Source organism: Schistocerca piceifrons, chromosome 4 (assembly GCF_021461385.2).
Source record: "Schistocerca piceifrons isolate TAMUIC-IGC-003096 chromosome 4, iqSchPice1.1, whole genome shotgun sequence".
Classification (NCBI taxonomy): domain Eukaryota; kingdom Metazoa; phylum Arthropoda; class Insecta; order Orthoptera; family Acrididae; genus Schistocerca; species Schistocerca piceifrons.
The window spans coordinates 352,951,340-354,104,772 of NC_060141.1; the positions used below are offsets into that span (position 1 = coordinate 352,951,340).

General features: G+C 42.4%; 3 protein-coding genes, 1 non-coding gene and 2 pseudogenes across 7 annotated transcripts in view; 4 read left to right on the top strand and 2 right to left on the bottom strand.

The window, feature by feature from the left end:
• Window positions 1–63,815: 63,815 nt before the first annotated feature.
• LOC124794745 (glycerol-3-phosphate dehydrogenase, mitochondrial) lies at window positions 63,816–249,760 on the bottom strand. 2 transcript variants are annotated; one of them, XM_047258354.1, is made up of 13 exons: window positions 249,741–249,760; window positions 125,422–125,530; window positions 125,163–125,319; window positions 124,854–125,076; window positions 124,530–124,693; window positions 124,107–124,413; window positions 122,517–122,710; window positions 114,539–114,733; window positions 108,460–108,713; window positions 93,552–93,710; window positions 93,279–93,467; window positions 83,186–83,284; window positions 63,816–65,627 (listed from the first exon to the last, which is right to left on the bottom strand). In XM_047258354.1, exons 2-13 carry the CDS (start codon window positions 125,515–125,517, stop codon window positions 65,493–65,495), a joined length of 2,172 nt encoding a protein of 723 aa, XP_047114310.1. In that variant the 5' UTR covers window positions 125,518–125,530; window positions 249,741–249,760; the 3' UTR covers window positions 63,816–65,492. The 2 variants fall into 2 exon arrangements, with proteins under 2 accessions (XP_047114310.1, XP_047114309.1); XM_047258353.1 differs by lacking the exon at window positions 249,741–249,760 and adding an exon at window positions 126,083–126,294.
• LOC124794744 (laminin subunit gamma-1-like) lies at window positions 241,266–578,767 on the top strand. Of its 3 annotated transcripts, none has more exons than XR_007016605.1 (24): window positions 241,266–241,402; window positions 243,834–243,944; window positions 262,669–262,692; window positions 399,996–400,184; window positions 407,692–407,917; window positions 417,020–417,279; window positions 424,215–424,384; window positions 434,423–434,555; window positions 450,532–450,753; window positions 459,224–459,406; window positions 467,956–468,153; window positions 473,838–474,034; window positions 474,532–474,747; window positions 479,574–479,844; window positions 483,980–484,158; window positions 490,931–491,061; window positions 506,706–506,816; window positions 527,441–527,645; window positions 529,193–529,430; window positions 538,192–538,394; window positions 550,523–550,681; window positions 561,986–562,106; window positions 569,311–569,428; window positions 573,447–573,469. XR_007016605.1 is itself a non-coding variant. In XM_047258351.1 (24 exons), the coding sequence occupies exons 2-24, from the start codon at window positions 243,857–243,859 to the stop codon at window positions 577,137–577,139; spliced, it is 3,957 nt and encodes a 1,318-aa protein (XP_047114307.1). In that variant the 5' UTR covers window positions 241,266–241,402; window positions 243,834–243,856; the 3' UTR covers window positions 577,140–578,767. The 3 variants fall into 3 exon arrangements, 2 of the variants coding, with proteins under 2 accessions (XP_047114307.1, XP_047114308.1); XM_047258351.1 differs by lacking the exon at window positions 561,986–562,106 and adding an exon at window positions 577,017–578,767 and having other exon boundaries at window positions 573,447–573,559; XM_047258352.1 differs by lacking the exons at window positions 262,669–262,692; window positions 561,986–562,106 and adding an exon at window positions 577,017–578,767 and having other exon boundaries at window positions 573,447–573,559.
• On the top strand, window positions 251,963–252,080 carry LOC124796531 (annotated as a pseudogene).
• Window positions 471,497–471,570, bottom strand: Trnat-ugu. The gene has a single exon. It is a non-coding gene; the product is annotated as a tRNA-Thr (tRNA).
• A 144,263-nt stretch (window positions 578,768–723,030) lies between the features above and the next one.
• LOC124796347 (laminin subunit gamma-1) overlaps window positions 723,031–1,153,433 on the top strand; it is a 1,176,638-nt gene continuing 746,235 nt past the window's right edge. Inside the window, exons 1-2 of the mRNA XM_047260489.1 lie at window positions 723,031–723,128; window positions 1,092,244–1,092,508. Of these exons, the coding sequence (XP_047116445.1) occupies window positions 1,092,457–1,092,508 (52 nt within the window). The 5' untranslated portion in view covers window positions 723,031–723,128; window positions 1,092,244–1,092,456. The remainder of the gene's footprint in view (window positions 723,129–1,092,243; window positions 1,092,509–1,153,433) is intronic.
• On the top strand, window positions 946,995–947,112 carry LOC124797037 (annotated as a pseudogene).

Sequence of the window (1,153,433 nt, forward strand, 5' to 3'; positions counted from 1 at the left end):
ACTGAAGCGCCAAGGAAACTAACGTCTCGATAATGTCCAATAAGTGTTCAGTGGGATTCATGTCGGGCGATTTTAGTGGCCAAATCATTCGCTCGAACTGTCGAGAATGTTCGTCAAACCAATTTCGAATAATTGTGGCTTGATGACATGGCGCATTGTCGTCTATAAAAATGAAGTGCATGATGGCTGCATATGGTCTCCAAGTAGCCGAACGTAACCATTTTCAGTCAATGATCGGTTCATTTGGACCAGAGCTCTCAGTCCATTCCATGTAAACACAGGCTGCACCATTATGGAGCCACTACCAGCTTGCATAGTTCCTCGTTGACAGCCTTTTACCAACTGAAATTGGAACTCAATTGACCAGGCCACGTTTTCCATTCGTCTAGGTCTTAACCGATATGGTGACGAGCCCAGGCGAGGCGCTGCAGACGATGTCGTGCTCTTAGCAAAGACACTCGCATAAGTCGTCTGCTGCCATAGCCCATTAACGTCAAATTTCGTCGCGCAGTCTTAACGGATACGTTCGTAGTACTCGTACGCCCCACATTGATTTCTGTGGTTAATTCATGCAGCGTTGTTTTTCGTTAGCACCGACAACTCTGCGCAAATGCCGCTGCTCTCGGTCTTTAAGTGAAGGCCGTCGGCCACTGTGTTGCCTGTGGTGAGAGGTAATGGCTGAAATTTGATATACTCGGCCCGCTCTTGACACTATGGACCTCGGAATATTGAATTTTCTAACAATTTCCGAAATGGAATGACCCATCTGCCTAGCTTCAACTACCACTCCGCGTTCAAACTCTGTTAATTCCCGTCGTAGGGTCATAATTACGTTGGAAATCTATTCAGAAATATCGCCTGAGCACAAATAACAACTCTGTCAATGCACTGCCCTTTTATACCTTGAGTTCGCGACACTACCGCCATCTGTTAATGTGTATATCGCTTTCCCATAACTTTTGTCACCTTAGTGTATTCTGCATATTGTCATTCAATAATGTCTTATGGAATAATATTCTGGGGCAACTCATCCTTAAGAAAGTAAGTCTCAAAAACATGCTGTAAGAATATGTTGTGCGCACCTACGATCATCTTGCAGGCATTTGTTTAAGAATTTGGGCATTCTGAGTACTGCATCACAGCATATTTATTACCTCATAAAGTTTGTTGTAGATAATACACTACAGTTCAAAAGGGACAACAATATACATGATTAAAATACTGCAAAGAAAATTACTACATCACATCCGTATATTTAAAAAACAAATAAAAAAACTTCTAAATGTTCAGCATGTAGCCATATTTACTAATTAAGTTACTAAAAAAGTGAATGTAAAATTACTCGTTCCACAACATTACGATTTGTTGTGGAAAATGATCCCTGGCAGATGAAACTAACTTACTAACTAACGTCCTTCTTATCCTAGGCTTGGTGCACTTTAGCCACCACTCTGTTCCTGTGCCATTTTGCAGTTGTTTTTCGCATTACTCCCAAAAGGAGTCGAGCCTCTTTTGGCATCCTTCATCGTTTAAGGGTGCGACATTTAGCTTCCAGAGTCTTTTAGTGCGATAATTTCTTTTAGTTTTTGAAGATTAGTTGTAAAAACGTATGATGCGTGGTCCGAGAAAATAGCGGGCCCATACGTTTGCGTGCAGTACATGATTTTTGTGGTTATGTGATACACATATCCTGCCGAGGCGACTTACCTTATGGATCGCAATGTGAGTAAATCCAGATACTGCTCCGTGTTTTAATTCCCATGCGCGTTATCTGTCAGGTTCATTTCTTTTACTAAGTGCACCTTTTTCTTGAAGTTATCTGGCTTCCCGTCTGGTCTTTGGTGTCCAACAGGAAGTTGAAGTCACTTGCTATTATATTGTTATTGTATATTACTGGTGTGGTTGAAAGAGCGGGACTATTCCTGCATCTACATCTACATCTACATGGATATTCTGCAAATCACATTTAAGTGCCTGGCAGAGGGTTCATCGAATCACCTTGACAATAATTCTCTGTTATTCCACTCTCGCACAGCGCGCGGAAAAAAGAACACCTATATCTTCGGTGCGAGCTCCGATTTCCCTTATTTTATTAGGGTATCAGGTCTTCCTATGTACGTCGGCGTTAACAAGATATTTTCGCATTCGGAGGAGGAAGTTGGTGATTGAAATTTCGCGAGAAGATTCCGCCGCAACGAAAAATGCCTTTGTTTTAATGATGTTCACCCCAAATCCTGTAGCACTTGTAGCATTTCAGTGACACTCTCTCCCCTATTTCGCGATAATACAAAACGTGCCACCTTTCTATGTATTTTCTCGAAGAACACCGTCGATCTTATCTGGTAAGGATCCCACACCGCGCAGCAGTATTCTAAGAGAGGACGGACAAGCGTAGTGTAGGCAGATCTGTTACATTTTCTAAGAGTCCCGCCACAGTCCTTGGTTAGACTTCCCCACAACATTTCCTGAGTGTTCTTTCCAGTTTAAACTGTTCGTAATTGTAATTCCTGGGTATTTAGTTAAATTTACGACCTTTGGATTTGACTGACTTATCGTGTAATCGAAGTTAAACGGTTTCCTTTTCACTCATGAGGATGACCTCACACTTTTCGTTATTCAGGGTCAACTGCCAATTTTATCACGATACAGATACCTTTTCTAAAACGTTTTGCAATTTTTTTTATCTTCTGATGACTTTACTAATCGATAAACGACAGCGTCATCTGGAAACAACCTAACACGGCTGTTCAGATTGTCTCCTAAATCGTTTAGGGTATAGATGAGGAACAGCAAACGGCCTATGACACTACCTTGCAGAACGCCAGAAATCACTTCTGTTTTACTCGATGACTTTTCGTCAGTTACTTCTCTGACAGGAAATCACGAATCTAGTCACATAACTGAGACGACATTCCATAAGCATACAATTTCACTACAAGCCGCTTGTGTGGTACAGTGTCAAAAGCCTTCCAGAAATCTAAAAATACGAAATGAATTTGAAATCCTTTGTCAATAGCATTCAACACATCGTGTGAGTAAAGAGGTAGTTGCATTTCACAAGGACGATCTTTTCTAAATCCGTGTTGACTGCGTCTCAATAGACCGTTTTCTTCGAGGTAATTCACAATGTTCGAACACAATATATGTTCTAGAATCGTGCTGCGTATCGACGTTAATTATATGGGCCTGTAATTCAGTGGATTACTCTACTACCTTTCTTGAATATTGGTATGACCTGTGCAACTTTCCAGTCTTTGGGAACGGATCATTCGTCGAGCGAACAGTTGTATATAATTGTTAAGTGTGGAGTTATTGTATCAGCATACTCTGAAAGGAACCTAACTGGTATAGAGTCTGGACGGGAAGACCTGCATTTGTTAAGTGATTTAAGTTGCTTCACTACTGCGAGGATATCTACTCCTACGTTACTCATGTTGGCAGCTGATCTTGATTCGAATTATGGAATATTTATTTCGTCTTCTTTGGTGAAGGAATTTCGGAAGGCTATGTTTAGTAACTCTTCTGTGGCAGCACTGTCGTCGATAGTATTTGCATTGCTATCGTACAAGGAAGATATTGTGTGTTGCCGCTAGCATACTTCAGATACGACCAGAATCTCTTTGGATTTTCTGCCAGGTTTCGAGACAAAGTTTCGTTGTGAAAACTATTACAAACATCTCGCACTGAAGTCCATGCCAAATTTCGAGCTTCTGCAAAAAATCGCCGATGTTGGAGATTTTGCGTCCGTTTGAATTTGGCAAGTTTTCTTTGTTGTTTCTGCAACAGTGCTCTGACCCGTTTTGTGTATCACGGAGCATCAGCTCCGTTGTTTGTTAATTTATTTGATATAAATCTCTCAATTGCTGCAGATACTATTTCTCTGAATTCAAGCCACATCTGATCCACGCTTACAGTGTTAATGTGGAAGGAGTGGAGAATGTCTCTCAGGAAGGCGTCAAGTGAATTTTTATCTACTTTTTGGATAAGTATATTTTTCGTTTATTTTTGGAGGATTTGGTGGTTACAATTTTCAATCTCGCTACGACAACCCCGTGTTCACTAATTCCAGCATCCATTTTGATGCTCGGTATTAGCTCAGCATTATTTGTTGCTAAGAGGTCAAGAGTTTTTTCACAACTCGCGTGGTCTCATGAACTAACTGCTCGAAATAATTTTCAGAGAACGCGTTTAGCACAATTTCAGATGACGTTTTATGCTACCTCCGGAATTAAACATGTATTTTTGCCAACGTATCGAGGGTAAATTACAATCATCACCAACTATACTTGTATGGTTTGGGAACGTGTTTGAAATCAAACTCAAGTTTTCTTTGGACCTTGCAGCAATTGTATCATCTGAGTTAGGAGGTCGGTAAAGGATCCAATTATTATTTTATTTCCCTTTGTAGAAGTCTCCTCCGCCGTGTCGTTGGCTGTTCCGAGAAGGGCCGTATATAACAATGAATTGTTTGTGGTACATGCAACGCTTGTGCTGCTTGACTGTTTTTCTATTTGGTTGGTAATGATTCCGTATTTGGTGGGACTTGACTGTTCCGTTCTCAGTCCCACTCCCAAGGACTGCTAACGCCATTGAAGCCTGCTATTTTGTCAAGTCTTACGCTGGTGATTTCTTGTAGCATTACGGCAGGAACATCTGATGCATAGAAGAGATCTTTAAGGTTTTCTCGCTATAGAGGACTTTGAATTTGTTAGTGTTCAACGTTGCCATTCTACACTCACGCTCATGAATTAAGGAAAATGCTGATACATGGTGAAACAACGCTCTGGTTGGCGGTTTGCGGGTTTAAATCACTTCAAAGTATGACCATGCCGTGCATTTGACCAGCAGTCCACATACGCAGAGGTGTGTTGGTGCATGTCAGAGTACGGTGCAGCGAGTAAGTGTGCCGACGTTTTCAGACGTGCTAATGGTGACTGTGTTGAAAATGGCTCAAAGAACACATATTGATGACGTTATAAGGGGTAGAATACTAGGGCTACAGGAGGCTGGTCAATCACAGCAGGTCACAGCACGGGCCCTCCGTGTGCCACAGAGTGTGATCTCAAGATTATGGCAACGATTCCAGCATACAGGAAACGTGTCCAGGCGCTACAGTACGGGACGTCCACAGTGTATAGCACCACAAGAAGACCGATATCTCACCATCAGTGCCCGCAGACGGCCACAGAGTACTGCAGGTAGCCTTCCTCGGGAACTTACGCAGCCACTGGAACAGTTGCCTCCAGAAACACAGTCTACAGACGACTGAACAGACAAGGTTTATTCGCCAGGGGACCTGCTAGGTGCATTTCACTGACCTCTGGTCACAGGAGAGCCCATAAATCCTGGTGCCAAGAATACAGTACATGGTCGTTGGAACAGTGGTAATTCGAGCTGTTAGTTCATAAGACCACGCGAAATGTGAAACACTCTTGACCTCTTAGCAGTCCAGGTATAGTCTGAACAGTGATTCTCGCCGGGTTTTCATCTGGCGTGAACCAGGAACCAGATACCAACCTCTTAATGGCGTTCAAAGGGACCTGTATGGAGGTCGTGGTTTGATGGTGTGGGGTGGGATTATGATTGGTGCACGTACACCCCTGCATGTCTTTGACAGAGGAACTGTAACGGGTCAGGTGTATCGGGACGTCATTTTACACCAGTATGTCCGCCTTGTCAGGGGTGCAGTGGGTCGCACCTTCCTCCTGATGGATGATAATGCACAGCCCCACTGAGCTGCCATCGTGGAGGAGTACCTTCAAACAGAAGATATCATGCGAGTGGAGTGGCCTCCCTGTTCTCCAGATCTAAACCCCATCAAACACATCTTGGATGTTCTCAGCAGACGTATCGCTGCACATCTTTAAACCCCTACGACACTTCAGGAGCTCCGGCAGGCAGTGGTGCAAGAAGGGGAGGCTATACGCCAGCAGCTGCTCGACCACCTGATCCAGAGTATGCCAATCCGTTGTGCGGCCTGTGTACGTGTGCATAGTGATCATATCCCATATTGATGTCGGGGTACATGCGCAGGAAACAGTGGCGTTTTGTAGCACATGTGTTTCGGGACGGTTTTCTCAACTTATCACCAATACCGTGGACTTGCAGAGCTGTGTCGCGTGTGTTCCCTATGTGCCTATGCTATTAGCGCCAGTTTTGTGTACTGCCACGTTGTGTGGCCCCATATTCTGCAATTATTCGTAATTTATGAGCATGAGTGTATATGCTTGGACCAGATGCAGTTTACAAATCTTCTGTTGTCTCTGTTGCTTTATTTGGCTTTATTTCTGAAGGTTTAATAATATTCTTCGTCGAAGCAGCCGTTTATTGTGCTCGTTTAGTCTTGCGGTCTGCCTGGTGAGTATTCACTTTTCGCTGTCAGTCTTCTCTAGTGGGCACAGCACTGTCTCCATTGCGGTTTATGACAGTCAGGCGCCTTTTCGTCTGTCCAGTTAATGTGTTTTCGATTTCTCCTATATTTTGGCCGCTGGGTCTTTGCTTAATACAGTACAGTACCTTTATGAACTGAAGTGTACGTTTTAAAATTGATTACACAAAAACAAATTCAAGAGTAAAAATACCGTACACGCTCTGAAATAAATGCTATAATACTTAATTAAGTTATAAGAAATGTGAAGTGATGCTCATGGCACAGAAGGAAATCCGCACTTTTCACGATGGAACTGAGAGGTGCACACGGTACTTAGGCAGACTGGAGTGACTGAGGCAGCTGCAAGTTTGCAATGCACTCACAAAGCTGCGTTTTTGTGAAGGCTGTATAATATGCAGGGCTGGATAGTGGCGATCCAGACAGTAGTCGTCACTTTTATTGCGTAGTCAGTCGGTAAAAATTGAACCCTTAGAGAATCGCTTTGTTTCCCGTATGTCTGTGTCTGTCTGCCCAACGTTTCAAAACCTTTTTTCTCATGAATGGGTACACGTATCAAGCTGAACTTTGTGTCATATGTTAAGGTCCCTTGGCGATATACAAAACTGACGGTTCTAAATCAATGAAATCAAAGGCTACGGTCATTTATATCACTTATTTTTACACTCGCAAACTCATTCATCAAAACCTCATTAGTACTCAAGGTACCCTCCGCCACACACCGTCAGGTGGCTTGCGGAGTATTGATGTAGATGTAGATGTAGAACCTGCAGGATACGTCCCGTTAAACTAGAATCATGAACTTTGCCAGTAAGCAAGGTTTCGCACTACAACCAAAGGAAAAAAATCAAAAAATTGTTAATTTGTTGTTATTCTCACGAAAAAAATTTTTTGGCATTTGTTATCAGACTGTTAACACCCGTTTTTCTGAGGAACGTGTAGATGTATCATATTGAAATTTGTATCACACACGAACGTCCATGGTCCCTTGGCGGTATAAAGAACATTAGCTTCTAAGCCGATGCCGGCCATCCATTTCACATATTCTGACACTCGCAAACTCACTCATCAAAACCTGTAGCATAACTTCTGTTAATCTAGGATCATAAAATCTGCCAAGAAGCAAAGTCTCACTGCACAGGTAAAGAAAAAATCCTGGTAAATATGTTGTTATTGTGGTCTTCAGTCCAGAGACTGATTTGATGCAGCTCTCCAACCTACTCTATCCTGTGCAAGCTTTTCAGCTCACAGTACTTACTGCAACCTACATCTTTCTGAATCTGCTTAGTGTATTAAATATATAACACGAAAAAAATTGTCATTTGTTACCCGACTGTCTCTCTCTGTCCGTCAGACTGTTACGACCCCTTCTTATCAGGAACGGATAGACGTATTAAATTCATATTTGTGCCTGCGTCGATGTAAAAAAGTAAAGCTTCTAAGTCAATGCAGTCAAAAGATACGGTCATTTATGTCACTTATTTTCATACTCGACAACTCATCCGTCAAAACCTATAGGATACGTCCCATTGGTCTAGAACCATGAAATTTGGCAAGAAGCAAGGTTTCACAATTAGATTAGATTAGATTAGTATTTGTTTCATAGATCATGAGTACGACACTTCGTAATGATGTGGAACGTGTCAGATTAATAAAAGGTGTCTACACAAGATATTACATTACACAAAATATTACATGACACTTAATTTTTTGTGGGGGTTGGGGAAATTACCCACTTACTATATCCAAAAATTCATCTAATGAGTAGAAGGAGTTGCCATTAAGAAATTCTTCTAATTTCCTTTTAAAGGCTATGTGGCTACCTGTCAGACTTTTGATGCTATTAGGTAAGTTACCAAAGACTTTTGTGGCAGCATAATTTACCCCCTTCTGAGCCAAAGTTAGATTTAACCTTGAGTAGTGAAGATCATCCTTTCTCCCAGTGTTGTAGCCATGTACACTGCTATTACTTTTGAATTCGTTCGGATTGTTAATAACAAATTTCATAAGTGAATATATATATTGTGAGGCTACAGTGAAGATCTCTAGCTCTTTAAATAAGAGTCTGCAGGATGAGCCCCAGCAGTTATTCTGATAACACGCTTTTGTGCTATGAACACTCTTTTACTGAATGATGAATTACCCCAGAATATGATGCCATACGAGACCAGAGATAGAAAATAGGCGTGGTAAGCTAATTTACTGAGATGTATATCGCCAAAATTTGCAATGACCCTAATAGCATAAATAGCTGAACTCAAACATTTCAGAATATCCTCAGCGTGTTTTTTCCAGTTCAACCCCCCATCAATGCATACACCTAGAAATCTTGAATATTCTACCTTAGCTACCGATTTCTGATCGAAGTCTATATTTATTAATGGTGTCATTCCATTTACTGTGTGGAACTGTATTTACTGTGTTTTGTCAATGTTTAACGAGAGCCCATTTGCAGAGAATCACTTAATGATTTCTGCAAAACATCCTTTACAATTTCACCAGATAATTCTTGTCTGTTGGGTGTGATAGCTATACTTGTATCATCGGCAAAAAGTACCAGCTTTGCATCTTCGTGAATATAGAATGGCAAGTCATTAATGTATATTAAGACAGCAGAGGACCCAAGAACGAACCTTGCGGCACCCCATTCTTGATTGTTCCCCAGTTTGAGAAATCACCAGTTTTTTGCATAGTCAAAGTAAAGAAAAAAATAAAAAAAATTGTTTATTTGTAATTGCACACGAAAATTTTTTCGTCATTTGTTATCCGACTGCGTGTCTTTTCTTCTATTAAGACCCCTTTTTTCGGAAACGGGAGGACGTATCAAGATGAAATTTATGTCGCATGCTAAGGTCTACAGTCCCTTAACGGTGTAAAATCTGCCAGTTTCTAATCACAAAATACAGCCATTTATCTCACATATTTTGATACTCGCAAACTCATTCAACAATACCTGTAATGTACTTCCCAGTTGAAATATAATTATGAAGTTGGCAAGTAAGGGGCGAAAAATCCGAAAATACTTAATTTGTAATTATACAAGAAAAATATTTTTTTATCATTTGCTATCGGACTATCTGTCCGTCCGTTAAGAGCCATTTATCTCAGGAACAGGTAGATGCATCGAGTTGAAATTTATGTCACGAATTAACATCTATGGTCCCTTGACAAGGTAAAAAAATTTAAGCTTCCAAGTCAGTGCAGTCAAAAGATACAACTATTTGTGTCACTTATTTTGATACTCGTGAACTCCCCATCGAAACCTATAAGGTTTGATTTAGAATTATGAAATTTGGCAAGAAGCGAGGTTATTCAATACAAGTAAAGGAAAAAATCCGGAAACTGGTAAATTGTAGTTATCTCACATAAAATATTTTATTTGCCTTTCATAATCTGTCAAAAATCTCAGGAACTATTGTAGGGATTTTGACCTGGTCTTCAGTGACAGGTAGAGCGATTCACCAAAAAGATTGGTGCCTATGATTTACAAATATCTCATGTTAATTGGCTGAGATATGATGAAATGAAGTCCCTTGCTGCTGTAAGAACGATGCCTTTGCCGTCTTGTTGTGATGGGCGTTAAGGCCACTCGACTGCTGCGCTGATAGTATATGCAGACGTCACGTACGGCAAGTAATGTTTCAGAGCAAAGTACTACTGGTAATTGATGCAACATCGCACTTTCATTGTTTGGGATGGGATTCCGATATCCATAGTATATCGACTGAAGCGTTGCACAGAAAAATTCGACATTTGCCGCAGTAACAACAACAGTTCTATGGGTGTATCTTTTTCTTCTCCGGAGCGTTCCGGCAAATCTTACCAGTAATCGCAACAGGGGCAAGAGCATATGAAATCAATGCGTCTGCAATTGTCAGTTAGCACAGAATGTTAATATAGCTCCAGAATTAATAAAATAAATGGAAAATTACAATTGGAATGCGGAAGTACACAGAAAATTTGAACTTGAAATATTCTCGACAGACTTGGAATTTCGATATCGATAACAGCCAAGAATCGACCAGATTCTCGATTCGCGGGATGGATATGCATAATTAAGTTTGTGTGGAACCCTCGGTGCGCGAATCCTACTCGAACTTATCCTGATTTTTTAAAGACCGTCGTAGTCGGGTTTCTTTGAACGCAAATTTACCTGGTAATGATAATAATAAAGAATTAAAAAGTCCGTCCCAACAGGCCTTGGAAGACCCAACGTGTCATCCTCAGCCCACAGGCGTCACTGGATGTGAATATGGAGTGGCATGTGGTCAGCACACCGCTCTCCCGGCCGTATGTTAGTTTATGAGACCGTAGCCGCTACTTCTCAATCAAGTAGCTCCTCAGTTTGCCTCAGAAGGACTGAGTGCACCCCGCTTGCCAACAGCGCTCGTCAGACCGGATTGTCACCCATCCAAGTGCTAGCCCAGCCCAACAGCGCTTAACTTCGGTGATCTGACGGGAACCGTTGTTACCACTGCGGCAAGGCCGCTGGCTAATAATAAGGAATTAGACTAATAAAATTTTTGGAAGCAAGAAACTAAGTAAAAAATAAGCTCTTACCTGCACCAAAGATTGAAATCTTGAAGAGGCAGTTGTCTCTGTGAGAAGGCCATTACCTAGTTTCACAGCAGTTGTGTTTTAGGAAATAATATGTTTACAATATTTTTCAGTACTTTTGCCGGCCGCGGTGGTCTAGCGGTTCTAGGCGCGCAGTCCGGAACCGCGCGACTGCTACGGTCGCAGGTTCGAATCCTGCCTCGGGCATGGATGTTTGTGATGTCCTTAGGTTAGTTAGGTTTAAGTAGTTCTAAGTTCTAGGGGACTGACGACCACAGATGTTAAGTCCCATAGTGCTCAGAGCCATTTGAACCATTTTTTTTTCAGTACTTTTACAAGCCTATTTAAAGAAAATTTTCGTAACCTTATCTTATATTGTTATTTGTTGTATCTTGTGCTTTTCTTTTTGGATGATACTGTGTGTAACAAAAAGATATGACAAAAGTCTCAAGAAATATTCATAATAAGTAGAGGAAGAAAATATGTTATATAGGCAGAAATGCTATATTTCCATGTTAGAGCTCGGTTTTTGCAACTCTTTAACGCATCAATCATCATCTACTTTGAAACCACGCCTCATCTGTGAACAGTACATTTGCATTGAAGTGAGGATTGACATATTGTTGAATGAACCATTTTCAGAAGTGTACCTATGCAGGAAAAAAAAAAAAAATGGCTCTGAGCACTATGGGACTCAACTGCTGAGGTCATTAGTCCCCTAGAACTTAGAACTAGTTAATTCTAACTAACCTAAGGACATCACAAACTTCCATGCCCGAGGCAGGATTCGAACCTGCGACCGTAGCGGTCTTGCGGTATGCAGGAAAACCGGCACACGCTATTCATGGTAAATTCAATAGTTTCTCATGTAGCATTTTCCAGACAGTTATGTGGTCAACAGTACTTGTTGCAGCTAACTATCGTACGCTGCCACCAGGACTGTCGCCAACTGCACGAAGGATCTCCTTCTCTTGCTGTCTTCGTCTTTCTAGGCCTCCCCCAGTCGCGAGTAATAGGCTTAAGCGTCCTGTGCCTCTGGTGACGATCAACTGCCTCACACGTCCTCCTGTAGGGGCGTTGTCTTCCTGGAGATCTCTACCGATTCAATTCAGTTCAATTTATTATCATCCATTTTATCATATACATGATATAGGAATTGTCATATAGAAAGAGAGAGAGAGAGAGAGAGCATGTTTATATTTTTAACAATTAGGGGAAATAACATTTTGTTAGTTACACTTTACATATTTTGTCTTCTTTTTACATGAGGGATGAGAAAAAAAATTAGAAGGTTTATACAATGAAAAATCCATTAAGGGGAATAACATTTTCTTAATTACACTTTAATATTTTTCTACAAAGGTTGAGCACCACGGCCATTATCTATGCCCACTCGGAATGTGACTACAGGTGCCTTGCACTGTACAGGAAACCAAGCCCGTGATGTGCACTATAAATTGTTGATGCTAGTAATGAAGTTAGTCGCATGTCAACACAAGCAATGAAGACAGTCACTTGCCAGCATTACTTTCGTTCAGTTGGAACAACAAATGGTGACGGTGAACCTATAAGAATTACAATTTACAGTATGTTCTAATCAAACGTAGCCAAGGGAGTATTTTGAATATTTCATGTAAGGAAACGTTTCATGTAATGCTGGTGCATTCTGCTTCTGTGTGTTTCCCACGATTAATATGATTACGAACAGAAGTTGAAAATGAACTGTAATGTGCAAATAAAGCGTTTCCAGACTCAAGTCTCAGAAACGTTTTCTGAAAGTTTGGCTATATCTTTGTGTTGCATCCTGTATGCACCAGATACTTGCATTTTTTCACACATATTTTCATCAGTTTGTAGACATGAAGACAATTAAAATACAAAGTAACTTCACGAAAGTGCTGGACAAACGGAGATATAACAATATACACAGTGGTTCAAATAAAAGTGGCCTTGCCGAAAGGATACGATTGGACGCGAATGTATGCCTATAACCAAACCTTGGAGCACATTTACCCAATCTTCATGCCTGACAGAGATGTTAGTAGAGGTCAGTCTGATCGCGGCCTCAGCTGGCCCGACCATCCAGGTTACCTCATCTGTCAGGGTGCGATTACTTTGTGTGGGGAAGCCTCTAGTCTAAGGAGTATCGCAACAACTCTCATAGTCTTCAAGAAATGCAGCAGAACATTTCAGTTGACATTGCAGCAATTCCAGCAGTCGAGCTTTGATCCATCTTCAGCAGCTTGCTGACCAGGGTCCAAAAGTGCCAACAGATGAGTGGTGGTCATTTTCAACATCTACTATAAGACAGGTTAGTACTGTATTTCCTTTCCTCTGCTGTGTTTCTTTCTACCCTGGCACTCTGTTCTCTTGGTCATTTTTATTTGTCCCACCCTGTATTAGAAAGCAACAAGAGCACCCAAGGAGGCCAGTTGAATACTGCGGTCTGGAATCAAGTGCTCCAAGCATGTTGTTTGGATGTCATTGTTGGCAATGCAGTAGGAAGAAGGAAGCAAATGGCAATGCAGTAGGAAGAAGGAAGCAAGGAAGACCGAGTTTAACATCCTGCCGACACCGAGGTCTTTAGAGATGGACTACAAGCTCGAGTTGTGTCAAGGATGGGAAAGGAAATCGGCTGCACCCATTCAAAGGAATCATCCCAGCATTTGCCTGGAGCAATTTAGGGGAATTACAAACGACCTAAATCTGCATTGCTGGATGGGGATTCGAACTGTCGTCCTCCTGAATACGAGTCCACTGTGCTAACCACCTCGCCACAGTGCTCGGTAATGCAGTAGGGAAACAGGGGAGGGGTGCGCCACATTTGCCTGAAGGCACTTCGTCCTGTGTTCTTCAACAGCGATTTGCTTGGCATTTTGTTGCAAATAATAGTAGCTATTTTCGCTGATTGAATGTATTTATAATAAAAATAGCTGACATCAAACTACCAACATCATTATTTAGTTGAGATAAAAACCTGCATTTCCATACAGCCCCTCATCAAAGGAACGGGCTCAAGAATTACATGCAACATCTATGCTAAGAGAACAGCATCGCACGAAGATGCCAGATTCGTGTAACTTTTAGAACTTTGGTCTCCTTATCGTATGGCAAGCTACAACTACTAAATGTAGACAGTAATGTGCTGTCTGTGGAAATGCTGAGAAGGGAGTAGCTCACTGCTTTGTAACTACATGCTCTTAATTAGCAGTACATTTAATCTCCAGTGGAAAATGATGTGCTATTAATTTGCCATAAGAGACAGATGTGGACTTATAAGAACAGCTGAATTAAATGAATAATGTTTTGAAAAGCAGTTAAATGGTGATCATTAACCTAGTAGAACGAGGGTAATGGGGGTGCTGAGACAATAATATAATGAAATGAGACACTATAAGCACATGAGAATTGCCCAGATGAGAACAGCTAACTGGACAGACAAATATCTGACTATGGCTGCAGTGATTTTTTATTTTTGAGTCATCAATCTTTTGGCCAATTTGATGCGAACTGCCATGAATTTCTCTCCTGCATAACCTCTTCATCTCAGAGTAGCACTTGCACCCTGTGCCCCAATTACACTGGTGTCAAAAATTAAAGCAACAAGTGGAAAATTTTCAAGATTGCACTTATTTTACCACAAAACAGTACAAACAGGTAATAGTAAAGTAGAAACAATGTAAAGAATACATAGCATAAACAACTGCAACATGCATAGCAGTAGAAAAAAATTTTCTTCATTTTTCTCAACTTAACGTATTTGTACACACATTCTGCCAACAGGTTAATGTGCTCTGTATGGGGTGTGACTATATATGGCAGCAATATAGGTCTGACAACGATGGAGCATGCTGTGAATGATGTCATTAATCTCATGGTTTGGCAGTAACACCCATTCTTCCAGCAGAGCTGCTTGTCCCTAGTGCATCCCAGACGTGTTCTGTGTGGTTCAAATAGGAAGAGCGTGCAAGCCACCCCATCCATGCAATATCTTCCATTTCCAAGAAAACATCAACCACCTATGATCTATGAGGTCGATCATAATCGTCCGTCTTCCCGCGCCCGGGTTCCCGGGTTCGATTCCCGGCGGGGTCAGGGATTTTCTCTGCCTTGTGATGACTGGGTGTTGTGTGCTGTCCTTAGGTTAGTTAGGTTTAAGCAGTTCAAAGTTCTAGGGGTCTAATGACCATAGATGTTAAGTCCCATAGTGCTCAGAGCCATAATCGTCCGTCAATACGAAGTCTAGGCCCAGAGCACTTAGCAACAACTGCACATAAGGTCCCAAGATCTTGTCATGATATCTGACAGCTGTTAAACCTTGCTGATTCACCTGCACAGTTTCGAGAAGGGGTGTTCAAGTGGTCAACATACTCCCTGCCCACATAATTAGCGATACTCATCAATATTGGTTTCATGCCACAATGACTGGCATCATAAATCATGTTCCATGTTCCCTGCAGATAAGAATCCGTTGAGAATCCTTCTCCAGATGAAACTGGGACTCATCTGTGAAAAGGACATTGGTCCACTGTCCATCTGTCCAGCTGAAGCCTCCATTCTAAACATTTCCTTCTGTGAATACGCATCAGAGGTAGACATACATCAAGTCTCTGACAATGAAGACCACTTTGATGAAGCCTTCTGTACACTGTCTACCATGATACAATGCATCCAGCGAATGCTGTGATGTCAGATGCCAGTAGTCATGCCGTACTAAGGTGGTAACATCTTGCCTTTACAGCCCGTTACTCTCTTTCTGATGTCACATGTGGTCGGCCCTGTCGTGGTCTTTGGGATACAGTTACAGTCTCTGTTCGAACTGTTTTCACACCTGAGAAGCAACAGAATGATTCAACAAAGCCAGCAGGCCACATGAGTTTGTGACTGTCCTGCTTCCATTCTTCCTAGGCCCTCCACTGCAGAGAATCTGGTAGGCATCTTCTCTGTGCCACGCTGCACCATCTGTGACTGTGTACACAGCAATTGTGGATATGGGACTACCCGGCAAGCAGTACCCTGTTTGATAGGTGCCCTGATGTCATCGTTGGTGTAGTTATCCGTTGCCTTGAATGCCATGTTCCATGCGGAACATCACTGTATGGACATCTGTTGACAGTTTGTGTGGTTATATCATGAATGAGACACAGCATGGGGAAATAACAGTTTGTTGCTTTAATTTCAGGCACCAGCGTATTTGTTGGTTGCATTGTCTTTCTTCCCCTAAAGCTTTATCCTTTGCAGTTCCTTGCAGTACCATGTAGATTGCTCCATGACATCTTAACACATGTCTCATTATATTGTTCCTTCTTCTTATCAGTGTTTTACATATGTTCTTTATTTTGCCAAATCTGTGGAGAACCTCTGTACTCCTTTCTTTATGTGACCACCTGATCTTCAACACTCTTCTGTGACACCACATCTCAAACGCTTCCATTCTCTTCTTTTCTGGTTTTCCCACCGTCCATAATTCACTACCATACAACACCGTGTTCCAAATGTACATTTCAAAAACTTCTTCCTCAAACTTAAGGCCAATGTTTGATTTTAGTGGACTTCATTTGGCCAGGAATGCCCTCTTCTACATCTACATGACTACTCTGCAATTCACATTTAAGTGCTTGGCAGAGGGTTCATCGAACCACAATCATACTATCTCTCTACCATTCCACTCCCGAACAGCGCGCGGGAAAAACGAACACCTAAACCTTTCGGTTCGAGCTCTGATTTCTCTCTTTTTATTTTGATGATCATTCCTACCTATGTAGGTTGGGTTCAACAAAATATTTTCGCATTCGGAAGAGAAAGTTGGTGACTGAAATTTCGTAAATAGATCTCGCCGCGACGAAAAACGTCTTTGCTTTAATGACTTCCATCCCAACTCGCGTATCATATCTGCCACAATCTCTCCCCTATTACGTGATAATACAAAACGAGCTGCCCTTTTTTGCACCCTCTCGATGTCCTCCGTCAATCCCACCTGGTATGGATCCCACACCGTGCAGCAATATTCTAACAGAGGACGAACGAGTGTAGTGTAAGCTGTCTCTTTAGTGGACTTGTCGCATCTTCTAAGTGTCCTGCCAATGAAACGCAACCTTTGGCTCGCCTTCCCCACAATATTATCTATGTGGTCTTTCCAACTGAAGTTGTTCGTAATTTTAACACCCAGGTACTTAGTTGAATGACAGCCTTGAGAATTGTACTATTTATCGAGTAATCGAATTCCAACGGATTTCTTTTGGAACTCGTGTGAATCACCTCACACTTTTCGTTATTTAGCGTCAACTGCCACCTGCCACACCATATAGCAATCTTTTCTAAATCGCTTTGCAACTGATACTGGTCTTCGGATGACCTTACTAGACGGTAAAATACAGCATCATCTGCGAACAACCTAAGAGAACTGCTCAGATTGTCACCCAGGTCAAAGATCAGGAACAGCAGAGGTCCCAGGACGCTCCCCTGGGGAACACCTAATATCACTTCAGTTTTACTCGATGATTTGCCGTCTATTACTACGAACTGCGACCTTCCTGACAGGAAATCACGAATCCAGTCGCACAACTGAGACGATACCCCATAGGCCCGCAGCTTGATTAGAAGTCGCTTGTGAGGAACGGTGTCAAAAGCTTTCCGGAAATCCAGAAATACGGAATCAACCTGAGATCCCCTGTCGATAGCGGCCATTACTTCGTGCGAATAAAGAGCTAGCTGCGTTGCACAAGAACGATGTTTTCTGAAACCATGCTGATTACGTATCAATAGATCGTTCCCTTCGAGGTAATTCATAATGTTTGAATACAGTATATGCTCCAAAACCCTACTGCAAACCGACGTCAATGATATAGGTCTGTAGTTCGATGGATTGCTCCTACTACCCTTCTTAAACACTGGTGCGACCTGCGCAATTTTCCAATCTGTAGGTGCAGATCTATCGGTGAGCGAGCGGTTGTATATGATTGCTAAGTAGGGAGCTTTTGTATCAGCGTAATCTGAAAGGAACCTAATCGGTATACAATCTGGACCTGAAGACTTGCCCGTATCAACCCCTAAGGTATCTACTTCTAAGAAACTCATGCTAGTAGCTGTTCGTGTTTCAAATTCTGGAATATTCCATTCGTCTTCCCTGGCGAAGGAATTTCGGAAAACTGCGTTCAATAACTCCGCTTTAGTGGCACAGTCGTCGGTAACAGTACCATCGGCACTGCGCAGCGAAGGTATTGACTGCGTCTTGCCGCTTATGTACTTTACATACGACCAGAATTTCTTCGGATTTTCTACCAAATTTCGAGACAATGTTTCGTTGTGGAACCTATTAAAGGCATCTCGCATTGAAGTCCGTGCCAAATTTCGCGCGTCTGTAAATTTTAGCCAATCTTCGGGATTTCGCGTTATTCTGACCTTCGCATGCTTTTTCCGTTGCCTCTGCAACAGCGTTCGGACCTGTTTTGTGTACCATGGGGGATCAGTTCCATCTCTTACCAATTTATGAGGTATGAATCTCTCAATTGCTGTTGCTACTATATCTTTGAATTTGAGCCACATCTCGTCTACATTTGCATAGTTAGTTCGGAAGGAATGGAGATTGTCTCTTAGGAAGGCTTCTAGTGACACTTTATCCGCTTTTTAAATAAAATTATTTTGCGTTTGTTTCTGGTGGATTTGGAAGAAACGGTATTGAGCCTAGCTACAACGACCTTGTGATCACTAATCCCTGTATCAGTCATGATGCTCTCTATTAGCCCTGGATTGTTTGTGGCTAAGAGGTCAAGTGTGTTTTCGCAACCATTTACAATTCGCGTGGGTTCGTGGACTAACTGCTCGAAATAATTTTCGGAGAAAGCATTTAGGACAATCACGGAAATTGTTTTCTGCCTACCACCGTTTTTGAACAAGTATTTTTGCCAACATATCGAGGGAAGGTTGAAGTCCCCACCAACTATAACCGTATGAGTGGGGTATTTATTTGTTACGAGACTCAAATTTTCTCTGAACTGTTCAACAACTATATCATCGGAGTCTGGGGGTCGGTAGAAGGAGCCAATTATTAACTTACTTCGGCTGTTAAGTATAACCTCCACCCATACCAATTCGCACTGAGTATCTACTTCGACTTCACGACAAGATAAACCACCACTGACAGACACAAACACTCCACCACAATTCTGCTTAATCTATCTTTCCTGAACACCGTCTGAGACTTCGTAAAAATTTCTGCAGAACTTATTTCAGGCTTTAGCCAGCTTTCTGTACCTATAACGATTTCAGCTTCTGTGCTTTCTATTAGCGCTTGTAGCCCAGGGACTTCCCCAGCACAACTACAACAATTTACAACTACAATTCCGACTGTTCCTTGATCCAAGCACGTCCTGTATTTGCCATGCACCCTTCGAGATTGCAGCCCACCCCGTACTTTCCCGAGGCCTTCTAACCTAAAAAACCGCCCAGTCTACGCCACACAGCCTCCACTACCCGTGTAGCCGCCAGCTGAGTGTAGTGAACTCCTGACCTATTCAGCGGAACCCGAAACCCCACCACCCTATGGCGCAAGTCAAGGAATCTGCAGCCAACATGGTCGCAAAACCGACTGAGCCTCCGATTCAGACCCTCCACCCGGCTCTGCACCAAAGGTCTGCAGTCGGTTCTGTGAACGATGCTGCAGATGGTGAGCTCTGCCTTCATCTCGTAAGCAAGACCGGCAGCCTTCACCAAATCAGATAGCCGCTGGAATTTCCTCAGATCTACATGGTACTCCATGGAAAATCACGCCATGGAGTATGACCGCACGAGGATTCTAGTACAGACGTTGAGATACTGGGACAGCGTTGTTAGAGAGGCCATCGAAATTCGCACCAATGACGACCTCATAAACCGTGACTGTGGCTATAATCTTAGCAAGGCTTGGGAACCAGCGATCGGGTTAATCAAGAGTAAATCGAGCAGACGTATAGTTGTGACGACCACGGCTGACAGAGCCATCACACCGACGTCATCTCAGACGCCGTCGCAATCTGTTCCACCGCGCGACCGTGGCGCTGGGCGCGGACGGCGGAGGGAGCGCGACGCGGGCGGAGGGTATTTAAATCGGCCGCCGCCGCGACCGAACCCAGTTCCCTCTGAGCAGCCATAGCGTACGGATCTCCGTGCCGGCACGTTCACAGGAGCTCAGTCCGTCAGTTCACCTGATGATGGCGACATGTTTGATCGCCGAAATATTGTGCCCGTTGGACACTATAGACCGGCAGCATACCCGTGGATATTTTGATTAACTAGGACAATGATCCTGAGTCAGTGGCAAGTCATATCCACACATGCACAACAATCTCACAATGAATAATTTGTGGACTCTTCTTCAGTGGAACATTTTCACTTCTGTTATCTAATACTTTCACCAGTGTAATTTTTCACTGTTAATTACAAATTTGAATGTTTGATTTCTATGATGCTCACTCAGTTTGGTGCCCCAAGTAGCCATTTGTGTGGCTTGTGTCTGAAACCAGACCTGCTTATGAGAAATAAGTGGACTGCAGACAGGGACTGTGGCTAAACTGTCAATGTCATAGTCATATTGCCAAATTGTATGCTAAAATTAAATAGAACAAGACTCTACATTTGAATTGAGTTTTGAAGTTCTTTGGGGCATTGAAACTGCAGGACATGAGCAACAGGGTTCATCTGTACTGGCTGAGTCACCTGAAATTATCATCATGAATGTTCTCCTCAGGAGATGTATGCCACATCCAGCTACTGCAACTACTCACCGACACATCCAAAACCAGGGGGTTGCTGAGCCTCAGGTGTACCACTGGCATCACAACATGGGCTGGCGTACATCAATGTCAATAAACACAATGGCTGGCACACAAACACTGGAATAATTACAAGCTGGCTTTAGGATGGATTTACTGAAACTTGTGACCCCACCATTGCCACCCACTGAGTGCGCATTGCTGTAGGTAGCATAATGGTCGCAGGACTGTTATGCTTGTGCTGATCACATATCTGCCAACATGCAAAGCAAGTAGCCATACCTAGGGACTGCTGGGCAGCAAAGTGACAGTTCCAACTGTAGATCCAGTCCCAGATGATCAAAACAGAACAATTCCTATGAGCAGCAAAGCAATACCCTCGGAAACAACCACTCTTCGACCATTGCCTCGTTGGACTCTGCAATTCAGGGACTGTGTGCAACCCAGTCAGGCTTAGACTCTGAGTGAACATTCAGTAGTTTCAGTCAGTGATTTATGTCATATGAGATGTTGAGCATCAGTATTAAATGAATATTAATTATTCATACTTTGTGATCTAATAGAACAGTGACTTTACCATTTTCTCGACGAAATTACCCAGGAACTATTTACTTTACACATCATTCAAATTTGTGAGGACTTGTGTCCCAAATCAACAGTATCTTTTATTGTATATTTAGTGTTGTAATAAAAGTGTTGATTGTACATTACTCCCTGGGAATCTTAATTAGCATGTGTGGCTCTGCTTTGGTAACAACATTTAATGGTGACAAGGATGTTCAAACTTTAGCATTTGTTTACATTCCCAGTGTAGTTACCTTGTACACAGGGGCATACAGAACTTTAGTGAACTTTAACAGAACAATTTCCATTTGAAATTCTGTTAATTCTATGCTATTTCTTCCATTGTGGCCTTGCCTAGTGGAGGAGAGGTGTCTTTTACTGTTACAAAATATGATACAGACCTAAAAACTGCTTTTGGCGAAGTTGTTATGCAAAAACACAGCACCAGAATTGTCCAGTAGTCTCTCCATGAGTGACACTATCTTCAAGGGGATCTGGCCAACACGACCACTGTTGTCCAGTTTTGACAAGAAACTTGAACCATGGATGCAATACATCACATGATTAGAATAGCATTTATGGATCATGCCATAACAAGGGGCACCCACCAAAAAGCTTTTTTATTAACATAACACTGGAAGATCAAGGACAAGGCGCTCCAATTAAAAAGGGGGCGAAATGGGGATGCAGTATTTCACTCCTACTGTTCAATCTGTACATCAAAGAAGCAAGCAAGGTAGAAAAAGAAAATATCAAGACAGGGATTAAAATTCAGGTCGAAAAGATATCAATGACAAGATTTACTGATTACTTTGCTGTCCTAGGTAAAGTTGAAAAATAATTTAAAAATCTATTAAATGGAATGAACAGTCTATTGAGTACAGAATAGGGATGGAGAGTAAACTGAGAAAAGATGATGTTAATGAGAAGTAACAGAAATGACAATAGCGAGAAATTTAACATCAAAATTGGTGATGACAAAGTTAAGGAATCCTGCTACCTTGGAAGTAAAATAACCTACTACAGATGAAGCAAGGAGGACAAACAAAGCAGTTGAACTGAAGCAAAGAGGTCATCCCTGGTCAAAAGAAGTCTAATGGTAGCAAACATAGGCTTTGATTTGAGGAAGACACTTCTGAGAATGTAAGTTTGGTGCACAGCATTGTACAGTAGTGAATCGTGAGACATTGGAAAACTGGAACAGAAGAGAATCGAAGCATTTGAGATGTGGTGCTACAGAGCAACATTTAAAATTAGATGGATTTGTAAGGTAAGGAATTGAGGAAGTTTTCCTCACAATTGGCGAAGAAGGAAACATATGGTGAACAGTGACAAGGGGAAGAGACACATTGATAGGACATGTGTTAAGACATCAAGGAACTAGAGGGAGTTTTAGGGGGTGAAATCTGTACAGGGAGACAGAGACTGGACTATAACAAATAATTGAGGTTGTAGGGTGCAAGTACTACTCTCAGACTCTGCTTTGAGATGAAAGCATTGGCACAGGAGAGGAATTCAAACAGGCCACATCAAACCAGTCAAAAGATTGATGTCAAAAAAGGTAATAATAATAATAATAATTTGGGGCTGAAAATGTACTCAATGAACTAAAATGCCAGTACATGCAACTGAAAGACAAATTAGCAGACTGTTTTGACTCTCAAATCCCTGTGGCAACAGCACTCCATAATTTTTTTTAGTTGCAGTAAGAAAAATGGCAAAAGCTGTTTTATTCTCTGAAAGTTAGCTGCAACATTTGGAAATTGATAGATTTTTTTTGGGGAGGTGAGACAATGACCCCTATGATCCCCTCAATCTCCCCTCCCAACACTCTGCCCACCTCCTTGGATCTGCACCTGGTACATTACAGACGAAGGGAAGTTAGAAACCACATTAAGTGGAAACTGCAGGAGCCTAATTCATTCAGATAATTGTGCAACCGTAGATCATGTAGCGAAAATAAATGAATACAGAAGGTTCTGTGAAAGTAGAATACCATTATGTAGCCGTGACAGTTTCCTCCTCCTTCATATAAATGTACAATCTCTTAGGTGTAAAATCAATGAATTACAATACTGGCTCGATAAAATCAACTGCAGTGTACTATGCATCAATGAATACTGGATGAAAGACACTGAAATAGACTTATGTGTTCCTCTTGGATATTCGTTAGTTACAAGCGACTGCAGAAAAAGTATTACACATGGTGGGGTCTCAATAAATGTCAAAATTAACCTTGAATCACATTACTCAGTTATAGACCTTAGTAGAATATGCCTTGAAGCTACAATAGAAGTAGCTGGTGTGGTAACGCACGAACAAAAAACTGTAATTGTCTCAATCTATCGAATCCCAGGCTCTGATGAGATAGTATTTATAGAAAAAATTAATACTTTAATATTGCTGTTGTCAAAATATAAACAGCATAGAATTGTAATTGTAGGTGATATTCACATAGATATAAGGGCAAAGAGAAAAAATGTAATTCATATGATTAACACTCTGAAGTCATTAAACTATTACTGTCTCAATGAAAAACCCACTAAACTGAACACATGCCTTGATAACATAATTAGCAATGTACAAAGAGACTCCATACAATGTGATGTAATGGAATTAGGAATATCAGATCACGCAGGGCTATGGCTTCAAATAGAAACATCAGCCTTCAGTTCTACAGAGAGAGAAGTGACATATAGAATTTTAGGTGAATCCAATGTAGACAAAATGATAAACCAGTTAAAAGAAATGGATTGGACTTATGTAGTGGATAACAAGAAAACGATTAATAAATGTTTTTCCATTTTCCTGACAGAGATCAAGCATATAGTAGAAATGACATGCCCCTTGGTAACCAAAAGGTACCAGAGATATATTACTCATAAGCAACAAAATACTAACAAGTGGTACACCCCACAACTTAACAAACTCAGAATACTACTGATGATTATGAAAGAAAAATCTCATAACAGTGATAGGGGCAAGGAAAATTACACTCAAATGAGAAACCTTTACAGATTAGAAATAAAAAATGCTAAGTGCTGTGCAAATGACTAATATATTTTAAATTCTAAAAATAAATGTAAAGCTGCCTGGACTGTCATTAAAAGGGAAATTAATAATACCAATAAAGAAAGGAGTATCCCTATTGACTGCAGTATTCTCAATGAATATTTTGTAAATAGCATCACCACCCCACCCATCAATTCTGCCTCTGATGCAGAAGCATTCATTGCTCACTTATGCAAAACAGACAAGAAGTGAGAAGTTCACTTGGACCCAAATCAGATTAAATGATATTCATAAGTCAATAAATAAATTAAGTAATTCCAAAATAGAAGATCATTACGGACTCAGTAATCTCATCATTAAATGTATACCAAAAGAAATTGAAATGCCACTTCTCTCACTATCAAACAGAGTACTTGATGAAGGAATATTCCCCGACTGTCTTAAGCTCACAGTTACATTGCCTGTGTATAAAAAAGGTGAAAGAAACCTCTCAAATAACTACAGACCCATTTCAATAGTACCAATCATATCCAAGTTAGTAGAAAATTGTGTGCATAAGCAGATATACAGGTATTTTGTAACCAACAAAATTTTAAATGAACAACAGTTTGGCTTCAGGTCACACCTATCAACTGTAAAAGCAGTAGAAGCTTTGGTGAGCAATGTTTATGAAGGGTATAAAAAAGGGTATCAATATCTGGAACACTTATTGACCTAAGTAAAGCATTTGACTTGGTGTCACATGATGTACTCATCAAAAAGTTAAAATACTATGGCATTGAAGATGACACACTCCTTCTATTCAAATCTTGTATTGTATTGTATTGTATTTTTATTGATCCAGGCAATCATAGTATTGTACAGCTGTACATATGATATTGGATAGGTCAAGAGAGCTATTTACAGTAATTTTTACAAATTGATGTTTACATTATTTTGCAGCAAGGAAATTATCTATCTTCAACAAGTTAATACAAATCAAAGAGATGTAAGGTTTTACATACGATATTGGATAGGTCAAGGGAACATATTTGCAGCTAATATTTAATAAATTGATTTTACATTATTTTGCAATGAGGAAGTTAGCTATCTTTAACAGAAAAGTAAATGCAAATGTTGTATGGTAAAATACAAACAGCCAATACAAATGTAATAGTAAAGTAGTCCAGTGTATTTCATAGACATGCACAGTATATAATTTTCAGACCTAATTGAACATTTATCATATTTTTTACATTTTTAACCCCTCTCAAAAAAATGATCAACTGCATAAAAGCAATGGTCCAAGAGATATTTTTTTAACTTATGTGTGAAGGCTCTTGGGTTCTTTGTAGCTTTGATTTCATTGGGTAAATTATTATACATTTTTATTCCAACATTTAAAACACTTTTTTGGTAGCAGGTAGTTCTGGACTGAATCATATGTAGGTCAGATTGCTGCCTTGTTGCATAGTTATGAATATCTCCATTGAATTTTAGTGTGCAATCATTGTTTAACAGGTATGACTTGACAAATGAGACGAGATTATAAATGTAAGCAGAGGGTAGTGTCATAATGCCATTTGTTTTGAAATGTTGTCTGCATGATTCATTATGTCTTAGATTACATATTATGTGTATTGCCATTTTTTGCATTTTGAAAATATATCTACCTCCAGGTGAGTTCCCCCAAAATATGATTCCATACTGTAATGTAGAATGGAAGTAAGCATAATATATATGTATGAGAACAGATTTTGTGACAGATTTTTTGAGTATCCTTAAAATGTAACACGCAGTTGAGAGCTTTTCTGAGATATAATTTGTGTGTGTCTCCCACTTAAGATTTTCTGCAAACCATATGCCAAGAAACTTGACAGAGTCCACACACATAAGCTCTTGGTTATTTAGAATCACATCAGGCATTTCTTGTTTTTGGGATGAGAGTCTGAAGTTGATGTAGGTTGTTTTCTGTATGTTTATAATCAGTTTGTTCTCATTGAACCATTTGTTGAGTGACGACATAAGCGGTTTAATTTTTTGGTTATGGTCCTCTGTATCAGTACCCGTTATTAGAATACTTGTGTCATCGGCAAATAGTGTGGTATGTCCTGTAGCAAGCTTTGTGCTTATATCATCAATGTATAGCAGAAACAGTATGGGGCCCAGGATTGAGCCCTGTGGCACACCATATCTAATAGGCATTGTGTCAGAGGAGTGGACAGTAGATCGATGGGTGGTTGTATTCTTTTTTTTCAAAATTAATTTCAACTTTTTGAAATCTGTTTGACAGGTAAGATTCTAACCATTTCTTTGCAATTCCTCTTATACCTTTATTTGCTAACTTCTTAATCTTATCTAAGCAATAGCTTACAACTTGTATATGCAAATAAGCAGAGGTCAGAAATACTCCCTATAGAAAGAGGAATACCCCAAAGCTCTGTTCTTGGACCTTTTCTGTTCATTGTCTATGTTAATGACTTCTTGAATTACGTACCGTGTAAGAACATACTATATGCTGACGATATGACATTAATAAGTACAGGTGAGAACTTACAGAGTGTACTGTACAAACATAGATAAATGATGCAAATGGCTAATTATTCATGTCCGGCTAACCAGCTGTGCATAAATCAAACAAAAACAGAAGAAATAATATTTAATCTCAAAGTAAAAAAAAATGAAAACAAAACAGTGAAATTACTTGGACTAATCATAGACCAAAAGCTCTCATGGGAAGGACACACCAATTATCTATGTAGTAAACTAGCATGAGTTCTTTTCTTATTGTATAAATTAAGAAACAGTGTGAGCAAGCAATTGAACTCCACTCATACTATGCTTTTTTTCATTCCCAACTGCAATATGGAATATTGCTTTGGGGTAACTCCCCAGGGGCTGAATGTATTTTCAGATGGCAGAAGAAAGCAATCAGGTGCATGGAAGGGTTAGCACCCAGAGAGTCCTGCAGAAATTATTTTAAATGACAGTGCCAAGCATGTACATATATAACTGTTTGATATATGCCAGAGAAAATCTGAAAAAATTGAACATGAGATGTGATGTGTATGCACACAGTACAAGAAACAGTCACCTGCTGGACTTACCTTCCACAAGACTTGCTGTAGTCCATAATAACTTTAAGTACTTAAGCATAAAATTTTTCAATAAGTTGCTCGTACAGTACCACTAAATAAATATAAGAATACATTGCAAACCTGGCTAAAAAACAACAAATTCTATACAACTGAAGAATTCTTAGAAACTAATCATCAAAATATATGTTTTACCTAAGTTATGAAGAAAATGTTTTGATATTATATAAGCTAGTTATTTACTGTGATTCTTTTCTTATGTGTGTATTTAATTACTGTATAAAACATTGTTTTACATAATGCTGAAGAAAAGGTCTTTAGTTCCTTTTCTCCCCTTTCTGTAACTATTTGAATATCGTACTGAAACTAAAACCCTCTGTAAACTTTGACGAAGCCAATTATACGAAAAATACTGAAAGGCTAATAAAAATATTCTATTCTAATGCATTTCCTTTCCTTTCTCCCCCCTCCACCTTCAATTTACATAATTTGAGTTATGTTTGGAATCTCGGGTACCTATATGACTCTCTGCTACCCTCTCAACACATCCATTTCCAGCAAATTCTAATTGCAGAGTCCAGTCCATAGAGACCACACGTCTCCAGTGGATTATAGTACATTGAGAAACATATATCGGATCCACAATGTATCAATATTGGAGTCCCTCAAAGACGTCTATTGGGCATGGTATTGTTTCTGGTATATATAAATGATTTCCCACAACATATCAGCCATGGAGAAAAGATATTGTTTGCTGGTGGCAACCACATTTTAATCACCAGTAACACACCAACGCAAATGCTGGAAAATTCTATTTAAGTGCTGAGGGATGTCTACAAATGGTCACAGGAAACCAAAGTAACTCTCAACATAAAGAAAAAAATACAATATGCTTTAGAATGAATAGGAAACACAATCCCTTAAATTTAAAACTAGATAACATCTCTTCAGACGATGTACCTATATCCACAACATCTTATGCCCTTAAAAATCCTTGCATCCGCATGCTGTGATAAATGTCTGAGAACTGTATACCTTAGTTATGTTTATTCAGTAATCAGTTATGGTATAATCAAAATATCCACGGGTATGCTGCCGGTCTATACTGTCCAACGGGCACAATATTTCGGCGATCATACATGTCGCCATCATCAGGTGAACTGACGGACTGAGCTCCTGTGAACGTGCCGGCACGGAGATACGTACGCTATGGCTGCTCAGAGGGAACTGGGTTCGGTCGCGGCGGCGGGCGATTTAAATACCCTCCGCCCGCGGCGCGCTCCCTCCGACGTCCGCGCCCCGCGCCGCGGTCGCGCGGTGGAACAGATTGCGACGGCGTCTGAGATGACGTCGGTGTGATGGCTCTGTCCGCCATGGTCGTCACAACTATACGTTTGCTCGATTTACTCTTGATTAACCCGATCGCTGGTTCCTAAGCCTTGCTAAGATTATAGCCACAGTCCCGGTTTATGAGGTCGTCATTGGTGCGAATTTCGATGGCCTCTCTAACAACACTGTCCCAGTATCTCGACGTCTGTACCAGAATCCTCGTGCAGTCATACTCCATGGCGTGATTTTCCAACTTGCTCGGATACGTCAGTCGAGTGTGCCTCTGGTGTTCACGGCATCGATCCTCGACGGTAGGCATCGTCTGACCAATATACGACTTGCCACATTGACACGGAATCTGGTACACGCCGGCCTTCCTCAAACCGAGGTCATCTTTGGTGCTCCCCACCATTGCACGAGTTTTATTTGGAGGACAAAGCACAGTTCCGACCCGGTGTTTCTTCAGAATGCGGGCGATTTTCCCCGAGAATGCGCCTGTGTATGGAATAAATGCAGTGCCTACCTCCTCCCTCGTGACTTCATCCATCTCAACAGGTTGTGCTGCAGTGGTTGGGGGAAGAGCACGTTGAATCTGCCACTCTGAGTACCCATTTTTTTCGAAATATGGTTCTCAGATGTTCCAATTCCTGGGGTAGACTCTCTGCGTCAGAGATAGTGCGCGCCCTACGTACTAGAGTTTTAAGTACCCCATTCCTCTGTGAAGGGTGGCGGCAGCTGTCTGCGTGCAAATACAGATCAGTGTGCATAGTCTTCCGATACACCCCATGACCTAGGGTGCCGTCAGCCCTTCTCTTGACCAAGACGTCAAGGAAAGGTAATTTACCCTCCGTTTCAGTCTCCACAGTGAATTTGATGTTGGGGTGTATGGAGTTTAGATGTGTAAAGAAGTCAAGGAGTTTATCCATACCATGTGGCCAGATGACGAAAGTGTCGTCCACGTAACGGAAAAAGCAAGTAGGTTTCCAGACGGATGACGACAGGGCTTCCTCCTCGAAGTTCTCCATGTACAAATTCGCTACCACCAGTGAGAGTGGGCTACCCATGGCGACTCCCTCCGTTTGTTCGTAATATTCTCCATTTTCTCTCGTTTCCTTGTTTACGAGGGTACCCCTTCGAGAGTCACTAGAATTGATTAGTCAGAAGTTTGACGGGAAGACCACTGAACTTTTTAGGCATGTCTTGACTTCCACGTATTTTCTTTTTAATGGAGAATACTACGAACAAACGGAGGGAGTCGCCATGGGTAGCCCACTCTCACCGGTGGTAGCGAATTTGTACATGGAGAACTTCGAGGAGGAAGCCCTGTCGTCATCCGTCTGGAAACCTACTTGCTTTTTCCGTTACGTGGACGACACGTTCGTCATCTGGCCACATGGTATGGATAAACTCCTTGACTTCCTTACACATCTAAACTCCATACACCCCAACATCAAATTCACTATGGAGACTGAAACGGAGGGTAAATTACCTTTCCTTGACGTCTTGGTCAAGAGAAGGGCTGATGGCACCCTAGGTCATGGGGTGTATCGGAAGACTACGCACACTGATCTGTATTTGCATGCAGACAGCTGCCGCCACCCTTCACAGAGGAATGGGGTACTTAAAATTCTAGTACATAGGGCGCGCACTATCTCTGACGCAGAGAGTCTACCCCAGGAATTGGAACCTCTGAGAACTGTATTTCGAAAAAATGGGTACTCAGAGTGGCAGATTCAACGTGCTCTCCGCCCAACCACTGCAGCACAACCTGTTGAGATGGATGAAGTCACGAGGGAGGAGGTCGGCACTGCATTTATTCCATACACAGGCGCACTCTCGGGGAAAATCGCCCGCATTCTGAAGAAACACCGGGTCGGAACTGTGCTTTGTCCTCCAAATAAAACTCTTGCACTGGTGGGGAGCGCCAAAGATAACCTCGGTTTGAGGAAGGCCGGCGTGTAGCAGATTCCGTGTCAATGTGGCAAGTCGTATATTGGTCAGACGATGCGTACCGTCGAGGATCGATGCCGTGAACACCAGAGGCACACTCGACTGATGTATCCGAGCAAGTCGGCGGTCGCTGAACATTGTTTGTCGGAAAATCACGCCATGGAGTATGACCGCACGAGGATTCTGGTACAGACGTCGAGATACTGGGACAGCGTTGTTAGAGAGGCCATCGAAATTCGCACCAATGACGACCTCATAAACCGGGACTGTGGCTATAATCTTAGCAAGGCTTAGGAACCACCGATCGGGTTAATCAAGAGTAAATCGAGCAAACGTATAGTTGTGACGACCATGGCGGACAGAGCCATCACACCGACGTCATCTCAGACGCCGTCGCAATCTGTTCCACCGCGTGACCGCGGCGCGGGGCGCGGACGGCGGAGGGACCGGGCCGCGGGCGGAGGGTATTTAAATCGCCCGCCGCCGCGACCGAACCCAGTTCCATCTGAGCAGCCATAGCGTACGTATCTCCGTGCCGGCACGTTCACAGGAGCTCAGTCCGTCAGTTCACCTGATGATAGCGACATGTATGATCGCCGAAATATTGTGCCCGTTGAACAGTATAGACCGGCAGCATACCCGTGGATATTTTGATTATCAAATACGCCGGGAGAAACTCAAGAATCACAGTTATGGTATAATTTTTTGGGGAAACAGTGCTCAGAATTTACAAACAGTATTTAAAATGCAAATGAGACCAGTAAGAATTATAATGAAAACAGTAAATGGGGCGACTGCAGAGAACTTTTCAAAAAAGAATTTATAGCTGTTCCTTGTGAATTTATAATCCAACTCTTAGTGTATATCAAGAAAAATATAGAAAACTGTAGTAAATATCAGTTTTCATAACTATAGTACAAGAACAAGACACTGTCTTCATCTAGACAGGAAAAATAAACATAAGACTCAAAATAGCTTCCTGTATGAAGGTTAAAACTGTATAAAAAACTGCTGCTGAAAATAAAAGAAACAGGTAACATATACTACTTTAGGTAGAATCTTAAATAGTATTTTTAGGAACACTGTTTTTACACTATAAGTGAATTCCTTAGTAAACATGATTGTAAATGGCTTATGTCTCACAATGTTTAAATACACGTAACTAAAAACCGTATGAATATGTGAATTTGCACAAACTGACAACATCCATACAGTTTAAAATGTCTTTGTATGGCTAAATAAATAAATAGATAAATAAAATCAATGAGAATAGCATACACAGTGCATTGTGGCTGGTGCAATATATTACAGAACAGTAAAGAAATAACTATAACCAAGCATGCCGATCCTTTTTTTAGTTTATGTGTCTGATATGTTACAGGTATTACTAGTTACCTTTAAGAACTGAAGCGACTAACAGTCAAAAGAGATTTTCTTTTATGACAAGACAGAAAATTTGGGAAAATTTACTATTTTTCTGAAATGTTTTTGATGTTAGGGTCACTAAAAAACTGGAAAATTGCGTTAATTTAAGTAGATATATGTTGACTTTTCTGGCTCACTTCCCACAAAATTAGAAAAATTATTATTTTTCAGTTACATTTAACAAAAAGGTCAAAAAATTCACACAATTTTATTAAAAAGTCAGATTATAATAACAAAAAGTTATATTGAGACAAACAAAGAAATATTCGTTTTTTTCATGCATTTTAGCTGTATTTTTCTAACAAGCTCATGTCTTTTTCAAGTATTTTCATTATTTTTTCAAGCACTCTTGCTATTTTTTGAGTGTTTTCGCTATTATTTTCGAACGCCTGTTTCATTTTTACAAATATTTTTACATTTTCAAAAGATTTTAAGGACAAATCATGAAATTTCCAGCAAAAAATGCCCAAACAATATTTGAAGCATAAAATAAAAATGTAAAAGATATAAAATTTGAAGCTAAGAACTCAGTTTCATGGAATGCATTATATTCACCTTGTTTCTTTTCTCCTTTATGATTTAATTTAACATTTCCATTTAAAAAAAATGGAAGATCCTATCCACTTATTAGTTTGAAATATTTATTTGATACAAGCACTCATTATTGAGATTCATTATTGAGTTCCATACAAATTTTTTCTCCATATTTTGGATTTAGGTAATCACATCCAGTTTGTTCTATAAAACATCTCCTGCTAGTTTATTAATTTTCTTAAACAGTTTTACATTGTTTACATTAATGAATTTTTTAAGTATAGACTCCAATTAATAAGCTATAAAAAAGAGGTCAGAAAAGATTGTTTTCATTTTTCTTTTTTATTCAGTTTTTTTCTACTATATTAGAAAAAATAACAACTTTTCTAAGACTTTGAATATGACTAATGTATAGGGAGATTTTAACTTTAACCAAAAGAGAGACAAGTTCATTGTAATATTTGCAAATATTACTTTAAACAATCTTTAATAATAAAAAAAATTGAGAAACATGAATTATTATAATGGTATTGATTACATTAGTGGTACTTATGGAGACAGTTCATTTGAATCTGAATATTTTAGTTATAACAAAAACATAATAGAAAAATACAAAGAAACAGAAAAGTCAAATTCTGTCTTTTTTATGACTACAAAGAAATCAGATTATCGATATAATTTTCCAATAAATAATTTACCAAAAAGATTAAAATCTTATATTTGTGTTTATATGTTATTTTTAAAAGTTTCTCACTAAATAACCATAAGCACTGCACATGCTCCATCACAGAACCACTCATGGCTGTCAGTGTTTGTAGTGTTATAGCATAGCGTGCAGCAGTAATATGGGTTGGGCTTTCATGTTGGCCATTGTTGTTGGGACCTGATCGTACACAACATCTTTCACACATCTGCAGAGAAAAAAGTCCATGGGGTAAGATCCAGTGACTGTGTTGGAACCCTGAATGGGACTGCCCATCCAATCCATAGTTGTGGGCATTGTTGCTTTAGCATCTGTTGTGCCATCATGGCATTTTGCTCCAGGCATCCATCATGTTGATATAACAATATTTGAAACAAATGAAGGGGTTGGTCTTCTATTAATTCAAGTACGGTGCATCTCATGAACCGCTTGTACTGTCACCCATTAAGAGTGCCAGTAATGAAATACCAGCCAATGATGTGGTGTCCTACAATACCACACCATACAATGACACTTCACTGATGTTAATGTTCAACCCACAAAACCAGTGTGGGTTTTCTGGTGACCAGTAGTGCATATTGTGTAAGTTGACGGTCCCATGGTGTGTAAACATGACCTCATCAGTGAAAAGTACCCTATGCATAAAGTCATGTTCTTACCACAGAACCCACTGACAGTATTCCAGGCAGTTGTGAACATTGTTGCAATGAAGGCCTTGATATAGCACCACATGATACGAATGGTATCTATGTCTCTGCAGAATACACATCATGCCTGTTTGACGGTTTCTCATCTGTGTCTCCATTTCACAAATACTTGCATGAGGGATTATTGCAGTAGCCACCAGTACAGCTACCTCTGCTGTTTCATCTGTTATGCCTCTGCTCCAGATCTGCATTTGTGGAGACAGCAGCTCTGTCTTGCAAAGCCTTCTATAACAATATTCATGAAGGTAGGGCGGATCATATGACATCTATTAGAGTACCGCTGGGCATACACCTGTGCCACCCATGTGCCATTTTGGTGACATTCGCCGTACAGTAATATCATGTCAACCTAATGAAAAAAAAAAAAAAATTAAAAATTTTTCTTTCATAATTTGTATCATTTTAAAAATTCTCAGATAATATTCTATGTTGAGCATCATTCGTTAAATCCTTTTTTCTTTACATAACTGTGTACAAAAGTGTATCAGCTGGTATATTATCATTAAAAGTAGCACATAATTTCATTGATGTTTTTTGTATCACCACAATATTTTTTCTACATCTCATTTTTATGACACAGATAAGACAATTTATTATTAAATTATATGGACTTATATCAGTATCTGTTAATAATGTATAACCAGCTTGAAATCATGAAATGAATCATAAGCTTACAAATAATTATCTCTAAATTCCACATTTCTTGTGGAAATAATTTGTTTCTTCCATTTTTCAAATACTATGTACATAAGAAACTTCCTGATAGATTAAAACTATGTGCCGGACCGAGACTTGAACTGCGGATCTTTGCCTTTCGTGGGCAAGTGCTCTAGGAGATAGGAGACGAGGTACTGGTGGAAGTAAAGCTGTGAGGACGGGGCGTGAGTTGTGCTTGGGTAGGTCAGTTGGTAGAGCACTTGCCCGTGAAAGGCAAAGGTCCCGAGTTCGAGTCTCAGTCCGGCACAAAGTTTTAATCTTCCAGGAAGTTTCATATCAGCGCACACTCTGCTGCAGAGTGAAAATCTCATTCTGGATAATGTACATAGTTTAACATGATCATATAATGATAAATGAATCAGCTGATCATTTTTACGATTAGTTTGAAACACAACAAATATAAAATAAGGCATTTCAAATTTCACTGGGTTATAGTAATTTGTGATATCTATCACAAAATTTTTCTTTCTGCTTAATCCTGTTATCTCTGTTGTCTGTAATTCATAAAAAGAAATCAATATATTAGGATTTTTCAAATCAATTTCTCATTGGTCAAGCTCATAATTAGACTCATATTTAACAATTGGTACTTGAATTTCTATATTCTCAACTACAGTTTTACCTTCTTTCAGCAAAGCATCTTTTGTGTTGACTCCAGAATCATTATAATCATACCATATAAAAATAGCACCATTTGAACCTGACTCCAAGTAAAAATTACAATAAGATCTCCTTCCCGCATTACTGCTTTATAATCTTAAAAAAAAAACCTCCAAAAATTGTAGTGGATACAGTACCTCAATTTCCTTAGACTTTATTTTACAGTTATTAAGTATATACCCTTCCATACTTATCTTACCAGCAAGAGTCAAAGTTAAATGTATTGAAGCTGACGAAATAAATGGACATTTGATTCTGGTTAAAGTATTATTTCCTTACTTTGTGGTTACAAAATCAGATAGCTTTGCTATATACACTCCTGGAAATTGAAATAAGAACACCGTGAATTCATTGTCCCAGGAAGGAGAAACTTTATTGACACATTCCTGGGGTCAGATACATCACATGATCACACTGACAGAACCACAGGCACATAGATACAGGCAACAGAGCATGCACAATGTCGGCACTAGTACAGTGTATATCCACCTTTCGCAGCAATGCAGGCTGCTATTCTCCCATGGAGACGATCGTAGAGATGCTGGATGTAGTCCTGTGGAACGGCTTGCCATGCCATTTCCACCTGGCGCCTCAGTTGGACCAGCGTTCGTGCTGGACGTGCAGACCGCGTGAGACGAAGCTTCATCCAGTCCCAAACATGCTCAATGGGGGACAGATCCGGAGATCTTGCTGGCCAGGGTAGTTGACTTATACCTTCTAGAGCACGTTGGGTGGCACGGGATACATGCGGACGTGCATTGTCCTGTTGGAACAGCAAGATCCCTTGCTGGTCTAGGAATGGTAGAACGATGGGTTCGATGACGGTTTGGATGTACCGTGCACTATTCAGTGTCCCCTCGACGATCACCAGTGGTGTACGGCCAGTGTAGGAGATCGCTCCCCACACCATGATGCCGGGTGTTGGCCCTGTGTGCCTCGGTCGTATGCAGTCCTGATTGTGGCGCTCACCTGCACGGCGCCAAACACGCATACGACCATCGTTGGCACCAAGGCAGAAGTGACTCTCATCGCTGAAGACGACATGTCTCCATTCGTCCCTCCATTCACGCCTGTCGCGACACCACTGGAGGCGGGCTGCACGATGTTGGGGCGTGAGCGTAAGACGGCCAAACGGTGTGCGGGACCGTAGCCCAGCTTCATGGAGATGGTTGCGAATGGTCCTCGCCGATACCCCAGGAGCAACAGTGTCCCTAATTTGCTGGGAAGTGGCAGTGCGGTCCCCTACGGCACTGCGTAGGATCCTACGGTCTTGGCCTGCATCCGTGCGTCGCTGCGGTCCGGTCCCAGGTCGACGGGCACGTGCACCTTCCGCCGACCACTGGCGACGACATCGATGTACTGTGGAGACCTCACGCCCCACGTGTTGAGCAATTCGGCGGTACATCCACCCGGCCTCCCGCATGCCCACTATACGCCCTCGCTCAAAGTCCGTCAACTGCACATATGGTTCACGTCCACGCTGTTGCGGCATGCTACCAGTGTTAAAGACTGCGATGGAGCTCCGTATGCCACAGCAAACTGGCTGACACTGACGGCGTCGGTGCACAAATGCTGCACAGCTAGCGCCATTCGACGGCCAACACCGCGGTTCCTGGTGTGTCCGCTGTGCCGTGCGTGTGATCATTGCTTGTACAGCCCTCTCGCAGTGTCCGGAGCAAGTCTGGTGGGTCTGACACACCGGTGTCAATGTGTTCTTTTTTCCATTTCCAGGAGTGTAGTTATCAATTAATTTTATAATACACGTACAGTTGAGCATGATTTGAATGCTGCAGCCATCACCAACATGAATGTTTATGAAGATTATTTAGAGTGTTTTTACTTTTCTCTTTCACGGGAAAAGGATAAAATGGGTAGCTCTCAAACTTGTTTATTTATAAAGATAAAATTTACTAATTTATTTCTAAAGTAACTGTTACAGAAGCACCATTGAAATCAATAAAATTATCATTTTCATCAGTAATATTAATTTATCTCTACATCCCGAATTTTATCATGAACTGGAATAAATAAAGAATAATGTGGTTCATGAATTATAGGTGAACCAAATTTGACATTAGGCTTAAAAGAAGCAATAATATTAGTTTTACAATGAAATTAATCATCATTTTTTACAAACATTCCATCAGCTAAATTATAATTGATTAATTCAACTAGTGTAATTTTGGGAATGCCATTAGCAATATTTTTTTCATTAGCTGCATACATTTGATTATTAAATCCTAACACACTCCTGGTCTCCATATACAACTTAACATTTGTGTCAATAACAATTCTATTTAAACTTTTATCTGATTTATGTATATATTAGTTTTTTTTGTATGAATAAGTTTTTCTAAACTTTTTAAACTGTACTAACCAACAGGGATTTCTATTGTTTCTCCATCACGATATAGTTTATTGTTTTTTGATGTTACATTCTGACTTCAAAATGTTATATAAAAATCAGCTAGTGCAACATTTTTATGACCTTCTCTTACAGATACAGCTTCTCTTTTCTTGAGAACTGATGAATTACCATTTAATAAATTAAGTGACTCACTTATTATTAATAATAAATGAGCCACTTAATAATTATTAATACAGAAAATAATTGTATAATAAAGAAAATAATTATTAATAAAGAAATCAAAGAAGAAGAAAATGAAGATCTCAATGTGTTTGTTTTTACTGACGACATTGCCATTTGGGGAGTGATGGAACTGGAGGTTCAGAGGAGACTAGATTACTGGAACACAAAATTTAAAAACTTCAAGTTAACTGTGACTAGGAACAAGACAGTTGGCAATGAAGATGAACAGGACACCCACACCTTGTCACATCATACTGAAGGGGAAAAAGGTTGAATGTGTGAAAAGCTTCAATTATCAGGGTAGCATCGTATCACGTGATGGAAGTTCGAAACTAAAAGTCTTAAAAAGAATAACAAAAGGATTTAGCTTCTTCCACCAAGTACGAAATCTAATCTGCATCAAGGAAGTCCCTCAAAGAGCCAAACAGACCATGTATAAAACTTATCTCCTGCCAATCATGATTTATCATCTGTACTGGCACTTCAAGAAACACATATCAACGAGAGCTCAACTTAACAAGTTAAAGTGCAAGGATTTACCACAGTTGCCTCCAAAGGCCATGAAAAGCATGTGATTGATACACTTATTAAAAATGAGCTATTGAATAATACTAAAGAGCTTCCCATGCCCACTGGCTTTGCCATAGGGATAAAAGTAAATGACTTAACGATAGTCAACGTGTACAAACCTCCACCCAAAAACTGGGTATTTCCTGTTCTTCCTGATGTAAGCCAGCCAGCAGTTTACATTGGGGATTTCAATTCTCACCATTTCAGATGGGGATACCACTCCTGTGATGACCAAGGTCTCCCGCTAGCAGATTAGGCTATCCATCTCATATATGATGCTAAGGACAAGGATGGAAAATTTCAAGTTTGCCAGAATTACTCCAATTCCGATAAACTATGAATCGTTTACTAAACTGCTGTCGTGAGCAGCCCAAGAAACTATCCCATATGGAGCTAGAAGAGAATACATACCAGGCTTTACCAAACAGCGTGAATCTCTTCTTCAGGGAAACAACAACACTGGAAATCCCCAGACTGCAGACTCACTGACCACACTTCTTGACGAAGTGTGAGTTAATGAGCATTGCGCTCTCATTTAAATATATGGCCAAAATAGTCAGCCTACAGGAATTGTGAAATGAATCCTGTCATCAAGGACTGTGTGCCACAAAGGGCACAGATTCACCATGAGATGGGGAAATTCACAGGCGTCTATTGTCTATTGAATCTTAAGCGCTGTAGTGTGTGAGTGAAACAGACGAGAACCTATGTCGTAGGAAAACCCAGTAGAAGGCTTTTGTAGCTGAGGAGACGTAGCAGTGTTAAGTATGGCAGACCTAAGATTGGCCATAAAGGAAAACATTTATGAAAACTATTAAATCTGTAGTAATTCAGGGAGTCAAGCCACAGTAATTTTCATCTGCCATCCTTCATAAATTTTCATAGTGATCCCAATAAAACTTGAATATTGGTCATATCTATAATAGTTTAGGATTTATTGTTAAAGTGAAATTAACAAGTATTGTAACAAAGACCTGAATGCTAAAATCTGAAACCTTTGGCCAATCTTAATGATTGACATTTCATATAGAAGCATGCCATTAAAATGGCAAATGTTGTTAATATCAACTCTGTAACTTTATTTGTTTAAAAGATATAGTCAATTTAAATAATCAGTATTTTCAGTTAAGCATCAGAACATCATTTCCTCCACACAAAATACATTAAATGATGACAGCATGACTCCTTATGGAATCATTAAGTAACAGAATATTTGTTGTAAAATTTGGTGCATAATAGTTACTTTTGTTCTTTATTTATTTATCAGAAAGCACATTGGTGCAAGGCTACTGGTTGTGGCATTCAAAGTTAAGAAGGAAATATTATTGGTTTTCAAGTTAAAATGTAAAATAATGTAGAATAAGCTATAGCCAATCAGATGAATGGCTTCAGGAAAGGGAACTGCCCTCGTCAGTTGAGTGAGGATATTTAGTGCACAGGAAACACGGCCAGGGAGGGGCAGAGGGAATGCTGGTGGAGACGCAAAAGTGGACGGTTGGTCATTAGGTAGGTAGGAAGGGAATGACTTAGAAAATTTCACGTTGTGTGGTATTGTAGGACTTAGTCTCTGAGCAGTGAGCAGCCTCTCATCTGGTGTGAACTATAACTTTTTGCATAGTTAATGAGGTGGAGTACTGGACTGGTAATTTGTGATGAGATTGCGAATGATTGAAGTGTGTCAAATGGGTGCATGGGTGTAATAGTAATTCTAAATACTACCACTTTCGCTGTTAGTTTGCTTTCTGAATAAACATTATTCTAACCAAATTGCAACTGTGTGGCCTACATCATTTATGGGTCATTAATTTAGTTCCCAATATCATTTTTACTGTTATTATATGTTATGTTAACTTTGTATTTCACAAACTTGTCATCAGCCAGACAATTTAACCAAAGGGTCACAAGTGTCTAATTTAGGGTGTGTAATGTGACACATGTGGTTCAACCCCTAGATGAGTTTGAGCCAAGACATTTCGATGAACAGGAACTGCATGTGAGCCTGAACACCTATGGGGTGTTAGCTCACAGAAGAAAGAAGGAAATGTTGGCATGAGCTAGTTGAGCAGCTTGACTTCACCCATTCAAGCTGTAAAAGTTGGGGCCTTCTCAGAAAATTAGGGGGTGCTGTACATCCTAGCTCCAAACAGAGTGCTATTAACCCTAATAAAATAAGCTCTGTTATACTTGAAAACTCCAAGATCAACATCCCTACACAACAGAAGAAGGACCTTCAAAAACTCATGGCTGAAGCACTGAAGAACTGTGCAGGATTGTCAGACATTGTGAGCACTATCTCTGAAGAAAAGTTGATAACTGCAATAAATGACATCAAATCAAGGAAAGTGGCCACACTTGATGGAATCCTACCAGAGTTTCTAAAGAACCTAGGTCCAAGAGCGTGCACATTGCTCTGCAAATTTTTCTCTGTCATACTTGAGACTGTAAACATCCCAAACAAATGGAAGGAGTCGAAGATAATAGCTATCTTGAAGCCTGGAAAGGATGAGAGAGATCCGAAGAGCTACAGACCTATCTCTCTGCTGTGTGTGATATACAAACTTCTCAAGAAAATTCCCCTAAAGAGAGTGACCCACCTAATAGAAGCAGCAATACCTGTGGAACAAGCTGGTTTCAGGTTGAAGAGGAGCTGCTGCAATCAAGGTTGGTTGGTTGGTTGGTTTGGGGGAAGGCACCAAACAGCAAGGTCATCAGTCCCATCAGATTAGGGAAGGAAGCCATCCATGCCCTTTCAAAGAAACCATCCCAGCATTTGCAAGAAGCGATTTAGGGAAATCATGGAAAACCTAAATCATGATGGCCGATGTGGGATTGAACCGTCGTCCTCCTGAATACGAGTCCAGTGTGCTGACCACTGTACTACCTCGCTTGGTGCTGCAATCAAGCCCTGGCACTAACCACGCATATTGAACATGGTTTTCAGAACAAGAAAAAGACCAGTGTAGAATTTATAGATCTCTCAGCTGCATATGACACAGTATGGCTTAAAGGATTACAGTATAAGCTTGCTACAGTAGTCAAATAAAAAAAGTCATTAAAGCACTTTTATAACAAGCTACCCACAAGGATGTACAGAGTACATCTTCACAGAAAAACAAGCAAAGTCCGAATCCTCGATAATGGACTGCCACAAGGCTCTGTGCTAGCTACTTTACTATTTAATTTGTACATCTCTGATATGCTGGAACTCAAACCATGGAAGTTCGAATATGCCAATGATCTGGCTATTGCTTTGCAAGGCGAGTCATTTGAACAATTGGAATCAGGCCTAAATTCTGATTTGGTGCAGCTTCATAACTGTTACAGGACAAGGCATCTGAACCTTAATGCATCAAGAACAGTAAGTACAGTGATGCACCTGAAAAAAAAAGAAAAAAAAAACAAGTAGACAGGAAGCTGCGCTTGAATACAGCAGGCTAGAATATAAGACATGAAAGAGCACCAAAATACGTGGATGCTAAACTGGACCGCAACCTAACATTCAAAGAACACCTGCAGGATGTCAGACAAAAACTCAAAGGCAGAGTCAATATCATCCAGAAACTTGCAGGCTCTACCTGGGGAAGTAATGCTATGACACTTCGCACTTCCTCCTTGGCTCTTGTCTACAGCATTTCAGAATACTGTGGGCCCATATGGGCTAACAGTTTGCACATCAATTAAGTAGATGTTTGTCTAAATGACATCTTGTGAACAATAACTGGAAGAGTGAGACCTACCCCAACACCACGGCTTTCTGTGCTGGCAAACTCTGAACCTCCCTCACTCCACAGACAAGATGCAATCCAAAGAGAGATGCAAAAAATTGCTGCTGACACCACACTCCCAATACACGCTGATCTGCATGGCCTGAGATGATTAAAGTCAAGAAATCCCTTCTGGAACCATTCCTTGAACAACTGGGACACCATAGTAGACTCGAAACACCTATGACAACAAGCAAATGTTAACAATGGACACCTCATTAAGAACCCGGCTGTTTGTGTTCCTGGCCTCAACATCCTTCGAAGGACCTGGGTGGCACTAAAGAAGATGAGAACTGATGTTGGACGGTGCAACAAACTGATGGCTAAGTAGAGCTCATGGACGAACCTCACTGTGACTGCAGCAAAATACAGATGATGCAGCACATAATCGAGTGTGAAATTCATGGTTCACTAGAGGATTTGCATAGGATCACAGACTGTGCCATTTCTTGGCTTTGTAATTTAAGTGTTTCTGTTAATTGTTAATTTTTTTGACAGATTACAACATGTATGCACTATAGGTTTATATGTACTGTTATATATGTAACTAAATTTATAGTGAATAATGTTTTGTTATATTTGCATGTTAATTAAGTTTCTCATGCTGAATGTGTATAGTACTGTAAGGCATCTGGCATATCGAATGCAAAATAAATAAATACTTTGCGACACAAGATATTTTCGCAACATTGGTTATCCAAATAAATCATAATTACCTTTTTTTTTTTTTTCTTTTTTTTTTTTTTTTTTTTTTTTTTTTTTTTTTTTTTTTTTTTTTTTTTTTTTTTTTTTTAAACGATGATTGGAGGCCACTGGTACCTTACCCCAAATTAATTAGAAAATGTCCCTCAAGGGCCTTCAAAATTTTACTGATAGTGTTTGCGTTCACTCTGTATACATGTATGAAAAGAAAACCAGCTATTTTGGGAAAAAAGGCCATTGACTCTCCTCTTCTACCATGTAGCTGTTTTTCTGTCAGATACTTATGTGAAAGTATGAAAGTAGAAGTTTGACAAGTGCTTCAAGTGTAGTATGAACTCTTTGGTTTCCACAGTGTATCACTGTTCATCCCAAGTAGCTCGTTTTCAATTAGTCTCTTGTACCACTAGCATTCACTCTTGTTCCAGGTGTAAGTGTTTAAAATCTGTAAAATAAATTTCATTCTTATTTATCAGTTCTGGCCACACATTATTTATTGAGGTTAATGTACCCACACATTGGTGAACCTGAGAAGAAAAGTGGTCACTAAAAAGTGAGAAAGTCAGAGTGAACCACTAACGCCTAAAACAAACTCTATTATTCCAGGACAGGCATTCAGACAACACCATGCAATAAAACAGTGCAAACACACTATCTGATCAAAAGTATCCAAACGCCCCTGTGTAATGTAGAACAGGCAAGTAGAGGTCATGAGAGGTGGACTCACCAGTATAAAAGGAGGTGTCGATTATTGTGTTGTCAGTACAGAAGCAGTAACAGCAGACTGAGTAGATCAGGAGAGTTCAGTGAGTTTGAATGTGGACTAGTCATTGCATGTCACCTGAATAAAAACCTGAGTAACACCTGAGTAACTGACTGTGAAATGAAAAAACCCTGGAACAGCTGCAGCTAAACCAAGATCAGGAATGCTTTGTATTTTGATGGTCAGGGACTGTCGAGCGTAGCAAATGGTGGTTGTAGAAAAACTGCATGATGTCAGTGGAAGGAATCACTCATGAGTTCCAAAGTGGTGCCAGGAATCCAGCTAGCACAATGACTGACTGCATGGAATTAAACAGAGTAGGGTACAACAGTCAAGCAGCTCCTTACATGTCACACATTTCTGTAGCCAATGATAAGTGATGCTTGAGGTGGTGTAACATGCCACAAGGTATAGTGTCAACAGTGAAGTGTATAGAAGGTGGTGTTTATTGTGGTTAGGGTGTGACCTCTTATGCCACTTAAGAAAATACTACATGTGGAAGGATATGAACACATTTTACAGCACTGTGTACTGCATACATAAAAGGACAATTTTGGAGGTGCTGATTCTTTGATCAACGTTAATGCACTCTTTCAAAAAAGCAGCATCTGTGGGGCAATGGTTTGTCGGCAATAATATTCCTGAAATGGGACTTACATTGTTAAATTCGGCCATGTGTAAAGTAAAGTTGGCTGCTTACTAAGGGATAGAAGGGCAAGTAGTGTGGCCACTGCAGGGTTACAAGTTGTAGGAGAGGGAGTGTTTTGTTGTTTGTCTTCAAATACTTACAGCTGATGAGCATGTGTAAGTCATACTGAGCAGCTGCTATGGTATAAATTTTGACATGGAAATAACATAGGTTCATGAATGTGCATTACAGAGATAATCATCTTCAAATATGCTACTTATTTGTAGCAAGAAGTATGAAACTGAAGTATGACTGTTGTGATATAGTATAACTAGTGCAAGAGAAATGTCATCAAAACATTTAATAAACATTTATCATTGTGCCTCATGTTAATTCATTTAAACATAAGTACAGTTACAGTCTCTGTAATGTGCTCCCAAACTGGCCACCCGCCAGTACTGTTGACAACTGCTCGATAGCCATTAGTGTTTGCGGATGTGCTGCAATACATCTCCTCAATGCATCTGACAGCACGTGATGGGATTTAAGTTGGGGAATGGGCAAGCCAGTCCATTTGCTGAATATCCTCTCATTCCAAGAGCTCCTTCACCTGTGCTGTTTAGTGCGATCTTGCATTTTCATCCGTAAAAATGAACTCACATTTGAATGGATCCCTGAAAAGATGCATATGGGTAAAGAGTAAAGTATCACAATAACAGTGACCAGTGAGTGTACCGTATTCAAAGATTTGGAAGTCAGTACATCCTTGCCCCCCCCCCCCCCCACTGTAACATCTGGATCACCAAAATTACCATATTCAACCATGTTCCTGTGGATATTATGAATTCCTACCTCTCACAGTATGAATGTACATCTGTACATCAGAGTCACTACAACACACCCCTCAAATTAGTAATTACATGCCATGGTATCTATTTGTATTAAATTGACCATACACACAAGAGTTCTGTTTGAGAAGTGCAGACCTGTCACACCTCACTGAGAGTATCTATAGAGGCCTCCTGCCTAGAATCTTCTACAGATGTCTCTTTGCAGTAGTTGATAGCTCCAGTCACAGCTTTGTCTCATGTCAAGATTTTTGAAGTACTGTTAAGTGAAAACTGTAGGATAGTGAGGAGCTTATCTACTGTTATGAACATCTCAAATATTTTTTTTTGGGATGCCAGTATTAATTACTGTCCGCAAATCCTGCTGAATAACAGTATCAGCACACATGACTTGTATATTACAAAAAATACTGTAGTCTTTTAAGGGAAGTCATTAAAATGCCCAGAAGCATGCATGTCCAGTCAGAAATAAATATTGTAGGTAATAAGATTAAAACTATATGGGACATTGTCAAATGGGAGATAGGGCTGCCAGTAAGTGTGCAAGATTCCATAACAATTAAACTAAATGACAATGTTGTGATTGATAATTCACAAGTTGTAAGTACTTTCAACAATCACTTTCTAGACATAGCAGCAAATATAGGATTAAATGGCTCAGTTGAAGGAGCAAGAGAATATATTAAGTATGTCTTTCCACAAAACTTTATGCAAATAGAAGTAGTACCAAAATCCTTCACTGAAATTAATGCAATTATAAAAACTGTTAAGAACAAAAGTTCATGTGCAGTTGATGGAATTTCAAAAAGAATTCAGAGAAGTTGTTCCAACTTAATAAGTAATTTTCTTAGTGATGTATGCAATGCATCAAGGGCACAAGGAATTTTTCCAGACAGGTTAAAATATGCAGCTGTTAAACCACATCATAAGAAAGGTGACAAGACGGACTTAAAGATTTATCATCGAGTTTCCTTACTGACCTCTTTTACCAAAATATTCTACAAAGTAATGTACACAAGAGCAGGCACACACTTAAGTGGAAACAATTTACTCAGCATATTACAATTTGGATTTGAGAAGGGTAGATCGATTGAGAGCACAATTTCTACATTCACTCATCAAATAGTACAACCCTTAAATAATAATATATTTACCAGTTGGTATTTTTGTGGTCTTTCAAAGGTGTTTGATTGTATAGATCATGTTTCTTTCTTAGAAAAACTCAAGTATTATGTAACTGATAACTGAAGGTTTTATGCACAGCTGGTTCGAACCATACTTAACAAAGAGAACATAAAAGGTTGTGCTGAATAATTCAGGTAATCTCTGAGCAATTCAGGCAATGTCAAAAAGGTAGAAAACTTCAGTGAATGGGGGAAACATATCACAGAGGGAGTCCCACAGGATTCAATTTTGAGTCTGCTCCTAAGCATTATATATGTGTTAATTACCTTCCACTTAACATTCATCAAGCAAAATTGGTAATTTTTTCCAGACTATACTAGTGTAATAATAAATCCCATTAAAGAGAAAGCAGCACAAGAGTTGGTAAATGTTATTTTCCAAAGAATTATTAATTTATTCTTTTCAAATGAACTCTACCTAAATTTTGAATAAACATTGTACATTGTTTTGTACAACAGAGTTGTAGCAACAATAGATGTAGCACATCAGCAGGAGTCAGTAATTACAGTAAAATGCTCCAGATTCTTGGGTATACATAATGATGAAAACTTGAGCTCCTCTCAGAACCATGAACACCTATTTTGCCTATTTCTGCATCATTCCCATTTCCTTTACACCATTCCTGCCACAATGAACCCTTGCTCCAGCTTTCTGCACCAGTTCAGGAAAGTATCCATTTCGCTGGCTAAAACCCAGCCCCATATCCTGTTGCTCAAATGCTGACTAAATCATGGACTCCCCCAAATGACCTAACTATAAAGATTCCTTTCTCTGGATCCCATCCCTCCTTTCACAGTGACCTACACCTTTTCAGATTCTGCCAATCCCTGGCTCTCACAAACACGGTACTGCAAAAACATATCTCCATGGCACAGGCGTCCCATAATCACCTCTGCTTCCACCACAAGATACTACCACTCTGCAATCCCTACTCCATACACCACATCCCTGAAATTGAATCCCTTGCTGTCCAGCACCTGGAGGAGCATTCAGACACCACCTCAACAAGTTATCCAATCTGCTGATGTCCTACTGCCACCCAGGGGCACCATTATCCAAGCCCTATTGTACCCACAGTGTTCCTCCTTGTCCCCCCTCATAGTAGCTAAACCCTGCTTAACTGACCTTTTCAACTTATCATATCTCCCAAAACTCCCTACCAACCCTCCACCAAACCAGAGCCAAAACATCCACACAACATTGCTGTTAACATTTCCACAGAAATCCTCAGCTCCACAGAACTTTCAGTCCTATCCAAAGGCCACACCTTTAGGAACCATGCCTCTTGCAATTCATACCACCATCCAACCATGATCCACCCCTACTCCCACCCAACCACCCACTAGTCACCTTCCAGGAATTCCTTACCTCCAACTTAGTCTCACCATCCTTCCTCATGCCTCTTTCCTCAGAACACCAACCTTTCAGTAGAAGAAAGAACAGCCACACACAACCTCAAAACAAATCCTGACCTAATCATACTACCTGCAAATGAAGGTTCCACCACTGTTGTTATGAATTGCAGTGACTACCTGGCAGAAGGCCTCCAGTGTTGGTGCCACATCCCTATACACCAACATCCCTCATGGCCATGGTCTTACTGCTGTTGAACACTATCTTTCCCAATGTCCTTCCAATGTGTGTGTGTGTGTGTGTGTGTGTGTGTGTGTGTGTGTGTGTGTGCCTTGTCTTCTTTATGGTAAGTAGCACTCTTGTCTTTTCCTACACTGTTGAACTAAAATTAGCACATCACTGAGCTTCTCAAACAACTGAGTCCTGCTTATTTTGCTCTTCATATAAATGCTAATCTTGGAAACAAACATATGAACCTCATGACATATTTTACATATTTCCACTGAATAACATGTTATGGAATAATTTCCTGCGGTAACTCATCACTTAGAAAGCAAGTTTAGCCATCTACATTAAGTGAATAGAACTGATGGCAAGACAGTGTAAGCTCCACACTTGCAAGATAACTTAATATATTTACACTAGCACACAAATTACAAACACAGTGAGTTAGCATGAAAACATATCGAGAATGACAACCAGGACAATAGAACAAAGAAGTACTTGCATAAAGATAAAACACAGCGAAACATATCACTGCTGTCTGTGTTCAGTGATTTGTATCATTTGCTGCTACAGCAGCCCCTCTTTTCGGAGTTCGATGCTCCAAGTACGTCAGGGTACTGGTGGTGAAAAGTTCTTTCGGCCCATGTGATCACTGTAACATGTAAGTGGAGTTTCTGTTGGCAGTAAGGTGTGGTCTATAGCCACCAAAGGTCATGGGTTGTAGTGGCTGCACTCGAAGACCCGTTGTCCTTTGCATCAAGATGAGGGGATTTGAGCCACTCCCTGGAGACTTTTTCACGCTTTCCATTCCAGTTTATCATGAAGTCGTTCACAATCTGTGCAGCACTTGGAATGGACTTGTATACGGTTGGTGGAGGGGAGGACAGACAGTGTCTTCACACAGCCAGATGTGAGTTGATGAAAGCCAGATCTTTATGTATGAAAACTGCTTTATTGCCATGATGTTGCAGAGGATGTATGTTGGTCTGTGACATTCTCTCTTTTAATTTCCTACCAAAATTGGACATGTGTTCCTCAGATGGTAGGATTGTGGGTTTGTTGGTCAGCAGATCATCAGGTAGCTGTACTTGCTTACCAAACACCAACTCAGCTGTTGAACAACCTAGATCTTCACTCACTGCTGATCAAAAACCTAACAACACCAGAGGTAAAGCTTTCATCCACTTAGAGCCATGTGCCTTTAATGCAACCTTCAGAGATCAGTGAAATCTTCCAACTAACCCATCGCTTGCTGGATGGTAACAAGTTGTCTCAATGTGACTGCATCTGCATATCTGTAGCAGCTCTTGAAACAGACAAGCCTCCAAATGTCTTTCGTGGTCAGACGTGATCACTTGTGGTATGCAGTAACAAACAAACCGGCCTGCCAGTAGTGTCTTAGTCATAGTGCCTGTTGAAGTATTGGAAATAGGGAATGCTTCTAGCCAACAGGTAAACCAGTCCACCACTGCCAATATGTAGCTATAAATTTTGGAATGCAGAAGAGGTCCCACCAAATCAATATTTAATAGCATAAAATGGGTTGTAGGTTTAGCAAATGTTGCCATACACAGTTGCACATGTCTGCCAACCTCACTCTTCTGACACTGTAAACAACATTGACCCCAGCAGTGGGAATCATTTTTATGCTGGCTCATGTGACATATTTCACCAGCAGTTTAGTTGAAGCCCTGGCTCCTGGGTGTGCTAAATTATGAAAGGTGCATAAAACTTCTTTCCTGTGTTTTGGTGGATTTAAGGCTGTAATCCACTCTGTGATGTATCACACCATAAGGTTACACTTTAATAAACCATGAGGCAGATTAGCTAACAACGGATCCAACTCAGAGCCTTCCTTTTGATCAACTGCTATTTTCTCTCAGTAGACTACCTTGATGCTGGTGCACCTACATGACAAATAATCAGCCGCAACATTATTCATGCTGCTGATGTGTCTAACATCTGTGGAGAACTGTGCTATGGAGTCTGCTATGCAACTCTAGGTCTGACATTTTTGAAAAGAATGCTGTAAGTGGTGCATGATCTGTATAAATTGAAAAGTGCATGTCTTCCAGTTATTCTTTGAAGAATTTAACCACTGAATGAATGGCTAGTATTGCACTGTCTGAAGTGCTCCATTTGTGCTTCTTTCAAGAGGTGGGAAAAAAATTAAAAGGGTTGCCAATCACCATTGATCATCTGTTGCAATGTTGTGCCAACTGCCTCCTGGCTGGTGTTGACCATGACTACCACTTTGGCATCATGAATGGAACAGTATAATAGCACAGCCTCTTCAATAGCATCCTTAAAGACTTCCAGTAGATTCTTGTTCCACAGTACCTTCTTGTCCCCTGATGTGAACTTTCCCTTCAGAAGTGTAGTCAAAGGAACCTGTTTTGCAGCTGCCTGTGGAAGATGGCATTGACAGAAATTAATTGTTCCCAAGAATCTTCATGATTCCTTGAAAGTCATCGGAACTGGGAAGTCACGGATGAGTTGTACTCTTTCAGGGTTTGGAGATAGACCTTTTGTGGAAATGATTAACCTGAGAAACTGTACACTCTCTTTCCCAAAAATACGCTTGTCTTTGCTGATTACTACTCCAAAATTATTGAGCCTCTTGAAAAGGGTTCATAGGTGCTCCTTGCGTTGTTCCATAGTGTCACTCAGGTAACGAAACAGGAAACCGCCTAAGAATCTGGTAAATAAACCTTTGCCATGATCATGTGGCCTTCTTAAGACCAAAGAGTATAAAGTTGAAATGGAACAAACCAAATGGAGTATTGATAGCAGTCTTCTCCCTGTCACCCTTTGCGACTGAAATTTGAGTGTGCTCCTTGCAGCATTATATAACACTGAAAACTCTCACCCCTTCTATGGTGTTGTAGTCTGCCAGGTGCGGTAACAGATATTTATTTGGACACAGTTTGGTAATTTAAGGACTCTATAATCCCCTCACATATATCAATTTCTGTCCCCCCCCCCCCCCCTTTTTTTTTACTAGGTGACACTCACTGACTATCTGATGGAGATATGATGCCTTCAGCAATCTGTCTGTCTATGTTATCCTTAGCGGCGGTGAACTTTTCTGGCATTAGCCTGTGGTGGAGTGCTGTTACTGGAAGACAGAGTGAACTCTGAATGTAGTGCTGAGTATTGTGTTTAGAAGTTGTTCCTGGTTTTCTGATTTCTGTAATATCCAGAAATTCTTGCAGCATCACTTCACAACTGCTGGAAACTTATGCCAATTGAGCTACTTCTAGGAGTCAGTCAGAAGAGAAGTCTGGAGCCAATCAGAAGAACTGCAAAAAATCAGCTCCCAAAATTGGTTCCATCAAGTTTGCCACGAGGAATGGCCATGTGAATGTGTGTTGCAGCCCAATATCAAGTGTCAAAACTTTTCTTCCCATCATCTCAGTTCTGGAATTATTTGCCACCTTTAGAGTTATTGGAACCTTAGAACCACTGCCTGTAAAACTTCCGTCAGAACCTGTCTACCAAAAATGTTGTTCCACATGTGTTGTCCCTCAAAATAACTGGTTAGACTGCTCCTTGGTTGTAAATGAAGGACCAATCTGTTTTGCCAGTTGCCTCCTATCTGCCAGCTGCAGGTCCTCAAAACTCTAGTTTTCGAATCCCTCCTTGAATGTTATGCACTGTCTGTTGCTTAATGCTCATCGAATGGTGAATCTGCAGAAATCTTCTAGCATGATATACCCAGGTACGTTGCACATTGTCTACATACAGCAGTGATTGGCTCCTGTGACCCTGTATGGCAGACATGGAAAAAAAAGAAGTAGTAGGGCAATGTTTTTTGTCAATGACCACTTAGGCCCTCCTGGGGTCGTTGAACTAGTTTGGGAAATTGCACGGACTGATGCACTGGCATGCATTTCTGCTGAAATGCCGATGGAATCAACACCATGAAGTTAGAACTGATGGTTTTTGTATATCTGTGTTTGCTTTTGCGTCTGGAGTGGCTATATGCTTGCATTTCAGAGCTATCACCATGGCTCATAATTCCCTCACACATCCTGGCAGGTGTTCTATTTTGGTTAGGGGCATGGCTGGACTTATACTTGAGTCGGGGGGCACCTAGCCCATCATTAAGGGTAATGTTCGGTTCAGGGCCTTCATCCATGCCAGTCTGTTTGACAGTGTTACAATCTTTAGGCTCTGAAAATTCAGCTGTCATCTCGACTTTGTCGACCAAGACTGCCAAGGGTAATTCGGTATGTGGTGTTAAGACAGTGCTGATTGTTGGTGGATTCCTAAGCCATAAAAACTGAATGTAAGCCTCAGGCAACAAATTATTGCCAGCTAGTGATTTTAGTTATGCCAACATTTGCTTCCATGACATGTCACCAGTTGACATCTCCTATAACAGTTTACACAATCTGCTCTCTGAAGTTAAAGACTACTTTTTGATTAAATCTGCTTTTAGAATCTCATAACTCTGTGAACTTACCAAGCCGTCTGCTTGTGTAATTTGTACGTCTTCCAAATGTGCCACCCAACAATGAAACCTGTTGAGTAAAGCTAGGATGCCATCTTGCAAAAATATGCTCTCTACTTTCTTGAACCATAGGTGTGGTTGTTTCATCCAGAAGACAGTAAGTTAATATTTCCAAAGTTCCTACCTTGAACTGTAGAGACTGTAGGCTAATTTGAAGAGCTTGCGTCTGCTGTGGTGTCCCATGTAGCTGCACTTCGATGCTGCTGCTGTGGCTATTGTTAATCATGATTCTAGTTCTTTGTCAGGGTCACCACTTTAGCTATCTACCTCAAGTGAATAGAATTAATGACTGGAGAGAATAAGCTCCACACTTGTAAGATAACTGAATATATTTATACTAAAGTGCAAATTATAAGCACGGCAACTTGCCACCAAAACATATCGAGAATGAGCACCAGAACCATAGAACAAAGCAGTACACACATAAAGATAAAACACACTGAAACTTGTCACTGCTGCCAATGTCCACTGATTGATATCACTTGCTGCTACGAAAGTTCTGATTTCACAAAAGCAAGCAGTAAGAATAATATGTGGTATTCACCCATGGACATTATGTAGGTACCTCTTCAAGGAGCTGGATATTTTAACTGTGCCATCACAACACATATTCACTAATGAAATTCACCAAAAATAACCCATCACAATTTGAGATGAACAGTGATATACACACCTACAGCACCACACATAAAGATGAGCTTTATTATCCATTGTTAAAGCTGTCATTGACTCAGGAAGGAATTCAGTATGCAGCAATAAAAATTTTTGATCATTTACCCAATAACATAAAATATCTGACAGGTAGCAAACAAAGTTTTAAATACAATTTAAAATAATTTCTCCTGGACAACTCCTTATAAACTGGTAACAGTAATAACAAAAAAGTGTAGTTGCATGAGTAGGATTAAAAATAATAATGTATTCATTAATGTTAACACTAATCGTGTGTATGTATCTGGTAAACTGGCTCATCCAGCATCTTTTCAACAAAAGAATCATTCAAATATCTATGAAACATGTAACTAACTAATCAACCAACTTCACTCTCATTCATAGTCCACAGCACTTTAACCCAAGAATGCCTGATTATAATTGTCACAATTCTCATGACTGTTTCTCTTTCTTTCTAACAATGTTGATAATGCTTGAGATGTTATGCCACACTTTGTGCAATCTGTGACTGACATGCAACCGTGTGCCTCAGCCAGTCCTACAACACTTCCAGAGTCATGACACTGGTGTTTCTGGCCTCAAAACTATTTGGCCAATCAGGGACCAGGATTTTTCTTATGCCTATATTTGTTTCAATTGCTGCCAGCGAGTATCTAGCCAGCAGAGTTGGATGATGCCATGCCACGTCAGCAACTGTTATATTTGAATCTACATGTCATACCATGTTGGAGCCTCCACATCACCAAAATGCCACGTTATGATTCTGCCCAGACTGAAAGTTGGGAAAAGTATTGTACCATCACTACTCAAACTGAATCTGGTCTCACCCAAGATGAGCAAGCCACCCCATTCCTCGTTAGTGTAATCCCTATGCTCTTGGCACCATCAAAAGAGGTGCTGCTGGTTAGTAGGTATCAGCAGAACACAGTTTACTGGTTGTAGGGCAAAGAGACCACCCCCTGCAGTTACATGCCACTTTGGAGCACGAGACTGAGTGCATTGCGGTTTTGTTAAATGTGACTGCAATTGCAGCTGTTGTTTGAGGTGGGTCCCTTCTTATGTGCTGCACTATGTAGTGATCATCTGCTGTTGTAGATGACCATAACTAACCATCTCCCCTCCTTTGGCCAGCAGTAGCTGCAGTTCAGAAAACTCTCGAGAGTGCACGAGAAACAGTGCTGTGAGCAATACCAAACTCCTCGGCTACTTTCATCACACTTCACCAACCTTCCAGTCTGCCAATAATTCTTCCCAATGTGAAGTCATCCAAATGTTGTCTTCAGGTATGTTGTAATGAAGATCACCACCACACTGCACTTTAATTGGTCACTGATGGACACACACTGTCTTTTCCTGTTCCTTCAACTGCCTTCTGTTACACGACCAACCCCATTTGGCACTATAGTCATTATATGTGATGTCCAGCCCTCTGTGTGTGACTGGGAGACCTCTAACAACATGCTCGTGTATTTTATTACATTTCTACCAAGTAATTAATATGTTAAATTACTTTATCTATCTTGTCCTTCAGTTCTGAAGAGCAGTTTTCTTTCACCCGTAATATTAGTTGACTTTTTGGATTTGGGTGTTAGTTTCTAGATGCATATAATTACAAAATATGGCTGAGAGTCAAAGGCTGCACGAATACTTGATTCAGGCCACTTATTGCCTGTGGGCCACAATTTGATGACCACAGATTTTGATATTTGTCCAGGTAGACTCCTAAGTAATTGCATTGTCTTTCAGCCTTAAAAGTATGACTCATAATACGTCTGATCTTTTCTGTTTTTAGTCTCACTTAAGAGTTGTTAGGATTTGGTCTAATGCAGCACCTCATCCAATTTTGCAGTTTAGTCCAATAACTGGCTGACAGCGTATGCATACCGTTGAGGCCCGATAGCAACACTCGATGGTGTTGATGACACAGTTGTATATCATCACTGTATCTGGTCACAAACTGATCCATCCTAAAGCTACCCTGGTCATTACTGCTGTTCACTGGATTCCTCAGTCACAGTGTGGTACACCAGCACAGTTTCCTTTATGGCAATTGATTCTATGATTCACTGTACCATCTCAGTGCCCACACTAATATGATGGGCAGTGTGGAAGACTATTCATCACAGATTTTAGCTGTCTTCTATCAATTTGTTGGCATACTGATTGACAGAGAAGGCAGCCTGCTGTCTTGTGGTTTAAAGTCTCATGAGGTTCTCCCAGACCTTCCTAGATATTGCAACTGCAATATGGTCCAAGCCGTTCCATGTCAACTTATTTTTTCTCTGCTGCTTTGGGATCCAGTTACCTTTAGTACCCATCAACCAAATTCTCCTATATTTTCAAAGAATGCAAAGTCTTACAGAATATGCTGAGTGTCCGCACTGCCACAAATATAATCATCACTTACCCATCTTTTTATTTTGTACAAATATATAGCACACAGGTCATGATCACTCAGGTAATTCATTAGAGTGCATCTCTCCCACCCCCAAATGGTTAAGGGATCATTTCTTAGTCATTCCCTAATGTTATAGGAAAGTTTGTATGTTCTGCCAGTGTGAGAAGTTTTCTGTTCATTCTGCCACCATTGTCAAATGCAATACCATATTTCTTTTTTCACGTATCCCTCAAATTCAAACATTCTATCTACTTGCATTTGATCATCTTTCTTGAATTAGTATAGGGCTCCTCTTTTCCTGATTTCAAGATCAAAAAGGCACATTCACAGAATGATTTACAACAATCCTAATAGTGTAGCAAACCTATCAGACAGATCAGTACCGATATACAGGTGTTGCAAAATTTTACTGACAAACTTCAAGGGGTTGTAGAGGGTATCATCAGGAACAAATTAAGGACAAGAAACCATATCCAGAAATGTCATCCAATGGCACTACGGAACATCCACATTTTGATGCTGAAGCCTGCCATTAGGTCACCCCTTCGGCAGCAAATGTGACTTTGTTTGATGATGGACCATAGACGGAACATCTCACAGTGTTGTTTGTTGATCAGTGATTGCGACTGATTGCCACGATCACCAATGGAGAAGACAGAGCTAGCTGCTGTGTAGATAAGCCTTGTCTTGGTGAATGTGATGCTCTGTTGCCTCAGCTGATGATGGTTTTAGACAAAGGTTTCGTCTGTAGTTCAGTTTTCACCTGAAACTCTCTAAGGTATCCATTGGTTTTTGGTTTACAGGAGAAAAATTAACTGCAGATAGAAACCCATACCTGAAACCATCATCCAATGAGGCAACAGAGCATTGTATTCATAGGAACATAGCCTATATATACAGCAACTAGCTCCATATTCTCATCTGGCAATCATTGCAATCATCAACAATCACTGAATGCAAAAAACATTATGAGACATTCCACCTACCGTCTGCCAGTGTACAAAGTCACATTTGCTACCGAAGTGGTGGCCTTATGGTATGGGCCAGCACCTGTAACTTGAATGCTCTATAGCATTGTTGGTTAGCAGTTCCAGATTTATTCCTCATGACACCCTCTACCGTACATCGAAGTCTGTTGGCATCATTTTCTAACACCTTTATATGAATGATAGTTTTGCTTGTGTATTGTCCCAATTTAAGAGGAAGTTGATGAAACATTTTCTTGGTGGACATGGGGGATGTTTTACATATCTCATCTGCTTGGGAGTCCCTAGATGACATATAACTTAGCACTGAAAATGCTGAATTCTATTGGTAGGTGAATCCTTAGGATTTTGGAGTTGTCTGTGTAAACTACTGTGTCATTATAGAGGTTGTTTAAGGTATGAAGGAATGTATGCTAGTACATAAATTCTGTCATGCCGGTATTCAACTTGTTGCATGCAAATAATTTGAAATTTATCCTGGATTCCATTATCAGCCAAGATGGCTGGCTACTCCCTTCAACATAGTGGGAGAACCTTGATATGTGTTTACTTGGAGAAGTCATCTTTGTAAATAAGTAAATGTGGATTGTTCATTGTTTTATAGGATTGACACATTATTACTCCTGTTTAATTTTAGAATTTTAACTTCAGGTGAAACAACACGTACTATATCACATGAAAGTTCTTACGTTCAATTGTAAGGTGTATTATAGCATACATCAAAGTGGAATGACAGTAATTACACCATAGTAATTTGCAACAAATGGAAATTTTATTAATAACTATTTAAAAATATATGTTGTGTGTGTCTTTTGTTTGCATTGTTGTAATTCTCTCTTGCAAAAACTGCACATTTTACATATTTGTTTGCTGACTGGAGCAATGAATTTCATATCACACCCAGATTGGAAAAAAGTGCATGACTAAAATAAAAATTCAACTCATGTTCTGTTCCATTTTCAACTAGAATTTAGGAGATTCTGTACTTTACCATTTTGAGAAATAACATACAAGGGTGAGTCAAATGAAAACCTTAAATGTGTAATAACAAATGGTGTGACTTCAGTGGAAGATGCTCCTCGTCCAGGTCAGGCACAACAAGTTGTGACACCACAGAACATTGCACCAGTTGAAGCCATAGTGAAGGAAAACCGCTGAGTGACACTGAATGACATTGCAGCATGTTTACAGATTAGCCATGGGTCAGCACATCTCATTGTGCATGATGTGCTCCAGTTTCACAAAGTGTCTCCAAGATGGGTGCCACCGCAGCTGACGCCTGAAATGAGAGAACGACGTGTTGATGCTTGTGAAGAACTTCTTCGGCACTTTGAATGAGGAGGTGATGGCTTCCTTGCAAGAACCGTTACTGGGGACGAAACCTGGGTTCACTTCCAGCAACTGGAAATGAAGAGAGCGAGCAAGGAATGGCACCATTCCTTATCACCAAAACAAAAGAAGCTTTGAACAGAACCATCAGCAGGGAAGGTTATGCTGACTCTCTTTTGGGACGAAAAGGCATCATTTTGGAGCGTTATATGCCTAGAGGGACCACTGTCACCAGTGCATCATACACAGATCTCCTAAAATATCATGTGCGGCCCCTAATCAAATCGAAGCGATGTGGATTGCTGGCAGCAGGTGTCCTTTTGCAACATGACAATGCAAGGCCCCACACTGCCCGTACAACAGTTGCAACAATCACAGACCTGCATTTTGATTGTCTTCTTCATCCACCATACTCACCAGACCTTGCCCCAAGTGATTTCCATATGTTTGGACCACTCAAAGACGTAATGGGAGGAAGGAAATTTCATTCTGATGAAGAGGTACGCCACGCGGTGCATGAGTGGTGGTGTGGACAACCAACAGAATTTTTTCCTAAAGGAATTTATGCACTTTGTAAGTGCTGGAGGACTTGAATTGAGCGTGGGGGAGATTATGTTGAAAAGTGATACGCTTTGTACCACTTCTGCACAATAAACAATATTTAAAAAAATATTTAAAGTTTTCATTTGACTCACCCTAGAATGATATATCAGATCAATTACTAATGTAATTTTTGTTTTCTTTTACATGTAGTACACAATGATGATGATTTTATCGTACTCAGCACCATTTTTAAGTGTGTGCTTGCTGAATATAAATACACGGAGCTTGTGAACTGAGTAAAGAAATCTTTCCTTACAAAAACAATTATTATGACAGTGCACTGTGATACAGAGGTTTGACTATTACAGATACAAATGAAAGTGCCAAGTAGAGGACACTGAAACATGCAAATAATCCTAAAAAGAAACCAATAGCTTCCGCAGTACTATGTACTATGTGGTGTCACAAGGCTTAGGCCTGTCCCACCCCTCATTAAATTGACCAAGACTTATACGAATAATTGTAAGAACAGTTATTATTATTATGTTCTTTAAGTTTGTTTTTGGGTTTTCAGAAATACTGTGGGAAGAAAGTTTATTTATGTTGCAGATAATGTGGAAGACGTTGCCCAACGATCACCACGAAAGTTCGATGTAGCGGCAAGTGGGCAAGGAATAAAATGAATGCTGCAAACTACCGTGAGCCATGGAAGAGCCTGGGCCGTGAGGGCGTCGAGCTTCCTAGGTTGTTGTTGGACAACGTCAAAGGAAGAGATACTCTGCTTTCTCTTTGTAAACAGATCGATCGAGTCTTGAAAGGTTCATGTAAAACGTATAGGCGGGTAACAGATTAGGTGGGACCCGATGCCTGTAATACTTCCACAGTTATTAAATGGCAAAACCAATAGGACGAGGGATGAAGGTAAAGCACTTGAGAGGTTTAAGAAAAGTAGCCTGGGCTGGGGGAGACTTACTGGATGGGGTGAGAAGGAAAGACTGATTGTTGGGAAATGCACTGAATGATATTTGAAAACCTGTTTTTCAAATCTCCTCTGGTGCAGTCTCCAACAATCAGTCCTTCCTTCTCATCCCACCTGGTAAGTCTCCCCTGATCCAGGTTTCTGGGTGACTTTTATGAACTAGACCCCTTTTCCTATACCTCTAAAGTCCTTTGCCTTCAATCCTCCTGCCAGAAGAAGAAGCCACTGGCTCCAAAAGCTTGCATATGTAAAACCTTTTTTATGTGTGTGTCCTCCTGCCACTGCTTGATGAGTAGATTTTTTATCTATCCAATTACATTATAAATTTTAATGCAGATTCATGTGGCTGGCTGACAAATAATGTAAGAAAAAAAAGAACCATCCAATCAACTGTTAAAATCTCCATAATATCTTAGGGAGAGGTCTTGATACCCTACAAAATTTTAAAATCCATGACATAGTAACTCTTCCAATCACTGCTTAAAATGGAGGTAATGTCTCCAGTCAAACAATTCACTGTCCTCTTATTGTAATATGAACAACTTTTAGTTAAAGAGTGGCATGCTTGTGTAATTACATCACATGCATCACTTTCTGCAGGCCCACCCATGATGTAGGAGGAAGCCATGGGATAAAGAGCAAGGCCCTATATGAAGGCAAGTTAAAATGACTTCATTTTGTCTGAGTGGCCAGATGGAAAGATGCCATGGTCAGGTAGTTGGCCTAACCATCTGAAATTTGTTTTCACTTGATTTCAGCCATTTTCTCCAGCATACCCATTACTGTTCTCCTTAGTAGTGATATAGCTGACCACTGGGGGTCCTTACAAAAGTTACTGAATTCTCATCAAAAGCTTGCTTGGATGCTGCATCAAGAACCTGGTTACAGTGGATTCTGACATGCTCCGGTACCCTGCAGTATGAAACGTCTTCGTCTTGCTTCTGCAGAGAGGACAGAGTATTCACAATAAGTGTTATAGAAGGATCTTTGCTGTATACATTTTCTTGGTGCTCTGCAGAGCACTAAAGAGTTGGACCAGATAAGGAAGTTTTCTGTATGGCCATACACCATCTGCTACGAAGCCATCAGGTTTGCACATAAACTGGTACTGAAGATACTGAATTCTGTTTGTGGGTAAATCTTGAGGATGTTGTCTGAGCAAACACTAGAATGAACAGTCAATTAGGTCTCCTTACTTGGAGTTGTCTGTGTAACCCTTACATCATTACAACACTTGCGTTAAGTACCAAGTAACATAGGCCGATACATAAAATTTGTCGTATTTAACTTGTTATAGACCAGTAATTTAAAACTTATTCCCAGTCCCATCAACAGCCAAGCTTGCTACTTCCTCCAACATTCTTGGAGAACCTTGATATCTTCTGTGCTGTTCCTTAGGAGTTAAGGAGACCACTCGCCAGAAAGCAGAATTGTTCTCTCTCTCTCTCTCTCTCTCTCTCTCTCTCTCTCTCTCTCTCTCTCTCTCTCTCTCGTGTGTGTGTGTGTGTGTGTGTGTGTGTGTGTGTGTGTGTGTGTGTGTGTAAAGTATTTACAGTCTACCAGAACTTTCTTGCAGAATTCTATGTTGTTCACTTCTACAACCTTTTTCACCACTAATTATGTTTGTGAGTTGCGTGCATAGCAGAATTATGCAATACAAAAACTGCAGAAAATGAATTTTTTGTTTTACAAAGCTGTTTTATCCTACTGTAAAGTGACACACACACACACACACACACACACACACACACACACACACACACACATTTTTCAAAACAGACAATATGTGTCAGTTCGCATCAAAAATCGAAGGCAAGTTAGTGGTACCGGAAGTTGAAAGAAGACAATAATACAGAATAAGACAATGAACAAAACAGGTTTTAGCTCAGTGTTTAACATGAAAGAAAAGGCCAAAAGAGGACAGGTTAGATAATGTTGAAATAGCTCCGGCAATGCATTCAGTGTAGGGTGCTTGTATTGAAACGAATATTCATCCAAGAAAAGTAACATGACCTGGAGTCAAGAGGAGGATACACAAAGATGAATACAGCCTAATACAAAAGGTATTAGGTAAAAGAGGTTTAAAATTATGGAACAGAATTATGACCAGTATCTTCAAGTCCCAGGATAAGATGCAAGCACCTACTGCAAGGACAATGGGGAGTGTAGCTATGTCAGCTATTACAGCTTCTAAACGAAATGTAAAAAGGATGAACTTCAGAAAAAAAGTATCATATGGGATGAGAGAATTTTTGGGGCGGTGAACCCTGTCATCAGAATCTTAAAACACAGGATGTGAATACTCATTGGGCAGTATTCAACTTCTAGTCATTTACTTGTATCATAATCACAACAATGTTATTAAGATAATCTGGATATCACATCAGTGCAATAAGTAAACTTTGAAATACAGATCAGGCAGTTCATTATAAATCAATAATAAATTTTGTGTAGCAGAAGTATTTTACTTCTATGCACAATAGGAAGCCTTGTTAGTTTTAATGATTTCCTTAAGAGTGATCTGTAGTGCACATAAATTAAACCTAGAGTTATGTAAACAGGAGGAGGAAGGGGAAGAAAGGAAAGGAATTGGAAGGAACTGATGACATCAGCTGCATCAGAACTTTATGTGGATTCAGGAGCAATGAGTGAAAATGTGTGCTGGACCAGGACTCAAGAGTGTTTGTCGCAGCTCCATGGAATATCTCAGTACACTTCCCATCTGACCCACACTACCACCCAGCACCAACTATCCTCAATCTCTATCCATGTCCTCCACTCTCGTTAATTTTAGATACCTGCATGAGGTCAAATGATACTGTGCATCCGCACTGCACGTTATGGATTCGTTGGCCATTGAGGTGAATCAATTATATGAATGCAAACACTCTCATAAAACTGAAAATGTTGCTAAGCTTTTGGACAATATCCTCCTTCAGAGCTAACTAGTACAGAATATACATAACATTTGGTACCAGCTCTGAAGCAGGACATTGAAAGCTTCGAACATTTTACAGTTTTACTTATGTGCCGCGCAACCACTCAGTGCCTCAGCTACAATCCTTCCATTATTTACATTCAATCCAGAACTTTCAATTACATATTGAAATGTGGTACTAATTCTCATTTGCAGACAGTGGGCTTTTTAGACATCAAATGACAGAAATCTATGAAGAACAATGACTTAGACTCCCAATGAAAGAAAATAACAGAATGTAACATCACAACCAAAACGTAAGGAGAGAAGGACTGAAAACACCAACGCAAATTTTCTCTTTCATGATCCACATACAGGTTTCTCAGCATAAAAACTTTGAAAATAAAACTGTTTATATACAATTTGTAACTTCCTTACCCTGAAGAAGAATTAAGGGGGAATTTTATTTAGTCAAATATGGAGACCAACCCAGACATCACATCACTTGAAAATATTCTAAAGCATTGTTATTTGTTCCCACACTGCTATCACATTGCAGCAAATAAACAATACTATCACTTAACAGAAAACTCATCTGCTACACTTAATTGCAAGCTCACTAATTCACCAGCTTCTCAAATTAAAGATTTTGGGTGCTGGATGATTATGGTTTAACTATCTGTCAATAAGAGGGTCACTGAAGATGGAACAAAAGTTCGAATTGGGAGATTAAAATCAGTTGTGTCCTTTTCAAAAGAATCATTATTGCTTTTTCCTTAAGTGATTTACAGCAACCACAAAAGATCTGAATCTAAATGGCCATATGGAGATTTGAACTTCCAAATGAAAGTTCAAGAGCTGAACCATTCCTCCAACATGATTGCTTTAAGGTTACTTAAACTTTGTGTGGTACGCTCATTTCTTTTTGTCCTGGAAATCAATCTGCAGTGCCTGTGACAAAAAAGAAAATCAATAGAAATTATCTTGTGCTAAGAATGCTAAAATAGTTTAGGTTTAATGTCAACACGAAAATGCTCATACCTTGATCCAGGGATTTCTATCTACTGAAGGAGGTGCATAAGGGATAAGATAGAAGGCCTTATAGTAGACTACACAATAAACCCCGATTTTTATTCATTTTCCATAGTTTCGCTAAATCATTTCTGATGAACTGCAGGACAGGTCATTGAGTGTCTTGGTTGATTCCCTGTTTTTTTTTCTGTGACTAACCCAGCATTCCCTCTCAAATGATCACTAGAGTACATAAGCGTTTATATTTCTTCCCCTTCTTTCTCAGTTTTGTGTGTCCTGTTTGCATTTTGTATACCAGAAATAGTACAACAAATGTAGGATGCCACATTTCTTTAAATAAAAAATAATATTAATAGCATAGGATGGGTATTTATAGAGGAAAGATAATTAATGGGCATATTTACTAGGACATAACTGTTTTAACAAGGTCTCAATTACTACACAGAATATCTCCATCTTCATGTTTATTGACTGATTAATTGCCTATAGTAATCACAACATCAATTTAGTCTCGAACTCATGTTTTCTGTTTTTAGTTTCAGTGAAAATCATATTATAGACGTCTTAAAACCATGCTATAAAGCATATGAAAACTTTTCATATAGACTTAGTTTTTGTACATAACTGATCAGTCAATATTGAATTACAAGATTTATAATACAAGAACATCCATATCACAGAGGCATAGGTTGGGCACATGGATAAATAAATAAATAATTTAAAATAGAGACAGATATTAGGACAAAGACGAAAACAGGAAAGGATAGTACTAGCACTAATGGAATGAGAATTAGGTCATTCAGCAACATTTAAAATCAATAATCTCACAGATCATTTTCTTCAGAAAATGTGAAGCAAGATAACTCTTGTAATAATACTTTCCGTACTTTACACACACACACACACACACACACACACACACACACACACACACACACACACAGGAATACAAAATAAAAACAATCGTCTAACTCTGAGGGTTACATTATGTCACAACAAACATTTCATACTGGGAACAACAAAAAGAGCTTCCTTTTGCAGGATGCCTGATTTTAAAATCATGGTGTAGCAGTTCTCGCATATAAGATGATAATGCACAGAATGTATCAAATGGCAGCTGTTAAATTCAGTATGCAATATGTAAACACAGTATACTATACAAAATATTATTTTTTACATGAAAAAGCTATAAAAAACTCTGTGTTACACAGTTTAGTCTGGCTTATTAGGATTTGCTTTAAGCATCTTATTTAAATAAACAGCATATACTGCCATGAATATAGTACTTGCTAAAATATTTCTTTCAGCACATATTTTCTAATAGCTCTCAAAAAATCAATTGAAAAATATAGAAATTTGTAATTAACTGTAAACAGAGATTATTACATGCCTCTAAGGACAGTACATAATTTACAATATTAAGCTGACAGCAATGGAGATGCTGTTTCAAACACGTACTGCTCTGGTGCTGCAATGTGTAGATGTGTCTATGAAACAGTTATTGTGAATACTTTCACAATAAGCACTAGAGTCTTCCATGTTTTTAGCATGAGAAATGTAGATAAACAAGTTATTTATCTTATAAGAAGTACTCAGTTGTTTTTTAAGTTAATGTCTGTTAACAGGCAAATTTCATACTCAGTAATAGCAAACTTATGATGTATTTATGTCAACTGAAAATGAGAATAGCAAATAAATGCTGCCAAAATAGTTTGATTCTTCACGAAAATCATACATTTAGATGGTGACAAAATATCAGATCCTGCATATGTACAAAAATATAAGTTACAGACACACTTTAGTGTTTGCATTTATATAAATACTTATGATTACGAAACTTGTCTTTTAGCCACAGTAGCTTATTTACATAGTCTCTTCACACAGCATAACTCAATAAACTCTTGAGTATTAACACATTTAAACTCTCAAAATTAAAGAGCTCAAAACCTGAACTTACTTATAAATTTCACCTTAAAAACTGAGTGTTATTTCTTCGTATAGTTTTTTTTAATAAATAAGGTTTCCTCTGTATGATAGGAAGAGGAGAAAAGTGCATTTGTCAGACATTTGTCGCTACTATAAGCAGCGTTAAAGCCATATAAACAATTAGAAAAAATTACACATCATTACAGCCCTCCTCCACTGCGCTCCACTGAAATCTGTTTCTTTAGACGTTCTCGTTCGTGGTGCTCTTCTTCCATTTCTGCCATTCGAGCAAAACGAGAGTATGTTACATGTCCAGACTTGATAGCAGACATCATCTGTAAAGACATCAAATAATGTCATTGCAGATCCAATAATACTAAAACAAAGTATTTTCAGAAACCACAGCAAAAATGACTGACTTCTGTTGACTTAGTCTACAGCAAGCAAATTTCACTTCAGAAGTTTTGGAGAACATCTTTCTCTGTATGTTCACAACATAACATTATGTTTATAAAATTGGGGAAAAAGTGAATGATTATGAAAGAAAATGGAAAGTACATTTTAAAAGAATAAATGAAGACAGATCGTCGAAACAGTTAAGGCTTCATAAGCCCCAAGGAAGAAGAGAATCTGGAAGATGTAGGAAAAGATGTGAACAATTCTGAATTTCAACTCAGAACAGGCAGTCTGCCTAGACCATAAGGTATACAGGCAGTAGACACTGTTACTAGCAGTGTTAGTGGTCTCCATACATAAAAATTTCTTTCTTTCACAGTGTGTGTGTGGGTTGTTTTTTTTTTTTTTTTTTATACAAAGACCCACCTGAGAACTTATGCAGCCATTCTCAATTGTAGCCTAAATAAACACAATCATATAGAGAATGGCAAATATGTGAGAAAATGCCATCTTTGTTCATGATTAGCTCCACAGCATTTTGAATCCCACAAGTGGTGGTGCCAGTCAACAAAATGTTAACGCACTAGCAGGAGAATGCCTTTGATCCTTTTAAGAAATGGTTTGAGGAGATCAAGTAGAGCACACAATTTAAAGCAGTACACTTTGAGAAAACTTGTAATAGAGTTTTTACAAAAGCAGGAATTTGCACACTTCTTCATAACTTTCTGAGACACTCAAGCTTGTTATGCTCACCAGACTATATTTCACAAAAAAAATTATTAACGCATAACCTAACTTTTAGCATACAAGTTCATTTTATAGAGTAAGACTGTGAGCAAAGAAGTTACAATTGCAATCTGGTGTGTATAGAAGTATGGTGTTTCTGTACTTTGTAGATGTAAGTTATAATATCTAAGAGCACTTACTACATTATAACAGCACACAAACTAGAAATGCGTAACTTCCTGGCAGATTAAAACTGTATGTCGGACCAAGACTCGAACTCGGGACCTTTGCCTTTCATGGGCAACTGCTCTACCATCTGAGCTACCCAAACATGAGTCACGACCCGTTCTCACAGCCTCAATGCTGCCAATACCTCATCTCCCACCTTCCAAACTTCATATAAGTTGTTCTATCCTTTCTTCCAGGAGTGATAGTTCTGCAAGGTTTGCAAGTTGTCAGTTAATGAGGTCACAGGATGTTATTTTTGAAGAGAAAATTATGCAAATGGAAAGTCCAGTAGTTCCTGTGGATCTTGAGCTCCATCACTGGAAATCTGAAGATTCATCAGATGAGAAATTAGAACAGAATGAGTTCGATAATTACTATGATTTACAGGATGAAACTGAAGAAAGATTAAAATGATCTGACGATGGAAGAACTGGGCTACAACTGTGTAACCCTTTAATGCTGAAGTGTCCAAAAAGACTTCCAAGACAACATAATGCAGTTAGTGGCCTTTGAGGAACCAGAATCTTATTGTGGGCCATAAATCTGAGTCAATGAGACAAGTGAAAAGCAGTACTCGATCAAGAAATGGTGGCACATCAAGGAAATGGAAGAGGACAATTCCATATAAGTGGATCTATAAACTGAAGACAAATGCTGAATGATAGATTCAAAGCAATATTGGTTGTCAAAGGATTTTCTCAAAAGAAAGGGATTAATTATGAACAAACTTTCAGCATAGTGGAAAAGATGATGTACTCTAACACATTACTCAACATTGCAGCCAAAGAGAAGATGAATGTTGCACAAATAGATGTGACTACTGCCTTTCTTTACGGGGACCTGAAGGAAGTGATATTTACTACACAACCTGAAGGTTATAATGACAGTTCTAGACAAGTATGTCAATTAATGAAAAGCTTACATGGCCTGAAATAGTCACCCCGCTGGTGGAATGAGAGATTCACTAATTTTATGATGGAATTAAGATTCACGAGAAGTGGAGCTAATCCTTGCCTCTTTATGAGACAGAAAGCTTCTTACAAGATTTTCTTCATACTTTATGCTGAGGACAGATTGATTGTGACAAACAATGATAATGAATCTAAAGAATTTATTGAAGATCCTGAAAGAGAATTCAAAATTAAATCAAAGCCAGCATCATATTTCTTACACTTGGAAATTGTTAGAAAAGAAGATGGGTCCATTCAAGTCAGTAAGACTCACTACATCAAGAAAGTTCTAGAGCACTTTGGCATGAGTAAGTGTAGAGTTGTAACAACTCCAATTATCAAGGACAACAGCACGGAAGGGAACACATCAACACTGAATACCTTTGCAGACAAGCAGTTGCGTCCTTGATGTACCTAATGTGTGGGACAAGACCAAACATAGCATATTCTGTTGGAGTAGTATCTAGACGTCTTGAAAATACAACATAACGTGATGTAATGAAGGTAAAAAGAATTTTTTGCTATTTGAAAGGCAAATATGACTATGGACTTATTTACAAAAGTGATGAAGACAAAGGCATTCTTGAATGTTATAGTGATGTCGATCATGGGGGTGATTTAGGGACTGGACGATCTACCTTAGGTGTTCTCTGGCTGTACTTCCATGCACCTGTCAGTTGGATGAGTCAGTGACAAACTTCAGTTGCAATCTCTACTACAGAAGCTGAAGTTGTTGCAGCTAGTGAAGCAGCATGAGAAATGGTCCAGACTCAACTTTGCCGCCTAAAGGATTCAAAACCTTGCCTACGAGTGGACAATGAAGCTGCTGTTTGACTTGCACAGAATCCTGAATTTCACCGACTGACAAAACATATTCATCTCACACACTTTTCTGTTCAAGAATTAGTTCCATTTGGTGAAATTACCATTTCAAGAGTAGATATAGAAAATCACTTTGCAGTTTTATTAACAAAACCGTTATTTGCTGCCCGACTAAGACAGTTGTGCAAAAATATGAGAGTGTGTAAGTTATTAAATAAGGGAGAGCATTTAAGTTTTGTGTCATGAACAGTTTTATTTAATAACTTCACTGACATTTAAATATCTCTATCTTACCACACATGGATTGTTTTGCATTCTTTGCCACAATGGAAACTACCATTGTAAAGCATTATTCTGTAGACTTCTAATAAACCAGAGTGCTTTTTTTTTTTTACCTACAAATGACTTGAGTCATTCTTATAAAACCAAACATGTCTCATCTTGAGGTGGGGGTGAGGGATCAAGTGTCAAGTCCTGGTGCTGCGTGCCCATTCTGCCCACAGGCTGTACCACTCTCAGATGGTGCATTATTGACAAAGATGGATCTGGATGACACTTTTCTTATAGTTAGTTTTGATGTCACAATTCTTTTCGCATGGATGTCACTATAAGTCTCTCTGGTACAGTTTGAGGATAATTTGGGTATGGACACAATCAAACTGTTTTGACATGTGCTTACCACAACTTACTTCCAATGATGTGGGACGCTCTATGAATAAATCAACAGTGTCACCATATAATTGCTTCCAGCTTCATGAACTGCAAACTTGTATATAAAATACTTTCAGGAAACAGATATTGAAACCAGAACTATTTTACAGATATGTGGTAAATATTATTATGGTTGGATGTGGGATAAAGAAAACTACAGGAATTCCTGTAGGTGCAGTATGGAGTGCGTAAGTAGTAGTCCACAAAGACAGGTATGCAGTGGCAGAGCACAGTATCAACAAAGTGCGCAGGCTTGAATTTGAACAGCCAGACGCGATGGGTCATGCCAATAAGTCCTGGGCCTATGACAGACTGGGTAGCCAACATCAGCACTTGACACATGGAGGTCCCCCACCTACCACCACTTGGTATGACATACTTCCAGAGGGGTATAGTTGGACTGCCCAACAATCCAACAACACATGAGGCTATTGTCCAGTAGCTGTAAAAGATCACACACCCCAGGAATCTGACCCTCTGTATGAAGATGATGAGTGGAAAACTCTCAGAAATGTTGCTTCCAGATAACACTGTCACTTGGCTGATAACTGAGAAGATTCCACCAGTAATTATTCTTGTCTTAATTATGAGGTCTCACTAATGTTAATTATTTGGATTTTGTTGTAATAAATATCTTCTAATTTTCACAGTCATTTTATTAATTTTGTTATTCAACTCACTCTACTAGTTTATGTTCACATTCTGTCCATAAACCCAAATTGTCTTACAAGTTACAAAACCTCCAGTCCACTAACCCAAACATAAGACTGCCAATTAGTAGCTTTCTGGGGTTTTGTATTTTTTACAAACTATTGGAAATCTAATTATTAATCATACCCTTTTTGTGGTATTCATGTACACAGCAAGGGAAAGATGACAGTACTTTGCACTGCCCTTACCTCACCAGTCTTATCGTAAACCCATTATTCTCGGACAAAATATATGTTACAGACAATGCAATTATTTTATATTATATCTTAAATATCAGTTGTCTTCAGAAATTCCTTCTATAAGATTAAGTTTCCTAATCCTGTCATTTGCTCTTCAAGCTGACTTGGTGGTGGTCTCAGACACTCCATGAACATATAAATGTCAGCTTATACATTCAAGTCACACAGACATACGAAGCATAGACACACATGCCAAAAAAATAACTTGCCACAAAACCTGAAAAAAATCTGACATACTAGTTAAACAGACAGATTAAGAATGAAAAACATACTACTTGCACTACAAAATAAATATTTAAAAAATGTGGTGCAAAATGCAGGAAGGAAAAGGTGAATCCAATTGTTTCTTTTGCCTTGCTTTACAATTTCTACCTCTTTGATCAAGTAATATTACATGTTCTGGAATCATCTACAAATTTTGCATGCTTGTTTGCCTAACCCTGATTTAACAGTTTTCACTGCACAACAAAACATTTCCAACTGTGATATTATTTCTGTTGGGGTATGTGGCACCTTAGATGAAAAATAAAATGTCGTATTGCCCTTGGAGAGGAGTGCCATCACATACTCTTAACCAGGTTTACAAATTAACAAAATGATGATGATGAAAGGTGCATTAATGAAAATGATTTAAAAACGAGTATCAATAATATTCCTCAGGGAGTCACACCTAGTGATACGTGGCTGGCGACCACGGGGCCCCGAGCTGAGTCCTGGCATTGCTTCCACTTACTTATGCCAGGCTCCTCACTTTTATCTTTCCTATCTGGCCACGCTCGGCCAGCTCTCGTTCTTTTCCGACCCTGACGGTATTAGGTTTCGAGGGCTAGAGGTCTTTCATTTTCCAACCTATACTTCTCATGCAGCATCTGACCCGGAGGGGGCGGCTGCAAAAGGCGTCTGTACCCCATGTTAGGGGCGGCCTCCAGAACTGCGGAAGGCAACGGAATACCACTGCAGATTATCTTCCCTGCATAATGCAGTCTCCATTTTATGCACAAAAAATGGCTTCCTCTCATGTTAAATCAGTGTCCGGAGGTAAAATAGTCCCCCATTCGGATCTCCGGGGGGGGGGGGGGGGGGGGGACAACTTGAAAGGAGGCAAAAAATCAAAACGAGAATTGGTACCTGGAATGTCAGAACTCTGCTACAAGCAGGAAAACTAGAAAACCTTAAAAGAGAGATGGAAAAGAATCATACGGACCTCGTAGGAGTTGCTGAGGTAAGATGGAATGGACATGGAGAGTTGCAGTCAGATGAATATGTATTCTACTACTCAGGAGGAGAAGTAAAAGGAATTAATGGAGTAGGAATGATTATGACAAAGGAATTGGCTAAATGTGTGAAATATGTAGACTATGCAAATGACCGGGTTATTGGTGTAAGGCTGAAAGGAGCACAAAAAGATTTACTGATTGTCCAGGTGTATATGCCAACTTCAGAACATGATGACCAAATTGTAGAGGAAACGTACAATGTAACAGAGAGAATAATGGACGAAAATAAAAAATGCTGCAAAATAGTAATGGGAGACTGGAACGCCATTGTGGGAGAAGGGAAAGAGGGAAACATAGTAGGCAGTCATGGTCTTGGAAAGAGAAATGACGGAGGTGAATGGTTAATTGACTTCTGCAGGGAAAGGCAGCTGATAGCGGCAAACACATGGTTCAAGAACCATAAGAGGCGGCTCTACACTTGGAAATCACCAGGGGTTAAATACAGAAACCAAATCGATTTTATACTGGTAGAAGAAAGATACAGGAATGGAATCAAGAAGGTGCACACATTACCAGGTGCAGATATTAATAGTGACCACAACTTACTTATGGCAGAAATAGAAATGAGAATGAAAATCTGAAAAAGGCGACAATGGTGAAGAAGTGGGATTTAGAGAAGATAAGGTCCAACAAAGAACAAATTACAGAAATGCTGTCTCGGGACTTTCTAAACACATTACGAGACAAAGAAGCACCTGATAATGCCAACGAGTACTGGAATATGCTGAAAGAAGGAATCATTAAAGCAGGACAGCAAAATATAGGATATGTAAAAGGGAAAAGGTAAAAAAAACCATGGGTCACACAAGAAATGATTTCCAAGATGGAGGAGAGAAGAAAATTGAAAAACAAGAACACCGAAGATGCAAGAAAGATATACCGAAGGTTAAATAATGAACTGCGAAGAGAAACAGAGCAGGCTAGGAAAAAATGGCTAAAAGAGGAATGTGATGAAACTGAAGAACTGGACAGGAAGGGAAGATACGACTTACTATACAACAGAGTAAAGACTATGACATGGGAACAAAACAGAGCAGGAAGTGCTACTATGGAAATTTTGAGTAAAGACGAAGAGGTAGTGTACAAAGATCGTGAAGCTGTCCTCCAGAGATGGGAAGAATATATAAAAGAGCTATATGACACAAATAGCAAACCAGAAACTCTGGAACTTGAATTACACAACAGTGTAAGTGATGAAGAGAAAGGACCGACCATCATAATGGAAGAAGTAAAGTCTGCCATTGCTGCAATGAAAAATGGCAAAGCAGTAGGTACAGATACAATACCGGGAGAAATACTAAAATGCTTGAACCACAATGGAATAAGAGAAATATTGAGGTTATGTAATAAAATATATGGCAGTGGTGAATGGCCTGAGGACTTTTTGACAACAGTAATGATTCCATTACCGAAAAAACAAGGAACCAAGAAATGCAGCGAACACAGGACAATCAGCCTCATCTCACATGCAGCCAAAGTGATATTAAGAATAATTAATAAAAGACTTGAAAAAGCAATAGAGGAGAATCTCGGTGAGGAGCAGTTTGGCTTTAGATGGAATACGGGCACCAGAGATGCAATAGGGCTCCTACGAATCTTGGGAGAAAGGTTTATTGAAAAAGGAAGAGACCTATATATGTGCTTCATCAATTTAGAAAAGGCAATTGACAATGTGGTTTGGGACAAGTTGGCGACTATTATGAAGAAAAAGAGAGTGGACTGGAAAACCAGAAGACTTATAAACTCATTATACCTTAATCAAAAAGTTTCAGTTAAAGTGAGAGGAGAAAGTACAAACTGGATCAGACTAGGGAAAGGAGTAAGACAAGGATACTGTTTATCACCTACTCTTTTCAACCTGTACTTGGAAAATATGACTGACCAATGCTCATTAGATGACAAAGGAGTAGAAATTGGAGGAATAAGAGTAGGGTGCTTGAGATTTGCTGATGACATGGTCCTTCTAGCCACAGGGGAAAAAGAATTACAGGATTTGGTGGACACCATTGCAACTAACGGAAAAACATATGGAATGAAAATTAACATAAATAAAACAAAAGTATAGGCAATAGGAGGAAATAAGGAAATAAAAATTGTGCTGAATGGAGAAACACTAGAACAGGTGCAAAATTTTAAGTATCTCGGAAGCAAGATAGACACCGACTGGAAGTGCACCACAGAAATTAAAACAAGGATAGCAATGGCAAAAGAGGTGTTTTATAAGAAAAGGAGAATCTTCTGCAGCGGTCTGGACAGAGAACTCAGAAAGAGACTCATAAAATGTCTTGTATGGAGTGTTCTTCTATATGGCGCTGAAACATGGACTATGAGGAAAAAAGACAGAGAAAGGCTGGAGGCTTTTGAGATCTGGACATGGCGGAAGATGGAAAGAATAAGTTGGATGGACAGAGTAAAAAATGAAGAGGTACTGAGAAGAGTGGGAGAGAAAAGACAGTTACTAGATGTAATAAAGAGAAGAAAAAGAAATTGGATTGGGCATATATTAAGAAAGAATGACGGACTGATAAAAACAGTTTTAGAAGGTTATGTAGAAGGGAAAAGGAAGCAAGGAAGGAAGAGATTCCAGATACTGGATAACATGATGGATGGTACAACATACAGCAGCCTTAAGAAGGAAGCAATGGATCGCAGAAAAGGAGAGGCAAAGGACCTGCCAATATAGCAAATAACTGATGATGATGATCAATAAATAATGTAGTTCACTGATCATATTATTGGCCAATTCTGTATCTGGTGAAGTACCATAAATAACATTTGTTGTGAGTCAAAGAAGTACCAAGAACACCAACACAGCAAAACAACATTAAGAGGGTGGTGCATATGAAAATATATGGGTATTTTATGGAAGAAAATTCAAGTTTCTCATGAAGGCTAGTTTCTTGAGTCAAAGATTTATGGTGATTCTCTTCAGTATGCCTTCTTTAAATAATAGTCACAAGAGTGACATAATCACTATTTCGATGAATTTATTATACGCTGACAGGGAATGACGGGACGTCCGATGCGCTAAACTCTTTCTTGTAAATAGTGCGCAGGTAAGTAAGCTGATTACTCTACTTAAATTTGCTTTCATCACTTATATGTCATATATGATGTTACATTTTCTTCTCCCTAGACTCTTGACATTAAAAAATATTTAATTTCTATTCCCTCATCTGCTCTTCTTCTTTTTTTAGATGTATGTGAAGATGCAACTCTAATATCTTCAAACTGTTAGATCTATTAAAAGGATCATACAACAGCTGTTTGCAGTTTTTTTCAAGAATGCTTTTTGTAGATGTCTAATTCTGATTGTATTCATTGGCCACCTCAGCTACCAATACAACAGACATCAACTGGCAATGAGTCTTATTCTTTTGTGGCAGTGACCTGCAAATTATCAGTAACATTTTTATAGTGTTAGTGTGTGGCACACCTGCTTGTCCCAAGTGTTTTTGATTCTTGTATGCAATGGCAACTTATTCAGTTTCAACAAATTTCCTCCTTGCTCACTGCTGTTGGCCAGGTGCTGTAGCCTCCTTCATCCAGCCACTCACTTTACACACAACGAGAGGAATCCATGAAGTATCGCACACAACTAGAAAAATGCTTCACTGCATAGAATATCTCAGATGAATCACAACATTCTTTCTTCTTTTCATGGGTGTGAGAGCATATTTGCAGACTGTGTTGATCGTTGTTCCCTCAGAGCCTCAAGGCCTACACTATGAGGGCATTGTTAGCAAGCTCAATGATTTCTTCAAAACACAGATTCATGTAGCTGCTACTCATTTCAAATTTTTTTGTATGCATCATCATAATAATTAGTCTTACAAGGGGTGGATTTCTGACGCAAGGGCATGACTAGGAAATGTAAATTTAACTGCTCTTGTGGAGCGTCATTTCAGGATGAAATGCTTTGTGATGACATTATTCAAAACCTTGCTGATAACAGAACATGGACTGAGATGATACAGCATTGCAAGCATGGTCTCAATGAAGTGCTTCAAAAACACTCTTCAGAATAGCTTAATTTTACTGCATTTTCCTAATGAACAGAAAGGAGTCTTGACTCTCAGATCATTGCAACAACACCTATTAAAACTATTATATAAAGGACATTGGGGAATTGTTACAACAAAGCAACTAGTGTGCCAGTATTGTACATGACTCAGGATGGAGAAGCAAATAAAAAATACGATTGCCCACTGCCACACATGCGCGGATAATCAGGCAGCACTGTGCCAAGAATTTTTCCAATTGGCTAGATGTGATGATCCTTTTTTGGAATACAAGATGGCTCATTGTCGTCAATGTATACAGAAAATAATCTTTTGCCATTCTAATGCATTTGACTATTAGTGCTAGCACTATCAAAGGACTCACTTTTGTCTTTTGCTTAGGTTTTGCACAAACAATAGTTTTGGACAATGGTCCATACTCTTCTTCATTCATCAGAGTTTCCACAGTTCTACCAACTGAAAAGAATACAACATAGTTGAATGGCACCATTCTCTCCTCAATCAAACAGTGGAGCCACTGTTTTGTTCGCACTTTCAAGATTTTGATGCCTAAACTTCATGCTTTGCATTTGAGGGACAATGCAATGTTGTTGTCTCTTAGCACCTATCACTATACCTGTTCACAATGCTTTGCCAGCAGAATTCTTACTGGTCAACACCACCAAACATTGCTGCATCTCTTTCACCCTCACCACTCTCTTTCTGATTCTTGTCACTCAGACATCTGGCTGTGCTCATAATTATACCCTCACGTCTCATTACGGCATGGCACCAAAACCAACTGTGTTTCCGTGATTGTAGTGATACTGCCAAAGATTTGCATTTTTTAGACACTCTGCATGCAACCCAGCTTGCTGTGAGCATCCCTTGCCATTGCTTGCCATCTGGATGCATAGGTCTTCCGGCAATTCTGCCATGAAGGTCAACTCCTGTGTGCCTTAGCAGCTGCTGCCGCCACACCTACCACCCACCATTCACTGCAAATGGCTATCATGGTCATCGAGCCTACACCAGTTGTACAGCCATCTGCACGCAGCAGCCCCCGCACTGCACCATCCTGTTCAGTTGGCTGGACATCCTACTTACGGTTTTCCGGGCAGATGTTCCTGATGGTTGGCAAGACAAATGTCGGGACACAGACTGGTTGGTACCATCTGCCACAGCCAATCCCTTTAGCACCACCATGGCACAGACCCTCCTTCATCATCGCCCGCATTTCCACTATACAATGACAGTGCACAATTTTTTTTTGGTGGTGGTGGTGGGAGGGGGGGGGGGGGGCAGAGGGAGAAGGCGGGGTATGCGTTATTGCATTAACTGCACCTGGTGCGCTGCTCACAGCTATGCAAGAGATGACATTTTTAAATCTCCTGCCATGGCCCCCCATTAGGACGAGCTCAATATCTGTCGCTTGCTGACCTCTGAAGGGTGGCCCCACACTACACCCCATCAGAGAACCCAAAGTTGACGTGGCCTCACTGCATGTAACTCTGATTGGACAATGCACCCTTTTAAACAGCTGCAACTCAGAGTTCAGCCTCAGATGCACTGCATGTATAAGCTTATCAATATTAATGTGAAAGACTGTATTGAGGACAATACCTCATAGCACAACACTTCGAAGTATTACTGATACTCAGACTTATGTATGTGCATCAGTATTCAAGACTACTTGGTTCTTCCAACAACATTAATATAACTCAGCACCACAGAAGAACCTACAACATTCAAGGTTATGTATAACTCTTTCTTAAGTGTACATAGTGTAAATATGTTATCTTTTTGTAGATGTCTTACTGTATTTCTTTGTCACCTCAACTACTGAAACAACCATCTTCATCATTGATAACTTTGGCTTTATCAAAATTTCCTGCACCACTCGCGCAGCCCACCCTTTTACATAAAATTTCAACCATACATCAGACTCATCCTATAGTTAATGTTCACTGCATTACGCCTCTCTGCTTTGCAGGAACTGAATAAGTGAAGGCAATCCACATTCCATGGGAGAGTCAGCAGTAATAGCTACATTTACACACTTGCGGTCAAGAAGAAAATTAAGAATTGGTTGCAGGGGAAATAGTAATGGCAGATAGGACTCCTTTCATGCAGTACAATCTCCACTTTCTGTTACATCACCAGTGACATGGAAGTTCTATCTGGAAAAAAAACCCTAATTTATTAAAAGGCTATACTAATCCCACAAATAAATGAGGCCAGACCTGCACTGACACAACACACTTAAATAAATCAGATCTCAGTACAGAAATTTCTATTATATGTTGTAATGAAGATTTATTTCTTTTGCTTCCTCTTATTTTGTTCTACACCTTCAGTTCAGTTCTGTTTGAAATCAAAGTGCTTCCAAAGGAGGAGGACCTTGAAGATATGGCACAGCCAGTGGCAATAACACTTAACAAGTGAAAGTGCTGCTGTCCAGATTACTGGGTAGGAGAACCAGAGTTGATTGCGCATTATACTCAATGGCAACCCATACCAGCATCCCAGGTCGATGACTAAGACTAATGCAATGTGGCAACGTTCATTTTCCTCAGAGCCTCCAAACATGAATATGTCATTTGTGATACTGTACACAACCAGGACTCATGTGGCAAGATGATGCAGAGGTGCTCCTGTGTCCATTGATGTTAGTCACACTACTGCTGACACACCTCTCTCTGCTGCCACGTCAAGAGAAACCGGTCACGTCAAAAGAAACCCTACTGATCTCTATGGTGCTCCACATGTTGTCACACTGTCCATGTGCACACTTCATTTTGTGACAAGGTACATGACATAGCTGTAGAATCGCGATATATTTTGTGACACTGGTGTGCCACAGCTCGTAAGAGCTACTAATAAATAATTCTTTATTACACCCGGATTCAATCTCTAAATCATCAGGTACCTTTAAGTCATTTAAGCTATTTGGAATTGCTTTAAGATAGTTGATAATGATGTGAAGACTGAGACCATTTGTAATAAAGAAGTATTTGTTAGCAGCTGTCGGTGGTTGAACTATGACTTTTCTGAAAGTAGGATCCTGCACGAACAACATATTGGTCGATTCGAGTGCTAGTCAGATGAGGCCATTAGATCCTTCATGCTATTGAGTACAGCCCTCATAAATCTACCAATGCCATATTTGTGTGACAGTCTCCTGCCAGTGATGAATACTGGCACACATTTCTCTTTCCTCCCCTAAACATAACACAATGTTTTTGCAAATGACCAATGTTAAAACGTAATGTAATTGGATAGCAGTTTGCTTGCATAAATAGTTCGCAACATTAAAATGCAATTTTCAAATGAGAAACTCGCTGTGTATCCTTTTTTATATGAAGAATGTATACAGCTGTACTCCTACCTACACTATGCGGATGTATTGAAATGCACTGGCATATCCAAGCATGTAGTACACTTCATGACAGTTTCACTTTTATTGCGTGGTGCCTTCATGATGTTCCACTTTAATGGGCAGCAGTGCAACTAAAAGATTGTTTTCTTTATTTCTCTTTTCATTCAGGTTCTGACATATGCTGCATTTTGCTTGAATTATTTGGGGCATTGCTTACCACCTAACAATGGAAAGTCCAGGTTGGAATAACAGTTATGGAAAGGACAGATTGCTAATCACCATGAAGATGACATATATGTGTGGATGGATATGTGTGTGTGTGCGCGAGTGTATACCCGTCCTTTTTTCCCCCTAGGGTAAGTCTTTCCGCTCCCGGGATTGGAATGACTCCTTACCCTCTCCCTTAAAACCCATTTCCTTTCGTCTTTCCCTCTCCTTCCCTCTTTCCTGATGAGGCAACAGTTTGTTGCGAAAACTTGAATTTTGTGTGTATGTTTGTGTGTCTGTCGACCTGCCAGCACTTTCATTTGGTAAGTCACATCATCTTTGTTTTTTTTATTTATATATATATATATATATATATATATATATATATATAATAGAGGGAAACATTCCACGTGGGAAAAATATATCTAAAAAGAAAGATGATGAAACTTACCAAACAAAAGCGCTGGCAGGTCGATAGACACACTAACAAACACAAACATACACACAAAATTCTAGCTTTCGCAACCAATGGTTGCCTCGTCAGGAAAGAGGGAAGGAGAAGGAAAGACAAAAGGATATGGGTTTTAAGGGAGAGGGTAAGGAGTCATTCCAATCCCGGGAGCGGAAAGACTTACCTTAGGGGGAAAAAAGGACAGGTATACACTCGCACACACACACATATCCATCCACACATACACAGACACCCATATCCTTTTGTCTTTCCTTCTCCTTCCCTCTTTCCTGACGAGGCAACCATTGGTTGCGAAAGCTAGAATTTTGTGGGTATGTTTGTGTTTGTTAGTGTGTCTATCGACCTGCCAGCGCTTTTGTTTGGTAAGTTTCATCATCTTTCTTTTTATATATATATATATATATATATATATATATATATATATACACACACACACACACACACACACACACACACACACACACACACACAGGGTGTTTCAAAAATGACCGGTATATTTGAAACGGCAATAAAAACTAAACGAGCAGCGATAGAAATACACCATTTGTTGCAATATGCTTGGGACAACAGTACATTTTCAGGCGGACAAACTTTCGAAATTACAGTAGTTACAATTTTCAACAACAGATGGCGCTGCAAGTGATGTGAAAGATATAGAAGACAACGCAGTCTGTGGGTGCGCCATTCTGTATGTCGTCTTTCTGCTGTAAGCGTGTGCTGTTCACAACGTGCAAGTGTGCTGTAGACAACATGGTTTATTCCTTAGAACAGAGGATGTTTCTGGTGTTGGAATTCCACCGCCTAGAACACAGTGTTGTTGCAACAAGACGAAGTTTTCAACGGAGGTTTAATGTAACCAAAGGACCGAAAAGCGATACAATAAAGGATCTGTTTGAAACATTTCAACGGACTGGGAATGTGACGGATGAACGTGCTGGAAAGGTAGGGCGACCGCGTACGGCAACCACAGAGGGCAACGCGCAGCTAGTGCAGCAGGTGATCCAACAGCGGCCTCGGGTTTCCGTTCGCCGTGTTGCAGCTGCGGTCCAAATGACGCCAACGTCCACGTATCGTCTCATGCGCCAGAGTTTACACCTCTATCCATACAAAATTCAAACACGGCAACCCCTCAGCGCCGCTACCATTGCTGCACGAGAGACATTCGCTAACGATATAGTGCACAGGATTGATGACGGCGATATGCATGTGGGCAGCATTTGGTTTACTGACGAAGCTTATTTTTACCTGGACGGCTTCATCAATAAACAGAATTGGCGCATATGGGGAACCGAAAAGCCCCATGTTGCAGTCCCATCATCCCTGCATCCTCAAAAAGTACTGGTCTGGGCCGCCATTTCTTCCAAAGGAATCATTGGCCCATTTTTCAGATCCGAAACGATTACTGCATCACTCTATCTGGACATTCTTCGAGAATTTGTGGCGGTACAAACTGCCTTAGACGACACTGCGAACACCTTGTGGTTTATGCAAGATAGTGCCCGGCCACATCGCACGGCCGACGTCTTTAATTTCCTGAATGAATATTTCGATGATCGTGTGATTGCTTTGGGCTATCCGAAACATACAGGAGGCGGTGTGGATTGGCCTCCCTATTCGCCAGACATGAACCCCTGTGACTTCTTTCTGTGGGGACACTTGAAAGACCAGATGTACCGCCAGAATCCAGAAACGATTGAACAGCTGAAGCAGTACATCTCATCTGCATGTGAAGCCATTCCGCCAGACACGTTGTCAAAGGCTTCGGGTAATTTCATTCAGAGACTACGCCATATTATTGCTACGCATGGTGGATATGTGGAAAATATCGTACTATAGAGTTTCCCAGACCGCAGCGCCATCTGTTGTTGAAAATTGTAGCTACTGTAATTTCGAAACTTTGTCTGCCTGAAAATGAAAATGTACTGTTGTCCCAAGCATACTGCAACAAACGGTGTATTTCTATCGCTGGTCGTTTAGTTTTTATTGCCGTTTCAAATATACCGGTCATTTTTGAAACACCCTGTATATATATATATATATATATATATATATATATAATGGAAGGAAACATTCCACGTGGGAAAAATTATATATAAAAACAAAGATGAGGTGACTTACCGAACAAAAGCGCTGGCAGGTCGATAGATACACAAACAAACACAAACATACACACAAAATTCAAGCTTTCGCAACAAATTGTTGCCTCATCAGGAAAGAGGGAAGGAGAGGGGAAGACGAAAGGAAGTGGGTTTTAAGGGAGAGGGTAAGGAGTCATTCCAATCCCGGGAGCGGAAAGACTTACCTTAGGGGGAAAAAAGGACAGGTATACACTAGCACACACGCACATATCCATCCACACATACAGACACAAGCAGACATATTTAAAGACCAAGTCATATTTTACAATTTCTAGGTGTTTTTAAGTAACATGTCTCCATTCATCAATGAAACAGCACATTGCCCCAAGCAATGCGACTGAAACAGTGATTTCTTACGAAAAATGACCTATAAGCACATTTTGTTTCTTTTGTGGATAATAGTTCTCATTGACTATACAACACATATCACTATGAACAAAAGTATTTTATGAGAGGTCTTTCAAAAAATTAGAAATTTGTCTTATTAGCCACTCCTTTCACACAAATTAACTAGTTATTGAGGTACAATGACTGAAGATTTATGTTATCTGTGTTATTAGTAGCAATGTCCACTGTACATAAGCCTGTATTATTAGACCATGTATGTAACTCTATCCTTTCATAAACATGCTTTGTTTTATGTACTTATTTAAGCTACCAGTAGAGGACCAACAACAGCTGTTTAATTTTGCCATGTTAAATTTAGCCTGAGTAGACAAAAATAGGTATATCAGACTAACAACAGTTCTTTTATTATTGCAAAGGTAGTTTCGACCATCTGCTGCACTTTCTTGGTGTTCACCTTGACTGACTTCACATGCTTAAAGTTTCTCCTTCTCTGATGGGAGCTCCAAAACAAAGTGAATCAATGTATAAATAACGACATCTCATTTTATTACACTTTCAAAAAGAAGGCTAAAATTCAAGCTGCCACTTTCAGTGATGTTGAAATGAATGTTAACATGCAATGCCAAGCAATGTTATTTCGTTCTATAATGAAAGTGATGGTAAACTTATGACATATGAAATCTCTATAAGAGAAAGTTGAAGATATTCAGAATGAATATGTCATGAATATTAGTTATTCAAAATGCAGTACTGAAGTCTGTAATTATTTACTGTAATGTTACTGTTGGGTCTTGAAATATGAAATAGGAAGAATTTTTACATACGTTTACATAGGCACAACACCACACAAAAATTAGCAATTTGCTAATGTTAAAAAACATAAGCAATTGTGTGGAACTTACAGTTATGCAAGACAATGTACAGGAATGCATGCAATAAAACAAATACTCCCATATAATGTTGTATCTAATATACAATATTACTTATGTCTGTAAGATACCAATAATATGAATCAGAACTGAAAACTGTAACCAAAGAGAACAAGCAATTAAGAAAATAGAAAGGGAGCTACAGAAAAGAGAAACTCTTTGATGAAGAAGAATGCACTAAACTCCTGTTACAAAGGTGTCAAGCAAAAATTAAGAAAGCACTTCATGATCTACGAAACTGGATATACGATGGTGAATTTGTAGGAGCTGTGTTAATGGATAGAAGACAAAAACTATGACTTTGTTAAAACCATGCACCAATATGTACCAAACCAAATCAAATTTTTCTGATGTGCTACCTGCAAATATTCATCCAACTCTACTTGGCCATTCATATTTGTGTCGATCTCTCTAAGGATTTCGTGAAGCTCTTCACCCGAAACCTCCTCACCAAATTTCTGTAATTAGATAGTTAATTTGTTTCATTACAATGCAATATTTTCATATATTCCACACTACAACAGCTTGTTGCTGCAATCAGTTTCATCTTGACGTCGGCACAGAAATGGCTGCATAAGCTTGGTGGCACCAGCTGATGATAAGCTGTGGAGCAGAATGTATGGCAAAAATTCTATGCTAGAATGTTACCTTAATATAGTCAGCTAATTCTATTCTTCCATGACAATCTGTATCAACTTCAGTTAGTACGTTGTGAATTTCCTCATCAGTCAGGCGAATTTCTAGTTCCTGTTATTTCAAACAAATTAAGCTTTATATTACATGAGGCAAGACAGCATTACAAATATAATCACATTATACATAGTTAACTATAACACATTTTTTGGCAGTATGAAATACGCAAAATAATTCAAACGGGAAAAGAGAAATTCATTGATTGTAAATAAAAACTGCATGATACATTATTTTGAGACTTCTGATTTTGCGCACTTATCTTAGCAAGCTAGAGCATAGATCGCAGAATCTTCCGCTGTAGTATTAAAATATTATCTATAGAAAAAACCCCTGCACAGTTTCTCACCTTTGCCAGAGAAAATTTTGACATCATAAACAAACATTTCTGAATCTCATGTACCACAAGTATGTGCTCCATTAAGAATATTATATTAATTATTATTGTGCACAAATTTGAGAGTACATATATTCTGATTTCACAGGGCACTTCTAGAATAGACCAGCGCGAAAGCTTTCTTACAAGTGCAAAACTAAAAACCCCAAATACTTTCAATTAAAAATAGATTTCACAAATTTATCTACCCATCTAGTAACTAAGAAGCATGAATGTATGTAGCTATGTAAGTGAAACTCTGCATTAATTTAAACCAAATCTGCCATACAAACAGAAAACTTACCAAGTTTCAGCAGTGCGAGGTTTATAATCTCCTAGCTCCAACAGGGAGACATGGGGGAGTAGATGGACACAGAGTGGGAGGGGGAGACGGACAGGGAGAGGGGGAGGGGGGCAGACAGGGGGAGGGGGAGGGGGGCAGACGGGGGGAGGGGGCAGACGGGGGGAGGGGGGCAGACGGGGGGAGGGGGGCAGACGGGGGGAGGGGGGCAGACGGGGGGAGGGGGCAGACGGGGGGAGGGGGCAGACGGGGGGAGGGGGCAGACGGGGGGAGGGGGCAGACGGGGGGAGGGGGCAGACGGGGGGAGGGGGCAGACGGGGGGAGGGGGAGGGGGGCAGACAGGGGGAGGTGGGACAGACAGGGGGAGGGGGAGGGGGGAGACGGACAGGGGGGAGGGGGAGACGACAGGGGGGAGGGGGAGACGACAGGGGGGAGGGGGAGACGACAGGGGGGAGGGGGAGACGACAGGAGAGAGGGGGAGACGGACAGGGGGGAGGGGGAGACGGACAGGGGGAGGGGGAGGGGGAGACGGGGAGGGGGAGACGGACAGGGGGAGGGGGAGGGGGAGACGGACAGGGGGAGGGGGAGGTGGAGACGGACAGGGGGAAGGCTGACGGACAGGGGGAAGGCTGACGGACAGGGGGAAGGCTGACGGACAGGGGGAAGGCTGACGGACAGGGGGAAGGCTGACGGACAGGGGGAAGGCTGACGGACAGGGGGAAGGCTGACGGACAGGGGGAAGGCTGACGGACAGGGGGAAGGCTGACGGACAGGGGGAAGGCTGACGGACAGGGGGAAGGCTGACGGACAGGGGGAAGGCTGACGGACAGGGGGAAGGCTGACGGACAGGGGGAAGGCTGACGGACAGGGGGAAGGCTGACGGACAGGGGGAAGGCTGACGGACAGGGGGAAGGCTGACGGACAGGGGGAAGGCTGACGGACAGGGGGAAGGCTGACGGACAGGGGGAAGGCTGACGGACAGGGGGAAGGCTGACGGACAGGGGGAAGGCTGACGGACAGGGGGAAGGCTGACGGACAGGGGGAAGGCTGACGGACAGGGGGAAGGCTGACGGACAGGGGGAAGGCTGACGGACAGGGGGAAGGCTGACGGACAGGGGGAAGGCTGACGGACAGGGGGAAGGCTGACGGACAGGGGGAAGGCTGACGGACAGGGGGAAGGCTGACGGACAGGGGGAAGGCTGACGGACAGGGGGAAGGCTGACGGACAGGGGGAAGGCTGACGGACAGGGGGAAGGCTGACGGACAGGGGGAAGGCTGACGGACAGGGGGAAGGCTGACGGACAGGGGGAAGGCTGACGGACAGGGGGAAGGCTGACGGACAGGGGGAAGGCTGACGGACAGGGGGAAGGCTGACGGACAGGGGGAAGGCTGACGGACAGGGGGAAGGCTGACGGACAGGGGGAAGGCTGACGGACAGGGGGAAGGCTGACGGACAGGGGGAAGGCTGACGGACAGGGGGAGGGGGAGTTGGAGGGGCAGACGAAGTGGGGGAGGGGGTGATGGGGAGGGGGAGAGGGGGAGGGGAAGAGTGGGAGGGGGGGAGGGGGAGAGTGGGAGGGGGGAGGGGGAGATGGAGATGGAGAGGGAGAGGGGGAGACGCACAGGGAGAGGGAGAGGGGGAGACGCACAGGGAGAGCGGGAGGGGGAGACGCACAGGGAGAGGGGGAGGGGGAGACGGACAGGGAGAGGGGGAGGGGGAGACGCACAGGGAGAGGGGGAGGGGGAGACGCACAGGGAGAGGGGGAGGGGGAGACGGACAGGGAGAGGGGGAGACGGACAGGGAGAGCGGGAGGGGGAGACGGACAGGGAGAGGGGGAGGGGGAGACGGACGAAAGAGGGGGAGGAGGAGACGGACGGAGAGAGGGGGAGGAGGAGACGGACGGAGAGAGGGGGAGGAGGAGACGGACGGAGAGAGGGGGAGGAGGAGACGGACGGAGAGAGGGGGAGGAGGAGACGGACGGAGAGAGGGGGAGGAGGAGACGGACGGAGAGAGGGGGAGGAGGAGACGGACGGAGAGAGGGGGAGGAGGAGACGGACGGAGAGAGGGGGGAGGAGGAGACGGACGGAGAGAGGGGGAGGAGGAGACGGACGGAGAGAGGGGGAGGAGGAGACGGACAGAGAGAGGGGGAGGAGGAGACAGACAGAGAGAGGGGGAGGAGGAGACAGACAGAGAGAGGGGGAGGAGGAGACAGACAGAGAGAGGGGGAGGAGGAGACAGACAGAGAGAGGGGGAGGAGGAGACAGACAGAGAGAGGGGGAGGAGGAGACAGACAGAGAGAGGGGGAGGAGGAGACAGACAGAGAGAGGGGGAGGAGGAGACAGACAGAGAGAGGGGGAGGAGGAGACAGACAGAGAGAGGGGGAGGAGGAGACAGACAGAGAGAGGGGGAGGAGGAGACAGACAGAGAGAGGGGGAGGAGGAGACAGACAGAGAGAGGGGGAGGAGGAGACAGACAGAGAGAGGGGGAGGAGGAGACAGACAGAGAGAGGGGGAGGAGGAGACAGACAGAGAGAGGGGGAGGAGGAGACAGACAGAGAGAGGGGGAGGAGGAGACAGACAGAGAGAGGGGGAGGAGGAGACAGACAGAGAGAGGGGGAGGAGGAGACAGACAAAGACAGGGGCAGGAGGTGATGGGCAAAGAGAGGGGCAGGAGGTGATGGGCAAAGAGAGGGGCAGGAGGTGATGGGCAAAGAGAGGGGCAGGAGGTGATGGGCAAAGAGAGGGGAAGGAGGTGATGGGCAAAGAGAGGGGCAGGAGGTGATGGGCAAAGAGAGGGGCAGGAGGTGATGGGCAAAGAGAGGGGCAGGAGGTGATGGGCAAAGAGAGGGGCAGGAGGTGATGGGCAAAGAGAGGGGCAGGAGGTGATGGGCAAAGAGAGGTGGGAAGAAGATAAGATTAGAGAGGGGTGGTGAAGGAAATGGACAAAGAGAGGGGGAACAGGAGATGAGGACAGAGAGAAAGGGGAAGAGGAGATAGATAGTGGTGGGAGAATGAAGTGGACGTAGAGATGGACGGAGCAAGAGGTGGACAGAGAGAGAGAGAGAGAGAGAGAGAGAGAGAGAGAGAGAGAGAGAGAGAGAGAGAGAGAGAGAGAGAGAGAGAGGGGGGGGGGGGGAGGGAGGGAGGGAGGGAGGGGGGGAGAGGCGGAGAGAGGAGGGCAGAAGGAGGTGTGCAATGTGTGTTGAATGCATACATAGGTAGCCATGGGAAATAGGTTAATACTACAGAATAATGTTACTAATTAAAGATTAAAAATGACAAATCAATCAAAAAATTAAAATGCTTATTCACTTGAAGAGAGATGATATTTTTATAATGTTGAGACACCAGGCATTAAGAGATGGAAGGTATTTAAGACTGATGTATTGAAGAAACAAATGATGCAAAAGAAAAGCAGATGATGGAAAATTAACACCAAGCTGGTGAGCAGGTTATGGCAGAAAGAATAATACCATAGCAACAGGGTGCTGCTGACACCATTAAGAAAGGGGTGAGACCAAATAACGGTGTGGAAAGAGAAAAAGACATCACATATGATGCTTTTAAACAAACAGCATATGGTGGACGAAAAGTGACAGCAGGAAGATCGACTGGCTTGTCCTCTGAGTTTATAAAAATTGTCTTCTTTTTGAGGGTGAACGTAAAATATAATGCGTCGTCGTCGTCGTCCTCCTCCTCCTCCTCCTCCTCCACCACCACTGCCACCACCACCACCACCACCACCACCACCACCACCACCTAATGTCCCTCCCCCTTCCAGTTGTTTATGTTATCTCGGCTGGACCTATTTATATCCACTTCTAGATCTACGAGGGCTATTCAGGAAGCAACACAAATTTTGAAATAAAAATTAATATGGAAAAACCACATTTTATTATATATGTTTTAAAGGTAGACTCTTTAGCTATTTTTCTACATAATCACCCTTCAAATTGAGACAATTATGATACAGTGGTGCAAGTTTTTCACTGCCATCTCTGTAGAAATGTGCTGTCTGTGATTGCGACCACTGGTTTATACCGGCATGCATTTTGGTGCCAGTATCAAAGCGTTGAGTAGCGAGCATTGTCTTCAACTCTGGGAAGAGCTGGTAATCACAAAAGTTCCGAAATCGTGAAACGACATTTTTCACAAATTTTGTCAATGATTTTCATCACCAGTTCATCAATCACAAAGTTGGGCCTACACTGGTACAGACATTTTTAAAAGCAATCCACCGTTGCCTCACTTGGCTTTCACTCATTATTCCTTTTCCACACACATCAGAAAGGACACAATAAATTTCAAATGGTTTTCAGTCTTTGGCCAGCAATAACCTAATCACAGAACGAACCTCACAAATGGCGAGATTTTCTATTGCAGCGCACATTTTGAAATGTCACAGAAACCAAAGTAGCAGAGACACAGGCCACACGCTGCCACCTCTGGGCACCTAATGACAGGGAGAGGTCCCCAGCGATGGGACCAACTTTTTAAAATCAAATATACGGTAATGTAGCAAAGATTGGTTTAAATGCAAGTTTTTACTTCTATTTCTTTGTCACATCATTTTAATCAACATATGATTTTTTCATTTGTTTAATTTTTTCTTTATATCATTATTTTTCCAATTAGAATTTTTGTGAATGAGAATTTAATTATATTTATCTATTATAATATTCAGTAAATGTATGGATTTTGTTGTTTCTGTTATAATATTCAATTATTTGAAAATTCTGATCTAAGAGTTAAAAACAAAAGACGAAATAATCTATTTATATTGCCTGTGGAATTGTTTGGAAAAACGTATGTTTTGTTACCAGATGCACAGTTTTTCTGCATGATAATCATCATACAAACATGTAAAACATAACTTAAATTCCTATTGCACTATGTACAAAATAAGGAAGACGAAGACTGAAATAAAAGAAGGGATTACACAAGTAAAATGAAATCCAAGCAAAAAAATCAGGATGATAAACAAAGGGCATGAAATCGAAATACATAAAATTTGTTAATTAATACCTGAACAAAGATTTTAAGTGGAAAGAGAATGATATGAAGAAAAATGGGATCAAATGAAGTTGATATTAAAATGATATGACAAAGGAATGGAAATAAAAATTACATTTAAAAAATAAAAAATAAGTCTACTGCAACTGATGAGATTTGAACCAATAACCTCCTTCTCGTGAAGCTATTACCCTATCCATCACACCACAGACTACACAATACAGCTTATTCAACACTACTGAAGATGACACAAAATTCTCGGATTTTTTTCATCAATTACTCACAAATGAGGGCCCATCAGGGCGAAAGGCTGCAGGGTGTGATACCTGGGATCTTAACCTACATCATCATATATTTGGTTTCATAAAGCCTATCCCACCACTGGGGATGTCTTCTTGTGAGTGTAGGAAAGTTATGGCACCAAGATGATGAATGTAACCCTGTCCACTTCAGTGACAGACCAAAGCATCTGTTACTTCCTGGATATCCCTCGTATACTATGCAAACCACTGAAATGAATGGCAGAAGGTACTTCCCACTGTGCCATTTACTAGGGCTTCTTCCTGCTTAATTCATGTTTGCAGGGCAGGAAAAATGATTGCTCTAATGCCTGTGTGTGCACACAAAAATCCCTACGAGAGGATACACAGGGAGTTATCTTGGATGTAGAGTCATCGTCAGACATTGAAGTAACTTTGGATATACCTGAGGGCAGTGTGTTGGGACCCTGGCTGCTTGTGTTTATATTAACAATATCGTGAAAAGCAAAGCTGCTACTCACCATATAGAAGAGATACTAAGTCGCAGATAGGCACACCAAAAAGACTGTCCCAAATAAAATTTCGGCCAATGAGGCCTTCGTCGAAAACAGACGAGGCGCGCGCGCATGCGTACGTGAGGCTGGGGCAGGGAGGGGGAGGAATAGCAGGGTAGGGGTGGAGGACAGTGGAGTGCTGGTGGGGAGCGTGAAGGGATGAGGTGGAGAAAGGGTAGGGCAGCTAGGTGCAGTCTGGAAGTAGATGGAGGGCAGGGGACAGGTGTGGTGGTGGTGGGGGGGGGGGGGGGGTGGAGGTGGGGAGCAGTGGAAAAGGATATTGCATCTAAGTCTATTACAGGGGTATGGGCCATGAGGTGAGGGGTTGGGAGCAGGCTCATATCCCTGTAGTAGACCTAGATGCAAGACCTGTCCCATACATAGTCCCACCACCACCTACTCCAATCTGGTCACAAACATCATCTATCCCACCAAAGGCAGCGCTACCTGTGAAACCAGTCATGTGATCTACAAGCTAAGCTGCAACCACTGTGCTGCATTCTATGTGGGAATGACAACCAACAAGCTGTCTGTCCACATGAATGGTCACTGACAAACTGTGGCCAAGAAACAAGTGGTCCACCCTGTTGCTGAGCACACCGCACAACATGACATCCTTCATTTCAATGACTGCTTCACAGCCTGTGCCATATGGATCCTTCCCACCAACACCAGCTTTTATGAATTTCACAGGTGGGAACTCTCCCTGCAATATATCCTACGACCCCGTAACCCTCCTGGCCTCAACCTTAGTTAGTCATTGTCTTCATCCACCCAGCACTACACAGCCCCCTTTCCACCAACGCACCAAATATTTTTACTTCTCTCCCTTTCTGCTGTTCTGCCCCATCCCCCTCCCCTGCCCTCCGTCTCAGTTGGAATTGGCCAACTCATACAAATACCTTAATGTTAATACTTAACAGGGATAAAAAATGGAATGATCAAATAGGCTGTCATTGGTAAAGCAGGTGGTAGACTTTAGCTTACTGTTAGAATACTGGGAAAATGAAATCAGTCTACAAACAAGATTGCTTATAAATCAGTCAGTCATGTGACCCATTCTAGCATATTGCTGAAGTGTGGGAACTATACCAAATACAACTAACAAAGGATACTGAACTGTACAGGAATGGGCAGCAAGAGTGGTCACAGGTTTGTTTGACCCATAGGGGAGTGCACAGAGATGTCGAAGAAACTGAAGTGGTAGACCCTTGAAGATAGATGGAAACTATCCCAAGAAAGCCTACTTATGAAATTTCAAGAACTGGCTCTAGGAATATACTACAACCCCTTATGTAGAGTTCACACGGGGATCACGAGGATGGCATTAAATTAATTATAATAGCATGCATAGAGGCAATTAAACAGCTATTCTTCCCATGCACCATACATGACGAACAGGAAGAAACCCTTATAGCTGATACATTGGGATATACTCTCTTCCATATACTTCACAGTGGTTGGCAGAGTACAGATGTAGATGTACAAAGAAGCCTGTGCCCATTTGTGCCGCCCTTCTCTGTATATGTTCAATATCCCCTTTGTAAGTGTCACACACACTTCAGAAATATTTTAGGATCAGTTACATGAATGCACTCAAGTTACACTAATAAGAAAATCAATTACCACCACGCCTCCCCCCAAAAAACACTAAGATGAAATGAAGATAACATAAACAGTAGACATAGGCATAAGGCAAGGTGTTTCAAATGACAGCAACTGACACCAACGGTTCCTTTGTGCAACTAAAGATGAACAAGTTAGAAGAAATCAGAATGTTCTGGAATTCATTATAAAAGCTGCCCAGGGTCATGACTCAAGTAAGATACATTATAGGGAAATAACAAACTAAATACTAGTAACTAATGAAATCTGAACAGCTGAAAAGACAGAATTGACAAGCTGTGCAGTAGAGAAATCAAAACATGAAGTGCTAGATCACTACGATATGGCACTGGCATGTATTTATGTTTGAAATGCTTCAGTTGAACTTTTAGAATTATACTAAACAATGTGATATGGTGTTATGTACAAAGATACTGTTTGAACAGTTTGGGTGTCAAACAAATTCTATAAAGAGTGACAGAGAGGGGGAGGAGGGTGCTACACTCAATAGTGCATTTTTTTAATATGTCAAAGAAATTACAAGAGATGAATAAACTTGTCTGATGAGAAGATTAAAAACATAAGAGTAATCCTCACCCCGCCCCACCCCTAATCCATCTACAAACACAGAAAGAAGATCAAAATAGGCCAATAAACTAGTGACAAAAATATAATGGCAAAGTTTGTCTAACAGTTAGTGTAAGTTGAAGCTAAATAATTCACCAAAACCAATCTCATATAATCACAAATGGGGCTTTATCTTTCACAAATCACCCATAGAACTGGAGGAGGTGCTGCACTGAGGTGATCCTTACGAAATGAATAATATAAGAAAAATTTCAGGATGTAAAGGCTGATGAAGAGCTAACTAAGTGATGTGGTGCGATGTGGAACGAATAATCTAATTTGAAGCTATGACATCTGAAAATCATTGTTCCAATGGAGCTGGTCAATGTTCTGTAAGACAACACAGTACTGTATGGAAAGAAGTTCAATACGCAATTGCTATTGTGTTAGCTTCATATCAGACAAGTTTATTCATCTCTTGTCATTTCTTTCACATATTAAAAAATGCATTATGGAATGTACAGTTTTTTTAGTGAGTAAGTGAACATTTACTACTGAAACTGAAAACAGGGGTGAAATCATTGTGCCTTGTGGAGTATGTACAAAAGAAGGGGTTAAATGCTTCATGTCATCCCTTATTCAGTTTGATGAATCATAGTTAAAAATCAGGATAAAACGTGATGTACTACCAAACAATGAGACAGATTACCAATAAAAGTTCAAAAATTATATTTTTTAAATAGGTGGGCAAAATAGAGTGTTACTGGGCACAATAGAGAGAGAGACACACATAAGTGGAAATTTATTATAATTTTTCCACCTTGAAGTGAGAAAAGGAAGGAGAATGCTCACAGCAACAGACCTGTGAGAGACTTTTCTATTTAATCAAAAATTTGTACTGGTGTACTGATGGCAGTATGTGTGGTAGTGAAGGTGTACTCCAACATGAATGACGATCTTAACAACAACAACAACAACAACAACAATAAAAGTTTTCCAATTCTGCAAAATATATAAGCAATAAAACTATCACACATCAAATACAGCTTCTTTTCTTTAACGACTTCATAAAAAGTAATTTCTTACCTTCAGTCCTCGTCTGATGTCATTGATCGAGACATATCCCTTACGATCTTTATCAATTATCTGGAATCTCTTTATGTATGTTTGAATTTCTTCTTTACTAAGATTGATAGGTAATTTGTCTCTTGAAGCTCTGTTCACCATCTGGCCCATCTCATTTGCAAGGAATTCTGAGGCAAGTGCTATTTCCTCCTTCAGGAAAAAAAGTGAAAGTGTGAATTTTCTTACATTAAATGCATAAAAAATGGATTATCTCCAAAATTTCCAAAAACTGACCTTTTTCTTTTTTTCATCCCACTTTAATTCTTCTGCCATAATGTCAACAATACCAGGGAGAGCTTCCTGAGCAGCCTGGACATTGAGGAAAGCTAACCGCAGCCGTCTTGCAATCACATCAACAGCACAGCAAGCGTATTCTCTTACTGCATATCGGATCTATGAACATAAAAACAAAACCATAAAAGAATTTCTATCATGCTTCAGGTCTGTGGAATCCGTAAAATCTAGAGTGAAGCATATCAGGTTAGCAGCTATAAGGTTCACCACCCTGTAATGGGTTACTGCTTCCCCCACTCCTGGTAACGCTGTTGTACTTATTTATTTATTATTCGTAATTACAGTCTTTTTATCTGAAAAGCTAAAATAAGCCATACAAATCACATTTTCCAGGACATTAATAAGTTTATATTTTACTATTTATTTCAATAGGCCTAATTTTTTGAAATACTACCAGCTACTTCTACTATTACAAAAATACAATAAAACACAACCAGTTACCCAGCTACTAATACTACCATAAGCACTACAGAATCTGTTCTGTGTTTGTTCATTTATTTTGGTGTATTTAATCTGCAGATGGTTGTTTCCACTACTGGATCCACCCTCACACTACCTTTGATTCCTTGGGCATCAGGCAGCATGTTAGCAGCATTTCCATTATAACAAGCAATTCCACCAATCACTGCTATTATTAAAGTTCACACTTCCATGATAACTTGCACAAATGGAATGTAGATTCTTGAGAGACTATTTCATTCAGTGGTTGCTGACCACAGTTGTCTTCAATCAATCCGCAGAGTATGTTGCCTAGCCAGGATGGTAGCCTGCTGACATATGGTTGAATGCCTCGTGATGTCTTTCTTGGCCTTCCTCAATACTGCAGCGGCAGTATCGTTCAATACATACCAGGTTGACTTGCTCCTTAGGGCTGCTTTGGGGTGTAACATCTTTAACACCTGACAACCACTACCCGCCGCATCTTCGTAGAGCGTGCATCCCATAATGTGTGTTTTGATGTGCTCACTCTGCCGCAGGCACTCTGCCGCAGGTGCAGCTATCTTTCATCTGTCTTTTGATTTTGTATAGATATGTAGCACACAGGCCACGCATGATCAGATAATGTATCAATCCACTTGATGGGTTAAGAAATCTCATTTGTAATCTCTTCCTGATGAAAGAGAAAAATTTGTAGGTTCTCCTGTATGTGCCTAAAGGGTCCCATTAATTTTGCCACAGTTGTAATATGCTATCTTTTATTAACTTTTCTGCACTGCCTTCAGTTCAAATCATCTTTTGGACTTCCATTTCACTGTCTTTGTTTGACCAGTAGAATGCTCCCCTCTTCCTGATTCCCAAGTCCTGAGGGCATATTAGTGCTGTTGTATGAAGGGAGAGTCAGTGTTGAGAGTTTGTTGTAGCATGTCAGATGCAAGCTTGTTAAAAACACAATGGACTATGTTTTGTGTGTGGCCAAAAGATGTGAGACATTACAGACAAATGGGGGAAAATGTGCGCTGGTTTGACAGGTGACACTGTACTGACAAGTCATGGCATTGCTTAGCATAACTTGTGAGGAAGTAGCGACTAAATCTGTCAGCTAACCTATCAGGTGACACTTCAGCTTCTGCAATTGGCAGGAAGAGCATCACAAAGTAATCTGGCAACAGAAGGTCACTTTGAGTGGGTTTGACCCATGCAATTGGCTATTGCTGGGCACTTAAGAGCTGAGGTGCTACTGTGGTGTGGAATCAGAGGTCGCAAAATAATTTCGTGGATACAATATCCAAACTAATAAAGTTGCAAAATAGGCAATGGCACAAAGTGCATGTAAATGCCCACTCAGTGGTGGTTGGGGGGGAGGAGGGGGAGGGGCAGGGGGAGGGAGATGGAGAGGGGAGAGGGGGAGAGGGAGGGAGAGGGAGTGAAGATGTAGGATTTGAAAGTACCTCTTGACAGGAACTTAATATCTTCTAAATGTCTAATGTGATTTGAAAATACCAAGTACCAACAGATAGTGTTTGAACAACATTGTTGAAATATAGTTACAGAATTTATATTAAAGCAGTACATATTGACTTATGACCTGGAATGTTAATTCCAAGAATAAAAAAAACTTATTTTAATGCAAAATAAGCTACAAATCAAAAAACATAGCAGCTCTATGAGACAGTAAACGGCCATATCTATCTACACTCCTGGAAATAGAAAAAAGAACACATTGACACCGGTGTGTCAGACCCACCATACTTGCTCCGGACACTGCGAGTGAGCTGTACAAGCAATGATCACACGCACGGCACAGCGGACACACCAGGAACCGCGGTGTTGGCCGTCGAATGGCGCTAGCTGCGCAGCATTTGTGCACCGCCGCCGTCAGTGTCAGCCAGTTTGCCGTGGCATACGGAGCTCCATCGCAGTCTTTAACACTGGTAGCATGCCGCGACAGCGTGGACGTGAACCGTATGTGCAGTTGACGGACTTTGAGCGAGGGCGTATAGTGGGCATGTGGGAGGCCGGGTGGACGTACCGCCGAATTGCTCAACACGTGGGGCGTGAGGTCTCCACAGTACATCGATGTTGTCGCCAGTGGTCGGCGGAAGGTGCACGTGCCCGTCGACCTGGGACCGGACCGCAGCGACGCACGGATGCACGCCAAGACTGTAGGATCCTACGCAGTGCCGTAGGGGACCGCACCGCCACTTCCCAGCGAATTAGGGACACTGTTGCTCCTGGGGTATCGACGAGGACCATTCGCAACCATCTCCATGAAGCTGGGCTACGGTCCCGCACACCGTTAGGCCGTCTTCCGCTCACGCCCCAACATCGTGCAGCCCGCCTCCAGTGGTGTCGCGACAGGCGTGAATGGAGGGACGAATGGAGACGTGTCGTCTTCAGCGATGAGAGTCGCTTCTGCCTTGGTGCCAATGATGGTCGTATGCGCGTTTGGCGCCGTGCAGGTGAGCGCCACAATCAGGACTGCATACGACCGAGGCACACAGGGCCAACACCCGGCATCATGGTGTGGGGAGCGATCTCCTACACTGGCCGTACACCACTGGTGATCGTCGAGGGGACACTGAATAGTGCACGGTACATCCAAACCGTCATCGAACCCATCGTTCTACCATTCCTAGACCGGCAAAGGAACTTGCTGTTCCAACAGGACAATGCACGTCCGCATGTATCCCGTGCCACCCAACGTGCTCTAGAAGGTGTAAGTCAACTACCCTGGCCAGCAAGATCTCCGGATCTGTCCCCCATTGAGCATGTTTGGGACTGGATGAAGCGTCGTCTCACGCGGTCTGCACGTCCAGCACGAACGCTGGTCCAACTGAGGCGCCAGGTGAAAATGGCATGGCAAGCCGTTCCACAGGACTACATCCAGCATCTCTACGATCGTCTCCATGGGAGAATAGCAGCCTGCATTGCTGCGAAATGTGGATATACACTGTACTAGTGCCGACATTGTGCATGCTCTGTTGCCTGTGTCTATGTGCCTGTGGTTCTGTCAGTGTGATCATGTGATGTATCTGACCCCAGGAATGTGTCAATAAAGTTTCCCCTTCCTGGGACAATGAATTCACGGTGTTCTTATTTCAATTTCCAGGAGTGTATAAGCCTATGTATTTCACTTAGTTTAACAATCAGTAAAGACAAATATGGGTAAATTAACTAACAGATGAAAACTTAAACAACAAGAAAGCCAAGCAAAAACCTAACAGAACAACAGAAAAGCTGGTGAAATTCTAGTCTAGTGTAATACGTGTAGTAAGAATAAGTTATATGTAAATTAGAGATTTTCGCAATGACAGATCCCATCTATTTTGGGATGGTGCCCCATTGTGTAGGGAAGTTCACTTTGAGAGATAACTGGGTATGGGCATATGTGTTGATAAGTGGTGTGTTGGTCACAGCTTAAGTAACAGAAATTGTTTGGGCAACAGTTTCGTGGACTTGTCAAATTTTGTGCAGGACTCCTGCATCTACAAAAGTTTTGAGAGTGAATTTGATAAACTTTAACTCTAAACAAGATTGTGTTTCAACCTGTGAATTTTTTGACAGTTAAAATAAGTAACATCTAAACTAATAAAGTTACAAAATAGTCAACAACACCAAATACCTGAGCTGCTATGTGTTTGGGTTACTGAATGTTTCTACAAAGCTTAGTGAACTTTAACTCTGAATAGTAATGTGATGTGCCAGACTCTGTTCTTTTGTAATCTGAGTAGTGATCATCTGTTGTTTATCTCTCAATATTAAACACAGATTTAATGAACATTTATTACTAAAGGCTTTGTGGAGGCAAGTATGTCACAGATGATTAAATGTGTGTTGCTCATTCAATATATGTAAAATATGTTTCATTTCAAAAATGCATTCCGTAAACTGAAATTATTAAGTATTGTGTGAAAAACTGGTATTTTACAAGTGGAGCGTCATCCAGGTATCTTGTACAGTAACATGTATTGTCAGTGGGCGCTTTTTGTGTGGACTGTTCAATATTAAGTTTTCTGATGTTGGCCAGCCAAAGGTGGTTCACAATGCATTATAAAATAAATGCTAATGTAGAACATCAATATTGTGTACTTCATTGTTTAATATATATCATAACTTAATGGATAACAAAGCTATAGGTGAATTTCTATAACAAGCTGATACTATCTAGTAATAAATAAGTAGATCTCCTGCAATTTCTAAGCGCAGACAAGAGTTTTGATTTGGTGTAGCTTCGAAAAGACCACGGGTAAATTTAATTGATAATATACTCAAGACATTTCTCTTTTGATCTCTCACATCTGAGATAACTCTGATGCACATGTTTTCATGGTATAATAAGATGGGTTGCAGAATCAAAGCTAGTACCTCAGAGTCAATAGACAGCAAATGACAAGACTCTGAAAGCAGTCCAGTCATTGATAATTATGTGAACTAAGCACCACTGACACTGAAGTAATATTATAAAAACTAATCTTCCACATAAACACACATCGGCAGGCAGAATAACAACACTAACTCACACACACAGGTACAGCCCATATTAAAAGCTACTCAAAGACTGATTACTGAAATCCACAATGATTTTGAAAGAAAAGTGATCACCTGTGCAACACTCATAGACTTACACAAAACATTTGATTCAGTATCACATGAGATAATGTTAAAAAATTAGAATATTATGGTATTATATATAAAAACAAAGATGAGGTGACTTACCGAACGAAAGCGCTGGCAGGTTGATAGACACACAAACAAACACAAACATACACACAAAATTCAAGCTTTCGCAACAAACTGTTGCCTCATCAGGAAAGAGGGAAGGAGAGGGAAAGACGAAAGGAAGTGGGTTTTCCTGATGAGGCAACAGTTTGTTGCGAAAGCTTGAATTTTGTGTGTATGTTTGTGTTTGTTTGTGTGTCTATCGACCTGCCAGCACTTTCGTTCGGTAAGTCACCTCATCTTTGTTTTTATATATAATTTTTCCCACGTGGAATGTTCCCCTCTATTATATGAATATTATGGTATTGCAGACAAACCACTTAATTTGATTAAATCATACCTAAATAACAGGCAACAGTTAGGAATTCTACAGGGTCCCGTTCTTGGACCCTTCCGCTTTATTGTCTATGTAAATAGCTTCTCTAACTATATAGCCTGCAAAAATGTCTTATATGCTAATCATATGACCATGATCTCCACAGGTGACAGTATGCAAGAGATGGAAAACAAAAATAATAAACTTTTTGAAATGTGTAGGGTGTGGTGTATTGCTAACCAGTTATGTATAAACAACACAAAACTGAAGGAAATTTATTTTAGTCTGAAGGTATGAAAAGAAGAGAATGACAGTGTCAAACTATTGGGACTAAAAATAGGCAAAGGCTCTCATGGGATGACCATATAAGCCATCTGACAGGCAAACTTGCATGCGTGATACTCCTGTTGTATCAATTAAGATATTCTGTAAGTGAAAGTTTATTGATGCTTTGCTGCTATGCATTCTTGCAGTCACAGGTACAATATTTCTGTTAGGGGGTAATTCAACAGTCACAAGCAATTTGATGTACACAAGGGTCCAAGAGAAACCTTTAAGAAGCACTTCAGCCTATTAAACATAATGACCCTCCCACGTCTCTATATGTATAACTGCTTAACATACGTAAAAGAAAATATACAACAATTTACATTTGCACAGCACTAGAAACAATTGCATGCTTGATATACTGTATTCTAGGCTGTTACTGACACACAACGGTCACAAACACCTAAGTCTAAAGTTATGTAAGAAACTGCCACAATCAGTCAAAACCCTCACCCTCTTTAAATTTAAGGAAGTATTAGACAGGATTTAAAAATAAAGCACACTACTCAATTAAGAATATCTTGCAAGTAATTTGGAAGGAATGTATAAACAATGAAATAATGTAACTATCATTAACTAAGTATGTAAAACTGTATAATTAATTCTTTTATGAAATAAAAACAAAATAGTTTAATTATAATTAACTTAATGTGTAAAACTGCATAATTAATTCTTGAATTAAACTATACCACATAATGATTATTACCGAAATCTTCTGATTAGAAAGAAGTTTATGTATTTATGTGTTTATGTTAATGATGATGTGTGTAAAATGTAAAAATTACTAACTACTAAAAAGATGTATGCACAATGTACAATGTAAATATTAGTTTAGTAACAACTATACTTTTATGAACATGTAAAATGTATTTTGATGAAGCCAATTGCGTGGCAATCATGCTGAACAGCTAATAAATAAATAAAATATCTTTTGTTCACATAAACCAAGCTTACAAATATAACAAAGGTATATTTTTACTCACCACATAGAGGAGGCAGTATTTTTCAATATGTCTGTCAGCCACTCAATGCCTCCTCCTTGTGGTGGGTAGCAACCTAGCCTTTTCATATTATTGTTATTCGTTGTCAAATGTTCCATTGTTTGAAAGATATATTTCTGAATGCTATGGATATTGATAGAGAATTTCAGACAATAGAATATATGTATGGAAGCAAAATTTAGGACTCCAGTTTAAAAACTGGGAAACAAGTCAAATGTTTCCCACATAAAGTTCTAGCAGAATGTGGAAGTGGTTCTTGACACATTTAAGAATGTGCAAGGCAATATAGACCCTACCACTTATCTTTGAAGATAGGCTGAAGAAAAGCAAACCTTTATTTACAGTTACATGTTTTAGATCTATCGGAGGCTTTTGACTATGTTGACTGGAATACACTCTTTGAAATTTTGAAAGTTGTTGTTGTTGTGGTCTTCAGTCCTGAGACTGGTTTGATGCAGCTCTCCATGCTACTCTATCCTGTGCAAGCTTTTTCATCTCCCAGTACCTACTGCAACCTACATCCTTCTGAATCTGCTTAGTGTATTCATCTCTTGGTCTCCCTCTACGATTTTTACCCTCCACACTGCCCTCCAATACTAAATTGGTGATCCCTTGATGCCTCAGAACATGTCCTACCAACCGATCCCTTCTTCCGGTCAAGTTGTGCCACAAACTTCTCTTCTCCCCAATCCTATTCAATACTTCCTCATTAGTTATGTGGTCTACCCATCTAATCTTCAGCATTCTTCTGTAGCACCACATTTCGAAAGCTTCTATTCTCTTCTTGTCCAAACTATTTATCGTCCATGTTTCACTTCCATACATGGCTACACTCCATACGAATACTTTCATACACTCCATACGAATACTTTCAGAAATGACTTCCTGACACTTAAATCTATACTCGATGTTAACAAATTTCTCTTCTTCAGAAACGCTTTCCTTGCCATTGCCAGCCTACATTTTATATCCTCTCTACTTCGACCATCATCAGTTATTTTGCTCCCCAAATAGCAAAACTCCTTTACTACTTTAAGTGCCTCATTTCCTAATCTAATTCCCTCAGCATCACCCGACTTGATTAGACTACATTCCATTATCCTTGTTTTGCTTTTGTTGATGTTCATCTTATATCCTCCTTTCAAGACACTGTCCATTCCATTCAACTGCTCTTCCAAGTCCTTTGCTGTCTCTGACAGAATTACAATGTCATCGGCGAACCTCAAAGTTTTTATTTCTTCTCCATGAATTTTAATACCTACTCCAAATATTTCTTTTGTTTCCTTTACTGCTTACTCAATATACAGATTGAACAACATCGGGGAGAGGCTACAACCCTGTCTTACTCCCTTCCCAACCACTGCTTCCCTTTCATGTCCCTCGACTCTTATAACTGCCATTTGGTTTCTGTACAAATTGTAAATAGCCTTTCGCTCCCTGTATTTTACCCCTGCCACCTTTAGAATTTGAAAGAGAGTATTCCAGTCAACATTGTCAAAAGCTTTCTCTAAGTCTACAAATGCTAGAAACGTAGGTTTGCCTTTCCTTAATCTTTCTTCCAAGATAAGTCGTAAGGTCAGTATTGCCTCACGTGTTACAGTGTTTCTACGGAATCCAAACTGATCTTCCCCGAGGTTGGCTTCTACTAGTTTTTCCATTCGTCTGTAAAGAATTCATGTTAGTATTTTGCAGCTGTGACTTATTAAGCTGATAGTTCGGTAATTTTCACATCTGTCAACACCTGCTTTCTTTAGGATTGGAATTATTATATTCTTCTTGAAGTCTGAGGGTATTTCACCTGTTTCATAAATCTTGCTCACCAGATGGTAGAGTTTTGTCAGGACTGGCTCTCCCACGGCCGTCAGTAGTTCCAATGGAATATTGTCTACTCCGGGGGCCTTGTTTCGACTCAGGTCTTTCAGTGCTCTGTCAAACTCTTCACGCAGTATCATATCTCCCATTTCATCTTCATCTACATCCTCTTCCATTTCCATAATATTGTCCTCAAGTACATCGCCCTTGTATAGACCCTCTATATACTCCTTCCACCTTTCTGCTTTCCCTTCTTTGCTTAGAACTGGGTTTCCATCTGAGCTCTTGATATTCATACAAGTCGTTCTCTTATCTCCAAAGGACTCTTTAATTTTCCTGTAGGCGGTATCTATCTTACCCCTAGTGAGATAGGCCTCTACATCCTTACATTTGTCCTCTAGCCATCCCTGCTTAGCCATTTTGCACTTCCTGTCGATCTCATTTTTGAGACGTTTGTATTCCTTTTTGCCTGTTTCACTTACTGCATTTTTATATTTTCTCCTTTCATCAACTAAATTCAATATTTCTTCTGTTACCCAAGGATTTCTACTAGCCCTAGTCTTTTTACCTACTTGATCCTCTGCTGCCTTCACTACTTCATCCCTCAAAGCTACCCATTCTTCTTCTACTGTATTTATTTCCCCCATTCCTGTCAATTGCTCCCTTATGCTCTCCCTGAATCTCTGTACAACCTCTGGTTCTTTTAGTTTATCCAGGTCCCATCTCCTTAAATTCCCACCTTTTTGCAGTTTCTTCAGTTTTAATCTACAGGCCATAACCAATAGATTGTGGTCAGAGTCCACATCTGCCCCTGGAAATGTCTTACAATTTAAAACCTGGTTCCTAAATCTCTGTCTTACCATTATATAATCTATCTGATACCTTTTAGTATCTCCAGGGTTCTTCCATGTATACAACCTTCTTTCATGATTCTTAAACCAAGTGTTAGTTATGATTATGTTGTGCTCTGTGCAAAATTCGACCAGGCGGCTTCCTCTTTCATTTCTGTCCCCCAATCCATATTCACCTACTACGTTTCCTTCTCTCCCTTTTCCTACAATCGAATTCCAGTCACCCATGACTATTAAATTTTCGTCTCCCTTCACAATCTGAATAATTTCTTTTATTTCATCATACATTTCTTCAATTTCTTCGTCATCTGCAGAGCTAGTTGGCATATAAACTTGTACTACTGTAGTAGGCGTGGGCTTCGTATCTATCTTGGCCACAATAATGCGTTCACTATGCTGTTTGTAGTAGCTTACCCGCATTCCTCTTTTCCTATTCATTATTAAACCTACTCCTGCATTACCCCTATTTGATTTTGTGTTTATAACCCTGTAGTCACCTGACCAGAAGTCTTGTTCCTCCTGCCACCGAACTTCACTAATTCCCACTATATCTAACTTCAACCTATCCATTTCCCTTTTTAAATTTTCTAACCTACCTGCCCGATTAAGGGATCTGACATTCCACGCTCCGATCCGTAGAACGCCAGTTTTCTTTCTCCTGATAACGACATCCTCTTGAGTAGTCCCCGCCCGGAGATCCGAATGGGGGACTATTTTACCTCCGGAATATTTTACCCAAGAGGACGCCATCATCATGTAATCATACAGTAAAGCTGCATGCCCTCGGGAAAAATTACGGCTGTAGTTTCCCCTTGCTTTCAGCCGTTCGCAGTACCAGCACAGCAAGGCCGTTTTGGTTATTGTTACAAGGCCAGATCAGTCAATCATCCAGACTGCTGCCCTTGCAACTACTGAAAAGGCTGCTGCCCCTCTTCAGGAACCACACGTTTGTCTGGCCTCTCAACAGATACCCCTCCGTTGTGGTTGCACCTACGGTACGGCTATCTGTATCGCTGAGGCACGCAAGCCTCCCCACCAACGGCAAGGTCCATGGTTCATGGGGGGATTTTGAAAGTAGCAGCAATAAAATACAGTGAGCAAAACTTTATCTACAACCAGACTGTGATTACAAGGATCAAAGGATGTGAAAGGGAAGCAGTAGTTGAGAAGGGAATGTGACAGGATTATAGCCATCCTGATGTTATTCAATTTGTACATTAATAGTCACTAATGGAAACCAAGGAGAAATTTGGAAAGGTGGAAAGTTTGAGGTTTGCTGGTGACATTGTAATCCCGTCAAAGACTGCAATGATCAGCTGAATGGAACAGCTAGTGCCTTGAAAAGCAGTTAAAAGATGAATCAACAAAAGTAAAACAAAGATAAATTAACGTAACTGAATTAAATTCGGTGCTGCTGAGAGAATTGTATTGGGAAATGAGACACTGAAAGTAGTAGACAAGTCGTGCTGTTTGTGGAGTAAAATAACGTGATGGTTGACCTAGAGAGGATACAAAATGCAGCGGGGCACAGTAAGAAAACTGTTTTCAAAAAAAGATATGTCTTTCAGTAATTTTGTCAATTGCTATGTGGTCTGTTTCATCTGAGCACTCAGCTGCCAGTCTGAGTTCAACACAGCATGTACACATTGATCTGTATTTATTTCTGCTTATGGATGGGTGTCCTGCACAGGGTTCACCTTTCACCCTCTCTTAAAATTTGAAGCTCTTGATAGGCTTTCACTTCCAAACACTTTCTGGAACATGGCCAATGGCTCCATAACCAATTTTCTGAGCTGATGGCGTAGCGCTGTTCGATCATGTGTTGACTGATACACACATGAACACACAAAGTGGGGCTGATGGTAGGGGAAGTAAGTTTCTGAACATAGCTGGCATCATGAGCTTCCATGTGATCTTTGTAGTCATTTCAGTGTGCCGTGTCCGTACGCTTGGTCAAAGCTAAAAAAAAAAACACAACGTTCTGTAGAACAGCGCTACACCATCAAATTCTGTGTGGGGCTGTGAAAAGAAATTGTTTAGGTCAGGAAAACTTGAAAAAAAAAATAAAAATAAGCACTTTTCAAGTTCACAAATCCCAGTATCAGAAGTAATGCTAGGTCCGAAGAGATTCTATGTGGTTTTCGGCAGATAGCTACAGTGATATTTTCATGAAATTTCAATCACCAACCTTCTTCTCTGAATGTGAAAATATTTTATTGTCATTGACCTACATAGGGAGAAATGATCAGCATAATGAAATAAGAGTTATCAGAGCTCATACAGAAAGATTTAAGTGTTCATCTTTCACACATGCTGTTAGAGATTGGATCAGTTGAGATATAGTCTGAAGGTGATATGAAGAATCCTCTGCCATGCACTTAAGTGTCAACTGTACTGTAATCATATAGATGTAGACACAAATTACCTGTAAGATTTCATTTCTTAACTGTAATTAACAGATCTGTAATGTGTATAGGCAACAGTAAAATGTGACAATGTTGCAAGAATTTGGCATCAGAACATATCGATGTTAGTGACACACACGGTCAGTGAAGGAAGTCTAACACGAAATGCCCTTGTGGGACAAGTGGTGTAAATGAAATTGGTTCACAGTTTTCATGCCAATTGGTGACATCTCTGCAATTTCAAGGTTGACTGTAGACCAGAGTGCCTGAGGAACTTCTGTGTGAGATATGAGCAGGATGGATTCTCTATATGAAGCATGACAAAGTGCAGTCAATGGATGCTACCTTAGTTCTTCTCCGGAGATGTAATAAGAAGAACAGATATTCTGGGAAAAACTATGATGAGTCATTATGCAAGCTATTGTTCATGACTGCCATAGTAAAATAACATTTAACACAATTACCGTATTCTCACTTCCCAAACAAATTGTAAACACTGAAATGACCCTTTTTTCACCAACAGGAAATGTGTGTCTTATATGTCCTGTGGCTGATAAGGGATTTGTTACTTGACAATGTTTGTCCTTCAATTAAAATGAGGACAAAAAACCCTCTATCAGAGTTTCAAATGGCAGGTACTGGATTATTCATGTACAGTTCAAACTTAGTGTAAGGGGAATTTCTTCTGTTTTGTGAGATGAAGTGGCAATGAAAGTGTCATTTTAATTTTAAGTATCTCTACGTTGACACTACAACAGCTTCTCATTTAATTGAAATTAATGGTACATTTACTAAAACAAAATGATCTGCTCTTTAGCAGATATGCTCTAACGAAAATTAGTAATGCATTGAAACAGTAATCAGGGGCATGACTGATAACACACCTTTGGGAAACAGGGCTTCTCCAATTGAGTCATCTGAGCGTACTTCATGAACCAACACAAGGATCAACTATTCACTAAGTGTTCTACACTGCTTCAAAACTCCGCAAATGCAACACACTATATTCTGCTCAAGAGTGGATTTTTTTACTTCTAGAATAATTATTCATTTGTGACAAATGTCTGTGACTGGTAAAATTATTTTTAAAATGTTTTACTGTCCGGCACAAGCACATAAAACTATTCTTAAAAGGAGGCAATATCTAATATACAAACCCTGTCAAGAAAAGCCAGTTATCTAGGTTGATATGCAGTTCAAACTCTTAATGTAACCTCAATAATTTAAAGTTTGACTACTGTCTTATACTGCAATGATATTACAGAAAATATCTTGATGTCTTCACGCTGACAATGGCAAAACACAGAGGAATTCTCTTAACTGTTAAATATGTTCCCAATACAAACAAATCAAATAGTATTTTCACTAAACAATGGAAAATACAGGATGGAATAATTACAGTATTATGAAAAGGATAGATTGTTACTCAGCATATAAAGAAAATGCCAAGTTGCAAAAAGGTACAACAAAATGACTGTTAAACAAGTAAGCTTTCGGTCAAAAAAGCCACGCACACACACACACACACAAATGCAGCTCTCGCACTCATGGCAACACAAGCATACACAAGTTGCATTTGCACAAGTGTGAGTGTGTGTTTAGTCTAATTCAAAAGAACGCTGTTTTGGCTGAAAGCTTACTTGTTTAGCAGTCTTTTTCTTGTGCCCTCATCTGTGACTCAGCACTTCCACTACAGGGCTTCCACAGAGGTGTGTGTTTTGTTTTTTTTTTTTTTTTTTCTTCTAGGTGACATCAAACGTTTTGTCCCAAGCGGTATAGACTGGTCTAAAGTTCAGAATCGTAGTTCATCCTCACTGCAAAGTTTAATGTGTGGCACACTGTTTTATTTTTGTTTCTCATAAACGGAACTGTCTGACATATTTCTTTAATCTCCATATTATTCTGTCTCAAAGAGGTATTTATCCTTTTGACAGAGGATGGGAGAGGAGTTCTTTTAAGAAAACAATAGTTTTTTAACAAACAGTCCAATATAATATGTCAGTTTTATGAAATAATTAGTACCATTAGATTCTTTTATGATAAACTGTCACTGGCTGATAAATACCAGGGAAAAAAAACACATATTTTACTTGGTCACTCAGTATGTAAACTACAGTACCCCAAAATGAAGGGAAAGTTCCAGTAAATCTCTGGATTGTGGATTGAGTAATAAATGCAACAATATTTTTATGTTTTATGTTGCACTACAGACTGATAGAAAGATGACAATTTTCACTATTATTACTTCACAATAATGAAAATGACCTAGTAATCTCAAAACTACAACCTGATGGGACAGGTGAACAAGAAGAACTACTGCAGGTTGTGATCCTACTCAAGTAATAAAACCTAGAACACAGTGTTCTAGAAAACAGATCAATGCAAAGCTTGAAGACTTAGTTAGAGAAAATTATAGTAGGATATCGACTTGGCAATGATAATTAGAAAAACACCATTGTAGTAATGAACATTCAAGCTGAATTCAGGTTGGTGATACAACTGACATCAACACTGATCAAGGATACAGTGTTGATTACTGCTGCTAAATATTTAACAATATTGACAAATGTACGCTGCAATTATTTGAGTGAGTAATATGATTGCCTATGACAGTAACTGCTGTTTGAGAGTTTAGTTTCAAATTCATTATTTATCAAGTTGTTTCCTGCTGTTCAGTGATAATGATTCACACTAGTTCATTGGTTTGCTCGCTAACTGGATAAGCTTTTGACACAAATTCCAAGGCCAGGGTTCAACCACTGATTAGCCCAAAGCTTTCTTTTGGAATCAGTTTTCCTCAACTAGAATGTGTCTCTCTGGATCAGAGGGGACTTTAATCTCAAGTGTTTGCATTTTGGTACATTTCAGTGTATTGCCAAGGAATGTGGACAATGAAACAATATTATCTTTAAAAAAGAATAAAACCTAAGAAACTATAACCTATTATGACAAAGCAAACGAATAGTGTCTCGTTACCTCTGCATCAATGTAAGGAAACTCCGGGTGTACCTTCTTCCCAATAATAGGCCACCGTTTCCCTGTGAGGGATGCCAACTTTGCAACTGCGAAGGCTCGGTCACCATAGGAATTAGCAAGATGTTGAGCAACTTCACATTCAAGACCAAAGTCCTGCACAAGTCTAATGTACATGGTAGGCGTCCATCCATGAGCTCCCTCAATGAGCAGTCCATCAGTTTGAGACTTCTCGTGAACTGGCTTCAGATTGCATGCTGTATGAAAGTAAGATTAGACTTGTGTGTCATTAGAGATTATTTTACTGAATTTAAAACTGTAAGGTAAAATTTATATAGAATGCAGAACAGAAACAGTATTCTGTATGACAGCTGACATTACAATGAAACTCTAGGACAAAACAAGATTTTCACATATTCATCAAGAAAGCTAACCACAATGTTACAGCACAAGACTAACAAGCTGATAAGACTAGTTTCAAACTATGTTATGAAACTATAAAATATTTACAGTCCATATTTATTCCAAGAACTTTCATGTAAACTGAAAGTATCATCTCTGAAATAAACTCTTTTACCTGTAACTTTAATACAAGAATGGAATCCACATGGGAAAAATATATCTAAAAATAAAGATGATGTAACTTACCAAAGGAAAGCATTGGTATGTTGATAGAGGCACTAACAAACACAAACACACACACAAAATTCAAGCTTCCGCAACCCACAGTTGCTTCATCAGGAAAGAGGGAAAGACGAAAGGATGTGGGTTTTAAGGGAGAGGGTAAGGAGTCATTCCAATCCCGGGAGCGGAAAGACTTACCTTAGGTGGAAAAAGGGACAGGTATACACTCGCACACACACATATGCATCCGCACATATACAGACAAAACCAGATTGTATAAATTACAATAGCCCAAAATCAAAAATTTTCGACAAGAGGTACCTTTTTGTCTTCTGTTTCTCGGTTATGTTTCTGTTTCCAAATTACTGCTAGTAATGTATAGACAATATAATACCATTTACAATCATTTGACGATGAACTGTCAGTGGCATTCTAGTACATGAATTCTCAATTCATTGGTAGCTTTCCTTGTCAGCCCAAATGTATACAATAAGCACAACATGCACTTAGACTCAAAGGGTATATGAAAAAATATCTTGTATATCAGCCAGCCCCAGACTATTTAAATTTAATTTCCCCCTGATCTGATGAAAAACATTGTTATCGAAAGGGTGGCAGAGGCAGCACCTCTGGTCCATGCACTGGGCAGTCAGTGGCCTAATGGGCCATGTAAACTACGGTTGATCCAAAGCACACATTCCTCCTCTGCCCCCCCCCCCCCCCCCCCCCCCGCACCCCATCAGTTTACCCTCTCACTGTGCTCTTACATTAATTGGAAACCTTGTGATTACAATGAACTCTTTACAGTATTTTCAAACTTACATTCTGGACTCTGCTCTTGTATTAGAACTTATAACTGCACATATTTATTTGTTGTAACTTGAGATTCTCCCGACGCATAAAATATTGGAACAACTAATAGTAATGCAAGCTGGGTGACATCTTTGGCAACTGTCACTATTTCAACAAGTGCACACCCTGTTATCTATAAAGCACAAATGCAAAGAGAAAGTGTTGTGCAAGAAAATTTAAAACCTCAGTATGTGGAGCACATGCAGAAAGGCAACACACTTCGTAAACACTAAAAAACCAAAGATAACCTATGTTAGAAATTATCATCAATAGTGAATATTAATTACCAATGGGTGCCAAAGATACATTAAAGTTGTCCTCTGTTTCATCAGGGAGAGAGCACGTTTCCAAACAGAATTTAAGCAAAAAGCTCCATCACTATTTATAAGGTCATTTCCTACTTTAAACACAACTGCTCCTTAATAGCCCTGTACCAATAGTTGGAAGTGAACACTACAATCTCTGCACTATTATTTTTCACGGGTTGAATGGTGCCAAGGAAATGTTCTGAAATAGCAGATTTACTTGGCTGTTTTACATGTTTGTGACACGTATGTTCAATACACTGGTCCTCCATGGTCCTGATGATTTGACCAATGTATGACATGCCACAACAACAAGGGATACTGTAGATGCATTACACAAACTAAGGTCATCCTTTACAGACCTTAAAAGGGCCCTAACCTTAGATGGTGGTGAAAAACACACTTCATATCATGTTCCTGTATAATAAGCCCAATTCTGTTGGAAATCCTACCTGCATAAGGCAAAAACCTGTAGACTTAGGCACTATCTCGTTATTTTCATCACTTACCTGGTCCACCGTTGGTTTATAGCACAATGCACATCTTATCTGTCTTTCTCTATAACCATTTAGGCAAAAGGTGACTTCATGAGGGACTAAATCAGATGAAAAACTTCAAAATTATGATACAATGTATGCCTATGAACTACAGTATTAAGTGTTCCTTTGTGCTGATCTGGATGGTGACTAACATTAAGCCTGAGGATAAAAATCAAGCATTGAAAGTCCCTTCAGGTTTGCTGCCAGATCCTAAAATCAAGTCTGATTCCGTATTTCGGCGATCCAACTGGTCGCCCTCTTCAAGAGAATGCTGCTTCACCTGGTGAGTCCCACTGAGAACTGACGCCAGGCTGCCAATCGACATCCTATATAGGCCACCATACCACACAGAACACTGGCGGCAATGATAAATCGCACTCAGGGACGATTTTCGAAAACTCGGGCTGGCCGCACCAAAGAACATTCTGTTTTGATGTGGGATAATACAGGATTCCACATCCTGCTAAGAGGAAACCCACTGTCTCTGTTAATTAAATTATCTGTCAACTTAATTTTAATTGCTTCTTTGTAGACACTGTTCCAAAAACCGGAAATGTTGGCAACTATCACAGTTTTGACAAATTTCATACGGTGTCCCTCATTTAAGCAGTGTTCTGCTACTGCTGATTTTTCCAGCAGTTGCAGCCTCGTATGAAGGCCATGTTCCACACACTTTTCAAGAACTGTGCGAGTAAAACGGATGTAAGCCTTCTCACATTGGCATGGAATTTTGTATACACCAGTTTTCCTAAGCCCCAAATCATCTTTCACAGAGCCTATTAGTGCCCTAATCTTAGGAAGTAGACAGAACACACTCTTAATGTTGAAAATTCCTTAAAATTCTTCCTATCTTAAACAATATGCACCCAGCATGATGGATAAAGGCCACCGATCGATGTTCCTCTTCATGCATCTCCAGTGATGTCCAAACTCCACAGCCCGGCGAATCTGCTTTTCAGAGTAACCATTTTCCTTAAAAACAGCCTTCAAAAGTACAAGTTCTTGTGTTAAGCTCTAGGTTGTATGGTCTGCCTAAGTTGTATAAGGAAGGGGTTCCTCTATGCCCTATTGTGTGTAATATGGGAGCACCAACTTAAAATCTGGCTAAGTATTTATCACCTGTTCTCAGTCCATATGTTGGCATATCTCCAATTTGGTGGATTTTATTCGACGATTGAAATCTTTGAGGCTGAGTCCTTCAGATCTATTAGTGAGTTTTGATGTGGTATCTCTGTTTACATGAGTCCCACTGGAAGAGTCCCTTAGTTTGATCAGTGAAAAACTGGATGAAGAATTGGTGAAGCTGACATCCATGTATTTTTTAATTTAATGGCAACATTTTTTAGCAGAATGATGGTGTGGCTATGGGTAGTCCTTTATCACCCACATTCGCCAATTTATTTATGGAGGACTTCGAGGATATGGCACTGAGAACTTTGGCTTTGCAACCAATGTGCTTCTGGAGATATGTGGATGATACCTTTGTCGTCTGGCCACATGGACGTGATGCTTTCAATAGATTTTTGGACCACTTCTGCTGTCTTCATCCCCAATTAAATTTACCATGGAGGTCGAAAGTGATGGGATTGTTACATTTTTAGATGTTAAGGTTTAAAAAAAAAAAAAAAACAGCTGGTACTTTGGGACATAGTGTTCACCAAAAGCCAACGAACATGGTTCGGTGTCTGCATTCTAAGAGTTGTCATCCACCACACCAATGCAGTGGCTTCCTTAGGACTTTTGTACGCAGAGCATATGCCATTTCCGACATGGGCAGCTTAACACAAGAACTTGCGCAGAAGGCTGTTTTTAAGGAAAATGGTTACTCTGAGAAGCAAATTCGTCAGGCTATGGAGTTTGGACCTTCACTGGAGGTGCATGAAGAGGAACATAGATCGGTGGCCTCTATCCCTAATGCTGGGGGCATATCGTTTAAGGTAGGAAAAATTTTAAGGAATTTTAACATTAAAAGTGTGTTCTGTCCACCTCCCGTGATTATGGCACTACTCAGCTCTGTGAATGATGATTTGGGGCTTAGGAAACCTGGTGTATACAAAATTCTATGCCAATGTGGGAAGGCTTACACTGGCCATTCGGTTCGCACTGTTCATGACAGGTGTGCGGAACATTGCCATCATACAAGACTACGACAGCTGGAAAAATTGGCAGTAGCAGAACACTGCTTAAATGAGGGAAACTGTATGAAATTTGACAAAACTATGATAGTTGCCAACACTTCTGGTTTTTGGAACAGTGTCTACAAAGAAGCAATTGAAATTAGGTTGGTGGATAATTTAATTAAGAGAGACAATGGGTTTTTTCTTAGCAGGACGTGGAATCCTGTATTATCCTGCATCAAAAGAGACATTCTTCAGCGCGGCCAGCCCGAGTTTTCAAATATCGTCCCTGAGTGCGATTTATCATCGCGCCAGTGCTCTACTAAGGGTGGCGCCACCTGCCCAGTCTTGGAGGGCAGCAACTGTGATGGGCGGCACATGCGCCGCATACAGTAGGATGGCCTATAGAGGACGTCGATTGGCAGCCTGGTGTCAGTTCACAGCAAGACTCATCAACAGAAGCTGCATTCCCCTGAAGATGGTGACCATTTGGATCACCGAAATATCGAATGGAGTTGATTTTAGGATCCAGCAGCAAACCTGAAGAGACTTTCAAGACTTATTATGCCGGGAAAGCCTACAATGTCACAAAAATCAGCACAGTTGAAAATTATACCCAGCTGGATTTACATAAGTTATTTATACATTTAATAATGACAATATTATAAGAAGGATAGACTGTCACTCATCATATAGTAGTGATGTTGATTCGCAGACAGACTGAACAAAGAGACTGCTAAACAAGGTAAACAAGTAAGCTTTTGGCCAAAAGGCCTTCTGATGTAGATTGAGTGCACACCTGCACTCCTGCCCCCCCCCCCCCCCACCGCCTCCCCCCGTCCACACACATTCGCGTGCTACCTCACACACACACACACACACACACACACACACACACACACACACACACACACACACACACACCCCAATCTCTGGCCGCTGAGGACAGAGCCGATGGCGATGGTCATGCCAATATACACTCCACTCCCGCACGCGCACACACACACACACACACACACACACACATGCACACACACACACATCCATCCGCACATACACAGACACAAGCAGACATTTGTGAAGGCAAAGAGTTTCAATATTATATCTGTCTGTGTGTGTGTGTGTGTGTGTGTGTGTGTGTGTGTGTGTGTGTGTGTGTGTGTGTGTACTCTCACTGGAAAAAGGCCAACAGATCGAAAGCTAGTGTTAACTGCTTTCTATTATGTGTTTCTGTGTGCCACACACCAGTCCTCTACAGGTAAGTTGTTGCCTTTCCCTTATTTTACATAATTTTCCAGCCAGAAATTTCCATTATCTTTATATAACTTCAATTACTTTGATAGGATGGCTAGTCAGTGCCTACTGAACTTCAGAAGGTGAAAATCTTAGTACCGCAAATAAAGAGAAAGCAGAAAACACAATTACTTATACAGTATAACAATATCAAGCAGAGCAGACTTGGTGGGCTACAAGACCACAGGGAGGGATTGACAGGAGGCGGCAGCAGCAGGCAGACAGAGGCAGTGACAGGTGGAAGGAGGCAGATTTGGATGGAAGGGTGAGGAAAAGAAGGAAGATATATTTTAGTAACGTGGTAGTAAAATACAGTAAACATTAACTATTCCCTTTTTCTTCAGCAATGTACCTTTAATAGCTGCATCAATTGTATGTTCAGCCATTGCTCTGTAAGTTGTCCATTTTCCTCCAGCAATTGTCACAAGCTTATTGTCACTGACATGAATTATGTGATTTCTTGCCAATGACTGTGTGTCTTCCTTGTTTGGGTCCGATACCAGTGGCCTTATTCCACTCCAAGCTGATAGAACATCTCCTCTTCTCACTGCAACAAAGAAAGTTATGCAGCCTATGAAATGCATGTTTCACAGCCTGCAGATATGAACTAACTAGGAAAATACATAACTGGTAAATTATAGCAAGAAAAATCTCCAACTGAATTAACAACATCTGAATCAGAATATTACAATAATATTACAAATGGGTGAAAAACAGAGTAAATTTCACTAACACTTCGTAACAGAAAATTAATAAATCATGAGAAAGTATTTCTGGCCAGGACTTATCTACAGGAGGCCAAATGTGTAGTACAAAAAGGCAATACCCTTCCCAGCTTTCAGAACTGATAGTTCCTCCCTTGAGGAGGGGAGAAGGATTGGTTGGAGAAGGTCAAAAGGAAGGCCATTCACTAAGACTTCATGTGAGGGATCCATTCTTCCTTTTAACCTTCCCCAACCTATCCTCCTCTTCTCCCTGAGGAAGAAACTATTAGTTCCAAAAACTGGGAAGTGTGCACCAATTCGTAGTATCATTCCTTTTTGCCTCGTGAAGGTAAGTACTGATCAGCTATTCTGCCTCATATTAAACAATGGAAAATGCAGCATGGAATGTAACAATATTATGAGAAGGGAAGTTGCTACTCACCATATAGCAGAGATGCTGAGTCACAGATAGGCACAACAAAAAGATTTTCACACTTTAAGCTTTTGGCCAATGGCCTTTGTCACCAATACACACACAGACACACATACACGTGCCTCCTCCCCCCCCCCCCCCCCCACACACACACAAATGCAACTCACGCACACGACACACACACGTCGTGTGTGTGAGTTGAGTTTGCCTGAGTGTGTGCGTGCATGTATGTGTGTCTACTGTTGACAAAGGCCATTGGCCAAAAGCTTTAAGTGTCAAAACTTTTTGTTGTGCCTATCTGTGACTCTACATCTCCACTATATGGTGAGTAGAAAACTTCCTTCTCATAATACTGTCCCATAATAGTTAGTTTTTTTGACTGAATTTTCCTTCAGTAGAGTACATTTAGAGTTTTCTGAAATATTTCACACCAGGCCAAATAGTTTATTTTCATCATTAGATTGCTTTATCTACCCATGGTTTCTCAAACTTTATGTAAGAGTTTATACAAACATGCACTTGTGATGATCTTATGTCTCAAATGTCATATTATATACTACTTTTTGGCATTTTAGCTTATTCTTTAGTTTTGCTGGCTAATGCATATTTACAGTCATGCTGCAACAAGCTGGTTAGATATAAAAATGTTATCATGTTCATGATATTTTTTGAATTATCTTTGTTGTGTGTGTTGCATGTGTTGGGCATAATATTTGAATCAGTCCCAGTTTGGTCAGCACCTCCCTTCAAATGCAGGCACATTGAGATGTGTGTGTATCACTGTAAATGGAATGAAATTGCACCCGTTCCATGACAGCATACAGTATAATTAATTGTGCCATGCTGCGGAACACCTGAAGCTACAGTGTGTCGAGGCATATGATACTTCTGTGAATCAAAGTGTAGCTTCAACTGGCTTTGGAGAAACACCAGTTTCAACAACAAACAACAGATTACATAATGCATCTTTGACTATTGTCAATTATATCCTTAACTGCCTCTTAATATTCTACTAGATGAAGACTTATGTTTGGTAAACTGGAGAAAAAGATGTGGAGAGAAATAATGTAGCAGTGTCACTAACACCTTAATGACAGTTACCTACTGTTGTGGATGATGTTACTTATGAAGAGGAAATATTCAGTTACAAAACTCAAGAAGCAATAGGATGCAACACCACTTTTGCAAAAGCAAAATACATTACAAATGATGTGAAAATAATTATATACATTTAATGCAATGTAATGTAAAAGAAAAGAAGATTCCCAATTAAACTACAACCCAAAAGACAGAAAAATAGTCTACCTACTATGAGAGAGAGAATTACACAGATAAACGATAAAAGATTCATCAGAGGTAAAATGACATAAATAAATGTAACTTAACAATGAAGAGATTGGAAAGTTATCTAATAATCCATAAATGGGGACACAACTTTAAACAAAGACAGATTACCCCCAATGCACTTTCTTCGTAGTCAGTTTCCTTCCTTCATTTCTTACTTCTTGACCGGCAGGCTGTACCTTTTAGCTTAAAAAGTTCATATATTTCATATACACTGTTGTTGTTGTGGTCTTCAGTCCTGAGACTGGTTTGATGCAGCTCTCCATGCTACTCTATCCTGTGCAAGCCTCTTCATCTCCCAGAACCTACTGCAGCCTACATCCTTCTGAATCTGCTTAGTGTATTCATCTCTTGGTCTCCCTCTACGATTTTTACCCTCCACGCTGACCTCCAGTACTAAATTGGTGATCCCTTGATGCCTCAGAACATGTCCTACCAACCGATCCCTTCTTCTAGTCAAGTTGTGCCACAAACTCCTCTTCTCCCCAATTTTATACACTATGTGATCAAACGTATCCAGACACCCAAAAAAACACAAGTTTTTCATATTAGATGCATTGTGCTGCCACCTACTGCCAAGTACTCCATATCAGCAACCTCAGTAGTCATTAGACATCGTGAGAGAGCAGAATGGGGCACTCCACGGAACTCACGGACTTCGAACGTGGTCAGGTGATTGGGTGTCACTTGGGTCGTAAGTCTGTAAGCGAGATTTCCACACTCCTAAACATCCCTAGGTCCACTGTTTCCAATGTGGTAGTGAAGTGGAAATGTGAAGGGACGTGTACAGCACAAAAGCACACAGACTGACCACATCTGTGGACTGACAGACCGCTGACAGTTGAAGAAGGTAGTAATGTGTAATAGATAGACATCTATCCAAACCATCACACAGGAATTCCAAACTGCATCAGGATCCACTGCAAGTACTACGACAGTTAGGTGCGAGGTGAGAAAACTCGGATTTCATGGTTGAGCGGCCGCTCATAAGCCACACATCACACCGGTAAGTGGCAAATGACTCCTCGCTTTGTAAGGAGCATAAAAATTGGACGACTGAACAGTGGAAAAACTTTGTTTGGAGTGATGAATTACGGCACACAATGTGGCGATTAGATGGCAGGATGTGAGTATGGAAATTGCTCAGTGAACATCATCTGCCAGTGTGTGTAGAGCCAACAGTAGAATTCGGAGGTGGTGGTGTTATGGTGTGGTCGTGTTTTTCATGGAGGGGCTTGCACCCCTTGTTTTGCATGGCACTATCACAGCATAGGTCTATAATGATGTTTTAAGCACCTTCTTGCTTCCCGCTGTTGAAGAGCAGTCTGGGGATGGAGATTGCATCTTTCAACACAATCGAGCACCTGTTCATAATGTACGACCTGTGGTGGAGTAGTTACATGCCAATAACATCCCTGCAATGGCCTGGTCAGCACAGAGTCCTCACCTGAATCCTATAGAACACCTTAGGGATGTTTTGGAATGCTGACTTCATGCTAGGCCGCACCGACCAGCATCGATACCCCTTCGCAGTGCAGCACACTGTGAAGAATGAGCTGCCATTCCCCAAGAAACCTTCCACCACCTGACTGAATGTATGCCTGCGAGAGCGGAAGCTGCCATCAAGGCTAAGGGTGGGCCAACACCATATCGAACTCCAGTGTTACTGATAGAGGGTGCAATGAACTCTTAAGTCATTTTCAGCCAGGTGTCCTGATACCGTTGATTGCATAGTGTAGTGTGATTCAAAGGTCACATTCCAGAAGACAAACAGGGTGAACCAGAACTGCACTAACAAACTTTCGGAAGTGATAGTATGTATTGAAAAAAAAAAAAAAAGTCTAGTATACATGAGCTATGAGCAGTTGTTTACCATCACTAGTGGGAAACACATCTCATCTACTGAATGAGTGTTCATAGCTTCTGAGATACGTGCTTTAGAGCCCACATTTACTGTACTTTCTTTCTGAGAGATTGGATGAGTTCTGGTTCATCATATTTGTCCTAAGGAACATGACTTTTGAATGACTGTGCTGCATTTTAATTAGCCCAATTCTTATGAAGCTAGATTTCCTTCAATAATTTCATATTTTTTCTTCTACCCTCTCTTATTATTATTGGACTGAAGTGAGCATGTCTCCTGAATGTTGCTGACTGCTGTTGCCTAACAAGTATGACTTATCTCCCGCCCACAATACACGCCAAGGAAAAAAAATCCATGTTTGGGAGTAAAAAGCTCCCTATTCTTCTAGCATAATACAGACAAATAAAATATAAATGAAACTAACTGTACAGCATGTTCAGAATGCAAATTCTAACTGTGCTCTTGAAACGTAATGCACAAAACAAATTGCATTCTGTGCTAAATGACTCAATAAATTAAAATATGCAGGTAACAATGAGAGTGAGTAAATATTAAGTTAAGTAAATTAAACAAAGGGAAATCCAAGATGAAATGTAACAGTATTACAAAAAGGATAGTTGCTACACACCGAGTAGCAGAGATGCTGAGTCACAGAAAGGGACAACAAAAAGACTGTCAGCTGGTTATGGCTCCAACTGCCAGAGACTGAGGTCATGTCTGTCTGAGTTGTGTGTGTGTGTGTGTGTGTGTGTGTGTGTGTGTGTGTTTTGTCAATTTTTGACAAAGCCTTGCTGGTCGAAAGCTAACTTTCTGACAGTTTTTTTGTTGTGCCTTTCTGCGACTCAGCATCTTCGCTGTACAGCGACTAGCAACTATCCTTTTCATAATATTGTAAATATTAAGTCAGAAAGTCAGACTGTTTTGCAGTACAAGAAGACAGTTAGTTTCATTTATATTTTATTTGTCTGTATTATGCTAGAAGAATAGGGAGCTTTTTACTCCCAAACATGGATTTTTTTTCCTTGGCGTGTATTGTGGGCGGGTGTCAAGGGAGGGGAGGGGAGGGGAGGGGGGAGGGAGAGAGAGGGAGAGAGAGAGAGAGAGAGAGAGAGAGAGAGAGAGAGAGAGAGAGACAGCATTAATTTATGTTTTTATGGCTCTAATTATACTTGCAAAGATTAAACAGTAAGGCATCTCACAGTCTGAAATTGCCCTCTAGCAAACCTATTCACTATCATTATCCATCAAACAATATTAGGCCTTATGGAGAAACCTAATAATGAAACACAGAGGGGAAATAATCATATCACACAAATAATTAAACCTGAACAAACAACTAATATAAATAATTTGGAAATTATACTTCTGGCATCAATGTGTACATCAAACAGCAACTGCAAAAATGATGGAAACAGCATTATATGCGAGGGATTTTTGGGCTGTCAGAAAGTTAGCTTTCGACCAGCAAGGCTTTGTCAAAAATTGACAAAACACACACACACACACACACACACACACACACACACACACACACCTCAGACAGACATGACCTCAGTCTCTGGCAGTTGGAGCCATAACCAGCTGACAGTCTTTTTGTTGTCCCTTTCTGTGACTCATCATCTCTGCTACTCGGTGTGTAGCAACTATCCTTTTTATAATACTGTTACATTTCATCTTGGATTTCCCTTTGTTTAATTCTACAGCACCATGCCTAAAATCAGTCGCACCATATGATCACTAAGAAATGAATTTTTAGGTCTACAGGTTTACTGCCTGAACTAGCCCTACATTATAGATTGGAAAGTAAGTTTCCACACACTACTTTTAAAATTGAAGAACTTACATTTTCCTATCTTTCAAATCAAGATACGAATCCTACTTATGACAGGTCATTATGATTACTGTAAACTACATGAAATAATCAGCCCTTGCACCACACAATTGAAGCCTCTTCAAAGAAAACTATCCACTTTCATAGCTAAGCCTGACTACCATGCTGAGGACCTAAGTTTCATTTACAGCACTGCCCAGGATTTTTTCCTGGGTAAGAGGAGCATGGCAATGTCCACAAAAAGACTTGAGGTAACAGCTAAGCACTTGCCCGCGAAAGACAAAGGTCCCGAGTTCGAGTCTCGGTCGGGCACACAGTTTTAATCTGCCAGGAAGTTTCAACAGCTAAAGAGCTATGTGAAGAAGTAGTAGTTACTCTGATTTTGAAAGCTGACCTCAATAGTCAGAAGTGTGGTATTTTGATATCATGCTTCTCCAGTACACTCATTACAGCATGCCTTTCAGAGAGAATGGAGCACAGTGCCCTACAAGAACTATAGTGTTGTAGAATGTAACATATTTTTTTCTTGCAAAGAATGAAGTTGGTCATGAGTTTCTCGATATGTCTGAAAACACAGATAAATAGTTTTGCTCTTATTTCGAAGAAGATCTCTATAATTTACTAATGATGTTTCTTAAATAGTTTAACTTCCATTGTTCAACAAAAATCCCCAACATAAACCATGGTTCTATCCAGCTCTCACACTACAATACGTTTCCAACTGGCCATTTGAACAATGTGTTTACCTGTTACAAATCACCATTGTCATCATCCATACATACACACCACCATCACAATTCCTAAAATAAACAGCATGTTACACAGGTAAGATCTCAACTACTGTTAGAAACTCCTGTAAAGAATACCAGTGTGCCACAAGGAAGTTCTTTTGGAAGCCTACTGAAAATGAAAGCTGCTGAATACAGCACACTTTTCTACAGTACGTTTTCAGATAAGTTTTCCACATGCAAGTGTCTTTCTCACTAAATGCTGTTACAGTTTCTTATGAATAAATCAATATTGTCAAAACCAGAGATGGCAAGTTTGAATTAAGAGATACCTGATAGTACATACCTGCACAGGGCATTCAGACTGTTGTTACCTTTATTTTTTAATTAATTACATTTTGTTCCTTCTGAAAACCCACTTTTTCCCACTGAAGTTTGGTATTTTCAAATTTGTACCTCTACAATTTTGAAGGGGAGTGGACACTTGGATAGTTAAATATATCTACAACTATATTCTGCAAACCACAGTGAGGTGCATGGCAGAGGGTACGTCCCATTATACCAGTTATCAGGGTTTCTTCCCATTTCGTTCACATATCGAGCACAGGTAGAATGATTGGTTGAGTGCTTCTGCCTGAGCAATAATTATTCTAATCATATTCTCACAATCCCTATGTGAGTGGCATGTATGGGATTATAGTATATTCCTAGAGTCACTAGTTAAAGCTGATTCTTGAAACTTTTTTAACAGACTTTCTCGGTATAGTTTATGTCTATCTTCAAGGGTCTTCCAGTTCAGTTCCTTCAGTACCTCTGTGACATTCTTCCATGCATTAAACAAACCTGTGACCATTTGCGTTTCCCTTCTCCGTATACGTTCAATAACCCCTGTTAGTCCTAACTGCTATGGGTCCCACAAACTTGTGCAATATTCTAGAACTGGTTGCATGAGTTATTTGTAAGCAATCTCCTTTGTAGACTGAGTGCACTTCCCCAGTATTCTAGCATGTAGTTAAATACATGTGATTGTATGACATCATAGTCACCATAGTGATTATGTAATGCAAATACCTGCTTCATTGATAGCATCACTGGTCAAAGCTGACTAGGATTGTTTCACATTGTTTACCACTTTCCTTATCTTTACTTACACCATGATTTAAAAGCAATGGCAAGGTATGTTTGAAAGAATCATCCAAAGATGACACTGAAGTATTTTACGAAAACAACAGAAACCTAACTCTAGATGTTCGGAGATGGTTTTGAACACTACAGCTATCAAATAAAAAAGCAGTCTTAACCATTTGTTATAGTGCTCAGTGGATATACAAATCAATTTCATCTTCTTTCAATATTGCATACATATGTTTTGCCATTTTATATCTCAGATTTAAAGTGAGTTGTGAGTACATGTCTATGAGCTTACCTTCCACATCAGGATTAAGGTAATTCTTCACTTCTTCCAATATGAACATGATTTCATCCTCAGTTGGCTTGGGATGTGCTGTGACCTGGCATGGCAGGTCAGTTGTTCCTGCTATTGTATGCTTTTGCCATGGGAGGAAAAAAATGACACGTCCATCAGAAGTATTGGGATCCAAGAGACCCATCTGATCTGGACTGAAATTTAGGAGAACCACACAGAAATGTCTTACACCGCATTCATAAACAATAATAATAACAATAAAAAAAAGATAAATGTAAATGTATAGCAATGCATCACATATAACATTAATAGTTATGGGGGAATTTTTCTTTCCCTTTTAATTTACAGAATGACAAGTCTATTTCCCTTCCCTATGCATCACACAACTATAATTAACCGTAACGTTGTTTTATTGGGACAGAATCATTAATGGCTTGTCCTTCACTGTGATATCCCTACCACATTTCCAGACCTTTATTCTTGCTGCTATTCTGTTTTCTCTAAGGGCATGTCTAGTTGATGATCTTATTAATCTTTTACTGACACAAATTGCTATCAGTTCTGTAGTAGTAGTTTCAGTTAGCAGCTAATAAGTGAAACTTACAAATTTCACAACTCGAAGCAAAAGAGTGGTATTCCACTTATATTTAAGTTGATGAAAGTACTCTATTTTCGAGCAACAAAAACACTACTACATAACTAATTGTATTATGCATAAAGACATTACAAACAAATATCCAAGACTGACGGAGGTGGCACAGTAAGACACTTGACTCATATTTGGAAGTAAAGTAAATCAAAATCCAGATTTAGGTTTTCTGTTCTTCCTCTAAATCACTTGAAACAAATGCTGAAATGGTTCCTATGAGAGGACATGACTTATTTCCATCCATAGCCCAAACTTGTGCTCAAACTCAAATGACATGATGATGAGCTTTGGATGATTGCTATTTTTCCAAGACATTCCTACATTGCATCTATAATAGAGTACAAAACAAACATTGCAACCATGGCCCAGTAAAAAGCTCACATCCCGTTTCAGAACAGATACAATTTGCTGATTTCTGGTTTTCATTTCAGTCATTCTATAACAAGCCTGAGCCACACAGGTTCACATTTACATCTATACTCAACAAACTTCTCAGAAGAAGATGCAAAGGATATTTCCCATTGTATCAGTTATTTGGGCTTCTTCCAGATTCTTTCAAGTATGGTATGCAGGAAGAATGACTGTTTAAAAGCATCTGTGCATGCTGTGCTTAATCCAATCTTGTCCTGACAATCCCTACTGGATTATACTGGGAGGAGGGGGAGTGTTTTTGTATTCATAGATTCATCATTTATGGAATAGCATATCACATGATACATTTATATGCAGTTTTAATAATGTTCTAGTTCTTACAGACTACTGTAAACTATTTTGTACCAAAACAAAGGTGGCAACTAAGAGATCATTTAGTATTGTTGATATGATGTGTGACAATGATTTGTCCACTAAGAAAAAGTCTGAGTGGATAATTTTCGACAGATAAAGAGCCAAAATATTAATTGCATTAGATACACGAGTTCATAAATATTGTACGAACATACCTATAATAACCGGGAAGCACAATGTGAACCCCCGAGCTAGGGCAGCATATTTCTTTTGCCTTAGCATCAGCCATCTTTCGTATATGGTCCGTAAATGGCCCTGTAGCATTAATTATGCATTTTGCTTTCACATCCCATTCTTGACCAGTCAGTTCATCTTTCAAATGAGCCCCACACAGAATTTCTTTCCCATCTTTGTCTTTGTCTTTCAAAAGGCTTGTCACACGAACATGATTTGCCACTGTTGCTCCATGTCTTGTGGCCGTCAGAGCTATTGCCAGATTCATGCGTGCATCATCTTGTTGGCCTGGAAAGTAATTTATGTCCAATTCAAGACAAACTGCAGCAAAATTGTCACTGTCACAAAAACGTTGTACTGATAGCCCATATTTGCATGCCATTTATTAAGTGATTCATCCTTACCATCATAATATACGATAGCTCCACGTAGCTTGTCTCCCTGCAGCATTGGGAACAGCTCAAGTGCATTAGATTTTGACAGATAGTATGAACTCTTAACAGTTTTTGTCCCAGCAACGAAGTCGTACATTTTGATGCCAAACCAATAGTATGGAATTTCCCAATACCTGTCAATTTTAACAAACTTTTAGTTTGTTTGTGAGATACAAAGAGTTATAAACACAGCAACATATTATACATAACTGAAAGATTAAAAAAGCACAAGTTTTTGACTATGCACTGGCAAACATATCTACCATAATGAGAACTAAGTTTTAACTGACTTACGTGTACACTGGTAACATAATTGGTAGTGGTCGAGTTAAATGTGGTGCTGAATGTAACATGTTAGCTCTCTCATGGAGGGCTTCTTTTACCATACGATACTGCTCAATGTCAAAATTCATAATGGCCTTTTGCAGATACCGAACACCGCCATGAATTAGTTTCGTACTGCGGCTACTTGTGCCGCAAGCGAAGTCATCAGCTTCCACCAGTGCTGTCTTCAGACCTTAAACCAGCATTTCCAGGTTCTTACAATTATAGGTCTTTAGCAAAAAATCTAAGTTCACTATCCATCTTCATTAAGAATCTGACCTCTAGTAACAGCATCCAGTGCACAACCCGAGCCGGTAGCACCACCGCCAATTATTAGTACATCAAAATCTTCAGACTGCAATGACTTAATTTGATCTGCTCGTGGTGGCAGGTGTCTTTTTGCTCGCGGTTTGTTTTTCACTTCAGCAGCTTGTACCTGCGCACAAAACAATGAATACAATAGGGCCAGAATTGTGATGTAACGTTCCTAACTCGTAAGATTTAGTTTGCGTAAACATATGTTTATAAAAACACTTACATTCAAATCATTTTCTTTAAGAAAGGTCGTAACAGCGTATGCTCCAGCTCCAAAAGCCAGTCCACTAACTGCCAGTCTTCGAACATGTGAGGCCATAGTGCTTTAAAATCTGCAGAAGAAGCAACACTAAGAAATATTATCAGCGGCATAATAAAAACTGGGTTTTATACTTGTAAACGGAAATTGACATTTATAAGCACTATTCTTGAACAAGTTAAAATTTGTAAGTCAACATAAACGTCATGGAACGCTTAAGCCCACGCCGCTATGCAGTTATTAAATTTCTTTGTCTACTAATGTGAAAATAACAGTGTTTACGGAGAATTTTTAAACCTGGTTGAGACTGATTTGCGTCTATACACTACGTACTTAATACACTATCAGACATCGGCCCATGCGCATTCCAATATGAAAGTACACAGCAACATACTGTGGTAGGCGTTCTTAAAGAATACGTACGCAGTATATGTTACGGCGGGAAAAATGCAGTTTCCGGCATCAATGAAACTATTTACGAAATACTTTCAAGTATTTCCACTTACCATCTTCCGGCTGACAACTGTCACTCTTTAATGTTATAGATTTGCGGGTTACTAAGTTGGTCAATTTATATTCATTTTACTTTATAAACACTCGAAAAAAATGTACTCAAGGCACTCACCTGACAGATCGGAAACGAATTAATAGTAATCGTTACCGATCACGGTACTTCTCCTCTTCCGTACCGTGATCGCGTGCAGCTAAGGACGCCGACTAGTCGGTTTATTTCTGAAGGGATATTCGAGACTCATTTGGCAAACCTCTACGAACGCATCACATTGGATAGAAGGTGTACCCAGGTGGGGGAAACGATGTTTATTTTCGGCATTTCAGCTGACTGTATAGGCCTACGCCAGACTATGACCTTTTCAGCTGCTCTCACTTGCATAGTCCACTTCATGTATAGAATATTGTCTACCAGGATTACACACAACATAGATTGTGTACATGCAGCCGGCAGGTTTTGGAGCAGTTAGGGTGCGTGATACGATATTTTTCCGTATGTGCTTAATGACAAAAGTTACTAAGCGTTTGAACAACATGTATCTGATTCGGTACAATAGTAAATCAAAGGTTATAAAATGGTTGCTTTTTTTTTCCTTGGGAGTCTGGCATCAACGTACGATTAAATGTAACGTGATGCTCCTCACAGCAAGAATGTGCGCCGTTTCCTCTACCTCTACCGATTTTTTTGAATTCCTGTCAATTTGACATGTATCGATTGAATTTTCCTCCCTCTTTTGATATACGATATATCGATCACTCTACCGGTCTCCGGCGTTTTTCGTATATGAACAATCGTCTGCATATGAATCGATTATAATGTATAGCATTAAAAGCTTTATTTGTTAGTGTATATGTTACACACTATCATGGAAGAATAGATTGATTAAAAGCATCAAAAACAAAAGAATGAGTCTATACATGAACTCTATTCGATTTTTATATATATATATATATATATATATATATATATATATATATATATATATATATATATATATATATATATGTGTGTGTGTGTGTGTGTGTGTGTATCACCAAATCCGCGATACATGATGACATTGGACCAACAAATATTTTCTTCATGATTTACGGGATTTTGGTGTAATGTACATCTGACACTGCTGATAATTACATTTTCAAAAGAAACACATATTTTCAGAACAGAAGCTATAGTTAAAAAGAAACAGCAGATGTCTGTCATGTAGCACCGAAGCTGTACACTCATGGAAATGTGTAGACCCACCTGGCTCAACGCAAATTGTCGCTATAGATCTGAAAATATGTTTCTCACACAAAGAACAAAAGTAAACTCTACATGTCATTCAAGCATTACTTAGTAATGAAAACACTTATGTTCAGTTTTACGTTTAGTGAGTAAATAATTTTTCGCTTTCAGATATGTGCAGATATGTGTCCCCGCTTATGGAAGAACATTCAATGGAAAAATATCATAGTCGTTATCGAACATTTGCAATTTGTCTCGAAAAAACTCAAAATTATAAGGTAGATTAGGAAGACAAAAAACTACAAGACACAATAATATAGCAGGAATGAGCGCGGAGAAAACAGCTTTTACTTTCAATGTTGGCAGACAACAACACAGTTTTCCTTCACCAACGTCACCGTCAGAACGTTCCTTCCACGAAACAGTGATGGTGTCGCGAACTTGTGTGATGTCGCCATTTGAAATGCATTGTGGAATGTTTTGACATGACGGCATGTGTCCATTGACCTTAATAGTACATTGGATATGGTATTAGCCAAATTTGAGAGAGAGAGAGAGAGAGAGAGAGAGAGAGAGAGAGAGAGAGAGAGAGAGAGAGAGCACAAACTTCATTTATCAAATTACAAATAATGAACATCTAATGAAATTGGTCCAAATTTCCAGTCATTTAAATTTCGGTTTATTAAAGTTGTGATTAATAACACAAAAATGCTATTACTTTGTACATGAAGAAACGACCTAATATTTATGTAAAGGTTCTTTTATTCTGTGACTGTTTTAAATAACTGGTTAGGCTATTGAATAATGTAACCATTCATCATTTGGATTTGCAGCTCTTTGTGTTTCCCATGTTTGCAGTTAAAATTGTAGGATGTGAGGTCCGCTAGTTATGCAAAACACCGTTTTTTCAAGTATCCAAACATGTTTCAGCACCACTGTGGCATCATATGTGGGTTTCCGTTTTATTTAATCTGTTATGTGAACATTTTTGCTAAATGATTACAAAGTTATATGGATATTTAGTTCAATCATAGTTCGTTTCTTTTTGTTAGAACCTTTGCACTTGGTGTGCATGATTTTACAGGACCACTCGTGTGTTATTTATTAAAGGTAGCTTGTCATCTGAAATCAAACGATGTTGATGAGAAAGTTTGTTGGTAGTTAACCTATCATCTAACGTGAATAAAAATGAATATAGGCGCGAAATACCGCGACAAACTGAATTACATTTATATGATAGGATAACTTACAATGAACTTTCTTATCAACATCGTTTGGTTGCAGATGGCAAGCTACCTGTAATAAATAACACACAAGTGGTCCTGAAAAGTCATGCACACCAAGTGTAAAGGTATTAATAAAAAGAAACGATCTATTGTTTGAACTAAATACCCACATAATTTTGTAATCATTTAGTAAAAATGTTCACATAACAGATTAAATGAAATGGAAACCCACAGATAATGGCACATTGGTGCTGAAACATATTTGTGTACTTGAAGAAACGATGTTTGGCATAAATGGCGGACCTCTCATCCTACAAATGTAACAATTATACGTGAAACACATTTAGAAGATTATGCTATTCTACATAGAGACATGAGGACATACAATATCTTTTAGTGCTGTAACCAAGGACATGTTTTTTTGGTTGTCACAGTTGCCAAACTCTTTTTCAATGAATGCCATTTACAAACATTGTAGACTCATAAATGTAAGGGCTAGATAGGCTCTTATTTTCAATTCAGTGAGGTGTAGTCTAAATGATTCAAGTTTCTTTAAGCTTTAAATACACCTCACAGTTTTTACTACATTCTGAAGACTTTGTTTGTCGGGGCTGCATTACTTCAGAAGATTAGCCCTTACCGAAGTGATGTGTAAAGTATAGATAATATGTTTGAATTACTGTTTACATCTGTGCTCTTTGTCGCACAAAGGTCATAACACATTTTGAAGGATTAATTCCAGTAGTTTTCATACGACAGTCCCCTATTAGGATGCTTCATAACCATGTTCCAAGAAAGTAATAAACAGTAATTGTCTTCAGCAATGTATGTTCAGGAGTCAGTAATACATCATCCTTGTAGATGTTGGGAAGAGCTAAACCTCATGAACATAGTTTATTCTTTACTTTTTATTATCTTATTTTATAGAAACCAGGTAGTAATCAGGGACATTGAAGAGTATGTTGCTGACTCTGCCGACATTTAATTTGGAGCCATAATTTAAACGCTGGTATCACATACACACAAAACATTACGTCAATAAAATCGTTAGCACCATTATTGTGAAGAAGGAACAAATGGAAACCTAAGACAGAGACTTGTGACAAACCATATTTAATCATTGAGTTACTGGATAACTGTGCCTTTCTTCTGGGTTATTTATGTGTGGGATACCTCTGACGTCTTTTTGGGCTTTCAAATGCTTTTAGCAGACCAAACAAAACTTTGACAGCATATCGTTGCCATTCAATGCTTTAAAGGATGCAGAAGAACATCATACATTACCATAGATGTAGATTTGAATAATAATAATCTTTTTGTAATATATTATAATTTTGAAGTACAGTATACAAAAGTATTTCAGCTACTTTTAAGAAACACTGACTCGGGGTACTGGATGATAGTTGACTACGTTAGCAGTGTCTTCTTTGGTGAACTGAGGAGTTAGTTCATTTGTTTGTAAGTTATTGGGAGAGGTATAGTTGAGAAGCATACTCCAACTATGTACAGTAGTGGTTTTATTATATATTCAGAGACTTTTTAAGTATGTAACCTGGAACACTATCTAACCCACAAGCATATCTCTTTTTGAAAGACTTAATTATATTCATCTCTGTCTGTGTAACTTAGTCAAAGAATATAGATTTAAGAGAAGTACTCAAATGTTTTGGGAGGCACACAGGTGTACCTGCATAGTGCTTTTCAATTAACTGAAATGCCATGTTTCTAAAATACTCATTGAACTAATCAGCTACATGAGTTGGGTCTAAGAGTCTCTTATTTTCTATCTGAATAGTAATATGGTTTGATAATGACCTTTCTCTGACTGCTTCTGATTTAATCGCTTCCCATACAGCTTATATTATTTTTGTCCTTAAAATATAACCTTTGTTACATGTTGTAGCTTTCGTTATTTAGTGAACATTTGTTTATATTTTTTACATAGTTTCCAAGTTCTGTTGTAATATTCTTGTGTTTGATAAATGTGTGGTGAAATGTTTGCTTCCTACTAGATGTATTCTATATTTATTTTTTATTGGAAATGCTGTGTCAAAATAATACAGATACATATTGTGGAAGCTGTCAAATATACCAGTTACTCTATTTTTACTGAAACTGTCCTCCTACCTTTCCGCCAATAGCATAAAATTAAATACTATGTTGTTACGATCCCTGTACCGTCTCTGTCCAATAACTTTAGTTATGGTCATCACTTTCTGTAATGTTTAATGCAGTTAACAGAGCTTGGGCTCCATGGTCAATGTAGCCTGTATTTATTACACAGGGTGAGCACAAAGTCTTACCTTGATTATAAAAATTTATAACAGAATAACCGTTTGACATAATAAGTCACATTTGATACCGTTACATAGGTTAGTGTTACTAGTTGTTATGACCAACAGATGGCGCTAGTGCTCCACAACACCGACGCGTTTCCTTAGGTCACGTTAGTTGCTGGTGAATTGGCGTCCAAGCAGGAGAAAGCATAATGTGTGCTTTGGTTTCACGAAACGAAATCTCTCGTCAGTGTTCAGCGTAAATCTCAGGCTTCTTATGGACGCAGCCCTCCCGACGTTAAATCAATAAAGCGATGGTATGCAAAGTTTAACGAAACACGCAGTGTTGAAGACCTTCCTCAAAGTGGCAGGCCTTGTGTCAGTGATGCAACTGTTGATTGTGTTTGGCAGTCTTTTCAAAGAAGTCCATCTAAATCAAGTATCATGTAAACTTCAAATACTGCAGGCAAGTGCGGTGAAGATTCTTCAGGAAAGGCTTAGCTTGCATGATTACAAAGTGCAAATCGTGCAGGCCTTGAACCGAATGATTTGCTGACATGTGCTGAATTTGCAACTGAAATTCTCAACAGGATTGATGGCGCTAACGATTATTTAATCGCATATGCTTTACCGATGAGTCCACCTTTCATGTCAGTGGAATGGTAAATAGGCATAATGTCCGTATATGGGGTTCAGAGTCTCAACATGCTACTGTACAGTTACAGCAAGATAGCGAAAAAGTGAATGTTTGGTGTGGCCTCATGCATAACAAGGTTTTTGGACAGTTTTTCTTTGCGGAAAAATCCATTACTGCTAACATATACTTAGACGTTTTGCAACAGTTAATTGCCCCACAGTTAGAAGAATATCAATCATGGATACTTTTCTGGAAAGATGGAGCACCACCCTCCCACTGGGCTTTGATAGTGCATGATTTCCTGGATGGAACATTTCCAGATTGGTGGATTGGAAGGAATGGTCCAACACCCTGGCCACCCCACTCTTCAGAAATGACATCCCTTGACCTTTTTTTCTGGGCCTGTATCGAGGACAGAGTCTTTGCCACACCAGTTGCTGACGTCGACGAACTGAAGGCTAGGGTACATGCTGCTATGGGTACTGTAACAGAACACATGTTATGAAACACCTGGCGGGAACTGGAATACCGCCTCGAGATTCTCCGAGCTACCAAGGAAGCACACATTGAGGTTTACTAACATAAGTGCTCTTAAAAAAACTAGTGACACTAACCTATGTAATGGCATCAAATGTAAATTATTATGTCAAACAGTTATTGCGTAATAAATTGTTATAATCAGGGCAAGACTTTGTGCTCACCCTGTATTACTATCACTCAAGCTGATAAAAGTTTGGCCAGCTGCAGCTTTTGTTTTCAGCACTAATCCTGATTGGAGAGTTCACTTTTTCTGCAAACCGAAAGCTGGTGATCGTACTTAACAGTTCAGTTGTAGGTTGTCAATCTTTCAAGAAGTCTACATTTATATCTCACCAGGTCATCATTTCCTTTCTATCGCTAAACATAAAATGACAATACTGAGTTCAAATTTCAATAATTCAAACTGTAGTATCTTAGTTTCCAAAATTGAACTACTTAGTGTAATAGTTTCAAAAACCTAGAATATTTATTTGTAGATGACATCACTAAAATATGTTGTTTCTGGTGGTACATTTACTATACAAAATTATCTTAGAGTTACTTGTCTGCTCAAAATCATCATAAGATTTTATTGTATGTGATTTAACATTTTTTAGTCACTTCTCCTGTGTTTGGAACAACAGGTGTACATAAGATTCTTTTGACTAGTTTTTTGTGCTATGAGTTTTTTTCTGTGCCAGTTTAGATAAGACCTATCGTGCTGATATGGGGCTTTATTCTGGGGTATCATAACATAGTAGAACAAACTATCAAATTACAGAAGAGATTTGCAAGAATTGTAAAAGTGGCTGGCCAAAGGGAATCACATAGAAAAAATTCTAAAGAACTTAAAATCTTGACTTTGCTAGCCATTTATATACACAAGTACAAATATTTCCTGAAATTTACATCTACATCCCCTATGTGATCACTTCTGCAACTCACATTTAAGAGTTTGGCAGAGTGTTCATAGTATGTTCAGATTATTTCTTGATTGTTTCACTCTCAAATAGAACATCAGAAAAATGGACTACTAAATCTTTCCATGCGATCTCTGATGTCTTATTTTAATACATTAGTCATTTCTTTGTATGTAACTGGGAGTCAACAAAGTATTTTGGAGTGATCTCTCAGGGTTTCTCAGTGTGATTGAGGAATGGTGTACTGCTGGGTGTTATACCATGTGGTTGCTTCCATTTTAAGTATAATATTTCGATGAGCAACTCAGCTGTCTTCTTCAGACGTCAGAAAAACTGATAAAGGGGGATGGAGGTTCCAATATAAATAACACTTGACGTCTGGAACTGAATTTATTGAAACATCACTATCACATCCACCAGAATTTGAAAACGCTGAGAGAATGTGCAATTCATGAACTATTAGTTTGAACTCTGAGAAACAAAGGAGCATCAAAGGGCATAGTGGGTATAGGGAATCGATCTCAGCTATAAATAACAGACTGAGACCACCAATAGTCCACAGTTAGGCTGGAATCCAGGAAGTGAGTACACATAACAGTAAAACTTGCAACACCTGAAGAAGATGGCCAGGCCCATCACAAAAATATTTAGCACAAAATGGAAACAACAACTAGGCAGAACACCTGAAAGTACACCATTAATATATTTTGGCATTCAGAGAAGGAAGTTTGTGCTCGAAAAATTCGTGAAAGATCTTATTGCAATGAAAAATACATTTGTTTTAATGATTCATGCCCCAACTCACTAATCATATTAATGACACTCTCTCCCCTATTTCGTGGTAACACAAAAAAACGAGCTGGCATTCTTTGAACTTTTTCGATATTCTCCATCCATTCTGTCTGGCAAGGATCCCATGCAGCACATCAATACCCTAGCAGAGAAGGATAATGTAGGCAATCTCTTTAGTAGACCTGTTGGTCCTCCTAAGTGTTCTGCCAACGAAATGTGGTCTTTTATTCGTCTTCCCCACAATATTTTCGATATGATAGTCCCAATTTAAGTTGTTCATAAGTGAAATTACGAGGTATTTATTTGAATCTGCATTCTTTAAGTTTGTATTATTTATCACATAACTGAAATTTAGAATTTTTGTAGTACTCTTGTGGAGGACTTCACACTTTTAATCATTTGGAGAAAATTGACACTTCATAACATGTAAGTATCTGGTCTAAAACATTTTGCAATTTGTTCTGACCTTATCAAGACCTTTCTAGATTGTAAACAAGGCCACCTCCTACATTGTTTACATAGATTGGGAACAGCAGTAGGCCTATAACACTTCTTGGGGAACCCAAGATATCACTTCTGTTTCACTAGATGGCTTCCCATCAATGTGAATTGTGAGCTTTATGACAGGGAATCACAAATCCAGCTGCATAACTGATAGAATACTCCATAAGATGCAATTTCATTATCAAACACTTGGGAAGAGTGGTGCCAAAAGCTTTGTGAAATCTAGAAATACGAATCATCTTCAGAGCTATTGTCAATAAAACTTATTACATCATGTGTATATAGAGCAAGTTGTGTTTCACGAGAACGATATTTTCTCAATATGTGCTGGTTATGTCTCAGCTTATAGTTTTCTTCAATGTATTTTGTAATGCTAGAACACAGCATATGTTCCAAAATCCTAGTACAAATCGATGTTAGTGATATAGGTATATAATTCAGTGGATTCTATTTTCTTTCTTGTGTGTTGCTGAGACCTGTGCAACTTTCCATTATTTGGATATGGATATTTAGCCGAATGAGTGGTTGTATATTACTGCTAAGATGTAGCTATTTCATCAGCATACTCTGAAAGGAACCTGTTGGTATACATTCTGCACCAGAAGAGTTGTCTTTATTAAGTGAGTTAAGGTGTGTCTCTACCCTGATAGTATCAACTTCCAAACTGACCATGTTCACAGCTGCTTTTAATTGTAATTGAGGGATATTTACCACTTCTTCTTTAGTGAAGAAATTTCACTAAAGCATATTTAGTAACTCCATTCCAGTAGTCCTGTTGTCATCAACATTACCATAGTCATAAATGCAGTGAAGATACTGATTATGTCTTGCTGCTGGTGTACTTTACATAAGACTTGAATCTCTTTGGATTTCAGGGCATAGTTTCGTTGTGGAAATTATTAAAATCGTATTGGATTGAAGTCTGTGTTAAGTTTCGAGTATCTAAAAACCATTGCCAATCTAGGAGATTTTGTGTTCCTTCCAAACTGCGGTGCTTGTTTTGTTGCTTCTGCAACCGTACCCTAACTTTTTGTAGCCTAGGGGATTTTTCCCTTTTGGCATAAAACTATTAACTGCCATCAACACTGTTTCTTTGAATGAGAGCCACATTTGCTCGATTCTTACATTGTTAGCATGTAAGTAGTGGAGACAGTCTAATAGGGAGACGTCATGCGAAATTTTTTCTGCTTTTCCAAACATGTTTTGTTTTTGTTTTTGGTGGGTTCAGATGCTACAATATTCAGACTCACTAAAATAACCTTGAGATCAGTAACTTCTTGTTTGTCATGACAAGCACTGTTTGGTAAGGATTGTTGTTCGCCGAGAGGTCTAATGTATTATCACAACCATTTACTCTTCGTTGGGCTTCTTGACTAATTGCTCAAAATAATTTCCAGAGAAAACATTTAGTACAATCTTGAATTATGTTTTATACCTATCACTGTATTTAAAAAGGTATTTTTGCCAAAATATTGAGTGAAGATTGAAGTCACCACCAACTACTTTTGTATTACTTGGGTTCTTATTCAAAATGAGACTCAAATTTTACCTGAACCTTTCAGCAACTATATCGTCTGAGTTGAGGGTTTGTAAAATTAACCATTTATTAATTAATTACAGTTCTCAGGTATAACCTCAATTCATAGTAACAGCAACTATTTGCTGCTATTTCACTTCAAGACTAATTACTTCTAACAGCAACCAGCATGCCACCACCAAATGGATTTAGTCTATCTTTTCTGAATACTGTTATGTCTCTGGTTAAAACTTTGGCTGAAAGTATATCTAGATTTAGGTAGCTTCCAGTACCTACAACGATTTCCGTTTTAGTGCATTCTTTGAGTGCTTGGAACTTGGAATCTTTCCCAACACAGCTACAGGAATATACTACTACAATACAAATTTTTGTTGTGAGGATTGAGCAGTATCAGACAGCAATGTTCATGAGTATGCATCAAGAAGATTTTTTGCAGAGAAATACTTACAACAATCTTATATTAAAAAGTGCTCTACATCAACTTCCATGCAATGCTTTTTTCTTTAAGAAACAAGCAAATTTAACAACTATGAAGGTTGAACCGAGACATATAAAAAGCTGGCATCAACAACTTCTACTGCATTGATGAATGTACAAATATTATTATTAAATTAAATGTAATCCATGTAAACACCTATAGTGATTCCCTAGAGGAACAGCTGGTGATAGTGCAGTGTGAACAGAGACAGTGATTGTATTACCCAGGAAAGAGAACTAGTTACCTAGGTAAGGTAGGGTGGCAGCACCACTATGCATACAACTGAGAAGTAGGGGGGGGGCGGTAGCAATAGTGTACACTGCAATATTCTTACAGGTGGAGCACTGTCACACATTGCATGTCCTTACTAGCCATTGAATGAAGTGTCATTTAGAACAAGAACAGAAACATGGAGTATTAGTTGTATCTCTACTTAACTGCTGACAATGCTTCTCTGGAAGTATCCTCAAAACCACCTTGCTGGTGATGGCACAATTTTTTAGAGTTGTGTCTCTTGATTCATCATTTGCTCTTTCAGTCGTGCAATCATCATACCGGCTCTTTGTTTGAAACTATGCTGACTCACAGAATTATATTTTCAGTTTCCTCATTCATCAAAGTATCTACAATAGTGAGTACATACTTTTTTGGAGTGATTCACAGCCTTCCCTGTCTTCCCTATTGTCACAACAGTAAAAGCTAATGAAACAGTACCAAACATGGACTGACTGTGTGGTCTAATGGTTAACGATTTTGGCTAGTATCACTGAGGCCCCAAGTTTGATTCCCAGTGTTTATTTCAATTTTTCCTTTGGTGGAAAGGTCAAGGAGGAGATCCACTCAGCTTTGGGAGGCCAACTGAAAAGCTACTTGTATTTAAAGGAAGCAAAATTGACTCTCAGGTAGCTGAAGTAGCTTTGCATTGGAAGGCTTACACTACATTAGATGACACAGTACATTTATTTATTAGCAAAAAAATCATCAGGCAGTGTTTGTTTGGGTTGGAGAGTGATATGCCTGACGTATTATAAGTATGGGTATTATTCTTTGCAAGATTCCATAGCAGTTCCATAGGATTTGGGTCTAGACGGTATGGCAGCAGCAAGAAGGGAATCGTTTTCTTGCAAAATTTTGTGAACGGAATAAAGGGGAGAAGCTTAGTGCTCCATAATTAACGCCAAAATTTAAGCTTTTCTTATCAATTGTCCAAGATGGCCGCTGAGTGAGATGACAGATATTTCCTTTGTCTTCTAAAGGAACTTATTTAAGCGGAAATAGTGTTACATTTAAATTTTCTTTGTTTTGTATACTTGCTGTAGTGTCCGTTCATGTCACACAACTGAATATTAGCGTCCCAGCAGACCTTGTTCTTAAAAAACTTATTCTTTAGCTGAAGTACCGATAATCGCGACATAACCCGAAATTTTGCATGGCATAAACACAAAAAATTCTATTAATGTTTTCTTGATAGTGCAAAATTCGCTTAAAAAACAACTACTAGTTTCATCAGTATCTATTGTAGCAATAAAAGTGCAATTAAACGTTTCTAAATCGTATTTAAGTAACACATTTCGTATTCCAGAATGAGATTTTCATTCTGCAGCGGAATGTACGCTGATATGAAACTTTCCTGGCAGATAAAAACTGTGTGCCCGACCGAAACTCGAACTCGGGACCTTTGCCTTTCGCAGGCAAGTGCTTTACCATCTGAGCTACCGAAGCACGACTCAGGCCCGGTACTCACAGCTTTACTTCTGCCAGTATATCGTCTCCTACCTTCCAAACTTTACAGAAGCTCTCCTGCGAACCTTGCAGAACTAGCACTCCTGAAAGAATGGATATTGCGGAGACATGGCGTAGCCACAGCCTGGGGGAAGTTTCCAGAATGAGATTTTCACTCTGCAGCAGAGTGTGCGCGAAAGGCAAAGGTCCCGAGTTCGAGTCTCGGTCGGGCACACAGTTTTAATCTGCCAGGAAGTTTCATATCAGCGCACACTCTGCTGCAGAGTGAAAATCTCATTCTGGAAACATCCCCCAGTCTGTGGCTATGCCATGTCTCCGCTGTATCCTTCCTTTCAGGAGTGCTAGTTCTGCAAGGTTCGCAGGAGAGCTTCTGTAAAGTTTGGAAGGTAGGAGACGAGATACTGGCAGAAGTAAATCTGTGAGTACCGGGCGTGAGTCGTGCTTCGGTAGCTCAGATGGTAGAGCACTTGCCTGCGAAAGGCAAAGGTACCGCGTTCGAGTGTCGGTCGGGCACACAGTTTTAATCTGCCAGGAAAGTTTCACATTTCGTATTGTTTACTAGTTGGATAGGCGCGATCTGTGCCTAAATTTTCCGAGTTATAAACGTTTAAAAGCCTGACCAAACAAGCCTGATAACGTGAATTCTCTAAAAGCAAAATAATTACAAATTCATTCTTCTCTCATTGTATGTGTAAACTATTACAAAAACAACAATCACCTCACATAAGACCTTTGTGTTTTTTTGTTTACACACAGCCAATCTCACGACTTTGAGAAATTTAACACATTGTTTCAACTTAATTATTCTTTCGAAACTGACGATGAGTGAGAAATCTCGCGAGCTGTTATAGGGTAGTGAGTAGAGGGATTTGTTGCCAATCTTGTAGGAAATATTTTCATTAGGGGGGATGCAGTGGGAAGAATGTTGGAGGCTTTCTCCTGGAAGTGCAGAGTATACAGTAGGAACATTTTGATTGGGGAACAGGAAAGGAAAATCTGTGCCCTTGAGGCACTGTTGGAGGAAGCAAGGAAGGAACACATAAGGATCAATGGAGATAGGGGGAAGGAAGACGGTTGGGAACTGGCAGCTGATAGGAGGATAGGAAGAAGGAGAACGCAATCTGACAGTTTTATCATCAACACCAAAAAAGGCATCTACCAGTGACAGAGTTAATGGAGAAGAGCCTCAGGTAGAATGAGGAGCAGGAAATGTGCAGTACACTTGAACTGGGCCAAGAAGCCCAGGAATGTACCAAGTGTAAAGAAGAAGAAACTGCTGCTGCTAATAGTAGCCATGGGCGAGGAGTAGGCCCTAAGTTACAGGAAAGTTTATGGGCAGCATACCAGGCCACCAGTATCTTCATACCAAATGAGAAGTAAGTCATGTGATAGAGGACCTAGAGTCTTTATGTAAGGACTTACAAAAGAGGACCATGTAGTGATAGTGGGTGGAGCGGGAAACTGTTTGGACATGGGGCATGTGACATAGTTGGTGACCTCGACTAGATAGCATCCATGACTCATGGCACCAACGTAAACTTTGATGAGCTGTTCTGTCGTCATGATCGACCACACCTTGATGGAGCTGTAAGGGGAATCAATGTGAGGTTAGGGATGGCTCTGAGGACACCAACTTTGCTCATGTTTCTCTGGTGCCCATCAGGATGTGGTTTCGCTAGGCATGGCCCACACTTAAACATGACTGGGAAGGGAAGATTGGTACAGCTGATTCATGAAAGATAGTGGGTGGATCTCGGGCCACACATGGTCATGGTTGTCACAGTTAGGAAAAGTAGGTCTTTTTTTGGATAAATCCAGACAACAGGTTCTCCTGCCCAAAGAGTATATCCAGCAGTTTAAAAAATACTGAAACAATCACTCACAAGACAGATTTTAACACTTCAAATATCACACATACCTGATGTCACAAAGAAAAACAAACCACTGGAAAGAGTAACATGGGGCATTTCACAGACTCAACAATCCTCCATCAAAACGTGCAATCAATAAAAAATAAAATAATACAGCTATTAGAAGTTGAGATCCAATCTTTGAACTGCACAGTAGTTTGTATTACTGAGCACTGGTGTAGAGACACAGAAATGCAACATGTAGTATTATCATTGTATGAAAGGGCAAACTCTTACTGCGGAACTACTTCAAGGGTTGGAGAATCATGCATTTATATCAGAAAAGGAGCACAGTTCAAATGAAGACATGACCTCAGTATAGTAAGTGAAGACGAACACTTTGAAATATCAGCTATTGAATTTACAGGGCTTGATACCACCAAGATATTAATCATTTTGTGTGTGTATAGATGTCCCAGTGGTAGTGTGGACGCTTTTTTCAAGAAATTAACTGAAGTTCTAGATAAAATCTCAAGTACAAAGGTCAACATAATTCTGTGTGGGGACATTAACATCCACACTAATATCATAAATGAATCCAGCAGCACCTTCATAAACATCCTTCAAAGTTTTGGCATGTACCTATTTGTCAATAGTGCAACAAAGATTACTATAATGACTGCATCAGCAACTGACCATATGGCCACAAATATGGACAGGGAAAAATGAGATGTAGCCATAAAAGATATCAGACCACCAGATCATCTCTGTCAAATAACAACAGTAAAATCAGGCATCGAATCATTCCATTATCTACAAGCCTACAAACGACATCTATCAGAAATCAAAATAAAAGATTTTTCAAAAGAACTAGAAAAACAAAGCTGGGATGAAGTGTATAAGGAAATCAATGTGAATATGAAATTCGCTAAATTCTCCACATTGTTAAAATTGAACTTTGAAAAGTCATTTCCAAAAGTATGCATGCCTGCATCAACATCTCACAAAACAGATGGATAACAGCAGGTATTAAGAAGTCCTCTCAAACACTTAAACACTTCAGTTTCATGAAAAATATTCACAATGATCCAGAATTCTTAAATTTGCATCATTCATACAAAAAGATTTATAGGAAGGTTTCCGTAGTGGCAGAAATAAGGAGTCAGCCATAGTAGAATTCACAAAAGTTGTATTTGATGCTATTGATAAAGATAAGTGTGACACAGGCTTAGTTTTGGATCTTCCTAAGGCGTTTGATAAGTCGATCACAAGATTCTATTAAATAAATTAGAAGCATTAGGAATAAGATGGGTAGCTAATGACTGATTTCGATCATACCTAGCAGATATGGTACGAAGAGTAGAGATAACAGATACTTAGTTGTAAACATTTACTAAAACACTTATCAGAACCAAAAGACATTAATATAGGGGTTCTACAATATACATATTTGGACCAACACTATTCTTGATACACATCAATGACTTTCCCAGTGCCAGCCAGTGTGACTGAGGGGTTCTAGGTGCTTCAGTCTGGAACTGGGCGACCACTACGGTCGCAGGTTCGAATCCTGCCTCGGGCTGGTTGTGTGTAATGCCCTTAGGCTAGTTAGGTTTAAGTAGTTCTAAGTTCTAGGGGACTGATGACCTCAGATGTTAAGTCCCATAGTGCTCAAAGCCATTTTTGAACTTTCCCAGTAGTGTTACTCATGGTGAAAAAACTCTCTTTGATGATGACAGATGATTGGTCAATAAGCAATAAAGTGATATTGAACACATAGAAAACTAATGCCATAAATTTCAGTTTGAAGACGAAAAATGGCAATGTTAAATTGAATGTAGATGACACTTCTATAGACTGGGTAACAAATCCAAAATTTCTAGGAATGAACATTGATTCTCAATTGAAGTGCTGTGAACATTCAAAGGTACTTGCAATCAGAATGTCATCAGCATGTTATGCCCTTAGAATCCTATCATCAGTGTGTAACATGCAGTGTGTTTTAGTTACATATTATTCATATGTACACTCAATTCTTAGCTATGGCATTCTTTTTTGGGAAACAAAAGTACAAAATATGAACGCAATTTTCAAACTCCAGAAAAGAGCCATAAGAATAATAGCCCAAAATACTAGTCAATTCTCAGTGTAAATATCTGTTCAAAGCACTGGGGATTTTAACTGCTCCACGTGAATGCATTTACCAGTCAGCCATACACATAAAAAATAACATTGGTAATTACTGAACAACCAGCTCTGTCCCATGACCATTCAATAAGAGATAGACTCAACTTACATTTACCAAGAAAAAATAAAGATAAAACTCTAAACAGCATTTTCTACCAAGGAATAAAACTGCACAATAAATTACCAAAATAGATTAAAGAAATTGCAGAAATACACTTAGTTAAAAAGGTAGCTAAAAAGTACATGTTATGCAATACATTTAATACATTGAAGGATTATTTTGATAAAACAGAGTAGGGGTTTGATAAGAAAATGCCATACAAATAAATAATAATAATAATGATTATAAAATATCCAACATTCCACATACACCTTTATGTTTTTTCCTTCTTTTTTCCTTTCTAGAAATACTTATCCCCAAACTATGCATAGCACGATACTAACACCTCCTCCTCTTTCTGGGCTCAACATCTCACTCATTATGGATGGATGCTGAAACAGTTTTTCAGGATCGCAAATGGGAACTTGCAGTACATAAAATGGCCCGGAGATCACCAGTGTGTGTGTGTGTGTGTGTGTGTGTGTGTGTGTGTGTGTGTGTGTGTGTGTAGTGTTATGAAACAATGTGTGTATAGTGTGTGCCACCACTGATGGTGAGATATGAGTAAAGAGTGTGACATTACATAATTTAATAAGTTATTTCTAAAAAAAGTATTGTACACCAGGAGTTAATCTAGAAGTCTGAAAATATATGTGTATATGAATTAGCTTATCTTAAATTGGTCTAAACTTGTAAATACTTTGACATATCATATATCCTTGTAAAAAGAGATCTACAGATGAATAAATCTACTACTACTACTACTACTACTACTACTACTACTACTACTATCTCTAGTTTTTTCTGTCGATTTCTACATGACCAGAAAATCCTCTCACCCCAAATTTTTAAAGTCTCGATCTCCTATGCATACACACCCATGTCTTCCAAACTCAGTATCATACAATGACAAAATTTTGTAGGTATGCTCAACAGAAAAAAGACCATTCTAGACAAAACAGCAGTAAATTCGGACCATTTGGCAATAATAGCAGGGAATAACATCACACAGAGGAAGGGAGTCATTGATCCTCGAAATGTGATATATCTGATGCACATTCTGTACCTGCCTACTTCCTATGTGCAAAGATTCCTTACTTGGCTGTCTAGAAGAGATCACTCCAGAACGACTGTTGGCTAGGAGACAGATTATGCACGACTGAACTTACGAAAAGCAGCGACAGCAACTCGGTACTAACATAAATGAGGCATGGAGGCAATAATAGTTTTAAGAATACGTTTTTAAGGGTGCTCTAACTACACTCATACTTGACTGTTAACTGGAAATAACTAACTGTGGAAGTCGTATTATACCTACAAGATTATAGCTAAAATCGCCTATTTTCATCTTTTGCAAACTAAAATTATAGGATGTGCATCTTGGTATGCATATTAATGAAGAAAATTAGCTGACAGGTGTTTATGATCTCGTATGATCACAGAGACCACTTTCTTGCACCAATTTTCTCGTTTGTAATGGTTTGGGGAGCGAATTGACGATACGAAAATGCATTGTTCTTTATTTTTTCAATGAAAGAATTCACTAGAAAGAAAACGATCATCAAATAAGTCAATGAAATAAAGAGGAAAAGGTTCTTGTTCTTGTTCTTGTTCTTCTTCTTGTGGTTCACAATCCTGTGAGGGTCTTCACCTTCTTCACAACTTTCTTATATTATGCTATCTCGTTTACCTTCCTTCTCTGTCCTCTGATTCCTAGGGCTCTGATGGTTTCTTCCATGTCGTCCAGTCATCGTTTACATGGTCTTCCTTTTAATCTTCTTCCCACCAGTTTCCACTGGAAGACCATCTTTGTAGTTCTTGTGTCCTTCATCCTTAGGACATGACCCAGCCAGGCTACTCTTTTACTTTTCATTAGCCTTACAAATACAGCTCCATGTATGAGACAAACCAACCCATAATTGGTCCTTGCTCTCCAGGTACCATCATTATTTCGGATCTCTCCACAAATTTTTCGTAATATTCTTCATTTAAATATTCCGAGTTGTTGTTTATGAGTGCTTCACATCAATATGGAACCACTGGCCTAATCAAAACCTTATATATAGTCATTCTGAGTTCTTGGTTCACCATCCTAGCTGGCAGTAGTCTTTTAAATGTATGACAATACCTACTATCACTTAAAATGGAGATTTTTATTTCAGTAGACATGGGATTTACTTTATTAGAGGTGACGGTTGGTTATTGATAATTAATCCTGAAAGTTCGGCTTTTCTTGTCTCTAGCTACTTTTTTCTGCCCCTTTTTTTACATGATCAGTAACACCCCCCATTCCTCCATTTCATTGAAGAATTGAACTTCTATGCATAAAATGTGATATTTCCTAAACTCCAATCATAACATTTGGAGGCAGAACTAGTAGTACAAAAAATGATGAATTAAAACATTATGTCTGATGGCAAAGTTTTACTGCAGGAACAGCGAAAATGTGGTAAGCGATAAACTTTTTTCCTTTTGTTATTTTGTGGGTGGGGGAGAGATGGCGACAGCAAGAAAAAGTTTCTAAAAGGGTTGAAATTATATGTGAAGTTTGTTGGAAACTACTAAGTGCTCTCATTCTCAAATGCTGGATGAATAAAGTCTGGATAATTTGCACTCGATACAAATATGCAGTTTCTAATTTTAATCCTTGTCTTATTGTGTTAAATCTTTGTGAGTAGATTATGACAGTATTTCACATTTTTAAATTCTGTAAATAATTATGTTACATACTGAGAATAAAGTACTTGTTGCCCCAGGAGCCATTAGATAGGCAACCTGCAACTGGGTTTCTTGCATTTTTCTCCATTTTAGCCACTTAGTAATATAGTTAGACCGAAGTTTTCTTTTTATACTCAGAGGAGAAATAAATATGAAACTAAACTCTCCATTCACAGCAATGAATGTTACCTAGTGCTGTTGTGAAGACAATACTATTTGCACACTGTTACTTTACAACATTTTGTTTATAGTGTAGTGTGTATGAACACATGTTTCATCTAAATATATTAGTGCCTACTTTAATTATGATGCTTCATTTTCTATAAAAAATATAATGTTGGGTGCTCTTTTTGCAAGTACATCCTCCTCTCCACATGATTAGACTTGTCCATTCTGGCACGTTCTGAAATCAAATCTCAAGGAGGCATCAGTTTTTCTCAGAATTTCTTTGCTGGGCTGAAAGGCCTATTCTCTACAATCAAACCTGGAATAGGAATTGTGAGACATCCTGTATATGGTATGCACTAGACTAATAAATATTATTTACTTAGCTAGTCTGTAAATAGTTTGCTAAATGTTTGTATGATGGTGTTAGTATGGTGTTGTATCTGACTAGTATCTGGAGAGTACTATTGATGTATAACTGTATTTTGATATGTTTGATTTATATAGCACATAAAGACCCCATTCCGCCACTAGGAGTGCCAGCATAGTGCACAGTTGACACAGTTGAAGTGGCTACTTTCACTGGTGTGGAGCGTGCTCATTGTGTCTTTTTGTTTCATGAGGTGAAGTCTGAAACAAGAGTTCAACGTAAATTTTGAATTCTTTAATTCCACAGACCGATGAAGGTGACCGAGATGAGATGGTTTATTACCAGCAAAACGGTGTACAATCTCATTTCCTCACAGAAGTTCGAGGATTCCTCGATAATCACTTCCCAGGTAGGTGGATTATCTGTGAAGGGCCAATCGCATGGCCACCTTACTCTCCAGACTTTCTTTCTCTGGGGTTTCGTAAAAAACCGTGTGTATGTTCCTCACCTATCAACTAATTTAGCCGATCTGAAAAATCAGATCTGTGCTGCTGTTCCACAAGTGTGGGAAGAAATTGTTTACCTGTGGGATGTTTGTCATGCCACGAAACATAGTCATATCAAACAAAATGACACTTGATAGTTATACGTGAAACTTGAGGTTGTTTGCCAGAAGGTGACACGTCAATCAATTCTGCAAGTTATCTCAATAAATTTCTATATCATTCCAAAATGTAGAGTCATTTTTGACTCATCCTATATGTAACAAACGACACACACACACACACACACACACACACACACACACATATATATATATATATATATATATATATATATATATATATATATGTGTGTGTGTGTGTGTGTGTGTGGGTGTGTGTGTGTGTGTATAGTGTCTGCAATTAAAGTTCCAGTTTCAAAACGCTGTAGGAAGTGAACCAGTCCTCAGCACGCTGTCAAATTTGAACAGCTTATTTTTGAGACAGGAGGAAACGTCATGGAAGAAAAGAAAAGATAAACAATTGGCTAAAATTTGACCTCTAGATAGCACTATAAGCGCCATAATATACAGCAACAGATGTGTGGCATACAACTTTTGCTCTTTTTGTCTGAGTTGTCCAACATGACCGACTGCATGAATGATCGTGCACTGCTGCTGAAGCCCTTTTACGAGAATGGTGACGCTGCATTAGTAACCCTGCTGAAGTTCCAGACACTCATCAGTATGAAGCAAGGCATTGGTCCTATATATAGCAAGGGTCTGGAGTAAATTATTATAAGATTCGAAAAGATAGGTTCTTTTTGGAGTGCCTCCCAACAGAGGGAGGTGAGCAGCTGATCCAATGTCTGTTGAAGATGTGGCCACAGAACAAACATGCAGCACACTGGGAATTGCCCAAACGTTGGACATGCCTGACAGCATAGTGCACAAATTCTTTCGAACCATCCTGCATTGACATTCATACAAAATCACCCATGTTGCTTTCTGCTGACCTGCCAGGAAGACAAATGTATAATCTTGAATTTCTTACTTACATGGAAATGGACAATGAATGGCCATGGAACGTTCTGTGGGCATGTCAATATGTAGAACTGCAGAATATGGGCAATAGAAAATCCGCATGCACATTAACTATTACCATTTCATTCTGTAAAGGTGACTGTGTTGTGTGGGTTGACACAATCATCTAGTATAGGGCTGTATTTTTTCGAGGAGATAAGTCCTTTGGGTCTTGTTTTGCATATCGCCACTGGTAAAAGCCATGAGATTCTTTTTCACACCAACGTCATTCCAGTCCTTGAACAATGTGGATTTGTGGGTAGGATCATTTTTATCCAAGGTGGCGCTCCCCCACACATTGCGCAACCAGTGAAGCAGCTGCTGCAAAGACATTTCGGAAATGCTAGAATTATCACCTGTCATTTCACTACAGCCTGACTATCCAGATCATCGGTCTTAATCTGTGTGACTTCTGGCTGTAGGATGGTCTGAAAGACATTGTGTTCAGTACTAGAGTTACAAATGTAGCTGAACTGAAGGCACACAGTGTGGAACACATTCTGAACATGATACCCCAAGAGACTTCAATCTGTTGTGGAACATGCTGTTTCTCGATTTCAACTAGTGACAGAAAACGGTGGACAGAATATTGAACATGTCTTACGCCACTCCCATGACAATTATAAACTGACGATATTTTGTTTATATGCCGTTTTTGGCCCTAAGACAATTAAAAACCTATGTCATTTTGCTTGTTATATGCTTTTTGGCATCAGGACATTAAAAATCGATTTCGTTCTTCCGACGTGGGACGACCTTGCCATGGTGGATGGACTTACCTAACAGTGCTACAACTGTTGACTGTCAAACTTGTGCATCCAATCCATGCACATTGAGCAGTACAGACAGCATAATGTGTAACTCAAGCCATAGCTCTCATACTGCGATTCACCTGTCTTTTAGGTTTTTGAAAATTGTTCATTTGCTGTAGTAGCCTCTTTCTCCACACTGGACCAAAACAGCAGACAATGAATCCAACGATTACATATCAATTTTGTCCAAATTAACATGTTTCCTTATTTCAAATATGGACAAAAACTGTTCATACTTGTTTCATCTTTAATATGACTGCTGGCAAGAGTCATAGGATTTCTCAAGTGACTGGAATCTGTACCAGTTGGGTGAATATTTTGTGATACAGAAACAGCAGCATCCAAAATTAAAACATCTACATGCTGAAGTTTTGAAGTGATATCGTTTTGGAGAATACCTTCTGCAACATGAAAGAAAAGCATTATTGTCATTTTCATCACTCATAATTTCATATGTGTTTATTAATGGATAATCTTTAGGATATTTGATATATTTGTACAATTATTAAGTATCCACACTTTAACAAATTTCTCGTTTCTTTTCAATGAATAATTCGGCTTTGCACATATAAAATGAAATTTTGTGTCATACTTCACACATACAATACCACCTTTCAAAGTTTTCATGGATTTTTTAAATGGAAGTCATTATATTTGTTTTCATAAGTCTTAGTATCTAACATGAACTCACTTTTTTCATTACTCTGATTATTTTGCTGCTTGAGTTAATCACTTTTACATTTTCCTCTAAAGGCAAGATGATAGTTTCGATTTTGCAGTGCTCCTTGTTTAGTGTTTTGCATAGACTATATTCATTACACCTTCTTAACACCACAATTTTTATGTTGTATTTACATTTACACATACCAAATGATACACAATTTCAGAGTTTATTCACATCATTCCTCTTAAGCACATATCTTGCAACAATAAAGATCTGATGAAAAATTTTGTAATTTATTATATAGTGCTATTACATTTTGCAATTTTGATTCAATCGATTCGTTTTTTCAGCTAATATTCTTCCAATAAAATTCTCAATACACAGGGTGTCACACTTAACTCTGGCACCTCAAATAACTCTGGAAGAACAATAGATATTCAAAAACGGTTTTCACTAGCATGTACGTACTGCAGGGGCTTAGGAAACCAAATACTATGCGAAATTTTAAAACGCAAACAAATACTATTTTCAACACAAACTTGTGTATTTTTAAATGGACACCTCCTATTATTTCGTATTGAACCAATAGGATGAAAAATCACAAAAAATAATGGCGTTGGTTGCATCGCAATAGGTCAATTACATCCCGAGAAATTGCGAAGCGAAGTTGACGCTTGAAATAAATGAAGTGGACAGCTAGCGCACGTCCTGAGACTCAAGCGTGCACCTCACGCTACTGGTAATAGTGATGTGATTGACGTACTACATCAGTGGTTTGTTAATGTATGGTGTAGTTTTGTATGACAACACATCATTGGCCCATATTTCATTGATGGCACTCCTAAAGTGGGATAGTTTAGCCCCTTCTTGAGGTGTACCTTACTTGAACTGGTCCACCTCTTATAATGTGTCAAACAATGCAGTATCAGAATTTTGTGGTAAGGACTGTGGGACCAAACTGCTGCGGTCATCGGTCCCCAGGCTTACTCACTACTTAATCTAAGTTAAACTAACTTACCCTAAGGACAACACACACACACACACACACACACACACATGCTCGAGGGAGGACTCGAACGTCCGATGGGGGGAGCCGGGGATCAGAATGATGGATGTCTTGTGCATAATGTTTACTGTTGTGAAATGACAGAAGTACAATTAGTGGTAACACACTTGGTTTCACGTTTCTAAGCCTCATACGTTCTGAAATATGTGGCTTGTAAAGGACAGCAACAGCATCACAATTTCTGACGTAATGCATCGCATGTAGTACTGTGGTCAGAGCAGGGGTTGCCTGCACTGGCGACTGTATCCTGCTGTAAACATATCAATATCAGCACGGCACGCTCTACCTTCAGTGTACAAGTGTCTCCTAATCTGATCTGCTGAACTGCTCTCATACTGTAACGTAATTCACATACGTTACCACATTAAAACCTGTTTTCTTGTGGCTTGTTACATTGCTGTCATCCAGTCGATATGCCGGCCTTCAGTAATGAAGAAAAACTAGATATTATTTTAATTTATGGCGAATGTCACAGAAATGGAACCGCAGCTGTGACACTGTATGCTGAACGCTACCCAGATCGGCGGTGTCCGTCAAGTCGAACCATTTTCAACATCTGCAAGACACTCACGGAAACAGGAAGCTGGGCTCCCACAAAACGTCGACGTACGACGCCAGCAACTGGAAATGGAAACGAAATTGCTGTTCTGGCTGCTATAGAGCACAATCCTCAGGTGGGTGAACGAGAAATTGCACGAGGTGTAGGAATAAGCCACATTAGTGTGTGCAGAATCTTGCATCGGTATCGGTTTCATCCGTTCCATATCTCACTGTACCACGAACTGTGCGGGAATCTCGCATTGTATTCTGTTGTTTTGCACTTCATAATTTGCAACGTAATCCAGTATTTCTAAGCAATACGTTGTTTACGGACGAGGCTTCATTTACTAATCATTGTAATGTGAATCTGCGGAACATGGACTACTGGTCCATGCAAAATCCCCACTGAATTCACCAAGTTGCTCATCGACGACAGTGCAGTGTCAATGTTTGGTGCGGTATCATCGCTAACTGTATTGTAGGTCCCTATTTTTACCGTGGAACATTGAATGGACAGCGATGTGCATCATTCCTTCAACACACACTAGCGCTCCTCGTGGAGGATCTAGGATGGGAAACTCATCTACTAATGTGTTTCCAGCATGATGGATGTCCCGCACACAACGCAAAAGTTGCCAGAAATGTTCTAGATGCGACATTTCCAAATAGGTGGATGGGACAGGGAGGTACTGTGCTATGGCCAGCAGTCCCCCGACTTGACGCCATTAGACTTCTTTCTCTTAGGCGCAGTGAGAGATAGACTGTTTCAAGAACCCCCAACGACAGTAGAGGATATGTAACATCGTATTGCTGCGGAGTGTGTGCTAATATCTGTAGAAACTCTACAATCTGTGCAACACTCTCTCGTTACCCCCCTGTAATCGTGTATTGATGCAAACGGAGGGCACTTTGAACATATGTTGACGTGACACAGTTTCATTAGTGAAGATTTGTGTGTATTTTCTATGCTGGACGTAATACACAACAATACAGTTTCTGTGGGCGACAGGGCACTAGTAAATGTGTTTAGCAAAGTGAATTCAAGTGTGTTATCTCTATTGTACCTCTAATTGTCATTTCGCTAGAATAAACACACATTTACAATTTGAAAAACGTAACTTTGCTTTGGACGTGCTACTTGTTTATGTTTGTGGATTGTGCATATCTTCCAATTGTGTGAGTCCCTGACACAGGCAGCGTGAGGTGCACGCTTGAGTCTCAGGACGGGCGCTAGCAGTGCACTTCATTTATTTCGAGCATCAACTTCGCTTCGCAATTTTTCGGGATGTAATTGACGTATTGCGATGCTACCAACCCCATTATTACTGTGATTTTTCATGCTACTGATTGCATACAAAATAATAGGGAATATCCATTTAAAAATGCACACGTTTGTGTTGAAAATAGTATTTGCTTACATTTTAAAATTTCGCATAGTATTTAGTTTCCTAAGCCCCTGCCGTACGTTCCTGCTGGTGAAAACCGTTTTTGAATATCTGTTGTTGTTCCGGAGATATTTGAGGTGGCAGAGTTAAGTGAGACACGCTGTAGACATAATCATAGTGGACACATTTTAAAAAATCGAACTGTTTTCCATTTTTTCTATTGAATTTGTTCCAGGAACTAACGTACTCACAATTTATACTTGCCATCATTTAGCCTGGCGCCGGCCGCGGTGGTCTAGCGGTTCTAGGCGCTCAGTCAGGAACCGCACGACTGCTACGGTCGCAGGTTCAAATACTGCCTTGGGCATGGATGTGTGTGATGTCCTTAGGTTAGTTAGGTTTAAGTAGTTCTAAGTTCTAGGGGACTGATGACCACAGATGTTAAGTCCCATAGTGCTCAGAGCCATTTGAACCATTATGCCTGGCACGTGACTTCAATGAGATTCCTTTTGATACATAATGAGCCAGTGAACATTAAATCTAATTACAGGGAATTCTGAATGGAAAACTCACTTTTTGGCCGATTGTGATCCATATTTTTATTGTGATACGTTAAACCAATGTGACAGACACTGACTCAAAAACACTTTTGTGTGTTACAGGTTGTAGGTCTGTCAGTTATGATCCTGAACATGATTCGTTATTTAACAAGAGTGTTCTCCACAGTTATGGGTTTAAGAATTTCAGAGTTGTCAAAAGCCAATAAATGCCTCAAATGTATTCGATTAGCCATTTATCGGTCTGCTTCCTCATTTAAAGTGACTGAGATGAAAGGAATTGGGTGAAATCAGTTGTTCAAATAAACTGCTTTCGTTAAGTACATGTTTTAACATGATGAAACAGAATGCTAGTGAAGTAGAAACGAAGTTAAGGACTATCTTTACTGTTGACATGAGCTTTGTCAATGACATATTCAGAGCATCTGAAGCTGGCTTATTTTACAACATGAGACCAAATAATACATCGGAATTTTAAGGTTAAAAGTGTTTCAGCGTTCCTAATGCAATTTTAGTGATATCAAAAGTGAGGAAAATGTCACTCAAAAGACAGTTGTCAATTGTTTGAATCACGTAAGTTTCAGAGATCTTCCTTGCCATCCCATCGTGAGGGTTGTAACCTCCCCTCCGAAATTTAAAAGAAAGAAAAGACAATACTTAATAGAAATGAGAGCCAAGTGTAACCTCCCCACCGTAATTTAAAAGAAAGATATGTCAATATTATTTAAGACTGCTAATGGACATTGCGCTAAGCGTAACCTGCCCACAATGAAATGCACTGACAATGGCAACAAAAATGTGAAATTCGCAATCTGACTCAAATATAAATTCCTGATGAAAAATTAAAGTCCATTCAGTGATAAGAAAATTTAATTAAACCGAAATATCGGTCTTTGGCCCTGTGTAAAACAATCAGAATTAAAATCTTACCTCAGAATAAATGGATGTCACATATCTGCTCTTGTTGTTGCGCACCGCTTGGAGGAACTGCATTGCAAATAATAATATTCTCTTTTTTTGTGATTTTAGTGGAATTTTTCTTCAAAAAAAGTGGAATGAAATGGGAAGTGCAACGAAATCTTGAGTTCAATAAAAAAATTAAATTTTTGAGAAAATGCTTTTGAAATAAAAATTATTATTGGGGGACTTGTTGGAGAATAATTACAATAAATAAATTTTTACATTATCTAATGATTATATTAATTAATGGTATACCTTATTCCTCATCTTGACCAGTGTTGCCGACCGCCTACATCACACAACCGCACTGGGCTGCTACTACTGACCGACCGCTCTGCATGACGACTACAGACTCAGTACTGCTCTCAACTAGACAGAGCTACAGACTTGCAACGACTGAACTGACAGACTCGCAACGACAGACTGACAGACTCGCAACGACTACTACTCACAGACTCGCTGAGAACCGCTCGCAACACTCGCGCGGTCAAGCGCATACTCTCTGGTCACAGATGCTACAATGCCTCGTCATCGCTGCTATGTTACATACGTGTTTCATAACCCTCCACTGGGGGGGCAAAAATTTGGCAGCGATGGTGAGTCATTTGGACTTGCCAAGCGCGGCAAAATTTTTCTTTAATTAACAAAATTCTACAACTTACAGAGTATTTAAATGTTGTGCACACGCACTAAGTACAAAATATATCAGACAAAGACAAAATATGAGTACAAAACATAGTAGCAAATCAGAAAAGTATATACAAATTATTTGACAGATAAAGTGCACAGGCACTGAAAAAATTCTTTAGCATATTCAGAACAAATAAACAGACTGGCAAGAATAATTAGATGTAGTACATAAAGTAAATGTTGTGCACACGCACTAAGTACAAAATATATCAGACAAAGACAAAATGTGAGTACAAAACATAGTGGCAAATCAGAAAAGTATATACAAATTATTTGACAGATAACAAAGTGCACAGGCACTGAAAATTCTTTAGCATATTCAGAACAAATGAACAGACTGGTAAGAAAAAATATCATGATGAAAAGTGACATAAGTGTACTCGCATTGGAGTTCAGCGAATCGAAAAATGTATAACCTATGAACATAAATGATGTTACCAAAAAATTTTTTTTTTTATTTTTTTTTGTTAGCAATGCATTGCGTTGGGATCGATAATTAATTGCTGAAACATAACACTATTTGTTTTTGACCTATTGCTGCAAATGAGGATAGGTAACGTCATTCGTCATGAGTCAGCTGTAGCAAGGTTATGTAACAAGGCAGTACATGTGATCACATTTATAAGCGATAGACACAAATGGGTAAAAAATAAAAATGCAAGTACTAGAACAGGTATAATAACTAACAGGTTTAGTAAGTATCATGAAAAGCTTCTCCTGGAAAAAATACAAAAACGGATTATTGACCTGAAAGAAGAAACGCACACTATGCTGAAAAGTAGTGAACTTCGAATTAACAGGTAGTGAAATGTGTATAAAAATGTGTTTCATAGCTGTCCTTTCCAAAACTTTCAGTCATCCTACTATGCAATGTAACACCTGCTGTCAAAGCAAACTGCAACAAATACTTAAATAACTACGTAGCATAAATACATAACTTCAACACTATCCTCATGTGTAAAGAAAAAAACTTCATTATCCATATCATCATAACTTCACCATTATCATCACCTGTAAAGAAAAACTTCATTATTCATAATACCATTTCCTTCATCATTATTCATCAGTATTCACTATCATCTGCAAAAAATCACTTCATTACTCATTACATAATTATTCCTTATCTCTAGCATATTTCATCACTAAAACTAAGATGTGTAGTTCTCTCTGACAGCCTGCATCAATCACCTTGTATTCTGAAAGAAAAAATTAGTTAAGACTGCTATTCTGTGATGCGTATAGTATAGTCTTGTTAATGCTTGTTAATCCTGATCCCTTTACTCTTCCTCATAAAGTTATTGCATCTCCTTTCGTTTATTCCGTAGGTGAAATTCCCATTTATGTTAAATTTATTTCTTAGAATCATCATTCCTTTCTGAAATTGATGAATAAAGATTAATGTCCTGCATTTAAATCATATACCCACTAGATAATGACTGGTTTATGGTAACATAATTAACCCTACAGCATAACATGACAGAAAACGTAATATGTCAAAAACATTGACAGTGTTCAAAAACAAAGATATACACAGAATAATACAATGCAGCAGCAAAAAAAATGTGAAACAGTCACGATGTTGAGATGTCATAAGGCAAAAAAATGTCAAAGTCGACTGGTGTGTGTTATATCTTAACTATTTCATAGTCCATACAAACAAAACTGGAGTACAGTCATATACACAAAAAAATGGAAAATGTGCACTGTCTGATGTGTAACGACAAGAAAAGCGACCTGCTAACCTTACCTTGCCGGGCACTTGCCAAGAAAAAATACGATAATCATCAGTAATTAGTCACGTGAAATAATTGCATTAGTAAATGGCATCATAGTGTGTTGAATCATAAAGTGTCTTCATTCAATAAACGGTTTAATGTTCGAGATATGGTGGTTGCCTTTCGATTTTCTGGTTCTCAAAGTTTCGACGTGTACAACATTGGGGTGAGGGATGCTGCGAATCCGATATGGACCTGCGTATAGAAGTTCAAATTTACTGCACTTACCTTTTAATTTGCTGGATAAATAGTGTGTACGTATCAATATCTTCTGTCCAACGTGAAAGTCGCGGCGTGTACAAACCTGTTTTTGCTGTCTTCTCCGGCGCTCTGCGGCACGTTTAATGTTGTTCAGCGCAATGTCAATTATTTCGTGGTGTCGTAGGCGACGACTTTTGGGTAGTTTTACTAATTCTTTAATTTTGTTCGGTGGTTCAACGTTTTTCAGTATAACAGACGGAGATAGCATAGTGGATTCATTTGGAATGGAATTAATTACATCTTGGAATGAGAGTATGTGTGTATCCCAATCAATATGTCTTTTGTGGCAGTATATTCTACACAGTTTACCAATTTCCTTCATTAATCTTTCACAGGGGTTCGAAGAAGCGTGGTACTTGGATATATAGATCGGAGAAATGTTTCTGGCTCGTAACATGCGTGTCCATACGCTACTACGAAATTGAGATCCATTGTCAGAAATTACTTTCATTACATGCCCTACATGAGATAGAAAATGTTTTACAAATGCATTTGAAACAGTTTTAGCAGTAGCTTTGCGTAACGGAGTGAAAGTAACAAATTTTGAAGTGAGCTCAACAGCGACAAAAATGTAGCAAAAACCTCTGTTAGTTCTGGGAATCGGACCAAAAATATCTACTGCGGCCATGTGTCTTAATTTAACAGGTATAATGGGATATAAAGGAGGAATATGTGAAGTGGTGTCTGATTTAGCTTTCTGGCAAATTTTACAAGACGCTAAAACTCGTCGTATACGTTTCTCCATGTTGGCAAAATAACAGTTCTGTCTCAGTATAAGAAAACATTTTCGTGCTCCGTAATGTGCGTAACTTAAATGAGTGTACCAAATTAATTTGTTAACCAGTTCGTCAGGAATGCATAATAACCAGCTGTTGCTGTCAGGATGAGAGCGGCGAAACAGAATGTCATTGCGCACAGTGTAATGGTTTCTAATCGTAACATTATTCTTATCTTGCCAAAGGTGTTTAATTTCTTTCCACACATTGTCTTTGTTTTGTTCTTGTGCTATGTCCTGTAATGACGATGAAATAAAATTTTCAAATGCAACTTGCTGAATGTACATGACACTGAAATTTGTTTTGCAGAAGTTGGTTGCTACGTCTTGCTGATTGTTGCCGAGAGAACGCGATAGTGCGTCTGCTATAACATTTTGTGTGCCGGGAATGTGAACTATTGTAAAATTAAATTCCTGTAAATACAGTTTCCATCTACTTAATCTATCGTGTGTGAATTTAGCCGAAAGTAAAAATTGTATCGCTCTGTGGTCTGTGTAGACGGTGGTATGTCTGCCATAAAGAAAGTGCCTAAATCTCGTAAAAGCCCATACAACACATAATGTTTCAAGTTCTGTCACAGAATAATTTCGTTCAGCGGGTGACAAAATGCGGCTTGCAAATGCGATGTTTTTAATAACTGTTGAACCATCTTCTTCAATTTCCTGAAAAATGTGTACGCCTAAAGCGGTATTGGAACTGTCGGTGGCAATGGAAAAATTTCTAGTAAGATCTGGGTGCGATAAAAGTGGAGCATTCAACAAAGCATGTTTCAGGTTCATGAATTCAGAATGAGCTTGCTTATCCCAAGACCAAATACTGTTTTTACCTGTTAATTGGCATAGTCTAGGCGTGTCTAAAGCAGAATGGTGAATAAATTTACGAAAAAAGTTAATTAAGCCCAAAAAACTGCGTAATTGCTTTTTTGTTGTAGGAACAGTAATGTCACGTAGAGCTTGAAGTTTTTCCGGATCAGGTGCAATGCCTTCTGCTGAAATTACGTGTCCAAGAAATTTTATAGAAGTTTTGCCAAAATGCGATTTACTGAGGTTAACTGTAAGTCCTTGTGCATGAAAAGTTTGTAACAGTTGTTCAAGAATCAGATTGTGTTCAGACCAGTTAGCTTCTGCGATAAGAATGTCGTCTACATACGTCGTAATTCTGTCCTTAATGCAAACGTGTGTCGGATGGCGTCAAAATTAATAACATTTTCGTGAACAAAATTCTGCGTGTCAAAATTATTGCTTACGTTACTGGAATATGAAACCTGTACTGTATATGGTCAAATTCTATCGTACGTGCTGTTATTTACGGGAGAATATTGTGGCATATCCACTATACGAACTGTTCTGTTATTTCTTACTGACGTGTTACGCTATGGATGACGCCTATTGTCTGTTTCATTCATCATTATTCGTTGTTGCTGATGTTGTTGCTGCTCATAAGACCGACTGTTATTAAATGTACGCTGAAAATTGTGCTCGTTATTTTTACGTCTGTCATGATAGTAATTTCTATACGGCGCTTTGCGATGCGAGTTGAAATACTGTGTTGTCTGTACGTAGTTATTTCTTTGCTGCCATGCGTTACTATTTGTTGGGGCTGGGACTATACGTGCACGCGGCGAAACATTAAAGTTTGGTTGACCTTGTAGATTGCATTGTTGGTTACGTATGCTAAGCGGCTTACATTCATGCTGTTGTGGTGAAAAACATCTATTGTTACCAAAAAAATGCGTTTGCTGTTAATTTTACACATACTGATGATTACGATTTTATCCGTTATTAAAATTACGCTGGTTCTGGAGTGCCTACTGAAAATTGTCACATTTGGTAAAAGATTTGTCGTATCCGGTTTTCATTTCATACGTTTCTTAATTCTACAAAGAGCAATAGTTAAAGAGCAGTTTGGATAGATATATAGGATAGTAGAAGAGAAGGCAGCAGTGCAGAAAACTAAAGATGAAACAGCACTACTACAGCTCGGGGCCCTATGCTCGCTACGGCACATATTCATTAAAGCGTAATGAATCCCCTGAGGTCATTTACGCACTGCAAATAAATTTTAGCTTTTGTGTTACAGGCAATAGCGGTAAAATTTCAAACGCAAATTGTTGTATCCGTGCTAATTCCAATTTCTTCATTACAGGCAATGCTGTTGTAAATACAAAAATAAATTGTCGCCTCTGGTTCAAAGCTAGCTTTTGCATTACAGGTAATAGCGGTGAATGTACAAAGATAAATTGTCGTATACAGTGCAAAGCGTGTGCCTGTACGCTGTCATTATTAAATTCCTTACATTTTCTGGCGGATAAAATTTGCTCGTAATCTACATTCTCGTCATTGAATTTGAAAACACGTTCGGGTTTGTGTGTGAATCTGTTTGTCTGTGTCATTTCGGATTTCAAGTTGCGTAGCTTTTCAGATTTTAATTCGCGTAGTCTCTGTAAATTGTTCACATTATACACGCTGCGTGACTCTGATAAATGCTCGCAACGTGGCGGATTCTGTGACGTATTGGTGACTGAAATAATTGTTAATTCTGTTACTTTAATACTTTCGTCAATCTGGTTATTGTGTCGTTCACTTTTCTCGTCAACTTCCGTATTCGGAGTGTATGAAACTCCCACTGACTCTAAATTAACTTCGTCGCGAATCTGTACTTCGTTTTTAGGACATTCTTCAGTGACTGCATTAATTTCGTGTATATGTGATTCGGTTGTGCCTACACGTGTGCTACTGAATTCTTGTGCAACAGTGCCAACCTTTTCATTACTGTTATTAGCACAAGTCTTAGTATCATCACGTAGTTGTTCCTTACTGTCCTGACATTGCACGGTAACAGCTGTAATCTGCTCACTAACTTGTTTGTTCTGTTCTTTACGGTTGTCTTGTTTTTCGTTCGTCAGTTTGAAACTTTCATTAATTGTTTCGCTAAGTTGTTTGTAATGGTTGTCGACACTTTCATTTAGTTGTTTGAAATAATTATTCATCATTTCATTCCGCTGTTTGTACTGTTCCCTCAGTTGTTTGAGATTTTCACTCTGTTGTTTGATATCTTTACTACTGTTGTCTTGGTTTTCCATTATTTGGTTAATTCGTTGCAGCAATAGTGTCATAATTTGATCCGAACCAAAATTAGCATTTCTATTCTCAGTACTGTTTAATGATGTACCTGCAGTTGTCGCACTTTGTGTGACCATTTGGTCATTTTGCAACTTACAAAAAGGATTATCAGTCCGATGTACACTGTCACCCACTATTTCGGAATTAAATAAATCCGTCCTACTTTGTGTGATCTGTTCATATTCATTAGACAAATTTGTCTGTTCGTTACTTGGGTTTTCCAAATCGGGTGTGTTAAGCTCTGCAGCGCTCATTACAATAGAGCATTCTGCGTCATCAATTGTCGTCAAGTTAACAGACGAGGCAATTGAGTTCGTTTGTTCATCATTAAGGTGAAAGTCATCATTAGTGGTTGGAATGCACTGATTGTTAGTGAACGCAGGATTGTCATCATTACGTTGCGTATCACAATTACTATCGGTCACGTTGTTTAAGTCGGTAATTTCATTCACAATACTTCGCGATACACTATTCACAGTCTTTCGCGGCATTTTTACAATAGTCAAAATTTTTCACAAAACAAATCAACACAGTGCAAAAGCAACACACAAATACAACAAAGCAACAAACTGCCGTTGACCTGTAGAGAGAAAGTCACAATATTATTAACAGCGTTGCGCTAAATCCTAATTATATCTAAGCAAACAAGAGCAGATATCTGACTGTTGTTCAAAAGACTCTCAACGAAATACGATCCTGGACTGGGTGTCGCCAAGTGTAACCTCCCCTCCGAAATTTAAAAGAAAGAAAAGACAATACTTAATAGAAATGAGAGCCAAGTGTAACCTCCCCACCGTAATTTAAAAGAAAGATATGTCAATATTATTTAAGACTGCTAATGGACATTGCGCTAAGCGTAACCTGCCCACAATGAAATGCACTGACAATGGCAACAAAAATGTGAAATTCGCAATCTGACTCAAATATAAATTCCTGATGAAAAATTAAAGTCCATTCAGTGATAAGAAAATTTAATTAAACCGAAATATCGGTCTTTGGCCCTGTGTAAAACAATCAGAATTAAAATCTTACCTCAGAATAAATGGATGTCACATATCTGCTCTTGTTGTTGCGCACCGCTTGGAGGAACTGCATTGCAAATAATAATATTCTCTTTTTTTGTGATTTTAGTGGAATTTTTCTTCAAAAAAAGTGGAATGAAATGGGAAGTGCAACGAAATCTTGAGTTCAATAAAAAAATTAAATTTTTGAGAAAATGCTTTTGAAATAAAAATTATTATTGGGGGACTTGTTGGAGAATAATTACAATAAATAAATTTTTACATTATCTAATGATTATATTAATTAATGGTATACCTTATTCCTCATCTTGACCAGTGTTGCCGACCGCCTACATCACACAACCGCACTGGGCTGCTACTACTGACCGACCGCTCTGCATGACGACTACAGACTCAGTACTGCTCTCAACTAGACAGAGCTACAGACTTGCAACGACTGAACTGACAGACTCGCAACGACAGACTGACAGACTCGCAACGACTACTACTCACAGACTCGCTGAGAACCGCTCGCAACACTCGCGCGGTCAAGCGCATACTCTCTGGTCACAGATGCTACAATGCCTCGCCATCGCTGCTATGTTACATACGTGTTTCAGGGTAACAGAAGAAGATGAGGATGACATTCTTCTGGGGAATGGGATCAACTTGTGAAATGGAAAACTTCACCCAGCTGGACAACAGTCTTACCAGTTTGCCTCAGCAGGTGAAGAAATTGTTGAAATTTCCTGGCAGATTAAAACTGTGAGCCAGACCGAGACTGGAACGCGGGACCTTTGCCTTTCGTGAGCAAGTGGTCTACCATCTGAGCTATCCAAGCATGACTCACACCCCGTCCTCATAGCTTTACTTCCACCAGTACCTCGTCTCCTACTTTCGAAACTTCACAGAAGCTCTCCTGCAAAACTTGCACAACTAGCACTCCTGAAAGAAAGGATATTGCAGAGACATGGCTTTGCCACAACCTGGGGGATGTTTCCAGAATGAGATTTTCACTTTGCAGCGGAATGTGCGCTGATATGAAACTTCCTAGCACATTAAAACTGTGTGCCAGACCGAGACTCAAACTCGGGACCTTTGCCTTTCACGAGCAAGTGCTCTACAATCTGAGCTATCCAAGCATGACTCACGCCCCATCCATTTGATACAAATGTGTTGTCAAATACAAAATGTGCAGGTACATTTAATTGCAAAAAGCAAACAAAGATAAGTGATTACCTTAAGTAGGACAGGATACTCTAGTTAGCATTACTGCATTACTTTTATAGTTAAAGCTACTGATTAAAAAGCCAAACAACATTGTCTTTGCTGTGATTGTATAAAACCGGAAAATTAAATTCCAATGTATGCTATTTTTTTCAAAGTGCAGCAGACAGCAGCACACCTATTGCTGACTGTTATTAGGTACATTTCTAATCATCTCACACAATTCTCTTCATATGATAATATTTTAATTTACTTAGTATATGATGTAATGCCATGTGGCAAATAGGGTTTTCAGTAGTTTATTATGTTTTGTTATTAGGTCAAAGTCTCCAACATTTTAATGTTGTTTGGTGACTTATGAGTTTATTAGGAATAACATTTAAATCTTTCTTCCTTTAATTAAAGGTTGGTACATTGTTTCACTTTACCTATTTCAGTAATTCTACTGTTTTGGCGGTTGCTAACGCAAAAATGTGTTACAATATGAGATATTACATGCACCCTCATTTTCAATTTTGACTAAGCTGAGGTGTAAGCAAATTGCCAACAAATTTAGGTTTTTCTTAAAAATTTAAATTAGACATTACTGTATAGTTTTAGCTTGTCTGTTACTATACATATGTGTTATTTGTGTACATTCTTGATATTAATACAATGGACATTAATCAATCTCATAACTGGAACAAATCAATAAATTTGTTAGCACATATACAAGATGTAATGCAACTGTACTGTGTATGTTGAAATAGAAATCCATACGATGAAACTTCCTGGCAGCGGACAAGTGCTCTACCAACTGAGCTACCCAAGCACAGCTCACGCCCCTTCGTCACAGCTTTACTTCTGCCGGTATCTCGTCTCCTACCTTCCAAACTTTACAGAAGCTCTCCTGCGAACCTAGCAGAACTAGCACTCCTGAAAGAAAGGATATTGCGGAGATATGGCTTAGCCACAGCCTGTGGGAAGTTTCCAGAATGAGATTTTTCACTCTGGAGCGGAGTGTGCGCTGATATGGCTAAGCCATGTCTCCGCAATATCCTTTCTTTCAGGAGTACTAGTTCTGCTATGTTCGCAGGAAAGCTTCTGTAAAGTTTGGAAGGTAGGAGACGAGATACTGGCAGAAGTAAAGCTGTGAGGATGGGGCGTGAGTCGCGCTTGGGTAGCTCAGTTGGTAGAGCACTTGCCCGCGAAAGGCAAAGGTCCTGAGTTCGAGTCTTGGTCTGGCACACAGTTTTAATCTGCCAGGAAGTTTCATATCAATGCACACTCAGCTGCAGAGTGAAAATCTCATTCTGGAAATCCATATGATATTAGAAAATGACGATCCTTTAATTGCAGTATGAAGCAATTTCTTTTTTTGTAATTAGTCATACATACATAGATTCATCAAGAAAAGAAACTTTAAGCATGACAATATGAATTGCATCCCTAGTTTTCATTTTACTTAAACATGACTTACTAAAGTGAACCCTGCAGAACTTGACTTCCTGGCCCACATCATATTTTGCCACTGGTCTGTATTCCAGACTAAAATGCATTAGTTTAGTAGATGTTTCACAACTATACAGTCTACATGCTGCTTAGAAATTGTCTATTAGTAATTATGAACATTGTGTTCATTCAGTTTTTAGGAGCTTTGACAATAGCAGTTCTACCAGGAATACTTACTTGCCTTGTACAGTGATCATCAAAACTAGGTATATAACTAGACGTATAACCTCTAACATGCCTAAAGGATTTGCGAGTATTGTTACATTTCCTAACCAAGTGTGAGCTGTCTATTTACTAATTTTCAAAGTCTGTAAGATTCATCATGGGAGTAGAAACAACAATACTACACATACTGGCGACTCCGAACACTCCCAGAAATATTATAGCACGAGAGGTAATCAAAGGACAACTACAACATATTTCTGAAAACAGTCTTTATAAATGAGGTGTCTCACACCCACTGCACTGTGCCTTCCAGACCAAGAAACGTATCTGAAAATCTGAAAATGAAGACCAAAACTCTTATGGTGTTGCACAGACATTGTTATATTCCTAGAAAAGAAGGTTAAAGTTTAACAAAGTTTGATGTGTTGTCAATATAATGATAATTGGAGACAGAGTACTATGGTAAAGTGTAAAGTTATCACACCTAATCTCTTTAAGAAGTGTTCATCCTTGAAGTGAGAATGTGGATGCACTACATAATAAACGTCTATGCTTGCTCTAAACTTTTCATCAGCTCAAAATTTACTTCGTCTTGGGAATAAATAGAGGGCTCAGATGGTGAAATCTGGTATATACGCAGGACGTTCCTTTACTTTCTTTTTTTTAAGCTAAGACGTCTTCTCACACTCTTGTTGACACTTCCAGTTCATAAGACGTGCGCAGTTTTCGCTGTTTACTGTTTTACACATTGCTAGCTTATAAGATTGGAAGGATGACTCTTGGAGCCCAGGAAACACTATTAAGAACCTTTCTGACATATGACATAAAGTGCAACTTTTTGTTCAAGGCGCCACCAGGTTTTACCTAATTGCTTTGGTTGCTATTTCGTTTCTGGAGTACGTTGGTGGATCTTCATCTTAGTGCAGCAACAAATCGACGCATAAAGTCCGTTTAATTCTTTCTAAAACGCTCCAATCGGTGCTGAAAAATTTGATTTTGTGTTAACTTTTTGCCAGATTTTAGTAAGTGTCACATCCATCTTGGACAACGATATTTCATAGTTAATTATTTGGCAAAAATGTACTGTTCACTTTGTTTCTCAATTGTCTATGGTGGCAGCATGTGACGTCCGCAATAGGGTCAGAAATCTTTCCATTTAATTTCTGGTACTTTTCTTGCATCATTTTTACAACAACTGACTTGGAATTCGTTTAGGGCAATTGCTAATTAAGCGTTATTATCGTTTACAGATTATCATTCAGAGGTCACTTAAAAGTGTAGTTGGATGGATGATTAACAGGACCATACTATTAGGTCATCAACCCTTTTTCCTTGAACAAACAGGTCTATATGACTGTACATCAGAGATAGCCTTCCACGATAAACCCAGGGGAAGAAAACTGTAAGGTTTACAAAAGGTCAGGGAAGATGAGATTAGGAACACAAAGGGGAGAGGGAGACACAGGAAGAAAGGTAGGTAAGTTGCCCGGTCTAGAGAGCATCTGGATGCCCCTGAAAACAGAGTGCAATGACGGGACATAAATCTTCCAGTCCCCACGACTTACCAGATGTAGTCCACTTAGAGATTGCCATGGAAAGACTAGCAACACAGACAGGACAAGAGATACACAGAGAGACAAAAGATGAACAAGTCTAACAGACCATATGCGAGGGGAGAGGAAGAGTAAACGAGTAGGTAGGGTGAGTCTCAGGGTGGGCCACCAAGCCCAGAAAGCCACTGTCCGGTCTGGGCAGAGGACACAGCAGAGTGTTCTGCCAACCTCTCAATGGACCAATAGGGTAAAGCGGCCTGTTCCATGAATAAAACGTAAAACTGAGTCAGCCACTGAGGAATCATTTCCTAACATCAGGGATAGTGAGTCAGGGAGATTAAGAGTCCACTGCAGGGTGGCTAGGTTGGGAGAGTCCAGCAAAATGTGGACCACTGTCAGACAGGAGCCACAATGACAAGAGGGTGGTTCCTTACTACAGAGGAGATGACCATGAGTCAGGCAAACATGGCCGATGCAGAGCTGGCAAAGGACAGTAGGGTCTTTGTGAGAGGTCTGCATGGAGCACCTCCACAGATTTGTAGTCTCCTTTATCACTCTTGGTTTGTTTGGTGTAGTCAGAGTGAGCTATTCCATGTTCCATGTACCTAAAACTTGTTGGCATAATACTGACTGGAGGTCTGTTTCTGGAATCCAGTCTCACGAATTGGTTTACTGGTAGCCAGTTTGGCCAGGCTATCAGCGAGTTCATTCCCCAGGATACCTATGTAGCCCAGGGTCCAGACGAAGGCCACTGCACGTCCACACTGTTCAAGGCCATACAGGGAATCCTAGATAGCAATGACCAGGGGTGGCGAGGGTAACACTGGTCGAGAACTTGCGAATTGCTCAAGGAATTGCTTCAGATGAGAAAGGATCCCACCTGTGCAGGAACGGATATGCTCAAGTGCACGAGAGACGGCTATGAACTCTGCAGTGAAAACACTACAGCCATCTGGCAAGGAGTGCAGTTCAGTAAGTCCCATGTTCCTGATCTGGGCTGCTGTTTCAGAAGATGGATTACCATGTTTGGATAGAGGAGATGGTAGTTCATATGATTAGGGGAGTATAACTGACAAGCTGTTGTTGGTGCCTGATCTACGATGGAGGGACCCCAGCCTCCAAAAGTAAGCTAATCAGCTCTAGAGGATGCTGTCAGTACTGGGACAATAATGATTTCTTGCCATTGCGATGGAAACTCGTCCTCGCTCGAGATATAGTTTAAGATGGTAAGGATATGACACTGACAATCCACTGGTAGGTGCTTGATCAGTTGGTTGTGGATGTGGTCCAGCCTTGGGACTGTATCAGGATAGTGGCCCAGGACACTAATGAGTTCCCACTAACTGAACGGAGAATTTTATGTCTCCACATGGCATGTAGTAAAAGATAAATCGCTCCACCCACTGTTTTAGAGCATGAAAGGCAGGTTGATAATTCTCATAACACTGAGGCTTGAGTGTAGTGCAGAGCAAAATGTTCAGCGATGATGTCCAGGTCAGTGTAGACAGTGCCATTCAAGGTAATACCAGGTACTCTTGCAGGTGTCTGGTATCCCCAAAGACATCTGATCTTAGTCCAAACCTGTGAAGGAGAAGTACACAGTACGATGACTGAAACATACTATTTGCAGCATTCTTGCTTCTCTCTTTTTACTAGGTGGCAGACACTGGCACAGAGCCGCTTAAGGGTAATGAGGTGCTCCATCAACAGATGTCAGTTATGGCATTGGAGGGCCTGCCTGCGATATCTAATGGTCTCTACGATTTTTGATGACCATCAAGGTACTGTCTCTCTTCAGGTCAGGCCTGAGTAACAGGAGAGAGCTAAATCAGCTGCTGAAAGAATGGTTGTGTTTGTATTCTGGACTCCCTCATCAGTATCTCCATGGAGCGGGGAGACAAAGTCGACAGCAGAGGCGAAAGCACGCCAGTCAGCACTGTTGAGATCCCTTCTGGGCAGGCGTCCAGGGGAGTGATGCTGATGGAGGAACAGGAAGATTGGAAAGTAGTTACTACCACACAGGTCTTTGAGGACACTCCAGTGGATGGGTCAGAGAAGACAAGGGCTTCAAATGGAAAGGTCAATGGCCAAGAAAGTTCAGTGCACCACACTGAAGTGTGTGGGGTACCAGCATTCAAGAGAGAAGGTTAAGTGGTGCCAGTAATTATCGAGGTCTTTACTGGGGCAGTGATCATGGTTCCACCTCACAAACATTTATGGGCGCCCAAGATTAGGAAAGATGCGGTAGCTTAAAAATCAATGCAAACAGTACGTTCTAAGACGCTTCAGCATTAGGAAGAAGGTAAACATAGTGGATTGTAATAGCCTGAAATGCCCTTACCCAAACAGCCATAGCCTCAAATGGAGTATTAAGAGACAGAATTTTGCAATACAGGTGCAAACTCCATCTGATGCTGTGTCATAGGTAGCACAATCTTATAATATTCCCAGTATCCACGAAGGGTTGGGGTCTGTGTTGCTGGAAACCAAGTCTCCTGAAGGGCAATGAAGAAGGCAGTGGAAACGATTAAGATATTCATATGTCGTAGCTCAGCCAAGTAGTGGAAAAAACAGATACAGTTCCACTCAAGAATAATGTTGTGCATGTACAGTGAGGCCATAAAGGGGCCAAAGAGGCAGGTTATGCCTTAAGGGTCACCAGGTGCCACAGATTAAGGAGTTATGGCGTCAGTATACATAGGTTCTGGGTCCTATTGTGTGGGTTTGAAGCAGGACCTCAGGGGCGGTCAGAATTTTCACCTCAGGCATAGGAGTGGAAAGGTTGGGATCTGGTGGCGTGGCAGCCACCAGAAATGTCCACCTTCTTGTCTTTCCTTTCCTTAGAAGAGTTCGATGACTGCAAGGGCTTCTCTGAATCAGTTTCAGGTAAAGATGACGGTCGCAAAGCCCTGAGCCCTCGCTCCTTCAGCCACTGGCTGGTGTCCAGACTGTAGACCAGCGGAAACCTTGGAGAAAAGTGTCCCAAAGGACCACTTCCGGACGAGTGAAGCTGAAGGAAGGTAATTTGTCTCCGACTGGGAGGTGGGGACTAATATCCCTTGTGAGTGGGTAGCCATCAGTCCGAAGTAAGTGTGGGAGAAGCAGCAAGAGGGGAGCCCTGAAGTATCAGAGGGGGCACGCAAGGTTGAGCGGCCTTGAGGGCTCACTGTAGGCGGTGTAGCAGGCGGGAATCATCGTTGCCGAAGGGGGAGACGTCGTCGTAGCTGTAGCATATGACACTATTTGAAATGCTGGGTGCAATTGTTTGTACTTCTTCATAGCCTCTTGGTAAGTGAGTTTGTATTCTTGTATCTTCTTCTCTTTCTGGAAAACAGTGCAATCTGGTCAGCAGGGAAAAATGATGCTTTCCACAGTTCACATACGGTGGGAGAGGGGGGGAGGGGCAAAGCAGCATTCACATGTAGCACTTGTCCACAATCTCGATAGCTGTGGCTAGTGTTGCAGTGCAAAACCATTTGCCCAAATTTCACACTCTTGAAGCATCACTTGGGGGTGGGGGGGACATACATTTCCACACTGCATCTGTGTACTATCACTTTGACCTTTTCAGGCAAAGGATAGCCCTCAAACGCAAAGATGAAGGCAACAGTAGTGACCCTATTGTCCTTGGTCCCCTATGTGCGCAACTGACAAAATGTACACTCTGTTGCTCATCATCAGATTGTAAGAGCAGGTCTGTTGGAAAATGGTGACCTGAACGAAATTTCGGCTGTTATGGGGAGTGACAGTCACTGGTATGTCACCCAGATTATAACAAGCGAGCAGTGCCTGTGACTGGGCAGTGGATGCCATTTTCATCAAAACTGACTCACCTTTCATTTTAGAGGTAGCTGTCACTTCCCCAAACTTATCTTCGAAGTTCTCCACAAAGAATAAGGGCTTTGTGGTCTAGAAGGAATCACCATCAGTCCTTGTACAAACGAAGTATTGCTCTGCTTGCTACTTAACCCTACATTCATCCCACAGCATTGCCAGGGAAGGGAACATTTTAGAGTAGTAGGGGGACTGTCCTTTCACAGAGCCTGCTAGAGCAGTATTACCATCAGCAGGAGATAACTTCATCCACTCTATTTATGGCTCATCCACCACAGTGCCATCCACTCCAAATGGGGACTCTCTCCATGGGCGCTACCGAGCCTCAGCAACTGCTACCTGGTCAGTAATCCTTTGCTCAGAGTCCCTATGCCCAAGTCATGATGGGCACATGCTCCTTAGCACAAATGGGGCGATTTCAGATCAGGCAACAACAATGTGATCCCTGCATGGTTAGGGGGCTACCACCATGCAGGCGCTTGACGACCCCCCCCTCCCCCCCCCCCTCCCCACAACGGGACGGTATGGCTACTGTGCTGTGTTTTTAACGTATTAAAGACAAATGTGCACAGATCGAAAGGCACAAAGCTGGATCATTCACCACAATGGGTGACCTTCCCTGTACATCCCGCACCTCTGAAAAATTCTGAAAATTGGTGGCAGGTCAAACCCAACAATGGGGACCGTGCGTTTACTTAATGGAAAGTGGTATAGAACGCGAAGTGCGAACTTAACGCCCAGTCGTAAACAAGTTCCAAGCAGGGTCGGCACCAAGAAAGCCATATGATGGACAGGCAAAGTGGGAAAGGGATAGTGGAAGTATAAACTTGCAGCACAGTGGGGAAGTAATGCTACAAAGGCTGGGGCCCCATAGTAGCCAAGGACATACTCACAAAAGAGTCCTCTGAGAGGGAAATATTGTTCAGTTTTCATCTGGTTCAAAAGTAGATGATAGAGAATAAAGAAGCTATCGTTTTCCTGCAATCTTAGAGACTGTGTAAGCTACTTTGAGAAGTACAGCATAAAGTTACAAGTGCATAGTAAAAAACAATTATAGGAACACTTCAGGAGAGCACTCTAAATTTGTAGTATACATTTTTTGAATGTGATATTAATGTAAACAACCTGCAATTTCATTGAACGATATAATTTAGGAGTATCACATCTTTTTCGTGACTAAGCAGGAAAAGAAACATGATAAAAGTCAACCATGAAAGACGTGAATCTGCAATCATCATATACATAGAACATTAACACATTAGTTAAAAATTTGTAGTTTTTTGTAATCCTTGTCCCAGAATGATTTTTCCTGTTTTATACATCGCCTCAGTGTTTTCAGACCATATACTAGAGATGAAAGTGAGATTGGCAGTGGACGAAATCATTCAATTTCAAAAAATTAATGCATGTCATTTTATCTATTTTTATCTTTGAGACTGGAAAGAAGTGTTATATTTAATGAAGTAATGCAAGTCGTTTAGGACTATGTATTCTCCTTTAGCATATGTGAATGTGTCGTTGCTTGAATGGCAAAATACTGTTTTGATTTTGAGGATTGGTTATGCTTGGTTAACTGCACTGGTTTTGATTGTCATGGTGGATATGATTTCATACACGCTTAATCACTGATAATCCATACTGCGACTTTTTCAATGTTTTCATCTGCAGATACGGTTTTGGAACCCCCTTCATGTAGATCATCTTTGTCAGAAGTTTGCCCACATTAAATGTACTTGTCCATTGATAAATTAGTGAAGACAAAGAATTGAGTTTTTATAAACTTTTATCGACTTTAAATGAATTTTAAATAGTGGTAGACCATCAAAAACAGTTTTATTATAACATGGCACTGCAGTTTATCCACATGAACAAATCACACATAATACGATCTCTTTAAACAAACCTTAGAAACAAAGCCACCCTAAATTTCAAGCTGACTCTTGACTTATATTATTTCCTTTTTATTGTGTCTATGTACCGCATCGGTGCAGGAACAGCATGGTTATTAACAGATTCGGCAAGCTTAATTTAAGGGATGGCTGGATGCCCTTCCTGTCGTCATCCTGTTACCCCCGAGAGCAAATGTTGTGTGTCGTGTTATTCGTGTGAAAGTCATCGAAAGCTTTCTATTGACTTACATTATTGTGCCACATAAAAACAATAAAATTTCATTAGTATATCATTGCCATATCTGGGCCAGACCAAAAATATTTCACCTTCCCTTGTAATTCAATGTGAAAAGGGTGGAAAAAATATTGGCCATAGTCTTGTTGAGAAAAGCTGAATTACGTTCGAAGGAGAACTTGAAGGGTTCACCAGTCCAGATTTTAGCTTTGATCCTCACGACTTCGTGCCCAACTAGCTCGGTCTAAGGTTTTGGGTTACATTGCAGGAAAGTGCACGTAAATTAACACCCAGCTGATTAGTAAAATGGCTACTGAGCTCAAGACAGATCAAAACGCATTGCATTGGTGGCAGGGCAGATTAATCCATACAACATATGTAAAACATCCAGCGTCAGGGCTCTCACAATGTAGGACCGATCACTACTTTTAATGTGTCTGTAATTTTTTATCAATAATTGATGGCTAACGGTCCTGAAGCAAATATTGTAAATATTATAATCGCTAGAGCGAGTCGATACCCTAGTATTTGTCTCTTACCTCCTTCACTGGGAAAGAAAAAACTCTTTTAAATATCTTTTGGCCTGATCAGACGTTTGTTCACTAGATTTCAATACTGTCACAACGTCACTCGAAGCTTCAAAAAGGGATTCTCGAATTCTCTGTCCAGACTCACCATTAGTGTATTATAAAAGCATGAAAAGATAAGTGATCAGTATGAAAAAAACCGTTTTGACCATCATACACAAGGACAAGGAACTTGTTTATTTGGAGATCCCAAAGGGATCAAGGACACAGGTACAATCATGATATGTATACGCTTTCGATGTTCGAAAAACTTTGTGAGAATGTCTCTATATCTAGCTTTGTCAAATGATTGTGGTGTCAATCTCCATTGGAGAAAGAACATAATAATCGAGCTACAGTCACTAGTACATGATATATTCTCTTCACCAAGATTTTCCAATGTACTGAAGCATGTCTGATACCAGTCAGCATATTCAGAGAGTCGCTCACAACAATTTGAAATCCTGCTAAATTTTGTTTTATATTGTGAAGAAATTTCGTTCATTTTATGTGCATTGTGTAAGAAAACGAATGTTTTACTCATTTATTTACAGATTATTATTATTGTAATGATTTTGTATCATAATAATGAGTTATTTTAAGTTAACAAAATACACATATGTGAAATGGTAAACTAAAAAACAAAAACAAAAATTATTGTAAAACTTCAAATAACTATTTCAAACACAAAACAAATATAAGTAAAATAACAACTAGACTAATCATGAAGGTGTAGATATTTTAATTAGATATGTTGACAATAATATGGCAGAACATTTTGTACAGATTATTTTTCAGAAATGGTATTTCATAAAACGACTTTATTTCACATGGATGTATGTAGCTTGAAAGATCCTTTAATTAATACTGTAACAAAGTTTTAATTTTCCAGAATTAATTAATGGTTGTGGGGTATTATGTAAAATTTCAACTTATTACAAAATTCGATTATACAGTTTTCAAGAAGGTTAATTACGTTTCAACTATGTGAAAAACATTTTTCGTATATCATCGTTTCGAAGACACTACTTCCAAACTTAATACGCCAAATTACGTTTTGATTTGTGTTTTGTCTCTTGAAAGTGAAGCTGGAAGAAATCTTCTTCACTAGCGCTACAGCCCTTGGTGAGCCTTGGCTTTTTCAACAATTTTCCTCCACACTTCTCGGTTATTTGCTGCTCTTTTCCTCCCCTGGACTCCCATACTGGTGATATCCATTATTACCTCATCGATCCATCTTCATCTAGGTCTCCCTTTTCTCCTAACTGAATGGATTATACCTTTCATCATTTTCTTTGGAATTCTATCCTCTGCCATTCTGTCCAAGTGTCCTAGCCATCGTATTCGCTGTGATTTCACAAATTTTACTATGTCCCTGCTTTATACTCTTGGAATTCGGCATTGTAGCATATCCTCCAGCCTTCTTCCTCGCTTATTGACCCATAGATTTTGCGTAGTATTTTCCGCTCAATGGTTCTTAGTTCATTTTTATCGTGTTCTGTCAACGTCCATACCTCTGAGCCGTATGTGATAACTGGGTGGACTCGGGAATTATATATTAGCAGTTTAGTTTTTCTTGTAACAAGGCTATTTTTGAAAAGTTGCATATTTGCAAAGTAAGCTCTGTTTCCTGCTTGTATTCTTTCCCTTATAGCCTTTCCAATACTATTATCATTTGTTATTAGGGCTCCCAAGTATTTTAAAGAGGACACTCCACTGAAGCATTTCCCATTGATGTTTAGGTTTGTAGGGGTTCTTCTGGCCTCAGATTGTGACATTACCATATATTTTGTTTTGTTTTCATTTACTATGAGGCCAAAAGGCTTCTGTTTTCATTGCCCGGTATGTTTCTAGGCGTGTATTGGTATTTCTTCCTACTATAGCAATGTCATCAGCGTATGCACAAAGCTGGCTAGTTTTCATAAATATGGTACCTCTTTTGTTGATTTTATTTACCACACTATGCAGGGCTATATTGAATAGGACAGTGGAGAGACTATCCCCTTGCTTCACATCTTTATTACAGTCAAAGCTTTCACTTATTCTCCTAAGAACCTTTACTTTTGCTCTTGTCTCTGTCATTGTCATTCTGATTAGCACATATACCAACTTCTTTCAGTACTCTGTATAGTTCTTACCGATGTATGCTGTCAAAGGCTTGTTTGAAGTAGATGAATAGAAAATGCAGATCTATATCATATTCATAGAACTTTTCCATCATTTGTCTTATCACAAATATTTGATCAGTTGTTCCTCTGTCTGGTCGAAAGCCACACTGATATTCCCCTAGTATGCCTTCTGCACACTTCTGTATCCTTTCGTTTTATATACTTGTGAAGATCTTATAAGATGTACTTAGGAGTGTTATACCTCTATAGTTTTCAAATGCGTGCAATCACTACTCCATTGACTGCAGACTTCCAAGTACCCAGATGGATCCTTTTGTGTGGAAAGCAGGTACTTTTAATAATCATATTATTCCTTGCTGCGAATTGGCATAGTAGGTCTCCGTTCTCGTTGTTTTCTTCATGTAGTGAAGATTTTCCAGAAACTCCATATGGATGTTCATTCCTCCCTACTTTTTACAAAGAAAGAAATACTTGTCGCATCTTTTTGCCCCTTCTACATACCCGCTAAGTTCCGTCAAGATCGTTTATTGATACTTGGGAATGTTCTCTTGTTACTGCCGTCTATACGATCGCGTTTTTATTTTCGTTTCTCCAATTCATATTCAGTCTAACGTATGTTCACAGTACGTCTGTCTCATGTGTTTAAATCCATTTCTGTTAAGTTTTCTTGCCTGCTGTAATATTCAACAGTTTGTTGTCTGTGTCGTCGCCATAATTTTTCACTTAATATCAGTTATCGTGAGACTGGCGGAATGCTTATTGAACATACGGCTTTAAAATCTTAAATGCTAATTTCAGGAATGAATTTGGGGTAATTTGCTTTTACATGTGGGAAGGGGTTAAAGGAGAGCGCTGATACACATGGCATGAAGTACAGAGATGAACGAAAATGGAAATTCCTGGATAGAACAACACGTGAAATAAGGGAAAGCACTCACCTACAGTTGCTGCCCACATTATTAGATGCACCCGATGTTTTGACAGTTCATTTGTTTCTGGGATTTAGTTTTGTAAACGACTACTGTTAAAGAAATATTAATGAATGAAATGAGCTCATTTGTTGTGCTGCATTTCTGTGAGAGCATATTGCTGAACAACTGCTAGTTACAATTTTGAGAACAGCAGGAGCTGATGTGTTTGAAGTGCGAGTGCTTTATTAACATCTAGTATTGTCGATTTTGCCGGCCGATGTGGCCGAGCGGTTAAAGGCGCTACAGTCTGGAACAGCACGACCACTACGGTCGCAGGTTCGAATCCTGCCTTGGGCATGGATGTGTGTGATGTCCTTAGGTTAGTTAGGTTTAAGTAGTTCTAAGTTCTAGGGGACTTATGACCACAGCAGTTGAGTCCCATAGTGCTCAGAGCCATTTTTTTTATTGTCGATTTCCTCGTGTATTTACCATCTGTAACTTCCAATGAAAAGTGCTGATTTTTGGGTGATTTTAGATAGAATGAAATACGAAAATAATTGGCGAAGTAAATGATGTGACACCTCGAAGCACTAACTGGAACCAAGATGTATTCAAATCGGGAGATTTCTCGAAGATTGGGCATATCAGAATCATCCGCAAGACGTGTAAAGAAGAAAACTTATTTTAATGAGGAATTAGTCTCGCAAAGGAAGAAGAGGTGTGGCAAAGACTGATGTTTTGGCCAAGGTCTGCGTGCTCCTTTTGCTTGTGCAAAAAACTAAAATGAAACGAACGCAGTGGCGTTATTGCATCTGAAACAACTGTAAGGCGCCTACTTTTACAAATGAACTTCAAGGTTTGTAGGCCCGCCCGAAAGCGAAAATTAACTGCTGCTCTGATGTCAAAACGTCTTGCATGGGTAAGGGAGCACAAGTATTAATATCTAGACTTCTGGAAATCGGTGACTGTCACTAAATTAGTATTTGGATTCATACAGTAGTGATAAATTTTTGGAGTTCAAGGCCGATACTAAAGTAAGTCTGAATGGCTTTTTCATTTCGTTTCAGGTTTGCTTTAGTGATGAGTTGACATTTGAAATTTTAGTAAATAGATCTCAGTTTGTACGAAGACGCCCCGGTGAAAAGTACTATCCAGCCTGTATTGTGCAGACTGTGAAAAATACCACCGAAGTCGTGATATCGTCTGTCACCAGTGACAAAGGCACTTTAAGTCTGCATTTCGTTGAGGAAACAATACGGCAAGACCAATATAAGGTGGTGTTAAGGAGGAAGCTACTTCCCCAAATACGAGAATGGTGCCCTAAAGGTGAAGCATTTGTGTTTGTGAAGGATGGGGCTCCATGCCACTCACCCATAATCACTTAAAACCCTTTTACAGCTAAGAAAACGCCCCTTTGTTAACCTGGTCAGGAAATTCGACTTACATGAACCCAGCTGAAAGTATTTGGGAACTGGTGAAAAGTGGCAAAGAAAAAAATTACTACAATAATCTGTCTCATTGAAACCATTATTCAAGTCTCTTATCACCCTCAGACGCAGAACACTGGTGGAGCCTGAATTAATAGTATGCCAAGGCGAATTGAAGCATTAGTAGCTGCTAAAGGCGACGTGACAAAGTATTAAGAAGTTATGCCTTGTTCCGCTTATTGAACATTTTTTTAAAAACGACAGCACTATTAAAACTGTGTGTTTGATCAGTTATTAATAATCTGTAATGTTTAAAGAAATTAAATCACTTCATTTATAGTGATCAATCTTTGCATCCTTTTGTACTTCATAAACTCGTATTATGTTAAAAACCTCAGGTGTGTCTAATAATGTTCCAGGGATTGTATAATGGACCGTAGCGTAGAGCTCAGAGACACGAATCGAGGAACAGCGTTCAGACTAGTATTCGAGCTCTTTCTCTTTTTATAGCAAAAGTACCCACATTCACTCACACAACCACACAGAAAGCCGGCCGCGCACTCTCATGGCCATCACGTGTTTTCTCGCATTCTTCCTGTCTGAGTGAAGCTTAACTGAGGCAGAAACGCTTTTCCGGCCTACCGGTATCCATATGTGAAATGGTTCAAATGACTCTGAGCACAATGGAACTTAACACCTGAGGTCATCAGTCCCCTAGAACTGAGAACTACTTAAACCTAACTAACCTAAGGACATCACACACATCCATGCCCGAGGCAGGATTCGAACCTGCGACCTTAGCAGTGACGCGGTTCCGGACTATCCATATGTGTGTATGTGTGTGTGTGTGTGTGTGTGTAATTTACGCGCGCTCAATGGTGGGGTTATCAGCGCCCTGTGTGTGGGTCATCTCCTGTGAACCTGGTGTCGTATCGAAACACCACTCATCATTACGATCTGACAGATCTGACATGTTACTGTATATCCCATTCTTCAGTGGGTAGTTTTTTTATTCGTAAGGGGTAGCCCATGAGTCGATTTTCCTTGCCGTGTGAATGGAGCTGAAAAAAGTCAACTGTCATGGATAATATTAGTGTGTGAACAATGTTCATTTTGTTGGCTATATAATGGCTTTAAATTCAAAGCACATAGCACCTATTAATACTTAAGTTAGTGAAAAAAATTATATTGGATTTTATCAGCACGTATTATGCGGAAGTAAAATGATACGTTTAAAATAATCACAGGTGCATGCTGCTTCACAGCTGTGCCAAAGTTCATCGATCGTAGTGGTTGGCGAGTGGTGCGTGCCAGTCTGTTGGTAATCCATGGCCAGATGTTTCCACAGTGTGAGAGATTAGAAGGTGCTGACCAGCGCAAAAGTCGAATTGCCCTCTATATAGCGGTAAGTCATGACAGCGGGGGCAACGTGTGGTCTTGCGTCATCTTGCTGAAAGATAACGCCGCAGAGGCAAAAGCCACTGGCATTGACATACAGATGTAATGCCGACTGTCTAAATTCCCGGCTACGTGAACCAAAATTAACTGGGCTGTGTACTTAATGGCACCCCATCAATCATGCACACACACACACACACACGAGTCGGTAAAATAAGTACGGTAAATCTGGCGTTCGGCTAAAATCGGTCGATTTAACTGTGGTGACGTACTGGTATGTAGTGTAGCCCACTGTCTTAAGTTAGATTGAAAGCTGATAATTTGGTTGCGAATTCCAAATAAAAGTGGTTGTACTGTACTCATTTTACTTGCTCGCCGCGCGGTATGACCGTGATCCAGATACACAATCTTGTCTGACAGAATGATTAGTACTACTCCTGCGTCCAGTGTCGTCTTGGAGTAGATACGAGGAGGGGGCGGGCAACGAGGACGATGATGGGGTTCCAGACCTCCCCCCCCCCCCCCCCCCCATTGTCTCGAAGGATTTTTTAAAAGTTGGTTTAAAGTCGCTCACGTTAAAATATGGCATTTATCAGTTGTAATATATACAAGATTCGAGATTAAAGTTTGACTGTTGAACACTTACAATGACTGTTTGATAGCAAAGTTTGGTAGCAGCGAGAGGGCACGACGTCTATAAATTATCGATTCTGTGTTGAGCTTGGGTACCTATTTGTTATCGATACTTATCAGTACACTTCGTGTCGACTTCAAATGTTTACTACTGCTGCCAACTCTTGTGACCTAACAACTGTAGCACTACAGTAGTGCGACGAACTCGTGTTGTGTGTCATCGGAAAAATAAATAACTTAACGAATGTATTTGAACATGAGCAACTGTATGATATGCTTTCACACAATTTTGATACTTTCTTTCGTAATTTACATCATAGTTGCTTGGAGTCTGTGCGCATTCATGCATAAAGTTGCAATATTTTGTAGTACACGGACAACATTCCCCCTCTTACGTGTCTCCTCTACATGGCGACAGTGTTCTCCTTTCTGCCTGCTCCACACCTCAAACTCCACTGAAGTCGAAGCTTAACTTAGCGCCAACAACTTATGTAGTCTCTTATCGGTATCTACGAAGCGAAACTATTGCGTCTGAGATGACTAAAATTTTAAATAAAAAAAACTTGGCTTAAACAACATAGTGGCTACCAAAAAGCCTCGAGGCTTTTAATGCTTTAGACTTAAGTGTCTCAATTTCATTCGAAGTGATGTAACAGTGTTATAATTAATACATAAATTGGACCTATTTGCAATGGCATAAAACATGGCGGCTGTGTCCTAGGGTCGCTGATCAATCACTGAGCATGTGTTTGTTTACATGTGGGCTAAACGACCAACAGAGTCTTTGGGAGTTTCAAAATGTTTCATCATACTGATAACAAGAAGGGAGTTACGGTACTTAGCGTGATTTGAGAATCTGTTCTTTCTCCAGTTCACCTGAAGTGATATTTAACGGTGAGATTTTTTTATTTATAGTTTGGAAGAGTAAAGTATTATTAAATGTATTAATTAAGGAGAACTGTCGGATTTTTGCAGAGTTCTTTCACGACCTGCTGAACTGTGAACCACCTGAAGACGAGCTCGAACTGGGGACTGACACAGAAGAGAGAGAGAGAGCCACGCCCTCCAAGAAGGGATGAAGTCGCACATGCCATAAGCGATCTAAAGAATAATAAGGCAATTGGAGAAATGGTATAGCAGCCGAAATGATAAAGTTGGGAGGCAACAAAGCAATAGACAACATGACCAACACAATCCACCAGATCTGTAGAACAAAAAAGCTGCCAATAGGATGGAAGAATGCAATTGTAGTACCAATACATAAGAAGCGGGACAAGAGAGATGCAAACAACTACAAAGGAATATCGCTACTAGAGGTCGGATACAAGGTGCTGTCAAAACCATTGCTCAAGGGGGTAGAAGAACAGGTAGAAAGTACAATTGGCGACTATCAAGCGGGATTCAGGAAGGGAAGAGGTTGTATAGGGCAGATATTTATCCTGAAGCAACTGATAGAACATAGGGCCTTAAAAAACAAAAAGACATTAATAACCTTCGTGGACCTCACAAAGGCATAAGACTCCATCGACAGACAGACTCTTTTTAGGATCCTGAAGAACGGAGGACTTGTTGGAACTACACAAGAACTCAAAAAAGAAATTCTGACGGACACAAAAGCAATGGTGAGATTCAGAGGAGCACTGTCAGAAGAATTTGAGATCAAGACTGGTGTTAAACAGTTGTTCAATATAGCACTGACGAAGTGATCAGGCAGTGGAGAGCAATAAACGAGAAAATGGCAATACCAAAGACCCATGTGGAGGACAAAAAGGACAACAGGGCTCAAGTGGACTGCCTAGCTTTTGCAGACGACATAGCAATAGTAAGTGAGACGGAAGAAGACTCAAAGACACAACTCGCCAACTTAACAACTCGACTGAGGATCGCCCATAACAGGACAAAGACTTTAAATACCACTGCAGACTGGGAAACACCGGAAGGCACTGTGCAAATGGTAGATAAATTTAAATACCTCTCAGAATTTATAACAGGAAGGAACAGGAGCAAGAAGGGAATAATAGAGAGGATAAAGAAGATGAGTTCAGCCTTCTCTATGACGAGAGAGATATACAATAAAAAGAAGGCAAGATTAATCGACAGCTATCCAATACAATGAAGTGATTATTGTAAAATTGCAGTATCGACACATATCTTTCTCACAGTATGATTCCTAACGAAATCAACATTAAGATATAGTTAGTTCTTTTATGACCATCACACGGCAAATCGTCCTAATAGGAGGACTTGGGTCAAGAACATTAAGTTCAGGAGCGGTAAGTCTAATACGCGTATGAAGGCTGAGGTTAGCACGCTAGGCACGAATCTACCAGTTACGAATTTTCTCTAACTGCAAGATAACAAATTCATTTTATTAATAATCGGAAATGTTGCACTGTCATAGCTCATGCTATAAACATTTTTTTCGGCGTTGACGTGAGTAAGCAGATTAATACAAGAAGTTTAGATTCTGCAGTTCTTATTAATTTTCGGTCTTTTTGGAATTTTGATTGGTATTGAGGATTTGGTCTGACGGAAGATCCGATTTGTTTTCTTTAAAGTAAAGCTAGTGGATCAAAGGAAATTGAGTGCGAGCTTTCTTATGATTTAGTGGTTAGTGGTTTGGGTTTACTCGTCAAGGTGATGTCTCGGAATATGTAACTGGTTATTGTACTTGATATAACAATCCCTAGCAAAGAGTATATAAGGAAACTTTGTGATGAAAGACTGCAGAAAACGTTGAATAATGGTAAATGCCGTGATCCTCCCTAGCAGTGATAATAAATTGCCCTTGAAATTTGGGACCATATTAGGAAACTGCATATGTCTGTGCTGTGATTTGGTGATTGATGAAGTGACCGATTTTTACTTTGAGTTCATTAGTGGGATTCCCGATCTATCAACACCTGAAGTGGCTTAGCTTTGTCACCGAATTGTCCTAAGGTTAGTGTAAAGCGAGGGGTGACACATAGGATTTTTGTTTTATTTTTGTTGTACGTTCGATTCCGTTAGAGCGGTCACTACATTTTGTAAAATGTGTAAAATTTATAAAATAAAGTACAAACAAAAAAATAAGATGTTTAGTGCTTCAAATCAGTATTCTTTCATATCTTTTGATGATATATTTGGCGTGCGTTTGCTGTAAAGAGAGATGCTACAGAGAAATTTGTGTGACTTCTTTAATTTCGACTAACTGACTCACATGGAGAAAATCGAATATCTTGAGAAATATCAGAACAAGACTTTTTTACTATAATTAATCCTGAATAAGGAAAGAAACTGAATTTTCTAATTTCTTTCATAATACGTACTTAGCTTTCATAGATATTATTTGTATAAATAAACTGAAGCAGTGAAATATACCATTAACATCGCTGATTAAACAAAAGGCAAAGAGATGATTTTCAGTCGCAAGAGCTGAACATTTCTACGAAGTATTTAAACTACTTAATATTATATTACGAAAAGTAATCAGTTCGCTGAAAGGAGGCATTAGTTTTAATAAGGTATAGAGTTTATAGAAAAGTAATTTTTATTTCTTTATTTATTAACAATAGAGGTTAATAGTCTACGAAGTGGTCATCCAAATTTGACCAGAAAATAGGCTAGTAAGATAAATTTAAGTTTCTACGTGAATTTTGAAGTGAGAAAAACTGTTGTTGGTTTGCACTGATTACTGGTGACTCTTAGTTACTACCATGATTTTATTTGGTATAATCATTAATTGAGTAGACGTCATTTTTGAGAATTTAAAACTATTCGTCTAAAAGGGGAACGTCTAATTCTATATTGACTGTTCCACTCAATATTAATAAGCGTAACGAATTCTGAATGTGCAGTTCTGTTAAAAAGAATAGCCAGAAACAACAAATTAAGACTCCTTAGCTAAATCCAAATCAGAAATTACAAATTGTTCTACTTCGTACTTGAATCTTTGAAGTATATCAGGTGCTCTTGCCCATATTGTTTATTAAAGTACACTATTGGCCATTAAAATTGCTACGCCAAGAAGAAATGCAGATGATAAACGGGTATTGATTGGACAAATATATTGTACTAGAGCTGACATGTGATTACATTTTCATGCGATTTGGGTGCATAGATCCTGAGAAATCAGTACCCAGAACAACCACGTCTGGCCGTAATAACGGCCTTGATACGCCTGGGCATTGAGTCAAACAGAGCTTGGATGGATGCAGCCTCAACAAGATACCACAGTTCATCTAGAGTAGTGACTGGCGTATTGTGACGAGCCATTTGCTCGGCCACCATTGATCAGACGTTTTCAATTGGTGAGAGATCTGGACAATGTGATGGCCAGGGCAGCAGACGAACATTTTCTGTATCCAGAAAGGCCCGCTCAGGACCTTCAACATGCGGTCGTGCATTATCCTGCTGAAATGTAGGATTTCGCAGGGATCGAATGAAGGGTAGGGCCACGGGTCGTAACACATCTGAAATGTAACGTCCACCGTTCAAAGTGCCGTCAATGCGAACAAGACGTGACCGAGACGTGTAACCAATGGCACCCCATACCATCACGCCGGGTGATACGCCAGTATGGCGAAGACGAATACACGCTTCCAATGTGCGTCCACCGCAATGTCGCCAAACACGAATGCGACCATCATGATGCTGTAAACAGAACCTGGATTCACCCGAAAAAGTGACATTTTGCCATTCGTGCACCCAGGTTCGTCGTTGAGTGCACCGTCGCAGGCGCTCCTGTCTGTGGTGCAGCGTCAAGGGCAACCGCAGCCATGGTCTCCGAGCTGATAGTCCATGCTGCTGCAACCGTCGTCGAACTGTTCGTGCAGATGGTTGTTGTCTTGCAAACGTCCCCATCTGTTGACTCAGGGATCGAGACGTGGCTGCACGATCCGTTACAGCCATGCGCATAAGATGCCTGTCATCTCGACTGCTAGTGATACGAGGCCGTTGGGATCCAGCACGGCGTTCCGTATTACCCTCCTGAACCCACAGATTCCATATTCTGCTAACAGTCATTGGATCTCGACCAACGCGAGCAGCAATGTCGCGATACGATAAACCGCAATCGCGAAAGGCTACAATCCGACCTTTATCAAAGTCGGAAACGTGATGGTACGCATTTCTCCTCCTTACACGAGGCATCACAACAACGTTTCACCAGGCAACGCCGGTCAACTACTGTTTGTGTATGAGAATCGGTTGGAAACTTTCCTCATGTCAGCACGTTGTAGGTGTCGCCACCGGTGCCAACGTTGCGTGAATGCTCTGAAAAGCTAATCATTTGCATATCACAGCATCTTCTTCCTGTCGGTTAACTTTCGCGTCTGTAACACGTCATCTTCGTGGTGTAGCAATTTTAATGGCCAGTAGCGTATTTATTTATTTTTTTGTACGCGCTGCGTCTTATTACAGTTGAGTGGAATGTAATTATTGTTCAGTAATATCGTCATTAACAGCAAAGTACGGTACGACATTAAGTCGTATTAAACGAAAGTCGAACTTGGAAATTTCACTCAATAGCAGGGCAGGCAGGGCAGTACAACCCGCGCGACCTTAAACCGGCCTTGATTCGTGGCAAAGACATTTGTTACACAGAATGAAGAAATTTTTGACAAACGAACGCGGAGCATATTTCCACATCCAGGAGAATAGTGCAATAGAACCCAGTCAGGTAAATTTTTGTGTAACTTTTTTTCCCAGTAGATTTCCTGGCAGCCTTTCGACCGGATTTCTCACATCGGTCGTTATCTAAGAGCGAGACTAGAAAGTTGTTGGGTAGCAGAGGCGCTGGCCTGGTAGCTGTGTCGCAATGGCTGTCGCTCTCAGCTTATCTAAGTGCAGCCGGCGGCGCTGCCTAGGCCTAGGCGAGAACAATAGCGCCGGGATGGCCCCGCCTGTTTGCATTTTTGGCGCCGCCGGAGCTCTGCCAACAGGGAAGTTTGCCCACCGACTCACACCACTCTGTAGCTGCACTGTCTTCCTAGTAGCGGCAACTGCAACTCTTTCGCGCAGTTTTCTACCAGTAGACTTTGATGCGTCTTGATCAGAGTAGAAGCATAGAGTGAGTGACAAGGGAAGTATCGTAACACGAACGGGTCAAGACGAATAAAAACGATTTTGAAAATACGGATATGTGTGTATTCCACCAGCAATCAAGGTCATGTACACACTCGGTGTTTCAGAAGGAATGGTCAATATTCAGGGACATAACAGGAACGATCATTTGAGGCAAATAGCGTCATTTGGGCATACGTCCTATTCCGATTGGTTTAGGAGATAGAACACATTTAATGTACTTCTGTTTTCGCGCTAGTGTGGCACACATACGTGTCTTACCCACATAACCTCTTTGATGTCTTTTTTTTTTAGCCTAACCTACCTCGATGCTTTCAGCCTCTTTGAACGATATGTATTTCTGACATTGATCTAGCCATTTGAACGCGCCTTTGGTAATGGCGTGTTGTGACTGAAATAGCGTGAGGAGGAGAGTGTGTCTGAGAGAAGCATCGGTTAACTGTGTTTGTACTCGTGTTGGCTAAAATGCCATACATCTACACTAATGAAGAATATGCAAATATGGTGCGTGTTTACGGCTTCTGCGATGGCGGAGCTCCCGCTGCTGTCGGAGAATACCGTTGCCGCTTTACGACGCGTCGTTCCCTGATCGTAAAGTGTTTATCAGAGTTTTCAACACATTGCGTGAAACAGGTATTCTTCAAAGTTCCCATTTTTCTTCTCAACGTGTAGCTCAACAGGTTGTGCGGGGACATTAACACACTGTTGAAGGAAGGAAGGAAGGAAGATTGGGTTTAACGACCCGTCGACATCGAGATCATTAGAGACGAAGCATAAACTTTTGATTGTGTCAAGGATGGGGAAGGAAATCGGCCGTGTCATTTCAAACGAACCATCCTGGCATTTGCTTGAGCGATTTAGAGAAATCAAGGAAAATTTAAATCTAGATGGCTGGACGCGGATTTGAACCGTCGTCCTCCCAAAGGTGGACACATTGTTAAAATGGTGCAGCTTAAGCCTGATACCAGCACACAGCGACTTTCTGCCCGTATAAGTGCCCCGCGGACACGTTGTGGCGAATATTACTTGTGGAAAACTTGTACCTGTTTCACGTATGATATGTCCACAGTCTTCACATTGGCACAATGCCACACGACTTCAATTTTGTCACTGGTTAAATGACAATCGTTATTTGCTTCCATTAATACATTCACAGATGACACCACATTTACACGGAATGGAATCAACAACACACGTAATAATCAACAATGGTCACAGAAAACTCCACACGCTCCAGTGGATATCACAGTTTCCAAGTCCGTTTTTTGATGAAGTTTTGGAGCAGCATGATCTGTACGACGTTAATAGATCCAGTCATTTTAGATGAGCGAGTGATGGCACAGAATTACATGGATTCTTCGTAAATTTCGTTTGTTGAACACTCTAATGATGTCCCTTGGCCACACGGATTCGAGTGCTTCCAGAGTGAAGGAACCCCTCCGCATTCTACCAGACCTGTGAGGAAACCTCTCAGATGCGCTTAACCTTAATTGCTTGACTGGTCATGGTAGTTCAATTAATTGGCCATCAAATTCGCCAACCCTTACGCCATTAGATTTTTGTTTATGGGGTTGGATGAAGTCTCAGGTGCCGGCCGGAATGGCTGAGAGGTTCTAGGCGCTTCAGTCTGGAACCGCGAGACCGCTACGGTCGCATGTTCGAATCCTGCCAAGGACATGGATGTGTGTGATGTCCTTAGGTTAGTTATGTTTAAGTACCTCTAAGTTCTAGAGGACTGAGGACCTCAGATGTTAAGTCCCATAGTGCTCAGAGCCATTTGATGTTTCAGGTATATAAACGAAAGGTGAATAAACGAGATAAACTGCTTGGTTGCATCATGGGCGCTGCTACCTTAGCAGACGTGCAGAGACACTTACACAAGCAATACATGATCTCCCAGTAGTGCACAGACGCATCGGAGGTGATGGTGAGAATATTTGAACATTTATTGTTAACTGTGCAAGAGTTGTAGCATGAGATTTACCATAAATCTTTGAAGGTGAATGTGTTAAAAATACGTATTTTTCAATTAATACTTTGTAAAACGCTTGTTGTAATGTTTAGTAACTGTTGCAAACGTGTAAACCCGAAAATGTACTGAATAACGCAGAAAATAAATAAGAATGTACATTAAATGTGTTCTATCTCAAGAACCATTCGAAATAGGGCATATGTCATATGATGTCTTTTTCCTTCTAATTATCATTCCTGTCGTGTCCCAGAGTAATGACCATTCCTCCTCAGACAGTATAAAACTCTGCATTTCTGTACAAACAATATTTGTAGTTTAATCTAAAGCCTTAAAGAAGGACGCTTCATTGATGTATCAATACTTCCGGTGCAACAAACAATTATGATCAGTATATTACAAGAGTCATATGTTGTATTGGGTATTATTTGGCAAAAAGTTAAACATTTGCTGATACAGTACACACTACTGGTCATTAAAACAGCAGCAACTGAAAGGAGACAAAGCAACAAAAGCTTACAGATTGTACGTGTACAGTACAGTGGGCAGAAGCTGTGATTAAATTTGTAGGTGATTTGGGGTATATTCGGTGCGAAATTAAGTATCAGTGTTGCATCTCTGGCAGCAACAATGACTCTAAACCTACTTGACGTCGAGTACAAGTAGGTTAGGATGACAGATACGGGTACTTTATTCCATGCTGCTTCAACTCTGTGCCAGGATTCTCGACAACATATGACCAGATGTTTTCTTTCAATAGGTGAGAGTTCTGGGGAGCGTACTGGTCTGGGCAGTGGTCGAACACCTTCTGTATTGAGGTTGGTTGGGACAGCACGTGCAAAGTTCGATATTTCGTTATCTTGTTGAAAGATAACACCTCAGAGACTCGAAGATGGGCCAAAGCCACTGGTCTTAGCATATCAAGCGTTACCCATGTGTCCAAATTGTAGGGTATGTGAAACATAGCTGATCGTACTATGTACCCGATGGCACCCCACACCATGCTGCAAACTGGCAATGTTAGTTCTTCCTGGGTCCTCCGCAAATGGATAATATAAAATAAATAATAAAAATAAAAAACAAGCAAGAAGGGTTTAGTCACAAAGTATATAAAAAAAAGGAAAGCGTCAAAGCGAGCCACTATGGGCTGCTCGTACCTGTACAGCCACAGGTTGCAACGGACTGAGACGCCCGATTTAACAAGTGCGGGCAGGTGAACATGACATTGCATCGAGAGTGCCATCTAGTAGCCGCAGGTACAACTTGGCTGCTTAACATTCAAGTGCAGGCAGACGAAAATTATAATGAATATTGTTCAGTACATAATGTAAAAAGTAATATTTTGTTTAACAGCGACAGTTACTTACACTTTTTATATAAAAATGAATTTTTGTATAAATTTGTAACTATGTTATAGGTCATTTTAATTGTTTTAATTCTGATGAAGGCACTCTTAGAAGTGTTGAAACCTGGTCAATAAGACTAAAAATATTTGTGACCGAGGGCTCATTTGTTTCAATTTTAAGATTGATTCACCCGTAAAAGAGACCGTATGTAGCATACCAGTGCTATCTATTCTTGAGTACTGCTCGAGTGTTAGAGATCGATATCAGATCGGGTTAGTGGCAGACATCGAACCACTTCAGAGGCGGGCTGCTAGATTTGTTAGCGATGGATTCGAAAAACATGTAAGTGTTATGGAGATGCCTCGAAAATTCAAATTGCAATTCGTGGAAGGAAGGAAATTCTTTTCGAGAAACACTATTGAGAAAATTTAGAGAACTGTCATTTGAAACTAACTGCCAAAGGATTCTACTGCGCGTAAAGACCATAAGATAAGAGAGGAGAAATTGGGGCTCATACGGAGGCATGTAGATAGTCGTTTTTCCGTAGCTCTATTTACGAATGGAACAGAAAGGGAAATAATTAGTAGTGTTACAGGGTATACTCCGTCACGAACCGTACGGTGGCTTGCGTGGTATCTATGTAGACATAAATTTTCATGTATCTGAAACACCCCCAGTATACCTAACATGGTCTGCCACCTCGCACTTCGATGTCTCGTAAGGACTGCTATGAACACGACGTTGTACATCACTCAGATACAAGTCAAAACTTAATTCCTTCCATGAGGTATCACGTTTGCTGTCTATCCATGTGCACTGATGTTTTTTTTTTTTTTACCTATTGTAATAGTGCGAATTTGAAGGCAGTAGCGATCAACTACGTTTTCCTTGGAACTCTGCTGCAAATATTCACACCATAAAGTTCCCTCTGAAGTCGGGAGGCCTCAACATAATGCACCATTAATTCTTGCCTCGTAATAAAGGTATTGTTAAGCCCTTATTCAGATACACGAACACACTCAACATGAAGAGTCTCTTGCTTGCTAAACGCGTTGTAAGGCTTTTCCAAGTGTTAGCAGTAGGATCATGCATGTCAGAGTTTCCGAACACCCAGATGAACATTCCTGATTTCTACATATTTTGTTCGTGCGATTACCACCATTTAATGCGCTACATTTTTTTTTATACGTCTACATACAACATGCTTTTTTAATTACTGGGCTACATGTTCCACACACGTTTATGCATTCAAAAATTAAATTTACATACGCGAAATAATTATTAATGCATAATAATATATAGGGTGATTGTAATTAAAGTTAAGCATTCAAAACGCCCTAGAAATAACACCACTGGTCAGAATAACGTCAACTTGCAACGGCATATTATAGGAGAAGGGGGAAAATGTATGGCAGAAGAAGAAAAATCGTGTGAAAATTGATCAACAGATGGCGCTGTATGTGTCAGAATACTCAACATGCGCACGACCCATTGAATTTGATATAAACACGCCTGGTGCACGGCTTTTTCTCCTTTCGCGTCTGCGACGTTCGCCAGGATTGTCTTAATGCAGGATCGCGCTCTGCTTCCAAAGCTGTATTACAAGAATGATTACTGTGCACACTTCGCTGTGCAGAAGTTCCGGACACTGAAGGATTTGAAAAGTGGTGTTGGTTCGATGACTGCTATGGGTCTGGAGAAAATGATTCGCAAATTCGAAAAGACGGGTCTTTTTGGTGTGCAGCCTGGCAGAGGGAGGAAAGGAACTGATTCGACGTCAGCGGAAGCAGTGGACACAGGCAATGCAGGAGGAGACGTGTGATGGTGTGCAAACGTGTAGCGCACGGAGAATTGCCCGAACAGTGGACATACCCGTGAGCACAGTGCCTAAAATCATACGAAACATCCTTCTTTGCTATCTATTTAAAATTACCCATGTGCACGAGTTGCTTCCTGTTGACCTGTCAGCAAGAGAGACCTTTGCTTTAGAACTTCTTGCTCGCATGGAAGTGGACAAAGATTGGCCTTGGAAGATTTTATGGACAGACGAAGCCCACTTCCATCTGACAAGATATGTCAGTACACAGAATTGTCGAATATGGGCAACGGAAAATCCACACGCAAATCAACCAGTACCACTTCATCCTGAAAAGGTCACTGTGTGGTGCGGATTTATGGCATCATTTATCATAGGGCCATATGAAGGGATTATTTCAATAGTGGTACAAGTCCATTACCTCCACTTTTCTGTCTATAATGCTAAATTAATGAGCCAAACAAACAGAAAGAAAAGTTCATCTCTAGCAAGAAGCCATGTGCTTGAATATTTCCAGTACCTCAACTGCAGATTTTTCAGCGCTCCTTTAACTTTAGGACTCTGTATCTCAATATAAACAAAAATGGACTTGTACCACTATTGAAATAAGCCCTTCATATTTTCTCGAAGAGACAGGTGCTTCTGGTCCTTTTACCTGTACCGTCACTGGTAAGCGCTATGAGTGTCTTTTGCTCAACCACGACATTCCAGCTCTGCAACAGCGTGGACGTGTGGATGGGATCATTTTTAAGCAGTATGGCGCACCTCCGCACACTGCAAATCCAGTTAAGCAGCTGCTGAAGCGCCATTTCGGGAATGTTGGAATTATCAGCCACAATTTCCTTAAGGCCTGGCCGTCGCGATCACCTGATATTAATACGTGCTACTTCTGGCTATGGGGCTATATGAAAGATGTGTTCAGGGTTCCGATTGCAAACTTAGCTGCATTGAAGACACGCATTACGCAACACATTCTAAACGTGACCCCGGAAACACTTAGATGAGTTGTGGAACATACTGTTCCTCGATTTCAACGTGTTGCAGAAAACGGTGGACAGCATATTGAACATGTTTTGTGTCAATCACACGAAAATTAATAATCCGATTTGATTTTGGTTGATGCTTTTTATGCGGTTTTTGGTCTCAGGACAATTAAAAACCGATTTTTCCAATGCTATGTGACATGACGTTGCCGTAGTGGATGGGCTTACGTAACTAACAGTGTGACACCTGTACACCCATGCACACTGAGTAGTACAGTTTGTTTGACTTCAAATGTACGCCTTGTTATATGATTCATTTGTCATTTGTAGTCAACCACTATTAAATTATAATGCTTACAGCATCATCTGTTGCTACATTTTGTAACTATTTATTTTTCTTTCCCCCCTTCTCTGATAATATTCCGTTGCAATTTGACGTCATTCTGACCAGTGGTGTTATTTCTACAGCGGTTTGAAAGTTTAATTATAATCACCCTGTATATACATATACAAAATGAAGTCTACAATATACTCATATATTGCTGTCTGATCTTGTAAGTAGGTTCGTATGTTGTAACGGATACTTATATTGTCCGTACTCATGAAGACTGTTAACGGAATCTTCAGCTGATTTAATTTCAAGAAGAATTTTGTTTGTATTGTGTAAGGTGCATCAGATGAAAGCGACACAGATGGAAAAAATAAGTAAACTATTTATTGTTTCAAAAGTGATCCCTATATCTGTTAATACATTTATCCCACGGTGAGGCGAGACAATCATTGCCTTATTGAAAAAATGTATGCGGTTGCCTACGAAACGATGATTGTAACTAGGGGCGGACCTCTTCGTCGGAAGCAAATTGACAACCACAATTTTCGTCTTCAGGACTTCAAAAATATGGAAATCACTTGGATAGATTTCGGTACTGTATGGTAGATGTATGAGGGTTTCCCAGCGAAACTAGACTGCGAACATTTGGCCGGCCGCGGTGGACGAGCGGTTCTAGGCGCTTCAGTCCGGAATCGCGCGACTGCTACGGTCGCAGGTTCGAATCCTGCCTCGGGCATGAATGTGTGTGATGTCTTTAGATTGGTTAGGTTTAAGTAGTTTTAAGTTCTAGGGGACTGATGACCTTCGATGTAAGTCCCATAGTGCGCAGAGCCATTTGAGCGAGCATTTGTTTAACATATAACTCGAAACGCCATGTCTATGTACACTAATAGCTCCTGTATATTTGATGATGACTAAATTCTGGAATGCATCTCATGAGCAATAAAGTCATTCTTTGCCTGATTTTTGGCTTTTACCATGGCAACCCAGTCAGCCTGAGAGGAGAACTACCGATTATTATAATGAAGCCCACCTGCCTCGTGCGCGACTGTCTCACATTTATAATATTGAAATTAAAACATGCTCTAAAATCTTGGAATCCCTGGGAGTGATGTCTTGCCTGTATCAATTGCGATAACAGGCAAAAATGTTCGAGATTCTCGATTCCCGGACTGGATAAACAGTCTGTATACATAATTAAGTTTTTACAGAAGCCTCAGTGTGCGAGTCCTTCCACCTGGCCAGTTTTTTGATCATCCAGACAGCAAGTCAAATGGTGAAAGTACACTACAAACAGTGGCCATCGAATAACTAATCCTTAGCTTTACAGCAATATTTCCCCAAAAAAATCACTAGAAATTAAGGTGTACAGGAAACGTTACCACTCAGTCCTGTAACTAGAAACTAGCTGTTACCCGCGGCTCTGTTCCGTATCAGTAGTTTCGTTATGATGGGCGATGGTGCGTAAGGAAGCTACTGCACGTGCAATAATATCAGCTGCCCTCACGTATCTGCTTATTTGGGAAAGCATAGCTCGTGATTTGTAGGCTGTTTTCCTACTGTCAGGCTGTCCAAACACGCGATTCATCGGTATGTGCAACGGCATTGCCGAGCAGTGCTTAGAGGGGCGTGGGCAGGATCACGCACCTACGCATCGTGCTATTAAAGTAGCTATACATTATACAGTGTCTACATCGCAACAACGCAAAAAACAGTGTGGAAGTATGGATTAAACACACCGAGAGTTGTACAAGCATTGTAATTAATACTTTGAATCATATTCATATAGCATGTAAGCGTTTTCACAGATATGATACAGATCAAAAGTCGAAGAGTAAATAGCTTTTTCCAGGAGCAAGTATTTTTTCCTAATTCGCGAAATATTCTTGAAATAAATAAGTATGTTGTATTACACACTTCCGGAAGTAGTTTATGTTCTCCCTCAGGGATCAAGCTATCTTCATGCCAAATTTCATCGAACGCTGTATAGTGATTAGTCGCAAAAACGTAACAGAGTTAATTTTACATTTATAATATTTGCGTGCATAAAACTTTCAATTATATACCTTTTTCCGTAATCCGATGTTGATGAAACAAAGCCTATACCGTGCCCCAGGATATGCTCAAGTTACCTGTGAAAACCCCTTAAAAAATGGCTCTGAGCACTATGGGACTTAACATCTGTGGTCATCAGTCCCCTACAACTTAGAACTACTTAAACCTAACTAACCTAAGGACATCACACACATCCGTGCCCGAGGCAGGATTCGAACCTGCGACCGTCCTTCAAAGGGATTAATGGTTTCAAACAGAGAAACCAGCAGACACAGCAGTTTTACAGGTTTATCATTAGTATAGATTATGGTAAATTTCTCTTTAAAATGTGGTACCTTAATAATTTTAAAAATAGTTCGTCGCCGCCAAGGCTTACTGCGGACGAGAAACTGCTGATAATATTTTGTCTCATTTAGCCTTTTTCGGGTACAAAATTTCCAGCTGACTACAGGGACACATTGTCGTGTAGAACGATAAGCGTTAATGGCAAGACTTACGAGAGAAAGAGGGCGAGGTGCAGAATAAAAGAGAGCAACCGAATCTGTGCTTGCATCTGTAGTCAGCAGATTAACGCTGCAGAATGTTACGACGATTGTGGCAGAAAAAACACACAATATCGCATGGGCGAAGATCAGAAGGTCGAAGGTCTATAATAAGGGAACTCACCTGCTTTGCAGTGCGCGGCGAGGCTTTCGCATGGCGCTACACCCAACTGTTTCACAGACGGCCGCGAACCAGCGCGTCCTTCGGCGAGACCGGCAGATAGCGTCTTCCGTGGTGACGTCAGTACTCGATCCGTCAGTGATGTAACGAGTGACTGTCTCAGGTGGCCTTGTCGTCATAGAACGAGCCACCAGTTCTAATCGCAACCAGTGACGTAATTTCGAAATGTATTACATCTTATTTTTAAGAAGAGGATTGCGACCATTCAGAACCCGTTGTGTTAGACGTACCCGACAACGTCACACATGGAAGTAAATGTTCTAAGCAGGGGTCTTCATTTTACTTATTAGTATCACCTATTCTGTTTCACAGGTCAAAGGCTTGACTTGACAGCGTTCCGCACTAAAATTTGCAGTGAATTTAGTTTTCTTTCTCGTAATTCATTTTAACTATGATGGCATGGGATTTAAACTGTGAGACAAATTCTTCGCAGGCGCTGTGGCCGTGCGGTTTTAGGCGCTTCAGTCCGGAACCGCGCTGCTGCTACGGTCGCAGGTTCGAATCCTGCCTCCGGCATGGATGTGTGTGATGTCCTTAGGTTAGTTAGGTTTAAGTAGTTCTAAGTCTAGGGGACTGATGACCTCAGATGTTAAGTCCCATAGTGCTCAGAGCCATTTGAACAAATTCTTCTCAGGACCAAGTATCCCGGTTACCACTTGTAATGTTTCAGGGTGATATAAATATGGATGTCGTCTTTAATGTTTTACGTCTTCCAGAGTAGATTAAGGTTTTACCTGTTTTCATCAGCGTAACTTGTCTCTCGGTGTGTCCCAACTTTTTCCTTCCTACCCAGCAGGGAACTGGTATCTCTGCGTCACTGTAATTTGTCTGTGCATTTCTCGTAACTCTCTACTTCTGTTTTCGCACTTCCATCACCTATACTAATCTTACCTTATTATTTCTCGCTCTTTCTTTGAACATTTATCTTCTTGTCCCGCCCTGATACCTTCTGTACTGCTGCCACACGTATCTATTAAATGTCATTATTGACATTCGACAAGAACATAATGAGGAAATTGCTCAACAGTAAGTCAATAAGACTGACATTCCTTAAATAACATATATTCATTCGTATACTAATGTCACTACTTTATAGTAATAACCAGCGGAACGGCAGTGCTTCCCAGTTTCCAAATTCAGGGTGAGAATTATTCAACTATATAAAATAAAATCGTCGTAACTTATGAACGGTTGGCGTTAGGACGTTCAAACTGCGGGGCTGGCCGCGGAGCATTATGGGAGTTAGTATGCGCATGCATGGTTTGGTTTAGCGACGAACGGACTTTCATTTGGATGGGTTCGTCAACAAGCAAAATTGGCGCATTTTGGGGACTGAGAAACCGCATTTCGCTATCGAGAAGTCTCTTCGCCATCAACGGGTCACTGTGGCGTGCAATGTCCAGTCACAGAATAATCGGTGCGATATTCCTTGATGGCACGGTGACTAAAGAATGGTATGTGAAGGCTTTGGAAAGTGATTTCACCCCCATTATCCAAAGTGACCCTAATTTCGACAAGATGTGGTTCATGAAAGATGGAGCTCGACGCCATGAAGCAGGAGAGTGTTTGATGTTCTGAAGGAACGTTTTGGGGACAGTATTCTGGCTCTAGGGTACACAGAGCCTACTGGCATGCGCCTCGATTGACCGTCATAATTTCCGGATCTGAACACATACGACTCCTGTTTGTGGGGCTATATTAAAGACAAGGTGTACAGCAATAACCCCAAGGCCGCACCGGGTAGCCGCGCGGTCTTGGGCGCCTTGTCACGGCCCGTGCGGCTCACCCCATGGGAGGTTCGAGTCCTCCCTCGGGCATGGGTGTGTGTGTTGTCCATAGCGTAAGTTAGTTTAAGTTAGATAAAGTAGTGTGTAGGCTTAGTGCCCCGTGATCTCAGCAGTTTGGTCCCATAAAACCTTACCACAAATTTCCAAATTTCCAAATAACCCCAAAAGCATTCCTGAGCAGAAAACAGCCATTCAGGAGGTCATCGACAGCATCGGTGTTCCGACACTTCAGCGGGTCATGCAGAATTTCTCTATTCGTCTACGCCACATCATCGCCAATGATGGCAGGCATACCGAACGTCACAACCTAAATCCGAATATCTGTAGTGACGTTTACATGTCGAATAAAGTGTGTGCACGCCGTAGTTTGTAACTAGTTTACGTTTTTTTTTCACATAGTTCAATAAGTGTCACCCTGTACGTACAGGAATTGGATATAGGTCCTAATCTCCTCCTCCTTCTTGTCTTTGTCCATCTCCTCCTCCTCCCTATCTCTCTGTCCATCACTCCCTCCTCCCCCCCTCTCTCTCTCCATCTTCTCCTCCCCCCTCTCTGTCAATCTCCACCTTGCCCCCTCTATGTCCAGCTTTTCTCCCCATCTCTCTGTCCGTCACTTCCTCCTCCCTCCACCCTCCTCTCTCTCTCACTCTCCCTCCCTCTCGCTCTCTCTCTCTCTCTCTCTCTCTCTCTCTCTCTCTCTTCTCCTCCCCCCTCTCTGTCCATCTCCCCCTTGCCGCTCTCTATGTCCATCTTTTCTTTTCCCTCTCTCTGACCAAAAGCCTTGCAAACGAAATCTTGTTTGAGACTTAAAGTCGCTTGAAGTGAGTGGGTGAATCTATTGGGAACACAGGTACAGTGTTTGAGAGACACCTCTCCAGTTGCCGTATCTGTGAGGATAGCAGCTTCAACGACAGTATATTCCACAGAATTAATCTGCAAACGGAAAGGATTATTCAGATTACGTTTTAGTATCCTAATCATACACCCATAAACCGTAAACACAGCTTTCCTGTTTTCTATTAAAACCAACTACAAGTAAGAAAACAAAACAACACCTTGTTGTGTACACATTTTGTTTACAATTATATACAGGGTGAACATTAAAAAACTGACAAACTGTAGGGGCTGATTCCTGACTGGAAATGGAGGAAAAAATGTCCTATGAACATGTCTCCCGAAATGCATCATTGCCACGGTTGATGACGCTGACGAATGACAGTTCCTCTGACCACGTGTCGTTTGTTCCTTGTGTGTTGCAGGTAGTGTGATTGGCGCAGCGTACTGTAAGCAGCAGAATGATCCGGTATTTACTGCCGGAACAAGCCGAGATGATGTTTGTGTACGTCCATGAGGATGGAGGCAGTCGAGAGGTAGTACTGCTATACCAGAGCAAGTACCCTCATAGACACCAACCATATCACACAACATTTCATGTTTAAGTAACTTAGATAATTCAACTGATTGGTTGGTTGATTGATTTGGATGGAGGGGACCAAACAGCGAGGTCATCAGTCCCATCGGGTTGGGGAAGGATGGGAAAGGAAGTCTGCAGTGTCCTTTCAAAAGAACCACCCCAGCATTTGCCTGAAGCGATTTAGGGAAATCACTGAAAATCTAAATCAGGATGGCTGGACGTGGGTTTGAGTCGTCGTTCTCCCGAGTGCGAATCTAACCACTGCGCCACCTCGCCCGGTAAACAAGTTTACCGGGCTCGAACCATTGATCCAGCGTTTACCAGTTTCGAGCGCTACTAATTTTTTGTATCATCATCTTCAATTATTTTGATTTTGACGGAAATGTTAGTAGAACATGCACCTCTGTTTAAAAATTTACCTCAGCATGGAATTGAACCATGGCCGCCTACATTGCATGCAAACATTCTACCACAGAACCGGAGGCCCGTCCAAAAACTGTCCTAGCTCTACTTAACTAAGCATGCCCGGTCGAATTTTCATGAGAATTTTTAAGAGTTGCATCGAAGTGCTTTTGAAGATTTTTATTTTAGCTCTGAACTTCACGAACCATAAACACAAAAAAATTACAAAAATTTGATTGCCACATGCTCTCCTTTTTAGACACGCCTGCAAAAATGTGTTTTTGAATATAAGAGACCCATTCACACAAACAGTTCAACATACGTCAATAAAATGTTTATTGTATGTATACTAGGCGTATTTACAGTTGCTGGCTTTATTAAGTTTTGTGCAAATCTATAAGTTTTGATATTATATTGTCAACAAAAAGTACAATGGAAACGAATAGATTGAAAAATAACTAAAATAACAGTTTTATTAATTCAATAATTACAAAAAATGGCTCTGAGCACTATGGGACTTAACATCTCTGGTCATCAGTCCCTAGAACTACTTAAACCTAACTAACCTAAGGACATCACACAACACCCAGTCATCACGAGGCAGAGAAAATCACTGACCCCGCCGGGAATCGAACCCGGGAACCCGGGCGCGGGAAGCGGGAACGCTACCGTACGACCACGAGCTGCGGACTCAATCATTACAGCAAAATTCGAGATAGTATAGGGTGGGGCAAATAAAAGTGGACCAGAGGACAGAGTTCCAGGATACAAAGAAATACAGCACAGGTAAGGAAATACAGTACAAACTTGACTATACCAGACGCTGCAAGTGATCACCATTCGTCTCTTGGCGCTTTGGGCTCTGGCCAGCCAGCTAGCTGCTGAAGACGAATCGAAGCTGGACTGCTGGAATTGCTCATCCGTAATGTTCTGCTGCAGTTCTTGAAGACTATGAGGGCTGTTGAGATACACCTTAGACTTGAGGGCCCCCGACACACAGTAATCGCACACTGACGGATCGGGTGACTTGGGTGGCTAACTAGGACCACGACCATAGTGACCTCTGCTAACAACTCTGTCAGGCGTGAAGACTGTGTAAATGTGCTCCAAGGTTCGGCTGGCTGTATGTTGCTGTAGGCCTTTACCTCCTCCGATAATGCTGTCACAGTGGTCCAATCGTCTGAGCCGGTTTATTTGCCCCGGTTACCTCTTAGTTAATAAGTTTCAAAAGTGTAGTTTTCATAATTTATGAATAAACTATGCTTGAACTTGGTAAGCGGACGTCCACTAATGGTGTGAGCCGAAAATGGGAAGGGAGTGGGCCGGCAAGATCCCAGCGAATCTCATTTAAAGGGATGAGGGGATAATGAAAATCTCACGTCAGTATTTCAGTTCAGAGAATATACATTATTATAATCGATAACATTTTCTGTATAAAATCAGCCCTGAGCATAGACAAGACAAAAGAGCGCGACAGTCTTTTATGGCCTGTCTGAATTGAACTAAATACTTTCCATATGTGCTCGCCGGTAAGAATTCTCTTAGCGATCATGGAAATCGAGAGATTGATAAGTTGCACTATCGTGCGGTTCAAAGGAAGTTACAAACAATGCTGTCTTCCGTCGGCAAATAAAGTAAATGTTCAGCGCCACTTAACGTACGTAATATGTCAATAAAAGATCAGTTTTTTAGGTGTCCATTAAAACGAATAATACTATTTTCGTGGACCATTTTTATCTGTCTATCTCCGTCTGTACTAATGTTACTCAGCTTTGGCATGTTAAAAATAAACTGTTTTTAATCAAGTGTTAAAACACCTTTTAATACAGATTTCAATGAAACGTGTTTTTATGAAGTGTTTTAATCAATGATTAAAACAAAAAATATTTTTACTTATGTTCATAGGGTAAAAATTTGGAAATTTGTGGTAAGGACTATGGGACCAATTGCTGAGGTCGTCGGTCCCTAGGCTTACGCACTTCTTAATCTAACTTAAACTAACTTCTAACTTACGTAAAGGACAACACACACACCCATGCCCGAGGGAGAACTCGAACCACTGACGGAGGGGGGGGGGGGGGGAGGGCAGCAGAGGGGCGTGCACTATTCTCACCAAGGGGGAGGGAGGGAAGGGTCTTAATTTTAAACAATAAACCTAATGTAATTAATGAACGTCCTTAAGATTAATATAGATGAGATGGCTCTACATTCTCTCTTCAGCATTCTAAAGTCGTGCAGCTTCCATATTGTTATCTACTGAACGCAGATCGTGTTTACAAGTGTTTCTGAACGGGCGAGCGAAGCGAAATTTCGCCAAGAGTTCAGCGTTCGTGACGAGCTGGGAAGCTGCCAAACACCACAGCCCGGTTGCCAGCGCCCGTCTTCCTGCGAGCCAAGAGTTTCAGGCTGAATCACGCCACGCGCGCCTGTCAGCGGCAAGAACAAAGGGGCACCGAGGCCGGGCGTGCCGATGGGATTTGCCCGTTCGGTGTCTGGCGGCATTTATAATAGTTGTACAGCACGTGGAAATTTCCTCGCACATAGATTTCCCGTGTTGCACTCAATTTCGTGACGCCAACCGAGGACTACTTATTTATTTACTTATCGTATGGCGACAACAGCAAATATTGAGGAATACTTACAGTTTACAATTATACATTTAAGGATTTGGGCACAAAGCTAATATGTTCAAATTCTGAAAGTTAATAATTGAATAACACTAAGAGGAGGGCATTCAAACTATAAAAATTGGGACTGTTAATTAAAAATATACGTTTAGTCAGAGTTCAACATCTGTTGAACGAAGGCAGTTGATAGAGGGGGCAGCATTAACGAAATCACTAAATGGTCCTGGGTACTTCCTCAGAGGGCACTCCCTGACAGTATGCGAACGGTTTGTTCTTCGGCCCCATAATCACAGGCTGGAATGTCCCAGAGACAGCAGTTGTACATCCGAGCGTTTCACCTGGCGTTACCAGTTCTCATCCTATTAATCGTGTCTACTCACTTGGTAGACTGGATCTTGAACGCCTTGATGTTTTATTGCTGCAGCATTCCGTTTCATGTACCGTTCTTGTTTATTGTCAAACTTCTTGTTGTTTTTTCGAATATGACACAGTGGCGTGCGTGATACCAAGCGGTCTGGAGGACAGTCATTTAACACTGTATGAATTGGAACTTCTTGTGGGTGGTCAGGGTGATGCAGCTTTCTTCATTCTCGATCGGCTGCTTCTCGGGAGTGGTGGAATGTTACGATGGTATGCAGCCAACGGATCGGTGTGGGTTTTAATGTCCCCGTAATAATTCTCATTGATTCATTCAGATGGATGCCTAGTTTCCTTGTACACTACTGGCCATTATAATTGCTACACCACGAAGATGGCGTGCTACAGACGCGAAATTTAACCGACAGGAAGAAGATGCTGTGATATGCAAATGATTAGCTTTTCAGAACATTCACACAAGGTAGGAGCCGGTGACGACACCTACAACATGCTGACATGAGGAAAGTTTCCAACCGATTTCTCATACACAAACAGCAGTTGACCGGCGTTGCCTGGTGAGACGTTGTTGTGATGCCTCGTGTAAGGAGGAGAAATGCGTATCATCACGTTTCCGACTTTGATAAAGGTCGGATTGTAGCCTTTCGCGATTGCTGTTTATCGTATCGCGACATTGCTGCTCGAGTTGGTCGAGATCCAATGACTGTTAGCAGAATATGGAATCGGTGGGTTCAGGAGGGTCATACGGAACGCCGTGCTGGATCCCAACGGCCTCGTATCACTAGCAGTCGAAATGACAGGCATCTTATGCGCATGGCTGTAACGGATCGTGCAGCCACGTCTCGATCCCTGAGTCAACAGATGGGGACGTTTGCAAGACAACAACCATCTGCACGAACAGTTCGACGACGTTTGCAGCAGCATGGACTATCAGCTTGGGGACCATGGCTGCGATTACCCTTGACGCTGCATCACAGACAGGAGCGCCTGCGATGGTGTACTCAATGACGAACCTGGGTGCACGAATGGCAAAACGTCATTTTTTTCGGATGAATCCAGGTTCTGTTTACAGCATCATGGCGGTCGCATCCGTGTTTGGCGACATCGCGACGAACGCACATTGGAAGCGTGTATTCGTCATCGCCATACTGGCGTATCACCCGGCGTGATGGTATGGGATGCCATTGGTTACACGTCTCGGTCACCTCTTGTTCGCATTGACGGCACTTTGAACAGAGGACGTTACATTTCAGATGTGTTCCGACCCATGGATCTACCCTTCATTCGATCCCTGCGAAACCCTACATTTCAGCAGGATAATGCACGACCGCATGTTGCAGGTCCTGTACGGACCTTTCTGGATACAGAAAATGTTCGACTGCTGCCCTAGCGAGCACATTCTCCAGATCTCTTACCAATTGAAAACGTCTGGTCAATGGTGGCCGAGCAATTGACTCGTCACAATACGCCAGTCACTACTCTTGACGAACTGTGGTATCGTGTTGAAGCTGCATGGGCAGCTGTACCTGTACACTCCATCCAAGCTCTGTTTGACTCAGTGCCCAGGCATATCAAGGCCGTTATTACGGCCAGAGGTGGTTGTTCTGGATACTGGTTTCTCAGGATCTATGCATCCAAATTGCGTAAAAATATAACCACATGTCAGTTCTAGTATAGTATATTTGTCAAATGAATACCCGTTTTTCATCTGCCTTTCTTCTTGGTGTAGCAATTTTAATGGCCAGTAGTGTATATTTATTAAATTTCATGCGTGTTTTTTCTGTTTCAGAGGTTTAATCTCTCGTTTCTCTAAATGTAAGCTCATTCAGTCTGTAGCGCAGTAGTAGCTCATTGAACAGCCAGGTACGTAGCTCATTAGCGCATCAGCGTCAATTGGAGATGCATTGGGAGTGCAGCAAGTTGCATATCTATAGTTGTCTGCTTTTATAGTTCACGTCTTCAGTTAGTGTCGCTGGGATGGCTAGGATGTGTGCATAGTGTGTGCGAACGCAGGAGAAGCTGGCCACTGTTCGCGAACAGCTGAATGTGCTTTTGCTTACGGTCAGTCACCTTCGGGTTGCTGCCTCGGCGTGTAAAAAATGTTCAAATGTGTGTGAAATCTTATGGGACTGAACTGCTAAGGTCATCAGTCCCTTACACACTACTTAACCTAAATTATCCTAAGGACAAACACACCCAACCATGCCCGAGGGAGAACTCGAATCTCCGCCGGGACCAGCCGCACAGTCTATGACTGCAGCGCCTGAGACCGCTCGGCTAATCCCGCGTATCCTCGGCGTGTAGCGGCGGCGGAAAATCTGGCGCGTCGCATGGGCACCTCGTAGTGCATCCGACGCGGTGGATCCGCCTTCACAGCAGAGTGAGTGGCGGACTGGTATCGAGTTCGCGTCGCTCGAAGAGGCCTCGTCCATTTACCCTGTGAGTGCACCGGTGGCCGCTCCTTCGGCAGCGTCCGAGCAGGCACACAGGGGTAGGGATTTACTAGTTACTGGGACCGCCAATTATAGACGCATTATGAAGCCGCTTAGGCAGATAACTTTTAGGGCTGGAAAGAAAACCAATGTACTCTCAGTATGTCTGCTGGAGGGCCTCATCCGAGATGTAGAGGCGGCCTTGCCTGTGGCTATCGATCGTGCAGGCTGCGTGTTGTGGCTCACGTCGGTACCAAAGACGCCTGTCGCATGGAGGTGCAACTAGAGCTAACAATTTGCAGCATCGTTCCCAGAGTTGATCGGGGTCCTTTGGTCTGGAGCCGAGTGGAGGGTCTGAACCAAAGGCTTCGTCGCCACTGTGACGGTCTTGGCTGCAAATTTCTAGACGTGCGTTGTCGTGTGGGGATTTGTAGGACTCCCCTTGATAGGTCTGGGGTGCACTACACAAAGGAAGCAACTACTCGGGTATCAGAGTAGTTCGGGAGAGAAGATGAGGGTTTTTAAAGCTAGTCAGTAGTTTGAGGTGATTTGATGAGCAATCGTCAGTCGATATGCAACAAGGAAAATCAAACAGCGTTCAGAAAAAGATACTTCGACTGTCAGAATTTTATCAGTAAACTGTCGTAGTATTCTTAGTAAAGCCCCGAATTTACTGCCCCCTGGACAGTTCTCGCACTGAAATTATGCTTGGGACCGACAGGTGACAAACACAAAGTGGAAAGCTCTGAGATATTTAGCGAGTCGTGGAACGTATATCGGAAAAACAGGTTAGAGACCATAGGAGGGGGCGTGCCCATTGCAGTTAGCAACAGCATTGTCTCTAGTGAGATCTAAGTTGAATGTGACAGTGAAGTCAACTGGTCGCGTATAACAGGTGTAGGTGAAACCAAATTAATTGTTGGGTGTTTTGATCGGCCACCCGATTCTGCTGTGACAGTTCTGGAGTTATTCAAAGAAATTTTACGCTGAATAGCGCGTAAATACCCAGATCATGTAAAACTTGTTGGAGGTGACTTTAACCTGCCGAGTATAGACTGGAATGTCTATGGATTCATTGCGGGAGGGTACAGACAGACAGTCAGGTGAAATACACACATCAAAAAATGTTTTTCATCACCTCGGTTCCGAGAGTTCCGTAACATGTACAGAAAACTGAAATACAGAGCAACATAAACATCATTTCTGCCCTTTTTATTGCTCAAGAAAACCACACTTTGCATGTTGTACCACCATACAGCGAGACCTTCAGAGGTGGTCGTCCAGATTTCTGTACACACCGGCACCTCTAATACCCAGCAGCACGTCCTCTTGCATTGATGCACGCCTGTTTCGTCGTGGCATACTATCCACAAGTTCATCAACGCACTGTTGGTCCAGATTGTCCCACTCCTCTAAGGCGACTCGGCGTAGATCCCTCAGAGTGGTTCGCGGGTCAAGTCGTCCATAAACAGCCCTTTTCAATCTATCTCAGGCATGTTCGATAGGGTTCATGTCTGGAGAACATGCTGGCCATTCTAGTCGAGCGATGTCGTTATTCTGAAGGAAGTCATTCACAAGACGTGCACGAGGGGAGCGCGAATTGTCGTCCATGAAGACGAATGTCTCGCCAATATGCTGCCGATATGGTTGCACTAGCCGGCCGCGGTGGTCTAGCGGTTCTAGGCGCTCAGTCCGGAGCCGCGCGACTGCTACGGTCGCAGGTTCGAATCCTGCCTCGGGCACGGATGTGTGTGATGCCCTTAGGTTAGTTAGGTTTAAGTAGTTCTAAGTTCTAGGGGACTGATGACCATAGATGTTAAGTCCCATAGTGCTCAGAGCCATTTGGTTGCACTATCGGTCGGAGGATGGCATTCACGAATCATACAGCCGTTACTACGCCTTCCATTACCACCAGCAGCGTACGTCGGCCCCACATAAGGCTATCCCAAAACAGTAGGGAACCTCCACCCTGCTGACCTTGCTGCACTCGCTGGACAGTGTGTCTAAGGCTTTCAGCATGACCGGGTTGCCTCCAAACACGTCTCCGACGATTGTCTGGTTGAAGGCATATGCGACACTCATCGGTGAAGAGAACGTGATGCCAATCCTGAGCGGTCCATTCGGCATGTTGTTGGGCCCATCTGTACCGCGCTGAATGGTGTCGTGGTTGCAAAAATGGACCTGGCCTCGGGAGTGAAGTTGAGAATTATGCAGCCTTTTGCGCAGTCGTAACAAGACGTCCTGTGGCTGCACTAAAAGCATTATTCAACATGGTGGTGTTTCTGTCAGGGTTCCTCCGAGCCATAATCCGTAGGTAGCGGTCATCCATTGCAGTAGTAGCCCTTGGGCGGTCTGAGCGAGGCATGTCATTGACAGTTCCTGTGCCTCTGTATCTCCTCCATGTCCGAACAACATCGCTTTGTTTCACTTCGGTACGCCTGGACACTTCCCTTGCTGAGAGCCCTTCCTGGCACAAAGTAACAATGCGGACGCGATCGAACCGCGATATTGACCGTCTAGGCATGGTTGAACTACAGACAGCATGAGCCGTGTACCTCCTTCCTGGTGGAATGACTGGAATTGATCGGCTGTCGGACTCACTCCGTCTTAGGCGCTGCTTATGCATGGTTGTTTACATCTTTGGGCGGGTTTAGTGACATCTCTGAACAGTCAAAGGGACTTTGTCTGTGACCAATATCCACAGTCAACGTTATCTTCAGGAATTCTGGGAAACGGGATGATACAAAACTTTTTTTGATGTGTGTACTTTTGAACACGTTTTCTGAAAATCTTCTTGAGCAGCTAGCTCGGCAGCCCACACGCAATGGAAATATCTTAGAACTTGTAGCTACGAATAGGTCCGACCTTATCGACAATGTCAGTATAGAAACGGGTATTAGCGATCATGGTGTCATCATAGCAACTATGATTACGAAAGTTAATAAATCAGTTAAGAAGGCTAGGAGACTGTTTCTGCCACACAGTGCAGATAAGCAGTTATTAGTATTCATATTTCACTTAGACAGTGAACTGGCATCACTAAGTTCCAGTAAGATGGATGTAGAGGAATTACGGACAATGTTAAAACAGACTATAAATCGTGGCCTGGAGAGTTGTGTGCCTACTATGTGGATAAAGGATGGAAAAGACCAAGCATAGTTTAGCAACGAAATTCTGCTTACGTTGAGGAGGTAGAAGCTGTTGCACCCTTGGTTCAAAAGGGAATGCACAAACGATGACAAGTGAAGGTTAGTAGAGTTCGTGCGTCTGTGAAAAGATCTATGTGTGAAACATACAACGACTATAATCGTCACACCTTAGCAGAAGATCTGGCAGAGAACACGAGAAAATTTTGGTCTCGCATAAAATCGGTAAGCGGGCCTAAGTCTCCATTCAGTCCCTTGTTGAATACTCTGGTGTGGCAGTTAAAGATAGCAAAACGAAAGCCGAAGTTTTAAATTTCACGTTCCAGAAATCGTTCACACAGCAGAATCGTAAAACACATCGTCATTTGACCAACGGACAGACTCCTGTATGGACGACATAGCAATAAGCATATCTGGCGTAGAGAAACAACTCAAAGATTTGAAAGCAAATAAATCTCCTGGTCCGGATGGAATCACAAATTGATTTTACAAAGAGTAGTCTATGGCATTGGCCCCTTACCTAGCTTGTATTTATCGTGAATCGCTCGCCCAGCACAAAATCCCAAGCGACTGAAAAAAGTGCAGGCGACTCCAGTGTGTAAGAAGGGATAAAGAACGAACACGCAAAATTACAGACCAGTATCCTTAACTTCTGCTTGCTGCAGAATCCTTTAACATATTCTCAGTTCGAATATAATAAACTTTCTTGAGACTTGTCTACGAATCAGGATGGTTTTAGGAAGCATCACTCATGAGAAACTCAGCTTGTACTTTTCTCGCCTGATATACTGGCATGAATGACATGAATGGCGACAGGCGGAATCCATATTTCATGATTTCCGGAAAGCCTTTTTCACGGTGCCCTACTGCAGGCTGTTAACGAAAAAGCATATGGAATAAGCACACAGATATGTGAGTGACTCGAAGACTTCTTAAACAATAGAACCCAGTATGTCGTTCTAGACGGCGAGTGTTCATCAGAGACAAGGGTATCAGGAGCGCCCCAGGGAAGTGTGATGGGATCACTGTTGTTCTTTATACACATAAATGATTTCGTGGACAGGATGGGCAGCAATCTGCGATTGTTTACTGGTGGCATGGTGTACGGAAAGGTATCGAAGTTGAGTGACGGTAGGAAGATACAAGACGACTTAGAAAAAATTTCTGGTTGGTGTGATGAATGGCAGCTAGCCCTGAATGTCGAAAAACGTAAGTTAATGCGGATGAGTAGGAAGATGAAACCTGTGATGTTCCGCTACAGTATTATTAGTGTCCTGCTTGACACAGTCAAGTCGTTCAAATATCTAGGCGTACGTTGCAAAGCTACACTCCTGGAAATTGAAATAAGAACACCGTGAATTCATTGTCCCAGGAAGGGGAAACTTTATTGACACATTCCTGGGGTCAGATACATCACATGATCACACTGACAGAACCACAGGCACATAGACACAGGCAACAGAGCATGCACAATGTCGGCACTAGTACAGTGTATATCCACCTTTCGCAGCAATGCAGGCTGCTATTCTCCCATGGAGACGATCGTAGAGATGCTGGATGTAGTCCTGTGGAACGGCTTGCCATGCCATTTCCACCTGGCGCCTCAGTTGGACCAGCGTTCGTGCTGGACGTGCAGACCGCGTGAGACGACGCTTCATCCAGTCCCAAATATGCTCAATGGGGGACAGATCCGGAGATCTTGCTGGCCAGGGTAGTTGACTTACACCTTCTAGAGCACGTTGGGTGGCACGGGATACATGCGGACCTGCATTGTTCTGTTGGAACAGCAAGTTCCCTTGCCGGTCTAGGAATGGTAGAACGATGGGTTCGATGACGGTTTGGATGTATCGTGCACTATTCAGTGTCCCCTCGACGATCACCAGTGGTGTACGGCCAGTGTAGGAGATCGCTCCCCACACCATGATGCCGGGTGTTGGCCCTGTGTGCCTCGGTCATATGCAGTCCTGATTGTGGCGCTCACCTGCACGGCGCCAAACACGCATACGACCATCATTGGCACCAAGGCAGAAGCGACTCTCATCGCTGAAGACGACACGTCTCCATTCGTCCCTCCATTCACGCCTGTCGCGACACCACTGGAGGCGGGCTGCACGATGTTGGGGCGTGAGCAGAAGACGGCCTAACGGTGTGCGGGACCGTAGCCCAGCTTCATGGAGACGGTTGCGAATGGTCCTCGCCGATACCCCAGCAGCAACAGTGTCCCTAATTTGCTGGGAGGTGGCGGTCCGGTCCCCTACGGCACTGCGTAGGATCCTACGGTCTTGGCGTGCATCCGTGCGTCGCTGCGGTCCGGTCCCAGGTCGACGGGCACGTGCACCTTCCGCCGACCACTGGCGACAACATCGATGTACTGTGTAGACCTCACGCCCCACGTGTTGAGCAATTCGGCGGTACGTCCACCCGGCCTCCCGCATGCCCACTATACGCCCTCGCTCAAAGTCCGTCAACTGCACATACGGTTCACGTCCACGCTGTCGCGGCATGCTACCAGTGTTAAAGACTGCGATGGAGCTCCGTATGCCACGGCAAACTGGCTGACACTGACGGCGGCGGTGCACAAATGCTGCGCAGCTAGCGCCATTCGACGGCCAACACCGCGGTTCCTGGTGTGTCCGCTGTGCCGTGCGTGTGATCATTGCTTGTACAGCCCTCTCGCAGTGTCCGGAGCAAGTATGGTGGGTCTGACACACCGGTGTCAATGTGTTCTTTTTTCCATTTCCAGGAGTGTATATGAGGTGGAACGAGCGTATAAGAACTGTGGTAGGGAAGGCGAATGGTCGACTTCGATTTATTGGGAAAATTTTAGGAAAGAGTGGCTCGTTCACCTGTAAAGGAGACCACACATATAGGACGATGGTGCGGCCTATTCTTGACTTCTGCTCGAGTGTTTAGGATCCGTACCAGGTCGGATTGAAGGAAGACATCGAACCAGTTCAGAGGCGGGCTGATAGATTTGTCATCGGTAGGTTCGAACAACACCCAAGTGTTGCGGAGATGCTTCGGGAACTCAAATGGGAATCCTTGGACGGAATGCGACATTCTTTTCGAGAAACACTACTGAGAAAATTTAGAGAACCGGCAATTGAAGCTGACTACCCAACGATTTTACTGCCGCCAACATACATTACGCTAAAGACTACGAAGATAAGATGCGAGAAATTCGGGCTCATACTGAGACGGAAGTATTTTCAGAAGTTAACGCAAGGGATAGAATTAATCACCGCAATCTCATTTTTACGAACACAAAGTAACATTGAAGTTGCTTGGCTGATATATATGGTTTTACTGATTTCACATTGTATATTAAAAACTAACGGAATTTGTTTCTTTCGATAGATTTCATTTATATTTGACTTCTTGGCTAGGAAAAACGAATTTATCGACAAAGTGATTGGGTTTTTACCGATACATGTACGGAACGCTAAAAAGTGACGCTATGCGTAAGCCCTTCTTTAACTTTTGTTGAGATGCACGGGTGTGCAGCTAGTAAGGAATAAATGTGGGGTATATAGTATGTGGTATACAAGAGTTGCTAGGTACTAACGCATTTACACGACATCCAAAAGCATGGAATAATAGTGAACACTTCAATATAAAAGACATAGACACTAAAAATTCATAGATACGCACATGGTAGAAGTCTAAAGAACCTGGACTAGTGAAACTGTAAACAGAATCATAATTAAACGTGACGGTGTCACGGAACCACGTGTACATTAGACAGTGGTATTGGATTTTAAGGTAAATGTTGAGTAAATTAAAGACAGAAGCTAATCTAGATATAAGACTGGACCTTCTGGGGATGGGACGCTCAAAGCACTGCGAGATCCGCGCCGTGGGACGGCGAACGGTAGTACCAGATGGTGCAGCTGCTGTCCAGGAGCGAGAGGGTTAATGTTAGTCTGTAGTGCAACATCAATGGTGGCATTCTATAAATCAAAATCTTTTCTTGAATCTCTAATACATAAATTGAAAATTTTGAGCTCTTCCCCTTCCTAATTAGTTTCCATTTTACAAGTATACTAGCTGCGCCCTGCGGTGTTATCCGCGGTTAAACAGTTATTTGTAAAGGAATGTTAATGCCGAAACTCACTATCCACGCGTATGCATTATCAAAAAAAGTTGCCTCTTGGCGCTACTTAGGCGTGAGTGAGCCACTTGTGGTCCAATAGACCGCACGTCTTCGGAAAAAAAAAATTGATATGATGAGAATAGCAGACAGAATACAATATGTACCGCTCACAACTCACTCAGTCCAGCAAAAATTTTTACGCGATCGAGTAGCGAAATATAAAATGTGCTAAGAAAGGAAGTAAATAATTTCACGACATGCCTATCAAGGACAAGATCATGATTGTCAAGGTGTGTATGGTGAGCCAGAAATCTACTGTAATAGTCTCTAAACAGCGCCCTGTGACTTCGTGTTCTCAGCATTTATGGAGAGATTTTTGGCTCCAGATAAACACGAGCAGCCAATGTCCGTCCGAAAAACATGGTGTGCCCAGATGAATACTTGACACTTTTAACGTTTGTCCTTGACTTTCATTTATAGTGATCGAGAAGGTTGTTTCAAAGGGAACTGTAAGTGTTTAAACTGGAAAGGCAAGTTTGTTGGGATGATGGGAATTCGTGTTATCAACACCGACTCTCTGTCGGCTCCACTGTTGATGATGCTGGCCTGCACGTGTGCCTTCTCAGCTCCGCGATGCGTAACCTGGTGCCACTCCACAGTCATGGTGCATCCTGGTTACGCATCACTATTACAAGCACATCCACCTGTAGATCTAACTTGTGGGATGGCATATCCGACGTCCTAATGGCTTTAGAAGCTGTACAGGGTACGTAGTGGCGGCCTATTTTGTCATCACTGAATCGATTGACGTAGCCGTTCACCTCACAAGGTACTCGGTCATTAATTTTGTTACTGATGTTTCATATGGATACATTCTTCGGGGGGCAGTATCTTTACGCTAAACTTGATGCATTCATTTGATAGTTAATTTTCACAGATGGCTATTTACACAGTTACCCATACCACAAGACCAATAGTCGCGCTGATCATCCCAAGGTAGCAGCGATTTTTTTCCGAATAAAAAGTAGCCTATAGCCTGAATTAAAACGTAGACTGTATCCATCACGAAGTTCGTCCAAGTAGTTCCAGCGGCTGTAGCTTAATGGAGTAACAAACGTACTAACTCGATGAAGAAAGAAAATAAGCAATTTCTTGTTCGGTGCAGCGCAAATTTTATAATACGAGGGTTGAATGAAAAGTAATGCCTCCACCTTCGTTAATTGGGTTTGGATGGGAATATTTTGGTAAATCGAACGCAGAAATAATCCTTAGAATGTGATCTTTATTTTACAAATATTCACTTTTCCACATAATCACCAGCCAATTGGATACATTTCTGCCAACGATGAACAAATTTTCTGAAGCCGTCACGGAAGAAGTCGACACTCTGTTTCCGCAACCACAGTCTCACCGTTCTCTCACTGTCTTCATCACAAGCATAATGATGTCCCATAATTGAATGGAGAAAGGCGTCACTTTCATTCTCGTAACGCGGGAGGAGTTCCTGGTAAATTTCAAGTCTGTGTGCTTTCATTTCAGGAGTCAGCATCCGGGGTACCCATCGTGCTCAGATCTTCCGATAGCCAAGCAAAGCAATAATGCGACCCATACGTTCTTGTGAAATGCCGATTGTGCTTGCAGTTACTCTCTGAGTGATACGACGATCATCCTGAATCAATTTGTCAACATTTTGCTTGTGAAACTCGGTGGTTGTTGTCACAGGACGTACAACTCTTTGTTTGTCACGCAGGTCAGATGTTCCGCCACAGCACCTTTAAATTTACTCGTCCAACGACGCACAGTACTAACATCAACACAATTACCATAAACTGCTTTCGTTCTCTGATGAATCTCCTTTGGGGTGACACCTTCTGCTGCCAATAATTCAATGACTGCAGGTTGCTTAAATGGCATTGACCGACCATCTGTGCAGTGTTCCATACTTGACACTGTAACAACACAAGCGTTCAATGCTAACGCTTCCCGCCAACTGGATATGAAGAGAAGAGGCTACGGAACAAGCCAGTACCTGCCACATACCAATGCTGCCAACTATTGAGAAGTTATGAAGGCGAAGATATTACTTTTCATCAACACTCGTATTTGTGCGTGTAATAACGTTATCTGCCATCACGTGTGTGCCTGTAACAGCGGTTACGCTCGCATCTCATAATTAAATCCATCCTCACTGAAAGCCTCTCTGTTCTATATGCAAAGGCACGAGGTGTCTCTGTCGTACTGCATTTAAATGACACTGTCTCTGTGAGTGTTCAAGCGACTCGCAAGCTGTAAGATACGTCTGAAGCTCAAAGGTTAAAATGCAACGGGCTTGTATGGAAGTATGGATTAAAAGCTTTGACGAATGTATAACCACTGTCCTCATTACGTTGAATCGTATTATGTACAACATATTAAACAATAAAAGCATTTTCACAAATGCGCTGCAATTCAAATGTCAAAGAGTAAATAGTTTTTTCTAAGAGTTGTTCTACATTTCGCGTTATATTCTCCAAATCAATAAATATATTGTGCTACACACTTTTACAAGTTGCGTATGTGTTAGTTCAGGATATAAGCTAATTCCATTCCGAATTTCTTCCAAATCGGTTCAGCCCTTTCAGCGTGAAGGAGTAACAAACATTCTCACACACAATCTTTCGCATTTATAATATACACTGAAGAGCCAATGAAACTGGTACACCTGTACAATATCGTGAAGGGCCCCCGCGACCACGAATAAGTGCCGGAGCACGACGTGGCGTGGACTCCACTGATGTCTGAAGTAGTGCTGGAGGGAACTGACACATGAATCCTGCAGGGCTGCCTATAAATCCGTAAGTGTACGAGGGGGTGGAGATCTCTTCTGAACAGCACGTTGCAAGGCATTCCAGATGTGCTCCATAATGTTCATGTCTGGGGAGTTTGGTGGCCAGCGGAAGTGTTTAAACTCAGACGAGTGTTTCTGGAGCCTCTCTGTAGCAATTCTGGACGTGTGGGGTGTCGCATTGTCCTGCTGGAATTGCCCAAGTGCGTCGGAATGCACAATGGGCACGAATGGATGCAGGTGATCAGACAGGATGCTTACGTACGTGTCACCTGACAGAGTCGTATCAAGACGTATCAGGGGTTCCATATCACTACAGCTGCATACGCCTCGCACCATTACAGAGCATCCACCAGCTTGAACAGTCCCCTACTGATATGCAGGATCCATGGATTCATGATGTTGCCTCCATAGCCGTACATATCCATCCGCTCGATAGAATTTGAAACGAGACTCGTTCGACCAGGCAACACGTCTCCAGTCATCAACAGTCCAATGTCGCTGTTGAGGGGCCCAGGCGAGGCGCGAAGCTCTGTATCGTGCAGCCATCAAGGGTATGCGAGTGGTCTTCAGCTCTAAAAGCCCATATCGATGATGTTTCGTTGAATGGTTCGTACGCTGAAACTTGTTGACGGCCTAGCATTGATATCTGCAGAAATTTGCGGAAGGGTTGCACTTTTGTCACGTTGAACGATTCTCTTCGGTCGTCTTTGGTCCCGTTCTTGCAGGACCTTTTTCCGGTCGCAGCGATGTCGGAGATTTGATTTTTTTACCGAATTTCTGATACAGTACACTCGTGAAAAGGCCGTACGGGAAAATCCCTACTTAATCGCTACCTCGGAGATGCTGTGTTCTATCTCTCGAGCGCCGACTACAACATCACGTTCAAACTCACTTAAATCTTGATAACCTGCCACTGTAGCAGCAGTCTTTTATAGGCGTTGCTGACCGCAGGGCCGTATTCTGCCTATATGCATATCTCTGAATATGAATATGCATGCCTTCGGCGCTTCAGGGTGTATGGAACGACATCAATAAACAAAATAAGCTTCATGTTATGTACGCTGAGACATCTGAAATTTAGTTACACAGATCGTACCGCCCTGAGACTATTGAGCAGCAAGAACAACGTATTTTCAGAAGTGAATACATATTCTAGCTTTCCAGCAGACAAAGTTCTGCTGCGGTATGGTAATAGGCGCATCCATCAGCATGTGAGTGAAACGGTACGGCAACTGGAAACGTCCTTCAGCGTTGAAGTACGCGGGACAGTACGATTGTTGTGGGCGAAACGTCTAAATTGCACACAGATTCACCGTTAAATTCTGACCCAAGGCAATGTCGCGTCCAGCCGCAGTGAGACGGCGGTAACAATTTGACCAAGGCTGCATAGGCGTGAGTGGTGCTGATCGGAAAGTCCAGATCTTGCACCACGAGATTTCCATCTTAATAGGATCGGCAAGCTGAAAGAACATTTGGCGCGTGGGAGGGGGTGGGGGGTCGGTAGAGCACTTTCACACAGAGCAATTATCGAATGGCGCATGGCTCCGTGACCTAGGAGGCGATTTCTATCGTCAGTGAATTGAGCGCTTGGTAGAATATTCCAGCAGTTGTTTGGAGGCACTGTATGTTGATAAATATTGTCATGTATCTGCGTCACTTTGAAGTGCAGTGCAAGATTCGATAAAAGTTACTTGGCCTGCCGTAATAAAGTGTAACTTCCTTTCTGAAGTCCCCCCCTACAATTTAACAATACGAGAAAATGACCTGTCTTAGCCACTAGGTGGTAGGTCAAATGTAAATGGCAGCAGATAAAATATGTAAACAACTGACTTTCCGTATCAGTAGTAATATTATCGATCACACGTAACACAAATTGATGAAAATAACAATACTGACACTATATTTTAGCTTTTAAACAAGAAGAAATTAATATGCTCTTTGTGGGGCATCCACAGCTGCCGCTAAAATTTTTCGTGATGAATAAATCCTCTCCAGTTGTGCTTGAAACTCTTTATTTGTATAAAAAACTGGAATGGATTTATTCACTATGAAAAAAAAAACAACAAGAAATTATTATTACGGATATCTACAGACATACCTACAGATATCCGTATCAGCGTAAGCTTTTATCCGCGGATATTTCTACATCGTCGCAGACCTCTACCTACGACGGCACAACAGAGGAAGATTTAAAGGCAATTTTCTGATATAACAGAAATTTACGGCACCAACTTTTCCGTAATATTTAACTGGTTTTCGGTTAAAAATTATGAGAGTCATGTCTCTCAGATCATTACACTCTACATTGGCGCATTTTATAAGTCAGTCTTTCCAAATTTATCAATAACGTAGTACTAATTTTTCATATTTCTGTGAGTTAATGTTGTGCTAAGAAAACTACTCGTCCTATAGATTTCACTTTACGCGAGTTATCAAAAATTCCACCTGTTTAAGATATTTTCCTAAATATTATTTACATCTGCTATCACGAAATTAATTTGCTTACTGAATGTAAAATTATTTTTGTGCTTCAGAAACATAGTTAGCTTTTAATAAAATACATTCACGTGGTAGAATAAGCTAAATTGTTACTGTCTTATTCAAGTGGCATTTTTAAATATTTCAGAAGTTAAATTTCATAACTATTTAAAACAATCTATGTTACTGATTTTATCCTTACATTTTTGTAAAGACAATATTGTTTAAATTATTCACTACTTGAAAATAGGAAATTAATGCAAATACTGGTCTGAACCATTACCGTTTCTAGAACATCCCAGAAGGCCGAGTTCTAATATGCAGAAACAAAAACCGCAAAAATTCTGTCGTTGGGTTTACAGTAGTTGGCGACTCATTGCCTGGCATCCGGCTTGTGCGCCAAACACGTGTTCTTTGTCTCAATTTATATCTGGCATCATCTGAGTACGAATATTGTCTTTACACGTATGTTCTGTAAAATGGGGTTATCATAAAAAGTAGCATTTTCAAAGAAGCTCTCTTTAGTATAAAAAGAGCGTTTATTGTGGACTTTTTGTGTTCTAACAACAAACAAAATGTGAAATAAATCACCGCACAGTGCCAGTTGCGAAGAAGCTTCTGTACTATGAAAAGTAAAACCCGGAACTTCTATTTCATCCCTAGTTAAAGAACACATCGAGACTCAAATTTTGAAGTACCACTAAGATGACTATAAAATTTTACTCGTAACATTCTTCTATGAGCTTTAGTTAATGTCGATATTTTACAACAATTTTAAGCACGTACTGAAGTGGCAGTGGCTAATGCTAGAAGAGTACGACATTATAAAATGCAAAGTATACGCTGAGATAATAAAAGTAATGGGATAGCGATGTGAATATATATACAGAGTGCGACAGTATCGCGTACACAAGGTATAAAAGAGCAGTGCATTAGCGGAGCTGTCTTTTATAATCATGGGATTCAGGTGAAAAGGTTTCCAACGTGATTATGACCGCATGACTGAAATTAATAGACTTTGAACGCGGAATAGTTGTTGGATCTAGATGCATGGGACATTCCATTTCGGAAATCGTTAGGGAATTCAATATTCCGATATCCACAGTGTCAAGAGTGTGCCGAGAATACAAATCTGAGGCATTACCTGTCACCACGGACAACGCAGTGGCCGACGGGCTTCACTTAACGACCGAGAGCAGCTGCCTTTGCTTTGAGTTGCCAGTGCTAACAGGCAGTACGTGAAATGTCCCAGAAGTCAATGTGGTACGAATGAGGAACGAATCCACTAGGACAGTGCGGCGAAATTTGGTCGACCGACGCGAGTGTCTTTGCTAACAGCACGAAATTGCCTGCAGAACCTCTCCTGGGCTCGTGACTATATCGGTTGGGCCGGCCGCGGTGGCCGAACGGTTCTAGGCGCTTCAGTCAGGAACCGCGCGAATGATACGGTCGCAGGTTCGAATTCTGCCTCGGGGATGGATGTGTGCGATCTCCTTAGGTTAGTTAGGTTTAAGTAGTTCTAAGTTTTAGGGGACTGATAACCTAGATGTTAAGGGGAGTAGGACGTCAAACGGGCCGACCTGGAGCGGAGAAGCACCACAGGACATTTTAATTTCCACTGTCTATACTTTTACAAATAAATTCATAAAAATTTGTCAGCATGACCAGGAAGGATTCAGAATTCACACTCTTAGCAGTGGAACTTCGAAAATAATTACGAAATAATTTTTTTTTACATGTGAAATTTCATCATTTTTTTCTCTTATTAATGGCAGCATTTGTTGCTATAGGAACACTTTTCTTCATAAGTAAGAGAGAGCCTTCGATGAATTTTGCACAGCATACAAACCATACTTAAAGGTGTATGAAACTCTAGAATTTTCCAAATCTATTAAAAACTGTGGGAAAATTGAGGTAAATAACTATAAAATTTGTGTTTTTTCTAATCATGAAGTTTAAAATATAACAGCTCATTCGTTTTTTCATAAATTAAATAAATTCTAGAGTTTCATACACCTGTAAGTGTGGTATGTATGCTGTGCAAAATTCATCGAAGAATCTCTCTAACTTATGAAGAAAAGTGTACCTATAGTAACCAATGCAGCCATTAGTAAGTGAAAAAATGATGAATTTTCACACGCAAAAAAAATTTATTTTGTTATGTTTTCGAACTTCCACTGCAATGAGTGTGAATCCTGAATCCCTCCTGGTGATACTGACAAAGTTTTATGAATTTATTTGTAAAAGTATAGACACTGGATATTAAAGTGTCCTGTGATGCCTTTCCTGCTCCAAGTCGGCCCGTTTGACGTCCTACCCCCCCTTAAGTCCCATAGCACTCAGAGCCATTTGAATTATATCGGTTGAGCCCTGGTTAACTGACTCTCGATTTCAATTGGTAAGAGTTGATGGTAGGGTCAGTGTGGGGCGCAAACCCCACGAAGTCATGGACCAAAGTTGTCAACAAGATACTGTGCAAGCTGGTGGTGGCTCCATAAGGGTGTGGGCCGTGTTTACTTGGAATGGACTGGGTCCTCTGGCCCTACTGAACCAATCATTACCTAAATATGGTCATGTGCGGCTAGCTGGAGAGCATTTGCAGCCATTCATGCTGGACTTCATGTTCCGGAACAATGATGGAATTTTTATGGATGATAATTCACCATGTCACCTGGTCACAGTTGTTAGAGATTGGTTTCTAGAACATTCTGGACAGTTCGAGCGAATGATTTGGCCGCCCATGTCGCCCGACGTGAGCCACATCTAACATTAATGGGTAATAATCAAGAGGTCAGTTACTGCACAAAATCATGCACCGGAAACACATTCACGATTATGGACGGCTATATTTGTAGCATGGCTTAATATTTCTGGAGGGGACTTTCAACGACTTGTTGAGTCCATTCCACGTCGAGCTGCGGCACTACGCCGGGCATATGGAGGTCAGACACGATATGAGGGCCGCGCGGGATTAGCCGAGCGGTCTAGGGCGCTGCAGTCATGGACTGTGCGGCTGGTCCCGGCCGAGGTTCGAGTCCTCCCTCGGGCATGGGTGTGTGTGTTTGTCCTTAGGATAATTTAGGTTAAATAGTGTGTGAGCTTAGGGACTGATGACCTTAGCAGTTAAGTCCCATAAGGTTTCACGCACACACGATATGAGGAGGTATTCCGTGACCTTTGTCATCTCAGTGTATATTACGCACTGTCGAAAGCTACCATCTTCTTCTACGTCTGATACGTCGCCGGCTGGCAACTGTGAACTAGCTGAGGTCTGAGACGGCGGATCTCGACGCTGCGAGAGCGTGCAGACGCTGTGGACAAGAAGCGCTACTCCATGTTGCACTGCGACAGGGAGATAAACATGGCGCGCTGTCAATTAGAGTGCTACCCGCCGGGCAGCGCAGCGCAGGTGGTGCCAGTTTCTTGCGACACGTGCTGGGCAGGCCGCAGCCGCTGCCGGCAGGCGGCGGACGTATTAGTATAGGCGCTCGGTTTTGCCGGCCGGGCGCTGTCCACTGTGGAGTGATGCCTTCGCGGCCGCATGCCTCACTCGACGGCCGGGACGCCCTGCAGACGGGGCTGCCGGCGTACGTACAAGGAAGTGGCTGCGCTTTATAAATAATTCAGGCCGCGCCGGTCGTGGGAAGGTCGGCCTCTGCGTGCAGTTCCCTGCCCTTTCCTGTGCCGCTGCAGCCGCCTTGCGACTGATCGGGCTCCGAGATAAGATCGCGGGTCCAAACCGGAGGGCGGCCACCTGCGGCCCTTGCAGAAACCTAATGACGCGATTAAGCATAAAAGTATTCTCAGAGACTTGACGACAGCGGATAATTCTTCCAGACAAAAATTGCGCGTACAGTCACATTCGAGTGCAATGTTTATTTTGGTACTGTCAAATGGGATACCGCCAGTTCCACTGGGCGCGTTCAAGCGGTGTGGTGTGGCGTGGACTTATCTACTACACTTTTACAAACTTTGGGGACAGGTTCCTTACACCAAAGCAAGAAAAAAAAAGTTCATGTAAACCTATGTCCGAAAATCCCTCATTTTCGATATGTGAATGATGTGGTATCAACGTTCGATACCACACTTGTTAGGCGTTGCAGTTATCGACCGTGGTCCGTATTAGTATCGATGGACCCTCGAGTCGCGACCAGCGCCGCTGGTGCCACTCGTCCACTCTTGCTCGGGACGTCAAGCAGTAAAATAGCATAGCTATCAGTTGATAGGGAGCAACGTCTAACAAGGCGCTTAGTAGCGTGTGTCCTAAGTGAGGCCTCAATAGCTATCTGTTTATAATTATGTGTATGCAGTCAAGAAGAATCCTGTACAGCCAGTTAAGTACAATATACATTTTATTTTTTACCAACGACTTCTAATTATTTTAGTCGTTGCAGATCCAGACCATGCAGCCAGCACCTTACCGACGTTACTGACAAACCTGCTGTGATTTGTATGTTTTTATTTAGCATTGGCCACCAGTCAACATTGGCGACGACTCGTTCGTCGCCATCATAACAAATGACAGCTGACTTTCGAAAGCTTCCCAGAAGCAAGTGAGCAACTTCACTTATCTATGGGCCCATTTGACTCATTGTATCCCAGAAAGCGCTGTGTTGTCAGGCAGCCTTGTTTACATTCGTCATTCCTCTGCCTTCAACGTGCCCATTGTGAACATCTACTGCAGGTGGTAGGTTAACTGAAAGTGCTCCGTTCACTTATGAGAAGACATTTATTTTGTGATCAAGCATACATGATTTTTATGCGTAGCCGCGGGAATGGTAATGGACAAGAGGCTGCACGGGCATATCAGATGACATTACCGGACGGAAGGTAGCACAGTCATCCAACCTTTGGTGTTGTGTATCGTCGTGTTGCCGAGGCAGGATCCTTAGCACCACAGACTATGGTTTAGGGAAGACCATATGTTGCTCGTACGCCTGACAAGGAAGAGCATGTCCTACGGACTATTGAAGAAGAACCAGGTATCAGCACAAGACAAGTGGACGTGGTATGTGGCACATTTCGAAATTCAGCATGGAGGATACTTGACGAGCAACTCTGTATTCGTATCATCTTCAGTGTGGGCACACCCTTACGTCTGCCTATCGCTCACCATGGGATAACTTTCGCCGATAGTTTTTTGCACAAACTGCCAATCAGTTGGTTGTCTCTTCATTTTCTTTTTCGTGAGGCAACCTTTGGAAGAAATGGAATAACAGTTTCCGCGACCGACACATATGGGCCGATAGCAGTCCTCAAGTTACACTACAGTCTAGTCATCAGCTTCAGTTTAAGATTAATGCGCAGGCTGGAATTGCAGTGAGTGTCTGGTAGGGCCATACGTTCTCCCAGCTCGTCATACAGGTGCTGTGTACAGGAACTTTATGCGGAGCACCCTCCAAGTGATACTAGAAGATGTGTCCCTGTAAACAAGAACCAACATGTGGTTTATGCATGATGCAGCTCTAGTTTCTGGTTGTATGTGCCACTAGATGTCTACGCACTGGTCACGCTATTTCCGTAAATTACGATTCAGTCGTTTATGGGTGCGAAGTCAGCTCCTTATAGCATCTTAGCTGTGTTCCATTGTGTTCACATCAGGAGAATTTGGTGGCCAAGACATCATAGTGAGTATACCATCGTGAGTTTCAAGCCACTGAGCGCGTTCCTGCTGGAAGATGCTATCAGCGTCGGGGAAGATATTAAGTATGAGGCGATGCAGGTCTGCAGCAATTTTCACGTAATCCAGAGTTGTTGTCTTGCCTTCGAATACTATCACAGCTGCCATGGAAGCCCAGATGAATGTGTGAATGTTCCTCATAGCATAATACTGCCCCCCATCGACTTAGATCGGTGGCCCGGTGCATGTTTTGAGCAGCCGTTCCCTTGTACGATGGTTTATCCGGACACGACTGTCAACCTGGTGCACCAAGAAATGTAATTCATTCGGCCGGGCGACATATTTCCACTAATAAAAGCCCTGCCTCGATGGTCCCGCACTCACTGCAGTTATAACTGATGTCTTTCGACCAACATCTGAACATGTAGGGGTTATCTGCTAGAGAGCTCAATGTTCAGCAATGTACGGTGTATGATGTGCTGCGAAACACTTGTGCCTGCACCAGCATTGTACTCAGTCGCCAGATGTGCCATATCGCCGCCTATCCTACCTTACAGAGTGAGCAATCCTCAGACCTCGGCACTCTGTGATAAGGCGTGGATGGCCAACGCCTGGTTGCTTACTCGTGGTTTCATCGTTCTTCAACCGTTTTTCGTGGTTTCTCACCACAGAAGCACGCTAACAGCCAGCCAGCTTCGCCATTTCCGAGATGCACGTTCCCAGGCGCCGAGCCACAACAATCTGTTGTCAAAGTCACCTATTTAACTGGATTTCCCGATTTGCGACCCTGGGCCAGAATGATTCGCTATTCATCTGTGTGCCTATTAATATACCTTTCTTACCGTGTTCGGTGCCCAAAACACCACCAGACGTCATTTAATCTCGCGGCGGGTGGGAGGGAGAGGCGGCAGTGGTCAGCTTGTCATCATGATGTTTTGCCTTGTCATTGCGCAATAAAAAGCTGCAGACAGCAGTCGTTTCAAAATAGAGTTTATTGCACACGGAATGGTCCTTAGTAGGCCGTGCCCTTAACGATCTCGAGCAAGAAAAACCTTTGTAAACCGACAACATCAGTTTAAATCAAGTATCATCGGTCGGACGTAAAAACCTCTGCCGCGTTGGCTAAATACGTTTCGGCGAATGACAGACGAGTTACATGAAGCGAAGCAGTTGTTTCTTCTAGCTGCAGAACGTTTCGTATAATTAATCAATAAATTAAATGCAAAAGCTACTGACATTCCCGTTTATACTCGCCAAATAACCACTACAAGAAAACCACGGAATTGCAAATCATTCGGAGGCTGGGCTACAGTGAACAGATCCAAGTAGATGTAAGTCGCAGTACTTGCAAAGAGATAAGAGGCTTGCTTGCACAGTATAGACTAGTTGGGGAGAGCTGCATCTAACCAGTCTTCGGATTGGAGACGAAGACGATGACGACGATGACGACAATGACGACGGCTTCCCAACAATGGTGCTCACCGCGTACTATTCACGAATGGAACAGGAAACGGGGGAAATGATAGTGGAATTGGAAGTTCGCTTGAGCATACGCCGAATGATGGTTTGCGGAGTAATGTAGACGTAGTCCTAGCTTTACACCTTTAAGTCTGAAAGTACAGAGGCCGTAAAGTTGGCGCATCTAAACAGGGCTATAAAAACGCACATATTGCTCTACATAAGATTACAGTCCCAAGAGACTCTGTGTAATCCCCCTCTAAGCTGCGTAAGACGCCTTCGATGTTTCGCAGGCCCTGGGCATTTCTTACAGTGAACCGCTTTACGGTTCCAAAAGCCGTAGTCTTTGGATAGCGTAAAATGGTTAACGACATGTCTGGTGTAAATATATCGAATGCTTGGTGCTCCGGAGCTTTAAGTTATTTATTGATGTAGACTCTCGACTATCAGTTCCATGTTTATAGTATAAAACATTTATGTCAGGCGTGATCAAGAATTATCACTGCCCATGATCTGACAGCAATAATATACACGAGAAGGCATGTACCGTACGATGGGATGGATTTCATTTCCTATCGTATTAACTGACACCATGCCGTTACTACAGAGGTACATAATGTAAGTGAACTTATATTTCTACTATTATATATACTGTTGCCATTTCGTATAAATTGATGTACATGTAGTTGCTTGGTTCTGCGGATCAGATGCCACTGACGATGGGTTATACATCCAAAAACCGTTTAGGCAAATGAAACACAGCTCATGTTGTTTAGAAGATGTCCTTTAATAAATACATGTTTGACGTGCAGAGTGGCTCAATATCCAATCTTAAACGTTTTCGCTTTATATTCTTTATTTGGCGTTTATTCGACAGACGTGACCGATTGTCACCAAACTGGTACGGATTAGAAGATTCGAAAAATTTCGAAAGCAAAAAGCCATTACCCACTTTTATGCACGAAACAAATACAGTAATGTATTACCAGTTCCACCAACACTCCACCCCTGGTAGCCGAGTGGTCAGCGCGACGGAATGACATACCTAACGGCCCGGGTTCGATTCCCGGCTAGGTCGGAGATTTTTCTCCGCTCAGGGACTGGGTGCTGTGTTATCCTTATCATCATCCTTTCATCCCCATGGACACGCAAGTCACCGCAGTGGCGTCAACTCTAAATACTTACACCAGGCGAACGGTCTACCCGACGGGAGGCCCAAGCCACACGGCATTTCCAATTACACCATTAAGTACATCTAATGTGACACACAGGCCGGGATCTGTTGTTCTCATTGACATTATCGTATAGACAATCATAGTCCATTCAGATGTAAGAAAGATGAAGTTTTGTATAAAGACTTCTGGCACATCCGTTTTAAGAACACATCATCTTTGAAGAAATTTGCATTGACAATAGTCTCTGAGGAAAGACTCGTTAAAGAGTTCCAGGAGGTAAAACTGGGTGAGGTGCCCCTACGCCGAAGACTCTGAACTTATATTCAAGAAGAAGGAGGTTCAAATCGTTGTTCCACCAATCTTTTTTTTTTCCTCCGTTCTCCATGTCAAGTCCCCAGTTATTTCTTTCAAACCGGGCCACCGCTGCTGCCTTGTCCTACCCTTGACCAATGTAGTTTCTACCTCGTTACTAGTAACGTTTAAAACTTGCTGGTTAATCGCCACTCTCAATGTTCAATTTTGCTTTCTCTATATTTTCATTACTTTGCGTAGTAGCTATCGCAACAGACGGTCACTATCTTTGGAGTTGTATGTCTGTGAGATTTCGCGGAAACTTGTTCACGTATTCCCGGGAGTGATATTCAAGGAGCGTGTAGCCAGCACTTGGGTATGCTGTAACGTAGCATTCCAAATAAACTTGTTCCTGGTTTTCAGCGGCGTGCGGATGACCGCTTTGTGTTGGAGCCGGCTGTCGCCGGATTGGTGGTGCCTGTTCGAATGTTTCCATTTACTAGGTTTACTCGAGGGCGTTGCTTACCTGCAGAATTATTTCGTTACTCTTTAGTTAGCTGCTTGCATTCAGTGGTTAAATTTTTACTAATTCGCTACTCTTAAGATGGTCTGAATAGCGGGAGTGAACTTGTGCTCCACGTGCTGTTGCAATCCGTTTGCGTCTTTGTGAAGTCAGTGCATACGATTCTACATAAAGAACCCGACTTTCGCCAATTAATCCGGTAAGTTATATAGTTGCACACGCTGTGTCGTGTACGGAGTCTTGTTCACATAATAAGTATTCGTTTGCACTTTATCTAACATGCGTTCTTGTGAGACAAGAAGGCATGTGTTATTCTCTCGAATTGGTTTTATAAGCAAATTATACAAACTATCACTCAATCAATTGTTCTTATATCGATTTTCTGGGTATTTAACTGGCAGTAAACTGATGTCCAGGCCCCATTATCTATTAGTACAATGCAATATACAACATTAGGTTGTACTAATTGATTCATTCTATGATTTTTACGTAATACTTTCACATTCAAGATAGCATCCACTATACTGAATATTATGTATACTGTTATGTGAATGCGATTTTACACTAAAGAAGGTAAGAAGAACTGTTTCAACTTGCAGAGCTGCCGTATTTGCTTCTACAAAAAAGCATACGTTCGATGTTGTCGATTTGACTGTTATACATCCCTATCGCATTGTGACCGACTGTAAGTCGAGACGCTACAACACATTCACTATTGCTGGAATCTTATAAACGATTTTGCATGTTAATTTAAGTTCAATTTCATGTTGCTATGCCCACCAATTTTCCAATGCACCATGTAAGTAAGAGTGTGCTGCTCAAGTAACTTTCATTTTGTGCTGCAGTCAGATTACATTCATTAATTAACTTTTGATGGGTCATAACTTCATCTACGATAGGGCATAGCTTGATCAAAATCAGGTCACTGTAGGATTCACTTATGCTAGATATCCAAACTTTAAACTGAACACAGGTCTTACAACAACAGTGTCAGACAGTAAACTCAAGCCCTACCTCCATTTTTTGCCAGGAGGTAAAGTCACAATTGTTGTTCGATAATATTCCTGCAGGTTTTTTGCAGCCCATATTACTTGAAAGTAACAAACTCCTTTAGGACCTAAATGCAATCTGTGTTGTCGTTCACCTCAGACACACTCTAGGCATGTCACTCCCTAACTCAGAGGTTGGAACCACGTACATCCTGACACGGGTACCGTATGAACTTCCCCTCACCGATTTGATCGATATTGGCAGGATGTCTAGGGTACAACTACGATTTCAAGGTATGTAAGCAGGAAGACGCAACTCTCAATCGTTTTCGAGAAAATTGAGTTTGATAATTTAACGCATATTTATATAGTTTGTATGGTCTTTATAAATCGATTAATCCGCAGCCGAGCGTGTTAAACAGACAGTTTCAGGAGCACTAGACTAGGCTCATAGATACCTGCCTGCACTTCTGTTTTTCGTCTCACGTAATTATTATGGCTCTGCTAACTGTCATTATTGAATAATTCATCTATTATTTTCATAACCTTTATCCTGAAATAAGGAGACAAAAATTTTGTAATGACACTGGAAAAAATGGTTTTACTAGAACAGTCAATCAAGTCATTACAGCCATTTTATTTATGTTATTTTATCTACATGTATGGCTAGTATAGCGTGTAGCCTGTGGAAGACTCTAAGAATCAGTATGGTACCTGACCATACAAAATCGTATAGTATATTGGGATAACTCCTCCCATTCTCAATGGGTATTTTTGGCTCAGAAACGGGCGGTTCGGGTAATAAGTGGTGTAAGGTCGTGAACCCCTTGTCAACCCGCGTTCGTTAGTCAGACATTGGCCTCTCAGTATACATATTCTTTAATGTCGCTTCTTGTTAACTATATCAGCTTATTCCCAAGAATTAGCAGCTTTCACTCAGTTAACACTTGGCAGAGATCCAATCTGCATTTGGATTATACCTCCTTGACTCTGTGCAGAAAGGAGTGCAGTATTCTGCTGCATCCATTTTCAATAAGTCACCACAAGAATCCAAAAATTTTGGCAGGAGTCCACGCGCTTTCAAATCTAAACTGAAGAGTTCCCTCTTGGATCACTCCTTCTACTCAAATTAAGCGAATTACTGTGTTACATTGTTGATTGCGTTTATATAAACTTATAGCTTGTCTTTTTAGGATTGATAACCATTTTATTTTATCTATTGTTACTTTTCCGTTGTAATTTCATGTACTGACACTTTCCATGACCATGGAAATTTGCTCCTCAACGTGGACCTACGGAACAAGGTGTGAAAAGTAAAATAGAAATAATTATTGCAACATACATCACTTATAATGAAGCCGAATCTTTGCATGTGCATGGTTTTTTCAGTGTGTCTATTGCAAAACAAACTTGGGTTACATTCGTAAAGAGGTTCTCGGTTATCACACAATTTCGCGGCGTTGTCATGCATATCTGTTGTTAGAGTTACGAGAGAATAAAATAAAAAAATTAAAAGAGTACCGGAAGCGGCATTCGAGCCACAGACCCACGCTTATGAAACTAAGCGCTTACTAGTCTGGCTGCGGAATCCTTGGTTACTAGCGACCATGCGAAGTGTGTAAGCATGCGTAAAATGCTCGAACTCTACGTTTTCAAAAATTCGGCAGTTGCGTCTTGCTATTTACCTGTATCGAAGCCCTAGTCGTACGTTATGCACCCTGCCAATGTGAATCAAATGAGTGGGGGAAGTTTGTACCGTCTCCTTGCGACAAATGACCGGCAGAGACAGCCACACGGCATCCTCGACCGCCAACCGAAAGCCTCTCCAAGTACACGACTTCCTCGGCCGGAGCAAGCACCGCCGCTATTGAAATGTGGGAGAGACCACTGCAAGCTGTTGTCACCCTCTTGAGTCTCGTGTTACACGCCTGCTTCACTACGGACTTCGATATTTCTGGATATTACAGTGTATCTGCCTGTGAAGCGTTAAGAGCATCAGTGCGTGCAGACCATGTGGTTTCAGAGAGACACTTCAGAACTTTATTTGCACCTAAAAATTCTGTCAAAATCTTCCATAGACTGCTCGAATCCGGAAAAAAACATGAACGATTTTTGTACAAACTGGAAGTATGCTACCGTTTCTGGAACGCATCCAACCGCCTAAACACCTGCTAAATTCAGTGAATGTGCGGCACATGGGTTACAAATGGCAACTCCATATTTTTCTTTTATTCTTGTCTGTCCACAACAAACTATCCAAAAAACTGAAAACAGTATTACTACATTTTGACCCCTACGCTCCGCTATGGCAAAAATCTCTCAACAGGCTTACCGTCTTTTACATACCGAGCGATGAAAGTCAGCTGGTCAAATTGGGATAGATCTGATAAGGAATAAATGCTTATTGAGTAGTATTTGGCTGCTTTTGGTTCGTTGACAATCGTCGTTAACACTTTCTATGTCATTACATTAATAAATTCATTGCAAATATTCGCAGACGAGTTTGATATATTTACTTTGCCACGATAGCAGTAGTTTTGCAAACGATCAACAAGAAAAGGGTCAAAGTTCCTTATTTATTCCAAGCAGGCCAAATAATTCCCATTATTTTGAGACACCAAAATGTTATCTCCACGAAACCCAAGTCCCCTTGAAGCAAAACAATTCACAACTGCAACAATCCTTTTTAGTAATCTTTTCCAATAACTGACCTAAGGTTTAAATCGGAAAAGCAATCCACTATCCACTAGTCCAGCAATTTTGCTGCTTGCGGCATAAATCATCATTCATTCCCTTCCCTGTAAACTGTTCTCATGCTCCCTTAATAAGTTATTTATATGCCTCCACGTTTTGCATTCACTGGAAGAAGTCGAATTATTACCCAGAATATAATTAAATAGACAGAAACAGCAACAATACACGGATTTCTTCGAAGGTGAATATATGAGCCATTTCCTTTCCACACATTCACCATTCGTTAGTTTTCATGTGAAAACACTCCCCGTTTAGTTTATGGTTTTTGTTTTATCGCTTACAGCAGAAAAACGTGTATAAGTCTCGAAGAAGTCACTATTTTATTTTGGAAAAACTCTGACCATATGCGAATCCAAATGTCGCGTATTTCTTCCTTTAAAATTGCGTCACAATTCTTACAAGGGCCGGGCGCTGTGTCTGAGCGGTTCTAGGCACTTCAGTAAGGAACTGCGCTGCTGCTACGGTCGCAGGTTCGAATCCTGCCTCGGGCATGGCTGTGTGTGATGTCCTTAGGTTAGTTAGGTTTTACGTAGTTCTAAGTCTAGGGGACTGATGACCTCAGATGTTAAGTCCCATAGTTCTTAGAGCCATTTGAACCATTTTGAACTTACAAGGATAATGAGATATGTTTTCTAAAACATTGGTTAGTCGAAGTGGACTAAGGGCAATGCACCCCACGCCGCGATTTTTGTCTCCGGTACCATTGCGCCGGCCTCCACTGCGATGTTGCAAACTCTCTGCAATGATGTTGCACCTTTTTCCTTTCTTCAAAAATCAAATGGCTCTGAGCACTATGCGACTTAACTTCTGAGGTCATCAGTCGCCTAGAACTTAGAACTAATTAAACCTAACTAACCTAAGAACATCGCACACATCCATGCCCGGTGCAGGATTCGAACCTGCGACCGTAGCGGTCGCTCGGCTCCAGACTGTAGCGCCTAGAACCGTACGGCCACAACAGCCGACTTTCTTTCTTCGACTCAATTCCTACCGATTCCAATTTGTCGTCGTTAGCTAATACGAATTCAATAAAGGTGCCTATAAGGCAGTTGCTATACGTACTGAAAATTTAGTTTACGATAATGCCACATCATTTTTCTTGAAGTATAAGCATGATTAATATCTGTGACAAGGTCTCTGTATAAAAAGGATGTGCTGTGTTACGAGGGCTATTGGGAAAGAGAGGAACGATCGATCACGAAATGGAAACCACAGTGAAAATAAAAAGTGTTTTATTTACAACAGTTAGCTACTCCTTCCATCTACTTCTCTACATAGTCACCGCTCAGACTGAGACATTTGTCGTAGCGTTGTACCAACTTTCCAATACCCTCGTCTTGGAAAGCAGCCGCCTGTGGTTCAAAATGGTTCAAATGGCTCTGAGCACTATGGGACTTAACTTCTGAGGTCATCAGTCCCCTGGAACTTAGAACTACTTAAACCTAACTAACCTAAGGACATCACACACACATCCATGCCCGAGGCAGGATACGAACCTTCGACTGTAGCGGTCGCGCGGTTCCAGACTGTAGCGCCTAGGACCGCTCGGTTACTCCGGCCGGTAGCCGCCTGTGCTTACTGTCAATTCTCTGCGCTGATATACAGTTTGTTGTCTGTGCCGAAATGTTGTCTTCATAGTCAGCGATTCGCGTGAGCAGACACAATAGTCAGAGGGAGACAAGTCCGGGCAGTATGGCGAGTGACCACACCGCCCATCGAAAACGCTTCAGGAGCGTCCTCATGACTCCTGCACTGTGCGGCGGAGAATTCTCATGAAAAAGGAAATGCATGACAGTCACAATGTGCGGGCTGCATGAAATCAAGCAAAATCTCTCACGGGCACTCCCACTGTGCGGAAGACATTGTTGTTCTAGGCATCCTTACGTGCTCACTGTGCGCTCAGAACTGAAAAGAGCGACGTGACGCAATCGGTGGGCATACTAGAGACACTACCCAACGCATCTGTGCAAAGCTTCATCAGGTTTTCTCTGTGGTTTCCATTTCGCGATCGATCGGACCTTACTTGCCCGAAAAGCCCTAGTGAAAATAAAAATTACGTTACAGGTAGTTTAGCCTGTTAGACATCTGTTGGAATATTATGTTCGCGGTGGAACGCATCATCCCATTTTACATGGATTCCTTTCAAAAGTCCGCCTCCTTAGCTGGGTGGTAACGTGCTCACCTCCCATGCAAGCGGGCCTTTGTTCGATTCCAGGCCGGGTTGGATATTTCCTCCGCTCGGTGACTGGGTGCTGTGTTGCCCTTTCATCATTTCATCCTAATCACCGGCGCGCAAGTCGCCCAATGTGGCGTCGAATGAAATAAGATTTTCATTTGGCGGCCAAACTTCCCCGAATAGGGGCCTCCCAGCCAACGATGCCATACGCTCATTTCATTTTTTCCTTTCGAAAATTTTTTTTCCACTTAACGAGTGATTCGTGTTAACGAGTAATTATTATTATTATTATTATTATTATGTCTGTTCAGCCAGGTGCTACTGTTAAACTTACAGAAAACAAGAGCCTTCTCATAGTACCCAAAAATAATCAAGAGAACTGAGGTCTAATCACCGAAAGTAGATGTAGATGTATTTTTTGATGGGCAAGCTGACTTACTTAAGAAAATACCCCACTTAATTTAAGGGTTACACAAGGGGTAAAATTCTAAAAGCTAGCTATTTCTCCAGTGAGAGACTGATACTTTAAGGGTGATACTTATGGCGGTGCAGAACACGAACAACTCTACTCTGGCTCATGCCTGATTCCTTTGAAATTTGACGCGAACACAATCTCGAACCACAGTAGCAAGAGTACCAATTTCCGTATCCTCGTTATAACTTTCCTTTGCCAGATATGTTTCCGATGCGTTAAAGATCCAGTTGTTCTCAATTTAACATACAAATATGTAAATGAACGACGTGTAGGATGAACACGTTGAGGATATCTTTCAGCGTATCATTCTCCGTAAATGATAAGCACATCTTGTTCTTCGAAGGAATACTTAATTCACATTCTCTTTATTAGACGATACCAGTCTTACCGTTCCTATTCATAACGTATTGCGAAACCGTCGAATGGTGTTTACATGTCAATGGCACGTTAGATGGATACTCCGTGTTCGGCGAATATTTACTATTTGCATGATATACGAGAGAGAATTGTCAGAACATGTGCTTCGATAAGTTCTGATGTGATAAGAGTACCACTCAATCCATGATAAGAAGATTGCAGCACTGCATTGATACCAATGGTCATCACTTGGAACACCTTCTATAAATGGACGTTCATGCCACTATTTTTATCTTCGTTGACCTTCAAAGACCTTACTGTTACACAATATTGGATTCGTATCGATAGCCGCTATCAGAAAGTAAGTACCAAACTATAGCATCCCATTAAAATAAAAAAAAAATGATCTACATATTTCTGACGTGACCCCACCTATCAACAAAAAACCAACGTCATATTATGGCCCTCATTTTCTGTAGTTTAATGCCATGCATTCACTCGCATATGGGCATTATGGCTTCACTACTGTGTTGTAATGCCTATTTTCGCATTTTAGGATAGGCAGTTTTTATTGTAGAGGACTTGAGTGATATCATACCCTCTCCGCATTTTATGCAAACATTCCTTTCTTACAGATTTTTTCAAAGTATTTCCTTAGATTATCTCCTCTACATATTTGAATTTTTTACCCTCTCTATTTGGCCAATAAACACTATGTGATAGAAAGTATGCGGACAACTGGCTGATAATGACTTGCAAGTTCGTTGCACCCTCCATCGGTAATTGTGGAATTCAGTATGGTGTTGGCCCACCCTTAGCCTTGATGACAGCTTCCACTATCGCAGGCATACGTTCAGTCAGGTGCTGGAAGGTTTCTTGGGGAAAGGCAGCCCATTCTTCACGGAGTGCTGCACTGAGGAGAGGTATCGATGTTGGTCGGTGAGGCCTGGCACGAAGTCCGCGTTCCAAAACATCCCAAAGGTGTTCTATAGGATTCAGGTCAGGACTCTGTGCAGACCAGTCCATTACAGGGATGGTATTGTCATGTACCCACTCCACCACAGGCTGTGCATTATGAACAAATTCTCGATCTTTTTGAAAGATGCAGTCGCCCTTCCCGAATTGCTCTTCAACAGTAAGAAGCAAGAAGGTGCTTAGAACAGCAGTGTAGGCCTCTGCTGTGATAGTGCTACGCAAAACGTTAAGGGGTGTAAGACCCCTCCATGAAAAACACGGCCACGCCATAACACCACCGCCTCCGAATTTTACTGTTGGCAATACACATGCTGGCAGACGACGTTCACCGAGCATTCGCCATACCCACACCCTGCCATCGGATCGCCACACTGTGTACCGTGATTCGTCACTCCACACAACGTTTTTCAACTGTCCAATCGTCCAATGTTTAAGCTCCTTACACCAACCGGAGGCGTCGTTTGGCATTTACCGGCGTGATGTGTGGCTTATGAGTAGCCGCTCGACCATGAAATCCAAGTTTTGTCACCTCCCGCCTGCCATAGTACTTGCAGTGGAATCTGATACAGTTTGTAATTCCTGTGTGATGGTCTGGATATATGTCTGCCTATTACACATTACGATACTCTTCAACTGTCGGTGGTCTCTGTCAGTCAACAGACGAGGTCGGCCTGTATGCTTTTGTGCTTTACGTGTCCCTTAACGATTCCACTTTATCATCTCATGGATAACAATGGACCTAGGGATGTTTAGGAGTGTGGAAATCTCGCGTACAGACGTATGACACAAGTGAACCCAATCACCTGATCACGTTCGAAGTCCGTGAGTTTATCGGAGCGCCTCATTCTGCTCTCTCACGATGTCTAATGACTACTGAGGTCGCTGATACGGAGTACTTGGCAGTAGGTGACATCACAATGCACTTACGAGAAAAACGTATGTTTTTCGGGTATCCGGATACTTTTGATCGCGTAGTGTATGTCTTCATGAATTCTGGAGCATCCTTAACCTTTGTTAAAAGTTTTTTTTCTGCAGAAATTCTTGAGCTAGTTTTCTGCTGGCTATTTCTTGCAGGAGATTTATTTGTGTTATAGCAGATGCCACATTTTCGGAAAGTATAGCAAAATCTTCTGCAAATGCAGGACAGTTGATTTTGATCTTTTTGCTTTCTCTTCCTTCCTTTTATTTTTTATTTTTTTATTGAGTGAGGTCGTTTAAATTTTGAAATAAACTTTTTGAAAGCGTGAGAAATGCTTGTGAACTTTGGAATAAGTTTCAATTATTTGTTTTTCAGTTTCAAAAATTCGTTTAAAAAGTAGTTACTCAGGAGATAGGAACAACGTTTCTGTATTTTCGGGGTCCCCTTCAGGATGGGGGCCCTGAGTTTGTGTCCCACGTGCCCCTAGGGAAGTGACGGTATTGCCCATACTACACGAACACGGACCTACAATGCTTTGTCACTTTGTAAAACAGTAGAGACCGCAATCAGTAGGGCATACATTGGCAGACTGCAATGTTGTGGAAGGCGAAAGCGTTTCCGTATCACACCTTTCTCGCTTTTTGTTACATATGGGCTCGTCATCTATTCATCGTCATGGATGTCCTTGTTAATTGTTTACTCAACGAGATAATCATTGGCCATCGCATCACTGAAATTGGATAATGGAAAAATGCAACAATTTTCGGATTAAATCATGTTATTAAATAAATAAATGTCGTATGACTATGGCCTCCCGTCGGGTAGACCGTTCGCCGGGTGCAAGTCTTCCCATTTAACGCGACTTCTGCAACTTGTGCGTCGATGGTGATGAAATGATGATGATTAGGACAACACAAACCCAGTCCCTGAGCGGAGAAAATCTCCGACCCAGCCGGGAAGCGAACCCGGACCATTAGGATTAACATTCTGTCGCGCTGGCCACTCAGCTACCGGGTGAGGACATCATGTTATTTATTATGCCAAACATTTATTCATTGGAAGAACATAAATGCAGGCAGATACCGTTTAATATCCAGAAATATCCAAGTCCATAGTCAAGCAGGCGTGTAAAGCAAGACTCAAGAGGGTGACGATAGCTTTCAGTGGTCTCTTATACATTTCAATAGCGGCGCTGCCTGCTTCGTCCGAGGTGGGCGTGTCCGTGGAGCGTGGAACGACTGTCGGTTGGCTGCCGAGTATGCCGTGTGGCTGTCTCAAATTCGATACATACAAACATTGTCAACAAGCCCAACAGACATAAGCTACATTGTCCAGTCATATTAATGGGACCACCGCTTATATTCGACATCAACGACCAGTAACCACTCAGAGATGGCAGGTGGCACCACTAGCAGTGGAGGGCATATGAAGCGTATTGAGGGGATGCGGCGGACGCGGTGGCCGAGCGGCTCTAGGCGCTTCAGTCCGGAACCACGCGACTGCTACGGTCGCAGGTTCGAATCCTGCCTCGGGCATGGATGTGTGTGATGTCCTTAGGTTAGTTAGGTTTAAGTAGTTCTAGGGGACTGATGACCTCAGGTGCTAAGTCCCATAGTGCTCAGAGCCATTTTTGAGTACTACGACTGTAGGTTGTGGACAGTTGGGAATGTGGGTCTCACAGGAGGCGTGCAATGGATAAGTCCTGCAGTCGCACTATCCTCTGTGCCCTCTGTGACTCAGATGGATAGAGCGTCAGCCATGTAGGCGGGAGATCCCGGGTTCTATTCCCAGTCGGGGCATTTTCAGCTGTCCCCATTGATGTATATCAATAACACCTGTCGGCAGCTAAGGGTTTAGATTTAATTATCATTTCAAACGAGAAAATTTTGGACCGTCTCGATCGAACTGTTCGTGCCATGGATCCTCAAGCGAGAAACCTGTAGTCGAGGCGGCCTAAGAAATTCGTTGACAGCCCGCAGCACTGTTGCCAGCTCTCAGCTCTGAAGGGCTAACGGCTACAGGCGTAAATAACAGCCGTCTACAGTGCTGTGACAATACCGAAGAACTCTCATAGAGACGTTTACAATATCACGTTACAATATTGGTTAAGACAGGCGCGCGAAGCTGCCGCGACCGATCCACTGCAACTGTCAGGAATCAACTCAAGTAACGCCGACTCAGCGTGGATCTACAGTCCTGCAGGTATCTTCCAGAACCTCACTGACCCTTCCTGCACGTATCGCAGTGGTCAGCGCTGCAAAAGGCGGTTATTCAACGCTTTGACAGTTGGTCACATTAATATGACTGGAGAGAGTATGTACTTTCACTATATGTAAAATATGGACACACACAGAGAGGAAAGGAACTGACGGACAGAGTAATGGAGAGAAGGAGATTAGGACGTATATCCGATTGCCATACAGAGTTAGTAATTGCGAATTTTTGTCGGTTTCATTAGTAATAATAATAATAATAGTTAGAGCAAAATTATCTATTGATGTGAAAGTGTATATTAACAATGAAACTGGAAGCGTTTTCAGGTATATGAAGAGAGCGTTTTGTAAGAAACCCATTGTGTCTGGTGCCTTATTACAGGCTAGTAATGTGTCGAAATTTGAGAGGAAGTGCTGATCATCTGTAAAGGAAACTGCGTACAAGACGCTGTGCCACTAATCCTGGTGTACGGTATTGTTCCAGGGACTCGAGTCCTTTGAGCAGGCATGACAACAAAAATTGAAAAGAATCAGAAACATGGGACCTGAACCTTAACAGTTTACCTGGGAACAAAAATACTCGTGGAATTTAAAGGAGAATCCTTGGGGAGACGACACTGCTCTCACTGATACACGTTGGATATATTTGAAGAACCTGTATCTGAGGATGACTGTGTGACTTACGGTGCCATCATCATATATATTTCGTAAGGGTGACGAGAAGGATGGGAGAAATTGGAGCACGTTCGGGGGCACACACCGTCCTTTTCTCACTGTCAGTACGCAAATAGAACAACACATGGAATCGCTAAAATTGGTACGAACTTATTCCGCCATGGACTGTACAGTGGCTTGGTACGAGTATATGTAGATGCTGGTGTTCGAAGAATGGGCTATTATGCACTAAAAACTTATTGACTAAGCTTTGTGCCTTTGCAGTTTGTAACCTTGTAACTGCACATCGACGTAACACTCCTGGAGAGCTGCAGCATGGTGAAAGTCCGTGATATTTTGCCGTGCAATTTTCAGACACTTTGATGGACTTTACTTTGAGCAGATAACAAGCAGCAAGCGTAAAAAATAAATATTTTTTCTGTAATGATGTATTACCTCATGATAGCTTATACATACAGGTTGTTTGTTTTAACTTCCAACAATGAAATATCTCGAAAGATAGGCATCGTATGAAAACATGTTCCGACCACACCCCGAAACTTCCCATGCCCACCCCCACGGTGGGGTAATGGGAACAATTTTTTTTATTTCAGATTCGGATTCTATGCCAAAAAATACCTATGGTTTATCTGAGCAAATTTTTTTCCGTTCGTGGTAGATGGTTCTGTAATAGGCACGAGAGTTGCGACGTTTGGGAGGAAACACATACCGATATCAGTCTAGCTGATGGACAGATTCGAATGGACTCACCGAAATCAACCTTTAAGGGAACAAGAAACAACGGTACTTTAAATGTAGGGTATTTGCCAGACTTTTAAATGTTTGAACGTTAAAGTTTTACTGTACAATAAAATTTACTAAACTGAAAAAATTTAGCTATAATATCAACTCTCTAGAACAGAAAGTAGAATCAAATGAGTAGGCTCTTAATCGTAAAAATCAGAAAAACTTAATTTTGTCGATTACATCATCTTCCACGAATGGAAAAAATCTTCCTGGTAAGTGTTGTATATCTTTTGGCGTAGAATCCGAATTGCAATAAAAATTGGGGACTTACATTTGAAAATAAAAAGTTGACCCCCCCCAAATAGGGATTGGGCGGTAAGGGGATGGCCAGTGTAGCACAGACAAATGTCTCCATTGAAAATTTCAACCTTTAGTCTGTAACTTTTTTGTACGATGCATATGTTTCGAGATATTTAGTTGTTCCAAGTTAAAACAAACACCCCGTGTATAAAATACTCACATTACCGGTTTCGGCAAGCAGCTGCCATCTTCTGAAGTCATACAGCCACTAAAGAGCTACGTACAACGTATATGTAAAATACAGTTAGGCACTACGAACATCACGAAGTCAACAAAAATGTTTCAGTTAATGTACATAATATCGTCACAAGATAAAAAAGACTGTCACGATGTTACGTAAATTCACTGAAATATTTTCACTGACTTCATGATGTTCGAAGTGCCTAATTCTATTTTTTTGTGGTATGTGCGAAGCTCTGTAGTGGGCGTGACGCATCAGAAGACGGCAGCTGCTTGCCGAAAAGAGAATATGATTATTTTATGTACACTTGAGCGACCGTGACGTAATAAATTATAATGCAGACATTTAAAAAGCTCGCTTATTTCGAGTTGGCAATTGTCAATTTTTACAAAAAAAATTTTTTTCTCTTTCCAACATTGGACATGCCCTCTGCAGATATCAGGTGGTGGCAGTAAATGAGTACTGGATCAGGACCGGTACACGGAGTTGCCTTTCACATGTACAGCTACTGAGCTACGCTGGCACGACTCTCAGTTCGCCTCATAGCGTCACCTTTGCGAGTTTTCCTCTCCTACTTACAGCTGTTCCTCTGTAAAATTCTTTCAGCAAAGAATTGCTAGTCCAGAAAGATATGTAGGAGAGCTTCTGCCAAGTTCTGAGACCTATGGGAGAGGTACTCGCGGAAGTGAAGTTGTGAGGGTATGTCCGCATAGCTCAGCCATTAAGAGCATAAGCCTCCACAAAAGGCAAGCGTCTAGGTTGGAATACCACTCTGACACATAGCTGAAATCTGGTAGGACGTTTCAAACATAGCACAACTCACTGCAAAGTGATTCATTCTGGGCACTAATTAATAATAGTTGGTACCGCTCCCCCCGTCCATCCTCTAAAGAATCGAACTCCAATTCATACAATGTCATATCTCGCGATCTATGAGTCGTACAACGATATAATTTTGCAGTTACGTTCAGTGATGTATGTGGATATTGTATACAAAATGTGTTAAGAATAGCGCTGTTACGATGTTCGTAAAGAAGTAATAAATTAATCACCCTGCCTGACGCTGCAGTTTTACTGCATGAACAGCTGAAAAGCGATAAACTTCTTCCCATTCATTATTTTGTTGGGGGGGGGGGGGGGGAGGAGCGGAGGGGGAGTCAACGAGAAAACGTTTCGAAAAGTTTTTATATTGTGTGCAAAGTTTCTTGGAAGTCGCTAAGTGTGGTCATTCTCAAATAGTGTACGAAAATATTCTGGGTAATCTGCACAAATTACGCTGCCACGAGACATATAAACAGTTTCTAAGTTTAATACTTAGCTTTTGTGCTAAAACTTTAACGTAGGATATATTTTAATGAGTAAATTAAGAGAGCATTTTAAATGTTAGATTCTGTCACTAACTGTATGACATATTGAAAATCAAATTCTTGTTGCCTTTGGAAGCCGTTAGGTAGGCAACCTGCAACTGGATTCGTGCAGCGTGAATCGCTTTAGCCATTTAGAAATATACTAGGTTGGTTCTTAGCGTTTTTGTTTTACATGTTGGTATTCCGGTTGCTATGGGTTTATTTATCGATTGACCTTTTTATTGGCACTTCACTGTTTGAATTTATGTATTGTCATTTTCTCATTTACAGACCGTGAATGGAGTTGTGGACGCCAGAAAATGGAGTTCCAATGGGAAAAATTGGAACATTTCCGACACATTCTTCTGTTTGAGGTCACCAGAGAGGTGTCAGCAGCGAAGGCACCCAGAAACATTCGCGCCGTGGCTGGGGATATTGCTATGGGACCGTGCAAGGCGAGAAAATAAAATTTTCTCGTTTCAAGGAGGATCTTTTTGATATTAATGAGTCTCCACGTTCAGGAAGGCCTTCGGGGTTTGATGAAGATCGTTTAAACGCATTAATCCATAATGATCCATGTCATTGTACGCGAGAACTGGCAAATGTGATGGATTGTGATCATTCCACTATGGTGCGACATTTCTATGCAATGGGGAAGTTTAAAAAAACCGGGTGTATGAGTACAGCTTGCTCTAGTCCAAAATCACAAAAATCAATGGTTGTCCATATGTGCATCTCTGCTTGCTGTCATCCATTGGCTCATGAACAACACCGACCATTTGTATCCCGTATCGTTACTGGTGACGGGAAATGGTACCTTCATGCTAACATAAGCAAAAGATAGCGATGGTTACGCCCAAGCAAAGCAGCAACTACCCGTACGAAGACTTGCGCGCATCCACAAAAGATAATGTTTTGCATCTGGTGGAACAGTGGCGACGTGGTGTACTGCAGGTTGCTTCACCGAGGTGTAACCATCACTGCTGACATTTATTGTCAACAACTGAGACGTCTTGCAGGCGCAGTCCAAGAACAACAACCAGGAAGACTGCGTGAAATGATGCTACTCTATGATAACGTCCGCCCTCATTCTGATAGACACAAAAAGCACTATACAGGAGTTGTATTGGGAAATCATTCTGTACCCACTTTATGCAGCTGATCTTGCGCACTCAGATTTTCACCTTTTCCGTTTTCTATCGAACAACCTTCAAGGAATGCCCTTTACGAATGAAAATGTGCTCCGAACGTGGATCGACGAGTTCTTCACCTCAAACCCACGTGATTTCTACAGACACGGAATGGAAAAGTTACGCCAGAATTGGCGGACTGTTGTAAATAATGAAGGAGATTATATGATTGATGACTAAAGTCTCTGTTATGTATACCTGTTGTGTTAATTAAACTTACGGAAAACCTCTACGAACTTATGCACCAACCCAATAGATTAGTGCTGACACAACATGATAACAGAAGACAACTACTCACGAAATTAATTTTACTGGAAAGAGTTGAAAGTGGGAGAGAGGTACTGGCAGAAGTGAATCTCTGAGGATGAACCGCGCGCCGTAACTTCCTAGCTCAAGTTTCAGTACATCTGCATCTACATCTACAAGGATACTCTGCAAATCACGTTTAAGTACCTGGCAGAGGGTTCATCGAACCACCTTCACAATTCTCTATTATTCCAATCTCGTATAGCGCGCGCAAAAAACGAACACCTATAATTTTCCGTACGAGCTCTGATTTCCCTTATTTTGTAGTAGTGATCGTTTCTTCCTATGTAGGTCGCTGTCATCGAAATATTTTCGCATTCCGAGGAGAAAGTTGGTGATTGGAATTTCGTGAGAAGATTCCGTCGCAACGAAAAACGCCTTTCTTTTAGTGACGTCCAGCCCAAATCCTGTATCATTTCTGTGACACTCTCTCCCATATTTCGCGATAATACAAAACGTGCTGCCCTTCTTTGAACTTTTTCGATGTACTCCGTCAGTCCTATACAGTAAGGACCCCACACCGCTCAGCAGTATTCTAAAAGAGGATGAACAAGCGTAGTGTAGGCAGTCTCCTTAGTAGGTCTGTTACATTTTCTAAGTGTCTTGCCAATAAAACGCAGTCTTTGGTTACCCTTCCCCACAACATTTTCTATGTGTTCCTTCCAATTTAAGTTGTTCGTAATTGTAATACCTAGGTATTTAGTTCAATTTACGGATTTTAGATTAGACTGATTAATCGTGTAACTGAAGTTTAACGAGTTCCTTTTAGCACTCACGTGGATGACCTCACACTTTTCGTTATTTAGGATCAACTGCCAATTTTCGCAGCATTCAGATATCTTTTCTATAGTTTTGCAATTTATTTTGATCTTCTGATGACTTTATTAGGCTGAGCGGTTCTAGGCGCTTCAGTCTGGAACCGCACGACCACTACGGTCGCAGTTTCGAATCCCGCCCCGGGCATGGATGTGTGTGATGTCCGTAGGTTAGTTAGGTTTAAGTAGTTCTAAGTTCTAGGGGACTGATGACCTCAGAAGTTAAGTCCCATAGTGCTCGGAGCCATTTGACTTTATTAGTCCACAAAGGACAGCGTCATCTGCAAACAACCTAAGGCGGCTGCTCAGATTGTCTGCCAAATCGTTTATATAGATAATGAACAGCAAAGGGCCTATAACAATACCTTTGGGCCTCGCGGGATTAGCCGAGCGGTCTCAGGCGCTGCAGTCATGGACTGTGCGGCTGGTCCCGGCGGAGGTTCGAGTCCTCCCTCGGGCATGGGTGTGTGTGTTTGTCCTTAGGATAATTTAGGTTAAGTAGTGTGTAAGTTTAGGGACTGATGACCTTCGCAGTTAAGTCCCATAAGATTTCACACACATTTGAACATTTTTTTTAACACTACCTTCGGGACGCCAGAAATCACTTTTGTCTTACTTGATGACTTTCCGTCAATTACTGCGAACTGTGACCTCTCTGACAGGAAATCACAAATCCAGTCACATGACTGAGACGATATTCCATAAGCACGCAATTTCGCTACAAGCCGCTTGTGTGGTACAGTGTCAAAGGAAGAGTATTCCCTGCAACAGATTTGATTGAAAATTCGAGTCTCGCTCTGGCACACTATTTTAATCTGCCAGGACGTTTCAAATCAACTGCTGAGTGAAAAATCCTTCCTAAAAGCAAATGCGTTTGCCAGAAGCGGACTGCTACACAGGTGTGACCCCAACGGGCAATGACACAGAGCAGGGAAGAGAAAAACGTCTCGCATCCTGTTGACAGGACCCGGTGTCGAGATGAGGGAGGACCGGCCCAGTGGACGCCGGTGACTCGACGCGGCAGCCACCGCCGGTGCAAGCAGTGACCGACCAATAGCGGCTTCCGCCGCGGCGTGCTCTGGTAGGCGCGGCTCTCCAGTGCCGACACAGCTGCGCCGGCGACGGGTCCGCTTCGGCTGGAGGCATCGCAGCAAGCCAGCTCACTCGTAAGTTTGCTACGTTGCCCCAAAAGGGATTATCAAGTATGCACCGTAATTTCAATAAAAATCTTCGGAATGTTTGGCGTGCCGTGTTGTCACATGTCCATCGTTTTGGTCACTGTTACAGGTGGTCTTGTTGGCTTGATGAAAGCCGCCTGAAATATTGGCTGAAACGTTGGACTTTTACTGAAACTGCCAACTATCACGGTAGCCGACGAGCACATCTGTCATCGTGTCTTGCATGGTTGTCTACAGACATATTTGCCTATCTACTCTGCAAGCCGCCGTGAAATGCATGGAAAAGATACTTCCCATTGCACCACGTTGCCGTTCCGTTCTCGTATGGTGGGCGGGATGAATAATTGCATTTTGCTTAAATTCTTCTGTGTGTAGTGTGTTCGCCTAATACTATATTCGTTGTCGCTATGGGAACGATACGTATGGAGTTGTAGAATATTCCTAGATTCCTCACTTAAAGCTGACTAAGAAGACTTTCACGGTATAGTTTGTCTCAAAGGTCTATCAGTTCGGGTGCTTTAACAATTCAGTAATACTCTCCCAGGGGTAAAAGAAAAAAAATAAATAAATAAAAACCGATGACCATTCGTGTTGCTCTTCTTTGTATACGTTATTCTTATATGGTATGAGTCGCACACACTTTAAAGTGGGTTGCACGAGTGTTTTGTAGGTATTTCCTTTGTAGACTCTTTGTCACACCGTCGGTTACAGGAAGGTTCCTATCGGTGATATCATATATTTATTTATTGATTTATTTGTTTATTTATTGCTTATTTTGCTGTTTTATATGCAGTTACGGCTGTAATCTATTGATTCAGTGTCCAGTGCCTGTCATGTCTGCACATCAGAACTAATTGTTTGGCATATCCTCTAAGAAAACCGGTGCTTGTCTTCATTTCAACCACGGTTGCGACAAGGATACTTTCTCAAAAAGAAGTAACTAATTAGAAGCTTGTGCGATCCAAGATCGAGCTCGATTCGATTTCCTGGGATGTATAGTGGGCGTAGGAGAATTAAGTGTTATAAGATAAACGCCAGAGGGAATCCTATGAAAGAATTGTCGAGTAACAGGTGATGGGCTGTTCTTTTCAAAGAAACGTTTCACTTATTTTAAGGACACGATAATTCTCTGTATGCCGTTATTGTGTTGATGTTTTTGTAACAAAATTAGATGCAACGCGTTGATAGAATTGATATGAAAACATTATTCCCACGGAGCATTTTCGAATTGAGTAGGAAGGATAATATGCAATATTTCACAAGCTGAGACATAGTCGCGAATTAGAACAGTAGTAGAGGAAGTTTAGAACTTGTTTCATTTATTCTAGTCTATGTCCCCCCCCCCCCCCCAAAAAAAAATGTCCTTAGTCTATCGATTTCGGTCAGTGGTGATCATCTTCAGATCCGCAGAAAAATGGAAACGGAGTGCAAGGAATGGACAGTCTATACCTTGTAACCAATAATTATAACACAATTAAATGCATTACTTTCATATGCACAGAATTATCGGAAAAATACTGCTGTCTGAGCACAAAAAAGGCGAAATCGTTTCTCTTTATAACACTGACAGAAAAGGGGGGAACCAGCTGCCTCAATTAACGTTCCACCTTCCTGTAACTTTAAGCCTGCACGTAATAATTAACCCTAGAATTCTAAAGTGAGGAATATGTTACATTGCTACCAAACCATCTTTAAGCTTACTGTACCACATTTTATGCAGATGAAGTCATAATTTATAGGTTATGCTTTAGCTAATCACAATTATTAATTATCCATTGGTACGGTATGTTACATATCAAATTAAGTATGAAATGTCTTATTTAATACACCTTACTGCAGTCCTAAATTTTACAAGGGTTTAGTAATCTATGTTTAGTAGGATCCAAAGATTCACTCATGCACACTAAACTTACCACAATGAATAATCTATGTTTGTTGCTCACTACTGCGAATTTGCCACATTTCATCGCGAGTAGCCCGACTTTTCGTTAAAAAAGTGCTTTGGTTTGCTTCAAAGATTCACTTCTTCTGTAGTTAATTGCTTCTGCAGTTAATTGCTATTAATTTAATATCTTTGTCTGTTGGAGTTCATTACAATTATTTTAGATTTTTCTGGAGTTATCTGGGATAACCATGATTAAAGCCGAGTCCTGGCCATTCTGATAAGGTGTTTGGAGAGCAGTGAGGAGCTAGGCTGATTCCTCCAAGAAGATCACGGCTAGTTGCTTTACATGCTCTTGCTAGTGTTCCGTTGCCGATACTGGCTTGCTTAAACTCTTTTGCTTTCCCTCCCCCACACAACTTTTCTACTTCGCCCTCCATCATTCTTAAATAAATTTTTGGTTAATTAACGCATTAGAAAAGGCGCAGCAAACTGTTCTTGAGTGCTAGCGAACGTCTTTTGTGTCTTGTGTTGCAGGTGCACCTCACTTACAGTTCGCCATGTGTCTACTGGTGTCAGTCTTGTTGCTGGCAGCATCCGTAGAACCCACCACTTGGGACGGCATCACGCCCTGGTTCTCAGATTCCAGTAAGTGCTACGGCTAGTCTAGCAGATTACTTATATTTCAGCAGAGCTCTGATACAGAGAAAGAAGAGTAGCAAATCTATTATATCATTGTGTGCTACAATCAGGAAGTTGAATGTTTCACTGTAACGGATTTCTGCGAGTATGACTTAACTGAAACTCAAATCATTCAATTCAATATGAGTCATGTAACTTTGACACCCATGTTGTTGTGGTTACCGGTCCGAAGACTGGTTTGATGGAGCTCTCCATGTTACTGTATCCTGTGCTAGCCTCTCCATCCCCGCATTAACTACTGTGACCTACGTCCTTTTCAATCTACTTATTGTATTCATCGCTTTGGTCTCCTTATACAACTTTAACTCCCCACACTTCCCTCCAATACTAAATTGGTGATCCTTTGATGTCTCAGAATGTGTCCTAACGACCGATCCCTTCTTTTGGTCAAGCTGTGCCACAAGTTTCTTGTCTTCCCATTTCTACTCAGTATTTCCTCATTAGTTACATGATCTACTCATCTGATCTTCATCATTCTTTTGTAACACCACATTTCGAAAGCTTCTCTTCTCTATTTGTTCAAACTGTTTTCGCCCGCGTTTCGCTCCCATACATGACTACACTCCGGACAAATACTTTCAGAAAAGACTTTCTAACATCTATTTTCGATGTTAAAAAATTTCTCTTCTGCAGAGATACTTTTCTTGCCGTTGCCAGTCTACACTTTACATCCTCTCTGCTTCGGCCATCATCAGTAATTTTGCTGCCCAAACAGCAAAACTCATCTACTTTTTAAGGTCTCATTTCCTAATCTAAGTCCCTTAGCATCACCTAATTTAATTCGACTGCATTCCATTATCCTTCTTTTGCTTTCGTTGAGGTTCAACTTATACCCACCTTTCAAGACACTGTCCATACCGTTAAACTGCTCTTCCAAGCCCTTTGCTGTCTCTGATAGAATTACAATGCCATCGGCAAACCTCAAAGTTTTTATTTCTTTTCCCTGAACTTTAATTTCTACTCCGAATTTTTCTTTGGTTTCCTTTACTGCTTGTTAAGTATACAGGCCGAATAAAATCGGGGATAGGCTACAACACTGTTTCACTCCCTTCTCAGTCACTGCTCGCTTTCATGCCTCTCGACTCTCGTTACTACCATCTGGTTTCTGTAGATGTTGTAAATAGCCTTTCGCTCTCTCTCCAAGTCCACAAATGCTATAAATGTATGTTTGACTTTCCTTAACCTATGTTCTAAGATAAATCGTAGGGTCAGTATTGCCTCGCATGTTACTACATTTCTCCGGAATCCAAACTGATTTTCCCCGAGGTCGGCTTCTGTCAGTTTTTCCATTCTTCTGTAAAGAATTCTTGTTTATATTTTGCAACCATGACTTATTAAACTGATAGTTCGGTAATTTTCATGCCTGTCAGCGACTGCTTTCTTTGGAATTGGAATTATCACATTGTTCTTGAAGTCTGAGGGTACTTCGCCTGACTCATGCATCTTGCACAGCAGATGGAAGAGTTTTGTCATGGCTGGGTCTCCCATGGCTACCAGTGGTTCTGACGGAATATCGTCTTCTCCCGGGCCTTGTTTCGATTTAAATCTTTCAGAGCTCTGCCAAATTCTTCTCGTATCTCCCATCTCATCTTCATTTGCATTTACTTCCCTTTCTATAACATTGACTTCAATTTCATCTCCCTTTACAGACCCTACATGAACTCCTTCCATCTTTCAGCTTTCCTCTCTCTGCTTAGAGCTGGTTTCCCTTCTGAGCTCTTGATATTCATACTGCTTCTCTTTTCCCCAAAGGCCTTTCTGATTTTCCTCTTGTGAAATACGCTTCTAAAATGGTTCAAATGGCTCTGAGCACTATGGGACTCAACTGCTGAGGTCATTAGTCCCCTAGAACTTAGAACTAGTTAAACCTAACTAACCTAAGGACATCACAAACATCCATGCCCGAGGCAGGATTCGAACCTGCGACCGTAGCGGTCTTGCGGTTCCAGACTGCAGCGCCTTTAACCGCACGGCCACTTCGGCCGGCGAAATACGCTTCTAAGTACTTACATTACATTTGTCCTCTAGCTAGTCTGCTCAGACATTTTGCACTTCCTGTGTTTAAATGTTTGTATTCTCTTCCGCCTGCTTCATTTGCTGCATTTTTATATTTTCTCCTTTCTTCATTTAAATTCAGTATCTCTTGTGTTGTACAAGCATTTCTGCTAGTCCTTGTCTTTTTACTTATTCGATCCTCTGCTGCCTTTACTATTTCATCTTTTAAGGTTTTGTAAACTGATAAACGTTTCCAAAGACTAGCTGTACACTAACGGGCAAGTATTTAACTACATTGTTAATACTCTCATTTTTGTACTGTCCACGATATTTATACAACAACAGGTTTTTAATGGAGTTATGTATTTCTTTTAACTACATTAGACAGCGCCAGAAAAAAGGCGTTCAGGCGTATATTGATAAAGCTTGCAGCGTTCAGGTGTATATTGATAAAGCTTGCAATGAAACTATTAGAAGAAAAGGTGGAAAACATGCTAAATGTAAAGGCCTAGTCCAGTGACACATAGGAGGTTTTTTTTCTTAAAGTGAAATTCATGTCAAATGAAGGAGAAATTACATTGAACCTGCAGCCTCAGCCCACAAATTCTCTACATATCCCGCGGTCCTGCGAATATTTAAAATGTAAATCTTAACATATATTACACCATTATACTCTCCATTCCAAGAGCTACAGAACAAAGTTCAAAAGGTTCATTGTTCTATTTTCAAAACTTACTTCAGTAACTCTTTATATAAGCATGTACCTTATCGTGTACTGCATCCCGTGGAAAAACTTGTTCCAGTGTTTTGATCTGTTAATGAGGTACTAGTGACATCCACGCGAACTACAAATAGATTAGGCCAAATGTAACTACAGGAGCAGTGCTGTGTTCAGAGAGATGGTCGACACAAAAGATACGCTGTTACAGAGATGAGTACTGTTGCCTTGTAAATACTCAGAGTTATGTGATGTTCCTTCGAGCTGTAAGTAACAAACGCCTTAACGAAGGCGCCTTGTGCAGCATCGACAGTATCACAACATACCAGTAACATAAATACTTTAGGCTCGCAATCTCCTCTTACACTCGTTAAGAGTTATTAACTACATGTTAAACAGCTGGTAGCAGAGGACAGCTCTGATACCGCACGGTGTGTTGTTTACTACTTATTCCGCTCTCTGAAGGTCGTAACATGCGGTCAGCAAGAATGAGGAATTACTGGATGACGGTTTCTTCTTATCACTTGACTCACGCAACTGTCGACGATAAATCAATCTAATAACATGTTACTTCACGAATGTTATGTACTCCGTGAGTCACTACTTAGCTATGATGTGTAGTGAAAACGACTAACGACACTGGATTGCTCGATTTCGTATCGATACGAATTATTGTGAAAGATTATTTCCCAGATGTCCACTAAAAAGAAACTCCCTTTTGCTGTTGCGTTGGTATGTGATCAGTTAACTCTCACAATTAACGACAGACAAATTACGTTATTTTGATTGGAAATGCAGATTTTTTCTTCGGGAAGGGGTGGTGGTACAGCTCTGTGCAGCCCTTTTTGTGCTATAGGTAACCTTGATCTAGAATACTAAATGCCATTTTTTCTTATGATATTGTAATTTTGTCATCATTGTTCCCTTCGAATTACAGTGGATTATTTACAGCAAACTTCATGAGGGAATAAATTTAGGCTACTGTGAATCAGTAGTCAGAATGACCAACTCCTTGAGCAGATGTCTAACTATTATCATGAATGAACACACGTTATTCCTACAGCACGTTTCTGAGCGATCAATATTTTCATTCTTAAAGACGAATTACTCCAGAAAATTATTCCATATGGCATTTTTTGAATGAATCAATGAAAATACTCAGAATACGTCATCAGACGATTATTTATTTTTCGAAGAAGAACTGCAGTTGCTACGGGAGGGTCACAGTTCTAATCACTAATTCTGCAGTCTGGCTAACTGGCTCGCAATGGTAAAAGTCAAAGGACAGGCGAAGAATGACTTTATTGTTCATATTATGCGTTTCTGAATTAATCCATCATCAGATATTCAGGAGTGTTTGCTGCGCGTAGATATGGTGCTTCAAGTGGTATGTGAAACAAACAGACGAAAGATAGTCTGCGAATGTTTATATAGTTCGTCCTCTGACAGCCACGATTCGACAGGCGTCACGTGGGGATGGTAGTTGGCCCTCTACAGGAAAAAAGTACCTGGCCATTGGTCCGACCAGCAGTTCGAATCTCGTCATTGAAATCGTCGTTATGCCGATTTTCAAATTCAAATGTTATCCTCAGTTTCTGACTGATTTCCAACCCTGTTTTAGTTTGTGTTGTTGTGTAGGACAGGTCCAGTTTTGTTCAATTGTACTGATCTGGGCTCACGCTACTTTTAGTCGTAACGGTTGCTCTGTACTGCACTTTCGGCAACCGATTAAACGGTGAGATAGACTTCCACACGCGCGAGCTGCTACTCAGTGTAAGATTACGACACAAAAAGTTATATTCTGGTCTTTGAATGACTCATCACTCAGAGACGAAACATCAATGTACTTGTGAGAAGCAAATGACTTTCTTTTGAGATGCAGGGGCCATTTGTTCCATAACTGACGAGTTACTCCTATGACAAATCTGGAGCTTTATTACTTGTGAATTCGAAACCGGATCATTGGTGCACAGATCACGATACCAAACTTACATGGAACTCTCATTGATAGAGTTAGCTTTTCACCGTCTCTAACCGTTTCAGATTGACAGACGCGCAGACTCGACCCCCATGGCTGGGGTTTACCCAGAGGAACGCAGGTGTGTGAATCCCGGTGGTGGAAGAAAATTTCTTGGCTTTGGCGTAGCGGGCAAAAAGGAGAGGTGGTTAACAGCACAGAATGTCACTCAATGCAACAGCGTCTCGACTCCGGCGCTCTGTGCAGTGTGCCGTAGAATCAACTTACACTGGTGTAAGTGGATCTATCGGATGTGGATATGGGCATCTGCAGCCTCTCTGGCGGTGTTCAAATAAAGCTATGCATGACAGTACACACACAATACTGCACTACAAGGTCACTGAATATAATTTCATTATAGACACGTCCCTAACAAGGAGGAAGATAGCACTAACCGGCCTTCGCTTCGACATTTCCGTGACTGCACTACGAGGTTCCACATATAACTACTCGTTCCGACGCTGAGTACATGAGGCATGTAGAGAATTAGAACTGTCTGGAGTAATTTTATACTTTCAAATATTAAAAATCTTTGGAAACATGTGTTGAAACCTTCTCGAAGCCAGCGCTGAATAAAATTGGTAAATACTTTCAAAGCAATATTTGTTTCACTATCACTTTTGCAACAGCATTTTTTGATTATATTACTTTCGTAAATTATTTTCAAACCTGAATTGGCTATGGCTAAATGTAAAGAAAAGAATGTTTATTTCGAATTCGATAGCGATTTTCTCGAACTGTATCAATAGTGAAAAACTGCACGTATTAAAGATACAAGGAACTTACATCCAGATGAACTAAACGAATAGTGACACTAATGAACAGATACGAATTACCATGCTATACCCTACATATAGCGCATATCTGTCACCTTCGTGTTAGGTTCCTTCCAAGTAAAATGCATACAGAACTTAAGTGCGGTGCTATAAAGTAAGCAGCAGCGTGATCTGCAGATCGTGGGCTTCTTAGAATACACAAAAGAAAAATCTGATATAGTAAGCACTGTACTTACCTAATTAGCGAGCACTTTTGGTGACGTCGCAAGCGATACACGTTTCCCACTGTGACGATGTTCACGGCGCTGAGACCACGCGGTGGAGAAGGTTCACCAGCCACTGGAAGAACGAGAGAACTGCGTTAACTGTGGGAGAACTGCGCTTATTGAATGAGTCGCGATATCACAAGAGGGAGGGGGGGGGGGGGGGGCTGAAGGATGCCGACTGATGCAATGTTGCAACCGTCGAGGAAAATGCGGATGGAGATACTGGTGCTATTCGAGAAGCTTTGTCACAAATCTTTCGTAAGCCGTTTTTGGCGAGCGCGTCACAGCGCTTCTTCGCGATAAACAGTTATGTCACTGGGGCGAAGTCACGCCTGCAGCTGAAACGTCATGTATTATCTCCTTGTGGTTACGAGATAAGCTCGGTTCCGCGTCGTCATGGCGCGAACGTTCCCCGTATAACACGACAGTGCATAGGTTTTGCATCCTTCTAATCTACCTTTAGAGCTGAAGGGGGATATGTCTCAGTTAATCTTGACCAACAAACACATTATCCGGCTTTACATCTTTCTCCTTTTCTTCGAATTCGGCCATGTATTCAATTTCGCTGTGGATCGCTATTCTCCGTTCTTTCTCCTCAGTTCTTCCCCATTCCTTTATTTTGCATTTTCTCTATACCTCAATAGAGGTGCTTCTGCGTTTGCATTTCTCCTTTTCTTGAAAGTCATGGAAGATTTTATTTTTTAATTCCATATTTTCTTAATTTTGAACGTCTTAATCTGTTTTATTGTGGCGCAGACGCCTTCGTAATGAGCCGGGCAATTATGGAGTCTGTCTAAATACACTGACAAAAAAAAAAAAAAATCACGACGCTAAGAAGGAGTTGTGGGACATAAATGAAAGTTGGCAGCCGTGTTTCTACATCTGAAAGAATGATATCTATTCCAATTTCGCGATAGTCGCTTAAGAGAGCATCGCAAATCAGGTTTGCTTTAAATACGCGCTGTAACGGTCGTGAGCATTGGTTCCCTTTGAGATTGGACGTGGTGAGTGGATGTCAGTCATGAATGCCTTTAAGGCGACAAATACGCTATTATCAACACCTCACTGAGTTTGAACTAGGTCGTGTAATAGGGCTACGAGAAGGCGGATGTTCCTTCTGTGATATTGCAGTAACACTTGGGACGAATGTAGCCACTGTACATGATTGCTGGCAGTGGTGGTCATGAGAATATACGAGGTCGCAAGAAGACCGGCCTCTGGACAGTCACGTGGCAGTATCGACAGGGTAGACTATCATGTTTGGGGTATGGATCTGGCGCATCGTACTGTAACTCCAGCAGCAATCTGAACAGCGGTTGGCACCACAACGACACAACGAACTGTTGCAGATGGGTTACTTCAAGGACGTTCCGAACCAGGCGCCCTGTAGCTTACATTCCACTGATCCCAAACCATACCCATTTGCGACTTCAATGATGTCAAGCAAGAGGTCATTGGAGAGCAGAGTGGAGGCCTGCTGTGTTTCTATGAAAGCTGCTTCTGTCTACGTGCCAGTGATGGCCATGGGTTGGTTAGAAGGAACGCCAACCTGTCTGTGTGCTAACGCACTGGACCTACACTTGGAGTTAAATTCTGAAGTGCGATTTCATATGACAGGAGGAGCACTCTAGTGATTATCGTACGCAGTCTGACTGTAAAATTACACAATTTGGTGGTTGGACCTGGTAAGCTGCCATTCATGAACAGAATTCCAGGGGGTGTTTATCTAACAGGACAACGCTCGCCTACATACCGCCGTTGTAACCCAACATGCATTACAGTATGTCAACATGTCGAGTTGGCCTGCTCGATCACCAGATCTGTCTCAAATCCAGAACATGCGGGACATCGGACGACAACTCCAGCGTCATCCAAAAACGGCATTAACCGTCCCTGTTTTGACCAACCAAGTGCACCCGGAATGGAACTCCATCCCACAAACTGACATCGGAACCTGTACAACACAATGTATTTACGTTTGAACGCTTGCATTCAACATTACGGCGGCTACACCAGTTATTAATGTACCAGCATTTCACATTTGCAGTCGCTTATCTCGGGCTTACATTAACATTTGACCTTGGAATGTTAATCACTTAAATATGTTACCCTGACAAATCTAATCCCGAAATTTAAGTGCTATACATTAATTATTTTTTGGTGTTGCTATTTTTTCCGTTAGTGTAACAATGGGCAACGGCCTTGCCGCAGTGGATACAACGGTTCCCGTCAGATCACCGAAGTTAAGCGCAGTCGGACGTGGCCGGCACTTGGATGGGTGACCATCCGGGCCGCCATGCACTGTTGCTATTTTTCGGGGTGCACTCAGCCTCGTGATGCCAATTGAGGAGCTACTCGACCGATCAGTAGCGGCTCCAATCAAAGAAAACCATCATAACGACAGGGAGAGCAGGGTGTTGACCACACACCCCTCCTATCTGCATTCCTATTGAGGATGACACGGCGGTCGGATGGTCCCTATGGGCCTTTTGTGGCCTGAAGACGGAGTGCCTTGCCTTTAGTGTAACAGTGCCCGCAAATCTTATAAGCATTTGAAAAGGTTTCAATTTTAACAAGCAGTGAGATCCGGCACACGGTTTGTTAAGATCTCGTCTCTGCTGTCTGCACCGGAAAATACCCGGCAGATGTTTTTTACACTAAATAACAGCACGAACGTGATGCAATGGAAAGTGGCCTCTTCCAAACATAGTGTAGGATTTCGTAGAGTATAGCTGTAGAAGAATGTGGTCCGTAATGATTGTCTATATGAATCAAGATATGACAAGACAATTTTTAGACAAGGTTGGTAAGTGAGCAACTGGCGAAATACTGATCATTAATATAATGACTACTCTTATGCAGGGTGTGGACAAAAAGAGGGAAACACTAATATGGCGTGGGAAAACTGTAGACATTCAAAACAGTTTCCAGACCTCTCGGAATGGATAAATGTACTTAATCTGTGGTTTTCTAGAGAATCTTATACTATTCTTCCTGCAACATAGTGGAAAATTCAGGTAACGATGACGGAGGTGGATAGCGATCACAACCCTTCTCTCCAAAGTAGACCACAAAAGGTCGGAAATATAGAGTTTTGGTGACTGTGGTGGCCGAGGAGACGCGGCATTTCACCCTCGTGATCACAAAACTAGTCCTGGACGATGCGAGAGGTGTCAACAGGTTCCCTGTCGCCCTGGAACACAGCAGCACCACTGGGGAACAAACACTGTACCATGAGATGGACCTGATCAGCCAAAACGGTCACATAATTCTTGGTAGTAACGCGATCTTGCAGAGTACTCATGGGGCCCATGGATTACCACGCTATGATTGCCCAAATCATTACCAAACCACCACCATGTTTTATTCTTGGGACGTAAACTCGGCCATAAGCTCGAAGCATTGTGCAACAGCACTCATCCGATCAAATGACTTTCTTCCATTGCTTCAATAGACCATTTTAATGGCTTTGGCATCACGTTTTCCTGTTGCGGGCAACTGAATCACTAATCTACATCTACGTGATTACTCTGTTATTCACAATAAAGTGCCTGGCAGAGGGTTCAATGAACCACCTTCATGCTGTCTCTCTATCGTTCCACTCTCGAACGGCACGCGGGAAAAATGAGCACTTAAATTTTTCCGTACGAGCCCTGATTTCTCTTATTTTATCGTGATGATCATTTCTCTCTATGTATAGGTGGGTGTCAACAGAATGTTTTCGCAATCGGAGGAGAAAACAGGTGATTGAAATTTCATGAGATCTCGTGGCAGTGATAAACGCCCTTGTTTTAATGACTGCCACTCCAATTCACGTATCATGTCTGTGACACTGTCTCCCCTATTTCGCGATAATACAAAACGAGCTGCCCTTTGTACTTTTTCGATGTCATCCGTCAGTCCCACACTGATGAGTGGTTTTGGAATTCCAGCTCGCCCTGCAGTTTCCAGCTTTCGGAGCTTCTTTCGTATTGTCTTGGTGCTGACAGTGTTCGCGAGTGCGACATTAGGCCCTAGGTTCTGCAGTGGCTTCTGCAGCTTTCGTCCTCTTCAATGAATTCTGCCAGTCAACATACACTTTCGTCCGCGTTGTGATTTAGCAGATGTTTTTCCGCTTGCCCTGTATGTGGCATAAAACTGCGGTGCGGTATTTCTTGAAACGCTCGACACTTTGTCTTCCCCAGTTACTGAAAACACCTTCATACAAGCACCTACAATTTGCCCAGATTCGAATTCATTTAGCTCCGACATAATGCAGTCGCAACTACACAGAACACTAGTCTGATCACGACTGACATTTGCAACGTATTGAGGACTTTGCACAGGTGTCGTTGGAGTCCAAATACAACAGTGCATTCTGCAGACTTGGCCAGCATCTGCATTTCTGTTCTAGTATGCTATTCTCGCTGTGTTTCCATATTTTTATCCAACCCCTGTACGTTCACTTCTAATTGTCATCTGTGTAACAGAGATTATTGATGAATTCTGAACATTTTCTCTTTCCATACGAAAATGAATGTCCAGAGGGCGTTGATGGCTTACTTGCAGCAAGTTTTGCAAGCGAACTCCTGGCATGTTCTACAGAATTCAGGTTACCCTCTCACGCTAGCGACGGGATTCGAGTGATATTCTAACCTGGTATATCTCGTTTAGGGGCACAGAATGAGATTAATTTTTTTTACGTTTGACGAGGAGCGATGTGGTGTCGATAGTAACTGTGGAAATATACACAAAGAGGCATAAAATGCAAAGAGTCTCGTATCGCTTGAAGATATGAGAGTTCGAAAGATAGAAGGAACTTCAGGATTTTACGCCTTGTCGAGGTCGTTAAAGACAGAGTTCTGATTGGGAAGGATAGGGGAGGAAATCAAAAGTGAAAGTACACTACTGGCCATTAAAATTGCTACACCACGAAGGTGACGTGCTACAGACGCGCAAATTAACCGACAGGAAGAAGATGCTGCGATATGCAAATTATTAGCATTTCAGAGCATTCATACAAGGTTGGCGCCTGTGGCGACACTACAACGTGCTGACATGAGAGAAGTTTCCAGCCGATTTCTCATACACAAACAGCAGTTGACCGGCGTTGCCTGGTGAAACGTTGTGTTGCCTCGTGTAAGGAGGAGAAATGCGTACCATCGCGTTTCGGACTTTGATAAAGGTCGGATTGTAGCCTATCGCGATTGCGGTTTATAGTATCGCGACATTGCTGTTCGCGTTGGTCGAGATCCAATGTCTGTTAGCAGATTATGGAATCGATGGATTCAGGAGGGTAATACCGGACGCCGTGCTGGATCCCAACGGCCTCGTATCACTAGCAGTCGAGATGACAGGCATTTTATCTGCACTGCTGTAACGGATCGTACAGCCACGTCTCGATCCCTGAGTCAACAGATGGGGACGTTTGCAAGACAACAACCATCTGCACGAACAGTTCGACGACGTTTGCAGCAGCATTGACTATCAGCTCAGAGAACATGGCTCCGGTTACCCTTGACGGTGCATCACAGAGAGGAGCGCCTGCCGACGAACCTGGGTACACGAATGGCAAAACGTCATTTTTTCGACGAATCCAGGTTCTGTTTACAGCATCATGATGGTTGCATCCGTGTTTGGCGACATCGCGGTGAATGCACATTGGAAGCGTGTATTCGTCATCGCCATACTGGCGTATCACCCGGCGTGATGGTATGGGGTGACATTGGTTACACGTCTCGGTCACCTCTTGTTCGCATTGACGGTACTTTGAACAGTGGGCGTTACATTTCAGATGTGTTACGACCTGTGGCTCTACCCTTCATTGGATCCCTGCGAAACCCTACGTTTCAGCAGGATAATAATGCACGACCGCATGTTGTAGGTCCTGTATGGGCCTTTCTGGATACAGTAAATGTTCGACTGCTGCCCTGGTCAGCACATTCTCCAGATCTCTCACCAATTGAAAACGTCTGGTCAATGGTGGCCGAGCAACTGGCTCGTCACAATACGCCAGTCACTACTCTTGTAGTATCGTGCTGAAGCTGCATGGGTAGCTGTACCTGTACACGCCATCCAAGCTCTGTTTGACTCAATGCCCAGGCGTATCAAGGCCGTTATTACGGCCAGAGGTAGTTGTTCTGGGTACTGATTTCTCAGGATCTATGCACCCAAATTGCGTGAAAATGTAATCACATGTATAATATACAAGATCCTATTGGAAGTGGTTTGACGTTGTCTTCCTCCGACGTGTTATAAATTGTCAAGTGTGTATCTGCGTATTGTGAGTGTTTGTGATGAGTGCTTATACAGTGCAGTGTTGTGTATATTGTTGTGGATGGAGGGAAGGGAGGAGGTGAAACCCGGTGCCGGCGCATAGTCTACTCCTCTCGAAGAGCACAAAGAGGACCGCCGAGCATAACGTCCACGTCCGGCGGAATGATCACCATCAACTGTCACATGACCTCACTTCATGAGACACCTCGAAGAGGTTTAGAGTTTAATCCGAGTCACTGGCGCAAAGGCTGGCGATCAGGAACTATACGCCACCACTGCATCTCTCGTGGCCGGCCAAGTGGTCGCAGCGAAAATTTTCCACGACCAAAATTCGAACCGGCTTACTTCCGAGTCGAGGGCACCGGACAGCGTGTGTTAGCGCCATAGGCTACAGAGGCGCGTGGGAAGAAATCGGTAGTGTTACTTTCAAAGGAACCCTCTCTGGGTCTGCCTCAAAGGTGGAAGGATCTCCTCCATTTAACTTTTCCAATAATGTGGATGTCCATTCTTCCTTAGAGCCTAACAGCTGTTCACTGGATAAATCAATAACCTCGATGTTTCGAGTGCAAGTACGAAGTTATTCCGCGATTCACACTATTACCTGGTGCAACAGCACTCGTTGTCATGGTCAACATGAAATCACGACTCATCAGAGAACAAGGTAGAGCAGTGGTTTTCATCAGATGGATAGCAAAACGCAGGACGATCCAGTAGTTATTGAAGTGGTACAGATCAAATTATTGACAGGTGGGATGCTTTCTTGTCACTTTCTAGGTCTGAATACAGCTGTCATCCCATCTTACAGTTGGTGTATGATCTATGCGCTCGTATTTTGTTGAGTAGGTGCAGTGCGGAACAGTCCTTCCGGAAGCCAAGGAACGCGGCATCTATCGTTCGCCTTTATCTAAAACTTCCTTGGTCTCGTGGACGAACAAAGCTAGCTTTCAGACGATCGTTGTTTCCGAAACCCAGGCTGGTTTCTACACGGGAGATTTTCGATCTCCAGAAATGTCGTAAAATGCGAGACTAAAACATGTTCTAAAATTCTATAACGGACCGATACCAGAGATGTAGGCCTATAGTTTTGCGCCTCTGTTCGACGACTCTTCTTGAAAAAGGGGAATCAGCTGTGCTTCTTTCCAATCATAAGGAAAGCTTTGCTCCTCAATAGGTACCTAAGGTACACTGTTGATGGAAGAGGAAAAACTTGTTTCGCATACTCTGTGTAGAATCTAACTGGTATCTCATCAGATAGCGCGACGTTTCCTCTGTTGAGCTATTTCAGTACGGGATCAAGCACCTTACGAAGAATTATTGGCCGTTAAAGATAACTGTTCACGAGAAACGACCTAGTGGCCGAGTGTTGTCGTACCGTAGGATGAAATCACTACTTAAGGTGTAAGGATGTACCCCAGGCCGCGCGGGATTAGCCGAGCGATCTAAGGCGCTGCAGTCATGGACTGTGCGGCTGGTCCCGGCGGAGGTTTGAGTCTTCCCTCGGGCATGGGTGTGTGTGTTTGTCCTTAGGATAATTTAGGTTAAGTAGTGTGTAAGCTTAGGGACTGATGACCTTAGCAGTTAAGTCCCATAAGATTTCACACACATTTGAACATTTTTTGATGTACCTCAACGTCGTATCCAGAAACTACGAGGTAGCTGTAGGATCTTCGGGCCTTGTGATCTAGAAGTAGATCCTAATCACCGAAAGGTTGCAATATCGATTACTGATTGGTCAACGGAATATTTCAGTCAAGCTTTAACCGAGCTTTTTCCCCTCGATGACGCGAAAGTTCAACAGGAACGACACCTGGTTCGGATTCCCCTATCCCCGATAGGGTTACTGGGGCAAGTCACCAAAATGGCTCCATTTGAAAGATTTCCAGCAGGCCCGTGGGCCACTCTAATTATTATTATTACTAGCCATAGTAACGAGAGTTCATCCAGCAGATCGGAGCTGCGTGCAGCTTGTAAGACTAGGAGCGCAGTTTCATCTCCAATGGTGGAATCACAACCCCTGGCGGGAAGTAACGTCTTGCATGCAACTGCTCCGTCTGTGGCTTTTTCTGTACCATACCTCTACAGTTCGGAGCATCTTGTAAGCCGACTATAGGTCCTGCCAACACCACGTTACACACTTCATCTTTAGATTTCCAGGTTGATTTCGTCATACTTGTAGGCATCGAGACCTGGACATTGTCTTGTTATCCTCTCAGCTGTTAACACTAGCTACAGAGTAGCCCTACTTATTGTTGTCCCTACAGTACTTTGTATCTCAGTGTGAGCAAGCTGACGAATTTCAGGCAGTGCCAACCACAATACTTAAATATAAAGGTTCTTATCGATATGAATCTATCCTGTCATATGTGCTTGACTAAATGTCGATCTAGAAACAGATAAGCACTACACAGACACCATCTCTGCTGAAAACAAACTTCTCACTTATGTCCGATGAAGGATCTCGAACTCCGGCAGCTGTCCAGTTCGATGCACTTCGCTCGGTAACTGGGACACATCCTAGGTAACACTGTTGATCATCATTCTACTGTAAACGCTCTTCCCTATGACGACCAACCGAAAATAATCACGTGTCTGGTCGCCTCGTAGGCTCATCATTTTCACGAATCATTCCGCACACTGAATTCAATGTTATCACTCTTCTGGTAGCTACAGCAAAGGCATACTGTAATTGGGATGTAGTGGAGGCTAAGTCGTATGACCTCTGATTAGTACTCTACCAGGCATGTTCAGAAAATAAGAGTACTGTGACGATAGAGGGCTGTGACTTTTTGTTTTTTGGGGGTTGGCAACACTGAATGGTAGAGAGGGGATCCCCTAACCAGAACGAGCGTGACAGGAACACGGTAAGAGGTAAACCCACGTTGAATTGTCCATCTGCATTACAGATGTTGGTAAGAAATACGGCGAAGTGCGAGCTGCGTGCTGTGATACGCTTCCTACTTGTGGAAGGATTAACACCTACCGTCCTTTTTTTTTTAGCCAATCAATACTGTTTAAGGCGAGGGTGTTCTGAAGAGAATGAGCGTGTTTGGATAGGTAGGGAATTTAGTGGAGGTAGAACAAAAGTTCATGACGAACAGGAATGGAAGATCTTCCATTTTGACTGATGAGTTGGTGCAAAAAATCGAGGAAACTGTTCGCGAAGACCGCCGATTGACAGTGGATGAAATTTCTCCAATGTTTCAACAACTCAGAGAACTCTCTTTTACGAGTCACACACAGAAACGCTGGGCTACCGGAAGCTGCACGCTAGGTGGGTCCCAAAACAGCTGACAGAGTAGCACAAGAAAAATAGTCAGTAGGGCCCGTGAGCCTTGAACGACTTCTATTGTGAGGTGGGGTTTTCCTGAGCTCTATTGTGGCTGGATATGAAACGTGGATGGCTTCAGTGTTTTTGGACCGGAAAGACGTAATTTTGGCCGAGTTTCTGCCTCAGGTGGAGACCATCAATACACAACGATATTGTGAAGCCCTAAAAAAATTGGAAAGGAACGTTAAGAGCAAAACAAGGGGAATGCAGCCGAGAGGAGAGTGCTTGATGCCCGTCCGCACGCAGCCTTTGCCACCAAGAAGCTCTTGGACCCATTTGGTTGGGATGTTTTGAACCATCCTCCGTATTCCTCCGACTTTGTACCTCAAGATAATCTTTTCACCTCCCTGAAGACATATATGAGTGGAATAAATTTTTCAACCGAAGAGCAGATGCAGAAAGAGGTTCTAAAGTGGTGGAAGGAGCTGGTGGGAGAGTTCTTAGAGGTGGGCATAAAGAAGCTTGTGCCACGGCTCACCACATGCATTGAACGGGATGGCGATTACGTTGAAAAATGGTCAACAAGTGTATCAACATACTGTAATTTTTTTAAATACACTTTTTCTAAAAAGAAAAAAAAGAAAAATTTAGAACACCTACTTTCTGAATATTGCTCGTTCACGATTTATGTGCCCGTAGCCTTCCAACGGTCTGTCAGCAAAGTGTGTCCGCTAAATGATGTCTCCACGTCATACGATCAGTCATCGCACACGTAACTGTAAGTTTGATAAGCAAGTCTGATGATGCGTTTTATGGAAGCGTGCACAAACGCTCATCGCTTTTCCACATTCCATGCAGGCTTTGACAAGCACCTGTTCGTAAAAGAAAAAGGAAGATTAGAATTTCACATCCCTCCAACTACGAGGCCATTGGTGTCGGAACAGAAGCTCGGATATGGTAACGGCGAGAGAGAAATTCGGTCGTGCCCTCTGGTGCGATTTAGGGACATAACGGAAAACCTAAAGCTGGATGGCTGGAAGCGTGTTTGATCCATTGTCCGCCCTACGCGAGTCCAGGCTGCTAACCACTGCGGCATCGCGCTTAGTGAATCAGTTCGTCTTTCGAATATGTCGATACCGGGCGAAGATGATATTTTTTTCATTTTGGGCAGTTACTGAAACTGATTAATGAAACCGAAAACGTGATGTCCCGTTAAATTAATCTGAGCTGAAGATATAACATTCACATGATTGGTATAACAATTTCAAGGTAAATAGAGATACCTGTATGAGCCCGCTCTTACTCGCAACATGTTTTATAAAAAAGCAGGGCACACTCGTGAGATAAGGTATAATAACACACGAAAGACTGACGGCAATATTGCGGTTTATCGCATGCTGGAGGTTGCGTGAAGGCTTCAGATATCCATGTATACACTTCTGTAACACACGATTATTGACTTGAAACTTCGTCTCTCTCTGAACCGCTTTAATGAATACTTTCTTTTTCCCCATCTAGTTGATGATGAAAAAATTTATCGTTTTAATCATGGCATGTTTTTCTATTAAAGAGCCAATTACTAAATATTTTCTTATTAAAAATATAACATGTATAATATCCATCTTTGTTTTACCATGACAGACCATCGATTTAACGCCTTTGGAAAAAGATTAACGCTTTCAAATAGTTAAATAGACTTTCCCATAAATTTGAGATTGCTTAGCTTCATGTCGGTCGACATAGTTGCGCTGCGAAGACTGCTTCACAACTGACATTTTGTTTTAGAAGCCTGAACATTGTCGGTACACGCGCTCAACCACATGTATTTTGAAATGTTTAAACAAACTTGTATGAAACAAAATAAATCATGCGTCAGCCAGGTTGAACAGTCCTGATGTTTGCGCAAAATTACGCTACAGACGCACAAGCGTGCTTAAACTAAGTGCCTGGTCTTTGCATGCTTCGTAAACTTTGTTTCGTGTGTGGCCGCCTTTGCTCGCAGCACGGGCCCTGGACTGGATCTCAACGGGTCCTTTGACTTGACTACACCTCGCAGGCATCTTGACAATAATATGTCGAAGAAGGCAGTAAAGGAAGGCGGCACGACATGAAAGAGTATCTTTCATCCGCTTTCCTTTGTTCTGCTGTACAGAAGAAAGATCTATAGGACAATGATTCACAACGTAGGAAACCCGTGTTCCACAAACGAATGCCTGGTGTTACGCTTTCGAACAGACTTGCGTTAAACCTACAAATTGAACTCTTCCTTCCTGCGTTGCCAGACATGTAGTTATCTGCCGCCTACAGATGATACGATTGGACTGCACTGGCGCTTGTTCACACGCGGAGGGTTTTTGAAGCAGTACTGCGGTACAAACATATTCAACTTTCACGGGAATTGCTGTACCTTTTTTAACCGCATTATTATTGTTCTGCAATTTATCTTAGTGTGGTGGACGTGTGTGATCAGGAAAGGAAAAAAGAAATTTAAATGACTGTACCAACGTGGTCTCTCGGTGTCGGTAGCATGTAGATTAAGTTTCATTGCTAACGCACTCGTGACACAATGTGAGGCCCCTTTGATAACCCAGAGAGTAGCGGGAACTGCTTCACACCAGATGTCAGAGGAACGTGACCTTGGCTGGAGCAAGGTCTCCTCGTATCAGAGCTTCCTCGGTCTCGTGGCAGCCACATGGTCTGTGAATAGCGAAAACTTAATACGTACGGGCAGGAGAGTAACCCAGCACAAAATACGGAGAGAAGATCTCTAACAGCTGGCACCGCTGTAGATTGGCGTTTATTTATGAAATTTCATGCGCTACTAATGTTTGCCTCATAACACACACGCACGCACGCACGCACGCACGCACGCACCCACGCATAGCTTCAGTTTGCCAGAGGTCACAAAAAACCTGAGATCATTGTAATCATAATACTACCCTGTCGTCATGACAACACTGGTACCGCTATCTTTTACTGCTCTGTTCTCATCGACTGATAAAAGAATCTAAAATATTTTGTTTCATCTGTTGGGCCCTTTTCTTCACTCGACATTTTAATCTCCTGCGGTTTGCAATGTTCTTCCATTTCTGTGGTGTTGGCTCACCGGTCCTTCCGTGTATCGCAGGGTAAATGTTTTATTTCGACCCACGAAGTCTGCTTTAATTTGAATCCTTGACACGTCCAACGAGGTGGAGATGGTAGGCTGGAACAAGTGCAACATTTTGGCCGTCCTTCTGTAATAGTAAATAAGTTACTTTGTTCTTGTCTCTTGCTCGTATCTTTTCACTATTCAAAAATTTGGATTTTCATGTATTGTGTTAAAATTCTGTATTTTTTCCTTCAACCATGCCAAAATCTCATCTTTTGTTTTAGACGCAGTTGATGCCATATTTAACGGTACGGAATGACACAGGTGGTAGGATTCGAGTAACGAACCATTCTTAAAGTGTATCAGCATTCATTTCTCCAAGGTAAACAACAGCTTTTTTGTTGAAACAACGTCACAACACCCAGTATGAACAATAATAAACCTCCTGCCCTTTTCTGTTCGCACACACATTGTTGCAGGCCGCGTACATGTTTCTACGCGGCGGATCGTGCATGACTGAACAACCTAGTCGCCTAGCACTACGGATATGTTTTAGCATTGCCACAGAAGCGTAAACATTTCATTACATGACTGGTCATGGTAGACACGGAAACAGGCAAGCCAGGCCAAGCGTACTAGCTGTCGCGGATCTGCTCAAACGAGCCTAAGAATTTCCATATAACATATGAGGGTCGTTCAATAAGTAATGCCCCACATTTTTGAGAACATATTTATTGTTAAGAATCAGTATTTGGTGGCAATGTACATCAGCATGTCTTGTCCATGTCCTATTTTTCTACGTAGTCTCCATCACGTTCTACGACCGTACGCCAACGTTTTCGAAAAGCGTGTATTCCCTGCTGGTGAAAGCTCTTGTCCTCTAGGCGTAGCCATGTTTTCACTGCATGAATGACACTCTCGTCATCTTCGAATTGTGTTACTCGCGGAGAATCTTTAAGCGGCCAAATAGATGGAAATCCGAGGGTGCGTGGTTTGGACCGTAGGGTGGATGAGGCAATGATGTCCAACCCAATTTGGCGACGTGTTCCTGGGTTCTCAGACTTGTGTGTGGACGTGCATTATCGTGTTGGAGCAAGATTTCTGCTGGATTCTTGTCCGATCGAAGACGTCGGAAACGGCTCTCGAGTTTATTCAGTCTTCACGTATTCCTCTGAATTGATGACTTAGCTATACTTGTACTCACGTTCATAACAGCTCAGTACACACCAAACAATTGGTTTCCACAACACTACCACAACCCCAAGTATATATTGCTGACATACGAAGTTCACCTTTTAGTATTTTGTTTACTAACAGCCGCTCACATGGTTTCAGATGACATGATGTTCGCTAAGAAAAAACGGCAACAGAAGAAATAGAGTACAGAAAACACGTCGCAAACAGCGCCAATAATTACTTAAAATATGCTTTAACATACAATAAATAAGGTAGTATGAAAATATCCATAGAAAACTATATTTCAAAAGACGAATAGTAACGATGTAATAATGCTTTACTGTGTTTGTATAACCACGCTATTTTCTACATGTTTTAGATTTAAAAACCCCACTGATGATGGTGATATTTGTCGCCGAAACTAGTTTGGGATAATAAAGAAATAAACGAATAACGAGGTGTTTTGCATCAAGGCGGACTCAATTTCTGATATTACTGTTTTCCTATGCAAACACGGACCAAAATGGAAGAGTTCCAAGATAAAATAATTGTTCTGCAGGGTATTTATTTTGGAGGGTATTTATCTCTCTTTCCAGTCAAGTGAAGAAGAATTTACAGTCGATGAATTAATTATCCTCGGCCAAATACAAATCAAAAAGTAACAATCATATACACAGTCCAACGACATTAATGTGACACCCGCCTATGTTCGACGTCAATGTGGAGTAATCACTCACACATGACGGGTGACAGAACTAGCGGGGGAGAGTATACAAAGTATGGCCGGGGGACGCGGAATAGTCCGAAATGTTCACGTGCCGCCGTGGTTAAAGTATACCGTGCATGGAAAAAATGGTGCAGTCCAAAACTGGCGCCGAGGCAACGGAGATACACCGGTCTTAGATTAAACGGTTTAACGTAGGCGTTCTTCGTTGCAACGTAATCTTCTCACGAAATTCCACTGACCAACTTTCTCGTCCGAATGCGAAAATATTTTTTTGACACCGACCTACATAGGGAGGAACGATCACAAAGATAAAATACGGGAAATCAGAGCTTGTACGGAAAATTATAGGTGTTCGTTCTTTCCGCGGCTATACGAGATTGGAATAATAGAGAATTGTGAAGGTGGTTCTATGAATTCTCTGCTAGGAACTTAAATGTGATTTGCAGAGTATCCATGTAGATGTAGATGTATCTTAAAAATACGAATTTATTCGCTCTCAATCAGTATTGTTCAAGTTGAAGTTGGACTCATTTACAATTACTTTCATAGAAAATGTAAAAAGCAATATGCGTATGATGTAAGTACGGTACACGAGCGGGAAGCAAGTTCTCGGTAATACAGTTACAGAAATGGAAAACTGTAATGGTATTACCCTTTTGTCTATTTTGTACAGGGTTTCCCACCCAAAACCGTTACGCCTCACGTACCGGTTAATCGTCTCTAGTCGAATTGCTTGTGAAGTGGCAACACTACGTTTTATCGGAAAGTCTCGAGCGTGACAATATCGGGATTTATAGACACTGTATCCGTGTAGAGGGCACACGAATGTTCTCTGGAAGACTAAGTTGGAATGCAAATCGCTTTCCAAAGTCTGGGCAACTCACAAAAGGGACATATACTGGATAACTACGACTTTTGATTAGAGGATGACGGAGAACTAATGATAAAAAGCAATCACAAGTTGCGAAACAAACTCGCAAATTGTGAACTAGGCAGTGTAAAGACAACGCAAATTCTAAACGCGAAACTTTCTCCAAAACAGTTGATGGAGCGACAAGCTGATGCAGGGCATCGAACAGCGACTCGCTAACGATGAGGGACGAACCGTCGAAATAAGCTCGCCCCAGAATCGACTACCAGCTGCCTACTCTCACACACTTATCAAAATTACCGTAGGAGGAGGGAAATCACAAGGTTTGCAATAGTGACAACTGAAAACCACCCTTTCTCTTCCTGCAAGCAGGGAAGCTTGTAGAATTTTCTTATCCAGCACTTGTTTTCTCTGTCAACAAACTAAAAGTTGGCAGCGTACTGGCCCTCGCCTTATGATTGGCGGAACGATGTCTGAGAGTGTAAACGCAGCTCGCTTCCCATGCTGTGTACATCTACATGGATACTCTGCAAATCACATTTAAGTGCCTGGCAGAGGGTTCATCGAACCACCTTCACAATTCTCTATTATTCCAATCTCGTATCTTCGAGCTCTGATTTCCTTTATTTTATCGTGGTGATCGTTCCTCCCTATGTAGGTCGGTGTCAACAAATTATTTTTGCATTCGGAGGAGAAAGTTGGTGATTGGAATTTCGTGAGAAGATTCCGTCGCAACGAAGAACGCCTTTCTTTTAATGATTTCCAGCCAAAATCCTGTATAATTTCTGTTACACTCTCTCCCATATTTCGCGATAATACAAAATGTGCTGCCCTTCTTTGGACTTTTTCGATGTACTCCGTCAGTCCTATCTGGTAAGGATCCCACACCGCGCAGCAGTATTTTAAAAGAGGACGGACAAGCGTAGTGTAGGCAGTCTCCTTGGTAGGTCTATTACATTTTCTTAGTGTCCTGCCAATAAAACGCAGTCTTTGGTTAGCCTTCCTCATAACATTTTCTGTGTGTTCCTTCCAACTTAAGTTGTTCGTAAATGTAATACCTTGGTATTTGGTTGAATTTACGGCTTTTAGATTAGACTGATTTATCGTGTAACCGAAGTTTAACGGATTCCTTTTAGCACTCATGTGGATTACCTCACACTTTTCGTTATTCAGGGTCAACTGCCACTTTTCGCACCATTCAGGTATTTTTCCTAAATCGCTTTGGAGTTTGTTTTGATCTTCTGATTATTTTATTAGTCGATAAACGAGAGCGTCATCTGCCAACAAACGAAGACGGCTGCTCAGATTGTCTCCCAAATCGTTTATGTAGATAAGGAACAGCAAAGGGCCTATAACACTACCTTGGGGAACGCCAGAAATCACTTCTGTTATACTTGATGACTTTCCGTCAATTACTACGAACTGTGACCTCTCTGACAGGAAATCACAAATCCAGTCAAATAAGTGAGACGTTATTCCATAAGCACGCAATTTCACTACGAGCTGCTTGTGTGGTACAGTGTCAAAAGTCTTCCGGAAATCCAGAAAAACCGGAATAGATCTGAATTCCCCTGTCAATAGCACTCAACATAGCGGTGGATTCCACATTTGGGACAACATGTGGACTTTTGTTGAAGTCTCTCCGGAGATCACGTGGCTCCCACTCCTTTGAAGGGCGCTTTTGAAATACTCTGGCTTAAGAGACACCCAAAGCGGCTTGCTTACACAACCATTGCCCGTGGTAGTTCCTGGTCGTAAACCTGCCAGATCATCTTCCCACCGCCTAACAGTGGCAGGTGGCACATTCCAGCAACGGAGAGAAACACGAACTGCTAGCATTCACAGGCCCTGCTCTTCCATTCAGAAAGTTTAAGAGAATAAAGCATAAAATGATTACATAAATTGTTGCTTAGTGACATGTGACAAACCAGTGTCGTCACAGCCTTTCTTCTACATCATGGAGATGACCTGTGGACACTCGCAGTATTCAAAACTGAGAACCACCTTATTCACAGTGGCTACGCGCATACATTCGTGGTCTGACGAACAATCAAGCATCATATCGCACCTAGACTAGCGCGATCTTACTCCAATAGTAAACGTCAGGGACTGGTAGAAACAGCAACTGAAATGTAGCAAACATATATAGCTTGGTATTGAATCATCAATGAGTGGCCTCAGTAGGATATGACTCCCTTCCTTACCTAAATGAGGACCTTATCTTAGACGCGGTGTTAAACTGTATTAGCGTAATGTCTCTAGAATGTGTCTAGAAAGCTTCGCGGTGTACTTTCCTTATGATACAGGGCGTCCCACATAAAACCAGTACACCTCACTCCCCAGATTCAAGTAACAATTAACTAAGAAAGAATAGACAATAATAGCGTTAAAACATGTAGTTACCTGTTTATAAGATATGCTAGAAGTGTTGGTCACGGGCATCGCTGCCTTCATGTGATGACGTTACCAACACTCCGTAATTCTGCAGGCGTAACGATGTTAGATTGGGTGGTTGGTTGGTTGAGTTGGGGGAGGGGACCAAACAGCGGGGTCATAGGTCGTCCTGCCGAATATGAGTCCACGTCGCTTGTATGTTAATTTCTCTAGTCATGTTCCGTTTAAAATCGTCTACTGTGCGAGGATCGTCACCGTACACTTTGCTTTTTATTGTGTCCCGTAAATGAAAATCATACAACTTTAAGTCCGGTGATTTCGGGACCAGAGGCCTCTACTGACAAGTCTGCCATCGGGAAAGAGGTTGGTGATGGGGGCCATACTTTGGTTGGATGTGTGAGCAGTTGCTCTATCTTGTCGGAAAACTGCATATAACTTCTCTGTATCTGTTAATTGTGCATAGGAAGAGTCAACGATATTTAGGTACTTGACACTGGTTTAATTGAGGTTTAATTGAGAAATATGGGGCCACTCTTGCACATGCCGGACAATGCACACCAAACACCTGTCTTCTCTGAGTAGAGAGGTTCTTCGTGCCGAATATATGAGTTGTCCTGCGACCAGTATCTGCAGTTCTGGAAGCTTGCATAGCCTTACAAATGAAACCAGGTCTCAGCTGACATGAAGAAGAGCTAGGGGTCCAAGTAACGATCAGCAATTGATGTTAATATCCAGTTACAATAACGAACTCTCTCTTCTTGATCGTCAAATTTCAACTCTTAAACCACAATCACAGGGTTGGCTTTTAATTTCATATCTTTTAGCACACCATGACACGATGTACGAGATACATCAAAATGCTGCGTTAACCTCCTTGCGATTTCTGTCTGTGGTTTCAGGGGTCCACACTGTCTGTCGTCTATTCCTCTGCAAATTCTTGACCGATCCCACAGCCCTCCATTTCCTGTACAGATTTTGAATAGTGCTGGTCGTGGGGAGTTTCCTATCATGGTACTTCGCTTGAAAACTTTTTTTACATTCCTCGTTGGAGCCTGTCTTTATGTAACACTCTACAATATCACCCTGTTCTCATACAAACAGCCACATTCTTGTAACAACTTAACGATACGAGCTTCTCACAACTGACGCACGAACACACGACTGCACTCAACTTTCCGATAAACTGTAGTGCTGACACTTCACAAGCAATTCGACTAGAGACGATTAACCGGTACGTGAGACGTACCGGTTTTACATCTACATCTACATTTATACTCCGCAAGCCACCCAACGGTGTGTGGCGTAGGGCACTTTGCGTGCCCCTGTCATTACCTCACTTTCCTGTTCCAGTCGCGTATCGTTCACGGGAAGAACGACTGCCGGAAAGCATCCGTGTGCACTCGAATCTCTCTAATTTTACACTCGTGATCTCCTCTGGAGGTATAAGCAGGGGGAAGCAATATATTCGATACCTCATCCAGAAACGCACCCTCTCGAAACCTGGACAGCAAGCTACACCGCGTTGCAGAGCGCCTCTCTTGCAGAGTCTGCCACTTGAGTTTGCTAAACATCTCCGTAACGCTATCACGCTTACCAAATAACCCTATGACGAAACGCGCCGTTCTCCTTTGGATCTTCTCTATCTGTCAACCCGACCTGGTACGGATCCCACACTGATGAGCAGTACTCAAGTATAGGTCGAACGAGTGTTTTGCAAGCCACCTCCTTTGTTGATGGACTAGATTTTCTAAGGACTCTCCCAGTGAATCTTAACCTGGCACCCGCCTTACCAACAATTAATTTTATATGATCATTCCACTTCAAATCGTTCCAGATATTTTACAGAAGTAACTGCTACCAGTGTTTGTTCCGCTATCATATAATTATACAATAAAGGATCCTTCTTACTATGTATTCGCAATACAATACATTTGTCTATGTTAAGTGTCAATTGCCACTCCCTGCACCAAGTGCCTATCCGCTGCAGATCTTCCTGCATTTCGCTGCAATTTTCTAATGCTGCAACTTCTCTGTATACTACAGCATCATCCGCGAAAAGCCGCATGGAACTTCCGACACTATCTACTAGGTCATTTATATATATTGCGAAAAGCAATGGTCCCATAACACTCCCCTGTGGCATGCCAGAGGTTACTTTAACGTCTGTAGACGTCTCTCCATTGAGAACAACATGCTGTGTTCTGTTTGCTAAAAACTCTTCAATCCATGTGTGGGACACCCTGACAAAAGGATAATACCATTACAGTTTTCCATTTCTGTAACTGTATTACCGAGAACTTGCTTCCCGCTCGTGTACCGCACTTAGAGCCATAAGTAGCTTCTTTTGTCGCAGCGAAACCTCAGGTTGACGTGTGTCAAAGGTGAGTGCCGTTTGACAGGCGGTGACTGACTGGTCCGCCGCGGTCATCGTCCCCAGTAGAAAGCTGAGCCTGCCGGGTCGGCGTGCGAGTGTCCGCGAGACGAGACCGCAGCGGAGAAAAACCCCCCTGCGAACGTCCCCCAGGTGCAGTTAGCGTCGCTGCACTGCCGGCCGCCATTTGTCGGATTGCGATCTCCCGCAATGGGAGCCGATCGCTGCGGCCTCTGCATGCAGCGCGCTGCAAGAACTGCTGGGACAATAGCGGCTCGTTACTGCCTATATGGGGCCGGCGGCGGCCGATGCAGTCGTTGGTCTGTCCGCTGCCATCTCTCACACGTGTTGAATCTCATTCTGGATCAAGATATAGTAGCGGCTGCAGGGGAATGTGACACCGCGAATCTCATCACATCCTTTACAGTTTGCACCCTACTTTTAAACAGCAGACTCTACCACATGTGTAAATGCACGCACTGGTTCGTTTATGGGCTACGCAATGAAAATACGGTCCCTGGAAGACACGCAGTGAGACAGTTGTGACCACACTTAGTTACAGTGATTCACTGGGCGACGAGACACACTTGGACACATGTCATTGCTAGCTTATGAGACACTGAAACGGAAATGAACATCCTACCGACGACAAAGCAGTTGGAGGTGGAGCACGTGATCGGTTTGGAGACGGATGGGGAAGGAAATCGGCCAAGTTATTTTCAAAGGCACCATTCTGCAGTTGCGAAACCACAAAAGAGCAAAATCTGGATGGCCGGACAGGCATTTGAACTGACGTCACATCGAATTCGAGTCCAGTATCATAGCACTGTGACAACTCGCTCTACGAAACTGAAAAAACTGTGACGACTGTGGTACTTCACGTTGTCTTCTCTACAGTCTTCTCTGCCAGTGTGTTCGTAGCTCGTGGTCTCGCGGTCGCGTTCTCGCCTCCCGAGCACAGGGTCCCTGGTTCGATTCCCGGCGGGGTCAGGGATTTTCCCCTGCCACGAGATGTCTGGGTATTTATGTTGTCCTCATCGTTTCATCATCATTCTTGAAAGTGGTAAGACTGGACTGAGCAAAGGTTGGGAATTTGTACGGGCGCTGATAACCGCGCAGTTGGGACCCCCACAAACCAATCATCATCATCTCTGTCAGTGTCTATCTTCGCCCAGGGCTGAGCCTCCTAAATGTGCCTCTACCAGTTAAGACAACGGCTGAAGACTGGTTACGATGTGTATTTATTAATCTAACGCATCATACTGTTTGAGTGGTACTGATACTGAAGCTGAAAGACTGCGATAGTCGTGAGGGTGGTATCGTTTGTTGTCATTTCCTTCTAATTACGAATTAGAAATTTTGTATGTATCGAGTATAGATGAAATATCATTAGAAAATATTGTTGCCTTATGTTATATTAATGGACGACTAACAGTGAGTCTTCAACCTTTTAATGCCCTTAGTAGGGCACTAATGGGTTAAAAACTCACTGGTAACCGTCAATAAAGATCATAATCAGTTATTCAACTGACAGTGATAATTAATGCGAATTTACAGATACCATAGCGTCTTGAGTTTGAGTGCTTGCTCCGGATATCGTTCTACATTTTAACATACATGCCTGTTATGTATGTCGCGTCCTGCGGTCTGTTCTGACGACTGTTATAAGCAAACCTGACCTAGTTTTTAGAGTCCCACGTTATTTTCTATATAATGTCTATTCAGGGGTTCTAAAATAAGTGGCCCACATTGTTAAGGGAAGGCTATTGCTCAAAACTAGAAAAAAATGTCCTACAAAGATATATTTTGTAAAAAATGCTTCTCGAGTCTGCTGCTTATGATACCGCAGTTCAAATTAATGTGACATTTGCAACCAAGTACTTTATGTATCTGATGAAGGTGCATTAGGCATTGAACTCTGTCAGATGTCAATAAAGAAATTTGCTATTTATTGGTTCAAATGTCTCTGAGCACTATGGGACTTAACATCTGAGGTCATCAGTCCCCTAGACTTAGTACTACTTAAACCTAACTAACCTAAGGACATCACACACATCCATGCCCGAGACAGAACCTGCGACAGTAGCAGCAGCGCGGTTCCGGACTGAAGCGCCTAGAACCGCTCGGCCACAACAGCCGGCCGATATTTATTAAAGGATATCTTCTATACACCACGAGCTGCACTAGAAATGTTTATTTACGAAATCCAGTCTTCGGGTTAATAATCACTCAGTGCCATATTATATACTTCTATAGCAATGACATGCTTGTCATCTAATACGACAGGATCTGAAATATGTCCTATAACATAGTACACAGTTGTAATGTGCGTTAATCCTGTCAAATTTTAAGCAGTGACAATATTTGATAATGTTTGACATAAAACAAACAATAACGTACAGGACAAACTGTGTTCTGTGTTGTATGACATATTTCAGATCCTGTAGTATTAACTGGCAAGCATTTCATTGCTATAGAAGTGTATAATATGCCACTGACGATGGGTTATAAACCCGAAAACTGGTTTTCGCAATTAAACATTTCTAGTGTTGCTCACGGTGTACAGAAGATATCTTTTAATAAATGTCTGAAAGCTGCCGAGCACCAAGCGTTCATAATTTTTACTTTGCGATCTAGAGAGAAAATTTTTATATTACTTGTTGTGATAATTATAAATGAAATGCACAATATTATGGATGTTATAGAGTACTAATTTATTAAATAATTTATTAAGTAATTTTGTGATTTTCACTTATAATTATGAAGTTCTTCTGCCAAGTAGCGACAGGTGAATTAATTAACTTGTCGAGATACAGGGCATATTGTCTTAAGATAGCCGCCTGTCTGTTGACACTATAGGAGATGCTCAATGTGGTTACCATTCCTTCTGGCAGTTTACTATCCTTCTCTCTATGAATCCCGCCTCAACAGCTAATAAAATTCACGCTGAGAACTGCGGATCTTCAGCACTCCGTCTTGGAATCCATTACCAGAGCTTCAGTAAGGCATGATTGTTGCCTGAGGCCAACGTGTAGAGTTGTTTACGTAAGCGCGTGGTTTATGTCTCCAGCAGTTCAGATTACCCGCACACTAGCTCGTAACACCGTATAAGGCGTGCAAACTGTACAAAGCCTAGCGAGATTTTATTGCCCTGCCCGCTGTTTGCCATTCAATAGAAAATCCCGCTGAACGCTTTTTGAGATTTAATACGGCGTTGAGTACGTCGTTCGGTGTACGTGACATATGCTTGCTCGTCCATTAAGACCGCTGCCTAAACATTTTCTCCTGTCCAGTGCCCTGTATCCAGCCAAGGCTGGGTCGGGATTGGCATAGCAAATGGGAAGTCAAATGAAAACGAGACACACTATGTAACGAGCAAGTAGGTGTGTGTATAGAAGTGCCCTCTATTTGAGATCAGGAAGGAAAAGCGCGGACGTTCACCGCTGTGCCATTTGTCTGTTTTAGACGTGCTCGACGTGAGGTCACCGAGTCCTGTGTGCGTCCGACTTCATTTGCAAGGCCGGGAAAGAGCAATAGCGAGGTGTAGTGCGGTTTCTGACTGCGGAAGGAGTGTCAGGAAATGGAATTCAGACCCGAATGTCTGTTGTGTATAGTAAGCACAGTATGTCAAGTGCGGCCGTGTTTACGTGTATTCCACGATTTCGAGAAGGTCGGTTGTCATTCAAAGACAGCACTAGGGCAGGGCAGGCCCATAGCGTCATTCCCCGTGTGTCACTGCTTCCGTCAGAAATGACCGACGGCGGAAGACATTCGGCTCACGTTGGGCATCAATCAAGGCGCAGCTCACGCCATCATGAGAGAGCATCTGACGTCCTGGAAAATCTGTACGCAGTGGGTTCCCCCACAGCTTGACGGAGGAGCGGAAGTTTAACAGAACGTCGACATCACTGCAACACCTGGAGCTGTATCACGATGGGGAATATCGTTTTCTGTCCCATATTGTTAGGGGAGATGTAGTATCAGAACCGATAATAGAAGGCCATGAATTCACTCCATAGAAAAAATCCAAAGCCGTGCACGCCAGCTCCGGAAAGTCATCCAGTCTGCAAGGGCCCGCTGCTTATAGACTTTCTGGAACACGGCGCTACAATTAACGCCTAGCGGTACGTGGACGCTTTGCAAAAATTGAAGCGCGCCATGAAGTCCAGACGCCCAGGAATGTTGAAGGACGCCATCATTTTGTTGCAGGATAATGTCCGCGCAAATGTTGCAAGGTTGTTTCGACTATGCTCCATCAATCTCCTCCAAATTCTCAATTTCTACGCGGTCTTCTGTAACCTCTCCTCAGCGGTTCTTTGCGCGATCAACCAGAACTTTATCTGCCATGGACATGCCACCGCCATGAAGTCATTCCTATAGATCTAAGAGAAATATTCATATATACCAGTATGATCCCTCTCAGTAAAAACCCACAAAAAATGAGTGAGTATGGCTATGACATTCACGTGTATGCAGAAACTGTTTTCGTAATGTTACATACTTTCAGTCGCATTGTAACGAAGTGACTTATATTATCTAGCGGCCAATGTTTTCAAGATAATTTGTGAAACAATGTTATATGCAGTGTTCGTTCTTAACTGGAAGAAGCGTTTCACAGCAAATAATTAGTGAAACTGGATGAAACTCTGAACTGAATTCTCGCCAGTCTTTCGTTTACATGTACGGTGGGGAACTATAGAATGCAGGAATTTTACGGCCAGTATTTGCGTTGTTGTTGACATGGTATCTGTAGGCATAAGGCCGTGGTCCAAGGCATAATTCTCTGCCTAGCTTTTCGTCTTCCAATGCTAGAGACGCATTAGAAGCTCTAATGACTCATAAAACTGTTACACACTCAAACTATCTCGGCAGGCGAAACCTTTTATATGTATCCACGCTACGGTCGGTTCGTGACATCATCAGACCGATGCCCAAGAGTGCTGAGTCGTGTCGTCGAATGCTGTGCAGCTTGCAGAGAGGGAAGACTTGGCGCTGTTTGTTTTATTTAGCGCTATGGCCCGCAACTTGTCTAATTTCAGTCCTCCTCCTTTTCTGTTGAAACTTTTTCTGATTTTTGAATTTCTGAGGTTTCTCTATACTCTAAAACCTACGAAACAACAAAACACAAGTGTAGCTGTTCTGTGTGAGGAAGTGTGATTCAACGTACACATCTGGCACGGTTCTTCCTCAATAAGACCAGATATTTTAAACACCATTTATACTGAAGTAATTTTAAAAAAACCAGAAATACTATAATTGCACATAGAAACCAGAAATACAGTCTAATACAAGAACACGAACCAGATGCTTTGTTGACTGAACCTGTGACCAAGAGGCATTATTGTTTAAGACATTGAAATAATAAAAAAAGGAATTTTTTACCTTCATATATATTGACGAAAAGCACACTCTGATCATTACAGCATCCCCAATCCAATAACATCTGGTGTCTAGCCCATCAAAACAATACTACAAGTTCTGAACAAACACTCTCCATGGGAACTTCTCAACAACGACTCACCACTGCTACATGTCAACAAGCACTGCCTACTGCTACTTCTCAATAAGCACTCTCCACTACCACATCTCAACAAACACTGCCTACTGCTACTTCTCAATAAGCACTCTCCACCACCACATCTCAACAAACCCTCTCCACCACGACTACTCGATAAGCACTGCCAGTGGAGGCGGCGGAATAAAACTCTTTGGCGCAATCTCTGGCGCTGCGGCTCAGTGTAGCCACCTTTCACTGTTTCTAGCTCTGGAAGACGAAACGAGAATTATGCCTTGGCGATGCTGATTAAATGTCTAAGGAGACCAGACACCGAAGGTCACAAGTCTTCTCTTCAGCATGCAGGATCAAAATAGTGTACGCATTCTGTCTGTGTATGGAGTAAATTCTGTGTGCAAGTGTTCTAAATGTTTGCGTAGCTTGTATCTGAGGCGGAATGTGGGAACTAGTCCAGTATGTACCTAGTGGGATGTGGGAAACCGCCTAAAAACCACATCCACGCCGGCCAGCACATTAACAAATCGTCGTCACTCTACCGGGCGGATTCGATTAGGGGCCGACGTACCTTCCCATCCCGAAGCGAACGCGTCAATACGCGCGGCTACTCGGGCAGATCATGCCTTGGGCCACGGCCTTATACCTATAAATCAAATATCACCAACAGCTGTAAATATTGTTTCACCAAATTTCGGGTGAACTGCCGAATGTTTGTAACTTCCTGCCACAGTATTTCGGCGCAGTCCTCTGGCCATCTTCTGGTGATACTGGCGAAAACGCACTGAGCTCTTGTATTTAAGGCCCCGCGGCACGTGCGTGGTGGATTCACTTGGCGTTGCGCGTGCAGTACTTCAGCGAGTTCGATTCTGCTGCACCGCGCGCCCTCCGTGGTGAAAACTCGCCACATCGATATCAATTCGATTGTCTTCCCGCGGTTCCATCACAGAACCATGCCGGCTACAGAGGACACGAAGTTTTTCAACGATTGGACTCAACGCCGAATTCAATTGAAAACCGCCGTCTCGATTAATAAGACACTCACTGTTAAAAATGGTTCAAATGGCTCTGAGCACTATGGGAGTTGACTTCTGAGGTCATCAGTCCCCTAGAACTTAGAACTACTTAAACCTAACTAACCTAAGGACATCACACAATCCATGCCCGATGCAGGATTCGAACTTGTGACCGTAGCGGTCGCGCGGTTCCAGACTGAAGCACCTAGAACCGCTCGGCCACTCCGGCCGGCACACTCACTGTCAGACAGTCGTACTTCCACGGATTTATTATCAACAGAACTCCAAAAGTTAGACGTATGGGCCAGAAGACTCTGCGCCGAAATATTGTGGCAGGAAGTTACAAACATCGGGCAGTTCGCCCGAAATTTTGTGGAACAGTATGTACACCGGGGAACTTTTGAATCTCACAGCTGTAAATCCACTGCAGTACTCATTTTATAATTTGTAATGTGGGAAATGTTACTCTGATTTTAACTTGTTTGTATGAGAAGACGTCAGAAGAGTACAGTGAGGTGACAGTCATGGGATAGCGATAAACACATATACAGATTAGATTAGATTCCGTTTTTATTGCATAGACCCAAAAATGAGCTGATTCTCGTGGGTGTGGATGGTGGTAGTATCGCTTACACAAGGCATGAAAGGGCATTCCATTGGCTGAGCTCTCATTTGAGCTCAGGTGATTAATGTGAAAAGGTTGCCGACTTGATTATGGCCGCACGAGAGGCATTAACAGACTGAAGGCGGTAGTTGGAGCTAGACGTGTGGGACATTCTGTTCCGGAATTCGTTAGGGAATTCAATGTGCCGGGAACCACAGTGTAGAGTGTGTGCAGAGAATATCAAATTTCAGGCGTTACCTCTCACCACGGACAACGCAGTAGCCGACGGCCTTCACTTAAGGACCGAGAGTAGCGACCCTTACATGGAATTGACAGTGCTAGCAGACAAGCAACAATGTGTGATATAACCGCAGAAATCAGCGTGGGACGTACGACGAACGTATCCGTTAGAACAGTGCGGTGAAATTTGGCGTTAATAGTCTATGGCAGCAGACGACCGACGCGAGTGCCTTTGCTAACAACTACGCGACATCGCTTGCAGCGCCTCTCTTGGACTCGTGATCATTTCGGTTGGATCCTAGACGATTGGGAAAACGTGGCCTGGTCAGATGAGTCACGATTTCAGGTGATAAGAGCTGACGGTGGTGTTCGAGTGTGGCGCAGACCCCAAGAAGACATACATCCATCTTGTCAACAAGGCACTGTGCAAGCTGGTGATAGCTCCATAATAGTGTGGACTGGGCCTCTGGTCCAAATGAACCGATCCTTGACTGGAAATGGTTATGTTCGGCTACTTGGAGGCCATTTGCAGCCATTCATGAACGGGATGTTCCCAAACATCGGTGGAATTTCTATGGATGACCATGCGCCATCCTGATTTAGGTTTTCCGTGATTTCCCTAAATCGCTCCAGGCAAATGCGGGGATGGTTCCTTCGAAAGGGCACGGCCGACTTCCTTCCCTAATCCGATGAGACCGATGACCTCGCAGTTTGGTCTCATTCCCCAAATAACCTCAATCTCAAGTATGCGTCATATCACAGGGCCACATTTGTTCGCTAAGGATTTGGCGAACATTCTGGACAATACGAATGATTTAGCCATCCCGGTCGCGCGACATGAATCCCATCGAACATTTGTGGGACATAATGTAGAGGTCAGTACGTGCACTAAAACCCGCTCTGCCGACACTACCGCAATTATGATCGGCTATAGAGGCAGCATGGCTCAATTTTTCTGCAGGATACTTGCAGCAACTTGTTGAGTCGATGCCAGGTCGAGCTGCTGCACTACGCCGGGCAATGGGAGGCCCGAAAAGATATTATGTGGTACCCCATGACTTCTGTCACCTCTCTGTAAATCCTAAGACGACAAATGCTTGCTAAACACAGAATCAGCTCTGAAGAAAAGTGCCTCAAAGGCCGTCACTTAAATATTCATACCACTACTTGTTCGCTGTTATCAGAAGCCTGCCGGTCTATAAATATAAAAATTGTTTCATACTTATCAGAGAAACGGGTGCGAATATATCAATACCATTATAATCGATTGGTTGTAGTAAATAAAGTAATAAACGGACATACTTCTGTATTATTTCTTAATTCTAATGTTTTGCTGTTGTCTTAGAGCCCGTTTCCTTAGCAGGGCTAATGGCTCTCCAGTTCGTAATAATCTTCCCTCAGAATGAAGTAAAGGGTTTTACATTCAATGAACGGCTCAAAAACGACTCGCTACGTCGACATTACAGACGTAAATGAAGTTCCAGTCATGTTCAGATTATGGCTGACAGCGTCCAAGAAACAGTTGCCCGCACAGCGCTGCTCACTGTTGAGCTCGTGGAAAATGCGGACACCAGACAGCGGTGTGTCAACATGCTGCACGTCGACATTGCGTAACAACACGGCGCAGTGAAGGAGAATCGCTCCATGCGCTCACGTCAAGTGGGCAAGCTATTTAGCAAACACCTTGGAATTTGACGTTGGCTGTTGCTATTTCCAACCAGTGAGTTGAGTTCCAGCTGGACATTGGAGCTCTTGTGTCATTAGTCAATGGTGGTATTGTCGACTCAGTTGCCTCCGCTTCAAATTACTCAGTGACAGTCATGTCCTGCTATGAAAAGACAATTTTGTAGAGCTCGCTCTTTACCGTTTACTGGTATGTACGCTATCCAGGCCAGCGTCACATGACTTCAGGGACTGGGCACTATTTCACTGTGCCGCAGCATACCGACTCGCCAAGGAAATTCGGGACATGGTGTCCAAGTACGATCCAGTAGGCACGGGGCTGACGACGCAGCCGACCTATATAGAGAGAGACGGACGTTACGATAAGGTGTGGCAAGGTGGTTCTAACGACGTATTGGCGCAGCATTGCGTCAACTATTGTGCACTCCTTCCCAGCAGACAGTCACACAAATAGTTATTTGTACGCACCAGTCGAGCCACTGTGCGCAGGTTCAAGTCGGTAACCATGACAGATGGCATGACTGTACGATGCACACAGTGACTTGCCCACTCTCATGTTTATATCTTACTCTGAGTAATTCGATTTGGGGAAGTGTAGGCGAGTATGGTCATTACAAGGCTAGTATTGAGAAGTCAGAAGATATGAATATTTTCCTCTCTAATTGCATGCGGTGAAAAGTTGCTATTCCTTCACACGCGGACTTCCCACGCAGCGTCTCTCGTCACCCGGGTTGTCCGGTGACAGGCGAGTTCTGCTGAGCTTGAAAGGGTTAAGCCGACAGGTGTGGGGGAGTCGAGTGGATGCTTTCCAGACGCCGACATTGTCATAAGAGCGGGGCCGACACGCCCACAGGGGCCTGAAGGAGTGGCTGGGGTTAGAGATTCCGTTGCTTCGCAGAAGCTTAGTGAAAACACTTTCTGACGGCCTACCAGGGAGGCGTGGGAATGACTTGTGTTCCCAGGCAGTCTTGGCGGGCAAGTTCCCGCGTTTTCTGCAAAATCATAACTGCAATTGGCTTGCCCATGGGATAGCTCCGTTGTTGTTGTGGTCTCCAGTCCTGTGCAAGCTTTTTCATCTCCCAGTACCTACTGCAACCTACATCCTTCTGAATCTGCTTAGTGTATTCATCTCTTGGTCTCCCTCTACGATTTTTACCCTCCACGCTGCCCTCCAATACTAAATTGGTGATCCCTTGATGCCTCAGAACATGTCCTACCAACCGATCCCTTCTTCTGGTCAAGTTGTGCCACAAACTTCTCTTCTCCCCAATCCTATTCAATACTTCCTCATTAGTTATGTGATCTACCCATCTAATCTTCAGCATTCTTCTGTAGCACCACATTTCGAAAGCTTCTATTCTCTTCTTGTCCAAACTATTTATCGTCCATTTTCACTTCCATACATGGCTACACTCCATACAAATACTTTCAGAAATGACTTCCTGACACTTAAATCAATACTGGATGTTAACAAATTTCTATTCTTCAGAAACGCTTTCCTTGCCATTGCCAGCCTACATTTTATATCCTCTCTACTTCGACCATCATCAGTTATTTGGCTCCCCAAATAGCAGAACTCCTTTACTACTTTAAGTGCCTCATTTCCTAATCTAATTCCCTCAGCATCACCCGACTTAATTAGACTACATTCCATTATCCTTGTTTTGCTTTTGTTGATGTTAATCTTATATCCTCCTTTCAAGACACTGTCCATTCCATTCAACTGCTCTTCCAAGTCCTTTGCTGTCTCTGACAGAATTACAATGTCATCGGCGAACCTCAAAGTTTTTATTTCTTCTCCATGAATTTTAATACCTACTCCGAATTTTTCTTTTGTTTCCTTTACTGCTTGCTCAATATACAGATTGAACAACATCGGGGAGAGGCTACAACCCTGTCTTACTCCCTTCCCAACCACTGCTTCCCTTTCATGTCCCTCGACTCTTATAACTGCCATCTGGTTTCTGTACAAATTGTAAATAGCCTTTCGCTCCCTGTATTTTACCCCTGCCACCTTTAGAATTTGAAAGAGAGTATTCCAGTCAACATTGTCAAAAGCTTTCTCTAAGTCTACAAATGCTAGAAACGTAGGTTTGCCTTTCCTTAATCTTTCTTCTAAGATAAGTCGTAAGGTCAGTATTGCCTCACGTGTTCCAGTGTTTCTACGGAATCCAAACTGATCTTCCCCGAGGTTGGCTTCTACTAGTTTTTCCATTCGTCTGTAAAGAATTCGTGTTAGTATTTTGCAGCTGTGACTTATTAAGCTGATAGTTCGGTAATTTTCACATCTGTCAACACCTGCTTTCTTTGGGATTGGAATTATTATATTCTTCTTGAAGTCTGAGGGTATTTAGCCTGTTTCATACATCTTGCTCACCAGATGGTAGAGTTTTGTCAGGACTGGCTCTCCCACGTCCGTCAGTAGTTCCAATGGAATATTGTCTACTCCGGGGGCCTTGTTTCGACTCAGGTCTTTCAGTGCTCTGTCAAACTCTTCACGCAGTATCATATCTCCCATTTCATCTTCATCTACATCCTCTTCCATTTCCATAATATTGTCCTCAAGTACATCGCCCTTGTATAGACCCTCTATATACTCCTTCCACCTTTCTGCTTTCCCTTCTGTGCTTAGAACTGGGTTTCCATCTGAGCTCTTGATATTCATACAAGTCGTTCTCTTTTCTACAAAGGTCTCTTTAATTTTCCTGTAGGCAGTATCTATCTTACCCCTAGTGAGATAAGCCTCTACATCCTTCCATTTGTCCTCTAGCCATCCCTGCTTAGCCATTTTGCACTTCCTGTCGATCTCATTTTTGAGACGTTTATATTCCTTTTTGCCTGTTTCACTTACTGCATTTTTATATTTTCTCCTTTCATCAATTAAATTCAATATTTCATCTGTTACCCAAGGATTTCTACTAGCCCTCGCCTTTTTACCTACTTGACCCTCTGCTGCCTTCACTACTTCATCCCTCAAAGCTACCCATTCTTCTTCTACTGTATTTATTTCCCCCATTCCTGTCAATTGCTCCCTTATGCTCTCCCTGAATCTCTGTACAACCTCTGGTTCTTTTAGTTTATCCAGGTCCCATCTCCTTAAATTCCCACCTTTTTGCAGTTTCTTCAGTTTTAATCTACAGGTCATAACCAATAGATTGTGGTCAGAGTCCACATCTGCCCCTGGAAATGTCTTACAATTTAAAACCTGGTTCCTAAATCTCTGTCTTACCATTATATAATCTATCTGATACCTTTTAGTATCTCCAGGGTTCTTCCATGTATACAACCTTCTTTCATGATTCTTAAACCAAGTGTTAGTTATGATTATGTTGTGCTCTGTGCAAAATTCTACCAGGCGGCTTCCTCTTTCATTTCTGTCCCCCAATCCATATTCACCAACTATGTTTCCTTCTCTCCCTTTTCCTACACTCGAATTCCAGTCACCCATGACTATTAAATTTTCGTCTCCCTTCACAATCTGAATAATTTCTTTTATTTCATCATACATTTCTTCAATTTCTTCGTCATCTGCAGAGCTAGTTGGCATATAAACTTGTACTACTGTAGTAGGTGTGGGCTTCGTATCTATCTTGGCCACAATAATGCGTTCACTATGCTGTTTGTAGTAGCTTACCCGCATTCCTATTTTCCTATTCATTATTAAACCTACTCCTGCATTACCCCTATTTGATTTTGTGTTTATAACCCTGTAGTCACCTGACCAGAAGTCTTGTTCCTCCTGCCACCGAACTTCACTAATTCCCACTATATCTAACTTCAACCTATCCATTTCCCTTTTTAAATTTTCTAATCTACCTGCCCGATTAAGGGATCTGACATTCCACGCTCCGATCCGTAGAACGTCAGTTTTCTTTCTCCTGATAACGACATCCTCTTGAGTAGTCCCCGCCCGGAGATCCGAATGGGGGACTATTTTACCTCCGGAATATTTTACCCAAGAGGACGCCATCATCATGTAATCATACAGTAAAGCTGCATGCCCTCGGGAAAAATTACGGATGTAGTTTCCCCTTGCTTTCAGCCGTTCGCAGTACCAGCACAGCAAGGCCGTTTTGGTTATTGTTACAAGGCCAGATCAGTCAATCATCCAGACTGTTGCCCTTGCAACTACTGAAAAGGCTGCTGCCCCTCTGCCCCTCTTCAGGAACCACACGTTTGTCTGGCCTCTCAACAGATACCTCTCCGTTGTGGTTGCACCTACGGTACGGCTATCTGTATCGCTGAGGCACGCAAGCCTCCCCACCAACGGCAAGGTCCATGGTTCATGGCGGGGGGGGGGGGGGATATAGCTCCGTGACGTAGCAAAATCGGCGCAGAAATTGGTGCCAAGTTCAAATGGTTCAAATGGCTCTGAGCACTACGAGACTTAACATCGATGGTCATCAGTCCCCTAGAACTTAGAACTACTTAAACCTAACTAACCTAAGGACAGCACACAACACCCGACCATCACGAGGCAGAGAAAATCCCTGACCCCGCCGGGAATCGAACCCGGGAACCCGGGCGTGGGAAGCGAGAACGCTGCCGCACGACCACGAGATGCGGGCTTGGCGCCAAGTATCTCCATTGGTGGAATAGTAGTGCTTCGGCAATACAGTGAAATTTTCCACCAGTTTTCGAGTTGCTGATTGGCACGTTTAACCACGGCCACTGTGGTGGGGGCGGTAATGTTCTGTGTTCATCTTGTACGGGTGCTCTTGGTAGAGTGGAGTCTCGCCTTTCGGTCGGAGTAGGTTACAGGACTGAGCTCTCGCTGCTCTGGACAACTTGCCTTCCGTTGGCTGTCTAATATACTTTCATTTAACTGTAACTGTTTGACGAAGTTGCTGAAGTTTCGATTTCAACGTAACTTTCCGAGTACAGTTGGCAATTGAGCGTTCTGCGTACAAGCTACCTATGTTGTCCGTCTTGAGCAGTTTTGGCTAAAGTTAACTGCATCGGAGTTACTGTGTGACTTCGTTTGTTAAAATCAATCACTGTACCGTCAGTGATTGTGTGGCGAGTCTTCTTCGTCTCCCTAAGAGGCGCAATTGTTTTGCTAGGAAGTCTTTAGTCTGGAAAAACCAGACCAGGATAATTTGTTTCGGGCTATACTCGCGACATTATCATCACCACGACGGGACGTCGAAGCAACCAGCCATCACCTCCGGTACGCCAGATCGTGTCCTTGCAGTTAAGAAGACAGCTTGGTAATGTACGTCCGCAGCACCAGCAGATTAGGGAATTTTGCTATATGATAACCAGAGCTCAGCAGAGCGCGCCTGTTCGTCTTTTCTAACGTGGTTCTGTCTTGGGTGTTCAGTGTCTGAGCTGTCACTACTGTAGCAGCAATTAATGTTGGGTTGGCTGGGTGTTTCTCTTAAGAATTGAGTTGCAAGGAATTGTCTCGACATACCACTTGGTCATAAATGTCACAAGCTAGTTTATGGACAACTTCACCTTCACAGCATTTATTTGAGAATACAATTTGACGCATTGTAAATGTTTCATGTGTTTTGTTTATTATTTTGAGTTTAGTCATAATAAATCAAATTGTTATTTTGGACAGAACTTTCATTCTGTAGATCGGTAGAGCAGCCCTTTCATTTCTCATTACGTTAATGAAACTTTATTTTATCAAATTAATTTCTATCAAATTAAATTATTGCAGATGCCTAACTCTTTTCTACTTCACTTGGAGGGTCGATTACAGTCAGTTCGCGTTTCTTCTTAATCCATGTGCAACAGCAAAAGTCGGAGTTGGAAAAAGGGGGCTTAGAGCATCATTTCCATATGAAGATTCTAGAAGAATTTAGTGTTAAATACACTGCTAGCCCCGGCACCTCGCAACCATAACCAGCAGCCACTATGATGCCAGACGTCTCCAGCATCTCTTGATAGCAGTCGTCATCAGCCCACCACTTGTACACTGACCTTCTGAGTTTGAGCACCAAGCCGTCCTGCCTCTACACCACTCAGCACAGTGGGCCACTCAGCACAGTGGGCCACTCTGGTCAGCGCCTGCCACCGCTGTGGGATCCTTGGCTGCAAGCTGTCATCTCAGCATTCTGTGCATTGTCACTGCCAAACCACTACACTACCATTCAGACGCTGCACTGAAGCACAGTGTCACTTCACGTGAACCAGAGAGGGACATCTGATCTCACCCGACATATGAACGCCGGGGTCGACACCAGATTGTAATTGCTGTAGCTTTTTGGAGCAATGAAGGGTATTCATGCACGCCGTCTCTCTTCCTGCAGTCACCTTTTGTTTCTTAATTTAATTTCATCGATTGCAAAACTAGAGTTTTTAATCAGTTTTGAGAATAATTTGTTCGTTAATGCGTCACATCCACACATCGCATTTCTGGTACTTCCAAGAAGATCTCGAAGCAAAAACGTTAGCGAAGCATCGCTGACGCTGTCTGTGGTGCGGTGGGAACGCTCCGGAGATCAGCTTCCGCGCTATTGTTCCGAGAGACGCCGACGGTCAAACGTGTTTTTGCGCCGGCGCGTTCCATTAACGGACGCACCATTTACGGGCGACGGATCAACGTGCCTTCTACGTCCGCCGTCCCCTGTCATCAGATACGCGACTAGGGTGACCCTTCTTCGTGGGAACGGAAACTTACCATGAAGATTCTGTGCTGGGATATCTGATTCTCGCTGTGCGTCTCTTACAAGATGAAGCACAAATACTTCATGTATGATGGGAAGTGTTCCAGTAGAATTGTCGTCGTCATCGTCGTTTTCGTCGTCTCTGCACAGCTACTGCAGCCTACAGCAGTGTTACCCTTTGGTCTAAGATTTCTTGGAATTCTGTCAAGCCCCCTTTATGTAACGAGTAGGCTTGACTACTTCGGTGAACTGACAGGAAACAATGTTATCACAGCGGCAAGGCCAGTCATCACATGAAGTTATTTACAAATTAAGAAAACCTTTAATAGTTATATGTATTGTAGCAGACAGCTCTTGAATTTACTCCCGTCCAGGTAACTTCTCGCGCTCAAGTTATTCTCGGGACCGAGAGCTGGCTGAAACTCGAAGAGTCTACAACTATATCCACGCAATCGAGAACGCCTAGCGGTTGGTCATGCAAATCCCAGTCACATTATCTAACGGGACATAGCCCATATCCTGTGCCTGTACAAGTTTAACTGTAATGAAAACCACGTTTGTCAGTGTGGTAATATGGAAACACCCGACTACCTTATCTTTGACTGTAACATCTACAATGCAATTAGGGAACCAGTAGAGACTAACCAACCACTATACGTGCTTAAAACAAACACCGAGTGGTGGACAATCTTCCTATCATCATTTCCCGCCGTAAAGAAGACAAATTTGCCAGAGTACGGCGATTATACAACTCCCTCCCACGGCCCCCATCCTGCACAGCAGCACCATAGGAGCGTCACATTAATAACGAAGTGATAGCGAGTGCATCTAGTGTTAGCGACAAGTGAGGCAAAATCCGCAGTATCTCATCAGCTCCATGGTTGTGCGGCTTCCAGATCCACCTGTCTGACGATGACGATGACGAGGAGATGCACATCGAAGAGAAGTCCACAACACATGAAGTGTAACAGTCCCGAATTTCCTCCGAGACGAGAAAGAGAGAGCGAGAGAGAGAGAGAGAGAGAGAAAGAAAGAAATAATAATAATAAAATTATAGAAACTAAGAATTTAATACGACGGCAGAGATAGAATGGTAACGTATTCTGATTCGAAATCAGAGAATATTCACATTTGTTTATAAATACGCCAATTTTTGTACTGATACAAAATACGTTCATGGATACAGCACGATCATTCCATAAGGTACGGTAACTACGGTATCTCCCACGATAATGCGACTACATGGAAAATGCACGATGTGCGATGGACTGGTAAGGCAGCATGTATCTGAATGCCAACATAAAATAAGCTTCCAGTACAGGAGGTCACAGCAAAGAGTAAAATGAAACACACACGTTGGGACTCAATGTAAATTTATTGTGCAGGAGTACAGATGGAACAAAAACGAATCAAAATCAACTGCTGTCCTTCAAAATAGCCTACCCTCCCCCCCCCCCCCCCGCCTTCCCCAGTGGATCCAGACAACGTTAGCAAGATTGTGGAAGGCGTTGTATGCCACTGTCGCTGAAATGCCGTGAGGATATCCGTTCTGTTTGCAAAGCGCTTCCCAGGCAATGATTTCTTCCGTTGCGGAATTAGATCGAAGTCGCATGGATTGGAGCCTGATGAGCAGGAGGGGGGGGGGGGAGGGAAGATTCCCACCCCCTCCGTTGTACACAATTCTTGGTGACGTCTGCAGTGTGGGCTGTAGCGTTATCACGGAGAATGACTGCAATATCCAGCAGTGCCGGACTGCCGGACGTTTTCGCCGTGTCCACAGCTGCTCATAGTTCCGCATGACAGTGAGTAGCATTTCTGACAGCAAGAAAGGCAATTTTCACACACTCGCTTTTCAACTCTGTTTAAATCCGTCTTGTAACACGGCCAAGCTCACACTGAATCTTTCAGGCGCCGTTACTGAGCCATCCTCGGATGCGGTCGCAACAACGCGGTCGCAATCTGTCCGTTGATTTCGGTACTACACAAAAAAAAAAAGTTTTGCATAACCTCGGTTCCGAGAGTTTCGGAACCTGTACAGGAAATTGGAATAGATATCAACATAAACATCATTTCCGCCCTTTTTATTGCTCATGAAAACCACACATTGCATGTTGTATCACCATACAGCGAGACCTTCAGAGGTGGTGGACCAGATTACTGTGCACGCCGGTACCTGTAAGACCCAGCAGCACGTCCTCTTGCACTGATGCATGCCTGTATTCGTCGTGGCATACTATCTACAAGTTCATCAAGGCACTGTTGCTCCAGATTGTCCTCAACGGTGATTGGGCGTAGATCCCTCAGAGTGGTTGATGGGTCACTTCGTCCGTAAACAGCCCTTTTCAATCTATCCCAGGCATGTTCAATAGGGTTTATGTCCGGAGAATACGCTGGCCACTCCAGTCGAGCGATGTCCTTATCCTGAAGGAAATCATTCACAAGATGTGCACGATGGGGGAAAGAATTGTCGTCCATGAAGACGAATGGCTCGCCAATATGCTGCCGATATGGTTGCACTATCGGTCGGAGGGTGGCATTCACATATCGTACAGCTGTTACGGCGCCTTCCATGACCACCAGCGGCGTACTTCGGCCCCACATAATGCCACTCCAAAACAGCAGGGAATCTCCACGTTGTTGCACTCTCTGGACAGTGTGTCTAAGGCTTTCAGCTTGACCGGATTCTCTGGTTGAAGGCATATGTGACACTCATCGGTGAAGAGAATGTGATGCCAATCCTGAGCGGTCCATTCGGCATGTTGTTGGGCCCGTCTGTACCGCGCTGCATGGTGCTGTGGTTGCAAAGACAGACCTCGCCATTGGACGTCGGGAGTGAAGTTGTGCATCATGCATCTTATTGCTTACAGTTTGAGTCGTAACACGACGTCCTGTGGCTGCACGAAAAGCGTTATTCAACATGGTGACGTTACTGTCAGGGTTCCTCCGAGCCATAATCCATAGGTAGCGGTCATCCACTGCAGTAGTAGCCCTTGGGCTGCCTGAGCGTGGCATGTCGTCGACAGTTCCTGTCTCTCTGTATCTCCTCCATGTCCGAACAACATCGTTACTCCGAGACGCCTGGACACTTCCCTTGTTGAGAGCCCTTCCTGGCACAAGGGAACAATGTGGACGCTAATGAATCGCGGTATTGACCGTCTAGGCATGGTTGAACTACAGACAACACGAGCCGTGTTCCTTCTTTCTGGTGGAATGACTGGAACTGATCAGCTGTTGGGTCCCCTCCGTCTAATAGGTGCTGCTCATGTATTGTTCTTTACATCTTTGGGCGGGTTCAGTGCCATCTCTGAACAGTCAATGGTACTGTGTCTGTGATAAAATATCCACAGTCAACGGCTCACTTCAGGAGTTCTGGGAACCGAGGTGATGCAAATCTTGTTTTGGTGTATGTATATTCCGTAGGCTTTCGAATGAAATTACTGCGATTACAGTGACGCTACATGTTATCATGGTATACCATACTTACGCGATGACCCTCATATTTCCTTTTGTTTTCTGCTTCTTAACTGTTGCTGACTGATTACTATTATCAGTACTATCATATTTTGTTATGATGTAAATATTATTATTATTATTATTGTTCGTATTTTAGCCTGAAACGTAACTTCGTAATCTGAACATGTAAAAACTTCAAAAAAAATATTAAATCGCGAACTATATAATACTGAGAGTGAGAGAGAGAGAGAGAGAGAGAGAGAGAGTAAGTCTAAGGAAACAATAAATAAATACGAGTACATAAGTCAAGCCTTGGTCTCCCCTTCACAATTTTTACCTACCTTCAAATTCCTCTACTCCCCCCCCCCCCCCCCCCCCCCCCGCCGCCGCCGCACCCTCCCCCAACTCACACATTCTTCCCGTTACTACCATATTATTAACTCCAGTCCTATCAACCGATCCTTTATTTTAGTCAAATTGTACCTAAAATTTCTTTTTCCCTCCAAATTATATTCATTACCTCTTCATTAGCAGTCGAATCTACTCATCTAGTCTTCAGCATTCTCCTGTAGTACTACGTTTCAAAAGCTTCTATCCTCGGTCGTATGTGAACTGTTTACCGCCCACGTTTCACTTCCGTACAAGGCTTCGCTCCAGACAAATACCTTCGGAGTAAAAACTTCCTTACAACTAAATTAATATTTGAAGTCAATATATTTCTCTTCTTCAGAGAAGCTTTTCTCGTTATTGCCAGTACGTTTAATATCCTCTCTGTACATCGGCCATCGTTAGTTATTTTTCTGCCAAAATAATAAAACTCATCCACTGTTTTTGTGTCTCGTTTCCTAATCTCGTTCCCTCGCCTATTTAATTCTCCTACACTGCATTGTCCTTGTTTCACTCTTGTTGATATCCATCTCGTAACCTCTTTTCAATGCAATGTCCATTCACTGCAACATAATTTAGTTATATCAAAGTAAAGTTCACTGTGCTCGGAATTGCACATCATTCTTGGAAAGCACAAACAGAACGGCATTGCTTTTTCTATGTTACCCCGTTCAACATTCTACGCATCCAAGACTCATTCATCTTTTCAGCCGAGTCTTCACTTGTCGAAACAAGGCATTGTTACAACCTGAAGAGAGGACACTAATTTTTTTTAACGTTATCGAAGGTAACTGAAACAAATCAAAAATCTATTCAGAAAAAGTCTCCAAGAATCAGATGTGGGATCTGTTTTGCACGGAAGATCAAGGAATAGCCAGTAATAAGTTTTCAAATACTTTTAATAATTTACTGGTCATTAAGAAATACCTTGATTAGATTTTCTGGTAATGCAATACTGACTTCAATTCAAAAACAGCAAGCTAAGGAACCAAAAATAACTATTTAATATCCTATCGAGATTGAATACGGAAAATCTGAAGCGGGATGGCAAGGTAGGGACTGGAAGCCAGCAGTGTCTTTACCGCCTTGCTCGGTATTATACATAATCAGAATGCGTTTCAGCGCTTATGGTCGTCCGAGCGAGATGGCGCCGTGGTGATCACACTGGACTCTCGTTCGGTAGGACGACGGTTCAAACCCGCGTCCGGCCATCCTGATTTAGTTTTTCCATGATTTCCCTAATTCGCTTCAGGCAAACATCCGGATGGTTTCTTCGAAAGGGCACGGCCGACTTCCTTCCCCATCCTTCCCTAATCTAACGGGACCGATGACCTCGCTGTTTGGTCCCCTCCCCCGAACCACCCAACCTTATGGTCCCATCCTAAAGTTTCCTTTAACATAAATCTTCTGGTTCCTGAGTGAGTCGAGTTCGTGGAATTGTGCACTGTTGCTACGATATGCGAACGCAATGAACTATCGAAATCGTAACTTCAGATTTCAAACTCTGAGATAATGATAACAGTATTTATCGAATATTGCGTTCATTTTCAAAATATCGGCACAGTTTCTCCTATTGATGTAAAGGAAGAAGAAAGGTTAGGGTGTTTACATCCTGTCGACAGCGTAACCATTCGACACGGAGCCCTAGCGCAGTTGGACGAAAATGGGGAACGAAACTGGTCGTGATCTTTTCAAATGAATCATCCTGAAGTTGGTCTGTCATGATTTGGATAAATCACCGATAAATTAAGTCGGGAGGGGGCGAGGGGAAAAGAAAGTGATCTGAAGGCGAACTTCAGACCTGCTCCTCCGAAATGCCACTCCAGTGTTAAGCAGTTCAATGACTGTGCCGCCTCATTAAGTAAATTTGTGAAGGTCCATCCTTCCTCTGGACGCGGGACAGCGTTTGACAATATAAGTAATGGAAATGGAACATCAGAGCCGTATTTTCAGTTTATTATTCAGACGACCAGTTTCAACGCTACATTTGTTTTATCTTCAGGCCCTACTATTAACGAAATAAGTACATCCAGTCAATGGCTCATGTATCAAAGGATCCATACCACTATGGTGACTACACGTTCGGAATATACATTCCTGATGAATAGCGGTCCACGGTACCTAGTTGTGTGGATCCTATGATACATGAGCCAATGACTAGAAGTACTTATTTGGTTAACAGTAGGACCTGAAGATGTCGCCAATGCAGCGTTGGAACTAGTCGTCTGAATAACGAATACTTTGAAAATACGGCTGCGGTGTTCCATTACTGTCGGCCGGTGTGGCCGAGCGGTTCTAGGCGCTTCAGTCTGGATCCGCGCGACCGCTATGGTCGCAGGTTCGAATCCTGCCTCGAGCATGGATGTGTGTGATGTCCTTTGGTCAGTTAGGTTTAAGTAGTTCTAAGTTCTAGGGGACTGATGACCTCAGATGTTAAGTCTTATAGTGCTCAGAGCTATTTGAACCATTTTGTTCCATTAATCACGAAGTAATCTCCGTTACAAATGGGGAGTAGAAGTTAAAAGCCGATGGAACAAACTGGCGGTAACAGTCAGCAAAATCACTTCACTTAATGCAGCAACCAACCATCTCTCTGTATGAGCTCATACCAAATGAGAAGCTGATATATGGCCACAGTACCGGATGCTCGCGTCCATTTTTGAAAACCTTACTGGTTGTACGTGTCTTTTATTTCAGTCAGTCTATGAGGCCTCTTTTCTCTGAGAACTGTAGAAGACGAAGCATGAATGGAAGTTAATTGTAAGGAGTGATTGACGAATGAATGCAGGACAGCTTCTTGTATCACAATTTTGATTAATTGTGTGTATAACAATTCGTATAAATTTATACGCTAATTCTGCAGCAGTTGAAAGCATTAAAATTCGACTAGCCATATCAGTACGCACCGTAGGAACTGGAGGTCAATCTTACAGATTTCTGTACAGTTATAATCTCATTTTCGGTTATTGAAGAGATTAACAAAGATGGCGTACCGTTTATTTCAAAAGCTTCTTTTCCTTGGGCACACCATATCACGCCCAAAAAGACGGTTGCGCAGAGGAAGGTCCTGGAGATTTCCATGAAAATGAAGTGTCATGATGTCCCCTAACAATACTCCATCGTCGCTGACCACTCTGTTTTTGTATCTGCCAACTTTAGAAAGCAGACTCACCACCACCACCCTTGTATAAATACCCAAGGGTGCCATTTCCTGCAATCTGGTAGCCTATTTCCATCGAGATACCGTGGAGAGGAAGACTGCTTACGTCACTCCTCCAGGGCAGATGATAAAAGGACGAATCTGATGGGATATCTCTCGTTTTGTCTCATACAGGTCATTGTAGTCCTGGATCACGTACGTTCTGCGGACGTGATTCATCTCAGCACACTACTGGACACAAGCTCATGCTGTTTCAAAAACGGTATGAGTGTCTAGAAGCGTTCAAAGGTATTAAATCGGAAAGATTTCCTTTTCATCACGTACGTGCTTAACTGGGAGCTGCGGAAGTCCACGCCAGGCCCTACCAACAGAATCTGCATGATGTCGCCGCTCATTAGCCTCCCTTGCCCTCGCAGTTTTGTTTGCAAAATCATTAGACAGCAAAAATTCCCTTAACATTGTGACTAGTCAATGCTTTTTCCGACACGTGTATCAATTGCCCAGGTTACGTACCCATACTAGCAAACTTAGCCACTATTCATTACTGATGTCCACTGTAATACGTAAACTTACAAATATTTTTGTTAGCTTCTAAATAACGTATGTTGAAGAAGTTAAGAGATAGTAACTGGCCTGTTTTCTTCTAACCTTTTGTAAATTAGGCAAGAATAAAACAATTTCATTCAAAGTAACAAACGATGAGGCGTTATTATTTGATTGCGGAGGTGTGGTTTTCCCGCTTTGTCGATTATGTGAACATATATTGAAACTTCCTGGCAGATTAAAACTGTGCGCCGGACAGAGACTCGAACTCGGGACCTATGCCTTTCGCGGGCAAGTGCTCTACCAACTGAGGTACCCAAGCATGACTCACGCCCCGTCCTCACAGCTTTACTTTTGCCAGTACCTCGTCTCCTACCTTGGGTTGCTCAGTTGGTAGAGCACTTGCCCGCGAAAGGCAAAGGTCCCGAGTTCGAGTCTCGGTCCGGCACACAGTTTTAATCTGCCAGGAAGTTTCATGTCAGTGCACACTCGGCTGCAGAGTGAAAATCTCATTCTGAACATATATTGTCGATATTGTTGAAATTAACATATTAGGCGCCAACAGCACGGTTATCCTGCCATTCAGACACGAAGTCAGTGTTTGCCATTGTACCAACTTCCGCATTGACTGAGAGGTTTCGTCTGATAACCCCTTTTCTCCTGGCATTACAGACTCATGGAGGAGTAAGCAAGTTCTGTCCTTTCGAAACGGAGGAACTGACCAAGCAGGAAGTTTAGTCTCTTTTTTGAATCTGTGCATGCATATAAATAAATAAAAATAAAAAAATCACACCACGAAGAAATTATCTGAATGGTACGGAAATCGGTAGACGTGATATAGATGTCCGGACAGACAAATGAGTATAATACGATGATTTATTCAAGACAAAGAGCTTCATAAATTGAGCAAGCCAGTAACACATTGGTCCTCTTCCGGCCCTTATGCAGTTATTCGGCTTGCCATTGACTGATAAAGTTGTTGGATGTCCTCGTGAGGGATACCGTGCCAAATTACGTCCAATTGGTGAGTTAGATCATCAAAATCCCGAAATTGTTAAAGGGCCCTGCCCATAGTACTCCGAACGTTCTCAACTGTGGAGAGATCCGGTGACCTTGATGGCAGCAAACCACTCTATGCTGCTTGTGGTGGAGGAATGTGCAGCAGTCAGTCGGTAGACTGTGGTCCCATGGCCCTAATCGTAATAAGAGGACATGCTGAAAGTAATGCCTCAGAATTGTTAATGAGAAAAATCTTAACGTTTTTAAATAAAACAAACTTTATGAACAACTTAGATCTTTGTTCTTCATGTCTAATTATTCCTCAAAATAGCCATCCTGGCGACGGACACATTTCTCCCAACGAGTACCGTCACTGTAGAATGTTTGCCTTCGTTGACAGAGCAGCGTCACCTCTGCTTCCACCGCTTCATCACTATGAAACTCAAGTCGTGGAAGGTGTACAAGTTTTGGAAACAGATGAAAATCAACTCTTCGAATTTGTGATTTCAGTTTTCTGCGGGTCGCTCAGTGCCTTACAGTCTTTATGGCGGTGCCTTTAGGTGTGAGCGAACTTTCGTGGCGAAATTTCTCCGATGCTCTTTTGTTTCCTTCATCATAGCATGGACAATCCAACATAGCACATCACTGATTCCAATACAGTCATCGCCGTACACAGCTTTCATTCTTCTACGAATTTCAATTGGAGGCATGTTTTCTGCGGTGGAAACTCGGCTGCAGTACGCAGTTCCTCATGCGCTGTCGTAGTTAAGTTACACAGCGCCATATTACACGCTATAATTCGGAGACCTGTAGCTGCGGAGGGTTGCTACTTGTGTTGGCGAAGCGTGAAGGTCGAGCGAATAATATGCATGATATTTAATACCTCAACCTATATTGACAACAGAGTGAAAAATTCCGAGGCAATACTTTCCAGCTGGCCGAGGTGGCCGAGCTGTTCTAGGCGCTACAGTCTGGAACCGCGTGACTGCTAGGGTCGCAGGTTCGAATCCTGCCTCGGGCATGGATGTGTGTGATGTGCATAGGTTAATTAGGTTTAAGTAGTTCTAAGGGACTGATGACCTCAGATGTTAAGTCCCATAGTGCTCAGAGCCATTACTTTCCAGTGCCGCTTCGGATTACAATACCAAAGATGTTACGCAGCTATAGCACGTCATACAAGAATACAGCATGTGATCAGCATGAAACGTCCCCTTAGAAAAATTATGAATGACTGTGCTGGTAAACTTCTGCGTTATTTGATACAAAGACAGCTGAGTAAAACTGAACGTACTCAGAGAGTTTTCTCTTTACTTATTCTGATCATCACTAAACTGACACACAATATTTTTTAGCGCAACGCAGTCTGACTTTCAATAATCCCTACAAAATAATGGCCCTTACTAACAATAACCTATACGTTTCACAAATCACTTACCTCACAAAAATCTTCGTTACTCGAACTACTGCAATACAGCGAGCGCCACTATTGCCAGCTAAATGAAAGGTTCTAACTACTCAAGGCACTAACTACTGATAGGCATAGTTAGCAAATGAAAAATTTTGATAGAGAACAAACAGTGTATTTACCTTAATAATGTTCAAAAGTCATCATATATATCTATTAATTCATGACGTCCATTTTTACAGATTTCCTTTTTCTGGCGGACACACGTCCAGATCATCCGCTTATAGTAACCTCTCAAAACTCTGGCATCTCTCTCTCTCTATCTCTCTCTCTCTCTCTCTCTCTCTCTCTCTCTCTCTCCACATCCACCACTGCTGACGGCTCACCTCCAACCGCACAACTCTACGCGCTGTTCACATCCAACTGCCCAACACTACACTAGCGAATATTCCAACAATGAGTCCAAACAGCCACAGATTGCACCAGCACTGTCAGTGATTTTCATACAGAGCACTACGTGGCATTACCAAAGTAAAAACCTAAACAGCCTACTTACAAGCATAACGAGAATGAAGTTTTTCTTGCCATTTGGCTTCGTGTCCAAATTAAGTAGGGCCATTTTTTCTTTTTGTTATTAGATCTAATGTGTAATATTTGGTTCAATGTTATGTTTCTTTCGAAGTACGAACTCTCTACGAATTAACAACTTGAAAAGAAATTCCTTTTTCCTAGATGCCTTTGTTATTACGAAACTATTCATGGACAATGTATCGAGTACGTATTTCTGGATCACCATGTCTTTTAATCTTCAACACATAAACGATTGGAGTTCTAAATAAAACGCCAAACACAAATATCTGTTGTGCTTGGCGGAAAATCCTCTTTACCCTCCATTTTATGTTGAATGTGACGGAAAGGACCTCTGGCCACACAAATAAAAATGCTGCATGCAAGGTCACAGGGTTATTTGGTAACCGTGATAGCGTTACGGGGATGTTTAGCAAACTCAAGTGGCAGACTCTGCAAGAGAGGCGCTCTGCATCGCGGTGTAGCTTGCTCGCCAGGTTTCGAGAGGGTGCGTTTCTGGATGAGGTATCGAATATATTGCTTCCCCCTACTTATACCTCCCGAGGAGATCACTAATTTAAAATTAGACAGATTCGAGCGCGCACGGAGGCTTTCAGACAGTCGTTCTTTCCGCGAACCATACGCGACTGGAACAGAAAAGGGAGGTAATGACAGGGACACGCAAAGTGCCCTCCGCCACACACCGTTGGGTGGCTTGCGGAGTATAAATGTAGATGTAGATGTGGATGTAATACAACGTATACAACTTACTAACGCCAGCAAAACAATAAAACCAAAGTGATTGTAGTAATATTAGTAATAGCAGTAATAGCTGTAACGTCAACAGTAGAAGATGACGATTTTGGGGAAGCGTGGTCCATCTGTAAAGGAGACCGCATAAAGGACGCTAGTGCGACCTGTTCTTGAGTACTGCTCGAGTGTTTTGCATCCGTACCAGATCGGATTAAAGGAAGACATCGAAGCAGTTCATAGGGAGGCTGCTAGATTTGTTACCGGTAGGTCCGAAAATCACGCAAGTATTACCGAGATGCACCGTGAACACAAACATCAGGGGTGTTGGAGAGAGACTATATACTTAGAATGCAGGAGGATAGAAGAGGAATATTTCCGCAGCTTTGGTCGAGGAACCATGTCGGAATGAGTAATAAACGCCACCACAGAAAATTGTGCAGTAAAACAGTAATGAACGGGAATACGCAAAACATATTAAGGTGTTTATGTCTTTGTTTGAGGTATATTTAGTTCTGTACAATAAACAGAATAACGGCAGTGGGACGTATTCTCATGACTTCTGACAATTGTTTGCGTCTGGGTTATCTTTCTGCTGTTTGATCAAGTTTCACGCACACTATGTCGTTGTGGTTCTCTTCGAAGGCTTTTTGGAATGCTACAGAGAAAGGTGCCGCAATTCGACAGCTATATCCGTTAAAAATGACTTCGGTAGATCAGGAAGTTCACCATATTTTTCGCTATAGCTTATGGAAGATAGTAGTGTCCGTCCCCGGTAGCTGAATGGTCAGCGTGACGGATTGTCAATCCTCTGGGCCCGGGTTCGATTTCCGGCTGGGCCGGGAATTTTCTCCGCCCACGGACTGGGTGTTGTCCTGTCATCATCATCATCATAATCATCATCATCATCATCATCCTCTCATCGACTACAGGTCGCCGAAGTGGCGTCAAATTGGAAGACCGGCACCCGGCGAAAGGTCTGCCAGACGGGGGGAGGCCCTAGTCATACGATTAAATTAAATAAATCGAAGATAGTACCTCAGTATATTTTCTCGTTCCAAATCTGTTTGGTATGATTTTTCTTAGATGCCTTACCCCGTGTAAGGAACAGCGGTGGACCCAAAATAGAAACCTGTAGAGTACACTTCGTGATCTTTCTCCGCTTTCTAGCTTTGGTCAAAGTATTAAGGACTATGTTTTGCGTTTTTTTTTGTGTGTTGCCTAAGAACCAGTTGTTTGTAAAGTCATGACTTCCACAAAAAGTACAAGATTATCAGTCCTTCTTACGTCCTTCGTTACAGTTATTCATCTATCGGAATTCCACATGCAACTCATCGTCCATACGTCGGAGGAAGTCAATAGCGAACTAGACGATTAGGACGCTACCTACCAAACAAGTCGGGTGTGCCCCATCTTCACTATGCACATTAACGAGTACAAATATTTAGTCATAACTACTCACGTGGAGCGATGCCGTGTTACGTTCCAACGGCCCGCGAGCTGGTTCCGCAGCGGGCCCCTGAGATCGCAGCTGGTGGGTGAGTATTTACTGGGAGGCTTGGCGGCCAGGTGTCTGCAGCCGTGCGGGAGACGAGCCGATACGCGTGCGCAGCGTGCTTAATGGCGCTTTAAGCGCCGTCTCCGCGAGAAGTACCCGCCGCGGCGGGGAAGCCTTTGTGCTGCGTGGCGAGATGCCGTTGCTTCGGAGCTGGCCTCACAGCTGCGCCGCTCGACTGCAGCTGCGTTCGTACGTGCTTCAAATGCAGGCATCGTAATTATCTCTAAAAAAACTGAACGTCATGCTCTTTGACTTAATTTGTGCGAATGTAATATAGGACACACTTTTTCTCGACTGAGACTCATTTAATGACTGTTCAGTTTTTTTGTTCTCTTTCAGTAGTTTTAAGAAGGGAACTTTGCGCTGCAGCAGGTTATGTTGCTTTATTTCAGTGATAACGAAATCGACTTGAATGACCTGACATCGTAGGGAGTGTGAAAGCTAAAAGACTCTGGTGGTACGGACATGTAAGGAGGAGAGGGAGGAGAACACGGTAATAAAGGCAGTAGAGAAGCCGGAGGAAGGAGACCACTAGGACGACCGAGAATGAGACGGAAGCATAACACCATTGGAGACGTTCAGATACTGGGTGTGGGAGATGAAGATGCATACAGGAAGGTGCGGAAGGCTGGGCTGAGTGAGCCCAAGGACCGGCTGCGGTTTCTGTGGCCAGTATAAGTAAATATAATTAAGTTAAACGAACTATGAAACTGACCGTAGGAACACACAGTAGGTGTTGCAGCCTCTTAGGCATTGATACGAGCACTGATACGGTTGGGAACGGTAGCTCATTGCTGTTGCATCATCTCAGAAAGCACAGGTTGTTTATAAATTAGTTATACAAAATCAAACGTTAATTGTAGAAAATGGTAAATAACTTGCAGAAATGTTTGACACAGCACTGAATGCAGTATATCCTCAAGTTTTATTTACAGATCTCCATTTGTGGCTACCTTCTGTAGGACGACAAATATCCCATCTGTAATCAGTTTCCTGCCAAAGCCTACGAAGCAAGTCTTAATGTATGGTGGCGACTGCTCGTGTTATCCGTTGTCGCAGCTCGACGAAGTCTCTCGGAAGCGGAGGATTAAATACACTGTCTTTACTGTAACTCCATACGCCAGAATATCGTTCCGCCACGTCTAATTCAGGTCGAGACATTCCTACGGAGATACATATTGGGCGCTAATGACCTCAGTAGTTGAGCGCCCTTAAACCCCACAAAAAAAAGAACTACGGAGATACACAAGTTCACGATGACTATGTGGTGGCGCGCCACCTTGCTGGAGAATAAATTCTTTGCCCAAAGCCTGTTGTATTTAAGGCATTGGATAATATTTGCCTGCCTGAGTGGCCGAGCGGTTCTGGGCGCTTCAGTCTGGAACCACGCGACCACTACGGTCGCAGGTTCGAATCCTGCCTCGAGTATGGATGTGTGTGGTGCCCTTAGGTTAGTTAGGTTTAAGTAGTTCTAAGTTCTAGGGGACTGATGACCTCCGCTGTTAAGTCCAATAGTCCTCAGAGCCATTTAAACCATTTGATAATATTTAAGCGTGTCCAGGTCCGACAGGCCAGTTACAACTGACTCGGCAAGAATGAAGGGATTGTCAATCTTGTTGCAGCTTGCAGCGCAAAAAATATTTGCCTTAGGCGAGTCTCTTACCTGTTCGATATTGTGACGTGGTGTGTTCTGACTCCGTACCTGAACATTATGTTGATTCAGTTTATCGCATACATGGAAGATGGCTTCGTCAATTAACAATTTTTTTTAAGAAAATCGTCTTCAGTCTGCATTTTCCTGAACATTTCTACAGAAAACTCAGCTCGCTTTTCTTTGCCACTTTCTCTTAAAGCTTGCAACAGTTCCAATTTGTAGGGTTTGAAAGGGGGGTGTTTCCGTAGTATCTTCCACACTAGACATATTCAGTTCCAAGGTGGCACGTCTTGTTGGTTCACCTGGACTATGTAAGACTGCAATACTTGTTCAACTGTATTATCAGAGACTGCTAGCCGATCCTGACCCGACATCCTACGTGATAGTTCCAGTGAAACGATTGTACCTATTAAAAACCGTTTTTCTTTGAGTTCGAGATTTATGATATATAGTCCTGAATTGTCTCTGTAGCGGCGTAGTAGTCATGAAACGAAAATCAACACTTCATGAGCTCTGCACCGTTATACGCCTCCATGACGACTGTTGCAATAACTCACGCATACCACCTAGTGGGAACGTTGGAAACAAACAGTGTTACGCGGAAATAAAACTTGAGGATATACCACTTACTGTATCCAGCACTTCTGTGAATTATTTATCCTTTTCATAATTAAAGCTTAGTTTTACGTAACTAATTGATAAACACCCTGTAAACCGGTCTACTATAGATTTAACTGCCCCTCGACATCCTGGATATTGACACTGATTAAGTGCGAGCTGGTCCCGCGTATGTATTGGTTGGTTGGTTGTTTGGGGGAAGAGACCAAACAGCGAGGTCATCGGTCTCATTGGATTAGGGAAGGACGGGGAAGGAAGTCGGCCGTGCCCTTTCAGAGGAACCATCCCGGCATTTGCCTAGAGCGATTCAGGGAAATCACGGAAAACCTAAATCAGGATGGCCGGACGCGGGATTGAACCGTCGTCCTCCCGAATGCGAGTCCAGTGTGCTAGCCACTGCGCCACCTCGCTCGGTCCCACGTATGTATTGTCGCGGACAGATCGAAGCATCTGCTGGCCTAAGGAAAGTTCCGTCTTCATACTGACAGTTCAGAGAGACACGAGCCGTGATGGAATTTTAATCGTCAGCAGCGTATGAAGGCCAAGGTTATTACACCCCGTAGTATCGTATTCTCCTTCATAAAGGTCTATACACTGACTTGTTTATCATCCATTTTTCTCGACAGGAAGTAGGCGTTAGTGGTACTACAGCGTGGGCGGATCGTTAGAGCGGCATCTGAATCCTGTGGCTCCTGCGGGAGTCAAGGCTAGAGGCAGAGCGCCACTAGTTGCGAGTCGAGGCGGGCCTTACGTAGAAAGTAGCGCCCCTCCCCCTCCCCCCGCCCCCATCGGGTCGATCACAGGCCTGGGGCAGTGCAGCCCAGCTGGCGCCGCCGCGAGCTGTGGGCGGTGGGCGTGGCCGCCCCAGCCAGGGTTTCACAAAGCCGCACCGGCAACACACGCTCCGTACGTTGGGTCGCACAACGCAGCCGGGCCCGAAGCTAAGGGATGCGCGGAGGGGGAGTGGTGGCGCAGGGGGGGGTGGGGGGGGGGGGCAAACCTGGTTATCTGTTATCTGCCTCGGGCCGCAATTTTAGGGGGGCGCCAAACTGATATTCTTGAAGAAGGAAAAAAACCTTGTTCCACAAACCGCCTGGCATTCAATCCGCGTTGGTCTACCGATTATTCATGTGATTTCGAAACGCAGCCGGCCGTTGTGACCGAGCGGTTCTAGGCGCTTTAGTCCGGAACCGCGCTGCTGTTACGGCGCAGGTTCGAATCCTGCCTAGGGCATGGATGTGTATGATGTCCTTAGGTTAGTTAGGTTTAAGTAGTTCTAAGTCTAGGGGACTGATGATTTCAGATGCTAAGTGCCATAGCCATTACAGCCATTTTTTTTAACGCATCCCAAGTTTGTTTCTGAACATTTTTGGACACATTCTAAGTTGATTTTACAACGATAATTAGTTGATTTTTGAATGCGTGCATAGCTTGCGTGATATCTCTGCCAGGGGAATTCCCGTCGCATATAGAGAGAAAAAAAAAAAAACTTCCCTGCAGACAAAAGGGGACGGGGCTATGAGAGCTGAGCCGAATAAACCATATAATATTATAGCTCGTGTGTGTAGTGTCTGTTTGTATGTCTGTGAAGGACAATATCAATTTCCAGAGCGGTGTCGACTATTCCCATAGTGTATGTAGAAGCAGCTGCCGATTCCGACGGTCGTCCGTAAAATTTTTCAAATGTAGGAGAAGGAAAACTTCTATAGGATCTTCTCGAACTGGGATACTGCGATTCGCATTTGGTCATTCGATGATTGTTTGTGAGTGAAATGAGTTCGTTTTAGCAGAGAAAACTTTCTCTATACTTTTGACCACGTTTTTGAAGCAGGTTCTACAGCAAACGTCGACCACCAAATGTTCGAAGTCCTATACAAGAATGTCGTACATTACAGTTCATCACAGAATCTTTTGATCAAAAATAAGTACGCGAAATTACCTTTGAAATGCACCAGACTGTCTTATGGTTGTTACTTAATTCCACATTGACGTTAAATAGCGCTTGTGAATCCCAAAAAACACAAATTATACAATATGGGTGCTAACAATGACTCTTTCATTGCACACACTTCGTACACGTCCTCTCGTTATCCTGTCTCGCAACAAAGTCCCATCACATACCTAATTTCTTACATTTCTTCTCTCACTAAGTCAAAGAATAAGTATTTCACTCGCGCAGGTGAAAGGCACTGCCTCGCGATTTATATTACATATGAACCACAAATGAGGGTCAGGTCGTTAAACAGCGAGCGGATAAAGGGAAATTAGGGCTTCATGAACCCCTTCATCCGCTTTCCGCTCAACGACCCCACTCTCATGAGGTGAATGACCATCATGTAGTTGACTCAGTGATCGCTAAACAGAGGGTGGATGAAGGGATATTATGTCTTCAGGAGGTGAATGTCCATCTCGGGTATTCATGTAGTTGACTCAGTGTGCGAATGATCAGCGGTTAGCAGCCGCTAACGCGTAACTGGAGAATAAATACGGGATAACTAAACCGGTGATTCCGGCATGATTAGTGTAGTTAACCAGAGAATAAGCTTTGACGAGAGCGGGTGAAGGGAAATTAGGTCTTCATGAACCCCTTCATCCGCTCTCTGTTCAACGACCCTACTGTCATGAGGTGAATGACCATCATGTAGTTGACTCAGTGATCGCTAAACAGAGAGCGGATGAAGGGATATTATGTCTTCAGGAGGTGAATGTCCATCTCGGGTATTCATGTAGTTGACTCAGTGTGCGAATGATCAGCGGTTAGCAGCCGCTAACGCGTAACTGGAGAATAAATGCGGGATAACTAAACCGGTGATTCCGGCATGATTAGTGTAGTTAACCAGAGAATAAGCTTTGACGAGAGCGGGTGAAGGGAAATTAGGTCTTCATGAACCCCTTCATCCGCTCTCTGTTCAACGACCCTACTGTCATGAGGTGAATGACCATCATGTAGTTGACTCAGTGATCGCTAAACAGAGAGCGGATGAAGGGATATTATGTCTTCAGGAGGTGAATGTCCATCTCGGGTATTCATGTAGTTGACTTAGTGTGCGAATGATCAGCGGTTAGCAGCCGCTAACGCGTAACTGGAGAATAAATGCGGGATAACTAAACGGGTGATTCTGGCATGATTAGTGTAGTTAACTAGAGAATAAGCTTTGACAATGGTAGGAATAGTTAGAGAATTAGACATGACAAGATTGTTTGTTGGAGCGAGGAAGAAGAAGAAAGGGGGACATCACATAAATTACATAGCAGAATATGACTATTACAAATTCATGTAAAAATTTCTACTATTACTTTCTCATGCTTGAGAAATTGGAGCATATGAATGAAATGTGAAACTATTTCGTAACATAAACTTCTTGCTTTAACTAGAGAATAAGCTTTGACAATGGTAGGAATAGTTAGAGAATTAGACATGACAAGATTGTTTGTTGGAGCGAGGAAGAAGAAGAAAGGGGGACATCACATAAATTACATAGCAGAATATGACTATTACAAATTCATGTAAAAATTTCTACTATTACTTTCTCATGCTTGAGAAATTGGAGCATATGAATGAAATGTGAAACTATTTCGTAACATAAAACTTCTTGCTTTAACTAGAGAATAAGCTTTGACAATGGTAGGAATAGTTAGAGAATTAGACATGACAAGATTGTTTGTTGGAGCGAGGAAGAAGAAGAAAGGGGGACATCACATAAATTACATAGCAGACTATGACTATTACAAATTCATGTAAAAATTTCTACTATTACTTTCTCATGCTTGAGAAATTGGAGCATATGAATGAAATGTGAAACTATTTCGTAACATAAAACTTCTTGCTTTAACTAGAGAATAAGCTTTGACAATGGTAGGAATAGTTAGAGAATTAGACATGACAAGATTGTTTGTTGGAGCGAGGAAGAAGAAGAAAGGGGGACATCACATAAATTACATAGCAGAATATGACTATTACAAATTCATGTAAAAATTTCTACTATTACTTTCTCATGCTTGAGAAATTGGAGCATATGAATGAAATGTGAAACTATTTCGTAACATAAACTTCTTGCTTTAACTAGAGAATAAGCTTTGACAATGGTAGGAATAGTTAGAGAATTAGACATGACAAGATTGTTTGTTGGAGCGAGGAAGAAGAAGAAAGGGGGACATCACATAAATTACATAGCAGAATATGACTATTACAAATTCATGTAAAAATTTCTACTATTACTTTCTCATGCTTGAGAAATTGGAGCATATGAATGAAATGTGAAACTATTTCGTAACATAAAACTTCCTGCTTGTAGTAGGCCTAATAGGCATATTATACTGGTATTTCGTGGATTGTATTCTGTCGTGTTATTTATGTAGATGAGGACATAAAGATGACCATTTGAGCAAAAACGGCCTCGCTTATTTGAAGTGTGTTTAAAACTGCTGCTATATTAGAAAGACCACGCCAGTCTCAAGTACTATTCGTATTAACAGTTTTTCAAATGGCTCTGAGCACTATGGGATTTAACTGCTGAGGTCATCAGTCCCCTAGAACTCAGAACTACTTAAACCTAACTAACCTAAGGACATCACACACATCCATGCCCGAGGCAGGATTCGAACCTGCGACCGTAGCAGCAGCGCGGTTCCGGACTGAAGCGCCTAGAACCGCTCGGCCACACCGGCCGGCTAACAGCTTTTTCGGTACTTGTTATGACATTTTTATTTTTCATGTAGCGTTTGACGAACTTCCATGAGGTAAATAGATTATTTCACAGATAGGAAAGCACGTCGTCTAAAGCTGTAACAAGATTAGAGAGAAAATACTACTGGGACCTTAGACTGAAGAATTGTGTAAGATCTTGCTTGTGTCTTGTCTTTAATGGCTTCATGTTCCCTGTTGTTAATTTTATGTCATACTAAGGAGAAAGTTATTAGCTGATAGGCAGTAAAGAGTGCATATTTTCTGACGAGTTCTTATTCCCCTGGTAACAAATAATACCACCCAGCATTAATTGCGAGTTTTTAAGGGGCGAGGGGGATAGGATATCAGACTGGCCGACTGGGAGCAGGACATTTTAATTTCCACTGTCCTGACTGATGGCTTCCATGACAAAATACACACTTTTGAATTCCACAGGGCGAAGTGCAGTGACGTGTGATAGAAGAATGCTGTGTGAAGAGGCGTGGCACCACACTTCGCTACACTTAAGACCAAGTAACATTTTTACATTTCCTCGAACACATATTTTTGAAAAATCGAATTTTTATATTTTTGAGTCCTATCTCAAACGATCGGGGGGGGGAGTCACTATCAAGTTCTTGCCCCGCTTCGGAAATATCGTGGATCCGGGGCTGAACGCAGCTCGACATGTTAGCATGTCGATTAGTTAGGCAACAAGTAGCTGGACGGATGTGTGGAACTAAAACTGTCGGGCGCTAATCAGCTTGGTCATCAGAGCCCTTTCTCAAGATCGTGCTACTTTTGTATGAGTAGTCAGTCCTGTTAAAATGAAAAGCGAAGGCCATAAAACTATAGCTAGTGATAAAAAATTTCACATACACTATCGAAAAAAGTTGAACACCCTCAGTTATTGTGTTTAATGGCATAAGGGTATAATACTTGTATGCACTGGGCTGTTATAAATAAAATGTACCTACTCACAGAGGTCTAATATAGTCTGTAATTATCATATGGCAGAGTAGCTTGGTAGAAATGCTAATGTGTTAATGCACAACTGACTTATGGTGGAAAAAAATTAGTTCCAGTTCTGGCCACCATTTGAAAATCTGGCGCTCTACTGTTCATATGACTGTATGACATCCACACTGTCATCTAACAAGCCATAGCGTGAGTGAACATTATGGCTATCGAGAAGATAGCTGTTATTGAAACTGTTCCATGCAAACAGCAGCAATTACAGCGCTGCAACGAGAGAGTACTGCCGTGTGAAAGGCCAGAGGAGAGGCCCAATCTCATTAAATGTTTTAAAGGAGATGATAATGGAGTTCGAAGACACAGCTGAGTTTGGTGTGGCACCTGGAAGAGGCACGCGTCCTGTCATACTGAAACTTATTGTCGTGGTTGCTGTTGCTGTGGAAAGTGCCGTCTGTGTATTAGCAGTGGATTGATCGCTGTCTGACTCTGGCTCTGTTTTTAGCAACACTGAGATCCCTTCCCTATACATCTGCTCCTTATCTAATGTATGCAGGATGAGTTCAGGGACTGATCCTAGTTAAATAAGCAAAGGAGGTTAGCCGAGCGGTCGAGGCGCTGCAGTCATGGACTGTGCGGCTGGTCCCGGCGGAGGTTCGAGTCCTCCCTCGGGCATGGGTGTGTGTGTGTGTTTGTCCTTAGGATAATTTAGGTTAAGTAGTGTGTAAGCTTAGGGACTGATGACCTTAGCAGTTTAAGTCCCACAAGATTCCACACACATTTGAACAAGCAAAGGGGGATTCAGTTAATAAATGTTTAATCATAAAATAAAAAGGAAAGTGCAAAAACCACAACTTGTAATCCTAACAAACATATAAGTCTTACTATTTACCGTATCCAAGACTGTCACAACACCTAGCTGTCTAAACAAGTCCCCTGTTATGTTCGTTAAGAAGAAAGCTGTTAATCCTGCTGCTAGTTCTAGCCACCACTAAGCTGGCGCAGTCAGCGAAAAACTCAGAGAGACCAACAAGTGGAACTGTAATTATTTAACTTTTCTGTTCCCTATATTAGCTCGATGCGCAAATATCACCCAAGTGATTACCAAATCGTGGATCTTCCGCGTCGCAGAAGACTGACGGCGCCATGGAGATGCAGCGTAGCGTCCAGAATTAAGGCTACACAGTGGACGCGTTATTATGTACGAAGACTTCTATGGTTGAAGATACTCCATTATCGCAATCGTTTACGAGACTCTGCAGTCTACTTGCCTACTCTGGCCACGAGCAGAATTGTGCGTGGTGCGTGAGCGTAAATGAGCACTACTCAATACTAACAGCGCCTCAATGAAGTACCAACATGTTCCTCTCTCTACTTAGAACAAACTGCTCGTTCTTCAAGTAGTGCAATCAGCACTGTATTACGTAAGACTGGATACGCCTCAGAGCAGCCTGGCTCTGTGACTGTCCTGCTCGCCTCCTCTCTCTAGACTGGGCTGCACGCTTGCTACCAAGCTTCCTCCATCACTATAGTGTCCGTTGTCAACAAAACCAATCACGGCCGTCCATTCGAAGCGATTTCCTCCCACCCTTGTAGGATATGAAACCGTTCGCGAGCGTACACAGCGCTTCCAGAACCTCTGAGATATTTTCGAAAGATTCAAGCGAATGCATGCTCAAACCTCCGACCAATGGCATCGTTTCACAGCCTCACTTTGGAGCGAAAGGGCGAATGGCTACACGGTCACCGAACTTAACTGTAACCTCGCCCTGCGCCGTCTTCGCTGGGGCGGTCAGCCTGCGCGGGGACCTCTTTTGCTGCCCAGAGCCCTTAGTTGCTAGGCCAGCGAAACATTTAATTGTCCCAGCGCGTGCAGTTTTATTGTGTTAGGGAGAAGCTAGCCAGTACCAGCCTTTTCCGTTAATAAAGTGACAACTCTTCTAACCATCGATCTCTCTTGAAATAAAGTATCTGTATTAATTAACATAACTGATGACTTTTAATTGATAAGTCTAACACGTAAGGTGACCAAAATACGGGAGCCTCACAACTGTAACTGACCATGCAGTACATGCCCCAGGTAGTAGTAGCGCTCGTGTAGCGTCACGAGAATTATCCATCCCGTGGTCAACATTACAGAAAGTTTTGTGATCTTTATTACACTGGTACCATTACAAGATACAGAGTGCAGTAATTTCAACCTCATAGTCTGCAACAACGTTCTGAATTTGCTCTTCGATTTCTGGCACGGATCGAAGTTGATGGTATGTGGCCACGCAATATTCCTCTGAGTGACGAGGCACAGTTTACATTACAGGATACAGTGAATACAAAGATCTACCGAATTTGAGGTAGTGTTAAACTGCGTGTTGCGCACGAAAATCCATTGCACTTGCCATGTTCGACTGTCTGGTATGAACTCACATGCGTCTCGGTCCTCTTTGAAGAGAATGCATGCAGAGGATTTGTTAGGTGTACCGTGATGTCTGCGCGCTACCGAGACCTCCCTGTACAGCATGTGATTTCTACTTTGGAAGAGCGCAACTGAGTGGATCTACTGTTTTCATGCAAGACGGTTAATAATAAAGTCAACATTATGCCTTTATCACTTATTTGAGCTTTTCTGTCCACGTCCCACTCGTAACCCATTACATATCCAAACATTTCTAAACGTCTTTCTTGTATTCATTGCGCCAGATTTGCACCTGGTGGGCAAAATTGGAACAAAATTTTTTTTCGGCGTAAATCGGTTCCGTATTAGCGGACTAGCATATCTATCAAGTTTTGCTGCCTTAAGATAGATACAGCTTGCACTGAACCTCCGCAGGTTGCTGCACTTTAATTATACACACTGAAAGTTCATAGTGTTAGTGATTCATTTGCACAGTCATCAGCGATCGAAGGAACTGTTGAGGCCACTCTGTGTGCCTTCTTTTCTGACTCTACAGGCAGTAGCTGTGCTGAGCTTAGAGGTGACAGTGTGTGTAACATTCATTCTAGGGTGCAACCATGTTCCACCGCCAAGCACGTACTCTTGTTGAACAGCTTATCATTTGAACAGGATCGCATTATCGGCCTGTGGGAAGCTGGATGGACGTATTGACGGATTGCTGCATATGTTGGGCACAATGTATCACTGGTGTGTCGCTGCTTTCGGCAGTGGTCTGTGGAACTTCCCATACCTGTAGACCAGGATCTGGACGTCACGGTAGTACAGACGCTCGTCAAGATAGACGCATGGTGAGAGCAGTGTTGACTAACCGAACATAATCCAAGGAAGAAATCCGGCATCATGTTGCACCTGCTGTGTCCTTGAGGACGACTGGGAAACGCCTGCTTTCAGTACGACTAAGATCACTTGTGCCTCTGGTCAGGCTACTACTCGCACGACGACACCGCCAAGCATGGCTGCTCTGGTGTCGTTAAACAGTTGACTGGAGAGTGGAATGGCGCACTGCTGTCTTCAGTGATGAGAGCACGTCACGTTTGTATGCGAGTGATGGATATACGAGTGTATGATGTAGGCCTGGAGAGCGCCTATTCCGGAATGCATTCACCCCCAACACGCAAGTCCCAATCCAGTAGCGTGGAGAGGGGGGGGGGGGGGGGGGGCGAGAGGTAGGAGGACATCAGTTACAATGCGCGGTCACACTTGGTGTTTCTGCAGGGTAAAGTAACCAGCGCCTGCTACCTTGCACAGGCTGCTATCCCCAAGATACTGCCATTTCTTCGACAACAAGACGTGCTTTTTCAGCAGGACAATGCACATCCACACACAGCTGTTGCGATACAAGGTGTCGTTCGTGGTGTACAACTGCCTTGGCGAGCAAGATAACCAGACCTCACCAGCTGAACACGTATGGGACAAGATAAAGCGGGAATTTATTCATTCTTCAGGGCCTGCAAGAAGCATTGCCGAATTGTAACAACAGACGCAAGAATCTTGGGACAACTTATTTTTATGATCGTCTGCATGCGAATTCACGCCTGCGTCGCCTTCAGAGGGTACATTGTATTGATACGACTGTTCTGGCACCTTTCATTGTAACACGAGTGTTTCATTTAGTCTATATTTGCTATCTTGACTCGTACAATGATGAATTACCTGTCACTTCAGTTCTCAACAAAAGACATTTTTTGAGGGCTTCGCATTTTTTCCGGTAGTGTACGTTCACGTCGTAGACATACGTTATCAGTATTAATCAAACAGAGCAGATTGTTCGTGGAAATAGTAGGATGAACCAGCCACCCAAAAAACACACATAAATCTTTATCCAGTTCAATGGGCAGGAGACCTGAAGCCACACGAAATGCCAACAGTTTTCTTGTTATTGTATCCTCCTCGCCTAAAATTGAGGGTAAGTCCCTCGGCAGACCAAAGGCTTTCCTCGTATCAGCATATGAAACATACGACTTCAAGAAACGGTGCACTGTGAGTCTGATGGCAAAAGCACTGCATTCCACCGGATCTTCATGGTGCAAGACATAGGCATGCGTCACTGGAAAGTGCAAAGAAAGTAGACTAGGCCGTCGTCGAATAGTTGGTTTGACAGACCTCAGATTGTTATTGGCCGCTGGATTTCCAACTCAGCCATCACTTTCTGTTTTACCCACCACACAATAACCTGTGGAGGGACGTTGCGGGGAACTATGGTATTTTCATGTCAGGCTGCTTTCGCTGCTTCCTCACACCCTCGACACCTAGCCACGATGGGTAGCCGCGCGGTCTCAGTCGCCTTGGCATGGTTTGCGCAGCTCCCTCCTTAGGAGGATCGAGTCCTCCCTCGGGGTGTGTGTGTTGTCCTTAGTGTAAGTTAGATTAAGTAGCGTGTAAGACTGATGACCTCAGCAGTTTGATCCCACAGGAACTTAAGACAAATTTCCAAAATTTTTTTCCTCGATATCTATGTGTTTAGGTACGCAGCAGAAGGCCACCTCTTATGGCCTCATTCATGAGCCTTGTTGCTGCGGCTTTAGTTAACGATCTAAAAGTGGAAGGAAGATAAGGTTTAGCGTGTTCGTAAACAGCTAGGTCATCAGAGACGAAGCAGGGTGAAGAAGGAAACTGGCTGTGTCCTTTAGAAGTGTCTGTCTCGGCAGCTGACTTAAGCTATTTAGGGGAACTAAATGCCGACGGCCTGATGGGGATTTGAATCGCAATCGTCTGAAGACAAGTCCATCGTCTTATTATCCCACTAGATCTGCAGGTGCTATCGGGCTTATCTAGTTTCGTATACACCACCAGATCAAAAATATCAAGATTATATTAGTGAACATTAATATGAGATGTATCCTTCCTTAGTCTTTATGAATGCTTGACCGTTGGGGAATGTCCATGGAAGAATGATAGCCATTCTCACTCAAGAGCTGAAACTAGAAAATGTGACTTTGGACACCCACCTCTCGAGCAGAGTGGACGATCTAACTACACTGAAGAGCCAAAGAAACAAGTGCACCTGCGTTATGTCATGTAGGGACCCCGAGAGCACGCAGAAGTGCCGCAACACGACGTGCCATGGACTCGCCTAATGTCTGATATACTGCTGGAGGGAATTGACATCATGAATCCTGCAGGGCTGTCCACAAATGCGTAAGAGTACGAGGGGTTGTAGATCTCTTCTGATCAGCACGCCGCAAGACATCCCAGATATGCTCAGTGATGTTCATGTCTGGGAGCTTGGAGGCCTGCGGAAGTGTTTAAACTCAGAAGAGTGTTCCTAGAGCCCCTCTGTTGCAATTCTTGACGTGTGGGATGTCGCATTATCCTGCTGGAACTGCCCAAGACCGTCGGAAAGCACAATGGACATGAATGGATGCAGGTGATCAGGCAGGATGCTTATGTACGTGTCACCTGTCAGAGTCGTATCTAGACGTATCAGGTGTTCCACATCACTACAACTGCACACGCCCCACACCATTACAGAGACTCCACTAGCTTGAACAGTCCCCTGCTGACATGTAGTGTTTGTGGATTCATGAGGTTGTCTCCATACCCTTACAGGTCTATCCACTCGATACAATCTAAAACGTGACTCGTGCGACCAGGCAATATGTTTCCAATCATCAAAAGTCCAATGTCGGTGTTGTGGGCCCCAGGCGCGGAGTATAGCTTTGTGTCGTGCAGTCATCAAGGGTACACGAGCGGGCCTTCGGTTTAGAAAGCCCATCTCTATGATGTTTCGTTGAATGGTTCGCACGCTGACACTTTTTGATGGCCCAGCATTGAAATCTGCAGCAATTTGCGGAAGAGTTTCACTTCTGGCACGTTGAACGATTCTCTTCAGTCGTCCCGTTCTTACAGGATCTTTATCCGGCCGCAGCGATATCGGGTATTTGATGTTTTACCAGATTCCTGATATTCACGGTACACTCGTGAAATGGTCGTACGGAAAAATCTCCAGTTCATCGCTACCTCGGATATTACTGTGTCCCATCGTTCGTGCGCCGACTATAACACCGTGTTCAAACTCACTTAAATTTTGATAACCTGCCATTATAGCAGCAGTAACCCATCTAACAACTGCGCCAGACGCTTGTTGTCTTATATAGGCGATGCCGACCGCAGCGCCGTATTCTGCCTGTTTACATATCTCTGTATTTGAGTACGCTTTCCTAGACCAGTTTCTTTGCCGCTTCAGTGTAATTCGAAAGGTGCTCCATTGGGTTCAGGTCGTGACTCTGGGTAGGCCAGTCCATTTCAGAATTGCCATTGTCCACTAACCATTGCCGCACAAATGCTCCTTTATGACAGCGTAGGTTGCCATGCTGATACAAACATTTATCGTCTCCCAATTGCTGCTCTACTGTACACAGTACACAACTATCGCTGTTAAATGTGTTCGTACTCTCTAATATTTAAAGTTTTCTTAAGGGGAGTAATGGGACCAAACGCTAACAATGAAGAACTCCCCTGCACCCTAATGCCACCACTTCCGTATTTCCATGTTGATGCTACACTTGATGGCAGATAACGTTCTCCTGGCATTCATCATAGCCAGACGTTTACATCAGATTTACACAACGTACAGCGTGATTCATCACACCAAATCATTTGTTTCTAGTCACTCACTGTCCAGTGACATCGCTCTTTACACCACCTCAAGCGCCGCTTAGCACTGACTACTATACTGTACAGTTTACCATTGTTCCTCCTTCCGTATAACTCCATACCCACAGTCATTGTGCAAGGTAGATCACTGTTAGCACTTCAGAAATCATGAATGATTCCTTACGGCCGGTCGGAGTCACCGTGCGGTTCTAGGCGCTACAGTCGGGAACCGCGTGACCGCTACGGTCGCAGGTTCGAGTCCTGCCTCGGGCAAGGATGTGTGTGATGTCCTTAGGTTAGTTAGGTTTAAGTAGTTCTAAGTTCTAGGGGACTGATGACCACAGCAGTTAAGTCCCATAGTGCTCAGAGCCATTTGAACCATTTTTTGATTCCTTACGCTTCTGCTGATTTCATGAAACTTTTTACAACCACTCTCCGCAATGCTCGACGAACTCTGTCCGTCAGTAGACGAGGTGTACCTACTCTGAATTTAGCTGTTGTTGTTTTTCCGCGTCTCCGCTTCACAGTCACATCGCCAACAGTCGGCTTTGGCACTTAGAAGAGACCTGCTACTCAGGTGACATCCAATGACTAGTCTGTGTTCGAAGCCACTGAGCTGTCCTGATCGTCCCATTGTGCTGGTAATACTTCTCAACTGACAACATAATACTTGCCTCCTTTTACATTATCAGGTCCAGCTCTCGTTACGTCTATCGTTAAATTCCACGTTACACAGGAGTGTCCGGATAATTTTGATCAGCTAGAGCATGTTTGTGTCCTGGCGAAAACCAGCTCGAATTGAAGGAAGACATCGAAGCAATCCAGGCCAGATTTGTAACCGGTAGGTTCAAACAACACGTAAACGTTACGGAGATGCTTCGGGAACTCAAATGGGAATCGTTAGAGGGAAGGCGACGTTCTTTTCGGGAAACACTATTGAGAAAATTTAGAGACCTTTTAATATTCAATTCTGTTAACACACTGAACGTTCGACGTAAGCGCAAGGGAATTATTTGATCTTGACAGGTTTTGTAATTTGGACCAATACTTTGCTATGACTGTAATATACTTTAACGTTACATACGGCCATCCTGCAGGTGATATTTCTTCAGGGAAGTACTGTAACTACGTTTCTCTGGTAAAGTGCTCTAAATAGATTATGCATCTCCGACACACAAATTGAAAGCGCATGTTATATGAATGCTTGGTGTCTGTTCTTTTGGACATGTCCGAAAGCACAGAAAGCACGCATTCTTATGATTCGCCTCGACAGGCAATGAAGCCACAACCTTCAGTGCAGGTGCACATTTACGTTCGACCTCCAGTGGAAATCTAAAACTAGCGGGCATAGAGCACATGGATGAGGACTGATGATAGGTGGCGTTAGGTGGGAATATAAGTCGGCCGGAGAGCCTCCCGAAATAGTGCGCGCATTTGCGATAAACGCTGTGTCCAGGTGCTCAGTGGTTAACGCAACTTGCTAGTAAGCAGAAGATCCCAGGTTCGAGTCCTGATCCGGTACACATTTTCAATCGTCGCTGCTGATTCCGCACAAAATCCCGATGCAGCTGATATCATTAGTTCCTTCCCTCTCCTTTCCTTTCTCCTCCCGCCCCTCGCCCTTCAATTTTCGTAACAAGGAAGTGTCCGTGATTGTATAAAAGTGATTCTGAAATTGAGAAAAAGTTAAAAGTGAAAACAAAAACATACAAAATGAGAGAAACGTCTGAAAATCTGTCAATGAAGAAGATACACTGAAATATTCGTTATGTTAGACATGAATGCTAGAAAAGTGATCTGCACAATTGTATGCACGCCGTACCCCGCCAACAATTTCAATTAACGCCTATTTCGTTACGTGATGGTCACATCACGTGACACAGTCTGTGCTTCAGTTAATACTAACATGTGTAACAGTTGCACGTGATGACACAATGGACGTGCTTGTCTGCAAACATGCTTGGAAATGCCTTGTAAAGTCACGCTATTTTCGTCGTGTGAAGTTCCAGCCGCTGTTAACCCTGAGACTTACCTTAGCTGGAAAAAGTGAGAACACTACAACTACGAATTCGACTTCTCATTAGTGACAATTTGGTGGATGGGAATAACAGAGAAAATAAAAACACCAGCTACCACCATAGCAAAACTGTTAGCTTACTCCGTGGACGAAAAACGAAAATAGCCTCGGCAGTTTAAAGTGCCGCTAAACAGTTCCAAACGAGCTCAGTAAACGAAGACATTGCTTAACGACTTGAAGGAGAGCGATGGTCTGGTCACGCAAAATCGTGTTAGCTCCAGAGAAGGGGCAGGAGATATTCTGCTCGGTTTCAGGGCCTATAAAAATCAGTGGACACGAATTAATAGATTACAGCGCCGAATGAGGTGTGATTAATATCTAATACCAATACATAGTGTGCCGTTCCCTCACGAGCAGTGCCCAAGCCGTTGAGGCGCAACGCCATGTAACAGTGGAAGACTAGTGTGCTGGAAGCTGCGATCGATGGAACCTGCTAAGCCGCCTTGGCGTATCCCCTTCCAGTGAGGGAGTAGACAGGAAGTGCTCCTAATGCTCCCCCACTCACCTCTCCTCCCTCTCCCTAGTCACTGACCTTTGACACTGTTTCCTCCTCCAGCTAAAGAATTCTGCAGTGTGTAGAGGATCAAGTTTGCATATGGAAAGACAGCTCGCGATTTTGCAAGAAATTTTCTCAGTCTTTTAATCAATAACACTGGAAGAGTAGCACGTGTACTAAATTTTTATCCTTTGACATGTTTCTCGGAACAATGGGATAAACACTTAGTTTTGTGTGGCAAGTTCAGGAATTTCCTGCGTGGGAACAACGATCGTTAGAAATTAAAATTACAGAGTAGCTACAAGTCGCATGTAACTTTTTGACATATTTCATTCAACCAACGCGAGCATCTTCAGAAACAGCGTAGCAGAGGGCGACACGTTACAAATATCGGGCTGTGTGTAGTGCCGCTGTCATATTTTAAGTGTGTACGAATGTATACCGGCGGCGTTACACACAGCCCGATATTTGTAACGTGCCGCCATCTGCAACGCAACATCTAAAGATGCTCGCGTTGGTTGGTGAAAGAGGTCAAAATAAAGAAAAAGTGATATGCGACTTGTGGCTGCTCAGCAATTTTAATCAGTTAGGCCTTCAAATTTACCGGACCATAATAACCTGTTTATAATATCTTTAAAATCTCTTGTAGATTTTGTACCACACAGCCGGGCATATAAGTTAATTTAAGGCACCAGAACATGCAATGGATATGGGTTAACCACAGATACTTGTTGTGAAATCTCAAAAGTACGCTCTAGGACAAGAAGAAAAGAAAAGAAGAGAAAAAAAGGCGCACCATGAAGGGGTTAAGCAAATTGGTCACAGATTGATGTGCATACAGATATCGACGGAATACGTAAAACTGTAAACTTTGACGCTCGAGGGATGAATGAGTGACGCTGCAGCGCAAATTCATGGCGCAGCTGCTAAGGATAGTAAACAGGGGGATGTCGATACCAGGGCATAAAGTCTTTGTGAATTTTGTGTCATTCCGAGCCTCGCAGACGGAGTCATGGACAATATACGCAGATGTGAGCACTTGAAAGAGAGCGTGTAGTTTGGCTCAATGAAGCCGAATGGAGTAATCGGCGAATCGCTCGAAATTTGAGTAGGAGCGATGCCACAATTCATTGATGTTGGCAGCAGTGGGTTAACCATGGCCACACAGCGTCAAGAAAGAAGTTGGCGACCAAGAGAGACGACAGAATGGGAGGCTCGAGCAATTGTCCGACAGGCACTCAGAACCCCAGATTCATCGTTATCATTGTCCGACGTGTAATTGCTCCTTCAATAAACAAAAGGGTCATTTATAGGCGGCTCACAGAAAGGTGGCTGAGCTCACGGCGCCCCCTGCGCCTATTACCATTGAGCCTTGTACACCAACAACCCCGTTTGCAGTGGTATTTGGTCTGGAATCACACTGACTGGAGTAGAAGTGTCTTCAGTGATGAGTCCCGCTTCGAAATGAGCCCTGATGATCAGCGAAGACGTGTCTGGAGACCTCCGACAGCGGAGGTATACCAACCGGAATGTCGCCTGCCATGTGGCCGACAACCTGACAACCCCTTTGGTTGTCAACCGTGGCAATATTACAGCAGAGTAGTACGTCGACTGTATTCTGTGCCGCATTTTGTTGCCCTTCGTGGCTAGCCATCCTGGGTTTACATTTCAGGAAGATAATATTTGCCCGCACATGGCGATGTGCTTGCCAAACTACCTTCTCCTGGAAGGTCACCTGATCTCTCCCCAACTGAGAACGTTTGGAGCATTATGGACACGATCATCCAAAAATCACGGATTTTGGCTATCTAATGCGCCAAAACAGAATAACTGCTTGCTCAAGAGCCAGAGGTGGACAAATGCGTCACCGACTTGCTGCATTTGTGAAGCCCTTTCTCTTGAATAAATAATTCTGTTTTTCTGAAATTGTAATCATTTATTTGTCTGTACATGTACATCACACCGACCGCTTTCGTTGCCACTCAGATAATTCCTTCGTGGTGTGTCTTTTTTTTCTTATAGCGTATTACACCATTTGCCGCTGTTGTTCTTTCAACTGGTAATGCCAGATACCTCGTGGTTCTAAACGTTTCCTGTAACTTTGTTCTTTCAGACAGTGATGTTTCTTTCGTGTGACTAGTCTACATCTACATGATTACTCTTCAATTCACATTTAAGTGCTTGGCAGAGGGTTCATCGAACCACAATCATACTCTCTCTCTACCATTCCACTCCCGAACAGCGCGCGGAAAAAACGAACACCTAAACTTTCTGTACGAGCTCTGATTTCTCTTATTTTATTTTGATGATCATTCCTACCTATGTAGCTTGGGCTCAACAAAATATTTTCGCATTCGGAAGAGAAAGTTGGTGACTGAAATTCCGTAAATAGATCTCGCCGCGACGAAAAACGCCTTTGCTTTAATGACTTCCATCCCAACTCGCGTATCATATCTGCCACACTCTCTCCCCTATTACGTGATAATACAAAACGAGCTGCCCCTTTTTTTTGCACCCTTTCGATGTCCTCCGTCAATCCCACCTGGTAAGAATCCCACACCGCGCAGCAATATTCTAACGGAGGACGAAAGAGTGTAGTGTAACTGTCTCTTTAGTGGACTTGTTGCATCTTCTAAGTGTCCTGCCAATGAAACGCAACCTTTGGCTCGCCTTCCCCGCAATATTATCTATGTGGTCTTTGCAACTGAAGTTGTTCGTAATTTTAACACCCAGGTACTTAGTTGAATTGACAGCCTTGAGAATTGTACTATTTATCGAGTAATCGAATTCCAACGGATTTCTTTTGGAACTCATGTGGATCACCTCACACTTTTCGTTATTTAGCGTCAACTACCACCTGCCACACCATACAGCAGTCTTTTCTAAATCGCTTTGCAACTGATACTGGTCTTCGGATGACCTTACTAGACGGTAAATTACAGCATCACTGCGAACAACCCAAGAGAACTGCTCAGATTGTCACCCAGGTCATTTATATAGATCAGGAACAGTAGAGGTCCCAGGACGCTTCCCTGGGGAACACCTGATATCACTTCAGTTTTACTCGATGATTTGCCGTCTATTACTACGAACTGCGACCTTCCTGACAGGAAATCACGAATCCAGTCGCACAACTGAGACGATACCCCATAGGCCCGCAGCTTGATTAGAAGTCAATGCCAAAAATTGCTAAAATGTTAGTGTAGAACGTTATACGCTTGCCTACAGGAAGCTTATCATCATCTTTCTGACTCTGAGAAAGATCGAATCATTGGGGTGAGGCACATTGGAAAGTCACACCGATAGAGCGCACACAAAGTTGACTGTAGCGCTATGGCTGCAGGAGGAGTGATGGCGACATGGTCACAGAACAACAACGTGACAAGGAGAACAGGCACACGACCTTCCAGAAGGACTGCGCCACGAGAAGATCGTAAGATTGTTCGACTGGCTGTGACGAACAGACAGATGACAACAGCTGAAATCTGGGGAGAGGTTACAGGTGGAGTGTAACAACAATCCCTGGCGAACAGATTACTAGAAACTCAGATGGGGTCTCAGAGTTGCTATACGCTCTTTACCGCTGCCACTATCCATTGAAAACGGACTTACATGGTGTATAGTCAGTCAACTAGGACATAGAGTGGCACTTTAGTGTCCAGAGACAAATCTCGTCCCCGTTTTTAGCTGTAAGGTCGACGCCGACGTGCTCGCACCCAGACCTTTCCAGTTTCTTGAATCATGGTGTGGGGAGCTATTCGATATAACAACATGACTGATATCGTAATCACTGAAGTGAGCGTGAATGGTCGCCAGTATTTGGCAAGACTGGTAAATCCTGTTGTCACACTATTCATGATCGACGTAAAAAGTGGCATATTTCGGCGCGGTAATGCAAGACCCTACACTGCGGTTTACACCATAAACGCCTTGAAGAATGTAGGGATTCTCAACTAGATTGCCAAATCCCCTGATTAGTCAATCATAGAGCATGACGAGAATGCGATAGCAAGACGTATACTTTCATTCTAGTCTCCAGCCAGGAATTTCCATGAACTGACATGTGTTTAGGACATGGCAAGAAGTACCTTAAGGTGACATTCATACAGGTAATCCCAGGAGGAATGGTCAACATTCAGGGATACGACGGAACGATCGTTTGAAGCAAAAAAGAATACTGAACATGGGCTCTAAAAAGCATGCCTTAAGAGCTATGGGCACTTCATCCGAAGAGATTCTGTTCATATGTGAAGTATGTTAACGGCAAGAAACAATCAATGCCTTCTCTGCGCGATAGCAATGGAGACACCATGCCAAAGCGTAGTTACTAAACTTCCGAAATGCCTTCACAAAAGAAGACGAACTAAATATTCTAGAATTCGAATCGAGAACAGCTGCCAACATGAGTAACATAGAAGTAAATATCCTCAGAGTAGTGAAGCAATTTAAATCACTTAATAAAAGCAAGTCTTCTGGTCCAGACTGTATACTAATTAGGTTCCTTTCGGAGTATGCTGATGCATTAGTTCCATACTTAACAATCATATACAACCGTTCGCTCGACGAAAGATCCGTACCGAAAGACTGGAAAGTTGCACAGGTCACACCAATATTCAAGAAAGGTAGTAGGAGTAATCCGCCAAATTACAGGCCCATAATGTTAACGTCGATACGCAGCAGGATTTTAGAACATACATTATGAATTACCTCGAAGAAAACGGTCTATTGACACACAGTCAACATGGGTTTTGGAAACATCGTTCCTGTGAAACACAACTAACTCTTTGTTCACATGAAGTGTGGAGTGCTATTGACAAGGGATTTCAGATCGATTCCGTATTTCTGGTTTTTGACACTGTACCACACAAGCAGCTCGTAGTAAAATTGCGTGCTTATGAAATATCGTCTCTGTTATGTGACTGGATTTGTGATTTCCTGTCAGATAGGTCACAGTTCGGAGGAATTGACGAAAAGTCATCGAGTAAAACAGAAGTGATTTCTGGCGTTCCCTAAAATAGTGTTATAGGCCCTTTGCTGTTCCTTATCTATATAAACGATTTGGGAGACAAACTGAGTAGCCATCATCGGTCTTTTGCAGAAGACGCTGTCGTTTATCAACCAATAAATTCATCAGAAGATCAAAACAAACTGCAAAACGATTTAGAAGAAATATCTGAATGGTACGAAAAGTGGCAGTTGACCCCAATTAACGAAAACTGTGAGGTCATCCACATGAGTGCTAAAAGGAACTCGTTAAACTTCGGTTACACGATAAATCAGTCTAATCTAAAAACCGTAAATTCAACTAAATACCTAGGAACTAGAATTACGAACAACTAAAACTGGTTGGTTGGTTGTTTGGGATAGGAGACCAGACAGCGTAGTCATCGGTCTCATCGGATTAGGGAAGGAAGTCGGCCGTGCCCTTTCAGAGGAACCATCCCGGTATTTGCCTGGAGTGATTTAGGGAAATCACGGAAAACCTAAATCAGGATGGCCGGACCCGGGATTGAACCATCGTCCTCCCGAATGCGAGTCCAGTGTCTAACCACTGCGCCACCTCGCTCGGTAAAACTGGAAGGAACACACAGAAAATGTTGTGAGGAAGGCTAACCAAAGACTGCGTTTTATTGGCAGGACACTTAGAAAATGTAACAGACCCACTAAGGAGACTGCCTACACTAAACTTGTCCGTCCTCTTTTAGAATACTGCTGCGCGGTGTGGGATCCTTACCAGATAGGACTGACGGATTACATCGAAAAAGTTCAAAGAAGGGCAGCACGTTTTGTATTATCGCGAAATATGGGAGACAGTGTCACAGAAATGATACAGGATTTGGGCTGGACATCATTAAAAGAAAGGCGTTTTTCGTTGCGACGGAATCTTCCCACGAAATTCCATTCAACAACTTTCTCCTCCAAATGCGAAAAAATTTTGCTCACACCGACCTACATAGGGAGGAACGATCACCACGATAAAATAAGGGCAATCAGAGCTCGTACGGAAAGATATTGGTGTTCGTTCTTTCCATGCGCTGTACGAGATTGAAATAATATAGAATTGTTGAAGGTGGTTCGATGAACCATCTGCTAAGCACTTAAATGTGATTTGCAGAGTATCGATGTAGATGTAGATGTAGATCTTTGCTACTGTGAAATACCTCTTCTATCGAACAAGTGCTCGTAACTTTTAAGCTATGCCTTGTAGAGCCCTTGTTTACTAGACAATTTTTTTCTTGTTTTGGTCCATACTGCTCATGTCAAAAAGTGGAGAGCACAAGCTTGCCGTAGAAGAGATTTGTTTCGCGATATCGAAGGTGAAGTGCTCCTAGATCTTATTGTTGTTGTGGTCTTCAGTCCTGAGACTAGTTTGATGCAGCTCTCCATGCTACCTTATCCTGTGCAAGATTCTTCATCTCCCAGTACTTACTGCAACCTACATCCTTCTGAATCTCCTTAGTGTATTCCTCTCTTGGTCTCCCTCTACGATTTTTACCCTCCACGCTGCCCTCCAATCCTAAATTTGTGATCCCTTGATGCCTCAGAACACGTCCTACCAACCGGTTCCTTCTTCTCGTCAAGATGTGCCACAAACTCCTCCTCAATTCTATTCAATACCTACTCATTAGTTATGTGATCTACCCATCTAATCTTCAGCATTCTTCTGTAGCACCACATTTTAAAAGCTTCTATTCTCTTCTTGTCCAAACTATTTATCGTCCATGTTTCACTTCCATACATGGCTACACTCCATACAAATACTTTCAGAAATGACTTCCTGACACTTAAATCTATACTTGATGTTAACAAATTTCTCTTCTTCAGAAACGCTTTCCTTGCCATTGCCTGTCTACATTTTATATCTTCTCTACTTCGACCATCGTCTGTTATTTTGCTCCCCAAATAGCAAAACTCCTTTACTACTTTAAGTGTCTCATTTTCTAATCTAATTCCCTCAGAATCACCATACTTAATTCGACTACATTCCATTATCCTCGTTTTGCTTTTGTTGATGTTCATCTTATATCCTCCTTTCAAGACACTGTCCATTCCGTGCAACTGCTCTTCCAAGCCCTTTGCTGTCTCTGACAGAATTACAATGTCATTGGCGAACCTCAAAGTTTTTATTTCTTCTCCGTGGATTTTAATACCTACTCCGAATTTTTCTATTTGTTTCCCTTACTGCTTGCTCAATATACAGATTGAATAACATCGGGGAGGGGCTACAACCCTGCCTCACTCCCTTCCCAACCACTGCTTCCCTTTCATGCCCCTCGACTCTTATAACTGCCATCTGGTTTCTGTAAAAATTGTAAATAGCCTTTCGCTCTCTGTATTTTACCCCTGCCACCTCTAGAATTTGAAAGAGAGTATTCCAGTCAACATTGTCAAAAGCTTTCTCTAAGTCTACAAATGCTAGAAACGTAGGTTTGCCTTTCTTTAATCTATCTTCTAAGATAAGTCGTAAGGTCAGTATTGCCTCGCGTGTTCCCATATTTCCACGGAATCCAAACTGATCTACGCAGAGGTCGGCTTCTACCAGTTTTTCCATTCGTCTGTAAAGAATTCGCGTTAGTATTTTGCAGCTGTGACTTATTAAACTGGTAGTTCGGTAATTTTCACATCTGTCAACACCTACTTTCTAGTTCTTAAGATATACATTTTTGAGGCCATATTTGCTGGACTTTTTTGCTTCGTATGATCATTCCTGTAAGATCCCTCAATATTGATCATCCCTCCTTGCACACTCTATATGTGCCATAGGAAAACTTATGATGATGGTGTTCAGTTCTGAATGGAATTTTAATAATTTATTGTCCATTAAATGACGAACATCTCCATACTTTTGATAAAAACGGGGTTGGGGCTCCATGATGTGCCACTTTCTATCACCGTCCACAAATCTCATACAAACTATTCTTTCTCAGCTAATAACATTGCACATAGTGGGTACCTATTATAACGTTTTGATATTTGTATGTTTGGTGATTAATAAATGTAATAATTCAGTAGTTTTAATTTTTATACTTGAAGGAAATTGTTCTTCCCTTCATCCTCCCATCTCCCCCCTCCCCCGTCTACTCTCCCTTCTCTAAAATTAATATGAGTTTCCCCTAGTTCAGATCCTAGCTACGGTCTTAAAAATTATTCTAATCAATGTACTATCCCTTCCATGTCCGTGATATGAAATTGTAATCAACACTGCTGAATTCTTCATTCTTTTCTGTTCTACTGTTGTACCTCTCTGCTTTTGGCTTCCACAACACTTCGAAACGTTGTCAACAGTCTACCTTGGGTTTACTTTATTTCTGCTAAGGACGTTCGAGATCTTAGCGATATTTGCGGGCGGATGGTCAGTTTTAAAACAGTAGGACGGGAAGGACACTTCCCTTTAATATCGGCGCGAGGTGCTGCTGACTTCACCGAGTTCGCACGCCTCTCGTCAGTTGCGAAGGACGGTGATGGATAGCGGCACGAGAGCTCGGTTCAATAATTGCAGGCTCGCTTCACGTAAGGGGAGATGAGCGCTCGTTCATCATCAGCCTGCCAGCTGGCTCTGCTGTTAATACGTCATTAGCGCCTCGCGCCGCTACCTGCCAGGTGCGAAGGAAGCCTGTCTCCCATTGTTCCATAGCCTCGTCAATGTTCCACTTCGGTACTTTCAAGACACACCTGAATGATGCATAACTAACTTGCTCTGTGCCTCATTTCCCCTGAAGAGAATACTCACGAAGCTATGCACTGAGCATTATATCTTTAATTTTCATGACTTATGAGCAGGCCCGTATTTAGGATATATAGGGTGTTTCCGTAAAAGCATGCAAAAATTTAATCGGACGTAGAGAATGATCGACTAAACAATTTGAGGTAGGGAGCCTGGGGTCGGAGAAGCTAGTTAAGGAGATAATAGGAATAAAATCACATTAATGTGTACTTCTTTATTTACATTAGTTGGTTACAATTAACTGCAAATACCATCACTGACACAATGAACGTACTGTTTGTACTATATTTTACAAAACGTGCTGAAACTGACGGCCATCAGCCTCAATGAAAGAATGACATCGGCGGACAGGATCCCGACGCACACTAGTGACTTTAGCTATTCCCATAGGAAATAATCCAAGAAGATTCAGGTCAGATGACCTCTCAAGCCATGGAATAGGATCTTCCCTTCCAATACAGCGACCAGGAAACACAGCATTGAGATGGTTGTGGACATCCACACTGAAGTGAGGCGGTGCACGTCATTTTGTATCCACATCCTCTCACGAACGGCCAAGGGTGTGTTCTCCAACAATTCAGTAGAACTCTTTGAACGAACCCCAAGTACATGTGGCCATTCAGACAGCCAGGTAGAAGATATCGCCCAGTGAAAGAGTCGTCCTTGTTTCCTTGCAGAAAATAAGGGATGTACATGCGAATGAAGAGCATAGTATGCGTAAACTTGTACGCATGTTAGTTGTACATAAGCTGGAAAACAGTAACGCTAGACAAAGCGATAGACAAGATTACTTTCATATCCCCTTAAGCTGGCTTCTCCTCAGACCGGCCGGGGTGGTCGAGCGGTTCTGGGCGCTACAGTCTGGAACCGCGCGATGGCTACGGTCGCAGGTTTGAATCCTGCCTCGGGCATGGATGTGTGTGATGTCCTTAGGTTAGTTAGGTTTAAGAAGTTCTAAGTTCTAGGCGACTGATGTCCTCACATGTTAAGTCCCATAGTGCTCAGAGCAATTTGAACTATTTTTGAGCCTACCCCAGGTTCCCGACCTCAAATCGTTCAGTGGAGCATACTCTGTGTTCTATTAAATTTTTCCACGCTCTTATGGAGACACCCTGTGTAGACCGCTAGGCTCAACCTGTGCTGCGTACACGACCAGCACTTTTGTGATCACTGACCCGAAAAAATAGCGTTTCAGAACGGTTCTCGAATTCAGCACCTATAATATAGCATTTAAGAGGTATTGGTGAATAGTATAAAATTTTACTATGCAATTGGAAGACCCCACGGAAAAAACGGGGCAAGTGCACTTAATTAGAAAATGAGTTTATGGCAAATTCCGATGGTCAGCTGCCGTTACTACAAAGCAGTTAAAATGACTTTCAAGTAACGTAGCAATGCCCCAAGACACAAAGGGTTTTACTTTTAGTAGTAACGGAAAGAACGTCCTAAGTCGGTTTTCTCGTTGCGGCTGTATAAATGATTGGCTGAATTTCTTACTCTGTGTTGTTTCTTAAAGTTATAGTGTTTAGTTTGAAGTGAGGTAGTAGCGTGGTTCTCCTACGATCTTGAAAATGTGTGGATCATCTGTTAATCAGTCAGCTAAAAAGAGAAAAAAATATGGCAGGATAAATAATGGTTTAAATTGCTCTGAGCACTATGGGACTTAACATCTGAGATCATCAGTCCCTTAGAACTTAGAACTACTTAAACCTAACTAACCTAAGGAGATGACACACATCCATGCCCGAGGCAGGATTCGAACCTGCGACCGTAGCAGTCGCGCGGTTCCGGATTTCGCGCCTAGAGCCGCTCGGCCACCGCGGCCGGCAATAAATAATGTTCGTAGGGATCTTAGAGCAATTTCTCATGAGTCAGGAAGTGATAGCAAATGCTCATTGTTTGCTCGTTTCAAACAAACGAACCGCACGTAAGAGGACAGCTTATCAGTTAGTCAGTTGACTGGAATGACAAATCTTCCTATTTTCCAGCTCAATTTCGGAAATATTAATTGCCCGCAGAAGGCCTAGGCGTGAGGATTCCAGTGCCAGAGATTGATCTTTACAATACCTTGTAAGAAACAAACGAAATGGTACCATGACTCAAATTCCTGTTTATCAAAAGGCCTTCATTACTTTGCATGGAATTATCGTTCTGCTTTTTCATCATTCATCAAATGTCCAAAAGTGATGCAATATTTCACACTTACACTGAAGATTGAGGAAATAAAGGAGCGAATGAAATTATAATTTTTTGCGCTATTATGTGAGTGAAATCTTTGATCCAAAAGTAAGGCTTCTTGTAATAGTCTGTGATTCGTACTCAGGACAGAATAAGAACTATATTGTGTTGATATATCATCAGTATCTCGCCCACACCATTAAGAGATTAGATAGGGTCAAAACAGTATTTCTAATAAGAGGACACTCTAACATGGAATGTGATAAAAACTTTGGTTTCATAAAAAAGAGAGTTACAGCTGAGTAACCAAAATGCTTTCGAAACAGCTAGAGTGAATCTAGGGTCTTACAAAGTCATTCCTGTTCAACAAGAAAGTAAACCGGACTGAACGGCCTTTTTAAAAGCATGTAACAAACCGAAGTGTTTTTTCAACACACGACTGCTTAGAGAAACTCTGGGTTTGAAGGAAGATAAGGTGTTCAGATACGATGGAACCTGAACAGCAGTACGTCTGGACCATTCTGTTGGTCTGCAAGCGGACGTCGAGTCTGCGTATCAATCGCGCGGGCCTGAGGAATTCTTATGGCACCATTGATTATATTATGGTTTTTGTAACATGAAACTTTTTGAAAGATAAATCTCGATTTTTTTGCGAATAACTAATTCTGAGGGTATATTTTCAGAGGTCCTGCAAATATCTTTTGAAAAATATGCGGACTGTCAAGAACTTTAATATTTTTCTGGTCAAGCTGCAAGAAATTTCTATTACGGTCTACCACATAAAGAACCAGAATCCAAGACCAACAAACAGAAACTTCCGATGGTAAAAAACACAAAAAAGTGACGATAGGTTACCAAAAATTGATGGACTTACAATGTTCTTTTTGCGGTAAGATGTATCTCTTTTGCATATATTATCTTTTTTCAACATGTAATTTCAATTTTCATTTTTTTCTAATGTACATCCTCTTCAATCATTAAGTAGGGTATCATAATTATTTTGGCTACACTCGATTAGAGTGTTTTATGCATTTTTTTTGTAATCTTCGTAGTTTACACCTCCTCTCCTGAGAAATGTACAAAATGTGACTTACCCTGCTTATTTTCGAGGGCCCTTCATATATGGTTTAATGAATCAGTGCGTTGAGGTATTCAGCACGATTTACGAATATCTCTATGAACAACCGTATACACTGCATGACAAAATGAAGCACAAATAAGGGGAGGGGGAAACAAAATGAAACTTCACTGGTTGATAGGATATGCGATTACAAAACAGAGTCAAATCTACGAAGAACTTGGCAACATGAGCCCACATATCAGAGAAACGTTACAACCGCTCTGGCCTGGATTCATGCACTGGTTCGGTTGCAAACAGCATCATAAGGCCATTTCACCCTCTCCTGAGCCAAGCTGGCTCACAACTGTTCTCACTGGTCCTTGATATCCTGGATACTGACACTGGGTAGAGCTGACATACGAGCTGGTCCCACAAATGTTTTCCTGGAAACACATCTGGGGATCTTCCTGGCCACGGGAGTACCTCAACATCACGCAGACAGTTCATAGAGATTGTGGGAAAGTTATTGTAGAATGTAAGTACTTTAGGATGAAAGGAAACTATCCACAGAAAAGCAAAAGCGTTGCCTATCGACAACTCAAAGCTTCTTTTCGGTGAGTGGTCGCAGACGATAGAGATACATGCCATATGTGGATGAGCATCGTCCTGTTGAAAAATGGCGCCACGATACCGTCGCACGAGAAGTGAGACATGAGGGCGCAGAATGTCCGTGACGATTCTTTGTGACGTCAGTTCCCTCAGTCACTACCAACTGTGAGCTGAGCTCATGGGACCTCTCCCCAGGCCGCCACCATACTCGCCGAGGATAGTCATCCGCGACAGTGCAGAACTACAATTCGTTGCGAACGCAATACGACGCCATTCATCAGCAGTCCTTGCTCACCGGTCACGTCACCACTCCAAGCGCAGTCGTTTGTTTTGTGATGTTAACGGCAGCCTACACGTGGGACGGTAATCCCCTAGTCAAGCTGCTGCTAGTCTCCGACCAATGGTGCCAGGGTGTCAGAATGTTGCAGGGAGTCCATTACTTGTTGTCAAGTGGCAGGCGCGGATTCGAAGGGGTTAGGATGTACTTGATGCCCAATACGCCGATCCTCCCTTGTGGTGGTCGAACGTGTCGACCGGAACCTTGAGGATGAGTTGCCAGTCCAACATCGGACCACTGTCACATCTGATTGCCTAACAAATGTGGATATTGCACGATTCGACCACCCGGACGTACGCTGACCCATACTGATAATGCTCTCTCACATTGTTCGCGGCATCTCCATGACGTCCACAGTGATCACTCAACATCTGACGCTGTTCACCACCCTTGCACGCCCTCTGGTGACGGTTATAATTGTCTAAAAGAATTGCAACTCTAACTCGTCCATGTGTACGTGTGCGAATTACGTCGCCTTCTGGATGCTTACTTTTATGCCAGGTAGCGACTTTTTAAAGAAAAAGTTGCTTTTGATGTCCTTGCATAAAAGACTATTTCAGAGTTAAAAATAACGTTTTGTAGCGTCAAGGAAACGGGTTCGTTAGCTTAATGCAACATACCAAAAGAAATTTGTCAACCAAGCAGCTTTTATCTGTATTTAATTCAAAATCGAAAAATAATTATTCTTAAACTGAAAGCTTTGAATAATTTTATAGGTTAATTGGTTTGTACCTGCACTTCATACAAATGAAGATACTTATAAAATCTTCGTAACTTACATGCGACTGATTAAAACGTCATCGTCTGGATAAAACAGACTACCTATATCGAGATTTTTCGACCTCTTTCATCGAGTGTGTTACTTTAGTTGGCTTCATTATGTTTCCGATGTGATAATGAAGCGGTGTAAGGAGCGTAAACATTAGACTATTGAACTCTGGAAAAACGTTGTGTGGAGTGACGAATCACGGTACACAATGTGGGGGTCCGATGGCAGGGTGTGGGTGTGGCGAATGCCCGGTGAACGTCATCTGCTAGCATGTGTAGTGCCAACAGCAAAATTCGGAGGCGTTGGTGTTATGGTGAGGTCGTGTTTTTCTTGGAGCGGGCTTGCACTCCCTTGTTGTTTTGCGTGCCACTATCACACAACAGGCCTACAATGATATTTTAAGCACCTTCTTGCTTCCCACTGTTTAAGAGCAATTCGGGGTTGGCGATAGCATATTTCAACACAATCGAGCACCAGTTCATAATGCACGGTCTGTGGCGGAGTGGTTACACGACAATAACATCCTGTAATGGACTGACCTGCGCAGAGTCCTGGCCAGAATCCTATAGAACACCTTTGGGATGTTTTGGAACGCCGACTTTGTGCCAGGCTTCACCGACCGACGCCGATACCTCTCCTCAGTGCAGCACTCCGTGAAGAATGGGCTGTCATTCCCCAAGAAACCCCCCAGCACGTGACTGAACGTATGTCTGCGAGAGTGGAAGCTGTCATCAAGTCTAAGGGTGGACCAACATGATATTGAATTCCATCATTACCGATGGATGGCGCTACGAACTTGTAAGTCATTTTCAGCCAAGTGTTCTGATACTTTTGGTCACATTGTGTATACTCCGCAAGGCATCTTACGGTTTGTGGTGGAAGGTACTGGTGTACCACGGTCAATTCACCCTTTTCCTGTTCCAGTCCCGTATGGTCTGCGGGAAAAACGATAGCTGGTGAGCCTTCGTATTGGTTCGAATATCTCTGATTTTATCTTTGTAGTCTTCTTGCGAGATACACGTAGGAGGAAGCAATATATTGATTGGCTCTTCTAGGAATGTACGCTCTCGAAACTTTAGCAGTAAACCATACTTTGATGCAAAACGCCTTACTTGCAGCGTCTACAATTAGAGTTAGCTGAGCATCCTCGTGACGCTTCCGCCTTACTAAATGAACTTTTAACGAAACGCGCTGCTTTTCTTTGGATCGTCTACGCTTCCTCTATCAATACCATCTGGTACGCATACTAGATTGACGAGTAGTATACAATATTGGTCAAACGAGTGTTTTGTAAGCCACTCCCTTTGTCGATAGACTACATACTGAGTATTCTTCCAATGAATCTGTCCTGCATCCACTTTACACGCCAGTATTGCTATATGGTCGTTCCGCTTCAGATCACTCCAGACGCATACTTCTATATATTTTATGGAAGTAACTACTTCCAGTGATTGTTGTGCAATCGTGTGATCCATACATATTATAAAAATGGATGTATGCATGTGTATATGTATGTTCCACATCTCCTAGTAACCCACTGAACCGATCTCAACCAAACTTGGTACACACATCACTTACGGTGACAACAGTCTCTGTTGGGTAAGTAGCACCTACGTGTCGTAGTTCAGGAGATATCAAATAATAAACAACGAGATCCGTAAAAACTGCCGCATCATGGATGACGTTTAAATTTCTTTCTTCTGTTCTACCAACTCTATTGGCAATAAATTTCGCAGACATTATTCACATATGAAGGACTTATTTCAATAGTGGTAGAAGTCCATTTTTGTTCATATTGAGATACAGAGTCCTAAAGGTAAATGGGCGCTGAAAAATCTGCAGTTGAGATACTAGAATTGTTCAAGCATATGTCTTCTTGCTAGAGATGAACCTTTCTTTCTGTTTGTTTAGCTCATTAATTTCAGAAGCATTACAGACAGAAAAGTGGAGGTAATGGACTTGTGCCACTATTGAAATAAGCCCTTCATATGTCACTTAATATACCTAGATAAATGTATCATTGTACGATACAAGTTCAAGAACAGTGAGCTGAGTAAAAAAATAATGCCGCATCAATCATGAAGTTTTAATACATTTATTCTTTACTACTAAGACACTCTTAGGAAATCCCTTACACCTGGCAGCGCCTTTGACAGCTTGCAACTGCGAAGCGCAAACGGTTGTATGCGAAAACAATAGCCGTCTATAGATCTGTGAAGAGGCATAGCCATAGAGACGTTTACAGAATCGAGTTGTAGATATACGAAGCAGCTGTGCCCAGCGCACAGAAACGATACGTATCTAATAGAAAATCGGAAAAAAGAATATCCAGGGAATGCCACGTTCGTCAGCTAGTCATACAATAAAAGGTCTGTCTTTGTATTCGCAAAACGTTACATTTGTTAGTGTTGAGCGGCAATTGCCACTCCCCGCACAAAGCGCCGATCATCTGCAGGTCTTCCTGTATTTCGCTACAATTTCCCATCTTTGTGACTTCTCTGTTGACAACAACATGGTCTGCGTAAAGCCTCACAGAACTACCGATGTTATCTTCTAGGTCATTTATATACATTATGAAAAGTAATGGTCCTCTAAGGAATGTTTGTCTTTCTGGAACCATCAAACAGCTAAAATTTGACTACTTGCAATCTATCTTTGATTTACAAAAAGAGTCGAGAATTCATACTGTAATAGAGTGTATTACAACTAAAATGTGGTCACAATCAGTCTCTGTAGTCCTAACCTATGGAATGAGAATTATGAAGTACGACACAATTACATTCCATGGGCAAACCTACCGTCAGAACTCCAGACTACTGAAGGCATTTTTCTTATACGCGCAACTGGGTAAAAACCGCCTCCCCGTAACCCGGTAATGGAGAGAAGAATACCTGCGCGAGGGATATGAGCCATGTGATTACGGCGAGCGGCCTTGTTCGGCCCTGCACTAACTGGCGGCTAGTTAACAAGTGCCGTGACGACACGTCCGTCCGTGCAGGCTCGCTCTTGCGTCACGCAACAGTGAACGGAGCTCTGCACAGACAATCGGTCGCCTACAACAACAAGCACGTTGCTACAATTCTTGTAGGGACACAGGATGTGTGCAGCTCAAGATCAGTGAGCAGCTACAGCTCCAAGACACGTACATACAAACGATGCCGTTTCTCGCTAATATTACTGACACTAGCTACTCGGATCCGGATAAGACTTTGATGAATCAGTCCAGAGTAAATTTTTCGGTTTTTTTCATCCTTTCTTATCCATCGATCACTGATCCAGTCTCCACTGTATTCTCTCCGTTGCTGTTTCCTCTTTATTGACTGCAATCAAAGCTTCGGCACCTTCCTTTACGTCATCTGTCCCGTGAGCTGGGCACAGGGTCTTTTAGTTGCACTGTGGGCAATGAAAGTTTGCTTAGTAAGTCGGGCGTCTGGTGTCAGGACTACGTGACCAGACCATTGGAGTCATCTACTCTTTTGTTGTTGTAAAACGTGGGCTTGATTCATGGTCTCATAAATTTTATTATTCTTGCTTGTTCTCCAACTATCTTCCTCTCACACTCGTCCCCAGATTCTTCTCATCGTTTCTCTTTCAAATGTAGAAACTTTAGCACCTCCCTTTTAGGCAGTGTCCAGCCTTGTGAACCACAGAGGGCAATGGAGTGCATAAATGCATTCTACATCTTCATTTTCGCAGAATGTGATATGCCTCCAGATTTGAACGTGTCTCGGAGGGGATGTGGACATCGGGACCAGCAGAAATTTTTTATCCGGGATTCATGAACTGAGTCGTCCCTCAGGAGACGAGGGTATACATTTCTTCACCCAACGCATTCAACTGCCCCGTTATCAAGGACTTGTTGACAATGTGTTACAGTATAGAAAAATCTATAGAAAACAAGAGGTCAGAAAAACCTGATTTCTAAAATCAGCTTTCCGCTGAAAATCTCGTCGCAGAGAGAAGCCATGTTATGTGCGACCTTTGATCGGTCGCCCCAACTGACCATTTTTATTATACATATGCACCCGAAATGTCCGAAACACATTTAGGAAATTACTCTGCGATCTCTTAATTCAGTTTATACCATTTTAAATGCAGCGAAGTTTCAGATTGCATTCAAGATAATATAGTTTTAAAGAATTGCTAGTTCAGTGACACATTGCCCAGTAATCATACTCTTTCGCTTAGGTGAGCGCTATAGTAATTCTTCTTACAATCTTTCATCTAACGTAATCTTCTTTCGAGGCAAAGAAAATTCAGTCGGTGTCGTTCTTTGACAACCGTTTGCGCAGAAATGCTTAAAATGAATTTCGCTTGTTGTTGTACAATAAATATTTTTTATATCTTCACCCAAACATTTTTCAACACTTTAGTAATCTTTTCAATCAGCATATTACGTGTGCGATCCGAGAGCTCAAATCTAAAGAGTAATAAGCAATTACACAACAATTTAAAATTATACATAAGGTGTTATAAAAATGAAGACAACATACTGATAGTGGCACAAAAATATAAAACTAGATTTGCAAAATAAATAGAATACATTTCTATAAAACTTGTTTCCGCGTATTTTTTTCCATAGAATAATTTGAATGAAACAAGGGTCATGACCAACCAAACAATGTAGGTGTGAGTGCAGCTAAAACGAGATTAATTACGTAACGCAAACTAACTTCTTTGATAGGAAATGAACTGTTTCGTTCCGCAGTCACTTCCAATACAAACAGTAAAATAGATATTCAGAAAATGAGAAAAAAAATTCTACCTAGTCAGTCTTTACACTGGCCTACACTAACAAACAAATTTTCGTTTTTATGAAGTGTTTTCTGAAAAATACACTTTATTTTCCAAAACACGTTTCGACTGTGTATCATCGTCTGTGGGTCTCTATTTCTGAAACTACCTTAATTGTGAAAGTGTATTTGTACAGGTCGGCTTGCATTTTTGCCTTTTTATGGCTTTTATGATGATTATGGTGACATAACTTTTCTCTCAGATCTCGTTTTTGTGAATGAAAACAAGAGATACAAGGTGAGAGTGAAGTGTAAAAGATTTGAAAAACAGTTTATATATAATTAGAACAAAAAGAAACACACTAAAGTTGTACAACACGATGTAAAACATGTATCCAAAAGCCACAAAAGGATAAAAACAAGCCGACCAGGAAAAATCCATTTCATAATTGAGCCCATCGAAGATGACACATAGGCATCGAAAAAGATTTGATAAATACAAAAAAATCATTGTTTTTGTGGAAGGCGGAGTTTGAAAAACAAATTTAATTCACAAATACAGAAAAAAATCAAGAGGAGCTTCCAACCCTTAACCTTAATATTTTTTTGGACTGTCGATTTTCTACAGAATATTGTTCAATCGGTTTGGGGAAGTCCGTGTGCCGGAACGGGACTCAAACACAAAGAACAGCTTTCCTAATCCATCTCTGCAAAAGTCAGAAGTGTAGAGACGATCCTGATTCGGTAGATAATTTCAGTTGGTCACTAGGATCTATTTCAGCAACACATCCACAGGCTAATAAATTTTGTTCCTGAGACATTGTCCAGCGGCGCGCCGAGCGAAAATTATCAACTGTGGACCGGACGGATCGCCTTATGCAGAAATAAATCTTCCATGGACAAAAGAGTGTTTTGCAAATGAGTATCTTCGTACAGACCTGCAGGTGGGACACACCGCGCCCCGTAGCTCTACCGCTGACAGAACAGCTGATTCCCGCTGCAAACCCGCCTCGCCTGCGTCGATCATTCGCACTACGCGCTACTTTGCCTGCGAGCCTTACGCCACGGGCGTGACGTCACCGCTTACGTAAGTCAGTAATGTGATCTGGCCCGACGCAACTCGCCAACGCTGACCACCCAACACCTGAGTGCGAGGAATGCTGCTAAAATGCCCTGTTTACACGCCTGATGTAAAACATACTGCTATGGCAGTGGCAGCTGTTCGAATCTTCTGCAACAGGGAAAATCTACTTGTGCGCAACAGACACGGCCGAAAAGTGTATCTTTCTAGACACCTGTAACCTGTAACGTCGAGCTAACACGCGGCATGTAATTTGAACGTGCAAAACCATCCTACTTCAGCTTCCTGTGGTCAATAAGTAAAACTGTATGATATTACAGAATACATATAAGGTTCATAACTTTACACTCGCCTTTGATACTGTCTTGCTCAGGAAAGGGGGGTTATCATGTAATGTCCTGTCGACGCCAGGGTCATTAGAGACGGACTGACAAGGACTGGAATAGGAATCTATCGTGACGTCGTTGAAAGAACGATCCTGGCGGCCTTAGCCTGCCATAGTTTCAGGGAACCGTGAGAATGCTACATCAATTTATTTAGTCGGAGTTTTTAACCCCTCTCCCACAGAATACGAGTCCACTGACTTAGTGCGCCATCTTGTTGGATATAGCTTTATGGAACTTCCCGGCAGATTAAAACTGTGTGTCGGACCGAGACTCGAACTCGGGAACTTTGCCTTCCACAGACAAGTGATCTACCATCTGAGCTATCCAAGCACGACTCAGACCCGTTCTCAGAGCTTTAATTCTGCCAGTACCTAGTCTCCTATCTTCCAAACTTGATAGCAGCTCTCCTGCAGACCTTGCAGAACTAGCACTCCTGGAAGAAGGGATATTCCGGAGACATGACTCAGCCACAGCCTGGGGGATGTTTCCAGAATGAAATTTTCACTCTGCAGCGGAATTAAAGCTGTGAGGAGGGGACCTGAGTCGTGCTTACGTAGCGAAGGTGGTGGAGCACTTGCCCGCGACAGGCAAAGGTCCCGAGTTCGAGTCTCGATCGGGCACACAGTTTTAATCTACCAGGAAGTTTTATATCAGCGCTCACTCCGCTGAAGAGTGAAAATTTCATGTCGGATAGCGTTATGGGTCTGTTAGGTATTATTTACTTGGAAAGTAAATGGATTTCTATCTATTATGTGCGATTCGTCTTTCTAGGCAAACGTCGTGGGAGTTCAGCTTCATTATTTAATAATATACAGGTGGTAGATAAAAATATGGAAACACCAGAAACATAACGAATTGCCGTATTGCGCCTTATACGGCGAAGGAAAACCGTTAGCATTCAGAACAGCTTCTAGTTGTCTCGGAAAGGATAAATATAGGTCTTTTACAGTTTTCAAAAGTATCTTATGCTATTCTTCCTGGAAAACGGGGGCAAGTTCAGGTAACAATGGAGGCGAATAGCGGTCACCCACCTTTATTTTCAAAGTAGACCACAAAGACTGCTAGCTGGTGCCGATGGTGGCCATGAGTGATTCATCCTCGTGCTCACAAAACCAGTCCTGACCCATGCAATCTGTGTGATGGCGGGCCCTGTCGTCTTGGTACACAGCATCTCCATTTGGGAACAAAAGTTATACCATGGGATAGACCTGATCAGCCACAATGTTCACGTAGTCCTTGGCAGTTATGAGACCTTGCATAGTAACCATGGAGCCCATGGAACACGATGATCTTTCTTTCGCTTACGCCATAGTCCCGCAGCGATCGCAGGGTCGGCGTGGTTACAACGGATTTGGCAAGGTTAGTTTCAGGGGTGGCCGGATGCCCTTCCTGCCGCCACCCCATACCCCCCAGGACGGAATGAGTGTACCCCTGCTGTCTGCGTCTAGTGGAATTCATGGAAGAGTGCGAATGTGTTCAGATGTCTGCGAGTCGTGTAACTGAGGCGGAACGTGGGGACCAGCCCGGTATTCACCTAGCGGGATGTGGAAAACCGCCTAAAAACCACATCCAGGCTGGCCGGCACACCGGCCCTCGTTAATCCGCCGGGCGGATTCGATCTGGGGCCGGCGCGCCTACCCGAGTCCAGGAAGCACCGCGTTAGCGCTCTCGGCTACCCTGACGGGTCCATGGAACACGACGATGTGGCTCCAGAAATCATCACCCGTCCCCGCCATGTTCCGCTCTTGTGATGTAAACTCTGCTAGAAGATGGATATAGTTAAAAACAGGACTTCTCCGACAACTGCTCCATAGTCCACGTTTTATGGCTTCAGCACCATGCTTTCCTGTTACAGACATTTGCATCACATTAGTGATTTTGGAATTCCAGCTCGCCCTATAATTCCCAGCTTATGCAGCTGCCTTCCTTTTTTGTGCGACGTGGTTCGCGAATGCGACATTCAGTTCTACTTTCGCAGCTGTCGTCTTCCTATTTTTCGTTACTGTCCTCTTCAGAGATGTCTGCTACGATTACTCACGGTACTGCGTAAAGTCAAGGGCCGGCACGCCAGTCGGGAAAGAGGGAGTAGATAGGGCTGTGAAGTAAACGTCAGCCAATTGCACGCTGACCGACCCCTTTCCAGGACGACAACGCGACAGCAGCGGCCTCTATGCAAAGAGAACATAAGCGCGGCCCAGTTCTACAGAAGCTTCACGACTAGCGACCTGAATAGAAGAGTCAACTGTTATCGCGTCACTTGTATTAGGAATTGAACATACTGAAGAGATTTCTTATTTGCATGTCGCCCTTTGCTTGCGACACTTTTGTGTTATTGTCAAAGTGAAGTATTGTCGTTGTTCATTTCGTAATAAAACTCATTAATACGATTTGTTTGAATGTTGTCTAGCGATCCGAGAAGGCAGGTTTCCTAGACACCCCAGATTCGACGACTAAGCAGGATTTAACAACTCAGCGCATTGTCGTCCGCGCTGTGACTTAACGGATGGTGTTTTCGCACTTTTCCTGAATGCGGTACAAATCTTTGCCATGGTGCCTCTTGAAAAATCAAAACCTTCAGCTATAATGGTGATGGAAACAGAAACCACACGAGCACCAACAATTCAGTCAAGTTCGAAGTAACTCAGCTCCAACATAACGCACAAGAAACTACACAGGACACTGTTATGACCACGAGCAACACTTGCAACGTATTGAGGACACTCCAAGAACGCAATTCATGGTCAACTTGCAGGTTTAGCTATCATCTATACTTATTTTCAAGCATACATTTCTCACGGTGATTCCATACTTTTGTCCAACCCTTGTATGTTTGGAATATTTCACTCAGCCGTCTAGATTTAAGAAGCCCATATGTACATTACGCTGTCGTTTCAGAGCTGCATAACTCCATGTGAAGACGTACATACGACTGTACAAATAAATCGACCGTGGAGTACATTTAGCAACGCAATTAGCGCATGCACAGAAGACCAATTGAGCAAGTCACATTTAGAAGCAGATGATTCAAGGTGACACAGCAATAATGATACTGAAATGACACACTTAACGTTTGTCTAACATGAGCTCCAGAAAACAGAGAATCCTCTGTTAGATAGACATAAGTGTCTCGACATCATTTGTACGTCTGTAGATGGAGCTATGTAACACCGAAATGTATTACAATGTAAATACGAACACCTCAGACGAAGAAAGCTGACTGAATTATTCCCTCATCTAGATTGCCTAAGGACCTCTTAATTCCATATGATACTTTTCATCTACTGCCATCACTGGTTATAGAATACAGAGCTCACTAAAATTTCATGACAGTGAGTACATATCTTGCTGCTGATAAGGCATATTGTTTATAGAATTTTATATTCTATAACTGACGATGGCACTTAAGAAAATACATCGAATTAAAAAAATCTTTCCGCAATATGAACGAAAATTATTTGTTTGGAGTGCAAACACATCGCGAACTTTAGAGTCTGATGTTTTCTGGTAGGTCTAAGTGCACCATTAAATGGACTACACTTGTCAGTACAGTCTAACCGTTTTGGGTCCAAGTGTCTACACTTTAACACCTGAGTTTCTGCCCAGGGAAAATTAACATTAATGGTTTACACTTGCCACATGTACTTGGAGGTACTAACCAACCTAAAAACGTACTACTCCTGATAGCTATAATTATTAGTCTGCAAATGAAGTGAATACTGATGTAATGTTTTCAGTCCACCGTACTCAGTCACCGACAGAAATATCTACACTTATACGCCTTACACTATGTATATGAATGACCTAGTGGATAACTTTAGAAGTTCCATGAGGCTTTTACTCTTTTTGTAGATAATGCTGACGTACAGAGTGAAGTCGCAACGCTAGAAAATTGTAGCGAAATGCAGAAGAACCTGCAGGGGATCGACGCTTCGTGCAGGGATCGGTACCGATTCTCAGGATGAAAACACTACTGGCCATTAAAATTGCTACACCATGAAGAAATGCAAATGATAAACGGGTATTCATTCGACAAATATATTATACTAGAACTGACACGTGATTACATTTTCACGCTATTTGGGTGCATAGATCCTGAGAAATCAGTACCCATAACAACCACCTCTGGCCGTAATAACGGCCTTGATACGCCTGGGCGTTGAGTCAAACAGAGCTTGGGTGGCGTGTACAGGTACAGCTGCCCATGCAACTTCAACTCGATACCACAGTTCATCAAGAGTAGTGACTGGCGTATTGTGACGAGCCAGTTGCTCGGCCACCACTGACCAGACGTTTCCAGTTTGTGAGAGATCTGGAGAATGGGCTAGCCAGGGCAGCAGTCGAACATTTTCTGTATCCAGAAAGTCCCGTACAGGACCTGCAACATGCGGTCGTGCATTATCCTGCTGAAATGTAGGGTGTCGCAGGGATCGAATGAAGGGTAGAGCCACGGGTCGTAACACATCTGAAATGTAACGCCCACTGTTCAAAGTGCCGTCAGTGCGAACAAGATGTCACCAAGACGTGTAACCAATGGCACCCCATACCATCACGCTGGGTGATACGCCAGTATGGCGATGACGATTACACGCTTCCAATGTGCGTTCACCGCGCTGTCGCCAAACACGGATGCGACCATCATGATGCTGTAAACAGAACCCGGATTCATCCGAAAACATGACGTTTTGCCATTCGTGCACCCAGGTTCGTCGTTGAGTACACCATCGCAGGCGCTCCTGTCTGTGATGCAGTGTCAAGGGTAACCGCAGCCATGGTCTCCGAGCTGATAGTCCATGCTGCTGCAAACGTCGTCGAACTATTCGTGCAGATGGTTGTCGTCTTGCAAACGTCCCCATTTGTTGACTCAGGGATCGAGACGTGGCTGCACGATCCGTTACAGCCATGCGGATAAGATGCCTGTCATCTCGACTGCTACGGATACGAGGCCGTTGGGATCCAGCACAGTGTTCCGTATTACCCTCCTGAACCCACATATTCCATATTCTGCTAACAGTCATTGAATCTCTGCCAACGCGAGCAGCAATGTCGCGATGCGATAAACCGCAATCGCGATAGGCTACAATCCGACCTTTATCAAAGTCGGAAACGTGACGGTACTCATTTCTCGAGGCATCACAACAACGTTTCACCAGGCAACGCCGGTCAACTGCTGTTTGTGTATGAGAAATCGGTTGGAAACTTTCCTCATGTCAGCACGATGTAGGTGTCGCCACCGGCGCCGACCTTCTGTAATGCTCTGAAAAGCTAATCATTTGCATAACACAGCATCTTCTTCCTGTCGGTTAAATTTCGCGTCTGTAGCACGTCATCTTCGTGGTGTAGCAATTTTAATCGCCAGTAGTGTAGTTGGGAAAGACTCATTACATGGTTGCCGAACAGCCACCGGAATATTTCACATGATTTAAAAATCTTGGGTATGCATACAGAGAGATTTACTGTAGAACGACCTCATAACACTAATCGTGAGAAAGGCTGATGCCAAAATTAGTTTCATTGAAAGAATCTTCAGGTAGTGTCGTCCACCTACAACTGAGGTAGCTTACAAAACGTCGTTCAACCAGTGCCTGAATATTGCTCGTCGGTATGGATCCATATCGGACAGGATTGATACAGGAAATAGAGAAGATCCCAAGAAGAGCAGCGTGTTTCGTTACAGGTTCATTTACCAGTCGAGAAAGTGTAATGGAGATGCCCATCCAGTGGCAGATGCTACGAGACATTCAGCATTATGGTGTGGTTTGTTGTTAAAATTCCCAGACAGTAGCTGCATAAAAGAGCCAAACAATATATTGCTTTCTCCTTCACATCTCTCACGAAAAAATAATAAAATAAATAGTTCACACAGAGATTTACCTTCAACTGAGGCATTTTCCGGAAGTAAGATCCACAGGTCTGTATGGCGTTTTAAGGGGAATCGTTTAAAATTGGTCACCGGGTTATCTAGAATATTTAACCGAGGTTTTGCTTCATTATCTCAGTGCTAGGGGTCAGGGCAGCATTTTCTTGATGCAGGTGTGTGCAGCACATCTCATTCAGTTTAATGCAGCGACTTCTTATGTGTAAGTCAGCTTACTTGGAGCATGCCAATTAGTGCTGTATTTCCGTTACGAATGAACCTGTTTCACGGGTTTGTAACAGTAAACGGTTGTTGTTGTTGTTGTGGTGGTCTTCAGTCCTGAGACTGGTTTGATACAGCTCTCCGTGCTACTCTATCCTGTACAAGCTTCTTCATCTCCCAGTATTTACTGCAACCTACATCCTTCTGAATCTGCTTAGTGTATTCATCTCTTGGTCTCCCTCTACGATTTTTATCCTCCACGCTGCCCTCCAATGCTAAATTTTTGATCTCTTGATGCCTCAGAACATGTCCTACCAATCGGTCCCTTCTTCTTGTCAAGTTGTGCCACAAACTCCTCTTCTCCCCAATTCTATTCAATACCTCCTCATTAGTTATGTTATCTACCCATCTAATCTTCAGCATTCTTCTGTAGCACCACATTTCGAAAGCTTCTATTGTCTTCTTGTCCAAACTATGTATCGTCCATGTTTCACTTCCACACATGGCTACACTCCATACAAACACTTTCAGAAACGACTTCCTCACACTTAAATCTATACTCAATGTTAACAAATTTCTCTTCTTCAGAAACGCTTTCCTTGCCATTGCCAATCTACATTTTATATCCTCTCTACTTCGACCATCATCAGTTATTTTGCTCCCCAAATAGCAAAACTCCTTTACTACTTTAAGTGTCTAATTCCCTAATCACCCGACTTAATTCGACTACATTCTATTATTCTCGTTTTGCTTTTGTTGATGTTCATCTTATATCTTCCTTTCAAGTCACTGTCCATTCCATTCAACTGCCCTTCCAAGTCCTTTGCTGTCTCTGACAGAATTACAATGTCATCGGCGAACCTTAAAGTTTTTATTTCTTCTCCATGGATTTTAATACCTACTCCGAATTTTTCTTTTCTTTCCTTTATTGCTTGCTCAATATACGGATTGAATAACATCGGGGAGAAGCTACAACCCTGTCTCACTCCCTTCCCAACCGCTGCTTCCTTTCATTCCCCTCGTCTCTTATAACTACCATCTGGTCTCTGTAGAAATTGTAAATAGCCTTTCGCTCCCTGTATTTTACCCCTGCCACCTTTAGAATTTGAAAGAGAGTATTCCAGTCAACATTGTCAAAAGCTTTTTCTAAGTGTACAAATGCTAGAAACGTAGGTTTGCCTTTCCTTAATGTATTTTATAAGATACGTTGTAGGGTCAGTATTGCCTCACCTGTTCCAACATTTCTACGGAATCCAAACTGATCTTCCCCGAAATCGGCTTCTACCAGTTTTTCCATTCGCCTGTAAATAATTCGTGTTAGTATTTTGCAGCTGTGACTTATTAAACTGATAGTTCGGTAATTTTCACATCTGTCAACACCTGCTTTCTTTGGGATTGGAATTATTATATTCTTCTTGAAGTCTGGGGGTATTTCGCCTGTCTCGTACATCTTGCTCACCAGATGGTAGAGTTTTGTCATGACCCAAGGCCCTCAGTAGTTCCAATGGAATGTTGTCTACTCCCGGGGCCTTGTTTCGACTCGGGTCTTTCAGTGCTATGTCGAACTCTTCACGCAGTATCTCCCATTTCATCTTCATCTACATCCTCCTCAATTTCCATATTATTGTTTTCAAGTACATCGCCCTTGTATAGACCCTCTATATACTCCTTCCACCTTTCTGCTATCCCTTCTTTGCTTAGAACTGGGTTACCATCTGAGTTCTTGATATTCATACAAGTGGTTCTCTTCTCTCCAAAGGTCTCTTTAATTTTCCTGTAGGCAGTATCTATCTTACCCCTAGTGAGACAAGCCTCTACATCCTTATATTTGTCCTCTAGCCATCCCTGTTCAGCCATTTTGCACTTTCTGTCGATCTCATTTTTGAGATGTTTGTATTCCTTTTTGCCTGCTTCATTTACTGCGATTTTATATTTTCTTCTTTCATCAATTACATTCAGTATTCCTTCTGTTACCCAAGGATTTCTACTAGCCCTCGTCCTTTTACCTACTTGATACTCTGCTGCCTTCACTACTTCATCCCTCAGAGCTACCCATTCTTCTTCTACTTTATTTCTTTCCCCCATTCCTGTCGTTTGTTCCCTTATGCTCTCCCTGAAATTCTGTACAACCTCTGGTTCAGTCAGTTTATCCAGGTCCCATCTACTTAAGTCCTCGCCTCTTTGCAGTTTCTTCAGTTTTAATCCAGTCTATAACCAATAGATTGTGGTCAGAGTCCACATTTGCCCCTGGAAATGTCTTACAATTTAAAACCTGTTTCCTAAATCTCTGTCTTACCATTATATAATCTGATACCTTCAAGTATCTCCAGGATTCTTCCATGTATTTAACCCTTCTTTTATGATTCTTGAACCGTTAGTTATGATTAAGTTATGCTCTGTGCAAAATTCTACCAGACGGCTTCCTCTTTCATTTCTCATTCGCAATCCATATTCACCCACTATGTTTCATTCTCTCTCTTTTCCTACTCTCCAATTCCAGTCACCCATGACTATTACATTTTCGTCTCCCTCCACTACCTGAATAATTTCTTTTATCTCATCATACATTTCATCAATTTCTTCATCATCTGCAGAGACAGTTGTCATATAAACTTGTACTACTGCAACGGTCCCCCCATGAACCTTGGACCTTGCCGTTGGTAGGGAGGCTTGCGTGCCTCAGCGATACAGATGGCCGTACCGTAGGTGCAACCACAACGGAGGGGTATCTGTTGAGAGGTCAGACAAACATGTGGTTCCTGAAGAGGGGCAGCAGCCTTTTCAGTAGTTGCAGGGGCAACGGTCTGGATGATGGACTGATCTGGCCTTGTACCATTAACCAAATAGGCCTTGCTGTGCTGGTACTGCGAACGGCTGAAAGCAAGAGGAAACTACAGCCGTAATTTTTCCCGAGGAAATGCAGCTTTACTGTATGATTAAATGATGATGGCATCCTCTTGGGTAAAATATTCCGGAGGTAAAATAGTCCCCCATTCGGATCTCCGGGCGGGGACTACTCAAGAGGACGTCGTTATCAGGAGAAAGAAAACTGGCGTTCTACGGATCGGAGCGTGGAATGTCAGATCCCTTAATCGGGCAGGTAGGTTAGAAAATTTAAAAAGGAGTTGGGACCTGGATAAACTGTAAGAACCAGAGGTTGTAGAGAGTTTCAGGGAGAGCATAAGGGAACAATTGACAGGAATGGGGGAAAGAAATACAGTAGAAGAAGAATGGGTGGCTCTGAGGGATGAAGTAGTGAAGGCAGCAGACGATCAAGTAGATAAAAAGACGAGGGCTAATAGAAATCCTTGGGTAACAGAAGAAATATTGAATTTAATTGATGAAAGGAGAAAATATAAAAATGCAGTAAATGAAGCAGGCAAAAAGGAATACAAACGTCTCAAAAATGAGATCGACAGGAAGTGCAAAATGGCTAAGCAGGGATGGCTAGAGGACAAATGTAAGGATGTAGAGGCTTGTCTCACTAGGGGTAAGATAGATACTGCCTACAGGAAAATTAAAGAGACCTTTGGAGAGAAGAGAACCACTTGTATGAATATCAAGAACTCAGATGGAAACCCAGTTCTAAGCAAAGAAGGGAAGGCAGAAAGGTGGAAGGAATATATAGAGGGTTTATACAAGGGCGATGTGCTTGAGGACAATATTATGGAAATGGAAGAGGATGTAGATGATGACGAAATGGGAGATAAGATACTGCGTGAAGAGTTTGACAGAGCACTGAAAGGCCTGAGTCAAAACAAGGCCCCGGGAGTAGACAACATTCCATTAGAACTATTGATGGCCTTGGGAGAGCCAGTCATGACAAATCTCTACCATCTGGTGAGCAAGATGTACGAGACAGGCGAAATACCCTCAGACTTCAAGAAGAATATAATAATTCCAATCCCAAAGAAAGCAGGTGTTGACAGATGTGAAAATTACCGAACTATCAGTTTAATAAGTCACAGCTGCAAAATACTAACACGAATTATTTACAGACGAATGGAAAAACTGGTAGAAGCGAACCTCGGGGAAGATAAGTTTGGATTCCGCAGAAATGTTCAAACACGTGAGGCAATACTAACCTTACGACTTATCTTAGAAGAAAGGTTAAGGAAAGGCAAACCTACGTTTCTAGCATTTGTAGACTTAGAGACAGCTTTTGACAATGTTAACCTGAATACTCTCTTTCAAATTCTGAAGGTGGTAGGGGTAAAATACAGGGAGCGAAAGGCTATTTACAATTTGTACAGAAACCAGATGGCAGTTATAAGAGTCGAGGAACATGAAAGGGAAACAGTGGTTGGGAAGGGAGTGAGACAGGGTCGTAGCCTCTCCCCGATGTTATTCAATCTGTATATTGAGCAAGCAGTAAAGGTAGCAAAAGAAAAATTCGGAGTAGGTATTAAAATTCATGGAGAAGCAGTAAAAACTTTGAGGTTCGCCGATGACATTGTAATTCTGTCAGAGACAGCAAAGGACTTGGAAGAGCAGTTGAACGGAATGGACAGTGTCTTGAAAGGAGGATATAAGATGAACATCAACAAAAGCAAAACGAGGATAATGGAATGTAGTCGAATTAAGTATGGTGATTCTGAGGGAATTAGATTAGGAAATGAGACACTTAAAGTAGTAAAGGAGTTTTGTTATTTGGGGAGCAAAATAACTCACGATAGTCGAAGTAGAGAGGATATAAAATGTAGACTGACAATGAAAGGAAAGCGTTTCTGAAGAAGAGAAATTTGTTAACGTCGAGTATAGACTTAAGTGTCAGGAAGTCGTTTGTGAAAGTACTTGTATGGAGTGTAGCCATGTATGGAAGTGAAACATGGACGATAACAAGTTTGGACAAGAAGAGAATAGAAGCTTTTGAAATGTGGTGCTACAGAAGAATGCTGAAGATTAGATGGGTAGATCACATAACTAATGAGGTGTTGAATAGGAGTGGGGAGAAGAGAAGTTTGTGGCACAACTTGACTGGAAGAAGGGATCGGTTGGTAGGACATGTTTTGAGGCATCAAGGGATCACAAATTTAGCATTGGAGGGCAGCGTGGAGGGTAAAAATCGTAGAGGGAGACCAAGAGATGAATACACTAAGCAGATTCAGAAGGATGTAGGTTGCAGTAGGTACTGGGAGATGAAGGAGCTTGCACAGGATAGAGTAGCATGGAGAGCTGCATCAAACCAGTCTCAGGACTGAAGACCACAACAACAACAACAACTGTAACGGTAGTGACGAGTAGGAAACGACGACAGTTTTATGACGAACTGAATGCGAAGAAAGACGATAGGAAAATAAAACGTTGGTAGTATTAAGAATAATATCACTGTTATGTTTTAAAGTTTTCTGAGGGCTTGCTGATTATAACCTAAACACTTCTTTATGGGAAAAAAGCCAATAAATGTATATCACAAATATTTTTCACATTAAAAATATAGATTAAAATATCTTGTATTATGGTAAAATTTACTTAATAGTAGTACACATCCTATTAAAATATGCTGTATTATTAGAATCATTTCATTTAAATATATTAAAAGTAAGTATTTAAACAGTCAGATCTCAAATAACCATTGTGTCCTATGAGTCTTTCTTCCGGACAATGCCTCAGTCGTTCTTCCCGCGAAATATTCGCGCCTGAACGGTTATGGGAGGAGATGACGGTGCGCATTGCGAACTCCGTTACATATATTGTGGCTTGTGAGTGTAGATGTAGATACTGGATCATCGTGCCGTACTACAGATAAAAATAATTTCATTAGAAACAGTCTGAATCTGAAGGTGAAGAATCATCATAATTCGCACAGTTATGGATCTCTCGACTTCATGGTGAGCTAGTTTCGCACAAATTGCAGAAAATTTTCTTCTTACGCAGGATTCAAAAACAGTTGTTTCATCCTCTAATGCTCTCGATAATTTTTTTGGTTGTTGCGAATTACTGGAGTTGACATTTGTGGAATTTGAAAACTATTTGGACGTGAGTTAACCCATTTGTGAATTGCATCATACAAAGGAAACCGTGCTGTTAACATCGACTGGGATTTCTGTAATCAGCTAACAAGATATTACGAATGATCTGATAAGATTTCTGGAGGGTAGCTCTAGTACGCAAGCGATATAACCACTCAGGTCTTGCAGTTACGCACTACATTGCCCAGTGTCATATGGTGACATCATTCGCGTATGTACACGTGTTCCCAGAGGTTTATCTTCATAATTAATCGTGAATCGTGCCATTAGTCGGATAAAAATGTTCTCACCTATGCTGCTTGATGAAAGTCAAACTTCTGATGTTCAGTTTTGCTTTAAGAGAGCCTTGTTCGCAAATACACACAAGAATCGAATATATATATATATATATATATATATATATATATATATATATATATATATATATATATATACATCATCATTTTAGACTGATTATGCCTTTCAGCGTTCAGTCTGGAGCATAGCCCCCCTTATACAGTTCCTCCATGATCCCCTATTCAGTGCTAACATTGCTGCCTCTTCTGATGTTAAACCTATTACTTCAAAATCATTCTTAACCGAATCCAGGTACCTTCTCCTCGGTCTGCCCCGCCTCCTCCTACCCTCTACTGCTGAATCCATGAGTCTCTTGGGTAACCTTGCTTCTCTCACGCGTGTAACATGACCCCACCATCTAAGCCTGTTCGCCCTGACTGCTACATCTATAGAGTTCATTCCCAGTTTTTCTTTGATTTCCTCATTGTGGACACCCTCCTGCCATTGTTCCCATCTACTAGTACCTGCAATCATCCCAGCTACTTTCATATCCATAACCTCAACCTTGTTGATAAGGTAACCTGAATCCACCCAGCTTTCGCTCCCATACAACAAAGTTGGTCGAAAGATTGAACGGTGCACCGATAACTTAGTCTTGGTACTGACTTCCTTCTTGCAGAAGAGAGTAGATCGTAGCTGAACGCTCACTGCATTAGCTTTGCTACACCTCGCTTCCAGTTCTTTCACTATGTTGCCATCCTGTGAGAATATGCATCCTAAGTACTTGAAACCGTCCACCTGTTCTAACTTTGTTCCTCCTATTTGGCACTCAATCCGTTTATATTTCTTTCCCACTGACATTACTTTCGTTTTGGAGATGCTAATCTTCATACCATAGTCCTTACATTTCTGATCTAGCTCTGAAATATTACTTTGCAAACTTTCAATCGAATATGCCATCACAACTAAGTCATCCGCATATGCAAGACTGCTTATTTTGTGTTCACATATCTTAATCTCACCCAGCCAGTCTATTGTTTTCAACATATGATCCATAAATAATATGAACAACAGTGGAGACAGGTTGCAGCCTTGTCTTACCCCTGAAACTACTCTGAACCATGAACTCAATTTACCGTCAACTCTAACTGCTGCCTGACTATCCATGTAAAGACCTTTAATTGCTTGCAAAAGTTTGCCTCCTATTCCATAATCTTGTAGAACAGACAATAACTTCCTCCTAGGAACCCGGTCATAAGCCTTTTCTAGATCTATAAAGCATAAATACAATTCCCTGTTCCACTCATAACACTTCTCCATTATTTGCCGTAAGCTAAAGATCTGGTCCTGACAACCTCCAAGAGGCCTAAACCCACACTGATTTTCATCCAATTGGTCCTCAACTAATACTCGCACTTTCCTTTCAACAATACCTGCGAAGATTTTACCCACAACGCTGATTAAAGAAATACCTCTGTAGTTGTTACAATCTTTTCTGTTTCCATGTTTAAAGATTGTTGTGATTACTGCTTTTGTCCAGTCTGATGGAACCTGTCCCGACTCCCAGGCCATTTCAATTATCCTGTGTAGCCATTTAAGACCTGACATTCCACTGTACTTGATGAGTTCCGACTTAATTTCATCCACCCCAGCCGCTTTATTGCACTGCAATCTATTGACAATTTTTTCCACTTCCTCAAATGTGATCCTATTTCCATCATCATTCCTATCCCATTCTACCTCGAAATCTGAAACATTACTGATCCCATTTTCACCTACATTGAGCAACTCTTCAAAATATTCCCTCCATCTGCCCAAGGCATCCACAGGATTCACCAGCAGTTTTCCTGACCTGTCCAAAATACTTGTCATTTCCTTCGTACCTCCCTTTCGAAGACTGCTAATTACACTCCAGAATGGTTTTCCAGCAGCTTGACCCATAGTCTCCAACCTGTTTCCAAAGTCATCCCACGATTTCTTCTTCGATGCTGCAATTATCTGTTTGGCTTTGTTTCTTTCTTCAACATATATATATAGGGTGTTACAAAAATGTACGGCCAAACTTTCAGGAAACATTCCTCACACACAAAGAAAGAAAAGATGTTATGTGGACATGTGTCCGGAAACGCTTAATTTCCGTGTTAGAGCTCATTTAAGTTTCGTCAGTATGTACTGTACTTCCTCGATTCACCGCCAGTTGGCAGTACTACCATCAAGCACATCAGTACGTAGCACCAACAGGTTAGTGTTCATCACGAACGTGGTTTTGCAGTCAGTGCAATGTTTACAAATGCAGAGTTGGCAGATGCCCATTTGATGTATGGATTAGCACGGGGCAATAGCCGTGGCGCGGTACGTTTGTATCGAGACAGATTTCCAGAACGAAGGTGTCCCGACAGGAAGACGTTCGAAGCAATTGATCGGCGTCTTAGGGAGCACGGAACATTCCAGCCTATGACTCGCGACTGGGGAAGACCTAGAACGACGAGGACACCTGCAGTGGACGAGGCAATTCTTCGTGCAGTTGACGATAACCCTAATGTCAGCGTCAGAGAAGTTGCTGCTGTACAAGGTAACGTTGACCACGTCACTGTATGGAGAGTACTACGGGAGAACCAGTTGTTTCCGTACCATGTACAGCGTGTGCAGGCACTATCAGCAGCTGATTGGCCTCCACGGGTACACTTCTGCGAATGGTTCATCCAACAATGCGTCAATCCTCATTTCAGTGCAAATGTTCTCTTTATGGATGAGGCTTCATTCCGACGTGATCAAATTGTAAATTTTCATAATCAACATGTGTGGGCTGGCGAGAATCCGCACGCAATTGTGCAATCACGTCATCAACACAGATTTTCTGTGAACGTTTGGGCAGGCATTGTTGGTGACGTCTTGATTGGGCCCCATGTTCTTCCACCTACGCTCAATGGAGCACGTTATCATGATTTCATACGGGATACTCTACCTGTGCTGCTAGATCATGTGCCTTTACACGTACGACACATGTGGTTCATGCACGATGGAGCTCCTGCACATTTCAGTCAAAGTGTTCGTACGCTTCTCAGCAACAGATTCGGTGACCGATGGATTGGTAGAGGCGGACCAATTCCATGGTGTCCACGCTCTCCTGACCTCAACCCTCTAGACTTTCATTTATGGGGGCATTTGAAAGCTCTTGTCTACGCAACCCCGGTACCAAATGTAGAGACTCTTCGTGCTCGTATTGTGGACGGCTGTGATACAATAAGCCATTCTCCAGGGCTGCATCAGCGCATCAGGGATTCCATGCGACGGAGGGTGGATGCATGTATCCTCGCTAACGGAGGACATTTTGAACATTTCCTGTAACAAAGTGTTTGAAGGCACGCTGGTACGTTCTGTTACTGTGTGTTTCCATTCCATGATTAATGTTATTTGAAGAGAAGTAATAAAATGAGCTCTAACGTGGAAAGTAAGCGTTTCCGGACACATGTCCACATAACATATTTTCTTTCTTTGCGTGTGAGGAATATTTCCTGAAAGTCTTGCAGTACCTTTTTGTAACACCCTATATATATATACAAAAAGAACGCGGTGCAGAATTTTAGATGTTCGTCCACTGGAGATTTCGATTTTACTAGTTTTGTTACTTCTGCTTATTTTGCTGACGAATTTTCTCTATGCATTAAACACGCAGCACCGAGAAAAATCAATCTATAACATTTTAAATAGCGTACTAAAGCCATATTTTTGTATTTACTTAGATGTTTATCCAACAAATATGAATGATCTTTCGATCATGGAAATTTAACTTCTTGCAATTTCAGTTCATTTAGTATGTACACATTACACCATTCCATTTGGTCCTAATGTAGCACCAGTTGTTGAATGTTCCAGAAACAGAAAACTAGTCTCTATTTCAAGCGTTTTATTAATAATGACGCATCTCACTCATTTTCAGATTATCTATAACTAGTAATAACAATCTTGTTACATAAGTTTATTCACGAACCAATCTAGCACCGAACATTGGGATTGCTAGGCTAAAGGCGAGACGGAAAGTGATTCACTTGCCTCGAACAGCAAATACCGCATTAGTCATATTTAAAAGCCATTGATATAATGGCGTTACAGCGAAGAACACAGTCGTCAAGTATGGACATAGGAAAGTCTGAAATGGCAAGTGAAACATCTAAGTTCAAATGTGTGTGAATTCCTAAGGGGCCAAACTGCTGAGGTCATCAGTCCCTATACTTACACACTACTTGAACTAACTTATGCTAAGAACAACACACACACCCATGCCCGAGGGAGGACTCGAACGTCTCCAAGTTAAAACCGTTAAATTACAATATTAATAAAAAATCTGCGTTAGCATAGAATAATGATCCAAAATGACACTCACCAAACCATGGAAAGTGCGGTGCGAAGATAGGTTAACGAACACAGCCATGGATCACAGTTGGAAACGTGTACTGATCTAGACAACGTATTTGATGAAGCGAGTGGGACGCGTAGTAGACTGATGTGAGAACGAGAAGTAGTGAAAGCGCCGACTGCTGACGCTGGTAGTAAAATGGGATTGAACTAGAGTAAATGTTGAACGGAACCAATTAAAATGAAGGAATAGAATAAAATAATCTTAAAAATTAAAAGTAGACGAGCTAGTGGAGACTTAAAATATAACTGTTTCAGCAAACTACCAGCTATAAATAAGGACCGAAATGTCAAACGAAATAAATATGGAGACGGAGGTGGGGAGGGTTAATTTTTATCCTTTAGGTCCTACATGTAGGATCTGGAGAGAATCGAGCGTCGGTTCACGTCGACCACTAGCTCTATGACATACAGCGAAAGACGAGTTATTTTTTACACCGTCCTTTTTAGTGAGAAGATGCTCCAGCAACAGCATTTTAACCTCGCGACCTAGATGCACTCGAAAGCAGTACTCCGAGTACCAGGTGTGTTATTTACATTGCTTGCCTTAAAACGTAATAAACTAACTGCTAAATTGGGACTGTAATTGTCGGGTTGGGTGATGTATTTCAAGTTAACTAACTTGCGTTCTAAAGAATTAGGGCGTTAAGGAACATTTAGCGACCGATCAATCATAGATGAGAAAAAATATGTTTTATGCCTAGCGGGATGACAAAACGATCCGCGTATGATGGCGTCGTTGATTGTACGTCTTCGGAAAATGTTGTACACGATGTTCCTCTCTACCAATCAGAGGCTTACATCGAGATGACTAATTGATTAGACACATAACTTCGTGCGTGAAAGTCAATTCGGGACTTAGATTACTAAACTCTTCCGCAAGTGGGCTTACGTTTCCACATAATTAACATAAAAAAGCATGTCTTGCTAAGAGCGGATTGCCTAAAGTATTTATACTCTAGGATGTTAACATAAAGATATCCGCTAAACAACCAGCTAAACAGTTCCCGTTTGCTAACTCATTTTGTTTGCGTATACGGTTGTTAAAAGAAAAGTAGTTATAGAAGTAATAATTCTGACGATTGCTATACACTCATCAGTTTCATCTTGGATCAGTGAACTTCGGCTGTGTTGTCGGCAATGAAGCAATGGTTTTAACAAGAGGTATGTTAATATATAAATTCTTCACATCGAGTGAAGCTAAAGTACAGTATGGTGGGAATGTTTTGCGTTGAAGCCTATCAAAGAGGGCTTTCCCGTTCTGAACCAAGAAACACTCATCATAAACATAGAACTGCCATAAATCTGCATGATAAATTTGACAGTAGGTTCTTCTGAACCGGTAATGCAGGTCAGGAAAATCCGATTTAAGTGTCTTTTTTTGAGAGCTTAGTGATGGAGGTTTGGGTTTTATTGCTTTAAGTCTTTGCTGATTTTCAGGAGTAATAATGTTGCTAAAAGCAATAATACAGATTCACAATTCTGTTTTGAAAAGCTTTCATTGGTTCGCATTCTATGGGTGCTAGATAGGTTCGTGAAATGACTGTTATGTAATTTCAGATAATCTGGAGACACATTAACTGCACGAAATGCATCATAGTTAATAAAACGCTTGTAACAGAGTATGTTTTCTATTTCTGAATTATTTGTTATGAGTACTAAGCAATTTCGCATTTTTTTGCTGTAGAAAACATCAGACTCGATTTGTTTATGTTGTACAATTGCATGATATAGTATACTCTATTTCCTTTCACTTGTATATCTAGGACGATCGAGATTAGAGCAAGCATCCAAAAAAAATCTTGATTTCAGGTTCAATGGTTTCACTATCATCAGATAGTTCCTTTATGAAAGTTAGAGAAGGAGGTAATGTAATGGTGAAGACGAGGAATTTGAAAGTGAGAGGAACGGTGTTCCAATCCTCGTCTGGCTACCTAGATTTATCGGATTTCCGACATAAACGGATCTTTTTTCGCTGTTTCTGCTCCGTGCTTATTATTTATTGGGAAATGACGTCCTGTTGACCACTGTTAGCTGCGTTTTTTAGATGTGGATCCCTACACGCTCGTACTGGTATAGTGACCACAAAAGAGTTCTACTGTCACTGCTCAATGATGTCCGCACGTCTGGGTAATATGGTGCCATCTAGGAAATAGTAGAGAGAAATATTTGGAATGTAGGCTTAAGAATGAAGGGAAAAAGCTGCTGGAAAAATCCATGTGACAGTCCGGACGTGTACTGCTGGTGGAATTTTCTTGCCAGCAGCGCCGTTTTATGCACGTGTGCAAGGGTATGTTAGTAATGGGGAAGCTACCGTCACTTCTGGGCAGTGACGATTTTTCCTAGACCAACAATACCAGTCTCGTTCCAATAATATACCAAAGCCATCATGACAGAGTCAATTCTATTATAAAATCGGCCACTAAATCTAGTTGATGAGTCGGTTTTGTGCGCATTTTACGTGCTATTATCGCGAAATATGGGAGAGTGTGTCACAGAAATGATACAGGATTTGGGCTGGACATCAGTAAAAGAAAGGCGTTTCTCGTTGCGACGGAATCTTCTCACGAAATTCCAATCACCAACTTTCTCCTTGGAATGAGAAAATATTTTGTTGACACCGACCTACATAGGGAGGAACGATCACCACGATAAAACAAGGGAAATCAGAGCTCGTAAGGAAAGATATAGGAGTTCATTCTTTCCGCGCGCTATACGAGGTTGAAATAATAGAGAATTGTGAAGGTGTTTCAATGAACCATCTGCCAGGCACTTAAATGTGATTTGCAGAGTATCCACGTAGATTATCGTGTTTCCTGTTATAGCCAGGTGCTAGGCATAGCGTAGCTTGTAAAGCCAGCCAAATTTGCGATATAAAGGGGTTCGTCGTCATCACGTTGTCGGCGTTATTAGGTTTATACTTGCCCTAGAAGGCTAGATTCCCTACGAGGATGACTTACCCCGTCTAACGTTCCGAGACTGGATTTAAAAAAGAAATAGATAAAAGTTAAGGCGTTGGTTTTAATGTTTCGGGTGTTCCATGAGTACACAGTCTCCCCTCACTTGAGTACAACACACACAACGTTCGTACAGCCACGTGAAGTTGTCAGAAACGTCCTTCTTGGGATGTTGTTAAACTTGCACATCTCACTGGGGCTGGACGTCGGTTATGTCGTCAGAGCGTTGTCTCTTCGTGTGAATTTCCCCACTTTGTCGTTTTGTGGTAGATTCGTATTGATAACACGAAGTCTTATCATTCGTGATGATTTTTTCTAGAATACAATTGTCCGTGTTCTGCATTTCAATCAAATCGTGGTAGGCATCCACCTGTCGTTGTTTTTGCCCTGACGTCGAGCTGTGGGGGACAAACTTTGCACACACATTTCTTTCCTTCAGAACGTCATGGATGATGTCTTAAAGAATTGATTCAGAGATTCTGTCCTTTGCGATTTGTGACAGAACAACGTTGACACACTACGGCCGCACGTCCACTGCTTAACACTGCCTGCTCACAGGTGACTGGTCGAATGCACAGCTGACGTTAACAGTTGATGGTTCAAGCTGCCACTGTAGTTACTGCGCTGACGTCACTTGTACGCCAGGAATAAAATGTCTCGGAACTCTTTGGACGGACAGTGTATGTTCCATCTATTGTGGTGGCAGTTCATCTGAATGAGAATGGAAGGGTTACTTTAGCGCCTCGAGTTATTGCGCAGTCGTGTGACAAGTCTGTTGGATACCTGCACAAGAGGCTCATTGTGCATATCTACGGTGCGTATGTTTCGTGGATCATTACTTACGATTAGTAGTTGCTTGATTTGTATGACTAGCAGAAGGAGCAATGTGCTGGAGCTGTATATCCCCAGATTGCAGTTACGTGTGTCATCAGTGCTATTGTTGAAAGTAGTATTATAGGACCATTTTCACTCCGAGGTCATTACCTGGCAACTTTAATTTTGATGTCACAAGAAACGTGGAAATACAGACAATAACGTATTTCGCTAGACAGTAAACTCATATGTTGCCATATACTACATGATTGACATTGGAACAACGACAGCGTTCATGTCAGTAAAAACTCAATACATCCTTTGGATATCAGACTGCAAAACATGATACCTAGATTACCAAGAAAGCATACTTACCAGCATATGAAACAAACTTCTAAATAATACCAATTAGTTGCAGTACACTATACGCCATTTTTCATAGAAATTTGAAACCATTCGTAGCTTCCCAATTTCAGGCCTAAATGTCAGCCTTTATAGGTAATAAATACATTGTTACAGCAACTTCGGTGCCCAGATATATGTTATTTCTCAATCGATTAATCATTTGCTGAGAATCTTTCGTGACTATTCTCCACTGCTACTTTTTGCGTTCTACATCTGTTTCATTGATTGACTGTTCCATCGGTTCTTGGTAGAACGTTTTACACATTATCAATGAAGCACTGACATCACTGGTGTAATATTCAACAATATTTTTTGCTACACGAACCGGTTTTCGGCTGTTACGCCATTATAATCCCGCTTTTTGGTTTATAATTCTAACATTAACATTTTTCATCTCTGGAAATGGAGACACTCTGTACATGCACTAGTTTTAAATCTTCGATCCAACAAAATCTCTCTGCACCGCATATTTATCTTTGTACCTGATGATGCTGTAACAGTGGAAAACCGGTTCGTGTAACTAATAAATACTGTAGAATATTACACCAGTGTTGTGTGTGTTTGATTCATAATACCCGTTCCACATTCGGAAAAGGACTGTTGATACAAAGTGCAATGAACCTGATCCCTACAGTATCTGTATCTATTCCATTCGGTTATCAGATACTGCACAGATAAAACGAATTTCTTCTTGCGTTCTAACCTTCCTAATATAACAACTTCGATTGTTTGTTCGTTTGAACATAAAGTGTATTATGTTCTCAGACTCTCAAGTAAAAATAAGGTATCAATAATGTTTATAAAAGCCCTTTGCCCGATGTAATAATTATGTCTGTCATACAGAGCACACCGCTGGAATTTGGGCATTATCGTTGTAACAGTGTACCCATCGAATGCAGGGTGGTGCAGTATAATATCAGATGTTGGGCTGTTTCAACATACGGAGTGTAGTATGTTCTTAGACAAGGAAAAGAGAGAATCTGAATGCGATATTGGTAAATCCATTTCACTGACATTATTCTTGACGAGGTAGAATCACCAAGTTTTTACCACATAGTAGTTGCTTACCTGTGGAGTAATGTGGCACGTGCGTTGTTGAAGCACACGTCACTGAAACATGGTCGCATAATTTGGAGGAAAGTGGCTAGCTGTCCAAGAAGAGTTCGAGCTGCCATCGATAAGAACGCTCGCGCGTTCTATTCAACAACATGAACGTACTGTCAGTTACCATAGTTTCCTCTATGCCGCTATTAATATATTTTGGCCCTTATAGTTTGAAAATTAGTGATATCTGATACACCCAGTGGGATTGTTACAGTCTTAGTCTGTTAAATGATGATTTCACAAAACTTTAAAGTTCCGCCATTCTACATTTACAACCATCGAGTGATAATTGCCGCATGAGACTACGATTTTCCTTCGTCTGTAACGAAATACGCCGAGTGCAATGCATTCTCATTAAAACTGTCACCAGCTCTGAATTCTGTCTATAAGAGTGAATAGATTATAATTGTTAAGTTCAAAAAGTTTGAATGGCAGTAATTTTTTAATATGCATGTAGCTGCCCGAGCATTATCTTTGGTCCCGAGACGTCGCAGAGCAGCCAACTGCGCAAAAATGAATACTTTTCTTACTTCACTGGAAAAAATATAAAACCTTCGATTTTTAGTTTAACATTTGTTTTGCACCGGACATCACGGCTTTAATGATGTTGCTTGACATCATTTTTGTTGAAATTTTTGTCACCTTCAAGTAACCAGATGGACTTTAAAATTCCACCGTTGGCAAGAGATATTACTTTTTCTATTTAAAAATCCGTAATACAGTAGAACGGACCACTAGTGTTTTATTCATCCATATTAATGCAATAGTTGCCGTGTTGTTGAGTCAAAAAGAATTTGATAATATCTCACTGATTCTCTAACATTTCCAACTTAAGATTCCTAATAAAACAGAAATCGGAGCTAATCCTCCACTTCTATACAAAAAAAAAGGTTGCCCGGCTACCTGCAATCATTCTCTGTATAACGGCGTGCGCAGATGATCAGACATGACACAGAAAATCAAAATTCGTACCACATTCCACTTAACACATACCTGTATAATAATGGGATATTTAGCCAATCACAGTTTGGATTTTAACACGGCCAATCTACTGAGTTAACTATTCATACATTTTCAAAGCATTTAATAAATTCTTTAAATGATGAAATAATATCAACTGGGAACTTCAGGGACTTATCGAAGGCATTTCTCCTCGTAAATGATTATATTATATTATAGAAAATAAGATTTTACGGAATATGTAGTTCAGCACTTGCCTGGTTTACTTCTTATTTAAGAAACTGAACGTAGAAAGTTACCTTAGAATGTTCGTGTAATACAAAGAGGGAAAGCACATCTTCCATACGAATGATATGCCTTGTTGTTCGACTTAGTAAGCAGGATTAGTCCTCTTTGCAGTTGCTACAAGCAATATTAAGAAGCCGACGAAAGAAGCATCAACAGAGAAAATAGTAAATGATGTTTCGTGAAAGTTACTGACTGGTTTCCAAAAATGGACTCGATTCAAACTTCGAAAACACTCAAGTCATACAGTACTTTTACTGTAAAATATGTCCCATCTCCTATTACATAGTATAGGAACAAAAAATAATAACGTAATAAGTTCAAAGTTGTTAGGCGTGCATGTTGATGAAAAATTAAAACGCAAAAACTGTCTAGTAGACGACCTAAAACGTTTAGATTACGCTACTTTTCACATAGTAATAACTGCCAACTTTCGGGGTATAGAATTTAGTAAGTTACAATATTTTTCATATTTTCAGTTATTCATGTCTTATGGGATATTTTTCTGGAATAACTCCTCACATACGCAAAAAGGCTCCAATGCACAAAAGAAAGTAATTAGAAACATGTGTATGTGTGGAGCTCACACACGCACATATTGCCGGTATCTCTTTAAGCAGTTGCGAATATTAACCACAGCCCGGCAATACATTTGTTCAAGTAACGAATTCGTTATCAACAATCCATGTGAGTTTGAGGATAACAGAAACATACACAACTGCAACACTATAAAGAAATATATGTGCATTAGCCTTTAGTCATTATAACTTTGGCACAGAAAGGAATGAGATTTGCAGCTATAAAACTCTTTCACAACTCAGACATGGAAATAAAATGTGAGATAGCGAAAGTTTTTTCAGATGCAGATTAAAGGTGATTCTCCCTAACAACTGTTTCTATGTCATAGAGGCATTCTTGAATACAAATTGTCACACTGTTGAATAAAGAAATCTTTAAATGAACAGCATGTAGCCAAATAAACGCTCAATGTTTGTTCCGTCGACACTTTCAACTTCATTATGTTTATCGTGATTTTGATGGACGGAACAAGTAACTACCTTTTGTTAAAATGTGGCCTGTGTACAGGGGGTGAACAAAAACATGGAAACGCAGAGAAAAATGTACGCTTCAACATCAATGTGGATACTAGCCAAGCCTGTAGCTTGCGCTGTTTCATTTGACCACCGACGGCATCTATGCAATGTCCTCAATACGTTATTTCAGTCGCGGTTAGAACAGTGTTCTGTGCAGTTGTGAGTGGATTATTTCAGATATGAGTGAATTCGAACGTGGGAAAATTCCTGGTGCTCGTATGGTTGGTTTTTCTGTAAGCAAGGCAGCCGAGTGTTAGGTGTGTCAGGAAGTACCATATCGTAGATTTATACTGGATACAGGAAAACTGGGAAAACATCATCTGCTAGGTCACAACGTGTACGGAAAGATGTGTTCAGTGATTGTGCCTGACCGTCTTTGAAGGGGACTATGAGGAAAAGTATGAGGACGACAGCTGCGGCAGCTACCTCAGAACTGAATGTCGCGCTTGCGAACCCTGTCAAGACCAAAACAACACTACGGGAGCTCCATTAACAGGGGACTGCAGTGCAAGCTGGAATTCGAAAGCCACTCCCTTTAGTGATGCAAATGCCTGTAACAGGAAAACATGGTACTGAAGCCATAAAACCTGGACTAAAGAGCAGTGGAAGAATGTAGTTTGGTAGGACGAGTTTTCTTGCACACTCTTTCCAACTTCTGACCGAGTTTGCGTCCGAAGAGTGAAAAATGGCGGGGTTTCAGTGATGATTTGGGCGCCATATCGTGGCATTCCATTGGTCCCTTGGGTACTCTGCAAGGTCACATTATTGTCAAGGACTATGTGACCATTTTAGCTGATGACCACCCTCCTATGGTGCAATATTTGTTCCCCAATGGTGATGCTACGTTCCAAGACGACAGTTGACTGACTGTTCACAAAACTTGCGTCGTCCAGGACTGGTTCTATAACAACGAGGATGAATTGTCGCATCTTTCCTTATCACCATAGTCACCATAGCTCAGTATTATTGAGCCCTTGTGGTCTACTTTGGAGAGAAGAGTGCGTGATCACTAACCACCTCCATCGTCATTACCTGACCTTGTCACTGTTTTGCAGTCATGGACTGTGCGGCTGGTCCCGGTGGAGGTTCGAGTCCTCCCTCGGGCATGGGTGTGTGTGTTTGTCCTTAGGATACTTTAGATTAAGTAGCGTGTAAGCTTAGGGACTGATGACCTTAGCAGTTAAGTCCCATAAGATTTCACACACACACACACACACACACACACACACACACACACACACACAGTGTTTTGCAGGAATAATCGTATAATATCCCTTGATAACCGCACAGGGCCCGAATTTACGCATTCCAAGACGACTGGAAGCTCTTTTAAATGCGGACGATTTTCCTACACCGGGTGAGGCTGTGAGCTCTTTTTGCTGTTTCCACATTTTCGACCACCTGCTGTATGTCTCTACAGCATAGATAACGTACGATGGTGGGACATTGGCCAGAGGCTCGCCAGAGTGACTTCGTCTCGCCTCATTGGCCGAAAAGAGAATTGACAATCTCAGACACTGTTACTGCCACTAAATAACGAAACTGTAGCTTGTAGGGGAACGGCATATTGTTTCACAGTGTATATCATAACGACGTGTTTATGAGCTAAGTTTATGGTCTTATTTAACTGAACTTTCGCGTGCCTGCGTACCCAGCAGGACACCTAATTCCCCTACCACACATGACAAAAACAAAATGATGCAGCGCAGCCGTCACCATATTCCATTCTATTAGGTTGGTGCGTAAGTTCGTAGAGTTTTCATTTTGCACGTTAGTGTTCTGGTTACTATGGGCTTATTTATCGATTATCAACTTTTATTTGTAGTTTACTGTTGCTATTTGAGTTTACATAACGTCATTTTGAAATTTGGAGATAGTGAGTGTAGCTGTGATGTCAGAATATAGTGTGCCAGTAGAGAAATCGGAACATTTCCGACATATTTTCCTGTTTGAGTTCAATAGATCGGTGGCAGCAGCGGAGGCAGCCAGAAACATTTGCGCCGTGCATGGGAATAATACCGCTGGACAGAGCACGGCAAGAAAATTGTTTTGTCGTTTTAAGAAGGAACATTTTGACATTAGTGACTCTCCACGATCAGGAAGACCTTTCGATTTTGGTGAAGATCGCTTAAACGCATTAATCGATAGTGTACTGTTACGCCCGAGGATCGTATCCCCGGCTGACACTAAAAATTCGTCGAAGTTCTACCTCAGCAGCTCCTGCAAGCCGAACCACCTGTGTCAATGGCCACTAGACTGCCATATGGAGGAAATGCTGAGCGAGTTGCGCCAAAAACTGAAGTTATTGCAGCATCGGGGAACAAACAAGCGCCCAAGCCTGCAAGTGAAGCGTAATGACATCATGGAAGTTGAGAGATACCGTCTTACTAGGGACAAGGAAGACTCTTGTAAAAAGGCCCAGATACAATGGAACACTAAGTATTTAGGTGCCGAACCAGCAGAAAAGAGACTCTGAAGTTGCGAAACTCTGAAGTCACTAAGCTAACAGCGAGGGAAAACCAGGACCCAACAGTCATTGCCATCCCCACCACTGCAGAACGCATGGGAAGCGCCAAACTAAAAGCCACACCTTTTTAAACAAATATCTGATTGCTGACTGTGGATTGGTGACTGCCCAGTGCATAGTCTCAGCCCTAACGTTAGTTGCAGGTGTCTAGTGAGAGGGGAGGCAATGGGGGTCGACCTTCCACATGCCTAGCTGTTTTCGATCATCTCTGTTGCTACCAGGTTCACCGCCAACTTCTGAGGCAATACTGATAGGGTGCGGAGGCCGCCATCACCCTACAGGCTTGCTGGAGGCTTGACTTGCGTGGCCTGGACGCTGTCCATCATCCACTTTCGAGAGAGAGTGCCAATGCTGCTGCTCATCCCATTCCTGAGGCCGAAACCGATGCTGTCGTCTCTTGTCCCCTAAACTGGGCTGAGAGCCTACTCCTGTCAGTCAGTGAGTACTCCAGGTGGACATGAGGGTTATCACCCCTAAGTGCAAATTTTCAACGTCGATGAGAGCACTTTGGAGATCGATATGTAGAGCATGAGGCCGCCGGTGTCCACAGGTCGATAGACGTCTCGTGACGGATCCACCACCACCCAACGCTTTGCTGCCATCCACAAGTGAAGTGCATACCGGCCCTCTTCTGCTGAGAAGGTCATCATCTGCCAGCCAGTCTATGGCATGGCTCTTTGGAAGACAATCGCGTATTGCTGCTTAATAAATGCGTTATTGCCAATGATGTTTTCTTGGCGCTCTCGAGTGTAGTTACGTCCTCATCACCACATGCCACTCGGCTCTCTCCTGATGACTGCAGGAGTCTGGGACCAGACTCCTATAGTACTCGGGAACTGGCAAACGCGATGAACTGTGATCATTCCATCATCATGAGATATTTATATGAACTGAGGAAGGTTCAAAAATCGGTTGTATGGGTACCACATCAAAAATCACAGAAATTAGTGGGTGACCATAGTTGCATCTCTCCTTGCTCGTCATCAACTGGTTCGAGAACAACGCCAACCGTTCCTATCCTGTGTCGTTACTGGTGACGAGAAATGGTGTATTTACGCTAATATGTATGAAAAAAAGTGGTGGTTGAGCCCAAAAAAGGAAGCATCTCCTCATACTAACAACTGTGAGCATCCACAAAAGATAATGTTATGCATCTAATGGAACAGCGCCGGTGTAGTGTATTACGAATTCCTTTCCCAAGATCTAACCATCACATTTATTGTCAACAGCTGAAACATCTTGTAGACGCAATCCAAGGACGACGACTAGGAAGACTGCGTGAAGTGACGATCTGCGCTAGACTGACAAAAAACACTATACAGGAGTTGGGTTGGTAATTCATTGTGCACCCATCCTATTGAGATGATCTTGCGCCCTCAGATTTTCACCTTTTCCTCTCTCTGTCGAACAAGCTTTAAGGAATTTCCTTACTGGATGAAAACGCGCTCCGAACACGGCTCGACGAGTTCTTTGCCCAAAGCCACGTGATTTCTACAGTCACTGAATGGAAAAATTACCTTAGCGTTGGCAGGCTGTTGTAAATAGTGAAGGAGAATATATTATTGATGACTAAAGTCTCTGTTATGTGTATGAGTTGAGTATATTAAACTTACGGATAAACGCTACGAAGTCACGTATCAGACTGATACATAACGTCTGATTTTGCGAACAATCACAACTGAGGATCACATTGATGAGATTGAGCAATCCGCTTCAGTTGTAAATGGCTGAAGCCGATTTCTCAGTCTTATCAATCTCATCTGCTGTATTCTCATTTGGGACCGGGGCGGTTAACATTCCCGTCTAGACATCCAGGTTTGGGTCCCCTGTAGTTTGCGTAAATCGCTAGAAGCAAATGTTGGGACACGGATGGCTTCCATCCCCTATTCGTTCCTGTGCCTCTAATGACTGTCGTCGACTGAACTTTAAACCTTGAAATTTTCCTTCTAGTTTTGAAGTCGGAATACACTTAAAATAACTTGAACGACATCCAGTGAAATGATGCAGTCCAATTACATCTGAAGATCACCCGTGACTCTGCCCCATAAACTGCATTCACAAGGGATGTTAATTTTTCGAGCACGTTTATAGAATACCTCGAAGCAGCCGAGGGAATCCCTTCACTTAGATCCGTCGCGTAAACTATTACATAGTTGTGTCGATCAGCTCAGATTTTATGAAACATTCGGTTGGAACTGCAATTATGGATACGTTTCTTTCTGTACGTCGATACCTCCGACATAGTTCCTAGCCTACTTATCAATTGGAATGAGAGGCGGTGTCGTTCTCTGCTGAGAACAGAACTGTCACCTTCATCAGGTGTCACCATTGTTGAGATTTCAATTTTTTTATTATCAGTTGAGTCAGAACGAGCACTTTTGGTTCATTGGAGGGTGACAGATGCCGGTGACTGCGGGGTCAGAACAAGCTATAATAAAATACACCGTGAGGATGGCATGCAGTGACTCATCAGCCTCAGCACAGAGGATGGATTTGGCACATGGTCTTATTTGAACAGCATGTATGTTTCTCAGTTATTCCGGCTGAGCCATGAATCGGCCAACGTACCCGAATCACATTCACACTAAATATTCATAGGATTTTGACAGAAATGTCTACATGTATGTGATTTCTCTGCTTTTCTCAAAAATGGCTCTGAGCACTATGGGACTCAACTGCTGAGGTCATTAGTCCCCTAGAACTTAGAACTAGTTAAACCTAACTAACCTAAGGACATCACAAACATCCATGCCCGAGGCAGGATTCGAACCTGCGACCGTAGCGATCTTGCGGTTCCAGACTGCAGCGCCTTTAACCGCACGGCCACTTCGGCCGGCCTCTGCTTTTCTCACTCAAATGTTTGGCAGAGGTTCCATACGACCACTTTCAGACTATTTATCGACTATTCCGTTCTCGAAAAGCGCGTGGGAAAAATGAATTCCTAATTTTTTCTGAGGGAGCTTTAATTGCTCTTGTTCCATAGCGATGTTCATTTCGCCCTATATTGGCAGGGGTCAATAAAATATTTTGGTATTCAGAGGAGAAACTTGGTGCTTGAAATTTACTGAAAAGATATCGCCGCAACGAAAAACGCCTTTTGATTTAATGATTGCCACCCCAAATGAGGTGCCCTGATACGGATTCTATACCGAGCAATTCTCAAGATTTGTTGCATCTTTTAAGTGTCCTAACAGTGAAACGCATTTTTTTGTTCTCCTTCTAATTTATATGTTATTATTCCAACTTACGTTCATCATAACTGTAATCCATATCTATTTAGTTGAATCGTGAATCCTTAATTTTGTGTGATTTATAATGTAACTGAAATTTAACGGAATATTTTTAATACTCATCTGGATGTCCTCACAATTTTTATTGCTTCTCGTTAAGTGCCTAATTTGCATCATTGCGGATAACTTGCATTTTGCAATTCGTTTTGATGTTCTGGAAGTGTACCAGAACATTTCAAGACATTTTAAGGCGGTGAGTGTTCTTAACCTACAAGTGAGTAATGATACGTCGCTGCGACAGGGCTTTCTCGACCTTATTGAGAACCTGCATAGTACGTCAATGAATGTCAATGCAGAAGTGTTGAAAAATCAAATTACTTCACGAAAAATCTGATCATGACTGCAAAATTATATAAATTCGAGATTATAAACAGCATTGCCGATAGTTAACTGCCCCTCATTGGCGACAGGAGTGGAAAATGACAGGGATACGCAATTTTACTATCTGTTCACACTATACAGAAAATGATACAGCCTACAGGAATTCCTTGCATAAAAAACTCAACTATTCCATTTGCTATAACGAATACTAAATACTAGTCATCGTTAGAGAGACTTACGAATTATGCTCATTCTTGGAGAATTAGGGCGGCTGGTGCAATTCGATAAAACGATAAGCTTACACATGTAGTGCTGATATTTTAAAATTGATTATCGGAAAGGATACTGGAAACGATAAAGTTTTGAAGAGTAACACTTATCTCATGATAAAAGAGTACTCGTATTATAATTAGAGTTGTGTTTTTATCTTTGTTGATAATTTAGATTCCCTTTGTGCGGCTAATCTTGACTTCCCTCAGCGTTTTTCCGTTATAGTGCAAGTACATGTATGTTTACGAGAAAAATGCATAAAAATCAAATTATAGAAAGCTAGTCTTATCCCTGTGACTTTGCTCCTATACAAGTTCGACTCATACATTGCACACATCGGCTCCTACCCCTCCTCTGTGTCCATCTCTTCCTCTGCCCCATCTCTCCGACAACACCTTCCTCCCCCCTCTCTCTATCCATATCTTCCTCCCCTCTTTATGTCCATCTCCTTCTCCCCATCTGTGATCGTCTCCTCCTCCACCTCTCTCCTCTTCTGCTCACCCATCTCTCTCTCCTTCTCCACTATCTGTTCGCCTCGCTCTCTGCACCTCTTCATCCATCATTTGTCTCTCTCTCTCTCTCACTCTCTCTCTCACTCACTCTATCTCTGCCTCTCCTTATGCCCTCATCTCCACGTCTTCTATTGCCACTCCCTCCGTATCCATCCATATGGGTGACATAGTAATAAGCATCCATGGCGTAGAGAAACAACTGGAAGAGTTTAAACCAAGGAGTTGTCATACCCAGATGGTATCCCAGTTCAGTTTTGCAAAGAGTACTTTACGGCATTCGCCCGTTACTTTGCGTGTATTTATCACTAATCTCTCGGCCATCCCAGAGTCCCAGGCGACTGGAAAAAACGCACGTGACTCGTGTATATAAGAGAGGTAAAACAATGGAACCACAAAATTACGGACCAGTCTCCTTAACATCGGTTTGTTGCAGAATTCTAGAACATATTCTGGATTCGAATATAATAAAGTTCCTAGAAAACGAACAGCTTCTGTCCAGGAATCAGCTCGGTTTCAGAATCAGCACGGTTTTAGAAATCATCGCTCGTGTGGCGCTCTGCTTGCCCTTTTCGCACATGATATACTGCGAACTATGGATGAAGGACAATAGGCAGATTCCATATTTCTGGATTATCGAATAGCATTTGACACGGTAGCGCACTGCAGACTGTTAACGAAGGTACTAGCATACGGAATAGGTTCCCATATATGTGAGTGGCTCCAAGACGTCTTAAGCAGTCTAGCCCACTATGTTATCCTCGATGGTGAGTGCTCATCAGTGACAAAGGTGTCGTCAGGAGTGCCTGGAGAAGTAGGGCAGGACCGCTATATATATGATCTTTATGTGATCTTGCGGTCAGGGTGAACAGCAATCTGCTGTTGTGTGCTGATGATGCTGTGGTGCACAGGAAGGTGTCCAAGATGTGTGACTGTAGGATGGTACAAGACGACTTAAAAGAAATTTCTAGTTAGTGTGACGTACTGGAGCTGGCTCTAAATGCAGAAAAATGTAAGTTAATGCAGACGAGTAGGGAAACAAATCCATAATGTTCAGATAGAACAGCAGTATTGTCCTGCTTGACACAGTCACGTTGTTTAAATGTCTGGGAGTAACACTGCAAAGCGATATAAAATGGAACGAGCATGTAAGGATTGTGGTAGAGGAGGCGATGATCGACTCCGGTTTAGGAAACTGTGGCTCGTCCATAATAGTATATAGAATGGTAGTGTGAGCCATTCTTGAGCACTGCTCGAGTGTTTGGGATTCCCTACCAGGTCGGATAAAAGGAAGACATTGAAGCAGTTTAGAGATGGGCCACTAGATTTGTTATCAGTAGAGAACATTTAGAGCATTATGGCCAACCATCTCAGGATTTTGACGATGTAACGCTCCAATTGGACATAATTTGGCACTATCTCCCTCAGGAGAACATGCGACAGCTCTGTCAGCCAATGCCAATCCTAATAACTGCTCGCATAAGGGCCAGGCACGGACTAACGCGTTATTGACTTGCTCAAGTTGCGAAACTCTTGCTCTTGAATTAATCATGCATTTTTTCTGATATCGCAATCATTTATTCTTCTGTACACGTACAAAATATCTAGCGATTTCCGACCCATTCGGATAATTCCTTCGTAGTGCGTCCTTTTTTCTTTTCCTTTTTTTTCTTAGAGTGCAGTTAATAGCAATGGATCTTCATGTACATATGAAAAAATTAGGCAGCAAGTCTCTCATTCGGAATTTGTATTTGAGTGTTGTTTGTTCCTGGCAAGACCGTACTACGCTTCGTGTTAGAAAAAGAAATGTCTACCAGTACGGTTCAGCATTCTACAGCAGCTGCATTGTGATCTGTGAAAACTACAGTCAGTCGTTCCACCATGTTGCTACTTGCCAATATGTATTCGATGGGTTCAGGATGGCCATGTTGCTACTGGTCAGTATGAATTCGATGTGTTCAGGAAGACCGTACTAAGTACCATTGCAGGAGCTCAGAGGTTTCGTGCGACTAGCGCCCGAGATAAAAGACTTGATGGTGCAGGATTGTACAGCCAAGTCACTTACCTCATGTTAGTAAATGGGCTGTTTTCTAGAAATAGAGTGCGACAATGTCTGGAGCACCACTGACTGCCACCGAGGCAGCCATTATTTCGTCTTCCCTTGGCGTCGCAGCGCAGAGAGACGTGACGACAGTGGTGGTATGCACTTTTCTGAACAGAAGGTAAGTTGAAGATGTAAGACAAGAACTAATAAATGGACAAAACAATCAAATATGAGAAGAAACAGTAGTAACACATGGCAAGAATACATGGAGTTGGAGCAGCTATGACATTCCTGAACCACAAACAAACGTCGAATAAAGAGAAATTTAACATTTGAAGAAAAAATAGTTGGGCCAAGTATTGTGCAGACAGGGGAACCAAAAATTTTGTGGTTATTCTGATAACGACCATGCAACCATAATAGGTTCACATGTAACAGCCGAGACAAATGACAATACTAGAGCACACCGCGTTCTCACGCTAATACAAATTTTTAATTTTTTTGTGGGGGTTGGGGAAATTACCCACTTATTATATCCAAAAATTCATCTAATGAGTAGAAGGAGTTGCCATTAAGAAATTCTTTTAATTTCCTTTTAAATGCTATATGGCTATCTGTCAGACTTTTGACAGAATCACCAATAGTAGAATTTAAAAGTGATACTTGCTCTTAACAATGATGAGCGTGTCATATTATGGGCCATAAGATCGTGCCAAAGTAGCTGGAGTCATTAGGTTCTGATCGTAACTAACAGATAGGGTACAGATATTAGAGATAACACAAACGACAAATAAGGCTAAACTTTTAGTGAAACAATTGTCAGAACCAAAATATTTTAAAATAAAAATAGGAGTTCCGACGTAACGTCTGGCCAGCGAGGGTACAGTGCGGGCAGTTTTTCTGTGGTGATAGATAGTCTTCGCCACCCCTCTATTTTGCAGGAATGACTTTTAGGGCTTCAGCTTGTGCCTTTCCACCGTATCAGCAGGCTGATAAGTATTCTTTTAAAACACTTACTCTCTCTTCAGAAATCAAACTGTGCTATTAGAATGTCGTGATGTCTTCCTCTCGTTGAGGTTATGCTGCTGAGTTTACGATTTTGGCCTCTCGATCGGCGAGGTGAGGCAATATCTCCAGGGCGCATCAAATGCATTTGCATTTGCAGTTGCGATTATAGACAGCCATCAGGTGTATAATAGAATGACAACAATGAAAATAAGCGATAAGCCAGAAATATGAGTTCCATTCTCGGTCCACCACAAATTTTGATTGTCGTCATTCCATTACACAGCTGGTGGTTGTCCATATTCGCAACTGTGAATACAGTTTATGTGTTTCGTAATAAATTTATTCCGGGTTTGATCTGCTCTCTGCATCGTCGGTTTTCTTCCTGTTCCTCGTTTGGATCGCGACACTGGTGTTGGCCTGGATTACCTTGGCTTGGAGCTGGCTGGAGAGGGCTTAAAGGAAAATTTTACATTTTCGCATAATACATTTCTGCTGTGTAACATTAGTATTAGAAATAGTTACGTTCAGGATGTACATCAATGACTTACTCAGTCGTGTTACTCCTGGGGAAACCTTTCCTTCGCTGGTTACAGCAACATTATAGTCACTGAAACACAAAAGTCCTTTTTGCTCAAAATACAAATTGAATGCTGGGAAAAAGTTCACGATTGGACTATTTGGAAATAAGCGATACTGAACATAAAGCAAACGTTTTGCAAGAATTTCGGTTCTTGTAAGGAGTGTTACAGTCTTAAATTAATTGTAGCTGACTCCCCTATAGATAGCGCAACAAACGTATCATCTGTAGAAATGAATATTGATTGTGAGCTGATGTCATGTGAACAGACAGTGATACCAGCAAACAGAATGTCATCGGCATGTTATGCTCTTAGTCCCGTCAACGTGGTGCCAGTGTCTTTTAATTACGTAATTGTTATTACATACACCCAGTTGTTAGGTTCACTATTCTTTCATCGAGAACAAATGCACAAAATGTCAGTATGGTTCTCAAACTATAGAGTATTAGACAACGGACTTAAGAATAATTCAAATGGCTCTGAGCACTATGGGACTTAACATCTGAGGTCATCAGTCCCCTAGAACTTAGAACTATTTAAACCTAACTTAGCCTAAGGACATCACACACATCCATCTCCGAGGCAGGATTCGAACCTGCGACCGTAGCGGTCGCGCGTTTCCAGACTGAAGCGCCTAGAACCGCTCGGCCGCAACGACTGGCGACTTAAGAATAATAACCATAAATAATAACCTAGCAGATTAAATCTGTGTGCCGGACCGACACTCAGACTCGAGACCTTTGCCTTTTGAGGCAAGTTTTCTATGACTGAGCTACCCAAGCACGACTCACGACCCGTCCGCACGGCTTTGTTTCTGGCGGTACGTCATCCCCTACCTCCACACAAGGTATCCTGTGAAACTTGCAACAGTGGCACTCCTGGAAGGAAGGATACAGCGGAGACGGGGCTTAGCCGCAGGCTGAGGGATGTTTAGAGAGTGAAATTTTCACTTCGCTGCAGAGCAAAAATTTCATTCTGAATAATCGAGCCTATTGTAAAGATTTTTTAAAAACTCTGGGGACTTATCTACCCCACGTGAGTAAATTTACCAATCAGTTATGTACAAACAAAAATCTCGAAAATAACTGCAGAAACTCCTCTGTCTATCATCATGGTGCAAAGTACAGACTGAACAAACATTCACCAAGAAAGAATAAATAGAAATTTAAATCCAGTATTTTCTACAAGGAATAAAATTGTACAGTAGATTTTTCGAGGAAGTTAGAGGTTACGGGTAAGAACTAATTAGAAAGACAATTAAAAGTTTATGTTAAGTAATATGATCCACACAGTGAATTACTTAGATAACACAGAGTAGGTGTTTGTCCTCAGTGAACCATGAACCTTACAGAGTAGAGGTGGCTTACGTGCCTCAACGTTGTACACACTTGTACAACAGAAGGGTATTTGTGGAAAGGACAGACAAAACTGTGCTTGCTGAAGAGGGGTAGTAATAGTTGCAGGGACAACGTTATGTGTGACTGACTGATACAGCCTTGTAACGTTATCCAACATCGCCTTTCCATGTTGGTACTGTGAATAGCTGAAAGCAAGGGGGAACTACAGCTGCCATTTTTCCTGTGGGAAGCTCTAGTCTATAGCTTAATGATGATGGCATATTCTTGTGTACTCCATTCGCATCCCCAGGCGGTGACTACTCAGGAGAATGTCGTCAGGAAAACCAATATTGGCGTTCTGCGGATCGCATCTTGGAATGTTAGATCCCTTAATCGGTTGAGTAGATTAGAGAATTTATAAAGAGAAATAGATCGATCGAAGTTGGATATAGTGGGAATTAATGAAGCGCAGTTCCAAGGAGGACAGAACTTCTGGCTGAATGAGTGGAGTTTTATAAATACAAAATCAAATAATGGTAATACAATAGTAAGTCTAATGACGAATAAGAAAATAGGAATACTGGTAACCTGCCATGAACAGCACTGTGAGTGCGCTATTGTAGCCAATACTTTCACGAAAGCAGCACCCACCACTGTAGTAAATGTTTATATAGCGACTAACTCTACAGGTTATGAAGAGATAACAAAATTATTTAGATTATTAAGGGAGTTGAAAATTTAATTACAATCACAGACCTGAATTCGACCAAAGGAAGATGGAGAGAAGGAAATGTAGCAAGAGAATATGGAAAGTCGGGAAGGAATGAAAGAGGCAGCTACCTGTTAGAATTTTGCACAGATAACAATATAATCATTGCTAATACATGGTTTATGGATAACGAAAGAAGTTGGTATAAGTGTAAGTGGTGGAGACACCAAAAGGTTTCAGGCAGATTACACTGCTGATGGTACGATATAAATTAGGAAACCGGATTTTAAACTGCAAACCATTTCCAAGGTAGAGTTTCACTCTGATCATAATTTATTCGCCATTAACTACAGTTTAAAACTGAAGATATTAGGTAAATGTTGGAAGAGGAGATCTCAATAAATTGAAAGAACTAGAGGTTTCTGAGAGGTTCAAAGAGAGCATTAGGCAGCGATTGACTGTAACAGGCGAAAGGACTGAAATAGACAAACTGAAAGCTTTTAAAGATGAAATACAATAGGTAACATAGAACCAAATAGTCAAAAAGGGAAGACACAGTAGAAATCTGAGCGCAAAATGGCTAAGTAGGGGTGACTAGAAGACAAATGGAAGGCTGTAGAAGCATGCATGACGATGGGGAGGGTAGGTGACCTCCATAGGAACATTTAATAGATCTTTGTAGGAAAGAGAAGCAACTATATGAATATCAAGAGCTCAGATGGCAAGTCCGTCCTAAATAAAGAGGGGAACTTAAAAATTGGAAGGATTATATAGAAGGGCTGTTAAAGGGAAGTGAACATAATAATGTTATAAAAAGGGAAGGGGAAACAGATGTAGATGAGAAGGAAGGTATTGTATTGCGTGAAGGATTTTACAGAGCACTGAGAAAACTATGTCGAAATAAAGCCCCTGGAATAGACGACATACTCTCATTATTATTGAGATTCTTTGGAGAGGCAGCCATGAGAAAACGCCTCCACGCGGTCTTCACAACACAAGAGACATGCGAAATAGACTTCAAGAAGAATGTAATTCTCTAGCAACAAATTGCACATTCAAATTATTACGATCCGAAGTCATATTGGGCGTCATTCAAATAAAGAAATATAAATATATTCAATCGCAAAGTGAGAATTCAGCTGTGGTGATAATGTTTTGATTACACTGATTTATACAAGAACACATTGCACTTAAAGTATACCTCCAAAAAAATAATAAAATCCCGAGTGATGGTATGGCGGCATTCAGCCAGTACCTTTCGCTGACATCAATACTCATAATCGTGGAATTTGTTGCATAGGAAACCGCCGGTTTAGACCGTTGCGATAATGTTAGTCCCCCGCGGTGTATCAAATACCATTTTTAACATATATAGGGCAAAATATTACAAAGACTAGTGCGAGGTAAACAATATTTGTCATCATTGCCACATTGTGTGTCTGGCATGTTAACTCGGCCGCCAATGGTTCACGCTCGACTCTTCCAGTTATGCTGCCAGCAACACACCAACGTATGATGTAATACATATCAGCCAGGCGCAACGAGTTGCTGTGAACACAATTTTATGTGACACTGCAAGAGAGAGCGTTCTGAACAAATGAGATAGCACGTAATTTGTGATTAATTTAATGTAAAATTATTTTATGTGTTCTCTTGTAGTTTTAAAAGAATGGACCTATGCCGCTTTCAAAATAAAAGATCAGTACACTAAAATAGTACCTTAAGGCGTTTGAATACGATCGCCGCCCCACGGTGAGAAACATTCCAAGAGTTGCTGCCAGATGGAGGAAAAAATGAATACGCGCACCACCAAACAGCGAGAAACACAATTCTCAGTGCCGACGTGAACGTGTTAATACAAAATAAAAGCACTAGCTGATACGAAGATAGCCGAAATATGCCTGTAGACAAACAAAATCTCCTAATTAACTATGTAATTTTACTTTTTCGCTATGCACATTAAAAATTTACGACCATCGGTCCATACAAACACCTTTTCACGGGTACCATAGCTCGAATAAAATGACGTTGTGAATGATAGACGTTAGTGGCGAGGGATGGTGTTGAAAGCTACCCCCTCTCCTCCACTCACTGCAACCTGCCACGCCTGACAAGGCTCTGAAAGGACCTAAAAAGCAGGCAACACAGCGAGCCTGAGAAAGAGTGGCGGATAGCTGTTGCCTGATCTCTATTGGTCAAATCAGACAAATGCCTTAATCAAAATTATTTTAATCGAAGTATAATATTTCAAATTCTACCAAATGTTAAACATAATGATCGAATTCCCGTTGAGGAAACAATGACATTTCCAGATTTTTGCGAAATTTGCATATTATATCATATTCCTTTGAAAAAATGAGAGATATGCGTTGCCTTTTACATATTTCCATTTTATCATCTGTCTTCACAAATGCAAATAGGGACTTCCGATCATTACGCCGTCATTTTATTACACTCGCCACGCGAACAGGTCTGTGGTACGTGTCGCTCAATGGGAGGATATAAGTCTTTCAATTGGACGCCATCTGTGCGACTGGAGTGTCTCTAATCCATCCCAGTTCTCCAACTGGGAAAGGGGACTTTCAGCTTACCGTCGAAACCGAATCGCGTGTCATTCCTGATGACTCCTCACATCGTTGAGGCTTGAATGCTACATTAGAGGTGGACTGAAAATTTTCATGGTCCGAATGGGTTTCGATCCCGCGACCTGACGTAAGCTCTTTATCAAATGTAGCAAATGAGTTACACAAACCCCATTATCTTTATGAATACAAGGAATGAATCACAAGCAGCCATGTAACAGTCATTCAGGATCCACCGGCAAACATTACTTTTATAATCAGGTACCCCCACTAGACTGCTACGCATTCGATCGACACAGAAAAGTACGTAATGATAACATATAAGTGTACACAGACGTTATGCGTAGTTACGTTTGCTTATGCAGAGAGCTGTCGCCCCTGGTGGTCTAGCAGTAAGTAACCTGCCTGGAAACCAAGAGCTCTCGCAGTCGAATCCCTGTCGGACCTTGGACTCTTTCCGTCTGCCTTTAACTGAGCATTCACCACTCAACATCATGGTTGTTCGCCAGGAATAACACGCGATTCGGATTTCATCTGAAACTGTAGGTCCCCTTTCCCCGTTAGTATAACTGAGCTAGGTTAGGGAACGCAAATCGCCGAAGTCACGCAAATTGAAAGATTTACAACAGGCGGTTCAGCACCCCGAAATTATTATTATGCTGCGAGCTTTATATGTATTTGTTCTTCTTTTCTAGTATGTTGTGGTGGACATTGACTTCATACTTGATAGACATTTTAGATGGTGAAAAATTATCACTGGAAGTCAGTAAATAAAAAAAAATGCGTACATAGGTTTGAATTGTGATGTACGGACTTCTCCGACAACACCGTCGATTTCTAGAGGCGTACAAGCTTACAGAGTGATATAAAATCGTATAAGGTAACTTCCGGTGCAAAACATCTTGTTACACGTATTTGACAACGGACGAGGTGATAAAACATGCAGCTTGTTTCTAAAGTCCGGGAACACTTTAAAAAAATTATTGTAGGCGAATGAGTAGCATTGCAAAGTAACAACACACATAGTTTGAAAGAGTAAACTTGTAAGCTTTTCCTCTCATTGTAAGTGCGACGTGTAGTTCCATGTGTAGTCCCTAGGTGGTATCATAATCAAACTGGCGCTTTTTGGAGCTGAGAAGGCCTTCTGCGTGCTAGAATTTGACAAAACAAGGAGTGCGACTGATATCCAACGAAAATTTAGGGAAAGCAGCGCCTTCCAGAAAGACAGTCTACAGTTTGCATGTTAAGTTCGTTAAGCCTGGGTGTTTGTGTGACAAGAAGAGAACTGGTCGCCAGGTGTGAATGAAAACGACATTCAAAGAGTGATAGAAGCTTTCGCAAGGAGTCCGGCAAAATATCTCTGCAGAGTTTTACGTAAGATGGAAATGTCACTAACGACATGGCGTGTTTTGCGTAAGAAATTGAACATGAAACCATACAGACTACAGTTAGAGCGTAAGTTATATCCTAAAGACAAAGAACAGCGATTTGATTTAGTTAAGATATCTGTATGGTGCGAAAAGTGGCAATTGACCCTGAATAAGGAAAAGTGTGAGGTTATTCACATGAGTACTAAAAGGAATAGCTAAAGTCACACATCTCTGAAGGCTGTTGATTCAACTAAATACTTAAGGATTACAATTACAAATAACCTAAATTGGAACTATCAAATTTAAAATATTTCGGGTAGAGCAAACCAAAGACTGCGATTCATTGGCAGAACACTTACAAGGTGCAAGTCTACTAAAGAGACTGCTTACACCACACTTGTCCGCCCTATTCTGGAGTATGGTAGTGTGGTGTGGGATACGCATCAGGTGGGACTGACGGATGACATTGAAAGAGTACAAAAAGGGCAGCTCGTTTTGTATTATCGCGAAGTAGGGGAGATGGTGTCACAGACATGATACGTGAATTGGAGTGGCAATCATTAAAACAAAGGCCTTTTTCGTTGCGACGGGATCTTCTCATGGAATTTCAATAACCAGTTTTCTAAAAAAAAAAAAAATAAATAAATAAATAAAATAAACCATGGTTCAGATGGCTCTGAGCACTATGGGACTTAACATCTGAGGTCATCAGTCCCCTAGAACTTAGAACTACTTAAAACATAACTATCCTAAGGACATGACACACATACATGACCGAGGCAGGATTCGAACCTGCGACCCTAGCCGTCGCGCAGTTCCAGACTGATAAAGTGCCTAGAACCGCTCGGCCACACCGCCCGGCGCGGTTTTCTCCTCCGATTGCGAAAACATTCTGTTGCCACCCACGTGCATAGGGAAAATGATCATCACGATAAAATAAGAGAAATCAGGGCTCGCACAGGAAAATTTAAGCGCTCGTTTTTCCCGCGTGCCGTTCGAGAGTGGAACGGTAGAGAGACAGTTTGAAGGTGGTTCATTGTGCTTTATTGTGAATAGCAGAGTAATCACGTAGATGTAGATGTAGATCTTTGCATAGCAGATCGAAGATGATGGTTATGTGAATTCGATAATATTTTTGGACGAGGCAACATTTCATACAAATGGGAAAGTAAACAGGCACAATTGTAGGATTTGGGTAACAGAAAACCCGCATAACATTGTTGAACACGAGTGAGATTCTTCGAAGGTCAATGTTTCTTTGTGCCATGTCCCACCAGAAAGTTTGTGGACCTTTCCCTTTCAAGGACAAAGTGTTATTGGAAAGTTCTTCCTTCAGATGCTGCAGAACTGGTTAATGCCATTGTTGCAAACAGAATCAGAGAACTTTATTCTTCCGTTAGATCGTGCACCACCACATTTTCATCGTAATGTTAGGACATATTTTAACCCAGTGTTACTTGGAGTTTCATGGAAGCTAAAAGGGCTACAACTTAAATCAGTGCAGCCGAGTGCGGATTTGATTGATGGTCTTATTCGTAACTTCAGGATACAGTTCAAGGTTGAAAAGCAGTCGCTGGATTGCTCGTGGTGAAGCAGCAGAACAATGTGTACTCAAATAGCCTCCTATATCCCTATATACTTCCCCTTGTGATTTCTTTTTATGAGGTTATTTAAAAGATCTTGTTTATGTCCCTCCTCTTCCAGGTGACGGTGTGGAATTGAAAAGGAGAATTTAACAAGCAACAGCCACAGTCTCAGAAGACTTGTTGGCCCGTGGGTGGCAAGAGTTAGATTATTGCGCCGACATTTGTAGGATCAAACATGTTTCCCACATGGAATGTATGTGAAGTGAATGTTGTTGAGAAAAATTAGAACTTTACGCTTTCAGATTACGTACACACATCAAAAAAAGTTTAGCATCACCTTGGTTCCGAGCGTTCCGGAACCTGTACAGAATATTGGAATAGATATCAACATTAACATCATTTCCGCCTTTTTTATTGCTCATGAAAACCACACATTGCGTGTTGTATCACCATACAGCACAACCTTCAGAGCTGGTGGTCCAGATTGCTGTACACACCGATACCTCTAATACCCACTAGCACTCCTCTTGCATTGATGCTTGCCTTTATTCGTCGTGCCATACTACCCACAAGTTCATCAAGGCACTGTTGGTCCAGATTGTCCCACTCCTCAACGGCGATTCGGAGTAGATCCCTCAGAGTCATTGATGGGTCACGTCGTCCATAAACAGCCCTTTTCAAGATAACTAACAGGCATTTTCGATAGGGTTCATGTCTGGAGAACATGCTGGCCACTCTAGTCGAGCGATATCGTTAGCCTGAAGGAAGTCATTCACAAGATGTGCCCATGAAGACGAATGCCTCGCCAATATGCTGCTGAAATGGTTGCACTATCGGTCGAAGAATGGCATTCATGTATCGTACAGCCGTTACGGCGCCTTCCATGACCACCAGCGGCGTACGTCGGCCCCATATAATGTCACCCCAAAACAGCAGGTAACCTCCACCTTGCTGCACTCGCTGAACAGTGTGTCCAAGGCGTTGCCTCCAAACCCGTCTCCGACGATTGTCTGATTGAACGCATATGCGACACTCATCGGTGAAGAGAACGTGATGCCAATCCTGAGCGGGCCATTCGGGATGTTGCTGGACCCATCTGTACCGCGCTGTATGATGTCGTGTTAGCAAAGATGGACCTCACCATGGACGTTGGCAGTGATATTGGGCATCATGCAGCCTATTACGCTCAGTTTGAGTCGTAACACGACGTCCTGTGGCTGCACGAAAAGCATTATTCAACATGGTGGCGTTGCGGCCAGGGTTCCTCCGAGCCATAATCCGTAAGTAGCGGTCATCCACTGCAGTAGTAGCCCTTGGCCGGCCTGAGGAGGCATGTCATTGACAGTTACTGTCTCTCTGCATCTCTTCCATGTCCGAACAACATCGCATTGGCTCACTCAGAGACGCCCGGACACTTCCCTTGTTGAGAGCCCTTCCTGGCACAAAGTAACCATGTGGACTCGATCGAACCGCGGTACTGACCATCTAGGCATGTACCTCCTTCGTGGTGAAATGAATGGAACTGTTCGGCTGTCGGACCCCTTCCATCTAATAGGCGCTGCTCATGCATGGTTCAATCCCGCGTCCGGCCATCCTGATTTAGGTTTTCCGTGATTTCCCTAAATCACTCCAGGCAAATGCCAGGATGGTTCCTCTGAAAGGGCACGGCCGACTTCCTTCCCCATCCTTCCCTAATCCGATGAGACCGATGACCATGCTGTCTGGTCTCCTTCCCCAACCAACCAGCCAACCAACCAGCTCATGCATGGTTGTTTACATCTCTGGGCGGGTTTAGTGACATCTCTGAATAGTCAAAGGGACTGTGTCTGTGGTACAATATCCACAGTCAACGTCTACCTTAAGGAGTTCTGGGAACCGGGGTGATGCAAAACGTTTTTTGATGTTTGTATATTGTTACTCTGTAATGCTAATCATCCGGCTACAATAAAGTTTTTAGTGTTCCTGGACTTTCGAAACACGCTGTATAACTGAATATAAGCAAACAAGTGCACCCATCTGGTGTGTGTGTGTGTGTGTGTGTGTGTGTGTGTGTGTGTGTGTGTTTAAATTCAGAAGTATTAGTAATAACACTTACAATTATCTGAGTCTATTGCTTTTTCTCATAGCCAAATAGATGTAAAAAAACAGTTTGTGGATTTTGAGAAAATTACTACGGAATTATTTATCATGGTGTCATGGTGTTTTAGCGTGTGACTGCTTTTCGACCCTCAACTGTGTTCTGAAGCTACGACACGTCTAGATGAGCTGTTCTAGTTTGTTTTAGCCCGCTTTAGCTTCCGTAAAACTCCAAGTAGACAATAGACGATGTCGAGCAGCTGCTTCGAAGAGATGTTGTGCAGTTTACAGAACGTGAATCGGCGACAGGGCTGAGAATCATTTACCCAACAGATCTGCCGTGAGAGCCTCAAGAGCTACAATTTGTTGCTTTTCAACCAGAATTACCAACTTAGGCTCGTATATTGCAGAAAAGCACTTTACGCTAGCGGTTGTATGATGTACTCCAACAGCGTAATATAATTAAGCTATGCAGGTGCTTGATGGAAAGGGATAAAAAAAATAATGATGATTAAGTACGAATCTTTCATACATTGATTTGCTGAACAATATTTCTCCTTTGTACGTCAGTGGATAAAGAGGTGTCGAGTATTAAGGCTCTAATTTCGCAGTTTATTCTTGAGTTATGAGCTCATTAACGCCAGTCAGCGTCCGCAGTAAGTTCGCCCCGGAGACACATATTGATTAGCATTGCTCCCTAACGGTTATTCTACGAGCATCCGGCCACAGGATGACGGTTAATCGAAGCCTTTAGCGATCAGATATCACCTCCAATGCTGAAGGGAAGCGTGGTTATTTTCTACACAAGACATTCTACATCTTCTAAAGACTAAACACGAATATTGCTGTTAACTGCGAGATTTTGCTCTTAAGGTTCTACAATACGATTTGTGCTTGCTACGGCGAACGGTTTTGTTGCTCAGTGCACTGAGCAACTCCTCCGCAAGAAGCAATACCGATTCGGCAATTACGGATCTTATAAAACCGGGCTCGCAAATTTAACGAGATTCCAAAGGAAGAAAGGTGAGCGCAAATCGATGCGATATTTCGCCCGAAAAGCATTCGATGCGATTTCACGCTACCAACAAGTATACAACATATGCAGTTAAGAAATATCATGCCCCATATACGCTTTGACTGAAGCCTTCTTGCTGACAGAACTCAGCCTATCATCCTCGTCAATAGCAGTGCAGAACGTACTTTAAGGAAGTGTTATCACACACTGTGTACGGAGCGTATATCTGAATTAATTCACCTCAAATAAGTTTCGACTGATTTGAGATATTAGTGATCTGTTTTTACGTAGATAAACTGTCACCAAGGTAAAGCCGTTTCAATCCGAAGGTTTTTCTCGGCAATGATGCTGTTGTGTTTCAACTTTTGAACTGACTTTCCCATCCTGTGATAGGAGGATTTAGGCTCTAACTTCAACACCAAACCATGTAGCTACTCGGCTTTTTTCACACTAACAAACACTGACAGAGATGAAATAAGTGATGGGTGATAGACGAAAATTCTGACTTACCTCGGCTCGAACGTGAAACCTATGGTTAAGTCGTTCGGCACTTGACAACTGAGTCAAGCTGAATGATCCGCAGAGGACAATAAACTAATGAGCAGTTTGTTTTGGTAGCGATCAGAACGAAAATAACGAATTTGACCTAGTTCATGTCATATTATCATCCACAACTTCTAAGCAAATTCCGTTGAAGAATGACACAAAATTCTCTGCACAGTTGTTCGTTGCGCCTGGCTAATAGCCAACAAATTGTACGTTGTTGTATTGCTGGTAGCAAAAATGGGAGGCAATTAAGGCTGAACGACGTCCTGTTTCATCTCATTTCGCGTTCGCAGGTAATGATGTTTCGGGCGGCACAACTATCGATTGATCAGACTTGTATCTAGTAGTCATAACAGAACTGTTCATGCTTCTCCACCACTAACAATAGCATTCATGGAAAAGTATTAACTTTTGTAACACTATCGTTAAATGCGGAAAATGCCTAACAATTTGTTGCCCTATCTTTATATGCGCGAATGTGAGTGGGTTTCGGTTCAGTGGGAGGAAGACATGAAAGTATAAGCCTTATGAAACAAAAAAAGTAATTTTACTGTGAAATAAAATAAAAATGAATAAAATAAAGGTAGTTTTTATCGAAAGTGCACGTCTTTACACAACAGTGGAATCTACACTCCTGGAAATTGAAATAAGAACACCGTGAATTCATTGTCCCAGGAAGGGAAAACTTTATTGACACATTCCTGGGGTCAGATACATCACATGATCACACTGACAGAACCACAGGCACATAGACACAGGCAACAGAGCATGCACAATGTCGGCACTAGTACAGTGTATATCCACCTTTCGCAGCAATGCAGGCTGCTATTCTCCCATGGAGACGATCGTAGAGATGCTGGATGTAGTCCTGTGGAACGGCTTGCCATGCCATTTCCACCTGGCGCCTCAATTGGACCAGCGTTCGTGCTGGACGTGCAGACCGCGTGAGACGACGCTTCATTCAGTCCCAAACATGCTCAATGGGGGACAGATCCGGAGATCTTGCTGGCCAGGGTAGTTGACTTACACCTTCTAGAGCACGTTGGGTGGCACGGGATACATGCGGACGTGCATTGTCCTGTTGGAACAGCAAGTTCCCTTGCCGGTCTAGGAATGGTAGAACGATGGGTTCGATGACGTTTTGGATGTACCGTGCACTATTCAGTGTCCCCTCGACGATCACCAGTGGTGTACGGCCAGTGTAGGAGATCGCTCCCCACACCATGATGCGGGGTGTTGGCCCTGTGTGCCTCGGTCATATGCAGTCCTGATTGTGGCGCTCACCTGCACGGCGCCAAACACGCATACGACCATCATTGGCACCAAGGCAGAAGCGACTCTCATCGCTGAAGACGACACGTCTCCATTCGTCCCTCCATTCACGCCTGTCGCGACACCACTGGAGGCGGGCTGCACGATGTTGGGGCGTGAGCGGAAGACGGCCTAACGGTGTGCGGGACCGTAGCCCAGCTTCATGGAGACGGTTGCGAATGGTCCTCGCCGATACCCCAGGAGCAACAGTGTCCCTAATTTGCTGGGAAGTGGCGGTGCGGTCCCCTACGGCACTGCGTAGGATCCTACGGTCTTGGCGTGCATCCGTGCGTCGCTGCGGTCCGGTCCCAGGTCGACGGGCACGTGCACCTTCCACCGACCACTGGCGACAACATCGATGTACTGTGGAGACCTCACGCCCCACGTGTTGAGCAATTCGGCGGTACGTCCACCCGGCCTCCCGCATGCCCACTATACGCCCTCGCTCAAAGTCCGTCAACTGCACATACGGTTCACGTCCACGCTGTCGCGGCATGCTACCAGTGTTAAAGACTGCGATGGAGCTCCGTATGCCACGGCAAACTTGCTGACACTGACGGCGGCTGTGCACAAATGCTGCGCAGCTAGCGCCATTCGACGGCCAACACCGCGGTTCCTGGTGTGTCCGCTGTGCCGTGCGTGTGATCATTGCTTGTACAGCCCTCTCGCAGTGTCCGGAGCAAGTATGGTGGGTCAGACACACCGGTGTCAATGTGTTCTTTTTTCCATTTCCAGGAGTGTATATCTGCTGCTGGATAACATAAAATATGGTACCATTTTGCAACAGAGTGTGTTGTAACACGATTAAATCCTTCTTGACAAGCTGTCCACAACGTAGTTCAGGAATTACTGGTCGCGTCTGTTCCACTTTCCGTCCTGAGATATTCCAGTGGGAGAGGACGTTTCATGTGACGGTGAACTGCATGTCCCAGCTTGTCCTACGCAGATAACTCTGGTCATTCCATTCGATTGATGCGCAGCGCGTTGTGCTCGTGCGTTATCTTGTTGGAAGACACCTTATTTTAGATATATGTGACGATGCTGTGCTGATTATATTGATATATGCCATATTGGCCTTATCACTTTAGGACATGGTGTAAAAAAGATCTGAGGATGGTCATTAGGGACTGAAACCGGTCATCGTCTAAAGAATTCATATTGTGATCAAAGACTGGAATAAAAAACATTTGACAGTATTGGATTACTGTTTGTATATGCGACTATGCCGCAGTTGGGAAAGACGAACTCACCGCCAAACTGTTGACTGTAGGACTGGACAATAGGTTGAGGAATCGTGTCTCAATGATGCACAGCCCTCCTATTGCTGTCTGTAACGATTACAGGCGTCCGACATCCTTGATGCCAGCCCAATATGATACTATGTGATTTAAAATATCTGTCTCGTTAATACGTGTGTCCACTCTTGGCCTTCATCACAGCTTGAACTCTGTTGTGGGTACTTTGAATGAGATGCCTGAATGTCTTTGGAGGAATGGCGGCCATTCTTCCTGAAGAGCTGGAACCAGAGATGGTAGTGATGTTGGACATTGGTGTCTGGAGTGAAGTCGAGGTGTTCCATTGGGTTCATGTCGGGATTCTGAATAGGCCAGTCCATTTCAGGAATGTTACACTCCATGAAACGTTGCCCCAGAGATGCTGCTTTGAGTGAGCATTGTCATGCTAAGACAATCAGTCATCGTCTGCCAACTGTTCCTGTTCTGTACGTAGTATACAGGGCTGTAAAATGTGTTCATGTCCTTCCACATTTAGTATTTTCTTAGGCGCAACAAGGGGACGACACCCTAGCCACGAAAGCGACTCCCATAGCGTAACGCCTCCTCCTCCTCCACACTTCGCTGTTGGCACTAAACATGATGACAAGTAACGTTCTCCAAGCATTCGCCAAACCCAAACCCTTCCATCCGATTGCCACCGGGTATAACTTGATTCAACACTCCAAATCACACGTTTCTAGTCATTCACTGACCAGTGGCGTCGCTCTTTGCACCTCCTCAAGCGCCGTTTAGCGGTGACTACAATAATGTGCTGCTTATGAGGAGCTGTTCGGCAGTTGTACAATATTCTTCTTAACTTCCCACGCACAGCCATTGTGCTACCTGAACTGCTTATAGTACACTGGAACTCCACCCACTGATTTTATATGGTTTTTACAGACAGCCTCCGCAATGCTCGATGTTTCCTGTCTGTCAGTAAGTGAGATCTGCCTGGTCCTGGTTTAGCTATTGTTGTTCCTATGCGTTTCGACTTTACATTCACATCACCAACAGCCGGTTTGGGCAACTCTGGAAGGGTTTTAATGATGCTCATGGATTTGTTACTCTCACGACATCCAATGAATAGACCATGTTTGAAGTCTTTGAGCTCTCCTGACCGACCCATTCTGCTTTTACTGCTTCTCTACGGACAACACAACGCTCCGGACTCCTTTTGTAACGGCGGGTCCGCCTCTCGTGACATCTCGTGCTCAATTTCGCCTTACACAGGGGTGTCCTGATGCTGTTGATCAGATAGTGCACATTACTTCATCTTTGAATATTTTAATTTCGCGTTATCTAACAAGGACTATTATATGTAGACAGAAATTTTATATGAAACATTTATTTTGTATGTTACATTACAGCCCCGTTCGTTCACCATTGGGAGTTAATAAGCTTCGAGTAAGGATCAGATCTAATCATTTGAAACTCCCATATGATAATGCTTATAGTAAAACTTTCCACTTTCTTAGCTATTTATTATTCTGATAACAACGATATTTTTCTGTTTGATTCTCTAGAGGTAGTAGAAAAAAAAACCTTGGACATGTCATACTGTACTGTAAACTACTTTATGAATTGACTAAAAAGTTGTGCTTCTTATACCAGAATCTAGCTAGTCCAGACTATGCTCTATTAACATAAATCACTGAATTGTATTCACTACTGAGAAAAGTAAAATAGACGCAACAACTTTGGAAATACCCAGAGCATGCTAAGGAAGGTAAAAACAGCAAAATAATAGGTAAAATGCTAAGAATTATTATTATTATTATTATTATTATTATTATGGATAGGCAGAAAATTTAGATTGCCGTAGCAAGCTCTGAGATTCGTTGAGGTAAATCTGTTCAATATTTAGCAATCCTTCTTACTTCAGCAGGTCAGAGACTTCAATAAACCCGTCATTTACGTGAAGACCTATCAAGAACAGATTGAATCTCTTCCAGGCCTTGTTTCTGTTGTGCCCTGCAAACTTTGGTAACTGGACACAAGTCTTAGTCACAGCAATGGTTAAAAAAAATGGTTCAAATGGCTCTGAGCACTATGGGGCTCAACTGCTGAGGTCATTAGTCCCCTAGAACTTAGAACTAGTTAAACCTAACTAACCTAAGGACATCACAAACATCCATGCCCGAGGCAGGATTCGAACCTGCGACCGTAGCGGTCCTGCGGTACCAGACTGCAGCGCCTTTAACCGCACGGCCACTTCGGCCGGCCACAGCAATGGTCTCCATAACATTGTACTCATAATATTTTACCATTCTATCGTTAGGATTTACTATTTTCCGGCTCTGGCTCTAATTTTCTCGCATTGTTTAGATGCAATTTACGATCCGACCAGACAAAAAAGAAAAACACTTTGTTAGTACCAAAGATCATCGGTAAAGAAAGCAGCGGATTTCCAGGAATGTCGCCACGTATTGTCTTATACGATTGCTAGTAGTGGCAGACTTCCTCATACCAACGTTTAACGACATGTTTCCAAATGAACACTTCAGAGGGAAGAACAGTGGAAGGAAATTCGGAGCAGAATTATACGCAAGTAACCCTTCATCACTTCTGTTCATGAAACGTCCTGATCGCAGTGGCCGAAAAGACCCTATCAGAGGATCTTGAAGGGCTGGGAACACGTTGTCTGATCGAACTAGACAGGTATATGTGTGCAAGTGGTTGACACACGTAGTCGTATAGATTACAGAGATTGGAAAGCCTTCCAGGAAAGCCGGCCGGTGTGGCCGTGCGGTTAAAGGCGCTTCAGTCTGGAACCGCGTGACCGCTACGGTCGCAGGTTCGAATCCTGCCTCGGGCATGGATGTGTGTGATGTCCTTAGGTTAGTTAGGTTTAATTAGTTCTAAGTTCCAGGCGACTGATGACCTCAGAAGTTAAGTCGCATAGCGCTCAGTGCCATTTGAACCAACCTTCCAGGAAGACAGCAGAATGCTTTTGAGCTGGTAGATACTTGTCTTCTCCCAGCCCCCATCCCGTCTCTCTCTCTCTCTCTCTCTCTCTCTCTCTCTCTCTCTCTCTCTCTGTCCCTCTCTCTCTCTCTCTCTCTCTCTCTCTCTCTCTCTCTCTCTCTCTCTCTCTCTCTCTCTCTCTCTCCCTCCAAAAGTATCCGGACACCTGGCTGAAAATGACTTACAAGTTCGTGGTGCCCTCCATCGTTAATGCTGGAATACAATATGGTGTTGTCCCACCCTTAGCCGTTGTAACAGCTTCCACTCTATCAGGCATACGTTCAAGCAGGTGCTGGAAGGTTTCTTGGGGAATGGCAGCCCATTTTTCACGGAGTGCTGCACTGAGGAGAGATATCGATTTCGGTCTGTGAGGCCTGGCACAAAGTCGGCGTTCCAAAACATCCCAAAGGTGTTCTATAGGATTCAGGTCAGGACACTGTACATGCCAGTCCATCACAGGGATGTAACCACTCCGCCACAAGCCCTGCATTATGAACAGGTGCTCGATCGTGTTGAATGATGCAATCGCCATCCCTGAATTGCTCTTCAACAGTGGGAAACAAGAAGGTGCTTAAGAAACATCAATGTAGCCCTGTGCTGTGGTACTGCCACGCCGAGCAACAAGGGATGCAAGCCCCCTCCATGAAGAACACGACCACACCATAACACCACCGCCTCCGAATTTTACTGTTGGCACTACACATGCTGGCAGATGACGTTCACCGGGCATTTGCCACATCCTGCCATCGAATCGCCACATTGTGTACCGTGATTCGTCACTGCACACAACGTTTTTCCGCTGTTCAGTCGGCCAGTGTTTACGCTCCTTACACCAAGTGAAGCGTCGTTTGGCATTCACCAGCGTGATGTGTGGCTCAAGAGCAGCCGCTCGACCACGAAATCCAAACTTTCTCACCTACCGCCTAACTGTCATAGTACTTGCGATGGATCCTGATGCAGTTTGGAATTCCTGTGTGATGGTCTATTACACATTACGACAGTCTTCAACTGTCGGTGGTGTCTGTCAGTCAACAGATGAGGTCGCCATGTACGATTTTGTGCTGTACGTGTCCCTTCACATTTCCACTTCACTATCACTTCGGAAACAGTGGACCTAGGGATATTTAGGTGCGTGAAAATCTCGCGTACAGACGTGACACAACTGACACCCAATCACCTGACCACATTCGAAGTCCTTGAGTTCCGCGGAGCGTCCCATCTTGCTCTCTCATGATGTCTAATGACTACTGAGGTCACTGATATGGAGTACCTGGCAGTAGGTGGCAGCACAGTGCACCTAATATAAAAACATTTGTTTTTGGGGGTGTCCGGATACTTTTGATCACATAATGTATATCTATTCTAGCTGACCCGGCCACGCACTGCTGTGCTCAGAAGTTATAATAGGTTGAATTAATTTTGTACTCATCTTTTTAATACAATCTATTTAAAAATCATTAATAAAGCGGAAAACAGTTTAGCCGATTTTAAAACATAAGGGATTGACAATGAAACGGTAGGAAAAATTTGAAAGTGATTGCTGAAGTATAGGAATGTTGAAATTAACCACAAACCAACATTCAATTTTTAAATTTATATTTTATTCATCTCATATGCAACAATAGTTTGTAATCAGTGACTTGTGTACAAAATAATAACACTTAAAGAAACTGAATTTTATAAATGAGGTAGATAACATTGATTTTTAACTATTATTTCCATTATTCTAAATTATTGCAATTTAAAATTTGCAATTATCTAAGCTCTAATTGGTGCACAATAGCTTTTGGTTAACCTCTCTTTTGTTAACACGAATATATTTGATGGTTTTCGCACACGTGAGCAGGCGAGATACATGGAAAAAAACATGTGTTTTCCAAGTTCAAACCACAAATACACATTGTTTGGCCTTGAGACTTACTGCTGGTCATCGCGAAAGCCAATCGAATCGGAAATTGGAGTCATCTAAATAGTACTGGAGATTCTGACGGAATCGTTGGAAAACGTGGCAACAGGACGATTTCTCCTTAAATCTTTCCCGTCAAAATGGTTGCTTCGAGAACATTTCCGGTGATCCTTTTTATGACCAAACGTGTACCGTTGCATAACCTAAATCACGGAGAAGAATAATCGGTGAACTAATATTCAACCGAAGATTGTGTGGTGGCATTCCTGGTACATCCAGAGATTTTTAAAAATTCAGTTGGAAAATTTATGGTTTCCTTTTCATCAACTATTGTGTCGACTGATGTAAAAGACATCAAATCCCCCCCCAAAAACTATTGTATCTGGAAATTAATTTCGTAAACATCGACATTTCTTGCTGCCAAAATAATACGATTACTGAGCCAATTATGGTCTAAGTAATTATTCAATATAGTCGGGAAGACACTCTCAACTAGTTCACTTTTTATCTCAACAGCAGTTCAGAAATTGTCTGGCCGTCTGATGTATACTGTATTTCGATGCAGTTCAGTTTTACCGTTTCCAATAACCAGCAATTGTTTAGAAAATACTTGTGCCGATGGATCATTTTGCAGTTATACTCGCATGTTCATTGTCAACGGAAGTGTCTCGACACTTCGCCATAAAACGATTGTTTTAAACATGCGTTAACCTCATCGGCAAAAGCTGAGCGAGGAATGACAGGTAATGTCTGTCGGAGTCACCAGACAGTAGGAAGACAGTACCACCGAAAAGTTTATCGTTGCCCTTCAAATCTCGCATAGTTTTATGAAATGCTTCGAGTGAATGTTTATGTGCCAAAGCGCACTCGCCTCAAAGTATAATGAAACTCATTTGCAACACTGCAGCCATTCCGCTCTTTTCTTTTTAATCTTACACATTGCGTTTGGTTTATTATGAATGTCTAATGGTAACTTAAATGCTGAATACATCATCTAACAAACTGACAGCAATGCCTAACGATGCAACAGGTAATGCAGTTTTCTGTTGCGACCGTATCTTCTCAAGGATTAATAACATTAAAATTGTCTTACGGGTTCCGTCTAGTGCGTCTAAGAAAAATAAAAAGAAAAAAAAACACCTTGTTCAGCATCAACGGTCAGCATAATCCGATTATAAATATTTTTTGTTCAGCTGTCAGTAATGGCTCATTATTCGCAATAATGGTAGCTAAGTCAACGTCGTTATACTGTTTCTCTCGTTGCAAATCACTATTAAGTAAGTCGGTGGCCGGGCGATCAGGTAATGACATACCATAATGACTAAGTGGCAAATTTGAAATTAAAATACATAAATCTTCGATCAACGCTAATGCTTCATTATACATTTCTGGTGTGAAATCTAAATTTGGACGTTGGTTTGTTTGCTTAACTCGGTGCAATATGTCTTCAGTCAAATAGTTTTTATACACTCCTGGAAATTGAAATAAGAACACCGTGAATTCATTTTCCCAGGAAGGGAAAACTTTATTGACACATTCCTGGGGTCAGATACATCACATGATCACACTGACAGAACCACAGGCACATAGGCACAGGCAACAGAGCATGCACAATGTCGGCACTAGTACAGTGTATATCCACCTTTCGCAGCAATGCAGGCTGCTATTCTCCCATGGAGACGATCGTAGAGATGCTGGATGTAGTCCTGTGGAACGGCTTGCCATGCCATTTCCACCTGGCGCCTCAGTTGGACCAGCGTTCGTGCTGGACGTGCAGACCGCTTGAGACGACGCTTCATCCAGTCCCAAACATGCTCAATGGGGGACAGATCCGGAGATCTTGCTGGCCAGGGTAGTTGACTTACACCTTCTAGAGCACGTTGGGTGGCACGGGATACATGCGGACGTGCATTGTCCTGTTGGAACAGCAAGTTCCCTTGCCGGTCTAGGAATGGTAGAACGATGGGTTCGATGACGGTTTGGATGTACCGTGCACTATTCAGTGTCCCCTCGACGATCACCAGTGGTGTACGGCCAGTGTAGGAGATCGCTCCCCACACCATGATGCCGGGTGTTGGCCCTGTGTGCCTCGGTCGTATGCAGTCCTGATTGTGGCGCTCACCTGCACGGCGCCAAACACGCATACGACCATCATTGGCACCAAGGCAGAAGCGACTCTCATCGCTGAAGACGACACGTCTCCATTCGTCCCTCCATTCACGCCTGTCGCGACACCACTGGAGGCGGGCTGCACGATGTTGGGGCGTGAGCGGAAGACGGCCTAACGGTGTGCGGGACCGTAGCCCAGCTTCATGGAGACGGTTGCGAATGGTCCTCGCCGATACCCCAGGAGCAACAGTGTCCCTAATTTGCTGGGAAGTGGCGGTGCGGTCCCCTACGGCACTGCGTAGGATCCTACGGTCTTGGCGTGCATCCGTGCGTCGCTGCGGTCCGGTCCCAGGTCGACGGGCACGTGCACCTTCCGCCGACCACTGGCGACAACATCGATGTACTGTGGAGACCTCACCCCCCACGTGTTGAGCAATCCGGCGGTACGTCCACCCGGCCTCCCGCATGCCCACTATACGCCCTCGCTCAAAGTCCGTCAACTGCGCATACGGTTCACGTCCACGCTGTCACGGCATGCTACCAGTGTTAAAGACTGCGCTGGAGCTACGTATGCCACGGCAAACTGGCTGACACTGACGGCGGCTGTGCACAAATGCTGCGCAGCTAGCGCCATTCGACGGCCAACACCGCGGTTCCTGGTGTGTCCGCTGTGCCGTGCGTGTGATCATTGCTTGTACAGCCCTCTCGCAGTGTCCGGAGCAAGTATGGTGGGTCTGACACACCGGTGTCAATGTGTTCTTTTTTCCATTTCCAGGAGTGTATTTTACCCACAAAGTCGATGATTGTCTTGGATAACATGTCGTCAAAATAATTGCAGACAAATGACGAACACTATTAGGCGTGGATGTCATCGCTGCATCAGTAAGTATCAAGTCCCAATGATTGTCTTATTCCAGTAACTGCAACTCGGGACATATATCTTCATATGTATTGAACACTCGACCAATAACTGTGCGCAAAAATTCGAAAGATGTTGGTCCGGGAATATTCACAACAACAAACGCAAAAAAAGCATTCACGTTGTTTTGGATGTACTGTATAAAGTCTTCCCAATGTCTTTGTTTTAAATGTGCTCGGGGTTGATGGATGCGGTTTTCCTTGGTTTACGTGGCTCCCATTTTTTCCCTAATTTATTCCATGTAAAACAGAGTGAAACCTCAGCATATAATAATGTTTCTGCGAATCGGCTGAACACATTAGATTTTTGACACGATGTGAAAAATTAAGTTAGTGTTGTTTTTGGTGGCCCAAGTGCTCTTTGGAGAATATTTTCTTCGGTAAAATATACACGTTGACCATTTTGGACATGTACTGCAAGATGCTGGATAGAAGAGTCTTCCGTGTATGGGAAAACTAAATATACGCCAGATATACCTATCCATCTGGTATCGTGTTATTTCGTCATTTTTGTTTATATTTTGTGCTTCAAATGCGGCCACATCAGTATCTTTATTAACGCATTTGCAAAAGTAATTAAGGGATTTTACGGAACTGCAAATATCGACATTAATATGAGACTTATACGTTTTTTAAAGCTATGGTGAATATGGTACTACTCACTGATTGTCAATTTCAACTTGATTTGTATAATTTGACATTCTCATTGTAAATGTGTGGCCACCATTCTCAGCCTTTCTGCGCCGTTACAATGGATAACCGCCGATATCAGTAGAAGTATCATTTACATATTGTTTGGGAAACGCATCTTACATTTTCAATATTCGATGCATGGCGATGTCATGTTAAAAGCACGGTCAGTTGATTGTGTGACCGGTAACAATATCAAACAATTCTGGGTCAATTAATGGAACCGGAATTTCGGCAGAAATTATTTGGTCAGTTTCTTCTTTATGGATTTCATCTTCAAGCCAGATCAACATGTGAGTATGGGGCAAACCTCGCTTTTGCCACACAATAGAATACAGCCAACAACGTGTTACCGAAAGCCGAATGTTTTACGATTAAATGAATTAAGATTTTAATTTTTGTTTGAACACACGTGCGGTGATATCATGACTTTGCCTGGTAATAACAAAGCTTGTATAAACCATTAATAAAGCGGAAAACAGTTTAGCCGATTTTAAAACATAAGGGATTGGCAATGAAACGGTAGGCAAAATTTGAAAGTGATTGCTAAAGTGTAAACCAACATGAGTAGCACATCGTGGCGTCTACATTGCAATTGGGCTTTGAACTGCGTACCTCCTACGCCAATGAGGAGCCTACATCGACGGTGTTAGGCCTCATGCAGATGAGCCAATACGTGCGTGTCTTTGAATTATTTCAATTGCTCCGTGGACTCGAGCAACGAAGTCCTCCACTAACGTTACAAGTGTGCCATACAATGTACTCCTCACACTGTCAAAAAATGGTTCAAATGGCTCTGAACACTATGGGACTTAACATCTGAGGTCATCAGTCCCCTAGAACTTAGAACTACTTAAACCTAACTAACCTAAGGACATCACACACATCCATGCCCGAGGCAGGATTCGAACCTGCGACCGTAGCAGTCGCGCGGTTCCGGACTGAAGCGTCTAGAACCGCTCGGCCACCGCGGCCGGCTTCACACTGTCCCATAGAAAATGGTCGAGAGGTGTTAGGTCTGGCGACCATGCTGACATTGGGACTGATCCACCCCTACCAATCCATCGACTGGGAAATGCGACCTTGAGGTGACATCAGAGTGTGCTGGAGCTCTGTCGTGCTGCAGCCACATGTCCACCTGAACATTTAGTGGCACCACATCCAATATGACAGGCAAAACATCTCTAACAAATGTGAAGTAGATTGGTCCTGTTAGTCTGTTAGGTACTACATATGGCGCAATGATATGGTCACCAATTATACCGGCTCAGATGTTAATACTGACCCTGTATTGATGATTTTGAATCACCTACACACACAGATTTCGTCCGCCCAAGCATGCATGTTTTGCAGGTTTATACACCATCTTTATTAAATGTTCATTCATCTGTGAATAGTACCAAGCTTGGGAATTGTGTCTGGAATATGCATTATTGTAAATATCACTGTTAAAACTTTACCCCTCCTGCCGGAGGTTCGAGTCCTTCCTCGGTCATGGGTGTTTGTGTTGTTCTTAGCATAAGTTAGTTTAAGTAAATGTAAGTCTAGGGACCGATGACCTAAGCAGTTCGGTCCCTTAGGAATTCACACACATTTGAACATTTTTGAAAACTGTACCTGTCGTGCATAGTACTCCTTCCGCAATGCCTGGGCTTTCTGCAGATGTATGTATATATTAAACCGAGGACCTAGAAACGACGGAGAGGCTTCGTCCCGCCGTACCCTCAGTGGTTCCCAACCCCACAACAGGCCACAGCAGTCCACCCATCCCACTGCCGCCCCTCGCCGAATCCAGGGTTATTCCTGCAGATGGTATGGATGGAACCGATGTTCGAGGACTACACGCAACACAGCACTTTTACCCGCGTGCAGCACCTGTGTTACCTGCTGTGTGCTGGTGGCTGGGTCCTCTTCGAACATAGTCAGCACGTCCTCCTCCACCTGTAGTATTCGAATCGAACGTGGACGACCCGCTTCACGTTTCGGCATCTACCAGAGGACAAACAGTAGACTGTGGATGGTATCCGTAGGTACCAAGGACAAAGTGCTACTATTTTTCTGTACGGTGGGCACACCTCAGGCACAAAATACCTACGTGCAACTTTCCAACTACTTTGAAGTTTTTCTCGATGGACGCGAATGTGGGACGATGTGGGGTACGTCCGTCTGGAAAACTTTACGCATACTGGCTTGCAGCAGCGCTCCCATCGCAATTCACTTTGTCGAATGCAAGCCCCATGTCGGTCATTTCCGCAGCCGTGTACTGGTACATGTCGCACTGCTGTCAACGACGTTATTGCACTGGCAGACCAGACAAGGTCCGTAGTAGGTGAGCACAAGGGCTTTGTGGAGGAAGAGCGCATGCGCAGGAATGTTATTAGGCTCAGGTCGTCTACCAGCAGCGTATAACTGGCTAAAGAGTTGCATATCTTCCGTATTCAGACACCAAAATGAATCGGAACGAACCGTCACAACCGTTCACTGTCAGCTTTCGATGCTCTCCACGCCCAAGCCGTGCATTTCTGGATATAGGTTCCTTCTTGAAAACCGATCAGTTTGCCTTCCCGCACAACATAATAAGGTTTGTCGGTGCTTTTTTGGACAATATATATATTCCTCCGCCACGTTTTTCTGTCTGTGTGTGAAAGCTAATCTCAGGAACTACCGTGGGTATTTTGGTACGGCTTTACTTATAGGTGGACAGTTTCACGAGGTTCTCTGAATTATTACCGCTACACCAGATAAATCACACGGCCATAGATACCAAGTACTACTCGTATGAGGCTCGTGGCTAGCAGTAACATAATAAATGATATATCAAAACACTAGAAACCCGCCTCGACTGCGAAAAAAGCACCTAGTGTTTACCTAGGTTTCGGCGTAGATAACTACACCTTCTTCAGAACAATAAAACCCACAAGTGCCTAAAAAGACCTTTAGGCACTTGTGGGTTTTATTGTTCTGAAGAAGGTGTAGTTATCTACGCCGAAACCTAGGTAAACACTAGGTGCTTTTTTCGTAGTCGAGGCGGGTTTCTAGTTTTTAATATATTAACCAACGACTGCTGACGTGCTGCAGTGTTGAAGGTTCTTAAATAAATGATATGGTACAAATATGACAGACCACAGATGAGAAGAAAAAGTAATAAAGTTAGATCAAGTTTAAACCAAAACTAATGCTTAAGTTAGTAACACTACTAACATAAAAGCACACAGAGGCAGGTTCAGACAGAAGTATGCAAACAAGCAGTAGTGATGCTACATTATGTTGTGTTTCTCATCAAAAAATGTGTAGTGCTGCAAAATAATTTTGGATTGGGCAAAAAAACAACAGCGTCAACGGAGGAATACCTCCTCAATCTGTAAGCAAACGACGTTGCTTGATGTGAGCGAGGCCGGCCGCTGTGGTCGAGCGGTCCTAGGCGCTTCAGTCCGGAACCACGTGGCTGCTACGGTCGCAGGTTTGAGTCCTGCCTCGGGCATGGATGTGTGTGATGTCCTTAGGTTAGTTAGGTTTAAGTAGTTCTAAGTCTAGGAGACTGATGACCTCAATTTTAAGTCGGATAGTGCTTAGAACCATATGAACCATTTTTGATGTGAGAGAAAATCAAACATAAAATATCGCATGTAAAAGTCAATATCTTACGTAACAAACTGTTTTTAGATCTAGAACTAAGACCATCTCCGGTTTCGCACGGGCAGTACTAAATATCAACGGCCGGACCACTTGTCTCATACAGCTAATAAGTTGCACTGCTCTGCAAAACTTAAGGACAAGATAAAGCAACATAACTTATTAACAACTCCGTGGAAATAAATGGAAGTGTGGGAGTTTCTGACCAGAGGCCTCCCAGACGTGCACAGAAAGTGCGCGAGAGGTCTGCGTTAGTATAGCGCCAAATGGGGGCGGTCGCGCAACACGAGGCAGTTGAAGGGTCCGGAAAAGACAGTGTCTCAGTCAGCGAGCAATTACGGTACACTGTGGTGATATTCTTTATTACAACATTGCCCGGACACAATATTTAGACGACTTGACGCGGCGAAGAATCTTCGAAAAACTGGAAAGAGGGCGACATGTGACGACTGTAGCCCAGGAGCTTGGTATTACTCACAGCATTGTTTCACGTTTACGCAGAACAGTCCGCATCACAGAGCGATCTAACATCCCATACATGTTCGGGCCGACATGTGGTTCCCCTTCATCGAAATGTCTTGGCTCAAATTCGTCGCATTATACGCTCTAAATTAGACACTTGTGACCCTTTGATAAAATTGTCTGGCTGATGGCAAGTTTGCGAAATACGAAGTTAATACGACATGTAATAACAGGAATAATAATATCGGGAACTAAATTAACGACCCATAACTGATGTAGGCCACTCAGTTGCGATTTGGTTAGCATAATTTTTATTCAGAAAGTCAACCAAAAGCGAAAGTTATACTTATATAATATATATTTAAGTATATAGTTCTGGCAATACCGGCCATGACCTTCTTCTGTGCGGATGCACTCATATTACCCGAACTCTTGCGGGACTTGGTAAGAATGTCTTCCACGAGTAATGAGTGTGTTGGGCTGGGACACTACGAATGTAATCATAAATAACCGGTCATGAACTGTGCCAATCGAACGGTCGATGTAAGCCTTCCCGTATTGACACGGAATTTTGTATATAATAGTCTTCCTAAGCCCCAAATCACCTTTCACAGAGCCGAGTTGTGCCATAATCGCGGGAGGTGGACGGAACACACTCTTAACGTTAAAACTCCTTAAAATTCTTCCAGTCTTAAACGATATGCCCCCAGCATTAGGAATAAAGGCCACGGATCTATGCTCCTCTTCATGCACCTCCGGTGATGGTTCAAACTCTATAGTCCACGAATTTGTTGCTCGGGGTATCCATTTTCCTTAAAAACAGCCATCAAATGCGCAAGTTCTTGGGCTAAACTCTTCGCGTCGTAAATGGCATATGCTCTGCGTACCAGGGTTCTAAGGACACCAGTGCATTGGTATGGTGGATGATAACCCTTAGTATCCAGGTACCGATCAGTGTGCGTTATTTATGTCTGTTATGCTACTTTCCCAAGTGGTGAAATCTGTACCATTTTTCATTATAAGTATACCACTCAATCTGTGTTATACAGTGTGTTACAAAAAGGTACGGCCAAACTTTCAGGAAACATTCCTCACACACAAATAAAGAAAAGATGTTATGTGGACATGTGTCCGGAAACGATTAATTTCCATGTTGGAGCTCATTTTAGTTTCGTCAGTATGTACTGTACTTCCTCGATTGACCGCCAGTTGACCCAATTGAAAGAAGGTAATGTTGACTTCGGTGCTTGTGTTGACATGTGACTCATTGCTCTACAGTACTAGCATCAAGCACATCAGTACGTAGCATCAACAGGTTAGTGTTCATCACGAACGTGGTTTTGCAGTCAGTGCAATGTTTACAAATGCGGAGTTGGCAGATGCCCATTTGATGTATGGATTAGCAGGGGGCTATAGCCGTGGCGCGGTACGTTTGTATCGAGACAGATTTCCAGAACGAAGGTGTCCCGACAGGAAGACGTTCGAAGCAATTGATCGGCGTCTTAGGGAGCACGGAACATTCCAGCCTATGACTCGCGACTGGGGAAGACCTAGAACGACGAGGACACCTGCAATGGACGAGGCAATTTTTCGTGCAGTTGACGATAACCCTAATGTCAGCATCAGAGAAGTTGCTGCTCTACAAGGTAACGTTGACCACGTCACTGTATGGAGAGAGCTACGGGAGAACCAGTTGTTTCCGCACCATGTACAGCGTGTGCAGGCACTATCAGCAGCTGATTGGCCTCCATGGGTACACTTCTGCGAATGGTTCATCCAACAATGTGTCAATCCTCATTTCAGTGCAAATGTTCTCTTTACGGACGGCGCTTCATTCTAACGTGATCAAATTGTAAATTTTCACAATCAACATGTGTGGGCTGACGAGAATCCGCACGCAATTGCGCAATCACGTCATCAACACAGATTTTCTGTAAACGTTTGGGCAGGCAGGCATTGTTGGTGATGTCTCGATTGGGCCCCATGTTCTTCCACCTACGCTCAACGGAGCACGTTATCATGATTTCATAGGGGATACTCTACCTGTGCTGCTAGAACATGTGCCTTTACAGGTACGACACAACATGTGGTTCATGCACGATGGAGCTCCTGCACATTTCAGTCGAAGTGTTCGTACGCTTCTCAACAACAGATTCGGTGACCGATGGATTGGTAGAGGCGGACCAATTCCATGGCCTCCACGCTCTCCTGACCTCAAGCCTCTTGACTTTCATTTATGGGGGCATTTGAAAGCTCTTGTCTACGCAACCCCGGCACCAAATGTAGAGACTCTTCGTGCTCGTATTGTGGACGGCTGTGATGCAATACGCCATTCTCCAGGGCTGCATCAGCGCGTCAGGGATTCCATGCGACGGAGGGTGGATGCATGTATCCTCGCTAACGGAGGACATTTTGAACATTTCCTGTAACAAAGTGTTTGAAGTCACGCTGGTACGTTCTGTTGCTGTGTGTTTCCATTCCATGATTAATGTGATTTGAAGAGAAGTAATAAAATGAGCTCTAACATGGAAAGTAAGCGTTTCCGGACACATGTTCACATAACATATTTTCTTTCTTTTGTGTGTGAGGAATGTTTCCTGAAAGTTTGGCCGTACCTTTTTGTAACACCCTGTATATGCACTGTGTTTCATTTCGTCTTCTTTGCCGGTGACTATTGCCGTCGAATGAAGTCTCAACTCCTCAGCAATTGTCAAGCAGTGTAATATCTCATTGTAGCAGAGCTGTTAAACTGTACCGCCACTGTGTATGTCCGCAGGCTGCGAGTGCAACGGTTTCTCTCGGCGGTGCTTCTTCGACGCGGCGCTGGAGCGCGCCACGGGCAGGGCGGCGCACTGCCTCGACTGCCAGGGCGACCGCGAGGGTCCCGCCTGCGAGCGCTGCCGGCACGGCTTCTGGGCCCCGGGAGCGCGCGCCGCCTGCAGGCCGTGCCGCTGCCACCCGCTAGGTGAGTCTGTCCGTGCCAGAGGGGACCTCGCACTGCGACCGATCCACAGCGGACGTCAACAGAACAGAACGGAAAGTGACGTCCCAGTGGAATGACGGTGAGTCCACACTAGGCGGAACGTCTGCTCCACGTCGGTTCACTTAGCACGCTGCCGAAAGATGAAAGTACTGTTATGAGATACCATCTGTGATACTTAAAGTGGAAAAATAAATTGAGGTGACAACACCCATCGCATATCTCCCAACATCGTGTCGGACCACCTCCTGCCTGGTTTGGTGCAGCAGCTCGACGTGACATGGACTCAACAAGTCACTGAAAGGCCCCTGTAGAAATATTCAGCCATGCTGCCTCTGTAGTCGTCCAGAATTGCGATAGTGCTGTCGGTGCAGAATTTTGTGCACGAACTGACCTCTCAATTACACTACTGGCCATTAAAATTGCTACACCAAGAAGAAATGTAGATGATAGACGGGTATTCATTGGACAAATATATTATACTAAAACTGACATGTGATTACATTTTCACGCTGTTCGGGTGCATCGATCCTGAGAAATCACTACCCAGAACAACCACTTCTGGCCGTAATAACGGCCTTGGTACGCCTGGGTATTGAGTCAAACAGAGCTTGGATGGCGTGTACAGGTACAGCTGCCCATGCAGCTTCAACACGATACCACAGTTCATCAAGAGTAGTGACTGACGTATTGTGACGAGCCAGTTGCTCGGCCACCATTGATCACGCGTTTTCAATTGGTGAGAGGTCTGGAGAATGTGCTGGCCAGGGCAGCAGTCGATCATTTTCTGTATCCAGAAAGGCCCGTACAGGACCTGCAACATGCGGTCGTGCTTTATCCTGCTGAACTATAGGGTTTCGCAGGGATCGAATGAAGGATAGATCCACGGGTCGTAGCACGTCTGAAATGTAACGTCCACTGTTCAGAGTGCCGTCAATGCGAACAAGAGGTGACCGAGACGTGTAACCAATGGCACCCCGTACCATCACGCCGGGTGATACGCCAGTATGGCGATGACGAATACACGCTTCCAATGTGCGTTCACCGCGATGACGGCAAACACGGATGCAACCATGATGATGCTGTAAACAGAACCTGGATTCATCCGAAAAAATGGCGTTTTGCCATTCGTTCACCCAGGTTCGTCGTTGAGTACACCATCGCAGGCGCTCCTGTCTGTGATGCAGCGTCAGGGGTTACCGCAGCCATGGTCTCCGAGCTGATAGCCCATGCTGCTGCAAACGTCGTTGAACTGTTCGTGCAGATGATTGTTGTCTTGCAAACGTCCACGTCTGTTGACTCAGGGATCGATACATGGCTGCACGATCCGTTACAGCCATACGGGTAAGATGCCTGTCATCTCCACTGCTAGGGATACAAGGCCTTTGGGATCCAGCACGGCGTTCCGTATTACCCTCCTGAACCCACATATTCCATATTCTGCTAACAGTCATTGGATCTCGACCAAAGCGAGCAGCAACGTCGCGATACGATAAACCGGAATCGCGATAGGCAACAGTCTGACCTTTATCAAAGTCGGAAACGTGATGGTACGCATTTCTCCTCCTTACACGAGGCATCATATCAAAGTTTCACCAGGCAACGCCGGTCAACTGCTGTTTGTGTATGAGAAACCGGTTGGAAGCATTCCTCGTGTCAGCACGTTGTAGGTGTCGCCACCGGTGCCAACCTTGCGTGAATGATCTGAAAAGCTAATCATTTGCGTATCACAACATCTTCTTCCTGTCGGTTAAATTTCTTGTCTGTAGCACCTCATCTTCGTGGTGTAGCAATTTTAATGGCTAGTAGTTTATGTACTATAAACGTTCCATGGAATTCATGTCGAGCAATGTGGGTGACCAAAGCATTCGCTCGAATTGTCAAGAACGTTCTTCAAACCAATCGCGAACAATTGTGGCCCAGTGACATGTCGCATTGTCATCCATAAAAATTTCATCGTTATTTGGTTACATGAAGATCATGAATATGTGCAGATGGTCTCCAAGTAGACGAGCATAACCATTTCCAGTCAGTGATCGGTTCAGTTAGACCAGAGGACGCAGTCCATTCCATGTAAACATAGTCGACACCATTATGGAACCACCACGAGTGCCTTGTTGACAATTTGTCCATACCTTCGTGGGGTCTGTGCCACACTCGAACCCTACCATTAGCTCTTACCAACTGAAACCGGGACTCATCTGACCAGGCCACGGTTTTCCAGTCGTATAGGGTCCAACTGATACGGTCACGAGCCCAGTGGAGGTGCTGCAGGTGATATCTTGCTGTTAACAAAGACACTCGCATCGCTCGTCTGCTGTCGTAGCCTATTAACGCCAAATCTCGCCCTCTGTCCTAATGGAAACGTTTGTCGTACGTCCCACGTTGATTTCTATGGTTATTTCACGCAGTGTTGCTTCTCACTTAACACTGATAGTTCTTAGCAAACGCCGCTGCTCTCGGTCATTAAGTGAAGGCTGTCGGCCACTGCATTGCCTTGGTGAGAGGTAACGTCTGAAATTGGGTATTCTCGTGACGCTCTTGACACTGTCGTTCTCTAAATATTAAATTCTATAACCATTTCCAAAATGGAATGTCTCACTTGTCTAGCTCCAACTACCGTTCCGCGATCAACGTCTGTTAATTCCCGTCGTGCGGCCGTGATCACGTCGGACAGCTTTTCACATGAATCTCCTGAGTACAAATGACAGCTCCGTCAGTGCACTGCCGTTTGATACCTTGTGTGCGCGATACTTCGCCATCTTGCATATCGCTATCCCATGACTTTTGTCACCTCAGTGTACACCGCCCAGCGCCCAGAAGGGGAGGCGGAAACGAAATGCCGGGTGTTGTGGCCGAGCGGTTCTAGGCGCATCAGTCCGGAACCGCGCTGCTGCTACGGTCGCAGGTTCGAATCCTGTCTCGGGCATGGATGTGTGTCATGTGCTTAGGTTAGTTAGGTTTAAGTAGTTCTAAGTCTAGGGGACTGATGACCTCTGATGTTAAGTCCCATAGTGCTCAGAGACATTTGAGGAAACGAAATGAAACTTCACGTGTTGAGAACGTATTTGATCTTCTTTTGGCAGTTGCAACATCGAGTCGAATTTACAAAGAATTCTGCAATATTAGGCCATTTATCAGTATGGCGTTGCTCCCCCTCTGACCTGGATGCATGCTCTGATTCAGCTGGAGAGGATGTGACAAAGTCGTTGTATCCTTTCCTACGGCAAGCTGGCCCATAGCTGTCCTTGATATCCTGGATACAGTCAATGGATCGGAGTTGGCATCCGAGCTCATATCACACATGTCCTATTGGGGACAGATCTGGGGATCTTGCTGGCCATGCAAATAGCACAAGAGCACGTGGTCACTTCACAGAGACTCATGTCATGTGTCGTTGAGCATTGTCCTGCTGAAATATGGAACCACATACTGTCATTTGTTCTGTGGTATAGCTTGCAAGATCCCCTCGCTTCTAAACTGATACTGTTATTACTCAGCTTAGGTGCGAGTCCGTAGAGGTTGGTATAGGTGACGTACAGTATAATTGGTCAGCATTTCCACCCGGAATTTGCGAGTGTAAGTCGGACCTTCCTTGATCCGCCTTGGTGGGTCGTGTCGTCGGATTTCCTCCCTACCTGTGCGCGGTGTAGCTTCACTGGTGCATTTGATGTCTCTGTCGGTGGAAGCTAATTATCTGAAATTGCTGTCGATCAACTTTGGGGTATCTATTTACACGAAATTATCATTCAGAATGCCGTAATATCACTTTTGTTCCTATTAGATCAATAATGAAACACTCATGTCACAAACTACTCGTAACCGAGAGCATGGCTACCATCTAACAAGACAGGACGAGCTCTTAACGCCGACTGCCGACTTTGGCGCGCAGTCCGTATCGTTTAGTAGTTTCGTCACAGTTCGTGGATTTTCGATCAAGTTCGTACTTACTAAGATATTCATTTGTTAATGAACGGGTGTGAATTTTAACGAGGCAAAATTATGATAAATAGTTTTAAACATCCAGAGGCTCGTCCTAGTATTCATGTTGTCATAAATAACTTTAATTATTAAATATAAACAAACAAAATCGGTTACTTTGGCGCCAAGATGGCGGTACTTCCCGCCGTGTATATTTCCCAGGCTGACACTTGTTGCTACGGTCCAGCGCCGAGCCCTACCCCACTACGCGCGACATATGGTCGCTTCGTCACCTAGCTAGGTATCACCTAGCTCTGGTGCTTCACGACCAGAGTTAGTCAAGATTTTAGGTTAAATGAGCTTGTATAACAGATCAAATTGTTCACGAGACATGTGATATAACTTAAGAAGCAGTCCTCGCCAAGATCATAGATTAGATCAGATGTCCTTTTCGTTCCAATAGACCCGTAGTGAGGGTGTCCACCAGGACAGTGGTCGTCAAACTGTTTTGCTTAAGAGAGAATACTGACACTGTAGCGTGACACCTCGGGCCGCTTCGCTGAGGAGGACCAGTTTAAAGTGGCCACGCTACTCAAAGAGAAATCCTGTTTTTACCGCACCATGGCTGTTAATAGAAGCTAACCACCACCAGTGTGCGATTTGCAGGGGGGGATTCCCCCCCCCCCCCCACTGGTAAAAGCACAAATCGCACCCTGCTTACCACTAACATATTTTGAATCTGTGTGTTATTAGGTATCACACCAAATATTTTTCAGTGTAAAAGAAACAACATGCGTTTTTATGAAGGCTTACGTATTGACCAGTTTTCCATACCTAAGCGGGTACTGTGACCAATGCCATCGCGACCGCATCCCATGTTTGTTTTTCTGATTTACGGCGCAGTTTCTGCGCATCTTCACGCCCTACTCTCTGAAACAACGCCAAGCATCTGCAGGAGACCATTTCTAATCGGTTTTCTGTATTAAGCCACCTAGAACAGAGGCGGTCTTAAATAACATAACATGATTAATTCAGAGCTGACGCTAACGGATAGAATGGCGGATGATAGCTTTTATCTGTCGTATTATGCGTGGTTTTTGGAAGTAACTTAATCTTACTGGGCGGACGCCTTGGCCACTTTTCCGACGAGTAGTGTCGCCAATTCTCCCTACCGGACGCCATGTCGGCGTTAGTGATCCACAGAAGAAACTATTGAAATGAAATAAATAACAAGGAACTACAATTGCAGGCCGAAAGACGTTGTTTAAACACTGATATTGCAAAAAACTAATTACTCTCCATACAAATGGGGTAACAAGAATAATATAAATGACGTATCGTCTTACATCAGAGTTTTTATTAAAAAATAACTCAGCGAGCTTCCTCTGTGTATCTCACTGACAACAATGGCAATGTATGCACATCAAAACTAGTTTGGCAGCAACACTGTTCAAGGCAAAAAAATGCGTATATTCGCCACTTTTCTCGTCCTGGCCACTTCACCACATCTTCCCCTACTGATCTTACTATTAATTGGTTATCGACGGTAATTGCAATATGAGACACGTTCACAAATGTTTACTAAATGTTTTGAATCCCATTTTCCATGTACCGGAAGTCATTGCATTGTATTACAACAGCCTTAATTTGATTTCATATTACTCTCTACAAACATGTACCAAGTTGTAGATGTCCGTCTCTATAATGCGCATTCACAAATCCACATTGCTTCCGTTTGGCATTTATACCATAGCAGCTGATCGGTGCTAGTTGCGCACGCTGGTGAGTTGTGAGCACAGGACAACACACAATAAAATATCGCACCTCTCACTTGTATTAACGATGCAGAGGCCGTGCTACACACCACTCTGCACGTGACATTAGCAGCAAACTTCACTTAGCGCACTGCTGAATTTACCGACGTCAATTAATATTAAGCAACTCTGAAAATATTATTTTCTGCCTAAGTGTTTTTGTTAGTTATGAAGCAAGAAAAGTGCACTGTTAAGTAGCTCTTAAGGTTTCTTGACGTTTTTGGATTTGCAGTTAACTGCTAGAAGAATATTATTATAAAATATGGCTTAGAAACATGGGCCACAAGAGCAATTGATTTGGGCTGCAAGTGGCTCGAGGGCCGCAGTTTGACGACCACTGCTCCAGCATGTAGAACTTATCAGAAAAACAAGATAACATACTACAAGAAATATTTACAAACACAAACAAATACGCTAATGTACCTTCCACAGATTCTAAATAGAATGGCCCTCATGGACGCTCGTCATAGTAACACCTAAATGTTCAGTACACTAAAGTTCGTTGCAAATTCATCCTAGTCTTCTTGTTTACTATTGATATCATGTCATCAATTTGTTTGCTTTCTCGAAGTCAGTGTAAATGGAAGCAACAGTTGGTCGTCGTGTTCTGTACAGCAGCTGACTCACTCGCAATGAATGCCATTGACTGGATCGCTGGCCCCTGACTGCACTCTGTTTGGCCGCTGCATGTTTGACTGCCCTCTTTTTTAATTGTTGTTCATTCCCAGCCCCTACAGGAAGAACGGGCTGTTCGAGTTATGACCCACTGACGATCAAAGGGACTTTTCAGGCAAATACGAGGTGAGCAAGTAGTGAGGCAGAAGGAACCCCAATGGCGAACATTTGGGATGGGTTTCCAGTTTCGACAGTCACTTTGCAGTCGAGGGAAACCACCCGAAAAACTAGGTCACAATTTAATTATGAGGCGAAACATTTGAGACAAAAAAAAAGTGATGGATAATGTATGATAATTTTTATTTGGTCATATATATACTAAATTAAGTTGATAACTTGGTTGCCGGGCGAGATTATCTGAGTGGTCTAATACACTGCAGTCATGGACTGTGCGGCTGGTCCCAGCGGAGGTTGGAATCCTCCCTCGGGCATGGGTGTGTGTGTCTGTCCTGTGGATAGTTTAGGTTAAACAGTGTGTAAGCTTAGGGACTGATGACCATAGCAGTTAACTCCCATAAGATTTAACACACATTTTTTTTTGATAACTTGGTTGACATGTGAACTGTGGAGCCTGCCCTCTGTTTCAAGTATAGCATGCCAGCGCCAGTAATTTGCAATGAGACATTGTCGCTGGAGCTGGCATTTGTTGTCAATACGAACAATCATCTATTAGCTGTGAGACAGTGCCAGGTAGAAATTTAAAACTAGTACCAAACGTTGAAATGCTTCTGCTGATATTATAAATTCTGTTGCTATGTGAGTTAAATAGTGTTTACAATTGTGGTAATTTGTTTTTATATTATGATGAGGGACCAGTTAATAAATGAATCGTGCTATCCCTTACTATGAAAATATATACATTATCATGAATCATTGTGTAAAGTGTAAAATCATTATTGACAAGCTTTAGTAATACTGTCAGACTGGACTAAGTTTCTGGCTTAGAAATGTGTTGACTGACTGTTGGGTATGGTTAGAGCTCTGAAATCAATAACTGTTTTAAACATAAATTGAACTATTCTAAAGCATTTGGCAAAAAATTAAAATGTCATTGCCCTCAAAATTTTCTTCTTTTTTTTCAGGATCAAAGAGTCAGCAGTGCAATAGTCAGGGACAGTGTATATGCAAGCCTGGAGTAACTGGTAACAAATGTGATAAATGCAGAGACAATTATTATGACCTCTCAAATGAAGGATGCAAGCCATGCATTTGTAATGAAGCTGGGAGTGTTGCTAATAAGTCTACATGTGACCCAGTCACAGGTTTGTGTAACTGCAAGGAAAATGTTGAGGGAGATAAATGCCACAGGTATTATATGCATACTAAAATGTTGATAATAAAAATACACGTAAACTGTAGGCCTTGCAGTTAAATTGCTATACAGATATTTAGACAGCAGGAATTCAGTAAACTGGAAATTGGTTTCTATTGTCATATATTGTAAGAGATCTGTTTTTGCATTAAAATGATTACCAGCTGAAAATATTATGATGAAATAACTTGATATGAAATGCATGCTGTGTGCACATTAATGAAACTATTTTCATGAAGTATCTATTAAAGTTGTTTTACATTCATGTCATACATTGTCATAGAAAGATGAATTAAAAATTTTTGGGTTCTTTTCATACATGCAGCTAATTCTCAATATTTGAAAACAAATCCATCTGTATGCTCTGCTTACTTTTGTTCACTTTGTCTCTTGGCTATAAATAGTATGTTGTTGGAGGGATTTGGTACAATTAAATAGTGATACAATGTTGCTGTGAAGGAAATTTAAACAACACAATGATCATCACAGGAGGGGCAGCAGACCTTTCACAACACCGGTTTTCTGTGTAACAATATTTACCCCATGGAGATGTAACTCAATTACTGTAGCTAAATGAAATCTTGGTCATTTAACTATATGCTGCATCCATAACGGAAACATGGTAGTAGTCAGAACATCAAAAAGTGCTAATAGAACAAAAATTTTGTGAAAACAATATGTAAGAGAAAAAAACTATTCAAAGCTACAGTTTATTTCAGGCTAAAACTACCATGTCTGATAGCTGTATGGTATTGTGTATAAGGATTATAAATACAGGGTGCCACACAAAAAATTGGGCATGAGCCCTAGACAGCTCATTGCTGCCTGCCAACTGTCATGTATTGTTTTGAAGCTGTTGCTTGTCGTAGCTTACTAGTTATTTCTTTATCATCTAATTATTACATGTTTAACTATTTTTTGTTGTATTTGCTCATGGTGGGCAACAGTTTGTATGTAACTGGGAGCAGTCTGTACTCGAGGCTGGTTTTTTCGTGTCCACAGTAATAAACTCATAAATACATAATTTTACAAATGTATACTCATCAATTACAATAATTTTATGATCAGCACTTCACATAGTTAGTGGAAGTACAAAATATTATTCAGTGGGAATTCTTTGACCTTCATGTGTCACTAGTGTTACCACTTTTGTACATAAGTGACTTACAAAAACAATGCATTGAGGATGACAAGGAGCATACAGTTATGCTGTGCCTTGTATTAAATGCAGCTACCAAGTGTGTCACTTTAATAGTTATAAATGTTCAACAGAAGAGATAAACCCAGGTATACACAAATTTCACAAAGGACCTGCCAGTGTTGATCCAAATGGGCAATGTAGTCTCCTGTAGAGGGAGGCATTGGTTAGGCAAGTGAAAAATTGTTGCACTACCTCCTACACTTCTGGAGAGTGCAAGGATGATGACTCAGATATCATAGATAAAGATTGTTTTTGCAGATACTTTAACATGGCAGTTGAAGTCCATACCACTGAGCAAGTAGTGTACTGAGGGACTTGGACGAAAGGGAAAAAAGTTTAGAAGGAGTGCAGAAACAAAAAGAATAAGATCAGTAATATGAAGTGCAGCAAGCTGAGGCATGAGAGAATAGAAGGGACAGAAACCACAGTTTCTCCCCCTCCTTTCATTCACTTGTGGAGTTTTTTTGTGATTATGTGGATGCATCGAAGGAATGGTACTGGAGAAATGATGAGGGAGACGCTTAGACAATATGGAAAGTAGGGAGACACGTATTAATTGGTTGATGAAAACAAATGTGACACTAAATGTAGTATATGACAGAGTACAGGAAGACCATAAACGAAATTAAGGAATTCCGACATCAAATGAACAGAAAAAAATAGGGAATATCTTTCCCTTAGCTCCCAAAGCTCTCCCTTAATTCTGAGGAAACACACTACATTCAGTTATGTACAACAAATAGTCATGCCAACTGTTGTGATAGCAGTGCACAGGAATCAGTAAATTGGACAAAATGTACCAAAGTTTTGGTCATGTATATTTATAAAAACTTGAACTGGAAGAAACATTCTACTGATCTTCTCAAAGAATTAAGTTCAGCTATGTTTACTCTTCATACAATTGCTAGGTTCAGAAACAGGTGAATTAACCTCCCGATATTTTGCATATTTTCATTCAATAATGTCTCATGGAATAATTTTCTAGCGTAACTCAACACTTAGAAAGAAAATGTTGATTGTTCAAAAGCAAGCAGTAAGAATAATACGTGGTATACACCTGCGGTCATCTTGTGGATATGTCTTCAAGGAGTCAGGCATTTTAACTGCAGCATCACAGTACAACAGCCTAGTATCATGTAGGGCCCCCGCAACCACTCAGAAGTGCTGCAGCATGATATGTCATGAACTTGACTAATGTCTGAAGTAGTACTGGAGGGAACTGACACCATGAATCCTGCAGGGCTGTCCATAAATCTGTACGAGTATGAGGGGGTGGAGATTTCTTCTGAACAGCATGTTGCAAGGCATTCCAGATGTGCTCAATAACGTTGATGTCTGGGGTGTCTGGTGGCCAGTGTAAGTGTTTAAATGCAGAAGAGAGTTCCTGGAGCCACCTTGTAGCAATTCTGGATGTGTGGGATGTCACATTGTCCTGCTGGAATTGCCCAAGTCCATCGGTATGCACAATGGACATGAATGGATGCAGGTTATCAGACAGGATGCTTGCATGTGTGTCACCTGTCAGAGTCGTATCTAGACATATCAGGGGTACCAGCTGCACATGCCCCATGCCATTACAGAGTGTCCACCAGCTTTAAGAGTCCCCTGCTGACATGCAGGGTCCATAGATTCATAAGGTTGTCTCCATACCCATACATATACACCCGCTCAATACAATTTGAAATGAGACTCATCTGACCAGGCAACATGTTTCCAGTCATCAACAGCCCAACATCGGTGTTGACAGACCCCGGCAAGACGTAAAGCTTTGTGTTGTGCAGTCATCAAGGGTACACGAGTGGTCCTTCAGCTCTGAAAGCCCATATCATTGATGTTTTGTTGGATAGTTTGCTCACTGACAGTTTTTAATGGACCCTGCATTGAAATCTGCAGCAATTCACAGAAGTGTTGCACTTCTGTCACTCTGAATGATTCTCTTCAGTTGTGGTTGGTTCCATTCTTGCAGAATCTTTTTCCAGCCGCAGCAATGTGGAGATTTGTTGTTTTACTGGGTTCCTGATATTCATGGTACACTCGTGAAATAGTTGTAGGGGAAAATCCCCACTTCATTGCTACCTCAGAGGCGATGTGTCTCACACTTAAGTGCCGACTATAATACAACTTTCAAACTGACTTAAATCTTGATAACCTGCCATTGTAGTAGCAGTAACCATTCTAACAATTGTGCCAGACACTTGTTGGTCTTATATAGGAGTTTCTGATCACAGTGCCATTGTTGTTGTTGTTGTTGTCTTCAGTCCTGAGACTGGTTTGATGCAGCTCTCCATGCTACTCTATCCTGTGCAAGCTTCTTCATCTCCCAGTACTTACTGCAACCTACATCCTTCAGAATCTGCTTAGTGTATTCATCTCTTGGGTTCCCTCTAAGATTTTTACCCTTCACGCTGCCCTACAATGCTAAATTTGGGATCCCTTGATGCATCAGAATATGTCCTACCAACCGATCCCTTCTTCTAGTCAAGTTGTGGCACAAACTTCTCTTCTCCCCAATTCTATTCAATACCTCCTCATTAGTTATGTGATTTACCCATGTAATTTTCAGCATTATTCTGTAGCACCACATTTCGAAAGCTTCTATTCTCTTCTTGTCCAAACTATTTATCGTCCATGTTTAACTTTCATACATGACTACACTCCATACAAATACTTTCAGAAACGACTTCTTGACACTTAAATTTATACTCGATGTTAACAAATTTCTCTTCTTCAGAAACGCTTTCCTTGCCATTGCCAGTCATATCCTCTCAACTTAGACCATCATCAGTTATTTTGCTCCCCAAAGAGCAAAACTCCATTACTACTTTAAGTGTCTCATTTCGTAATCTAATTCCCTCAGCATCACCCGACTTAATTTGACTACATTCCATTATCCTCATTTTGCTTTTGTCGTTGTTCATCTTATATCATCCTTTCAAGACACTGTCCATTCTGTTCAACTGCTCTTCCAAGTCCTTTGCTGTCTCTGACAGAATTACAATGTCATCGGCCGAACCTCAACGTTTTTATTTCTTCTCGATGGACTTTAATACCTACTCCGAATTTTTCTTTTGTTTCCTTTACTGCTTGCTCAATATACAGATGGAATAACATCAGGGACAGGCTACAACCCTGTCTCACTCCCTTCCCAGCCACTGCTTCCCTTTCATGCCCCTCGACTCTTATAACTGCCGTCTGGTTTTTGTACAAATTGTAAATAGCTTTTTGCTCCCTGTATTTTACCCCTGCCACCCTTAGAATTTGAAAGAGAGTATTCCAGTCAACATTGTCAAAAGCTTTCTCATAGTCTACAAATGCCAGAAATGTAGGTTTGCCTTTCCTTAATCTGGCTTCTAAGATATGTCGTATGGTCAGTATTGCCTCACGTGTTCCAACATTTCTGCGGAATCCAAACTGGGCTTCTCCGAGGTTGGCTTCTACCAGTTTTTCCATTCGTCTGTAAAGAATTTGTGTTATTATTTTGCAGCTGTGACTTATTAAACTGATGGTTCGGTAATTTTCACATCTGTCAACACCTGCTTTCTTTGGGATTGGAATTATTATATTCTTCTTGAAGTCAGAGGGTATTTCGCCTGTCTCATACATCTTGCTCACCAGATGGTAGAGTTTTGTCATGACTGGCTCTCCCAAGGCCGTCAGTAGTTCCAATGGGATGTTGTCTACTCCCAGGGCCTTGTTTCGACTCAGGTCTTTCGTTGCTCTGTCAAACTCTTCACGCAGTATCGTATCTCCTATTTAATCTTCATCTACATTCTCTTCCATTTCTATAATATTGTCCTCAAGAACATCGCCCTTGTATAGACCCTCTATATACTCCTTCCACCTTTCTGCTTTCCGTTCTTTGCTTAGAACTGGGTTTCCATCTGAGCTCTTGATATTCATACAAGTGGCTCTCTTTTCTCCAAAGGTCTCTTTAATTTTCCTGTAGGCAGTATCTATCTTACCCCTAGTGAGATAAGCCTCTACATCCTTACATTTGTCCTCTAGCCATCCCTGCTTAGCCATTTTACATTTCCTGTTGATCTCATTTTTGAGATGTTTGTATTCCTTTTTGCCTGCTTCATTTACTGCGTTTTTATACTTTCTCCTTTCATGGATTAAATTCAATATTTCTTCTGTTACCCAAGGATTTCTTCTAGACCTCTTTCTTTTACCCACTTGATCCTTCACTACTTCACTACTTCATCCCTCAGAGCTACCCATTCTTCTTCTATTGTATTTCTTTCCCCCATTCCTGTCAATTGTTCCTTGATGCTCTCCCTGAAACTCTGTACAACCTCTGGTTTAGTAGTTTATCCAGGTCCCATCTCCTTAAATTCCCACCTTTTTGCAGTTTCTTCAGTTTTAATTTACAGTTCATAACCAATAGATTTTGGTCAGAGTCCACATCTGCCCCTGGAAATGTCTTACAATTTAAAACCTGGTTCCTAAATCTCTGTCTTACCATTATATAATCTATCTGATATCTTCTAGTATCTCCAGGATTCTTCCATGTATACAACCTTCTTTTATGATTCTTGAATCTAGTGTTACCTATGATTAAGTTATGCTCTGTGCAAAATTCTACCAGCCGGCTTCCTCTTGCATTTCTCTCCCCCAATCCATATTCACCCACTATGTTTCCTTCTCTCCCTTTTCCTACTCTCGAATTCCAGTCACCCATGACTATTAAATTTTCATCTCCCTTCACTATCTGAATAATTTCTTTTATCTCATCATACATTTCACCAATTTCTTCATCATCTGTAGAGCTAGTTGGCATATAAACTTGTACTACTGTAGTAGGCATGGGCTTCGTGTCTATCTTGGCCGCAACAATGCATTCACTATGCTATTGGTAGTAGCTTACCCGTACGCCTATTTTTTATTCATTATTAAACCTACTCCTGCATTACCCCTATTTGATTTTCTATTTATAACCCTGTATTCACCTGACCAGAAGTCTTGTTCCTCCTGCCACCGAACTTCACTAATTCCCACTATATCTAACTTTAACCTATCCATTTCCCTTTTTAAATTTTCTAACCTACCTGCCCGATTAAGGGATCTGACATTCCACGCTCCGATCCGTAGAACGCCAGTTTCCTTTCTCCTGATAACGACGTCCTCTTGAGTAGTCCCCGCCCAGAGATCCGAATTGGGAACTATTTTACCTCTGGAATATTTTACCCAAGAGGACGCCATCATCATTTAACCATACAATAAAGCTGCATGCCCTCGGGAAAAATTACAGCTGTAGTTTCCCCTTGCTTTCAGCCGTACGCAGTACCAGCACAGAAAGGCCGTTTTGGCTAGTGTTACAAGGCCAGATCAGTCAATCATCCAGACTGTTGCCCCTGCAACTACTGAAAAGGCTGCTGCCCCTCTTCGGGAACCACGTGTTTGTCTGGCCTCTCAACAGATACCGCTCTGTTGTGGTTGCACCTATGGTACTGCCATCTGTATCGCTGAGGTACGCAAGCCTCCCCACCAACGGCAAGGTCCGTGGTTCATGGTGGTAGGGACAGTGCCATATTCTGCCTGTTTACATATCTCTGTATTTGAATATGCATGCCTATACCAGTTTCTTTAGCACTTCAATGTGTTTGCTAATGAAATTTGTCACAAGTAATCCATCACAGTTTGAGAATAATAATGATGTTCACACCTATAACATTAGATGGAAAAGATAGCCTTTATTACCCATCATTAAATGTGGCAGTGACTCAGAAATGAGTTCGATGTGTAGCAAAAAATGTTTTTGATTATTTGCCCAATAACATAAAATGTCTGACAGGCAGCAAAGTAAGTTTTAAATTTAACCAAAAATCATTTCTTCTGGACTACTCTGTTCGATGGATGAATTTCTATTAAAAAACTGTTTTTCTAGTGTGTGTGTGTGTGTGTGTGTGTGTGTGTGTGTGTGTCAGTCAGTGTATATCTCCTTGTAAACTGACTTGTTTCACATCATTTTGAGAAAAGCATTGTTCAAATGATCTATGGAACATGTAACGTACTAACTGAGAGAGAGACTCCAAAGCAATAAGGAAATACTGGTCTGAATAGTTTTATGACTATAAAGATCCTGCAAGAATGGAATCAACGACAAGTATTACACTTTATTTGTATTAATTACACTAAATAATGAAATCACTGGACTCTCACAGTAGCAGTATGCTCAGACACAAAGAACTTAAGACAAAAGTGATAATTTGATGTAATTTTGATATCAAAGGTAAGTCACTGCTTCAATGCTTGCACTCAAACTTGTGTTGACTCCGTATGTATCCAGGTCTCCACAGTCTCACTTTATGGCAGAAGCTGTATAACCATGAAAAAACTTCTGTTTGAACTGAAAAATCCCTTTAGAAATTGATGAATAATTTCACACCACAGTAACTGGATGTTACCTGGATTTCTTGCTCACCTCCCAGCATATTTACTCCTTAATGATTTTTGACGCTGATTATAAAAAACAGTTTCAACTGGACTTTGATATACACATTTGCAATACAAGATACAAAAATAATTTTCATCTAGACTTTTCTTTCTTGCCCAGTTTTCAGAATGATGTTACTTACTCTAGTGGTAATATATTCAATGAATTCCCATCTAACATGAAGCAAGAAGCTGGGAATCCCTACCAAATACAAAACAAAATTAAAAGCATACCTCATTCATAGTTCTTTGAACAAATTATTAGAATATCTAGTCAGGGGCCGAAAGGTTCTGTTAACTACAAGACAAGTAGCAATGTTTGTTATAAAGATGTGCAACAAGTGATAAAGTACCATAAATAGGATTCAGTATTTATAGACGAAAAAAATATTTTCTTTGAGAAAAAGCATTATAATGAAGCAAATGCTAAGCTACTAATAACAAACAACAGTTGTATTCTAAAACTGAGGAGGCAGCAACTTTTTTCAGAGCAGCAGCTTCATTACTAATTTATTCCATTAAATTTAGATGATGTAAGCATGAATACCATTTAACAGTAGAGTGATAGTTTATTGTTAATAATGTATATGGCAGTTTAAGTTTCTGTCATATCTATGTCCTTTGTTGATGTGTGCTTTGATTCTATTTACATCCCTCCTTGATAGGACCTGCAGAACACAATGAATGAATGAATGAATAAGTAGACACAATTTGTTAAAAGTGACAGTGACTAAAGAAGGCTAGCCTAAAATAATTTTTTTCCACTTTTCAATCTGAATACCAACTGAGTTTTTCATTGTTAAACTTTTTATCATCTTTGCCAAACTTGTGCAACCCAACACTTGCCTTCATTCACTTATGTCCATAATGAGTTTTTTACACATATTTTATTGTGAATCTTAACTTTGTAGCATATTTTTTAAGCTTTCTTTTTTTGCCATCAGATTTGTTCTCGTAACTGCAAGGATTTAATATATAAGATGCGTAAGTCATAAAAATTAATCTCATTTCTTTCCTACCTGTTTTTGTGGCATTGACTTTGATACCTAAACAGTTACTACATATACGTCCATGTGTTTTCTGTGTTGTTGCTTTCATGGCAGTCTAAAACTGAAAGAAGGTTGCAGCTTTTACTCAGATACAGCTTCTGAATTATACATTTTTCAAAATTAAAAATTATTGTTTGTGTAATAATGTTTTATTCTTAACTGTTGTGTGTTATTTCTAATCAGTCACCTCTTAATAAATCACAAATACCATAGTTCCTTCCTTGGGTCAGAGCAGTTGGTATCTTTGTACTTTAGTTAACTAATTTAGAAAAGTATGTGTGTCTCTTGTTAAAAGTGAAAAAAAGTTCAGTTCCAGTATGGAAATAGTGTTATGGGAGAATTATCTTAAGATGACAGAATGTTTTGATGCAAGTTGCTATGTTAGCATAAAATATTATTTTTACATTTAACAGGTGTATATATGGATATTTCAATCTTGATGAAAAGAATATATTTGGCTGCACACCTTGTTTTTGTCATGGTCATTCAATGGATTGTGAAAGTGCTCAAGGATATTCAAAATCAGTCATCAAAAGCACTTTTGAATATGATGCAGAAGGCTGGAAAGCAGAGGATCATGATGGGTTTCCTGTAAAGATAAAATATGATGCAGACATCCAGGCTATAGGAATAAATGCTTCACAGGGTGAACCAGTAACATTCATAGCCCCAGGTACAGAAACTTTTTTACTACTGCTGCTGCTGTTGCTGGCTTCACAGTACCTTACTCCCCATCTAGCCAATCTCTCCCTCTTTCAACTATGCACTTATAAGATATGTTACTCCAATATTGGCAGTTTAAATATAAGAATTAAAAACAAAAATGGTGAATGGTCAATTGACATTTATTTACATATTAGATATGTATTTAGCTTTGTAGGTCATCACCATCATTGGGTGACACTGGACGGTTATCATGCAGGAAAACACCAGTAAATGGGAGGAAGGATAATTTTACAAAAATTTTAAACTACATTTGGCTGGAAACAGCAAGTAATTTACAGAGAACATGAACATGCGATATGAAAGTACTAAGAGTTATACAGTATTCGGTGGCAAACTGTAAACTAAGTTTGGCATCAGATTGAATGCATGGAAGTACAGAATAGTACACAGAACTGTACATGAAATTCTTTATAAATATGTAAGCATTTTTAATGAAAATAATCAATTTTTGAAAATATAATGTAATTGCATAAATAAAAAATCTACGCACCAAGTAGCAGCAGGGAAATACACATATGAAGATATTAAAGTTTGCTTGCTTTTGGAGCCTGTGGCTCCTTCTGGCAGAAGGGTTGCAGGGGAAGGAAGATGGGTTAAGGGAAAGGACCAGTGAGATTTAGGAAGAGGGATGGATTTTGTAAAAGTCACCTAGAGCTCTGGGTCAGTAGAGGCTAACTGGACAGGGTGTTAAGGAAAGACAGATTTTTTTCTATTAATACATTCTTCCTTCCTTTTGGAAGGACCTATCTGAGTTCAACTATTTTTGTCCATGACAGTGGATAATCATAACCTTGGTAACCTGTCAAAGGTTACTGTGGTAGCACGGAAGACAGAGAGATAAATCAGAACTCTAGTAGAAATGGAGCACTGAGTTTAAGAATATAAATATGCATGCAGAATTATTCTTGTAAAGAAAAATAAGCAGTTTGAAGAGTTCTCACTACCTGCCAGAGCTTTGTCATCCTCAAATGATTGCTATACATAAAAAACTGTTTACTCGAAAGTGTAATATTTTGTTTATTTTATACTTTGTCATGAGATGAGCAAGTTGAGTCAGATTTTTTTTACTCATGATTGTTATAGAGCAGCCACTTTGTTTAGTAGTGTGAACTAGTATTATCATCACTTTACTACATGTATTACATAGTTTCCAAATTTCTCACTAGCAACTCAAGACAAGTAGACAGATGATCGTGCATACACAACATTGGACATCTAGAAAGATGATCTGAATATTTAGAAGACAGGTATACTATGGTATTACATTCTTTTCTTACTATGCGAGAAGCTATAGATATGTGATCCTTAACACTGTATTCAAAAATTTTTGGTTTATAAGTCTTTGTGTTTGCAACTGAGTTGTCAATTTTCCTTTCACAATAATTTAACAACGTCCCTGTTTGCTCTCAACAGGTATAAAGCACAGATTTCTTTTCTCACTATCTGGTCTCCAAAATGTGAATGGTATATGCTACAAGCCACCTTAGCAATTTTTTCCCAGTGCCTTTGAACAATAATACAGTCAACAGAAATCCACATCCGACAGAAAATTGATGCTAAAATGTAAAGAAGTTACAGAAAAAATGCTATAAGACAGACCTCTTCACTAAAAGGGCTCTTAATAGGTATTTAGCTATAAGCAGAGAGTGAGCACTCAGATGTGATTTAAGTAAACTAGGTGTTGGACTTCTCACTTTGCTGCCCCTGTCGATTAAATTATCAGTCACTCTAATCTTGACTGGGTTATTCATTAAACTGTCCAACAGTCCGCCCCCGGTAGCTGAGTGGTCAGCGTGACAGACTGTCAATCCAAAGGGCCCGGGTTTGATTCCCGGCTGGGTCGGAGATTTTCTCCACTCAGGGACTGGGTGTTGTGTTGTCCTAATCATCATCATTTCATCCCCATCGACGCGCAAGTCGCCGAAGTGGCGTCAAATCGAAAGACTTGCACCAGGCGAACGGTCTACCCAATGGGAGGCCCTCGTCACACGATATTTCATTTCAACTGTCCAACAGATTCATTGTCTGTGCCATAATGTTGGTATTGATACACCAACAGAAACGTGTTGGATTATGTTGATGATACAGTTATAGTATGGCCACGTGGAATGCACTAAAATCATGATTTCCTAGGACATTATTCCATGTTTAAACAGACCGTTGCAGAGAAAGGCTACGAAACATGTGTATGTGTAAACTCACTTTGCATGCTGTGACCCATCACATCCACCACAGAGATGTTCTGATCATGCTGTGACAGAAACAAAACCTTGCTGAACATCTCCAGCAGCTAAGGGATGTTTTGAAAAAGGACAGTTACTTAGAACAACAGCTTAAGCAAACTGACACCATCTCCAGGTGGCACTGATACCAGCGAAGAAGCAGCTGGGATCACAAACAATCCATATGCTGACACTGTTCCATGGAAGATTGGGAAAATGCTTTGAAAATGTTGTTTCAAATGTATATCAGTCCCTCCCATGAAATTGAAAGATATACCGTACTATGTTGCATGAAAGAAAATCTAAGACTCTGAAAACTGGGTGTAAATCATATATAGTACTAATGTGGCATGTCTTATGTCGGACAGACGATAAGAACTATTGAATAAAAATGTATGTAACACAAGCATTACACCAACTCACATAGCCAAGTAAACCAGATATGAAGATAGTCGCACTGTGAAGAAGGCAACAAATTTATGGAACAGTGTAATGAAAGAGGCAATTGAGATTAGAGTGGTGGGTGATTTAACCAGGAATCAGCAGAAACAAAGGTTTTAGGTTAAGTGTGCAATCCAGCACTCAGTTTTGTTTAAATAATGCACAAGAACATCTCAAAGCTCTTTCTTTGCACACAGATAAATCCCCACAAGGAAGTTTTTTAATAAAGGATTTTGTCTTATTGCAGTTCCCTCACTTACACCTTTTCTATGCCCTTGGTGTAATCTTTTTGTTGGATATGAATTTTTGTTGAGTGTTTTATTTTTTAATGGCACAACCAAACAATCATTTTGGTAGTGTGTGGTGCATACATCTACATCTATACTCAGCAAAACACTGTTTGGAGTTCACAGTGAGTAATAAGGTCAGTGCTCAACTCCTTTCAAAGACAACTAGAGACATTTTCAAAACACCACAAAGATAAAATGACTGCTTGGCTATAAAAAACTTGTAAAGCAACTATAGACTTGGTTACATGCAGAAAGTGTATCAAAATCAGTTAATATCTGTGATCCTAGCTATGCCTTGATGCCTCAGGATGTGTTCTGTCAACCTGTCTCTTTTATTCAGTTTGTTTCCTATTGCAATAAGTTCTGAGCTTAAAGACCATAAATTATATAAATGCTTCCACTAGTTGTACAAAATCTCTCTGAACATGTATTTGAAAGCAAGTTGTATGACATGTTGCTTGTCCATAATGTTCTGTGACTTGGGGGGCTACACTTCGTAATGTAGTGGTATAATGCCAATAGCTGATCTACTGTACTTTTGTATATATTAATATCTGTAGGTGTTTTGTGTTGTCTATTGCTGTGATGGTCCAACAACAATATTCAATGAAAATAGCAACTCATCTTAAAAAGCAAAATAAAATATTTACAGATAGGTGGTTTAGTTAAGGTTTTTGCATGCTCTGTGGGTCATATTGTGGTGTCACTGCCAGACACCACACTTGCTAGGTGGTAGCCTTTAAATCGGCCGCGGTCCGTTAGTATACGTCGGACCCGCGTGTCGCCACTATCAGTGATTGCAGACCGAGCGCCGCCACACGGCAGGTCTAGAGAGACGTCCTACCACTCACCCCAGTTGTACAGCCGACTTTGCTAGTGATGGTTCACTGACAAAATACGCTCTCATTTGCCAAGACGATAGTTAGCATAGCCTTCAGCTACGTCATTTGCTACGACCTAGCAAGGCGCCTTTATCAGTTGCTATTGATATTGTAAATAATGTACAGACAAGAGCTACATTCAACATTAATGGATTAAAGTTAATCATTCCACCAGTTACCTCCTTTTTTCTGAAGTCTAAATTCCTTGTCCTGTTCCAGACCTCACACCAGCCTGCATGACCTTAAACGCGTGCCTTTCGGCTTCCTCCATTTATACGGGTTGGCTCTCCTGCCAGCCCACAACACATATTTCCAAACTTGCTATGAAGTGAAATGTGTCAGTAGGTCTACAAATAAGATACATTCTCCCTGTGAAAACATGGCTACATAATGGCCTTTTTTACATAAGTGGACTTTTTGGAAATTAATCTTAATCTACAATAAAATTTGATAAATGTAACTCAGTCACATACTGATAACTATTCAGAAATTCTTGTATGGAGCGAAACTTGTCAAGTAGAAAATATTTCAGTTTATTTCTAAAACTTTCATGATAGATATTTCAGCACCTCTATTTTACAAGGTAGGTGGCCATGGTAGTCTAGTGGGTAGAGCACTAGACTCAACTTTGGAGGTCATGGGTTAACCCAGGAAAGAGACAGTGATCTTTTCCCTTTCCAATCCCTCCAGGATGACCTCAGGTCCACTCAGCCTCTATCAATTGAGTACCACGGATTTTTCCCATGGTCAAAAGATGACCAGGGTAATGGGCCCAGTGAAGAAAGGCTGCGTTCTGCATGGAGTAAGGCCAATAGCCTGCTCTCAATCTTACACCACAGACTTTAGTGTTCTTTTTATCTGCATACTTTGCAATTTTTTAATGCAAGCTTAGAGTTAGTTGTGGAAGGTATTTTTGTCCATAGTGTTATATTTGCTCCTGATTCTCACAACTGAGCATTGTTAGTACACTGGACTCACATTCAGGAGAGTGGCATGGCTTAGAGTTAGTTGTGAATGGTGGAAGGTATTTTTGTCCATAGTGTTATATTTGCTCCTGATTCTCACAACTGAGCATTGTTAGTACACTGGACTCAAATTCAGGAGAGTGGCATGGTAAATCCTTGTTTGGCTATCCTGATTTAGGTTTTCCACGATTTCCCTAAATCACTTTAGAAAAATGTTGGTGTGATACCTTTGAATGGGCATGGCTGATTTCCTTCAAATAATCCAATCTTGTGCTACATGTGTAATGATGTCACTGTTGACGGGACATTAAACCCTAATCTTCCTTTCTTTCTTTGTTGTGATTCTCACAGCTTCATAAGAGAGCATTGTGAGGCTATTGTTAATATGTCATCCTTTCAACCAGTTGCCTGTATGACGTTTGACAGCTGAAATTGGAAATTGTGCTTACAGCAAATTTCTGTGAAATGAGTAATTTGTGTTTGATTAGTGAACTGCCCTGAAAATGATTCCATGTCACATCAATGAGTGGAACTATGCAAAGTAAGCTATTTAGTATAGAATCATGTTGGTGAAAGAACTCAACACAATATTACCTGAGGAGAATATTACTTTCATAATTAATGACTGGACTGTGCTAATGTTGACGTACACTGATTGGAGACTAATCTGAAATTATTTGATTGGATTGATGAAATGCTTGCTGACACAATTCTGTTGCTTGCATTCAAACTGTTCAGTTGCAAGACACTATTCTTCATAAAAGAAAGGTGGAAAAACACTGTTGAACATCTGTAAGGTATGTAGTAGTCTGGAAAATATATAGATGGAAATGTAAGGTTTCCACCGTGAGCACCTGGGGCAAACGTTACCAAATACATACTTCTGTATTTATATGACTGCAGGAAATGTTACTCAAAAATTTCATCCATACATGAGTTTATTTTCATTACTCAAAATGGGTGCAAAAATTGTAGGTCAGCAGATTTTGTCTGCAATTGTACTGCATTTCAGAAATTACAAGATGTTCTGCCTGGATTGTTTTCACATTTCTTTATGTACAATTGCAATTTTTACCGTTTTGAAGTGATAACTTACTTTGAAGTGTGTCAAGCATGTTCATTACTGGGACATGGTCTTCATTTCAACAGTATTTACATGCTTAATGCTGTATGAATAAGAATAATCAAGAGTCCTTTGCACCTATAAAAGAGGACACTGTGTTTTGTATTATAATTCCTACTGAATTGATGTAAGTACTGTACACTTATCACATGTTTCCATTTCTGAAATCAGTAAGATCGATGAAATTATTGGTATTGAAATTCCTCTCGCAACACACAGAAGCTGAAAAACCAAGGAATAATGAATGATTGACAACAACATCTTCAGCACATTGAAAAACAGGCTGAAGGAATTGTTTTAGGAAGTTCCAGAAAAGTATGAAGACCTTAGAGCTGCCTAACATAATCTTTAACACTTTTGAGATGGCTCATGAGTCTCACTCAACCACTGGCATGTTACAGTCATGTAGTATTATTTTACATTATAACAAAAGTTTGAAAAAAGAAGAGGATGAATTATGATAGGAGGAATTTCCTCTTCACATGCAAAATAACAGCTCCACAGAAATTGTAGAGAGATATAACTAATCCTTTAAAGAAACTTAACTGTGGAAACCCATGCTTTAGGATGATGCTGATGATGATAATAATAATAATAATAATAATAATAATAATAATAATAATAATAATAGTAATAGTAATAATAGTAATAATAATAATAATAATAATAATAATGCATGTAATAACCAAAAAGCCTTTGATATTTGTCTGGGCAGGGTATTGCTTGCAACATTCGAAGGTATAATACACAAAGAAAAATTTCTGTATTTAACCTGTCTAGAAGGTAATACATGATTTTTTTATCATATTGCAGAAAGCAGAATATTAAAACTAATGATCTTAAACTTGAAGCACACAAATAACTTTCACCTATATGTTTGTAAGGCATGTAATACATGTTGCTTAGATCATTGTATACATTGAGGTAAAAATTACGATCACTGAAACCAATTTTCTTCAGACAGATTTTTAGGTGACCAGCGAGCAAGCTACAACCAGCTGTTTTCTTTCAAGCTTTGGTTGCTGGAAGATGGCAAAGACATGACATTTGGCGAAATAATTATTGAAGGCGCTGGAAAAATTCTTAAACAGGTTATCTATGGAAACTCAATTCCTACATCAGCAGCACCTGTAAGTCACTAACAACAAAGTTTAACATTTTTGTATATATCTTAGAATATCAGGAAATATGAAAAGATGCAATGATACATATGACATGAGTAATTTTCTTACAAGACCATGACATCTAACATCATTGCTCTTTGCAAACTCTGAAATGCATGACACACACACACACACACACACACACACACACACACACACACACACACACACACACACACACACCTGCCACAAAAATGTAACACTTTATTCAAGTAAAAGTACAATGGTAAAATGTTATATTCTCTTTGAGTGAGATACTAGTAAAAGTGACAGTAAAATCTGCACAGATTAGACCTACTACCTCAGTCCCAGATTATAGTGGAGCAGCACAACAGCGCAGAGTGTAGCTGCATGTCAGGCATCTACCAGAGCACTACTTCACTCTCGGGTACAGTGAGGCAGGGAGTGGTGCGGCAGCCAGCAGGTTCGCTTGGCTGCATGGACAGCAAACACGCAAGCCAGCCAAGCTGCAGTCTTTTTGAAACCATTATAAAGAAACTACTTCGTGAAAAATTTCGATTCTAATGCATCTCAAAGTTTTACTCATCAACTTTATGATGAACTGCTTGTTGTTTTGTTAATGGTCATAGTTATTGTAATATTTTAAAATTAAGTAACCTACTGCAACAATTTCGAAAAGTTCGCATTGAAAAATATTATAATAGATGTTGGGAGACATGGGAAGGAAAGGAAAGATGATAGATTTTATTCTTCTTGTGTATTTTACTCAATGCAAGAAGGGGATATTAATATACCTCAAGACCATCCACTACTAAATACATCAATTGGATTGCCTTTTGCATTCATTGGAGATTAGGCATATCCATTGTTGAGGCATTATTTCAAGTATTAACAGTCAGTGTGTTTTAGATCCATGAAAAGAATATTTCAACAAATGCTTTTCCAGACCATGATGATTAATAGAACGTGCTTTTGGAATAATGAGCACTAGGTGGAGCAAATTTTGGAAGCCAGTAGAAACTTCAGCATAATTTGCTGAAAACATTGTGAAATTTACATGTTCTCCACAATGCTCATTGACCTACAAGGATCCTTGAGTGTTGAGCAGAATACAGTAGACATCAAGCATTCTGTGCAAGGCATTTATCACACAGGATGAAACTCTAATAGATCTTCAATTGAAGCTGTCCAAATGAGATGGTTTTGAAAATAAAACATGATTTTCAGATATTTCTCAGCTATGCTACTTCAACTTTATTACTGCCTCTCATTTTAGGACAGTGAAAGAAATGAGAGATTAATGAAATGCATTCTGTACTTATGGTCTGTAATTCTGCTGCCACATCATCACATAACTTGCCCAAAAAGAATCAGTAGTGATGATAGTTGTCTTGGTGGACTCACAAAGGGTGCCAAGTAAAGACAGGTGCTATCAAAGCTTTTGCTGATATCATTTTCTCAACAGCGCAACAAAAGAAACATGAGCACCTGCAACAGTTCTGACACTGCTACCCACAGCGAAAGCCGAATTCTGCTGGCATTGCCCGACCACTGTCAGAGTTGCTCGAATGCTCTGGTCACTGCTCCCAGAAACAGGCTTGTTTGATTTGCTCAGTGCTACTCTGCTCTGTGCTGCTCCACATGCAGTGCCACTATAATCACTTGCACTGACATGCGCTGGTTTGTTATGTGATCGCTGCCCTACTCGCCGTGCCACACTGCTCCACTCTTGCCACACAGCTCCACTATAACTGCAGCCTAAGGGGGGCACAAAGGCCTCTTGTAATCAAATTCTTTTATTGGTCATAAGAGGACATATTACATCAGCTATTTTGAAACTTTCTGAGATGTCAAACATTATGGGAAGATATGAGAGAGGTACTGGTTGAAGTAAAGCAGTGAGGGCACACTGGGAGCCGTGCCTGGATAGCTGTCAGTAACAAAAAATCACCCATGAAAGGTGAAGTACATGGTAGGAATCTTGATCTATCACACAGTTTTAATATATCAGGATGTTTCAAAACAATGTGCACACTGCTGCAGAGTGAAAGATTATTCAAAATTTAGCTTTGATAGCAACTTAGACTTTCCATGATTTTGAAGGCACTCCTTTTGTAGAGATGAAAATGAGTTTGTACTTATAAAGACACATCTGTATGCCTAAGCATTTGACAACAATATGAAATGGATAGACACATAGATAGATACTCACAACATAGAGGAAGCACTGAGTGGCGGGCAGGCTCATGGAAATAAGATTGCTGGATCTAGCAGTGTTTTTTCAGTAAGCCTGCCTGCCACTCAATGCCTCCTCTATGCAGAGAGTAGCATTCTACTGCTTTTATTCCATCCCAGATTTTCTATTATTTAAGTATTTGACAATTTAGATCAGTGAGCGAACAAATTCAGGAAAGATTTTTCTTCTTAAATGACTTGTGTTTGTGTCTCTTTGTGTTCTTCAAGTATAATGTGTACAGAATTAATTTTTCTGTCCATGCATTTGAAAAGCTAACATAAAGGTATCTTTGATTTTTACCGACTAAAAAATTAGCTCGCTCAACTGTGTTCATTTGAAGACTTCAATAACTAACTCCCTTACCAGGTAGTGAGTTCACTAAGGAGTAGATGTTTAGAGGCAGCATTCAGCACTATTGATTTTGACTATACTATCAGCTTTCATTATGGGAAAAAAATATCCAAGCTATACCCAAAGTCAAGGATGTGTTCCAGGTCTGGCACTTTTCTCATGGAAATTGTTCAAATGGTTCAAATGGCTCTAAGCACTATGAGACTTAACATCTGAGGTCATCAGTCCCCTAAACTTAGAACTATTTAAACTTAACTAACCTAAGGACATCACACACATCCATACCTGAGGCAGGATTTGAACCTGTGACTGTAGCAGCAGCGCGGTTCCAGACTGAAGCGCCTAGAACCTCTCGGCCACAGTGGCCAGCAGAAATTGTTCTATTCTTCACTTAAAGAGCTGTCTATGAAGATGTCATCATTAAATTCAATAAGTAATAAGTATGGATTGCACATACAAATGAAGATATGGAGCAGTAAGGCTTTACCTAGTATGAAAGATGAGTCTCTTTAGATTCTTGTGATTTTTTTCTGTTATTGGTGTCTCAGGTTTCTTATTTGAAACTTCATAATAAATTATACAGGCTGGCCAAAATAAAAGTAACCTGGAAAATGTTCATAAAGTAACACAAAACAAGTTACCCTAGTCAATGAAAACAAAAACTGTTCTTTAGAGAAGATACTTGAAAGGACTACCATTGCTGTTGGAACATCATTCAGCTTTCTTGTCTGGAACTGGTGTGTGCACTCACAGGACATGAGATTTACATAACAAACTCTATAGCAGCAAGAACAACTAAATGGTTCAAAATAAAGTATTGTACTTAGCTTTTGTGGCATTGGTCTCCTCTAAGTTGAAAATGCATTATCTTTTCTTCCAAGGTCCTCTGAAATATCATTTAGATTAAGTTTAATATCCACAGTTGCCTCTAAAATAAAAACACTGGCCATAAAATCTGTTACAGATGTACAGGATAGTGGGAGCAATTTTAAGGAAGGGTATCTGGACCAATAGAATCCTCTGAAACTTTGAAGAGAACCTTGCAGGGTTTTATCGTTGATAAAAGTGTCTAAAACCTGGGGAAACAACTAACTGCTTGAAAAGTTGACCATTACAGACAAAATCCTGAGGATGGCATGGTAATGCAGAAGAGGATCATGTTAGCAGGTCGAAGGTCAGCAAACAGGAGAGAGAAGCAATCACACTTCGCTCCCCAGGTACTTGCATCTGCTGCACCACATGATTCCCTCTCATGCCCTTTTTGGCCAGGGATGAGTGAGGTCCATTCTAAGCATCCCCTGATCAGCAATCATGACTGTGTGAACAGCAACAGGTCAGCTGCATCTTCCAAAGTCATCAATAGGTTGTGAACAGTCTTCACAGCATCTCAACTTGAAGTAAAGGAATGGAAGTCCCCAATAAAATTTTTAAAATGTACTCCCCCCACCCACCTACCCCCTCCAAGCAGGTGGTTCCTATACAATCCTCGATATTCCACTGGAGTCAGTTATTGGCGTTAACAAAAATGATTAGACGTTGAGACTCCCTCGGACAGTCAGTGCAGGAATGGAGCCTTATGAATGAAGGGGTGGGGGGAGGGGGAAGTTGGAAGTTATTATAGTACCATATTCCATTGAATTAGTAGGGTGGATCTACAAGTTTGGTAAAAGTTGTACAGTTTTACAATGTTTATGTTTTTTTTAGTCTTTCTTATCAGTCCAGAAATGTTGATGAGCTCAAAGTGATGGCCTTGCTGTGTCTTGCCTTATGCATACAGTTGAAAGACCTACACAACTGCTAAGAGGGGCAATGTGCAGTAGCAGTGGGCAGTGTGTTGTGTGTGAGGTGGGGGCCAGCAGTGCAAGGTACGCTGTGGTGCTGCAGAGGTTTGTGGTGTGTGATGCATTGATGCCATCCCTTGAAATGTCTCCAGAACTGCAACACTCTATCCAGTGGGTATTAGTGGGATGCCAAGGGGTAGTGTTTAAATATGAAAGGGATTGAGTATAGTAGGGGTTTTTCTCTTTAGATTGCATCACTTCCACAAGTGATGTAACAAAGTTACTAATAAGAGAACATTAAAGTAGTTCTATTTGCTGCCATTGCAAGTCGTGGAGTTACAGCTGAAGTTATGTTTGAAAGCAAGCACTATCCATGAGATACAATGTCACTGATATAAAACATAACAAACCCATTAAGGAAAGTTCACTTCATATGAATAAACTCATAGCTATCTATACCGACGTTGGGTGGGAGGGGCATGCTAAACAATTGTTGTAGGTACCTGGTGGCTGGCTCTCAGATACAACTATTTGACATGTTTTGCAAAGGCTTTTACAATAACCTTTTCATAAATGTTCATATGTGAGACAGAGTGGCTCAATCAATTGTCATGAGTGCATACTTCTAAAGGTAAGTCAGGTAAATACAGTAGAAATAAATTCAAAATCATGTTGAAGAGGTATTCTGTTAGTGCGGACAATTTAAAAAGAGAGAGAGTGATGATGTTACACTGGGATTTGTTAAACAGAAAACCACTACCCATAAAAGTAAAATGTTAATTTTCAGGAACAAATGTATCCCTGTAGCAGAGTAGGGTGACAGTTAAAGACATGGTAAGGACTGCAGCCTCCTATTACTGACGGGGATGAATGTAGATGACTGTAATGCAGTCAAAATTTCAGGAGACAGGAGTTTAGTCAATTCTGCCAATATAATAAGTGTCTCACAATTAGATCTGTCTATTCAGATCATTAAGTCTGAACACAAATAGTTCTTTGTCTTGTGGCAGCACTGCAAATTGGCAAACATTAGGTTGGAATACATTTGTCGTTCGTTACTAACAGTCGGCATCTGGGAGGCTTACAGGTAGGGTTCAGTTTCGAGTATCAGTGATTGGTACATAAAGAAGTAAAATATGAAACGGTAACAACCACATATTTGACTGGGGGTTATGCTAACTGATTTGGCACTAGCCTTAGGGAAAGGCCAGAGAAGAAATTTGACTGTGGAGGGAATGTGCAGGGAACCAACAGGGATTATTTTTGAATAGGGTTAGGAAAGGAGATTTTCTGTCCAAACCATAGCTTCACAGTCAATCTTTGTATTGTGTACTACATGAGATAGCTGACTTGTACCAGAGTGGAAACAGGGCTTCAGGAAATGTGCAAGTTAGAAGGCTGAGACTGGCTAGTTCTTTGTGGGTCAGGTGGGGTTGGGAGCTAGGTGAGGTACCAGAGCTTTCACATAACCAACCAGAAGCAACAATGGAGGCCCTTAATATTTTTCCAAGGACAAGTACACAGATCAGTAGCCAGAAACATAGTTTTAGAAAGTAAGTACATAAACTTTTAATGATGACACAAGTGTGCATAGTGAGACATGCATCAGGATATGCTATATCCATGGAAGCTGCGTGTGGAGGTATGCAAATGTTTAACAGGGCACCAACATTAATGCAATGCTGAAAATGATATAGCTCTAGTCATCACAAAGATTCAATGGACATCTTTTCTACATTTGAAATAGTTGTTCATCCAGGCATCTGGGGTTGTTCATCCAGGCATCTGGGGTTGTTCATAGTTTACCTATGTGGTCACCCCAGGAAAGATGCTCTTGAATGATGGTGAGCAGAAAAACAGTGGAGCTTCACCTCAAGATCAGTGAGGGCTTGTGCCCAATGTTAGCAACATAGTTAATAGTGTTAGCTGCATACCAGATAGCTCACTCGGAAAAAGTTCACCCTCACAACAGAAGGCGTTTGATACAGTTTGCCACAGTCATTTAATGAATAAAGTAAGAGCATATGGACTATCAGACCAATTGTGTGATTGGATTGAAGAGTTCCTAGATAACAGAACGCAGCATGTCATTCTCAATGGAGAAAAGTCTTCCGAAGTGAGAGTGATTTCAGGTGTGCCGCAGGGGAGTGTCATAGGACCGTTGCTATTCACAATATACATAAATGACCTTGTGGATGACATCGGAAGTTCACTGAGGCTTTTTGCAGATGATGCTGTGGTGTATCGAGAGGTTGTAATAATGGAAAATTGTACTGAAATACAGGAGGATCTGTGGCAAATTGACGCATGGTACAGGGAATTGCAATTGAATCTCAATGGAGACAAGTGTAATGTGCTGCGAATACATTTAAAGATAGATCCCTTATCATTTAGCTACAAAATAGCAGGTCAGCAACTGGAAGCAGTTAATTCCATAAATCATCTGGGAGCACGCATTAGGAGTGATTTAAAATGGAATGATCATATAAAGTTGATCGTCGGTAAAGCAGATGCCAGACTGAGATTCATTGGAAGAATCCTAAGGAAATGCAATCCGAAAACAAAGGAAGTAGGTTCCAGTACACTTGTTCGCCCACTGCTTGAATACTGCTCACCGGTGTGGGATCCGTACCAGATAGGGTTGATAGAAGAGATAGAGAAGATCCAACAGAGAGCAGCGTGCTTCATTACAGGATCATTTAGTAATCGCGAAAGCGTTACAGAGATGATAGATAAATTCCAGTGGAAGACTCTGCAGGAGAAACGCTCAGTAGCTTGGTACGGGATTTTGTTAAAGTTTCGAGAACATACCTTCACCGAAGAGTCAAGCAGTATATTGCTCCCTCCTACGTATATCTCGTGAAGAGACCATGAGGATAAAATCAGAGAGATTAGAGCCCACACAGAAGCATACCGACAATCCTTCTTTCCACGAACAATATGAGACTGGAATAGAAGGGAGAACCAATAGAGGTACTCAGGGTACCCCCTGCCACACACCGTCAGGTGGCTTGCGGAGTATGGATGTAGATGTAGATGAACTTGGGAAAGAGAAGCTAGCTGACGCAGTAGAAAAGGAGAAGCAATGCCTCAATGATCTTGGCTTAAAAAAGGTGAAATAGGTAACCTGTACTGCTGGGAGAGTTTAGCTAACTGACTAGCAGCAAAAAAGGACACAAAGAATAGTGTGGATAGCTCAGCATGAGAGTAAGAATTAGACAGGTGAAGACAAAAAAGTAGTATCTGGCCGCAGCTGCCCACTGATAATAATTCATGATGCAGACTGGCAGAGCAGACAACTGTGGTGATGTGTCTTTGGTTGAGGAAGTAACTGGGTCATCCAAAGCATGTCAGAACTAGTCCCTAAATGGCAAGGGTGTGATACAGTCTCTCTAACCACCCATATATTAAAACAGCTATCACCAAAACCTGCCGGACAAGTTTCGCATCTTTTGACTACTGATTTCTCTGATGTATGCTCTTCAGTGGAGTCGCCAAGCTGTGTAACGTAACCCATTATGAATTGTGGGAGAGACTTGCTACATAGTGCTCTTACATGGTGCAGGAACATAGTGTGATGACATGGTAGTGCCTAGTCAGTATCAGTCTGAATGGGTTAGGTGTTAATCCTATTAATTATATGTGATACAAAGTAACTCTGCCAATCCCTCTGGATTATGTAAATAGCCTTTTGATTGTCTGATAGCAAATGGGACTGTATATTGTGTAGGTGGTGGTGTAGTGTGGGATGGCCGGTAGGGTGGTAGCCTTTGACTCGGAAATACTCAGTTAGGACGAAAAAGATAAATGCATAGTTTCTTGAGGCTAATGGTAATCTGTTGGAACTTCTTAATTCACTTAGAACTGGATGTAAAATTGGTTGTTGGTACTCAGCACCTCGTTAATGAATAAAACAGTGTAACGGGAAATGTCTTTCAACTTGGCTGAGGAGAGGCACATACCAACATAATAAAGAAGTTCACTCACATATGGACTGGTTTAAATACTTATGCTGGCTAAGTGTGGTACTAAGTTATGTGAGCCTGCATCAGGAATATGGTGGCACAGCAGCAGGAAATTCCCACTACAGGGAAGTTAAGTGGAGCTGGCATTATCTGGGCATGAAGGCACAGAAATTGCCCGAAGTATGGAGGAGGAAGGGGAAATTAGTGTTTAATATTCCACCAACAATGAGGTCATTAGAGCACAAGCTTTGATTGGGGAAGGACAGCAAAGGAAATCAGCTGTGCCATTTCACAGGAACCATCCTGACATTTACCTTAAACAATTTAGGGAAATCACAGAAAACTAAATCTGGATGGCCAGACAGGGGTTTGAACCTTCATCCTCACAAATGAGAGTCCAGTGTGCTACTCACTGTGCCACCTCACTTGGTCCATAGTAAGGAAACACGTAAAGTCTTCATTAGGGAGGGGGGGGGGGGGGGGGGGGGAGGTGACTACATGGCAGTACATCAAAATCACAAGAAATAGTTATTCAGTTCATACAAAATAATAACATAGCAAATATCACATGTCCTGAAATAATTTAATTGAATAGATAAAAAAATCTACCCACCAAGCAATGACATGAAGACACACATATAAAAAAAAAGGTATTTAAATTTGCAAGCTTTTGGAATCAGTGGCTCCTCCTTCTTGCTGAAGGGTTGAGAGGAAAGGTCGAAGGGTGAAGGAAAAAGACTGGTGAGATTTAGGAAATGGGTACAGTTTGGGAAAGCTGGCAAGAACTGCAGGCCAGGGGAGACTTACCTGATGGGATGAGAATGAGAGACTGATTACCAGATGGAATTTGAAAAGCTGAGAGCTTAAAGGTGGAAGTTGAGGTATTATGCAAGACAGATATTACTGTCAAAACATTGTGCAGGAGTTAACAAGAGTGGAAAACTGAGTGCATTGTATGTGATGGAGGGCAGAGGGGGGGGGGGGGGGGGGGGGGGATTTAGAGGTGTCAGAAAACGAAAGATACAGAAAACTAAATGGGAGTGAAGAAAGGAATAGTTACTATGAAGAAATTCTGAGACCAAAGAAATTACTGTAAATTGAGGCAAGGTGAGGGGCACAAACCAAGGACATGCTGCAATGCCAGTTCCCACTAGCAAAGTTCTGAAGAACTGGTGTCTGGAAGAAGAATCCACATGGTGTGTGTGGTGTCATGCTGTACTGCACACTCTGCAACAGGCTGTCATGTTTTGCCAGCATACATTCTCTGCCTATGCCAATTCATCATAAGGGATAACTTTGTGGTAGTCATGCTGATGTAAAAGGCTGAACAGTGTTTACATAACAGCTGGTATATGACGTGTCATGATGGTTGCCCCTTTGGTATTACTTGTTTACCAGTTATACCTGTTACAGTTGTTACCTTTAAATGTTGTGAATATTTATTTGCTGCCCATCTTTCATTGCACTGAATGTAACAGTTATTCCTATATTATTATTATTATTATCATTATTATTATTGTTATTATTATTAAGAGTAGTTTTACAGTCATGATGATGTAAGAATAACTGTTACATTCAGTGGAATGATAGCTGGATAGGGACTGCATATTTCCAAAGTTATGATAACATTAATTCCTTTGTTATTATTTATTAAATGTTTGTTCTCTTGCAAGTAATAATTAAAGCAATGCACCTACTTCATTATTTTCAGAAGCAGTATCAAACGTTTCGTCTTCATGAACATCGTGTGTATGAATGGCTGCCTCATTTATCCTCTCAAGAATTTATTCACATTTTATCCAATATATCATCTTTCCAGATCAAGGGAACTAGCAGCACTAAAGGTAAAAACATGATGTACATCTTCTTGTCATTATTAATGTAGGCTTCTTCAACAAGTATCACTTTCTGGAATTATAATGTCAATTATCATTCACAGGTTGTCCAGTAACCAAGACTGTATATCTGTAACCTTCTACAGACATACACAGCCTGATAACCCCTTGCTGCTTAGATTGTGCTGTAATGCAACATAAACTAGTGTACCTTCTCTGTAGATGCCCATCCATATGGTAGTGTTTTGCAGATTTTACACAGTTAGAGCGGGTGCGGTCCAACTCCCGTTAGAAAGCAGGTTTCTACTTGGTTTCATATCTGAAGTGTCTTAATTTGTTAAACATCTCAGAACACGATGGTCCGTGTTCTTGTCCCATCCTAGTTCTCTAGGACCTTAGTCTCAGCACTCACTTTCTGCAGCCAATAGCACACAGTTCCAAACCAGCTGATCTTAATCTGTGTTGTTGCAATGAGCTTTGTCTCTACTGGACAACAGTTGATTTCTATTTACATAAATTACATGAAGTTGTCTGTCCACCAATCCCACTGGCTTCCCCCTACCCTTTTCCTAAATATGTACAAGCAGTTTAGTGACCGAATCTGAGTGAACCTGAGGATGGCCATTTGTGTGCAAAATCATGGCTCAAACACAACTACCATGAATAGCAGCACTGAAACTGAGCTTCAGATATGCACAGCTTGGTGAACGTTTTAATAAATTATAAAGATGGGCCTTTATACAATTTTAACAACATGAACTTTTTTATTGAGTGACTGAGCTAAGGTCAAATTAATTACTTCTTGAATACATTACTAAAGTGATGTCAAGGGGGGTACATTTGTATTTTAATATGTTTGTAACGATTAAAGATGTCAGGCCTGGTAATCTAGAGATTAATCATGTGCCAGGAAACTGAAAGGCCATGGGATCAAACCCCAGTTGAACTGCAGGATATTTCAGTCTGATTTTAACATCTCATGATGTGAAGATATGCCAGAAATGACATGAGGTCCAGATTCCATGTTAAACTATAGGTTCCCTTTCCCTAGCAGGATTATTGGAGCAAGTCAGGGACATCCAAGTTGCGAAAACAGCATCCATTTGAAAGGCTTTCATCAAGCCGTTGAACCACACAAGACTATTATTATAGCTCTATAGATGACAAATGAGTCTGAGATGCTGACTGAATATTAAACTTGTGGTAAGGCATCTTCAATGATGGTGGGTGAAGACCAGATCACTCCAGATGGGATCAGTTAATAAGAAAAGGACTGACAGAAAGATCCATGGAGCTCATGAGCTAGAAATGCCATCCAACTCTTTCAATACCTTGAGCAATCTGTTTTTATAATTGTAGTTCAGTATCAGTTGTACGTCTGAACATCTGGTGCTTGTTGACAATTTTCCAGCTGCTCATTGACAACAAAGTGTGTTTATATCCCAAAAAGAAAGTCAAGGTTGTACAATGTGGACCAACAATAATTAGAAGAAATTCATCATGTCCAATGACTCTTACTGCCAATAGCACATTTGATATTAGTGTGTCTTGCACTTTCTTGGTGTCCCATTTGTGTTGCTCTCTAAGGATAACTTATGGCCAAGAATTAAGTGGATCTTGAAGAGAAATAGCTGAATTTTATGGTGCAAATTTTATTCACTAACAAAGAACTTTACATTCCATTATTGGAATGCTCTAATACAACCCAGATCTGACATTTGTTTATGCACAGCCAGCACACAGAATGCCCAATCATAATGAATGTTGCAAATTTTCTCATATTTTTGCACATACTTCTTGTCACACAAGTGAAAATTTGACATTCTGCAGTGTGTTTTTGGAAATATCTGGTTTGATTTGAAGTTTCATTATGTACAACTTACTCTAAGCATTTTGTTTGCATACATTTGGCCGACATTAGTGAACTTGCATTAATACAGGGTTTATCAGATTCTCATCATTTTACATATTCTTGTCATCACTTGACATATTCTTATAGTTGAACAAATATAGCACATCACAGAATACTCACCTATTTTTAACACACTCAGAACTTTTTTTTTAATGTATGGTAGTTAATTCTTTCGATCACAAGTGAAAACTGTGAGAGAAGGCATAAGTGAGTGGTGCGTTTCGTTGTGAGGATTTAGTAAATGGTTTCACTGACATGAATGCAGTGTCAGGGACACTGTAGAACTCACAGAGGACCTCTGTTGGAGCTACAAGATTTGCACGAGAAGCAGTTTGACAGAGAAGCAGAAAAGTAAGATCTATACCTTTAAGAAGAAAGACGCTAGTGAGGAAGAATGCAGGCTGTCAGGTGGCTGGTGGTTGGGAACTAGCAGTTAGTAGCAGTTGGAGGGGAGGACCTCATAGTCTCACAGTTTTATAGGTTCCAGCTACCATATTCCTTGTTGTTGTTGTTGTCGCAGTCTTCAGTCCAGAGACTGGTTTGATGCAGCTCTCCATGCTACTCTATCCTGTGCAAGCTTCTTCATCTCCCAGTACCTACTGCAACCTACATCCTTCTGAATCTGTTTAGTGTATTCATCTCTTGGTCTCCCTGTATGATTTTTACCCTCCATGTTGCCCTCCAATTCTAAATTGGTGATCCCTTGATGCCTCAGAATACGTCCTACCAACCTATCTCTTCTTCTGGCCAAGTTGTTCCACAAATTTCTCTTCTCCCCAATTCTATTCAATACCTCCTCATTAGTTATGTGATCTGCCCATCTAATCTTCAGCATTCTTCTGTAACACCATATTCCTTAAAGGAAGTCATTTTTGTACATATACTGTGCCTTTATTTTGAAATCATCTTATTTCAGTATTTAGTGGTTAGTTAAGTTCCCTACTTGGGCATTATCAAGCTAAATCACCATAAAAATTCTTATGATGCTTACAGAATATTATGATTCACACAGTATTGTGGAGAAAAATCAACACATGGTGGGGTCCCTGATAAGAGTTTTGCGCAATCATAGCAGGAATGAGCACAGCTATCTCAGGTGTGAAGTCTCTGTGTAAAATTAAAAAAGTATAGCCCTTTTTGTTTTGTCACTGTACCAGCATACATACCTTATTAAGAGATGTTAGCACAGCTGTTGAAGTTGAGTTACACATGACATGTAAATATCTTAAAACAAAATAGGATACTTGTCAATGAATGCATGAACAGCCTATACAAGGAAATGGCTTATTGTCCATGAACAGAAATATATGTTCTAATTCTGAACACAATAAAAGACATGGCTGTGATAAACCAACAGCTATTTATTAGGTCATGATGTGACAGCATATACAGTTAGTGATATGTACAAGACCACTGGCTGGAGCTGCTGCACAGCTATATGAAGAGCATTTGCCCACAAGGGGCTGCTGGCTTTCATCTGTAGGTGATTATGGCACCATCCATAGTCAGTGGCCTCTGGTGGAGGCCTGGAGCAGCTCTGTGACACTCTGATGGTTGACACATCTGTAGTACCTGAAACAGACATCCTGGGCATGAACAGTTCCTGGTCCACATGAACCAGCAAGTAGGGGCGGAAGTGCCGCAAGTGTGGACATGTTTGTCTTCCTATCCCTTCCAGAGAGCATGTAGATGACTGCAGCACCCTATAAGTAGGAGTCATGTCAACACTGGACTGGCACTGGATGCTGTGAGCTGGGGATCCACAGGGTCTAGAATTAATGTAGGCAGTGCCGGCAGGTGGGTGATAGGTGCTGGCATCAGTGTAAGTGGCACTGGTGCCAGCGTAGGCAGTGGATGTATCTGTGTAGGAGGCACCTGCGTCAGTGTGGAAGGTGCCTGTGGGTGTGCTGATGAAGCCCTGACTGACCACCCTCTCCGCCCTAGAAGCCCCCTCCCTACAAGAAATGGCACAGCAAGGGCATTGAGAGGTCAAGCCACATAAACCCTTGTGTGGCTGGGCCACCAGTGGAGCAGCCTGAGACCATTTCAGAAGGGGTGGTGTGCACAGGCTGGGTGGCATGCTGCCCACAGCAAATGATGATTGGTGGTGGAAGAGGAATCAGTGTGGCAATCTGCAAGGAGGCATTAGTGCCCTCCTGAGTGCACAGCTGATTGTAGTGGCGTGCCACAAGGTCCTAGTCAGTGTACACAATGAACACATGATGCATTTGCTGGCTGTGGGTGATGCCTGGAATCCACCAAGTGTGTCGTTCAAAACCTTTGGCCCAGACTGGAGTTCCAGGCACAAACCATGATGTTGCTGATGCTGCTGCAGTACACCTGTCTGGCAGCAGGGGATGGAGCAGTGTCTGTGGCTGTCAACTGTGCAAGAGTTTGGCTAGACTTTTGTCTCTGATTTACGTCTTTCTTTAAGAACTGAGAAAGAATGTAAGGGCCTTGCTACCAGAAATTCTGTGACATATTAGGGCATTTGCATTTAGAAAATCTGCACAAGGCATTCTGCTTTTCCATTGGGTTGTGGATGACAGGGAGGCACTGTGATGAGGTGGATACCATTGTGGAGCAAAAATCATTGAAGGATTGAGCCAAAAATTGAGGACCATTGTTCAAAATCACCATACAAGATAGGCCTTTGATGGATAAAATAACTAACAGCGGCTTGACCATCACATCTGCTGTGTAGATGGACAACAATCAGCATAGGGAAAGTTGGAAAAGGCATCAACAACCAATAACCAAAAAATGTCCAGTGAAGTCAGTATGGATTCTTTCCCAAGAAAGAATGGGTGCTGGTCCAATGGTAGAAACAGTGCAGATGCCACCAGTTGATTGGAACACTGATGGAAGATGGCAGCCAGCTGCTCCATTTCACAGACAACTACAGGTCAGAACCCATGCTGACATGCCAAGTTTTTGGTGTGAGAGGCTTCCCAATAATCTTGCTGTAACAGGTTGAGACAACCCTTCACACCGTTTCTAGAATCACAGCATGGGAAGTACTCCTTTTTATTGATGATAGAAAACATAGAAATTCCACAACAGGTCAGATGCCTGGCCTGGAAGATGGTCAGGCTGCCTTTGTCATATCATGCTCACAACTCGTTTAACATTTGGGTCTGCAACTACTATGGGTGCAGTCCTGGAGCTGATAATGGGGAAACCATCAATAGTCTGTCTTACTTCTGTATCAAGTTGAAAACAGAACAGTTCTTCAAGATCAAACAATGGATCAGGGCACATGGGCAGCCAAGGCAATGCATTCACATTTGCATGCTGTGATGTAGGGCAGAAATGTATATCATAATTGCATCTTGACAAAAATAAGGTGCATTGTTGAAGGCAATGAGCAACTTTGTCAGGTAAACCTGCTAAAGGGTAAAACAATAAAACTAAAGGTTTATGATCTGTTGTGTCTAAGTGGAATTTTGTACTCTATAGAAAACATGACATTTTTTTTATGGTATAAACAAGTCAAGGGCTTCTTTTTAAACTTGCAAATAGAGCTGCTGAGCTGTGGTGAGCATTCTCGGTGCAAAAGCAATAGGGTGCTCAGAGCTATTTGCATGGTGGTGCCAGAACTGCCCCCACCCCACGCTGTGATTTGTCTGTGGCCAAGATTAAATGTTTATGAGGGTGGAAGGCTGCAAGGCACTGCACAGAGTGTAAATTGTTTTCAAGCTGCACAAATGCATTCTCACAGGCTGATGACCACTTGAAAGAAATATTTTTATGAAACAACTGGTGGAGAGTGTGAGAAGAGTGGTTGCACGAAAATAAACTTGTGCTATTATGCTACCTGTAATTCCTACATGTTGTACAGATGAGGTAAAGAAACAACAGCAGCAACATGCCATTTCAGGGGTCAAACAGCCTCTTTGCAAAGCTTATGACCAAGATACACAATAGAGGGCTGAACAAATTGTGACTTTATAAGATTACACTTAAAGCCCATGGTTTGAAAAACAGTAAATAGAGAACAAAGGTTACATAAGTGTTGTTCTGTCGTATTGGCTATTACTACAATATCATCAAGATTGTCGATGCAGCAAGGAACCTCCTCTGTGAGTTGCTCCAAAAAGTGTTGGAAAATAGTCAGAGCACTAGCTGCCCCAAACATTAAACACTGATACTGATACAGACCAAAAGGTGTGTTTATGATAAGCTATTGTTTGAATGTGTCATCTAATGGAATCTGCAGGTAGGCCTCAGCTAAGTTAGTTTTGGAAAATAATTGGCCTTGACCAGTTTGCAAGGAATTCACCAGTTCGAGGCAGAGGATATGCGTAAATAAAAGACTGTGCACTGATGGCAACTTTAAATCCTACACAAAGCCAAAGCTGACCTAATGCATTTTGACAATCACTAGTGGCATAACCCACTCACTTGTTGAAATTGGGCAAACAACAATGAGTGATGTTGACCAATCCAATTGAGACATAGTTTGTTCACATAAGGACACAGGTACAAGCCATGCCTGGAAAAAAAATACAGTTAGACCAAAGGTTTAAGCCTGATATGTGATGTGAAGTTGTTCGCAAACCCTAAACCCTCAGAAAACAAATCTGAAAATTCAGAACATGATGCATCTAGGTCTTGATAGAGAGCCTGTCTGTTACAAATGTGCAGTGTCAGTAATGGAAAATTCAGAAGCAATGAAAGCATCTAACCCTTGGCAAGGAGATAGTTAAGAACCAAATATGTGATAGCTGGATTAAAGTTTTGTAAGCTGTGACAGCTGTAAATTAACAAAGAACAGGAATACACTGTTTATTGTAACTTACCAGATGGCATTTGATGGGAGCAAATGCTGGGGAGCCCAACCATATCTACGTTTGAGAGTTCAGGAGGGAAACAGCTGCTCTGGTGTCCACTGGCAGTGATAGCTTTTTGTTCAGCACATACACTTCAATAAAGAGCCTATTCTGACCTGCACACATCGACGAAATAGAATGACTATCCACATACATTTGTTCTGGGGAAGGCTGAACAACAGCCCATGCAATGTGGACTGCATTGTGACACTTGTCACAAGGTAGGCCTGGCGCATACAGCTCTCTCATGTTGCACAAAGCAAGAAGGTCGTGATGGAAGTGCTGCATAGTGTCGTTGTTGTTGCCGTCAGGGTTGTCTGTTGCAATATAGTTTCCTTGTTTGCACACAATCAACTTCCTCTTTGCTCAACAGGCCTGTTGCTATGCACCAATGTAGTTCACTATCAATGATGGCAATCTCCCCCCAGGCTTCAGTTTGCTGGCCTGCAGTGTGGGAGACATCAAAAGACTGACCAGTATTTAAAACTTCATCCAAGGATGGATCCTCACACTGAAAGGCTCTCTGCCATACTTCTTTGTTCAGTTATAGACAGATTATTGCATCTCTAACCACGGAGAAGGCATAGGATTCCTTGGAGGTGTTAGTAATAAAGTGACACTTGTGGCTCAAACCCTGCAGCTCCACCACCCAATCCCTATAAGACTGGTGTGGCTAATGCTGCAGTGACAAAGTTCTGTGCAAGTTACAAGAACATAGTGTGCTTGCAGTGATAAGAAGACAACAAACTATACACTTCCTCAAAAGAGAGGAAGGCCAGTTCCTGTAAAGTGGCAAATCGACACAACTGATACATGCAAGGAGGAATCCATAATAAAAACAGAGCTTTACATGTTTTCTGACTCATCACTATAAACGCAACAAAGTGCTAGCAGAGCTGTTTTTCATAAGCATCCCAATCTTCAGCGGAGTTGGCATACGGCAGAAATGACAGCATATTTACCAGAGCAGGTGGGACTGGAACAATCAATGTAGCCACAGATTTTTCCAAGGCAGCCTTAGTAAGTTGCTGCTCATGGAAAAGTGATTGAAGTACCATCTCCATGGAGAGGTCATATGAAAAATCAGTCACTGAAGTTCTACTCGTCACCAATTGTGTTCTAACTCTGAACACAATAAAGGACACAGATGTGAGAAATTAGCAACTATTTATCAGGCCACAGCATGACAACATAAACATAAGTAGTACAATACAGTTTAGTGACATGTACAACACAGACAGACAGAGACAGTGACTGGCAGTATACCGAGGATTTGCCTACCAGGGGCTGTTAGCTTTTGGCTGCAGGCAATTGAGGCCCCGACCATGGTCAATAGAGTGACCTCTGGTCGGGGCCTGGAGCAGTCGAACAACGCACTGCTCAGATGTGTGACACACACTGCGGTAGTAGTGGCAGAGGTGTAGTAATGTGTGGATTATCACAAGAAGATCATTGCTAATGTAAGGAAGAAGAAAATATTGCTGCTAGGTAGTAGTCATACCAAAGGTGTAGGCCCTCAGTTACAAGAGAATTTTGGATCAGCGTATCAGGATACCAGCTTTTTAAAGGCAAATTCAGGAGTTAATCAGATGGTGGAGGAATTAGGACATTTATGTGAGAGTTAAAGGATGATAAGGAAGTAGTAATGGGTGGAGCAGTGATCAGCTTGGATGGGGACAGTAACAAGGGCAGGGCATTCAATATGAACAAGATAATGTTCTTAACTATCAGCATAACTGTACACATTGTCAAGCTGTTACAGCACCCTAATTGGTCTTGTCTTGGCAGTGCTCTCATGGTAAGTGAATGTGGAACTGGAAATGAGACTGATGACTGCTGATCAAGAGCACATTGCATTGGTGTCCACTGTAACTTTTGGGAGAAATGATTTCACTAGGCATGGTCTGCAGCTCAGGAGATTTGGGATGGTAAGGTTGGAGCTAAGTACTATGAGTATATACACTGATCAGCCAGAATGATATGATCACCTACCTAATAGCTGGTATGTCCACCTCTGGCCTGGATAACAGCGGTAACACATCGTGGCATGGAAGCAATGAGGCCTTGGTAGGTCACTGGAGGGAGTTGGCACCACGTCTGCACACACAAGTCACATTATTTCCTTAAATTCTAGGGAGGGTGTTGATGAGCTCTGATGCCATGTTCAATCGCATCCCAAGTGTGTCTGAATGGGTTCAGATCTGGCGAGTTTGGGAGCCAGCACATCAATTGGAACTTGCCACTGTGTTCCTCAAACCATTCAATCACACTCCAGGGCTTGTGGCATGACACATTATTTTGTTGAAAAATGCCACTGCCATTGGAAAACATGATAGTCATGAAGGGGTGTATGTGGTCTGCACGTACAATACTCCTTGGCCATCATGGTGCCTTGCATGAACTCCACTGGACCCATGGATGCCCATGTGATTGTTCCTCAGAGCATAATGAAGCCACCACCAGCTTTTCTTTCTCTTGCGGTGCAGGTGTCAAGGACTAGTCCCCTGGAAGACAATGGATTTGCATCCTCCCATCAGCATGTGAAGAAGGCATCAGGATTCATCAGACAGTACAATGCTCTGCCACTGTGCCAATGTCCATTGCTGAACGTCATGTGCCCATTTCAGTCATAGATACCGATGTTGTGGTGTTAACATTGGCACATGCATTTCTCGTCGGCTGTGGAGGCTCATTGTTAGGGGTGTTCGGTGCACTGTGCTCTTGGATACACTTGTTGTGTGTTCAGCATTAAAGTCTGATGTTAGTTCCACCACAGTTTGCTGCCTGTCCTGTTTCACCAGTCTGCCCAGCCTATGACATACGACACCTGTTATTAACGGGATGACTGACCAACCCCACAATATCAGGATGTGATTTCACATTGGTTTTGCCATGTGATGAAAACACTCACCACAGCAGTCCTCGAATACTTGAAAAGTCATCAGTTTCCAAAATGCTTGTGCAAAATCTCTTGGACATCACAGTCTGCTTTTGGTCAAACTTGGATAGATTGCACACCTTCCCCATTCTGCACATGGGCAGCATGCTCACTGATACTACATGCACCATGCGCATGTGCGAGTGACTAGCAGTTATTCCTTGTCAGGTGGCAATGCTATGACCTGTAGGGGTTTGTAGGTTAGTGGTGGTCATGTTCTGGCTGATCAGTGTAAAATTGGGATGGTATTGTGCGTGGTCAAATTGCTGTTACCATTGGAAGGAGAACTATAGTGGCAGGCACGAAAATAAGGCTTCAAGGTCATCTCGCCATCTTACAGCATTGCCAGTCTTTTTTCTTTTCTTTTTTTTTCTTATAGCGATAATTTCAGACGTTCATAAAAATTTTAAAAAATATTGGGCAACTCTAGTTTTAGTCTAGATTATGATGGAGAACTTTCCAAAACAAAATTCTCACTAGCTGCTAGGAAAAAATGAAAACTAATGTTACTAGAAATTTTAGAGGAAAATAATTTTTTACTTCAACCTGTGGTAGTAACAGAATCACTAACATAATTGGACTGAAAAAAAAATTATGAACATTCTTAAAGTTTGCAGATGCATATGCTCCATCCTGGAAACATAAAATTATTCTGAGATAAAAAATAAAATATTATAAGAGGTGTTAAACTGTGCCGACTGCATAGCAAAAAATGTAGTCACTGATGAATTTTTGTTCTGTAGGACTGTGAAGAAACTTCTCGTGAGAAAGTTACTAAAAAATTACTTTTGGTAACATTTCAAACATCATTATTGTATCATATCACATACAGAGGCAAATTACTTCTGTGTCGTCATAGGTCATCGCCAAGAGTTTTGTTCAGACAGATTGCTTTGATATGACTGAGAATTTTCCCTACTTCCTGAAAATATTTTACTGGCTACTAATACATATCCTTTGTCATTGCATCCATCACTCAAAACGCCAATATACGCTACGCAAAAGTAATTGTAGTTATTTTGAAGCCAATATTTTCACTAAAGTCGATCAAAATATTAGTTTGAAAGGTTTTGTGAAACCCAAGTTTTATCTAAATTTACTGTAAGCCTTTTATTCTCAGGATGCAATACATGCTTGGTACACAGAAACCTCATTCTTACTACTGCAATGCCCCTGTCTTGTGTTACAAATTTCGTCCATCATAACAGTTCAATTTTATCACAGACATTACCCTGTATTTCTCTAGCCATCAGATATTATCCTCTGTCATACTACAGTAATGCAGTTCTACATTCTACCTTTTTGTAAAAGTCGTCAAATATCATAGATTTCTATGCTCTTCTTGGAGAATCAGAATAGGTGCTGGGACTGTTCTGATGTTACTGCACTGTTTATATATACAATCAGGACTGGAGAACCACAACAATTAGTCACTTTATGAACTGCATTACCCTTACTATGAAACAGCCAGTAAATCCTTCTATGAAAAGAAAGGAGTTAAATTTTGAATGTACAAGTAAACTGAATGCAGTAAGACTATATCCAAATGTAAAGACATTTGATACAGGTTTTTAGGAAAAACTGTTATTAATAATGCAGAATTGACAATCTTATTTTAATTGGCAATTACTGTCGAGTAAACTAAGATAAATTTATCAGATGTCTACTGTAAGGGAAAAATATTCACAGTATGTCCTTTGAAAGTGAAATGAATAGACAAACATTTAAATCAAGTTAGCTTTTTACATTAATGGCACTTACCTAAACTGAAGGATCTTCTGGCTCTGTGTCTTCAGATTCACTGTCGCTAGTTTCAGCCAAGTGTATCATCACAGATTCCACTATGGTCTCTTAAACCCTGGTTCAAGAAATCAGTTTCTTGAAATACTTCTGCAAGTTTTATGCAGCTCTCCCTGTCCTGCTGAGTAACTTTGCCAAGAGCTTCATGTGTTAGCTTCTCGACATCAGCAAGTTTGAAAGTAGTATTTCTTTTTGCTAGATTACTGGAGCAGATGCACAGCAGATGGAATGTACCACACCGGAGGGCACATTCACCGATAACTGAAAACAAAAAGAAATCACACTTTAAAGAGTTAATTTATTCTGAGACCAAAGTTTTTCCACTGTCCACACCCCATACACACACACACACACACACACACACACACACACACACACACACAGAGAGAGAGAGAGAGAGAGAGAGAGAGAGAGAAAGAGAGAGAGAGAGAGAGAGAGAGGGGGGGGGGGGGGGGAAGATCAAAACAAAATTCGTATTGATTACTCTTTTATACTCTTTTTAAGTCATGAACATACTACTCCACTGTATTTTAAAACACCTTACTGTTGGCATATAGTGCAGCCAGAAAAAATGGGATTGGGAATTAATTATCATTGGCACAGCTTTGGGAGCAGGCATGAGAAGGAAGAAATTTGAATGTTTAATGTCCCATTGATGTCATTGTCATTAAAGACAGAGTTGTACCAAAGATTGAAGTGAATATCTGCAGAGGCAGTGTTCAAGTATCATCCCTGCATTCACCTGAAATGACTTATGGAAAAATCAAATCAGCATAATTGAAATTGGGTTGTGAACCTCACTCCTCCTGAGGTCAAGTGTTAACCACTGCACCATGTCACTCAGAAATATGTATGTTTCATTTTCCATATTAATCTAGATGGTACACAACACTGATATTACTAACAATTTATTTCTCAGAGTGCTTTAACTAATTCAAAGTGTTCTCAAAACAGAACCAGTTTTATATGGTGATATTTTGTTTATATTAGAGTACTCTTAGCGGCATTATTAATGGTCTGTTTACTATGTGAAAAAGAAAATGTTTCATCATTACAGTAATGTTGGAGTGTGAGGCATGTTCAGAAAGTAAGTGTACTGTGACCATCACGGGCTGTGGTTTTTTGTTTTATGAGGGTTGGTAACAGTGAATGGTAGATGATAATCCCCTGGCTAGAGTGAGCATCACAGGATCACAGTAGCTTGTAAACTCACATTGTGGCGTCCACTTTCATGAAAAATGTTGTTAAGAAGCCCCACCACGCAAGCCACATGCTGTGACATGCGTCTTACTAATGGAAGGAATAACACCTGTCAAAATCTTTTTGTGAATCAAAATGCTATACAGCAAGGGTTTTATGAATAGAATGAGTGTGTTTAAGTGATGTAGAGAGTTTGGTTGAGACAGAACAAATGCTCATGACGAACAGAGGAGTGGACGATCTCCCATTTTGACTGAGAAGGTGGTACAAAAATTCAAGAAAAGTGTTCATGAATACAGCCAATTGACAGTGGATGATATTTTTATGATTTATCCACAACTCTCTTATACGAGACATTCACAAAAATACTGAGATACCGGAAACTGTGTGCTAGATGGCTCTCTAAACAGCTGACAGAGCAGCACAAAAAGAATCAAGCAAGTAGCACCTGTGAGTTTCTTGAGCAACTTGAATTGGAAGGGGAGGATTTTCTGATCCCTATTGTGACTGGAGATGAAACATGAGTAGTTCATTACACACCTGAGACAAAAAGACACTTGTCACAGTGGCATCACACCAATTCCCCATCTGCCAAAAGATTCAAAACCACAATATCAAGCAAAAACATCATGGACTGAGTGTTTTGGGATCAAATGGCATCAGTTAGGTCAAATTTCTGTCTGAGGGTAGACCATCAATGCACAACAATATTGCAAGACCCTAAAAGAAATCTCAACAAAAGGAGGGGAATGCTGCAGAGAGGAGTGCATGAAAATGCCAGTCCTCACACAGCCTTAGCCACCAAGGTGCTCTTGAACTCATTTGGTCTGGATGTTTAGAACTACCCTCCATATTCCCCTTACTTGGCATCTTCAAATTATTGTCTTTTCGCCACCCTGGAGGCACACATGAGCGGAATTAAATTTTCAATTGACAAACAGTTGTAGAAGGAGGTGCTAAAGTGGGGGAAGGAGTTGGTGGGAGATTTCTTTGAGGAGTGCATAAAGAAGCTTGTGCCACAGCTCACCACATGCATTGAGTGGGATGGTAATTATGTGGAAAAATTGTCATTAAGTGTTATCAACAGTACCCAGTTATTTTTTTTAACCACACTTTTTCTAAAAAAATATAAAAATATGCTTTCTTATCATGACTTGTACATGAGTAAGGGAGACATCTTCAATGGTAGAGGCCTACTTAGGAGAAGTGAAAAAATTATGGTCATTTTGTGAAGATGGAAATAAATCATCTCGCTAATGAGAAATATCCTAGGAATTTCAACAAATGAACATTAACAGTAACAACAGGCACAAACTTACCTTAGGAGAACCAATATTACATATAACATAGCATCTGTAGGATAAAATTGTTCATTATATTGAAAGACAGAACCATTTTCACTCAGGCTGTCCACCCCTTGAGCTGAGTGATCAGTGCATATGATTGCCATGCAGCAGGCCTGGGTACTATTTCCCGGACAGGTTGGAGATTTTCGCCACTCAGGGATTGGGTGTGGTGTTGTCCTCATTATCATTTCATCCTAATCGTCATGCAAGTTGCCCTATGTGGTGTTGAATGAAAAGACTTGCACTCAGTGGCCCAACTTCTCCAGAAGGGTCTCCTGGCCATCAATGCCATATCATTGTTTCATTTCATTTTTTTCACTTAGGCTGTTCAGGTGGAATAAATATTTTATTCCACACTAATGCACTAACAGGTAGTGGATAATGCAGCATTTATTCTAGCTGAACAACCCAAATGGAGGAGTTTCTGTCTTTCATTGGAAATTATAAATGCTGTGTTGCTAGACAAGAAGGAATTAGCCAAGACAACATTACTGAGCAGTAAGAGAGAGTAGCTGTTATGTTAAAGTGAACGAATCCTGAAAATGTAAATGACTTGTTGTTTGTGAGATTAAAAGTATCACCCTTGCACAGAAAAACAATTGAAAAAGTTCAACACAGAGAAGTCGCCAGGTCTGGATGGAATCTCAGTTCTGTTTTACAAAACATAGTCTATATCATTGGCGCCTTACTTAGTTTGCAATTATCATGAATCTCTTGACCATTGCAAAGTGTCAAGAATGTATATAAGAAGGGTAAAAGAATGAACCCACAAAAATTACAGACCAATATCCTTAACATCAGTTTGCTGCAGAATTCTAAAGCATACTTTGAGTTCAAATACAAATACAGTTTGTATAATAAATTACCTAGAGACCAAAAAGCTCATGTCCATGAATCAACATGGCTTTAGAAAGCATTGCTTGTGTCAAACCCAGCTTGTTCTTATCTCACATGAGACTGTGGTCATGTATGTATGTGTTGCATTTGTGTGTGTGTGTGTGTGTGTGTGTGTGTGTGTGTGTGTGTGTGTGTGTGTGTGTGTGTGTGTTTTGTCTATATACATTTCATGTAGGGATCATGAAGATAAGATACAAGAAATTAGGGCTCATACTGTGGAATGTAGATAGTCATTTTTCTCTTGCACTTTTTTTGAGTGGAACAGGAAAGGAAATGACTAGTTATGGTACAGGGTACCCTTTGTAAAGTCCCCTACAGTAGCTTGTGGAGTATGTAGATGTAGACATAGATGTAAATGTAGATCATGACTTATGGAAAATTATTTTGGAAATGGTTACATCTAAAAAATTATAAAAGGAGAAATTACACTGTTTTTATTGTTACATTAAATTTCAATAGGGCTCTAATTATTCTGCGGCTATGTAAAATGACAAATAGACATGTTTGCTCACTCAGACTAATTTGGCATACAACTTAAAATACTGCTGTGTTCTGGGGCTTAAGAACTTTATTGCCAACATGTTCCTCTCCTGGGCTGTCTTCCTTTTGAAGAAGAATCTATCTAATGCCTTATTATAGTGAGACAAATTTGTTTTATGAGCATTGTGTATCTTCATTTTTCCTCCTTTCCCTTAGTCCCAGATCAAGCACTGAAACATAGAAGTATAGTATAGGTCATTATAGTATTTGAAGTACATTTTGAAGTTTTTTTTATTAAAAAATATGTGTAATGACAAATTGAAAATTTGTGCCAGATGAGTTTGTACCCAGATTTTCTGTTTATAACCACCAGTCACTAGCCTGTAACTAGCCTGTAACTTTTTTTTACTAAAATATTTTAATGTACAGAATCTTTATCACAAGTCTCTAAATTTTTGCCTTTTAGGATCAATGTAAGTCAAAGGCCATGGAACTGATTCTGGGGAGACACTCCAGGCCTGTCCTTGATATTTGTGCCTATGATTCCTGAACACTGGTACTGAACATATTTTGTTAACAGGCACAATATTTCTGGACGATGTGGAACTTGGAACAGCTGTTCATGGAATGGGAGACATCACAGCCAAATGGGTAGAAAAGTGTGTATGTCCAAATGCTTACACTGGTCAGTTTTGTGAATCATGTGCCCTTGGCTATTACTGGGAAACACATAATGAGCATCTGACTGAGTGTGTGCCTTGCAGCTGCAATGGACATGCTGAAATGTGTGATGAGAATACTGGTAACTTTGTAATTAAGTTTAATTTTCATCTCAGTCTTAAGAAAAGATATATGGCAGTGTTAATAATGAATTGTAAATTGATACTCAAATAGTATAATTATTATGGAGACCCAAATAATGGCAAAGAATATTTTACTGACTTGTTCACTTGATATGCATACTGAGTTTGATGGCCTGTGGGAGAATATTGAAAACTATGCTTTATCCAAATGTACAGGGAAAAGTGAATTAAATAACAAACAATCACATAATTATGTTAAAAAGGTAAATCATGTATTCCCAGTGTAATGCCTTAACATCAAAACGAAGTTTGTACATTGAAAATTAGTATTTGTGAAGGAAAACAAAATGTTAAAAAGTAGAAAAAAGACCACAAAATAAGAAATTTGTATTTTGGATAATATAGCTGGTAGTGTAATGGGATTTTTCATGGAATTGCATAGATGCAGATGGAACTTCTTTACTACAGTGCTAACAATACCATGTTGGTCCATCCTGGACTTCTCATTTTTACAATGCTAAATAAACTTACTGCCAAAATATCAATTTTTTATCAACAGGCAGTGCTTCAACTGAATCAGTAGTCAGTACAACAGTAGAGCACTATTCACAGCTGTGCGCATTTACACTTTCATGACACAAAAATTGCTCGTCATATAAAGATAGGAATTTTAACAGCCTGTCAGCATTACCTATTTTTTTGCTCCATCCAGCAAATTTCTGTACATAAGGTGGGCCACAACTCTGATAACACTGGAGTGTCACATGTTGACGAAAATGGTAGTTAATATATTGCTTTTCATTATTAACGAATGTATTAGTCTTTCTGTGTGTTTGCCAAAAAGAAATCATGATATGTATGTATGGTATTCTGCCTTACAACAGGTCTTGTCATGGGTTAAGCCTATTCCTTTAGTCTGTCCATAGCCAGTCTTTTCATTTCTTAATATTTGCCTCGTTTGATATTGCACAGCATTTGATATCTTCTTTTTCCTCTTCCCCTTTTTCTCTCCACCATTCCTTCTATTCCTTCCTTCAATAAACAGTCCCTTCTCAAACAATGTCCAATGCAGTTCCGTTTTCTCTTTCTGATGACTTTCAGCATGTTTCTTTGTTCTCCAACCATTCTTAATACTTTTTCATTCCTTACTCGGTCTTACCACTTCACTTTTTTCATTCTTCTCAATATCCACATCTCTAGTGCCTCCAATCTTCTTTCATCTTCCTTCCTCAATGTCCAGTTCTCCGCACCATATGGTGCAATGCTCCAGATGTAGCAATTGGCAAGTCTTTTCCTCAGGTCTTTGTTTAGTGACCCACAAAGTAATTTCTGTTTCATCTTGAATCCTTCTTTTGCCATTGTAATTCTTTTCCTAATTTCTGTTGAACAGTACATATCATCCATTATTACACTTCCCAAGTAATTGAAGTTATTCACTTGCTCTATTTCCTCTCCCCATATTTTCATAGGGCCTTTTTTTCCCTTTCCTCCAATTACCATGCTTTTTGTTTTCTTCTTGTTAATCTTCATTCCATAGTCTTCTAATTTTGTGTTTAGATCATCTAACATTTGTTTCATCTCTCTTGCACTCTCTGCCACCACAACCATGTCACACACCAATCCACTCTCCGACCTGCTATACAAACTCCTCTCCTTCCATCAAAACTTTCACTAATAATTTCCTCCAGATGTATATTGAACAGTGTTGATGATAAACAACAACCTGTCTTACACCTCTTCCCAGTTCAATTTCTTCACTCATCACACCTCCTGTTCTTATTCTTGCTGTCTGGTTCAAATATAAATTTCTAATTAGCTGTCTATCCCTCCAGTCAACTACATGTTTCCTTAAGATTTCCATCAGTTTGTCCCATATGACACAGTCAAAAGCCTTCTCATGATCAATGAACACAACATACACCTTCCTTTTCTTCTCCATGTACCTCCCCCCAATCACTCTCAGTAGCCCAATGGCATCTCTAGTTCCCACTCCTCGCCTGAAACAAAATTTTTCATCTCCTATTAAGCAATTCAGGTTTCCATATAGCCTTCTGTTGAATGTCCTCAGCAAGACTTTGGCTGCATGCAATATCAGGCTCATTGTTCTATGTTCCTCACGCTTTTTGCTGTTCTTTTTCTTTTTTATAGGTATTAAGGTACTTTCTGTACTGGTACTACTTTTCAAATGATTGATTTACAGTTTTAATATTATTGTTGGATCACTTGATACTTTGAAGGCATTTAGGCATCAAGGAAAATGTGTATTTTGCTGTCAATTTTAGAAAATGTATAACATCAATTGTGTATCAGATGTAAGTGAATTAGCAGATGTAATGGTGTGTGTTTTGAACTGCCTAAGGCAAACAGGTGAAGCAGTTCTCACATGGATTTAAAAGTGTTTTCAGATGGCACTTCTAAGTATACTTTCCAAATTAGCTACATGAACTATTTATATTTCTTTCTTCAAAACCTCAACATATAGTTGAATATTGTTAAATAGAACATGCATTATGATTCATTATTAATGCTGGGTTGCTAAACCACAACTGTTGCACAATATAGTTGTCATTTGGAAGAAAGTCTCACAAACTCTAATTAAAGCTGCTTATATTTTTCTTGTCTTCTGCTATAATAGTTGTAGATAAACACTTGCATCATCATCTTTGTTGGACTGATTTTCATATTTATGATTGGAACAATCCTTCACACAGACCTTGTTATAACGTCAAGTTGAACACACATATATTTCAGAACGACTTAACACACATAAGTCACAGAGTAAGTTGACAAGCAAGACATGCGCACACGTTAACATTCGAATGAGCACCGAGTCCCAGTCTAGCAGCCGCTGCTCGGCTGGCCGCTTAGGTGGTGCAGTTGCTGCATGGCTGGCAGACAGCGCCGCACGTAGAGGACGCGCGTAATTGCGTGGCGGCGCTTTGAATGATTGGCGAGTCACAACACTTTTCCCCCCTTTGAAATTGTTGCACTGGTCCTGATGGAGGTGTCCTGGTGATGGCTAACGTCCATAGGCGTTGTTCAACTCGCCGTAAAGTCTCGAGGAGGCGGCATTCCGTATGGACGGAAGTGTCCGCGATGATAACAGGTCGAGATGACAGGAGACGTAAGGGTCGAATCTGCTGGGTCCCCATGCACAAATCTGCCCGTTGTGGCAAGTCCAGTTGATATAACAGGAGACATGGGCGATGTGTCTGGGTCCGTTGGAGGAGGAGGCGAGTAGATTGGCTCTGACAGAGAATGGTCATCCAGTTCCTGATTGGGCATGTCTCCTGGTGGCATCCGTTCTTGTGCTGGCATCGCGATGATGGTGAGAAGGCTGCGTTGTGAGTATTGAGAGATGCCAAGATCCCGAGCATCAGGTAGAGCAGAAGGTGGTGTAGCGGCATTCGGAACAGGCATTGCCGGCACACGAGGCCGAAGCTGGTCCGAATGATGCACTGCAACACCTGTGTCCGTCTGAATTTCATACAGGCGTCGGCCATGGTGTCGGTAAGATGCGGCCCGGGCTCCATTTTGGCCGCCTGCCATATCCCCGTACCCAGACGAGGTCATCGGCAGTGAACCGGCCAAGTGAAGGCACCTGCGGCCATGCGGTGGAAGGCCGCAGAAGATGAAGTAGCGTGCGGGGCTGTCGGCCATGTAAGAGCTCAGCCGGGCTGTGGTCGCCCATGGGGGTGAAACAGTAAGACACCAGGAACTGGAGAAGCGCCTCATCAGCAGCAGAAGAAGTCAGAACTTTCCGCATCTGAGCCTTAAATGTGCGGACCAGTCGTTCAGCCTCGCCGTTTGATTGTGGATGGAACGGCGGGGCCATGACATCCATAACGCAGTGACGAGCACAAAAATCCGCAAATTCGGAAGAGGCAAATTGTGGACCATTAACAGTAACAAGAGTGAAGGGGAGGCCTTCCAAAGAAAAAATGTGTGCGAGAGCACTTGTGGTTGCTGCGGTGGTTAGCAGACGGGCGATCTGGCCAACCCTTCTGAATACAGCATAAAACCTGGGACAGGGTAGGGTCAGAACCCGTAGCAGCTGCCAGCCTGTCCCCAGTGATGGGGAACCCATCCACAACCCGCTGATCGGCAACATCCAGGTGGAAACACAAAAGTTCGTCCCTATTGAATGCCAGATCAGGACCCATGGGAAGGCGAGACAGAGCATCAGCATTTGCATGTTGAGCCGTTGGCCGGAAATGAATCTCATAATTGAAACGAGACAAGTAAAGAGCCCAACGCTGGAGGTGGTGAGCAGCCTTGTCGGGAAGTGACGTTGATGGATGAAACAAGGAAACAAGTGGTTTGTGATCCGTAACAAGATGATATTTTGAGCCATTGAGAAAAACACCAAACTTATGAAGAGCATAAATAATGGCCAAAGCTTCCTTCTCAATTTGAGAGTACTTTTGTTGGGCATCTGTGAGCGTTTTGGAGGCATAAGCAATGGGTTGTTTCGAACCGTCAGAAAAATGGTGCGCAAGGACTGCACCGAGCCCGTATTGAGAGGCATCTGTGGCAAGAACAAGATGTTGGCCAGGTCGATAAGTAGCCAGGCACAGGGCCTGTTTCAGCATAGTCTTCAATTTCTGGGAAGCCACATCGCATGATGCGGACCAGTGAAAAGGCACGTTTTTATGCAACAGGCGATGCAATGGCTGAGCCACCAAAGCTGCAGACGGTAAAAACTTGTGATAGTATGCTATTTTCCCCAAGAAGGCCTGCAGTTCCTTAACAGATGTAGGGCGAGGAAGGGCATCGATCACGGTGACAGTTGCTGAAGCGGACGAATACCATCCCGAGAGAGTTGAAACCCCAAGTACGTGATAGATGCCTGAAAAAATTGTGATTTCTGAAGAGTACACTTGAGACCGGCAGTCTGTAAGATATGAAAAAGTGTGCGGAGATTTTGAAGATGTCCTTCAGTGGTGGAGCCAGTGACAACAATGTCGTCCATGTAATTGATACACCCAGGGACAGTGAGCAATAATTGTTCCAAGAATCGCTGAAAGAGAGCAGGGGTGCTAGCAACCCTGAAAGGCAAGTGTTGGTATTGATAGAGGCCGAAAGGCATGTTAAGGACCAGAAACTGCGGGGAAGCAGCGTCTAGAGGAAGTTGATGATAAGCTTCCGACAGGTCAATTTTAGAAAAATACTGGCCTCCAGCAAGTTTAGTGAACAGTTCTTCAGGTCGGGGCATAGGGTAAGTGTCGATGAGGCATTGAGCATTTACAGTGGCTTTGAAATCACCACAGAGACGAAGATCACCATTTGGCTTAGCAACGACAACGACAGGAGAGGACCATTCACTGGAAGTGACAGGAAGCAAGACCCCTGAAGTAGTGAGATGATCCAGCTCCCGTTTTACCCGATCACGAAGGGCCACAGGAATGGGCCGAGCCCGAGAAAACTTAGGCCAAGCAGTGGGTTTGAGCGTGATATGAGCTTTAAAGTCGTTTGCACGGCCTAACCCAGGAGAAAAAGGGGACGAAAATGTCATCGACAAGGAATCCAATTGAGCATAAGGAATAGCATCAGAGACAATATTGACAGAGTCATCTATGGAGAACCTAAAAACACGAAAGGAATCGAAACCAAAAAGATTCTCTGCATTACTCTGGTCAACCACAAGTATGGGAACAGTGCGAACGACGGATTTGTAAGATACCTCAGCATTAAATTGTCCCAAGAGAGAAATCTTCTGCTTATTGTAGGTCCGTAATTGCCGAGTGACAGGTGACAGGATTGGAGAACCCAATTGAAGATACGTCTGAGAATTAATTATAGTGGCAGCAGAACCAGTATCCATCTGCATGCGAACATTTCGACCAAGGATTTGGACATTGAAGAATAACTTCCCTGAAAGGGAAGAAGTGCAATTGACAGACAACACAGAATCAGAATCAGCGTCATGTTCATGAACATCATGTATGCGGTTGGATTTGCACACGGAAGACCCATGACCTTTCTTTTTGCAATTGTGACACACTGCCCAACATTGGGGATAATCCTCGCGTGAATGTTTCGTAAAACACAGTGGACATGAAGGAAGATGCCGGGGCTTTTGCTGCAGTTTCTTAGCGGGTTGTTTACGGTTAGGCCGAGGCTGTGTGTGGGAGCGCACTGCGGCCATGTCAGCCGGCGGGGACGCGCCGCACACTTCGTCAACAGCACACAGAGGTTGTATTTCCCTGACATCACCCCACGCCTCTATTTGCGCCCCAGCGGTGCGAGAAATTTCAAAAGACTGCGCAATGGAGAGAACTTCATCTAGAGTTGGAGTTGCCAACTGAAGGGCACGTTGCCGAACTTCTTTGTCCGGCGCCGACTGGATAATAGTATCCCATACCATGGAATTGGCATAGGATTCTTTGTGAACGTCAGTAACAAATTGACACTTTCGACTGAGGCCATGAAGTTCAGCAGCCTAAGCGCGACAGGATTGATGCGGCTGTTTTTGACAACGATAAAAGGCAACACGAGAGGCTACCACATGCATTTGCTTTTGAAAATAGACAGACAGAAGAGAGCACATTTCAGCAAAGGACAAAGACACAGGATCCTTCAAAGGAGCCAATTGCAACAACAACCGATACATTTGAGGTGAAATCCAGGAAACAAACAGAGACTTACATGCTTGTTTGTCCATGACATGAAATGCCAAAAAGTGCTGTCAAAGACGTTTTTCATAATCAGACCAGTCTTCTGCCATCTCGTCGTAAGGAGGAAAAGGAGGTATAACCAACGACAAGAAACGCCCCGCATTTGACGCCGCGACGAAATCGCGAATCGCCGCTGTTAGAAGCGTTTGCTGTTCAAGGAGATTTTGCAATAGTTGCTCAACAGTAGCCATGGAAAACTATGGGTCAACGGTGAAAAGGAAAAATCCACTACCTCATCGCCAATTGTTATAATGTCAAGTTGAACACACATATTTCAGAATGACACAACACACATAAGTCACAGAGTAAGTTGACAAGCAAGACATATGCACATGTTAACATTCGAATGAGCACTGAGTCCCACTATAGCGGCCGCTGCTCGGCTGGCCGCTTAGGTGGCATAGTTGCTGCATGGCTGGCAGACAGCGCTGCACGTAGAGGATGCGCGTAATTGCGCGGCGGCGCTTTGAATGATCGGCGAGTCACAACAGACCTTTTCTGTTTATTTTCTACTGAAGTGGTTTCTTCACAATTACAGTTTGAGAATGTATATTGTAATCAATAATTTCTTTTACAAGAACTCACAACATCTGAAAGACAGAACTCGTGTTTACATTTCAACAAGTGAATAATTGAAGCTGCATCTGGTGTGCTTCTCATTTATTTATAGTTTGCTATTCGATGCTAGAATATTCTGAAAAATTAAACTTTTCTAATTACAATACTTTTCAATTAGTACCTCAGTTATGAACAAATTTTATGTTTCTGGATTCTACAATTTTAATATTTCAATACAAACATTATTATTTAAATTAATAACAGGTTTGACATAAAAATTTTTAGATTTCACATGTTTGTTTAAATTATGACCTTCCCACAATTTTCATCTGGTGACATGCTTTCCATAAAACTAATTGCATATTATTGATCATGTATCAGATATCTACACTCTTTAAGTAAAAAATTTAACCTGTCCCAAATAAAATTCTTGAAATTTATGGTTATCTATTTGTTGCTCATTACAAATGTAAGGTACAGTATAAAACAAAAATGCAATATTAAACAAATAGTTTTTTTTTTTCAAGAGTGTATCTCTACTTATCATTCTGTAATGCAAAATGATCAATAGGACAAAAAAACAAATGGAAGGCACTTATCAGTAACAGCCCACAATGAATCCAAATATTACCTTCATATGGTCATTTGTGTAGTGTTATACCCTTACAAAACTGTATCTTCACTGAAGGAACCTTGCCCACCCCCTGATGCATTTCACACTGCAGCTTCTTGCAAGAAATTATTACTTATTCTTATAAAACTCTTTCTTACTTTATCATGTAGCTCTAAATCATGTATGTTTAAAATATATTGTCACTAAATTCAGATATTTTTTGTAGCAGTAAACTGTTTGTCACATTTAGAAACACTTCTATGTTCAAATTGTAGTGTAGTCCCCTTAAGTACAAAGTTGTGATATCTGTCAGCTTCTTTTACTTACTGATGTTCACTTTTACACATCACAGTTTCAGCTGTTCTCAAGTTCTTCTTGGTACCATTTAATTCACTTCTGAAGTACTGAAACTGCAATTTTCCTTTGTATTTATTTTATCCCATTTACCTAACTGTAACAAATTTGCATCTTTTGCAGTTGTTGATGCTAATGAGAAAGCTAGTTTTAAAGTTAAGTTGTTCATATGTGAAAGACAGTAAACTTGCAGTAATAATGCTAATGCTTGAAATGGACAGAATTTTGTTATATTTTATGTACAAACCATCCAATTTTATTTTTCAGGACAATGTAACTGCCAGAACAATACAGCTGGTCATAATTGTGAGTTATGTGCAAAAGGATTTTATGGAAATGCTTTACAAGGGTCAGCATTTGATTGCATGCCATGTCCTTGTCCAAATGGTGGACCCTGTCTTTACAATGGAAGCAATATTGTTTGCCTGGAATGTCCAGTTGGTTATACAGGTACACTTGTGTTAAAGTTTAATACAAGCACTGACACGTCCTCTTTTATTATATATAATTGAGACAAGTTTAACACAGCTAGATAATAACTTTCTCAACACAAGACTGTGTCCCAGCTGGCACAATGTAGGGTACAGTGTGTGTGTGTGTGTGTGGGGGGGGGGGGGGGGGGGAGGGGGGTTCATGTGCATGTGCTTGTGCATGTGTGTATTCCCTAGCTCAACAGAGGATTGATTCCAAAAGCTGGCAAGTTTTCTTTCTCTTTTGTATGAGCTTTTCAATGCCTCAAAACTTGGGCTGTTTGGTGATTGGTCTGCTTTACCCCTAAATTATTTACCATCCAGTTATGTTATTTTAATCTTTTACATGTTTAACAAAAACACAGTTTTACATATTTAATAACAACATAATTTTTAATCAATTTTATTCATTGATCACAATCATTGTGTGTCATCACATTTACAGTTTTTGCTATATTTTGTATAATTACTTAACCATCATTTGTGTAATCAGTTACTCACTGCTTTCTCTAATGACGATGTAGGTGTTGGAATTTGTTCTTCTATTGGTCAGTTTTGTAGTAAGCTCAGCACAGCGTGTTTTAATTTGTTAGGAACATATAACATGAACCACCCACTTCAGTTATGGTTTGTGACTAGCTGAGTACCTGGTGTTGCCAGGGCATGTATTTGTTTCAGTTTCCTATTAGTCCATTTCCTGTCCCCCTTCGCTGTCCATTTCCTCCTCCTCCCATCTCTGTTCACCTATTATTCCTCCTCTCTCAACAGTCTTCTCCTCCACCTTTCTCTGTCCACCTCCTTCTCTCATCTTCAGTCTCCTTCTCTCATCTTCAGTCTCCTTCTGCCCCCTCTGCCTGCCCATCTCTTCCCCTTCCTGTCTCTCCAGCCCCTTCTCTCCTTTCTCTGTCCATCTCCTTCTCTTTCCTTTCTCTGTCCATCTCCACCTTCTCTTCTCTCTGTCCATCTCCTTCTCTTTCCTTTCTCTGTCCATCTCCACCTTCTCTTCTCTCTGTCCATCTCCTCCTTCCCCACAACTGTGTCCATCTCCTCCTTCCCCCTCTCTGTCTCTCCATCTGCTCCCTGTCCATCACATCTAACCTAATAGGAACTTGCTGGTTCTTATCCACACATATTTTTAGTCAAATATCCCCTGTATCTCAAGTGGATTTTGGCTGCCCTTTCATTTTCATGCAGCTCAATCGTTATGATGTTTTATCTCCTGAAGTGTGTGTTTTACAGTGATATAATTTTGCAGGTACATTCAATGGTATGTGCAGATATTGTCTATGAAATGTGTGTGGAGTAGAGTTAGTAGTAAAGAAGTAATAAATTAAATTGCCATGCATGATGTGGCAGTTTCTCATGCATCTTAGCATTTATGATGTTATATCTCCTGAACTGAGTGTCACACAATGACGTAGTTTTGCATTTGTGTTCAGTGTTATACATGAGTACTGTCTGCAAAATGTCATGAATAGAGTTAGTAGTAAAGCAGTAATAAATCAGAATGTCATTCCTGATACAGCAGTTTTACTGCATGAACAGTGAAAATGTAGTAAGGGATAACCTTTTTTCTTTGATCATTTTGTGTAGTATGCCAGTGAGAAAAAGGTTTGTAAAGGTTTGAAATTATATCTAAATTTTGCTGCAAATGACTAAGTGGTCTCATTCTCAAATACTGGATGAATGAAGTCTAGGTTTTTGCACATCATGGACTAAACTTCGTTTCACCCCCATTCCCACCCCATTGACAGGTAGGTGGTTCTTACCCCCATAGTGCTTCTTTCCAGACATTAAATGATCTGTGTGTCAAGTTTCCAAATCGACCCAGAAGCTTAGGAGGAGCTGTGGAACATATATACAAACATTCTTACATTTTTATAATATGTTTGGATTCTTTTATGTGGTCAATGACACCACATTGTTTGTTGTAAATACTTTTATTCAAATGGTTCAAATGGCTCTGAGCACTATGGGACTAAACATCTATGGTCATCAGTCCCATACTTTTATTCTTTATTCTTTAATCACAATCATTGTGTATGATCACAATTACTGTTTCTTGTGCACTATAAGTAATCACATCACAGCTGTTTGTGTAATGAGACACTCACTGTTTTGCCCATTGGTGATACAGCTTTGTGTAACCTCTGACATTTGTTTCTCTTAGTTTGTAAATAATTTTAGTAAGTTTAACACAGCTTGACTTTAATTCTGTTAACAACATATGACGAAAACCACAAGTTTGGTTATTTTAGCTCTTTTACATGTTCAATGACACTGCATCTTTTCTAACCACTTTATTCAATGATCATTCTGTAAGATCACAATTACCATATCTGTTATATTTTATGTAATTACTTTACAACAGTACTATGTAATTAATCATTTGCTGCAATTTTGTGTGAGCACTTTGTAAGGATTTATCTTCTAATAGTTATTATTGCACAATCGATACATCACACTCAAGGAAGGTCAAGCAGTGTGTTTACTTGTTTACATCTCTTGTGGATGGCCCTGCCTGGATAGTGTTGTGTGCACAGTGTGCCATGTACGCTTTCCATGCTGCTACCAGATGGTTGCCAGAATGTTAGGGATCATTGTTTCCAGATTTTATATTTAAGGTTACATACGACAACAAGATTATTTATATGATGATTGGTATATCTCAATGAGGATTTATTATAAAACTATTGACAGTGAGAGTTACTTATTTTATTGATTAAGACACTGTAGCTTTTGCCCTAATGTCTTATTTTGTTTAACTGCAGGCAGCCCAGTGATGTTCTAAGAGTGAAACTCTTTGAAACACAATAAATTGTTTTATTAAACAGCAGTGGTGGTTTTCATTAATCACTGGTGTTAGTGTCAATGAGCTGTGGCGCTGAACATGATGATTATTTGCAGGTGTTTTGCATTCACTATGCTTACCAATTTGTAAACTGAGCAATTTGTATTTAATTAAGCTAACCAAGAACCAGTGAAAACCAAGAAATTCTTTTTAATGAAGAGTTATACCATGTGGTGCTTGGTTCGCACAGGCTCCCAGTTGAATTAGGCCTATGGGAACTTACAGGCTTATAAGCTATGGCAGACTTATATTTATCAAGAGATTTGTACCACAGGTACACAATAAATAATGTTTAAATGATATTATAATTTTAGATAATGGGAATTCTTGGATGGAAAAATACATAAAATCCACACCTACATATGTATATAAACTACATAATCCACCAAACAATGCATTTCCTTCTCTGTTCCACTCGGAAATAGAGCAAGGGAAAAGTGATTGTCTAAAAGCATCCATACAAGCCCTAATTTCTCGCATTGTATCTTTGTGGTCATTATATGAAATGTACGTTGGTGGCAGTAGAACTGTTCTACAGTTGGCCACAAATTCCGATTCTCAAAATTTTTCTTCAAGGGTTCACATTTGAGTTCACAAAGCACCTCCGGAAAAAAATACTTACATGCTGATTGAACCTAATGGTAACAACTCGTAGCACACCTCTGAATTGTGTTGATATGTTCCTTTAATCTGACCTGGAAGGGATCCCAAACATTCTAACTGTACTCAATAATGGGTCGCACTAGCATTGTAAATGCCATCTCCCCTATGGACAAGCTACACATTCCTGAAACTCTTCCAATAAAACAAAGTCTAGGACTTGCTTTCCGTACTACCAACCTGATGTGCTCATTCCATTTCATATCACTTTGCAACATTATGCCTAGATATTTAATCAATGTGATTATGTCAAGCAGCACCCTACTGATGCTGTACTCCAACATTTAAGGATTGTATTTGCTACTCGTCCACATTAACTTACATTTTTCTACATTTAGAGTAAGGTACCATTCATCAACCAACTAGTAATTGTATCAAAGTCATCTTATATACTCATACAGTCAGTCAATGATGACCCATTTATATCTGCATAGTTATGTTTGCGAGTGTGTATACTCTTACTAGAAAAAGAGCAAGAACTTGGAAGCTAATGTTAACAGTTCTGTGTTACATATTTCTGTGCACCACACACCAGTCTGTATTATATTTTTGATTTGACTCACCACCTAAGCCACAATGTAGGTGGGGATAACAATTTGTTTACTGAACCACACTTGAGTAGTGTCTTGCTATCTTGCTGTAATTAGTCTACAGAAGTATGATAACTATATTATTAATGATAAGTTCATGAGATAAAATATTAGTGGCCCAAGATGAATTGTTTCTATCAGTGAATACAGGTCCATCACAACCCGTTCCCAAGTGGTAATTGCAAAGGGAACTGCATAAAACAGACATCTGGAGTCAAAACACTTTGCAAAAGGCCATTGTTTACAGCAGGACTACATGTATTAAATGGGACAAATAACTGGGTGCTAGCTAACAGGAGGCGTGCAATGTAGTGCAACAAGTCATGATATTGTCTCTTTTCAAATTATGCAAGGCGTCAGTTGCATCGACAGTCCAGTGGTGCACTTACAGTGCATGAAGGATACAGTTATTGTATGAAGTGTTTCTATGATGTTTTAAGCAATGTTTTTCTACCATGACTTGGATTCACTCATTCAGGTCACTGTGAACATGAATCAGGATGCTTATTTCAACATTCTTGATGAGAAAGTATTTCCTGTTCTTTTACAGCTTCCAGATGAGTAAGCTATGGACACTCCCATCTTCCAAGATTACAACACGCATGTTCACAGGACTGTACACATCCATTGTTGTTTTGACAAATACCCAAGTACTATATCACACCTGTCCCACCAAATCACCCAGTCTTCATCCCATAGGAAATATCTGGAACAGCAAGTGAAACTCAGCGAACAGTTTTCTTGCAAATTGGTAACTATAGGATAGGAACGCGGGTAAGCTACTACCAAAAGCATAGTAAATGCATTATTATAGCCAATATAGACATGAAGCCCACATCTACCACAGTAGTGCAATTTTATATGCCAACTAGCTCTTCAGATGATGAAGAGATTGAAGAAATGTATGGTGAGATAAAAGAAATTATTGAGATAATGAAGGGAGATGAAAATTTAATAGTCATGGGGCACTGGAATTTGATAGTATGACAGGGAAGAGAAGGAAAAGGTCAGATGGTTCAAATGGCTCTGAGCACTATGGGACTTAACATCTGAGGTGATCAGTCCCCTAGAACTTAGAACTACTTAAACCTAACTAACCTAAGGATATCACACACATCCACGCTCGAGGCAGGATTCGAACCTGTGACCGTAGCGGTCAGGCGGTTTCAGACTGAAGTGCCTAGAGCCGTTTGGCCACACCAACCGGCAAGGAAAAGTTGTAGGTGAATATGAAATGAGGGTAAGGAATGAAAGAGAAAGCCACCTGGTAGAATAACTTAATCATAGCTAACACTTGGTTTAAGAATCATGAAAGAAGGTTACATACGTGGAAGAGGCCTGGAGACACTGGAAGGTTTCAGACAGACCATATAATGGTAAGACAGAGATTTAGGAACCAGGTTTTAAACTGTAAGACATTTCGAGGGCAGAAGTGGGCTCTGACCACAACTGTAGATTAAAACTGAAGAAACTGTGAAAAGGTGGGAATTAAAGGAGAAGGGACCTGGATAAATTGAAAGAACCAGAGGTTGTAGAGAGCTTCAGAGAGAGCATTAGGGAACATTTGACAAATACAGGGGAAAGAAATACAGTACAAGAAGAATGAGTAGCTTTGAGAGATGAAATAGTGAAGGCAGCAGAGGATCAAGTAGGTAAAAAGACGAGGGCTAGTAGAAATCCTTGGGTAATTTAATGAGTTGAATTTAATTGATGAAAGGAGAAAATATAAAAATGCAGTAAATGAAGCAGGCAAAAAGGAATACAAACGTCTCAAAAATGAGATCGACAGGAAGTGCAAAATGGCTAAGCAGGGATGGCTAGAGGACAAATGTAACGATGTAGAGGCTTATCTCACTAGGGGTAAGACAGATACTGTCTACAGGAAAATTAAAGAGACCTTTGGAGAAAATAGAATCACTTGTATGAATATCAAGAGCTCAGATGGAAAACCAGTTCTGAGCAAAGAAGGGAAAGTGGAATGGTGGAAGGAGTATATACAGGGCCTATAAAATGGCAACATACTTGAGGGCAATATTATGGAAATGGAAGAGGATGTAGATGAAGATGAAATGGGAGATATGATACTTCATGAAGAGTTTGACAGAGCACTGAAAGACCTAAGTCACCACCAGGTCCCAGGAATGAACAACATTCCATTAGAACTACTGATAGCCTTGGGAGAGCCAGCCATGACGAAACTCTTCCATCTCATAAGCCTCAGACTTCAAGAAGAATATAATAATTCCAATCCCAAAGAAAGCTGGTGTTGATAGGTGTGAAAATTACCAAACTATGAGTTAAATAAATCACAGCTGTAAAATACTTACACACATTCTTTACAGACGAATGGAAAGACTGGTAGAAGCCAACCTCGAGGTAGATCAGTTCGGATTCCATAGAAATGATGGAACATGCAAGGCAATACTGACCCTACAACTTATCTTAGAAGTTAGATTAAGGAAGGGGAACCTATGTTTCTAGCATTTGTAGACTTAAAGAAAACTTTTGGCAATGTTGACTGGAATACTCTCAAATTCTGAAGGTGGCAGGGGTCAAATACAGGGAGCGAAAGGCTATTTACAATTTATACAGAAACCAGATGGCAGTTGTAAGAGTTGAGGGGCACAAAAGGGAAGGGAGTGAGACAGGGTTGTAGCCTATCCCCAATGTTATTCAATCCATATAATGAGCAAGCAGTAAATGAAATAAAAGGAAAATTCGGAGTAGGAATTAAAATCCATGTAGAAGATACAGAAACTTTGAGGTTTGCTGATGATATTGTAATTCTGTCAGAGACAGCAAAGGACCTGGAAAAGCAGTTGAATGGAATGGACAGTGTCTTGAAAAGAGGATATAAGATTAACATCAACAAAAGCAAAACAAGAACAATGGAATGTAGTCTAATTAAATCAGGTGATGCTGAGAGCATTAGATTATAACCTGAGACATTTAAAGTAGTAGCTGTGTTTTGCTATTTGAGGAGCAAAATAACTGATGATAGTCGAGGTAGAGGGGATACAAAATATTGGCAATGACAAGGAAAGTGTTTCTGAAGAAGAGAAATTTGTTAGCATCAAGTGTAGAGTTAAGTGTCAAGAATCTTTTCTGTAAGTATTTGTATGGAGTATAGCTTTGTATGGAAATGAAACATGGATGATAATAGACAAGAAGAGAATAGAAGCTTTCAAAACTGGTGCTACAGAAGAATGCTGAAGATTGGATGTGGTAGATCACATAACAAATGAGGAGGTAATGAATAGATTTGGGGAGAAGAGGAATTTGTGGCACAACTTGGACTAGAAAGAATCAGTTGGTAGGACATGTTCCGAGGTACCAAGGGATCACCAATTTAGTACTGGAGGGCAGTGTGGAGGGTAAAAATCATAGAGGGAGACCAAAAGATGAATACACTAAGCAGATTCAGAAGAATGTAGGCTGCAGTTAGTACTTGGAGATGAAGCAGCTTGCACAGGATAGAGTTGCATGGAGAGCTGCATCAAACCAGTCTCCGGACTGAAGACCATAACAACAACAACAACAACAACAACAACAGCAACAGAATCTAATTATCAATGAGGGCATCAGCTGCATGTGACATTCCTGAAGGTAGTTTTGGACTACCTTTTTTACTGAATTGAGTTCATTATCAGGGCTAGAGGTGGTGTTACACAGTATTTGCCTGATGTCTCGTAGGACGACTAATTTTTTGTCCTAAGTGCTTCTGCATGTGACATTCCTGAAGGTAGTTGTGGACTACCTTTTTTACTGAATTGAGGTCATTATCAGGGCTAGAGGTGGTGTTACACAGTATTTGCCTGATGTCTCGTAGGACGACTAATTTTTTGTCCTAAGTGCTTCTGCATGTGACATTCCTGAAGGTAGTTGTGGACTACCTTTTTTACTGAATTGAGGTCATTATCAGGGCTAGAGGTGGTGTTACACAGTATTTGCCTGATGTCTCGTAGGGCGACTAATTTTTTGTCCTAAGTGCTTATCCTCATGGCACTATAGCCACATTTAGGTCAGAGTAATCATGTATATTGTCATTAGTTGTGAGTTTTTTGTACAAATTGCAAACAATTTATTTTTATTTAACATTCTAAAGTATATTAGATTGTTAAGTTTGTTCCCTTTTTGAACAACTTCATTGTTCAATCAGTCAATGCTAGACAGGTGTTACAGAATCTTTGATAATTCCAGACAACTGAGAGTATTATTATTGTAATTTTTATTCACGGTGCATTAGACTGTCACCAAATAAAAATGTATACTGCTACATTGCTAATGATATATTAAATTTGAAGTACAATATAAGAAAACACAATTTTCTGTCTGATGCAGTATCACACACAGCAATCCAAGTAGTAGTTTTCACTATTTAATTTGGTAAAAATTTTGTTGATGGAATTTCACTTTTGGTTTTTGCAGGACCTCGCTGTAATATCTGTGAAGATGGGTATTATGGAGATCCTGATGGCATTAATGGACCTGTCATGCCGTGTCAGCCTTGTGAGTGCAATGGTAACATTGATTTCAATGTTACTGGGAACTGTAATGCTACTACTGGAGTATGCCTGAAATGCATTTTCAATACAGAAGGAGAACAGTGTGAAAGATGCTCACAAGGTAAGCAGATAACAAATACAATGTAATGACTAAAATTGGTGATTAATAAACTAAATGATCACCTTCTTTGTCTTTCTGTTTTTCAGTGTTTGATTTACCGTATTTACCCAAATATAAGATGACCCTGAATATAAAAAGACCCCCCTTTCTTACTTAAAAAATGTTCCTCAAGAAAACTTTTTATAACATATTCTGACTAATTAGAATTACAAACTCACACTGACATAAGGCATCTGCTTAAAAAGTAATATTACACCTGTTCTAAACTTAGGCCATTTATCCCTTGCCTACGTTTTGACAATACAAGGAATAATAAAATAGGCAAAAAGAACATTTTTACATTATTTTTTATCTTCACTGCTATTTTCTATTTATTTAGCCTGACATCTGTGGTATCACTATTTCTAATCATTGTCAGCATCCTAACAGGACAGCTATGAAACTTTATATCTTCGTTGTTGCAGATATTTGGCATTTCCAAATATTTTGCGTTTCTGAGGTTGTGATTGGGTGGGACCTGAGAAAACACATACTGGATTTCATTTCTATACTGATGTGAGCATTTTAAATGTCTGTTGGTTCCAAACATATTGCCTGCCCGCCACTCACTCATTGACTTTGTAGAATCAGCAGCTGACACAACCCCTATTGTTCCCGTCATACCACATGGCGAGCATTGACAATATTTCTGCATGAAATACAGATCACTGGCCCCAATCTAGACTTTTAGCATCTTAGGCAGAACTGTATGCTGTGTTGAGTACTTGTCCAACTTTAAAATCAATTCGATTCTGAGTACAAATGGGTTCAGGCAAACTGCATTTTAAACATGACAGATGTTCATAAAAAGCCAAAGTACACAAAATAGATTCCCCATGAGAGGAGGGGGGACAAGGGGGGAGGGGGGGGGGGGGAGAACAAGACGAAATTTGCTGCCCTCTCACCACTCCCCACCCTGCAGTCATTGTAGTTCTTAGCCAAACTGGTGTCACTGTCCCCCACCTGCCCCCTCCAACTCTTCTACAGTGTACTTGAGCTACAGTGAACATAGCTGGCAGTATACTCTAGGATACAAACCATATTTAACAACAGAAACTAATATGTAAATAAAAGATCACAATCACAATTCAGTCCAGTTCTTAAACTTTCACTTGTCCCGCGATCCAGTACCATCTGTTGGTACTATCTCGACAATGGGTCTTTCCACCGTAATTTATTCTTGTGATGCCAACTGCATTCAGTTCAGTGTGATTTATATCGCTTGTTAGACATTTAGTTCCGGATTAATTTTTTTCTCGTTTCCTCTGATTAAAACCTGGTGACATTTCCCCCAGTATTCTAATACGTGAACAGCAACTGAATTTCTCATTTTCAGCTCACTTGGTAAATCATTACAGTTTCTCACAACTAAATAGAATGCTGACTTGGATTCAGAATCAACTGATGTTTTTGAAGGACAAGATTTTCACCTTAAAAGCAGCTTAAATGTATAATATGAATGTGCTACCCAAACATGTATGAGAACTTCTATTGCAGACCTGTTCAAATACAACAAAAGTTTGTAAATTGACAGAATTTAATGCTATTTCCTCCTGTGTTTCACAAAATTGTCCATTTTTAAGCAGAGCATTAGATTGTTGTAGTGGCTAATACATAGTTTCTTGTGCATCCCTTCCACATTGCACTGGCACTAGAAGTCAGATGTTATGTTATTGTTCGAGTTAGGTCAATACTGTAGCGCTTTGGCACATTGGAAAGTCTCGATGCTATTAAAATGAAAGCATTGTTTGCTAAGTCCTACACTCCTGAATTCCTCAAAATTAATTTTTATGAAACCTCAATAGCTAAAGCTTCATTTGTAAATGTAAGACAACCCCTGTATTAATTGATTAAAGTATGTAAAAATGTTGATCTGAACATCAATAGTTTAATCTGTGGATATAAGATGACACCGTATGTTTTGAATGATGAATTTGGGAAAAACTCTTGTCTTATAATTGGCTAAATATGGTATTTTGTTTCCTTTTTTTTAGTGCCATATAATGATGCAGAAAGTATCATCAGCAACATGTATGTTGTTGTGGACTTAGCCCAAAGATTTATGTGATGTATCTCTCCACACTAGTGTGTTTTGTGCAAGCCTCTTCACTTCTGATTAACTTCTGCATCATATTGAACTCGACTACTGGTCTCCTTCTACTGCTTTTAGGTTCCACCCCACACCTCCCTTCATTACCAAATAGGTGATTTCTTCATGCATCAGGATGTGTCCTGTCAACTGATCCCTTCTTTTAGTCAGCTGTTCTACAATTTTTCCCCTTTATTTATTCAGTCAACTAGCTAACAGTTCTTCAGTGTCCTTTGCCTTCTTTAACAGAACTGCAATGTCATTGGCAGAAGTCAGTTTATATTTCTTCTTACTGAACTTTAATTCCATTTCCAAATTCTTCCTTGCTTTCCTTTACTGCTTGCTCAGTGTAAGGATCAAATTACATCAGGGAGAGATTGCCACCCTGTCTCACTTCTTAACTACTGCTTCCCTTTTCTGTCCTTTGACTCTTTATAACTACAGTGTATTTTCTGTACAAGTTGCAGATAACTTTTTGTTCTCTGTATTTTATCCCTGTTATCTTCAGAATTTCAAAGTGTGGTCCAGACAACATTATCAAAAGATTTCACTAAATCTTTCTTTTTCTGAGTAAACAGTCTTATGATTGATTTGCTGTGGCCTGCCACAAATTCCTCTTGAGTGTCAATTTCTTCATCTCAGAGTAGCAAATGGCTCTGAGCACTATGGGACTCAACTGCTGAGGTCATCAGTCCCCTAGAACTTAGAACTAGTTAAACCTAACTAACCTAAGGACATCACAAACATCCATGCCCGAGGCAGGATTCGAACCTGCGACCGTAGCGGTCTTGCGGTTCCAGACTGCAGCGCCTTTAACCGCACGGCCACTTCGGCCGGCTCAGAGTAGCACTTGCACTTTTTGTTGTCAATTAGTGCGACTGCAGGGACTTATCCCTAGCACGCTTCCTGTCAGACACACATTCCCAACTGTCCACAACCTACATTCATGATGTTCCTGAAGGATATTTGCCCATTCACTCATTACTCACTCCATCTAAGGTGACGATTCCCATAAGAATTTGGGCAAAGTGTGCACATTCACACAGAAGGAGGTCAATGGCTGGGTAGCCTTTAACTATATGAAGATAGTAACTGTTCCGAAAGAACAGATATAATGACCATGCAGCTTCTTTAGAAAGAGATGACAATTAATCGAAAATCTTTGCTACCAACAGGTGTTGCTGACATACCTCAATGAGGACAGTTGAAAATGTGTGCCCCGACCGGGACTCGAACCCGGGATCTCCTGCTTACATGGCAGATGCTCTATCCATCTGAGCCACCGAGGTCACAGACGATAGCATGGCTGCAGGGACTTATCCCTAGCATGCTTCCCATGAGGAAATATTTTTGCTTACAATAGGAAACACCAATTGCTTGCATGTTTTTTTAGTTATTTTATCATTTGCACTAGTGTTTCTTGTACCATAGCCACAAAGACAGATTGTCAACTTATGTCATAACTTACTCTTGACATTTCAAAAGTTCTCAGGGAAAAACGTTAAAAGTTGTCTGGAAATCACAGAAATGTCAGAGAATTTCACTTGGGGAAACTCGTGGCAAACCTGAAAAAAAATTCCGTCATTCAGTATGACAAGTTTAGTTTGTTTCCAAGTGTCTTGAAACCCTCTATGAACACTGACGTGTGTAGTACTATAGGTAGCCAAATGTCATGTCACCCTTTTCGCAAACTGCCCTCTGTAGTGCTATAGGTATGCTCTTGCTCCTGCATTAAATTGCGGTATATTGCCAGCAGACTGTCAAATTTTGACAGAGACTGTCCTAAAGGACATATAAGACCAACTGATGCTGCCTAAAAATTATAACAAGAATGGATTGCCATCCATTACATAGAGAAGGCATTGAGTGATAGACAGGAACATTTTGAAAGTCTGCTATAAATTATTATAGACTGACCCATGAACAATGGCAGTTCACAAAGGTTGAGACAATAATGGGGTTAGCATTGTTGCTGGTTCCAAATGACAGTTGGAGTATGCACATATACGTGCGTTGCTCCTGATGAAAGTATGTATCTTGCAAATTATGTCTTGCTTGCTTATGGAGAATTTATTGTCCACCGCCACCATCTCCCATGACAGCTTGCTACAAATGGAATAAAAATTCACTAAATAACTCATTATGATTGAGTAGAATGCTGACAATGCATACAACATTCAGAGGCATGGCACTCATAACACTATTGAATGCTCATTGGCTGTCAGAGAATGCGTAATGTAGGTGTGTAGAATGAGCCTAAACTCAACTGCCATCATTCGTCACTCGAACTATAGCTCTCAGGCTATATTGCTAAGTACTAAGTATTGCTAAGTACTAAGTACTTCATCAGATGTAGACAGAACAAAACAAACACACACACACACACACACACACACACACACACACACACACGGCCACCGTTGTTTTCCGGTGCTAAGGCCCAGCTGCTACTGCGTGTGAGGTGAGCAGTAATTTCTGCTGAGGTGACTTGTGGTGTACACAAGAGGCATAGCGTGGCAAGGCGAAGGGATAGTAAGATAGTGGTTGAGAAAGATGCTAGTGCTGCCTATGGGAGAATGCAGGGATGTGGGGACAGCGTAGTGGCTTGCTATGTGCAGCAAGTGTTCTGGCCCATTATTTCATTCTGGATTTTCCGTTGTGCAATTTCAAAAACTAAAACAGGCATAGAAAGTGAGACCAGAAAAGAATCAGTTGCAATAACATGAATCCAGGAACTTCAGCTGAAATAGTACTTGATACATATAAGCATTCATTCACAAATACTAGCTTCAGGACATGCCTAGTAATTAATTATAACTTACAAGAGAAGAATAAAGGATGATTATAATTAACATGTTATTGACAATCAGCCAGAGGCGGAAAATAATAAATATTTAGCTCCTTTGAGTGTGTGTCGGTTTGTGCTGAACTGACAAACCTAATATAGAAACAGTCTTAACCATAGATGTTGTTCAACATACACAATACTTGAAGGCTGAAGGGAAATGGCTATGGAAGTGAAATCCTGGAACTTGATGCAAAATGTTGCAATAATCAGAATTATATAAATGGGAAGAAATTTGTTTACTTGAGAAAAATATGAAATTATGAGACAGAATTGCTTGTTAGTACTTACAAAATTTGTAGTTGCTGACAGACACATGTAAAAACACAAGTCACTATCCTAGCTTTTGGAACTATTACTTTCTTCCTCAGGAAAATATGAGAGAAGGATAAGTAGGAGAAGGTTTAAAGAAAAGAGCAGGGCCACTAAAACCTAAGGATGAAAGAACCCTCCGGTAGTGTGGATAGATAGGTTTCACAAACTCCTTGCTAAGCAAGTTACATGGTTCAGAATTCTGTTTTGGTAGGAGATTATTTACTTACATTTCTTATGTAAAACATATGTGCCATAATATAATAACCAGTTTATTATGTTATCAAAAGTAATGTACTTTTTTCATTCTTGTTAATGCCCTGTTTTGTTATGCAAAGATTTTGTTAATAGATTATTACTATGTCTTATTTTTGAACTGAAATAATGTATTCTCCACAGGTTTTTATGGTAATGCCATATCTTCCATCAAAGGAAACTGCACACCATGCCACTGTAATAAACTAGGTACTTTACAAAGTCTTACTGATGATACCATATGTGATCACTTAACAGGACAGTGCCCATGTAAACCACATGTTATAGGAAGAGACTGTGATACCTGTGCAGATGGTTATTTTAATATTAACAGTCGTAAGGTATCTAAATTAGTACTTCAATACAATTGCTCAGAAAGCTTAATTTTTCAGATATTTCACATTACGTTACAAATTACATAATTCTCTCATTTCAGTTAACAAATTAATGACAGTACTAAGCTTCTTTGTTGTGGTTTCTACCAGACAGAACAATACACTAAATAACATGTTTTGATTCTGACAATGAATTCCCAAATGATTCATTAATCATGCAACCTATGCTGAATGGACTATCAAAATGTTTGATAGTAACATTTAACAGTAAATGCTTTAGTGCATACATCATACAAAGTACTAGGGAAATTACTGAGATTTTTAATCCGTTGTGTAATTGAATATTGAAGATCAGACTTATATAAGTTAAAAAGCTCACTCAGAAACTGAGATGAGCTACCAATGAATAAGTATGACAGTGTAAAACTCAGTACATTTTTAAAAAAATAACTTGGATTCTATTTCAGTCTATCTCATTAATTATAATTCTTTGAAAATTTCAGGTTTGTGAGGCCTGCAAATGTGATCCCACAGGTTCTGTCAGTCAAATATGTGATAAAGATAGTGGACAATGTACTTGCAGAGAAGGGGTTACAGGTAAACAGTGTGATGCATGTGAAATACACACTTACAAGTTTTCAGAGAATGGATGTAAGAAATGTGAATGTAATCCTCTTGGGTCATCTAGTCCACTGTGTGATAATTTGGGGCAATGCTCAGTGAGTAATTGTAATATCAGACATATTTGCATGTTTATTATAATATTGTTACACCTAGTTACTTCAGTGGGAATGTAAAGTAACCCTCTGTGGGACATTGATAAGATGAACTCATAAAGCACGATGTGATCATTGCTGATATTTTCCAAATGTACATATTATTTACTTGATGAGGACAGTATTTTATACTAGATTAGACTATATATTGTTTGTTTCACAGGCTGATAGTGAGAAGTTCCTTGTGTGAGTGTAGTAATAATGAGCAAGGAAGGAGAAAGGATGGTAGGATTGGTACAACAGTGAAATTTTCATCTGTAGTGGCTTGAAATTCTGTGCTTTGCATTTAAAATAAAATGTGTGATGATTCACTCTTTTTCTATTATTGGTAATACTTTCAGCATTGTTGTTCCTCAACCTGTGACACTCATAATAATAATAATAATAATAATAATAATAATAATAATAATAATAATAATAATAATAATAAAGATTTTAATGTCTTTAGGCCATTACAGCAATTGACAACGTCAAATGAAGTTACAATTTATAATACAGTGTGATAAGGTATTGACTACTGAAATATTTTAGCTTGTATTACAATAAATGTACAGTGGGTCATCTGTTGGATTACTGCATTTTACAGTTGAAGAATTCATTGATATCATAGAACGGGTGGGCAATAAACCATTCATGCAGTCTTTCTTTGAATGTATGTTCAGGAAGATCCTGTATGGCATGTGGCAGCTTATTAAATAGCTTGTGCCCTGTGACTTCGTAGCTATTTATTGATTTTGATAGTCTGTGGTAAGGCGTGTATATGTGTTTGATGCTTCTTGTGTTGTAACAATGTACATTTTCTCTACGTTTCACATCTTGTAGGTTCTTCTTCGTAAAGATTAAGACATTGTATATATAGAGGTTTATTACAGTCATAATTTTTTGTTTAGTAAATAAGGGTTTGCAGTGAGCCTTATGTGAAGAATTTGTAATTATCCTAATGGCTTTCTTCTGCAATAATAGGATGTCATGTATATGACTACAGTTACCCCACAAGATAATGCCATAGGATATTATACTCTGGAAAAATGCAAAATAAGATGATCTGATGTATGTTTCAGGTACACAATTTCTGAGTTGTCTTAATAAATAAATTACTCTAGATAGTTTACTACTAATATAGTTTACATGTTGACCCCAGGATAACTTTTTGTCTAAATAAACTCCCAGGAATTTAACAGAACTAGGGTCATCAGATAGTGGCTTGTCTCTTAGAGTGAAGATTATCTGCTGAGTTTTATTTTCATTTAGCAGGAAACTATTTGTTCTGAACCAATATGCTGCATGAGTGAGTGTATTTTCAGCACAGGTTTTAAGATCATTAAGACTGTTACTGCTATGGAGAAAAGTTGTATCATCTGCATACAATACAGTGGTGGATCTAATAAACGAGGGGAGGTCATTGATCATTATCAGAAACAGGAAGGGCCCCAGTACAGATCCCTGAGGCACACCTACTTTAACATTTTCTATGTTTGACATTTCCTTACCAACACAAACTACCTGTTTACGGTTGTTGAGATAAGCTTTTAATAGTCTGAGGCTGTTTTCTTTGATGCCGTAGAATTCTAGTTTCTCTAGTAGTGGCATGTGCTCAACACAGTCGAAGGCCTTGCTTAGGTCACAGAATGAGACCTGAGCAAAGCCTTTGTTCTCAAAAACTTTGAGGATGTAACTGACTACCGTGTTGATTGCATCAATGGTCGACAGATTCTTCCTAAACCCGTATTGTGTAGCATTAATTATTCCTAGATTCTCAAAGTGAGATGATAATTGTTGGTACATGATGCATTCTATTACCTTGGAGAATATGGATACTATTGAAATAGGCCTGTAGCTAGATGGAGAGTCTTTATCTCCCTTTTTGTATACTGGGACGATCCTAGACAGTTTTAACTCATCAGGAAAATATCCCTCAAGTAAGCACTTGTTTATGCAATGGGTTAAGGGGTAGAGAATGCAGTCACACACTTTTTTTAGCAGGTTGTATGATATGCCATATATATCTAAGCTATCAGATGATTTCAGTTGTTTTATGACCCCTTGTACATATCTAGGCGATACTTCGGAGAAGGTTACCATGCTTGTATTTAGTGACTGTCTACCCCAATTTTGGGAGAGTAACTCTGATGGACTAATGTCCGGTTTGATAATTGCGTCTCCTATTTCTTTCACTGAATTAATAAAAAAATCATTGAGTGTTTGTGGTGGGATATTAATTTTGTCTTTTTTAGTATCTCTGGCAGCACTGTTAATTACATTCCAAGCAGTTTTGCATTTATTGGTGGAATTACGTATGCTGTTGGCATTGTAGGTTTTTTTGGCTTGCAGGATGGCTTTTTTGTATTCATTCCTGCATTCCACATAGGCTGATTTGGCACAGTCAGACTTCATACTATTGTATATGTTGTACAGTAACAAAACTTGTTTCTTTAGATCTGTCAGCTGTTTAGTGTACCATATATTTTGTCTGTTTTGAGATCTGGATTTGTGGCTGCTGTCCATTATTTTGATTTTCTTTATGGGAATACTATGGTTAAATAGGGTCAAGAATGCATTAAAAAATCTATCAAATATTATTTTGGCTGGCAGATCATTACTTGATGTGTAATGTCCATCGACACTACAATGGCCAAACCAGTCTCTGTCAGCAAGGGAATTACGAAATGTGTTAATTTTATCCTCAGTTATGGGTCTGGTAATCACAACTGTTGGGACAGGTCTGTTTGCATTGCTCCTATTGAGGGGAATTTTACTTGCATAATTTAGAGATACGGAGTCATGGTCAGAGAATGGGAACACTACAACTTCGCATGTGTTTTCAGTGGTCTTGAAGTTTACAAAGATGTTATCGAAACATGCTTTGTTTCTTGTGGGCCTGTTATTAACATGATGTAAATTGTATTGTCTTAGCAAGTTTTCCAGATCTGCAACACTACCCTTACATTTAGTAACATCAAAATCAGCATTCAAATCACCTCCTATTGCAATATCATAATGTAGCCATTTAATATTACTTAATTCACTCAATAGCATGTCCATTTTTTCTCTAAGTCTTGCCTCATTCTCTTTCTCATCAATATGTCATTTTCATTCTCTAAAAAAGTCCTTTTCTGGATTAAAAATTGTTATATTTGAAGGGGCTGTTATAAGACACGAAAAAAAGCACATTTTTACAGGTAGACTAACATAATGTAGAGTAGCTGATACATCATGGCTAGTGTGAGCTGTTAACAGCGATACAGTTAAAGTTTACTGTAATGGATTTTTAGCCAACTACAGCTTATCTCTGTGTGCTAAGGAGATCCAACAAAGTAGGCAGGCATTAACTTTTTATATCCTTAAGCTTGAACGCCAATCAACTGAAAAATCTAAGTCAATACAAAGAATAATCATAAAAATCTAAGAGTAAAGCAGATTGTTCGTGCATTCATCACCACAAAATAATGCTGCGCTTCACTGTGCATTCACAGATGTTGTGCTCGTGACTACCACAGATTCCCCGAAGCTCAGCAGTAAAGGTCACCTTATTTGTGTTATGATCTTGGCTTTCATTTTCAGTCAAATCATTGCATGGTAAAGACAAGATCACTGTAATAGTTGCACATAAGACAGAGTAGTTTCTGGTGTTGAGCTACTGCTCAGTACTCTGAAACTTTATAAGATACAGATTCCAATCTTGAAAGCTGCCACATAATTTGGGTGGAAATGAAAAATGAGCAGTGGTAATGGAGTGTTGTTAAAATTTTTGACACAGAAATCACAGTTAAGAGGATAATATTTAAAAAAGACAGATTTTGAGTAAAACTAGTTTACGTGGTATAGTGGTTAAATTGCTAAACTGTTTAGGCTCACAGTTCAAGTAAAAATATGGATTAAAGTTTTATTTTATCCATTTTGATTGGAGAACATCACAGCTGTTTTTGTAAATTGTGCTGTAGGAAATACTACAACCAGCCATCATGATATACTGCAGATCCATGACTCTCATGTGGTCTGGGTCTTACTCCTCGTTGTTTAGTGTCGGTCTCAAAAGAGTATAGTAGGAACAATTGAATTTTTATGTGTTGCTGAAAGATAAAATGGCTAGTAAAATTGTTTATGTCAACAAATGCTTGGGAAATAATTTGTAGAAGTGTGTGAGATAAAAATAAGGGACCCTAAAAATATCTTTAATCCTTACATTGAGTTCAAAGAGCAGAACTCATTGTGACCCTTCATATACCTGTTCCATATTTCAGAGGAGTTTTTGACAATGATGCAGTAACTTTGAAATTTATAACAGTCATTTAATTAAAATTTCTTCTTAGTTGTATGCTCTGTGCCACCATAGTACTGGCACAAAAGCTATCAGCAGCCCACAGTTATGGCTTTGTGTAGAGGGCCTGCTGCCAACATGGTTGCTAGTTACAGTCAAATAAACTGGAGTAGTGCTTGATAAGGGACTAGGTGTGTACACACCACTACTCCAGTTCTAGATACGAAGTAATGTATTGTTGTGGCACTTTGGCAGTTCTGGACAATTCACATCTAACACCAGGAGCTTCTGAATGGAGGAATTTGGTTGCATGGCATGAGATGTCAACTAACAAGTAATTTTAATCAGACATAGAACAGCTGTGGAATTTTACAACCCATCTACAGTAAGAGATTGTTTTGCTTGTAGCACATTTTTGCATAAATAACTGACTTTTTATACTAATTGTTAAATTAAATGCAGTGAGTGGAAAACTTATAATGAAAGTGATCTAGATTACTGTTTTTATTAGTGCCTTGAGGACGTTGAAGGTCTTAAATGTGATCGCTGCAAGGAGAATATGTATGATTTGAAAAATGGCTGCTTGGAGTGCCCCCAGTGTTACAGTCTGGTTGAATCTAATGTGCGTTCCTTACGTCAATCTCTGCAAAATCTCATGGAGAATCTAAATGAATATGAAAAGAATTCACATTCAGATATGAGTGATCAGTTTGAGACACAGCTCTTGGTTACAAATATTTCATTGGACATCTTCCAGAAGTATGCAATGGGAACCCTGAAAGGTATGTCACATTAGTTTATGCTGTATTACCCAGTATGCAATGCTACTTACTTTTCATTTGTTGCTGTTTGTAAGATTGAATACACTGGTACTGTAATAATTTGATCACTATGTTCAATGTAAAATGCTGTAGTTGTGTAGAAACCAAGTTGGTCTTTTTACACAGCTATGGTATGTTACATTGACACTGCCAACAGAAGAACTTAAAAGTTGAAAATATCATCCTTCTCCCTGAGGGAGGAGCACACATGTTTTAACAGTGAGAATAGTAATTTTAATAGTTAACAGCCTCAGTTGCACTGTTTACCAATAATTTTTCCAGTACAGCACTCATGGCTGCCGCATCGTGGTCGCGAAGTGGGGCCGAGGCAGTTCCAGATAAGTTTTATAGCCTGACGATAATTTATGGATTTGTAGTTTTAGCTTGATGATGTCCACTAAGGACAAATGGTAGTTACTGTTATTCTGAAGAGGGTTGGGTTATCCTGACTGAAACCTAGGTAAATTCTAGATAAATGGTGCAACAGAGGCTGTTAATTATTAAAATTAACAGGGCTGCAAAATGTTGAAGATATTTAAGTGAGAAATAGCATTTTTCATTTCTAAGTGTTTCTGTCGGCCATACATGGAATCTCACCTCAGCAGGTACTGGCTAGCCATTTTTTCTCTTAAAATATCCTTGACCCTATGCTCCTTCTGCATCAATCCCCACCCTATGGCTTCTACCCATGTGACCTTCCTCACTTCATGACATGCCCTATGCATCCTCCTACCTCCACCTACACCAGCCTTATAACTGGCAAAACACATACTATTGGAGGGAGAGCCACCTATGAAATGACACGTCACATATCAGCTATTATGTTCAGCCCTTTATGTCGGCATGACTACCATCAGGTTGTCAGTTAGGATCAATGGGCATAGGAAGAGGGTGTATAGCAGCAACAAACAGTATCCTGTTGCAGAGCATGCTCTACAACATGACATTCGTGACCTTGCTGCCTGTTTCACCACACACGCTATCTGGATTTGCACCCAGACATCAGTTTCTGGATTTGCACCCAGACATCAGTTTCTCAGGCATCTATAGGTGGGAACTAGTGCTACAACATATCCTTGGTTCTTGCCACCCACCTAGTCTTAATTTACATTAATTTCTTTCATTCAGGATTTCTTCACAATCACTACTCCTTTCTTCACTCCATTTTAGTTTTCTACGTCTTTCATTTTCTGACATGCCTATTTTTCACAGTCCCCCTCCCACCCATCTCTGTTATTTACAATGCACTTAGCTTTTCATTCTTATTATTTGTACATGATCTTTTAACAGTAATCTCTGTCTTGCATATTACCCTGCCTTCCATCTTTAAGGTCTCAGATTTTCGAATCTCATCCGCTGCAGTCTCCAACAATCAGTTTTTACTTCTCATTCCATCCAGTTAGTCTTCCCTGACCCGGTATTCTGGGTGTCTTTTCTGAACTTTGCCTCTTTTCCTAACCCTCTTCAGTTCCTTTTGCTTCACCACTCTTCCTTCTCCTTCTACACTTCTGCCAGAAGAAGGAGCCACTGGCTCCAAAAGCTTGCATAAGTAAAACCTTTTTATTATATGTGTGGTTTCCTGCTGTTGCTTGATGGGTAGATTTTTTATCTATCCAATTACATTCCTTCTCTTAACAATTTACCAGTTTTCTGAATTCAGTTTTCCTTTTGAGGTCTGTATTTTTTGGCCTCCCCCTCCCTTAAAATCCACAATATCTGAAATTTTGACATTTTAAATTGTAAAATTATTCATATTTATAAAAATAGATAAAAATAAACAGATTCATTTGGCAATTTATCTTCAGGGTTGAATGCCAGAAAATAATACTACTAGCTTTTGGAACATATACACTCCTTCTTCAGAGCAGAAAGAAGGCTTAGTTGGGGAAGTTCAGAGAACTATTTCTAATATCAATACTGGTAATTTTGCATCCTGAAGATGATTGTTAACCAATCATTCTGTCCCTCCACAATTTTAAAAATTGTATCCATTGAATTTGCCAGTTTAAATTAGCTTGTTGGTTCCTAATGCCTTTACTACTAATATCATACAGTGCATGTTGCTACAATTAAGGAGCTCTTTTATACCAAGTTATGTCTAGAGTAGACTAGTTTAATAATCAGTGTGCTGCTGTGTGCTGGAAATTGTAAAAGCTGTTGTTGTTGTTGTTGTGGTCTACAGTCCTGAGACTGGTTTGATGCAGCTCTCCATGCTACTCTATCCTGTGCAAGCTTCTTCATCTCCCAGTACCTACTGCAGCCTACATCCTTCTGAATCTGCTTAGTGTATTCATCTCTTGGTCTCCCTCTACGATTTTTACACTCCATGCTGCCCTCCAGTACTAAATTTGTGATCCCTTGATGCCTCGGAACATGTCCTACCAACCGATCCCTTCTTCTAGTCAAGTTGTGCCACAAACTCCTCTTCTCCCCAATTCTGTTCAATACGTCCTCATTAGTTATGTGATTTACCCATCTAATCTTCACGATTCTTCTGTAGCACCACATTTTGAAAACTTCTATTCTCTTCTTGTCCAAACTATTTATCGTCCATGTTTCACTTCCATACATGACTACACTCCATACAAATACTTTCAGAAACGACTTCCTGACCCTTAAATCAACACTCGATGTTAACAAATTTCTCTTCTTCAGAAACGCTTTCCTTGCCATTGCCAGTCTACATTTTATATGCTCTCTCCTTCGACCATCATCAGTTATTTTGCTCCCCAAATAGGAAAACTCCTTTACTACTTTAAGTGTCTCATTTTCTAATCTAATTCCCTCATTATCTTCGATTTGCTTTTGTTGATGTTCATCTTATACCCTCCTTTCAAGACACTGTCCATTCCGTTCAACTGCTCTTCCAAATCCTTTGCTGTCTCCGACAGGATTACAATGTCATCGGTGAACCTCAAAGCTTTTATTTCTTCTCCATGAATTTTAATACCTACTCTGAATTTTTCTTTTGTTTCCTTTACTGCTTGCTCAATATACAGATTGAATAGCATTGGGGATAGGCTACGACCCTGTCTCACTCCCTTCCCAACCACTGTTTCCCTTTCATGTTCCTCGACTCTTATAACTGCCATCTGGTTTCTGTACAAATTGTAAATAGCCTTTCGCTCCCTGTATTTTACCCCTGCCACCTTCAGAATTTGAAAGAGAGTACTCCAGTCAAAATTGTCAAAAGCTTTCTCTAAGTGCACAAATGCTAGAAACATAGGTTTCCCTTTCCTTAATCTTTCTTCTAAGATGAGTCGTATGGTCAGTATTGCCTCACTTGATCCAACATTTCTACAGAATCAAAACTGATCTTCCCCGAGGTCGGCTTCTACCAGTTTTTCCATTCGTCTGTAAAGAATTTGCATTAGTATTTTGCAGCTGTGACTTATTAAACTGATAGTTCAGTAATTTTCACATCTGTCAACACCTCCTTTCTTTAGGATTGGAATTATTATATTCTTCTTGAAGTCTGAGGGTATTTCGCCTGTCTCATACATCTTGCTCACCAGATGGTAGAGTTTTGTCAGGACGGGCTCTCCCAAGGCTGTCAGTAGTTCTAATGGAATGTTGTCTACTCCCAGAGCCTTGTTTCGACTTAGGTCTTCAAGTGCTCTGTCAAACTCTTCAGGCAGTATCATATCTCCCATTTCATCTTCACCTACCTCCTCTTCCATTTCCATAATATTGTCCTCAAGTACATCGCCCTTGTATAGACCCTCTATATACTCCTTCCACCTTTCTGCTTTCCCTTCTTTGCTTAGAACTGGGTTTCCATCTGAGCTCTTGATTTCATGCAAGTGGTTCTCTTCTGTCCAAAGGTCTCTTTAATTTTCCTGTAGGCAGTGTCTATCTTACCCCCTGTGAGATAAGCCTCTACATCCTTACATTTGTCATTTAGCCATCCCTGCTTAGCCAATTTGCACTTCCTGTCCATCTCATTTTTGAGACGTTTGTATTCCTTTTTGCCTGCTTCACTTACTGCATTTTTGTATTTTCTCCTTTCATCAATTAAATTCAGTATCTCTTCTGTTACCCAAGGATTTCTACTAGCCCTTGTCTTTTTGTAAAAGCTATGCCATGCTTATTTCAGGTGGAGAGGTTGGTCTGAAACAAAAAATAAATGAACTTCAGCAAGACCTTGATGCTACAGACTTTCTGAAATCAGTTACTGAAAGTGGTACAGAAAATATCATCAACACAATACAACAGTGTGTTTCAAACATAACTCATGCAGAAGAAATTATTCAAGCTGTACTGAAAATATTAGAGGTATGTTTTAGTGAGATATTTTTCACCAGTTGATACTCACAATGTTATAAAAGAAAGTAACCATTTTACTGCCCCCCCCCTCCCTCCTCTCCCCCCCCTCGCCCCTCTCCACATGATCTCCCCAAACAATATGTCAACTTTGAACTGCTTCTTTCCAAGGGTTCCTTTATTAATCATATCCAAGATGTCAAGTATGCTCTTATACACCTGCAACCATAAAGCACACCATATTGACAACTGGTCTACAGCTATTTCATTCCAGCAAAGAGACACTTTAAGAGCCACAGTTTCACATAGGAGTTGAGTGTTAATTATGCACAACATTTATGTGTCATCACATTGCCAATTGTTAGTACATTGAATCTTTGGACTCAATGGATAAGCTTACCAACCTGTTTGGAGTCTCATAGGTCTAATAGATCTTCATGATAATTATTAGGTGCTAGAAATACTTGAAAAAAATTCAACACATCTCTGCTTTTTTTGAAATTTCATTCACATCTGTTATCATTAAACACATTCATGATGATCAGCTTGCACATAGTAATTTCAACAGACATCATAGCAGAGGTCAGCAGTTTTCATAGGCTCTAAGTAACCAAGTGAAAATTAACAAGTAGCCATTCACAACCAAACAAGTGATTGAACTAAATACTTTTGAGTGTAATAGTCATTATAATTAAACATTTTAAGATTGCAGAGCTTGAACTGACTGTGTGAATATTCTGATACTAAAGCTCGACTGGTACTGGTGGACATGTAACTTTGCAAATTGAATGATGCATGGCAACACACTGACATGGAAGTTTACATAATGATTGCTAGACACAGACTGACTGTTGCTATGTGTGTGACACCTATTTACAGGCACATGTTGCTCAGATATTATAAAACACTAAAATACATACTTACATACTAATTTATAAAATAAAAGACATTAAAGGTACATAATACATGTACATATTATACAATAAAGTAATTTTATTTAACTATTAGTTCTAGCCTTTGAAACTTAAAAAGTCTTAAAATTGAGAGGTACTATTTTTGAGGTGGAGCTTTGAATATTTTGCAAACTAATGTGTTATTTTTGTAAAAGTATACATCTTTGGAATCAAAAAAATTAATGTTACAAGATCCTAACACTGAAATTTTAAAAGGATTGCATTTTGAGATTCCAACATTCTAGAAATTAACAATTTTGAATTATGATAACTTTTGAAATATTAAATCTTTGGCAAAAATAACAGGTATTTGAAAGAGGAATGAGGGCTCTCAAGTTAGGTATGACACAACAGCTAATTATTAATGGGCTGAATTTTTCAGTGCATATAGTTCTATTTCTATCTGACCTATCTTCCCTCATGCTCATAAACAGTGATTTGGTGTTGAAGAGAGGGCCGGCATTCTCAGTGATACGTTTATTGCACCATACATTCTTCCATTCTGTCTCAGTGGTTGGAGATATCACATCTTCAAGGAATATGTATTGCCAGAACTGCTGGAGGGTGTACCTCTGATTGTTGGACAAAGGATGTACTTCCAGTACATGGGGTGCCAGCACACTTCAGCATTATTGTGAGAAATCATTTGGGGGCTACCTTTGGGAATAAGTGGATTGGCCAGAGTGACCCAGTAGCCTGGCCACCCAGGCTACCTGACCTCATATCTGGATTTCCTTTTCTGGGGGCATATGAAGCAGCTGTTGCATGATACTGCTGTGGAAACAGAAGAAGACTCTTTGCTAGAATTGCCATTGCTGCTGGTACTATTGTGGACATACAAGGAAACTTTGGATGGATATGACAATCGATGCACATTTAAGCAGTTCCTGTGGATGCCACTGCTGTAATTAGGGTGCTAATCTACCCACTGTGTAAGTCATCCCTAACATCAGAAATTGACATTCAGGGACCATACGCACTATAACAAAATTCATCAAACCATGGAAAATCCAGGATGGAATGTAACCATACTATGAAAAGGAAAGTTGCTACTCACCCATATAGTGGAGATGCTGAGTCACACATAGGCACAACAAAAAGACTGTCACAGCTGCAGTTTCAGGCAACTGTAGCCACATTGCGAGCAGCAGCACCAGTGCATGATGGGAGTGGTGACTGGGTGGGGATGAGGAGCAGGCTGGGGTGTGGAAGGGGAGAGATAGTAAGGTGAGTGGTGGACAGTGAAGTGCTGCAGATTAGATGGGGGCATGCAAGAGGTGGGCAGAGGGGGGGGGGGGGGGGGGGAGGTAGCAGAAAAGATAGGGTGTCATGGTGGATTGAGGGCTGTGTGGTGCTGGAATGAGAACATTGAAGGTGCTGGATAAGTGAGGACAATGACTAATGAAGGTTGACGCCAGGAGGATTACGGGAACATAGGATATACTGCAGGGAAAGTTCCCACCTGTGAAATTCAGAAAGTCCGGTGTTTTGGATCCATATGGCATGGACTGTGAAGCAGTCATTGAAATGAAAGATTTCATGTTTGGCAGCGTATTCAACAGCAAGATGGTCCACGTGTTTCTTGGCCACAGTTTGTTGGTGGCCATTCATGTGGCCAGACAGCCTGTTGACTGTCATGCCAACATAGAATGTGGCACAAGGTTGCAGCTTAGCTTGTAGATCACATAATTGGTTTCACATGTAGCCCTGCCTTTGATGGGATAGGTGATGTTTGTGACTGGGCTGGAGGACATGGTGGTGGGAGGATGTCTGGGACAGCTCTTGCATCTACCTCTATTACAGAGGTATGAGCCATGAAGTAAGTGGTTGGGAGCAGGCATTGTGTAGGGATGGACGTGTGTATTGTGTAGGTTTGGTGGATGGCAGAATAACGCTGTGAGAGGGGTGGGAAGGAGGTCAGGACATTTCTCATTTCAGGGCACAATGAGAGGTAGTTGAAACCCTGGCAGAGAATGTAATTCAGTTGCTCCAGTCCTGGGTGGTACTGAGTTACGAGGAGAATGCTCCTTTGTGGCCAGATGGTGGGACATATGGAGGTGTTGGGAGACTGGAGAGATAGTGCATGGGAAATTTGTTTATGTACAAAGTTGGGAGGATAATTACAGGGCGTGAAGGCTTCAGTGAGACCCTCAGTATATTTTGAGAGGGATCGCTCGTCACTGCAGGTGCAATGACCATTGGTGTGATAGGCTGTATGGAAGGGACTTCTTGGTATGGAACAGGTGGCAGCTGTCAAAGTGGAGGTATTGCTGGTGGTTAGTAGGTTTGATATCAATGGATATACTGATGTAGCCATCTTTGAGTTGAAGATCAACATCTAGGAAGGTGACTTGTTGGGTTGAGTAGGACTAGGTGAAGCAAATGGGGGAAAAGTTGTTGAGGTTCTGGAGGAATGTGGACAGGGTTTTCTCACCCTCATTCCAGACCAAAAAGATGTCATCAATGAATCTGAACCAGGTGAGGGGTTTAGGATTCTGGGTATTTAGGAAGGATTCCTCTAGAAAGCCCATGAATAGGTTGGGATAGGATGGTGCCATGCAGGTGCCCATAGCCATTCCCTGGATTTGTTTGTAGGTAATACCTCCAAAGAAGAAGTAATTGTGGGTGAGGATGTAGTTGGTCATAGTGACTAGAAAGGAGGTTATTGGTTTGGAATCCTTCAGGAATTGGGAAAGGTAGTGTTCAATAGTGGTAAGGCCATGGGCATGACGGATGTTTGTTTAAAGGGAGGTGGCATCCATAGTGGTGAGCAGGGCACCATGTGGTAAAGGGACAGGAACTGTGGAGAGCCAGTGGAGGGAATGGTTGGTATCTTTTATATAGGAAGATAGGTTTGGGGTAATAGGTTGAAGGTGTTGGTCTATGAGAGCAAAGATTCTCTCAGTAGGGGCACAGTAACCGGCCACAATGGGGCATCCTGGGTGGTTGGGTTTATGGACTTTCTGAAGCATGTAGAAGGTAGGAGTGTGGGGAGTGGTAGGGGTGAACAGAAACAATTATTATTATATTATGTTACATAACATTATATTGTAATACTATATAATATTATATAATTATTATAATAATCCAGTTGGATCTCCAGTGAGTCCTCAAATCCTTAGGCCTATCCCAGAACCTCTCCTCAGAGCCCATCTCTCTGCTCTCCCCTACCACTCCCCCACTCCTACCTCCTACATTCTTCGTAAAGTCCATAAACCCAACCACTAAAGATGCCCCATAGTGGCCAGTTACTGTGCCCCCACTGATAGAATCTCTGCTCCTGTAGACCGACACCTTCAACCTATTACCATGAAGCTACACTCCTATATAAAAGGCACCAACCATTTGTCCACCAGTTCTCCACAGTTCCTGTCCCTTTACCACATGGTGCCCTGCTCATCACTATTGATGCCACCTTTCTTTACACTAACCTCCCTCATACCCATGGCCTTACTGCTATTGAACACTACCTTTCCCAATGCCCAACGGATTCCAAACCAACAACTTCCTCCCTAAGCGGCATGACGAACTATATCCTCACCCACAATTACTTCTCCTTTCAAGGCATCACCTACAAACAAACCTGGGCTGTGGCCATGGGCACCTGCATGGCACCATCTTATGCCAATCTATTCATGGCCCATCTAGAGGGATCCTTCCGAAACACCAAGAATCCTAAACTCCTCACCTGACTCAGATTCATTGATATCTTCATGATCTGGATCGAGAGTGAGAACACCCTGTCCACATTCCTCGAGAACCTCAACAACTTTTCCCCCATTTGCTTCACCTAGTCCTATTCAACCCAACAAGCCACCTTCTTAGATGTTGATCTCCACCTCAAAGATGGCTACATCAGTACCTCCATCCATATCTAACTTACTAACCAGCAGCAATAACTCCACTTCGACAGATGCCGGGCATTCCATACCAAGAAGACCCTCCCATACAGTCTCGGCATGCATGATCATCACATCTGCATTGATGAATGGTCTTTATCAAAATATACTGAGGGTTTCACTGAAGCCTTCACAGACCGTAATTATCCTCCCAACTTTGCACGTAAACAAATCTCCAGTGCCTTATCTTTCCTGTCTCCCACTTCTTCCCTAAGTCCCACCATTCGGTCAAAGAGGAGCATTCTCCTTGTAACTCAGTATCGCTCAGGACTGAAGCGACTCCACCGGGGTTTTGACTACCTCACATTGTGCCCTGAAATGAGAAATGTCCTGACCACTATCCTTCCCACCCCTCCCACAGTGGTATTCTGCCATCCACTGAACTTACACAATATATTCGTCCATCCCTACACAATGCCTGCTCCCAACCACTTACCTCATGGCTCATACCCCTGTAATAGACGGAGATGCAGGAGCTGTCCCATACATCCTCCCACCACCACAATCTACAGTCCAGTCACAAACATCACCTGTCCCATTAAGGACAGGGCTACCAGTAAATCCAGTCTTGTGATCTACAAGCTAAGCTGCAACCAGTTTGCTGCATTCTGTGTGGGCATGACAACCAACAAGTTGTCTGGCCACATGAATGGCCACCAACAAACTGTGGCCAAGAAACAAGTGGACCACCCCATTGCTGAGCACGCTGGCGAAGATGACATCCTTCATTTCAATGACTGCTTCACAGCCTGCACCATATGTATCCTTCCCACCAACACTAGCTTTTCTGAACTGCACAGCTGGGAACTTTCCTTGCAATATATCCTATGTTTCTGTAATCCTCCTAGCCTCAACCTTCATTACTGATTGTCCTCACTCATCCAGCCCTTTCCCTGTTCACATTCCAGCTCTATGCAGTGCTCATTTCACCATTGCACCCACTCTTTTTACTTCTCTCCTTTTTCGTACCACCGCCACCCCCCACCTCTCGCCTGCCCCTCGTCTAACCTGCAGCACTTCACTGTTCACCATCCCACCCTACTATCCCTCCCCCTCCCCCTCTCCACCCCAGCCTCCTCCTTACCCCACACAGATGTCACTCCCATCATGCACTGCTGCTGCTGCTGCTGCTGCTTGCAATGTGGCTGCAGTTGCGTGAGACTACAGTCGTGTGTGTGTGTGTGTGTGTGTGTGTGTGTGTGTGTGTGTGTGTGTGTGTGTGTGTGTGTGTGTCTGTCTGTCTGTCATCTATTTTTGACAAAGGCTTTCTGGCTGAAAGCTTTATTTGTGACTGTCTTTTTGTTGTGTTTATCTGCAACTTAGCATCTCCACCATATGGTGAGTAGCAACTTTCCTTTTCATAACTAAATATATTTGTTTTGATGTTTTTTTTACCTCCTGTATTAATCTGTATGAATAGTTTTGGAACATCCTTTATATCACTAACTTGTCCCTTATTATCTTTGGTATCTCTCTGTTTCATATTTTGTTTGCCATCTTAAGTTTTAAGGTTTATCATCACTTTCTGAATGTCTCTAGTTTCTTTATTTCCATGAGTCACATTTTACTTTTGCTGAGCATATGAGAACTGTACTTTTGAATTAAACAAATGAGATGTACACTTAAACTCTTTCTCTTAATTTTCCATTGAAAACTATGTATGTAACTACAACTATTATATCTTAAAACTATTGTTTTTCCTGTATTTTACTCTTACTTTTAATATTTCTGTGTGCCAATTTGTGGACAACAGAAATAGTAATTATTCCTAGATTTTACGTAATGTTTATCTGCTTGTGTACTTTCTGAGAGCACAGAGACAACTTGTTCACTCTCAGTTTGTGTTTGATAAGAATCCTTGAATTAAATGATGGATTTCCTGTAAGACATGTCAGCTGGAAGGAATAATGCCCAAATTCTTCCATTTTACAGAACAATACAGATTATCTGGATGTAATTGGATCAATCTCTCTGAATGCAGCTCAGACATTATCAGCTGCTCTGAATCATCAAAATTACCGAATTTTTCATATCGCTAAAGAAGCAAAAGCAATGGTTGCCAGGTAATCCTATTGTAATATTACTGATTGTACTATTTTTAGTATGTGGTCATACCAAACAATCAAAGAGAAAAGGCAGTCACTGCCAGATAACTATTTTTTTAGTTTCACTTAATTGTACAGTTTTTAGTTTGTGTGGACACCAACCATCAGACTAGCAATTCTTCTCGGTTTAGTGTTTTTCATGTGAGTGCTGTATGGTGGAGCAGGATGGCCCTCTGTAAGCTTGTGTTGCATAAAGAGAAGGGAAAATAATAGCATCTGTAGGGGTAGCAATTACTTGTTTGAAGATAAATGGTAAGAAGATGCACATGTTAAGAAGCTGTTGTGATGTACTCTTCTGTGGCAGCAATAATTTATTATACATGTACAGGAACACTGCAACATGAAACAAAAGTTAAGAACTTAATTTTTTCATCATAATCAATGGTTTTTGAAAGCATGCAAGTATGTCATTCATGGTTTAAATAATGAAAAACTGCATCAGTTACACATTTTTCCATCCTTAGCAAAATGTGTTTTAAGAATTTATTCTCAGTTTCATGTACATTTGGTTACGTGTATATTTTTGTGATGTTTACATTTGTGATTTTCTGCCTCTCTTGTGCTGGAGTTGTCTTTTTGAGGTTATAAAGTATTGTGCCTCTTCCACTACACAGAATATGTCTCTCTCTCTCTCTCTCTCTCTCTCTCTCTCTCTCTCTCTCTCTCTCTCTCTCTCTCTCTCTCTCTCTCACACACACACACACACAATCACACACACACACACACACACACACACAATCACACACAATTTAAGAATTCGCTGATTGCACCATAGGTGTTTGGTGATAGTGATAGTGGTGGAAGCTATCACAATAGTTACTTAGCTACACTCAATCAGTATGCCAAACGATATGTGCTGATGCGTAACTGCACTCTATCAATCTCACATGCAGGCATGGTCAACTTACACAGCAGTAAGAACACTCCATTGTGCCAGCTGTGCAGAATCCCTCAATGTAGTGGTGTTATGGTTAGATCACAACATGGCACCGGCTGACTAGCAGAGAATGAGAGTAAACTTGTGGCTGTTCAGGCATAAACTGACTGACTAGCTGGTCTCATGTGATTAGTGGGCCAAAGATGCTTTGGTTTCCTTGCTGCCAGTGCCCTCACCAGACATAGATTTAAAGACACTTATCGATAGTTCCGCATCTTCCATATATATCTGGTGGGGTTACAAGATCTCTTCCATGTGGAATTGGCACATAGGGCTGAAAGTGACCAGGCCAACATAGGGAGGACAGCAAGGTTGCAGTGAGCAGTTGCTAGAGGAAGTATCTGGTCATTTCCAAGGTAATACTCTGGTTCCCACACAATGGTCGCAGAACCAAAGGTAGAGACTCCAAAGGCAGTATGAGAACTTTGTAAGCAGGCTATGTCAATGCTGGTACCAGTAGCCCTGGCAGTTCTTCACAAGGGGAGATGGATTGATGTCTACAAGGGTCCACTGTACTATCTGGGAGGGAAGGACCAGATGTCCATCTGCAGCAAGGCGATGAAAGACCTGATGTTGGGTATGTCACCACTGCAGCAGTCCTCTGGATGGGGAGACATCTGGTTGGAATGCTGCAGCTGAAGCAGTTTACTGTGTCTGCACAGCATCCCTCACATAGTCATTACCAGAACCAGCTGGCATCCTTATTGTATTGCAGTGAACCCCTGGAACCAATCTGGAGTCCGCTCGAAAGTGTGCCCCCACATCAAGGTGCCATTCAAAATGGTGTTGCTTCCTATTTGGCTCGTTCATGTAGTAAGAAGAGAAGATTCAGCAGTTTACAATGATGGCATGGGTGCAGAAAGTTGTTAGCTGATCATCCTGACTTCATGAGGAAAATGAGAAAAGGAGTCTACCACAATAAACCAAACTGCTTCAAGGAAGGAGCCAATGAAATCCACATGCAGCTGAGTGTACTGTTTTGAACATCCTCTTCAAAAGAGGCATGTGTTGTGCCACTCAAAATGGTGAATCAATATTTCATCACCTGTGATAAAGTTTGACAAGAATCAGCAAGCAGTTTGGTAGAGATGTTGCCTCTTTCCTCCTTATGCTTCTCATTTGGGTTTTGAGGAACCCAGTGGGCACAAACCTTTGACTGTGCTAACTTGTGATGATGTTCGGTTCGTGGGGCACTCGACTGCATGGTCATCAGTGCCCGTACAAAGTCCCAGTTTTTGCACAGTCCAATTTTTTTACACAGTCCAATCTAGCCACTGTCACGAATGATGATGATGACAAAATGATGAGCACAACACAAACATCCAGTCCTCAGGGAGAGAAAATCCCCAACCTGGCTGGGAATCGAACCTGGGACCCCGTGATCCAGTGGCAGCAATGCTAGCCACTGAATGACGAACGGCAGACGTACTAACTTGTGAACAAGTGTGTCAGCATTACCAAAAGAGGTGTGAAGTTTAGCACTGAGTTGCTTGATTGTTATTTGTCAATTGTTTCAAATAAGAGTGTCCATGCCTTGCAACATTGCAGACATCACAGTTGTGTGCAGTCAACCTATTTGTAAGAGATCAGATATATTTCTTTCTCCTTGTTCTTTTGATGACCTACACTTTGGCCAGCAATTTACAGTTCTTTTCTCCACTGCTGAGAGCCTGCAGACATTGTTTAAATGCCTGTGAATATTTCTGATGGTCTGGTCTTCTGCTAAAAGAAATTCAATAACTGCTCTTTGCTTGGAATGCACCTCAGTTGCAGATGCTGTTTTGAAAACCAGCTATAGTGCTTCTATCTACCAGGAGCTACTGCAAATATTTAGATGATACAGGAATGTTAAATGATGTCATAAACAATATAACAGTTTTTGAACAAAAATTGGCTGATAAAAAATATATTGTATCATTTATTTAGTGCCCCTAATAATTAACCTTACCTAAAAGCAATTGACTTGGGAGCTGGAGTTTTCTGTAGTGCTATGACATTTTCTTGGACCAAAGGCCTGCTTTACTGAGAATGTTGCTGAGGTACATGACAGAACACTGGAAAAAAGAAACATTTGAAAAAATTATGCATGACACTTGAAAAAATTACGCATGAGGCCTTTGTCTGCAAGTGCCATGAAAACAAGATGCAAATTATGTAAATGTTCTTTGTTAGTATGTCCTGTTGCCGAAATGTCATACATGTAGTTTGCACAGTAGGGGATGCCTGTAATGAACTGTTCCAAAAATCTTTGGAATATGGCTAGTGCACTAGCAATTTTGAATAACAATCTATTATACTAATAGAGGACAGGGGAGGTGTTCAGCACCAAAATTTTCTGGATTTGTTATCTAATGGAGGTTGAGAATAAGCTTCTATGAGATGGTTTTGGAAAAAAAAGGTGATCCCAGACAGTTTAGAAAAGAGCTGATCAAGGGTTGGCAACAGCTAGGAATCTACTTCTGTTTGTGCATTGACTGTAAGCTTAAAATTGCCACACAAGTGAAGGAAGCCACCTGGCTTTCATACTACCATCAAAGAGTAAGTCCATGGGCTAAAAGAGATGAGGAAAAACATTTGTTGTTTTTCCAATCTGCCTGATTTCAGGGTAACTTCATCTCTGAGTGGTTCAAATGGCTCTGAGCACTATGGGACTTAACATCTGAGATCATCAGTCCCCTAGAACTTAGAACTACTTAAACCTAACTAACCTAAAGGACATCACACACATCCATGCCTGAGGCAGGATTCGAATCTGCGACCATAGCAGTCACACAGTTCCAGACTGAAGTGCCTAGAACCGCTCAGCCACACTGGCCGGCATCTCTGAATGCTATCAGAACTTGACAAGCTTAAAAAAAACAGCAGCCCAAAGGTTTTAACACAATGGGGACATGAAAATTCAAAACCTTAACTAAACCTGTATAAAAAAAAGTGCAAATCAGAAGTAGATGCTCTCTATTGCTTCACATTGCACTGAAGCTAGCCACAGGATGCTGAACAGAAAACCCAAATGTGGAGTATGCATGCAGTCCAAAAATGTTTTCTATGAAAGGATCTGCAGTATGCAGCAATCAGGGAAGTTACTGTCCGAGTAATGTGGTTATATCTAACTGACACTGAAATCTCATGGCACCCATAAATCCATAATTTTGGCTGCACATTGTCCAATGGCAGAGCATCAATACTGAAGTATGATGACTGATTTATCATCAACACTGATGCACAAGTATCAGAGAGAAACATCACTGGTACTTCTTGTAATACTGCATGTAAGATTATCTTCCTATGCCCTATTTTACCATTACTGTCTGTAATATTATTAATCTGATTTGGTGTAGGACATTGCATGATACCTGCCACAATTTGAGACACTCCTGCAACTTGCTCTTTATGAAAACATTGGTGACCTTCAGTTTCATAATGAAAACACTGATGACCTGCATACAGTATAAAACAGTTTGGACTGCTAGGAAACAACTGAAACCACCACAATCAGTGACTCGGAACAATGTTGGGCAGCACACAACAGGGCTTGTGAGCTGCCACCGCATAACACTCATTCATCACATTAATATCTGATGGGGAAGTCTGATGCACTGAGTCTTTTCAGTCTGGAGCCATTCAGATTTGAGAATCAGAAGAAAATGTCTGATGTGTAACCTGTGAGATTTCAAAATCACATACAATGCATAACACTTCTGCTGGAGATAGCGTCTGACTCTTGTCATGGGACAAATGGATTACCACATCTGAAATTAAACTTTCAGCATAGAATTGGCCACATGTGCACATAAATCTGAACTTTCTCCTTAAACCTTTAAGATTTGCAATCCACAAAATATTGTTTTCTAAATCAGATTTGCAATTTGCAAAATCTCTAAATAGGCTGCTACTACATCATCTAAGAGAAAAAAAAGTTCCTTATGTTGACTGAGCTATTGCTGCTACAGTTCAAAAAGCTTCACGTCTGTGACAGTTGTGCCTTGATACAAAAGTAACCTTCTCATTATCAATAATGTGACTCACTCTTCTATGGCAACAGTTATTTATGACACATGTATAACTACACTGCAACATGTAACAAAAGCTAATAAATTCACAATGAAATAAATAAACTGTCCTGAGCCACAAAGAAATCTAAGAAATCACACTGTGCATACTGAACACACACTGTTGCAGTATATTAATTTAGGTAAGTAATAGTGATAAGATGGTGGTCGAAACCATTGTAACAAGTAGTTATTTAGCTAGAGTCAGTCAATACCAGTGCATAGGTACTTAGGTCTGACTTCCCTGCAACAGTCTTACATATAGGTATTATCAGCACACAACAGTGAGAACAGTCCACTGCTCTAACCAGCAGAATCTGTAAATATAGCAGTGTTGTAGGCTAGATCAGAGTATGGCAACAACTGACTAGCAAAGAATGCGAATGAACTTGTGAACAGTTGGGCTTAAATTGACTGTCTAGATTATCAAATGTGATTTTTCGGTTGGAGATGTTGTGTTTTCTTTGCTGGCAATGCCTTTGCCGGAGGTAGACACAATGACAGTTGTTGATAGTTCCGGGTCTTTCATCAATACAAGCAGTGGAGTTGTAAGACAAAGAGTATGTGATATTATTATACTTGACTGGTTCTGCAACAAGTTTATGTAGTATGGAAAATAATATGTGAAATGAGTCAAGACATACACTTATAAAAAAGATTGGATGCCAGAGAATAAGTCTGTAGGTTGCATTAGCAACTAACAATCATAAAAATGTGATGATATATTTCAGTTAATAGAAGCTGTGTACATATTCATGTGCATGTCTTGTACAATAATGATTCAAAGGACCATTAGATAGAAGTAGTAAAATCAGCTCAAAAGTTACTGCTCTCATAAAAATGGTTGACTTCTCAGTTATATCAAGTAGCTGTTGTTTATATACTGCCTCTGGATTAATATTTACATTACTTCATAGACTAGAATTAAAAATCCCACCTTGCAAGGAAGGAACAGCTAAGAGAGCAATGTCAATGTGGAAATTATTTTTGTGTCTTGCATTGTGGTTGTGTAAATTGCAATTTAGCTAAAACTGGTGTTTATTATTATCCCTAGTGGCCATGAAAAGATAAATTAAATGCAAATGGAAGTGAATTTAAGAATTCCAAACATATATGAGGTGTAAGGTACTGATGCAGGGAAACAGGAACTGAGCCATCTTGTATCAACCTCACTAGTTTCTACTTTAATCACCAGACCATAAACTATTTAGAAGACAAAAATTAAATCAAAACTTTTTGTTTTACTAGAATTCTTATTGGCTTCTTTTCTGACTTCAATCAATCACATATTACTCCACTCACCAAGCTAGCTTTGACCCCACTAAACATAATCCAAAGAGCTCCAAAAGCACAGTAATCTTACTATCATAATCTTTTAGAGGGTTATCCAAGATGTGTAGTTATCTTTACAAAATGTACACAGTGCTTACTTTTTGTACACATACTTTATTCACTTAGTTGTATTACTCCACATTGGTCATCAAACTGCAGCCTGCAGGCTGCATGCAGCCCAGATCATGTTTTTGTGTGGCCCACGATCCTCCTCAGCTTCACATGGGTAGCATTAGTTGTCTACTTGTCTGGTGTAGCAGTGTTTTGTCTACAGAAACTGTGTAGAATTGTGATTAAAGTCAAGTAAGTAATTAGGCAACTGAAAACCATCCACCACTTTCATTTAACACACCACTTGCTGGTGTTCTGCAGCCGCCAAATGCATGAGCGGCATGCTAGCCAACAATGTGAGCCCCCCATCAAACGCGCCACGTACACATGGCCGCTCATTTGTCGGTGGTGGGCTTGTTCCACAGCCACCTCATAGTTGGCTTGGTCATGTCAGTGTGTCAGTCATGAACTAAGTTTCAGTGCACCTGAGCATTTGTCGTGTATTGAGTGTTTTTGTTCAATATTTGGTGATATAATTATCAGTGTAATAAATAATGTCTGATGTACACTCAAGAACAATGTCTAAGAGGTAAATATGTGAGGAGAAAAGAAGTTTTCAAGAAATATGGGAAGAAGAGTTTTGCTTTATAAGTGGACACAAAGAGGGTGCTGCTACTTGCTTAATATACCAGGATACGATTGTGGGATTGAAGAGATACAATTCTTTTCGCCACTACACAAGTAAGCACAAATCATTTACAGTAGCTTTTCCTTTGCATTGAAATGAAAGAAAGGAAAAAATTGCTCATCTAAAATCTACCATTTGTTGTCAACAAAACGTTATGTTAGCAGCAGTTGGGCAAAGTGAGGCTTACACAAGAGCATCATACGAAGTATGTAATATTCTGGCAAAAAATATGAAAGCTTTGACTGATGCTGAATTAGTGAAGCGATGTATGATGATTGTTTCTGAAACTTTGTTTCAAAATTTCTCCAACAGTCAACAAATGTCAGGTGAAAAAAATAAGCTCACACTTTCAGAATCTACCTGTCAACGTTGTATAGAAGATATTTCAAAATATGTTTGAGCCAGTATTTAATAAAGTCAAACTATGCAACTACTTCAGTCTTGCATGTGATTCCAGTATAGATTTAGCTTCAATGGCTCAGTTTTCATTATTTGCGCATTACTGCACAAATGATGGGGTAATAGAGGAAGATTTTTTAGCAATTATAACCATGAAAGGTCACACAAAGGATGTGATTTTGTCTATGCAATTAAAGAACTTGTTAAAAAATTACTTATCTATGAGCAAATTAATATCAGTATGTACAGATGGTTGTCTGTCAATGATGGGCATCAACAATGGTTTGATAGCACTGATTAAGATGGAATGGAATTTGCCAAATTTACTCTCCATTCACTGCTTACTGCAACAAGAAAGTTCAGCATGTCAAATTTCAAATACCAAAAAATACAAAAAATATATACAATGGTTATAAGTGTTATAAATTTCATTCATGCCTGTGAACTTAATCACCAAAAATTTAAAGAACTTCTGCAGCAATTACAAGCTTGTTACAGTGATGTTCTCCTATATACTGCTGTCAGATGGCTAAGCAAAGGAAAAGAGCTGGTACGGTTTGTCAATTTGAAATCTGAAGTTATTTTATTCTTACAACAAAGTGGCAAAAATTATCCTGAACTTGATGATGATGAACGGTGGATACTTACAGCATTTTGACCACTATTACACAAAAATTGAACACACTTAACTTGGAATTACAAGGATGAAACAAGATAATTGGGCAAATGACTAACAAAATAATTGCATTTGAAGCCAAACTGCAATTATATATTAATGAACTTGAAGTAAAAGATCTGTCTAATTTCCCAACTGTTGCTATGCTCTGATCAGGCTTATCTGTCACTGAAACTATTTACCAAAACATGACAGAATATTTGGAAGCCTGTTTGGAAGAAATCAATAACAGATTTGCAGATGTTAGAAACATTTGAAACTGTTTCATTCTCTTGGCATGTTGGACATGATGATCTCAAATTATTCTGCCAATTTGGATTTCATTAAACTAATTTGCTAACTGAAATAATTGATCTTCAGCATTACACGCAGCTTAAAGCTCTGTTTTTAGAACATCGCGAAACACAACAGTACACTGACTTTTGGAAATGTGTGCTTAACAATTATAAAAATTTATGAGACTGTGCACAGTTCATTTTAACACTATTTCCTTCAACTTACCTTTGTGAGGCTTCATTTTCAAAAATGAAATACCTGAAAAATAAATTGGTTGTCCAGTCATTTAGAAGACGCAATGAGAATTGTATGCAGCCCCAATGACACAGATATAGATGACATAGCCAATAAAGTTCAACATCACAAGTCACATTAATGGAAAATTATATATTTGTATTTACATTTGTTTTGCAATTACGATGAATAAAAAACCAGATTCAATAAGAGACCTGTAGCTGAAAGTACTTTAAAATAAATTTCAGGAACAAGATACACTGTTCCCAGATTTGTTTTTGGTAGTGGCTTAAAATTACTAATGATTCCCTTCCTTCCCTTCACCCTTCATGTGCACCTGCCTAGCTACATGAATATTGTATTATTATGCAAGTCATGTGAATTTTATTTTCACAGAGATAATTAAACTGGAATGAACTAGTCAGATGCAATGTACGCTTTTATCCAGTTTATTGAAATTTGATCAGCAGCATTTTATGCAGTTTTCAAGACTCGTAAACAAGGTGACAGTCATTCTGAGAAAGTCTGTGAATGGCACATGTCATCATTGACTCATGCTACCACAACGATTATTCCAGTCAGTCTCAACACTCGACTCCTCTGAAGACTGACTAAAAATTTAATTGTTGACAACATGACACAACTACTCGTATGTCTCCTACAAATATATCCCTCATAATCTAATAGTTGTCAAACAAAATTTAAAAATCTTTTTCCCTGTATTGCAGAATTTCAGTGTCATAAACATGGCTTATTGTTGTCAGCAGCTGCACAGCAATGTTATTTGGTGAAGGAGTCGCATACATCCAACAGTTGCGAGAGGTTTGTTTCCAAAAGTACTATTTCATTTTAACAGGTGCTAATGTTTACAGTTTCTGAAGAATGATAAGTGATATATATCCAAATCCAGTAAAGAATAAATGATTTGCAGCTGTCGGCTGTACCTGTCTCCTTCATCAAATGAAAAATATAATTACTGGAAGAATTGTAAGTAGGAGCGTGTAAAGTTGTTCTATCACCTTTACAGGTGCCACTTGGTACAGGGGCAGACAGATTTGTAGTTGCGGTGGGAGGGGACATAATAATGGAAATGTTTTCTTGTTTGTTTCTCAGTGCTGACAACGAATGGGTGTGTGCGCCTCATACCAATTATCTGCTATTGTATCAATCTTAAATGAAAGTGCGTTGGATTCATGAATGCACATTATAGAGACAGTCATATGCAGTACATATTTGTTAAAAGACATAGTCATTAGCTCTTAAAAATGTGTGTGTGTGTGTTTTTATCCTCCACTTCTCCTCATAAACCCTCGGATCAATTTAAACCACACTGATACACATATTATTTTTAATCTGTAAAGAAATATTGTGGGGTAAACAAAGGTAACATTTTATTGGGGTGGGGGATGGTAATGTGGAGTGAGAAGGGGGAGGAGGACATGGACACATACAGGGGGAGTGCGAAATGGACAGATAGAGGGGTGAAGAGATGGTGAGTGAGGGGAAAGCTGAGATGGACAACATAGAGTGAGGGAAGGAAGAGACAGAATAACATAAGATTGGAATAAATACATATCTAACCAATGCCAGATACCTCGTCTAGTATGAAATAAAATTAAGGCTGTTGTTGTTTAGTCAAGTGAGTTGAAGAAAAATGACTTTCAAAACAGGTAGAAAATAGTTGTGATCGTGTCTCATGTTACATAATACATTTAAATATGACTCCATTTGCTGTTTTTAACCATCTGTTCACAAAGACAACACAGCAACATTTTGTTGGGCAATTACAGTGTTACAATTTATGGGTCACTGAGGGTGGCAGAAATCTGAAACAGAGAACATTCTGCACATAGTGGTCTGAATGGTATCGACTTTAACAGCAAGTGCTAGAAAGTCAGTGGTAAACCTCTTGCTTCTTTATTATAGCTAGTCTATTGAAGGTTCATAACACACCATTTACATGGTTTGCTAGTTAATAAAAAGACCTGGAAATCTGCGGCCCGACGTGCCACATGATATTGTTAGTTTTGGCCTTTGAGCAAAAAAGTTTGATGACCACTGCTCTATAACATACTGTAATTACATGAGGCAACAACGCACTAAAGTACATGAGAGAAACTATTGGCCAATTCTTCAAGTCAGCATATTAGGAGACACTATTTTTAATCTGAAAAACGTTCTGAAAAGAGCATCCTAATTACATTATTTCTACCAAGCAGTAAATTCACTTGAGAAAACTGTAAAATAACAGAGACAGAATGGCTGGCCACTACTTACTTTCAGGAGGCAAAATTCCAAGTATTGCTTATGAACACATTTAAGAATTGAAAAAACAATATCTATATTTCAGAACTGTTAGTTTCTTTTCTAGAGAGAGAAGAAAGACAGACTGGGAAAGGTTGAAGGTTACTCAGTCCCAAGGGGTCCAGCTGTAGTGAGGATGGGGGAGATAGAATGTTTCTATTTGCAGCACTTACATTATCTATATGGTGACAAAACTGTGTCTTAACTTACAGTTATGTACCAGTTGTAAGCCTGTTGTGTTATCCTCTAGACAGTGTCTGATATGGTTCTTTGAGTCCTTGATTTGGATACTTGTATTAGAAGCAAACATTACTGTTTTGAGAGACTGCAGAAGGTTCAGCAGTGACCCAGAAATGGCTAAGAAACTGAAAGGGAAAATCTTTCACAAATAATGATGAGAGCTACACCTGCAAAAGTTTTCCAAGATTATGTGGATGAGGATGCATTGGAAGACATAGTGCACAGATTGGTTTCTGATGATATAGAGTAAGGAAAGGCCATCAGTACAAAATAAGTATGCAATTATAGAAAAACAGTGGAGGTAAGCACTCTTGTGTTGGCAAAGGAGTAAATGAGTGGAACAATTTTCCAGGGGATATTATCAGTCAGTTCCCAGAAAGCATCACTAAAATTAAACAGTTGTTCCAATAGTGGCAAAACACCAAAGATTCTAAAAATAGGATAATGATAAATTTAATTTTATTTATTGTGTGGTAAATTATTGTCCAGTAATACTAGAGAGATAATGTAAGTATATGAGGTGCTTATGTCATGTTCACTGCATCAGCTTACCTTGTATTTCTTAGCAATCAAATTTATAGTCAAGGCATTCGGTGGTTGAAGGGCACAGAAAAAAGGCAGAATAAGTGAATTTGATTTACTTGGTTCATATCATACATATCCTAATCATTTGATTAGAGTACAGGAGACACATCAAATTATGGTTAATACTTTTTCATTGAAAATGAAGTGAGCGTATGGCATTGTTGGCCGGGAGGTCCCTTTTGGATTCAGCCGGCAAGTGCAAGTCATTTCAGTCAGTGCCACATTGGGCAAATTGCAGCTGTTGATGATGATGAAATGATGAGGGCAACACATTACTCAGTCCACGAGCAGAGAAAATCTCCAACCCGGCCAGGAATTGAACCCGAGCTCAGTGCATGGGAGGCAAGCATGTTACCACCCAGCTAAGCAGGCAGACATTTTCACTGATATAAAGCTATAGTTAATAAGATGGAGTTGTATTTAAACATTAATGCAACATTTTTGTGAAAAGATACCTTTACATGTTCACATACAAGACAGTTTATAAATTAGATCCTGCTAAGCTTCCAGACAATGTCTTTGTTCAGTGACAATATAGAATACACATACACACATAACTAGATTGTCCTGGTTACCTACCTTATACTGACACTCCATTTTAATTTCAGTCCATGTTCTGTATCAGTACTTTTTCATTATTTCTACTTTTGTCAATCTGTTTGTTATCTAGGTGAAAATAAATATTGATTTAAAATAAAAACAACTAATCCTCTGAAATTTCATAACAGAACAACCATCAGTAAAGCAAGTCATGTAGTATCATAACATCCTCTTTTCTCACATATTAATTGTACATTCCCGTGTATAACAATATATGTTAATAAATTTTACTTTCTGTTCATCATCTCAAAGTCAGGAAAGATTTATTATGTAGGAGAATGCTTCCTTGCTGAATTTCATTTAAGAAATGTTATCTACCAAATGGCAGTGGCACCTTAAAACAGTATTTGGACAAAGTACCTACTTAACACTTTCGGACAACAGGAAGTTACTTTTTATAGATTCTGCACAATGTCTCTTTTTTCCAAGATATCACCAGGTATAATAATTGCATGTTTTTGGGAATTGAGCCCCCGAGTCTGTGGTAGGAATGTGGTATGGGGAGACTGACAAGGTGTACTAAAGGCTAATTTTATAAAGCGGTTGCTCTTAAGTTAGCACAGAAAAGAACTTTGACTGCTGAACATAGAAATCTATATTACATTAATGTTAATCACAGACAGTGAACTTAATCTGACTTTTGACTAGTAAAATGTTGTGGAATAAGTTCAGTTAAATAGCATTTATCATTTCAAAACCTAGTGACACTATAAAAGAATGGACTTTGTTTTATGCAATACTAGATGAAGAGAAATATAAACCACAAGGAAGTTATTGTTTGCACTCCAGCACTGCTGAAGTTTGAAAAAAATTTTCTGGGTGTAAGGTTAGGTTAAGGAGATTATTACTAATGTATGTGATGAGTGAAGGTAATAAATGACTGTTAAAAATTCTTGGAGGTAACTTGTAATTACTGTAAAAAAGTTTAAAGGTATTTCATAGACATTTTGCAACAGAGTAAGAAAATGAAATTTTGGTGATTTTGAGTACATGTAGGCCAGTCAGTAATTACACCTTATCAATTAATAGACACCAGTGTGGCATGGTGACTCAATGGTTATGGGCTAGTGTGGACTTTAATCTCTTGTCAGTCCTAGTATTTTTTCTCGCACTTCTTTGTGCTTTTCCAATATTTGTTAATGTGAAAAGTGCCGAGCTCCACCAGGGTTTGGAGTCCATCTGGTTGGGTAAGTCACATCAGTGGCGGGAGAAAGGTAAGGGCATATCACCTCCAGAAAACATCAAGCCTAGTAAAGCACTTTGGTGTTCAACTTTTGAATTTATGAATGCTTTATCTAAGCAGACAATGCAAATGTATATCTCTGCTGCTCTTTGTGCCAATAGTCTCTTTATCACTGAATAACAATTACTTTAAAACCTGTGAACTATTGAAACCTTTTGATACACAGAAAATTGCCTAAATCAATGGCAAAAAATGGATGGGGGAAGGTGGGGTGGTTGTATGGCTATTACAGATTTCTTCTGCATGCAACAAGTTCCACAAAGTTCTTGAGCATTCTTCTGCTTATTTTCTTGGATCCTTACTACCTGAGACTCTTTCAGTAACAAATACGAGGGTAAGTCAATTATTATCTGCAAAGTAGTTAAAAATTTTTATTGTAATCTAATAGGAAACTTACAAGAACATCATTTTTCGACATAGTCTCCTTGAATTTCAATGCACTTGGTCCATCATGGTACAAGCTTCCTGATGCCCTCATAGAAGAAGGTTCTTGGTTGAGCTGTGAACCAGGAATGCACCATTCCTTTCACTGCTTCATCTGAGGCAAATCAATGGCCACTTAATGCCTGTTTGAGTGGACCAAACAAGTGATAGTCAGGAGGGGAAGATCGAGATTATATGGAGGATGATCCAGTACTTCAAATTTGAGTTTCTGGAGCATTTCAGCAGTGTGAGCAGCAGTATGCAGATGGGTATTGTCATGCAACAATACAACACCTTTTGACAGCAATCCTCGATGTTTGCTTCGAATTGCACGCTTTAGCCTGGCAGTAAGGATCTCAGTGTAACAGATACTGTTTATTGTTGTGCCCCTTTCCCCACAATATTACAGTATTGGACCTTGTGTGTCCCAAAAAACTGTAAGCATCAGTTTTCCTGCGGACGGTTGGGTCCTGAACTTTTTCTTGCATGGCGAATTTGGATGTTTCCATTCCATACTCTGCCGTTTACACTCTGGCTTGTTATGATGGATCCATGTTTCATCACCAGTAATGATCCTGTCTAAGAAGTTGTCCCCTTCATTACCATAGTGATCCAAATGTTTTTTGCAGATGTCCAAGTGTGTTTGTTTATGCGACTTCGTGAGTTGTTTTGAGACCCATCTTGCACAAACTTTATGAAACCCAAGTCTGTTGTGGATGATTTCATAGGCAGAACCATGAATAATTTGCAGACAATGTGCCACTTTGTTAATAGTTAATTGTCTGTCCAAGCGAATCAGTTCACATGAACACTCAATGGTTTCTTCATTTGTGGTGGTAAATGGTCATCCGGCTCCTTCATCGGGTGTAACACTTGTGCAACCATTTAGGAATTTTTCAATCCATTTGCAGACACTCCGTTGTGGCAAAACACTGCTCCCATACTGTACTGAAAGTCTTCAATGAATTTCAGCCCCTGATACGCATTCCAACCACAAAAAATGGTTCACTGGATGTTGCTCTACTTTGATGCAAACAGACAGCGGAGCAGCCGTGATTAACAGCATGGCAGCGATAATGAAACTAACCTAGCAGCTTGAAAATTGCAAAGATACAACAACAAATAAACAAAGCATGCATCATCAATGTAAAACAATAGTACTACCAAAATAAACAAAAATATAACTAAATTGCGGATAATAATTGACTTACCCTCGTACTATGTATCTGTGATGTGCATTTAATACCTGTAGTCCAAGTTGCATAATGGTGTAGATGGCCGACATTTATGGTGGTGCTGAGTCTGTTTCTTGTTAATTTTGATCAACACTGAATGTCATTTATTTGATTCAAGTTCAGTGGTATGCAAAGTAGTGAATTTGTGAGCTTGGTTCACTTCATGATCTAAGAGCAAAATTAATCTCCAGTCACAGATGGTAATACAATGCATACCATAGGTGATGATTAGGTAACTTGTAAATACATTGTTGACAGATAACCAGAGATGATTTCATCAAGATCTGTCTATGATTTTTTTATTATTATTATTATTATTTTGTTTTACAGACAGCATGAAGATTTACAGTTCATCATGGACACAGCATCAGCAAGTGTGAAAGTAGCATCTGAAGTTAACAGAATGCCCACTGAAGCTATAAATAACCAGTATGCATTAAGGTACAGTAAACAGTCTAGCTATTTCAACTGTTTTTCACCAAACTACTCTTGACCATTTTTTCAGGCACTGTGTCCAATGTAGTCAGTACAGCACATAAATGCACAACATTCCTTGTTTACATGAACACAAACTACAAAATGATTAGAGGAAGAGCTCTAAAAAGTCCTAGTGCTCATACAACACACTTTTTCAATATTTTCATCTGTGGTTGCAGGTGTGGAGGTAGAATAAGAGGCAGTAAACCTGCGTTTGCATTCATTTGCCCATCTTAACTGTTAAAAATGAAAGAACAGACCTCTTATAACCCTTCATCATCTTTGGAGGAATTCTTGTTGCCAATGTACTACCTGAAACAAATTTATGTTGAAATGGTATTGCATCCGAGTGAAATATATGCAATACAAAACTTAAAGCAATACAAAGAAAATTATTCATGAACCTTGTTAAAATTACTAAGTAATATGTATTAACATGACAAAAACTAATTTCTTCTATTCAGTGGCATGGCAGCCCACAAAAGATTTTGAGAAAGGGGGTAAGATTTTAAAATTGCCAGTTCTGGTATAATTTATTTGGTGAACATGAAAATGTGCCATGCACCAAGAGCTAAATTTGACAAGAAGTACACAGAGCTTATTATCTTTGTACTATGTTGAAACTCAAATGGCAAGCCTGTTTCAATAGTGTGTGCAAAATATAACTTTTTATGTTATTTATATGAATGTGTATGGCACCTTTTTAGTCAACAAACTGAAATCACATCATCATATAATTAAATCCAGGTCATAGTATGAGATATGAAAAACAGGTATTAAATATCCACAAAAAAGTATTCATTTTCCCAAAAGTTTAGTTTCAAACAGAAAATAAAATAATTTAAAAAGATCAAAATGTTTGAGAAAATCATGTTGGATATCAACAAAAATGCCGTATATATAGGGATAAACTTTTAAAAAGGCTTATACAACTTGGATGTCATCCACAACACTTTATTTGGTTATGAATCTTCATATCTTATAACATTAATGGATATGATGTGTCACTTTCCAACTTTATATTTTTTTTAAAGTTGAGTGGTATACTTAAATTGAACAAAATGTGTTCTGAAAGCTGTGTATTTTTGACTGGTTAACTCAAGTGTAGCCCATGGCCAGTCTGTAACTAACTGAATGAGAAAAGTAACCCAAAATAGCCCACTAACTGGCTGGTGGAATCAACTCTTACAAGCAAATGACTGACAGAGGCAGCCCTCATCTCTCCTTTTTCACATTGTTGTGCAGCCATCCCAAATGGACTGAGAATTTGTAGCTCTATAATTGCGGGTGGTGCTACGTTGCACTCCATAGAGCTCAGTAAGTCCCAGTTTATGGAGAGCATGTAATATGAAACATAAAATATTACATTTTTTCTTCACTTTCAATGTAAAAATGGTTGTTTCTTTTCCTGATTGATGCATGTAAGTGGATTATTAACTACAGTTGTACAAGCCAACACAGCTGTGTTCTTCAGAGTGTATTACAATAGCTCTACTAAATAAAAGGGAATGCAGAATTATAAAGTCAACAAAGTTCATCACTGTCTACAGACCAAAGGGAAACTAGTGTTGTGATTCCATTGTGCAGATGCAGAGGGGGGTGTCCTTGATGTAATTAGGGACAGATGATGGACATAGTACTATACTGCCATCCTTATGTTGTGCTGGGAACCCTGGTGTCAGGGTGTTGGATGGGTTCCTTTCAGCAGCTTGAGGAGGGCTGAATGAGGAATATGGAATAAAACATCAATCAATCAATTTTGATATATGTTCTGTAAGTGTGTTGGTTATTTATTGTCTGATTTATTGTTCATATGTTGACATGTTCCTTTTCTGTCCTCAAGAAAATTTATTATCATTTTACACAAATTAGCATTGATATGTGTATGTGTATTAATTTTGCCTACATAATTTGGTAACCCAATAAAAAGAACAGTTTTGCTGTGGACAAGTACTTTCTGTATCCCCCAAAAAGCAATTTTGTCATGGAGGATGCACATGAACTGTTACACACCATCAGTAGCAAGATCCAGTGCCACCTGTAAAGCAATCAACAAATGCAGTGCCGTGAGTAAATCCAACCTTCAACAAAGTGCAGTCATCCAAATTGGGTGCCTCTGCTATGCTGGGTAGTAAAATCAAACCAGACCTAACAATATCATTGTTTCTGGTGCTCTTGATCGCACTGCAACCAGACACACCACTTAAAGACTTCCCATCCTTTGGCTCCTGTAGTTCTGCAGCATCGTTACAATTGTGGGACCTGTCATTTATGCTTGCACAGTTTGAAATATCATTCATGATTCTGTTGAATGTTTTTCAATCAGCAAGTCACTGGAGACCACATGTAGTGTACACTGGCATTCGGCAACATGGACCAGAGAGCAACCACTTCAATTTTGGACAGTATTTTGCACTCACCTCACCATTAAGCCTACCTTGCTCTCAAAACAGCTTTAGTTGCTCTTTGCGCTGAACTACTGGATAAAACGTTTAAACAAGTGCTATATTATGAAAAATGTGGTGACAATAACCCATCAGAGTGTTGGAAACATTTATGTGCTGCCGTTGACACAGGTAGGGTTTTTGAGGATTTGTTATTTCACAGGCTACTGTCTTCACAGGTACAGCTAGCTTTGATAGTACATGAAGGGCAACCTTTATATATGTTACTGCAAACTGCTGATAGGGTGCAGGCAGTGCTAGATTCGTCTACTGTACGACTACAGCATCAATAGCTCCTAATGCTCCAGGCAAATACAACTTACTACTCTTGAGCCCACCCAAAGACCTGATGCCTTTCTGTGCTGCCACCTCCTGATACGGACACTTACTCAGCACAGCTGAAGAACTTCAAAGTCTATGCACTATGGTGGAGATGATGACCAAGCAGTTTCAAGAGTTAAGGCTGTGGACTGCACCTAATAAAATGTTATGTTCATAATGTTCTTCTGTTCTCCAGTCTCAAGATCACAGCCAATTCGAAGCCGACCTCTGCTGATATCATAGCCATTTCTGATCCCAAGCCACAAAGTGCACAAAGCCGTGTGATTACCCAAACAGTAATGGAAATCAGTATTAGGTGTGCCACATGGCCAAACCGTATGTTTTTTTACCAAAGCTTTCGAAATGTGGTGCTACAGAAGAACGCTGAAGATTAGATGGGTAGATCACATAACTAATGAGGAGGTATTGAAGAGAACTGGGGAGAAGAGGAGTTTGTGGCACAACTTGACAAGAAGAAGGGACCGATTGGTAGGACATGTTCTGAGGCATCAAGGGATCACAAATTTAGCATTGGAGGGCAGCGTGGAGGGTAAAAATCGTAGAGGGACACCAAGAGAAGAATACACTAAGCAGATTCAGAAAGATGTAGGTTGCAGTAAGTACTGGGAGATGAAGAAGCCTGTACAGGATAGAGTAGCATGGAGAGCTGCATCAAACCAGTCTCAGGACTGAAGACAACAACAACAACAACAACAACAACAACATCTTACATACGGCACTGCCAGTAGAAGTAGCATTGTCTCACAACTAGTTGAAAATGGGAACACACTGGCCAATATGTCATCTGTGAGAGCAGTATAGCACCTGCTCAGTCATACTATGTCCAGCATACACCACAGCATATTAGCAGTCACATATTTCTGATAAAATTTATGATTTGGCTTTCTTGGTTGACACGAGTTAAGTGGTCAGTACATCCCTGCCTTGTGCACAGCAGATGTAAATATCTGATGAGCCCCTACATTTAATAGCTGTAAACAACTTCATTATCCTCACTCATGGCCACAAAAATCTGATGATCAATATAGGTTTCACTCCCCATTTCAAATGGACCTCTGTGGTTGCCAACATCGCTCACCCTAACTTAGGTGCTGATTTTCTTTCACATAATGCTCTTACTGTGGAATTGATAATCACGTGTCTGATAAATGGGATCAACAGTCAAGAAGTTAGTGGAATTCAGGGTCATTATGCAGTTGGCATGCTGAGAAAGGTCGACAGTATAAGTACACAGTTCTCACAGGACACTGACATTGTGCATGTTGTGGAGCCACAGAGGTCCATGCAGAAGTGTGGAATTAAGTGCAGTGACAAGCACTAAATACATATGACCCCAGGCACACCTGTTTCACATGTCCACAGGATTGCATAAGAGTTCCTTGTAGGGACTACAATAGTCTTTGAGGAAATTTTTCAGTTAGGAGTTGCAAGTCATTCCTGCAGTCCGTGGGTGTCTCCCCTGCACCTTTTTCATAAAAACAGCAGCTTGTGATATCCCTCCAGTGATTACCATAGATTGAATGCTAGAACTGTCTTGAATAGATATCCCATACCTGATATCCAAGAATTCATCTGTATGTTGGCAGGTGCAAATATTTTCACTTTTCTGAGCTACCACAAGCCTTTTTTTCATATTTAGACAATATCGTGGTATTCTTGTCTAAGACTCAGTTACTCAATAGGCATGTTCATGAAGTACAATAGAGACTTTATAGCCATGGAATTGTGTTTAAGAAAGGTAAGTAAGTGCATCACAAACAAAAGTGAAGTAACCTTCCTCAGTCATAGGACCTCAGCTCGTGGTACCCTACCTGTTACTGGGGAAGTCCATTTTATGTGACCTTCCAAGGACAAGGTGTTACCAGTGATTGAGACTTTGCTGGGATGGTGAATTGTTGTCACCATCATCTTCAGGCAACAGCTTCAATTCAAGCACCTGTAACATATGCACTTTTCTGTTATAATGCCGTAGACAAATGAGTACTCAAATGGACTCCAGAAATGGACAAAGCTTTTCATTGTCTACAGGTGAGCATTGCAGAAGCAGTGCTACTTGCCCAACCTGTACTATCTACACTGCTGGGCACTGTTGTAGATAATAGCCAACATGCAATTGATGCCACTCCACACCAAAAAGACAACTTTGTAATTCTTTCAAAAAAAATTAAAAAATTACAAGTCAGGGTAAAGGAATGAAGGAAAAGACTTGCATACTTTCCTTCTCATAGTATTGTTACAATCCACCCTGTATTTTCCATTGTTAAATCAATTTTTTCATGTTTTTGTCAGTAAAAAAGATCCTTGGGCCTGGGCTCATGCATGCCTTCAGTTTCAGAGATGTAAGGTGGGATGACACACTCATGCAGACATTTCCCTGTGTCTCCAGCGAGGTTTGGACACACACACACACACACACACACACACACACACACACACACACACACACACACACACACACACTCTGACCTCATGGGTCCCATAACTCCAGAAGTTTACGAATATGTATTCACAGCAGTTGACAGATTCATGAAATGTGCAGAAGCTATGCCAGTTACCGACAGACATCGCAGAGACAATTGCAAAAATATTTGTTCCAAAGTGGTTAGTGCCACCACACTAAAAGTTATCATCCTGTCAGCAATGGAATGACTGAACGATGGCATAGAATTTTAAAGACCACTCTCATGCATCACCAAGGAGAGGGGATGGAACTGCTTTCTTTGGTCCTTTTAGGGCTACTGGCGGTTTGCAGATCTGACAGTGGTGAACCGTTGACCGAACTGAGGCTCCAGCAGACTACCTCAAATCTGCATCACTGCCAAATCAAGTGGAACTACCATTATTGGTACAGAAAATGTGGAAATGTGTCACAATTATCCGATAGCCACCGTTGATAGAGTGAACACCAGATTTTTGTACATACAGATTGGTGGAATACTTTCATGTCATGCTCTGCACTAATTTAGTTCGAGTCCCTCTTCAGCCCCCATGCACTAGACCTTTCCAGGTGTTGTAATATGAGAACCACACATAACAAGTTTTGAAAATAACAAATGCAGCAAGGTATCAAGCAAGAGAGTGAAACGAGTGGGATCACACCATCACCACCTTTGGACAGCATGTGGGGACCCATGGTCACACATCATGCAGACCTCAATACAGGGTCAACACCCAGCCACTCACCACTGGCCATGCTTTTGACCACTCTTGCAACTGTACTGGTGCCACAGCCATCTATCCACACAAGAGGTGGATAATAAGTTAGGTTTAAATGCCCCTATATCAGGGTGCCCCTCACTTTAGGGAAAAGGGGGCCGGGTTATGTGGGAATAAAAGAGCAATCAATTGACTTGACATATGGTCTATGAATGTATGTAATCATTTTTATACATTGCTTTTCTTTCCAAAGAAAGTCATTATCATTATACATGAAATTATCATTGATATTTGTATGTGGGTATTAATATTGTGTGTGTGTGTGTGTGTGTGTGTGTGTGTGTGTGTGTGTGTGTGTGTGTGTGTGTGTTTGTGTGTGTGTGTTTGTGTTTGTGTGTGTGTGCAGTGCTTGGTTTGTAAAAATGAAGGTTCCAGTACTGTGACCTTCTGGGGGTGTTTTTTCTATTTTTTATTTTATTTATTTATTTATTTTAATTTAGAAATCTTAAAACACGAAATTTAGACATCTTAATACAGTGTTTTAATGTTATTTTTTCATCAGAGGAACCATTACAGCATTCCGTCACAAATCAAGCACTGTATATATGTATGTACATATAAAAACTAGCTGAAACTAGCTGAGAAACCTGGTCCCCTCACTGTCTGCCCATCTCCTTGTCCTCCCTTCTTTGTCCACATTATCACTCTCACTGCGGTAGGAGGCTGGTGGTTCTTACCCTTACAGTATTTCTTTCCTGATTGTAACTAAGATGTATACCAAATTTGATTTCAATCATTCCAAGGCTTTAGGATGAGTCTTTTTACCCATGATTTTGCTCACATATATATATGTCAGATACATTTCACACATTTTACCATATTTCATGCATATTTACACATGTATTTCACCTGTATGTCTAGCAAATTTTGCCCAGCAGTTTCTTTTTCATGCAGCTAAAAGTTTATGCAGTTGTACTTCCTGAACTATATACTGTACAATGATAGAATTTTGCAGGTGCATCCAGTGATATGTGAGCATATCTGCAAAATGTGTTGTGAACACAGTTAGTAATAAAGAAGTAATCAATTAAAATGGCATGCATGATGTGGCAGTTTCTTACACATTTCAGTGTTTGTGACATGTCATCTCCTGAATTAAGTGTTGTATAATGATATATTTTTCTAGGTACATGTGTGACATATGTAGACATGGTCTGCAAAATGTGTCGTGAAAACAATTAGTAGTAAACAAGTAATAAACTAAAACATCATGTTTATAAGGCAGTTTTACTGCATGAAGAGCAAAAATGTTGTGAGTGACAAACTTTTTTCCTTTAATCAAATTGCGGGGACTGTCAGTGACAAAAAGTTTCAAGAAGGTTTGAAATTATATGTAAAGTTTGTTGCAAGTCTCTACGTGCTCTCATTTTCAAATACTGGGTAAGAAGTGTGGGTATCAACACATCATGGGCTACTCTGCTTTTTTGTCTCCTTCCCAACTCTTTGATAGGTGGATGATCCTTACCACCACAGGGATTCTTTCCAGACAGTAAATGAACTGGTATGTGTACCAAGTTTGGTTGAAATCAGTCCATTAGTTTAGGAGGAGATGTGGAACATCCATTTATACATACAGGGTGAGTCATAAATAAGGAACATTATTCTGAGGACTGCATGCTGCAAAGCACAAAAAGTGACAGACCATTGTTAATTTTATTCAACTCAATGTATTGTGTACATGAGACAAAAGAAATGGGTAACCATTTAACAAGAAACTGACAAACCTAATGATCACAACATGTGCACTCAGGTGCATCACATGATACACCATTGAGCTGATTTGTACCTGTAAACATTTGAAAGATATGAGAAAGTATAGAGGAATTGTATCTGGAATTGTGTCAGAACTTATGAACCACACATTGCTGGTGGTGGCAGAGTGTACTATCTCATGTCACAGAATGTTTGTCCTGAAATGAAAAGAGTGGTCATTGGTGGAAGGAAAACTGCAGCATGCATGATGTGTTCACGACAGCACAGTGCTGTTCACTCAAGTTGATACTTGCCATGCTGACTGTAATGAACATGTCACAGTGTTGCTACCATGGCAAGTTTCACAAATGGGGAAAATGCCAACATCCGACTCACCTATGGGTTTGCCACGGGAACAGCTGAAGTATCAAGAAAACTTTATCATGAGAGGTTTCCTAACTGACACCTTCCATTCACAAAAACATTTTACTCTGTGGATAGGTGCTTGAAGGAGTGTGGTGCATGTGAATCACCTACAGGATTTAATGGATGGGGCCAACTGTCAATGTACTGTGTGGATGCTGAACAGTATTTGTTACAGCCTTTTGTGGAGGACTGAAGAATAAACAGAAGATCTCTCACCACTGCACTATGAATGTCACCGTCTACTGTTTTCCTAATACTACACAGAAACCATTACCATCCCTTTCACATGCAGAAGGTACAAGCATTGTGAAGGAGACTAGGTACAAGCATTGTGAGGGAGACCATTAACTGAGGCTGGACTTAAGCATATTCATCTTATAGTGTCATAGCCACAACCAGCATTATTTGCAAACAATGCTGTCCACCAACAAAGCCTATTTCATGAACAAGGGTATAGTGAATTCACACAATTGGCATGAGTGGGCAGAAGAAAACCCCTACAGCACATTGGTACAAGGGCATCAACAATGATTCACTGTCAATATCTCAAGTGCTATTATCTATTGGCATCTCATAGGACCACATGTGATACCACCAAGGTTGACAGGAGAGCACTATCTGTATTTCCTGGATGTTACATCACCGGAATTGTTGGAAGACATTAGTTTGGCCTCTTGTATGAGCCTGTGATACATGTATGATGGAGCTCTTGCTCAGTGCTTACCTCAGCGGTGCAGTGCGATGCTACGTGGACAATTCCTTTCCTTCCCAATGGATTGGTTGTGGAGGCCTTGCTCTATGGCCAACTAGATCGCCAGACCTTAATTCACTGGAGACTTATGAAGAACGAATTGTTGATGTCAAGAACCTTCAGTGCGGAGTACAACATGCCTTTCTGCAGGGAGTCGAACTTTGCCACACACACTGTGTCTGTCATTTCTATGAAACGCCACTGCAGCTTCTGCTCATGTATTTCTATGTTAGTTTAGATTTGTAAAGTTGTATTGAATTTGTATGGATTAACTGGGACATTACTGAGTAATCATATTTTGTATTCAGATTTTTTGTACTTGTTTGTTGAGACTAAATCCAGGACACACAAACCGAATAATAAAACATGTATACATAGTTAGACAATTCCTTCTCACTTTCTGTTCCCTATGCCAACTAGCCACAATACACAATACTGGCTGGCAGAAATGGAACTAGATAGATGTGGGTGCTGACATTGCTCACATTGTCACACAGATCAGTGCTTGACACCTCACGCCTCATCTTATAATCAGTGGTGTCAACTACCTACAACACATGCATGTTGTGCGGTATTGGTGATCTTTCCCATAGGACTATGTTGGTGAACAGGAACTCCAAAAGCCTGATTCACATTTCTCGATCTTATAACATTCAATTGCATTGTCATTTAGTGACATAGGAACATGAGGAAAATGAATTTGTTTGTAGCCCAATGTGTGACACTTTGTATGGAATATTTTTCCTCATTTATTACTCACTCTGTACACACACACACACACACACACACACACACACACACACACACACACACTGACAGAAAAAAATGACAACACCACAAATAGTTAATGTAGAGTAATGATATTTTGGTAATACACTTGTCTGAGTGACATATTTAAGTGATTAACATGGCAAGATCATAGTTTAATGCATTTGTGAGATAATCCATTGCAAATGTGAACTGCTGATACATTAACAACCAGTATAACAACCAGAATGTTGAATGGAAGCATGCAAACATGCGTGCATTATGAATTAAGGTGCTGGATGTCAGTTAGTGGGATGGAGTTCCATGCATTGTTAATGCTGGTTGCGAATGGCATTGGAGTTGTCATCCAATGATGTCCCATATGTGCACACTGGAGACAGATCTGGTGTTTGAGTAGGCCAAGGCAACATTCAACACTTTGTAGAGCATGTTGGATTACAACAGCACTATGCGGACAAGCGTTTTCCTGTTGGAAAACATATCTTGGAATCCTGTTCATGAATGGTAGCATAATGATGTCCCATATCTGCACACTGGAGACAGATCTGGTGTTTGAGTAGGCCAAGGCAACATTCAACACTTTGTAGAGCATGTTGGATTACAACAGCACTATGCGGACAAGTGTTTTCCTGTTGGAAAACATATCTTGGAATCCTGTTCATGAATGGTAGCATAACAGATCAAATCACCAGACTGACATGTGGATTTTCAGTCAGGATGCAGGGAATAACCACGAGAGTGCTCCTGCTGTCATATGAAATCACACCTCAGATGATAACTTCAGATGTAGCAGGTCTAGTGTGTCTAGGCTGCAGACAGGTTAGTTGTAGTGCTTACCAGGCCTCCTCCTAACCAACACATGGCAAAACTGTCATGAAGACACAATCAGCTTTCATCAGAAAAGACAACAGACCTCCAACCTGCTTTCCAGAGTTCTCACTTGACACCTCTGAAGTCACAAATGGTAATAGTTTGTGGTCACTGGAATGCACACTACAGGGCATCTGGCTCAGAGGTGTCCTTGAAGTAACAAATTTCTAACAGTTCATTGTGTTACTGTGGTGCCAACTGCTGCTCGAATTGCTGCTGCAGACACAATAAGATGCACCACAGCCATACGTTGAACACAATGGTGTTCCCTCTTGGTAGTGCCATATGACCATCCAGAGTCTGGTGTTCTTGAGATCATACATTCTCGTGATCACTGCTGCCAACAATCATGTACAGTGGCTACATTCCTACCAGGTCTTCCTTCAATACTGCAGAAAGAACATCCAGCTGGTCATAGCCCTATTCCATGACCTCATTCAAACACAATGAGGTTTTGATAATGGCATCGTTGTCACTTTGAAGACAATCTTGACTGAAATCAGCTCACCATGTCTAACCTTAAAGGTAACTCATGGTCATGAGCATAACAATGTGTATTTGTAGCAAACATGATTTGCATCCTCATGGTGGCACTCCTAGCACTGCTCTTATGTGACTGGCATGAAATCTGAATAGACCTCATCTTTCAGATGTAGAAACACACTTACCAACTTCCATTCATGTCGCACAACTCCTTCTTGATGTTGCAAGTTTTTTGATCAGAGTATGGATGTGTGAGTTTGGGGGGGGGGGGTGTATTTCCTTTAATGTTCAGCAATGCTAACTATGCAATTTCATAGTCACAGACAGTCATTGGTAGAAATTCGTAAGAATTTGGTGATAAAATAAGTGCTACTCTGTGACGAAGATGATGGCACATCAAACCAGCCAAAGAACTTATGATCCAAAATGTTGTTGTTGCAGTGGTCTTCAGTCCTGAGACTGGTTTGATGCAGCTCTCCATGCTACTCTATCCTGTGCAATCTTCATCATCTCCCAGTACCTACTGCAGCCTACATCCTTCTGGACCAAGCGAGGTGGCGCAGTGGTTAGCACACTGGACTCGCATTCGGGAGGTCGATGGTTCAATCCCGTCTCCGGCCATCCTGATTTAGGTTTTCCGTGATTTCCGTAAATCGTTTCAGGCAAATGCCGGGATGGTTCCTTTGAAAGGGCACGGCCAATTTCCTTCCCTAACCCAAGCTTGCGCTCCGTATCTAATGACTTCGTTGTCGACGGGACGTTAAACACTAACCACCACCACCACCATCCTTCTGAATCTACTTAGTGTATTCATCTCTTGGTCTCCCTCTATGATTTTTACCCTCCACACTGCCCTCCAATACTAAATTGGTGATCCCTCGATGTCTCAGAACATGTCCTAGCAACCGATCCCTTCTTCTAGTCAAGTTGTGCCACAAGCTCCTCTTCTCCCCAATTCTATTCAATACCTCCTCATTAGTTATGTGACCTACCCATCTAATCTTCACCATTCTTCTGTAGCACCACATTTCAAAAGCTTCTATTCTCTTCTTGTCTAAACTATTTATCATCCACATTTCACTTCCATACATGGCTACACTCCATACAAATACTTTCAGAAACGACTTCTTGACATTTAAATCTATACTCGATGTTAAAAAATTTCTCCTCCTTCAGAAATGCTTTCCTTGCCATTGCCAGTCTACATTTTATATCCTCTCTAATTCAACCATCATAAGTTATTTTGCTCGCCAAATAGCAAAACTCCTTTACTACTTGAAGTGTCTCATTTCCTAATCTAATTCCCTCAGCATCATCCAACTTAATTTGACTACATTCCATTATCCTTGTTTTGCTTTTGTTGATGTTCATCTTATACCCTCCTTTCAAGACACTGTCCATTCCGTTCAACTGCTCTTGCAAGTCCTTTGCTGTCTCTGACAGAATTACAATGTCATCAGCGAACCTCAAAGTTTTTATTTCTTCCCTATGAATTTTAATACCTACTCCAAACTTTTCTTTTGTTTCCTTTATTGCTTGCTCAATATACAGATTGAATAACATCAGGGATAGGCTAAAACCCTGTCTCACTCCCTTCCCAACCACTGCTTCCCTTTCATGTCCCTCGACTCTTATAACTGCCATCTGCTTTTGTACAAATTGTAAATAGCCTTTCACTCCCTGTATTTTACCCCTGCCACCTTCAGAATTTGAAAGAGAGTATTCCAATCAACATTGTCAAAAGCTTTCTCTAAGTCTACAAATGCTAGAAATTTAGGTTTGCCTTTCCTTAATCTTTCTTCTAATATAAGTCGTAGGGTCAGTATTCCCTCACGTGTTCCAACATTTTTGCGGAATCCAAACTGATCTTCCCCGAGGTCGGCTTCTATCGGTTTTTCCATTCGTCTGTAAAGAATTCGCGTTAGTATTTTGCCGCTGTGACTTATTAAACTGATAGTTCGGTAATTTTCACATCTGTCAGCACCTGCTGTCTTTGGGGTTGGAATTATTATATTCTTATTATGATCCAAAATAAATGAATAAAAAGCCTGTACCATGTCCATCAGGGGTCAAGTATTCCCTGTCCCCCATGTGCTGATGTCTACATTCGGTGGCATCTGTATACTGCTTAGTAATGTTCCTCATTGCCCCAATGTTGTTGCTTCTACTGACCCCAATACCAGCTTACCCCAATACCAGCTTACCCCAATACCAGCTTACCCCAATACCAGCTTACCCCAATACCAGCTTACCCCAATACCAGCTTACCCCAATACCAGCTTACCCCAATACCAGCTTACCCCAATACCAGCTTACCCCAATACCAGCTTACCCCAATACCAGCTTACCCCAATACCAGCTTACCCCAATACCAGCTTACCCCAATACCAGCTTACCCCAATACCAGCTTACCCCAATACCAGCTTACCCCAATACCAGCTTACCCCAATACCAGCTTACCCCAATACCAGCTTACCCCAATACCAGCTTACCCCAATACCAGAGTACCCCAATACCAGAGTACCCCAATACCAGAGTACCCCAATACCAGAGTACCCCAATACCAGAGTACCCCAATACCAGAGTACCCCAATACCAGAGTACCCCAATACCAGAGTACCCCAATACCAGAGTACCCCAATACCAGAGTACCCCAATACCAGAGTACCCCAATACCAGAGTACCCCAATACCAGAGTACCCCAATACCAGAGTACCCCAATACCAGAGTACCCCAATACCAGAGTACCCCAATACCAGAGTACCCCAATACCAGAGTACCCCAATACCAGAGTACCCCAATACCAGAGTACCCCAATACCAGAGTACCCCAATACCAGAGTACCCCAATACCAGAGTACCCCAATACCAGAGTACCCCAATACCAGAGTACCCCAATACCAGAGTACCCCAATACCAGAGTACCCCAATACCAGAGTACCCCAATACCAGAGTACCCCAATACCAGAGTACCCCAATACCAGAGTACCCCAATACCAGAGTACCCCAATACCAGAGTACCCCAATACCAGAGTACCCCAATACCAGAGTACCCCAATACCAGAGTACCCCAATACCAGAGTACCCCAATACCAGAGTACCCCAATACCAGAGTACCCCAATACCAGAGTACCCCAATACCAGAGTACCCCAATACCAGAGTACCCCAATACCAGAGTACCCCAATACCAGAGTACCCCAATGCCAGAGTACCCCAATGCCAGAGTACCCCAATGCCAGAGTACCCCAATGCCAGTTTACCCCAATGCCAGTTTACCCCAATGCCAGTTTACCCCAATGCCAGTTTACCCCAATGCCAGTTTACCCCAATGCCAGTTTACCCCAATGCCAGTTTACCCCAATGCCAGTTTACCCCAATGCCAGTTTACCCCAATGCCAGTTTACCCCAATGCCAGTTTACCCCAATGCCAGTTTACCCCAATGCCAGTTTACCCCAATGCCAGTTTACCCCAATGCCAGTTTACCCCAATGCCAGTTTACCCCAATACCAGTTTACCCAAATACCAGTTTACCCAAATACCAGTTTACCCAAATACCAGTTTACCCCAATACCAGTTTTCCTTGTACCTCAATAAAAATTTAAACAACAAGAAGAGAAAACTAGAAAGTAAAACTGCAAGCAATCAAACAGCTGTACATAAGAGCAGTGTTAGTAGTGCCACCATGAGGACACAAATCATGTTTGCTGGAGTTTTCCATTATCATGCAAATAATCAAATCTAGATGTGGTAGATACATCTTTTGTTACAGGTGTGGTGCTTTAAATTGCTTGTGAATTTCAGTATTGGTGTAGGGTACATTGTGGTGTAGGGTGCATTGAGATAAGAATGAGTAGTGACCCGGAAACTATCAAACATTATAAAAACTACTGTGTTATATTAAGAAAAGTTATTAAAAAATCCAGAAGTATGTGTATCATGTCTGAAATCAGCAACTCTGATAATAAAATTAAAACAATTTGGAATATTATTAAAAGAGATACAGGTCAACCAAGAGCACAGGAAGACAGTATTACCATCAAATTGAATGAAAACTTTACAAATAAAAAGTCAGAAGTTGAAAATATTTTAAACAATCATTTTCTAAATGTTGTGGATATAATAGGATCCAGGTGTTCATTAGAAGATGCTAGGCTGTTAATGGAAGAGGCCATACCTATGCAATTTGATACAATTGAAATCTCACCCACTTCTCCCTCTGAAATTAGGAAAATAATAAACTTGCTTAAAAGCAAAAACTCACATGGAATTGATGGCATTTCCAGCAAAATACTAAAAGCTTGTTCTCAACAGATAAGTAAGATTCTCAGCCACCTGTGTAATAGCTCTCTGGAACAGGGCATTTTCCCTGATAGACTGAAATATGCTATTGTTATACCTTTGCATAAAAAAGGGGGATAGATCTGATGTCAACAATTACCATCCAATCTCCCTTCTAACAGCTTTATCCAAAATTTTTGAGAAAGTAATGTATTCAAGAGTAGCTTCACATATCTGTAAAAATAAAGTACTAACAAAATGTCAGTTTGGTTTCCAGAAAGGTTTTTCAACTGAAAATGCCATATATGCTTTCACCAATCAAATTTTGAATGATCAGAATAACCGAACACCACCCATTGGGATTTTTTGTGATCTCTCAAAGGCTTTTGATTGTGTAAATCATGAAATTCTGATAGACAAGCTCAAGTATTGTGGTATGAGTGGGACAGTGCACAAATGGTAAAATTCGTACCTAACTGGAAGAGTGCAGAAATTGAAATAAGCAGTTCTCATAATATGCAAAGATCAGCACATTCCTCAAACTGGGGAACTATCAAGAATGGGGTTCCACAAGGGTCAGTCTTGGGTCCTTTGTTGTTCTTAATATATATTAATGACTTGCCATTCTGTATTCATGAAGAGGCAAAGTTAGTTCTCTTTGCTGATGATACAAGTATAGTAATCACACCTGACAAACAAGAATTAACTGATGAAATTTTCAGTACTGTCTTTCAGAAAATTACTAAGTGGTTCCTTGTAAATGGACTCTCACTGAATTTTGATAAGACACAGTACATACAGTTCCGTACAGTGAATGGTATGATGCCATTAATAAATATAGACCTTAATCAGAAGCATATAGCTAAGGTAGAATATTCCAAATTTTTAGGTGTGTCCATTGATGAGAGATTAAATTGGAAGAAACACATTGATGATCTGCTGAAACGTTTGAGTTCAGCTACTTATGCAATACGGGTCATTGCAAATTTTGGTGATAAACATCTTAGTAAATTAGCTTACTACGCCTATTTTCACTCATTGCTTTCATATGGCATCATATTTTGGGGTAATTCATCACTGAGGGATAAAGTATTTATTGCACAATAGCATGTAATCAGAATAATAGCTGGAGTCCACCCAAGATCATCCTGCAGACATTTATTTAAGGATCTAGGGATATTCACAGTAGCTTCTCAGTATATATACTCTCTTATGAAATTTGTTATTAACAACCAAACCCAATTCAAAAGTAATAGCAGTGTGCATAACTACAATACTAGGAGAAAGGATGATCTTCACTATTCAAGATTAAATCTAACTTTGGCACAGAAAGGGGTGAATTATACTGGCACTTAAGTCTTTGGTCACTTACCAAATAGTATCAAAAGTCTGACAGATAACCAACAAGTACTTAAGAAGAAATTAAAAGAATTTCTGAATGACAACTCCTTCTACTCCATAGAGGAATTTTTAGATATAAATTAAGAAAAAAAAGAAAAAGAAAAAACAAACAAAAAGTTATAAAAAAATAAAAAAATAGAAAACACAAAAAAATAAAAAAGTTGTTATATTAACTTAACTATGTTGTTAAATTAACTTAATTATGTCATGTATTGGAAAATTTGACTCGTTCCACATCATTACAAAATATCGTATTCATGATCCATGGAACTAGTATTAATCTAATCTAATCTATAGATATTAATTCTACAGGAAGTAATTGATAATTGTGAATTTAATGTTGTATGTCCTTGCACAATGACAAGGGCACAGGAGGTTAACAGCAGTTCCCAGTGACATCTGCAGGAGTTTATTGTACAATAGCTAACAATACACAATTTTTGATATTACTATGCTGAAGTCCTTTTGGATCTAATTTGAACATGTTGTAGGCTGTAGTACAGCACAGCTGGAAACTGGTGGTTCTAGGCAGGGTGTGGCAACTGCCTGGTAATTGACATTGCAGTGAGAGGAATGTGATGACTGCCCAGTGAGACTGGCTGTGTTGGTAGCCCAATGAGCTAGCGGCCGTGTCGGCTGATATTGGCAGGCATCATCAAACTTTGGTAGACAGCGCTTGACCGGTGGGTACCAGCCAGAATACACTAGCCTGATGGACTGGAAGTGGTGTTGTTGCTCTGGGCATAAGGCAGCAGACATGGAGCACTTGATGCTGCAGCAAGTGGTGCATGAGTAGCAACCAGTGAGATCGGCAGCTTCTGAAGCCTGGTGAGCCGGCACTGGTAGAAGCAGACAGCAGCAGGCATTGGCGGCCACTGGCCTGGGATGCGGCAATGCTGACAGGCCAGAAAGGGTATCAAGAGCAGCAGGGAGGCGACACTTGACCAGCAGGGCTGCTTGGAATATGTGTATGTTGACAGAGTGCACAGATGTAGGGCTGGTGAGCCAGCAGTGACATTGGCAGGTGTTGAAGATTGATGGGAGCAACAATTCAACCAGTGGCAGCTTCCAAGGATATGATGATAGGGATGCTGAGGCTCTGACTGATGAGCATAACTGCCCAATGTGTGAGGACTGTCTGCCTGCTGGTGGTCTGGTCATGGCCTATGAGGGAAGACAGATTGATGTCCATCTTATCACATGTCTGTGATTGCAGTACTGTTATGGATGGTACATATGCAGATGTGTCTATCCACATGATTGTGGACAAAGAAAGTAGTTCTGTGATCACAGTGCCTCTGTAAGTGGTGTGCACCCTGTGAAATGAAGAAGATGGAGGGTGCAGATGTGGCTGTGAGTGGAGGGTGCACTAGAAGTGCCAAAGTGCATGAAAGGGAAAGGATGAACCACAAGAGGATTGGCAGCCATTGTGAGCAAAGGCTGACAATGAGTATGGGGCACAGAAGTGCCTAAGAGACACAGAAGGCATGGAAGAGATCCCAAAGGACTAGTTGATATACTGCAACAGCAGAAAATTATTAGGCAGCATTAGCAGCTATGCCAGTGGATGGTGCATGCCCAGATGTGTCTAGACGCATGGTCACAGATGAAGAAAATTATTTGGTGATCACAGTACCACATGAGGACAAGGTTAGACTAACAATCATTTTTCCATTGCTCCACATGTGAATGGAATGAGAAGAAGTCCTAATAATTGTATAATTGGAAATGTCCCCTCATAATACAAATCATAGTGATTTGTATAGTATGCAGGTGGTGCATGCACATTGTAGCAGGAAACTGGTACCTTTGACAGGAAAATTCCTGCATCCCAGCCACTAGACAAGCCACAAGATGTGGAGTCAATGTTGATGGATTGTAGTGGCCTGGCTGGAGCTGGCTACAATATCATGGATAATATAATAAGAATTCAGTAGTAATTGACTGTGTGAGTATGGAGAATGTACTAAAATAATGTGTGCATATTATTAGTGTAGAAAACATGAGGACAAGGTTAGACTAACAATCATTTTTCCATTGCTCCACATGTGAATGGAATGAGAAGAAGCCCTAATAATTGTATAATTGGAAATGTCCCCTCATAATACAAATCATAGTGATTTGTATAGTATGTAGACGTTGATTCCCCTGTATTTTTAAACAGGAAGAATTTATCAGTTATCATATAGATGAGTGCATGCCATTAACATAGCAGGACATTTTATAGTTCCATACAGAAATAAAATGAGAAAAAAGAAGACAAGCAAAACTAACAGTTGGTTTCCTTCTCACTCTGTCCTGCTGTTACCACCTTTATCTTGAGTTTCTTAGCAAGTTCCTGCCTAACCCTGTATTACACTTCTGACAATTAAAACTGCAACATCAGGAAGCAAAGCAAAAATAACATTTTAGTGTATACATATCACAGTAGGAAGAACACTTGGTTAAATATATTTTAGAGTATACAGATGTGCAATTTTGTACACAGAGCTGTCAACTGTAGCTCACAACTGGTCAAATGCAGTTGGATGATAGATATGGATACATCATTCCCTTCTGCTTCAGTTCTATGATACAGTTTAGAAGTTTTAGTGGCTGATGAGTAGTGGTGTGCCAGTCTTTCAGCAACCCATGGTCAGTTGTTTTCAGTGGGTGAGAGATCTGTAAAGCATGCTGGCCATGGTAACAATCAAACACCCTCTGTACCAAGGTAGGTCAGGACAGCATAGGTATTGTGTGGTCTTGGATTATTTTATTGAAAGGTAATGTCCTGGTGACCTCGAAGAGCAAGGATATCCACTGGCCTTATCACATCAGAAATATAGCAGCTGCTTTCCAAATTACCATTTACATAAACCAGAAGTGACTCTGTTGTGTAACGGATGGCATCCCATGCTATCACACAAGTTGCCTGGCCCATACGACAGTGACAGATGCAATCTGGCTTCCTCCTATAGTCCTCCACATGTCATGCCAATGTCATATTTGTTGCATGCCATCTTCATTTTGTAGCAGTTTCAGTAACCAGCAGTATAGTTCTGTTTGTTGGCAACTTTTGTTCATGGATCTTACTCACATGATGAATCATTATTGCTGGTGATGACAAAACGCTAACCGTGCTAGCTACAGAGATCAGAGAGAGCAGACATCATTTAAACTATATGCCAAGACCAATAGGTAGATATAGTTTGTATCAGAATTTCTAATTTCTGTAAATAAATATTTGCTGCAGTGTTTAAGACTGTGTATAATGCTGAGCTAGAAGGACTATTACCAAATAAGGCTTTTGAGCTAGCGAATGTCAAACAAGTACCATATACACTAATATTCCCTATATCTTAGAATTAGTTATATTATGTTAAAAATATGTTAATAATCTTGTATTTTCTGTGAATGAAAGTTTTAAGATTTACAAGGCAGTCTGAGATACAAGAGTAAGTCAATAAGACACTGCTGTTATGGTTGTAATAATGCATACTGAAAATTGCAGAATAGAGTGGTACAGTCACTGCTGAGACTCATCCAAGCCCTCTATTTATTTGCAGCTTCTCTTACCTTTGTTTGGTTTTTGCCTTTTGTCTGGAGATTCTTTCCTGTGTAGACTATTTTATACCTGATAATATCTGCAGCTTCAAATAGGAAACATTAAATACTAATGTAAATCAATGGCAATCATATTTATGGGCCCATGAGGTTAGTTCTGCAATTTTGCTTTCCTGTGATGATGATATATCATATCATGTTCACAATAAAAATCTTTGTGTGTTCACTTTCCAAGCATAGGGGCATTTCACTTAAATCTAGTTTTCATGATGTCATTATTTCCTCCAAATAGTTGTTATGAAGTTACCTTTTTCATATTCACAGATTAATGTTAATTTAAATGAATAAAATTAATTTCATTTTAAATTTGCAGCAATGAGAATGAAAAGCTGAAAGCTGAAACTGAAGTAGCAGTCAGTAAAATGGAATTAACAAAAGCTGTAACAGATGATTCAGTTGATAAAGTAAATGATGCATATAGCACAGCCCTTAATAATCATATTGAGATATCAAGTCTTAATTTTCCAGAAATGGATCTGGTAAAAATACAGTTAGATGCTACAACAACAGTTGCACAGGTAATTAACTTTGCTTCCCATTGTTCTAGTTTTATGTGATTGTAGAAATATAAACATAATAGAGATGAAAAAAATTAGAATAAAATTATATACTCGATACATGCTAAAATTGGAACAATTGATACAGGGCCAAGTAGTAAGGTGAAATTGAGAAGTTGATGAATCTTGAGCTTGCTCATTTGAGACTTATTTAATGGAACTTTAAAGTAATGTAAGAGAGGATAAGTAAAAAAAAAGTGGAAGTGTGAAAGGAAAGAGAAAATGAGAACTCAATATTAAGAGAAACATACAAGGCATACAGGAGCAATAGTGGAATGTAATAGGTAAGGTTCAGATTGTGAATAATAACCTTAAACATTCAGTGATCTACTCAGATAAAATGCAAATCCAATAACCAAAACAAAAGTAATTATTAAGACTGTGTAAAGTGAGGTGAAAAAATTGAAAAAAGAATTTATATATATATATATATATATATATATATATATATATATATATATATATATATATATATATATGGTTATAATAGAGGGAAACATTCCACGTAGGAAAAATATATCTAAAAACAAAGATGATGTGACTTACCAAATGAAAGTGCTGGCAGGTCGACAGACACACAAATGAACACAAACATACACACAAAATTCAAGCTTTCACAACAAACTGTTGCCTCATCAGGAAAGAGGGAAGGAGAGGGAAAGACAAAAGGATATGGGTTTTAAGGGAGAGGGTAAGGAGTCATTCCAATCCCGGGAGCGGAAAGACTTACCTTAGGGGGAAAAAAGGACGGGTATACACTCGCGCACACACACACACACACACACACACACACACACACACACACATATCCATCCACACATATACAGACACAACCTGAACATAAGATAGGAATGTGTTGAGAATGGTCTGGAGGTGACAATTAACAGAAACATAAATTGCACCAGCAGTAAATTTAAAGGAGTTTGAGAACCTGAACAACTGAACAGCCATGCTTCTTCATCTGTCTCTGCTACCCATTTTCTACTTATGCTTTACTACATCAGTAACTTCAGTTCAAAGCAATTTATATGTCTCTTGATTATAACAGAGTCAGAGCAGTGATCCTCCCTTACAGAGCTCATAGCTGTTGAAAAGGAGATCATAGAAGTAGAGGAAAGGTATTGTTACTTTCATGTTCACTAATTTATTTCTGAAAGCATTAAGAATTAAATATTTTTGTGATGATTCCACTGTTACATAATTTCTCATATTCAGAGACTATGATAATATGACAACCTAATTTGTTAATGACTTATCACAGAGGGGAATTAATCGAGACATTCTGTTCATAAATCCAATGTTTGCTGAATTTATCTCATATTCTGTGTTACTCTTAGACCAATATTTTACAGTTTATCTATTGCAGTGTTATACTGATTTTTGCCAAAACTTTTATTAAAGTGTTGTGTTGTACCTAGTTGGCACTGTTAAGGAGGCAGTCTGTAACTGCTATTTGTCAGTAAATTGAAATATTGCATATTATTATAAATAAATTTTCAATTTTATAGGCTTCAGCAGTCATTAGAGTTGCTATGGAAATGTGGGATGAAAACAGAGAATTATATAATAGCACAGCTGAAAATATTTCAAAATCAAATAATTTGCTGAAACTTGTGGCTGGAAAGCAAACATTGGTTAACAGTATATACAAAGAAATACAGGAAATTAATGCCAATGTTGATAGTACTATTGAACTAGCATCTTCAACATACAAAGAAGTTGCTGATGCACACAAAAATATTCAAGGTAAAATAAATTTTGTTAGTCATGAACACCATACTGTACATTCTCATTAAATTTATATACTGGTTTGAAATGGACATCATTTAAGAAGTGCTCTATTTCTTATGTCTGAGCAGCAATAACTCTCAGTTTTATATGTGGATTACACCTGGATACAGCACTGACTGTGTAACACAACAGTAAAATCATAGGACATTTCTGAAATGCAAGGATGATCCTATAATTTGGCATGTTGTTGTTGTTGTGGTCTTCAGTCCTGAGACTGGTTTGATGCAGCTCTCGATGCTACTCTATCCTGTGCAAGCTTCTTCATCTCCCAGTACCTACTGCAACTTACATCCTTCTGAATCTGCTTAGTGTATTCATCTCTTGGTCTCCCTCTACGGTTTTACCCTCCTCGCTGCCCTCCAATGCTAAATTTGTGATCCCTTGATGCCTCAAACCATGCCCTACCAACCGATCCCTTCTTCTAGTCAAGTTGTGCCACAAACTTCTCTTCTCCCCAATCCTATTCAATACCTCCTCATTAGTTATATGATCTACCCACCTTATCTTCAGCATTCTTCTGTAGCACCACATTTCGAAAGCTTCTATTCTCTTCTTGTCCAAACTAGTTATCGTCCATGTTTCACTTCCATACATGGCTACACTCCATACAAATACTTTCAGAAACGACTTCCTGACACTTAAATCTATACTCGATGTTAACAAATTTATCTTCTTCAGGAACGATTTCCTTGCCATTGCCAGTCTACATTTTATATCCTCTCTACTTCGACCATCATCAGTTATTTTACTCCCTAAATAGCAAAACTCCTTTACTACTTGAAGTGTCTCATTTCCTAATCTAATTCCCTCAGCATCACCCGATTTAATTTGACTACATTCCATTATCCTCGTTTTGCTTTTGTTGATATTCATCTTATATCCTCCTTTCAAGACACTGTCCATTCCGTTCAACTGCTCTTCCAAGTCCTTTGCTGTCTCCGACAGAATTACAATGTCAGCGGCAAACCTCAAAGTTTTTACTTCTTCTCCATGAATTTTAATACCTACTCCGAATTTTTCTTTTGTTTCCTTTACTGCTTGCTCAATATACAGATTGAATAACATCGGGGAGAGGCTACAACCCTGTCTCACTCCTTTCCCAACCACTGCTTCCCTTTCATGCCCCTCGACTCTTATAACTGCCATCTGATTTCTGTACAAATTGTAAATAGCCTGTATTTTATACCTGCCACCTTCAGAATTTGAAAGAGAGTATTCCAGTTAACATTGTCAAAAGCTTTCTCTAAGTCTACAAATGCTAGAAACGTAGGTTTGCCTTTTCTAAATCTTTCTTCTAAGATAAGTCGTAAGGTTAGTATTGCCTCACGTGTTCCAACATTTCTATGAAATCCAAACTGATCTTCCCCGAGGTCCGCTTCTTCTTTGGCATAATGTCATCATACTACTTTGTCTGAATAAATGTGGGCAACAACTATGTTCTGTTTTCATGTGATTTCCTCTTCTATATGTACATATCACCTTTACAAGCTGCCTTACAGTATTTGGCAGAGAGAACATCTGATACCTCTCTGTCTTCTCCCTGTTCACTGTTCCAGTCATGAATGGCACATAAGGAAGAATGATTCTTCGTAAACCACAATATCAGCTTTAATTTCTCTGGTTTTCTCATTATGGCCATTTCATGAGACTTTTGTAGGAAAATGTAATGTGTTGGCTGACTATTCTTATGATTTAATTCGAACCTATTTACAAATATGATGAATATTGTCCTAGCTCTTTCAAATAGCTCTGATGTTGTTACAGGTATCAACAGAAGTTAGATCAGATCACCCCCTTGCCATCTTGTTGTCATAGTTATGATATTCTTTTTTGAGGATAATAACTTACAGTTATGTAGAATTTTGTTCACTAATTTGTTACTGAGGGTGAAAGATGGGTTCATCAGTTGATACCAGAAACTGAACAATAATCAAAGCTGTAGGTAGAAAGCAGTGGGCCTGCACCAAAAAGGTGAAATTTATTTCATTTGACAAAACAATTACAGCCAGAGTTTTCTGGGTTGCAAAAAGGATTCTTATTTTTAAATATTTTGAAAAGGCTGAAATCACAGTTCTGCATGAGCCTCCTGGCAAATTAGATAAAAGAAATATACAAGAAGAGGCCTGGACTGCAAAAGAGAATCACCATCCATTAAGACTAATGCACCTGTCCACAAAAGTGCTTTGGCAAAAGGGAATCTGAAGTGCATATTGTTGGCACATGCATTTTGTTCAACAGATTTTGCATCCTCTGTCTTCCGCTTATTTGCACACGTAAAGGGATTTGTGGCTGGATAAAAATCTCAGTCACTTGAAAAGTTTAAGGCTTTCATAGGCAAAACATACTACAGATATTCCTGAATTTCAGTTTATAATATAAATGGACAGTTGAAAAAATCTACTAACCAAACAGTGGTAGGGGAAAACACACACACACACACACACACACACACACACACACACACACACACACACACACACACACACAAAAAAGAGCTTTTGGACCTAGTGGGGAAAGGGGTACAGTTTAGAAAAGTCGCCCAGAACCCCGTGTCAAGGGAGACTTACCATATGGGATGAGGAGAGAAGACTAATTGTTGGGGACTCTTCACCTTTCCATTATACCATTAATCAGTAACACAAAGCAAACCTCATAAATCATCTGAACAGAAGGTGGGAAACAAAAAGACAGGTTGGTTCACAAAATATAAATTTATTAAATAAGATCAGGAGCCAGCAAACTTGTAACAAATACAAACAACATATTAAGCAAATACCATGTGGGACCAGATTTATGGTTCATTATTGGACTGTTATTAATGTCATCTGTAACAAGTATCTTGTTTTGCTTATGTCTTTCAGTGCTCTGTCAAATTGTTCTCATAGTATCATCACACCTCTCAAATTCATTCACTTCCTCTTCCCATTCCATAACATTGTCATAAAGTGCCTTTCCTTTATGTATCATTCCACCTTTCAGCCATCTGTTCTTTGCTTAATACTGGCTGTCTGTCTGAGCTCTTGCTCTTCATACAGCTGCTTCTCTCTTTCCCACAGTTTTGCACTTCTCTAGCCATTCCTGCTTTTCTGCTTTCCACTTTCTGTCAGTATCATTTTTATGCATCTGTAGTCCCTTTTGCCTGGTTCATTTGCAGCATTCACAGTATGAGAGTGTTTTATACATCATGTGGGTAAGCTTGTAATTTCAATGTTTTTCTGTTCATGCCGTCGGTGGGATGATGGTGTGAGTCTAACTAGTTATAGTGAAATATGCAATTATACAGCTGCACATCTTCAATAAATATTTTCAATTTATAAATATATCTGTATAAGAATGTATACTGCCTGATAAAAAAAAGTGAAGCAAGTAGAAGTGAAGGAGGAAATGAAATAAAACTTACAGATTGAGAATTTCACTCTGCAGCGGAGTGTGCTCTGATATGAAACTTCCTGGCAGATTAAAACTGTGTGCCGGACCGAGACTCGAACTCAGGACCTTTGCCTTTCACAGGCAAGTGCTCTACCATCTGAGCTACCCAAGCACGACTCACACCCCATCCTCACAGCTTTACTTCTGCCAGTACCTCGTTTCCTATCTTCCAAACTTTACAGAAGCTCTCCTGCGAACCTTGCAGAAACATCCCCCAGGCTGTGGCTAAGCCATGTCTCCATAATATCCTTTCTTTCAGGAGTGCTAGTTCTGCAAGGTTCACAGGAGAGCTTCTGTAAAGTTTGGAAGGTAGGAAATAAGGTACTGGCAGAAGTAAAGCTGTGAGGACGGGGCGTGGCTAAGCCATGTCTCCGTAATATCCTTTCTTTCACGAGTGCTAGTTCTGCAAGGTTCGCAGGAGAGCTTCTGTAAAGTTTGGAAGGTAGGAGATGAGGTACTGGCAGAAGTAAAGCTGTGAGGATGGGGCGTGAGTAGTGCTTGGGTAGCTCAGATAGTAGAGCACTTGCCCGCGAAAGGCAAAGGTCCCGAGTTCGTGTCTCGGTGCGGCACACAGTTTTAATCTGCCAGGAAGTTTCGAAATAAAACTTCATAAGTTGTGAGGGTAGGTGATGTTGGTTATTACAAAATTGAGTTAAATTTACAAAGAACTTCACAGTATGACCCCACTTTTATTATGATGCTGTACCCCCTCTGGCCTGGATGCATCCACTAATTAAGTTGGGAATGGTGTCAAAAAGCCATTGTGTCTTCTTCTGAGGCTTGCTACTGACAACTATTGTCACTGTTTCGTTATATCATACATACTGGCCTTGGGATGGGTTAACATCTGAGCTGCTCCCTCAAATGTTCTGTTGGGAACAGATCTGGTGATCTTACTGGCCATGGAAGTACTGCAACATCACACAGACAGTTCATAGAGACATGTTCCATTTGTGGTCAAGCATTGCCCTGCTGGTCCACCCCTCGTGGTCTCGCAGTAGCGTTCTCGCTTCCCAAACAGGGGATCCCAGGTTCGATTCCCGGCGGGGTCAGGAATTTTTCCTGCCTCGAGATGACTGGGTGTTATTGTGTCATCTTCATCATTATCATTCATCCCCATTACGGTTGGAGGAAGGCAATGGCAAACCACCTCCACTAGAACCTTGCCTAGTAAGGCGGCGCGGTTCTCCCGTGTCACTCCCCTACGCTCTGTAAAGAAGTATGGGACTCATCATCATCATCATTGCCCTGTTGAGAAATAGCACCATCAAGCTGTCACATGAGAGGTAACACATTTGGGTATAGGTTGACTGTGATGTGCTGTTGTGCAGTCATTGTTTCCACAGTCACTACCAGTCATGACTTGAAGACATACCCAGTGACTCCCCACATCCTGACACTACAGTAATACTCCCTCTCCAAAACATTGGAAGAATGGAATTTCCCTCTGGTCACCATCATACCTGCGAATGATGCTCATTTGGAATAGCGCAAAATCGCAATTCATCATGGAACTCAATTTGACACCAGTCATCAGCAGTCCTTGCATCTTGATCATGGCACCATTCCTAAAACAATTGTTTGTTTTTGGCTTTAACAGCAACCTATGAAGGAGACAGTAATTCACTAGTCCGGCTGCTGTTAGTCTCTGACCAATGGTGGGAGATGATACAGACTGTTGCAGGGATTAAATTACTGGTTGTTGGGTGGCAGGTGCAGTGGTGAAAGAGCTACAATCTGCATGGTGTAAAATACAGCTATTTTCCCTTGTGTTGGTCTGATGAGGTTGACTGGAATCTGCCCTCACATTTACATGCAGCCCGACATCCAAATGCCCCGCAAATATTGATGCTGCATGACATGACCAGACAGCCAAATCAAGACCCACTATGAGCCCCTTCTTAAACTCTGTCTGGTGCTGCTATCCTTCACCGTGGTCACTCAATATTGGACACTGTTCATGCTCTTACATACGCTAGAGGTCTGGTAACAAGGCTAAACATGAACAGCCAGAACGCACTCTGGTGCCTGTTTTACCTGTCATAGAGAATTGCAGCTCTAACAATTTACTTACTTATATCTAAAAACACAGATGATGTGACTTACCGAACGAAAGTGCTGGCAGGTCGATAGACACACAAACAAACACAAACATACACATGAAATTCAAGCTTTCACAACAAACTGTTGTCTCATCAGGAAAGAGGGAAGGAGAGGGAAAGACGAAAGGATGTGGGTTTTAAGGGAGAGGGTAAGGAGTCATTCCAATCCCGGGAGTGGAAAGACTTACCTTAGGGGGAAAAAAGGACAGGTATACACTCACTCACACACACACATATCCATCCGCACATACACAGACACAAGCAAACATTTTACTTTCTTATCATTTTTATGTATGTGTATGTAATTATGAGGGCTATTCAAGAAGTGACCTCCATTTATTATTTAAACAAATGTGAGTGAAGTTACAGAATTTGTTTTACAGTGCTATAAAAGTTCACATTCTAATTTCTTTTTCTACCTAGTTTCCAGGTATATTGAGACATTTGTTGCAGTGTTTGATGAGCTTTGAAATTCCTCAGTTGTAGAAATCTGCCCACCTGCACCCATCTGGTATTAAATTCCTGGCAGCGCAGAACTTTAGTAATCACTTTGTTCAGAAGAGCATAAGTAAATCAACAAAAAGCTCTGAGTTAGTGACTCTGCATTTTTTTCTAACCCTTCTGTCAACCAAATGAATCAAATCTGCATTTATGATACTCTGTTAGCTATTTTTCTCTTTATCATGGACTTCACCATTTTTTAACATACACCACACTCACTCATTACTTAATGATTAATGGAAAATCTCATATAAAGATGTGAAACAAATACTAACAAAGAGATAGAGGGGCTGGACAGTACTTACCTCAGCTCAGTACAGCCGATAGAAAGCCTCCTCCATGCGGCCCATGAAGAGGTTGGCATAGGACGGAGCCATCCTATGCCAACCTCTTCATGGGCCACATGGAGGAGGCTTTCCTGAAGACCCAACAGCTGCTTCCCCTGGCCTAGTACAGGTTTATAGATGACATTTTTGTGGTCTGGACTCATGGTGAAGAAACACTCCTTAATTTCCTCCATAACCTCAACTCCTTTTCGAATCTGAATTTCACCTGGTCCTTCTCCAAAACCCAAGCCACCTTCCTGGATGTTGACCTTCATCTTGTTGAAGCTCACATCCACACCTCTGTCCATATCAAACCCACAAACAAACAAAAGTACCTTCACTTTGATAGCTGCCATCCATTCCACAGCAAACACTCCCTTCCCTACAGCCTAGGTATTTGTGGCAAATGTATCTGCTCCAGTGACGAATCCCTCAACAATTACACTAATAACCTGACCAGTGCTTTCCTCTCCAGCAACTATCCTGCAGACCTTGTCCATAAACAGATCTCCTGAGCAATACATTCCTCCCCGTCCAACAACAATGTTCCTACCCCCAGACCACATAGAAGCATCCCCCTTGTCACCCAATATCATCGTGGCCTCGAATACATCAACAAATTACTCCGCCAGGGATATGACTTTCTCAAGTCAACCCCTGAAATGAGATCATCCCTTGACAAAATTCTCCCCACACCACCCAGAGTTGCCTTTCCTCACCCCCCTAACCTCCCTAACATCCTTGTCAAACCCTACAATATTCCCAGACTACCTTCTCTACCCAGCAGTTCCTACCCCTGTAACCGACCCCGCTGCAAAACCTACCCCATGCATCCCCCCACAACCACCTACTCCAGCTCCCTACTGGTAGAACATACACAATTCAAGGCAGGGCCACATGTGAAACAACACATGTCATTTATCAGCTGACATGCCTGCACTGCACAGCCTTTTACATCGGTATGACAACAACTAAACTGGCTGAGCGCATGAACGGACACAGACAAACTGTCCGCCTAGGAGATGTCCAATACCCAGTAGCAGAGCATGCCCTCCAGCATAATTCTAGGGACCTAGGAACCTGCTACACCGTATGTGCCATTTGGCTTCTCCCACCCAACACCAGTCCCTCGGAACTGCGGAGATGGGAACTTGCACTCCAACACATCCTTTCATCCCACCATCCCCCTGGACTGAACCTACGTTAAACAACCTCCCTCCCATTTACTCTTCAGTCTTATCCTCCTTAGCCATTCACACATCTTTTCATCCTACATAGTTGTGTTTATCTTTATACTATATACCTCTTTACTTATGTATGCATCCTCTTTGGTCTGAAGCTGGCACAGTACTTGCAGTAGAATATCTTTGGCTTCCCTCTGACAACCATGCCTCCATCCTTGCTAACCTCCCTGTTTTCCTTTCCCTGTTGCTTCATAACCTGGGTTGTGAGTAACTGAATCCACTTTCCCTTCTTCCCTTTCTTTCCCCTCTCTCCTCCCTGATGAAGGAACAAAGTTCCGAAAGCTAGGAACGTAAATTTTCTGTTTTGTATTGTGTATCTATCGGCTGTACTGAGCTGAGGTAAGTACTGGCCAGCCCCTCTATCTCTTTGTTAGTATTTGTTTCACTCATTATTTATTCAGGCTACCAGAAATTTAATACCATATGAGTGCAGGTGGCAGAATTCTGTGACCAAAGCTCATCAGATGCTACAACAGTGCCTCAATGTAACTGGAAAAATGCGTAAAAATAAATTTGAGAGTACTTTCACGCTACTTAAAACAAATTCTGTAACATCATGCTCATTTTTTTTAAAAAAACTGAATGGCGACTATGTCTTCTACATGCTTCACTTTTTTTGAAAAGCATTGTATTTTGATACTAAAACATGATATTGAATGCTAATGCAGGAGTCAAAGAATATATGTTCTTTATAAATTTTAACTTTTAATTTTGAAATAAACATTGTATCAGTGGAGTAATGGCCACATACCCAGTGATATAAAGAATTTAACAAATAATAAAATTAACCTCGGACACAAACTGAAATCATATTTTCTTGACTACTTATTTTATACCAAACATGAAATTCTGAATGTCTGTATAAATCACTGTATACAGGAAAGAAGACTGGTCAGTCTGTTGCCATATCTTCTACTTAGAACATGTAACATCATGACTTGTTTTACTTAAATTGAAGGGCACAATTATAATCTATGGAACAGGAAAATAACTAACCAGTAATGAACAAAATAATGAATATATGACTAATGTAAGAAAAACTGTATCTTTATTAGTATGTCCAAAACCTGTTAGAGAGAATGTGATCCTTCTTATTCACTTCTTTGCTTCCTAGTTTTTGACAAGAATGTGCAACATCACAAGAAATTAGCTCATTCTGCAGTACTGAAGATCCCAAAAATAAAGCATACAATCTTAAATTCACAGAAGATGACCACCAACATCAAGAATCATATAGAAGAATCTGAACTGCAGACTAATTATGCTTTAAAAATGGCCCATGATATTCAGCACACACATTCAACAAAAATTTCAGAGGTATGGAAATATAACATTGCAACACTACATTTAGTGTTAAGAACAAGATCTTGTTTCTTAAAGGAAACAACATAAATAAGAAAGAATGGCTGTGATTCATCAGATGGACAAGAAGTTACCAGACTGAATACAAGTTAGAAATAAACATAAATGCTATGTTTAATTTATCAGATTTTTATTGCAGTTATTAGTGGGGGGGGGGGGGGGGGAGGGGGAGGAGGGACAGGGCAATAGGTAACCTCTAACCACATAGGGTTATGCTGCACAGCGAAGAGACACTTAAAAAAAGGAGGGCCTATTGTCGCTAAGCAAATGAACATGTATTCTTCATTGGCATTCTCTCTGACATCTTACCAACAATAACCACTATTTTATAAGTGGCTGTTCTGTGATAATTTGCTCATCTGTAAATCAGTAGCTGTCTCTCATGCATCCATTCGTTTACTTATTATGTTCCTTAAATAGGTATTCATCTGAAGAAGAATGTTTATTGATGCAGAAGTAGTCAAGGTGTACTGACCATTAACAATGACAGCTAATAAGGTAATGAAAAGTAGGGCATGGTGAGGGTGGGGGTATGGATTGAAAACAGTAGTGTGAGGAAGGACAACCAGTTACCATATAAAGAAAGTGCTGAGCAGCATAGAGACCTCATAAAGGAGGAGGTTATAGTCAGCTTTCTGGTCACATAATATATGTGGAGAAAGAGTAAGATAGAGAAACATAAATGCAGAGAATCAGAGAGAAGTTAGGTGTACATACACGAGAAAAATGGATAAGTAACTAAAAACTGAGATAGAGTTCTAACAATCACCACCATGACAGAGAACATAAGGGGCAGGAATTATTGCCATAACTAAAGGCTTTTTGCATTGCTGCTGTACTATACAGTTCAATAACAGTTTCCCTGTAAATAAAAATTTTCTGGCACATGAGAACTTTGTCACATTGTTATGCAAACTGATGTTTTGGCTATTGTTGAAAACTGACAAAATAGTGGTCTATGTAAGAACATGACAACATGGTCACATAACCCAAAGCTTTTTATTGGAGATGACAGTGGCTACAGCAACCTATCCTCACACGGTTTTGTTGACACATTGTAAGCTGCTCCAAGTGGAAGACAAGTTTTGTTGGTGTTCCAATGTTTTTGCTGTCTTGAGGGGGATAGATTGACAATACCACATTCATCTTTTCATTCTTGAATAGAAGATGTCACTAAGTTAACTAACTGCAAAATTCATGCATTTTGTGTGTGTGTGTGTGTGTGTGTGTGTGTGTGTGTGTGTGTGTGTGTGTGATGTATGAGTGGGACCATGAGTGCAGATAACTTCACTTTGAAATTCTAGATTGTAATATTTTTATATATTATTATACATACCAACCACCTGGCACACAATATTAAAAGTAACGTTAGATGCTTTGAGTTCATAAATGCAGAACTGTGCACTATGAAGAAACATAGTATTGCATGATCACAAATCGGTGATTCCCTTTTGTAGTCAGTCAACTCCTACAAATATGAACAGAATGACCATGTAGATACAGTTACAGGTAAAGCAGGTGGTTGATCTTAGTTCGTTCATAGGATACTGGGAAAATGCAGTCTATAAAGGTGATTGCCTCCAAAACATTTGTACATCCCATTCCAGAATATTGCTCAATGTGTTGGCACCCTTATCAAATAGGACTAACAGGGAATATTGAAAGTATATGAAGGTGGACAGCACAAATGGTACAGGTTTGTTGACTTATGAGAGAGCATAATAGGAATGTAACAAAACATGAACTGGCAGACACATGAAGATAGATGTTAACAATCCCACAAGTGGCTACTTACAAAGTTTCAAGAACTGGTATTAAGTGAGGAATCTAGGAATATACGATATCTCCCGACGCATCACTCCCATGGAGGCCATATAAATATCATTAGACTAATTACAATGGACACACTTCTCGTACTCCATATGTACATGGAAAGAAAAGAAATCCTGATAAATGGTACAGTGGGAAATACCCTCTACCATCCACTTCACACTGGAAGTATGGATGTGCCTACTAGAACTCCAGGGCTGAGAACTTTCACTCTGATAATTACCTCACCTTACTTTCCTTCTAGACTTGACCTCTGTTAGCCCATGTTTTTCCTTTTGTGGTGCTTTTTGTAGTGTTGTATTTTTTAAGTTTCTAATTTTATTTGTTTATTTGTTCTATTCTATTGTTTCTGGTGATCCTTCCTTTATACTTGCCTCTCTTCTTCCTAATATCCACATTTATAAGCAGTCAGTGTCACAGTTGAGTGCATGATGTGCAATACGCTTTACATCAGCAAATATGATTGCATCCAGGTTATGGATGCCAGCCATATGTTATACAATATCCCCAAGTTCATACAGGCACAGAGTTTCTCATATGAAAATGCACAAATATACCTTGTATGTCTGGGCAGAGGGGAAAACACAGCCACCAGAGTGCTGCCATGGGCAACCCACTGTTGGTAGCAGAGGATTACTATTAGTTATCACAGATATTAACATCAACAGCATTATGAAAAGGATAGTTGCTACTCACCATACAGCAGAGATGCTGAGTCACAGATAGGCCAACCAGAAAGACTGTCACAAAATTAGCTTTTGGCCAACAAGGCCTTCGCCAGAGATAGAAAACACACACATGCACTCATGCAAATGCATCTCACACATACATTACTGCAGTATCTGGCTACTGAGGCCACACTGAAAGCAGCTGTGCATGATGGGGATGCAACTAGGTGGTAGGGGTGAGGAGGAGACTGGGGCGGGGAGGGGGAAGACTAGCAGAATAGGAGTGGGAGACGATAAAGTGCTGCTTGTGGGAGCATACAGGGATGAGGTTTAGAGAGGCTAGGGCAGCTAGGTGTAGTCAGGAGGTTAGATGGCGGGTGCATGGGGGGGGGGGGGGGGGGGGGGCGGCAGCAGAGGGTACCTCTCCTTTCCTGCTAACGACCCCCCCCCCCTCCTCCCTCTGTCCTCCGTCTAACCTCTCAACTGCACCTAGCTGCCCTACCCTCTCTCCAACTTGTCCCTGTATGCTCACACAAGCAGCACTTTACCATCCCCTACTATCCCTCCCCTTTCCAGTACCCCTACCACCTGGTTGCATTTCCCATCATGCGCAGCTGCTCGCAGTATGGCCTCAGCAGCCAGAGACTGTAGCCATGTGTGTGTGAGTTGCATTTGTGCAAATGCTCATGTGCGTATGTTCTAGTTCTGACAAAGCCCCTGTTGACCGGAATGTAATTTTCTGACAGTCTTTTTGGTGTGCCTATCTGCGATTCGGCATCTCAACTACATCGTGAGTAGCAACTATATTTTTCATAGTATTGTTACATCCCATCTGAGATATTAACAACAATGCACTGATACACAGTACAGAATATTGTCATGTAGAAGAAAGTGTAGTTACATGAATGATGAACACTAACTTCACTTAACGAAGGTTTATTCAGCGTTTGCACATACAACAGTGTGGAGCAAACTGCCTCCACGGAGAACACATACAGTATATATACGGCTACAGAACACTACAGTACAATTATTCTAGACATTTGTGGATACTTGTACTTGAACCGAATACAGAAATTAAAATTGTACAGTCCAGATGAGTTTTGAACTCACGACCCTCCATGCAACAGTTTAGTATCATAAACATTACAACACAGTGCTACTCAGCTTCTTCTGCAACATTGCTCCCTCCTTAAGAGAACAGCATCACAGTGATATGTCTTTCTAGTCCGGAGACAAGTCCTCGGTCCTGCATACTCTGACTCCTGATGATTGATTCTCGCCCTGATGATGATCTTCATATAACTTCTTTTGCCCCTACGCTCTTCATCACCTTTCCGCTTGTTGCCTGTTGCTGGAGCTTCAAATCTACCCTGGGTTGCACGATCCTTATAGGGCTTCATTCAAAGGATATGGACCATATCTCTGATTTTTTGTTGTCTTGTTTGGGGTCGAAATCTTCAACTTCATAAGTAACATCAGACAACTGTCTTACAACCTTATAAGGTCCAAAGTAGCGCCTGAGGAGCTTGTTAGAATGACCAACCTTCAAAACAGGAGTGAAGATCCAGACGAGGTCACGAGACTGGTAGACAACAGGTCAGTGGCTCACGTCATACCTTCGGCGATCATTTTCTTGAGCCTGCAGCGTGTGTAGTCGAGATAACTGCTGAGCTTCCTCAGCTCTGGTTAACACCTGGATGATGTAGTCATCATTCACATCATCAGAATGTGATGGAAACACAGTGACCATCGTCGTAGTCACCTCATGCCCATGCACCAGGAAAAATGGTGTAAATCCTGTGATGTCTTGTTTGGCAGTGTTGTAGACAAATGTCACAAAATGTAGCACCTCATCCCAGTTGCTCTGCTCAACATTGACGAACATTGAAAGCATGTCGGCCAAGGTCTTATTAAGGCATTCAGTAAGCCAGTTAGTTTGTGGATGGTAGGCAGTCATCATGTAATGAGTAATGTTGCACCGATGGTTTATCTCTGTCACAAGGATCGATTGAAAAACTTTCAGCTGATCTGTAATTAACGACCTTGGGGCACCATGTTTTAATACAACGTCTTCCATGATGCATTGGCTATCTCAGATGCTTTGGCTGTTTTCACAGCTTTTGTAATGGCATTGTGTGTCAGATAATCAGTGCAAACAATAATTCATCTATGTCAGAACTCGTTTGAGGTGGTCAATCCAAACACACTGGAAAGGCATTTCGGCTGGTAGAATTGGTATGAGTTGACCAGGTGGTTTCTGAGGAACTGTCTTTCTCCTCTGGTACTCTTGACGTGCAATTTGCACGTGGCCCAGATCTCTTTGTGTAGTTGAGTAGTTTGTCTCAGCTTTTGTAAGTGTCCTAGAAGCATAGGCTATAACTTTCTCTTTTCAATCCGAAATTTACACCAGAACAGCACTGATACCATATCCGCTGGCATCTGTGTGTACTTCTGTAGTTGCTCTCTCATCATATAGACCAAGTACAGGGTCAGTCGTCAGAGCTTTTCGCAGCACATCGAAAGAATCTTGTTGAGCACCACCTCAGATAAATTTAGCATCAGGTTTTAACAACTCTCGTAGTGGCCTGGCTTTGAAACAAAAGTCTTTGATAAAACAACAGTAATAAGAACATAATCCGAGGAAGCTTCTCACATCTCTAATACTTTTAGGAATAGGACAATCTGTTATAGATCTCACCTTTTCTGGGTCTGGCCGCACACCTTCGCTTGACACAAGGTGTCCAAGTATTTTGACTTCTTTTGCTCCAAAGAGACACTTTCTTGGATTAAGTTTCAGTCTGCCTTGTTCGAGACACTTAACAACAGCCCTCAGTCTTTTTATATGTTCATGAAATGTCTCTGAGAACAGTATAATGTCATCAAAATAACAAAGACGCATCATCCACGTCAGGTGTCTTAGAAGATTATCCATCATCTGTTCAAAAGTTGCTGGTGCATTACACAAACCAAACGGCATTACCTTAAACTAATCCAGGCCCTCAGGGGTGATGAATGCAGTTTTCTCGTGATCAGCCTCATCTACTTCGATTTGCCAGTATCGTGAGTACATGTCCATGGTTGAGAAAAACTTAGCCCCCTTCAGACAATCTAGTGTATTTTCAATTCGTGGAAGAGGGTAAACATCATTTTTAGTTATCTTATTAAGCTTCCTGTAATCAACACAAAACCGCCAAGTGCCATCCTTTTTCCTGACCAGAACCACTGGTGATGACCATGGGCTCTGCAAAGACTGAATGATGTCATTCTTCATCATTTTCTCTACCCTGTCGTGAATTATTCAATGTCCCATTGCTGACACACAGTATGTGCTCTGGCTTATTGGTTGATGGTCTCCAGTGCTAATCCGGCACTTCGCCGTCTATTTGTCTAGTTTGCTCTTCATCTACGGATTGAAGCATTCAGAGAACTCTTGAAGAATGGTAAGTAGCTTCTTCTATTGCTCCTTAGTGAGATCTGGTGATAGTCGAGCTAGAAGATCTTGTCTCATAGTGGTAGTGCTAATTTCACCCACAGACTCAGCATGTGGGGTTTCTATGATGCTCAGCTGTTCTTCAGTTAACAGCTCAGTGTTTGATATGCACATGAGCCTTGGAAGGATCTGCAGTTCTCGGCGACAGTTAACTACCCACAATTCACCAAATCTGTTCTTAAATGAGGCGACAGAGGCTAGGATGACCAAGTTATTCTTCAGTGGTATGCTTCTCTTACATTCCACTACAAGATCCATGGGTTGATGCATGGCATGACCTGTGACAGTTACCTTTCTAGTGCTGACTGCAGGAATGATCACTCCATCCAGCACACATAGTCTCCACACACTAGGATGCACATCTTCCTTCCCACAGTATCTCATCATATCTAGCATAATCTTTGAGTAACCACAATCTATAATTACCTGAGAAGCTTTCAAAAAGTCCCATCCAAGAATGACATAATGACTACACTCTTGTAAGATGATGAATTCTAAAGGCTGTGTATGGCCACTTATACACATGAATGGTACATCTTCCTGTAGGTTTTACATATTTTCCATTAGCCACCTTCAGCAGAGATGTTTTGTTGTTGACAAATATGGTTTTCTGCAACTGGTGATGGTATTTCTTAGAAATGACTGAACATGATGCTCCAGAGGCCACAAGAGCTTGGGCTGGTCAGCCATCCATGAGGATATCGATGTAGTTTCCTATCATTTTTGTAGTGATCGATGGTGGAGGATTTTTCTCTTTGATGGCCTCACCTCCAAGGAAGGTCACACAACTGTAGTTTTCCAGGTTGAGGCAATGGAGTCCTTTATCGACGTGTTGGGGAGCATCCTCTCCAGCAGCTAGCTTGTGGCGATGGTGACCTACGTTGTCCTGCACCCACATTTATTTTATTTTTATTTATTTATTTATTATTCCGTGGGACCAAATTAAGGAGAAGTCTCCATGGTCATGGAACAAGTCAATACATGATATTATAATACGATATTAGAAACAGATAAAATGAAATATAAAAAAACATATTCAGGTGACAAGTCGTAAGTTTAAATGAAGAAAATCAACAATGTAACACTGGAATTTGCTTAATTTTTTAGCTCTTCCAGTAGCTCCTCGACAGAATAGAAGGAGTTAGCCATGAGGAAACTCTTCAGTTTAGACTTAAAAGAGTTTGGGCTACTGCTAAGATTTTTGAGTTCTTGTGGCAGCTTATTGAAAATGGATGCAGCAGAATACTGCACTCCTTTCTGCACAAGAGTCAAGGAAGTGAATTCCACATGCAGATTGGATTTCTGCCTAGTATTAACTGAGCAAAAGCTGCTAACTCTTGGGAATAGGCCAATATTGCTAACAACAAACGACATTAAAGAAAATATATACTGTGAGGGCAATGTCAGAATTCCCAGATCTTTGAATAGGGGTCGAGAAGAGGTTCTCAAACTTACACCACATACAGCTCGAACAGCCCGTTTTTGAGCCAAAAATACCCTTTTTGAATCAGAAGAATTACCCCAAAAAATAATACCATACGACATAAGCGTATGAAAATATGTGAAGTAGACTACTTTTTGTGTTGAAGTGTCACTTATTTCAGATACTGTTCTAATGGTAAATAAAGCAGCATTTAGCTTCTGAACAAGATCCTGGACATGGGCTTTCCACAACAGCTTACTATCTATCCGAACGCTTAGGAACTTGAACTGTTCCGTCTCGCTCATAATATGCCTATTCTGTCTGATCAAAATATCGGTTCTTGTTGAATTGTGAATTAGAAACTGTAAAAACTGAGTCTTACTGTGATTTAGCATCAAATTATTTTCCACAAGCCACGAACTTATTTCATGAACTACATTATTTGTTACTGTTTCAATATTACACACAAGATCCTTCACTATCAAGCTGGTGTCATCAGCAAACAGAAATATTTTTGAATCACCTGTAATACTAGAAGGCATATCATTTATATAAATAAGAAACAGCAGTGGCCCCAGCACCGACCCTTGGGGAACACCCCACTTAACAGTGCCTCATTGGGACTGAACATCACTACCACTCTCAATATTGCGGAGAATTACCCTCTGCTTTCTGTTCTTAAAGTAAGAGGCGAACCAATTGTAAGCTACTCCCCTTACTCCATAATGGTCCAACTTCTGCAGTAATATTTTGTGGCCAACCCAGTCAAAAGCCTTTGTTAAATCAAAGAAAACACCTAACGTTGGCAACCTTTTATTTAATCCATCCAAAACCTCACAGAGAAAAGAGAATATGGCATTTTCAGTTGTTAAACCATTTCTAAAACAAAACTGAACATTTGACAGCAAATTATGTGAATTTAAATGCTCCAGTAACCTTGTATATACAACCTTCTCGATAACTTTAGTAAACACTGATGGCATAGAAATAGGTCTAAAATTGTCAATATTATCAATGTCTCCCTTTTTATAAAGTGGCTTCACTACCGAGTACTTTAATCGGTCAGGAAACCGACCACTCCTAAAGGAAAAGTTACAGATATGGTTGAGAACTGGCCTAACATACATAGAACAATACTTCAGTATTCTGCTAGATACCCCGTCATATCCATGAGAGTTCTTGGTCTTTACTGATTTAATTATTAACTCAGTCTCCCTCTTGTCAGTATCATGGAGGAGCATTTCAGGTAACAGTCTCGGAACACTTTTTTCTAAGAGCGCTATATGATTCCCTGTTGGGACTAGGTTTCTATTTAGTTCACGTGCTATATTCACAAAGTGATTATTAAATACTGTACATATATGCGACTTATCAGTAACACGGACATTCCCACTACGCACTGATTCTGTATCCTCGACCTGTCTCTGCAGACCAGCAACTTCCTTTACGACTGACCATATGGTTTTAATTTTATCCTGAGACTCAGCTATTCTATCTGCATACCACATACTTTTTGCCTTCCGAATAACATTTTTAAGCACCTTACAATACTGTTTGTAATGGGCTGCTGCATTTAGATTTTGACTGTTTCTAACGTTTTGATATAATTGCCACTTTGTTCTACAAGATATTCTTATCCCTCTAGTCAGCCACCCAGGCTGCCTGTTTGTGCTAGTACCCTGCTTTAAACGTTCTAATGGAAAGCAACTTTCAAAGAGCATGAGAAAAGTCTTGAGAAAAGCATTATATTTATCATCTACTGTATCAGCACTATAAACATCTTGCCACTCTTGTTCTTTTATAAGGTTTACAAAGGTCTCTACAGCAACTGGATCAGCTTTCCTGAACAGCTGATGACTATATTTAACACGTGTTGCAGCACAAAAATCTTTTAGAGTTAAAATTTGTGCATCATGATCTGAAAGGCCATTCACCTTTTTGCTAACAGAATGCCCTTCTAGTAATGAGGAATGAACAAAAATGTTGTCTATGGTTGTTCTACTGTTCCCTTGCACTCTCGTTGGAAAGAACACGGTTTGCATAAGATTATATGAATTAAAGAGGTCTACCAGCAACCTTTTCCTTCCACAATCACTTGTACAATTAATAATGAAGTCACCACATATAACTAACTTTTTTTATTTCCTATAAAGTGAACCAAGAACCTCCTCTAGCTTTAGCAAAAATGTTGTGAAATCGGAGTCTGGGGATCTATAAATAACAACAGTTAGAAGTTTTGCTCCGTTAAATTTAACCACACCTGCACAACATTCAAACACCTTTTCAGTGCAGTACTTCTTGTTCATCTTCATCGTCCCGGGGCTGGCTTCAGCTAAGATCGGTCTGCTATCTTCTGGCATGGGAATCATCAAATATCCACCGCCTTTCTTGACAATAATGCACCACATGTCCCGGTTGTCCACAGTGGAAACATACTGGTTGGTTATCCTGGGTCCTCCAGACGTCAGTCTTCCTTGGTACCCAAACAGGTTCCTCATGCGACATTGTAGGAATGTAGCTCCACCTGGGTCTTGACTTTTTCACCATTTTAAATGGGAAATGAAGGACGAGAGATTGGGTTCAATGTCTGTTCCACTTCCTCCCTTATGACCTCTTGAAGTGTGTCAGTTTTTTGCTTTCCGTGCAATCCAAGTGCCTTCTGGACTTCCTTTCTCACTATCTGACAAAGAACAGTTGTGAAATCAGTTGCTTCCTCCATCACAGACATCGATACAACATTTGGGAGCTGTTCAAGCTTCTTGCATGTAATTCTTTTTTGATGCATCGTCTCGATATACTGGCACCATGCTGTCGAAACCTCCTTCGGGAGTAGGGCTTGATACATGTCCTCAGCAACACCCTTCATGAGATGTGCAACCTTATCTTCCTCCATCATTCTAGGATCCACTATTTTACTCAGCTCCAAGACGTCTTGAATGTAGGATGCTGTAGTTTCTCCTGGATGCTGTGCCCTGCACTTTAACTTATCTTCAGCCTTGCACTTCTGTCATTGTGTGTCCAGTTCCACCTGGAATACTTCCCATCTTGTGAACTTCTCCCCATTGTTCTCATACCATTGCTTGCCAGTGCCCTCCAAGTAGAAAAATACGTTAGCCAAACACACGGTGTCATACTATTTGTTAAATTTGGCTATATGCGCATATACCTTCAGCCACTTGTTTGGATCTTGGCCATTATCACCAGAGAACCCGGAAGGATGTCTCATATGGTGGCACATAGTTGCTGTCATCATAATGTCCTCTTCTTCTTCTGTCTCCAATAGATTGCGATCTGTTGAGCATGGTTCGAACTCAGGTTTCTCGCCACGTGAATGGCGGCTCTGCCGTGGCCTGATGGGAGCAACTGTGTTGTCGATAATGTATACTATCACAAGTTCCAATACCCAGCGCCTCCACCAGCATAATGTCACATAGAAGAAGGTGTAATTAGATGAATGACGAACACTAACTTCACTTAACGAAGGTTTATTCAGCACCTGCACGTACAAGAGCATGTAGCGAACTGCCTCTGGCCAGAACACATACAGTATATATACGGCTACAGAACATTACAGTACAATGATTCGAGACATTTTTGGATACTTCTAGACTGTACTTGAACTGAATATAGAAATTAAAAATAGTACAGTCTAGATGAGTTTTGAACTCACGACCCTCCATGCAACAGTTTAGTATCATAACCACCACACCACAGTGCTACTCAGCTTCTTCTGTGACAATATCATGCTTGTTAGTAACAGGTGATGAATAGCTATACCATATGTGACCACCTGGCTTTGAAGTGTAGAATTAACTGTCTCACATGTTTATGGCATGGGCATCATCAAATATCCACTGCCTTTCTCGACAATAGCGCACCACATGTCCCAGTTGTCCACAGGGTCACAAGAACATCAACACTGGATCCAGAAAAAATAGAAAAGTTCACCTGGACTGATTTTTCAATACACACATTGGTAAACATTGAGAACTGGATGGGGTGATGTATCCAATTTTCCAGCAGGGCGATGTTTCGGTTGATGACAGAGGTTTACTTGTGTAGGAGCACTGCTGTCAGATGAAATGTCTACTACATTTGTTGTAGTTTTTTTCTGGGAAAAGAACAGAATTGTATTGTCCAATTGGTGCATCTACTTATTCGTCTTCAAAACTCTGCAGGTGAGCTGCACTTTCAGCAAGACTGAGTCAGTCCATTGCTCCTGAATTGTGTTTGCACAGTTCAAGGAACAATCAACAGGTGAGGATGCTTTTATGGTACTCCATGTCACCTCACCTAAATGCTGTGTGTCTTGGACTCAGCTCTGACCAATCTTCATGACCTGTGAGTGGTGACTGAGTGGTCACATATCTCAATGACCCCTTTTGGTGTTTCATATAGTACGCACTATGATTGGCCACCACCATCATCAGGATAAAAGGACTCGCTACACACTTCTTGACTATTGTACCTAATCAGCTACTCCTGAGTGTAACCCTTACCTCTGCATGTGAATGGTGACTTATTTTTATTTTCCATTTTCAACTAATGGAAAGTCTAGGATGGAATAATCTTTTCAATATTAAGTATTTTAATGTTAATATTCATGAGATTATCATTAATTTCTAAATAAAAAAATTTAGACCAGTGTAATTCTGTCTAACATTTTCAGGGAATTGCAAAAATTAATCGAGAGTCGGGTGCTGCCAAAGTGGAAGCAATAAGACTTTTTGATGAAGCTTATGCATTTTCCAGCCGTGTACGAGCAACTAAAGCTGATTTAACTGCTATTGAATATGCTGGAAACTCAAACAGAAATAAGATTGTACAGGTAAATTACAACCATTTTCATATGAAAAAGTGTTAAACATAATTCTTTTAATAAAAGTAGAGAGAAGAATTTAGGAGGGGTGGGATGTGGAAGAAGGAAGAAAGGGGGGGGGGGGGGCAGGCAGTTGTAAATTAAAAATATACTTAGTCATTGTTGGTCATTTGTACATTTATTTGCCTGTGTGTTGTTCTGAATAGCCAGAAATTTTGTAAAAATAACTTCTCGTACATTATTTACTAATTGCTTACATTAGGGATTGAAATGCAGAAAACTGAAGTGGTTGATTGATTTTAACTCTTCAAGAATTGACATTCATTTATACCTTTACAAAAAATTAAAACCAGCAAAGATTTTGCAATCCTGTGTCTATATTATTTTATTATGAAATCTATGCAGCAAGCTGTAATATTTAGTAGTGCACATTGGATTTTCTATAGCTTCTACCAGGATTGGCTAACAACACCGAAAATGTCAATATCTAGATGAAATTAAAAGCTGAAACTTATTTGCCCCTCTAGCTTAATGCAAATCCCTTTTACTATCTGCAAATCTGTTGTATGGTGTGTGATGATGCCAAGATCTGCAGTAATATTAATAAGGAGGAATGTAACAATGCCTGGCAGGTGGTGTGAGATGCTGCAATGTGGCAGTAGGTATAATGCAACAAAATGACAGAAGACTTCATGATTGTAGTATGTTATGCACTATCACTAAACTGTATTATATTTAAGACATACACTTAGCAAGGATCATTGCTGCACTATTGCGGTACATTCTCTATGCACAACCTCTGAAGTATGTATCTATTTTGCTGATACTAAACTGACTCTTAAAAAATAACAATTAAAAATGCAATCAGCACGTTCATTGTCAATGCCACTTCATTTATTTGCACTTGCTAACTTCTTCCATTTGAACACTTTTTCCGTCACAAAAGATTTAGTATTACTTCATTTTTTAATAGTTTTAATATGAAAGGTATTGGGTACCAGAATTTCAATAAATAATAGTTTTACAATTATTCATGTACCTAGCATATTGTGGCAGACAACAGATGATACATGAATATTAACAACAAAGAAATTAGTTTTACTGAAACAGGTATGCACTCAGTAAGCAGGATATCCTTGTTATCTTCAATATGCAGTGCAAATCTGTGAGTGGTATGAGCCAGCACATTCAATCTTAACAACAGTTAGGATTGGTAGCAGTAGTGCACAAAGTAATTATAGTTACATTTGTGAATTTCAGAGAGCAAAAAGAAGGAAATCAACCAACAGACCATCAACCCACAGTAAAAAAAAAAAAAATTATTTACATTTTTCTATTGATATCTTTGTGACTTCATGCCAATTGCAATTTGTTTTCATCTTTCACTATCGATGTACTTCCTCAGATTTCATCTTGTTTCCCCTTATTTCATTCGTTTCTTCAGTTTCATGATTTTTTTTTCACGTATTTGGGTGTTTTTTGTGAAGCTTTTCATGTGCAATTCTACATTGTTTATGTATTTTTTCACATTGTTTCCACCACCATGGATCCTTGCTTCCTCCATCTGCATCAGTAAATGAAAGTTTCCTTATTCATAGCCTGAACCCAGTCCCACATACTGTTCCTACAGTGTTATGCCTCATAGAATCCTCCTAAATGGCCCTACCACCAAATTACCCATCTCCGGCTGCCATCCTTCCTTCCACAATTACCTCCATCAGTTCAGAGTCTGGAAATCCTTAGCCCCACTGAGTGAGGTGGTGGAGTGGTTAGCACATTGGACTTGCACTTAGGAGGACAAGGGTTAAAACCCACATCCAGCCATCCTGGTTTAGGTTTCCCTAGGTCGCTTCAGTCAGATGCCGAACATGGCTCCTTTGAAAGGACTTGGCCAACTTCCTCCCCATCCTTCCCTAATCCAATGGGAATGATGACCTCACTGTTTGGTTCCCTTCTCCAAATGAACAAACCAACCAATCCTTAGCTCTCACCAACATAGTTTTGCAAAACCATACAATCAAGCCCAAACTTCCTTACAATACCTTCCCTCCAGCCATTAAATTTTCCTGCTATGCAATCCCAAATTCCTGGATCCCACGACACACACTGAAATGCTCACCCTCCAGGAAATAGAGCAACATGCACAATGCCCCGCAAAAAACCCTCCACTCTGCTCACTTCCTACTCCCAACTTGGACTACCACTGTCCACCATCTCTGCAACAACCCATACCTCCACCATGTCCCCTCACAGCTGACAAACTCTGTCTCGCAGACCTACTACATTTACCCCATCCTCCAAAACTCCCTCCCACCATGACAGAGAATCCATAACCTAAACAGACCCTCAACAACATCGTGAACCTTTCCTCCAAAAGCCTCAGCCCCACAGAAATATCAGTTCCAAAGGCCTCACCTTCTGCCCCCCTTCCCTTCCCCTCACCCACCCCCACCCCAGATTGAGTCATGCAGGACTTGTTAAAGACCTTCTCTCCTTCTCCCATTCCCTACAGTGGGAACACTTTTTTGCCACCAACCCTACCAATCTGACTCAACCAAAGACCAATGTTGAACCCTGCCTGACTCAGTTCACTCCTCCAGCCAACCATGTTCCACCACCTGTTAACTTTCCATAATTTCTTAACCTCAAACCTTGCCTCACCATCATTCTCCAAATCCCTCAATATCCAAACTAACCTTACATCCACACAAATAACTGCAATTCACCACCTAAAAACTGATCCTGACCTTATAATCCTATCTGCTGACAAAGGTCCATCACAGTTCTCTTGAATACAAGGATTACCTGGCAGAAGGACTCCATCAGCTGTCAGATTCATCCACCTATAAACCCTGCCACATGACTCTGTTCCAGAAATCCAGCAGGATCTCCAGTCTCTCCTAAAATCATTAGGCCCATTCCAGAACTTCTCCTCGGAATCCATCTCTCTTCTCACCCCTACCACTCCCCGCACTCCTACCTTCTACATGCTTCCTAAAGTCCATGAATCCAATAACCTAGAATGCCTCATTGTGGCTGGTCACTGTGCCACCACAGAGAGAATTTCTGCTCTCTTAGACAACAGCTTAAGCCTATTACTGGCAACCTACACTCCTATATACAAAAATACCAACCCATTTCCTCCACCTACTCTCCACAGCTTCTGTTCCTTTACCACACAGGCCCTGCTTGTCAGTATTGATGCCACCTCCCTTTACACTAACATACTTAATGCCCATGAGCTTACTGCTATTGTACACTACCTTTCCCAACACCTGATGGATTCCAAACCAATAACCTCCTTCCTAGTTGTCATGGCCAACTATATCCTCACCCACAATTACTTCTCCTTTGAAGGCATTACCTACAAACAAATCGGAGTATGGCTATGGGCACCCACAGGACACTATCCTGTGCTAACCTATTCATGGGCCACCTAGAGGAAGTCTTCCTGAACTCCCAGAATCCTAAAGACCCACACCAGGTTCAGATTCATTGATGACATCTTTTTGATCTATATCGAGGTTGAGGACACCCTCTCCATATTCCTCTAGAACCTCAACACCTTCTCCCCCATTCACTTCACCTAGTCCTACTCAACCCAACAAGCCACCTTCCTCGATGTTAACATCTACTTCGAAGATGGCTACATCAGTACCTCTGTCCATATAAAACCTACTAACCATCAGCAATACCTCCAGTTTGACATCTGTCACCCATTCCATACCAAGAAGTTCACCAGCTTGGCAACAACCCATACCTCCCCCATGTCCCCTCATAGCTGACAAACCCTGTCTTGCAGACTACTAAATTTACCTCACCCTCCAAAATTCTCTCCCATCATACAGCCTAGCCACCGATGGGCATCGCATCTGCAGTGAGGAGTGTCCCTCTCAAAATACACCGAGGGTCTCGCTGAGGCCTTTACATACCATAATTCCCCCCTCCCCTCTCAACCTTGTACAAAAGCAGATCTCACAAGCCTTATCTTCACTACCACCAACCACCTCTCAAAGTCCTACCATCCAGTCACAGAGGAGCATTTCCCTCATGACTCACTTCCACCCAGGACTGAAGCAACTGAATTATATTCTCTGCTATGGTTTCAACTACCTTTCATCATGCCCTGAAACGAGAAATGTCCTATCCCCTATCCTTCCCACCCATCCCCACAGCCGTTTTCTGTTGTCCACCGAACATACACAATACCCTTGTCCATTGCTATACAAGCCCTGCTCCCAACACCTTGCCTCATGGCTCATATCCCCGTAGTAGACCTAGATGCAAGACCTGTCTTATGCATCCTCCCATCACCACCTACTCCAGTCCGGTCACAAACATCACCTGTCCCATCAAAGGCAGGGCTACCTGTAAAATCAGCTAAGCTGTAACAACTGTGCTGTATTCTACATGGGCATGGCAACCAACAAGCTGTCTGTGTACATGAATAGCTGCTGACAAACTGTGACCAAAAAACAACTGGACCACCCTTCATATGCAGCTTCAACGTCCACAGTAACGTCAGTGCCAACTGTAGTTCAAGATTTAAACGAAAATACAGTTTCAGCAAAAGTTCCAGTATCAATTGGAACATCACTTCCAGTATCAATTGGAACATCACTTACAAAACCAGACTCAGCACCAAAACTGGCAGCATCTCCAACATCCACTGAATCATCAGCTTCAGAAACACCTCCAGCATCCACTGAAACAGCAGCTACAACTACAGATAAAAGAAGTATGGTGGCACGTCCAGGGGTAAGAAATACAAGGAGCAGGAAAAGTGTAATTCTTAAGGATTTTTGGTACCCAGCCTCGGCAAGGAACAGCCGCTAACATTGGGAAACATGAGTACAAACTCCTCTCAATCTAATTTCAATAATTTAAAAATAATGAGCCTTAACATACAATGCATTAAAAATAAAATATTAGAACTTGAGATTGCAGCCAGTGAAGCTAGTATAGATTGTATTTGCATTCAAGAACATTGGTGCATGAGTTATGAACTAGAAAATATTTGCATTTCCCCATACAAATTAGTAAGCCATTTTTGCAGGAAGGAAACAAGACATGGCGGTGTTTGCATTTATGTAAAACCTGGAGTAAAGGTTAAAAATATGACTGTAACTGAATCCTTGAATGAAGAAAAACATTTTGAGGCTGCAGCAATACAGTTGAATATGCAAAAGAGTAAATTAATAATAATGTCAGTGTACAGATCACCATGTGGTGATCCTGAAATTTTTAGAAATAAGTTAGAGGCATTGCTCAAAATATTACATCATAAAAAATCAACAATAATTATAAGTGGAGATTTTAATGTCAACTTATTGACTGAAGGTGCATCCAAAGATCAGTTCCTGAATGTTTTACATAGCTTCAATTTGTATCCACATATAACTAACCCTACAAGAATAACAAACTCTTCAAAAAGTCTCATAGATAATATCTTCACAAATATAGATGCCATAGATATAGATGTAATAAATGTTGACCTAGGAATATCTGATCACAATGCACTTACCCTTAAATTTCCCATAGCCCCTGTGACCAAAAATAGTTCATACCAAATGTACAAAAGAACCCTCTCCACAAATAGTTGCAGTCACTTCATAAATACACTGACTAACCAGTCATGGGCAGAAGTACTGTTACAAACTAGCACAAACACTGCATATAATGTTTTTTCTTCCCTGTTTATGTTGAATTTTGAAATGTGTTTTCCTAAGAAACCTTTCAAAACAAACACATATGGGCATACACATGCTAACTCCTGGATCACAACAGGTATTAGAAATTCCTCCAGGACCATGAAAATGCTTAACTATAGACTGAAAAGTTGGACTGACCCCAAGTTTAAAGAATATGTAACAAATTACAAAAAATATATAGAAAAGTAATTACAAAAGCAAAATTACTACGTAATGATAAATTAATAAGAAAATCAGGCAATAAATCAAAAACTATTTGGGAAATTCTGAAAAGGGAAACAGGTAAGGGCCTCAACGATCAGGAAATAGTACTCAAAAATAGTGAAAATATTGAATTAAAAGATGAAACTCTGGCAAATTACATTAATAATTACTTTTTAAGTGTACCAGTGTCATTAAGTAAAAACTTTACTAAACATGAGAAATTAACAGCCCCAAAAGTAGACAGTAGTATGTTGTTAACTCCCACAAATGATAATGAAATATTAAAGGTGATAAAGAGTCTAAAATCAAAAATGTCTGCAGGTGTGGATGAAGTGCCTGTGTCAATAATAAAAAAAGTTGCCCAACAAATTATAAAGCCCCTGTTACATATTGCCAATTTGTCTTTCAGCGAAGGTGTGTTTCCTGAGAGGTTGAAAATCTCTAAGGTTAGACCTCTGTTTAAAAAAGGAGATCCATATAAGGTAGAAAATTATAGAACAATATCCCTTCTCCAATCATTTTCAAAAATTCTAGAGAAATTAATGAAAACCAGACTCATAAATTACTTAGAGGCTCACAAACTTCTAAACTGCAATCAACATGGCTTTCGCTCAGGCTACAGCACAGAATCAGCTATCCATGCCTATACCAAAGAGATTGTCAGGAGTCTCGACACTAAAAAATGTGTAGTGGGAATTAACTTAGATTTATCTAAAGCTTTTGATACAGTAAATCACAAAATTCTGTTAAACAAGATGGAGGCAATAGGTGTAAGGGGAGTTGTGAAGCAGTGGTTTGAATCTTACCTTCAAGATAGAACTCAGGTGGTAGAAATCATCGCAGAGCATAAAAATCAGAAAATCAAGTGGGTCTCAGATGCAAAGAAATTGGAAATAGGTGTCCCACAGGGCAGTGTTCTCGGTCCCTTATTATTCTTGCTTTATATAAATGACATAAAAAATCCTAATATTTCTACTAAAATAATGTTGTTCGCAGATGACACTAGCATAATTATAAGTGATGATAAAAAATCATTAACCACCACAACTGATATAGTCCTGAAATATATTCAACACTGGTTTAATGCTAATGAGTTAACACTTAATCTAAGTAAAACAAATTATATACAGTATGGCAAAGCAACTCAAGATATGGACCTCCAGTTAAAACTAATGGATAAGAAGATAGAGAGTGTACAATCCACAAAGTTTTTGGGCATGCACATTGATCAAAACTTAAGCTGGAAAGACCATCTCAAGTACTTATCCCACAGGCTCAATTCGGCATGTTTTGCATTGAGGATATTATCTAGAGTATGCAGTACAGACTGTACTAGACTAGTGTATTTTGCTTACTTTCAGTCCATCGTGTCTTATGGCATAGTGTTCTGGGGTAAAACTAAATCAAGCTTAACAGATATCTTCAAATTTCAGAAAAGAGCTGTACGAATCATAACAAATAACTCTCCAATAACTCATTGTAGGCCCCTTTTCAAAGAACTGCAAATACTCACAATACCATCACTGTATATTTTTAAAAGCATTCTGTGTACAAGAACACATATGAAAAATCTACGTACAAATGAGGACTGCCATAATTATAATACTAGAACTCATAAGAATTTGTTTGTAGAAAGGGTAAGGACAACACAAACCCAAAAGCATGTAAGTTATTTTGGAATAAACCTCTACAATGCTCTGCCAGTGTACATGAAGGCAATAATAGATGAAGTAAAATTTAAGACTGAACTTAAAAATTACCTTTTAAGCAAAACTTTCTATGACGTAGATGAGTACTTTGATTCCAGAATGAGATTTTCACTCTGCAGCGGAGTGTGCGCTGATATGAAACTTCCTGGCAGATTAAAACTGTGTGCCCGACCGAGACTCGAACTCGGGACCTTTGCCTTTCGCGGGCAAGTGCTCTACCATCTGAGCTACCGAAGCACGACTCACGCCCGGTACTCACAGCTTTACTTCTGCCAGTACCTCGTCTCCTACCTTCCAAACTTTACAGAAGCTCTCCTGCGAACCTTGCAGAACTAGCACTCCTGAAAGAAAGGATACTGCGGAGACATGGCTTAGCCACAGCCTGGGGGATGTTTCCAGAATGAGATTTTCACTCTGCAGCGGAGTGTGCGCTGATATGAAACTTCCTGGCAGATTAAAACTGTGTGCCCGACCGAGACTCGAACTCGGGACCTTTGCCTTTCGCGGGCAAGTGCTCTACCATCTGAGCTACCGAAGCACGACTCACGCCCGGTACTCACAGCTTTACTTCTGCCAGTACCTCGTCTCCTACCTTCCAAACTTTACAGAAGCTCTCCTGCGAACCTTGCAGAACTAGCACTCCTGAAAGAAAGGATACTGCGGAGACATGGCTTAGCCACAGCCTGGGGGATGTTTCCAGAATGAGATTTTCACTCTGCAGCGGAGTGTGCGCTGATATGAAACTTCCTGGCAGATTAAAACTGTGTGCCCGACCGAGACTCGAACTCGGGACCTTTGCCTTTCGCGGGCAAGTGCTCTACCATCTGAGCTACCGAAGCACGACTCACGCCCGGTACTCACAGCTTTACTTCTGCCAGTACCTCGTCTCCTACCTTCCAAACTTTACAGAAGCTCTCCTGCGAACCTTGCAGAACTAGCACTCCTGAAAGAAAGGATACTGCGGAGACATGGCTTAGCCACAGCCTGGGGGATGTTTCCAGAATGAGATTTTCACTCTGCAGCGGAGTGTGCGCTGATATGAAACTTCCTGGCAGATTAAAACTGTGTGCCCGACCGAGACTCGAACTCGGGACCTTTGCCTTTCGCGGGCAAGTGCTCTACCATCTGAGCTACCGAAGCACGACTCACGCCCGGTACTCACAGCTTGGAAGGTAGGAGACGAGGTACTGGCAGAAGTAAAGCTGTGAGTACCGGGCGTGAGTCGTGCTTCGGTAGCTCAGATGGTAGAGCACTTGCCCGCGAAAGGCAAAGGTCCCGAGTTCGAGTCTCGGTCGGGCACACAGTTTTAATCTGCCAGGAAGTTTCAGTACTTTGATTGTGTGTAAATTTATTGCCAAAAATTTTAATTTGTATGTCTAAACTTGTACTTTTAAAAATGCCTTGAAAGTGATATTCTATTATTATGTCTGTAGTACTTGTACTAGTATGATAACTTTGTTGTGACAATTCCTACATCATGTAAATGATATACAGGAAGATAATAAAATGAAATGAAATGAAATAATGAAATGAGCAAGCCCCCCAACACAATGTTCTCGATTTCAATGGCTGCTTCACAGCCTATGCCATCTGGATCCTTCTAACCAATACCAGCTTTTCTGAATTATGCAGCTGGGAACTTTTCCTGCAGTGTATCCCACATTCCCGTAATCCTTGTGGCCTCAACCTTCAGTAGCCATTGTCCTTATCTATCTAGCCCCTTCCCTGTCCCCGTTCCAGCACTACACAGCCCTCTATTCCACCAACACACCCAGTCTTTTACTTCTCTCGTCGTCTGCTACACCCACCTCTCTCCCCTGCCCTTCATCTAACTACCCGACTGCATCTATCTGCTCTATCTTCTCTCTGCCTTGTCTCTGCATGCTCTCCCTGCAGCACTTTACCATCCTCTACTCTTACCCAACATCCCTCCCCCTCCCCACCCCAGCCTCTTCCTTACCCCTACCCAGTTGCCTCTCCCACCATGTGCTGCTGTTTGTAGTCTTCAGTTGCCAGAGATGGTGGTCATGTGTATGTGAGTTGCATTTGCGTGGATGTGTGTGCACCTGTTGTCTTTTTTTGACAAAGGCCTTGTTGGCCGAAAGCTTATTTTACTTGTACTTATCTGTGACTCAGCATCTCTGCTATATGGTGAGTAGCAACTATCTTCTGATAATACTGTTACATTCCATCCTGGGTTTCCCATTGTATGAAAAAGAAGGAAAAGTCATCGTATTGAAAGTGTGGAGGATGTCTGTTCTTAACTCATATCACTCAGGTCCTTTTTTCTTCTTTGGATAAGTATGTACAATTAATATGCACTTATGAAGCAAGTTGTAATAAATATCACTAATAAAAATAAACTAATCATTAATTAAAATGAAATAGCACCACTAAAATTCCACAATGAAAGAAATAGGGACTAACTGTGTACAAACACACTGTGGAATAACAAAACCACTTGTTCAGTAGATCACACGAACTTTAAAGGAATCTGGCTTTAGGATAATCTTGGATAGGATATGCACATTGAAAATGTCTCAAACTAGTTAAGTGTAACATTTTACCTAAAGAGAGTGTTCGAAAATTGATGTCACAGAAAATACCTAGAACAAATATTTTTCTTTCTTTTCATTCTATATTAAAATATGGTGTTAATTTTAGAGCAAGACAGCATGCAGTAAAGCGTTTTCAGACATGAGAAAGTGAAATCAGTGAACACTATATAAAGTTTTTAAATCATACTGAAGGCATATTTAACTTCCCACTGCTTCTACATCATAGAGAAATTCCTTATGAAGTAATCCATGTAGATATCTATGGACTCTATAAATTTCCTAATTTTTGTTGTAACCTTCAGAATTTTCCAGGTGCCAATTTTGTAATGACAATAAATTTAAGAGAGGCACTAAATAAATTTAATTTTATTGATATAAAAGCTGCTACTCCCTTCTGGAGATTGTGTGCATATAAATAACTTAGAGAAATAATCTAACATTATGTACTGAAATTGCAAAGTGTTGTTTTTATGCAATTGCAAAATACTGTATGTACCCATACTATCATAAAAAAGTGTGTCCCTCTTATCACTTCACAACTGACTTGTTCCATAGCTGATCATACTGTGTACATGAAATGATGAAAGAGGATCAAGAAAATACGAAACAAAGCTGACGGCTGGTGACTTTTCCATTTGAAACATATCCTTCATAATCAAAGATAACATTAATAGCTCAGGTATCCAGAGGGTGTTTAATAACGATGTCAGCTTTGAAATTACACTTAGCATGATATGTAGAAGTAAAAATTCTGTAAAATGATGGAGTAGAATACACATATATAATGATTATGACAATTTCTTGGACTATGTAATACATGTCAGTAGGTGATTATGGGAAACAGGTGGTTCAATTTTGTTTAACCATGTGCTCTCTGTTGGATAGCATGATGTTATTTATATTGAAAACTTTCTCAACTATTTATACTGCAGAATTAATTCTTGCATTCACAGTATGTTTTGCAGGTTTGTAATTACGAACACGAGAAATAGTGATTACAGCTAAGAAGTGGTAAAGAGAAAGAGAGATGAAAGTAAATTGTATGAGCTATCTAACAAGTTACTTTAAACCCCATGTTGTCCATAACAGTCTCCATAAGGCAATCTTGTCACAAATAAAATAATTTTGCAGGAAATACCTGGGGAACCTGTGAGTGATAGAGAATGCAAAGCAATTTTCCAGTTATGAGGTGGATTGAAGGAGAGAACAAGTCAACTGATATGGTTTACAAGCAGTCTAAAGAAGTTTTTAGGTATGTCTTATAAACTGTTAATGCCAAAGTAAATGATTACATAGAGAGAGAGATGAAAACAGTATGTGGGCAGAATGTGAGGTGAGAAACTACCGAAACAAATGGTTAATAAGAATCCTAAAGGACAAAGACACTTAGGTAGACCAAGAAAATAAAGGTAATAAACTTTGTAAGACTGGTACATGCAGATGTTTAATCCCTGTTACATTACGCTATGATATATTATGAATGAAAATAAAAGTCGTGCTTTGCAGATAGGATTAGACTGGTAAGGTTGCAGATGGGTGGATGTGTCTATTCCAAGATTATGACTGCTTATGAACTTAATCATTTTCATTGATTCTGAACTGTTGCAATGAAAAGTGAGGTTTATAAGATCATTGGCCAAGAGTGTCAGTCCTGCTACACTGGACTGGCTGGAAGTACTAGGCTCAGAGAACACCATTGAAAATGGAGAGAAAAGAAGTCAGATTTGTCTTTCGTTGAACATAACTTAAACAAAAATTATGAATAATAATAGATGTAGGCATCCTACACTTAGAGGGAAAAGGTGCAAAGCTCACTCAGTTAAAAATTAAGAAACAGATTTGTGTATCCCCACATTTACCATTGTGTGAGCGCACTCAGATCAATTATTAACCTCCATAAGACAATGTTACAACCTCAACTTAGGCGAAAAACCTTGCTGCCTTAATTCATAAACAGATAATGACACAAATTCCTATTCCTGTGCATGAAGTTCTACTCCAATGTATGTTTATTCATAGTTATTGAATACGCTGTCCTAATGAATTTTGTAAAATACCCATGTAACTGTGTCAAAAAATGTTATCATGCACTGAGAAATCCTTACAATTAAGTAGTGAGAAAAAGCTTGAAATAATATAGTTTAATGTGAGATGCACAGCAGAATTATTCATGTGGTGAGATGTGAAAGTGTTAAAGAAAATGTATCTCACACAATAACTGTAGGAAGGCAAGACAAACAAGGCAACATAAATCTTATTAGGAGCCACACTGAACTGCACTGAAAATTCATCCATCAATATAAGTTTGAGAGAATTTATTATTGCAGGAGCAGTTAATGTTCCTTCAAGGGTTACAAGAGAAGGACAGTAGTACATCAAATGTGATACTGTGAGGAAGATAAGACATAATAAGAAAAAATGAAGTTTAGTAAATGCAAAAGGCATAATCAAAGTACAATGAAATAAGAGAGGTAAGAAAAATGTTGAATGCTAGTGTTCAAATGCCAGGAATTAGTTTACAGAGTAATGGAGCATAGCTAAATATACTGATGAACATAGCTATATATACTGATGAGCAAAGAGTGTGAGATCTTATCTCAGTATATGTAGAATGCAAATTTTACTAAGACATCTCCAGATAAGAGGTCATCTCAGATCAAACAGAGGCAGATTGCTGTATCTAACAATGAAATACAATACCTACAGGTAAGGAGCAAAATGCGTCTCTGCACTATGACTACTTTTTTTTATATATATATAAAGAAAAAAGACAAAGGTCAATGTAATACACTATATGATTGAAATTAGAGCATCATACCTACTTCACAAATCATTTCTGTCATGTATTAATCAATTAATGATGGTTAACAGAATTTGAAAATGTCCCCATATTTCTTGTTACAAACACAAACATTTAAAGACTTTCACCTTCATACAGGTTTACAGCTTCAGATGAAGCCATTGGCTCAAAGTCCACAACAGAATACCTCAGCCCAGCTTCTACATTGTTATTGTTTAGGAAGTTAGATGATTGTATTGGATATCCTAAAATGTCCCTTCATTGTGGTCACAAAAAGAACAAAACGTTCTGCTTGACAACTCCCCCCCCCCCCCCCGCCCCCCTCCTCCCCACTGCATATCAAAGGCACAACTCTGACTCAGGTTGGATTTTGAGAGATGTTTTCTGCTACAAAATGTCCCTTACTGATTCTTGTAATAAAAACTACATGTGTAAAACTATATCATAATACACTGTGGCGATGCACTACTATGTGTTTGTGCTCAACACTCTCCTGCTCTAGCAGACAATCTTGCACTCTAACAGATTATGTGTTGCCCGAAAAACCGCACTGTGAATTGTATGCATCTGAGGACAAGAATTTTCTCTATCATGTGCCACTTAGACACTCTGAATGTGGTTTTTCCATAAGGCATGCTACAGGAAATGTCCCCAACTCTCAGCTCTTCCCAAGTCAATGCGGAGCTGTCCACATGACAAGTGCAGTGATTCATGTTCCTTTGGTGTTAAGTTTATGTTCATGTTATTTCATTATCAGAACTGGATGCCTTGATGCAGTGCTCCCAGATAGGAGCATGACCCTTGAAGACATCAATGATGAGTTGGTTGTGTGTGTCTGTAAAACTAGCAGCACTGCAGGCTCCTGTGATGCCTGTGGAGAACTAGAAGGTGAGATTGGTGCCATACTCCATGGCAACATTATGTAGCACCTGCCTCACAGACATGCGTCCTGCGTGTGTAGTATCCCCATCTCAGAGCTTGTTAAATTATAGGAAGTGCGGCAAGATCCACCTCTTTTTGTGGCTGCTAGAGACTGAAATCCCCAACTGTGTTAGATTAGCTTCGTTTATGGTATCTCAAGTTCGTTTATTTGTATTTTTTATTTGCTTTTGTCACTATGTTAGATTAGCTTCATTTCTGGCACCTCAAGTTGGTTAATTTGTATTTTGCTTTGATCACCATTTTAGATTAGATACACTCAGAGTACCCACAAATTCAGTTTTTTAATTTGCATATTTCCTTGATCACTGTGTTTGATTGGCCCCTTTTTCCTATATGTTAAACACATTAACGATGTTCCTAATGTTGTCTTAAAATACTGCATAAACTGATATGCCTCCTGGTGCAACCCGATCTGACTGCCCATCTCATGAATGCTACTGATTCCAGCCAGTCTGCCCTAGGTTTCATCCTTTGACAGCAACCATCTGCCAGGTTCCTGGCAGTTGCTGGCGTTCTTTTCCATGAAGCTCTCTGGGCCACAGCGGAGCTAGGCAGTGTAATCTTTAAGCTTCTTGTTGTCTATGAAGTGGCCAACTACTTCCACCTCTCGGTGGAAGGACACCCCTTCATGATCTGGACTGACCACCACCCACTTATGACAGGATATTGTCAAAAGGAAGGCACTTAGAATTCTCCTAGGTAAATCTTTCATCAGGAGTAAATAGGTCAGTTCACAACCAACATATGGCACATGGCAGGCGTCGATAATATCGTCACCAACTGCCTCAGCTGCTCCTGTGCTCTCACTGCCACCAAGGCAGCTATACCTGAGCTGCTAAGACTGAGGAGAGACCAAACGCTGGCCTCAACCTCCAACGGCACACAGTTCCTCGTACGAACGCACATGTTAGGTGGCAACTTCTGCATGACTTCCGGCCACACAGCCAACTCCACAGAGCATATCTGCATATCTGCACCTGCAGCCCCCCCTCAGTCCCCAAGACTTCCACAAGGTGGCATTTCAACACCTCCGTGACCTGTCACATCCTGGCACCTGTGCATCTGCGGCCCTCTTGTGGGAGCATTTCATCTGGCCCAACATTCAATGGGACTACAATGATTGGGATCACACCTGCCTCTCATGCTAGCACTTATCCCAGTGGACCATTGTCATTCCCATGTCCGTAACTGACATTGTAGTCCCCCTTACATTGCCAAACAACCACCAGTACATCCTCACCATTATCAAGAGGTACAATCTGTGGCCATAAGCCATGTTACTGCCTGACATCATGGTGGATACAGTGGCAAAAGCTATCGTGGACAATTGGGTCTTGTATTTTGGATACCCCAGACACATGATGATGGACCATGGATGACAATTCACATCTTGCCTGTTTAAACAAAACCTGTTGTATGCTCATCCATTTTATTACTAGTTACCATCCTGTGACTAATGGTGTGGTGGAGAGATTCTGCATGATCCTAAAAGCCATCCTTGCATGCAAACCATAACTTGGTCTGCCACCGTGCCTCTAGTTCTCCTAGCATTGTGGGTGGCCCATAAAACTAACTTGCATGTGTCCACAGTGTAAGTCGTCTACGGGCAGCTGCTCACTGTCCCAGGCAACTTCATCAGGGTGCAGCCCCTGCTGGCCACCACCTGCAACCCAGCCTATGTATAGTAACTACATGACACACATATGCCTGGTGCCCCAACAATGCCTTGGCGAGCACAAATCCTTTGTGCATCAGTACCTCTGCATCTGCATGCATGTCATGCCCTGAATGGACACCAGCCAGTCACTGCTCTGCCAACAGTACTCAGGCCTGCCCCTTGTGCAGGGAGAAGACCTTTTACATACATCTATGTCATGCTGCCACCACAGTATCCATTGACTGATTGAAGAGGGAATACACACTCAACCTCCCAGCCCTTCCGCACCATCTGTCATTGAAATTGAGGTGATGGACTCTGCCACCTTGGTGGGCAATATTTGGGAACTGAGAGTGGAGGCCACCCTGCTATCACACCACACCCAGCAGAGCTGCCCCTGAAACCTGCCACCTCACTCCTGCTGTTGGTCCTGTCCTCTGGTGCCTTGTCTGAGTGAAGAGGCACCAACACCACATCAGGCACCTGTCACCAGCCCCATGATGTCATCACACACCTTCACCACAAAGTGTGACCCAGTCTACTAGCAAAAGGTGGTAGCAGTGGGTGTGTACAGTGTCGGTACAGGACAGCGTGTGTTATGCTACCCGTGCAGGATGCACTGTGCACCTCCTGCAATGTGCGACTTGCCTGAGCACGAGCTGCTTCCCATACACTCCAGCAGGCCCCACCCCCACACTGCAGCATACCCAACTATGCCCCCCTCCCATGTGCATCACTGCCCCCCCATCCCGTTTTACCATGTGGTTGGATGTTACCACCATGCTGAGCTCGGGATGTGATGTCACAGAGGCAGCCATGTATCACGCAGTGCCTCCACCACCGTCAGTGGCACTTACTCCACTGACACCATGCTTCCACAAGTGGCAGTGGGGTAATCGATATTGGGAGTGGTCACTGCATTCTGCAACCTGCTTTCTTCTTCTTGAAGAGAGGGGGTGGGGGGGGGGGGGGCAGGGGCGGGGGGGAGTATTGTGCGGTGATGCACTACTACTTTTTTTGTGCCCACCACCTGTCTGCTTGAGTGATGATCTTGCACTGTAGCAAATGGCTCATCGCTCAGCAAAAAGTTCATCACTAACTGAATGTATCCAAGAACAAGAGTTTTCTCTGCTACACACCTTTTTGCTGCAGCACTTGGAGTTTTTTCCTAAAACATGCTACAGGAAGCCTCCCCAACACCTGGACTTCTCCTGCTGATGCCAAGCTGTGCACACAAGAAAAGCAACAATTTAATGTTCTTTTGGTGTTAAGTTTGTGTTTAAGTTATTTCATTATCAGAACATACTAGATTGTTGCAGAGCACTCAGATAGTTGCATGACCCATGAAGACATAAATGGTGAGTCAGTTTTGTGTGTCTGTAAAATGAACAGTGTTGCAGGCTCCCATGATGCTACGGAAAATTAGAAGGCAAGGTTGATACCATACTTCAGGACAGCATTATTCACCACCTGCCTTGTGATCCCATGCCCTTAGCATAGAGTATAAACTTTATCAGTCAATTAACCCTTGAGTGAGCATGCCTATGTATAATGTGCACCATTTACAGATAACATTGTCTTATACTATTCCATTGTTTTGCAATTGTGGGATTGCTTCAGTTAACAGTGATACATCGTGTTATCATACATCTAAGTGTGCAGCAGTAATACAAAATAAATTGGGAGCTAGTTGACAAAATAAACCAGATTCTCAGCTAGCAGCAGTCCGAAAATGAGGCCGTAATCTACAAGATAATTAGCAATCAAATAAGCAGTTGGTAGTGATCTGATGCAGCTGCACTGTTTAATGCTTTGAGTGCATCATTATTGTGGTTTAATACTTGTGTGGAGCAAAAGTGATATAATGACATTTTATTTTTTACTGTCTAATTAAACAGTGATTTAGCTCATTTAATGTAAGTTTATTTTATCATTTCTGAATTAAACTGAGATTAAACTGTGATTTTCATCATAAATGTTTCCCTGGTAAAAGAAAGACAGCTGTTCTTTACAAGTGTACAAAGTATGCTGTGTGTGCATTTGCATTATGAGAAACAGCGTGCCTGTTTGAGGCTTAAATTGTAGGGAGTGTGGCAAGATCCAACATTTGTTTGTGAACTATACATAAACTAACGCAGCATTATGCATGCAGCTGTTAGAGACTGAAATCCCCAACTATGTTAGACTAGCTTCGACCACCATACCTCAAGTTCTTTTATCTGTATTTTGTATTTGCTTTAGTCAATGTGTTAGTTTAGTTTCACTTATGGTACCTCATCTTTGTTTATTTGTATATTGTATTTTGCTTTGATCACTGTATTAGATTAGCTTCACCCATGGTACCTCAAGTTTGTTTATTTGTATTTTGCTTGGATCACTCTGTTAGGTTAGATGCACTCACGGTACTTCCAAGTTCATTTATTTCTATTTGCATATTTCCTTGGTCACTGTGTTACATCAGCCCCATTTATGATACCTCAAGAACATTAATGATGTTCCTCTTGTTATCTTTAAAGATGTGTAAACTGATTACACTACATACAGTCAGTAGGCATGCCTCGTGTGTATTCATAATGTGTTCATGGGTGGTGGGATTACCGGGCCAACACAACTAAGAGTTTTTGTTCAGAGACATTTTCATGGCAACTTACCTTTGTAAATGTGTTCTGCTATTACTGTGTTCTGCAATTAATTGTGCCTGTTAATGTTCCAATAAAGGAACTGTTTTGTATTTAGACATCTTTTTGTTATGTGTCTCTCATGCTTTACCCATCTGTTTTACCCTCCACACTTAGCAAATCCATAGTATCCACCTGTTTTGTGTTCAGTGAGCAACACAACTACCACAGTTCCTTTTTTCTCCTCTAGTTAATGTTACAAATGACACTCTGCCACCCATTTCACCAATGACCAAAGATTTACCTTTCTAAAGTGAAAATGTTTGTACCCAGCATACCTTAATGCTGTATGCAAATGATTCAGGATAGCATGATAGAACTCAGTACTAAAATGAACGTGATGAAATGTATATTATTCTCAACTTTACGTGTGTTTCAGGTGAAAGGTGACATAGACCAGATGAGATACGATCAGGTGGAAACATTAAAAGTAGCACAGTGGTCTCTGCAACAGATAAGATCTATCACTGAAGAAATGACTAAGTTTTCTGAATTAGGTAATAGTAAACCTCATCCATCTAGATTACCATATCAGTGAATAGAACATTTATATCAGAATTTATCTTACTGGAAGAATTTATCAATGAAACATGAACACTGACGTGTAGGAATAGTTTATGTGAATAGTCAAAAAAAGAGATTATAATGACTGCAGGTGTAAAAGATTATCTTGGCCAAACATATTGTTAGTGTATAGCATTGTTGTATTTCATTGCTATGCTACACATTTCTCATTGTATTTCTGAGATATACTGAAGTTCTAGAGTCCATCCTCAGCACACTAGTGTAACAGGGGACACAAAGTAAGCTAAGTTGCAAAATCCATGCAATCGATATGTTTATTTACATATACTTTATGTATCTAAGCTGACTCCCAGTATTTCCTTTGTTTTCAAGCAAAATGATGTTTCACATAAATATGTTTCAAAAATTTAGGTACAAAAACTTGATGTTGAATTTATACATGTTTTCTGTATTGATTTCATCAAAACTTATGTGGTTATCATGGTATTGTGTAGTACTAAATTGTTAATTGTAAATGTAAGCTGTGCTTATAGGGAATGTTATATTTTGTTGTGGTCTTCAGTCCAGAGACTGGTTTGATGCAGCCCTCCACGCTCCTCTATCTTGTGCAGCTCGATATAACTTGCATCATTTAACTTCCCCCCCTCCCCCCCTTTCTATCTTTCAGCCCAAGGTGTTACAGGAGTTTTATGCCATTATCATTCCAAGCAGAATTTAAACAAAAGTGCCTGTCTCTATAAGGTCACTTCTTCATCTAATCTCTACATCTACATCTACATCTACATCCATACTCCGCAAGCCACCTGATGGTGTGTGGCGGAGGGTACTTTGAGTACCTCTATCAGTTCTCCCTTCTATTCCAGTCTCGTATTGTTCGTGAAAAGAAGGACTGTCGGTATGCCTCTGTGTGGGCTCTAATCTCTCTGATTTTATCCTCATGGTCTCCTCGCGATATATACGTAGGAGGGAGCAATATATTGCTTGACTCCTTGGTGAAGGTATGTTCTCAAAACTTCAACAAAAGCCCATACCGAGCTACTGAGCGTCTCTCCTGCAGAGTCTTCCACTGGAGTTTATCTATCATCTCCGTAACACTTTTGCGATTACTAAATGATCCTGTAATGAAGCGCGCTGCTCTCTGTTGGATCTTCTCTCTCTCTTCTATCAACCCTATCTGGTACAGACCCTGCACTGGTAAGCAATATTCAAGCAGTGGGCAAACAAGTGTGCTGTAACCTATTTCCTTTGTTTTCAGATTGCATTTCCTTAGGATTCTTCCAATGAATCTCAGTCTGGCATCTGCTTTACCGATGATTAATTTTATATGGTAATTCCATTTTAAATCACTCCTAATGCCTACTCCCAGATAACTTATGGAATTAACTGCTTCCAGTTGCTGACCTGCTATATTGTAGCTAAATGATAAAGGATCTTTCTTTCTGTGTATTCGCAGCACATTACACTTGTCTACATTGAGATTCAATTGCCTTTCCCTGCATCATATGTCAATTCGTTGCAGATCCTCCTGCATTTCAGTACAATTTTCCAGTGTTACAGCCTCTCAATATACTACATCATCATCCGCAAAAAGCCTCAGTGAACTTCCAATGTTATCCACAAGGTCATTTATGTATATTGTGAATAGCAACGGTCCTATGACACTCCCCAGTGGCACACCTGAAATCACTCTTACTTTGGAAGACTTCTCTCCATTGAGAATGACATGCTGTGTTCTGTTATCTAGGAACTCTTCAATCCAATCACACAATTGGTCTGATAGCCCATATGCTCTTACTTTGTTCATTAAACGACTGTGGGGAACTGTATCGAATGCCTTGCGGAAGTCAAGAAACATGGCATCTACCTGGGAACCCATGTCTATGGCCCTCTGAGTCTCATGGATGAATAGCGCGAGCTGGGTTTCACACGATCATCTTTTTCAAAACCTATGCTGATTCCTACAGAGTATATTTCTAGTCTCCAGAAAAGTCATTATACTCAAACATAATACATGTTCCAAAATTCTACAACTGATTGACATTAGTGATATAGGTCTAAAGTTCTGCACATCTGTTCAACATCCCTTCTTGAAAACGGGGATGACCTGTGCCCTTTTCCAATCCTTTGGAACGCTACACTACACAACCTACGGTACACCGCTGCAAGAAGGGGGGCAAGTTCCTTCGCATACTCTGTGTAAAATCAAACTGGTATCCCATCAGGTCCAGTGGCCTTTCCTCTCTTGAGCAATTTTAGTTGTTTTTCTAACCCTCTGTCATCTATTTCGATATCTACCATTTTGTCATCTGTGCGACAATCTAGAGAAGGAACTACAGTGCAGTCTTCCTCTGTGAAACAGCTTTGGAAAAAGACATTTAGTATTTCAGCCTTTAGTCTGTCATCCTGCTTTTCAGTACCATTTTGGTCACAGAGTGTCTGGACATTTTGTTTGGATCCACCTACCACTTTGACATAAGACCAAAATTTCTTAGTGTTTTCTGCCAAGTCAGTACATAGAACTTTTCTTTCGAATTCATTGAACACCTCTCGCATAGCCCTCCTCACACTACATTTTGCTTTGCGTAATTTGTGTTTGTCTGCAAGGCTTTGACTATGTTTATATTTGCTGTGAAGTTCCCTTTGCTTATGCAGCAGTTTTCTAACTTGGTTGTTCTATCACGATGGCTCTTTCCATCTCTTACGATCTTGCTTGGCACATACTCATCTAATGCATATTGTACGATGCTTTTGAACTTTGTCCACTGATCCTCAACACTATCTGTACTTGAGACAAAACTTTTGTGTTGAGCTGTCAAGTACTCTGAAATCTACTTTTTGTTAATTTTGCTAAACAGAAAAATCTTCCTACCTGCTTGGATAATAAATTACTCTAACAGCTAGGGAAGTGTTTGCCAGGAATCTTCGTGCTGTTATACTCTTATAAAATGACAGATACCAAGGCAGTGTTCTGCAATAGTAGTTTTTCTGTTGTATGTGTGAGAGACACTTATGCTCTATATGTTGGTGTTCCATGGTGCTGTGGTGCTGACCCCCTGACAACTGTGTGATATGCCGTGACTGCATGGAATATGCTAGACACGGGCCTTACGAAAACCAAGGTTATCCTTTACAGACCCTAAAAGAGACCTAATCTTAGATAGTGATCAAAAAACGCATTTCACACTTTGTTTCTGTGAAATACATTCAGTCCTGTTGGAAATGCTATTAATCTCCCAATGATGAATTATATGTTAGGGTTGTTTAGTGGAGATAATTTAGCCAGTTCAGATGGCATATGGTTGTAGGTATTGTACCTGTGCCCTGCTTGGATACAGAATTCGCACTCTTGTGTAGACTGAATATTGATACAGCCCCTGAATTGGAGATAGTTAAACTATCCAGAAATGCTGATGCTAAGCAGTACTGAAAGGAGTACACCTACCATGTTACATGGATATGTCTGAAGGTATATAGCTGCCTGTAAATACAGTGGCATGAGGCAAAATGACGTTTCATTGTGTCATATGAAGTTGACAGTTATGCATGATATTGACCACTGTATTATTGATCTTGCTGTGTTTTTAATTTGTTTTGGATTACTCTTAAGGAACTGTAGATCTCACTTATCAAAAATATTCATTGATTAGAATTAGCAAACCACATTTTTTTTACTTCTCATGCTTGTGATAGTATTGTGGACTAATTTTCATTTTGTGGAAATGGTAGATCTTCAGCAGAAAATAATATGCAGTCTGTAAATGTGCTCTCTTAAAGCTAGTCCCACAGGACAAGCCCAGATAGATTATAGTAATGTAATATGATCAGACTGCAATACCTGTATTATTTTCATTTTTGCAATTTTTATAACAAATAAATGCTCCAATTGCAGAAATTGGCATGCATCAGCACCAGCTATTTGCTAAATACTGTGAAGTAGCAGCAGTCATGTTTTATCAAGTGGTGTAACATGTCACTGTTGTTTTTCTTCAGATATTTCTACAATAGAAATCCTGGAGAGAAAGTTTGTGATGGCAGAAAATGAATTACTGAACATCAGATTAGACGAGAGGATCAGAGCTCTTAGAGAAGCCAAGCATGAGCAGGTAAACTTTGTTATTCTGTTGAGTTTTATTTCAGATTTGTTTGCTGTAAATACAAAAGTGGAAAATAAAATACAAACATTCTGGAACAATAGTCTTCCATGAATGAAGCTTTGTTCACATGTTACACAGACTGTACAGTATACAAGCTCATACACCTACTAACAAATGATCTTTGACAATAATGTAAATATCTTCTATGACTGCCCATAGCTATTTAGACCTACAATTTTGTGCAGAGACAGTCATGGAGTGTTAAATGTCATCTTCAGAGATAATTTTCACTGCTACTTTTGCTTGCTGTTGTAATTCATTGTGTGAGTACATTTAACTGTCAATTGTACCCATGAAAAGTAGCATTGATAATTACTGTACAGACAACACTGCTCATGACTATGGAACACGATGTAGGCTGAACTTACATTTACCAAGAAAGAATAGACATAAATGTCAAAATAGCATTTTCTACAGAGGGATAGAAGTCTTTAACTGCCAAAGGAGGTTAAAGAAATTGCTAAAACAAATTTATTTAGAAAGTAAAGTAAAGAGTACCTTTTAAGCAATATATTCTATACATTTAAGAATGTCTTAGATAACACATAGTAGGGGTTTGGCAAGAAAAGTAACACAAATGAATAATAATAATAATGACAATAAAACATCTATCATTTCAGGTAACACTTTCACACTATATTTTTCCTTTTGTTTTTCTTTTCTGCAAAAAGTTACTCATAACGTTAAATAATATACATATAATCTAACACCTTATCCTCTTTCTGAACTCAACATCTCAGTTGTTAAAGAGGGATGCTGACTCATTTTTCCAAGCTAGTAAATTGGAAATTCTTGTACACTAAATGGGCATGATGTTAGCTACTAGTGTGTGTAGCATAATGAAACAATGTACACTGAAGTAATTAAAGTCATCAGATAGAGATATGCACAAATACAGGTAGCTATAGTATCACATACGCAAGGTAAGAAAGGGGCATTGCACTCGCAGAGCTGTCATTTGTATTCAGGTGATTCTTGTGAAAAGGTTTGCAAGTGATTATGGCCACATGATGGGAACTAACAGACTTTGAATGCAGATAGTTTGAGATAGACACAGGGGGCTTTCTATTTTGGAAATCATTAGGGAATTCAATATTCCAAGATCCACAGCGTCAGGAGTCCGCTGAGACTATCAGATTTCAGGCATTATCTCTCACCATCAATAACACAGTGGCTGACAGCTTTCACTTATCTATCAAGAGCAGAGGCATTTGCATGGAGTTGTCAGTGCTAACAAAAAAGTAACAGTGCATGAAATAACCATAGAAATCAATGTGGGATATATGATGAAATATACATTATGACAGTATGGCAAAGTTTGTTGTTAATGGGCCATGGCAGCAGACAACCAAAGTGAGTACCTTTGTTAACAGCACATAATCACCTGGAGCACCTCTCTTGCATCTATTCTTACTGGCAAATTGATTAATTACATTGTCAATAGGACAATTAATGTCAGAGTGAGACATTAAGTCAATCCTCCTTCATTGTCGACCTCAGCCATGCCTTTGACAGTGCAACGTTGTAAAACTTCTTTCTACTGTAGCAATAGATGCAGGTAGAAAGCAAATATTTTGTGCAGCATGTGCAAAGTATGATAGTCAGATCTGGGACAAGCACACAATGCTTGTGTAACAGAATCATGATCATTAAGAGCATTAATGTGTGCTACATAGGAAAGTACAACTACTTGTAAACAATGATTATGTAATAATTGTGTGTGTGTGTGTGTGTTGTGTGTGTGTGTGTGTGTGTGTGTGTGTGTGTGTGTGTGTGTCTCTGCTCCTTTCACAATTTTTGACTTTGACTTGCCCTATATTCAATGTACTATTTAAGTATGTAATGAATCAAATGGACCAATGAATGAATGAATGAATGAATGAATGAATGAATGAACTCAATTCATCGAGTCGATTGACGAAAGAAACAGACAAATAGCATGCAGGCTGACTGGCAGGGGCGGTGGTGGTGGCAATGCAGGTGGCCCTGCGAGGGGCCACTGGTACAGAGCAATAAAAGAGATAACTGGCAGCTGGAAGACAGGTTACAAAAACTATAAAGGAAATTCATTGAGCACATTTATGAGCAAGTTGAAATAATCATTAATTAAAAGATTTTTATATTCACAGAAAGATTTCTGAGTTCCATTATTTATTTATTGTACTATTTTTGTGTATTGCTGCATATTAGCAGTGGTAAATATTTATATAATAATATCTAATATGGTACTTGTGGTACATATTTATTATATTTATTACATGATATCATTGTTGTAAGTACAAAAAAATGATAGTGTCCGTAACTAAAGTTATTATGGATTGTTGAGAAAGAAGCCTCTAGCAAAATGTTTGTATGTGTAATAATAATCTGTTTCAGACCATGCTGCATTTCCTAACATGTCATTGAGGTTTTTGATATTGTCATTATATATTATTTTTTCACTACACATCATTTCATGCTACAGGGTGGAGGATTTATATTAGATAGAAATTATAATTTTACTGCATGATTGTTAAAGTTGGCTTAAGGACAGTTCTCTGTCTCACAGTGAAACAATATTGTTTTAAATTTTTCTGAGAACTTTTCAATATTTACCAAATGGGGATATGGAAAGTGCAATAATTAAAAGTGCACTACTGGTAACATCACCTCGCGTTTATATGTTTACTTGTGTTACACTGCATGATAACTACTTGTGTCTATAACTTTGAATCTATGATTAGTTTTCATATACATAATTATTTCTCCTTTCCCTAAATTGCTTCTACAGTAGGAAGTTGCTAATTTGGAACACAATGATAGATATATGCTCCAATTGAGAACTTCTGTTATTTTGATCTCTACTTTACTGCCTGTGTGAGTCAAGATGTTAACTGAAACCTCCTACACCAGTAACCGCAGGAATTTTCTCATGTAAAATTTTTGTAACATCTCCCATCCCCCCCTCCCCCCTATATTCTCTGTCAACATTTTTGTTGGGATGTTCAGTGTACAATGCTTGAATGAGTTACTGATCGAATTCAAAATAATTCAAAGTACATTAAAAATTACTATGGTGCCCAAACAGGTTTCTGCTTCTTTGAGCATCCTTTATGTCCTACCACACTTTGATACTATAGTCTGACACAATGAGTACTGTGTGTGTTTTGTGTTTGGTCATACATAATCATACAGGCTTGACAGTCTTCTTGTGTAAACAGTTTATTTGTTCACTTTGTACTGTTTAATAAAGTTTTTATGCTATTGTTATGTCTAAGCTTTTATTTTGTGGCATGTGATTTAAGTATGGTCTTGCATGAATTGAAAAACAAAACATTCTGAACTGGAAAAAAAGAAACAAAAACATTTTGAGTTTGCACTGCACTTTGAGTTTCATTTGTTCAGTATGAGCAATTATTTTTTCCAGATGCAGTGGATTCATTATTACGAAGATGAAATTATAAAACTCAGGGCTGAAGTAGCACACACAGAACAAGTTGCTAATGCTCTGCCTAAGGCTTGTGGCTCTCGCCTGCAGCTAGAACCATAACAAAAAATACCACAAGAAGGTCTACACAAAAAAAGTAGTGAAATGAGACAGTGGTAACTGAACAGTTCCTCATGAAACCTGGAAGCTAATACAGACACCACATTGATGTTTTCTGGGATAACTAAACTATCTTATTTACGATTAGTGTCAGTAGCATATAATAATATTGTATCAATTGTACCTACTTGTATTTGCAGTTGTGGACAGCCATATTTCTACAGAAACACTGTGAACAACACTAATATGATAGTTGTGAACCAACCATGGTGAGATACGAATGTTTAACAGTTGCTGCAATACTAATCAAAATAGCTCTGAAACTTCAGCTAAGCACTAAATATAGATTTTGTTTCCTACATTGTGTTTAAAATCTATGAAAATATCTGCTTAATATACTTCAAATACCAAAGATATAATAAATATTTGTTTGTTGCTTTTCTAAACAATAAAACAATTAATTTCCCATTTGTATCAGATTAAAATATGAACACTATTGTTATTTAGTTGTGTAGAAATGGTCTAAATATCTTTACATTCCCCAAGAGAGTCAAACTGATACTGAAACAAGTTCTACCTGCAAGTCTGCAATTAAAACATTACTGATAACAATCTTAGTGTTAATATACTGTAATTAATATCATCAGAGAAATTTCATTGTAAGGTTGTTTTGAAATAGAATTTAAAACACCTTGAAGAATTAAGAAATAGACATCGATAGTAATACATTATTTTTATGTTGAATGTAGAGGTGTAAAAGGCAAAGCTTTGAGAGATATGTAATATTGGTTTACCTTGTTGCATGCCATCATTAATAAGCTATAAGCCTACACTGTGAGTATGGTATGCCATTTTGTGTGTGATGTACACAACTCTGCAAGAAAGAAAAGTGCTCAATAAACAATGTACAAGGCATTTCACAATTCCTATTACTGGTTTCTGGTGGCTTTATACGGAACTTAGTAGATAATGGTTTGATAAGCAACACACATCAAGAAATGTACTGTTTGATGTAAAATAAGTTGGAAGATTTGATCAGTTTCAAATTTCCGGCTTCATGGCACATACACAGTAGAGAAAATGGGCATGAGTGCTCTTGGTGACTCTATTGTTTGTTGCACAAGGTGTATCTGCAATGGATGCTTTCATCCACATGTTCCACAAACACTAATGCTTGTCCACAGAGCACCACTGTCAACCTTCTTAGTTGCGAGCATACCAGTTTCTTGCAGCTATTGATGCATTCTGATGAAAAAGGTATGTGATGGACTGAGAGGAACTAGAAAACATTCTCAATATATGTGTTGTGCAGCTCTCCCATTACATACTGTATTGTGAAGTGAGAATTTGATCAATGTGATCTTCAAATTTATTTTATATAAATGATACATTTCTAGGCATGGATTTCTTCTTAAAACATTATCTACTGACTCCCCTCTACGATATTTAGAAATGTGTGATAGCAATTGTGAAATACAATGTACATACAGTTATCATCAGCATTGTAACTATCAATCATAGTACTGGTGGCATTAGTGAATGCTCTGTAAATATGCTCGGGTTCTAGCTTTTGTACTATTCAGTGTGTCATAAAATATTTGACCACCATATTGACTTTATTGTATAAATTTATAATCAATGAAATTTTGGTAAGCATTAAATAACAATAAAAGGGAAAAATATTCCAGGGAAGGTGTCAGTTTCTCATATAAAAAATAGTTAAAATCAAACAGTCAGCAGCTGTGAGTTAAAGATTGTGCTTGTGTCTGTTATTAGTAATATACAGTCAGTAACGCATATGAGTGAGCATTCAAATGTGCAAAGCAGAATTTTTATTCACAGCAGACATTGCCCCCTCCAATTCCCATGACTTTGGTCCAGGTTTGTCTGTGAAGCACACTGCAGATGTTGAATCTCAATACATCTCAAGTTCAGACAGATCCTGTCCAGAATTACTGTGGATGCTGTTTACTTATGTCATGAGAATCATAATTTCCATTTGTTATCTGGAATGAAATTGGCTTCAAGCATTTTGCTTGTTTGTGACAAGTTCCGCAGATCAGATATTGTTTTTTTTATTTATTTAAAAAAGGAAGGACAGCCTTATAATTATCTTTAAGATTTTATAGTACATGTAATCACATTGCTGAGTTTTACTAACAAAATGTGCTACAGTAACATTAAAAAATGGTTTCATAGGTCATGAATACCATTGAGTCCCCCCCCCCCCTCCCACACACACACACATTCAAAAGGGGAGAAAAAACAACAACAACACAGAATTTGGAGCTTTGACATGCAGCAATTTATACCATATGCTTGTTCATTACTATTTCTCAAATTATTAATTCATTTTTATTTTTCCTATAGACAAGCACACAAAAGTATTAAACAGTTTAACATATTTATTTTGTGGATTTTATGTGCAAGTGTCCACTACATATTACCTAACAGATGTTACATTAAAAATTCAGAGTGTCTAATAAATATACAACTGAGCCCACTGACATTAAACGAATGCTAATACTAATGTCTAGGTGAGATTCAAATAATGGAAGGAACAAAAATAACAATTTACCAATAATTGAGTCATTGAGTGGTCAATGAGGACAGACAAGAGTGGCTTACTACATTGTACAGGCACTCCAGCTTGGTTGCATGTGATGTAAAAATGAAGTGGAGTAGAGTATTGGGAGCAAGGGAGAGAACAGAGGAAGAGGGAGACTGAGGAAAGGATGGTGTGCATGTAGAATGAGGGAAGTAGGGGTGAGGGAATATGGGAGGAAGTTGATTTAGGAAAGATAAATCGACTGAAATCCTATGAATATTTTAATATTTTGGTGGAAAAAGCGTCATTGCCAACAGAATTACCATTTTTAGTGATGTGGTTAGATCTGTAATCTGCTGGGAATTGTATTTTTGGAATTAATGTCTGTAAGTGGTGCATACAGTGTTTGCACAAGTAAGTCTAATGCATATGCATTTGGCTGTTTATTACTAATAAGGAAACTCCCCACTGCATCACCCTCAGATTTAGTGGTAAAATGGCCCATTGGATAGCCCATCAAAAACTGAACACTAATGAAGTATGAAAACAAGAACAACGCGTACTGAACTATGAAAAAAGAAGCAAAATAGAACCAGTGAATGGTCCAAGCTCAATGTTGTATCCCTTGCTTCACTAGACCGTTTCTATGCAGCTGGAAAACAGTTTGGGGTGTGCGCAATTGATGGCCTCACTTCTGTTTTAATGAAGAACGTCGAGATTTCTCTAAGACAGTAAATTAAGCAGAACTATTCTCTAGGGCTCAATATAAGACTAAAAACCATCATAAATCATTGCACAAGAATATTCCTTATCCACCTCATAACAAGAACAGCCTGTGTACCCACACCAAAATGTTTGCTTAAGCAGTATATATGGTACTATGTTCACCGTATGATAGCAATGGTAATGTTATCGATGATAGCACGACTACCAAAATAGCTTTCTAGAATTCACTCACCAAAGAGGATGCAGTAAATATTTTATGATTTAAACCAAGAGTAATTTGGCGTTAGATATCCTCAGTGTAGTGAAGATTCAGAAAAAGTCACTAAATAAAAACAAGTCGTCTAGTCCCAGCTGTGTACGAATTAGGCTCCTTTCAGAGTATGCTGATGAAATAGCTCCATTTTTAGCACTCATTTATAAATGATTGTTCAACAGAGGATCCGTACCTAAACACTGGAAAGTAGCACAGGTTGCACTTTTACTCAGGAAAGAAGATAGAAGTAATACGCTGAGTTATAGATCCACATTACTGACACTTATTTACAGTAGGTTTTCGGAACATATGCTGTGTTCAAATATTATGAAATGCCTAAAAGAAAATGATTTAATGACACACAGCCACCACAGATTCAGAAAATACCACTCTTTTGAAACACAACCGGATCTACTCACACAAAGTGATGAGTGCTGTCGATAGAGGATCTCAAGTTGATTCTACATTTATAGATTTCCAGAAGGCTTTTGACAGCATTCCTCACAAGACGCTTCTAATCTAGGGTGGCCAAATGCCCCGGAAAACCGGGATTGTCCCGGTTTTCATCCCTGTGTTCCGATGTCCTGAAAATTTGTTTCGGGACGCTCAAAAGTCCCGGAATTCAGTTTTTAAATACATTTCGTGAAACTTTCTCATATTTTTGGGATTTCGCTATATTAAAGGAAATACAACACAAGAAATTAATATGTTTTAGTTTATTTTTCTAAAACCTCCATTGTCCCATACTAGTAATCACAGTATCAGTATTGATACACTCAGGCAATAACTTACTTTGAGCGGTACTTTGGCCAACAAGTAGTAAGTTGTATTATTGTAACAGAGCTATGAAACCATCCGATTGTCATGCCACTTACTCACACACTCATTGTCAGAACAGTGTAGTAGTTGATGTTTTGTCAGACAAACTGCAATAGTTTTTTTCTCATATTAGTGATATTATTGCTGCAGTACTGTGAAACGCAATGCCAAAACGTGCCTGCAAGTTCAGTGACTGTTATTCCAAGGAATGGAATTTCATTAAGAAAGGTCGTTTTGATTATGAAGCAGAGTGTATGTAACTGTTTTATTAGTATAAGTCATGGTGGACGTTCCGACATAGTTGATCACATCAGGTCAAAGAAACACATTAACAGATACAGTGCACCGAGCTGCAGTAAAACTCTACAAAATTATTTTGTGAAACATGAGTCAAGTGAAGAGAAGAAAGTTCGAGCAGCCGAGCTTACACTAGCCTACCACACGGTAAAACATCACCAAACTTATAGATCTAGTGATTGTACTAATAAGCTTAACAGCATTATGTATGATGATTCTTCCATTGCAAAAAATCAACTACTACACTGTTCTGACAATGAGTGTGTGAGTAAAGTGTCAGCCTTAGTGAAAGGACTTATTGCTCCCCAGAGTGTAAAGGAAAGCCTTGAATACATCAAAAAGTCTTCTTTCTACAGGATATCCACTGATGCCAGCAATCACAAGGCCACTAAAATATTTCCGTTTGTTGTTCAGTTTTTCAATACTAATCAGGGAATTCAGACCAAACTTTTGAAGGTGAGTTCCCTACCTAATGAAATGTCTGACGAAATTTCAAGATTTTGTATGAATACTATAGAAATGTTTGACCTTGAGAAAAATAAATGTGTGGCATTTTGTGGAGACAACACCAACACAAACTTTGGTGGTTTAAAAAGACAAGGCAAATGCAACATATTTACCACATTAAAGGCAACATTGCATGAAAACATTGAAGGCATAGGGTGCCCTGCACATGTTTTACACAATAGCGTGCAGACATCTGCTGACAGTTTAAGCTGTGATGTTGAAACTATCGTCATGAAGGTATACTCACACTTTTACATATATACTGTTAGAACAGAGAGGCTTAAGGAGTTCTGTGATTATGTGGGAACTGAATATACGAATGTAATGTGTCACTCGAGAACTCGCTGGTTATCACTGTTTCCAGCAGTTGAAAGAGTAATCCGCCTATTTGAACCGTCAAAAGATTTTTTTCTAAATGAAGACAAAGCCCCCAAAATAGTGGTTCAGTTTTTCAGTAACCCTTTAAGTGAAGCCTACTTATGGTTCATTCACAGTCAGCCTAGCACTTTGCAGCATGGGATAGAGGAAATTGAGGGAAGCACAAAAAGTGTAATAGAGGTAAATGATGTTTTGAAAAATACTCTGGAAACTGTTACTAAGAGGAGAGAACAGCAGTTCATTTCTTTTAAAGTTAAATCTGTCCTTAAAAGAGCAGAAGTATCAGAAGCAGCGGAAAGGAGTTTTAGAGAAGAGTTTTATGACACTTGTGTAGAATATCTCTGCAAGTGGAGCGCCTCGTATTTACCCTCATCACCGGTGTTTGATTGGATGTTACTGAAGAGAGTGCCAAAATGGGAAAGTGTTGAAGAGACAGTTTCTTATTTGAAGAGTAAAGAGATTGAAATTGATGATTCCATTCTCTTTGATCAGTTCGGCATACTGACAAATTTTGTTGAAGAAAGTCTTCACAAGTGTAATGATGAAGAAAAAAAAACAAACCACCATTGGAATGTCATGAGAAGTGGGTGGGTTTTTTTTAAAAGCTGTGACTGCCTTCATCAGTACTCTGAGTTGGTAATAATTGCAAGATATTTATTTGCAATCCCATGTCATAATGCCAATGTGGAAAGAATATTTTCGTTCATGAATATCCAGTGGACTGATGAAAGAAACAGAATGGAGGTGGACTCTCTTGAAGCAATCCTGCACGTCCTGTACAACTACAAAATGGATTGTGCCGAGTTTTATCACTGTGTCTCAAAGAACAAAGACATGATCAAGAAGGCTGGAGGCAGTGAAAAATACCCTTTTCTCCAAGGACAGTCAATTCCATCTACAAGTGATCAGTAATATTAAAGCTCATGTTACTATTAGTGGATTAAAAGTTGAATGGCTGTAAAATTTTGTAAAATCGTAATACATTTCTTTATTACTGTATACGTTTATTAAATGTCATTAATTATACAGATAATCTAGAGTATATCAATCTTTTGTATCCTCTTATTAGTTATAATAATCGGGTTAACAAAATGTATCAACAAAACATTAATATTTAAAATTAAGAAACCTGGGTACATGTGGAATGAGGTGTCCATTGGCACCCGGGTGAATGTGTCCCGGTTTTCACCGAAAATAATTTGGTCACCCTAATCTAATCAAACTACGAGCCTGTAGGCTATCACAGCTATACTACTGGATTCGTCATTTCCTGTCAGATAGCTCACAGTTCGTAGTAAATGGCGGGAAGTCATCAACATAAACAGAAGTGATATCTGGCGTCCTCCAAAGAAGTGCTGCAGGCCATTCGCTATTCCTAATCTGTATAAGAGTAAATGATTTAGAAGACAACCAGTAAATCCCCACCCGTGGTTCTTTACAAAGTCAAACTCCTTTGGATAAAAAGTCGCATCATCCATTGAAAATATGGAAAACGCGAACCATAGAATGGGTTTTACTGGCAGAACACTTAGAAGATTCAAAATATCGAGGAAGGAGAATGCCTACATTACATCCTCTTCTCTACTACTGCCGTTTGATATCTTCTTTATTACTGCTGTGCGATATGTGACCCTTGTTAGATAAGGTTGACGGCCATCGAAAAAGTTCAAAGAAGGGCAGCTCATTTTGTATTATTTCGAAGTAGCGGGGAGAGTCATGGACGTGAGACACTAGGTATGGTGGCAATCATTAAAATAAAGGCGTTTCTCGTTGCAGTGAGATCTTCCCACGAAATTTCAGTCACCAACTCTCTCCTCGGAATGCGAAAATGTTTTGTTGACTTCCACCTACTTAGAGAGAAATGATCATTATCATAATAAACTAAGGGAAATCGGAACTCCCCCCCCCCCCCCCCCCCTCCGCCGGCCGGAGTGGCCGTGCGGTCCTAGGCGCTACAGTCTGGAACCGAGCGACCGCTACGGTTGCAGGTTCGAATCCTGCCTCGGGCGTGGATGTGTGTGATGTCCTTAGGTTAGTTAGGTTTAATTAGTTCTAAGTTCTAGGCGACTGATGACCTCAGAAGGAAGGATATTGCGGAGACATGGCTTAGCCACAGCCTGAGGGATGTTTCCAGAATGAAATTTTCACTGTGTAGCGGAGTGTGCGCTGATATGAAACTTCCTGGCAGATTAAAACTGAAAGGTCTGCAGGAGGGCTTCTGTGAAGTTTGAAAGGTAGGACTCGAGGTACTGGCGGAATTAAGGCTGTGAGGACGGGTTGTGAGTCGTGCTTGGGTAGCTGAGATGATAGAGCACTTGCCTGCGAAAGGCAAGGGTACCGAGTTAGAGTCTTGGTCGGGCACACAGTTCTAAAGGCGCATGTCCACTAGCAAGTAAATTTCCGCAAGTCGCTTGCAGAAGCTACTTCTGCAAGTTCTTTACATGTGGAAACACCCGTAGCAAATTGACTTCCGCAACTTTCGTCAACTTGGAGAAGTAGCTTCCGCGAGTTAGTGTTTGCGGAAGTGTATACAGTACGAAATGTCAGTCTTGAAATTCGTGTGGACGAGTGAAAATACACAATGGCTTATTCAACGAGTGGAGTGTTTTCCCGTGTTGTGGGACACACAACAAATGGACTCTAAAAGTCGGTTAAAAAAACAAGACGCATTGGAAATTATTGCGTCAGAATTCGACACTTCAGAGCCAGAAATAAGGAAAAAAATCCATAATTTGCGTACGCAGTTTAATCAAGAACTAAATAAATCGAAGAAAAGAAAAAGTGGACAAATTTCAGACGGCTTATGTAAAAGTAAATGGGAATTCTTTGATTCCATGAAGTTTATGTTTCGTTCCTACACACCAAAAGAAACCGAAGATAATACGGTAAGTGAAACAAATTTAATATTCTGCATGTAGTATTTATTACATTACAGATGCATTTATGTTTACATTCTCATCAGAAATCAACTGAAATTTAAAGACGTCTGTATTGCCAGGCTACTTCCCCTTCTGGTGGAACAAAGCAGTTTGTGAATTCATTTCTGACTTCCTTCGCCATCTGTGGCCAATTTTGTATGTTTATTGGTTCCAGCGGTATATTCGTTTCTGTCCATATGTATTTGCGCCATTCTTCTTGCGTCTGTAAATATTGTGAATCAAAAGTGCCAGGTGGGGCATAAACGGATTTCTACTCTCTCCTGCGAGTAAAATGTTGTGGAGAGCACAAATCGCTTTGACAATCTGCCTCGATTTCTCTGGGTTTAGAAGAATTTGCGTCCGTAATACTCGAAAACATTTGTATATAAGCCCAAAAGAGTTTTCTGACACATTTCTTGCTCTAGAAAGCCGATAGTTAAACACACGATTTTGCACTGGTTGGCCTGTGAAATGGTAGGGCTTCATAATATAATTTTTTAGAGCAAATGCATCATCAGCAACAACGACATAAGGTATCTGCACAGTTCTACCAGGTAAATTTCAAGGAACTGGTACTTTCAAAGAATTAGACTCAAGACGTTCTGACAGTGTACAATTATTAAAAACACCATAAGATATTCTACCACTACTGTCCACATTGAAGTATATAACTCTGTAGTCAGGTCCAATAGCACAATACTGTAGTTCCCTTTATAATTAAAGCACACACTGCTATCTTTCTTTGGAGCCTGTATGACTATGTGTTTTCCATCCATAGCACCAATACAGTTTGGAAAATCCCATCTATTCACAAAACCAGTAGCGAATTGTAACCATTCCTCTTCTGTTGAAGGTACCTAAAATTATAGAAAACAAAATTATATCTGAAATGTATCCCTTTGAAGATAAATATTACATTACAATGTTTATTTTAGGGGTCAGAAAACGCTAGGGAAGATAATGTGTGTGAGAGATGCAATCCAGAAAAAAGCACAGGAAAGAAAAATTTTGAAAAGAAAAAAAAATACCGAGGAAAATTCAGACACTATTCTAAACAATGCAATAGAAGCGATGCACATACCTGTTGATGAACATCAGGTGTTTGGAGACTATGTGGCGTCGGAATTAAGGTTATTAACACAAATGTCAAGTCGAAAAATATTAAGGAGGAGGATGAAATTATAACTGATTCTTGGACGACAGGTGAAAGCAGTTTCATCTGCACACCATCAGAAAAAGTAATTATTATTTCTAACACTGCCCAAGTTTATCATCCACAAGGTAACTATTTCGTAAATTTTCTGCTTAAGCGAAATTTTTGTATGAGTTATAAAATATCAAAATACTAACCTTCAGATGTTCTCTTTTCAAACACTCATATAGAGCCACACAGCAGTCCGTAACAACTCGAGAGATTGCGCAAGCGTGTACTCGGAAAAGGTACATCAAAGAGTGAAAAATATCGCCTAAAAATTAAAAATCAGTAGTTCAGTGAAATAAATATAAATGTACGGCTATTGGCAATAAATATTTATTTGACATTTAAGTGTTTTATTCTCTTACCTGCGGCAAAAATCGAAGAGTAATTAAAAGACGATCTCTTGGTAGTACAGCTTGCGGCATATTTGTATCCTGTTTCCGATTATTTGATTCTACAATTGACAAGAGGTGTTCAAAACCTGCAAAAGACATTCTCAGAAAGTTTGTAAACTGAGCAGTCCTCTGATTTCAGTACGTTCAGTAGTGTTTCTTGAAACTTAAGCATGTATCCATTTCTTTACCCAAACACTTCTCTTTTTCTTAACTTTTCGTTTTTCCTCACGCTTTTTCTTTAACAATAACAATACAACAACACTGGCGGCTGCTCTGGTTTGTGCACACGACGTTGTAATCTACAACTTGCCTGTCTCACAACGCGAACTGCAGTGGATACACTTCCGCAAGTACTTGCAGCAAGTTCGTGAAATTAACTTGCCGAAGTAACTTGCAAAAGTCAACTTGCGCAAGTTTTCTTACTAATGTAAACACCTCAGCAGGTACTTGGAGAAATTACTTGCGGAAGTTACTTGCTAGTGGACACGCGCCTTAATGTTTCTCTGACGACAAGGGACAGAGTGGTATTTGGCTGCAAGGCCCACACGCCTCTCAAGTCAGTTAACATGCCCGTTGTGTGTAGTGGATTCTCTTCTCTGGGTAATCAGCTACGTCGATCTCCCAAAAGTTTCTTCTCCGAAGACTATAGTTGGTTAAATGAATTTATTAAACTACTTCTCTATACTTGAAATAATTTGGGTACTCGTAGAATACTTTTCAGTTCCATCACTTTACATTTTCAACTTCTACAAACAACATCTTCTGCAAGCTAACTTAGTCCTTAAACATTAGAGTCATTTACACATATTCAAATATCATTGGTTCGATAAACAAATAATTTATGAACATCATACATGTGTCTTGCTTCGTTCACCAGTAAGACATGAAGTAAGTGAAAAGTCTCTAGTCTCAAGCGAGTCCAGTACGTGAATGTACACAGAAATCTATGTTCAATTGTTCATTAGTCTTTTTACAATCAACACAGACACTAAAGAGCACAGAATACTACATAAACGTTTCTTGTTCTTCTCTACCCGTACATGGAAACTCTGTGGACCGTACAGCGGATACTTGTCTGCCGCCGTTCGGCCGCCCGGATCATCTTTTTCTCGTAACTGTTTTTCGACTAGCACATACAAATAGGCGATGCGCAGTAGGGCGTATTATTCGTTTCTCCCACTCACCTCTAAAATATCGCGTGTCCGAAACGGTGGAAGGCCGAGTGATTCTAGAATTTACTCAGAAATTCTCGGAGCACTACACAGTTTTAATCTACGAGGAAGCTTCATACCAGCGCACACTCCGCGCAGAGTGAAAATTTCATTCTTCAGTCTGAAAGCGGTTCTGTGAGCCCTCTGCTAAGTGCTTAAGTGCGAATCACACAGTCATGTGAAAGTATATATGGAGGGTAGCACTGACCCAACTATAAATTAAAATAAATTCCAGTTCCTCATCCCATCCAAATTTTACGATAGGTTTCCCTTGGATGTAAGTGAGGTGTCAGAATTGGATCTGCTTCCAGTTACTCGCAAACGGGATCTGTCACTGTCTCAATCCCAGCTTGCTGGGATCTGGATGGAAAGATTATAATTTTGGGATAGCTTTCCTCGCTTTCTTGGACAAGGAATTACACCTGTGAAAAAAATGAAAAAAAAAGGGCTGGAGGTATCCAGTTTTTGTGCTGACAGACTTATTAGTGGTGACCACCACATTAATGTGTTTGATGACGACGTGTAATGACAGTGTGAATACTCCTGACAGGGGTAATGGGCTGAGTGGATGATTGTGAAAGTGCTTGTGCGCCGGCCGGAGTGGCCGTGCGGTTCTAGGCGCTGCAGTCTGGAACCGAGCGACCGCTACGGTCGCAGGTTCGAATCCTGCCTCGGGCATGGATGTGTGTGATGTCCTTAGGTTAGTTAGGTTTAATTAGTTCTAAATTCTAGGCGACTGATGACCTCAGAAGTTAAGTCGCATAGTGCTCAGAGCCATTTGAACCAAAGTACTTGTGCTATGTAATATAGTGTTTGTGACGCTATGTATGGTTATAAATTTGAAAGGGAGGGAAAGCATGAAAATCTGTGCTTATTCCTCTCAAATATGATCTAGTGGCCATTAGTACTTACTGATCAGTTCAGTATTGTCATGCCCTCACTCTACGAGACTTTGCAGCTGCGCTTGGAGCTTAACCAAATACAGTCGCTTACGAGCTGAGTATATTTGTGCAAGAAATATCCTTCAACCGTGAGAAATCCGGCTAATTATCCCTGGTCAGGTGACGTATAGTTTAACAATTTCAATCACAGCTGAGAGACTGAATATGGTTGGTTTATTGTTGCAATCTAAAGCCTTAATAATTATGATATAACTGGGGTCGGGATAATCATCTAGTAGTCTCAGATAAAATAATGCTTTACGTTGGTTCCACTTGCTTGATAGATTCGTTGCTTAAATAATGCCACAACTTTGTTCACTGGTGAGAGAAAAATCGAGACGTCCTGTGATGAAAAGTGGCAACGTGTACGGCCTTCATGAACTGTGCCTCAGTGTTAGAGGTCAAGATTAGTAAACTGTATATTTTCGTAGCATGTGCATCCACAGTGTATAGTCATATGCTGCTCAGCCATTACTCGCCAGATGTGCCAAGTCTTGTGATAAACAGCTGAGTTCCTGTTAAGCCTGTACCGTGCCAGTTTTAGCTTTGTATATCCAGACTGCATTTTAATTGCAACGGAATTCTAAAAAGACCTTCCGAAAAAACTCACCAGTGAAGATATTACAACATGTATAGCAAACCATTCAGTCTGATATTTGCTTCAGCAGAAAATACTATTTACGATCCTAAAGTTTACTACAAGTATTGATAACGATTGTTACATATTACTTACAATTTATTCAGTACGTTCAACTTCGAAGGAGAACTGGATCAAGCCAGTCACAAAGGTGCTGCCACTTTTGAAACAGATCCTGAGAGTGCTTTTTGAATATCCTGAACTGTGTTTAATCTTCATCCTTTCGATTTGATTTTCCTCTTGGGACAACAGAAGGAACTCCCATGCAACTGTTTCGCTGAGTACCACTTCTGACGAACAACATTCATCTCAGAGAGCCTCACTCATGGTGAAGTACTCAATTATGCGTGCACCACATCTCAGAATATTTCTCACGCTTGCATAAAATTTCTTAAAATACCGATATCGTATGAATGCTTTATGGAGTATTTGATCTGCTGAGACGGACCTCTTTGACATTTCCGCCAGTACAACCAAAGCAGATAAGCATCGGTGGGTCTGTCGTGCTATTCAGTAGACAACCTTTTTGATTGGAAGGAAAAGGGCTCTTTAATCTTTGAGACTGGTGCTTAGTAGCCAATAATAAAATTTTCGTCGATAGTGACAATTTCTGAAAGTAAGTTTGGACCCTCATGAAGCTGTTTATAGTGCCGTGCTGTCTTCAAGGCGCTGCTACTTCTTTTCATATTCCATGCATTCTAGAATAGCTTGCGGAGCAGCACAACGTTCTGGTCATGGCAAAAGTCTTTGACATGTACTGCACTTGAGTCCCAGGGCATTACAGGGGTTTTCGACGGTTTGTGCAGTACCTAGCACAGTGGTCGTCTTAACTATTTTGCTCAATAGCCAATACTGACGTTGTAGGGAGACACCTAGGGCCGCATAGGTAGAGGAAGGGGAAGAGGGTTAAAGTGGCAACTCAAAGAGAAATTTAGTTTTCACCAAATCACGGTTATTGGTCGCTTACCACTGCCAAATATTTTACAGTGAAAAAGAAAATAACATATATGAACTACATGCATTTTTCTCAAGGCTTATAACGTGATCGGTTTTCCGCATCTAAGCGGGTTCAGTGGCTAGTGCCATCGCAGCAGGAGCCCATGTTTGTTTTTCTGATTTTTGGGCGTATTTTCCGGCCATCTTCACGTCCATGTATCTGAAAGAATACTAAAACGCTGCAGCAGCCCGTTTTTAAGGGGCTTTTGTATTAGGACAAACAGAACAGAGACGGTTTTGAATAATGTAACTTAATTTAAAATTTTCGCAAAGGGATAGCGTGACGAATGCTAGCTTTCTGTAAAGAAAGGATTTGGAAGACAGTTTTGTCAGTTTTTCCATGGGTGTCTTTTGGAAGTAACTAACTCATTGAATAAACACTTTGGCCACTTTTCCCGATTGGACGCCATGTCGGCGTTAGCGATCTACAGAAGATGACATCAAACTGCAAGAAATAACAAGGAACCGCATTTGTAGGCCAAAAGACGTTGTTCAAACATTTATATGGTAAACATTATTACTCTACATACAAATAGGGCAACAAAAATAATATAAATGACTTACCTTACATCAGATGACTCGAAATCAAAAAAAGTTTTTACTAAAAACTAACGAAACAAGCTTCCTCTGTGAGTCTCACTAACAACAATGGCTATGTATATTAGAACTAGTGTAACCACTTCTCGGCAGGCAGCAGCATTGTTCAGGACAAAAACTACGCAGTAGTCACTTTTCCCGTCTTGGCCACTTTACCACACCTTTCCCAATAGGTCTTACTATTTATTGATAATGTACGTAAATTAGTACATTATATTAATTAATAAAAGTAATTGCAATTGAAGACAAGATCACAAATGTTTGGAATGTTACTTTTCCTTTACTCATTGATTTGATTTCATATTACTTGCTACAAAGTATCACATTTGAAGATGTCGTCTCTATAATTCGCATTCACGAATCCGTGTTACTTCCGTTTGAAATTTATGCCATAGCATCTGATCGCCGCGTGTTACGCGTGTCCTCTTGAGTTGTCAGCAGTGGAAGACAAAACAGTAAAATATTCCCCCTCTCATTTCTATTAGCCCCACAGTGGCCGCGACTCTTTGCACTTCGACCCTAAAGTAAGCGACCAAGTTTACTTAGATCACCGCCGAACTCACCAACGTCGATTATTTATTTATTGTTCCGTGGGACCAAATTAAGGAGAAGTCTCCATGGTCATGGAACGAGTCAATACATGAAATTATAACACGATAGTAGAAACAGATGAAATGAAATATAAGAAACATATTCAGGCGACAAGTCGTAAGTTTAAATAAAGAAAATCAACAATGTAACACTGGAATTTGCTTAATTTTTCAGGAGTGAGCCACGAGGAAACTCTTCAGTTTAGACTTATAAGTGTTTGGGCTACTGCTAAGATTTTTGAGTTCTTGTGGTAGCTTATTGAAAATGGATGCAGCAGAATACTGCACAATTTTCTGCACAAGAGTCAAGGAAGTGCATTCCACGTGCAGATTTGATTTCTGCCTAGTATTAATTGAGTGAAAGCTGCTAACTCTTGGGAATAAGCTAATATTGCTAACAACAAACGACATTAAAGAAAATATATACTGTGAGGGCAATGTCAGAATTCCCAGACTACTGAATAGGGGTCGACAAGAGGTTCTCGAACTTACACCACATATAGCTCGAACAGCCTGTGTTTGAGCCAAAAATACCCTTTTTGAATCAGAAGAATTACCCCAAAAAATAATACCATACGACATAAGCGTATGAAAATATGCGAAGTAGACTACTTTTCTTGTTGAACTGTCACTTATTTCAGATACTGTTCTAATGGTAAATAAAGCAGCATTTAGTTTCTGAACAAGATCCTGAACATGGGTTTCTACAACAGCTTACTATCTATCCGAATACCGAGGAACTTGAACTGTTCCGTCTCACTTATAATATCTGATCAAAATATCGGTTCTTGTTGAATTGTGAGTTAGAAACAGTAAAAACTGAGTCTTACTGTGATTTAGCATCAAATTATTTTCCACAAGCCACGAACTTATTTCATGAACTACATTATTTGATACTGTTTCAATATTACACACAAGATTCTTCACTACCAAGCTGGTGTCATCAGCAAACAGACATATTTTTGTATCACCTGTTATACTGGAAGGCATGTCATTTATATAAATAAGAAACAGCAGTGGCCCCAGCACCGACCCTTGGGAAATGCCCCACTTAACAGTACTCCATTGGGACTGAACATCACTACCACTCTCAGTATTGCGGAGAATTACCTTCTGCTTTCTGTTCTTAAAGTAAGAGGCGAACCAATTGTAAGCTACTCCCCTTACTCCATAATGGTCCAACTTCTGCAGTAATATTTTGTGGTCAACACAGTCAAAAGTCTTTGTTAAATCAAAGAAAACACCTATTGGTCGCAACCTTTTATTTAATCCGTCCAAAACCTCACAGAGAAAAGACAATATAGCATTTTCAGTTGTTAAACCATTTCTAAAACCAAACTGTACATTTGACAGCAAATTATGCGAATTTAAATGCTCCAGTAACCTTGTGTATAAAACCTTCTCGATAACTTTAGCAAACATCGATGGCATAGAAATAGGTCTAAAGTTGTCAACATTATCCCCTGTCTCCCTTTTTATAAAGTGGCTTCACTACCGAGTACTTTAATCGGTCAGGAAACCGACCACTCCTAAAGGAAAAGTTACAGATATGGCTAAGTACTGGGCTAACATACATAGAACAATACTTCAGTATTTTGCTAGATACCCCGTCATATCCATGAGATTTCTTGATCTTTAGTGATTTAATTATTAACTCAATCTCCCTCTTGTCAGTATCATGGAGGAGCATTTCAGGTAACAGTTTCGGAACACTTTTTTCTAAGAGCGCTATATGATTCCCTGTTGGGACTAGGTTTCTATTTAGTTCACGTGGTATATTTACAAAGTGATTATTAAATACTGTACATATATGCGACTTATCAGTAACACGGACATTCCCACTACGCACTGATTCTATATCCTCGACCTGTCTCTGCAGACCAGTAACTTCCTTTACGACTGACCATATGGTTTTAATTTTATCCTGGGACTTAGCTATTCTATCTGCATACCACATACTTTTTGCCTTCCTAATAACATTTTTAAGCACCTTACAATACTGTTTGTAATGGGCTGCTGCATTTAGATTTTGACTGTTTCTAAGGTTTTGATATAATTGCCACTTTGTTCTACAAGATATTCTTATCCCTCTAGTCAGCCACCCAGGCTGCCTGTTTGTGCTAGTACCCTGTTTTGAACGTTCTAACGGAAAGCAACTTGCAAAGAGCACGAGAAAAGTCTTGAGGAAAGCATTGTATTTGTCATCTACTGTATCAGCACTATAAACATCTTGCCACTCTTGTTCCTTGATAAGGTTTACAAAGGTCTCTACAGCAACTGTATCAGCTTTAGTAAAAAGTTAATAACTATATTTAACATGTGTTGCAGCACAAAAATCTTTTGGAATTAAAATTTGTGCATCATGATCTGAAAGGCCATTCACCTTTTTGCTAATAGAATGCCCTTCTAGTAATGAGGAATGAACAAAAATGTTGTCTATGGTTGTTCTACTGTTCCCTTGCACTCTCGTTGGAAAGAATACGGTTTGCATAAGATTATATGAATTAAGAAGGTCTACCAGCATCCTTTTCCTTCCACAATCACTTGTACAATTAATATTGAAGTCACCACATATAACTAACTTTTTGTATTTCCTATAAAGTGAATCAAGAACCACCTCTAGCTTTAGCAAAAATGTTGTGAAATCGGAGTCTGGGGACCTATAAATAACAACAGTTAGAAGTTTAGCTCCACTAAATTTAACCACACCTGCACAACATTCAAACACCTTTTCAGTGCAGTACTTTGAAACATCAATTGACTGAAATGGAATGCCGTTTTCCACATACATGGCTACTCCCCCACACTGCAAAGAGCTCCTATAAAAGCTGCCAGCCAACCTGTATCCTAGTAAAGGAAGCCTCTGAAGTATCTCCTTATTTAAGAAGTGTTCAGATATACCAATAATTTCGGAGTCAACCTCTATAAGCAGTGCACTAACTTTATCTCTAATACCTTGTATATTTTGATGAAATATACTAATTCCCTCCTTACTTGGATACCTAAGCTTTGTCAAAAGTGGTTTCTTTGTTAGAGTGACTTCCCTTAAGCAGGAATACCTATCAGCTGACTTTAATCTATAAAAGGTGCAGCTCTAACACCCACTACTACAGGGATTTTTCCATGAGTGATCCCACCACCCCCACCTATGCTGTCACCTATAAGCTTTGCCAACCTCCCCTTCCCATACCTGTTGAGGTGCAGGCCATGTTTAATGAAACGTGTCCTGCTGATAGACTCCACCGACACCACTGAAATGTGACTCATGCCTTCAGTCATCAGCGCACCCCCAAGTCTCACGTTATTACGCCTGACGGCTGTATTAAGATGAGGCCGATCGTGACGCTGAGACAGTTCTATGAAATGCACATTCGTGTTGCCAGTCTGAGTGGCTATCTTTTCTAGGTCACCATCTATGTCATAATCCCCATCCTTATCAATAACTATTACCAGCCCCATCCACAATCACTACCTGATCCTCTTTAGTAAAATCCCTACATAACCCCGCTATGTTAACAGTCACCTGAGCCAATCTTGCATTAGGCTTCACAATGCTGGTGACCTGGTACTCACTCCCCAACACTTCCTGCAACTGCTGGCCTACACCTCTGCTATGAGAACTACCTAACAGCAGAACCTTCTTCTTTCTCTTCGACTTTGCAACTGTCCTAGCCACCGTAACTGCTGAGGTCTGCTGCATACTTCCTACATCTACAGCTACTAGAGATTCCTCTCTACTAGACTCTGACGGTTGGTCTATTGCAAACACCAATAGTAAAACTATCTGAAAATTTCCTTCTCCTAGCAGGTCTCTTGCCAACAGCCAGCTCCCATTCCCCAACCCCCTTCTCCCTCCTCATCCTATCTAGCTCCTCCTGTGCGTTTTTCAACTGCACCTGAAGGGCACAGATCTTACGCTCCTACTCCTCTATCAACTTACTCTTGCTACATAACCTGCAGTTCCAGGAGAGGGTCTCACCAGAATGCTCACTGGCTTCCCCGCTGCATTCCCCCCCGTGAAAATACTTCGAACAAGTCTCACACCGCAATCCACTACTCACGAACCTACGGCAAAGCCCACACTTCTCACTCATGGTAAAATTTTACAGTTATTGAAACAAGCAAACTACTTTATCTAAGTTCCGCTACTAAAATACGAAGATGTTAAAAAACTGACTACAATAATCACAAACTTACTCTACAAGGGAAGTAACTACTATTATTAACAGTATTAATCAACAACAAATGAGAATATAACAAAAGACTAACACAGAAAGAAAATCAAACGTCTAAAGACACAGTAACGAAACTGAAAAAAGATCCCAAAAAGTTCTTCTGAAATTATTTCACCAGAAAACACCAAGAACACCGGTTGAAGACTACTAAAGTACCTAAATAAACCACTATACACAAACAATTAATTAGTACTTAGCTTTCGATGCGTCGCTACAGCTGCAACTGGTCAGCGCGGAAGGTCACAACACAAGAAAGGCAGAGGTGAATGAAGAAACCACTAATAAGTCACTTATATAGTAAATATTATCACAAAAACCGTTAAAACATGTATCTGAAACCTAAAAATATATAAAAACTTAGAGAGCGATCTCACACGCAGTCACGCGCTTATGATTATATTATTACATTAGTGTCACTGTAAGTATTTTTATTTGTTACTGGCGTGAGTAATAAAAATACACTCTTAAAAAGCTCTTAAAGATTGTTGTCTATTTGGCGTCTGCTGCTAGCTGCTAAAAGCATAAAAAAAATACACCTGAGGACCACGGGCCGCACGAACACTTGATTCGGGGCGCAAGCTGACCGCGGGTCGCAGTTTGGATACTCTGCAAATCACATTTAAGTGCCTGGCAGAGGGTTCATCGAACCTCCTTCACAATTCTCTATTATTCCAATCTCGTCTAGCGCGAGGAAAGAACGAACACCTATATCTTTCCGTACGAGCTCCATTTTCCCTTATTTTATCGTGGTGATCGTTTTTCCCTATGTAGGTCGGTGTCAACAAAATATTTTCGCATTCGGAGGAGCAAGTTGGAATTTAGTGAGAATATTCCGACGCAACGAAAACCGCCTTGCTTTTAATAATGTCCAGCCCAAATCCTGTATCATTTCTGTGACACTCTCTCCCATATTTCACGACAATATAAAACGTTCTGCCCGTCTTTGAACGTTTTCGATGCACTCCGTCAGTCCTATCTGGTAAGGATCCCACACAGCGCAGCAGTATTCTAAAAGAGGACGGACAAGACGCTCTCTTCACGCTAGTTCATAGGCGAAGTACTGACGGTAGGCTGTGTTCGCATCGACCCTCTGTCCATAATTATGCTTTATAAATGGAGATTATGTTTTAACTACTTTTGTTTGGCACAATTGTTTTACGAATCACCATTGCATGATGTGATTTTAGTAAGTGACTAAAAGTTTTTGTGCCTGTAATACTCTGGTAATTTTACAGTTACTTAAGATATAGTGTTTTTTCTCTCTCAGCTCCGATGCTAAGTTTTTGCTAATGAAGATGTCCTGTTCAGGTGTATTTTACTTCTGATGAAAGTATATTTACGAGGGTTATTCCAAAAGTAAGGTCCGATTGATTACCAAATTGAAACCACAGTGAACATCAGAAATGTTTTACTTGTAACAATTAGCTACACCTTTCAGCTACTTCTCTACGTAGTCGCCGTTCTGACTTGGACTTTTGTCATAGCGTTGTACCAACTTTTCAATAGCCTCATCATAGAAGGCAGCCGCCAGTGCTTTCCGCCAATTCTCCACGCTGGCGTACACCACGTTGTCTGTGTCAAAATGTTGTCTTCAAAGACAGCGGTTCATGTGACCAGAGATGAAACTCAGGGGGAGACAATTGCGGACTGTATTGTGGGTAATCTAACATTTCCATTTGAAAACGATGCAGGAGCATCTTCATTGCCCCTGCAGAATGCGGCTGAGAATTGTCGTGAAGACGAAACAGCACGACAGTTATGTAATGTTGGCTGCATAGCTTCAGGCGAAATTTCTCACCAGGCCCTCGTACTTGGCGGCAGACACTATTTTCTAGACATCTTTACGCACTCACTGCGAGCTCAGAAATGAGAAGAGCGACGTGATGCTAACTGGGGTTATGCTAGAGACACTACCCAACACATCTGTGCAAAGCTTTATCGGATTTTCATAGTCGTTTCCATTTCGCGACCGATCGGACCTCACTTTTGGAATAACCCTCGTAGATATACCAAAACCGTGGTCAAGAATTTTAATAAATCTTTATCCTGCAACTGTTTTGTCTGTCATCATTTACCGTGAATAACCAGAAAATATTAAAACGACAGAACCCCCCCCCCCCTCCAGAGAAACCAAAAAAGTAACAATCGCACAGTACAGTAACATAAAAAAACGCAACGTAAAACAAGAAAAAAGAGAAATCAATATCTTATAAATGATGACTACTTTCATTAACGAAAGATGCCGAAAACAAATTACGATATGAAAACAAAACTAGCTACATCGAATTTTTAAAATACGCGCGTAGCGAGGAAATCCAGAGAAATCATTTAATAACATCACACATTACGTCATTGGTCAAAGCCGACGGGTGGAATTGGACGGTAGAATTGACCCAATCCGCTAGCTTGACCTTTCAGTGTACCTCCTTTTCCAGACCGCGTTTTTCGTTTGTTACACGGAGTTAGTTTTACGATACCGGTAAACGTTAAGAAACTCACCTAAGGCCAGTACAATCCGTGGAGTGTATAAACGCAGATATTTCGAACATAAGGCGCTGCAAAAGTCACTATAAATCATAGTCGCCCAGAACTGCGGCAACACTGAGTCATTGCCATAGAAACGGAAACAAAATCGTATGACGTGACTGTTAAATGCTCGAAGCAACCGCGCCGAGCTCACTTTAGCTGGCATGGATATTCACTGATCTAACGGACTGTCACAGGTTGGTGCGTCAGATTATAAGTACATAAGGAAGATTTAGACCCTGCCTATACACTATATTTTTTTAGAACGTAGATGAAGGTCACATTAATGTGACTAGACCGTGTATATTTCAATTTTACTGCCATAGATGCGTGGTACAATGTACAAAGTATGTTTGTAGTGGGAGGAAGATGTTGTCCACACATTTGTTTCACAAACTGAAGCCTACCACAATGTGTCATGCATTAACGCTAGTATTTGCAAAAAAAGTAGTTATTGGTAACTTAAGTAATCAACAAAAGAGTGATAAGAGAACGATCTTTTGAAAATAATTATTTTAGTGACCAAAACACAATTGAACTCATTTGTTTTTGCCTTATAGAAAATTTCGTTTTACGCTTCCCTTGAGGGGTAGTTGACCCCCTGGTTGGGAATCACTGATCTATGTGATGCTAAACCCTAATCTTTCTTTCTTCCTCCTTAAGTTCAAATCCTTAATCACTGCGCCCCTCGCTTGGTGGAAACGCAAGTGTTCCAGTTTCAGTAGCACGACCCATACTCTGAGCGGTTCGTTACTTGCTTACTCAGCCACGTAGCTTATGCTATTTAATTTGGTTATAATTCGTCACATTTCGTTGTATCATTAACTTTGATTTCGTGAACTGCTCAGTTGACCAGATCTTGTTGTGCTTTCTCATACACTCTACCACATTTTTGGTACGTTCCCACAGTGTTACTGTTATTTTGTAATTTGAATTGGGCTTTAGAGAGCTTTGTTCTTTCTTAACTTTTATTGCAATTTTTGTTACTCATTGGAGCGAATAAATATCTGTTGATTTTGGACTTGACTTAGATTCCTTTACTTTGTCTTAAATCCTTCCATAGTTAGGTGACGTAATATACACAACAAAAAAAGTTTAGCTTCACCCCGGTTCCCAAAACTCCTGAAGGTAGACGTTGACTGTGGATATTTTATCACAGACACAGTCCCTTTGACTGCTCATAGATGTCACTAAACCCGCCAAAAGATGTAAACAACCATGCATGAGCAGCGCATATTAGACGGAGGGGGTCCGACAGCCGATCACTCCCAGTCATTCCACCAGGAAGAAGGTATACAGCTCTTGTTGTCTGTAGTTCAACCATGCCTAGATGGTCAGTACAGCGGTTTGATCGCGTCCGCACTGTTACTTTGTGCCAGGAAGGGCTCTCAACAAGGGAAGTGTCCAGGCGTCTCGGAGTGAACCAAAGCGACGTTGTTCGGACATGGAGGAGATACAGAGAGACAGGAACTGTCGATGACGTGTCTCGCTCAGGCCGCCCAAGGGCTACTACTGCAGTGGATGACCGCTACCTACGGATTATGGCTCGGAGGAACCCTGACAGCAGCACCACCATGTTGAATAATTCCTTTCGTGCAGCCACGTGTCGTCGTTAGGTTGGGTTGTTTTGAGGGAGGAGACCAGACAGCGAGGTCATCGGTCTCATCGGATTAGGGAAGGGCGGGGATGGAAGTCGGCTGTGCCCTTTCAATGGAACTATCCTGGCATTTGCCTGGAGCGATTTAAGGAAATCACGGAAAACCGAAATAAGGATGGCCGTACGCGGGATCGAACCGTCGTCCTCCCGAACGCGAGTCCAGTGTACTAACCACTCCGCCACCTCGTCGGTCAGGACGTCGTGTTGCAACTCAAACTATGCATAGTAGTCTGCATGATGCGCAACTTCACTCCCGATGTCCAAGGCGAGGTCCATCGTTGCAACCACTACACCATGCAGCGCGCTACAGATGGGCCCAACAACATGCCGAATGGACCGCTCAGGATTGGCACCACGTTCTCTTCACCGATGAGTGTCGCATATGCCTTCAACCAGACAATCGTCGGAGACACGTTTGGAGGCAACCCGGTCAGGGTGAACGCCCTAGACACACTGTACAGCGAGTGTAGCAAGTTGGAGGTTCCCTGCTGTTTTGGGGTGGCATTATGCGGGACCGACGTACGCAGCTAGTGGTTGGCCAAGCATTCGCCTCCATGGATGACAATTTGCGCCTCCATCGTGCACATCTTGTGACTGCTTCCTTCAGGATAACGACATCGCTCGACTAGAGTGGCCAGCATGTTCTCCAGACATGAACCCAATCGAAAATGCCTGGGGTAGATTGAAAAGGGCTGTTTATGGATGACGTGACCCTCCAACCACTCTGAGGTATCTATGCCGAATCGCCGTGGAGGAGTGGTAGAGTGTGGACCAACAGTGTCTGGATGAACTTGTGGATAGTATGCCACGACGAATACAGGCATGCATCAATGCAGTAAGACGTGCTACTGGGTATTAGAGGTACCGATGTGTACAGCAATCTGGACCACCACCTCTGAAGGTCTCGTTGTATTGTAGTACAACAATAGCAATAAAAAAGGTGGAAATGCTGTTTATGTTGATCTCTATTCCAATTTTCTGTACAGGTTCGGCCGGCCGTTGTGGCCGAGCGGTTCTAGGCGCTGTCAGTCCGGAACCGCACCACCACTGCGGTCGCAGGTTCGAATCCTGCTTCGGGCATGGATGTGTGTGATGTCCTTAGGTTAGTTGGGTTTAAGTAGTTCTAAGTTCTAGGGGACTGATGACGTCAGATGTTAAATCCCATAGTGCTCAGAGCCATTTGAACCGTTTTGTACAGGTTCCGGAACTCTCTGAATCGCTGTGATGCAAAACTATTTTTGATATGTGTAATAATAAACATAAAATGGTGAACATCTAAGCTTATTGTTGTCACTGTGATGACGTTATCGTTGTGCACAGACCAAACTCAACGATTTAGTTAGTTAGTTAGTTACGTGTTCCATTGATCAATAGCACGGAAAAACCGTTATGATGTGAAACATGTCAACAATTAGTTATATTAAGAATTCAGAGAAAAGAATCAGCATGAGGAAAGATTTGTTTCATAACGAGCATCGCACTTACGCTCCTCGACTCTGATCCAGAACTTAGATGCAGCGTTCTTAATTTATTATAATTAATGTTCACCGCACACTCCAACAGAAATTACATAAAATTTGTACAGAACTGGATAAACATGGCGTAAAACTATTCATCAGTGTTCACAGAGGCCTATGTCAAAGAACAGATGAATATGAGAACTCGAATTAGCTTCAGCAGGTCACAGTCAATAAAGGACAAAGAGGCAGTAAAACATGATAGCGGAGAATAATATTACTACCAACACTACTACTCGAAACATCTGTCAGTTACGGCAGTTTCACACTCACGTTAACACCACATGGCATATGATACTGTGCAAATCATTAACATGACGTGCCGGCCGGAGTGGCCGAGCGGTTAAAGGCGCTACAGTCTGAAACCGCACGACCGCTACGGTGGCAGGTTCGAATCCTGCCTCGGGCATGGATGTGTGTGATGTCCTTAGGTTAGTTAGGTTTAAGTAGTTCCAAGTTCTAGGGGACTTATGACCACAGCAGTTGAGTCCCATAGTGCCCAGAGCCATTAACATGACGTCTTAACTGTTGTCGTAAAGTACTGGAGAGATGTAAGTCTGTCGAGGTGCTAAGGGTGCAGAAGGCAATGGAAACTACTGCGTTATAGACACGTGATGTATATCCACAGGAGATGTTGCCAGTATGTGGCTTCCCATTCGGATCTCTGGGAAGGGGCTGCCAAGGGGTCAATAGCCATGAGAAAAAGATTGTATAATCTACGAAAGAACCATATTCCACGTGACGGAGCGTAAGATGTCATAAGTCTGAATGTGATAGGAAACTTATAAAATCTGAAGAGGGAAAAACAAAGCCTGTAGGGTTCAATGGTTCAAATGGCTCTGAGCACTATGGGACTTAACATCTGTGGTCATCAGTCCCCTAGAACTTAGAACTACTTAAACCTAACTAACCTAAGGACATTACACACATCCATGCCCGAGGCAGGATTCGAACCTGCGACCGTGGCGGTCACGCGATTCTAGACTGAAGCGCCTAGAACCGCACGGCCACACCGGCCGGCCCAAGCCTGTAGGGGTCAGTGAAGTGAAATGGAAAGACGATAAAAATACCTTGTCATACAAATGAATGGTATCATCAACAGCATCAGAAAATAGTTCAACGAGAATAGGATTCGCTACGAATGGGAAAGAAGGGCAAAAAGTGAGTTACTGTAGACAGTTCACTGACGGATTTATTCACATCAGAATTGCGGCTACCCCCGTCGGAGGTTCGAGTCCTCCCTCGGGTACGGGCGTGTATGTTGTCGTTAGTTTAAGTTAGATTAAGTAGTGTGTAAGCCTAGGGACCGATGACCTTAGCAGTTTGGTCCCATAGAAACTTACCACAAATTTCCAAATTTTTCTCATCAGAATCGAAATCAAACCAATGCCAAAGTTCAGGTATACATATCAGTGGCAGAAACAGAAGATGGCGAGATAAAGAGTGTGATTTGATTGAAAGGATGAATCAATTTTTAAAGCGAGATGAAATTGTAATACCCATGTGGAATTGGAACGTATAGTAGGAGAACGAATACAAGTAGAGTTAGTGGAGAATAAGGACTAGATAATAGGACTGAGAAAAAATTTCAACAAAAGAGGGCTCCGAATTGTAGCGTGTAACGTGGCGCTGTGTAACGTGACTGTGTCGGTGCGAGGGTGACTGAGAAAAGTGAAAGCACGAATTCGAAGAGTTCGTCCACACATAGAGCACCGCCCCCCTTCAGCGTGACATTTCCGGACTATACACGAGTGCTGCGACATCTGCAAAAATCCGACGCCTTGGGTTCTCTATCTTCGATCATCTTCCATAAAGCTCCAACTTGGCCCCATCCGATTTTCACATTTCCAAAACTTAAAAACACTCTCGAGGGCTTCACTTTGATAGTGATGACGTGGTGCAAGCAGAGATGAGCTTGTGACTCCGTCGAGAAAGTAAAACATTCTACAGTGACGATATCAACAAACTGGTCTCTCATAGGAAGAAGTGTGTTTGTCGCTAGGGTCACTATGTTGAGAAATGAGTATGTATACTTGAAGAATAAAGATGTAGAATGTTAGTAAAGTTCGACTTTATAGCATGACGCTGGTGAAAAACAGATCCGGACTTCTTTTATAATTGAAATAAACTGTTGTACTCCATCATAAGTTGCATTAAGAAGTATGTTTTTTTATTTCTTGATGGTGACTAGTTTCTGACACCTAGGTCCATTTCATACCATCCGAACGTAACTACGACAGTATAGGCGAAAGCTTAGGTACAAAAACTGCCCCTGCAGTGATAATCAAAGCGGCACTATGGCCGATTTAACAACAGTAAATAGACCATATAGGACAGACACTGGAAAACACTTAAGATAGGAAACAAAAGATCATGGCAAATATATCTTATGTCTTCTTCCACTGCGAGGGAGGAGAAGCTAGTGAAATGCCTTCTCCTATTTTGTACATTTTTTCTTGTACGACCTTTCTACCTCTTTTGTATAATATTTGCTACAAACTGGCGTTGTTGGCCTGAATTTCGCTTGTTTTTGAAAGCATTCGTTTGCCTCCTCGATTTTTATTCATTTATTTCCCTGTACAACAAACTGCATACATAAATGACTATTTGAAGTGATCTCAGTCGTATTTTTACGTCTAAAGAGAAGTAAATACTGACAAAATACTGTACATTATTGTAATCTCATACAATAAAAGCTTGTCAGGGCTCGTAGTCAATGCACGTAGCACATCCATTATCCAACAACGATCTGAGGGCATTCAAGAGAACGGAACGCCTGGAGCACGAGCCTGACGAACTCCCGGTTATAGATTTATTCAGTAAGATGTACCATTGTACCACACCCATAAGTGTGTCACGTTAAACTTTCGGAATAATAAAGTTTTGGAGTTTCTCCTACAATATCATGACAACACTTTCGAGATTTTACCTTAACAATGAACATGAAAGATGAAACTCGCTGATGTACACATGCCAAAATCGCCATTTTTGCACATTCGTAGTTTTTGCATAAGAAGCAACAGCAATTGAAATATCTTAAGTTGACCCGCAACCTTCTTTAACTGGGACGAAAAGCTCTGGAAGCCGATGAAAAATGATCCCTCCATGTTACTCGCTTCCAATTCGTTATTCTGTGCAATTCAATTTCTGGAAGGAGAAGCAAGGAAAGGATACGAAAATACGTCACACCTGTCGCTGAGAAAACATCCGCCCTCTTCCAGTGACAGCGTCGGCACAAAACGCCCTTTTGTCATTCGAGACACGCTGTACTGTCAGCGTTAAATCTTTCACTAACGAGTCGTGCTGGGAAAACAATAGCGGCGTATTAAGTGGTGCTGTGGATACAATGTATTCCAGATGCGTGTGCTTGATCTATTGCAGCTGATCCGCTGTTTCGAATACCATTACTCGTCTCTTCGCTGTTTTTCGTGTTAGCCTGGGTATTCGTGACCCACATGAACGGCTGTCTTTACCGATAGGCTATCTTAGCTCTACACGGAAAAACAGAACGAATCGATCCTCTGCAGCGCAGAAGGGTGTTTCACTGTAGCTAATCGATGTATTACTTCATTACAAAAGTAAGATAAGGCGACGGTAGCAGACATCAAAAGAATTTTGATTTTCATTGTCTCCTCAGAGCAAAAACTCTCTCGTGCTCAAACATACCGAGTGGTTATAATTAAAGTGCAGCTACTCGCAGAGCTCCTGTGTGGGCTGTAATTATGGTACGGCAGCGAAACTTCGTGGATACTCTAATGTGTTAATGCGGAAAGCGATTTCCGATGGAAAAAATTCCAATTTTGGCTGCCAGATGCAAATCGGGCGCTGTGAATGCAAGAAAGAATATTGGTATGTTTTCAGATGCAATTGATTAGGCACAGGATATGGGCACAAAGGGTTAAACAAGTGAGAAAGGCATAATGTTGATGTTATTGTTAACCGCCGTTTACACTGTTTGTTTGGCATGAGCACTGGACACTTCGACGAGTTGCTGTACAGCGCAAGATTTGCACCTGGTGACCAAAATTGGAACTAATTTTTTCCAGGATAAATTGGTTCTGCATTAACGCGTTTCTACCAAGTTTCAATGACGTACTATAATTACAGCCCACACTTTTATCATTACGTAATCTTATGCATAATGTTTTGAAAGAAAAAAAATAATTTGGCCTCGCAGTTACCAATGACATACCAGAAACGTTAGGCATATTTTTTTATGAATTTTCTGAAGAAAAGAACGGTAATAACGATTTATAATTTTTTACAACACGAAAGTTAAGATTTTTCCGTAATACTTATTCAATAAATTAAAGATTATAATAAAAAGATTTTATTCTTCATTTGTTCGATCATGGCATGCTTGTCAGCAGAGCAGTGTATGCAGTTACTGAAGTGCATTTTCCTGCCACATTGCGTTCATGTTCTGTTCAGCAAACCCCACTGTCAATGGCCTGCACATTAAGCACCAGTCACAGTTTTATTAGGTTGAGGTACAAAATAAGTTCGTTTATTTAACTACTGAAGTAAGATTCTTTTGCTTACGGCTTTTTTCTTCTCTGTTTCCCACATTAATCGGAATTATGCTGCTTGGGAGCGCGTTACACAGGTACTTTTGTCTGTGCCAATGATTTTTCAAATGGCTCTACGCACTATGGGACTTAACATCTGGTCATCAGTCCTCTAGACTTAGAACTACTTAAACCTAACTAACCTAAGGACATCACACACATCCAAGCCCGAGGCAGGATTCGAACCTGCGACCGTAGCAGCAGCGCAGTTCCGGACGGAAGCGCCTAGAACCGCTCGGTCACGGCGGCCGGCAATGAATTTTTCGCTACGTTTTGTATTTACACCACTGCACATTTCCCAGATATTGTTGCGCAGTTTTAAAAATCATGTGGCCGTGTAACCTTTGTTTTGTTGCTGTTTATGATACACTAAATAGCAACATGTACTTTGAAGAACAGTTGCGCTCTTTCGAAGTAGTTCATCAGAGACAAGGGTATCGTCAGGAGCGCCCAAGTGAAGTGTGATAGGAACGCTGTTACGCTCTATATACATAAATGATTTGGTGAACAGGGTGGGCAGCTGATGATGCTGTAGTGTACGGGAAGGTGTCGAAGTTGAGTGACTGTAGGAAAATACAAGACGACTTAGACGAAATTTCTAATTGGTGTGATAAATAGCAGCTAGCTCTAAATGTGGAAAAATGTAAGTCAATACGGATGGGTAGGAAGAACAAACCTCTAATTTTCGGATACGGTATTAGTAGTGTCCTGCTTGACAGAGTCAAGTTGTTGGGAGAATTTTAGGAAAGTGTGGTTCACATTTAAAGGAGACTGCATATAGGACGCGGATGCAACCTATTCTTGAGTACTGCTCGAGTGTTTGGGATCCGTACCAGGTCCGATTGAATGAGAACTTCGAAGAAATCGAAAGGTGGGCTGCTACATTTGCTACCTGTAGGTTCGAACAACAAGTAAATGTTACGAAACCCGCCCAAAGCCGTGCGGGCTCCGAATCGGGAAGGAGCGCCTGGTTCCCGGCACGAATCCGCCTTGCGGACTTGTGTCGAGGTCCAGTGAACCGGCCAGTCTGTGGATGGTTTTTAGGCGGTTTTCCAGCTACCTCGGAAAATGCGGGCTGGTTCCCCTTATTCCGCCTCAGCTACACTATGTCGGCGATTACTGCGCAAGCAAGTTCTCCATTTCTCCATGTACGTGTACACCACCATTACTCTACCACACAAACATAGGGATTATACTCGTCTGGTGTGAGACGGAGGGGGGGGGGGGGGAGGGGGGAGGGTCCACAGGGGGCCGAACCGCACAATATCCCTGAAAGAGTGGTTCGGTGTGGGGTGGCGGAGGGGTAGGGGTAGTGGACTGCGGTAGTCGTCATGGGGTTGTGGACCACTGTGGCTGCGGCGGGGACGCAGCCTCTCCATCGTTTCTAGGTCCCCGCTTAACATACAATACAATACAAATGTTATGGACATACTACGGGAACTCAAATGGGAATCCTTGTAGGGAAGGCGACGTTCTTTTCGAGGAACACTATAGAGAAAATTTAGATAACCGACATTTGAAGCTGATTGACGAACGATTCTACAGCCGCCAACATAAATGGGGTGAACGGACCGAGAAGATAAGCTACGAAAAATGAGGCATATAGGTAGTCGTTTTTCCCTTGCTCTGTTTGCGAGTGCAACAGGAAAGAAAATGAGTAGTAGTTGTACCCTCCGTCACGTACCGTATGGTGGCTTGCGGACCTACAGCTTCATACACTAAACACAGGTACTAAAAATTAAGTGCTCCTAAGAGGTATCATGCCAGTGCCTTATAACACTACCTCTAGCCTTTGTAATGGTCTCAGTTTGGTGGTGAAGAGAGTCCATATGTTTTTTCAGTTGAAGTCACTCACTGATGATCAGGTCCCTTAAAGCTGTCAAACTACATGGATGTTGACTGCTAAGTTCCACCCACTGTTGTAAACAATTCCAGATATTTTCTATGAGACGAAGATCAGGTGATTTTTGGGCCACTCGAGGTGCGATTTGGTGCGAGAACAGGAACATATGCATACAGACCTGTAAACACGGCTGTTTTCACTGTACAGGATGGAATATCCACAACTTACTCATCATGAAGATGTGGAAGTAAGGGCAGTACTTCGACAGTGAGAATGAAATAAGCATCTTGGTTCATCTTCATAGTAGCCTGAAAGAGTGCACCGAAATCATGTTAAGCAGAAACACCCCAAAACGTTGCAGGAACATCTTCAGCCTGAAGCAGAGCTCACCATCTGCAGCATCGTCGACAGGACTGACTGCGAACCTTTGGTACAGAGCCGAGTGGGGGGTCTGAATCAGAGGCTGAGACGGTTCTGCGACCGTGTGGGCTGCAGATTCCTCGACTTGCGCCATAGGGTGGTGGGGTTTCGGGTTCCGCTGGATAGGTCAGGAGTCCACTACACGCAGCAGGCTGCTACACGGTTAGCAGGGGTTGTGTAGCGTGGACTGGGCGGTTTTTTAGGTTAGATGGCCTCGGGCAAGTACAGAAAGTGCAACAGCCTCAAAGGCTGAGGGGGCAAAGTCAGGACATGCGGGGACCAAGCAGCAATCGGTATTGTAATTGTAAACTGTCGAAGCTGCATTGGTAAAGCACCGGAACTTCAAGCGCTGATAGAAAGCACCGAAGCTGAAATCGTTATAGGTACGGGAAGCTGGCTGAAGCCAGAGATAAATTCTGCCGAAATTTTTACAAAGGCACAAACGGTGTTTAGAAAGGATAGATTGCATGCAACCGGTGGTGGCGTGTTTGTCGCTGTTAGTAATAGTTTATCCTGTAGTGAAGTAGAAGTGGATAGTTCCTGTGAATTATTATGGGTGGAGGTTACACTCAACAACCGAGCTAGGTTACTAATTGGCTCCTTTTACCGACCTCCCGACTCAGCAGCATTAGTGGCAGAACCATTGAGAGAAAATCTGGAATACATTTCACATAAATTTTCTCAGCATGTTATAGTCTTAGGTGGAGATTTCAATTTACCAGATATAGACTGGGACACTCAGATGTTTAGGACGGGTGGTAGGGACAGAGCATCGAGTGACATTATACTGAGTGCACTATCCGAAAATTATCTCGAGCAATTAAACAGAGAACCGACTCGTGGAGATAACATCTTAGACCTACTGATAACAAACAGACCCGAACTTTTCGACTCTGTAAGCGCAGAACAGGGAATAAGTGATCATAAGGCCGTTGCATCATCCCTGAATATGGAAGTAAATAGGAATATAAAAAAAGGGATGAAAGTTTATCTGTTTAGCAAGAGTAATAGGAGGCAGATTTCAGACTACCTAACAGATCAAAACGAAAATTTCTGTTCCGACACTGACAATGTTGAGTGTTTGCGGAAAAAGTTCAAGGCAATCGTAAAATGCGTTTTAGACAGGTACGTGCCGAGTAAAACTGTGAGGGACGCGAAAAACCCACCGTGGTTCAACAACAAAGTTAGGAAACTACTGCGAAAGCAAAGAGAGCTTCACTGCAAGTTTAAACCCAGCCAAAACCTCTCAGACAAACAGAAACTAAACGATGTCAAAGTTAGCGTAAAAAGGGCAATGCGTGAAGCGTTCAGTGAATTCGAAAGTAAAATTCTATGTACCGACTTGACAGAAAGTCCTAGGAAGTTCTGGTCTTACGTTAAATCAGTAAGTGGCTCGAAACAGCATATCCAGACACTCCGAGATAATGATGGCATTGAAACAGAGGATGACACGCGTAAAGCTGAAATACTAAACACCTTTTTCCAAAGCTGTTTCACAGAGGAAGACCGCACTGCAGTTCCTTCTCTAAATCCTCACCTTCTAACAGCAGTCTCTAGAGGAACGGAAGGTTCCAAATGATTGGAAAAGAGCACAGGTAGTCCCAGTCTTCAAGAAGGGTCGTCGAGCAGATGCGCAGAACTATAGACCTATATCTCTGACGTCGATTTGTTGTAGAATTTTAGAACATGTTTTTTGCTCGCGTATCATGTCGTTTCTGGAAACCCAGAATCTAATCTGTAGGAATCAACATGGATTCTGGAAACAGCGATCATGTGAGACCCAACTCGCTTTATTTGTTCATGAGACCCAGAAAATATTAGATACAGGCTCCCAGGTAGATGCTGTTTTCCTCGACTTCCGGAAGGCGTTCGATACAGTTCCGCACTGTCGCCTGATAAACAAAGTAAGAGCCTATGGAATATCAGACCAGCTGTGTGGCTGGATTGAAGAGTTTTTAGCAAACAGAACACAGCATGTTGTTCTCAATGGAGAGACGTCTACAGACGTTAAAGTAACCTCTGGCGTGCCACAGGGGAGTGTTATGGGACCATTGCTTTTCACAATATATGTATATAAATGGCCTAGTAGATAGTGTCGGAAGTTCCATGCGGCTTTTCGCGGATGATGCTGTAGTATACAGAGAAGTTTCAGCATTAGAAAATTGTAGGGAAATGCAGGAAGATCTGCAGCGGATAGGCACTTGGTGCATGGAGTGGCAACTGACCCTTAACATGGAGAAATGTAACGTAATGCGAATACATAGAAAGAAGGATCGTTTATTGTATGATTATATGATAGCGGAACAAACATTGGTAGCAGTTACTTCTGTAAAATATCTGGGAGTATGCGTGCGGAACGATTTGAAGTGGAATTATCATATAAAATTAATTGTTGGTAAGGCGGGTACCAGGTTAAGATTCATTGGGAGAGTCCTTAGAAAATGTAGTCCATCAACAAACGAGGTGGCTTACAAAACACTCGTTCGACCTATACTTGAGTATTGCTCATCAGTGTGGGATCCGTACCAAGACGGGTTGACGGAGGAGATAGAGAAGATCCAAAGAAGAGCGGCGCGTTTCGTCACAGGGTTATTTGGTAAGCGTGATAGCGTTACGGAGATGTTTAGCAAACTCTAGTGGCAGACTCTGCTAGAGAGGTGCTCTGCATCGCGGTGTAGCTTGCTGTCCAGGTTTCGAGAGGGTGCGTTTCTGGATGAGGTATCGAATATATTGATTCCTCCTACTTATACCTCCCGAGGAGATCACGAATGTAAAATTAGAGAGATTCGAGCGCGCACGGAGGCTTTCCGGCAGTCGTTCTTCCCGCGATCCATACGCGACTGGAACCGGAAAGGGAGGTAATGACAGTGGCACGTAAAGTGCCCTCCACCACACACCGTTGGGTGGCTTGCGGAGTATAAATGTAGATGTAGATGTAGAACTACACATACAATGTGAGTTGAACACCTTATTGCATGTTGGTGCACTCGATCTCCCACATCAGTTAGAAAGAGGTTAAATCGTGACTTATTTTACCACAGTACGTGGCTCAAGTTAACTACCACCTAGTTTCGGTGTTGCTTGACTCACGGAAGACGTACAGCCTTAGGTTCGCTTTCAGCAATGGTGCTTTGTGGTGTACCCGCCTCAAATACACTCAATAACTGGTTTAGGTGGCTCTTCCTTCACTGACAGCAGCAATTAATGTTGGACATGAAACTGGCTGTAATTGAAAAGGTTCCTGTCAGTTAGTATCTTTTTATGACCACTTTCCTTATGTTGTGTTACATGGTTGTGAGTTGTACACCATTCCTTGTAGACAAGTTGGAAATTCCATGTTAGTACACCAACAAATCACTAAACTTGAATCAATGTGTGATTATGAGAATGTCCAAACATGATAGTCCCTTTCTATTAGCCTGTCTTGTCTCCGCATTGACTCACCAAGCTGTGCTGATTCCACACGGCTGGTTGATACACTGTAAGCCTCCCACTTCTATTTAACTTTAACCTGATTACGTAACTGGTATGACCTCAGCGCTAATGTCCTGCTAGTCGCTGCTGTTTCATCTTCATTTTTCCATGTGGCATTTGCACTATCATGTATGGTCCTGAATGCAAATGTTCTCACTTTTTTGTATCTCTTTGGAAAATCAACGTGTATAGTTCCATACCAATATATAGTTTCATATGCAGCACCCTCTCTGCTGTGTTACATCTTCATTGTACTGTGCCTCCCATTGAGCTGCCTTTGCTGTTAAATTGATTAAGCCTTCTTTTACTTTCCTGTTTGCATATTAACGAAGTCTCTGTTTTACCTGTGTCCAGTCGTCTTCCTTTTCCTCAAAATGCAATTTGTATAGGGGTTATGTTGGTTCATGAATGTGGAAGCTGCTTCATTATACCCACAAGGCATTTAAGATGCACAAGCCAGCGATTTTCCCATTCTTATTCATATAGACAGATAAACAAGTTTAATTCATGGTTTGTTCTTACTTCTGGGTTTGCTTCTGGGTTAAATTTTGAGATCAAGGTTTCTCAGAGATCACTTTCCTTTGAGAAATTTGACTGTTTCAGTTAAAGTGACTACTGTTGATGTGCGTGACTATGGACTTGACTGTAGGTGAGTAGGTAGCTATTTCGACTTTGCATACTTTTAATAATTTCTGGAGGTACTATACAGTGAAACAATATATTTAGCACAGGTCTTTGTGCGTGAAAATGGTCTACAGATGTCAACACACACAATTTATGACAGCTCGTTTGATATTATCAGATGTAATATGTCTTTTCCTTATCCACTGGAGAACTTTTTCCTGGTGCCATATGCACGTTCTCAATACCCCTTGTGCTCGGCGATGCAAGCTGGGAAAGTGGCAATATTCATTTACTTTTTCAGCGCATTTTGCGACTCCAAACTATCCCTATACAAAATGTGTGTGCTGAATCGGAATTGCTTTAGCTTCATTAGGAATACACGCTAACCATTTGTGAATTTAAACATTGGTTCTGTAAAATAAGATTTTCTTTTCAGGTTCATACTGGGTACAAAGTCTGCTTGTTCTCTGCTTGTCTCTCTTTCTTCTACTCATAGCCACTATGGCTCACAATCCAGTAATCGCGACATAATTTTGCTTTCTTCTGACTTTATACTTGCAGTACCTCATTTCTTTTATTAGTAAAATGTTGATGAACAAATTGGCTTCATGATATAAGGGAATTTCTTTCAAGCCTTCCAAGGCAATAGGAAAAGTTTGTTGGTTATTTAATATAAACTATTTCAAAACTACATTATTGTAGCAATACTGAGCATCTCACCATTTTGGTATAGTGTATAGTGTTCAGTTCAACAGAAAACTTAAAGCTTTATGATGTCAGGCAAGACAGAAATGAAAACATCTGAATGCCGAAACTAATGGTGCCTTATACGTTAATTAGTAAATAAGCATTATCTCAGGAGGTTAATACTTGGCACGCAAAACCAATAAATTCTTTCACCATGTCTGGCTGGTACAACTTATTAGTTTTACTTCAGTTTGTTCTGAGTGCCTCAGAATCTTTTTGATATTTTGATGCCCATCCTTGTGTTGCATTCTTCTTTTGCAGACTTCACAAAGCTGCATTATTTATGATGTGATTTGACGTAAATCCCCGGTAAATACCACACAGTCAAGTAACCCCTTTAATTGACTCTTAGTTAGGTGTCTTCTAAAATCCCTTCCTACTGTGATTTAACTTCCATCCAGTCGAAGTCCTTGTGATGTAGAAATTAAAAAGAGAAGGAAAGGAAGCCATGAAGGAAGGAACATTATGGTTCAACATCTCTGTGGCTAGGGCACAGACTTGGAATGGATAAGAAAGTATCAGAATTCCATATCTGTGGGAATCATGCTAGCATTCATCTCAAGTGCTTTTGGGAGATCTCCAAAACTGTTAACTGTTTGTTCCTGTCTGTCAGCATCTCAACAATGAATCTAGATTCCTCAAAGAGCTTAAAATTCCTCAGCAGGGACCTGAGGACCGTCAAAATTACATGATAAATTTTCTGCAGCACACAAGCACTTGCCTCCATCTTCTTATGTACGTACAAACTGCTCCTTTGCATATTTTAAACATTGTGGTGAACTATAATATATGAGCTCATCTACGTTATTTATTTTGTTTTCCATTCTCCAAAGTACTGACGTAACAAACTCACTTCACTACTGCGGACTGTTGGATTTGTTGTCGTCTTACTGTGCCCTGGTTTCTTCCCACACTGCCTATCTGTACGCTGATTGTAGGTGCAAGATGTATCCTTCTGGCTCCCGTAATCCCAGAGAGTTGTCCTCGTGTGGTTGTGGCCCTTCTACACACTGCAATAGGCTCGAGTGGTCTGTACTTTACCTACCTGTTCAGGTGCAGGGCGTCCTAAGTAGATTCTACTTAACAGTTTGTGGATTGGGGTACAGTTAGAGTTTTAAAATTATAAGTGTGCTCAGTGAGATGGGCAACATCGATACTGAGCGTTCCACTTCTCGTGATTTCTGAAGAACAATTATTCCAGATGCTCTTTTCCGCTGATTAAGAATCGTAACTGTTATTTAGAGGCAGAATCCTGTGAACAGCACTTAAAAGAACTCAGTATAATGACACCCACAAACCTGTATAGGCGTAACTGCATAATACAGGGTGATTATAATTAAATTTAAACTTTCGAACCGCTGTAGAAATAACACCACTGGTCAGAAAGACATCATATTGCAACGGAATAATATCGGAGAAGGGGAAAACGTATGGCAGAAGAAAAATAAATAGTTACAAAATGTAGCAATAGATGGCGCTGTAAGCATCATAAGTTAATGGTGGTCGACTACAAAAGACAAATGAATCATATAATAATGACTAACGTGCACGTTTGACGTTAAACAAACGGTACTACTCAGTGTGCATTGGTGTACAGGTGTGATCCTGTTGGTTACGTAAGCCCATCCACCACGGCTAGGTCATATCACATCTGATGGGGAAAATGGGGTTTTAATTGTCCTGAGGCAAAAAACGCATAAAAAGCATCACTCACATCGGTTTCTGATTGTCCTGAGGCCAAAAACCGCATAAAAAGCATCAATAACATAGGTTTTTAATTGTCTTGAGGCCAAAAATCGCATAAGAATCATCAATCACATTTTCAACGTGCAGATATACGCCATGTTGCGTAAAAATGGTCCCATCCACACATCCACGCTGTTGGAGAGTTGGAATGACGCGGTTGCGCAAAAGACACTCATAGCTCTTACCAGTGACTCGTTCCACATCATTACGAAATATCGTATTCATGATCCATGGAACTAGTATTAATCTAATCTAATATAATATAATCTAAACAGGTAACAGACTGGAAGCACCTGTCTCTTCGAAATAATATGGCCCTATGATAAATGACGCCGTAAACCCGCACCACACAGTAACCTTTTCAGGATGAAGTGGTACTGGTTGACATGGGTGTGGATTTTTCGTTGCCCATATTCGAAAATTCTGTGTATTGACATATCCCGTCAGATGGAATAGGCTTCGTCTACCCACAAAATCTTCCGCGGCCAATCATTGTCCACTTCCACGCGAGCAAGAAATTCTAAAGCAAAGATCTCTCTTGCTGGCAGGTCAACAGGAAGCAACTCGTGCGCATGAGTAATTTTGAATGAATAGCAAATAAGGGCGTTTCGTAGGATTTTACGCACCGTGCTCACGCGTATGTCCAATATTCTGGCAATTCTCCGTGCACTACGTGTTTGCACACCACCTCTCGTCTCCTCCTGCATTGCTGTGGCCACTGCTACCAATGACGTCGAATCAATTCGTTACACGCCAAAAGGACCCTTCTCTTCGAATTTCCGACTCACTTTCTCCAGACACATGGCAGTCATTGGACCAACGCCTTTTTTCAAACCCTTCAGTGTCCAGAACTTCTGCAGAGCGACGTGTGCACAGTCATCAGTTTTGTAATACGGCTTTACGAGCAGAACGCGATCCTTCATTGAAACAGTAATGGCGAAAGCAGCAGGCACGAAAGGAGGAAAATCCAGCCGGCCGTTGTGACCGAGTGGTTCTAGGCGCTTCAGTCCGGAACCGCGCTGCTGCTACGGTCGCAGGTTCGAATCCTGCCTCGGGCATGGATGTGTGTGATGTCCTTAGGTTAGTTAGGTTTAAGTAGTTCTAAGTCTAGGGGACTAATGACCTCAGATGTTAAGCCCCATAATTCTTAGAGCCATTTGAACCATTTGAGGAAAAGCCGTGTACCCGGAGTGCTTATACCAACTTCAGTGGGTCGTATGCATGACAGGTGTTTTCATTTATGTATTCTGACATATACAGGGCCATCTATTGACCAATTTTTTTTCTTCTGCCATATGTTTTCCCCATCCTCTGATAATATTTCGTTGCAATTTGAAGTCATTCTGCCCAGTTGTGTTATTTCTACAACGTTTTGAAAGTTTAACTTTAATTATAATCACCCTGTATATATCAAGGACAACATATAGAAATTTACATTTGCACATTTAATAAACTGTAAACTAAATGTGTAGACGTATTATTTTTAAGGCTGTCAGTAATACAAAATAGCCACAAACGTCTAATCTTCGATGTGTATAATAAACTTCTGCAAAGAATAAAAACCCTACTCTAGGTAAATTTAAACACTTTAGTATATTACAAACGTGGATTGAAAGAAAAGCATGGTAGGTAGTTGAAGAATTGTTTCAAAGTAGTTTTAATAACATAAATAGTGAGTAAAGGTAGGTACTTACTACAAGATAAAGAAATGTGTACTGTTTACTTATTCAAATAACGTACTTTCCAAATCAATATATAGACACATAATGTGAAACTGGAAGAGAGTATGATGTACTTCATCATATATTCAGTTAGACAAGTAATGAAAATTACTTGTAAAGGTGCATTTGTCTGTAATTGTACTTATTTGAATCTAAAATATGCACTGCAAAGCCAATAGTGTTAAAGAAATACTGAAAGACTAATAAAATAACTGTTATATTCTATTCATAACTGACCTGTGTAGACAAAGACTTCTGAGCAACAAATTCGTGTCTACAAGAACTTTACGTACAGCTGCACCGTATCTGCCAGACGAGAAACCAGGGAGTTGCGGCTGTTGTCAGTACGCAATACAAACGGCGCTGTTCTGTTACCTTTATCTGCCTCTTACGTCTGATGAAATATTTGTAGATCCTAACTCACTCATGTAAGTCAACCTTTCTTCTTAAACCATTAAAGCCCCAAACCCCGATTTTTTATTCCAACCCTAACGTAAAAAACAGCTTCAAACGTCTGATTAATTTATAAAGTAATTAATGTGCTAAATATTGACATTTAAGCATGTAAGTGAGGGAATGTTTGGAAAAGGGTTGAAGTAATATTTAAAGTTTCCTAGAAGTTGCTAACTGCTCTCATTGCCCAACAATGGATGAGGATAGTCTGGGTAATTTGCACTTTCTTTTAAGCGAAAGGTAGTTTTGCGCGCATCTCAATGTTTATGACTTGATATCTGTTACAGTAATATAATTTTGCAAGTGTATTTATGCGTATATGTGGATACTGTCGGCAAAATAAGTTTCTAATAGAGTTAGTAGTAAAGAAAAAATAAATTAAAAAATAATGTCTGGTGCTGAAGTTTTACTGCATGAACAGCGAAATACGGTAAGCAATAAACTTTTTTGCTTTCATCATGTTGTGGGGTTGTCGGTGTGAAAAAGCGTCGTGAAATTTGTTGGAAATCGCTAAGTGTTCTCAATCTCAAATACTGGATGGATATCATCGGGATAATCTGTGCACTGTGAGTTAACCTGCCCCACCGACGCTAACACAGTCTCTAACTGTAATATTTCTATTGCTTTATCAAACCTGTAACCTATGATTATATGATGTAATAACTAGATTACGGCAATATTTTAAATTTGTCAGTAAATATATGAAATATTGAAAATCAGATTTTCGTTGCCCCTGCAAGCCGTTATATAGGCAATATACAACTGGAAATGTGTCCCGGGTTAGTCGCTGAGTAATATACACTGAAGCGCCAAACGAACTGGTATGGGCATGCGTATTCAAATACAGAGATATGTAAACAGGCAGAATACGGCGCTGAGGCCGGCAATGCGTATATAAGACAAGGGTTTGGTGTAGTTGTTAGATCGATTACTGCTGCTACAATGGCAGATTATCAAGATTTAAGTGAGTTTGCACGTGTCGTTGCATGAGCGATGGGACGCAGCATCTCCGAGGTAGTGATGAAGTGGGGATTTCCCCGTACGACCATTTCACCAGTGTGCTGTGAATATCAGGAATCCAGTAAAACATCAAATCTCCGACATCGATGCGGCCATAAAAAGATCCTGCAAGAACGGGACCAACGGCGACTGAAGAGAATCATTCAACGTGACAGAAGTGCAACCCTTCCACAAACTGCTGCAGGTTTCAATGCTGGGCGGCCTTCGACAAGTGTCAGCGTGCGAACCACCCAACGAAACATCATCGATATGGGCTTTCGGAGCAAAAGGCCCATTCGTTTGCCCTTGATGACTGCAAGACACAGAGCTTTACGTCTCGCCTGGTCCCGTCAGTTCCGACATTGGACTGTTGATGACTGGAAACATATTGCGTGGTCGAACGAACCTCGTTTCAAATTGTATCGAACGGATGGACGTGTATGGCTATGGAGACAACCTCATGAATCCATGGACCCTGCATGTCAGCAGGGGATGTTCAAGCTGATGGACGCTCTGTAATGGTGTGGAGCGTTCGAAATGGTTCAAATGGCTCTGAGCACTATGGGACTCAACTGCTGAGGTCATTAGTCCCCTAGAACTTAGAACTAGTTAAACTTAATTAACCTAAGGACATCACAAACATCCATGCCCGAGGCAGGATTCGAACCTGCGACCGTAGCGGTCTTGCGGTTCCAGACTGCAGCGCCTTTAACCGCACGGCCACTTCGGCCGGCGTGTGGAGCGTGTGCAGTTGGAGTGATATGGGACCGCTGATACGTCTAGAAACGATTCTGACAGGTGACACGTACGCAAGCATCATGCCTGATCACCTGCATCCATTCATGTCGATTGTGCATTCCGACGGAGTTTGGCAATTCCAACAGGATGGTTCAAATGGCTCTGAGCACTATGGGACTTAACTACTGAGGTCATCAGTCCCCTAGAACTTAGAACTACTTAAACCTAACTAACCTAAGGACATCACACACATCCATGCCCGAGGCAGGATTCGAACCTGCGACCGTAGCGGTCACGCGGTTCCAAACTGACGCGCTTAGAACCGCACGGCCACACCGGCCGGCCCCAACAAGACAATACGACACCCCACACGTCCAGAATTGCTATAGAGTGGCTACAGGTGTTCCGAGTTAAAACACTTCCGTTGACCACAAAATTCCCCAGGCATGAACATTATTGAGCATATCTGGGATGCCTTGCAACGTGCTGTTAAAAAGCTATTTCCACCCCCTCGTACTCTCACGGATTTATGGATAGCCCTACAGGATTCATGGTGTAAATTCTCTCCAGCACTACTTCAAACATTAGTTGAGTATGTGCCACGTCTCGTTGCGGCACTTCTGCGTGCTCACGGGAACTCTACACGATATTAAGCAGGTGTACCATTTTATTTGTCTCTTCAGTGTAGATAGTATTAAAAACTGCATCGAAAACGAACCCACACGGCATAATTAGACTGACTGCTGTACTGCCATCTGTTACTTACGCCAAACAGTATCTGTGTGGCACGTATTTACGCAGCAATTGATTTTATTTCCCATTTTTAAGTTGTTTGGAATGGAAGCTGAAGCAAGACGCAACACCACTACGAATTACACTATGTGATCAAAAATATCCGGACACCTCCAAAAACATACGTTTTTCGTATTGGGTGCATTGTGCTGCCACCTACTGCCAGGTACTCCATATCAGCGACCTCATGAGTCATGAGACAGCGTGAGCGAGCAGAATGCGGCGCTCTGCGGAACTCACGGCTTTCGAACATAGTCAGGTCATTGGGTGTCATTTGTGTCATACGTCTGTACGCGATATTTCCACACTCCTAAACATCCCTAGGTCCACTATTTCCGATGTGATAGTGAAGTGGAAACGTGAAGGGACACGCACAGCACACAAGCGTACAGGCCGACGTCGTCTGTTGACTGAGAGAGACAGCCGACAGTTGAAGAGAGTCGTAATATGTAATAGGCAGAAGCTGAATTCCAAACTTCATCATTATCCACTTCAAGAACTATGAGAGTTAGGCGGGAGGTGAGAAAACTTGGATTTCATGGTCGAGTGACTGCTCATAAGCCACACATTACGCCTGTAAAATGCCAAACGACGCCTCGCTTGGTGTAAGGAGCGTAAACAATGGACGATTGAACAGTGGAAAAAGTTGTGTGGAGTAACGAATCACGGTACACAATGTGGCGATCCAATGACAAGGTGTAGGTATGGCGAATGCCCGATGAACGTCATCTGCCAACAGTAAAATTCGGAGGCGGTAGTGTTATGGTGTGGTTGTGTTTTTCACGGAGGGGCTTCCACCCCTTGTTGTTTTGCATGGCACTATCGCAGCACAGGCCTTCTTGCTTCCCACTGTTGAAGAGCAATTCGAGGATGGCGACTGCATCTTTCAACACGATGGAACACCTGTTCATAACGCACGGCCTGTGGCGGAGTGGTTACACGACAATAACACCCCTGTAATGGACTGGCCTGCACAGAGTCCTGACCTGAATCTTATGAAACACCTTTGGGATGTTTTGGAACGCCGACTTCGTGCGAGGTCTCACCGACCGATATCCATACCTCTCCTCAGTGCAGCACTCTATGAAGAATGGGCTGCCATTCCCCAAGAAACCTTCCAGCACTTGCGAGAGTGGAAGCGTCATCAAGGCTAAGGGTGGGCCAACACCATATTGAATTCCAGCATTACCGATGGAGGGCGCAACGAACTTGTAAGTCATTTTCAGCCAGGTGTCCGGATACTTTTGATCACATAGTGTATATATAGTTCGGTAGTGGGGTACCATAACCAACGTTGATTCTAACTATTTCTGACAAGAATGTTTCATACTCGTTCGCATAGTTCATCATGAATGTTATTTAGTTCCCTAATACGTACGCTGCAATGTAGGTCGGCGTTTTACCGAGTTTTGATGTAATTTTTGGAAGACTTGGAACGTAAGTGAGCGATCTGAGCTGGAATGTATTGGCAGAATACGTATATTGGGTGGAGTTGATTATGTATCTAAAGCGGGGAATGCCTTCAGATTCGACTGTTATCCATCTACATTAGCTACCGTGACTGACGCTAAATTTCATCCCATCTAAACAGTCAGTAATAAGTATAAATTTCTTCTTTCTTTGGCTTCAGATTTTCTAATAATGGAAAAAGTTTGATTACAATATTTATTGTGTGGTATTCTGAATCCAACATAAACTAACACGAAGTCTAGTATGGCTTCGTCTTTAGAATAAGAATTTTGGTACAAGTGTGTAAACTATGTTTCCAGGGAGAATTCAGTTTTTCGCTGACAGCAAAACTGGTGAAGTTTGCACTGCCCCTTTAGACCATCCTCGTCTGAAGAAAGATGAGGTACTTAGTGAGAATGTCAATTCGCCAGAGACATGACCTCCCTAACCCCCCCCCCCCCCCCCCCCGCCTCTCAAATTTTACTGGCGGAAGCTGTTGTTGTTATACAGTGTACGTAATATTGATATTATTCAAAGATACGCTAATGCAAAAAAAGCTGCAGCACCAAGAAGGAGTTGTGCGACATACATGCAAGATGGTGCACATATTTCTACATCGATGATGTCTTTCCAAATTTCTCGCCAGTCGCATCAGAGTGGCGGTAGTAGCGCCGCTATGAAGATATACAGGTTTGCTTTAAGTACACGTTGTAACGTTCAAGAGCGTTAATTATCTTTGAGACTGTCGATGGTGAGTTGATGTTAGTCAAAAATGCGTTTAAGGCGACAAAGACGCCGTTGTCAACACATCACTGAGTTTGAACGACATCCTATAACAGGATAACGAGAAGCTGATTGTTCCGTCTGCGCTATTGAAAAGACCTGTCAGGAATGTAGTCACTGTACATCATTGCTGGCAGTGGTGGTCATGGGAATGTATGGTCACAAGAAGGCTTGGCTCCGGGCAGCCACCTGGCACTACGAGGAGGGAAGACCATCGTGTTCAGCGTATGGCTTTGGCGCATCGTACTTCACCTGCAGCAGCAGTTTCAGCAGCAGCTGGTACCGCAGCGACACAACGAACTATTACAAATACACTGCTGGCCACCGTAAATGCAACACCCTGAAGGAAGCATCCCAATCAAGTGAAATTTACACCATGGGTTTGCAGCGATGAGATATGCAACTGATTAGAATTTCAGCGCAGACGCACATCACGCGCGCCTGTGGCGCCACCTCATAGCGCCATTTAAGGCTTGGCGATTTCGACGAGTGTACGTTCGGCACGTGTGTTTACCTTTTGGTTGTTTCACAAGACGATCAGTTATGCCTCGTAGACAACAGCGAACATCGTTTGATCAAGTATCCGAGTTCGACAGAGAAAGGATAGTGGCTTACCGAGATTGTGGATTATCATACAGAGAAATCGCTAGTCGTGTTGGACGAAACCAAACAACTGTAATGCGGATATGTGACCGTTGGATGCAGGAGGGTACGACGGACCGGCGTGGTAGATCGCATTCACCTCGGTGCACCACTGCATGTGCTGATAGGCAAATTGTGCGCATGGCAGTGATGGATCGCTCAGTGACATCCCGAACCATAGCACAGCACATTGCGTCTGTAACGCATCATCCAGTGTCTGCGCGTACCATTCGACGCCGTTTAGAGCAGAGTGGTCTGTCCGCAAGACGTCCATTGCTTCGTCTACCATTGACGCAGAACCACAGACATCTCCGTCGCTAATGGTGTGATGACAGACGGATGTGGACGGCAGAATGGAATGACGTTGTCTTTACTGACGAGGCACGCTTCTGTCTGCAGCACCACGATGGTCGGATTCGAGTGTGGAGACACCGTGGGGAGAGGATGCTGGACAGCTGCATTATGCACCGCCACACTGGTCTTGCACCGGTTATTATGGCATGGGGCGGTATTGGATATTACTCTCGCACGCCTCTAGTACGCATTGCCGGTTCTTTAAATAGCCGGCGCTACATATCCGAGGTGCTGGAGCCAGTTGTCCTTCCTTACCTTCAGGGCTCGGCCACAGCCATATTTCAACAGGATAATGCACGACCACACGTGGCACGCATTGTCCAAAGGTTCTTCGTCAATAACCAGATTGAAGTGCTCCCCTGGCCGGCTCGCTCTCCGGATCTTTCGCCGATAGAAAACATGTGGTCCATGGTTGCTCAACGAGTGACCCAGATTCATCCCCAGCTGCCACACCAGATGATCTTTGGCAACGTGTGGAAGCTGCTTGGGCTGCTGTACCCCAGGAACACATCCAACGTCTCTTTGACTCAATGCCGAGACGTGTGGCAGCGGTGATCTCCAACAATGGCGGCTACTCTGGCTACTGATTCTGGCAGGAACCACATGTCACAGACGTCTGTAAACGTAATCATTTGATACTTGGTCAACATGTTATCTACAAAATAAATTTTGTTGTGCTACCCCTTGTCTTTCTTGGTGTTGCATTTACGGTGGCCAGCAGTGTAGGTTACTTCAAGGACAGCCCCCAGCGGGATGCCCTGTAGCCTGCACTTCACTGACCCCGCCAAATGTGACTTCAGTGGCGTCAAACGAGAGTTCTTTGGAGGAGAATGTGGAGGTCTGTTGTGTGGCTTTTTGATGAAAGCTGGCACTGCCTCACTGCCAGTAATGGCCATGTGTTGGTTAGTAGGTTGCTGGCTGAGGGCTTGCAACCAACCAGCTGTGTGATAGATGGCTCTCAGCACTATGGGTCTTAACATCTGAGGTCATCAGTCCCCTAGAACTTAGAACCACTTAAACCTAACTAACCTAAGGACATCACACTCATCCATGCCCAAGGCAGGATTTGAACCTGGGACCGTAGCAGTCGAGCGGTCACTGTACTTACACCTGGAGTTATGGTCTGGGGTGCGAATTCGTATGATGGCAGGAGCACTCTCGTTATTATCCCATGCAACCTGACTTCAATTTTGTACGTCAGCTTGGTGGTTCGTCCGGTTCTTTAATTTCGAGGGGTGTTTTCCATCAAGATAACACTCACTCACACTCCGGTATTATGGGTCTTAACATCTGAGGTCATCAGTCCCCTAGAACTTAGAACTACTTAAAGCTAACTAACCCAAGGACGTCACACACATTCATGCCCGAGGCAGGATTCGAACCTGCGAAGTAGCGGTCGCGCGGTTCCAGATTGTAGCGCCTAGAACCGCTCGGATACCCCGGCCTGCTCACCAGGGCTGTCACCAATCGAGCACATTTGGTTGGCTGGTTGATGTGAGGGAAGGAACAAACAGGGAGATCATCGGTACCGTCGGATTGAGAAGGATGGGGAAGGAAATCGGGCGTGCCCCTTCAAAGAAACCATCCCGGCATTTTCCTGAAGCGATTTAGGGAAATCTCGGAAAACCTAAATCAGGATGGCCGGACGCGGGTTTAAACCGTCGTCCCCCCCGAATTCGAGTCCAGCGCACATATAAGACATCATCGGACGGTAACTCCAGCGTCAGCTAGAAACAGCATTAACCGTTCCTATATTGACCAATCAAACGCAAAACGCACCCCACAAATTGACCTCCAGCACCCGTACAACACAATGCATGCACGTTTGCGCCCTTGTATTCAACATTCTGGCGCTTCACAGCTTAATGATGTACAAGAATTTCATATTTGCAATGGCTTATCTCGCGCATACATTAATCAGTGACCTTGCAATATTGATCACTTAAATATGTTAACTAGACAGGTGTGTTCCCGAAATTTCATTACACTACATTAACTATTTTTTAGTGTTGCGATTTCTTTTGCGTCAGTGTAGTAGGAAAGTTTCATACTTCCCGTAATATACAGACGCAGTTCCTACTTTGACGCCTGCCTGCTCTACATATCTTTCTACACCATTCTCTAATACAGAACGGCGTTTAGATCGCAGGCAGCTCTTGGGAAACTCGCAGTTTAAAAGTGCTATGACTTAAGACGAAAGTGTTCTACGTATTTGGCCAGAAAGGTATGATAAGTAAATGTGAAATATATTACGAGTGACTTGTTGAGAACGGTTGGAATTCCAATCCTCTCTTAAAGAAATACCATACACCAAAATTTTCTGTCATATGGTTACTGATAACTCGCTTATGTGCAGGTTGATTGTATGCTGGTAGACAGAGTGGAATTCCAGTCAAATTTTGCCACTTTGCAATCAGATGACCGTGGAAACACTGTGAGTACAAAAGACGCCAACTGCAGGGGATGAATAAATTGTTAACACCACTCAAGATTTAAATGTGTTACTGGATGATAAGATGATATTTAAATAGTAGATGAACACATGTTGCCTCTGGTTCATTGCATAAGTGGTTACTGTGCGTATTATTATGTTAAGTAAATTGAATACAAGTGCTCCAAAGATTTTCAAAATGGTTCAAATGGCTCTGAGCACTATGGGACTTAACATCTATGGTCATCAGTCCCCTAGAACTTAGAACTACTTAAACCTAACTAACCTAAGGACATCACACAACACCCAGTCATCACGAGGCAGAGAAAATCCCTGACCCCGCCGGGAATCGAACCCGGGAACCCGGGCGCGGGAAGCGAGAACGCTACCGCACGACCACGAGCTGCGGACTCCAAAGATTTTGTGATGAAATTTACGGATAATTAAAAATTAGATTTCAACATGGCTCGCTGAATCATTCACTTATTAATTAATCTACATAAATAAAAATGTAAATTTTCGTTTGTTGAAAATTTTACAGCTCCTGAAGGTTTTCGCCGGTTGCTGTGGAATGTTGACACAAAGTTTCCTTCGAATTCGCGTGTGTCTTAATAAAGGGTGATCAAAAAGTTTCCGTTGGAAGACCGTACAGTCCAGATTCGGTATGCCAATCAGACAAAATCGCCGTGAGCACTGAGGCAATCGTTCCACCAGCGTACCAGGCTGAAGATACCCATTTGGTAAAAGACCGTGTCCTGGAGCGTGAAGAAGTCTATAACTGCTTACTGCACATCCTCGCCCGGCAGGAACCATCGAGCGTTCAAGGCCTTTTTCAAGGGACCGAAGCCGTGAGAATCGTAGTTGGGAGAGATTAAGGCCTAAACGGCCGGTGCTCAAGTGTCTCGTGTCTGCGTTACGACATTTTCAATGTGGGAATGTTGATGATGAAGCAGCGGCACCGCACATCGCAGTTTCCCCGGACGTTTCGCCTTAATTGCACACCGTAATTGCCCCAAACACAATCTTCTTTCTCTGATGCATGTGTACCGGTGTGTGTCCGTCGGCCGCCAAGAAAAGAAAAACAGCACGTTGCTCGTGTTTGCCCGCATTAGGTTATAACGTTGCCATAGTTTACAATTCCCTGTTTACCGCACGCACGCTGGCAAGACACGACTGCCACACCAATCCCTGCCGACAAGTCGGTGCTTATATACCCGCATCGGAGTCGCACTACGCTGCAGACAGTGTACGCTGTAGCAACGCGCTCAAACGGAAACTTTTTGATCTTTCCTTATAGATACCTACTGGAGCTCCATCTTAAAATATATAAATGCATATTTAATATACGTAGAAAGGGGAAAAGCTGTTACCAAAAATATCCAAAATTGATGGATTTACTTCAAATTTTTACTCAATATTCTAATGAGTATTCAGACGGGAATATGGATTATATTTTTTAATGCAAAAATGTCGAAAAGTTCTTGACCAATTTATTTTAAGATATTTGCAGGACACTCAAACGTTCATACGGACTAAGGCGGTATATTTTTTTAAACAACGATGTACAGGTTTTCTGTTAAACCGGACTGAGAGAAAGAAAAGGCGTGTTTCGCTCTGCTGTGAATATGTGCGGTTTTGTTTTAACTATAATAGTAGTGCATTTAAACCATTAGAAAAATTGTTTTTCCTCATACATATTCTTTCTAATACATATTTTAAACAAAAATTATAGACACAACAACGTGCTGTATTGACTTCTTCCTCGCAGTTGGTTTTCACAGAAAGCAGACAAGTCATATTTATGGCTCCCCAGCTTATAATACTACTACGGGTGCGGAAATTGCAATAGCAATAAATAAGGCTCAAAATCAGAGAGAGGAATAGGAGTAGATGGACAGAGAGGGAGGGAGGAATTGGACATAGAGAGGGGGGGGGGGGGGAGGAGGAGATGGACAGAGAGAGGGAGAGAAGGATATGGGGAGCGAGTTACGGGGAGCATTGACAGAGAAATGGGGAAAAGGAGATTAGGATATATATTCTTTTCCCACGGATAATTAGCAATTGTGAACCATTTCCGGGATTGCTTGTAATGAATATTTATTAGATTTTCTCTAATAATTTTCTTTTTACTTATATCTATTCTCCTCTTCCTTCCATAATTCGTTTACCTTCCTGTGCGAATATCGAGCGGTTTTTATTTGTGAGAATCAGACATAAACTTACTTGCTTTCGAGGTTGGCCAGTCGTTCTTTGGCCTCCTCCACCTTCCTCGGTCCAAGTATTCTTCTTCGGCTTGTCCCACGTACTCAGATCCCCTTTGATCCGTCAGTCCACCTCAGTTATGGTTTACCCCATGGTTTAGCCATCGTTTGTTCCTCCACCATTTGACTGATGATTTGCTCTTCGCGACGCAATACGTGTGCGTATCACATCAGTCTCCTCCCTTTAGTTATTGCCACTATGTTCTGTGGGTTTTAGAACTCCTGCAGTCGGCGGCCTTTCCTTTTTTCTCCAGTCGTCTCTGTCTTCCATGGTCCAAAAATCTGTCTCAAAGAGCATTCTAAAATATCACGAGATTTTTTTTCTATGTTTCGGGGCAGAGTCAAGGTCTCTGTTCCACATACGACCACGGGTTGTATTACGATCTTCTAGACCCAAATCTTCAGGGATCTCCATAGAAGCTGAGACTTTAGCAGCTTTCCGAGTGCAAACCTTGAGCTGTTTGTTGCCTCAATTCTTGCCATTAATTACTGATATATTCATTGCTTTCATTGAGTATTGTCCAAAGATACACCGACGGAAAAAAATCACAACACCGAAAAATAGTTAAATTAGAGTAAAGACATTTCTGCCCCCCAATGAGTTTTCGTGTGACACCACTGAAGTTGCAAATGACGGTAGTTTGGAGTCAGTGGCGTCTGGCTTCTGGCTTGGAACTGCCTTGAAGTAGTAGTTCGTTGTGTCACGGTGGTACCAGCTGCTGCTCAGATTGCTGCTGTAAATGCAGTACGATGCGCCAGTGCCATATGCTGAACACCGTGGCCTTTCTTCTCGGTAGTGCCACGTGGCTGTCCGGAGCCAGGTCTCCTCGCGACCGTACTTTCACGTGGCAACCTTTGCCAGCAATCATGTACAGTGGCTATGTTCCTGTCAAGTCTTTCTGCAGTATCACAGAACAATCGTCCAGCTTATCGTAGCTCTATCACACAACCACGTTCAAACTCAGTTAGATGATGACATGGCGTCTGTGTCGCCTTAAAGGCATTCTTGACTAACGTCAACTCACCACATCTAGTCTCAAACCTAACATATGCTCATGAAAGATACAGAGTATATTTAAAGCAAACCTGATTTACATCCTCATAGTGGCGCTACTAGCGACACTCTTTGCGACTGGCGTGAAATCTGAATAGACATCATCTTTCGCTTATTTCTAAATCATTCTTGGTTTTCTTGCCGCCTCAATTCGGTTCAAAAAATGGCTCTGAGCACTGTGGGACTTAACAGCTATGGTCATCAGTCCCCTAGAACTTAGAACTACTTAAACCTAGCTAACCTAAGGACAGCACACAACACCCAGTCATCACGAGGCAGCGTCAATTCGGGATAAACTCTCAAGCTTTCGACGATAGCCTCCATCGTCATCGTCAGGAGCAACTGACTGTCTTCACTGCTGCTGTGGTGGCCTTACATAGCCCGTGGACGGCTTCTGATTGGTCGGCTTGTGACTGGTCGGCGATTACGTACTGCTGTCGCAGACGGTGTCAATGTGTGCGCTGGTGGCACCGACGCTTCCATTGGAACGTAAACCTTGGAAGGAATGTCTCTGCTGCTTCTCTGCATCGAGCGCTCGTTTACATGCACTGCTCAGACAGTGTCCGCTATCACGGTTAAAGTTCTTCTCCCTCGTTCTTATTTCAACAGCCTCCTTACTAACAGAATCCCAGTATGTGGAGGCATAGGACGGAATTTTTGCTTCATAGAACAATATTTTATGTTTATGTTCGATGAAAGAAAAATTCTGTCCTATGCCTCCACATACTGAGATTCTGTTATTAAGGACGCTGTTGAAATAAGAATGACTGAGAAGAATTTTAACTGTGATCCAGGATACTATCTGAGTGGTGCGTGGAAACGAGGGCTCGATGCAGAGAAGCAGCAGAGACATTCCTTCCAAGGTTAACGTTCCAATGGAAGCGGTGGCGCCACCAGCGCACACATTGACACCGTCTGCGACAGCAGTACGTAATCGCCGATCAGTCACAAGCTGACCTATCAGAAGCCGTCCAAGGGCTATAGGAGGCTACCACAGCAGCAGTGAAGACAGTCAGCTCCTGACGATGACGATGGAGGTAATAGTCGAAAACTTGAGAGTTTATCCCGAGTTAAGAGGTCCGTTTATTGACCACCGTTCCAGATAAAATAGCTTTCGGGTAATGTAATGAAAGAAATTATTGAAAGCAAGGGATGGAGAGGAAGACCTATCTACAAAGAAATATTCCAGACATTTATTTGTTTTTGTTTTTATTCATTCTTCACTATTATAACGTAGCTGAAATAGGTCATACAACTCGCGTTTTCTGTATAATTAAAATGTTTGTAATAATTATTATTACTCAATGCTCACAAATACTACAAAGAAACAATCTGAGGCTACAATAATCCCATAAAAACCTCAAACTACAAGACAGAACTGTAAGAAAAATACAATTTTGCACTGTCTGTCTTTTACAGTGTGTACACAGTGCTATGCAATGTCCTTCAGACATGCATGCATGCATGAAATAGGAGATATACATTCGCAAATTGCGAATTAGACATCAGCTATACAATTTATTGGTAACACATGAAAATTTGCGCTGAGGTGGGCCTCGTATCCGAATTTCCTATTTAACGCGAGCGGTCGCCTTAACCATTCGGCTATCCGTGCACGTCTCTTGGGCCAAACTAAACTTCATGTGCCACAGTGTCCACGCTCCATAGTGCGCGCACACTTTCTGACTGTCACGCAGGGAGAGACATAGTTATTATTGTCATTTTAGCCTGTCTTGGCATGTAACACAATTTTGCAATGTCCGCGTTTTCCAGTGTCATTGTACTGCTATGCAATGCAGTATTATATGTCGAAACAGGCCAAAGCCGGCGTAATAACAATGCTTATCCCCATGTGGAAATCAAAGAAAGTTTGCGGGCAGTAAGCGACGTGGACACGGTAAGATATGAAGGTTTGGATCGGCCTGTGAGGCGTGCATGGATAACCTAAGTGGTTAAGGCGACTGCTCGCGTTTATCTGGAAATCTGGATTCGAGTCCCCTGTCCAGCATAAATTTTCATATGTTACTAACAAATTGTACAGTTGATGTCTGATCCTATTCGCAATTCTCTTCTATGAGAAAAGTACGTTTTACTATTATAAAACTAGTAGACACTCCCAATTACCCAACTACTAGTATTAATGTTGTGAGTATTGCTCATTCATTAGGGCACTTCTAAACTGTAGAACGTTATTTCATTGAAGGAGGTTGTTTCCGCCTCTGGATTCTGTTTCAAACCACCCTGGTCAACAGTTGTTGTCTGCTGGATTCCTTGGGACAGGGGAGCATGTCACCACTGTTTCCATTAAGAAAATCGATTCCACGATTCACTGTAACATCTCAGAGTCGACACTTTCCTGATCACTTGCACCAACTCGACGGATAATTCTGACATCTGTTTTATTCAGTGGTCGCCGATCTCATTTGCTTTCTCTCCTTTTGTACGGAATTTTATATTGCTGGGATGTTAGATTGCTAATGTGTGGCCTTCCTGGACACTACGACTGCAGTATAGACCAAGATGCGCCAGGTCGACTCGTTCCTCGAGGTGCTTTGGTATCCAGCGCTCTTAATGACTGACGAGTACGGGTGCATTTATGCTGGAATCTCGCTGGTCCCAGTTCGGTGGCATGCACCAGCGCTGAAGGAACAAGCCCACTGAGTCTTACTGGTGCTTTTAACCTGCACCATCGCTGCGCGTAGTCTGCTCAATAGCTCCGGTAGAATGTAACAAGCTGATTTATGCATGGAGCTGCGACCATCGCCACCCGTCCTGAAACTTAAGATGCGATTGGCAGTTTCAGGGTCTCTCTACCAGCGGCGTTATTTAGAGAACTGCTCTGTTTGGTTCAAATGGTTCAAATTGCTCTGAGCACTATGGGACTTAACTGCTGAGGTCATCAGTCCCCTAGAAGTTAGAAGTACTTAAACCTAACTAACCTAAGGACGTCACACACATCCATGCCCGAGGCATGATTCGAACCTGCGACCGTAGCGGTCACGCGGCTCCAGACTGTAGCGCCTAGAACCGCACGGCCACTTCGGCCGGCCAGTCCTCTCTGGGAACTGGTGTCATATCGTACCCTGTGCGAGTGAGATCAGCTGCTTGCCCTCAGGCCAGATTAAGACAAGAGCCTCGCTATAAGAATGCGAGAATAAAGAGCAGTTCTAATGTCCAACTGCTCTTAGAACTCCTTAATTTCCCTACATTGCTTGCAGAGTCACGAATATACAGCTCACAGAGATGCGCTGGTACATCTACTCGATAGTCAGACAAAGTCTAAGTGCCTCTCTATTGCGCACGAGATGACGCACACAGATATTTCCTCTCCCCTGCCATCTCAAAAGAACAGTAGAAGAACCGCACTTTCCTGTCCAGGCACAGGGCTCATCTCTAAACGAGTAGGCCCACCCTACTTCGAGCCATACAGCCTTCCTCCAATCCATGCTAGTCCACGTAGCAAATTCGTGGAAATTTCCAGCAAAACTTCCACTCCTGCCTAGTTTTTCGGAAGGGCCAATGGCTGTTGGTGTTTTCGAATTTAAGCTGTGGCCGTCGGACTGCGGGGCTGGGCCGGTGGCGCTTCGCCGCAACAAGCTTCACTTCGCACTCCACCTTTCACAGATTTACAACGACCCGAGCCCCTATAAACGTGTACTGCTACGAGGTGGCTTTCAACTGACAGGCCTGCGTCCCGTGCTGTGCCACTGACTCCGGAACGAGATCGCCCCTGAGGCAGCCGGTGCAAAAACGCTGTCCCGTCCCTGCCACGCACCACGGAGCAGCTCGCTAGTTAACAATACCCGTCCTCGTTTCCTGTGGTTTCTCAGGAAAAATATTGTGCCGTATTATGACAGTCAAATATCTCTTGAGCATGCAATACAGGTGACTGGTAATGTCATTCTCATTTATTTATTTATTTACACGTGTAGTTCCGTAGGACCAAATTGAGGAGCGAATCTCCGAGGTCATGGAACGTTTCAGTACATGAAATTACAACATAAAAGTATTAACAGATAAAAATAAAATGTTTATGAACCCGAAAAAAGTCAGCCCATAAGTTTAAGTAAATGCGATCAACAATTCAGCAAGAATCAGCTTAATTTTTCAAGGAACTCCCCGACAAAATAGAAGGAGTGACCCTTTGAAAGCGAGTGGATTACTCTGAAAATTGTTGAATTCAAGTGGTAGCTTACTGAAAATGGATGCAGCAGGTATACTGCACACCTTTCTGCACAAGAGTTAAGGAAGTCCGATCCAAATACAGGTTTGATTTCTGCCGAGTATTAACTGAGTGAAAGCTGCTTGTTCTTGGAAATAAGCTAATATTATTAACAAGAAATGACAGTAGGGAATATATATATTGAGAGGTCAATGTCAAAATACCCAGACTCGTGAACAGGGGTCGACAAGAGGTTCGTGAACTTACACCACTTATTGCCCGAACCGCCCGCTTCTGAGCGAAAAATATCCTTTTAGAATAGAACGAGTTACCCCAAAATATAATACCACACGACATAAGCGAATGAAAATAAGCAAAGTAGACTAATTTTCGTGTCGAACGATCACTCACTTCAGATACTGTTCGAATAGTAAAAATGGCAGCGTTAAGTCTTTGAACAAGATCCTGAAGGTGGGCTTTCCACGACAGTTTACTATCTATCTGAACACCTAGAAATTCGAACTGTTCAGTTTCACTAATCATATGGCCATTCTGTGAAATTAAAATGTCAAGTTTTGTTGAACTGTGTGTTAGAAACTGTAAAAACTGAGCCTTACTGTGATTTAGCGTTAGTTTATTTTCTACAAGCCATGAACTTAGGTCACGAACTGCACTATTTGAAACCGAGGCAATGTTGCACACAGCATCCCTTACTACCAAGGTCGTGTCATCAGCAAACAGAAATACACTACTGGCCATTAAAATTGCTACACCAAGAAGAAATGCAGATGATAAACGGGTATTCATTGGACAAATATATTATACTAGAACTGACATGTGATAACAGTTTCACGCAATTTGGGTGCATAGAACCTGAGAAATCAGTACCCACAAGAACCACCTCTGGCCTTAATAGCGGCCTTGATACGCCTGGGCATTGAGTCAAACAGAGCTTGGATGGCGTGTACAGGTGCTGGCCAGGCCAGTTGTCGAACATTTTCTGTATCCGGAAAGGAGCGTACAGGACCTGCAACATACGGTCGTGCATTATCCTGCTGAAATGTAGGGTTTCGCAGGGATCGAATGAAGGGTAGAGCCACGGGTCGTAACACATCCGAAATGTAACGTCCACTGTTCAAAGTGCCGTCAATGCGAACAAGAGGTGACCTAGACGTGTAACCAATGGCACCCCATACCATCATGCAGGGTGATACGCCAGTATGGCGATGACGAATACACGCTTCCAATGTGCGTTCACCGCGATGTCGCCAAACACGGGTGCCACCATCATGATGCTGTAAACAGAACCTGGATTCATCCGAAAAAAAGACGTTTTGCCATTCGTGCACCCAGGTTCGTCGTTGGGTACACCATCGCAGGCGCTCTTGTCTGTGATGCAGCGTCAAGGGTAACCGAGCTGATAGTCCATGCTGCTGAAAACGTCGTCGAACTGTTCGTGCAGATGGCTGTTGTCTTGCAAACGTCCCCATCTGTTGACTCAGGGATCGAGACGTGGCTGCACGATCAGTTACAGCCATGCGGATAAGATGCCTGTCATCTCAACTGCTAGTGATACGAGGCCGTTGGGATCCAGCACGGCCATCCGTGTTACCCTCCTGAATCCACCGATTCCATATTCTGCTAACAGTCATTGGATCTCTATCAACGCCAGCACCAATGTCGCGATACGATAAACCGCAATCGTGATAGGCTACAATCCGACCTTTATCAAAGTCGGAAACGTGATGGTACGCATTTCTCTTGCTTACACGAGGCATCACAACAACGTTTCACCACGCAACCCCGGTCAACTGCTGTTTGTGTATGAGAAATCGGTTGGACACTTTCCTCATGTCAGCACGTTGTAGGTGTCGCCACCGGCGCCAACCTTGTGTGAATGCTCTGAAAAGCTAATCATTAGCATATCACAGAATCTTCTTCCTGTCGGTTAAATTTCGCGTCTGTAGCACGTCATCTTCGTGGTGTAGCAATTTTAATGGCCAGTAGTGTATTTTAGAGTTACCAGTAATACTAGAGGGTATATCATTTATATAAATAAGGAACAGGAGTGGCCCCAACATTGATCCCTGAGGCACCGCCCTCTTGACTGTACCCCACTCAGACTCCACATAACAGCCATTCTCAGCATTGTGAATAATGACCTTTTGCTGTCTGTTGCTAAAGTAAGAGGTGAACCAATTGTGAGCTACTCCCCGTATTCCATAATGGTCCAACTTATGGAGCAATATTTTCTGATCAACACAATCAAACGCCTTAGTTAAATAAAAAAAAAAAAAATACGCCTAGTGTTCGAAATCTTTTGTTTAACCCATCCAGTACGTCACAGCTAAAAGAGAACATAGCATTTTCAGTTGTTAAACGACTTCTAAAGCCAAACTCTACATTTGATAGCAAATCGTGTGATATAAAATAATCAATTATCCTTACATACACAGACTTTCAGTAACTTTAGCAACGACTGATGGCATAGGAATAGGTCTAAAATTGTCTACATTATCCCTTCCTCCCTTTTTATAAAGCGGCCTTGCTACTGAGTACTTTAATCGTTCAGGAAACTGACCATTCCTAATGGGAAAATTACAAATATGGCTAAATACAGGACTAACATGAGCAGCACAGTACTTTAATATTCTGCTAGGCGCTCCATCATATCCATGAGAGCCCTTAGTCTCCAGTTATATAATTTTTGACTCAATCAGCCCCTTTTCTGTATCACAGAGAAGTATTTCAGACACCAATCTCGAAAAGCCAATTGCCAAGAAAGTTACATGATTCACTGTAGAAACTAAATTTTTATTTAATTCACCAGAAATGCTCAGAAAATGATTGTTAAATACTGTACATATATCTGATTTATCAGTAACATAAATATTTTTACTACGAACTGACTTTATATCATCGACCTTGTGATGCAGACCAGACACTTCCTTCACAACTGACCATGTAGTTTTAATTTTATCCTGTGAATTAGCTATTCTATTTGCATACCACATACTCTTTGCCTTCCTAATAACATCTTTTAGCACCTTACAATACTGTTTGTAACGGACTACTGTAGCTTGATTGTGACTACTTCTACCATTGTGATATAATTCCCACTTTGTTGTACATGATACCCTTATCCCACTAATCAGCCACCTGGGCTGCCTATTACTGCTGGTACCCCATTTAGAACGTTCCAATGAAAGCAACTCTCAAAGAACGTGAGAAATGTCTTAAGAAAAGCATTATAATTATCATATATGTTATCGGCACTATAAACATCTTGCCACTCTTGCTTCTTGTCAAGGTTTAAAAAATTCTCAGTTGCTATTGGATTAACTTTCCTACATAGTTTGTAATTATATGTGACATTTGTTTGAGTACAAAAGCCTTTTAGTTTAAAAATTTGTGCATCATGGTCTGAGAAGCCATTCACCCTTTTACTAACAGAATGTCCATCTAGTAGCGAAGAATGAATAAAAATATTGTCTATGACTTTGCTACTGTCCCCCTGCACCCGTGTTGGAAAAAACACAATCTGCACCAGTTCCTATGAATTTAGGAGATCTATCAACATCCCTTTTCTTGCACCGTCATATACAAAATTTGTACCGAAGTCACCACATATAAGTAATTTCTGGTACTTCATACAAAGTGAATCAAGAACCCTCTCTAGTTTTAGTAGAAATGCTGTGAAGTTAGAGTTAGGGGACCTATAAACAACAACAATTCAACTGCCCACGCACAACATGCAAATATCTGTTCAAAGAAGTGTCGTGATACGTCTATGGACTCAAATGGAATACTGTTTTTTACGTACATAGTGAAACGTCCCCTTAGAACAATTATACATGACTGTGCTTAAACTGACACACAATATTTTTTGGCGCAACGCAATCTGACTTTCAAAAATCCCTACAAAAGAATGGCCCTGAATAACATTAACCTATACCTTTCACAAATCACTTACCTCACAAAAATCTTCGTTGCTCGAACTACTGCAATACAGCGAGCGCCACTACTGCCAGCTAAATAAAAGATTCAAACTACTGAAGGCACTAACTACTGATAGGTATAGTTAGCAAATGAAAGATTTTGATAGAGAACAAACAATGTATTTACCTCAATAGTGTTCAGAAGTCATAATATATATAGCAGTTCATGACATCTAGTCTTACAAATTTCAGAACTCCGCCATTTCTCTCCCTACATCCACCACTGCTGGCGGCTCACCTCCCAACTGCGCAACGCTACGCGCTGTTAACAGCCCACAGCCCAACACTACAATAGCGAATATTACAACAATGCTACCCAGCCACAGACTGCACGCAGCACAGCCAGTGATTTTCATACAGAGCGCTACGTGGCGTTACCAATATATAAACCTAGACAGCCTACTTACAATAGCACTCCCCCACCCGGCAAGAAACTCCTTGAAAAACAGCCAACTAATCTGTATCCTGCTAAAGGAAGCCTCTGAATTGTCAAATTATTTAAGTGGTGCTCCGATATACCAATAATTTCAGAGGCAACATCTATAAGCAGTTCACTAATTTTATCTCTAACACTTCTTATATTTTGATGAAATATGCTAATTCCTTCTCTACTTGGAAACATGACATCCTTTGAAGGTGAGACCTTAGAGGGACTTCTTTTGAGCAGGTATATTTTTCAGGTGATTTCAATCTAAAAAAGATGCAGCCCGCATGTATCGATCTCTTATTACAATTACAGTACAAGTGCTGTTCTAACTACTTCATGTAAGACGTCCATAAAATCCGACACCTTATACACAAACTGCATATACAGTCGAGAATCGATTAACCGAACTAATTGTTGATGTAAGTCACTCACCGAGCGGGGTAGCGCAGTGGTTAGCACTCCGGACTCACCTTTAGGAGGCCGCCGGTTCAAACGCGCGCCCGGTCATCCTGATTTAGGTTTATCGTGATTTCCCTAAATCGCTTAAGACAAATGCCGGAATAGTTTCTTTGAAAGGGCAGGGCCGATTTCATTCTCCTTCCTTCCCTAATCCGAGCTTGTGCTCCGTCTCTAATGACCTTGTGGTCTATGGGACGTGAAACGCTAATCTCCTCCTCCTCCGTAAGTCATTCGGATAATCGAAAATTCTAATTGAAAATATGAAGAAAAGCGATTTTTGTATTATTAACTCTAGAAAGATCGCCTACATCGCCCGCGTGTCGTTATCTATCGGGTACATTGTCATATGGTTATCTTTCTGGGGTTAATACATAATTTAAGCTTTTATTCAATACAGCAAAAACAAATTAAACTTACTAACAACAAAAATCAATCTTTATTGAGAAATTTTCGTATACACGTACAAATTTACTTACAGTTACTAAAATAATGCAACCTTAATCATGAAATACCTAACAAAAGTCATATAGCACAGTCACTGTAGTATAATTTTGTTTAAAATATTTCGTAACTGTCATTTGACGAAACTCATTTTTTGTCGTCATTGCCGCCTGATCACAAATTCCTTTTAATTGTAGTGAACTCACTGTATCACACTCTGATTTTCGAACCAACTGAAAGTAGTTTCCAATGTTTAAAATGCTCCCGCATAATATGGTCCTGGATTATTTTGCTGCATCTACGTTTTCTTCTGTTTCATCTTCTTGCACTTCTTGCTGTTCGTTTGCTTGCAATATGTTTTTAACAATTGTGTCACCCAACAAGATCTGAAGTAAGCCAGTCTTTCGTATCATCGGCATCACATTCCTGGCATATTTGTATGGTTGTCATTAACTCATATATATCCTCCAAAACAGCATCACCCGTATCGTTCACTGGATTTTCATGCTGCCGTTTCAGTTTCCACTTCCAAGTTTTGTTCAAAGTCTTCCTTTCAATCAAACCCCACACGTCTACAACCTTTTAATAACAATACTCATTTAAATTCATATACTTGAAAAATGACAAAACTATTTCTTTATTATCTTCATCAACAGATAACAATCTTTGTAGAAGCTGTTTTCTGTAATGTCGTTTTAATGTTTCAATAACACTTTGATCCGTTGGTTGTAGCAAGGATGCCACATTAGGAGACAAACATTTCACTATGAACATTCCATTTAATCTCTCTCTTAACATTTCGAGTGAAGGATGGGTTGGCGCACTATGTAGTACAACCAGAACTTCTACTTATCTCTCAATTTAGTTTTTAATTTCTTTTTACGTCAGCGATAAAAGTGATGTCATACTAGTCAATGAATATCTCGGTGTTCATCCATGCGCTTATTTGATTTGTATAAGTTAAGATAATCCTAATATTTTTGAAGAATCTGATTTTCTGATGAGGAACAAAGGCGTATTGTGGGTCGCGGTAGCGTTTGTGCAAACTGATATTGTTACTCGCACTTTACTAGCTTAATCCTGGGAATGAACTCTCTCGTCGAGAAGTTAAAAATTTTGACGGTAACGATTTTCAGTTTAATCTGGTTTCAGCAGCGCTGTAAACGAAGTCCTAGTCATAGTCTTTCGTACAATTCTTTTTTAAAACCATCATTTAAAGAATTTCCTGCATCTTCAACAGTTGACGTACTTCCAACTGGCAAGTTCCATGCCGATATTTAAATCTGCGCAACCATCCGTTACTTGCTACAAACGATTTATCGACACTTGTTTTCCTTGTTTAATGCCTTTTCACAGAGGAAGAGAGAAAATATCGGTTGCCTAGTTGATCCTTTTTGTGAAAACAAACAATACGAAGCTTCCTCCAAAAGGTGAGTTTTCGGTTTCTTCGCCGCTTTTCCAAGCTTACTCTGATCATCACTATCAAGTTTACAAGTTTACTTCAGAATTGGAACGGCATTCTTCTTAATATTACATATCGTAGTTGAGCCTGCACCGTACTTACCCGCTAACTTCGACCAGTTTCTCCATTTTTTTTAACGAATCAATACGTTTATTTTATGTTGAAGCGACATCACCACACTTTCGCGCTCTCACATTTTTAAGCACAGACGCGACACGTCGCAGTGGCGTAGCGATTAGCAGGTAAGTCAGTGGTTCCCAACCTGGGGGTAATTACGCCCTGAGGAGTAGAATCAAACTTTATGAGGGGTTAAAGCTAAACAATTCGATTCTGATTCAGTCAAGAAACTAAGTTATTTTCAAAACATCATTACTATTATCACAATTTTGTAAGACTCTAATATTAATAAGTTATCAATAATGACTTTTTCTCAATTAGTAGCGTTAATGCGGTGGAGGTTACGGGTTCCTTAGATATTCCACCCACTACATAGCTGTGTTGTTCTTTGTCCAGTACATCGCTGATGATACGAATATGACATATAGGAAAAAAAAAAATGCTAAATATCTCAAGAAAAAATCTTGTCCAAGTTGTAAATAGCACCTGCAGTAGTCCAGAAGTTGCTTCATTATGCATTTCGAAACATATGAATGAACTAATTGGCAGCACGACGCAGCAGTGACTACATAAGGACTACTATAGTGCTGTAATTTTTTTTAATATTATTAGAGTGGCCAAACACAAGGCATTAAGAGCCTGAAGTCCTCCAGTTTCTGCCAATTCAGAAGCAAGGAGTGCAGTAGTGAAGTGATTGATTAACAGTAAGTATAGTTCACACACCTGAACTTATTTGATTTTAATTGGGGTTGCAGTGCTCAGGTCAAGGAAGTGCCGCAATCTAGAGAAGCAGTGCAGGGGAAGCGTGTTTTGTAACAATCCTCATTGTGGATAGCTTTCTTTTCTGAGAAGGAGTTGTGGGTAGCACTCACGATGCGCCACGAATTTCTTCGTCATTCATTCACACACACACACACACACACACACACACACACAAACTTGATATCATTCCTCTTTCATCATTTTGAAAGTAAGTATTCCAAGAAGTCTTTCATTCTACAGTTTAGTTATGTGCTAAAGTTGACGATAATGTGGGAGAGGGGGACGACGGATGACTATGGGGGGGGGGGGTTATGGTCTAAGAACGGTTGGGAACCATTGAGCTAAGTCAGTCAATAAAGAAACTCGCGCTGTGTAGCTCAAAAAACAGTAATGAAAGCCGAAGAGCAGAGGTCGCGCTGTGCGCTGGTGAGCGGTGACAGCGTGGCATGTCCGTGCACGCACGGACTGGACTAGAGGTATTTGCTCGCGTTGACAATCTAGATAATCGCGAAACTGTATAACAGAGGTCCGTATAATCGAGCTTCCTCCGTAATAGATTTTGGTAGCTCAAAAAATGACTCAAATGGCTCTGAGCACCATGGGACTTCACATCTGAGGTCATCAGTCCCCTAGACTTAGAACCACTTAAACCTGACTAACCTAAAGACACACACCCATGCCCGAGGCAGGACGCGAACCTGCGACCATAGCAGCAGCGCTGTTCCGGACTGGAGCGCCTAGAACCGCTCGGCCACAGCGGCCTGGTATTTCGGTAGCCCTCGGAGAAATTTGTATTGCGTGATAGAATGGAGTTCTAGAAACTTTGCCCACTGGGGTCCTTTGTCAGAGCACGTCAGAAGAGACCCACGTCCTGCAGGCTTCTGTCTTGTGAGAGTGCCTTATCAGCGTGGCCTCGACCGCAAGAGGTCACTTTCCGGGCAGTGGGTGCTATAATCAAAGAGACTTCCCTTGCCCCGTCCCCCAGAGGTTTGTAACACGTGGTGATATACGGGCTGTAGCAGACTTAAGAGGCAGCGACTTGCCGGGCGGCGGGCGGACACATCTCTCTCTCGCAGCTATCACCGCTTCAGGAAGCGGCGGCGGCGGCGGCGGCGGCGGCGGAGGCGTAGATAGCGCTATCTGGCGAGCCAGCGCTCCACCAGCCGTCTTCCTGTGCTGTGCTCTGCGTATGGCGCGCACACGCGCTGAGCTCCTTACAGGTTGCTCTAGACTTGAAACCCACGCTGCTTTCATCCACTACTTCCTCCGTCACTCACACTTCCCCTACATCCACTAACCCAGTGGTTCCCAAACTGGGGTAATTACCCCCTGAGGGGTTAAATGAAATTTTCTAAGGGGTAAAAAAAAAAAAAAACAGAGTTTACTAGTGTTTAGGTCTCGAAAATGAAGTATTTTCAAAAGATCGTTATTATTATCAGCACCACTATTTCGTAATACTGGTTACGTGCAGGGTGACAATTATTAAATTACACTGCTGGCCATTAAAATTGCTACACCAAGAAGAAATGCAGATGATAAATGGGTATTCATTGGACAAATATATTATAATAGTACTGACATGTGATTACGTTTTCACGCAATTTGGGTGCATAGATCCTGAGAAATCAGTATCCAGAACAACCACCTCTAACCGTAATAACGGCCTACGCCTACGCATTGAGTCAAACAGAGCTTGGATGGCGTGTACATGCACAGCTGCCCATGCAGCTTCAACACGATACCACAGTTCATCAGGAGTAGTGACTGGCGTATTGTGACGAACCAGTTGCTCGGCCACCATTGACCAGACGTTTTCAATTGGTGAGAGATCTGGAGGATGTGCTGGCCAGGGCAGCAGTCGAACATTTTCTGTATCCAGAAAGGCTCGTACAGGACCTGCAACATGCGGTCGTGCATTATCCTGCTGAAATGTAGGGTTTCGCAGCCATCGAATGAAGAGTAGAGCCACGGGTCGTAACACATCTGAAATGTAACGTCCACTGTTCAAAGTGCCGTCAATGCGAACAAGAGGTGACCAAGACGTGTAACCAATGGCACCCCATACCATCACGCCGGGTGATATGCCAGTATGGCGATGACGAATACACGCTTCCAATGTGCGTTCACCGCGATGTCGCCACACACGGATGCGACCATCATGATGCTGTAAACAGAACCTGGATTCATCCGAAAAAATTACGTTTTGGCATTCGTGCACCCAGCTTCGTCGTTGAGTACACCATCGCAGGCGCTCTTGTCTGTGATGCAGTGTCAAGGGTCACCGCAGTCATGGTCTCCGAGTTGATAGTCCATGCTGCTGCAAACGTAGTCGAACTATTCGTGTAGATGGTTGTTGTCTTGAAAACGTCCCCAATTGTTGATTCGGGGATCGAGACGTGGCTGCACGATCCGTTACAGCCATGCGAATAAGATACCTGTCATCTCGACTGCTAGTGATACGAGGCCGTTGGGATCCAGCACGACGTTCCGTATTACCTTTCTGAACCCATCGGTTGCATATTCTGCTAACAGTCACTGGATCTCGACCAACGCGAGCAGCAATTTCGCGATACGATAAACCGTAATCGGAAACCTGACGGTACGCATTTCTCCTCCTTACACGAGGCATCACAACAACTTTTCACCAGGCAACGCCGGTCAACTGCTGTTTGTGTATGAGAAATCGGTTGGAAACTTACCTCATGTCAGTACGTTGTAGGTGTCGCCACCGGCGCCAACCTTGTGTGAATGCTCTGAAAAGCTAATCATTTGCATATCACAGCATCTTCTTCCTGTGGGTTAAATTTTGCGTCTGTAGCACATCATTTTCGTGATGTAACAATTTTAATGGCCAGTAGTCTATATGAAATAGAAACGTCGAAACGTCTGAGCGGTTTGCGTTAGGTCGTTCAAGCTGCACGGTTGGCCGCGGAGCATGATGGGTATTAGTATGAGCTGTAAGGTTTGGTGTAGCGATGAAGCCCACTTTCATTTGAATGGGTTCGTCAACAAGCAAAACTGGTGCATTTGGGGGACTCAGAATCCACCTTTCGCTGTGGGATCCTGCCCACTCGTCTAATATAGGGTGACTACGAAGCAGTTTTCTCGGATAGCTGCCGGCCGCGGTGGACTAGCGGTTCAGGTGCTCAGTCCGGAACCGCGCGACTACTACGGTCGCAGGTTCGAATCCTGCCTCGGGCATGGATGTGTGTGATGTCCTTAGGTTAGTTAGGTTTAAGTAGTTCGAAGTTCTAGGGGACTGATGACCTCAGAAGTTAAGTCCTATAGTGCTCAGAGCCATTTTTTTCGGATAGCTAAACAACAATTCAAACAAATCTTATTAATGGAGTTTATTACGATGGTTGAAACTTAAATAGTGACAACTATTTATTCATAACCGATACAAAAGAGTTACATGTTTGCACCTGTTACTGTCCTTCAAAGTAGTCACCTGCGTTTTGTAGCGTGATGACTGGGTGTTGTGTGATGTCCTTAGGTTAGTTAGGTTTAAGTAGTTGTAAGTTCTAGGGGACTGATGACCATAGATGTTAAGTCCCATAGTGCTCAGAGCCACTTGAACCATTTTTTGCGTTGTGTAGAACCGGTTGCCAGCGATGTGGAAGGTGTAATACACGCCTACCGTTAGCAGAATCTGTTCTGTTGATGGTGCGAATGGAGCGGTCTACTGCCTGTAGAATCTCTGAAACAGTTCTGAAGCGAATGCCACGAAGTGCTTCCTTCATCTGCGGGATCAAATGCACAGTATTACTGAAACTTCCTGGCAGATTAAAACTGTGTTGGAAGGTAGGAGACGAGGTACTGGAAGAAGTACAGCTGTGAGGACAAGGCGGGAGTCGTGCTTGGGTAGCTCAGTCGGTAGAGCACTTGCCCGCGAGAGGCAAAGGTCGCGAGTTCGAGTCTCGGTGCGGCACACAGTTTTAATCTGCCAAGAAGTTTCATATCAGCGCACGCTCTGCTGCAGAGTGAAAATCTCAATCTGGCCACAGTATTACTATGCGAAAGAAGCGGCTACACTTTCTACGCAACCCACCCATCATTTTGCACGACAAAGCGCAGGCGCATACAGCGGAAGCTGTGCCTGCTCTGTTAGGTCGATGGGACTGGGAGGTACTGTACCATCCACCATACTCCTCGGACTTAAGTCCTTGTGACTTTAAGTTGATTCCAAGAATGAAGGAACCACTTCGTGACATTCGCTTCAGAACTGTTCCAGAGATTCGACAGGCAGTACACCGCTTCATTCACACCATCAACACAACAGGCTCTGCTAACGGTATACTCGCTTTCCACATCGCTAGAAACGGGTTCTACGCAACGCTGGTGACTACTTTGAAGGACAGCAACAGGTGCAAACATGTAACTCTTTTGTATCGGTTGTGAATAAATAGTTGCCACTATTTAAGTTCCAACCCTCGTATAATAAGTTAAATTGACAATACTTAACTACGCGTTTCTGCAAAGATGGGTCACAAGCAAATGACGACATGCAAATAATCGATGTCCTTCGATATACACAATTTCCATGCAAGCAAATCACACAAGTTCGTAAGTCACTGCTATAGAGTTTATATCACAGCTCAGGTGCGGCTCCTCTAGTGCGCCTTCTAGTGCTGCCGAGTCCAGCTGGAGCGGCGCTTATATCCTCTTCGTATAGGTGCCGCTCCTGTCGTGGTGCAGTCGTAGTCAGCGTACTATTGGCTGATGTCGTCCCACTGCCTTCTCGGCTGTTACGTTCCAGTCCGACGTGCCGACCCTAGATGTTACGCCGGAACATTCGCGATCGAGAAGTCTCTTCACCCTCAACGGGTAACTGTGTGGTGTACATTGTCCAGTCACTGAATAATCGGTGTGATATCCCTTGATGGTACGGTGACTACCGAACGGAACGTGAAGGTTTTGGAAGATGATTTCGTCCCCATTATCCAAAGTGACTCTGATTTCGACAAGATGTGGTTCATGTAAGACGGAGCTCGACCCCACCGAAGCACGAGTGTGTTTGATGTCCTGGAGGACCACTTCGGGGACCGCATTCTGGGACTGGAGTACCAGAGGCCACTGATTGGGCCTCGATTGGCCGCCACATTCTTAACACATGTGATCCTTTTCGTGGGACCGTATTAAAGATAAGGTGTACAGCTATAACGCCAAAACCATTGGTGAGCTGAAAACATCCACATCGACAGCATCGATGTTCCAACACTTCAGCGGGTCATGCAGAACTTCGCTATTCGTCTGCTTCACATCATCGCCAATGATGGCAGGCATATCGAACGTGTCATAATCTAAATCTGAATATCTGTAGTGACGTTTAGATGTTGTATAATGTGTGTACACGCCGTAGTTTGTAACTAATTCACGTTTTTTCATATAGTTCAATAACTGTCACCCTGTAAGTTAGCAAGAATTACATTTTTTATTTCAAGTACTAGCATTAACGCATGAGGCAATGCGGTGGAGGTTACAACTTCCCTTGTTCCTCATATAGTCCACCTACTGCACATATACTTTGTATCATCCATCGGTGACAGTAAAATTCATACATACACTACTGGCCATTAAAATTGCTACACCACGAAGATAACGTGCTACAGACGCGAAATTTAACCGACAGGAAGAAGATGCTGTGATATGCAAGTAATTGGCTTTTCATAGCATTCACACAAGGTTGGCGCCGGTGGCGACACCTACAACGTGCTGACATGAGGGAAGTTTCCAACCGATTTCTCATACACAAACAGCAGTTGAACGGCGTTGCCTGGTGACACGTTCTTCTGATGCCTCGTGTAAGGAGAAGAAATGCGTACCATCACGTTTCCGACTTTGATAAAGGTCGGATTGTAGCCTATCGCGATTGCAGTTTATCGTATCGCGACATTGCTGCTCGCGTTGGTCGAGATCCAATGACTGTTAGCAGAATATGGAATCGGTTGGTTCAGGAGGGTAATACGGATGGCCGTGCTGGATCCCAACGGCCTCGTATCACTAGCAGTTGAGATGACAGGCATCTTATTCGCGTGGCTGTAACGGATCGCGCAGCCATGTCTCGATCCCTGATTCAACAGATGGGGACGTTTACAAGACAACAACCATCTGCACGAATAGTTCGACGACGTTTTCAGCAGCATGGTCTATCAGCTCGGAGACCATGACTGCGGTTACCCTTGACGATGCATCACAGACAGGAGCGCCGGCGATGGTGTACTCAACTACGAACCTGGGTGCACGAATGGCAAAACGTCATTTTTTCGGATAAATTCAGGTTCTGTTTACAGCATCATCATGGTTGCATCCGTGTTTGGCGACATCGCGGTGAACGCACGTTGGAAGCATGTATTCGTCATGGCCATACTGGCGTATCACCCGGCGTGATGGTATGGGGTGCCATTGGTTACACGTCTCGGTCACCTCTTGTTCGCATTGACGGAGCTTTGAACAGTGGACGTTACATTTCAGATGTGTTACTACCCGTGGCTCTACTCTTCGTTCGATCCCTGCGAAACCCTACATTTCAGCAGGATAATGCACGACCGCATGTTGCAAGTCCTGTACGGGCCTTTCTGGATACAGAAAATGTTCGACTGCTGCCCTGGCCAGCACATTCTCCAGATCTCTCACCAACTGAAAACGTCTGGTCAATGGTGGCCGAGCAACTGGCTCGTCACAATACGCCAGTCACTACTCTTAATGAACTGTGGTATCGTGTTGCAGCTGCATGGGCAGCTGTACCTGTATACGCCATCCAAGCTCTGTTTGACTCAATGCGTAGGCGTATGAAGTCCGTTATTAGGGTCAGAGGTGGTGGTTCTGGGTACTGATATCTCAGGATCTATGCACCCAAATTGCGTGAAAATGTAATCACATGTCAGTTCTAGTATAATATATTTGTCCAATGAATACCCGTTTATCATCTGCATTTCTTCTTGGTGTAGCAATTTTAATGACCAGTTGTGTACGTGCTTAAATATATCGTGGAAGTGCCTTCTCCGAGTTGCATGTAGTTTTCATAATGGACTAGAAACTACTCCATTATTCACTTCGCTATAACAGACGACGTAATGGATATCGCAGCACAGCATTAATAATGTAATGGCTACTACATCGCTGTGCAGTAGTGGTCAGACGCAAAGTATTGGCAGCCTAAAGTCTTCCAGTTTCTACCACTTCAGGGGTAAGGAGTTCAGGAATCTAGTGGTACACAAGCAGTGGGTCTGTTGTACACCCTTTGAATGGCTGAGTTTTAAATGGGCTTGCAGGGTGTGAGTGAAGCAAGTGTCACTTGGGAGAGGAGTGGTGTAGAGGAAGCACGTTTTGTAATAAGTATCTACCCTCAATGTAGAGAATTATGTTTCTTTTCTGAGGAGCAGCTGTAGGTAACACTTGCTCTGCACTGAGAATTACTTCATCTTTCTATAAATATAAGTAAAATGTTAGAATTAAGCGGTACCAACTTTCTCATTGACTCATTATTTCGGCGTTTAATAAGACACATACGATAATCATTTATCTCCCATCATTTAAAAAATAAAGGCGTTCAGATAAATTTTTTTTCTTTCTAAAGTTTAGTTAGGGGCTAATGTCGTTGGAGGTGGGGAGAGCGGGGTGGGAGCTAGCCAATATCTGATTGCACTCGGGAGTATTAGTCTCAGAAAGATTGGGAACCACTGCATTGACCAAACGACACAGTGCTTACACATCTGCAGCAGCAAGGAGGAAACATAATACTGGAATGAATTACGGAGTACGCCATTGATTAGCTAGATCAGAATGCACATGTGATTAGAATTATTGGCTTGTACCTGATATGTAACTCTCAGAGATAACCCACACGTGCTGCAATCAGACAGTCTATGCACCATCTCATGAGAATCATCCGGACACCCCTGTGAAATGTGGAATTGACCACTAAACGTCACGAGAGGAGGAGCCGTTTGTATAAAAGGAGGCGGAGAATATTGTATTGTCAGTAGAGAAACAGTAACAGCAGAAAGCGTGGGACGGGACAGCTCTGTGACTTCGAGTCACAAACGGTTGCGGTCGAGTTTACGCCTGTTTGCGCACCTACGTCATGCATTCTCCGAAAGCCAATGACCTTTCAAGCATTGTGAGCAGTCTGTTAATGACGTAGCTAATGCGAGCATTAAACGTGACCGAAGCGAGTTGTTTAGTGAATTTCTATTCCATTTGTTGCGATTTGTCTTCGTTAATAGTGATGGCAAGTGATAATTTCTGCAGAAGCTAAGCGAGAGACATAATTTGGAGGATAATAATGCAATCCCTGTCTGAGCCTCGACATGCGCGAACCACCATTGTTCGTGGATCGAACTATAGTTATTGGACGTCATATGATTACCAATTCAATGAGAGACATTTCAAAACTTATAAAGCTGACCGAGTCGAGTTTTGGTGATGTGACTGTGAAATGGAAACGCGAAGAAACAGTCACAGCTAAACCAAGACCACACAGACGTAAAGTACTGACGAACAGGGATCGTCGAGCATTGCGGACGATGGCTGTAGAAAATCGCTTGAAATCAGTCGATGGAATCACTCCGGTGTAACGGAAAGTGCTGTTTGGAGTGATGGTTCAAAAATGGTTCAAATGGCTCTGAGCACTATGGGATTTAACTGCTGTGGTCATCAGTCCCCTAGAACTTATAACTACTTAAACCTAACTAACCTAAGGACATCACACACATCCATGCCCGACGCAGGATTCGAACCTGCGACCGTAGCGGTCACGCGGTTCCAGACTGTAGCGCCTAGAACCGCGAGGCCACTTCGGCCGGCTTTGGAGTGATGAATCACTCTACACCCTTTGGCAATGAAATGGAAAGGTTTGGGCTGGTGAATGCCCTTTCATCATGTGTAGAGTCAGCACTGAAGTAAGGAGGAAGCGGTATTACGGTGCAGGAAAGTTTCTCGTGGTTAGGGTCTGATCCCCTTATTGCGCTTAAAAAAACGTTAAATTTAGAAAGATACAAACACATTTTACAGCATTGCGTATTGCGTCCAGTAGAGGATCAGCTGGAAGACGATGACTGTTTGTATGAGCATGACATTGCACTCTGTGAGGCGATGGTTTGTTTACGATAACGTTCCTGAAGTGGATTAGCCTGGCCAAAGCCCCGACCTGAACGCGGTGGAGCACCTTTGGGGACGAGCTAAAACGTCGCCTTCTCTCCAGACCCCACCGTCCACCATTCCTACCTTTTCTGGCTGCTGTTCTTGAGGAAGAGAGGCTGTAATTTCTTCACGGACATTCAGACATCTCATTGACTGTGTCCCCAGCAGTGTTCAAGTCGTTATAACAGCGAAGGTAGACACACCACATATAAATGTCCGCATTAGGTGTGCGGTTACTTTGGACAGACAATGTGTTTTCGGAAAGGACACTCCTCCACGTGGTTTCTATTCTACGCCACAAAACATTGACAATGGATTTGCGAGACCCGTCACCGACAAAGTCTCCACCAACCACGTTGCTGACTTTGTTCAGTCCGTACTTTGACTCTTGATTCACTTATACATATCCTAAACATTTCAATGAATTTATCTGTGATTTGGCTGTATAAAAACTATCTCGGATAAAGACACGAAGATGTTATCGCCAAGTGCGAACTGTACGCAGTTATTCGGTTTTAGAACACAAAGGGCACTGCGCCGATTGAAATCCATCGCCAATTGACGGGAGTGTATGGTGAGTCGTGTATGGATGTCAAAAATGTTCGTAAGTGGTGTAGAGAGTTTGCTGCTTCATGTCTTTATCCGTTTCCAAGATACATAAGTTCAGGAGTTACCCTTTTTGCACACGTAAAATCTGGTGTGAGGCGTAAACATAGTTTATAAAGTGACATAGCACGGAGAAATGTGCTGTAAAGTGTCTCCGTTATCATGTGGGGACCTCATGCTGTGGTACTGAAACACATGCAAACTTGTTTTGCGCGTAAAATCCGGTCTGAGGTGAAAAATTAGTGTTGCGTTTTTTCAGTTTCACATAAGTGGACTATCTAAATTTTACTGACCAATAAATTTCTTTTCATAACACTTATACGGTCTGCTGCAGCAGAGAAAAGATTGGAACCAGCGGAAAAATGCTCCTATCGGAGCACGAATGATAAAATTATGTTCTTGTTTATTTAAAAGACTATGAAAAGTTTGCCTCATTCTGCCTTCTTTAGCACCTTCAAAAATTTTCCCAAAAATTTTGGCATGCAAACATATTAAACGATTTTGTTCATGCTGAGAGAAAAGAAGACAGTGACAGTGGCAAAGAGATCGAAAAGCAGTAAATACTGGAAGACAGTAGACAGTGGTTGTGTTATAGACAGAGCGAGGAGTCAATGGTAACGCGAGGGAAAAAGAGGGGCATAACGGCAGTGGATCATAGTTGACAATGACAAAAGCGCTAGAAAGAGTGAAGAAGAGAGTCCTGGGGAGGGCAGCAGGAATGAAGGAATAAGATATTAACAGTAAAAGTGAGCTAAACGGAGATAGTGACAGTGAGAGGAGACTGTAGTAGTAGGCCGGAACGAATGGACTGTGGCTGAGACACAGTGGACAGAGTGACACAAAGAGATAGTGACAATGCGTTGGGCTGGATGAGTGAGTGATAAAGGGCAACTGGGAGGGGATGGGTATGAGCGATGGACTAATGGGTGTGAGTAAGTTACAGTTAGGGCAGCTTGTGGAAGTCTGAGATATGCTGTATGTTTAAAAAAAGCGGGAATATGTTCACATGCCAAAGGTTATGGAAAAAATTTTAAAGGTGCTGAGGAAGGTGCAATGAGGCAGCATGTACCACACTTTTCAGCCAGAGTATTTTAAATAAACAGGAATATATTCGCATTTTTTTTTTGCTTCGGTAGAAGGATTTTTCCGCTGGTCACGTCAATTTTTATGTATTGTCCAAGCTCAGTTGTGCAGCTGCAGTCCTACATATAGCTGAAAAATATGTGGGACGAATACTTTTCGTGGTAGCGTGGCAAGACCAAATGTTTCGATCCTCAGATCAAAGCTACCGATTTGTATTGATATAGAATGCAAAATTTACGTATATTTCCGCATCTACTTCATGCAAATAAGCTACGTAGCAGAGGACACACTGAAATAGTCCTCAGGAAGAACCTGGCACCAATTAAGCCAACGCTCTTCTAAGTAGGTATCCTATGACAATCAAATATCCTCACACGAATTCGTCACAAGATTGGAGAAATGCCAGGCAGAGAGTTTACCCACAAATATTAGAGTTGTGTGACTAGACGTCTTTTACCGAAACCTATCCAACTGCCGCGCGGTCTTGGGCGCCTTGACACGGTTCGTGCCGCTCCCCCCGTCGGAGGTTCGAGTCCTCCCTCGGGCATGGGCGTGTGTGTTGTCCTTAGCGTAAGTTAGTTTAAGTTAGATTAAGTAGTGTGTAAGCCTAGGGAGCGATGACCTCAGCAGTTTGGTCTCATAGAAACTTACCACCACCTACCCAACTTTTGGTAAGAAACACGAAATCAAACTGGCCGCCTCAGTCTTATGCGAAGTGCGCAGTATTGCAACTGACAGGACAATTACACCTATGCAAGGCAAACAGTTGGAATTTGAAATTCCGTGATAAAGAAACTCCATCATCACTAGAACTGCCATAAATATGACAAACGTCAACCAAGAATTGCCACCAGATTGTAAGTTTTTCTCTGACAGTGAACACAATGGCTTTGCCTGGCTTTTTGGCAACTCAACTTCTTTCCTCGACAAATTCAGCAACACTGACATACAAGAATCCAGTGACTATTTGTCATTGCACCATTGGAGTCTTAATCTCATTTAGAGGACAGAAATAGACCGACAGTGCACAACTATCTGCGCGTAATTCTCAAGACAGGTTAAGAACGTACAAAGAGTGCGCTTTCAAGTTCAGTAACACAATCACGTGATGGAACAAGTCAAGTGGGAAAAATCAGTAAATTTACCAAGAAATAAACTTACAGTGCTAACTATTTTGAAACTGCTTACGAGAGTGCAACAGAGACGAAGCATTGTTTCGTGCAGTTTTTTAAACTTTATTATTATTAATCTTTAAATGTGAAGGCAGTGGAAACCATTTTGTTAAAGATACATAATCTGTATCCACAGGAAATGTGGCTCGTACTTGAAAAGCGTCATGACAATTTTTCCTTTCGTATAAGATTTCTGATTACTTCCCGCCTTCGGATCTCCGGGAGGAGACTGAATAACCAAAGGAAAAGTAACGCTCTACACGAGTGGAAGCTTGACAGTTCAGACGTTTGAACGTGGTAGGGAACCTAAGGAACGACGAGGTTCATTGTAGATATAGTGGGAGTCAGTGAAGCAAAATAGAAAGATCCTAAGCGTTTCTAGTCAGATGAATATAGGGAAATATCAGCAGCATCAGGAAATGGTGTAAAGGGAGTAGGATTCGTTATGAATAGGAAGGTAGGACACAGGTTTGACCATTCGTTCAGACTTCGCACATCCCTGTCTTTGCCGTGTCGAGGTTTGGAATCTCTTGGTGGAGATAAGAAGCCTAATTTCTGTCATTACGCACTATGTCAAGTGGATATGGCACTCACAGTTTTGCTCATTTACAGCTGAAATCAAGAACTGATTTTTAGTAGTTGAACGACTTGTGTTAGCTCTGAAAACCTGGCTGTGGGTTCCTGGGGCGCGCCTTATAAAATTATAACTGAGAAAATAAAGTCCCCCCCCCACTTTCTATCTACAATCTAGGCTGAACGCCGAATGACAACAAACTGGAGGGAGTCCGCTGAAGTTCTCTTTCAAGTTTTTCTTCCAGATGACTACGAAAAGAATGGCACTGAATATCACAAAAACCTGAGAGAGGGGCTTGAAGAGCCTCATGACAATACAGCTGCCGTATACCCGTGTACTCATACATAACTCGCAGAAATGGTATGCGCGATGAAAGTGAAAGGAGCTCCAGGTTCCAACTGCATACCAGGTGAGGTAGTACGATCATTAAGTCTCTGTGTATCTCCTTATGCGGGCGGATTAATTAATTAATGCATTGCCCACGGGCGCTTTCCAAAATCTAGGAAAACGGCAGAAGGAGTCGTTGTAAAAAAGGGAGAAGATAAAGATCCCATACGTCCGAAATCATACCGGCTCATCTGCCCAATAAAAGTATTAGGTAAGATTTTGGAAATAATTCTAATTAATAGATTAAAATGTAACAGGAATGTAACAGGATTAAATAGCACACAATGTGGATTCAGAAAGGATAAATGTACTGAGAATGCTATTAACAAGAAAAGAAAAAAAAACAACAGTTTACGCTGCAGGCGCAAAATATGTAATTGGTATAATGATAGAAATATCTAGGACATTTGATAATTTATAGTATCCTTCGTTCTTTAAAAGATTAGGGCAACGGGCTACCAAGAACTACGGGATTACTGCAAAGACCGATATGTGACGCTGTCAAATACCACAACCGTTGCCAAACGTATTACGAAAGTATGCCCTCAGGACTCTTTTCACGGCGAATTCTGCTACTATTCTGCGGAGTCTTCAGCAGCCAACTATTTTTATGGGCGTGTGTCCTCTGGACTTACAAATAAGAAAAGAGGCTGTCATGTATTGGCTGAAGAAGAAACAGTGCCGGCGGCTTCAGTACGGAACCGCGCTGCTGCTACGGTCGCACGTTCGAATCCTGCCTTGGGCATGGATGTGTGTGATGTCCCTAGGTTAGTTAGGTTTAAGTAGTTCTAAGTCCAGGGGATGATAACCTCAGATGTTAAGTCCCATAGTGCTTAGAGCCATTTGAATCATTTGAAGAAACAGTGTGAAAAAATATACGGAATTCTCGGAGAACTGGAAACAAAAGTAATAGTAATAAGGAATTTTAATATCTGAAGAACGGCAGCAGAGATGGAACTCATCAGGCACGGGAAGGAGAACGATTTTTTTTCTTGATGTGCTTGAAATGCTTCAGAAACACATTTTAAGCCAAGTAGGGAACTGGTCCACTTTCTTACCGGAGATGAGTCATATCCTGCATATGAATAAAATTGGTAGAAGGGCAACGAGCAGCTGTGACTGTGGTGAAACCGGCGCACCGGATCATGCCTTACAGGAATGTCCCCTAGCTGAAGATATAGCAAGAACCACTTGGCCGGTTTTAAGAGGTATAACTGTTTATTACATAATTAGAGTAAAATATGTCTTTCATATCTTAAACAATGTAGCTGATACTGTCTCACAAAAAGGAAGGCATAACTATAGCCAAAAGACACCATAGCAGAGAGGAGTAAGGCCTGTATACGATCCTATGGAATATAAACAGATCTCGATAGCTCTACGATCACGGGGCCCTGTATGAATGAATGGAGGTAGGTGATAACAAGGACATACAAGAAGACCGAGAAGAAACAGTGGAATATAAGTCATACGAACTGATCCGTCTTCATGCTGTCTGGAGGCAGCAAAAAGTTGCTGTACTCTAAGGGGTGGCCGATGTGGCACGGAACGTAGAGAGAAACTAAGTACAAGCCAGCCGGAGTGGCCGAGCGGTTCTAGGCGCTACAGTCTGGAACCGCGCGACCGCTACGGTCGCAGGTTCGAATCCTGCCTCGGGCATGGATGTGTGTGATGTCCTTAGGTTAGTTAGGTTTAAGTAGTTCTAAGTTCTAGGGGACTGATGACCTCAGATGTTGAGTCCCATAGTGCTCAGAGCCATTTTTGAACTAAGTACATTTCGATAGTATTAAACAGTATGTGTGTATTTTTGTCCGCCTCAGACTACAGTAAAACAAATAGTGATCATTTTTAATAATAATAGAAATATCGAAATATTAGTATTAGTATCAGTAGTAGCATATTCTGTAAAACAAATAAATAAATGAATAAATAAAAACCTAGGTGGTGGTAGTAGTATTTGGCACTTTTTTGTGATTGTAACAGTTATATTGTTTTTATTGTAGATGTAGTATATGATGTTGTAACAGTAGTAATAGCAGTAGGTATAAGATCACTGGAAATTACTCTAGATAATTTGAAATAACGAAAACCTATGGCTCTCTTTCTACCACAGTAAGGGAAGACCCAGACTAAGGGTGGACCGAGGTGTCACAGACACTTTTAGTACTATCTAAATTAGTAGAAAAGAAAGTGAAGATTAGCAAAAACATTGTTACAGACAACGCAAATTTAATTCGTGTTCAAAACAGAAAGGGATAAGAAAATAAGAATATTATCATGACAATTCACGTATATGTAATTCTGTATGTTACAGTCCATTGCTGTAGTCAAGAAAGTGGACTGTGATCAATAAATAAATAAATGTGTTAATATTACACTAGTTAGTGTCCGCTTAGCATGCTATCTTAGCGTTTAGTGTTTTGTACAGTTGTAAAACAATTTAGATGCGGAAAGACTAAGTTATAACTTTTACCTTTTTTTGACAGATATTTTAAACTTGAACGTAAGATTGTTGCACTTTACACAATTACTGTGTAGCTGACGTGTATTTTACATACATTTTAAGCATGGCATTACTGTAAGTTACATCCTCACCCATTTTAGACGTGGAAATAACATTGTGACAGATAAGTAAACTGTATGTGCGTGTGCGGTGTGTGTGTGTGTGTGTGTGTGTGTGTGTGTGTGTGTGTGTGTGTGTGTGTGTGTGTGCGTGTGTGTACGAGTGTTGCTGATGAATCGTAGGTACTTTTGCAGAGCTTTTAGATGTAGAAATATTTATTTTTGGCATCCCTTATCCCTTGCATCAAGTGTGGTACATAAATCGAACTATGTTCATTGAAAAGTGCAGCTTAACTTTTACATTCCGTCAGCAGTAGTGTACTTTGATAAATAGCACAGACATTTTAGATGTGAAAATATTTAATTTTAACACTCCATTGTGCTTTGAACCAGGTGTGGTACAATTGTGTAACTATCCCCATTAAGATGTGAGGGATACTGAGAACAAGCATGGAACTGACTCTTTTCGTAATCAGTAAAAATACTGGACTGAGATTGGCTGTTTAGTTTCACTGGCTGGTAAAATACTGGGATGTGATTGGAGGAAAGGGGAAAAGAAGGAACGACGATTAGAGTTTAATGTCCCGTCGACGACGAGGTCATTAGAAATGGATCACAAAACCAGGATCATGAAAGGATGGGAAAGGAAATCAGCTGAGTCCTTTTCAAAGGAAGCATCCAGGCATTTGCCGGAGCGAATTAGGGAAATTACGGAAACCCTAGATCTGGTTGTCTAGAAAGAATTTGTGCGAGAAAGTTGGCGTATACCCTGTATTTTATGTTACCGTTGATGAAATAAAGACCAATTTTAACACTCCATTGTGCCTTGAACCAGGTGTGGTACAATTGTGTAACTATCCCCATTAAGATGTGAGGGATACTGAGAACAAGCATGGAACTGACTCTTTTCGTAATCAGTAAAAATACTGGACTGAGATTGGCTGTTTAGTTTCACTGGCTGGTAAAATACTGGGATGTGATTGGAGGAAAGGGGAAAAGAAGGAACGACGATTAGAGTTTAATGTCCCGTCGACGACGAGGTCATTAGAAATGGATCACAAAACCAGGATCATGAAAGGATGGGAAAGGAAATCAGCTGAGTCCTTTTCAAAGGAAGGATCCAGGCATTTGCCGGAGCGAATTAGGGAAATTACGGAAACCCTAGATCTGGTTGTCTAGAAAGAATTTGTGCGAGAAAGTTGGCGTATACCCTGTATTTTATGTTACCGTTGATGAAATAAAGACCAAAGCCTCCCGCACCAGACTTTAACTCTCCATTAACGCTGATGCTCCATCTGTCTAGCCCATCGTGAATTTTCGCAGAACTAATTGCATGTTCTTTGTATTTACCTCTCCTTTGTTCGAGAAGGAAAATTCACCGATATGAAGAACAAAGTCAGAAGAAGTTGTGGTTGGCGAGGATTTGCTGCGGCGGCCACTGATAGAAGTGGAAACTGTAGTCATGCAATTCTCTGTGTGAGTGTACACGATAATGATGGAACTGCTTGGTTCAGATGGCTCTGAGCACTGTGGGACTTTACATCTGAAGCCATCAGTCCCCTAGAACTACTTAAACCTAACTAACCTAAGGACATCACTCACATCCATGCCCGAGGCAGGATTCGAACCTGCGACTGTAGCGGTCGCGCGCTTCCAGACTGAAGCGCCTAGAACCGCTCGGCTACACAGGCCGGCTAAGGATGGAACTGATGGCATATCAGGAGTACACTGAGTGCAGGAATGCCAATCTCCTGGTCAAGATGCCTTATGCTCGGGTGTGAATTCCTTGCAGCTGAAGCGAGAACAGCGACGTCGGCGACTTCGTCTTTGCGAGATCTACGACGATTGTGTTGTATTATCCTGAAATTTTCCTTTCCCCAAAGCTTCACAACAAGACGAGGAAACAGCGACTAGGGAGGTGGTTCCCTGTCATTATATCGCTCTCTGTAGAGTACCTATTTCTGAGTAGCGCTACACTACCTTCGCCCTCCCACTTGGCCGTGCGGTCTAACGCACGGCTTTCCGGTCGGGAAGGAGCGCCTGGTCCCCGGCACGAATCCGCCCGGCGGATTTGTGTCGAGGTCCGGTGAGCCGGCCAGTCTGTGGACGGTTTTTAGGCTGTTTTCCATCTGCCTCGGCAAATGCGAGCTGGCTCCCCTTATTCCGCCTCAGCTACATATGTCGGCGATTGGTGCGCAAACAAGTTCTCCACGTACGCGTACACCACCATTACCCTACCACGCAAACATAGGGGTTACACTCGTCAGGTGTGACACGTTCCCTTGTGGGTCCACCGGGGGCCGAACCGCACAGTAACCTTGGGTTCGGTGTGGGGCGGCGGAGGGGTGAAGTGGACTGCGGTAGCCGTCGTGGGGTTGTGGACCACTGCGACTGCGGCGGGGACGGAGCCTCTCCGTCGTTTCTAGGTCCCCGGTTAACATAACGTAACATAACACCTACCTTCAATCACAATAAAAGAAATAAATGATGATGCAGGTTTTAAACAAGGTCTGCCTTTACTGTACACAACATATCTTTTGAAAGTACTACGTACTGTAGTACATGTTCCTCTACCGTAAGTAAGAAACATTGCTGGAATTCCTATTCTGCTAACTCACGTTGTCCATAGACGAGCAGCATTTCTACCTCCTCTTTGCTAAAGTACATTGAACTCACACAACAACTGAAGACGACTGCCAGGATGACAGATGTGCTTTTTCCTTGTGTTTCCATTTGTTTACTGTCTACTACAGCAATTGGACGAGTTACGTGTGTACTAGTGCATGAAAATCAAAATCAGTTTTGTATTACATTTTTAACAACGCCATCTTTTCATGAATGGTACGATGCGATATGGTTTTGAATAGTCTTGATAAGAGTAAGTGGATTACCGAACAGAAAAGATGTAGAATGGTATAGGGGACATTCTAATGTTCGTATCTTCGCAACGAAAAATGGTACAAGGAAGGCAATCATGCTCACTAAGGGCCCCTCGTAGCTAAACAACATATATCTGATACATTTTTTCCTTCTAAACAAAAAGTTATTTGATGTGGTGGTGGTGGTGGTGGGGGGGGGGGGGGGAGAGGTGTCAAGATAAATAGGACACCCTGTATAAGACGATGTTCTCGCATGTCGGCGATAGTGGCAGAACTTCCATCAGTAGTCCTGAAATGAGGAAATTTTGTGGTGGCTTCTATAGTGTTCCCAAGTGGCAGACCTACCTTCAGGATCACTAAACGCCGCTGATCGGACAACATATTTGTAGATGTCATGTTCGAAATAAACGGAAATTTTCTTGACAGACAGTACTCCGATACAACGACGTGATTTCACCCAAGTTCTGGAATTTATGAGTTAGGCGATCACCCTATGTATTTGAACTAACAGTTTTTTTGAGAAACTGGTATCATCACCATTAGCAAAAACCGCTGCAACAGAACTGAAATGCAATGAATACAACCATTCCATGCTAGAAGTCTATCCTGTGCTATTTCTTCAGACAAAGGATCTCCATTAAATGGCGGAAATGCATTTGTAAGTAGGCTGTTTAGGTTTTTTTATAAACGCCACCTCTGTATGAAAATCACTGGTTGTGCTGTGGGCAGTCTGTGTCTGCTTTGCATTGTTGTAATACTCGCCATTGTAGTGTTAGGCAGCTGGCTGTGAACAGCGCGTAGCGTTGCGCAGTTGGAGGTGTGCCGCCAGCAGTGGTGGATGTGGGGAGAGAGATGGCGGAGTTTTGAAATTTGTCATGAACTGCTATATTTATATATGATGATATCAAGGTAAATACATTGTTTGTGCTCTATTAATATCTTTCATTTGCTAACTATCCCTATCAGTAGTTAGTGCCTTCCATAGTTTGAATCTTTTATTTAGCTGGCAGTAGTGGCGCTCGCTGTATTGCAGTAGCTTGAGCAGCGAAGATTTTTGTGAGGTAAGTGATTTGTGAAAGGTATAGTTAAATGTTAGTCAGGGCCATTCTTTTGTAGGGAATTTTGAAAGTCAGATTGCGTTGCGCTCACAAAATATTGTGTGTCAGTTTAAGCACAGTCTTGTAGAATTGTTCAAAGGGGACGTTTCATATGTCGACCCTTAGCCGAGGATACCTCACTGGAATCTTCTGATTTTTTCTTGTAGTTTGTGTAATTAGTGTAGATTTTGTTTATTGCTAGCGCGTAACTGTAGAGAAAATCTCCTTTGTAGTTGCAGTCTTTCATTGTTGTACAGTAAAACAGTTGTGGCATGCATGTAGATTTGCACCAAGTATTTCGCAGCTGCGCTGGCAATTAAGTAGACATTATTTCCATTGCTATGTTATTTTATTTTGCTCTTCAAATTGCGCTTTTCTGTGTTATCGTGTGAAATACTGTGACAATAATGGCGTGTGGAAAACGTAATATTAGGCTCCAAAGTAAACTGAGAAATGACAGTGAAAATGAAAGCAGTATGTTAGCGCCACCGAGTAATGAATTAACTGATGTTCAAAGTAGTAATTTGATAATTGTGCATATGGTAATGGAGCGGGCTGCAAACAATGGTGTAGACAGTGAAACAGGTAGTGAACAGCTCGTCTCAGGAATCCGAAATGACAGGACACAATTTCGCAAATACTGTAGATTCAGGTTTGGGTCAACACCGTTTTCTCAAATAAGTCAAGACACATTTTCTGCTTGTCAAAATGTGAATGTTGCCGGTGCAAATGCACTGCTGAAAAGCGTAAAGAAACAGATTCCAGACACTAATACATTATTATTGCAATTAATGCAACAAATGGAACAAAATCAGAGACAAATGGGACAAAATCTTAAAAAGTTAGACACAGTGGAACAAATTCTTAAAAAGTTAGACACAATGGAACAACATCAGAGACAAACACAGCAACAGTTAGACACAATGGAACAAAATCAGAGACAAACACAACAACAGCTTCAAAAGTTAGACTCATTGGAACAAACTCTTGAACAAACGCGTGAAGATTTAACTACTGAGCTACATAACATTGAATCGAAATGTCAAAAAGTCTGTAATGACGTAAAAACTCAAATTTGTGAGCATTTTCAACCTATTTTTTCGCGGCATGAAAATGCATTACAGAATCACGAAGCAGCCATAAAAGAACTGCAAATTATTGTTCATGAAAATCATGAGACCTTGCAAGCTAAATTTGACTCAGTTGCATCTACCGATTCGGTTACGCAACTTGCAAAAACTCAGGAAAACTTTAAGGACACAGTAGATACTCTGAAACTTGGTTCAGAAAAACACACTGAAGAAATAAGTACACTATCGGAGAAAGTAGCCGAACTTTCGGATCAGGTCACTAACTTATCTACAAAGGTAGATGATGATCTGAATGACACAAGACCCGTAGCCTTCACTGACACAGAAGAGTATGAACAAATTAGAAAATTCAAACAAAATCAGAATCAAATTAATACGCAACACCAAAGAGAAATCCGCAAAGTACAAGATCAGCTGACACAGGTAGTACAAGAATTACGTATTTCAGAGGACACTCGCGCCCCAATACGGGAGGAGGGAAGTAGAAATACGGAACAGCCACAAAATAATAACACAGGGCATTTCGGAAGTTATGAAAGAAATTGGCAATGTGCACCGAATTTTGAGATGGAACGGCCGACACGACCTAACAATGACTGATATGCGACTCGGCGACATGATGATTTTGACTATAAGCTGTTCATTACTACACGTAAATTCAAAACATTTAAGAATTCTGGCAACAACATTCATCCACAAGCATGGCTCCATCAATTCTCTCATTGTTTTCCTCCCAACTGGTCGTTAGAACACAGATTAGAATTTATGTGTGGCTATTTAGAGAATGAACCAGCTGTAAGAATGCGATCGGTAATTCACGATTGCCACAGTGAAGGAGAGTTTTACCATGCCTTCCTCTCAGCATATTGGTCTCAAGCTACACAAGACCGAGTAAAACATAGCATCATGATGATGAAACACTTTGAACAATCTGAATTTTCCAGTCTTGTGAAATATTTTGAAGACATGTTGCATAAGAATCAATATCTTTCAAACCCATACAGCCCCTCAGAACTCATCCGCATTTGCTTAATCAAATTGCCTGAACATTTACGACATATTATTTTAGCAGGACGTTGCAAAGATGACATTGAAGCTTTTCAGGGTCTGTTACAAGAATTGGAAATTGACACTGACAATCGGGGAACGCGGAAACAGGAGCACAACAATTACAGGTCACATCTATCACAATTCCGCGATGAAAGAAATAATAACTGGACACGACAAGGCTATTTTAACAACGCAAATCGTGACCAAAACAGATACCACCCATATGACAACCACTGCCAGAGTAATAGTTACAGAGAAAGATCTCACTTCCGTAATTATGAATATGACAGAGATAACCATAGAAACAGACAATATGGAAACCAAAACAATTATTATCAAGGGAGACAAAATAACTTCAGACGCAACAGTTCAGCGCGCAGTTACGATTCCGGGAGAAATTCTCCACCACATGACCGACAAGAAAGAAACTACAGGAACTACCGACATGACGACAGACGATATGATCGTAACGACAGATCTGAATTGCATCAGAACTGGCGGGATTCGAACAGAGCAGGGCCTTCTCGTCAGAGTGAATTTGTAGAAGTTAGGTCTCCTAATCCCAATAACGACGCGCGCCAACAAAGAGACAGACAATGACTCGCACAGCAGGCAGCTGCGTGCGACCGCTGGCTCAGGGAAAAATAACAAAGACGCTAGCCTTGAGAAAAGATTTAGCATTCTTTACCGATGTAAACAACATGATAATTGCTTTGAAGTTGAAAGTCTGCGTACTAGGAAGAGTAAAGGATTGCACCACACTTCACATGTAAAACCGCTTACTGAGAGATAATCTGCTTTTTAACTTTGTCTTTGCCATATAGCTTTTCACTTCACATTTCTAGTATGCTTTGTCAGATTTAGAATCTGTTAACATATAACAATGTTTGAAGTGAAATATCCAATCAAGAATCAAGAGAACTTATTTAAACAGAAATGACGAATGCATTGTTATATTGAACAGACTACACAGTGTTGCATTTGTACATTCTTGCTTGTTAGTTGCATGATTACGTAACGACTATCAGGCTTACATACTTAGGACACATACTGGTACTGCTAATGAGATTTTAATGCAACATTTTGGTTTACTTGCAAATATATTATGGATTCAAGGTGCTTTCTGTGAGATACCAGATGACACAGTGTTAATTTATGTGACAGCTACACGATTTTATCACGACGCTACTAATGAGTGACAATTTACAATGTTGCTTTTGCAGTGTTTCTGTTTTATATCTGCACAGTTTTCTGTTTTATTCTGGAAAGTAAAACAGGTTTTAGTTGTAACTTTTGTGGTATAGCTACAATGAGACTGCCTTTTCCGTAGCACAACAATACGTTACAGCACAGTACTTTCCGCATCATGGCAATAAGCGTAATAACTACGATATCTATACACAAAGCATTTCACTTTTGTTTATCATGAGGTAAGTACATTGGCTTCTGCAGAACTTAGCTTTCGGAGGAAAATAACTACGACACTTCCACAGAGATTATCTTACAACAAGATGCACATTTAGCGCTACAGGACACGCATTTCAGTGATTAATTTTGTACTTAAAACATTTATTTTTAAAGATTTTTGAATTACAAAGAAAGTTTTCTGTGATACATTTCATTTCATTGCTGTAATCTGTAACACCTGAGGGTATAATTACATTAATCCTCAGGGGGGTACTCGCTTACTTTGTGTACCATGTGTGTGGCAACCACAAGGAACCCTAGCTAATATGGTATTTGCTTATACAACTTTACACATTGGTACCATATTTCTCTAACACACAAATTACACGGCTATCTGATCATTTAACTGAGAGATAAACATTTTTTTTGCTACATCAGTGACAGATGTTTACGCAATTACACAGTTGGATAACTTCACACTTATGAAATTGTATTTTGTCTGTACTTTGTAAACTGTTCATATGTTTTTGGAACCATTGTGATACTATGAGAGCTTTGAATGATGTATTTGGAATGGTTTCATGATTTTTAAAGTACATTTGAGGCAGATGACACTTTTGACATGAGCAGAGAATTTTTTTAATTATTGGAGGAAGCTACGACGATTTTGAGATTTGACTGAGGTGTTATGATGTTATTTTTACGACGACGATGTGTATTATGCTGCTGAGGTATGTTTATGATTAATAGGCTGAGACTATATGAGTTATTTGATTATGCTTCATATTTATAATGACGAAATATTGACGAGTGTCGATGGATACGTATATGTGTAATAAGGTAAGGAGTAATGAATAGTGGGTAGGGACTCTTGACTTGTGAAACAGGATGTTGGAAACCAAGAATCGTACTTTAAGAGTTATGAAATGTGTGTAAATGCGTGAATGTATCACAATGCCGGCGAAAATTTTTTTGGACACTTATATTTATAGGATTTTGTTTCTACAGATTTGCAACGCTGATTCTTGACCTGTGAAATATTTTTATGTGAGACTGTCGCTGTAGCGGAAACTGCTGTCGTAAATATTTCCGTAAGAAAGTTAAGTGACCACCTGCACGTAATGCGTCGCGGGCACCCACCTGGGCGACAGCCGCCCGAAGAAAAAAAAAAAGCCATTAGCCTTTCAGCGGCACAGGTAGAAAAAAAAACAAAAAGGCAGGCCTTTATCCTCGCCATTGACATTCCTTTAGAGAAAATATTGCAAATGCGACACCCTCATTACTTCCATTAACCTTGCTATTGACATTCCTTTGTATAAAGCATCGCAAATATTACACGCTCATTACCTGAAAACATATGATTACTCGTACTTTGTGCTAATTACTGCAATGCTTATGAATTGATGGGAAATATTCTTACATCTGCAAACCTGATAATGACAAGTGTCTTTCTACGAGAGTTGAGAGCTACTGACTTACGAAATGCCACATAGCTATTGAATGATGTTTTTATGCTTTGGTTTGCATAATTGCTTATTTCATTTGACATCTGTTTTCCAGCTGTGTTGCAGCATTGGTTTCATAAAATAAAATTAAATGTATTTGCTAATGTGAACACTTTCTGTCAACAGATCTATTAAATAATAATTTTGTGATCCACATTCTTAAAAAAAGGAGCACTTGGAAAGGAAAGAACAATAAGAAGGGACTAGTAACAGTAACTGCATACATAATATTCTTTTCAAGTACATGGTAATATTTCTTTTACAATAAGTTGTTGTGGTGCACCACTTTAATTACTTAGACATTAAGATGTGATTATACATTTCCCTTATCTGCATTGTTATCTTTAATGTACTATTTTTCCTGCTTGAGCTATGTCATGTTTAGATATAAGCTGCTGTTTGCCAGGCATAGTGCTACTGAACTTTAATTTGTGTTACTCTGCTAAGCCAGATTTATTTTTTTGTTTGCTGCGCATTGCCTCATATTAGTTGTAATGTTGAATTGCTTGGTAATTTAGATTTACTGTAGCTTGCTTTGCGATTTTCCATTTTTTTTCATTGCTGTTTATATTAATTGTTTTATGTGCTGCTGCATTGCCTCGTCCCTTAGTTTAGCATCTGAGCTCAGTAGATTTAAGTTAGCTTAAGAGGGGGTAGACTATATAAGAAACTGACTATGGAGAATAGGTAAAGAATGCATTGCGAAGTTATATGAAAACGATTTGGGCCCAAATGAGTATTGTACAATCAGAAATAATTATTTTGAAAGAAATATGAACAGAATACAGAAAGCAGGCTTAGATAGGACTTTTTGGGAATAATGATGAACAAAGGGAGATCTCCATGCAAATGCAAAATACTGCAGTAAAACAAACCCTGTCCTTTCCCTTTTGTGTTATCCCACTATATGTTTGTGTACCCATGTGTATTTGTTTTCTTCCTGTCTCTGTGTACTGTTTCATAGAACATTTTTCTCTTCTAATACTAAGTTACATTCACTATGATGAGGAATACTGTTATCCTCAAATACAATTGGCATTAATAATGTGTTATTTACTTTGTAAAGATGTTTAGACATTATTTATTCTGTTTTGTGTTAATGCTCATGTGTGAAGTTGATGTTTCGAAAGTTATTCTGATCTTTTATGTATGTACTCATGTCATAATTCCTGTAACACTGATGTATATGTCTATTTCTATTCTTTTGTAACGCCTGTTTTACTACAAATGTTATCTGTGTTGTTATGTTCTTTAATGATGTATTTTGTACCTTTGTAATTGTATTCTCATGTTATAAAATTGTAATTGACACCAACTCATCTTATTATTAACTTATAAGTTACATTTCACTGCACACGTTTCTGTTGGTCATAGTATATGGACAATATGTGAGAAGTAGGGACTGTTAGTGTTTGCATGTGTGTTAATAATTCAGCAAGAGACTGGATAACAGCATTGCTGTTTCTAAGGACAATTCCAAAAACTTTGTGAGTGCACAAGTGGTGGTTACGGACTTGCTATATTATCCGCAAGACTCTTCAGTGGTGATTGTGCACCTGCACAGTCACAACAGATGGCTGCTGGCCATCTTATTTCTACAAGGACTACAGTGGGTCTGCATCTTTGATGACCCACCAACGCCATTATTTCTACAAGGTCTGCAGTGGGTCTGCACCTCTGGTGGCCAACCAATAACATACTCTCTACCAGGACTACAGTGGGTCTGCTCTGTGATGACCTACCTACCAATATTCTTCCAAACTACGACTGACTCTGCTGTGAGTTTGCTCTGTTGTGGCCCATTATCTGTCAGCATGTCAAGAGTCAGCACTGTCTTTCCGTTGGAAGGACAACACTACTTCTTCAAGACTGCATGGAAATCCACTACTTCCGTGTGCATTTTCTTTTACTGCTCAGACTTTGAGAAAAACACTGCAATTTTACTGTGACGAATGATGAGGACTGTCTTTATGGACTGTGAGAAATTTTTAGCTTTTGACCAACATTGTATCAATAAGTGTGTGCATTTGATTTCTTTGTTATTGTAATTATGAAAATTTTTTTTCAAATCTGTATTGGCCACTGCCCAATCCAATTTGTAAAAATTTTTTTGTGGGGAGCATGGGGGCTATGTAAGTAGGCTGTTTAGGTTTTTTATAAACGCCACCTCTGTATGAAAATCACTGGCTGTGCTGTGGGCAGTCTGTGTCGGCTTTGCATTGTTGTAATACTCGCCATTGTAGTGTTAGGCAGCTGGCTGTGAACAGCGCGTAGCGTTGCGCAGTTGGAGGTGTGCCGCCAGCAGTGGTGGATGTGGGGAGAGAGATGGCGGAGTTTTGAAATTTGTCATGAACTGCTATATTTATATATGATGATATCAAGGTAAATACATTGTTTGTGCTCTATTAATATCTTTCATTTGCTAACTATCCCTATCAGTAGTTAGTGCCTTCCATAGTTTGAATCTTTTATTTAGCTGGCAGTAGTGGCGCTCGCTGTATTGCAGTAGCTTGAGCAGCGAAGATTTTTGTGAGGTAAGCGATTTGTGAAAGGTATAGTTAAATGTTAGTCAGGGCCATTCTTTTGAAGGGAATTTTGAAAGTCAGATTGTGTTGCGCTCACAAAATATTGTGTGTCAGTTTAAGCACAGTCTTGTAGAATTGTTCAAAGGGGACGTTTCACATTCAATAAAATCTTCTGTTTGTGTGAAATATAAAGAAAACAGAGGTAACGAGTACCAAAGAACACCGCCACCTGCAGTCAGACCCATTACAGTTGTCGCTGAAGTGACCAAGTAAGTCTCGTCGCGAAAAGATCGATGTCCTGTTGGGATGGTTGCTTGGGTTTTGAAATTGGAATCAAGAGAGTGAGAGAACAGAATCACTGAGAGGAATATTGTAAAGTTTGGAAGGTAGGAGACGAGATACTGGCAGAAGTAAAGCTGTGAGGACCGGGCGTGAGTCGTGCTTCGGTAGCTCAGATGGTAGAGCACTTGCCCGCGAAAGGCAAAGGTCCCGAGTTCGAGTCTCGGTCGGGCACACAGTTTTAATCTTCCAGGAAGTTTCATATTGCATTATACTCAACTTTTGTAGCCGGCCGCTGTGGCCGAGCGGTTCTAGGCGCTTCAGTCTGGAACCACGCGGCTGCTACGGTTGCAGGTTCGAATCCTGCCTCGGTCATGGATGTGTGTGATGACCTCAGATGTTAAGTCCCACAGTGCTTAGAGCCATTTCAACCATTTCAGCTTTTGTGCAGAGCAGGCTTGTCAAAAGTCGTTACAAACGCAAGATCAGTTAAAAACTTTGACAGTCCATTATATGGGTATAAAAGTGTCTTGAGGCCATTCCTGATGTACTACTTTCTTAGAGAAAGTTGCGACCGGATCCACGACTGCTGCCAACTGGACCTACTCGACAACCGGGTAAGAACTTAGTGAGAACTCCTCTTATCCACGTGATCCGTGGAGCCGCTGGCGCCTCAGCTCAGCGGAACCTCTAGTGTCAACCACAGTACGCGGAACGATTGCCCCCTGTGTAGTATCGATTGGCAGCAATGCCATAGCCGCCAGCTGCAATCGAAACGCCGATTTTGTGCGGGCTAATCATAAAACCGATGAAAGATTTGAAAATATCACTATAGATAAACGGCGAAAAACAGCACAGCCAATGATACAGTCCGTGAGAAACACACTAAAAAATTAGGTTTTTCCCTCCTACATGGTGATGGGAAGTTAGTTCGAAAAACGAGCACAGGGGTGCCGCTGACTGCAGTTGTTGAACATGGCGGCGAACCAAACACCCGTTGCGAATCGGTAACGAGTGTGCAAAAACCTTTACGTGGCAAATTTCACAAGACACCAACAGTTTACAATAGCATTGTGAAGTGGTACAAGAAATTCGAGGTGGATGGTTCTTTGTGCGCCGGCCGTTGTGACCGAGCGGCTCAAGGCGCTTCAGTTCGGAACCGCGCTGCTGCTACGGCCGCAGGTTCGAACCCTGCCTCGAGCATGGATGTGTGTGATGTCCTTAGGTTAGTTAGGTTTAAGTAGTTCTACGTCAAGGGGACTGATGACATCAGATGTTAAGTCCCACAGTCCTTGGAGCTATTTGAACCTTTATTTTTGTTTTTTGTTTGGTTCTTTGTGCAGTGCAAAACGCTGGATCCGACTGGTCGTTACAGAACAGATAGTGCACTTTGTGATGATGCGAAGTTCCACAAAGTCTACTCATCGAGGTAGTGCTGAATTGAACCTCCGTCAGCCAACAGTGTGGAATATCCTTCGTTAATGATTGAAAATGAAACTGTCCAAATTGCATCTACTGCAAGATGTAAGCCGTGACGACAAATTGCAACATTTGCAGTTCTACACTGATATACAGAACCATCTTGAAAACAACTACTTCACAAGCGAATTAATCTTCAGTAACGAAGCCACTTTTCATCTTTCGGGAAAGGCCAAACGGCACAACACACGAATACGGACAGAGAATCCATGTCCAACTGTTGAGGACGTCCGGGATTTCGAGAAAGTTAACGTGTTCTGCTCTGTGTTCGACAGGACTGTCTATGGACCCTTCTTCGCTGAGAGAACTGCCAACTGTATCACCTATTTCGACATACTGCAATTGTGGCTCATGCCACAACTTGAAAATGATTACAGGTATTTTATCTTCCAACAAGATGGCGCCCTTACATATGTTCACCACTGTTTACGAGTTTACCGGAACAAGACGTTGCCAAGTCACCGGACATGTCGTGTTCCAGCAGTTTATCCGGAGCTACGCAAGTGGCCACCGCGGTAGGTGGACTTGACGCCTTGCGATTTATTCTTCTTGTGTTACATTAAGGACAGCGTTTGTTTATCTTCCACCTATAGCACATAACTCCGAAGACTTGCGACATGGCACCACAGCAACTGTTCTTACCGTCACTCCAGATGCTGGATCGAGTATGGGCAGAACTAGACTACCCAATACATAAGTGCCGTTTGGTGAAGAGTGCACGCATACGAGGTGCGACAGTAAAGTAATGAGACTGATGTGAAAAAAATGTTGCTTACCGTTTTAGTCAAATTTAGTGCTGTCTCCTTCAAAGTAGTTCCCTTCTGACTGCACACACTTTATCCAGCGCTTCTGCCGTTGATGGTAACATTTCTGGAACTCATCTTCTGTAATATCCTCCAAGACCCTCGTCACAGCTTTTTGGACATCTTGTGTTGTTTGAAAATGGTGTCCCTTGACCGCCGTTTTGACTCTTGGAAATAGAAAAAAGTCGCACGGAGCGATATCTGGTGAATGAGGTGGTTGTGGTAGTACTGAAATTTAGTTTGAGGTTAAAAATTGCTGTACTGACAGAGCAGTATGGGATGGCGCATTATCGTAATGCAGAATCTAATTGTCAGCAATGTTGGTACGGACACGAAGAACTCTTTTACGAAGTCTTTCTAAAATTTCTTTGTAGTAATATTCAAAAAATGGTTCAAATGGCTCTGAGCACTATGGGACTTAATTTCTGAGGTCATCAGTCCCCTAAGTAACCTAAGGACATCACACAGACTCATGCCCGAGGCAGGATTCGAACCTGCGACCGTAGCGGTCTCGCGGTTCCAGACTGTACCGCCTAGAACTGCTCGACCACCCTGGCCGGCTGTAGTGCTATTGGTTAACTGTTTGTCCAGGAGGCGCCCACTCCTTATGAACAATTCCCTTGGAATCAAAGAAGCACACAAGCATGCATTTCGCTTTTGACTTTGACATGCGAGCTTTTTCTGGTCTGTGTGATCCCTTTGAGCACCATTGCGAACTTTGGTATTTTGTCTCTGGATCGTACTGAAAAAACCAACTTGCATCTTCAGTGATAGCACGGCTCAACATTTCTGGATTGATTTCCGTTTGCTCTAACACATCGGCTGCCACATTTTTCCGTGTTTCTCGCTGTTGTGGTGTGAGATTATTGTTGACCATTTTTTCACAAATCTTTCTCATACCAAGATCTTCAGTTATTATTAGACGAACCGTTTCTCGACTGATGTTCAGTTCTTCTGCAATCAATTTCACGGATAATCTTCGATCAGATCGTGCGAGTTCACGCACCTTGGCCAAGTTGACATACGTCCGTGAGGTTGATGGTCATCCACTGCGATCTTCTACATCCGTTCTGCCTTCACTAAACATTTTGTGCCAACGAAAAACTTGTGCTCTTGACATAATCTCCTCTCCAAAAGCCTTCTGAAGCTTACCGTAAGTCGTCGTCGCGTTTTCACCTAATTTAACGCAAAAGAAATAGCATACCGTTGCGCAATGTTATGCGGTTCCATTTCCGTGACGAGAGACACAAACACGTGTTAACTTATTACAGCACAACTCACGACTGAGCAGTTGCATCGATGTGCCGCTTGGACTAGAAGCAGTTTATAGACCGAGGTCAAAGATATTGTGCCTAAGCAAGCCTTCAGGGTTGCCACGTCTTGCAAAGAAAATGTCTCATTGCTTTATTGTCGCACTTCGTGTAACGTTTATAAACAACGTAAGGAAAAATTGAAAGTTTGTCTTTCACAGATTGCATCATTTGCTATGTTGTTCTAAGCTATTTATCAGTATTGATTTTTTGAAATGTTCCATGCACTTTATAACTATCCTGTATTGCACGTCATGTGTCAGTGAACTACCCAGAAGAAATTTACTCAATTTAACTGCAGCGTCATAAAATGAAAACTTCTTTCGTTGGAGCGTTGAACACGCCCTGCAACCGTCGGGCGGAGTTTGAGATTTATCGAATACGCGGCAGGCCTGGTGCACCATTCAACAAGTGCGGTCTGGAGCGGTGGCAGGGAACGCCCAGTTACACAAACTGCGGGGTGCGCACGTGCGCGGAACTGGAGCGCTTTTGTTTGGGCGCGTGACTGTACGGTTTACTCGGGGCGCGAGACACGGCCGCGCCTCTGATAGCGGGCAAATTTACAGCTCGTAGCGCAATCTGGCGAGATAGCGCTTTATAGCGGCGCACCGTCGTGGCCTCTTTGCCTTCCTTGTTCTCGGCCGCGCAGACCAGCCCGCTGGCGAGCCGCCGCCACCGCCACTTAACACGCAACCAGATCTCGCTACAGGAGGCCGGGCCCTGGCCTACGGCGTTCCTGTTAGTACTCGCTCATCAGCACGCTCGACCAACGAGATACGCAAAATATTCACAAACGAAACCAGTTTCATTAATAACTTCCATGCTGAGACGCTCAGTCGAAGTATAAAACTATTCATCAGTTTTGAACAAAATCATTTAATGTATTAGGAAACGCTTTATCAAATACTAAAAACAACTGAAACACTGACGTTTCGACCGTCTTTGCAGCGAACCTCTTCAGGGCGATTAACTGCTGGAATTATGTGTTGGTCTGTCCCCGTTTATTATTTAGTTATTTATTTTCCATTCATCAGGTTATCAGGCTTCTGAGTGACTTGATGCTGCCCACCAAGAATTCCTCTCCTGTGCCAACTTCTTCAGCTAGAATAGCTCTGAGCCGTGGTAAAATTTGCTGTTTTGAAGAGCGCGCCGCAGCGCGTAGTGTGAAGCATTTGCCCTCCGTTTCTGGCGGTGGCGCCGCTGTGCCAATCGCAGCTTTGGTGTCTCCCTCTGGTGGGAAAGGTGAAAGGTTGCCTGTTCACGTGCATTCAAGAGGCGCTATGAGCTCGCCAGTCGGTCAGTCTGGGTCAGTCTCTCGTCCCCAGCTTGCTAGTCTGTCCCCCGTCCGTATTTGTTAGGCAGTTAGTGTCTGTCTGTCGTTCGGAGTGCTAGTATGTCTGTCGTTCGGATCAACCTTTAAAGCCGGCAAAATGAGAGTCTTTCCACTCCGCCAGTAAGAGAACTTAGCGAGTTGTCGCCCGGTCGGGGCTTAGTTCCTGCATCTGAGTCTGCGAGTTAGGCCGCCAGTCTGCTCGAGTTTGCTCAGGCAATGGTCATCGGCGGTTGGATCGATCGGTTGGTCGGTCGCGCACTGAGACACAAGATGACTTGTCCGTCTTGAGCGTCGGCGCATGTGAGGTCGCCGCGTGAGTCCAGTGGGCCGCGGCGTATAGCGAGGGTTAGTGACATCGCGGTCGACACGAGAGCAACAGGAGTCAACCCACGACATCAGTCTGGCCGGTGCGAGCTGCGACGCCGTGAGACGGGAGATCGGCGCGCCTTCCTGCGTCCGTTGAAGCGGCTAGCAGCGGACGGTTCGAGAGAGCGATTTGGGGGTGCTGCGCCAGGTCTTCTCGAGAAATCGCAGTTTATTAGAAGTTAAGTGATTGGTGATATGTTGTTTGATTTACTCTTGTTAAATTCTACTTGTTTTCTTGGTGAGGTCACCAGCCGTTTTGCTTTGGGATCGTCCCACCATTCTTCTCCGTTTGCCCACCCGAGGGAAGGTGGTTGTTTATTAATTGGGTGGTCCGTTTTTCCCTTGTGGCGTAGTGGCGGGTTAGAGCAACCTGCGGTTCGGGATGTTCGGCAATCTCCCTATCAATCTACCGTACGTTAGTAGCTGCCTCTGTCATGTTTGTCTGATATGGTGTGTTAACGAATTTTTTACTTGGAGTGCAACGGCCTAGTACCTGAAATATGTTTTGATCTTTGGAAACTTTGATATTATTGCCTATGATCCTGAGAGGCGGTATCTGTGTACTGTAGAGCATCTTAACTATTGTTTGCCCAACCTTGTAGAATTTTATGTAAGATTGCATTTCATGGGCTTTTATTTAAATGGTCATTTTAGTATATAAAGTTGCCACCCTTTCGCCGTAAGACTTTTCTTAGAAATTAAAATCAAGTTGCACCTTCGGTAGCAAGGATAATATTTTAATTGTTAGTGTTTTGTACTATTTCCATCCCTCCTACAGGGGGTGCATAGTTTGTGTAAATTGTTAAATCTCTTAGTTTAAGGTAACCTGGTGTGTTGCAGATTTGCAACAGTGTAGTCTTTCAGAGGCTGTTGTGAGAGGTCGTAACTACGGCTGTGTCACAAGGGAGCAGCAAGGTTCTCTGCCCGAAAGCTCATACAGTCAAAACTTGCTTCTTTCTGCCTCTGAATAAATTGTAAGTTTGATATTTAGAGGGTGCTTTCTGATTATAATTTTAAATCTGTTTCTTTTGAAAAATGCTTTTAGGCACTATTAAAGTGAATAAAATCCCCATTTGTTAAAAGGAATTTGGTTATGATTTCATCAGTTACTCCCTGGAAACTACTTCCATGCTTACATAGTGTGATTAAATGTGTTAATGTTCTTGATGAATTGCTAGTAAATAAAATAAATTCTTAAGAATATTCTTTGAAAATAAATCACGGTTCAAGCTCTTTACTAAACCTTTACAATTATTTGTTGTACGTATTCCAATCTCTGCCTTTACCCACAGTATTTTCCCTCTACAGTTCCCTCTAGTACCATGGAAGTTATTCCCTCGTTTCATAACACAAGTCCTATCATCCTCTCCCTTCTTCTTGTCAGTGTTTACCATGTGTTCCTTTCTCCGCGATTCTGCAGAGATCCTCCGCATTCTCTACCTTATCAGTTTACCTCATTTTCAACATCCTCCTGTAACGCCACAAGTCAAACGATTCGATTCTGTTCTGCTCCGGTTATCCCACAATCCTTGATTCACTACCATACAATGCTCTGCTCCAAACGTACGTTTTCGTCGATTTCTTCCTCAAATTAAAGCCTATGCTTGATACTAGTAGACTTCTTTTGGCGAGGAATGCCATCTTTGCCTGCTCTATCTGCTTTTTATGTCGTCCTTGCTTCCTTCAGTATGGGTTATTTTGCTTCCAAGGTAGCAAAAATCCTCTGCTTCATCTACTTCGTGATCACCAATTCTGATGTTAATATTCTCAGTATTTTGATTTCTGCTAGTTTTCATTACTTTCGTCTTTCTTCGATTCATTTTTAATCCATATTCTGTACTCATTGGATCTTTTAATCCTTCTTCGCCTTCATCGAGGACAGCAATGTCATTAGCGCATCTTATCATTGATATCCTTTCACCGTGAATTTTAATACACCTGTTGAACCCTTCTTTTATTTCGCTCATTGCTTCTTCGATATTGTCAGATGACTACATACGTCACATTCTCGGATGCCATTGGACAACGCGAAACAATGATTGCCATGAATGATGAATGGATGGCTACAGGCTAGTACCTGCGCCACTCTGGTAGGGGATTGCTAGACAGCGGCGAATCGGGATCTTTTACCAGGGGGTTGTTTTTTCCTGCAGCGATAGTTTGGTGTCGCAGGGCAGTTGTCTTATGGCAGCTTGTTTGCAGAGTTGAACACGGGTCATGTGGAGTTGCTGGCTGAGACAACACGCGGCTCGCTGACCTGGAATCGCTGACAGCCAGGCCGATTGTAAATTGTAGCCATCCTCACTGTTCATACTGTTAGGGTGTTTAATTGTTTCAGTAGTCTCTCTTTTTTTTTCCGCATCCGCTGGTGTCGAACCAACACACGAGGCACTTGAAAAATTAATACTAGATCGTCATAATTAAAATGCAGCTACTCATAGAGGTCCAATGTGGGCTGTAATTATTGTATAGCAGCGGTACTTGATAGATATTCTGTTGCGTTAATGCGGAAGCTATTAACACTGAGAAAAAACTAGTTCCAACTTTGACCACCAGGTCCAAATGTAGCTCTGTAAATGCAATAAAGACATACGGAAATGTTTCCATATGTAATGGATGAGGAACAGCGCGTCGGCATAAAAGGTCAAACAAGCGAGAAAGCCACAATGTTGATTCTATTATTGTCGCTTACATAATTTCTACAATATAAGCGCCGGAAAAGTTGACGAGGTGCTGAATCCGCAAAAAGACGTGATTAGGAGTTGCTCGCAGCAGTTCCGGTGGAATCTGAGCAACGTGTTCCTGTACAATGGTCTTCAAATCAGGTACTGACTGAACGTGTCCTTGGTAAACGCATTCTTTTATATATACCCAGAGCCAAAAATCCAGGTGACCCAGCAGGCCATGCATCTGGAAAACCTCTGTGACAACATGTTTGTGGAAGGCTGCATGGAGCAGATCTTTCACTGGGCGAGCACTGAAGCGCCTAGAACCGCTCGGTCACCCCGGCCGGCAATGTATTATTAAAGAAAGTAAATTCCCAGAGTGATTCCGCAATTATTACTGTGAGCCTAACGAATAACGTCGTCTAAAACGCTTACCCGAGATAGAGAGCGTTATTCGCAACAAAACAAGAAATAATTTACATGGTTTCTGAGAAGGAACGATAATACTTGGTGCAATTATTCTATTAGGCTGGAAAACAAGCCTTTTTACATGTACGAAAGAAGGATTGAAAATGTATTTTAACCCTACATTAATAAACCTTCGTAAAATTTGCGATTCCATTTAGTACCTATCCGCCAATCTGGTATTGAGAGCATAGGGTTCAAAACAGAATATTTTGTATTTATTTTGTATGTGACCTACCGCTGGGGACCTTATAATTGTAACTAACTAGTGCATAAACAACAAATTATGACGTCCTTTGATTAGAACACGGAGTAATAAAAGCTACGATGGTTTAGTAAAATCGTAACATTTTCGCCCCCTTTAGGGTTCTATGGTTAAAATGTTTCTGTAGTCTTAAGGTCGAAGCCTGTTTGATGCAGCTCTTTAGTCAAGTCTGTCCTGTGCAACGCTCTTCTCTGCATAAGTAATGCACCCGGACCTGCTTGCTGCAACCAGACTTTGGAGTTCCTCTACAATTTTTAATACCGGCTCTTCCATCCGTTATTAAATTAACTTTTCCTTGATGCCTTGGGACACATCCCGTCAACGTATCCCTTCTTATCGTCAGTTTGTGCCATACAGTTCTTGTCGCCCGAATTCGATGCTGCAGCTCTTCGTAGCCCGCCTCGGTAGCCGAGCTAACGCGCGACTGTTCGCTGACGTTCGACTTACAGGTAAGCCGGTTCGAAAACTGCTAGTGGAAAATTTTGACGTCCAGTGTCTGGCCGACAAGGGAAGGAGAGGTGCTGGCGTGAAATTCGTGATCATTAGTATTTACGCCGATGTCCTGGATTAAACTCCATAGCTCTCCACAACGTCTAATAAAGTCAGCGCATGGGACACTGTAGGTGGTGGTTTGTCCGTCGGATGGAGACATTAAGCTCGGCGGCGTCCTTAGCTTTATTCGAGAGCAGTAGGCTATGTGCTGCCACCGGGCTTTGATCTGCCCTTCGCCTCATAGCAACACAAACCCAACACTGCACTGTACAAGTACACAATATAGTCATCCACACGACACAGGTACACAATTGACACATCATAACAGGTCGGAGTAAGGCGATGACAAATCAACTCCATTAGGACCTTGTCTAGAACGGCAATCCATGGTTGCTGAGCCGCGCGCGGTAGCCCCGCGGTCTGGGGCGCCCAGTCACGGTCCGCGCGGCTCTCCCCCGTCGGAGGTTCGAGTCCTCCCTCGAGCGTGGCAGTGTGTGTTGTTCTTAGTTAGTTTAAGTTAGATTAAGTAGTGCGTAAGCTTAGGGACTGATGACCTCAGTAGTTTGGTCCCATAAGCCCTTAGCACAAATTTCGAATTTTTTTTTTTTTTTACGGTAGCTGCATCTTCTAACAAACTTGTCGCCACAGACTGATAATCACGATAATAATTAGAATAAAAATTTAAGTTTTTATGACGTTTCTGTCTGAATTGGCAGACGTCCAAACGTGCTCAATTAATGACGAGAACAATGGCTTTAGATAGGCAGCACCTATTTTACTTGTAACAGTAAAGAGTACTTAGCAATTTATACTCGTCTTGAATTCTTGATTTCGTAGATAATGTCTCAACTCGTTACCCTGTAACTCAAACGGGGTGTGTTCTCTGAAGAGCCTAACATGGCTCTGAGCACTATGGGACTTAACATCTGTGGTCATCAGACCCCTAGAACTTAGAACTACTTAAACCTAACTAACCTAAGGACATCACACACATCCATGCCCGAGGCAGGATTCGAACCTGCGACCGTAGCAGTCGCGCGGTTCTGGACTGAGCGCCTAGAACCGCGAGACCACCGCGGCCGGCTGAAGAGGCTAAGATCTTGACCTGTTTTACGAATAAAATTCCTTCTCTGTTGTCGATGATTCATGAAAACATTATGTCAATAATCAGGTCCCGTTCCCCTTCAGTTAAAATGCAACTAGATGAAATTTCAAATTAAATATCTTTTTTGAGAACCACAGTCTGTATTTCACCATAATTAAAAATCAAAATACTCTTAAATATAAACATTGACCATATACCGTCGTATCTTTACAAGTTCACATTAATTACATAGTTACATTGGAGACAAGTCCATGACTCGAGTCCCCATATCCGTTCTCTACGAACCCTTCTCAGAGACTCACTCTCTCCAGCTCTTTCTAGAATTTACTAAATTAACAAAGATGTTACATTTCGATAGTACAAAGAGTTTCATAGATATCAATGCTATAAGGCTGCGATAATCTTTATGTGGAGAATTGCTGTATCCTGCCTAGTTGTCAAAGATGGGGTGTCTAGAAAACCTGCTTCTCCGATCGCTAGACAATTCAAGCAAACCGGATTAAGAGTTTTATTACGGAAGGAAATGATTACAGTACTTAACTTTGTGTTAAACAGATCTGTCGCAAACAAGAACTCGGCGAACTGCTGGTCTTTAAGCTTTTGAAAAGCTTCTTGGCACTCATATGTCCGAACAAAGGGATTGTTATTGCGACGCAAGCGATGCAATGGATCTGCGATTTGTGCAGCATTCGGAATGAACCGAATATAATAGTTCATTGTTCCTAAGACTGACTGCAATTCTGTGCCAATGCGAGGAACTGGCAGGTCCTGTATGGCTAACAAATATGACTGAAGAGTATGTACACATCGACTGTTTATGACGTGACCAAGATACTGCAACTCAGGTTTTAAAAAAAAATCACACTTGTCCAGATTACACTTTAGTCCTGCATCAGATAACGCGAAACAAAACACGTAAAATTTGCTATGTGATCTTCCGGTGTACGACCTGCTGCGACATTGTCGTCCAAATAGTTTGAACAGTTTGGCACTTGCGCAGTCAGCTGTTCCAAATACCGTTGGAAAATCGCCGGTGCGGAAGCACTGTCAAAAGGCAAACGTAAATATGTAAACAAGCCCAAGTGAGTATTCACTACACACACTTTTTGAGATTCTCCATCGAGTGGTATTTGAAGATATGTATCGCGCAAATCAATTTTTGAAAAGTAGCGTGCAGCGCCTAATTTGTCCATGAGATCCTCTGAGCGTGGCAATGGATAAGTATCAATGACTGTTTGTGGGTTGACTGTTGACATAAAGTCAGCACAGAGGCGAATGCGACCTGAAGGTTTGGAGAGCAAAACCCGTGGACTTGCCCATTGACTAACTGATATGGGCACAATAACTCCGCTATCTTGCAATTCTTTAAGTTCAGCAGCAACGTTTTTACGTAATGCAATGGGAGCAGTTGTGGCCCGGCAAAATTTCAGCTGAGCTGTGTCTTTCATAGTAATATGTGCAACAAAATTGCTAGCCTTGTCTAAACCTTCAGGAAAGAGTTCTGAGAATTCTTTCAGCAAGCTAGGTACACTCTCTTTTGCATTGAATGTGGTCACTGACAACACACTGTCCTTAATGTTAAAGCCAAATAAATCAAATGTATCAAGGCCAAATATATTTTCACATTCGCGAGACTGTTGTACAGTGAAAGTCACAGTTCGTATATGTGAGTGATACATAGCAGGCAAAGTACATTTACTGAGAACGGGAATGTCTTGTCTATTATAAGCAGTCAGAAGCATGCTGGTTTTAGACAGACATGGGGAGCCTAATAGTTCATATGTGTTACGATTCAGCAATGTAACAGAGGCACCCGTGTCCAACTGAAATTTCACACGTTTTCCACTAATAAGCAAATGAACAAAAAGGCGTAGCAACAGTGATGAACTATTTTCTTGCTAGTTCTGCTAATGCCTGCAGAGGGCCTTGAATACACTACATTTATTACATGAAACTTGTTACTAGACTTTTGTGAGTGGGCAGAATTCTTATTTTTCTTCTGTCGCAAACAGACAGATGGTAGATGACCTTTCTTGCCACAGGCGCAACACCGTGCTTGTCTAGCCCGGCAGTCTTGGCGCTTGTCTTGTGAACAGCACCGAGGGCATGACTGAATTCTGTTCGCTTGTGTAGAGAGCTGTTCACATGGCACAAAGAACTGTTTACATGGCGTGGCGTGCGCTGGTTGTCGCTGCCTAATGGGCTAGTCGCTAGCATGGAGCGACTCGACCCACAAATTTGTGGTTACTCAACTTTATCGGCCAACACGGCATCTGAGTCGTATTGATCCTTTATTTTCACTACGTTCACCCCTGGTAGCTGAGTGGTCAGCATGACGGAATTTCATACCTAACGGCCTGGGTTCGATTCCCGGCTGTTTCGCAGATTTTCTCCGCTCATGGACTGGGTGTTGTCCTTATCATCATCATTTCATCCCCATCGACACGCAAGTCGCTGAAGTAGCGCCAACTCGAAAGACTTGCAACAGGCGAATGGTCTACCCGACGGGAGGCCCTAGCCACACGGCATTTCCATTTCATTTGCACTACATGCTGAATTGATGGCGTGGACTGTTTCAAAATCTGTTCTCTATGTCTGACATCAGTTACATTGTACACAATCGCATCATGCAACATAACATAACATAACAAGCACATTTGAGTTTGCATTTCCTCGTCATACCCTGAAAATCTGTTACCCATTCGTGATAAGTTTGTTCTGACCTTTTCTTGCAATTAAAGAATTGATACCTAGCTGCTACCACATTAACTTTTTGGTCGTAAATAGTTAGTTAGCGAATCAACAACTATAACTGGTATATCTTGAGCAATTACGTGGGCTTCAAACTGTTGCAACCGCTCGAGCCATTCCTCGTCATGATCATGAAACTGGCGAAAAGGCAGTATGGCACTCGGAGCTGCAAGTATGGCTTGTTTTTCTGTATTGTCGGCTCGAGTGATCAGCAGCTGCTCTACTGTGTTTAGCAGTGTTGATATTTGTTGGATATGAAACTGAAACATCTGCATCAGCTGCATTGTATCTATCGCTTGCAGCTGAGGCGCCTGAGCAGGGGGTGGGTGAGGTGGGTTGTTATTGCGATAAACAGACAAAGCAAGCAATAAAAATAAGTGCAAAAGCAAAGAAAATTTTGGCAACGCCCACCCTAAAACACCGATTAGCAAAAACACTATAAGAGACACCATTAAAGCAAGTAAAGAAGATCATTCGAAATACAGTCATGTTTCGTGAAGAATGAACGATTTAACAATCACAAATATAATTTTTATAACGTATTCTTAATAATTTGCGTGTTGCCAAAAGTAAGTTTATTTGTCAATAACTGGTAAAAGTAACAGATCTGATTTCTAATGACAGTTAACGTTTTCAGAGATAAAGCGGAAATACAGAAAAAAGTGTTTTCAAAATATAATGGAAAAATATAATATGATAAATGAAATTTCGATTGATAGGTGCCAAATATTGTATTAGTCCCGAAAACTTTGTTAAAACATGAGGTATGCAAATTTCTAAGAAACGCCAGAAAGAATATGGTATCGAAAGGTCAATTTGACACAACTCTATCGTGATCTACTACTGTACGGATGCCACAAAAGTAGAGATCGTTTCAATCTGTTTCCATTCGCTTAGTCCCTTAGTATGAGACTACTTCGACTTCACCTCTTCATTAGTTACTCGGTCTCAGCATTTATCCATCAGAATTCTTATGTAATACCACATTTCAAAAGCGTCTATTCTCTCATTTTCTTTACTTCTTACCTTTAACATTTCATTTCCAAATAAGGTGACACTACAGACAAATATTTTAAGAAAAGACTTCCAATACTTAAATTTATATTCAATGTTAAAAATCTCTCTTTTTTCGGATATGCGTTTCTTGCTGTGTTACGTGAGCAACCGCTCGTCGAAGCTTCTTCTAAGCTTCTTCTAAGAATATGTTATAGGTATTACTCTGTTCTTTTGTGTACCATAACGCGGTACAACATTTTGTGTCGTACATTTTCGTGGGCTTGGAAATCTATTGGCAGACTCCATTACAGAAAACAACTCTTACACAGATATTTACAGTGTTGCTTATGACTTTTTCTCTCAGAATCTTACTCTTGAAGGAAGAAAAATTAATATTCGTTATGTCTATATATATGTACCTATATGCTTTGTACTAACTGGCGTTCTTGAATGCAGCTATCAGTTCATTGTAAGTTATGAGTATCAGAAAGTTAATGGACTAACAGAACATAAGTAATTTCGCATTTAATGTAGCTTATATACCGTCTTTTGTGACTGTATATAACCTATCTATGTTACCTGTATTACTGCGATTGTGGAAAGGAAGGAGGCCTAAAAACAAAAAAAAGACAATGTATATAAATAATTTTGTTTTATATACTTCACACTATATTACGCCACCAAAGAGAAATGGAAGTCAAGCTAACGCAGAATTTAAGACTGACGACAGAGATATTTACATAAGCAGAAAATATTATTACAAAAAATACAATTTTCTTAACAAAAATGGTGGATTTCGCCATACATAAATAAATTCGGATGGATGTCGGAGGATGGTAAGGTCACGTAGATAGGTCCTCACAGTTCACATACTCCTTACAGGTAGCCATTATACTAGTAAAACGTATTTTTGCTCGGAGTCGTGTATGAGTAGTTCATTTAACACACACGTTGCTCCTCTGTCCATGCGGGTAGCGTAAGCGTTACAAAAAAAAAGTATTCCACTTTACTTATTCCACAGGCGATTCCGAAGCCCGTGCAGTGTAACATAAAAAATAGTCAGTGGCAATTTTCCACTGTGAAAATATTCTCGCTACTGATAGACGACCTCTCTTGAATTGCAAATTTTGCTGTTACACTGCTAAGCACTTACCACTTACGATCACTCCACTATCCAGTAAATGATCATGGCTAGGTCATCTGGGGGCAGAGGAGAGGAGGTAAGAGTCACGTAAGGTGCATAACGGGTATGAAGGATGCATAAAATAACAACAGCAGCTGATCTAAGCGAGAATGAGGAAGGGTTTGTTGAGTTTCTGAAGGTCAGCAGTTATTATGCCGTTTCCTCTCGTCAGTTCGGTCATCCTTTGGCTATTACGTCGGCAGTTAAACCGCTAATCGTCAGTGTAGGGTCAGGACGACACCTTCTGTCATTTCAGTTCCAAGTAACAAGCACAAAATAGCTGCCGAGAACTCTGACCCTAGCCGCAGTAATAGCTCATAAGAATTGGCCACGTTCCAAGTGGCCATAGAGCAACAGAAGTGCTATAAGAGGTCTGGAATATTTCGAAGAAGCAACGTGTAATATACATCGGAACATTTGAGTTTGGAATGGCTTTGAGTTCTCCCTATTATCCTTTCCCAGTATTTCGTTCACCACAAAACGATAATATCGTTTGTATTATTTACTTAGGCATCTAATAATTACACTGATAACAGTCTACGTAGCAGGCAATATGTTCAGTCTCCTAGAAGTTAAGTGGCTAATGGAACTACTGTCACCTAACTGATATACGAGCAATTCTTTATACGAATTCATTTTTAACCTGTCACTGGACCCAGCAATTAAGCTTTATTGAGCCGGAATCTGGAGCTCATCAGATCCGACGAAAAGTGTTTGGGGCTCGTAGAGTAATTACAGCTTTAAGCCAGTCGCGTCTGGTGCTCTCGGAGGAATACCGATGGGAGGACAACGAGCGTCGATTAATTTGGCTAATGGTGCTATAGAGACTGTTTGAATTTTAATTGAGATTTTTTTTGAAGGAACTGCAGATCTACAATTTACTCGAACCAGTTTCGTTTATTAATGGCATCCGTGGGTGTTACACTCTTCATAATTACCACTGCTAAGACGATGCGTAGATTTTCACTTTAGGGGGAGCACGAGATATAGATGTGAAGCGGTTACCCTCGCTTCCTCTCTCTGGGAACCCAGTAGATAGCAGCGCTTCTCGAAATACTGGTAGGAAATGGACAATAACTTTATCTTGGAACTCTTCCATTTGGTCCATGTTTGCATAGAAAAACAACAATATGGAAATTGTGAGTCCGCCTTGATGCAAAACATTTTGTTATTTGTTTACGTATTTATTCCACAAACTAGTTTCGGCGACAAATATTGCCATCATCAGTGGGATCTTTAAATCGTATTCATTGTATGTTATGGCATGTTTTTAAGAATTGTTGTCGCTGTTTGTGGCATATTTTCTGTGCTTTTTCTGTTGCCATTTTTTCTCAGCGTAGATCATGCCAGTTCGTTGGATGGGATGTAGCTAATTCTATACACAGAAAAACAAAACTTTCGCACTTTGTTTATGACCCACAACATTACGCCATCTTGCTGTTGCAATGGAACCAATTGAGAAACCACTAATCACCGCTTTTGTAATCTCAGTGATGTTACTGCGGTCTACATGACGTGTGGTATGTCTGATTATTAAAGCAAGTAACACGTCCCTGTTAGGGCGCAATAGAGGCTGAATCATTACGTGGTGAAACAGTCGCCAGTTTCACGTATTCCGACGTGAAAACGTCTCAAGTTCCGAAATTCAGGTTACAGATTGAGAGGAGTCATGATCGCGGATGTGTGAGCATTTTCAGATGAGTCGTCACTTGTCATAGGCTCCATTCATAATGACAGGCACATTTCTTCACCTAGACTTACGAGTTCAGTCTCAATCATGCCACAATTATGTGAACTGAATGAAATGTTCAGTCATGGTCGCAGCATAACAAACTGGAGAGTTTGTAGCCGCTGGAGATGGTATGGTACCTTGTCTGTTGTATCGTCTGTAGTGACAGTGGACAGAAATCGGAAATAAACCGACTGTTAGTGTTTTCCTATTAGCCAGCAAGTTGCACTCACTCGAATCTTCTGTTCCTGGACCGCGGAGACATCGATCATCTTCACGTACTGCAAGTGTTTCGTCACCAAAATTGGTGAGATAATAAGAGAAAAGGGGGCAGTGGGAAAGCTACAAATCTTTGGAGGTCAATAATTGAAAGTAACTCGAAATATGTTGAAAAAATAAGACACAAATGTGAGGTAGCCCTGTAAGAATACCTTATCGAGTGTACTCACAATTGTGAGTAACTTGGGAAGCTGCCACGTTGCAGAATGAGTAATGAAACAGATAGCATATCAAGACACAATGAAACTAAAGAAGAATGTGTTCAGTCCCTAGAGACAGCGAGAACTGCTTAATTGAGATGAATTAAGAAAATGGAACAAGTTAGCAATGAGTTTCGAAATACGATCACAGAGACGGGGGCAATATGATGAAGCTTAGCGTACTGCTATCTGTGGAACTGCGATGCCGGGCGCTCGTGAGGTTAAGTGGCCTGATTGCACCGTAGCAGTTGACCTACTTGCTGCAAGCGTCCTACCGCAAAACGTGCTAATCAAACCGTACTGCAACCAAATGGGGTTGGCGAGTGTTGTCTCCATACTTTTGTAAACTCGGGATGCCACACTGTAATGTGCGTACATAACTAGAAAATGGACCCCTTGCCAAAATGACCGAGTGCTTCATGCCGCTAGGGTGGCAAGGCCTCTTCGCGCACCAGTAGCGAGACGTGTCTTGGCGCCAGTTCTCAGAACGCAAGAGGAATTAGTGCACCTCTGTGTCTACATAGCTCCAACCTTTAATCGAACGTAACGACCCTGAACGTCATGGATTTACGTAATCTTGCATACTTTCTAAATTAATTAAATGTTGAACGTGAAAATTGCTTAACCTGCATCTACATCTACACCTACATTTATACTCCGCAAGCCACCCAACGGTGTGTGGCGGAGGGCACTTTACGTGCCACTGTCATTACCTCCCTTTCCTGTTCCTGTCACGTATGGTTCGCGTGCGCGCTCGAATCTCTAATTTTACATTCGTGATCTCCTCGGGAGGTATAAGTAGGGGGAAGCAATATATTCGATACCTCATCCAGAAACGCACCCTCTCGAAGCCTGGACAGCAAGATACACGGCGATGCAGAGCGCCTCTCTTGCAGAGTCTGCCACTTGAGTTTGCTAAACATCTCCGTAACGCTATCACGCTTACCAAATAACCCTGTGACGAAGCGCGCCGCTCTTCTTTGGATCTGCTCTATCTCCTCTGTCAACCCGACCTGGTACGGATCCCACACTGATGAGCAGTACTCAAGTATAGATCGAACGAGTGTTTTGTAAGCCACCTCCTTTGTTGATGGACTACATTTTCTAAGGACTCTCCCAATGAATGTCAACCTGGCACCCGCCTTACCAACAATTAATTTTGTATGATAATTCCACCTCAAATCGTTCCGTACGGATACTCCCAGATATTTTACGGAAGTAACTGCTACCAGTGTTTGTTCCGCTATCATATAATCATACAATAAAGGATCCTTCTTTCTATGTATTTGCAAAACATTACGTTTGTCTATGTTAAGGGTCAGTTGCCACTCCCTGCACCAAGTGCCTATCCGCAACAGATCTTCCTGCATTTCGCTGCAATTTTCTAATGCTGCAACTTCTCTGTATACTACAGCACTATCCGCGAAAAGCCGCAGACACCACCTTCCGTGCAGGTGGTGTCTGCTTGTTGGAAGTAGTTAACCTTATTACATAAAATGATTGATTTAGTTTAACCACTTTTCAGGATTCCGTACCCCAGCCGGTAAAAATGGAAGTCTTATAGGATAGGATAACTTTGTTGTCCGTGCGTCTGTCTGTCAGACTGTTAAAAACCGTTTTTCTCAGGGAAGGGTAGACGTATCAAGATGAAATTTATGTGACGTACTAAGGTCTGCGGTCCCTTTGCGTTGTAATAAATGTAAACTTCTACGTCCATGCAATCAAAAAATACTGCCATATATATCACATATTTTCATACTCGCAAACTCATTCAGCAAAGCCCATAGGGTACTTCCCGTTGACTTAGAATCGCGAATTTGAAAAAAATCAAGGTTTCACAGTACAAGCACAGAGAGAAATACGGAAATTATGAATATGTAACTATACCACACGAAAAAGAATGAGGTCGTATTTTATCTGACTGTTTATCTGTCTGTCAATCAGTCTGTTTTCTCAGGAACGGATTGACGTATCAAGTCCTTTGACGGTGTGAAAAGTTTGAGCTTCTGTATCAATGCAATCGAAAGATACGATCAATTAAATTACATATTTTGTTATCTTTCCAGTAACGATAGGGATAACAGTCAAAAATCGCCTAAATTCTCGATTCCCAGTTTGGCTGAACAATCTACGTACACAAAAAATGTTCAAATGTATGTGAAATCTTATGGGACTTAACTGCTAAGGTCATCAGTCCCTAAGCTTACACACTACTTAATCTAAATTATCCTAAGGACAATCACGCACTCCCATGACCGAGGGAGGACTCGAACCTCCGCCGGGACCAGCCGCACAGTGCATGACTGCAGCGCCTAAGACCGCTCAGCTAACCCCGCGGAGCAATCTACGTGTGTGCGAAAACCTTGGTGCGCGAATCATACTCGCACTTACCCGGATTTTTTTGTTAATTGGCAATCAGATCCACGATTACTAGCAATGAACTCGGAATTTTGCGAAAACCTCGAACCTATGATTGAAATTAAGGAATTAATTATATTGGCCTCTCTTTCTTTATGAAAGGGACTGTGTAATGCTACCATCGACCACCTTAAAACGATAATCGATGCTAACGTTATACCTCTGCCAGGAATTTTTGAAAGTTGTTGTTAGGTCTTGCTCACTCGTCGCTAACAGGGTGCCTAAGGGATGCAGCGCTCTCGAAAGCCTATACAACAATTCAAACAAATGACATTAGTAGTTTTCTATAAAGCAATTGACAATATTTAACTCTGGAGGTACATGGGTGTCACAAGTAACATGCAAACAGTTATAGTCCTCGCTATAGGCAGAGTGTAGCACGCTGCGCAAATACGTTCCACTAACGTCAGTACACTGAGGCGATCTGAGCCCCGAGGCTGGCAGGAGCGGCGCTTATATTCACTTCTTTCCGATGTCGATCCTGGCGTGGCGCAGTCCAATTCCGCGCACCACTGGCCGACATTTCCTCACCGCCTTCTCTGGTCTTCGCCGTTCCGGAGCTTGCAGTTACGACAGAACATTCTTCACCCCCCCCCCCCCCCACCCCCAAAGCGACGGACCGTCGTCGTGTATGGAGTGCGACCACGGCGGGGGATGCAGTAGTGTGGGCGCCTCGACGGTCCGGAAGCTGTGGCTGCAGGGGACGTAAAGCTTCCGGCCGCACCCCGCCATCCGGGCTGCGCTCTGGCGGAAACGTCCCCCGGAAAACGAGCAGTAGGGTACGTCTCCACCCTCTGCTGCCACGAGCCAGATGAAGAATACGGCGACTGCTGCGGTGTAGGCGGGTACAGCTCCATCGGTAGGACGAGTGGATGCGGAGGAGGTGAAGACTCCGTCTCCATGGGGTCGTCCCACGGTGTCGTGATGACACCTTCTGGCGGCTGCTGCGGCCGCGCTGTCCTCTGGACCCTTGAATCTGGGGGAAGAGAGACTGAAAGATCATCGTACACATGAAAAAGGCGAAGTTGATTTTGACGGCGGTGCTGCAAGCCATCTGGACCTGAAACAAGATACGTGCAAGTGGCAAGTCGACGGACGATCTCGCCTCGCGCCCACCGTCTGCTGCCGCTACAAAACCCATAAAAGACAATATTATGCGGCGCGAAGCTATATTTGCGGCCGGATGCTGAGGAGGGTGGAGCAGGTGAAGCAGTGTGCGATGGCGGCGGCCATGAAGCAATTCCGCCGCCGATGGTCCATCTCGTGGGTGCGAACGATGCGAGACGAGAAACAGTTGCAATGCTCGATCCTTGGTGTGTGCGGAGCGAAGTTTGGCCATCTGCTGCTTAAATGTTCTGACAAACCGTTCCGCTTCGCCGCTTGACTGTGCATGGAACGGTGCACTAGTTAGATGCTGTATGCCATTGCGTTCATAGAATGTTTCAAATTCATTTGACGTGGCCTGAGCTCCGTTGTCTGACACTTCTACTTCAGGTAAGCCTTCTAGGCAAAAAATCGGGCCGGCCGGTGTGGCCGAGCGGCTCTAGGCGCTACGGTCTGGAACCGCGAGACCGCTACGGTCGGAGGTTCGAATCCTGACTCGGGCATGAATGTGTGTGATGTTCTTAGGTTAGTTAGGTTTAAGTAGTTCTAAGTTCTAGGGGACTGATGACCTCAGCAGTTAAGTCCCATAGTGCTCAGAGCTAGCCAAAAAATCGGTGCCAACACCTGAATTGTGCTACGTGACGTTGTCGAGTTCCTTGGCACAGCAAATGGAAACTTGCTACATGAGTCAACCACAATCAACCAACGAGTGTTCCAAAAAGGTCCCGCAAAGTCTGTGTGCACACGTCGTCATGGCGATTGCGACTTAGGCCAAGCAGAGACGCTGTGACGTCATCTGTTCTATTTGGGTGTCCATGCGCTGTCAAGTACACTGTCGACGCGCTGACTGTTGCGTACGAACAATCCCCCAGTGTCCTTGGTGAAGTAACTGCAACACTTCGTTTTGAAAAGCTTTAGGGATCAACACACGTGACTGTCCACTGCCATTTTGAACAAGAATCACAACTTTCTGTACATCGAGGCTATGCTGACGTGCAATGTATCGGAGCGTTGCAGAGTCCTTTATGATATGCAAGGAACGAGGCCAAGATGTGCGAACATAATTGAGCAAAATGTTCAAATCTGGATCAGCTTCTATGGTCTGTGTAATTTTCCTATAGTTCAATGGAAAAGACTGAAGCAATTCAGAATCCTGAGCATCGATTCAGCGGAAGATTCAGCGGAAGCGTCACAGTCCGTAGCAAGGCCAATCGGAAGACGCGAAAGTGCGTCCGCATTACCATGTTGAGCTGTCGGACGATACACAATCTCGTACTGGTATTGAGATGACAACAACAAAGCCCATTTTTGCAATTTTTGGGCAGTTCACACAGGAATCGGTTTCGTCTGATGAAACAAGGACTGCAAAGGATTGTGATCCGTTACTATGCAGAATTTTCTGCCATACAAATAGTGGCGGAATTTGGTGACACCATATACTGAGCTTTGGACAACACTTTTGTTGCGAAAACAATAGGTCTGTCCTTATCACCAATTCTGTACGAAAGCAGGGCACCGATTCCATAAGAGGAAGCGTCAACCTGCAATACAACCGGTTTGTCAGGATCAAAGTGAACTAAGCATCACTTGCTGCGCAACGCATCTTTAAGTTTTTGAGAAGTTACGTGGCACTCATCTGTCCCAACAAAGGGGACATTCTTTCGGCGCAAGCCATGCAACGGAGCTGCAATCTGTGCAGCATTCGGTACGAACCGAATATAATAGTTCATTTTCCCTAAAACTGACTGCAATTCTGTAATATTGCGGTGAACTGGCAAGTCTCGTATGGCTAACAAAAGCGACTGCAGTGGGTGTACACCTTGACTGTTTATGACGTGACCAAGATACTGCAACTCAGGTTTAAAAAATCACGCTTTTCCAGAGTACACTTTAGTCCTGTATCAGATAACACACGAAACAAAACACGTAAATATACAGTGTCATCTTCCGGTGTACGACCTGCTACGACAATGTCGTCCAAATAGTTTGAACAGTTTGGCACTTGCGCAGTCAGCTGTTCCAAATACCGTTGGAAAACGGCGGGTGCAGAAGCACTGCCAAAAGGCAAACGTAAATATGTAAACAAGCCCAAGTGAGTATTCACTACACACACTTTTTGAGATTCTCCATCGAGTGGTATTTGAAGATATGTATCGCGCAAATCAATTTTTGAAAAGTAGCGTCCAGCGCCTAATTTGTCCATGAGATCCTCTGAGCGTGGCAAGGGATAAGTATCAATGACTGTTTGTGGGTTGACTGTTGACATAAAGTCAGCACAGAGGCGAATGCGGCCTGAAGGTTTGGGGAGCAAAACCAGTGGACTTGCCCATTGACTAACTGATATGGGCACAATAACTCCGCTATCTTGCAACTCTTTAAGTTCAGCAGCGACTTTGTCCCTTAATGCAATGGGAACGGGTCTGGCCCCTGCAAAATTTTGGATGAGTATTGTCTTTCAGGCTAATATGTGCAACAAAATTGTTAGCTTTGCCTAAACCTTCAGAAAAGCGTTCCGGGAATTCTTTGAGCAAGCTAGCTACACTGTCCTGAACGTTAAAGTTAAAAGAATCAAGTCCAAATATGTTCTCTCACTCGCGTGATTGTAGCACTGTCTAAGTCATTATTCGCGTATGCTAGCGATACATGGCAGACTAAGTAAATGTTCCGAGAATGGGAATGGCTTGTCCATTATAAACCGTCAGTTGCGTGTTTATTTTAGACAGGCGTGGGGAGCCTAACAGTTCATATGTGTGACGATTTAGCAACGTTATAGAGGCATCCATTTCCAACTGAAATTTCACACGTTTTCTCTAAATAAGTAAATGAACAAACTGTTTGTTTGACTGTCGTATCACCGACGAGCCGCGCGGTCTAGGCGTCTTGTCACGGTCCGCGCGGCTCCCCCCGTCGGAGTTTCGATTCCTCCCTCGGGCGTGGGTGTTTGTGTTGTCCTTAGCGTAAGTTAGTTTAAGTTAGATTAAGCAGTGTGTAAGCTTAGGGACCGATGACCTCAGCAGACTGGTCCCGTAAGATCTTACCAAAAGTTTACAAATTTCATCACCAACGAAACTGCACGCTTGCTAGTTGCAGACTTGGAATATACTGCATTAATGACATGGGTTTTGGGACTATATTTTTGTGAGTGGGCCCAATTCTGATGTTTGTTCCGTTGCAAACACACGGATTGCACATGTCCTTTCGTACCACAAGCGTAACACTGAGCTTGTCAGGAGGGATAGTCTTGGCGATTGTGCCGTGTATAATAGCGAGGGCAAGACCTAATTCTGTTCGCCTGTGTAGCCGTCTGTTTAGCGAACTGCGTACGCGGCGTGGAAGGTTGTTTACCCGGCTTGGCTAACGCAAGCCGCCGGTGCGGAATGGGGCGATCGCAACTCAGGGACACTACCCGTCAAATAGCTGGCTGCTGAAATGTATGAGCCGACAAGGCACTGAAATCGTACTGATCTAGTTTTTGCACTTCCTGCTGATATGATGGATCAGACTGTTTCAAAATGTGTTAACTGCAAGCACATTTGAAGTTGCATTGCCTTGTCATACCTTGCAAATCAGCTACCCACTAGCGATAAGTTTGTTCTGACCGTTTTTTTGCAATTGAAGGACTGATACCCAGCTGCTATCACATTCATTTGTTGGTCATAATAGTTTGTTAGTGACTGTACTACTTGATCCTAAGCAAGTTCACTCGGAATGGCGTTAAGAAAGAGTTTTTGAATTAATCTGAACACTGCACTTCCTACCGTGGATAATAGATAGGGAAATTTCATAATACCGCCCGCATCTCGTGGTCGTGCGGTAGCGTTCTCGCTTCCCGCGCCCGGGTTCCCGGGTTCGATTCCCGGCGGGGTCAGGGATTTTCTCTGCCTCGTGATGGCTGGGTGTTGTGTGTTGTGTGTTGTCCTTAGGTTAGTTAGGTTTAGGTAGTTCTAAGTTCTAGGGGACTGATGACCATAGATGTTAAGTCCCATAGTGCTCAGAGCCATTTGAACCATTTTTTTCAATATACCTGCAACATTGTGGGTACGTAAATATGCCTCAAACTGTTGTAACCACTCGAGCCATTCTTCATGTTGTTCACAAAATTGTCGAAAAGCTGGTATAGCAAGCGTAGTAGGCGGTGCTTGTTCCCTAGGGCGCGCAGAGTTGGCGAGTAGCTGCTGCACCGTGTTGAGCAGGGTAGAAATCTGCTGCTACTGAAACTGAAACACTTGCATTAGTTGTGTGGCATCTAACGCTTGCCACTGCGGCGCCTGATTAGGGGGTGGGACAGGATTGGTGGGCATGTTGGAAGACACAAATGCAACAAATAGACAAAATACTGACAAGAAACAAAGAAGTGTTCCGCAACGCCCACCTGAAAACACTGATTAGCCAAAACGACAAGAGACTGTTAAAGCAAAGCGAGCGCCCCTGCAAAGTAAAGACAAAAGAGAATTAAGGCACCAGCACATAAAAAAAGATGTAGCATTCTCGAAAGGCTATACAACAATTCAAACAAATAACATTAATTGTTTTATTTATATAAAGCAATTGACAATACTTAAGTTCGGAGATAAATCGGTGTCACAAGTAACAAACAAACAGTAATAGTCCTCGCTATAGGCAAAGTCCAGGCAAGTAACACATCGAGCGAGGTGGCGCAGTGGTTAGCTCGCTGGACTCGTATTCGGGAGGACGACGGTTCAATCCCGCGTCCGGCCATCCTGATTTAGGTTTTCCGTGATTTCTCTAAATCGCTTTGAAAGGACACGGCCGACTTCCTTCCCCGTCGTTCTCTAATCCGATGAGACCGATGATCTCGCTGTTTGGTCTCTTCCCCCAAACAACCTAGCCGGCCGAAGTGGCCGTGCGGTTAAAGGCGCTGCAGTCTGGAACCGCAAGACCGCTACGGTCGCAGGTTCGAATCCTGCCTCGGGCATGGATGTTTGTGATGTCCTTAGGTTAGTTAGGTTTAACTAGTTCTAAGTTCTAGGGGACTAATGACCTCAGGAGTTGAGTCCCATAGTACTCAGAGCCGAGAGCCCAAACAATCCAACCCACCCCAGACAAGTAACTGATAAGAATCAGAACTCTTGTAGTACGCTCCGCAAGTACGTTCCACTAAGGTCAGTACACTGAGGCGATCTGAGCCCCGAGGCTGGCAGGAACGGCGCTTATGTTCACTTTTTACCCGATGTCGCTCGTGGAGCGGCGCGGTCCAGTTCCGCGCACCATTGGCCGACGTTTCCTCACCGCCTCCTCTGGTCTTCCGTTCGTCTTCGTCGTTCCGGGGCTTGTGGTTACGCCAAACAGTTGCGACCGTGAGATAACCTAATGGAAACAGAACAATCAAACTGGTGCTCGTTTCCGAAACACTCCAGCAGAGTATAAACAACAGTTAACAGGTGGGTCAGGAACAGACGTTCTCCCAGCACGAAAGCAAGTTGCAACATTACGTACTAAAACTGGTCGCCAGCCTAATTAGGCATTCTTGCGTCAAGGAAAAGGCTAAAGCAGAGGCTAAGTCTTACCGACACTCACGCTAAACTATTTCCTTATAGCTGTTCACACTGCAACACAGTAACCTATAACCTTGCAGATAGATGTGCTAGTCACTAGCAAATGGCCAATGAGATAGTAAACAGTAACATATGCCTTTCAACACACGTATCTTAAATTAACTATGCGTAACAGTTTATAAAACCAATTACCAACACACATGAACTAGTAGCAATACTGAACAGGGAATAGCTTGAAATGATTCTGAGTTTAAATCAGGTGGTCTGCGGGAATAGCTTGAAATGATTCTGAGTTTAAATCAGCTGGTCTGCTAATGATCATGATCTATAACTTCAATGCTTAGTAAAGCGTTCTATGTATCTACATTAACCAACGTGCATTAGAATAGATAACACAGTAAACAGTTCTTCTTTAACTCGGTTTGAAGCAACTAAACAGAATGCAGATCAAAATACACTGGCTCTGAAGGAGCTTTTGAATTGCTTCATTAACTAACTAGCCTAGTAAATGAGAACCCTTAGACTTTCATGGTTTGAAGAACCATGCTCATTAGCAAAGTTACGCCAGTTTGTATGAGAAAAGGTAAGTATTCTTATAATTAATTATTAATTAAGTAAAGCACAACAAACTATAACCCTTTAAGTAACAAATGTGCTCTGATAAGCAGTCTTTTGACCTACTCAAAAGTATAATTGGGTGTACGAATGACAACACAACATTAAATTCAAGCTCAACCTAATAAATCTGGACACTCGGAATTAAGTTCACTAGGATAGGATTCCTGTTCAGGTTTGTGATTTGGGATAGAGTATTTAGCATCACCACAATCATTATTATGAAATCAACAAAATTTCACACATACTTGGTCCATTTACAGAGTGCCAAATACAAACAATTTAGCGGAAGGCTGGTGGCACTGGTGGCAATTTCCAGTGGCTATTTACCCGCCGGCGATGCAATCATAGCAATACTGTTGGCCTCGCCCTCTTACATACCTTCTTGGCGTCTGAATTATATTTTTATAGGGCCAAAAAGCATACTATGATAATGGTATCACCAAACGCAGCATCCGAGGCCCATAAATACTGCCCTTAAGCTCTTCTGGCCTCAAAACTCCAGGAATACGAGCCACAATGATCCGCTGCTGCTAGCGAGGTGTCAACCACAGCACTGTTCAGCCCAGACTCCTTAGCCGTCACACAGGACGAGTTACCACTTGCACTCCAACCACACCTTTTCCACTCCGCCAAGCTACTCCCGCAGCTGCGCGCCTTCCTCACATCTTTAACATTCAACCCTATGTGCCGTAACTATGGCCCATGTTATTTACAAAAAAATGGTTCAAATGGTTCTGAGCACTATGGGACTTAACATCTGAGGTCATCAGTCCCTTATAGCTTAGAACTACTTAAACCTAACTAACCTAAGAACATCACACACACCCATGCCCGAGGCAGGATTCGAACCTGCGACCGTAGCAGTCACGCGGTTCCGGACTGAAGCGCCTAGAACCGCACGGCCACCGCGGCCGGCCAGTACATTATACGAGGGCTGGAACTTTAATAGTTGGAACTATTTATTTACAGCTCATACAAAATAGATACGTGTTTCAAAGTTTTACTGACCTTCAAAGTAGTCACCAGCATTGCGTATAACCAGTTGCCAGCGATGTGGAAGTCGTAGGATATTCTTAGCGGTGCCAGTTGTGTTGACAGTTAGAGCGGCGCGGTCTGTTGCCTGACGAATTTGTAGCAGTTCTGAAGCGAATGCTGTGAAGTTTTTCCTTCAGTTTAGAAATCGAGTTGAACTTACGAGGACTTAAGTCAGGGGAGTGCAGTAGGATATATAGCACTTAGCAGCCCCATCAGTCAAACAAATCAGTAACAGCTTGCATTGTACGTGCTTGAGCATTGTCCTGCAAAATGATGGTCGGGTCCTGCAGAAAGTGTCATCACTTCTGTCTCTAAGCTGGTCATAAGTTGTGCTCCGAAAATTATATACCACCTACTGTGAGCTCTTAAGGGACGTAACTACAGAGGTCACCGGTCCCTACTCTTACACACTACTTAAACTAACTTATGCTACGAACAACACGCACACCCATGCCCGAGGGAGGACTCGAACCTCCGGCGGGAGGATCCGCGCAGTCAGTGACATGGAGCCTCAATCCGCGCGCCCACGACGCGCGGCAAAGCGGGAAACGAGTGGACGCTAAAGCAAAGAAACAGGAGGAAAAAAATATATGCTCCCTTTCTATTAGAAACGTAAGTGCCTTAAACTACAGTTTTACGTGAAATCAGTGTGCGCGCTCACTTCTGGCTTGTAACAGTGGTCATTGACTTTAAATGGGCAAGTCAATCCAATACCGATAGCCTATGGACACTGAAAGGGGGCATGTTGGAAATGACGAGAAAGGGCAGGAAGGCAAATACACTGAAGTGTTTACTCTTTCTATCAGACGGGTGTCAAATGACATTGTGCCCTCCTGAAATAACAGCCGTTTTTTTTATTGATCACCACGCTACATGCTGCAGAATTTATGCAAAAAACGAACGACCAAATCTTTAGAATTGTGAACATATTACACTATGGGAAAGAAGCTGATAGAGAACCACGTACATAAAAACAAGCAAATGTTTTATTAATTTTTATGTTCACTGAAGGCTACAATTAAAACAGTTGCCAGGCACACGTCAGAATATTTGGCCCATGCGGAACATAAATTGTATGTTAATTATTCCATATGAGTCCCTGAATGGATTTGCACGTACAAGTTACTAATATTTGCTGAGTGAATTTTTGCCCCTGGTATCCTCCATCTCGGCACAGGAAGGTGTGCTACACTGACTTCCGCCCCAGAGGTTGTAGCAGGACATGGCTCATTAAGCTGTAAAGCTGTCAGACAGTGTTCACTGGCCACTTGTCGTCTTGTTGGGGCGTATATCCAAGGAGCACGACACCAAGTCAGCTGGTGAATGACTATCAGTAGACGACGCTGAATGTAGACGTTTCCGCTCTGGAAGATCCCACAAATCATCACTGAATAACAACATAGCGATCATGATCTTACTTCTTGGTGCAATCATTTTTAATTACACTCCTGGAAATTGAAATAAGAACACCGTGAATTCATTGTCCCAGGAAGGGGAAACTTTATTGACACATTCCTGGGGTCAGATACATCACATGATCACACTGACAGAACCACAGGCACATAGACACAGGCAACAGAGCATGCACAATGTCGGCACTAGTACAGTGTATATCCACCTTTCGCAGCAATGCAAGCTGCTATTCTCCCATGGATACGATCGTAGAGATGCTGGATGTAGTCCTGTGGAACAGCTTGCCACGCCATTTCCACCTGGCGCCTCAGCTGGACGTGGAGACCGCGTGAGACGACGCTTCATCCAGTCCCAAACATGCTCATTGGGGGCAGATCCGGAGATCTTGCTGGCCAGGGTAGTTGACTTACACATTCTAGAGCACGTTGGGTGGCACGGGATACATGCGGACGTGCATTGTCCTGTTGGAACAGCAAGTTCCCTTGTCGGTCTAGGAATGGTAGAACGATGGGTTCGATGACGGTTTGGATGTACCGTGCACTATTCAGTGTCCCCTCGACGATCACCAGTGGTGTACGGCCAGTGTAGGAGATCGCTCCCCACACCATGATGCTGGGTGTTGGCCCTGTGTGCCTCGGTCGTATGCAGTCCTGATTGTGGCGCTCACCTGCACGGCGCCAAACATGCATACGACCATCATTGGCACCAAGGCAGAAGCGACTCTCATCGCTGAAGACGACACGTCTCCATTCGTCCCTCCATCCACGCCTGTCGCGACACCACTGGAGGCGGGCTGCACGATGTTGGGGCGTGAGCGGAAGACGGCCTAACGGTGTGCGGGACCGTAGCCCAGCTTCATGGAGACGGTTGCGAATGGTCCTCGCCGATACCCCAGGAGCAACAGTGTCCCTAATTTGCTGGGAAGTGGCGGTGCGGTCCCCTACGGCACTGCGTAGGATCCTATGGTCTTGGCGTGCATCCGTGCGTCACTGCGGTCCGGTCCCAGGTCGACGGGCACGTGCACCTTCCGCCGACCACTGGCGACAACATCGATGTACTGTGGAGACCTCACGCCCCACGTGTTGAGCAATTCAGCGGTACGTCCACCCGGCCTCCCGCATGCCCACTATACGCCCTCGCTCAAAGTCCGTCAACTGCACATACGGTTCACGTCCACGCTGTCGCGGCATGCTACCAGTGTTAGAGACTGCGATGGAGCTCCGTATGCCACGGCAAACTGGCTGACACTGACGGCGGCGGTGCACAAATGCTGCGCAGCTAGCGCCATTCGACGGCCAACACCGCGGTTCCTGGTGTGTCCGCTGTGCCGTGCGTGTGATCATTGCTTGTACAGCCCTCTCGCAGTGTCCGGAGCAAGTATGGTGGGTCTGACACACCGGTATCAATGTGTTCTTTTTTCCATTTCCAGGAGTGTATTTGGTCTCCCCTCTTTACCTTCTATGTAATTTATTATTTTGCCGATGGTTTTATTGCTCGTTCAGACTTCGTGATTCATCCCACTTTATCGACAACTTCTACAGTCCCGTCAATTTCACACAGGCGACAAGAAACATACATGCGCATCCGCGTGAAGCCGCTAACACTGCAAATTTCCGACCAGTTCGTAATAACAAAAAAAAAAAAAAAATGGCTCTGAGCACTATGGGACTTAACTACTGTGGTCATCAGTCCCCTAGAACTTAGAATTACTTAAACCTAACTAACCTAAGGACATCACACACATCCATGCCCGAGGCAGGATTCGAACCTGCGACCGTAGCAGTCGCGCGGTTCCGGACTGCGCGCCTAGAACCGCTAGACCACCGCGGCCGGCTCATAATAACAAACTCACTGGTGAACTTACGGTCTGGTTGTCAATTTTATTTCGAGATTCCTTAAACTTTTAATGTAAATTAACCCCTCATTAAAACTCCAAAGAGGAAAGAGACTAATAGATTCCTGATTCTTTACATACTGGGGAACAACAGCCCTGATTCTGATTTCAGATATGATCATTTTGAGAGGATTCTATTTGTTGTTCAAGGTGGCTACAACTGATAAATTCAGATCAAAATTCAAATGGCTCTTCTTTTTCTTCTTCGCGGAACAGAGGGTGCAAAGACTATGGTGTCTCTCCGGATGGAGAGAATGCTGAATGTGAAAGTTCTGTGAACAGGTGACATTGAAGCCCCAACAGGCAGCCCCTTCCAGACGTTGTCACTAGCCCTATTTTTTGAAGTCGGAAGGTCGACGCTGTGTCATCACTCAGAGGTCATAGAACCTCAGAGCGCAGCTGCCCGGGTTTCTTTGCTAGATTCCCTTCATACCTACAGCAAGAAGACTCCCACGCGAATGCGCTACGCCCTTGGCACTTTCTGCTTTGAGTCAGATTACAGTTTTTCTGTACATTATCATTAGCAGAAGACAGTGATGTCGCTCATACATCGGCGTCGCCATGTACACCTGTTTGCGCGACTGCATCACGCAGTTGCAGTGAAACTACACCCTCTGCCAAGTGGTAAACAGTCATCGCAAACCCACTCCCCCACAGTCACCTCAATCGCTATCTCAGGGGTTCAATTCTCTCTCTAGCTTATGAGGATTCTCACATGCATTCAACTCTCTCCAGCACACTAATAATCCAAGAGTCGCTTAAGTCTTTTTGATAGTTATCTAGGCTGATTCCTACTGTACATCCATTGAGTGCTCTCTCTATATAAGTAGTATTATAACACATCAGTGAAGCCTACTATCGGCTATATTTTTATGAAATCTTGTAGACTATACCTCATTGTTAAACTTAATCTGTTTCATTACTACTACGTTCCCTGTCCATCTTTCTCAGCTTACAAATTAATTGAGATGTACCGTAAGTATGAACGAAGGTGGTTGCCTTTCACGCTCGATACTGAGTCGATACTTGAACTAAATTCCCTGCAGTTTGTAAATTCCCGCTCTAAAAGGCTGAGCCACTTGTCGTGGGCTGGTAGTTCTATGGTGAGCTGTTTTCAGTCGGCTGCTCAGCGTTTAGATAACAAGGGGGGGGGGGGGGGGGGGGGGAAGAAGGGACGTTTACTATGATACAGCAGAAGGTGTGTATAAAGACAGTCTTCATTGGGAAGTTTCTTAATATCAATGACGCGCTTCAGCCTTTGGGGCATCGTCAGATTTTCTATAAAATAAGAAACCAATCAATTAGAAACGAATAGAGGAAGGGACATGATCCTACCTTACGCGACCACGCAGGTAAAATGATCTAAAACCAATAGAAACTTACTCAAAAGTATCTGGTTATGTAGCCCATCAATCATAAAACCATATGAAATGAAAAATGGATCAACAGTAACTAGACATGTAATCGATGTCATAAAAACGTATGAAATGCAAAGTAAACCTAATAAAGAGAAAGGAAAACCACCAGTATGTCATCAAGAACGTAGAAGAGGTGGCGGAAAAATTTCAACGACTATCACATGTTACCTTGAGCAGTCCAGCTGCCTCCGCGATGGTAGTACAGAAAAGGGCCACGCTTACAAAACAAATGCGGTATGAGCCGCATACAGCACAATGTCCAGATGATGTTGTTATTGTCTTCACCGGCCCTGTCTCTGATATTACATTGTCAACTAAGGAATTTAAGGCCTTACACGAAAAAATGATATTCACTCACGAAACGATGGACCATAATAGGACGCTTAACTACTTAGATTTCAGTTTACTGGCGCTATTATTCGGTTTGACATGTATCGTAAACTCACAACTAACGATTCTATAATCCACTCTTCCTCCTGCCATCCTCGTGAGTATAAGTTGAGTTATTTTTGACAAATCCATGATGCACCGCGTTAGTGAGTTACCACGTAGCCAATCTTCCATAGAAAAAGAATTAGCGAATTTTAAATGCATCACTGTCCGTCCCGCTGTTTTCGAGGTCCAAATTTGTAAAGGTCCCGCTTATGGGGAACCTTCACTATGATTTGACTAAGCTTTTCAAAAACTAGGATTCGCGTGTTGTTTTCGCAACTGGTCATAAGCTTCAGCATTAATACATTCACTGTGAACGCTCCTATATGAATAAGTATGCAGAGTCGGACGTATACAAATTAGAGTTAGTGACTCTGAAATGTCATACATACGCCACACTGGCAGAATGTTTAAGACCAGGTTAATGAGCACATGCTAACTAAGAAAGGCCAGGTTAGACAGAATTCTGCGTCTGCTAAGTATGTTACGTCAGCGGGCACCAGCCTGCCACACTAGAAAACTTGAGAATACTACACCTTGCTCAGAAGGCGAAAAAGCTAAATCTACTGGAGGAGCTGTAAATTATTAAACATCTCTATGACGACAAAGACAAGTTATTGAACTATCAACTGACCAGCAGAAATCAAGCGTATTATGATGCAATACTACCAGTGTTTAAAATGTTGCTACAATGATACCTTTTATTTTACGCCGACGGTATTATTTTTAGCTTGTTCATTTTGTTGTGAGTGAAGTTAGGGGAGTTATGTTTAAAGGGGGGCTTATTAATGACCTAAATTTATCATAGGTGACATTACGTTTTTATACTCAGTACATTTCTTTATTTTAATAATGGAAATAGGCCTCTGTCTCTAGTTTGCAATCCTTAAGACTGCCCCTAATCCTGATGCCTTGATGTTTGCGTTGCTGATTTTATATGTATAAACTATGCACGCAATTTAAAATTTAGCTATTTTACTCCGTATGACAGTTTAAATGACATATTTTGACTTTCTATTATTTGTGCTTTATGTAGGGTTACCTCAATGTACTTTTGATGTCATGTGATTGCTGTTATTTGCATATATGCATCTTAATTTATTAGTTTTACGTAGTTTTTGTATTTCGTAAATGTGCCTTACGCTGGTCATGTGCACCACCTGGGGACCTCTTGCTGCACTACACGCCAAATTTGCATCTGGATCTGTCACAGGAATATTTGTGTGTTTGTCAAACAGACATTGTGATTGTGCAGCTCATAACGATTTTATTTTGTAAGCGTGGCCATATTTTGTACTGCTGTGGCGGAGTCAGTTCATGTGCTCAAGGTAACACGCGATAGTCGTTGAAATTTTTGCAGTCAACTCTTATACCTTACCTTATTGACTCTCTTGCGGGAGTTCAAAATGGCGAGTGAGGGGTTCATGGGTAGGCGACGCTACTCTAGTAGCGTGTAACTCTACCTACTACCTGTTACCAATTACCTTATTTAAATGCCCAAATGCGGCGAACGCCACAGAAAACAATGAATAGTATTTGTATCGCCGCTGGACCACAAGGTTCAAATGGTTCAAATGGCTCTGAGCACTATGGGACTTAACATCTGAGGTCATCAGTCCCCTAGAACTTAGAACTACTTAAACCTAACTAACCTAAGGACATCACACACATCCATGCCCGAGGCAGGACTCGAACCTGCGACCGTAGCGGTCGCGCGGTTCCAGAATGAAGCGCCTAGAACCGCTCGGTCACTCCAGCCGGCGGACCACACAGTGTCCGTTCTTTCGGAAGTGCCAGAAAGAACAAATATAACATCTATATAGTAGTTTCACGGAGCACACGATTTTAAAACTGCAAATCAGGCAAAAATATTTGGAAATAAATCGCGTACAGTACCATATCAGTGTATTTTACAAAGGAAAGGTCTTACTACTGAGAAGCAAACAGAATATACTACTACACTGCCTGACAGAAAAGACTGAAACACCCAAAGGAGAGCAGAAAATGAAATTAAACTTCACTGGTTGACAGGGTATGTGGTGTTATTTCAGTGTTTGCAAAATCGAGGCAGATTTACAGAGGACTGAGCAGAATAAGCCCACTTGTCAGTGTGACGTCGCACCCCCTCTGGCTTGGAAGCGTGGACTGATCCTGTCGGGAATGGTGTCATCAAAGCGTTGTGTACCCCTTTGAGGAAAGCCGGCCCACAACTGACGTAATTGGTCCTTGATATCCCAGATAGTGTCACCAGAACTGAATTCATGTCCATACTGGTACAATATATGCTCACTCGGAGCTAGATCTGCGGATATAGCTGGCCACGAGAGTGCCTCAGCATCACGCAGACATTTCAGGGAGACCCGCGTGGCGTGTGCGAACGATCAGTCTCCTCTTGAAAAATGACAATACTATACTGTTGCGTGGGAGGTAATGCCTGAAGTCGCAGGGTGTTCAGAAAATTGTTCAAATGGCTCTAAGCACTATGGGACTTAAGATCTGAGATCATCAGTCCCTTAGACTTAGAACTACTTAAACCTAACTAACCTAAGGACATCACACTCATCCATGCCCGAGGCAGGATTCGAACCTGCGACCGTAGAAGCAGCGCGGTTCCGGACTGAAGCACCTAGAACCGCTCGGCCACAGCGGCCGGCGACGTAGGGTGTCCCTGAAGTAGCGTTTCGCCAACAGATTTCCCTCAGTCACTACCAGCCGTGACCTGAAATACGCGCTAACTCCCCACACGAGGACGCCAGGAATAACACTACTTTGCCTCTCCAAAACATTGGATGCATGGGACCTCTCTCCATATTCGCCGACGATGGTCGTCTGAGGTAGTGCCAAACCGTTATTCATCACTAAATACAATGTGAAGCCTGTCGTCACCAATTCATGCTTCGCATTCAAGGCACCTCTCCAGACACAGCCGTTTATATTGTGGTGTTACCGCCAACCTATGCATGGGAAGCTATTTCGGCTGCTGCTAGTCTCCCACAAATGGTGCGGGATGGCATACAATGTTGCAGGGGTGATGAGGATGATGATTTTAGGTGAAGGGCCTTCAACATCATGGTCATCAGCGCCCTGATGAAAAGTCAGCATGCCAATCTCAGGAGTGGGGTGAAAGCTGTCCCCACTTGCGGAGCAGTTTATAATGCATTAAAGTCTGCCTCCATTCGCCACAAATTTAGGGACGAGGTCCGATAGTTCTCAAAATGTTACCACCCTTGTAACACTGTATAAGTATCGGCGAGGATGGTAGACAGATATCCATCGAGACTGAGGGCTGCCCTGATACCAGTATATAAGATACACATTGCTAAAATATGCTGAACTGATAGTGGCACACCACAAATCTTACAGAGTGGTCGATCCTCCCTATGTAGGAGGAAGCCATGTGTTAAAGAGCTATGTCTGATGAAGCAGAACCTCCTTCCAGCGGTGGAGCTGTCATTGAGTCCACCATGCATGTGTGGTCGATTTGAACGACCACACATTTTTTTTCTGTCACCTTCCACCATTAAGTCTCCCACTGACGCATGATGCGTCTGTCAGAAAATGAGAAGACGGCGTACAACGGGATGGGACATCGATGGACAACACCATCCCGATGCTGCAGGGAGTCCATTACTTGTTATCGGAAAACAGGCGCAGATGTGATGGGGTTACCATGTACTTGTTGCACAATACGGCTATCCTCAGTTCAGGTGGTCAGGTGAAATCCACCGAAACCTCTATGAAGAGTATGCCTGTCCTCAGGTTCATCGTCATCCAACACCGGGTCACTGTCACATCCGAATTCCCCATAAATCTGGACATAGTACGATTCGAACAGTTGGCGAAATGGAGACCTATAATGAGACCTTTTTGCCTCAGGTGCTGATAACTCAGTCTCACAAGAGTAAGCAGCCTCTCCATGTCCCTCACAGTAATCTCTCAATGTCTATCGCTGTTCACGTCCCTTATCTAGCCTACCACGCTTGGATGTAAAACTAAACACTAACAACACTAACGCACTGTGGTGGACGTTCTTCCTGTCACAGAGAATTACAACTTTAATCATTCACATACCCACCTGTGCTGCGTACGTGTGTAAAGTTACAAAGACATCCGATTATATCCCTTGGGCTTTTTTCATGAAGCAGCGTATTCGTTCAATAATATCTACACTCCTGGAAATTGAAATAAGAACACCGTGAATTCATTGTCCCAGGAAGGGGAAACTTTATTGACACATTCCTGGGGTCAGATACATCACATGATCACACTGACAGAACCACAGGCACATGGACACAGGCAACAGAGCATGCACAATGTCGGCACTAGTACAGTGTATATCCACCTTTCGCAGCAATGCAGGCTGCTGTTCTCCCATGGAGACGATCGTAGAGATGCTGGATGTAGTCCTGTGGAACGGCTTGCCATGCCATTTCCACCTGGCGCCTCAGTTGGACCAGCGTTCGTGCTGGACGTGCAGAACGCGTGAGACGACGCTTCATCCAGTCCCAAACATGCTCAATGGGGGACAGATCCGGAGATCTTGCTGGCCAGGGTAGTTGACTTACACCTTCTAGAGCACGTTGGGTGGCACGGGATACATGCGGAGGTGCATTGTCCTGTTGGAACAGCAAGTTCCCTTGCCGGTCTAGGAATGGTAGAACGATGGGTTCGATGACGGTTTGGATGTACCGTGCACTATTCAGTGTCCCCTCGACGATCACCAGTGGTGTACGGCCAGTGTAGGAGATCGCTCCCCACACCATGATGCCGGGTGTTGGCCCTGTGTGCCTCGGTCGTATGCAGTCCTGATTGTGGCGCTCACCTGCACGGCGCCAAACACGCATACGACCATCATTGGCACCAAGGCAGAAGCGACTCTCATCGCTGAAGACGACACGTCTCCATTCGTCCCTCCATTCACGCCTGTCGCGACACCACTAGAGGCGGACTGCACGATGTTGGGGCGTGAGCGGAAGACGGCCTAACGGTGTGCGGGACCGTAGCCCAGCTTCATGGAGACGGTTGCGAATGGTCCTCGCCGATACCCCAGGAGCAACAGTGTCCCTAATTTGCTGGGAAGTGGCGGTGCGGTCCCCTACGGCACTGCGTAGGATCCTACGGTCTTGGCGTGCATCCGTGCGTCGCTGTGGTCCGGTCCCAGGTCGACGGGCACGTGCACCTTCCGCCGACCACTGGCGACAACATCGATGTACTGTGGAGACCTCACGCCCCACGTGTTGAGCAATTCGGCGGTACGTCCACCCGGCCTCCCGCATGCCCACTATACGCCCTCGCTCAAAGTCCGTCAACTGCACATACGGTTCACGTCCAAGCTGTCGCGGCATGCTACCGGTGTTAAAGACTGCGATGGAGCTCCGTATGCCACGGCAAACTGGCTGACACTGACGGCAGCGGTGCACAAATGCTGCGCAGCTAGCGCCATTCGACGGCCAACACCGCGGTTCCTGGTGTGTCCGCTGTGCCGTGCGTGTGATCATTGCTTGTACAGCCCTCTCGCAGTGTCTGGAGCAAGTATGGTGGGTCTGACACACCGGTGTCAATGTGTTCTTTTTTCCATTTCCAGGAGTGTATATTCACATCTGCGTCTACGTACATACTTCGCAAGCCACCGTACAGTGCATGGTGGAGAGTAACACATACCACTAGTAGTCAAAACACTGTCTGCACTCGTATAAGTCACCGTACAATACCTAATTTCTCTCATCTTATCTTAGTGGTCCTTATGCAAAATGTACGTAGGCGACAGTAGGAGGAAGTCGGCCTCAAATGCCAGTACTTTAAATTTCCGAAATAATGTCTCGAGAAAAGCGTATCGTCTTGCCTCCAGCTACTTCTGTTTGAGTTCACGAAGCACTTTCCTAATACTTGCATGCCGATCGGTAACAAATCGAGCAATTGCAGAGTAATCATGTAGATGTAGATGTAGATGTAGATGTATACCTTGCATACACGACACTACCGCCATCTGCACATACCATGCACACATCGCTATCCCATGACTTTTGTCACCTCAGTGTAAATGCAACAGGTCTACCCACGAGCAGATCTGTAACACGTCAGTCTAAGGTGACTACAAAAGACAGACTTAATTTTACAATCAAATCTTAACTGCCGCGCGGAGTAGCCCGTAGGAGGTTCGAGTCCTCCCTCGGGCATGGGCGCGTGTGTTGACCTTAGCGTAAGTTAGTTTACATTAGATTAAGTAGTGTGTAAGCCTAGGGACCGATGACCTCAGCAGGGACCCATAGGTATTTACCACAAATTTTCAAAAAATTTCTTAATTGATTTTGCTTAATAAAACGTCCGATGGTAGGTTATTTAGTGGTTCTTGTTCCATAGTGGTTTCTCTACACCTCCATCGCATCCACATTATATCTCCGGGGTATCCCATTCCCCAGAACGCCATGCTACAGAGAGACTCGGCAGTTTTTTGTTGTAGACGTGCAACAGATTTTTCGAGAACTGTTAATAAAAGATTTTTCCCATGCGTCGCCCATCTCCCATTCTATATAACATTCATTATATTCCATTGAGTCTGCTAATTCAATTCTTTAGAGGGGAATAGAATGACGAATGTGACTGGTCCATTACATGATACATGAAATTAAGCATAAGTTTTACATATTTCCTGATTACATCATAATTTAATAATTTTTAAAATTTTCTTGTGGGATTTTGCGTATGTATTTATTGTGAGTGAAATTAAACAGACGCCTGTTTTATAATAGTCTTGGGCCTCTACGCAAGCGTACTCCCACATAAGCTACCCACACAGCCTCTTGGGATTTTGGGTGCTCTAAAATTCTTGTATGATGTTAGCCGCTCTTTGTAGCAGTGCAGGTTCGAGCGTGGTAACATTTGTCTTGCTTTACAGCGAGCAGTGGCACTCGGTCTTGCGCTTGTTCCAAGCGTATTACAGCAGGAATGAGGGCCCATTTATTCAAGAGGGAAAGAGTCCATGCGGAGAAGATATCTTGTACTTCTCTTTTTAACTTTTTGATCTTCATACAGACCAGCTGTCTACTTAGTAACATTAAGCGCTTCCTACGTGCCTGATGACCCACTGCATTACCTAAATGGGAATGCGCTTCATATTCCTTGACACGGCTGAGCTCTAGTGTTGGGTAAGCGCACAACACTTAACCTTGCGAACATCTGTTGCAGGTATCTGGGAACATAAATTGTGCATTTGAAGGTGGCCACAATACCAGAATCTTTTAAATGGTTTATTTCTGTGAACTTCATATCTTGCGTGCGTGCCGTTGTGAAGAGAAACATGAAAACCTCGAGTGAGCGGCCACATAAGAGAATTAAAGTATTTATTGCGTGGACTTCTGTGGCTACATCACAAATTCTCTTCTTAAGAAAATGTGATGAATTCAGTAGATAGCTTTTACATGCCATCATAAAATAAATCGCATTGAGTCCCCGTGTAGCGTCGTGCACGATCGCTCACGTTATTGCTAAACATTCTTCGCTCAAGAAGTTTCTTACAATAGCAAAATGCTTTAATCAACGATAAAAACAGAAAAAGCCTCCTAGCCCCCATAAAGTCATTTCATTTATAACTAAGTCTGGCTAGAATCACGCATATTTGGTGAAACGTATAAGCATCCTTTTTTACTTAAAAGCATGTGACATTTGTACACCGTGTAAATATTGCACAACAACTCATTTACAGTATTCTAAGCTCATATAAATCTTGAAATCTGCAATTAAATCAAAACTATACTTATTCCTCGAGTTCAAAACTATACTTATTCCTTGAGTTTGTTTCGTAGCATTAATGGAAAAGTTTACCTACAAAATGGGAAAGCTTCGTGTATGTGTTTACCTACTTGATAAAACTCTACATGAAATAAAGAGTACAGCTCAAAGGAAATATTTTACAATAGGATCAAATTCGCAGGCACACAACTGCTGGCATCCAAAGGCAAATAAATAACTTGGCGGGGATTCCTTCTCCGACATATTTTATTTTTTACATTTTTACGTCTAGCTTTCAAAATAGTGAGTAGTGTTCACCGTGAAATTAACGAATTTAGATGCGGAAATAATTATTACAGCGTGTAAGATATTTTGGTCCTCAGAGTAGTTGCAGTTAGTCTGTAGTTGATAGATGACTGTCTGAGACATAGAGCAGTGTGTTTTTTATAAGCGTAAATGCATTGTACTGCGACATACAACTGAGTACAGAGCAAGATTATAACAGTAATGGTATTCTGTATGTCATGGAAAATGCACAAACAAAATTGAAAGAAAACCCAGTCTTAGAATACTGTTACAAGTTTATTATCAAAGACGAATGATGAGCAGTGTTCTTTTGAGAAACAAAACGGAGAGAGTAATTCGGTGAATTTATTAGGATGTACATGAACTGTGATGCATTGAAGAAAATGCATTAGAGTGGTTGCATTGCGAGAAGCCCCCTTTGAAAGAAAACTGTTATATAGTACACTGATGCACAAAACTTAACTGTTAAAACTTGCCTGGCATTCGGCGAAATATAGACTTCTTCGAAAGCACTCAACAGTGCCATAAGAAGTCGCGGGATTTTTCAAGTAAGCTACATAAAATTAATTCAGATTCAATATTAAGTTGCTGTAATAAACTGTTAGGTCCAATTAAAATAATATAGTCATTTACTCTTGCCGAATTTTGCTGTAGGGCACCATCATCCTAAGGACATTTCACCACACGAGAATCGTAACATGTGAAGCACAAGCGATTTTAAATGTGAACAACCATCTGATGATGAATTTGTCCGTTCGAAACCGGTAGCGGCGCTATTTGTTCTAAATAAATAGAATTATTGGCGGTGGCTGTTTCTTGTTTTTACTTATTATAAGAATTAGTCTGCAGAAGAACTAAACCTGGATCAAAAAGCTGCCTTAGAAGGCAAAACCTGTCTGGGCTAACAAGGAGAGGCTAGTGAGAAAGTTGGATGTAGTAGTAGTAGTAGTAGTAGTAGCTTTATTCATCCGTAGATCTCTTTTTACAAGGATATAGGACGTGTCAAAGTATTTACAATTTTAGATCAATTTAAAATAAACTAATTCGTATACACATATATGTACAGAGTTCAAGTTAGAGACAATCGTTAGATTTACTCCTGGTATACAATACTTTTTTTACAAATAACTTATTAAATAATGTAATGCCACACTGTTTACACACACACACACACACACACACACACACACACACACTGGTGATTTCTGGGCCATTTTCTGTACCGCAACTTCCCATTTGCTATCCTGAAAAACTGAGTCAGCATCCCTCCATAATGAGTGAGATGTTGAGCTCAGAAAGAGGAAGAGGTATTAATACTGAGTTATGAATAGCTTAGGGTAAGTATTTCTAGAAAGGAAAAAAGAAGGAAAAAAAAACAAAGTGGAGGTGGAATGTTGGATGTTTTATAATCATTATTATTATTATTTATTTGTATAACATTTTTTATCAAGCCCCCACTCTGTTTTGTCTAAGGAATCCTTCAATGTATAAAATGTATTGCATAACAGGTACTTCTTAGCTGCCTTTTTAAATAATTATATTTTTTCAATTTCTTTAATGTTTTTTGACAGGAAGCGATCAGCGCAAGATAGGAAGAGCCTTTGAAGGGCATTAATCTTGTCGACAAGGTGACTGGCAGTGTTTCACTGTGCTCCTAAATTTTGTAACTGCATCGTTAGGTCCGAAATAATGGACAGAGAGAGATAATGAATAGTTCAGACCAGGAAAATACACAACCGCACCATCAGTAGAATAAGCGGATATGGCGCCAGCAGCAAATAGAGTCACTCTGTAATTTCTCTGATGCGCAGCGTGCACAAACAATTCAATCTTTCATCGCTTGGAGTGACCGCGAACAAAGTTCACCCTATCTGTACACATATGACGACAGCACACTTACGGTCTCCGCCCCACACTGCAGTGCCGACGTGAGCGCAGTAATCATCAGCATTGAGAATAACCTTATACCCAATTTATCTAAGATATACAGAGCTCTGATAAACATTTATAGCCCCTCTTTGTGTGAAATTGCAATTCTACGAAGATTTTTTCCCTTTTATGGATATATCTCCGCGACAGCGCGTATATAACAACAACTTCTTAGGACTGAAACATGCGAATTATGTTTCTGATGAATAATATCAATCCTTTCTGTTTACAAACGATATAGATAGAAAACTTCAGTAACTGTCCATAGCTTCTATTACTATTATTAAACTTAATCGTTGTGGAAATATATATTGCTTTAGGTCTGTGTAGGGTTGTTTTAAGTTGTGAAGAATGAACAGAGCTGTTTCATTCAGTTTTAGCTAAATAGTTTAGCACATAATCAGGGGGCGTTTTCTTGCCTCTCATTGATAAAGCATATAATTTTTGCCATATCTCCACAGTAATGCGTCATTTTCTACTAAGGGTGTGTAAGACTTCGAAAGTTCATGTCCCGTAGGTAGTAAATAGAAACCAAATCAGCAAAATTTAGTCTATCACAGCAATTTTTCTCTATCTTGATAGCCAGTTCAGAGGATCAAATAACCCATCTTCAGGTCATCCATGGATACCATTTCTCGTTTCGATTTCTTAGTTGGTTAATTCCAATAATAGTTTTAATTCCAACGATGGAGAGAGTGTATAATTGGGCCACTCAGTAGCAAGGGCCTTGGCATCGTTCATAAAATATCATGAGATAGGTACTGAAAAACTTCTTATAAGCTATTCACTGATTGGTTATTAAAGTCAGACTCCCTCTTGAGTCACAAGCATTTACATTGACACATAGACAATATTAAAAACTATTAGATCATTGAAAGGTGTTTTAAAAAATGCACTAGAAATTTTATCAACTCATCAGTTATTAGGAAAGTTGTGAGAGAGGAACTCCGAAGTACAGACTATAAACATCTCTCTAATAATAAATAGACCAGGCCAGCACCACACAAAAATTTAAAACATGCACCACGTTAACAATAATTTATCCATTTTACTGGCTATTGAGCTCCGTGGCTGTGGCTTATATTACTTTAATAAATACAGCAACGCGTCACTTTGTTATGTATTTTTATTTAAGCTAATATGCACTTCGGGCTTTCACCGATCTTCAGTCAGCGTAATACGTATTTGAGTCTTCAGTCAGTACATACAACATCGGCAACAAATTGGATGCTGCAGCTGCCCTATGCAAAATAACAGTTTTGTTTAGCTACCACACTTCGCGAGTTGTGTATTTCCGGCGTGTTGTTGTGTAGGTGTACCTACTTTCTACTCTGCTTGTTGTTATTTAGTTTTTCGCGTTTATGGATGCGGCAGAAACATTTTCATGCTTCTATTTTTCACAAAAAAAAACCAAAAACAAAAACAGGCCAGTATCCGACAAGTTGCCGTCTGACGTCTTTATTTACATCTGAAAACACGTCTATGGTCAAAGATTATATTTTGCTTGTAGGTTCTGCTATGGTAAAAATTACATTTTCGTTACAGTTCTGTCGTACAGCACATGGTCAAAGTTACATTTTGCTTACAGTTCTGTCGGATAGAAACTGTAAGCAAAATATAAATTTGACCATAGCAGAACCTGTAAACAAAATATAATATTTGACCATAGACTATTTTCGCATGTAATCAAAGAAGTCAATCGGCAACGTGTCGGATAGTGGGCTGTTTTTGTGCAAAATTAAAGCAAAAAAGTGTTCCGCCACATCCATAATCGGAATAACAACAAGCAGAGTAGAACGTAAGTATACCTAAACAGCAATACATCGGAAATATACAAGTCACGAAGTGTGGTAGCTAGACAAAACTGTTATATTGCACAGGGCAGCTGCACCATCTACTTTGCTGCCGATGCTGTAAGTAAGTACTGGCTGAAGGGTCAAATATGTATTACGCTAATTACAGATGGGTGAAAGGCCGAAATACGTATTATCTTGAATATGTAATAAAGTAGCTGGTTGCTGAATTTTTAAATATAATATACCACGTTGGTCATCTTGTCATGTGAAATTGAGGAAAAGTCTAGAATGGTGACGAAATAGCTATTAGAATAGAAAGGACAGCCACTTAAAATGTACGATACAGTAAACAGTAGATCACGAAGACCCCATCCTGGAAGTTCTTCATCGGATTAAGAAATTAAGAACCCATTATCATCTGCCACCATCCTTTTTTTTTTTTTTTTTGGCAGGGCTATCTGGCACTTCCTATTAGTACGATGGACAGTCAAAGTTTTAATCATGACTTCGAAAAAATGAATTTACATAATTAAGTTTTTGTTTGCAGGTGCATGTCTGCAGTCCTGGCAAACACTGAAAGCTTCACGTCACAGTACCGCGAGACCCGTAAAAAAGCATAAAAGAAGTGGCGTAGCCCATTGATGAAATAGAAGCCGTCCACTGTGGCCGAACGGTTTTGACGCTACAGTCTAGAACCGCGCGACCGCTACGGTCGCAGGTTCGAATCCTGCCTCGGGCATGGATGTGTGTGATGTCCTTAGGTTAGATAGGTTTACGTAGTTCCAAGTTCTAGGGGACTGATGACCTCAGATATTAAGTCTCATAGTGCTGAGAGCCGTTTGAACCATTTGATAAAATAGTTAGGTTTTCTTCATTTGAAGAGTGGTATAACAATCCGTACTGAGCTAGATTAAGTGGACGGAAATAATGCACCATTACACGACACAGTAGTTGGATGGCGCATACGCTTCCAGTACGGTTAAACAACTCTGCATGGCAAGGAAGAAGGTGGCAGACCATCTCTCTGTGGAGAATCTGTAATCGCAAGTGAAGTGGAGGTCCCGATGCTCGATAACCGGCGTATCACTGTCGAGAAGACCGTGGAAAAAACGAAAATCATTGACGAATCAGTTTCCAACATCTTGAATGGTATTTTTAACATGACAAAGGTCGGTGCCGGCTGGGTTCCACGGCTGTTCACGCCCACTGAATAAGTTCGCTGAACGGAGGCAGTGCAGGGAATGTCGCAGCTATGTCAGGCCAATTCAGATGACTCCCGTAGCCACATTATCATCACGGACAAGTGCTGTGGTGTTACACTATGATCACGTATGGATTTAGGAAGATTAGGGTCTAAGGTCCCGCCGACAACGAAATCTTTACAGGCCGAGCACAAGCTCGGTTTGTTTCATGGACGGGGAAGGAAGTCGGAAGTGCCGTTTCTAAGTGACGATCCTGGCGATGCGTGGAGTGATTTAGAGTAACCATGGGAAACCTAATTTTGGATGATTAGACGCGGATTTGAGATTCGTGCGTCTGTAAAAAGATCGCGAAGCACACAACGACTACCACCGTCACTTCTCAGCAAAGGATCCAGTCGAGAACACGAGAAAATTCTGATTATACATAAAGAGTCGAAGGCTTCTATCCAGTCACTCGTTAATCGATCTGTGTGAGAATAGAAGTTAGCAAAAGGAAAGCTGAAGATTTCAATTTGGCTTTTAAGAAATCATTTACGGAGGAGTATCGTACAAACATGCCGTCATTTGAAGACAGCACAAATTCTCGTATGGAGGACATAGTAAAAGCCTTCCTTGTCGTAGAGAAGCAACGGAAATAGTCGAAAGCAAGTAAGTTGTCAGGTCTGAATGGAATCCCAATTCGGTTTCAGAAAGAGTTCTCTACGGCATTAACCCTTTATTTACCTTGCATTTATCGTGATCTCTCGCCCAACGCAAAGTCCCAAGCGTGTGGAAAAAAGAGAGGACGTGACTCGTGTACGTAAGAAGGGTAAAAGAACTGACCCCAAAAATTACAGACACATGTCCTTAAAATGGTTTGCTGCAGAATTCTTGAACATATTCTTAATTCATATATAGTAAAGTTCTTTGAGACGGAAAAGCATAGGTCCACACATTAGCACTGTTTTAGAAAGCACTGCTCGTGCGAAACTCAGCTTCCCCTTTTCTCCCATGATATTTTGTGAACTATGCATGAAGGACAACAGGCAAATTCCATATTTCTAGATTTCTGAAAAGCATTTGACACGGTTCCGAATGGCACCGTCGGTGTGAGCGTACGGAATAGGTTTACAGATGTGAGTGGCTCGAATACTTAAGTAGTTGGACCATGTACGTTGTGTTCAAATGGTTCAAATGGCTCTAAGCACTATGGGACTTAATATCTGAGGTCATCAGTCCCCTGGACTTAGAACGACTTAAACCTAACTGACGTAAGACATCACACACATCCACGCCCGAGGCAGGGTGCGAACCTGCGACCGTAGCAGCAGCACAGTTGCGGACTGAAGCGCCTAGAACCGCTCGGCCACAGCGGCCGGCGTACGTTGTGTCAGACAGGAATATTCGTCAGAGACAACGGTATCGTCAAGAGTGTCCAAGAGAAGTGTGTTGCGTCCGCTCTTATCCTCTATAAACGTGGATGATCTGACGGACTAGGCGAGTAGCAAAGTGCGGCTGTTTGCTGCTGACGCTCCGGTGTACGGGAACATTTCGCCTTTGAGTAACTGTGAGAGGATACAAGACGACGTCGACAAAATTTCTAGTTGGTAAATGTAGGAAAATGTAAGTTAACGCAGATGACCAGGAAAAATAATCTTTTAATTTTCGAATACAGCACTAACACTGTGGTGCTTGAAAGAGTCAGGTCGATTAAATACCTAGCCGTAACGTTGCAAAGCGAGATGGAATGTGCATGTAATGATTGTAGTGGGGTATACCAATGGTCGACTTCACTTTATTGGAAGAGATTTACGAAAGTGTGGTTCACCTGTAAAAGAGAAATCACACAGAACACTAGTGCGACCCATTCTTGAGTACTACTAGAGCGTTGGGGATTCCCACCAGATCGGAGAAAAGGAAGATATCGAAGCAATTCAGAAGCGGGCTGCAATATTTGTTACAGGTAGAGTCGATCAGCACGCTAGTTTCACCGGGTGGTATCAGGAACTCAAATGGGAATCTCCGGAGGGAAGGTAACATTCTTTCCGAGGAACGTTATTGAGGAAACTGAGAGAACTGGCATTTGAAGCTGACTGCAGAACGGCTCCACAGCTGCCAACGTACATTTCGCGTAAGGACCACGACGATAAGATAATAGACATTAGGACTCGTAGGGAGGCAATAGAAAGTCGTTTTTCCTTTGCTGTATTTGCGAGTGGAAATGGTACATCGGGCAAGGTGATGCTGAATGCTTTCTGGGACTGCCATGGTGTAGCGCTAGTAATAATTCTTGTAAGTGGCAAACCGACACAGGGGCATACTACCACATCTCCCGAGGAGATTACGGAAGGCTGCCAAGATCAAGCGTCAAAGACAGCTGTCCGAGGGGTTATTTTTTCTCCACGAAAACGTCCTGGTTCATTCTGAACAGGACGCTAATCACATGTGCTGCTTTTTTGGGCTATCAAATTTGCCTCAACACGCCTCCCCCCACTCCCCCGCGCGCCGCCGTTCTCCTCGGATGAAGAAGTCATTGCGTGGCACGCACTTTCAGAATAACGATTTTCGAGGTGGAGTGTTTCCCGAACAGTCAGAACGCACACTTCTACAACCAAGGTTTCCACCTATTCATCCATCGTTGGAGAAAAGATGTTCCACTGTTGCTGAATATTTAGAGAAAGACTAACACGAAGTCTCATGTACGCAACTTGACTCTTTTTCCCGAGGTGATGTTAAAACCTCCCTCGTAAACTCTTATTTCGTTACTCCACTAGTCGAAGTATTCTGATGGAAAGTGATGACGGACTTAATAAAAAGGGTAAGTTCTGCAACATAAAATCCAAAGTGGTAAGACGAGAGTGGGAAAACAATACCCGTAAAAGCTCATGACGTCTGAGTTGCGTAAGCAAGTCTAACATGAAGGGTAAATTAAAGCTGAATGCAAACGCTTCCGATTCGTTGTTAACAGAAGCCAATGCAAATGTGTTGGTAGCTGGGGAGCTAACTTATAATACTGACGTTGACAGGCTTTTCGCTGTTACAAAGAAAGGCAAATCCTTTTGGTTTGTAGAACCCTTCGCCAATACCTCATGGATGCGCTGTGAACCCCAAAAAGACTACAGACGTAAAAAAAAACTTATTAGAGAAACATTTTGGCGAAAAATCTCATGAAACAAAGAGACTGCAATGGTAGCGCAGTACCACTGAAAAAGAAGCCTCTGGTGCGGAATATGAGCGTATGGAAGAAGACGGGGATTAAGTGCTCAGTTCATGCGCTTAGTTCTTTATTGTTACTTCATTAATGTTTGAAACATGTTAAGTATTTCTTTTATTCAAGAGCAACCAGTGCTAAAATTTATAAACGTTTCGATCTGATCGTTCAGTACATTTTTTTGTTCGAGCCCTTTCACTGTTTCTGTGTTGTATGTTTGTTTTATATTAACTTTAAAAGAGTTATTCTTACAACAGAAGTCCATAAGGAAGGATTTGTTAACTATTCTCTAAAATATAGTAAAAAGTATTGTAAGAAGCACGTGGATACACTTTTTTGTAGTTTCAAAATCGGAAAAATCTAGTAGTTAGTGTCAAAGGCGGACAAGTCCAGCTTTTAACCCATTTGTACGACTTAGATACAGCTTTTTGCCACGAAAATCATTAGTTTGTCATGAAAGAATGCAGATAAAAAATTTCACAAGCGTGCCTATATTGGCAATATGTTTTTCAATTTTCCGCTTCTCCCGTAGAAATATCAGAATGGACTTAGCTGTGTTTGATATTAGTCCTCTCATACAGATGTAACCGGTCCGCTCGTGACGTATCTACAGCTGATTTACCCTAAGGTGACAGAAATCATGGGGTAGCCATATGCACATATACACATGGCGGTAGTATCGCGTACACACGGTATAAAGGGGAAGTGCCCTGGCGGAGCTGTCATTCGTACTCAGGTGATTCACGTGGAAAGGTTTCCGATACGATTATGGCCGCACCACGAGAATTAACAGACTTTGAACGCGGAATGGTAGTTGGAGCCAGACGCATGGTACATTCCATTTCGGATAATCGTTAGGAAATTCAATATTCCGAGGTCTACAGTGTCAAGAGTGTGCCGAGAATTCCAGATTTCAGGCATGACCTCTCACCAAAGACAAAGCAGATGAGGACTGTCTTCACTTAACGACCGAGAGCAGCGGTGTTTGCGTAGAGCTGTCAGTGCTAACTGACAAGCAACAGTGCTTGAAATAACTGCAGATATCTGAGATTTACGAAGAAAGTTTCCGTTAGATCAGTGGGGTGCATCTGGCGTTAACGGACCACGGCAGCAGACGACCGACAAGAGTACCTTCGCCAGCATGACGACTTTACCTCAGCTCCTCTCGTTGTGTTCGTGACCATATCTGTTGGACCGTAGACGACTGGAGGCCTGGACAGATGAGTCCCTATTTCAGCTGGATGTTTGGTTGGTTAGGCGGACGGGACCAAACAGCGAGGACAACGGTCCCATCGTGTTAGGGAAGGGTGGGGACGGAAATCAGCCGTGTCCTTTCTGAGAAACCATCCCGGCATTTTCCTGCAGCGATTTAGGGAAATCACGGAAAACCTAAATCAGGATGTTTGGACGCCGGTTTGAACCGTAGTGCTCCCGAATGCGAGCGTACTGTGCTAACCACTACGTCACCTAGTCGGTTGCAGTTGGCAAGAGCTGATGGTACGGTTCGAGTGTGACACAGACACCACGAAGCATAGTTGTCAACAAGAGCTGTGCGAAGTGATGGTGTCTCAACAATGATGCGGGCTGTGTTTAGGCGGAGTGTCTTCTGGTCTAATTGAACATATCATTGACTGGTTCAAATGGTTCAAATGGCTCTGAGCACTATGGGACTTACAACTACTTAAACCTAACTAACCTAAGGACATCACACACATCCATGCACGAGGCAGGATTCGAACCTGCAACCGTAACAGTCGCGTGGTTCCAGACTGAAGCGCCTAGAACCGCTCGGCCACAGCGGCCGGCGTTTGAAGAATATCCTGGACTATGCGAACATATAATCTGACCACCCAGATCGCCCAACATGTATACCGTCGAAGCATTTATGGGACATAACTCGAGAGGTCAATTCTTGCAGGCACCAACAACACTTTAGCAACTTTGGACGGCTTTAGAAACAAGATGACTCAGTATTTCCGTAGGAGAGTTTCAAGGACTTGTCGTGTCCATGCCATGTCGAGATGCTGCCTGTTGTTGTTGTTGCTGCGGTCTTCAGTCCAAAGACTGGTTGATGCAGCTCTCCGTGATACTCTATCTTGAACAAGCCCCCATCTCTGGTAACAGCTGCAACCTACATCCTACTTAATCTGCTTACTGCATACATCTCTTGGCCTCCCTATACGATTTTTACACTCGATGCTTTCCTCCAGTACTAAATTCGCGAAACCCTTCACGCTTCAGAATGTGCCCTACCAACCGATCCCTTCTTTTAGTCAGGTTTGCCACAAACTGGGTAACAGCTGCAACCTACATCCAACTTAATCTGCTTACTGCATACATCTCTTGGCCTCCCTATACGATTTTTACTCTCGATGCTTTCCTCCAGTACTAAATTCGCGAAACCCTTCATGCTTCAGAATGTGCCCTACCAACCGATCCCTTCTTTTAGTCAGGTTTGCCACAAATTTTCTCTTCTCTCCCATTCTATTCAGTACTTCCGCATTGATTACGTGATCTACCCATCTAATCTTTAGCATTCTTCTGTGGTACCACATTTCAAAAGCTTCTGTTTGTAATGTTTCTTACAGCGGTCTCTCCGCGATATTTTCAGAAATTTCATCAATGCAAAGTAGTATCAAGCCCTATTATTCCTTGGAGCGTCTACTTACTCCATGGAATAGCTTATCTGCTATCTATGTTTTCTCTTATGAAAAGAATGAAGGAGATCTTGCCGATTAGCCGTGAAAGAAGGAGGATTTATATGTATGTATTGTTGAGCTAGTCGCCATCTTGATGAGATTCTGTATGAGAAGGAACTTAATACTTGAACTAAACTAAGTGTGTTCGCATATTACTTAACTGATTATTATTGACAGTGTCTGTTTACTACGCTGCGTAGCACGGGATCAGTGGGGAACGTCTTATTTACACTGGACGAACCTGCCGTTTTGTATGCTCAAGATATCCAGTTTATTACTTTAAAAAAAGGCTAACACGGTCTTACCAGCAGATCTCCGGTCTTCCCCATGTGATCATCGAAAGTTAATAATTATTACAAATGTTTTCAGGACATCGACTGACAATTTTCATCGCACCGAGACTTCGAAATTGTTTCACTGCCTTATGGAATCTAAGTTAAGCGCAATTTAATCAGGATAGAACAGTATTGAACTGTGTGAATGTGATAAGCCTGCTTTGTGAATGAAAATTCCCTTAATATACGCATGTTTCTACTATCCTGATCAGTGAAGCTAAATCAGGCCGGTGAGAGAGAGGTTTTTAAATTTTTTTTGAATACCACAAAAAAAAAATATTAAATTTGGCGACAGTGACAGAGACATTACATGTTCTCTCCTTGTCTTAACTGTTTAGCGTCCATGTTTCACGTCCATACATGGCTACACCCCATAGAAATACTTTCAGAAGGGACTTTCTGACTTTTAAATCTATACTCGGTGTTAACAAATTTCTCTTCTTCAGGGACGCTTTCCTTGCCATTGCCAGTCTCCATTTTATATCCTCCTTACTTCAGCCATGATCTGTTATTTGGCTGCCCAAATAGCATCTACTTCTTTAAGTGCCTCATTTCCTAATCTAATTTCCTGAGAATCACCTGATTTAATTCTACTACATTCCATTATCCTCGTTTTGCTTTTATTGATGTTCATCTTATATCCTCTTTTCAAGGCACTGTCTGTTCCGTTCAATTGCTCTTCCAAGTCCTTTGCTGTCTCTGACAGAATCAGAGTGTCACCAGAAAACCTCAAAGTTTTTATTTCTTCACCCTGAACTTTAATTCCTACTCCAAATTTTTCTTTTGTTTCCTTTACTGCTTTCTCAATGTACAGACTGAATAAGATCGGGGATCGCTACAACCCTGTCTCACTCCCTTCTTAGCCACTGCTTCCTTTTCGTGCCCCTCGACTCTTATAACAGCTACGCCGGGCAGAAGTAGGTCCGACAGGATATCACGGAGAAATCCAGTGACCTTTTGTCACCTCACTGTAAGCGCTACCTTGTGAGGTGTACCTACCGTGAGAGGTCGCTTCAGACAGAAAGTCGGTACTGATGCTGTAGTATACAGAGAAGTTGCAGCATTAGAGTATTTCAGCGAAATGAAGGAAGATAAGCAGTGGATAGGCACTTGGTGCAGGGAGTGGCAACTGACAGTTAACATAGACAAATGTAATGTATTGCGAATACATAGAAAGAAGGATCCTTTATTGTATGATTATATGATAGCGGAACAAACACTGCTAGCAGTTACTTTTGTAAAATATCTGGGAGTATGCATACGGAACAATTTGAAGTGGAATTATCATATAAAATTACTTGTTGGTAAAGCGGGTGCCAGGTTGAGATTCATTGGTAGAGTCCTTAGAAAGTGTAGTCCATCAACAAAGGAGGTGGCTTGCAAAACACTCGTTCGACCTATACTCGAGTATTGCTCATTAGTGTGGGATCCGTACCATGTCGGGTTGACAGTGTAACACCCCACCCATCACTTATCTGGTTTTGGCATGTGTTCACCCCAGGTAATTGACTAACAGATCAACAGAGAGTGCAAAACTGCCGCAATGTCGGATAACGCAAAGAAAGTAATAAGGCCCTGTGACTCCAGATTGAACTGCAGTGGCAGTGTTGAGGTTAATTGATTCAGAACTGATCCATTTTAATTAAAAAGGGGTGCACATTGATGTTATATTCAGCTATTAAACACCAGATGCAAATGTTGAACATAAGAAGTAGGTCCGACAGGATATCACGGAGGTATCCAATGACCTTTTGTCACCTCAGTGTATGCGCTACCTTTGTGAGGTGTACCTAACGTGAGAGGTCGATTCAGACAGAAAGTCGGTATTGCAAAGCAGACTGACGGTCGGGTGGCAGAGACGACCTCAGGGAGACCCGCTAGGATAATGGCACGCAGCGGCAGCGGCGCGTCGCCGTAGCGGTAAACGGGTACAGGCACAGGTGCGGCGGTGGGTTTGGGCGCGTGCGGCTGAATGGGCGGCCGGCCGGCGGCGCTGGCGGCGTGGGAGGAGCTGAATGGGCCGCGGCGGCAGGGCGGGCGCGCCGGGCTCCCCGCGCCAGTCGGCGGCGCGCGCTCCAGCCGGACGGATCGCGGAGTAGTGTGCGCAGTCGCGTAGCGGGACCGGGACAGCGGCTAGCGGCATGTGGAGCGGCTCCGGGTGGTGGGCGGCGCTGGCGGCGGCGGTGGCGCTGGCCGCTGCGGTGCGGGCGCAGCAGGCTGGGCCCTACGAGGACGCGGCCGCGCCGGCGCCCGGCTCGCGCGGCGCCCGCATCCGTTGCTATGACGACACCGGCAAGCCACAGGTGAGTCCCGGCCGCAACAGGTGCCGCCGGCAGCGCGTGTGATACTCGGCCGGCCCAGTGTTCTCCCGCGCAGTGATATCCCAACTCGAGTGGTTGCTTCCATCTTACCCACGTTACTTCATCAGGCAGATCCCCGATTACGATTGAAAGCACCGTCGACGACAGGGTCTTTAGTGCCGACGTTGCTTCAGGTGCTACGAGCGCCTACCTTCGACGGTTTCGCCAGATGGACTCCATCAAAACTGCACGAAAGTCTAATAAATAATGAACGAAGGACTTTGGGTATTTTTCGGAAATTTCTAGGGCGTGTTTAGATCTAACGAATGCTGCTCTAACACGATGTGATCCTGAAACGTTTTCGCTAAGTTGAGGTTCAAAGTTTTACGAACCTGTTGAATGCCAGTACGAGAGCGCTAACCGCGAATAGCGGCGTTTGTGCAACTGACTAGGGTAGCAGACTAGAATTCAGTACCTGCTGCGTTCGAATGCCTCCTTTACAAGGATCCCTACCTCAGTCGGTAGAAACGGAACCCTTGTAGGTTCACTTTGTTGTCTGTCTGTCTACGTGACTCTTAAGAACTCCTTTTCTCAGGAACGGGTAGATATATCATGTTATAAATATGTCACATATTGTCTACGGTCGCTTAGCGGTACAAAAAACTGAAGGTTCTAAGTCAACGAAATCAAAGGATACAACCATTTATGTCACATATTTTGATACTCACCTCACTCATCGAACCTATAGGGTACTTCCCGTTGCCCTAGAATCATGAAATTTGACAAGAAACAAGGTTTCACAGTAAACCTAGACAAAAAATCCAAAAATTGTGAAAATTTTTTGTCATTTGTTCCCTGACTGACTGTCTGTCCGTCCGTCTATTAAGATGCTATTTCTTTAAGAACGGGTAGACGTATCAAATAGAAATTTACGTCACCAACTGAGGTCTTGGTCCCTTGGTGGTGTAATAAATGTACGCTTCTAAGCCAATGAAGTCAAAAGATATGGCTATTTATGTCGCATATTTTGATACTCGCAAACTCACTTATCAAAACTAATTCCACTGACCTAGAGTCATGAAATTTGGGGAAAAGCTTGGTTCCACAGTACAAGTAAAGAAAGTAATCAGAAAATTGTTAATTTTTAATTATATCACACGAAAATAATTTTTCTTTCTCATTTGTTACCTGACTTCAAACTTTATATTAACACTTTCCTGAGAGTTTTGGAATCCCCGGACCGGTATCTTCCCAGAATCGATGTTGATAACAGGCGAACATCGTCGATATTCTCGATTCCTGGAATGGATGAAAAGTCTATAAAAATAACTAAATTAGTACGGAATCCTCAAGCGAGAGTTCTAGTCGCATCTGGCCAATTTACTTTTTTTTCTAATCTCCCGCCAAGCGCTGATATCTCCACAACCACGTTTATTCAGAAAGGAACGTTGATAGTAATAAAGGTAATCATTGCTATACATTTATGGCTAGGTATAATCGAGGTATAATAAGGAATCGTGATAATAATTGCCTGTGATTCAATGGCCAGGTACAAATGGTTCAAATGGCTCTGAGCACTATGGGACTTAACATCTATGGGACTTAACTGCTGAGGTCGTCAGTCCCCTAGAACCTAGAACTACTTAAACCTAACTAACCTAAGGATATCACACACATCCATGCCCGAGGCAGGATTCGAACCTGCGACCGTAGCAGTCGCGCGGCTCCGGACTGAGCGCCTAGAACCGCTAGTGGCCAGGTACAAGTCCTTCTATTGGACGCCACTTTGGCTATTTGCGTGTCTGTGGTCTTCCCCAGTTATCCAGCCATGGGAAGGGGAAATACAGTTGAACGCTGAATCCAAATAACGTGTCGTTCCTAGCGACTTCTACCATGGTTGAGACGTGAAGGTTAGATTAAAGACATACTGAAAGTTTCTGTTGTCTTGCCGGGTCTAGATCCCGTGACCTCGTGGTTTCCAGTCACCCGCTTTGCCGCTTGGTTACCAGGCCCGACTGGAATCGTAATGAAATTGACCGTGAAAAATTGTAGTTATGGAAAAGTTATTCGACAGTAAACCCTTCGCTGTTATTCGTGGCTCACGGGGTCATCGTTATATTCACGCGTGTATGGAAAATACAATGGAGATTACGCAAAGCAGGTACAGCCCTGAATGCATCGATAATTATATGTTCGTTACAACACGGTTTCTTATTGTATTTAGAGTACATCTCGCCACGAAAGTACCACAATGATTAACACCGTTATTGTTGTCCCTTTCCGAAGAAAGTGTTTGTTGGTAGAATGAAGAGGCTCGAATGAAGAAGTACCAGAATTCTAGTCTGCCACTTTGCAGGCTGCACTAGCGCTGCTCATTGACGGTTAGCACTCTCGTATGGTATTCAATAGGCTCGTAAAACTTTGGAACTCGATTTATCGAGAACCCCTACAATGCGCATCGTATTAAAGCAGCACTTGTTACATAGGTACATAGTATAGTGTTGCGAAAGATGAGCAAAATAAGTGTATAGTTCCATGAACAGTAAATAAACTATTATAGTTAGTGGCACATATTTTACACACTGTATATCCCAAATATATTAAGGTTCGTTATGTTACGCTTAAGAAACTGAAAAATTACATCATTTGATCCAGTTAGCTATGTTCGCCACGTAGGTAGCCCATTTCAACAGGGTCGCAGGTTCGAATTCTGCCGTAGACTAGAATTGGATATCAATTTTAGAATCGTACAGGTCAACCTTTGAGTGAGTGTATACTGTGGCCTTCAGGGTTTCTCAAGTTCATCTCGGGAAACATCAGAACAGGGTACAAAAGCTACACAGATTATTAAGAAATGATATGCATTGCATTAGACATAGCACGGCAAGTGTAATTCATCTCAAAGAATTTCGTTATAATATCCTTGTGAGAAAGTGTAAGAGTGTTACCATGGTGTACGTTGATCACAATGTCTGCTAAATCTCGAAGCATTAACGAAGTGTCGTGTATAGACGTCTTAGATAAGTATAGTCACACTTTAGCTGGGAGATCCGCTATGGCAAAATTAAAATGTAGCTCGTGGAGAGACGCTGACAAGTCAGCTAAAGTAGATACAGTACTTAGATATTTTTACCACAGTCCATGTTAGGAAATGCAAAATTCCACTTTTGGAGATCTGAAGGAGACATTTACTCCAGCTTGATACCTCTCAATCAAGTGACAGGGGGTCACCTTTCCACACCCATTGCCTCAAAATTGACCTTACATTTCGGTATCATGTGTAGGGCGAATTGTTATTTTCTGAAGTAATGGGGTTCAAATTCCTGACTGAGAATACATCGCTACATTTCTTGAAGCTTAACTAAAGTATATTAGGCGAATATCGCGACATTTTCTTAAACAGGCCAAATGCTTCAAATGGCTCTGAGCACTGTGGGACTTAACTGCTGTGGTCATCAGTCCCCTAGAACTTAGAACTACTTAAACCTAACTAACCTAAGGACATCACACACATCCATGCCCGAGGCATTATTCGAACTTGCGACAGTAGCAGCCTCGTGGTTCCGGACTGAAGCTCGTAGAACCGCTCGGCCACGGCGGCCGGGACTGTATGAAGGAAGATCAGTGAGAATGAACACAAGGAGAGGGTACTCAGTGTGTGAACGAACTCTTCAAAGCCGACCCTCGGCTACAGCACGCTCTATCTCGCGCACCGATATAGTTACGTTACAAACCGCCATGTTACACGCCACCATTCGAAGCTCCTTAGTGTAGACATGAAGAATAAAGTTGTAAAATTTTAATAACGTTTGATTTATTTAAAAAGCTTTAAGAGTTTTCACATTAAAAATTCGGAGCCACTACTTGTCGGCAGGCCCTCGTACATCAGAGAAGTTCAAATGCCGGCCGGAGTGGCCGAGCGGTTCTAGGCGCCACAGTCTGGAACCGCGCGACCGCTACGGTCGCAGGTTCGAATCCTGCCTCGGGAATGGATGTGTCTGATGTCCTTAGGTTAGTTAGGTTTAAGTAGTTCTAAGTTGTAGGGGACGGGGACTGATGACCTCAGAAGTTAAGTCCTATAGTGCTCAGAGCAATTTGAACCATTTTTTTTTTTTAAGTTCAAATTATTTACGCTGTCTCGCGTTGGTAGAATTCTCCTACAACACTCCAGAAGTGCGAAAGAATTGCCGTGATGTGAGATTAATGCATCTCAGGCAGTATAGACGAAGCGTTTCGTGTAGCAGTACTTCTACAGCTTTTGTCTCCACACGCACGTAAATTTTACGGGTAATGGTTTCGTTCAGTGTAATTTTTACTTTCGCGTTTTTTATCGTCCAAGCTTCCTTCTCGCCGTGTGCGGCGTGGATATTACTTGTTCCGCCTCACAATTACACAGACTCATGCAAAGCAAAGTCACGCAACATATCCGCCCCTGTACCTGCTCCATCGCCACGTGCTGCAAGCGTTATGCAGCAGCCCAACCTCCTGCGGGAAACCTCTGACCTGAGAGAGAAAGAGAGAGAGAGAGAGAGAGAGAGAGAGAGAGAGAGAGAGAGGAGGGGGGGGGGAGAACGTTAGCAGTGTTGTATTCACTTTCTAGCGATGAATTACTTTTGTCTTATTGTGAAAATAGTCCAGTAGGAATTCTGGTATCATTTCCCAGCTCCTCCGTCCACGCCGTAATATTGTACTTGAGGTCCATAGTCAGGAGTTCTCTCTTATTTTACAAAACGCCTTGCCAGACAATTTTGTTGTGATGGACATCCTTTGACGACAGGATTCCTCATACCTACTTCACTATTAATTACTCTCAGTTCCTTCTGTTTTAGATTGCGTCTGTTTCAAAGATACTATAATAGTGAACAAACTCCTAGCATCCTATCGAAGATATAATTAGGCTTACATACTTTTAAGCTTTCAGAAATTGAGCGAAGTCTCGATTTATCGAAAGAACGGCAGCTCAATTTTTTCTATTCTGCGTGGCATGCGTAGAACCCATTTATCGTCAGTTGCTCCGATGGGTACACCGAACCGCAGGGAAACGAACACATGTTCTTAAGTCCGCGACAGACTGAGTTCATGAAGTGAACGAAACGCTAACAAGTCCGTAGCGAAATCGGCATAGCAATTCAACAGTTCCAGATCAGTAACCGCACGAGAACGGAAACAAACTAAGTCAACTTGGCTGTGCAGTGGCGCGATACAAACACCTACAAAGTGCAGCAAAGAGTGAGCCGCGTCGCGAACCCGAGCCACAGGCTCAGCGACAAGCAGTCGACGTGAGTGGCGCCAAGTGAAGCGCGTATCTCGGCGGTGGCTCCCCTTACGACGGCGGTCCGCAGCCGCCGCTCGCAGCCTGGTCTGACATCTCCACGTCCTTGCTAGGCGGGGAACCCGAATCACTGACGGATACAAAACAATTTTTACGATAGCCTTTGATTTCTGTACAAAGACTCGGTTGCCCAATATCGTAGATACGCTTTTTTATTCCTCTTATTTTGATTCAGTTTTCATTCATTGTAATTTAGCTTGTATCGTACAATTATCGGTGGATGTACACAGGGTTGGTAAGCTGTTTCAGCGACCGTTCCAAATATAAATAAAACAGAGTGCAACCAGTCACTGTACCGACAGCTGTTTATTTATTATATGTTTCGGAGGTTTTGCTGTGTGATCAGGTGGCAGTTCCGGTGTTTAATTCACGTGGACTGCTCCTGGAAAACCGCCGATGTCGAAGTAAGTGCACCTGCGTTGTGCACTTTCCTCGCCAGCTCTGTATCTGAGTTTTACTCATTCACTGTTAGATGCATAGGACTACAGATACATCTGCACATCGTTTTTTCCCAGGAGCGGTGCCCATGAGCTAAACACCCGAACTGCCGGGCACTTAAATGTGATTTGCAGAGTATCCATGTAGATGCAGAATTGATAGAGAAAAGCACCCGAAACCTACCGTAAACAAAAAACTTAAGATTTAGTGACGGCTCACGTTGTGTTGTCGTTTATTATTAATTATTATCATTTCTAGAATGATTATACTCTCTCTCTCTCTCTCTGATTGCCACCTATTGTTACAATGCATCTCAAACATCTAATGTAAGCTACGTATCCCGACCGACGCGTGAGGGACCCTGAAAACTGACTGAAATTCGTAATTGTATTAGTGAATAATATTGATAATAGTAATAAACTTTCTCACAGTAGTTTAAGAACCTGCCAAAGACGGATAAAATGAAATCTGAATATACAGGGTTATTACAAATGATTGAAGCGATTTCACAGCTCTACAATAACTTTATTATTTGAGATATTTTCTCAAGGCTTTGCACACACGTATAAAAACTCAAAAAGTTTTTTTAGGCATTCAAAAATGTTCGATATGTTCCCCTTTAGTGATTCGGCAGACATCAAGCCGATAATCAAGTTCCTCCCACACTCGGCGCAGCATGTCCCCATCAATGAGTTCAAAAGCATCGTTGATGCGAGCTCGCAGTTCTGGCACGTTTCTTGGTAGATGAGGTTTAAACACTGAATCTTTCACATAACCCCACAGAAAGAAATCGCATGGGGTTAAGTCGGGAGAGCGTGGAGGCCATGACATGAATTGCTGATCATGATCTCCACCATGACCGATCCATCGGTTTTCCAATCTCCTATTTAAGAAATGCCGAACATCATGATGGAAGTGCGGTGGAGCACCATCCTGTTGAAAGATGAAGTTGGTGCTGTCAGTCTCCAGTTGTGGCATGAGCCAATCTTCCAGCATGTCCAGATACACGTGTCTTGTAACGTTTTTTACGCAGAAGAAAAAGGGGCCGTAAACTTTAAACCGTGAGATTGCACAAAACACGTTAACTTTTGGTGAATTGCGAATTTGCTGCACGAATGCGTGAGATTCTCTACCGCCCAGATTCGCACATTGTGTCTGTTCACTTCACCATTAAGAAAAAATGTTGCTTCATCACTGAATATAAGTTTCGCACTGAACGCATCCTCTTCCATGAGCTGTTGCAACCGTGCCGAAAATTCAAAGCGTTTGACTTTGTCATCGGGTGTCAGGGCTTGTAGCAATTGTAAACGGTAAGGCTTCTGCTTTAGCCTTTTCCATAAGATTTTCCAAACCGTCGGCTGTGGTACATTTAGCTCCCTGTGTGCTTTATTCGTCGACTTCCGCGGGCTACGCGTGAAACTTGCCCGCACGCGTTCAACCGTTTTTTCGCTCATTGCAGGCCGACCCGTTGATTTCCCCTTACAGAGGCATCCAGAAGCTTTAAACTGCGCATGCCATCGCCGAATGGAGTTAGCAGTTGGTGGATCTTTGTTGAACTTCGTCCTGAAGTGTCGTTGCACTGTTATGACTGACTGATGTGAGTGCATTTCAAGCACGACATACGCTTTCTCGGCTCCTGTCGCCATTTTGTCTCACTGCGCTCTCGAGCGCTCTGGCGGCAGAAACCTGAAGTGCGGCTTCAGCCGAACAAAACTTTATGAGTTTTTCTACGTATCTGTAGTGTGCCGTGACCATATGTCAATGAATGGAGCTACAGTGAATTTATGAAATCGCTTCAATCATTTGTAATAGCCCTGTAGTTTCTATACCTGCGCAAGTGAATTTCCGAAGCGCTCGTAGTACCCATCTCACACATGAACATATTTTACGAGCAGTTATTGTTGCAAAACTCTATTGTTTCAGAGCTTTACTCCTAGAACCCTCTAATCAACTCCTTTACTGCATCTTTTTACAGTTCTGTTTGTAACGAAACAAACATGTACAACTTAGACCTATTGCCGATTCCCAAACGCAAATCTTTCAGATCCCTAATCGGGTAGGTAGATCGAAAAATTGGAAAAGGGACGTCGATACGTTGAAGACATTGCGGGAAGCAAATAAGTCAGGGGCAGGGAGAACAGGATTTCTGGTTACGTCAGTACAGGTTTATCAGCACAAAATCAAATAGGGAATGCAGAAGTAGGTCGAATAATGAATAAGAGAGCAGGAATACGCGTAAGCTGCTATGTATGGTATTGTAAACCACTGTTTTAGGCAAGTCAAACGTGAAGGCAACATCCAACACAGTACTAAGTTTTGTACGCCTTCTACATACGCAGAATGCGAAGAATTGAAAGAATGTATAATTCTTTGTGTGACTCGACGAGCCGGATGCATGTCTTAATTTATGCCATTTTAGCGACTTGTGTGTCCCTAACCTACCCCAGTTATCCAAGCGAGGAGATGGAACCTGCAATTTAACGTGGAATCCGAACCACGGGTCTTTCCTGGTGACTCCTCACCCCGTTAAGAGGTGAAGGCTAGATTAAAGACAGACTAAAAATTTACGTGATCTGACCGGGACTCAATTTTTTGGAAATTTGTGGTAAGTTCCTAAGGGACCAAACTGCTGAGGTCATCGGTCCCCAAGCTTACTCACTACTTAATCTAACATAAACTAACTTACACTAAGGACAACACACACACACACACGCGCACACACACACACACACACACACACACACACACACACACACACACACACACACATACCCATGCCCAAGGGAGGACTCGAACCTCCGACAGGTGGGGTGTGGTGCAGGGGGGAGGAGGGGGGGGGGGGCAGGGAGCCAGGTGAACCGTGACAAGGTGCCCTAGACCGAGCGGCTACCCCGAGCGGCCCGGGATTCAATCCCTGGACCTTTCGTTTTCCACGCATGCACTTTATCACTACACCGTCAGGCCAGACAGAATATAAGCTGTGTTCTAAAATTGCCGTAAATTCTTGTACAGGGAGTGAGTACATAATATTTTGAATAGGAACCCATGTCCGGAAAGTACCGTTCCCGCTCTACCACGGTTTCGATTCAGATGTGTAACTCTTCCGCTTGAGAAACTGAATTAGGCGTGACGTAGTACAATTATCAGGTAACAATTCGAAAAGAAACATAACAAAATATCCATTTATCACGTAATCATATTTATTTGTACTAGCACTTAAAAAATACGTGTTTAATTATTCCAAAACATGGAAAAACCCAGCATTTGATAAGTGCCGAACATTATTGATGCATTACATCAGGTGACCGTCTGACGTAGTACACGTCACCCTTTTTACCCTGTTACATACCAGAATAGGGAACTCTGAGACTTCTCTCCTTCCCTCAGCAGACGTGGACGCGTTATACATCTGAAGTGAAACCATTGTAGACCGGAAATGGTACGTTTCCAGACGTGGCTACCTGTTCAAAATATTGGAATATGTACTCACTCCGCTCTACAACTCATAGAAGTTTTTAACGGGAATTTCCGAACACCCTATATTGTGACACGAAAAACATGATCAAAAAGTCAATGGAGACGAAAATTTAATTTTGATGGGTGATGAATTCGATAGTAGGAAAAGGACGAGAGGCTGGAAGAGGGTAGAGGAATGAAAGGGAAAGCCGCTTGGTACGATTTTGTACCAAGCGCGATACAGATAACGATGATAAAGGTACTAAAAGGCTAATTTTATTAAATTAACCGGTATTATTAAATACATATATTTCAGTTTAAAAACGACAGACTGTGCTTACTTACACAATTATGAAATCTTTTCTGCCTTCTACAGTTTCATAGATATTCATTCCGTAACACAGTTCCTTCATTCAGTCAGGTTTTCAGCAAAAAAATTAAACAAGTGCAAACATACGTATCACGTAGGTATTCCTTGGATATCCAAATATCTATATCTATATTGAACATTAAAAACTTTTTTTTTTTAAAGGAAAGTAGGAAAGCCATTGGAACAGCTTCGAAGTTTCGCCTAGTAATCAAAATAAGCACTTATCACGATATCGGAACTGGTGAACTGAATACTTCATAACACACAGAATCCAGTACGTCGAAGTTAGTAGAGAAGCATCGGAATAACCTAAAGTAGCACTCTGTCTATCTCAAAGAAGTGTGGCAGGAGTGTTCCTTCATGAAATATATACTGCCTGATGAGGAGTACCGAGACAGTACTTAACTAAACTCCGCCCGACCGGCCGCCGTGTCATCCTCAGTCCATTGGCGTCACTGGATGCGGATAAGGGGGACATGTGGTCAGCACACCGTTCTCCCGGCCGTATGTCAGTTTATGAGACCGGAGCCGCTACTTCTGAATCAAGTAGCTCCTCAATTTGCCTCATAAGGGCTGAGTGCACCCCGCTTGCTAACAGCTGTCGGCAGACTGGATGGTCACCCATCCAAGTGCTAGCCCAGTCCGACAGCGCTTAACTTCGGTGATCTGACGGCAACCGGTGTTACCACTGCGGCAAGGCCATTGGCCCAGACACCCATTAGTGGACATTAGTAAGACGTTTGCCCACCTTTCGCCTCTATGACGGTTTGAACTCCGCTGGAGGCACCATCAGTTGGCTGCACGAATGCCCTTGGAGGAATCGCAGCCCTTTCTTCCTCTAGAGTCGAAACCCGAGAATAAAGTAATGTTGGACGCTGCGATCTGGAGCGAAGTCAACGTTCTAACTCATATGAAAGTGGTTCCACCGAGTTCAGGTCTGGAATCTGCGCAGGCCAGTCCATTTCAAGCATCTTATTGTCCACAAACCTTTATCTCACAGATGCTACCTTATGACAGCGTGCATTGTCATGCTGGTGCAATCATCGTCTCCGAACTGCTCCTCTACTGTACTCAATCCACAGTGGCTGTAAAATGTGTTCATATCCTTCCGCTTTTAGTGTTTGCTTAAGTGAAATAAGGAGGCCGTGCCCCACCCAGGAAAAACTCCCCCATACCGTAACAGCACCTCCACTGTTGGCATTACACAGCTAAGATACGCCAGGCATTCGCTAAACACAAACCCATCCATCTGGTCGCCACACCGTACAGCGTGATTCATTTCTCCGAATCACTCGTTTCTGGTCATCCACTGTCCAGTGACGTCGCTCTACGCGACATTAAATGTCACGTACCATTGAGTATAGAAATGTGTGACTTATGAGAAGCCGGCCGGAGTGGCCGAGCGGTTCTAGGCGCTTCAGTCTGGAACCCCGCGACCGCTACGGTCTCAGGTTCGAATCCTTGCCTCGGGCATGGATGTGTGTGTCGTCCTTAGGTTAGTTAGGTTTAAGTAGTTCTATGTTCTAGGGGACTGATGACCTCAGATGTTAAGTCCCATAGTGCTCAGAGCCATTTTGAACTTATGAGGAGCTGCTCAACGCTATTTTTTTTAACTCCCGGCGCACAGTCATTGTGTTAGATGGACTGTTGGTAGCAATTCCGAACTCATGAGTGATAGATATCTCCCGCTGATTTCATGTTTAGCTGTACGGCCCCCAGTCCTTCAGTAAGTGAGGTTTACATGGTCTTGGCTTTGATGTGATTGTTCCTTCCCGTTTTCACTTCAGAGGCACATCACCAACAGTCGAACTGAGCAGCTTTAGAAGGGCTGGAATGTCCCTGATGGATTTGTTCTTACGTTGCATGCAATGACTAGTCCACGTTCGTAGTCGCTCGGCCGTCCTGACCGATCCATGCTGCTGTAACTGATTCTCTATTGACAACACAATACGCCCCGCCTCCTTTTATACTGCTTGGTCGCCTCTCTTCACATCTAACGCTCAGTTCCGCATTCCATAGGATTGTCCAGATACTTTTGATCAGATAGTATATAGACGTTGTGGCATAGAATGTTTATAACTCTCTGTTACTCTTTAAGCCTGTTCACGAAGGTCACAACGCTGAAATTTTTACTGGTAAATCTCTTATAAAACCGTCGTTTGGCCAGTTCTTGTATATTGTTAAGCGGTTTGTGGCTGTTACCACACTGGATTACCCGAGGAAATACAGAAGATTCACAGAAAGGCTAGGTGCTTCGCCACTATATCTGTCCTGCGTATACGGAACAATAGAGCCTATCAGCTATTTCTCTTCCCTCATACCGTTCTGGTTTACCATGTGTCCTCCAACACAGACCACCATAAGTTGGCACACAGAGTTCTTATGTAGGTGCAGATGTATAAACGGTGCAGTGTAAACAGGAACGAAGCAAATACACCTACGGCACGTGAAATATATCACACAATGCACTTCTATCAGAATTTTCCTGGATTTCACGAAAAGGGCTCCGACAGTGCTGAAGAGTTCGTCATATATATATCGGCTGTGTGTTCCATGACCGGATGGACTTCCTGACAGTAAAGTTATTTTAAGCGCTGAAGATGTGGAGAGAGAGATAGGAAGCACATCCGCTATCTAAACGACTCGTAAACTGCGTCCTGTGTGTTCTCGTGATGAAATGTTAGCGTGCGGTACTTTGTTGGATAAGTTAGGTAATCAAGCTCAAATTCGTGTAAGTGGGGCATTCCAGTAAACACATCACGCCCTGGCTGGTCGCAGTGTCCAGTCGTTTTTCTACATGGCTATGTACGAAAGCGTCAGTGCTCGAGATCAGTAACGCACGCAGAATGCCAACAACGGACCAGGAGGTAACAGCTTCGAATCCCTGTAGTGCAAGAGATAATCATCCTCCACTCACACATCCCGAATAAACACTGACTCTGTTAATAGAAACAACGAATACCAAACCGAGCGCAGGATCTGTCATTACAGTGATTTCGTGTAAATTTGGCAACTAACTGTTCTGTCCATTCCAGTTAGTTTGTTTCTGAAATCAGACAGTGTGACGTAAAGACACGTCATCGGATTAATGTGAAAAAATTGTTGTTAGTCCGTTCGCATTCCCTGTATCTGCCAATGTCATAGACACCGCAGAGCATATGGTGAATGCATAGATATACCTTATCTTTTTTTTTTTTTTTTTTTTTAAGAAATGAAGTTCAGTTTGCGGTGCCAATTAACAGCAGGATGATGACGCTGACGGAAAATTTGCTCAATTATGCAAAATGAAACTAGGATAACGCTCGCGGCGGTTTTGAAGCCAACATTGTGACATTGTTGGCTCAACCATCCTAATGCTTACCTGAAGTGTTTTAGGGGAAGCCTGTACTGTCTGACTGCGGAGAACCGAATGTGAGTTTGAACCCTAACCTTTCCTTAGACTAATGCACCAGTTCAGCGTAATGTATGTTTCCTTATAATTGTAAAATGATAGGATGAGAAGTATCTATAATATGCTCTGGCTCTCTCTATAAAATTAATACAATGAACCGACCACGCGTTAAGGTACTCGCTACAGAAGAACTTAATATAGGAAAGAAGTAAAACTGAAACGTAGAATGAAGTAAAACAGTGGAAGAGTTTCATTACTTCGTTATCTGCGTTGCCATAGTGCCCGTAGATGTTGTATGGTGTTTCAAATCGCTCTGTCAATTACTAAGAATTTCTATGTATCTTACTATCTTTTTCGTTTTATTAATTTAAAACATCGCCAGTTATTATTTCATTTTCGACTGTTTTCTGTTTACATGCAGGAGTGTCGCCTGCTTACGTATCTGTCATGTATTGGTACCTACGTACTGTTCTTTTCTTTTTAACCTGTATTCACTTGACTTGCAGAGACGGACGCGAGTAAACACTTATGTGCAACAGTATGAAATATTGAGTTTTGCGTCACGAAACGTCCTTGACGATGTTTTAAACCAGTTTCGTAAAATAATCACGAACTTTTAGTGCTCACATAGATGATTTAGAAAAACCTTAAATAAGTTTTTAAAACGCTGATCCTCAAACAGTGTGATGTGCTATGTAGGTAACGTCTTAGGTAATGAGGAGATAATCTACATTCATTCAACTTGCTTCAGACTCATAGCTACATCCACATTTACGCTTATACCATAAAACAATACTACAGGATGTAGCGCAGGGTACATCATGTACGACTATGCCTCCCCTCATCCCTTCCTGTTGCATTAATTGCTAGTTAGGTTCTCCCCTCATCCTTCCAACTGCATTAGTAACTAATTCGATTCCTTGGATGTGGTATCAGGCACACTATTCATTTAGAGCGATTGTGCATAGCCAGTCTTAGCGCCCTTCCATTGCTCGATGCCTCCTCCATTGAAAAATAAAGGGTGATACTGACTGAACATCATTATACGGAATGAAACAGAACGCCAAAACATTCCACAGTGCGTATTAAATGGCGACACTCATACAGACTGTAACGGAACGCAACGTCACTATCAAGAATTATCGGGAAGGAAGTTTGTACGTTGACTTCGGCGAAGGGACGGTGGCGTCATCTGCTAGCATTGGAAGTTACCGTAATCTCGATGCGCTCACTCATGATGTACTCGTAATATTGTATCTGATGTCTTCTTAATCTATATGATTTGTTTTGTCTTCGTGACATTTTGAAGGCTACCTAACGACGTTGATATATTTCGTCAGAGTGTTCTTATACAGAAAGGCCAAATATATGAAAGCCAGAAGGGTTCAGGTTTTATAATATCCGGACGAAGAGATAATAAAATAAATAAGTTAAACAATATTCATTAAAAATATTTTTTTAATATCTGCATTGAAGGAGAAATATATAATTATTTGACTTCTTGTGAAAATAATAGGGGATAGAGGAAGAAGACTGTGTATTGCCCTATAAATATTGTTTGATATGTAGGCTACATATGTATGTACGCTGTATATTTTCTCGGCCACAATAGTATAGAGGTTTTGAGTACTCAGTCTTACGGTCGTCAAATATATCTGTTATTAATTTTGCTTCGCTATTAATAGCGTTAATCGTTTCTAATGCCTTAACTCTGACACTATATTCCTAGTTCTTGTATCGCGGATGGTATCTCATAACCACAAGATGACGGTTCGGTACTTGGCTTAGCGAGCGACGTGCCGACGTTCCATCTAGTGTGAACACACCACCATTTGTCGATGACGTTCCGTAACGGTATGTTGACGTCCAGAGTGAATCTACTTTTACATACTTGCATTTGACAATACCGTTCTCTTTCCTTCGTTTCGTTCCAGTGACTACAGTTTGAATCGATTTTAATTTTGTGTGGCTTCCAGTTGTAACAAGACATCCTCCTCTAGCACTACTTTTCCTCAACATTAGGTGTCGATACCAGTATTACTTCTCGAATTTTGGACAGGTTAAAATTATCTCAGTTGCTTTTCTGAAAACTTTCATACAATCTTATATACAGTATGTAATATTTCAAGCTAAAATTTATGAAAAGCAACTACTTTACAAAATATTTTAGTTGCTATGTTATAATCGATAAGTACTAGTTCTGAATTTACAATTAAAATTATTTTTTAGAAACATTTGAAATTACGAATTATTTGCACATTTAAAATCTCAATTATTAATTACACAATCCTGTACTCTTTACTATGTTTATATCTGGATTCATTTATGAAATAATAATCGAAAACTACTTGGAATTTGTTAAGAAAAGTTGTAAACCCTTTGGAATATTCTTATTTCCGCGGAGTCTGAGAGTCACAAGCTTGCCTCTGATGTGTTTGGATGTATTTTTGTATAATAGGCGCGAACAATATAATTTCGGCGTCGTTAATATGAAAAATCAAAATACTGTGAGATATACTAAAATGTGAGAAAATCACTGGAAAATATATTTACGTAAAACATTCTGCAACAACAATCTTCCAATTTAATTAGTTCAAAACAATCGCGAGGACCAGATGTTAGATTTTCAGCTTCAAGAATCAGATCCCTAGACAAGAAGAACTGGAGCCATGTCAACATGACAAGCTAAGTAAACTTGAAAGTTTATTGTAACCTTCACTCCACTCAAATCTTTGACTAGGCATTGTTTAATATGGCCAATAAATGGAAAAAGGAAGGAGGGGGAGATTACACAGGTGATACCACATTTGAGCTTGGGTATCATTGTCAACACTTATTTACTGAAACAGTGTCTTAGTCGTAAGACGCTGAAAGAACACCATTAGAGATATACAATGCATGACAAAAAATTGAGGAGCTCAGAACGGAAGAGGAAGCGAAATGAAACTTCATGGGTTGAGAGGGAATGTGATGTTATTCCAGGTGATAACAAAATCAGGCCAAATTTACAAGGAACTCAGCAGTATGAGCCACCTTATCAGTACGACATTGAACACCCTCTCGCCTAGATGCATGCACTGTTTTGATTGGGAAGGGCGTCATAAAGCTGATGTATCCTCTCTTGAGCCAACCTGGCCTACAACTGCTTAAACTGGGCCTTGATTCCTCCGATACCTGCAACGGGATGAAATTGACGTCCAAGCTGGCCCCACTCGCACTCTATCGGGGTCAGATCTGGGGATCTTCTTGGCCACAGGAGTTCCTCGCCATTACATACACATAGAGACATGTGCCATGTGTGGACGAGCATTCTCCTGTTGAAAATGGCTACACGATGCTGCCGCATGAGAGGTTACACATGTGGACGTTGGATGTCCCTGGCGTACCGTTAAGTCGTCAGACTTCTCTCAATCACTACCAGCCGTTACCTGAAGTCGAACCTGATGCCTCTCCAAACCATGACGCCAGAAGTAACGATGCTGTGCCTCGTCAGAATGTTGGATGTGTGGGAACTGTTCCCAGCTCACCGCCATACCCGCCGACGATGGCCACCCGGTGTAGTGCAGAATCGCAGTTCACCGGTGAATACAATCAGACGTCGTTCATGAGCACTCTATGCTTCCCGATGACGGCACCATTCCAAAAGCAGTCTTTTGTGTTTGGATGCTAAGAGCAGCCTACATATCGAAAGGTAGCTCCCTAGTACAGCTGCTGCTGGTCCCCGACTAATGGTGTGGGATGAGACACAATGTACTGAGGAATCCAGTATTTGTTATCGGACGTGAAGGGGTTACGATGTTCTTCGTGGTGGTCAGACGTGATCGACCGGAAACTTGACGTCAAGTAGGCCTCTATCTACCCTCATGTTCGCACAGAGACCAACATTGGGCAACTGCCACATCCGAATGCTCCGCAAATATGGGTAGCACTATTCGACCAGCCGCCTAAATGGAGACCCACAATGAGGCCCCTTTAAAACTGTGTCAGGTGCTGACAACGCTTTCTTAGACGAGTATGTGGCATCTTGGTGTACTTCACATTGGTCACTCAACACCTGACCCTTTTCAAGCCCGTTATATAACCCAGCAGGTTTGGTGATAACACTAAACACGAGTATCACTAATGTACACTGGTGGTCTTTCTACCTGTCGCAGATAACTGCAAATCGCTGATGGAAAGAAAATGGTTCAAAATGGTTCAAATGGCTCTGAACACTATGGAACTTAATATCTGAGGTCATCAGTCCCCTAGAACTTAGAACTACTTCAACCTAACTAACCTAAGGACATCAAACACATCCATGCCCGAGGCAGGACTCGAACCTGCGACAGTAGCGGTCGCGCGCTTCCAGACTGAATCGCCTAGAACCGCTCGGCCACACCGGCCGGCGAAAAAAATTGCATCATCAAAAAATAATTAATGTAGAGTAATGAAATTTCGGGAATGGTTTTTTCTAGGTAAAATATTTAAGTGATTAACATTGAAAAGTCGCGAGATAAACCATTGCAAATGCGAAATGCTGGTAGATTAATAACTTGTGTAACCGACAAAAGGGTGAATGCAAGCATGCAAATGTGTGTGCATTGTATTGTACGGGTGCCGGATGTCAGTTTCTGCTATCGATTTCCATGGCTGTTGCACTTGGCCGATGAGCACTGGGACGGCCAGTGCTGGTTGTGGATTGTGGATGACGTTAGATTTGTAGTGCGATGTTGCCCCATATGTGCTCGATTGAAGACAGAAGTGCTGGTCGAGTAGGCCAAGGCAACATGTAGACACTCTGGAGAGCATGTTGGGTTACAACAGCGGTATGTGGGTGAGCGTTATCCTGTTGGAAAACACCCCTTGGAAAGCTGTTCATGTACGGCAGCACAACAGGTAGAATCACTTGACTGACGTACAATTCTGCAGCCAGGGTGCGTGGGATAACCACGAAAGTGCTCCTGCTGTCGTAAACAATCGCAACCACAAACATGAATCCAGGTGTAGGTTCAGTGTGTCTAGTATGCAGGTAGTTTGGCTACAGGTCTTCAATTGGCCTGCTCCTAACCAACACATCGCCAACGCTGACACCGAGACAGAACTAGTCTTCATCCGAAAGCACAAAAGACCTCCACCCTGCCCTCCAATGAGCTCTCGCTTGACACCACTGAAGTCGCAAGTGGTGGTGTTTTGGGGTCAGTGGAATGCCTGCTGCAGTGCGTCTGGCTTGGAGCTCTTCTTGAAATAACCGATTTGTGACAGTTCGTAGCGTCACTGTGGTGTCAACTGGTGTTCAGATTGCTGCTGCAGATGCAGAACGATGCGCAAGAGCCATACGCCGAACACGATGGTCTTGCCTCTCCGTAGAGCCACATGGACGGCCGGAGCCTGGTCTTCTTGCGACCGTACATTACCGCCACCACCGCGGTCATGTGCAATGGTTACATTCCTGCCAAGTGTTTTTGAAATATCGCAGAAGGAACATCCAGCTTCTCGTAGCCATATTACACGACCTTGTTGAAATTCAATGAGGTGCTGATAACGGCGTCTTTGTCGCTTTAAAAGCATTCTTGACTAACATCAAGTCACTACGTCCAGTCTCAAAGGTAACTGACGCTCGGAACCGTTACAGCGTGTTTAAAGCAGACCAGATCTGCACCCTCATAGTGGAGTTACTACTGCCACTCTTATGCGACTGACGCGAAATCTGAATAGACATCATCTTTCAGGGGCAGAAACACGTCTACCAACTTCGTCTATGTCGCACAACTACTCCTTGATGCTGTGATTTTTTTTTTCCTTCAGCAGTGTATAGTCATCAAACTTACCGATGGTGTGTACATGTACGATCCTATATTGACATTCGACCATGTTTTCTGGGTGCTTTTGCTTTTCTGTCAGGCATTGTAGATTACACAGGAGGCACAGGAGACGTCATCAGGCCTCGAATGCGAAGCCTCTATGCTAGTAGGTAGCCGTGCTACCCACTAGAACAGCGTGGCGGTTGACTTTGTATTCCCCAGCAGCCGTCATAAATGCCAGAGAACGCTGTAGCCCGTCGCTCGCACCATCTTTTATATGACTGTCCAGAGGAATGCTGTGTACTTTGTACTGTACTGTAGTGCAGTGTAGGACAGCAGCAGTTAGCGTGGGCGCGGCGCCGGTTGCAGACCTCGCGCTATCGGCCCGGCGCTACGCGACGCGACAGGTACAGCTCTTCTGACAGCTTGAAAAATGGGTCTGCGCTGGTGAGCCGCGCAGCCGACCGCCGACCAATTAGGCCGTTGTCATTTCGTGTCGTCGTAATGGGACAGCCGGCCGCATAAGGAAGGCACCGCTCTCTTATACATATTAAAGCCCCGTCTCCTGTTTTTTAATACGTGTCCCCCCAGGCACGTGGACCTGTTGACGCAGTCCCCGCCCAGGCGGGGCTCTCAATGGATGGAGAAATGAATGAAGAAATTGGTTGACACCTCCGCCCGTTCTGTCCGTGAACGCGATCCTTTTATCTCCGTGTGCAACTCATTCCAGCTTTAAAACTGCAACGCAAGCGTCCTCGTGTTCTCTAGAGCTAATGTTCGCGATTCTTCCTTCCTTCCTCGTTACAGCATCCTGCATATCTGTCGCCAATTGGCTCGATCTCGCTATTCTTCCTCATTCTCTTCCATTCGTCATTTCTCCATCATTTCTTGGACACAGCCACCCTTTCCGCTGTCTTCCTCTTCTTCTCCTTCCAGGAGGTTGCCATGAAAGTACTCTCCTGAACAATCTGTGTTCATCCATTCTTTTCATATGCCCAAATCATCTTAGGTGCCTTTCTTCTATTTTATCCGTAATACTATAGTAAGTCTGTGTCCTTTCTCTTATTTCCTCGGCCGGCCGGTGTGGCCGTGCGGTACTAGGCGCTTCAGTCTGGAACCGCGTGACCGCTACGGTTGCACGTTCGACTCCTGCCTCGGGCATGGATGTGTGTGATGTCCTTAGGTTAGTTCGGTTTAAGTAGTTCTAAGTTCTAGGGGACTGATGACAACAGATGTTAAGTCCCACAGTGCTCAGAGCCATTTGAACCAATCTTATTTCCTCATTTCTTACGTGGTCGAGTCAGGAAATTCTATAGGCTCTTCTCAAGTATCCCATTTCTTAAGCTCTAATTCTCTTTTTATTTCTTTCTGCGAGTTCGCACCACACACTCCCAGAAGTTGTTATTGGTTCCACGGGGGATTTGTTTAAATGAATTTTACCTTTAAACACATTTTTTAGGACCAAAGTAAATGTTTTAATTTTTGGATAGCCGCCCATACCTGCCTAATTCGCTGTTAGATATCTCTGTCGCATGTTCCGTCACGTGATAGGGTATTACCCAGGTACTTAAACTCTGTACACATATTTATAAAATGTCCGTCAATCTCCAGGTTACTTCGCTCTTCTCTCTGTCTTTTTATAGTTAATTTTCAAAACCCCATTTTTTATGCTCTTCCAGCAACTTCGTAAGTATGCAGGATATATATATCCTTTTTATCGTTTGCTTCAACGACTTCATCACTAGCTCAGAAAAGAGTGTACATACACTGATTCCCGACTTTAGTCCTGATGCCTATACACTTTATACACCACAAATCCACTACCTTCTGCACAAAGAGTGTGGGAGACAGAAAGCATCCTTGCTTGAGCCTTTAGTTAATTGGAAGGCCTCTCTAGAAATTTATTTCCCTACTTTAATGACATATTCTGCTGACTTGTAGAGGTTTATGATACAGAGGCTTACTGACAATCATTCTTCCCACGCGCTGTTCGCGAGTGGAACACTGTTGGAGGGCTCAGTTAGTGGCACAAAAAGCAATGACCGGCACACACCATTAGGTGGCTTGCGGAATATGATGTACGTGTAGATGCAGACGTTCTTACATTTATTTATTTATTTTTTACTGTTCTTCTGACCACAGCGGCTCGAGCAAAAGCTTTAGTGGTACTGTGTCATATGCTTCCTTAAGATCTACGAAAACCGAATGTCTGATTCGAGTCCTTCCAACCTCTTCTCCATGATCTGTCTTAGGGTAAAGATGTTATCTACACATGACCTGCCTCTTCTAAGGCCACTTTGAACTTCCACTTCAATTACAGACTTCTCCATTGTTTGAGAACACGGTAAAAACATGACAGAGGCTTGCATATTAGAATGAATAGAGAAATAAAAAAAGACATCTGCAAAAATAAAAATGGAACCTGCGAAGGTAAATGCGAAGAAGTCGATCGATGCATGGGAGGACACAAAAGTGGCGGCAGCATTGAAAATAACTGCAGGGCTGAGGAAAGAAGAAAGAGCAAATCTGTCCGTTATCAGCCTGGTGTAGTGGGAGAAGCATTTTATAAAGACCTGTTAAAAGAAGAAAGGACAGCGTACAAAGAAATAAAATGGGAGGTACGGGATAACCCAGGGAGTGAACAGGTAGGGCAAATAACTACAAAAGACCTGCAGAAGGCGGCTACACAAATGGAAATTGGGAAATCGCCAGGGACTGGAAATTACCAATAGAATTTGTGAGGTGTGGCGCAAGCAGCCTGTATGAATATCTATGCAAATTATTTAATAAATTTATGTACGATGGGGAGGAAATTCCAGCAGAGTAGAGATTAGCGTGCTTAAGTCCCATACATAATAAAGGAGGCAAGAAAATGTAGAGCAATTATCGTAGCGGAAGTGTCACAAGTACAGTTAGCAGGCTGTACAGCAGGATTTTAGAATGTTCCTGATCCTGATCCTGTAATCTCTGTGTGCATGTTATTCCAGTTTTTGAAGACTCCAATCCAAGCTTGTTCATCGTCTCTAGCGCTAATGATGAGTATGTCGATAATTAAATTTCCATTTGCAATTCATTCGAGTTTCAAAGGCTTTAAACCAAGCCTTTTGACGTTCTATAGCTCAAATGTTCGTGATCCCGGTCCCTTAATCTACATGTGCAAGTCATTCCAGCTGGACACACTTCAACCCAAGCCTCTTTGCGTTTCTTGGCGCTAATGTTCATGATCCTGTTCCTTTAATCACCATGTGCAACTCACTTCAGCTTCGGAGACTTCAACCAAAACTTCATCATGCTTTCTGCCAGAAATGCTAGACATCCTGATCATTTAACCTGCGAACGCAAGTCATTCCAGCTGCCAAGACCAATGTGTTATGGACTTCACGGAACAAACAGTGTAAGGGGCAATGTTTCAAAAGTCAGGGAGCCATCAAAACCAGAGAGGCACAGAGCAAAAACCCTTCCCTCAAAGAGAGAATGCGCTCCCATTGACTATTAACTGATGATGAGTTTCTGAAATTATACGTCTGAAAGCATATGAAATGGGGACTGTTGGAGAGCTACCTATAGGTAAGGAGAAACTTCAAGAACTGAAATTTAGCGTTGGAAAATATGTTAAACATTAATTAGCCAGATACTCTAGTGTCAGAAGAAGCACTAGAAGGAATAATTAAGGAAAGTTATATGTAGAAAATAGAAATTAAAAGCACAATATTGTGTATGTTCTACAGGATTAATGTATATAGTTAACCAGTGTTCGGCTTACAAGGCTAACATCATACTTAAGCTGGAAAATCTTTAGCAGCAAGTGCAACAGTTTTGACGAACATGCGCTGTAATATTTAAGAAAACTTAAAAGATAGAACGAAATTCTTAGAAAGACAAAGATAAAAATTTCTAAAACCACAAATCAAGGATTCTACGTGTAGTATATAAATGACAAGGAAAAATGAAACCCCGCGATCTGGCCCTAAAGACCACGTGATAGTCAAGCGACCACGGTATATAAATAAGTATTTCTAAGGAGTTCGATAGATTATACTTTGAACAGGGACCCAAGTTCGTAGATATAATGTTCCGGATCTAAGGAATAAAAACGTACTCCGTTATGTTACACTCCTCCCTCCCATCTGCTGAATGAAAAACTGGCAATTATTTATTGTGAATCAGGTTAACAGCGACCAACCAACCATTGAGGTAAGAAATGCCACTTGGCAAATGGCGTTGTATTAACCGAAAGACAAGCGTATTAAGTGGAAGAAGAGGTGCTGAATAGTAATGCGACGTATGAATACCGTTAGTTTCATCTTTACCTTAACAGTTATGCGGTAGTACCATGCAAATGAAATGTTTACTAGAGAAACAGTAAATTAGTATCGCTATTTCACCCAGCAGAAGCGGGAGAGTAGGAAATATTGTTTGTTCTTGTATCACGAAAATAGTTCATTTCCATCCATGGGTATCCACTCATAATCTATCAGTTGTCAATTATACGTGTTAGGAGTCGTAAGCAGCATGGAATAGGTACAGATGGAGAGCAGAATCAGATTAGGCGAAAGAATAACGAACAGCAGAAGCTGAACGCTACGCAGTTATTGTACCTCGTGAATCTCAAGTTCAAATTCCGGATGGCTCAAATGGTTCAAATGGCTCTGAGCACTATGCGACTTAACTTAACTTCTGAGGTCATCAGTCGCCTAGAACTTAGAACTAATTAAACCTAACTAACCTAAGGACATCACACACATCCATGCTCGAGGCAGGATTCGAACCTGCGACCGCAGCAAATTCCGGATGGTCTTGTTTATGTTAAGTATCTCTCGTTTCTTAAATAGGGGCGTTTTGAGCCGATGCACTGCTTCCAGCGTCATCCTTACGTACATTAAGGTAATTTATGACTTCTGTCGGTGCACCGAAACATTCCTGAAGATGGTTTGGTGATGTACAGCAAAATTCGTTGGGTGCTTATGAATAATGATAGTAAAAAAATTATAAAAGTAGCTAACTGCAGTTATTTGTAGACAAAGTTTCTTGAGCATTAGCACTATATGGCGTCTCTGCACGAGATTGTCATATCTTTTATTTAATAAAGAGTGGAGAAGTCACTATGATGAAAATCAAATAATTATGATTTTGTCCACAGTGGTGACAATGGCTGATTCATTTCAGTGGGAGACATAAATACAGCAACATTCCTTCCGGTAAAGAGCAGTTATCCATTTTCTCCATTAGTTCTCTGCGTCGTTTTATTAAGCGTCGTAATGAGTAACTCGGCCGTGAGAGTTATCGGTAACAAGGCCAAGAAAGAAACCGTTATAGTGTATCAGACTTGTCTTTTAAGTGAGATCCAGTTATATAAATAGCTCACAGGATCGAAAAGTTCGAAACAGAACATGTCTCTATTGAGAAACTTTCAGATAAGTTTTTTTGAAGAAGGTGGAAAGAAAACAAAGCGATACGAAATTATAAGCCGCTTTCTTCCATAGATAAGGTACAGGGCTGACACATTTCCTTAACTTTCCTTGTCCCATATATTACGTTGTACTTCTTTATCATTCTTACACTATAATACAGAGTATAAACAGAAAAGTTTGCGAGTACGTTTGTCACTTATTTTGCGTTATTTACGCCTAGGATTTTTGTCATCCTGGAATATAATGTTAACTGATGTCTCATCATTTAGTTAAGAGTATACAGATCTGAGAACAGAAACCAGGAAAAGGCATTCTGGATCAGGGAGAACAATTACATACAGCATCTCACACGGTAAGGATAATTGCTACCTTTAGAAACGTAAAAATCACTAAGGTGTCTGCGGCTAGTGGTCTTGCGGTAGCGTTCTCGCTTACTGCGCACTTGGTCCCGTGTTCGATTCCCGGCGGGGTCGGGGATTTTCTCTGCCTCGAGATGACTGGGTGTTGTGTGCCTTTCATCCTCATTCACTCGCAAGTCGCCGTAGTGGCGTTAAAGAACTTGTGGAGCGGCGGCCGAACCGCCCCGCGAGGCGTCTCCCGGCCACCAATGCCATACGCTCATTATTCATTATCACTAAGGTGCCAAATTTTATGTTTATAGTTCACCTTCCCTTTGCTCTTTCGCACAGACACGTTATTCAAGCCATTCGTTGTAAAATGGTGTATGGCCGCAAAGAGAAAATATGCAGAATTGCATGTGGTTTTCATGGCGTTTGTAAGGTCAAAAAATGTCCATTTGAGGGCTACGTTGCAGTTTATATGCAATCCAGCGCAGCTCAGATGCGGGTATATAAGTACAGGCATGAAGGTAAGGGGTTAGTGTGTCCTTCGGGCGAAAACTTTTTGATCAACACTTATATTTAAACAATAAGCAATACGACAGCAGCCTACCCATAATTTTATTCTCTAATAATTTATTTCGAATGGAATGTCTGAATTTGCTGAAAAAGTTGGACTCCAGATCTATATTCAAAAGACAAAATATATGACGAGTTCAGAATTTCAGGCATCTTGATGAAGTCATCCAGGAGAATGGATTAGAAGAAGAAGCAATTAATGCCAGGATGAGGAAGTTAGACCAAGCATACCAACTGACAAAGAATACCTATAACAAAAAGTTTGAGTATAGTGGCCAAGTTCCGACAACACAATACAGTTGTAAAATCTGAGGGATTATATGCGTCCGAAACTTTGACCATGAATAGACAAGGTCAAGCTGAGCGGCTGGAAAAGCGAGAGCGTAGGATATTAAGGAAAATCCTAGGTAATAGATGGGTTGACGGACAATGGCGAATGAGAGCAAATGAGGACTTGTACAGCAAGACAGAACATATCACCGCATCCATTAAGAAGAGACGATTGTTATTTTACGGTCAAGACAAGCGTGCTAAGTGGAAGAAGAGGTGCTGAATACGTAATGCGACGTATGAATATCGTTAGTTTCATCTTTACCTTAACATGAGGATGGACGGTGACCGACTAACAAAAAGAATATGGAGTTTCATCCAATCTAAGAAAACAAGGCCAAGATGGTTCGAAGAATGTGAAATAGATCTTAGGCAGACTGGCATCTCAGAGAGAGAAATTCCTGACAGGAACAAATTTAGAAGATTGGAGAACAACTACCAAGGTTTTAAAATGGCATCAACGTCCAAAAGACGGGGAGGACCATTATCCGAAAAGCATAAACAGGCACTTCTTGGCGGGCTCAAAAGATACTGGCAGGAAGTCAAAGCTTGAACAAGACCTAGACACTAAAATGAAATTGATTGTTATCACGCAGTCCATAGAAGCTCAGCTTGATAAAAAAAATAATAAATTGAATGGCCTTCTCCAACATAAGAATGGAAATGATCTGTATTACAGAAAAATGACTCATATCAATGGATAGAGCGTCTTTCGAAGTGTCTTGCTTCAGTAACACGTGCACAATACCGGCATCATTTGTGACTTGGAAAACGTGAATAGGCTACGTGTGTACAGTTCATTGTAGACGCTGACACGTATTGCCACAGGAAGGCGCAACCCACAGCCCACTTTGCAAATCTATTCACTAGGCTGCATATCTTCAGGCAAGAACTGATTCGATACGACAATAAACAGTGATTGATTTTTCTACATGTTCTGACATACCCGTCCTCCTAGTGCATCTACGCCGTGGCGAGTATTACAAAGTAAAACATGCAGAGATGCTCTAGTCACTGATACGTGTAAGTTTTCTGTATGTGTGTCGTCTTCTGAAAGCCCGGAGTTGCTTATGAATAACCCTTTATACATGAACGATTTGGTGGTTTCCTTGGTAGAGGAAGCGAGTCAAGGCAGACACCAACCTGCTGTCACGCACATCGAACCCCTGTAATCCGTTAATCTGTTGTTAGAGTATCAAGCACAAAATTCGTTTGACTGTTGCAGGCACGGTTTTACTATAGTATATACAGATGACTCCCAAGAAGGGAGTCTTCCCGGACAGTGTCTTCAGAATTCGCCTTTCCCATACCCACATCGTATTTTCTGCAGAGTTCCATGCTATCCTGATGGCATTGGAGCAGATGAGGCATATTTAGGGGAAACAGTTTTTCATCTGCTCCGATTCTCTTAGTGTCCGACAGCCGTTGCGGAACAGAAGAGAAATTCGGAGTTCATACACGACAAGCTGTACTTCCTACAGCGTCGGGGGAAGGAGGTGTCATTCTGCTGGATATCAGGGCACGTGGGAATTTGGGGAAATGGAGAGACCGACAAAATCGCGAAGGAGGTCTGCTGGGAACATACCTTTACAGAATACGCGACTCCCTTGCAGGCTATCGTTTTTCTGGTCTGTCATAGATCCATACAGTTACGGGGAGCAGACAGTCGCAAGTGTCTACTGCCCTCTTTTAATACTTTCCACTGATTTTAGCCCTTTTTACCTTATTTCAGACTTGAGAATGTGAATTTTTGCCGTTTTGTTTGTGAATGTATGTATTTTCTGGACTTTGTCGGAGGTGACGGACAATAAGCTGCAGTTGGTGAAGCCAACCGTTCGGCAGTGGAGTTCCTCATGCCGTTCACTCCGGCAAGATCAGATAGCCCTGACCCGTCTCCGAATCGGACAATGTGCCCTAATTCATAGCCTTTACTGCGTGGAGAAGACCTCCCTGTCTGTGACCCCTGTGACGTGTAAATCAGTGTACGACACGTTTTTACAGAGTGCATTTTATTTCGTGAAAAACGGGCAGAAGCAAACTGAGCTGGGGACCTGCCCTCTATTTTGTCTCAGGACGAGACGAGTGTAGTCAAGCCTTTAAAATTTTGATATATATGTCTGGACTCTGGCCTAAACTTTTACACTGGAGATTTTAGTCTGTTGCATAGTGACTGGTTCACACCCTTTTCTTACGGCGAGCAGCCAGCCGCTGGTGTCTACTGTCCTCTTTTAAAACTTTCCACTGATTTTGTCATTTTTTACCTTATGTCAGATTTGAGAATGTGAATTTTCGCTGCTTTGTGTGTGAATGTATGTGTTTTCCGGACTTTGTTTACGTTTCTCATATTAGTCATTTTATCGTATACCTCCACAATCGTCTCATTGAAACATCCCCTTAGAAAAATTATGAATGTCACTGCTGGTAAACCTCTTACGTTATCTGATTTTCAAACAGCTGAGCAAAACTGAACGTACTCAGACATTTCTCTCTTTACTTATTCTGATTAACACTAAACTGACACACAATATTTTTAGCGCAACGCAATCTGACTTTCAATAATCCCCACAAAAGAATGGCCCTGACTAACAATAACCTATATCTTTCATGAATCACTTACCTCACAAAAATCTTCGTTACTCGAACTGCTGCAATACAGCGAGCGCCAATACTGCCAGGCTAAATAAAAGATTCTAACTACTGAAGGCACTAACTACTGATAGGCATAGTTAGCAAAGGAAAGATTTTGATAGAGAACAAACAACGTATTTACCTCAATAGTGTTCAAACCTCATAGTATGTATATCAGTTCATGACATCCAGTCTTACAAATTTTCTTTTTTTGATGGACACACGTCCATATCGTCCGCTCTCTAAACGCTGCCATCTCTCTCCCCAAATCCACCACTGCTGGCGGCTCACCTCCAGCAGCGCAACCCTACGTCCTGTTCTCATCCAACTGCCCAACACTACAATAGCAAATATTCCAACAATGCCAACCAGCCACAGACTGCACATAGCACAGTCAGTGATTTTCATACAGAGCGCTACGTGGCGTTACCAACATAAAAACCTAAACAGCCTACTTACATCATTAAGTTTCGTTACAAACGCTAATGACTTTGCTGTCGTGCGCCCTCAAAACCATGTCATCGTCATCATCATCATACGCATTGCTTTGACTCTGCGAGAAATTAGTGAATTAAAAATAGAATGAGAAAAAAAACTGGTCCATTATTTCCCGAAAGTGAATTGAACGCACGTGACACGAAACAGTGTGTTTTAGGTGTAATTTTTTAAAATAAGTTGCCAGGTTACGGTGAGTAACGCATAAGTAATACTGTGAGTTTTCAAATGTGACTTGCAGCATGTTTCATAAGTAATTACTAGTCTGCCGTGTGTTGCGAATTGTCTGTTATTTCGGCTATCTGTGCAGTGCCGGATCAGCAGTAACCCGCCTAATATGGACTTCGCTGTATATCCAAAATTGCTATAGGGAACGTTCCTTACCCTTATTTATCGAGCTGAACTTGATTAGTTTCAGACGCAACACAGCCTCTGCCTCCAGTGTCAGTGCTCTGGCCTTCACCGGCGACCTTAGCAGTAACCGACTGCCTTACACACACCCTGCTCTTCTGAGCACGTCATGCGTTATTCCTGGCATTGGCAGAGTGACAGTAAAATATGCGTGTGCGGGTGCGAAACTTCTTCCCTCGTGTGTCATCTGGTTGTCGCCCTTTTTTGCTACACATGTATACTGACAGACGAAAACGTGCGTCTGGAAATAGCATGTGTCCCCTCTAGTGTACACACAGCGACCTACATTTACGTACGGTGCTATTCGCGTGAGTTATTTCAAAATGGTTCAAATGGCTTTGAGCACTATGGGACTTAACTGTTGACGTCATCAGTCCCGCAGAACTTAGAACTACTTGAACCTATAGTCACAAACATCCATGCCCGAGGCAGGATTCGAACCTGCGAACGTAGCGGTCGCGCAGTTCCATACTGAAGCGCCTAGAACCGCTCGGCCACACCGGCCGGCTGAGTTATTTCATTCGTGTATTTTGTCTTCATGGTTCAAATGGTTCAAATGGCTCTGAGCACTATGAGACTTAACATCTGTGGTCATCGGTCCCCTAGAACTTAGAACTACTTAAACCTAACTAACCTAAGGACATCACACACATCCATGCCCGAGGCAGGATTCGAGCCTGCGACCGTAGCGGTCGCGCGGTTCCAGATTGATATTTTGTCTTCATGTAACGGCTTGAAACTGTTGAAAATTTCAACACTCGTCTTTTGTTTTCTTACAGAGAGCTTTTAATGTTGTGTGTAGCTTGGTGGCTAAAATGTTATACTACGACTGAGGTGGCACAGTGACTAAAGCACTGGAATCGTGTTCTCGAGGAGGGGGATTCAAATCCTGGTGCGCACATCCAAGTTTAGATGGTTGCACAAAAGAGCTTAAATCGAATACTATGATGGTCCTTTGAGTAGGACACAGATGATTTCCTCTCCCATTTTGACTATCCTTATTTCAGTCTTTAATGACCTTGTCATCGATGGCAGGCTATATATATATATATATATATATATATATATATATATATATATATATAGGGTGAGTCACCTAACATTACCGCTGGATATATTTCGTAAACCACATCAAATACTGACGAATCGATACCACAGACCGAACGTGAGGAGAGGGGGTAGTGTAATTGGTTAATACAAACCATAAAAAAATGCACGGAAGTATGTTTTTTAACAGAAACCTACGTTTTTTTTAAATGGAACCCCGTTAGTTTTGTTAGCACATCTGAACATATAAACAAATACGTAATCAGTGCCGTTTGTTGCATTGTAAAATGTTAATTACATCCGGAGATATTGTAACCTAAAGTTGACGCTTGAGTACCACTCCTCCGCTGTTCGATCGTGCGTATCGGAGAGCACCGAATTACGTAGGGATCCAAAGGGAACGGTGATGGACCTTAGGTACAGAAGAGACTGGAGCAGTGCATTACGTCCACATGCTAACACCTTTTTATTGGTCTTTTTCACTGACGCACATGTACATTACCATGAGGGATGAGGTACACGTACACACGTGGTTTCCGTTTTCAATTACGGAGTGGAATAGAGTGTGTCCCGACATGTAAGGCCAATAGATGTTCAATGTGGTGGCCATCATTTGCTGCACACAATTGCAATCTCTGGCGTAATGAATGTCGTACACGCCGCAGTACATCTGGTGTAATGTCGCAGCAGGCTGCCACAATACGTTGTTTCGTATCCTCTAGGGTTGTAGGCACATCACGGTACACATTCTCCTTTAACGTACCCCACAGAAAGAAGTCCAGAGGGGTAAGATCAGGAGATCGGGCTGGCCAATTTATGCGTCCTCCACGTCCTATGAAACGCCCGTCGAACATCCTGTCAAGCGTCAGCCTAGTGTTAATTGCGGAATGTGCAGGTGCACCATCATGCTGATACCACATACGTCGACGCGTTTCCAGTGGGACATTTTCGAGCAACGTTGGCAGATCATTCTGTAGAAACGCGATGTATGTTGCAGCTGTTTGGGCCCCTGCAATGAAGTGAGGACCAATGAGGTGGTCGCCAATGATTCCGCACCATACATTTACAGTCCATGGGCGCTGTCGCTCTACCTGTCTGAGCCAGCGAGGATTGTCCACGGACCAGTAATGCATGTTCCGTAGATTCACTGCCCCGTGGTTCGTGAAACCCGCTTCATCGGTAAACAGGTAGAACTGCAACGCATTCTCTGTTAATGCCCATTGACAGAATTGCATTCGATGATTAAAATCATCACCATGTAATTGCTGATGTAGCGACACATGAAACGGGTGAAAGCGGTGACGATACAGTATGCGCATGACGCTACTTCACTCAGTCCACCGGCTCTTGCAATGTCCCGTGTACTCATGTGTGGGTTCATGGCAACAGCAGCTAACACACCAACTGCACCCGCTTCTCCTGTGACGGGCCTGTTACGGACCCGTTTGCGTGCTACGACCATACCTGTTGCACACAGTTGGCGGTAGATGTTTTGCAATGTGCGGCACGTTGGATGCTCTCTGTCCGGGTACCTTTCTGCATACACCCTGCAGGCTTCAGCTGCATTTCGTCGACACTCGCCATAGATGAGTATCATCTCCGCCTTTTCAGAGTTCGAATACACCATGGCCACAGTTCCTACAGCACTACACTATCACAGACGTCTGGTAACACGGTGTACTACAGTTGGTCTGCGTGCGGAGACGAATGCAGAATAACAATAGCAGCAAGCGCTACATGCGGACACTGCGACAGCTAGACCAAACCACAACAGTGCACTACAGCCACACTCTTAAACACGGTCCTCATCGTAAACATGTCCCTGCAGATGCTGCTCGCCGACCGTGGCTCGTGTTTGTTACAACACGCAACTAAACGTCGGAGGTTTCAAGCTTCAACTTTAGGTTACAATATCTCCGGGTGTAATTAACATTTTACAATGCAACAAACGGCACTGATTACGTATTTGTTTATATGTTCAGATGTGCTAACAAAACTAACGTGGTTCCATTTAAAAAAACGTAGGTTTGTGTCAAAAAACATACTTCCGTGCATTTTTGTATAGTTTGTATTAAACAATTACACTAGCCCCTCTCCTCACGTTCGGTCTGTGCAATCGGTTCGTCAGTCTTTTATGTGGTTTACGAAATATATTCAGCGGTAACGTTAGGTGACTCACCCTGTATGTGGGACTTAATTGCTGTTCCAGTATATATATATATATATATATATATATATATATATTACTCAAAGCACAGTCAGTGTGGCTGACACTACTATACGGATGCGGTGGGGACCCAGGTTCACTTCTCGACCGAATCGGAGAATTTATCCGCTTGGGGAATGCGTGTTGTGCTGTCCTCATCATCATTTCATCACCATCGATGCACAAGTCACTGAAGCGCAGTCAAGTAAAAAGACTACAACTAGGCGGCTAACAACCTCAGATGGGGTATGGGCTCTCCTGGCCAAAAATCCCATACGGTGATTTCAATTTTTCAAAGCAGAATTTTAACTGGCAGTATGACTGCATATTCCAAAACCTAAGTTTTTAACAGCAATAATTAGAAACTCACGAGTCTTTTTCGGAGGGTATCCATTTTACTGATTTTTTTGTCGTGCTACAAAGAAACATCTGATGGAACATCATGTATCTGCTAAGATAGACAGTGTCAGAACGCTTCAGTAACTCTGTCACGTTATATCTAATTCTCTTTGGTCGTATGATCTAATAAGGAGCTTAGTTACAGGATAAAAAGATTAAGAAGTGGAACGATCATAGTAGAAACAAAACCGATGTATGGGAAATTTAATCTACACTGCATCCGTTAACATCTGTACAAGTGCAGTAAAGAATGGACACGATTTTAAAAGGTGCCGGAACACACGGTATCCGCAGATTTTCTCCACAGACCAGATGCCGTACGTATGCAGCAGGAAGTTACATCCATAAACTGAAAATCATTGTAAAGTGCCGTAGGAAAGCGGGAAGAATAACTCTGTGCGCGCTGCAATTAGTCTAATCTCGGCTTTGCAGGCCCTATGGGAGCGATGCGTAATGGGTTCCAGCGTATTCCGAGATTCCTCACTCAATAGTAGTTCTTGAAACTTATAAAGTTGGCTTTCGTGGGGTACTTAACGTTTATCTTGAAATGTCTACCAGTTCAGGATTTTCAGTATTTCCGTGGGTCAAACAAACCGGTGACCGTTTTTTTTGCCGTCCTTCGTTTACGTTCAGTATCCCGTGTTAGTCTCATTTGCAATGGATCCCGCCACTTAAAACATATTCTAATATGGGACGGACAGGTGATTTTTAAGCAGCCTCCTTTGTAGGCTGACTGCATTTTCCCAGTTTCCTGCCAATAAAGTGAAGTTGCCACCTGCTTTACTTATGTCTGAATTTAAGTGGTTTTTCCATTTGATACACCCGCAAGTCGTTGTACGCAGGTATTTACATGAATTGACTGATTCCAATAGTGACATATTGATATTTAAATCAAAGGACCCTAAGGTTCTGCATTTTATGAAACGCAAAATTTTATATTTCTGATCATCCAAAGTAAGTTACCAATCCGTGGAGCATTTTCATGTCTACCATGATTTGACTGGATATATTGCTGTTCTTCAGGGTTCCATTCCGCAGTCGATGAAAAAGGAACCATTGTAGATCACGTTTTTGTTCGTCTCTCTGCCCGTCTGTTAAGAACCCTTTTCCTCAGGAACTGTTAGTGGTATCAAGTTGAAATTTATGTGAAGTACTTAGGGATATGGACCCTTGGCGGGGGAAAAAAGAAAAGCTTCTAAGTCAATGTAGTCAAAAGATACGGCTAATAATGTCACATATTTTACTACACTCAAATTCACTCATAAAAAGTACAGTCTCTATACATGCCGGGCTTGGTGGTCTAGCGGTAAAGCACGTGCCTGGCAAAAGGGAGGTCGCGTCACCGAATCTCTGTGGGCACACGGATATTTCATGTACGTTTTAACCTGGCCTTCACCCATCAACGACGTGAGGAGTTGTCAGAAGAGACACGTAGTTCGGATTCTACGTTGAACCGTACGTGTTTCGGTGGTTGGATGACTGGGGTAGGATAAGGACACCCAAGTCACCAAAGTGACGTTCAATTTGAAAGGCTTGCACCAGGCCATAGAGCCACACGAATTTATTATTACTCTCATCTACACACCTAATTAAGTTCGTATGGAGCGCTCAGAGCGCGAGTCCTGTTCGAACGTGTTCGCTTTTTTAATTATTATTTTCTTAGCAGTACTTCATTTATAATGATTACATCACCTGCAGAATGTCTGAGGTCACTATTAATATTGTCTTCCCGTCACTAACACACAACATGAAGACAAATGGCCTCAAATCACTTCTCTAGAATACGCCGTATCGATGACATCCAAGATAACTGCTTGCGTCCTGCCTGCCAGGAAATCCCCCGTCCAGTCAAAAATTTCGTTTGATATTCCGTATTGTCGTACTTTCGTATTAGTGAAGTACTGTCCGCCTGCGCAGCGTAGAGGTAGCGTTACCGCCTACCACGCAGGGGGCCCGTGTTCAATTCCCGGCAGGGGACTGGGTGTTGTGTGTCCTTCATCATCATTCTCATCGACTCGCAAGTCGCCGATGTGGCGTCACCTAAAAAGGACTTGCAATACGGCGGCCGAACTCCCCCGAATGGGGCCTCCCGGCCAACAATGCCATACAATCATTTCATTTCAATGTAGTACTGAGCCAACTGCTTTTCAGATGTCAAGAAATACTGCATCCATGCGAGTGCCTCGGTCGATGGCTTTCAGGAAGTCACGCGAGAAAGCGCGAGTTTGTTTTTTCATGTCAGATATTTTCTAAATCGACGTTGGTTTGCCTGAAGAAGGAACGTTTTGTTGTAGAGGCCTTATTACGTATTAGGTGAGAACATGTTACAATATTCTACATCTACATCCACATACATACTTTGTAAACCACGTAAAGTGCATGAGGGAGGGTAAAAATTGCCATTATATCAACTTTTTGTCCTATTCCATACGTATAGTAAGCGAAGGAAAAACTGATGTACGGCACTGTATGTGCCTCAGTGTATCTTTACCTTATTTTCTCCGTCCCTACGCATGACATGCGATGTCGGCAGGTTTATGGTCGTACAGTTTTATAAATTTATCCTACAGGATTTCGCGAGATCTCCATCGTCTGGATTGCAGGGATTCTCATTTAAGTTATGCGAGCATTTCTGTTACACTTTAGTGTGGCCTTTGCCGAATTTTCTCGATACCATTAGTGCGTTTCTGAATTCTTTAAATGTCTGTTGTCACGTCTACTTCATAAGTAAAACAATACTCTGTAATATGGAAACAGCACTCTGTAACTGATCCAGTTTGCCTCTTATTTGCTATTTTCGTTACAGATGCACAGCATTTTCCTAGAATCCTTTCAACAATCCTATTGTAGGTCTTCCTTTCGCCCTCTCTGATACTGATATCGCCAATGGCCAAGTCGCAGTTGTAAACCCGCTTCCCCGTCAAATCACTGATGTTAAGCGCTGTCGGGCTGGGCTAGGATTTAGATGGGTGACCACTCGGTCACCCGAGCGTTGTTGGCAAGCTGGGTGCACTTAGCCCTTGTGAGATAAATTGAGGAGCTACTTGATTGAGAAGTAGCGGCTCCGATCTTGTAAACTGACTTATGGCCGGGAGAGCGGTGTGCTGACCACATGCCCCTCAATATCCGTATCCAGTAACGACTGTGGGCTGAGGATCAAACGGTGGCCCGTCGGTACTGTAGGGCCTTCATGGCCTATTCTGGTGAAATTTAGTTTGTAGTTTTAGTTAGTACTAATATGGCGCGACTGTCACGTTTCGCGCGCGGGGTTAGCCGATCGGTCTAGGCGCTGCAGTCATGGACCGTGCGGCTGATCCCGGCGGAGGTTAGAGTCCTCCCTCGGGCATGGGTGTGTGTGTTTGTCCTTAGGATAATTTAGGTTAAGTAGTGTGTAAGCTTAGGGACTGATGACCTTAGCAGTTAAGTCAAATAAGATTTCATACACATTTGTCACGTTTCGCATCGCTTCTCAGTATTATCCCGAAATGCTTAATCAATGTGATATTCTCAAGATATTGTAACCTCCCCACCGCAATTTTTTTTTAGAAAATAAAGCAATACTTAATAGAAATGGGAGCCAAGTGTAACCTCCCCACAAAAATTTGAAAGAAAGAAACACGACAATATTTAATTATGAATGCTAATGGACATTGCGCTAATTGTAACCTCGCCCACAATGAGAGGTATTGAAAATGGCAACAAAAATGTGAAATTCGCAATCTGACTCAAATATAAATTCCTCATGAAAAATTAAAGTCCATTCAGTGATAAGAAAATTCAATTAAACCGAAATATCGGTCTTTGGCCCTGTGTAAAACAATCAGAATTAAAGTCTTACCTCAGAATAAATGGATGTCACATATCTGCTCTTGTTGTTGCGCACCGCTTGGAGGAACTGCATTGCAAATAATAATATTCTCTTTTTTTTGTGATTTTACTAAAAATTTTCTTGTAAAGAAGTGGAGTGAAATGGGAAGTGCAACTAAATCTTGAGTTCAATAAAAAATTAAATTTTTGAAAAAATGCTTTTGAAATAAAAAATTATTATTGGGAGACTTGTTGGAGAATCATTACAATAAATAAAATTTTTTTATTATCTAATGATTATATTAATTAACAGTATACCTTATTCCTCATCTTGACCAGTGTTGCCGACCGCCTACATCACACAACCGCACTGGGCTGCTACTACTGACCGACCGCTCTGCATGACGACTACAGACTCGCAACGACTGCTACTGACAGACTCGCAACGACAGACTGTACTGCACTGGCCTACAGCTACTAACAGACTGAGCAACGACTACTGACAGACTCGCAACGACAGACTGCTGACTGAGAACCGCTCGCAACACTCGCGCGGTCAAGCGCAAACTCTCTGGTCACAGATGCTACAATGCCTCGCCATCGCTGCTGCGTTACATATGTGTTTCATAACCCTCCACTGGGGGGGCAAAAATTTGGCAGCGATGGTGAGTCATTTGGACTTGCCAATCGCGGCAAAATTTTTCTTTAATTAACAAAATCCTACAACTTACAGAATATTTAAATGTTGTGCACACGCACTAAGTACAAAATATACCAGACAAAGACAAAATGTGAGTACAAAACATAGTAGCAAATCAGAAAAGTATATACAAATTATTTGACAGATAAAGTGCACAGGCACTGAAAAAATTCTTTAGCATATTCAGAACAAATAAACAGACTGGCAAAAAATATTATGTTGACAAGTGACATAAGTGTACTCGCATTGGAGTTCAGCGAATCGAAAAATGTATAACCTATGAACATAAATGATGTTACCAAAAAAATTTTTTCTTTATGTGACAAGAATCAGGATAGGAAAGGGAAGGATTGCATCATGGTTGTAGCACTTTAGATTGCACACAGCTGCTCTGAAAGTCCATATCTTTCCACAGAAGTACAACACCAAGTGACACAACTTGAAGATCTTTTCCCATCAGAATTTATCAGTGTAGCCAAGACACTGAACTGTCGTAGTAATGTTCCATGTTTTCATTTTGGCAGTACATTACGTACACCAAACAGTGGGACCATAATAATGTCTTCATCGCTCATGGTGGTGGACAGCATGTCGTGTCAACACCACACTCTTACAAGGCACACCAACGTAGAATTAGTGCAAAACCAAAGATAGTGCTCCATGATCACTAGGATAAACAGGACAAATGGACATTGCAGTAATTCAGGGTAGTCAGCTTATGAGGTGAAGGACATCAAGTCACATAATATTGACAATTACAGTCTTCATGAGTAGTTTGTGGCATTCATAGCCTAGTTATTGAACATTTCTGTACCAAGTATGTAGTATTACAGAAAAATGTTCATTAATTGTTTTACATAGAATCAGTAATCTTCTTTTCCTAGTTACAAAGCATTATTAAATAATCGCATTCTTTTCCAGTTACAGAGTATAATTAAGAATCATTAGCCTTTTCCTAATTACAGTTAATTAATCATTTGTCATTAATTAATCATTTGTCTAATTACAGTTAATTAATCATTTGTCGTTAATTAATCATTTGTCTAATTACAGTTAATTAATTAATCATTTGTAGCCTTAATTAATTACAAAGCATTATTAAACAGTCACATTCTTTTCTGGTTACAAAGTATCAACATTGGAAACAAGAGCTAATCAATGGCATAATTAATCACAATTCGTGGAGTGACATTAATTATTGGCACTCAGTGGCCAGCAAGTATTGAATAGAATCATCATTCAGTATTATTCAGATTATTACGAAGTCATTATTAAAAATCAGTTAATTACAGTCAAATCATTAATAATCACAGGCATTATAAGTGGTAACATTACAATAAACAGTGTTCCTCCTTCAGTAGTATTCAGACCATTACAAAGTCATTATTAAAATCAGTTAATTACAGTCAAATCATTAATAATCACAGGCATTATACGTAGTATCATTACACTAAACAGTGGCAGTTATTAGCTAGTGACAAAGCATCATTTTGAATATAGTCTCATTAAGAGGTCATTACTCAAGTGACATGCTATTCAGAGTTGATCAGTATTATTCAGAATTTTCTCAAACTGGTATCACTATTTGGGACTGTTAATACATTTTATATTTTTTTTCCCTTTTTTTTTTTTTTTTTTTTTTTTTGTTAGCAATGCATTGCGTTGGGATCGATAATTAATTGCTGAAACATAACACTATTTGTTTTTGACCTATTGCAACAAATGAGGATAGGTAACGTCATTCGTCATGAGTCAGCTGTAGCAAGATTATGTAACAAGGCAGTACATGTGATCACATTTATAAATGATAAACACAAATGGGTAAAAAATATAAAAATGCAAGTACTAGAACAGGTATAATAAGTAACAGGTTTAGTAAGTGTCATGAAAAACTTCTCCTGGAAAAAATACAAAAACGGATTATTGACCTGAAAGAAGAAACGCACACTATGCTAAAAGGTAGTGAACTTCGAATTAACAGGCAGTGAAGTGTGTATAAAAATGTGTTCCATAGCTGTCCTTTCCAAAACTTTCCGTCATCCTACTATGCAATATAACACCTGCTGTCAAAACAAACTGCAACAAATACTTAAATAACTACATAGTCTAAATACATAACTTCAACATTATCTTCATCTGTAAAGAAAACTTCATTATACATCTCATCATAACACCATTATCATCACCTGTAAAGAAAAACTTCATTATTCATAATACCATTTCCTTCATCATTATTCATCAGTATTCATTATTATCTGCAAAAAATCACTTCATTACTCATTTCATAACTATTCCTTATCTCTAGCATATTTCATCACTAAAACTAAGATGTGTAGTTCAGTCTGACAGCCTGCATCAATCACCTTGTATTCTGAAAGAAAACATTAGTTAAGACTGCTATTCTGTGATGAGTATAGTATAGTCTTGTTAATGTTTGTTAATCCTGACCCATTTACTCTTCTCTCATAAAGTTATTGCATCTTCTTTCGTTTATTCCGTATGTGAAATTCCCATTTCTGTTGAATTTATTTCTTACACGCATCATTTCTTTCTGAAATTGATGAACAGGATTAATGTCTTGCATTTAAATCATATACCCACTAAATAATGACTGGTTTATGGTAACATAATTAACCCTACAGCATAACATGACAGAAAACGTAATATGTCAAAAACATTGACAGTGTTCAAAAACAAAAATATACACAGAATAATACAATGCAGCAGCAAAAAAAAAAATGTGAAACAGTCACGATGTTGAGATGTCATAGGGCAAAAAAAAAAAAAATGTCAAAGTCGACTGTTGTGTGTTATATCTTAACTATTTCACAATACATACAAACAAAACTGGAGTACAATCATATACACAAAAAAAAGTGGAAAATGTGCACGGTCTGATGTATAACGACAAGAAAAGCGACCTGCTAACCTTACCTTGCCGGGCACTTGCCAAGAAAAAATACGATAATCATCAGTAATTAGTCACGTGAAATAATTGCATTAGTAAATGGCATCATAGTGTGTTGAATCATACAGTGGTTTCACTCAATAAACGGTTTAATGTTTGAGATATGGTGATTGCCTTTCGATTTTCTGGTTCTCAAAGTTTCGACGTGTACAACATTGGGGTGAGGGATACTGCGAATCCGATATGGACCTGCGTATAGAAGTTCAAATTTACTGCACTTACCTTTTAATTTGCTGGATAAATAGTGTGTACGTACTAGTATCTTCTGTCCAACGTGAAAGTCGCGGCGTGTACAAACCTGTTTTTGCTGTCTTCTCCGGCGCTCTGCGGCACGTTTGATGTTGTTCAGCGCAATGTCAATTATTTCGTGGTGTCGTAGGCGACGACTTTTGGGGAATTCTATTAATTCTTTAATTTTGTTCGGTGGTTCAACGTTTTTCAGTATAACAGTCGGAGATAGCATAGTGGATTCATTTGGAATGGAATTAATTACATCTTGGAATGAGAGTATGTGTGTATCCCAATCAATATGTCTTTTGTGGCAGTATATTCTACACAGTTTACCAATTTCTTTCATTAATCTTTCACAGGGGTTCGAAGAAGCGTGGTACTTGGATATATAAATCGGAGAAATGTTTCTAGCTCGTAACATGCGTGTCCATATACTACTACGAAATTGTGATCCATTGTCGGAAATTACTTTCATTACATGCCCTACATGAGATAGAAAATGTTTTACAAATGCTTTCGAAACAGTTTTAGCAGTAGCTTTGCGTAACGGAGTGAAAGTAACAAATTTTGAAGTGAGCTCAACAGCGACAAATATGTAGCAAAAACCTCTGTTAGTTCTGGGAATCGGACCAAAAATATCTACTGCGGCCATGTGTCTTAATTTAACAGGTATAATGGGATATAATGGAGGAATATGTGAAGTGGTGTCTGATTTAGCTTTCTGGCAAATTTTACAAGACGCTAAAACTCGTCGTATACGTTTCTCCATGTTGGCAAAATAACAGTTCTGTCTCAGTATAAGAAAACATTTTCTTGCTCCGTAATGTGCGTAACTTAAATGAGTGTACCAAATTAGTTTGTTAACCAGTTCGTCAGGAATGCATAATAACCAATTGTTGCTGTCAGGATGAGAGCGGCGAAACAGAATGTCATTGCGTACAGTGTAGTGGTTTCTAATCGTAACATTATTCTTATCTTGCCAAAGCTGTTTAATTTCTTTCCACACATTGTCTTTGTTTTGTTCTTGTGCTATGTCCTGTAATGACGATGAAATAAAATTTTCAAATGCAACTTGCTGAATGTACATGACACTGAAATTTGCTTTGCAGAAGTGGGTTGCTACGTCTTGCTGATTGTTGCTGAGAGAACGCGATAGTGCATCTGCTATAACATTTTGTGTGCCGGGAATGTGAACAATCGTAAAATTAAATTCCTGTAAATACAGCTTCCATCTGCTTAATCTATCGTGAGTAAATTTAGCTGAAAGCAAAAATTGTATTGCTCTGTGGTCTGTGTAGACGGTGGTATGTCTGCCATAAAGAAAGTGCCGAAATCTCGTAAAAGCCCATACAACACATAATGTTTCAAGTTCTGTAACGGAGTAATTTCGCTCAGCAGGTGACAGAATGCGGCTTGCAAATGCGATGTTTTTGATTACTATTGAACCATCTTCTTCAATTTCCTGGAAAATATGTACGCCTAAGGCGGTGTTGGAACTGTCGGTGGCAATGGAAAAATTTCTAGTAAGATCTGGGTGCGATAATAGTGGTGCATTCAACAAAGCATGTTTCAGGTTCATGAATTCAGAGTGTGCTTGCTTATCCCAAGACCAAATACTGTTTTTACCTGTTAAATGGCATAATCTGGGTGTGTCTAAAGCAGAGTGATGAATAAATTTGCGGAAAAAGTTAATTAAGCCCAAAAAACTGCGTAATTGCTTTTTTGTTGTAGGAACAGTAATGTCACGTAGAGCTTGAAGTTTTTCCGGATCAGGTGCAATGCCTTCTGCTGAAATTACATGTCCAAGAAATTTTATAGAAGTTTTGCCAAAGTGCGATTTACTAAGATTAACTGTAAGTCCTTGTGCACGAAAAGTTTGTAACAGTTGTTCAAGAATCAGATTGTGTTCAGACCAGTTAGCTTCTGCGATAAGAATATCGTCTACGTACGTCGTAATTCTGTCCTTAAGTTCTGTCGGAAGTATTGTGTTCAAACCGCGAATAAAAGCTGCAGAAGAAATAGTTAAGCCGAACGGTAGTTTGCAAAATTGATAACAGTCGCCGAAACAGAGAAAAGCTGTATATTTTCTACAATTCGGATGAAGTTGAATTTGCCAAAATCCCGATTTCAAATCTAATGTGGAATAAATAGCAGTACCATGAAATTTCTGTAAAAGTTCCTCCAAAGTCTGTGGTCGATCTGTTTCATTAATAATAATGTCATTGATGTGACGCGAATCAAGCACGAGGCGAAGTGAGCCATCTTTTTTCTTAACAATATGTAGCGGGTTTATGTACGGACTAACTGCTGGTTCTATAATTCCTTGGTCAAGCATATCCTGCAATTCTTTTTTAACTTGTTCTCTGTGAATATATGGAATGGGATAATGCTTTGCTTTAAATGTATCGTGCTGTTTGACTTGAAATTCATACATAAAACCGGACATAGTACCAGGAATGTTGTCAAAAACTGGAGCTTGCTGTAAAAGAATTTTGTGTAATTGCGTTCGTTCGTCGTCTGTAGTTGCACTGCTTTGTCTAACTTTATCGGAAATCATTTGTATTACGTCGTAGTCCACTTCGTCTGGAGTATTATAGTTGTGTACGTACGTATCCGTGAACAATATGGGATTACAGTCTATGTCACGTGTTGCGGAAATGACCTCTGTGCGGTTAATTGCTTGTTCTTCCGCAGATAATGAGTGCTGAAATTCTAAAGCAAGTTGTACATTTTCATCCTTTAACATTAAATAAGAATTTTGAAAATCGATAACTGCGTCGTGTTGTACCAGAAAATTCGTGCCTAAAATAATGTCTGTCGTCAATAAAGGAACAATCCAAAAATTAGAGTGGAAAGTATGACCTCCAATACAAAATGATAAATGCGTCTGTAATTTAACGTCTACTCCTTTACTCGGTACTGCTCCTTTCACTTTTGTTTTGCCTAATGGTAATGTCGGATACGTATTCTCTTTGTTGCACTCGTTGAAAGTCTCCTCATTTATTACTGATATAGGTGATCCGGAATCAATTACTGCTGAAAATTTTGATGAACCAATTTTAATTGCGATAACAGGATGTGAAATGGTTTTCTGAATAACTGGTCTTTCCTGCAAGAGAGTGTCTCTGATATCGTCAAAAGTAATTACATTTTCGTGAACAACATTTTGCGTGTCAAACGTAGTGCTTGTGTTATTGGAAGATGTGTCCTGCGCAGTATCTAGTCAGATTCTATCTGACGTGTTGTTATTATTAGGACGATTCTGTGGCATTTCTACTATTTGAACTGTTCTATTACTTCTTCCAGACATGTTACGCTCTGGATGATACCTACTGTCGGGTTCGTTCATGAGAATATGTTCTTGTTGATTATTGTGTTGCTGGTAAGACCGACTGTTATTAAACGTATGTTTGTAATTATGCTCATTGTTTTTACGTCTGTCGTAATAGTCATTCCTATACGGTGCATTACGATAGGAATTGAAATACTGTCTTCTTTGTACGTAGTTGTTTCCTTGCTGACGTACGTTACTATTTGTTGGAGCTGGGACTATACGTGCACGCGGCGGAACATTAAAGCTTGGTTGACCTTGTAGACTGCATTGTTGGTTAGGTATGCTAAGCGGCTGACTTTCATGCTATTGTGGTGAGAAACATCTATTGTTACAAAAAATGCGTTTGCGACTGCCGAAAATTTTGTACATACTGATGATTATGATTTTATTTGTTATTAAAATTACGGCGGTAGTTGTCATTATGGGAGTGCCTACTGAAAATTGTCACATTCGGTAAAAGTTAGTCACATCGGGTTTTCATTACTCGTTTCTTAATACTACGAAGAGCAATAGTTAAAGAGCAGTTTGGATAGATATAAAGGATAGTAGAAGAAAAGGCAGCAGTGCAGAAAACTAAAGATGAAACAGCACTACTACAGCTCGGGGCCCTATGCTCGCTACGGCACATATTCATTAAAGCGTAATGGATCCCCTGAGGTCAATTACGCACTGCAAATCAATTTTAGCTTTTGCGTTGCAGGCAATAGCGGTAAAATTCCAAAACCAAATTGTTGTAACCATATTAATTCCAATTTCTGCATAATAGATAATGCTGATGAAAATACAATAGCAAATTGTCGCCTCAGGTTCAAAGCTAGTTTCTCCATTACAGATAATAGCGGTGAATGTACAAAGATAAATTGTCGTATACAGTGCAAATCGTGTATCTGTGTTCTGTCATTATTAAATTCTTTACATTTTCTTACATATGCAAACTGCTTATTATCAACGTTCTCGTCACTGAATTTGAGAACACGTTCAGGTTTGTGTGTGAATCTGTTCGTCTGTGTCGTTTCGTACTTCAAGTTGCGTAGCTTTTCATATTTTAAGTCGCGTGGCTTTTCGGATTTTACGTCTCGTAGTCTCTGTAAATTGCTCACATTATACGCGCTGCGTAAGCCTGACAAATGTTCGCTAAGTGGCGTCTGTTGTGGCATGTTATTAACAGAAGTGTTTTTCATTTCTGTTACTTCTTGTTGTAAATTTGATAACTTCCTACGTAACGTGTTGTTAGATGAATCGATCTCATTAATTGTCTGCTGTAAATTTTGAAATTCAGGCGTTTGGATAAATGAAACCGGTGCAGTATCGTCTGATTTATTGTCATTAGTATTTTCGATAGCATCAATACGACTGGCCAATTCATCACATTTTTCAGTCAGTATTTTAACCTGATCATCGGTTTTAGAATCAGACGCATTAATCTGTTTTTGCAACTTGCGCGTAGTTTCGCTCAGTTTTTTAACATCACCTTTGATAACATCACAATCCTGTGTTAGATCTAATTGTTCGAATCTATCTGTCACTGTTTGAATATTTACTGTGTGTGTATCTGTTTTTAATTTAAGATCAGAAATTTCATCCCGTAATTCCGCGTTCAATTGTTCTATGGTATTAATTTTGTCGGACACTGTAGTAATATTATTGTCTACATACGTCTTCGCTTTCGCGAATATTTTACGTTTGTCCTCTTGTCTTTGTGCAGTGATTGTTTCCATGACTTGTCGTTTTACTTTGTTTTGATCCTGAATAAATCTGCGGAAACGCGTATCACTGTTCTGTATGTGCTGATTAAAGCGCTCGTTAATCTGAGTGTTCTGCTGTTTGAATTTCGCGTCTATCTTTGCGTCCACTGAGCGCGAAAGTTCTACCGTCATTGCTCTAAACTCGTCCCGTAATTGTGTAGCTTTTTCAGAGCACTGTTTGGCGACTCCGCTAATTTCGTCTCTGAGTGTATCTGTCGCGGCTGTTTGCATTTCCCTTAATTCTTGCGCAACCGACTTTATTTCTTCGCTATTTTTTTGTGAACAAGCCTCAATTTCCACGCGCAACTGTTCCTTAGTGTCACGGCACTGCGCGGCAACGGCTGTAATTTGTTCACTAAGTTGTTTGAAATTTTTGTCATTATTGTCAAGTTTTTCATTTAAGTGTTTGAAATTTTCGTCATTTTTGTTCTTAGACTGTAGCATTATTGTCATAAATTGTTCCAAAGTAACATTACCTACTTTATTCTCACTACTGTTTGATGGTGTATCTACAATTGTCGCGTTTTGTGTGACCATTTGGTCATTCTGTAATTTACAAAAACGTTTATCAGTCGGATGTACATTGTCAGACACTGTTCCGGAATTAAATAAATCCGTCGTACTTTGTGTATCCTGATCACTTTCTTTAGACAAATTTGCCTGTACGTTACTTGAATTTTCCAAATCGGGTGTGTTAAGCTCTGCAGCGCTCATTACCATAGAGCATTCTGCGTCATCAATTGTCGTCAAGTTAACAGACGAGACAATTGAGTTCGTTTGTTCATCATTAAGGTGAAAGTCATCATTAGTGGTTGGAATGCACTGATTGTTAGTGAACGCAGGATTGTCATCATTACGTTGCGTATCACAATTACTATCGGTCACGTTGTTTAAGTCGGTAATTTCATTCACAATACTTCGCGATACACTATTCACAGTCTTTCGCGGCATTTTTACAATAGTCAAAATTTTTCACAAAACAAATCAACACAGTGCAAAAGCAACACACAAATACAACAAAGCAACAAACTGCCGTTGACCTGTAGAGAGAAAGTCACAATATTATTAACAGCGTTGCGCTAAATCCTAATTATATCTAAGCAAACAAGAGCAGATATCTGACTGTTGTTCAAAAGACTCTCAACGAAATACGATCCTGGACTGGGTGTCGCCAAGTGTAACCTCCCCACCGCAATTTTTTTTTAGAAAATAAAGCAATACTTAATAGAAATGGGAGCCAAGTGTAACCTCCCCACAAAAATTTGAAAGAAAGAAACACGACAATATTTAATTATGAATGCTAATGGACATTGCGCTAATTGTAACCTCGCCCACAATGAGAGGTATTGAAAATGGCAACAAAAATGTGAAATTCGCAATCTGACTCAAATATAAATTCCTCATGAAAAATTAAAGTCCATTCAGTGATAAGAAAATTCAATTAAACCGAAATATCGGTCTTTGGCCCTGTGTAAAACAATCAGAATTAAAGTCTTACCTCAGAATAAATGGATGTCACATATCTGCTCTTGTTGTTGCGCACCGCTTGGAGGAACTGCATTGCAAATAATAATATTCTCTTTTTTTTTGTGATTTTACTAAAAATTTTCTTGTAAAGAAGTGGAGTGAAATGGGAAGTGCAACTAAATCTTGAGTTCAATAAAAAATTAAATTTTTGAAAAAATGCTTTTGAAATAAAAAATTATTATTGGGAGACTTGTTGGAGAATCATTACAATAAATAAAATTTTTTTATTATCTAATGATTATATTAATTAACAGTATACCTTATTCCTCATCTTGACCAGTGTTGCCGACCGCCTACATCACACAACCGCACTGGGCTGCTACTACTGACCGACCGCTCTGCATGACGACTACAGACTCGCAACGACTGCTACTGACAGACTCGCAACGACAGACTGTACTGCACTGGCCTACAGCTACTAACAGACTGAGCAACGACTACTGACAGACTCGCAACGACAGACTGCTGACTGAGAACCGCTCGCAACACTCGCGCGGTCAAGCGCAAACTCTCTGGTCACAGATGCTACAATGCCTCGCCATCGCTGCTGCGTTACATATGTGTTTCAATATTTACTACTAATCTTGTAATCGGATACTATCGAATTCTTTCATTTGGTTGCGGGCATTATCTTCCATTTATGTACATTTAAAGAGAGCTGCTATTCGTTACATATTCGTTAAACCAAGAGGGAAGATCGTCCAAGATTTTTTTCTGCATTTTCGTTCGATCGTGCTATGACGATTGTCCAACAGATGGATGTGAGTGAAGCTAGACGGTAGCTTTGCGAGTCGCATGTGCTACCCTTCTTACTACTGGCGGACACTGGCAGAGGGTCAGACAGGGGCGTCTATCCGTGTGAAAGTTGGCCACGTGCAGCGGGCGAGGAAGCGCGCCGTGTCGGCGTGTTTTTGCCGTTTCCCGGAGGGACGCCGGCAAGAAGCGGCGGGCGTGTCCCGGCTGCGCCACACACGTGCGTCGCACATGTCCGCCCGGAATGCCAACTGCGGCGGAGCTTTGTCTTCAGTCGCCGCCAGCCGCGCCGGCTTTCCCCGCTCTCTGCCTTCCTCTTCGCGACTGTCCAAGACCTAACGTCCGCTTTAATTCTGAGAGTTTTCTTAAAAGTATTGGGCGAAATGGGATCTGTTGCCACATGAACAGCGTGACAGAATTCTAACAAATTAATACTCCAGTATTTCGATGCTAGTGATATACACTATTTGATAAAAACTATCCGGCTATTTATTGGTAGATACTACGATGGCCTGTGTGCGCCCTTCTCCTTAATGACAACTAAAACTCCACTGTGGTCACTTTCAGCTAGTTGTCTGAATATCTGTGGAGTCCAAATCAGAGAAAGGTAGTGATGGACGCTGGAGTCTAGAGCGAAGTCGATGTTGTAACTCATCCCAAAGGTGTTCCATTAGGTTCAGGTCAGAACTCTGGCCAGATCGTCGCCAAACTGTTCCTCTACAACAGTCGTTCCCAACCTTTCTTAGACCATTACTCCTGATTTCAATCAGACATTAGATGGTACTCCTCTCCCCTCTCCCCCTGACATCTGCCCCCACCCCCCCCCCCCCACACACACATTATCACCGTCTTTAGCACCTAACTAAAGTGTAGAACGAAAGACTTTTCTTAGAATACTTTTATTTTCAAAGCGATGAGAGCTGAAAGATACTTAATTTGTGTGTGTTTGTTTATATGTGTGTATAAGAATGAATGACGAAGGAATTCGTGGAGCATCGCAAGTGCTACGCACAACTCCTGCTCAGAAAAGAAAGCTAACTATCCACAGTGAGGGCACACACTTTTTACAAATCGTGTTTCCCCTGCATTGCTCCTCTCCATTGTGGCAGTTGGTTTACCTGCACAGTGCAATGTTATTTAAAATCAGTCAAGTTCAGATGTGTGCACTATACTTACTGCTCGTAAATCACTTCAGTGTTGCACTCCTCACCTCTGAACTAGCAGAAATTGGACGACTTCAGACTGCTAATGCTTTATGTCTAACCACTATAATAATAATAATAATAATAATAATAAAACTGTGTGCAGTGCTGTAGTAGGCCTTATATAGTTACTACTGTTTCGTGCTGTCCATTAATTCATTTATCTGTTTCGAAGCGAGTAAAAATGTTTCAAATGGATCTAAGCACTATGAGACTTAACATCTGAGGTCATCAGTCCCCTAGACGTAGAACTACTTAAACCTAACTAACCTAAGGACATCACTCACAGCCATGCCCGACGCAGGATTAGAACCTGCGACCGTAGCAGCAGCGCGGTTTCGGACTGAAGCGCCTAGAACCGCTCGGCCACAACAGTCGACTTAGAAGCGAGTAATAAATCAATTTCTGGGCTACTGTAGATACTATCTATAATTTGGAGAAGAAATTTTCTTGAGATATGCAGCATTTGATACGTAAATATCTCACTTTAATCACCAGCGATGTACGGGACAAAACACAACCTGTGTGTACTGTGTGGACTATGTGAGGAACCTGTAGGCTCTACCACATCAGTGCTACTAATGAAGAAAAATTAATTATTGATAATTTATATAATCAAAATTAGAGTCTTAAGAAATTGTGGTAATAGTAATGATCTTTTGAAAATAACTTAGTTTCGTAACTGAAACAGGATCGAATCGTTTAGTTTTTACCCCTCAAAAAATTTCACTTAACCCCTCAGGGGCAATTACCGCCCCAGGTCGGGAACCACTGCTCTATTGCACGTAGTACACAATGCTGTGAGATGTATTGATGTCCTCACATTTAGCATTTTCTTAAGCACAATAAGAGCGCCACACTCTAGCCGCGAAAAACGCACCCATATCACCATCTCCTTCATATATCATTGTTGACACTACAGGCAACCCTCTCCAGGCATTTCAAATCACTTGTTTCCAGTCATTTACTGTCCAGTGCTGTCCTCTTTGCATAACGGCACGCTTCGTTTAGAACTGACTCACAAATGTGTGTTGTACCTCATTCGTTTAAACTCCCTACGCACACAGTGGTAGATGGTCTGCTGGTAGCTGTTCGAATTCTCGAGTGGTTCCTTCCGCTATTTTCATGCGATTTTGTACACCCTCCCTTCGCAGTGCTCGACGCTCACTGTCCGACAGTACATCAGGTCTGCCTCGTTTTGCTTTTGCTGTGGTTGTTCCTTCGCGTTTCCACTTCACAGTCACATGAAGATCAGTATACTTGGGCAGCTTTAGAAGAGATGAGCTGTCGCCGATGGATTTGTTACGCAGGCGACTAGTCCATGTTGGAAGTCACAGAGCGTTCCTGACCGACCATTTCTGCTGTAACTGCTTCTCTATTAACACAATACACCCAGCCCCCTTTTTATATGGGTGAATCCGCCTTTCGCGACATCTGGCGTGAATTCCCCTTTACATAGGGGTGTCGCAACACTTCTGATAAGATAACTTTTATTTAATAAAATTTCGTCGTTATGCGAGCTTGTTTTCAGTTGCTGTGAGTACGAGATGCCTATTGCGTCTGTCAAATGTCACTGGAATTTGTAGCTGGATTTCGCAGCACAGCATACTCACAAGGGAAACCCCTCAGATTTAGTGATAAGATGGCCCAGTGAATACACCGTCAGAAACTGAACAATGATCAAGCATGAAGACAGGAAGAAGATGTACTGAACTGTAAAAAACAAGCAAAACAGAAACAGTGAACGCCCCAAGAATAAGAAGTGCAATAAATAACACCCTGAAACAGCACTAGCGTCGTGGGTAAGTGGTTATAGTGTTGGACTGCCATGCGGGCAAGCCATGTTGAAAACTCCTTCGTACCATTAATTTTTCTTTTCACAACGTTATGAACTGTCCATCCAGTCATTGAAATATTTGTTCACTTTGTGTAGTCATGGTAGTTGTCATACTACACATTGATTTTAGAATTTGAGTCATGTGGTAAAGAATACGTTACCGTCGCAAATAAATGTGATGAATAGTGGGAGCAGGTGAGATACCACATAGACGTCTCAAAGAATTGAAAACAACAAATAAATGGCTGGTAACTATGTTACAACAAAGGAATTCAAGAATCAAGACTTCCAAAACGGAACGCAACTCCAAAAGCCTTAAAAACGTATGTTTTGACAGAGCACAGAGAAACTGTGAAGCTGTTGCGCTCATTTGTTGCAGCTTATGTGACGAACTAATACGTTTTCATCATTTCCTTGGGAGTGATCACATTCACATTCATACGAACATCTATGTCGGGCAAGGAACATATCTCATTCACTTTTACGAGGCGTACAAATTAGACGAGTCGCGTCGGTAAGAGAGTCCTATCATATGGTACACCGTCTGTCAGTAATGCCTTGTGTGAAATACCAGACATGTTTTCCGGTGGACGATTCGGTTGACTTGTAGCCTTGTCATCCATCGTTTGCGGCTCCCACTCGAAAGTCATTTCCTTTCAGCTGCTAATAGAGTAGCTGTGCAGAATCAACTGTCATTATAGGTCCCTACCTTAGAACTTGCTGTTGCAAACGGACGTTACACCACGATACGGACACAAATTTACATAAAGCGAACAGCGAAAAGAAAAGAAAGAGAAAAACACGGCTCGCCCACTTGGTAGTCCACCACAGTAACCACTCAGCTACGACGCCAGTTCTCTGCTCCGTAGCTCTATACTGCACTTCTCGTTCTTGGACCGTTCATTGATTCTATTTTGATTTTCCTTTTTTTACAGTTCAGTACACCTTCTTCCTGTTTTCAAGCTTGATCTGTGTTCAGTTTTCGACGAGCTGTTCTCACGAATGGATGTACAACAACAGCTGAAATCCTGGCGGAGGTTACCGGCAGAGCGTCACCTCGAAAGGCCAGGAACAAATTACTGGAAGGTGAGTTGAGAGCTCTAGTTGTCAAGCATTGTTTACCGCTAACACCATATCGTAGACAACAGAGACTTGTATGGTTTATAGCGAGAGTCAACTAGGAAATTGAGTGGTATTCTGTGCTGTTTAGCGATGTGAGTCTTGCTTCTGTTCTCGGCGGTCACACCGACGCCAACGTGTCCGTATCCGACCTGGTCACGGGAAGCAGCAATTCCTAGACTCGTAAGTGTGCAGCTCCCAGAATCACGGTGTTAGAATGAACGGTGTGTAACAGAAGAACACAACTGACTTGGTATCTATTGAAGGGATGGAGGCTGGGGAGGTGGGGTGTGAGGGGGGAGGGGTAAGTGCTTTCAATATCAATATCACTCGTGTACCATTGATGACTACAAGACACAAAGCTTTACGCCTCTCCTGGGCTCCTCAACATCGAAATTGGACTGTTGATGACTGGAAATATGTTGTCTGGTCGGACGAGTATCGTTTCAAATCGTATCGAGCGGATGGACATGTACAGGTGTGGAGATAACCTCATGAATTCATGGACCCTGCATGTCAGCAGGGTACTGTTCAAGCTGGTGGAGGGTCTGTACTGATGTGGTGCGTGTGCAATTGGAGTGATATGGACCCCTTGATATGTGTAGATACGATTCTGACAGGTGACACGTATGTGAGCATCCTGTCTGATCACCTGCATCCATTCATTTCCATTGCGCATTCCGACGGACTTGGGGAATTCCAGCATGACAATGCGACACCCCATACGTTCAGAATTCAGAATTCTGATTTAAAACACTTCCTCTGGCCACTAAACTATCCAGACGTGAACATTACTGAGCATATCTGGGATGCCTTGCTGCTGTTCGGGACAGATCTCTACCCCTTCATACTCTTAACGGATTTATGGACAGCCTTCGTGTCAGTTCCCTCCACCACTGCTTCAGACATTAATCGGGTCCATACCATGTCGTGTTGCGGCATTGCTGCGTGCTTGCGGGACCCTACACGATATTAAGCAGGTGCACCAGTTTCATTGGGTCTTCGGATAAAGTCTAGTGTCCGATCCACCCGTCGGCTTTGACCAATGACGTCAAACGTAAGGCAAAGATGCTGCAATGGAAAATCTATGAATGGAACGTTCATACTCGTAAAGAACCGAATGTAGCATGCTATAAAATAATACATTTAACGCGATTATTATTTACGCGGGAATTACATGTAAACGAGTTGAAGATGACTGAAATAAATAAGAACACGAGAGCAATTACGAGTGCTTATATTATATTATATTTTCCACGTGTATTACAAAAACGATGTAAATAATGAACCATCGAATAGCCGGAATCGGTAACTAGAAGCAAGCTATTTAGGAGGTCATTTCTAGTTACCGATTCCAATATTACTGTTTGGTGCGCAGAAATCTTATATCAGAAACGTGCTTAAAAAACAGTCGTGTTAGTGAACTACAGAATACGACTAGACTTTCCAAAAATGAAAATCTTTACACACATTACTGCACACTCAAAGAAATAAAACGCAAAAATGACCAAACCTTGGAACAGATAACTATACTACACGAAAGTCACACCAGCTACAGTAGCTCCAAAATAACACTTAGTAAAACCGATACGCCAGGAATGACAGTAAAATTAAGAGAAGTATAGCAAAAACATCGAAAAGGAAAACATAAAAGTGGCTACATAAAAAGAAACTTACCGCATATGAACTTCCAAAGAAGTGAAAGATCGAGGCTGACAAGAACCAAAGAAGTGAAAGATCGAGGCAGACAAGAACAAAATAAGGACATCACAAGAAATAATAATGTTAGTAGGTCAAACTGTAACGAAATAAGTTAAATCCAGAATAACTAATGAAAAACTTAATAAGAAACACAAACTGACAGGCACGAAAGAGGTACCCGCCCTCAACCAGACGCAAAATTTTAAAATAATAAAAAAAATTAAACCACGAGTCAATCACATAAACCCTCCGGCAAAGACACAGAAATACCCCATGGTCCACCATTATAACCAGAAAATATTAAAACGACAGAAAAACCTCCGCCCAGAGAAACCAAAAAAGTAGCAATCGCACAATACAGTAACATAAAAAACGCAACGTTAAACAAGAAAAAAAGTATCAAACCCACCAACACCTAACTAACAAAACGAGGCTTGTACATTCTGCTGACTATTTTCATAAATGCAAGAAACAGACAATAACCTTTAGGAATGCTCTTCCTCCAACAACAGTATTCATCTAAATGGCCCTGGAACACTGAAATCCTTAATCCTTCTCTTCCCCCCCCCCCCCCCGACAACAGATTTTACAACCCCCCCATACCCCTCGATAGTATTAGTACATGCCCCGTCTTGTAATCTTTAAACTGAATATTGTGATTCACGAGCAAATGATGATAACCCCTTTCATTCAACGCCTTGTACGAAGCAAACCCATCCGACATGACTACGGAACCTTCTTCCACATATTCTTCTATTAAAGATGTCAAGACTTTCTTTGTGCGATTTGGTGCAACCCTAAATACATCAGCACAATCCCCTCCAGAAATTACTACTCCAAAAACCCAAAGCCCAATAACCTGATGCCCCCTTTCGTACTTTCTCTTTCCAAAATGTGACTGATCTACTTCAACTATAACCCCTGGCTCCCCCAACGACCCCTATACTTTATAAATTCCCCACAGACTTCTCTACAAAACGAGAACCAGTCAACTACAGTGCCACACGAAACCCCTGCTTCTAGCATGACAGATTTGCAAGATTATTCATAGCAAAAATAGTAGGTTAGTATGACAATCACTTCTAAACGCAGCCTCGATTTTTCGAACCACGTCTCCCTGCGTATGGATCTCCATATGTTTTTTTTTCTGCAACTCCACATGTATTCGTCGGAAGTTCGTGATAATGGAATTTTCGTCAAAACCATATAATTTCCACACACACTGCGCTTACAAAATTCTGCAATGACACCCAATGATTGCAAAAATTTTATAGTTGATTTACGGTGAGTCATTTTCTGAAGGAGAATTTTCGCAGTAAACACAACTGACTCACCCATAACGAACAGCAAGACCTTATAAATCACGACTACTTTCATTAACAAAAGATGCCGAAAACAAATTACGGTATGAAAACAAAACAATCTCATTGAATTTTTAATATACGCGCGTAACGTAATAACTAATCGTTTAACGTTTATTGACACCAATCTGCAGCACAAACAAAATAACATCACACATTACGTTTTTGGTCAAAGCCGACGGGTGGAATCGGACACTAGATTGACCCAGCTCTTCAGTGTATATGTTAACAGGGCAGAATAAATTGCTTGCTAACAATGGTACCGTCGCTCAGCAACGGTTCTCGGAGCAGGAACTTATTAAGGATATTGTTTGTGTGGAGACGCAGTAGCTGAATACGTTGGAACAGAGGCACGCCGTCGCGGTTCGTCTTGCTTGAGGGGCTATCCTCGGCGGATGTGCGGATCTAATTCCGCCTACTGGCGCACGGTCTCGTTTATCACCACTAAAGCGTGCCACGACCCTGTATGCACAGCGACAAGGTATTGCAGTTGCCTAGTTGGCTTCCAGCTAAGTTTGTCTGCCTGCTTGCACAAATCGAGTGCGATTCTGTATATGCACGTCTTGTGTTTATGAAGAAACAAATTGTTCCTTGTGACTGCTTTGCACTAGAGTTCCAGACAGGGAAAAGGATAATTTTTCTTTCCAGACGAGAAACTTCTCTTCCTCCGATATATATACCAAAATAATGTCTACTTCTCGTACAGTTATTTCTGTACGTATCAGGATTTCTATTAGAAAATAGAATTGTGCAATTTTCGGTAATTTGGAAGAATCTTTGGGAATCGATGTCAGAGCCCCACTGCGAACGATATATATCGAACGCGCGAAATGACGGAGGAGACGACGAATGACGAACGCGACTCGCGCAGCGGCAACTTTGTGTTTCGTGTCAGTGACACTAAATAGTAATAGAATTTTATGTTTCATCGCTGTATGTTTGCAAATAGTATTACGATTTTATGTTTTACCGCTGTATGTCTTCAATATGTTCGTCTTTTGTCGTCTCTTTCATCAAGTCGAGAGTTCGATATATATACTCGCAGTGAGGTCCTGACATGGATTCACAATAAGCCTTCGAAATTACTCAGTTTTCTTATGTTGCTGTTGTAATTTAATGCAGATGTCCACGCTAGTCTATTCAGCTGTCCAGTTGAAGCCACTTCGTCTCTGCCTGACTATTGCGGCCCACGTCAATTTGAAGCTGCTTACTGTATACAAGCTTTGGTCTTTCTCTACAATTCTAACCAGCTCCCCCCCCCCCCTCTCCCCCAGCCCCACACACACACACACACATCCCTTCATTACCAAACCGCTGACTGCTTGAAGCCACAGGAAGTGTCCTGTCAACTAACTGTTCTTTTAGTCAAATTATGCCCCAGATTTTTATTTTCCGTTGTTCAATTCAGTATCTTGTCAGTACCCATCTAAGGTCAGCATTCTTCTGTAGCACTATATGTCAAAAGTTCTTTTACGGTTCTTGCCTGAACTGTTTATCGCCCACGTTTCATTTTCGTACAATACTATACTCCAGACAAATACCTGCAGAAAAGACTCCCTAACGCTTAACTTTATGTGTGATGTTAGCAAATTTCTCCTTTTCAGAAACGCTTTTTTTGCTATTATCAGTCTGCATATTATATGCTCTCTGCTTCGTATATCGTCAATTATTTTGTTTCCGAAATAGCAAAGCTCATCCGCTTCTTTTGATGTCTCATTTTGTGGAATTTTCTTACTTGTTAAACAATTGCACCCCCTCGTGTTCTTGGAAGCTCGATACACAAGCACTCTTTTATGAAATAGCCTTCTTCCCACAAATCTGTTGATAGTAGATACGGCAGTCTAGGCGAGCTAACATATGCGCTGTTATTCACATAGTTTTTTCTATGTAAAGAGCATAACGAGAACTGGTAGCGAAGTATCATTGCTGCCTCCACTTTTTCCTTGCTCTGCGATAATCTTTTCGCCATTGCATTCTACCGTATTGCCATTCTCAGTAACTTGAAAAGTAGTCGTCCTGTAACTCTCGGTTAGGGACGCTCGAAGTTACTTTTACGACTGAAGATTTCTATGCGACGAAAATGACATGCAATGCTCTGTTCCCTAGAAACTCTTCAGTCCAATTACATAGGTGGACTGATATTCTGTACGCTCTTATTTTCTTCACTATGCGACACTGCGGAATTTTATCGATCGCCTTCCGGAAATCACGGAAGACGGCATCGACCTCGGCGGCGTTGTCTACTGCTTTCTGCGTCTCGTGGACGTAAAGAGCGACATCGACTTCACACAGTCGTTGTTTTCGGAATCCATGCTGAGTCCAGCAGAAAGAGATTTTCGGTCTCCATTAATGTCATAACACGGAAGCATAAAACATATTCCGAAGGTCTACGACAGAGCGAAGCCACAGATATGGGCCTAGTAACTCATCCCAATAACAGGAGAAGACTTGTATTCGAGAACAATTTTGCTGGTGCATCATCCCTCTCAATCTTGATCATCCGTAAGTCGGGATTAGTTACAGTGACCACCACAGGAACCAAATATATAAGTCAGAGTGAAATCAAGTGTTGCTGATACATTGTAATTTCTACTGCAAATGGTCTATTATGTCGGTTCGTTTACCAGATGTGCTGGTAATCAAGAGCCAAACCATTGTTGGCAAGCCGATAAGTTTGGTGCCTGTGGACCGTGTGTTTGTTTTAAACGTGGTGCAACAAATAATTTTGCATCACGTGAAGTAGTATAAACCAGGCTTAGTCTAGTAAATTTAGATTGCAAAGGTTCGTCTTTTATGAAGCGCGGAAATTTGCATGTAATGGCGCCTGGTTGGCGCACAGATACACACATCACTAAACTGATCTCCTTCCAGCTTCAATTACACTGTAAAAGATAAGTCTTGTTACCACTAATGATAAGGATTAGCAAATTGCTTTGAATGCGAAACATAGACAAAGGTGTAGATTACAATTACTATCATTCACCTCCTTAAAATGTAGTTCACGGGTGCTTACATGCTAAGCAGCTGCGAGCAAGAAGGCCAACGAAAAAGAAGTGAAGACAAAAGCTAGGAGGCGAATCGTGCCTCACTTGGTCACAAAAGAATGTCGTAATTCTCATCAGCTATTGCCGTGCAAAAATACAGCAGTACCTGTGTTTGACGTTGAAACAATTACTTACAGCCTGAAGAACCTGACGTTCCGTGTGTGTGTTCGACGAACCTTTTTAAAAAAGGAGTAACCCGCTCTTTTGTCCACTCACTTGGAACAGTTTCTCACTGCGGCAATCTACGGTACTTTTTTTGTAGGGAGCACATTGTGCTCATGAGGGAGCGATCTAGATGGTTGTACAACAATAAACTGGTAGCCAAGATCGCAGGAATTCTTGTGTCCTAAGATCCGATGATGGCGTCTTTAGTTTCGCCGAAACCGGTAATCATGGAATAAAAAGAATTCCTGCGATCTTGGCTACCAGTTTATTGTTGTACAATCAACGGTACATTGCTGCTACAAGAGGAGCGAGTTCTTTATGCAGAATCGTACTGAAATGACATCAGTACAGTGGCCTTTTCTCTCTTGATCGGTTTCAGTCGCTTTTTTATTTCGTGATCACATATTTCGATATACACTTATCTATCACTTTCACGTTAGTGCGATGATTTAAAGAAGGGCTGACAGTACGATCTTCCTCAGTGAAACAGTTTTGGAAAAAGTAGTTTATTTCGGTCTTCTCTCTGTCATACTGCGTTTCGGTGGCACTATGGATAGTAACCAAAGCGGTCCTACTATGAAAATAAATGGCACCATCGACCATCGCTCCTGGTTGTCGGGTTGTATGGTGAGCGACAGTCACGTTCGTATCTCACTGCTGTCCGGGCGTCTCCACTGGCCATCGGGGCTCACTTTGAAGCGGGGCTCATCAGTTAAGATCTGTACTCCATTCAATGATATTCTAGGCCGAAGACATGTCTGGAGACACTGTAGGACACCGGACTGACTGTCACCCTGCACGCCCTCCCGACAACGAGGAGTGGTGGTCTGGGATGCCATTTATTTTCATGGCAGGATCCCTCTGGTTGTCATCTGCGCCACTCTTACAGCACAGCGATACGTCGGCGATACTCTACGCCCCGTTTTGTTGCCCTGCATGGCAAGCAATCTTCGGCTTGCATTTCAGCAAGATAATACCCCCCCCCCCCCCCACCCCCCCCCCCCCCCCCCCCCCGCACACGGTGACTATCTAACGCGCCAATTGGACAGAATTTGGCATGATGTACCTCAGCAGGACATCCATCAACTCTGACAATCAGTGCCAAGCCGAATAAATGCTTGCATAAGAACCAGAGGTGGACCAACTCGTTATTGACTTTTCCAATTTGTGAAGCTATTTCCCTTGAAATCATCCAGTTTTTCTGAAATTGAAATCATTTGGACTTTCATTGCGATAATTCCTTCGTGGTGCTTTCTTTTTTTAATTTGAGCGGTTACTCTTTTGGAGAAATCGTCGAATAACATTTATCTGATGACCGTCGCCGGCCGCTGTGGCCGAGCGGTTCTAGGCACTTCAGTCAGGAACCGCGCTGCTGCTACGGTCGCAGATTCTAATCCTGCCTCGGGCATGGATGTGTGTGATGTCCTTAGGTTAGTTAGGTTTAAGTAGTTCTAAGTCTAGGGGACTGATGAACTCAGATGTTAAGTCCCATAGTGTTTAGAGCCATTTGAACCATTTGATGACAGTCTTCTATTCGTTTTTTTTAACTATCCGTACAGGCACAGTAGACAGGAGTATTCATTGAGCCATGGACAATTAATTAATCTCAAGTGGAGGGGGAAAACGAGTGGCGGAATTGCCGCAGATAGTTCTAGCAACGGCTGCAGTGCATGCTGTGGCCAGTACTTTGGACGGATAAAGAAGTATTGTTATTGGCGTTATGACAGAAGACCAACGATACTGTAATACAACCGATGCGAAACATAAAATAAGGAAAAGATGCCGTTTACTTTTCAAAGGAATCACACCAGTTGTTATCTTCTGTGCTTTAGCGGAGACACGGAAAATCTACATTTGAGTTACTGTACTTACCTCCCGAATGTGAATCCGGTCTCTGAACTACTGCGTCACACCCTCAGTTTGGTACCCTACTCTTTGTGAAGGTTTCCATTAGGGAAAGATCTGCGCTGACCACGGTAAAAACATCAAGAGGGTTGGACTCAGTGGTGGGTCTTCCACCTCGTTGCCTCTGAACAGGCAGGATTTGTTATCGAGGTTGCCTCCCTTAAGCTTCCAGAACCCTCTCTGGCCTGAAATGTGGTACACACTCGACCCGGCTCTTCTGTGAAGCCCTCTTCGACTTGGGTGGGCCTGCTGGTAGCTGCACGATGTGGCTCTCGACTTTTCGGGACACTGAAAAAATCTCCGACAAGGCGCCGTCTTGTCGGAGGACATTCATTGCTAGAGGCCTGCGTGGATGCAGATGTCCGTGGCTTTTGCGCGGTAATAACTACGTTGCGGATAAAAGCCCGTGCCGATGCAGTCATTTGTCGCAATATCTGCGGTTAGCCGGAGCAATTTTACCGCGTATAGCAGTACGAAATTGTGTATTTGGACTGCATACGATCGACTGTAGTAATTGTTATTGTAACATGCACTGTTATTACCCATTCAGTGCCATTATTTAGCTGGAATACACAATTTATAGAAGAGAACACATGCGTTGATGATAACTGCAAGAGCTAAAGGTGGCAACATACTCTTATTCCTGTTTTACGCACAGTTACGCGTAAATAATATCTCTGACATATTACCAACAACCTTGTGTATGAATCCTTCCTACTTCTTTTGTATTAACAGCTGTTGTTTATGCAAATATTGAAAGTTGCCACAGAGCGACTTGAGACCTACTCCAAGACGTCCCATAGTTTGGAAACAGCACTCCATGTCCTGACTCCAGTTCATATCCGACGTACGACGTAAATAATGTATAGAATAAAATCAGCCAGGCTTTCAAAACTTCTGGAAGGAGATTGCAAGATGAATGTTAACCGTAGTAAAACAAGGGTAATTGAATGTAGTCGAATTAAATCAGGTGATGGTGGTAAAATTAAATTAGGAATTAGACGTTAAAAGTAGTCGATGAGTTTCGCTATTTTTGCAGCAAAATGACTGACGATGGCCAAGGTAGAGCGTATGTAAAGTGCAGACTAGCAGTAGCAAAAAATGCGTATCTGAAAATGTGAAATTTGTTAACATTGAATATACATTCAAGTGTTTGTGTGGAATGTGACCTTCCATGTAAATAAAAAGTGGAAGATAAGCAGTTCAGACGAAAAAAGAATAGGAGCTTTCGGAATTTGGTGTTGCAGAAGAATCCTGAAAATTATATGGGTAGATCGAACAAGTCATGAGAAGGTACTGGATAGAACTGAGCAATAAAGAAGTTTGACTAAAAGAAGGGAACGGTTGATAGGAACATCATGATGCATCAAGGCCTCGTGAGTTTGGTAATGCAAGGAAATGTGCCGATAAACACTGTAGAAGGAGACCAAAGCTTGAATACAGTATGCAAGTTCAAATGGATATACCGGTTGAAAGCGGTAGTTATGCAGATATGTAGAGGCTTGCGCAGGAAAGAGAAGCGTGGAGATGTGCATCAAAACCGTCGTGGGGATGAAGACAACAATAACAACAACAACAACATATTCTCGAGGACTCATTGAAATGCTTAATATTCTGAGAAGTGTAGCACGTTAAAGTGCTTTAATGTTATGGTGATTTAACATACATTTTATAAATGAAGTACTCTACCATTATTTGAAGATTGGAAATGGGAAACGTTCTAAGTGCCTTTTTTTTTCTTCAGAAACGCGTTTTCAGTGTTTTTGTGTTCTCATACTCTGTTGCATGTTTCTTTTCCCAAGTGTCAAATCATGGAGGAACTGTTTCAAGCATTCGTTGCTGGAAGCTGAATGGTTTTATGCCAAGCAGTGCTTCACTCGGGAGTTTTAAATGCCATTCCAGTGCGTACGACTGACTTCTTTGACTTTCAAGATGCTGCTGAAACATTTTCGTAAATGTAGCCATGAGGGTTCTCCAAATTTAGTGCGATCCAAGCTTCTCACACTCATCCATCTCAAATTGCTGTTAAAAGTTCTTACACTGGAACATAAGAATGGGAAAATGCCAATGAATTCAAAATAGAATTGATCGTGGCACATATGGGTGATGTCGTACTTCATCTGAAAGACGGGCATGTTTATCAGTAGCAAAAGGAAAGACCTGTTGACGATGATGCTGTTTATTCGTTCACAGCACAGGCAGTCGTATAGTAGATTTTGCAACACCTGATTTCAAGAATGACGTTGTGTAGAAAGAGATGTCAGTACTGAGAGATTTTTTCATAAATTTAATTTTGTTATTCTCTTATAAAAAAATGAGAAATTGTTTTACTAGTTAAAATGTTTTTGCTGGTTTCGTTCTTGTACTATCACAAATAAAGTGTAGTGCCTTTCTAGTAATGACACTTGAAAAAGAAACCTTGTAAAGTTCTCACTAATTCTTTTATTTTTTAATTTGTCTCATTTTCTGCAATGATGAGGTGTGAAGCATAATTATGTGGTATCAGAATACTTCCTCAGTTTTTTGTATAAAGATGCGTAATGTACAAAAATAGATACATCGTTTTTTGATTCTACTGACAAATGTGAGATTTAGCACTTACAGTGTTTTTCACTTCAACTCTTCATTTGACAGTATGAAAGTTGTGATGATGAGAACTTGTAACACTATTTCACATGACTTCCCAATGTTGTGGAAATAATGCACAGAAAAATTCAGAAAATCAGTTTTAGCACTTACATCAGAAAAAGGTAGCTTGCGGTACGTATCAGGACTATCACAGGTTATTTTTTATGAAAACGTGGTCACGATGGACCTCTAATTTCTCTGTCAGTGGAACGTAAATAATGAGACCCGAATCAGGAGGCGAGAATTCAGACCAGATGCAAGCCTAGCGTTAGAGCTCCAGCGTACCAAACGGATTAAGTTGGTTTACAAAATTTTCGTATCCACAAGTGCGGGTAAAACACTTGAGAATGTCGACGGCATTGTGCGCGCAGACCTCTACATATTGCAGCATTAGCGCAAAAGATGAGTTGCTTTATGCCTGTTGGACAAATTGCTCCTTATTTGGAACGTTGTACAGGATGGAGCGCGGTAAACTGCTTTTTTAGAATTCACGTTGTGGCGCCACTGTTGGTCGAATAGAGGGGAGAGTGAGCGTGGTTTATAGTGACCGAAAGAAGACTCGTATTCATTGTTGTTCAGTTGCGACAATGCAGTGGACACATGAGAAGTGATAATTTTGTGTTGAAGTGTATTTCTCGAATTCCCACTCGATCATTACAGTGCAGCGTGCTTTTCGTTTGCGGTTTGCGGTACCACCACGCGGCCATGTTCCTGGACGGCAATCAATTTTAAATTGGATAAATGCATTGAGAACAACAGGGGATGTGTCATCTGTACGCAGAGAACCTGAGAGAAGCGTTACAACACCACAACGTATCGAACGAGATAGAGCAGCAGTACTGCAATCTCCGAAACGCTCAGCTCGGAAACACGCATTTGCTATTGGCATCTCAAGACGTTCTCTTCGCCGGATTCTTCATAACGAACTGAATTTTCACCCGTGTAAAATCTGCGTGGTTCATAAATTGCCAGTCCGGGATTGTGTAACACGAAGAGCTTGTGAAGACATGCTTGCAACCATACTCCGCGACACGAATGTGTTCTTTTTTGATGAGGCACATTTTCACCTCAGTTCGGGTGTAAACAAACAGAATATGCGGTATGTTGTATGTGGTATGTTGTATGTTAACCGGGGACCTAGAAACGGCGGAGAGGCTCCGTCCCCGCCGCAGCCGCAGTGGTCCACAACCCCACGACGACTACCGCAGTCCACTTCACCCCTCCGCCGCCCCACACCGAATTCAGAGTTATTGTGCGGTTCGGCCCCCAGTAGACATCCCCCCCCCCCATAAGGAAAGTCTCACGCCAGACGAGTGTAAACCCTATGTTTGTGTGGTAGAGTAATGGTGGTGTACGCGTACGTGGACAACTTGTGTGCGCAGCAATCGCCGACGTAGTGTAGCTGAGGCGAAATAAGGGGAACCAGTCCGTATTCGCCGAGGCAGATGGAAAACCGCCTAAAAACCATCCACAGACTGGCCGGCTCACCGGACCTCGACGCAAGTTCGCCGGGCGGATTCGCACCGGGGACCAAGCGCTCCTTCCCGCTCCGGAAAGCCATGTGTTAAACAGCTCGGCTAACCGGGCGGGCAAATATGCGGTACTGGAGCGACGGGAACCCCAGGCAAACTCACCAGAGACACCTGCACTCAGACCACGTCACTGTGTGGTGCGCCATATCACGAGTAGCCATCATTGGCCCTTACTTTTTTCAGGAAAACCGTCGTGCTCTAACTGTGAATTCTGGTCGTTACTTAACTATGCTTGAAGAGTTTTTCCAACCTGATTTCGAGGCAATGCAATTACGGGATACCTGGTTTAAACAAGACGGTGCCACTGCACACACAGCGGGCATTACCATGAATTTTTTGAGGCAAACGTTTCCTGGAAGGCTTACCTCTCGGATGTGGGATCTCAACTGGCCGGAACGATCACCCCATGCAATTTTTTTCTTTGGGGTGTTGCAACCGTCCCAGCACCCTGGAGGCTGAGATTGCACGAATACCAGGAGACATGCTTGAAAGAGTGCCTGAGAATTTCAGAAACGACTGCGGCAGCTTGTGGATTGTGGGGGTAGACATTTGCCAGATACACTGTTTAAACCATGTAATTAAAAACTTCAATTATTGCCCAACATGAGAAAGATAAGAATGTAAGTTTCTAGCGTTCATTATTTTTTTTTATTTCATTCCCAAATCAGCAATTTACCCCGCTCCACCTTATATGTGAATCCATGATGATTTTATGTGATTTTACATTGTAAGGGAGGGTCCGCTGTTTCCTGACACGGGACTGTACCTCACGGTGATGTGGTCGGCACAGTAGCCGAGCTTTTTTTCCCCTGGACGGCTCAGTGGGAATTAGACAGCCGCTATCGACGTGTCCCGGGGAGGACGCAGAAGGCAGCGGGAGCTGGTGTCGCCGGACAGGTCGTTATCGGCTGCATAGCCTGGGAGCAACGGCGTGAAGACATCGCAGCGGCGGCGGCGGCGTCGGCAGCAGGACGACCTAACTGTCTGGGTTTTTGTGCGTGCCTAAGCGGTGGCACGCATTCCCTGGTAATTTGTCCTCATCCCGCGCTGTCTGGGGCAAGGACCCGCCAGTCGCCGGAGGGCGTTCCCCCAGCCCCGTAAAAGCGCCGCTGAACGTCAGGGAACCGGCAGAAAGTCCGGGAAAAGTGATTCACGAACGGACAGGTCGACTGTAAGAGCCGTACGGTATTTCCAAGCCGCTACCACGCCGTAGCGGAGAAGTAAGCTGAAGGATGTCGTTTGCAGGGATGAACATAAATACTTGTCTTTCATTTAAAACGCATTAGAAACAACGAAAGGAAACCGAAGCACAAGATAAAATTTTTTTTTTTTTTTTTTTTTTCAGAATACCCATTGTGGATGAAGAACTGCGACTGTGATTTAAATTGTCGATTTATCTGGTAATAAATATGCAACCAGTCGCTTTTTTAATTTTTTTGGTATGGTTTTTCAACCATAAAGATCTTTTCGAGACACTGCAGGCTCATCATCATATGGAGGTGTTACAATAACATTATGCTGCGGTCCGAGTAGGGAGATGCAGTGCCGATGCTGCTGGCGGAAATGACGGAAATTTAGTAATCAGAGGCGAAAGTTTGCGGAACCGAAAGTTTCTTGTGTTCTAGGTACTTACAATGCACCGCGTTGCGGTTTCTTTTGGCTTTCTATGCTGACTTGCCGTTGTACATTGGAATGACTTTTCTGTGAGACACTTCTTATGAAACTTGTCGGCTTGGATGGATTTGGTTAGTTTTAACTTTTTGTTCCTCTGGGTGTTCACTGTCCGTTATACCTGGCGAGGTAGTGGTAAATAAAAACTACAAAGAGCGACCGATTGCATATTTATTACCAGAAAAATCGCCGATTTAAATCAGAGTCGCTGTTCGTCGTTCACAATGGCTACACTGGTTCAAATGGCTCTGAGCACTATGGGACTTAACCGCTGTGGTCATCAATCCCCTAGAACTTAGAACTACTTAGACCTAACTAACCTAAGAACATCACACACATCCATGCCCGAGGTAGGATTCGAACCGGCGACCATAGCGGTCGCGCGGTTCCAGACTGTAGCGCCTAGAACCGCTCGGCCACTCCGGCCGGCAATGGATACACTGAAATTACCACTACCTCGCCAAGTAAAACGAACGATGAACAACTACAGGAACAAAAAGTTTGTTGTTGTTGTTGTGGTCTTCAGTCCAGAGACTGGTTTGGTGCAGCTCTCCATGCTACTCTATCCTGTACAAGTTTCTTCATCTCCCAGTACCTACTGCAACCTACATCCTTCTGAATCTCTTAAGTGTATTCATCTCTTGGTCTCCCTCTACGATTTTTACCCTCCGTGCTGCCCTCCAATACTAAATTGGTGATCCCTTTATGCGTCAGAATATGTCCTACCGACCGATCCCTTCTTCTAATCAAGTTGTGCCACAAATTTCTCTTCTCCCCAATTCTATTCAACACCTCCTCATTAGTCATGTGATCTACCCATCTAACCTTCAGTATCCTTCTGTAGCACCACATTTCGAAAGCTTCTATTCTCCTTTCGTCTAAACTATTTATCGTCCACGTTTCACTTCCATACATGGCTAACTCCATACAAATACTTTCATATCTCTTCTTCAGAAATGCTTTCCTTGCCATTGCCAGTCTACATTTTATATCCTCTTTACGTCGACCATTACCCCTATATGATTTTGTCTTTATAACCCTTTATTCACCTGACGAGAATTCTTGTTCCTCCTGCCACTGAACTTCACTAATTCCCACTGTATATAACTTCAACCTATCCATTTCCCTTATTAAATTTTCTAACCTACCTGCCCTATTAAGGGATCTCACATTCCACGCTCCGACCCGTAGAACGCCAGTTTTCTTCCTCCAGATAACAACGGCCTCCTGAGTAGTCCCCGCCCAGAGATCCGAATGGGGGACTATTTTACCTCCGGAATATTTTACCCAAGAGGACACCATCGTCATTTAATCATACAGTAAAGCAGCATGCCCTCGGGAAAAATTACGGCTGTAGTTTCCCCTTGTTGTCAGCCGTTTGCAGTGCCAGCACAGCAAGGCCGTTTTGGTTAGTGTTACAAGGCCAGATCAGTCAATCATCCAGACTGTTGCCCCTGCAACTACTGAAAAGACTGCTGCCCCTCTTAAACTAACCAAATCCATCCAATCCATTAAGTTTAATAAGACGTGTCTTCCATTACCGTGAGCTTCGCCATTCGGAAGAATCATGTCAGTGTATTCTGCAAACGGGAACTCAACCATGTTGCTCTAACGTTCACAGACAACTGAATGAAGCTCGGACCAGGTCAGAGAAGTAACAGTGACATCAAATGACGTCAGCCTATCCGACATAACCACTCCCTACCATGACTACCCTGTTGCATACCTACATAGCAAACATGTTTTAAAATGGCACAAGCACGAAAACGGTACGTTTCTGGATATGGGTTCCTATTCAAACTATTATGTACGAACCCCCCTCTACAAGTCCTAGAACTTTATAACGGAAATTTCCGCTCATATTTAAACATTCGTCATTCCTCGCAATGAGTAGAAAAATTACAATTGCGCAGGGTTCTGTAGCCAGAGTCGGTTTTACATGAAAGTTTTCTGGGTATGATATTGCGGTATATTGCAAAAACTATTGCTAATGAAACCACTGTCACAATGGCCTTCTTATGGGTGTACTGGTATATATACCGCGTCACATAGTAAATAACTATCACTGACGAAAGCAACGTTTTGGCCTCATTTACAGTGACCTGCCTATGGATCAAGTGGTGTACACACCATATCATATTGTAAATAACTATCACAGATGAAACCAAAGTTTCGACAAGGGGTACAATAATCTTCTTTTGCGTTTACTGGTGTATACACTGCGTCATATTGCTAATAACTACCACTGATCAAACCAACGTTTCGGCCACGGTTTCAGTGCCTTTCTTCTCGATCCACTGGTGTAAGTCCTTTACGCCAATGGACACCAATGGCCAGGAAGAAGGCCACTGTAACCGTAGCCGAAACATTGGTTTCATCAGCGATAGTTATTTGCAGTATGATGCGGCACTATACTAATTAACAAATTACCCATGCATAAATGTCTGCCACCTGAGAGTCTTGAAACCCAGTGAGGACACAACTCGAACCGAGATGTTTCAGTTATCATCTGTTTAAAAACACCACGAGAAATTTGCGAGTTGAGATATTGTGAAACGCCGGTTTTCACAATTTTTCCGTCAGAGTATCGTGTGAAACCTAGCTCGCCCTGATACTGGCGCCCAGAGTGATCGTGTATTGCTTCACTTCAAGGCGACATTCGATAAATTCTCGCTCTTCCATCTAATGAATAAAATATGTGCGCACGGAATATCAAACCAGCTGTTTGATTGGTTTCAAGACTTTTTAGCAAACAGAACAGAGACGTCTTAACAAGTTACTTAGGCGTACCCAAAGGCGTATTATAGGACAGTTTCTTTGGTTATATATCGTATGATAACGCTGGAAGTCCCATGAGGCTTTCCGTGGATAATTCGATTGTATACAGAGAATTATACCAATGTGTGGTGTCTGTTCTTTAGCACATGTCAGAAGGAACAGATACCACGAGGATTCCGCTGCTGTGACACATATTATGTAATTTAAAGTGAGTTTAGGGGGGGGGGGGGGAGAAAGGAAAGGAAAAGAAAAGAATTCATGACGCCATCGGAACTTACTGCGGAGTCAACGATTAACATACAGCTATGTTAGAATTCAGCCATCTATTTACGAACGACCGAAAATAAAGGAAAAGACACTTTATAGCTCTTCACCGACACTGGATGGCTTTTCGTTCGTGATAAATGGTCCTCTATAAAGTATTCTATGACGACACGATAAACATTCCCGTCTATTAACTTGAGCGAGATGCACACGAAGCTACTACTTTAAAAGCGAAAAAATCTATTAGGCTGTTAAATTTGATACTTTACTTATGTCATGTACAAAGTGTGTCGATATAAGAGAAAATACCCCATCTGATGAAAACCATCAGGAAACACCTATGTAATGAGGAACTGATTGCTAGATGTCAGAGAGGCAGACCCACCAGTATAAAATTAGGCGGAGCCCTTTTGTGTTGTCAGTAGAGAAGCAATAACGGCAAGTGGCTCTGAGCACTATGGGACTTAACTTGCCGGCCGATGTGGCCGAGCGGTTGTAGGCGCTACAGTCTGGAACCGCGCGACCGCTACGGTCGCAGGTTCGAATCCTACCTCGAGCATGGATGTGTGTGATGTCCTTAGGTTAGTTAGGTTTAAGTAGTTCTAAGCTCTAGGGGACTGATGACCACAGAAGTTAAGTCCCATAGTGCTCAGAGCCATTTGAACCAATTTTTTTGGACTTAACTTCTGAGGTCATCAGTCCTCTAGAACTTAGAACTACTTAAACCTAACTAACCTAAGGACATCACACATATCCATGCCCGAGGCAGGATTCGAACCTGCGACCGTAGCAGTCGCGCGGTTCCAGACTGTAGCGCCTAGAACCGCTCGGCCACTCCGACCGGCAATAACGGCAGAATTGGTAGGTCAGGAGAGTTCAGTGACTTCGAACGTGGACTAGTCATTAGACGTCAGATGAGTAAAAGATTTCAACCCATCTGAAGCTGTCCGAGTCGACTGTTCGTGAAATGTCTGTGAAATGGATATGCGAAGAAACAATCACAGTTAAGCCGAGACGAGGTAGACCACGTGCAATGGCGGACAGGGACTGTCGAGCAATGCGGTGGGTGGCTGTAAAACATTGAATGAAATCAGCAGAAGGAAACACTCGTGAGTCGTAAAGTGATTCCAGTAATACAGCTAGCTAAGCGACTGTGCGTAAGGAGTGCAGTGGTCAAGCAGTTCCTCACGAGCGATACATTTCTGCAGTTAGTGACCGGCCGTTGTGGCCGAGCGGTTCTAGGCACTTCAGTCCGGAACCGCGCTGGATGACCGAGGCAGGATTCGAACCCGCGACCGTAGCGATCGCGCGGTTTCAGACTGTAGCGCCTATAATCGCTCGGCCATCCCGGCCGGGGACCTGAACCCAGCAGAAAATCGAAAATCTTGGAAATTAATTAGAATGTTGACTTCGCTCCATACCCCAACGTCCAAAATCATTACCCTCTGTGCTGACGGCTCTTGAGAATGGAGGGTCTGCTGTTCCATCTCAGGCATCCAGGCACCTCACAGAAAGTGTCTCGAGCAATTTCCAAGCTGTCATAATGGCGAAGAATGAACTCACTGCATTTGGACGTCCACTAATAAGTGTTCGGATTCTTTTGGTCAAATAGTCTATATCAGTGATGTCGTCGTTACCTGTGTTGCAGGCGTGGAAGTTTTCACTCTGTTCCCGTAATTAACTTCATGCAAGTGATGGTTAAATTAACCGCTTCCTTTGTTTCGACAGCTTAGGCTACATTCGGCAAACAATTATTTTTCCAAATCGTTTTATTCCCTACGCTGAAGAGCAGTGTGGGATGTTACAGATCTGCCCCGTGGTAGTTCCCAGTTCCTTTCAGTCAAATACCAGGCGAGCCGGTAAGTGGTCAAGAGGAAGAACCGATTCGGAAAGTTTCGGATGCGATTTTCTCTTCCAGATGTTGCCTCACAACCAAGGGAAACTTCCGACAGACCTTGTCCGGAAACATAGATAGGAGCTAATTTTAAGTTCTTTCTGGAACGATTTGTCCCAAACTAAAATATGAATGTGTGTTTATGTGTGTAAAATAGTGAAACAGGTGATTTCTCTACGTGCAGTTTACACGATGTGTGCTATCGGTGATACACATGTATTAATTCGCTCATTTCTTAATATGCCAGTTATACAAATCTAAAAGGAAAACTTGAAAACACTCACTCAGTCAACCTATCTCAGTTGCCAGTTCTTCTGTGGTTTGTAAGCAAGAAATAGGTTATAGTAATTGTGATGCTGTGTGGAAAAAATTTTAAACCTGGAATTTATAATCAGATATAGAAGAATCAAACCCAAAAGCATTTATATTGCATTTGTAGACATTAAAAAGGATGTGATTCGATTGACAGTTTCGAGCTGACAACAAATCAGTAGCAATCATAAGAGACATTTTAACAAAAACAAATGCAAAATTAAATTTTTACGTGAATCCTCCAAGGCTTTTGAGATCAAAACTGGTGAAAGACAAGGAGTTGGATTGTCCCAATTGGTGTTTTGTTGTGTGCAAGAAAAGGTAATCACGGAATGGAGAGAAAGGAAAGGACAATTTAAAAAATCATAACTGAGAGAAAAGTGGATAATCTGGGAACTGATTGATTGGCTTTTATAGAGGATGCTGACATCTTAGCTGAAGATATAGAAGATGCAACAATGCAGATAAATCTCCTACAACGTCTAGATGAAATAATACAACCGAATGTTTTTGACAAAGAATCTAACTTAGTAAGGCCAGGGGAACTGGATGAGGCGTCTCAGCAAAGAAAAAACTTCTGTAACAAGCAATCTTTATCCATAAATGCAGAACTCCAGCACCACAACGCCGTCATTAGACAATATTGTCTTTATTTTTCCGAATATCTCTCATTAAATGCAGGCAAACATTTAGGTGAAATAGAAAAGAACGAAAGAGAAATAATCGGGAAAATCTTATGGCCAAAATATAACAGTGGGCAGTGGAAATTAAGTAGTACCAAAGAACTTTATGAAACAATAGAATACATATTAGACACAATGACGTAGAGAAGATCTGCAATCTGTGGACACCTAAAAGGCTATACGAGAGAAGAATCACAGAAGCAGATTTTAACTTTCTTCAAGAAAACATAGAAGCATCAAAGACGTGGATCTAAGAAGTTATAGCAGACTGAGGGAAATGGAAATAACAGACGAAAAAAAAACAGGGAAAAGAGAAAAGTTCAGAGCAGAAGTACAAAGTTTCAAGGTTTTCCAGAAGAAAACAAAGAAAAAGACAGGCGCAATATTGAAAGAGGGAAGAAGAGGACAACATAGAGAAAGAATGAAAAGTTACTGGAGAGAAAGTAGTGATGTAAGAAAGAAGACAAAGTTATTTCATACGGTTCTCAGCAGACCAGACCAATAAAAAAATGACGTATTGTAATGTGAAAATCTGCAATTTCATGGTTACCGGTTGCATAAAATAATCCATTAGTCACTGAGTAATTCTCTTCATAGCATTGCCTACGTCACCTTGTGGTTTGTATAATGAGTTCCAAACGTGGGAACTGAGTTTCTGAGTTTACACTGCGCCGTTCACACAAAACCCAATGCCCATAACCTCGCTGTGTCAAAACGACGACGAACGGCAGATAAAAACAGCAAATATGAGATGCTAATGGGACTGTAGATGTTAACAGATGATGTACCTTGAGTGCAGCTCTTTGTGGAGATGACGGTGATAAGTAAGTGTGCTTTGTTGCACGGGGCAAAAAGTCGCGGTGTGCTAGAGAACCCGTTTCAGGCATAGAGAAGCAAATGTGGGTACGGTGGCGTGTTAGTGGTCTGAACCGCTGGAGGATAACGTCTTGCGAATTTGCTGCTGGTGTACTGAAACAGTATTTTTCCTTTTGCGGCTCACAGAAAAAGAAAGCTCCTCTGATTGCTTTGATGTCGGCAGCATGTAAGAACAAAATTTAATCGCCTCAGTTTTTCTGGCGCCCTCTTTCGCTGAAGTCCTCGCTGCGATGCTGACGGAAAAGACTGAGCCGAGTTGCTCTACAGGTTGCCGCTTTAGAGTTTTCATCGAGCCTGGCTTTTTATCCCCCTAAAAGCACTTCTCTTCGCTGTACCTGCCATGTTCGTTTTAAGTGATTAAGTTTTATGTGATCAGTTCAGAAAATTTTCGTAAGTATTGCTAAAAGCTCGAGTCCAGTCAGGGGGCGTAAGACGCTGAGCCAAATATATCCTTTTCGAAACGTGCAAACAGTAAATTCACGTATGTAAATCTAAAGCAATGCTGCACAACTCTGGTAAGAGCTTTTTTCTCTAATTTACGCATCAGGAGCAATGCTTGAAGCAGGAATGATTCACATTTCTTTGATATGGCTTATTGCGTTCAACAATTTAAGATTTCTTTTCAAAGCAAATGAATTCTTGAATCTGTCAGATCTTGAGCCTTGTTCGGATGCCTTGTGAGCAAGGGAATGTCAGGGGCCTGGGTTCAATCCTTATTCGGCACACAGTTGCAATGTATTTGGAAGTTTCACTAATAGTTGTACACAAACATAAAGGGCAAGCATTAAGTCCCAGCAGTCCCAGCAACTGCACTATATACGCAGAACTATATACTCTGCTTGACAATGGCTAAGAAACAACTGCCAATTGCTACGGAGCAACCAATGATTGCCGTGGAACACCTGAACCTGATTAATGATAGTAATTGAGAATGTAGAAGAAGGGACGTGTTGACTGCAGCTAAGCCAGCCCAAGAACTCTCTGTTTGCATTCGACAGTTGATGCAGTACGGTGTTTGACGAAGGTTGTTATGAAATCAAATAGTGCGACGTTCCGCGTGGTACGGTAAAATGTCTGTACGCGTAAGACATCATTTGAGTGCTTACAATCGCCGGCCGTGGTGGCCGTGCGGTTCTAAGCGCTGCAGTTCGGAACCGTGGGACTGCTACGGTCGCAGGTTCGAATCCTGCCTCGTGCATGGATGTGTGTGATGTCCTTAGGTTAGTTAGGTTTAAGTAGTTCTAAGCTCTAGGGGACTGATGACCTAAGATGTTAAGTCCCATAGTGCGCAGAGCCATTTTTTTGCTTACAATCGTGGACGACCAGTTGGACGGCTCTAAGCCGGGCAAAGTGTGACTACTGTGGCCACAGTAACGGGTGTGTTCGAAAAGTCATCACGCGATTAAAAAATGCCGCTGAAGTTGAAAATGCTATGATAAAGGATGCCTGTGATCGTACGAGGACCACTGCACCGCAGAGGATCGATAGGTAGCCCAAGTGGCGAAAAGGAACCGACATCTCACTCCTAGGCAGATCGCTACACACATTGCCAACGCTCCCGGTACAACTGTCTCTGCGGTAACCATTTTTCGGCTATTAAATCAGGCTGGCTTGTATGCTTGGAAGTCTGTTAAACGCATCTCACGTCAACCACGTAATCGTCGAGAAAGAGTTCATTGGTGTAGGGAGCATGTTGGTTGGAGGCAGCAACGGTGGACCAGAGTGATGTTCTTCGACGAATCCGCGTGGTTTGCGGTGGTAAGTCGTGAACCCTCTGTGTTGGCGCTTGTGTTTTTAAGAACTCATCATTTCGGAACTGTGGGGTTGGTGATCTTTCGTAATAAACGATGTTGCTTTTTCGGCACAGAAAGCCTACGTAGCACTCCAAATTGCTGTAGAGGTCGCCGACTGCTGGGCTAGATACTCCTATTGTTTTTTCAGGCTGCAGACGAACAACCTGTGTGTTCAAGATTATTCCTTTTAATACTCAGAATACAAGTCATTGCCATGTCACCTGCAAAGCTGGTGGCTATGTAATCCGGAGAGGTATCCGCTGTACCCAGTAGCGGACACAAGGCTGCTGAGAACGCTGCATCATTTCGGGGTGAAAGCCAATGGCATTCTGGTGCGGCGGTTTGCCGCCCGCTGGTGAAGTAGTCGAGGAAGGCACGCCCCGTCGGTGGTCCTGCTTGGAGATGACGGTGACCGCGGCGTGTGTGTTTGATTCACATGCCGTTTTCGTAGTACTAATCCTTCCCAAATCAGTGCCACGTTGTCCCATCAGGTGGACGGTGAAGTCAGATGCCGAAGCCGGATGCTGAACCCGGCCCGTCGTACGGTAGGGCATCCTACTCGTGCGACGCTGGAGTTTTAGTGCAGCTTCTGTACCCCACCAGAGCCGTGTTGGTAGACTCCTGGACTATCCATCAGTGTTGGCTGCTGTGCTGACTTCATCACTGGATGCTGGATTGCATTATCCGTGGATACAGATCGCTGATCATCTTGTAAGGCGGCTATCGCGTGACTGAAAAGGGGAGGCCACGACGTTTGGAACGCGGATTTACTGCAAACTTCGTACACTCGTAGCACTCCATGAGGACAACAAAATGTGTAAGCCGCAGGGAGTACTTTTCAAGCGTTATTGAGAAAATCGCAAGATAATTTCGGTCGTCAAATATATACCTGTGCGTGGCCATTTTTACCATGAAGCGGCGGCAGCCGAGTGGTTAGCGTTCAAGCCCCGTAATCGCTGGATCGCTGGATCGAGTCCCCTTCGTCAGTCTTTTTTTAAATTTCTAACACAGTCATTTTCTTTACTATTTACATTACAATTTATATAATGGGAAAAATACGTGTAATCGGATGAAATTTTATTAAATTTGCAATGTTATTTGGCAGTCTACAAATTTTTATTATCACAAATAGTATAATATTCATAACTATCGACTAGTAAACGATCAAACGCATGAAGTGATATTAAAAGTGTATGCTTGTCCGTGATTAGAGAAATCCCTTATACCTGGAAGGAGCCCGAAACTACTTGTTACCTCTTTAAGTTTTGACCGGCACAGACGGCTTTCGAAAGATGTACAATTAATCGTCGCTTTCGACATTACGAGTACAAGTTCCAGGATATTATTTTTCGTAAAAACATGGAAAACATAAAGTTAAACGGCACCATTTGCATCCAATAAATGCTATGTTTCCGCATACGCAACGTCTTTTGAGGTTTTCCGTGGTAAAACAAACCTCGTTAACACTTTCAAAAACCTCTCTTTCAGCCGATAATTTGGAAGCAAACCACGCATAACGCAGAATTTCCTTAAATATCGGCGCTGATAATTGGTCATGCAGTATCGAGTGTATTTTAATAGCGTCTTCGCGAGAAGCAATTTCTCGTTCTCTTTCGATTAAATACGAACAATTTTGAAGACACGGACAAGCGTACATTTCACTATCACTTTGTGCGTTTGGTCGTTTACTATTCGATGGTTATGAATATTATATTATTTGTGATAGTAAAATTTGTAGACTGCCAAATAACATTGTAAATTTAATAAAAGTTCATCCGTTTACACGTATTTTTCCCATTATCTGACTTCTAATATAAATAGTAAAGAAAATGACTGTGTTAGAATTAAAAGAAAACACAAAAAAAAACTGACGAACGGGACTCGATCCAGAGATTACGGGGCTTGAACGGTAACCACTTGGTTGCCGCCGCTTCATGGTACAAATGGCCACGCACAGGTATATATCTGACGACAGAAATTATCTTGCGATTTTCTCAGTAACGCTTGAGAAGTACGTGCTACTGCTAAGACATTTTGTTGTCCTCATGGAGTACTACGAGTGTACGAAGTCTGAAGTAAATCCACGTTCCAAACGTCGTGGCTTCCCCTTATGAGTCACCCAGACTGTTTGAACCTAGAAAATGTTACTCTCCCGTTTCCTTACTAATTCGTCGCGCAACACTGCGTTCCACTGCACAAGCGTCCAGTTCTGCTTAGGTACTTACCTGTTCAAATGGCTCTGAGCACTATGCGACTTAACTTCTGAGGTCATCAGTCCCCTAGAACTTAGAACTAATTAAACCTAACCAACCTAAGGACATCACACTCATCCATGCCCGAGGCAGGATTAGAACCTGCGACCGTATCTGTCGCTCGGCTCCAGACCGTAGCGCCTAGAACCGCACGGCCACTACGGCCGGCGACTTACCTGTTTTCTCTGTGTATGTTGCTGATTAATGAATGTGGACATCTCCGGTAAGAGAAGGCCTCAGAGCAGAACGTGGGAACATTAGCTAGCTGCAGATGTTGAACAAAAATGACGGAACTGGCTTGGGGTAACATCCATGAATAAATTTCATTTGTTTCCGTGATAGAAACCTAAAATATCTGAATTGTTGAGGCGCCTTGTATGATAAAAGCGAACCCACGAACAAAAAGGAAATGCAATGCCAGTATTTTATTCTCTTTACATGTGTGATGCTACAGAAGAATGCTGAAGATTAGATGGGCAGATCACGTAACTAATGAGGAGGTACTGAATAGAATTGGACAGAAGAGAAATTTGTGCCACGACTTTACTTGAAGAAGGGATCGGTTGGTAGGACATGTTCTGAGGCATAAAGGGATCACCAATTATGTATTGGAGGGCAGGGCGGAGGGTAAAAATCGTGGAGAGAGACCAAGAGATGAATACACTAAGCAGATTCAGGAGGATGTAGGTTGCAGTAGTTACTTGAAGATGAAGAAGCTTGCAGATGATAGAGTAGTATGGAGAGCTGCATCAAACCAGTCTCTGGGCTGAAGACCATAACAACAACATTTTCTTATGTTATTGGCTTGCCTGCGGAAGTCTGACCTCTATCATATGCAAGTTTATGTAATTATTAGGCAGGCTTGATGTCGGAATATCGATTAGCGGACCCGTAAGCGAGAAAAAATGAAATTTCGCCCCAGACGTGCAAGATACAAGTCGGGTTGCCTATCTCCAGGGGCACGAAGTATTTTCCAGCACTTAGTCTTTTTGAGTGGCCTTTTCCCTATAGACTGAACTATATACCTGTGATTGGATGTATTTAGTAGCGAGAGTTTGCTAGTGGCCAATTGGAGGGATGGATGAACAGTCGGCGGCGAACTTAATCCACTCCAGTGAAAGCGATTAGATTGCTACAGGGCATTTAATTATTAGCTTTGGAATAGTGAGAAAGTAAAATCCTATGTCACGGGTCAAAGCGAGGCTGGCGACCCTTATTTGTAACACTGTAAGCAATTAATCCGTGTCCGCAAATAAACGTTTCCGATCAATCTACGGAGCAGCACGCTGCGTAGCGTCTCCCGCGCGCCGCACATCGCCAACAGTGCGTGCATTCTGGCCGAGGAAGCGAGTGTGACTTCACGAGACGTCACGGAAGTTCCTAGGCGGGAAGGAAAGGAACGTTTCAAGTTGACTTCATAGCTCTTGTAAGTAGGCTGTTTAGGTTCTTATGTTGGTAACGCCACCGCCACTTAGCGCTCTGCATGAAAATCACTGGCTGTGCTGTGTGCAGTCTGTGGCTGGGTGGCATTGTTGGAATATTTGCTATTGTAGTGTTGGGGAGTTGGCTGTTTTTTTAACAGCGCGTAGCGTTGCGCTGTTCGGGGTGAGCCGCCAGCAGTGGTGCATGTGGGGAGAGAGATGGTGGAGTTTTGAGAGCGGATGATCTGGAGGTGTGTCCATCAGAGACAGTAAATTTGCAAGACTGGATGTCATGAACTGATATATATATTATGACTTTTGAACATTATTAAGGTAAATACATTGTTTGTTCTCTATCAAAATCTTTCATTTGCTAACTATGCCTGTCAGTAGTTAGTGCCTTCAGTAGTTAGATTCTTTGATTTAGCTGGCAGTATTGGCGCTCGCTGTATTGCAGTAGTTCGAGTAACGAAGATTTTTGTGAGCTAAGTGATTCGTGAAAGATATAGGTAATTGTTAGTCAGGGCCATTCTTTTGTAGGGATTTTTGAAAGTCAGATTGCGTTGCGCTAAAAATATTGTGTGTCAGTTTAGTGTTGATCAGAATAGGTAAAGAGCGAAATGTCTGAGTACGTTCAGTTCTGCTTAGCTGTTAGAAAAGCAAATAACGTAAGGGGTTTATTAGCACTGTAACTCATAAATTTTTCTAGGGGGACGTTTCACTCTGTGTGGACTTTTAACAGCTAACGGTTTTCGACTCGTAACTTGTTACAAAAGTACACATCAGTCAGTTACCTAAGGCTCATCTTCGACATTTGACATTAACTCTCATATGAGTCGAAAACGGTAAACAGTTCCAAGAGCATTCTTCGCTATCGAGACAGTTGTGAATAAAAAGGAAGGATGGCAAGTGCATAAAGAAACTAAGAGTACTGATTAAACAGCAAATGAAGAAGAATTGGGAACGTGCCATTTACTGGCAGTATATTATTCTACTATTTCTACTGGTAGCTTCCAGAATCGGCACTTGTGATGTCCGCTCTTCGTATAGCAAGATAGTAATAATTGTGGGTAGTGCGGAGGCTTTTCTCTCCGGGGATGTCCATTTATCAATGTCAGGACGTTATGGCAACAGTTATGGGGGCTCACGGGGTGATGACGGCGCGTAGAGTAGTAGTGTGAGCGCGCCGCTGCGGGCCGGCGGTCCACAAAAACAGGCTCAGAGGCGCAGAGCCACACCGTGAGAACGGCGGCCGAGAGCTCGCTGGCCGCTGGAAAACAACTGGCGTCACTCCAGCCTCTGAGATAAGCCGGCAGCAGATGCGCTCTCTCTCTCTCTCTCTCTCTCTGCCTTGCCAGAGCTCCCGCTCCTCCGCTGCGATTTGCACGCCTTAGTTGTTGGCAATGAAAAGAGTGGCCGACGAATGTACGTTACGGAGGACGTTTACCAGAAGACTAAACAGGTTAGTGGGACATTTGCTACAGCTTCTTGAAATACAGGATGTACAAAATAAAACTGCCCTGGAAAATAATTCGTGCCCTGGAGATAGGTAGCCCGTCTTTTATCACCTACATCTGGGGCGGTATTTCATTTTATTCTCGCTTTCGGGTCCGCTAATTGATATTCGGACACCAAACCTGCCTAAAAATTACGTAAACTTGTATATGATAGAGGTCAGACTTCCGCAGGCACGCCAATAAAATAAGAACATGTGAAGAGAATAAAATACTGGCATAGCATTCACTTTTTGTTCGTGGGTTCACTTTTATCATACAAGGCGCCCAAACAATTTAATATTTCAGGATTCCGTCACTCGTAGTCAAGCTCAGCTCAACTGTATGGTACACTACTGGCCATTAAAATTGCTACACCACCAATATGACGTGCTACAGACGCGAAATTTAACCGACAGGAAGAAGATGCTGTGACATGCAAATGATCAACATTTCAGAGCATTCACATAAGGTTGGCGCCGGTGGCGACACCTACAACGTGCTGACATGAGGAAAGTTTCCAACCGATTTCTCATACACAAACAGCGTTTGACCGGCGTTGCCTGGTGAAACGTTGTTGTAGTGCCACGTGTAAGGAGGAGAAATGCGTACCATCACGTTTCCGACTTTGATAAAGGTCGTATTGTAGCCTATCGCGATTGCGGTTTATCGAATCGCGACATTGCTGCTCGGGTTGGTCGAAATCCAACGACTGTTAGCATAATATGGAATCGGTGAGTTCAGGAGGGTAATATGGAACGCCGTGCTGGATCCCAACGGCCTCGTATCACTAGCAGTCGAGATGACAGGCATCTTATCCGCATGGCTGTAACGGATAGTGCAGCCACGTCTCGATCCCTGAGTCAAAAGATGGGGACGTTTGCAAGACAACAACCATCTGCACGAACAGTTCGACGACGTTTGCAGCATCATGGACAATCAACTCGGAGACCATGGCCGCAGTTACCCTTGACGCGGCATCACAGACAGGAGCGCCTGCGATGGTGTACTCAACGACGAACCTGGGTGCACGGATGGAGAAAGGTCATTTTTTCGGATGAATCCAGGTTCTGTTTACAGCATCATCATGGTCGCATCCGTGTTTGGCGACATCGCGGTGAACGCACATTGTAAGCGTGTATTCGTCATCGCCATACTGGCGTGTCACCCGGCGTGATGGTATGGGGAGCCATTGGTTACACGTGTCGGTCACCTCTTGTTCGCATTCACGTCACTTTGAACAGTGGACGTTACATTTCAGATGTGTTACTACCCGTGGCTCTACCCTTCACTCGATCCCTACGAAACCCTACATTTCAGCGGAATAATGGACGACCGCATGTTGCAGGTCGTGTACGGGTCTTTCTGGATACAGAAAATGTTCGACTGCTGTTCTGGCCAGCACATTCTCCGGATCTCTCACCAATTGAAAACGTCTGGTCAATGGTGGCCGAACAACTGGCTAGTCACAATACGCCAGTCACTACTCTAGATGAACTGTGGTACTATGTTGAAGCTGCATGGGCAGCTGTACCTGTATACGCCATCCAAGCTCTGTTTGACTCAATGCCCAGGCGTATTAAAGCCGTTATTACGGCCAGAGGTGGTTGTTCTGGGTCCTGTTTTCTCAGTTCTAGTATTATATATTTGTCCAATGAATACCCGTTTATCATCTGCATTTCTTCTTGGTGTAGAAATTTTAATGGCCAGTAGTGTACTTGGATGGAAAGTGTTGTACAGTAAATGCTAACACTGTTCTAAATAAACTCTTTGCTATGCAAGCTATTATTAAATGAAATGCTTTAAACTGCTTTGTATCTACTGTTGTGGAAAAAGAGATGAAACATTTTGAATTATTTGAAATTACCGAGCAATGGCAGCTGATTGTTGCACACCAGCGAAGTTTCCTGGCATCACGGCAGCTGTAAATGGCTAGAAATTGTTTGAATGTTCAAACTATTGCCATGAAGGATCAGAAGGTTACTTTCAATAATAACAAAGCTAACATTTTGTAAATATATTAAAAATTACAGCATACATACCTTCTCAACGTAAACGACTTTCTCCAAGAACAGCGAAAACAAAAGTAAGATAAACGGAAGTCCTAACGGCTATAACGACAGCTTTTTTTATTGAACAAGAAAAGATATTTTTATGTAATACTGCAGTTGTCAGTGATGGCGCTTTATTGTTCAAACTATAGCTTTGATGAAAAATAATTATTGTACATATCAAACACTTTAGTAATCAGTTCCAAAAATCACGCAGTCTTCAATGTCCAAGTTTGGAGACGTTATAGCTGGTGATGTTAGTTGGATTGTCTATCTCCAGGGGCAAGAAGTACGTTGGTGTCCAAAATTAAAACAACAAACGGAAATGTTGCAAGTTTGCGTCTTTTGTACCACAAAGTAGTGATAGCAAAGTACAAACAATGCAAAGAATACAGAAGGTAAACAACTGCAACATGCAGATTAATACACGAAAATGTTCTTAGATTTTTCCAACTTAACAGATTTACACACACTTTCCGACACCTGGTTAATGTGATCACTGTGAGATGTGGCCACGTCTGGCAGCAATAGAGGCCTGACATCGAGGGAGCATGCTGTGAATAACGTCATCGACGCCATGTTGAGGCAATAACGCCCGTTCTTCCATGCGGAGCTGCTCTCAGGTCTTGGAGAGTGGTTGTGGGTGTTGATTGGTGCAACGCGTCATGCTAGTGCATCCCAGACATGCTCTATGGGATTCAAATCGGGAGAGCTAGCTGGTCTCGCCATGCATGCAGTATCTTCTGTTTCCAAGAAAACATCGGCCACTCGTACTGTATGAGGTCGAGCATTATCGTCCACCAATAGGACGTCTGGGTGCACAACATCTCGCAACAAGACCTCGTCACGACGCCTGACAGCAGTGAAACTTTTCCGATTCACCCGTACAATTTCATGAACAGGTGTTTGGTTAGTCAACATAATCCCTGCCCACATCATTAGTGATCCTCCTCGACATCGGCCTCTTTCCACAATGTTTGGGTCTCGAAAGCGTGTTCCACATTATCTCTGCAGACCAAATCTGTTCTCATCTGCGAATGGAACATTGCCTCACTCTTCAACAGTACACAAGTTTCATGTTGACGACTCCATTCTAGACGTAAAGGCCACTCTGTCGAAGCTTTCTCTACACGGTTTGCCTTGATACAACACGTCCAGTGGGTGCTGCGAATTCCGATGCCAGTTGCTACGCGGTAGTAAGGCCCTATAATCGTGTCCTTAGAGCCATACAACGGTCTTCTCTGTCTGATTTCCCTGCCCAGATCTTCGGGATACAGTTTCAAAACTGTCGACACATCCGAGAAACGACAGAACGACTCAAGTTAATCCATCAGGCCAGATGGTTGTGGGGCGGCGGGTGGAAATAATTGGTTATAAATGTTTTTATTATTTATTTTATTTCTGTTGATTGCCGTTCTCAACATTGGCTCTCTAACTACAATATTGGCAACCAGAAAGTGATTAGCAAAACGTGAAGCCTGTAATTAGAATTTCTAGTGCCCACTTCATCTGAGGAATACACTTATAACTATAGCTTACAGCTCTGAGGAATTAGGAGATTGTCTGGGATTCATAATCAAAAACGCCCCTCTCTAAAATGTTCACTACATTCTGAAAGTCACAGACCAAAAGGAATCCACACAATCCAACTACCAGAGCAGTTCAGAGTCTAATGCGCTGATGCAGCTATAACTGTTCAAATTAAATGTTTAAGTGAATGCTCGCCATAATTTGATGATAATGTTCATCAAACGCCACGCTAAATAATGGTAGAATGTCTGTCCCGCGGCGGCACGTGAAAATACGACATACGCAAACTGAAGATAGATCATTAAAGTCATCCCAGAATTAACACTTCACTCGAAAATGATTTCATGGTTACGCGTATCACGAGCAACTTATTATGGCATCCGAGGCTGTTTATTAGCAATTATACCTACGGCACAGGTGGTGCGCTAATCAGCGTCTGGAGAGAACTGGGGCCTTTTTCTCTCGCGCAGCGTTCTTATATATAAAGCCGCGGTGCGTTCGGCTAAGGGAACGCCTGATCAAATCCGCTCTCCCGACTAGCTGCTGGGCTAGTAATGCACCACTTTAAATTATCGAATAAATCATTGCTTCCTTTGCTGATGGCCAATGAAGCTCTCAATCTAAATGTGCAATCAGCACACAGTAAGTAATCATAATAAAAGTCTGACGTGGCTAAGTCAAATATTTTGGGAGAGAGAATTAATTTAATTACACTACACGCAGTAGACCAGCTCTGAACTTGCCCTTTGGAGATACGCTATCGCTATAGTTTTATAGTCATTCAGTTGAAACTTCTAACATCTTTATGATTATCGCGGATTTCCCTTCTACTTAAATTTAAACATCCTAGCCTTATTTATTCGCCTTATTTATTCGCCTTCTTAAGACAAAAACCAGAAAATCATGAATTGCAACTAAAATTTTAATTTGTGAGATCCAGAATACTGTTTCTACTAAATTATTATGAAAAAGGAATGTAAATATAAATTTTGAAGTTTGTAGCTCTTTTCTGTTGTGCCAATGATTTTTACAGAAAAATTTCGAAAATGGTTAAAGTTATTGAACTAGTATTCAACACATATTGATTTAGTATTACTCCTGACATGCTAGAAACGTTTCAGGTTATTCACTTGATTTTTAAAGTATTGCGCAACATTTATGACGTCAGAGCTAGTTACAGCGGACTAGGCTGGCGTACAATGGAAAGACTGATTTGAATTTTATACGGCGTGAGTAGGCTGCTTCCCTACATGGTGTTACGACTATCCTGCCTCCATTCTTCCTATGGTCCTCCACCACAGAGAGTGTGGTAGGCGGCGTCTTCTCTGTGCCATACTGCACCGCCTGTGACTGTGTACACAGCGATTGTGGATGTGGGACTACACGGCAAACGCACTCCGTTTGACAGCTGCCCTGACGTCATCGTTGGAGTGGTTTTCCGTTGACCGAAATGCCATATTTCGTTCAGTTTGTATGACTACATCGTGAATTAAACACAGGGCGGGGAAATAGCGGTTTGTTCCTTTAATTTTGGACACCAGCGGATTTTCCGGGGCAGCTTTATTTTTCCAACCCTGTAGTTGCGTTGGCGCTGGAAGGATGAGTAGAGTTGAAAAATAGTAATGGCAGACATAGAAATCATGTTATAGATGACGTTGTGTAGAGTAGTTATATAAAGATGAAAAGGTAGGAAGAGATGCATGACGGCATATAACCAGGCGAAAAACTGAAAACTGTTACATTCCTGTCCGTATTCTTTTGGTAGAAAGATTAATTCTGCATTTAGACCTTGACGCACTGCCGGATGGACTGCCTATTTCCCCTCTGCTTAAGACGCGAGTGGGGATCTCTGCACACTGCGCACCCGGCCATTAATGTCGGCTTTCCCTAATCGGAACCATTGCATCTATGTGAAATCGCTTCCCAGCTGTCTTCATGAGACTGAGTCAATCCCGCTCCAGTCCTTACAATTTGGAAAAGAAAGTCTTGTTTCTACCTTGAATCAAATCTGATTTCTCTGTGTAGCTAGCTAACAAGCTGGCCGCTCAGTTACGTCCTGCGAACAAAAACTTCTATTGTAATTTAAGATTTGTTGACCTAGAAGAAAGCAGCCGACAGTGCAAAGTGGTGCAAGATGTTTGAATTATATGCCATTGCGAAAGAATGATAACATACAACATGTACAAAGATCAAGTGGGAACTGTGGTGTCACCGTCAGACACCACACTTGCTAGGTGGTAGCTTTAAATCGGCCGCGGTCCATTAGTACATGTCGGACCCGCGTGTCGCCACTGTGTGATCGCAGACCGAGCGCCACCACAAGGCAGGTCTCGAGATACGGAATAGGACTCGCCCCAGTTGTACGGACGACATTGCTAGCGACTACACTGACGAAGCATCGCTCATTAGCCGAGCAGATAGTTAGAATAGCCTTCAGCTAAGTCCATGGCTACGACCTAGCAAGGCGCCATTAGCCTTACATAGTTTGATAGTTATCGTATGAAATGTCTCATCAAGAACGCTGTATACAAATGGTGGATTAAAGTTAAGTATTCCAGCAGCTACATACTTTTCTTTATCGCATTTATGAAGTATCCTGTTTCAGACCATCAAGTCCGCCTGCTTGCTTAATGGCCGCCTCCCTTAAATAATGTGCGTAGTGTTGGCAATCTGTCAACACTACAGGAACAATAATGAAGGATAACCAAGAGAGAAATACTGTGTTTAAAAAGGTCGTAGAGCACAGATGCATTCTTTCCCCTATGTTGTTTTTTTGTCCTGTTTACGAAAGAAGCTTTGAAGGCCTTGAAAGAAATATACAAAATTAAGACTAAAATTCAGCTTGAAAGAACATCAGTTATAATATTACCTCGCGTCTCTGTTTGCGCGGGTATGAATTACAAGACCTGCTAAGTGAAATCGTTTACTGAACACGGCAAATGGACTGAGAATTTTTTATGAATATTTTCATTTTTCTTTGCACCTTCCGTTTCTGTCTACAAAGTGTAACTAAATTCCCTTTACAGACGTCGAGGACATATTCCTTACACCAAAGCGAGAAAAAAATGGCTAGTAAACATGGACTGTACAATGCATATCGTAAGATAGGGCTTCACATCACACGTACTTCGCGAGCAGACGGTGCTAACTCTCCCTCTACGTGTGTGTTGGTATTTGTTCTGTAGGTGACAGAACCTCTTCATTTCCTTTATTTACTTTCTTCTCTTTGTTTTTAGTTTGTTAAATTTGTATTTTAATAGAAAATTTTATACAAGCAGAACAGGTCGTCTGAAAATGTTTTGAGAGTGTCCCTGAATATATTTATAGTTCTAAGAGAAAGTCATATTTTAGCGAAGATATTAACTTTTTAGTGCTCTTTTTCTGGTAGTATCCATCAGATTATTTGGTTTAGTAAGGATGTGATAAACTTTTTCCGAACACTCCACCCACCCTGATTCTGGGAAAGTACCAGACTCCTCGAATTTTCTCTTCAGATAACGTTCCCGGACAGGTGCGCACATTAAAGAGCCCGCTTCCGGGCCAAGGGGGAGACGCACCGGCCCAGTTTCGAATCCATCCTGCGGATTAACGATGGAGGCCGGTGTGCCGGTCAGCCTGGATGTGATATTTTGGCTGTTTCCCACGTCCCACTAGGTGAATACCGCACTGGTACCCACGTCCGTCTTGATACACTCTACACAAACATTTAGATAACTTCCTCACATGTGCGCATATAATTTACTCTAGCGCCAACAGATGGAGTAAAGTGATTCCATCACTGAGCGTCAATAGGAGACTGGCCACCTTTGATGTTTAGTCTCCTTAAACCCATAATCATCATCAGCTGCAAAAGCCCTCCACATAACAGGACAAGAACTGACTTCATCGGGACAATGTGTCTTGTTTGGTGTTCTACAACAAGGAGAAACGAATTACGCTATCCGTCTTCTAAAATGTTAAATATTTTGATTTACGCAGTTTATTTAGCATCACCTATGACAATAAGATTTTCTTATCCCCCCTCCCACCCCATCCCTCCCGCCAATCCTTCCCCCAATCCGCCAGGAAGTAATTTTCGGTGGCACATTCCAGCCGGTAATGAAATCTAGAGACGAATAGAAGTTCACAGCTGATCAAATCGATCGCTTCCTTATTCCACTGGTGACGTAGCGATAACCGTGAATAATTCTCTAATGAATGAATTAAGCTGGCAAGATGAGGATTTCTCAGAGCGTAATACTGCAGTTTGAAGAACAAATCTTCAACTTAAAGTTCTGTAAAACATGTTAACGGACACTACGTACGTTTATGCCAGGCTTGTAATTACGCCTCAGAGATATTCAGCGGTCGCCCACAGAGGAGTAATTAGTGGCTCATCTCACGCACATCTCGCGAATGGAATGTTAAACAGACATAGTAAAACCGCCGGCACGTATCTTGTGCTATGCGGCGACTGACGATTCAAGACTGCATTCGTAGCTACATGATTACACGGCTTTGGTCTCGGGGATATTCATCTCACTCAATGCTCTGTATTTACCCAGAATGTGCATGATCGATGTTTGCCGTAATGACGCAGGCAAACGTTGATAGCAATTTGGGAAGCTAGCAGGTATCCTACCAAATCCTTTACACTCAGACTTACGTAGGGATACTGGCTGGAAAATTTGTTATACAGGGTTTTCAATGGCGTAGCTTGGTTCATTTTCATCATCATCGTCTTTATAACTCATTTGACATCCACTGTTCGATAAGGACCTCCTTTAGATCTTCCCATGCCTTGCTGTCAGATCGTATGTTGTAGCTACTTCATGAAGTGACATTATCGTGAGGTTGGTATTTTAAGCAGTCGTATCACCTTCGTCTCTTATTGGCAGCATGGACTCCTCATTCGAACTGGAAAGAATAGTAACAATATACAGTCCGCGTACGGACTAGTTATCTATGTTAGTGACTATTATTCCGAGATGAAAAACAGGATAACGACTCAGTTTATTTGTAGTGGTTGAGTCCTAAAATTTGCATATGTGAGGAGCACGGTTGAAGCTCCGTCCAGCCAACCAGATTAAGAATTTCGGTGGTATCTCTGCATATGTTAAGGCGAATGCCGGGACGGTACATTTGAGAAAGGGAAGGACAATTTCTTTCGCCATCCTATCTGTCCTATCTGATATTGTGCTCCGTCTTTAACGACCTAGTCGTCGACGAGACGTTAAAACCTTCTGCATTTGCAGCTATACTCCGCACTCCACCCTGTGGTGTGTGGCGCAGGGTACTTTGTGTACCGCTGTCACTTCTTCCTTTTCCTGTTCCATTCGCGAATGAGTCAAAGGAAGAACGATTGCTGGTAAACCTTCACGTGCGTTCGAATCTCTCTAATTTTACCTTCGCGGTCTTTTCGCGAATTCACGTAGGAGGTAGCAATATACTGGTTGACTCTCTAAGAAACGTACGCTCTCGGAATTTTAACACTAAAGCACACCAAGATACAGAACACCTCTGTTGTAGATCGCATCCCGGAGGACGATGGTTCAAATCCGCGTCTGGCCATCCTGATTTAGGATTTCTGTGTTTTCCTTTAATCGCTCCAGGCAAATGCCGGGATGGTTCCTTTGAAAGGGCACAGCCGATTTCCCCCACCTCCCCCTATTCTTGAAACATCTCGAGATTGTGCTCTGGCTCTAATGATTTCGATATCAATGGGAAGTTGAACCCTAATCTTTCTTCGTTTCTCTTCCACTGTCTGCCTCTGGTGTTGATCCTTTCCCTTATAGCGTCAGCCACTGGGATCGACCGAACAAATTCGTGACTGTTTTGCGCTTACTAAATTACACTGTAATTAAATGCGATGTTGTTCTTTTCAGTTTTCTCGATTACCCTCTATCAATCCTGTTTGGTGCGCGTCTGAAGAGCAATATTCAAGTACTGGCCGGACGTGACTTTTGTAATCTACGTCATTTGTGAGTGGACAACACTTCCTGAGGATGAACCTGAGTCTGGCATCTGCCTTACCTGCGGCTAGTTTTGTGTGGTTGTATCACTTCAAGTCCCGCCGTACGCATGTGTTTAGATATTTCAAATGGTTCAAATGGCTCTAAGTACTATGGGACTTAACATCTGAGGTATCAGTCCCCTAGACGTAGAACTACTTAAACCTAACTAACCTAAGGACATCACACACAGCCATGCCCGAGGCAGGATTCGAACCTGCGACCGTAGCAGCAACGCGGTTCCGGACTGAAGCGCCTAGAACCGCTCGGACACAGTGGCTGGCTTTGGATATTTAATGGACGTCGTTGCCTCCGGTTTTTGTTCGGCACTCGTGCAATTATTTTTCTCTTTTAATGCGCAGTAAGTTACATTTATTTGGGCTGAGTGTCAACTGCCAGTCCCTACACCAAGCGTGAATCCTCTGCATGTCTTCGTGCTGTTCGCTATAATTTTCTTGCGTTGTGTCTCCTTTATACAGGGCCAGCCAGCTATCCCTATGTCTGTATCAGAGACTGTATCCAACCAGGCGATACCTACGTAATCGATGAAGTTCCCTCTCTGACCTTTGCGCGACTGTTGGCAAACGGAATCGTTCTGCAAAAAATATGAGTAAGGATTGGGCATGAGTTACACCGTAGTTTTGGACTAAGGTATAATTTACTTCTGCCATACTTATCCAGCTGTCTCCAATCTTTCTTTGTGTAATTAGCGGTGTAGCCATACGCGTTTTGGATATCTGGGTAAGTTAATTTCGTTTATAGTATTTAATCTTTCGTAAGTAATACAGAAACGTTGCGTACCACCATCGGACACAACAAAATTAAAAGGAGATACCAAAATGAGAAGCGTGGAATTAGCAACTTGACTTTATATAACCCAATGAAAAGATCAAAATATGACTCTCGCGTTAGTATGTTAAAGTAGTTGTAATATTGCTATATGAATTTTGCTATGCTGAAATCGGGTGCTAATAGTAGAATAAAAGCGGGTTAAAAGCCGTGATCTGTCTGGGGACGTTAACCGTGGATTACTGGGCAACTGTTTCATCAGATATTTAGTCTAGGTTTACCAAGCAGACTAACATTAATGATAATCTTTTAATAGTCATACAAACCCGGTAATATATATATATATATATATATATATATATATATATATAAAGAGAATTTAAATAAAAAGAAAGAAATCAGTTTATATTTGGAAATTTATTTTAAGATTGTTCATTGAAATTTCAGCATATTATACGTGAGTTATAACTGAGCTGGTGCCTTATTTACGATTGAAAAATGTGAGATTGTAATCTTACGGAACACATAAAATATGGAGCCAAGATTGGGAGACTGCATACGACACTGCATTCATAAAATAACTCACGAAGAACATTGAAACATAAGCAAGAAGAAATTAACCACAACCAACAGATTCAGTTTTTACCCAAAGAAATTACGTTCATACCACAATCCTGTCCGTCATGTAATTACCACACACTGGTATACTAAATTCATATTAACTCTTTGTGAAGTCTTCGCAAAAAGAATAGCTGAGGGCTACTTTGATGATTACACCACATGCTCCACGTGGTCAATTTGGTTTACACAAAGCGTACAACTCCACAATAATTTTGATAATTAAAATACATTAGATCGAAAAGCAATTGACAAAAGCAAAACCTTGAACTGGTTACTAACGTCTTACTATTAACCTGATGGGTCAAACAGTTATATAAGCGCGTGGTACTGGTCTCGCAAAGTACACTCCACGTGGGTTGAACATAAAGAAAAGCATAAAGAAAAGTTGCTATATTGTAAAATATTGTCCAGACGAGACGTTATAATCACACAAGCATTCACATTTAAGATTGATGAACTTAGTTAGAGTTACTGATCAACACGTGGTTCCACTTTACTCGCAAAGTAGTAACAAAGCAACAACCGGAAACTAATATGAACTTCACACGAGAATTACACTACGCTGCAATTTAAGATAACCTTAGATATTTTAGAGCTAAACCCGAGATAAAGATGATTAAATTTTCAGTTAGGCTGAACTTAACAAATCCATTGTCCTATGGACTTAGCAGACACGCGCTTAGCCGGAGATCTTACCACTTCAGACGCTCGCCACCGCCAGACTGCAACTGCCTACCGCCCAGCGTGCTTCCTGCAGGGTGGCTCACAAAGACCAACGGAAGTGGCCAGAGGGGCAGCTTCCTATACCAACATGACAACGGACGGACAGGACCATACTAAGGATAGAAACCCTTTGCTTTTAGGAAGCGTAGCTACCTGTTCCGACGTTGGTCCTACTGTTCTCTAGCAGACAGCCTTGTCTGCTACCCTCAAGCATGCAACTACAAACACATTTGATCATTCATCCTCTCACACAGAAGGGAAGGGGGATGACAGTATCTTATCATATACAGTATATAACAGAAAGCTGATGTAGGTTCCGTATGAGACTGTGTGACATGAATTACATATAAACTGTGTTTTAAAGTGTAGTAGTGTGTCAGATCGTTCTTGTTTACGTGTAAAAATAACACGTTCCACTACTCAGTCTTCTCCCAGATAGTCAGAAACGCCACAGTAAATTTAGAAGAGGAATTTACTCCATAAATGACAACAGATTTAAGAAATTAAACATGAAAGGAATCCAACAGAGACCTTTCATAACCCCAACGCTCCGGGAAAAGACTGTGCAGGGAATTTTCTGGCCATGCTAGGACATTCCCAAGCAGGCTTCTCACACCCTACTTAAACCAAAAGTGTAAAGAAAAGGCAAAAGGTCACCAGCTACTTGCTAAAACACAATAATTTCAACAAATCTTTAAAATCTACTAATTTCAAACAAAAAAAAAAAAAACACAATCTGTGACACCTATTTAAAAGATAGTGTAGACCTAATTCGGTCAGCAAGTAAAAACAATGGTTCCTGTGTCATTAATATGAAAACAATTTCTGGTTGTTACCCTTATGGAGTTCACCAGTATTTGCTCATTGCAAGAGCCAACTGATCACAGGCAAATTTATGACTGTTTATTAACAAGCAAAATTTATGAAAATAGCAAAGGTGCCACAGCAATTAAAAAAGAACATGAAATAACATCAGTATTATAAAGCAGAACATTACAATGCACAATCCGCAAAAGCAAAAATTGATAAGAAAAAAAACATGTTTTACAAAGTGGTTATCGCAAAAAAAATTCTATATCTTATAAAACTAATAATTTGTAGAATTAACATAACTATGTGGCATTAATTTAATCACTCTACTATATTTCAGTTAGTTAGCAAACAATGAGCACTGTGTCATTATACTGAAAACACAATTAATTATGTGATTGTTACCCTTAAGGGGTTCCTCACAATAAATATGCCCCATGCAAAGACTAATCGATCACTGTCCAATGAGAATGAATAGCAATATGACTGATAAACTATGCAATGCCACATGAATGAATTTACGAAACAAAATAACACAAATCTAATACATCACACAAGAACAAACATTGATCAATAAAACAGTACACTAGTCAACATCTAAAAAAAAACACCAATAAATAAAACACCTTGCAAAATACAAGAGTCAAAGTCTAAAAAGAACAATAAATAGAACACCTGAAAAATACGAGAGTCAAAGTCTAAAAAAAATAATAAATAGAACACCTGCAAAATACAAGAGTCAAAGTCAAAAAAAAACAAAAATAGAACACCTGCAAAATACAAGAGTCAGTCTAATAAACACCAATAAATCGAATCCCTGCAAAACACACGAGTCAAAGTTTCTGTGACAGAAACACACGTATATGCATTGAACTAAGAACCGTATAATCACTGTTCACTGATACACTCACTAGTTCCACTGTTCCGAGGCACAGTATAAGGGGTGGGGGAGGGGGTTCGTCGCCGCAGCTGTCAGTAGGGATTTTTGTCCATCTGTTGCGTGCAATCCCGCCGTCTCTGCCCTCTCACGAAGTTTCTCTTGGTGGTCTGTGTCACGTACATCTCGATTTGGTTCCATGTTTGTGTTGTCAAATTCGTGCGGTATCCTCGATTGACACGCCAGGTTGATATTCATGGGCAAGGATGACACTTAATGGCTCTTCTTTTGTGCCACCCTTAGCGACCAGAGAACATCGAACCATGATTTACTGTCGCTTGACAGTGGGCATCCGTCAGGAGATGTTGATAGGCGTCGTTGAAGTCTGCCAGTTTCTCTGGACAGTATGTGTCAAAAGGCTCCACGCCCTTTGTGTTGTTACCTTCTTGGGTTATCCTCAATTGGCTCGCCGGTTTGATATTCCTGGGCAAGGATGACACTTAATGGCTCTTCTTTTGTGCCACCCTTAGCGACCAGAGAACATCGAACCATGATTTACTGTCGCTTGACAGTAGGCATCCATCAGGAAATGTCGATAGGCGTCGTTGACGTCTGCAAGTTTCTCTGGGCAGTCCCTGTCAAAAGGCTCCACGCCCCTTGTGTTGTTTCTCCGCGGCCGTCTCGTCACGGTCGCGTGCGTGTGGTGCGTTGCCAGCAGATGGATTTCCGCGCGGTGGACCGCTCGCCCATCTCAGGTCATCGCCTCGAGGAAGGGTCGCCCGGGGCGGCCGCCCATTAGCTCCAGGTACAAGGGAAAGTGTTTGCCGCGTACCCTTCTTTTGTTGTCGGCCGCGCTCCCGAAGTGGCCTGGCTGACAGCGTCCCCCGCTGGGAAACCCGCCAGTTTACAACTAGTCCGGCTGCTCCCGCTGTCTCGTAAGAGTTTAGCCGGTTCGCTTTCACGTTCTCAACTGCATTCACAGAAAAATTTTTCTATCGTAGTTATGTGATTACACAATGTCATACATAATATCACTTAGTGTTGTCTTTCACAATTTTTAAGAACAAACGTGAGACCTAAATTTTTTTTTTTATATAAAAATAATTATATGAATCGACAATATAAAATAAAATGTAAATGACTTGACAATGTAAAAAAAATAAAAGTGAAATGACTTTACAATGTAAAAAAAATAAGAATTAAATGAACTGACAATATAATATTTAAATCCACATCACTAATGTGGTTCACTTACGTTTTAATAAATCCAATGCTACTTATTAATTCACTAAAATGAATAGGATTATGCCTTGTGCAAGTATAGGTCAGGACAGCATAGGGTTCACATGTTATTTACACACACATACATGCACACCTGTTGTCTATTCTACAAACTAACTACCCATAAACATGCATTACTCAATATTCTACTTCTATCCACTACTAGTTAAGCCAATAAGCTACTTCAATGCTATTTCAACACCGTGTATATACCACTACAACATTGTTCTAATCGTCCTCTTCTTGACGCTCGCGGCATACGTCTTGTCACATGATAAATATGGAGAACTTTCCTTAAACATACACATTAAAAAGAACAATGGTTATTTGCACGCCAAAACATTTATACCAGTTCGCACACCTGAAAAGAGACTCGCAATTACACATTTATCATACTCATATATTCACACATAAAACAGTAAGAAAATTTCACCTAAAATTACGTTATCACAACAATTAATCACGCAGATGACTCTGAGAGGGTTAAAAATATTTGCATTATACAGGTTATATTACATTTTCTTACCCATTTTGCTGCGATTTCGTTCCTTCTTTAAGTTACCTCTCGCTTCCAAATCAGTCATTTCGCCTGTGGTGGTTATTCTGGATTCATTTCTCATGAATGGCAAAATTGTGGTCACCTCTATTCTGTAAAACAGTATCATCTTAACATATTGAACTTACAACAGACACAAAAGATCCGAATCCTCCTGCAGTTTAAATGACAAATGTTTTGCTTCATCCTTATTACCTTAAACCAAGCTTTCCTTCGTTCCCATAATCAAAATTATTTAATCATCCTCTACCTTCAAGTGGGAAATTTCCTCAGTACAAATCATATAGGCTGCAGTGCATCCCGCACCAGCAAAAACAGTAAGCTGTAATGCTCACAGCATCAGCAAAACACATAAACGTCGCTTTTCTGGGACAAGTATTAACGCAGAATAAGTTTTCCAGGCTTTGGCTCAACATCAATCATGACTACAGAAAGGATCCATATTTCTGTACCATTCTCCATTTTCTGAAAAACTGCTCGTATTGACTGCCATTATAATATTTCAGAGCCACGTAAATTACACAAACCACAATTCTTCTTTCACCTTGAAGGGAATCAATATACTTACGAAATCCACAGGCAGCACTTTACGTACTCAGCTATAAAGAACAAAAAATACCTATATCATCAATATTAACATATCATCGCATATTGGGAAGCCACTGGTTAAACAATCGTATTATCGCGTCCTGTTTTCAAGATTCCAGATTTACTCATTCCTTTCTCAGAGTTCTCCTGTCTTAAAATATTCATACAGCACGCATACTATAGTAAGAGATCCTCATTTATACTGACAGATACAGAATAGTAATAGATAGATAGTAGCACTGAAAGCAGAAAATCGGAAACAAGGCTACTAACAGCTGGGGACCTGGGTTTGCCAGACCCATAATACCCACAGATCGGATATTCCCCTGAGTTTTGCATTAATTCAACACAGATCTTCCTTCTCTCAGGAGCGGCTCTTTTCAATTTACACACACAAAAAAAACAGCATTTCACTCGTTCACAAGGAAACCTTTTATCTTTACGTTTGAATCAAACTAAATCCTAATTGCACAAGGAAAGAAAACAAATTAACAACATCACTTCAATTAATCACATAAAAACATCATTATCATTAATTTTTATCAACATATTATTCAAAATGCATGTCACAAATTTAAACTAATCAATTCATTCTCTTCACCATCCTCTCTACTTCTCACTGTCCTTTCTACTCATTTGCCATGTCGCTTATTTGTTCCGATTGGGCGCCTTCTGCGCTGATCATTTGTCATTGCCGGTTTTGTTCATTTCCATTTACTGGATTATGTCTAGGGTTGGCCGGCCGAATTTCAACATCATGTGGGGCTCCGCCTACAATCCTACTCCCACTGTGTTCATCGTAGTAACGATGCTGGTTGCCGTACCTGTTGCGTTCACGATCTTGTCTACGTCCTCGATCATTTCTGTTGTTCCACCTGTGTTCGCGACTGTCACCCCAGTTTCTATACGGCCTGTCCCGATTGTTGTTCCGTTCGCGTCGCGACGACCAGTCAGGCCGTTGATTAGTACGACGGCCACGACTGCGATCGCGCTGCTGTGCCCCGTAATAACTTTGTGCCTGATTAGGCGGGCATTCTGCTGTATTATATTCCAACTCTTGGAGAAGTGTTTTAAACGTTTCCACGTCCTCTTTGCATCGTCCCGCAAGAATGACGTGCCGCAAGTGCATCGGCAATTTGGTGATGCATATCCTAATTAGTTCCGCAGGCCCGTATGGATCGTATAAAAATTGATTTGCCTGCAGCATGTGGTCGAATAGGCGTGCAGGGCTGCCGAAACCAGACTGGTTCAAATTTGGCAGCATAATTATGCCATGTTTGACCCTATCTTGTGCCGCTTCCGACCAATAGGCGGAGAGAAAGGCTTGTCGAAACTCCCGAGTGGAGTTGCAGTGACGCGCTGCCGACCTCATGCGAATCGCCGGTTCGCCTTCCAAATAGCCACACATATATTCTATCTTATGTGAACTTGCCCAGTCGGGAGGAAGACAGAACTCAAATTGCTCGAGCCATGCTCGTGGATGTATTCCTTTATGCGAATTTCGGAATATCTCAAACTTTCTTACCGTAAGGAAATGTTTGAAATCAAATCCCCGCATTTCCTCCTGTCGAGGCCCTTGAATGTTTCTATTTTTCTCATGTCTGCCCCTCAAATTACATTCTTCCCTGTCGTCAAAATCTCCCTCGTGGCCGGAGTCCCTCTCTGCACTGTTCGTACGACTATTTTTAGTGCTATTGGCGAGTTCGGAATCACACGCCATGCGGTTTTCCAGATGCGCCACGCGTTCTTGTAATTCGCCTGTTACAGCCTTGTGTTGCCTGTTCACTTCGAATTGTCCCTTCTGAAATCTCAGAAGCGAACGCACTTCTTCGGTCTCTGCGGCCGCTACCGGTGTAGTATTGTTCTCGCTTTCCGTCAGCTTCATCGTGCCTACAATGTCCGCTAATGCCGCAATCTTATCATCTATTTGTCTCTTGTCCTCCGCCCCAGTCTGCTTCAATTGTTCTACTTGCTGTTCCAACGCGTGGATCGCTAAACTGTTGTCCGCTATTGTGTTGCTAACGGACGTGGGACAATGCGTTTCTGCCTCTTGGACCCTCGAGAGTACCTGCTGGTGCTCCCTTTGGCATTCTTCCCTCAGCTCTTGGAAATTCCTAAGTAGCCGTTCTTCGCTTTCTTTAAATTCGGCATCGCCCCTCCGCTTGCTCTGTTCTAAGGCTTGCAGACGATCATCGATTTGTTCAAATGTACGGCCTAATTCTTTCATAATATCACTTTTTATTTCACTTGCCAGATTGTTTATTCTTTGTGAGATATCATCGGACACTCTCTGCATCGACTTGTCGACTTTATTTGTCTGCTGGATTAGTTTTTCGTCTATTTGTTCGCCTAGCTCGCGGATAGATTTTTCAGATTTCTGCGTCATTTGTTCGCCTAGCTCGCGGATAGATTTTTCAGATTTCTGCGTCATTTGTTCGCCTAGCTCTCTGATTGATTTTTCAGATTTCTGCGTCATTTGTTCCCCTAGCTCGCGGATCGATTTTTCGGATGATTCTTTTTGTTCTCGGAACGATTTTTCTGATTTCTGTGCGTTTTCTTTATTTTGTTGCAATAAGGCTTTCATGAGTTCTGCCAAATCATTTTGGTTAGTAGGAGGCAAATTAATTTGTGGCTCTGATGTGAGCCCGTTCGTGCTGTTCTGCATTTCGTCTGAAGTATTTCCCATTGCATTTTCGGAACCGCCCGACGCGTTAACATTCGAAATCAAATTATCCCCTTGGTCCATGTTGCTTAAGTTGTCGGACCGCTTACTTTTAGTTTGGTTACGTGTCTGCATTCGTTCAATTTATACCCAGTACGCAACACACTAATCACAGTAAATGTATCCCCCAAAAATTTCGACAGTTACACGAAAGGTACCCAACCTAGTACTCACTTTTTCACACGCAAAACAAATTTTTATCTTTGATCGAAACAGTGGAATTTACAAGCGAGAAAAAAAAAACCACACACACATATAAAACACACAAATATAGAAAACAAAACAACAAGACAATCAACACAACGCCGCTCAACAACGCAGTGAATCTTTAGAAAGTCTGCCTGGAAACAACACAGAAGTTGTTTGAGCGCTGTAGGAAAAAAAATAAGATTATAACACGCTCGCAATCTAACGTTTCAGAGATTCCAGAGTCTAGCGGAATCACAGAACAGGGTCGCCATGTGTAATATTGCTACATGAATTTTTGCTATGCTGAAATCGGGTGCTAATAGTAGAATAAAAGCGGGTTAAAAGCCGTGATCTGTCTGGGGACGTTAACCGTGGATTACTGGGCAACTGTTTCATCAGATATTTAGTCTAGGTTTACCAAGCAGACTAACATTAATGATAATCTTTTAATAGTCATACAAACCCGGTAATATATATATATATAAAGAGAATTTAAATAAAAAGAAAGAAATCAGTTTATATTTGGAAATTTATTTTAAGATTGTTCATTGAAATTTCAGCATATTATACGTGAGTTATAACTGAGCTGGTGCCTTATTTACGATTGAAAAATGTGAGATTGTAATCTTACGGAACACATAAAATATGGAGCCAAGATTGGGAGACTGCATACGACACTGCATTCATAAAATAACTCACGAAGAACATTGAAACATAAGCAAGAAGAAATTAACCACAACCAACAGATTCAGTTTTTACCCAAAGAAATTACGTTCATACCACAATCCTGTCCGTCATGTAATTACCACACACTGGTATACTAAATTCATATTAACTCTTTGTGAAGTCTTCGCAAAAAGAATAGCTGAGGGCTACTTTGATGATTACACCACATGCTCCACGTGGTCAATTTGGTTTACACAAAGCGTACAACTCCACAATAATTTTGATAATTAAAATACATTAGATCGAAAAGCAATTGACAAAAGCAAAACCTTGAACTGGTTACTAACGTCTTACTATTAACCTGATGGGTCAAACAGTTATATAAGCGCGTGGTACTGGTCTCGCAAAGTACACTCCACGTGGGTTGAACATAAAGAAAAGCATAAAGAAAAGTTGCTATATTGTAAAATATTGTCCAGACGAGACGTTATAATCACACAAGCATTCACATTTAAGATTGATGAACTTAGTTAGAGTTACTGATCAACACGTGGTTCCACTTTACTCGCAAAGTAGTAACAAAGCAACAACCGGAAACTAATATGAACTTCACACGAGAATTACACTACGCTGCAATTTAAGATAACCTTAGATATTTTAGAGCTAAACCCGAGATAAAGATGATTAAATTTTCAGTTAGGCTGAACTTAACAAATCCATTGTCCTATGGACTTAGCAGACACGCGCTTAGCCGGAGATCTTACCACTTCAGACGCTCGCCACCGCCAGACTGCAACTGCCTACCGCCCAGCGTGCTTCCTGCAGGGTGGCTCACAAAGACCAACGGAAGTGGCCAGAGGGGCAGCTTCCTATACCAACATGACAACGGACGGACAGGACCATACTAAGGATAGAAACCCTTTGCTTTTAGGAAGCGTAGCTACCTGTTCCGACGTTGGTCCTACTGTTCTCTAGCAGACAGCCTTGTCTGCTACCCTCAAGCATGCAACTACAAACACATTTGATCATTCATCCTCTCACACAGAAGGGAAGGGGGATGACAGTATCTTATCATATACAGTATATAACAGAAAGCTGATGTAGGTTCCGTATGAGACTGTGTGACATGAATTACATATAAACTGTGTTTTAAAGTGTAGTAGTGTGTCAGATCGTTCTTGTTTACGTGTAAAAATAACACGTTCCACTACTCAGTCTTCTCCCAGATAGTCAGAAACGCCACAGTAAATTTAGAAGAGGAATTTACTCCATAAATGACAACAGATTTAAGAAATTAAACATGAAAGGAATCCAACAGAGACCTTTCATAGTTTCATAAATACACTCCTGGAAATGGAAAAAAGAACACATTGACACCGGTGTGTCAGACCCACCATACTTGCTCCGGACACTGCGAGAGGGCTGTACAAGCAATGATCACACGCACGGCACAGCGGACACACCAGGAACCGCAGTGTTGGCCGTCGAATGGCGCTAGCTGCGCAGCATTTGTGCACCGCCGCCGTCAGTGTCAGCCAGTTTGCCGTGGCATACGGAGCTCCATCGCAGTCTTTAACACTGGTAGCATGCCGCGACAGCGTGGACGTGAACCGTATGTGCAGTTGACGGACTTTGAGCGAGGGCGTATAGTGGGCATGCGGGGGGCCGGGTGGACGTACCGCCGAATTGCTCAACACGTGGGGCGTGAGGTCTCCACAGTACATCGATGTTGTCGCCAGTGGTCGGCGGAAGGTGCACGTGCCCGTCGACCTGGGACCGGACCGCAGCGACGCACGGATGCACGCCAAGACCGTAGGATCCTACGCAGTGCCGTAGGGGACCGCACCGCCACTTCCCAGCAAATTAGGGACACTGTTGCTCCTGGGGTATCGGCGAGGACCATTCGCAACCGTCTCCATGAAGCTGGGCTACGGTTCTGCACACCGTTAGGCCGTCTTCCGCTCACGCCCCAACATCGTGCAGCCCGCCTCCAGTGGTGTCGTGACAGGCGTGAATGGAGGGACGAATGGAGACGTGTCGTCTTCAGCGATGAGAGTCGCTTCTGCCTTGGTGCCAATGATGGTCGTATGGGTGTTTGGCGCCGTGCAGGTGAGCGCCACAATCAGGACTGCATACGACCGAGGCACACAGGGCCAACACCCGGCATCATGGTGTGGGGAGCGATCTCCTACACTGGCCGTACACCACTGGTGATCGTCGAGGGGACACTGAATAGTGCACGGTACATCCAAACCGTCATCGAACCCATCGTTCTACCATTCCTAGACCGGCAAGGGAACTTGCTGTTCCAACAGGACAATGCACGTCCGCATGTATCCCGTGCCACCCAACGTGCTCTAGAAGGTGTAAGTCAACTACCCTGGCCAGCAAGATCTCCGGATCTGTCCCCCATTGAGCATGTTTGGGACTGGATGAAGCGTCGTCTCACGCGGTCTGCACGTCCAGCACGAACGCTGGTCCAACTGAGGCGCCAAGTGGAAATGGCATGGCAAGCCGTTCCACAGGACTACATCCAGCATCTCTACGATCGTCTCCATGGGAGAATAGCAGCCTGCATTGCTGCGAAAGGTGGATATACGCTGTACTAGTGCCGACATTGTGCATGCTCTGTTTCCTGTGTCTATGTGCCTGTGCTTCTGTCAGTGTGATCATGTGATGTATCTGACCCCAGGAATGTGTCAATAAAGTTTCCCCTTCCTGGGACAATGAATTCACGGTGTTCTTATTTCAATTTCCAGGAGTGTAGAATTTGTACAATAAGTCTAAGATGTATTTTTTACAGTTTACCCAGTTATTCTGCAACATTTTGACAATGTGCTCCACTTCTCCAGAGCGAACTGGCCAACAATATTGTTCTGTCGTGTCGGGTTGCGTAAAACGACATCGTAGGTGCAGGTGATCACCCTGTATATTTACTAGTGAAAGTGGAGTCACCCCTACCGAAACTATGTGATGCAGCCCTACAAACATGTGATGTCGTCATAAGGTCGATTTCCCCTGCTGTCTTATTGCGTGATACTAATGTCCAATAAGATCTTCTTGCAAAAAATTCTGAACACATCTGACAAGAGGTATAGTCCGTTCACAAAACGTCGAACCTTCAAATCGTTTATCTGCATCTGTCTGCCATGTAACTGTGTTAATATGCCGTGCCTAGCGACCAGTTATAACAAAGAGCGTAATTAATGCTTAAAACTAGGTAACAAAAGTAAATAACATGGTAAACACCGAACTGATGGAGTACGAACTTTAATCTAGTTGTCACCCAAACATGTTCCCAGCAGGATACTGCGGCATACGTGGTTAGGCATTGCGGGTTGCAGAAAACGACATCGGTAGGGACAGCTGAATCACCCTGTACCATCAGCGAACAGCCTCACGAAACTTCTGACTTTGTCTGTTTGAGTACATTGTGAACATTAATGGTCCCTTAACATCCGAGGTCACTTTTATATCTGAAGAGATTCTCTCCATTAAGAATGACAAGCTGTGCTCTATTTGTGAGGAACTTCTCAGTACAGTCACAAAGGTAGTGTGATATTCCGTACACTCGTGTTTTATTCATTACGTGGCAGGGCGGAATGTTGTGGAGCCGCTTCCGGAAGACAAGGAACACGGCTTCAACGTGGATGCTGGTTTCAACTGCTTTCCAGGTGTCACGGACAAAACAAGCAATCTGGATCTTACACTACCGTTGTTTCCAAAATCCATGTTGATTCCTGCACAGGAGATTTTTTATCTCCAGAAAGGTCCTATACCCGAACATACATCGTGTCCTGGAGCTCAACTGGCGTCAGTATATAGGCCTATAGTTGTGTATATCTCTCGTATGACCCTTCTTGAAATCAGGAATGACCTGCACTGACTTCCAATCACTTAGAACGCATTCTTCCTTCACAGACCTACTGTGCTCTGCTGCTAGAAGTTGTAAGTAGCCGGTCTGTATGTTGGCAACGCTGTAGACTGTGCTAATATCGCTGACAGCGCTCTGCGCCCTCGGTAAGAGATTCTGTGGTTGAACGGACTAGCAGTTAGCGACTGGTTCAAATGGTTCAAATGACTCTGAGCACTATGGGACTTAACATCTGAGGTCATCAGTTCTCTAGAACTTAGAACTACTAAAACCTAACTAACCTAAGGACATCACACACATCCATGCTCGAGGCAGGATTCGAACCTGCGACCGTAGCAGTCGCGCGGTTCCGGACTGTAGGGCCTAGAACCGCTCGTCCACCGCGGTCGGCTGTTTTTCTTAGTGAAGACTCTGTGTTCATAGGACACGCAATGTAAAGTGAGATGAAATTTCTTATAAGAAAAGAAGCAAGGAAGGGTATTGTTGTGGACTGACAAGACAGCCAGTCCACAGTGACGGGTAACCGAAAGGCACGCGCTTAAACTCACGCAGGCTGGCGTGAGGTCTGAAACAGGATACATAATGAATGCTATAAAGAAAAGTACGTAACTGCTGGAATACTTAACTTTAATCCACAATTGGTGAACATTGGTCTTGTTACTGTACATGCTTCATTAGATACATAGCAAAGGATAAATGGCGCCTTGCTAGGTCGTAGCAATTGACCTAGCTGAAGGCTACGCTAACTGTCGTCTCGGCAAATGAGAGCGTAATTCTCAGTGAACCTTTCCTATCAACGTCGGCTGTACAACTGGGGCGAGTGCTAGTAAGTCTCTCTAGACCTGCCGTGTGGCGGCGCTCGATCTGCAATTACTGACAGTGGCGACACCCGGGTCCGTCGTATACTAATGGACCGCGGCCGATTTAAAAGGCTACCACCTAGCAAGTGTGGTGTCTGGCGGTGACACAACAGGTATGATAATGGATATATGGTTGATAATGCTTGGGTAGTGGAATTATTGACAACTATATAATTTTTGTAGCTGTATGTCACGTGAATAAGGTAAAATTTTCTAAATACGTTGTTTGCTCTCCAACAAAATCTTTCTTTTGCTAACCGTATGTCACCTAGTAGTTAGAGTCTATAGTAGTTAGAATTTTTTATTTAGATGGCTGTAGCTGCTGCTTGCTGTAATTGCTGTAGTTTGTGTTATGAAGATTTTCTGTGTGGTAAGTGACTTATAAAAAAATTGGGGTTTCCGTTATCGGGATTCGTGATTGAAATGTGTTTAGGCAATTAATAGAGTTGGAGGTAGTTTCATATTTCTTTGTATTATTGTTAGGATATCTTGCAATTCAGGGCCATTCTTTTGTCTTAATTACTGGAAGTTATGTTGTCAATGTATAGCAATCAGATTGCGTTGGGCTTGTATATTGTGGGCAGTAAATGAATAGGTTAAGTTTGAGTTGTTTTTGTCAGGGAAAATTCTGTAGGTCAGTGTTTAATAATAAAAATCAGTGAAGACTTAGTTTCAAAATGAAGCAAGTTCTTTCACTTATCTTATGTAGTATCGTGTTGGTACCCTGGCATATCTAATCGCCTTTTTGTCCGTTGAGCGATTTAATTTGATTTTCTACAGAGAGGTCACTTAGGTGTTAAGACCCACCAGATACCGTTTCCTCTGTAGTAGACCACATCGTAGCTCACATCATTGCCAAGAGAAGTCACGACAAACGCCAATTAAATGAGGAGCAGTTAACTTTCTGCCAACGAGGTGGATTGGATGGACGGCAACAACAAGGTCAGGTGAAATATTCAAATGGTTCAAATGGCTCTAAGCACTATGGGACTTAACATCTGAGGTCATCAGTCCCCTAGACTTAGAACTACTGAAACCTAAATAATGTAAGGAGATCACACAGATCCATGCCCGAGGCAGGATTCGAACCTGCGACCGTAGCAGCAACGCCGTTCCGGACTGAAGCGCCTAGAACCGCTAGGCCACAACGGCCGGCTCAGGTGAAATACAGCCCACTGAAATACATTTAAATTTTTAGGCATAATTAAATGTATCATGACTGACATAATTAAATCAAATATTGTTCATATTTTTGAGAAAAAGAATCAATAAAAAACAACATTTTAATTGAAATAGGTAACACGTAACTGTACTCCCAGAAATATTCAGTCTTACATGTATTACACTGAGGTGACGAAAGTTCATGGGATACCTCCTAGCGGCCGGCCGGAGTGGCCGAGCGGTTCTAGGCGCTTCAGTCTGGAACCGTGCGACCGCTACGGTCGCAGGTTCGAATCCTGTCTCGGGCATGGATGTGTGTGATGTCCGTAGGTTAGTTAGGTTTAAGTAGTTCTAAGTTCTAGGGGACTGTTGACCTCCGATGTTAAGTCCCATAGTGCTCAGAGCCATTTGAACCATTTTTGAACAAGTCCAGCTAACTCCCGTCGTGCGTTACAACAATTCACTCGCTCAACACAGAAGTCTGTGAGACAGTGTACCCGTGAAACTGGAGTGAGTCGCTCAAGTGTTCGGCGAATTTTGAATACAGCGAAGTGGAAGTGCTACATCCCACGATTGCTACACGCAATGAACGAGGTTTACTAACATGGTGCGCAACGATGAAGAGTTTGCAGAGATGATTGTGTGGTCCGATGAGGCACAGTTCAAACCCAATGGTACAGTAAATCGCCACAATTGCAACTACTGGGCCGCCGAAAATCCGAACGTTCGTGTAGACAAAGCTGTGAATTTGCCAGGAGTAAATGTGTGGTGTGAGTTGTCTTACCGGGGCTTGATTGGGCCATAAATGTGTGGTGTGGGTTGTCTTACCGGGGCTTGATTGGGCCATTCTTCTTTGACGGCACAGTTACCGGTGAGGTGTACCTTCAGAAGCTTCAGACATCCATTTTACCTGCCATCCGAGACTTGTATGGAGACGGAAGAGTTTACTTTCAACAAGATGGTGCACCAGCCCACTACCAAAATCGTGTTAGGACGTATCTCGACGAAAATCTACCAGGAAGATGGATGGGCCGTAGAGGTGCTGTGGAGTATCCACCACGTTCCCCAGACCTAACTCCTCTGGACTTCTACCTGTGGGGAACACTAAAGGACGTCGTTTATCGACAAAAGCGACGCACACTGGATGAACTACGAGAATCCATCGTACATTCATGTGCAAATGTCCAATTGAACACGTTGCCGTCAGAAGTTCGTGCAGTAGTTCGGTGGCATCGTTTGTGTGTGGATGTTAATAGTGACCATGTCGAACACCTACAGTGATATATGTAAGCTACACATTCACCAAAAATGGGACAACTCCGTCAATTAGTTTGCAAGTTATGGACTTTTAAACAGTGGACACATTTTTTGGACCCCTCTGTATACACGGACATTCATCTTGAATTAGTCTGTCCCTTAATGGACACCGTATCAAAATCTCTTTAGTAGCTGCGGAGATAAGCCTTCACATACAGATAGGAAAACGCTGCGGGGGTCTTTAATTTGGAATATGTATAGACAGTGTGGACACTGAAAGCAAGCTGGGGCTAGCCTGGTGGCAGGTTAGGAGCGGGCTGCCCAGCTGTCGGCGGCAGGGTTGTGAGGGGTGCCTGCGGGAACCGGTTAAAACAATTAGGCGCCGTAATGTGTTTACACGGCCGGGCGCCGCGCCATCGGAATGCCTGATCGCCGGAGACCCGCTACGGCCCGCGGCCATCGGACGCCAGCCACCAGCCAGCAATCTCCTGCCCCGGTCATCCGGCCGCCACGCTATCCGGGAAAGCGCTGTTTACACAACAACAGGCTGGCGTTGGCCATTCGCTGTGTGTTCCTCGTCAAACCAAACAGGAGATCAGACCTTTGCGAAGACTAACTCGGTCAAATGACTAGGTACAGCCTCATTCCATTTCGAAGTAGCACGCCTTGTACAAAATGGTTCAAATGTTTCTGAGCACTATGGGACTTAACTTCTAAGGTCATCAGTCCCTTAGAACTTAGAACTACTTAAACCTAACTAACCTACGGACATCACACACATCCATGCCCGAGGCAAGATTCGAACCTGCGACCGTAGTGGTCGCGCGGTTCCAGACTGAAGCGCCTAGAACCGCTCGGCCACTCTGGCCGGCACACGCGTTGTTACCTCACGGTGTAAGCACAGATGGTCTTTTTCCTGTTCCGCGTCGGCATGACTATGAACGCATTTGGCGTGGTTAAGGTGAGGGGTTGTCCAATGCCCTTTCCATCACCACCCCGTTACCCTCTGGGATGGAATATGTGTACCCTAACTGTCTTCTTGTACTGTTAATCGTGTGAAAGTGGGCGAAAATTTTATAAATGATTTAATTTTTGATTTGATTTATTGCTCATTTAGAGACCTGTTGGCTTACAATTTATAACAGCTTATTAATTTTACAGCTTTTCATGTAGATTACGAAACATATTCCATATTACGAGATTTTGTTCTAAGATTTCCATCGTTTCTGTGATAGGGACTTAACAACTGAGGTCATCAGTCTCCTACAACTTAGAACCACTCAAACCTAACTAACATAAGGACATCACACACATCCATGCCCGAGACAGGATTCGAGCCTGCGACCGTAGCAGTCGCGCGGATCCGGACTGAAGCGCCTAGAACCGGTCGGCCACCGCGGCCGGCAACACAGATTAATTCTCTTACTAATATAAGACGCATTCGCCCTTTGTAATAAAGGAGCAGCGGTCGCAGTAAGTCGCCACTTATTTCAAGATTTTTTGAAAAATTATTGGGAAAAAAATTCTTGGTATGATTATTAACATACATGATAAATGAACGGAGTATGCAATTTAATTTAAATTGAAATATAAATCAGTCTAGATAACGAATGCACCTTTATTACAAGGTGACCGATTTTGATCATCACATGATCGTCTTCAGATCTGCAAACTCTTGTTGACAGACGTTGGCAGTACATGGAGCAGAACCCGCCGCTGAGTGACGATAGTCGTAGTTGAGCAAATGGCTATCGTCTTTCAGAGTTTCCTGCTCCGTGTACATACATTGTCCATCAGTTTGGTTTTTAATGTCAGAAGTCATTCATGTGATGATCGAATGTGGTCACCTTGTACCAAACAAGCCTTTGCCATCTACACCTTCTCATAATTAAATTAAAATATGCTATTTTGATCGTTGGCTGTCTCCAGAAATGTTTTCAAGAATGTTTAAACAATTTACTCCCGGAGGATTATCATATTATGCGAAAAAGAGTAGTACCACACAGGCCATTCACATGTCAGACGGAATAGAGATAAATACAGTTCTTTTTTGAAGCAATAAGGATATTGTTAGTCTTTCAGCTGTGAATCACAGGATGAGCTCATTGTCAGAAGTGCTGCCTGTACCTTATTCTCATAAAGAAGATTCATCTATGAAAACCCCAAAATGATCGCTGCTGCCAAGGACACTTACTAATACATCGAGGCAATTGGATTCGCAAGAAAATGACCTCCAGCTTTTGAGCGAGTATTTTATTTTACAGTGAGCTACTACCAACTCATAAAGCCATTGTCAGGACTAACCGGAATCTTAATTGAAAAGCGGCTGTCGGGAAGTAGACAGCGGCTCCCGGCAAGACAAAGACGACCTTCTTCACCTCTTAGATTATCCGTTTTAGACCGCTGAGTTTTATGTCAGTCACTCTTGTTGGCTAAATTATTGCTCGCAAAGTGAGACGGTCAACGTTCGAAGCTCTCGCTACGTTATGGCGGTACGGCTCTATGGCATTTCAGACACATGAACTTCATGCATGAGCCGGCAGAAACGTCACTGGTCACGTCGCACTAGCCACAGTCTGTGCGTTGTTGAAAGTGTTGTGGTACCCTTTGTTGGTCTCCGTCTGAAACCGATTAACTACACATGATACCGATTGCGCTCCTGTATGGTTAGCTGTAAGAATTGCAAAAAATAAAGTCGCCAGATTAACGTAACTCTCCGATTCCTCTGAAAGAGCGACCGCGTATATTAAATCGAAATAGAAATGTAATGGGGAAAGGGACATACGTTCTTTCTTAGTTGGAGGGTGGAACAGCAAGATTATGACCGTGGATCGATTCCACTGCTGCAAAATGAGCTGCGGTAGTAACAAGACAACACAAGAATCCTGATGAAAACTGCATGTAATTACAGAAGGATTTCAGTGCACAAATTACAATGATAAAAACCCACAGAAGCAGGCACTGCTCACAAATAAAGAAAACCAACGAGGACTAGATAACATAACACAAAGTAAAAACATCTAGGCATAGAGAAATCTCGCAACGTAAGAACAGTATAAAGTTTTCAAGAAAACTAAAGTGAACTGTACAAAGACACTAAATTAAACGTGTAAATGTTGACAGGAAAAGACAACCGAATGTCTATACCGAATATTCGAGTCTTGCTTCATATGGAGGAAAACAACTGTCATTAGTTTTAGTAAAAAGGTTTAATACCTCTATAGGTAATTTGTGAAATACAGAATTCACAAGAAAATACTCTTAGCTCAGAATAATCCAAAGAACAGAAAGTGTTATGCATTATTTACAAATCGGCTACTGAGGATTCTCTATTAACAAAGGCGAAACATGTTTACTGTAATAGTTAGTCACTTTTCTGCACGCTTACACTAAAAAAGCAAGCTAAATATAAAAATTGCTTTGGAAGATAGCTACTCAAAGAAACGAATGATTACAATTTCTATGCTTGAAGGATATTTATTTTCTCGGACAGTTTCTTCTTGAGAGAATTAAGACATTTGTCTGGAACATAATTTATTAAGCTAGTGACAAATGGATGCATGACAAAACCAGATTCGGTAGCCTCTCATTAAAATCTTTGAGACTACGCAAGTGTACTCGTAGTTTTCTTCGCACCTTATTTCCGCCACATCTCCATTTGTGGCGAGTGTCTTGAAAAATTACTGTTCAGAACTTAATCAGCTTGCATTCCTGATCATGAATCACGTGAGAATTTAAGTTCGTGATGGAGCATGTGTTTACATTCCACTGCGATGCTCAAAAGTAAAAAAAAGAAAAATTAACCACGTCGGCAGGCAATTAGGACACACATTTGTCGACTCGCCCGAGTGGAAGGTTTTTTTCTAATTTCAAAGTCCGCGGCAGTTACAAATTGTCGAACTCAGCAGGTTAAAACTGAGGCTGCTTTAAACACGCTTTTCGTTTTCTCTTTTTTGTTAGTAGGCTTTTGCCTTTTAAATTTTTTGGTCTTTTTCTCTGGTTAAATTCCAAAAATGGAAAATCTAGATGAAAATAGTTAATAGTAAGACATTATTACCTAGGATTGTCTTTCTACTTGACACCACTTGGGCTACTTGCGCGTCTTTTTGCTGAAGATGAGATGAAATTGTTAGGACAGAGCTGGCACCCAGTCTCCGAGCGAAGAAGACCTTCGACATGGCCGGGAATCGAACCCGGGATCTAGATGCAGTGACGCTAAACACGAGACCGCGAGCTGTAGACTATACAGGGTGTTTGGGGTATACGTGTAGATATTTTTATTAGTGACTGAGGACAGTTTACTGAACAACATCACACGAGTATTTACGTCATATGCAAACTAATAATTATAGTTCTTAGAAGTAGTATATTTTAAAGTTGGTTAGTACATGTGGCAAGAGTAAGCCATTAATGCTTATTTTCATCTGGACAGCAGGTCAGGTGTCGATGTGTCGATATGTGGTCGCAAAACGGTGAATCTATACTGGCAATAGTAGTCCAATTAGTTATGTATTAACTACCATGCAGAAAACATCAATCAGTAAATTATGTGACGTGATTGAGGGAAGACTGTTAGACACAGGGAAAATACAGGTAACAAATTAAAGTGGGTAAAAGTTAAGGTGTCCATGATCACAATATCTGCATTTACACTCCTGACAGCCTGCATACAAGATACGCATTTGTAATGGAGAAAGCAACCAGCTTGAAGATATCAGCAACCAACTTGTTGCCTATTATATCAACACCTCATTATTGAATAATAACTTACGACCGTCCAGCATGCAAGACTAATTGCAGGACAGAAACTTGTGTTAATCAATACAAGAGAGAAACAGCCCAAGTTGCAAATTTCACTTTCATTTATTTAGTGACTAGTTTTTGGGTCGGGATCCATTCTGAAAGCATCCTGTAAGACAGGAAACCAATATTACAACCATGTACGTATCAGGTGTTACCACATTATTAAACGCACATCAAAAATACAGAACGTATCGTTTCAAGATTTACGTACCAGGAAGTCCAAATGGTATTTCTCAACATATGAGAACCATATCAAGATAATAAAAATATACTGTTACAAAAAGTAAAAAAAATACGTAAAAAAGAATGTAAAAAAAACAAAGTGTACGGACAAATGGTTTTTATCTTGACATGGTTCTTATATTTTAGGAAATACCATTTTTACTATCTGTTGCGTAAATCTTGAAATTATACATTCTGTATGTTTGAGGTACGCTCAATAATTTGGTAACAGCTGTATCGTCCATGGTCGTAATTTTGGTTTTCTGTCCTGTAGGATGATTTGAAAATGGGTCCCGAACAGAACCTAATCATCGAGTAAATATCAGTGAAATTTGCCGCTTAGGCAGTTTTTCCATTGTACTGAATAATACGAGTACTTTTATGATCTCTAGTGGCTTACAGATTTTGTCTTTATTGTTACTTACATGGGCCATCTAAATACGCTGAATTTAATTCTTATCCAGGAACTGTATTTTACTGTGGACGCGTTGGAGAGGAAACGTGATCTCTTTTCACAACAACTGAAGGAAATTAAATTTTAACCGTGATCTTTTTTGTGTGGTTGCAGCACTCCTCGTTTTTTCTTATTCTTCCAAGTCCCATCATTGATCTTCTAGGGCCCCAGAATATTCCTGAAAATCTTCCATTCCATCTTTTCATATTCTTTCAACTGTCCTTTCTTATTTAAAATAGGACACTCCCAAGCGTAGAGTCCTTCTGGCTTTATAACTGAATCAAAGTGCCTGATCCGTCATTGTAGGATATCACTTGTTTGTGGTGCCTGTTCTGTGTTACGTAAAAATGCAGATTCTGTTCTGTATTAATCGGTAAGCAAGATCTAATTTGCCGCCACTTCCTTTTGATTCACTCTTTATACCAGTGGTAGTCAACCTGATCTCTGCCGCTACCCACCAGTTTTTTTGGTGGACTGTAGGCAGCAGGAGTATTAAAAACATTGTCGTTATGTTTTCATAAAATTTTGGTATAATGTATTTCGGAAGTAATTTTTTTACGTGCTTTAACTTCCTGTAACTCTGCTTTATAGATTTTATAAATCAAAGTTTTTCCCTGTGTTAGAAATCCCTATTACTGTGGAACTGGTGGGCGGTTAGAAAATTTTAGTATTAACTGAGACACACATGTGGTCGATAAGTAAAAAATGTTGACTACCCCTGCTTTATACAGTCCACTGAATTGGATGGATTCTCCTAAGCATTATAACGTATAAATCCTACTAATATTCCTACAGTTTCCCTAAAAATATTTACTTTTATTTTATAATAAACTCTGCTTGGTCTTCTCCACCCGTTCCTAGTAGCGTCGAGCGCTGGTGAGAGGATGGACACGAATCCGGGAGAACGACGGTTCAAATCCCAGTCCGGCCATCCAGGGTTACGTTTTCCGTGATTTCCCTAAATCGCTCCAGGCAAGTGCCGGGATGGTCCCGATCTTGTACTCCGTCTCTAATGGCCTCACCTCGCCGTTTACGGGATGTTGGACCCTAATCTTCCTCCGCCTTCCACGAAAATAATATGAGTTCCCATCCTCAGCAGCTCAGATCGTGGGTACGCGCTTGGTTACTAATGTTAGGCCGAACAGCACTGAACTACTAATGCGAGTTCGGCGTCACTCGTACACAACGTCCGGCGTTGCTCCAAACGCTTCCCGACAGTGGGCTTTGCGTCCAGTGACGTCAATTCGGTGTTTCCTACAACAAATATTTTAACCCTGGGATTTTTCACTGTCAAAGGAAGCTGCAACAGTGGGGAAGGCTCTGCCTGTAGTTTCGTAACAAAAATGCCCGTTCACATTTCAGCCAGACATTGGACTCGCTAGGCACGTAGTGCACAAGTATGTTTGAGTGTTTTATTTTATTTTTATTTTTATCTTTCTCATTTCTATAATATCACTGCAGCAAACGATTAAACTTCTTCTCTTACTTTATGAATTTTAATTTCTCACTGAATTTTTTGTCGTAAAGTAAGATATTACAAATATCTCCTCAAACTCCACGAATCGTTATACACTACTGGCCATTAAAATTGGTACACCACCGAGATGACGTGCTACAGACGCGAAATTAAACCGACAGGAAGAAGATGCTGTGATATGCAAATGGTTAGCTTTTCAGAGTATTCACACACGGTTGGCGCCGGTGGCGACACCTACAAAGTGCTGACATGAGGAAAGTTTCCAACCGATTTCTCATACACAAACAGCAGTTGACCGGCGTTGCCTGGTGAAACGTTGTTGTGATGCCTCGTGTAATGAGGAGAAATGCGTACCATCACGTTTCCGACTTTGATAAAGGTCGGATTGTGGCCTATCGCGATTGCGGTTTATCGTATCGCGTCATTGCTGCTCGCGTTGATCGAGATCCAATGACTGTTAGCAGAATATGGAATCGGTGGGTTCAGGAGGGTAATGCGGAACGCCGTGCTGGATCCCAACGGCCTCGTATCACTAGCAGTCGAGATGACAGGCATCTTATCCTCATGGCTGTAACGGATCGTGCAGCCACGTCTCGATCCCTGAGTTTACAGATGGGGACGTTTGCAAGACAACAACCATCTGCGCGAACAGTTTCACGACATTTGCAGCAGCGTGGACTATCAGCTCGGAGACCATGGCTTCGGTTACCCTTGACGCTGCATCACAGACAGGAGCGCCTGCGATGATGTACTCAACGACGAACCTGTGTGCACGAATGGCAAAACGTCATTTTTTCGGATGAATCCAGGTTCTGTTTACAGCATCATGATAGTCGCATCCGTGTTTGGTGACATCGCGGTGAAAGCACATTGTAAGCGTGTATTCGTCATCGTCATACTAGCGTATCACCCGGCGTGATGGTATGGGGTGCCACTGGTAACACGTCTCGGTCACCTCTAGTTATCATTGACGGCACTTTGAACAGTGGACGTTACATTTCAGATGTGTTACGGCCCGTGGCTCTACCCTTTATTCGATCCCTGCGAAACCCTACATTTCAGCAGGATAATGCACGACCGCATGTTTTAGGCCATGTACTGGCCTCTCTGGCTACAGAAAATGTTCGACTGCTACCCTGGACAGCACATTCTCCAGATCTCTCACCAATTGAAAACGTCTGGTCAATGGTGGCCGAGCAACTGGCTCGTCACAATACGCCAGTCACTATTGTTGATGAACTGTGGTATCGTGTTGAAGCTGCACACCATCCAGTCCCTGTTTGACTCAATGCCCATGCGTATCAAGGCCGTCATTACGGCTAGACGTGTTTGTTCTGGGTACTGATGTCTCAGGATCTATGCAACCAAATTGCGTGAAAATGCAATCACATGTCAGTTCTAGCATAATATATTTGTCCAATTGATACCCGTTTGTCATCTGCATTTATTCTTTGTGTAGCAATTTTAATGGCCAGTAGTGTATAAGGAACGCCCATCACAGTGGGACCATGGAATAATTCTCCTAAAGTAATCACCCCAAGCATTAAGACATTTATCCCGCCGGCAGATGAGATGCTCCTGTTTAAAAGAACGCGGTCGTCCGCGGACGAATCCGCAACCGCACCCACTCTCGCACTTCCTCGTCCGACTCTAACTGACGTCTACGCATATCCTTCTTCATGTCGCTAAAGATGTGAAAATCGTACTGTGAAGGACCCAGGCTGTACGGAGGATGTTGAAGTCTTCGTCTGATTGACATTGTGGAGATAGGCGTTATGTGCAACAGGATAGTTCCGTCAGACATCATTCCTCAGCGTGTTAACTTTATGGCGCGCCGCAGCTTTTACCAAGCCTCCTCCATAGCGCTGCGCTTTGATTGTGGTTCCGTGCTCGAGTAACCTGATGGACAGAGGCCCCTGTCGTTGAAAAAGGAAGTCGTCATGATCTTATATGGTGCCACCATTTCGAGACCGAGGGCAAACGGCAAAGCCAGCAGTGGATACATCTCACATCTCCCCCGTCAGAGAAATCCGAAGCTGTTCACACAAGTTCCTTCTGCTCGTCCAGTTCCTCGAGCGTGGAAACACAATGAACACTCTTTGAAGAAACCGCGGCGCACTGTAAAGTCCAAACGCTTAGGAGTGCTGTCGGACGGAATCATCCCGCTGCACGATAACGCCCTCCCCCCACCTCCCACTGCCAATCAGACGAAGATTATCGACAGCATCTATGTTCAGCGGTTCATGCAAAATTTCGCTATTCGTCTGCGCCACATCAGTGCCAATGTTGGCAGGCATATCGAACATGTCGTAACCTAAATCCGAATATCTTTAGTGACATTTACATGTTGAATAAAGTGTGTGCACGCCGTAGTTTGTAACTATTTTACGTTTTTTTCATGGGTTTCAATAATTGTCACTCTGTAATAAGAAACTGATTCCATACACAGAGAAAGCGATCGTTATGAGGTAACAACCAATAGGTATGCAACACACTTAACATACAGGTAACGGGGTACGACTTTAAGTGATTAAAGCTACTAGGAAAACTACCGTAGTCCTTACTGACTTACGATAGCCTACGGTAGTTTTACAGCTCTGGAGACGACACACCCACTCCTGGTGAACGACTGGAGTAAATGAGCAGTGGAGGAAGCACCCACTGTCGGAAGTTTCGCGGCACCTGTTGCACCAACAGAAGGGTCGCAAACATCATAGTCGAAAAACCCACGTAGCCCCTCTTTTGACCCTCGCGTTGCCGGATTCGTGGTGGGGTGGCGCGCCAGTAACCTTTGTACCCGGCAAGCAAGAGTACGGCGCAGCAGGGGTCGGAGCCCGCTCCAAAAGGAAGAGCCGCCCGCGGGCAGGCTTAAGCTGGTGTCGTAAAGCATTTACCGCCTAGACGTTATCTGCAGCCATCTCTGTTGTTTCATCCCGGCGCTCCTGCAGTTTTAATTAAAACCTCCCCCACCACCACCAGCCTTTGTTCATTCCTTATTTTGTACAGCCAGTCCCTACCTTCCTTCCCAACAGGCGACACAGTATCTCTTCCCTGTAGGCGTAATAGGTCAAGATCATCTATTGTGACTATTTTTCCTCTATTGTTGAAGCCGCTCAGTTTTTCTCCTACCGCATTATTAAGCCGAGAGTAATTATTTCTGTCGTTTGTTGTTAGCTGGTGCTTATACTTGCGGCCCAGTGCTCTGGCAATAAAGAAACCGAGTTTAAAGAGCTGTTCTGCGTTTTATGTGTTAATAAGCTTGTTGTGGTGCTTTAAGTACTGGCCATGATGGAGAATGCGCTTCTACAGAGTAGCACACCTAAACATTTGAACCACTGTAATACTGCTGTGGTTCCCAAGTCTTTTGAAGTGTTAATGCTGCATTATTTCAAACTATTTATTCTTGGGAAAAGTGTGAGCCACGAGTGGCAGCTCTTATGCCCTATAGACTTTTCCGACACTGGAAACAGTTTTGTTCGTTATAAGCTAAGAAAACTCTGTCGTATACAGACCATCCCTGCCTTACGCGAAAGCTCCTGTATGGCACACATTATGCACACTCCACCGTACACTATCGGTCAAAAGTTTTCGGTCACCCATGATAAAAACTGTACACTTCATTTTAATGTACAAACTCATTGTGCAAGCTAAATAGACCAACAAAATAAGTATCTTCTCTGTTCGTTAAGTAAAATACAATATGGTTCAGATTTCAGCCTCTTCAAAGTGTCAACCCATTGTCCTGAAATTCAAATGGCTCCAAGCACTATGGGACTTAACAACTGAGATCATCAGTCCCCTAGACTTAGAACTACTTGAACCTAACTAACCTAAGGACATCACACACATCCATGCCCGAGGCAGGATTCGAATCTGCGACCGTAGCAGCAGCGCAGTTCCGGACTGAAGCACCTAGAAACCCTCGGCCACAGCGGCCGCCCTTCGTCCTCAGAAGAGCTGCACAAACTCTTGCCATTCTGGTGATAAGATCTTGTAGTGTCTTTGCAGGTATTGCAGTTCAGAATGTGAGTAAATTATACGTCCCTCTCAAGTTCATCCCGTAAGAGATGAATGGGGTTTAAGTCAGGTGATCGATTTGGACAAATTATATTCTTCAGTTCCCCACATTTCAGTTTTCTATTGACTTACAATCTGCACAATTTAGAAGCTTATTTGGGATCGCTGACTCCGTTGCAGTACAAACCCACTCTTGTCAAATGTAACTGAGTTTTTTTTTCAGCATCCTAAGATATCCTTCCTTCTTTAATGTTCTGTTAATTCTCATCAGATTACCGACTTTATCACCTGTAAAACAACGACCCACCATGACCGACACGCCACCATGCTTCGCCGTTGGCCTCACATACTGAATCTTCATACGTACTCAGAGAAGTTGACGTACAAGCATTCGACGATCGCTTCGAAGTAGTTGAAACTTGGGTTCTTCCGCGAATAACACTTTGGAGCATTGCAATACGCTTGTTTTTAAGTTACTGTGCCCACTACAATCTTTTCGCCTTATTTTGTTTGCGTAATGAAGCGTTTTTGGCCGCTATGCAGCCATTTAAACGTTGTTCACGAAGACGGTGTTGCACTGTTCAGACAGAGTGTGGGCATTCAATAAGTAAAGCAACACATTTTTTTTGAAAACATGTTAGTTTTATTGAAGATTCCAATATACCATATTACTCCTCACTTTTTTGTCAACAAAACGCTATTTTTCAACTTAATACCCGTTCAATGCGACGGCCTTACGCCACCTTACTGGGAGAGCATGCATGCCCTTATGGTACCACTCTACTGGTCGAAAGTTAATAAATCGTTCAAGAAGGCTTGGGGAGTGTTTCTGCTAGCTGGAGCAGATAAGCAGTTATTAACATCTTACTTAGACATTGAATTGGGATCACTTAGTATCAGTAAGACAGATGTAGAGAAATTATGGGCGAAGTTTAAGCAGATTGTAAATAGTGGTCTGGAGAGTAACGTGCCTAGTAAGTGGATACAGAATTGAAAAGACCCACCAAGGTGTAATAAAGAAATTTGTAAGATGCTGAGGAAGCAGAGGCTGTTGCATTCTAGGTTTAAAAGGGGACGCACAAACGACGACAAGCGAACGTTAGTAGAGATTTGTGTGCCTGTGAAAACTGCAGGAAACGATCCCTGGGACGATACGGAGCAAAAAGAGTCGTATGGGCTCATGGCCGGAAATGCTTTGAATGGCAGGTACACTTCATTCGAAGGTGGCGATGCCAGACCTTGACAGATGAGGTTTCAGTGACTGAAAACACACATAAGATACACACCAAGCAAGTGGGATGTTCTGTCTGTACTAGTGTTTTAGCCCCACGCTTAAGAGGACGGCAACGTTGTGTTGACGGCGGCGCGCTCACACATCAGTACTAGGGGGCATCAGAGACCGTAGTACGCTTCTTTGGGGAACACCTGATGTTACTTTCGTTTCTGTGGAACATTCGCAGTCTAATATTGCTTACTGAGTGCTGTTAGTCAAGTATTGCTCCAGCGAATCACATATTTGCGAAGGTACTCCGTATAAATCCATCTTGATTAGTAGGCGACGTGCTACTGTGGCGAATGCTTTTACGAATTCTAGGAAGAGATAGTGTACCTGTTCAATGCATCTGTTGTCTGAAAGATGTCGCGTGGAAACAAAGTAAACTATGTTCCACAGGAGTGGATTTCTTTCTGAATTTGTAATGATTATATGAGAATTTATTTTCCTGCAGTAAAGTCGTAATGCTTGAACTTACAGTATGCCTAGGATCGTGCAACAGACGCACGTCAGCTGTATTGGTCAATAACTCTGTCCGTCCAATCTTCTTACCCTGTTCGTAAAAGTGAGTGTACTACGCTCTGCTCCAGTCAGAGGGGACTTTTCGCCATGCAAGCGGTTCTCAATCAATTTAAGCTAACTAATGAGGTAATTCCGTCATGTGCTCGGCGAAAAATTTAACAGGAGTTCGTTCAGGGCCTAGCGCATTGTTCGCTTTAAGTACTGTTCATTGCTTATCATTGCTGGAGGTGCTAATATCGCTATCGCTCTTTTGTGAATCTGTGCCACTGTAAATCGTCTGTACTGTATTATCCTCATGCGTGAATACATTTTTAAACACGGAATTTAAAATTTCTGCTTTGTCTTTGCTGTCTTCAGTATAAGGTCTGGACACGTTCGTTGGCTTTGCGTACATTATCTGACCAAAAATATCCGTACGCCTAATGTAATGCGGAATTGATAAGTATAAAATGAGTCGCGGAGTATTGCGTTTTCAGTAGAGAAGTAGGAACCAGAGAATGGGTCTGTCAGGGCAGCACAGTGACGGCGAATATGGACTACTCATTGGATGGCAGATGAGTAAGAAATCAGTCAGGGACGTTTTAATCCATTTAAAGATGACGAAGCCGACTTTTGGTGTGATTGTGAAGCAAAAACGTGAAGGAACCGCAACAGTTAAAACAAGATGAGGCAGACCTCGTGTACTGACGGGTAGGGACCTTCGAGTATTGCGGCGGGTGATTGTAAAAAATCACTTTAAATCAGCGAAGGGAATCACTCGTGAGTTTCAAAGTGTTACAAGCAGTCCAGCTCGCACGGTGTGTTTAAGGAGTTAAACACAAGGGGTACAATAGTGGGGCATCACCTCATACGCCACAAATTTCCGTAGTCGAGGAAAATTGGAAATTTGTGGTAAGTTCTATGGGATCAAAATGCTGAGGTCATCGGTCCCTAGTCCTACACACTACTTAATCTACCTTAAAACTAACTTACACTAAGGACAACACACACACCCATGGCCAAGGAAGGACTCGAACCTCCGACGGGGGAGCCGCGCGAACCGTGGCGAGGCGCCATAGACCGTACGTCTACCCCGCGCGGCCGTAGTCGAAGCTAAGCGAAGCTCGACGTGGAGTAAAGAGCTACGCTACTGGAAAGAAAACAAGTGATATGGAGTGATGAATCACACCATAACCTTTGACAATTCCATGGAAGGGTTGCGTTTGGCGAAAGCCTGGAGAATGTTCCCTGACATCATGTGTAGTGCCAACAGTCAAGTACGGAGGACATAGTGTTACATTGTTAGTGGGAGGGGGGGGGGGAGGGGGAGGAGGGTTTATCAAGGTTAAAGTTGTGGTCCCCTTATTCCGCTAAAAGTGGATGAATGTGGATACATTTCACATTTTACAGCATTTAGAACTGAGTGTAGAAGACGACAAGTTCGGGGGGCTGATTGTATCAGCATGGAAAAGTTCCCTTTCATAAGGCAGAACGGTTTCAGGAAAAAAAACATTCCTGAAATGGACTGGCCCGCCCGACATGGACTCAACGGAACACCTTTGGGACGAGTTAGAACGTATACTTCGTCCGAGACCGAGTGTCCAACATCACTACATTCTGTTTCGACTGCTGCGGGAAAACGGACTGCCATTTCTCCACCGACGTTCACACGTCTCACTGAAAGAGTCCCGAGCAGAGTTCAAGCCAGAGAGATGTGATCGTACCCCATATTAAGGCCCATTAATATGTATTCAGTTACTTTTCTCAGACAGAACAGTACCAGAATTTAGTAGAATTTTCTAGTAAATCTTTCACCAGTACGTGACTGTGAAAATTAATGTGGCTTCTCTGGGTTGTACACGATGATAAATTAAGGGATGGTCTTTGGTTGTGCAGAAGCTGCTTTAAGTCGAACTCGCACTGAAGAGTTGCGAGAGCGACTGGCCAGTGAATGCGGACCGCGCACAATGCATCGGCGGGAGATGTCCACGGCAGATAGCGAGCCCCGCCAACGTCTCACTTCGGCCGAAGTCCGAGCGCGGCTCCGCCCGCCGCGCTTAAATATTCATAAAGCCCGCAACCGACCGACCCGCGGCCACCCCTTTCCGTGGCACGAGCCAATTATGTAAGCACTGTATTTAATTCCAATCTTCCGTTATTTACGAGCGACCGCGAGCTTAAGGTCAACTTAAAATACCCGAATAACACGAATTATGCTCCTCGTAAAAATAAATTAAAAAAAGGGCAGGAACCGAAAGGGTAGGATCGCATGTATCAAAGTAAACGCCGGCGGTTTTGAAGGGTGAAGAAGGCATCTAACTTGAGAATATCCCTGGGGGAGACTTGTTATGAGGGGTTCTCTTGTTTCTTGATGACACGGGGGTATACCACGTTTCACTCATTTAGCAAACTTGCAGTAGACGGCGATCGTTGGCAGTAGTTAGCGTTATTACCCCGGAGGCTTTATGTTTGATTCACGATAGTAACCTCTTATTTCTTAGTGATGGTTTCGTCTGGAGTAGGGTTCCCTCAGTCTCGTAAGACAAACTAAGCGACAGCTCACGTAAATTAGTAAGAAAGCTGAAAAGTAAGCCATCATATTGTTGTAAAATCAGTTGAAGGAACACCTTCTTTGTTCATCGAAATAAATAGAGACTCTTTCTAACTTATTTTTTCGATGTGCCATGCCAACAAAAAATCCTATCTTTAAAACAAAAAGTAAGATCTAATATTTTCGTGTTGACGGTTCATAATCATTTAAAGCATTTCGAAGGACAATGGCTTCGCGTCTGATGGTCAGTTTGAGTGCAGTTACCAGTATTGTAATTATAGCCGTTTTCAAGTGGCAGATTTCATGCCTAAACGTGAGTAAAATGTAAACATCTTGTGGCAAACGTAAAATGCCATCGTCAAGACAATTCAAGCGGTGAAATCCGATAACATTTCTTCACGGCATCTTCACATTGCACAAAATTAACCTACTGTTGTGTTGTTGCATTTCATTGCTTGAACTGTGTTTGAATGCACTTTTTATGTATATCACAGGCGGTTTATATGTTCTTATAAGTACGTAGGCACACATTCTTCTACTTGAAGGTGACCAAGAAAGCAAGACTGTAATCGTGCTAATTGAAATTAAACTGACATTGAGAGGCAAAAATGATTTCCTTAAAAAGAAAGAAAAACTGCTAATGAGCTTCGATAAAAGACTTCTGTGGTGTCACCGCCAGACACCACACTTGCTAGGTGGTAGACTTCAAATCGGCTGCGGTCCGCTAGTATACGTCCGACCCGCGTGTCGCCACTGTCAGCGATAGCAGACCGAGCGCCACCACACGGCAGGTCTAGAGAGACTTACTAGCACTCGCCCAGTTGTACAGCCGACGTTCATAGCAAAGGTTCACTGACAACTACGCTCTCATTTGCCGAGACGATAGTTAGCATAGCCTTCAGCTACATTTGCTACGACCTAGCAAGGCGCCGTATTCAATTGATAATTAATATTATGAAGCATGTACCGTAACGAGAGATGTTCTACGATTGTGGATTAAAGTTAAGTATTACATCATCTACGTACTTTATTTACAATTCTCAAGATATTGTCCTGTTCCAGACCTCACGCCAGTCAGCGTGTAGTTAAACGCGTGCATTTCGGCCTCCTCTAGAAAAACAGTGTTGGCTCTTCTGCCAACACTACAACTTCAGCCACTGACAGAACATCCTTTGTCTCCAATCACATTCACAGTGTCAATTTAGATTTTTCATTAGCAAAATTCCTTCGTTTTTCTTTAAATCGCTATCACGATGTTCACTGTTGTTTTACTCTCCCGTCATCCTTCATCTGAAATACTGGCCTGCATCTGATGACATCGACCACGCAACGTAACCTAATAAAACTAACCACTAAATCAGGTAAACCATACATCAACGGGGAATAGACCGTGAAGAAACTAGTCCAGCATTAGCTATAATCATTTAATGAAAAAATAGTAATCATATGGATAGCTCAACTGAGATTTAGGAACCTCGCATATTTATTAAGAGTCTGGCGTTGACGATATACAGATCATCTCAGCGATACTATGGCTATAGCTTTTATAAAAATAGAGCTCATCCTGTGTGCTGTCACAATCCTCACTCTCGATGCTTTTTGTGGGTCTTTGTCCTGGTTGTCTTCTCTGTTGTCATGGATCTGAAGCAACTCTGTTCTTAGTTATCACTCACGCAGTGAGCTCGTTATGGCAGCATGTGACGCCCTCTGGTGGCACTGAAGAACTCAAATAAAATGTGTGTGAAATCTTATGGGACTTAACTGTCAAGGTCATCAGTCCCTAAGCTTACGCACTAGTTAACCTAAATTATCCTAAGGACAAACACACACACCTGTGCCCGAGGGAGGACTCGAACCTCCGCCGGGAACAGCCGCACAGTCCATGACTGCAGCGCCTAAGATCGCTCGGCTAGTCCCGCGCACACTGAAAAATTGCTCGCTGTTGACAAGTTGCGTGTTATTCGATCTGGTGGTATTTTCTATTTTTCGTATAAGTCACGTGCTAATTGTCTAATTCTTTTGCAGCAGATTGGTTTTTCCAAGCCTCCGGTGGTTCCACTATTGACAGAAACCACCACATCGCGCAGTTGAAACGCGTATTTGAAAGATCTATTTTCCACTCGCTGAAAAAAGATTGACGTGCCTTTTGGACGCATCACTGCGGATTTCCTGTACATGATCCACAATGAGCGCTACGGCATCCAAGATGTATCGGGACGTCAATGTTAGGTTTAGCACGGTGTAGAGAGCCACATTGACTCTGTTGTGTTTTCTCTCATCTCACAGGCAGGTTGCTGATACATTACGAGCATCTTAACATTCTGTTTCATGCCACAAACCCGTGAGGAATGGGCGACTTGTTTCCTGCAAGGCTTTTGCTGGTCGCTGTATTACATTTTTGTTAAGAATATTTGACACAATATGATACCTTGAATAAGTAGCTGAAGATCCCAGCTGATGAGATATTACCATACTCGTTCCCCATGTACGTCTCTTCGAGACTTCATATTTTGGGTGACAATGCTCAACCGCATCGAAGAGCGCAGATAAAGGATCTCTTGGAACGAGAGGATATTCGGCTAATGGACTGGGCTGCCCGTTCCCCCGACTTAGATCACATCGAGCACGTGTGCAGCACGTTGGAGAGACGTTCTGCAGCACGTGTACACGCGACAGTGACCATCCAGCAAGTTGTCAACCGCACTGTTGAGGAATAGAACGCCCTACCAAATTTGTGCTCAGAGCATGCAATGCCGTCCGTGGTGATCACACACCATATTAAAAGCCATGTCGCGCATTTTGTAATGTCCAGGGGACTATCATGAATTGCGGTGACTTCAGTGTAATTATTATCTTTGAATGAAAGTGTCATTCCTGTTCGTCTTATTCCGTATTTCTTCCAGTTACGTTCTGTAGTACGGAGTAGCAGTTCTTTCTACATATGGTCCAGTTTGATAGTTTCATCGAGCTATGTTACTTGGCAGTGACATAGCAAGCGAAAGTTATTTTCGTCCTTAAATTTTGCACCCCAAAAGTGCTCATAGATCTTAAGGTACAGAATTTAGAGTCCATGTTAACTGAACCTCTTTGCTTCTATACTCCGCCCGAACAGGCTATGAAGACCCAACGGTACCGACCGGCCACCGTGTTATCCGCAGCCTACAGGCGTCACCGGATGCGGATTGGAGGGGCATGTGGTCACCATACCGCTCTCCCGGCAGTACGTTAGTTTCCGAGACCGGAGCCGCTACTTCTCAATCTAGTAGCTCCTCAGTTTGCCTCACAAGGGCTGAAGGTACCCCGCTTGCCAACAGCGCTCGGCAGACTGGATGGAAACCATATAAGTGCTAGCCCAGCCCGACAGCGCTTAACTTCGGTGATCTGATGGGAACCGAACCGGTGTTACCACTGCGGCAAGGCCGTTGGTTTTTTTGCTTCTAGTATAGTGTACTTTCAGCTGTACCTGTTTACACCATTAAGTGTGTTGCAACCTGCGTATATATGATATTGTGGAATAATCCAAACAAAGTGTTTACTTCTTAAAATAATATCCAAAATATGAGAACTTCAACAAAATTTGGTATATATATGTCTCATTCGGTGGGGGTAAGGTACTGCTGCTATTCGTAGGGGTGGGGATGGATATGAGAAAGTGTGACATGTGAAAATCTTTGTAAGTCACCTGTTGATGTTTGCCTCTTATATTTAGTTGAATTGGAGCGCCCCCGTCTCTAATTTATGTTGTTCAATGCGATAAAGATTTCTTTTAAAGGAAGAAATGTGAGTAGATATGAAGAAATAATATGAAATCCTCTACCCTATTTCGAATGTAAGCTGTGTTTGCTTCATTTTCACTATCGTCCACGAGTTTTTGCATACTTATTATCTAGTAAAAATTACGAGTTCATATGAACCTGTAGGGCTAAATTCACCACAGATGCAAATTAAAAATGTGTACGACAGTGTGTGAAATACATTGAAGAGATAAAGAAACTGGAACGCCTGCCTAATATCGAGTAGGGTCCCGGCGAGCACGCAGAAGTGCCACAACACACCGTGGCATAGACTCGACTAATGTCTGCAGTACTGCTGGATGGAACTGACACCATGAATCCTGCAGGCCTGTCCATAGATCCGTAACATAACGAGGGGGTAGAGATCTCTTCGGAACAGCGCGTTGCAACGTATCTCAGATATGCTCAGTAATATTTATGACTGGGGAGTTTGGTTGCCAGCGGAAATGTTTAAACTCAGAAGAGTGTCCCTGGAGCCACTCTCTAGCATTTCTGGACTTGTGGTGCGTTGCATTGTCCTGCTGGAATTGTCCAGCGGAATGCACAGTGGACATGAATGGATGCAGGTGATAAGACAGAATGCTTACTACGTCAGAGTCGTAACTAGACGTATCAGGGGTCCTATACCAATCCAACTGCACACGCTCCACACCATTACAGAGCCTACACAAGGTTGAACAGTCCCCTGCTGACATGCAGGGTCCATGGACTCATGAGGTTGTCTCCATACCAGTACGCGTCCATCTCCTTCATACAGTATGATACAAGACTCGTCCGACCAGGCAACATGTTTCCAGTCATCAACAGTCCAGTGTCTGTGTTGGCGGACCCAGACGTGCAGTCATCAAGGGTAAACAAGTGGACTTCGGCTCCGAGAACTCATATCGTTTATGTTTCGTTGAATGGTTCGCCCGCTGACACTTGTTGATGGCCCAGCATTGAAATCTGCAGCAATCTGCGGGAGGGTTGCACTTCTGTCACGTTGAACGATTGTCTTCAGTCGTCGTCGGTCCCGTTCTTTCAGGATGTTTTTCCGGCCGCAGCGATGTCGGAGATTCGATGTTTTACCGGTTCCTGATATTCACGGTACACTCGTGAAATGGTTGTGCTGGAAAATCCCCACTTCATCGCTACCTCGGAGATGCTGTGTCCCATCGCTCGTGCGCCGACTACAATACCACGTTCAAACTCACTTAAATCTTGATAATCTGCGATTGTAGCGGCAGTTACTGATCTAAAAACTGCGCCAGACACTTGTCTTATATAGGCGTTGCCGATCGCAGTTCCGTATTCTGCCTGTTTACACATCTCTGTATTTGAATACGCATGCCTATACCAGTTTATTTGGCGCTTCAGTGCATATGGAAATACGCAAAGAACGTAGGCAAAGCCGGTGGTAAAAAGATAGTAGTCAAATAAATTCTTCTTTCTTGATAGTCGTGTCATACATTCAAATGGCTCTGAGCACTATGCGACTTAACTTCTGAGGTCATCAGTCGCCTAGAACTTAGAACTAATTAAACCTAACTAAACTAAGGACATCACACACATCCATGCCCGAGGCAGGATTCGAACCTGCGACCGTAGCGGTCGCTCGGTTCCAGACTGTAGCGCCTAGAACCGCACAGCCACTCCGGCTGGCTTGTCATACATTAATTGACCATTAACGACAGGTGTTCAAGGCATTTGGAATGTGAAGCTCATTATCAGGGTGGACGGTAGTCAGACTGTGTAATAAGAGACGCCACGTGCAATGATCGGCTTAAGAGAGAGGCGGCTTCCTTGATCGGAAAGAGATTCAGTCCCACGGTCTCCTGATTCTGGGCCGGCCGCCGGCGGGGTATTAGAGTAATCCTGTGCTCCCGGTGTGGCTGGATACTGGAGGAATGTCGAGGCGGCGAGCTGGCGAGACTCGCCGGCCAGCGCGCGCGGCTGCGGCCGTGATTTAGGGCGTCGGCGGCGCGCCGTGGCTCACGTGGTGGGGACCGGGGCCGCGGGCTAATGAGGCGAGTCGCCAACAAGCGGATCGTGTTACTGACAGCTGACCGTCAGCGTTATTAACGCGCCGTCCCGCCGTGCTTTACCACGTGCCTGCTTCCATTAAAACACACATTCGTTTCGGCAGCTAATCGCCGCGCGTCCCGTCGCTGACGCGTCGTTAAGCCCTTCGCGGCGCTCATATCCTCGCTGGCAGACGGTTCCGCATCTGCCGCACATCCGAGTGCTGCTCGTCAAGCTGCTAGCTCTTTAGCATACGTCCCTAAACAAGTGCCTCTTATCCACCTTCTTCAATGCGGCGGAGAAACAGCAGTCTTCGATTCCTACGAAAAGATGTACACTGTCTGATCAAAAGTATCCGGACATCTGTTAGTAAAAATTAACGTCTTGTGTGTCCATCTTTCGCCATCGTAGCTGCATGATCTCTGCTGCGGGCACTATCAGTGAGTTGTCTGATAGTTTGTGAAGAAATGGCAGGCCATTTTCTCCCAAGAGCCAAAACCAGAGAGGGTAGTGATGGTGGATGCTGAAGTGTGGAGCGAAGACGATGTTTCATCTCATCCCAAAAGTGAGTTCTGGTAGAGACTCTGGACAGTCATTCCCATTTCAGGAACGTTATTCTCCACAAACTATACTGAAGCGCCAAAGAAATTGGTATAGGTATGCATATTGCGGTCGACAACGCTTATACTCGTATAAGACAACAAGTGTCTGGCACCGTTGTTAGATCGGTTACTGCCGCTACAATGGCAGGTTATCAAGATTTAAGTGAGTATCAGCGTGGTGTTGCAGTCGGCGCACGAGCGATGGGACACAGCATGCCCGTGGTAGCGATGAAGTGGGGATTTTCTCGTACGACCATTTCAAGTGTGTACCGTGAATATCAGGAACCGGTAAAACATCAAGTCCCCGACATCGCTGAGGCCGGAAGAAAAATCATGCAAGAGCGGGACCAACGACGACTGAACAGAATCGTTCAACGTGACAGAAGTGCAACCCGTCCGCAGATTGCTGCAGATATCAATGCTGGGTCATCAAAAAGTTTTAGCGTACGAACCATTCAAGGAATCTCATCGAAATGGGCCATCGGAACCGAAGGCCCACTCGTGTACCCTTGATGAATGCACGACACAAAGCTTTACGCCTCGTCTGGGCCCATCAACACCGACATTGGACTGTTGATGACCGGAAACATGCTGCCTGGTCGGACGAGGATTGTTTCAAATTGTGTCGAACGGATAGACGACGGAGAGAACCTCCGTGGACTCTGCATGTCAGGAGGGCACTGTTCATGCTGGTGGAGGCTCTGTTATGGTGTGGGGCGCGCGTAGTTGGATTAATATGGGACACCTGATATCTCATGATACGACTGTGACAAGTGACACATACGTGAGCATCCTGTCTGATCACTTGCATCTATTCATGTACATTGTGCATTCCGACGGAGTTGGGCAATTCCATTATGACAATCCGACACGCCACACGTGCATAATTGCTACAGAGTGGCTCCAGGAACACTCTTCTGAGTTTAAATACTGCGCTGGCCACCAAACTCCCCAGACATGAACATTATTGAGCATATCTAAGATACCTTGCAAAAAGCCGTTCAGAAGACATCTCTACCCCCTCATTATGTTACGGATCTATGGACAGCCTGCAGGATTCATGGTGTCAGTTCTATCCAGCAGTGCTGCAGACATTAGTCGAGTCCATGTCAGTCATGTTGCGACACTTGTGTGTGTTCGCGGGTGCCTTACACGATATTAGGCAGGTGTAGCAGTTTCTCTGGCTCTTCTGGTTATTACTTCACAGATACTGCTTTAAGGCGCGGTTTATTGTCATTCTGGCAAAACAATCGACGTCTCCAGACTGTTTCTCTACTGTAATCAGTACACAGCGCTGTAAAATGTGTTTGTATCCTTCTAGTTTAGCGTTTTCCTAAGCGGAAGAAGGTGACCCCAACAACGAGAAACACCTCCATGCCGCAACAGAACCTCCTCCGTACTTCACTGGTGGCCTTACACATGATTGCAGCTAACGTTCTCCAGGCATTCACCAAACCCAAACCCTTCCATGAGATTGTCACAGGGTATTGTGTGATATGTCACTCCAAATAAGTTTCTCCAGTGGCGCCGCCCTCTACGCCATCTCAAGTGCCGCTTACCGCTGACTACGGAAATCTTCAGCTTATGGGGAGCTGCTCGACCACTATACCTCATTCTTTTTATCTCCACATCCACAGTTATTATGCTAGCTGGACAGCGGGCAGCTCTTTGGACCTCATGAGTGATTCTTCTGCCGATTTCATGCGATATTTTGAAACCACCTTCCACAATGCTGGATGGTGCATGGCTACGCTACATGCGGCCGCCGTGATGTTGGTTTGGCTGTGATTGTTCCTTCCCGTTTCCACATCACAATCACATCAGAAACGATCGGTTTGGGGAGCTTTAGAGGAATTCAAATATCCGTGATGGATTTGTTGCTCTGGTGACATGCAATAACTAGTCCGCTTTCGAAGTCACTAAACTCTCCCGAAAGACCTGTTCTGCTATTGCTGCTTCTCTACTGACAACACAATACTCGCCGCCTCCTTTTATACCCACGGGTGCGCCTCTCGTGATATATAGTGATCAACTCCGCATTTCGTATTGGTTGCCAGATACTTTTGTTGAGAGAGTGTATATCTCTTGACTCTTCAGTTAAAATTGGTTTTTGAAATCTAGTAAGTAGATTTTCACTGAATTATCACTATCTGCCTTCAAACTTCCATCAGTTTAGATGTTTCAGCATTTCCGTGGTACTTACTCGTAAGTCAGACGTGACTGTGAGTATTCGCAAAGCCATTTTGTATATGCTCAACATCCCTGTTAATCTTACCTGGTATTGGTCCCAACAATTGCAGAATCGGACACACAAGTGATTTGTAAACACTCATCTTTCTGAATATATTCCATGCTCTCTCTGTCCTCCCCAATAATACACTTCACAGGTAAGCTGTTATACAGGTACTGAATACATTAGTAAACTTGAAACTAACAACCCCATCATTTTCTCCATGAGTTCTAATCCTCAAATTCTGCTATAATTGTATAAAAATATCCCTTACACCTACAAGTTCTCCACATCCTATCCAACGACACTACGTCCGACTTTCAGTACCGCACCACGATCCCTACCCAATATCTATCCGATCTACTAGGCTGAAAAAAATCAGGTATTGCCGTCTTATGCATACAGCATGTTTTTGATTCTGAGATCGATTGCACTTCTCGTCCTCACCGTGTCGTATTTGATAGCAGAGAAAGTGTGATGCCATCTACAGGGTCACAATTATTGAACTACGAGGGATATTCGGAAAGTAATTTCCGATCGGACAATAAATGGAAACCACTGTGAAAATCTAATAAAGCTTTGTACATATGTATTCGACAGTGTCTCTAGTATCCCTGTCGGATGCATCATTTCGCTATTTCCACTTCTGAGCGTATGGTGAGAACATAAAGATACGTAGAAAATAGTGTCTCCCGCCAAGTATGAGGTCCTGGTGAGAGATTTCGCCTGATGTTATGTAGCCCACGTTACAGAACTGTAATACGGTTCCTAGTTCATGACAATTCTCGGTCGCAGTCTGCAGGGGCAATGGAAATGCTCCTGTAGCCTTTTCTGTGGGAAGTGTTCGAACACCCGCACTACAGCCGGTAATTGGCTCCCTCTATGTTTCATCTCTGCTCACATTAACTACTGGCTACGAAGACAACATTTCAGCACAGACAACGAGCTATAGATGAGCGTAGAGAATTGGCGGAAAGCACAGGCGGCTGCCTTCTATGACGAGGGTATTGGAAATTTGGTATAACGGTGCGACAGATGTCCTACCTGGAGCGGCGACTAGATAGAGAAGTAGCTGGAAGTTGGAGCCAACTGTCGCAAATAAAACATTTCTGATTTTAAATGTAGTTTCCATTTCGCGACTGATCGGAGCTTACTTTCTGGACAAGCCTTCTATATGAAAAAGAAAACAACGTAAATTAGTTACAGATTACGAAGTGTACATACTTTATTCAAAATATAAACGTCACTACAGATATTCGGATTTAAGTTATGACATGTTCGATATGCCTGCGATAATGTGGCACAGACGATAGCGAAATTCTGCAGGACCCGCTGAAGTGTGGAAACATCGATGCTGTCGAAGACCTTCTGAATGGCTGTTTTCAACTCAGCAATGGTTTTTGGATTATTGCTGTACACCTTGTCTTTAATATACCCCCACAAAAAAGAGTCGCATGTGTTCAGATCCGGAGATTATGGCTGCCAATCGAGGCTTATCCCGGTGGTCTCTGGGTACCTTCAAAGTGCTCCTCCATGACATCAAACACTTTCCTGCTTCGATTGAATCGAGCTCCGTCTTGTATGAACCATATCTTGTCGAAATCAGGGTCACTTTGAATAATGGCGATGAAATCATCTTCCAAAACCACGTACCATTCGGTAGTCACCGTGCGATCAAGGAGTATGGCAGCGGTTATTCCGGTGGCTGGACATTGCACACCACACAGTCACCCGCTAAGGGTGACGAGACTTCTCGATCGCGAAATGTGGATTCTCAGTCCCACAAATGACCCAATTTTGCTTATTAACGAACCCATCTAAATGAAAGTGATCCTCGAGCGAAACCAAACCATACATGCGCATACTAATTCATATCGTGCCCTGCGGCCAATCGTGCAGTTTGAACGTCCTAATGCAAATCGTTCAGACGTTATGACGATTTTATCTCACATGGTTCAATAATTGTCACCCCGTACCTGGTGGGGTCGAGTCGGGTCACTCTACTGTCGTAGACTTTGACCTGTGACATAATGATGTTGAGGCGCGTGAATGACTGTGCATTAACAGAGACAGAACAGAACACTGACAACATTTATTTTACTTCTGTATTACCTGTTGGAATGTAAAGGTAGTGGCAGACTGACCTCTAGTGTAGCCCGAGGTCTGTGTTAAGGGTAAAGGTGACCTTATCGTTGTGAGTTGTCTAATCCAGCGAGTGTTTCGTTATGAAAATAACTACAATTCATTTTATTTTTAGGATACTGCATTTCGATTAGTGGTTTATATCTGCCATTTTAACATGTCCGGATCAAACCTGACGTGTTGTGTTTGTAGATACAATATTTTTCATCTGTGTGAATCGTTTAAATTTTTTTGGAGTTTTACTGAGGAGACAGCCTGTTATTTGTCTAGAAGGATGTGGAAAATTGAGTAAAACTACAATCAGGCATGTATGCTAACGATCGTTGCCCTGAGTAGGGATTTGAGCAGTTTCAGGATCACCTATACCGCAATTTAGAGTGATACGCGTTGTGATATGGAGGCAAGTTGATCGTCAGTGTAAAAATAAATAATAATATTGCAGTCGAGGTCTGATGAAGAATATGACCATCACCGCAACCGCTACAGATCTCATAGCGACACCGCACTGTTTTAGTAAGGGGAGGTGGGAGTACATTACTTTTGGTATCTGCGTGAACAATCTTCACAGAGCTGTTTGAAGTTTTTATGGGGCTCGTGGAGGGAGGTAAGGTCAGCTAATTGTCTGACGAGCATATCCCACACATTCTTGGCGAGATTAAGCTTGAGAGAATCCTCCAGGTTGCTGTAAGTATCGGAAAATAGGTTTTTCTTGTGTCATGATCATTGTAGAGCAATATCAAAACGTGTGCCTGAAGAGCTTTGTGCGTCTTGGATTCGTATTTGTGAGAAGGTGGATTCAGGTGACCGTCTAGTCATTCCAATTTAAGTTTTCCGCTGTTTTCATAAATTACTTCAGGTAACTTAATGCGCTTTCCTTATCTAACTAAGCTGATGCCTCGATTCTGTTGTCCTAGAGTTTAAGCTGTAATCTCCTTTCTTCGTCCTTGCACCTTTTAACTGCTCATTTCAGTTTGGGTGGTAGATAAAGTGTCTGTTTCTCTCTTTCCAGGTTAGTATTCGTCGACGAACAGTGTCCACTATCCACTGAATGCTGTCAGTTGGCATGGACGCCAGTGCTCGATCGTCCAATTCACATGATCTGTAGTCCATTAAGAACTGCGATGGGTAAGTAATACATGTGTAATCGACTTGTTCCTGTGCCAGATACGTATATACGTGAACTGATATCATAAATTGGTCATGGGAACTTGGATTATGTTCTGTGCACGGTGATACATGGTCTACGAAGAAAAGACTTCTCTGGAAGACCTCAGAATTCGTGTCTTGTGTGGTGTTCGTCATTTTGTCTACATACAGCTTTCCCCTGGCTCTCTTATTTGACTGGATGGGCGCTTCAGCACATGACTAACAATTGCTAGAGGAGGTGGCTGGAGGAGGGGGCACTCAAACGACAGAAGTGACATCCACAGGGAAATGCCACACACTCTGCCAACGTGAGGAGAAGACAAAGTTTACACATATAAAGCGAATAATTTGTCCAAAAACTCAGTACGGCTTTCGAGTAATGATGGAGTTAGACATTTCCCCAGTAGGATATCCTCTTCTAAAAGCTAGGAAAGAAATGGTGTCCCTAATTGCCGCAGAAGAAATTTCGCCTGACGTGCAACAGGGCTGTGTGTTGGGACTCCCGCTGCTCGTGATGAACATTAATGACCTGACAGAGATGTGGCAAATATTGCAACTAGTCAAAAGATTTGTTTTAATTATTTTATTGTACCATTATAGCTTTGACTTCTCTGCGGTTTAACATTTGTGTTCTATAAGTAACAGAATTTCTGTGATTGCACAGTTTACAAAATGTTTCATATATAACAAAGTTTTTGTGATTACATAGTTTCACACGTATGCTCTCTATGCTATATACATTGTGCTTACTTCATGAAAAGCCCTCCTTTACATATTATAGGACATAAATATGATTTTCTTTTACAATCCATGCTGATCAATGAACTGAACTAAATACAACATAGCAGATGCTTTTACTTACATCGGCTGCTGATTTGATGCGCCAAAGAACGTGATGTTTGCACGGATATATCACATTACGGTAGTTACTGAAATGATACTTCTTCGTAGTACAGATAATTTTATACTGTTAGATATTTTATCATTTAGATATTGGTGATCGCCAATGAAGAATTTTCTCTCTTTTTAAATTAATTATTATTTCCATCATTACAAATTACAGGAGTTGTATGAAATTTTGGAGATACATTTCGTTTTTTAATTCTAGTTAATCATTCTGTATGCAATCAGGTTTATTGTGCATTTGTTGTATATTTATCATTCCTCTAAAAAGTTCATCTGTATTCCTTTTTCGTGATGGACACTGTGAGTAGCGAAAGTTGACTTATTTATATTGTTGACCTTAGAGCATCCATACGTTCACGGTGTCGTACATTGAAACTCCTACCGATTAGGCCAATGTAAAATTTGGGGCACACAGAACAATTTAGTTTATAAATGCCTGACCTGTGGTGAGCTTCAGTTTTTAAATTTAAGTTGTGAATAATTTTGCCTTTCATTTCATTGTTTATGGGAAAACTAATTTTGATATTTCATGCACGGAATGAGTTTGCAACCTGGTATGAAAAATTACCAATGAATGGAACGGAGACATATTTCACTGAGTTTTGAGGAGATATATGTGCTAAAGTGCTGTTTAATTTGGACTTGGAGCTGCCTTTGTTACTGTATTTGTATTTATTTCTATTGTGAAGTTCAGTGATGGTGTCAGAGCTGTAACCATTAATAAGGGCTATTACTTTGATTGCTTTTAGTTTTTGTAGTTTATCTTCGGTGTGCAAAGGGATTTTTTTCATTCTATGAAGAACGGCAGCGAGAATAGTAACAAGTTCGCGTAGCCCACGGAAGGGCGTCACGGGTATCCTGAAAGACCTGAAGTGGCAGATGCCTGAAGACAGCCACCTACTATCCCGCAAAGTCTACTTGCAATATTAAGTGAGGAATAGGGAATACACTGGAGCTCCATGCTTGCAGCACACATACATCTAAATTATATAGATACTCCGCAAGGCGCCGGAAGGTGCGTGGCGCAGGGTACCCCGCTCCACTACTTGTCATTTCTCCTCCCGTTCCACTCGCAAATAGATCGAGGGAAAAACGACTGTCTGTAAGCCTCCGTATGAGCCCTAATTTCTCGTATCTTATCTTCGTGTTCCTTAGTGAGATGTATGTTGGTGGGTGCAGAATTGTTCGCCAGTCAGATTCAAGTGCCGGTTCTCTAAATTTTTTCAGTAGTGTTTCTTGAAAAGAACGCCGCCTTCCCTCCAGGGATTTCCATTTGTGTTCCGAAGAATCTCCGTAACACTAAAGCTTTGTTCGAATCTACCGTTAACAAATCTAGCAGCCCTCCTTTGAAATGCTTCGATGTCTTCCTTCAATCCGACCTGGTACGGATCCCAAACACTATAGCAGTATTCAAGAACAGGTCTCACCAGGGTCCTACATGCGGTCTCCTTTACAGGTGAACTACTCTACCCTAAAATTTTCCCAATTAACCAAACTCGACCATTTGCCATCCCTACCACAGTTTTCACATGCTCGTTGCCCCTCCTATCGCTTTGCAACGTTACGCCCAGATATTTAAAGGACTTGACTGTATCAAGCTGGTCACTAGTAACACTGTATCCGAACATTACACATTTGTTCTTTCTACTCATCCGCATTAACTTATATTTTTCCACATTTAGGGCTAGCTGCCATTCATCATACCAACTGGAAATTTTGTCTAAGTCGTTGTGTATCTTCCTGCAGTCACTCAACTTCGACACCTTGTCGTACACCACGGTATCATCAAACGGCTGTGAGCACTCTGCGACTTAACATCTGAGGACATCAGTCGCCTAGAACTTAGAACTACTTAAACCTAACTAACCTAAGGACATCACACACATCCATGCCCGAGGCAGGATTCGAACCTGTGACCGTAGCGATCGCTCGGTTCCAGACTGTAGCGTCTAGAACCGCACGGCCACCCCGGCCGGCCCCACGGAATCATCGGCAGACAACCGCAGACTACGGTGGTGGTGATAAGTTCCTATGGGACCAAACTGCTGGGGTCATCGGTCCCTACGCTTACACACTACTTAATCTAACTGTAACTAACTTAAGGACAACACACACACCCACGCCCAAGGGAGGACTTGAACCTCCGACGGGGGGAGTCGCGCGAACCGTGACTAGGCGCTAGACTGCGCGGCCTCGCAGACTCCTGCCCACTCTGTCTGCAAAATCACTTATGTACATAGAGAGCATCAGCGGTCCTATCATACTTCCCGGGGGCTCTCCTGACGACACACTTGTCTCTGATGAACATTCGCCTTCGAGGGCAACATACTGGGTTCTATTATTTTGAAGTTTTCGCGTCACTCACGTATCTGTGAACTTACTCCATATGCTCGTACTTTCGTTTACAGTCTGTAATGGGGTACCGTGTCAAATGGTTTGCGGAAATTTAGAAATATGGAATCTGCCTGCTGCCCTTCATCCATAGTTGTCAGTGTATTATGGGAGAAAAGGGAAAGTTGAGTTTCGCTCGAGCGATGCTTTCTAAAACCACACTCATTCGTGAACATAAGCTGATTAGCCTCAAGAACGTTTATTATATTCGAAGGGAGAATATATCCAAGGATTTTGCAGCAAACAGAATTTAGAGATATTGGTCAGTAATTTAGCGGTTCCGTTCTTTTACCTTTCTTATATACAGGAGTCACCTGCGCTTTTTTCCAGTCGCTCGGGACTTTGTGCTGGGTGAGAGATGCACGACAAACGTAAGCTACGTAAGGGGCCAATGCCTTAGAGTACTCTTTGTAAAATCTAACTGGGATTCCATCCGGACTTATTTTGTTAGCAAATGTTTTTGATTTGTTATCAAATCTTGAAGTTGCTTCTCTGCGCCAGGTATGCTTATTTCTGTGTCGTCCATACCGGAGTCTGTCCGATGGTCAAATGATGGTATGTTTGTAGGTTCTCCTGTGTGAACGGTTTCTTGAACATGAAATTTAAAACTTCGGCTTTCGTTTTGTCATCTTTACCTGCCACACTACACTGGTCAACAAGGGACTAAATGGAAACTTTACACCCGCTTAGCGATTTTACATAGGACGAGAACTTTTTCTGGTTCTCTGCCAGATCTTTTGCTAAGGTGTGACGGTGGTAGATGTTGTATGCTTCGTGCATAGATCTCTTCACAGATACACGAATCTCTACTAACCTTCGCTTGTCGTCGTTTGTGCGTCCCCTTTTAAATCTAGAATGCAGCAGCCTCAGCTTCCTCAGCATCTTACAAATTTCGTTATTAAACCTTGGTGGGTCTTTTCCATTCTTTATCCACTTACTAGGCACGTTAGTCTCCAGACCACGATTTACAGTCTGCTTAAACTTTGCCCATAATTTCTCTACATCCATCTTACTGGTACTAAGTGATGCCAATTCACTGTCTCAGTAAGATGTTAATAACTGCTTATCTGCTCCATCTAGCAGAAACGCTCTCCTAGCCTTCTTGACCGATTTATTAACTTTCGTAGGGACCTTGGAGACAAGCTGAGTTACTTACAGGGTGCACAGAAACAACTAAGCGGCGCTCCAAACGCGAATGCATCAGAAAGAAACGGTGATCTGTGCTACAATGGGAGAGTCCTCTGCAGTGCACTTCAAAGTGATTTGGAGAGTATAACTGTAGATGTAGATGTCCCAGCCAGCTCTGCGGCCTCTGAGTTGCCACATGAGTGGAATGGAAAACAAGAGCATCGCCTTAGCTGAACAATTGCGTGCTCGCTGGAATAGTGTTATCGTACCATGAAGTGTTCTAGACAGACGTTAGTGCAAAGAAAAATATTTCTTCACGTTAACTTAAATTCTGAAGGGCGGTGACGTATTAGTACCTACTTTAGTAAGATGTAGCCGTAATCTCTTTAAGGCTACTCTGGAGTAACTTTTTACTGCTCAGAGTAACCTCAGTTCTGTTGTCTCTGTCTGGGACTAACCGCTGCACTGCTATAAATATGCCTCATCCTAGGAGTCATGGAATAGCCAGCGCTTTGTAAAAGTTACAGTTCACTTTCCTTTCTGCAATATTCTAAATGGCCCAACTATGCCGACCGACCGCCGTGTCGTCCTGAGTCGAAGGAGTCACTGTATGCATATATGGGGGGCATGTGGTCAGCACACCGTTCTCACGGACGTTATCAGTTTACGCGGCCGAAACTGCCACTTCTCAATCAAGTAGCTCTTCAATCGACCTCAGAAGGGCTGAGTGCACGCTTCTTGTCAACAGCAGTTGGCAGTACGGAACACTCACCCGTCGAAGTGCTAGCCAAGTCCGACAACACTTAACTTCGGTGATGTGTCGGGAACCGTTGTCACCACTGAGGCAAGGCCGTTGGCAGTATTCTCAAAGCGCCGTACATTTTATCCCACTCATTTGTGTGAAAGTCTCCACCTTATCTCCATTTTCTCATTCTCATATGTATGTAAAATCACGTTACTTAAAGCATTTTACTATTATTCTTTCGATTCAGTCTTTTGATTTAATTGAATATTTTCTGTTTGCCACAATCTTAGATTTGTGCTTTCGAGATTTTATAATTATTTCTTCTCGCAGGCGCTCACACTTATCGAGTCATGTTGTTGCTGATAATGATAACTCGAAAAAGCTTGGAATCGACGTTGTCCGTTATTTAGTATACTTTCCCTGAATTAACCTTTGAGTTTGAGTTTTTATGATGAAAAGTGTATTCAGATATGGTGCAAACGTGAAGATAAGACTGTGCTGTAATTCAGGGTGTTACGTCGACATTTATTTGACATTCAGATTGGTTGACTTCACAACTCAAGCGAATTATAACCTTTCATCCTGAGCGAGACCGCGGGATACACTACACAACCCACATATCAGAAGGGAGGAGGGGGGGGGGGAGGTTGGGGAAGGGAGAGGGCGTGCAATATCAAACTCTAGCCAAACATATCAGTGCTGCTGCCAGGTAAAACGCTAAGTCTACAACTTTTCTCAGAGCATAATAGCTTATTGGTTCATTTCTTCTGCTGTAGGTGGGTTGTGTAACAACAGCGTGAGACACGAGGTTCATAGAACAAAGTACGAACGTCGTTCAATAGATCGCATGCAGCATTGATTGTTATCCCTATTAATATATAAAAACAAATCATTTTTAAACTTTGTTACCACAGATCTCGAAAAGATTTTGAACAATTTCCTCCAAATATTTAAATAAACCTCTTCGGACGGACATAAGCTACATATTTTTATATAGAAACGTTGCTATCAAAAATCTCGAAAAGTTATTGACTGATTTAGTTCAAATTTTTACACGACTCTCTAATAAACATTTAGAGGGAATGGACCATATATATATATTTACACAACTACGCCGCTCGTGGTCTCCCGGTAGCGTTCTCGCTCACCGAGCGCGGGATCCCGGGTTCAACTCGTGACTGCGTGTAGTTGTGTCGTCTTCTCCATCATCATTCATCCCCATTACGGTCGGAGGAAGGCAACGTCAAATCACCTCTATTAGGACGTTGCCTAGTACGGCGGTGCGGGTCTCCAGTATCGTTCCCTACGCTCTGTCAAGAACATGGGACTTCATTTCCATTCCATATACAAGGGAAAAGTTGTTAGCAAAGAGAAGTTCTTGACCGACGTATTACAGATTTTTTTACACGATACTCTAACAAACATTCGGACTTACATAAGCTACATATTTTTTAAAACAACAATGCACCGCTCTTCTGTTATGGGAAAGAAAATGCTGTTGTATGCTGTGATGTGGAAAGGTGCGGTTTCATTTTCTTCCTCGCAGTCAGGTTTAACTGCGACAGCAGAGCATGTAAACCATTAGACAGATTGTTTTCCGATATATATTCTTTCTCCTTATGAAATTTTAAACAAAATTGCAAATCCAGCTATATGCTGGTTTGTTTTCGTCCTCACAGTTGGCTTTACAGGCAACAGGAAAGTCGTGTTTACGACTTATCAGTTCATACGAGGCGAGGGGCATGAAATAAAAAGAAAGAAAGAAAGGCAATGCAGAATCAGACGGGCGACGAGAAACAGGCACTGATGCGGCGGATCGCGGGCTGCAACACACGTGTTACCGAGCTTCCCACGAACAGCACTTGCCATGACGCGCACGTGGGCGGCCGCACAAGACCGGAAACGAAAATTTGCGTAGGAACTGATGAGTAACAAATCAGGTGACAAAGTCAGAACCCTTTGGTATTAAATATCTCGCTCATGTATCCATCATTCGTATATCAGTTTTATTTCGATACCCTAAAACATTCATTCGTGAGTTAAACCATTAAGGAAATTTCCTAGAGAAAAGAAGCGATATGATACTGATTCCTAACATACGAAGAAACCGAAATTTGGAAACAGATTTCGGGTGCCGTCATTCTGAGAATAGTTAACAATTTACTCACGATGGCGGCAAACGGTAAAAACTGTCCACGTTTCAAACAGGACACTTCTTGCTCGTGAGGTACGTAACGATCAGTAGGGGTGAGAACCCTAACAGCTATACAGCATCTGGTTGCGATTTTAGTCACAACTCAAAATCACAAGTAGTGACTAAAAGTAGCATTTAACATTCAATGCTGTGTGCTCCAAGTCCGTTGCCATCTGTTGGCCAAAGTTCCTATTTTTTCCTAAGAACCTTGTGTCTTGCTATCGAGTTTGGCTGTGATGTCAGTTACAACTAGAAATCGAAATTAGCAGCTAAAAATAGTATTTATGCATTCTACCGAACCTGAAAATGCTTCCCAATTGCCAAATGTTTATGGGAATTGGATTTACGTCTTTACTCGGCTTTCTCCCTTCTCTCTGTCCATCTCCTCCCCCTTGTCTGCTCCCTTCACCACCTCCTCTCCGCTCTCTCGGTGCGTCTCCTCTTCTCCCCTCTCTGTGACCTTGAGCCTTGTTTATTGTTATTGCCGACGGAACCCTGATTCGAAATTTAAGTCGCTTAAAATGAATGAGTAAATCAGATGGAATGATTGATTTGTGGGGTATGAGAGATCTCTCCTGTAGCTGGATCTGTCAGAATAGTAGCTTCAATTACCGTATTTCGCGTAGTTTTAATCTGCAAAAGGGTAGGATTACAAAGTTTCTGACTATTAAAATTCTGTAATAGTATTCTAATCTGTCACCGGTATAATACTCCGCTTTCCAGCCAAGAGCATTCTTAAAAATATAGCAAATATGGGAGAAAAAGGAATGTGAGGACTGTTATCGTTTTAAATTAAAAAGGTTATGACGAACAAGAAATACGTGTAATTTACAAAACAATACTGCAACGTGGTGGTATGGTTCTACGGAAAAGCACTGGAGCACTGCTCTTTTCACTTAAAATTGGAAGGACCTGCACTGGGTGAGAACTATTGTGGGGGGGGGGGGGGGAGTGAGTATGTTCCATAGGGTTGAGGGGTATGGGTACAGAGGTGGGAGGGAACGAATGAACACTGGGTTTAATGTACCGTCGACATCGATGACATTAGAGACGGAGCACAAGCTCGGTCAGTGTCAAGGATGGGGAAGGAAATCGGCCTGTGCGGCTGATCCTGGCGGAGGTTCGAGTCCTCCATCGGGCATGGGGGTGTGTGTTTGTCCTTAGGATAATTTGGGTTAAGTAGTGCGTAAGCTTAGGGACTGATGACCTTAGCAGTTAAGTCTCATAAGATTTCAGACATTTTTAGGAAATCGGCCGTGCCCTTTCAAAGGAAATATCCCGGCATCTGCTTCAATCGATTAAGGGAAATCACGAAAAACCTAAATCTGGATGTCCGGACGCGGGTTTGAACCATCGTCCTCCCGAATGGGAGTCCTGTGTGCTAACCACAGCGCCGCCTCGCTCGGTTAAAAGGGTGGCGGCTGTTAGGCAGAGAAAACTGTGGAGATTATAGGTAGGAAGTGAGGAGGACAATGGGGAGAGTTGTGGTACAAGAAGAAAGGGATAGGGATGGACGGAGATGGAAAAGGAGAGAGGGGCTCTGATGTGAAATGCAATAGGTGGGGAAGAGTTAAGGTTGGTAGGAGGGATAAACACCAGGGCGGAGATCATTGTCTGGGAGAGGGAGTTCGTTGAAGTTGTGTTAATATTGGATATGGAGTGCATGTAGGTCTAAGGTTGGAGGGATGTGTTTGTGGAGGCGTGGCCACGTAGGTGATCAGAGCGGTGGCAATGTGGTTATTGGAATCTAGTTTGCGGATGGTATAGGAGGTGCGGAAGTGTTCAGAGTGGGTGGGGAGGGACGAGAATTTGATAAGGTGGTAGAGGTCCCCATTGCCTTTGGCTAATGGTTTATATAAGACCAGTGAGTGGGGTGTACGCCATGGCCGCAGAGCGCAGTCAATCAGGGCTGCGGTATAGGGGCGGAGCACAAGACGTTGTGCCGACTTGCCGACTGGGGGGTCGAGTCCGCCGGCGTGCGCTGCGCGACGCGATACTATCGACAAGTTCGTGACCGCACTCTGCGACTGCGGCCGGCTTCACAGGCTGCCTGCAGGTGTTGTTAACATCTGCGGGCGCGCCGATAAGGCGCGTGACCGGCCTCCGAAGCGCCCGATTTACCAAAAGTCTCTCGACCAGAAGCGGCTCTAGCGTATTACGACAGCCATTTGTATGAGTGATGGGGAACGGACATTCTCCGTTCTTTTATACCGCCGATAAAGAATGAGTAGAACGCTTTCCTGTAATCCGGACAGTGGCCGAGCGGTTAAAAGCGCTACAGTCTGGAACCGCACGACCGCTACGGTCGCAGGTTCGAATCCTGCCTCGGGCATGGATGTGTGTGATGTCCTTAGGTTAGTTAGGTTTAAGTAGTTCTAAGTTCTAGGGGACTTATGACCACAGCAGTTGAGTCCCATAGTGCTCAGAGCCATTTGAACCATTTTTTTTTTTTTTGTAATCCGGACATTCTGTGTCCAAATAAGTGTCTTACATAATTTATATCGCCCATTCTGGACTTCATTGAGCATTGTGGCTGTCGCGTAAACAGATGATCAGTGCAGTTACAAAAGCCAGTATTGAAGTACAGGGCGTTCAAAAAGATTTACCCGATTTCGACTATATCTTGTACGTGAATGACGATAGAAACTCAATCATAGGACTACAAGTGAATAATTTGAAAGCAGCCATCCGATTTCACAAGTTTACATCTTTCACTTGATTTTTCATACAGTTGCAGAGGAATCCAAACCCAGAATGAATTCACAGAAGTTTGTACATTGTTGCTCGAATAGTCCACGGGTATACTGCCGGTTCATAGTGTCCAACGGGCACAATATTTCGGCGATCAGACATGTCGCCATCGTCAGGTGCGCTGACGAACTGAGCTCCTGAGGGCGGGCGGCCGATTTAAATCCCCTCCCTCCGCGGGCCACTCTCTTCGCCGTCCGCGCCCGCGCGCCGGCGGTCGCGAAGACGTGGGCGTCGGAACTGTTCGAGCAACAAATACGCCGGGAGAAACTGAAGAATCACTTGTACATTGTTGTTTATTACCATCATGATGGACTTACAGTAATTGACTCCTCTGTGGTCTTACATATTTATTTATCTTATGGCATACATCGTAATATTTATATATTCATATAACAATAAATTCAAGTAGCACATGTGCAAATGTACATATTGTATACCAAACTTGGTTCCAGACTAAAACTTTCAGAATTGATTTTCACTCTACAGCGGAGTTAGCTGATTTTAAACTTCCTGACAGATTAAAACTGACTGCTGGACCAGGACTCGAACCTAGGATCTATGTATTTCACGGTCAAGTGCTCTATCGGCTTTTTTCCCACTCGCTCACCTTCTTCGACTAGCTTCGTTGCTTTATTGTTTCTTTGTCTCTTTGAATTTATAACGTAAAACCTGAAAATAGATGTCTCTTTCTGTGAAACAAAAAATTCGTTCCTTTCTACCGCAAAGATGTAATTTGTGCTCTTAAACTGGATATACTCCTTGAAATTAACTTTATTACCGTATGAACAAATGTATCTGGTTGGCTTCTCTGCCTTTGTGGATCCGCACTTCAGCAGTGTAAATAGGAAAACCAAATTCTTCTTTCTCGAGAATAGCAAAAACTTATAAAGACTTCTTTCTAAAAATTGAATTTTACAGTGCGTAAAACGCAATGTACTACTGGGAAATTAAACTGTTTCTTTGAAAACGAAATGGTTCAACTGACATCTCCAACTACGAGCCACGACATGCCACTTCCGCCACTGCTTGCTTAGTCATAAATTAACATCCAAGCTCGGATATAGTCATTCGCCTCATCTGTTGCTGCAAAGAAATCGGTGAAGAGTCCCTTGTAGGCTCGTTTCTGACATTCTTCCATTTTGTACAGGATTGTTTGCTTTTCAAAAAAAAAAAAATGAAATGAAAGAAGATCAGGGTTTAATGTCCCATCGATATCGAGGTCATTAGAAAAGAGCCACGAGGTCGGTCTGCGTCGAAAATTGGGAAGAAATCGGTCGTACCCTCGCATTGGAACCGAGCGAGGTGGTGCAGTGGCTAGCACACTGGACTCGCATTCGGGAGGACGCGGTTCAATCCCGCGTCCGGCCATCCTGATTCAAGTTTTCCTTGATTTCCCTAAATCGCTCCAGGCAAACGCCGGGGTGGTTCCTTTGAAAGGGCACGGCCAGCTTCCTTCCGCGTCCTTCCCTAATCCGATGAGACCGGTGACCTCGCTGTCTGGTCTCCTCCCCCAACCAATCCAATCCAATCCTCGCATTGGATCCATCCCGACATTATAGCAGGGAGCTATTTACGAAAATCACGGAAAACCTAAATCTATGTAATCGGAAGCGGATTCGAACCGACGTCCTGCAGAAAGCGAGTCCAGTATGCTAACCACCCCGCAACCTCGCTCCGTAGTTTCCTTTTCGTGTCCACAGTCACATTTTGGAGATTTTATCTCCCCAGTTTACGTAGGACATCGGCACTTCCGCCACATATAGTGCTCGTCCACACTTTGCGAGACAGGTTGAAACCAGGAGGCTTGTCTGTGATCGTGAAACTTTGGTGTTGTTGTGGGCAGTGCACTTGCCAGAGTTCTTTTCCCGGACTGGAAACGTCGAAATTTGAGTTCATCAGTTCTTCACCAGTGACCAGTGCTCGCCTTCTTGATTTCAGTCTTCTGCGATCCATGTCAGCTGTATCATTATGTGTGGGTAGCTGAGAACTATTTTTAATATTGAGGTAGTCTCTTAAGTAAAACATTTTTACGCCATATCGACGGTGGTGGCCATGTAGTAAGGGTGGATTTTGTTTTATCCCTGATTGTGCGCATAGTGCCATTTAGCGCCACCCCAGTCTTTCTCGTAGAGGAGTTGTTAATCCACGCAGGCGCGCACTATTCCGCCACCGACTAGACGATCAAGTGCTGATGTACAACAGTATTTGCTACGGAACCCCCAAGAAGTGCCGTGCAACTGCTGGATTATGTTAGTCTAATCCTCATTTTATGTGCGGTTTTTATCAGGTGCTCCTCGTAAGAGAGCGTTCCATCAAGCAAAAAGCGTCCCAGACTGACACATGAAACGGGTAACTCTCGGCTGGCAAATAGACTTCTGTGAACCGTGTACAAATTCGGCTGAATGAGCTCTACGGCTTGAACAAGTACAAGACTGCAACCTGTGGATTTACCCATAGTAAAACAACCAGTGTTCTGAAGATACGGGTGCTACAGTCGAATGCTTTGAGGTGTAAGAGTTTCGGTATGCTTCTCTTGACGAAAATCACATCACACAGTTGTAACTGTACAGCACCTTTTGAAATGGAGAACGAGAGACATCTTTTGTTTCTGTGTCGTCACCAACTTGAGTCGAGCCACACTGTGACGAACGAGGGAGCCGCGGAATTAGCTGCATGAGGACGACCCTCATCGACAGTCGCATGAACCGGCAAATCACAACTCACGCCAAGGTAAATTTTGTTTCGATGCGTAAGTTAAAATTTATGCGAGTTTCAAATAGAAGATCTAGTTTGCTGAAATCAGGTGGATCTTGTTGAAGCGCCTGTTTTTATTCTCGGATAAGCTAGCCGTCAAGCCATTGTTAGATGGCTATTAAAGAACTTCTTCTGAACAGCACGAGCTGCACTGTAAATGTTTAACAGCCAATCCAGTATTCGAGTGGATAATCCGTGGTCAGTGACATATTATGTATCTCTGTATCAATGGCATGCTTGTCATTTATAAATTCTTCGCGACGTTCAATTTTATGTCCATCTCACAGTAAACGGGTTGTAGTTTATTTTACTGATGTCAAATCCTAAATGGTGACATTTCTTGGCGACATTGGATTTAACTGCCACATCATGTAAACATGGAACTGGCAAATTTGGCAGCAGTAACATAGACTACAAGCTGTATATTGTGAGATGAACATCCAGTTGAACTCCGCAAAGAATTTGTAGCTCATACGCATATACTTGTATACAGATGCAAAATATGCCACTGAGAATGAGTCCGGCTATTGAAAGTGTAACTTAAGGTCTACAGAAGATGTCCTTTGACAAGTATTCAGAAGCTGCGGAACAAGAAGCATTCAAGATTTTATGTCAGATAGATTTTTGCACTAGAACTCTGTTAAAAGAAACTTGTATAAATCGCCGCCAGTGATGGTACGATGTCGTAGAAGCCAGTAGATTATATGAAATTTTGCAATGGATTCGTAAAGACTCTATAGTGACTTCCATAATGGGCCGGCGTGGACAAAATTGTCCAAAATGAAATTGTTTTAGTCATATTGTGTTTTTGATTTAACGTTAATATTGTCATAGTGTCTTTTCATTCGTGAGTCTGACATTCTCGCACACGATACTGTGTCAACGATACGTCTAGGACTTGGAAGACGAGTTTCATAACTAATATTCAGTAAATGCCGCTATCTGACGATGAGCGTACAGAAGCTCGCGAATAATAAATATTTAAAGGGAGTGAGCGTTAATTCCACATATTTTCAGTTCTATTCATCTTCTAAATGTCTAATCTTATACTGATTGAGTTACGGTTGTTACACGAACAATGTCATCACCCTGTCCAAAAAGTTTCGTAAAGTCAAATCAAATATCAAAACAATGCTCATTTGCTTTTTTGGTGCCAAGGGCGTAGTTCATTCAGAGTTTGTTCCCCCAGGTCAGATCGTCAATCAAACCTTTTATTTGGAAGTTGTGAAAAGGTTGCGCGACAGTGTTCGTCAAAAAAGACCTGATTTTTGGGAGACAGGAGACTGGTCCTTGCACCAAGACAGCGCACCTGCACACACAGCCATCTCTGTCAGACAGTTTCTGGCTAAAAGTGACATGGTTCCGCTGCAACACGCACCTTACTCGCCTGACCTAGCTCCGTACGACTTTTGCTTATTTCCACGCGTGAAAAGGGGCTTGAAAGGATACCGATTTGACAACATTGAAGAGGTGAAGAAAAAAACGAGGGAGGGGCTGTCAGCCATATCTAAAGATGACTACAAAAAATGTTTCGAACAGTGGAAGCACCAGTGGGACAAATGTATTAATTGAAGTGGAGAGTGCTTCTGTAATCAAGGGAGCCGAGATGTTTGTTGTTTCCAGAGCAACGTATCGAAGATTAATACCGCATACAGAGAAAGCGGAAAAATATGTTCCGATAAATCACAGCGCATAGGAATGTGTGTGTTGCGTGACCGTGACTGACGGTCACTGAAGAGAATTGTCACGAAAAGTAAGAGGCTGACAGCTGCAAAAACACCCTGCAGAACTAAAGTTCGCACGTGCGAATCCTTTCAGTACCAAAATAATGCGAAGGGAACTCCAGAAGCAAGGAATTACACGGCGAGTTGCAGTTCCAAAACCACGCATCACTGATGCAAATGCCTGTAACAAGAAGACGTAGCGCCACAGCCATAAAACCTGGACTATGGAGAAATGGAAGAGAATTCTGTTGTAGGATGAGTTTTCTTTGACGCTGTTTCCACCTTCCGGCCGGATTTACGTCCCAAGAACGAGACCTTGCACGGGTTCGGTGACTATTTGCGCAGCCCATATTGTGGAATTCCATGGGATCACTGATTCAAATGACTCTGAGCACTATGGGACTTAACGTCCGAGGTCATCAGTCCCCTAGAACTTAGAACTACTTAAAACTAACTAACCTAAGGACATCACACACGCCCATGCCCGAGACAGGAATCGAACCTGCGACCGTAGCAGTCGCGCGGTTCCGGACTGAAGCGCCTAAAACCGCTCGGCCACCGCGGTCGGCTTGGGATCAATGGTTACACTGCAAAGTCGTATTACTGTCGAGGATCATCTGACAATATTAGCTGATCAGGTCCATCCCATGATACTACAGTTGTTCCGCAATGGTGGTGGTGTGTTCCAAGATGACGGGGCAACTGTTCATACAGCTCACATTGTTCAGGGCTGGTTCTTGAGCACAAAGATGAATTGTCGCATCTGCCCTTGTCACCACACTTAACAAATCTCAGTATTATTGAATCTTTGTGATATACTTCGGAGAGAGGATGCGTGATCGCTATTCACCTCAATCATCCCTATCTGAATTTGCCACCGTTTTGCCGGAAGAATGGTGTAACGTTCCCCTGAAAACCATACACGACCTGCATTTATCGATTCCGATGTGACTAGAAGCTGTTTAGCGTGCCACCGTGTTTCCTACGCTGTATTAGGCGTGGTAATGCGCTGTGTTTTTTATGTTACCATATTTTTATCCATCTCCAATATATATGATCAGTGTGTTCACTTATACACACAGTAGAGAAGAAAATGAAAGTGTGCATCTCGCTTTCGCCGGACAATTTTGTTCATGTAAAGCAAGATGTAACACAGGACCTAATACAATGCCCTGTAGGACGTTGGTGATGGTTAGAGCAGCAGTAACGAAGTCGTATGTCTCCATATTAGGCATGGTAATGTGTAATGTTTTTAGGTTTACCATAATATTGCCCATCCGATGTATGTACGATCTACGAGTTCACTTGTGCACACAGTTGAGTAGGAAATGAGTGTACATTTCGCTCTCGTCGGGTTTTCTCGTTCATGTGAAGAAAGATGTTTGGAGGCCCTAGCGCAGTGCCCTGCGGGACGCCGGTGCTAGATGGAGCTGAAGTAACGAAGCCGTACGTCTCCGGCGGTGGTGCGTCGAGGGGCGGGAGTGGGGGCCGAAGCAGATGGAGACGGGCGTGTGTGGCGCCGCTGACCTCACGTGCGGCCGGCCGGGCGCCGTGTTTACCAAACAGCGCCATCAGCGGGCCACGCCGGCCTGCACACTGCGGCGCACGGTCTATCATTACTGCGCGCCTAGGTCCGCCCGCACCGCGCCGCGCCGCTCCTAACGACCTGCCGACAGCTCGATGGCTAACGATCGCCTGCCTCGCACCCGATTTTTATTGAATCCCGTCTTCGTGAAAGGCACGGAAGGGCAGTGAATAGCACGACGACCATAGCGTGCACGTCTTGCAGTTACCCCCTCGTGGAGAACAACGTGTTTACCCTCACGTTTTTTATATTTGTTCTGTGTTCAACACTAACATGGGATTAGTAGAAACGGATGTCATCCGTTAATGTTTTTGTACAGTCAACATCATTCTTTTTCATCTTTTTGCGTTTGTACCGCCGGCAGTTTCAGTCCGGAGCCACGTTGCTGCTACGGTCGCAGGTTCGAATCCTGCCTCGGGCATGGATGTGTGTGATGTCCTTAGGTTACTTAGGTTTAAGTAGTTCTAAGTCTAGGGGACTGATGACCTCAGATGTTAAGAGTCCCATAGTGCTTAGAGCCATTTGAACCATTTGCTTTTGTTCAAAAAATGTTCAAATGTGTGTGAAATCTTATGGGACTTAACTGCTAAGGTCATCAGTCCCTAAGCTTACACACTACTTGACCTAAATTATCCTAAGGACAAACACACACACCCATGCCCGAGGGAGGACTCGAACCTCCGCCGGGACCAGCCGCACAGTCCATGACTGCAGCGCCTGAGACCGCTCGGCTAATCCCGCGCGGCTTTGCTTTTGTACCAACACAATTTTACCCCTATAGCACAGCAGAATCTCCACAGGGGCATATTGCGATGTTAATGCTTAGTAACTTCACAGTACAAAGACGTATAAATGGTGGATCTGCCTTGATAGGCGAAAGAGAAATTTGATGGAGGAGAATTCCAAGTAACACCCGTCTACAGGACAAAGACTGGATTCTACAGGTGGTGTCGTGAAAAGGAGAAGAGGGCATTACAGTGAACATGTGGCTGGCCATGATCAGAAGCTGTTTTCCCCTTGTGGGCATGTCGTTTTTTTAAGTGGTATAATGGTGCGTTTTCCTTTTTCCTACTACCTGTTACACTCTAGGAGAAAAACTGACGCACCACGAAGTAATTATCCAAATAGAACGAAAATTGCTAGACGTGATGTACATGCAGAAACAAACACATGATTACAATTTCAGGAACTTTGGATGATTTATTCAGGAGAAGGAGCCTCACAAACTGAGCGAGTCAACAACGTGTTGGTCCATCTCTGGCTCTTATTCAAGCAGTTATTCGCACTGACATTGATTTTCGTTAATGACTCTTGATTCCGATTTTGTGCTATGTAGGCTTACTCATCGGTTTCACAGTTCTTCTCAGTTTTTTACTTTCGACGAGAAATGTTGTATTACTGACTATCTTTTACGATGTATCTGTTTCATTCATAGGTTCAATGTCCGCCCCGGTAGCTGAGTGGTCAGCGTGACAGACTGTCAATCCTAAGGGCCCGGGTTCGATTCCCGGCTGGGTCGGAGGTTTTCTCCGCTCAGGGACTGGGTGTTGTGTTGTCCTACTTATCATCATTTCATCCCCATCGACGCGCAGGTCGCCGAAGTGGCGTCAAATCGAAAGACCTGCACCAGGCGAAGGGTCTAGCCGACGGGAGGCACTAGCCACACGACATTTCCATAGGTTCAATGATTTCACATACTTTCGTCATTTCTTTCGTTGTCTATTTGACACGAAAGTCAAACTACAGCGAACAGCATTCTTGCCTTACCCGCTTCTTACCATGAACGTGTGTATCTTGATTTTCTGCTTTTATTATACGCATTTGGTGCATGTAACTACTGTCTCTGTTATCCCGATGGTTTTCCTCAGATAAGATAAGCAGCTTTATCGGAGTGTTTCCATACTTGCACTTGTTTCTTCGTTTAAAATAAACATACGTGAGTTACATTTCCTCAGTACTTCCTATCGTCATTGATAGATATGTGTATGTAAATACTGTCACACGCTGGAAAAGCAGTTTATTTTGTCACTTCCAACAATTTGAATTGAAGGAGAAGTGAAAGCTTCATCTAGAAGCTTAGGTTAATCTCCAGACAATAAATAAAGTTCAGAAAATTTCTCGCTGTTATCACCACCTTAACTTAAATAGTGAGCTGATCCTATCCTTACTTTGTTGTGGCCGTTTTGTCAAGATTTAAATTTCACTCCATTAAAATATGACTTGTTGACATGCGTATGTCATAGGACGTGCAAATGTGTGGTCTTCCATAGCAGACCGAAAGGTCATGCAACGTGGCAACGTCCTATGTGGAGAAAGGTGAGTGAGACTAAATGCAGTCTCTGTGACTGGAAGGAGAAATGCTAGCAACGGATGGTTGATTTTTACGGTTCACAGCTTCTCGTCCCTCACCTCCACCCTCTCTTCTTTCTGTCTCAACGACGACAGCCTATAGGGGAATGGCATTAAATTCAACTTTCGCACCCGTTCAGCCCTCCTAGGTTGCTCAAGTCAGCTTTTTCATTGCGTTTCAGCGTCATATGCTCCGGTATCAAGCACAATACAGAAATAAGTGTATAGCCTACGCTCTGTCCACAATATATCGACAACTGACTGACTTATTATTGTTGGGTGTTGTGACGATGGTCTTACGTGTGTGGTCGTTTCATTGACTCTTAGCGTAACATGGATTTATAGAGGGAACGCATATGTAAGACCACTGTTTCCAACACAGCTCAGTCAGTTATCGAAGTGCTATATTTAGAAATGAAATCATCAGTCCTGCTGGTCAGCTGAAAAATACGTTATCTATTAGTTGTAATTGTGTCTACCCAGACAGATCACGGACGGGAAAAGAAGACTACCTTTTCCTGAAAAGTGATGTGCTGTGGAAAATGATCCCGACAGTGAAGGACAATAGTTTTGCAATCCGTCCGGGTTTACCATTCGAGCCCGGAATTTTAATACATCTGCTACTTACAATTTTCGTTTTCGTCAAAGCGTCTGTTCTGTACTGGTAATTGATAATTTGTAGTGCAGTCATGGTTCCGGATCGGAAGTGAAACTTTGTTTTAGTGGCTTTTGTGACAGGTGGGACCACTTCGTTTTGTATATACAGTGACGTAAACGACTTGTCTATCTAATTTAGTTATTAATCTGTCGGCATAGAAGTAGTGTAAATACTGCATCTCTTCCGGCGAAAGGTACTGAGGAAAGAAAAAGGAAGTGTTAACTTTCTAATAACTTACAACAGGAACATACGTGTTTTAAGAATGGATAAAACATCAGTGAAGCAAACGCTTGATTTTTTAACACTTACATTGCTCTGACCCGTTGTATTAGCTATTAGAAAGAGACATATCAGCACTAAAAAAGACAAAAAGGCTGTAATAATAAGCTCAGTTGTGGGGAGACATTCAGCCATTTTAACACCAAAACTGTGAACAACGCAGTAATGTAAAATTTCTATTTATTTAACCTGATGTGATCAGGGCAATTAGGCTCTCTCTTACATCGGACGAGGTTTTATTTTTGCGAAAAAGTAAAGTGTCAGGCATTTTCGTCTGAAATCAGGCTTCCTTAAAAAGCTTTTCCACAGTGGCAACATATTTGAAAGAGACTGCCCACACACTTTCAGAGGCGAGCAAATCCTTACAAATTGCGCGCAAGCAAGAAAGGGAGAGTCATCGATGCACTCAAGGAAATATAAAAATACAAGCATGCTAAAAAAGAGCCGGACAATATGTTGAACGAAAAAATATAATTAAGTAGAAAAAGGTTTTACAGAATTTCAGCTGAGTATTTAATTAAATGGAATGGTATAAATGTTGCGAAAGTTTTAAATTTCAATACTTGAAAATGTTTCAATGTTTTGGCTTCATTTTATAAAACGAGTTACTGTACGACATGACGTAAGCTTGAGCATATTTGTGTGCACGATATGGAAAATATAATAATGCTGAACACGCCTGCTAAAGATACATAATAGTGAGGCACAAAGGCACTAGCATGCATCAAATATCCAAATGTGTGTGAATTCCTAAGGGACCAAACTGCTGACGTCATGGTCCCTAGACTTACAAACTACTTTAAACTGACTTAAACTAACTTATGCTAAGAACAACACACACACCCATGCCCGAGGGAGGACTCGAACCTCCGATGGGATGGGCTGCGCAGTCCGTGACATGGCGCCTAGCACGCATCGACAGGTGCGATCATCTGAGCAGTGGTAACTGTTTGTTGGTATTTTTTTCAACGGTTGTATACTGAAAACTGGTCGTGTCCACTCATCCTAGGCAGCACAATTTATTGTGATAGATATGAGTTTTTATGTTTATGTATGTATACTACTAGGGTATTGATGTTATTTTAAAATATTGACGAGCATGGGATGTTCTTCTCGCTCGTTTTTACTATGATAAGATGTTCCTTTTTTTTCATCCATGCAGAGTGACGATATAAAATTATAAGTAAAGGAGTACGCACTTGAAAACGGTTAACAACCGAAATTTCGTAATAGGCAGGATGGAAAATGAAATTGTCCTTTGTCCTGCATTTTGAAATTTCTTAGTTGGTCGCCCTGCAGAGAAACAACATCGGCGCGTTGCGGAGACAGAGAATAACGGATGTCTAATCGGCCGTGGCGCGTCCACAGCGAGGGTAGCAACCGCTGTTTGCGGAGCGCCCGGCGCTGTCTAAAGTAAACTGTGTTCTATGATCTCATACGGCCCGCGCAGGCGCCGTGACGTCATCACGACCGCAACATGGCTGCCACTCCTCGCGTTTCTGTGAAACAACTGCCTACGGGCCAGGCCCCTCCTATACCGGCGTCATGTCGGCTGGACGGAGTATACTGGACAATGTCTCATAAATGGTGTCAGCTCTATTTTCGTAACATAAACTCATGGAAGTGCGACCAAACATAACTGGCGGCAGCAGTTCTCCCGCTAGTGTTAGGAAAAGTCTTTTGTAAACTGTAACTTTATTGTTTAGGAGTAGTTAACGGAAGACATGCACTGTAAGCTCTTTCTCGACCGTCAAAGGCGCATCTACATGTTCGAAGTAGAGGACACGAATAGGAAGTCAGATGAAACTGACGTCATTTGCACAGACCGATTTCTCGCAGCGAGGCGTTCCATTTAAGTACTCTGTTTACGCAACTAGTAAAAAATATTAATCATATTCTGTTATCTTTTGACAAAATAGTGTAACCTTTGAAGAAATGTTGTCCACCTCCTTAAATCGGCGGTCAAGGGGTCTAACTGCCACGGGGAGACCTGGGTTCAATTCCCGATATTGTCAGGGATTCTTACTTGGTGGTGATATCGATGTGCATTTAGCATCGTGATGCCAATGGAAGAGCTACTTGAGTGAGACGTAGCGGCTCCAAGGCCTGGGAAGCTGACAACGTCTGACTCCATGCCCCTCCATGCTGCAACCATGCAACCCCAGCTGGCAGAGGTTCAAATGGCCTTGAGCACTATGAGACTCAACTTCTGAGGTCATCAGTCCCCTAGAACTTAGAACTACTTAAACCTAACTAACCTAAGGACATCACACACGTCCACGCCCGAGGCAGGATTCGAACCTGCGACCGTAGTGGTCCAGATTGTAGCGCCTAGAACTGCTCGGCCACACTGGACGGCCGCTGGCAGAGGATGACACGAACTATTTGAATGAGACGTAGTGGCTCCAAGGTCTGAAAAGCTGACAATGGCCTTACGTTGTGTGTATAGTGAAGTGACAAAAATCATGGGATAGCGATATGCAGATATAGAGATGGTGGTAGTATCGCTTACACTAGGTATAAAAGAGCACTGCATAAGGCTGAGCTGTCATTTATATGTGAAGGTCTCCTACGTCATCATGGCCCCACGACGTGAATTAAAAGACTTTGAAAGCGGAGTGGTAGTCGGAGCTAGACGTCTGGGACACTCCATTTCGGAAATCATTAGGGAGTTCAATATTCCGAGATCCATAGTGTCAAGCGTGTGCCGATAGTACCAAATTTCAGGCATTATCTCTACCACGGACAACGCGGTGGCCTACGGCCTTCATTTAATGACCGAGAGCCGCTGCGTTTGCTTAGAATTGTCAGTGCTAACAGACAAGCAACACTGCTTGTAATAACCACAGAAATCAAAGTGGGACGTACGACGAGCGTATCCGTTAGGACAGCGAAATTTGTCGTTTAGTGTGAAATGACACCAGACGATCGACGCAAATGCTTTTGCTAACAGCACTACGTCGCCTGCAGCTCCTTTTCCAGGCTCATGGCCATATCGATTGGATCCTAGACCACTGAAAAACCGTGACCTGTACAGAAGAGTCCCAGTATGAGTTAGTAAGAAGTGATGGTAAAGTCCGTGTGTGGCGAAGTGTGTCAAGAAACTATTTTCTTTCTATTTCTGCTGTGTCTTCGTGTTTCTTTTCATTTTTGACACAAGAGGGAAGATGACTGAATAAACTACTACACAGAATTAATGCTGCCGAAGTGCCGTTGGTACAAGAGCTTGATAAAAACAAAAGTACCACCGGTATCAAAATATTATTTTAAACCCATATGTATTAACCATTACCGCTTAAACATTTTTGGAAAGTTACTGTCAAAAGCCGTTAAGTAATGTATAAAATGCATACTTGAACCATCAGATGTTTTTATTTTACAGCCAAACATCTACCGGATTTGGTCTTGACCATTTTCACGGATGAAGGGTTAAAATGGTTAAAGCCACTATACTGCATTAGTCATTACTTAAAATGTGTAGTGCATGCCATGAATGTAAATATATGACACAGAATTTTGAAAGCACAAATACAAATACGAAATGTATACAGAGCAGTACTGCTCTGTATACTTTTAGTGTTCTAGATCAATACTAGAATACGTTAGGAGCGTCGTTTGGAGCTAAAAATATTGTTTTGGGAAGGAAAAAGCCATTTCTTCACATAATTTTTCTTGAAATACACTATTCTTTTTAAGCTTACCATTTAGGATGAAACTGACTGGGCATATGCTAGTGTAAATAAATGAATGTATAAGTTCCCCATTCTTTCCAAAAATAACTTTGTCTAAATTACGCGTTATACCATTTCTGATTCCGTGGATCGATCTTCGGGTTTTTCTTTTATTATAACTTTTATATGTGAATTTCATATGGTTTCTTCAGTCAGTGTACCAACCTACACTATCTTCAAAAGCGCAGTAACAGCTCTTAATGTAAGGACACTATGCACTATAAACCTTATACGTCAATAAATAATTGCATTATACGAACATTATCATATAAGCCAAATGTTTACTTTTGAAAGGAGACGGATGATTTCCTTCCTTCTCCAACCCGATCTTATACCCCGCCTCTAATTAGCTCTAGACCGACGGAAGACGTGGTGCTAATATTGTTAAAACACACTTCTCGCTACTGGAAACATTTTCCAATATGTTGACCTTAGAATGAGATTTTCACGCTGCAGCGGAGTGTGCGCTGATATGAAACTTCCTGGCAGATTAAAACTGTGTGCCGGACCGAGACTCGAACTCGGGACCTTTGCCTTTCGCGGGCAAGTACTCTACCGACTGAGCTACCCAAGCACGACTCACGCCCCGTCCTCAGAGCTTTACTTCTGCCAGTACCTCGTCTCTTTTCAGGAGTGCTAGTTCTGCAAGGTTGGCAGGAGAGCTTCTGTAAAGTTTGGTTGAAGAGATGCCTACACGCCGACCGCAGGCGAACACAGCATATATTCTTATATCTCGCTTTTATGCGATCAACACTTTCTACGTCATGTGTTATCCCAGACGTTATTCAGTAGAAATATGCTACACGTGTTAGTTGGTTAATTCTTCTGTTCCCAAGACTAACAGTTATACGAAGAACAAATAACGACCTTAGTTGTTCGAGCACCTCAGTAATATATTTCTTTCAGTTCCAGTTTTCATCAATATGTACATCCAAAAAATTGGAAAATTCTACCTTGTTCACTGACTCCTAATTCATGTGTTACATTCTGTGTTGGTATGACTATTAGTTTTACAGAACTGAACAGTGTGTTTGAGCTCAGCTACGGAGGCTTGGCAATGAACAAAAGCACGGAGTCGTTGGTCGAGGCCTCGGTTATCATCGCAACAAGGTCGTGCAAACCTGTCCTATCTCCCCTGTGTCGGCCGGCCGCACACAGCTGTGACTCCTGCAATGTTGGAATGCGCAGTCACTCTCATTCGAGGTGAAGGACGGATCACAATCAGACACCTCGCTGCACAACTGAACGTCTCTGTTGTGGTAGTGCTTGTATACTCGTCCACCAGCTGGGGTGCTCAAAGGTGTGTGCCCCCCTGGGTTCCTCGCCAGCTAACGAACGACCATGAAGAGCAACCAAGGACCACCTGTGCGGAATGCCTGCTCGTTGCGGGGCTGATCGTGACAATTTCTTGTCGAACATCGTCACAGGGGATGAAACATGTATTCATCGCTTCGAACCGGAAACAAAACAGCAATGCATGGAGTAGCTCCACACCATCTCTCTTCCGAAGAAAGCCGTTCCTTCAGCCTGTGAAGTCATAGTGATGCCCTTCTGGGACTCTGAAGGGGCTATTCTGTTTGATGTCTTCCCTCGGGGTCATACAATCAACTCTCAAGTGTTTTGTGCTTCCCACAGGAAACTGAAGAAACGACTTCACCGTCTAAATTGCAAAATAATTTCTCTTTCACAACAAAGCAAGCCCTCAAATGTCTGCGCGCTCGAGATGAGCTCACAAAACTTCATTGGACTGTTCTTTCTCATCCACCCTACAGCCCCGCACTTGCACTTTGCGACTTCCATCCCTTTGGTCTAATGAGGGATGCACTCCGCGGGAAGCAGTCCGAGGATGATAGCGAGGTTATTGGTGCGGTAAGACGTTGGCCCCGACATCGACCAGTGGGGTGGTACCGTGTGGGTATACAGGTCCCATCAGTAGTGTGGGTTAAGGCCGTCGCACTGAACGGAGATTACTTTGAAAACTAGAATTTTGTAGCCAAAAGAGTGGAAAATAACATGGTGTATTGGAATCCTGAACAAAACTAACGAGCTTTCAGAAAAAAATGTGTTTCATTACTTATTGAACGCTCCTTGCATTGATACATTTTTTGGCCACAGAATATACGACATGTGTTTGAGGTTTTATGACTTATTCAAGGCGTTTAATTGTGTCAAATATACAATTTGTTAGACATATTATGTTTTAACAAAAATAATGTTTGAGCACATAGAAAGTGTATTTATCATTTAAAAATTAGTTATGGAACATAGTTCGGGTTGTTCATAGAGCGACTGCACATTGTCTGTGTGGACGGAAATTACGAAAAACGGTCTGTAGGATGTATTTATGGATTTTACTCTCTTACCCAATGTTTTATCTGACGTCGGAGACAGAATTAGTTCTTTCTGAGGATGATGCGTTGTTGTTAAGCCAAGAGGATACTCTACAACGTAGTGGCCTTCAAGTTAGGTTTTCCTGGAACGCGTTGATTGATTTTGGGTATATGGCCTTGGTTAAAAGTTGAAAATAGCGCAATTCATTCACTGTCTGCTATAATAACATAACCAAAAATGTCGTGCGTCATTAGAAAGCACTAAACTGGATGGAAATTATAAAAAAGTTGATTCTTGATGAGTGCTTGAACTGGAATAATGATGTGCTTACCTGCTGCAACTTTTGTATGCAGCTATTTCTAACACCATCACAATTGTGACCGTGGAGACAAACCATTACAATGTAAACTTTTTTTATTACAGAGTTGGCTACATAAACCGCAGTCTCTCTTTGACCTCGCCAGTCAGCCTGCACCATCTTATGTGGTTCATCTGTTCTTCTCCTACTAGCTCGATCGTACTTATATCTTCTCTGATTCCATCAGTCCACCAGTCCATCTCAGCCGTGGACTTCCTCTCGATCTGTCACCCCTGATGTCTTCCTCAGCAACCTGACCTGGCAGTTACGACACATTACGAACCTATACCACTTCAGTCCGCTCTCTTTAATCACAGGCACAATGTCCAACGGGCCGTGCGGGGTAGCCGTGCGGTCTAGGGCGTCTTGTCACGGTTCGCACGGTTCGCCCTGTCGGAGGTTCGAGTTCTCCCTCGGGCATGGGCGTGTGTGTTGTCCTTAGCGTAAGTTAGTTTAAGTTAGATTAAGTAGTGCGTAAGCCTGGGGACCGATGACCTCAGCTGTTTGGTCCCACAATCCTTACCACAAGTTTCCAAAATGTCCAACGATTAGTACAATTAATGCAGTTTGCGGTTTTTACTTTTTCTGCAGTCGACTCTTACTTTTCATTGCGTCAAAAATCTTTGTCGGAACGGCATTCTGAAATGTCAGCAGGTTTCTTTCTAGCTTTTGGGTCAGAGTGCAGGTCTGTGCTCCTTATAGGACCACAGATTGTATTACTGTCTTGTAGATCCTTAATTTCGTGGATTTCGATAGAAGCCCGGAGGTAAGCAGGTTTCCGAGCGCCGATCTTGACCTGTTTACTGCTTCAATTCTTGTAGCTATTTCCTGACCTGTATCATTGCTTTCAAAGAGTACTGCGCCAAGTTAATGGAACTCCACCCTTTAAAAGAGTTTACCTTCAAGATCTAAAAGTCTGTCATCGTTCACTATGAGGTATTGGGTTTCATCTGTATTCTTCATGCCGGTTCTCATGACCTCTTCCATGAACACTCGTACCATCTGAATCAGATTTTGCTCATTTTGTGCAATTAAAACTACGTCATTTGCATAGGCCAGGGTGTAGATCTTTCTACCAAGCTGAATTGCCATTTCTAGGCTTTTTACTTTTCTATGTGCTCATAGACAAGAGCAGCCATTACACAAAAGTAATTATAACCCTCCCGGATGACCGAGCAGTTCTAGGCGCTACAGTCTGGAACCGGGTGACCGCTACGGTCGCAGTTTCGAATCCTGCCTCGGGCATGGATGTGTGTGATGTCCTTAAGTTAGTTAGGTTTAAGTAGTTCTAAGTTCTAGGGGACTGATGACCTCAGAAGTTAAGTCCCATAGTGCTGAGAGACATTTGAACCTCCCGGATAGTTGGGCGCGTTAAAGCACAACTTCCGGGATGGGGAGTGCTCCGGCGCCGGATGGAATCCGCCAGGCAGATTAACGTCGAGGGTCGGTGTGACGGCCAGCCTGTATGTAGCTTTTAGGCGGTTTCCCACGTCCCACTAGGTGAATACTGGACTGATATTCACGTCACGTCTCTGTTACTCGATTCGCAAACACTTCGAAAACGTTAGCTCGCTTTCGCAATTGGGGCACACATATTCCGTCCCGGGGGGTAACGCTGCAGCGACAAGGGCCGGCCGGTGTGGCCGAGCGGTTCTAGGCGCTTCAGTCTGGAACCGCGCGACCGCTCCGGTCGCAGGTTCGAATCCTGCCTCGGGCATGGTTGCGTGTGATGTACTTACGTTAGCTAGGTTTCAGTAGTTCTAAGTTCTAGGGGCCTAGGGGACTGATGACCTCAGATGTTAAGTCCCATAGTGCTCAGAGCCATTTGAACCATTTTTAGCGACAGGAAGGGCATCCGGCAATCCCTTCAATTCGTCAATGCAAATCCGTAAGTAACCATGCTGACCCTGCGCCGATGCAGGACAAAGGCACAAGAAAAAGGAGACGCAAAAGTAATTAGAAGTGTGTGTGACGCTTGATGGAGATGGTTCCGAAATACAGTTTTGAGACGTAATCGACGGCGAACCTATTTATCGAAGTATCTTGCCATTAATTTTGAGTAATTTAGCACAACCGTGGAGAAACGCAACTCAGGGTGACTGCCCGGGGTACTGAACTCGGGTCCTCGGCGACGGGAGAACAGTGTTTTGTCGTCGCGCCACGGCGCTCGGTCGAGCGCCCTCGCCGGTCGAATGACTGCGTGTCTGGGAGCTCTCATCGATATCGAACGCGCCAGTGAGCTGGAAAAGAGGCGTGGCAACCCCGCGTGGGCGGCAGCCAGCAGCCGGCGACTGTGGCCGGCCGGAAGTGGGAGGTGCCGCCGCTATTAAGGACTCTCACTCACACGCTGCACCCACTAATCACCCGCCCCCGGCCATGAAGCGCGTCTTCCCGAGTGCCGACGTAACGACTGTATTGTTTGGTTAATGGCGGGACCTGCCGGAGGAGCTAAACCGACGAAATCACCTCAGAGACGCGACGGCTCCGTACTCAAAAGAAGGCCACCCGGCAATCGGAATTTTATAATTTTTATATTTATGGTACGCGAAGCTAAAAAAAAGCCATAGTTAGATTCGTAGCCGCGATTCATTCATTACCTCTCAAAATTACAAGAAAAGCGACTTTTTAAGTTTTTACTGAAATTAAGGCGATTTTTTCATTTTCCCTTTTTTTCTTTTTTTTTCCAACGAGTTGCATGCGTCACTCGGTAGTGTCAGAAAATGGCAATTAGGTAATCAATGAGTCGCTGTTGCGAATCTCACTACACCCTTTTTTTTTCAATTCGTATGCCTGCATCAAATGGTTCAAATGGCTCTGAGCACTATGGGACTCAACTGCTGAGGTCATAAGTCCCCTAGAACTTAGAACTACTTAAACCTAACTAACCTAAGGACAACACACACAGCCATGCCTGAGGCAGGATTCGAACCTGCGACCGTAGCGGTCGCGCGGTTCCAGACTGTAGCGCCAGAAACGCTCGGCCGGCATGCCTGCATCATGTAAATATAAAATTCATCAAACACATATTACCAATGAAAACTGGAATTAAAATATCCATGGTTAATAATCTATATCTTCAACGAAAACTGGAATTTTGCATATGATATGTAATTAGAAACAAGGAAACGTGCAATTTTCATCAAAATTATGATCAGACATGTGTTAAATTAGTATATACGTGATGAACTTTATACTTAAATGATGTAGGTATTTGAACTCAACGAAAAAATGAAATGAAAAAGAAGACCATAGCGAGATTCGAACCAGCGACCCACTGATTACCCGATTATCATTTTCTAACGCTATCCAGTGAGCCATATGGCCCATCGTAAAATTCGCCTTAATTTTAATAACTTACGTGTCTGGGAAAACTTCAAGACCGATTTTCTCAAGAATTTCTGAGAGTTGGATCGAACTACTTTGAGAGATTGATATTTGAGTTCAGTGTTGTGCACAGCTCCCTACACAACAATAAGGACAGGTCGGCTAGAGAGTGGTGCAGCAGCCATCATAGTAGCAAAGCTCGGCAGGAACAGAAATGATGAGCGAACAAGCAAATAAAGTAAACAAAAGCTTTATTTAAATGGTAGATTTCTCCAAGAGTACGAAGAATCATTACAAATAATGCAGTAAAAACTGGAGTCCAGCTAATACAATGGCAACAAGGATGGGACTCTCTGAACGAAAGCATGAACGATAGTGTCGGAGCTGCGACTAAGTAGCGTCTGCGCACTGTCATCATGTGTCGAAAAGGGTCCAAGCACGATTGGGCCTGAGTGGCAGATGCTGGCCGTCCTGTATTGTGGCGGCAGAGGGTGCTCGCACTGGGGCCGTGGTTCAGTGGACGAGCACCATTGGCTCCGCCGGATCCTGCACGAGTGCTGTCAGCGTCTGATGGAAACTTGCATTGCTGTCGCCAACTTTGGGACACTGAAAGCTAGTAATAGTCGTCATCTAGTGGGTGTAGATATCTGTAAATGAGTGGAATCATCCTGATATGAAATTGAATTTTGGTAAACCACATCATTACTATTGTGGAGTAAATGAAGAGTGGAAAGTCAAAAAATAAATCTCACATTTATCAGGTAAAATGAAAAAACAATATATATCTCTCTGCACATAACTGATTTATTTCCAAAAACTTGAAAAGGTATTGGGATAACATAAAATAATGTTGGTCTCCACATTACTGCAAAAAAATGAGGCAAATTACAAAATAAATACTTTGTTTAGGTTAGAACACTAAAGGGGAGGGGGAACGTTACATTGCTGCTAAACCATCGTAATATTTACTGCTGCACACTATATTCAAATGAAGTTATAAATTTAGGTTGTGTGTTAGTGAATTACAATTATTAGGTCTCCAATGGTGTGCTACATACCAAATTAACTACAAAATATCCTGTTTTATACCGTTCTGCAAACGTAAATTTTACAAGGTTTTAGCAGTCTAGGGTTAAGAACGTTGTAAGTGTCATACCAGGAAACTGAATGGTTCTAGAAGAGAGCAGGACCTGTGTTATTAAGAAGCTATGAAATACATGAAATGTATTCGCAGTTTTCTACAAATACTTACCCCCAAGCTATTCATAGCACAATACTAACACCTCTTCCTCTTTCTGAGCTCAACATCTCATTCATTATGGAGGGATGCTGACTCAGTTTTTCAGGATAGCAAATGGGAAGTTGCGGTACATAAAACGGCCCAGAGATCAGTATGTGTGTGTGTGTGTGTGTGTGTGTGTGTGTGTGTGGTGAGTGAAGTGTTATGAAACAATGTGTGTATAGTGTGTGCAGTGACTGATACTAAGATATGAGTGAACGGTGTTGCATTACATTATTTAAAAAGTTATTTGTAAAAAAAGTATTGTATACCAGGAGTAAATCTAATGATTATGTCTGACTAGAAGTCTGTAAATATATGTGTATACGAATTAGCTTATTTTAAATTGGTCTAAACTTGTAAATAGTTCGACATATTCTATATCCTTGTAAAAACAGATCTACGGATGAATGAAGCTACTACTACTACTACTACTAGTAGTTATACGAACGACCATCAGCCTAATTAGGGGAATGAACACATCGAAAATTTGTGTCGGGCCGGGCCTCGAACCCAGATTTCCCGCTTTACACGTGCGGTCGCCTTGACCGTTCCGGCTCCCCGAGCATAAATCATGGCCAGATCCAAACTTCCATACATCGTCGTCTGTGTGTCAGAACCTGGACTCGTACGTTACGTACATTCCCGTCCAGGAAGGACATAATTATTAAAAGTCAAGGGTCTTGTACTGATGAATAAATGGGAAAGAGCCGTTTCTATGTTATTAAGAAGTACGATGCAGTATCCCTTCGGACTTGCATGCCTGTCAGGCGCAGCGCGTATGCACAAGCTGTGGTGTTGTGGCCCTCTGTGCAGGATTCTGCCCACGGACGACTGGTCGGATCGCGGCGCAACACCAAAACAGCGACCACGTGAAGAAGCATGCCTAAAGCAATGGCATACATATGGGCGCTGCCTGACTTTTAAATTACAAATATTTTATGACATTTTTATAACGTATTTTAATCTTGACAAACCACAAATTTTAATTTTAATTAATTACCTCCAAGAACAACAGCTTTCTTACTAAACAACCAAAAATTATTATTAATTCAGTTTGGGTTTTACGTTTTATTCGAATGGAACAAATTTACCATGCGCACCTCTCATCAGTGGCCTTACGGGCTATATTAACATCACATATTCTACGGTACCACTATTTTATTATGTGAGATAGCATTCAGGTACAGCCTTGTGCACTGATGTTTGACGTAGGTATGGTATGGTAACATTTTGTATATCGTAGGGTATTTGCTAATGTGTTATTTTACTGTTGTCTACATATCTCAGGACGATTAATACTGAACCAAAACCAGTCATTAATAAAAAATGAATCAAGACTGATAATAAATCTTTCTAACTTAATACAAGACTGGTAATAAATCTTTCTAACTTAATACATAAGACTGAGAGACAGTCCATATGTGGTAGTGTAATGTTCATGTTCTTCTTATGCCTGTTACGGTCGCAGGTTCGACTCCTGCCTCGGGCATGGATGTGTGTGATGTCCTTAGGTTAGTTAGGTTTAAGTAGTTCTAAGTTCTAGGGGACTGATGACCACAGAAGTTAAGTCCCATAGTGCTCAGAGCCATTTGAACCATTTTTCTTATGCCAGCCAAAATTCCGATCATTAAAATTTCTTGAATCATCGGTATCGGGACCGGCTGGTCCACTTCGGAAGTAACCGCTATATACGTATTAGAGCCGGAATAGCCAGCTATTCCTTTTCTCTTTCCATTTCTGATAATAAGACCTCCGTTCTTCCCTGGTAGCCAGTCTTTTGTCTTGTCATTTCGCCTTCGCCGATGCCAACATTTCTCCAATAAACTAAAGAAAATATTCGTCTCCTAGAGAAGATTTCCCTCTTCTTAACCATTGCGTAACGGTGCAGTTAACTGGCCTTATTCTAACCTCATATGCATATCTATATCTACACTCCCGAAGCCACTTTACTGTGTGTGGCGGAGTCTACTTTGTGCACCACTGACTTTTTCCCCTTTCGTCTTACAGCGAGAGAAAAACGACTGTTGACAATCTTGCGCGTGAGCTCGAATCTTTCTCATCTTCCTTTCATGGTCTTCTCGTGAAATATATACTGGAAGAAGCAATAGATTGGTTCTTCCAGGAGTATACACACTCGGAGTTATTACAATAAACCTCGATGTGATGCTCAATGCCTGTCTCATAGTATCTAGTTCTGGAGCCTGATGAAAATCTTTGTGATGCTTTCGCACTTACTGAGAAATCTGTAACGAATAGCGCTGCTCTTCTTAGAATCTTCTCTATTTCATCTACGAGTCGTGCGGATCCCAGGCAGAAGATCGATAAATAAGCATCAGCTCGAAAACGGTATTGTACGTTACCTTCTTCGTTGGGTGGACTACACTTCCTGAGGATCTGAAACTGGACCCTGTCGCTCTTTCTGTTTGCTTTATGTTCTCGTTCTACTTTAAATTGCTCAATATGCATACTCCCAGATATTTAATGTGCGTGACTGCTCCCAGTGACTGTTCGCAAAAATAGTGTACTCATGACCGACAAATAAGACGACGGTAACAATTGAGGTAGCAAAATAATAACTGCGTACTCGCAAAAAAACAATCTGTAGAAAGCTGCACAGGTGACACGAGTACACAAAAAAGGAAACTGAAGTATTCTTCTGACTCTTAATGACATTAATTTGTACTAGGATTTTGGAACATATACTGCCGGTGAACGTCATGAAACATCTCGAAGAAAGCGATCCTTCAACACATAGCACGGATTCATAAGATGTCATTCTTGTGAAACAAACCTGACTCTTTATTCACATGAAGTGATGTACATTCCACATTTCTATGTTTCCAGAAGGCGTTTGATGTCGTTCCAAAGCCTTTTGATACCTGATTATGAAATGTCGTCCAGTAAGAAAGATCAAACTTGTGGTAATCGACGGAAAGCCATCGATTGAAATACAAGTTAGATGTGGCGTTCACCAAAGAAGTGTGCCCTCTGCCCTCCGCTGTTTGTAATCTATAGAGCGTGTCCCAGCAGGAATCCTCAGTATTCAGGGATATGACTTGAACGATCATTCGAAGCAAAAAAGCGTGGTAAACATGGGTCAAAAAGCATATATTAACAACTATGAGCACTTCTTCATCTTCCATACTGTGAAACAAATCTCTCTTACTGCAAGCTCTTTGCTTTCCAAATTTTGTGAGGTGACAGTATGGACAAAAGCAAGAAAAAAAAATGTCCAGTAGACATGGGCTCTGAAGTGCATACATTGAGATCTATGAGCACCTGTTCATTTCTTCATTTCACTGTTGTGAAACACGTCTCTTGGACAGAACAATTGCTCATAGCTTTTAAGGTTTACATTTTACACCAATGTGCATTACACATCTTGTTCCTTCTTCTTCTTCTTCTTCTTTTGACATGCTATATCCTCTCAAAATATGAAAAGAGCTTGCAGTTGACGAAACTTGTTTCACGGTATCGAAGATGAAGTACTCATAACTGTTAAGGTATGCAATTTAGAGCCAATGTTTACTAAACATTTTTCTTTCGAACGATCGTTATGTACCTGAATATTGAGCTAATGATTTAGGAAACAATCTAAACAACTTATTGGGACCATTACATAGAAAATGTTCTGGGGAAGGCAAACCAAAGACTATGTTTCATTAGATGCAACAAATCTACTAAAGGGACTGCTTGTACTATGCTTGTCCGTCTTCTTCTGTAGTATTGTGACGCGGTAAGGGATCCCTGCCAGAAAGGACTGACGGAGGGCACCGAAAAAGTTCAAAGGACAGCCCGTTTCGTGAACTCTTTAAACAGGGGTGACGGGGTTACGGGAATGATATGCGAGTTGGGGTGATTATCATACAACAAAGGCGTTTTTCTTAACTGCGAGATCTCTTCACGAAATTGGATCAACAACTTCCTCCTCAGAATAAAAAAATAAAGAAATATATTTTGACGACATCCATCTACATACGAAGAAATGGTCATCGTGCTAAAATGAGAGAAATCAGAGCTCGCACGGAAAGATTAAGGTGGTCATTTTTCCCAAGTGCTATCCGAAAGTGGAACGATAGAAAAGTAGCCTGAAAGTGGTCCGATGATGCCAAGCACATCAGTGCGAACTGGAGTGTTGTCATGTAGATGTAGATGTAAGTGTGCGTAGAGAACTACTGCACTCCATAGGTTACCTGCTAGCCCCGGGTCATCTCTCAGAGACTGCCGTTAGTTGGATCGCCCGTAGGCACGCTAGCGGTGCGCCGGTTCCCACAGGCGTTGCGCGGTAATCTGAGAGCACGGCGACCTCTGTCCCGCGATAACGCACGTCCACGTTCACGCTCACGTTCCAGCGTAGCGGCTGCCTGCAGCTCGCCACACTGCTGCTCCTTAGGGATGCACTGCTCAGGAAACGTCGCTCTAGCAGTACTCGGTTCAGCGTTGCGTGACGGAACGTACTGCACCTCTAATTAGGCGGCACACGAGGAGAAGTTCTCGGAGTTGATTCCGATATTGACACCGACCTCAGTGTGCAGGATAAATGCGTCTGAGATAAACTTATTCTTTCGGCCTATTCTCCTGGAGTAAAAGATTCAAAGACTCTTACAACTTGTTTCATCTGCTTGAGAACGTTTTCCACTTCATTGAGCTTCATAAGAGGAGACAAGAGGGATTACACACACACACACACACACACACACACACACACACACACACACAAACCGAAATAACATTGCCGTGGGCGAAGCTTGTGTAGTACGCATTTCTGCCGCTAGGCATGTATAGCACAACTCATTACCAGTTCAGCGCCGCCTGTGTTGTCCACCCGGCTTGTTCCGTTCATCTGCATGGATAGTTTTTGCTAGTGCTATTTTGTTCTTGTTTTATCATGGCAAGTTTAAGTGAACAACGTGCAGCTGTGAAATTTTGTTTTCTACTCAGTAAAAATGCTGTTGAAACTGTTTTAATGTTGAAAACAGCTTACCAAAATGGCGCTACGGGAAAAACTCAAATGTACGAGTGGTTTACTCGATTTAAAAACGGCGACATGTCGATTGATGACAAACCTCGTTCTGGACGTCCATCAACTGCCCGAAATGACGAAAATACTGAAAAAATACGAGAGCTTGGCTCACAGACCATCGATAGAGAATAGCCGGCCGCTGTGGGCGAGCGGTTCTAGGCGCTTCAGTCCGGAACGGCGCGACTGCTACGGTCGAAGGTTCGAATCCTGCCTCGGGCATGGATGTGTGTGGTGTCCTTAGGTTAGTTATGTTTGAGTAGTTCTAAGTTCTAGGGGACTGATGTCGTCAGCAGTTAAGTCCCATAGTGCTCAGAGCCATTTGAACCATTTGCCGGTGGGATAGTGAGGACCGCAGATGTACAACTGCAAGCGAGTCGTTAGACTGGGGTAAAAAACCAACACTGTCAGAGACGGTGTCCCCCTTCCGATAAGAGCCTCGCAAAGGGCTGGAGGTTGCATTTGGCAGGCTGTAAATTTCCATTGTGAGAAGCAACGTAAAGAATGCTCTCTAATAAACTGGACATCTGCAAGGGGAGGGGAAATCGTAAGGCAGTCAGAGTGAGAGATTTGTTAGACCCAAAAGGGGCCAGTTGTAGTTAACATTTAAGTTCTGTAAGGCAGTTCCTGATTGGTTCACCAAAATATTTTTGTAGCGGGAATAAAGACTCGCAAGTGCACACGTGTAGCCGCTATCATTGGCAAAAGGTGAAACTACTCTCATAGTGGGAGAAAATGTCTACTTTCTGCCCCACTCTGACAGAGAAATGTGTATTACCAGTTAATTACAGCAGATTCTTGATGAGAAGGGAGACTGTTGCCATTAAATTTTTAACGGTCTGTTCTCGGAAGGTCTGCAGTGATTGTCTAAGAAGAATGCGGTGCTGGCAGACCCAGCAAGATTTGGAGGGCAGCAGATACTCCCTTCATCTTAGATCTCCAGAGGGGAAACTCCTTCGTCTTAGACCGCTAGAGGGGAAGATGCCTTCTCTTTAGAACTGCAGAGATGGAGGACTTTCTCCTAGAGCTGGTCATAGATTCTGGGGCAGAAATTATAACTCTCAGCTATCAGTGGAGCCGTCCTTTGCACCTGAATATTAGAATGACAGTAAGCGTGAGCGGCATTTGCGTGCGTCGTGAGGATGGGACCACAGAGTAATCTGTTTCGTGTACGAACTTTGTTTTTCTAAATTACTTCATACAGTCAGCTAGTTAAATTCAGCATGCACTTCGGCAAGGGAGCTGGTGCTTACATGTACTTTCCTCGGTCTTTTCTTTAATCTGTAGACTAATTCAGCAGCCATTGGCAGGTTACATAGACATAGCTAAATGTATCATTTCATTTCCGATCCCATCCACCTTGCCAAGGTATTATCGTGTACATTTTTCACCTGCACTTTTGTTCCCTGTAATTATTTGTTTTGTGTTTCCAATGATTGGAATCAAGTTAATGCAACCGACAAGAAATAAATATGATTTTATTGCGACCTTTCATTTCATTCTGTTGTCCGATGAAACCCCTTTCTCATTATATCTGTGTGAGCTGTCCTACCCATATTTCATGTCTAATTTGGTACTCCTGTTTAAATTCAGATATTCATTAGTTTCTCTTATGTGAATTTGTCTTAATATTTCACGTGATCTTATGGGGAGCAATCTGTCCACTGTGTAGTTCATAGAGTTCAGATCTTGCTAGCATCTGAGGGATAGGCTAAATGCTGAGTTGTAGTCTCACAAAGAGCCTGCTTAACTTCCCTCCCTATAAAATTGAAGTTACATTATCATGAGTGAAAAAATCTAGTTACCTGAATGGAAAATTTTTGACGAGAGAAGTCGCTGCTCCAGTATTTTAACACAATTATCTCCCACACTTCCAGTTACAAAATTAATTCCTAATTCCATTCTCAAGTCTATAAAACAAAATGACTGGACAGTTACAGTGCGTAACCATAGTCTGTCTGCCTCTCGATGTCGAAGTCAGCACCTGGAATACAATTTCTGTGGCTCTGCAGAATTCCGGCGATAGTCGACTCTGAAAATTCTTAAAATAACCAGAGGTACAACATACACCATGGGAAAGCCGTCTTAGATGCTATGACGTAGTCATTGTGCAACATGGGAATCAGTGTTCAAGTTGTGTATCTATCTCGATAAAGTCCAGAAATTAATCTCTTGAAATAGAGCATAAACCGACCGTGGCTCTTCTGATTTCCCAGAATACAAAGTTCCCTACGAGTTACAACACACCAAATAATTTTCCGAGGCACGGGCAAGAGAGAAGTTAAAGTAACCAAAGAATTGAACATATCTTTTCCCTTCATGAAATTAGATTTTTTCATAAAGAATTTTCATAACTACATTTCAGGACACATCATCCTCTTGTATGAGATGAAATGTTATCATAATCAAATTACGTTCGATATTCAAAATGGCAGCATACAACAATGCCGCTAATTACAATTCCACTGCAATCATACTCTCCCTAGTTCTCAATCAGAAGTCGTCAGTCCATTGTACACGTAACGTCCCACCATATATCCACAGAGTCTTTATATCACGAGGCAGAGATAACCAGTCCGCCCCGGTAGCTGAGTGGTCAGCGTGGCAGACTGTCAATCCTAAGGGCCCAGGTTCGATTCCCGGCTGGGTCGGAAATTTTCTCCGCTCAGGGACTGGGTGTTGTGTTGTCCTAATTATCATCATTTCATCCCCATCGACGCGCAGGTCGCCGAAGTGGCGTCAAATCGAAAGACCTGCACCAGGCGAACGGTCTACCCGACGGGAGGCCCTAGCTACAGGACATTTCCATTTATAGAGATAACCTCTCTTTCGGAGTCATAATGACTGCGAGGCTACACATACACCTTTGCGCTAAAACAAAATAAAATGACAGAAAAATGGTGATAACTTCCCGTGAATAACAGATATCATTCATTATGACACGGGCAATGGCTGTAGGCAACGTTCAGTGGCTAACTATGCGCATCACAACGATTAGCGTACGTCAGTCAGGTATTTGGTTTACTGTGACTGGCGTTGTAACAATTGGCCACGGAGATTTTCAGTGAGTTTAAAAATGTGGCAAATTCAGTAGCGTTATTTTGCTGAACATTCATACTGAGCAGTTACAGTTTCCAATTCCCTGGCACGTTAAGGCAATGTGCAGAATGCAGAACTAGAATTCGCGACAGGCCCCTTGTAGTACTCCTGATGACTGAAATATCCAATCACGTCTTATGACTCGTCTTCCCAACCTCTGTTCTGCCAGTACCTACTTTCAAAACTCTACAGAAGCACTGCTGCATACTTTGTTGAACGACTTCTCAGAGAGTGCATGTAGCGGAGAAGGGCTCACCCAAAACCTATCGGCTATTTCCGAAATTAACCTTTCGTTCTTTAGCAGAGTGTGCGCTGTCTAACGACTTCCTGGGAACGATAATTGTGTACCATACAGTAACTCGACCCAGAATCCTTCTCTTTCGCATGCAGTGCTGTTGTCCATGGAGTTGCTGTTGTTATTTTCGTGTCCTTCACTCCGAAGACTGGTTGCGTGGAGCTCTCTACGGAAGCCTCTTCAACTCTACTTTACTGCGACAACCTATATCCGTTTGAACCTGTCTGATGTAGACAAGCCTTGTTCTCCATCTGAAATTTTTACCCCTCACCCTTCCTTCTATTAGCAAATGGATCATTCCTTGATGCATCAGTTTGTGTCTTAACAACCGATCCCTTCTTTTACTGAAATTGTGTCGAATGTCATTAAGGACTTCCTGATTAGTATCCGATCAACCCATCTAATCTTTAGCAATCTTCTGTAGCACCACACTTCAAAAGTATTGGCGTATTGTTTGAACTCTTTATTGCCCTCGTTACACTTCTACACAAAGCTACACTCCGCATTATACTTTACAACATTTAAATGTTTATTCGATACTAATAAATGTATGTTTACCAGGAATACTTTTATTGTTAATGCCTATCTGCATTTAATATGCCCCCTCCTTCCGTCATCGTCGGTTACTTCACTGCCTAATTGCAAAATTCATCTACTTCTATTAAATGAAACAACAAGTTTACTGTTATCAGTCACTGTTTATTTATCTCCACGACGCGTTTCAAAGGTTTAAATCTCCATCATCAGGTGGATTTGCATTTGCTCGTATGACATTTGTGTGTGTGTTGTGTTACGATTTTTTGGAGGAACTTGTGGCGCTGTCTAGTGGAGAAACAAAACACTATTTCAAATCATGGATTTGGGTTTCTTTTGACAAAAAATTAAACTTATACCTAACGGTAAACATAAAATAAGTTCCTTTCACGGTCACTGTCGTAACACATCACATGTGATGTGTTACGACAGTGAAAAGGAACCTGCGACCACTAGAGATACTCTGTTGTACTTATTTCATGTTTACCGTTAAACATACGTTTAATTTTTTTGTCAAAAGAAAGCCAAATCCATGATCTGAAATAGTGTTCTTTTTTTCTCCACTAGGCAGTGCCACAAGTTCCACCAAAAAGTCACATGTGTATACATGTGACAATTACGGTAAAGTCTAACCTAAAATGTTCGCATGTAAAGTTCATCTACTTCTTTTAATTTTCTCGTTTCCTAATTTGTTTCTCTCTGTATCGTTTGCTTTAATTCGACCACGTTCTAATACCGTTTTTCCACTCATCTTCATTTACTGCTTCTTCCCTTTCTATAATATTGTCTTTAGGTTCATTACACTATTGAGTTACGTAGATAAATTCCAGAAGCGCCCCCAAGTCTGTGGCCTCCATTTCTGACGATCAGTTTTCGTGATACCATGTATCAAGATACTGCATTTTCAGCACTGTTATATTTGTGAACTACTGAAAGATAGAGTTTCACTGGCCAATTACTGAGGTTCTTGTGTTATAATAAAGTATTTTATTTTCTTAATATTTATATCCCCCCCCTTATAAAGTTACCACCAAGAGAATGATGTAGGACGGATTCCCAAGAATTACAGCAGGTACATTTTAACGCTGTCGACGAGGACTTGAGTTTATCGGGTAACAATGTAAAAAGAATAAGTTATAACTATCTCTAATTATAACAAGCCCAGAAAAAAGATAGTTGATCAGTCACTGGATGAATGTCTACTATCTAGTTACAGGGTGAGAATTATTGAACTATGTGAAATAAAATCGTCATAACTTCTGAACGGTTTGAGTTAAGACGTTCAAACTGCGCGGGGCTTCATGGGAAACCTTTGGAGGATTGAGACTCCGCATTTTACGATCGAGAAGTCTCTTCACTCTCAACGGGTGACTGTGTGGTGTGCAATGTTCAGTCACTGAATAACCGGTGCGACATTCAATGATGACACGGTGACTACAGAACGGTGCGTGAAGGTTTTGGAAGATGATTTCGTCCCCATTATCCAAAGTGACCACGATTTCGACAAGATGTGGATCATACAAGACGGAGCTCGGCCTCATCGAAGCAGGAGAGTGTTTGATGTCCTAGAGCAGCACTTGCGGACCGCATTCTGGCTTTGGCGTATCCACAGGCCACTGGCCTGGGCCTCGATTGGCCGCCATATTCTCCAGGTCTGAACACATGCGACTCCTTTTTGTGGGGCTATATTAAAGACAAGGTGTACAGAAATGGCCCCAGAACCTTTGCTGAGCTGAGAACAGCCATTCAGGAGGTCATCGACAGCATCGATGTTCCGACACTTCAGCGGGTCATGCAGAATTTCGCTATTCGTCTGCGCCATATCATCGTCAAGGATGGCAGGCATATCGAATATCTCATAACCTAAATCTGAATATCTGTAGTGACCTTTACATGTTGGATGAAGTGTGTGCAAATTCAGTGTACAGGGGAGAAAGGCTAGCAGATCCAAGAGGAATTTAAACACTAAGTGCTGCTATTGTACGAAGTTCAACCCTCAGTACGACTGCAACACAGAAAAGGCTAGGTTATTTAATAGCAACAGAAGAGAAGCGTTAGTTCAGCGGCTGCACTTGGTATCGGGGCGAGTTGCAAAGCGACTGAAGCGGCAGGGAGGACAATGTGTGGGAGGGTGTTCCTGCCTGGGCTCCCACTTGCTCCCACGCCTCACACGTGTTGGCCACATGGTGGCAGCCCAGGCGCGCTTCTGTCTACTGTTGACAGAAGGCGTGCGTCCACAGACCAGGCTGCCGTGCAGGGACATCAGGCTGGGAACCTGAATTCACCCAAGCAAACACGTACAACTTACACAGTTACAATAGACACTACACGGGGGCCCGCAAACTACACATATGGTTATACAAATAACGGAAACACACGAAACATCTCTATCAACGTGAAGCGGGCTCGTCGGTAGTCTTATCAGTGGTGAGTCTTCGTGCAATTTTGCGTCCAGCTAATTAATTCAGAGAAACCGACCGAGGTGGTACAGTCGTTAGCGCACTGGACTCGCGCCGGGAGGACGACGGTTCAAACTCGCGTTCGGTCATCCTGATTCAGGTTTTCTGTGATTTCCGTAAATCGCTCCAGGCAAATACCGGGATGGTTCCTTTGAAAGGGCACGGGCGATTTCCTTTCTCATCCTTCCCAAATCCCAGCTTCTGTTCCGTCTCTAATGACAACTACCGATTCCCATTCCAATCAGATAATTCCTGTTTGTTGCGCTGTTTTTCTTTTTCTATTTTCATTTCTTTTGTCTTATATGTATGTATCTGTCCTCGTATACCACTGAGTGTACGAGCAAAATTAGGTCGTTGTAAGACACATAGTTCAGAAGAAATAACATCTTAAACACTGAGATGCATGAAAGACTCCTGCATCATGCGTGATTTATTACTTTTTTACTACCAATTTTATTCGAAACTCATATGCCACTGGACTTACCTGCAAAATTATACCATTGCGGGGCACATAGTTCGGCAGATTTGATGTCATAAGCATTGAGCTGCGCTAAAATGAAGCTACAGGATGAAATTCGGTAGAGACACGGGTGAAATAGGTGTACAAATACGTGCGAAATATGTTAAATATATAAGAAAGCTCAACCTAAACCTTTGGATCGGTTTCAGCCATATTTTGGTACACATATTAGTTACGATCTGGAAAAAAATACCTATGGGGTAAGAATTACGAGCCTCCTATTGGGGTGAGTGATAACGGTGAGAGATAAGGGGGTGTGAGATGGACAGACAGCGACGGAAATGAATTGAAATGAGCGTGTGGCATTGCTGGCAGGGAGGCCCCATCCGGGGAAGTTGGCCGCCGAGCGCAAGTCTTATTTCAGTCGACGCCACACTGGGCGACTTGAGTGCCGGTGATGAGAACAACACAACAGCCAGTCCACGAGCGAAGAAAATCTCCAACCCGGCCGGGAATCGAACCAACGTCCACTGCCTGGGAGGCAAGTACGTTACCACTCAGCTAAGCAGGCCAGCACAGCGACGAAAAAAATAGGAGATGGACACAGATAGGTGGGGATATGGAATGAACAGAGCGAGGAGGAGGGGGAAATGGACAGAGAAAGAGGAGGAGATGGAGCAGAGAAAGGAAACAGAAGATGAACAGAAAGACGGGGTGGAGGAGATAGCAGAGAGCAGGGGAGGAGGAGATAGACAAAGAGAGTGGGGGAGGAAGCGGACAAAGAGAGGGGAAGAAGAGATAGACTTAAAGGGGGAGGAGGACATGAACGGAGCGGTAAGAAGCAGATGGACACTGGGATAAGGAGTAGATAGACAGAAAGATGGGGAAGAGGAGATGGGAAGAGAGAGGGGTAGGGAAAAATGGACAGAGAAAGGGGGTGGAGGAGATGGACAGAGAACGTAGGAAGGAAGAGATGGACTATAGTTTGAGTCACTAACGATGGCGGTCGAGCATAGGCTGGTTCTGCGGATCTACGTCACGCATTCTCCGATAGCCAATGAGCGAAGTGTTCTGAGCACTCTGCTGTGAATGGAGTAGATAATTCGAGCATTAAACATGATCGTAACGAGTTGTTCAGTGAATTTCTATTCCATTTGTTGCGAGTTGTTATCACTGATGGTGGTGGTAAGTGATAAATTCTGCATAAGTAAGCGAAAGACATAATTTGTAGGATACACGCTTTCTTCAAGCGGAAAGCACGCACATGCGCGTACCGCAGCTGTCGCTCGGAATCGCCAGCAATGTAGTCTCCGTCCGTACCTCGACATGCGCGAACCGCCATCGTTCGTGGATCGGACTACAGCAGAAGACTGAAATAAACATACCCCGACAACACCGGGTACTCACCTAGTCTAATATACAGGGTGGTCCATTGATCGTGACCGGGCAAAATATCTCACGAAATAAGCGTCAAGCGAAAAAACTACAAAGAACGAAATTTGCCTAGCTTGAAGGGGAAAACTAGATGGCGCTATGATTGGCCCGCTATATAGCGCTGCCATAGGTCAAACGGATACAAACTGCGTTTTTTTTTTAAGGAACCCACATTTTTATTACACATTCGTGTAGCACCTAAAGGAATATGAATGTTTTAGTTGGACCACTTTTTTCGCTTTGTGATAGATGACGCTTAATAGACACAAACATATGGCTCACAATTTTAGACGAACAGTTGGTAACAGGTAGGATTTTTAAATTAAAATACAGAACGTAGGTTCGAGGCGCTTCAATCTGGAACCGCATGACCGCTACTGTCGCAGGTTCGAATCCTGCCTCGGGCATGGATGTGTGTGATGTCCTTAGGTTACTTAGGTTACTTAGGTTTAAGTGGTTCTAAGTTCTAGGGAACTGATGACCACAGATGTTAAGTCCCATAGTGCTCAGAGCCATTTGAACAGAACGTAGGTACATTTGAACATTTTATTTCGGCTGTTCCAATGTGATATATGTACCTTTGTGAACTTACCATTTCTGAGAATGCATGGCCGGCCGGAGTGGCCGAGCGGTTCTAGGCTGTACAGTCTGGAACCGCGCGACCGCTGCGGTCGCATGTTCGAATCCTGCCTCGGGCATGGATGTGTGTGATGTCCCTAGGTTAGTTAGGTTTAAGTAGTTCTAATCCTACGGGACTGATGACCTCATAAGTTAAGTCCCATAGTGCTCAGAGCCATTTGAACCATTTGAGAATGCATGCTGTTACAGTGTGATTACCTGTAAATACCACATTAATGCAATAAATCCTCAAAATGATGTCCGTCAACCTCAATGCATTTGGCAATACGTGTAGCGACATTCCTCTCAACAGCGAGTAGTTCGCCTTCCGTAATGTTCGCACATGCATTGACAATGCCCTGACGCATGTTGTCAGGCGTTGTCGGTGGATCACGATAGCAAATATCCTTCAACTTTCCCCACAGAAAGAAATCCGGGGACGTCAGATCCGGTGAACGTGCGGGCCATGGTACGGTGCTTCGACGACCAATTCAACTGTCATGAAATATGCTATTCCATACCGCTTCAACAGCACGCGATCTATCATCCATCATGTTGGAAGTACATTGCCATTCTGTCATGCAGTGAAACATCTTGTGGTAACATCGGTAGAACATTACGTAGGAAATCAGCATTTGCACCATTTAGATTGTCATAGATAGAATGGGGGCCAAGTATCCTTCCTCCCATAATGCCACACCATACATTAACCCGCCAAGGTCGCTGATGTTCCACTTGTCGCAGCCATCGTGGATTTTCCGTTGCCCAATAGTGCATATTATGCCGGTTTACGTTACCACTGCTGGTGAATGACGCTTCGTCGCTAAGTAGAACGCGTGCAAAAAATCTGTCATCGTCCCGTAATTTCTCTTGTGCACATTGGCAGAACTGTATACGACGTTCAAACTCGTCTTCATGCAATTCCTGGTGCATAAAAATATGGTACGGGTGCAAATGATGTTGATGTAGCGTTCTCGACACCGACGTTTTTGAGATTCCCGATTGTCGCGCAGTTTGTCCGCTACTGATGAGCGGATTATCCGCGACAGCAGCTAAAACACCTACTTGGGCATCATCAATTGTTGCAGGTCGTGGTTGACGTTTCACATGTGGCTGAACACTTCCTGTTCCCTTAAATAACGTAACTATCCGGAGAACGGTCCGGACACTTGGATGATGTCGCCCAGGATACCGAGCATCATACATAGCACACGCCCGTTGGGCATTTTGATCACAATAGCCATACATCAACACACCTTTTAGCAATTGGTAAACGGTCCATTTTAACACGGGTAATGTATCACGAAGCAAATACCGTCCGCACTGGCGGAATGTTACTTGATACCACGTACTTATACGTTTGTGACTATTACAGCGCCATCGATCACAAAGCGGAAAAAGTGGTCCAACTAAAACATTCATATTTCTTTACGTACTACACGAAAATGTAATAAAAATGGGGGTTCCTATTTAAAAAAAACGCAGTTGATATCCGTTTGACCTATGGCAGCGCCATCTGGCGGGCCAACGATAGTGCCATCTGGTTACCCCCTTCAAGCTAGACGAGTTTCGTTCTATGTAGTTTTTTCGTTTGATGCTTATTTCGTGCGATATTTGGCCCGGTCACTATCAATGGACCACCCTGTAGATTTAAGCGTTAAGAAGTTGAAAAATGGCTCTGAGCACTATGCGAGTTAACATCTGAGGTCATCAGTCCCCTAGAACGTAAAACTACTTAAACCTAACGAACGTAAGGACATCACACACATCCATGCCCGAGGCAGGATTCGAACCTGCGACCGTAGCTGTCGCGCGGTTCCGGACTGAAGGGCCTAGAACCGCTCGGCCACCTTGGCCAGCTTTAAGAAATTTTGTTCTGAAGTTATTTGCCTGGAGTGTAGCCTTGTACAGAAGAGAAACGTGGACGACAGACAATTCACACAAGACAGGTATAGAATCTCTTGAGATGTGGTGCTATTGAGGAATGCAGCACGGGTAGAATAACAAATAAGGAGGTATTGATTCGAATTGGTCCGAATAGAAATTTTTGGCACAACTTGATTTAATAGGACTGATCGGTTGGTAGGACGCCTCCTGAGGCATCAAGGAATTATGAATTTGGTAATGAAAGTAAGTGGGAGTGGGGGAGGGGGGGTAAAAGTTGTATAGGGCGTATAGTAAATGGATGTGGGCTGTAGCAGTTAGGCAGATATGGAGAGACTCACATAGGATAGACTGACGTGGTGTGCTGCAGGAAACCAGTCTTCGGGCTGAAGACGACAGAACAACTGCGGACGTGAGAGGGACCCGGAACCCCGCCGCTGGCCTCGGCTGGGCCCGGTCCGGCTGTGCGGCACAGTGACCGCTCGGAGTCGGCGGCCGGTGGCTGGTATCTGCCATCTGGGCTGTGGGCTGTGGGCTGCCCCGGCCGCTGCTGCTTCTCACGCCCCGCCGGCAGCCGGACACGGCACGCTGGGGCTCGCCGCGCCGCGCTATTTTCGGAACCACGCTGCCCTCAGCGTCTCCCGTCTTGTTTCCCTTTTACTGCAGTTACCCTTACTGCCTCCCTTTTCTGCTGTACATTTCAGCACTCAGAGTTTGTTGAACTTCTCCCTAATTCAGTTTTGCTGCTTCGTGGACCAAAGGTACTGAATGTTGTACCAGAGAAAACTGAAAAAAAAGGAAAGTGATTTGTAATTGAAGTGAAAGCTATGAAAGACGTGAGTCGCAGGCAGTAATTAAAACGGGAAATGACACAGGGTTGTAGCTTCCAGCCGGCCGGGGTGGCCGAGCGGTTCTAGGCGCTACAGTCTGGACCCGCACGACCACTACGGTCGCAGGTTCGAAACCTGCCTCGGACATGGATGTGTGTGTTGTTCTAAGGTTAGTTAGGTTTAAGTACTTCTACGTTTTAGGGAACTGATGACCTCAGAAGTTAAGTCCCATAGTGATCAGAGCCATTTTTTTTTTTTTTTTTTTTTTTTTTTGTAGCTTCCACACTACGTTATTCAGTCTGTACACTCAGCGAACAGTAGAGGAAACCCAGATGAAATTCGGAATGGGAGAATTCGGGGAACACAAATAAATCGTTTAAGATTTGGGGATCAGACTGTAATTTTATCAGAAAAGGCAAAGGATTTAGAACATCTTTTGAACGGAATGGATGGCGTCTTGAAAATTGGTTACAAAATGAACTTCAGCAAAACTAAAGCGTGGACAATGGTTTGTAACCAGATTAAATCAAGCGATGCTAACGCAGTTAGATCACTAAATGAGAGGCTAAAAGCACAAGAAGGGTCTAGCTATCTGGGCAGCAAAAAAGCTGGCAATGACCTAAGTATTGTATTACGAATACATAGAAAGAAGGATCCTTTATTGAATGATTATATGATAGCGGAACAAACACTGCTAGCAGTTACTTCTGTAAAATATCTGGGAGTATGCGTGCGGAACGATTTGAAGTGGAATGATCATATAAAATTAACTGTTGGTAAGGCGGGTGCCAGGTTGAGATTCATTGGGAGAGTCCTTAGAAAGTGTAATCCATCAACAAAGGAGGTGGCTTACAAAAACACTCGTTCGACCAATATTTGAGCATTGCTCATCAGTGTGGGATGCGTACCAGGTCGGGATTACAGAGGAGATAGAGAAGATGCAAAGAAGAGCGGCGCGTTTCGTCACAGGGTTATTTGGTAAGCGTGATAGCGTTACGGAGATGTTTAGCGAACTCAAGTGGCAGACTCTGTAAGAGAGGCGCTCTGCATCGCGGTGTAGCTTGCTGTCCAGGTTTCGAGAGGGTGCATTTCTGGATGAGGTATCGAATATATTGCTTCCCCCTACTTATACCCCCGGAGGAGATCACGAATGTAAAATTAGAGAGATTAGAGCGCCCACGGAGGCTTTCCGGCAGTCGTTCTTCCCGCGAGCCATACGCGACTGGAACAGGAAAGGGAGGTAATGACAGTGGCACATAAAGTGCCCTCCGCCACACACCGTTGGGTTGGTTGCGGAGTATAAATGTAGGTGTAGAAGTAAAGTGGATATACGTACCGTACACAATGGCAACACCAAGAAAAGCATTCAGAAAAACGGCACGAGGAAGCTGTATTAGTAATTGAACTGAATTCTGAGATATGTATAAATCCGAACGCTACAAGTTCGTCACCACAATTAACATACACAGGAGTCCAAAATTAAGCAAAAAAAAAAAAAAAACGCTATTTCCCTTCCTGTATCTAATTCGCGATATACTCTTACAAAATGTCAACCAGATGTCCGTACGATCGTGTTTTGCACGGAAGATGGCATTCCGATCAACGGCCAACCATGCCAACGATGACGTCAGGGCAACTATGGAACAAGGTAGTGTTTGCCGGGCAGCTCCACATGCACAGTCGCTGTGTACAGTCACAGACGGTGCAGTATGGCACAGAGAAGTTGTCTACCAGACTCTCTGCGGTGGAGGGCCATTGAAAGAAAGGAACCAGGGAAATCGCAAACTGATGAGGCGCGATGGCTTAATGTGAATCGTTCTGTTGTTCCTAGCATGTGGCAACAGTTTGTAGAGACTAAAACTGCATCCCGAAGACCAGGGCAGCACCAACCACGCGTTACTTCAGAAGAGAGGACTGTTATTTGCCTGGACGTGTTGTATCGAGGCAAATGGTGAGCAGAAGGCTTCGGCAGGGTGGCATTTATTGCCGGAGACCTGTTATATGTCTGTCTCTGACGCGTCTTCATAGAAGGAAACGTCTAGAATGGAATCATCAACATTTCACCTGGACGGTCAAACAGTGGGCCAATGTTGTTTTACAGATGAGTTCCGATTTAGTCTGGAGAGTAATTCTCGACTGATTCGCATCTGGAGGGAACGTGGAACACGTTTTCGGAACCCCAACATTATGGGAAGACACCGATATGGAAGAGGATCCTTGACGGTGCAGGCAGGGATTATGTTCACCTCTCGAACCTCTCTTCACGAAATTGTACGGGTGAACCGGCAAGATTTAGCTGCTGTCAGGTATAGTGACAAAATCTTGGGACCCCATTTGCGGTTGTTGCGAGGTGCTGTTGGCCCAGACATCGTATTGATGGACGATAATGCTCGACCTCATAGAGCGCGGGTGGTTGATGTTTTCTAGGAAACGGAAGATATTGCACACATGGTGTGCCCTGCTCACTCTCTCGACTTGAATCCCATTGCGCATGTGGGGGATGCGCTAGGGAGATGGCTTGCATCACGTCAGCATCCACCAATACACTCCAAGACTGCGAGCAGCACTGTAAGATGAATGGCCGTTATTGCCTCAACATGAGACTGATGACATTATTCATAGCTGTATTGACGGCAGAGGTGGTCACACCCCATAGTGAGCACGTTAACCAGTCGTCGGAAAGAGTGTGGAAAAACGGAAGAACATGTTTGTCTACCGTTATGCATGTTGCAGTTGTTTACGTTCTGCATTCTTTACATTGTTTCTACTTCTCTATCACCTGTTTATAGAGTTTTGTGGCAAAATAAAAGCTATCTTGCAAAATTTCTGATTTTTGCTTTAATTTTGGACACTAGTGTAGTTGCATGTTACGTATTATTCCACTCATAATTTGGTCACTGCAAAAAACAAACCCCATCTCCGTGAAACAACAACTTACAGTTTATTGATTATATTTATTAAATATGGGTCGCCTGATCATAGGAGAAGTTGTAGGAAGTAGTGTTAATAAATGGAAGTCAATATCAAAAACACGAAACTTTTTTTCAGATTTAAAAACCAATGTGAAATGTTACTGCAATAATATTTAAAACCACTGAAAATCGTTAGTGAAAAATCGAACCTAATTATACGTAAGTTTGATTGGAATGTTTAGGAAGACTGAAAGGACAACAAACTCAGAATTCCTCGTCTGGCCAATGCGCATTTTTAAGTTAAAAAGAGAAATAACCAAATAAACTGTGCATCCAAGATGCACAAAGAGCCAGTTAACTGTGAGCTGCTCAGAATATAGAGTCTGAAATACGAAAGTAACATCTCATGCTGCTAGAAAAAGCGACACTTACATCTTTGTAATGCGCAGCCAGCAAGGGCATAAGCCAAGAAATGAATGATAAGCATTCTAAGTTCTCAGTTCTCAGCCCAGATTCCGCTGTTGGGGCGACAGCATGCTTGTAGCCAACGTGACGCAACTGAACGTTGCTTGAAGCTTGCAAGTGAGGGAAACGCTGCAAAAATTTCCCTGACATCCCGCACAAATATATGCACAAACAGCTGATTAGGCTACTACCAATTCTGCACAGTCTTTCACTGTTGGTAGTTGTAAATCACACAGTGTCTTGTAGTGTGGAGGGGGAGGGGTGGGGGTCAATACAAAGAATAGGACAGGCATAAATTCTCTTGAGTTGATATGAATTTGCTCACGTAGCAATGAAAACGAAAAGGTGGTACACTTGTTGACATCCATGCGAAACAGATACTTGTCTTGGCTTCAACTGGACACTTGGAGGCTTACGTATCCTGACGGGCGGCCGCGCGTAGGAGTTTGTGCTGCTAACTGCTACTTCGGAGTAAGGGCTTTGGGAACCTTTCAGGTCTGCCATCTATGTCTTAAGGAAAGATTTTCTGCTGTAACACGACAGCAAACAAGCATAGTCTCAGAATCCGCTTCCTGACGAGAGAACCTTTCAGCCACTTCCCAGCAGTCCGTACTCTCCACTTTCATTTCTGAAATAAATGTAATTGGATCGATACAGAATCTTCAACTTATTAAACATCACATGTAAGCCTAAGTGTCAGGAAGTCTTTTCTGAAACTATCTAGTGTATAGTCTTATGTAGATGTGAATAGTGAACAAACAAGAATAGAACAGAAGTTTTTGAAATGTGGTGCTGCAGACGAATGATAATGATTTGCTGTATGCATCGCGTAAGTTCTGAATGGAATGGAATGGAATGGAATGGAACTGGGGATACGAGAACTCCCCCAGATGAAAATAAATGGATAAGTTAACAGAGCACATTCTGAGGCTTCAAGAAGTAACTAATTTTGTAATGGACGAAAGTGTGGGAATAAACATTCCTTGAGATAGAGCAAGGTTTGAGTTCAGTAAATAGGGTCGAATGCGGATATCTGTATGAACAACGACCCACAATGTACAAAATCATACAGAACAACGTAAACACAAAACGGGAATACATCAAATCATGCATTAACAGAGTTGCAATGGAAGCTATAGGGAGAAAGAGGAAATGGAATTATGAGATAGAGAATGCAGTTAAAGGATAAAAAAAAAGCTTAAGTCATAAATCTTCGTTATAAAAATGTAGAAACTCGATCGATATCTGTAGAAAAGCGCAACTTGGCCAAAACAGCAGTAAAGAAAGCTCACCAAGAATTTTGGAACAGATTTATGTCAGCTATAGGAAATGACGGGCATTGTAGCACTTCTTAAATACCCAGGATTAAAGTTACAACTGAGGCACTTACATTCCATAATAAACATTGGGGAACGAGGGTGGTGGAAGTCACACAGGTGATGCCACTCTACAAGAGATGCCTATAAGAACTACGGTGAAACAACCCTACTAAATGTTTCTTACGAACTTTACGAGAGAATTATTAATAACAGAATGAAAAATATAGCTGACGATCTGCTAATGGAGGAACAAAATAGCTTTACACAGGGACGATCTGGTAGTGACCATCTTACTATTGCACGTTAGTTAACTGAAAGACATCCTCGATCGTCACTTCGCATTCATAGATTATGAAAAGGTTTTCGATAGAGGGAACAGAGGCAAGTACTGGAACATCACGAAAAAACGAGTGTATCCGAAACATTTAATACAAATAATAAAGTTTGTATCAGCATACAGAAATTGTAATAAAATTATAATACGAGGGCATGCTGAAAAGAAATGCCTCCGAATTTTTTATATGAAAATACTTAAAACTTTTTAAGTAAAACAAACGCTATTAACAGTCTACAACTATTTCGTCATACAAATAATAAAGTTGGTATCAGCATACAGAAATTGTAATAAAATTATAATACGAGGAAACGCTGAAAAGCAATGCCTCCGAATTTTTTATATGAAAATACTTAAAACTTTTTTAAGTAAAACAAACGCTATTAACAGTCTACAACTTTTTCGTCATGTCTACGTATTTGCAGCGCTGTACCGTTAGAGGGCTTTGAAATGTAGCGTGTAATATGGCGGTTTATAACGTAACTATGTCGGCGAGTGAGAAATGGAGTGTTGTAATCGGGTTTCTAATCGCAGAAAATGTGCCACTCACTGGGCACACCCTCTTCTTCAGCATGAAAATGCTAGACACACAAGAACACTGCGGTGTCTGCAGTAATCCGACGCCTTGAGTTGACTGTCATCGGTCACCCTCCATACACTCCCGACTTGGCCCCACCAGATTTTAATCTGTCCCCAAAACTTAAAGATTACCTTCGAAGACTTCGCTTTGATAGTGGTGAAGCGATGCAAACAGAGATGAGATTCCATAAAATGGAAACACAGTATGAGCAGAATGGGGAAAGGCAGACTAGCTAAACAAGTTACCAGTTATAAACGAGATGGAAAGAAAGATTTAGGATAGCTGAGAAACACTGAAGACAGAACAAACTGCAAGCATACTCTATTAAATGAAAGTAGAACAAGAAGCAGGAGGTTCACATGGTTGTAGGACGCAGTAATAATACAGACATTTAAAAAAATTGTGCAAGATAGACTTGCTTGAAATGCTGTACAAAACCAGTCTTCGATCTGATGGCTACAACAACAACAACAACAACAATGTAAAATCAGTATTCAAAACTTGTGTTCCATCTCTGAAGAGCTCAGTAGACAGATTGAAAACAAGGGGACAGAGAAAATTTTATACTGTATTGTTTCACATGGTGTAGGTTGGGGGACGGAATTGAACCGTTATGCTTGAGTTAAATTTCGTGTTGATCACAGAGACCTGTTGTGGCTCTGATGACCGTGGAACACGTGTAAGTTGGGGCACAGAGCATAGAATGAATGTTCTGTGAGCCAGAGCGACTACACGCAGCTGGGCACAGTTATGTGGGGGTGGGGGTGGGGGGGGGTGGAGGCGTGCTGCAGGAACTGACCGCAGCCGGAAGTGCGGTGTCCTTGTGCTGCGGTCAGAAGCCGCCACCCCCGCCTGCTGACTCTACAGAGGGCGCTCCTCGTCCTATTATAACACTGGTGAGCCATCCCACCCACCACGGCTACACAAGAACTTCTGCCTTAGGTGTTTGTCTCCTTTTGTTAACAGGAAACATAATGGCCTGTATGGATTGAAAACAAATCGGACCCTATTCAGCAAACTACGTCAATACGCTCCAGCTTCTGTCTCCTAGCCCAATACCCACTTTCGCCCAACCAAACATTACTCTCTTAACGTGTACCAGTAAGTACAATAATTCGTTGATGATATGCTGATACCTTAAATAAGTCATCAAGTCGAAGAGACTTCTGACGACGTAAGAGAGTCGCTATTGGATATGGCATGTCTTACCTTCCTCTATGAATCGATTTATCCGGTCAATGTTATGAGGACCCCTACTTCAACGTATAAGACAAGTCACGGTACACGAATGTAGTGTGGAGGAAGATGTGGGAGTGGAGCGGAAGGGGGCTGGGGATGGGGAGCACAATATTCGTGATACCAACCAACTATCGTCACCCAAAATCCTTACTGTTGTAACCTTACACTTTGCGATTAGTACAGAGTCGATGTGCAGAATTCTTGTGTACTTCTGTTTCTTGGCTGTAAACATTATTTCATCTCCTGGTTCAAACACAAGTTCTATTTATATGTACATCTCAATGTAAGACACTTAATTTTGCTCTTTGTCTGGAGTTGTTATGACAAAGTTTTGCTATCATTGGAAACTTTTCTTATTATTTACAGCACGAGACTAGTAACGGTAAGATAGATTTACTACGTTCTCCGTTAACTGATTAAGGCAATTTCCGGCCTGGTGTCTCTGAAAGCGGCACAGTCTCTATCCTGCCCCCTCCTTTCAGATTCGAACTAGAGCTTCGTCTCTAACGATCTCTTCGATGGGGGTGTTAAACGCTAATAAATAACAACATACATACGTGTGTTTCAGATTAGTTACGTAAGATCAAACTTAGCGTGTCATTTATACAGATAAGATTTGTGCAGGCCTGTTAATAGGGAGCTTGTGTTGTGGAAGCAAGACTTACTATGCAGTCGTCTCCACCGCCGTATAACTCGAGAAACTGTATCAGCGTCGCCTTGCATGGAGTGCTGAAAATTACTCTTTGAAAATAATTACCAGGACTGCAAGCAAGCGTAGCGTGGCCCCTGAGAAAATTGCATTATAAGTGAATGGAGTACGTTATGTACAAAACAAAAACTAAGTATTGAAACGTGGAGGTACGTACACATAGTAGAATTTGTGACACCCTACATCTACATGGATTCTCTGCAAATCAAATTTAAGTGCCTGGCAGAGGGTTCATTGAACAACCTTCACAGTAATTCTCTATTATTCCAGTCTCGCACAGTGGGCGGAAGGAACGAACACCTGTATATCTATCCGTGCGAGCTCTGATTTCCATTATTTTATTATGGTGATCGTTTCTTCCGATGTAGATCGGTGTCAACAGAATATTTTCGCATTCGGAGGAGAAAGTTAGTGATTGAAATTTCATGAGAAGGTTCCACCGCAACGAAAAACGCCTATTTTTTAATGATGTCCTCCCCCAAATTATGTATCGTTTCAGTGACACTCTCTCCCATATTTCGCGATAATAAAAATCGTGCTGCCCTTCTTTGAACTTTTTGTAGTACTTCAATCCTATCTGGTAAAGATCACACACCGCACATCAGTATTCTAAAAGAGGAGGGACAAGCGTAGTGTAGGTAGTCTCTTTAGTAGATATGTTACATGTTGTTAGTGTTCTTCCAACAAAACGCAGTCTTTGGTTTGCCTTCTCCATCAATTTTTCTATACGTTCTTTCGCATTTAAGTTGTTCATAACCATGATTCATAGGTATTTAGTTGAATTTAAGGCCTTCAGATTTGACTGATTTATTGTGTAAACGGAATATAAAGGACTCCTTTCAGCGCTCATGTGGATGAGCTCAAACAAAGGAAAGGTGTAAGGTAATGAAGTCACGAAGCTCAAATGTATGAAAAATCCAGGATAGTGCATGAACTTATCTGATACACAAACTCGAGTTTTATGATGAGGGACTAACATCTAATCAGAAGATTTAGCCTCCTTTCCGAACATCATGCGTATAAATACCGATCACCGCGTGTTCTGATAGGATCGTAAATGAGAACAACGACTCATTATGCACAATTCCACACTGCAACGTGAAAAGAAACCGAATTACCTAACTTCATCACATTATCGGTGAATGCAAACTGAATGCTCGCAACTTACTGCAGTCTCACCATTCTTTTCACAGTCTTTAATTGATTGCGCACATATAGCGCGTGTGAAACTGAGCGAGATGGTGCAGTTTCAAAATGGTTCAAATGGCTCTGAGCACTATGGGACTTAACATCTGAGGTCATCAGTCCCCTAGAACTTAGAACTATTTAAACCTAACTAACCTAAGGACATCACACACATCCATGCCCGAGGCAGGATTCGAACCTGCGACCGTAGCGGTCGCGCGGCTCCAGACTGTAGCGCCTAGAACCGCTCGGCCACTTCGGCCGGCAGATGGTGCAGTTTAGCACATTGAATTTGCAGTTCGGAGGAAGACGGTTCCAGTTCGCGTCCGGTCCTCCAATTTCAGGATTTTCGTGATTTTCCTAAGCCGCTCCAGGGAAATGCCGGGATGGTTCCTTTGAATGGGTACGTCCCATTTCCTTCCACAACCTTGAAACGTTTTGAGCTTGTGCTTCGTCTTTAACGACTTCGATGGCGGCGGGACGTAAAACTCTATGCTCTTCCTTCCTTATACGAATCTTCATCACTTCTGCTCCGGTGTGGTGCCCATGTCAGGAGACGAGATGTAAGTGGTTTTGTGCTTCAAACTACGTGATGCGACCAACCGAATTGAGCGTGCCTCGCACTTTGATTGACCAGTAAGGGTCAAAGCTCTAACACTGCTACAAGAGATAACGGTCCTGTTCGCAGAGATACACCGCTCCCACGTACAGGGACGTCTGGTGATTGATCGTCTACGCGTCGACGAGTGACCTACGCATGGCATGCGGGCACGCGGGCATGCAGCGTGTGAAAGGAGCTCGCGATGAAGCGATCGCCTTTCAGTACTATATAGGCGCTAACAAAAAAGTGACTGAAACTGAAAAAATGTTATTTTATAAATTTCGTAATGCGCTCGCAAGTCCCAATGAACTACGTGGAACATGGGTACATTTAAATGTAACTGATAATACAGGTGTCCACCTCCGTAGCTGAGTGGTCAGCGCAGCGTATGTGGAGAACCTGAGTTCGATTTCTGGTACTGGCGAGGAATTTTCCTAGGTGAGAGGACTGGCACAGGATGCATTCAGCCTTGTGAGGCCAACTGAGTAACTCCTCGACCGAGTAATAGCAGCTTCAGATCACAAAAACAACGGCGTAGAGAGCGGTGCTTCCAATGGAAAAGGATGACACGGCGGCCTGTCGGTAAGCATAGGGCCATCAGGGCCTGTGGACGGGGTTTACATTTACGTAACAGTACTGGTGAATGCTGGGAGAACAGGTATCACTTCTCTGCGCTTAACAACTGTTCGATCTGGACCCCAGTTTCAAGTCTAAGGCAGGGAAAATACACTGAGTTGACAAACGTCATGCGATAGCGATATGCAGATATACAGATGGCGGTAATATCGCATACATAGGGTATAAAAATGCACTCCATTGGTGGAGCTGTAATTTGTATTCATATGAGAAGGTCTCGTCATTGTCAGCGCACAACGGGAATTGACAGATTAAGGCGGAATGCTAGTTGGAGCTAAACGCATGGGATATTCAGTTTTGGAAATCGTTGGGGAATTCACTATTTCGAGATCCACAGCGTAAAGAGTTTTCTGGGGACTACCAAATTTCTGGCATTACCTCTCACCACGAAGAACGCAGTGGCCGATGGCCTTCACTTTACAATCCAGAGCAGAGGCATTTGCGTAGAGTTGTCGGTGCTAACAGACAAGCAACAATACGTGAAATAAACATAAAAATCAATATGGGACTACGACTAACGTATCCTTTAGGACATTGTGGCGAGGTTTGGCGTTAAAGCGCTATGGCAGCAGACGACCGACGTGAGTACCTTTACTAACACATGACATCGTCTGTAGTGCCTGTTCTGGGCTCGTGACCGTGTTAGTTGGACCGTAGACGACTGGAAAACTGTGGCCTGGTTAGTTGAGTCCCGATCTCAGCTGGTAAGAGCTGATGGTAGGGTTCGAGTGTGGCGCAGAGCCCCCGAAACCATGGACCCGAGTTGTCAACAAGGCACTGTGGAAGCTGGTCGTGGCTCTATAATGATGAGGGCTGTGTTTACGTGGAATGTGTTGGCCTACTTGGGATCATTTGCAGCGATTCGCGAACTTAATATTCCCATACAACGATGGAATTTTTATGGAACAAAATGCGCCATGTCGCTTGGCCACAATAGTTCCAGAAATTTCTGGGCAATTCGAGCGAATGATGGCTACGAAGATCGCACTACATGAACGTCATCGAACATTTCAGGGGCATAGCCGGTCGCGGTGGCCGAGCGTTTCTAAGCGCTTCAGTCCGGAACCGCGCTGCTTGTACGGTCGCAGGTTCGAATCCTGCCTCGGGCATGGATGTGTGTGATGTCCTTAGGTTAGTTAGGTTTAAGTAGTTCTGATGACCTCAGATGTTAAGTCCCATAGTGCTTCGAGCCATTTGAACCATTCAGGGACATAATCGAGAGGTCGTTCGTGCACAAAATATTGCACCGGCAACACTTTCGCAATTATGGGAGGCTATAGAGGCAGCACTGCTCAATATTTCGGCAGGAGACTTCCAACTAGTTGTTGGGTGCATGTAACGTCCAGTTGTTGCACTACGCCTGGCGAAAGGAAGTCCGACCCGATATTAGGAGGTATCCCATGACTTTTGTCACCCTTTGTAAGCTGCAGGTGCAACACTTTCTTTTATGGACGAGCGTGGCTGTGGTCGTAGCGGTAGCAGACACGCTTGCCCAGCCACCTGCTGGAGTAGTCCTGTCCAGCGGCGAGGCTGTCGGTCCCACCGGCTGCTGTGGTCTCCCTCGGATCCACTCGGCCCCTAATGCAGCGTATCATCAGCCGGCGCTGGCCGAATGCCTGCTGTTTAATTACCTGACGGGAGGCGGTAATTATTCTAATCTCTAACTGTGCGAGCCCGGTATCTCAATTTATTTCGAGGGCGGGTGCTCGGCCTTATTACAGGGCGGCCGGACGCAGCCTAAGTGAGCAGCAGCAAGTGCGGGCGCGGCCGAGTAAAACCAGACGCTCCGCTGGGCCGCCTATTAAGAGCACTCTCCAGATTCGCGGGCAATTATCGCATGCAGATTACAAGCGCACAACCCGCATTTACTGACCGAGTGCACCGGGCAGCGGCCGCCCGCGGCTTTCCACGGCGTTGCGCTCAAAGAAATGACCGCCAGAGCACGGTAATTATTCCTCTGCGGTTTTTAGAGCTACTGGCTTCTCCTTTCCTTGTTAACAACTAAATGGCTCGAGAAGCGCTCATCTTTTTATTTGTAGGGGCAAGTGCATTCATTTTGCCTTTGGCGATATTCACTTACTATTTGCTATTGCTTAACAGTGATGTAGCCTTTCGCCCCTACTGTTCATTCTACACCTCTAAGAAGCAATGTCGGAAATAAAAGAAGACTTCAAGAGTGGAATTAAAAGTCGAGGTGAAAGGATTACTGTGATGAGATTGGTATTCTCTACATCTACATATACACTACTGGCCATTAAAAGTGCTACACCACGAAGATGACGTGCTACAGACGCGAAATTTAACCGACAGCAAGACGATGCTGAGATACGCAAATGATTAGCTTTTCAAAGCATTCACATAAGGCTGGCGCCGGTGGCGACACCTAAAACGTTCTGACATGAGGAAAGTTTCCAACCGATTTCTCATACACTAACAGCAGTTGACCGCCGTTGCCTGGTGAGACGTTGTTGTGATGCCTCGTGTAAGGAGGAGAAATGCGTACCATCACGTTTCCGACTTTCATAAAGGTCGGATTGTAGCCTATCGCGATTGCGGTTTATCGTATCGCGACATTGTTGCTCGCGTTGGTCGATCTCCAATGACTGTTAGCAGAATATGGCATCGGTGGGTTCAGGAGGGTAATATGTAACGCCGTGCTGGATCCCAACGGCCTCGTATCACTAGCAGTCGAGATGACAGGCATCTTATCCGCATGGCTGTAACGGATCATGCAGCCACATCTCGATCCCTGAGTCAACAAATGGGGACGTTTGGAAGACAACAACCATCTGCACGAACAGTTCGACGACGTTTGCAGCATCATGGACTATCAGCTCGGAGACCATGGCTGCGGTTACCCTTGACGCTGCTATCACAGACAGGAGCGCCTGCGATGGTGTACTCAACGACGAACCTGGGTGCACGAATGGCAAAACGTCATTTTTCTGGAGGAATCCAGGTTCTGTTTACAGCATCATGATGATGCTGGCCATAATAACGGCATTGATACGACTGGGCATTGAGTCAAACAGAGCTTGGATGGGCGTGTACAGGTACAGCCGCCCATGCAGCTTCAACACAATACCACAGTTCATCAAGAGTAGTGACTGGCATATTGTGACGAGCCAGTTGCTCGGCTACCATTGACCAGACGTTTTCAGTTGGTGAGAGATCTGGAAAATGTGCTGGCCAGGGCAGCAGTCGAACGTTTCCTGTATCCAGAAAGGCCCGTACAGGGCCAGCAACATGCGGTCGTGCATTATCCTGCTGAAATGTAGAGTTTCGCAGGCATCTAATGAAGGGTAGAGCCACGGGTCGTAACACATCCGAAATGTAACGTCCACTGTTCAAAGTGCCGTCATTGCGAACAAGAGGTGACCGAGATGTGTAACCAATGGCACCCCATACCATCACGCTGGGTAATACGCCAGTATGGCGATGACGAATACACGATTCCAATGTGCGTTCACCGCGATGTAGCCAAACACGGATATGACCATCATGATGCTGTAAACAGAACCTGGATTCATGCGAAAAAAAGACGTTTTGCCATTCGTGCACCCAGGTTCGTCGTTGAGTACACCATCGCAGGCGCTCCTGTCCGTGATGCAGCGTCAATGGTACCCGCAGCCATGGTCTCCGAGCTGATAGTCAATGATGCTGCAAACGTCGTCGAACTGTTCGTGCAGATGGTTGTTGTCTTCCAAACGTCCCCATTTGTTGACTCAGGGATCGAGACGTGGCTGCACGATCCGTTACAGCCATGCGGATAAGATGCCTGTCATCTCGACTGCTAGTGATACGAGGCCGTTGAGATCCATCACGGCGTTCCGTATTACCCTCCTGAACCCACCGATTCCATATTATGCTAACAGTCATTGGATCTCGACCAACGCGAGCAGCAATGTCGCGATACGATAAACCGCAATCGCGGTAAGCTACAATCCGACTTTATCAAAGTCGGAAACGTGACTGTACGCATTTCTCTTCCTCACACGAGGCATCACAACAACGTTTCATCAGGCAACGCCGGTCAACTGCTGTTTGCGTATGAGAAATCGGTTGAACTTTCCTGATGTCAGCACGTTGTAGTTGTTGCCACCGGTGCCAACCTTGGTGAATGCTCTAAAAAGCTAATAATTTGCATGTCACAGCATCTTCTTCCTGTCAGTTAAATTTCGTGTCTGTAGCTCGTCATCTTCGTGGTGTAACAATTTTAATCGCCAGTAGTGTATTTTCTGCAAATCCTCATTGATTTGTTCACAACTTTCGTGTGATACTACTTTCCTGTGGACTACAGCATCATTGGCAAACAGTCTAATGCCGCTGTCAGTACCATCAACCAGATCGTTTATGTAAATAGTAAATAGCAGAGGGCCTATTATACCGCCCTGGAGCACACCTGAAGTTTCTGTTGAAGTTACGCCGTTCAGTACGACATACTGCTCCCTGTCTGTTAGAAAACTTTCTATCCAAGCGCGTATGTCATCGGATAAACCGTAAGCGCGCACTTTTTCGGGCAAGCGACAGTGCGGAACTGAGTCGAGCGCCTTTCGAAAGTCGAGAAATATTGCTTCACCCCTGGAGCCGGTATTTAGAGCCTGTTGTATATCATGCACAAAGAGGGTCAGCTGTGTCTCGCACGACCGCTTTTTCCTAAAACCATGCTGGTTTCTGCAGATGAGCTTCTCAGAGTCTAGAAAGGTCATTATGTCTGAGCACAAAATACGTTCCATGATTCTACAACAAATAGATGTCAGTGAAACTGGCAGGTTATTATGCGCATCCGATTTTCTACTCTTTTTATAGATTGCTATGACCTGGGCTTTCATCCAGTCCCGTGGAACATTCCGCTGATCCAATGATCTCTGATAGATGACGGAAAAGAAAGGTGCTATATTTGTAGCATAGTCCTCAATGAAAATGAGGAAAAATTGCAGTCTACTGGGTACAGAATATGGATTGAGAGTAAATCTAGGAAAGACTAAAGTAATAGAAAGTAGCAGAAATGGGAACAGTGAGAAATTTAACATCAGAGTTGGTGATCAGGAAGCAGATGAAGTTAAGGAATTCTGCTACCTAGGCACCAAAATAACGCATGACGGACGGAACAAGGAGGACATAAAAAAAGCAGGCTAGCACCGCATAAAAGGCATTGCTGCCCAAGAGACGTCTACTAGTATCAAACATAGATCTTAATTTCAGGAAGAAACTTGTGATAATGTACTTCTGTAGCACAGCATTGTGTGGTAGTGAAACGTGGACTGTGGCAAAACCGGAAAAGAACAGAATCGAAGCATTTGAGATGTGGTGTTACAGAAGAAAGTTGAAAATTAGATAGACTGATAAAGTAAGGAATGAGGAGGTCCTGGTTTTCCGGAGAATCGGCGAGGAAAGGAATATATGAGAAACACTGACAAGAAAAAGTGACGGGATGGTACATATCTGTTAAGATATCACGGACTATCTTCCATGGTACTAATGGGAGCTGTACGGGGCAAAAACGGTAGATGGAGACAGAGTGGAATACATCCAGCAAATAACTGAGGACGTAGGTTGCAAGTACTACTATGAGTTGAAGAGGTCTCATAGGAGATGAATTCGTGGTGAGCCGCATCAAATCAGTCAGGAGACTGGCAACATAAAAAAGACAGTTTTATTCCATTCTTTGAGTTTAACGAGCGTAGGTGTGAGATGAAGGCTACAAAGCCATAACGCCAAACTTATTATTTCAGTACGACGCTTAATGGAGTGAAAATTGAACTTATGTTGACGTTTGATTTTTTAGTTTTTATCAATCTTATTACATAATATATAATTTCAATTTTATCCCGTGTTCAAAATACAATTATAACCACGTTAGTACATTGTATGCACTCAAATTCCTGCAGGAGTACCCAACTGCATCTACATTTAGGTACATACTCTCCAAGCCACTGTATGGTGCGCGGCGGAGGGCACCCTGTACCACTACTAATCATTTGCTTTTCTATTCCACTCGCAAACGGAGTGAGGGAAAAACGACTGTCTCTACGTCTCCGTACGTGCCCTTTTCTCTCTAATGTCATCTTCATGGTCCTTACGTGAAGTGTACGTTGGCGGCAGTAGAATAGTTCTGCAGTCAGCCTCAAATGCTGCTCCTCGAATTGTTCTCAATAGCGCTGCTCAAAAAGAACATCACCTTCCTTCCAGTGATTCCCATCTTTGTAGTGCTTGCGGGTTGTTTGAGCGTACCGGTAACACATCTAACAGCCCGCATCTGAATTGCTTCTATGTCTACCTGAAATCCGACCCGGTGCGTACCACAAACACTCGAGCAGTCACACTAGTGTCCTATATGCAGACTTCTTCGCAGATGAACCACACTTTCCTAAAATACTCCCAATAAATGGAAGTCAACCATTCGCCTTCCCTACTACAATCCTTATATGCTCATTCAATTTCATATTGTTTTGCAGCTTTGCGCCTACATATTTAATCCACGTGACTGTGTGAACAAGCACACGGCTAATGCTGTACTGGAACATTAAGGGCTTGTTTATTCTACTCGTCTGCATTAACTTACATTATTCTGCATTCATCTATTCATCATCTGCCATTCATCACACCAACTAGAAATTTTTTCTAAGTCATCTTCTGTCGTCCAAAAGTCACTCAACGACGACACCTTTCCATACACCACAGCATCATCAGCAAACAGCCTCAGACTGCCGCTGGTCCTCTCCACCAGATAAATTATGTATATAGAAAATAACAACGGTCCTATTACACTTACCTGGGACATTCCTGATGAAAACTCGCGTTCGAGGACAACATACTGGGTTATGTTATTTAGAAAGTCTTGTGGCCACTCACATATCTGAGAACCTATTACGTGTGCTTGTAACAATCGGCATTGTGGCACCGTGTCAAATGCTTCACAGATATTTAGGAATATGGGATCCACCTGTTGCCCCTCATTCATGGTTCGCAGGATCTCATGTGAGAAAAGGACAAGCCGAGTTTCGCACGAGCGATGCTTTCTAAAGCTGTGCTGATTTGTGGGCAGAAGATTGCCTCCAGATTAGTTGCTCTTCCGGGCATGAAACAAACAGATAAGTAACATTCAAACGTCCCCTTTGAAATATTATGAATGACAGTGTTGGAAAAACTCTTACGTTACCTGATACAGAGACAGCTGAATAAAATTCCACGTACTCAAACAGTTTTCTCTTTACTTATTCTGATCATCACTAAACTGACACACAATATTTTTAGCGCAACGCAGTCTGACTTGCAATAATCCCTACAAAAGAATGGCCCTGACTAACTATAACCTTTACCTTTCATGAATCACTTACCTCACAGAACTACTGCAATACAGCGAGCGCCAATACTGCCAGCTAAATAAAAGATTCTAACTAATGAAGGCACTAACTACTGATAGGCATAGTTAGCAAATGAAAGATTTTGATAGAGAACAAACAGTGTATTTACCTTAATAATGTTGAAAAGTATCATATATGCATCTATCAATTCATGACAACCATCTTTACAAATTTCCTTTTTCTGGCGGACACACGTCCAGATCGTCCACTTATAGTAACCTCCCAAAACTCCGCCATCTCTCTCTCCACATCCACCACTGCTGGCAGCTCACCTCTAACTGACCAACGCTATGCGCTGTTCACATCCAACTGAGCAATACTAAACAGCGAATATTCCAAAAATGCCAACCAGCCACAGACTGCACACAGCACAGGCAGTGATTTTCATACAGAGCGCTACGTGGCGTTCCCAACATAAAAACCTAAACAGCCTACTTACAACATATAACCCAATAACTGTCAGAAACAGCTGGGTCACTGCTGCATTTACATCAACATTGCAACACACAGAAAGGCCCACTGAATGTAACATGCCTGTGGAGTTTATTAAATACATATCAGGGTATCGTACACAATATGGTAAGATGTACGATATTGACATGTATAGACGTTACGAAGCCAGTTCCACGAGAATTATGTCCATGTGTTATATATGATGATGCGTCGAATGGAAGTTGACGAGAGTCATACAAGATCACATCCATTTTATTCTTTCACCCACGTTTTCAGTTGCTGGCTTTCAGCATGTAAATTACTTGAAAGTGACAAATTCTAAATCGCAAACGTGGAATTTACAATACATGTATTCAGTCAATGGCGAAAATGTTATCGTTTTAAAAAAAATCAACAAGACTGCAAAAAAGTAAAAGTTTCAGGCCCTTAAAGTGCATCCATGTGGGATCTTTTAGGACCATAATGACAGATACTAGGATTTGATCTGTCTCCTATTGTACTTATCTAAGGCAATGTGGCTAGGGACGGGAAAAATAGAATGACCCAGAAAATACTGTAGTTCATGCAGATTAAGATAGGCATCCCAACTAACACGCAGGACAGATGGTGTAGATTGGGTTGTCTGCCTTAGGTGCATGATATGCAGTATTTTCTGGGACAATTTTATATTGCCCATCCTGTAGACACATTCATTTTGTAAATTAATTTAAAAATTTGTCAGCCAGATAGCAGCATTCAGGATCAGCTCGTGCAAGTCTTTCGTACCTCCTGTAAAAGCGTGGACTGGGCAGTTCTTCACAATATGTCCTACTGCATCACGGTCACTCGCAGTACTTTCACGATAACCCCACTCCTTCGAGATACGGCCGCATATCCCTTGTCCAGTTCGCATGCGATTGGGTCGCGACCATTCGCGAAGGAGAAGGTCAAACCTTGCAATCTTTTCCCTTGGATTCTAAATTAGGTCGACTTTGAATTAGGTGTTGATTCCAGAGTTGTTTCCGTTTCGCAATGATGTCAGAAATATCGTTGACCCAATGATTGACCCGAGGTGGCTTTCACGACTTCAGGTGTGTAGCCGGTGGATTCTGGAAAGCACTACTTCTTATGTGACTGTCGTCTTAAGAACTTGCACCTAGTCAGCTTTTCTTTTGAGATCCGGAGGGGCTATAGTGTACAGAACAGGCAACTGCTGCAATGTCCTCATGGCCTCATTCAGACATACATCGATCTTAACTGTATTAGTGTTGCTTTCTCATACACTGGTACAATATTCAGCGACTGAGTACGCGCATGAAATTGCAGTCTTGTGTAATCTGCATTAGCTCCCCAGCTATTCCCGGCTCTTTTGTGATGTAGATTTACTCTGAGCCAAACTTCTTTGACAGGTTAGTGGCATTCGGGAGGACGACGGTTCAATCCCGCGTCCGGCCATCCTGATTTAGGTTTTCCGTGATTTCCCTAAATCGCTCCAGGCAAATGCCGGGATGGTTCCTTTGAAAGGGCACGGCCGACTTCCTTCCCCGTGCTTCCCTAATCCGATGAGACCGATGACCTCGCTGTCTGGTGTCCTTCCCCGAAACAACCAACCAACCAACAGGTTAGTGGAGTGCTGCTTAAATGACGATGTATGAGCTGTGTGGCACCTAGATATGCAGAGACGTAGTAATGGGAACCTTATACAGTAGATATGTGCGTATATATATGTGTATGTGTGTGTCCTGTAAATATAGAAAATTATTCAGACTTACTGAATTATATATTGTGGCAGACGTACACTGAAATATAATCGAAAGGCGTCAGTCGTATATAAAATTTCATCTACATGATAATTAATGCATGCACAATATGGTTGTTGTGATTTCATATTTCCTCACCAATGTACAGCCAGTGCACTGGAGTCACGTACGCAATTCTTGGGCTCAGGAAAGCTTCTGGCAAGAGAGGGTACTAGTAGTATGCGCAAGGAGGGGGCACCGTAGTGAATGAAACTTAATCATGCTAAACATACTTAAAACGGTAAAATTATTACTTTGAAACCAGATCATTTTTAGTTATGTCCATATTTAAAATTAATAAAATGGAAACAAATAAGAAGTTACCATCTAAAAATGATCATTGTGGTCAAAACAAATTACGTAAAACTGTGAATAATACAAGTAGAAACAGCAGCAAAAAGAACTAGAGCGGAGAAGAGGGATAGCAAAGGGGAAAAGGGGGTAGAGGGAGGGAACAAAGGGGGGACAGAGAGAGCTGGTAGGACTCTCAAATACAACATATCTGAAAATCTGTGAACATCGAACCTCTAGAAATATATTTACATCATAACAAAGAAGAAACACAAGTGTCACCAGTATTATCAAACTCTGGTGTTGATAAAAGTACCTTTAATGACTGCCCTAACTATTACATAGGAGAGACAGGGAGACCGATTGAAGTTCGATATAAATGGCACCTGCTAAGTAAAGGTGAGGGAAATGTGTACAGTTTCACTCTTGATGAACATTTGTTACTTCTCCAACACACCACGGGGACTAGAAGACCTAGAACTTCTGCATAAAAATACTGAAGGTTACAGGCTTGAACTGTTAAAAGAATTAGACATTTGTAAACATTTCACTGACGAAGATGGAGCCATTTTAAATGAACAGGTGCAACCCAAAAATAGAAATTTCATAGATAGTTTTAGAACCCTATTTTCTTTAACGTAACAGAGAAATGGCTCGATATTTCATATAGCTACAGAATGTGTCATTTTTGTCGCCTGTTAATGCTGGTGCACTTGTGTTTCTTATTTGTTATGATGTTTTCAATGTCATGGTTTTAATTTTAACCTTTTAAGCAAGTTTAGCATGACAAATTTCCATTCACTACTGTGCACGCTCCTTGCGTATGCGACTAGTGCCCTTTCTTGCCAAAAGCTTCCCTTAGCCCAAGCGCCTCGTACGTGATGGTAGTGTACTAGTTGGTGAGGAAATACCAAATGAAAAAAAAGACTCAAATATTGTGTCGTGTACTTCCGTTTGTCTCTGGTGCAGCTGGAGTCGATAAGGATGGGACTGCCGACCAGAGAGCAAAGTGAGAGAGTACGCAGTGCAGGGAAGTCCGCGGAGTGGCTATCAGGGAGGATCCCTGTGTACCGCGGCAGGGACAGCCTCCGTTTGATTATTTCGCCGACGAGGCGGGACCACCCAGGCACTCATTAGCGTGCTGAGCGCGTAATTAGTGCATGATTAATGCGGGCCGCTGACTCAGGACCCACGCTGACGATACCGAGATTCACGTCCACAGTGGACGCGAGTGCCGTCTGCCACACACGGAGCCAGCGCGGCCGGTGGAGAGTGGTTGCCGTACTGTATAACGGCTGATCAGCGCAGGGATAGCGCGCGCACCGCCCTCCCGCAATTACCGCTCGAACGGCGCGCTCGGCCGACCGGCGAAACGCTGCCCATTGTAAGCCGAGAGGACCCCAGCGTCTTCCTGGCTTTTATCTCGTCGTACGGGGGTCGCTGTTTTCGTGAAATGGCAAATTTACTTTCAGCATTGAGACTGAACGCTCCTCTTATCGCCACAGTCGTCAGTTAACCAAAAGGGAGGAAGTCGTGTGTATGTCCCATCTGTCTGCCAATCGTGTAAGCTTTGTTCTCTGTGATTCAAAGTGTCTCTGCTCTGAGCACCAATTTCCCGCACAGTCGCCTCTTGTCATGGAGCAATCGCGTACACCCCCATGGCGTGTTCCCCTACCTCATATCTGTCTCGATTTGCCCTTTGGACCGAAAGATTCAGATGACCTCATGGTTTTTCGCCGCCTGTTCCACGCTGTCGTCGATGCATTTCCGGGTTCGGAACTGGTATATACTGACACCTCAATGGTCAATCATAAGCTGATTTTGCATACACACATGCAAGGTGCAATGAACAACGCTCCCTGCCGAATGGATGCAGTGACATCATTGCTGAATTGGTGGCCATCAAACAAGCACTTAGCCATGCACTGGCAAGATGCTTGTAACCTGCAACGACTACCTGAACAGCCTTCAGGCTACAGACCAGTGCTACCCTCGTCACCTATTAGTCACGACTAGCCAGAATCTTCTTTCTGATATCCATCAAGCTGGACGGCCGGGGTGGCAAGATGCTTGTAACCTGCAACGACTACCTGAACATCCTTCAGGCTACAGACCAGTGCTACCCTCGTCACCTATTAGTCACGACTGTCCAGAATCTTCTTTCTGATATCCATCAAGCTGGACGGCCGGTCGTCTTTAGTGGGACGCTGGACATGGTGAGGTCTCAGGGAATGAACGTGCTAACCGGCTGGCAAAGTTGGCTATCTTCAGTCGCCTCTATGCCATAAGTTGTTGGAGGTTGGGAACTCGGAATGGTCCACCCTAGACTGCCGAAACAAACTGAAGGCAGTAAAGGAGACCACGATCACGTGGCAGTCCTTCCTTCGCTCTTCTCCTATGGAATCCACTGTCCTTTGTCGGCTATGCGTTCGCCACACTTGGATGGCCCATGGACACATTCTCCAACGTGGGGACCTATCATACTGACGATTGGGTGCCAGCTAAAGGTGGCCCACATCCTACAAGACCGACCAAATTTGGCTGCTTTGAAGTGACATCTTAAATTTCCTGACATGCTACCTCTGGTGCTAGGTGCTAGCGAACGACGCCAAAGTGGCTGACCTGGTTTCGCGTTTGACTAGTGAAGGTGGCTTCTACTTATTTTTGTGAGGTGGAGGAGCACCCCTCGCCTGCTCTGGCGCAGGGCCCACAGTGGCCCTTCCTCAGCCGTCCAGCGTGGCCCCACTTTTTATTCTCCTTATTGTTTATGTTTGCCGTTTTAATGTTTTATCTTTCCTAAAAACCGAGCGACGTGGCGTAGTGGTTAGCACACTGGGCTCGCATTCGGGAGGACTATCGTTCAATCCCGCGTCCGGCCATCCTGATTAAGGTTTTCCGTAATTTCCCTAAATCGCTCTAGGCAAATACCGGGATTGTTCCTTTGAAAGGGCACGGCCGACTTCCCTCCCTGTCCTTCCCTAATCCAATGAGACTGATGACCTCACAGTTTCGTCTTTTCCCACAAACAACCCAACCCAACCCAACTCTTTCCTAACATGTTATCATCTTCTCTGTACTTTTCGTTTTCTTGCGGTAACGGAGGGCGAGGTAGTGGTGGTCGGATGCAGAGGGTGTACAAAGTTGCCTCCACATACTTGTCATGCGGAATACATATAATCGTACTTTGGCTTACACCATGTTAGCGGGCCACTTGCCTGGAGCTTGTAGTAGGGTTCGTCTCAATATCGTGTACAATCCGGTCCTCCAAATCTGGTGTGCGCACAGTCCGCCGCCTCGCTGAACGTTCGCCTGTCTGAAAAGACCCATGATCACGCAGACGCCCAGAAAGGGCTTGAAATGTTGTGTGACGTGGTTGGTGTCTGTGAGGGTACTTGTTTTGGTATAGCCGTGCTGCCTGTCGACTGTTTCCATCTGTTTGACAGTACACAAACACCAACCATCTCGTCTTGTTCCCGACATGAATACTGGAGCATTCTGGTGCTTACAGTACGCTGCGTCAATCACACAACCTGCAACACGAGGAACACATAGCACGTTGTTAGAGGAAACTCCATTCGTCGGCGTCATCTACCGAGGCAACGGTGCATTTCCGAACACATGTTCACAGGACCTTTTTTCCTTCATTTCGAGTCAGGCATCTGTTCGCGCAAATTGTCGGTTTCATAAATGTTCACCCTGTATAGTCGGACAGAAGTCGCCGAGAATGTCGGTGACAGTTTACTCACAGAGATGTAGAATATCCTTGGCAGTTTAAGGAGACAGCCCTCTTTGAACGTACACAAACTAGGAGATTTCTTGATTTTTGCGAGTAACATAAAAGGTATTCCTAAATTTGGTGATACAGTTTTATTTTTTATGTTTTTGTCTTTAAGTAATCATTTTTGTGTCCACATCGGACGCTCCCTGTAACCGCTTGATGGTGTGGAAGGCTCCCTTACAACCGAAACATTGGTCGTCGGTGGAAATTCCCGAAGCCCTCCTATTGGACCTGTTACAAAGTAATTTTGTGTAAGTCATTTCAGTTTCAGAGACAGTAAAGGACCTGGAAGAGCAGTTGAACGAAATGGACAGTGTCTTGAAAGGAAAATATAAGATGAACATCAACAAAAGCAAAACGAGGATAATAGGATGTAGTCGAATTAAATCGGGTGATGCTGAGGGAATTAGATTAGGAACTGAGACACTTAAAGTAGTAAAGGAGTTTTGCTATTTGGGGAGCAAAATAACTGATGATGGTTGAAGTAGAAAGGATATAAAATGTAGACTGGCAATGGCAAGGAAAGCGTTTCTAAAGAAGAGAAATTTGTTAACATCGAGTAAAGATTTGTCAGGATGCCGTCTATGGAAGTATTTGTATGGAGTGTAGCCATGTATGGAAGTGAAACATGGACGATAAACAGTTTTGACAAGAAGAGAATAGAAGCTTTCGAAATGTGGTGCTGCAGAAGAATGCTGAAGATTAGATGGGTAGATCACGTAACTAATGAAAGGTATTGAAGAGAATTGGGGAGAAATTTGTGGCACAGCTTGACTAAAAGAAGGGACCGGTTGGTAGGACATGTTCTAAGGCATCAAGGGATCACCAATTTAGTATTGGAGGGCAGCTTGGAGGGTAAATATCGTAGAGGGAGACCAAGACATGAATACGCTAAACAGATTCAGAAGGATGTAGGTTGCAGTAGGTGCTGGGAGATGAAGAAACTTGCACAGGATAGAGTAGCATGGAGAGCTGCATCAAACCAGTCTCTGGACTGAAGACCACAACAACAAACAACATTTCAATAGATTTTCTATCGGCGTGCATAGTGAAACTGAAAAATATTGAGTTCTAACAAAACGGTGACATGTTGACAGAAATGTCATTTTCTTCGCCCACAAAATCGAGACAAAGCATGAACAGAAAATAGACTTTCGAAAATATCGCAGAATGGCTACTTACGGCGACAGAATGCCGGGATAAATTTCCGATCAAAATCGTATGTACCGTTCTCAGGTTGTCCTTCGGGCCAGTTTGAAAAACATGGTTTCGAGAAAAACACGTTTAAAGTTTTGGGCTACATGCTTTGTAATTAAGGTAAAAATGCACTTAATCAGCGATCCTGGCGCCACAACAATTTTTTCAGATCAAAAGCGAGGTCCTCCTTTATCTTCTTCGTGACTATGGTGATCATGAGGACCTCTTTGGCAGCTTCTGTCATCCGCAGCTCCGCTCGCTCGATACGTATTTCGGCCGCTTTTGTGCTGAAGTTGGAACAGGCTGGTCCAATCTCAAGTTTGAGCGTTTTCATATTTTCCATAATACCTGTTAGGTCGTCGTTGGAATTATATGCTGACACATTGGCTGTGATGTCGACTACTTTTTCCGCGCTGTGAATGGTTTTCGGAGACACTTGTCCTTAAATCGCCTTGTAACTCGATAACGGAGTTTCTGACGAACTGAGGATGAACACTACAATAAAGTAGAACTCTAGAGAACATTTTAATACAAAAACGATTTTTTTGAATTTTCAAAGAGGTCTAATCCCTTGAATCCCTTAATGCTGCGTGTATTTAGTGTCAGCAGGCGTTCTCCTTGCAGACCGTAACCAACGACGAGATGTAACAGGACGCATGCCCACTGCGGTCGTAATTAACGAGGTCAAGGGTTGATTACTCAGAAGCCTCACATGTAACAACGTGCGATGAACTGTGTGCTCTGAAACACTTGTGCTCGTCTCAGCGGTGTACTCCAGAGTTGGAATGTGACCACGTGTTTTCATCACTAAGTGCATCTATTATGCACTACTGAACCAAAACATTATGACCACCTGCTTAATACCGTATTGGAACACTTTGAGAACGGGATGCATCGACGGTTCTGGGTGATAAGCAGTCGACAAATTCTTGGTAGGTTCCTGGGATATAAGGCATCAGATACCTACCCTCAGGGGACGCAATTAGCGTAAATTACAGGTCGACGGTTTGTGGGCGCGAATCTGGCCCCCCATAGAATCCCAGAAGTGTTCTATCGAGTTCAGATCAGGCGAGTTTGACGGTCAAGACGTCAACATCAGATCACTCTGTCATGCTCCTCAAACGACGGTAGCGCGATCTGACCTTGTGACACGGGTAATTTCCCTTCTGGAAGAAGTCGTCGCTGGCCGCGGTGGCCGTGCGGTTCTAGGCGCTCCAGTCCGGAGCCGCGCTGTTGCTACGGTCGCAGGTTCGAATCCTGCCTCGGGCATGGGTGTGTGTGATGTCCTTAGGTTAGTTAGGTTTAAGTAGTTCTAAGTTCTAGGGGACTGATGACCACAGCAGTTGAGTCCCATAGTGCTCAGAGCCATTTGAACCATTTGAACCAAGAAGTCATCACAGATGGGAAAGGTATCAAGCATAAAGGAGTGCAGGTGGTCCGTAGTATTGTTTAGGTAGTGCACAGTTGTTGTGGAGTGTTGGATTACTGCCACAGGCTTCAAGGAAGCTCAGCTGTATGTCGCCCATCTCATAATGCTGTCCCCACCAGCGTGGGTCCGTCGTGCAGTGCACGTTTCAAGGAGCCGTTCGTCTGGATGACAGATGACACGTTTCCATAGGTTCACGGTCCAACCTCGATGATGATGCAGCCTTTGCAATTTTAACTGACGATTTCATTAATGAGCCGAACTGTGTGCTCAGACACTTTTGCCTGCAGCAGCGTTGCACTGTGTCGTAAGCTTGCCACCAATCCTGTGTTACAGAGCTTTCAAGCCTCCAACCTTGACATTCTTCGATGAGGCTTTAACATCCTACACTTTTTCGTCTACTCGTGGTTTCACCGTCCTTCAACCACTCTCCATAAGTGCTCAGTATAGTAGCACGTGAATAGCCGACCAACTTCGCCGTTTCCGAGATGTTCGTTCGCAGGCGCTGGGCCACTACAGTCTTGGCATTCTCTGCAAAATCACTTATGTCAGTGGGCTTCCCCATTTGCGGCCCGCATCGTTGCTAGAATGACTCATTTTTTCCGTACCGCTTATATACACTAATGCCCAAAAGTTAAGCATAATCACGAAAATGAATAGAGAAAAGTTGAACAGCCACCAAACACCACCGTAAATATTTATCTAAGAACACTACTTGTTCGCTCTGCTGTGAATAGCAGTGTAACCGAAAGGTAAACACGAACAGTGCATGAGACCACACATGCCTTAGTTTGTTTGTCCATTCATAGACAGCAGAGCGTGGTCTCTAGTTAAAGTTGACAATGGGATGCGACGAAGATATCCTATGAACCCCGTTGTGCAGGGTGGAGTACCCAGCCGCTTGGAAGCAGGCAAACCGAAGTATCACTATTCTTGGATGTATCACATAATGTCATTTCGAAGCTTTGGAGACGGTTTCGAGACACAGGAGATAGTCGATGTAGGTCAGTACAAGGTCGACCAAGAATAACCATTCCACAGCAAGATCGATATCTCTCCGTAACTGCCCGAAGAAGTCGGAGTACACCTGCAACACAACTGACTGCAGACTTTTCAGTTTCCCTACAAGCCATTTATCGGAGGCGCAGAGCAGCAGGGCTTGTGCATTCACTCACTCCATCATGAGATGGCACGTATATTGCGACGTCAGCAACACCAAAATTGGACTACGAATGAATGTAGGAACGTTCTCTTGACAGATTAATCCCACTTGAGTTTGCAAAATGCTTCTCGTTGCAACAACCGATACAATCCCTGAAACATCGTGCAAAGAGACCGGTTTGGTGCTGATGGCCTCATGGTGTGGGGAGGCATCGTGTTGAATGGCCGTACGAAAATGCACATCTTTGTTGGTGGTGGAGGAATTCCGCAGACACTCAGAGATACAGATGTAAGGTACTGCTACAACGTGTTCGCCTTTTTAGAGATGTATTTAGTTCAGACTTCCTCTTTATGCACATAACACCTGTACCCATCGCGCTGCTTTGGTGGATGAATTTCTTGAAGGTGACTGACCAGCGAGGTTCCCGAGGTCTGAATCCCATAGAACATGCTTCGAATGCATTTCGGAGGAAAACTACATCCCGTCAGCCTCTACCAAGGACACTTCCAGACCTCGGTACTGCTCTTGCTGAAGAATGGCATTGACGTTGAGAGAGAGCTGTTGAACCACCTCGTAGAGACGTGCTACATAACGCATGTCACTGTGAAGCATGTGCGGCTGTTAGGGGTAATCATACTCTCTATTAACAGTTCCTTTCGTTGAGCAAGAGATTCAACAGTTGTGTTATTTACTAATAACTTAAAAATGTGTATCCAGCTATTAGGACTTTTCTAACATTATGTTTCGTGCACAGTTATATGCCAAATATCCTTTGATTAAGCTGTAGCTTGTTCAGTAATCCTTCTGACGTCCTGATAAGGCAATATATCCCATTTTCTTGATTATACTTAATTTCTGACACTAATGTATTTCCATTATTGCGTCACGCGCCAACAATGGAGCCAGGCGATATTCTGTCTCATGGTGGGCAGTGGTCATAACTTAGATTAATGCCTTAAGATCTTTACGATTTCACACAATGTTCCAGATTAGGGCTCTTTTCTGATGGATAAGATCACAGCACATTTCTTACTTCAGACACTCGCACTTATACGGGAGTCACAGTCTCTACTTTTGACTCATCCGTATGGCTGAATACCTTAATACCCACAACCATCAAAAAGAAACCCAAGGTACATCTATTTAAAAAAGCTGATAAAAATGCTCTTAACGCCTTTTTTAAGAGTAAAATAGACAGTATCGACAGCTATTGAGAGATATATACCACATAAATTAATAAATGATGGTATTAATCCTCCATGGTACACAAAACGCGTCAGATCGCTGTTGCAGAAGCAACGAAAAAAGCATGCCAAATTTAGAAGAACGCAAAAATCTGAGGACTGGCAAAGTTTTGCAGAAGTTCGAAATATAGCGCGTGCTTCAATGCGAGATGCTTTTAATAATTTCCACAACGAAACACTGTCTCGGAATCTGGCAGAAAACCCAAAGAGATTCTGGTCATATATAAAGCGCACCAGTGGCAAGACGCAATCAATACCTTCACTGCGCGATAACAACGGCGAAGTCACTGATGACAGCACCACCAAAGCAGAGTTATTAAAGACGGTTTTCCGAAACTCCTTCAGCAAAGAAGACGAAGTAAATATTCCAGAATTCCAATCAAGAACAACTGCGAAGATGAGAAACATAGAAGTAGATACCCTCGGTGTAGCAAAGCAGCTTAAGTCACTTAATAAAGGCAAGGCTTCCGGTCCATATGGTATACCAGTCAGGTTCCTGCCAGAGTATGTACATGCAATAGCTCCATATTTAGCAATTGTATACAACCTCTCGTTCACAGAATGTTCCGTACCTAAAGACTGGAAAGTTGCTCAAGGCACACCAATACCCAAAAAGGGAAATATAAGTAATCCGCTGAATTACAGGCCCATATCAATAATGTCGATTTGCAGTAGGGTTTTGGAACGTATACTGTATTTGAACATTATGAAAACGATTTACTGACACATAGTCAGCACGTATTCAGAAAATATCGTTCTTGCGGAACACAACTAGCTCTTTATACTCATGAAGGAATGAGTGCTATCGACAGGGGATGTCAAATTGACTCCATACTTTTAGTTTTTTGGAAGGCTTTCGACACCGTTCCTCACAAGCGGCTTCTAGCCAAACTGTGTGCCTATGGTATATCGCCACAGTTGTGCCAATGGATTCATGGCTTCCTGTCAGAAAGGTCACATTTCGTAGTAACAGAAGGAAAGTCATCGAGTAAAACAGAAGTAATATTCGGCGTTCTCCAAGGAAGTGTTATAGGCCCTCTATTGTTCCTCATCTATATTAACGACATAGGAGACAATCTGAGTAGCCCTCTTAGATTATTTGCAGATGATGTTGTCATTTACCGTCTTGTAAAGTCATCAGATGACCAAAATGAATTGCAAAATGATTTAGATAAGATATCTGTGTGGTGCGAAAAGTGACAATTGACCATGAATAAAGAAAAATGTGCAGTTATCCACATAAGCACTAAAAGAGATCCCTAAATTTAGATTACGCGATAAGTCACACATATCTGAAGGCTGTAAATTCAACTACATAATTAGGGATTACAATTACGAATATACTAATTGGAACGATCACATATATAACGTTGTGCGATTTATTGGCAGAACACTTTGAAGGTGCAACAGGTCTACTAAAGATACTGCTTACACTACACTTGTCCGCCCTATTCTGGAATACTGCTGTGCGGTGTTCTATCTGTATCAGGTGGGACTGACGGGCCGGCCCGAATGGCCGAGCGGTTCTAGGCGCTTCAGTCTGGAACCGCGCGACCGCTACGGTCGCAGGTTCGAATCCTGCCCCGGGCATGGATGTGTGTGATGTCCTTAGGTTAGTTTGGTTTAGGTAGTTCTAAGTTCTAGGGGACTGATGACCTTAGAAGTTAAGTCCCATAGTGCTCAGAGCCATTTGAACCATTTTGAATTTGGGACTGACGGATTATATTGAAAAAGTTCAAAGCAGGGTGGTTGGTTTTGTATTATCGCGAAAGAGGGGAGATAGAGTCACAGACATGATACGTGAATGGGAGTGGCAATCATTAAAACAAAGGCGTTTTTCGTTGCGACGGGATCTTCTCAAGAAATTTCAATCACCAGTTTTCTCTTCCGGCACCCACCTACATTGGGAGAAATGATCATTACGATAAAATAAGAGAAATCAGGGCTCGCACAGAAAAATTAAAGTGCTCGTTTTTCCCGCGCGCCTTTTGAGAGTGGAACGGTAGAGAGACAGGTTGAAGGTGGTTTATTGAACCCTCTGCCAGTCACTTAATTTTGAACAGCAGAGTAATCACGTAGATGATGTAGATGTAGATAAGATACACAAATAAGTGATTGTGGGATTGAAATTCAACAAAAGATACTCGACAGAGGAAATCGCACTAAGCCTGCTGGGCACCCATTAGATTCTAACTGGAATATACATATGAAGTGACCCCCTTTTGTCATTGGTTACACGTAGCTCGCTGGAACAAACGCCTGTCCCCTTTGTAAAGGGGAAAATATCATCAGAAAGTTAAGGAGCGCCCGTTGTAGGCCTAGAACTTGGTATAGAACCATCACTGTTCGAAGCGTGTATAAACTGTAAGGTAGCTGCGGTTAACGTTTATGGTGAATTCTTGGATGTTTAAACCCATTTAATATGCCCATGACTTCACTTGATCCTATATAACGACCTTTCATAAAGAAGAACATTTAACACCCTTTTCATCCATACCTCACTTGGTGTTTTTATAGATCAAATCAACCCCAGTCTACTGTATATAAGATGGTCAGGTACTGAAAATGAATAATATGCAACTGAAAAGTTAAACGTAGCCGCATTCTCCTTCACAGGTATCATCTCTGTAAATCACCTCTGGGTGCAGTGTGTACAACGTGCAAACGTATGTAACTGAGAAGTACACACAAGAGGATGCGCCACTGACTGCAAGATCTAAGCTTATGAAGTCAGCGTTTGAAGAGAGGCGACTTGGTTTTACCTCAAAGTAAATATAGTGCGTATGTTTACTGAATACATTTCTTGTTGTCTTACCTTGTAAGGCTTAAAATTATGGGTTATCACATGACTTAGCTACGCAGCTAGTAATGAAAGATATATAGAGAGGAAGGTATTGTTAATACTCGTATTTACAGCACATACCGCTGCAGGCTTTTGAAGGCCTGGAATAAGTGGTACGTGAAGTGTATGGAAACAGATCTTGTGGAAAATCACTCAAATTTCGAAGAGGTCTGTTTTAGCTTTCCTGAATTTGGTCAGTTTCATTTTAAAAATAAGACTAGCTTGAAAGGGAGACTCGCTAAATAACAGTATAGTTAAAGCAAGAAAGTGCAAAAGCCCACTAACAGTTAAGATTTAAGGAGTTACATTATTCGTAATTAATTGAAAAAAGGGGCAAGGAAATAATTGTACGCACTACTATTCATACACATGGGGTTCAGATCCGCAAAGAAAGATAATCCAGCAACATTCTTACGTCACCGAAGACAATGCTCGGCAGAAAGCCATTAAAACAACTAACTGACTTGCTTCCCACTGAAAGAAGCTACGTGAGCACTATACAAGAACGGATAATGAGACATTGCGTGGATATTCTCGCTCACAAAGGTACGAAGCTCAAACACATTTGCAAATCAGCGAGTTTTGGTGTACGCATGCCATAAATAAAATCAGTGAAAGGAATATCATAAACAGAATGACTTCTTGTAAATCAGTGTTGTAACTTATAGTAACAATGCTTTCCCCATTCACTATCGTGTCCTGACGAAGGTCCTGTCAGCAACTTTGGATGGAAGTCTGGCGCAATCAGGACGTTGATGACTAGGTGGTCTGAGGTCTACTAGGTCACTCCTTAACGCAGAGAGAGGGAGAAAGTCTCCAAGGGTATTTGCCACAGGTGATTTTGGAACGGAGAAGAGACGATGCGGTTTCATACGAACTAAATGAGGGTGCAAACACTTAAGGACTTAATTCAACAACAATTTATTTCCCAATATTTCAACTTTGTTCAGGGATGTTTCTTGCAGTGGCTTTCCTGGCAGATCAAAGATTATACCGTACCTCTCCATACGTTAGTCCTTTCCAGCAACTCATAGTTTCCAACTTCTGCGTTCCGATATCGGACACGAGTGCTCTGCTTGCCACTCGTTCTGACGATACGTAATGAAATACTTTAACCACAATAGCAGGCAAGTGTGAGGCATCCTTTGTTCCTCTTTGTATCCTAACACATAGAAAATACTAATTATCACTTGTTGCGATTCCCGCTATGTGGTGTGCGTACTGTAAGACCTTCGGTACACACACCATCAGGTTATTTGACTTGTCGCTCTAACGAAGTAGGCTAGTGTCAGCAATATGTCTCGTGGTCTTATTGTGGTGTTTTTATCTTCTGCCGTTAGGTCAGACGATAGAAATGCCACTTGCACGCTTAGAGCAGCAGATTGACGATGACCATCTTTAAACAGAACTTAATTAATTTTTACACACATTTATTAAAATAATAACAAGCATAAAAATAACTTAACTTGGTTCTGGATGCTGTTTACAATGGACAATCTGAAGTTTCTTTGGTCTTGGTACGTTAATCTTATTCTCACATATCTCTGATACTTGACAAAGTGTCTATACATTTCTCTTCATGGCGATGTATAGGAATATGGTAATCTTATTAGGTGCAGACTGAAACTTGACTATAGACTGGTACAGACAGATGCAGACTAATGCAGACTGACTAATCGGAGGTCTGTACACTCGTTATAATACCTCGAGCGTTCAGGTATCACAGCGTGAGTGTGATCCGCGAGGAGAAAAGGTTCTACGTTAGCAGCAATCTCATTGGCTGCGTTACATATTAATACGCGGATCGGCGGAAGCAGAATTTGGTCCGTCTCTAAGACAGCGGCATCTCGTAGTGCGGAGACGGACCAGCGCTGCGCCTGCGCTGTTGTGCATAGCGGGGCGCGCTCTTGTGGGAAAGTTGTGTACGCGTTGACTACGCGGAACTATGTACACAACACGCTATTAGATGCCTTATTCACACCAGGAGACAAGTTCGAGAGACCGCTTCTTCCTCTTTATATTCTGACGCACAGAAAATACTAGCTATTAATCGTTGATGCTACTAGAGAAAAACTCTACAGAGCTTCTTCTTTTCTAACAGGCAGAAAACTCGAGATAATAACCGTTGCTGGGTACTTACCGGAAACTCATTTGTCATATCTCGATTGTGTGCATTATTCTCGTGGTTTTTACTACAGAAGATCCTTTCAGGACCTTCCAAAAGGTGCTAGAAGATTCTGGCTGTACACCATCAACTTGATAGTCACTTGATGCTCGAGGTTGTTGTCCTCGCCTAGCCATAACAGCATCGCCATTCCCTCAGCAGGTTGTCAACAAGTCTGACGTCACACGGAGCGCTGGATCACTTACTGACACCAGGTTAGGTGCGCTGCTCTTAAAGTTTCTCACTTTCCACGCAGCCATGCAACTTCTCTTACATTAATAAAGTTTGATAGCCATGGCAACACAAGAGTGTCGTATGATCTCAATTCAAGCAGTATGCTGCTTCGTCTAGACCTTCATGCCTCTTGTACACAAGTTCCATCACGAGTGCTTAAAGCAAAATCTAGCCCTTTGTAACCTTCGCCGACCAAGATCGGATTGGCGGCCGCTCCAAAGAACTCCACGAGACGTTAGCGTCACCCAGATACGTGTCATCGCAAAGATAGGCGCACAAGGCAACCATCAATTTGATCATGCGCGCGGCGTTGGAAATTTCCTCGCATACTGAAACGTAAACCAAGTAATCAGACGAGGTGAAGGAGCAGCCACATTTTTAAACGATCTAACAGACAATCTTTGTTATCATATTTGGCAGATCGCAGACAATGGAACTTCATGTAGGTCTGTCATGCTGTAAGATTACTGTTATGGAAAACTGAAATACTTGCAGGCGATTAGCGACTGGGGAAAGGACTGTCAGGTAAACCTCAACATAAATAACTGTTGTGTAATAGCCAAAATTTCAAATTTTATCTATTCTCATCTAACATTTGCTTACTTTTCGATAGTAAAATAAAGGGACACCGTAGATGTTGAGTGAGGAAAACCAAGAAAAAAAAGACAGGAAATAGTATTTTTCTCAAAGTTTATTTTGTTGTAGTCCCCAACGACGTCTCTCGGACCGACTCAGCTGAGCCAGATAGTTCGCGTAACAAGATAGAGTCACGATAGTGGCTAGCCTGGTTATAAAATGTGTCTCTCAGTGTATTTATGAATTTGATATAAAGGAACTATGTTTGCGTGTCAGCGTTGTCCGCTTCCCTGGCAGTATCTGCCGAACTGGATCACACGCTGGCAGTGTCAATATTAATGCTTTATTACAGGTGCTTGCCAATTTTGTGTTGCCTGAAAGACTGGGTTCGGACGATTGTGCTTCTACCTGCTGCTGTGTCCGAGAGCGCAGCAGACCGCACCATGCTGTGAATAACACAGCGCATGTACGTTCTGACGCATCAGCATCTATGCCGGTATTTCGTAAGCAGTTGCTGCACATACCGCGCCGTTTCCAAAAGAGATAGTGCCGCCCGCGCCTGCGGTACTGCTCTGTTCCGTGCGTCTCGATTCCACACACAGGACCTCACCTCGCGATACATTCCTTCACAGCCAACCGCTTAAAAATAGAAAATATTCTCCTGTTCCCTCGCGCGTAGAAGGCACGAGTTGTGTTTCTGGTAGGGACATAAACAAACCGAGACAGGTTCCTGGAGACTAAATCAGAAGGAACAGGAACGATACGAGGTTTTGGACAATGCTTGAGACTGAACTCCACTGAGACACTGGCATAGCAGTTTTTTTTTTCTCTCTATACGGGAGACCAAGGAAAGATCTTCGCTATTAATTGCGAACGTAGAGCTTTACTCCGTTCATGTTGACGCTGGATGAAGTCTGAAGTTTGAGAAACTTACGACATCACAACAGAAGAGCGTAAATGTCGTGAAAATAAAAGAGCAATCTTGTAAGAGAATGACCTGTTAATTACGATAATTATGAAAGTGACAATATGTGTATAGGTTGAGTAGCTCTCTTTGAACTGCCGTCTTAGGATTGTATTGAAAATATTGTTTCACAATCACTGAGTAGGGCATGTTTGTGACAAGGGTGGTGAATTATTATTCTTAGTATATGTGGTATGTTGTATCGTCAACCATAATTCGTCTCGGCTATCTTACTAGTACAGTTGTGCGTGTGTCAGAGAGGGAGAGAGAGAGAAAGAGCGAGAGAGAGAGGAAGTGAGAGAGATGATGATGATAATGACGATGATGATGATGATGATGTTTGGATTGTGGGGCGCTCAACTGCTCGGTTATCAGCGTCCGTACAAATTCCTAATCTTTTCTCAGTCCAATCTCGTCACTTGCATGAATGATGATGAAATGATGAGGACAACACAAACACTCAGTCATCTCGAGGCAGGTGAAAATGTGTGTGTGTGTGTGTGTGTGTGTGTGTGTGTGTGTGTGTGTGTGTGTGTGTGTGAGACAGAGAGAGAGAGAGAGAGAGAGAGAGGGGGGGGGGGGGGGAGGGATAGGACGACATGGCCTTACAGGAAATGTGAATACAGACCCAGAACAACTGGAAATTGCCATAGGAATCCAAGTGGAAGATGGTTCAAATGGCTCTGAGCACTATGGGTCTTAACTTCTGAGGTCATCAGTCCCCTAGAACTTAGAACTACTTAAACCTAACTAACCTAAGGATATCGCACACATCCATGCCCGAGGCAGGATTCGAACCTGCGACCGTAGCGTCGCGCGGTTCCAGACTGTAGCGCGTAGAACCGCTCGGCCGCCGCGGCCGGCCAAAGTGAAAGAACTAACTCTCTTCAATGTGTACAAACCTCCATCTGAACTTTGGCCACTGGAGATCCTGCCCAAAGCCGAACACCCAGCTGTACGCCGACGATTTCAATTCGCATCACACTAAATGTGGTTATTCAGAATGCAATACAGAAGGCGAAAGACTGAGTATCTGGGCTGAAGGGAGGGATATCCACCTCCTGTACGTTCCAAAAGACCGAGTGACCTTTTCATCAGCAGCATGGTGATCACAAAGAACACCTGACTTGACCTTCGTTACAAGGGGAGCAACAGAAGACGTGATCCAAGCGGAAAGAAGGGTATTACCGAAGTTCCCTAGAAGCCAACACCGGCCTGTAATCATCGAAGTGGGACTGTCAGTTCCTGTCATACAAAGCCCTCCAGTCCCACTTTGGAGTCTAAAACAGGCTGACTGGGAGACATTTCGGACTCTCGCAGAGAGAACAGTGAAACGTATTCCTCCACATCCAGAGAACTACGAGCGGTTCGTTACTCTGATATAGAGTATAAATCTGCACTGAAAAGTATTCCACGTGGTGCGAGGAAAGGCTCAAATGGCTCTGAGCGCTATGGGACTTCACGTCTGAGGTCATCAGTCCCCTGCGAGGAAAGAATATACTCCGTGCTGGACGAGAGAGAGTGAATCATTATTGGAAGAATACCAGAAGACGGAAAACTGTGAGGTTGCGGAACGACTGGTTCAAACATTGAACGAAGAACGCAGGTGTAGATGGATGGAAACGATGGAGAGCATGGATTTCACCCATTCTAGCGGCAAGAGGTGGAGTCTGCTAAGAATATTGGAACGACCTACAACCCTACACAGACCACAGACGAAAATGACACCCAACCAGATAGCGTTGCACATAAAACAAACCTCGAAAATCCACCTAAGAACATCTGCAAAGAAAGACTTCGAACATATGATAAAAGAGGCAATAAAAAACGAACAGGAAAACACAGATATGATAAAAGATGTAGAGTTTCAAGAGATCAATAACGCACTGACAGGAGTGTAGGCCGGCAAAGCAACAGGAGTAGATGGAATCTTACCAGAATTCCTTAAAAATCTAGGAACAGCAAGAAGAAACTGGCTAGCAAAACTCTTCTCTGAGTGCAAATGGTTCAGATGGCTCTGAGCACTATGGGACTTAACATCTGTGGTCATCAGTCCCCTAGAACTTAGAACTACTTAAACCTAACTAACCTAAGGACATCACACACATCCATACCCGAGGCAGGATTCGAACCTGCGACCGTAGCGGTCACGCGGTTCCAGACTGAAGCGCCTTGAACCGCACGGCCACACCGGCCGGCTCTCTGAGTGCATCAAGCAGAATAAAATACCAACTGTGTGGAAAGAAGCCAAGGTAGTCGCTGTCCTGAAACCAGGGAAAGCTGGGGAAAACCCTAAACATTTTAGACCAATTTCTCTTTTATGAACTGTGTATAAATTATTTGAGAGAATTCTGATGACCAGACTAGGCCTAAAAGGAATTGTTGTGATCAAGTCTTTGGTCTCACAACTTTTGTCGGAAAGGGCTATCACGATAAGAAGAAAACTGGCGTTGTCCTGTTGGATCTAACCTCAGCACATGATAGAGTGTGGAGGGATGGCCTACTTTGTAAACTGATAGAAAAAACTCAGAGCAGTCAGACCTATAAACTTATGAAGAACATTTTAACTGGAAGAAAAATTAGAGTAACTCTTAATGGCAAAACCTGCAGATGCATATCACTCAAGAACAGACTCTCACAGAGCTCGGTAATCCGAGAAACAACGCCCCGTAAGTTTATATACGCGGACGATACGGCAATAGCTTATCAGAGAAAATATTTTGAAAAAATAGAGCAGAAATTGAACGAAGACCTAAACGTGTTACACCTATACTACACCAAATGGCATCTACAACCGAATCCAGACAATACAGTAAGTGTAAACTTGCATCTCAATAACAGATAAGCCAAGAGAAAGCTGAACATCGGCATGAATAACCAGACCATTAAACATGAAGACAATCCTCGGTACCTAGGAGTAAAGCTTGACCGGTCCCTAACGTACAGAGCCGATCTAGAGGAAACAAAACGAAAACTGACAACTAGAAATGCCATTCTAGCCAAACTCACCGGAACCACCTGGGGATGTGATGCAAAGACCTTGAGAACTTCCGCCTCGATACTGGTATACAGCTTGGCCGAGTATTGTGCACCTGCATGGGCCAGAAGTGTGAAAAAAGCAAAAATCGATATTCAGCTAAGAGAAACAATGAGAATAATATTGGGAGCACTTAAACCTACACCTATAGGTTGGCTACCCGTACTGTCTAACATAGCACCACCTGAAATCAGAAGAAATCAGCTACTGTCAAGAGACTATAGCAAAATACTGGAAACCCAAACATACCCATACACCAGGACCTGACACCAAAAAACTGCCTGAGATCAAGGTCACCTCTATGCCAAACAGGTGAATAGGTGTTTAACTTCGACACAGAAAATGAATGGAAAAGTATATAGAGTAGAAGCACAGTAAGGAGCAGTAAACTGGTTACTGACCCAACCGTACCAATAGAGGGTTTTAAGCTTCCCGCGAGAGTGTGGACTATACTGAACCATGTGAAGACGGGTGTCGGAAGATGCAGGGAGATGCGACAACATGGGACCTCGCGAACAACCCTCAGTGCGATTGTGGACTCAACTAATCAATGGCCCACTTGATCGAGTGTACTGTACATCGTTTTAATGGTGAATTTAAGGATATACATAACCTCACGGACAGTGACATTGAATGGCTTAAAAAAATAAGAGATATTGTATAAAATTTTTGTATTTTGTGTTATGTAATTAAGTAATGCTGAATGTCTTATTTTAATACTGTAATGTGCCAGTTTAATATTTCGCCTTGTAAATGGCGACCGAGTATATAAAAATAAAGTGTCTTTTGTGTGCAGACGTGGTGTCAACTCCCACCAATGACCTACCAAGGCCTCGTTGCTTCCATGCCACGACGCATCGCGACCAAAGCTGGACATATCGGCTATTAGATAGGTAGTCGTAATTTCCTGGCTGATAAGTGTGTGTCGGTTCAGGCGAAACACTGAGGAGAGTCGACCGCATGCAGCACTCACGCAAAATTTACAGTACTCTAAGGTAACGGGTCGATGTATTACCAGTCGCGCCTAAGAAGGATCTCGTCCAGTTTTCCCGTTCGTGAAGAAAAATTAGGTAGCGAGACTGTAACCGTGAGTGTCAATAATGCGGCATGGCTAATAAAGATAAGCCTTTTTCCCGGGACAGTTAATAGAAACAACGGGTGCTGCGACTCGTTGCCCATTAATTACGGGCACTGTTGGAGAGTGGTTCTGAGTGGTAATGAAATGTCACGCCGTTAATTACCGGCCATAACTCAGCTGACCCCGCCGGTAGTCGATGCCGAGTGAGATATCACGGTGTCGATGCTGCCCCCTGTGGCACCCCGCTCCATCCCGATGTCATCGGCTGCCGGGGGAAACTGCTGGAGCCTCCAGCGCCTCGTAAGCCGGTGTAGTGGGACATCCCGCAACAAGCGTCCAATTAAGATTAGCGGTTGGGCCGTGTGGGGACTGATTTGAGCCTGCCGGCCGCCAGCTCCGTGCTGGAATGCACTGGCGGCGCTAAAGACACTGAGATGGCTTGCGTGGTCTAAGTTTTCTGGCGAGAAGAAGACATACAAAAGACCGGCGCCACATTCACACTAATTTGCATGAAGCCAGAAGTTCTGCAACATGACAGCCTACTAATACACTACTGGCCATAAAAATTGCTACACCAAGAATAATTGCAGATGATAAACGGGTATTCATTGGACAAATATATTATACTAGAACTGACATGTGATTACATTTGCACGCAATTTGGGTGCATAGGTCCTGAGAAATCAGTACCGAGAACAACCACCACTGGCCGTAATAACGGCCTTGATACGCCTGGGCATTGAGTCAAACAGAGCTTGGATGGCGTGTACAGGTACAGCTGCCCATGCAGCTTCAACACGATACCACAGTATACAAAGTAGTGACTGGCGTATTGTGAAGAGCCAGTTGCTCGGCCACCATTGACCAGACGTTTTCAGTTGGTGAGAGAGCTGGAGAATGTGCTGGCCAGGGCAACAGTCGAAAAAAATTTCTGTATCCAGAAAGGCACGTACAGGACCTGCGACATGCAGTCGTGCATTATCCTGCTGAAATGTAGGATTTCGCAGGGATCGAATGAAGGGTAGAGCCACGGGTCGTAACACATCCGAAATCTAACGTCCACTGTCCAAATTGCCGTCAATGCGATCAAGAGGTGACCGAGACGTGTAACCAATGGCACCCCATACCATGACGCCGGGTGATACGCCAGTATGGCGATGACGAATACACGCTTCCAATGTGCGTTCACCGCGATGTCGCCAAACACGGATGCCACCATCATGATGCTGAAAACAGAACCTGGATTCATCCGAAAAAATGACGTTTTGCCATTCGTACACCCAGGTTCGTCGTTGAGTACACCACCGCAGGAGCTCCTGTCTGTGATGCAGGGTCAAGGGTAACCGCAGCCATGGTCTCCGAGCTGATAGTCCATGCTGCTGCAAACGTCATCGAACTGTTGGTGCAGATGGTTGTTGTCTTGCAAACGTCCCCATTGTTGACTCAGGGATCGAGACGTGGCTGCACGATCCGTTACTGCCATGCGGATAAGATGCCTGTCATCTCGACTGCTAGTGATACGAGGCCGTTGGGATCCAGCACGGCGTTCCGTATTACCCTCCTGAACCCTCCGATTCCATATTCTGCTAACAATCATTGGATCTCGACCAACGCGAGCAGCAATGTCGCGATACGATAAACCGCAATCGCGATAGGCTACAATTCGCCCTTTATCAAAGTCGGAAACGTGATGGTACGCATTTCTCCTCCTCTCACTAGGCATCACAACAACGTTTCACCAGGCAACGCCTGTCAACTGCTGTTTGTGTATGAGAAATCGGTTGGAAACTTTCCTCGTGTCAGCACGTTGTAGGTATCGCCACCGGCGCCAACCTTGTGTGAATGCTCTGAAAAGCTGATCATTTGCATATCACTGCATCTTCTTCCTGTCGGTTAAATTTCGCGTCTGTAGCACGTCATCTTCGTGGTGTAGCAATTTTAATGGCCAGTAGTGTATGTTGTAGACCAGCTTTGGCGTTCCAGTTCACCTAGGGTTAGCTGCGTAAGGATCTTCTGCTGAGACTGATGAAATACGAGTACCATCACTTGCAACTAAGTTGTACTATTTATTTTGAGAAATGCAGGGCGTGTTTGGGCCTTAACCGATTTTTCAATCCAGACAACAGTAGACCTATTATGTTGGAACACAGTAGGTTTCAAAGGTCGAGGAAATGTAGTAATTTTTATAGCTGCGTGAAGGGAGAGGGATTATTTGTTGAAAAACGCTGACTCCTGCTGTAAATAATATGCCTCTGCCACTGAACGACTATAATTATTTAAAATAATTTTACTGATCTTAACAATTACTTGAGTATGATGATTACCAAAAGATTCACCAAAAGTATCGAAAGAGAATAGTCGGAAAGAGTAAGAACGGACAGGAGTCTTCTCGTTCTATTCATTCTCCGCAAACACTCTTCATAAGTAAACTCATCTGTTTTCCTCTGAAGAACCATTGCAATAATGAGTTTAACGATTTAGGGATACCTCTGGAATCACAAATCTGTATGACTGAACGAAGTTCTGAACCTCACATATGCCGTAACGAGTTGCAGTTCCAGTTCTTCAGTAACGTAGTGGCAACTCGTATACTGGGTTGGAGTAAAACTGTGGAAAACCTTCTACACTAGTAACTGCATTTCACAGTCCGCTCCCATTTTCTTCTGCCATCGAAACTCTTCTCTTCGTATGGCAGTGACTTTGACTTCGATTAATGCCTTAGCAGAGATCCCTGGCACGTCGGTATGTTTATCGCAATGTGCTGATCACAGAGGACTTCTCTTATACATGACATAGTGAGGCGCTGATACTACTTGAGGCCAGGATTACACATACATGCATAAAATCATTTCTATGATCTAGTTATACTATCAGCTTTAACCACCCCTACCTCTTCCATTCGAAACAAAGTGTCCAGCCCATCTGTTGCCTACGTAACTGCAATCCAGCCCGCTCCTTCCATATAAATATAGCCCCTTGACCCTTCCCAACGCGTCTCCCATCTCCCTTCACATATCACATCCGCTCCTCTCATATCTGCATGCACCTCCCACACTTTGGAAATGTAAGGTATTTTGTTATATGCTACAACTTGAGAGAAGACAAATTACTCTCTCACCAATATTTCATATACAGAAAATTATTAAGTATATTATTAAAACCTGATGCACCTTGAGTGAGGCTTTAGAAAGTTAACAGCCTGAGCAGACGTTGATGGAGACTGGTAGGGCGCAGCATGAGGTATTTTTATGGTTCTTAGCTTGTAGAAATGGCATGTTGGGAGTTGGAAGCACTTGGTGGCAAGCCCGTCCCTCAGTAAATCATGCCGCATAGGCCCACAGCCGTACGGGGTAGACAGAGCAGCCCCTTGTCGAGACAGGTCTCCAGCAGAGCAATGCTTGTATACCTGCATTGGCGCCAGCCGAAGGCTGGGCTGGGGGCGACAGACTGAGGGGACACATCTATCTGCACAGTGGAGTTGTAAACTGGGCATCGTGTGCAGAGCCACATGTAGAAAAATTCACAAGTTTTCGTGTTTGCTGCACTGCATGAAGCAAAAAGGGTAACGAACTGCCACTCCGGCCTTGTCAGAGTGTACAGATCTCAATCGCCACTTGCTCTCAGCTGCACCTATGTAGAGAAACTTCTGTAGATTATCAGTCAAAGTGTTCTCAGCGTCAGATCAATTCAGATTGCGTTATCCACATTTTTAGGGCCAGAGTACTTGACTCACTTCTGCCACCCATGATCCTTGTGCACAGCGGTTTTAAAATAATGTTAGTTTTTTACGGTATTCAATAAAAACTTGGCAATGGCCTTGCCGCAGAGGATACATCGGTTCTCGTCAGATCACCGAAGTTAAGCGCTGTCGGGCGTGGCCGGCACTTGGATGGATGACCATCCGGGCCGCCATGTGCTGTTGCCATTTTTCGGGGTGCACTCAGCCTCGTGATGCCAACTGAGGAGCTACTCGACCGAATAGTAGCGGCTCCGGTCAAGAAAAACCATCGTAACGACCGGGAGAACGGTGTGCTGACCACACGCCCCTCCTATCCGCATCCTCAACTGAGGATGACACGGCGGTCGGATGGTCCCGATGGGCCACTTGTGGCCTGATGACGGAGTGCTAGTGCTAATAAAAACTTGCTCAGCATAATTTATGTCTGTCTTTGCTTTCGGAAAATGATAGTTGTTAGTACACTAAATTTTGCAAACATTCTCAATCATTTTTATATACTCAGCCCCACGTGTTACCTTTCAAACTTTTTTAAACAAAGACTGAAGTCCAGCAATGTGGCCGCTGCCACCCTTCCTTCTGAGGTAATACACGGTGCACTCGCATTAATGTGACCACCGCCTATGTTCGACGTCAGCTTGGAATGACCAGTCAGAGATGGCAGGTGGCAGCACTGGCAATGGAGCGTATAAAAAGCATGTCGGGGGACACAGAAAACAGTGCAGTCATTGTCGTAATGTGGAAAAGGAGCGATTTATCTGTGCTCCAAAAGGACATGATCGTTGGCTTTCGAGCCAAGGGTGGAAGCATCTTGGATCATGGATCCTCAACAGAGAAACCTTGCGCAACTGACCACAGCACTGCAGTCGGTATAGTTCCACATCCGTGTCGGTAACTTCTAGAACCGCACTGACTCTCTTCCTTAACTTCCGCGCTACAGATGGCGTTTATTCAGGCTTCTGACAGGTACACATATTAATGTGACTGTAACGTGTATAAAAAACGTATAAATAAACTAAAATACACAGTGTAGGTCGTTGCAAGAGCAAGCTTTCCCTGCCTCCTGACAAATTAGTTGGATTTAGGCAACATTCTGTTAACCATTAAACAGACGGGATGAGAAGTGTCATTGTGAAGACAACACGGTTCCCAGCGACGAGTGGACTCCTGTAACAGGAGCCACTTGCAGATAGCGCCGCCATTAGAGATGGGGCAGAAAAAGTGCGCCTAAGATGCTAGTGGTTGCTGACGGCGCGTCTGGGTAGCACATGTGCGGACAAGCAAGTTTCCTGTCGACGGGCGCGGCTTCCAGCTTTCCAGAGTGAACACCAAGGACATCAATAGCCGCATAGCCAAATACGGTGCCAAAGCATGCTTACAACGTTATACCTTAAAGTTCCATACATTGTTAAGGACGCACGTGCATGAAATTGACCGAAAATGTCTATTTTCAGTTTATTTTTTATTTATTAGTGGAACTCATGGACAGTAAGTTCCGAAAGCTTCAATGTGAAATCGTATCCGAGTGCCTGAATGCTAATTAAAAGTGGGACGCAAACTTCCTACTATGCCCACTTTTTAAAGCAACACATCAACACTAGCTTGTTAAATAACGATTCCGTGGGTTACTTTCAATCAAACTTGCCCGGGACATATCTAGAAGGCTGTGATATATACTCTTTAATTTCATAGATCATCTGTGATTCTCTTTAGTATCTTAGAAACAATAAAAAAGGTGGAAGATCGAAAGCGCAAGGGTGGACACAACAGAGTCACAAAGAAGATGAGAAACACGCTTCAAGTATATTATGGCAACACTATCAGACTGAACCTATTCAGTAAGTGACATGAAAAGTACAGAATGGGTTACATATTTTCACATGGTGTCACCACATGAACATCGCATTCATCACCTGTGTCACATTACCTGGCGTAAATATCTACAGGCTAAGACGTGTAACAACCCCTACATTCACGAGAACATGCTTCCAAATAGTATACTGGATGCTGTCAAGTCAACTTACAGGTTTCTGGCCGATCCTGAACTTCTAAAAATGAAGTGTGTTCACGGCAAAACCCAGAATCTAAATGAGTCTCTAAATTCACTCATTTGGAAACGATACTCTAAAACCCCATTTTCATTCGCTATAGTTGTCATTACTGCAACTTACGATAGAGTTCTTGTATTTAGTTATGGGAATTTAGGGAGGATGAAGGCATTAGGGACAATGTGCTTAATCAAGAGATCTCGTGAAAAATGGATTTATAGCGCCTCTTTGCAACTGAAAAGTTAGGCGAAGTCTTGATAAGGAAAGAAGGCACAAAACAAGAAAGCAGAAGAGAAGTCTTTAAGGGAAAGAGGATCCTGAGTACATATCTGGGGCCCTCTGAAGAGGTGACATAAGAAAAAACGTTATGTTGAACTTAAATATCAGTGCCTGAAAATAATGTTTTTAAAAGTTTGTGTACCTATATCTCAGAATTTGTGAAGGATGGTACACTTTTATCTACGAAGCCAATAAATGTTGTTTCAGGAGTTAATTTTGAAATTCTGAGTGTAAGCTGAGATATGGGGCAAATTGCTCGGAATTTTCCATGAATTTTGTATTATACTTGCAGAATTCTAATTCAAAATTATTAACGTTCTCCTATTCGATGTATTCAAAAAACGTCAAGATAGTATCTACGATACACAAAGTGATTAAACAGAGTTAATGTAGAAATATCTTGAGTCGTTTCTGGGAAATGGGTACATACTGTATATTATTTTTTGAAACTAAAATTATAAATTCCATAAAAGTTAAATATATGTTATCTTATGAACTTAACACTAAGTGTGTTACTTTTATGTAAAACATCGTGGAAAATTTCATTGCCGTATTTTCAAAATTGTGGATTTGGTTCAAATGGCTCTGAGCATTATGGGACTTAACTTCTAAGCTCATCAGTCCCCTAGAACTTAGAACTACTTAAACCTAACTAACCTAAGGACATCACACACATCCATGGCCGAGGCAGGATTCGAACCTGCGACCGGAGCAGTCACGCGGTTCCAGAGTGTAGCGCCTAGAACCGCACGGCCACCCCGGCCGGCGTGGATTTGGTGCATTTTTTAAATAGTGTGTATTTTTCATGAGCGTCTCCCTTAAAAATGCTATTCTTATTGTTTCACTGTCAGCCTCGATAGCTGAGTAGTCAGCGCAACGGAATCCCATGCTAAGGGGCCCGGGTTCGGTTCCCGGCTGGGTCGTAGATTTTCTCTGCTCAGGGACTGGGCGTTGTGTTGTCTTCATCATCATCGCTCAAGACTTGCAACAGGCGAGCGGACTACCCGACAGGCGGCCCTAGCCACACGACATTTCATTTCATTGTCTCACTTCTCATTTAACTAAATTAACAGCAATTTTAAAAGTCGATGGTCATTAAAAGGAGACAGAAGCTAAGAACGAAGTGTGACATGGTAGTAGCCTACACCCCCCCCCCCCCCCCACGCCCCACCCATGCTATTCATTCGCTGCACTGAGCAAGCACTAAAGGAAACTAAGGAAAATTGAAACATTAACAACTTGTCAGTATCAATGTTATTGAGTCAGAGACGGCAAAGATAGAGTTTATAAGACGAATATCAACGAAGGTAAAAACAAGACTCAGAAAAGTCAAAGTGGTCCCATACTCAAGGAGGAACGAGGGAAGGCTGGGGGGGGGGGGGGGCGCTACAGGGAACCTGCATGGGCGGGGTCCTACAAGCATGTATCCTTGTCGTGTGGATAACTGTGATGGGTGCTTCTAGAGTGTAGAATAAGTGAAGCCCCCTCCACTCCCTCACTACCACGACGACCAACGCAAAAGAGTTCTCAGTTCACCTCTGCGGAAGGGGGTTAGTATGCTAATCAAGAAGTCACACGATGATGGACTGTGATGTTGTCCGTACGTCTATTTGCGACAGCACAATAATATACGCTCCCGTCGAGGAGACAGTAGACATAAAAGCGATTGAAGGGTAGCAAGGGGACAAAGTGCCATGGCAAGGGCCATAGATACGAAAACCTCTACGGCAGTCGGGGCGTGTAACAGGGCCACTGTCGGTAGCGACAATTCAAATGTGAGTGACAGAAAAAGTTAATAGACGGGTGTTACCATTATAGAGGGGCACCAGCGATATCTCCTGGGACGGTTGTACCGCCAACGTATCTGTAACATCCCAAAGTCATCATCTGAGAGGTCAGTTTGATTATAAAATCGCCCGCTCGTTGTTTCGAGTCGTGTGGGGTTTGCTTGTATTGCCCGCGTTCAGTTTACCCGTTTTTGTCGGTTAGTAGATTGTGTGAGCGCTGCTTGCGGTGCCAGGCAGATTTACTGTGACGCAGCGATTCGCCGATACAATGTTGATCATCTGCTTAGTGTATGCCTGCCAAAGGTGGTCCCTAAGGAAAAGTCTTTTTGCTAGGTTATGCTTCCACGTGCAGTTTTGATCGTAGTTTCCCGTATTTGGGACTAAGGGGTTGTTCGAGTGTTTCAAGTTCTTGTATAGTCGTGTGGCGAGGTTTTTGAATACCTCCGCGAGGGTCTCGAGGCGGAATTCATTATTCAACTCCGCTGCGCGTGAGTATCTTGGAGCTTTGCCTATGATTCGTAATACCTCGTTCTGTATAACTTCCAGGCGGCGCAGACGTGTTGGACATGCTTAAGCCTGGACTGGAACTACGTATGTCATCAGCGTTCTACTAAGTATCGTGTACGTCGCCCTCGACTCTGTCCCATGTTCTAAATGAGGCAGCTGCAGTATCCGTACAGTGAGTTCAAACCATAGGCAGACCATAGTTGGCCAGATATGTGGAGCAGTTTAGTGAGGAATTTAGGAATATCCCAAGGATATCTGCGTATCACTCCCTTCGTATCACTGATTGCAGCATATGTAAAGGCATTTCAACGGTCTACAACGTACTACAGTGGTGTTAGGAAGTCGAGATGAAAAATTTGATGCGAGACACTTGTTATGCAAGAGACCGGAAAATAACGTTAAATCGACCTAAGAGAACCACCTGAGCTACAGGACTTGTGCGCCGTACGAGATTTTCAGTATCATTTCTCCCTTTTATGTCATCTGCTTTCGGTAACATTAGTGTTAACATTTCCTGTGAGGATAACGAAAGGAAAAAAAAAACTTTTAAACGCGTTATACAAAAACTAATTACGTTTCCAGTTCCATTTAAACTCAGCCCGTACAAGCACTGTAGTCTCGTACTGGGAAGACCAGAAAGAAAGAAAGAGAAAGAAAATAAAGGAACCACTTAATTGTTGATTTTATGCTGTTAAAATTCAACAGTTTCTGAGGTTAAATTTACAGAAATGTCAATATTACAGTTTGTAAATGAGCAACTAAGCCGGTGGCGTATGATGGCGACAGTGTACAAAAATCTTGAGAGGCGCGGATGCGCGGTGTAGTATGTGGCTTTTGTAAGCCAATTTGAGGCTGTTTCCCGACTTGATGGAACAAGTGTGTCCCGTGTAAAATTGTTCGTCTCTACTTCCCCCGTACCACTATGGACGTTACAAAGAGTTTTGCATTGCATGCAAGTGTAAACAAAAGTTCGGAAATAATCGAAAATTAACTATTTAAAATCATAATGTAATTTCCGATCTGTTCCCCTACTTGTAGAAGATAATAATGGATCAACAGGGTTCACTTTTAGGCGAAGACACAATTTTCTTTTATTCCTCAAAAATGTGTCACCAAAGTTATTAAACACATTAAGCGAACTATGAAACCACGCACGCGCGCACACACACACTCACACACAGACACACACACACACACACACACACACACACACACACAATAAAAAAAACTTCAGTCGTAAACAAAACAGCGAATGAAATGACTGTGAATAACGTACCTACAACGTGAACGTCCAGTGAAATGTGCATGTAAGCCACTACAAAAGTCGATTAACTACCATAATTCGCGAATGAGTACTAGAACACGTAAGTAAACGCTGTAATAAATCCACAGCAAATCCATAAATTGCATATTATTCCAAATAGATTACTAATACAAAACACACGAAATTTACTTGACGCCCACAGGTCGCTTTAAACGTAACAGTAATAACAACAACATAATTAGGAGCCAAATACTAATTAAGTACAGTGCAGAACGGATCAAATGTAGCAGCTGTAAGAGACAGATGGGCATTCACCAGCTTTTTTACCTCAATACCAAGTTTTGAGGTATTATTCTATGCAAAAATTCAATAAAGTCGTTGCCTAAGATTCCCTATGTTGTGGAGGGCACGTTGTATTAATATAGGCTTATGACTGATTTCGTTTGGCAGCCACAGGTCAAACAAAATGTAAAAAAGGTAAAATCCAATTGTTGTTGTTGTTGTGGTCTTCAGTCCTGAGACTGGCTTGATGCAGCTCTCCATGCTACTCTATCCTGTGCAAGCTTTTTCATCTCCCAGTACCTACTGCAACCTACATCCTTCTGAATCTGCTTTGTGTATTCATCTCTTGGTCTCCCTCTACGATATTTACCCTCCACGCTGCCCTCCAATACTAAATTGGTGATCCCTTGATGCCTCAGAACATGTCCTACCAACCGATCCCTTCTTCTGGTCAAGTTGTGCCACAAACTTCTCTTCTCCCCAATCCTATTCAATACTTCCTCATTAGTTATGTGATCTACCCATCTAATCTTCAGCATTCTTCTGTAGCACCACATTTCGAAAGCTTCTATTCTCTTCTTGTCCAAACTATTTATTGTCCATGTTTCACTTCCATACATGGCTACACTCCATACGAATACTTTCAGAAATGACTTCCTGACACTTAAATCAATACTGGATGTTAACAAATTTCTCTTCTTCAGAAACGCTTTCCTTGCCATTGCCAGTCTACATTTTATATCCTCTCTACTTCGACCATCATCAGTTATTTTGCTCCCCAAATAGCAAAACTCCTTTACTACTTTAAGTGCCTCATTTCCTAATCTAATTCCCTCAGCATCACCCGACTTAATTAGACTACATTCCATTATCCTTGTTTTGCTTTTGTTGATGTTCATCTTATATCCTCCTTTCAAGACACTGTCCATTCCATTCAACTGCTCTTCCAAGTCCTTTGCTGTCTCTGACAGAATTACAATGTCATCGGCGAACCTCAAAGTTTTTATTTCTTCTCCATGAATTTTAATACCTACTCCGAATTTTTCTTTTGTTTCCTTTACTGCTTGCTAAATATACAGATTGAACAACATCGGGGAGAGGCTACAACCCTGTCTTACTCCCTTCCCAACCACTGCTTCCCTTTCATGTCCCTCGACTCTTATAACTGCCATCTGGTTTCTGTACAAATTGTAAATAGCCTTTCGCTCCCTGTATTTTACCCCTGCCACCTTTAGAATTTGAAAGAGAGTATTCCAGTCAACATTGTCAAAAGCTTTCTCTAAGTCTACAAATGCTAGAAACGTAGGTTTGCCTTTCCTTAATCTTTCTTCTAAGATAAGTCGTAAGGTCAGTATTGCCTCACGTGTTCCAGTGTTTCTACGGAATCCAAACTGATCTTCCCCGAGGTTGGCTACTACTAGTTTTTCCATTCGTCTGTAAAGAACTCGTGTTAGTATTTTGCAGCTGTGACTTATTAAGCTGATAGTTCGGTAATTTTCACATCTGTCAACACCTGCTTTCTTTGGGATTGGAATTATTATATTCTTCTTGAAGTCTGAGGGTATTTCGCCTGTTTCATACATCTTGCTCACCAGATGGTAGAGTTTTGTCAGGACTGGCTCTCCCACGGCCGTCAGTAGTTCCAATGGAATATTGTCTACTCCGGGGGCCTTGTTTCGACTCAGGTCTTTCAGTGCTCTGTCAAACTCTTCACGCAGTATCATATCTCCCATTTCATCTTCATCTACATCCTCTTCCATTTCCATAATATTGTCCTGAAGTACATCGCCCTTGTATAGACCCTCTATATACTCCTTCCACCTTTCTGCTTTCCCTTCTTTGCTTAGAACTGGGTTTCCATCTGAGCTCTTGATATTCATACAAGTCGTTCTCTTATCTCCAAAGGTCTCTTTAATTTTCCTGTAGGCGGTATCTATCTTACCCCTAGTGAGATAGGCCCCTGCATCCTTACATTTGTCCTCTAGCCATCCCTGCTTAGCCATTTTGCACTTCCTGTCGATCTCATTTTTGAGACGTTTGTATTCCTTTTTGCCTGTTTCACTTACTGCATTTTTATATTTTCTCCTTTCATCAATTAAATTCAATATTTCTTCTGTTACCCAAGGATTTCTACTAGCCCTCGTCTTTTTACCTACTTGATCCTCTGCTGCCTTCACTACTTCATCCCTCAAAGCTACCCATTCTTCTTCTACTGTATTTATTTCCCCTATTCCTGTCAATTGCTCCCTTATGCTCTCCCTGAATCTCTGTAGGACCTCCGGTTCTTTTAGTTTATCCAGGTCCCATCTCCTTAAATTCCCACCTTTTTGCAGTTTCTTCAGTTTTAATCTACAGGTCATAACCAATAGATTGTGGTCAGAGTCCACATCTGCCCCTGGAAATCTCTTACAATTTAAAACCTGGTTCCTAAATCTCTGTCTTACCATTATATAATCTATCTGATACCTTTTAGTATCTCCAGGGTTCTTCCATGTATACAACCTTCTTTCATGATTCTTAAACATAGTGTTAGTTATGATTATGTTGTGCTCTGTGCAAAATTCTACCAGGCGGCTTCCTCTTTCATTTCTGTCCCCCAATCCATATTCACCTACTATGTTTCCTTCTCTCCCTTTTCCTACACTCGAATTCCAGTCACCCATGACTATTAAATTTTCGTCTCCCTTCACAATCTGAATAATTTCTTTTATTTCATCATACATTTCTTCAATTTCTTCGTCATCTGCAGAGCTAGTTGGCATATAAACTTGTACTACTGTAGTAGGTGTGGGCTTCGTGTCTATCTTGGCCACAATAATGCGTTCACTATGCTGTTTGTAGTAGCTTACCCGCATTCCTATTTTCCTATTCATTATTAAACCTACTCCTGCATTACCCCTATTTGATTTTGTGTTTATAACCCTGTAGTCACCTGACCAGAAGTCTTGTTCCTCCTGCCACCTAACTTCACTAATTCCCACTATATCTAACTTCAACCTATCCATTTCCCTTTTTAAATTTTCTAACCTACCTGCCCGATTAAGGGATCTGACATTCCACGCTCCGATCCGTAGAACGCCAGTTTTCTTTCTCAAAATCCAATTAACATACGTAATATAAGCCACAAAAAATCATGTCAATATATTCCAAATCTACATAAAACGTTAAACGTATATCTTTCGGAAGTAATAACAGAAAAACCCACTGGAGAATACAAAACCGTGGTGAAACAGGTTTGTCCGTTAAGACAAGATTGTGTTCTTGCAAGAAGGCGAACCCTTTTAATTAATTATTAAGTGTTTAATAATATAGAAAATATGTCTAACAAACCTTGACACAGTCACTCCTTGCGATCATATGGGTCGGGGTGAGAAGGGGGCGAGAAAAAGACATCCGCTGTCGTTATTGTGATGTAGAGCTGCATCTTGGCGAATGTGGAGCTCGATAATGCATTCCAAGATTCATTTTCACTTATTTCCGGGTAGAATCACTGTATTATACTGCAGAATTGCATCACGACATTATATGCACTGTGCACTAAGCCGTTCCCTGCAGTATTTTTTTAAATTCATTAGAGAACTCAGTTTGTAACTGCAACTGCACATAAACACGAAAAGGTTGTTTGATTGGTTTTTCTTTCTAATATATTTATGAATAATTTAGCACAAATTTCGAGCGAAACATTTGACATTATAAATAACTTCCTGTTATTATCTTTTATCTCTAAGCCAGTAAGACTTTAAAACCTCATTCCTTGGAATTTTTCCTTTTTTTAGACTTGTTGTATAAGTAATATGTTTTGAGGTAATTTTGAATACAGCTTCGATGTTTTTTAGCGTCGTTGCTGTGCTTACATTACGGTCCTTTTGACATATTTACTGCTTTTCATCTGTGGAAATATATTTCATGCCCTGTCTCCCAGGCATAGATTCTGTGTGCCGAGGAGAATGTCGCTTAACTACCTTCGGTCGTTCACCCGCAGCTTCATAATGGAGTTTATCATAACCAATTACTGTCACTATTATGAAGCAGTCGACACGGTACAGAGAATAACTCTCCTCGCACCCACACCCTGTCATTTCACGCCTGGCTCACTTTTTATTCTGATGTTTATATACTTCATCAAGCACCACTTAATGTACTAACGTTTTCCGTGACAACATGCAACGTGAACATCATACTTCCCCATTCTTCGGAAGCAACCTATGACAGCTTTCGTTCATATCTTTTGCGATGAATACGCTTATCATATTGATCGTGGGTATGTTACAAATTTTCTTTCCACTTTCACTCTGCGTTTCATGTATGCGAGGTAGCTAAATTTGGTAATTCAAACCCTCTTTCTTCCCTTTCCTATTGAACATTTTATTTAACGATAAGGCATTTCACATGTCTGCATCAAATAAATTTACATTCATACGACAGGTAAATAAAAATAAACGATGTAATTTTATGAAAAAATTGTGATTCAATATTTATTATTTAATATTTTCATTTGATGATAAATGTATAACTTATGTAAAAGTAAAGAAAAAGGTACTACAAACGATAATCGTACCAGCGACTTCACGAGTGTAAGCATTCAGCTGACGGGGAGTGCATTAACAAGCTCAAAATGTTTTGAATTTAATTGCTCACAGAAATCTAATTTTCGATGGCGATATTTTCGAGTTATTACGAGAAGAAGTCTTGCTGCTTTGAGAAACTGGTGTCATGCCACTGATCTCCAAATCCTATAGGCATGAAGAAAATCGGCGAGGGACAGGCTGTAAGATTCCATTGTCAGCTTCATAGAGGCAAATAGACAGTGGTTTGAAGACTTTGCGAAAGCAACAAACTACCTTGTCTCAGCGTCTAATTAGCTTTCGCTATCAAGTAATACTTCAACCCATGAAAAGACACAGTGCTGCCCTCCATCTTTTCTGCTTCGATTTCTTTTGGTTTTTAAACGATTTAACATGTAGTATTGCATACCGCTAATCCCAAAACGTTAATTTAGAAACCTATTCAAATTTCTATTATACGAAAAAATTGGTTTATCGCGAGTGCATAACGTTCCTGTCGTTGGTAATAATACAAAACATGAATAGTCGGATCTTACTTATACAACACCGCTGCTCTTTCCACTAGAGCGTAAACACAGGGCGGAGTGTCCACCCTTGGCCCGCCACAACGGTATCTAAAATTTTAAGGAAAGAGGCTACTGACTGTTGATTCTCCTTGATGTGTTTAGGTTTTACAGTGTACACAGCGACAGAACATATGAAAACATATGTAAATAGTTATCATTTTAGTACACGTAAACGTTTTGAAATATTCAATTCTCAGTTTTTTCGACTCTTCTAATGTAGACGGCCAATAGGCATTTCCTTCTGTTGCAGAATTTAGTCACGTTCACCATTTTAACCCCTCTTGGAAACCATAGCTTCACTTAACAAATAACACAATAAAATTTATTTCATTTTGTTTGTTTGTTGCTTGGTTGATTTGGGGGAGGGAACACCCATCGGTCCCATCGGATTAGAGAAGGAGGTAGGCCGTGCCCTTGCAAAGGAACCATTCCGGCATTTGCCTGAAGCGATTTAGGGAAATCACGGAAAACCTAAGTTAGGATGGCCGGACATGCGTTTGAACCGTCGTCCTCCCGAATGCAAGTGCAGTGTGCTAACCACTGCGGCACCTCGCTCGGTCATTTCGTTTGCTCTTCAGTTGCATATACAGGGCGATTCACCTAAAACTTCCCCCCCAAATATTGCGGAACTAGAAAGTGCTGCTGATTTGCTGTTTTTACAGAATGGATTGGTAGTCAGGGCCTTGTATTTTTGGCTAATAAACGGAATGTAATACTACTTATAAAGTGTATTTTTTGCAAACAATCAGTTTTTTAAATGGAACATTGCCTGTTGACATTAATGATCTAAAAGCAGGGTAAATTAGAATGTCAGAGCTGTCTGCTGCAGGATTCTAGTGCGAGTCGTTTACGAGATACCGTACTTTGAAAAGTTCCCACTCCGGCACTTGTTTATGCCCTTCAGCTTGCGAAGTTACTGCATACTATGTTGTTATGTTTGCTTGCAATGTGCTTGTGTGTTCCTTGATTGCGTTACGACAGTTAGTGTGAGACTGTCCAAGCAGTAGATCATAAGTGGAAGATGGGATTTACCAATGCAGAAAAAGCCAACATGCTCTTGGTGTATGGAGAGTGTAGGAGGAATGCAGTTCGTTCTTGTACTGTGTATGCGGCAAGATATCCCAATAGACATCAACCATCACGGCAATAATTCATCATCCTCTTCAACCAGGTACGTGAAAGTGATAGTGTAATACGTAGACAACGTAATAGATGGAAACAAGTGACGAAAGAAGAGAGGAAAATTAACGCTCTTGCTGCTGCTGCAGGTGATCCGCGCTTTTGTTCCCGCGCAGTCGCACGGGGAAGTGGCCTGAGTCAGCCAAGTGTCCTATGCTTTCAAAATGGCTCTGAGCACTATGCGACTTAACTTCTGAGGTCATCAGTCGCCTAGAACTTAGAACTAATTAAACCTAACTAACCTAAGGACAACATACACATCCATGCCCGAGGCAGGATTCGAACCTGTGACCGAAGCGGTCGCTCGGTTCCGGACTGTAGCGCCTAGAACCGCACGGCCACTCCGGCCGGCTGTCCTATGCTTTCTCCATCGACATAGGTTCCATCCCTTTTATATCTCTCTCCATCAAGAGCTACATCTTTACGATTGTAAGATTCGTGTTAACTTCTATACCTGGGCATTAAGACAGAATACTCCGGAAGTAGCATGTATTCTGTTTAGTATGCAGCCGCACTTACCAATCATGACCAGGTAAACAGCCGAAACACACACTATTATTCAGTTGACAATCCACGTTGGCTTCGTCAGGTGGAACGCCAGCGTCCATGGAGTGTAACGTGTGGCGTAGGATAGTGAACCATCAGCTCATAGTCCCGTTTTCCAAAGATGGAACACTGAACGCGCTCAAGTATCGCAGCCTCTTAACAGACTGTCTTCCACGGATGCTAGAAGACGTTCCTCTGCAGACTAGGCGTAATCTGTGGTACCGACACGATGGCTGTCCAGCCCATAGTGCACAGCATGTCCTCACGATCTGTTTCCAAATCGTTGGATTGGCCGGCCAGTTCCCCAGATCTGACGGAGTAGGATTTTTTTCTGACGAAAAACTGAAAGTGAAACACGCTTAACAAGATTACTACGCACTGCCTTTCCTTCTGGGACACCAGTGGTACCGCTGTGTAACATTACACCGTGGCACTTAGCCGACAGACATTGGTTTGTAAGTATTTAATTGCAGAAAACGACAATATGGTGGTCTTGCAGTGTGTGCCTGAGTATCGACTATCGCTTCTTTCTCAAGTGCGCAATAAAAACGGTTAGGTTGTTATTTATTTTTCATTTGCGCGTCTTAAATGTGACACATCCTCCACACATTGGTGCCAACGCTGGCATCAACTTTGACCACACACTGGAGCCAACGTTCAGTTGAATTCGTATAGAGCCAACGTAAGCCACCACTCTACCTGAGAAATTGTGAAAAACTTAACTTGGAAATTTGTACGACGACGACGAATGAAGGAACAAACAAACTCGGCTTCGAAACAGCGAAGATACAAAACAAACAACGTTGGCGCCAATGCTTGGCCGGAGTATCGCTACTGGCCCTAAGTCCTTTAATGTTTGGTCGAAATACCGACAAGCAACGCACTCGTACCAACATTGTGCCCAGCGTCGATTCCAATGCTATTTCATCGATCCACACGCCGGACGAACACTGTTCAAAAATGTTCAAATGTGTGTGAAATCTTATGGGACTTAACTGCTAAGGTCATCAGTCCCTAAGCTTACACACTACTTAACCTAAATTATCCTAAGGACAAACACACACACCCATGCCCGAGGGAGGGCTCGAACCTCCGCCGGGACCAGCCGCACAGTCCATGGCTGCAGCGCCTGATACCGCTCGGCTAGTCCCGCGCGGCGTAACGAACACTGTTGACGCCAACCTTTCCCCAATGTGTGGACCCGGACTTATGTGTACAAATAAGGATAATACACAGATCATCGATTTACTGCTTCAGTCACTCCACCACGCTTTTAAATCGCAATGCCATTATTATCCGACGGATTTAGATATTTTTACACCATGTAAGCCGCTAGTGACATGTAGATGTGTCGCCTCTGTGGTAGTTAACGATGTGAAGAGAAGGTTATGTGTCGTCTTGCATTAATGAAGAAACTTGAAAACAACGAAAATCAGTTTCATTTTGTTCGGAGATTAAGATAATTACATTATGTAGAATTAATAAATTCATAAAAGTAATATAGCATAGTATCTTTGGTATCTCTCGCCAACGCCCTGGATCTTTGTCAAAGCTAACTTCTTTGCATTGTGATATTTCCAAAAATATTGTAATTATGAAATTTGTGGAGTCAAGGGCATACGGTGCGCTGTGACAGCAGTAAGTACAGTTTCTACATACGTTTACAAATGTATATATCACCTTACAGCGCTGTAAATAACATTAATGTTTTTCACTAGTGAAAGACAACACACATTGCCACATCGTTTTCTGCCACATATACGACGCATGTGCATGTCGCAAGTGCCTATTACAACGTAAAACACGTGGAAATAACCTGATGGTGTAGGGGTGAACATTTAAAAGCACAATGGAATTGAAAATAAAACGTGACTTATGCATTAAATCTATGACTTTTTAATGTACTGTACACAGCTTTAATTTCGTGAACTGCAGTTACATGTCGATTACGCAGTTACCGATTTGCTGTTTCTGATACAAGTATTGTGTGAAAGTTGAACTACAAACACCACCATTACAGTTTTCTTCTCAGCACTTCTAACAATTGCAATAAAGTATAAAATTATTACGCGTCAGCTTCATTCTCCTCCATACACGCTAATATCATCCATTTTCGTTTGAGGACTGCACCGCTTTGCAAATGAAAACAGTTAAACTAGATCTCCCCAAATGCGCATTTCAGACACTGTTTAGAACTATGTTTCCCCTTAATTTTAATATGACGTCAGTTACTTGAGCATCAAATATGTATAGGAAGTTTCATGAATTCTAAGTACGTTATTTTAATTCTAATTCATTCGTCCTGCAGCTAACCACTATATTCACGATTAGTGATTTAAAGATATACAGGGCTATTCAGAAAGAAGGAACAGATTTCAAACACTTATTGCTTTCAAACTACAAAAGGTAGAAACACAATTCCATCGTTCCTGGGAAAAAGTTCAAATTTTTATGCGTTCAATGTGACCACCATGTATTAGACGACAAATATCAAAACGATGGCTCATTTCCTGCCACACAGAAAGCAGCTGGTGTCTCGTTATCGAATTCACAGCTTGAACAGTGCGATGTCGCAGACTTTCAAGAGTGTCAGGAATAGGGAGGGGGGGGGGGGTTAAAATCGCGGTCTTTTACATAACCCCACAGAAAAAAGTTAGAAGGTGTGAGGTCTGGGAGGCCACCGGCGATGAAGTTCGTCTTCCGGTCCTCCTCTTCCAATCCAACGTCCTAGAGCTCACACCCCTTGTCTCCTTTTATCTGTAGAGTTACGTAAATGACCGTGATATTATACCCCTCCCTCCCTCCTCTCCCCCGCCCTCTCCCGCCTTGCCTGGCACTTTTGAAAGTCTGCAACATTGCATTGTTCAAGCTGTGAATTCGATAACGAGCGACCAACTGCTTCGTGTGTAGTAGGAAATGAGCCACCGTTTTGATTTTTGTCGTGTGATACACGGTGTTCATATCGAACCTATAAAAATTTAAGCTTTTCTGTTTCCAGGAACGTTGGAATTGTGTTTCTATCTTTTGTAGTTTGGAAGCGATAAATGATTGTAATCTGTTCCCTCTTTGTCTTTTAGACAATATTATATTCGACTACCATAGTCCCTTTTCTAATATTAGCTTCAGTGGAAAATAAATTGGTTATTTAGTACTGTTACCTTGTTGTGGTTAATGTGTTATCAATCAAGTGACCTACGGGAAAACAAAATAGGAATGCCATGACTGCGATGTATACCCAGTTGTCGAAATTCAGTCCAACCTCTACATACATGCGCTGCGAGCCACCTTATGGCGTGTGGCAGAGGGTGCTTTCTGTAGCGTCACCACATCCTCTTTCCTTTTCCATTCGCGAACGATGTGCAGGGAGAACAAGCCGCACGCTTTGTCACATCACATAGGTTGACCTACAAAATGGCGTTTAAGAAGTTCGACTGTGACCCTTGCCGCGATCTGCGAGCGTGCCAGCAGTTGGGCGTGCGGCACTCGCCTCTCGCAGAGCGAGCCATTAGTTTTAAGTGCGTGACTCACCCGGCGAATCCACTTCCCGCACTTATCTCGGCTGCTGTGATGCAACTTGAAGCTGCTCACTGATCCCATTCACACACGAACACGCGAACTTAAATTTGCAGCTAAGTTGTACGAGACTTCTGTCACTTTAAGACCTGTACATCCCACTTATAGTTTGTTACCAATACAATATCTCAACGAAAGTATCCGGAGACATGTTAATGGACGTTAAAGTGGGGTGTGACCACCTTTCGCGGTTTTGACGGGTTGACATCTGGTGGGGTCACTTTCAATAAAATATTTGAACGTCTGTGGAGAAATCGCAGCCATTTCTGCCTCAAATGCCAAAACAAAACAGGATAGTGATGTTGGAAGCTGGGGTTTGTAACGTAGTTGACCTAATTTCTCCCAGAGTTGTCCATTGGGATCTTGTGGGGACTCTCGGCAGGCCACTCCATTATCAGGAACTTTATTCTCCACAGACCGTTGCTGCTTTATGACCGCGTGAACTGTCATGCTGATATAATCAGCCTCTCCGAACTGTACCTCTACGGTACAAAGTACACAATCTATGTGGGTTTAGGGATCGATATGGGGCTAGGAGGAATCATTTCATACTTTTTAGTCCGATTTAAAAACTTAAGATTTTAAACATTTGTTTTTATTTAAATAATATGGAGTACATAAAATTATTACACTTACAGGTCAATAGCACAAGCAGTTCTCAGGTACCAGGTATCGAACCATGCTGAAATACCCATATTAGTACGTGATGTAGCATCCACAGGAGGTAATGCAACGGCTGACTCTGCTCTGACATCTAGTCATCCAGTCGATCGTACAGATAGCGAATACTATCCTGGGATACGTTACACCACGCCTGCTCGACCTGTTCACGTAGATCTGTAAGAGTTAGTTGACGAGTCCTATGAGACATTTCTCGTCCCATCATATTCCACACGCGTTCAGTAAGCGAAAAGTCCGGAGACAATACTGGCTAAGGAAGTAGCTGCACGTCTTCCATTGCACATTGAGTTTCACGAGCGATGTGTGGGCGAGCATTATCCTTTTGGAACAACACATCACCTTCTCTTGCAAGTACGGCAAAAGAATGGATCTAGCAATATTCTGGACGTACCGAGCGCTGCTTAACGTTCCCTTCATAAACACCGAGAGTTGTAGCTTCTCAAACCCTAGACCATAATGTCTGGGGTAGAACCAGTGCGTCTTGAACGAATGCACTCTACGAGACAGCGCTCACCAGGTCTACGTCGCATGTGCATAGGAACATCATTTGCTTACAGGCAGAATTTGCTTTCATGGCTGAAGGTGGTCTTCAGCCATGAAAGCAGACTCTCCCCCATTCCATCTTCCAAGTAATCCTCAGTCGAGCTGTGCACGTCGATGCCGTGGCGTGAGTGGAAGATAGGCTAGAGCTGTCCACGTCCATAGCCCATTCCTAACAACCGGTTCGCGCCAGTACCCGTTGACATGTCTGGGCTCACAAGCCCTCTTACCTATGCTGTGGTAACTGTACGATCTGCCACTGTTGCCCTTACAATACGACGGTTCTGGCGGGCGTCTGTGCTGCGTGGACGTCCAGAACGTCGTCTATGTATGTGAGAACGTTCATGTGACCTCTGATACCAGCACAACTGATACAGCTCGTACAACTTGTGTGGAAGTTCTCCTAAAAGACTATCGCACCATTCGGAAGACCACTACTTGACTCCGTTCAGACTGGCTCAGTTGCGTATAGAAAGCATCTCTGTTGCACAGTTGTCTACTTACTTCACTTGTTTTCACCAGACTGAGCTTTCTGACAGTGAGAATTCCCTATTAAAGGTTAGACACAGCTGGCACTCTAGTAGCTATCCCACTACACTGTGTGTTGGCAGACTATGTTGAAACTACGGTCAGTACATCTACCGTCCACCAGGTGGCATATGATGTCATTGGATCAAAATCGACATAGTCGTTCCAGATATTGATTGACATTGATTTTAACAGGAGAGCTGGAACAGCTTAGGTCTAACCCTCCACTTCCCGCACCGAAACTAGGTTTATTGTGCGGTATCGCTCCCTGTATATCTAGTAAAGCCAACCAGTGCCCTTACATAGTGCAAGGAATCCCTCTACCAATTTTTTTGTTAGACACAATTTCTTCAGGTCTAGTTGTCCCGAAGATTCTGTATCTTTTACTCTCCAATCCCATGCATTCAAAGATTAGGTGTGATGCAGTTTCTTTGTCCTCATCACAGATCCTACATTTAGGGTCCTCTTCTATTATACCCACTGTGTATAGGTGATTTTTGAAGTTCCCATGGCCGGTCATCAGTACAGTCATGAGTTTCATCTCTTTCCTGTTCAATCCCAGGATTACAGAGCTTCTTTTAAAACATGGCTTGGGCATCATTACCTTACCATGTTTTTCTTTCCAGGTATACTAATTCTTTTCTTCTGGTAGTGTATTACGCTACCAATTTACCCACAGCTTCACCTATGTACTGCCACGGGGAGTGGCAACGTGGTTTGAGGCACCATCTCGCGGACTGCGTGGCTCTTCTTGCCAGAGGTTCGTGTCCTCCCACGGGCATGGGTGTGTGTGTTGTTCTTAGCATAAGCTAGTTTGAGTAGTGTGTAAGTCTATGGACTGATGATCTGAGCAGTTCGCTCCCTTAGAAATTCACACACACACACACACACACACACACACACACACACCTATGTATGTGTTTCACATAATTGCACACATCTTCTCCTTCCTCCTCTCTGTCCATCTCCTCCTCTCCCTCTCTCTGTCCATTTCCTCCAGCCCCCCCCCTCCCCAACCCCTCTGCTCAGCTGTGTCCGTTTGCTTCCATACCGCTGGAACAGATTCCAATACTACCCACACATAACCCATGTCCTGCGGGGCAGCCGAGATGTCAGGCGTTACCAAACTTTTTCACCCCCACTCCCACCGCTACCGAACAGACCGGCAAGAAATCGAGTTAATACTGCATTGTCACCCAGTTCTCAGCTAAGTTTAAAATGTCTAGTCTCTAGCGCATCAAGAAGTTAGTTTAAGATCAGTTGCAAAATTTATGCCGAACAGGCAGACAGACAAGAAAGCGACCTGATAAACAAAAACAGCACTCCGTCTTCAGGCCACAAGTGGCCCATCGGGACCATCCGACCGCCGTGTCATCCTCAGCTGAGGATGCGGATAGGAGGGGCGTGTGGTCAGCACACCGCTCTCCCGGTCGTTATGATGGTTTTCTTTGACCGGAGCCGCTACAATTCGGTCGAGTTGCTTCTCAACTGGCATCACGAAGCTGAGTGCACTCCGAAAAATGGCAACAGCACATGGCGGCCCGGATGGTCACCCATCCAAATACCGGCCGCGCCCGACATCGCTTAACTTCCGTGATCTGACGGGAACCACTGTATCCACTGCGACCTGATAAAAACATGTTAAAAATGTAGCTTCACCACTGACCTCCCTATAAGAGGCCTCTGATGCACTGTTTTCAGAGCGGATCGCGAAGGAGAGGTTTCCCTACTGGAGGAAGAGGACAGGCAGGCGGCGTGCTGCTGCGGCGTTGTACCGCGTTAGCACGACTCCCGGCGGAGGTCGGCGCGCTGGCACGTGTAGCGGGTATCGGCGGGTCATCTGCAGCCTCGGCCGCAGGTAATGACGGTACCCGCGGCCGGCGCTCGTCAGCCGCCCACTTTAATTAACACGCCGTCACGGACAAAGGCCCGCCAGATAACGCGATCGGCGCGCCGTGCGTCCGCGCCTCTTCTGCCCGCACTAAATCTCCGCCTGGCACACTTCTTAATGGACGCAATTAGCGACCGACCAGTCGGTCGGCCGCGCGCCACCACAGGCTACATTCTATACACGCACACCGGAGGACCACTTCGGATTCCTCCACTATCATATCAAGTATGCCACGCACACCGTCCGACGCGAATTTGTCTGCCCCAAGAAAGTCAATTCCTTGTTACTTCGCGGTACAGTAACATTAATGTGACCTGCAGTTACCACTTACAGACGGCATGTGGCAGCACTAACAGTGGAGGGTATATAAGGTGCAGCGTGGTAAGGCGGAAACAGAGCAGTCGATGTCTTAATTTACAAATGGAGCGATTCGTCTGATGTCCAAAAGGGCATGATAATTGCCTTTCGGACCAAGGGAAGAAGCATTCCCGAAACGGGTAACTTTGTAATCTGCTCTCGTACCGCCGTGTTCAAAGTGCACTGAGATAGCAAAAGTCATGGGATACCTCCTAATATCGTATCGGACCTCCTTTTGCTCAGTGTAGAGCGGCAACTCGACGTAGCATGGACTCAGTAGGTCGTGGGATGTTTCCTACAGAAATATTGAGCCATGCTGCCTCTATAGCCATCCATAACTGCGAATGTATTGCCAGTGCACGAACTAACCTCTCGATTCACCCGCGCGGTTGGCCGTGCGGTCTAGCGCACGGCTTTCCGAGCGGGAAGGAGCGCCGGTCCACAGCACGCATCCGCACGACGGATTAGTGTCGAGGTCCGGTGAACCGGCCAATCTGTGGATGGTTTTTAGGCTGTTTTCCATCTGCCTCGGCGAATGGTTCCCCTTATTCCGCCTCAGTTACACTATGTCGTCGATTGCTGAGCAAACAAGTTCTCCGCGTACACCACCATTACTCTACCACGCAAACATAGGGATTACATTCGTCTGGTGTGAGACGTTCCCTGGGGGGTCCACCGGGGGCCGAACCGCACAATAACCCTGGGTTCGGTGTGGGACGGCGGAGGGGTGAAGTGGACTGCGGTAGTCGTCGTGGGGTTGCGGACCACTGCGGCTGCGGCGGGGACGGAGCCTCTCCGTCGTTTCCAGGTCCCCGGTTAACATACAATACAATACAACCTCTCGATTGAGTCCCATAAATGTGTTGACTGCACCTGGTCTCCAGGCAGACGGACATAGCCATTTCTAGTTAATGGTCGGTTGAGTTGGACCAGAGGATCCAGGCCATTCCATGTAAACACAGCCCACACCAGTATGTAGCCAACACCAGCTTACGCAGTGCCTTGTTAACATCCTGGGTCCACGGCTTCGTGTGGTCTGCGCCACACTCGAACCCTAGCATCAGCTCTTACCAACTGAAATTGGGACTCATCTGAACAGACTGCGGTTTTACAGTCGTCTAGGATCAAACCGATATGGTCACTAGCCCAGGGGAGTCGCTGCAGGCGATGTTGTGCTGTTAGCAAAGAAACTCGCATCTTTCCTCAGCTGCCATAGCCCATTAACGCCAAATTTCGCCGCACTGTCTTAACGGATTTGTTCGTCGTACTACCTACATTGATTCCGCGGTTTTTTCATGCTGTGTTGATTGTTTGTTAGCACTGGTAACTCTACGCAAATGCTGCTACTTTCGGTCGTTAGGTGAAGGCCTTTGGCCACTTCATTGTCCGTGGTGAGAGGTAATGCCAGAAATTTGGTATTCTCGGCACAGTCTCGAGACTGTGAATCTCGACGTATTGAATTTCCTTACCATTTCCGAAATAAATGTCCCATGCGCCTAACTCAAAATACCATTCTGGAATCAAAGTCTATTAAATTCCCATTGTGTGGCCATAATCACGTCAGAAACCTTTTCACCAGAATCACCTAAATACAAATGACAGCTCCGCCAATGCACTGCGCTTTTATATCTTGTGTACGAGATACTCCAGCAATCTGTATACGTACATATCGCTACGCAATGACTTTTGTCACCTTTTTTTAATCTGGGTGCTTTGTGCGCCACGGGTTCGCTGCCTCAGAACACAGTTTGTAACTTTAATATTTCTCTGTTCTGTTAAACTTTTTACGTAAGATTAAACCTCTTGATGAGTAGGTTATAATAGTACCTATTATAATTTTAAAATGAGATCAGTAATCACATTAAATAGTAACAATCAGAGTTTTGTTGCCCCTGGAGGCCGTTGCATAGGCATCCTGCAACTAGTTGTGTGCTCTGCGCCCCGTTTTCGCAATATGGTATAGATAATTTCTTGCAATTTTCATCTTTAGGAACGGATACGTGACAAGATAACATGGCAGTGGTTCGAAGAATATATTAAATTACAAGTTTCCTATAAGAGTCCACGTGAGCGACTTTTCAGGTCGGTAAATGATGAGAGCATCATACCAACATTCATCTAGCTGTTTGCTTCAATTTTTTGTGTCTATATTACCTTTACGTCTGCAACCCACCACAGTGTGTGAGATGGTAAATGCTTCCACTATCACCACCACTCTCCCCTTTTCTGTGCCGTTGACAAATGGAGCCCGTCCAGACCAACTGTCTGTAAGTCGCAGTATGATCACTACTTTCTCTGATTTTAACGTCTTGGTGATTTCACGAGATGTATCAGGGAGCAGGTAATATGCCGCCTGACTCTGCTACGAATGTGCACTCTAGGTATTTAAACAGTAATTCTTCCTGCGATGAACAACGCCTCTACATTCTCATGTAAATGTACATGATCACACTACAGTTCACGCTTACATATTTGACGGACGGTTCATAGAACCACATTTAGACTATACCTCGCCCTTTCCACTCTCGAATAGTGAGTGGGAAAAACGAATACGTAAATCTTTCTGTGCCAGCTTTATTATGGCGTCTGCCACTGTGGTCTGTTCAAATGGTTCAAATGGCTCTGAGCACTATGGGACTTAACTTCTGAGGTCATCAGTTCCCCTAGAACTTAGAACTACTTAAACCTAAGGACATCACACACATCCATGCCCGAGGCAGGATTCGGAACCTGCGACCGTCGCGGTCGCGCGGTTCCAGACTGTAGCGCCTAGAACCGCTCGGCCACTTCGGCCGGCCCCGTAGTCTGTTGAGCACGTCTGCGATGGTCTCGCACTGACTAAACGATCGCGTGACGAAATGCGCCGCTCTTCTTTGATTTTCTCCTGTCCTATATTAATACTGCTTGTTGAAGTTCGCAGAGTAACAAGTAATAGTCAAGAATCGTTTGAACGACAGTACAGCACCTGCTTTTCCTACAATTATACTGCTGCATATTAAAACTGCAACACGATCGAGACTGTATGCAATTAAAGGGCCGGCCCCTGGGTCCGAGCGGTTCTAGGCTTTTCAGTCCGGAACCGCGCACGCTGCTACGGTCGCAGGTTCGAATCCTGCCTCGGGCATTGATGTGTGTGATGTCCTTAGGTTAGTTAGGTTTAAGTAGTTCTAAGCCTAGGGAACTGATGACCTCAGATGTTAAGTCCCATAGTGCTTAGAGCCATCTGAACTATTTTTTGCAACTAAAGTCAAAATTGCATAAAGTATGAAGGATATTATCTTTTATTTTTGTTTTTGCCGGAGATGTATCAGGCTACGTGCCACTCGTCAGCGGTCGTGTAATTTATATTTTTGCGCGCTTGTAGAATTTTTTGTAATTTTTCGTTGGAGATGTTACTTTTTTAGGTGACGATGGTCATGTAGCCCGATATCGGTCTACCAAAAATAAAAATAAAAATGCAGCATTATATACGGAGGTTATACAAAACAATGGGAACACTGTGAACATACATGCAGTTGCTAGCCACACCTGCATATTGTTCCGCTGTATTTGACCATGAACAGCACCTGTGAAATGATCTCAAGACGTTGCATCATACGTGGTCAGAAGTTATGAATCCGTTGGTCTCTGAAAAGGGTTATGTGGAAAAATAAGATGACGACAGTTGTAAAAGTCACTGCAGAACTGAATGGCACACTCACGAAAGCTGTCAGCATCAAAACATCACAAAGAGAACTTCGTAAACAGGGACTAGCGTGGCGAGCTATAATTACAAAACCAATCAGCGACGCATATGCGCCTGACAGGGAAACATGGTTCCGAAGCTTGGCTATGGAACAATGGAAGAAAGTCATTTGGTCGGCTGAATCTTGTTCCAACTTCTGGCTGGTGTTTGGTGATCGTTTGGGCAGCCAAATCGTGTATACTGTGCCACGTCGATTAACTGCCAGGGATTATGTGGCGATTTTGGATGATCAGGTCCATCATGCGGTACAATGTTTGTTCCCCAATGGTGATGCTGTGACCCAAGACGGCAGGGCGTATGTTTACACAGCTTGCACCGTCCAGGACTGGTTTTGTAAAGACGAAGATGTGTTGCGGCACCCCCTGACTACCTAAGTCTCCAGGTCACATTATTGCTTAACCTTTGTGGTCTACTTTTGGGGAGGAGGGTGCATGTTCGCTATGCACCTCCGTCGTCTTAGCTGAATTTGCCACTATTTTGCAGGAAGAATGGTATTGCGATACCCTTGAAAACTATACGGGCTTGTATTTATAGATTATAAAATGTCGTTCATCAATTTCTTGACAAGTGGTTCTGGGTACACTTGCCACTAGTCAGTATCCATTACATGTTTCGTCTTTCTTCAAACTGGTACTGAACTGATATGACGGGAAGAGGCGAGTTCGGATTACCGAAATAGAATACATCCAATGTACTTGTCATTCATTTTCTGTATTGTTCAGTACATTGTCAGATTTACACATGTACACGTGCACAACAGTTAGTAAAAATTACTATATCCGTTATCCAAAGAATCAATAGAAACAAATCGTACTTTTAACTCCTTAATTTCTAAGCATTATCTTAGACGTCTCATTAATGCCGATGGCATTCTTCGCCAGCAGCAGGAGTTCTGCTACAACAGAAGCTGTAAAAAAAATCATATCTGCATATTAGTCATTAGTGTTGATATGTGACATTTTTGCCAGCGCCTATAGAAACTTACTTAACCGATGGTTCTCTTCGATACACTCTCGGTCCCTCAGATTTTTTCACTCAGAACACAACATGAACAACTGCATGTTCAACGGGCTAGTTTAATGGCAGAAAGAAATCCCGAGCAAAGAGGCTGAAAACAACGAGTTGGATTGGGACAATGAGCGCGACAGTAAACTGGCGTCTTTGCATAGAAAACTTTGATTGTGTTTGGTGGGTGCAGCATATTGGCGAGGGGCATTCAGAGGGTTGTTAATACTGCTTGTGCTTGCAACTTTCGAACGATTCTTCCACTGAACTATAAACTAAACATAGACAGCATCAAGTAGTATGTATTGAGTTAATTTCTTTTCTCCTGCTTAGTCGAACGTTTTCACAGTTTGCCTCGATCTATCACTGCATCTTTGACGAATTCTGTCACAGCTTATCTTCATGGAGTCGTTCTCCAGGTTGGCATTGAGATCGCTGGTTCGGGTAGAATGAAACATCAAAGAGGATGGTGGGAAAGACACATACGTACGCGCCACTAACCCAAAAACGAATGTACGCTACATGTGTCCTGTCTCGGAAACCATTCGAAGTAGGGTATACGTCCATAACGATTGTTCCTGTCATAATCTTGAATACCGACTTTTCCTTCTGGAACACCCTGTCAGCAGTCTGCAATACGCAAGATTTTGTAGTTCGGACCGGAAAATAGTCACACATTTATAGAAAAATGTCTGCAAATGCTAGACAGACTCTCGCTTCAATCCTACATAAATCTTTCTCACTTATAACATTGTCTTACAGTACCTGCACTGGCAGTGACGAAATAGACCAGGTCAGCCGGTGTGGCCGAGCGGTTCTAGGCGCATCAATCTGGAACCGCGCGACCGCTACGGTCGCAGGTTCGAATCCTGCCTTGGGAATGGATGTGTGTGATGTCCTTAGGTTAGTTAGGTTTAAGTAGTTCTAAGTTCTAGGAGACTGATGACCTCAGATGTTAAGTCTCATAGTGCTCAGAGCCATTTGAACCAATTTGAAATAGACCATACTTTTTCCAGTCAAACCAAACGTTCTACAGGAGGCTGCGCACGGCGCTTGCCCCTATTGGCTCGCCGAAACCGGCAACTGAAAGAATTTCCTCATGGTACTCGGCTAAGTATGCCAACGACAGTCATGCTTTCGAAGATGAAGCGTTCGGTAAACAATATACATGGTCCATACACATTAATGTGACCGCCGCCTATGTTGGATCTCAACGTGCAATAAACTCTCACAGACGGCAGGTGGAACAACAAGCAGTGGAGTGTATATGAAGTGTTTCGGGGCACGCGGAAGACAGCGCAGTCGTTGTCTTAGTGCGGAAATGGAGCGATTCATCTGTCGTCTAAACGGGCATGATCATTGGCTTCCGGGCAAAGACTTTTAAGCATTTCCGAAACGGTTAAGTTTGTAGACTGGCGCTATCCAAAAGTGCTGCCGATGCAAAGTGTAGTGCACCACGGGCCATAGATAACAGGGGTGAACAACAGACGCGGAGATGTATAAGGTCGAAAAACGTTGAACTGTTGAGCAACTGACCGCCCAGATGAGCCAAGGGGCTAACAACGGTTTCTCCTCAACGGCCGTTCAGCGAACGTTGTTGCGTGTAGGCCTCCGCAACAGGTGCCTGTTTCATGCAGCCATACTGCCTACTGAAGCCGCGCGGAATTAGCCGAGCGGTCTCGGGCGCTGCAGTCATGGACTGTGCGGCTGATCCCGGCGGAGGTTCGAATCCTCCCTCGGGCATGGGTGTGTGTGTTTGTCCTTAGGATAATTTAGGTTAAGTAGTGTGTAAGCTTAGGGACTGATGACCTTCTCAGTTAAGTCCCATAAGATTTCATACACATTTTTTTTTTTTTTTTTTTTTACTGCTGTTCACGGCGACAAAGGGTGGAATTTGCACGCCAGTGCCGCAAATGGGCGTCCACCGAGTGGCGACATGTGACCTTTTCAAATGAATCACGTTCTATGCTCCATCGGACAGATCGTCATTGGTGTGTACGTGGTGAAACACCTGAAAGCAACAACTGGGAGGGTCCAGGCCGGGAGAGAGAGCGTTATGGCCTGGGGAATGTTTTCATGGCATTCACTGAGTGACCTCGTCATTCTGGAAGGCACAGTTTATCAAAACAGTATGCATCTGTTCTACAGGACGATTCCACCCCTACGCCCAGCTTGGTTTTCCTCGGCATGATGGAATCTACCAGGAGGACAATGCAACGTGCCACACATCTCACGGTGTATGTGCGCGGTTCTCTAAGCACCAGGATGAGATAAACGTACTCCCCCGACCATCAAACGCACTCTATTTAAACCCAATCGAGAATCTACGGGACCACCTCAAAATGGTTCAAATGGCTCTGAGCACTATGGGACTTAACATCTGAGATCATCAGTTCCCTAGAACTTAGAACCACTTAAACCTAACTAACCTAACGACATCACACACATGCATGATCGAGGCAGGATTCGAACCTGTGACGTAGCGGTCGCGCGGTTCCAGACTGAAGCGCCTAGAGCCACTCGGCTACAACGGCCCGCGGGACCACCTCGATCGGGCTGTTCGTACCATGGATCCTCAGCCGAGAAATATAGCTGAGCTGACCGCGTCACCGGTGTGGGTATGGCTCCACATTCCTGTCCGTACCTTTCGGAACATAATTGAATCTCTTTCTGTATTTCTCAGAGCGGTCGTCGCTCTTATTCAGGCTTTTCACAGCCAATGACATTAATGTGACTGGACAGTATATCTTTACAGAGCACGTACGATGAAAGAACACGCGAAAGAAAATCAGCACTGAAAATTCTAAATGTGACAGACAGCTTACAGGGTTCATACACCCAAAAATGACGATGGGGCAGCGGAGGGTCTGGTGCAATGTCCGCTGGAGGCAGAACGGGAGTTCCGGTGTCCGAGGCTGGCGGTTGCGGTCTGCGGCGACCGCAAGGCAAGGAAGCGCCTCGCTCCCTGACCCGCCCCAGCGCGCTCGGTGCCGCCTCTTCATTACCGCGTGCCTGCTGCTGCTGCTGCCTGGGTCCTGCCGTACTCCGGGTAGGATGGCGCGCGCGGTCACAAGGTCAGCTGCGTCCAATGTGATGGAAACACCGCGTATGCGCAGACAGTTAACGGTGCCGTCTTTGTTGTAAACATATCCTCGCGTTCACGTCACTAACGTCCTCTGACATCGAGATGCTACAAACGCACGTAGCCGCTTCGAATCTTACCAGGGAAGCATACGGTACCTGATCAAAAGTTTCCGGACATCCTTATGTAATGTGGAATTAACTGCTATATGCAACGACAGTGTACAAGGAGGTCAGTAGATAAGCAGTAACAACAGAATATGCGAGTCAAGAGAGGTCATTACATTCGTACGTGGACTATTCATTGGAGGCTACCTGACTGACAAATCCATCAGGCACATTGTAACTGAGGAAGTCGGAATGAGAGGGTACACTTAGCATGGACGGTCAAGGCCCATATAACGTCACTCCTTAAACACAACAACTACCAAATCAATAAATTAACAATTTATTCAAAGACAATATTTATAAAACAGCTGAGAGACAATCAACACTTGGCCATTTTAAGTCACTACCAAAATATCACAGATAGCCTTGCTTCTCAAAGAAGGCAGCAAATTACAGTTACGAACTCTCACTTAAATAGATGAGCCACACAGATTTCAATACTTAAAGGAACAGTAAATTACAATCAGAAAGTGATTTAAAGAAATGTGTCACAGATAATTTATTTAAAGGAGGAATAATTTGCAATATGAAAGTGATTTATGAAACGCACACCAGTTCGTTAAGAACCCAAATAACACAAGCAGTACAAGAAATACAATTCATTCCCAAGCAAATAAAAAACCTATATTTTTTTAATACACATAAAACACGTTAAATGTTTACCAAACGGGCAGTGACTCCAGGCTGCCCTGCGCAAAAGGTGACTTAACTTAAAATGCCGGAAGCAGTAGACCATACGTCAAGTCGTTTGAATATCTGGGCGTCACGTTGCAAAGCGAAATGAAATGAAACGAACGTGTGAGAACTGTGGTAGGGAAAGCGAATGGTCGACTTCTGTATATTGGGAGAATTTTAGGAAAGAGTGGTTCGCTTGTAAAGGTGACCGCATATAGGACGCTGGTGCGGAAATGCTTCGGGAACTCATATAGGAACCCCTGGAGGGAAGGTGACGTTCTTTTCTAGAAACACTGTTGAAAATTAACTTTTCATAACTGGGATTCACAGTCATGTGAAATTTCTTGAAAGACATCATGTTTACGCCAATGACTGTTAAACTTTATATATCCATTATTGCAATTTCGGCCTTAGGCCATTATCAAGTGCAGATGTTTTGGCTTTAAGCCATGTCTACTTTATGAAAGCTGACACACTTATATGTCGTTGTCATTTGCTGTTATATAAATTCGTAACGCTGGTAAGTAGTGCGAGCACGCATGTTCATATATCGTAAAACAGCACAGTCTGTACATACATATGTTCGTACCACCATCACTAGTAACTTTTGCAATAAACCCAGCAGCAAACTGCGAACTGCTTTATAGAACAGGCATTTGAAGCTGACTACCGAACGATTCCACTGCCGCCATCATAAATTGCATGTAAAGACCGCAAAGGTAAGATATGAACAATTACACAGCTCTACAAAATAAAATTTTTTTTTCGTTGCCAGGGAAGTTTGAACGAAAATGGGATATTGTTATGATACTCATTCCGAGTATATTTGTATTTTTTCCAAATTGGCTCTGGTTTTTGAGATATAGGTTATTTGTGGAAATGAGAGTTTCATGTGGATAATATCGACTGCAGGGTCCATATATGGTGTAATGTATTTGCTACCTGTTTTTTAATTAGTGATATTGTACTATCTTTATTAAACAACTGTGCTCAGGGAGTGCATCTGTGTGGTTGAGGATTACATCACGCAAACATCACACTGTCAGCATGTGTTCAGTCCTGTTGTGCGGTGCGTGTGTTGAAGATATTGAGAGTTGTGCAGATTTGAATTCGGCGGTACTCGACATTCATTTGTTGGCCGAGGTAATCCCCGCAACAGCCGATAGGTAGCGTTCAGTGTAAACAAGAAAAATGGCGATGGTCGAAAGTCACACACATGTGCAGTGCAGCTTCAAGGAGATAGAACCTTTTCATCGTGACGTAGCAAATAAGAGGTGAGTATTCATTTCACACAAAACAATTAATGATGTTTGTTGGATGCGATTGACATGCAAATACAAGAAAGTTCTGCATAATATGTAGTATTCGTGCAATTTTGTTTTAGGAAAACATGAGTTCTTCACGCCGTCTTTGCGTGAACCAACCAGATGAGTTCTGCTACATTTGTGGTGAATACGTTCTTCAAAATAACAGGAAGAATATCACTCCTTTTGTGAAGGAAGCGTATCTGGCATATTTCGGAATTAAACTTGGAGATCAAGACAAGGCGTGGGCACCCCATAAAGTTTGTAAATGCTGTGTGGAGTGCTTACGGCAGTGGACAAAACGAAAAAGGAAAAGCTTAAACTTCGGAGTGCCTATGGTATGGCGAGAGCAGAAGAACCATACAGATGATTGCTATTTTTGCATTGTTAATGTGAAAGGTTTTAATAGGTTCAAAAAACGAAAGTGGGAATATCCCGATTTGGAGTCGGCAAGAAGATTGGTGGTGCACAGCAACGATGTTCCTGTACCAACCTACACAACATTACCCACGCTAACATCATCAGATGACGATGTGCACGGCGAGGAATGTACAAGTAGTGGTTCGGAATACGAAGGACGTGAGACACAACCCCAGCAGTTCGACCAGAAGGAGCTCAGTGACTTGATACGAGAACTCAATCATTCAAAGCAAGCATCAGAACTCTTAGCATCCAGGCTTAAGGAAAAGAACTGTCTTCATCCAAGTGTTAAAATAACAGCTTACCGGACGAGAGAAGAAAACCTTCTTCCATACTTCAACCAAGAAGAGGTTATAGTGTATTGCAGCAATATACCTGGACTTTTACTTGAATTGGGGCTGCCGGAATATAGACCAGAGGACTGGCGTCTCTTCATAGACAGTTCCACTAGAAGTTTAAAATGTGTTCTCCTACACAATGGCAATCGTTACGCATCTATTCCAATTGCCCACTCAACAAAACTTTGTGAAGCATATGCTAACATCAAGATGGTTCTGCAGAAAATTCAGTATATGCAGCACCAGTGGTTGATTTGTGTTGATTTGAAAATGGTGAACTTCTTGCTTGGACAACAAAGTGGATACACAAAGCACCCATGTTTTATCTGCATGTGGGATAGTAGGGCAAAGCACGAACATTGGAAGCAGAAAACATGGCCTCCAAGGGAACATATGGCTGTTGGTGAAGCAAACATCATTAATGAACCTCTGGTTAGTAGGGACAAGATTGTTCTTCCACCATTACATATTAAGTTAGGACTAATGAAGCAATTCACCAAAGCTTTAGACAGAAATGGTAATTGCTTCACATACATCTGCAATACGTTCCCTGGACTCAGTAGTGAAAAACTTAAGGCAGGAATATTTGATGGTCCTCAAATTCGCAGGCTCATCAACGATACCAATTTTACAAGTGTCATGACTGTCACTGAAGCATCGGCCTGGAACAGTTTTGTCGCTGTTGTAAAATGTTTTTTGGGCAATCATAAAGCTCCCAATTACGAGGAACTGGTCAAAAACATGCTCACTAACTTTCAAAACTTAGGAGCTAACATGAGCATAAAATTGCACTTCTTTCACAGCCACTTGGATCGATTTCCTCGTAATCTAGGTGATTTCAGTGAGGAACAAGGAGAGCGGTTCCATCAAGATATGAAAGGAATAGAGGAAAGATATAAAGGAAGATGGGGCAGGCATATGATGGCAGATTATTGCTGGAATCTGCAACGTGACTGTTCTGAAGAGACCTATAAAAGGAAAGCGTGCAGGAAGCGGTTCGTCATGGACGGAAAATGATATACTTATAGAGAAACTTTTCAATTATGTTTTATACGTGGACGAACGCCTATCAGGTTTTCATAGAAGCTATTTATAAAGATTATTTTCTTTTTTCATTGTAGTTTGTAGCGCTCGAGTTCAGTATTAGCAATTTTTTCTAATTTTTTGAATAAATCATGCATTATCTCAAAAACTAGAGCCAAACTGCATAAATGGTTGCTATATTCGTCCTCAGCACCACTAACCCATCCTAAAGCCACTCAAATATCCTTGGCAAGAAAATGAGTGTTGACCAGTGTTATAGCTCGCACAGAGGCATATAGACAGTCGTTTTTCCCTCGCTCTATTTGCGAGTGGACTAGGAAAGGAAATGAATATGTAATGGTACAGCGTACCCTCCGCCACGGTGGCTTACGGAGTCTCGATGTAGATGTAGAAGTAGAAGACCAGGCAGACCCCATGTGCTGAGTGTGGTATCACATATCGATACCACACCACGGCGTATCATGATTTTGAACGGAATGGGAAGTTTCCTTCTGACGCCTATAGCGGTCGCGCAGGGACCAGCGGACCCAATGAGCCACGCCTCTATCAGCTCTGTACTACGACCGCCGTGTGCCGCCGCAACATAGGACGCCAGGCGGTAGCCGCTCAACCCACTTTGCGCTTGGCGCCACTATGCTATGACACCTTCGCTCGTCCTTCATCCTTGCTGAATTGTGATAGCTGGACTCTATTTCTTCTTTCATTATTTGTAATGAGTCTTCGTAAGCTGGGAGAAATCATGTTAAGTAGGTCTTCTGTTTGGTGTGTTATGGTTCAAATGGCTCTAAGCCTGTCTGAGGTCATCAGTCCCCTAGACGTAGAACTACTTAAACCTAACTAACCTACGTACATCACACACAGCCATGCCCGAGGCAGGATTCGAGCCTGCAACCGTAGCAGCAGCGCGGTTCCGGACTGAAGCACCTAGAACGGCTCGGCCACAGCGTGCTGTGTTACCTTGTTCGCTAATCGTTTCTGCACCTGTCCAGGTTTCCTACAATGACAGCCACCACACCGCTCTGTAACCCAACACTCCTTACCATTGTATTCAAAGTCATTCACTACACTGACGGACAGGGACCATCGACCATTGCGGAAGATGGTTGTAAAATATTGCATAAAATCAGCGGAAGGAATCGTGAGTTTCAGTGTGCTTCCAGGAGACTAGCTAGCACAATGACGGTGACTACGGAGTTAAAAAGAATGGACTAAAATGGTTGAGCAGTTCTCTACAAACCACGCAAACCACGCATGTCTTCAGTAAGTAGAAATCGACTATTGAGGTGGTCTAAAGATTCCAGCTAACGTCAGAAGTCACCGAGTATACAACAAAGTTGACGATTGTTGGTGGAGACCGTAAGCAGCCATAAATACTTTGAAAAAGCTTTAGCGGCTCCACGGCATTGTGACTGTCTTCAGATGGCTATACTTGGTTTAGTGTAGTGTCAGAATCGTTAGGATTACGTCGTCTACTCCTGTAGCAAATTAACACACATGCCAGGTACTCTTCAAGCGGCGTAGTAACAGATGTTACTCGTTTTTAAGTTTCCTATTATGAGTTGCAATTATACTTAGCTGAATTTGTACTGGAACTCATATATTTATAATGTCAGCCTTAGATTTATCATACTAGTATTCTCACCAAACTCAGTTATGTTGTTGTCTTTAAGCTGCAGTCCTTGTCTCAACCACCTATTTAACTGCGTAGAATAGCTAGTGCTTCTACACGACTCTCTGATGGTATATCAAAGAACATACTAAAAAATTTTTTTGCTAAACACTTTATCTCAGAGCCCTTAAGTCGTAAAATAAAATTTACGAATAAAATTCCTACAAATGAGAAAAAGTACCACCATAGCTGAATCTTGAGAATGTTTTTTTCTATTGCACGACTAGTGTCGGCAGCACAAGTTACAGCAATCAAAATAATTCTTTTGAAACTATATATTAATACAAAAGGACATTATATGGCCAATTTGTTACATATAGGTAGCATAACACAATGTTATAAATATAAACCAACAGGGAAAAATTCAATTAATCAATAATTTAATCTTCAAGATAATGGTAGTTGTTTTTCCGCATATCTTTTGTGATTATTCAACACAAGCATAGAACACGCTAGAAAACGAAAGATTTCAAAAGACTGCATGTCACACGAGCACGATATTGTAACAAGTGAGAACACTAAAAATACTAATGCTCCTACTTTCTACCGACTGAAATAAGGAATTAATGATTTTTTATAGAAAGCAAAAGATATACTGCATAACAGGTTACATGTGGCAGCTAGCATCTCGTCATCTGGATCTACTCGGTGTGCTGCTAGTCGATCTGCCGTGTACGGGCGCATCATCGTTTCCTTTGACAACCGTGGTTAATAATGCGAATACCGGAAAAATTCTCGAAAAAGTCTTTAAGCTTCTGTTGATTGTTAATCTGAGACCACGACTGGAGATGACCGTTTCACAGCAACATAGCTGTACCTAAGATCTGAACTGCTTTACAAACTGGTTCTACTACGGTGGTAGCAGCGTTAAACGAAGAATTAGACTGAGGGAGAGACCGTGACAGTCTGTGATATCTCTTTGGAGCATTACGGGTAGGGCCATCCAACCAGCTCGGGATATTGACGAGCTAACGCGCCACTTGGACAGAATATGGCACGACATCTCTCAGGAGGACACCCAATAACTTTATCCATTAATTCCAGGCCGAATAACTGCTTGCATAAAGGCCAGGCGTGGACCAGCGCGTTATTGACTTGCTCTATTTGTGGAGCTCTTTCTCTTGAATAAATCACCATTTTTTTCTGGAATTGTATTTTCTGTTCCTTAGAGTGCATTTTACATCAGAACACATGGTAATGTACACATATTTCTTCTATAAGTGCCCCACTCAACTTGCGTCTCTACTAATTTGTATGTTTACGATGTGCACCACGTTTGCCGTGTAATTCACAAAAAGTGGCCTATCATTAAACAAACTAAATCTTTATTAAGTCTCAAAGTATACTAATTCAGCTTTCTTCATACAGCAGTCACGTTAGGTAGCTCCTAATCTTGGATGTCTGAAATTACAGTCAATATTATTACCAGACTGTTAGACAATAAAACACACGACTGTAGCTCGCCAACGATTCCCTGACGTGCACGCGATGTTGGGATAAAGCAACAGGCTGAATATGGATTTATTCAAAAAGAAGCAGCAGCAGATCAATTAATATATAATCAAATATTATCAAATGTTATGTATCTATTCGGATATTAGTTTTACACATATGCATCAACTATAGTTGCTACTGATAGCAAAGTTACTGAGACATTTATGCTGCGAAAACTATATGCGAAGAGTTACCATTACAATGTCTAAATCGCTTTGAAATAGAGGTCGGCAGTGGTCGACAACACCAAGATGAGTGCTCGGTATGGGCGGGTTCTGGATGACGAGAGACGAGATAAAAAAGAAAGAACGAATACAGAAACGAGAAATGTACCTTAATTTTTTTTCTTCCGGAAGATTAATGAAGGAAACATCACGTTCAAGTGCGAGTTGAAGACTACGAAGTGAAAATCTTGGCCGTTCGACGTAAAATCAAGACAGTGAATACTTCTCTAAAGAGTAGATGAACTAAATCTCAGTCTCACGGGGGAAGCAATTCGACAACCAGTCGGTAAATCCTCTTTTCATATTGTTATGCGGTGGCAGTTACCTTTCTCTCGAACACTACACCGAGGTGACAAAAGTCATGGAATACCTCCTAATATGGTGTCGGACCTCCTATTTCTCGGCGTAGTGCAGCAGCTCGACGTAGCATGGACGCAACAAGTCGTTGCAGAAATATTGAACCAGATTGCCACTGTGCCCGTCCTTAACTGCGAGAGTGTTGCCGGTGTACGATTTTCTGCAAAAATTGACCTCTCGATCACCTCCCATAAATGTTAGATGGGTTCAAGTCGTGCAAGCCTGGTGACCATCATTCGCTACAATTGTCCAGAACTTTCTTCAAACCAGTGGTGAACAATTGTGGCGACGTAACATGGCGCACCATCATCCACAAAAATTTCATCGTTGTTTGGGAACATGAAACTCATGAAAGGCTGCAGATGGTTTCCAAGTAGCCGAACATTACCATGTCCAGCCATTTGGACGAGAGGATCCTGTCCATTCCATGTAAACAGAGCCACAACAATTATGGAGCCCGCGCCAGCTTGTACAGTCTATTGACAACTTGGATCAGTGGCACCATGGGATCTGCGCCAAACCCGAACCCTAACATCAGTTCTTACCAGCTCAAATCGGGATTTATCTGACCGGGACGCGGTTTTCCAGTCGTCTAGGGTGTAACTGACATGGACACGAGTCCAGGAGAGACACTGCAGGCGATGTCGTGCTGTTGGCGAAAGCTCTCGCCTCGGTCGTCTGCTGCCAAAGATGATTAATGCCAAATTTTGCCGCAATGTTCTAACATATACGTTCATAGTACCTCCCACATTGATTTATGCGGTTATTCCACACACTGTTGCCTGTCTGTTAACACTGACAACTCTACGCAAAATCTGCTGCTCTCGGTCGTTAAGTGAAGACGTTCTAACACTGTGTTGTCCGTGGTGAGAGGTAACGCCTGAAATGTGGTCTTCACGGCAAACTCTTTACACTGTGGACTTCGAAATATTGAAATCCCTAACGACTTCCGAAATGGAATGTCTCATGACTCCAACTATGATTCCGCTTTCAGTGTCTGTTAATTCCCGTTCTGTGGTCATAATCATGTCAGAAAACTTTTCACGCGTATCACCTGAGTACAAATGACAGCTCTGCGAATGCACTACCCTCTTACATCTTGTGTAAGCGATACTTCCGTTCATGTGAATATCTGTTTATGTGTATATCGCTGTTGCACGACTTTTTCACCTCAGTGTAATTCTTCTCCGTCGAGCGAGTGAACGTTTCACTTACAATTAGTAGCAGACTGATCCTGCTAATTTAGCAATGAAGCATGAGTATTCATTTCTCATTAAAACCCCTGTATCCACAACCTGCAATGAAGAATAGCGGTGAACATATTTTCACCCTATCGCTACTGCGTTACCACGAAAACAACAGGCTAGTTAAGTACAACAGGCTAGTTAAGTACAACACTGCCAAAGATAGCAATTCTCGCCACAGCTGATATTTTTCACGGAACTCTATTGTATGAAAAAGAAGTGTTCGAACCATTAACATGCCCTAAATCTTTTAATGCACAGGATTCGAAGTTCTATTCTGAACTTCCTCTTCTTCCAATACTTTTTAATACAATAAAAACTCCTGTTTTTTAATAAGACCATTTCTGTTTGTATTACGTACAATATTTCTCATCGAATAATATCCGGCTATGTCATATTTCTTCAGATTTTGACTTAAATTTTTCTTTTACAGGTGAGCACGACCAGAACAATCTTCACAATATCACCAGTACGAATACGATCTACATGCGGTATGTAACAACGATTCCAACCACTGATAATTATTTTCTGCGAAGAAATTAGCTGGCGAACAAGTCGCTGCTTTAGATTTCACACTGGTTATCATGTGAATCATGGGCAATCTGTATTAGCTTATTTCAGTGCTTCTTTTTTTTTTGTTGAGATATGACACCTTGTTGGAGATACGAATGACCCAATTCGACTAGTGTGGTTGAAGGATCGATGGTCACTTTAATGTTATATCCTATTCCGTGAGCGCAGACTTTCACAGCTTGTACCACTAACGGCAATCCCTGGAGTCTTCAGCCGAGTGGCTTGTTGAGGTACCACGACATTTCATCGTCTATCATACTCATTATCTTTTGTCGATGTCAGAAGATGAGTATGACATTTGTCGAAACGTCACGCTATCTGAAGACCTCCCCCCGGCTTGAAACCCGAGAGCTTTTCCTTATAAGCTTTTCTGCAGTCAGCTATTGTGCTTTACCATAACTGGATACATTGTAAGTTATTGTTCTGGTTCAGCTTAGTGCATCTTCCGAATGAGCGTTCATGTAGTCTCATAGCCGTCACTGAGATAACACCGTCACGTGAATCCCACTAGACCAAAGTGATATACAACGATACTACGAAACTATGAAAAACAGCCGATTTATTTTACGTTTTCGAAATATCTGCAGCTTTTGTGCTTGTGTCTACTCTCAGAAACTATTAATAAAACATTTGTTTTCCTCACCTTCTGCCAGCACTGAGTAGTCACTGATTCACGCCTACATCAGCTGTCTGTCCGCAAGTCACCGACTCTTCACTCCCGATAACAAGACAGTTACGTGGAGCAAGGTCAAAGTTGTAGGAAAATTGCTCACACACTGTGAAGCCTACAACAGCCACGTAATACAATTTTTTGCCCCATTGGTTGAAACGGTGCTATCGTGAAGGACCTAGTTATCGGGTCTCGAACTTTGACAGGTTAAGTGGGTTTCACACTTTATGTGGACATGATTCCGAATATCAGGAAGCCAAATGTTCCACTTTAGAATTTTTTTATAATACCTTTGTACCACGAGCCACGGCGATCATCTCGAAAAATGAAACAACTTTCGCCTCAGCGACTGTTGAACGTCGACCGGAGCGTGTTATATGCTTGAAACGCTCCAGACCATTTGAACCTGGTAGATATGTAGACAGTCATTGCGAAGCGTCAAAAATTGTTCTTAAGAGCAATGACCAGTTGTCAAAAGTTGAAAGATAAACCTGTTTAGCTGACCCTGTGCAGTATTTGTACTGGTTTTTGATCTCTTGTCAGCGTATAAGGAACGTATAATGAACGATGTATCGGTATCTGACATACCATAAGCAACACAGTATAGGAGTAATGTTATTCATACAGAACAATGTATACCATTCATGAATTTTCAATTTCATCTTGGTTGTTATTTCTCTCAGAGCGACTCGTCCTCTCATGGGACAATGACTTGCTGTCTCGACGACGCTGTTATTAGTGATAGGCAGTTATACGTGATAGTGTGTGTCACCATTCCCACTATTCCGCATGTGGGGAAGGGTGACCTAGACGGTTGAAACTTTTATCTTGGATTAAATCCGAACGAATGTAACGGTTTCTTTGTCATTGGCATCAGTGTTCCTGTGCTATGCACAGAAAATTCATTTGCTGTGTGAATTTATTAGGTAAAAGTTAAAAGTGCACATGCAGAGGGGCGAGACTATATAACGAGAACAAAATGCAAAGAGTACGTCAGGAGTACGGATATTTAATTTTACCATACACCATATTCCCATTAGACGCTGTAGTCACTGTTTGCTGGACAATGTTTGTCAGCACTAGTATCTCTGTCAATAAATTATGCCGACATCGCTACAAACAACCCGTTGACTTGTGATCTGTTATCTGCCGCAGACGATGTCAGAGTAAATGTAGGCGCTTTGTTTTCTAGCCGCCACTTATGTAAACGAACGTCAGTGAACTTATGATTCACATGATTACGCCAGTGAAACATCATTTCCTTCTCAGGTATAACAGTTACGTTAAATTCCAGCACATTCGTAAAAAAAAATGACGGAGAACATACAGGGGATGGACAAAGATATGTAAACACAGCGAGAAATGCGTGCTCGAACATACATGTAGATGCTAATCAAGCCCGCAAGTGGCGTTGTTGTATTTGATCACGAAAGACACATGTGCACTGTTTCCAGTACTTTGAAAATGTTAGTCGTGCTCATAACAGTGTTCCGTGTAGTTGTGAGTGTGTTCTATTGGAGATAAGCGAATTCGAACTTGGGCAAATTGTCGGTGCTCGTATGGTCGGAGTCTATAACCAAGGGAGCCAAAATCTTTGGTGCCTCAAGAAGCACCGGATCAAATATGAATAAAGATTAGTGAGGAAGAGGGAAAGCATAACCCCCTAAGTCAAAATGCGGACGAAAGTGTGCTTGGTGATGGTGACAGATGGTCACTCAACAGGACTGCGACGAAAACTAAAAGGAAGACAGCTGAAAAAGTCACTGCAGGACTGAGTTTCCCATTCACTAATCCCGTTGGGAGCACAACACGAAGGGAGCTCCAGAGGCAGGGTATTGCAGGACGAGCTGGAATTCCAAAACCACTCATCAGTGATGCAAATGCCCGTAAGAGGAACACGTGATGCTGAAGCCATAAAACGTGGACTATACAATAATGCCATATGGTCAGATAGCCTAGTTTCACACAGTTACCAACTTCTGGCCAAGTTTACTTCCCAACTGTGAAACATGACGGGGCTTCGGTGATAATTTGGACACCTATAGCCGGGCGCGGTGGCCGAGCGGTTCTAGGCGCTTCAGTCCGGAACCGCGCGACTATTACGGTCACAGCTTCGAATCCTGCCCCGGACATGGATGTGTGTGATGTCCTTAGGTTAGTTAGGTTTACGTAGTTCTAAGTTCTAGGGGGCTGATGACGTCCGACGTTAAGTCCCATAGTACTCAGAGACATTTGAAACATTTGGACAGCTATATTGGGTTTCCCGTGAGCCTCAAGGTTCCTTCGCATGGTCTCGTTACTGCCAAGGATTGTGTGATCGTTTTGGCTGATCAGTTCCATTCCATGGTACAACGTTTGTTCCCCAATGGTGACGCTGCGTTCCAAGACGACACGGCCCCTGTTCACATAGCTATTATCGTCCATGACTGTTTCTGCTAGCACGAAGATGAATTGTAGCACCTTCGCTGGCGACCACAGCCACCAGATCTTGATATCATAGAGCCTTTATGGTGCGCTTTGGAAAGAAGGGTGCGTTATCGATATCCACCTCCATCATCGTTACCTGAACTTGCCATTGCTTTGCAGGAAGAGTGGTATAACGTTCCCTTGAAAACCATACAGGACCAGTCAGTATTTATCCATTCTGGAACGCCTGGAAGCTGTTTTGAATGCCAACGGTTTTCTTACACGCTATTAGGCATGGTAATGTGTTGTATTTGTGGTATTTCCATATTTTTGTCCACTGCTTGTATATTTGCTTATTTATTGCTGGTTTCTAGTTCTGTGGAAGATTAGAACATATCCAGTGGATCGTAGCTCCCACTTTTTAATTACTTTACTGGTGCTGTGTTGCCATTCGCGACGAAAAGTATTTAATCGTCATTGCCTTATGGCTCACACTGAAATATCGGGGCTGTTGCTTGAATCCAATTCTTCGTTCATATGTTTGTGCATCTGGTAGGATGAGCAAGAGGGATATAACTGGCAGCTAACAACTTACGAAATCGACTCCCGACACATGATTAAACCTGAGATAAAAATACAAATCGTGCTTTCAACAGAAGAAACACATTTTACCACTGGACATCAATCACTAACTGTGTGGTCTATTCCATGAAAAGGTTTTAACATGTTTATGGTGCAACGGTACGATATGACCAATGGAACAACAGCGGAATGAGCTATTGAGGGAAGGCATCGCCATGGACGACCAATAATATTAAATACATGCAGCAGATTAAGAGTGACATAGGGTGTGCTACGTGTGTGGAAATGAAGAGGAAGGGAGAAAAATGATTGGAATGTCGTACAGCTGCAAACTAACCTCAGGTTTGAACACTAAAGAAGAAAAGGAAGAGGAATATACGTGTACAGGGCTGTTTACACAGTTGTATTACATCGACAGGCTGACTAAATTGAACCTCTCACGTGCCCTTGTTTGTCCGGTTTTTCGGTAACTTTTTACTGTAAACACCTGTTAGATACAAATATAGTGATAAATGTAATGCCATTTTTCCCTGTTTACCCGTCAGTTTTACCATTACGTTTTACACATATAATTACTAATAGTATGAATTTATCTGTAGAGGAGGGCTTATCCTTCTTTGTGAGACTTCGTGTGCGTTTGACAACGGAGCAGATATAAATAGAAATAACCAAGTTGTAACCAGTGTGCAGAAAGTAACAGACCATATGCAGCCTTGCTAAAGGAGCTACTCAATGTTAAACATCAACGATTTCAAAATCAGTGTAATTGTTAATGCAAATGTCTTTACATGAATGCCACCTTACATCATGGAGATTATCTATGACAAACACTATTTGTCATTTGATCACCATTTACAGCTCGGCAGTGGCGAATTCGTGAATTAGCATTTTCGATAATCGTCTCCAATAAATTCTGTGACTGGATACGTAGTGCAATGAGAATTTATTCTGTAAGAATCTCAAAAGTTCTTGGTGTAGTTCCATAGAAAACTTCTTTGGAAGGACCCAGCGGAAACAGGTGAGAAGTGAGATCTGGTGATCTGGGACATGGAGAGGATAGGGCACCTAAGGCCACAGTATAGAATCATCACGCGACCTAAAATCATGTTGTTTGTCATGAAGATACTTAGCCATAAAATAGGAACAGATGCACCATCCTGTTAGACCCAGACGACAGATTTCTCCGCATCCAAAAAGGAGCGCATACATTTGTACAGGCCATGTCAATAACGCTCACTAGTCACTATAACACCACCCGCTTCTGCCGGCCGGAGTAGCCGAGCGGTTCTAGGCGCTACAGTCTGGAATCTCACGACCGCTACGGTCGCAGGTTCGAATCCTGCCTCGGAAATGGATGCGTGTGATGTCCTTAGGTTAGTTAGGTTTAAGTAGTTCTGAGTTCTAGGGGACTGATGACCTCAGATGTTAAGTCCCATAGTGCTCAGAGTCATTTCAACTATCTGACTCACGACACAAAGCTTTACGCCTCGCATGGACCCGTCAACACCGACATTGAACTGTTGATGGCTGGAAACATGTTGCCTGGCCAGGCGAGTCTCGTTTCAAATTGTATCGAGCGGATGGACGTGTACGGTTATGGAAACAACCTCATGATCCATGGATCCTGGGTGTCAGCAGGAGACTATTCAAGCTGGTGGAGGCTCTGTAATGGCGTGGGTCGTGTGCAGTTTGGAGTGATACGAGAGCCCTGATACGTCTGGGTACCACACTGGCAGGTGACATGTACGTAAGGATCCTGTCTGATCACCTGCATCCATTCTTGGCGAATTCCAACAGGACAATGCGACACCCCACACATCCCGAATTGCTACAGAGTGGCTCCAGGAACATTCTTAGAGTTGACACATTTCAGCTGATCACCAAACTCCCCAGACATGAAGATTATTGAGCATATCTGGGATGCCTTGCAACGTGCTATTGAGAAGAGATCTCCACCCCCTCGTACTCTTACGGATTTATGGACAGCGGTGTAGGATTCATGCCGTCAGTTCCCTCCAGCACTACTTCAGAAATTAGTAGATTCCATGCCACGTCGTGTTCCGGCTCAATGTACGTGCTCGCGGGGGCCGTACACGATATTAGGCAGGTGTACCAGTTTTTTTGGCTCTTCAGTGTCTTTTTGCAGTCCGGATCGGCGACGATTAACATAGCGTTAAAAAAAAATTTGTCTTCAAATTTGGTGATTATATATTTTGAGGGAACAATGCTAGTGTATAATATGGGTTTTTAAACTCCACGTTCTGGAAAACACAGTTTATTGCTTTTCCTGTTCTTTATTCAAAATATGCTTCGACGCTTATGTGACATCCGCAGTGATTCTCGTCTTTCTTTGTGTAAAGCCAAAGCGGTTTTCAATTTTAGTTTTAAAACTGTAAGAGGTGCATTTTTGCTTTTTTCGTTAGTAACGACGGTGCATGTTCTGTGTGTATGTATTCCGTTGCAGTGTGCATCTTTAGTGGGTTTTATTCGCTGGATGTAATTATATACATAGTTTTTCACAACTTTTCGACGTTTTTGGTGCTTCGTTTGAAAGCTGTCAGAGTTTGCACATTACTGTTAACTTGTGTGAAAAATATTCGCACGATGGCTGTACAAACTTATTTATTTTTTACAACCTATTCCTATTGGACTCTTCCTTGATACATCTTTAGTTTGTAAAAGGAATGATTCACTGCTATTAGACACAGTTGCTACAGTTCCAGATGCCCGTGCCGACGTTTAACTTCCGAATGTGCTGAAAATGGCTGTTATTCTAAATACTAACAATGCGCGGATTGTGTTCACATCAGTAAGTCCCAACGCTTCCATAATGTAGGAATTTTATAAATCGTTTGAGAAAGCGCAACAGGTATCAGTGACAGGAATCTTCGTGAGACATCCTGAATGTAAACGTTTCGTGTCTCTCATGCTTCATCTTTTGCAGACGTACGACGGAGGAATACATATACCTTGAAGCTAACGCGACGATTAGGGAATATATCTTCTGGTGTAATTGTGGTGTGCCCCCTTCAACTGGCACCACTTAAGTGGACGCATATCCCGCTCAGGGAACGCGTCGTCAGAGAAATTTGTTTCTATCACAATTACGGCACTAAAAGCGGTCTTTACGACCGTGGCAAACTCTCGTACCACGGGTCGCAGCGCACGCGGCCGTTAAGCGCAACAACACACAACTCCTGCCGTCCGCGCTGCCCCCCGCCCGCCGCTCTTCGCATTAAGATTTACGCCGGATGACCTAAATTAAAGCTGCTACTAAGGGCAGCGCGCCGTCTGTTCTAATTTTTCTTAATTAAAGTACACCTTTGAACACCGCGTTTACTGCCGGTGGATTGTAGCTCTAAATAGTGGGAAGAAGCAATCGAGGAACATTTATGTACGGTGCTCATAAATGTAATTTCGGTACGGTAGAGAACCCGTGTTAGCGGAGAGGCTTATTTATTGGCCGTGCTCTCCATACACCGCCGTGAAGCATGCTGAAGGCGCAGAGCAGCCGGCCGCGCCGTATTTTAGAGAACAATAGCGCTACTTCAGCCCTTTGTGTAGCAGTATGAATTCAGTTAGTTCACGTACTTGCAGACATGCTGGTCGAGGAAACAATGCCTGACAAACAACAGCTGTAAATCTCCGTTTTGCTGCGGTTTGCATTTGCACGCAGTGCATATTCGATGATGAGTGATTTCTGCCCGCGGCAGCGATCTCGCTTCCCACGCCCAGGTTCCCGGTTTCGATTCCCGGCGGGGTCAGGGATTTTCTCTGCCTCCTGATGACTGAGTGTTGTGTGATGTCCTTAGGTTAGTTAGGTTTAAGTAGTTCTAAGTTCTAGAGGACTAATGACCATAGATGTTAAGTCCCATAGTGCTCACAAGGGGACCTCCCCATCGCACCCCCCCCTCAGATTTAGTTATAAGTTGGCACAGTGGATAGATATGAAAAACTGAACACACATTAATCGAGAAAACAGGAAGAAGTTGTGTGGAACTATGAATAAAATAAGCAAAATATACAAACTGAGTAGTCCATGTGCAAGATAAGCCATATCAAGGATAGTGTGAGCTCAGGAGTGCAGTGGTCCCGTTGTTAGCATGAGCACCCGCTGTACGAAAGGTCTCAGTCTGCTTTCCGCAGCGCTGCGGCGAGGACGTCTTGTTTACGTCCCGTCCGCGCGGTCGCGAGTGCCCGTAGTTGTTTACTACTTCGTCGCCGCTAGTTTAGAGTCCATCACTACCGACGCAACATGGCACATTCATACAGACAAACCACCATCAAGATCAGTTTTCAAACCGATCATGCACGACCGCGAGCTTTTGAAGTGGAACGTTTTCTACGTGACGACGTTAAAATTGACCCGCGAGACATAATTGGTATCCATCTCTCTATCACGAGCAGTGTTGTCTACGTCAAGCTAGTAAGTGACGAGGTGTGCAACAGAATCGTGAGCGCACATGCGAACGATCTTAAATTCAAACATTCTGATGGCCATATTGGGGCGGTCTCTATCGATCACGCGGGGCTTGGCCTCCGTACGATACGCGTCTTCGAACTCCCTTTCGAAGTACCACCGGACATAGTCACCGCGGCTTTCCAGCCCTACGGCAGAGTAATCAGCCATATGGCCGAAAAATGGACCACCTTTACAACGTACCCCGTTCTTAACGGGGTACGACAGATTAAAATTGAACTGACCAAACATGTTCCGTCATATCTTGTCATCGGCGGATGTAGGGCGATCATTATGTATGACGGTCAGCCACGCACTTGTTCTGGTTGTGGCCAAGAAGGGCACGTCCGGTCGGATTGTCTCCGACGACGGCTTACTCAAATCCCGACAGGTGAATCTATGACTCCTTCTACGGTGACGACCCTTCCTCTCAATTACGCCGAAGTTACACGGGCAGCAACTCTTTCCGATGCTGACGACAGTAGTCCGATAGCCGCCCCCGATGGAGAGACCAAAATGGCTTCTGCAGTACAGGATCCGGCCTCTACAACGGCGCCCCCACCTGAAGATAATCACCGATCGATCTTGCAAGAAGGCGTGGATGCCAGAATGGACATTGACCCACGGGTTGTGCCGACAGCGGCTTTTCTTCCAGACACCGGAGCAGCTGACGAAATCCACCCACATTCAGATACTGAAACACACGTCCGTAAACAGCGTTCCCCGCGAAAACACAAGAGACGGCGGCGTGCTCCATCGGACGAGTGTTTGCAGCGATCGTCTGACATGGACTATGGAAATTCCGACGACGGTACCGGCGGTACAGAGGCCGCTGTAACTTCAAACTCAACAGATCGCCGTGGTGACGGCTTCAGCCCCTCAGACCCCACAGCACAGCAGGATCACAAGCAGACATCCGCTGCCGATTCCCAGCCAGCAGAGCCGATGGAGTCAGCGCCGAGTGCCGCAGCAGCCACTAACAGCCACCAACAGCCGATGGTGTTTCACGGCGACTGGGCGGACGACTGTGAGGAACACTCCTTGCCCATCGTGTCGGACGACACGGGGGGAAATTTACCCCACCAGTGTTGATCCTTTCCCGCCGTCAGTTACAGTGACGAGACAGCCTTACCAGGGTATTGATGGCCAACACGGATGCTGTGGATAGACCTCAAACTTATCGCGTTGCAACTATAAACATTAACACTATACGGACACGCGCTAAGTTATCCTCTCTTCAGGATATGTTGAACTCTGCTTCCATCGACATAGCCCTTCTCCAGGAAGTGTACGTCGACGACTTCCCAGGCATGTACGGTTACGATGCTTGCGTCTCTCCAGCTTCCCCAACAGGCAGCGGTGTCGCTGTACTTCTTCGGGAAGGGATAGTGGCGGACGATATCCTGTTTCTGCCTGGGGCAAGAGGAATGGCACTCACAGTACTGGGGGTCCGCCTTATCAATATCTACGCACCTTCCGGGACGGACAAACGTCGCGAACGTTCACGATTCTTTGCGGAAGACGTCGCCCCGCTCTTCCAAGGCCGCCACGACCATCTGGTGTTTGGAGGTGACTACAATTGCGTACTGGCGCCCAGAGATCAACTCCCACGACATAATCCGTGCCCGGAACTCGGGACGCTAATTCGAGACCTGCAGATGGTGGACACTTGGGAACATCTTCACGGCCACCGACCGGGATTCACGCACTTCACAAGTCACTCTTCCAGTCGTATCGATCGGATTTATGTCCCACGCTCTCTCGCCGCTGGAACACAGGATGCGGAACTGTGGCCTGCAGCATTCTCGGACCACTCAGCTTACATTTGTGCCGTCACCCTGCGGCGGCAACAAGTGTGGAGAAGCCGCAGCCCGTGGAAATTAAACATCGCTCACCTGTCGTACCCGGATTGCCGCCAAGCCGTTGAGGATACGTGGCATTCGTGTGAAAATCGCCTCCGTGCATATCCCACAACGATCCGCTGGTGGTTGGACTGCGCCAAACCGGCACTGAGGCGAACGTTGATAACCTACGGTCGTGACCACGCTACCTGGCGAAGACATACACTCGACTTTTACTTCCGGGTCCTGCGCGACTGCGATGCTATGGCGCCGTCTCCGGAACGACAAACGGCGGTCCACCGTGCTAAGGCTCAGATCCTCGCTCATATGCGACGCCACCTAGAGGGGGTAGTCATCCGCTCGAGGACGCAGGATCGGATACCGAGCGAACGCCCGTCAATGTTCCACGTACTTCGTGAACGTAAACGACGCCAACGAGCGCTGATACGCTTCATCGACACGGAGGACGGTCATCGCCTCACCACGCAACAAGACATAAACACAGCGTTCTACAATCAGTATTCCCAACTCTATTCCGCTCAGACCCCTGATCCGACAGCACTGGAGGACGTCTCTCAGACGATTTACGGCACCGTCACCCCGGCAATGGAAGCGGCCTTGATGGAAGAAATTACAGAAGAAGAAGTGATCGACGCCTTTCGAAAAGGTGCTGTCAACAAGTCTCCGGGTCCTGATGGCCTCCCCTTGGAATTTTACCGGACTTTTCAATATTTATTAGCCTCCAGATGGACGGACATCTGTCGCGAACTCCTATCCCCGTACGTGCCGCTCCCTGCGGCCCTTGTGGAAGGAATGATTATTCCTATTCACAAACCGTCCGGTGGCTCACGACTGCAGGACTACCGCCCGTTGACGCTATTGAACTGCGACTTTAAGATCTTTTCTCGACTGTTAGCGGCGCGGATACGCCAGACCCTACGAAATGTTATCTCACCCGATCAAACGTCATTAGGAGGCGACAATAATATTCAAACAGCACTCAGTGAATATCGTGACTTGATCTCACTGGCGAGGGCATGTCGTCTGAAGGGTGCACTGGCGGCAATCGATTTTAGTCAAGCTTTCGACCGAGTGGACCACAACTATTTGGAAGCGGTCCTCCAACATATGCGGTACCCACAGCCATTCGTCACTGTCGTAATGCGACTCCTCCGTGGCGCGACGTCCAAGGTGATCGTCAACGGCCGACCTTCGCAGCCCCTCACCATTTCTCGATCGATACGCCAAGGGTGCCCTCTGTCCACTTTACTTTACGCTGTGGCCATGGAACCTCTCCTCTGCGGCCTGCGCCAACGACTAACGGGTATGACGTTACGAGGCCACACTTTCCGGTGTAAAGCGTACGCTGACGACCTGGTGATTGTCATCCGCCACGGTGACGACACCGCTAGCGCACTAAATTGGATAACGAAATATGGCATGGCCGCTGGTAGTCGTATCAACGTCGCAAAATCGGTGGCGATGAACATCGGGGTCGGATTGTCTGAGAACAGTGTCACCCCCTTACAGCTCAGAGATAGTTTGAAATGTCTTGGCATTGACTTTACAGACGATATACGACGGACCGCTGCTCACAACTTTCGACGGCTTTTACGGAATGTTCGGACTGGAATTGCCAACAACCGCCTACGAGCCCTGGACATCGTCCAACGGACCCAGTATGTTAACTCACATTTAGCGTCACGCATTCCGCACATCGCCCAGATATTACCTATACCGGTGATGTTAGCACGCCGTATACATGCGGCTTTTGGGTCCTTCGTGAGTTCAGGAATGCTTTTCAAGATCAAATATGAGACTCTCACCCTTCCTCCGGATCGGGGAGGGCTTGGCCTTTATCACGTTTATGACAGAGCGGTCGCCCTATTTGTGAGCACATTAGTCAAACTACGGCACCGCCGTCCGGACAGTCTGACCAGTTTGTTAATAGAAGAACTAGCACCGCCCTCCCTGTTGCCGCCTGTGCCGATACACCATGTCCCCTCCTCGCTCTTCTACATCGGTGTCTTTTACCTCGAACTCAGTTACGTTCGACTTGCCTTACCAGCGACTCAACTGGCGACGGCAAAGACGGTTTATAGGGTCCTGCAACGTGGACGACCCGATAACGTCGTGGAGAGTAAGCACCCGAACGTCAACTGGCGAGTAGTGTGGAGGACAATTCACCACGTAACACTGGACACTGACGTCACGGCGATGTGGTATATCACTGTCAACGGTAAGCAGGTGACCAGATCAAGGCTACATGTGATCCACATGGTGGACTCACCCACGTGCACGAGCTGTGGCGTCCAAGACGACGATGAACACCGTCTTAGCTGTGGCGAGTCTACGGCAGTGTGGCACTTAGTGAGGCAAATGTCAGCATACTTCCTTCGGGTAACGCCGAATCATATCGACCCCAAGACTATCTTATTCCCGGATGAAACGTATTACCCACGCACTAAAACTAATGCAATGACGTGGCTTCGTGGACATGCAGTGCATTATTTGTTTCAAGACGGCACTAAGGACACTTTAGACTTTTGGAACTATTTGCAGGAACGACATTACAAGATCCTCCGTAACCCTAAGTATCGACAATATTTTTCCAATTTTTTGTGGAGTGCGTTCCACGACCCTCCACGTAGCTGGAACATCACGGGTAAGAGAAGCTAAAATTACAATACGATGATAGAACACTACACGGTACGACGTGGGATCTACTTTCATCATTACGAGAAGTCATACCTGGATGATACAGCAGATGGAGGGTTTCGTTGTGAACCCTCACACTCTGTAGCAGTATTTGCCCCATTTCCTCTTTTTGTCCCCGGTGCGAAAAGGTCTTCGCAGTTTTAGTTTCCCCATCCGGTGCAAGATGTAGCACTGGTTAATGGTGGTATGGATTCCACCCTTCAGTTTTGTTTCATGGTTTCCTTCGCCCCGCACTTTGCTCTCTTTCTTTATGCCTTTTTCTACAACTATTAGCATGGTTTTAGTTATGTGCGCCCCCAACTCGACGCAAAGAGTGCACTTACTAGTTTTCAGTTCCTTACTGTTAAAAAAAATGAAAAAAAAATTTTAAAAAAATTCAAAATAAATGAATAAATAGAATTAAAAAAAAAATCACAATAATACACCAACTGCATCCTTTGTACCACTTCACATCCCCAGGATGGGAGGGGGGAGACATCGTGGACAGGCCTCGGGTCGCGACCCCTGCCCACCTTGCCTCCTCCAGCCCACTACCTGATAAAAAAAAAAAAAAAAAAAAAAAAAAGGTCCTTGGTTCAAGTCTCCACTAGAGTGAAAATTTTAATTTCTTCATTTTCGCAAAGTTATGATCTGTCCGTTCGTTCATTGACGTCTCTGTTCACTGTAATAAGTTTAGTGTCTGTGTTTTGCGACCGCACCGCAAAACCGTGCGATTAGTAGACGAAAGGACGTGTCTCTCCAATGCGAACCGAAAACATTTGATCGCAACCGATTCCTCCACAGGAAAAACACGTCTGATATATTCTATATGACACTGGTGACGGCATGTGCTTCACATGACAGGAATATGTTGTCGACCCACCTAACTTGTACACTTGGCGAATGGGTAAAAAGATTCTTCTACCTTGCCCGATTTAGGTTTTCTTGTTGATGTGATAATCACTCCCAAAAAAGTGATGAAAACATAAGAGTTTGTCACATAAACTGCAACAAATGAATGCAACATTTTCACAGTCGCACAGTTTTGCCTGTGGTCTGTCAAAACATATGTTTTTAACGTTTTCCAATTTTTTCCGTGTGTAGACCGTCAAATCCTGCATATGTCCAAGCAAATCTGAACATGTCCTGGAATTTTGGAGAGCGAAGTTGATTATGTGTGAGTGCCTGAACTTTGATAATTGTCTGAAAACAAAAAATTAAACTTTTCACTCGAGGGCAGACTTGAACCAAGGACCTCTCGTTCCGCAGGTGCTCACGCTAACCACGGGACCACCGCGCTCCTGAGCTCACACTATCCTTGATGTGCCTATCCTGCGCATGGACTACTCAGTTTGTATATTTTGCTTATTTTTTTCGTAGTTCCACACAACTTCTTCCTGTTTTCTCGATTGATCTGTGTTCAGTTTTTCAAGGCCTATCCACGGTGCCAACGTATAACTAAATCTGAGGGGGGTGCGATGGGGAGGTTCCCTTGTCAGAGCCATTTGAACCATTTGATTTCTGTCCACTCATTTGCATTATCGCTTACTAGTGCTATGAGGTGCGCGTTCTAAATGTTGGGATTCGTTCGCCAACTTTAAGCAAAATGCAATGGTAAAATTTAAATAAAATCTCCCGTACGACGAAAACGGCTTTCACTTCAAACGCCGAGCCACAAGACACAAACCGCCCGTCAACTTCAACCATCACAAAAATAGAAATTGTTTAGAGTATGCTAAGAAAATTGTTTGAGAAACGCTTATGCTCCATCAGTTGCCCCACAAAGCGTCATTAGAGCTGTTACAACAATCAGCTGGATGGATATATCTTCGAAACATATTCTTGCCGGGGCGGGGGAGCCCTGGAACAGGGGCAACGCACGCTAACTGTATAACCTTAATTATGTTGACTGCCCTACTTCGAGTCAATATCGAACTATTATCCAGTCTCTACACTTCTTCTTTGTTGCTCTTTCGTGCAGTAGTAAGTTATTGTACTCATTGCAGAATTGCACGGTTAAAATTCATTGATAATACGAATTGTAATCACGATTGTATTCCTACATCGAATAAAGTGTTAAGAGTTATAAAGTGTTTGGAGGAACTGACGGTATAATAATGATTCACTACTAATGAAGGATAGCATAAGTAAAATCGATATGCAACTATTTTTAGTGGCGATATCTTTGCCGGAACACGAATTCTGCAACATAACTTTCGCCTTCATGATAATGTCACTTGCTCAGGGACGAACTGGAGTGTGCTTCCACGAGACCTCTCCGGCATTAGCCTGCTAATTTGTGGACGAAAGATAACGGTCTACGAAATTGCAGCGTGGGAACTTTCTGTGCGTATCCCATTTGCACTCAGAAATCCTGCATCGCGTCAAATGTACCTTAAAGCATTTCAAATTATAGCATATAATAAACTGCCGGAATCAAATACATCTTACACCTTAAGTACATGTACTGATTACAACCGAATGCAAAATGGAAAATGTAATAGGTTCTACAGCTTATGGTGGTGCCTCACTTCGTATGTTTCTAAAGGCCACCTTATTGTGGCTTGAAATGAGAACATCAATTCTGAATTATAGAAGTTCCGGTAAGATGAAATCAGAAGGAAATGGCTATTTTTAGTGTGAAGTCCGTTTGGTACTGCTTTCTAGACGCACAGATTTTCAGGTTACAAATCTTGAAATTTGGATTCGCAACGCAAGTACTTTCTGTAATATTTTATTTCAGCGTTTAATGCGACGTTCACCTCTAGTAGCGTTTTGTGTACCTGAAGAGCAGCAGACTACACCCTGATATGCATTCCACATTGAACTGAAAGTCCTTCTAAAACTGACTGTGTAAGCCTCTGTTTATGATGGAGGATAGCGTTTTGTCCTCGTCTCCACTGTTGAGTCTTGTAACATGGAATCAAGGGAGAGGATAGTGTTTGGTGGCTGGTATCCCCTTTATACAACACAACTCCACACATTATTAACAGGGTTCTTTATTTACATAAACAGGAAGCTGCTTAACTTTAAGAGTCCCTGTGTTGTGGTAAAAGCTCTTCACTAATAGTCTACGTTAGCCTCACTGCTGGTGAAGTAAAAGTCCCGCTAAGCAATGAATGACTGACGCCAAACTAGGATGTACTTTAGTGCGCTAGTGACTGAGCGACTGCGTTAGTGACTGAGACTGACTGCCCTATTGGCTGAGACTGATTTAAAGTTCTTATTTTTATTCTATTATTTAATGAGCGTTCTATTAATGTGATTGTGTATTATTATTAATTGATTTTTATTTATGTTTTTGTTTAGAGATTCCTTTTTACTGTTTGCTCCTTTTATTCAAGTTGAGTCCTTTTAATTATGCTTGCGGTGGTTATGAAGTCTATATTGCTTATTCTTCTCCGTAAGTTAAAGAATACGGTAATACCATATGCGTTTCGCAGCAGCAGATCTCGTTGCGTCTCCTTGCTGGAACTTCTCCACCTGAAATCGCTAAAGATAATTTATCGCTTTACGGAAATCGATCGGTACAGCCAAATGCTATTGCTGTGTCATGTGTATCGAATGTGGGGTCCAACTTTAGTTCGTGAAATTATTTAGGTGTTCGGAGAAATATTCTAGACGAATCCCAAAACCGTGTAAAACTGCAAGTTCGCACCATCAAACCACACAACACTTCCGAAAGACTTGCGTCTTTGTAATCACTGAATGTTTCTTTTGAAATGATTAAGGGTTATGAACTCTACACACCTGACACTCCTTTTGTGATTTTATATGTATTTATTTTCTTCACTATCATTAACCATAGATTACTGCCTTAATGGCGGCTTCCAACCATCTCCTCTTCATCCGACATAGAACATCTCTCTTCCAATGTCCCACATGGAATAATTATCTCTTTTCCGTAGCTTAATACAGTCTACATATCTTTGTTATCGAGTTCGCACGGGGATGCTTTAATTCCGCAGAGTATTTATCTCTCGCGCAGGTATTTTACATATATTGTCGTATTGATAGTCCGTAGAAATTTATTTACGGTATATTGCATCACAAGCGCTACACTGAATCGTCTGGTCCGTGGCGGCGATGTAAATATTTGCGGTCGAGAGGGCGTTGGGGGCGCGTTGCTTACGAGTCTGACTTTGGCCTCCCTCCTGATAGGCGCGCTTGATCCAGCGTCTACTATCGATCATCTTGCTACATATTTGCCGACCGGTAAGCTGACGACAGCGTACTCTAGCACATATAGTAAGATCCGTTTCTGCAGCGTCAGGAGCACATGTTGTATAGCTCTGCGCGTTTCATACTGCCCTTCTGGTTTAGGAGTTTTTTCTTATTGTTTTAAATACATTCCTGTAAACTGCTTACTGGCTGCAACGTCCATAATTCAGCTTAGAAAGAACAGCGCTTGTAAATGTGTAGTACATATTTATTCTGAATTTCCACTATTCAATAGAACAGTCAAGACACCACATCTCATGTGTCCGAACACAGAGAGAAACCAAACGGATTGGATGCTCATTAGGAGACCCGACAGACACTAAACTCAGAGTTCTGTTCTTAGTAAGATACAAATTTCAAGAGTTGCATGTAAATAGGAAATCAGTTTATACTCCAAGCAACTCGCAAGAGTTTGGAGTTCACTCCAAAGGTATGCAGAGGCATTTCATATTTTCTTTGCCAAAAACATGTAATAATTAATAGGACAACGTCTGTTCTAACTTGGTCATATAACTTATAGCGTACAGCACTCACAGTGAGACAGGATGGTAAGTCACCACCGAATAGAATTCACTCGTGGAATTACCGATCAACTCGAAAAAGAATTTTAAGTGGTTTTGCAGACCTGTCTTGGCAAATTCCTCCATCTCAAAAGCGCACTCAAAACAGTTAGTTGCGTGATTACACACAGGAGAGAGAGCAGTCGATTCGCCGACAGATGACGTATTCGAATTTCCTCCGTTGCGAGGAATTGCCGTAGTTGATGTTCATAGTGACAGAAGGGGTATCCGATACCGGGAAGTAAAAGAGTTATTAGGAAATCGTGGATGAGTGATTGCTCGCCATTAAGGGATTCGACAGAAGGTGGGACCAACGCTGAGGAAGAAGTTCAGTTAGGTTTTGTAAGTCGTGTTGGTGCTTAAGACGTAAGCCTGAATCTCACGCCTGAAGCCGTCGGCACACGAGTCGTGAGATCGAACGTCAACGTTGTGTGTGCCGAGTTTGTGACGTCATATCGTGAAAAAAAGGACTCTTTCCGAATGTTCAGAGCAATATCTAGCATATCAGATATTCTGAAAGTGTGTGAGTAGACCGATGAAATGGAACAACGCCACCTACGTCACATCATGACGTCATCTGTCTTCAGCATAGAGACGCGAGGCATCATATTGACTCTCAGTTGAAGCCCATTCTGATATGTGCCATTTATAAGCACCAGTAAATTGATGACTCTCGAGAACTCGTCGTTGTCGTAATAAAATGAATGGGAACATCATATTAGTGATCAAAGAATTATTGTAGCTCGTGTATTATGAAAGTATGTCGTTTCAAGACAACAGAACATTGACCATCCATCAAAAACGCGTTGTTCTTGGTACAGTTTGTTACAATTAAATGTCAGTTAATAACACAACTAGGATTAAAGCTTTCAGGAGATGGTAAGATGCAAAGTACTTCATGCCCGGTATAGCATAATGAATAGAGGTGCATAAAAGATGATGTGTTATTGGTTCGCGTCTCACTGGGTCGAAATATTTTGTTATTAACCTTGACGTTTTCTGATAGGTTCTGATGTTTTCTTGTTAGTTTAATAGAAATGTTGTTGTTGTGGCCTTCCGTCCAGAGACTGCTTTGATGCAACTCTCCGTTCCACTCTGTGCTATGCAAGTCTCTTCATCTCCGAGTAACTACTAAAACTTACATTCGTCTGAATCTGCCTCGTGTATTCATCTCATGGTCAACCTCCACGATTTTTACCCTCCACGTTTCCCTCCAATACTAAATTGGTGATCCCTTGATGCCTCAGAACGTGTCCTACCAACCGATCCTTTCTTCTAGTCAAAGTGGGTCACAAATTCCTCTACTTCCCAATTCTATTCAGTAACTCCTCATTAGTTACGTGACCTACCCATCTAATCATCAGTACTCTTCTGCAGCAGCACGTTTCGAAGGCTTCTATTCCGTTCTTGTGTAAACTTCCGTACATAGCTACACTCCATACAAATACTTTCAGAAAGTACTTCCTGACATATCTATGCTCGTTGTTAACAAATTTCTCTTCTTCAGAAATGCTTTCCTTGTCGTAGCCAGTTATTTTGCTTCTCAGGTAGCAAAACTCATCTACTACTTTAAGTGTCTCATTTCCTAATCTGATATTTTCCATAATATTCTATGTCATGTAAATGTAATTGCGCTCCCCCTAAGCAGTGAGTTTGTTTGACTATCTTTATCAACAAGACAGATTATACTACTTACGGTAAGATATTTTGCACTTTCTTGTTTCATGTTTTGTATCCTACATGTTGTAAAGATTCTGGTACTGAGTAGGAACAGTGATCGAGCGAAAATAACTTCAGAGTTTTACTAAAAAGTTGGGATGATGAATCAATTTTTATATTGTTTGGAGAATTATTGCGAATTCGTACCGCACTATTTTAATGGAACTTTTGTAAGGTGATGTCCTCATTGACTGGACATGGCTCTTTCCTTTTTGCATTATAGCATGTTCGTGAATTTTCAAGTTTTATTTGCGTATACTACAGGCAGAACAACGTGACTACCATACGGACAAGGGAGGAAATGCGCGTTTTAATAGAGCTGACGTAGGAATTTTACGCCCGTCCATTTCTGTGAGCCAGGTACACCCGGAAACTGCCTCTGGAGGGCGCTGCGATAGCGTATACCACGTTGAGGCACAGGTATGCTTGTGCAAGCATCGTTTCTAATTCTAAGCGTGTAGCAGCACGTTGAACCCGGGTCGCTCAACGTTCACGTTTGAAAGCACGGTCCGTGTGCCGTCGGATTAACGAGAGAGAGACCAAGTCGCAACACCTTCTTCCTTAGTACCACATCCAGGCCGGCCGGAGAGGCAGAGCGGTTCTAGGCGCTTCAGTCTGGAACCGCGCCAACGCTACGGTCGCAGGTCCGAATCCTGCCTCGGGAATGGATGTGTGTGATGTCCTTAGGTTAGTTAGGTTTAAGTAGTTTTAAGTTCTAGGGGACTGATGACCTCAGATGTTAAGTCCCATAGTGCTCAGAGCCATTTGAACTATTTTGTACCACATCCAGCGTGTACACAGATAACTAAAATCACAAATGGCGATCTCTTCTCGTGTATCAGTTATGAGCTTTTTTGCGCAGCCGCAGCTTCACCTGAAAGACATTTGGGGTAGGGCCACAGCTGCAGACGCAGAGCGCGAATGCGTAAGGATGAGCGAGGATGCGTGTTGTGGCGGTGACGCACGCTTCCTCATTGCGTGTAGCGGCCGCTAATTGCGTTGCGCGCCTCTGCCCTTTGTTCTGTAGCTGCTCTCGCGTGTCTGACTTGATGTGACGTGACGTGAAGTGCGACTTCCTGTCGCTCCCACGCACGGCTGATGCTACTAACATCGTATATACTGCACGTGTGGTGTCGAGAGCTGTGAGATGCAGCCACGCAATGAGATGTGTGTTGACCTTTCGGGTACATTTTCCACATATTAAAATGTAAAAACCTACCAAAGATAGAAAAGCATGTTGGACAGGAACCACCACGCTAACACCGCCTCTAATCTTCATAATGGCTTCAGTTCGACGAGGAAGAAAGTAGATTCCCGGAAGTGTGAGTGTGTCGATGACTTTTCAAGTAATTAAACCCAGGACGTAGTTCTCCACGGCGGTTCCTAGTGAAAGATAAGGGTATCGTCAGGAGAGCCCCATGGAAGTAAGATAGAATCGCTCTTGACGCCGGCCGCGATGGTCTAGCGGTTCTAGGCGCGCAGTCCGGAACCGCGCGACTGCTGCGGTCGCAGGTTCGAATCCTGCCTCGGGCATGGATGTGTGTGATGTCCTTAGGTTAGTTAGGTTTAAGTAGTTCTAAGTTCTAGGGGACTGATGACCACAGATGTTAAGTCCCATAGTGCTCAGAGCCATTTGAACCATTTGAATCGCTCTTGTTCTCTTGGGAGATTAGTAAATATGTGTTCTAAATTTCATAATGGTATGTCTTGCAGTTTAATAAACATATTCGTTCGACCGAGCAAGGTGGCGCAGTGGTTGTCACACTGGACTCGCATTCGGGAGGACGACGGTTCAAACCCGCGACCGACTACCCTGATTTAGGTTTCCCGTAATTTCCCTAAATCGCTTCAGGCAAATGCCGGGATGGTTCCTTTAAAACAGCACGGCCGACTTCCTTCCCCATCCTTCCCTAATCTGATGGGACCGATGACCTAACTGTTTTATCCCCTCCCCCAAATCAACTAAACAGCTCTCTATATATAAATGATCTGACAAACAGCGTGGACAGTAATTTACAGCTGTTTGCCGATGACGATGTGGTGTGTCGGAAGATGTCATCGTTGAGTGACTGTAGGAGCATACAAGGTGACCTAGATAGAATTTTAGTTGATGTGATGAGTGCAGTTTGATACAAAGGTATAAAAATGTAAGTTAATACGAATGAGTAGGTAAAACAATCTTATGATGTTAGAATATAGCATTAGCTATGTGCTGCTTTACACAGCCACATCGATTATATAGCTAGCGGTAACGTTGCAAAGCGATATGAAATGGAATGGGCACGCCAGGTTGGTACCAGATAAGGCGAATGCTCCACTTCGTTTTGTTGGGAGAATTCTGGAAAGTGTAGTTCATCCATAAAGGAGCCGGCGAACATCAAGGAGATGCTTCGGGAACTCAAACGGGACTTCCTGGAGGAAAGGCGGCGCGTCTTTCGTGAGGCGCTACTGTGGAAACGTAGAGAAGTGCCATCTGAGGCCGACTGCCACCAAAGTACGTTTCGCATAAGCACTACGGAGACAAGATGAGAGAAATCAGGGCTCGTACATAGGAGTCGCTTGTGCCTCGCTCTGTTTGCGAGTGGAATAGGAAAGAAAATTACTGGTAGTGCCATATGCTATCCTCCGTCATGCACCCTACGGTGGCTTGTGTAGCATGTACATAGCTGTAGATGTACCCAAGTTTCTTCAGGTTGCCATATCCGACTGGAAACACTCGTTAATGGTCAGATCCCACAGAGCTACAAAAGCGCAGAGATAAGAAACAGAAGTAATATTGTTTCCACCGGTAAACTGTTTTAAATAAATTCCATTCGAAATGATCCCTGAAGGCCAATGGTATCCGCTGTGTCATCCTCAGCCGATAGGCGTCACCGGACGCGGATATAGAGGGGCATGTGATCAGCAAAAAAATGGTTCAAATGGCTCTGAGCACTATGGGACTTAACATCTATGGTCATCAGTCCCCTAGAACTTAGAACTACTTAAACCTAACTAACCTAAGGACATCACACAACACCCAGTCATCACGAGGCAGAGAAAATCCCTGACCCCGCCGGGAATCGAACCCGGGAACCCGTGTGGTCAGCACACTGCTCTCCTGGCCGTATGTCGGTTTACGAGACCGGAGCCCCTACATCTCAATCAAGTATCTCCTCAGTTTGCCTCACAAGGGCTGAGTGCACCCCGCTTGCCAACAGCGCTTGGCAGACTCGGATAGTGACCCATCCAACTGCTAGCCAAGTTCGACAGTGCTTAACTTCGGTGATCTCACGGGAATCGGTGTTACCACTGCGCCAAGGCCGTTGGTAAAGCTGTTTTAACAACACACAAAAAGGATTGCGAAAACATTTTTTCGAGACCAAGCAAATTCGAATGGCCTTGTGTTCAAGAATATTTCAAAAATGTTCAAATGTGTGTGAAATCTTATGGGACTTAACTGCTAACCTCATCAGTCCCTAAGCTTACACACTGCTCTTCCTAAATTATCCTAAAGACAACCACAGACACCCATGCCCGAGGGAGGACTCGAACCTCCGCCGGGACCAGCCGCACAGTCCATGACTGCAGCGCCTTAGATCGCTCGGCTAATCCCGCGAGGCCAAGAATATTTATTTACGTATTTAGAATTGAATGATACGGGTCATTATATATCTACACTATGTGGTAAAAAGTATCCGGACACCCGCACAAAACTTACGTCTTTCATATTAGGTGCATTGGGCTGTCGCCTACTCCCAGATACAACATATCAGCGATCTCAGTAATCATTAGACATCGTGACTGAGCAGAATGGGGCGCTCAGCGGAACTCACGGACTTCGAACGTGGTCAGATTATTGCGTGTCACTTGTGTCATACGTCTGTACGTGAGATTTCCACACTCCTGAACATCCCTAGGTCCACTGTTTCTGATATGATTGTGAAGTGGAAACATGAAGGAACACGTACAGCTAAAAGCGTACACGCCGACCTCGTCTTTCGACTGACAGAGACCGCCGACAAGTGAAGAGGGTCATAATGTGTAATAGGCAAACATCTATTCAGACCATCACACAGGAATCTAAACTGCATCGGGATCCACTGCAAGTACTATAACAGTTAGGTCGGAGGTTTAATGTTCGTGCAGCTGCTCATAAGACACACATCACGCCGTTAAATGCAGAACGATTCCTCGCCTGCTGTACGGAGCGTAAACATTGGATGGTTGAACAGTGAATGCCGCGCGTGTCTAGACGAGCGGTCTAGGGCGCTGCAGTCATGGACTGTACGGCTGGTCCCGGCAGAGGTTCAAGGTTCTCCCTCGGGCATGGGTGTGTGTGTTTGTCCTTAGGATAATTTAGGTTAAGTAGTGTGTAAGCTTAGGGACTGATGACTTTAGCATTTAAGTCCCGTAAGATTTCACACACATTTGAACATTTTTTTGAACAGTGGAAAAATGTTGTGTGGAGTGACGAATCACGGTAAACGATGTGGCGATCCGATGGCAGGGTATGGGTATGGCGAATGCCCGGTGAACGTCATCTGCCAGCGTGTGTAGTGCCAACAGTAAAATTCGGAGGCGGTGCTCTTATAGTGTGGTCGTGTTCTTCATGGAGGGGGCTTGCCCCTGTTGTTGTTATGCGTGGTACTATTACAGCACAGGCCTACATTGATGTTATAAGCACCTTGTTGCTTCCCACTGTTGAAGAGCAATTCGAGGATGGCGATTGAATCTTTCAATACGATCGAGCACCTGTTCATAATACACGGCCTGTGGTGGAGTGATTACACGACAGTAACGTCCATGTACTGGACTGGCCTGCACAGAGTCCTGACCTGAAGCCTATAGAACACCTTTGGTATGTTTTGGGACGCTGACTTTGTGCCAGGCCTCACCGACCGACATCGATACCTCTTCTCAGTGCAGCACTCCGTGAAGAATGGGCTGCCATTCCTCAAGAAACCTTCCAGCACCCGATATACCGTATGTCTGCGAGAGTGGAAGCTGTCATCAAAGCTAAGGGTGGGCCAATACCAAACTGAACTCCACCATTGCCGATGGAGGGCATCACGAACTTGTAAGTCATTTTCAGCAAGGTGTCCGGATACTTTTGATCACATAGTGTAGGTGGTGCCGAATGACATAGAGAATACTGCCCGCATTGTCCTTATATTTAGTAAACAGTAAACATGTAGCAGTGGAACTGTGTGCAGCGTGCCTTTGCGGTGAAGAACTATTACAAGAACGGAAGGGTGGTGGCCACGCCTCGAGAATTTCGGCATCATTTCAACATCGGACGGCATGGTCGCGTTCCTTCAGCCCATGCAATTGATACCTGTGTCCGCAATTTTGAAGCAACAGGTTTTGCATTGAAGAAGTAATCCGCAGGGAGACCCGGAACCGCTCGTACAGGAGACAATATCGAGGCTGTGCGAACTCTTTCAAAAGAAGTCCACAGCGCTCTGTTCGACGTCACGATAGTCTCTACAGTTGCATCGTTCGAGTGTTCAATGAACACTGAAAGTGAATTTAAAGTTCCATCCGTAAAAGCTGTAGATCGTTCAACAACTTCAAGCTAACGATCTGCTAATGCCTGTCGGTGTGGCCGAGCGGTTCTAGGCGCTACGGTCGCAGGTTCGAATCCTGCCTCGGGCATAGATGTGTGTGTTGTCCTTAGGTTAGTTAGGTTGAAGTAGTTCTACGTTCTAGGGAACTGATGACCTCAGAAGTTAAGTCCCATAGTGCTCAGAGCCATTTTTGATCTGCTAATGCGTAGACAGTATGCTGAACGCATGTAAGCAAAAGTGTACGACTACTACTACTACGACGACGACGACAATTTCATTACGAACCTGTGGGTCTTGGACGAAAGTGACATCCATCTCAGTGGCTTTGTCAGTACACAGAATTTTCACTACTGGTCTCAACAAAATCCACCCAGCTATACGAGCGTCCATTGCACAGCCGCAAGGTTACTTCACGGTGTCACAGATCATTGAGTGACGTTATAGTCTATTTTTTATTTTGTTTTATTTATTTATTTTTTAAGATAAAGGTGGATGCGCAGTCACTGTAACGTATTTTCGGTATGTTGCCATAATGAAAAGTTTTGTTGCGCATAAGCTGCCCCGCCCCATTTTCCTGCCAATATTTTATTTCAACATGACAGAGCAACGTCACATACTGCAGGGATATCGGCGGGAGCTGTGCGACTATTGTTTGGTAAGGGTGTCATTTCAAGGCACAATGACACTGCATGACTCCCAGGACAGCCTGACATATCAGCGTATGATTTTTTTCTTGTGGGGCCACCTCGAGAGCGCTGTTTGCCGTACTCGACCTGCTAACACCCAAGAACTTAAAGCAAGACTACATCCCAAAGATGTTCTATAGGATTCATGTCAGGACTCTCTGCAGGCCAGTCCATTACAGGGATGTTATTGTCGTGTTATCACTCCGCCACAGGCCGTGCATTATGAACAGGCGCTCGATCGTGTTGAAAGATGCAGTCGCCATTTCCGAATTGCTCTTCAACAGTGGGAAGTAAGAAGCTGCTTAAAACATCAAAGTAGGCTTGTGCTGTGCCACGCAAACCAACAAGGGGTGCAAGCCCTCTCCATGAAAAACACGACCACGCCATAACACCAGCACCTCCGAATGTTACTGTTGGCACTACACACGCTGACAGATGACGCTCACCGGGTATTCGCCATACCCACACCCTGCCATCGGATCGCTACATTGTGTGCCGTGATTCGTCACTCCACAGAACGTTTTTCCACTCTTGAATCGTCCAGTGTTTACGCTCCTTACACCAAGTGAGGCATCGTTTGGCATTTACCGGCGTGATGTGTGGCGTAGTACTTGCAGTGGATCATGATGGAGTATGGAATTCCTGTGTGATGGCCTGGATAGATGTCTGCCTATTACACGTTACGACCCTGTTCAAGTGTCTAGGGTCTATGTCAGTTAACAGACGAGATCGGCCTGGGCGCTTTTGTGCTGTACGTGTTCCTCCACGTTTCGATTGCATTAGCACTTCGGAAACAGTGGACCTAGGGATGTTTAGGAGTGTGGAAATCTCGCGTACAGACGTATGACACGAGTGACACCAATCACCTGTCCACGTTCGAAGTCCTTGAGTTCCGCGGAGCACCCCATTCTGCTCTCTCACGATTTTAATGACTACTGAGGTCTCTGATTTGGAGCACCCGGCAGTAGGTAGCAGCACACTGGATCTAATATGAAAAACGTTTATTTTTGGGGGTGTCCGGATACCTTTGATCACATGGTGTACCTTGCATAGTTGCCACGACACGTTCTAAAGCATCCCATTCTTTTGAGTCACCGTGAAAAATACTAAAAATTTGTTGACGTTTGGAGTGTCGCAAAAGTCATTAAGCGCCGACGCCACACCGCAATACGCCGCTGTCGGATCGGTTGCCAGCTCAGCCCCTGCGATTACTCAACGTGTCGACTCCGTAATTTGCAGCGCGACCTGCAGAGATCCTTTGCGTACACCAGACCACAGTACAGAAGTCGTGTGAATCAGCAAGAGAGGTTGGTCCTACAAAAATGCATTTGATGCATCTGCCAATGTCACGGGCAGCCAATCAGGAAGAAGTGTACCTCCGCCGTGTGGGTATTGAGGGCCGCGTCCGCGACGATCACGGCACTTAACGACGCATCCAGCCAAGAGAGGAAGTCTGCTCCGCCGACTGCCGACCTCCAACTGCACGTCGACGTCGCCGCCAAGGGACCTCGGACCCGGCTCACGGGCCCTTTGGTGTTCTGTCAGACTCACTTGGCAAGACTGTAGAGACTGTGAAATCCTACAGACTGTAACTTTAATGTTAATCTGTTCCAATGTGCTGCGCTCAAGGAGAGCGGGGTCTTAAACCTTTAGCCGACCGGTGTGGCCGTGCGGTTCTAGGTGCTTCAGTCTGGAACCGGGTGACCGTTACGGTCGCAGGTTCGAATCCTGCCTCGGGCATGGATGCGCGTGATGTCCTTAGGTTAGTTAGGTTTAAGTAGTTCTAAGTTCTAGGGGACTGATGACCACAGATGTTAAGTCCGATAGTGCTCAGAGCCATTTGAACCATTTTGAATCTTTGATAGTCAAATAGTAGAGACCGAACTCTGTGAAAGCCTTCCTTTCGTTGTTTCAAGTATTTGCGTTTAATTGTGAACTTATTTTCTTCTTAGGACAGAGTTACAAAGTTGGTTACTTGTTTCTTTTGATGGTCAACGAAGACCATTTGTGTTAAATTCATCGTCCTCGTATGTTTATCGAAGAAAAGTTCAAAGTCGGGATACTTCAACATTAATTCTTGTTTTCAGCTCGAAATGAGAAAACTGTAACTGTCAAATCCACGTCGCACAGTGCTCGATGATAGAAACTCGATTTTTTGCCACCCTACTTATATTCTGGTTTCAAACCTTAACACGGCAGAGATAGGGGGGTTGAGCGGTCTGAATGTACAGGGTGGCGCACGAAATGTGTTACCATTTTGTTTTTAAATATAAACTTTATTGTCAATACAATCTGAGAGGAACATATACTACAATGAAGAGTCGTTCATTTAGATGTGTTCTAACTCAGCACTTGCTCAATATGTCCACCATTTCGTTTCGCAACTACTTTCAAACGAACACTGAAGTTAGTGATTACCCTACGGCACATGTCTTCCGTAATTTCACGGCAAGCTTGAAGAATAAGTCTTCTGAGCTCCATTAAATTCCACAGCTTCTTGCTACTGCCTTGCCCTTCAACACGCAGTGGTTCATGCAAGATGGAGCAAGGCCACATACTGCGAACACTGTGTTGGGGTTTTTACACGAACATTTCGACATGCGGATCATTTCACTCAGGTTTCCAGGTCGCTTCAATGACGGACAAAATTGGCCCCCCAAAAATAGTCCAGACCTCAATCCATGTGACTTTTTTCTTTGGGGGGTACCTAAAGGAAAAAAATTTCCCGAAATGTCCACGTGATTTAATGGAGCTCAGAAGACTTATTCTTCAAGCTTGCAGTAAAATTACGGAAGACATGTGCCGTAGGGTAATCACTAAATTCAGTGTTCGTTTGAAGGAAGTTACGAAACGAAATGGTGGACATATTGAGCAAGTGCTGAGTTAGAACAAATGTCCATGGACGGCTCTTCATTGTAGTATATGCTCCTTTCGGATTGTATTGACAATAAAGTTTATATTCAAAAACAAAATGGTAACACATGTCGTGCGCCACCCTGTATCTACGGTCGGAGGTGCTAGACGTCGCATTGCGGCAAGTACGTAGGCAGAGCGGCGCGGTTGTAATTAAAGGAAGCCTTTCAGGCCGGCGCCTAACAAGGCAGCGTGCTGTGTGCCCACAGAGCGGCGCTTGTACCGAAGTTTCAACAAGACGGCGAGACGGTGGAGTAGGATGTTGGGCGAGGCGGAGGGGATGAGTGTAGAGCGAGCGTCCGCCCGGCCCTTCCCGCACGGGGAGGAAGCGAGAGGTGCGCGATATGACTGCGGGCCACGTGTCGCGCACGCACCTGCACCCACACACCTGTTGGTCCCCGCAGTCGCGTGCCGGCGTCACAAGCGCGCTCCCGCTGCACTTCAAGGATTCGCTGGATCCGCTTAAACGCCATCCTCACACGGGACGAGAAAACTTTCGTGGACGAGGAGCCGCTCGAGTTTCGTGACGTCACGGCATGGAATGTCGCGTTCCACAGCATTCCGTTGCGTGAAAGGCTCAATAAGACAAGTCACATTTTTGCTTCGTGGTGAAGTACCTGACCAATGAGAAGCAAAATCGCGTTCTACTTCACAAGTAGAGCTCGAAAGACGCCATACTCGTTTTCAGTTGCAGTCGATATTTTGTGGGTTTTACGAGTACATTACAACTTTCGTCCTGTGAATACATGCCGTTTCAGAGCACCAGCACATTGATGATATTTCGAAAGCGCGTCGTTATTGGTGCGATTTATTGTCATAAAATGGGGGGAAACGCCGTATTGATGCTTAAAGAATGTTCGTATTTGGTTGTTCTTGCATTATAACTGTATTATAACTCAGAGACAAACTAATAGGAATTATAACTTTTTCTGATCCGACGTGTAGTTTTCGAGATATTTCAGTGTCTTTAGTTAAAAATGAAAAGGCTGTATATCTTGGGTTTTCTTAGCTGTGTTCGTGGAAAATAACACCGATTCCTTGGAGCGACTGCGCTTACGGCGCTGTTCTACAGTCAAAATGGATACACACCAAAACAGAACTCTGCCTTCACCATGGCTTTAATCATTTTCTGTCGCTTTGGCTTTCAATGTGGAAAGGAGCCCGTCTGTCGCCGTAGCGCACGGATTGGGTGGCCCATTCCCAAAATATAAACTGGGAGCAGTATGCGTGGCTGTCACCCGCCTCCAGTTGCCGTATGGACGCCACGCCTCCTCGATGCACAACGAATACGCAACTGCAGTTGACCTTCGTCGGTGGAAAAAGAAGTCTCTTGATTACTTGCTGGTTCTGCATTCAGTTTTTACGACGCAGTATGCGGAAGAAGACACCCACCTGTACTGTAGTTGTGTACATCTACACTTAACCCCAGACACATCAGCCGAAGACAGAAAATGCTATTTTCTTTGCTAGAAGAGAAGGATAAAGTGTGAAATTTCGAGGTCGAAAAATGTACTCCCCACGGCTGGTACTTCTCAAAGTATATGGATGCAACACAGTGCCACACGCCGTCACAGAGCTACGAATTCCGTACTCCAGTTGCGACAAATTGGAGAGATGAGGGATACCTTGGTGCAGTTGAGGGCTACCAAATGTTGATTCCACCGGCATATTAGTGGATGGTTTTGGGAGGTTTCCCACGTTTTACGTTGGCCCGGGCCTACACATAATCTAACGAATGCAAAAAATGTAGCTTTCAAAACACGCTTTGTTCAACTTCAGTCGTGCCAATCAACACTACAAAACTGAAATCACGAAATTTTTGCAATGAATCCATTAACGCGAACAGAGGTGAACTTTTAGAAGCAAAGCATTACAGATTGCGTCAAAGTTGAATAAAGCTTTGTTAAAGTTGCTTCTTGTTTTTCCATTTCGAGAGGCATTAATGTAGCATCTTTGTTGATACGCAGAAGGATTTTCTGTCATTCTTTTTTCCTATTTAAAATCTTTAGTTTTTAGTTTCATCCTAACATTATGGGAGCATGAATAATTTATTTTTCTGAGTATTTTCTTCCTTTATTTTACAACTCGTTGAATACGCTCGATTTAATTACATGACGATGTAATTTCAATTCTTTGAATCAAAGAGGTGACATCCATATTTGTATTAGTAACATAAAAAGATGTACTTTGCATATACTATTGAAATGTACTTCGCATTGTACAAGAAACTAATCTTCTTATAAATACAAAGTAGATTAATATCAGTATTTTGAAATACAGAATTTACTTTGTAAGTAGGTTGTTTATGTTTTTATGTTGGTAACGCCACGTAGCGCTCTGTATGAAAATCACTGGCTGTGCTCTGTGCAGTCTGTGGCTGGTTTGCATTGTGGGAATATTTGCTACTGTAGTGTTGTGCAGATGCATGTGACAGCTGGTAGCGTTGTGCAGTTGGAGGTGAGCCGCCAGCAGTGGTGGATATGGGGAGAGAGTGGTAGAATTTTGAGAGCGGGCGATCTGGACGTGTGTCCGCCATGAAAAGGAAATTTGTAATACTGGATATCATGAACTGATATATACATGATGACTTTTGAACATTATTGTGGTAAGTACATTATTTGTTCTCTATCAAAATCTTTCATTTGATAACCATGCCTATCAGTAGTTCTTGCCTTCAGTAGTTAGAATCTTTTATTTAGCTGGCAGTACTGGCGCTCGCTGTATTGCAGTAGTTCGAGTAACGAAGATTTTTGTGAGGTAAGTGATTTATGAAAGGTATAGGTTATTGTTAGTCAGGGCCATTCTTTTGTAGGGATTATTGGAAGTCAGATTGCGCTGCGCTAAAAATATTGTGTGTCAGTTTAGTGTTGATCAGAATAAGTAAAGAGAGAGACGTCTGAGTACGTTCAGTTTTGCTCAGCTGTTTGAAAATCAAATAACGTAATAGGTTTACCAGCACAGTAATTAATAATTTTCCAAAGGGGACGTTTCAACTTAAATTGCAAAACTATTATTGTCATATTTAGTTCTGGGGACAAGACACGTTTGCAAACTCACCGAATCAGTTACATGAAGAATGGAAAATTTGAACTTTACCCCCTTGACTTGTCACTCTAACGAAGTAGGCGAGTTTCAGCAATATGTCTCGTGGTCTTATCGTGGCGTGTTTATCTTCTGCCGTTAGGTCAGACGATAGAAATGCCACTTGCACACTTAGAGTAGTAGATTGACGGTGACCAAAATTGACAATCTGAAGTTCCTTTGGTCTTGGTACGTTAATCTTATTCTTACATATCTCTGATACTTGACAAAGTGTCTATACATTTCTCTTCATGGCTATGTACAGGAATATGATAATCTTATTAGGTGCAGACTGGAACTTTACTATAAACTAACGCAGGCTAATGCAGACTAACGCAGACTGTCTAATCGGAGGTCTGTACACTCGTTATAATACCTCGCGCGTTCAGGTATCACTGCGCGAGTGTGATCCGCGAGGAGAAAAGGTTCTACGTTAGCAGCAATCTCATTGGCTGCGTTACATATTAATACGCTGGTCGGCGGAAGCGAAATTTGGTCCTTATCTAAGACAGCGCCATCTCGTAGTGCGGAGACGGACGAGCGCTGCGCCTGCGCTGTTGTGCTTAGCGGGGCGCGCTCTAGTGGGAAAGTTGTGTACGCGCTGACTACGTGGAACTATGTACACAACACCCCTCTTGGAAAAATTTCTGCGGACGCCTGTGCACTGTGCTCGAACTATGTGACAGCCTATGAACTGAGAACTTGCTCGTTGCTTTCTCGCACCAGGACGAGTGGAGCCGGAAGCCGTGTACCACTGGACTAGCCCAGCACGTACGTTGCGAGCGAGACGAGTTGTTTGTTGTAGCAGAGCAGGGCGGCTCCTCCCGCCACTGCGCCGGCAGGGTCCGGACTATCGCCGCTGGCAGTTCCAGTTGGCCCCAGCGAGGGCCAATTGGATAATGGCTGGCTTCCCCGCTGCACACTCGGCGGCCGTTCGATTCCGGCCACGGCCGGCCGCGGAATTGCCGCAGCCCTGTAGCTGGCGCAGGTACCAGTTCCACCCGGCTGCCACATGCGCTACACGGGCAATCAGTCGGCACTCCCCACTGGCCCACGAAAAATACGCCCCCCACCCCAAAAAAAAAAAAAAAACCTCGAACTTGTGACGTCACACTTTTCGCCTTGTCCATTGTACTTCGCCAACGCTCTGCCCCGTGCAATGTCCGCGGGAAACAATATGTCAACGAAAAAGTGTCCAATTAAGGACTTTACTCTGTCGTATGCTATCGAGAGCCTGCATGATTTAAACGCACTATTAAGAATTATAAAATACACTACTGGCCATTAAAATTGCTACACCACGAAGATGACGTGCTACAGACGCGAAATTTAACCTACAGGATGCTGTAATATACAAATGATTAGCTTTTCAGAGCTTTCACACAAGGTTGGCGCCGGTGGCGACACATGCAACGTGCTGACATGAGGAAAGTTTCCAACCGATTTCTCATACACAACCAGCAGTTGACCAGCGTTGCCTGGTGAAACGTTGTTGTTATGCCTCGTGTAAGAAGCAGAAATGCGCACCATCACGTTTCCGACTTTGATAAAGGTCGGATTGTAGCCTATCGCGATTGCGGTTTATCGTATCGTGATATTGCTGCTCGCGTTGATCGAGATCCAATGACTGTTAGCAGAATATGGAATCGGTGGGTTCAGAAGAGTAATACGGAACGCCGTGCTGGATCCCAATGGCCTCGTATCACTAGCAGTCGAGATGACAGGCATCTTATCCGCATGGCTGTAACGGATCGTGCAGCCACGTCTCGACTCCTGAGTCTACAGATGGGGACGTTTGCAAGACAACAGCCATCTGCACGAACAGTTCGACGTCGTTTGCAGCAGAATGGACTATCAGCACGGAGACCATGGCTGCGGTTACCCTTGACGCTGCATCACAGACAGGAGCGCCTGCGATGGTGTACTCAACGACGAACCTGGGTGCACGAATGGCAAAACGTCATTTTTTCGGATGAATCCAGGTTCTGTTTTCAGCATCATGATGGTGGCATCCGTGTTTGGCGACATCGCGGTGAACGCACATTGGAAGCGTGTATTCGTCATCGCCATACTGGCGTATCACCCGGCGTCATGGTATGGGGTGCCATTGGTTACACGTCTCGGTCACCTCTTGTTCGCACTGACGGCACTTGGAACAGTGGATGTTACATTTCAGATGTGTTACGACCCGTGGCTCTACCCCTAATTCGATCCCTGCGAAACCCTACATTTCAGCAGGATAATGCACGACCGCGTGTTGCAGGTCCTGTACGGGCCTTTCTGGATACAGAAAATGTTCGACTGCTGCTGTGGCCAGCACATTGTCCAGATCATCGCCAACTGAAAACGTCTGGTCAATGGTGGCTGAGCAACTGGCTCGCCACAATACGCCAGTCACTACTCTTCATAAACTGTGGTATCGTGTTGGAGCTGCATGGGCAGCTGTACCTGTACACGCCATTCAAGCTCTGTTTGACTCAATGCCCAGGCATATCAAGGCCGTTTTCACGGCCAGAGGTGGTTGTTCTGGGTACTGATTTCTCAGGATCTATGCACCCAAATTGCTTGAAAATGTAGTCACGTGTCAGTTCTAGTACAATATACTTGTCCAAAGAACACCCTTTTATCACCTAAATTTCTTCTGGGTGTAGCAATTTTAATGGCCAGTAGTGTAGTTGCTCGCCCCCTTTTTAGAGAAGGCTGCTAGCACTCCTAAGACTTGAGTGTCACGTGCTGTGACGCACGTGGCGCGGCCTGTGTGTCTGGTGGACCTCGCATTCCGCTGCGTGACGATCCGCAGTGCCAAAACGCATACCTCAGTAATGTGTAAACCTGTGACGTCTATCGGCCGACTCCGTGTTCATCCAGACGAAATAGTTTTGTCTGCACAAGTTAGACGTCACTTCTCAACAATATGCATGCTGTTTTGTCGAAAACTGACATTTTGAGGTCGTGGCTCTGCACAGGATGCAGGTTGATTCTTGAAACGAAAAAACAGCAACAAGCCACTATTGATAATGCTATTTGCTTACACAAATAGCACCGCTGCCGGTTTCGAACAGACAGATTGATCTTCAGATAGATTTTCACATTTAAATACACATTTGTTGGTGTTTACATTAATTTTCCGTTCTTTATTGCACCTTGTTGTAGAAATCCCTTGGGGCAATGATAGCCTACAGCAAAAAATGGTGTTACCAACGTCCTGTTTCAACGCAACCATCCGTAATACCGGAAGAACACAATGTAAACAAATCTTTAAATTTGAATTGTTGTGTTTATATTTACCATATAAGTAAAGTAGACGAGTAACTACAACTACACAGCTTTAAAAATTCGTCTTTATTGTCTTCAATCTTTACTAGGGGTAGTTGCGTTTAAATTGGTTGTTGCAAACACCAGTTTTTGCTGTAGGGAACGATCACCACAAGGAATTTATACCAAGGAGGAATAAAGAACAGAAAACTAATATAAATATCAACAAATGTGTCTCTAGAAGTGAAGAGCCGTCTGAAGATGAACCTGTCGGTTCGAAAATGGTAACGGCGGTATTTGCGTAAGCAAATAGCATTATTAATAGTGGCTGGTTGCTGTTTTCTTCCTTGCAAGAATCAACCTATATAACCATACACATTTTTTTCCTATTTTTTTAAAGAAGTAGCGTGTGGCGCGCGTACCATGCATTAAGCGCCATATTACGTAGGGGGCACATCGGATGATAAAAAACAATTTGTCACAGAAGGGGAATGAGATGAATAGCAAAAGGAAGTACTCCCCCTTACATGTAGACTGCTACAGTGTAGAAGAAGTAAGCGCCACCTCCTTCATGCACTTCATGGAGAGCAATCACACGGGAAATGAGTATTCGGGTTTGTGCTTTGTGCCCAGCATCTGAGAGTGGTGAAAGGAATACACAGAGGCAACTGATGACAAATTTACTTCTTGTACCGCAACTTCACCTTGTTCAATGTGCCCCAAACATTTAAGGTCAAAAAATTATACAGTCATTAGATGACACTAAACTGAGTACTTTGAAAATAGGAATTAACGATCAGAAACGAATAAGCTCACAGCAAGTGTCTGGTCTTAATCTTTTCCAGCGAACGGACTGTTTCTTTTCTCTTGGGTGTCCAGCTGGGCACATTCGTTTACGAAACACGATATCTGAACAGCGTACTTTATCATCTTCAGATGAACTTTGTTGAGGTCTCACTCTTCACCGTAGTGAAACTTACTAATTCCTTAGGCTGATCAGGGAGTAGTTCAGCGACACACTGACTGATCGCTTCGAATACGTTCTTACATCTGTGGGCTCTCTCTCCAGTGGAGACTGTTATGAACAAATGATGAAGTCACCATGAGGTGCCGTCTGTCACTGGTGATGGAAAACTAATTCGTGGAGGATTTTAAAGACAAAGCTCTGGAAAATGCTGCAGAGTGCGCGCTTTCTTCAGATACGTCGATAACACATTTGTGATGTGGCTACATGGGAGTCAAAGGATTCAGGAGTTTCTCCAACATCTGAATTCTCTGCATCCCATTTCACTATGGAAGTGGAAGAGAATCTCGAATTCTCCTCCTTGGACTTCTCAGTCAAGCGTAATGTGATAGGCGCTATGGGACAAAGTGTGTACAGGAAGTTTTGTGAGTAAGACCATCTAGATCGCTTATTAAAATTTCATTACTTATTACGACGTTTCACCTACTGCTACTATGAGGTAACAAAATGCTTAGAACTTGTAAAAGAAGGTCAGTTTTTAGTAGTGACATAGGATATTATTTTAAAAATTCTAAGCATTTTGATGACTGATGATAGCAATAACCGAAACGTCGTAAAATAGAAGTTCTAATAAGCGATCTACACGGTTTTATCCACAAAGTATACTCAACGACTGCAGACTCACAGAGAAAATTCAATTCCTATATTAATACGTGCACAAAAAGCCACCCACACTGATTTATATCTCCAGGCCTCCAGCTGCCATCATCCTTCACAGCGTGAGGGATGGTCCACAGAGCCCGCGCGTTATTGGATGAAGGAAGCCTGCTGAGGAAGCCCAGCCACCTTAAAGACGTATTCAAGAAGAACTGATACGGCCGGAGATAAATCCGACGTCATTTCAAGAAGAAAGCACAGGCCCAGGAAATAGAACACAACGAGGAGGATAAGACGATGGAGTATCTGCCGTTCGCTGGCGAAATATCGAACAAAATCGGCAGAATCCTGCCTTGATGTAACATTAAATGCGTTTTCCGTCCTCCTCCGGAAACATGTACACTAGTTGGTACGGTGAAAGACGACTTGGAACTCCATAAATGAGATGTCTGCCGTATTCTAAGCATCTGTGGCAAGGCATACGTCGGATACAATGTGAGGACAGTATAAGAACGGTGCCAGGGGCACGGGAGTCACACCCAACTCAAGCAGCCGACAAACTCTGCGGTTGCGGAACAATGTGCTGCTACAGGGTACTCAATTAAATCTGAACAAACGGAAGTGATAAAACACGTCGTTTTCGGATTATTGCGTTCTAAACGAGGCCATCAAGATACATGAGGCCGGCGGTCTGATGAATAGTGACAGTGGCTTCACTATTAGTGAAGATTGAGACCCAGCGCACTGCCAACACGAGCAACAACGTCGGCCGATAGCGACTTCTAAGCCTGACAGGGAAGCCAAAAGAACTGAGAGACCGGAATTGGCACCCAGTATTCGGCGATCGATCTCGTCCACTATCAAGCCTCTCGTCCCCTTGTGATATGGACAGCTATCCTGCTGGTTGGTACCATCAGTATCGTGGAAGATATCAAGCGCGTAGGTATGCAGGTACGCCACAATAATGTTCATGTATCCACAGCTGTCATGGTGACTTCGCTTACTACCACAGGTCCAATAGAAATCCAGGTTAATGTCCCTCACAGCACGAGATTGCCCCCGTCGGCCTGCGTCGGCGCGTGTTTCGAGCAGTGGTTCAGTTGCAAAGTAGGGTATCCGACATGGTCACCGATTTGGTGAGGCGATACGTTTGCATTGATCTACAATCCAGGGTCGATGATCCTACGCCCACTGCAATAGTAACTGACGATGGCTTCCGATCAACATGGGAAAATGTAGGGCCTTCTACTGCGGGACCCCATGGTGAAAACTGAGCGAAACCATTGGGGTCCGAAATACTTGTGGCTGCAGGAGCAGTGTACTCCGTCATCAGATGTAGCACGGATGACCAGCCTTTCCCGTGTTACAGACCGGACGTCCAACACCTTATCGCCTACCTGTGGTTTCATTCTCTTTCAATCACTTGCCGTAGATGCTCACGACAGTAGCACTGAACAAGATCTCTAAAGTACGTAACTGAAGCGCTATGACCCCTTGTTCAGCAGAAGGGGAGTGTTTCGCAGTAGCGAAGATGAACAAGTGCTCATAGCTCTTAAGATAAGCATTTAAGAGCCAATGTTTGTTGCACTTTTTTCTTGTTTCCTCTCAAAACACGGAAAGCAAATAGCTTGCAGTAGAAGAGATTTGTTTCACAGCGTCAAAGATGAAGCAGTACTCGTTGATCTTAAGGTATGCATTTTAGAACCAATATTTACCAGACCTTTTTGCTTGGAATGATCATCTCTCTTATATCCATGAATACTGACACTCCACTTGGTACACCCAGTACAGGAGAAGCCCTGATGCGGAGACGACGGGGTGGTTAGTGCTATAATTATTGTCTGCATGTTGGAAGGATTGATTTTAAGGAGTCAACCGTTGCACCAGGAGGTGAACTGGTTGAGATATTCCGGTTTTGATGGCTTAAACGGTTAAAAAGGCAATGTCGTGGACGTACTGGAGGAGGTAGACAGGAGGTGAGGGTTTAAGCCTATCGACAGTGTCGAGGAGGTACAAGGGTAACACATTGTTTAATATCCTTTAATAAGTATAGATGTCATAACAGAATATTTTCGCTTGTTATTTATCGTGCTACACTAGGTGTACGTCTAGAATGTTGAGCTATTCAAAGAGGTACCAAGCTGTAGACAATTACTTATTCGATCCACACATTTAATATTCGACGTTATTCTGTAGCATTACATTTCAAAAGCTTTTATTCTCGTCTTTTCTGAATTGTTTATCGTTTATATTTCACTTCCGTCTCAGGCTACCCTCCAAATCCTTTAGAAACGACAACGCCTAACATTTTACTTACGATATTTTCCTTTTCAGGAACTATTTCCCTTCTATTAGCCTGCATTTATATCCTCTCTACTTCGGCTACCAAGAGACAAAGCTCACCTACGACTTTTAGTGCCTCATTTACTAATTTAGTTCGTTCAGCGTTGCTTCATTTAAGTCGGCTACATTCCATTACATTTGTTTTACTTTTGTTGATGTTCATCTTACAACCTATTTTCAAAACACTATCCATTCCGTTCAAATACTCTTCCAAGTTCCTTGGCGTCTGTGATAAAATTACATTGTTGTCAGCAGACATCAAAATTTTTGTTTCTTCTCCGTGATCTTCAATTCCCTTCCCAAATCTTCCAGTTTTCCTTCACTACTAATTTATAGTACATGTTAAATAATAGGCGGGATAGGTTACAACCCTGTCTCACTCTCTTCCCAACTACTGTTTCTTTTTCATCCAATTAGCTTCTTGTGCAAGTTCCAAATAACTTTTCGCTCCCTGTATTTTATCGTTGCTATCTTCGGAATTCTGTAGAATGTATTCCAGTCAACACTGTCAAAAATTTTATCCAAATCTATAAACAGTATAAACGTAGATTTGGCTTCCTTAATGCAATCTTGTAAGATAAGTCTCGGGTCGATATTGCCTCACGTGTTCCTAAATTTCTGCGGTACCTGAACTGATCTTCCTCGGGGTCGGCTGCCATCATTTTTTCCATTCTTTTATAAATAATTCTGACAATATTTTGCAGGCATGACTTACTGAACCTATAACTCGGTAATATTCACGTGGACGGATGTTTCACGTATTTATTCCTTTTCTTTGGTGTATCTATCTTATGGCAGGCTTCAACTAGGGGATCTACATCGCGACCTGTTCTGAACATCTTGCTTTATCTGTCTGTAGGTTCGTCCTCTTCTAATGTCATGCATCGTTACAATTCTCTTCCTATCTCTCCCTCTCATTCCTTCCACTTTTCCCTCCATAATTTTTTGTTGTAGACAAGTGTGCGCCGTATATGTCCCAGCCAACAAATTTTTCCTCATTCTGCTGACTTCTGATAATTTTCCTTCAGCCCTCATTTTCTTCATTACTTCTTAATTGTCAAGTCTGTCAGTCCACTTCACCTTGAGCATTCTTCTCCACAACCACCGTGCAAAACTTTCTGAACATCTTTCGACTTTATTTTCAACAGTCTGCGATTCACTGCCGCTTAACACTACTATCCAGACATAATGTTTAGCAAATCTTTTCCTCAGCTCCATTGGATTTTTTCTACATGCTAGTAACTGCTTCATCTTTTGAAATGCTCTTTTTCCTATAGATATCCACCTGCTTGTTTCTTCTGCACAACTTCCGTTCCATTTCATAAAACTTAGCAAGTGCAGAAAGGATTTTATTTGTTCTGTACTTTTCGGTATAAGAATATGTTAAACGGGCCTTCCTTCTGGCTTATTCACATCACTTTTGTCTTTCCTACATCTTCAGTCCACACACCTCACCCACGACCCTCCCCCACCCCTCGTAATAGTTTTCTGCATCTGTTGATTCCGCCAGCACTGCTTTATCATCTTCTTATTATCTTCATCGTCTATCCTGAAATTCCAGTGCCTCTTGCGACGTCTATGGCCTTACCTTTCTGTTCTTTTCCATATATGTTGAACAACTTCGGTCTGCACTGTCGCGTCCCAAATGTGAATGTTGATCGGTATTTGGCAACAGGCTTCGGGAATAAGGCAAATAATCGGTTAGCCTAAGTGAGAGGGCGTCTTGACTGATTATGTTGCGAAAATTCCCTTATTATATTAGCTAAGGCTTCGAATACGTACTGAAATGACAAAGACTTCCTCTTACAACTACTGACTTTATCCAGAAAACAGTATCAATTCCTGATATACTTGCTCTTGCCCATGAAGAAATCAAGCCTTTACACAGAGACAGTGGCTAATTAGCACCATTCCGCCGACTTAAAATAGAGCTTTCAATACTAACTGAGCCCGCATCCACAACACGACACGCAGAAGTCCCTAGCTAAACGACTAGCATTCCATCAGCTGTGTTTCTTAGGTCTCCTACAGGCTCTTCATGACGTACAGGCGCCCCTTCCGAAGGCTCACTCCCTTTATTTCTCCCTTACACTCGCTCTTTGTCTGCAGTTATATCATTACTGTTTTTACAGCTTATAGTGCGACCGACGATGCAATGGCGCCTCTGGCCAGTATTTTTTCTGATGCTTTTAGGAACCTCTGACGTTTTACGAAATCGCTCTCCAAGGTCTGGCTGTTGTTGTCTCATAGGCCGGCCGGTGTGGCCGAGCGGTTCTAGGCGTTTCAGTCCGGAACCGCGCGACCGCTACGGTCGCAGGTTCGAATCCTGCCTCGGGAATGGATGTGTGTGATGTCCTTAGGTCAGTTAGGTTTAAGTTGTTCTAAGTTCTAGGGGACTGATGACCTCAGATGTTAAGTCCCATAGTGCCCAGAGCCATTTGAGCCTTTTTTTTTGTCTCATAACTTCTTATGTTTCGAATTAACATGACTTGGCCGTTTCCTGTGGGTACAACAGCATCCTTTCCCTCATACCCATTCTAATGCTCATCTCTTCTGTCTCGTCACTCACTACTCATCCAGTTTTTGCTTCGTGTACATCTTCTTTATTAACCTTTTATCTTTCCAGTCTATACATGTTACAGACAAGACAGATAGTTTGCTTCAGTTGACTCTAACGAGAACCTTCATTCTTCCAATAAAGCAAATATACACCTCCTTGTTCATTTCTGCCTTTCTTTTTCGTGTTACCCTCAAGCAACCTATAGCATTTCTTGTTCCTGTACCCCTTCTGAACCCGAACTGGTCTTCCACACACCAAAAACTTCTTTTCAGTCATCCTTAATATGACTCTCGTTACCACCTTCGTTGCGTGACTGGTGTGTATATTGCGAATAATTTGCTCCTGAAATACCTCATGCCACAAGTACACTGCTATGTACTGGAGTTACTGGTGGCAGCAGACGTCGCCTCTGACAGTGCAGTGGCCCATGAGAAAGACAGGCCACGGCACATATGTCACAGAAAGTGACACTGCACAACTTACAAGTGCCAGCAGCCATCTCCGGGTGGGATCGGGTAACTATTTCAGACAAGTTTAATAATTCTTCACTGCGCGTTTAAATGCATGCAAGCTACCGATGGCACACGAAAAAGTTAAGACCTTTAGTGGGTGTTTTTTCCATTGACATATTGATTTCCCATGAGCCCTGTTCGCAGGCGAGTGTTCGCGAAGTATGGCGAACAAGGCGACTAGTGTGACGTCACATGTTGGTTGCGGGGCCCGTATCTCCCGTTGTTCCCGCGGCAGTGCCTGCCGCGCAGTGAGCAGCGGTGGTTTACGACTCGGGCCCGGCTTGCGCGCTGTCACCGTCGTCCGCGCATTCCACTGCCCGGCCCCAGCCGGCCCTGATATAGGACCCGCTGCAAGCGCTGCGCTTCCTCGACACTGTCGCACTGCGCCGTAAATTCCGGCCGCGCCGGCTGCTCAGAGATAAGTCCGGCCTGGTGTTGCTGGCGGCCCCTTCCGCCACAGCTTTCCGGACCCTATAAACGCCCTATCTGCTCGCCGCTGCGACCATTAATCCGCTTCTTATGCTCGTGTGTGGACGCGGCTGCCTTGCTAGGAAGCGTAAGAGCGGGCCAATCAACGTCAAGCGCGTCCGATAGGATTCAGATAGTACGTTCCTCAGGCCTAACCACCCCACTATCGCTTGTCTCTCTCCGAGCTACTAGGCTAGAAAGGAAACCGGCTGGTACTTACACTTGTAGATAACATGTAGTATGCAGCGCTCCCCACTTACTTCAGAGGAACACTTCTTCTTGGTCTGCAAGCGCGGTTGAAATTATCTGGAATTGTCACTGTCAGCTTAATTTCCGAAGTGCAATAATTTCTATTGAAAGGAAACTTTTAGGAAATAAGAATAATTAAATAAAACGTTAGATGGAGAATTTGGTGAAGGAAGTAAGAAAGATTTGGATTTAACATCCCGTCAACGAGCAAAGCATTACAGAAGGAGCACAGTCTCGGATGGGGATGGAAGCCGGTCGTTCCCACTTGAAAGAAATCATTCCGGAATGTGAATTATCGAAACCACGGAAAACATAAATCTAGATGGGAGGAGGTGATCTGAAGTGAAGTCTTTCCACTCAGCCCAGCGGCTTGGAAAATGTTTAAAATTTACAATTCATGCGTCAGTTTGTCATAGTTGAAGTAACGTCATTGTGAAACATGGCTACCCAGAATCAAGCTAACAGTGTATAAAGCAGCAAACGGTTTGATTGATGATACTGTCTACGATCTCTACACGAAGTGAATGTCATTCTCATTGCGTAGCTGCTCTTTGGGTGGCAAGGGTGTCGGTAGAACTGCGAGCAACAGCGTGCCTTTGGAGAGCAAATCAAACGTGCTCTGTGGCACTGGAGATAGATCTGGGTTCTCCATGTGCTGAATTGCATTTTGTTAAAGGTTTGTCGTTGTTGATGTGGTCTTCAGTGCGAAGGTCACTTCAATGCAGATTTCCGTGCTAGTCAATCTTGTGCTAACCTCTTTGTTTACGAATAACTGCTGCAACTTACATCGTTCCCAATCTATTTACTGTATTGGTCTCCCTCTGCCACTTTTGACACCCCTTCCCGCCGCACACGCACACATCCTTCCATTACCACATTGATATTCCCTTGATGCCTTTCTTTTACTCAAGCTGTGCCATGAAACTTTTCCTCCAGTTCGATTCTCTATCTTCTCATTAGTTTCATCATCTGTCCATGTAAGCTTCAGCATTCTTCTACAGCACGACATTCCCAAACTTCTATTCTCCTCTTGTCTGATCTGCGTATTGTCCACGTCTCAATTTTGCACAAGGCTCCACTGGAATCAAATGGCTTCAGAGAAGACTTCCTGATACCTTAATCGCCGGCCGGAGTGGCCGTGCGGTTCTAGGCGCTACAGTCTGGAACCGAGCGACCGCTACGGTCGCAGGTTCGAATCCTGCCTACGGCATGGATGTGTGTGATGTCCTTAGGTTAGTTAGGTTTAATTAGTTCTAAGTTCGAGGCGACTGATGACCTCAGAAGTTAAGTCGCATAGTGCTCAGAGCCATTTGAACCATACCTTAAACAGTATTGGTTGAGTAAATTTTTATTCTTCAAAAATACTCTTCTCTCCGTTGCCATCCGCGCGGGATTAGCCGAGCGGTCTGAGGCGCTGCAGTCATGGACTGTGCGGCTGGTCCCGGCGGAGGTTCGAGTCCTCCCTCGGGCATGGGTGTGTGTGTGTGTGTGTGTTTGTCCTTAGGATAATTTAGGTTAAGTAGTGTGTAAGCTTAGGGACTGATGACCTTAGTAGTTAAGTCCCATAAGATTTCACACACATTTGAACATTTTTCCATTTCCAGTCTCCTCTTTACTTCGGCCAAATAGCAAAACTCATTTAATATTTTTAGTGTCTGATTCCTTAATCTGATTCTCTCGTCATCACCTAATATAATTCGACTACATTCCATTACCCTTGTTTTACGTTTATTGCTGTTTGTCTCACACACATCAAAAAATGTTTTGCATCACCTCGAAACCGAGGTGATGCAAAACTTCTTATTGCTGATGAAAACCACACATTGCATATTGTACCAACATAAAGCGAGACCTTCAGAAGTAGTGGTCCAGACTGCTGCACACACCGGTACCTCTAGTACCCAGTAGCATGTCCTCTTGCATTGATGCATGCCTCTATTCGTCGTGGCATGCTATCCACGAGTTCATCAAGGCACTGTTGGTCCAGATTGTCCCACTCCTCAACGGCGATTCGGCGTAGATCCCTCGGAGTGGTTGGTGGGTCACGTCGTCCATAAACAGCTCTTTTCAATCTATCCCAGGCATGTTCGCTGGGGTTCATGACTGGAGAACCTGCTCGCCACTCTAGTCGAGCGATGTCGTTATCCTGAAGGAAGTCATTCACCAGATGTGCACGATGGGTGCGCGAATTGTCGTCCATGAAGACGGATGCCTCGCCAATTTGCTGCCAATATGGTTGCACTATCGGTCGGAGGATGGCATTCACGTATCGCACAGCGGTTACGGCTCCTTCCATGACCACCAGCGGCGTACGCCGGCCCCATATAATCCACCCCAAAACAGCAGGGAACCTCCACCTTCCTGCACTCGCTGGACAGTGTGTCTCAGGCGTTCAGCCTGACAGCGTTGCCTCCAAACACGTCTCAGACGATTGTCTGATTGAAGGCATATGCGACACTCATCGGTGAAGAGAACGTGATGCCAATCCTGAGCGGTCCATTTGGCATGTTGTTGGACCCATCTGTACCGCGCTGGATGGTGTCGTGGATGCATAGATGGACCTGGCCATGGACATCAGGAGTGAAGTTGAGCGTCATGCAGGCTATTGCGCACAGAGTGAGTGGAAACGCGACGTCCTGTAGCTGCACAAAAAGCATTATTCAACATGGTAGCGTTGCTGTCGGGGCTATTCCGGAGCCATAATCCGCAGGTAGCGGTCATCCATTGCAGTAGTAGGCGCTGGGTGGCCTGAGCGAGACGTCATCGACGAATCCTGTCTTACTGTATCTCCTCCATGTCCGAACAACATCACTTTGGTTCACTCCTAGACGCCTGGACACTTCCCTTGTTGAGAGCCCTTCCTGGCATAAAGTAACAACGCGGACGCGACCGAACCGCGGTATTGACCGTCTAGGCATGGATGAACTACTGACAACACGAGCCGTGTACCTCCTTCCTGGTGGAATGACTGGAATTGATCGGCTTTTGGACCCCTTCTGTCTCATAGGCGCTGCTGATGCATGATTGCTTAAATCTTTTGGCGGGTTTAGTGACATCTCTGAACAGTCAAAGGAACTGTGTCTGTGATACAATATACACAGTGCACGTCTATCTTCAGGAGTTCTGGGAACCGGGGTGATGCAAAACTGTATTGATGTGTGTATATACTCTTTTCAAGACGCTCTGCATTCCGTTCAACTGCTCTTCTAAGTCCTTTGCTGCTTGTGACGGAATTAGGAAGTCACTGGCAAACGGCAAAGTTTTAAATTCTTCTCCCTGAACACTAATAATCTTTCCGAATTTGTTGAAAGCGCTTACTGTGTTATGTGTCCTGTGTACTTCAGAGTTCACGCATTTTACCTCTCGTAAAAACATAACATTTACAACCGTTGCCAATGTCGCCTCCACGTGGCATCCCAAACCTTCAGGGCTAAAAGGACACACGTAATAGAGTGCTCTAAACTTAGTATTTTTAGGTAAGGAATTAACGGTCGGGATTGATTATTTGTGTTTTATATTAGCAACTTTCGTCTAGCAACAATTTAAGCTTGTAGATTTGTTCAATGGAACAGCTAAAAGGCCCGATTAATGCATTTACGACATTCTCAAATCTAATCTTTCACGGCCGGAAATGTCACACTTATTAAAATATTCTGGGCTATTACATCGTCGTTAGATGAATTTATTGCCGAAACTCAACTATACGGGTAGGTCTTAGGGATTACTAAACAACCAAATAATTCTAATCGGAAGTAGGAGGCTGCTAAACTAAATGGTATCTGCATTTCGGTGCTGAAGGAGAAATGTGTCACGCTTCTTCCGTACGGTGACAGCAATAACAGACGACAGGAGCCGGTAATGGCCAATTGCGCTCGAGTTCGAAACGTGACCTCACGTGATTGGAATGAAATTTAATGTAAACAAACGTCAGATCCTGCTTACACGAAGAAAGAAATGTAGACCAGCTAGCTGAATAAGGATTGGAGGCGAGCAATTGAAGAAGGTGGAAAGTGTCAAGTGTTTGGGAAATGTGACAGAGGAAAACGGAAAAGTGAGAAAGAGATCAGCGTACGTGAGAGACAGGCAGAAGCATTCCTGTGAAGTGTTAGGAGCCTGGTTTGAAACAAATACGCTTTTTTTAAAAAAAGCAAAGAAGTAATACATAGAAGTTACTACATCCCAATTCTGACCTATACAAACATAGGTAATGAAGAAAAAAACATGTAAGTAGATTAGAGGCATTTCAAATAAAGTTCCTCAGAAGCAGGAAGGGAGTAAAAAGGAGAGATAGGATGATGAATGAAAGGGCAAGGGAAACTTTGAAAGAGGAATCGATCCAGAGCAAAATAGAAACTAAGATGGTATGGGCAATTAAAGAGAGTAGAAAACAAGAGGATTCCCATGAAGATATATGAAATGAAGATGCGAAGGTAACGAACAAAAGGAAGACTAAGAGACAGATGGCTGAAAGATGTGGAGTAGTGTTTTGAAAAGAGAGGAGAGAACTTGACCAGGTTGAACACTGAAAGATGGTTGGAAAACAGGACTAGATGACGAGTCTTATCTTCCAAACAGACCCTGCCTGGGGCTAGGAACTGTTAAAGATCGTGCTGATGACGATGATGAAGATGACGTCACTCGAAAATGTAATTTTTCTTCAGTTGTACGTCGGAATTTCAAAAAATGTAAAACCTTCTTCAAGATGTCCTACACAAGAAATTCATGCAACCTCGGCATAATGACCAAGAATATTTTAATAAGCGTGATTTACTGCGTTCTTTCTGTTGTAGCGCCTTGTGAGGCTTCCGCAAGGATGCACCTTTTAGTTGAATGAGCTGTATCCATCCCATTTGTTAAGGTGCTTCGCGACTGGAAGGTCTGGTAAATTATCGTCATCTTTTGACCTTTGGGAAAGGTCGAATCACTGAAATGAGAGACATAGGAGCATCACACCGGCAGATCGCTCTGTCAGTTGGCTGCAGTGCAGTGACTGCAGAACGAGAGGCGTCGAGTTGGGCTCAGGACAACAGTGTCCCAGAAAGAGTAGGTACAGTTCGCTTTGCCTGACTCTGTTGAATTGATGGCTGTCAACAGCCAAAAATCTTGTCACAGGCTACAGCCAATCATCGGAAACAGAATACTGGAGGTTGGGTAGAGTTCTCGAGTTGTCATGTGTCATTTACGGCTGATACAACACCACAGGTAAGAGAGACTTGGATTGTGTCGAGCCAGAATCATCTGGGACAGTGAGTACCATTCTGTGCTGTCAACGATGAGTCTCGCTTCTGTGTGTGGCGGTCAGATCGACGCCGGCGTGTCGTTATACGACCTGCTGAAAGGTCAGCGGAAGTAGCAATTCTCGAGACTCACAACTCTCCAACTTTTGAAAACATGGTGCGGGAAGCCACTGGATGTGAAAGCAAGTTTGATTTAGTAATTTTTGAAGGCGGCTGAATGCTGGCCAGTATGTGGCAAGAATGGTTAACCCTTCACGAACGTGGTACCAAATGGTGTATTCTAAAATGATGATGTAAGACCCCTCGCTGCTGTTCACATCAAAACACCTTGAGGATTGTGCGAATCCATGACTGTGGCTGACATCTCCAAAGAGTTTGATAAATATCGGACTTGTGGTTCGTAGTGAAACCGTTGCCATTTCCATCAGTACAGTTGTCTCTGGTGCCAGAATGTATCAAAAACTTTAGCTATGTCTATTAGTACCATTCCCCAGTAACCTCTGTAGTTCAACACTCGAATAGTAGCCTCTCCTTACGTCTAGTAGTAGCATTCCCCAATAGCCTTTATAGCCGGCCGGGGTGGCCGAGCTGTTCTAGGCACTATAGTCTGGAACCGCGCGACCGCTACGGTCGCAGCTTCGAATCCTGCCTCGGGCATGGATGTGTGTGATGTCCTTAGGTTAGTTCGGTTTAAGTAGTTCTAAGTTCTAGGGAACTGATGACCTCAGAAGTTAAGTCCCATAGTGCTCAGAGCCACTTGAACCAGCCGGCCAGTGTGGCCACGCGGTTAAAGGCGCTTCAGTCTGGAACCGCGCGACCGCTACGGTCGCAGGTTCGAATCCTGCCTCGGGCAGGGATGTGTGTGATGTCCTTAGGTTAGTTGGGTTTGAGTGGTTCTAAGTTCTAGGGAACTGATGACCTCAGATGTTAAGTCCCATAGTGCTCAGAGCCATTTGAACCATTTTGAACCACTTGAATCACTTGAACTAGCCTTTATAGTCGATGGCTCGAGTGACGGCCTCTTGCTACGTCTAATAGTACCATTCCCCACCAGCCTCAGTAGTTGAGGGCCTCGGTGGCGGTCTCTTGCTGTATCTGGTATTACACTTCCCTAATAGCATTTGTACTTGAAGGTTCAAGAGGCGGCGCTTTGCTACATCTAATAATACGATTTCCCAATAGCATCTATAGTTGCTTGGGTGGTAATGTTTTGCTACGTCTAGTAGCACCATTCCCCAGCAACCCCTGCAGTTGAAACTTTGGGTGGCGGACTCAGCCACCCTCATTTGGTGTTTCTGAGCAGAGCGGTCCTTCTAAAAATCTTTTCGGTTCCTTGTAGTTGTAGAATATGCCCAGCATCCGCTGCAGCCAGCAGGACATCACAGCCGGATGCGAGGCGCAGGCTGTATGTAGCCGGTGCGCATGCGCGGACAATGCACTGCCCGCGGCGAGAACAGGGGGCGTGGCGTCGGCGGGCGCTCTTATTTATGCCCCCTCAGACCACGATTCCACGGCTCGGCGAAACTTGCATTGTTCGCGGCCCGACTAATTGTCTTTCAACGAGATAATCTGTTACCCAGGCGGCCGCGTGCTGTTATTTACCCTGCCCATTAGCTGCCTCCTATTTGTATACGCGCTGCGGACAAGCCATAATTCAATCTCTCGCGATCTTGGCTTGTTCTTCTCCAGAATGCATATCCATAGTTTCCTGGAGCAAGGAAGCAAGTAAAACTGTTCGCAAAGAACCATCTTCTCTTAATGCGTATGGCTTTCTTTTCTTTCCTGCTGGGAGACCGCCTGTAGTCGTGGCATCCTTGCTTGTTTCTTTCTTCGCCCTTCTTGCTTCTTCTCCTGCCATGCTGGCACAAGACAACGGAAATACTATCATTTGTTATTTCTTGTGATATCTACAAAGTCAAAGTCCGTTGTTAATCAGTAAGCGTCCTTTGTGCGCAATACGATGAACGGCTTGGGTTCGATTTTCCTGTTCTCATGAGGACATCTGACAAGTTTTTTGTAGAAGGAGTAGTGTTTCCCATTTCAAAGCCGAAAATCCGACATTAACGGCCGGAAGATCTGTACGCTGACCACCATATCCATACTGCCGTCAAATGACACCTTACACGATGAATCAGGATGGGTCAGCTTCACCTTGGGATGAGCGTGTTGCCTGACTTAGTCAGAAATCTTCTAAACTTCCGTACCTGCCACTTACACATTCGGTAACGAAATTCAGTTGGACTGAATTGTCGATCTTCAGCAGTGTGTATGCGCTGATGGACCTGAAATAACTGCGAGCTTGACCAGGACTCAACACCAACGTTTAATGCCTTTAAGAGATAAAGCTGTCATCACCGCGAAAGTTGGTTTGAACACCACATACTGTATTAGGCTAGCTCCTGTTAGCGATGGTATGACCTTGCCCTTCTCCGACCTTTAATTTAGGCAGCCAGTTACAGTTTAACATGCAAAATGGTTCAAATGGCTCTGAGCACTATGGGACTTAACATCTGAGGTCATCAGTCCCCTAGAACCTAGAACTACGTAAACTTAACTAACCTAAGGACATCACACACATCCAAGCCCGAGGCAGGATTCGAACCTGCGACCGTAGCGGTCGCGTGGTTCCAGACTGAAGCGCCTAGAACCCGTCGGCCACACCGGCCGGTTTTAAGATGCACTCTCAACCATAGACCATTAGGCATTATTCACATGCTTGACATGGAATGAAACAAAAGGTGCCAGGAAATTCCTAGTACAGACCGATCACCGAATCCCAGACCATTCGGCTTGTGGTGTGACATTTTCTAAACTCCCTACTCGCATCTTCATTTCCATCCCCCTGAGCTCCTCTGATTCCACCACTCTGCTTGCAAAATGACTCTGTCTGGTACAGTGTTTTTGGATCCACAGCCTTTGCCGTATCATACTCTTTCTGAAAACGTCTTTTCGACGTGGATTAATGGTGCTCACACTATGAACTCAAACAGACGAAGCGAATAATTACTAGATTCTTGCTCTCGGCATTGACGCACCTCCAGCTCTAAGAAAATGAGCTCTCCTGAAGATATGAAATAACATTTGGAAGATTCCTCAAGCACTCACTCTTCGAGATATTGCATAAGTAACACACAAATGCTTGAAACCAAGGAAATCGTCATTGCGCACAGCAAACAACCATGTTGAGTCCTCTTTTTGTGTCAACCATTCATGGAAAATCCAATGGGATCAGTCGTCACTACTCAAGATATCTGTTTGAGAAGCCTTTCATGCCGATACAAGGATCCTATGTCCCCTGGAGGATCACGAATAGCAATCGAAGGAGACAAGGCAGACATTATCTGCTGCATAAGTGCGGATGGGCTAGTTCTGCAAATGTCCGCCCCGATAGCTGAGTGGTCAGCGCGACGGACTGTCATGCCAAGGGACCCCGGTTCGATTCCCGGGTGGGTCGGCGACTTGTTCCGCTCAGGAACTGCGTGTTGTGTTGTTCTCATCATCATCATCGTCTCATCATCATTGTCTGATCCCCATCGACGCGCAAGTCGCCAAAGTGGCATCAACTCAAAAGACTTGCACCAGGCGACCGGTCTACCCGACGGGAGGCCCTAGCCGCACGACATTTCATTTCATTTCATTTCAGTTCTGCAAATTGTGACTGTGGTGCCTCCTTGCAGTCAGTTCACTACAGAGTTGCTGACTGGCTCCTTCGAGCGAACGAAGGAACAGTAATGAACATTCATCACGCATCAGATGAAGTGATCGAATGGATCAGCGAACTAGATCTAGATATATAAGGCAGTACGATATTTTGATTGTGTGCATTTGTCCACAGGTGTTGTGTATTTGTATTTGTTTTCATCACACGATAACTAAATGAACAGTTTCGAGAAGTATGTATATAGTATACGCTCCGCTGTAGAGAGAGTGTTTTCTTCTCGAACAAGATTTGATTGTTTCCAAGCTAGATCTTCGGATTAACTCTACTGATATCACCATCTTTGGACTTCCCTTGTAGATGCAGCAATTTATTCAGAAAGTCAATGCAACTTAAACGTATTGTAATGAATAGCGAGATTTTTCCCAGGTGTGAGAGGCGGTTGGGGCGTTGCGCTCTCCACCCGCTTCCTCTTCGTGCCGCAGCGAAGAGAAGCTGTGTTACATCCACAGTAAAGGCAATAGCTATGTCACGGTCATGTGGCACAGACTTAACCATTTTTTTCGTAACTAGGAGCGAGATACTTCATTGGTGATCAGTCTCTGGGAACAGTAGCAACCGTAAAAACTTGTGAGTAACTGTCCCAAGCGGCCTAAAATGGAATAACTACATAAAAATTGTAGGAAAAGCTGATGAAAGTGTGAAATTCATTGGAAGAATGGTAAGGAAACGTAATACAGCCACGAGAAAACTGGCTTCCGAAACACTCGTTCGACCCATTCTTGAGTGTTGGTCTCAGTCTTAGACTCTTACCGGGTATGTTTAGTAGCAGGGATATCGAATATCCAACGAAAAGCGGCGCATTTCTTCAAAAGATTGCGAGAGCGTTACGGAGATTCTCAGAGCCCTGTGTCAGACGCTACAAGCGAGGTTTTGTGCAAGAGGGATAGGTTTACTGTTGAAATTTCGAAAGCGTGCAGTCCAAGAGGACTCGGGCATTGTATTACTCCCTCTCACAAACGTCTCCAGAAACGACGATGACTCAGACTTCAGAGAAATTACAGCTCATACGGAGGTTTGGCGCCAGTCATTCTTCCCACATACCATTCGCGAGTGGAATAGCGATGGGAAGGGGGAGGGGGAGGGGAGGGGGTGATGGTAGCACCGTAAATACTCTCCGCACACACTGTAAGGTGACTTACAGAATATATACCGTCAGTCCAAAATCTTTCGTTACTAAATTAATAAAAAATAGATTACATTTATTTATTTATGGTAAGGCACATATCGCTATGGTTATACATTTTATGTACAATTTAATTACAAATTGACTTCCAGACATTGGATATAATCGATACCCCTCTGCAGCAGCTACGAAGTCGATGAAGGTTCCACTGTCAGTTCGAAGTGGGCAAACTTCGACTGTGTGCTGGATTGTTTGCTTTTCAGCACCGCAATCGCAGTTTGGAGTTGGTATCTTTCCCCATTTGTAGAAGGCGTCAGCACTTTTTCCGTGGCCATGCGTATGCGGTTTAAAGTTGTTCACACTTTGCGTGACTGACTAAGGCGGGCGGTTCCGCATTTATCATGAAGCTTTGGCAGCAGTGTTCTCGCCAGTGTTGTTTCCAGAGACGAAGGACGTCAAAGTTGGATGTCGTCAGCTCTTTGCCAGTGAGTAGTGGTGGTCTCCATTTAAGTCTTCTGCTGTATCATTATGTATGGGCAGCTGAGGGTTATTAATTACCTTGCTGCATTCTCTGAGGAGAGCGTTTTTACGACGTATCTGGAGTGGTGGTATATGGATCAGGAAAAAGTTGAGAAGGCGCTTTTAGTGCTTGAAGTATTCTACGTAGCCTTCCGTTCCACCCTCTCTGCCCTTGAGTACAACGCATAGAATGTTCATACAGCCGTGTGGAACTCTCAGAGGAGTCCTTCTCCCGCATGTTGTTCAACCCGGCCTTTACATTCGCTTTAATGTTGGTTACGTCGTCAAAGCGCTGGCTCTTCATACCACTATATGGTAGGATTGTATTGATAACACTAAATCGCGTCGCCTTTGACGATGCTTTCCAGAAAATAATAGTCCGCGTTTTGGGTTTGAATCAAGTTGCGACAGACGTCCGCACGTCATTTTTCTTTTTTTTTTTTTTTTTTTCGGTGGTCAAGGTGTGTGGGACAAACTTTGCATACACTTTTCTCTTCTTCACAACAGTCTGGGGCATGTCTTCATAGACGTTGTTCCACTGTAATTTGTGACACAACAACGTTGAGACATTACTACGCCTGCACCCCCAGAGGGTCAGTAACACTGCACAATGATACTGATAATAAAGACGGTGCTGAGGGACGGCCCGAGCCATCTTCTTCGTGAACATTCTTCCATCGGTCATTAAACACGATACACCACTGCGGAACTAATTCCTTTCTTTTCTTTCTTTCTTTTGCCGCAGCCTTTATCCCGCATTGTGCGCGGGGTCGGCAGGATTAAGTACGGATTTGGCGTGGTTAAGTTAAGGGGTGGTCGGATGACCTTCCTGCCGCCATCCCGTACCCCCCGGGACGGAATTAGTGTACCCCAGCGGTCTGCGTCTAGTGTAAATCATGGAATAGTGCGAACGTGTATCAAATGGCTGCGAGTCGTGTAACTGAGGCGGGACTTGGGGACCAGCCCGGTATTCAACTAGTAGGATGTGGGAAACACTGTGGAACTGATTTATGTTTATCAAATTGCCGTACACCTCAGTTATCTGTCAATAAATTTCGATGGGCCGGACTTTTTGACAATTTCAAAAGCGGATAACACTGTGCACCTCACAGTTAGCGGGATCGCCAATTTTGTCATACAGCTAAGCAGTAAGCAACCGTATTGGATCGTAGATGCCGCCAAGCAGCAGCGGGTGAGTATCGAGATCAGCGGTCGGTTGGCGTTGGAGGTGGTGGGGGGACGCGGTAGCTTCTCATTTTCTAAAGTTGGTGCTTCACTTTCGTAAAGTTTGCTGAGAAATTTGGAACATAATACAGAGTACGCAAAAATGTAAATTTGTTAAGCAAAATGTTTTTTTCTGGGGTTTGGGTTGAAGGACACGCCCCCCCCCCCCCCCCCCCCACACTCCTATGGCTGCTCATCCCCCCCCCCCCACCACCACCACCCCCACCCATGAGCGCCCCAACCTCAGCTGCACCATCCCGTGTGGTTGGGTTGGTTTCGTGTCAGTTCGATTTAATTTCACTATACGGCGACAGGTGGAATGCCGTGTAGCGCCAGATAACAGTATTACTATCCGGAGCCGCACAGAGCGCTAGTTAGCGCGACATGGACGATTCTTACGCACTGACCCGTGCGGCTACTTGGCGCCGGGCCAGCTGTTGACAGTAGTTGGTGGGTGAGTGACGGGAAGCGTCGGCGCTGCCTCGGCAGCCGCCCAGCACGCTGGCAGGGGCTGCCGGACAGTCGTCCGTCAGCTGTGGGCGGGGGTCACTGGCCACTGACGCCGCCCGCACAGGTGTACGGCGGCCCGTCTGGGCCTCACACAACGTTCGCGCGTTAAACTCACATCGTTTAGGGACTGTCAATCGACACTTGACTTTGCAGATATTGATCACCGTCTACACATTACGACGGAACCTGAATCCCCGTCTGAGTGCACGACATTGAACCTATGTTATAGATCGAAGTTCTACGTCTAAGAGGTACGCTCAATAAGTAATGCGACACTTTTTTTTCCTGAAAGCAGGTTGGTTTTATTCAGGATTCCGATACACTGTCACTGCCCACTCTTTTAGCTACAAACCCCTATTTTTCAGCATACCCTCCGCTCAATGCGACGGTCACGTGGATGGTGAAACATCCCCTTAGAAAAATTATGAATGACAATGCTGGTAAAGCTATTACATTATTTGATTTTCAAATAGCTGCGCAAAACAGAACGTAGTCAGACATTTCTCTCTTTACTTATTCTGATCAACAGTAAATTGACACAATATTTTTTTAGCGCAACGCAATCAGACTTTCAATAATCCCTACAAAAGAATAGCCCTGACTAACAATAACCTATACATTTCATGAATCACTTACCTCACGCCGGCCGGAGTGGCCGAGCGGTTCTAGGTGCTTCAGTCTGGAACCGCGTGGCCGCTACGGTCGCAGGTTCTAATCCTGCCTCGGGCATGGATGTGTGTGATGTTCGTAGGTTAGTTAGGTTTAAGTAGTTCTAAGTTCTAGGGGACTCATGACTTCAGAAGTTAAGTCCCATAGTGCTCAGAGCCAGTTTTTGAACTTACCTCACTAAAATCTTCGTTACTCGAACTACTGCAATACAGCGAGCGCCAATACTGCCAGCGAAATAAAAGATTCTAACTACTGAAGGCACTAACTACTGATAGGCATATAGTTAGCAAATGAAAGATTTTGATGAAGAACAAACTATGTATTTACCTTAATAGCGTTCAGAAGTCATATATATTAATAGTATCGAACGATCCACCGTCCGGTTGTCGTATTATTTGTTCTGTATATTTTCTGTTGTGAACTGGCAAGACAGCCAATCCACAGTGACGGGTAACCGAAAGGCACGCGCTTAAACTCACGCAGGCTGGCGTGAGGTCTGAAACAGGATACGAAATGAATGCTATAAAGAAAAGTTCGTAGCTGCTGGAATACTTAACTTTAATCCACAATTGGTGAACATTGGTCTTGTTACTGTACATGCTTCATTAGATACATAGCAAAGGATAAATGGCGCCTTGCTAGGTCATAGCAATTGACTTAGCTGAAGGCTATGCTAACTATCGTCTCGGCAAATGAGAGCGTAATTCTCAGTGAACCTTTCCTAGCAAAGTCGGCTGTGCAACTGGGGCAAGTGCTAGTACGTCTCTCTAGACCTGCCGTTTGGTGGCGCTCGGTCTGCGATCACTGACAGTGGCGACACGCGGGTCCGACGTATACTACCGGACCGCGGCCGATTTAAAACTACCACCTAGCAAGTGTGGTGTCTGGCGGTGACACCACATTTTCCCCGTTGTCGAACTAAACGCCTGTCAGTTCGAAGTGGGCAAACTTCGACTGTGTGCTGGATATATCTCACAGTGATTTTCATACAGAGCGCTACGTGGTGTTACCAACATAAAAAACCTGAACAGCCTACTTAAAATGGTACCAATCTACGAGTTGACGTCGAAGCCAACGTCTTGCTGTATCAATAACCTCCCCATTATCGACGTAGTGCTTCCCGCGGAGTGCATCCCTCATGATGGCAGTCGGAAGTAGCGAGATCCGGGCTGTAGGGTACACGAGCAAGAATAGTCCAATGAAGTTTTGTGAGCTCCATTCGGCTGCACAGACAAAAAATTGTCACAATCAGCCTGGTAACGCGCAAGCAAGTCCGCACAGATGGTCCTTCGTTGCTCTTTATGGTCTTCTTTTCGGTGGTGAAGAACCCAGTGGGTGCATACCTTCGCGTACTCCAGCTAGTGGACGAATGCACTACCAACAGAGACGTCCAGTTGTGCAACGAGTTGTTGTGATCCGTCGATCACCTCAGATGAGAGTGTCCGCACGTTCCAACACTGCAGGAGTCACAGCTGTGTGCGGCCGGGCGGCACGCTGAAGATCGGTAAGGTTTGCACGACCTTGTTGCGATGATGACTGAGGCCCTATCTAATGATTCACCGTGCTTTTGTTCACTGTCAGGTCTCCACTCCATAGGCATTCTGCAAGCACCTGCTAATATCTGCGATGCTCTTGTTTTCCGCCAAAAGAAGCTCAATGACAGTTCTCTACGTGGGATGCACCTTCGTTACAGATGCTGTTTTGAAGACTACGTATAGCGCCGCCATCAATTGGAATTTCATGAAATTATGGGGAGTGAAGCACGAATATTACACAATGTTCCACAACAAATTCCACATTTTCTCATTTGAAACTTTCCGAGAAAAAATATATTGCATTACTTATTGATCACCACTTGGTACAAGGGATAGTCACAAAAATTTAATCATCACCTCAGATTAAGAAAGTTGCGTATTTGATTTTTTGTTTGCAGATGTACGTATGCAGCCTTGGTACACACTGAAATCCCCGCGCCACTGCACGCCGCTAATTGAACCGAAACAAAATGGCACAGCCCATTGATAAAGTGGAGGGTCTTTTTCTGCAGTATCGGAAACGTGTCACGCCAGACCGGACGGCTAAAGAAGTCTTGTAATAGAGTGACATAGCTGCAACATTTCCAATACTGCCGAAAACCAGTTGCCCCAACGGGACTTCGTTTTATAAGTGGGTGCGTCATTTTCTATTGGTTAATCTAGCAGCACACTATGGTACAGTGACGTCCAACGCACGGCTTTCTGGGCGGGAAGGAGCGCCTGGTCCCCGGCACGAATCCGCCCGGCGGATTTCTGTCGAGGTCCGGTGAACCGGCCAGTCTGTGGATGGTTTTTAGGCGGTTTCCCATCTGCCTCGGCGAATGCGGGCTGGTTCCCCTTATTCCGCCTCAGTTACACTATGTCGGCGATTGCTGCGCAAACAATTGCTCCACGTACGCGTACACCACCATTACTCTACCACGCAAACATAGGGGTTATACTCGTCTGGGTGTGAGACGTTCCCTGGGGGGTCCACAGGGGGCCGAACCGCACAGTAACCCTCGGTTCGGTGTGGGACGGCGGAGGGGTGAAGTGGACTGCGGTAGTGGTCGTGGGGTTGTGGACCACTGCGGCTGGGGCGGGGACGGAGCCTCTCCGTCGTTTCTAGGTCCCTGGTTAACATACAATACAAACAGTGGCGCGAGTATTGCACTGTGTACCAGTAGTGCACAGACAATTGGCGAAAGAAACAAAACATTTAGTACGGAACCTTGCTTTTATGAGGCTATAATTAAAAAGCTATGTTTACTTTGGACATTTACATCTACAACTACACCATCCGTCCAGAAACTTCTGAGACTGATTTTATTCCTAGGGAATAAACCCATAGATGATCAATAATATTGACAATATTTCCCGGATGCGCAATAATAATGATCATCTAAGAGTGAGATAGGGAGGCTTTGCAATAATAATTAAAACATCAAAATCTTTGGAAATACGCTGCCGCAAAAACATCCCAACATCAAAAAATAAGTAACGTAGAGTAACGAAATTTCGGCTATATATTTGTGTAGGTAGCATAGGTAAGTGATTACCACTGCAAGAAGACAGTTAATGTAAGCGCAGGATATGCCACGCAAATGTGAAATGCTGGTACTTTAATAAATGATGTATCCACCAGGATGTTGGAATGCAAGCATGAAAACGTGCATGCATTGTGTGGTACAGGTGCCGGATGTCAGTTTGTGGGGTGGAGTTCCATGGCAGTTGCACTTGGTCGATCAACACAGGAACGGTTAATGCTGTTTGGGACTACGCAGGAGTTGTCATTCGACAATGTTCCATATGTGCTCGACTGCAGACAGAGCTGGTGATCGAAGAGGCGAAGGCACTCTGTAGAGCTTGTTGGGTTACAGCAGCGGTATGTAGGCTAGTGTTATCCAGAGGGAAAACAACCACGGGAATGCTGTTCATAAATGGCAACACAACAAGTTGAATCACCAGACGGACGTACAGATTTACAGTTAGTGCGCGTGGGATAACCACGAGAGCGGTCCTGCTGTCATACGAAATCGCACCCCGCGCCGTAACTTCAGGTGTAGGTCCCGTGTGCCTAGCACGCAGACAGGTTGGTACCAGGACCTCAACTGGCCTTCTCCTAATCAACACACGGCCATCACTGGAACCGAGGTAGAACCGGCTCACCGGAAAACACAACAGACCTCCAATGACACCACTGAATTGCGGTGGTTTGGTGTCACTGGAATGCACGCTACAGGGCGTCTGGCTCGGAACTGTCCTAGAAACAACCGATTTGTAACAGTTCGTGGTGCTGTGGTGCCAACTGTTGCTCAAACTGCAGCTGCAGATGCAGTTCGATGCACAGAGACATATCCAGAACACGATGGTCTTCCTTCTCGGTAGTGTCACATGGCCGTAAGGAGTCCGGTCTCTCGGGATCGTACATTCTCGTGACCACCGCTGCCAGCAGTAACGTACAGTGGCTACGTTCCTGCCGGGTCTATCTGCAAAATCGTAGAAGGAACATCCAGCTTGTCGTAGCCTTATTGTACGACCTCGTTCAAACTAAATGGGGTGTTGATCATGGCGTCTTTGTCGCCTTATAGGCATTGTTATTAACATCAACACTAGAGTCACTCTAATGCAGCTGGCGCGAATTTTAATAGAAATCATCTTTCAGACACAGAAACACGCCCACCAACTTTCGTTTGTGTCGCCCAGCTCCATGGCGATGTGATCTTTTTCCCGTCTGTGTACATCGCGTTGCTTGGAAATATTGTGCCGTCTGTGCGCGCTACTTACAATATCCTTGACAGTCACTCTTATGCTCCTGAGCTACACAGACCGAGGAGATTGGGTTAGCGTATGATAGGTTTACCGTTTTTGTGTGGAAAATGAGTTCAAAACAAGACAAAAATGCATTATTGGGTGTTCAAATGGGTGTGAAATCATATGGGACTTAACTGCTAAGGTCATCAGTCCCTAAGCTAACACACTACTTAACCTAAATTATCCTAAGGACAAACACAAACACCCATGCCCGAGGGAGGACTCGAACCTCCGCCGGGACCAAAAGTGCATTATTATTAGAGTGCATTGCCGGCATTGTGGGGTGGCAATTGGTACTAAACAAAGAAAAGTGCGAGGTTATCCACATGGGTACTACAACAAATCCGATAAATTTAGGGTATACGATAAATCGCACAAATCTAAAGACTGTCAATTCGGCTAAATACCAAGGAATTACAAGTAGGAGCAACTTAAATTGGAAAGATCACATAGATAATATTGAGGGGAAGGCGAAACAAAGACTGCGCTTTGTTGGCAGAACACTTAGAAGATGCGACAAACCCACTAAAGAGACAGCCTACATTACACTTGTCCGTCCTCTGCTGGAATATTGCTGCGCGGTGTGGGATCCTTACCAAGTAGGATTGACGGAGGACACCGAAAAAGTGCAAAGAAGGGCAGCTCGTTTCGTGTTATCGCGCAGTGCTTACCCCAAGTATGGGAGGAATTCGAGTGTCGATGTGGTGTTGTTCGTGTCGCTGTTGCAGAACATATTAAAAAAAACTGTAATCTAATCATGTCCTTAGATTCGTAATTGTGTGTCTTACAGTTTAATAAATACAGGGTGTTTCAAAAATGACCGGTATATTTGAAACGGCGATAAAAACTAAACGAGCAGCGATAGAAATACACCGTTTGTTGCAATATGCTTGGGACAACAGTACATTTTCAGGCAGACAAACTTTAGAAATTACAGTAGTTACAATTTTCAGCAACAGATGGCGCTGCGGTCTGGGAAACTCTATAGTACGATATTTTCTACATATCCACCATGCGTAGCAATAATATGGCGTAGTCTCTGAATGAAATTACCCGAAACCTTTGACAACGTGTCTGGCGGAATGGCTTCACATGCAGATGAGATGTACTGCTTCAGCTGTTCAATTGTTTCTGGATTCTGGCGGTACACCTGGTCTTTCAAGTGTCCCCACAGAAAGAAGTCACAGGGGTTCATGTCTGGCGAATAGGGAGGCCAATCCACGCCGCCTCCTGTATGTTTCGGATAGCCCAAAGCAATCACACGATCATCGAAATATTCATTCAGGAAATTAAAGACGTCGGCCGTGCGATGTGGCCGGGCACCATCTTGCATAAACCACGAGGTGTTCGCAGTGTCGTCTAAGGCAGTTTGTACCGCCACAAATTCACGACGAATGTCCAGATAGCGTGATGCAGTAATCGTTTCGGATCTGAAAAATGGGCCAATGATTCCTTTGGAAGAAATGGCGGCCCAGACCAGTACTTTTTGAGGATGCAGGGACGATGGGACTGCAACATGGGGCTTTTCGGTTCCCCATATGCGCCAGTTCTGTTTATTGACGAAGCCGTCCAGGTAAAAATAAGCTTCGTCAGTAAACCAAATGCTGCCCACATGCATATCGCCGTCATCAATCCTGTGCACTATATCGTTAGCGAATGTCTCTCGTGCAGCAATGGTAGCGGCGCTGAGGGGTTGCCGCGTTTGAATTTTGTATGGATAGAGGTGTAAACTCTGGCGCATGAGACGATACGTGGACGTTGGCGTCATTTGGACCGCAGCTGCAACACGGCGAACGGAAACCCGAGGCCGCTGTTGGATCACCTGCTGCACTAGCTGCGCGTTGCCTTCGGTGGTTGCCATACGCGGTCGCCCTACCTTTCCAGCACGTTCATCCGTCACGTTCCCAGTCCGTTGAAATTTTTCAAACAGATCCTTTATTGTATCGCTTTTCGGTCCTTTGGTTACATTAAACCTCCGTTGAAAACTTCGTCTTGTTGCAACAACACTGTGTTCTAGGCGGTGGAATTCCCACACCAGAAAAATCCTCTGTTCTAAGGAATAAACCATGTTCTCTACAGCATACTTGCACGTTGTGAACAGCACACGCTTACAGCAGAAAGACGACGTACAGAATGGCGCACCCACAGACTGTGTTGTCTTCTACTATATCTTTCACATCACTTGCAGCGCCATCTGTTGTTGAAAATTGTAACTACTGTAATTTCGAAAGTTTGTCCGCCTGAAAACGTACTGTTGTCCCAAGCATATTGCAACAAACGGTGTATTTCTATCGCTGCTCGTTTCGTTTTTATTGCCGTTTCAAATATACCGGTCATTTTTGAAACACACTGTATATTCGTCCGACCGAGCGAGGTGGCGCAGTGGTTAGCACACTGGACTCGCTTTCGGGAGGACGACGGTTCAAACCGGCGTCCGGCCATCCTGATTTAGGTTTAAATCGCTTGAGGCAAATGCCGGATTGGTTCCTTTGAATGGGCACGGCCATCTTCTTTCCCCAATTTTCCCTAATACGTTTGGACCGATGGCTTCGCTGTTTGGTCCCTCCCCTAACCAACCAATTAACCATATCCGTTCGAAAAACATATATATTGTGTTTCAAAAACACAGTAAAGTAAAGCAGATTAGCTAACGTTTGAAAGAGGTGGGACTTTGCATCTCAGAAGCAGATCCAACGTCATAACCAGCTTCTGTAGCAACCGACGTACATATCACCTTAAGACTTACACCAGCAATGTCATCCGTTTTGAAGGAGATGAAGGTGCATTCAGTACACATATTCCAACGATTCTGAAGTACGTGAAATACCTCACTGTTTCAGTAACGTACTTCTTATTTTAGGGATCTCTTCACTACCTGTATAACTTTCGTCGTGTAAGACACTGAAAGGATGATGAACATTTCGACTACTTCTGTACATCGATCTCGTAGGTCATTCGATAACTCAAATGTTGAAGTGAATTATTTTCCAAATTGAACTGTTCACTGTTGCTGCTTTTCCTGTGTGTAATAGTACTGTCATTAGAATGATATAAAGAAGACGTTATTTGTTAATTACCGCTTCTTGCTCTCTGCGGCGTTGCTCATGCCCTTTACTGGAGCGAAGCTCGCGCTCTCAGTGCGGAAACCGGTCTGAGAAGACAACGCGCTTCGCTGGCAGAGATCCAGTGCCACTTGCGGCGAAATATACACACGCTCCTGCCTTCTAGACAGCACTGTTTACTGTACAGATGCTGAAGATTAAATTCCATCTACAGTAATGCGCTACATTTCTACGCCACTCGACAAAACGACGCCACCATTTTCTCGATCTTACTTGTTAGTATCGATTTCAGCTGCTGGACACACAGAAGTCAATCGATTTCACGGCCGTACAACACTATGCTTATTTTAGTATTAAGAAAACAGTCTTAATCGCATTTTTTATTTATTTAGTGCCGACCTGTTTCAGCCCATCGCAGGGGCCATCTTCAGAGCGAACGTACTGTGACATTACAATATATATCTTAGACAAGACTAACGATAACTATCTTAAAACAATGGATTACGTAAATATAATGTTTTACCCACTGGTCGAATGCTGGTGGCGGCACGACTACCAAGGTGTGGCAGGAGACTGTAAGGAATTTACCTTACGTCTGGGTTTATATAGCAAGCTCTGAGCATGTGAGCGTAAGCAACGCCTCCAGCGGTGACAGTATATTTACATAATCCATTCTTTTAAGATAGTTATCATTAATCTTATCTAAAAAAAGTGTGTGAAATCTTATCGGACTTAACTGGTAAGGTCATCAGTCCCTAAGCTTACACATTACTTAACCTAAATTATTCTGAGGACAAACACACACACCCATGCCCGAAAGAGGACTCGAACCTCCGCCGGTTCAAAATGGCTCTGAGCATTATGCAACTTAACTTCTGAGGTCATCAGTCGCCTAGAACTTAGAACCAATTAAACCTAACTAACCTAAGGACATCACATACATCCATGCCCGAGGCAGGATTCGAACCTGCGACCGTAGCGGTCGCTCGGCTCCAGACTGTAGCGCCTAGAACCGCACGACCGCTACGACCGGCTACGTCCGCCGGGACCAGCCCCACAGTCCATGACTGCAGCGCCTTAACCGCTCGGCTAATCCCGCACGGTAGTCTTGTCTAAGATACATATATTGTAATATCACAGTATATTCGCCCTGAAGATGCCCTCTGCTATGGGCTGAAAGCGGTCGGCACTAAATAAATAAAAAACGCGATTCAGACTGTTTTCTTAATACTAAGTTAATTTATATTACTCGCTATTAATCCACAACAATGTTGTCCAAACAACTATGCTTATTGTTCAGACAACTAACAAGTGCTCGTATGTTATTTTGACATTAAACATTTTCCTGATTTTTAGTTTATTTTGACGTAATCGCACTGAAGGTACATCCTTACTGCATATATATATATATATATATATATATATATATATATATATATGAAGGTGGCAGGGGTAAAATACAGGGAGCGAAAGGCTATTTACGATTTGTACAGAAAGCAGATGGCAGTTATCAGAGTCGAGGGGTATGAAAGGGAAGCAGTGGTTGGGAAGGGAGTGAGACAGGGTTGTAGCCTCTCCCCGATGTTATTCAATCTGTATATTGAGCAAGCAATAAAGGAAACAAAAGAAAAGTTCGGAGTAGGTATTAAAATTTATGGAGAAGAAATAAAAACTTTGAGGTTCGCCGATGACATTGTAATTCTGTCAAAGACAGCAAAGGTCTTGCATGACCAGTTGAACGGAATGGACAGTGTCTTGAAAGGAGGTTATAAGATGAACATCAATAAAAGCAAAACGAGGATAATGGAATGTCGTCGAATTAAGTCGAGTGATGCTGAGGGAAATAGATTAGGAAATGAGATACTTAAAGTAGTAAAAGAGTTTTGCTATTTGGGGAGCAAAATAACTGATGATGGTCGAAGTAGAGAGGATATAAAATGTATACTGGCAATGGCAAGGAAAGCGTTTCTGAAGAAGAAAAATTTGTTAAGATCGAGTATAGATTTAAATGTCAAGAAGTCGTTTGTGAAAGTATTTGTATGGAGTGTAGCCATGTATGGAAGTAGAAACGTGGATGATAAATAGTTTGGACAAGAAGAGAATAGAAGCTTTCGAAATGTGGTGCTACAGAAGAATGCTGAAGATTAGATGGGTAGATCACATAACTAATGAGGAGAGATTGAATAGAATTGGGGAGAAGAGGAGCTCGTGGCACAACTGGACTAGAAGAAGGGATCGGTTGGTAGGACATTTTCTGAGACATCGAGGGATCACCAATTTAGTATTGGAGGGCAGCGCGGAGGGTAAAAATCGTAGAGGGAGACCCAGAGATGAATACACTAATCAGATTCAGAAGGATGTGGGCTGCAGTAGGTACTGGGAGATGAAGAAGCTTGCTGAGGATAGAGTAGCATGGAGAGCTGCATCAAACCAGTCTCAGGACTGAAGACCACAACAACTATATATATATATGTATATAGTAGTTCTAAGTTCTAGGGGACTGATGACCACAGATGTTAAGTCCCGTAGTGCTCAGAGCCATTTGAACCATTTTTTTGAACCCTGTTCCTCGAAGCAGCTGTCGCTGATTTTGTCGACACAGGATCAAAACAACTACCGTATTTACAAATCCAAGAGATTCCAGTGATCTTTGGTAATATAGAAAGGTAAGAGATCAGACAATAAGTTTGAAAGGTATTGCTTATTCGGTTAAAGAAATTAATTAAGCCAACCAGTTAAATATTTTCGAACAGATGTCGTTCAGTATATGAAACATAAAAATCATGAAACAATCGTATCCAGATACATAAAAAATAGTTTTGCATTACCCGTTTGTTTTGATATTCTTGGCTCAGAATTGAAAACAAAAACTGGATCTGATTCGTTCGTATAAATTCATCTGTAATGTACCTCGATCATAAAAAAGTGTCATGTATCTCCCTAGCCCGGATGAAGTCTTGAATGGCACACCATCTGACTGTCCCTATTCTTCAATGGCGATTCTGTGTAAATCGCGTTGGGTTGTCGACGTCCAAAAGCAGCTAGTTTCAATCGATCCTTCATATGCTCGAATTGGCCCGCATCAAGATAACAGGTAGGCTATTTCGTTCTATTGATCCTAGCACGGTGTAGGAACGTGTTCACGAAAACAGTATGATGGACACACGACCCATCAAGACCAAATCGTCTCCGAAATGTTGGCAATATGGCCCAACTATTGGTTGCAGAATCTCATCCCTGTACTGTTGATCAGTGAGACTGTTCTCAACGATCACAGGAGGTGCACGGCGGCCCCATCTAATACCAACCCGGAGCAGTACTCCACCACCGCCACCATCTTGTTGCACACATTGGACACAATGTTGGGGGCGTTCGATATTACAGGGTTGTCTCCAGACACGTAGTCTGTCATTATCATGCCATAAAAAGCCGCGAATTTCGTCCGTAAACAATCCTGGGGAGTCCATTCTGCATGAATGGTGATCAGACACTGGACTCGTATTCGGGAGTACAGCGGTTCAAATCGCTGTCCACCCACTCAGATTTAGGTTTTCCGTGAACCTTCTGTAATTACTTAGGGAAACTGCTGGAATGCTACCTTTCGAAGAACACTGCCATGTCCTTCCTTATCCTCCGCTAATACGAGTTTGCGCTGCGTCAGTAATGGCTTCAGTGTCTTCGGAACGTTAAGCCGTAGCCTCCTTTCCGAGTGTATGAAACATTTTATGACGTCGGAGGTGCTGTAGCCGCAACCATCGAGATATTGAAGATATATTGCTAATAAAATTTTAAAATTACTTACGGGTAGCATTTTGCGTATCGATCTACTCGGAGGATCTGCGTGCCTCATGAATACGAACCGCTACCCTGCCATTGACCTGTGAATGATTGTCTCCCAGCGGCGGGACGGACGCAGCCGATCGCTTCATCGCCTCAGCTCTGAATTACTGCTACGCCGATGGCTTTCGCTGCCGCAGTGCATTATCGCCAAGTACCTCGGCCGGCACGGTGATGTCTCGGCACGACAATCCCGATCGTTTCTGTTGCGACGAGCGAGCGCGTTTCCACGCGACGCTGGGCGCCATTCGGGATGAAATAGCGTCCACTGGGGCCAGATGGGGTCCCGGCCGCTTCCACGATGCTATCGGGAAAGGCGTTTAGACGTAAATTTCGGACGCGCTGTACATCAGCCGTGAAAGCTGGTATTAGTGCGTGCCTGGCGCTCGGGAGGCGGAACGAGTTCGCCGTGGCGAAAATAGACTCTCCCGACGCCCTCCCTCCCCCCTCCTCCATCCTCCAACAACCAATTCCTGGCGCCCTTAGCCGACTTTCGGGCTGACCGGGCCATTACGCGAGACGGCACAGCCGCGACGCTGTCGCGAGGGCAGCCCGTTATAATGCTCACCGCCCGGGGCATCTCGCGTCGTCTTCCGCTAGGCTGGTTGTGTGGTGAAATTCCAGTTAACGAGACCAACATCTAGTGTCCCATTGCGGGCATTAATTGTTTCTACTGTCAAAAAAAAAAAAAAGGACGCAAGTTGTTCTCGTTTTTAAGAAAGCTTCAGTACTTGCCCCCCTTCTTGCAGAGGTGTACCGTAGGTCTCTAGAAGAGCGTAGCGTTCCAAAGGATTGGGAAAGAGCACAGGTCATCCCCGTTTTCAAGAAAGGACGTCGAACAGATGTACAGAACTATAGACCTGTATCTCTAACGGCGATCAGTTGTAGAATTTTCGAACACGTATTATGTTCGAGTATAATGACTTTTCTGGAGACTAGAAATCTACTCTGTAGGTATCAGCATCGGTTTCGAAAAAGACGATCGTGTCAAACCCAGCTCAGAGGGCCATAGACACGGGTTCCCAGGTAGATGCCATGTTCCTTGACTTCCGCAAGGCGTTCGATACAGTTCCCCGCAGTCGTTTAATGAACAAAGTAAGAGCATGTGGATTATCAGACCAATTGTGTGATTGGATTGAAGAGTTCCTAGATAACAGAACGCAGCATGTCATTCTCAATGGAGAGAAGTCTTCCGAAGTAAGAGTGATTTCAGGTGTGCCGCAGGGGAGTGTCGTAGGACCGTTGCTATTCACAATATACATAAATGACTTTGTGGATGACATCGAAAGTTCACTGAGGCTTTTTACGGATGATGCTGTGGTATATCGAGAGGTTGTAATTATGGAAAATTGTACTGAAATGCAGGAGGATCTGGAACGAATTGACGCATAGTGCAGGGAATGGCAATTGAATCTCAATGTAGACAAGTGTAATGTGCTGCGAATACATAGAAAGAAAGATCCTTTATCATTTAGTTACAATATAGCAGGTCAGCAACTGGAAGCAGTTAATACCATAAATTACCTGGGAGTAGGCATCGGAAGTGATTTAAAATGGAATGATCATATAAAGTTGATCGTCGGTAAAGCAGATGCCAGACTGAGATTCATTGGAAGAATCCTAAGGAAATGCAATCCGAAAACAAAGGAAGTAGGGTACAGTACACTTGTTCGCCCACTGCTTGAATATTGCTCACCAGTGTGGGATCCGTACCAGATAGGGTTGATAGAAGAGATTGACAAGATCCAACGGAGAGCAGCGCGCTTCGTTATAGGATCATTTAGTAATCGCGAAAGCGTTACGGAGATGATAGATAAACTCCAGTGGAAGACTTTGCAGGAGAGACGCTCTGTAGCTTGGTACGGGCTTTTGTTGAAGTTTCGAGAACATACCTTCACCGAGGAGTCAAGCAGTATATTGCTCCCTCCTACGTATATCTCGCGAAGAGACCATGAGGATAAAATCAGAGAGATTAGAGCCCACACAGAGGCATACCGACAATCTTTCTTTCTACGAACAATACGAGACTGGAATAGAAGGGAGAACCGATAGAGTTACTGAAAGTACCCTCCGCCACACACCGTCAGGTGGCTTGCGGAGTATGGATGTAGATGTAGATGTACTGAGAATGTTACGCACCAACTGTCGAACGTGTGATATACTCTTGTTTACCACAAGCTCCGAGACTACGTTATCCCATAAACATGCGCTATAAAACAAGGAAACAAATCAGTACCTCGTAATACTGCGCATAGTGACGACTATGTAAATATTTACATCGTTCTATAGTATCCATATCCACATGATTACTCTGAAATTCACAATTAACTACCTGACAGAGGGTTCATCGAACCACCATCAAGCTGTTTCTGTACAGTTTCACTCTCGAAAGGCGTGCGGGGAAAACGAGAACTTAAATCTTTCTACAGGAGCTCTGATTTCTTTAATTTTATCATGATGATTACTTCTCCCTAATTAGAAGCACGCCAATAGAGTATTTTCGCAATCGGAGAAGAAAGTTCGTGTTCCAAATTTCATGAGAAGATCCTGCCGCAACGAAAAACGCCTTTGTTTTAATGGTTGCTACCCCAATCACGTATCACGTCCGTGGCACTCTCTGTCCCGTTTCACGATAGTAGGAAACGAGGTACCTTTCATTGAACTTTCTCGACGTCCTCCGTCAGTCCCACCTCAAGCTCTCCCCACAACGCACAGCAAGACTCCAGAAGACGGCGGGCTCCCGTGATTTAAGCAGTGTCTTTAGTAGACCTGTTTGAACTTCTTGATATTCTGCCAATAAATCGCAGTTTTGGTTTGGTTTCCCCTCAACATTATCTATGTGATCTTACAATTTAAGTTATTCGTAACTGTAATTCCTCAGTATTTAGCTGAATTCGAATGACTTCACACTTCACATTATTTAGAGTTGACTGCCACTTTTCCCACAATACATAGACATTGTCTAAATCATTTTGTAATTGGTATTGAACATATGATGACTTTAAAAGACGGTAAAAGACGGTAAATGACAGCAACTTCTGTATACAATCTAAGAGAATTGCTCAGATTGTCTGCTATGTCGTTTATGTAGATTAGGAACGGCAGAGGGCTTACACACTTCATTGGGAAATGTCAGGTATTACTTCTGTTTTACTCGATGACTCTCCGTCAATTACCAGGAAATGTGACCTTTCTGACAGGAGTTCAAGACTCCAGTTACACAACTTAGACACGCAGTGGGATTAGAAATCGCTTGCGAGGAACAATGTCTAAAGCCTTCTACAAATATAAAAATATGGAATGAGGTTGACCTCCCTTGTCGACAACAGTCATTACTTCGTGAGAATAAAGAGCTCGTTGTGCTTCACAAGAACAGTATTTTTCTGAATCCGTGTTCGCAGTTTGTCAATAAATCGTTTTCTTCGAGGTAATTCCAAATATTCGAACATACTATACGTTCCTAAATCCTACTAGTGATATGAGTCTGTAATTCAGCGAATGATTTCTATTTCGTTTCTTGGGTGTTGGTATGACTTGTGCAACTTTCCAGCCCTGAAGTTCGGATCTTACGGAGAGCGAGCGGTTGTATATGATTACTAAGTATGAAGGTATTGTATCAGCATACTCTGAAAGAGTTCTGACTAGTATACAATCTGGACAGGAGGCCTTGCCTTTATTGAATAATTTAAGTTGCTTCGCTATGCCAAGTATATCTACTCATCTTGGCAGTTGTTTTACATTCGATTTCTGAAATGTTTGCTTCGTCTTCTTTAGTGAAATAGTTTCGGAAAACCGTGTTTAGAGGCACTGCCATCAGTGACATCACCATTGTTTTCTCACAGTGAAGGTACTGACTGCATCTAGCCGCTCGCATTCTTTGCCTGTGGCTAGAATCGCTTTGAGTTTTCTGCCATATTTCGCGACAGAGTTTCGTTAACATCATTTAAAGCTTCTGTGTCATTAGGCACCGTCAAAACTATAAAGTCGGCAGCAAACAAGCATTGTGAAACATAAAACTCTTTCTCGAATATCTCATGTTGGCGCATCATACTCTCACAAGCCTTAGTTGTAAGCTACAGGCATCTACCAAAGCCAGTACTGTCCTATAACGCATGTATCACAGCGCCCAACGATGTTACTGCGTGTCGTAGAATCCTTGAACGTCATATTCGTATTTCAAGTCCTACCAAATTCTAAAATCGAATGGTACACTTACGTAGCAATGTGTGCATCCGTACACAGAGTGGTCAGAAACAGCCTGAAAAGCTTGTAAGGGTGTTGTAGGAGAGGCTTTTCTGAAAAAAATCGATACTTTGCGACGTTTCCGAATTATTTAGCATTGAAATTCGCCAACCAGACCGTTGCGCTCCCAAATTCAAGCAGCCTGCCAGAGACAGGTCGCCAAACTTGTTCCTCGTTTGACTTCCTCAAAACAGAAAAAACGTAGCTCTTGCTCATTTAAATTAAGTTTATCACTTTCGAAAACGACACATTTTAGTTTGAAATGAGCAGTTGATCAAGTGGTATCTCGCTTACTCACAAAGGTCTGTGCATTACCACATTTAGCGCTTGCCAGTGCTTGAATTTGCGAGCTTAATGACCTGTTGGCTAACTTCAGTGATGTATAAAGCGAAAACAGCGTATAGTATGATTTTTTTATCAACAGTTATTTCTCAGCACAACCTGCCCTGCGACACCCTTACAAGCTTTTAATGACCATGCAGAATGACCAACAGGCAATATTGGATATACAGCTTGTTATAGGTGTAAGTGGAGATATTTCTGTTGATGAGTGAGGACAGTTTACTGAACAACATTACATGAGTATTTACTTTATTTTCGGATTAATATTTATAGCTATTACGAGTGGTGTGTTTTTAGATTGGTTAGCACCTCTTAGTATGCGAGGCACAAGCAAGCCATTAATGTTTTCTTTTTCCCCTTGGCAGCAGGTGACGTGGACATAAAACGGAAAGTCCTCCTCTCGTGTTATCTAGTGGTCAGTTCCGCATTATATATGAGTGGACGGATACTTTTGATCAGATGGTATACATGTAGGTTTACCACAAGTGCACTTTCTAAGAAGCGTCAGGTGAGGTTTTACCAGCGCCAAAATATATTTCACGAAGTGAGCGAGACGAAAATCGAGCTCTTAGGGAGGATCACGACCAATCGATCTTCCCACTCATCGTTTGCGAACGTAACGAGAAATGGTAGTGGCATCAGAGGCATCCTTCGCCAAATGCTTGCTCAGTGTATAGATGTAGAGGTTCCCTCAACGAGCAAACACGCTTTGAGAAATCTTTGGACCTTTGGTGTAGTAAACTTGACTATCTGACCACGGGAGCTTATGTTTCGACAGAGGCCGTACTCAGTGCTCTTAGACAGGGAACATACTCACCTTCACTGTGCAGCCCACAGCTTGTCCTGGTACTTACCCCCATGTAGCGGTTTTTCCCCTATGGTGAGTGTTCAGCGTGTTGTAGGCACTCAAAGTTGACGGTGGGTGGTCATTCACGAGAGATGTCTTTTATATATCACTATTTTATTTTAATTAATTAATTTTTTACTTTGTTTTATCTATTATTAACTCTTCTGATGTTAGTTTCATGTACTGACTCGTTCCATGACCAAGGAGATTTGCTCCTCATTTTGATCCTACCAAAGTAGACGTGTGCAATAAAAAATAAAATAAATCACAACTCAGTTCTTTGCTTGAAATCAATCAGAGGACTTAGTCTAATCACACAGGAGAACAGAAGATCTTCAGTGAAATTTGAAAGCAGGAGGTAGATACAGGCAGAACCGAAGCTGTGATGACGGGTTGTGAATCATAGCTGCACGCTCCGTTAGTAAGAGCATGCACGCAAAAGGCAAGGTCTTGCGTACGAGAGCAAGTGCGTTACAAAGTTTTAATCCGGTTGAAATATTTGATCGTTAGGTATATTTACCTCTATTTGAGGATAAAAGTCGTCTCGAATTATACGTAACATTTCAGTTTCTGATACAGAAAAGAGAAAGAAGGTTGAAATTCTAGGATATGAAGAAGGAGCGCTAACTCAGATTGACAAAAGCAGAGGAAAAAGATGAAAAACGATGTTGACGGAATCATCTACCTTGACATCTAGCATAATATTTCGGCTCTCTACCTGCGCCGAGCTCTTTCAATGAACAGTTCGTACTGAGATATGTTTTCAACCTGGAGAGAAATTCAGTAGCTCACATATAATTTAACTGCATCTTATATATTTGTATAGATTTGAGATTTTGAATGAATGAAGTTCACATCTGTCGGAATCATTTTAGTTCTCTTGAGCTGTCTACCGACATTTGAAACGTTGTAACTCTAAGCAAGCAGTCTAGCGGACGGTGACAGAGAGACGCGTACAGCACAACCGTCATATCGTGCTGACGAGTGGAGACTTGACTATCGTCGCTCCATGCTGAACCAGGGCCAGACCTTTCGCCAGAATGTATTCAAACAAACACTGGATTCCACATCTCTTTTCTGCTTCTTGTTTGCGCTTTCTTCCTAATGCCCTTCTTCTTCCTCTGACGGTGTTTGCCAGGCACATCGGCTGGTTCCATTATTCAGATTCTATGTCTAAAATTGGTAGAAACAGTGTCGAATGCAACCGTGTGAAGCATTGTTCTGCGCACTATTTTATGAGTTTTATGTTTGCGTACGTATAACACTAGAAGAGAAATGCTATTTTAAATCGATGACGAGTGTGGAATCTTGTTCTTGCTCGGGCCTTCTACAATAGCGGTCAAATATTTAAATAACGGACGCACATTTGTATATACACACACACACACTGACTGACTGTGTAAAGGTAAAGGCGATAGGAACAGCACTTGAAAATTGCACAATGCCGAAACTAGTCATCATATAATGCAAATGACAGTGATGGTGTAACAGACGAGCTGGAAAGTAGAATTGTCTTTTAATAAATTTGTGACTGTGCTCCCGGTATGAAAATAACTTGTACGTGACTTTTATTGCATTGGAAACAATTCACATTATGGTCCTTTGAGCCAATTCATAAATCATTGTACCATGTCGTCGTTGCCCCCTCCCCGCTATGTACAGTGGACATTTTGCCACTGCAGCTTTTCTATGATCAACAACTAAACCTGTACTCCTCTACCAAACCCATTCGCAGATGGTTTGCAGGAGGAACGACAGCTCAAAACGGCTCTAAGCACTATGGGACTTAACATATGAGGTCATCAGTCCCCTAGACTTAGAACTACTTAAACCTAACTAACGTAAGGACATCACACCCATCCATGCCCGAGACAGTATTCGAATCTGCGACCGTAGCAGCAGCGTGGTTCCGGACTGAAGCGCCTAGAACCGCTCGGCCACAGCTGCCGTTAGAACGATAGTCATTACACTTTCGATATATAGCAAAATTATCTAATTATACTGTTACAGTCATTATTCAATATCTGTGTGGAGGCAAGTAATTTGCCCTTGACTCATCTTGAGACGAACGCTCTCGGAAATTTAAGAGAAAGGCTGTTCATGATGTGTCCTACAGCGCATTTCTTGTAGCACCCTCCACTGGGCACAACTGAGCTTTTCTTTCGCTGAATAAAGAAATCGAGCATCTCGTCTTTGCAGTCTTGTCTTAATTCAAACTGGTAAAGTTTCCAGACTCATGAATAATACTGAAGAATCGTAAATACATCGTAAAAACACTTTCGGGTTTGCCACCGGATAACATTGTGCAAGTCCCAAAATATTTAATCGAAGCAAGTGTTCGATATCTTCAAGTGGTGGTTGTTGATGTGTTCACTGCTGCAGGACATCACTGTTGATACTGGCTCGGAGCCGTGGAAATTTCTCGGTGTTACATGCAAGAATTCTACATGTGCAGAGAGACACGCAGAGTTGGATGGAAGCAGCCTTCATAACTCCCCCTTCCGGAAGCCGCAGAGAGGCCATCGGCGAGTGAGCAATGGGCAATGACTGTGTTACCTGACGCTGCTGTGGTTAAAACGTAAATTAACTCTCTGCAGTGCGTTGCATCGTGTCATAAACCTCATTTCTTGTTTCTGTCGCTGTAATTTAATCGCAGCTAGGCTGGATTCCAGCCAGTGCATAGCTGAGATCCGACATCCTTGTAGGTAAGACTGTCTGAGGTACGGATATGTAAGAAATCCTTAATAACACATTCGTGAAACGGTGATGTTAAGTCTTTTCATAGAACACGCGATGCCCTATGTTCAGGAATGCTCCATCACAGCTGATTTGCCCAGCTGGGCAGGCATGTACGTCGACAAACGGTGTTCAGCACAACGTTCTTACACAGTGCGACAGGTCTGCCCTGTAGAAGACGTCACACGCTGAACTGGGATCTTATACACTGAAGCGCAAAATGGACTGGTGTAGGCATGCGTATTAAAATACAGAGATATGTAAACAGGCAGACTATGGCACTGCGGTCAGCAACGCCTATATGAGACAAGTGTCTGGCACAGTTCTTAAATCGGTTACTGCTTCTGCAATGGTGGGTTATCAAGATTTAAGTGCGTTTGAAGTGGTGTTACAGTCGGCGCACGAGCGATGGGACGCAGCATTTCCGATGTAGCAATGATTTTCCCGCACGACCATTTCATGAGTGTACCGTGATTATTAGGAATCCGGCAAAACATAAAATCTCCTACATCGTTGCTATCGGAAAAAGATCCTGTAAGAGCGGGACCAGCGATGGCGGAAGAGAATCGTTCAGCGTGACAGAAGTGCAACCCGTCGGCAAATTCCTGTAGATTTCAGTGCTGGGCTTCAACAAGTGTCAGAGTGCGAAACATTCAATGAAACATCATCGATAGGGGCTTTCGGAGCCGAAGGGCCACTCGCGTACCCTTGATGACCGCACGACACAAAGCTTTACGCCTCGCCTGGGCCCGTCAACACCGACATTTGACTGTTGATGACTGGAAAAATGTTGCGTGGTCGGACGAGTCTCGTTTCAAATTGTATCGACCGGATGAACGGGTACGGGTATCGAGACAAACTCATGAATCCATGGACCCTGCTTGTCAGCAGGAGACTTTTCAAGCTGGTGGAGGCTCTGTAATGGTGTGGGGCGTGTGCAATTGAAGTGATATGGGACCCCTGGTACGTCTAGATACGACTCTGACAGGTGACACGTATATAAGCATCCTGTCTGATCACCTGCATCCATTCATGTCCATTGGGTATTCCGACGGACTTGGGAAATTCCAGCAGGTCAATGTGACACCCCACGCGTCCAGAATTGCTACAGGGAGGCTCCAGGAACACTCTTCTGAGTTTAGACACCTCCGCTGGCCACCAAACTCCCCAGACATGAACATTAATGATCATATCTGCGATGCCCTGCAATGTGCTGTTCGGAACAGATCTCCATCCCCTCGTACTCTTACGGATTTATGGACAGTCCTGCAGGATTCATGGTGTCAGTGCCCTCCAGCACTACTTCAAACATTATTTGAGTCCATACCACTTCTTGTTGCGGCACGATACTCGTATTAGGCAGGTGTACCAGTTTTTTAGCTCTTCATGTATATGGCGCGTTTTCTAAGCCGAAGATCGTCTTCCACCGAATGGAACAGGTTCCTCAGTTTTTCCGGTGGAGGAAAACCGTACTTAATATCGCATTTCTTGAGGATCCTTAAGAGTCTTTTAGACATAGTGTCAAGATGCGGCAAGAATTCCGTTGCAGTGGTTGCCACCGAATCTTCATTTACATCCTTACAATAAACTCGCTTTGACCAGAATGCATTACGTATGTGTTTACCAGAATAACACTTCTATTGGAACACTGTTCTTAGGCATTGCAGTTACCTAGCAAGCTGTCGGGATATGCGACCACGTGTGCTCTGTGCACCGGTGAGCGTAAGGCACTGCCGCATCGTGCAGGGTGATATCGAACAGTTGTTTCTGTGAATCTTGCTTACTCGTCAGTATAGGGTGCCTAGGAAACCTGCTTTCTCGGATCGCTAGACAACATTCAAACAAATCGTATTAATAAGTTCTATTACAAAAGGAGTCCGCCCACGGTAGCTGAGTGGTCAGCGCGACAGAATGTCAATCCTAAGGGTTCCGGTTCTGTTCCCGGCTGGTTCGGAGATTTTCTCCCCTCAGGGACTGGGTGTTGTGTTGTCCTAATCATCATCATTTCATCCCCATCGACGCGCAAGTCGCCGAAGTGGCGTCAAATCGATCGACTTGCACCCGGCGAACGGTCTACCCGACGGGAGGCCCTAGTCACACGACATATATTTTTTATTGCAAAAGGAAAAAAATACAATATTTAACTTTGTGTTAAATACAATTGTCGCAAGCAAAGGGCGAGAGACAAAATAAGAAATCTCTTCAGTATAAGTCCAAGTTTGAGCTACACAGAATGTACGAGCAAAGTAATGAGCTTTGATGCTTCTGTCTAGTCTTCAAGTCACTGTAAAAGTGGGCCGCAACCCCTCGGGCGCTGCGCTTATGTTCTCTTTGCCTAGAGGCCACTGGTGTCGCGTTGTCGTCCTGGAGAGGTGTCGGTCAGCGTGCAACTGGCTGACATCTTGTCACAGCCCTTCCTGCTCTCTCGTTCCCGACTGGTGTGGCGGAGCTTGACTTCACGACGTAACAGTTTTGATGAAATATTATGGAATTTGCACAGCTTTATCCAGTGACAAACCAAGAAGTGTTTGCAGCAGATCCTCTGGGAAGATCTGAATAATCACGCTGAACAATCGGTTCGGCAATGCTTCTGTAAGCCACTTAATTCGTGCATGACTTTAAATTCCTTAGGATTTTCTGAATGGAAATCATTCCCGAGTTTACCGTCACTGTAACTACATTTCTGGCGTCGTTTTTCTGAAACTGTACGAGTTTCTTATTAGTAACAAGATTATGAAATGCATACCCAATGTTTTGTACTCAGAAACGTTCGTAACTCTGTTTCCTGTCGCGCGTGAGCTCTGTACAAGGCCGTGGCGATTCCTAACGAAAGAGCCTTCCTTTTACTTCAAGTCGTTTATGTCCAGATAATCTGATCAAAATAGCCAGACTGAGGTATAAACCCTCCTTGTTCCAAATGTGAGTCACTGTCTGAGGGCACTGCATAAATCGCTAACGAGTTTAACGCTACTAGCTTATGCTGTTGCACGTATCAACTGTCACTCATTTAATTATATTTCGAAAGTCAGCTACCTCCAGGAACTACATAAGCTACGCCACAGGCTATACACCCGCGTGTGTGCCATCAATTACACTAAACGTTTACGTGACTAACAACTTCCACCGATAATTCCAAACTTCTAAACTCATTGTTTTGCCACAGAATTACAAGGTAAATCGTAACACTCGTTTCAGCGAATTGCAAGTGCTAATGCCCGACAGCTATGCGTTGTCAGTAGTCTAATAGGCGTCAATGAAGTAATCAATGAAAAGAATGACAGCATTTCCTCGTACGGTAGTCCAGAACTATAAGCTTCTGCTTTTCTGCTGATATGTTCGAGCAACTCCGTCGATCCCATTCTTGGTGAGCGATAATTTTCGCCTCCCACTCCCTTTCGTTTGATTACACGCAGCTGCCTATGGCTGTATCCGGTTAATATAGCCTTGTCGGACACGTGTTCTGCATTCGAGACTCCATCCGCCCATCAACGCCGCCAAGTTAATGGAGAGTGGCCTTGTTCCTGCTGAAAATCATGCCAGTGGAATACTCGCCTCAGGTTTGGAGTATCTTTCTTTATCAGTTCGTCCTTTAGCCTTAAAAATGCTAACATCAGTTACTCCCCAAGGCATGGGCAGAAAGATTCTTCTCCGCCTGCTAACATTCGCCGGAAACCACATTTCGATATCTTGAACCGTTCGCGAAATGAATGGTGTGACACGTCTTACATGACTCCTGTATACAACACGTAATTGAGGAGACTGAGTGAAAGTGCCACGCCGAGATGAAGTTATTGTCACAGTTTGTGTGGAAGAAAAGTACAACCTACCGTAGACATCGAGGCTATTACAGACATAATAGCTCGGCTTAGACTAGGATGACAAATGAAATCGATTTTTACTTTTTTAAAGCAACCATCCCGGCATTCCCTTCAACAATTTTAGAAAAAATACGAGAAACCTAAATCACGATAGTCGAGAGGAAATTTGAACCCAACTACCACCGTAAAATCATCCTAACCCCTGTCTCTCCCTGACTCTACTGCTGCTTGCGAGCAATTGACGCTATCGATAGGCGGGATAAAATCCATGCATGCGCCCGAAAGTTCAATGTCGGCACATGCAAGTGCGCCAGATTCTAATCCATCAAGTGTTGGTATATATATGCTCATGCAAGCGCGCTAGATTCAAATTCATCAGATGTTCGCAAAAAAGTATATATACTGTATAAACTTTTTGTTCGCAAAAATACACAACACGTATATGAGCCGACACTGAACCTCCGTGAGTATGCATGAATTTTTTCCCGCCTATCGATGGCGTCAGATGCTTGCAGGCAGCGGGAGAGTCAGGTAGTGTGTATTGCTCGACTCGGTTTTTCATTGTGAAAGGGAAATAACAGAACGAATGGATCAGCGCTACCGCATCAAATTTTGACAAACTGGGTAACAGCCAAGTGGACACCATTCAGAAGATTCAGACGGCTTTCAGTAAGGATGCTGCGGGTATCACACACATTAAGGAGTAGTACAACCAACTTAAAGACGTCTGGACATCGGCGGAGCGCGAGGCATGATCCGGTCGGCCATCAATATGCCGAAATAACCAGGTCATTGCCAAAGTAACGCTGTGGTGATGCGGACCGCCGTGTGACTATCACAGAAACTGCGGAAGAGGTGCGCATCAAGCCTTTTTCTGCGCATTCCATTGTGACCGAAGATTTGGCGCAGAAGAGCGTGTAGGCGAAATTCGTGCCGAAACGACTAACGGCGGAGCAAAAGCAACTTCGTGTTGAAATCTCACAGGACATGATGGATTTCACAAACAGTGACCTCGACTTCGTAAACACTATAATCACTGATGACAAGTCCTGGGTGTTCGAGTATGAAATGGAAGCTGAATCCCAGTCGTCACAGCGTAACCATTGCCCGCCACCAAAACCAAAGAAGGCCCGCCAAGTGCGCAGCAACGTCAGAGTGATACTGGTAGCTTTCCTTGACTCCCGCTGTGTGCTACGTCACAAGTAAACACCGCAGGGTCAAACAATCACTGATCACTAATTGGATGTCCTCCATCGCCTATGTTATGCTACGCGGCCTAAGTGACAGAATTTGGGGTCAACAGGAAATTGGCGCCTCCATCACAACAGTTCTCTACCACATTCCTCACACTTGATTCAGACGGTTCAAATGTGTGTGAATTCTTAAGGAACCGAGCTGCTGAGGTCATCGGTCCCTGAGCACACTACGTAACCTAACTTAAACTAATTTACCTTAAGAATAACACACACACACACCCATACCCAAGGGAGGACTCGAATCTCCGACGGGGGATTCAGACGTTTTTGGCGAGAAACCAAAATCTTCTGCTTCAACAGGCTCCTTACTCTCCTGATATGACCTCTGCAACTTCTGGCTGTTCACTGAATACGCCGGCCGGGGTGGCCGAGCGGTTCTAGGCGATACAGTCTGGAACCGCGCTACTGCTACGGTCGCAGGTTCGAATCCTGCCTCGGGCGTGGATTTGTGTGATGTCCTTAGGTTAGATAGGTTTAAGTAGTTCTAAGTTCTAGGTGACTTATGACCTCAGAAGTTAAGTTCCATAGTGCTCAGAGCCATTTTTTCACCAAATTCCAGAGACCATTGAAAGGAACGCTATTTCAGACAGGAAAGGACATTATGGCAGCAGCAACAGCTGTGGTAGCCAATCAACAGATTGTAGTAATGCTTAGAAAGTGTACTTTATGATGCAAACATACATTTTTTGAATGTAACACTGCCTATTGACATTAAGAAACTAAAAGTACGGTAAATTAGAATGTCAGTGGTATACGCTGCAGGATTCTTGTGCGAGTCGTTGATGAGATATCGTCTTTTGAAGCGTTTCCACACCAACACTTGTACAATACCTGTGGTAGCAGACACAAAAGAACAACAGAAGTTATGTGAATTCTGGTTAGTAACAAGGCTATTGATCGTCACAGAGTGTGTCCACAATAACCACAGGTAGCGGCAATAGACGCTTCCAGTCGGAATGGCCGCTGCACACGTGCTAGCACTTCAGCGGAGATGTCCGACCAGACTTCAGTAATACAGCATTGCATACCATTGGGTATAGTTGGTGTGTCATTGCAGACACCGTCTTTAAGCTTTCCCCACAGAAGAAAGTTTACAGGTATCAAATCTGGGGAACAGGCCAAACAAGGTACAGGTCCTCTGCGTCCAGTGCAACGATTTGAAGTTTCGTGAATACATGCTGTAGTACTTCGCGCACTGGACAACTACCATGTTGTTACCACATGTTCCTACTGGTCTGCACAGAACGTCTTCTAGCTTCTGTGGAAGATAGTCTGTTAGGAGGCTGCGATACTTCTGCACATTCAGTTTTCTGTCTATGAAAAATAGACGTATCAGCTGATTATTCACTATCCCACGCCATACGTTTACACTCCAAGGAAGCTGGCGTTTCCACCTGACGAAGCCAACTGGGATTGTCAACAGACCAGTAGTGCACGATTCAGCAGTTTCTTTGGCCACGATTGAAAAATGTGGCTTCAACACTAAACAATATACGTTATACATCTAGAGTAGCATGTCTTAATGCAAATGTACAGACACTGGCTTCACTCATGCCACCTCCTCGTGCAATCGACCAGGAGCTAACATGTGGATCAATTGCAACAGCAGCAAGAACATTAATCACCCCCTCTTCTGACATCACTTGTTTCCTTCTGTTACGTCGTCTAAGCATTACACTGCCACTTTCATGTAACGGGTTTAAGAGACTGATAAATAATTGCTGAGATAGTTGACGTCTATAGGGTTACCTTGCGATACACACTGTGAAGAACGAACTGCATTCTTCCTACACTCTCCATACACCATGAGCATGACGACTTTCTCTGCATTGTTAAATCCCATCCTCTATTCATGTCCTACTGCTTGGATTGCCACACACTAACTGACTAGCAAGTCGCAGTGCGCTCAAGGAATATACAAGCACATTGTAAGCAAACATAACTGTATCATACCTAGCAACTCTGCAGGTTGAATGTCACAATCAAATGTGTGGAAACTTTTCAAAATACGATATCCTGTAAACGACTCGCATTAGAATCCTGCAACAAAAGCCACTAACATTCTAATTTATCGTACTATTAGTTTATTGATGTTAATAGGCATTGTTCTGTATAAAAATGTATGTTCACACAAAAAATACACTTTATAAATATTATTACGATCTGTATATCGCCTAACAGTGTAAACCCCTGACCACAAATCCATCCTGTGAAAACTGCACATCAATAGCACTTTCGATTTCCACAATTTTGCGGTGCAAGTTTTCGGTAATTCACGTCGTATGTTCCATCACAGTCGATAATGGGAACACAGCTATGCGAAGATTTGTAATTATAAATAAACTAGCCACTTCTCCATGGCTCTGTTATCATATGCATTTGACCCCTATATTGAACACGCCACTCTCTTTCCTCTCTGTATCCATGCTTCCCCTCTGTCTATCCACCTCATCTTTCCACCTCTATATATCTCCTCCCCATTCTCTCTGTCTCTTCCCCATCTCCTCCTCCCCTCTCTTTGTCCATTTCCTCCAACCATCTCTCTGATCTTATCTTTCTCCCCCTTACATTGACCATGTCCTCCTACACATCTCTCTTTTCATCTCTACCTCCATCTCCTCCTTTTTCACTTGCCTACTAACCCTATAATCTTCCATCTGCCATAACATCTCCCCATCCTCCCCTCTCTCTGTCTAGTTCCTCCTCCCATTTGCTGTGTTCTTCCGCTCCTCTGTCCATCTCAACCGAGGCATGGCCACTGGCATGTGTAGCCTCAGCAGGACAGCAGGACAGCAGGCCAAACCTCCCACAACATGCCTGTCATGCAGGGCAGGCTACATATTGGGGACTGGAAAACAGCTTCATGGCCCTGACATGTAGACTGCGCTGCAAAGCAGGTTGAGTTAGCAGGCAGATAATGTTGTGTAAGCCAACCTATATCCTTTGGGCTGGAAAAAGATGTTTTTGCCTGTGTCTCTGCTCCTATTGGGGATAGGAGGTTATAAGCCCCACAGTGCTGATATTCATGAAACCTGTTGCTTTCTGCTAAATTTGGTTGGAATCGATCCAGGGTTTTGGGAGGAGATCCTAGTCGTAGACAAATACACACTGCTTCATGTATATGTAACAGATAACAAATTAGACTTTGACTGCAAGAATGGTTTTTAATTTCTTGATTGCATAACCGATTTTGAGACAACCTGCCTCATATTCAGGTGCACCATGTAAGATGCATGTAATCACTGATAGGTATATTTTTTAGGATCACAGCTGGCTGTTATCACTGATCAGTAATGTGTAATAAGTGCATCCACTTATTTTAAGTGCAATAAAATATTCTAGTTGTGCAGCTGATGACTGACTTTTATTTTGTAAGAAATTATATAATATCAACAACAAGAGGCTGAAACACACTTTCGTGTGACAGCTGTGCAACGACTCTCGACACAATATAACTCGTTCTGTTCTCCCTACCAACATATTCTCAATCTATTCACAAATTTAGATTGATACTCCATGAAATCGTACTCTTGTCAATGAATGTTGGTAGAGTAATGTGAACTACCGTTGCAAAATACTACTTTTCTGGTACGATCTGATATGGGGATGAACACGCTGGAATGAAGCAGCAGAGCGAACAGCTGCGCAGTGCGGGTGAAATGTGTTGAGTACGCGGCTGGCGTTATCGGCGCTGCTGGAGTGCTGTGCTGCTGGTGTGTGGTGCGGTATCTGTCTGGCACTTCCTTCCGGCGGCCGACTGCCTGCCGAGACAAGGCTGGAGGGCAGCAGTGCCACACAAAAGCCCTTCGCCCTATCTGCATCTACGCCGCGACCCCGTCTGTTCCAGGGCAAAAACACTTCCCTTCGTTGTTCACTTCTGGTGAGGTGCTGACTTCGACAGGGTGAACTCTGGTTCATTACTGCGTACCACCGAATTGTCAAAGTAACCCAGAGTTGTTCATTATTCATTTATTCAAGTAGGTCTTGAGAGGAAAGGGTTTTGAATGCACAGATCTTAGGGAGACACTGCAAAAATCTTTTAATTTTTTTAGTAAGTGCAGTAAAACATTCCACAACCGACGACTAAAACTTATCTTGAAATCATATACACCACAGATGCTGAAAAAGTAACACCTATGCATAAAATAATGTATAGTTAATACTAAATCAGACTTTCTGGGAATGATACAACTATTTGCAGTGGAAAATTATGGGAAAAAAGGTGTACGAACATCCAGACGATCTTCACGAGACTTCAAAGTGGTGGAAAGATCAGAAACTTGTTTCAAATCTTCAGAAACGTAAAATTATGAATTTTTTAAAACAGAAAGGATTAATATCCTGTGACTAGAACACGAATAAGTCAGACGTGGATCAGTCGACTCATACAAATATAAACGTGTAACATTTTGTGGGGATATGACATGTATCTTCTCCTAGGCTCAAGTCATAGGTGAGGCAGGTGCCACACTTCGGTTCGTTAACAGGTTACTGGGAAAATGTTGTCACTCTACAAAAGGAATCAACTGTGCATCCCATCTCAGAACATATTCGAGCCTGTGGGGCTCACACTGAATAGGACCAACAGGGGACACTGAGCCTATGCAACGAAGCGCAACACGAATGGTCACAGATCCTTTTGAATCACTGGAGAGCGTCATGGAAATGTTGAAAAAACTGAATTGGTACACTCTTGCAGATAACGCAGATTATCTCACGACAGCCTAGTACGAAGTTTCACGTACCTGCAGTAAGTGAAGAAACTAAAAATACGTAATAACCCTCAACATATCACTCCTTTAGTGACCGTGAAGACAAGATTTGACTGGTTACAGCGCGCACACAGGCAGTCATTATCCCCAAGCCTCATACACGTTCCATACGTGACTAAAATGAGAAGAAACCCAACTCGCAATACCATGTTAAGTATTTTCCGCCATGCACCTCACAGTATTTTGCAGAGTATGTATGTAAATGTAGGTACGTCGGGAGATCTAATAAAATAAATGACAAATTACAGTCAGCTGATACTTTCTGTGACTTGTTAAAAGCATTTGATTGCGCAGACGAAAATACAATATTATCCTAGAGAACCTCAGGTATGACGGTATCACAAATCTTACTGGCAACGTACTGGGTTTTATCTAGCCTAAATAAAAGTAAATATGGAGTGTATCGCATTAAGAAAACTAGGGACTGTACACAACGAAACAGCAACTTCAGAATGGGGAACTCACTACAGGCTTACTACAGGGAACGATGTTGGCTCTGTTCTTTTTTTCCATATAGAACTAATCTGCCATCAGTCGAAGAATCAGAAATATTTCTCTTTGCTGACGGTACGAGTATCATAATAAAGCCCATTGGAGGAACTTTGACACAAAAATGAAAATTAAATTTTCTTAAAATTAGCAGCTAGCTCTGAATTGTCACAGAACCCGATAAATACACTTCTGTACCAGACAAGAAGTAACTGACCTATTAAAAATGACAGATATGGAGTAGTTAATAAAAAAAACAGAATAATTTATGTTCTTAGAAGTTTATATTGATAGGAACATGAACTGTAAGTCACATCTTTTTATTTCAGTTCTTGTGTCTTTTTCCCGCATCGGTGCCCCTCCTGTCACCAGCCCCCTACCCCACAGACGGAATATATGTACCCCAACTGGCTGCGTGTAGTGGTATCCGTGTGAAAGTGAGCGGAAGTTATCTAAATGCTTCCGAATTGTGCAAGTGAGGTAGGACTTGGGTAGCTGCCCGGTACTCACTTAGTGCGATGTGGGAAACCGCCTAAAAGCCACACCCAGGTTGGCCGGCACGCCGACTCTCGTCATTAATCCGCCAGGCGAATTCGAACCGGTGCCAGCCCACCTCCCCGTCCTGCGAGCGGCGCTTTAAGCTGAACGGCTGTCTGGGCGGCTAGAAAATAGAAGTCATGTTTTACAGTTATTCTTACATGTCTACGCTCAGCACCGTGTATATTAACGGGTGGTCGATATAAGACTCAGGAAACGAACTTACTGGTTCAAATGGCTCTGAGCACTATGCGACTTAACTTCTGAGGTCGTCAGTCGCCTAGAACTTAGAACTAATTAAATCTAACTAACCTAAGGACATCACATACATCCATGCCCGAGGCAGGATTCGAACCTGCGACCGTAGCGGTCGCTCGGTTCCAGACTGTAGCGCCTAGAACCGCACGGCCACTCCGGCCGGCACGAACTTACTGTTCCGTTTTTCACTCATTTGTGTCTTACGACATCTTAGTTTTGGGTAACCCTTCACTGAAGATCTAATAAAATAAATGACAAATTACAGTCAGCTGCTACTTTCTGTGACTTGTTAAAAGCATTTGATTGCGCAGACGAAAATACAATATTATCCTAGAGAATTGTTTTGCACAGAACGTCTAACAGGTCCGCTGTAGAACCTTCTGTCGCTAGTTCTTTAGACAGCTGGAAATGCTGACAACAGCCTCACAACACTGTTACTTCCTCATGCAGTTTATTGTAAACAATCTGTCACAATTTAAAAACAGTAACATCCATAAATAAAATATTTGAAAGAGACGTACCAAGTGGTCATGCGGCTCTCCATTGCTGACCTGAGTCGTGTCAGTGAAGCGGTGTGTATATGTGCCAGTCGGTTGTAAGGAATCAGCTCCATAGGAAGCATCCAAGTGAAGACGTGACAGAATGACAGAAACGAGTGATGGACTGGCCCATATCCACAACACAAACGGAGTTGCTCGATTTTTTGGGGGGTAATAACGTGGACTGTGTCTACTAGGAACGATGTACCATTCTCTGCTATGTAACAGGCCGCGAGAACAACGGTCGTAAAAAGATCCTAAGTGCCAGGAACCGGAAACGACTGCCATGCCTTGTCAATCACAATCAGTTTCGAGTCCGACAGGAATTACTGCTGTAAGTGAATGCAGGTCTATTTCGTCCAGTTTCCGAGCGAACATAACGGAGGAAGCTGCAAGAAATGGACATTTTAAGTCGGGTTCCCCGTAGAAGTTCATTGCAGCGGCACAAAGCTGCACGTAGTCGATGATGATGATGATGTTTGGTTTTGGGGGGCGCTCAACTGTGCGTTTATCAGCGCCCGTACAAATTCCCAACCTTTGTTCAGCCCAATCTGGCCACCTTCATGAATGAGGATAAAATGATGAGGACAACACAAACACCCAGTCATCTCGAGGCAGGTGAAAATCCTTGACCCCGCCGGGAATCGAACCCGGGACCTCGTGCTCGGGAAGCGAGAACTCGACCGCGAGACCACGAGTTGCGGACTGCACGTGGTCGATGGGCGAAAAAAGGCATAAACTAGACTGTAGCTGACTCTAAAAGTGCAGTGTGGTCCAACGAGTTTGCGACTTAGTCTTTTTACAAACGACCCAAAGCACAGAGTGTACAGACGGCCCAAAGGGGAGTTCGCTCGTAGTCTGTGGAGGGTGTAGTTTGGTCCGAGATGATTGTGTGATCTTTCAGTACTGTTTTTCGTACAATGACTTCGGCCCACCCATACGAGTTTCTTTGAACGGGATGCAGGATGTCTGTTGAAACATTCTCAATGATCAAGTTTTGTATTTTGTTCTACATCTTCATGCTGAGTATGTTGTGGACTTCCCGTCTAGTAAGATGACAACAGCAGTATTTGCTGGACAGCACGCGTACCTTTCTGATTCGATGAACATCCAGATATGCTGTCGCACTTCGACTGACCCGCTAAATCATCCGACCTTCACTCTATAGAACATGTCTGGAACTGTTCGGCGCAGCGGATGAAACGTAGCAGACTTTGTGTCTAATCACTGAGTAGCTACAGTTGGATATTGCATACCTGAAATAGTTTGTGAACTCTTTTCATCGCTGAATTGTAAAAGTTATGAAGGCTAGAGGCGGTGTTCCACGGTATTAGCGTAATGCTCCTACGGAATGATAATTTTTTGTCCACTGTACTTAGCTAAGTATAAATCAGTGTAGGTAAAGTATGTAACCTAAGACAACACTGTAAACGGTCAGAATATTGTCATATTTTTCCATGAGAGAGTAAAATTAATTATAAACTGTCTCATTCCAGTGATCTAATATTTATGTGCAGACAGAATGTGTAATGTTCAGGTGTAATGTTCTAAATGTGATGTGGCAGTGTAAATTTCTGAATCTAAAATGGCATTGAACTTACTAAGTATAGTATTCCACATCAGAGTTGTGAAACTACCGTTGGCTACCGTAGACTATCATAAGTAAGTGTAGATAACTGTAGCTCTCCTACTGGTCTGGGTTAGTTAGGATCATAACCGCGTTACCCGTGTGTTAGGTGTGTTACATATCTATCGAGTGTTAGCTCATTTCCATAACCGAGCGAGGTGGCGCAGTGGTTAGCACACTGGACTCGCATTCGGGAGGACGACGGTTCAATCCCGCGTCCGGCCATCCTGATTTAGGTTTTCCGTGATTTCCCTAAATCGCTCCAGGCAAATGCCGGGATGGTTTCTTTGAAAGGGCACGGCCGACTTCCTTCCCTAATCCGATGAGACCGATGACCTCGCTATTTGCTGCAGTCACGGACTGTGCGGCTGGTCCCGGCGGAGGTTCGAGTCCTCCCTCGGGCATGGGTGTTTGTGTTTGTCCTTAGGATAATTTGGGTTAAGTAGTGTGAAGGCTTAGGGACTGATGACCTTAGCAGTTAAGTCCCATCAGATTTCACACACATCAGAACATTTTTTGAACCTCGCTGTTTGGTCTCTTCCCCCAAACAACCCAACCCAACTCATTTCCATCACTTTGTGAATGTGATCAGTCTATTTACTGGATTCTCCTAGAAACCGGCAAAGAACCGTCTAGAAACTGATTGAGGATGTGCAAAGGGCCACAAAATCTACGGAATATTTTTGTTCTACAAAGTTATCCTCCTGTCTATTATTTAAAAATAAACAGTATTTATAGAAAATTGAAACTATCAGTGTTCAATTCAGGTTTTATTGGAAAATTTCTGGTTAGTAACAGGACTGTTGAAGTAAAAGAAAAGAATACAGATTCATTATTTAGCACTAAAAAACGCAATTTCCTCAAAAATAGGTAAAATTAAAAAGAGAAAACCCAAAACAAAAACATATCAAAAATTGCTTCAATGCTTCGTCGGTCTTATATAAAACGTATTTCTGTTATTAAGAAACAGCATCCGCACTTATCAATAATAACAAGAAATCCTTCCCTTTGATCATGACTAAAAACGTTCTATTGAGTACAAAATAACAGCAATAATTACACAGATTTTTTATGTTTGTGCATGTAAACTACTTCATCAAAAGTAATTGCTATGGTTTCATAAACGCACAGAAGATACACGCTCAACGAACTTTTATTTCTCATAAAATGCAATTTATATTTTTTAAGGATATGAAGTCCACAGTGGGCTAACACTGAGCTGTGCATGGTTCTAATCATGTGAAAAACAAAATAAATAAATAAATAAAATAAAAAAGAGAGAAGTCGTTGGCTCCCAGTTTCTCTCTCACACATTCATTTATGTTTCTTTCCGTACCAATGCTACAAATACTACCGGTAATCCTGCTATTTACTATATTTGTGCACTGTACGAAACTCAAATGGTTCTAATGGCTCTGAGCACTATGGGACTTAACTTTTGAGGTCATCAGTCCCCTAGAACTTAGAACTACTTAAACCTAACTAGCCTAAGGACATCACACACATCCATGCCCGAGGCAGGATTCGAAGCTCTGTGTACAAAACTGCCGAACTGTAGTTTTGGTAGAGCGCAGCGTTCCTTAATATGCAATGTACTCTAACAACTGTGAATGAAAACTTAATAGCTGTATCTTGCTCATACCAAACCTTATTAATGAATGTTGCTCTCTTGCTGTGTTGTGTGAACATTTCACGCTGAAGTATTACCACATAACTTAGTGACTCTTTGCGTATTACGTGAAACTTTATTACTTAAAACTGGAAACGGTAATTTGCAATCTGTTTTCTGATTTTAATAATTAATGACTTTCTCATGTTAAGTAAGAGAAACACTCTGTAACTTGCCAAGACTCTGTAATGTTAACTACCCTACGCAAAATAATAATGTGCAGTTACTGATACTACTTTGACGTAATACAGAAATAGATAAATGTTCCTAAATACACCAAAGAATGATTCGTCATCGTCATATATTAACCCTACCTGCACAACGAATGTCTGCTCTGCTTTGTAACAACACTTTTAATACTCACGTTGCCGTATGTGGATCTAAAATAAATAATGTTCTGTGTGCAATTTGCTATTATACATAATCTCTCGCGATATGAATAATCTGCTCTAAACATGTCATAAAAATGCTAGCGATCGCAGCAAATGCAAAACTTTTGATACATGTAACCTTACTTAGCATATACAAACACGGAAAAAGAACGTCCCGAAAACCTGTCTCCACACATTATAACCGCCAGCAGAACGTGGTAACGAGATTGGCCAGTAAGAAACAAGTGACTTCAGCTACTCGTAACAACATGAAGTCTGGCTGCCAACGAGATATGCTCCATTTACGTGCAAAATTGAAAATGAGCGCGGCGGCTGATGGGAGCGACTGCGAATGGGAAATGCTTTTACGGTCGCTCCCATCAGCCGCCGTGCTGCGTGTCAGCTTAGCTCGCATGTATAACATGTGCTCAGGTATGAAATCGTGGAAGTAAAAATATAAAAATAAGGGGAGTTGTCATGACGTCAAAAATTGAAGCCGGCGTCCGCCATCCTACTTGCCCCAAAACATCGCCTTCAGTGGTTCTGATCGCTTCGGGTTTTGAAAGTTGTTTAAAAAATGCCAGCTTGTGTTGTTTACCGGTGTACTACTCGTTCTGATTATCGTTTGTTGGAAATTGTTTCGTCGAAGGGACAAAAACAGATTTCCCAGAAGAAATAAAATGAATATCGAACGAATAATATGATAGCTGCCTGCGGTAATGTGTTTCATTGGTTGTAATATTGAGAAGCGGAATATTCTTCTGGTAATCCATGCAGATTTCTTTCTTAATTACAGATTTTCTGAATTTCAAACGATCGGAACGTTTATTCTCACATAACTTGTTTGGTTTCCTCTTATGTAGCTCATTTTAAGTCGCTTGTTTTAGCTTATTCAAAGTTTGTATGTGAATTGCATCTTTGTCGCTGCCTATCTGTGAATAAAGTTTAGAACATTTGACTCTAAATTTGTCACACACTGAACATTTGTCAGTTCTGGGGTGCCAAAAACTTATGTTAGTTCAACATGAAAATCAGTCGACATTTTTCGTCTTTCAGTGTGACAAGATCTGTAATCTACGATGTCACTGACGCACTGACAGCCTATTAAAGCAGAAAGTCAGTTCTGTGTGGAGGTACACTTCGATACAGTTCTGCTCCTTCGACATTTCAAGAATATTTCACTTTTTTGACATCCACAAGTCGTGATAGCGTGCCTTGTTTACTTCTTTCCTCATTGCACACATTTATGGGATAGCAGAGAAAACTGTGGTAAGTTTTCTGCAAACCTGAACATTAAGTATGTTGTGCACACAATTTGGTATCAATAAGCAAAGAATCATTGTTTTCAGAGCTCTAGTGTCATCAGCTATCAATGCAAATACAGTAAAAACAGATTTAAATGAGTGGCGAAAGTATCTTTACGCATCGCATACTTCTGTTGTTAGTTATTTAAAATGTATAAAAAAAAAGAACGTTACATTTACGAGGGCAAATGCATCGTATTGCTGGTTAAATGCGAATTTCGTACCTGAGAAACTTTTGAAAATGCCTTTCTGACGCAACGCCGTTAGCGTAAGCACTGTAATATTTACCACTTAAAACTACAGTCGCGTGCACATGACAGAAATTACGAACAAACAGCACTCGTAAACAATCTGAATGTAAACAATAATCTCCTAATTTTTTGGGGAATCTAACATGGCGACACCGGCTGCAAAACTTCGTTTAGCAGCGCCATCTACCCTTATTTCTACCTCTACATTTAAAAAATCGTGAAATTAAATTTTTGAGCAAAATACGGAGATTTGCATTAGAAATTGATAATTTTGTATTTATTTCACAAAATCTCCACTTATGATTATCTGAAATACATAAGGTAGTACGTAGAGCGTCAAGAAGTTCGAAAAACTTAAGGAAATCTGTAAGTGTTACGGTATGTTCGAGAGCGCCACAAAACAGAGTAATTGGCCTTCTTAATGGCTACTTTTGATGGTTGACGTAGGAATTATACGTATTGTCTCATATTCTAAAACAGTGTTTATGTATCTCCAGCATCTTCAGTATACAGAGAGTTTCAGGTAATACGTTTTGCTCTGTAACTTATGAAATGACAATGGAAAGGAATATTTGTTTAGATAAGTAAACGTAAGAAACTTAACTCTTCCTGAGGAGCTATAAATTTAGCTTCTTTAGTTATTTTTCTGACAGTTACAGCAACGAGTTGTAATTTTTAAAATAAAACTTTTTTCTATCATATAGCTGATGAATCCAAACGAAGTTAATTTAAGCGAGGTATTCAAACGAATGCAGATTTTCCGGAGTGTGGATCAATGCACATTCTAAACGGCTTGAAGACAAGATGTGAAGTTGCTTAATTTAAATTGATTTTGATTAAAATTACTTCACGCTGGAGCCATGACAATGGAACGAGATTTGTTGCAATAAAGAAACAATGACAAGTTATAGTTATTTCTTCTAATCTCTGTGATCTACGTCATCCACAACAACTAAGGTGAAAATTCTGCCCTGTTTTCGACACGATAACCGTGTCGTGAAGTCTATTAGTTGTGAAACAAAACAGAATCTGTAGTCGCGCCAGTGATCCGGAAGCAGCTGTTGCCTCTATAAACTTCGTTGGATTTTTGCCTCTCCTACTCTGCCTGCAGTTACCAAGCTACATTCAGACAGAAGGAAAAAGACAAGCCACAAAATTGTTGTGTAAATATTTATGAGGAAGGGTACCTTTCTTTCGCACTGAATCGCGTAACTTGTTTGGCAGTGCTGACGCGTGTAAAGCGCGCGAGTTATTGGTAGTCCTGTCATCGTAAATACTGCATTGGCTCGTAGTGTACGGCACTTTTATTTATGAAATATATCCCACGAACGATACATTTATGAAATATATTCTTGTTCGCAATATGAATCCTTCAATGCAGGCTTCTACTGCGGGCGACCTTTAGCCAGGCGGTACTTCATTTTACAAACATCGTGACTCGTGTTCGCCTTCAAGGTTTGTCCATTAACTTCGGTTCCCCCCACTATAGGCAGATTCCGTTACCGTTCCATCGTGACATCTCCTTTAGAAGTCGATTTCCGATTATCATAGTGCACGTGCACGTAAGAGTGAAAAAGAAAAGAAATGAAAATTACAATAAAATTGGAAACCCTCAATCGTTGAATTGTTGTCGGCGTCAGCCCCACAGCACAAAACTATAAAATTAAACTTTTTTTAGCATTTTAAAGGGTATGATGAAATGGTGTTACACCGATCAACGTGGATATAGAAGAGAGTGTTGCAGCTTGGAACCCTCTTCAGAATCCGCCTTGTAGCCAGCCCTGTAAAAGGAGCTTGATAAATGTTCTTATTCCATTTTTTAATTGATGATATTCACTTTTTATGTACTACAGTCTTTCTCTGAAATTACAAAAAATAAGGGTTTTTCCAAATGTGAACAGATGTTCGACGGAACAACAAGGTGATGTACATAGCAGCAAATATTCGACTGAAATTTAAAAGCGTTCCAGTCGAGAAAATATTGTCGATACTATAGGTAATAGTCTCTCTGCTACGTTATTGCTCGACTACATACAAAACAATCAGTCAGTGAAATCAAATTAATCAGATGTTTTATTAAAAACCCTTTACAAGTTTAATACATTCTGAAAAAGAAGTTGTTGGAAACTAACAAACATTTCCATTTTCAAAACAGGTAAAATTTTTAAGACGTTAAAGAAAGTCAGTTCATTTGCTAGTATCATATGATCCATAGCAAAGACTTTCTTCTGTTTCTAGGTACAAGATGATGGACAACCGATGGAATATGCCTTAACTATCTACATGTTATGTAAGGATATATAGCATTGTACTCATAATAAAATGCTGCGCCTGAAGAATTAGCAAACAGCTTTAAGCACTTAAATGTGTAGGCGGCGAAATATTAGCAAATGGTGCACAAAACACAATTCCTGCCTAACAACAACAAAAACTGTAGAAAATGGGAGAAGCTGCTTATGGCGGTGCGTAGTGCGCGTTCCTTCGAATGATTCTAAAGTCAACCACTGGACTCAAGTACTGACGAAAAAATCGCGTTTTCCTAGCTATACTATCTTCTAAATACAACAGCCTCACATACTCCTGAAACCGTTTTACAGTTTCAATAAACGAAATGTGCCAGTGAATATTTTTTCACGTATAAACAGTAACAAACCTAAATCAAAGGTAATGGTTTGTAATAAAGGAGGGCAATCAGACGAGTAACTATATGTGTGTGACAAGCTAAAGAACAAATTAACGCAAATATTTAGGTGACAAGGTCACTAAAGCTGGATGAAACAAAGAAGAAGTAAGGAGCACTATTACCCAATCAAAAAGGCCTTCAATAAAAATAAGCAGGTATTAACCTCAAAAAGTAAGAGTGTACAAATCAGGAAAGGGTTTTTGAAAGTATGAGGTGAGTTCGATAAGCTATGCAACATTTTTTTTCTGAAAGCAGGTTGCTGTAACTCAGGGTATCAATACACCATATTATTCCCGACTCTTTTGGCTACAAAACCCTGTTTCTCAAAACAATCATGGTTCATTGCGATAGCCTTACGCGACCGTACTGGGAGGGCCTGTATGTCCGCATGGTCCCACTCTACTGGTCGACATCGGAGCCAACGTCTTACTGCAACGATTACGTCCCCATCATCCACGTACTGCTTCCCGCAGAGCGCATCCTTCATTGGACCAAACAGGTGGAAGTCGGAAGGTGCGAAATCCGGGCTGTAGGGTGGATGAGGGAGAATAGTCCAGTGAAGTTTTGTGAGCTGCTCTCGGGTGCGCAGACTTGTGGGAGGCCTTGCGTTGTCACGGAGAAGGGGTTCGTTTGCATTTTTGTGGCGACGAACACGCTGAAGTCTTTTCTTCAGTTTTCTAAAGGCAGCACAGTACACTTCAGAGTTGATCATTGCATCATGAGGGATGGCATCAAACAGAACAACCCTTTTCAGAATCCCAGAAGACCGTTGCCACGTCTTTACTGGCTGAGGGTGCGGCTTCGAACTTTTACTTAAGAGGAGAAGTGGTGTGGCGCAACTCCCTTGTTTCCGGTTCGAAGTGATGAATCCATGTTTCATCACCTGTGACGATGTTCGACAAAAATTGTCACTATCAGCCTAGCAGGCTGCAAGTTATTCCACACAGATGGTTCTTCGTTGAACTTTATGGACTTCTGTTAGACAGAGAGGAATCCAGCGGGCACACACCTACCAGAATCCCAAATAGTGGACGAGAGTGTTCGCACGTTCCAACCTTGCAGGAATCACAGCCGTGTGCGGCACCTGCCGGCAGGCGATGTTTGAAGTGATCGCTGTCTCAAAAATATACGGATACCAGTCTTTGAACGCTGGCCCCTATTTCGCCTGGACAAAAGGTGGGAATTTCCTACACGTCGGTCAGGGGGCCTGAAGATGGCGTGATGTATCGCCGAAACTGGTAGCCCAATAAAACAACAATTTGGAAATTTTAGGCTGAGAATGTTCGACATTCTCTATTTTTCAAAAGATCTTTAACTCCCCTTTCAACCCTTTCAACAGTGGCAGCGGCGTAATGGATAACTGGCACCTAGAGCAAACTTCGACTTTCCATCTCCCCCCTGCCAACATAGCCGCGTTTATATTTGATGCTCCTCACCGTTTAGCATGTCTACTTGTTTACTGAGAGCAACATGACGTAACAATTAAGCAAAAGGTACACGTTTCAGTAATTCGTCTCTGTGTGATACAGTTCTAAATATAGAATAACACACAGTCAAATGTCATATTGCTTACAACAGTAACTCGATCACTTTCTCGTTTTTCATTGCTGATCAATTCGAACTAGTAACATAAAAAAAGGAAAAAGAAACGAACGAAAATTATACTGTTCTCACATTCGTTGCTTTGCCTCCCTTGGCATAGGTAGAGAGGCACTATCAAGAAGTCGAAAACAAAATGCCGGCCGCGGTGGTCGAGCGGTTCTAGGCGCTTCAGTCCGGAACCACGCGGCTGCTGCGGTCGCAGGTTCGAATCTTGCCTCGGGCATGGATGTGTCTGATGTCCTTAGGTTAGTTAGGTTTAAGTACTTCTAAGTCTAGGGGACTCAGATGTTAAGTCCCATAGTGCTTAGAACCATTTGAATTTCGAAAAAAAAACAAGTGTAAGCTATTAGTTGACCACAGTATTATTCCATCTGGGAGTGAGGACACACTGATACTTGATAGTATATGCACAACTATCTTGAAGTCATTCACAATGCGATAATGATGAGGTCCCACACTCCGAGGAGGGTGGGGGACGAAGCGGGAGACCCGCACCGCTGACCAGGCAAGGTCCTAGAGGAGGTGGTTTGCAATTGCCTTCCTCCAACCGTAATAGGTATGAATGATGATGAAGACGACACAAGACTCAGTCATCTCGAGGCAGAGGAAATCCCTGACCCCGCCGGGAATCGAACCCGTGACCCTGTGCGCGGGAAGCGAGAACGCTACCGCAACACCACGAGCTGCGGACCTCACAATGCGATACGTCCTCCTTATTCACTAGTGCACTTGTTTACTGTAACGTCACCCCTTGTTTCCAATAACGGGCAGGGTATGACAAGACGTGCAATAATATCGTGATCGCTAGTAGCTCTTATGGAACTTCGGCTCAACAGATCCCAGTGTGAATATCATCATGACTCTCTTTCATACATATCCGACAGTTTCCATTTTACTGCCCTCCAAGCCATTCCCTGCTTCATCTTCTTCTACTACTACTAATACTACTACTGCTACTACAACACCCCACTCTTACTTCGCCCTCCCTCTTCCACTTTTCTATTGCCCGTCCTCATTTTATTCGCCAATCAAACAACTGTTCCCTCCCGCCATACACTAGTTGCGCTACTGACGAAAGGCAAAATTTAATTCAAAGCAGAAATGTGACTAAGTATCAGAGGTAAAACGTATAGTCCGTCGATCACTTCATCCTCTTTCATAGTACAGGAGGTCAGAACACATTAACAGCTTGGAGGATATGTCGCCTTCAATGCAAATTTCTGTAGGGAGATAATGCCAGGATACCGACAGAGCGTGTCAATGTGCACAATCTGGTAAACTATTAACATCAATTACTGTTTTACAGCCCTCTTAGAAATGCGGAACTTCAGGCAGCCTATGGTAGGGGCGTATGACATAAACGCCTTACCATTAATCTTGAAGAGAGCCGTTTCGTATGTAACTAGACACAAGTGTGTGGCTGTGTGATAACACATTCGAAGAACAGGAGCAGCTTTGCAAGTGGTCTTCGGAAACCTGTTATTCTGAGCAGAAGTAATTGTTGAGTACGTGCATTAGCGCTCCACCTGTCTTCTCAGATTAGAAGGGACGACAGAAGCGCCTCGAATTAGGCTAAGGACGACGATATGGTTGACGTCCGTAACTGGCACAGGGCTGGCCTATACGGGCTGTTTGCAAAGTGGAGGGCGGGCTTCCTGTATTTAAGGTGCTTCCCGCTCTGGGATGGCAATTACCCTCTTAATGACTGTAGAATTCCCTTCTCATTTTACGTCGCTAAAATTCGAGTACAGGGATGCCGCGTGACCTGCACAACGTCTTTGCTTGCGGTAAACAAATGAAAAAGGAATGTGTGTTGGTTTCCAGCTGTAGAAGAGATCCAGTTTGATTCCTAGTAGAAGAGGGCGCTGTGTTTAATAAAAGAGGCTCATTCCGTATATGGACGAAAACAAAACAAAAAAAGAGATTCTAAAGATATTTTAAATACATCTATGCAAATGCGAAGAATGTATATTTACTTTACCATATACATTTCGTATTATCGGATTAAAACGACGTCAATGGTTTGTAGTCAAATTTATTTCCGATTATGGTTTGGCAGAAGATTTAAAAACAGTTCGGTTAATAAGATACTAAAGTGTGAATTTTTTACTTAGTGCATGTTCACCAGTTTTCTGCTTACATCCACAAGCGTGGTATGTATGCAAACTTCTCAAGTGTTTGGCTCTTTTACACTGATCTTTTTGACTTTTTCACTTTCACTTAATGCAGACATTTCCTGACGCAACACGCGACGATATATTGCATTAACCCCTAGAATTAAATACATATAAATCAAAATAAATAAATACAACTTAGTACATATCTGACAAGCATAGAGCAAGCGAAAGTTTTTAGATGAAGTGACCACTGAATTTAGTACATAAGGTGGCAATACTATACTTATAAAATGGTGCACTATTTAGTTTTCTGTTACACTAGGAAAAGTATAACATTGCAAGTGAAAGTGAAAATATGCCATGGAGTTCAGTGCAATAGACAGGAACACCTGACAAATAAGCGTGCACTTCCAGATCAGATTTTTTGTTCATTTATTTTCCTCGCAATTCATAGACATCATAAAAATACTCACATTTGGTATGGTAAACAACATTCAGAAGTAGCTATAACAAAAAGTGGAAAGTGGTAGTGGTTATAGTAGGAAATAGCGGATTTTATATTAGTTCATGAGGAGTTAAACAACAAAGGCAGATCACGGAAGTTACATTTAAAATGAGAACACCGACAGCAATGAATCTAAGGAATGAATAGGAGATGGAGAGAAAGGAGAACGTGACATAAATACGTGCAAACAAGGGAGAGGGAGAGAAAATGGCGTCACTGACTGGGAAACGAAAGGAGAAAGGAGCATAACTGGGGAGAAGATGGAAACATTTGCTTTGTTGTTCGGCAGGGTGAAAACTGGCCGTCTTCTTCAATATTTCTAGTAGAGTGCGAGGAGTGTAAATGGAAAACAGAAACAAACGAAATAAGTAAGAATATACTGCACTTGTAGGAGGGTGCTTGTCTCTGTGACAGAGACGAGCGTCACGCACCCTGAAGGTCGGATTCTCTGCGGTCTATCTTGCGGGGGGCCTCCAACGCATGATACCCTCGTACCATTTCCTTCCGGCCTCCCCATATACATCCGCTGTGTAGCGTATTCCGACACAAGCTGTCTATGTGGTCTGTACTAGCACGGCCTTTTTTTTGTGGTTGGGGGTGGGGAGGGTGAACTTTTCAGATCTTCAAAGCACTTTTACGCGCGTTTCTCAAAGCTAAGGCCCACAGATACAACTTCCCTGAGGAAATCAAAGCTTAATACAAGAAGCTCTGATTTTAGATTGTTTCGTATATACTTCTTCGGATCATGACCTGATCGAAACACAAGTTTCACAACGAAAACCGTTGACACTAAACAATTCCGTTTCGAATGTCTGTTCTAGAAGGACCAATGCCATGTATAAACAATGTAAAATAACACAAAATAATCTAAGGACACACTTCTAAAATCAAATAATTCCAGACACTTTTAATCCGCCAATAAACGTCCAGCAGATATCTATTACCTTTCCCATCCGAAACTCTGCCTAATCGAACGCAGGTACATTCAACTCAAAATCCAGGAAAAGAATACGACCAATGTCACAGAAATATACCGAAGGTTAGTGGAAGATAGGAACAGGAATGAAGTTCAACTGACCTCGCATCGACAGTGGAATCGGCATGGTAGATATCAGTCGACAGAAGAATGCCTACAAGTTCTAAGTCCACAAGATAAAGTTAGCGGATTAACCAAGATGTCCCAGCTGCAACTTAAACGATAATGACGGACATGAAGTCCTTTGTAAAAATGTGAAAGACTTTTGGAACTTTGCCGCAGAGGAACTTACCACCATGAACAAAACTTATCCAAACGCTATAAAATCATCGGATTACCTAAACACAGGCGAAATACCGTACCCTGAAAAAAAAATCTGTTAATTGGATAGAAGGACAGACACCGTTCTACATGTTAAAAGGAAAGAACAAAAGTAAGGAAGATTATCGAATAAATTTTGCTATAGAACATCACAAATTAGTAAAGAAGTAGAAGTACCAGGAAAATTACGCAAGGTTTTAAAGGAAACCATAATGTAAAAAATTCCACAGTGAAGCAAAAAGAACACAAATAACAAAAGAAGACTACAGAAAAATATAAAAGACCTGTTCAACCTGTAAACGTATAAACTGCTATTTTATTTGAGTAATGATAGAAATTACTGAAGAAACTTGAATTACGTTTTACATGTTGAAGCTAAGTATAAAAATAGAAGCACCTCAGCTCATTACTGGACAAAGGAGTGTTTTGAACTTTGTGGTACTCTTCATGAACACTGTGTGGTGCGCTTGACACGTCGGAACAGTGGTGGGACTGAAATGCCCTCTTAGCAGCTGACTAGCCCCTGAAAATAATCTTCTTAACATACTAATGATATATGCCGAACCAGGATTCGAAGTGGTCATTATCTTTCACGGGCAATGCCATACCCGCTGAGCCACGTGAACATCAGAAGTAGCAGCCTGAAGTGCTAAGCAGGACCCTGTACCTTGAGAACGGTTTTCCTAAGCTATAGATTATATTTAAAGTCTGCATCGAATTTTCAATTTTAAGAAGATGGACTATTCGGCGAGCGTTGTCACCAGCAGCCAAAGTTTTGATGCAGAAATGAATATTTTCACTTACGTGTTTTGTAACACTAAACTTTGTTTCCAGACTAGCAAAAAGCTTTCAGCGAAGAGTGATTAGCGAAAGGTTTAGTCGGAGTGAGCAGAGTGTCAAGTTCATACAGGGCTTACTTTTCTTATACTTTTTCAGTTTTTGTCCTGTAATGTCGCGGGGTCTCCACTTACTGCTGTATTGCGCTTGGTCAGGAGAGAGACCCGCTGTTTTGAAGTCTATATGAAGGGTATCTAGCTAATGTTGCCTCGCGCTCCCAATAGATGACTTACCAAAGACTTCCAGCGAAAACCCGCGTTTTGCTGTTGCTTCTTTATCTGCTTGAAGTCCGCCACCGTAGCCGAGTGGACAGCGCGCCGGCTTATCATGCCGGGGGCCCCGGGTTCGATTCCCGGCTGGGTTGGAGATTTTCTCCGCTCAGGGACTGGATGTTTGTGTCTTTATCATCTTCATCAGTTCATCCTCATCGACGCGCAAGTCGCCGAAGCGGCGTCACCTCAAAAGACTTGCACCAGGTGATCAGATCTACCGGTAGGGAGGCCCTCGCCACACGACGTTCATTTCATCTGCTCGAAGTACTTGTCATAGCAACGTAGACGGCCTACCATCTTCTCAGCAATAGGTGCCACTCTATACTGCCTGCGAATTTCATGTCATGCCAGATATCCAGCGAAGCAATTTTGATTCCCATTACAATAAGTTTCTGCGTTGCTTCTATGTTGCTGGCTACGACTCTGCACAGTACTAGTTTACTGGGCGGATTAAAGAGAGGATCATTTTGGAATTGAGTTGGTCTGGGATCATCTTATCACAAAGCACATTTACTGTTGTACATCATTTAACCAGTGCATTCCTAAGGCTTTTTGTGATTGTGGGAACGAGTGAGCTGCTGGCTTTGTTCCCATGTCAAAAATATGGGGATGTTGGAGCTGGACGAAATGTTCGAGTACACGCCCCGATAACCGAGGGAGTTAAGGTGTCCGCATCCCAGACACGGGGGAAACTCACCGGACCCGGATAGAACCCACCTCGCACATTATCGACGGGCCCGGTGTGTCGGCCACCCCTTGGATGTGGTTTTTAGGTGGTTTTCCATTTGAGGTAAATACCGAACTGGTTCTCACATGCCGCCTCAGCTATACTAAGCGCAACTATTCTGAAAAAAAAAAAAATGTTTAGGTGCGAGTAGGAGTTGCTTACTGAGAGTTCCGTACAAACGTCATTATGCGTATAGATAATTCATCCATTCCCGTGACCGAGATTCTCAACCATTTTTCCCTGTTATCGACAGTGATACCAACAAGATATGGGTCAAAGGAATACCAAGATTTTCGACAATGTTTTAATTTCAATAATATAAACATGACATAAAGTCATGCAGGAGGCAGGCCAACATTACAATTATGAGTAGTTCTCCCTTCAGGTTGACTGGGTCGCAATGCTAAAAGTCAAACACCAGGTGAGGAATGATTTTATTGCTTATATGACACGTATCGAAATTTATCCATCATCAAATATCCAGGAGTAATTAGTGACTTAGATATGACGTTTCAGATTAGCTTGCGAATGTTTGTTTCACATATAACATGAAAAGCCCTATCTACGTGCAGTAATCGCTCCTTGATATCTGATGATGGATAAATTCGGAAACGCGTCATGGGAGCAATAAAGTCATTCCTTGCTTGATGTTTGACTTTTACCATTGCAACCCAGTCTGCCTGAATGCAGAACTACTGAGTAATTTCAAGTTTGACATCGAATATCAAATGACTAAAGGAATTTTTTCGTGTGATACGATTACAAATTAACAATTTTCTGATCCTTTTGCTTAAGTTGTACTGTGAAACCTTGCTTCTTGCCGAATTTCATCATTCTAAGACAGTACGCTATTGATTTTGATGAGTGATTTTGCAAGTATCTTTTGATTGCCTTGACTTAGAAGCTTCAGTGTTTTACACCACCAAGAGACCATAAACCTCAGTATGTGACATAGCTTTCAAATTTATACGTCCATCCGTGCCCGAGAAAAACGGTTTTTAACATTTGAACAGATAGACGGGCAAGAAAGTGATTGTCCTCTCGATGATGGAATTGGCAGTAGCTTCAAATGCCTTTGGGAGGGGCAACCCATTTGTAATTATAGCCAATATAATGGTATGAATATATACGAGTGGCTCTCCGCGAAACTGGAGAACTACTGTACCAGTCCTGATAAGACATTGGCTGGATAAAGGGGGCCAGCAAGGAAGGAAAGAAACGTTCGGCTGTTTCACAGGATGTCGCGCTGACTCACCAAAGAGAATGTTACTGAAACTGTCTGAAGCCGCGGAAGCCTGCACACCTGTTGTCTGACAAAGTCCTCCCAGAGGGTGCGACTGATATTGCCATGCAGTTGAATGCAGTGTAAAAAATGGGTCGAATCCAAAAGAATAATTCAGTGAAGCAGAAAAACCCCAGCAACAGACAGGCGACGAACGCAGATAGAAAGTTTTTTGAGTATGAACGTTTTCTGAGTATGTTTACAACGCCATGGACGTTCAAAGTTCCGGATTTTATAAGATATAATGGGCAGGAATAACTTGTTTCCATATTTTATGTCGGTAAAGCGGTTCGGCAAGCAGAGCTGCTGTTATATTAATCGAGAAGTCGTAAAGTCGTAAATTTCCACGAGAAAAACAGGTTCTCGTCGCCTCTTTGTCGTACAAAGAGCAATCGCTTGAGCTCTTATAAGGTGAGCAAGAAAGCATATTAAGTATTCAAAAGAGCACTGATTATTTTCGTCGAATTTATAATGTCTGCTTATCGCATCAACTATTAAGTCATTATCAAGCTATGGTATACACTATTTTTTCGTACTTCATTACCATGCCGTTTATGCAATGTCGTTTTTGTGGCATCTAAGCCACAGATATAACAAACAACTACGGTATGAAGGAATTTGAGGAAACCTAGCTACTAATGGTGATCGATATGCAGCAGCAAAATGAGGAGTCTCACAGTAGGCGTGGTAATATGAAACAAAACCCAAAAACTGTTAAATTACTGAGAAGCCCTTCTCAGAGCTAAGAGAGTTTGCCAGTTAAGTGTAGAAGCAAGCTCCGTGATTTAAATCCAAGTGATAGAGGATTTGTAAGTGATGATAAAGTTCATGTGTGTTGCCTCATTAAATCCGATATGCCACACACTGAGACAAACTGTTTTTAGCTTGAAAGAGTAATTGAAGATTAACGTAAAAGCAGTGGAGGACACATGTAACACATCCACCAAGGCAAGCGCAAAGATGTTTCGTATTCAGGAACTAAGCAAATCATTGTAAGGAAATGCTGACCAAGAACAATTCCACTTGATGAATGAATGCCAGTTCCCTAGAAGGTGGACAGATGCAAAATAATTAACACATACAGGAAGAAGAATGGTCTAGGGCCTTTCACATTGTTCACGACATTGGAGTTGACAACATGAAGACACGAAGCGGAAAAAAAGTAGAATGACCAAGTTAAATTAATAGTGCAGCAAGTGAAAGTAAGAAACGTCTGACAGTGTTTGAAATGGGCCTCATTTTGGCCGTCCGTTTTGGTAGCCCAAATGGACGGCCAAAATGAGGCCCATTTCAAACACTGTCAGACGTTTCTTACTTTCACTTGTCCAACAACATGTCGAATGGGCCGCTCAGGATTGGCATCACGTTCTCTTCACCGATGTGTGCCGCATATGCCTTCAACCAGACAATCGTCGGAGACGTGTTTGGAGGCAACCCGTTCAGGCTGAACGCCTTAGACACACTGTCCAGCGAGTGCAGCAAGGTGGAGGCTCCCTGCTGTTTTTGGGTAGCATTATGTGAGGCCGACGTACGCCGCTGGTGGTTATTGAAGGCGCCGTAACGGCTGTACGATACGTGAATGCCATCCTCCGACCGATAGTGCAACCATATCAGCAACATACTGGCGAGGCATTCGTCTTCACGGACACAGTTCGCGCCCCCACGTCCACATCTTTTGAATGACTTCCTTCAGGATAACGACATCGCTCGACTAGAGTAGCCAGAATGTTCTCCAGTCATGAACCCTATCGAACATGCCTGGGATAGATTGAAAAGGGTTGTTTATGGACGACGTGACCCAACAACCACTCTGAGGGACCTACTCCGTATCGCCGTTGAGGAGTGGGACAGCCTGGAACAACTGTGCCTTGATGAACTTGTGGATAAATGGTTCAAATGGCTCTGAGCACTATGGGACTCAACTGCTGTGGTCATCAGTCCCCTAGAACTTAGAAATACTTAAACCTAACTAACCTAAGGACATCACACTCATCCATGCCCGAGGCAGGATTCGAACCTGCGACCGTAGCAGTCGCACGGTTCCGGACTGCGCGCCTAGAACCGCGAGACCACCGCGGCCGGCGAACTTGTGGATAGTATGCGACTACGAATACAGGCATGCATCAATGCAAGAGGACATGCTACTGGGTATTAGAGGTACCGATGCGTACAGTAATCTGGACCACCACCTCTGAAGGTCTCGCTGTATGGTGGTACAGCATGCAATTTGTGCTTTTCATGAGGAATAAAAAGGGCGGAAATGATGTTTATGTTGATCTCTATTCCAGTTTTCTGTACAGGTGCCGGAACTCTCGGAACCGAGGTGATGCAAAACTTTTTTTGATGTGTGTGCTTAGTACTTTTATTGTGTGTTAAGGTGACATTGTTGTGAGGAATTCTATGTTCTATACCTGTGAGTTTATTATTTAGATGAAACCATAAAATCTCCGTCTTAGTTGAATTGGTTGGAACCTCCATTTACGAAAACAATTAGCTATTGCAACCAAACCATCTAAATGTATACTACGTAAGTCACCTTTCCGTATGTGGCAGAGGATACTTTGTATTCCGGTGTCACTTCCGCCCTTTTCCTGTTCCAGTCGCGAATGGTTCGCAGGAAGAACGATAGCTGGTAAGCCTCCGTGTGGGCTCGAACCTCTGTCACGCTTTCGTGTTTACTAAATGAATGTGTAACTAAATGAGTGAAATATATTCGCAGTTGCGAATATAGACAACCATCAGCTGTATAATGAAATGATAACGAAATTTCATTGTTGTGATCCCGTTATACGGCTGATAGTTGTCTGTATTCACAACGGCGAATACGTTTCAAGTATCTCATAACGCCTGTAGTCGCCGCAGTGCGTGTTCCTTTGGACGTCCGTGAACGTACGAAGGGACATTGCGTTGTAATTCGGAATGACACAAGCACTGCACTATATAACGAAGAGCGCTGCTCTTCTTTGGATCTTCTCTATTTCCTCTTTCAATCCTGTCTGGTGCGGATCTCATACTGACGTGCAATATTGGAGTACTGTTCGAACGACTGTCTTGTAAGCTACTTCCATCGTTGATGGACTACATTTCCTGAGGATTCTTCCAATAAATCTCAATTTGGCATCTTCCTTTCGTGATTTTATGTGATCATTCCGTTTCTAATCGCACGGTACGTATACTCCTAGCTATTTTATGGGAGTAACTGCTTCCACTGATTGACGTATAATTGTGTAATCATACAATAAAGGGTCTTTCTGTGTATGTATTCGCAGTGCGTTACATTTTTATCGTCATTTTTATCTGTTTTCCGTCTTTCCCTTAGTTGCTCTAAATTCGTGGAGGTTGTACCGTCTATGCAACTAAATGAAGGCAGTTTGTTTGTCGCCATACGCGTTTCGCTTCATTTATTTGGGAAGCATCATCAGTGGCCTGAAATATAGTATCTTTTCCTACATACAATAAACGTGTCATTTGATAGATATAATATGCTGATATATTACTTTTTGTCTTATTTTTCTCTTGCTTTTTAGGTTATAAGCGACTTTCGTAGCATAAATACGAAACTTGTGCCATAAAAATTCCTTCTAACCTAAAAAGCAAGAGAAAAACACGACAAAATGTTATATATCGTCTTATTATATCTCTCATATAATACGTTTATTTTATGTAGAAAAAGATACATGTATTTCAGGCCACCAATGATGCTTCCCAAACAAATGATGCGAAACGCGTATGACGACAAACTGCCTTCATTTAGTTGCATAGACGGTACATACCTCCACGACATTTTTTGTATTGAGGGTCAACTGACAGTCCCTACACAACGCGTCGATCCTCTGTATTTTGCTACAATTTGCGACAGTGCACAACTCTGTCAAATGACTTCCGCGAGTCAAGAGACATAGCATCTACCTGGTGACCTGTATTTACTCATTCCTGGGTATCGCGGACGAACAGAGCAAGCTGCGTATCACACTATCACTTGTTAGAACATCCGCCGTTCGCTTAATTTTCTTTTGTTGTGTATGTAGTGCGCCAAATAATCAGAATATCCAAATTTTAAAGATGTTAATGCGGGCATATCAGCAATATACAAGCCAAAGAGCAATGGACCTAAGACGGACCCTTGAGAAAGACCATTATTTAATTTCATTTGATTGCTCACGTATTCCTAATAATCATTTTGAATGATCTTGTCTTCAGCACGTTTCCTGGCAGTCTTGCTAGGACACGATAGGAAATAAGACTCACGAACTTAAGTATCGAACTTCGTCTCCATGCAGTGTGATAGGCTATTGTTAAATCTAATTTCTTTTATCTCTTACCTAGTCCACGCGGAAGGAAATCAGCAGAATTAACAGAGGCTATGCGATGTTGTGTGTTGCAGCGGTGCATCCCGCCGTTCGAGAACGCTGCGTTCCAGCTGCAGGTGGAGGCGACCAACACGTGCGGCGAGCTGCAGCCGTCCGAGTTCTGCGTGCAGACGGGCACGGCGGGCAGCCGCAAGTCGTGCGACATCTGCGTCGCGGGCACGCACCCGCCCTCCTTCCTCACAGACTTCAACAACAACGAGAACGTCACCTGGTGGCAGTCCGAGACCATGTACGAGGGCGTCCAGTACCCCAACCAGGTCAACCTCACGCTCCGGCTCGGTGAGTACTCCTGACTCGCCAGTGCGGTCAACTTATATTGCGCGGTGCACATTTATTACAATGGTCAAAAATGTTACGCAGTAGGTGAGAAATCCGGCGTTACATGGGTCAGAATGTAATATCTCATTAAGGGTATTATGAATGCGGTTATGCTGTTAGTAAGGTAATTTGATAGTGACAATGGGTGAGTATGACGGGAAAAAATGCGCGAAATATGGAGCAATAAATACTCTCAGGTAAAACTAAATAATAAATGACTTCAGAACTTTATCGTATATGTGAAAATGTTTCTGTTGTTTCATTCGCGATGGAATGTAATGGCGACACAGTCCTCAGCGTGTGTCATTCATATTGTGGTGGGTGGAAATGGGTGACTGTGGTTGGCAAATATCTCAATAGAAAGAGCGATGTGAGACACTTAGCTGTTTTAGAAAAAGTTATACTCTCTTTGAATTTTGAACGTCACCGTATTAAAATATACTTGCCTATACAACCCTCATCCTGCTCCATCCTTACTAACATTAATGTTACGTTACGCAGAGGTATTTAAACGCGGGCAACATCACGGGGCCCCTGCTAGTTTAGTAATATTGTCTTAGCATAACAGTATTTAAATGAAGCTGGAAAGGATGTTACTTTATTTCATTAAGTATTTAAATATCATTGAATTACGCAAGTATAATATTTGGTTTGTTTATAAATGACTCATCTGCTACCAGTCACGATTTTCTTTATTTTATTTTTCGCACGTCGCGTTTCGGGAAATGATTCCCATTTTCAAGTGCGTTTTTTGTGTTTGTTATGCTATTTCTATGTGATGTCGATGCGTGAGAGTCCGCTTCATTTCGTTGACATTACTGCAATATACAAGAAAACACCCAATTTTTAGATGGTTGTCGATCTTTTTGTGAAGTTAGTGGCGAAATATAGAAGAATTTGTGCCTACAGTTTCCTTATGGTCCATTTGTGCAGAGTCTCTTACACACCAAACAACACACACAGCTTGTTGTACACTTTAGTGTGTGTGAGACTCTGCGCAAATGGACCATAAGGAAAATGTAAGTACAAATTCTTCTAAATTTCGCCACCAACTTCACAAAAAAAGCGTAAACCAACTTCATTTCGTCGACTTTACTGCAATATATAAGAATAATAAGCAGCTTGAATGTTGGTTTTATCGAACGAAGGTTTGAAGCCTGTATTTGTGGATCGTTTAACGGAACCCAGTGCGTAACGTGTGAAGTACAATCCAGAAGAAATCAATCAACACTACGGGATCAAAGCCCCTGTCAGTACCCAACTAGCATCAACACTTACGTCTGAAGAACAGGAGGAGTTAACTTCAAACTCCACATTCAAGTCGGAGCTAGTTTTCTCATCACTGCCTTGGTTTTGGAGCTTGCTAAAGCAGGAGTATCCGTGAGTGAGAAGGCCATACGATTTTTTATAGTATTTGCATCATCCTACTTATGTAGGTTAGCTCTTTCAGCATGGGCAGTCATTAAAAGAAAATATAAATCGCGAGTAAATGTGGAGAAAGCGATGCGAGACACAGTTTCCAATCTTGTGCCGAAGTTTGAAGAACTCAATATGAAGAAACAGATCATCCTTCCCGCTGATTTCATTGCAAAAATCGGGGGAAATAACATTAAAAGTTGATTAAAATTTGTTTCGTCAATAACTGCTAAAGAAATAACTACACATGTCCATCTTTTTAAATTTAATTCGAGCTGGATGTTCACATGCGGAAGAGGCCGCGTCTGTTTACATTCTCATCTAGGGAACAGCGCACCCAAAACTTATGAAAATCACTATTGTATTACATGGAGGATGACCCTTCTGAAATCATGGATTCCACAGCCGCGTGATAATGGAATTCCCACCAAGAAGAACAGCAGTATCACTAAATGATAAACTGCAGTCTCCGTCAGCCACAATTCTGCCACTGTTGAGCTCCGACACCAGCTGGTAGATGTTTACCCTCACACAAGGCATAACACGATATTCTCACAAACAGCCAACTTCCAAACGCGATGTCTTAATGAGAAATCTCCTGTGTAATCTTTACTTATCTATAGAGAATGTAGATGTAGTTAATCCTGTCTGCATTGTATGAGTGCACAGAAATGCTAATCATTTGTATGTCCTACCTTGTGGCACTCGTCATGCCAGTTTGATGTTTGTTGCATGCCGCCTTCATGGCAGTGCAATTTTAATCGTCAGCAGTGTACAAGGAACGCCTTGTACAACCAGACTGTTGGCTGGACGGGGTCACACACAACTTCAGCTCATTAGTATCCGCAAGAAGGCATTATGAAATTCCTGTGGCCTGTGAGTACTGAAGGACGGCGCCTCTTGGGCTAACCTCGCTATGACGTTGTCGTGGCAGAGCGGCGGCACGCCCCTGCACACACGACCCCAAAGGTCGGCGCTTTCCAATTACGCCATGCAAATTTACTCTCTCTCATACGCATGGCCGACTTTTGTTAATTTCACCGACCATCATGAATCATTTATACCTTCTCCTTTACCAAGGAAAAAAAAGCAAAGTTACTTCTTCAAAGCCCGGCGGCCTGTCACACCTATCATATCAGAGATTACACTCTGCGCACATCAAATATAGAAAATGGAGACAATGAGTTGGCAAGCACCACGAGAAGCGCCAGTCTCCATTCCAGCGCCTTACTTAGAGCCTATACAACTCTAGCCTGAACCTACGGTGCGTGCTCTACCAGGGGAAATTTTGCGACGGCTAATCCACAAAAATACCACTTTCGAGCAGTCTTCGAATCAAAAGCCTACAGTGCAGCACTTACTGTTTATTATTTCAATTGTTCAAAATTTTACCTCAGAATTTATATGGTCTTGATAGTCTAGCAGGTAGAGCACTAGACTCCGATACTGAAGGACACGGGGTCAATCCCAGACGGGGGAGGTGACCCTCCAGTGCGACCCACGCAGGCACGCTCATCCTGCTATCAGATCAGTACTGGACGTGTTTCCTGAGAGGGGGGGGGGGAGGGGGGTAATGGACGACTTGTGTACTAGGCCCGCCACGCTTCCCATCCTAGTACTAGAGCTAAGGAGGGCTGTACTCCACCTGCAGATAGATCAGTAGCCTGATGATGGACTGTGCGCTACAGACCTTATTGTTACATAATTTATAATTTAACGTATTGATATTTTTTTAATGAATTGGAAACATTGAGGATCTCAGCATGACTTACTGGAATCGGTATAAGCTTGTACATATCTAAAAATAGAAAAAAAAATTGATGTTAATATCTGTCCAAAATCGGTATTTCAGTTTTAAAGCCGGCCGGTGTGGCCGTGCGGTTTTAAGCGCGTCAGTTTGGAACCGCGTGACCGCTACGGTCGCAGGTTCGAATCCTGCCTCGGGCATGGATGTGTGTGATGTCCTTACGTTCGTTAGGTTTAAGTAATTCTAAGTTCTAGGGGACTGATGACCTCAGTAGTTAAGTCCCATAGTGCTCAGAGCCATTTGAACCATTTTTTTCAGTTTTAAACGTAACGTACTGTAAGTATAAGCAGATATGTTTGAGAGACAAATCTAACATTAAATTATTTTTTTCAGTCAAGAAAATTTACCTCCTTTAAATGCTCTTGATGAGTTAACTCGTCATGCTCTTCTGCCCCGCAGGTGATAAAGACGTCTGTAAACTCAGCCCCTGACTTTTCTTGATGCGCTATTGACGTGTTGACGTGTCCCGTCCCTCCAACTTCTCATTGCTGTCGACGAGTTTCTTCCATATCTCGGTCAATTAAAAAGTTTCGAGTATTTAGCACACATGATATGTGCCTGTTTGGGTGCTATCATTTGCAGGAAACCTTGTTCCGATATACTGAACCGTCCATGAAATATGAAGAGTGTTATGAGCAGATGACTCTCGATATGCAGGGATGGAAACTGGCGCGTCGCGCGGGATCATCCGTCGGATATAAAAATGAATAATTGGAGGAAGGAATGGGACTACTTTCACTACTTGGTGAAGCCAAAACGTTTTGCCTGTCTTCCAATAAGAATGATCAAAGTCTGTTTTTATCGATTTCAATTCGGAAAATCACTTTTTTCTGTGGTCGTTTGTGATCATTCAGTGTCAGGTACAATCTCAGGAAGACCTCGATATTAAGAAAACAAAGTTTGTCGTCTTATGTGTCCTGGTTTGAATGAATCGAGGTATAGAAGAAGTAGGCTTTCCAAGAAATAAGACTGATTCCGAACTTCCGAAATTTCATTAAATCGTTCTTTCAAAAGTTGTAACAGCTTTGAATAACAACGCCCACAGTCACCACATTATCCTTTTTTTATTGTGACTGAAGGCGCACTTCCTGTATATTGTCTACAACTGCAAAAAAGGATAAAGGTTAAAATATTAGCGGTTTTGTCAATTAAAGTGCCGCGCGTCTGACTGGTTGTCGATAGAAATCTGACACAAGGAGCCATGAATACTGAAACGTGAGGTCTGAGTTAATTTGGTAGAATAAGTCCATACAAAATAATTACGTCTACACCTTCTATGGTTGTAATAGGATCCACAGTGCACAATTGTGGTGCTGGCGTCTAGTTTGCACCTTACATATCCTGCAGCTACGTCTACATCAATACTTTCCAAGCCATCTTGCAGTGTGTGGCAGAGGGTATTTCTGGTACCATAATATTCGCTCTTCCATTCGTGAATGGTGCGTGGGAAGTTTTACTGTCGGCAGAGTTCCGAATGAGCAATAATTTCTCTGATTTTTTAGTCTTAGTAGTTTCGCGAGACGTACGTGGGAGGAAGTATTGAATTCCCCGACTCTTCCCACAACGTACTCTCGCGAAATTTCAATACCAAATCTCTACGTGATATACACTGCCTGACAGAAAATAGTGATCCACCCAGAAGGGAAGGAGGAAACGAAATGAAACTTAACAGGTTGAGAAGGTATGTGATGTTCTTTGAGTGATTACAGAATCGAGTCAAATTTACAAAAAATGTGGCAGTGTGAACCATCTTATCAGTATGGTGTTGCATCCGCTTTGGCGTGGATGGATGCACAGATTCGGTTAGGAAGTGTGTCGCAAAGCGTTGGATCCTGTCCTGATGGAATCTGGCTCACAACTTTTGTAACTGGTCCTTGATGTCCTGGAAACAGCCACTGGGACAAAGTTTACATCCGAGCTGGTCACACGCAGTTCTATCGGGTACAGGTGTCTCGATCTTGCTGGCCACAGGAATATCTCACCATCAGGCATACAGTTCATAGAGACGCACGCGATGTGTGGACGAGTATTGTCCTTCCGGAAAATGGAAACACGACACTGTCGCATAAGAGGTAACAGTTGAGGATGCAGGATTGTTCGTAACGTACCGTTCTGCCATCATATTTGCTTCGATTACTACTAGCCGTGATCTGAATTCATATCCGATGTCCTCATGGCATGACGTCAGGGCTAGGACCGCTGTGCCTCTCCATAAGTCGTCTCCATACTCGTCGAAGATGGGTCATCCGGAATACTGCAGAACTAGGATTTGTCGCGGAACACAATACTCCTCTGGTCACTTCACCACTCGAAAAGCGGCAGTTAATACCACAACACAAACTGCTCCCGGGACATTTAAAGCTATCACGATCGAACGACTTAGCTCCTGGTGTGTCTTCCCGGTTTTATTGCCATTGTCCATGAGACGTTTACGTTTCATGGACCACGGCCATACAACGCGGAAGATTCACCTGTAGTTTAGATATCCAGCAGGGAAAGCCTTCATTCTAATAGGAGCAGTTTGTGTTGTGGCGTCAGCGCCTTTAACTTCTCTCCCCATTATACTGAAGTTAAATTATTGTGACTGAATAATATCTAGTTAGCTACTTGTATGGAAACTTGTGGGCGAGAGAAGTCACTTCTCCAATATTTTAACACAAATATCTCCCACACTCCCAGCTATAAAATTAATTCCTGTTTGAATTCTCGAATCTATGAAACAAAATGACTAGACAGTCACTGTTCATAATTCTACTCTGTCTGCCTCTCGATATCGAAGTCAGCACCTGGAATAAAATTTCTGAGACTCTGCAGAATTCCGGTGATCGTCGACTCTGATAATTCTTGAAATAGACAGAGGCACAATCGTACGCCATAGAAAAGCCGTCTTTAGTGCTATGACGTACTCACTCTGCAGCGTGGGAATCAGTGTGTAAGTTGTGCATTAATTTCGATAAAGGTCCAAGAATTAATGTCTCAAAATAGAGCACAAACGAAAGTCGTGCAGGATACAAAGTTCGCTACGAGTTAGGGCACACCAAATAATGTTCCGAGTCACATACAACGAAGAAGTTAAAAATAACCAAGGAATTAAAAGTACCGTTTCCATTCATGAAATTATATTTTTCCATAAATGATCTTCATAGCTACATTTCAGGATAGATCATCCTCTTTTATGACATGAAAACCTATCACAATTAATCAAATTACAAGTATTCAAAACTGTTGCTTACAACAATGCTGCTAATTACGGTTATGCTGCGATTCTTCTCTCCGCAATTGCTACATCAGAAGTAAGTATTTCCACAGTACTCGTAAAGTTCCACATTCTATCCACAGAGTTTTTATATCACAAGTCAGAGATAATCTCATTCTCTATCGCAGTCGAAATGAGCCTTTGATCCATACAGATCACTTGCGCCGTAACGCATAAGCATTTACGCTAGAAGAGAAAAAGTGGTAGAAAAGCGGTGATACTACACGTCAGTCCATGCAAGGGACGGTAATTCCCTAGCCTAGCGGCTGCTAGTCACCGACCCATCGTTTCGGATGACACAGAATCTTTCAGGAAGCCCTTTACTTGTTCTTGGATCGCAGACGCAGCTGTGAGGGAGTTACGATGTGTTCGGTGCACAGTACGGCAATCCAACCTTATCGTGGTCAGGCCGGGTCGATCGGAGCTTTGACAACGAGTATGCCACTCTCACGTTCCCATGCACCGTCACATCCGAATGCCCCACAAATGTGGATATTGCACGATTCGACCGGCCGGCCTATTGGAGGCCCACAATTCGACCCTTTAAAACACTGCCAGATGCTGATAACGCTATCTCACATGAGTACACGGCATCTGTGTGTCCTTCACAGTGACCATTCAACATCTGGCGTTGTTCAGGATTCTTCTATATACTACCAGGCCTGGCAACAACACTAAACAAGAGCAGCACTAGGTCATTCTAGTGGCAATTCTCCCTCTCATAGCGAATTACATTTCTATAATCATTTACACACCAGCCAATAGTGTGCACGTGTACAGAGTTACATCGATATCCGATCATGTTTTCTGGGTGCTTCATTGATTTAGTTACGTAGAGTACAATGCTTATTATGTTGCGTCTGCCACTGCAGGCTGTTTAACATCTCCATAATGCTCTCAGACCGGATGAACCATCCGGTGATGAAACGCGCCATTCTTCATGGGATTCTCTCTACATCGCTCTATTAATCTAACTTTGCAACGGTCCTAGACCGTAGACCAATATTCAAGAGTTGGTCTCACAAGTGTAATGTAAGCCAGTCGTTAGGACACGAATTACATTTTCTTGCGATTCTTCCAAAGGATCTCACAAGGGACCACACGGAAATTGGATTTTTTTAATTATTTTTATGGCCTGCTAAGTTCAGAACTCAAATGTCAATAGGCGGAAGCAGTTCTCTGCAACTTTCGAAAATTGTCGGGAAAAATCGACTTTGAAGTTTTCCGAACGTCTTTTATATGCTAAAGTAACGTATATTTTTTTGGACAGGCCATGCTACTGTGAGGTAGAGTGCTCGCCTACCACGCATGTGGCGCGGTTCACTTCTCAGTCCTTGTAAAATTTTAAACAGAGGCCCATATTCTATAAACATTTCCCTGAAGCGTAGAAAGGATGAAAAAGAGTTGAATTTGTAATGATTTTTTAAATTTAAACAATCTTTTATAAAAGATTAGTAATTAAGGATATATATTTGCAATCAAAACTGGATTTTTGTTTGATATGTAATTAGAAATAAGAAGACGTACATTTTTCATAAAAATAGCAATTAGATATCTGTTAATTAGCATATATTTGAGAAATTGTATATTTAAATGACATAAGTATTCGAACTGAAGGAAAGAAACGAAAAAAATGATGAGGGAAACGAGACTTGAACTAGTGACTAACAGTCTTGAGCGCTACTGTTTTTTCTTCCATCTGTGTTTTTTTTTAAGCTTCACGGAATTGCTAGTCGAACATGCACCTCTGTTTAGAAATTTGCTTCAGCTGGGCATCGAGCCCTAAACCCTCAAGTGGCAATAGAGCATTCTGCCACACAGCCAAGCGTCCTATCGAGAAAAAATCGACCTCGGTTTAGCATATTAACGACTGCCGGAAAACTTCAAAGTCGATTTCCTCGAGAATTTTTGATATTTGCAGTAATTTATTTCGAGAGATTAATATTCTGAGCTCAAAGCTTCGCGAACCGCAACAGTAAAAAATTACAAGAATCAGATTGCCGTTGGGTCCCCTTGTCTGCCGGGCATCAGTTGTTCCGGCAGTTTGTTTTATGTGGCCCGCGCTTTAATGCGCCCCTGCTCCATCCCGACGCACGCGATCCGAGCGGCGCCGTCACGGCAGCGGAGAGGTCCGGCGTGGTGGGAGAGGCACGTGTGTGGGTGACGTCACGGGAGACGGGCCCGCATTCCTGCGGAGGCCGGCCGCGCCGCGCTGCGGACCGCGATTGTATTTAAATGCGACGCGCCGCCGGCTGAGCGGGGACTCCGCGAGGCACGCGCTTCGCGGCCCCAGCGCGGCTACCAGCGCTACATGCCGGCGCGCCAGCGTATTTATTGTTCCGCCTTTTGCAGCACAACATTTGCGAGCGTCCTCCACATCGCGCAACACAATCTCTTGCGTTTAGTCGGCATTCCGTGGGCCGTTTACTAGCATTGCTCAGCTACAGAAACGAGGGTCACTCAGCCGCTCCTGTCTAGGGGTTGTATGCAACCCACAACGCCTTCAAAAACCACGCGCGAAATTTTCGTATTCTCTCGTCTGCTACATGAAAACTATTAGTCTTACCGAAAAAAAAGTGAACAGAACCCTTTTGTAGGAAATTTAAACGCTTTTCACTGGAGGCCACAATACCAGAGTTATTCAGGAAAGACGCGTTTGAAGCTCACTTTTGAACGTTTCTCTTGAACAACTTGAATACAGTGGCCTCTAGCGAAAAGGTAGTCCTGTACAAAACTTAACTACATTAATTTTTATAAAAAGGGCTCCTGTTCATTTTTTCTGTTGAACTCATAGTTTGCACCTTGTGAGGCGTTGTGGTTTGCACCCTGTATGTATCTGACAATGTGGTTTCTCGTGACGAAATTCTTGAATAAACGTTTGCTGGATTTTTTGTCGCACCAGATTTGTTGGTAAACTCAAGCCTTGAATGACTTCCTTAGTCAAAAACCCTTCAGCAGCCGCAGTGGTTAGCGCACTGGACTCGCATTCGGGAGGACAACGGTTCAATCCTGCGTCCGGCCATCCTGATTTAGGTTTTCCGTGATTTCCCTAAATCACTCCAGGCAAATGCCGGGATGGTTCCTTTGAAAGGGCACGGCCGACTTCCTTCCCCGTCCTTCCCTAATCCTATGAGACCGATGACCTCGTTGTTTGGTCTCTTCCCCCAAACAATCCAATCCAATGCTTCAACAGCCAAGATCGCATTATATATATTAAATTTAAGATAATCCGTTTCAACAGACTAAGCTATCATCTTCGAGTCTTAAAATCTTTTGTTGTAAAACATGTTCATTTTGCGCTGAATAACGCACAGGACGTCAAGTGGAAAAAATAGCACATTATAAAAGGTTTGTCATCGCTAAAATATTTAAAAAACATAAAGCACTTTGTGCAACAGGCTATGACTGTATAGATATTGCTCAGAGTTGCTTGTTGCATCATACGAACACGGTACAAATAGCACACTGTTTACATACGCTGGACATATTGTAAACAGTGCGAATCCACTTTAAATGGCGTATAAGGTACAACTAACAGTGACCTTTTGGGACCTGTTTAAAAACGCGGTTCAAGCAAGAGAACAGCAGACTGTCAGCGTAGGTATTATATTTTATTGCCACCTTAATCAGGCATTCCTACAAGAAGCTGTCTTACCAGCTAGTTCTGAGGGAACTCTGCAGTCCTGTTAGGTTGCTGTTAGCTGACTTATCCTAACCGCCAACTACCTCCCAGTAATGTATCCATGTATCCCTGGCGTCTTTCTTCAAATCAAGGGGCTTCTCTAACTGTCACCGCCATCTTAGTGCCCACTAGTAATTGTAGTCTGAAAGGTCTTGCCTTAAAATTAGCCTGGTCCAAAACTACTTCATTTTTTAGTCACTGGTCTTCTCAGTGGTTTGATGCGATTCACCACGGATTCCTCTCCAGTGCCAACCTCTTCATCTCAGAGTAACTCTTGCAGCACCTGTCCTCAATTATTTGTTGGGTATGTTCCAATCTCTATCTTCCTCTACGGTTTATGCCCTCTATAGCTACCTCTAGTACGATGGAAGTTATTCCTTGATGTTCTAACAGATTTCCTGTCGTCTTATCACTTTTTCTAGTCAGGATTTTCCGAGTGTTCCTTTCTTCGTCGACTCTGCGTAGAACGTCTTCATTCCTTACCGTGTCAGCCCATTTAATTTTCAATATTCTTCTGTAGCATCACATATCAAACGGTTCGATTCTCTTACCATGTCCATGATACGCTACCATACAATGATGTGCTCCATACTTACATTCTCAGAAATTTCTCGTGTACAGAGGAAATAATGTTAAGTAATTTTCGTTTCACTCTCGTCTCCGAGAGACAGAGAGACTGGAGAGGCAGGGTTTCCACTCTTTTTTAATTTATAGTTTAATTCCCTAATAAAGTAAATGTGTAGTATCACAGCAAGATACTCTGCTGAAGCGGAGCATTATGACCGCTGAGAGAAATTGAATCCAGCCTGGTGCGTTACGGAAACATAGCGCGGTAGGAAAAGTATACCGGGGGAACCAGAACTTCACCGACAAAATTTAAAAGGTTGTTCAGGGATATCTTCTGAGTATTTTGGTATAAGGTAACCGAGGTCGCCGGTGGCTCATTAAGGAGTAATGAAGTAATTATGATTTATTCAGGTTGTCAAATTAACATTGTCTACGGGAAAATACTTTCACAACAGTGGAAAACTCTGTAATACAACAACAGAAACACCGAGTAATGCAACCACCCGCAAACAGATACACAATTAGTGTAATGGGATTGCTATCTATACACGAGGAGCATTTTGACAAAGACTCTATCAATAAACCTGTCTGCATTGCTGCTTGTCGCTGCTAACGAACAACTAACTCAACCAGAGAGGAGACGGGGGTGGGGGGGTCGTAGGGCTAGGATGTTGTTACAGTTGAGGCTATCAGGAATGGTGAAGGCGTCTTTGAAGTAGAAGGCGAAAAGGTTGGTATTACTTTACTTGTTGGGGAGAAGTTGGTTGTTTTGAAGAAATAGGTACAGTAGAGCAACAATGTAGCCCCTAAGTCGTCGAAACGCCTTTCAGTATGTACTTGAGTTTATAAGTAGTGTCGTATTGTCTTTAAAACATGCCTGTCCCTTGTACAGGTGATACTTTGCGTTGAGTAAATTACGGACGCGTTAACAATAATGCTAGCGCGTCACGCTCATGGGCGGGGTGGAAGCTGCAGAGCTCATGAGGTCATTGGGGTCGATTCGGGAAGGTTAGACATGTCGATGCGAGTATTGTAGCAGTTTCACCCACGATTTCTTTTATGGAAGTAAACAGCGCTGGATATCTTCTCAGAATTTTGGAAGGTGACTAAAATTAGAATTAGAACAGACACATTGGTTTAGTTCGCTTTTAACTAACTAATTTAAAGATAAATTTTACCTCGCTACTAAAATTAAAATTTTGTTAAAATGAAAGCTTTATAATATTATGTCGTGACCCGATTGGGGCACAGCAAAGTAAACATGATATACAAGCATGAATCGCGCTCAAGAACACACACACACGCACGCACACAGACACGCACATACGCACACGCACACACACACACACACACACACACACACACACACACACACACACACACACAGAGAGAGAGAGAGAGAGAGAGAGAGAGAGAGAGAGAGAGAGAGGCAGAGGGGGAGGGAGACTTGCACTAATGTAGGTAATAAATACTATGTAACAGAGAAACATAGAGTTCGCAGGGCAAAACTAGCAACTTGACAGAGCACGAAGCAGCCCGGAGAAAATGATGCGATTCGTTATAGAGGGGTATGTGTCAAACTTGGTGGATAGTTTACCTAGAAAAGAGCGATGTTTCGTGGTCGATATTTTAATCCAGTGATCGATTTTAGAATCAGATGAAGAAATCCTCACAAGAAAACGCCAAAATTAGTTTCGGACATTTTTCCTCTGTTTTTGTTGTTTCAAGACATAAGGTTGTGTCTTATATTACGAGTTCTGCACAGTATATTAAAGCTATCTGTAGGATACTGTTAAGCCTTCAGTTATATAGTTTCATGGTGAGTAAAACTCTGTATATTTTTAAAACTAGATACGTATCGTGAGGGCAGTTAAGCCATATTTCTTCTGTCATGAACCATCTAGTACCTTGCAATGGAAGGTTTTCTACCACGGAACATGAATTAGCTGAGTTTCTTTAATGTGTTAACAATTTTCCCTCTCTCGAAAGTGGAAATCTGTCTTAGTTGCCAACAGCTTCTATTTCAGTCTGTTTCCTTATTAAGTATTGATGTATAGTAAGATAATAATGTAGCTCATAGACTATTAAATACGGTACTGAAAAGATTTTCTCGATTGAAGCACTTTTGAGCTTGAACAGAATATTTCTTCCTTACGACAGACTGTGACACCTGGAAAAACTTTACTTTTCCGTAATAAGTTCTGTAATTTTTGGAAAAAGACTGCAGCACACGTAAAGCGAATACTATCATTGAAATGGAATAAAATAACATGTTAAACCTGTTACAGGGATGGCTAGAGGTGAGAGTCTGAGAGGTATAACACTCTCCCTCACTTGTCGTAAGAGACGTTGTGTGAATAAGCAGGGACAAGATAGCACTCTATTGCGGCCATGCGAGATTATTTTTTAAATCTTTTCATTCAAGGTAGGCCGTTGAAGAACTCTGAGACCTATTCAGTCAATTGTCAGTGATCTGGAAGTGAGGTAAAGGGGTCGTCAATTTAGTATACTTGGTGAGGGACGAATGAAGTAAATCTCCTGGAAAACTTTAACTGAAACCGTGGGATTGCAGCGTGTGCGTGTGTGTGTGTGTGTGTGTGTGTGTGTGTGTGAAAGACAGAGAGAATGTTAGAAGGGGGGAGGGAGCTCTTCCACGACTACCTTCAATACAATCGGATGCATGCATCCGATGAGATCGTCCCCCTGGTTGCGTCATCACCTTGGAGTTGTGCGAGATACATGATTCTTGTAGTACAATTTTCCTCCTTTCGAACGCAGTTCAGCTGTATTCGTCAATCAACTACAGACTCACGAAGTTGAAATTCGTAAAAAATTCGGAAGACCTCCATTGTTAGATGACTGTCGACATAACTTTTTTCTTACCGCTTTTTTATCGAGGACAAGAGCCTATGAACACGTGTCTACAAACTTAGCAACCAATTTGCATGAAGAGAGCTTATTAAAAGGATTTTTTTTGTGAAGACTGGAAATACGAGATGGAATCCCATTACAAGCCGTGCGAAAGAGCGTCTAACGCAAACACCTCTTATAGATTATGCAGAACAGGTAAAATGTTTCCTGTTAACCAGTGTAACTGTGCATTTGATAGTCCTCGTCTGCTAAGCGTCGCAATCTACGTAAATCTCGCAGAGGACGACGACGTCAAACTTTGCTGCTAGTCTGTTTATTACAGCTTGAGGCACGCAGAAGGAGAACGGGTTGTTGCGCGCGACGTTCTGGTGCAGCTGTTTTTATTCCAGACAGCGCGCGATTAATTGCCGGCACTTCTAGAACGCCATGCATGCATCATACTTGACACAGCGATCTGAATCGCTGGCCCCCGAGATACCGGGAGCTGATAAGGTCTGTGTGTGCTTACGAGAGCCGTAGCGCCGTGCCGTGGACGCTTATCGCCGCAGTAATCTGGTCTGAAATACGTTGAAAGCATGTCGTAAAGCTGAACACCTCCAAATGGGAGGCGTTTTGTTAGACAAGCATCACTGCAGGGCCCGTGTTCCGGGCCGCTTAACTGAATTCTGGTGTTCCCCTCTACACGGCGCGGCGTTTAATTAATCGATTAGATTATTATCGCGCAGCGGTCCTCGACTTTTTTTATGTGTAGGGATTGTGTTGTCGCCTCCAATCAGGTTGAAATGACAGTGGCCTGAAGTGGACGAGATGGAAATACTGTCCGCCTAGTAACTGAAACATATGAAAGAAACTAATTTTAATCGTCAACTCATCAATGGATTCCTACCACAGTAAATCTGCGTAAGAATACATATATACCTACAGCATCAAACAAAATCTGAGCTATATTACAGTCTCTCTACACAATATACTCGATTTTCCGTCTAAACTCTCATTCTATTAACACCAACATAAGGACATTCCCTTCATTACTTTTGGTTGCATTGGAGAGTCTTGTCAGTAGGAAAGTCATATCTCATACTAGAGGCAAATGAGCATAATTTGCTGTTTCAATCGGGATATTTCCATAATGGAATTAGAAGCGTTCCTTGCCACACATATTAAATGTTACACAAAACTAGCGCTATCGAAGTACATTAGATTCTCGTAGCATGATGCTTGTTCTAAGGAAAACAAGTGCTTTTAACAAGAATGTAAAGGTGGCAGGGGTAAAATACAGGGAGCGAAAGGCCATTTACAATTTAAACAGAAAGCAGATGGCAGTTACAACAGTCGAGGGGCATGAAAGGGAAGCAGTGGTTGGGAAGGGAGTGAGAGAGGGTTGTAGCCTCTCCCCAATGTTATTCAGTCCGTATATTGAGCAAGCAGTAAAGGAAACAAAAGAAAAATTCGGAGTAGGAATTAAAATACATGGAGAAGAAATAAAAACTTTGAGGTTTGCCGATAACATTGTAATTCTGTCAGAGGCAGCAAATTACCTGGAAGAGCAGTTGAACGGAATGGATAGTGTCTTGAAGAGCGGATATAAGATGAACATCAACAAAAGCAAAACGAGGATACTGGAATGTAGTCAAATTAAGTCGGGTGATGCTGAGGGAATTAGATTGCAAAATGAGACACGTAAAGTAATAAAGGAGATTTGCTATTTGGGGAGCAAAATAACTGATGATGGTCGAAGTAGAGAGGATATAAAATGTAGACTGGCAATGGGAAGGAAAGCGTTTCTGAAGAAGAGAAATTTAACATCGAGTATAGATTTAAGTGTCACGAAGTCGTTTCTGAAAGTATTTATATGGAGTGTAGCCATGTATGGAAGTGAAACATGGACGATAAATAGTTTGGACGAGAAGAGAATAGAAGCTTTCGAAATGTGGTGCTACAGAAAAATGGTGAAGATTAGATGGGTATATCACATAACTAATGAGGAGGTATTGAATAGAATTGGGGAGAAGGGGAGTTTGTGGCACAACTTGACTAGAAGAAGGGATCGGTTGGTAGGACATGTTCTGAGGCATCAAGGGATCACAAATTTAGCATTGGAGGGCAGCGTGGAGGTTAAAAAAAGGGAGACCAAGAGATGAATACACTAAGCAGATTGAGAAGGATGTCGGTTGCGGTAAGTACTGGGAGATGAAGAAGTTTGCACAGGATATAGTAGCATGGAGAGCTGCATCAAACCAGTCTCAGGACTGAAGACAACAACAACAACAACAACATTGCTACCTGTAGTTACTTATGTACTTCTATGTAAGCAGTTTATATTTATGAAAATTCAAAGTGCAAAGAACACAGTACACCGACGAAAATACGTACATACTACGTGGAAATATGCATAAACACGAGCATCAACCTTCCATAAGTGTTGTGACCAAACGTAACTACTTTCGTTCCGTCTTAACTGCAGCTTCTTTGATTGCTCTGGGACGAACTAGAACACATGAAATATTAGTTCACTTTATTATATAAATAAGTAAAGAAAAGATTTACTTAAGTTTGAAACACTCCTTTGTCACCGGATTGCTGGATAATTTACATCTGTCATTGACAATGGAAGCGTCACTTGATGAATTAACAAGGGAATCTCCGCATCGCTCCCCCCTCAGATTTATTGGTAAAATGGCCCAGTGGACAGCACGTTAAAACATGCAACAGGAAGAAGATTTACTGAACTATGAAAAAGAAGCAAAATACAAACAGTGAACGGTGCAAGCTCAAGATGTGCAACATCGAAGGATGGGCAAGAATCTCGCCGTCGCGGTCGTGTGGCCATGGTGTTGGACTGCAAACAGCGAGATCCATGGTCAAACTCCATTGTGCCCTGTATCTGTTTTTCCACGAGATTATGAACTTTCCGTCCGGCATTGACGTGTCTGTTCTGTAATCTTGGCAATCGTCATGCTATGCAGTGGTTATAGAATCGAGTCATGTGTTAACAATATATTACCATCGCAAGTAAATGTGATGAATAGTGAGAGGTGGCGAGATGCCGCATAGACGTCTCACAGAAATGAAAACAACTAATAAGCGGATGTGAAATATGTTACATCAAAGGAATTCATAAGTCAAAACTTCCAAAATGGAACGCAAGAGTCATAACACGTAGTTGTATGGTTGATTCGGGGGTGGAGACCAAACAGCGAGGTCATCCGTCCCATCGGATTACGAAAGGCTGGGGAAGAAAGTTGACCGTGCCCTTTCAAAAGAACCAGCCCAGAATTTGCCTGAAGTGATTTAGGGAAATCACGGAAAAGCTAAATTAGGATGGGCGGATGGGGGTTTGAGCCGCCGTCCTCCAGAATTCATGTCCAGTGTGCTGACCACTGCGCCACCGCGTTCGGTATAACGTGTGGTATTTGTGTAGAACAAGTAGGAGGTATGTACCTCCGGAGGTCACTTCCGTGCACCTCGAAGTGGCAAACGGTCGTTGCACTGCGACACAGACGCAGATTTGAATACAGCGATAAGACACGTTGATGACCGGACGGACAGATTATAATTGTGTGAAAAAAATATGGGACACGAGCTAGGTTTGAACACGGATCTCTTATTTTACAATCCAACATCGTGCCCACAGAACCACGACACCATGGCTAACCGAATTTACTGGATGTTGCATATCTTGAGCGCTTACCGTTCACTGTTTTGTTTTTCATCGTTCAGTACACCTGCTTTCTGTTTTCGTTCTTGATCTATGTTCAGTTTTTGACGCGCTTTCTTACCACTAAATCTGAGGGGGGGGGGGCATGGGGAGTTTCCCTTGTAAGTATCAGACTGTTCCCTTGTAATAAAAATGTGACAATTACGAAAGCATATTTTATCAGAAACTTTAACAACTCTCACTGTCCTACATGATGATGTTCACTGCTGTAGTTGAAGTCCTGAACTGACTGAGCTCTTGCATGCTCGCCACTCCGATGACAGAGCACTGCTGTGCTGGAGGAGAGGTGTGGTCTGCAGGAGCGCCTCCCATATGGCATGGTGAATTGGAGCGAACCATCGCTAACGTCTGTGGTATCGACATGTGTTGCCGACTCTTGGTGTGGCACTGACATCTCTGGACGATACCAAAATGAGAGATGCAAAGAAAATTTTTAAAAAAAAGGTTACGAAATAATTGGTTGCTCATTAGTGTGCAGAAAACGAAACAAAGAAAACTAGGCTCAAAATCAGTGGTTCTTACACAGATTCTGAGGAGTAAATAAACTGATAAAGAACAAAGACGAAATTGTGTACGAATGTTGTTGCATTATTTGAGTGAAGAACAGATGGTATTGAAGCAAACAGAAAAGTTTGCTTTCGAAATGTCGTACTACAGAAGAACGCTGAAGATTAGAGAATCAGATGGGATAACTATTGAAGAAATACTAAGTCGAATTGGCGAGAAAAGACATTTATTCTACTGCTTCACCAAAGCAAGGGATCAGTTGATAGGATATGTTCTTGAGATATCAAGGCGTCATCAGTTTGGTAGTGGAGGTAGGTATGGGGGAAAGAATTGTAGAGGGAGACCAAAGCTTGACTACAGCAGGCAGGTTATGTAGATTGAGGTTATGAGGATTGCATTATTTACGCAGAGATTAAGAGGCTTTGTACAGGAGAGACTAGGTGAAGAGCAACAGCAAACCGGGGTTCAGACTGAAGATCACAGAACAGTAACGGAAATCGTTACAAACTTTAAAAAAGTATTAAAACTCATATATACTTGTTCTTCTTTCTTTTCACAAATCCCAATTTCGGACGTAATTATTCCGGGCCTATTAAGAAACACAAATGAAAGAGTTGTCAAGTGAGTGCACCATCTCTTAACGCCTTTATTATTAGGTAAATTTGTACAAAAGACAACTAACAGTGTTCTAATATTTTTATTGCACTCTGTCGTCGCGTTTGTTGTTATGATGATTAATGGTTTCATTTAAATTTCGAAAATATTCAGATCTGCGGTAACAATCACGGAGTGGTTGTCGTACGCAAATAACAACTGTCTTCCCCATAGATAGCTGCACAGTTCAAAACTTATATCTCCTTACTTTATTATTATAGCCGTCTGCACATCTAATGTTGCACGTGAGCCGAAGGTAGCTTGTTCTAATCCTGGTGAAGGATGAAATTTTCGCCACCACTAACTGTCCACGGAGAGTAAGGGATGTGGTGGTGTACAGATCCTGACCGCCATACGGTCTTTCAGTTTTCTACGCGAAATCTCGACACTCCCATTAAGTCCTGTATGCCAAGTCACTCATGGAGTGAGCTGAGAAGCAAAATGCGATTTGTCTGTGAAGTACAGACGTAGCTTTAGAAGCCCCCTTGACGGTGTTCGAGTAGAGTGCGCAATGTGTCGACATCGGGTTTCTGCCTCTCCCTTCCTGTCATCTCCGCAACATTACAAACACGCCCATATTTATCTATGGACAAGAGGTAGTTTGTACAAACGGAGAAAACAGAAAGTATAATAATATAACAATTTAACTGTAGTATGTAACTGTGGTGTCACCGCCAGACACCACACTTGCTAGGTGGTAGCCTTTAAATCGGCCGCGGTCCGTTAGTATACGTCGCACCCGCGTGTCGCCACTGTCAGTGATTGCAGCCCGAGCGCCGCCACACGGCAGGTCTAGAGAGACTTCCTAGCACTCGCCCAGTTGTACAGCCGACTTTGCTAGCGATGGTTCACTGACAAATTACGCTCTCATTTGCCGAGACGATAGTTAGCATAGCCTTCAGCTACGTCATTTGCTACGACCTAGCAAGGCGCCATTATCATTTGCTATTAATCTTGTGATGCATGTACCGTCAAGAGCGATGTTCACCAATTATGGATTAAAGTTAAGTATTCCAGAAGCCACGTACCTTTTTTACTAGTCTCACCTCCTTTAACTGTTCCAGACCTCACGCCAGCCTGCGTGAGCTTAAACGCGTACCTTTCGGCTTCACCTCCTAGTGGCTTGGCTGTCTTGCCAAGTCACAACAGTAACTATAATTGCATACTAAATTTGTGTCAATATTTGAAAGTCGCTTTTCTAACGGGTTACCCAGAAAAAAAAGTAAACCACTAATATCTCAAGGGATTGAGATCTCTTGTGAGAGGCAGGGGAACATTTATGTAAAGCAGAAAAAGCCAAAAACCGGCGCTAGTTGCATTCTACGAAAAATACTGCAATATTTTAAGAAAATTCATTAAAATGTTCTGAAGTATCCATGTGCTGACAGAAACTAATAATTCAGATGGTAAGATAACTACATGGGATACTGCTAAGTGGGTTACAGCACAACCAATCAGTACACAAAATACTATATACGTACGATCTCGTGAAGAGTGTCAGTTCTGCTATATAGGACAGACTTTCTGGTAAATCTATTCTATGATTAGAGAACACCACACAAGCTGGAGATTAAAGAAGCAAGATTCATCCTTTGCTGAACATTGTTTAGACCAAAATCAGAAATATGTAATAGATACAGAAGTCCTCCGCATGGAGGGAAAGGGAGCAAAGATGTCTCTATTAGAAGAAAAAAAAGTTTCCTGCATCACTGTATTTGCTAGTGAACAAGGAGACTGTTCATTTGTTCACCCTTTCTAGAAAATGCTGTATATCTACGTAGGAGTGAAGTTTGGGGCGGTCAATCATATATAGATAATTATGCAAGTACCTACTGATATAAATGACATCGTTATTCCTGTGCATATAGCTCTATTCCAGTCTATGTTTAGCAATCGTTATCCTAACGAATGTTATGAGGCTGTATAATACAGCTGTAATAGTTTGATAATTAAAATAGTTAAGAGAGATAACCTATATAGTTTTACAAACAATCCTGTCGGAGGAACATCCGCAGCTGAGCATTATACCAGAGGTTGAAAATGCGGCTACAGTTGTAAGGTTCTTTTATTTAACACACGACCGGTTTCGGGCTCTTACACGCCCATCTTCAAGTGTCGTACTGAAAATAACAAAAAGAGCAAGACACGACAGGGTGTACTGCTCTATAGTTTTAGTCGAGAAGTGATAAAGTAGGGGACACGTATACATCTTTGCTTGGGTGCCATCTCTGGAATCAGTTGTGTACTGAAAAGAAAGCTTACAACACGGAATCTAGGTTGTACGGGAATAAAGTTTTGTGAAACAAGTTTAGTTTAGTTTTACCAAGAGCCCACAGCTGCATCCAGTAAAATGAACAGACATATAGATTTTTTGGAGCTCTTTAAACTTTTATCCAGCATGTGCCTGGGATTTGTAACGACATCTCTAACTCCTATACGCTGTCTGTAATGTGCGCGACTCTCTAAGGCACTTCCCCGCATCTATTTGTCAATTTGTAGCTACTTTGTTCCCGAGGAAAACGACAATATCTCAAGCAGTACGCCATCTAGCACGTGCTGTGATGCTAGATACTGAGAAGCCTAGCTGAGTCAAGTAAACAAAAAAAAAGTGACGCTGCATTGAGATATGTAGTACCGTATTAACTGATTGCGCCACACTGCCTCCTGCCAACAAACGCACCATGCACTTGACACAATTCTCGAAGCTTGTAGGAAGTTACAACATTGACGACGTTTGGGAAGAGAGAGAGAGATACCAGACGAATTTGGAAAGTTGCCTGAAAATACCTCTAGAATTGACTGCGGCACTCGAGCAGCGTATTCCTACATTCACACGTTCGGGGAGAGCAGGATACAGCCATGTTCGTATAAAACAGCCAGATTTAGATTCATTAGCAGTATTCTGGGATGAAACAACTGTATCTCTCACTCTTTTTCTTTCCGTTTTTCGTAATCTAATGCGTACGTTGAGAATTAACTTACTACGCTGGCGGTGAAACTTGTTCTTGAGCGCTACGGCCGTTCATTAACTGATAGAACCAACGCAATCTGTGTCATCTGCTTGCCAGCGGTGCGTAAATATGTGGCCCGGTCCTCGGCATCTACCTTCAATAAACACCATTTACGATCGAGCTGTCATATTCCTTCTCTGAGAAACAGACTGGCAGCGACTACTTCAAGGTAGCTGAGCCCACATCGATAGCCATCTAAAACAGTGTAACTTACGACAGCGTTGTGTAACTGGCGACGCTCCTGGGTGATTCTTAATGGCGCCAAGTCAGGGTGTACTCCTGAAGTCGTTTCGTAGATGTCTGAAACTGGGCTATTAATGTGGCAGCCGAAAGACTTCAGCCTTGGTAATATACAGCAGCCTGATTAGCTATTCCTTGCAGTTCATTCCCATAGGCTTTATTGACAGTTACTAACACCTCACTTAAGAGAGTATTGGGAACACTAGTTCAAACGCGATCAACGTTAAAGCGCAAACCCATGATAAATTTCACTTTTACGTAAATACGTACCATTTAAGGTATTAAATAGCGGTCAAGACCTAATGGTCTTCCACTATTCACAACAGTCTTCTAAAGCTGGGGTAAATTTTCGACTCCGCGACTCAAAAAGTCACGTGGTTTTGAAGCGAAGAACTCGTCGCGTCATGTTCGAATCTCATTTTCATCCGGAAAACTAAATTGTTTGAGGATTGTTCGATAAGAAATGAGAAACTGAAAATCTGAGGCTACAAATTCAGGTGAATAAGGTGGGTGCGGAATGACTTTCCTACCAAACTCCTGTATAGCTTTATTTGTCAGTCTAGCAGAATGAGGAGTAGCACCACTTCGCGCAATCTTCCTGGTCGTTGCTTTTGGATTGCATCTGCAAGACGTCTCAGTTGTTGACAATAAATGTCAGCAGTGATGGTTACACCTCGCTGTTGTATCAGATGCAAATCATCATCTTTTGTGTATGTGCACAGGTCTTTGTACGGCCAGTTGCTGCTTTGTTTGGGCTCAATCATTCCTTTCTCTTCCTCATGTTAGCATAAAGACACCATTTCTCGTCACCAGTAGCGATACAGATAGGAATGGTCAGTGTTGTTTCCAAACTAATTGTCCGCAGCTCGTGGTCTCGCGGTAGCTTTCTCGCTTCCCGAGCACGGGGTCCCGGGTTCGATTCCCGGCGGGGTCAGGGATTTTCTCTGCCTCGTGATGACTGGGTGTTGTGTGATGTCCTTAGGTTAGTTAGGTTTAAGTAGTTCTAAGTTCTAGGGGACTGATGACCATAGATGTTAAGTCCCATAGTGCTCAGAGCCATTTGAACCATTTTTTACAAACCAATTGATGGTTAGCAAGCAGGGATGCACACATGGTTACCCGCTGATTTTTGTGAGTTGGCGGAGAGCATGCGGTTTTTGAACCTTTCCCATTGCACGCAAAAGTCGCACGATGGTGGAATGATCACAGTTCACTTCATTTGCCAGTTCTCGAGTACAATGACGTGAATCATTGTGGATTAATGTGCTTAAACTATCTTAAACCCCGAAGGTCTTCCTGAACTTAGAGAGTCACTAATGTCAAAACGAGAAGACCATTTTCTTGCCGTGCTATGTCCAGAGGCATCATCCCCATGCACGGCGCAAATGTTTCTGGCTGCCCCCGCTGCTGTAACCCCTCTGTTAACTCAGGCAGAAGAACATATCGGAAATGTTCCAATTTCTCCATTTGACACTACATCTCCTAGCGTCCCCAGCTCACTCACTATTTCCATAAGACAAAATGACAATATGTAAACGAAAATAGCAACAGTACAGTAAACAACAAACAAAAGAGACAACCTATAAGTAAATACATAACAACAGGAATACCTACACGCAAAACCAAAACGGTGCGAACTTATGCATCAACCTAATGTTCCAGGGTCAGATCCTGACGATAAATCTCACAAAAATGAGGAAGTCCTGATTCTATGAGAGGATCCAAACATTTCACGACTTACTCGTAAATCAGCCTGTTGTTGAAAATGAGAACGAGTAAGCAGAAATATTAAATTACAAATTTACAATTGCCTTGATGCATGATGTTCCTACTACCGTACCATCATTTGATCACCATACAAATTCACTAATGGGGGGCATTTTAAAATACATACTTTCGACATTGGAGAACAGTTTAGACAACTGAAAAATTTACAAGCCACCAACCACTGACGGAATTTCTATTAGATTTTACCTTGAACACTTTACAATCGTTGTTCCTTTCGTAACACACGTCTCTCGTGCCGTGAACAGATCTGCCTGATCGAAAAAGAACTCAGAAAACTCCTGATAATAAAAGTAATAACAAAACGGATTCTCAGAATACAGGGATAACACCCCTAACGTCCGACTGTTGCAGGATCTTAGAGGCTGTTCTAAAATTACATTGAGGTGACAGAAGTCATGGGATAGTGAGATGCACATATACAGATGACGGTAGTATTGCGTACACAAGCTATAATAAGGCAGTGCATTGGCGGAGCTGCCATTTGACTCAGATGATTTAAGTGAAAAGGTTTTCAAAGTGATTATGACCGCACGAAGGAGTTTAACAGATTTTGAACACGGAATGGTAATTGCAGTTACACACATGGCACATTTCATTCCGGAAACTGTTGGAAATTCAATATTCCGAGACCCACAGCGTCTAGGGTGTGCCGAGAATAACGAATTTCAGCCATTACCTCTCACCACGGACAATGCAGTAGGCGACGGTCGTCACTTAACGACCGATAGCCGCTGCGTTTGCGTAGCATTGTCAGTGCTAAAAGACAAGCAACACTGCGTGAAATAATCGCAGCAATCAGAGTGGGACATGCGACGAACGTATCCGCTAGGACGGTGTGGCGAAATTTGGCTTTAATGGGCTGTGGCGGCAGGCGACGGACGTGAGTGCCTTTGCTAACAGCTCGACATCGTCTGCAGAGCCTCTCCTGGATTCGTGACCATATCAGTTGGGCCATAGACTGGAAATTCGGGACCTGGTCAGATGAGTCCCGATTTCAGCTGGTAAGAGCTGATAGTAGGGTTCGACTGTGGCTCGGACCCTTCCAAGCCATGGACGCAAGTTGTCAACAAGACACTGAACAAGCTTGTGGTGGCTTCATAATGCTGTGAGCTGTGCTTACATGGAATGGATTGGGTCCTCTGGTCAAACTAAACTGATCTTTGACTGGAAACGGTTATGTTCGGCTACTTGGGGACATTCATGGACTTTATGCTCCTAAACATGTCACCGGGCCACAGTTATTCGCGACTGGTTTGAAGAACATTCTGGGCAATTCTAGCGAATGGTTTGGTCGCTCAGATCCCCCGACTTAAATCCCATCTAACATTTACGGGCAATAATCGAGAAGTTAGTTCGTGCACTAATTCGTGCACCGGTAACGATTTCTTAATTATGGACAGCTATAGAGGAAGCATGGCACAATATTTCTGCAGGTGACTTCCAAAGTCTTGTTGAGTCCATGCCACGCCGAGCTGCTGCACTATGCCGGGCAAAAGGAGGTCCGACACGATAGTAGGAGGTATCCTACGACTTTTGTCACTCTAGTGTATAACGTGCCTCTAAGAGAAGAAGCTGCCCTCAAAGAAATTCCACTCTTTTTCCACGCTGTACCATAGTGCAAGCCATTTCAATTTTGTGACACAAATACTCAAATCGTGGCACAAGAACTCCGTACATAGAGATGTGGCCACATTGCACTGACGAGCTAAAAATTTAAGAGAATTTGCTTAATATGGCATTGATACGACAAAAAAAAAAAATGGTTCAAATGGCTCTGAGCACTATGGGACTCAACTGCTGAGGTCATTAGTCCCCTAGAACTTAGAACTAATTAAAACTAACTAACCTAAGGACATCACAAACATCCATGCCCGAGGCAGGATTCGAACCTGCGACCGTAGCGGTCTTGCGGTTCCAGACTGCAGCGCCTTTAACCGCACGGCCACTTCGGCCGGCTGATACGACAAGTCGTGAGTGATTTATAGTGGTATGTGGCACGGGGTATCTACGCACAGATCTTCTGTGGTTCGAGGGGGCACACCTGGTGCCCGATAGCGCCCTGATGTGTTCCGTTTGGATGCTCGTAGAACCACCGTGGAATTATTCTGGCGTTGTGACAAAGACAGCTTTCCTGTTGGAAGCTGTCATTGTCGTCGGGGAGGACATTAAGCACGAAAGATGCAAGTGCTGTGCAGTAACAGCCACGTAATCCACAGTGTCGTCATGCACCCTTTGATTACTACCCAGTGGTTCCATGGAAGACCAGGGTGTGTATCCCCCTCCGCCCATAGAATAGTACTGTACCCTCCGGCCTGCGCCAATGGCGCGGTGCATGGTTCGAGTAGTCGTTCGCCTCGATGACGGCATATCTGGACGCGGCCAGCGATCCGGTTTAATAAGAAGTGTGAGTCATCCGATCAGGCGACACTTTACATTGATTCACACTCCGGTCTCGATGATCCCGACCCCTCTGCAATTGTAACTGACTACGTCGTTTGAATATGTAGGTTTCATCTGCTGCAGGAACCCATGGTCAGCAAAGTGCACTGGATGGTGTGCTCCGAAACACTTGTACCTGCATCGCCAGTGCATTCTTTCGTCAGATCTGCGACAGACCCTGGCATGTCCTGCTTTACACAGCGGGCAAGCCTCCGACCGTCGCCTTATACGCAAATGATGAGCGTATGTCCAACACACTGTCGCCTGCTCGTCGTTTTAGCGTTCCTCAACCACTTTACACACATGCTCTTAACCGTAGAAAGCGAACAGCCGACCAGCTTTGCCGTTTTGGGGATGGTTCGTATGCACTGGCCATAACAATCTGCCCTTTGTCAAAGTGGCTTATGTCAGTGGATTTCCTCATTAGCGTACCGTATCGTCAAATGGTTCAAATGGCTCTAAGGGCTATGGGACTTAACATCTGAGGTCATCAGTCCCCTAGACTTAGAACTATTTAAACATAACGAACCTAAGGACATCTCACACATCCATGCCCGAGGCAGTATTCAAACTTGCGACCGTAGCAGCAGCGCGGTTCCAGACTGAAGCGCCTAGAACCGCTCGGTCGCAACGGCCGTCCCCGTATCGTCGTTACAATGATTACCCATTCGTTCAACTTCGCTTGTATTCTTTACTTACCATGGCACGCGCACGGAACGCCGCTAGGCTGTATTTAGCCTCGCGGTTGGCAGTGGTTATAATTTAAATTGTAAACTTTCAGGCCGGAAAAGGCACAATTAATAAAATGTTCCAGGCTATTATGCCGTGGTCGAATGGATTTCACATTTAAAACCTAGCGTTTCGTCCCCAACTGAGGAGGACATTTCCGAGGGGTATTCCGTTTACGCGTGCTTCCGCGCAGTGGCGTGACGTCACATATCTTGACCACCAGAGCGCAAACCGCCATTGCCGATCACCCTATGGTGGAAGACTGGTACACTTCTTCATCAGCACTGGGATCCAAATGTCATTCGGTTTCAAGCCCATTTCCTTTCTACTGAAATTCATGCGATGTTTTTCAATCTCTTTGGGCTCTCTGTTTAGCCTTTCATAGTATCCGCTTGTGGCTGCCAGTACTTGAGTCCTGTCGAAATGAATGTGGTGGTCTCTCGGCTGAAAAACACGTTCCGCAACAGCTGATCTGTCAGTTTCGCGCCTTCTGCAATAGCAGAACCAGAGATGCTCAACGCGGAATCAAAACACCTCACCATCGCATTGCTCAAGAATGGTTATCCGTCCGCTGAGGTAAAAAGAGCGTTAAGGACAACGCGCAGAAATCATAGCGATGCACGACCACCTGTGAAATCGAAAGTTTTCCTGCATTTAATTAAGAACGTTACTGAACGCATAGAAGAAATCTTGAAAAAAAACATAACATAGCTGTAAGCTACAAACTCAGACGGAAGATACAATGCCACCTATAGCTAGCGAAGGATGCTCGAAAACCTCTGGAAAAAGCAGGAATTTATAGGATTCCGAGTAGTTGTAGGGAGGTGTACGTCGTTGCTACAAAAAGAACGCTCAAGAAAACACTAGAAGAGCACAAGAGCAATTGCAAAATCGGAGACTGACAGATCAGCTGTTGAGGAACATGCTTTGCAGCCAGGAGGCCACGATAGTCATATAGATAGGCCTTAGGTACTGGCAGCCACATTCGGATACGATGAAAGGCTATACAGGGTGCTCATAGAGATTGTAAAACACCCCATGAGTTTGAAAAGGAAGGAGGAGGGAGTGAAACTGCACAACATTTGGATACCGGCGCTGAATAAGATGTGTACCTGTCTTCCACCAAGGAGTGATAGCAACAGCGGACGACGGCAATCGACGACGGCCAATTGCGCTCTGGTATTCAAAACATGTGACGTCACACCACTGCTGCACTCACTAGCGAGCCTGTCGGGCACTCAAAGAAGCTACGATCCCCTTTGAAAATGTCCTCCGCAGATGGGGAAGAAGTGTTGTGGTTAAATGTGAAATCCATTCGACCACTGTATAATTGCCCGGAAATTTTATTAATTGTGAGTGGTCATAATGTTTTGGTTTATTCTTCTCGCTATATTGTCCGCCCCGATAGCTGCGTGGTTGCCGGCACTGTAGCTCAGCGTGTTCTGTCAGAGAGGCGGTGGCCCTCTGTAATAAAAAAACTGAGTAAAGGAATCAACGACCAACCTGAACGGATGTCTTGTGGCGTCCGCCCAGACCAAACGAAATGAACAACAACGAACAAAATAAAGAAAAAAACGTGATCAGCGCGGCGGTCTGTCACGCCAAGGGTCCCAGGTTCGATTCCCGGCTGGGTAGGAGATTTTCTCGACTCAGGGACTGGGTGTTGTGTTGTCCTCATTATCATATCATCATTGTCAGTGGAAGGCAACGGGAAACCACCACTAGAATCACTTCCCTAGGCATTTTATACCTGGTATTCATAGTTATGTAGAACTCTATAAAATACATCATATTTACGCCAGTGACTGTAACACTTTCTTTATTTCACTCACGATTGCAATTTCTGCCTTAGGCCATTATCAAGTGAAGATGTTATGGCTATCAGTCCACGTCAAACTAAAATGAGCTCACACATTTATATGTCGTTATCTTTACTACAGCGTCACCAATGTATTTAACAGTAATGACAACAACATATAAATGTGTCAGCTCATAATATCTTCACTTGATAATGGCCCAAGGCCGAAACGGCAGTCGTGAGTGAAATAAAGAAAGTGTTACAGTGACTGGCGTAAATATGATGTCTTTTACAAACTTCCCTAGACGCTCATGCGGTGGACCTCTCTGACGAGGCTTCCCCATGACAAGACCTGCCGTAAGGCGGAACACAAAGCTTTTTTCTAGCTATATTTGAAAGCAGTGTGCCATCGTACGAGAATTATTTTGACCATATCAATCTGCAGGCATACTCTCAAATGTGTGGGGAACATCGTCATGATCCGCGGCCTCGCGCTGGATAGGCGTGTCCCTGCGGACTTCTGCCTGTTGCAGGCAGCCGCTCTGTGCACCCCTGCGACAGAAACAGGAGCGCCCCCGAGTTTGTTTATTTCTGGACGCGGGACTTCCGTTTGTTTCTCGGCGTTTTTCCCTCTCTCGCCAGAGCCATTCCCCGTCTTCAAAAGGCTACGCCAGACGACCCGTGAGAGGCTACAGATAACCTCTTGTAGCTGCCTGTGGGGATCTCGTGTTCGAAAGGCTCTCCTAGCTCCCAGACTCACTGAGACGCATTTTCACCGGACGAAGATCTAACTTGCAGTCGAAGATGTTGCTGATGTTTGGCGTCCTGTTGTGGGTCCATCGTATACAAGGGCTAGCGGGACAAGTAGAGCTACGACATTGACATACTTCATTACAACGCTTAACTTGTCACTGATGACAGTATATTTCCCTCTTCGAAATGAAAATTCGTCACCGCAGAATATAGCGAGCTTACATAGCTCTCTGGAGAGTTGAGACATTTTAAAACAGACACAGAGATCCAGAATGACATTTTCACTCTGAAGCAGAGTGAAAATCTCATTCTGTAAACATCCCCCAGGCTGTGGCTAAGCCATCTCTCAGCAATATCCTTTCTTGCCAGTTCTGCTTGATTCGCAGAAGAGCTTCTGTGAAGTTTGGAAGGTAGGAGACGAGGTTCTGGCAGAATTGAAGCTGTGGGGACGCGTCGTGAGTCGTGCTTGGGTAGCTCAAATGGTAGAGCACTTGCCCGCGAAGACAAAGGTCCCGAGTTTGAGTCTCGGTCCGGGACACAGTTTTAATCTGCCAGGAAGTTTCAGACACAGAGATGCTTGCCTTGTGACGGAATAAATAAGAGTAATCTGCTTAGTGGAACAGCAATTGCGACAGTGACCGAGGATGGGCGTACGTTTCACCGACACCACAAAAGCCACAAGTAAACTATTTCCAACCCATTTACAGTGACTTAGAGTAACATAGCGTGTTCAATGGTAAAATGAGATTCGTTTGTCGTGTCTTGGTGAGCACTGTACGGCCGTTAATGATAGTTGGTGAATGACGCAACCAACCACAAATACTTTTCGAACGTTTTATTTTACTGCCAATACCGGTTTCGGGCTACCTTGCCCTTTTTCAGATGCCTAACATTTTTTGTTATGTGGATGGTTTGGCTAAAAATGGCTCTGAGCACTATGGGACTTAACTTCTGAGGTCATCAGTCCTCTAGAACTTAGAACTACTTAAACCTAACTAACCTAAGGAAATCACACACATCCATGCGCGACGCAGGATTCGAACCTGCGACCTGCGACTGTAGCGCCTAGAACCGCTCGGCCACTCCGGCCGGGGTGGATGGTTTGGTTAACAGCATGTCGTCTGCTCCACACTGCACAAGAATATTTGAATATTTAGTGCCACTTTGTCCTTTGTTTCATTAATAAAAATACTCTTAATATATATATATATATATATATATATATATATACAGGGTGAGTCACCTAACATTACCGCGTAAACCACATCAAATACTGACGAATCGATTCCACAGACCGAACGTGAGGAGAGGGGCTAGTGTAATTGGTTAATACAAACCATAAAAAAATGCACGGAAGTATGTTTTTAACAGAAACCTACGTTTTTTAAATGGAACCACGTTAGTTTTGTTAGCACATCTGAACATATAAACAAATACGTAATCAGTGCCGTTTGTTGCATTGTAAAATGTTAATTACGTCCGAAGATATTGTAACCTAAAGTTGACGCTTGAGTACCACTCCTCCGCTGTTCGATCGTGTGTATCGGAGAGCACCGAATTACGTAGGGATCCAAAGGGAACGGTGATGGACCTTAGGTACAGAAGAGACTGGAACAGCACATTACGTCCACATGCTAACACCTTTTTATTGGTCTTTTTCACTGACGCACATGTACATTACCATGAGGGGTTTCACACGTGGTTTCCGTTTTCAATTACGGAGTGGAATAGAGTGTGTCCCGACATGTCAGGCCAAAAGATGTTCAATGTGGTGGCCATCATTTGCTGCACACATTTGCAATCTCTGGCGTAATGAATGTCGTACACGCCGCAGTACATCTGGTGTAATGTCGCAGCAGGCTGCCACAATACGTTGTTTCATATCCTCTGGGGTTGTAGGCACATCACGGTACACATTCTCCTTTAACGTACCCCACAGAAAGAAGCGCAGAGGTGTATGATCAGGAGAACGGTCTGGCCAATTTATGCGTCCTCCACGTCCTATGAAACGCCAATCTAACATCCTGTCAAGGGTCAGCCTAGTGTTAATTGCGGAATGTGCAGGTGCACCATCATGCTGATACCACATACGTCGACGCGTTTCCAGTGGGACATTTTCGAGCAACGTTGGCAGATCATTCTGTAGAAACGCGATGTATGTTGCAGCTGTTTGGGCCCCTGCAATGAAGTGAGGACCATTGAGGTGGTCGCCAATGATTCCGCACCGTATATTTACAGTCCACGGTCGCTGTCGCTCTACCTGTCTGAGCCAGCGAGGATTGTCCACAGACCAGTAATGCATGTTCCGTAGATTCACTGCCCCGTGGTTTGTGAAACCCGCTTCATCGGTAAACAGGTAGAACTGCAACGCATTCTCTGTTAATGCCCATTGACAGAATTGCACTCGATGATTAAAGTCATCACCATGTAATTGCTGATGTAGCGACACATGAAACGGGTGAAAGCGGTGACGATGCAGTATGCGCATGACACTACATTGACTCGGTCCACCGGCTCTCGCAATGTCCCGTGTACTCATGTGTGGGTTCATGGCAACAGCAGCTAAGACACCAACTGCACCCGCTTCTCCTGTGACGGGCCTGTTACGGACCCGTTTGCGTGCTACGACCATACCTGTTGCATACAGTTGGCGGTAGATGTTTTGCAATGTGCGGCACGTTGGATGCTCTCTGTCCGGGTACCGTTCTGCATACACCCTGCAGGCTTCAGCTGCATTTCGTCGACACTCGCCATAGATGAGTATCATCTCCGCCTTTTCAGAGATCGAATACACCATGGTCACTGTTCCTACAACACTACACTATCACAGACGTCTGGTAACACGGTGTACTACAGTTGGTCTGCGTGCGGAGACGAATGCAGAATAACAATAGCAGCAAGCGCTACATGCGGACACTGCGACAGCTAGACCAAACCACAACAGTGCACTACAGCCACACTCGTAAACACGGTCGTCATCGTAAACATGTCCCTGCAGATGCTGCTCGCCGACCGTGGCCCGTGTTTGTTACAACACGCAACTGAACGTCGGAGGTTTCAAGCGTCAACTTTAGGTTACAATATCTCCGGATGTAATAACAATTTTACAATGCAACAAACGGCACTGATTACGTATTTCTTTATATGTTCAGATGTGCTAACAAAACTAACGTGGTTCCATTTAAAAAACGTAGGTTTGTGTTAAAAAACATACTTCCGTGCATTTTTGTATGGTTTGTATTAAACGATTACACTAGCCCCTCTCCTCACGTTCGGTCTGTGGAATCGATTCATCAGTATTTGATGTGGTTTACGAAATATATCCAGCGGTAACGTTAGGTGACTCACCCTGTATCACTTATTAAAGTCTTATACATCAGTGGCATATAAACAAAGGACATGACGATAAGTTATATTTCTGGGGGTAGGGACAGAGTGGAGGAGGGAGAGACTCAGCAACAAACTATCATTTCCCTTCCCCCCAGAATCGAACCCTGGGTACGTGCCAGACACCACGCCCACAGCAGTGCTACACACGAAGCGGTAACTGGCTTAGATGCGTTGGTGCGGTATCGTACAACCTTCAGCACCCATTTACACGCACACCAGCTGCCAGTGCGGGCACGCCCTCATTAAGCCATTAAGTGAGCGCGTTTATACCACTTGGCTTCGGCGCGTCCCTACCAAGCGGCGCGGCTGCAGCTGAGCTGCGTGTGGCCGCGAACGACGCGCCATTAACTGCATTCCACGGGCCTTTACTCGGCGTTACGACTGCCCCCCGAGTTAAATTTAAAACTGGCGCTGGGGCGTTATTTACATACATGAATCCCTGATCCCGGAACCCGGCGCTGCCGTTGTCGGCCCGGTCGCGCCCCGCCTCGCGTGGGCCGGCGACACAGCTGGACCACGGGTCTGCAGGATAAGCCCAGGCCACCTGTAATGAGGTGCCGAGACACCTGCGCAGACTTCATTACGGCGACCGCAACCTGTAAAAGGCACTCTGCTCTGATTAACCGAAACATAATGACCAGTGCTCACTGCGAAATCGAATGCTTGCGGGCAAGTGACACTCAAAGGAAGGTACGAGGAGCGTTCAGTAGGATATGCAACATTTTTCTCTCGACCAATTTCGGTTGAAAAATTGTGTTTTGTTGTGTGGCATCGTGGAATATTCTCGCTTCAGTTCCAGTAGCTTCATGAAGGTCCGATAGGTGACGGCGCTAAACTGTACGTAGCCTTCAAAATTGCGTCCGTCACGGTGGTGCGTTCCAAGCAGAGATCTGTCATTGAGTTTCTTTGGGTGGAAAACCAGAGTATCGTAGATATTCATAGGAGCTTGCAGAATGTCTACGAAGACCTGGCAGTGAACAAAAGCACGGAGAGTGGTTAGGCGAGGCGCCTGTCATCATCGCAACAAGGCTGCTCAAACCTGTCCGATCTCCAGCATACCAGCCGAGCGAACGCAGCGTTGGTACGTGCGGACACTCTCATTCAGTGTAATCGACGAATCTCCGTCACACACCTCGCTGGACAACTTTACGTCTCTGTTGGTAGTGCTGACACACTCGTCCAGCGATTGGGGTACTCGAAGGTGTCTGCTCGCAGGGTTCCTTACTGCCTATCAAAAGATCATAAAGACAACGAAAGACTATCTGTGCGAAACTGCTTGCGCATTATGAGGCTAATTGTGCAAATTTTTTGCCGAACATGGTCACAGATGATGAGACATGACTTTATCACTTCGAACCGGAAACGAAACGGCAATCCAAGGATGGCGCCACGTCATTTCTCTTCCAAAGAAAAACTTCAAAGCCCTGCCCTCAGCCGGTAAAGCCATGACTCTGAAGAGGTCATTGGACTTAAATGCTAAGGTCATCAGTCCCTAAGCTTACACACTATTTAACCTAAATTACCTTAAGGACAAACACACACCCCCATGGCCGAGGGAGGACTCGAACCTTCGCCAGGATCAGTCGCACAGTCCATGACTGCAGCGTCTCAGACCGCTCGGCTAATCCCGCGTGGCTCTTCATGACAGAGCAAGACCTCACATAAGTCTGCGCACCCGAGGGGAGCTCACAAACCTTCACTGGACTGTTGTTCCTCATCCACCCTATAGCTCAGATCTCGCACCTTCCAACATCCACCTGTTTGGCCCAATGAAGGATGCACTCCGAAGGAAGCAGTAAGTGGATCATGGCGAAGTTATTGATGCAGCAAGACGTTGGCTGTGACGTCCACCACGCGTGCATACAGGCCCTCTCGATAAGGTCGCATTGAGCGGAGATTATGTCAAAAAATAGAATCTTGTAACCAAAAGGGTGGGGAATAATATAGTGTACTGAAATCGTGAATAAAACCAACCTGTTTTCAAAAAAAAATATGTTGAATTACTTATTGAAAGCCCCTCATATATCAGTGGAACAGAGCCGAATGAAGAATCCTTCGGGAGACGGTACAGCCTGCACATGGTGAGATCTACTAACATAAGCGACTTCGACGAAGATCGGGTTGTTATGACCCTGCACCTGTGATCGGGCATCTCGGAAACGGCAAAGCTGCTAGACTGTTGGTGTGCTACTGTCTCGACCATCTGTGCAAAGTAGTTGAAGGATGGGGAAACCATGAGTTGGCGACAACGTGTTCGACCTGTATGCCTCATAGCCTCAACAAAAAACGTGCAGGTCACAGGCTTGCACACTCTGCAAAGCAGGGCAGACGGGGATTTGGGACAGGTCTAACGACAGAACACACTGACTGAGCAGGCATAAGTGTTTCAGAGCGCACCTTTCAGCACGTGCAATTGAAAATGGGACTTTGCAGCAGATGAGACCTACCAGTTACAACGACTTCGTCAATTACGATTACTCTAGACACGGGATTGTCGAAATTGGGGTGTAGATCGATGGAGACGTGTCATCTGGTAAAATGAGTCACGTTTCCTAGTCGATAGTCATGTCCGAATATGAGGACAGTCAGGTGACATCGTTTGCTAGAATATAGTCAAGGAATGATAAACGATGAAATCAATATCATGATACAAACTCGAAATATCTTGGGACAGCATAATTAATGAGTCTATTGACGTTTCAATTTAAACAAGACTTGTGGTTCAGCACTCAACTGATTAAGATATTGCTGGCCATCACATCCTCCAAAGCCGGGAAATGCTGAGAGAATTTGGTGTGTCACGTAATACCATTTCTGGCTGTGAAAAGCAGACGAGTATTGAAGGGGTATCGGGAAGTGAACTTAGCTATAAATGGTGGGGTGAGACTACAATAGTTCAGTTAGATTGATGTCTAGGTACTGAGTACACATAACAGAAAAACTCGCAGCCCCTGAAGAAGACAACTGATTTGGTTGTCAAATATTGTGCATAAAACGGAAACAGCTTGGCAGAACACGCGAAAGCACACCACTAATCAATCAAGCTGAGAAAACCTGAGGGATCAAGCCACAGACGATTCTGTCAGACACCCTTGTCGAACTGACTAATGCTCTATTAGCTATGTACTCAATGTCAACTGACTTCAACATTTGAAAGATATATACCTAAAAATTAGGGTTCTTATGAGATGCTATTCATCACCATTATAGTTGGGATAAAAATTCAGCATACTGATTAGACACCCTTTATCTTAAGAATATGCGGGAGGCAGATGTTATTGAAATACGTAATTGGTCTCTGAAAATCAGGGCAGTCATAAAGAAATTAATAGACACGCGCTGTCGCTGGAACAAAGACGGTGGACGTGCCACAGCTGGAGATTGTAGGCGTTGACAGAAGCTGTAAAAGATTTACGGCTGAGATAGAAGAGCTGTAATTGGCACTGGGCAGGAACGGCTCCAATAAATCCGGTGTCCACTGGCCACCTTAATGGCAGGCTGCAACTGCGACTGCGCGAAGGAGGCAGCGCCTGCGGCAATTAACGCCGCCAGAGTTCCGAGTACCGCGCCAATTAGCGCCCTCCCTCCACGCGCATGCGCAATGCCGTCAGGTATGCGCCACAGTAGAGCTGAAGGTACCTGCGCCAGCAGCAATGGGCGAGATATTATGACACCGATTATAGTGGTCCCTGCCAATTTAGCAAACAAAAACGCAGTTGTCTGATGTTCTGCCCAATGGAGGTCATACTTGCAGCATCTGAATATCGGACAAAAAATATAAAGGAAAGTCGTTCAACAGTAGTATTGGTGTGAATGACTGTTTATTAGAGGCTCTATGTTTGTAATATCACATTAACAAATTTATCCAATGCTTTTTGTAGGAAAATTTCACACTTGTGATCTTTGTTGATTATTTATTTAGTCTGCCTCCATAGCTGAGTGGCCAGCGTAGATGGCAGCTATGCAGATGACCTAGGTTTGAGTCCCATTACTGCCATGAATTATTCCTTGGTGATAAGACTGGTACAGGATGCGCTCTGCCCTGTGACAGCAACAAACGAGCAATTTGATCGAACTGGAGGGGTTCTGCAGTCTGGACAGTCTGAAAAATTGTCAGGAGAGTAGTGTGATGACCACATGCTCCTCCATACCACATGCGGAAGACGCCACAATGCAGGGGATGACACAATGGCTGGTAGACATCCCTTGGATCTTCATAGCCTGGCGAAGAGCTGATTTGCTTATTTATTTATTTTGTTAACTCATTCTGCCATAGGACATAATTTCCAGATAAAAACTGAATATCAACACTGAAGGTGATGGTATGCTGTCAATCAACTTTGTGTAAGACATTACACTGAAAGGGTATGTTAGAAAACTCGCCAAGCAAAGTTTATCTCAATAGTGCAAGTGTGACATAGCAGAACACATTACATCTAATCAGTGAATAAATATGAAAGAAGATGAAAGAGGGAGGGAATTATGCAATTATGCAAAACTAGATTATAGGTTAAATAGATATTTGAAACTTATTATATACCAGTTTTTGTATTACAATACTTGTACTTGTTACACATGGTTTTATGTTACAATATTCGTTACTTATACGCAGTGAGAACGTGCATGTGGTAAAACTGGGCTATTGATCAATTTTGAATGCATTTCAATAAAAATAAATAGACTAAAAAGCATGTGTATGAGTAGGTTGGACAGACAGTGTGGGTAAGTTGCTGAGACGATGAAAAGAAGTTTAGGTTGGTGACAATTCTAAGATGAGTTACAGAATTTAAAATCTAACAAGTATTATGTAACATATTGATTGATGACAGTAACTAAAGAGTTTCAGCTTCTGACTTTCGATGTGAAGAACTTACTTCATTTTGGGCGAGCAATTATTATAATACTACTGGTGGCAAGGAACTTCATGTCACCACTCTTGTTCCTGCATCATCCAAACAATGATGATGAAATCATCTTCCTCTATCAGGATTCAAACTGGGTACCCCTGAATTGAGCAGCACAGCACAGGTGCGAATTAATGACCTTAGCAAGGAAGGCCATTTATTGCCTGAATAACGTAAATTTTAAGATCCCTCCAAGATCAAAGTTATGGTATTCTCCGAAAGAGCAATAAAACAAATGTCACAATAAAAGGCGATAAGTTTAACAAGTGTCACGCTGCAAATGCTTAGGTAACATTTTGGACCAACAACACGACTCCAAGTGAGGGTACACAACAGTATGAGAAAATTCTTCATGAGCTCATACTTTGTTTTACAACTAAGAACCAGAATGACTCGGTGCTACGTATTTTCTGTTCACCTTTATGCTTGTGAAAGATGTATTATCGACTCAAGTACTGAAGAACGGATCGAGGTCTTTAAATTGTATATGTATCGTCGTTTTCATTGAATTTTCAATAATGATTCCCTGATAACGCAGTTTGACTCGGTAACACTAATGAGGGTGGTAGGACTTCTGCAAGGGCAACGGGAGTTTTATTTACAAGATTCTGAAAGAAACGGATCCGTAAGTTTTAATCAGATATATTGCTGCACTAAGGGGAGGTTATCTTTTGGGTCAAAAACTCGATTTTCTTTAAATTGCGTTTTTGGATCCATGAAAGTGTTTAGAATCCACCCCTGAAACGGTTTTTCCGAATACGGAACGGAAATGTTTGTTATTCACGATTGAGCAAAAAAAAGTCGCACGTGCCTGAAATCAGCCTTTTTCATGCACCAGTTTTTTTGTGGAATTCCGACTTTGTAGCTGCGAAAAATTATTCTATGTGCTTGCCCACGACTAAAACTGATAAAGAGATCAAGGAGCTTATGACGTACTACGGCGTGGCAATCCGACGGCATTCCAATTCGGTTGAACAGATTAAGGCAATTTGGGCAACATATTTCCACAAGTGTCCAAAGAATGACCACCCACAAACCAAAATTGTCCGGCTGGGGAAACCAGTTGGTGCAAGTGGCGCATTGCAGAGGCTACCGGTTATCTGGAGGAATATCAACACGACCAGCCGCTCTCCAAATAAGTTCAAAAAGTGATTCATCCGATCCTCGAGGCCCTTTCGGAGGACGAGTTGTTGTACCGGTGCTTGGGAGGAAACACACAAAATTCAAATGAAAGTCTGAACGCGTGTGTTTGGAAGTTAGCCCTCAAGCCTTTCCATTCTGGTGGGAAGACTGTGGAGATTGCGACTTTCCTAGCAGTGAGCATCTTCAATGGAAGGATATTCAGCAATTCTGAAGACCATGGCAACGATGGACGTAACCCTGGGACTCTATTCGACGCAGTTCGCCAAGCATTCGACAACCACCGGATTCAAGCGGTCGAAAACCGCTTGTCACCGGCCGTACGAGCGGCTCTGGAGCAGCGCAGGATGGCCCAGATAGAACAGAACACCCTCTGTGAGGAAGAGGAAGGACTAGTTTATGGACCCGGAATAGCATATTGAACGTAAGTTGCATAATATTGCATTTATATGTAGTCAAAACTTCAACCGCGTTTTACTCGAAATGACTTTTTTTTTATCGCGCGGTATGGTAACTTCAAATATACTGAATCGCTTGGCATGATTCTTTGTTTACGACGAAGCTAACTAAATTTTCTAGGAGTTGTACCACTATTATTCCGATCCATCAACTATAAATATTTTTACTTGGGCGGCGAAGTCGTAAAATCGACGAAAAAACCTTATTTTTTCAAATGGCCTCCATTTTGTTTCCTATGGTCCAAATAACTTAAGCAAGGTACAACTCCTAAAGAATCTTAAATACTTCGTTAACGTGAACTCAATTTTGATTTCAGGCAGGCCGGCTAACCTATGACATACCGCGTGTGGAGATCTACATCGACATTTTATTTCGTTCTGACGGCACTACCACCTTTGCTCTTCGACATTTCCGGTCGAAAAAATCCCAGTTTGTAGAGGAAATATCAATAAACATTTTGACAAAATTTGGCATTGATATCTATAACACATCCCGAGAAAAAAATTCTCAAATAACATTCTTTTTTCGGCCTAAAGACTGTATACCTCCCCTTAATCCATAGCTGCATAATGAGCCTCGTCTTGATGACTAAAACTGTGAAGTACAATGTATTTGCTATATGTACATTCTTAAACTAAGAGTTGCGGAAAATAGCTCAAATCCTAAAGAACTATGACGAAAATTATGTTGAAAATACTGTGACGACGTCGTTGCACCAAATATCGTGCTTGGTGAAGCATCAAGCCTATTTATTATTGAGCCACAACAATTAATAAGGACCAAATAGCACGAGAAAACCCAGTGCTAGTGCAAGCATTTAAGCATGTGGCCTAAGTCAAACAAAGAAATCTTTTACACAATGAGAAGGCTAATATAAATTGTGGTGAGAAAGATATTATAATATTCAAAATACTAATTACAAAGTAGATTACCTCATGTGGATGATCATAATTCATCCAAGTCACTGCATAAGAATCATCAGTTACGTAGTTACTTAACAAGACCAAGTAGACGTAACTTTACATTCCGGATCGTTGAACAGGTCAACAGTTTGTTTTCATGCATTGCCATGCTGCAGGAAATAAGACTCTGGCATAGACTGGTAAGTGGCAAGGAATTGTGTGTAAGCGATGACTAAGTGAGAGCCAGACAAAGATTTGTTAACCGTAACCCTCTGTTCCTCCTCTTACCCTCCTATGCCAGTTGTTCACCCAGCATAGTTTGTAATGTGTAATGAGTATAAAAAGGCTGTTACTGCAGCAGCAGGTTTTAAGTGAATGGAAGGAGCTTGCATAGTGCATTACGGACAGTACGTAAGAAAGAGCAAGGAGCAAGATTGCAAAGTGCGTCACAGACAGTATGTAAGAGAGAGCATGTAGCGAGCTTGTATAATGTGTTACGACATTATGTAAGAGATAGTACGTAGCGTTCTTGCAAATTGTGTTATGGAGAGTATGTAAGAGAAAGCAGTGAGTGAGCTTGCCAAGCGTGTTACAGATAGTGTGTAGGAGAGAGAATGGAGCGAGCTTGAAAAGTGCGTTATGGGCAGTATGTGAGAGATGGCAAGGAGTAAACTTGATAAGTGTGTTACAGATATTATGCAACAGGGAGCTGGTAGCAAGCTTGCTAGTATGTTACGGATATTATGCAAAAGAGAGTAGGTAGCGTTCTTGCAAAGTGTGTTATGGACAGTATGTAAGAGAGAACTGTGAGCGTGCTTGCTAAGTGTCTCTTGGGTAGTATGTAAGAGAGGGGAGGGAGGGAGTGAGCTTGCCGACTTTGTTGTGGATAGCCTGTAAAAGCGAGGAGAGAGTTTGTCAAGTATGTTACAGACAGTGTGCAGAGAGAAGAGTGAGTTTGCCAATTGTGCTACAGACGATACAGACACTAAGATAGAGGAGTGAGTGAACTTGCCAAGTTTTTTACGGACAGTATGTAAGAGAGACCAGTGAGTGAGTTAGCCAGGTGTGTTACGGACAGTACAAGAGACAGAAGCGAGTGAGCTGGCTAAGTACGTTACTGGCAGTACATGAGAGATTGCAAGGAGCAAGCTTTACAAAGAGCGATATGGAAAGCGTGTAAGAGAGAGGAGTTAGCAAAGTGTATCACGGCCAGTGTTTCAGAGGGAGGGCAAGGAGTAAGCCTGCAAAGCGTGTTACGGATGGCATGTAAGAGATGGGTCAAATGGCTCTAAGCACTATGGGACTTAACATATGAGGTCATCAGTCCCCTAGACTTAGAAGTACTTAAACCTAACTAACCTAAGAACATCACACACATCCATGCCCGAGGCAGGATTCGAACCTGCGACCGTAACAGCAGCGCGGTTCCGGGCTGAAGCGCCTAGAACCACTCGGCCCATGTAAGAGAGAGCAGTGAGTGAGCTTCCCAAGTGTGTTATGGAGAGTATGTAAGAGAAAGGAGCGAGTGAGATTGCAAAAGAGGTTCCGGAACGTATGTGAAAGAGATAAGTAGGAAGCTTGCAATGTGTGTTACGGACAACATTTAAGAGAGAACATTGAGCGAGCTTGCCAAGAGGGTTACAGGCAGTGTGTAAGAGAGAGGAGGGAGAGAGCTTACAAGTTGGTTGTGGACATTGCGTGAGAGACGGCAAGGAGAGAGTTTGCGAAATGTGTTACATATACACTACTGGCCATTTAAATTGCTACACCACGAACATGACGTGCTACAGACGTGAAGTTTAACGGACAGGAAGAAGATGCTGTGATATGCAATTGATTAGCTTTCCAGAGCATTCACACAAGGTTGGCGCCGGCTGCGACACCTAAAACGTGCTGACATGAGGAAAGTTTCCAACCGATTTCTCATACACAAACAGCAGTTGACCGGCGTTGCCTGGTGGAACGTTGTTGTGATGCCTCGTGCAAGGAGGAGAAATGCGTACCATCACGTTTCCGACTTTGATAAAGGACGAATTGTAGCTTACCGCGATTGCGGTTTATCGTATCGCGACATTGCTGTTCGCGTTGGTCGAGATCCAATGACTGGTAGCACAATATGGAATCGGTGGGTTCAGGAGGGTAATACGGAACGCCGTGTTGGATCCCAACGGCCTCGTATCACTAGCAGTCGAGATGACAGGCATCTTATCCGCATGGCTGTAACGAATCGTGCAGTCACGTCTCGATCCCTGAGTCAATAGATGGGGACGTTTGCAAGACAACGACCATCTGCACGAACAGCTCGACGACGTTTGCAGCAGCATGGAGTATCATCTCTGAGACCATGGTTGCGGTTACCCTTGACGCTGCAACGCAGAGAGGAGCGCCTGCAATGGTGTACTCAACGCCGAACCTGGGTGCACGAATGGCAAAACGTCATTTTCTCGGATGAATCCAGGTTCTCTTTACAGCATCGTGATGGTCGCATCCGTATTTGGCGACATCGCGGTGAACGCACATTGGAAGCGTGTATTCGTTATCGCCATACTGGCGTATCACCCGGCGTGATGGTATGGGGTGCCATTGGTTACACGTCTCGGTCACCTCTTGTTCGCATTGTTGGCACTTTGAACAGTGGACGTTACATTTCAGATGTGTTACGACCCGTGGCTCAACCCTTCATTCGATCCCTGCAAAACCCTACATTTCAGCAGGATAATGCACTACCGCCTGTTGCAGGTCCTGTACGTGTCTTTCTGGATACAGAAAGTGTTCGACTGCTGCCCTGGCCAGCACTTTCTCCAGATCTCTCACCAATTGAAAATGTCTGGTCAATGGAGGGCAAGGAACTGGCTCGTCACAATACGCCAGTCACTACTCTTGATGAACTGTGGTATCGTGTTGAAGCTGCATGGACAGCTGTATCTGACACGCCATCCAAGCTCTGTTTGACTCATTGCCCATGCGTATCAAGGCGTTATTACGGCCAGAGGTGGTTGTTCTGGGTACTGATTTCTCAGGATCTATGCACTCAAACTGCGTGAAAATGTAATGACATGTCAGTTCTAGTATAACATATTTGTCCAATGAATACCCGTTTGTCATCTGCATTTCTTCTTGGTGTAGCAATTTTAATGGCCAGTAGTTTAGCATGCAAGAGGGAGAGTGAGCTTCCAAAGCTTGTCACAGATAGTAATACGAGAGAGTAGTGAATCAGCTTACAAAGTGCGTTCTGGACAGTTTGTGAGAGAGTGCGCTTTGGTGGGGAGGAACCGAGTTTCGGGTCACTCTTTGTGAATGGACGCGGCGCGTGGGCGGACGGGTCGGCGCGCTGGCCGGGCGGCGGTCAGCGGCTGCACCTGTGCCCCGGCCGGGAACCGGTCGTGATTTACACTGTCGGCGGCTGCAGGCCGAGGCCGGCCATGGCGCTGGGGTAACGAGCTGTGCGTGGCCGTGCGGCGCGCGTCACACTAGCGGCCGCTCGGCTCGTCAGCGGCGCTGCGGCGCGTCCACCGGTCACGCTGCCCGCACAGCGGCGTGCGCCTGCGAGCTCTGCCGTCCGTCTCCCGCGTCCTGGCAGCTGCCGCGCGCACCTACACTGCCGTAGCCTGCGCGGACGAGCTTAATTGCAACGATGCAGTGGCATTCCATCGAGACAGAACTAGTTCCGTCTCGAGAGCGGAAAAAGTTCCCGTGACTCGAATTTCTTCGGGTAACAGAGGACAGGAAGCAGCGGAATCGAGTCACTGCCACATACTTCGACATCTCATTTTATGTTCGTGCCACCGTGGTACAACAACCGAGTTAGAAAACTGCTGCGGAAGCAAAGGGAACTTCACAGCAAACATAAACATAGCCAAAGCCTTGCAGACAAACAAAAATTATGCGAGGCGAAATGTAGTGTGAGGAGGGCTATGCGAGAGGCGTTCAATGAATTCGAAAGTAAAGTTCTATGTACTGACTTGGCAGAAAATCCTAAGAAATTTTGGTCTCATGTCAAAGCGGTAGGTGGATCAAAACAAAATGTCCAGACACTCTGTGAACAAAAAGGTACATAAACAGAGGATGACAGACTAAGGCCGAAATACTAAATGTCTTTTTCCAAAGCTGTTTCACAGAGGAAGACTACACTGTAGTTCCTTTTCTAGATTGTCGCACAGATGACGAAGTGGTAGATATCGAAATAGATGACAGAGGAATAGAAGAACAATTAAAATCGCTCAAAAGAGGAAAGGGCGCTGGACCTGATGGGATACTAGTTCGATTTTACACAGAGTACGCGAAGGAACTTGCATCCCCTTCATTCAGCGGTGTACCGTAGATCTCTAGGAGAGCGTAGCGTTCCAAAAGGATTGGAAAAGGGCACAGGTCACCCCCGTTTTAAAGAAGGGACGTCGAACAGCTGTGCAGAACTATAGACCTATATCTCTAACGTCGATCAGTTGTAGAATTTTGGAACACGTATTATGTTCGAGTATAATGATGTTTCTGGAGACTACAAATCTACACAGTAGGAATCAGCATGGGTTTCGAAAAAGACGATCGTGTGAAACCCAGTTCGCGCTATTCGTCCACGAGACTCAGAGGGCCATAGACACGGGTTCCCAGGTAGATGCCGTGTTCCTTGACTCCCGCAAGGCGTTCGATACAGTTCCCCACAGTCGTTTAATGAGCAAAGTAAGAGCATATGGACTATCAGACCAATTGTGTGATTGGATTGAAGAGTTCCTAGATAACAGAACGCAGCATGTCATTCTCAATGGAGAGAAGTCCTCCGAAGTAAGAGTGAATTCAGGTGTGCTACAGGGCAGTGTCGTAGGACCGTTGCAATTCACAATATACATAAATGGCCTTGTGGATGACATCGGAAGTTCACTGAGGCTTTTTGCGGATGACGCTGTAGTATATCGAGAGGTTGTAACAATGGAAAATTGTACTGAAATGCAGAAGGATCTGCAACGAATTGAAGCATGATGCACGGAATGGCAATTGAATCTCAATGTAGACAAGTGAAATGTGCTGCGAATACATAGAAAGAAAGACCCTTTATCATTTAGCTACAATATAGCACGTCAGCAACTGGAAGCAGTTAATTCCATAAATTATCTTTGAGTAGGCATTAGGAGTGATCTAAAATGGAATGCCATATAAAATTAATCGTCGGTAAAGCAGATGCCAGACTGAGATTCATTGGAAGAATCCTAAGGAAATGCAATCCGAAAACAAAGGAAGTAGGGTACAGTACACTTGTTCGCCCACTGCTTGAATATTGCTCACCAGTGTGCGATCCGTACCAGATAGGGTTGATAGAAGAGATTGACAAGATCCAACGGAGAGCAGCGCGCTTCGTTATAGGATCATTTAGTAATCGCGAAAGCGTTACGGAGATGACAGATAAACTCCAGTGGAAGACTTTGCACGAGAAACGCTCAGTAGCTCGGTACGGGCTTTTCTTGAAGTTTCGAGAACACACCATCACCGAGGAGTCAAGCAGTATATTGCTCCCTCCTACGTATATCTCAGTCTGGCATCTGCTTTACCGACGATTAATTTTATATGGCATTCATGAGGATAAAATCAGAGGGATTAGAGCCCACACAGAGGCATACCGACAATCTTTCTGTCCACGAACAATATGAGACTGGAATAGAGGGGAGAACCGATAGAGGTACTCAAAGTACCCTCCGCCACACACCGTCAGGTGACTTCCGGAGTATGGATGTAGATGTTTATGGCGGAAATAGACTTGCTTCAGTACAGAGGTGATGGGCCAGCTTTCCCACTAATCCTTCTGGATGAGTTGTGTCTAGTGCCTATAAGGTATGGATGTGAAAAACCAGCTGCTTAAAACCGATACCTGTATTTTAGTTCTGAATAATCCGTATTTTTAGGTATTCGTTTGGTCTCGGTTATAACAAGTGGTCTGGCTGGAGCCTATAAAACAGGGAAGGGAAAAACAGACCAGTTGAAAGGGAGGCCAGTATTTTAGTTCTGAATAACCGATGACTTTCGATATTTGTTTCGCCTCTGTTACAGGAGCTGTTTTTCTTTTTGACTAACAACTGAGTTAAAAAAAGAAAACAAATACCAGTTAGCGTTAGCGGCAGCGTTAAATTTTTCTTTTTTAAATAAACCTTTTTTATGAAAAGGAATAATTTTATTCATAAAATTTGTATTGCTTTGAAATATTGCGTTGTTAAAGAAAACGAGCAAAGCTATCAGTGCTATTTTAATAAGAACGCCGACAGAAACGAGCAACAAACACAGGACATAAGAATCGATTCAGCATTGCTGAGACGTTAATGTATGTTACCACGTGGTGTGACCTATTACATGCACTGCGCAAGACTTGCTCCGTCTCGTCTATGTAGTAGTTTCTCACTGTAGTCGTCATACATCACTTGTATTACAGAATAGCAGCATCCCTAGTCTGGAACCGTTTTACAAAGTGCAGAATCAGTGAAGTAGAATGCTCCGTTTACTTTAAAAGGATAGAAACGGAAGGAGTCACTAGAACTTGTGACATAATATAAGGAGAAAACTTAAAACTTAAATGTTCACCATTCATAGTCGACAATAGAAATTGAAAGCCGGTGATCTGCTGCCTGCGTCTACATAACATGTCTTTATCTGCTTTTAGCCTTTGGAAAAGGACAAATTCAGACGAAAAATAGAGTTCTTCAACCTCTGTTTTCACCTTTTGCCACAGACTAAAATGGTTCAAATGGCTCAGAGCGCTATGGGACTTAACTTCTGAGGTCATCAGTCCCCTAGAACTTAGAACTATTTAAACCTAACTAACCTAAGGACATCACACACACATCCATGCCCGAATCAGGATTCGAACCTGCGACTGTAACGGTCGCGCGGTCCCTAGACTGAAGCGCCTAGAACCGCTCGGCCACTCCGGCCGGCCGCCACTGACTATTCGCAATGTTCAAATAGTGGTATGATCCCCGATTACAACATGATTTTTGGGAGGGTTTCGAAAAATTAGAATCAATAGGAGGACAGTGGTGATTTTTTGTAGTATTCAAACACTTGTCACCTTTAGAGAAAAGCAGCGGATGGTGGACGGACTAAGTTTCCGTTTATTGCGCTATTTGATTTGATATTTTGATTACATGTAGCTCGAAACTGAAAGAATCAAAAATTTTCAGCCCTTGTTCGACTTCTACGTTTATTACAGGAAACAACAGGAATAAAAAAACCGAAAATTGGTTGATTCAGAAACCGGTTATTGCGATCGGTCTTAACACTCCAATTGAACTGCTGTTGAAAAAATCTGATACAACCGCAACCCGGTTGGATTTCTGTGCCAGTATGGGCTTAGTAATCACAAACTCCTTTTTTAAACGTAAGAACATTCACCGGTATACTTGGGAAGGCAGGGGAACCAGATCTGTCATTGACTACATAATAACAGATCAGGAATTCAGGAAGGCTGTGAGGAACACACGTGTATTCAGGGGATTCTTTGATGACACTGATCATTATTTAATCTGCAGTGAAATTGGGATTGTGAGGCCGAAAGTGCAGGAGGTCAGGTCCATATGTAGGAGGATAAGAGTGGAGAAACTTCAGGATAAGGAAATCAGACACAAGTACATAACAGCGATCTCAGAAAGGTACCAGTTAGTTGAATGTAGTCAATTACAGTCATTGGAAAAGGAATGGACAAGGTACAGGGACGCAGTACTAGAAGTGGCTAAAGAATGTCTTGGAACAGTAGTGTGTAAAAGTAGGATGAAGCAAACAGCTTGGTGGTATGACACAGTCAAGGCAGCCTGTAAAAGGAAAAAGAAGGCGTATCAAAAATGGCTACACACTAGAACTCAGCTAGACAGAGAAAGTTATGTTGAAGAAAGAAACAAAGCCAAACAGATAATTGCAGCATCCAAGAAGAAATCTTGGGAAAGCCTTTGGAAACAGGTTGGAGACTATGGGTCAAGCTGCTGGAAAACCATTCTGGAGTGTAATTAGCAGTCTTCGAAAGGGAGGTAAGAAGGAAATGACAAGTATTTTGGACAGGTCAGGAAAACTGCTGGTGAATCCTGTGGATGCCTTGGGCAGATGGAGGGAATATTTTGATGAGTTGCTCAATGTAGGTGAAAATACGATCAGTAATGTTTCAGATTTCGAGGTAGAATGGGATAGGAATGATGATGGAAATAGGATCACATTTGAGGAAGTGGAGAAAATGGTCAATAGATTGCAGTGCAATAAAGCAGCTGGGGTGGATGAAATTAAGTCGGAACTCATCAAATACAGTGGAATGTCAGGTCTTAAATGGCTACACAGTATAATGGAACTGGCCTGGGAGTCGGGACAGGTTCCTTCAGACTGGACAAAAGCAGTAATCACACCAATCTTTAAACATGGAAGCAGAAAAGATTGTAACAACTACAGAGGTATCTCTTTAATCAGCGTTGTGGGTAAAATCTTCTCAGGTATTGTTGAAAGGAAAGTGCGAGTATTAGTTGAGGACCAATTGGATGAAAATCAGTGTGGGTTTAGGCCTCTTAGAGGTTGTCAGGACCAGATCTTTAGCTTACGGTAAATAATGGAGAAGTGTTATGAGCGGAACAGGGAATTGTATGTATGCGGGTCCTAGGAGGAAGTTATTGTCTGTTCTACGAGATTGTGGAATAGGAGGCAAACTTTTGCAAGCAATTAAAGGTCTTTACATGGATAGCCAGGCAGCAGTTAGAGTTGACGGTAAATTGAGTTCATGGTTCAGAGTAGTTTCAAGGGTAAGACAAGGCTGCAACCTGTCTCCACTGTTGTTCATATTATTTATGGATCATATGTTGAAAACAATAGACTGGCTGGGTGAGATTAAGATACGTGAACGCAAAATAAGCGGTCTTGCATATGCGGATGACTTAGTTAAGGTGGCAGATTCGATTGAAAGTTTGCAAAGTAATATTTCAGAGCTAGATCAGAAATGTAAGGACTATGGTATGAAGATTAGCATCTCCAAAACGAAAGTAATGTCAGTGGGAAAGAAATATAAACGGATTGAGTGCCAAATAGGAGGAACAAAGTTAGAACAGGTGGACGGTTTCAAGTACTTAGGATGCATATTCTCACAGGATGCCAACATAGTGAAAGATCTGGAAGCGAGGCGTAGCAAAGCTAATGCAGTGAGCGCTCAGCTACGATCTACTCTCTTCTGCAAGAAGGATGTCAGTACCAAGACTAAGTTATCTGTACACCGTTCAATCTTTCGACCAACTTTGTTGTATGGGGGCGAAAGCTGGGTGGATTCAGGTTACTTTATCAACAAGGTTGAGGTTACGGATATGAAAGTAGCTAGGATGATTGCAGGTACTAGTAGATGGGTACAATGGCAGGAGGGTGTCCACAATGAGGAAATCAAAGAAAAACTGGGAATGAACTTTACAGTTGTAGCAGTCAGGGCGAACAGGCTTAGATGGTGGGGTCATGTTACACGCATGGGAGAAGCAAGGTTACCCAAGAGACTCATGGGTTCAGCAGTAGAGGGTAGGAGGAGTCGGGGCAGACCAAGGAGAAGGTACCTGGATTCGGTTAATAATGATTTTGAAGTAATAGGTTTAACATCAGAAGAGGCACCAATGTTAGCACTGAATAGGGGGTCATGGAGGAATTTTATAAGGGGGGCTATGCTCCAGACTGAACGCTGAAAGGCATAATCAGTCTTAAATGATGATGATGATGATGATGATGATGAACCGCAACCCGGTTGGTTCTGCAATAACCGCCATCCGTATTGTAAGGCAGATTTTAAGGGCGACTATTTCCCTATTGACAGGCGCTACAGAATACGTTTTAACGACCTGCCAAGAGGCTGTACCTTACAGACGCGCTGGAGGCAAGATCGGAAATGGCCAAGGAGAATGCCGACCTTCCTGCTCCTGATTCGTAGTGTCTGGATGGCCTGGAACTGCCGTGCGGTTCTAGGCGCTGCAGTCTGGAACCGAGCGACCGCTACGGTCGCAGGTTCGAATCCTGCCTCGGGCATGGATGTGTGTGATGTCCTTAGGTTAGTTAGGTTTAATTAGTTCTAAGTTCTAGGCGACTGATGACCTTAGAAGTTAAGTCCCATAGTGCTCAGAGCCATTTTTTTTTGGCCTGGAACTGACGGTTCCAGGAGTTCGGAAATCGAGGAGTCGGCCGTCATCGCCCGTGGGGACTGTGTTTGTGTGTTAAAAGGTTCACACCAGCGCAGAGAATGGTGTTCCTCGTTGTGAGGCGGCCGACGTATTCGTAGTTCTCTTCAGCTGACGGCGCTGTTCTCCCTGTTTGTAACCGTGGGGCGGCGATCGTATTCAAACGCACAAGGCTATTACACTGACAGGAAAAAATCGCAACATCAAAAATAATTAATGTAGAGTAGTGAAATTTCTGGAATACATTTGTCTAGGTGACATACTTAAATGCCTAATATTTCAAGATCACAGGTTAATGTAAGCGCGCCGGCCGGTATGGCACAGCACATGGAGATGTATTATTAAATGATAAGCTTGAAAGTAATAATGTAAACTTCTTCAAAAAATCCTCCAACATTAAATGTTTATTTCATTGACAAAATAGTTTTCCTTAAGTATCCATCTAACACTTTCCATATTGCCAATACATCTAGTTAAATGTTTTCATCTTCACTACAGGTATAAACACTCCTGGAAATGGAAAAAAGAACACATTGACACCGGTGTGTCAGACCCACCATACTTGCTCCGGACACTGCGAGAGGGCTGTACAAGCAATGATCACACGCACGGCACAGCGGACACACCAGGAACCGCGGTGTTGGCCGTCGAATGGCGCTAGCTGCGCAGCATTTGTGCACCGCCGCCGTCAGTGTCAGCCAGTTTGCCGTGGCATACGGAGCTCCATCGCAGTCTTTAACACTGGTAGCATGCCGCGACAGCGTGGACGTGAACCGTATGTGCAGTTGACGTACTTTGAGCGAGGGCGTATAGTGGGCATGCGGGAGGCCGGGTGGACGTACCGCCGAATTGCTCAACACGTGGGGCGTGAGGTCTCCACAGTACATCGATGTTGTCGCGAGTGGTCGGCGGAAGGTGCACGTGCCCGTCGACCTGGGACCGGACCGCAGCGACGCACGGATGCACGCCAAGACCGTAGGATCCTACGCAGTGCCGTAGGGGACCGCACCGCCACTTCCCAGCAAATTAGGGACACTGTTGCTCCTGGGGTATCGGCGAGGACCATTCGCAACCGTCTCCATGAAGCTGGGCTACGGTCCCGCACACCGTTAGGCCGTCTTCCGCTCACGCCCCAACATCGTGCAGCCCGCCTCCAGTGGTGTCGCGACAGGCGTGAATGGAGGGACGAATGGAGACGTGTCGTCTTCAGCGATGAGAGTCGCTTCTGCCTTGGTGCCAATGATGGTCGTATGCGTGTTTGGCGCCGTGCAGGTGAGCGCCACAATCAGGACTGCATACGACCGAGGCACACAGGGCCAACACCCGGCATCATGGTGTGGGGAGCGATCTCCTACACTGGCCGTACACCACTGGTGATCGTCGAGGGGACACTGAATAGTGCACGGTACATCCAAACCGTCATCGAACCCATCGTTCTACCATTCCTAGACCGGCAAGGGAACTTGCTGTTCCAACAGGACAATGCACGTCCGCATGTATCCCGTGCCACCCAACGTGCTCTAGAAGGTGTAAGTCAACTACCCTGGCCAGCAAGATCTCCGGATCTGTCCCCCATTGAGCATGTTTGGCACTGGATGAAGCGTCGTCTCACGCGGTCTGCACGTCCAGCACGAACGCTGGTCCAACTGAGGCGCCAGGCGGAAATGGCATGGCAAGCCGTTCCACAGGACTACATCCAGCATCTCTACGATCGTCTCCATGGGAGAATAGCAGCCTGCATTGGTGCGAAAGGTGGATATACACTGTACTAGTGCCGACATTGTGCATGCTCTGTTGCCTGTGTCTATGTGCCTGTGGTTCTGTCAGTGTGATCATGTGATGTATCTGACCCCAGGAATGTGTCAATAAAGTTTCCCCTTCCTGGGACAATGAATTCACGGTGTTCTTATTTCAATTTCCAGGAGTGTATTACTGTCTTTGAAACTGTAAGTAGTTTAACTTAGATTTTATAACTCTCTTGAAGGTTGTAAACCGTATTTGAAATTGTAGGTAGTTTATCTTAGATTTTGAAACGCTTTGGAAATTTGTAAACAGACGTTTGTGAAAATGCTAAGTTGTGATTTGGCTGTTACCGTACTCTGTGTACCAGAAAATGAAATCGGCAACAAAAATGTAGGTAAACGGATTAATATATATTACCTACTCACGCTATTCACATAATTTACACACTTTGTTTCTGATCCAGTGCGAAAGTTTCGTTTTCTGTGTGTAAAAGCAGCTACATACCATCCAACGAACGTGAGTACACGAATAGCTAAGTAACAGCTCGGTACACACAAAATAACTGGTTTCCACGCCACTACCACAACCCCAAGTATATACTGCTGACATACGAAGTTCACCTTTAAGTATTTTGTTTACTAACAGCCGCTCACATAGTTGGAGATGACATGATGTTCGCTAAGTAAAAAACGGCAACAGAAAAAAGCGCACAGAAAATATATCGCAGACAGCGACAATAATTGCTTAAAACATGCTCTAACAAATAATAAATAAGGTAATATGAAAGCATCCATCGAAAAATATATATATATTAAAAATGAATAGTAAAAATGTAATAATGTGCTACTGTGTATAACCATGCTATTTTCTGATTGTTTTAGATTAAAGAAAACTACTGATGATGGTGATATTTGTCGCCGAAACCAGTTTGGGAGAATAAAGAAATAAACGAATAACAAAGTGTTTTGCATCAAGGCGGACTCAATTTCTGATGTTACTGTTTTTCTATGCAATCACGGACCAAATGAAAGAGTTACAAGATAAAGTTACTGATTTGCATCCTCATAGTGGCGTTACTAGTGCCATTGTTAAGCGACTGACGGAAAATTTGAAAAGACATCATCTTTCAGATGTATAAACACCCCTACCAGCTTTCGTCTATGTCGCACAACGTCTACTTGATGTTGCGATTTATTTTCCGTCAGTGTGTATTGATCATCGTCTTCACGTAGTCTTGCGCCCTACAGTTTCCCCGCAAAACTTCTTCCTCTGTTTCTGAAGATACTGCATCTATTCCACCCCTGCTCCTAGCCCACTTCTACTGAAACGGGGAGCCTGTTTGACAATTTATTTAGTAGACAGTTATAAATAAGCATTAGATTTCTTTTCCTACTGGATGAGACTAATTAATTCCTGTCTTATGCTCGACTACATTTCACGTAGTTAAAGTTACAAACAATGATGAACCAAGATACATTACTGTGACTATCCTCCAAAAACTGAATGACGACATTTTGCAATGATGACCGATGCGAGACGTGTAGGACGACAGTCACTAAGGTTGTGGAAAGGATGTGGGGCCATGCCGTCTCCATTTGTGTGTCCAGCTACACTGAGTTCTCGGTTGTGGACTTGTGGCGCGAACACCTCGATCGAGGTGGTCCAACAGATTCTCATTTGAATTATAAATCCGGGGGTTCTGATGGCCAGGGGAGTACGGTAAGCTCATTCCTGTGCTCTTCGAACCACGTGCGTACTCAGCGGGCTATGTGACACGTTGCATTGCCCTGCTGACGAATGCCGTAGTGCCGTGGAAAAACAAACTGCATGTAGTATATATGTATACTTGTGTTGATCCATTGAGCCTTCAAAAATGACGAGATTACCCCAGGCAATGCCACGAAAACATTACTCAGGCGTAGATTCTGATTTGGGAGAGCTTCGAGTAGGCACAATGTTATTGGCTGTAATACTATTTGGGACGCTCAAAATTGGTATTCGAACCTCCCCAATGTACCTTTATGCTTTCCCATTATAGAAATGTACACTACTGGCCATTAAAATTGCTACACCAAGAAGAAATGGAGATGATAAACGGGTATTCATTGGACAAATATATTATACTGGAACTGACATGTGATTACATTTTCACGCAATTTGGGTGTGTAGATTCTGAGAAATCAGTACCCAGAACAACCACCTCTGGCCGTAATAACGGCCTTGATACGTATGGGCAATGAGTCAAATAGAGCTTGGATGGCGTGTCAGATACAGCTGTCCATGCAGCTTCAACACGATACCACAGTTCCCCAAGAGTAGTGACTGGCCTATTGTGACGAGACAGTTGCTCGCCACCATTGACCAGACGTTTTCAGTTGGTGAGAGATCTGGAAAATGTGCTGCCCAGCGCAGCAGTCGTACATTTTCTGTATCCAGAAAGGCCCGTGCAGGACCTGCAACATGCGGTCGTGCATTATGCTGCTGAATAGGGTTTCGCAGGGATCGAATGAAGGGTAGAGCCACGGGTCGTAACACATCTGAAATGTAACGTCCACTGTTCAAAGTGCCGTCAATGCGAAAAAGAGGTGACCGAGACGTGTAACCAATGGCATCCCATACCGTCACGCCGGTGAACCAGCATGGCGATGAGGAGTACATGCTTCAAATGTGCGTTCACCGCGATATCGCCAGACACGGATGCGACCATCATGATGATGTAAACGGAACCTGGATTCAACCGAAAAAATGACGTTTTGCCATTCGTGCACCCAGGTTCGTCGTTGAGTACACCATCGCAGGCGCAACTGTCTGTGATGCAGCGTCAAGGGTAACCGCAGTCATGGTCTCCGAGCTGATAGTCCATGCTGCTGCAAACGTCGTCGAACTGTTCGTGCAGATGGTTGTTGTCTTGCAAACGTCCCCATCTTTTGATTCAGGGATCGAGACGTGGCTGCACGATCCGTTACAGCCATACGGATAAGATGGCTGTCATCTCGACTGCTAGTGATACGAGGTCGTTGGGATCCACCATGGCGTTCCGTATTACCCTCCTGAACCCACCGATTCCATATCCTGCTAACAGTCATTCGATCTCGACCAACGCGAGCAGCAACGTCGCTATAAGGTAAACCGCTGTCGCGATAGCCAAAATCCGAACTGTATCAAATTCGGAAACGTGATAGTACGCATTTCTCCTCGTTACACAAGGCATCACAACAACGTTTCACCAGGCAACGCCGGTCAACTGCTGTTTGTGTATGAGAAATCGGTTGGAAACTTTCCTCATGTCAGCACGTTGTAGGTGTCGCCACCGGCGCCAACCTTGTGTGAATGCTCTGTAAAGCTGATCATTTGCATATCACAGCATCTTCTTGCTGCCGGTTAAATTTCGCGTCTGTAGCACGTCATCTTCGTGGTGTAGCAATTTTAATGGCCAGAAGTTTATTTTTTATATGCTTTAGTTTTTCATTTTTATTCATCCTGATTACTGTGGTTATTAATCTAAGTAAGCATTCTATCAGGAAATTTTAGAACACCAGTCATCTGTAATAAATGTCATAGTTTGTTGTTATTGGCAAGATTTGGCAATTGAACATTATCGTTGCTCACAGCCTGCAGGCGCCCTCTGCCGAGAGCTGCGTACACTAGTCTTACGGGGCCTTTTATTTTTTTCATATCCAGTGTGATGTGTACAACCAGAATGTGCACTACATCTTCAGCATGTTTATAATATGAAGCTTCACTGCAGGCCTTATCCAGTTTGGTTTGCATTGTACTGCGCCACAAATTGTAATAATGTAATCTGTTGCTTCTTATTCCTAGTGTGGGTTGTCAATTTAAGGACAATGCAGGTTTATATATATATATATATATATATATTCAAGTGTTTAATACGAGCATCATTCACAGGGCACACACCTCGTCGATACGCAAGTTCTTCCCAAACCTTGAACAGAGAGTCTGGAATTTTAAACAAAAAAAAACCAACAGTCTTCGTTGCATTATTAAATTTTTTATTATTTACCAATGACGTGTTTCACTTTTATTTAGGTATCTTCGGATTGGCCTACGGAACAAATAAAAAATTTACTATAGTGGCGTGACACCATTTAGTAAGATTGGACTGCCAAGGAAACTTCAAACTACACTCCTGGAAATTGAAATAAGAACACCGTGAATTCATTGTCCCAGGAAGGGGAAACTTTATTGACACATTCCTGGGGTCAGATACATCACATGATCCCACTGACAGAACCACAGGCACATAGACACAGGCAACAGAGCATGCACAATGTCGGCACTAGTACAGTGTATATCCACCTTTCGCACCAATGCAGGCTGCTATTCTCCCATGGAGACGATCGTAGAGATGCTGGATGTAGTCCTATGGAACGGCTTGCCATGCCATTTCCACCTGGCGTCTCAGTTGGACCAGCGTTCGTGATGGACGTGCAGACCGCGTGAGACGACACTTCATCCAGTCCCAAACATGCTCAATGGGGGACAGATCCGGAGATTTTGCTGGCCAGGGTAGTTGACTTACACCTTCTAGAGCACGTTGGGTGGCACGGGATACATGCGGACGTGCATTGTCCTGTTGGAACAGCAAGTTCCCTTGCCGGTCTAGGAATGGTAGAACGATGGGTTCGATGACGGTTTGGATGTACCGTGCACTATTCAGTGTCCCCTCGACGATCACCAGTGGTGTACGGCCAGTGTAGGAGATCGCTCCCCACACCATGATGCCGGGTGTTGGCCCTGTGTGCCTCGGTCGTATGCAGTCCTGATTGTGGCGCTCACCTGCACGGCGCCAAACACGCATACGACCATCATTGGCACCAAGGCAGAAGCGACTCTCATCGCTGAAGACGACACGTCTCCATTCGTCCCTCCATTCACGCCTGTCGCGACACCACTGGAGGCGGGCTGCACGATGTTGGGGCGTGAGCGGAAGACGACCTAACGGTGTGCGGGACCGTAGCCCAGCTTCATGGAGACGGTTGCGAATGGTCCTCGCCGATACCCCAGGAGCAACAGTGTCCCTAATTTGCTGGGAAGTGGCGGTGCGGTCCCCTACGGCACTGCGTAGGATCCTACGGTCTTGGCGTGCATCCGTGCGTCCCTGCGGTCCGGTCCCAGGTCGACGGGCACGTGCACCTTCCGCCGACCACTCGCGACAACATCGATGTACTGTGGAGACCTCACGCCCCACGTGTTGAGCAATTCGGCGGTACGTCCACCCGGCCTCCCGCATGCCCACTATACGCCCTCGCTCAAAGTCCGTCAACTGCACATACGGTTCACGTCCACGCTGTCGCGGCATGCTACCAGTGTTAAAGACTGCGATGGAGCTCCGTATGCCACGGCAAACTGGCTGACACTGACGGCGGCGGTGCACAAATGCTGCGCAGCTAGCGCCATTCGACGGCCAACACCGCGGTTCCTGGTGTGTCCGCTGTGCCGTGCGTGTGATCATTGCTTGTACAGCCCTCTCGCAGTGTCCGGAGCAAGTATGGTGGGTCTGACACACCGGTGTCAATGTGTTCTTTTTTCCATTTCCAGGAGTGTACTTACTGATATTAGGTAGCGACGGGCACGTAGGGTTCCGTGTATAATATGTTCCAGCTGCTAAATGCCCCTCGTGAAAATGAAATGCAGAATGGAAATGAGCGTTTGGCGTCAATGGCGGGAGACCGCTTGCGGGGCAGGTCCGGCCGCCTTTTTTTTTTTTTTTTTTAATCTTATTTTGTTCGTTATTGTTCGTTTCAATTGTTCGTGGCGGACGTCCGCTGACGCCCGTTGAAGTTCATTATTAATCCATTCACTCAGTTTTTTTTATTACGGAGGGCAGCTAACCTCTGACCGAACACGCTGAGCTACCGTGCCGGCTTCCGCCTTGGTGCAGGTCTTATTACATTCGGCGCACATTGGGCGACCTGCGCGGCGGATGGGGATGAAATGATGATGAAGGCAGCACAACACCCACTCCCTGAGCGGAGAAAATCCACGACCCAGCTTGGAATCGAACCCGGGCCCGTAGGACGGCAATCCGTCACGCTGACCACTTTTTTTTTCGATATAGTTCGTTGCGTTTGGTCTGGACGGACGTCACAACACATCCATTCAAGTTCATCGTTGACTCCTTGACTCAGTTTTTTTTATTACAGGGAGCACGTAGCCCTCTGACCGAACACGCTGAGCTACAGTGCCGGCTACCACTCAGCTATCGGGGCGGACGTGAAAATGAAATGTGTGGCGAGGGCCTCACGGCGGTTAGACCTTATCGCTTGGTGCAAGTCTTTTGAGGTGACGCCGCTTCGCCGACTTGCGCGTCGATGAGGATGAAATGATGATGATGGAGACAAAACAAGCACCCAGTCCCCGAGCGGAGAAAATCTCCAACCCAGCCGGAAATCGAACTCGGGCCCCCCCCCCCCCGATATGACAAGCCGGTGCACTGTCCATTCTGAATAAAACAGAATAAAATAACTGAATAAAACAGAAGATGGCCGATATATATATATTCTATTTTCTAGGACGCTGCGCATTTTATTCCACTTTATAGGATACCGCGCAATGTTTATAAGCAGTGACGAGGTGAATTGTCCGCCACCGTAGCAGAATGGACAGTGCACCGGCTTGTCATGTCGGGGGGGCCCGAGTTCGATTTCCGGCTGGGTTGGAGATTTTCCCCGCTTGGGGACTGGGTGTTTGTTTTGTCTCCATCATCATCATTTCATCCTCAACTAGCACTCTTTCAGGAGTGCTAGTTCTGCAAGGTTCGCAGGAGAGCTTCTGTAAAGTTTGGAAGGTAGGAGACGAGATACTGGCAGAAGTAAAGCTGTGAGTACCGGGCGTGAGTCGTGCTTCGGTAGCTCAGATGGTAGAGCACTTGCCCGCGAAAGGCAAAGGTCCCGGTCGGGCACACAGTTTTAATCTGCCAGGAAGTTTAATATTTAAACATCCTGTAGTTTCTTCCTTTATGCTGATATATGACATAACAACTGAGGAAGAATAGTTGAAGATACTAACAGTTTAACAAATAATATTTCCCGTCACGCTTTAATTTTTAGGATTCTGCACTTTATAAATATCTGTTGCGTGTGTGACATTCACGTAACGTTGTGCCTACGACTTTTTTATTCCCAGGCTGCAACACTTGGAGAAATTGAAGGTAGGTTTCTCAGTGTGCCTTCTAGTGCCCTTCTTAGATCAGTGCTATACCTATCTACTGTGGTAACCACAGAGGGAACACCCCTGTTCTCCGCTCTCACATTTCGCGGAGCATCACGAATCTCATTGGATTCACGTTTGACCTTTCCCACCGAGCCGCCACTTCATTGTTCGCGTTTTGGCGGCGGGACGGACTGCCCTAGCAGGAGACCTTCGGATGCATACGTGCTGTCATCTGCGAAACCAGATCCCCGGTTCACTATGGAGCTGAAGTGGGTGACAAGCCTCCATCGAGGAGGTGGCGCCTGTGTCACGGATGTGTGCAGAACACGAGCTGTCCAGTCTCATCTTTTGCAGAGACTTGCGGGAAATTTGCAGCAGTATCAAACAGCGTTCCTGGTACCGTCCCCTTTATGTAGCTGCTTTTCTGCAGATGCTGTTGACAGGAACTCACCATGAGAAACTGCACATTTCTTTCCAAATATCACGATTTGACCCAACAGCTGTATAGTTCAGCAGTAAAAAAAAAATTACCAGGCGTGTCAGTTCGTCTTGCATCTGCAGACTGTATCAACATAAAAGTCCTACACACCAAAACATCGCAGGATGGAAAGTTCCCCGAACTTATTAGTAAAAGACGAAAAACATAGTGAACACGAAGAATAGCAATAGTGAGCTGTGTCTGCTCGGATTTCACTTCCACGTCACTCAAAGCAAAGTCAGTACAGCTGTAACGTTGTTGCTTTAATTTTCTATGAAAGCGGTGCTGATAGACAATAAAAGCGGGTTAAAAGCTGTGAGCTGTCTAGGGAAGTTAACCTTGCATTACTGCGCAACTGTTTCACCAGGTATCCAGTCTAGCTTACCAAATTCCGAACCAGACTAACATTAATTATAATCTTTTAATAGTCATACGACAACCGGTGATATATATATATATATATATATATATATATATATATATATATATATATATATATATATAAAAGAGAATTTAAATAAAAAGAAATAAATCAGTTTATATTTGCAAATTTATTTTAACATTGATCATTGAAATTTCAGCATATTAAATTTGATTCATAACTAAACTGGTGCCTTATTTAGGATTGTGAAAATGTGAGATTGTAATGTTACGGAACACATCAAATATGGAGCCAAGATTGGGAGACTGCATACAACACTGCATTCATAAAATAACACACAAAGAACGTTGAAACATATGCAAGAGGAAATTAACCACAACCAACCGATTCAATTTTCACCAAAAGAAGTTACGTTCGTAGCACAATCCTGTCCGTCATGTAATTACCACACACTGGTATACTAAATTCATACTAACTCTCTGTGAAATCTTCCCGAAAAGAATAGCTGAGGGCTACTTTTATGATTACACCACATGCTTCACGTGGCCAACTTGGTTTACACAAAGAGTGTAACTCCACAATAATTTTTATAATTAAAATAAATTAGATCGACAAGCAATTTACAAAAGAAAAACCTCGAACCGGTTACTATCGTCTTACTATTAACCCGATGGGTCAAACAATTGTATAAGCACGTGGTACTGGTCTCACAAAGTACACCCCACGTGGGTTGAACATAAAGAAAAGTTGCTATATTGAAAAATATTGTCAAGACTAGAGTTATAATCTCACGCACATTAGCATTTAAGATTGATGATCTTAGTTAGAGTTACTGATCAACACGTGGTTCCACTTTACTCACAAAGTAGTGACAAAGCAACTACCAGAATATATTCTGAACTTCACACTCGAATTACACTGC

Bases quoted from the DNA above. Each gene is read 5' to 3' on its own strand.
- LOC124794745 (XM_047258354.1), bottom strand. From the start codon at position 125,517: ATGGCCTCACATGTTCGAAGACTGGCAGTTAGTGGACTGGCTTTTGGA. The intron at 93,468-93,551 runs GTCAGTTTTTGG...TTTTTCCTGAAG, and splicing joins GGGATGAAAAAAAGAAAAAG to GAGGAAATAGCACTTGCCTC. The intron at 65,628-83,185 runs GTAGCACATCAG...ATGTCTTTACAG, and splicing joins AGTTGGATGAATATTTGCAG to ATGATGTCTGCTATCAAGTC.
- LOC124794744 (XM_047258351.1), top strand. From the start codon at position 243,857: ATGTGTCTACTGGTGTCAGTCTTGTTGCTGGCAGCATCCGTAGAACCC. The intron at 424,385-434,422 runs GTAAGTCACTAA...CATTATTTTCAG, and splicing joins TTCCTACATCAGCAGCACCT to AAGCAGTATCAAACGTTTCG. The intron at 491,062-506,705 runs GTAATCCTATTG...TTTGTTTTACAG, and splicing joins GCAAAAGCAATGGTTGCCAG to ACAGCATGAAGATTTACAGT.